The sequence below is a fragment of the Dasypus novemcinctus genome, chromosome 3, assembly GCF_030445035.2.
Source record: "Dasypus novemcinctus isolate mDasNov1 chromosome 3, mDasNov1.1.hap2, whole genome shotgun sequence".
NCBI lineage: Eukaryota > Metazoa > Chordata > Mammalia > Cingulata > Dasypodidae > Dasypus > Dasypus novemcinctus.
In genome coordinates this window covers 42,883,839-44,037,271 of record NC_080675.1, presented here as the reverse complement: position 1 = coordinate 44,037,271, position 1,153,433 = coordinate 42,883,839, and the positions used below count along the sequence as shown (strand labels likewise).

General features: G+C 37.9%; 3 protein-coding genes, 1 non-coding gene and 6 pseudogenes across 35 annotated transcripts; 5 read left to right on the top strand and 5 right to left on the bottom strand.

The window, feature by feature from the left end:
• The first annotated feature begins 238,047 nt into the window (after positions 1–238,047).
• On the top strand, positions 238,048–251,957 carry CCDC196 (coiled-coil domain containing 196). Of its 2 annotated transcripts, XM_058294928.2 has the most exons (9): positions 238,048–238,279; positions 238,383–238,535; positions 239,794–239,890; positions 240,593–240,643; positions 242,934–243,011; positions 243,850–243,909; positions 245,461–245,602; positions 251,528–251,586; positions 251,760–251,957. In XM_058294928.2, the coding sequence occupies exons 1-9, from the start codon at positions 238,230–238,232 to the stop codon at positions 251,916–251,918; spliced, it is 849 nt and encodes a 282-aa protein (XP_058150911.1). In that variant the 5' UTR covers positions 238,048–238,229; the 3' UTR covers positions 251,919–251,957. The 2 variants fall into 2 exon arrangements, with proteins under 2 accessions (XP_058150911.1, XP_058150912.1); XM_058294929.2 differs by lacking the exon at positions 240,593–240,643 and having other exon boundaries at positions 238,049–238,279.
• Positions 251,958–266,108: 14,151 nt separating this feature from the next.
• On the top strand, positions 266,109–1,067,356 carry GPHN (gephyrin). 22 transcript variants are annotated; one of them, XM_058293254.2, is made up of 26 exons: positions 267,108–267,362; positions 452,692–452,770; positions 501,491–501,611; positions 561,313–561,370; positions 596,408–596,500; positions 688,366–688,460; positions 739,277–739,343; positions 745,100–745,372; positions 746,722–746,829; positions 787,916–788,050; positions 803,434–803,490; positions 854,972–855,034; positions 857,332–857,374; positions 913,396–913,533; positions 935,657–935,749; positions 944,499–944,554; positions 955,896–956,015; positions 957,583–957,641; positions 958,688–958,841; positions 997,527–997,648; positions 1,036,628–1,036,715; positions 1,048,511–1,048,584; positions 1,054,267–1,054,331; positions 1,058,501–1,058,604; positions 1,065,169–1,065,265; positions 1,066,357–1,067,356. In XM_058293254.2, exons 3-26 carry the CDS (start codon positions 501,601–501,603, stop codon positions 1,066,488–1,066,490), a joined length of 2,307 nt encoding a protein of 768 aa, XP_058149237.1. In that variant the 5' UTR covers positions 267,108–267,362; positions 452,692–452,770; positions 501,491–501,600; the 3' UTR covers positions 1,066,491–1,067,356. The 22 variants fall into 22 exon arrangements, with proteins under 22 accessions (XP_058149242.1, XP_058149230.1, XP_058149244.1 ...); XM_071213861.1 differs by lacking the exon at positions 501,491–501,611 and adding an exon at positions 270,485–270,565 and having other exon boundaries at positions 267,275–267,362; XM_058293247.2 differs by lacking the exons at positions 501,491–501,611; positions 746,722–746,829 and adding an exon at positions 812,637–812,678 and having other exon boundaries at positions 266,472–267,362.
• Positions 291,821–295,743, bottom strand: LOC139438115 (heterogeneous nuclear ribonucleoprotein A1-like; annotated as a pseudogene).
• LOC139437877 (zinc finger protein 42 homolog) lies at positions 307,415–308,601 on the top strand (annotated as a pseudogene).
• Positions 328,137–329,103, bottom strand: LOC139438108 (large ribosomal subunit protein uL18 pseudogene; annotated as a pseudogene).
• LOC139438099 (derlin-2 pseudogene) lies at positions 716,083–728,488 on the top strand (annotated as a pseudogene).
• Positions 771,852–771,958, bottom strand: LOC111760212 (U6 spliceosomal RNA). The gene has a single exon (XR_002793969.1). It is a non-coding gene; the product is annotated as a U6 spliceosomal RNA (small nuclear RNA).
• LOC139438095 (mitochondrial assembly of ribosomal large subunit protein 1 pseudogene) lies at positions 880,078–885,118 on the bottom strand (annotated as a pseudogene).
• On the bottom strand, positions 901,276–901,950 carry LOC139438093 (isopentenyl-diphosphate Delta-isomerase 1-like; annotated as a pseudogene).
• A 15,021-nt stretch (positions 1,067,357–1,082,377) lies between the features above and the next one.
• Positions 1,082,378–1,125,772, top strand: GARIN2 (golgi associated RAB2 interactor family member 2). Of its 10 annotated transcripts, XR_009184965.2 has the most exons (10): positions 1,082,378–1,082,508; positions 1,095,606–1,095,693; positions 1,097,668–1,097,728; positions 1,101,446–1,101,608; positions 1,104,939–1,105,135; positions 1,105,971–1,106,499; positions 1,110,112–1,110,362; positions 1,119,692–1,119,720; positions 1,122,188–1,123,320; positions 1,125,643–1,125,664. XR_009184965.2 is itself a non-coding variant. In XM_058293243.2 (9 exons), the coding sequence occupies exons 3-8, from the start codon at positions 1,101,450–1,101,452 to the stop codon at positions 1,123,272–1,123,274; spliced, it is 1,194 nt and encodes a 397-aa protein (XP_058149226.1). In that variant the 5' UTR covers positions 1,082,378–1,082,508; positions 1,095,606–1,095,693; positions 1,101,446–1,101,449; the 3' UTR covers positions 1,123,275–1,123,320; positions 1,125,643–1,125,772. The 10 variants fall into 10 exon arrangements, 3 of the variants coding, with proteins under 3 accessions (XP_058149226.1, XP_058149225.1, XP_004477405.2); XR_009184964.2 differs by lacking the exon at positions 1,097,668–1,097,728; XM_058293243.2 differs by lacking the exon at positions 1,097,668–1,097,728 and having other exon boundaries at positions 1,123,246–1,123,320; positions 1,125,643–1,125,772.
• Positions 1,125,773–1,153,433: the final 27,661 nt, after the last annotated feature.

Here is a 1,153,433-nt window from a genome sequence, read left to right as displayed (position 1 = left end):
AAAATAAGTGTGGGTGAGGATGTGTAAAAATAGGACCACTTGTACATTATTGATAGGATAGGAATGTAGCCACAGTGGAAAGCAGTTTGGAGTTTTCTCAGAAAGTTAAATACAGCCTTACGCTATGACCCAGCCATCTCACTTCTAGGTATATTCCAAAAGAATTGAAAAAGGGACTCAAGCAGATATTTGCACACCAATGTTCATAGCAGCACTATCCACAATAGCCAAAAGATGGAAACAACTCAAGAGTTCAACAGATGAATAGATAAACAAAATGTGAGATATATTTTCAATGGAATATTATTCAACCTTTAAAAGGAGCAAAGTACAATAAATGCTTCCACGTGGATGAATCTTGAAGATATCATGTTGAGTGAAATAAACCAGGCTCAAAAGGATAAATATTGTATGATTCCACTTACATAAAATACCTAGGGTACCCAAGTCCATAGAGACAGAAAGTGGATTAGAGATTACCAGAAACTGAAGGAGCAGTAGGATGGGGATTTATTGCTCAAGGGGTAAAGGATTCTGTTTGTGGTGATGAAAAAGTTTTGGTAATGGATGGTGGTGATGGTACCATAATATTGCAAATGTAATTCATATCACTGAATTTTACACATAAAAGTGGTTAAATCAGAAATTTTATGTTGTATACATGTTAGCACAATAAAATTTTTAAAATAAAAATATTTAATTTAAAAAGAAAAGGACCCTTAGGGTGAGAAAAAGTGTTTATCTTCAGGCATAGAATCTGATGCTATTTGTGGAACTCCTTGCCTCTTATGAGAATCTTTTGCTCACAGGAAAACTGCTCAGTATCTTGTACATCAAAGCTATTGTTAAATCTCCTCCAGACTCAGCCCCCCTAAAACTATCCAGTAAACACCACACTCACATAAATCCTAAGAGTCAGAGTTCAGAAATCTAACTACACCCCAGTCACGAAAGGACTCTATAAAATGTTCTACATAACCTGAAGGGCAATGAAGAAAGTTGCTGGGTAGGGAATTGTCTACCCCAAAAGTATTTATGCAAAGGAAATTAAAGGGATGAGAATTATAGGCCAAAGCATGTATGAAATATCTACTCGCTTCAGCACTTGCCCCTTAAGCTTGGTACTTAGTATAATCTGTCACAAGTTTGGGCATGCTGTCTTTTAAGACTCTCCAACCCATGTCACCTAGCTTTAGACTGCCAACTATCCCTGGGGTCAGTTACCATCAAAAACCAGTTTGTTGTGACTGATGGTATGTGAGCAACTCGTGGTGCGAGAGTCTGTGTGCGTGAGGTGCTCTCAAGTCCATTTCAGTCAGGCAGCTGCTTATCAAGACTTTTCCCCAGAAACTGATTTAGTCTAATTATTGTGAGCAGCAAAGACTTCTGCTTAATTAGTACAGTAATCAGCGCAAAGTTCCCCTAAATGGTAGAGACCCATTTGTCAGGTACCAAGTGATGCTTAATAGGTGCTAAAAAGGTGTGAAAAGCCTCAGCTCTGGTCTTTCCCAGCTAGTTGCCAAATACATAAAGATGAAATGGGGGCGGTGGACTTGGCCCAGTGGTTAGGGCGTCCATCTACCACATGGGAGGTCCGCGGTTCAAACCCCGGGCCTCCTTGACCTGTGTGGAGCTGGCCCATGCGCAGTGCTGATGTGTGCAAGGAGTGCCCTGCCACGCAGGGGTGTCCCCGCGTAGGGGAGCCCCACGCGCAAAGAAGCATACCCCATAAGGAGAGCCGCCCAGTGCAGAAGAAAGTGCAGCCTGCCTAAGAATGGCACCTCACACATGGAGAGCTGACACAAGATGACGCAGCGAAAAGAAACACAGATTCCCGAGCCGCTGACAACAACAGAAGCGGACAAAGAAGATGCAGCAAATAGACACAGAGAACAGACCACCAGGGTGGGGGGGAGGGGGAGAAGGGGAGAGAAATAAATAAATAAATAAATAAATCTTAAAAAAAAAAAGATGAAATGGGGTCCTAAGTATGTCTAGATGGATGAGTTGCTTAAAACTTTCCTCTAATTGATGGCTAAAGCCACTCCCCTGAAGGAGGAGATAGGAAGGCAGAGACAGCACCAGGAGCAGAGCTGGGTGGAAAGCGCAAAACTAAAGTCAATAACCCTCTCCTGATTCCTAATTCCCCTCTTCCTCAGACCGCACTCAGCATTGCTTCATTGGCCATATGTCCTCATTTCTGCCTTTGTACTTAAAACCGGAGCTGCTTCCGTGCACTAAACAAGCCCAGGGCCACCTTCCCAGCTTGTGCGCTGTCTATAATCTGCATGTGAGATTGTGTCCTGGACCAAAAAAGGACTAGAGATAAACATTAAAGAGGGATATATGGTCAGGTACTTATGTGTCATTAACCCAGGCAAAAATAACTAACACTTATCGAGTGCTACCTATGGTCCAGCTAGTGCCCATGAATTATATTATTTAATCCTTCCCTATACCCCACTCTACCATTTTAAGCCAGTCCATATGTGGCATTTTGCTGCTGGCCATTGGTCCAGGGCAGGGGTGGGTCCTAACTTGGCCCAAACAGATGTTAGGGAAGGGCATATATTCAACTGTTGGGGAAGAGGTTTTTTCTCACTTCTACCCTAGACGTGAAGGAGAAAGCACATAGCCTTAGTTGATGTTGGCAACTCTCTTGCAAACAAAACAGGAAGAGGGGAACCTGAGAACAAAGCTGAAAATCAGAAGAAAACAGAGCCAAGAGAACTAACATTTGAGCAGGAATTATATTCTGCCTGGAGCCCTCTTTAACTTTAGACTTCTCCCTATGTAAGTAAATACATTTCCATATTGCTTAAGTCAATAGGCATTGATTTTTCTGTTATTTGCTGCTGAAAATAACCTAATTAAAACTATAACACGATGAATAGATAGAATGGTAAACGTGGCATAATGTTTACAGGTTGGTGCATCCTGGTATCTGGGTGGGAAGTATACTGGAGTTCTCTGTATGGGTTTTGTATTATTTTTGCAACTGTCCTATACATTTGAAATGATTTGAAATAAAAAGTCAAAAAAAACCCAGGACTATAACCTTCTGGAAGAATCAATTATAATATCTGCTTTATAGTTGAAGGGACCTAGGTGCAGTGGGGTGAAACAGGAGTGCCACGAGCCCAAACACACCCTCAAGAGTACAGAGTCTCATCCTTAACAGTTATTTTTTTTTTGTCTTTATTTACTTTTTTAATGTTACATTCAAAAATTTTGAGGTCCCCATAAACCCCCCATCCCCCTCACCCCACTCCTCCCCCCATAACGACAACCTCCTCCATTATCATGAGACATTCATTGCATTTGGTGAATACATCTCTGAGCACCGCTGCACCTCAAGGTCAATGGTCCACATTATAGCCAAGTAAGTGACGTGGAGCAATGTTGGAAAAGCAATGCGTGACCAGGTTGGGAAATTCTATCTTTGGCTATAGTCAGGAGACCTTCCCCATGTGCCCGAAGGCAGTCCTAAAGGAGAGCAATCCACACTTTTTAGTCAAGGCAGCATTGTTAGACCAATGTCCATTCTCCCAAGGTAACCACTTTGAAAACTCTGTTCTTTGGATATACTCTTGTATGTTTATTTAAGGAGGTGTGGAGTGTTCACGCCATGTGTCACTCATACTGAGGTCCCAGTCTCCCTCTCTCTTTACCTCCGCTCAAACGCGAAGTCCTGAGCCTTCTTTCATTATGTATTTGGCCTTCATCTTTTCCTTTCCATTTATTGCAACTTTCACCACAACCCATTCCTCATTCTTCGCCTCACCCCATGGTCACCACTGCACTACTTGGCCCCTTGCAGTAATTTCTTTACCTCCTGACTCTCTGCTTGGACAAACCCACCTCCCCAGAAAACTTCCAAAATGCCTGTAAAACGACTCAGAAAACTGCAGCAAACCATTGTTGGAAAAAATATAGCTTTTTCAGAGAGTCATGGGGCCAAATCTTGGCTCTGCCATTAGTTAGCTGTGTGACTTTAGATAAGGTACTTAGTCCCATTGAGCCTCAGTTTTCTTATCTTTAAAATGGATGTAACAGCAAGAACTTTTTTGAATTGTTGTGAGAATATGAGTGGGCAATGAATGTTTACTGAATTAATAAGAACACACGTTAAATACCTACTGCAAGACCAGGTAAGTATTATACATTTAATCCTGGCACCAATTATTGTAATAGTTATATTTACCATATGCAATATATGGCACTTGTCATTAGTGATCTAAATTCCTGGTTTAACATTCAAGTTTTCCCTAGATTTCTGGGTTTATGTTTCTCCCCTGTTTTGCATAAATGCTTCACTCCAGTCATGCCTTTTTGTTCAGTGTCTTCTACATTTGAACTGTGAAGTCCCGGTTTTAAATACTAGCTCCCTTTGCTTTCCCTGCCTGGAGCACTCTTCCCATACCCTTCCATTCATCTGAATAGTAGCCCTCATTTAAGGCTTTTAAATCATCCCACCCCCTAATTAAGTCATCTGTGGCTGTACCAGATCACAGCAATCTCTTCCTCCACTAAACTTTTTCTCCATACCAAGCCTAGCTACCATGTAGCATAAATGTACTTTCCAACTTGAATATAAGCAGTTTGAGGGTATGAACCTCACCCCATACCTCTTTGAATCCCCCGTGCTTAGCAAAGTTCCCAGCACACGGTAAGAGCCTAATAAATGTTAGTCATCATCATTGTTGTCATGCCCATTGTTATTATTATAATTTGCTGAGGCCACAACAAATTCTAAAAATCATTATCTTATACCATCAGACCTTGAGAGAACTGACATCCATAGAAGCTACTTTGGCAATTATCAGTTCCAACTTCATATGCCTGAAGATATATATTTTTTAATGTAATTTGAGATTTGGGCCATCAGTCATCAGAACAGACCTGGAACCTTTGGTTGAATCAGTAGGAGCAGAGGCTGCTTCTCTGTTTGATGGTGAGACAGAATGGTGTGCAAAATTGCTGCATTCCCACCTCAGGAAACAGACCATGGGAAGTAGGAATTAATACAGGTGAAAACACTTTGTAAACTGTAAAACTGAAGCCTACGGATAAGTTTCCCAATTGTCATCATTGTTGTTATTATCCCTGATCATAATTAGATCAAAGGCTCCCAGGAACTCCCTTAAGGACAAGAGCTGGGTCTTATGCTTCTTGGAATCCCTCCTACCACCTAAACAGAGTTTATTCAGAGACAATTCCGACCCCAGCACCTCTCTTTTTATAGTGGTCAACCGGGGGGAAAAACTTTGAAAAGTTTTGCTTATTAATCATGCTCTTACAGAAAAAGAGCAGAGAGTTTAGGTATGAATGAATAAATGTCTGTATGTATGATAAATGGCCCAGATTTCTCTGGAAATGCCTGGAAGGGAACCCCATCTTCTGACAGTGTCATTAGCAAGCTGTGTGCATTCGCTGTCTCTATCCTCGGAGCTCCCCGCCGTGAGCCAGAATCTGTGATCTGGGACCAGCTGCTCTGCTGAGCACAGATTTTAATGAGGGGCTCTGCAATGGGAAGCCATAGCTGCCACCGCTTTTACATTACTAGGGGCTGCTGATTGGCACCAAGGATGCTTGCCAAGGTCTTGTGGCTTGTAGAAGTGTACAGGGAGTGGCAGATAGACTTTTTACATGTTGACAGCCAGTGAGAGCAAGCTACACAAACACAGCCCCAGGGCACATGAATCTTGCAAAATTAAACTTATCTGGATAGGAAATACAAAATTAAACTTAATTTCCCTCAGCTACATGCCACTGAATTCCAAGGGAACAAGGGTTTTTCTTTCGTGCAAGCCTGTCTTCCTCCAAATCAAAATTTCTTATCAATAAATTACCCAGATCCAGGATTCCAATCAGAAGTTCTGGGTTTAAATCCCAGTTCTGCACCTTACTTACTAGTTGTGTGGTCCTTAGAAAATCACTTGAATTCTAGAGATCTCAGTTTCTTCATCTGTAAATGAGAATAATAAAAGTAATTTTTTTCCCCCATTTTAATTCTCACAGCATGTGTGTGAGAATTCAATGGGATAACATGGTCTTGGTTCAGGTTCTCCAGAAGCAGACCCTGAGATGAGGATTCCTGGTCAAGTGACTCATTAAGTAGTACTCCCAGGAGAAAGAGGTAAGGAAATGGAGAAAGCAAGACAGGTGCAATTTCAGGTGAAGCCCCAGGGAAGGTTGCTTCTCCTGATTTCACAGGGAGACTCTGGAATGTAAGTTATGCCTCAGAGTTTGTCCCAAACCAAGGCAAGGGAGAGGGCCTTTCACACTCTACACCTGTCAGTCATTGGCTAAATGCTGTAGCAGCCACCAGAGACTCCCAGGCACAGACAGCTGTGGGGGGCTGGGGGTAAGGGAGGGAGCGTCTAATAGCTGGGGGCAGTCCTCTGAAGAGAGGCAGGGCCAGCTGTTGGAAGCAAAAGCAGGAAGGAGTCCAAGAGCAGATAGTGCCTGGCACATAGTAGGTGCTGGATCTGAATCTGCCAGTGGGTGAAAGGTACATCATTTATTTCGGGCCACAAGTTGGGAGATTCTGTGCAAGTAAATATCTAGAAGCCTGAAGGGTTTTCTGAACTCTTGGCAAGGCCCCAAAGCCAAATGTGCAATGCCCTGGAGAGTCTCAGAGCAGCTTCTTAGGAAATGATCAATATTTTCTTCCTTGTTACTAGTCAGGTCATGAGTGAGAAACCAAGATGAGGTTGACGTTAAAATAGTGAAAAGGAAGCAATTGGAGGAAAATGAACTCAATTCTTTTCGAACCTTTGGAGATTCTTGGCAGAAGATGGAAAGGGGTCAGGAATGAGTTCCAGCCTTGTTAATAGACAAATTCCCAGGAGCTGACTCCTGGGACAAGCGTCATCAATCCTCAGGAAAGATGTCTCTTAGCCACACCCCTCCAGCCAGACCAGCTTCAACCAACACCTACAAAGTGATCACCAGGCAGCTGCTGGCAGCCTGTTCCTCCTCCTCAAAGAGCCTGCAGCCCCCAGGAAACATTGCTACGACTGATGGGGTCTTTGTGTAAGGGCTTTAAGGGACTGTAGGGGCTAAAACTCCAAAACCAAGAGAGGCTTAGATGTACCTTTTGATTTCGTCAATCTCGATATTAGGACATCCTGATACCCCAACATTCCAGGACCTTTGCACTTTATCTCCCAAGAGGTACTTCTAGGGGACTTTATGGGGTAGATGAAAATTTGATTCCTAGAATGTGAATGAATGAATCTCAAAGCACTCTAGTTGTTTCTTCCTCCAGCTATAATGCCAAAAATACTGTCTGCATGGGAGAGAATAAAGAAAGGAGAAAGAGCTGCAAACAGAACCCTGAAGCTCCACTTCCAGCCCACTGCTTTAATTTGATTTAACACGTATTTATTGAACCGTCATTGCAGGCTGGGGTCTCTGCTACATGCACGTGGGGGCTGGGTATCTGGAGGGTGGAGGGAGGCAAACAAGAATGAGTGAGGCAGCCCTGCATCCACATTCTAGAGTGGTGCACTAAACAGCTACCTGCCGAGAATATACCGACACTGGAGGCAAGATGGGGAGTGTTAAGGAGGAGGAATGGCTGTGTCCCAGAGCTGTTGGAGGAGAGTGAGAACGAAGAGGTCAGATGAATTTGGACATTGGGAAATCACAGGAGACCCAGGAATATTGAGTAGGGGTAGAAGTCAAGAGGCAAAAGTGATTGCTGGTGAAGAAGTAAATCAACAGCGAAGACTGCTTATATGGACTCCCAAAAGAAATGCCCGTTTTCTGAAGAGTACCTGGGAAAGAGCTGCTACCCATCATCCGTTCCCTCACTGACTCATCCCCAAAGCAGGAGAAAGGACTTTCCTAAGGGGCAAAACCACACCCCAAACCTGTAAAGACTAGCACAAAGAGGACTCACAATAGATGGGGATGAAGGATTTGGTCTCTAAGCAGACAAAATAGAGACTGAAAAAGCAATTGAAACAAGAGCTGTTTGAAGAATTAAAAAAGAAATGGTGGTAAACAAATGCCCAGGTTTTTTCCCCAGGACAGTCGGGTTTTGCCTGTTGTCCTGGCTTCATTATTAATAGTGCCCTCCTTTATAATACTTTTGAAAGTGTCCCAGTTTGGACAATAAATTGGTCCCCCTAAAGGGAATGGGATCAAGCACACAGAAGGAAGAGTAGTTAGTCTTGAGTGGAGAACCTGTGCTACTCAGATCCAGGAATAAGGGAAAGATGGAGGGGGAAGACACACAGATTTATGACTGAGAAGTCAAGTGATCAAATTGTAGATTGTGATACTAACCCAAGGAGCTGGCCTCTATCTTTAAGGTTTCTTCCAGCTCTAAAATATTATGATTCTATGATTCTTCCCAATGATAAAAAGAGGAGGGACATGTTGGGACCTTAAATGGGTTGGTTGCTTGACAAAGTGCTACCAAGAGATTCTGGGATTTTCTCACCTGCAGGCCTCTATCTCACTTTCCCCCAGAAAATGCTAACTGGAAGAGATTTGATTGTCTAAAAATGACTTGAAACCTAATAAAAGGTACAGTAACCTGTGTGCAGATAGAATGAGAGGAAGTGATCTTGAGGAGTCTGCAAAATGGAGGTCAAAAAGCAAGCATTTGCCGTTATGTTTTCAGCACTGTCCAGAGGATGATATGTTCTTTTTATGAGTATGTACTTAACAGTTCTTTAAATATAACTTGTAGATTTGGCTGAAAAAAGAGGAGGCACCAACTAGCCAATTAATATTTATACACACATACTCACATCCACTCCTACCTTACCCCAATATTATATTTTCTCATTATAAACGAGTAACTAGCATTTCTGTTTATATTTCAGTCTCACATGAGTTTGGTTAGTGTGAGTCAGTTCACTGAACTTGAATACCTCAGAATAAACAGACAAACTCATGTTTCTGGAACCACATAAAGCCAATCCCCAGATGCACAGACACATCTAAAGCACCATGTCCCATGAGGCTATCTTCTGCCAGCCTACTTCTTTTTTTGGTAAGTGTGTCTTATTTCTTCAGCATTCATACCCAGGTACTCTGAACAGCTCTGGAACCTCTGGAGTCACTCTCCTGTGGTTAGGGACTGAGCAACTCAAGGAGGACCTGAAGTGGGACTGGATCCTGGATCCCTCCTCCCTCCATCTCCAGAGCACCACTAGACTCACCATCTTGGGGCTGCCAACCTGAGTAGTCCTAAGTCCCAACCTGATTCCCTTCTCCCTGAGATGACTTTCCAGAGGGCACAGACTGGCAATTATTGCCCTCCGGAATGCTCTCTGTCTTTGAGGAGCCTCTGCATGCAATTTGAAGTTTTCATCAAAACAGTGTGAATTTCTTTCTTAATTTCTGGCTTTAGCCAGCCCCACATGACTTAGTAAGTTTTATCTACTACTATTCTCCAACCCAAGCCAGGCAGATATGGCCAACCCCCTGTTCCAACCATTGCCTGTGTCCCTTTTTCCTTCCAGGCCCCGCCTGAGCATCCTCAGCTCCATGATGTCTTCTCCATGGCCTAGTTCCATTTCCTAACATCTAAGAGTCTCACTAATTCTGAAGCAAACATCTAGCACTTACTCACATCTCAGATTGGGGAACAGCAAGGGAAGTAGGATAAGGGGAGGTGGACATAGTCAGGGGAGCCTGGAGCCCAGACTATAATCTAGTAGGAGCTGTGTCGCTGGCTCAAGGTCACCAGCCAGCCAATGGCCATTTTAGACATTTAGCCATGATGAAAGTAATATCCTATGAAGGAAAAAGAACAGTTTCAATATTATACTGGCACAGGATGCTCTTAGAGCAGAAAACAGGCAGGAAATGCCTTCTCATTAGTATGCTGCCGTGTGGCTGCATCTTTCAAGCTTGATTAATATTTAATGTGATTGTCTTTAAAATCTGTCACCATTTGGCAGTGATCAGACGAGTGTCAGTGACAGATGCACAAATATTTGTATTAGGGCTATGTTGTCTGCTAGGGTTATATGATTAATAAGTTTTGCCTGGTCACCCACAGAGATTTTGTTTCTTAATTTATCCAGCAGCAGTTATGTTAACCAAAAATACTGGAACCAGTGTGGATGAAAGGGGAGGAAGGGCAGGTTGTTAGTAGCTTTGGGGGTTTTTTCCTTTATTTATTGAAAGGGTAGCCCATTGCTGAAAGAGACTGAATGACGAATTTAAAAGTCCTCAAAATTCTGTTGGAACCAGAGCAGACGTTCTTGAAACCTGAATTCCAACAAGGCGAACACACCATTCTGAAGAGAGGAGAATGTGCCAAAGAAATGCTTTAAAGAAGAAAAAAAAAAGGAGAAGGCCGAGAGAGATGGAGAAATTGCTGCAGGAAGCACAATAATAATAGACTTTTTTTCTTTTTAGTTTCAGAGAAAACGCACACAAAATACCAGATGCTGTAACTTCTACAATTCAAATAGAGCCACACTAAATATTTCCGAGCAAAAAAGAGAATTCTGAAAGGAGACTGAAGAGAGGAGCAGCCAGGCTCTGGTTTGCTGTGAATAGCTGTGAAGAGATTTCTGACGGCTCTGCCCTCCTAACAAATCTAGGGGGTCACATTCTGCCTTTACCTCCTCGGAGGTCACCCAGCAGTCCCGGGGGGCCCCATGTTCTAGTATAATAGTTCTGATGCCAGGTCAGAAGAAAGGCCTACTGCTATCTCTCCAGGGCTTCCTGGGTGAACCAACTAAATATGGAGAACTTGCTGTTTGGGGGTTGGAATTGTGTCACAGAGAGTGGGAGTTTTGAATCCAACACTCCGTCATTATTAAATATGGGGTCTTGGGCAAGTTACCTCACCTCTCTGGGCTTCTGTCTTCTGATCTGTAAAAGGAAGACAACCCTTACCTTGGGGTAAGGGAATTAAAGGGCCTGTAAAGTGGAAAATGGCAGCCATTGTTCCTGGACACCCACAGCTGCCAATGCTATCAAGTTCCCCCCTCCCCTTCATCTCTCACCCTCTTTCTCCCTCCCACTCACCTTCTCAGGGAGCATGAATTTCCAGCCACCCTCCTGTTAATAGCCCAGGTGCACCTGCTGACTCACCTGGCTGTGCCTCTCTGCACACACAGAACCACCTTTCAAGAATTAGGGCCAAGACATTGGTCTAGACCCAGGAAGACAGCAGTCCCTGCAGGGTACGATGCCAGCGAACGTGTCTAGTTCAATTATCACTACATTATTACCATCATCATCAATGATTAGGTGCCTGCTGTGTACTAGTTTGATAGAAGTTGACTCGTCACCTGTGTCCTATAAGATAAGAGCAATAAATTGCCAGCAAGGCCAAATTACTCCAGGCCAAAAACCAAACACCATACAGGAGGGCGAAGCCGTAGAAAGAAGAAACTGACAGAGAAGAGGGGATTGCGTCAGTGTTGACGACCTACTCTGAAAGCTGACAATTGCGTGAAAGGAGGTCAACCAGGGGATAAGGTGACACGCCCAAGACAGGCGCACGGAGGAATCGCACCCACAACCTCGGCCCCGCTCATCCCACCCTCTAACCTGCTGTTCCCCAAACATTTAATATCACCCAGCCCTAAAAATGAAAATTTTGAACAGGAATCCCCAACCTAAGTAAACACAAGTGCAATATCGGTGTGTATATAATTGTATTAATCATTTTATCTATTATAAAATAGACTCAAAAATAGAAATTTAAGTGAAGGGATAAACAAATAGTTGTATTAATAAATAGAAATTCTAAAATTTCTTTTCCTTCCCCAATGGATCATGCTGGACAACTTCGGAGACGTGTGCACCCCGCTTTGGAGGTGGCTGCTCTAACCTGCTGAGCCCCCAGCCCCTTCAATGAGTGTCTGTTTGCAATCAGTTCTGCTCAGTGGAGCACACCGTGGGGCTGGACACTTTCTCTGAGCCCTGGTTTGTACTCAAAATGGGATTTTCAAATATGAATAAATCAGACCCAGTCCCTGCCCTCAAGGAATTCATGGGCTAGTGAGAGAACCATGGGAAACAGACCTTGTCAGTAGACTGCTGGAAGTTTGCCCGTGGGCACTTATCCCAGCCAAGGGAGGAAGAGTAAGAGGTGGCTTCTGGGGAGCACCCCTGAACTGGGTCATGAAGCATCAGTGGGAGTTAGGAGTTGAAGGTCAGGGATGAGTTGACTGAAAATGTGTGTTTCCATGTAGCCCTTCCAAAAAGCATACCACTGAAAAGGAGAGCCCTGACTGACTGAACCAGGGAATAAATTAAGCATTAAAGCCCAGAACAGAATATAAAAAGGCACATGTCACATATCTTGGCCTCTGAATAATTAATTTGGTACTACACTAAGTCTAAAAGCCAAAAAAATGGCATCCCCCTTCCTAGCTTGTCAGCCAAGGCCCTGAGGAAAAGAAAGTAAAGCATTTAAAACTTCTTGAATCCTGATGACCCCCATCTGTAAAAAGGATGTCAACAGATCACTCACTAACTAGAAAAATATTTAACCACTAAATACGCAGAAATCCCTTAAATTGTGAAAACATACTACTTTGGAGATTCTAAATCTAATCTAGGCCCTTGTCTATCCACAGAACTTCAATAACTTAATAAGACCAATATTCAAGGGGAGAAATTGAGTCACAAGAATGGTATTAACCTGTCCGCAATGGCACTACTAGAGCCCAGGCTTATCCTCAGATCTTCCCAGGCCATATACCTCATGTACCAGCAGGTTCTTCCCTGAGCCCCTTTCTCTACTCCACACTCTTCCTGGTGACCTTACCATTCCCATAAAGGTAATGATAGTTCCCACGGCTCTGCCTAAAACCCTAACCTCCTCCAGCTCCCTGCCCATTCATCCAACTGCCTCCTGGACAGTTCTCCCTTGGATTCCCAACTGAAATATCCAAAGCTAAAATCATTATCTTCCCTCTCCATACCTGATTGTCTTACTTGGGTCTCTTAGTTCAGAGAATGTCAACACCATCTGTGGTAGTTTGAGTCTTTTGTGGACCCCAAAAAATTGTGTTCTTAATTTGGTCCATTCCTGTGGGTGTCAACCTATTGTGAAACTCTGATTAGGTTAGATTCTGTTAAGGGCTGTTGGATTAGATTATTTCAGTAAACCATGACCCAGGGTGAGTCTTAAGCATCTTCCTGTAGTCCTTTAAAACAGATGTGTAGAGAGGGAGGGCTGCAGTGACAGAGAGAAACCCCCAGGAGCTGAGAGAGAACACCCTGGAGGCCAGACGCTGAAATCAATGGAACACAGAAGCAGAGAGAAAGCCGTGAAGCAGGAAGCTGTGGGCAACGGAGCCTGGGGGAGGAGGGAGGACCACAGCAGACCGCCTCCGTGGGCCTTGCCATGTGAGAAAGGATTCCAGAATCACCAACAGCCAGTCTTCAGGGAGAAAAAGAATGGCCTGGTAAAGCCTTGATATGGACATTTTTCTCAGCCTCAAAACTGTAAGCTTTAAAATCTTAAAACTAATAAATCCCCATTGTAAAAGCCAATCAGTTTCTAGTATATTGCCTGGGCAGCCTTTAGCAAACTAAAACACCATCCAACCAATTCCCCGCCCCCTCCCCGTCAGAACCAGGGAGTTTTTAATAGCCCATCCAATTTCCCATTGTCAATCATCCAGGCCAATAAACATCATCTCCTAACTAGCTCTCAAATCTCCCACATCTCTCCATCCCCATGCCCACCACCATGATCTAAGCTGCCATCTCTCCTCTCCTGAAATTCTCCTAGTTTATCTAGTCTTCCTTTCTAATCCATTCGGTAGCCAAAATAATCATTTCAAAATATAAATATTATCATGTAACTCTCTTGTTTAAAACCATTCATGTCTTTCCATTGCCCTTAGGATAAAGTCCAAATGCCTTAACATGGTTTAGTCTACATCTTCACCATCATCTCTCACCTCTTCTTTCCTCAAACTGTGTCCCAGCAGTACTGAATTCTTTCAGTTCCTTTAATGCACTGTGCTCTCTCTCACCACTAAGCCTTCATATATATAGTTGCTCTGCTTCTCCTGGCTAATGCTTGCTTATTTCTCAGACCACCTCCCTCCAAAAGCAATTCCCCAATCCACTGAACTAAGCTGGTTAGTGCTGCAATGTGTTCCCAACTCCCCTTATATTAAGTCAAAAAGGTATGGGCTAGGGAGCAGGGTAGTGGTTTGAGTGCCTACTTCCCATGCACAAAGTCTCGGGTTCAATCCCTGAACCAACTCAAAAAAACAAAACAAAAAAAACCTAAATACGGATAAACTAAAAAGCTATTAAAAGAATACTTTTTAAAAAGGTATAGGCTATGCTGTAGCAACAAACAAACCCCGAAACTTAGTGGCTTAACACAATAATATTTTAATTTTCAACATATTTGGAAATAATTTCAAACTTACAAAAAGTCACAAAACTAAAGGTAGCACAAGGAACACCTGTATAAACATTAACCAGATTTGGCTGTTGTGAACATTTTCCTCCATTTGTTTTATCATTTGCTCTCTCTCACCTCTCTGTTTATACATGCACACATATACCTACATACAAATATGCATACACTTGCACATATTTTGAGGATAAATTATGGCCCTTTACCCCTAAATATTTCACTGTGTATTTCCTAAGCATACACAGTACAATTATCACCTTTATAAGTTTATATTGATATAATGCTTTTGATCTAATATAAACCTCCACATTCCAATTTTCTCAGTTGATCTAATTATGTCAGAGCATTTTACTCCTTCCAGTAGAGGATCCAATCTAGGAACAAATACTGCATTTACCTGTCATGGCCCTTTAGCATCTACAGCTGTGCTTTGTCTCTTAAGACACTGACATTAAAAGCTTATTTCTCCTGTCACAGTCTGATATTGGCAGGGCTGCCCTCCTCCATCTTGTAGCTATCATCTCTGGAATGTGTGGCCTCCAGAGTCATCGAGGCAGGGTAAGAGTGAGCACACAGGGTAAGAGTGAGTGTGGAAAAGTAACCATGGATGAAGGTGACGCATCACTTCCACTCACATGCCATTGGTGAAAATGAAACACATGACCCCACCACATGCACAATCATGAAACTTATGATGTCCTTTAGTAAAGGCATATATAACTAGTTATCACACTTGTAGACTTCAGCTCGGTAGTGGCTGGAGCTTGCTTTCATCACTGCCATCTCCCCAGCATCTAGCATAGTGCCCGGAACACAGTCAGAGCTCATTAAGAGTGTGTTAAATGAATGAATTAGCAAGTTTCCTCAGCATACATATCACCTCAAATTTGACTCACCCTCAAGAATCCTGACACCATAATGCTAGTTCTAAAATGTTCATAATAATCTACACATTGAAGTTTGGTCAAAGAGTTTTCCCTACACACTCAAATTTACAGTTCTGGAAATGCAATCCAAGCCTTACTAATGACCACAAATAAAGCCAGGATGTAAATTACCACCTAATTGTAGTTTGAAAATTGTTTTCAGAATACCTATAACTAGAAGATGCCTACCCATTATCGGGTAGGCTATGTGAATTAAGGGAAAACAAAAAAATTCCACTAAGTCACATAAATATCGGCGCCATCTCCTACCAGTCCTTCCAGAGTTTTTAACCATCCTTGTTAAAGATTCTCAGTTCCTTCTTTAAAGCCCCTGGAGGGAACTTAGTGTATATGTGAAAGTTATTAAAACTAATACGTAAGACCTTAAAAACGTATAACCCACAACTGTAGAGACTCACCCAACATCACAAAACTGGCAAATGGCAAAGCTAATGTTAGAACTGAGACTTCTGATTCCTTTGCTCGTCCTCTCCTTCCCTTAGACATGGTAACGTGGTCAAGTCCCACTTCTGCTGAGCCATCCCCACCTCTGGTTAGCTGTTCCTATATCACCATCCACATCCATCTCTCAGTTAATGCTGTGCTCCCATAGTGCTTATTTCCAGGCTTAGGCTTAGAAATCTCTAGTTGTATTTATAATGGACTATTTCTATGTCTGTTTCTCACACATTGCTCTGGAAAATAGGTCTCTGTTTTCACCTTCCTATTCCCCAAATTGGCATGTTAATTGCCCAAAGTCGCTAGAGATCAGTGGCCTAAGCACCATGGCTCTTCCATGGCTCTGTGGCTTCCTCATCAGAAATCTCAGTTTCGAATTACCCCTGATATTGGAAGTGGGACATCTGAGTGGATGTGATATGGCACGCAAAGGGGCAGGAAATAGAAGCCTCCTCCTGGTCCCAGTAGTGCGGCTTTCATCATATTTCTTCCTTTAACACAGCTCAGTTAGCTCTTTTGTAAAGGCTGTACCTTGACATCTCTTACTAATTAAGCCCTTTCCTTCCTGGCAGTCTCTTTGTACTGCAAATGGGATTCAGCAGGGGCTGCTGTGTGATTTGTAGCCACATGAGTTACAAAGGTGCAGGGTGCCCAGAGAGCACTCTGCAAGGGGTGGGAGAAGAAGAGAGGAGGAAAGAGGAGTGATAAATGGTTTATTTGCTCTAAGTAAAAATTACATATTCCCTCCTGGACTTTCTTACTAAGCACACGACTGTTTTATTACCAAGCTCTGAAAAAAGCCAGGAAATGAATATTAGACATATCGAAAAGCTAAAGGATTAGCTCATTTGGCAAATAATGTGGTGTAGTTCCTTTTTTTGACCTTGCATTTTCTTAATGGCCAGCCTGTATGGAGTGATTATTTTACGCCAGGCACTATTTTAAGTTCTTTATGCATACTAACACTTTAAATTTTTTATCAGTCTTATGAAGTACATACCATTATTATGGCTCCTTTACAAATAGGAAAACCGAGGTACAGGGAGACTGAGTAAATCTGGGTCAAATAAGACCAAGTGGCAGAACTAGCATTTTTGTTTTAAAGATTTATTTTTTATTTATTTCTCACCCCCCACGCCCATTGTTGTCTGCTCTCTGTGTCCATTTGCTGTGTGTTCTTCTGTGTCCATTTGCATTCTTGTCAGTGGCACCAGGAATCTGTGTCTCTTTTTGTTGCGTCATCTTGATGCGTCAGCTCTCCGTGTGTGCAGCACCACTCCTGGGCAGACTGCGCTTTTTTTCACACGGGGCAGCTTTCCATGCAGGGTGCACTCCTTGCGCATGGGGCTCCCCTACACGGGGGACACCCCTGCGTGGCATGGCACTCCTTGCGCACATCAGCACTACACGTGGGCCAGCTCACTACACAGGTCAGGAGGCCCTGGGTTTGAACCCTGGCCCTCCCATATGGTAGGCGGATGCTCTATCAGTTGAGCCACATCTGCTTCCCAGAACTAGCATTTGAACTTAGCAGTTTGGCTTCAGAGTCCATGGCTTAATCACTATACCAAATCCTCACAGAAAAAAAAGAGAAAAATGTCACTAAATTTCCTCAATAAGTGTTTCACTTTGAGCAAATTACTTAATCTCAAGAAAGTTTCTTCACCTGGACAATTCAGCTAACAGCATCTGCCTTGGAGGATGGACAGAATGATCAGTGACAATGTCTATAAAGTGCCTACTAAAGGAACATGTAACACGTACTCCATAAATGGTAGTTATTATCTTTGTTATTCTTTCCATATCAAGAGGGGACCCACAGTAGCTTCCTATATCAGCAGAGTCACCGTGCAAGAGGTACTCATTTAAACAACCCATGCTCAGAGGCACAAAATAAATATTAATATGCATAGTTTTCAGGATTGAAAAATCTAACCTCATATAGACCAATGTCATGGGTCAAAGTACCTAGGAGAAATTTCCTGAAATTGTCTCTTGGTTCTGATCAGTTCCCAGGGTCAGCCTCACCCTGAAGGGCCCATTCTATGACCATGTCTCTGAGTACTCTTCATTCCAGAGTTCAGCCCCCAAACCCCACAGCCTCCCAGGAGCTCCAGATTTGGTGTCATCTGGGTCAACACCAGATTGAATCAGCTACCCTGGGGAGGAGGAGAACCAGATTGAATCAGCTACCCTGGGGAGGAGGAGAAGGAGAAGGATAGAAAACTTGGACTCCCCAGGCCCTTGGAGTTCCCCCAGGTCCAGATTAAGCTTTACACCAGGTAGGAGAACAGTCGAGCTCAAAAATGTCTTTTAGCTCTGGTGCAAATTTCTTTCATGAAAGCAAAAGTCACAAATCACCCAGCTTCCTGCCAGGGCCTTGTGACCACAACGGGCTTCTAAGCTCAGCCACACAGAATCCATCACTGAAGAGCCGCAGAGGAAGTTCAGACGAGGGCATCTGTCTTGCCTAGTGGTGGCACTGAGGCAAAGGAAGAGCCTCAGAAGTTTATGAGGAGCTTGTTCTTTCAACATGGGGGGTCAATGAGCAGCACCAGGCTGGCGCTTTGAGAGAAGTTGAAAGGAATAATCCTGATATGTGGTTTCATCAGATTAGGACGAAAACTGTCCCTAGAAAGAGAAAATTGCTATGAAAGGGCATCAGCCTTCCTCATCTACCCAGAAGGGTGAGAGAAAACGTGTCTGCTCAGCTGTTGAATTTTACTTGTAAAAGCAAAGGAAAATCTATGAGCCAGAAGAACTAACAGTACCTCTGCTCAGGGCAAGAGTCTGTGGTCAAACTAAAACTTCGATTTGAAGAAACTGTTGTTAAAATCCTAACATGAAATTAATATAATTAGGTAATAGCCTCTGAACTTAAATTTCTCAGCAAGCCGAGAGAAGAAAAAGGCAGCTAGACAGGACCTCATTAAAACTACATGAATAAATGCCAGCATTCTGGAAGAAAGCCAATAAGAAAAAGACAAAATAAAATAGGTGGGGAGTGGATGTAGCTCAAATGGTTGAACAAACATGTCTGCTTCCCATGCATGATGGGGTTCCAGGTTGGACCCCCAATACCTCCTAAAAACAAGGAAATAAACAAGTGGAAAAACTAGCTCTCATTGGGGAACAGACATAGTTAAGTGGTTGAGCATGTGTTTCCCATGTATGAGGTCTTGGGTTCAAACAAACAAACAAACAAACAAAACAGGTAGTATAAGCTCTAGGAGGGGCAGAGGCAAAGTGGTGAAACAGAAAGAGCTCCAAACTAGGTGTCAGGAAACCTGGGTTTGAGTCCTGCCCTCAGCTACATGACCTTGGACAAACAACTCAGCCAGTGGTTCTCAAACTATAGCATGAATCGGAACCCTCTGGATGGCTTTGTGCCCCATTCCCAGAGTTTCCGATTCAGCAGATGTAGTGTGGACCTGAGGAAAGTACATTCTCTAACAAGTTCCAGGTGAGGCTGATGCCGCTGGTCTCAGGATGCCTATCAAGACCTCAGTTTTTCAAATCAATAAAATGAAAAAGAAAACCAAGTGATATCTAAGCTCACATTGTGTTCTAAAGTTCTATGAAGTCAGCTACCAGCGGAAAGCAGAACTGTAGCAAAAGAATCTTTCTGCCACCGCACAGCTTGCAGGCTGCCTGTACTTTTAAGAGGTTTGAGGGTGCAAACCCTGCCAGGGAGGAATGGACATCAGTGGCTCAACTGACCAAATGAGACCAGAAATCAGGAGAGGACTGGTAACCACCGTCCCAGGAGTAGGCGGAAAAAAGTGCAGGAAAAATCACAACTAGCATCACTCAAAAATGATAGCAGTTTAGTAAAACAGTCCCAGTCAATTTGTGAGGAAGGGGCAGGCACAGTGATTGAAGAAAGAGACTATTTTACAATTCCTGGAAGAAGAGAATCATTTGAGAAGATATACATTATCCTGTTTAAACTTTAAATGCAAGGGCAATTGTTAGCTTTTGTCATCCTTGACCACTTTCATGTGTTAGTAAATGAAAACAGTGGCCGTGCTTGGCTTCTTGATAGGAAAAATAAAACTTAGCACAACCACTAAAAAACAAACAAACATATAAACCCCAGAGCCTATTCATGGATCTGTGCTTATTTTATACTTTTTGGTTTATGTAAGTACATAAAATAATAAACTTTGAATCTCTGATATTTCTTGACTGTTCTGTTACTTCTGCATTAATGAATAAATATAAATCTCTTACTATAACATGTCGTGTGAGTGGGCAAAACTGATACAGCTAAGTGCCTGTGAGCAAATCTGATATACTATGATTTTTTTAAATAATTACTTGGGTTTATATATACATGCATATAAAATTAAGCCTATATAAGTTTCTTAGAAAAACTTATATAATTCTATATTTACTATTCATATACATTTCCCATAATGTCTGCCCTGATACCTCCTAATGATTTTATGTAGTAAAAAAAAAAAATCGTACTTTTAAATGAATACCTTATTGTCTTTTATATGTATTCGATTACTCTTGAGGTTAAAATTGTGACTTCGGATGAAGCAGACTTAAGTTCAAATTTTAGTGCCACAATTTGTTAGATAAGAGACTTTGGTCAAGTTACTTAATCCTCCTGAATCTGTTTCCTTTCAGGGAAAATGGGGATAAAAATACCTACCTCATTGGGTTACGTCGTAAGAATTACATGAGTTAATGTAAACTATTAATGTATAATAAAGCACATTATATAAAGCACATTTATAAAATGGTAGCTATTCTTATAAAACAATATGACATTTTTCCATTAAAATGTTTAATAAATTATGTATGGGGCTTTAATAAATATTAAATTAACATAGTTAGTTTCTAACTTAAATAATTAGGTCCCTATTTCCAAGGTTAACTTAAAAAATAATGTGGAACCTGTCAGATCCCAGGAGGGGAAATGTTGATAAATGTGGTAACCCAACAAGCAGTGGCCATGACCTAAGAGAAACAGAATAATTATATGAATTTGCTAGTGGGTATAATTCACAGTTCGTTCGTTAGCCATGAATTATATCTAATTATTCATATTTGAAATTGTCTTTTGCCCATATCTTTGACTTTAATTCCTAGCTCCATGGATTCTCTCACCACCCTTTCCTGTGACGTCCCACTGTCTGTCTGCTATTTCTGCACATATGCCATATTCCATGTCACCATCCGGGGATAGGTGCCAGCACCTTCCAGTTACACTTACAGATAGCTTAAAGTATTGGATTCCCCACTGTGTGCAAAGTATGCAAACAGACACAGGCTTTGCCTTAAACTGCAATTTTTTTTTTAAGATTCTTAGATTACATAAATGATACATAAAAAATATAGGGGATTCCCATATGCCCCACTCCCTACCCCCCCCACACTTTCCCACATTAACAGCATCCTTCGTTAGTGTGGTACATTTGTTTCAACTGATAAACACATATTGGAACATTGCCACCAAGGGTGGATTATAGTTTACATTATAGTTTAAACTCTCTCCCACACAACTTTGTAAGTTATGACAAGATATATAATGGCTTGTACCTGTCATTGCAATGTCACTCAGGACAATTCCAATGTCTCAAAAATGTCCCCATGTTACACCTCTTTTTCCCCTTTTCCTTCCCTCAGAACCTCCAGTGGCCACTGCCTCCAAATCAATGATAAAAGTTTTTCCATTGCTAGATTCATAATAAGTCTATAGTAGAATAGCAGTAAATCTACTCTAGTCCATCATTCATTCCCCGAACCCAAGGATTATGGGAGGGTGATGCCCACTCCGCCTCTAACTGGCAGGGGTCTTAGATCCTGTAGCAGTTTGGCACTGGTTATGAATTCCAAAAATAGTTATTGGATTATGTTTGTAAACTGGTCTGTCAGAGGTATCACTTTTAATTGATTAAATTATGATTAGGACTTTGGACCACATCAATAGGGCATTCCGTCCCTGTTCCTTGGTGGGCAGGGACTCACAGAGCAAAGACATGGCAAAGGACAGATTTGGAGTTTTGAGCTGCAGCCCTGGAAGTGAACACACAGAAGAACACAGAAGAATAGAGACAGCTCCTTAGACATGGCAGAAGCCCTGGGGAGAGACACAGAGCCATTCACCTGATAGTCTACAGCTGACCTTGTGGAGAGAGCACAGCAGATGAGCCCAGAGAAAAATAGAGCCCCAGGACCAGAAGAACTCAGGAAGCTTGAACTCTTGGCAGATGTCAGCAGCCATCGTGCCCCAATGCATGACAAATGGACTTTGGTTAGGGAAGTAACTTACGCTTTATGTCCTGGTAACTGTAACCTTCTACCCCAAATAAATACCCTTTATAAAAGCCAACAGATTTCTGGTATTTTGCATCAGCACCCCTTTGGGTAACTAAACAGATCCCACGAAGCAGATGGATGGGACTATCTTGTTTGCAGTTGTAGACTCTCTCCCTTCCTTGGGATGGTCATTGCCCATGATCATTTCCTTATTTGTTGTCCTGGGTGAGTCCAAAGAAATGGGGAGTAAGTGTTGCAACTCTGTTGAGATTCAGGGCCTGACTGGCACATGGAAAGCCCAAAGATTTAAGTCTCTTACACATAAATCTATCAACTGTAGTAGTAATTATAGGCTCAAATATAAGGGGCAGAAGAGCCATGTGTAGGGAAACCACAACTGAGGCCAACTCTGTAACCCTACGGAGCATAAATTTCAAAGTAGGACCCACTGACATGATGCCAAACTCCTGAGCGGTCAGCCCTGCTTTTAGTGTCAGATATCTCCAGAGCTCTCAGGAGTCCTGCTATTTTAGGCAATATTTACTGTGGCAGTCAGTGAGATCATGCTGAAATGTGCATTAAGGGTAACCTCTGGAATGACCTCCCAACTCACTCTGAAGCCTCTTAGCCATATAAACTCATTGTCTTTGCTTTTTTCCCCTTTTAGTTAAGGTCTTTTTCTAGTTGTATTGCTAGTTGGTACTTGGTAGAAATTCCTCAATGCCAGGGAGGCTCATCCCTGGGAGTCATGTCCCATGCCAGGGGGAAGGTAAACCATTTATATGTTGAGTTTCGCTTAGAGAGAGGCCACATTTGAGCCTCTCAGGAGAAAGCTCTCAGGAGCTAACTCTTAGGCAACCTATAAGCTACAATTCTTGTCTAAGGTCTTCAAATTGACATTTGGTAAATAATGGATTACATTTATTAATTTAGCAAACATTTACAGAACCACTCCATACAAGGATCTGCACTAAGCACTCTGGGAAGTTACATGGTGGAGAAAGCATGATCCTGTAATCTGACAAGAGATTATAGAGGCACATAATTATCATCGGTAGAAAGTAGAAAGCAGTGAATGATAAAGAAGAGCTCTAAATAAAAATGAGCTGTCCAGAAGACAAAGAGGTTTCTTCCATCAAGGAGGGGTTAAGGAAGGCAGGTTGGAAGAAATGACACTCAGCAGCTTTGAAACTGGGATGTATTTCTCTAAGACAGCATAAATTGAGAGAGGAAATTCTGGGATGAGGGAATGATATATACAAAGACATTGAGATATAAAGGTGGGGTTTCCTTTGGCCACAAGTAGCATAGGGAATATAAAGGGATGGACAATAATAGCTAATTTAACTAACATTTGCTGAACACCTGCCATAGCTAAGTGCTTTGTTTATATTTCTCCATTATTTTATTTAATCTTCATAAATAACCTTATAAGGTAAGTACTTGAGAACTGAAACCAACATACTTTCCTATCACTAGAAACAATACTAGGATCATACAAAAATAGTTTAGCTACTTGCTCCTGGAAATGCTGACTTCTGGAAGATAAGACTATGAAACAACTAACTTAGCTCACTTCAAGATCCCTGCCTCACAGTGCCAACCAATCCAAAGCTGTTGCCATTTACTCTCTGTAGCAGTTTGATATAGTTATGAATTCCAAAAATAGATATTGGATTATGTTTATAAAATTGGTGTGTCTGAAGTTTCACATTTACTTAATTAAATTATGATTAGAGTTTTGATTTGGCCACGTCAGTAGGGTGTTGAGTCCCCACCGCTTGGTGGGTGGGGACTCACAGTTAAAAGACATAGCAAAAGAAGAGAGTTGGAATTTTGATGTTGGAGTTTTGATATGGAGACTGGGGAAATAAAGACACAGAGAAGGAGGACACAAGGGATTTTTTGAGCTGGATCCAGGAAGTGAACACACAGGAGAAGAACACAGAGGAATAGAGATGACTCCTTAGACTTGGCAGAAGCCCCAGGGATAGAGACAGAGTCTGTCACCTGATAGTCTATAGCTGGCTTTGTGAAGAGAGGCAACGCCTAGAGAGCCTCATAGTCTACAGCTGACCTTGTGGAGAAAACAGAGGGGCTGAGCCCAGAGAGAAATGAACCCCAGGAAGAGAGGAACCCAGGAAACCTGAACCCTGGCAGACATCGGCAGACATCTTGCTCCAACACATAGCAAAAGACTTTGGTGTGGGAAGTAACTTAACTTTGGCCTGGTAACAGTAAGCTTCTACCCCAAACAAATACCCTTTATAAAAAGAAACCGATTTCTGGTATTTTGCAACAGCACCTTTGGCTGACTAATACACTATCCAATCCTAATCTCTCCTATCCAGCAAGACTCACCTTAAAGTCATGCAGCCTAGGCCCTAAAACTCGATAAATACCCTCCCTTGACTCCCCCTTTCTGAGACACTATAAAGCCTTTGTCAATGTGGTGTTCTTCTTTACTGCAGTAAGTCTAATAAATTTAGCTTTGCTTAATCAACAGGGCTTTTAGTAGTCTTTTGGAGAGTCGACAGCTGACATACTATTATTATATCCACACTTTACAGATGAGGAAAATGAGGCACAGAAAGGTGAACTATTTTGTTCAATGTTTTAAAATTAAGTGGTAGAGCTGGAATTAAAACTCAGATATTTCTTACAGTGAAGCCTGAGCTCTGAACCATAGAAAGGAGGTTTTAAGTGGCAAGTCTGAAATTTCAATATTTTTGGTACCCAAAGGGAAGTTCAAACATTCCTCCTCCTCAAAGATTTTCAGCCCTATGCCCTGCATAGGAACTCCCTCTACGACATCGCTGGCAAGGGGCCATATAGCTTCTGTTTTAATGTTTCCAGATATGGGTCCTTGTTCACTCCGAGGGCAGCCCATTACAGGATCAACTGAATTAAGCTCTCTTCGGCATTGGGCACTTGTAAAAGAAAAGAAGTCCACTTATTAGGAGCATGAAACCAGCCAATATTCCCCTGTCCCTGGATCGAGAGTAGAAGATGCTCACAGTCCAAGCTTCTTCTCCTTGGGGTGGAATTGGCGTATGGTGGCATGATTTTAATTCCTCCACCTGAACCATGGTTCAGCTTAGAAGGTCTCCTTTTTTCATTCTGATTCCCACAGGAGTAGGGTTGGGCCTCCAGGCATCATCCTGATGCTGCCAACATGACCACAGCAGTCAGTGCCCAGGGCTGAGACATTCATGCTGAATTTCCAAACTCAGTTCATCAGAGCAGAGCCAGTTTCTCACTTTTTCCCTAATGCCATCAATAACAAGGAGAGAACTGTGTAGGGTTTGGAAGAGGGATGGAGGAAGGTTTAACTAATTGAATTATTTCCTCCTGAAATCTAGGCAGAGGATTCAGGATATAACTTCTATTTGATCACTTCTTTTTCTTTTTAATTTAATAAACAAGAAAACCTTCTTCCTGAATTTTACCGATTGATACCAAGTTAACTTTCAGTACCTGAACAATTTTGAGCCAAAATATAATTAGAAATTCCTTGGCTTTTATCTTTTCCAAAGGAGATAAATATATACAGAGGGAAAAGCTCATAATAGGACAATATCTCATTTATCTCCTTTCATTCCAACCTCAGGTTTAGAAAATTACCCAGAGAGTTTTAAGAAAAAGTCACTACCTTAAAGATATTAGCTTGGATCCCAAATTCACATCACCCTTACACTTTAGTATCAAGTCTTACACCAAAATCATTAATTATAAAAAAAGACCAATGACAAGTTCTAAAATACCCTGTATGTTCCTCCCTCCATGTTTACATTAATTCATTTGACAACTTAAATCTACTAAATCATACATCCAGGCCACATTGCTCCAAGTTTTCCCTAAGACTGTCAGTCAAACATGAAAAAAATTCTAGCTGAAATTCAGATATACTAAATCTATATCTTCTTTTGATCTTTAAGCCTAATTACCTTATTTTAAAAAGAGAAAACAAGACCAATCTGAAATGACTTGTTCATAATGAGCCCAGTCTTGGCACCCATCTATCTTTTAGTAAGTTGTACAATTTTTCCAGACATAGGTATCCAACTTATTGGATTATAAGCTAAAGAATCTTTTATCTCTTTTTTTTAAAATTCAGACTTCTACTTTTCTCTAATCTCTCAGCACTTTTCTAAATCACCACCATACCCTAAAGATTACCCAGTCACACAATTTCAACCATACATTCTCTCAGCTCTCTGAGATGGAATTCACCCAGGACTGGATATGAGAGCTCACTTTTAGAAATTAAGTACACTCTCATCACCTCCTCCCAAGTCTTGTGCTTCTATTTCTTCTTAACTAGGATTGTTCTCTCATTCTGAGTATTTAATATCTCCCTTCAATATATATACATAGCAATTTGTGTTACTTCTATCCTATCACTTACTTGAGCCTGGCTCATAACTCATTGGAAGCATGTTAGACTCCCCTACTAAATGTAAGCAGGGACAAATTAGTAAATTATGGGACAAAATAGTGTTCATTTATATGTTCCTTCAGTGCCCAACACTGTGTCATACATAGATAGGAGCCCAATCACCATTTGTTGAGTTTTGCTGAATGGAGCCAATGAAAACCGATATTTTGTAAGAGTTCAGGATTACTAATCTGGCTGTGGCATGTGGCAGAGATGGGAAAGTGTAGAGAAGGGAATAGGACCTGAACTAGGGTGGTACCAATGGGAATGGAAGGAGAGAACCAATGTAAGTGAACAAGTGGAGAGAGAATAGGCACAGCTTGGTAGGTGATTAAAAGTGGGGTAAATGAGTGTGGCAGAGATAACTAGCTGATGATCAAAAATTCATGCTCCCCTAGAGCGTTGTCAAGTAGTGACTTCCCAGCCAGAGGCTACATTTCCCGGACCCCCTCACACCTAGGTGGGGTCACACAACTAGTTTTCACCATTGAAATGTGAAAGGAAATTATGTGTGTCTCCTACAGAACAAAGAAATTAAAAAGTGAATAAAAGGTCTCCAGGACTTCTTTACCCACCTAGGAGAGATCCCCAAGGTCTGGGAGGAAGATACAGACATTTTAGAAGAAATCTGCTTCCTTGAATGACCACAGGGAAGGATACCCACTAGCAGAGAACACTGATATTGTACTTTGCACAAGTGAAAAATAATTTACTATTATGTTAAACCACTGAGATTCGTGGCCTATCTGTTACAGCAAGTAGTATTATATTATTTAATACAGAGGGGGAAGACATGTCATAGATGCTTTTGAGTTCATGGTGGCATCAGTACTTGGGAAGATGGTGGCACTATTTTAATATAGGATGTTAAGAGGAAGATCATTTAAGAGGGAAACATCAATACCCAGCTGAGCAGTATCATTGTGTAATAGAAAGTGCCAGGAACTGGGAATCAGAAGATTCAGCTCTAACTCAGCCTCTCTCCTTAAAAAGTATGTCCTCAAACAATTCACTTAACTTTTCAGGCTCAGTTTCCTCATCTGGAAGATAATATAGAGAGACATATCTTATAAATAATAAACAGCTATTCCAAAGTAAAATATTATTATAATATTATGGGCAACTTCTAAACCTATAGGGGATCTTACAGAAAAGCACTAAGTATCATATAGCTGGGCACTGTATTAACTCACATAATTTCCATGACATAGATACTATTACTATCACCACCAATTTATAGGCAAAAAAAGTGCAACACAGATGGGTTAATTTTCTCAAGGTCACACCATTAGTAAGTGAAAAATAGGGATTCAAACCCAGGCAGCCTGGCTCTCAAATCCATTCTCTTAACCATCACAAAAGATGTCCTTTATAAGTACAGCTTCTTTGCTTTAGATGTAGAGACTCAGGTCATGTCATACAGGTGGTTTTTCACTAAATATAGAATACAATGACAGAGAAGGCAATTTTCTCCCTGGGAAAATTCTAGTTTCTCATGAAAGGCTGGTTCTGCAGAAAACCACTGAGCTGAAAATGCATAAATTACTAAAGAAAGTGAACCAGATATCTGAAGAGAATTTGTTGTTAAGAGAAAACACAAAATGAGCCTTGCCTTATCTTTCAAATATGAAACAGGAGGGATAAGCAGATGGATTTATTTTAATGTTTCCCAGTCAAACTTTTCCTGTGATTGTAAGTCATATGAAGGTCCTTAGAGAAGAGGCCTCTAGTTCCTTGAATCCTTTCTCAGCAAAGCAGAAAAATGGACCCAGGGTGACCAAGAGGCTAGGTCAATCTCAACTCTCCTTCTGTAAGCACTCAGCCAGGTCTGAGGAGCCAAGTCTAAGGTAAAAGATGTGAGGTACGGAATCCAGGTATAAGGAGTGAGGTATGAGGGTTTTTTTGTGTTTTGTTTTGTTTTGGGTTCGTTTTTGTTTGGTTTGGTTTGGTTTGGAATTTATTCTCCTTTATCAGTTTTGCATTGTGAGGAGTTATTGCCTAGGTATCAGGTTTGAGGTCTGAGGAGCCCGCTATGAGCAGCCACCAGGAGAGCCCAAAGCAGACCCCTCATCATTGCGCCTACTGAGATACTTTTTCCTGAGGAACTTGTCGGTCCAAGCAGACCACCTGACAGGTATTTGATGCCAGCACATGAAAGTATGGCTTCTCCTTACATGAGACCTTCCATTTAGATCAGAGGAAATCTCATGTGCCTGGAAAACTCATGGTTTTCCCCTAGGACCAACTGATGACAAAAGCCACATCTTGTGTATTAGTCAGGGTTCTTTTGGGAAACAGAGTCAATAGGAGATATCTGTAAATAGCATGAGATTTATAAGATTCTCTCATGTGACCATGGGGACATGCAAGTACAGGTTCCACAGGGAGGCTGCAAACCAGGAGCTGCAAGCCAGGGAAAGTCCAATGAAGGTCCTTGATGAGTTTCTGGGAGATGCTGGCTGTCCAAAGATGAGCTAGGAAATTCTCCCTGAATGCGGAAATCACTTCCCCTTTTAAGGCATTCAACTAATTGGATAAAACATCACTCTTTGCTGATAGCAGTATTTCTGGTTGATGTAATCAGTCATCTATGCAGTAAACTCAGAGATGACTAAAGCCCATAATTGTTCTTGTATTACAATTAGCCCAGTGCTTGCTTGACCAAACAATTGGGCACAATTACCTGGCTGAGTTGACATATTAGTCTAACCATCACATCTTATCTTATGCATTCTTACTTACTCTGTTGTGAAATGTCATGATGCTTTTAAGACACAGATGGAACATCTTAGATGAATTTCCAAATAGCTAGTTTGCCCCTTTTGATTTCACATACTGAAGAAGACTTCAACTACGGGTTGCTACAGACCTGCATGACAATTTTGAATATGTTTGTCATTGCCATACAGACTGTTTATTACCAACCATGCATTGACCTTGAATAATTAAAAAGACCTAAAAATCAAGACACATTGACAAAGACTTTTTGTTACAAAATGGAAGGAACTAACAAGAAAAAAGGTGAGAATTAAAAATCTAGAAGAAAGAACAAAATCTGGAAAACAAACCAAAAAGGAGATGATAAAGTAAGGAGATTGGGAGTCTCGGGATAATAAAGAGAAGGGGGCTGAATTGAGGGAAGATGACAGAATAGGAAGCTTATGGCTGGGAGCCAGGTTTTATTGTTTTTTGTGAAAGTTACTGGGAGCAATATATCAGAAATGGACTTGCTTTGATAATGGAAATTTACTAAGTTAAAAACTTATAGTTTTAAGGCTGTGGAAGTGTCCAGATCAAAGCATCATCAAGAGCTCCTGTATCACCAAGTTGCAGCTGTGGGCAATTAGGCACATGGTGGCATCATCTAAAGTTGCTTTCTCTCTGAACTTAGCTGTGGGTGATCAGGCACATGGCAGGGCATAATGGTGACTCTGCTGTTCTCTGCATTCTCCAGGCTTACTTTTTCCCTAAACTTAGCTGTGGGCACTCAGGCATATGTCTCATCTCTCCCTCCTCCCATGGGCCTCATCTCTTTCAGTCTCCTGGGTGCCTCTTTTGGTTACTCTCTTCTCTGCTGATTCTAGCTTCCAGGTTCTAGGACCTCTCTCTTAGCCTCTGAGGGTTTCTCTGTCTCTGCAGATTTTTTCTGTGTGAGCATCTTTTTAGTCCTCTGTTTATAAAAGACTCCAGGAAGAGGATTAAGACCCACCCTCAGTCCTGCAATCCAACCAAAAGGTCCCTTAATTGAATCTAATCAAAAGGTTCCACCTGCAATGGATTTAAAGGTACAGGAATGGGTTTGCTTTAAGAACAAGATTTTCTGGGGTCCATGAAAGACTCAAAATAATGCAAGGAAGCTCCAGGAATTAGTCCTTCCACCAGAACAACTAATAAGTAGGAAAGAATTATCTGAATCAACTATTTCAATACTCCAGAACCCAGTAGAATACTCTATAGCATCCATGGAAAAGCAGGAGTAAGGGGTTGGTAAGTTACAGTAAATACCAGTGAATTGCTTTCTTCCTGAGTTGGTTACCGTTGCCCATCCCCCACTCTCACGGAGGGCAGCAGTGGGATCCAACCCCTAGCACAACTTGCTGGTGCCAGAGAGGGACATAAAAATTTAGTTCCCCAAGATACAGGGTTGGGGGTGCAGTCCAATTGCTGATCAGTACTTTTGATTAGCTACTGCATGCTGCTGGGGGCCTAGGTCTAAGGCCTGCTATTGTTGCAACCCACCCTGGACAAAGGCAGCAGAAGAGGCTTAAAGAGGTACTCTTTCTCGGAGCTATGAGGATAGCTGAAGGGCTGCATTTGCTGGGAAGGTAAACAAACCTCAGCCTTGGGAAGCCAGGGAAGAAGCCCCTGGTGCCCTTCCTGGCCCTCCCTCATGCCTTCCTCAGGGCAGTTTGGAGCCATCTGGTACTCCCTTTGTGGGTTCCTGTCCTTGTCCAGGCTTTGGAAGACTTATTTGGGAAACTTTTCTGCAGCATGCTCCACCCCATCCCCCAATTTGTCCTCCAGACAAAAGCAGCTTGAGACAATGAAAGCAGTGTAAGAAATAAATGAAAGCAGATGTCCTGAGGCAAAGGTTTATATGCTTTAAATCCTGCAGTAGTACACCAGGAGAGGGAGAAGGTCTGTCTCCTGGGAAGTAGAAGGGGCACTCAAATTCATGTCGACAAGAACTCCTAAAGCTACTAAAAAGCACAAGCCCAGGACAAGACACAGACCAGAAAAGACAGGGAGGACCCTGCATTTTGCATTTACCTTGGGCTGCTCTTCTTAATAGGAGGGCTGAACTCTAAAGGAGAGTACCAGACAATACAAAGCCAACTTGTAAAGACAGTGAAAGATGTTTTTGCTTAGGTTCACTCGGTTTTTGTTAGCTGACACTCAAGGAAATCTCTGTCATATCACTAGCCAGATAGAAACTCAAGAAACAGACATCTCAGGGAATAAACACCAGAGTTAACATTTTAAAATATTAGAGTTTACAAATATTACAAGACAAAGAAATAGGAAATGGTGTCCTTTCATAAAGAAAAGGTTAAAAATCCAGAAAATATAAATGAAGAAGACCAGATTATGGACACACTAGAAAAATGTGTGTTTTTTTTAAAATGATCTTCAATATGCTCAAGGATATGAAGGAAAATACACAGATAGAACTAAAGGATATCAGGAAAGCAATGAATGAGCAATATGATAATCTCAATAAAGAGAAATTTTTAAAAGGAACCAAACAGAACTACTGGAATTGAAGAACCACAATAACTGAAATGAAAAATTCCCCAAAGGGTTTCAACAGCAGATTGGAGCTGGCAAAAGAAAGAATCAGTGAACTTGAAGACAAGACTGTTGAAAATACTATATAATAGTACTAGTATTTGTAATTACCCAAGTGGGTACTTTTATCAAACATTAAGTAGGTTGATATAAAGGGGGAGAAAGGACTCCCAGTGTGGGACCTGACTCCCAGGGATGAGCCTCCCTGGTGCCGAGGGATTACTACCAAGTACCAGCTGATGCTGTAACTAGAAAATGACCTTGAATAAAAGGGTCAACTTGGACCAGCAGAATATCTCAGCCTACATATAATACCAGGAGTTAAAAATGCTTTTTGACCTAAATAAAAGGGGGAAACGGAAAGGACAAATGAGTTTATATGGCTATGAGTCTCCAAAAAGAGCTGGGAGGTTATCAGAGGGGTTGCCCTTATGCACACCTGAGCAGAGTTCCAGAGACAGATAAAGTAGATACAACCCAGGTATTAGTTCTGCTGAGGGCTACAGAGACCCACAGGTTCTTTGGTCATGGCAGATGGAATTCAGTGCCATCTCAGTTGGCCCTACTTTGGAGTTTGTGTTTCTGTGTGATAGAGCTGGACTTAGATGTGATCTTTGTCCACAAGTCTCTCCTTTTACTTTTGCTGGATCTGTAGTTGGTGCTGGGGTTTAATGTATACCCAGGGGACCTGAATCTCTGGACTGACCATGTGATAGCCAGGCCCTGAGCTTCAACAGACTTGCAACTCCTACACACTGGTTTATTGGACTTACCCTGTTGTAGAATTTGAGAGAAGTTCAATTATTTGAGTATAGAGAGGCCAGGACTCAGGAATGATTTTGAGAAGGAAAAATGGTTTATTGACGGCTGGCCGGACTCAGGAGATTTCTGTTTGAATCCCGAGCCCCGAACAAGATTTTCAAACGTCTTTTATACAGAGAGGAAAGGCCAAATGGTCCCTTTGTTTCAGTTCTCAATAGGCTTTAATTAGCATATATATCTTCCACATCTTAGGTAAGCTTTTAGCATGGACTCTTTAGATATTCTAGATAAGCTTTTAGCATATTTACTTTTTGCATTTCCCCTAAATACTTAAAGTTTATAGCCCTTGCATTGTTAAACTGTTTCCTGGGACTGGAGCCTGTTGCCATTGTCCCTAAGGGCAGGACTGCAGCCTCTTACCGTTCCACACCCACAGCCTTCAGCTTAGGTTATCTCTGAAGAGACAAAGAGCCTTCCACCCATAGCCCACATCAACCCCACTCAGCTAACATGGAGGTGAAGAAGGTCAACCACCACACCAGGGAGCCAAGAGTGCCCACAACTGAAAGCAAGAGAATTGCATCCAGCATCCATGTGGAATCTAAGTCCCCTCTTGATATAGATATGGAGTGGACACAACCATTCTAAGGTCCACAGGATGGAAGAATAGAGTATGGATTAGAGTGGACTTACTGATATTCTATTCATGAACTATTGTAATTAGTAATCCAAAAAAATATGGCATTGTTGTGGAGAAAGTGGCCATGGTGGCTGCTGGGGGTAGGGAGTGGGAGGAAGAGATGAGATGTGGGGCATTTTCAGGACTCGGAGTTGTCCTGGGTGGTGCTGCAGGGACAGTTACTGGACATTGTATGTCCTCCCATGGCCCACTGGGTGGAATGTGGAAGAGTGTGGGCTATGATGTGGACCATTGACCATGAGGTACAGCAGTGCTCAGAGATGTACTCACGAAATGCAATGAATGTCTCATGATGATGGAGGAGATTGTTGTTATGGGGGGAGGAATGGGGTGGGGGGTATATGGGGACCTCATATTTTTTTAATGTAATATTTTAAAAATTAAGACAAAAAAGGGGGGGGAGGAATACAACATGCAAGCAGTAACTAAATGAAAACTGGAGTAGCTATACTAGTATCATCTAAAATAATATTTTAAAAATTTTTATGAGGGACAAAGATGGTCATTATATACTGATAAAGGGGTCCATTCAACAAGAAAATATAACAATTATAAGTATATATGCACCTTATGGAAGAGCTCCAAAATACATGAAACAAATACTGACAGATTTGAAGGGAGAAATAGATGGTTCTACATTAATAATAGGAGACTAATATACCAATTTCAAAAATGGATAAAACACCTAGATAGAAGGTCAATAAATAAATAGAATACTTGAAAGATTCTCTAAACTAACTAGACCTAATGGACATTAATAGAACATTTCACCTAACAGCAACAGAATACATATTCTTCTCAAGGGCACATGGATCATTCTCGAGGATAGACAATGTCTTAGGTCACAAAACAGACTCAATAAATTTTAAAATATTGAAATACAACAATGTATTTTCTCTGACCACAGTGGAATGAAGCTATAAATGAATAACAGGGGAAAATGGAAAATTCACAAATGTGGAAGTTAGACCACATACTCTTGGACAACCAATGGGTTGCAGAGGAAATTATGAGGAAAATCAGGAATTATCTTAAGGCAAATGAAAATACAGCATACCAAAACTTAGGAGAGGTAGGAAAGGCAGTGCTGAAATGGTAATTTATAGTTCTAAATGCTTACATTAAAAAGGAAGAAACTTAACCTCAAAACTGGAAGAACTAGAAAAAGAAGAGCTAATTAAATCAAATCAAGCAAAAGGAAGGAAATAACAAAGATTAGAGTGGAGATAAATGAAATAGATAATAAAAACAATAAACAGAATCACCAAAACTAAAAGTTGGTTCTTTGAAAAGATCAATAAAATAACAAACCTTTAGTTAGAATGATGAAGAAAAAAAGAGAAGACACAAATGACTAAAACCATAAAACTTTCATAAATACAGATGCAAAAATCCTCAACAAAATACTAGAAAACTGAATCCAACAGCATATTTAAAGAATTATACACAAGAACAATTGGAATTTATTACAGGTATGCAAGGGTGGTTCAACATAAGAAAATCAATTTAAGTAATACAGCACATTAATAGAATGAAGGGGAAAAAAACATGATCTCATAGAGAAAAGGCATTTGGAAGTATACAGCACCCCATCATGATAAAAAATTTAAAAACACTTAGAAAACTAGGTGTTGGGGACGATTGGTGAGGGCGTGCACTGAGATCAGCGATGCCAATAGCATGGCCGCCAGAGCGGAGCCCATTTCCTGGTTCTTCTCCCTCCCTGCTCCTTTGTTCTCTGTTCCCGCCACTGTCCAGGCTAACACAGTAACGCGCAGGCGCAAGGCGCGAAATTGAAGTCTGCCCTCCACCCCAGCAACGGCAATAGCCAATCCCTAAACCCTGCCACTTCCCCTAGTAACAGCAATAGCCAATCCCTAACCGCCATTCCTCCCACTACCCCTCCCCTTCCCAAGAGTATAAATGCTTTGTTCTCACAATAAAACTTTGCAGCTTGATCCTCACCCTGTCTCGCTGTCATTCTTCGTGTCTCCTTTCTCACCATTCTCCTCCGCGCGACCACGAGCCCCCGTTCCCTGCCCCGCTGGCCAGGGCATTAACAACTAGGAATAGAAGGAAACTTCCTCTACACAATAAAGGGCATATGTGAAAAACCCACAGTTAATGTCATACTCAATGAGGAAAGACTGAAGGCTTTCCCTCTAAAATCAGGAAAAAGACAAGGCTGCCCACTGTCACTACTGTTATTCAACATTGTACAATTAGACAAGAAAAAAAAAGACAAGGCATCCAAACTGGGAAGGGAGAAGTAAAACTTTCCCAATTTGCAGATAACATAATACTATATACAAAAAATCCTGACAAATCCACAACAAAGCTACTATGGCAGGGCACAAGATCATAGTATATAGAGCTCTCTTCTTCCCCCGCCCCCCAAAAAAGAGAGAAAGTTTACTGAACATTTTTCTTCCTGTTTTTGTCTTGCCATATGCTAGTTATTTTATTTCTTTTTTTTTAATTTTTTAAAAAATTTTTAAAGAAGCGTTAGATTACATAAATGTTGCATAAAAATTTTAAGGGATTCCCACATGCCACACTCCCTCCCCTTCCCATACTTTCCCACATTAACAACTCCCTTCAATAGTGTGATACATTTGTTACAATTGATAAACTCATATTGAAGCATTGCTATTAATCATGGACTACAGTTTACATTTTTGTGTACACTTTGTCCCACACAGGGCTTCTACATAAAATTTTAAGCCTGTCTTCAAACTACAACCCCAGGCTCTCTGCACCATACTACATTCCCTCTTGCATTCCCATGTTAATTTGGCAAAGAACACTTGTCCTGCCCTCAACTAGCTATACAACTGAGGATGAATTACCACTTTTTAGGGGTCGAAGTCTTAACTTTCAAAATGAGGGGGTTACACTGGAAATGGATGATGTACAGTTCTGATGATTTATGAATCCATAAGTCTGTACATCCATGAATTGTAATAAACCATGGCTTTTTAGATTGCTAGTTATTGCTGATTATTGAATCATGAAATTAATTTAGTAGGTAGCTACTTGTTCCTTTTTATGTGTAAATTATAGACTCACTTGGCACATTATAAGGGAGTTTTATTGTAGTCCCCAAATCTGTCAATTGATCAATCAATCTAGATCTAGATCTAGATATGTGCTATTTTTTTGTAATTCATTTAGGCTCTAGTTTGACTTCTTCTCTCCCTTTAGCTTCTTTCCTCCTAGACCAAGAGTTTCTATCTCTCACTTGCTCAGCATCCCTTCTCCTTGGGGAGGCCTCTGCTGCTGCCAGAGAGGGATTTCTGAAAGAGGAGAAGGCATCAGGTATTGGATGGAATTGCAGGTTCTACTAATTCATGATATCTGGTTTTCTGAAAATGGACGCACACAGGTTGTTTTGTTTTTGTTTTTGAAGTCCAGTTGGAATGGTACCAAAGGCCCCAAAGATTCGGAATGATACTTCCACTCTCTGGAAGAGTCCAGGCTAGACAGGAGGTCCATGGGGCTGGATAAGAGCTCATGAATCTGGAGCCTCTACAGAAGGTTTCCAAGAATTACTCATTCCTTGACCCTCTTGGGTACAAAAAAAACCACAATTTTCTGTGTAATTCTAAGTTTAAGGACTAGTTCAGTGGCTAGAAAATGAAGCGCCTTGTGCTATCAGATTCCCAGTCAGTCTATGTCTGAGGTGAAGATCAGTAAAAACATTTGACTGAGACCTTTCATTCTAAATCATCTGAGTGGAAATTCAAGATATGGCAACCCAATTCTTCCTATCAGCCTGGTCTTAAGGCAGCTTGGTATGGAATAAAGTCCAGGAAATTATTAATAATGAGAAAATATTGTTTCTCACAGCCATGGTTTATTAAAGGGATGTGAAGTGTGAGTGCAACTCATGGGTTTTGAATAAATATTCTCTTTTGTTCTTTCAATGAATCAGGACCCTTCAATGGGTTTCAGGTAGAGGTGAAATGAGGGTTTTAAATGGCTCCCTGCACTGAAGTCTGCGCAAAGGATCACAGTGACCCTTTCAAATCTGCCTGTCAGTGATGCCTTGCCAAGTCTTACTGGGTTAAACATCTCCGAGTGGATTTATAAAATGTTTGACCTGCTATTGACCTGTTCTGTGTCACTTTTGCTCAGGAGCAGTCTCTCTGGCTAAATGCTCATGGGCCACATGGTAGATTATAATAAAGATTATAGAGACACAGTCAAGACCTAATGGCTCCTAACTGTCCCACAGTACATGGAGCAGTTCCTGTTAGAGGAGCATCGGTGAGACCCTTGGGGATGGCTGCAGGTCAGGTCACCAGCAATGACTCCAGAGCTGCTCAGTGAAAACCCCCTCTCCCATCCCTATTTCCCCCCAAATGACACCCAAGTGGTCCATCAGGGTCAACCCCACAGAGTTTTTGCAGAAACAAAACAAACATTTCTTTAAGTAATTCCCAGATCCAGAGGAGGCTGCAACAAATTAATGCAATTAGTCTTATCTTTATTTCTGAAAATTATTTACCAGGAATTAGCCTTCTATTCTTGTGACTGGGCAAAGGATGTTGGGCATCATTCCTGTCCTGGCCACAGTCAGATAAGTTAAGCACTTGCAGATGAGAGAACTAAAGCATTAGAGAGGTATGTAGATTAAGTAAAAGTCAGTATTGACATCAGGTTTGAGACATGGGGAGTTCACTGAAGATAACAGGAGGGGGCTACTGGCAATGTACATTTGGACCAAGGTAGGAAAGGCTGCTAATATTTTTGCATACCTACTATGTGTCACACACTGTGTTAAGTAATATACATATGCTGTCATTTAACCTTTATAATAGTCTTAGAAGGAAAGCATTATCTCCTTTTTACTATTAAGGGAGCTGATACTATGTCAGTTTTAAGTAACTTGCTTTAAAATCTATCTCCTTGGGGACTTGTGAAGATTAAATGAGAAGATGCAAGTAAAAAGTTTAGCTTGGTGCTTTGAAATACATAAGCACTTGGTATAATGCCTAATATATGGTGTTTGGTGATTGTTTAAGTTTTCTGCACCATGAAAGTCTGTGACTATTATTTGTGGCTCCGTGAACATTTTGCCATTGGAAGAGATCTAGTGGGGCAACCAAGACAGCAAACAGTCCAGGAACTCCATAGCCTACTGCTCTTTCTAGCACAGTTTTGTCAATTGGTTTGTTTGGGGGTTACTTTGTTTTGTTTTATGTCCTTCTTCATTCTTTAAAATATTATAAGGTGGATCACAAGGAACAAATGTACATTTAAAATCAGAATCAAGGAAAATAAGAATATATCAAGACCAGGCCAAAAACACAGATATGGAGTCCAAAAGAGGCTGGGCAGCTGTTCAAATTAAACTTTGAGGAGAAACCAGCAAGATGGTGGCGGAATAAGGAGCTCCTAGAGTCAGCTCCTGCTACAGGGCAGTTAGTGAGCACCCAGAACTCTCTGGAGTTAGCTGAAGTACTTGTTTGGGGGCTGCAGGAGTCCAGAAGAACATCCTGCAAAGTCCTTTGGGGAGTGGAAGGAGGAGACTGCCTGCTTGCAGAGAAGACTCGTTAAGTAGAGCACTCCACGCCTCGGAGGCCGGTGCCCATCATCCATGGGAGGCACAAGCCACCTCCAGCGCTGTTCCATGGCTGGAAATGAAAGCTCCACTTCCCCAAAACGGGGGTGGAAGAGACAGTTGGGCACCCATTTCAGCTATGATGAGGAAATTCAGGAGGCTACAGTATAATCCTGAGAAAAGCTAAGGTTTAAGCCTGTCCAGATCAGAAAGAGGCCAGGACATGCCATCTTAACTCCAGCCTGGCACAAGGGGAAGCAGGGCAGACTGAAAATCCCAGTGCTGGTGGGGACCAGCTTCTTCCCATCCAGATCATATTGCAGTCTAGCCTAGGCCCCAGTGCCACCTCCAGCAGGGAGGAAGCTGCCGGGACCTGCGCCAGCCTCTCCGGAAAATTACCAGTCAAGCCAGGGAGGCCAGTGATCATCCCACTCTGGTGGCGCAAGCCACCCCAGGAGCTGTTCTGTGATGGGAAATGGAAGCTCCATTTCCCAGGAACAGGGGAGGAGGAGACAGTTGGCTGCTGATTTCGGCTACTGAATGGGAGACTTGGCTGGCTAAGAGATAACCCTGGGGACAGCTGGAGTGGGAACCAGCCCAAGTCAGAAAGAGGCCAGTAGCCACATTCTGACTCCACCCCTAGCCTGAGGGGAAGCCGGGCTGACAGTTTCTTTCCCGCAGATCGGCCTGCAGCCCGCCTAGTCTTCAACCACACCTCTGGCAGGGAGGAGACTGAGGAGCCCTGGACCAGCCTGTACAGGTACCTGCAAGGAACTTTGGCTGGCATAGACCGAAAATCAGAAGTCTACCAGGGCAAGTGCGGTCATCTTAGGACCCGCTCTGCATAGATTGTTGCAACCACCTGCAGCTCCATCACTGCCCCAGGTAGGGGAGAAAGGGATATGAAGCTCCATCACTCTCTCTGGGCAGCTACAGTCTAGGCCTGCACATGGATTATTCCATATAGCTGTGACTCTATCCCTACCCCTAGCAAAGGAGAAAGTTGGAAGAAGCTTCATTGGTCCCTGGTGCAATGAGGGCAGCTTGAGCCTCCACAGCTTACAACACCAAGTACATGCTTGGCTCCTACTGCATAACCAGCAAGGAAGAAACAATAGGAAGCCCTAAACTAGAGAGAAAAACCACACCCAGAAAAAATACTCTAGTAAGCCAGATGTGAAGACACCAACAAAAAATTACAGTCCACACCAAGAAACAGGAAGCTATGGCCCAGTTAAAGGAATAAGATAAACCTCCAGGTGACATCAAGGAGTTGAGACAACTAATTACAGATGTTCAAACAAATCTCCTTAATAAATTCAATGAGATGGCTAAAGAGATTAAAGATAGTAAGAAGACATTGGATGAGCACAAAGAAGAATTTGAAAGCATACATAGAAAAATAGCAGATCTTATGGGAATGAAAAGTGCAATCAATGAAATTTAAAAAAACATTGGAATCATATAATAGTAGATTTGAGGAGGCAGAAGAAAGGTTTGGTGAGCTTGAAGAAATGGCCTCTGTAAGTGAACATACCAAAGAAGAGATGAAGAAAAGAATGGAAAAAATTGAACAAGTTCTCAGGGAATTAAATGACAGCAAAAGGTATGCAAACATATGTGTCATGAGTGTCCCAGAAGGAGAAGAGAAGGGAAAAGGGGCAGAAGGAGTATTTGAAGAAATAATGGTAGAAAATTTCCCAGCACTATTGAAAGACATAGATATACCTGTCCAAGAAGCACAACATACTCCCATCCAAAAAAATACAAATAGACTAACTCCAAGACACATACTGATCAGAATGTCAAAAGACAAAGACAAAGAGAGAATTCTGAGAACAGCAAGAGAAAAGCAATGCATAACATATAAGGGATATCCAATAAGATTAAGTGGTGATTTCTTACCAGAAACCATGGAGGCAAGAAGACAGTGGTCTGATACATTTAAGATACTACAAGAGAAAAATTTCCAGCCAAGAGTTTTATATCCAGCAAGACTGTCTTTCAAAAATGAGGGCAAAATTAGAATATTCACAGATAAACAGAAACCGAGAGAATTTCTAAGCAAGAGACCAGATTTTCAGGAAATACTAAAGGGTATGCTGTAGCCTGAAAAGAAAAGACAGGAGAGAGAGGCCTGGAAGAGAGTCTAGAAATGAAGATTATATCAATAAAAGTAACTAAAAGTGTCAAAAGAGTGGTGAAAATAAAATATGACAGATAAAACTCAAATAGGAATAAACCTAATTAATGATGTAAAGCACTTGTATTCAGAAAACTGCAACTCAATGTTAAAACAAATTTAAAAAGCCCTAAATAACTGGAAGAACATTCCATACTCATGGATTGACAGACTAAATATCATTAAGATGTCAATTCTACTCAAATTGATATACAGATTTAATGCAATCCTGATAAAAATTCCAACAGCATTAAAGAAAAACTTGAAAACACGATCATTATATTTATTTGGAAGGGTAAGGAGTCCTGAATAGCCAGAAACATCATAAAAAGGAAAAGTGAACCCTCATCTCCAGTCTTTAAATCACAATACCTACCTATAGTGGTAAAAACAACATGGTAGAGGCCTAAAGACAGACACAACAGACCAATGGAACCAAATTTATGGTTCAGAAACAGACTCTCACAGGTATGGTCAAGTGATTTTTGACTAGCCTGTCAAGTTCACACAGCTCGGGCAGAACAATCCATTCAACAAATGGTGCTGAAAGAATTGGACATCCATAGCTGAAAGAAAGAAAGAGGACCCCTATCTCACACCTTATCCAAAAATTAACTCAAAACGGATCAAAAGACTAAAAATAAAAGCCAGAACCATATAACTTCTAGAAGAAATTATTGGAAAATATCCTCAAGACCTGGTGGTAGGTGGTGGATTCTTAAAGGAGATAAGAGAAGGACTGAGTAGACTACTGATGTTTAATGTATATAGAAGTTTTAATTAGCTTTACTGTAAAATTGTGAAAATGTATAGAGTGGATGGTAACACACAGTGAGTAACAGCTAGTTTTTAAATGGGAATGTGACTGAAAATGGTAGTCCAGTTATATAAATGCCAATTGACAGAGTGTTTGAGAATAATCTAGGAACTAGATAGCACAGTAAACCAAGAGGTGGGTGAGAATTGTGGTTGATGGTACAGGTGCAAGAGTGTCCTTTGTTAGCTAGAACAAATGTATATCACTACTGCAGTGTGTTGGGAATGTGGAGAAGAATGGGAAAAATACAGCTGGAGTGACCTATGGACTGTGGTTAGTAGTAATAACATAATTGTCTTGCATCTATGCAAAAGATGTACTGTGTGGATACTGAGGCAGTATGGAAAATGTGAGCCAAATGTACACTATGGACATGATAAAAATCAGATGATATTATTTTACCTGTAGCAAATGACACACCACATTGTGGTATATTGAGGGAGGGGTGTTGTTTGGGAATTTTGCACATGGGCATGATTGTTTTATAAGTTTACAACTTCTGTCATTAAAAAATACATTTAAAAAATAATTATAGGGTGGGTTGGTGGAAAAATACACAAAGTGTAAGAAAAAAACTATAATTAGTAGTAAGATTTTGACAATGTTCTTTCATAGTTTGTAACAAACGTCTCATGACAATACAAGGTGATGGTGGAAGGTTGATGTATGGGACCCTTGTATGATGTTATGCATATTTGCCTTGTAAGTTCACAACTTTTACTATACACTTAATTGTTTTTGTATGTTCATATATAAACGATATAAAGATAATAATAATCAGATTGGTTAGGGGAAAAATACTTTTTGTGTAGTAGTAATATTTTGACAATGCTCTTTAATCATTAGTTTAAAAGGTGGTAGGGTGAGATGTTATATATGATTGTTTGATGTTATATATGTTTATATTATAATTTCACAACTATTATACATTAATTGTTTATGTATGTTTATGTATTAGTGATATATTTCAATAAATGAAAAAAATTAAACTTTGCTTAATTTCCTGGAAACCAACACAGAGTGTAGCTGATTGAATTATGTACCCCAGAAAAAACAATATTCTCACTCTTAATCCCATTCCTTTGGTTGTGAGGACCTTTTGAAGATGTTATTTTTAGTTAAAATGTAGTCAAGTCCATCAGGATGTGTCATAATCCTATTACTGGAGACTTTGTAGGAGAAAAAGGCATGGGAAGGAGCCAGAAACTGGAAGTCAATGGAACCCAGAAGAGAAAGCAGAGGGTATGGTCATGTGATGCAGAAAGCTAAGGAACCCAAGGATTGTTGGCCAACCAGAATGCTACTGACCTTGGGAGGAAGCAAGCCTTCTAGCCTCTAAATAGTGAGACAATAAATTCCTGCTGTTAAGTCAACCTGTTGTGTAGCATTTGTCTAAGTAGTCAGGAAACTAAGACAGTAAATTACCCAGTTTTCTTTGATTAAGAGGAGGGAAGTATGCCAATTTCCTTGGGAGAGGTAAAGTATGTCCTTAAATTTATCTTTAAAATAAATTTCTCATGCAGAGTTTCTTATCAGAAGCTGAGGACATTATCCATTCCACAGAAAACGCTGTCACAGTTTCAACAGAACTTTTTCTTTTCATTTCTCTCTGTGAAAGCCAACAGGATAACAAGACGCAGCTCAGTGAAAGCAGTCTGCTGGAGGCCAAGCAGGACAGCCTAAATGCACCTTTCCTATGAACTGGTTTGATCAAAGAATGAAGACAGAATACCTGATTAAGCGAATGGACCTTTTGACAGTCCTTCATAAACAATGCTTTCTTAAGGGACAATACTCAAGCTGTCAATCATTACCTGCCCCACCCTCCAATTCTCTGCCTTCCAAGGAAATCTACTCCACGAAACCACTATATTGTCCAGCACCTGGGCACAGTTGTTTAGAACAAGAGTGGGCAATTACCAAGGGCAACCTTTTCATCAGATGGTCAGAAACCTGTAAAGCCTGGTTTGAAAAATGAGAAGAGCCAATCATGGAATTTAAAGAAGTAAGCACCACATGGCTGTGATGGCTATGTGCTGAAGTTAAAGAGAGCAGGAGGTAGATGCCATAAATAATCAGGAGAAGCTAGCTGGTAAAGAGTGAGAACAGAGCACATACACACAGAGAGAGAAACAGGGTGAGCAAAAGACCATGCAGCTCCTGAGAGCTCCCCAAAAGTTGCCTTGGAACAAAACAACATCCTATTTCCAAAGCTGGCTAAGCTGAGAACTTTCTTTTATAATTCCCAGGAAAGCCCTGCATCCTTATAATAAACTCCTATTTTCTTAGGTATGTTAAGTGGATAATTATTCCTTGCAAATAAATAAGCCAGACTAAAATAAAGGCTTTTAATAAGATTTGAACAACAGATAATAAAAGGTTCTAATCTCTGGATTGAAAGCATTGTATTGTTGAATGAAGGCAGACCTAAAACACAAGAGATCAAAAACAGATGGTTAAAATACAATTTGTATGACTCTCAAAGGTGTTATGTTGAGTAAAAGAAGCCAGTCCCAAAAAGTTACATACTTTAAGATTGCATTTATATCATTTATATGTCTGTCTTTTTTTTTTTTTTTTGGTCCCAAGGAGTGGGAAAGTTTTAATGAACATCACAAAGGAACTGAGTGAGGGGATACAATCTCCAAATCCACCTTCTATTGTGAATCTTTTAGTGGCTAAGCAGGAGGGAGGAGGCCCAGCCCTGCATTACTCATTCCCAGATGAGGAGGCAGCTGGAGAGGGGATCCCTGGACGTGCTTCTCTACCCAGCAGAAGTGCTAGGAGGAGGGCAGGAGGTCTCTTGTCACTTGGAGCAACAAGCCCTCCAGCAGCGAGCTGCCCTCTGGAGGTCAGGACAGTCCAGAAGCAGACAGGAATCAGGCAGGATCAGCAGACGCTGGAAAGGTAGATGGACTGAAAAGAGAGGAAACTCTTGGGGTCTCTCAACAGCACTGAGATCTCACAGAGCCTCCTCCGCCAGCCCCAAGGCCTGTTAGCTCCAAGGACAGAAACCCTCAGGGAGGTGCCCCCAGTATGAAACATTCACAGAGGGACCCTGACATCACCCCCTCTTCTGCAAGGCTCAGGAGAAAGTCTGGAGCCAGGAGAGGCTAGGACAATCTGAAAGGAGAAGCTGGGAGAGGTTGAAGAAGCTAAGGAAGGGGGAAACGGACTTTGGCCCAGTGGTTAGGGCGTCCGTCTACCATATGGGAGGTCCGCGGTTCAAACCCCGAGCCTCCTTGACCCGTGTGGAGCTGGCCCATGCGCAGTGCTGATGCGCGCAAGGAGTGCCCTGCCACGCAAGGGTGTCCCCCGCGTGGGGGAGCCCCACGCGCAAGGAGTGCGCCCGTGAGGAGAGCCGCCCAGTGTGAAAGAAAGTGCAGCCTGCCCAGGAATGGCGCCGCCCACACTTCCCGTGCCGCTGACGACAACAGAAGCGGACAAAGAAACAAGACGCAGCAAATAGACACCAAGAACAGACAACCAGGGGAGGGGTGAAATTAAATAAATAAATAAATCTTTTAAAAAAAAAAGAAGCTAAGGAAGGAAACTGGGGAAGGGCTTTGGGGCCAGGCATGGGGGTCAGTGCCTTGAAGGGGTGGCGGGAGGGCTCCTCTAGCTGCTGCTCTGCTGCTGGCAGATGAGGTTGGCCATGGGGCTGGTGATGCCACCTATCAAGGTCCAATACTCATCAAAGCTGATGCACCCATCATGGTTGGCGTCCAGGTTCTGGATGAGCTTGTTGGCAACCTTGAGGTTCCCTGTGTGGGTCAGCATGTGGTTGAACTTATTCTGGAGCATATTGCAGAAACTGCTCTTGCTGATTTTATTCTTGACCAATCTGTGCTTAGACATGTATTGGTAGAAGTTGTCCACCAGGACTACGACCGCCTACCCCAATTCTGTGTCACTGTCTGCCATCTCACCCGCCTCACCTCACAGGGCCTGCTCCTCAGTCCACCTCCTCTCCAGCAGGGCTCTGGGGCTTGGGCTCTGGTGCTCAACGAAGCTGCGACTACCTCCCCACTACACTCCCGGAATCTATATCTTTCTTGAAAAGACAAAATGATAGCAATGGAGAACAGATCAGTGATTCCTGGGGGCCAGGATGGTGGGGAGGTGATTATAAAGGGATATCACAAATGAGTTTTTTGGAGTGAGGAAACTGTTCTACCATTCCCAGAACTGTCCTGACGGTTACTGGTTATGCAAATCTATACCTGGGTTAAAAAATCATAGGACTTTAAAGAAGATAGGGAGGGAGAGTGAGAGAGAGGGAGGGAAGACTGGAGGGAGGGAAGAGGTAAGGAAAGAAAGAACATAAACTAGGGAAGCAGACGTGACTCAACTGATAAAGCATCTGTCTACTATGGAGGGTCCAGGGTTCAATCCCCAGGACCTCCTGACCCGTGTGGTAAGCTGGCCCATGCACAGTGCTGCCATGCACAAAGAATGCCATGCCACATAGGGGTTCCCCATGTGCAAGGAGTGCGCCCCACAAAGAGAGCTGCCCCATGTGAAAAAAGTGCAGCCCGCTGAGGAGTGGCTCCATACACATGGAGAGCTGACGCAGCAAGATGACATTACAACAGAAAAAAGAGACATAGTTTCCCAGTGCCACTGGATAATGCAAGTGGACACAGAAGAACACATACTGAGTGGACACAGAGAGCAGACAATGCGGGGGAAGGGGAGAGAAATAAATAAAATAAATCTTTAAAAAAAAAAAAAGAAAGGACAAACTAGTGGCATTGTAGAAAAGAGTTAAAATCAGAGGTGTTGAGTGGATTGGAAGTTAATAAAATCAAGTCGTTGACTAACCCAGCAGCCATTCCAACCCCATTCTCCCTTGCCACCTCCTAACGTAGAGTCTAGAAAGCTAGATACTCAGTTTCCTAGTATTCCTTGCAGTTAGAGCAGTCACGTGAATTACTTCTGGCCAGTAACTTGTGTGGGGAAGTCTGCCTGGGATTTCTGAAAGTGTTCCTGCTCTCCTGATAAAATGGGTAGGCAGGAAAGGAAAGCTCACCAATCTCCTTCTCTCCTTGAACATGTCCTTGATGACTGCAGTATGGTTGTAGCTTGAGATCATGGGGCTGCAAGCCAGAGGATGAAACATTAACATGCTGTGGTTGATGGAGAAGAACTAGAGAAGGAACCCATGTGGAGCTGGCACACGCACAGTACTGATGCGCGCAAGGAGTGCCCTGCCACTCAGTGGTGTCCCCTGCGTAGGAGAGCCCCACACACAAGGAGTGCACCCCGTAAGGAGAGCCACCCAGTGCAAAAGAAAGTACAGCCTGCCCAAGATGGCGCCGCACACACGGAGAGCTGACACAACAAGATGACGCAACAAAAAGAAACACAGATTCCCGGTGCCCCTGATAAGGATAGAAGTGGTCACAGAAGAACACACAGCAAATGGACACAGAGAGCAGACAACTGGCAGGGAGGGTGGAGAGAAATAAAAAACTTAGGACCTCCTAGTGAGGCAAGAAGGGTCCAGCATGGCTTCCTTGCCCCAGCCTCACCTCTTATTGGTGTACTATTGTAGAAGTTTAAAAACATGGCCCCCAAACTATTTGACACTCCTCTCATCAAAAAGTGGAGTCTATGACCTTTCCCATTGGATTCTGCAGCTGCTTGACTGATAGAACACAGCGGAAGGGAGCCTGCATCCGTGTGCAGGCCCAGGTCTCAAGAAACTGCTGTCTTCTACTTCCTGTCTCTTCAGTTGCTTGACCTTAGAACCTAGTCACCATCCTGTGAGGCCACCCAGCCACCCTACTGAGAGTCCCACGTGGAGAGAAACCACAAGCTAGCACCCACTTGTCAGCCATGTGACTTAGTCATATGGGAAGTGGATCATCCAGTTACAGCGGAAATGCCCCAGATGATGCTGCATAGATCAGAGATGAGCTGACCCAACAAGCCCTGCCCAAATTACAGATTTGTGAACAAAAGAAATGTTCGTCGTTGTTTTAAGCCACTAAGTTTGATGTGTTACCTTTTTTTGCAGCAACAGACAACTGGAACACTGGGATCTAAATCCTTTAACACTTTTTGAATTCCATATCCTTAGCTTTACAATGAGGGTAATAATAATACTTGACTTACAGGGTTTATCATTTGGATTAAATAAGATATTGGACTTGAAGTACCCAGCCTGTATCTGGCATACAGAGCATCTTAAATCCAGTTCCTCAGAGGCAGGCCCTGAGACGAGGATTCTCATGCACATGCCCATGACTTATTAAGGAAGTGCTCCCACAGAAAATCATTTAGGGTATGGGTTCATAGAAAATGGATTCAGCCTGATCCTGCAGAGGATCTGTGGGGTGTATATCAGAATTGCCACAGTGTTCCCAGCCTGAGTCAAGGGAACTGGACTCTCATACTCCTGAACCCATTGGTCACTGGTTAAGGTCCACCCCTGGGTCGTATAAATGCCCAGACATTTCTGCCTCTCCTAGTGACAAAGAGGGCTCCATTAGCCTGTGAGATGTTGCCTGAGGGCAGTCCCCCAAAAAAGAGCTGCAGGTGCTGGCTGGCAGAAGTGAGAACATACCAAATCTCAGGTTGCTGTAGCCCCAACCCTACCCCTGCCTTACTCGCACATGTGTGCGCACACACACACACAAGACAGAGACAGAGAAAGACCACTACAAAGGTAATCAGAGGAATCTGGGAGGCATACCAGTGTTGTCCACTACACAGAGCACACAAAAAAGGCTCGTTCTCATGAAGATGGACCTTATAATGAGGCATCCCATCTCCTTATGAGGAAAGAACCAAACTGAATGAATTAAGAAACATCCTCCATGAGAAGATTTACACCAGTAAGACAGGGAGCAGTAAATAAAAGCAACTGATTAGTGCACTATCACTAAATCCCATCATTTAGGTTCCCGCCTGGCAGATTTGATAAATGAGATATATCTGTTGCTGGCGGATGCACTAGCATAAGTACCATCCAAATCAGGCCTGCAGAAAATCAAGTAACCTGATAGATATCTGTCTTTTAGCTCACTAGCACTTATGCACTCAGGATTTGGAGGGATTTTTACCAGGAATTAGAGAATGTAAGGTTTGTCTTGAATTAACTAATTTTTATAATCAATGTACTGTGAGTGATATGCTCCTGCCAAAGTAGATTTGTGACCTTCCCGAAGTACCAATTATGTTCCAATTTATACAGTAAATCTATTTTGTAATATGAGGTGTTGCAGCAATTTCAACACATCAGTAAAGATGGAAATCAATTTGTTTTCCTTAGCATTTGGAAACAAGTTTTGTTAATAAAACAAAAAGATGGGGATTCTGGGGTCAGGCCAGCCTTCTGCTTCAACTTTTTCTACCCCATGGCTGCCAGCTGAGGACGCGTTTGTTCTCCTAGAGATTCCACTCTATGGCAAGCTCAATTGCCTCCACCTGGGCTGCTAGCCCTTCTGAGTTGCTCGGAAGAGTGGGGTCTCCTTCAGGAACAGCCTCGTGCTGGGTCAATGGGTTGGAGCTGAGCTTTATGAGTGTGTCAGGCATTGCTACAAATATTGTCTCACCCCATGAGGTAGACTGAGCAGATACTGGCATTCCTCTTTGGTAGGTAAGGTAACAGGCCCAGATACAACAGGGACTTGCCACGCATAGAACTGAGACTCAAATTCTAGATTTTCTGACCATAAATCCTCGTTTTTGTCTATTAAACCACAAAGTAATTTAATGGTTTAATCTCTCTAAAATCGGTATCTGTATTCTGAGAATTGAGACAAATAGGTTACCAAACAGAGGAAAGGGTAGGGGAATCTCAGGCAGAGGGAACAACATTTGCAAAACTAGGGAAGCTTAAAAAGTGCATGACGCGACTACAAAGCTACAGTTGTCAAAACTGCATGGTATTGGCACAAGGATATACATACTAACTAATGGAACCGAATTGAGTGCTCTGATATAGATTCTCTCATAAATGATCAACTGATATTCGACAAGACCACCAAGCCCACTCAACTGGGACAGAAGGACATCTTCAACAAATGATGCTCGGAGAATTGGTTATCCATATCCAAAAGAATGAGACAGGATCACCATCTCATGACCTATACAAAAATAAGCTTGAGATGGATCAAAGACCTAAATATAAGAGCCAAGACCATGAAGCTCCTAGCAGGTAATGTAGGGAAGCATCTATGAGGTCTTGTGGTAGGAAATGGTTTCATAAACTTTACACCCAAAGCACAAGCAACAAAAGAAAAAAATAGATAAATGCAACTGCCTCAAAATTTAAAAACTTTTGCACTTCAAAGAAGTTTGTCAAGAAAGTGAAAAAGAAGTCTATTCAATGGCAGAAAGTATTTGATAAACATTTATCCTATAAGGACTATCCAACATATATAAAGAAATCCTACATCTTGAAAATAAGAAGACAAGCCATTTTTAAAATGGGCAAGATATTTGAATAAACATTATCTAAAGAGGAAATATAAATGGCTAAAAAGCACATGAAAAAATGCTTAATATCATTATCTATTAGGGAAATGCAAATCACAAACCACAATGAGATATCATCTTATACTTATTAGACTGATGGCTGTTAGAAAAAAAGCAGTGAACTGGGGAGCAGATATAGCTTAAGTGATTGAGTGACTGCTTCCTAGATACAAGGTCCTGGGTTCAATCTCCAGTACCTCCTAAAAACAAAAGCAAACAAATGAAAAGCCAACTTTCATTGGGGAACTGATGTAGCTCAGTGGTTGAGTGCCTGCTTCCCACGTACAAGGACTTGAGTTCAATAACCAGTACCTCCTAAAAAAAAATCCAACAACAAAAAAAAAACACAGAAAACTAAAAACGCTGCTGGAGGTAGGGAGTGGGAGGAAGAGATGTGATGTGGGGTCGTTTTTGGGACTTGGAATTGTCCTGGGTGGTGCTGCAGGGACAGTTACTGGACATTGTATGTCCTCCCATGGCCCACTGGGCTATGATGTGGACCATTGACCATGAGGTGCAGTGGTGCTCAGAGATGTATTCACCAAATGCAATGAATGTCTCATGATGATTGAGGAGGTTGTTGTTATCGGGGGAGGAGTGGGGTAAGAGGGATGGGGGATATATGTGGATCTCATATTTTTTTAATGTAACATTTAAAAAATAAATTTAAAAAAAGACAAAATGTAAAAAATAAAAAAAAAAGTTAGAGAGGATGTGGAAGAAAGGGAACCGTTATCCACTACTGATGGGAATGTAGAATGGTGTGACCATTATAGAGGACAGTTTGGTGTTTCTCAGGAAGCTAACTATAGAACTATAGTACGACCCAGCAATCCCACTGCTGGGTATATGCCTGAAAGAATTGAAAGGAAGCACACAAACAGATATAGGCACACCAATGTTCATAGAAGCATTATTCACTATTGACAAAAGTTGGAAACAACCCAAGTGTCCATCCACAGAAGAATGGATGAACAAAATTGTGCTATATACATACAGTGGAATATTACAAAGCTGTAAGAAGGAATGAAGTATTGACACACATGACAACATGGATGAATCTTGAAGATTTTACATTGAGTGAAGTAAACCAGTCACTGAAGGAAAAATATTACATGACCTCACTGATACGACCTAAGCAAATTGAGCAGACTCACAGAGCTAGACTCTAGAAGATGGGTTATAAGGAGACAAAGGGAATATGTGGTAAGACAATGCTCAATATGGGCAGATTCTATGATAAGGTAGAAGGAGGTGGTTTGGCAGTGAATGGGGGTGATAGTGGTGCAGGGATGTGAGTGGGGTTGATGGTGCTGGAATATGAGTGTGAGCAGGGTGAGGGGATTGGGTTGACTATCCATGAAACTGGGGAAAGGGCTGGAGGAAGAAATAGGTGAAATTTGGGGATTTGTAGGTCTGTGGTCAAAACTACAATGGTAGAAATGTTCTTTTGGCAAATATGGCAGGGGAGGGGCACTGGTGCAGGGCATCGGGGGTGGGGTATATGTGGTGTAGCAGTTTGGTATTTATCAAAAATAGTTATTGAATTATATTTATAAACTGGTCTTTCAGAAGGATCACTTTTAATAGATTAGATTATGATTAGAACTTTGATTGGGCCATGTCAGTAGGGTGTTGAGTCCCCGCCTCTTGGTAGGTGGGGACTTGCAGAGAAAAGATGACAAAGGACAGAGTTGGGAGTTCTGAGCTGGAGCCCTGAAAGTGAACACATAGGAGAAGAACCCAGAGGAATAGAGACAGCTCCTTAGACACAGCAAAAGCCCCAGGGAGAGAGACAGAGCCATTCACCTGATAGTCTACAGCTGGCCTTGTAGAGAGAGCAGAGCAGCTGAGCCCAGAGACAAACAGAGCCCCAGAAAGAGAGGAACCCAAGAAGCCCGAACCCTGGCAAACGTTGGCAGCCATCTTGGCCCAACAAATGGCAATAGACTTTGGTTAGAGAAGAAACTTATGCTTTATGGCCTGGTAACTGTAAGCTTCTACCCCAAAACAAATACTCTTTATAAAAGCCAAACAATTTCTGATTATTTTTCATCAGTACTCCTTTGGCTAACTGAAACATGTGATCGAGGGCACACCTGGGGCATACTTCTATGTAATATGAGTGTTCATCTTGTCATAGGGTGGTATTTCAGTGGGTGGAGACCCATGCAATATACAATAAAATATTGAATTACCATCCTGGGGAGTCCTGCTATGTTCTCAAGAATATAGGCAGTGCCTAATAAAAGAAAACAGACCAAAATATTAAGCCCTCAATATTAATGCACATGTAACTATGAACCTTATTCTTCAAAAATTGAAATGTAGTGGTTACCATAGGTTCCAAGGGGAAAGGAAGGGAAGATTAGATAGAACATAGGACATTTTTAGGGCACTGGAATTGTTCTGAATTACATTGTAATGATGGATACAGGCCATTATACATTTTGTCAAAACCTATAAAAGTGTACAGTGAAAAATGTAAACCATAATGTAAACCATAATGTAAACCACTGACCATGGTTAGTAGCAATGCTTCAATACTTGTTCATCAATTGTTACAAATGTACCATACTCATGTAAGATGTTATTAATAGGGAAAAATGTAAAAGGGGAAGGGGGTAATGTACATGGGAATACCCTATATTCTCTATGTGACTTCTCTATAACCTAAAGTTTCTTTGAAAACAGTGGAAAAAATAAGACACTGGGGGAACATACAGTAGAAATTCTCACTGTAAACAGAACATAACAGCTTTTACAGTGATGAAAGACTATGCAAAAAAAATTTTGTATTTTATTTTTATTCTTTTTTTTTCCTTTGTTTTTGGAGAGGTTTTGGATTACAGAAGGGTCACAGCTGTGGCAGAGGAGGATCACTGGTGTGGGGTGTCAGTGGTGGGGGGATGTGTGGGAAGGGGCGGCATGCCTCTATGAATTATGAATGTGTTCAAGTGGTCATGGGGTGTTGTCTTGCTGGATACGACCCACACAATAACCAAAAGAATATTGAATTCCCATCCTGGGGAGTCCTGCAAGATTCTCAAACGGAGTGGCAAGAATCCCAAGAATACAAGGGCAGTGCCCAGAGAAGGAGGACAGACCAATACGCCAGGCCCTTAATATTGATGCTTGTACTTATGAACCTCATTCTTGTGAAATTGAAACTTAACCTAGTGTTATATATTGCCTAAGTGACAACTCCTGAAAACCTCCTTATTATACAAATGTGGCCTCTCTCTAAGCCAAACTCAGTATATAAACTCACTACCTTCCCCCCAGCATGGAACATGATTACCAGGGATGAACTTCCCTGGCACCAAGGGATTATTACCAAGCACCAATTAGTGATGCTTTTGGAAAAAGACCTTGACCAAAAGAGGGAAATATTAAGTACAAATGAGTTTCTATAGCTAAGAGAGTTCAAAGTGAGTTGGGAGGACATTCCAGAGTTTACACTTAGGCTCATCTTAGGAGGATCTCACCAATTGCCATAGTAAACAGTGCCTCAAGCAGGGATATCTAGACACATCTAGACACTATAGGCAGGGAAGACAATACTAGGAGTTCAGTACCCTGTCAGTGAGTCTTACCTTGGCATATTTGCTAGCCTATCTCTGCCCCCACCCCCCCTTCATGATTTGGAGTTAGACTCACTTATAATTTTCTTACTCAAGCTCTTATGTCCCTTTTAGTTGAACCTATAAATAGTAATATACACATTAAATATATGTCCCAGAGATTTAAATCTTCTGGCTGTTCATATGCCAGTTGAGACCCAAATCTCAGCAGAGTTACAGCCAACACCTACTCTCCAGTTCATCAGACTTGCCCAGGACAACTAACCAAAGGATAATTATGGGCAACTCCCATCCCAAAAAAAAAGTATCTACAGCTGCAGGAAAGTCAGTTCTACCCATCTGCCCTGTAGGATCAAAGCTCTCTTTCAATCAGAAGCAGAGTGGGTTTCACCATTGTAAAATCCTCAAGATTGAGGAATGAACAAACATAAGGGGGGAATGCAACTATGGACTAAAGTAGGATTACTATTATTCCACTAATGGAAGAATTTGTAACACTGATATAAAGGTAGTGGTCACCAGAGGTTCTGAGGGAAGGGAGAGGGAAGAATAGGCATTTTGGGAATATTGGAATTGTTCTGCATGACATTGCCATGATGATACAGGCCATTATACAGTTTGCCAAAACCTATTTGTGTGGTGCAAAGTATAAACCATAATATAAACTATAGACCATGGTTAGTAGCAATGCTTCAATATGTGTTCATCAATTGTAACAAATGTACCACACTAATGAAAGATGTTGTTAATGGGGAAAGTGTGGAAGGGGGAGGGAGGGGATATGTGGGAATCCCTATATTTTTAGTGTAATATTTATGTAATCTAAAACTTATTTAAGGGCGACGGACTTGGCCCAGTGGTTAGGGTGTCCGTCTACCACATGGGAGGTCCGTGGTTCAAACCCCGGGCCTCCTTGACCCGTGTGGAGCTGGCCCATGCACAGTGCTGATGCGTGCAAGGAGTGCCCTGCCACACAGGGGTGTCCCCCACATAGGGGAGCCCCACGTGCAAGGAGTGCTCCATCACATTTAAATTTGCATTAATCTGATACATTTCTGCTTGTTTGCAGAACATCATACTTGCACAATTTTCTTAAATCTTAACTAACTTGCTTTAGATGTTTTATTGCTCATTTCAGCTCACCTCTTGCCTTCCTCCCTTTCTCGCTCTGACTGGCATACTCTGTAATCCTCTCTACCTTACCCTTTGATCCATTTCAGAGACGAGGTGCCAGGAAGAACCTTGTTCAGTGTTGCTGGTTACAAGCAGCAAGGGCAGGTACTTTAGCTGTGCAGTTAAGTGAAAGTCAGGCAAAACCGTGGGTTCAGATTTTTTCTCTTCTCTTCCTGGCATCATCACACCAGGGACCAGCCTCTGAATACTCCACTGGTGCCTTCATACTGCACAGGAAGCCCCCTTTTCTGTTTGTTTCCTCTTTGTCCCATTTTCATCCTCTAGCTTGAGTGGCTTACTCTGGATAGTCTGACCAAATTAACTCCACGTAAGTCTCACAGAGTGTTCCAGAACCTTGAACTGGCACTTTATTATTATTTCTAATGGAAGTGGGGAGAAGGACCCTGGGGAAAGTCCCTGGACTGCAATGGGCTGGAATGAAGTGGAGCAGGATTTAGTTCTCTGTTTCTCCCTCAGCACACAGGCCTGTTTAATTCTGGACAGCACGTAGAAATTGCTGGTCTCCTAGGAAGTCTCTGTACTGGATGACCACTGGGGTTTAATCACAAATTTAAGTCACGTAAAAGGTCCATAACAAATAATTTGACAGTTCAGTGGAGAAAAGAGTCTTCAACAAATGGTGCTGGAACAATTGGATATATATATGGGGAAAAGTGAACCCCAACCCCTACCTCACACGAAAGTTCACTCAAAATGGATCATAGTTAATATAAACACTTAAATGTAAAGCCCAAAACTTTAAAAATTGTAGAATTTCTACTATGATTTTCACCAGGGTGTGTAATTCCTTTTGACCTTGGCTTAAGTAAAGAGTTATTTGATAGCTGGGCAGCTCTCCTTACGGGGCACACTCTGGGTGCCTCTGACAAGAACAGAAGAAGACACCGAAGAACACACAGTGAATGGACTCAGAGAGCAGACACCTGGGGGGCGGGGGGGAGCAGGGAAGGAGAGAGAAATAAATAATTTAAAAAACAAATCTAAAAAAAGAGTTATTAGATATATCAACAATAACGTGACCCATAAAAGGAAAAATTTGGCAAGTTGGACTTGATCAAAATTTTTAAAATGTTTTTCTGTAAAAGACACTGTTAAGAGATTGAAAAGACTAGCCACAAAACCAGAGAAAATATATATAAATCACATATCTGTTGAAGTTTCTATAGCAAGAATATATAAAGAAATTCAACATTCAACCATAAGAAAATGAACAAAACAAAACAATAAAAAATGGACAGAAATTTTAGTAGCCACATCACCAAAAGGAGTATATGGATGGCAAATAAGAACAGGCTTGAAATAGTTCAAAATAGGAATGGCTTCATAAACCATTCAAAGGAGGTCTGGACTTTATGCCATAGACAGTGGGAGCCATGGACTGCTTTTAAGAAGAAGAGTGATATAACTTATTTGAAATTTAGAAAGATAACTCCAGACAATGTTCCAGAGTTGAAATTCAATGGAGACAAGAATATCAGTTGAGTAGATATTGCTGGACCCAGGTGTAGCAGTTTGACATAGTTGTGAATTCCAAAAATAGATATTGGATTATGTTGATAAATTAGTCTGAACCTGGGCATGATTAAATTATGATTAGGGCTTTGATTGAACCACATCATTAGGACATTGAGTCCCCACCCCTTGTTGGGTAAAAGGCATGGCAGAGGACAGAGTTGAGGGTTTTTGATGTTGAAGTTTGACGCTGAAGCCTTAAGCTGGAACCCCAGGAAGTAAGCTCACAGAGGAAAGCCAGGAAGAGAGGAACCCTAAGCCCAGGAAGTTGCAAGCCCTGAGAAGGAAAGATCCTTGAACTCAGAGAGAAGCAAGACTCTGGAAGGGAGAAGCCCAGGAATCCTGAACCCTCGCAGCCATAGGAAGTCGTCTTGCTCCAACACATGAAAATAAACTTTGGTGAGGGAAGTAACTTATGCTTTTGGCCTGGTAACTATAAGCTTCTACCCCAAATAAATACCCTTTATAAAAACCAACCAGTTTCCGGTATTTTGCATCAGCACCCCTTTGGCTGCTAATAAACCAGGCAAGTGGTGATCTTGATCCTCCCCCCTCTATCCTCTGTTTTATTTTTCTCTATACCCCTCACCACCATCCAGCACACTACATAGTTTACTTTTTTTACTTTATTTACTTTCTGTCTTCTCCCACCAGAATGTAAGCTTGATGAGGACAGGAATTTTCATCAGTTTGTTTTCTGCTGTATTTTACCTTGTTGCCTGATTTAAAGCAGATGTCCTTTGTTGAATGATTGAATAAAATGAGTTTTTGCAGTGATTCAGATGGCCCTACTTCCTTCCACAGAAGTTTCAAAGTTTTCAGCTCCACAGCAGAGTGAAACTTAATCCTTTATTTTTTTCTTCAATTCCTTTTGAGATGGAAACTGTCCTGTGAGTATAAAACTTTGTGAAAGACAGTATTTACCTAGAAACCTCAGGGTGCCCAGCTGGAAAGGGAGACTTATGGGTTTCTATGCATGTGCTGGTCTCAAAGTGTTGCACCCACAGGTGAGGATGAGTCAAAAACTTTATGATTTACTGAAGGTAACATTCTGGAGAAAAACTATTTTCAGTTGTCACATTTCTTCTCATCCAGCAGGAAATACCAATGCTTCACCTTGAATTGAGTTGTTTATTGTTTGGGATTGAATCATGTCTCCCAAAAAAAGGCCATGTTCAGTCCCAGCCCCTGGTCCTGTGGGTGTGAACCATTTGTAAATAGGACTTTGAGGATGTTATTAGTTAAGGTGTGCCCAAACTAAGTGAGGGTGAGCCCAAATCTAGTGTGGCTGAAGTCCTTCTAAGCAAAGGGAATCAGACATGGAAGGGACATCATGGGGAGCAGCCAGAAACTGGAGGTCAACAGAACCTGGAAGAGAAAGGAGAAGATACTGCCTTGTGCACTGTCACTTGACGGAAAAGCCAAGAAACCCCAAAGACTGCCAGCCAGAAGATGTTAACCTCAAGAGGAAGCAAGCCTTCCAGCCTCTGAAATACAAGCCAAATAAATCCCTGTTGCTAAATCAACCCACTGAATGATATTTGTTTTATCAGCCAAGAAACTAAAACATATATACAGAGAAAGACATCAAGAGATAGACATGTCTGGGGGTCCAAATGCAGGGCTTCCTGTTAATGAGGCGTAACCATCTCTTTTCCTTTCCTTTCCTCGATCAGATCAAATAGCTGCAAGCAATACAGTGTGAAGTTTCAACCCTCAGGTGGAAGACAGAGAGTGCTGGGTTCAATCCTTGTTCTACCACCTCGCTGTCTGTGCTGTAATGGACATATTATTTAACCTCTCTAAACTTCATTTGCTCATCTGTCAATGGGGATAGCAATTGTATTGATTTCAAATGTGTTTTGTGAGAATTAATAAGGATGATGTATGGAAGTACTTAGCATGGGATATATAGACCATAGTAAGCACTCAATAAATGTGGTTTCTGCCATTATCGTCTATTATTATTATTCTTAGGGAAGAAGCCCCCCACAAGGCTAAAACACTTGTGCAGCTTAGAGATTATTCATTTACATTTGGAACCTGGCAAGAGGCACAAAATCTATAAGTAGGAAGAAATTAAATCTGCTGTGGTTTTTCCCATCACCACACTGGGAACGTCAGGGAATAACAGGGAAGCCAAATATAAGAGCACCTTTCTCACAGGAAGACCCTGGCCCATCCCACATCCCCTACAATGTGTTCCCTACCTGCTCCTTGGTGTTTGGAATCCCTTTAATTGGGACCAAATGTTGTAATTCCACAATAGAAATATGGTGTAAAATGCGTATAGTGCTGGGATGGGCGGTACATTGTATTGTATTCATATTAAGGTAGAAAAGTGTATTTTATATAAGATGGAGGAAGGCCTTGGCTACATGGAGAGTGGGAAATTACAAGGTCCTGACAGAAAGGGGAAATGGCACATCCAGAAGACCCCCTGGACCCAAAAGGAAGGGCAAAAGTGTAAACCTAGGAGTCTAGGGGACACACTGACCAGCAGTCTCCAAACAAGAGGCCTCCAACAATTTGTAAGAATCACTAAAGAATGTGTTAAAATGCAGACTTCTAGGCTTCACCCTAGATCTACTGAATCAGAACCTGTTGGGTGAGACCATGTGATTTTAACAAGTGGAAGGAACCAGATGGGAGAATCATGCATGGATACCAACTTTTCCTTTACAAAGGAGGAAACTGAGTTCAGGATAATGAAACAACTTTTCCCAGAGTCATTTTAGGACTGTCTTCAACAAGCTTGGCTCAGCTGCATTAGTGGGAGCAAGAGAGGGAATCTAGTCACTGACCCACCTGACCATCATGGTCTACCCAGACATCTAATACATGTAAACGATGACTCTTTTCTGTGATACCAGTCACCTGTACAGGCCACCTCTATGCTAACTCCTGGCTACACCTCTCTCCATTTCAGCAGAACTAAGCCCAAACTTCTTTTAAGCTCAACTTCTTGATTGCACTCTCAGCTTTTCTCCAAACAGTAAAACTGTCAATGGTAGAAGTGTCACATTTGGTCAATAGCTGGCATTTATGACTGGAGCAGCACACACTAACAAGGGAAGTTGCAAAGAGGCCAAAAATGGAATCCAAATGGAACAGAGTGACCTCTAACCAACCAGAAAACAGTTGAGTCAACTAGGAAAATCAATGGGGTGAAAATGCTCTGCCCAGGAAAATCAATAGAGTGAAAATCAGCTGCACTCAGCCCTGTGTCCTTGTACCTCCATACTGACCCCAAAGTTGAACTGCATCATTCCTGCTTCCCAAGGACATCTCCTCACTCCCACTTCAGCTTCCCCCCCAACCCCCATCAGCTGCCTATGTTAAATAAATATATATTCAGACACTGAAATGCCGTAAATTTTTTCATCACATGAAAATGTTCTATCTCCTTCCTCCCAATCTTGCCCAGGACCTCATCAGTTCACCTGTGAATTATTTTCAGAATCTGCCACATCCAACCCTGTCCTACCTTTACCTGGCATGCAAGAAGGCTCCATACAACCTGCCTCCGTGTCTTCCCTTACTCACTGTGACAGTTTGAAGCTTTTATGAATCCCAGAAAAGATCATGTTCATGGAACTAATTAATCTATTCCTTTGGGTGTAGGATGCTTTGATTACATTAGATTCAGATAAGGAATCTTTTGATAGGATCAGTTTGATTACATTGCTTTAGGGCCTTTGATTGGACTCTGTCAGGGACCCATGTTGGGTCTTGGCCCTCACATAAGTGGAGAACTGAAAGCAGAAACACAGAGAAAGCTGCCATTTTTACTCCACCATGTGTGAGAGAGGACTGCAGGATTGCCTATAGTTGCAGAAAGAGAGAAACCCCGAGAGGCTGAGAGAGAAACCAGAGGCTGAGATCATCAGAGCAGTCCAAAGCTGAAGAGAAGAGGCCCTACAAAAGAGAGCCATATGCTCGATCACCCACAGCTGACCTGATAGTGAGCCTGGAGGAGAAGGCAGAGGCTGGCTGCCATCTTGTCTGGCCACATGGCAGGAGTCCAGGATCTGCCGGCAGCCAACTTTAGGTGACCAGCTAATCATCATCGCTGATGATGCCTTGATTTGGACATTTTTGCAGCCTTGGAACTTTAAGATTTTACTCTAATAAGTTCCTGTTATAAAAGCCAACCCCTTTCTGCTATTTTAGCATTGGCACCTTTAGTAAATGACCACACTCCTCTGTAGAATCCTCCGCCAGTCATGCAGGGCTCTTCTCTATCTCTCTGACACTTTGATTCAGGTTGGTCTTTAGAATGCCTATTCTCTTCTTCCCTTACATATTTATACCTTTCCACTCCCTTGGGGATGAGCTAAAGTGCCTCCTTCTCTACCAGACCTTCCTGGAGCACCAGAAGCCTCCAAAGATCTTCCCCTTTTCTCAGCAACTATGGAACTTTTCACCCATGCTCCTCAATTTTACATTAAGCACATGTTCCCTGTCACTGTTACAATGCCAGGGAGTAGGGGTCGGGAGTTGGTACCCCTAAAATATTCTATACTCCTGAAGGAAGGCAGCACACAGGGGAAAGTGCACTGGGCAGAGGGTCAGGAGTTCCTGGTTCCTATCCAGCCTCTGCTTCTAATTACTGTGGGTCCTTGGGCAAGGGATGAAATTTCTCTGGGCTTTATTCTACAAAACAAGAATGTTGTAAGACAGACCTCTAAGGCTCCTTCTAATGCTAACATTCTAGACTTCAAAGACAAGGATTGTCATTTTTTAGTATATCTCCTAGAACCCTTATTAGCTCTTTTCCCTTAATTTTCCTTAGCCTCTTAAGATTTTGTCTCCTCATTTATTAAATGGGATTGATAATAATGCCTTGGAATTTTCAAGAGGATCAAATCATATACTCCTTACAAGATACTTAGTTCAGTGTCTGGCACAAAGTAAGGTCTTGATAAATCTTTGTTGTTCTTGGTAAAGAAATAAAAGGAGCATATTATTGCATATCTGTTGAGAGAATTAATTTTAAAAAACCTTTTATAAACAACTATTGATTAAGGCCAAAAAATCAAGTAACATTTTGTTGCTATGCAATTAATAAGACATGTTGTCTTTCCTTTTTAAACGCAAAAAAAAAGTATTACCTCTCCCTGAGTTAGAAATTCTAATTTATAACAGCTCAACTGCATCTGTATTAAAAGCAGAAGCTCACAGTTATTTCTGCAAACCACTTGAGCAGTGGGTCCCGGGAAGCCAGGGAAAGATGTCCTTGTTCACCCAAGATAGCACTCCTTGAAAGTCAAAACCACTGCTCCTCCTCAATAAAAAGGCCAAATGTCCCATTAACAGAAGATAGTTGCTTTAACCTGAGGCACAAAGATGGTGTTCCTGGACAATAAAACAAGGTGAACGCCACGTTCAGAGACTCCTGGTCCTGGCTGACAAAGTGTCAAGAAGCCAGTGAGCTCACTGAGTTAATCCTTTTCTTTCTCAAAGTAGACCCACTTGATGATGCTTCTCTTAGAGTCAGAAGACAGAGAAATCTCACCCACTTGGGGCTCATTTACTCAGACAGCCAAGTCCAAAGCTGAGAAAGTGTACTGAAGGCAGGTCCCCGATGAGACCTCACCCTGAGCCAACCAGCAGGGGAGGAAGAGAAGGACCAGCTCAGCCAGGTTGGAGAGTTTCAGGAGGAATCATGACAAGATCAGTTGCCACCAGGAGCGGATGAGAAAGCCAGAATACACAGCATTACAGAATTCACAGGACTTAGGGAGCATGAGAATGTACTCCTCAGAAATATGTTTACTTATTAAATCCACAGAAGAAAGAGCTTCAGACAACAGATTTTTTTTTTGACTACTGCTTATGATTTCAAACTGTTTAAATATTGTTTCAAGCTCCACCAAAAAAATTACCAACACGCTTCCTCTCCTTTGATCAAACTCCACAGGGTCTGAGAAGAAGGTATGAATGAAGGATACACAGAGTGATTAAAAAGAAATGAACACTTTCAAACACTTATTAATCAGTTACTAAGTTATAGATGACCAGGTAGTCAAAACCAATTTGTAAAGGAACTGTCACAGTATTTCTAAAATCTTACAAATCCTTAGAATGCACCCCTTATGTTGTAGGGCACATATTCCTGAAGTGTAATCCATTCCAGACCCTTTTTAGTTCGGTGGTTAAAATGGCAGCCACGATGCTGGCCTTTATTTACTCAGGGATGTGCGGAAGGTACAAACACAGGATTCTTACAGTCTCCCTGCCGGAAGTCAGATGATGTGATATCAGGGAATAAGGGTAACCCATTGTTCAGCAGTTTTCGATTTGTCTTGGGTATGTGTATGATATCAAACACACATGGAAATTGACAGAAATTTAGTGATAAGAAGGAGAAGGATGCAAGAGTGTACAGTATACCACAGTGAATTATAGGAAAGCAAGCGTAAAGGAGAAGAAAGTTCTATAAGGGAAGTCACATAGCAGTAAAACATTCAAATTTAGGACCAGAAGAATGGAAGTGTGTCATTACTATGCCTCTTACAAATTGTAAGACCATGGATAAGTGCTTCAAATTCTCTAAGCCTCAGTTTCATTGCCTATAAAATTGAGAAAATAATACCTGCCCTTTGTGAAATCAAAATATTGTTATCTTTGCCATTCAGGATCTCAGGGAACATTTAAGATAAATCAGTGGTGGACCCAGAATCCTGATATTTAACAGATTTCTTAATCATAAATTGATATATGCACGAGCCTGTACTTTCCCCCAAGTAGCAGTGTGCCCTGCAGGACACATAATTCATAGTCAGACCAAGAGGATGAGTACCCAAGTTTGGGTTAGCCCTGCTCCCAGTCCAGTGAAGCAGAAGTATTTGGTATTATACTTTAGAGTATATGCCCCCAGAGTATATCCATTTTCCTAAGTGTATTACACAAAATAGAGGAACATCTGCACATTTGTTAGAAAGTTTTGAAGATCTGTTGTTTAGGGTTTTTTTTAACCTTTTTTTCTCTTTATTTATTTTTTTAATGTTACATTAAAAAAATATGAGGCCCCCATATATCCCCCACCCCCCTCACCCCACTCCTCCACCCATAACAACAACCTCCTCCATCATTATGAGACATTCATTGCATTTGGTGAATACATATCTGAGCACTGCTGCACCTCATGGTCAGTAGTCCACACCATAGCCCACACTCTCTCACAGTCCACCCAGTGGGCCATGGGAGGACATACAATGTCTGGTAACTGTCCCTGCAGCACCACCCAGGACAACTCCAACCCCCAAAAATGCCCCCACATCACTTCTCTTCCTCCCACTCCCTACCCTCAGTATCCGCCATGGCCACTTTCTCCACACCAATGCCACATTTTCTTCGATTACTAATCACAACAGTTCATGAATAGAATATCAGTAAGTCCACTCTAATCCATTCTCTATTCCTCCATCCTGTGGACCCTAGAATGGCCATGTCCACTCCACATCTATATCAAGAGGGGCCTTAGATTCCACATGGATGCCGGATGCAATTCTCTTGCTTTCAGACACTGTTGGCTCCCTGGTGCGGTGGTTGACCTTCTTCACCTCCATGTTAGCTGAGTGGGGTAAGTCCAATAAGCCAGAGTGTAGTAGCTGCAAGTCTGTTGAAGCCCAGGGCCTGGCTATCACATGGTCAGTCCAGAGATTCAGGTCCCCTGGGTATACATTAAACCCCAGCACCAACTACAGTTCCAGTAAAAGTAACAGGAGAAACTTGTGGACAAAGATCACATCTGAGTCCAGCTCCATCACACAGAAACACAAACTCCAAAGTAGGGCCAATGGACATGGCACTGAACTCCATCTGCCATGACCATAGAACCTGTGGGTCTCTGCAGCCTTCAGAAGAACCAATACCTGGGGTTGCATCTACTTTTATCTGTCTCTGGGACTCTGCTCAGGTGTGCATAACCCTCTGATAACCTCCCAGCTCTTTTTGGAGACTCATAGCCATCTAAACTCATTTGTCCTTTCCATTTCCCCCTTTTATTCAGGTCAAAAAGCATTTTTAACTCCTGGTATTATATGTAGGCTGAGATATTCTGCTGGTCCGAGTTGACCCTTTTATTCAAGGTCACTTTCTAGTTACATCATCAGCTGGTACTTGGTAGTAATCCCTCAGCACCAGGGAGGCTCATCCCCAGGAGTCTTGTCCCATGCTGGGGGGAAGGCCATGAATTTACATGCTGAATTTGGCTTCGAGACTGGCCACATTTGAGCAACACGGAGGCTCTCAGGAGGTAACTCTTAGGCACCCTGCAGTTCTAGGCCTTGTTCTTATTTCAGGTGCACAGTCTTACAAGCATAGTCATTAGTATCAAGGGCTCATTGTTGGACCTTCCTTCTTTTTTGGTCTTTGCCTTTGCATTTGGGGGATTGTTGCTATTCCTTTAAGGACTATGATAGAGCTCCCCTGGATAGGAACTCAGCACTCCCTCAGTTGTTGTTTTTAATTGTAACCACTATGAAAATATCCAAACATTTTTATGTACCCTAGATATATACCCTGGAGAACTCCCTGCCAACCATGTGTCCCCTGTCAATAACATCCCAACACCAGTATACCTCCCCTGACATTGTTGTGTTAGTATTTTCTAAGTATGTAGGGCAACCTCTATAGTACTGGCATCAAATAGACAATCAACTCCTGAATCCCTGAGTCAAAAAGACCCCACAATGCAAGGAGAATCTAACACAGAACTTCTGCCATGAAAGCTGGGAATGAACAAATAGGTGCTCAGCCCTTTTCACCAGCTCTGGTTATCAAGGTACAAGGTCAAGAATTCCTTGTATTTTTATACAGGAAGCCTCTAGGGTGGTCTGGTCTCCTGGATACTGATCCCATCCCAAAAGGAAGAAATTAATTAACTAGTATAGTCTTGTTCTAAGACAGAAATGCCCACAGTCTGTGCTTGTGTGTGTGTGTTTACAAGAAGCAAGCCAACCACAGTAGAAATGCCCTAGTTCTAGAAGGCTACTGACTCTCTTAGGGAGAGACAGCCAAAGTAACAGACCCTATCCAGGTCCCTAGCTTGTGTCAATGGGAATTCCCTTCCTGACCTAACACTATGGTCTCTGAGCCAGCCTTGAAAGTAGCTCTAGCAAGCCTGGCACCCTGCGCTTCCCTTGGTGTCCAGTTCCTATGTTGTGCTGAAGCTGCCAGCCAAGCCACCAATTAGTGTCAACTGTGATGTCAACACTTGCCTGGTGAGCCTTGCATCCAGCTACGTCTTCCTAATGAAGCTCTGAACTATTTAAGTAGGAACTGCTCTGACAATTCTGTCCTTGTCACATCAGCAATAGATTAGAACACACAGGAGAAAAATTCCATTGAACCTATGCCATGGCATTTGCTCTGTAAATGGAGACAAGTGGAATGCATTCGCCTTGCTAATGCATGGAAATAAGAGATAATGTGGTTTAGCACTGAATCAAGTGGAAAGGTATAAACACAGCCATGCAAAAAAAACAAAAAACTTTTGCTCCTCTCCATCCAAGCAGCTCTTTTGCCTACCATCTCTTCTTTTTGAGAGATGTCTTTAAGGACATCACCTTTAGAGTCAGAGGGACCTGAGTTTGAATTCTGGATCTGACATTTATTAACTGTCTGGACTTAGGCTAGATTCTTAACTTCCTGGGCCTCAGTTTTCTTGCTTGTTAAATGAGGATAATAATGTCTACCTCTGGGGTTGTTATGATAATTAAAATAAACAAACAAAAAGTGAATGTAGGAGAATTATCATTAATAATACAAATACAAGAATGTTCCTCTATTACAAGGTGTTAATAATATGGTGATACGTGGGGGAAATACAACTAATGTAACTTATAGACTACAGACTATAGTTAACAGTAATATTGTAACATTTTTGTAGTAAAGGCAGAGAAGGTACTCTAGCATCACTAAAGGTAAAAAAAAAAAAAGAATATGGGATTTAGTTTAATATGAATATGATCAAGTATTTTTCCCTCATTTTCTTCATTACCAAGGAGACCTTGGTCATGTCATTAACCAATCTGTGCTCATTTATTTATCTTTCTCAACCCTGGAGAAACTATTGAGTTTGCTTTTAGGATTAAATAAAATAAATGTGCCTGGACAGAAATTTTTCTAAAAGCAATGCTTCCAGAATTTGTTAAGCTGCCTTTTGTCTGTTATTTTATTTTTTGACATTGACATAAAGTTTACTAATTTTTTAAAAAGTGAATGTAAAGCACTAAGCATAAGAACTAAACATTCAGTAAAGGATTCTTCTTCTTACTGTTACATCTCAATGTCTTATATTCTGAGTAAAAGATGAGTTCCATAGTGTAATGAGTATAACAGTGTCATTTATTTACCTCTCTCATGTCCTGCTTCTCTTGTCCAACCTAGTTACTACACCACTTCTTATATAATCTGACCAATTCACCACCCCAATTGTCCTCTTCTACAAATTCCAGTTGATCAGTATTTTTCTAAATGGGTGACTCCTACATGTGAACACCAAGTTTCAGATATGACCTCACTAAGAAAAAATGCAATGTGATCTTTATTTCGCTTGGACTGAATAACTTTCTCGCTAATTCAATCTCAGATCCCATTAACTTTTCAGCAGCCATCCCACACTGGGATGGAAAAGGGCCCTTCTAGCCCAAGGGCCAAGAAAAGGTGATTTTATTAGGAGGAAATAGCCTAACTCAACTCATTTGGGTTTTTATTAAACGGGGAGGAAATGAGATCTGGAATAAGATAATTCGTTTGTGATTATTACATTCTTTGAAAAGGTTAAGGTGTGTGCTACAAAATATAAAAAGTAATCTACGGCTTTACTGCTGAAATTCCAGGAATGCAACTTGGTTTGTAAGCTAACCATTCCTCTAGAATTTTGGGGGACAAACAGAGGATTGGAAAGGAGTCTGACAATCAAGGAAAATGAAAGAAAGTAGAATTATCTGTAATTTCACAGGTTTCTCCCTTCCAGGTCAAAAGAAAGAAAAAAAACGAAAAGAAAAGAAAATGCAGGTCTTTTCAAAAGCTGAAATTGCCTTAAAAAATTATGATGGGAGTAGGATTTCTTTCTTTCTCTAAAGATCTTTATAAGTACTGTTCTTTTACCCTTTAAGTCACAACTCCTCCTTGAGGATGTCCTTGATGATTGCCTTTCAGCAGAGAAGGGAGGTTTGAGCAAAGACTCATGCAAATACTATATGATCAGAGCACAAGAGAAAATTACTGAGAGCAAAATCCATTTAGTTTTCTATTCCTCATTCAATTTGCACCACAGGTCAATAACAATTTTTTTTTTTTAACTGGCAGGGATTTCCATGCTCCATACCATCCCTATGTGTGTACAAAACAGCATATCTGCAAGGCCATTATTTCCCTACAGAGTTGAGCAGAGAAAGAGAGGAAGTACAACTTTACTAGACTGAGTTTTGCAACAGCAGGAAGAACATATGGCAAAAACAGGTCAGGTTCCAACAGTGACAAGGATGGGAAGTCAAAACTCTTAGGCACAAGCAAGGAAGCATTTTCACTGATAACTCGGAGGCAAGTAAGAGTTCCTCAACTCTCCCAGAATCAAGAGAGCAGGTAAAATCATCTACCCCTTCAACCTGAACCTGGAACCAGAAATACAGATGTCCAAGTGCTCCAAACCAGGAATGCCCTTTGGGAGATGCAGCATGCAGGCAGAGAATGAATGATACAGAGAGACAGAGCCCTTTGGGAGCCCAAAGATCAAAATGAGACTGAAAGGATATGTTACAGGGGAGAGGAAGGAGGACAGAGATGGGGAGACAGAGATGGAAGAGGCCCAAAGCAAAGGAGAAGAAAAACAGCAGAGAAAATCAACAGCAGAATGGAAATTGGAGAAAAGGCACTTGCCTTTTGTTTGTTTGTTTGCAAACCAAAGGAAACAAACTATAAAGGAAAAATAATAGAGATCAAAATGAAAGGGGAAAGAGGGAATGGATTAAAGAATGCTGGGTGTTCTATGGAGACACAGAACCTGAAGTGGCACCATGGCCTTGTTTGTCATGCATGTCTTTAGGGAACATGGCGATTTCAAAGCACTATCTAAAGTAACTAACGTTTGCTTTCCAAGAGTGTGGACTTTCTGTCAGGCAGATCCTGGCCCAGATCCTTGGACAGGACCCTTAACCTCTCTGGGTTTTAGTTTATGCATCTGCAAAACTAATATCTGTTTCCTTGGATTGTTTTCATGAGTAAATATGATAAAATGTATTTAAAAGCTTCACAATTTTTGATATATAAAAGATGCTCAATAAATGTTAATTCCCTACCTTTCCTCAAATTAGGCATTCTATACTGGACTTTTTCATCTTTTTAATCATTCATAATTCTCTCTTTCACGTCTAAACCCCATCCCTGATTTCAATTATAAGCTCTTTAAGAAGGAGAAATGAGTTTATATGGCTACGAGTTTCTAAAAAAGAGTCTGGAGGCTGGCAGAAGGATTGCCCTCATGCACAACTGAGCAGAGTCAGAGAGACAGATAAAGCAGATACAACCCCCAGATAATGGTTCCTTTGAAGGCTAAAGAGACCCATGAGAGTTATGGTCATGGCCGATGGGGTTAACTATCAGGGCAGATGGCCCCTCTTTGGAAATGGTGTGTATGTGTGATGAATCTGGACTCAGATGGGATCTCCCTTCATAAGTCTTTCATGCTAATGTACCGGAGGTGCAGTTAACGTTGGGGTTTAAGATATATTTAGGGGATTTGAATCTCTGGACCGACAATGTGATAGCCAGGTCCTGAGCCTCAACAGACTCCAGCACCTACAATCTGATTTATTGGACTTACCACACTCAGCTAAGATGGAGTTGAAGAAGGACAATCACCACACCGTGGAGCCTAGAGTGATTACAACTGAAAATGGGAGGACTGCATCCAGCATCCATGTGGAATCTGAGCCTCCTCTTGACATAGAGGTGCAATGGACACAACCAATCCAATGTCCACATAGAAGAGGTGGCATGGAATTGGGAAAAGTGGACATGGTGGACGATGGGTATGGGGAAGGGCAGGAGGAGATGAGAGATGGAGGCGTCTTTGGGACATGGAGCTGCCCTGGATGGTGCCTCAGAGGTAATCACCGGACATTGTAAATCCTCATAGGGCCCACTGGATGGAATGGAGGAGAGTGGGGGCCATGATGTGAACCATTGTCTATAAGGTGCAGAGGTGCCCAAAGATGTACTTACCAAATCCAATGGATGTGTCATGATGATGGAAACGAGTGTTGTTGGGGGGGGAGAGGGGGGGTGGGGGGGGTGGGGATGAATGGGACCTCACATATATATTTTTAATGTAACATTATTACAAAGTCAATAAAAAAAATTAATTTAAAAAAAAAATAAAATAAAATAAAATAAAATGAAAAAAAAAAAAAAAAAAAAAAAAAAGCTCTTTAAGAGCAGAACCAGTGCCTGGTTCAACAGAGACTCATCTGTGCCCTGCAAGGTGCCTGGAAAAAGGCCAATATGCAACAACTAAATGGACAAAGACACATTTATTGAATGAATTAATGTATGTATGAATGAATGAACAGCCATCTTCTCCTTCGGGGAGTTTACTCAAGGTTGAGTAGAGAAAGCATTCATAACTCCAGGTATTTCAAGCAGAAAATAACTTTATATTGGGTATTAGGGGCTTACAAAGACCTTGGGAGGACTGGACAAGCATCAGAGATAGATTTCAGGGACACCCCACCATGACAAGCCACAAAAGCAGGAAGTTTGTGCTGCTGCCATGGCCATACCTGCCATTCATGCCCACAAAGCTGGTACTGCGCAGGGATCTGGTCTCACCACCCCAACTTGAACAAATGCTGTGTCCCAGCTTGCAGCAGCACAGCTATTAAAAAAAACTGGCATCAGCCTCCTTTCTTCCAAATCTCACCCCAAGCACATGTAACAGGCAGAGCAAAATTCACCTCCATGAGTCTGAGACATGTAGCTTTTCGTTTTTTAACCTATCCAAAAAAGAAAGAGATTGAAGGTGTCTTCCACAGTTGGGACCAGTTCTTTCAATCTAAGAAAAGAACAAGTTTCAGACATGGAGAGGAGGAAGCAAGAGAAGAACTCGGAAGGACTAAGACCTAAACATGACTACCCCATGGCCTTTATTTTTCCAGTATTGTTCTAATTTCAAGTATTCTAGCCTATCACTGGATCCTGTGTATCTTTTTGGGTTTATAAAAATGCTTACATCGGGCGCAGAAGAATAAAGTTCATCTCATTACCCAAATATCATTTCTTCCATGAATTCATCTGTATAGAAGACAGTCAGCATTGTGGAAAGAAATTATGGTGCTTGGTACTGGGGTCTGTCCTACCAAATATTTCCATGGAGTTTTGAAACATTCCCATCTGCTGCATAGAGGAGTGTGTTTTCCAAACCAACTCCTGAATGAGTAAGTTGTGAGGACCATGAAAATGTGCCTCGCAGGCCTCCAATTGCCGAGAGCATAACTGATCAAGGTCCCAGCTGCTGCACTCTGAAATCCATCAAAATGCATCACTGCTTTTGCTCCCAGACCACTCTTCCCACAGGCTATTCCCAGGCAATGACTGAGCATGGCAAGGATCTGTAGTAGCATCACTCCTGGGAGGCCTGAGACTCCTCTGACAGGTGCCCTTGCTCAAAGCCTCCCCAAGAGCCTCACCAAAATTGCCTTAGAACTCTTCTCAGTTCCCTTGGAAGTCCAGGACGCTTCCACCCACCTTTCTTTCCTCTTTCCTTCACTGGGAGTCAGAATTGCATCATGGTCTGATGGTTCTCCCTGCAGCTCTCAGTTCCTTCTCCATGATCTCTCCAGGTCTTTCCCTTAATAAAACCTTTGCATGTTTAATCCTGTCTTGGCATCGGCTTCCTGGAGGACCTGGACTAACAATACAAGTCATGCTGAGGGAAGTTTGTTCTTCTTGTGAGCTTGTGTTAAAACCCATGCTCAAGGGGTTCTGAGATTGCTTCTGCACCACTGGCTCTGCTCTGGAAGATAAACCTGGAAGCAGAACCTCCTTCCTCCCAACTAACTCTCAGATTCATTGAGCCCACAAACCCAGAGCTCCTTTGGCCAATAGGGTTCACCTCTAAATGAAAACAAGAAACTTGGAATCCAGACAAAACAGTCCAATAATCTAATCATTGGTATCTTTCTAGAATAATTAATTATATAAGCAAGAATTGTCACTTTTTATCTGCATAATTTTTAATGACCTAGAGTTTGATCAGAGACAAGTCTTTTTGGGTAAGATAAGATTATTGGTGTACTCAATTTGTGCCTTTTTTAATGATCTTTTTTCTTTACCCCTTCTATCATTCTTTCTACCACCCTTTATCCTTCCCCTACCCAACCAGGCCCAATTATCAAAGCAGGAAAATCCTAGCTCTCATAAATTCATTTAAAAATATTTCTTGAGCACATACTGTATTCCAGCCCTGAGGTAAAAGCCTGGGGAGACCATGGTGAAAAAAACAGACATACTTTCTTGCCATCATTTGAATTTTAAATTTGGAAGAGAGATGGTCAGTAATAAAATAATTGCAAAAATCAATATCCAAATATAAACTAAGAAATGTGCTATAAAGAGCAGGGTGTTGTGAGGCATCCCAGAGGCAGGAGTGGATTGAGCTGAAATCTGAGGCACAAGTAACAGTTACCAAGGTGGGACGGAGAGGGAGAGTGGTAAGTAAAAATGGGAGAGGGGTGATTTCCAGCATGTGGGAAAGAGGAAAAGAACGTGGAACATTCGAAGACCTGAAAGATGGCTGAGCCCAGGCATAAGGGGAAGTAGGGTGAGATCAGACCACAGAAGACGGCCAATCTGCCTTGGCTCTGCACTCTCGTCTCACACATTCCAAAATCCTCTCTCGTGCCTCCCTCTCCGCTATTAACACACCAGCCTCTCACCAGCCACCGGCCCTTGACAGCACTATCCTGTAGCCCTGCCCCTTCCTGCTCTCAGCTGTGCCTCCTTGCAGGTGTTGCCTTTTTCAGTGTGAAGTGTCTTGCTACATTTTTCTCCTTGTCCAGATTTATTCTCAAAACCTCCCTTTGTTGAGATATAAATGCCTGGTTAGAGTCTACTACGTAATCCCTCCCAAGGATACTGGATTAAAAAGGGAAAAGCAAGGCCTTTCTGCATTAACCCACAATGAGGAATCCCCAGTTGAGGTCTTCAGGTAGTGCCCCCTTCAGGCAGGGGAGATATCTGTGGGCAGACATTCCTGTGCTCCTTAAACCTGCCAGGGAAACATCTGTTATTTTCCCCAAGCCATACTTTCTACTCCTAGTAGAAAGATAGAAGAGAGAAAGTCATTCACAAGTGCATCCAATAAGCCAGTGGTTCTCAAATGGGAACAATTTTGTCCTTCAGGGGACTTAGGGCAATGGTCATTTTTGGTTGTCACAACTGGAGGGGCAGTGGTGTTATGGACAGCTAGTACATAGAGGCCAGGGATGCTCTAAACATTGTATAATACATAGGAGAACCCCCACAACAAAGAATTGTCCGGTCTACAATGTCAACAGTGCTAAGATTGAAAAACCCTGCAATAAACCCCTCTAAACTCAAGGTGACAGTTCAACTTGTACACCCCTGATAAATATTCAGTTGCTAACCAACTCCACAATGCACTCACATAATTACCACGTATATTTGTATGTGTCTTTGCTGATTACAGGCTCATCTTTCTTGTCTCTCTGACTTAGATGGGTAAGATCTTCAAGGAGATGAAACATATTTAATATACTTTGCAACCCAGTAAGAACTGGTTGAGCAATTGACATCAACTACGCATGGACAGATTATTTGGATTACTGAGAAGTACCAGGGCTCCCTCTTGCTTTGTACATTCTCGTTCTTTGGAGATGGAACTGCTACAATGGACCCAGTACTGTGCTCTGTAGCAGGCAGACAAGGGTGTTGAAGAGTCAAGATAGAATTGAGCATGTTGTAGAAACAACAATCCCAAAATTTCAATGACTTCAAAACTACCAGATCTTCTTTCTAATGCACAATGCATATCCATTGTAGGCCAGCTGGGAGCTCTTCTCCTCCTAGTAATTCAGGACCCAGGCTGATGGAAGTGCTGCCATCTCAAAATGGGGCTTTGGGGCTCACTTCATGATGGAACAAGATACTAGAGAACCATGTCCCCAAACACAGTTGATACATCTCTTCTGCTCCTGGCATCTAGGCCAGAAATAGCCATATGGCCCCATACAAGCTAGGAATACCTGCAAGGAGGACTGAAAAATGGAGGGAAGCAAATAGAATATTACCTGGGTTTGAATTTCAGCTTCACCACTTACAGTCTGGGGTAGGTTACTTAACTTCTGTAAACCTCAGTTTCTTTATCCATATGATGCCAATAATAATAGTTACTTCATAGAGTGGTTGTGGGGATTAAGTGATATGTTCTGTGTGTAACTCTTAGCACACCTCTGGCATGTAGAATGGGACCAATAAGTGAAACTTCTGTTGTCATTACGATGATCATTATGATACTGTTGTTGCTGCCACTGCCATTGTCATTCTTTGTGATACCCACGTGGTAGGTCTAAGAGATCACGAGAGGGAAGTGGACGTGGCTCAACTGATAGAGCATCCACCTACCATATGGGAGGTCCAGGGTTCAGTACCCAGGGCCTCCTGGCTCGTGTGGTGAGCTGGCCCACATGCAGTGCTGCTGTGTGCAAGGAGTGCTGTGCCACACAGGGGTGTTCCCCATGTAGGGGTGCCCCACATGCAAGGAGTGTGCTTTGCAAGGAGAGCCAACCCACACAAATGAAGCGCAGCCCGCCCAGGAGTGGCGTCACACACACGGAGAGCTGATGCAGCAAGATGACACAATGAAAAGAGACACAAATTCCCAGTGCCACTGACAAGAATGGAAGCAGACACAGAAGAACACACAGCGAATGGACACAGAGAGCAGACAACAGGGAAAGAGAGAAGGGGCAAGAAATAAATAAAAAATAAATCTTAAAAAAAAAAAAATCACAAGACAAAAAGACCTAAGTGGATGATACTCTCTGACTAGCTTTCCTCGCTGTGATAACATGGTAGTTTGTCAAATTTTCTTTTGTAGCCCTGAGAATAAATAGTGTTTATTCTTTGTTCATCTAAAATCATTTTTTTTTTTAAGATTTATTTATTTATTTAATTTCCCCCCCTCCCCTGGTTGTCTGTTCTTGGTGTCTATTTGCTGCGTCTTGTTTCTTTGTCCGCTTCTGTTGTCGTGAGCAGCACGGGAAGTGTGGGCGGCGCCATTCTTGGGCAGGCTGCTCTTTCTTTTCACGCTGGGCGGCTCTCCTCACCGGCGCACTCCTTGCGCGTGGGACTTCCCTGCGCGGGGGACACCCTTGCGTGGCACGGCACTCCTTGCGCGCATCAGCACTGCACAAGGGGCCAGCTCCACACGGGTCAAGGAGGCCCGGGGTTTGAACCGCGGACCTCCCATATGGTAGACGGACGCCCTAACCACTGGGCCAAAGTCCGTTTCCCTAAAATCATTTTTGATTACCTACTATATGCCAAGCATTATGCAGAGTGCTAAAAATAGAAAAGTGAACAAGACCCCCATCCTGTCCTTCAAGAGTTCTGGAGAAGGAGACTGAGAAGGCTTCTGGGAGCTTTGGGATGCCACCTGGCAGATTGGGGAGGAAGAGTCAGGTTACAAAAGATTTAATGGAGGAAATGGTAAGAACCCACAAAAGTCATGTCCAAGTCCTAACCCCTAGTCCTGTGTGTGTCAACCCATTTGTAAATAGGATCTTTGACTGCATTATTAGTTAAGGTATAGCAAAACCAAATGAAGATGGCCTTAAGCCTATGGGGTTGGAGTCCTGATAAGTATCAGAAATAGAAAAATGGAAGTGGAAGCCACAGAAGGAGAGAGAGATTGCCATGTGATGGGGGTAAGGATTCAGCCACCACTAGAATACTACAGACTCTGGGAAGGAATATGGCCTGCAAATACCTTGATGTTGGACCTCCAGCCTCCAAACTGTGAGCCAGTAAATTTCTGTTGTTTAGACTGACCAGTGTGTGGTATTAATTATAGCAGCTCTGGCAAACTGAGATACCATCCAAGGAAAGAGCATCTGTAAAGGTCCAGAGGGAGCTTGGTACATCCCATCATTCAGCAAGACCAGAGCATCATGTGGGACCAGGACACAGAACTGGTAAGGACTTTCACATGGGCTGAGTGGTAGTTTGAGATTATTTTATGAATCAAAAAAAAAAAAAAAAAGATTTGGTAAACGAATCTACTCCTCTGGTGTGATACATTTGAGTGTATTAAATTCAGCTGAGGAGTCCTTGATTAGATTACTCGTTAAACATGCTGCAGGGCTTTTTATTCGACTATGTCAGTAAGGGGTAACTCAGGCTGAGTCCCCACCCCCTTGCTGGTTCTGATATAAATGGACTCACAGTCAGACAGACAGAGGAAAAAAGGGAAATGCCACGTGAGAGAAAAGACTCCAAATTTGCCCATAACTGAGCTGCAAGGACAGAAGTCCTAACAAACCAGTCCTATGCCAGGAGAAAGGGAACTACAGGATTGTTTAAGCATGTGCCCCAAGAGGCTGGGCCCATGGAGCAGCTCAACAGAAGACTCTGCGCCCAGAGGGGAAGGCTGACACCTGAGCAGAGATGGGCGGCCATCTTGCTTTACCACATGGCAACACACAGGGAACAACAGTAGCTGACTTTGGTTAGAAAGCATCTCTAATGGTGCCTCTGTCTGGACTTTTCATGGCCTTGGAACTGTAAGATTTTACCCCAAATACATCCCCTTTATAAAAGTCAACCGATTTCTGGTACTTTGCATCAGCAGCCCTTTGGCAGACTAAAACAGGCTGTAAACCTGGGGACTCCAAGAAGCCATTGGAGAAGTTTAAGCAGGACGGTGATGTGATTAAATTTGTTTTTGAAAGAATCTAATGAATTGGACAAGCTTGGTGGCAGGCAAGCCAGAGAGGAGAAAGTTGCAGCAATCCAAGCAAAATATTATGAGGCTTGAACTGAGTTATTGAGAGTATGGATGAATAAAAAGGGAAGTAGCTGAAAAATAAAAATTTGATAGAATTGATGAGACATGATAACTGGTTGAATGGTTGAATGACTCTAACACTAGTGTAAGGAATAAGACTACTCTGCACTGAGGTGCAGGGAAAGCAGTATGTAGGGGAAAGGTAGAGAGCTTACTTCCTAACTGTTGATTTTAAGGTTCCTAAGAGACATACAAGCAGAGAAATTAAGCATGTAATTGGTATATGGTCTGACTCAGGAAAGAAATCTGAGCTGGAAATACAGACTTGGGAATTGTCAGCCTATATAGAGGCTAACTGAGGACATAAGATTGAATGAAATCACCCAAGGAAAGTAAATAGAGTGAAAAAAGAGGTGACCAAACTCCAAACTTCAGAAAACACAATTTAAAGGATGGGTAGGATAAGAGTTGCTTGTGAAAATATCTGAGAAAAATAGATAGGAAGATGTTTTAGTTTGCTAAAAGCTGCTGGGATCAATATACCAGAAATGGGTTAGCTTTTAAAGTAGGAATTTATTAGGTTAAAGGCTTACAGTTCTGAGGCATGAAAATGTCCAAATTAAAGCACCATCCAAGATGCTATCTCACTGAAGGTGAGCAGGCATGTGGCAGGGTCATCTAAAGATGGTTTCTCTCTGAGCTCAGCTGTGGGCAGTCAAGTACATGGCTCATCTCTCTCCTCTCCTCCAGGCCAAGTCTCTTTCAGCCTCTCAGAGATCTCTTTCTGTGCATCTGTGCTCTGCTAATTCCAGCCTCCTGTCTCTGGGACCTCTCCCCCAGCCTCTTGGGGTTTCTCTATCACTGCCACTTTTTCTCTGTGTATCTCCATGCCTTCAGCCCTTGGTCCAGCAAGAGAAACAAGACCCACCCTGAGTCATGCCTCATTGAAGCAATCCAATCAAAGTCACCCCAAATGAATTTAGTTCAGTCAAAGAACCCCAAACCCACAGGAATGGATGAGCTTTATGAACATGATTTTCTGGTGTCCATAAAAGACTCAAACCAGCAAAGAAGTTACTGAAAACTCAAGAACATTTGAGGTCACTAAAACCAGGAGAAGAGACAGGTTCTGGAAGGGCATAGTCACCAGGGTGGAAGACAGCCAGAACATTAACAGCAGTGGTCAAGCTGCACCAATGTCACAAGTGACTCCATGGAGACTGTTCTAGCATAGCAGAAGTCACACTATGCAGGTTCAAAAAGGAGAGGAGGTGTGAGAAAGGGAAAACATTGTGTGAACTAATCTTTCAATTTGCTTGACTGTCAAGGGAATAATAAGGAAAGAATGGAAACTAAAGGGGAACATAAGCAAATCAAAGAGTGTTGGTTTTGTTCAGGTAAAAGACATGAGCACATTTATATGCTGAAAGAAAGCACCAATAAACAGGTAGATTGAAAATACAGCACAGAGTAGAGGAAACTGTTGGCCTAAGGATCCCAAGGAAGCAGGGACATGGAATCCAGGGTCCTGGTGGAAGAAATTGCGTCATAAAAATCTTTTGCATGAACAGATTACATCCCTGAAGTAAAAATCCTTTAAAAGTTTAAATGCTTAGGCTTCTACCTCTTCCCTCCCCTGCCCACACAAGTTCGGACTAAATTCTTCATGTTTCCACTTCTGATTTACTGGAGGCCTTTGCCCTGCTCAGACATCTGCCTCTTTTTCAGGTCAAACATACAAGCCAGACATCTGGAACTTAGCACAATACCTAGTGCCCAGTAGGCTCAAAATATTTGCTGAATAAATACACCTAGGGTCAGAGCCTTATCTAGTTCAGAGCAATCCTTGCGCCTTCCCATGACCACTGGAGAATGGACCATAGGTTTACGGGTAAAACCCTTGCATGAAGGTCTGTAGGAAAGATTTCTTTATTCATTCAACAAACATTTGCTGAGTGTATGGCCTGCCTTCAGCCATGGAGCAGATTGCCCACAGTAACTAATACACAAGAACTCCTCCAAACTGGAGGAATCCTTGCTTGCTCCCTGCAAATGACAAATCAGTGGCTTCTGCATATACCCATCTGCCATGATCTGGAGCCCAAATATTCTCTGTGAATCCCCAGCCTGGGAAAGTAGATCACAAGCAATTTTTCTTTCTGTCAACAGGAGCTGAGGAATAATTATGCCCAATTGACATAAGCAGCTCCAATTGCCTTCAGAATTTGGCCTGAAGCCCAATTATATTTCTCTAGTTTGTGCCACAGTCCATGAACAGTACAATTTGTGTTCATTTCTTTCTCTTACTTTTGAAGATGCAAAAGCAAAACTGGCTCAATGAATCCAACCAAGGCTTGTTCTTTAAAAATAATTTTGGGCATTATCCATAAGGCAAGATAATGTGATATACATTCTGAGAGGATTTCAGTTGAAAACGTCTAGATAAATTGTTGAAAATTATATGCACATGAGTAAAGTAAATTGCATGCAAATAGTTTAACAATCCTTGTTTCTGGGTTGAATATAAATCTGAGTTGTAAATACATTCATATACAAAACACACTTGATTCCAAATTTGCCAACGAGCTGTTTTGTAAAAGTTATTTTCTAAGCTGATTGTTTGAAATTCAGATATTATATTTCCAGGAATAATGGCATAAATGGTGGGCAGCTTCCCAGGGTCATCTCCAAAACCCAACTTCGCCTATAATTCAGATGAACTGGTAGGACTAGTGTGGTTCACACAGGGTAAAGAATATGTTCAGAAAGGGGGAAAAGGGGAGGATAAGGAGCAGAGGACAAAAAAAGTCGGTTCCATATAAAAATTGCCAGTGGGCAGTAGCCTTTGGCATCCTTCCCTTTCCAAGACCCCCATGCTGCTCTAAGCCTCACATTCTAGCATCCCACCCCAAGCCCAGATCTCCATTTGGCACCAAAGGCTCCATGACCTAAATCTAAAATCTCTCAGAAGCACAAATCCCACCTTGTGGACAGACAAGCACTGCGTGTGGGTTTGCCCTCAGAAGTAGGACCCAATCTGGAACCAACTGGTGAGACCCTGTCCAAAGTAGCATTTGTTTGGCCCATGCAGGGTGGGCTTGCTTTGATTTATATTTTCTTTTTCAAACTGGTTTCGTTGATAATATTTTAGAATCAGGAGTAGGGAATTGATATCAAAAGGGCTTACCAGCATCCATCTATCCTCCCTTTTCTGGGCAGATTTCCAAGCTCCTTTAATAGTTTCATGGGTCCATATGACTGGTTCTGACCAACAGATGTGAGCAGAAATGGTACATGTCTGTGAGGCTGAGGCAGGGGAAAGTTCCTACATGTGGTTCTCCAGTCTTTCTGTTTCTCAGCCACTATGTACATGGAGACCTGGTGCTGCAGCAGTAGATTCTTGATTGCTGAGTTGATGCATCCTGGAGAATTGCCTGGATTTCCAAAGGACTTTGCATGAGGAAGAAATAAACTTCTATTAAGCCCCTGAGATTTGGGACTTGTTTGTTATTGCAGCATAGCCTAACCTATCCCCCTAATGATACAAGAGTGTTTCATGTCAAAATCCAGATTTTGGGGAAGCAGACATGGCTCAACTGATAGAGTGTCTGACTATCATATGGAAGGGTCCAAGGTTCAATACTCAGGGCCTCCTGACCCATGTGGTGGTGAGCTAGCCCTTGCGCAGTCCTGCTGTGTGCAAGGTCACCCCCACGCGGGGGTGCCCCACGTGCAAGAAGTGCACCCTGCAAGGAGAGCCACCCTGCAGGAAAAAAGCGCAACCTGCCCAGGAGTGGTGCCACACACACGGAAAGCTGCCACAGCAAGAACACGCAACAAAAAAGAGATGCAGTTTCCCAGTGACACCGAGGGTGCAAGCAGACACGCAGACACAGAAGAACACACAGTGAGTTGACAGAGAGAGTAGACAATGGGGGAGGAGGGGGGAGAGAAATAAACAAAATAAATCTTTAAAAAAAAATCCAGATTTCGTCTTGGAAGATCTAGCCTGCTGGGCTTGTGTCTGTGTGGCAACCGTCAGCAGTCAACTGAAGAACCGCAGTTTCCCTTAGACAGAACCAAATAAGGCTCCCCAGTTCACTACAGTTCTCGCCGCTCCCTATCATTACCTTCCAACCATTATGTCAATGACTGTTTTCCATTATGTTTCTGCTCCTATTTTTCTTACTATTAACCTGCTTTATTTGTTTCTATTATCTGCCTGCCTCTTTAAATTGTGCTCTAAATTGGTCCTATTATTCATAGCTGCCTCTTATGTCCCTTTAAATTACAAAGTTTTTATCCTCAACAACAACCTCGATAGCTACAGGTTATAATGGAGAAAGAGAGTCCTTTCCAGATCAGAATTCTAATTATCTGTTTTTCTGCTCACTTTTAATATAGAGCCATAGACACATTTCATGGCAATTTCAAATATGTGATGAAAAAGCGTATCATATATGGACTTTATACCTCTTTTCAAGGTATTTTTATATTTATGACAATTCTAACAGATAAGTAGCTGAAGTATTATTATCATATCTTTATCAATGAAGAAACTAAGGAGTAATAAAATTAGGTGATTCACCTGTGGTCCCAGAACTGGTGAATGGTGGAGATGGGAGGAGTTTGCAACCCTCAGGATTCTAAGAGCAGAGTTCTTTTCAACCTTGGTGTCTCTGTTTCCTCACAGGAAAATGAAGTTATTGGACAAGTAGGAGTTTTCAAATTTATGTTTAGTGGTGGAAGTTTTGTTCTAGCCAAAGTTCAAATAGAATAGGTAAAAGCAGATGAGCTGAAGTAGAGGTGAGTTATAGAGTCAGAAACGTGACATTTTGATATTGGTAGCAATTTTGACCAAGGAACATTTTGACATAGCCATAAGTACAATCTATTAAACTTCCAACTTTTAAAAAATGCCATTTTTTAAAACTGAACAAGTATAGTGGATTGAATGATAGCCCAGAAAGATATATCTAGGTCCTAATCCCCAGAACCTGTGAATATTTCTTTATAGGGTAAAAGATTGAATGTTACCTTATTTGAAAAAAAAAAAAAAAAAAACCTTTGTAGGTATAATTAAGTTAAGGGTCTTGGATTAGGTGATCATCCTGGATTATCTAGATGACCCTAAATCCAATGACAAGTGTCCTTAAAGGAACCAGAAGAGAAGATAAAGACACAGAGGTGGGAAGCAGATTCGGCTCAATTAAAAGAGCATCCCCCTACCACATAGGAGGTCCAGGGTTCACACCCAGGGCCTCCTGACCCATGTGGTGAGTTGGCCCACAAGTAGTGTTGATGCACACAAAGAGTGCCATGCCACGCAAGGGTGTCCCCCGCATAGGAGAGCCCCACATGCAAGGAGTGCGCTCCTCAAGGACAGCCGCCCCACGTGAAAAAAAGTGCAGCCTGCCCAGGAGTGGCGCTGCACACACGGAGAGCTGACGCAGCAAGATGACACAACAAAAAGAGGCACAGATTCCCAGTGCAGCTGACAAAGAATCCAAGCAGACACAGAAGAACACATAGCAAATGAACACAGAGAGCAGACAATGGGGTGGGGGGGGGGAGAAGGGGAGAGAAATAAATAAATAAATAAATAAATAAATAAATAAATTTTTGAGAGAAAAAAAGACACAGAGGGAAGGCCATGTGAAGACAGAGGCAGAGACTGGAGTAAGGCAGCCACCAGCCAAGGCACGCTTGGAGACAACAGAAGCTAGAAAAGGCAAGAAAGAACCCCCAGAAAGAAAGCATGACTGAGTAGGAACCTTGATTTTGGACCTCTGGCCTCCAGAACAAATTTCTGTTTGTTTTTTAAGCCACCATGTTTGTGGTGATTTGTTCTGGTAACCCCAAGGAAACGACTACATCAAGTCATGTGGAAAACCACCAAGCTCGCCCTATCTTTGGACTTTGCCCCACTGCCGTTGTCATTCCAGGATGGAGAATTGGGGATGAGGTAAAGTTGAGGGATGTGGTAAAGATGGGATCAAGTTCAGGGATGAGATGAGGCTCAGAAATTCCCTAAAAATTTATTTGTACCTTCACTGGTCCAAGTCTTAAGTTCTCTCAGTCATCCATCGGTTAAAGACATTGTAGGTTTGAATATGTGACTCCTTTGTTCTCAGTTTCAGACTGCAGAGGAAATTGTCAATTAAATTTCTAACAGTTCTCTGAGAACTGTGGGCAATAGACTTCTTCATACCACAATATTCTTGTGCAGTGCTGGTTTAAGGAGATAAGTCTCATACTCCTAAGAACCCATCCCAGTTCAGATTTCTAAGAAATACCTTTCATAATTTTTCTGAGTAAAAGTAGTAAATATGCATAAATTTTTAAAAGAACTGAATAAAATGGAAAATTAGAACCACCATAAATGGGGCAGGGAGTTGGGACAGAGTAAGAACCAGGGTAGCTATTGCACATGTTACTGATGATAAGTACCAGTAATTTTATGATTTTACAGGATCATTATGTGTGGCCATCACATGACATGATATCCGCATCAAAGCAACTAAGCTAAAATAACTCTTGCATCAAATCTATAGGTAGTTTTTTGAGGAGCTGCCAAACTGTCCTCCACAATGGCTGGATCCTTCTACATTCCCACCAGCAGTAGACAAGGGTTCCCATTCCTCCACATCCTCTCCAATACTTGTAGTCCTCTGATTTTTTAAGAGCCACCAGTCTAATGGGTGTAAGACGGTATCTCACTGTAGTTTTGATTTGCTTTTCCCTAATAGCTAGTGATGCTGAGCATCTTTCCATGTGCTTTTTAACCATTTGTATTTCTTCTTTGGAGAAGCATCTGTTCAAAGCTCTTGCCCATTATTTAAATGGGTTGTTTGTCATTTTAATTTTGACACACAGAGTTTCTTTATTTATGCTGGATATTAGGCTCCTGTCAAATATATGGATACCAAATATTTTTTCCCATTGGGTAGGCTGTCTTTTCACTTTCTTGATAAACTCCTTTGAGGTGCAGAAGGTTTTAATTTTGAGGAGGTCCCATTTATCTATTTTTTCTTTCACTGCTCATGCTTTGGGTATGAAGTTCATGAAGCCATTTCCTATTACAAAGTCCTGTAGCTAGCATCATATACAATGGTGAAATCCTAAAATCTTTCCCCCTAAGATCAGGAACAAGACAAGGATGCCCACCTTTACCCCTCCTATTTAACACTGTGTTAGGAGTACTTGCTTGAGCACTGAGGCAAGAAATAGACATAAAAGGTGCCCAAATTGGAAAGGAAGAAGTCAAAATTTCACTATTTGCAGATGACATGATCCTATATTTATAGAAAGTCCTGAGAAATCTACAACAAAGTTTCTAGAGCTTATAAATAAGTTCAGTAAAGTTGCAGGTTATAAGATCAATGCACAAAAATCAGTAGCATTTCTGTACACCAATAATGAGCAATCTGAGAAGGAAAAAATACCATTTACAATAGTAAATAAAAAAAATCAAATACTTAGGGATACATTTAACTAAAGATGTAAATGACTCATACATAGGAAACTACACAACACTGTTCAAAGAAACCAAAGAAGACTTAAATAAATGGAAGAATATTCCCTGTTCATGGATAGGAGGACTAAATAGCATTAAGACATCTATCCTACTCAAACTGATCTACAGATTTAATGCAATCCCAATAAAAATCAACACAGCGTTTTTTAATGAGCTGTAAAAACTAACTATGAAATTTAATTGGAAAGGAAAGAGGCCCCGAAGAGCCAAAGACATATTGAAAAAGACAAATGAAATCAGAGGACTCACACTACCTGACTTTAAAACATACTACAAAGCCATAGTGGTCAAAACAGCATGGTATTGGCACAAGGATAGGCATACTGACCAATGGAACCGAATTGAGAGTTCTGATATAGATCCTTGCCTATACAGTCATCTGATATTCAACAAGGCCACCAAGCCCACTCAACTGGGAGAGAATGGCCTCTTCAACAAATGGTGCTTGGAGAACTGGATATCCATATGCAAAAGAATGAGAGAGAATTACCATCTCACACCTTATACAAAAATCAACTCAGGATGGATCAAAGACTTAAATATAAGATCCAAGACCATGAAGATCTTGGCTAACCCTTGCATCAAGACAGCCATGCCACAGTACCCTGCTTTGCCCACAGACCTATCCATTATCCCTGATCCTCCAACACCCAGAAAGTCCCTAAAGAGGCTTCCAGTAACCCATAGAGATTTTTGGATTACAGTCTGCAAAATATTGGGTGAAATGTTCTTAAAGTGCCTCTCAGCTATAACAGTCAATGAACATGTGTGGGTGTATATATGTTTAATAGACAGCCATAAAATAACACAATGCAGCAAAGCTATTAGAATGAATACCTATAAACCAGATAATGCCTGTCAGCAATCAGAAAACTAGTAGTTTATGCCTCTGTTGATACTTGTGGTTGCAACTTAATGATGTTTTTACTTAACTGATGGCAGCTGTCTCCATGAGATGCTATTAGCAATTAGGTCTTTATTGAGACTGGCAGAGTAATAAATAATGTTTGTGACTTCTCTTTTGTTCACAGGGTTAATTGTTGTTTAAAAATATTCTTGTGATATGTTTAGAGCTCCTGAAGAACTATATATGCAGACTATTAGACTAAAAACAGATGTGTCAACATCTTACTAATGTACAGGTTGTTGCTAGACCCTAAACATACCTGCTGGTACAGTACTGAGTGTTATGACAATTACCCAGGATTTTGCCATCATGTTATCCTCCCATGTTTTCATTTAAATCAACAGATACTTATTTAGCAAAATATTAGTCTAGGAACCACACTCCATTGTGGTGGTGCAACTGTATACATGAAAGTGGATTCTTGAATAAGCTCTATTCCAGTGGTACAAAAAGAAAACACCTCCAGCTTGGTAGTAATGTATACTCTTATTTTACACATTGCTGGATTTGGTTTGCTAAAATTTTGCATGAATTTTTTTAAAAACTTGGGAAACGGACTTTGGCCCAGTGGTTAGGGCGTCCGTCTACCATATGGGAGGTCCGCGGTTCAAACCCCGGGCCTCCTTGACCCGTGTGGAGCTGGCCATGCGCAGCGCTGATGCGCGCAAGGAGTGCCGTGCCACGCAAGGGTGTCCCCCGCGTGGGGGAGCCCCACGCGCAAGGAGTGCGCCCGTGAGGAAAGCCGCCCAGCGTGAAAAGAAAGAGCAGCCTGCCCAGGAATGGCGCCGCCCACACTTCCCGTGCCGCTGACGACAACAGAAGCGGACAAAGAAACAAGATGCAGCAAATAGACACCAAGAACAGACAACCAGGGGAGGCAGGGAATTAAATAAATAAATAAAATCTTTTAAAAAAAAAACAAAAAACAAAAAACAAAAAAACTTATGTCATTTGTGAAACCACTGTTAATGGTTACTTTGCTACTTGATTTCAAACACACCTGCATAGCCGTGGTCATTTAGATGGCACCCTCCTCAGAGCAGGAAGGGGCCTGGAGATCACTGGTATTGCTCTGTCTATCCTACCTAAGAGATTAAAGCCCAGAGAGATGAAGGGACTGGTCAAATCATGTGGCAGCAAAGTCCAGACCAGGTCACCCAATTTCTCATTTCTTTGAGGCCTTAGAAGATATTTTCAGTTGTACTACTAACACCCTTTAGTTTGCCTACTCTAGATACAATACTTCAAATCCCAACACACAATTTAGACACACACATAGACAGAAAGGAGCAAATAATAATGATGATGAAGGTAACTCTAGTGATAGCTGACTATGGATCAGGTGCTTTACAAGCACATCTATTATAATCTTTATAGCAACTCTCTAAAGTAGGTAAGAATATTATACTCATTTTACAGATGAGGAAACAGTGACATTAATTGCCTCGGTTCACATAGTAAGTAACTGCTAGTAAATGTGAAACCCCAAATGGGTCTGCCTTCAGAGCCTGGATCCTAAACTCTAGCACTATATGAGACTCTAGGTTTCTGGCAATCCCTGCCCAGCCTGAGCGTCTGTGAGGAAGTTGGACAGGGACACAGGCAGTCCCTGGTGGTGGCAGCCGAGAAAGCCCCAAGAGAGCTTCAGATTGCAACAGCAGCCCCAAATGGCATTTCCAATGTTCTCTGTCTGTGGTGCATTCAGTTTCCAAGACAATAATCTCAAATAGGAATTCCACTGAAGCTCAGAGCAAATTAATTAGCCATGCCGCAGACACATTAAAGCTCTGCGAGCAGTTACATAGTAGGTAACCTTGCATGTTTTACAAAGTGTGGCATTTTCATTTCAGCTCATGTTGAATAATGAATAGTTTTCCCTGCCCCCTGCTAAACAGTGAATGATGAGAAGCCCTTTGGTAATTCAGTGATGTTGAATTAATCGCTTGGTAAAATAGCCACATTTCCCCCAAGCCACCCTTCCTTTACCCTAGTTCTCTCCCCCTTCCCACCCCTCCCTGCGCTACAAGTTCCATCACACATTGAAAGGAAACGGCACTCCATTCCTGGCTCAGAGGCAGCATCTGCCAGCAAAGCCCAGCTGGAGGCAGGCCTGTATGGGAATAAGGATGGGGTGGAACAGAGGACCATCCGAGCCTGCTGGGCAACCCAGATATGGTAGGACTTACCTGCAGCCTCAGCATCTGCCCTGAGTCCACCTTGCATTGAAGCATCACACAGCATTGCATTCCAAGGACAAATCCCAACAGCCTCTACCACACTCTAGGCCTCTGTTCCATTTGTCTGCAGAGAAGGTATATATTTGTTTGCTTTTAATTTCATTTCCCTCCGCTAAATGTAAACACTATAACAGCGGGGACTTTGTTTTTTGTTTTGTTTTATTTTGTTTTGCTGCTCTCTCTCCAGCACCTAGTACAGTGCCTGGCACAGAGAAGGTATGCAATAGAATTTGCTGAATGCATGAATAAACTCCAAACGCATTTTCCAATAATGTCACTTTTATTGAGGATTTCCTGGGGAGGTGGAAGAACAAATGAAATCACACCCCACACAGCAAGACTTCACCAAGTCCCCACTGGATAGCTGTTCTCTGATATAACTACTCTTTTTTTCCCACTGACTCTCCACAATTGCTCCTAAATTGCCCCAACATGAGGTACATGCCCTGCAGCTCAAAACAAAGCCCAGAGTTGCTGCAATTTCTTCTCACCTCCTGCTTAAAAATCACCTCAGCCAAAGATAAAGCAAACAAACATCAATAGAAAATTGCTTAAGAAATTACGGTACATTCTTAAAATGGAATATTATGATGCCATTAAAAAGAATTAGGCTGTTGATAGAGCTGAGAGAGAGAGAAAGAATAGTGTCCAAGACACACACACACATTTCTATTTATATTTTTACAGAGAGGGGGGAAGTGGAGAGAGGGATATATATATACATATAATATACGTATATTAATATTTGCTTAGTACATCTCCAGAAAGATGCGTAAGAAACTGCTAACCATGACTGTCTATAGGAAAGAGAACTAGTAAACTGTGCCAAGAGTGGGAGGAGACTTTACATTTTAAGGATTTTTTATACAGTTTTAATTTTATTTTTTGGGAGGTTTAAGGGAGTACTGTTTGAATTTATGTGCTTCAAATAAAAATAGTTATAAAATAAAGAATGTGTGAGGTGGGCAGGCAGATTGTCAAGCAAGCCATTCATCAATTTCAGTATACTGCTGAAAGAATTCACTCAACCGAATGGGAATTTCATGCCCTGGAGGTATCTGCTGAGAGCATAAGACCTTTGCCATCTCTTTTCAAAGGAATTGAATTTTCACCCTTCCATTCTCTGTGAGAATGATGCCTCAAAGCACACAATGGCACCCGCTGGATCAGAAGGCCAAAAAAACTCAGTGAGCTGATAGGAAAATCAACTTCAAAACATATTTGCTCCAGAGATGGAATTTGGATGTAACTTTGGAATTGGTCTCCCCAAAACTTTTGCCCTCCCAAGCCTTTTTTTCCCCCTTGGAAAAATATTTTTTAATCAGAATAAATTAACTATAGTGAAAACAATATAGAATGAGTGTTCGTAAATACGTTATTTATCAAAGAAGTCTCAATCACATCAACCTGGTTTTCTGGAACATATTTCTCACTGAATTCTTTTTTTTTTTTTTAAAGATTTATTTATTTATTTTATTTAATTCCCCCCCCCCCCCTGGTTGTCTGTTCTCTGTGTCTATTTGCTGCGTCTTGTTTCTTTGTCCGCTTCTGTTGTCGTCAGCGGCACGGGAAGTGTGGGTGGCGCCATTCCTGGGCAGGCTGCACTTTCTTTAACGCTGGGCGGCTCTCCTTACGTAGGTGCACTCCTTGCGCGTGGGGCTCCCCTACGCGGGGGACACCCCTGCGTGGCACAGCACTCCTTGTACACATCAGCACTGCACATGGGCCAGCTCCACACGGATCCAGGAGGCCCGGGGTTTGAACCGCGGACCTCCCATATCTGGTAGACGGACGCCCTAACCACTGGGCCAAGTCCGTTTCCCTCATTGAATTCTTTATTATCGGCCTGTCCTGTTGCCTGTACTCACCATCTGCTAATACATCTTATAAAGTCATTGGGTCAGTTGCTGATAGAAGAGAGAGAGCAAGCTCAGGGATTTTCCATTTTTGTGTCAGAACCTGGAAGGAATCCTGCAGACGCCTCTGGAGGGTACCCTCAGGGAGTCGGCTCTCTGAGGAGAGGCTCCATGGCAGCTGTCAGGCCAGCTCCTTCCAAGACTGAGTGGCTGAGCCTTGCTCCAGAACCCCTGAGGGACAGCTGGAAGATAAGTCAGGATCCATCTAGGCCAGTCTCACCTCCCACAGATTCTGACAGGTTTCTCACCTATACCCATACCCATACCCACACCCACAGCCATACCCACACCTAACCTATAACAAAATACCCTTTCTCACTGACTGAGTTAGTCAAAAGGCTGACAGAGACAAAGCATAGACAAGGGAAATGGAAAGCTGGTGAATTTAATTCTTAAAAGAAGTAGGGGGAGGCCGGTTCTTAGGGTGATTCCGCACCATTTGGAGTCATCAGGGAGACCAAGGTGGAAAAAACAATGCCTTCCTGATTGCCAGGGAACAAACAGGATTTGATTTTTATCTTCCAAGCCAGATGATAAGAGAGGGAGATGTGATAAGAACTGAACAGTGAGTGCTTTAATATCAGATTCCAGATAAGACGGAGCGAAAGTGCCATTACAAATGTAGGTGAGTGAAACATTGCAAACAAGGTTAGGTTGACAGCTTCATAACTTTCTTTTTCACATCTTCCTGGAATTAAAGGAAAATTGCTAATATAATCAGTAAATTCCTGGACCACTGGCTGGCATTTTAATTTAGGGGCTGACAAGCTAATAAAAGAAGGTGCCATTTAGAATTGGAATCTATATCCTTAGAATCGATATCCTTAGAGTTTCGTGCCTCTAATTTAAGACTGACACAGGTTGAAATGCAAATCTCTCCAGAGGGGGCCCACTTTAAACCCTTACCAGTCATTTACACCTAAATATGAATTAACTTAACTGTAGATCTTCCTTGAGAATAGCTTGCAGGAAGAGAAAGTAGAACCTGGCCCTGAGCATTTGAAGGAGCTGGAAGGAGGTGTTCCAGTAGAGAGGGTAATTGGAAAGAAGAGATGAGAAGCACAGAATTGGCGCTAAAGACAAATTGCACTACTTCTAGCACCTTTACGCACCTCACAGGCCTCTGAGCGCGCTCCAGCAGCAGAGAACATGGCGGTTTCTTGGCCTCGCTAGTTCCTTTGAAGAGGATAGGAGAGAGCAACTCCTGGTTCATATAATCACAAGATATTGAGGGGGACCTCACCCAAGTATATCTGCCAGCTGCCCCACCCATGGATGTTCTTGACCCATTCTTCTAACTAGCAGCAGAATGACAGGACCTCACTCTAAAGTTTTACAGGAGTCATTCTCTGCTGCAGGGCATGACTTTTGCCTGACCACTCCTCTTCTTAACCACAGTAAAATACGTGCCTTGAATATCCTCATTATGCAATAAAATGCATAATGACTTATTAATGGTCTGTCTTGTCTACTATTTGCACCTTCTTGCAGAATCATCCCTAATGCTAAGCATGACTTCATTAATTCCAGCTAGCACCCCCAGCTGGAGATGTGGCACTTGGGGAAAACAGACCTTCACTTTCAAAGGTGGCTCAAGATCCATTGGTTTAAACCCTAATATCTGAAAATGTTCCTTTCTCTACTTTGCCTAACCATTTTAGAAATCGGTCTTCAGTACAATAGTTCCTAACTGAAAATGAGTCTCGAGTTTCTAACTAGAGAAAGAGAAACTTGGGTTTTAGTCCTGGCTGACTACCTGTGTAAACTTGAGAAAGTTCACATTCCTATACCAGTTTCCTATTTATAATATAAGGGGGTTGGAAAATGTCCTGGTTGGCAAATAGATTTCACCTTCCATTCTAAGTGATTCATAGTGCATCTATGTATACCAGCTCCCTGTATCTCTGTGCCTAACCCTCTGGCTCTGGTCAAATCATCAAGTGAGACCCAGATAATTTCACGGGATACATTGATCTCTTTTATACATGGCTCCATTAGGCTCTAGGTGATACTCCTCACATTCCCCCAAGAGGACAGACTTCAGCTTTAGGGTTACTCTTTCCCTTGCTGGTCAAATGTCCGACTCAATAGAAAGAGTACAATAGAAAGAGACTTATCAGCAATGTCTACCATGGACACAAGATGGGAACTTGCCCCGCATGGCCTGTATGTTTGCCCTCCCTGGACTGAATGATATTTGAGCCCATGAAAATTCAAAAACTTTAAAATACCTTTCTCATTGGCCTGGCAGAGTGACTCATTATCACTTTTAATCCTTACTGCTATATACATTTTGCTATTTTTTTCCCAAACCATTTATTTTCCATTCTCTTTTTTTTTCTCTCTTGTCTCTTCTCCAACATTTTCCTTCTCTTCCCTATGCTTCATGGTCTTGGCGCTGGCATGGTTGTCTATCATAGCCATCATAGCAATGAAAAGGTGCTTTTCCTTCTAGGCTGGTAAAATGACTCATCATAGGCATTGTCTCTGACTTTTATAGCTTAAGTTCTTGGCTATTCTCCTCAGTACATCTATGTCTTTTATGTTTCCTAAGGGTTTATAGTGGTCATAGGTAGTTATGAATGCTGAATGCTGACAAACTTGTCCCACATTGTGATACCATGGAGGGCCTTCTCGATGTTCAATGACTGACAGGAGGTAAAGCTATTGTCACTGTTTTAGTTTGCCAGGCTGCTGAAGCCAGATACTATGAAATGGGTTGGCTTAACTATGGGAATTTATTAGCTTATAGTTTTGAGGCTGAGAAAAATGTCCAAATCAAGGCACCTTTTTTTTTTTAAGATTTATTTATTTACGTATTTCTCTCCCCTTCCCTCCCACCCCCAGTTGTCTGTTCTCTGTGTCTATTTGCTGTGTCTTCTTTGTCTGCTTCTGTAGTTGTCAGCAGCACGGGAATCTGTGTTTCTTTTTGTGGCATCATCTTGCTGTGTCAGCTCTCCGTGTGTGCAGCACCATTCCTGGGCAGGCTGCACTTTCTTTCGCGCTGGGCAATTCTCCTTACGGGGTGCACTCCTTGCACGTGGGGCTCCCTTACGCGGGGACACCCCTGCATGGCAGGGTACTCGAATCAAGGCATCTTTAGGGCAATACTTTCTTTCCAAAGACCACCAGTGATCCTTGATGCCTCTGTCACATGGTAAGGCACATGGCGGTACCTGCTGGTCTCTCCCTTCTCTTCCAGGTTTTGTAGATTTCAGCTTGTTGCTCCCATGGCTTTTTCTCTCTTTGTTTGAATTTCATTCTCTTATAAAGGACTTCAGTAAAAGGATTAAGACCCACCCTGAGCCATGATTTCACTGAAGTAACCTCATCAAAAGGTCTTACTAACAATAGGTTTACACCCCCAGGAATGGATTCGTTTTAAGAACATGATTTTTGGGGGTGCACACGGTTCTAAACCACCACAGTCACCATTTTTCAGGGGAAAAAAAGATGACTGTGATCCATTATACAGAGCTCTATATTTATCTAGAGCTTTCCATATATTCTCCTGTTTGATCTTCCCAATAAACTTGTGATATAGGCAGGACAAATACTATTATTTCCACCTTACATTTAAGAATCAAAATCAGAGTGACTATATGACTCAACTCAAAATTAAATATTTCATGGTTATATCATCTGTGATGGTTAGGCAAATAAGTCAACTTGGCCAGGTATTGGTGCCCAATTTTTTGGCCAAGCAAGGACTAGGCTAATTGTAATGCAAGGACATTTCATGGATTTTAATCATCAGTGAATTGATTGCATCTGTGGCTGATTACATCTACAATCAAGTGAGGATATTGCCTTCAGCAAGGAGTGATGCATCATACAATTACTTGAAGACCTTAAAAGGATAAGTGATTTCAGCATTCGGAGAGAGAATTTCCATCTCCACATCAGACAGGCAGCTTCTCCCGGGAAACTCATTAAGGACCTTCATTGGAGTTCCTGGCTTGCTGCCTGCCCTACGGAATTTTGTACCTGCACAATTGTGAGAGACAATTTTACAAAATCTCATACTATTTGCAGATATCTCCTGTGGTTCCTGTTTCCCTAGAGAACACTGACTAATACGTCATCTCACCAATCACTCAACAAATTATTTCATTTCACTTATATGGATATTATAATGATGGAGCCTCTTTAAGAACCATCAAGATCCACCAAATGAGTAAGGTCAGACAGCTTGGCTGGGATTGCATTGATTAGTGGTGCCTTAACTGTATCCAAACACCTTTTCCCCAAAGCAACAGAATATCTCCTCTCTGAAACATTCTCTCTTTGTGTGAAGCAGTTCCTCTATAATGTTGTGCCTGATTCCAGACTCTGCTTTCCTCATTAGGTGTGAATCAGATAAATTAAATAAATTAATTAATTCATTTTACAGTTTCAAGTCAATAGGCTCAGAGTGAGGGTCTGTGTTTTATTCCACACTTGTATCCCACAAGGTCAATTAGCTTTGAGAATCATTTGTTTCCTGGCTGTGACGATGCCCTTTTCACTAAAGTTACAGGTCTAGATACCTACTGTTAATGTGTCTTTTAGTCAAACTCACTGTAAATATACAAATGCAGTGCCCAGCATTTCCACATGGAAGCAACCATTCTTTAATTTTTCTAGGAATAGTACAGTATATGGTCTATATCTGCCATTTATGTGAATCCATGTCACTCAACTTTTCTGAAATATTGGCAAATAGAAGTAATAGGTTCTCTTTTAGCCTAAATTTTCCTCTGGACCAAAGACTAAAGATAGCTACAGTGAGAACTTAGAATAGTAAAAGCTTGCTGTGAAAAGCACACATCTACAGAGTGAGAAAACAGCAGTTCCTCTGCCTCTTGATTCCAGAGAGGCATCAAGTGTTTAGAGGGAGTTCTGTGGGGGCAAGCAATGAAAGCTCCCCTCAGGAGGTGCAGCTGTGTCCAGGTTTAGACGAGGGAAGAACTACAGGGTTGCTCTCTGAAGAGTTAATGAGTATTAGAAAGAAGTAGAAACACCACTATCCTTCATTGCTCTTGACAGGTATTACCCAAGCCATCTGCCAAAGGACAGAGCACAGGTTTCAAATAAGTCTTTCAGGTTCAAATAGCACAGAGCTCATTATCAGATTAGAGATTGAAAGCTACCGGGGTGACTGCTGCTGGGCAGCCCTCCCACACTCTGAAATGCTCTTCCTCTTGCTGTCCACCCACACCACTTCACAAGCTAGGTCACCTATCAAGGGTCTCTAGTTTATTTTGGGGCCAAAATCCTCAGATACTTTTTAGGACTTAAGTTTGTCAGACTTTTCATTCGATAAAATACATTTGACCATTCTCTACTTCTTTAAACCCTCTTTTTTTCCTCTGCTTCTATGACACCACATTCTCATGGATTTTCTCCTATCCCCCAAACACCCCTTTTCCTAGGCTTCACCAGTTCCTTCTCTAACTAACTTCTAAATGTTGGAATTCCTAAAAGCACATTCCTGATCCTATTCTTTCTGTCTAGACTTTCTCCTTAGGTGAGTTTATTTATTTTCCTCATTTTAACTGTCATTTGTGTGCTGCTGGTACCAAATTTTTTCCATAGAAATCCCTTTTCCAAGTTCTAGATTTTTTTCTCCAAACCACTTTTCTGTTACCTTACCTTGAAGGCACCGAAACCCTTTTCATTTCACAAGAACAAAACTGAAGCCTTGATTCCGCCCCCCCCACCCCCACCCTACCCCCCAAAAAAATAGATTCCCTGCACAGATTTTGTTTTAAAAGAACAGAGAGGCACCCATTTCAGGAGGACCACTTCTGGATAATGGTGAACTAAGAAAATCAGTCCAACCTTCCCACTGAGAACAAATTAAAAAGCTGGAAAAATATTTCTAAATATGTTTTAAGGCATCATAGATCTAATATGGCAGTGAATAATTATGAGACCAAGACCCATTAAAAGAAGGAAACCCAGATAGTTGAGTCCAGCATTTGGTACCACTTTTTCTCTAGGGAGATCTCTCAATTTATGTAGAGATGGCAGAGAGACAGAGAAATTGAGCAGAGCTTTCAACAGACCTATAAGGCAAGGCAAGGGTGACATAATTTGAAGTTTGGGCCTGCCAAGGAAGGAAAACTAAGTACACTCCTCCAGACTTTGGTTTGAGATCCCAAGACGCTCTATCTTAAAAGCAAAGGCCCCTTGCAGGGAATAAAGCCAAAATCCTCTTAATCCCCAATTAGAGTAAAGTGACCGTGATCTAGAATTACTAATGCCCCTTGTGTGCCTTCCAGAAGCAAACATGTCCCTTTTTTGAAGAGAAATAGCAGCACCTTAGGCCTCCAATGATATTTACAGTTTTTAATACATAATGCCTAGAACACATTAAAAATCAACTGGGCAGGGAAGTGGCTGTGGCTCAATCAGTTGGGCTCCCATTTACCATATGGGAGGCCCTGGGCTTACGTCCAAGGCCTCCTTGTGAAGGCAGGCTCGCCCACAGGCCACGGAGAACCGCCCGGCTGGCAAGTGCCGCGGAGTACCGCCCAGCCCACAAGCTCCACGGAGAACTGACTCAACACGGTGACACAACAAAAAGGGAGACAAGTAAAAAAAAACACAGCAAATGGACACCGAAAGCAGACAACAAGCAAACTGCAAGGGGGAGGGGGAGGGATAAATTTTTTTAAAAAGAGTGCTCAAAGAAAAAACAACAACAACAAAAAATCAACTAGGCATATAAAGAAGCAGAACAATAGGAACAAACCAACAGAAATAACAAACAGTAGAAACAGAGCATTAGAGAATCCTGATAATGGAGTTATCATATTAAATATGTTAAATATAATTGTGGAAATAAATGATAAATTTAAGAGTTTTGGCAGAAACTGAAAACTAAAAATAAACAAACACAATTCTAGAGTTGAAAATACAATATCTAAATTTAAGAACTCAGTGAATAGGTTTAGCAACAGACTCAACATAGCAAAAGTGAAATTAGTGAATTGGAAGATAGGTCAATAGAATATATCCATTCTGAAACAGAGAGAAAAAAGAAGGAAAATACACAAGGAAGCATCAGAGACATACAAGACACTGTGAAAAAGATCTAATATGAGTAAATCAGAGTCCAAAATTAGGACTCTGAATCAGAAGCAATATTTGAAGAAATACTGATGAAGAATTTTACCAAACTGATACAGGCATAAACCCACAGATTTACAAAATCCTCCAAACCCAAAGTGTATTAAAACAACAACAACAAAAGGCATATTACAGTCATAACATAGTAAAAGTGTTGAAAAGCAAAGACCAAGAGAAAATATTAAAAGCTGCTAACATCATTGATGGGAAGAGAGATGTATTACTACACACAGGAGCAGTTATAAGTTTGACAGCTGTATTCTCAACTGAAACCATGAAAAAAAAAGACATAGTGGATTGCTATCTTAAAAGTGATAAGAGAAAATATTTGCCAGTTGGAACATTACTTGCTCAGGGAAATTATCCTTCTAAAATGAAAGAAAAGTAAATATATTTTCAGCTCAAGAAAAATAAAGACAATTTGTCCCAGAAAACCTATGCTAAAGAAACGTACTAAAGAGCGTTCTTTAAGCAGAAAAAAAAATAATTCCAAATGAAATCTTAGAGATGCAGAAAAGAATGAATAGTAATGAAAAGGTTATATATAGATAAATGTAAATGTATATTGACTGTATAAAACCACAATAAAAATGTCTTGTGGGATTTAAACATACATAGAATCACAACACATGTCAAATATAGCATATATATTTGTGGGGATTAGTTTAAATGGAGCTATAGTGTTCCAAGGCAGTGCTACTAAAAGCACATTCCACAAGATAAGAAACTTGCTCTAAATTATAAATCCATACACTACTTCATTTAGGAAGCATTATTACAAAAAATGTCAGCTGAAGTAAGCAGTATACTTAGTGATATAGTTGCTGCTTAGTGATATAGTTAATAGTCATTATATTAGTACAAGCTTCTTAGCTCATTAAATTGGCTTTTCAATGGTACATAATGTAATTTCTAAGATAACCAATTAAAGAATAGTATAATAAAAGCTTAACTTGGGATAGTAGAAAATAATCCAAAGATAAAGAAAGAAAAGGTTAAAAAAAAAAGAACATAGAATGTGTAGGACAAATATATAGAGCAAATAGAAAGATGGTAGATTTAAGCCCATATATATCAGTAATTACCTTCAATATAAATGAACTAAATACTTCTATTAAAAGATAAAGATCACCAGACTGGATAAAAAATAAACTATACAGTACTCAAAGAGATGCATTTATACTTAATACAGAAAGATCAAAAGTCAAGATAGAAAAAAGATATATACCATGAAAACACTAACCAAAAGATAGTAGTAGTAATAATATTGCTGTCAGATAAATTACTTTAAAGCAAGAAGCCTTGTTAGATTTAAAGAACATTGCATAATAATAAAAAGGCCAATACAGCAAGATGATATTAAAAAATCCTAAATTTGCCTGCACCTCATATCACAGCTTCAAAATTTATAAAGCAAAAAATACACTGAGAGAAATGTTCAAATCCGCCATTATAATGGAAGATTTTAACACACCCCTCTTATAACTAGAACATTCACTCAAAAAAAATTGGTAAGGACCCTGAAGATCTAAATAATACAATTAATAAACTTGTCTTTATAAAACCCTGCAATCAATAACTGAAGAATACATGTTCTTTTCAAGAACACACAGGACACATTTCTAAAATTGCCATATTCAGAGCTATAAAGCAAGTCTCAGCACATTTTTAAAAATCAAAATAAATCAGATTATTATATTCTTTGGTTTTAGCAGAATTAAGCTGAATTATTAGAAAAATCCTTGTGTTGGGAAATTAGGAAGTAAACTTGTAAATAACTATGGGCTAAAGAAGAAATCACCAAGGAAATTACATAACCCAATAGTTACAAACTAATAATTTAAAAATATATCAGGGAAGCGAACTTGGCCCAAAGGATAGGGCATCTTCCTACCACATGGGAGGTCCATGGTTCAAACCCGGGACCTCACTGACCTGTGTGGAGCTGGCCCACGAGCAGTGCTGATGCGCACAAGGAGTGCCCTGCCATGCAAGGGTGTCCCCCACATAGGGGAGCCCCACGCACAAGGAGTGCACCCCATAAGGAGAGCCACCCAGCGTGAAAGAAAGTGCAGCCTGCCCAGGAATGGTGCCACATACATGGACAGCTGACACAACAAGATGACACAACAAAAACAAACACAGATTCCCGGTGCCGCTGATAAGGATAGAAGCGGTCACAAAAGAACATGCAGCGAATCGGGGGGAAGGGGAGAGAAATAAATAAAATAATAAATCTTCAAAAAATAAAAATATATCCAAACCATGCCTATATGTATATACTAGAAAAGATGGAATGCTGAAAATCAGTGAGCTAAGTATCCATCTCAAGAAGTTAAAAAAGAACATAAAATTGAGCCCAAACAAAGAAGAAGGAAACAATGAAGACAAGAGCATAAAACAGAAAACAATTATACCATTGAAGAAATCAGTAGTGTAGCAGTTTGATACAGTTATGAATTCCAAAAATAGATATTGGAATATATGTAAACTGGTCTATCTAAAGTTTCACATTTACTTAATTAAATTATGATTAAGGCTTTGATTGGGCCAGATCAGTAGGGCATTGGGTGGAGACTCACAGATAAAAGACATGGCAAAAGAAGAGAGTTGGCGTTTTTGCTACTGGAGTATTGATACTGGAGTCTTGAACTGGAGTCCCAGGAAGTAAGCACACAGAGGAGCTTGACTGTGAGGAAAGAGATGCAAGCCATGGGAAGAGATGAACCCTGAACCTGGAGAGAAGCAGGCCCCAGGAAACCTGAACCCTGGCAGACATTGGCAGTCATCTTGCTCCAACACATGGCAAAAGACTTTGGTGAGGGAAGTAACTTATGCTTTATGGCCTGGTAACTATAAGCTTCTACCCCAAATAAATACCCTTTATAAACACCAACACATTTCTGGTTTTTTGCATCAGCACCCCTTTGACTAATACAAGGGATATAAGGGGTATGGGATTTTTCCTTTTGGAGTAATGAAAAGGTTCTAAAATTGACTGAGGTGATGACAGCACAAAAACTCTGTGATGAAAATGAGAGCCATTGAGTATACACTTTGAATGGATTGTGAGTTCATAACTTTTACTACACTTATTATTTATGACGTTCATGTATGAAAAATATAGTACAATAAAATTTTTTTAAAACCTTCCTACAAGGAAAGCTACTCACCCAGATGGCTTCTGCAAATAGTGAATGTTACAAAACATTTATAGAGGGAAGCAGACTTGGCCCAGTGGTTAGGGCGTCCATCTACCACATAGGAGGTCTGCAGTTCAAATCCTGGGCCTCCTTGACCCATGTGGAGCTGGCCCACGCGCAGTGCTGATGTGCACAAGGAGTGCTGTGCCAAGCAGGGGTGCCCCCGTGTAGGGGAGCCCCACACACAAGGAGTGTGCCCCATAAGGAGAGCTTCCCAGCAGGAAAGAAGGTGCAGCCTGCCTAAGAATGGCACCGCCCACACAGAGAGCTGACACAACAAAAAGAAACACAGATTCCCATGCTGCTGACAACAGAAGTGGACAAAGAAGAAGACGTAGCAAATAGACACAGAGAGCAGACAACTGGGGGGGAGGGGAGAGAAATAAATAAATAAATCTTTAAAAAAGAACATTTATAGAAGAATGTTTTAGTTTCATAGGCTGCTTATAGCAATACCATGAAATGGTTCAGCTTAAGCAATGGGAAATTTATTTGCTTACACTTAGAGGCCAGGAAAATGTACAAATCAAGGTTATACTTTCTTCCCAAAGACCAGCTGCCAGCAATCCTTGGCTCCTCTGCCACATGGCAAGACATATGGTGGTATTCGCTGGTCTCTCCCTTCTCATCTGGGTTTCATTGATCTCACCTTCTTGCTTCCATGGATTTTTCTCTCTCTGTTTGAATTTCATTTTCTTATCAAGGACTCCAATAAGAGGATTAAGATCCACCCTGAGTCTTGCCTTAACTGAAGTAACCTCATCAAAAAGTCCTACTTACAATAGGTTTATACCCACAGGAATGGATTAGGGGGCACATATAACTTCAATCACCACACTCAACCCTCTAGACTCCAAAAAGACTGTTCTTTCCACATACAAAATACATTCATTGCATCACAACAACCCGAAAGCCTGGAATCATATCAGTAACAATGCTAAGTATAAAGTTTCATCAAAATCAGTTATAGGTGTGCGCTGTCCTGGGACACAATTTCTCTCCTCCTGTGGACCTGTGAAACCTAGAGAATAAGTTATCTGCTTCCAATGTATGGTGGAGGGACAGGCAGAGGATAAATATTTCCATTCCCACAGGGAGAAATTGGAAGGACAACAGGAGTCTTGGGCCCCAAAACAGTTCCAAAACCCTGCAGGGCATACTCCATTAGATTTCAAGATCTGAGAATCATCTAGAAAATGATGTTTTTTTCCTCCAGGCCTGATGGAGCAGTAGCCCCACCCCTTCCAAGTGCTTGTGTCGTGGCCTTGCTCTTCCTGAACACTGGGGTGAAGTCTCCACCTTCTGAGAACAGTGAGGTGGTGGCCAGACTCTCCACAACCTCTAGGGAATATGCTTCACCCTCTCTGAAGACTGGGGCAGGGCAGCTACACTCTTCCTGAACAATGGGGCACAAGGCCCACCTTCTCCAAGTGCCTTTCCACACCTCAGGTGGATTCACTCTCTTGGCCAGATAGGATGTCTGGTCCAGACCTCAGTTTTCATGTTTCTGCCCTTGAAGTGAGTTTTCCTTTAATCTGTCCCTTTTCTGTCCCTTTTAGTCCAGCTGGCAGTGGTTTCATTCACTCAGATCTCACACAAAAAAATTGATGGTTTTGCATGTAGTACACAGGGGTCCTGTCCATCAGACAAAAGAACTTTCCACAGATCTTTCTTGGATAACTGCACCTTCGATCCTGACTTGCAATGGAATGACTGACTGGATCCATGTTCGGTTAAACCCTTACATGGAACACTATCTTCTAGGGGCTCACTTTCTGGAAGATCAGAATTTTTCAAAACCATCAATTTCTGGCTCTTTGTGCCCAGTTCAGTTCTCAGCTTATCATTTTCCTCCCACATTCTACTACAAGCTGTAAGGAAAGACCAGGCTGCACTTTCCACATTTAGCTTTAAAATCTCAGCTAAATATCCAGCTTCATCACCTTCAAATTCTGCCTTCCATCCAACACCAGAACTTAATTTTTCCAAGTTTTCTGCCACTTTAAAACAAGGATTGTCTTTCTTCCAATTTCCAATAACTCATTCATCATTTCTATCAAAGGCCTTGCCTCAATAGAAATGCTAAAATAACTTTAGCATCCATATCTCTACCAACAATCTCTTCAAAGCAATCCAAGCCTTTTCTATTAAACAGTTCACAATTCTTCTAGTCTCTACCCAGTTCCAAAGTCATTTCCACATTTTTTGGTATTTGCAATAGAGCACCCCATTCCCAGTACCAAAATCTGTTTTAGTGTCCTAGGCTGCTTAAAACAATACCAATAAATGGTTTGGCTTGAATAATGGGAATTTGTTTACTATTAGATCCTACTTACAATAGGTGTACACCGACAAGAATGGATTAGATTTAAGAACACATTTTTATGGGGTATATGCAGCTTCAAAGCACCACAAATAAATAGTGCCAATTTTTCCAGAGAAAAGAAAAGGAAAGATCACCCCTGACTCATTTTTTTTTAGGACAGCATAATCTTGATACCAAAACCAGACAACGACATTACAAGAAAGGAACATTATAGGCCAATCTTTCTTATCATATAGATTTTTTAAAGTTCTAAATAAATTTTAGCAAACCAAGTCCAGCAATGTGTAAAAAAAGATTATATATCACCACCAAGCTGGACTCATTCCCAAAATGCAAACTTAGTTTAACTTTCAAAAATTCATTCCATGCACTCTCCTCCATTAATAAAATAAAGAAGAAAAATTATGTAATCATCTCAATAGAGACAGAAAAGGCAGTTGTTAAAATTAAGCATACATTCAAGATTTTTTTAAAAACTGTAGTTAACTATAAATAGAAGATAATATTCTTAATATGGAAAAGGGTATATGTGAATTTTTAAAAAACTAAAATAAAATTGAAGTCTTAATCTTCTGCCCTAAATCCATTCTCCTTCCAGTATTCTTCATCTTATTAAAATTATATTGCCGGGAAGCAGACTTGGCCCAGTGGTTAGGGCGTCCGTCTACCACATGGAAGGTCTGCGGTTCAAACCCTAAACCTCCTTGACCGCTGTGGAGATAGCCCATGCACAGTGCTGATGTGCTCAAGGAGTGCTGTGCCATGCAGGGGTGCCCCCCGCGTAGGGGAGCCCCACACGCAAGGAGTGCATCCCGTAAGGAGAGCCGCCCAGCGCGAAAGAAAGTGCAGCCTGCCCAGGAATGGTGCAGCACACACGGAGAGCTGACACAAAAAGATGACGCAACAAAAAGAAACATAGATTTCCGTACTGCAGACAACAACAGAAGCAGACAAAGAAGATGACGCAGCAAATAGACACAGAGAACAGACAATCGGGGTGGGGGGGAATGGGGGAGAAATAAAATAAATAAATAAATTTTTAAAAAAAATTATATTGCCAACCACCCAGTTGCTAAACCTGGATAACTGGAAGGTATTATATGGAACTCAGTCTTTCTGTTTCCTACTGGTCTCAAACCCAGTCCATTGCAAATCTATAAGTCCTTTGCTTCTTCTACTTTCAGATATTTCCAGAGGCCATCCCGTTTCCATCTCTTCTCCCCGTTAGCACTCTGGGTTAGTGCTGTCTCTTACCTGGACTACCACCACAGACATAGACTTACAACTGTTCTTCCTGCTTCTATTCTTGCCACCTCCAAACTATTATTCAAATCCACATAGCAGATGGGGTGATATTCTTTAGGCATTAATTAGGTGATACCACTCTCTGTTGAACAGCTCCCCAGTGGCCTTGGGGGGAAAATTCCAAATTTGTTGCCTCCATGACTTATCCTAGCATCACTCTCCCCCTCACCCACCATGTCCCAGCCATGCTGGCTTTCTTTCAGTTCTTTAAATTTGCCAAGCAAGTCCTCAGGACTGTTCTCTCTAATTGAGATGCTCTTCTCCTCACTTCCCAACGGCCAATGCTCATTCCAACTTAAGGATACAGCTTAAAGGATACCTCTGCACAGAGCTCTTGCTGGCCACCCTACTAGAGTTTTTCTGGGAACACTAGGGTTTACTTTTCCATCAGAACTCTTGTCATAATTTGCAAGTCCATATTATTTTGAGTTTTTACTTCTTAAATCTCTGTCTTCCTCAATACACTGCAAGAGCTACAAAGGTAAGAATCTTATCTATTGTGTTCACTTCTCTTTTATCTCCATCTATCTCAGTGACTGTACATAGTAGGCATTCAATAAATCATTGTTGAATTAATGAGTGAACTAATAAATTAATACTTCATATATTCCAAGTATACTAAAAGTGTATACAGATTTTACAAAAGATTTCTTCTGGCCTCCACATTTTTTCTTAATTTTTTAGTTTTGAAATACTTTCAAAATTACAGGATAGTTGCAAAAATAATACAAACCCGTACAGAAAACTCCAGAATACTACCATCACCACTCCCAAGATAACCAGATTCACCAATTTTAACATTCCCAGCATGCACATTTTGAGGCACCATTACTAGTAATTCTAACTAAGCAGTTTCAGGCATCTAACCTTGAGCTTCCTAACAAACCTTGACACCCTAGCAAATGAGCACTATGGCTCACCCAGACCCTTGTAATTAATTCAAACTCCTTAAAAAAAACCTTATTTACTGAACCTAGGGTTTGCTAACGAGTATCTTATGTAAAGCTATCGCAAACAGGCATAAAAGCAACCAAAGGCAATAGTTCATTCAGTTACAAATACAGTTTTCCAGCTGATCAGACTTCAAAGTCAAGTTAAAACCTCCATTTTTGTGTTAAGCAAATATGTTCCTAAAATAAAATGTGCAGCCAGTGATATTTATTTGTGAACGCCCTATGACCACCTTCCAAGAAATGCAAAATTATGGCAGAACTTCAAAAGGCACCAGCACAAACCACATAATCTTTCTGTTAAAAATATTCTCATCTTCATGTGATGACTCCAGCAAAACAATCTTTATTAGTCTTGCAGCTAATCTGTTTGTATCTTAGTATTTCACCATGATACAAAATTATTTGGACCAGGTTATATCCTTACACCTCGTATTTTCCATCTGTAAAAGTGGCTGCTAATGCCATATGAAAACAGAATCTATAGAGTCCTCTTATTCCCAATGTGCTTTACTAATAGGGTCAATTCTTTCATTATCCCAGAAAGAGCAGAAATAAGAATTTACTTTTTCTTCATAAGTTGAAAGACATGGCCAGACTTTGTAACATAGTTGGGGCTAGTTCAAAGCTAAAGCTCTTTCTAGGATAAAACCAAAATCAAAACTACTAGCTGGTAATCTGTTACCAAAAAAGTTAATTAACTCATTCTTGTAGGCAGCTGCTGTCCATGTCCTTACTTGTAGAAAACGAGAAGAATCCAAATAAGTTACCAGGCAGCAGACCTAAGAACTGGTAGGGGCAAGATGGGCTTTGTAGTCTCACATATCCAAAGTGAAAAACAGCTCTGTCACATGTGACCTCTGTGACCCTAGGCAAGGTACTTAACCTCATTCAACTTCAATTTCTTCATGTATAGTAAGGGGATAATAACACTACCTCAAAAGTTTCTTAGGAGAAATTAGAGATTGTCTATAGAAAGTGCCTGGCACAAAAAGGAGAGTGATTAATGGTGGTTATTCTGGGGAATTAGATATTGGCCTTTACTTCTATTCCCCCTTTGTTATAATATATTAAGAAAAGGCTAATGAGAACTGGCAAAAGGTATCCTTAAATACCAGGTTTCCTCCTGGAGATATTTAATACTGCCAGGTGACCTAATATCCATCAAAAAAAGGAATGTGAGCTACAGACATAGCTGGTACCCAGGACTTTATCTCACATTCCCAAATTAACATTGTCTAATAAACCAAGTGACATCAAATCTGTTTTACACTGAGAGTAATTTTTGGAACCCATGGGAAAGAGGTAGAAAGGAAAGCAGCTAGCACAGTGCCTGGAATTTCATAGGCATTTCATAAATATTTGTTGAGTGTGCAAATGAAAGAGTGTGTGAATGCTGAGTGTGTCTTTGGAGTCATAAATATTTACCTTGCCACTAAGAACTTGAGAGCACAAAGGGCTGGTTTTATAGATTGAGTACATGCAACTGGAATTCTGGATATGAATGCCCTGCATTTGCTCCTGGTGGCTAAGTCTCTTAACCAGCTCTCTGGCCCTGCAAAATGGTCTTTTCATATAATTGATTTGAGGGTACTTTGGGGCGGCCTCAATTTCAGTTCTCATTCTGCTGGTGTTCTTAGCTGCCTTATAATACAGTTTCTAGTGGTAGATATTAAAATGCAGAACGAACTGTTTAAGAGGCTCTGAGTTAGTTGTGCACACAAAAAAATCAAAGATAGAGCTGAGCAGTTAGAAATCAGTCAATATAGTATCTGTTCTCCTTATTGAGGGCTGCTTAATCTCATTATTCAGTTTTGGGAGAGAACAGGAGGCATGTACTGAAATTCAATACAAACAATATGAATAGCTTTGAGTTAGCAATAGATAGGGTAATGTTGCAATTACCAATTTCAACATAAGTTCACCTGTCAATAATTATGACTATTTAATCAAAACATTATAAGAATATCTATTTTTTGGAATACTGCATATTAACAGTTTTTAATCTATTAAAAACACATCAAATACCCCATCAAATACTGAAAAGCTACAGAAATTTCACCTGCATGAGCCTTAGGATGTTGATATTAACCACTAGATGAATGTTTTGGGACTTTTTCAGAACAATTCATGTAAATCAATGCTATCAGAACAGAACCGAGAAGATTAAATTCCATTACAGTATGAAAACGTGCTTTGCAAACAGTCGTGTCTATGTACAATGACATTGTTTCTTAGACAGGGTGCATGTAACTTGCAACCAAATCACCTTCCTATCCTTACCTGCATTTCAATTAGAGGCAAAAATTTTCTTCCCTTTCCTTTTTAAACTAATGAGATTGTGAAAAGCAATCTCATCCCATCAGAAGCCACCATATTTCAGAAATGAAGTGTTTTATGGATGGTAATTACATTACAAAGTTTGTACATCATTTGGGTATCATTCAGGAGAAAAGGCATAGTATGTTACTGCCGTTATTAAGCTCTAAAGACCCATTGATCGAGACTATAAAGATCAACCACTTGTTTTGTTAAGTAATTAACTTACTCTTTCCCATAGCTCCCACTCAAACTTAGAATGATTCCGTTTCTCATTGGCCATGAGATTCCCCAACAATGTATTGAAAAGGGCTACTGAAAGGTGGTGCGAATTAATTGCCAAAAGTAATTGTCATTTTGTAATCACATTAATATCTAATTTGCTGCCACTAGATCCTTAAAGTGCCAATTACACATCCCTGCTTTAATGCATTAATAAAAAAAGCAATCATGCATTTATTGCCTTTATAATTCCTGAGATAATTATACAATAGGCTGAAGGTATGTTTCTTCTGTGATTCAGCAGACTTAGCAAACCACATTGACGGCTCCAATGGCTAGGAAATTAACATTCCAGAACTGACTCATTAGAGCTAAAATCAAATACTCTCAGCCACTTCATCTGAAGTGCCGTAGGGTCTTTCCATGGCGCAGTGTTATGAGGAACTGAGAGTTCTTCCATTCTTCCCCCACATAGAAGCCAAATAGAAAGAAAACTTTGTTCGGGAGCAAGAAGGTGGTTTCAGGTTGGTTTATAGGCCATACATTCTTGAATGGGCCAGGAGAAGCTGCATTTCTGGGCTACCCTTGAACCACCTTCATCTTCAGAAAGCCCCACCCCTGTCTGATGTGAGGCTGAAACACTCCGCTGTGTGGAGGAGCAAGCAGCGCTGAAGCGGTGGTCTGGAGAGGATGTTTTCAGGGTAGAGTGTCATTACTGTGCTTGAAGTCTCCTCTCCAACAGAGAGATACAAATCCATTCTGCAGATAAATAGGAATAATTTTAAAGCATCTCTATTTTGGATTATCTTTCCTTTCTACTTTTAATGTGAATAATTGTGTTTCAACTCTGTGTTCTTTCTTACCATAAAGGTTATGGCATCGCATGTCTTTTTGCCACATTTAAGACCTAAGCAGTCATAGTAAGTGCTCTCTGGAGCCACACGCACGGCAGGATAAAGATTGCCCCATATATCTGCAGTAGCCACTCTCTTCTTTCATAAAGGATTCTGCAGAAGTTGCTTTTCTAGCTGCCACAGCCCACTGATATTCCCTTATTCATTCCTCATGCTGTCCTGCTACAGTGGTCAGCAAACTACAGTTTGTAGGCCAATTCAGTCCACCACCTGTTTCTTTTAATAAAGTTTAATTGGAACACAGACACTTTTTAAAAATTATTATCTATGACTGCTTTCTCCCTACAACAGAGTTGAGTATTGCAACAGAGATCGCGTGGCCCACAGAGCCTAAAATATTATATTTACTATCTGGCTCGCTACAGAAAATGTTTGCCAATCCCTGTTCTAGAGGGGTTTTTCATCTAACATTCTAGACTCCTCTTTCCCCAAAATAATGATCTTTATCAGGTCTTAATTTTTGCCTTTTTTAATGCTTTCCTTTTCTTCTCTCTGAATTATTCTTTCTAAATTACAGCATCTTCTTTAACTACTAAAACTTAATTCACTGCAACATTTCATTCACATACACCCAATGACTTTGAGAAAAGTTCCCCCAAGGAAACTCACAAAATACTTGATAACATTTTCTTTTGCTCAGTAGCCTGATAAGGAATCACTCTCTGTGTGGATCTAAAAAGTTCATTCATTCTTTCCTGTAGTAAAGATTTGCTGAGGGTCTTTGTTATTTGTGAGACACAGTTCCAGGTGCTGCAAGGCAGAGATCCATAAATAAGGTACAGTCGCCCCACAGTCTGGCAAGGAAATCCTCATTTATTTCAGGGTATTACTGTTGTTGAGTGGTTATTTGTTTTAACACATACTTTTATAGTTATGTATCAAGACTTGTCTTAAGAGTTATACAGGGAAGCGGACTTGGCTCAATGGATAGAGCATCCACCTACCACATGGGAGGGCCACAGTTCAAACCCAGGACCTCCTTGACCCATGTGTAGCCAGCCCACGCGCAGTGCTCATGCGCTCAAGGAGTGCCTTGCCACACAGGGGTGTCCCCCACGTAGGGGAGCCCCATGCACAAGGAGTGCAGCCCACAAGGAGAGCTGCCCAGCGCGAAAGAAAGTTCAGCTTGCCCAGGAGAGACACTGCACACACGCACACACGGAGAGCTGACACAGCAAGATGACACAACAAAAAAAGACACAGATTCCTGGTGCCACTAACAAGAATACAAGCAGACACAGAAGAACACACAGCGAATGGACACAGAAAGCAGACAACTGGGGGGCAGAGAGGAGGAGAGAAATTTTAAAAATTTTAAAAATCTTTAAAAAAAGAGAGAGAGGGTCAGAGGACACAGGCATGAGTCGGGGGTTTGGGGTGGCAGAGTAGGCACAGCCCTGGGCAGGGGTGGGATCAGGGAAGAAGGATTACCTGGGCGAGGCTGCTCCTCTCCACCCCACCCCAGCTCCCTTCAAGAACCTGGAGTGGCATTTGCATAGGTTCGAGGATGCTGCAGTGTGTCCAAGTAACCTCATGAGACTGGCAGAGCCCACTTCAGTGATGTTGTCAGCAACCAGAGCAAATGGGGAGAAAGTAAGTGTTCCTCCCAGTTCTATCCCTCAATGTCCCAGTTTGTGGTTCTCTTTTCACTGGAATTTCTTTTCCAGAACACTTAAGTTAAGGATGTTTAAAAGTTAAGGAATGTCAGGTTTAGCAATGTGGATTTTCCCTGTGTAGCAGTTTGGTATTATTTATGGATTATGTTTGTGAACTGGTCTGTTCCTCTGGACATTTTATTTATTTATTTTTTTTAAGATTTATTTATTTATTTATTTCTCTCCCCTTCCCCCCCCCCCCCCGGTTGTCTGTTCTCTGTGTCTATTTGCTGTGTCTTCTTTGTCCGCTTCTGTTGTTATCAGTAGCATGGGAATCTGTGTTTCTTTTTTGTTGTTGTGTCATCTTGTTGTGACAGCTCTCCGTGTGTGCAGTGCCATTCCTGGGCAGGCTGCACTTTCTTTCGCGCTGGGCAGCTCTCCTTACGGGGTACACTCCTTGCACATGGGGCTCCCCTACGCAGGGGACACCCCTGCATGGCACGGCACTCCTTGCGCGCATCAGCACTGTGCATGAGCCAGCTGCACACAGGTCAAGGAGGCCCGGGGTTTGAACCGCAAACCTCCCATGTGGTAGACGGACACCCTAACCACTGGGCCAAGTGCGCCGCCCCTGGACATTTTAGATAGGACTGGATTCGGAGGATTCATTTTTACTTGATTAAATAATGATTAAGGCTTTGATTGGGCCACATCAGTAGAAAATGACATGGTAGAAGAGAAAGTTGGAGTTTCAATGCAGAGGCTAGGGAAGTGAAAACACAGAGGAGGAGGATGTAAAGGAGTTTTAATGCTGGAGTCCCAGGAAGTGAATATGTAAACAGATAGATAAAGGCTCCAATAGACACAGCAGAGGCCCCAGGAAGAGAGATGAGCCATTTGCCTGATAGTTTATAGCTGGCCTTGTAGAGGGAAAACAGCAGCTGAGCCCAGAGAGAAATGAGCCCTGGAAGAGAGAAGTGAGCCCTGGAAGAGAGACAAGACTTATCCCAGCCTAAAGCTGATATTGGAAGAAGCTGGGATCATGGAGCCTTGAGAGGAAGAGGAAGCCTAAACCCTCGCAGACATCAGCAGCCATTTGCTCCAACACGTGGCAACAGACTTTGGTGAGGAAAATAACATACCATTTACGGCCTGGTAACTGTAAATTTCTACCCCAAATAAATACCCTTAATAAAAGCCAACAGTTTTCTGATATTTTGCATCAGCACCCCTTTAGGTGACTAATACACCCTGGTTTCTGTATCAAGGCTAAGTTCAAACAACTTCCCTTCCCAACTTCAACCAAGATGCTCCTTCCCAACACAGCAGCTGCCTAAACAATGGCTGCCTGGCAGGGAAAAGAATGAAGCCCCCTGGCAAGAAGCTAGATTTGTCTGGGAGCTGGGCTGCCTCTGTCCCAGAATATTTCCTACATACTTCTCACCAGGCAGAAATTTACTTTCACAGCAAGCTCTTCTCCATTGAGAGAGCGTTACAGCTATTGGCCATCCTTGCCTCTGTGTCATTTGTTTTCTTCTCATCACCAACCTGCAGGAAAGTGAAGACACCTGAGGAAGGAGCAGTTAAAGGGAGGGGGTAGCAGAAACTGTCATCAATGAAGAAGAGCTAGAAGATGTGGAACAACCTGGGAAGAATCCCTGTGGGAAACCCCACCCACTACCATGCTAGGCCCAGACAGAAGGCCCAACTCTTGTACAGGAAAGAGGAGGCGCTAGCTACATCAAGGGTATACCACCAGAACTCCCCCAAGTCTCTCAAACTCCAACAACACAAAAGGGATACAACCTACACCTGCATCGACAGGGAACATCGAACACCAGCAGCATGGAACACTCATCTGTAGCTCAGCTAGAGAAAAGGGGAGGCCCATGCCTCCCACCTCCTCCTCCCCAGAGGGACCCCTCCCCACCATGAGGCAGGAAGAGAAGGGGCCTAACCCTCTCTACAACCTAGATTATCATCCTCTATATTTGGGCACCTCCCAAACCACCTCCTGTTAATGTTGCAGGCATTTAGTTCCAGTTTTGAAATTGGGTAATAGCAAGTTCAAGTCTCAGCTCTTCTCCTAACAAGCTAAATGACCTTTGGCAGATTACCTTCTCTCCCTCACAGAAACATCTAAGGGGAGTCTTCAGGTAAACATGTAGATGTCTAAGCTTGAAACTGAGAGAACTAGGACAAAATATAAGCTTCTGAGTTATCTGTTATTGGAGGTCCTTGAAGCCATGGGTTAGAAGAAATTGCCTAGAAAAGGTAAGAATGGTAAGAGAGCTCAGGACTGTCAGGAAAAACTGTCCAAAACTTGGAGAGGGCAATAGAGATTACAGGGAGAACCTTCAGGGGAATACTAGGTGTCATCTAGAACCTCAGGGGTTATCTGATTCTACAGGACTGTGCACCTTTGATTGTCTTCCTAATGGCTTGACTATTTTACAGCTCTGTGAAGATATAAGTTAGTTTGTAGAAAACTGGTAGTAATGCAAATAATTGTTGTCCCTAGCACTGTGAGTGATTTTGTCCTATAGAGAGGCTATATTTTTTAACCCAGTGGAAAAATGACCCTAAACATTGCATTTCATTGTTCTATAGAATATTAGTCATTTTTGTATCTATTAGCATTTCAGCATGCTAGGATACATACAGGTCTGTTCTTCAAATTTTCCTTTGGCCTTATTTTAATATATTACTGGTTCCTCCATTAACTGAGTTAAATAAAATCTTTGACATGTTCATTTTATATTTGTGTGAAAGTCTTGATTTAACCTTTGTGAAATTAAACTTTAGCAGGACCAAAACTTGAGGAAGACTGTGTTAATAGCCAAGTAGAGCAGTGTGGTCCCGCGGAGGAGGTGAGGAGGGAAAGGAAGCAGGGCTGCCTGGCACAAAAGTCAAGGTAAGACCGTGTTTGAACAAAGGGAGTGATTAACTAAATTCAAGGGGCATTTAATTAATTTTCATCTTACTTGACCACACAACTGCAATCCACACACAGCCCTTCCTGCCACTCCGTACCACCAATTCCTCCCACAAGGTGGGAGGCAGCCATTCTAAATCACTCAAAGCACAGGATGACTTGTTAAGACTCCTGGGACCAGAAGACCTACTGCTCTGACATTTACATAACAAAGAGAGTCTTCGCCAGCGTTCTTTAAAGAACAAGGAACTTGTACTTCAAGGTGATTTTCTGTTCCTAACTTGATCATGAATCAGATGGCACTGAAAGAAGAAAACCCACAAAATCAAAACTCTTAGTTCGCCACTTTTAATAAGGAGTGTATATCCTGCTACTCTACCATCCTTACAGGCTGTCCCACTACATTAATATCCTTGAAAGACAATTGGTTGGCAAATGTGATTATTCTTTTCATTTCCAGCTTGCAAATGGGAAAACCAAAAAGAATTATGCAGCTGTGTCTGAAAATGTGTCTGTTACTCAATCCCCTGGATTGAGCTTGGTATCTCAATAAACCCAATTTCCCTCTCCTTTTCCTCCAGAAAATCTGAATATATCATAGCAACAACCTTCCCCTGTTAATAATTCCCAACTCCTAGAACCTGTGAAAAGCAGAAGCAGGGTGTGGAAAAATCACTGAAATCCAACCAATCGTTTTGAAGAACAAATCCTCCAGATGTTCCCTAACCTTAAAAATGCATAAGCCACAGGAAGTAGCTTGGAAGATGTTCTCATTTTTCTTCATCCCCATTTATCCAGGTTGAAGGAACATCCCCGACCGCCAGCAGGCATCGTTCCCTTTTCATTTGGTGAGCACCCAAGGGATGGCTCTGCCTCTTGAATTGGGTGCTCTACTGCACCACCTGCTAGGATCTTTGCAGGTGTGCCTGCAAATGACTCTTCAGCTAACAAGCCTGAAGTTTTTCTGCTCATCAGAAGGGCTTTTTAAGAATTACCATTTTTCTAGAACTGGAGGTAGTTGCAGTCACTGCATCCCAGATGGTCCTACTTTTCAGCATTAAGGATTCTAGGAATCTGACAGCTCAGTAGAGTCCTCTTCCCAGCATTTACCTTCTCACTTGCTTCCTAAAGGCAAGACTTCAAAGATGCCTTCATGGTCATTTTCAGGTTTTTAGAGCTCTTGGTATCTACTAGAGAATAAGCACAGCCCTAAATTCAGATGTCATTTGTGAGTGCTTGCCAGTAAAACCTCGGTAAATTCTAAGGCAACTTGCAGGCGCCATTCTTACATTTATGAAATATTGGTGTTAATTCCAAGACATAGCCACACGATGGCAGGCTTCAACCTCCTAAAGGAACCCTGAAGCTTCCTGTCTGCTGCCTGCGGCGTTGGGGGACACTGAAATGACAAGCTGCGGGCCCAGGCTCCTCTTTCATTTATTAATATTCCCAGGCACAGCTTGAGAAGCTCTCATGTCACTTTAGGGAGCCGATTTGTTTTGGCATTCATTTGGTTTAAGAAGAATAATTCCTGAATCATTTGTCAGGTGAGGTGTTTTTACATTTTAGTTCCTGCTTTCACAGAGAAAATGTCTGCCTGAAAGATTCACAACAGGGGGTGTGCATATGTGCAGGATATTTACCCGTGTGTTAAAACAGGGCAGGGGTGTTTTTTTCAGGGATTCTGGCCAATAAAGAATTTATCCAATGACAAATTTAACATAGATGTACATTATTAAAACAGACAAATTAGGAAGAAAAAAAATAATACACCAAATGAGCAACAGCTTACTGTTTCAAGTTTCAGCCATCAGCCTGCTTGGTTTTTCTCTGACTTCTAATGACTCAATCACCTACTCATAGACTCAAGAAAATATAGGTACAGGAAGTCTTTTAAGGTATCCAATCACATCGCCTTCAAAATACAGAAAATCTGATCCAACTTGTTTGGAAAGAGCATTATATATTTGTACCCATGGAGAATCCACCAGCAGGAGAGGGGGCCCTTGAGCAAGGGAGGCAGGGAATAAATGAGGTCAGAGACCCAGACTGGGGCCAATGATTTTACAAACCAAAACAATCTAGGTTCTCTTGGACAAAAGGAGCAGATAATTAAATTGCCGCTGGATCAAGAAGGTCTCAGAGCACTAGAAATCAGGTAAAGGCAACACAGAGAATTAATAGGGGACATTTAGAGTCTCAATAAAAATATAATTGCCTTACGGCCTCCAAAATAACAATAGCTTCCAGAAGGTAGTTAGCTTGCAGACTTGGAGATTACTTAAGCTCTCCCAGTTCATAAAGAGGCACACGCAGATCCACCCACAGAGCCTGCGATTAGATTCCCCACCGCTTCCTGCCCTAATAGGTTTTATGCCCCAATCAATAGCCCTCCATCCCTGAGGGGGGGAGGGGCAGGGGGACCTACCGAGAACACTGTCTGCATGGGCCAGAGCTCAAGATGACAGAAGTGATTACCCCCTTCCCACACTTACGCCTGCCCCTGGAGGGGCCAGTGCCCTTGGCACATTAAGGAGCATTTACAAACAGTAGGTTAGAAGAGCTCAGGGGAAGAAGAACCACTGAGCGAGTGATGGTTATTAATGACCATTATTATCCTAGTACTGACCCAAGAACTATTCCTCCAAGAATGTTTACTTAGCATGCAGCTTGGTCAAACATCAGGGTCACTGTAACTGCCATTAGTCCACACCGTTTACAGAGAGAGGAAAGGGTTCCAGGAAGTGAAGTTCTCCTCTTATAAAAATTAATATATATTTTTTAAAAATTAGTATATATAAATGAAAACTTCTGTTTCTGCGGAAGAGAAAGAGATCTATTCTCTATGCACTAAGTCACATGAAAGAGGACATTAGGGCAGATTTAACATGAATAACATACTGATTTCCCTTATTACTTAAGTCAACCTGATTCATTTTGGATCACCAAAGGCCTCTGGGACCATGGGCTGTGGTCTGCAGTGCAACTGGGAGCCGTATTTTCTAGTCCTTTATTTACTCAAAGTTTTACATTAACAACATCTCAGGGGGAAAAAGAGAATTCTGTTAAAGCCAATAAGTATGCCTGATCCTTTCATATTTGACAGAGAGTGGTCAGGTTATTTTGGAGGCACCTAAAGAAGGGATGGACAAGCCATGCTTGATTTCTTTCTTCATTCATCAAAGATTTCATAATCCATTCCTATTAATATTTTATATATATACAAAAGGGCATCGGGTAGGAAGCAAAAGTCCCCTTATAATCAATTGCACCTCTTTTGGGGAACACTTTAACACTTAGAGACGTGTCCATCTAGAAATTTCTGTGCATTTGCATCCACATACACATACATAGTTTTGTTTTCACAAAAATTAGATCATACCTTATGTGTTGTTCTAGATCTTAACATAACTTGGAGATCTTTCCATGTCAGGATAAAGGGGGCTATCTCATACTCTTTAATAGCTACATAGTATTCCTTGAAATGGCCACTCCATCATATATTCACTTTCTTCCATTCACGAGTTTTCAGGCTGTTTCTGGTTTCTAATTGCTACAGGTGTAACAGTGTTCAACGTACCTTGGCCTCACAGAGGGTTCTCTGACTCGTGGAGCAGCCAGAGGAGAGACTAAATGGTGGTGGGATAAGTCTGGGATGGCATGGGCATGTCCTAGGACCACCACCACCACCCTGCCCGGATTACCCTTGGTCCCCAGAGATAGACTCTGGACAACATCTGAATGGTTCCCTCAACCCTGCCTGTTCCACCACACCCCTGCATTGCTCAAGCCAGGTGTAGATACAGCTGAGAATGAGCAGTAGACCTGGCTAAGCCTCACGGTTAAGATGAGGGTGCTGAAGCTGAGTAAATTGGTTGGACCCAGAGAACTGATGCTGGAAAGTGGGGCATGGGGAGAGGAGGGCAGGCAGGGGAGGTGGTCACTTCAGCAATAGATACAGTGCATTTAGAGCCAACGCAAGAAAGAGAAACAGAGACCTGTCAGCAGAAGCCAGCGAGTGAGAACAGATCCTTCTCCCCAGGGGCACAGCCTGGAGAGAAGGACAGGAGGGGTAAGAAAGAGAGAAAAGTCCAAATTGCCCGAGTATTCATTCAAAAGAGTCTGAGTTAAACTGATGACTCCCAAACTTGCTTTGAATTGGCATGGTCCCGTTTATCACTACTTAACATCTGAGTGTTAAGTTTACAGTGAAATTAAATTCCACTTTTCACACCTAGTTAGGGAAACTGAATTTCATACCCCCCAAAGAACTTCACTTGCATCAAGAAAGACAACTAATAGAGATGTCTGTGCTCAAGGATGCTTGAACTGTAGCCTAGAAAATGTGTTTTCACCCATGGTTGTCTCTAAGTTTGGTAGAATTTGCTTGTCTGAGAGGTATCAGGGGAGATGGCTAAGGCTGGCCCAGGAGGACTCCCCAGGTGCCTGTGCAGAGCGCAGATCCCTAAGGGCAAGGAGCAGGACAGAGGCCAGGAAGCTCAGGGGGAGGCTCTGTACGGGAGGCAGCCTTCCCAGGACCACCACTCTCTTCCCTGTTCATCCCAGGAAGAGCAGCGAGTGGCCTCAGGGAGTGGTCTCTTGGTGCAGCCTTGAGCGGCGGTCTGGGGGCTCATGCCAACATTTCAAATGGTCAAGTAAAAAGCAGGCAGGGTTCCTCCCATACTCAAACAGCAAGAAATTTGTCAAAAGCCAAATCAGTCTCAATAGTCAATATCTGAAACGAGGTCAGCAGCTCAGCAGCAGCAGCATTTTGGGGCACTTCCCAAGTTGTGCTACCTGCCTTTTTCTCAACGGTTTCTGTAAGACCCCGTCCAGTTTCCAGGCTGGGATGGAGTTTTTTTCAAGGTTGTCATTTCCCTTGGCTATGTCGGTGATTGGCAGTTCCTCGGAGGGCGGGTTTGTCAGCGTTTGAGACTGCTGCAGGACATTCTATCTTAGAGCAGAGTTTAGAAAACCTCTTGTGGCACAAGCCACCAAAAAACACAGACAAGACACAGGGAGTTGGTGTCTCACTCCTAACTGCTACATTGTGTTTACTCCAAGGAGCACAAATTACAGACCATGTGCACCCCCGGCTGGATGAGCTGGAGAAGGAGCCTCCAAGGATGACTGACAGAAAGTGGGAAATAAACACTCCATTCTCTCATGCAGCATCGTAGCTCTAGGGTTCCCCAGGGGGATAAGCTCCATTTGCCCAAGTGGTAATTCAACAATACTTTTATTGGCTGCCTGCCCTTCCCCATCTCACTTCCCCACTGCCCAGGAGTGGAACTCCTATGCCTGTTTCTCAACTGGTTCATGAGCCAGAGGGCAGCATTTCCTGGCATTCCTTCCCAAATCAGCTACTGGCATCCAAAACCTTGGCTCAAGGAAGACCCAACCTTAAACAACCACTTGCCAAACGGATTGTCCTTATTTCACCAAGTTGCAAATGAAAGCCTGAAAATGGATTTGCTAAGAAACCTACTCTGTGTTCGGCATTGTGTGGGCTGGAGGAAAACGCAAAATAAACAGAAGAAAACCTCTGGGATGGCAGCTGGTGAGGAATATGACTGAGCTTGGAAGTACAGAGACAGGTAGGTCCTACTGAGAAAGAGGGAATAGGTATAGAGGTATAGGTATAGAGTAGCTATTTTCTCCCTCTTGTTTCTGAGTGAGCCCATTAAAGAGGAATGTATGCCCTCTTGATACACCAGGGAGAAAGTCCTCTGCCTTCTCTTCCCACCTCCATTCCCTTTATTTCCCATCTGCTGATCCAGGGAAATGTCCTGAGCTGATGAAACTAGCTCTACTGGCTTCCTTTTGGATCCAGCTGCCCACAGGTCTTCTCCGTGCCATAAGTGCCCCTGTGGGACCCACTGTCCAGCCTGTGATGGGGTCACAGGTTCAATTCAGAGAGGGAAGACTAAAGGCCATGTTGCACTTGAGTCTGAGCCACAGTCTCTGGGATTAGAATAAATCAGAGACACTAAGCCCTTCTGGACTCCTATACCAACTTCTCAACTGGCTCAGGAACCAGGGGCAGATGGTGTGATTATTTGGCACTTTAAAATACCAACAGTCACCAGACATGCTGTTTCCATGATGGAACAGTAGAGAGGGACCTCTTTCCTTACTTTGTTGGCAGAAGAAGTATTTCACCACTTCATTTTGTGGGCAAAAGGTCAGATGGTTGACTCTGAAACAAATTGCCAACAGCAGGGACAGGAACGACACAGCCCAACTCTAGCTCCAAACATCTGGCTTCACTCCAACTCATTTGATGATTAATTCCCTTCACTTCCCCAAACCAGCTGCTCTGGAAAGAAGATCCACCTGATTTGTGGCATGGGAAAGAAAATTACCAATGTGTCTTGGCCAAGTCACTCCACTTCTCAGAGCTGTAGAGAGTCCCATCTCTTCACTCCCGTGTTTTTCTTCCCCAATCTACATTGCTAGATCTCTTTTTCTCTGCTGAATCTTTGCCTCCACAACAATGGTCATAGGCTGCAGCCAGACCTCAAAGTGCTTCATACCCAAACACACCTCCCTGGACATAGATCATCCTAAAGCCCTTCCAGCTTTAGGACTCTCTACTTCTGTGTGTCGAGAATCCTCTGCACATAGAACTTCTCAACATTTCCATTTTCCCAGCCTGGTAGCTCATGGTCCCACCCTTCATGGAAGCTGTGTAACTGTAAATAATGCTCTGAATTTCTGCCGCCGCACTTCTGCAGAGATTAGAAGGTGAAGGCTCCAGGGAAGACCCCACTTACCACCAAGTCCATCTGAGAAGAGGCCCTAGGAGGCAGCAGGGTGAGTTACCTGCACAGCAAAGGATGGAGAGCCCAGGAGCTGGGTTACCAGGGACAGGCCAGAGAGGCAGATATTGACAGGTGGAGCCCCACACAAGCTCCCCAGGTAGGCCTGCACTCTCTTCTGGGCTCATCAGAAACTCATTTCTATGAGAAAAATAGGGAGTGAGGCAAAATATTCCACTACAGAGAGGTCACATGAAAAAACGATTTCTAAGCCCCAGACACTGGCCTACATAAGCCAAATAAGGTTAACTTGTCCTAACACCAAGGAAGTTTAGACAGGTATGGGGAGTTGGTTATAATGGTATTTGACCAGAAAAGTATTCTCACTCTCATAGGAATTCTCATTTCTCATAACCTGATGCTCCAAGAAGGGCACAGCCACCAGGCTTTCCATCAGACAGATCATGAGGGATGGCCCTAAACCAGGGTGGGCAGATCAGAACAGGAGCAATTCTGAGCTAACAGAAAGGAATTCAGCCAGTCATCCCTTCTCTGTGGAATGGCTACAATTCAAGTTCAACTCAGTTGATGCTTTACCTCCAAGGTAAATATCTGAGGGGCATTTATGCTCTCTGGCCCAAATGCCCTTAGATAGTGTGGGAGACAATTGATGTTCCCCGGACTGGGGTCTTTGGCTGCTTCTGCCACTCCTGCCACCAGATGGCAAGCTCCAGGTGGGCATGGAGACCTGTGCTAGTCTTGGAATACTGTCCTCTGCATCAGGTGCAGTTATTTGCGTTCTACCTACCTCCTGTCTAGTGGCAAGGACCCTGGACTGGGAGTTAGGAAGCCTGGGTTTGAGTTTATCTCTGCACTGAAGAGCTGGTATTAAAGAGAAAGCTTTCGCCTATTTTAAATCCCACTTCCCTAATTCAGAAAATAAATGATAACCCAGAACATCTTTAAGGCCCCTCCCATCTCTTAAAATAGCTCTACTTTTATTCATTTTAATGACACACAATGGTTTAATTGCTTGCATCGGCCATACTCAGGAAGGGGAGTAAGAGAAGTAGATGGTGAAGAATAACTCCTTTACAAGACACCATTAAAAAGTAATTTATATTTCAAGACTTCCATTCTGTCTTCTTGGAAAGCCTAAAAGAAATTCCTTCTTTTATCTGGTTGCCAGACAACCTTTCTATTGAGGCTTTCATCTCTCCTTTTTTAAAAGAAATATCAATTTGGCTTTGGATACCTGGTTAGGAGTGAAAACCAGTTTCAAGAGTCCCTCAGCAAATACACGAATTATGGTTGCCTATCAGTAGTTTGACAGAAATTGAAAGAATTTACGATGAAAACTTTAAGGCAGCTGATGAAACTAAAAACGACTGGTAGATAATGGAAAATAGAGAAAGCTATAGAAAGGATCAGTAATTAAATAAACATTGTATTCACTGATTCCCTATTTTTCGAAAATAGCTTCCTGAATACTGTTTCATCCTTATATTAGCCTTTTGAGTGAGAAAGACAGATATTTCCTTTTTTAGCCCATGAGCAAACTACACCCAAAAGGATAAGTGAATCACCTTAAGTTTCAGACCTAAATAATGGCAGAGCAGTCTGGCTTCTCGAGGGGAACAGATTCAGTGACCTCTAAGGACCGCCGCCCTCCGAAAATCCGGGGCCCAGGTTCGCCACCTCTCCAGCTCCGTTCTTGGCCTCTGGGCAGCGTCTAGAGGAGACAAAGAAAGATTGTTTTCATCCATCGGCTTCCCTCAGATCAGGAGCTCAAGAGGAACAGGAAGAGGAAGATGGGAAGGACACAGGCAGGTGTGGCAGTGTAACTCTCGGCAGGAAAATCCGGGGCTACGTTTGTAAGAGGTGAGATGAAGGCATTTCTCTTGGCTCCAGCCCCTGGGAGAACACTCCCTCCTGGGAACCAGGAGTCCGACACTTGTCAGGACTCAGGGCAGTAATGCTTTAGAAAGAAACAGTAAGCAGCTCAACTGTTGGGACCCTAAAATTAGGGTCCAGTCATACCCAGCAGAGCAAATTGCTTTATTTCTGGTCCTAGCACCGCCCTGCCAGTCAGCAGGAATGAAGACCACCTGTCAGTATACTTTATTGTTTATATGTCTATCTTCCTATTAGACTGCAAATCCAAGACTAATGAATCCTGCGGGGACTTAGTTGGGGGTGGGGAGAGACACACACCCACTTATTTGTAAAATTAAGGGCCTGATATATCTGGCCAAGAATTTTGGAAGCAGCAGGGCCATCGTCCAGAGCAGAGGCAGATGAAGCCATTCTCAGCGCAGAAGCTCTGGGCCATGTGATGCTGCCCAAGCCTAACCTTTCCTACCTGGGCCTTGCCTTGCTAATCGAGAATATATGCAAATGATCCATGCCTTTAATAGGAATAGTAAATATTTCCAGATATCCAGCATCCCGTTGGTTCTTGAATCCAAGCCAGCAGCAGCAAGACCACGGCAGGGTGAGATGGGAAGGCAGGTACCCAGCTATTTCCAGACAATATCCTTGCCTCCACGTGCCCAGCAGCCTGGAGAGCCCATTTCCCTGCCCCTTCTTAGCCTGCTTGCTCCCCAGTGTCTACATTAGGCCGGGTGCATGATTTGCACCTCCGACATAATCTCAAATGGAGAATATGGACAACCGCCGTTGCCTCTTACCTGGGTTCCTGTCTCAACTCCATTTTTACACCCATCCAAATTACACAGATCTGAGCCCAGACACCCATGAAGTGACTTGAAAACTGACCTAGCGAGTTCGCGGCGTAACCCAAGTCTGCTAGCATTAATTCCACCTTTGTTCTATTATCCCACACAGTCCCCCTCCTTCCCTGTGGCTAGCACATCAAATCTAGATCTTTCTGTTCAGTCATCCCCACCCAAATGTTTTTGTTCTCGCCCTCTTTTTCTACTTTGACCAAAGACTTTCTGCTCTCCAAACATACCTGCTGGTGATCTTCTCATTCTTGCCTTCTCACAAGACCTTGGCCAGGTGTAAAAATGGTCCCTTGCCTCTTGCTACAAATTCATATCTCGCTTCCTTCTTCGGAAACCTGGATTAGACCTTGCCTCCTCCAGGAAGCTCACCCAAACTAGCACCACTTTATTCCATTCCACTCTGACCTCTCTCCACCTCAGCAACCAATTCTCTTTGTCCAATGCTAGTTTCACACTGTCTGACACACGGTGTGGGCACTGAATAAAAAGGTATTGAGTGAATGAATAAATGGATTCTGTTGATTCAACTCCTGAACCATCTCTCCCTATCCCCATTTAGAGTGCCCCAGGTAAGTCTCTCATCGTTTCTCCCATAGGCCATCAGAACAGGCTTCTGTGAGCTTATTCTCCCCTCCTCCCTCTTTTCAGACTCCAGGTGTCACCTGAGTGAACTGGCTGAAAGAAAACTGATCGTGTCCCATATTTTTAATGGTTCCCCAATGCATTTGGGATAGTCAAAAGTTCTTAGCGTGATTTTCAAGGATCTTCACAATAAAGTCCCAAACAATTCTTCCTCTCTCCAATTACTTTTCACTATTGTTGTCTCCTTGACTGAGTTAATCCTTCAAGCGCAGGGTGTATGCTTGTACCTCTGAGTCTTGTTAATGTTGCTCCTTTGCCTCCACTTTTCTCTATCTAATAAACTTTTTTTTAAAATATGCAAGAGGGTCTTCACAGCACAATTTAGATGCTCAATAGTCTTACTATATATTCCTCTACTCTTCCTGCCTGCAACAGCCTGTTTGGGCCTTAGTTTATCGGCCGTGTTAGCATAATTCAAGTGATATTGTTTTTGCATCTTATTAAAGTGAATGTTAAGGGGTAAAAGGTGTGGTGGTCCAGGGTTAAGGTAGAAAACATCAGGACCACGCTGAGCAATGCATATTAACTTTAATCAGATATTCCTTAGATTCAAACTATTGCCTGTTTATTATTCATGGAATATCATTAATAATCAAGAAAAAGAAAAGATGAAATTATAGAAGATTCCTGAAGACCATAAGACCATATGTTAAAGGTAAGTCATAATGAAGATTTTATGGATATGCCTCTTTAGAAAAAATGCTACTGTACACAAATTTTAGTATACATTTTAAGACTAGACTATTTATATTTTTGAAAAACTGTTTCTGTTATCCCATATTACCTAATGCAAAAGGCTACATTTTCTGGGAGTGGATGAGGCTCAAGCAGTTGAGTACCCGCCTCTCACACGAGAGGTCCCATGTTAGGTTCCCATTGCCTCCTAAAGAAAACAAACAAACAATGAGCAGAAACAATGAGCAATGAGCAAACAAAGAAATTAATATGCAAGGAGTAGAAGTGGCTCAAGCAGTTGAGAGCCTGCCTCCCACATGGGAGGTCACTGATTAGGTTCCCAGTGCCTCTTAAAGGGAAAAAAAAGCCTATACTTTCTAAGACTTAGCAGTTTTCATCTGCTTATGCTTAGCATCTTCTTCAGATGTTCCTTTAAAACTGAAAGAAAAATAATAAGCTCTTGTATTATATTCCCAAAAGTTGTCTGCAAATAACTTAATTTTTGATGATCACCCCTTTTACGACCAAGGCAAAGGGAAAATAAATTTGGCAGAGACATCATCTGGTTATTATAGTGATCTCAGTTTGTGTCAGGTCCATGTAAATAAAAAACATCAGGTGGATACCATCCATGGAGGGGAAAATGGCACCAAGATTCTGCTTTTTTTTTCCAATCCTCTATAACACTCTGATACAAAGGGAAATGCTCCTTTCCAGAAAAAAAAAAAATTCAATGAGTTCATTTTTCATCCACTCCTTACACTGGACAAGGTGATGTGCCCTTCTGGGTTGTCACTCCTTCCTATCTGCTGCCACACTCAGCCCCGAGTTTGCATTCTTCTAACAAAAGAGCGCAAGTGCCTTAAAAGGTTCCAATAAATACAAAACAAAGATTTTTCAATCATTTGCCAAAGAAGGGGAAATGGCCACTTTAGAGAGATTTAGTAGCTTTTAACAGTACATCCGTGTACTAATGCACGCACAGCCTGTAAGTGAGGAGGTTATCTTTTGCTGCTGCTAATACACTCCCTTTCCGCTCTTTTGTCCTGCTTATAGTTAAAACAGGCTTCAGTAGTCACATTGCTGTCATTTTGTGCTATCTCAAAGTTAAATCATAATGAGCTTTGAGATTGTTAGTTGTTTCCCTTTGTTTCTGCAGAAATGCTGGCTCCCTTTTCATATCCGAGGATCTGAGCCCCCAGGTTTCTATGATTGCCTTTCACGCCTTCACTCTTCTTTTATTCTCTCCTTCTCTTGGGCTCAAAAAGCAAACTCATTACCAAGCCAAATGCATGAGCCTCCCACACACAGGATCTGGGGGAGAAAGACATCCCATTTAATTCAGAGGAGCCATTTTAGAGGCTAGCCGAGGTTCACAGCTTCACTGGTCTGCAGGATATGTCAATTGTAAGCCAACTAAAGGCACGACAAGTCTTCAGAGGCTGCCCTTTGCTGTGTGCCTAGAAGCAAAGCTACTGACATGGAGAAACAGCTATTTTGCGGGGAGTTGTGGAATAGCCCACTCCCAAACCATTTGCAATTTTAAAACTAAAGTGACATAATAGTAACAACAACAACAACGAACCAGTAGCTCTTTACATAGCCAGTAAACACTTTACATGTATTAAATCTTTTAATCCTCACGACAATGCTATGAGGGAGGAGCTATCATCCTTATTTTACAGACGAGGAAGGTGAGGCTCCGAAATATTAGTAACTTGTCCAAGATAACACAGCTAGTAAGTGGCAGATGCAGACTAAATTCCGTAAGCTCTGAATCCAGAGTGCATGTTCTAGTCCACTATGCTTTGGACATATGTATCAATTAGTAATAATCCTCTTACCCAAAGTGTCATGGAATCCAATTTGAAATGCAGAATTCTATAACAGAGGTGTCAAATAAAAGACACATTTTAAGAATTTAGAAGAGAGAGACCCCTTACGATCAGAAAGAGAGAATTTGCTCATTAGGGAATATTCAATGTTGAGACAAAAAGCACTCTGTTTTCCCCTAAGAAAAAGGAAGCTTGTATAATAAATACAATCAAGTTACACAAAGAAAAATGTAATTGGTTAAGAAAAATAATAAGAAGAAGAAAATAAGAAAAGTAACCTTTAAGGGAGTGGAATGCTAACTTACAAAATATGCATTGCCAACAAAATCCTGGTTTGGGGAAAATCAAGACCGAGGTTCAAAGAACAGTAGAATGTCCTAGCATCTGTGCAAGGTCAGACAGTCTCAGAGGAGTTGTCTTACAGAAAACTTGTCTTAGGTATGTGTGGGTGATTTCAACATGCTTTAGACATCCATGGACAGATTGCCTCAGGCCCTTGTCAATTCATTTGAGAGGTAATAAAAATAGTAAATGCTAACATTTATTGAGGACTTACTATATGCCAGATACATATTAGAGGCCAACCTTATACGTAGGTAATTTTATTGCTCATCACATTCCAAATGAGTAAGCTTCAGGTAAGTAGCGTGCCCAAGAGTGCACGCTGGGAATTGTCATTGAACTCATGCAGTCTTACTCCTCAGTCACCTTGGTGTATTTCCTTTCCATCTTATTTCATTAAACATGATGAAAATGAGGGACGGACAAGCATAGTATGTTATGAAATACAATGATCTGATCTGATTATTTTAAAAGATAGTTTTCAAAAGCTCAGACCAACTTCCAAGTCTTCTGAGTCTGGGTCGTGTGCTTTCTCCCCTATAGCCGCTTCACCACCACGGTTCTTATCAGTGCATGACACCACCCCAACCCCAAAAACCACCTAGGAGCCCAAGTCAGACACGTGAAGTTAGCCCTGCCTCTCCTGTCCTGCTCACCACCCTAGAACCAACCCATCATTGTGCCCCAGTGAGTCTATCATCAAAACACTTCTCAAATGCACTCCTTTTGCCTATGGGGTAAAGTCCAAACGCCTCAATGTGGCTACTTAAGGCCCTTCACAGTCTTATTCCAACCTTCTTTGCCAGTCTCCCGTCATTACCACAACTGACTCCCCCACATGTATAAACACACACGCAAGTTTATTATGCTATAGTCGTGTTAAACTGCATGAAAGCCATGTTCCTGTACACCCACAGCTCTCACAAACACTGTTCTCTTCACAGGCAATATCCTTTCCCAACCTCTTCATTTTGTAAACTCCTATTCAGCCTTTAAAGCCTTCCATGGCTTACCCAGGCAGTGTTATTTGCTATTTCCTTGGTTCTTCCACATCACTTCTATAATATTTATCACACTGTGTTGTCATTTCTTATCAGACTATAAATTCTGGGAGGGCAAGAATTTTTCCTCAAATTTCTTTGCATCTCTAGCACAATGCCTGCTTCACACTAAAACTTCAATAATTGAAGGTTGAATTAAATTGAATTTCTCTCACGCAACAGCTGACCCTATTTGTCTAGCTTCTTGAAACTCAAAGGGCAATCCAATAGTAAAGCTCTAAGTGGCTAGTGCTTGGACTTGCTTTAAATGACTCTCCTTTGGGTTTACTGATCATTGCAATAAGCAGGACCTTCTAGTCCCTTCTCAGCTAAACAATACAATTGAGATTAACCCCACCAGTCTTCTAAAATTTGGGAGAATTCACAAATATGCAAAAAATTTTGCAATCCATTATTATTTCTTTATGTTTGCCCCCAATATGTTAAGGAAACTTTTCCCTTCTCAGTATAAGGTAAAACAATTCGTAATTAATTTTTTATGAAAAAACTAGAATTAATTTGAGGAAGATAAGGCAAAAATTAAAAACTCTTCGTCAACAATTACAAAAGAAATATAAATACTCTAATTTAAAGATTAAAATTGGCCCTGGAATTCCAACTAAATTAATACATTCAGAGAAAATATACAGAGTATATTTCCTTATCAGTCTTCAGATGCAGAAGATGAATAGCAGCAGGAGTTGATAGTGTTTCACATTTAGAGCTGCTAAGGACCTCAAAAATATTTTTAATTTAATTTTCTTCCCAATTCTGAGTGGAAGGACCACATAGCTCTCCATTCCTTTTAAAGATTAATAGAATAAAGCACAGAGGGTTCAACTATTTGCTGAACTACCACCTTCTGGTAGTGAAAATAGTAGTAATCGTTTATTAGGGTAATTGTGTGTCATACAAATGCTAAGCTCTTTATATAAGTTATCTCCGTTAGTCCTCACACTGCTCCTATGAGAAGGGTAGTCATAGCCTCTTTCCTCAGTTGTAATATGCTCATTTTTTCACATTTTAACCTTTCTAAAATTAGTGGATTTTATCATCAATCACAGTTTAACTAGCAGTAATTTTTCTTCCTTAGTTGTATGTAAAGTAATCGTGACCTCTTAGATCTTGTGAAATACAGCATCAGTCCCATTTTGCAGATGAGGACCCTGAATTTTAGAGAAAAGTTACCTATCCAAGGTCATACAGCTAGCAAGTGGAAGAATCAGGATTTCAACTCAGGCAGTTCACCTTTACACTGTGAAAACCCTTCTAAGACCACAGTAAAAAGCTTCCATTATTGGCAGTGTTGTAGAAAATAAACTTGGCAAGACTTAACCTTGGCAATAACAAAATGGATATTCAATTTTTCATTACTGGGAGTTAGAAGGCAGTTGTATGCCGAAGTTGGAATGTGTCAGCTGCAGAGAGAGAAGCAGTTGATTCGTGCAGCAATGTGACTAATTAGGTTTTCTTTTGTGAAGGAATTGGTTTGTATTGACTCATTTATGTCTGATGCAACTCAGCAGTCTTCCCCTTGCCCAGGAAGCCCGCCTAGACTGGTAAGTGATAAGAACGTGGCAGAACAGCTCAGCTGGCTCACTGGGACTGTATGTTCCCCTTCAGCCGAATCCTGTCTGGAGGGCCAGGTTGACCAGATCCACCTTGCTGCTTAGCCATAGTCTAGGCCGATAAATTATTCCTGCTGGCTAGATATAGAAGCTCTTACACCAGGGTTGCCTTGAAAAATCACTGGGGAGAGCTCAGATTTGTAGAAGAGCTTAGGTTAACTACCAGCAGGGAGTATAGTCTAAAGAAGATGAGTTGCTTTGCTCTTTGCCCCTCAGTAGCCTGCAATCCAAGTATCCTTAAGTATATATCTTCTAGAGTAAGTCTCAAACATGAGGGGTCTTAGACTCTGAGCTACAGAGAGCCTGTGATTCAATACATTAAACCAAGCAGGGGTCTCTTCTGCTCTTATGCCAAGAAAATCTCACTTCCCCTTTGGATGAAGCCCTTTACCATCACCCCCATTTTAGGTCAAAGAATCACTGCAGTGGGAAGCGGATGTGGCTCAACTGATAGAGCTTCCGCTTACTATATAGGAGGTCCAGGGTTCGATACCCAGGGCCTTCTGGCCCATGTGGTGAGCTGGCCCAAGCACAATGCTGCCAGCACAAGGAGTGCCATGTCTCATAGGGATGCCCCCTGTGTAGGGGTGCCCCACGTGCAAGGAGTGTGCCCTGCAAGGAGAGCCGCCCTGCATGAAAAATGCAGCCCACCCAGGAGTGGCGCCGCACACATGGAAAGCCAATGCAGCAAGATGATGCAACAAAAAGAGACAGATTCCTGGTGCCACCTAATAAGAATGAAAGCGGACACAGAAGAGCACACAGTGAATGGACACAGAAAGCATACAATGGGGTTGTAGGAAGGGGAGAGAACTAAATAAAACAAATAAATCTTTAAAAAAAGTAGAGATAACTGAGTTCACATTCTTAAAAAAAAAAAAAAAGAATCACTACAGTGACAGAAACAGGCACCAGAGTCAAGGCATCAGAACACCATGCAGACCTTGAGCTTCTTGGGGCTCTTCTCGTTGAACTCAGCTATGGGCAACCAGGCACTGTGCTTGTCTCTTTCTGGGCCTCCTCTTTCAGTCTTGGCCAAGTCCTTTCTCACATGGCAGGATCAAAAATGGTGGTTTCTACTGTGGAGGACTGTTTGGCAGTTCCTAAAGAAGTTGAATATAGAATTGCCATGTGACCCAACAATACCATTACTAGGCATATACCCAGATCTGAGAGCAGTGACACAGACGACTGCACACCAATGTTCATAGCAGCATTATTCAAGATTGCCAAAAGTTAGAAACAACCCAGGTATTCATTAACTGATGAATGGATAAACTAATTGTAGTGTATACACACGATGGAATATTAAGCAGTAGTAAGAAGAAATGAAGTCGTGAAGCATATGGCAACATGGATGAACCTGCATGACATTATATTGAGTGAAGCAAGCCAGGCACAGAAGGTCATATACTGTATGATTGAGCTATTATGAACTAAATATATTATGAACTAAATATATGAACTAAATATATAACTCATGGAGTTAATAATTAGAATACAGGTCACCAGAAAATAGAAGGAGGGTAAAGATTGGAAAGCTGAGGGTTAATCTGTGCAGAATTGGTAAAAAGGCTATTTGTAAATCTTTGCAAATGAATAGAAATGGTTAAAGCATATCATGGTGTTTGTAACTAGCAGTGCTGTTGTATGGGTAGGACAGTTGTTGAAAGAGAAAGTCTAAGGTCCTGTATATTACTAAAAGGCAAGCTAAAAATTGTAACCTGGGACTGTATAAGATAATAAAACCTCGGGAAACGGACTTGGCCCAGTGGTTAGGGCGTCTGTCTACCACATGGGAGGTCCGCGGTTCAAACCCCGGGCCTCCTTGACCCGTGTGGAGCTGGCCCATGCGCAGTGCTGATGCGTGCAAGGAGTGCCCTGCCACGCAGGGGTGCCCCCGCGTAGGGGAGCCCCACGCGCAAGGAGTGTGCCCTGTAAGGAGAGCCGCCCAGCGTGAAAGAAAGTGCAGCCTGCCCAGGAATGGCGCCGCCCACACTTCCCATGCCGCTGACAACAACAAAAGTGGACAAAGAAACAAGACGCAGCAAATAGACACAGAGAACAGACAACGGGGGCGGGGGCGGGGGGGGGGGAATCAAATAAATAAATAAATCTTTAAAAAAAAAAAAAGAAACATCACCTCTAAAAAAAATAAAATAAAAATAAAACCTCATGTAAAACACAAAAATAGGTGATGTTGCATATATAAGATTGTTTTTACAAAATACAAATATACTAGAGAAAATGAAACAGCATAGAGCTATGTATGGCAGGGGAAGCACAGAGAGATTGAGAGGTGATAAGTTTTGTTTGTTTTTCATTTACTATTATTATTATTATTGGAAAATGAAAGTGCTCTAAGAATGATTAAAGTGATAAATGCACAAATATGTGCAACACCGAATACCACTGAGTATATACTTTGGATGGATGTATGCTTTAATATTTTTCAGTAAAATTGATTTGGTTAAAAAAAAAATACCACCATGCAGATATGGCATCCTGGGGAACTTTTACCTTAGGAACTAGGTGGCCTATAACTAATTCTGTAACTAATCAGCTATATGTCCTTCGTCAAGCAGCTGAACTTCTCTTTGCCTGGTTCACTTATTCTTTATATTTTCTATATAGAATAGACAACAGTAAATTTACCATTTCTAGAGCCTATACAAGGTCATCTTTCCCAAGAGTAATTATTTTTCATGGCATTATCCATATTCTTTTGCCCAGAAACCATTGTCTTTAACACACACTAATACCAATACAGGGACAGCTGTCTGAAGTTATACAACCATAAATAGTATTTATTTTTATACAAAACAGGCTCAGCAAGATTGAGTAATTGGCCCAAAGTCACCCAGCCTACAGTAGTAACTGTGGAGTCACTGCTCTACAGCCTGGGGGCTGTGGACCTGGGAGGGAGCTGCTCCTGAGAGAAACCCCAGGAGAGGAGAATGGAAACCCTGCTTGGAGATGCTACAGAATTGATGGAAGAACTAGAAGACTTTTAGAGAAACTACCAAAGAAAGAATACAAAAGTTTTAGTACCAAAGCAGGTGGTAGAACAGAGGCAGTTTAAGGAAGTTGGTCTGGGAATGGAATGATCAAAGAAGGCCAATCCTAGGTCCAAGTAACTGGGAGAGCAGAACATCGGCAAGGGAGAACTTCGGAAAGTCTGCCAGTCCAAGTTCAAGTAAGCATGAAGAGAATAGTTTCACACCAGTATTCAGTGGGCAGTCTTTGGACTCAGACCAAAAGGGCTTTGTTATCTCAGCAACTGCCACCCGCCCTTGGGCAGTTGTGGTTTCAAATGAAGAAAGATCTGCATGGATTAAAGTTCTTTAGTTATAAACAGCAGAAACTGACTCTAACTAACTTAGACAACAGTAAAGAAGAAATTTTGGGACAGGCACTGCACAGTTGACAAAAATTTAGGAAAAGCTGATCATTAGACCTAGAGCAGTCGGAAACAAGGGTAGCTTGGGGAATCTCAAGAGCAGGAATAATGGACAATCTCTCAAATCACTGCTCAAACCACATTCCATTCTAGGTCAATCAGCTTCAGATTTAAATTCCTGAAGAGAGAGCCTGATTGGCCTGGTTTTTCATGTGCTGTGTGTGCATATGTGCATGCAAGTACCGGCACCCTGTGGGAGACCATGGAACAGTCAACTGGGAGTCTCACCAAAAGTTGTATGCAGTGTGGAGCAGGTAGTGGTTACCAACAGGAGGGAAAGATTCGGGGCAGGCAAAAACAGTGATGTCCACTAACACATCCCTGTCCATGAGTCCCACAGTAAGGCTAAGAGGGTAGACCTTCGGTCTTTCCAGGAGCTACTGGGAAGCTTCTGGGAGACAGAATCTATTCAAAGCTGGAAGGGAATCCATGTGAACAAATAAGTTCTCAGGAAGGAGACGCGGGAACTAGATATTCAGAGTAAAACCAGTAGACAGTGTCATAAAGCTCTTCAGCCAGAATCATCTGAAATACTTTCTGCTGTGGTGACGGCCCATCCACAACCTAACTTACCCATTCTAACCTTCAGAAAGGGAGAATCGAATGTGAGCTGTCTAGGAGCCGGGTAGGTGGAAAATAACAGCAAGGCTTGCCAATGATAGAGAAAGAGGCAGCTATAATAACTGTACCTGGAGAGTAGGCAGGCCCATGGTCTAACAGGGAAGGAAATATTCACACACACACACACACATATCACCCTGGGGTAAATCCAGAGAATAGCACTATCGTTTTTGGTTTCTCTTTACCTCACTTCAAGAACTTAGTTTAGCGTCCTTGGCTTTCATATTCCCCTCCCCCATGATTTGTTCATACATTAATAAATTCATCCACAACAGTGTTATGCCTTTGCATTTTAAGATCTATTCTCTTTTATTCCAACTAGCTAACATGCGGTGAAGAAAGTATTGTATCTGGTGTCAGGAATCACCTGGTTTCATGAACCTAGGTTCAACACTCTTCTCTAGGCTGGTCTCCCCTTCACTCTCCGTTACTGCAGGTGACACTAATGGCAAAAAAACAGTGTTCACTTATCTTCCCCCTCCTTTGCCAAGCCACCTCCCCCCCAGGTCCGATACTCTTCCTAAGTTGCTCTACCTTATTGCTAAACTGCATCCATTTTTCAGGGCCTACCCCAAGTGAAGCCAATGTGGCAGAGGAAGGAATCTAACAGCCTCAGTTCAAACCCCCACTATAGCCCTGACTAGCTGGAAAGCCTGGGACAAATCAGTTTACCTCTCTAACTCTCTATTTCATGATCTGTAAAATGGAGATAACCATGCCCCCCTTTCAAGAAATCAGTGAAATAGTTTATTTAGAGAAATGCCCACAGAAGGCACCCAGAAGCTGTTCTCATCACCTCTTCCACAGAGCCTTCCCTGACCAACCCTTTCCACAGTGATCTCTCTTTCCTCTCCATTCCTTTGGTGTAAATTGTCTGTATCAGTTAGACAGCCATCCAGTTCCCTGAGCCTTTATAATGTTAACTTTCTTCTAACACCTATATCAGTAACTTTCCTCAATGTGCTGTTTTAAAAAAAAAAAAAGTTGACAATGTGTGACCTGGCATGCTCCTTTTTCCAGGAAATGTTTTGCTAACTAAACTCCCCCACCCATCACCATTAAGTTCTGTGACTTAGCAGCATTCGTAAGAGGCTCAAAAAAGGGCCATCTTGAGTAAGAGGTTTATAACTATATCCTCAACACTCCAAGTCTTTGCTCTTTTTCCTTTTCACTTTAACTCATGCAGATATGCTCTTAATTTCTGAACCATGGAATAAACATTCATTTCCTTAATATACAGCACTAGTCACTGCTCTTTTCCTACTATGAGCCCGACTACACCATCCACAGCCCGACAGTCCTATATCCCAGTTGTGCACATCATTCTCCATGTTTGAAGTACGCTCGGCAATGGAATTTGTTAACTTAGGAAAAGCACAGCTGTAGGTGGAAATAAGAGTTTCAAGGATACCCAGACTGGGCATTGTAAGTAACCCTGCCCGGCCCTCACCTTCTTACCTTCCTAGGCATCATAACCCTCCAAGGAGTTATTGAATTTGGCTCTCATTTCATTTAAAGTCATCAAAATTCCAGCAATGGGAAACGGACATGGCTCAACTGATAGAGCATCCACCTACCATATGAAGGGTCCATTGTTCGATCCGCAGGGTCTCCTAACCCATGTGGCCCGCACACAGTGCTGTCGCGCACAAGGATGCCGTGCCACGCAGGGGTACCCCCGCATAGGGATGCCCCACGCACAAGGAGTGCGCCCCACAAGGAGAGCCTCCCCACATGGAAAAAGTGCAGCCTGCCCAGGAGTGGTACTGCACACACGGAGAGTTGATGCAGCAAGATGATGCAACAAAAGAGAGACACGTTCCCAGTGCCACCAGATAATGCAAGCAGATGCAGAAAAATACACAGCGAATGGACACAGAGGGTAAGCAATGGGGGGGGAGAGGGGAGAGAATTTAAAAAAAAAAAATTCCAGCAACATCTACTTAGTTTGAGTTAAAAAAATAAAAATCAAAGTGAGGAAGTTTAAAGCCCTAATATCACTTCATCAAGTTCAGGCCAGAGATACAATCTGACTTTAGTAGAAGAGTCAAAAGGATATGGTTGATGGCTTGCCTGGATGGGAGGGAAATGAAGTCTGAAGGCTGTTTCTGCTGAGTGTGCTTATTGTCAGGTATCTGGAAACAGATCCCTAAAAATTGAGCAAGATCAAAGGACTCATCAAAGAACCATTCATCAAAGCTGGGACTCCAGCAATTTCTTCTAGAAATCATGTCCTTTAACCACATGCAGGAGAATCTGCACAGGTGGAAACAAACATCATCCCTGCTTATTGGTATAAGTCAAATAATACTGTAGAAGAGCGTTGGGGGAATAAATGTCAGGGAAATCAAGGCCTCTGAGAGCTTCATGGCCTATTGAGACTTTTAAGAAAATCTCTACCTCCTTCTTCTTTTCCTAGGAAGACTTTGGCTAACAACAAAAGTAGGTTTGCAGTTCTTAACTATTTGCAAAAGGTAACACACTGAATGCCATCAGTGATATTACACCATGTACAGTTAGGTCTGATCTCTGTTTTATGAACTCAAATTCAGAAAAGATAAACTACTGAGATATAAATGTGAGAAAAGACACGAAGATGCTCAGGAGTACATATACATCAGTTTAACTTGTTTTTCATCTAATTCTCTCTCCAGCTGAGCTACAAGACAATGGAGTGCTCTGTGCCCAAGAGAACACCTTGAGCATAGGAGATTCTCCAAGGAAGAAGTTTGATTTTATTTTTGCTACTTTTGAATGCTAGATGTAAACAAAGGGAGTTTGCCATGATCACAGATAAAATGGTAGGTTGAATGGATATTCCAAAGGCCACATGTCTCTATGATGAAGAATAAAATCCACAACTGGCAGACAAACTTCCCACTGCATTTTCCTGAGAAGCAGGATGTGTGCTATGAAGGTTCAGGTTGAATATACATGCATCACAGACTCAGGATTGCAATTAAGGTTCATAACCTTTACCACATGGTTTCCAAGGCCAAGTGCCAAATGGAAAGGAATAGTGTATGAAATGTTTCTCCCACAAAGATCTTGAGACTATAGATGATGACAACGTTATGAGCCCAGATGTATTTTCCAATAAGAAAAGGAAAACAGAAGGCAGTTTTAGATACTGCCAAACATTATGAAGCCTTTGCCAGACAAATCTTGTCTTAATTTAAAAAGCTTTTGAGAAATGGTGTGCTTTACCACAGTAGAATTTCCCAGTACTCTTCATAGATCAAAACTAAATGTTGCAGAATTTAAAAGACCCAAAACTCATACAGTCCAATTAAGATTTCAAGTGATAATTGAGTTCTCTCAAATGAGGTATTTTCATTAGGAAACTGGATCTGTATTTCCTATAATATTTGGGGCCTGATGATAATTAGCCTCGTTCTTCCTTAAGGTTTCTGACCCTCTTCCAGGAAATAACAACCAAATGCAAAATTAGGATGAGATCTTTCAAGGAGGGCAGTCAAATCAGGAAGACTGTTCCAAGGAGTAAACCCGGGGGGAGATAAATCCACACACTTCAGTGACAACAGTGGGAACTGTTCTCAACAGATTGCTACAAGCCACCACTGGGGTGGGGTGGGGAGATGTCACTGCTTGTCAGACACAGGGCTTTTACTTTGGTTTCTTAGGAAAATAGTGCAAGCTCTTTCTGCTTCCCACTGAGAGTGAATTACTCTTGCCTGCATTCAAGCAGGGAGAGGCAGACTGGGCTGGGAGCACTCAGCCACAGCCTATTAAACTGCAGTTGTCTTTAAAGTTGGCTAATGACAAGAAAAACTCTGTGTTTCCATCTATCTATATATCCAAACTCACATTCAGGAGAAAAAGCTTGTGCAAAGAAATACCTTCATTTTACATATTTCAATACGTTATCGATTCAATATCTATTAACTCATGAAGACATTGAGATAAAAATAAAAACCGGACTTGAAGAAGTGTGAAATCAATATTTTTTGGTAATTCAAATGAGTGCACACATGCTTTCACAGCCCCAAACAAAACGACTTCCCTGGAGGTCAAACTGAATGCAGCTTTGTGAAGCAAAGGAGGCAGCATACCTTACTTTCCCCTCCACACCATTATCATTGGTGTTCAGCCTTTATACAGCACTGCACTTTTAGCAGGCATTCCTATCAGCTGGCCTTCAACTGTAATCTTCGTTGTTTTTTTAAAAAGATTTATTTATTTATTTAATTTCCCCCTACCTCCCCTGGTTGTCTGTTCTCTGTGTCTATTTGCTGCGTCTTGTTTCTTTGTCCGCTTCTGTTGTCGTCAGCGGCTCGGGAAGTGTGGGCGGCGCCATTCCTGGGCAGGCTGCTCTTTCTTTTCACGCTGGGCGGCTTTCCTCACGGGCGCATCCTTGCGCGTGGGGCTCCCCCACGGGGGGGACACCCTTGCGTGGCACGGCACTCCTTGCGCGCAGCACTCCACACGGGTCAAGGAGGCCCGGGGTTTGAACCGCGGACCTCCCATATGGCAGACCGGACGCCCTAACCACTGGGCCAAAGTCTGTTTCCCTGTAACCTTCTTTTAAAGGCAGGCCAGAGAATGCCAGCTGGCAAACGAGACAGAGAGGTCCAAGTTTTTCACCCAGTGTCTCGAATCAAGAGATAGTATATAAATATGTGTCTTTTGAGCAAAAACTAAAATGTTATATAGCTAATCACATTCTCAATTCTAGTTGCTCTTGATCAGTTAAGTCATTTCTACTAGAAAGTTTTCCAGGCTAAAACCTCTAGATTAATCCCTAGTACCTTTCTCTTTATTCATTATTGCAAATGGTTCTTGGTGCTTCAAAGATGATTTTTTCAATATGAGAAAACATTAACAAAAACCACATACTTGGAATTATCTTTTTATCAGTTTGCCTTACAAGCTTTGTTTTGTGGTTAATTTGTATGTTTTAATATTCATAAGCCACTTCTGTATCTTAATTACCCAAGTCAACTGGTCTAAGTATTGCTGTTACATTTTTACCTGTTTAATTATGCTAGATAAATAAGAGTTAGCAATTGTATATGCCTCTGTCACACAATTTAAAAATATACAACTAAAGGAATAATGTCAACTTTCAATAATTTAGTATTAGCCTTTAATGGAAAGCAGATACAGTAAAGAAAAAGCAAAACAAATTCAAAATCATGTGCATGATTTGCCAGCTGTAAAGCACCATAAAAATATTTGTTGTTGGTGACAATGAAGGGAATGATAATGACAATGATGCTGATGATGATAGTGATGATGATGCAGTTGCCATATCCACAGAGAAAGACTAAACTTCATTTCTGGTCCTTAGCTTCAACCACATAGACAATCAGCCTTGAGTAATCCCAAGCTGGTTATGAAAAGATTAGAAATACAACACGGCTGTCTACCTGGTCTGGAAGTCTAAGCTTCTAACTGGAGATAAGATGATCATGTGACGCCTATTTTACTGCCGCGATGGAAGCTCAGTCACTTATTTTTCTTTGATCTTGAAACTTATCTAATGGCAGAAAGACTCAGAATGTCATAAAATCTAACTGGAAATAACTTGGAAATAACTTGTTCTCTTCTCAAGCAAAGGGCACTGAAAACATCTGGTTCCTTTTCAGAATCAGAACATCCAACAACCAGCAGTGGGTTAGGTATAAAATGTGAACATTTGAACATTTGCAACCCACTGAAGATTTCCTATCTGAAACTCTGCAGTAACTATTTTAAAAAGTACTAACTCATGCACCTTGTGTCTAGAGGAAATCGGATGATAGGCTGCCAATAGCTAGCTTTGGTTTCCTTTGTGTTATTCCCATTAATATCTATAGAGATAGCCTAAGATGGCCCAAAGGGGGAGACTTCCCCCCATTCAGCTCCTCTCCGATCTGGTACAATATCCATCCCACCATCATCTCCAAGTATTTATTTCCTTGGCTTGAGCTCTCATGTTGCTGCCTCCTCCCTACATACATCTCCATCTTTTCTATCTAGCTCAAGTCAGTGACTCTGGATAACTAATCAACCAGCTTCTCTTGAGATATGGGTAAGACTGTATAGTATGATTAAGAGCACAGACTCTGGAGACCGTCTAGGTTCAAATCTCTGCTCTGCCAGTTTCTAGCTACTTGACTTTAGGCGAGTTATTTAACCTTTCTGTATCTCAGCTTCCTAACATGTAAAAAGGCATGATGAAATTGTCTTCTCCACGGGACTGTTGTGAGGACTGAATGAATGAATATATGTCAAGAGTTTGGAAATTTGGAATAGTACCTAGGATATCGTAAGCATTATTCAAGTCTAATCTATCATTCATTATTATAGGCAAATGTTGAACAACCCCACTGATGTCCTTTTCCTAGAAAACAACAATAACAAAAAAAGAAAAACACTTCTCTCTGGACAGGCAGGCAGCCCTCTGGATACTCTCTGGTCCTCTCTACACTTTACAGATGAGACCCCAGCCATCAGGTCCTCTCTGGACTCTATCCTTCTAGCTCACTCACATACCTCCCGACCAACCCCTCTGGCTGGCATGACTCTCAAGTGTACCTAGAGTAGACTGATTCAGTGAAATGTCATTGAATAGTGAAGGGAGAAGATTGATAATGCTAGGAAAAGAACTAAAGCAAGGCCTCTTGCCCATCTCCTCTCTGAATACGCCAAAGAATAAATACCCTAGAAACCCAACTGGTCTTTTCACAGAAGCAATTTCCCTTCAGCATCATCCATTATATGACTTTACATAGACATTCTGCTCCAATCCTCCTCCTTTGGCTTCTCTACCCAAACCCTGCTGCTTGTTTAGAGGATGGTTCCCAACTATTCCCACAAGGCTTTTTTCCTCTCCAAAAACACTCTAAACAGGCCCACCTCTCTCCCAATATTTCCTGCAGGTGGGAATTTAAAGCCATATACAAAGGGGAAGAAGCAAAGATCACTGGAGAAATTATCTTGGGCAAGCTAGATTCTCACTTCACCATAAAGGCATCTGTCTCGCCTTATGTTTCTGATCAGCTCTGTTTCAGAGGATGCTCATATCACATTTTCTGCTCATGTTCTTTGTGTAGAAGCAGCCAGAAGAAAGACAGTGGCCAGGAATAGTAAATATGGCAGGTTCAGTTTGAAAGCTGACTTTAAAGTGACATTTTAAAAACAAATAGCAAAAATCAGGGAGCAGACAACAGCATGCAAAGTATTAGCCATTTTCCACTTATAAAAAGTTCAATAACAAGGACAACCAGCAAGATGGTGGCAGAGTAAAGATCTTCTAGCATCAGCTTGTGCTACAGGGCAGCTAGTAATCACTCAAACCCTGCTGCTTATTTAGAGAATAGCACCAGTTTGAAAGCTCCAGGAGACCAGAAGAACATACTGCAACATCCTTGAAAGAATGGAAGGAGGAGACTGCCCATCTGCAGAGATGATTCCTGAGTAGAGCACTCTATGCCACAGAGCCTGGTACCCATCCTCCACTGACAGCACAAGTCCTTCAGGAGCTATTCTGTGGCTGGAATTGCAAGCTCCGCTTCCCAAAAACAGGGCATGAAGAGACAGTTGGGCACAAACTTTAGCTACTGATTAGTAAATTAGGTGGTAAAGTATAATCCAAAAACAGATAAAGTTTGAGCATGTCCAAGTCAGAAAGAGGCCAGTAGCTGCCATTTTAACTCTGCTCCCAGTATGAGGGAAAGTGGGTCACACTGAAAATCACAGTGCTGATAGAGACTGGCACTCTTTCCACCCTGATCAGATAGCAGCTCTAGCCTAAGTTCCAGCCCCACCTAAAGCAGGGAGGAAGCTGGAGGAACCTGTGCCAGCCTTTCCAGGAAAATACATGCCACACTGCAGAGGCTGGTGATCATCCTACTTTGGCAGCACAGGCTGCCTCCAGAACTATTCTGTGGCTGAAATTGGAAGCACCATTTCCCAAAAACAGGGGAGGAAAAGATGGTTGGCCACTGACTTCACCTACTGATTAGTAAATTCAGCTGGCTAAAGTATAGACCTAAAAACAGCTGAAGTTTGAACTGTTCAAGTTGGAAAGAGGCTGGTAGCCACCACTTTGACTCTGCCCCCACCTGAAGGGAAGCCAGGCTGATTGTAAATCATAGTGACAGTAGGGACTGTCTTCTTCCCACCCAGATCAGACTGCACCCCTAGCCTAGGCTTCAGCCCCACCTCTGACCGGAATGAAACTGGTGGGACCTGCACCAGCCTCTCTGGGTAACTGCAGGTACATTCAGCTGGCACAGACTGAATAGTTGGAAGCCTACCAGAGCAACTGAAGTCATTTTGGACCCACACAGCATAGATTGCTGCCCATATTTGCAGCTCCATCCCTGCCCCAGGCAGGGGATGAAGTGGAATAAAGCTTCCTCAGTCTCTCTGGGCAACTACAATCTAGACCTGCACAGTTTGGATGATATCACACATGACTGTGGCTCTGTCCCTATACTTGACAAAGGAGAAGGTGGAAGAAGCTTCATCAGTCCCTGGGGCAATGCAGGCAGCTTGAGACTCCATAGCTTACAACACTAACTATATCCTTGGCTCCTGCTACACAACTAGCAAGGGAGAAAGGGCAAGAAAGCCCTAAACTAAAAAGAGAAACTGCATCCAGATTAAATACATCTAGTAAGCCAGACACCAAGACACCAATAAAAAAAATTACAATCCATACCAAGAAACAGGAAGATAGGGCCCAATTAAAGGAACAAGATAAGCCTCCAGATGACATAAAGGAGTTGAGAAAACTATTGAAGGACATAGATATCCATGTCCAAGAAGCATAAAGTATTTTCATCCAAAAAAATCCAAATAGACCAACTCTGAGACACATACTAATCAGAATGTCACATGCCAAAGACAAAGAGATTTCTGAGAGCAGCAAGAGAAAAGCAATGCATAGCATATAAGGATAACCAATAAGATTAAGTGCCGATTTCTCATCAGAAACTATGGAGGCAAGAAGACAGTGGTATGATATATTTAAAGAAACTGCAAGAGGAAAACTTCCAGCCAAGAATCTTATATGGGGCAAGAGTATCATTCAAAAATGAGAGCAAGTTTAGAATATTCACAGATAAACAGAAACTGAAAGGTTTATAACAGACTAGTCTTGCAGGAAATACTAAAGGGTGTGCACAGTCTGAAAAGAAAGAGAGGAGAGAGGCTTAGAAAAGAGTCTAGAAATTAAGATGATATCAGTAAAAGTAATGAAAAGTCTCAAACAAGTGGTGAAAATAAAATATGACAGATAAAACCCAAAGGTCAAAATGAGTGGAATAAGAACTGCCTTTACAATAATAATATTGAATGTTAATGGATTAAACTCCCCAATCAAAAGAGACAGACCGCAGAATGAATGAGAAAATATAAGCCATCTATATGCTGTCAGCATGAGACTCGCCTTAGACCCAAGGATGCCAATCAGTTGAAAGTGAAAACTAGGAAAAGATATCTATGCATGCAGTAACCAAAAAAAAAAAAAGCTGGAGTAGCTATACTTGTATCAGATGAAATAGACTTTAAAAGACACTAGTAATGTGCAATCTGACAAGGAAATCAGAGACAAAATTCCATTTACAATAGTGTCTAAAAGAATAAAATATATAGGAATAAACTTAACCAAGGATGTAAAGCACTTGTATTCAAAAAACTACAATGCATTGCTAAAAGAAATAAAAAAATACCTAATAATTGGAAGAACATTTCATGCTCACAGACTGGAAGACTAAATATCATTAAGATGTCAATTCTACCCAAATTGAGATTCAATGCAATCCTGTTAAAAACTCCACCAGCATTTTTTAAATAACTGGAAAACAAAACTATCAAATTTATTTGGAAAGGTAAGGGGTCCTGAATAGCCAGAAATATCTGAAAAAGAAAAGTGAAGTTGGAGGACTCACACTTCCAGACTTTAAATCATATTACCTAGCTACAGTGGTGAAAACAGCATGGTACTGGCATAAAGACAGACACATAGACCAATGGAACTGAATTGATGATTTGGATACAGACCCTCACATCTATGGTCAAGTGATTTTTGACAAGACTGTCAAACCCACCCAGCTCAGGCAGAGTAGTCCATTCAACAAATGGTGCTGAGAGAACTGGATATCCATAACCAAAAGAAACAAAGAGGACCCCTATTTCATACCTTACACAAAAATTAACTCGAAATGGATCAAAAACCTAAATATAAAAGGAAGAACCATAAAGCTTCTAGAAGAAAATGAAGGTGATAGGTGGTGGATTCTTAAAGGAGATAAAAGGAAGACTGAGATGGGCTCCTGATGCTTAATGTATATAGAAGTTTCGATTAACTTTACTGTAAAAGTGTGGAAATGTATAGAGTTGATGGTAACACATTATAGTGACAGCTGGTTTATAAAGGGGAATGTGGCTGGAAAGGGTAGTCTAGTGATGTAAATGTCAATTGAAGAAAGCTAGAGAATAATCTAAGGACTGAATAACACGGTAAACCCAGAGGTGAGTAAGAATTGTGGTTGATGGTACAGATGCAAGAGTGTCCTTTGTGAGCTAAAGCAGATGTACATCACAATTGCAGGGTGATGGGAATGTGGAGAAGCATGGAAAAAATACAACTGGAGTGACTTATGGACTGTGGTCAAAAGTAATACCATAATATTCATGCATCTATGCCAAAGATGTACTGTGTTGATAATGGGAAAGTGTGGACAAAGTGTGCCAAATATATACTATAGACCATGGTTGGTAGAAATAGTCTGATGATATTATCTCATGATCTGTAATAAATGTTCCACCATAGTGCGGTGTGTTGATAGAGGGGTGTTGTAAGGGAATTCATTATAGTAGAAGACTTAGGGAACAGACAATGATGGAGGGTGGGGGAGGGCTGCTTCATTAGACAGAAAGGTTCTTAGGCCTTTCTCATTAGGCGACATTTCAGCTGACGATTAAACAGAGAGAGAAGCAGGCCATTCCAATATATGGGAGGTATCTGGTGTCTCCGAGTGGCTGAGCACCGAGGGTACTCTCTATCCTGGAAGGTAGAAGAGCACTACTTCCTGTGACTTCTAGGAAGCAATGGTTTGTCACCTTTCCAACAATCAGAGATCTTTTTTTTTTTTAAAGAAGCTTTAGATTACATAGATGATACAAAAAAAGTATATGGGATTCCCATATGCCCCACTCCCTCCCCCTCCCACAATATCCTTCATTAGTGTGCTACAATTTGTTCAATTGGTGAACACATATTGAAGCATTGTTACTAACCATGGACTACAGTTTACATTATAGTTTATACTCTGTCCTGCACAATTTTGTAAGTTATGACAAAATATACAGTGACCTGTCTCCATCACTGCAATGTCATGCAGGACAATTCCAGTGTCCCCAAAATGCCCCCATATTACACCTATTCTTCCCTCTCCCATCCCTTAGAACCTCTGGTGGCCACTGCCTTTTTACATCAATGATAGAGGTCTTCCATTGCTAGAATAATAATAAGTTTATAGTAGAATAATAATAAGTCTACTTTAGTCCATTGTTCATACCTCAATCTTGAGGATTTTGTTTCTCTGAATGGAAATTTATTGCAACTGCTCAGATGCTTGGGACCTCTAAGAGGCAACACTGGTTCTCAGGCATGTCCCTGCAGTATTCAGTGTCAAGAAAGGATGTGACTCAGATGAAGGGTGTGGCTGTGGAAGACTCAAAGTTCATCCAAAGGCAGTCAACAGCAAGGCAGGCAGCCCTTTACAGGGCAGCCAGTTGCCCCCTGTGAGTTCAAGTCCTGTGACCTGGACTTACAGAGCCAATTTGTTTCAAGGCAATTGCCCCCTCTGTCCTCACAAGTGCTGGGAAATATAATTCAAGTATTTGGAGAAACATAAGTGTTCCATTTCCTTAGCTGATTAATGTTTTAAACAGCTTCCCTTTTAAGAATTTCTATATTATCTTTCTAGTACTTTCTTGGGAGTGGGAGAGTCTAAACTACACTATTGCTAACTAGTTTTAGCATTATCCTTATCAAAGCAATATGATTTCCTAAGTTTACTAGAAGATTGTGTTCCATCAATGTCCAATTCATTAATTCTTACATAAAAATCTGATATTAGCTCCTGATTCTTTTGTATTGGAGTCTATTCAGCTTTAAATTATGACAATTCTAGGTTTGCTTTAGCCTGTTTTATAGAATGCCTGCTTTCTGGGTCACTAATGTTGGGCTATGAGCAGTTTTGTAGTTTTCACATAATATTTTACTTTATTAGAATGACTTTATAGCAATTTGTTTATAAAACTTATGATTAAAACCTATATTGAAACTTTTAAAGAGATAGGATATTGTGGCATGTTTGTATACTAATGGTAATGGTCAGGTAATGAGGGGAAAACTGATAATGCAGGAGAGAGATTGTAAAATTGCAGACATGCTGTCCTTGAGAAGCAAGGCTGGGGGATGTGCAGAATCCAGCAAACAAGTGAGAGGACTGCTTTAGAGAAGTGCAGGCACATTCCACCTACCGCAACAACAGCCAAAGCTGTTAAGTGTGTTAAGGTGCACATAAGTTATGAAATTTGGTAGTGACAACATGTGGAATCTCTTTCCTGATTGCTTGTATCAGCAATCAGGTCATCAGCTGAGAGTGAAGAGTAGGGAGGGGTACTGGAATTTGCAAGGGGCTGGAAAAGTTATGAGATGATGGTCGATGAGGAGGGAATGAATTAATTAGGGAAATATAAGGTTAGCTGGACACATGATCCCCTTGAGGGGTGTGATCATTAATTCAGAGTAGGGTGATAGAAAGAAAGGGGCAAGGGAATTGAGGATGTGTGTAAAGGAATGATTTTGGTAGAGCTCCATGGAATCCAAGCCTGTTAAGGAGGGTAGTAGGATATGAGGGGAGGTGATGATCAGTGTGAAGGTGAAAAGAGCAAGGGATTGGAGATGAGGTGGAAGAGCTGGTGGAATAAAAGTACTAAAGGGAATTAGCTAGAAGAATAGGACATAGTAGTAGGAGATCAAGATGTTTGAAGTTTAAATTATGAAGGGGATGCATTTCCACAAGCATTCTCACTGCATCCTATTATTTCTAAGGTTCAATAAAAATCAGCTTGATATTGCCTAAGAAAGTTGCACAGGGAATCGGACATGGCTCAACTGATAGAGCATTCATCTACCATATGGAGGCTCCAGGGTTCAATCCCCAGGGCCTCCTGACCCTGTGGTGAGCTGGCCCACATGCAGTGCTGCTGCCGTGCACAAGGAGTGCCGTGCCACACAGGGCATCCCTGCATAGGGTCCCCCATGCACAAGGAGTGCACCCCTCAAGAGAAGCCACCCTGCGTGAAAAAAGCGCAGCCCGCCCAAGAGTGGTACCACACACACGGAGAGCTGACGCAGCAAGACGATGCAACAAAAAAAGAGATGCAGTTTCCCAGTGCCATAGGATAATGCAAGTGGACACAGAAGAACACACAGCAAATGGACATAGCAGACACCGGGGTGGGGGGGAGGGGAGAGGAATAAATAAAATCAATCTTTAAAAAAAAAAAAAGAAAGTTGCACAAATGCCAGTGTGGTTCAGAACGTTTCTCTCCCTCTCCCACTCCCCTCTCATAATTCAGAAATAAAATAGAACTGCTCAAACTTGAATTTAACCAAAACAGGCTAAAACCAATGCCTGATGAAAGAGCATATGTAGATGTAGAGAAAGCACAAAAAGAGCATGTTGCTGATAGAGGCTGAGAGGCAGAACACAAGAAAGAGTTGTCCCTGGCATTTAAGCAAGTCTGATGCTGAGTGTTTTTAGATTTATGTGACTGATAAATAATACAAGATTCCCTATAGAGGACAAATCCAAGTGAAAAACAGCCAATTGAGAAGACAGGTATGTGGCTAGTGCTCTCATCAGGAAAGGCTAAGCTATTCTAAAATCCAAGACATCAAATGACTATTTTTCATTTATAAAATCATACTCTTGGCAATTAAATAGCATTCCAACTGCCTTGTATCTCTCCCTGTAAAACCGTAATGGATTTAAATCTCTATCTAGGTAAACTAAGGTCCCACCAAATAAGGGAAGATTTCGAGTCATGATTTACATTAGTAGGGGTTAACTCTGGAATGTTCTTTTATTTTAAAAATTCCATTTCTGTTTTCAAAAACCTTTCTTTTTCCCTTCTCATTCAAACATTTCAGCAAAATTCCTCTCCATGTCTGGCACTTCCAAGCAGTAGAGTGTTTCTAGGGGGGGAGGGGGGATTGCTGTACTTTACTCTAGGAGTGACCTAATTTCAAAAGTGAAAATATATACTAAAAACTAGACATTTTGACATCCATATTTAACTGAAGAAATATAAATGGCTAACAACTATATGTTCAAAATGACTAAAATGTATTTATTTAACTCAGTGCTTATTATATGTCAGGCACCCTTCTAAGCACCAGCCACATGTCTCAGTCTATAAACAGTAACTCAGCTAATCCTAACAATAACCCTGCCTGGCAGATGCTATTATCTTTCCCATTTTCAGATGATGAAACTGAGTCACAGAGAGGTTAAGTAAATTACTTGAGGTCACACAAACTAGGACACTGCCCAACCAAGCTCTAGGTCCCTGCTTTTAAACATTGTATCACTGCAGTCTTGCCAGGGAAATGCAAATTCAATATGATACCATTTTCATATCCATCAGATTAACAAAAGTTAAAAATACGTTGATATAATCAAGTGCTAGTAAGGGAATTAACACGCAGATATTGTTATAACCCATTTTAGAAGATAATCTGGCAGTATTCACTACAATTTACAGGGTACAAAAGCCACTAGTCCACTTTGGGGACTCTGGCCTGCCAGAATAAAAACAACAGTACCTAAGACTATGCAGGACATTGCAGCATTGTTTGTGGTGCTGACAAAACAGAAATAGCATAAATGTCCATCACAGGAGCTGTGGTTGAATAAATTCTGTTACATTCATACTATGTAATATCATGCAACTATTGTACAGATGTTAAATCTCTCTATCTATGGATCCAGAGAAAGTTGCAAAAAAAAATGTGTACAGTATACTCCCATGGTATTTTATTTTTTATAAATGTTTTTATGAATGTACTAAAAACGTGCAAGAAGATATAGCAAGCTTTTAACATTAGTTACCTCAGAAAGAAGGATGGGGTAGAGATAAACTTTTTCTCTATGAATCTATAAATTGTTTGATTTCTTATACATGCTTGTATTGCTTTTGCAATTTAAAAATCTAAATTAAAAAACTTATAAATGTAAAGGTAATAATCAGCCTAGAAAATATGTTTTATATCTTTTGTTCCACATAGAAAATTATATGAATATTATAGCTTTTCAAATCAGATGTGAAATAGATTTCTATTTATGGACACTTCTTACATACAGGCATTGTGATTTATAGTTTTTAGCAACTACAGAATAAACATCAATTTTCTTTAGTGGTCATTTCTGGCAATAGAAAGCAGGAGTTATAATTTGCTCATTCTTTGCCTACTAGTTTGTCTAGCCAGTAGCGAGTACTCTAATTTTAAAAATCAGCCTATGATCTGCAGTCTGTTTCTGTTCCTTCAGTTTCACATTCAAGTAGAGAGAGACTTCACATTTAGGAGGGAAATGGAGAGTCTGGTGGTATTGAAAGGTTTAAAAATTCCCTCCTTCTTTGCTATAAAAAGGATTAGACATTTCTTAAGCTTTAAGTCCTTCTCTCTCTGCTCTATGCTGTGCAAGGCTCAAAGAGGTACTAATGACATTGAAATCTGAAATAGTAGCCAAAATGTTGGTGGGATTGCGGGGCTACAAGCAGGAGACTGCCAGCATCATTTGATTTCTGGTTGTGTTAACCACAGACCCTTCCTGGGCTGGTGAAATTTAAAGTGCTGCTGCCATCTTCAGGAGTTCCCCATTTTCATATTGGAGTAAAGTTCCACGTCATTTGGATGCAGCCTCGTAACCGTCTTCAGGAATTCATAATTGAAGCTTGAAAACAGGCGCCCTGATGACTGCTAGAATGAAAGTAGTTTCTCATGAAATCTTAAGACCCTTGTTTAGCAGTAGAGCAGGTTATGTATGTGGAGGTGGGGGGGGCGGTGAGAGAGAGAGATAAAATGTTTGTTCTTTTGAGAAACAATAAGAACCGAGGTAAGATTTAGGGTCCAAAAAAAAGGTGTGACTGAGAAGTGAGCTAAGGCTTTAGAAACTTGGAGCTGGGGCAAGTTATAACATCTTGAAAACTTGGTAGCTCTGAAGCGCACTTGGCCTACCTCCGTGAAGACCACACGCTCGATCTCCACAGCTGACATTAGGTTTAGAGACCATATTTGTTCAAAGGGAACCTATTGGTTTCCATTAATTTTTGCTTCATCTATTATAAGTTTTGTTTATTAATTCTGAAGCTGCCTCCCTTCTCTGATTGCGTATTTTGTGGATAATTGGATAGGAAAGGCCAAAACGTGTAACTGCACTCTCAGCACGAGCTCCACTTCTTTTTTCCCCAGAAATAATTCTACTTACCACTACTTTGTGTAGAAAAAATAACTAAGCCCTAAAACAAAAGTAGGTCCATTACACTCTCTGTCTTCTTCATGGTTGAAGGTGGCGATACCTAAAAGTGGTCTGGAAAGTCAATGGGAACTTGTATCTCCCTGGGGGTTCTCAGGGAGGTAGTGGTCCAATCTTGAGGCCACAATACCACAATTTTGCCTGCAAATGCTCTTTTGAAACTCTTAAATTTTCATATAGCCCACTTCACACTGATCTTTTATTGGTCATTGATCATTCTAAGCAATCCAAAGTTCTCAGGCAAATTGGGATGAACTTTACCAAGCCCATTTTTAACCTTGATTTACATTCTTAAAAGCAGAGAGTAAATCCCTTTAAATTCACCCTTAGAAAAACTTCACGGGAAACGGACGTGGCCCAGTAGATAGGGCGTTCATCTACCACATGGGGGGTCCATGGTTCAAACCCCGGGCCTCCTTGACCCGTGTGGAGCTGGCCCATGCACAGTGCTGATGTGTGCAAGGAGTGCCATGCCACGCAGGGCTGTCCCCCGCATAGGGGAGTCCCACGTGCAAGGAGTGCGCCCGTAAGGAGAGCCGCCCAGCGCGAAAGAAAGTGCAGCCTGCCCAGGAATGGCGCTGCACACATGGAGAGCTGACATAACAAGATGACACAACAAAAGAAACACAGATTCCCGTGCCGCTGACAACAACAGAAGCAGACGAAGAAGACGCAGCAAACAGACACAGAACAGACAACCGGGGTGGGGGGGTAGGCGGGAAGGGGAGAAAAACAAACAAATAAATAAATAAATCTTTAAAAAAAAACAAACAAAAAAACTTCACATCATTTATGGAGATATCCAAGTTCCCCACCACCACCATCACAGATCTGGCAATTAAAACTTGTACACCGAAAAGAGGATTATAGTATGTAGCTAAGGCCATGATGGATGTTATCCCATGTGTGTGACACTTCACAAACTTTGCTGTATTTGGAAGGTTGACCATGTCTTCTGAAATTTTCCCTTGGAGGAAAATTTTAGGTCATATATATGTTACTAGAATAAAAATACAAAAAGAAAGCATAGGACTATACAACATAGTAAACCCTATTGTGAACAATGGACTATAGTCAATAGTACAATCATAAAATGTTCTTTCATTAATTATAACAAATATACCACACTAATACAAGGTGTTAATAATCAGGTGGTATACGGTGGGGGGGAGTGCACCCTAATGTAAATATAGACTCGTTAACAGTACAATTATAATATTCTTGCTTCAATTGGAACAAAGGTGCCAAACTATTATACTTACATAATAATATGGGGGCTGGTAATGTGAAAATGTATTTCTTATATGACTTCTCTGTAAACCTATAACTTCTCTAATTAAAAAATGACTTAAAAAGATTTCCCTTGGAGTTATTCATTTTTTTCAGCAAATAATTTCTAAGGGTCTATTAATATGCTGGGTATTCTTCTGGGTAACTTTTATATATTATCTCTTCATTCTAAACAACAATTCTGTGAAGATGATATGCTCCCATTTAACAGATAAAGAAACTGAGGTGCAGATAGTTTAAGTAACTTGCCTATGATCACATAGGAGGACTAGAAGCTGTGTACCTTATTTTTATGCCCCTGTGCTTACACAATAGTATCACAAAAGCCAGGGGATGGTTTGCCTTCTACCTACTACAATTATAGAACATTCAATGAACATTTGACTCTTTGCTATATCCAAGGCATTGCGAATTTTATTAATAGAGCATGTAGAGAGGAAAAAATAAGTCAGGCCTAAAATTAGACTATAAGCAAGCAAAAGTTATAAAAATGGAAAGAATGACTCAAAGCATATTGAGCTATTTGTACTCACTGTCACTGGGTAACGAAGAGAGTTTTGTGCACAATGCCACATAGAAAAAAAATTTAGGCAAAACCTAAGACCTACAGGAATGCATCTAACCACTATTTGGCAGTCAGGCCAAGCAATAGATTAGAATGTTTATTTCTACTTTATTTCCTATTTCTATTACATCTGACCACTCAAGCCTTGAAATGGGAGAACAAATGATCCCTTGCAAAATTTACCCCATCTTGTTTTATGTGTAATGTGTTACTATTTCTGGATCTCAGAGCCTATAGCCTTAATTCAATGCTACGGCAAATCTGGCCATGTTCAATTTCACTGCACTCACTGCTCTGTTCTTCCTATAGTGCTTTCAATGGCCCCAGACTCAGAAGTTAACAGTGGAGCCACCATCTCAGCCCAGTGCCCTCAGAAGCCTCTAGTGCCACTATACAGCTGCTTACAGCTTAATGAACCACTGTTTAATGCGCTTGCTAAATGAGGTTGCAAAGAGCAAACACTCTCTAATGGCATCAGCCTTCCACTTGAGCAAAAGTTCTCCTCACTTGCCAGACTTTACCTGAAGGACAAAAGCACCCCCAGACCTTTGCATTTGGGAAACTGGCAACTCTTTAGGGAGCTGATCTATGGCTTTGCATGCTGATCTGATTTTCTCTCCAGCAGTCATCATTAATATTAATGCCAAAGTGGAAGGAGAGACATTGGTCCTCAGGCAGAAAGTCAGAACAAAAGGCTGAATATGAATTAGCCAGGATAGATATGGGCCAGTCTTAGTGTTAATAATGATGAAAACTTTACAAATTGCTGAAGTTCTTTTGGAGGAGCTCAGACAAGTGCTCCCAGAAATCAGCCTAAAAGCAAATTAATCACTAACCCTATCATGATATTACATATACTAAAAATGAAAGTTGAGAAAATCATTTGAATTTCTGACTAGAGATATCCTCTCTACTCTAGGAGACCCTCTACCCTAAATCTGTTAAGGGGATTTGTCTGAGCCTCTGGATAGACACTGCCCTCAGGCATTATGAGTGTTTGGTTTTTTCCTGGCACCTCAACCTCAATATGTCAAGAATAAAGCTTGCCTTCTGCGTCCCTAGCTTCCTCCTTTACTCACTCATGATCTCTCAATGTCTCCAATTTCAAAGAGCAGACCCCCCCCCCCCCCCGTTGGCCCCCATTGTCAATGTTACTAGGTTCTGTCTGTCTTCCTCAGTGAAGTCCATCTCATCTTCTCCCATCTGCCTTCCCCCTTGTCCAGGCTCTCATTGTTCCACTCCTGAACCTTCACTGACCTGACTCCTAACCAGTCTCCAGGCCTTCCACCCTTCACCCTTCCAGCAGAGATTCATTTTCCTCATGTGCCACATTCCCCATTCAAACCCCATCTGTGGATCCCAAGTGTCTTCAGAGTTAATTCTGACTTCTCAGCCTGGTATTCAAAGCCTTCCACAACCTAATCAAGGGCTCGAAGGGCTTCCCCACTGCGTGGACTCCCTGCACCAATCAGACCAGCCTCTCCCCTGCCCCTTGAACATGCGTTGCCATCTTTGTGCTATGATTCAGGCCATCCTGCCTGCCTATCCTCTTAAATAAATCCTTCTTTTCAAACACTCAGCTTCCATGAACTACCACCCCCACTCCAGTAAGCCTCCCCAGTTCATACTTCTGTGTTCTTTTTTTCTAAGCACTAATTATTTATATCACTATTCTCCAGAAGGATTTATAGCAAACTCCCGCAGACATTGATGAATACACCAATTACCATTTATCATAATAATAGTAGCTAACCCATATAGTGCTTACTCTATGCCAGGTGCTATATAGTGCTTTCCATATATTAAGCTATTTAAAGCTCACAACAGCCCTACGAAGCGGTACTATTATTATTCTCCTTTTACAAATGCAGCACTGAGAGCTTACAGTAACTTGCCCAAGGTTACCAGCTAACGAGCTACAAAACCAGGGTTTTTAAACAGGCACTCGCACTCCAGGTACTATGGTCTTTCCTATACTGCATTTCTGATAGATTACTTGTATTATTCATTAACTTTTTATACCTCCTTCTATTTTTCCAACCAAATTCTTTGAGGGTAGTAACTGTATCTCGTGCTTTATTTTATTCCTTTCAGTAACTAGTATAGAGATTTTCTTTACAGTTTACTAACCATATTTGCCTTAAAGTAGTCTTTCATTTTTTTCTGGAGAAAAAGGTGGGATATAAACAAACAAGAAACTATGAAATCTTCTTACCTACCAGTCTCCCTGAAAATCTATGATTAAACCTAATAAAGACTGCTGTCATCGTCCTTGACTCATGTATGATGATCACATATTCTGGAAAACCCAACTTTATAGAATATAAGAATTCTCGTAACAAGGACTGTAAAGTGAATCCATGCCTACACACCCCCCAACATATCTGGTATTAAAAGCTATTTTCACAGAGAAAACAATTCCCAGAAAAAATAATTCCCAAGCACATTCAAATCAAATTATTGTTGAAAGTTTGGAGAGGTGAGCCAGACTCTTGAAATGCTAGTTATTGCAATATCATCCTAAAGGAATTTTTTGCAGCATTTGGCTTTAGAATGTATCCATCTGAATGGAAAATCTTGTGAGATCAAGAATCTTGTCTAATAACTGCATGCAAATTGTTCAAAGCACCTAGCATAGTGGCAGACAATTATCAACTCTTTTAAAAGTTCTCTGAATTGATTTCTCCAATTTGGGGAGTTTTCCTGCCATCCCCAATTGCTTTTTCTGTCTTTCCCCAGAATTTATTAATTTCTTCCAGGCCTGTGGGTTTCCCTCCTGAACCCGTCCAGCTCCTGCAGTTTTGTACTCTTTGTTCATCTTTTTCTGGGCCATTACATTGTCTACCAGAGTTAGCCCGTAATATCACATTTGCCAGCAGGTGCTGCCATTTGCCACGGGATTTGCAAATTTTCAAAATTCTCTAAATTTGAGACTCCAGATTGTATAAAATAATACAGTGCCTAACTTATCAACTTGGCAGGTTTGAAATGCTATAAAATCAGTTACTTAAAATGAGCAATACTTGTAACGTGCTGCATGGTTTTAATGAGCAGAGCTCTGCTGCTCCATTAAGGCAACAGGAGACTGCATCGGGAAAACAAGCAGCTAGAATGAGAGATGAAGAGAACAGCAGGAAAACCTGCTTACCAGCAAGATCCCAGTGGGGTCAATATGTTCAATAAACAATTGACTTTCTTATTGGCAAGTAAGAGCAATTCAGCTTAGAGTCTGTCTTATCTGACTATCTTCTCCCCTTGCACGTAAGGTCAGCCCTTTATTACCTCACATAAAAATTACTACAACAGCCTCAAGTCTTTTCTTCCTGCCTGCAGGCTCTTCCCCTCCAACTCATCCATGCATTGCTGGAATAATCTTCCTAAAATGACAGTTGCTTAAAAACCTGCAGTGATACCCAAAGGTCCACTCTCAAGACAGGACCTCCGCCCCAGTGGGGCATACCAGGCCCTATAATGTAGTCTAAAATTACCTGTCTGACCTTACTTTCTATTATTCTCACATTCTCCATTCCAACAAGGAAGGGCTTTTTGTTCTTTCCCACAGATTCAGTTCTTTTCCATCTTAGTACCTTTGGGCTAATTCACCAAATGCCCTCCTTCCTCTCCTAACTCCTTAATCAAGGCTGTTACTATATTAATTTCCCAGGAGTAATTAAATGCATGGGATATTGCTGTTTAACACAGTTCCTCTTCCAAGTATCCCAGGGAACATCTGAAATATAGGACAAGCACTCTGCCACAAAACAATATTAGTGAAATGCAACACAGCAGAACACCTATATGGAGTATTAAGTTAGTAGACAACATACAGATAATTCCTGGGTGACCTCTGTCTGCACACGCCCTTCTGTTTGTCCACAATCATTTTTGCATCCTCAGCTGATATGTGATTTTGAAGCAGCTTCCTTACTTTCTCAGGACTTGTCTTGATGGCATGTAGAGAATCTCCAGGTAACAGGAAAACTCTCCACTCCATTTTAGGCACCACCTCCCCTCTCTGCCAACCCAACCCACATTGTCTTAACTTCCTGCCTTCCTGAAAGCCATGGGCCACATTATGTTGTCTGCCCCTCTCCTCTGGAAGGCACACCAATCAAGACATCACCAGAGCGAGGGGATTCATTCCTTACACAACTGGTCACCATCATGTTCCCCTTCTCTCTATATTCACATGCTAGCCAGAGAGTCACTTCCCAATTCCAGTTAGTCCTTCAAGGACCTCTCTGCCCACTGGTCAGTCAACCTCTGTCTCCTCTATGATTCACCCCTGAGTTACCCTTTGCAGATGAAATATGGTCTATTTAGAATAAGAAATCAGAAGGCCTAGATTCAAGTTCCTGCTTGGATGCTTTTGAGCTGACATATTAGAACCTCTGCTTCCTCAGGGGTAAAACTGAAATGATAATTTCTACAAACTCAAGAAGTGAACTCAAAGGGGATAATATATGTGAAGCATAGAGAAATCTATAAAGTACTACATAGAATTAAAATAGCATGTATTTATGCAGTTACTGAGTAGCAGTCACATACAATAATTCACCCCATGAGGCAGAGAGAATATGAACAAAGCTAAAACTCTGGCAAGAAGGAACTGTCCAGTTCATTTTGCTTAACATCATTAAGCTATAGATATAAGAATCTGTGCATCAGCTCTATCTGAATGCCATCTAGTGGACACAAAGTTTTTGTGAAAGGTACTGTAAATATAAGTGATAGGTCACAAGGCATTAGACTTTTTTTTTTTTTTTTTTTTTGAGAGACACAGAAAAATAACATTTGGTAATGGAGTTGGATATTGGAGAAATGCGTCTGCAAATAAGGGAATGCCCAGAATTGTCAACTCCCTCCAGAAGTAAGGAGAGGGGCATGGAGATTCTTCCTTACAACCTTCAGAATATACGGCCTTGCCCCATGGATTTCAGATTTCTACCTTCTAGAACTGTGAGAGAATAAATTTCTGGGTTTTTAAAAATAAAATTTCATTGAAGTATATCACTCATACATGAACATACATAAACAGTAAGTGTATTGTTATCATCATGCAAGGCTCCCATACATCTCCCCACCACCAATATCTTGCATTGTTGTGAAACAATTATTACAAACTATGGAAGAGCATTGTCAAAATATTACTACTAAGTATAGCTCATATCTTACATTTGGTGTATTTTTCCCCAACCCACAAGATTATTAACACCCTAAGTTAGAATTATATATTTGCTATCATTCAGGAGAAAACGTTCTCATATTCTTCCTGTTAACCACAGTCCATCTTCCACCACTGGATTCCCTGTGTTAGACAGTCCCATGCTTTCTACAATCCATTCAAAGTGTGCACTCAATGGCTCTCATTTTCATCACAGAGTTTTTGTGCTGTCATCACCTCGGTCAATTTTAGAACCTTTTCATTACTCTAAAAGGAAAAATGTGAAACCCCTTAAACCCCCTGTATTAGTTAAAGGGGTGCAGATGCAAAATACCAGAAATCTGTTGGTGTTTATAAAGGGTATTTATTTGAGGTAGAAGCTTATAATTACCAGGCCATAAAGCATAAGTTACTTCCCTCACCAAAGTCTATTGCCACCTGTTGGAGCAAGATGGCTGCCGATGTCTGCGAGAGTTCAGGCTTCCTGGGTTCCTCTCTTCCCAGGGTTCATTTCTCTCCAGGTTCAGCTCCTCTGCCCTCTCTGCAAGATCAGCTGTAGACTATCAGGTAAATGGTTCATCTCTTTTCCTGAGGCCTCTACTTTGTCCAATCGAGCCATCTCTCATTCCTCACATATCTGGTTCTCTATGTACTTACTTCCCAAGCTCCAGGATCAGAACTCCAAACTCCCTTCTCTGTGGTACAGTTTCTCTGTGAGTCCCCACCCACCCACGGGGCTAGGACTCAATGTCCTACTGACGTGGCCCAATCAAAGCCTCAATCATTATTTAATCAAATAAAAGTGAAACCTCTGAATCCAATATAATCTAATATGCCCAGAGGAACAAACCAGTTTACAAACATAATCCAATATCTATTTTTTGGAATTCATAACCAATATCAAACTGCTGTACTCCCCTATTGTTGTCCCTTAGAACTGAAATAATATCTTCTTGCCATTGCTGTAAAATATTACAATATTACTGTTAACTATCATCCATAAGTTACATTAGTTGTAATTTTCCTATGCATCACCATATTCTTCGCACTTTGTAAAAGAAGAACATTCTTATATTTATACTATTAATCACAATCTTCATCCACCACTGAAATCAACATGTTATACATTCCCTAGGTTATTCTCTAGTTTCTTTTCAATTGACATTTATGTCCACAGACTACCCCTTTCAGCCACAATCACATTTATAAATCAGCAGTGTTAGTTATACTTATTATAATGTGTTACTCTCAGCTCTATTCATTTCCATACATTTACAATTAACCTTATTACTAATGCTACATACATTAAGCATCATCTCAATTCTCAACCCACTTTCTATTTCCTACTAACCTATACACTAGAATTTACCTTCATTAATTTACTCATCATTTTTATTTAATATCAGTGAGAACATACAATATTTGTCCTTTTGTGTCTGGCTTATTTCACTCACCATAATATCCTCTAGGTTCATCCATGTTGTCACATGCATCTCAATTTCATTTTTTCTTCTAGGCATTAGCCTTTTTTGATATTATGAATAAACCAGGTAAGCTTTAAAAGGCAAATTAGCGGCCACCTATGAGGCTCAACATAAGGAATTCTGGGTGAGGTCCTGGTCCTGGAACTTCCCCCTAGTCCTCATATGCCCAAATTTCATCATTAGAGCTTCATTTTTTTCAAGCAGTGAGGGGGTTTTAATCTTCAAAAGTCCTATATTAAGATTAAAAGATACATGGACAAACAACCCCTTAAATCTCTCTCATCTCATACCTTAATAGAATTTAGCTGAAGGTAAATGAAGAGCAAGGTCTTACAGGAATAGAACCTAAGAGAGAAATCAAAGGAAGAAGGGAGAGCCTTGGAGAGTCATGAAAGGGTGAAAGAAGAGACCGGAGGGGGATCAAAGACACACTCCATGCTCATCCCAGTTTTACTTTATTCAGGCCCTGTTACTAAAATAGGATCTGGCTGACTTTAATTCTTTTTGCATCCTGCAGGTTACAATTAGCCCTTGAAAGTTGATGAAGTCCATATTCAAGGAAGAGTGGGAAGGATTTGCATTTTCTAAGTTTTAAATATATCTCGGAAGTATTTTTGGCATACAGAGAGGCAAGGGGGCCTGTCTCGTGGGTTGAATCCAAAGCCAGTGGAGCTTCCCACCAGCAGCCCTAACTTGGCAGTGTGGCACTGGAGGCATGCCTCTTTGGAAATATGTCAGAGCCCTGCTTAGCTGTGTCTGCAGCATCTCAACGTGCTTCCTTTTCTAACTACCGTATTTAGAAAGATGAAAGACAACGCTGTGAGGAACACAAAGGCTTCTGCAAACCATCTCTGGCTTCATATTCAAAGCTGTCACTATCGGGGTTGGATTTAGCAATTTGGCCTTCGTTTGGTAGGACCACCCCTACTGGCAGCCATCTGGAGTCTTTTGGAGAATTTCACACGAGGAAATGCCTAGAGTGTGCTTTTTAGTGGAGAAAACACTCGTGTTCCAATTCAGGCTGTCTGGGTTTGAGCCTACCTCCTTTAGCTAAGTAACCTTGAACGATATCCACTGCACGTCCTTGGACCTCAGTTTTCCTTCATCAGTAAAATGACTTCTAAATTCCCTCAAGTTCTAGTAGCCTAAGGCAGAGGTTCCAGCATGTGGTCTAGCAGCCGCAGCATCCCCTGGGACTTGATAGAAATACAAATTATCGATCCCCACCAAGGCCTCCTGATTCCAAAACTGTGGGGCTAGGCCTAGCACTCTGTGTTTAAGAGACCCTCCAGGTAATTCCGATAAATAGCCAGTTTTGAGAACCGCACTGTAGGGTTTATTATTCTCCTTCTGTCTCCTTCCTCAGTGTTCCTGGGCAACACTGAGTTGTGCTGGAGGCCAAGGCAGGTACCTACCTGTGAAAGTCTGCTGACCAGGCAGAAAGGCCGAAATCAGAGTGTTGGGGGGGTCTCCTGGGGAAGGAACTGCCATCATTTCCCCAGACCCTTTCCACCACCAGAGCTCCAGAAAGCCCGAGGCTGTCTGCAGAAAAGACAGCTTGGCTGTGTTCTCTCAGCACATTTTTACAACATCAAATCATCAAGAGCAAATGTATTTTTGTTAATGATGCCAACCTCTCTTTTGACTATTTTTGTCTCTAATCCCCATAGATACATGCCATTTAGTGCTGGGCAAGGAAAATTACTTTCTTCACTTTTGCTTTTTGTTTTTCCCTTTAGCTTTTCTGACAGTCTTTCTTTTCCTCTAAGTTATCGGGGAAACCTGCAAGTGGTGTGCTGGTTCCACAAGGGAACTGCGGTTTCCTAGCAACAGCCAGAGCCTGCTGGGTCATTCTCTGAGTCACCAGCTCCAGGCAGCTCCCGATAAGCAGAACTGTTTGCAGGGGAACCCTCTGTGGACCCCCACCGGAGCCTCGTCTGCACGTCTGCACGTGCCTCCTTCACAGAGCATCGCGATCTGTAGAGAAAAGATCGTAGATAAGACCTAAAGAAAGACACAAACAGGGCATCCCTTATTCTAAGCTGAAAGGATCTTGCTTATTGATCGCATTTTGGAGGTATGGAAGAAGGAAAGGGAAGAGAGGGGAAAGTAAGGGAAGAGAGAGAGAAGAAGAGAAGGAGGAAAGAAGAAATTTTTTCAACAAACATCTCCTGAGCATCAACAGCGTATCCTTTGGCTAGATAGACGCTGGAGATGCAAAATCAAGTAAGACATGGTCCTTGCCCTCAGGAAGCTTACCGTCTACAATGGGAGACACTCCAGTAAATTCAATTTTCATTCCATTGTCACACAGAACTACTGGCTCTATGACAGTGTAACTGGGGACCTAACATCATCTGTGCAGCCAAGGAAGCATACGCCGAGGAAGTGATGTTAAATGACAAACTGGCATCCCCCAAATGACGATGAATTGGCCAGACCAAATTATGTACACATGAAGGAGGAAATGCATTGCCAGCAGAGAGAGCATCATGACTAAAGGCCCTGAGCAGGGAAAGGACCACAGAAGTGAAAACTCACCCCTGTGCCTGAAGCACAGAGTGTGTGGGGGGGTTGGGGGAGGAGGGCGGCCCCGGACCAGGCAGCCGTCTGCACGCCAGGGGCGTGTGAGCCATAATAAGGTCTCTTTCACTTCTGTAATGTTTTTAATTGCCCATAAAATCATCCTTGTCATTGAGATTTTCAAATTTATTAGAATTCAGTCATACAAAGACTCTTACAATAGGGTTAATTTCTGTATCTGTGATTATATTACCTTTCTTAACTTTGTATATTGGGTCTTCTCTCATTTTGGGGGTCTGATAAGATTTTTCCAAAGCTTTGTTTCCTTTATTGATGTTTTGAAATAGGCTTTTGATAAATTTATCAATTCCACTCTTCTTTTAAATGCATTGGGGGAAGCAGACTTGACCCAGTGGTTAGGGCGTCCATCCGTCTACCACATGGGAGGTCCAAGGTTCAAACCCCGGGCCTCCTTGACCCGTGTGCAGCTGGCCCATGCGCAGTGCTGATGCACGCAAGGAGTGCCCTGCCATGCAGGGGTGTCCCCCGCATAGGGGAGCCCCACGCACAAGGAGTGCACCCCATAAGGAGAGCCGCCCAGCGCGAAAGAAAGTGCAGCCTGCCCAAGAATGGCGCCGCACACACGGAGAGCTGACACAACAAGATGACGCAACAAAATGAGACACGGATTCCCGTGCCACTGACAACAACAGAAGCAGATGAAGAAGACACAGCAAATAGACAGAGAGAACAGACAACCAGGGGGTGGAGGAGAAGGGGAGAGATAAATAAATAAATAAACCTTTAAAAAAATAAAATAAAATAAATGCATTGGTTTGGTTTTATTTTCATTGATTCCTTTCTCTTACTTTCCTGAAGTTATTCTGCTTATGCCTTCTTGAGTTGAAATCTTAATGTATTTATTTTTATTTTTCTTGTGTATTAATAAAATATACTTAAAGCTGTGGCTATCTCTGATTTCAGGCATGGCTGCTGCCATGTGTTCCACCATCAAGTATTTTTTAATGTCCTTATTACTTTTGTCTGCTTGATCTATCAAGGGAACCAAAGTACCCCTCTATGACTGTGTTTGTGTGTGTTTGTGATTTTCCCTTGCATACCTAAAAGTTTCAATGTATAAATTTGATTCCATGCTATTTAGCACTTAAATTTTCAATAATCTTTTGTTATAGATTTCACCTGTTAGCAATAATTTTTTAAATAAATTTCAAAGACAACCTTCCTATTCTCATTTAATGGCCTGAACCTTGAATTCTACATCATCTGATATTAATTTTTCCACTCCTGATTTATTTTTATTGGCTGTACCTTTCTTTACTTTAGCATAGAGGAGTGTTTCCTATTTTGACCCAGTTTGTTTTGTCCTGCACCTGTTTGAGAGGATTTATTCTTCTGGTTTATCCCTCATTCTTCTCTTGCTCTGCTCTGCTTCACAGCAGGGCCCTTGAGGACTGCGTTTCCTGACTCCTGGGTCAGCTGACTTCCCCCTGGGTTTGGCCAGTGGAAGAAACAGGAGGAGAAACGGGGAAGCCAGGGTAGTTCTCTCCCCCTGCCTCTCAGGTGGTGTTTCTGCAGTAGCTGCTGCTCTTCTCTGGCTCCAGCTTCTGCTGGACAGGGCTGTCTTGGTTCTAGCTTCTGCCAAGTGACCCCAGTAATTAATTCTACCTCATTCCTTTGTCTTTCTACCATCTAGTAGGTGGTGGTTTCTGAGGTTGCTAATCTCACTGTCCCCCGTTTTGCTTCTCTGCTCTTACAGCTCCTGCATAACCTATTTCCTACATTAAATTCTCTTTGTTTTAAATATTCAGAGTGGTTTCTCTTGTCCTGAGTAATACCTGATAGACTCGTTCTTTTTATTTTAGTATGAAATTTTAACCTATTCACTCTTGGAGCATATACTGTAAGTTGGCTTACTTAATACACCTTCTAAACCCCTTTTTCCTTGCCTTCTTCTAGCATTAAAGCTTCAAAGCCAAAAACTAAACTCTTGTAGCAATTAGAAGCTACAAGAATGTAGCACAATGAATCATAAGGGTAAGCTTATTGAGGATTTCTGGGGAAAACTTTGTTTCCAAATACAGTATTGCCTCTTCCTTCTCCAGCCCTTCCTGTCTGGAAACAGTATTTGAATGGCTGGAGCTTCAGCAGCCATTTTGACACTATGAGGGGAAGGTTAAGAGATTCACACTGACCTGGGCCTGACATCCTTGAGCCACTGAACCAATGTCAGCAGCCTCCAGACTTTCTGATACACAAAGAAAAGAAAGGGTTTATGTATTTTTTTAATTAATTTTATGTACTTCTTTTTTTAGATTTATTTTTTATTTATTTCTCTCCCTCCCCCACTCCAGTTGTCTGCTATCTGTGTCCATTCACTGTGTGTTCTTCTGTGACTGCTTCTATCCTTATCAGTGGCACCAGGAATCTGTTTCTTTTTTTGTTGCATCATCTTATTGTGTCAGCTCTCCATATGTGTGGTGCCATTCTTGGGCAGGCTGCACTTTCTTTCGCACTGGGTGGCTCTCCTTACGGGCACACTCCTTGCACGTGGGGCTCCCCTACGGGGGGACACCCCTGCGTGGCACAGCACTCCTTGCACGCATCAGCACTGCGCATGGGCCAGCTCCACACGGGTCAAGGAGGCCCAGGGTTTGAACCGCAGACCTCCCATGTGGTAGGCAGATGCCCTAACCACTGGGCCAAGTCCGCCTCCCATGTATTTAAACCACTAATAGTTGGATTTTCTGTTATCCAACTATCTGTTATCCAACAACTATCTGTTATCCAACAACTATCTGTTATCCTCAGTAGAATGCAATTACTAATTCAATATATCTTGAAGGGGTTTAATTGGCATTTGGAACTGGTCAATTCTTTATTGTATGGGACAGACCTGAAAATTATAGGATATTAAGCATCCTGATCCCAAGCACTAAAGGCCAGTAGCACCATTTAGATATTAGGCAAAGCAGATCTACTCCCTCCATCCCCTATGCTCCACCATCTCCCCGCCCTACCCTACCACATTTCCAAATGCCCTTGGAAGGAGCAGAGTTGTGCTCTCTCCAAAAAACAATGCACTTGGACATCATATATACAAGTTGTGTGTTGTGTTCTTTAATGTCATTTCAGAAGTTACATGGATTCACCCTTTGTCCTTAGAAATCCACCAGTCAATCTTCTGATTGAATCATTGTTTAAGGATATAAGGTTAGATCTTTTGACAGTTACTTAATCACACTTTTGGTGGAGTGTAGAAGATCTTTAAAATAAAATCCAAGAGGGAAGCAGAAGTAGCTCAAGCAATTGGGCTCCCATCTACCATATAGGAGTTCCAGGGTTCAATTCTCAGGGCCTCCTGGTGAAAGTAAGCTGTTCGGTACAGTGTGCAGGCCCATGCAGGAGTGCTGGCCCATGCAGTTGTGCTGTCCCACATGGAGTGCTGGCCTGTGTGGAAAGCTGCACAGCAAGATGATGCAACAAAAAGAGGCACGGAGGAGAGAAATAAGAAACGCAGCAGAACAGGGAGCTGAGGTGGTACAAGACACTGACGCCTCTCTCCCACTCTGGAAGGTCCCAGGATCAGTTCCTGGTGCCACATAAAGAGAAGACAAGCAGACACAGAAGAACGCATAGCAAATGGACACAGAGATCAGACAACGAGGGGGAAGGGGAGAAATAAATAAATAAAAATCTTTAAAAATAAATAAATAAAATCCCCCAAAAAATCAGCATTCAGGTTTAACAAATGTTAACATTCTTTCCGTTTGCTTCAAATATTTTGAATAAAGGAAGTAAAATATTATAGATGAAGTTGAAGTCCTTTGTTCTAATCCAATCTTGTAATCCCCCTGTCCTCTCTCCCTAGAAACAACCACTATCCTGAATTTGGCATGTTTCCTTTCCTTTCTATTCTTATTTCTTACTGTTATAAGCTATCTACACATACACAATTTGTAGTATTCTATATATGGCTTTGAAGGCTTGTTAAATGTACATGAATGCTAGCATGGTATACATATTCTGCAATTTGCTCTTCTAATACTCAACATTATGTTTTTCATGTTTAGTTGAAACACAAAGATCTAGATCATTGATTTTAACTGCTGTATCTTACTCCATTGTCTGAATAAACCTGTTCATCCATCTATCCTTTTGATGGACATTTAGGTTGTTCCCTCTTTTTCACTATTTTTACTATTACAAACAACATCTAATGAACATCCTTGGAGGACTTCATGTGAAGCAAATTTGTGAGTCTCTTTAGGGTAAATACCTAGAAATGGAATTGTTAAATTATAGGGTATGCACATCTTTAACTTTGCTTGATATTGTCAAAATTCCCAAAGTATTAGTATTGTTAAAATCCCACCAATAGACTAAGAGAGTACTTGTTTCCCCATTTGTTCACCAACACTTGATTTTGCAGATATTTTAATCTTTGATAATTAAATTGATAGGCAGAAATTGGTATATCTTTGTTATATTAATTTGCAATTTCCCGATTACTAGTCAGGTTTACCTTACTTCCTTTCTTCCTTCCTTCCTCCCTTTCTCCCTCCCTCCCTCTCTCCTTCCCTTACTTCTTTCTTTCTTGCCTTTGGCTTTTATTTGCTTCAAATTGCCTGTAAATTGTTTCCATTTTGTGTTTCTATTAAATTGTAGTTTTTTTACTGCTTCCTAGGAGTTTTCCGTGCTAATTGATCATGGAAATTTAGCCCACTTTTCATTCATTTCATTAAACACCTACTATGTGCCAGGCAATGTGCTAAGCCTGAGGATAAAGCAGTAAGCAAATCAGAAAAAAACCATGAACTCACAAGCCTCTATCATTTCCTCCCTCTTTCTCCACATTCATAAATTTTTAGTCAAATAAGCCATGTTTTAAAATTCAGATTATTATCATTCTTACATTTTTGCTAAATTTCATAAGCATGTTAAAAACAATTATTTATACATTAATTCTAAGTTTTATTTGTTTCATTTCTCGCAAAAAGTTCTGTGATGCCCTGGCTTCCCCCAATTTGAGTACTTTATTTTGTTTTCTTTCTTAAATTGCTATAGGACTCCAAGGAATTTTTTTTTTTCAGGAAAAATATGGTACACTTTATGAATTTTTGAACGTTTGAGAATTGATTTTCGATTTTCCTCACACATAAACCAAATAAGAAATTCTTGGGTAAGAATCTCTTCTCTAAAAATTCTGTAAATGTTATTCCCTATCTTCCAGTAACCAGTATGGTGGAAAAGTTGTATGCTAACACTTATTTTTTTCCCTTTCTAGCTATTCTGTTTTGTTTTGTTTTGCTTGTTTTTGTTTTTGTCTGAGTACAAGAAGGAACCTGCAGCAGGATATATTTGTACATTAGACTCCTAGTAGGCCTTTTCAGTCTAAAGTCTCAAATATTTCTTTAATTTTGGGATTGTTTTTTCTATTTTCTTTTTTTCATTATTACTTTATTTATTCCACCCCCCTCCCCCTTTGCCACCTGTGCTCACTGTCTGCTCTCTGTGTCCATTCACTGTGCATTCTTCTGTGTCTGCTTTTCTTCTTGTCTTCTCTTTGGGAGGCACTGGGAACCAATCCTGGGACCTCTGACATGGGAGAGAAGCACTCAATCATTTAAACCACCTCAGCTCCCCAGTCTGCTGCATCTCTCATCATCATTCCTCTGCATTTCCCTTTGCTGTGTCATCTTGCTGTGCCAGCTCCCTGGAATGCAGGCCAGTTTGCCTTCATCACGAGGCCCCAGGAATCGAACCTAGGGCCTCCCATATGGTAGACAGGAGCCAATCACTTGAGTCACATCCACTTCCCTCTATTATTTCTTAATAGTTGCCTGTTTTTCTAGGTACTCTCTCCTTTTGGTCTTTTTATTATACCTACATTGGATCTGTTGGCCTTATCCTCCCTACATCTTTTCTTCATATGCATTATGGTTATGTTTATATTACTTTTCTCTAAGTTACAAGAGAACTTCTAGACCTAATCATTGAACTCACCAATTCAATTTACTACAGGATCCAATTTTCTCTATGCTACCTTTGTTTAAAATTTTAATTTACAGACTATATTTCTGATCTGATGGTAATATTTCCTAACCTCAGATTGCTCAAGTTTCATAAATACAGTGTTCTCTCTAATCTTATATTGAAAAATTGGGGGGAAATGGTAAATCACCTAAGGGTTTGTTTTGTGTTGTTGGTTTTTTTCTGATTTCTTGTAATAAGTCCATTTCAGAGGAGTCATTTCCTTTGCTTTGACTGGCCTTTCTTATTTGGGACTATGTATTAAATGACTGCCCAGACTCAGTGATTTTTCCATATTTATTCATCCTTGCAGCGACTTGATTGTCCCATGTTCTCTTTCTCTCTTGCCTTTAAATCTTTACCTCTGAATGGATTGCTCATCCAGCCCAACAATTTCACCTAGCTAACCCCTACATATCTTTTGGATTTCAGTTTAGAATTCCCTCTCTAATCCCCATTTCCAACTCGGGGACTTCAGCCATGTACTCCCATAGCACCCCATACTTCTTCCATCCTACACTTATCACTGTGTATTGTAATTTTCTCTTTATTTAGGACCCCTCCACCACTAGACTTTAAACTCCATGAAGGTAGGGCCCAGGTACATCTTGTTCATATCTCCAGTGTCTAGCATAATGCCTGGCAATAATAGGTGATCAATAAAAATTTGAGTTGAACAAATGAATGTCTACCTTTTGCTTGTTTTATGATCTGAAAAGTAGTTGATCAGAAAACTGTATGGAACTCTATTCAAACTGTTTACCTTCAGACCAAGGAGAAAGGGAACATGTCATATTTTGGTAGTTTTAGTTTAAAAAGATTAGCAGGATAGCTTACATCAAGAAGTGAGGAGGGAGCACGTTCAAGAGTGTTCACTGACATGCCTAGTGGACGCTTTTGTGAGTGGCACAACATTCCTCAACAGGAACCTGCCGAAAAGATGCCTCCATCTTATGTGATATGGCAGGGCATGGCAAGGGTGAAGTCGGCTAGCCAGCAGCTCTGTGTGGAGTCAAGATCCAACTTCTCAAGGCCCTCTGTAGGGTTCAGAATTGGTCCACATTTACTTTCAGCTCCTTTTGCGCTGAGCTTGGAGACTGTCTGGGACTCTGCTGAGGGAATCCTGCCACTTATTTTTGAGGAGAGCCTTTCCATCACCTGGGTTGAATTGCTGGTAGGTCAGTAATTCCGTAAATCCATATTTTATTAAAGTTTTTCATCAAGCTTTTAATGAAAGTTTCATAAAGTAACAATTTCTCATTATTGTAAATTAAGACCCTAAGACCAGTTTTATATAACATGTATGTTATCAGGATTTCTTCAAGTTTTTGTTCCATTGGTGGCATCTGTCTCTGTTTTCTAGCTCTGCTACAGATATTTTACAATATTTCTTTGGCCATTTCAAACAAAATTTGGATGGAAGGAAGAAGAGTTAAATAAATTTCAAACAATTTAAGTCACCATCTTAATGTAGAATAATGCTACTTGGCAGACTTTTATCAACGTTTCACTTATTGATAAATAGTAAATGGGATTAATAATGGTAATGGGAGAGAATAATGGAACCGCAGCTTTCAGCTATTAAGGAAATACAAATAAAAGACCATGACATAGAAAAAAATCTCTGCCCTGAGTCTTCTGTCACTGAGGAATAGCTCAAGGACTTTCCTTCCCGCCACTGAAGTATAGCCTTCCCCAGAGAACTTGCTTAGATGCCTAGCTTAGAAAACGTCTAAAGTATTTCTCAAAAGTTTTTAATGTCTGTAAAAATGGAAAAATGAAGTGCAGTGACAGTTTCTGATTCTTCTTGCTGAAGGAAGGGAAGCCTCTAGGCACAGATTGAACTTGGGGGCCACCGTAGCATCTGCAGGTGAATGTGGCACTTAGGATGTGGGGAGGGATGAGACCTTCTCTATACCTGGCCAAGACTAACTCATTTAATCCTCCTCCAAACCCACAAGGCAAGTGACTGTTTCATAGAGGAGAAAGCAGGCCCAAAGGGGTTAATTTGCCCAAGGTCATGTAACAGTTAAGTAGCAGAGGCAAGAGGGAAGAGGTGGGTTGCTAAAGTCATAGTAAATCTTAGGCTGAACAAGGAGGCTGGAATTCCGGACCTTAGACTCAATTTCAGAGTCAGACTAATTTTTTCCAGTCTTGTCTATGCCAATTACCAACTGAGCAATTCTGAGCAAGTCATTTTTCTCTCAGTTTTTATTAACCCAACTGCAAAATGGTAATAGTATCTCCCTTGATGGGGTTAAATGAGACAAAATATGTGATATCTGCCTTAGAAGAATGAGGTTTTCTTTTCCCAGTTTCTCACCCTAGAAAAGGAAAGGCCCCCAAGGGAATTCTGACATGCCTAGTTTTGGTGTATTCACAGTCCTTCCCTCCCCTCCCTTCCCCTCCCCTCCCCTCCCCTCCCCTCCCCTTTTTCAGAGTATTTTCACATGTATTATCTTAGTCAATCCTGTTTAGGAAACTGTAACACCCACTTCACCTCCCTGACAGAGGAAGAAACAATCTCAGATGGGGAAATCCTCTCCAGGTCACAGAGCTCCAGATCACCTGACTTCTGATTACAGTTGCACGCAATGGAGCAGTCCATACTGCCACGTGTGCTGAATTACCAAGTGCTGTAGCTGTACAGCAAAGCCAAAAGCTATCACAAGTTGCTGTGACAACAATTTCAGGTTGAGTTTCTATTGACCTGTTGACCACTCCTGACTGAGGCACCACCTATCTCACCCATTCTTTGTACAACATGGGGCTTCAGTAAAGAGCTAGGTGGGGACCATCCATCAGTGTCACCAGCTGTGTCTGGAGCCCTTCTTGGAGGTCGGAGTAAGAGAGAAGCAACACTACCCACAACCCATGGGCAGACTCACCTAACACTTGAATTGATGCCGCAAAGGAACTCGGCCACCTAATTTCACCTCTCAGCATCCTATCTAGAATACAAAAATGATGATCCCATCCCCTTAACCACACAAATAAAACAAAAAATGAATATTAATTGTTACAAAGCACCAGAAATGGGTAGTAAAACTAAATTGTCTGTAAGGATTACCGTCCATCATTTTACAACCTTCCACCTTGCTTTAGTTTCCCAGCTGCTAAGACAAATACAATATAATGGGTTGCCTTAACAATAGGAATTTATTGTTTCAGAGACTAGAAGGTTTGCTTCCTCCTGGGGCCAGTAGCATCAGGCTGATTGGCAATCTTTGGAATTTCTTGGCTTTTCTGTTACATGACAATGCACATGGTGGTATCTTCTTTCTCTCCCAGGTTCCATTGACTTCCAGATTCTGGCTGTTGTCCTGGCTTTTTCTCTCTGTGGCCTTGCCTAAAAGGTCTCCAGTGATAGGATTAAGACGTAATCTGATTCAGTTGACTATTCCTAAACTAAAAATAACCTCATCAAAAGGTCCTATCTGCAATGGATCAGGCGTTGGGACCTGAACATGTCTTTTGTGAGGGACATGATTCAATCCCCAATACACCCTCAGATCTCTACATCTACTGCTTAATCAATCTCTCTCTCTCTCTCTCTTTCTCTTTCTCTCTCTCTCTCTCCCTTCTTTCTCTTTCTCACACACATACACAGTCTTCCTCAGGTACAGGTTTCCCAGGGTACACTCATCTTGACTTTTATGGAAAACAAGACAAATGTTAAATCTTTCTCCCCATTTGTATACAAATCAATACATTTTGAGAGTCTTAATACTAGGAGACAGGCTCAAGAGTAATGCTTGGTTAAAATGCTGCACAACCAGCTTCATTTCCATTGCAATATCTTAAGCTCCTGATTGTTAAACCTTCTGTGGTGGGAATCCTTTGCTTATTATTCCCCTCATGTGCAGGCTGCATGATTAGCTTCGCAGACATGAGCCACACTTTATGCCAAGGTGATCCCAGGCTGCTGCACACATAATGCAGACTTTGCATATAGGGTGAATAAATCTCAATGACCCTAAAATCTTTCCCTCATATTCAGTTTTCTTTCTTATAACCACATCTCTTTGAGGACTGTCTGGGGCTTTACTGCAACAAAAAAGTTAATGTAGAAGAGGAAACAGATGGGCTTGACTGAATCCTGGGATTTTTATAAACCAGTTCATTTTAGACACTGTGAGTCGGGTTTTGTCTACATATTCCCCAAAGACATGAATAAAGAATGGGAATTTGTGTCCTAAAATAGCAAGGCAGGACAATAATCAAGGTTCCAACCAACCAACCAACAAATTGCCCAAGAAGCCAATGAATAGCACTGAGGCTCCAAATGCTAATTCCAGAATCGTCCCTAACTCATTTTATGGCCTTAGATACATCGATTAATAGCTCCACCTTGGAATGGAGTTTTCATTTGCCTAGCACATTTGATGTAAGAAATATCTATTCAAAGTGAACATGTTATTTTTTATTAGCCACTAGAGAGCACTCTGCCTCATCCTAAAGGTAAGTTCAAGACTCAGCTCAATTAAAAAATAACAAATTGACACCAAATGACCACTTCCATGACCTAGGACTCTTCTAAAGGTGGCACGTGGAGGTGGGATGAAGGTTAGACAAGAAGAGAAATTTCAAAAATACCCAGCATTCCCCTTCTTTCCTGAGAACTGTTCCACAGTGAGCCTCTGCGTAGGTGACTGCGCCATACAACCATCTTACGCCCACCACCTGCCCACTCCCTACTCCCATCCCGAGCTATACTGAACAGAGTAGACATCGCACCCAGAGACTGGGATGGGGCCATCAGACTGTCTCCTAGGAATCTGGAATTAGAAAGCAATGGGATTAGGTAAAATAGCTATGGGCTCTGGACTGGGAACATCCTGAAACTCAGAGAGTGATGTATCAGAGGGCATCCATAATGAGCTACATGCAAGGTACATAGAGGAAGTCAATCTGAGGAGGAAATGGAGAAGGAGCAGATACTCAAAGAAGCAGAGACAGGTAACTAGCAGCGCCAAGGAGTTTGAACCGCTCCAAGTCCTAGTGTGGATGCTTGTGAGATCCAGTGGAACATCCTGCCCTGGGGTAGGTAGTCCCTGTACCTAGTTAATAAATCCCCCATTTTTGCTTAAGCTCTTTTCAGAGGATTGTTGTTACTTGGAACCATAAAACCCCAGCCTAAGGCAAATACCAGGAAAATGGTAACAGTGTCAAAGCACTTATTCCTCTCCCCACCCCACCCCCAAGAAATTAAAAAAATACTTTCTAGATCTCTCAGAACATTCATATGAAAATGAAAAGACCCCTCAAGTGTCAAATACCTGATGCTACAGAAAAAAAGGGAAGCTCACTTGCACTTGGTCAGCACATGTTCACTTGAAAAGCTGAGAGACCCAAAGGTGTCGGGAGTTTAGAGTAATATACATCTAACCCAAGGGGTAGGGGGAATAGAGAGGGAGCAAGTGTGGGTCTCACCTGACACGATTCTCCTTTTATTTGAAGCTCCTCCTTCAGAGCAACTGCAAATTCCCCTGAGAGCGCCTCTCAGGTTTCTTCCTCCACCTTGTCTACTGGGAAGGTGTCCTTACTTCCCACTAACCACCTTGCTGGTAAATGTTGGGGAGGACACTTGGTCAGATAGAGTAGAGAGGGTTGGGCCATGCCAGTGTCTATTTTTTTTTAATCATGTACATAAGATCTTAGCTTTTCTCCCAAAGTAAAATATAATATGATCTATGATAGGAGACAGGCTTGATGGACACCCTCCTTAATAGCATCCATGAAAATTAATTTTCACTGATTTGCTATTAAAATTGTACTTCCATAACTACTTTGTGTGATGATTTACTTTGTACGGTTGATTTTGACTCATGAGCTGTCAGGTGCATAGGTACATTTTTAGCAGAGAACACAATCCTTTTAAAGATGCTGGGAGATGCCTAAACTCAGCTCCATTATCCACCTCAAGGTTCTTGAAGATAGGAATCTCTGTATGTTCCAGAGACTCAGCTTAGAGAAGCTAATGCTTTCGAAATCAGGATACTGCCTGTGAGGTCACTGGACCTTGGCCTAAATCTAATTTGAATAATTACATTTCGTTCCATCCTGAGTCGAGGCTCCAGATTAATAATCAGCACTTGCTACATGCCAGTGAAGTGTTTTCTGCTATAAATAGACAGAGTTAACAATCTAATTAACTGTAGGAACTGGCAAGATGATCACTCCGTTGAAGGAGAAAGATAGGTAACAATAGCTTTAAGGTCTGTGGCACTGAGCTGTCCCTGACCCTAATCCATTAGCAGTTATTGTCAAAGTTCACTCTGTTAACCCTCATTTTTAAAAACCTTTCAATGGAAGAACTTGCATCATTGATATAAAGGTAGTGGTCACCAGAGGTTCTGAGGGGAGAGAGAGGCAAGAATAGGCACAACATAGGGCATTTTGGGGACACTGGAATTGTTCTTCATGACATTGCAATGACAGATACAGGCCATTATACCTTTTGTCAAAACCTATAATATGGTGTGATGCAAAGTGTAAACCATAATGTAAACTATAGACCATGGTTAGCAGCAATGCTTCAACATGTGTTCATCAGTTGTAACAAATGTGCCACACTAATGGGAGATGTTAATGGGGAAAAGGGGGGGGGGGGCGGGGAAGGTATGTGGGAATCCCTTATATTTTCAATGTAACATTTACGTAATCTAAAGCTTCTTTAAAAATTATAATAATAAAAACTTTCCAAAAGCTGCTAGCTTTTCTTCCTAATGACAGGCATTTCATCAATAAATATAAATAATGATACTATAGAACCTTGTGATCCCTAGGGATAAGAAGTTTTTTGAGCAGTATATATCACCATCATTCTGTTATAATACTTCCACCCGCTGCTAGTCCACAGCCCTTGAACTTGCTGTCTCAGTGCCCAAGCTCCCTACCTCCAAGTAGGAAAAGTTCTCCATTACCTTTTTCACAGGAGTGCTTGAATCTCATGGAATTTCTCTGAAGCTTCATTTACAAAACTATAATGAAGTAAGCTCCAGTATAGGGTCAGGCCTCCCTGGACAAGGAGTGCATTCCATTAACCAATGTATAATCTGAAGTTCACAATCCGATTTCCATTTGGCAGTACCTGAATTTGGTCTGCAACTGAATTAAAATGAACATTTTTACAGCAGTAGGAGTTCTGTTATTTTTCCTCTCTCATGTTTCATTTGCACTAATTTATCTCCTGCCTAGTCTTACTCTCCACCAGAGGACACTGGAGCCCTAGTGTACCAAGTCAGTTAAGCTGTGACTCTTCTATTTGGCAAATCTCTGGTCTTTACAGAGGGCTTTAAAGATAAGATCTTGGATGTTCACGTATTTTCTAAAGGTAAACAGCATCCCAGTGACTGTGAACACGGGCCTGAGGTCCATCTCCACATTTGGCCCTAGACTGCATGTTTCTCTCCTTTCTTACTGCCAAATTTCTTTACTGAGTGGTCCATGTCTATTGCCTCGGGCATCTGCCTTCACTGTTGTATCAAAGCCTATCATTTGTATCCTATTGGCCAAACCTCATTTCCAGATTTCCAGGGCAAGTCTTCCTTCCCTTGGTTCAAAATAACATACTTTTGGTTACCCTTAACCTTGGAGATAGGGTTACTGGGTTAGCAATCCCTTACCTTTTACATAATGCTGCCTGGAAATCCTACAACAGCTTTCCATTAGTCCATTCACTCTCCCACTTTCCTGCACGTCACACATCTTCATAACTCTGACTCTTCCCTTCAGCATTCTTAGCCAATGATCTTGCTGAGAAACTAGAAAAATCAGAAAAGCCTCCATGTGTTTCCACCTGTATATCAAACAGCTTACCTGTATCTGTAACCATATATTCAGTCTTCCCTCCTGTGATAATGAATTTATTCTTCGTGCTCCTGTCTAAGGCTAGCCCCTCCCGCTGTTCACTGGATCTCATCTCTCACTGACTCAAGGACATCCTCACAACAGTTCTTTCTCTTTCCTAGACTACCACTTTTTCCTTTTCTATAGATAGTTCTCACTAACATACTCTAGTATTTACCCTCTTACTTAACAAACAAGCGTTCCTGTCCTTTGACATCAGGTTTCCCTCCAGCTATCCTCCACACTATTTTTCTGCCGCCCTTTAGAGCTAAACTCTAAGAGGTCTATACTTGCTTTCTCCACTTTCTCTCCTACCATTTTGTTTTGAATCCACTCCAATCAGGATTTTGACCCCACCTACGCTTCAAATGCCAAATGGGAATGATTTACTCCTCACCTGACCCAACCAGTCATCACAGCGTGAGTTAATCACTCTAGTAATTGTTCCCTCTCTCTTCTGAGGAATTCGTTTTGAAACACTCTGGGAACAGCTTCTTCCCCCAGCTTCTACCTCACTGGCTGTTGTTCCTCTACAACTGGCTGTTGTTCCTTCTGCCAATTCCTTCTCATTTTCCTGACCTCTCTAAGAAGGAATGCCCTAGGACTCAACCTCTGCCCCTCTTTGCTAACTATGCTTACTTCTGAGCTAATCTCATCCAATCTCATTGGCAAATATCTTCCATATGCTAACAATTCCCAAGTTTTTATCTCTACTCTGGACCTTATCCCTGAACTCCAGACTCATATAAATTGTCCGCACAACCTCTCTACCTGGAAGTCTATGATGAATCTCAAATTAACATGCCCAAAACTAAACTGGTTTCACCCTCTCACCCAAACCTGCTCCTTCCTCAGAATTTCTATATCAGTAACTCCATTCTTCCAGTTGCTAATATAAAAATTCTTGTATTCATTCCCCAAAAACTTAAACACAGAATTACCACATGACCCCGCATTTCCACTCCTAGGTATGTACCCCAAAGATTTGATACCAGAGATTCAAGCAAATACATGAACACCCATGTTCATAGCAGCAGTATTCACAATAGCCAAAAGGCGGAAATAACCCAAATGTCCATCAACAGAGGAAGGGATACACAAAATGTGTGTGTGTGTATAAATATATATATATCTATATTACTCAGCCATAGAAAGGAATAAAGTATTGATACATGTGAATGAACCTCAAAACCATTATGCTAAGTTTAAAAAAAACAAAAAAAGCCAGACACAAAAGCTCATATATTGTATGATTCCATTTATACAAAATATCCAGAATAGGGAAATCCACAGAAACAGAAACAGATTGGTAGTTGTTGAGTTGGGGTGAGGAAGGGAAGGAATGGAGAGGAACTGCTTGACAGATACAGGTTTTTCGTTTGGCGCAATGAAAATGCTTTGGAACTAGATAGATATCATAATTGGGAATGTGATAAATGCTACTGAATTGTTCACTTAAAATAGTTAATCTTATGTTAGACAAATTTCACCTCAAAATAAAATTAAAAACAAAAAACCTTGAAATCATCCATGACACTTCATTTTCTTACACACTCCTATGTCCAATCCATCATCAAATCCTGTTGGTTCTACTCTTAAAATATATTCAGAATCTGACCATTTCTCACTACCACCATCCCTTCCCTAGATTATTGCGAGGCCTCAGTTTACCTACTTTAACCTTTGCCTTCCTACCATCTATTCTCCATGCAGAAAACATAATGATCCTTTCAAAAAATATAGTTGTATCTGGTCTCATCTCTATGCAAAACCCTCTAATGCAGGGGTTCTTAACCTTTTTTGCTCCACAGACCCCTTTGCCAGTCAAGTGAAAACCACGGACTCCTTCTCAGAATGTAGCAGCAGATAGTTTATGACACTAAACATCGGCATGTCTTTAAATTAAATTTTAGGGTTATTCCGAATTATGTTTTACAACTTACCCATAATTTCAATACCTGGTAACCTAACACAGTTCAACATCTGTTCAAATGGCCATTTTCAGCAAACATTTAGAAATTCTAGTTTTCCCGTGGCATCATAAAACCATCTCCGCCATCCTTAACAACATTTTCACAGGCAGTTATCCACTGCACTCAGAACACACTACATTAAAATGAAAATCATACTAATTCAACACTATACTGTGTATTATTAACAAATATATCATACCCACATTTCCCCATAAGAACAATGTTTTTAAATGCATAATATAAAATTAATAAGGAAATCAGTTACATATTTTGAAATACAGTTACTAAAATTAAAAACATGATATAATACTATACATATGTGCTTCTTCCTTAACACATTAAATAATAATCCAATACATCAAAAATATAGGAAAGTTAAAGTTAAATTTTATTTTTTAAAGACATGTCAATGTGCAGACTGTTGTTGTTTATCTTGAATAAGAACATTAAATGGTGGTATAATATTTGACAAGGCAGCATATATATCATGCTGGACATCTAATCGAGTTGATTTTGCTCAATTCAAGGTCACGAACCCCATGAAACCTTTCCATGGACCGCTGGGGGGTCCATTTACCCCTGATTAAGAACCCCTGCTCTAATGGTTCCCCATCTGAGAGTAAAAGCCCAAAAATTCCAACATTAGCCTACAAGACCCACATGATGAGCCCCCCCAGACCTACCCTCTCCAATCCCACCCATCTCCCACACTGACTCCGTTTACTGATGACCCCAAGCACACTCCCACACTCTTTTTTAAAAGATTCATTTATTTATTTATTTTCCGCCCTTCCCCTCCTCCTGCCCTGCTGTTTTTGCTGTCTGTGTTGTCTTCTCTTCTCATTTTCACACCTTTTTGATTCACTGGGATTCGATCCTGGAGACCTCTGATGAGGAGAGAGGTTCCCTGTCAGCTGGGCCGCCTTAGATCCTGGTTTCTGCAGCACTTCACCTTGACCCTCCCCTTGTCTCTCTTTTGATGCATCATCATCTTGCTTCATGATTCGCTTGCGCAGGCACAGGCTCACCATGTGGACACGCTTTCTCTTCTTCTTTTTCACCAGGAGGCTCCAGAGATTGAACCCGGGTCCTCCCATGTGGTAGGTAGAGGCCTTATCACTTGAGCCACATCCACTTCCCACTCCCACACGTTTTATTTGCTATTTCCTCTGCATGGAATGATCTTTCCTTGGCTATCCTTCACTTCCTTCTTGTCTCCACTCAAAGGTCATCTTATCAGAGAGGCCTTTCTTGACTATCCGTCCTCCCACCCCACAGTCCCTATCCCCACTACCCTGCTTCAGTTTCTCCTCAGCAATTTCTTGTCAAGATAGAAGTTTGGTTTTTTACTGTCTGTGTCCCCACTAGAATGTACGCTCCACCTGATCAGGGACTGTTTTGTCAAAGCTGTATGCCTAGTACCTAGACCCATGCCTGGTACCTGGTAAACGTTCAAAAACTATGTTTGTGTATGTAAAGAATAAATGGAGCTGTAAACTCTACTAAATATATTAACTCTGTCTTAGCTGAAGTGTTCTAAAAGATTCAAATGTTTATGTGCCATAAAACAAAGGTTCATTCATTCTTTAATTGATTCAATAAACACTTATTGAGAACTTACTATGAACTTGTCGTATTCCTTAGTAACATAGAGTGAAGTGAATAGAGTGGAGAACAACAACAAAGTCTCATCTCTAGTGTTTACCACCTGCGCTGCCTTTGACAAGGAAAGAGCTTCTCTAAATTTTGCACTGATTAGCAACTTTAGATTAAGAAAACTATCCACTTGCAGGATGCTTAGGAGGAACAAATAAGACAATTATTGTACCTAAACGTTCAAGTGATATATAAATGTAAAGTTTTACTGATCCACATAACAACCTCATGAAGTAAGCAAGGTACTCCTTCTATGAGAGACCTATTTTTAAATAAAGGAAAAAAGCTTCTGAAAGGGTAGGTGATTTATCCCACATCAGAGAGCTAATAAGTAGCAGAGTCAGAGTTACATCTTACGTCTTCCGTCCCATATCTTGTTTCCATTCTACTCTTCCCTCCACCATAGTTTAATTACTGTGTGGATTAACGCAATCCTGTTTATGGTGTCCTTTAGATGCCTTTGGCAAAATATCCAAAGAAGTATCTAAAATGTCTAGAAACATCTTCCAAAGAACAGGCCATGGGAAGAAGTTAAAATTGCTGGAAGATATGCAGGCCAAAAGACAGTCCAGCTATGCACGAATCAGACACACGCCGGAGTTTCTTTTGCAAGCGAAAAACGAATACAAAGAGAGCTAACTTAAAGACATGGAATTGTCATCCTGATAGAAAGGGTTTGGCAAAATGCCCTGGTTTCTGTGAGAGGCAGATTGATTCATAAAGTAATCTACCTTCGTCAGCGTTATATAATCCCGCAAAAGGACGTGCACTGAAAGCAGTGATGCGAGCAGGCCGGAGCTCAGGGAGAAATCTTACCCTACATTGTCACACAGTGCTATTGCGCAGCTGGCACACCTTTCCATTTTCTCTGCCTCTAGCGCCTTGCGCAGCAACTAACCCAGTTTAGTCAGCCCTTCCCATATTAAGGGAGGTTATATTTAGACAGTGTTCCCTGCCTGAGGATGACGGTGCTGGCTGCAGTGTCACACCTTAACTTAGCTCCGTTCCTGCCCTTGGTGTTTGCTGGGGGAACCAGCAGCCTCCTCTGACATGTGAACTTAGGTATTTTGGGAACTAGAGAGACCCCAGAAGCTCATCTGACCTAACGCCTTTATATATAGCATCCAAGTGCAGACTTTGGAGCTGGCGCCAGGGTTTGATTCATAGCCCCGACACTTCCTAGCTGTGTACCTTTGGACCTGCTCCTTAACCTCTCTGTGCCTCATTTTTCTCATCTCTAAAATGTAGACAGGGAAGCGGACGTGGCTCAACTGATAGAGCGTCCACCTACCATATGGAGAGTCCAGAGTTTGATACCCAGGGTCTCCTGACCCATGTGGTGAGCTGGCCCACGTGCAGTGCTGCCGCGCACAAGGAGTGCCGTGCTGTGCCACACAGGGGCGCCCCCGCATAGAGGTGCCCCACGCACAAGGAGTGTACTCCGCAATGAGAGCCGCCCTGTGTGAAAAAAGCGCAGCCTGCCCAGGAGTGGCGCCGGGCACACGGAGAGCTGACGCAGCGGGATGATGCAGCAAAAACGAGGTGCAGTTTCCCAGTGCCCCCTGATAATGCAAGCAGATGCAGAGGAACACACAGTGAATGGACACAAGAGAGCAGACAACGGGGAGAAAGAGGAGAGAAATAGATAAAAATTTTAAATAAATAAATAGAATGCAGACAATCATAGCATTTACCTCAAAGAGTTATTGAACGGATCAGTGACTTGATCCATGCAAAACACTTAAATCAGTGCCTAACATAGAGTAACCACAAAAGAAATATTAACCATCACTATTATCATTGTTTCCAAGGAGGACACTCAGGCTCAGAGACAAGATGTGAGCTGCCCAGGTTAACCAGCAATTTAGTGCACTGCCAGACCTGGAATTGGTCTGCGGGGGCACTACCCTCTTATTTGGCCCACAGTTAGCATACTTGGAGTTGCTCCTTTGAGATGGATAAGAAAGGTAGGAGCCATGCTTCACCAGCTCTACCACTCCGGCTTTAATTTGTTTCCCAGATCACCTAATTGTCACTGTGTAAGTGGGAAGATGGTCCTAAGGGGATGAGGTAATAACAACAAGGCAAGTTAGATTGGAGGACTGTGAGATTAAAGGCAGGGAAATCATTTAGTAACCATTACAGTAGTCCAACTGGTAAATAATTAGAGGGGAAGTGGAGAAAGAATGAATGGGGAAATGAAGTTTATTAAAGAAACCATAATGAACTGCCAGCAAAAAATGGCAAGGCAAGCAAGTGAAAAATGCAAGCTTCTTCCAGGATAAGGGCTTTTGACTTGTGAGACTAGTTGCTAAAAGCATGTGGTCTCTTCAGCCCAATAAAAGTTAGGAGTAAAGTAAGCCTGCTGAGGCACCCACAGGGAATTGTACCAGGGTCCTGTAGCTACTGAAATCATAGAAGAAATAAGGGGAAAACTAGAGGAGGGCTTACTCCCTCACCATGTGTCTATTCTAGAGGACAGTAACCGTCGAGAGTGTACAAGCACAAGAAGGCATCCTCATCTCCAGGGAACAGGAGAGTCTTGTGTGGTGCTGAAATGCAGGGGTGTCTTGGCGCAGAGCTCCAGATGCATTTTCCTCAGATAAAGGAAGAAAACTAATATTTTTAAGTATCTCAGAGCTCCAGGAATGCCAATTTTTTTGTCTATCAATTTCAACCTCCAAACCATTAGGTCTCCTTCCCAATATGGGATGCACCATATCCATCCATTTCTCTCCATTTCCACACCAAACCTCAAATGCTAAAGAGATTTAAAGGCAGCTGCCCCATTCTACAGAGAGAAGGCAGAATTAAAAGAAACTGGCAAGTGATTGAATGTGGAGATGAAGGGGGAAATGAGGCCCCAAGGATGACGCTCAGGTTTCTGACTTGAGCGGTTTGGAGACTGGAGGCACTTTCCTGAGTTTGGAGTTAGCAAAGCACTTTCACAGCCATCATCACACTCCTCCTAAGGACTTTTAGACATGTAATCACAATAGCAAATCCCTGTTTTTTTTACTGTTTTTCTTATTTAAGCCTCAAAACGGTCCTACTAGGTAGACTTATTTTTGTCTTGTCTTTACAGATAAATCAGGATTATAGAGCAGTCACCCTACTCTGGTTTTCTGATACCACATAACAAGCACTTTCAAGTCTGTCAGGGTCATGGCCAGGAGTCCTACGGGAAGGAAGTCAAATATGGCGGTCACAGGAGGCCACATCCGGGGGAGCCCTGACCTTAGAGTCCAAAATGGAAACTAGCTTTGAAAATACCATATCCAATTGGCAGGACAAGAACATTCTAGCGTCTCTCTGTTCACCGTTTGTGTAAGTTTGGCACCCCCAGAATGTGGTCCTTTGTTAAATCCTAGAGCAAGTGTATTCATTAATACATTCGTAAGTATTTTCGAGTACCTACTATTGAACAGGCCCTGTTCCACATGCTGAGGACACAGCCAAGGAAAACATAGACAAGGTCCCTGTACTTTGCTCCTTAAAGGTGGCGATAGACGAGAAACAAGTAAACAAACAGATATTTTCAGACAGTGATTGAGTGCTACAAAGAAAATAAATCCGAGGCAATCAGTGCAGGACTGTGAGAGAGTATTCAGCATCATTAGGTAGGGAAGGGGAGTCGAATCAGAGAACATGCCCTCATCTATATAGCACATGAGAGTCTTATGCAAGGGAGGAGACAGACTTGCTAAAAGCTGAACAAAGCATTTTCCAAGCAAAGAGAAGGGCAGATTCGAGACCCCGAGGCTGAGCCAAGTTAGAGTAGGAGATGAAGCTGGAAAGGCAGGCAGGGACCAGCCTGTGTAAGTCTTGGCATGCTAAGTATTGCTTTAATCTAAGTTCAAATGAAAATCAGTGGAGGGTTTTAGGAGAAAGAGTGCCATTATTTTATTTGTGTTTTTAAAAGATTCCTCCAACTGCCCCATGGACAATGGATTATAGGACAGCATTATTAACAGTCAGAGACGAGTTCAATTATTCTATAGTCTAAAATGGGTGGTTTGGATTAGGAAAAAAGCAGTAGGAATGAAGAGAAGTAGATGGATACAGCATATCCCATATTGGGAAGGAGACCTAATGGTCTGGATTTTGAAAATGGTAGGTGAATAAAGACTCAAGGATAATTCATAGAGCTAAGTCCTTGTTGTCTGTTCTGGTGTAAGAGAACACCTTAGTGCCTAGGCAATGGATGAAGTAAATTAAGGCAACCAAGGCAGTACAGGACTCAAGCTTTGCTGGTAAACCTAAATTTAATTCCTGGTTCCACCACGAATAGCCGAATAGCTTTAGTCAAATTCCCCTATATCTCTGACTATACATTTCCTTATCTATAAAATGATAATAGTGCTTATGTCCTAGGATTATTATAATTCATGTAAAAACCTTGACTCAGTAGTGGCATATAGTAAGTGCTCAATAATTCCCATTATTGTTTTTTGTTTGTTTGTTTGTTAAGAATTATTTACTAGGAAACAAGTTTATCACTTCTTTGTTCTCCTCTGTGCTTGGCTTCTGGGTATCTTGCTTCTTATCACATGCCCAATCACACTATTCTCATAGATTTGTATCACCTCTTTGAGTTATGTCCACAAAGAAAGGCAACAGATCACCTGTCCTCTGTTCACCTCATGCTAACAGTCACAAGGCCTTTTCAGGGATGTCTGGCAGGTAAGACATCTTCACATGCCACCCCTGGCCAACTAGCTCAGGCCCTCTGAAGTTTCCTTAAGCCAACATATTCAGAATCATAACTCAGATGTTAACACTACATGATAAATCTTGGTTATTCATGAATAGAGCCATGTAGAGATACAGGCGCATTAGTAATCTGCTAGGCCAGCATTTAAAAAAAATTTTTTTTTACCATAACCCACAGTAAGAGATACAATTTTACATCATGACCCAGTACACAGTATGTAAGGGAAATAAAACACCTTGAAGCAATATTTATCCTTATCACTGCTACACATGGTAGGTGCTCTCTACTTCCTCTTCTGCTCCCCAACACCTCCACCATCACCTTTTGTTTCAAATTCTGGTCACAGCACATTAAATTGATTTCATGACCTATTAATGGGTCATGACTCACAGTTTGAAAAGCTATGCTGGAGGGCTACAGCAAACTGTTTTGTAGCTCTGAGTGTATATTTGTTTCTCTAAACATTCTTGCTTAGGAAGTTTCTTAGCCTCACCCTGTGTGATTTACTATGATTTGCATGTGTTTGAACCTCTACATCTGTATAAGGCACTCATTGCTTGTAATTTTTCAAAGAATGCTCTAACTCAAGTGTTAGCCCATCTGTTGAGACCTATTTATTCCTTTTTACAAAGAAAAAAAATGTAAAAGAAAATTAGGAATTCCAGGCTCATACTAACCAAGATTTTTTTTTCCCCTTTGTAAAAGCCTTCCATCTGTCTGCCCTCTTTTGGACACAACTCAAACAGTAGCACGCATCTCATCAAATCAAATGTGGGTGCTGTCAAAGAGCTGCCAATATATTGTGCCAGTTGCTTTATGTTTTCTTTAAGGAGAATTAAAATCAGATTTAACATAATGAGTTGTTTGTTTTGTAGCTTTTCCTTCCATTTGTTATGGAAAGGTAGACCTCAATTTAGTGCTTATAGGTTTAGGTAGTAGCCTTCCAGGGGCAGCCCCGAGGTACACTAAGATAAATCAGGCAGCACAGTTCTGCTGGGAAAAAGCCTACAGTGGAGAAAGAAACCGATGAGAAAAGAGACCAAGAGCTCTAGCTCTGAATCCTATTAGACTAGAAACCTCTAGGTGAGGGCAATCACCCCATCTGACTTGTTTTTCTCTCAGAGGAAGCTGCTCCATACCTGGAATTCCATTCCCCTGGAAAGTAATTTAACCTTTGGCTAGTCCTCTTTCTTGACCTAAATAATCACTATCTACTCCTCTAAAGATCTTCTGAGAATAATAAGGGATAAAAGAGCCATTTATAAATAAATGCATTTGCTCCTATAGGAAGAACCAACTACTGCCCAGTTATCAGGTAACAGAGAATTAAGTCTTTTGGAGAACACTCTTTTCCTCCATGAGATGGGCAGTCTCAAGAATATGATCCTACCAGCACCAAGGATGTCACACCCTCAAACACCTGAAAAGAAAGCAGATGCTATGCAACAGTTAAGAGCAAAGACTCAGAAGTCAAGCAGACCTAGATGTTCAAATTCTAGCACCATCACTTAGGCAAGGCTGTGTGACCTTGAGCAAACCATATACTCTCTCTAAGCTTCAGTTCCTCATTAGGTTGTTTGGAGAATAAATAAGAATAAATCAGGAGCAGATGTGGCTTGAGCAGTTAAACTCCTGCCTCCCACATGTGAGGTCCTGGTTTCGGTTCCCAGTGCCTCCTGCAAAAACAAACAGCAAGAGAAACAAACAAAAATCCAGCTCAGGAAAGCCAATGTGGCTCAATGATTGAGCCCAGGCTTTTCACATATGAGGTCCCAGGTTCAATTTCTGGCCCCTGGTAACTCAAAAACAAAGAATAAATCATGTAGAGCACTTAGCATTCCCCCGAGCAAAAATGGCAGGTGTTATAATATATTATTATTATTATTAGGAAAGAAAAAAACACAAACATCTCGTAGGTCTGGAACAATCAAAATGGAGAAGTCTGTAAAAATAGGTAAAGAACAGGAGCTTCAAATGAATATTGTGATAAAATCAAATGCTTAGATTTGAAAAGAAATGACTATAGAAAATAAGAGACATGAACCTGAAGAAGTAAAGCTGGAAAATTGTTTAAATGGAGTTTTCAGGAAGAACTGCTATCCTGAATCAATCTAACATCTTGGTTGTTGGGCCCTGTTTAATTGTGCACATATCTTGTTATCTAATCATAGGATTTTATTAAAGCAGAAGTTTATTTCTTAATTTCCCTTCACATTATTTTCATCTCCTCTTGTCACTGTTCATTTCTGAAGAATCCTCAAGAAAGCTAATTTTTGTTTACTCAAAATATGCTTGTTATGGACTCTATTACCTCTTCTCCACTAATCCCTTATTGCGCTGCGATGTTAAATCACTTTTTGTAGTCCTAATCAATGTTCCTCTTAAGTAGTGTTTGGTTATTCTATTTGTAATATCTGAAATAGAGATCATTAAAAAGGGGGTAGGGAATCTTCAAGTTTGAACATAGTGATAAAATAAAAGTATTGGTGTCAAAGTTTTTGGTTGGGTTTTAACAGCATCTCTTTACTTACAGCATTTAGCATAAGTTATTTGGCTGATTTGCCCATTTCAGAAATAAGAATCTTCCCTGCAGTTTTCAGTTCAGTTCAGTAATTCTCTTAATGACATCTGACAGGGTTCTTTTTAACGCAGGACTTTAAAAATGTGTCTCCTAACTACATAGGCAAGAATGTTCTTGTAGTCCAAATCAATTCACTATCTACTTCTAGCATGCATGCATTTATGAATTTTATGGAAAATGGAAAATACTTAATTGTACTTTCCAAGTGATTTATTTTTATTATGTCAGAAATTCTTTATCCTCATTTCTGATTGATAGGCATTTGGTGGTAGTTCCCCAGACTCTCCAAATAATTGATGACTGATAAATGGTATGGCAAGAAAACTGCAACTTAAAGAAATCCTGATATTTAAGAAACTTTGTTTTTTGTAAGAACTATTTTTTAATGTGAATAACACATTCCAAATTTATAAAGGCACGTGTTTAGCTTTCTGCAGAGCACTGTAAAGGAAAATAAGCCCATCTTAAAATCCCAGTTATGTCTCTTCTGTACAGTGGGGCATGGCAGCTAACTTATTAAAACTTCAGTTTCCTTATTTGTTAATGATGGTGATAATATCTACCTTGAAGAGTTGTGAGGATTGAAAATTTACATGGGTGGCGGACTTGGCCCAATGGTTAGGGCATCCGTCTACCACATGGGAGGTCTGCGGTTCAAACCCTGGGCTTCCTTGACCCGTGTGGAGCTGGCCCATGCGCAGTTCTGATGCGCTCAACGAGTGCTGTGCCACGCAGGGGTGTCCCCCGCGTAGGGGAGCCCCACACGTGCGCCCTGTAAGGAGAGCCGCCCAGCACGAAAGAAAGTGCAGTCTGCCCAGGAAATGTGCCACACACATGGAAAGCTGACACAAGATGACACAACAAAAAAAGAAACACAGATTCCCATGCCACTGACAACTACAGAAGCAGACAAAGAAGACGCAGCAAATAGACACAGAGAACAGACAACCGGGGCGGGGGGGGAGTAGAGAAAAAGAAATAAATAAATCTTTAAAAAAAAAGAAAAGTGATATGTTCTGACATGGAGTAGGCACTTAATAAAAACAAGCTATTATGATCAGGCTTCCAACAGAAAAGAAATTGATGAAGCTGAAGAAGAAATATTGCTAGAAAATTGTTTTTAAATGGTGAATCAATCTAATGTCTTGATGGTGCTAAGTCACTCAAACTTAGAAGCCAACCCATCACTGCATATCCACTGATGCAGACTTTGGTGTAAAACCCAAAAACTTAGCCTTCTGTTTCATTGGAGAACTTTGCCACCATGCTGATTTCTGTCTGTGTCCTTTAGTAAGTATCCTTCCTTGATTTATCCAACTATTATCTGGGTCTGATCCTTTATTGGAACCTAGTATTGACATTTATTAATGTGATGGTCAAGCAGGATTAAATGAGATAATGCAGGTCCTGGCATCTTCAGAGAGCATTTAATATGGTTATTATTTCCTACCTGAGAAAAATAAAAACCTCTGTTTTAAATGTTCTATGATTTTAACCCAAGAGACACTAGCATGATACACTCAACACTATGCAGTCAGCTATTTACAATTACAAAAACCACAGTGCTCTTAAAACAAAGTTTTTTTTATAACTCATTTGTTGACAATCATGAACTGAATGGCTGGGAAGCTCTTTATAGTCCTTACATATTCCACTGCAGAAATATCCATGCGTTTGATTACAGAGTGCTTGCAATGGACCCTGCTGGCAATGTTATGCAATATATACAAAGTATTAATTCCCTTGCAGTGGCCTGTGCATACTGTAATCCACCATAATATCTAGCAATCCTGAGATTCACCTGTCACCCATCCTTTCCCTGCAGAAAACTCAGTACAGTACCTTGCCTCAGGCAACCTTCCTTATCCAACTGATTGGGTTCCTGTGAAGTATGTTTCTTCTTTTCAATTCTTCCTGAAACCCAGATTTTCATCATTTGACTTTCCAAAGGCAAAGATGGAAAAGACAAAGGAACCAAAATTAAGTGTATTAATCATCAGCTGCTAGGAAAAAATATTTGACTAAAAAATGTTTTGGGAAACGGATCTGGCTCTAGGGGTTGAGTGCCTGCTTCCCACATGAGAGATTCCAGGTTCAGTTCCCAGTGCCTTCTGAAAAAACAAAACAAAAACTACAAGCAAAACAAACATAAAACCAACTCAGGGGAGCTGATGTGGCTCAGTGGTTGAGCATGGGCTTCCCACATACAAAGTCACAGGTTCAATCTCCAGGCCTCCATACCTAAAAAGAAAAAACAGTTTTGAAGTTGGTGAAGAATTATGTAAAGATTTGACACACCCCACCTCTCTAAGATGTTAACACCTCTGTCACTAGACGTTATGCTTAATGTCTTTACCTTTCCAAAGAATTTCCACACATTTCCCCAAAGTAGCTGCGTAGCATTTAGTGTAAATATTATACCCGGTTTTCAAATGGGAAAACCAAGGCCCCAGCACACTTTTCTAATCAGCAGGGTTAATAACAACAACAATAAATTGGCCTTATGGAAAAGACTGTAGGTCATTGGCAAACTCTGAAGTAGTGTGCCATACTGACCCGGGTTGCCTGGGAATAAGGGGTGTCCTGGAATGTGGGGTTTTCAGTGCTAAAACAGGAAATTTCTCAAAATAATGTTTTGTAGTTTTCTATGTACAGATTTAGTTCAGTTTTATTATTATTTCACTTTTTATATTGTTGTGATATTATTTATTTAAATTTCTAATTATTCATTGCAAGAATATAGAAATACAATTGATTTCTCAGACTGTTTACACAATTAACAGTAAGCTTGTATCCGGTGACCTTGTTAAACTCATTTACAAATTATAGTCGCTTTTTGGAGATTCCTTAGGACTTTCCTCATAGAGGATCATGTAGTCTGCAAATAAGGATAGTTTCACCTCTTTTTAAAAAATCTGAATGCCTTTAATTACTTTTTCTCGCCTATTGTCTTGGCTAGACATCCAGTACAATACCAAATAAGAGAGAGGAGAGCAGATGTGGCTCAAGTGATTGAGCTCCTGCCTACTACACAGGAAGCCCTGGGTTTGGTTCCCATGTGCCTCCTAAAGAGAAGACAAGCAGACAGTGAGCACAAACACTGGGGGCAGGGGAGAGGGGGAATAAATTAATAAAATAAATCTTTTTAAAAAGTGGTGAGAGAGGTATCTTTGCATTGTTCCTTATCTTTGGAAGAAAGCATTTAGTCATTCATCAATATGTTCAATGTTAGCTGTATGGTTTTCATAAATTCTCTTTACCTTGTTGAGGACATTCCCTTCTCTTCCTAGTTGTTTGACAGTTTGTTTATTTGTCTTGCTGTGAATGGCTGTTGAATTTTGCAAAATGTTTCTTCTGCACTTTTTGGGAGGATCATATGGCTTTCTTTTTCAGTCTATTAATATGGTGAATTGCATTAATTGAGTTTTGAATGTTAAATGAACTTTGCATTTCTGAGATGAGCCTCATTTGGTCACATTGTATTATTCTTTTTATAGATTGCTAGACTCTATTTGGTAACATTTTGTTGAGGATTTTCTCATCTATGATCATGTGGAATATTGGTCTGTAGGTTTATTTTCTTGTAATATCTTTGTCTGGTTTTGTATCAGGGTAATATTGGCCTCATGAGTTAAGTTGGGGAAATCTTCCCTTCCCTTCTAGAAGAGTTTTTTCCTAGAAGATTTTGTGTAAATTTGGTATTATTCCTTCCTCAAATCTTTGATGGCATTCACCAGGGAATTCATATGGGTCTAGAGTCTTATCTGTGGGATGGCTTTAAGTTATCAATCTAATTTGCTTTACAGAAATAGGGCTATTTCAATTATCTGTTTGGTCTTGAGTGAGTTTTGGTACTCTGCCTCTTTCAAGGAATTTATCCACGTCATCTAAGTTGTCAATTTTATTGTTATAAAGTTGTTCATAGAATTCCCTTATTATAATTTTATTAAATCTTTCACTTTTTATATTTGTAATTTTTGTGTCTTCTCTCCTTTCCTCCTGCTCACTCTGGATAAAGTTTTATCATAGTCATTGATGTTCTCAAATAACCAGTTTTAGTTTTGTTGATTTTTCTCTACTGTTTCTCTGTTTTCTATTTCATTTATTTCTATTTTTATCTTTAAAATATCCCATATTCTGCTTACTTTGGGTTTAATTTGATCTTCTTGCTCTAGCATCTTAAGACAGAGGCTTCAATTATTGATCAGAGATCATTCTTCTTTTTTCAATAAAAGCATTTAAAGCTATAAATTTCTCTCTGAGGCACTGCCTTAGCTGCATCTTACAAATTTTGATACATCATGTTTTCATTTTTATTTAATTTAAAACATTTTATAATTTCCCTTGTGATTTCCTCTTTCATTCACAAGTTATTTAGATATGTGTTGTTTAATTCCAAACATTTGGGGATTTTCAAAATACCTTTCTCTTATGATCAGAAAACATACTTTGTATGATTTAAATGCACACTTTTAAATGATTTTGCACACTTTTGTATGATTTAAATTGACACTTTTCATTGCCTAGGATATTGTATATCTTCATGCATGTACCATGCACATTAAAAAATAATATATATTCTCCTCTTTTTCCGTAAAGTTTTTTATAAATATCAATTAGGTCAAGTTCATTGAGAGTGTTGTTCAAGTATTCTATACCCCCAATGATTTTATGCCTACTTATACTAGAAATTATGAATATAGGACTATTGAAATCTCCAACTAAAATTGTGGATTTCCATTTTTCCTTTCAATTCTATCCGTTTTTGTTTCTTGCATTTTGTTTATCTGTTATTATATGCTTACTTGCTTAGAATTATGTCTTCTTGATGAATTGATCCATTTATCATCCTTGGTAATATTTGTCATTCTAAAGTTACCTGATAGTCATAAAATACTACAGATTTCTTTTAACTAGTGTTTGCATGGTGTATCTTTATCCTTTTGTTTTTAATTTATCTGTGTCTTTAGAGTTATGCAGGGTCTTATAGATGGGATATAAGTTGTGTATTAGTATGCCAAAGGCATACTGATGCAAAGTACCAGAATCTGTTGGCTTTTATAAAAGGTATTTATTTAGAGTAATACCTTACAGTTACAAGGCATCCAACTCAAGTTTGCTCTCTCACCAAAGTCAGTTGCCACATGTTAAAGCAAGAAGATTGCTAATCTCTGTCTGGTCTCTCCTTTCCCTCATTTTTCTGGGCCTTCTCAGCTGCTCAGCTGCTCTGTTCTCTTTAGCTGCAAACTATCAGGCAAATGGCCCATCTCTCTTTCTGGGGCTTTAGCTATTTGAGCCTTCTCCTATCTGTCAGAAAGTTCTCTCCTCTGGCATCTATGGAGCTCTTTCTCTTCCCATGTGTCTTCTTGAGTGAGAATCAATTTTGTATCAGACCTGCTAAGGAGGTGGAGACTCAACCTGAGTCATACCTTACTGACCTGGTTGAATCAAAAGCCCTAAATTGACTTTATCAAGTAAACTTAAGTCCTTTGAATTTAATACAGTCAAAGGCTATCACACCCAGAGGAACAGATTAGTTTAAGAGCATAATCTTTCTCTTTCAGGGATTCATAAAAAATCTCAAACTGTCACAAGTTGGGTCTTGCTTTTTTAATCCATTTTAGCAATCCCTGCCTTTTAATTGTATTGTTTAAATCATTTACATTTAATGTTATTTATGTGATTGGTTTTATATCTACCATCTTGTTATTTGTTTACTACTTTGTCCTACCTGTTCTTTGATCCCTTTATTCTTTTTCTGCCTTCATTTGGAGGAACTGACTACTTTTTATGATTCCATTTTATCTTCATTATGCTTATTAGCTACATTTCTTTGTTTTGTTTTGTTTTATTGGTTGTTTTAGGATTTGTCAAGGGATGATTGAAGACTACCACTTAATACCCAAGATTTAAAAAGACAATGGAAAGGAAGAACTGTGCTGGCCAGGCACTGTTTCTCACTGCAGACCAGATGACTGATTTTTTACTTGGTTTTGGAAAGTGAAATGTGATGTTCTTTGAGAAACATAAGTGTATTGACAGCATCTTTGGAAGTGTGGTTATGCAGGTGAAACTATTTCTGATTGTTTGGCATGCAGAGGCATGTTTACAGGAGTGAGTCCATTCTGGATTAGCTGACTTCAATAGAAAGAGGCTGATATAGATTGGCTTGCAAAATCATGTTCACTGTGGTGAATTTTTAATGATTCAACAAGTTTAAAATCAGTTCTGGTGGTTACTTTTTACCCTGGCTAAAACCTTTTCCTAAATTTATAGGGACATTTAAATTCTCTGGTTTAAAACATCTATCTGTAACTTATCATAGTCTACCTTCAGATAATATTATTAATACATCACTTCATATATATTGTAAGAATCTTCCCACAGTATACTTTCATTCCTCCCTTTCTATGCATTTTACTATTGTTGTCCTAAATTTATTTCTACATATATTAATTATATATGTTAATCCCAAACACATATTATTTTTTACATCATAGAGTTTTTAAATGAGAAAAAAAATCTCTTTGATATTTGCCCACATATTTGCCAATTTCCAATTTTTTTCATTCCTTTGTGTAGATACAAATTTCCATTTAGTATAATTTTCCTTCTGCTTGAAGAACTTCCTTTAACATTTCTTGCAGAGCAGTCTGCTGGTGATGAATTGCTCAACTTTTGTTTTTCTGAAAAAGTCTTTTTGTGTCTTTATTATTTGAAAGATTTTTTTTCTGTGTTTAAGAAACTGTGTTGACAGATATTTTTCCTTCTGTACTATAAAGATACTCCATTGTCTTCTGTTTTACATATTCTTAAATAAGAAGTCAGTTTTAATTCTTATCTTTGATCTCAAAATGTAATATAATTTCTCTCTAGCTGTTTTATTATTATTTTATTAAAGAAGTTGTAGGTTTACAGAAAAATCATGCAGAAAAAAACAGATTTCCCATATATTCCCCACACATACACACACACAGGGCTTTCCCTATGATTAACAATTTACATTAGTGTGGTACCTTTGTTACAATTGATGAAAGACTACTATAATAATTGTACTACTAACTATATATAGTCCATAGTTTACATTAGAGTTCATGATGTTATACAGTTCTATTTTTTAAAAATTCTTATTCTAGTAACATGTATCCAATCTAAAATTTCATCTTTTAACCACATTCAAACGTATAATTGAGTGGTGTTAATTATACTCACAATGTTGTGCTACTATCACCACTATCCATTACCAAAATCTTTGGCTGCTTTTAAGATTTTGTTTTCATTGCTGGATTTCTATAATTTGAATATGATGCATTTTATGTGGTTTCCTTCCATTTCTTCTACTTGGAGTACATGAAACTTCTTGGATCTGTGCAGTTTTGTTTTTGTCAAATTTGGAAATTATTCAACTATTATTTCTTCAAATATGTTTTTGTCCCCTCCTTCATGGGATTCAATTACATGTGCATTAAACTACTTGACAGCATCACACAAGTCACTGATTTTCTTGTTACTTACTTTTTCTTTACATATTTCACTTTGGATAGAATATATTGTGACATCTTCAAATTCACTGATCTTTTCTTCTGCAGAGTTTTAATTTCTTGTTAAATCCCAGTCAATGTATTTTTCATTTCTGAGATGGTATTTTCATTTCTATATATTCAACTGAGGTTTTTTAATATCTTTTCTTTCTCTCCTCTTCATGCTCATGCTTTTCTCTCCTTTCTCAAACATACGGAGTACTGTAATAATAGGTATTTTAATGTCCTTGCCAGATAATTCTGTCATCTCAGACATTCATGGATATTCTTCTATTGATTTTTCTCCTAGTTATGGAACATATTTTCCTGCTTCATTGGATCCCTGGTAACTTGTTAGATGTGGGACATTTTTAATTCTATATTGTTGAGTCTAGATTTTGTTGTATTTTTTTAACTATTGTTGGGATTTTTTCTGGAATGCAGTTAAGTTACTTGGAATCAGTTTGATCCCCTCAAGAATTGTTCATAAGCTCTGTTAGTTTGGATTCAGGGCATCTTTAATTTAGGGTTAATTTGGTCCCATTTCTAAGTCTATAGTAAGTTAATACTTCAAGTCTTGTGTAGTGGGAGTTCTTACCACTCTGGCTAGTCAGAACACTATAAATTTTCAGCCCTATGCAGTTTACTTACTCCTTTCCAAGGTTCTTTCCATGACTTCAGGTAATTTTCTCACATGCCTGCCTAGGGAATCCCTATGGAGATACCCGAAGATATTTCCAGGGCAGTTCTCTCCTCTCCCATATTTTGCTCTGAAAATTATAACCACTTTGGTTTTTCTAAGTCCAAACTCTTAACTCCTCAAGTTAGCAAGACTGTTAGGCTCTGTTGGGGTTCCCCTTCACTGTGCTGCAGCTCTCTCCAGGTAATAAGCAGGGATAACCGTAGGGCTTACTTCCTTTGTTTCCTTTGTTTCAGGGATCACTGCCTTGTACTACCTATTTTCCAATATCTGAATCCCATTGTTTCATATATTTTGTCTAGTTTTATAGTTTTTTTAAGGAGTATGAGTGAATATGTTTTCTGTTACCCCATCATGGTTAGAAATGGAAGTTTCCTGAAGGGTTCTTTTTAATACAAGATTTTTTCTAGACAAACAAAAAGTTAATTGAAAATAACTGAACCAGTTTTTGAAGACAGATTTTTTTGTCTGATAAACAATTAGCTAAGATATAAATTAATGTTTGATCATCCATAGCAGTTAAGTGCATGGACTCTGAAATCAGGCTGTCTCAATTTCAGCACTCTCCTTTACAAGCTGTGTAAGTCTGGACCATGTTCTCATTCCCTCTTTCCCTCTGCTTTCTCATCTGTAAAATGAGAGTGATAATAATACCCATTTTATAACGTTATGAACTTTAAATGAGCCATATGTGTGTAAAGCACTGCATCCAATATCCATTGCTGTGTAAAAATTTGCATAACTAACTACTCCAAAACTTAGTGGCTTAAAACAAGACCCATTTATTTAGCACACAATTTAGGCTGGGCCCCTTTGGATCATTCTTCTACTGGTCACAGTGCAGCTTACTCATGTGTCTACAGTCAGTTGCCCATCAGCTAGTTGGCCCTGCTTCTGGAGTTTGGCTCTGGCAATGGGGTAACTAGACCACATGCCCCCCATCTTCCAGCAGGGTAGATCAGGCTTGTTCACATGACTATTCAATGTTCTCAGAGCAACAACTGTTACCAAAGCATTTTTCAATTCTCGGCCTGTGTCACATTTGCTATTTTTCTACTTGTTAATACAAGTCATATGGCCTAGCCCAGGGTCAGTGCAGGAAGGTACCATCAACGGAGTAAATAGAGGGAAGGGACAAATTTATGACCATTTTGCAATCTACAATAAGTACTCAGCAAATTTCTAACTGTTTAATACATGTTAGTTATTTTGTTCTTTATTTTAATATCATAAATATCATTAAATATCATAAATACAACAAGGATGTAATGGTTATTTTAGACACTTATAAGAACAATGTAGCTAAGGCGTTGTTAACTCTATCTCATCAGGGTACTGTCACAACTAAAATAAATGTCTTTATCTTGGCCCAACTGATCTTTACTCTGCTTCTGTACAATTGTTAGAACTTCAGGGGACTACACTTGCCTACAGTTTTACAATCATGTTCTGCTGCAAAATTCCTTCTCTCTGCACTCTTCAGTGGGAACAGTTCTATAAATCACCCAGAATGTTGGCAAGAAAAGAGCTACTTCTGGGCTGAGTGCTTTTTGAAAAAAAATCTCCCTGCTACCCAAAAGTCATTTACATAGGTTAATTCCTGGGGGTTAAAATCCACAACACCCCTTTTGCTGCAGCCTCTGTCAGAGAAACACTTTTTTGCAGCATCACAGAGGGGTTGCTGTTTAAGCATTTTATGCACATGAAGATCTGGGCACTCCTGGCAACAGAAATACTATTTATTCTTCCCTCTCATTTAGGACTGAATAGCTCTCCCTCCCTAGATGTGTTACTCTCCCAACACCAACTGTCACATTTATTGTTCCAGTGAAATATTGCCTGAATCTTCCTGGATCAAGCAGTCATCTACAAATCATTGCTCAATCATTCTCTAGTCCTACCATCCCAATTTGATTCAACCACAGATAGTGTATGCATAGCCCACATGACTTTACTGAACCTCAATAACCTACAAGTCGCCTACTTCTCTGTGGCAGAATGATTCATTGAGATATTAATTTTACCCTGTTCTTGCTGCAGTAGGAGAACAAGAAGAATGAAAGGGAAATTTTCTTCATCCTACCTTCCTTTCAAGAAGAATAGTCATGCTCCTGAGTTCAGTCCCCTTGCTTTATAGCAATTACTTTAGTAGCTCTGTGTTTCAAGAGACCCTGAAGGTAATACCCCTCCCATTCCCCTAACTTCACCCTTAGATCTTTGTTTAAGAAGAAGTTGGTACTTGGAAAACAAGGAATTTGTGGCCTGAACTCTGGAGAAAGCGAGAAGGATTCCTATAAAGTGAATCTTGGTTGTTGGTTTTTTGGTTTTGGTTGTTTTGTTTTGTTTTGTTTTGTTTTTTGGGGGGACAGTAGTTCTGAGGGTTTCAGGTGTAGATAGAGGACTTGAATCCCACTCCCACACAGTAGCACAGGAGTGGTAAGACCTCTGATGTGACTTTTGAACCATGATCAAGTTTGGCACAAGAGAGTGCTCATATTCAAATGGACCAGGAAGGGTTGTACAATGACTTATCATATCAGCAACCATAACAGAATAAAGACCAGAGGCCCTTCTTCCAAGTTTCCTACATTGTGTAAGCCCTGGTAAGGGAACAGCACTTGTTCTTTCCTTTCCCACCACATATGCCTATAGTTAGATTTCCTTCTAGTCCCAGCATGACCAAGCCAGAAAACAATGCAATGTATTACCCTAGTCAAATGGCAAACGAAAAATAAGATCTTCGCCAAGTTCTTAGGTGTGGGTCTTCTAAGTTATTTCCCACCCTTTTGGTTTCAGGCTGGGCATCAGAAATCCCAGAGATAATAAGGTCCATGGTAGTAGCCAGGAGTTGATGGAAGTCTGACAAATCAGCGCTAAAATCTCTCCTAGATCTGGTACACAGTAACTAGCTGACTGGCACCACTAGGCCTGTGAGCAGGTGTGAGGCAAAGGGGATTCAAATCCTACTATGGCTGAAAAAGCAATTATACAGAAATGTTGCTGCAGGACTTAACATAAAAAACTCTCCATCAGTTCTAGTTGGCTCTACCCTCTAGTCCAAAGGCAATATCCTCCCAAACTTTCAGCATTATAGATCCCCTCTTTCCCCTTGAACTGAAATTCCAGCTGTGTTCTCTCGCCTCTGACATCAGTGTTACTGGCTTTGATACAGCCAACCATCTGGTTGATGAGGCATGAGGCAGAATGGAATCCAGCTCACTGTTCCCTGCTGTTTCCACATGAATATTACAAACTCACTGGCGTCAACATGGATGGTGAGCTGTGACTCAGACTCTCAAGGAATTAACATGTTAAATGACCCCAGGCCATTTTTGAAGATGTTAATTTCTGAGGACTCTAACTGGCATTTTCAGGTGGAGACTGAGGTGGCTCTTCCTGTGATATCGTGGAAATCTGGGGGATACTTTCAGTCAGGAGGTCTTTAGTTCACCAGATGATGGGAAGTGTTTAGTATAGGCAACAGAGTAGAGACCTGGAATAATTAGAAATGAAATTACGTTTTTAGCTATTTGGTTATTTCACGTATGAAATGTAGCAGTTATTTTCTGTTTCAATTCGTACTACTTCTAATGCTGCTGTTTATTTTTTCCTACTCCTTTTCAACACCATATCTGTAAGTAGAAAAGTTCTACCCATTAGTGTTAACCATTTTCATCACCTCCCACCCCCAATACCTCACTCCCCCAGCTTTCCTGTCAGTTCTGACTTTGGTAATTATAAAGAAAAAAGAGACAAAAACAACGAAAAAAAAAAAAGGAGTAAGAGTAAGAAGTAACAGCCTGATGGTGGAGACAGGTGCAGTGATCAAAGAATCTGAATTTCTTCTTGGATTTGCTACTTACAAACAAGCTTTGTGTGATCTCAGTTCAACCCTCTAGGTTTCAGCACCTTCAACTGTAAAATAGGGGGTATAATCGTAAATGAGTAAAGGTGTGGTTTGTATAAACTAGAAATCCCTATAAAGAAATGGTTGATTATTAAAGAGAAACTGAGAAAAGGATTTTGAACTTGAAATCATTCTGAAAATAGAGGCAATAAAATGAAAGTTGTTAAAAAACAACAACAACAACAACAAAAAAAAAAACCTGGAATTTTTCCTTCTCATTTTCTGCATGAGCACTGAAGTAGGGACTTCACTGGTTTGGTTTAGTGTGTTCATTATGGAGATGAACTTTCTGAGTAGGATTTCCCTGGCAGGATGGGATCCCTCTCCTCTGCCACCCACCTGCCCGCCCCACATCCAGTGCTGGGAATGGAGATGTAGGAATTTGGAAGCAATACTCAGTTACATCCTGTGGCCTTCTAATGTCCAGTTTCCCTTCTTCAGCTCTCCTTTAAATCTGAACTTTGAACAGGAAAGGGCCATCAAAAACCTCTTCAAAGTAACTGTGCAAGCCAATTTCATTCTTACTTTGTATTCAAGACACATGCACTCCTCCTCCTGTAGTATTTGCTGATATACTTTGCACTCCAGCTGCTGCAATATTTAAATCAGTGATTCAGTACACAGACCACACGATGTGCCACTACACTCCAACAAGCAAGGTCTGTCTCTCCATGGGGACAGGGGATCTAAGCATCTGTCATTCTCCTCCTGTCACTTACAATGAACCACACACCCCTTTACACACATAAATATTTATGTGCAAAAATAAAACTCCCTGTTGCTTTAAGTTAATCTCTCTTCTCAGTGAGCTTTGAAATTTGCCAAAATGAATTTTTTACTTAATTCAAGACTCTATAAGAAACTCTTTGGTGTGACAAACTTATAACACATAATTATATTCCCAGAAAATAATTTTAAAACCGCAGAGCTAGAAGTTTGATACACACATACTTCTAGAATGTACACTTCACAAGGAACAAATATAATATATCCCAAAGAATAGTCCCTGGTATATAATATGAACTCAGTGAATAATTTTTGAATGTTGAATAAATGAACAAAACAACTACAAGACAAGATTCTGTGTTTTGGATGAAGAATTAAATATCATAACTTCTAGGTAAAAAATCGTAGAACCTGAAAATACTTTGGATATTAAGTGAAAATAAGCCAGGTTGAGAAATAACCATGAGCTGTAAAAACTCATCCATTTGTTTATGCGTTCATTCAACAAACAACTATTGCCAAGCATCATCACATTAGGTCCTGAAGCAGATATAAAAACATAACTAAGATAAAGGTCCTTGCTTTCAAGTAACTCTTGACATGTGTGAGTTTCCAAGATGGTCCATGAATCTCCTATCAGATTCCCAGGTCCCACCCCAAACTTACTGAATCAGAATCACTGAGGAGAATCCTGGACATCTGTATTTTTAACTTGCTAGCCAGGTAACACTTATGAATTCTAAAGTTTGAGAAGCTGGTATTGTGGAACTCATATCATTTGACTATTTTTTAGGAATTATACAGTATCTCCACCATTTAGGTAACATTTACATTGTCACACCCAAATATATCTTAGATAACAAAAAGACTGTAATAAAATTAAAATGACATAATCATTTTACATTAGTTGTTCAGCATCCTATTGATTGGATAAAATGGTCCTCCTTTAAACTAATGCTTACTGGGATTTGGTATTTGAGATGAAGAATTAAAAAATCAACCATGTAGTCATACTTCTAGACTTGCAGAAACAGGTCTAAACCAAGTTCCCTGTGTGTTCACTAAGTTCCTAAACTTCTGCAAAAAGTGTTTGAAACTTGCCTCAGGCCTCATCAAATTCAAATATTCCAGTGTCTCCATTAACCTGTCCTGCTCAGCATTAACACCAGGATTGACTGACACTGGCACACCTTCTTGCGAAGACTAATTAGGTCCTCAGTGCCCAAGGTGTAGTCAGAATCAACTACCATATGGCTCGTGTTGATGCTACCTAACATTCTGAATGTTTAGCTTTAATTACGTGTTTGTGTAATTTAATGCAATTTTCTCTGGATTACTGAGAGAGCACATCTTTAAACAACTTTGCTGACCCCCTGCGGATTGTGAGATCCATTTCCCAGTTGTTCTTCCCATTTGAATATCTCCTTGGACCTGACTTCAGCAGAAGGAGCCTTCTGCATCTTCCATTTCTCTAATGTCTTGTTCACTTCTACTTTTTTATATTTACACATGGTTCAACTATTCTTGCCAACTGCCCCCCTCATCAATTCCTCACCAAATCTTTTTGAAATGATTTGCAATTCTATGGCTCAGTCTATATCTTTTGCCATTTTACTATGTAAAGAGCTAGGAAAAATTGAGAGTTTGATCACATAGTAGTGTTGGTTATTATTTATTATATTATGCTCTTATTCTCAGTGGAAAAGTTATATTAAATTCAATGCCGGCCAGAAAAATGAAAATACTTTGGAAACTGCAAACATTGGTCTCCGAGCTAGCTGCAAACACTCCCTTACCATTTGGGAGGAAAACAGATTAATAATCATTTGATATAACACCATTTAATGTCTTAATGTTAAACTCGGCATACTTGCTGTTAATCAAAACAATTTTTTTTCCAACTCAAAGTGATGGCACTTAATGTTCTGTTAATTATACAAGGAGCTAATCAATTTGTCCCTTGGATGGATGTTCACCTGATTAAGAGAAACTAATCATCAGTTATGAAATCCATATAGCCCAGATGAGTCAGGGCTAAGACACTTTTTTGCTAACTTGGGGCCAAAAACTCTGTCTCCTTAAATTACCTCTGATTTCATTGGGAGAAGTTATTTTCTGTCTTTAAATATATGTGTTATACCCTTTCCTATGGATTGGTAATCAAACCAAGAACAATGATAAAGTAGGTTCAATTTCTTATTTAGTCTCTGAAGAACAATAACCAGGCAAAGAAATTCTAATTCAAAATTGAGAATAGGATGTTATGAAAAAATAGCATAGTTTATAAATTTAACTCCCCTTAACACTGTGGGGATGTTAATGGTTCAGTACTCTAAGAGATAATATTATCTGATAATATTCATTCATTCAACATACATTAAGCATGTGCCAGAAACTGTGCTAGACACCAAAATATAAAGGCCAGTAAGGCACAGTTCCTAACTTTAAATGGTCCCATAAGAAACAAAAAGCAACCACCATAATAGATGATTAGATGCATTTTTACCTGTAAGAGTCACTCAAAAATAAGCCAAACAAAACAAAAGAATAAAGAAAGAGAAGCAGACTCATACAGCAGGTGCTATTGCTTATCCATGAAAAATTAGCAGGTCAACCAAAGCTACCCATGTCAGAAAAAAAATGTAGTTCCATGACTCCAGATTCAATGGACTGGCAGTCAGGATGCCTAGCCTTTAATTCTAACTTGTAGCTATCACTAATCCCCTGCTTGGTTCTGGGTTATTTAAATGCTCTCTCTGTATTTCAAATTTCCCATCTGCAAAAGAGCAGTGAATTTTCCACCATGAAGTAGAGGTCAATTTCAGATCATTGGGAGAAAAACTAGGGCATCCTCAAGGGCTTCTGTACTTGGAGTCCAAATGCAAGGTGCATTAGTCAATCATTCAGTCAGTAAGTAGCTATTGATTATCTACTGAGTACTTTCCAGGGTGCAAAGCCCTGTGGGTGACATATAGAATAGGAACCAAAATAATCATTTCCCTGTTAGCTGCCAGCCTTGTTGGGTAGAAAACAATTAATAACAATAACAATGAATAGATGAATACATGAATGAATGACAATTTATTGGGTATCTACTATATGCCTGAAAATTCTTATGCTCTTTAAGCTTTAAGACTCTCCTCCATGGAAAGCTACATAAGAGTAAGCAAGTGTATGTAATTAAAAACTAGATTATATAGTTTTTGGTTTTTTTTTTTCTTTTTTTTTTAGGAAGCACTGGGGATTGAACCTAGGACCTCATACATGGGAAGCAGGTAATCGACCACTGAACTATATCCACTCCCCTACTAGTCTTTTTTTTTTTAAAGATTTTTTATTTATTTTCCCCCTTTCCCCTCCTCCTGCCTTGCTGTTTTTGCTGTCTGTGTTGTCTTCTCATTTTCTCTCCTCTAGGATCCACCAGGTTCGGCCCTGGAGACCTCTGATTGGGAGAGAGGTTCCCTGTCAATTGTGCCACCTCAGTTCCTGGTTTCTGTGGTGCTTCACCTTGACTCTCCTCTTGTCTCTCTTTTGATGCATCACATCTTGTTACATGACTCACTGGCCACCTCAGTTCCTGGTTCACCACGTGGGCACTTGCTTGGGCACTGGCTTGCCATGCGGGCATGCTTTCTCTTCTTCTTTTTCACCAGGAGGCCCCAGGGATCGAACCCAGGTTCTCCCATATGGTGGGCAGAAGCTCGCTCAGTTGAGTCACATCTGCTTCCCCCCTGCGCAGTCTTTTAAGAGGTGTGGAATGTTGGAGGAGAGATGTGTTAACAAATATCCCTGTATTCAGGGATGGCTGCACTGAAGTTGGAGGGGTTGGACTGAGCCAAGATGTTGAGCTGTTTTGGAGCAGCCGAAGTTGGATAGAAGGAAGCACATTCCAGAGGAAAGGGATTAACTCCAAAGGAGGCAAGGAGCCAGACAAGCTGGTCATAATGTATTTATAAGCATATGTTTTTATTGAAACAGAGGTCTTTTTAAGGAATGATGGGAAACTAGAGGTGGACTTTGAAAGCCCAATTTAAAATGTGCAGTAATGTCAGTGTAGAAGAAAGTGTGTAGGAAGACAGAAAATATTCAAAATAGGGCGAGATTGAAATTTCTAGAGCAGGAAAGTAATGTTATGAAAGAAGTTTAAGGGAGTTTGGTCCAGTACTGGCATGTTGACTAAATTTTAGGGTGCAGCAACTAAAGCATCAAGAGACTGGTTCCTGCTGAACCCACATTTCCAATTTCTGCCAAAGCCAAATCACAGATATTGTACTTATCATTTGTAGAATGATGTTAGATCTGCAATTTGATTTACTGAACTTGCAGTGACAGATGGCTGATGCAATATAAAGTACTAATCCTACTTGTCCAATTTGAGATTTGTCATGCAAAGATTTTCTCAAAAAGAGAACACTTGTTTATTTGCCCAGTTTTTATTTCTTCACTGCCTTCCTAGCTACCTCTTGGTTCAAGGTTGAGTTAAAATGATGTCAGCAATATAATGCCATTTCTCTTTTTCCTCCTTTCAATATCCAGGCTCAGTGAGCATCACCTGGCAGAGATGAAATAGGGCCATGGGTGTGGTGGGGTCCTCAGAGATTTCCCTGGGGTCGAAAACAGAAGGAATCAAGACAGATTGCCACAGCAATTTCTCTTTCTGCACACCTGGCCCTTCCCTGTCTCCAGGACTGATTGATAGAAAAGTTCCTGGAAAAAAGAGTTGGGAAAGAAGAAGTAGGGAGGAGCAGTTAATAGGGAGAAGAAAAAATGGTGGTAACATGAGCTCGAGGAAGCTGTGGACTCTGCTCAGAACTCAACCTATTTTTCTATTCAAGAGAAGAGCCACAGAGCCAATTCAAGGCCCATGCCCAGTTCTGTAACTGTCTCAAGCATGTGAGACTCCAGGCAGCACCCCAGCAGAAGCATTCACCTTCTCTCCTTTCTCCTGTTTCCCCTCCTTATGTATTTACCTACTCTCCACAATCCTCCCCAGCCCCTTCCAGAAACCAATTCTTTGTTTATCCAGATCCACTTTCACTGTTCAAAAGAGAAAGGAGGGGAGATCTTTTGGTTGCACACAGGAGGGACCGACATTTGACTGTTTACGGGGAACACATCTTTCTAAGTGATGTTCCTGTGTCTCCATCTGTATCATCTATCTATCTATCTTTCTATCTACCTATCTATTTATCTATCTAAACATATATTCACAAGATACCCTTTCATAAGCAGTGCCATGGTGGAGCTTGATTTCCAGGCCTTTTGGAATCCTCACTAATGTTCCTTACTGCCATATTTTGCCTCATCCCTTCTTTCCCCCATCCCTTCCTCCTTGCCTCTACTCTCTCCCACTGTCTTCTACTTTTATCTCATTCATGGCAGAAAAACACACAAAATCAGAAACTATTGGGACTTCTCTGAAGAAATAATGGCTCAAATAGAGGAGACTCACTTCCTCGAAAAGGTGGACTATGCAGGGGAACTCCCAAACAGGATACTCTTGTTTCCACATTGTTTTTGTCTCTGGCCAAAGGACTCACTCTTTCTGACATTGGTGGATCCAAAAGTGATTCCTCAAAATTCCAAGAGACATGCTGTGGCCCTCACTCTCCTCTCTTGCTTCTCAACAGAAACCCAGTAAGGATGAGGTAACCTCACCTCTGCTGGAGCAGTTTTATCATCTACGTATAGGCTTCTTGTGGCCACTGAACACATCACAGAAATGCTGAGATGTCCCTCTGCATTGGAGGTTTAGAGCAGAAGACTAGAAAACTAGGCTCTATCCTAGAGTTTGGACAGAACTTTCTGAACCCTTTGTAGTTTCTATTTTCTCGAATTCCAAAATCAGAATACTACTATCATTTCTAATTATTGACTATCCTTTCTCTTTCCATCTCCTACTTCACCTCTTTATTCTATTTCACAGCAAAGAAGTACTATTCTAGTTCCCTTTCTTTTCCTCCATTTCAGCTGGTAAAAACTTCAGAAACCAGGAGACATTGCAACCAGCAGATGCCACAACCAGCAGACGCTGCAGTTAGCAGGGAGCAGAAGTGGCTCAAGTGGTTGGGCACTCACCTCCCACATGGGAGGTCCCAGGTTCAGTTCCCGAGGGAGCCATGGTGGGGCAGGGATAGTGAATAAAAATTAAACAAAAAAATAAAAATGTTTTTAAAACCATCAGCAATGATTCTAAAAACATAAAGTTTATGATTTAGAAATATTATCTTCTAATTATGTAATAGTAAATGGAGCATCGTATGCTATTTCAGACCAAGTTATGATTACTACATTTCCACAGTGCCTTAACCCCATTTTCTGGTCAATTTTTTAATAGGAAATGGTTAGCTGTGTCATATTTACTCAAGTTCACTCATTCTAACTGGTCTTTGGATTATGTCAGCCCCTAGTCTTTCAACCAAAGGTACTCTTGAAGTAACAGTTCTCCCTTAGTGAATTCATGAGATTACTTATAAGAGATTTGAAATATATCTGACTCTTAAAATAGAGGAATGGAATGGAGGGAAAGAACACAACACTGACTTTTAGATATGCTACTCACAGTATCAGACACTCACAAATTTTAATCTTAACCTCATTGTGATTATTTGAAAAAAGAACAGGACATAATCACAGATTTCATGGTTTAAAAATACACTGTCTCTATTTGTCCTTCAAGTCTGACAAAGATGTATTTCTCTGCTTTTCCTTCTAATGCAGTAATATAGTATTTTTATATTACATTATTACCTATTATATTATTTTAGGTATTCTCATTCCCTTTTAGCCTGTTTAAAATTCATTTTTAAATTAAAATACTTTTGATCTCTTATCTCAGAATGTTTCAGACACATGCTGCTACATCAGACACATTTTACACCCACATTAATCAAAGCACAGAGAAATGATTACTAAAAATGTGAGATCGATAATGCTGTCTTTTTAGACATCTAGAGTAAACACTGTATTGCACAGAAGGTAATATTCAACCCACACCCCCTTCCCGCCTTCTTCCCACTTCTCTTTAATGGATCTTCATTAAAAAGTTTTATTTATAAACCAAAGAGGCCACCACTTAGGACGAGAGAATTTGTTGAAATCACCCTTTCAACTGGATGTATTTTTGAGTGTTTATTGAGTAAACAAACAAAACAAACATAAAGAATAACCAGTGGATAATGTGCTTATAGGAACTTTGCCCAGGAGGAAAGGCAATGAGTGCAAAAGCCATCTTTCCCCTGAAAGCCGTATGGCTGTCCAACAGCAGTAATGCTGCCATTCACTTTTTTTTTTTAACATGGTTTTTTTTGACCATTTATTTTTTATAAAACTCATTGACATCAATGTTCAGCAATGTTTTTCTGGAAAGCTCATGTATTCTTCATTCATGAAATATTTATTTGGCATCTAGTACATACCACACAAATTCAAAGCTCTGGGGATACAACAGTGAATAAAGAGACACAAGATTCCTCTTTTCCTGGAGCTGATATTCGAAAGCAGTACTGTCCAATAGAAACTTTTTCAGGACTGGAAACGTTCTATATCTGTTCTGTCCAATATAGTATCCGCTAGTCACATGTGGCTATTGAGAACTTGAAAGGTGGCTAATGTGACCAGCCATTTTGAAGGAAGAGACAGCGTTATGAGAGTCCACGTTTTCTACAGAATATGTTGCCTTGGACATTATTTTGATGTACTATGTGAAATGCAAAACCTGTCTTTTCCTTCCTGGAAAAGACAATTACCATAATCTTTCCTGACTGGCTTTCAGGCTAATGGGATATAAAGAATTTATCGAGCTAGAATTCAGCAATGTCCTGATCAAGTAAAATCTGCACACACATAATTGCTTACTTACAACAACTATCAGAATTTAGTAATTAACCTGTAGCAACATTTGGTGTAGCAACTTAGAATTAACACAGATCATTTTAAAAAATGATATTCAGGATTAGTGACAAATGGTAAAATAATGAAGGTTATAGCCAAGGTATCTATTAATAAGAGAGATTGTGCCAAAATTCAAAAAAAGAGAAAAGTAGGGGATTTTTTAAAAATATGATTAATGTGCACTGTTTATGATTTTATTCTGGGACTTTCTTTTTTTTTTTTTTACCTCCACCCTCACCCCTGCCCTGAGATGTCTACCTTATCTGTCTGCTCATTGTCTGCTCTTCTTCTTTAGGATGCACCGGGAACTGAACCCAGGACCTCCCATTTGGGAGGCAGGTGCCCAACTGCTTGAGCTACATCCAATCCCCATTCTGGGGCTTTCTTAGCTTTTATACCTAAACAGTCCAGTGTTTTGAATGAGAGGCAAGAAAAGAGCACAGGAAGCTGTGTGCTTTGCCATATTCTTGCTGTGGGACCTTGAGGAAGTTATTTAACTTTCTTGCCTTATCTATTTCTCAGAATTATGGTAGGAATAAAATGAGATAATACATGGAAAGTGCTTAAAACAGGCCCTGGCACCAAAAACATTACTGGATAAATGCTAAACATTTTTAAGTTTCCTCTTCCTATCTGCCTTTCTGGCCTTAGTCTGAAAGAATTGTCTAAGTATGAGGTAGCAAATACGTGCTTTCTGTTTCTAAACTGCCCAGGCTAGCCCCTCCTCAGAAGCTCCCCTGGTATGAAAGGGTCCATCCTACTGCCTCTTATCTCTTCCTTATCTTTGCTCTTGGGTTTTCCAGAGGAAATCATTCAAAATCCCTATTCTCAACCAGATAATTCCATCTCTAGGATTTTATCCTAAAGAAAGAATTAAGGATTTAGGCTCAGATATAGCTGCAGTGTCATTTATAATAGTGAAGAAATGAATTAAGAAGAATGGCTAGCGCAGCCATTGCTCATGGTCCCAAGAAGCATATGAAGCATGTAGCAGCTCCAAAACATTGGATGCTGAGCAAATTGACTGGTGTGTTTGCTCCTTGTCCATCCACTGGTCCCCACAAGCTGAGAGAATGTCTGCCCCCTCATCATGTTCCTAAGGAACAGACTTAAGAATGCCCTGACAGGAGATGCAGTCAAAAAAAATCTGGGGGCAACGGACTTTGGCCCAGTGGTTAGGGCGTCCGTCTACCATATCGGAGGTCCGCGGTTCAAACCCCGGGCCTCCTTGACCCGTGTGGAGCTGGCCATGCGCAGTGCTGATGCGCGCAAGGAGTGCCGCGCCACGCAAGGGTGTCCCCCGCGTGGGGGAGCCCCACGCGCAAGGAGTGCGCCCGTGAGGAAAGCCGCCCAGCGTGAAAAGAAAGAGCAGCCTGCCCAGGAATGGCGCCGCCCACACTTCCCGTGCCGCTGACGACAACAGAAGCGGACAGAGAAACAAGACGCAGCAAATAGACACCAAGAACAGACAACCAGGGGAGGGGGGGAAATTAAATAAATAAATAAATCTTAAAAAAAAAAAAAAAAATCTGTATGTAGCAGTTCATAAAGGTTGATGGCAAGGTCCAAAATGATACATATCCTGCTTGTTTTATGGATGTCATCAGCATTGACAAGACCGGAGAGAATTCCCATCTGACCTATGATGCCAAGGGTCACTTTGCCATTCATCATCTTACACCTGAGGAGGTCAAGAACAAGTTATGCAAAGTGAGAAACAAAAGGAATCCCTCATCTGGTGACCCGTGATGCTCGCACCATCTGCTGCCCTGATCCCCTCATTCCAATTGATCTGGAGACAGGCAAGATTACTGATTTCATAAAGTTTGATACTGGTAACATGTGCATAGTGACTGGAGGTGCTAACCTGGGAACAATCTGTGAAATCACCAACAGAGACGTCCTGGCTCTTTAGGCAACAAACCATGAATTTCTCGTTCCTGAGGAAAATGTATCTGCCTCACATTGCCGAAGAGAGAAACAAGAGACTGACTGGCAACCAAACCGAGGCTGTGGGTGAAATGATGTTTAGGTGACCTGAATGGAAAGCTCTCTGTGGCTACTTAAAGATAATAAAGCATGGGGGAAGAAAAGACCAGCTTAATGACCAAAAATAGAGGGCTGGTTGGATACACTGAGGAGCACCACATGTACAATAGAATTTTAAGCATCTCTAAAAAGAATAATGAGAGAGAAGGAAGATGAATTATGTATATAATTTTTCAACAGCAGTCTGAAATACAACATTGCTATATGATTCTATTTTTTAAATGTATATGTAAATGTCTGGAGGGTTAAATGGTGACCAAAATGTACTATATCTCCCACTCATTCTTTCTGCTAACACTGGATTTGTCTACTAGCAAGTCTAGATAACTGGCCATTCTTGTGGACTCTCAGCCTAACCTCTCCCAGGCGAAACAACTGTGAGAAGAAAGGGGACGCGGTGGTTACAAGAGAGGTGTGGAAGTCTGCTCCTCCCTAATTCTCTTCCTCATACCTCTGAAGCCTTTTTCCCCTGGAGTCTCTCTTGTGGCAATGTCCACATTGCTAAAAGTGTCATGGCTGACAACAGAGGGAAAAGGATATATTTCCTGTGTAGAACGATGTCTATGGTCACTGCTATGGCTCGGGAGCTATTGCCCTAGCCTGACCCATTTCATTCAAATGATTATGATCATTTAGGGATTTCAAACTGTTCAAATAGTGATGATCAAAATTAATTCTCCTGCCTCATCACTACTGACAGTATATTTTAAAACATATAAAAGACCCATGTTATTATTTTAATTATGAAATACATGACTTCACCATCCTCTGAAACCTTAATAACTGGGAGTGCTTACTTTAACTTCAGAAATGGAAGAGACTGCTTTTTGTTAAGGCAATCGATATTTAAGACCATTAAATCTTCTTACTATGCATTTAGATGGACATTCTACGGTCTCTGGAAGGAGATTTGCAATTACTCTTAAAAGTTAGTAGTAAATGTGCCAGCTTCACATATTTTAATGAAGATGTTATAACATTCGTTCTGATTTCTGAGATTGCTTTTCAGTCCCTGCCATTTGTAAGCAAAGAAGAGCCCTTTAATGAACATTAAAGTACATTTTCTCCAAATGTTTCCATCATTTGAAACTGGAAGCATAAATTAGTAATTTATACACTAAGATCAAGCCATATGAAATTGCCAATTTTTTACCCACAATGTGTTTTTTAAAATAAAGTTTCCTAAGATTATTTTTAAAAATTATTTTATCCAGATATATTTATTACACAAGCAGTTTTTTTTCTGAGATTTACCAAGAGTGTTATAACCCCTCTGGTTGAGACTGGCTGTGTTCTAAGGGAAACAGGACTATGAAAACCTTAAGTATAAGCTATGTAACTTGCTCTAGGAAGTGAACAGGGTAAATGGACAGCTCGGAGAGAGCCCCAGAGTTGAAATAATCATGTTATCCGTTCAAGAAATACTTGCTGAGCACACACTATTTCCCAGGGACTATACCAAGTGCTGAGAACACAGCAATGAACAATTTCTTCATGGAAATTATGATCCAGCTTTTTCTTAATTCTATGTAAACAGTCTCATAGCTATATTTTTTATTTAGCTTCCAGGAGATATTTAGCTCCTTGTTATATGTCTTTTTCACACTAAAAATATTATTATTTTATATACAAGTATGATATTAAAAATAATATTTTTTGCAATGTATAAATTTATGTTCTTACTTATCTACAACTATCTTTCCTACTACATTTTTTTTAAATTTTGGTTAAAATACACATAACATAAATTGTACTGTGCTAACCAATCTGATTATATGCTTTTCGTCATCCAGTATATAAGGAAAGTATTTAATCTATGTGCATTTAACACTATACATCTATGTGCATTGGCCACTGTAGATCTGTCCAATGATGCACCAAAAGTTTGAAAAGTAGAAAACCAAATCAAGAAGACCAGCATATCCTTTGGGAAACTGGCAATCACAACATGGTATCAACTAAATCCGTATTTTCCAAACATGTTTGATCTCAAAACCCATTATAAGATGGTAATGAAAAATCAACATGCACTCATGAAATACAATGGGCACCTGGATTAAAGAATACAATTTAAGAAAAAAGTCTCAGAGAAAAACTAACTGCTGGAAAGCGGCAGTGGCTCAATCAGTTGGGCTCCCATTTACCATATGGGAAGGCAAGCGTGCCGGCAAGCATCGTGGCGTGCCCCCCAGCCACAAGCGCTGCAGAGAGCCGACTCAGCAAGATGACACAACAAAAGGGGAGACAAGTGAAAACACAGAAGAGCGCGCAGGGAATGGACCTAGAGAGCAGACAACGAGCAAGCCACAAGGGGATGGGAAATAATTTTTTTTGAAAAACAAAAAACAACTGCCGTAAGACATAATCAAAATTTGACCTGTATCACAAATAGGCTGAAGATCATGTAAGAGTCAGCATATTTCAAAGTGTAGATTAAATTGGTAAAGGCTAAATCTGCATTGATTAATGAATCGAACACCAGTCATTTTTTCTTTAGATGACACGTGCTGCTTCCTTTTCTCTTGGAATTGCTCAATTCAAGACAGACTTTTGCATAATAAAAGCAACAGATATAGCTTAGTTTATTTCTTACATATATTTTCAAAATGCACTTTGGAAGAAAAATATTATTAACCCCAAGGTTTTGATTTGGGTTTTGTTGAACCTATTAATATCTTCGGACAGTTTGGGAACATTGTTCTACATGCCATGTAAAGCAATAAAGGATTAATCAAAAGGGTTTCTTACATATGTGGCACTTCACCTAATTTTTAAAAAGATTTTATCAACACTAAGAATATCTTCCAGTTTATGTGGCCATGAGTGATTTCACCTACCTTTATATCAGTTTTCATTATCAGATTGAGTCTTAAAGTAGAAAGGTGACAATTAATTAAGAAGGAGTTCCTTCTTTAGACCACAAACTCAGAGAACAAAACGACTATCAGCTCCTTGATTAAATACCTAATCAGCTCCTTATTTACATCCCTAAAATACCTAGCCCAGTACCTTGCATTTAGTAGATATTTAATAAATGTCTGTGAGAAAAGGGACAGGTGGCCTAGTCAGACATACCCGGATTCAAATTCTAGCTCTACCTCTTATCAGCTAAGCAGCCATGGACAAATTTGATAATCTCAGGATTTGTTAATTGTGCATTGTGGCGGCGGACTTGGCCCAATGGTTAGGGCGTCCGTCTACCACATGGGAGGTCCGCGGTTCAAACCCCGGGCCTCCTTGAGCCATGTGGAGCTGGCCCATGTGCAGTGCTGTTGCGCGCAAGGAGTGCCCTGCCACACATGGGAGTGCCCTGGCACGCAGGGGTGTCCCCTGTGTAGGGGAGCCCGACGCACAAGGAGTGCGCCCCGTAAAGAGAGCCACCCAGCACGAAAAAAAGTGCAGCCCACCCAGGAATGGTGCCGCACACACACACACAGAGCTGACACAAGATGACGCAACCAAAAAAGAAACAGATTCCTGTGCCGCTGACAACAACAGAGCGGACAAAGAAGACACAGCAAATAGACACAGAAAACAGACAACCGGGGTGGGGGTGGTGGGGCAGAGAAGGGAGAAATAAATAAATAAATAAATCTTTAAAAAAATAAAACTAAAAGGTATTTTAAAAAATCATGCATTGTAACATGGTGACAACTTACGACACCATTGCTATGAAAATTAAATGAGATAATAAATACAGTGCATCCAGTACAAAATGTAGGCACATAATAAGGATTCCTTCCCTTTATATTTATAAAGTAGACAAAGAACCCTTCCACTTTCCCTTTAGTACCCTTCTGCCCAGAGAGTCACTGTCCTTACCACCTTGCACAGTGACTTAGTTTGCCAGGGCTTCTGTGACAGATACCACATATTGGTTGTCTTAACAGGAATGTATTGTCTCACAATTTAAGATGCTCTGAGATCAAAATCAGGGTTAAACCTTCTTCAAAGTCTGTAACGTTCTGGTGGTAGCTTGCTGGAAATCAATCTCTGCTTCTGTCAAATGGTGATCTGTCTCTTTCTGTCTCCTCCTGTGGCTTCTGTTTCAGTTTCCAAAGTTTCTTTGCTTAGAAAACTGCGGTCATATTAGATTAAGGCCCACCCTGATTCAGCTGAGCCTCATCAAAATGGGATCTTTGAGGACAGGGGTTAGGACTTGAAGATCCCATTTATATACGACCCACAAGGGTTATATATAACATCCACAAGGCAAGTGTTAGGGCTTAAACGTGTCTTTGTAGGGGATTTGTGGGAGACATGATTCAATATTCCACAAACTATTACTCCTCTCCACCACACATAGCTGAGATAATGCAGGGTAGGCAGAAGACCTGAATTCTTATCCTAGGGACTTGGACAATTTTATCTGGAGATTGGTACATGGGGTATGGTCATTTAAAATATTTTTATGTTAAAACAAAGATACCTATATTGCACCAAATATAAAATTCATGTGATGTTTTAAGATAAACCAAGAGATTTCAAAGATATTTGCCCTTGTGCTGGGTTACTTAGGGCTAAGGCCCTAGATCCCTAAGGATCTGGGTTCCCTCTCTTGTCATTAGAGATACTTTGTGGAAAAAGTTGGTGACCTCTGAGGTTTCTTGCAGCTCAGTAATTCTTTCAGCTCATCATTTCCCCTTCTCCTCCCCACCAAATTTCATCTGAACCTGATAAACTAGGCATCAGGGAAAACCGACTGCATATTGCCCAAGGCTTCCAGAGACAATTTTCTGGGCACAAGCAATTAGCTGCCCTAGGCAAAATTGCGCAGTCGGCAAAGCCTGTCTCCTTCCCTGCAGTACCCACCCCACTACTGCCGCTTCCTCTGCCTTCAGCCTGCCAGAGCTCTCACACCCACCTAAACTTTTGATTCTACCCAAGCTTCAAGATCTAAAATTACCCCCTTTCTCCCCCCTATTTAAATTTCCCTTCCCTCTTTGAGGTTAATCTTAGCTTGGTTATAAAAGATAATCTGATTTAAATTTTTCTGATAGACATCTGCATTTTAAAGATGAATGTATTAGCATAAATAGTGAGATATTTATGGGAAGTATTTCTGACCATTAAGATGCACTTTGCTCACACTGGGCTACCAGATCTTGCTCTACCAGGTCATTTATTTTTCTCCTGCTTCTGAAAGATTGATTGCCAGTCTCTGTGATAAATCAATCAATGTGGTAGAGTTCTCTTAGGTAACAGGTAAGTCTCAGTGACTTTTTCATAATACTCCTTCAGTCTGTAATGCACACTATGCTTCCTTTATCTGTTTAAATCAGAGGTCTCAAACTGGTTGCCTAGGGCTCCTAGAGGGCCCCAGATATGTTTAATTTTGCTATTTCACTGGACCTATACTGGACCTTACCCAGCCACAAAAGCAGCTTAGCATCTATTTTGTTACATCTAGTCTACTTACACATACTTACGTTAATTGCATAGGGCACTTAAGTTTGTAACCCATACTCATCCTTCAACACCCTTTTCTAGTCATCTTTTCTGTGAAGTTTTGATTTCCCCATAGAGAATCAATCCCCTGCATACTTACAGCAATAGCTAACTGCATTAAACGTAAACACCTAGTCCTACTCAGGGGCTCTGAATAGCATATTCAACTGCAAATGCAAACCAATAGAGTGGCTCTCATTGAAATTTCTGGCTGCAGCATTCAGGAAGCAAGAGCTATTTTGAGGCAGGCTGGGCTTGTCTGTACCCTTAAATTGCCAGTGTAGGCTGTTTCCTCCTTTATGTCTAGGAATGTCTAGTGCTGCCTTATACCTCCAAGTGGCTCCAGAGGCAGCACATACCCTCCTCTCCCACATTTAGTGTATTCATACAAATTTCACTTGCATTATGCAGCAGCTCCTCATCTGTTTTTCCCGCTTTCCGTGTAAACTGAGCTACTTGTACCATTTGGACCACAGCCAGGACCCACACCTCCATTGCCGTTTCCCTTGTCTAAGCAAAGTGAGCAACGGCAGTCACATATTCTGCCCTCAATTCACTCCATTGCCATGACTCTCCCAAAAAGATGAACATAATAATAATGACAATTATCATCATAAAAAATGATGGTATAAATCTAGCCTCTTGGAGCTTCATTGTGGGCCTATAACATAAACGCCATCCTCCTGGTAGTTTGGTAACAGAACCTCCTTGGATTGGAAACTAAAAGGAGCTAATCTTACTCAAAATCTTATTCTTTTAATAACAATGTAATGACAAAATTTCACCATAATAATACTGGACATGTACGTTATGTCACTTTTCACATGCATTCTGAGTTCTTTGCAAAATTTCGTATGCATTTTCTCAATATTAGATAAGAAAAGGGAAGAAATGTTGCTTCTCCATGGACAAAGAGGAGTAGGAGAAGCCTGATTAAAAAAAATATATATATATATATACACATACACACATTTCTAAAGTGTAAGGCAGAAAGCTTAATAATGGACTTCTAACTTTGAATCTAATGGTCTTTCCACTATCCTTCTAAAATTAAAGGTTTGTTTTCTGTCCTTGAGTCTTCTATTTAAAGTATCAAGTAAATACTGAAAAGTAAAAGAACATCAAAATGGCCCTTAGAATTGGACACAGAGGAAAGATACATTTAGAAAGCAGGGTTTACTAGACATGGGTTCTGAATAAACTCATTTTTTAAAATTGAGAAACCAATAGCAAGTCAAAAGTAGAAGAAAATATGAAATATCTACAAAATAAGCTGCAGCCTTTGGTACCCTAATATTGGAGGATATAGGAAATTGTTGGTAAAAAAAGACCAGGGCTATCCTCAAATAACCTAAAGGTTACCAGTAATAAATTGTAATTCACCTGATCATTTTCTCAAAACAAAAATACATCCAGCCTGGCCTCACAAGAGATTTTTCAGAGTACCAGATTTGGGGAGGGGGTAGGAAGGGAGAATGTCCTTGAAGTAGAAAAGCAGGAGAAAAAAATTTAAGAAGTAATATATAGAGTGATTAAAGTCTGAGTCTGGTTTAAAAAAAAAAATAGGCAGTAAAAAGAAGCAGTGAGGTAATTATAGCCCCAGGGATTTAAAAGAGTTTCCTCAAATATATCTTGGGGATAAGAAACATTGGAGAGAAAATAGGCCCATTAATAAATGACGAATGAGATGAAATGAGATTTTGAAATAGTTGGGCTACTGAACTGCTTTTTTTTTCCGTAACAGATCTTTCAAAAAGAAAAACAAAAAAAAGAAGCTAAGGACAGAGAAGGAACAAGACTTGTCAGCAGAATGCTGATAAATAGCAAGCAAGGGAATTCAGTCTTTGGGAAAAAAAAAAAAAGGATTTTCCGAATCAGCAAACTTAGGGGATATGCTTTCCTACTGGGGATAAGAAGGAACTGAGTAATTTATATTCTGAACCACATTTTCTCTGGCATCTTTATCCAGTCAGGATGATGGACCATGTTATAAACCCCAGAAACTGCTTTAACTTTATGCAAATCATCTCCATTGCATTCTCACTCCTAATATCCTCAGATAATCTCACATGCTTTTAACGAACTTTAATTGTCTATTAGGTGCCAAGTACTGGGCTAGATAGTGGGAACACAAAGAATTAAATATTAGCACTTACCCTAAATCATTCTGCTCATCTTGCTGGGATCCCTCAGTTTTGGCTCAGGACCCCCAGCTGTCTTTGAAGCCCACCCCCTCTTTCCTGCCCCCACACATGCCTGCAAGCATACAAGTTAAAACATTTTGCTTTAATGTTACATTTATCTACCCTCAGTTCTAAATTGAAAACGAGGAACTAAATTCCCATGATCCTGAACAAGCCAGTTATAGTCTTATAGTTCCTAGAAGACCAATCAGCATTCTTTAACAACATTATTAACAGGAATTTTAATTGAAAAAGTAATTCACGTATATGGTTAATGTTTCAGACTTTTTATACAATGAAAAGTAAGTATTCCTACCATCCTAAATCACCAGAGATGATCACTATTGTTAGAGGTTTCTCCTTTACAAGGTTTATAATGATTAACTGATCACAAGGTTTACAGTGGTTAACAACCCGTGACTTGCATTCCTGTGACATAGAACAGCCCTCCATCCAGAGCCTTGGTGTTCAGATACAGCTCATTTCCTCACAAGAATAGACAAAGGAGCCACGTGGCACCACTAACCCCTCCCCCATCCCTAGAATTCACTACTCCTAAGGCACCAGCCCCTAGCCATACAAGGGGAAAAATTCACCCTACAGTTCCCTATTGGCCCTTGGGTCTTACCCAAGCCCCAACTCCTCCCACTGACTAAGTATTTTCTCACCTATAGACATACTGTATAAATTTACAACCGCTTCTGCCAAAGGTGGGCTGAAGTCTCTCTTCAGACCCCTGTCATACTGGCAGAGGAGGGGGGTGTTAAGTCTATTCTTCAGACCCCCTCCATTTGGAGAACTTCCCAATAAACGTTCTGCCTGTAATACTCAGTCTCTGTGTCCCAGTGAGCCCTGTTTTTCTCTAACAACTATTACGTTATTTCTGTGGCCTTTCATATATACTTATACTTTTATATATATACATACTTTTCATATATAAACTTATGTATATGTCAGTCTTATGTTTAACATAAACAAGAGCTGACTTTAAACCACATTCTGAATTTTGACTGCTTTTTTTAAGTTAACAATGTTTTGAACAACTTTCCATATCAGTGCATGGAGATCCATATAATAGCTGCATAGTATATTTTATTGTATGGATAACCATAATTTGCTTGACAAGTATCCTACATTGAACATATTGATTGCTTCCCGTGTTTTACTATTATTATGAACTGTGTTATTTATGATTTCATAAAAAAGAGATAATTTACTTTTGGGCAAGCTTGTTGCAGAATTAATGAGATACTTTATGTGAAATGTTAGTCATTTCACAAAATATTAGGCATTGTAGCAGCTTGATATGGTTATGAATTCCAAAAATAGATATTGGATTATGTTTGTAATCTGGTCTGTACCTGGGCATGGTTCAGTTATGATTAGGGCTTTGATTGGGCCACATCATTAGGGCGTTGAGTCCCCACCCACCAAAGGGTGGGGATAAAAGGCATGTCAAAGGACAGTGTTGGAGGTTCTTAATGTTGGAGTTTTGATGTTGGAGTTTGATGCTGAAGTCTTAAGCTGGAGCCCCAGGGAAAGAGACAGAGCCATTTGCCTGATAGTCTACAGCTGACCTTGTGGAGGAAACAGAGGAGCTGAGCCCAGAAGAACCCAGAAAGCCTGAACTCTTACAGACATCAGGAGCCATCTTGCTCCAACATGTGAAAATACTTTGATGAGGGAAGTAACTTATTCTTTATGGCCTCGTATCTGTAAGGTCCTACCCCAAATAAATACCCTTTATAAAAACCAACCAATTTCTGGTATTTTGCATCAGTACCCATTTGGCTAATCTTTTAGTGTATTAGCTAAATGAATTAATCAATGAATGCATGAGAGGACCAACAGTGCTTCCATATTTATTTCCTGTCTAATGTCTGTTGCCATCCATTAGAATGAGAACCTCATGAAATTAGAGATCAGCCTTGGCAGTCTTCATTCACTACTGAATCCCAGGAACCTAGAGCAGAGCCTGCATAGAGCGAAATTTTAGATAAGCAATTGTTTAACAAATGATATATATCACGAGACATCATTCTTACTGTTCTCTAACCATAGTTTTAATTACAAGGTAAAAGGGCCTAATTAAGATGAGAGGTAGCTCAGCCTTTTGTCAAGTGTGATTATTTGTAATTTGATACTGAGAAAAGTTAAAGAGCAAAGCCACTCCTAGGTGGGTGTGGGGCCCTGGGAATTGAACCTGTCAAACATGCCCAAGATAATCACACTTGAAAGAAGGCTACAATATCAGCAACTTTTTTAAGCCTCTTGGGATAGAATTAAAGATAGAATTTTTTTCAGTGATTTTAATTGTGTTCAGGAAAGAGGAATAAAGAGCATGCCTCCACCTACAGGGCTCGTGACTGCTACCCTTGTTGCCCCAACCATGGAATAAGCGTGTTAAAGACAGCCGAAGTTTGTGAATTACTATTATCAGTTAAGATCAAAGTGCAGGCAGGGGTTTCTTTATAACAACATTGTACTCACTAGCATTACTTTCATAATTTAGAGAGAAAGAATTGGAGTTCAGATATGGAAGAAATTATCACTGTACATAAAAGGTAACAGATCTTATGATGATGAAAGACACAATAAAATTTTTTAAATTTAATTTTATTATTTATTTTTGTATTTATTTGTGGGGTTTTTTTTCGGTTTTTTGTTTTTTGGTTTTTTTTTTTTTTGGTTTTGTCTTTGGGGAGGTTTTGGATTGCAGAAGAGCCATAACTGTGACAGGGGAGGATCACTGGTGCAGGTGTCAATGATGGAGGGATGTATGCGGGTGGGTGCACCTGGGGCATGCCTCTAAAGCGTAGTGGTAAAGTGGTCATGGTGAAGTCAGGGAAGAATGGGGATGATGGATTCCTCTAGGTTCTTGACTATGTTACATAAAAGAATTTAAGAACATGTCAGTTTAGTAAGGCCAGTAGTTTATCGAGAAATGGGAAGAGATAATAGGATTACATGTCTGAACCTGGAGATGCAGGCTCCTCTAGGCAGAGAGAGTGTTTTGGGCTTCTGGTCTACCTTTATTAAGCTATTATTTACTCCTCCCTTTCCTAATGTTAGGGGGAGGGGCCCCAGCTATTTCTGTTCTGATTGGTTACCTGTTACTTCCCCAAGGGGCCAATGGTGAGGTTCTATGACAGCATCGGGGGCTTTCCCTTGAGCCTGAATGAGATATCATTCCAAACTCATTCCAAATGCGGTTCTCACAGGGTCCTTCCAGCAGCCTTCTTGGTGGCAGTCTTTCCCTCAGCAGGGTTCCAGGCAGGGTTCCATGGCCACATGTTTCGTGGCCATGTTTTTTTGTCACGTCTTAGACTTGTCTTCCCTTTGCCTAAGCTAACCTGCCTCAATGGGGCATTGTCTTGGTGGATAGAGTCCCATACAATAGCTGAAAGAATATTGAATTCCACCCTGGGAAGTCCTGCTACATCCTCTAACACAGTGGCAAGTATCCCCCAAATATATGGTCAGTGCCTAGCAAAGGAGAACAGACCATTACACCAGGTCTTTTATATTGATGGTTGTACTTATGAACATTTTCTTGTGAAATTGAAACTTGGCCTAGTATTATATATTGCCTAAGAGTTACCTCCCTGCTGCTCAAATGTGATCTCTTTCTAAGCCAAACTCAGCTTATCAATGCATTACCATCCCCCCCAGGGATGAGCCTCCCTGGTGACAAGGGATTATTACCAAGTGCCAATTAGCAATGCAACTGGAAAAATACCTTGACCAAAAGGGGAAATACTAAAAACAAATGAGTTTTTATGGATGAAAGATTTCAAAGTGAGTTGGAATGTCATTCGAGAGTTTACACTTGTACACATCTCAGCAGGATTTCATTGACTGCCACAGTAAACAATGCCTCAAACATCAGGAGTCTTGAGGGCTCTAGAGACTTCTAGACACTGTAGACAGTACATCTCAGGAATTCAATACCCTGTCCGCAGGCCTTATTTGGAATATGTGCTCTCCAATGTAACAGAGTTAGACTCATTTATAATTACCCTACACATGGTTCTTCTGCCACTTTTTATTTGAACCTACAATTAACACAATATTTGTTAAATATATGTTCCAGAGACTTAAATTTTCAGTCTGTTCATATATTGTTTGAGCCCTGAATCTCAGCAGAGTTACAGCCAACACTTACAGTCCAGTTCATTGGACTTGCCCATAACAACCAATAAAAAGATGATAGACAATGCCCATCCCCAAAACAGAGACTATCTACAACAGTAAGCAAGACAAATCCATCCAATTGCCCTATGGGATCTAAGCCCTTCTCAATCAGAAACAGAGTGGGCATCACAATGCCAAAATCCTCAGGACTGAGGAATGAACAGACATAATGGGGGAATGCGACCATGGACTAAACCATTAGTCTAGCAATGGAAGAATTTGCAACATTGTTATAAAGACAATGGCCACCAGAGGTTCTGTGGGGAGGGAAAGGGAAGAATAGATGCAACATGTGGGCATTTGGGGGACATTGGAATTGTCCTGCATGACATCACAATGATGGCTATACGCCATTATACATTTTGTCAAAACCTATAAAATTGTGCTAGGCAAAGTATAAACCATAATGTAAACTACAGACCATGGTTAGTAGCAATGCTTTACTATATACCCATCAATTGTAACAAATAATGAAAGTAGTTGTTAATGTGGGCAAGTTTGGGAGGGGGAGGGGGGTGGGGTATATGGGAATTCCCCTATATTTTTGATGTAACATTTACGTAATGCAAAGCTTCTTTAAAAATAAAAAATTTTTAAATTTTAAAAATTTTAAAAAAAGAGATGACCATGGCCATATACCACACCACAAGGTTTGTGATGTGCAAGAAGCTGGGTGCCTGCAATAAAAAAAAGAATTGGAATTTGCGAAATGTGTCCTAGTCCCAGGTACACCATGGGAATATGTTCCATATGGGTCATCATCTGTCCCATGTGTTGCCAAAGAAAGTAAGGGACAGCCATGGATCTAAACAGGACTTTTCAGGTTGTATAAGAAAGTCAGCTTTCTAGAGCCTATATATCTGGGGCAACAAAGATCTTAAATTTGGAGAATCATAGTATAATTCAAACAAATTGTATTAGGCCTTACATGGCTCACTCTCACCTTTTTGCCAGATTCAAAAAAACACAATCGGGGAGACACAAAGTAATTATTCACTGTTTATTGATTAAACGCCAAAGAGTAGTGCATTCTAAATGTGGAACAAATATCTTTTAGGTCCTTTTCCCATTGCTGCCCCTCTCAGTAGCATCACACATAGGGCAGCTGCTCCCAAAGACCTTCTCTTAACTCCCAGCTCCTCCAAAACTCTATTCTATACCCAGCCCACTGAGCTACTACCTCTCTTCTTCCCCACCTCTCTGATGTCATTATCAGTTGATCCATTTTGACCCTTAGAGTCTGTACCCTTTGGGCACATGATTTTCCCATCTAGACTTCAATTCTGATTGAGACAGGTACCCTTTATTGTCACAATACCTCCAAGGCACTTGAAGAATTTTTGTCTGTTCCATTATTTTATTTTATTTTATTTTAAAGATCTATTTATTTATTTATTTATTTATTTATTTCTCTCTCCTTCCCCCCCACCCCGGTTTTCTGGTCTCTGTGTCTATTTGCTGCATCTTCTTTGTCCACTTCTGTTGTTGTCAGCGACTCTTGAATCTGTCTTTCTTTTTGTTGCGTCATCTTGTTGTATCAGCTCTCCGTGTGTGCGGCGCCATTCTTGGGCAGGCTGCACTTTCTTTCGCGATGGGCGGCTCTCCTTATGTGGCGCACTCCTTGCGTGTGGGGCTCCCCGATGCGCGGGACTCCCCTGCGTGGCACGGCACTCCTTGCGCGCATCAGCACTGTGCATGGGCCAGCTCCACATGGGTCAAGGAGACCTGGGGTTTGAACCGCGGTCCTCCCATGTGGTAGACGGATGCCCTAACTACTGGGCCAAATCTCCCGCCCATTTTTTATTTTATAATATTTTTAGATATTTTATAAATATAAATATTTCAATATTTTCTTCCTTTTTTCTATTTTTAAATTTGACATATATTGATTTTGTAATAAAAATAAATTTTAGGCTTAAACATCTATAATGCGGGAAGCAGATGTGGCATAACCAGCTGGGTGCCCACCTACCACATGGGAGGTCCCAGGTTTGGGTCCCAATGTCTCCTAAAGAAAAGGAGCAGACACTGCACCCACCACAGTGTAATAGATGCCGCAATGAGCTAGACACCGCTGCAATGAGCAGATGCCTAAACAAGTAGATGCCACAAGCCAAAAGACACCACAGCCCATGGGGAGTGGATGTGGTTCAGGTTGTTGGGCGCTCACCTCCTATGTGGAAGGTCCCAGGTTTGGTTCCTGGTGCCTCCTAAAGAAGGCAAGCAAACAATGAGCAGACAGACAAGAGAACCATTGGGGAGAGGGTGGGGGGAGGGGGGAAGGGGGAGAGGGTGGGGGGAGGGGGGAAGGGGGAGGGGGGGAAAAGGGAGGGTAAAAGGGAGGGAGAGGGGGGTAGGGGAAGGATAAAAAAAGTCCATAAGGCTCAATATAGAAAATTTGAAAAATTCAGAAAATAGAGAAAAATATAATCACCAAGAACACTTTTATTTTAGTGTATTTTCTTCCAGTCTTTTAAATATACACCTACACACACACACCATCTATATTGTTCTGTATTCTTTTTTTATTTGATATTATAGTTTGAGTATTTTCTACTTTTATTAAATATTCTTCAAAATATTATTTTAATGGCTTCTTTGCATTCCATTGTATGGATATATCACAATTTATGCACTCATTTCCCTATTGTTAGAAATTTAGATTGTTTCCAATTTTTGTGACTCCATAATGAATGTTCATTAATCTGTGTATCTATGATATTTCCTTAAAATGGGTGACAAAATTAGAATTCCTGAGCCAAATACTATAAAAATTTTTCATCAAATTTTATGAAAATTTTCAACTGTATCTATAAATAGAGAGGCTTAGTATAATGATCTCCCTCTTTCACATCACCCTGGACTCAATATTTTATCAAGGCTCTACAACATTGTTCTTTTTAAGGTTCTTGGTATGCAAAATATTGTCTATTTGCTTTCAAGAAATGTACCGATTTCATTTTCATCAGCATTGTGTAGCCCCCAAAAGGATTCTACCCAGTCCTGAGTATTTGCAATATCTGATCTTTGCTGGCTAATTTGGTCAGTGATTTCAAACCTAAATCGGCAGAATCTGGCATTGCCTTGTCACAAGAGTCCAGCTCAGATCCTTTGAGAATTCATTGTTTCATCCCCATGAAGAATTTCCATCTTTCAAGATTGCTTGCCTGCCTTCAATTTGAGCCAAAAAACTCAGACTTCAACTGACAGTCCTTCAACTAGTGGCTAGTGAATGTGGGCAGCAGCTCCTCTCCTAAGAGAGGATCCTTGGTGTACTCGGCCAGCCAAAGCCCAACTGTGATCATCAAGAGATGATCTCACTGGGACTTACTGTAAGTAATAATGATTGAAGGTCATTGGCAGCTTTTACTCTCATGCTAGCAATTTCTATATGTCAGTCTTCTTTGAGGACTGCATCTTTGCTGAATAAACCAAAATTTAGAATATACAATTAAACATGGCTTATTATATCCATTATTAAAACTAGGTTGGTCTTTTTATAGAGAAATTGAATATCTCACTAGCTTAATATTTTGATGTGAGGCTAGGTGGTAAGCAAGGAATTTTTATTATTATTATTTTATAACTAATATAAAGGCCTTATGGGTATTGGAAAAATCACTAAAATGGGGGTAAAAAGTCAGAAATTTTAGATTTGACTCTGCTGTTAATTAATTACTTAATATTAGGTAAGTTTTCAAATCACTGGAGATTTAATTTTGCTCTTCTTAAAATTACTCAAGTTCCTTCTAGTTCTAAAAAATGTCAGTATAATTCGTGACACATTTGTTATTTAAAATGCCCTTTAAAAGCTGAAATATAGGGAAGTGGCTGTGGTTCAATCAGTTGGGCTCCTGTCTACAATATGGGAGGCCCTGGGCTTGTGTCCTGGGGCCTCCTTGTGAAGGCAAGCTCGCCTGCACGCTGCGGAGAGCCACTAACCCACAAACGCCGCAGAGAGTCAACTCAGCAAGGTAACGCAACATACAAAACAAAAAAGGAGATTCAAGTGAAAAAAAAAAAAACGCAGAAGAACGCACAGCAAATGGTCACAGAGAGCAGACAACAAGCAAGCCATGGGGGGTGGGAGGTAATAAATAAAAAAATTAATATAGACACAGAAGACCGTACAGCGTAATGGACACAGAGCAGACAACAAGCAAGGCACAAGGGGGGAATTTTTTAAAAAGCTGATACATAGCATGGAAGTTGTTATTACAGTATTTGTAATAATAAGGTGAATTACCCAGTAGTGTGCTGATAAGCATTTAACAACTGACTATGGGGGTGAGGGAAACCCTGATGTGTATTACTTTCCAAATTCCACATTGTAAATGCTCCCACCAGAGACAGTTTAAAGCTACCAACTTCAAGTCACTACAGGCAGAATTGGAAAGAGATTTGCATAATCGTCTCTCCTAAACCACCAAGAGCTGGCTCTAGCACACTACTGGCCTTTCATTTATCTGGTATTCCCAGAAGAATGAATTCAGTTGCAAGTAACAGAAAATCCAGCTATCAATAGCTTAAGCACTAAGAGCATTTGAATTTTTTATGCAACAAGAAGTTTAGGGGTAGTTCCAAAGTTACTGCTCTGCTTCCACCATATCAGGCTACTGCGTTCAGTGTTTTTATGATTCTCTTGGCTTTCCACTTCATTGCTTCAAAATGACTACAGTAGTTCCAACCTTTATGTCCTTTTAGGACATGTTCAAAGTAGGAAAGAAAAGGTCAAAAGTAGGAAAGAAAAGGTCAAGAGTAAAGACGTTTTTGCCATGTTTTTTTTTTTTAAACCCCAGAAAACTCAGCAGTCTGTCCCTGTTTCATTAACTGGGACTAAATCACAGGTCCATTCTTAAACCTGTCACTGGCAAAGAGGATCTGAATTGTCATAATTGTCTCAGACCAATTGTGATCCTAACCCTAAGGCTGAACACAAGGGGAAAAAAAAGAAGTAGAATTGAAGTAGGCAAAAGAAAGTGTCTGTTACATGTGGAAAGGTTTCAAGCTGAAAAATGCTAACGTTTTCAGCTATCAGTTCCAATTCAATTCAGTAACTATTGAGGCTGTCCAATGGATAAGATACATATTTTCTTATTATGATCCCATGCTCAAGAATTGCAACACCTACTCTCCAGTTCATTGAACTTACCCAGGACAACAAACAAAAGGATGATGATGGCCAACGCCCATCCAAAAATCAGAGAACCTACAACTGCAAGCATGACAGTTCCATCCATCTGCCCCGCAAGATCTAAGCCCCCTCTCAATAAGAAACATCACCATACCAAAATCCCCGAGATTGAAGAATGAACAAACATAAGGGAGGAATGCAACTACGGACCAAAGTAGACATTATTATTCTAGTATTGGAAGAACTTTTATCATTGCTATAAAGGTAGTGGCCACCAGAGGTTCTAAGAGGAGGAAGAGGGAAGAATAGGTGTATCATGGGGGCATTTTTGGGACATTGAATTGTCCTGTATGACATTGCAATGACAGTTACAGGAATTAGATATTTTGTCATAACATCTAAAATTGTGCAGTACAAAGTGTAAACTATAATGTGAACTATGGTTAGTAGCAATGCTTCAGTATTTGTTCATCAATTGTAACAAATGTACCACACTAATAAAAGATGTTGTTAATGGGGAAAGTGTGGGAGGGGGAGAAGGTGGGGTATATGGGGATTTCCTATATTTTTTATGTAACATTTAAGTAATCTAAAACTTCTTTAAAAATAAATAAATAATAAAAAATAAAAAAGAGTGGCTTTTTTAAAAAGATTTATTTATTTATTTATTTATTTCTCTCCCCTTTCCCCCCACCCCAGTTGTCTGTTCTCTGTGTCTATTTGCTGCGTCGTCTTCTTTGTCCACTTCTGTTGTTGTCAGCGACAAGGGAATCTGTGTTTCTTTTTGTTGCTTCATCTTGTTGTGTCAACTCTCCGTGTGTGCAGCACCATATTTAGGCAGCCTGCACTTTCTTTCACGCTGGGCGGCTCTCCTTATGGGGTGCACTCCTTGTGAGTGGGGCTCCCCTACGTAGGGGGCACCCCTGTGTGGCACAGCACTCCTTGTGCGCATCAGCACTGCACATGGGCCAGCACTGCACATGGGTCAAGGAGGCCCAGGATTTGAACTGCGGACCCCCCATGTGGTAGACAGATGCCCTAACCACTGGGCCAAGTCCACTTCCAAGAGTGGCTTTTTAAAATAAAACCCAGCATAGAAGCTCACTGCCTTTCCCCTGGCATGGGACATGACTCCCAGGGATGGGATGCCTCGGCACCAAGGAGGTGCCAAGCACCTTATTACCAAGCACCAACTAGCAATGCATTTTGGAAAAGACCTTGACCAAAAGGGGAAAATATTAAATACAAATGAGTTTTTATAGCTAAGAGATTTTGTGGACAGTTGGGACATCATCCCATAGGTTTCCTTTATGCATGTCTCAGGAGGATCACACTGACTGCCACAGTACAATGACTCAAGCAGGGATGCTCCTGAGAACTCTAGAGGCACCTGGTCACTATAAGCAGGGTAGATAACCCGAGGAATTGGCACCTATCAGTGGGCCTTACCTTGGAATATATATAAACCCACCTCACCAATGTAACAGAATTAGACTCATTTATAATTTCTCTACATATGAGCTTTCTGCCTATATTTGAACCTATAATTAGGACTATACCCATTAAATATATGTCTTAGAGACTTAAATCTTCAGTCTGTTCATATGCCTGTTGAGCCCTGAATCTCACCAGAGTTACAGTCATCTGCTCTCCAGTTCATTGGACTTGACAAGGACAAGTAACAAAGTGATGATAATGGCCAACACCCACCCAAAAAACAGACTATCCACAACTACAGCAAGACAGTTTCATCCATCTGCCCCATGAGATCTAAACCCCCTCTCAATCGGAAGCAGAGTGGACATCACCATCCCAAAATCCTCAAGACTGAGGAAAGAACAAACAAGGGTGGAATGTAATGATGGACCAAAGTAGACTTATTTTTATTCTAGTAATGAAAGCGTTTGTAACATTGATATAAAGACAGTGGTCACCAAAAAGAAGAATAGGTGTAACATGGGGCATTTTTGGGACATAGGAATTGTTCTGCATGATATTGCAATGATGCATACAGGCCATTATATATTTTGTCAAAACCCATAAAACTGTGCAGTACAAAGTATAAACTATAATGTAAACTATAGACTATGGTTAGTACCAATGCTTCAAATTTTGTTCATCAATTGTAACAAATGTACCACACTAATGAAAGATGTTATTAATAAGGGAAAATGTGAGAGGGAGAGGAGAGGTTATATGGGAATACCCTACATATATATGTTTTTTTTTTTTTAAGATTTATTTATTTATTTATTTCTCTCCCCTTTCCACCCCCCCAGTTGTCTGCTCTCTGTGTCCATTCACTGTGTGTTCTTCTGTGTCCATTTGTATTCTTGTCAGTGGCACTGGGAATCTGTGTCTCTTTTTATTGTGTCATCTTGCTGCGTCAGCTCTCCATGTGTGTGATGCCACTCCTGGGCAGGCTGCACTTTTTTCGCGTGGAGTGGCTTTTCTTATGGGGCGTGCTCCTTGTGCGCGGGGCTCCCCTGTACAGGGGACACCCCTGTGTGGCAGGGCACTCCTTAGCGCGCATCAGCAGTGGGGGTGGGCCAGCTCACCACATGGGTCAGGAGGCCCTGGGTTTGAACCCTGGACCTCCCATGTGGTAAACGGATGTTGAGCCAAATCCGCTCCCCCCTCTATATTTTTTATGTAACTTCTATGTAATCCAAAACTTCTTTAAAAATAAAGAAAAAAGAGGAAGAAAAAAAAAGAGTGGCTTTATAGATGACTTCCCAGCAAAGCCATTAGAATACTTAATTTTTTTTAACTTCTTACGTTCCTTGGGCAATATTTTCAAAGGTCAATCCTTTCCATAACATCCAACTAAATTTTACTTAATTAATGTAAACCCTGTAAATCAGGCTTTGTGACCATTTGAACACAGGAGGACTAATTCCTTAAGGAATTAAAAAATTTAGGGTTGGTGTCCTAATTCAGGACTTTTATTGTCATGATATGTTACTTACTATGTAATATGCCTCGTTTTATTTATTAGTAAATGCTGTTTGATTTACAGATTAGTTTATAATATATATAATACAGATACCCAAGTAATAACACTTTAAAACCATTCTGTAGTTCATAAATAGTTTTATTTGATGCCTCATTTTGTAACACTCAGTAAGTTTGCTACAGTACCCCCAAAGTGAATTTAGAAAGGGAGTCTCTAATTTTTTTGCATGAAAAAGAGCAGCTTACTAAGCCAGTAGATTCTCAATTATATCACCTAGGACCACATATCCTTTAAAATTATAATTCCTGATAAGACTCTGCTTCTCTATATTTTCCTAGTTATCATTTATAGTCCTCTATTTCCTACTGCAAATGCAAATCAGAAAACCAGAAAAATGCTGCTATACAGAAGAAAGGCTTAATAGTATGACAAATGTCATGTCTAACTTATGGTAATTGATCATTGAAGGAGCAGAGGGAACAGAGGTACATAATTTGGCATTTATTTTTAGTGCCTAAAATTATAAGTGGTTATTATTAAATTAAGAAAATTACATTAGTGGAATATGTTAAGTTTTTCAATCTTTTCATTTGAGATGGTATATGAGCCTATATGGATAGCTAAAGCAGAACTAGAGAATTCTCTGCTCAGTTTAGACCATTGAGCCTACTTTTGATTTCGACTTTGTAATATCACTAGATGATCCAAACTGAAAAGCAGTATATACCTCCTAACACTTTACAAATGTTACATTTTATCTGTTTAATACTTTTCTATGTCCCCCATAATGCCTAACAATATCTCAAGAAATATCTGTTGTTTTGGGTTTTGGTTTACATTTTATTTAGAAAAGTGTTATCCTGTCATTTAGTCTCTGACACACTAAATCTAAATCTATCAAATTAAGAAATAAAATCAAATGAACACATACAAAAAAATTTCAGCAAAATGCTGTTTGAATATCTGGGTTTAAATACCTCCTTTAAAAATGATAATTTTCATGCAAAAACAAAAGAAAAACTCAGAAAGCAGAGTAAAAACTGGATTGCCATCTTGACTTTAGATTCTAAAATGGCAGCCTGCAAGCCAAATGCAGCTCACAAATATATTGTTTGATCCGTACAGCACTTGAAAGTCAAGAGGTCACATAAAATTCAATTTCTAGCTTCTCTTAAAAAATCGTAAAGAACTAAGAGGATGGGTCTGCATGGTCAGCTGGAGATGAGTGATGGCTCCCCACCCTCTTACCTACTGTAGACAAGGTTTCTGCTACTCTGTAACTCTGCGCAGTACCTACCACGCATGAGATCCGAGTCTGCACTTAGCACTCCTAGTTCGCCGGTTTCTCTCATTTAAGGGACTCCCATGCATATGGTTGTGCAGATGGGTACCTGAGTAGGGCACTCACCAAGGAGGCAGTAAGGGCTGAAATTCCAGCTCTCATCCACTACCCTTACCAGGCTTTATACCCCAAGACCCTTATTGTCTAGGGTACATCTTTCTCTAATTTCTGAAAAGAGGCCCATGGCTAGCAGCCCTTTTAGGACTCTGGTTTAAAGCTATGAAGTCCTAAGAGGAAGGATTTTGTCTTGTTTAATTTGACTTTGTCACTCTGGAACTGATCAGGTCTAGGGCATAAAATAGGATTCAAAATATAGACGGCAAATAAATGATTTTTGAATACATATTTCCAGTTTATACTCTCAACCAACAGTTATTTTCAAGGACTCTCAAGAGATTTAAGTTACATTTGAAGTCTGTGGGATCTGGATCTCCTTCAAGCTGAATTCCATGGACCTGCATTCCCTTATTGACTGGTTGGACTACTTGATATAGGAGATACTACTTCCTTTTCTTATTTGATATATACTGACAGAATTGACACCAGGGCACCCAGGTAGTCCACCAAGTCATCTAGCCCCTCTTCCTCCCCTTCACCCAGCTGGTACACCTGAAATCCCAACGAACTTTACAGATGAATGCACCCAAGGCATAAATGTAAATTCCATCAATTCATTCTCTACTACAAAGTGAACTTCCTTTATATACATATATACATATACATACATATATACACCTACACACAGACACAGATACATACATATATTAGAAATAAATTAGAAAATGCTCTTGGTTCCAATCTACTATAACCATATACTTATAAAAATACAAAATATATGAGAGAATAATTTTTGTTTGTTTGCTTATTTATATTTCTCCACAAAGAATCTCAGGTAGTTTGTGGAACTAATAGAAAAATATAGGGAAGCAGATATGACTCAAGGAATTGGGCTCCCATCTACCATATAGGAGATCCAAGTTTCAATGCCCAGGGCCTCCTGGTGAAGGCAAGCTGCCCCATGCAGGAGTGCTGCCCCGTGCAGGAGTACTGGCCCATGTGGAGGGTTGGCACAGCAAGATGATCCAACAAAAAGAGACACAGAAGAGAAATAATAAGAGATGCAGCAGACCAGGGAGCTGAAGTGGTGCAAGAGAATAATCACCTCTCTCCCACTCTGGAAGTTCCCAGGATTGGTTCCCAGAGCTGCCTAATGAGAATATAAGCAGACACAGAAGAACACACAGAGAATGGACACAGAAAGCAGATGATGGGGAAGTGGACTTGGCCCAATGGATAGGGCGTCCACCTATCTCATGGGAGTTCCGCTTCAAACCTTGACCCATGTGGAGCTGGCCCATGCACAGTGCTGATGCGCGCAAGGAGTGCCATGCCACACAGGGGTGTCCCCCACATAGGGGAGCCCCACTCACAAGTAGTGCACCCCGTAAGGAGAGCCGCCCAGCACAAAAGAAAGTGCAGCCTGCCCAGGAATGATGCCACACACAGAGAGCTGACACAAGACGACGCAACAAAAAAAAAGAAACACAGATTCCCGGTGCCGCTGATAAGGATAGAAGCGGTCACAGAAGAACACACAGTGAATGGATACAGAAAGCAGACAACTGGGGGGGGGGAAGGGGGGAGGGGAAGGGGAGAGAAATAAAGAATAAAAGAAAGCAGAGGATGGAGGGAGGGGGGAGAAATAAATAAATCTTAAAAAAAAAAAAGAAAAATATAATAAAATTATTTTAAAAATCAGGACCAAGAAAATTATTGGAGAAGAAGGTCATAAGCAGGATGTTAGGACCCAAATATCCAAAGTGGAAAAAAATTGCGTCTGAGATTTCCAGTAACCCAGCAGAAAGACAATACAAAACTAGTTAACTACTTTGTCCCTAAGGAAAAATACATACCAATACTTACTGTGAAAAGCAACACTTTCTTTAGTACTTAATTCTGAAAGAAATTTATAATATGTTCCTGTGGGCAGTGGTAGCAGAAGAGTTGATCATAAAATGATGTCTTGGATAATTTTACTCAGAAAATGCAGGAATGGGTTTTGTAAAACTTTCTCACAGCATGCTAAAGTGAAAGGTGAAGGTGTGGGACAAAATGTGACTCAGAGAAGGTCGTTCTACAGATGGCTCAGGAAAAAAAACGATTCAGAAAGCTTTCTACTGAACGACTTGTTCCCTCTCCTATCGCTTCTGGTTCACCAAGTACTGCTGGATCTGAGAAGAAACCTTGGAGCGGTATTTCTCATAAGTTACTCCACAGATAACACATCAGAATCACTAGAGAGTTCTCCTTAAAACATCAGATTCTCCAGATTTACAGAGTAAGAATGTTTCGGGCATAAGCCTGGCAACCTGCAGTTTTTACAAGTTCCTTAGGTGACTCTTAAACACATTAGAGTCAAAGAACCATTGCCCTTAAGCAGTGTTCTTAAACTTTTTGGCCTGTGTGTCCTAAAAGAATTTTGAAAAATGAAGTACATTTTCACATATTTTTAAGTTGAACCCCAAAACTTTTTGTAATATTTTGTATGTACATATACTGTACACGCAAAAAAATGTAATTCCTGGTGTTGTATAATATTGACAAATTCAAACAAATCTATTATATCACTTTTATTTTTTATTTATATTTTTACTTTCAAAGAAGCTTTAGATTACATAAATGTTACATCAAAAATACAGGGGGGGAAACGGACTTTGGCCCAGTGGTTAGGGCGTCCGTCTACCACATGGGAGTCCGCGGTTCAAACCCCGGGCCTCCTTGACCCGTGTGGAGCTGGCCCATGCGCAGTGCTGATGTGCGCAAGGAGTGCCCTGCCACGCAGGGGTGCCCCCGCGTAGGGGAGCCCCACGCGCAAGGAGTGCACCCCGTAAGGAGAGCCGCCCAGCGCGAAAGAAAGTTCAGCCTGCCCAGGAATGGCGCCGCCCACACTTCCCGTGCCTCTGACGACAACAGAAGCGGACAAAGAAACAAGACACAGCAAACAGACACAGGGAACAGACAACCAGGGGAGGGGAGGGGAATTAAATAAATAAAAATAAATCTTAAAAAAAAAAAAATACAGGGGATTCCCATATGCCCCACCCTCTCCCCCTCCCAAATTTCCTCACATTAACAACATCTTTCATTTGTGTGGTACATTTGTTACAATTAATGAACACATATCAAAGCATTGCTACTAAACGTACTATCATTTACACTCTGTCCTGCACAATTTTATAGGTTATGACAAATGTATAATGCCTGTCTCCGTCATTGCAATGTCATGAAGGACAAGTCTAGTGCCCTGAAAATGCCCCCATGTTATACCTATTCTTCCCTATCCCTCTTCTCAGAACCTCTGGTGGCCACTGCCTATATAGCAATGATAAAAGTTCTTCCATTGTTAGAATGATAATACCAGAAAAAGGAAAAAAAAGTTTATTATAGAATAATAATGTCTACTTTAGCCCATTGTTCATTCCCCAGTCTTGAGGATTTGGGGATGGTGATGCCCACTCTGTTTCTAATTGAGAAGTGGCTTAGATCCTATGGGGCAGATGGCTAGAACTATCTTCCTTGCAGTTGCAGACACTCTCTCTCTATTCCTTGGGATGGGCATCATCCATCATCATCTTGTTAGTTGTCCTGGGTGAGTCCAATGAACTGGAAAGTAGGTGTTGCCACTCTGCTGAGATTCAGAGCTCAACTGGCACATGAATGGACCAAAGATTTAAGTCTCTGGGACATGTATTTAACGAGTATAGTGGTAATTATAGGTTCAAATAAAAGGGACAGGATTATATCACTTTTAAATGTATCCAATGAAATCTAAATACGTAAACAAGCTCTACTTTAACAGTCAAAATGTTTATACTTTATCTTTTTCTCCTTGAACTTATGGTTCTATCCCCCTTCCTCCACAACAGTTTACTCTAATGCAATGTATTTTAAGGTTGAAAGTCTTTCGTATTATCCTAGCATACCTCTTTGCCAAATAAATATGTACCTTGACAATTTTTTAAAATTTCCTGACCTTAAGGTCCTGTTAAAATTTCTTTATAATTGAGTTAGCATTATAATTACTAGTAGTGCATAGCTGACAAAAATATAAATATATTATACATTTTGATAAATAATTTTTGAGCATAACAAGTCAACTTATTTTGTAAATGCTTCTATTAATTTGAAGGATAGGCTACTTTTTCCCAGTTGTTTCATGCTTTCATAGATGAATATTACTTAATGCTAGAATAAGACTTCCTCGTTAATTTTATTCGTTTTTGCTTTATATAAAACATTCACTGAGAAAACTTGTTTTTTTTAAAAGATTTATTTATTCCCCCCCCGTTGTCAGCTCTCTGGGTCCATTTGCTGTATGTCCTTCTGCGTCTGCTTGCATTATCCAATGGTACTGGGAAACTGTGTCTCTTTTTGTTGCGCCATCTTGCTGCATCAGCTCTTGGTATGTACGGTGACACCCCTGGGCAGGCTGCACTTTTTTTGTGTGGGGCGGTTCTCCTTGCGGCGTGCACTCCTTGCACGTGGGGCACCCCTACACAGGGACACCCCTGTGTGGCACAGCACTCCTTGCATGAGGCAGCACTGCATGTGAGCCTGCTTACCACACAGGTCAGGAGGCCCTGGAGATCGAATCCTGGACCCCCCATGTGGTAGACGGACGCTCTCTCAGTTGAGCTATGTCTGCTTCCTGAGAAAACTTGTTTACACAAATAACTAGATAGAAACAGCAAGTGTTTTGTTATAGCAGTGTCACTTGAATCTTTGAATCCTAATGATGTATCAAAACTTATATTTGATAAATTTACACTGATAAGTCGATTAGGTCTTCATTCAATCTTGTTGAAAGCAAAGAATTGGAAACCCCCTAACCCCTGAAAGAATTTATAATCTAGTCATTATCAGTCATTCACACTCTTTAACCCCAACACCAACATTTTAAATTGTGTTTAGTTTAGTGCTCTAGAGTCTACACAACCCTAAGGTAAATCATTCAAGTAAGACTTGATGTTTGAAAGATATTCCATTTCTTTAAAAAGTGGGAGAACAGGGATTGGGAAAGGAGAGGTGGGGAAAGAGGCCAATGGACTTTCTTAGACAGATCCATTTTAGTTAAGGTATTTATGAAAACTGAGGCTCCAGGAAAAGATTCTCTGAAAACTACGCTTGCTTTCACATTTCTTGAAAAGTCTTCGTAAGAGTCCGTGCATTCCAGTTTGAAGACCATTGTTCTAAATATGTAGATACATCGAGAGAATGTGTGACTTTCAAAAAGACCTCAACAATATCACAAGAGAATGCAAAAGTAGCAAAATTTATCTCAATCTTCTCAACTCCTCAGAGTCAGTCCAGATATAGATAAAGCCTAGGGTTAAGATGAAGGCGAGGACAAAATGGTGGTAGTAGCACAGTTGAGATGTGGGTGTTCTTTAAGAGCCTACAAGTTTTTTTATTATGATTTTGCCAGTCCTTCTCATCTTATTTTAGTTCAGAAATTCTTAAAATCCCCCTAAAGGTTGAAATGGCTCTGGGTCAGAGAGGAACAGAAGATCCTTTCTTGTGGAGGATTTCTGTAATTTTGTTGCTACAACCAACACTGAGGGAAACAAGGACAGGAAAGCTTCTCGGTTTGTGCTTAAATATGAAATAATCACTTCTACTCTTGGAGACCTGGCTCAATTAGACTAATCAGATTTTCCACTGGAAAATTAACACTAAAATGGTATTGCTTTGAGTTCTCTAATTATAGAGCAATCACACTCTTTCTTAACAGATACTAAAACCAAATGCTATAATGTTAGATGAGGTCATTGTGAATAGCATGTTATAAGGCCTATTTTGAGTGAATAGTTCAGTGAATTTATGCAGTGTTAGAAAGCAAGAGTTTAAAAGTTTACTGCAGAAAAAAAATTATGAATTGGTACTCTAATTTTTCTAAACAGTGATAAAAAGTTTCACGTTATTTCATAGGAAGTATGTTCACTGACCATAACTTCCTGTTACCTTCTACCCCACACACCTCATTTGACACCTTCCTGGTTTCCCCTGTCTTAGTCAGCCTCTATCTTCATTTTCTTCCTTGTACAGCCTGAACTCTAAAGTTAACTTTTTGATGGATTCTCTCACCGTACCTCAGCCCTCTTATTCCCTTGAACTTCTGCTTATTCATTCTGCCAAATCCCAACCTAGAGTCAAAACACTTGTTCTCCCTACTATTGCTTCTAATTCAGCAAGTACTGATGGAGAAAACTGTGTAAGTGCAGGTTCATTCCTTGACAAATCTGCAATTTCCAGTCTAACCTTGACCCTTAGTACTAGTTGGCAATCTTTTCACTCTTCCCCAGTTGGCTTCCTTTTTCGCTGTTCACAGTGCTATTCCAAACCTCAAGTTATCACTCTTCCAAGCCCACCACATCCCCCTCAATCAGCAGATAACCTAAACATTCTACTTCAGGAAAAATTAGTGCTCAATTTCCTTCCCTTCCACTTCTAACAAGATCTACAGCTTTACTTTCTTTTCTTCTGTCCTAGAAAATGATTTAGTGAGTCAATTATCCCCTCTCTATACCATATTTTAGTTTTTAAGCCCTTCACTGTAAAGTCTGTGTACATTATTACAAGGTAAATAGTCTCCTTGGAAGTCATATTACAAGTTTAAAAAATGGGCATTGGAATGTTAGGAAATAAAAGGTGCTGATTGGCTATAGAGAAGAGTACATCAGAATAGCAAGTGTTCTTCCACTTTCAATTATTCGCAAACAAGGACAGAAAGGAAGGTGAGTTGGGATGCTGCCTGCCCATTAAATGTTTTAAAATTCTAACATTGTTCTACCTACCAAATGTCACAACATGAAATTTAAAGAGGCTATGCTTTAGCGATCAATGCCATTTTTGTCCTCTACTATTTGCTACCACCTACTACATCTGCAGTATGACAATACTACTACTAAGAGTGTCTACCTAAGTACCTTCTTTTCTTTTTTCTTAAGATTTATTCACTCCCCTTCCCCGCCACACACACACACACACACACACACACACACACACACACACACCCATTGCCTGCTTTCTGTGTCCATTCACTGTGTGTTCTTCTGTGTCTGCTTGTATTCTCATTAGGCGACTCTGGGAACCAATCCTGCAACCTTCCGGAGTGGGAGAGAGGCGATCACTCTCTTGCATCACCTCAGCTCCCTGTTCTACTATGTCTTCTTATTTTCTCTCCTCTGTGTCTCTTGTTGCATCATTTTGCTGCACCATCTCTCCATGTTGATTGGAACTTGTGCGCCCCAGGCGGCATTCCTACACAGGGCAGCACTCCCGCGCAGGGCAGCACTCTGCATGGGCCAGCACCATGTGGGCCAGCTTGCCCTCACCTGGAGGTCCTGGGCATCGAACTCTGGATCTCCTATATGGTAAATGGAACCCCAATTGGTGAGCCACAACTGTTTCCCCACCTTCTTTTCACTGTGAGTGGTTTGCTCACTCTCATTTAACCCAAACTTTTCATGGGAACTCATAGAGCAACCAATGATGGTTCACCTGATATAGCTGCTCTACTTTAATGTCATATTACACTAGATATTACACAAAAGTTATAAGTGACAATGTAAGCTTTAGAAAAAAGTATTTTTAGAGACTAAAAGAAAAATGTTGATGTAGAAGACACCTAAGGAGAGATTCATACCCTATTCTATCCAGACACAGCCCACAGGTTTTGTGGGCTCCTGAAGCTTATATAATTTGTGGGACCCTCTTTCCAAAAAGGAGTACAAATTTAAGCACACAAAAATGAGGTACAGAACCTTTAAAAGATGTCTGTGAAAATGAAGGGCTCTGAAGCTTAAATTTTATTAGCTTCCCATAAACCAGCTTTTTTTTTTTTTACTATCCCTGACTGTTCCCTTAGGGTGTTAAATAATCCCTAAACCAAAACAACCAAACAAAAACCCACTAAAATGAGAACACCTAACCTGTGCCAGGTACTTTGCATAATACTACCTTTCATGCATCAGTATTACTATTTCCATTTTACAAAAGAGGAAACTGAGGCTCAGAATTTAGTAACATGCTCACAGGCTGCTGATAAATAGTAAAGCTGAAATTCAAACCAAGGTCTGACATACTAAATCTTATGTTATTTCCACTTCAGGACTCTGCCTTTAAGGTTTCCTAAAAGGTAAAGGTTTTAAGTTATCTTTTGCAAATACCCCCAGAAATGCCTGGGAGTGCTTAGCCAACACTTGAAATTGACATGGCAATTCACATTTGAGACCATCACTAAAAATACTTTCCTAAAACTGCATTTAAAAGGCATGAAGAAGCCCGCAGGTGTGGAGAGCATGGGAACAGGGACTGAGAGTGGGGACGCAGAGCTCAGATGACATGGAGAGGCTGGAATCCCTGAAGTGCCCAATCAATGGGGAACAGGGAGGGACCTGCGTGCTAGGTGAAGGGTATAAATGTTCAGCATTTCTTGCTTTGGTGCACCGGCCATTTTATCCAGGTCGTGCGCCCGGTCTTGCAAGACAGTTAATAAAATTCTTTTCTCCTCCAAAAAATAAATAAATAAATAAAGGGCATGAAGAATAAATGCATTAACTTCTGCTCACTAAGTGGCAGAGATGAAGATGGGAGATGTTAAGGTACAGGAAAAATGTGGTTAGAATAACGAGAGGAAAATGGAAGCAGAATCACAATCTGGAGGAGAGCCTAGAATAATAGTCTCCTGGGAAAGAGCTTAGCTGTGGAAAGACATACTGACACTATGGATTTTTCATAAATGATACCCTCTTGCTACATGTCCAATATTCTTCTACCTTTCCATTGTGGTATATCAAGCTTTAAAGACAGGAAAATAGGGATGGGGACTTGTCCCAGTGGTTAGGGCGTCTGTCTACCACATGGGAGGTTCTGCAGTTCAAACCCCGGGCCTCCTTGACCCGTGTGGAGCTGGCCTATGCGCAGTGCTGATGCGCGCAAGGAGTGCCCTGCCACGCAGGGGTGTCCCCCGCCTAGGGGAGCCCCACGTGCAAGGAGTGCGCCCTGTAAGGACAGCCACCCAGCGCAAAAGAAAGTGCAGCCTGCCCAGGAATGGTGCCGCACACACAGAGAGCTGACACAAGATGACGCGACAAAAAAAGAAACACAGAATCCCGTGCCGCTGACAACAACAGAAGTGGACAAAGACGAACACGCACACAGCAAATAGACACAGAACAGACAACTGGGGCGGGAGTGGAAGGGGAAAGAAATAAATTAAATAAATAAAATAAATTTTAAAAATAAAAATAAAAAAAATAAAGACAGGAAAATAATGGCAATTGGCTCATATATTAGTCAATATTATGCCTATATTATAACCATGCCAGTTTAGATTCTTTTTTTTTTTAATGTCTCTTAAGGCATCCCCTCCTCCTTCTAAGATCCCCAGAGTATAGGTGCTATGTATTCATCCCTTCCTCACTCACAGAACCCAGAACCTTGCCCTCCATTTAGCCCTCCATGGAGGTTTCTTGCCATGCAAGATAGTGTTAATGAGTTGTTTTTGACAGGCCACCATTATTCTAACACAACAGGAATTCTGTAATGTGATGTGTTGTGATTCTTTCCTACACAATTAGACTTAAGAACAGAAGATGTTAGTATTTGGTTAGAGCTAAGATAAGAACAGATCAGGTTTTTCAGTCAACAAGCTGCCAGTGATGTTGGAGCTACTTAAAGACCTGTTGATTTTGAGGTCTTGGGGCTATTGTGACCTCAAACAGTAGCTAAAATGAGTTCAGTGCTTCAAGGGGTTCAAGAGTAGCAGCACAAAAAAAAATGACTCAAATGGCTGGGAAAAGAAGGCACATATTTTAAAGTAGGCCTCTCTAGTCTTAAATTAGAAGTTTCCCTTCAAGATGATGAGTGGTACAAATTCTTCGGGATCCCACTTGCCTTCAAAAACAAGGTGAGTTTTGATGAGTGGTACCAAGTGGTAACTATTCAGAAGGACCAGAGGGTCTCTATTAACCTAGGCTAGAGGAAGGCGTTAATGGTGTCTCTTCCCACAGAAGTTGTAAAGTAGATGACAACTATTTAAAGGAATTGAATGAAGACTTAAAGCTACGGAAGCAAGAACTGCTAGAAATGCTAAAACCCATTGAAAATAAGAACAACCTCTTATTCCAGAAGTTAATGTCTAACTTGGAGGAAAAACAAAGAAGGTAAGACTACCTACTCCATGATTTCTAAGAGGTAGAAAAGCTTTAGTCTCCACAGGATTAGCAATGATTATTTACATTTTTTTAAAGGTTTGGAAATTCAGCTGTAGTAGGTAATGAATTCATAATCACAAAAGCAGGTTGACAAGTAATCCTTTAGTTTCTTTTAGCAAAATTAAATATGACTAAAAGCCTCAATCTTTCGGGGCTAAGTTATAACTCTTCTTAGAGTATCCCAGGGAACGGGGAAAGTATCTTGTCTTTAATGTTCAGTCCATCATAGTCACGATGATGGCTTCCTTGTTCATGTCTGTGGAATTCCTTAAGGGTGGATGGCTCTGCTCTTTCCATGCCAAGCAATGGCATGACAACCTTTTCTGGTCTAAGAGCCTCCCTAAATATGCAAGATAGCTGAGGTCTTCACTCTTCATTAGGGCACTCACTGTTCTCAGGACCCACCATCCTGTTTCCTTTCTAGCGCAAGGGATGTTCCCTCAATGGGTCCACCTTCACTTTCTACCCTTGTCATAATCATCTCAAGAAATGCAGACTTTTGGAAAACAAAAGCAGGGCAGGGGTTGTGGACAAGCACCAGTGGCTTACAAGTCAGCAACACAGACTTCTCTCAAGGCCTGAGAACATAAAGACCTGTTCTCTGCTTAGAATTGGGAAGAAGGTACAAGGGAAACAAACATAAATCAATGTCTTAAAAAAGTATCCTAGTTCATAATCAAAAACTTGGGTATTGATTTAGATTTTCTTAGAAACTTTTTAATGGCTTAGGTTCTTTGGGGGCTACTGTATGGATATAAGTGACTTCCCCAGCAAGCTCAACTGTTTTCATATGTAGAAACAAGGGGACAGCAGGCAATGAAGATAGAAATGAGGTAGGGAATAACTCTAGGATTTAGCCTTAAGACAACAGGTTCTTCTACCTGCTTCTTAAGGAGCAGAGCTTCCCCTTAAACATTTTCTCCTCTGAAGGGATGGAGAGGAGGCTCACTGGCTGTTGGAGACCTAAGTTTTTGAGCATTATAGAATACAGAACTCATTATAGAATACAAATCTAAGGCAAGTGACAATTAGGAATAGAATCATTCTCTTCATAAAGACCTTCTATAATTAGAGGAACTTCCACAGTTCCTGGGATTTCAGCCCCCATCTAACTCCCATGGTAGAGTACTTTCTTATAAGTTACAGAACATTAATATTACCCTTAAGAGGAAGTATGTCTGTTTTATGATATCTCTCTTCTTTACAGTCTGCAGATCATGAGGCAAATCATGGCAGGGAAGGGGGGTGATGAATCCTCAGTCATAGAGCTCATCAAGGAAGCAGAGGAGATGAAGCAGAACCTGGTAAGAGGGTTGGTGGGCACTTTAGGGAATGGCATCATGAAGAGAGCTTAATTCCATTGCTGATGTCAGATGTGGAAGGAATGACAGTGCCAGCTCTAGCACCTGATGTTCCAACACCCATATCTCTTTGATCTACAAAGTCTAGGACAATCCAGAGAAAGTCAGATGAAATGTTGGGAAATACAGGTTTAGCTAGCAAAATCTTTCATCTGGGGGTTAATGAGTACAAGTATATTAAAACATTCACATTTCAGAAAGAGTAGAAAATAACTATCAAAGGAAAAAAAGAGAAATAATTTGTTTTGAGAGATTCTAATATTTAAGATTTTAAAAATCAACAATATAAAGGATCTTAAAATTAGAAATTAGTGGTCTAAGCCCCAGAGAAATTGCAATATGCGATCAGAACATCTCAAGTGTTTTAAGTTTGAGAAACTCATGTCTGTCAATGCCATCCAACAATTACCATAATTAAAGTTAATATTCAGAATAGTTATTTTTCATTATCATCATCATCATCATCAAACTCATCTCTCATATTCCTGGATTTTGAAGTAGGCCCATTCATTGATTTCCTCCGTGGTTTACTATGCCCCTGCATCCTCACCCTCTCCCACCATTACTTAGTAATTTCTTCCCATCTTACTTTAATAGCTGGACAAACACCTCTTTGTGTGTTTGTGTTTTTTTTTACTCCAACAGGAAAGGAAAAACAAGATGCTTCGGAAAGAAATGGAGATGCTATGGAACAAGGTGTGCCTCTTAAGGATCTCTTGAAAGTATCGTCCTACAGACTGCAATGCAAAGAACCCCCCTTTCCTCTGGTCCCATCCTCATTTTTTCATATCCCTGCTTCTATCATGCCTCATTTCAATCCATTCTTTGCACATTAGCAAATGCAATCTTTTAAACAATCAAATCATGTCATTCTTCTCATGAGAACCCTTCTAGCTGCTCTTTATTATGGCATAATCTGGCTCTTGCACACTTCTCCAGCCTCCTGTCATAGCAATCCTCCCCTTCCTTTCTATGCTCCCACCACATTGGCCTCCTTTTGGTTTCTTAAACATGCCAAAGCAAGCCCTTGCCTATCTAAGGCCTTTGCTCTTGCTCTACTGCCTACTTGTAAGGCTATTACCATGACTGACTCAATCTTGTCATTCAGATCTCAGCTTAAATGTCACCCCCTCCAAGAGGCCCTCCTTGTTTACTCTAAAGTGGGGCATTACCCTCCTCCTTTCTATTATACAACTCTGCTCTTATCCTCATAGCACTTTTCAAAAATATAAGCTTTTTTTTAAATTTTATCATTATTATTTTTTACTTTTCTTTTCTCCCTGCCCCTTTCTGGAATACAAGCTTCTCCAGTGATCTTGATTGCTTCGTTCATCCCTGAATCCCTGGCATGTAGCTCAACGTTTGGTATATAGTAGACAATCAATATAGTTGATTGAAGGAATGAATGAAAAACTAGGTCTACTTCCTCTCTAATTTCGCAACAATGGTTTGAGATAATAGCAGGGCCTTTTGCTGGAAATACCAGGTGGGAAATGCCTCTGTGGGCTAAGTCCTTGGGACAGGAGTGCTTTACATGGACTACACGTATAGAGAGCAGATTTGTGCCTTGTGTGTGTGGTGTCATCACTGACTGCTTTTTGCATTTCACCTTTCCACAACTGATCAAGATACAATCGAGCCCTGCATCTTATATGGAGATCTGCTTCCTTAGTTCTCAGTGGCAACTACAAATCAGCTTCATGAATAGTCAGATGTTTTAGTTCTTGAGTTCTTGAGTCCTTGTGATAGGAAATGTTCCAGCACAATTCTTCTATCAAAATCCAGCCTCTCCAGAGCTCCTTAAAGACTTGTGTAAGGGATATTCATACACTTTAGCTTGTGATTGACTTTCCCTACTCATATTTTTAGAGAGGGAGAAATGAAGAGAAAAGAGCAGCATACCTTGTGGTTAAGAATATAGACAGAGTCAGGAAGATCTGGTTCACTTCCAACTTTGTACTTTCCTAGTTGTGTGACCCTAAATAAATGACAGCCTCTCTACATCTTAATTTTCTCATCCTTAAAATGGAAAAATGGAAATAATGGGAGCGGATGTGGCTTTAGTGGTTGTGCGCCTGCTTCTCACATGGTAGATTCCAGGTTCAGTCCCCAGTTTCTCCTAAAAACAAAAAAATAGGGAAACGGACGTGGCCCAGTGGTTAGGGCGTCCGTCTACCACATGGGAGGTCCGCGGTTCAAACCCCGGGCCTCCTTGACCCATGTGGTGCTGGCCCATGTGCAGTGCTGATGCGCGCAAGGAGTGCCCTGCCACGCAGGGGTGTCCCCCGCGTAGGGGAGCCCCACTCCCAAGGAGTGCGCCCGTAAGGAGAGCCGCCCAGCGTGAAAGAAAGTGCAGCTTGCCCAGGAATGGCGCCGCCCACACTTCCCCTGCTGCTCACGACAACAGAAGGGGACAAAGAAACAAGATGCAGCAAATAGACACAGAGAACAGACAACCAGGGGAGGGGGGGAATTAAATAAATAAATAAATCTTTAAATAAATAAATAAAGCAACAAACAAACAAACAAAAAAACAAGTCAGGGGGCTGATATGGCTCAGTGGTTGAGCACCAGCTTCCAAGATAAAAAGAAAGAAAGAAAGAAAGAAAGAAAGAAAGAAAGAAAGAAAGAAAGAAAGAAAGAAAGAAAGAAAGAAAGAAAGATAGTTTCTCAAAGAGCTGAGTGGATTAGACATGAGAATGTATGTACTGTGCTTATGGTAGTGCCTGACATATAATAAGGGTTTGTTAAATAGTTTTTATTAGATAATTATTAGATAATTAATACTTTTTATTTTTATTATAAGATACGCTCAAGGGACTAAATGGAAGATCTCATTTCATTCTGAACCCCCTCTGGTAGTACACTTCTCATTTTGGGCCCTGAAAGTTGCTTGCTGGCAGAACCCAAAAGATTGAACATATATTGCAGTTTTTACTTGACTCAAATCACTAATTTAAAGCTTTGTCAAAATGTTTTTCCACAGACTTTTGAAACAGAAGACCCCAGTAGTCAACAAAAGACACCACAAATAAAAAACAAGGCAGACTTGAAGGATGGAAAGGCAAGTGGACTGCATGATGCTTAGAATTTCAAAGTTGTCCATGTCATATTGCTGGAAACAGATTGTTGATAATCAGGACTGATGTGAGAAGGCAGATAGGTAGGATCAGGAAAATTAAGGTATGTCAGATTTACTATCTGCTGAGATCACTGACATCACACTTCTTTCCTGGGACCTCCTTTTTTTTTAGCTCTCTTCATTCACCCCAGTCTCCCAAACCCCTCTCAAGACCTAGGAAGACCAGGAGTAAACCAGAGACATCATGTACAGAGAGAGTGAAGGAGATAAGGAAAGTAGTATGGCCCTTCTGAACAATAGTGGCTTTTAGAGCTGATAGATTAGAAATTTTTAATGTAACAGTAATCTGCCTAAGCTATGTGGTATACTCTTGAACCAATGCAAATTTTTGTAGGAGATCTGGTTCCATTGGAATATTATATTTGAGTCAGAGTGACACTGAAAGTTTCTGGGAAGTCATGTTAGTTAGGATAAAGTGAGAGAAGCCGTACCAAAAATGACAACTCCACAATACTTGTCAGAATACTTGTTAATTTTTGAAATTTTACTTGGAAGTAATGTGATTGCATGTAATCTTCCCAAACCAATTCATTCACAGAAAATGACCCTATTCTCTTAGCTTTTAGCTTTTAAAGAGTGGAGCATACAGATGAGTCCAATTAAGAGTATAGTGCAATTGAAACCAACGTATTAGTCAATAATTTCCATAAGGCACAGGATCAATGGCACTAGAATGTTTATAAGGATTTTACAATATAGTGGGAAAACTGATTTCTGATCTCAGTTTACTTTGTCACCCAGAGGCTCTTTCTTCCACCAGGACAAGCAACGGAAGAAAATGGAATGGTTCAGGTATCAAGAACAACCCAACCTCCTTCAGGTACTAAGGTCATCCAAGACTGGACATGGGATGCCATTTCATTCATACAATAGAAAGTCAAAAGGCTCGTTTTGTGGGGAGTTTTGATTTTTGTTTTTGTTTTTTATAAAATAATGATTTATTTGATATTCAGTACCTTGTTAAAAGCTTTATAAGAGGTAAAGAAATGATCAGAAATGTTCCCTTCTCTCAAGGTCTTTATTCTTTAGAAGGAGGAATAGCAATACAGTGCTTACATAACCATAACATAAGACAGATTATGAGAAATACCAAAAGAAAAAGAAAGAAATCAGGGAAAGAAGTAATATTCCATTGGAAGATGAAAAACAGTGTCAAGAACATGGCTAGCTTTTTTTTTAACAAACCAATTTTATTGATACATTTAATAAAACATAAATCCATCCAAAGTGTACCGTCAATCATATTTGGTATAATCACATAGTTGTGCATTTTTAGAGCATTTTCATTATTCCAGTAATAATACAAAAAGCAAAACCAAACCAAACAAACAAAACTCATCACCTCTCAATTCTCTATGCTTCCCCTACCTTATATAGCTACTATTATGCTTCCTTCTCTATTTATTTGTATTTATATTCTGTATTTATATTTTGTAAAAAGTCTTATATAAGCAATATCACCCATATTCGTAAATGAGGTTTCACTGTTAAGCAGTCCTATGCTGCATTTTTTAGCTTTCCTTCTAGTAATATAAATGTCCTTAAACTTTCCCTTTCACCCACTGTCATACCCATATAATAGCTCTGCTAGTCACAAACACTGCTCTTTTTAAATTACTATTTGCATGAAACTTTTTTCCATCCTTTCATTTTCACCTTCACCATTTTCATCAAGGGTTCTAAGATGGGTCTCTTGTAAACAGCATATAGTTGGGTCATGTTTCTTTACCCATTCTGCCCATTTGTCTTTTGATTGGAGAATTTAATCCAATTACATTTAGGGATATTACTGATAAGCCCAAATATACTTCTGCCATTGTGATAATTGTTTTGTGTAAGTCTTTTGGTTCTTCCTTTCTTCCATTACTGCTTTTCTTTTTGTTTACATGTTCTTTCGAAACAAGCATGGCTACTTTTTAACTCATACAATGCTTAACTTTAAAAATTTGGAGGATAGCCAGGGTGAACTGGTCAATTTCACGTTTCCCTGAAACATGAAAGGCCTCTAGCCCTAGGCAGTGGCTGTAGATTTTCTGGCTTTTAGCTCCATATTGTTAAACTGAATATCCTCATCATAGTTATCAACTGTCCTGCCACAAGAAATACATCATGGGAGGTGGCTGGAAGGAACTATTTCTGGCAACACCATGGCTTCCTTGAGTAACTTGAAACAAATAACTTTTCTTCCTATGGTCTTGATTTTGTTCTATTTGAAAAGGGAAAAAATCACAGATACATTCTACCCCATTTTTAAAGATTGAACATGATGAGATCACGTTTGTAACTTCTGGGTAAAGAGGATTCAGGGAACAGTGGAATTAGAGAAGTCAATACTATATGAGTATGTATTTTTTTTATTGTTCTCTTGTAGAATGCCTCTCACAGCAAAGTGATCGAGCTGAGAATTGAAGCCTTGAAGAAATACCAGAAGGCCAATGACCTAAAACTCTCATTGTACTTACAGCAGAATTTTGAACCAAAACAAGCATTCTTAAATCTTCCTGGGTCTCGAGGTAGATAGAATAGCTTAAGTACACAGTTTGAGGTTTCATTTTGTTCTGATTTACATTGGGAAACTTATTTCTTGTAAAGTGATCAATACAATACCCGGAACACAGTAAGTTAAATGTCAGTGTTATTGCAATAAACTTTATCCTTACTATCATTATTATTATTACTCAGAAGGTCTGGTAAGAATTCTCTCTGGGGGAAATTAAATTTTCCTTTGTAAAGACTGAGTAATAGTTTATGTACTTAGCACATGTAGTTGGTACATAGTTAGTACTCAATAAAATGTTAGTTTTCTCCCCTATTTATCCCCTTTCCTAGGAATCGGAGTTGTTTGATCTCACAAATTTTGCTGGAATAGACTGTGCCACTTCAGAGCAGAAGGTCAGGAAATAGATAACTGACAATGGTTATGAGTTTCACCAATCCAGATGATGCTCTGAAAGTTTCAGTAGTTCATCTAAAGAATTTATGGTATCATAAGAGGAAATAATATAGTTACTATGAAAATAGAGTAAAGGAATGGCTCTGATGGGCAGGAGCAAAGGGCTCTTAAATATGCAGGTATCTATGAATCTGAATTTTGCATTTATAAAAGACGCACGCAATGAGAAATCATGGCCAAGGGATGACAACATTCTATCAGTATCAGCACGTATATCCCCAGTTTCTTCTCAATCTTTTTTTACAAGGACTTGAATAGTTTATTAAAAATATATATATAATATATATGATTAAATAAATATATGAGTAAATCAAGGCAAAAGAAAAATAAGTTAAAGCCAGGTAAACACATCAAACTGTATATTGGATGTACTATATTTATAGTTGATGGTAGAGATAGACTATAAACCTGGTTCTGAATTCCTCATCAATTAAAAAAAACATGGATTTACAGCGTCCGTGAGACAAAAACAAACCAATTACTCAAGAGAAACATAGCTTTTGCTTGTACTGATTCCTGAGAGAAATTTCTCCTCCAGGTCCTTGTATAGGGGAGAGGATGCTATATGTGTGATCTAATAGCTGTATTATACAGGGTCCTCAGAAAAACCGAATCAACAGGATATATGTATTTAAAGAAACTTATTAAAAGGAATTGGCTCGTGTGACTGCAGGGGTTGGCAAGTCCAAAGTTCATAGGACAGGGCATAGCCTGGAAACTCAGATGAAGTTGATTTTGAAGTCTTTAGTCCAAATTCCATGGAGAAACTGGCTGGTTAGAAATTCTGGCAAGAGACAATGTTGAAGTTGAAGCAGGACTTCTAGCCTCTGAAATCCTCTATTCTGGCTTTTAAGACCTCCAAGTAATTGAATGAAAGATTACCCATGTTACTGAGGGCAATCTCCTTTGTTGATTGTACTCGCTATTGACTGACTGTAAATGTAAAACCATGTATGAAGTACCTTCACAGTAACAAGTAGGCCAGTGTTTGCATTGAACACCATAACATAGCCAAGGTCACACATGAAATTTGCCATCAAAATAGGCAACGTCCTCAACAATATTTCTGAAATGAATTCAGAATCTAAATTTCCTAGGCTGTTTCTTATTCTGTTCCTTGGCACAATCTGAAAACAAAGTAATAATCTGAAAATTCAAAAAAGTGATGAACCAACTCAAGATAATTTGGTCCAGGTACATAGCATGCTGCTCGTCTCACTTGATTTATGGGTAAATTTAGAAAATCTACAAGACTAGATGGACTACTTATCTTTTAGGTAATGTTCTATGCATATTTTTATTTCAACGGATATATTTGATAACAATTTTACAGCATAAAATTTGAGATTATCTTCAGTAAGAACCTGAAATACAACCAGAAGCAAAGTCTTTTAAGATAGAGGAGATAGGGGGGAGGTGGTATGAGGTGGTCTGAAATTAGCTGGAGTTCAGCTCAACTGATCCATAAGGTAAGGAGTCAAAAGCCATTTAGCTCCAGATTCAAATCAAGCCATGATTACTAAATGCTAAAGTGAAGGGTTTGGTTCAACTGGATTACCTCAGGAGATTTTTTTTTTCCTCCCTTTCTTGCAGAACACTGAAGCAACTTTGAACTGAGATAACTACAGTTCAACACCGTGTTCTCTCTCCTCTCCTCATATATCTCTGGAGCATTAAGTAATAGGTCATTAAGCTGTTCAGTTACCACAAATGTAGCCATAGGCACACGTGATCTATTGCTCTAGTGCTTTATTGATTGTACATTTATTAAGCACATATCATAGGTCAGTTTCATTCTCTAAGATACATATACACAAAATCTTTGAGTTTGTTTGAGCCCAAGTGGAACTGATATCTAATAGAATCCTAAATTTTGCTTATGTTGACCTATTTATAACCTACTGCATGATTAAAGAAAAAAAGTGAGAAACATTAGTTGTCTTCAAATAGGTATTGTAAAGGTTAAGAGATTATTACCAACAGTGGTACAGTAGGGAGTTGATTTGGTGGCAATCAGTGTTTCCCATTGATACATATATTTATGTATCATTTTTTATTCAATATTTATATTTATGTATCACTTTTTATTCAATATTTTTTTGCTTTGATTGCCTTTAACTTTTTAGATGAATTATTTGAAAATAAAATTTATATTACTATTTTAAATGAAAAACCTATATATTTTCAATAGTAGATGGTAAATAATAATAAATATACAGAAAACAAAATTTTAGTGTTTTAGCAAGATCCTGAAACCCGAGACCTTTTTTTATAATTATTAGGAACAGAGATTAGCAAGATTTAGAGAGCTTTAAAGAAAACCAACACCAAATACAAACTTTCTCCTTGATGTTTTCAAGTTTGGAAGAACTGACGAGCAATTTTTTCACCGTGATTTATAGTATTTATTGCCATGTTCTAGCACCTACTCCGTTTAACTCAGTTGCCACCTAAAATCATCTCACCATCACATTTTTGGAAATAGTTGTTTAATGAAAAAAGCACTGGGGTTAGAGTCAGATACATGAGTTGGCAATCCTTATTCTGAGGTTCACCAGTTGGGCAAGTCATTTAGTTACAATTTTTTTCTTTATCTAAAACAAACATAATATGTTATATGGCATGTTGAAAACATATCACTTGTGTAACATTCACAATGGCTCTACTGGGAAGATATTATAGAATAAGATAAGCTCAGACAAGCCAAGCTTCCCACTCCATATCCAAAGCTCATTTCCTGTACAATTCTATAAAATGACAGTGTCAGAATATGCAATTTCTCATGCCTCTTTCAGGTGTAAAAGGCTATGATTTGAACCCAAACTTAAAACCTATTTAATGTATATTCCTCCCAGTGAAGAAACGTACATCCTAATATTCATTTGTTTAGTAATAAAGAAAAAAAGTCTCCAAAACAAGTTCACAGTCAGAATCAGTAATACTGCCTTTGGTCCAGTAGGTGGCTCTAACCACATCTAGGCTTCAAATCCACCTATTGTGGTAATTCTGGAATTGCTGTCAGAGAGAGAGGCCTTTCATTACCCTTTGGACAAAATGTGCAGTATTTAAATACCAAAGGAAAAAAAAAAAACTATTGATGTCTTTGCCATGCTGTCTGTGGCACCAAGGTGTATTACTGGCAGCCTTGATTAGATTGTATTAAACTCAGTGTCCTGCTGCAAAAGCCTTAACTATTTTTCTACTCCCTGAACTGTAGTTTCTTCCCTTCCAAAAACAAGCACTGCCCACTTACTCCACAATCCCTGTTTATTACTGTTTCTTTCTGCCACAGATAAATCAGGGGGTTGGGACACTGAATTAGGAAATAGTTTGGGCAATTGCACAAGGTGCTGATTTTTTAAATTTTAAGTACTTAATAGTGTTCCTGGAAAATGTTCCTGTTTCTATAGTTAAAAAATAATTGAATTTTTAAAACTTGTCTTAAAGAAAGGGATAGAATGCAATTTTGGACACACCTCCCTGCCAGCAAGGTACTGGCCCTTCTAGGTATTTCCAGGGTTGTTTTGTTTTGTATTTTTTTTGGGGGGAGGGCAGAATTTATCTCACTGCTCTTGGCCAAGAATCCCTCTTTCCACTTCAAGTGTCCTGTGTCCTGGTTGGCTGCTTTGCAGTGTGTGATGTATTTGGGCTTGGTTGACAAAATACAATCCTATGTTAATGATACTGACTTGGCTGCACTTCAAGCAATCCTTACTTGCAAATTCCCTTAACACCCGGATGGCATTACCATTTTCAGTCTTGTATGTATTACCTAGTGTTATATAAGAGAAACCCCCCCCCCCTTTTTTTTTTTTCCTGTTGTTTACACATAGAGGGAAGTCTTTGGGTCTTTCCAGAAACAGGTCCCATTTGAAGGGATTTACTTCCCCACCAGTATAAAATCACAATTTCACACAGGGTATAATGGCAGCCCCTCGCTGGCTTAAATACAGTCAAGAGAACAGTTCCTGGCCTTTGGCAGTCACCCATCTTAGAGAACACTAAACAATCTTTAAATTCAGCTGAATTTCCCATCATATCTGCTGGTGTTTAATGAAGACGCTTATCTGCAGTAATATTATAACTGGTAATAAGACATTTGATGCTGACAGTTTTGTTTTCTATTTCCCCCTCCCCCAACTCCTAGAATTTCTTTGAGCTCTTTTGAGCTGAGCCTGAAGATTGACTGTGAATATTATGCTTTACTTACAAATTCAAATGAAAGCCCACTGAGGTGGGAACTGAATACTCCTGAGACCTTATTTATTTTATAACTACCTCTGTTCCAATGGCAAGTCATTCCTCTTGGCTTTAACCTTTGCCACCTGCTTTCCTTTAGTGTTACTTTTCCTGATGGCTGAAATGCATTTCAGTAGGTGCTACCGAGAGAAAAAGAGTAGTGTTAAGTTAAAGTGCTGAAAGGCAAGGGTGGAAACCCACAGCTAGTTCAAATCTGGATCTTTGATGAGTAGTATTGCTCTCAAGTACAGGATTTTTTAAGATTTGAGACAACCTGAATCCTTTAAATGTCAAAGTTAGGTTCATGATATCAGTAGGTTATGTAGCTAATTCCTAAATTAAGTCATTTTTTTTCAGGTCCTACAAAACTCCAGAGAAATCCAGGAGAAAAAATAATTTTTTCTTAGATATAAAATCATGAAGATTGAAAAGAAAGTAAACTGTAAATAATATTATTTCAATGGATGAGAATACATTCCACAACTTGATGGCACTGTGAAGGTTGCCATATTTAGCAAGTAAAAATAGAGAATTCTCAGTTAAATTTGAATTTCAGATAAACAGTAAATTTTTAATATGTATGTTCCACATATTGCATGGAACATACTTATATTGAAAATTATTTGTTTATCTGAAATTCAGATGTAACTGTATTATAATCTGGCAACAATTATTTAGGAGACACTCTGTGGAGCCTATTTAACACCATAAGTTCTCCTTTTTCCCCCTTTTTATTGCTTCTTATCTCCCTCTCTCTCTCAGCCTTTGCCTGTCATTTTCTCAGAATCCTCCTCCCCAAACTCCCCCACTCTGCTTTATCTTTTCTTTGTTCTCCCCTACCAACAATTGACCATTTTTGTGGAATATATATCTGATGGTTTGTATATCTTTCTATCTATATCAATCTATCTATATGATTTGTCATACCAGTTCTTCATTTAAAAATTGTAGTAGAATTACATTTTATAGATTCTCAAAGTTATTTTTACTTGCATGTAATCCTCAAATTCCACCCCCACCCCCCTTGGGACAGGAGCTCTGAATAGAAAAAAGGTTCACCCTTCACCTTGACAAATATTGTTTGATGAAGTTATAAAACAAAAATTAGAAAATTCACATCAGTGCCAACATGGCAGTCAGTCCATACATTTATATATTGGGATGAACGTTAATAGCCTTGCAATTCACAACGAACCTAGTTTTTTTCCTCAAAGGAAGCTCTTATTTTCCTAATGTTTCCCATCAGGTACTACAGGCAGTCCATTTGTGGGCACAGCTGCTACAGGCAGAAACGCACCTAATGCGGTGAGAGCTACTTTCATTTTCAAAGTCATTTTAAAGGCTTGCTTACATAGTAGGTGTGGATTTTCAGAATGTATTTAACATACATTTCAATTTAATATTTTTAAGGAATTTGCAAAGGGAGTGCCAGGGCACTGAATATTTTAGCTGTCTCTTTTCTATTTTTTTCCTCTTAGAGAATTCTGGGGTCAAAGACCTGCACAGAACAAGGAGGTAAAAGAAGTCAGTTTGATGATGTAAGAGAGAGGCTCTTTCTTCTGAGGTCACTGCCAGCTGAAGCTCTGAAGGATGAGGAGGCTTTCACACCATTTGCTCTGGAAAGATTTAAAGACTAGGCAAGGCCATTTGTGTTAATTAAAATCTCTCAAACCTTTGTTTTAGTGCTGTTCTCCCTCCAGTCTGGGTGGAAATGCTAGTTAGATGCTTGGCCTTAAGCATGTTAGGAATTTAGTCCTTTAGGGATTGTAAACAGCCACTGATTATTTTGATCACTTTTCAGTTTGAATGACCAGATTCAAGCCACATTTTAAATTGTTAACAAGTCCATAAAAAGGAGGTCCTCTCCACCTTTGGAGTATTTTGTTGTGCAGATCCACCACTGGCATATGAGTAAAAGTACATGCAAAATAAGGAAAATTATATTCTGTAGACTCCTCTTACTCTAACATTGAACACATCTGATTGCCCTATTAATTCCATCTTCCTATCCCTTTAATATCTTTTACCTTCCCAGTACCACTGTTTTAGTTCAGGTCCTCTTTCCTGCCTGGAATGCCACAGCCTCTTAATAGGCCTCCCTGCTTCCAGTCCATCGGATCCATCTTCCACAGTGCCACTAAAGCTATCTTTCCTAAAAGGAAGTGAGATCATGTCACTCCCCTCCTGATTGCCCATTGCCTTTTGTATATAAAGTCCAAACTCCTTCACGGACCATATAGTGATCTACCTTCAACCTCCCTGGTTTTATCTTTCCCTCTACTCCCAATTTCCAAATATTTTATATTGAGCTATACAGAACTATTTGTGGTTCCCTGCCTTTGCCCAAAGCTATTCCACCACCTGAAAGATTAGTCTCTCCTTGTCTGCCTATTTGTCCTAAGGACTGACTTTTGTGCCCTTCTTCTATCCCAGGGGCTCTCAATCCTAGCTATGCATTAGAATCCTCTCGGGAACTTTTAAAAATACCGATTCTCTGGGCCTCTACCGAGGGCATTTAAACTACGATCTCTGCAGGATAGGACAATAGCATCTGTGTTTTTTTAAAAGCTCCCCAGGAAATTCTAATGTTTAGAATCTTTGCTTTAGGCTTTCTTACCTGTACCACAGCATTTAGTGAACTATATTGTGATTATTGGTTATCCAGACATCTCCCTCATCAACTGCTGAGTTCTGGATTTAATAGAGGCACACTTGATCCTGCATAAAGCCACAGAATTTTAATTGCTAAATCCTAGGTCTTTTGACAATTTGTCTTGTGCAAATTACCACTAAAGCATATTATAATTTCTGAGATCTTTAGATCTGTTCTTTTACTCTGATTAAGTTGTCATTTCCTATTTCGTGTAAATATGGGAAAGTTGATTTGTCACAAAACACTTCGTGAGAAGCGGACTTGGCCCAGTGGTTAGGGCGTCTGTCTACCACATGGGAGGTCCGCGGTTCAAACCCCAGGCCTCCTTGACCCGTGTGGAGCTGGCCCATGCACAATGCTGATGTGCGCAAGGAGTGCCGTGCCACGCAGGGATGTCCCCGGTGTGGGGGAGCCCCACGCACAAGGAGTGCACCCCATAAGGAAAGCGGCCCAGCGGGACAGAAAGTGCAGCCTGCCTAAGAATGGTGCCGCCCACACGGAGAGCTGACACAACAAGATGAGGCAACAAAAAGAAACACAGATTCCTGTACAGCTGACAACAAGAGAAGCAGACAAAGATGCAGAGGCAGCGAATGGATACAGAGTAGACAACCAGGGCAGGGGTGTGGGAGGGAAGGGGAGAGAAATAAATAAATATTAAAAAAAACAAAACCACTTTGTAATGAGCAAAGTATCTAGTCATGAGCAAAGTATCTAACCAATTCAAAATCTTCTTTCTCCCACAGTCAGTTTAAATCTTGAAAGGTGCATTTTAAAGTTATATTTTTAAGATTACACTTTCAGATTGGAAAAGGTTTATGTGAAGTCACAGAATTTTGGCATTAGAAGGGACTTTAAATGCATAAATTCTTTTACTTTTCACATGAGGAAACAAGTTCATATATGCTAAAGGGTGTTCAAAGTCCAAAAGCCAATTGGTACCAGAGCTGGTTACCAGAGCTTAACTCTGCCAGTTCCTGTTCCATTCTAGCTCAAATCATTCCCCTCCTGATCATAAAATTTTGCAGCCCTGAGATGATTAGTTTCCTGCTCTATCACAGGAGTTACCTGAGTATGTAATCTAAATTGTTTCAAGAATGCTACATTTGTATTTATTTAGTACCTGTATTGGTTGGCAACCCCAAGATATTTTCCAAGACAGTGGATTAGACAGAACAAAGAGAAAAAGACAGGAATATAAACTCTGTACTACTGACTACCTTGAACAAGTCATTTAACTTGAGGGTCTTAGATTCCCAATTTAAATTTTGGATTAAAAGAGCAACATTCGAGTGTTTTAAAATAAATGTTTTAAAAATAATGTGTTTAGTTGAGTACCTGACCGTTTAAAAGTTTTTTCCTACTTTCTCTTAACTAAGGTGTGAAATTAACAGTTTACTTGCTAGCAGAGATTTATAGCTTCTTAAAGAACGAATCATTTTCCAGTCTCAAAGTAATGATATTCTTTTTTTTTAAAGATGTATTTATCCCCTCCCCCCCCCCCCCCCCCCCCCCGGTCTGCTCTCTGTGTCTGCCTATATTCTTGTCAGCGGCACGGGACTCTGTGTCTCTTTTTATTGCATCATCTTGCTGCTTCAGCTCCTCTCCGTGTGTGCGAACCCACTTCTGGGCAGGCTGCACTTTTATTGCAAGGGACGGCTCTCCTTACGGGGCGCACTCCTTGCGTGTGGGGCTCCCCTATGTGGGGGACACCTCTGCGTGGCACAGCACTCCTTGCGCGCATCAGCACTGCGTGTGGGCCAGTTCACCACAGGTCAGGAGGCCCTGCGTTTGAACCCTGGACTCCCATGTGGTAGGTGGACACTCTATCCGTTAAGCCAAATCTGCTTCTCTAATCACAGTCTAAGTTCATTATCAGTCAGGCTTATCACCTTTCAGTCCAAACTTCAATTTCTTCAAAGTGCAAACTGAAATTCTGCAGTCTTTAATCCAACTTTTTCTTTAAGATTTCTCATTTGACTCTGACTTTCACTTACTGTTGAGTGTACAAAGTTGTTAGGTTGTGTGTGTGTGTGTGTTTGTATCCCCCCTCCCCTTTGTGGCTTTTTGCATGCTGACTGCTCTCTGTGTCCATTCAGTGTGTGTTCTTCTGTGTCTGTATTATTTATTTTATTTCCCATCCCCCTTGCGGCTTGCTTGCTGTCTGCTTTCTGGGTCCATTTGCTGCGTGCTCTTCTGTGTTTTATTGCTTGTCTCCCTTTTTTGTTGTTGTTGTGTCACCTTGCTGAGCCGGCTCTCAATGGCGCCTGTGGGCCAGGCACCTCTCTGCAGGGTGCGGGCAAGCCTGCCTTCACAAAGAGGCCCCGGGACACAAACTCAGGGCTTCCCATATGGTAGGCGGGAGCCCAACTGATTGAGCCACAGCCGCTTCCCTAGGTTGTGTTTTAGTCTGCTAGGCTGCTGAAATACAATATACCAGAAATGGGTTGGCTTTTACAATGGGGATTTTTTTAAAATTATTTTTTTCTTAATAATGTGAATTTATTAGATTACAAACTTATAGTTCTGAAGCCATGAAAATGTCCAAATCAAGGCTTAATAAGGGGATGCTTTCTCCCTGAAGACCTGCTGCTGGTGATCCTGGATTCCTCTGTCACATGAAAAGACACATGACAGTGTCTGCTGGTCTCTCCTTTCTCTTCTGGGTTTTACTGTTTTTAGCTTCTGAGTTCTGTGTCTTTCTCTTACAACTTCGTAGCTGTTTTCCTGTCTCTCTGTCAGTATTCCTCCTATTTGTAAAGAACTTCAGTAAGAGGATTAAGAGCCTCCATGGGCCATATCTTTACTGAAGTAACCTAATGAGAAGGTCCCATCTATAGCAGGTCCACACCCACAGGAATGGATTAACTCTAAGAACATACTTTTTTGGAGTCCATAAAGCCTCATACCATCAACCTCTACCCTCTGGACCCCAAAAAGACATTTTCTTTCCATAAGGAAAATGTAATCATTTATCACAATATCTTAAAAACTTAATATTTCAGTAACAATATTAAATACAAAATCTCATCAAAATTGGTTGTAGGTGTAGTCTGTTCTGGGACAAAAATTCCCATCAATCAGTGAACCTGTGAAACTTAGAATAAGTTATCTGCTTCCAATATACAAAGGAGGGATAGTCATACGATAAATGTCCCCATTTTCATAGGGAGAAATTGGGAGGAAAACAGGTCATGGGTTTCAAACAGCTTGGCATCTACATTTTGGTGAATCCAGGATATGGATCTTAACTTTGTGGTATAAACAAACTTATTTGCAACTTCTTGTGGATGATTAGGTCAGACACTCATGCAATCTACTCAAACTCCCAAAAAACTCACTGATAAAGAAAATATTTAAATTAGCTTTCTATGTGGCTGGAATTTGTTTATATCTAGGACATTGCCGTGTGGTTAAGTTATTAGGGAAACTGAATTAGTAATCAGAAAGTATTGGTGGAATGGAAAGATTATTATTACAGTTTTATTTATATTCATTCCAGTTATGCTTTTCTGAGAAAATCCTTATATTACTGTATTTGGGAGCCACTTTTCAATTTCAAGCTCCACCAAGGAGAAAATCTTGTCCTATGAGCAATACATTTAAAAGCCATAACTTTGGGCAGTGCTACTTTTGTGGCTATCTCATTTACTTTACCTATGCTTTCTACTCTTTAGAGGATATTCTAACATTTCACCCCCCAGAGTTTCTTGTTTGCAATGACCACATATTGATTAGGAATATTTGTTATACTCTTTCCTAAATGCAATAAGGCCAGCAACAGCCTGATAAAGATGAAAATTCATCTTTAGATTAGAGGTGCAATCATCAAAGAAGGCAAGTGACAGTGTGCAACCTTTTGTTTTATACTCTTAGATCCAGGTAGAAAATAGATTTAGTGTTGTATGTGTGACTTATGGCCAACTTAGTCTCCTTTTATAGGCAGAGGCTACTGCAATCTGTTACAGGTGAAGGCAAATTTCTAACCATTTCTCTGGCATTTCTATCTTCTCTGCTACTTTTACAAATTCATTTAATGCTTCCCAACACTTAAAACTTTTAGTTAAGTTTCATTTTAAGCATAAAACACTATATTTGTCAACCTGGGGGGAAATGCAATTACTTAGGTAATTGCATTCAATCCAGGGATTGAACCCAGGACCTCATACATGGGAAGCAGGTGCAAAACCCCTGCACTACATCCATTCCCAATGAGAGTTGTTTTTTCATTTCTTTGTTTTTAGGAGGTACCAGGATCAAACTGGGGACCTCGTATATGGTAAGCAGGTGCTCAGCCACTTGAACTACATCTGCTCCCCTATGTTTTTCTAGAGACAAAAATATGGGCTTTAAACTAAGTTTTGGTTATACAGAAGCCACTCCTAACTTTAGAAAAGCATGATGCTTTTGATTTTTCTAAAAGTTCATTGAAAAAACAGTTCATTGAAACTCAATCCATGTCAGTTTTTAAATTTGGGATTATATGTATTTTTTTCAGTTATATATACTGAGTCCTAAAAATTGAAGACCTTGTTGACAGACCCCTTTAGGAAATCAAATAGCTTCTGGCACTTAATATTTATTTTCCATTTAACAAACCTCAGTTCTCTTTTCCTTACTGAATAATCCTTTCCTCTTCTAGGACATGCCATCTTCCTCCCCTACTATAGTCTATCCTTTCTTTGAATTAAGGAGGGAGACAACTCAGTGCTTTCTTTTATTTTTTTTATTTTATTTCTTTCTCTCTCCTTCCCTCCCACACCGGTTGTCTGTTCTCTGTGTCTATTTACTGCATCATCTTTGTCCGCTTCTGTTGTTGTCAGCAGCATGGGAATCTGTGTTTCTTTTTGTTGCGTCATCTTGTTGTGTCAGCTCTCTGTGTGGGCGGCACCATTCTTAGGCAGACTGCACTTTCTTTCACACTGGGTGGCTCTCCTTATGGGGTGCACTCCTCGTGCATGGGGCTCCCCTATGTGGGGGACACCCCTGCGTGGCACAGCACTCATTGCGCGTATCAGCACTGCACATGGGCCAGCTTCACATGGGTCAAGGAGGCCCGGGGTTTGAACCGCGGACCTCCCATGTGGATGGGGGCCCTAACCACTGGGCCAAGTCTGCTTCCCCAGTGCTTTCTTTTAAATCAAATGTTTTTGTTCTTATTTTCCTTTTACCAAATAAGTAGCCATATAAATAAATGTTCCTTGTATATTTGTAATTTGGGAGGACACACCTGGGAAGAGCTTTTCTACCTTATGATTAATATTAATATGAAATTGTACAGATGATATTAAAGATATAAACTTGAGGCCACAGAAAAGAATAAAATCTTGGCAATAATGGAGAGAGATGTAAGTTCTTTGAGAAGAACTGAACTAAGTCCTAAACTCTTAAGGCACTAGTTTTATATACAGTCTTCAGATCCCAGTTCCATTCTCTCTCAATCTCAGCCAATTGGGTAGGACGGTGGCTTATCTGTATCCTCAGTGCAAGATTGTGACTGAGGCCTAACCAATTAGAAAATTCAACTTCCCTTTCCTTAGAGTGATTCAGAAATGGGCACATGACCTAAATCTATGGTTATTAAAATTTTGGTCTCTTTATACTCTTAGAAATTATTTAAGGACTCCAAATTACTTTAGTGTGTATGTTATATCTACTGATGTTTACTATATTTAAAATAGTTTAACAATATAATAATCAATCACACATTCTTTTAGTTATCAGAGTGAGGAATCATTCATTATACATCATGTTGCTTCTGGAGAAGTCCAGTGTTTCTTATGAGACTATGAGAGTTAAAAGAGATAAATAACTCCTCAGTTTAGGAAAATAGTTTTGACTTTGAAGACCCTCTGAAAGACTCAAGAACCACTGATCTGAATTATAGCCTAGAGAAACCAATACCATCGTTGTGACCAGGTGGGAACTGATGCAAGAATGAAGTCAACAAAGCATAGCTGAAAGATGGCATCTCGATGGCATGTTTCAGATCCAGAATCTGGCCAGCCCTGAAGCTATATAAATGTCTGGACTCTCTAGCTGCATGAGCCCGTGACTCCTTTTTAGCACTAGGACTTGGGTGGGTGTATCTGGCCTTGGCAGGTCATTTTCCACTGCAGTTAGGTATTATCTGATGGTAATTTTCTGTTAGTCCTCCTCCATTGCCGAGTTATCTCCCTTCTCCTACATCTCTCCCCTGCTCATAGAATTCCATCCCTTATTCTTAAAGGGTGACAAAGGAGGATGATCTGTAATCTGTAACTACTTCATACTGTCATTTGGGATGTTGTCCCTGTCTATCATGGGAGTGGAATTCTCTTGTTTCTAAATCTAAAGATCCCAAGGGAGAATTGGCTGGGAGATTTGCTGGTGGGAATGGAGAAAATCCTTGCATGACCATCATCTTAACATGAAGCTGTTGAAATCTGGGAAGAAACTAATTTAAATAGATTGAATAAGCAGGGTTCAAGGATTAAGAAGAGAATACTCAGAATAAATGGTCTAATGAGGGAAAGAAACCAAGTGAGGAAGGGAAGAATGGATCTTACAACCTCCCAGATGGATTTGGTAGAAGGACAAACTTTCCCGAAGGAGTGGAGCCATTTTGCCTGATCAAAGATCTTTTTTATCTTCTTCAATTTGTCCTTTTTGTTGACTCAAGTGCAGGAGGTCCTGGTTAACAATGGCACAGATACCACCTTGTTTAGCCAGGAGATAGTCTAGAGCCAGGTGGTTACCTAAGATGACATTGGGTGAGAGTGTGAACTATAGGGTAAACTATCATCCATTTGGTGCAGCAGTGCTCCAAAATATGTTTACTGAGTGTGATGAGTGTGCCACAATGATGGGGGAGGTTGTTGGTGTGGGAGGAGTGGGATGGGGAGGTGGGGGGCATGTGGGAACCTCTTAAGTTTTTTAATGTAACATTTTTTGAGATGTATATATTTAAAAAAAAATACAATTTACAAAAATGATGGGGTGGGGGGTGGGGAGTGGGTTATATGGAACCTCTTATGTTTTTTAATGTAACGTTCTTTGTGATCTATTCACTTTAATTAAAAAAAGTGTTAAAAAAAAAAGATGACATTCGCCAGGGAAATGAAGGAAGTAGATAATTTGCTTAAGGTGTCTCCTCTGGTCTAGGCTAGGTCCCCTAATTCTTGGGAGAGGTTTCTGATAGTAACCTGTGGTATGTGACTGCTCCCCCGACCCCAGGGAGCTAGGGCTCCCACTGCTGCCCCAATTACAGCTAGCACTAGGCCTATAGCCCTTTTCTGGAGATGGCTTGTTTTCGGCATGGTATTAGAGGTGTTAGATATGGCAAGACTGAAGTTACTTGGGGTTAGGGTTCCCACAGTACAATGTCCTATGAAGTGAAGTTGTCTGTGCAGGGAAAGGAGACAAGTCCCTGAGAGGAGTTACAGAGAAAGATATAGCCAGGAGGGAGGCAGATACTGGAGAGTTAAGAGCAGATAAGTTGAAAGAAGATTGCAAGGAGTTACATGTTGTCCAGTTGGAAATGAGACTTTGGGGCTACTTTTTCAAAGTTGAGGGGGTTGTTTCAATGAGGCCATCGACAAAGGATTGGTTTGTGGTGGATGAGGAATCAAGTTCTAGTTTATGGTAATTTGGCTGGGTGTTTTGGTATCGTCAGTAGCAATGATAGCAAACAAGGTTTCAGCAGTTACCTCTTTAAAGCAAGTTTTGAGAGAGGGAGATGTACCCAGAAAGAAACAGGGTACACCAGAGGCTGAATTGTTTTAAACTATTAGAAATGTGTGAAAAGATGCATGCATGGTAGCCATTTCTTCCACCCACATGGATGTGTTTATTAAGATGTTACCAATAGGGACGTTATCAGTGAAAGTTGGTTGACATATCCAACATCCCGATTGATCATGGGTTGTTGCCACAGTGGCAACCCAGTCAAGGAAGATATCAGAAAAAGCCGTGTGAATCTGGAAAGAAGCCTAAGGACAAAAACACAAATGTTAAGTAGATGCATGGAGGGAAGATCTTCTCTAGGTGAGTAAAATAACAGTGCAACTTTCTCCAATAGGCCTTAAGACATCTGCTTAGAGTAAGTGAGATCCAGGTTTCCAACACCACGTGTCAGCCTTCCATAGGAGCCGGCCATAATGTCAATTGTGTTTCTTTAGGTTCTACTTATATCTTTCGTGATGTTGACATACTGTAGTACCATCAGCCCTTGTGAGAATAAGAAAGTTAGCTCCAGCATTCTACTGGCCTATTGCATAGCATCCTCTGGTACTATGAAATGGAGCTAGTCCAGAGGCAGTGCCCACTGTATGGCTAAGAAGAATAAGTCATCACTAGCTGGCAAAGCTACAGGAGTCTTTGGCAGCAATGTGCTTCCATCCATTTTGGGGGCATGGCCAGGTGATATAGCGGGTATCTTTATTGTTTTAGAGGCCATACCAACTGACCATGCCAATAACTCAGAGAGAAACCATGTGTGGGAGCTGCGGTCTGGTCTAAATGCACACATCTATTTACCAGTCCCTTAAGGGTATGTTGGTTTTGTGCACATGCCCACTGCTGTAAGGCACCAGATACGGTTGGAGCTATGTAACAGGTCTCACAGTCTTGTATATAATGAACTAGGTCAGAATATTTAATAGAGTTGCCTAGTGCCTTAGCCAGGTACCACCCTGTGGCATCTCCTCTATGGCTACTCTTTTTGTGTAGCCATAGAGCTACTTCTTTATTACTTTCAGAGCTGGTTAACTTTAGCTCTGATTTCCAGGTATCACGCAGGTACTTAAAAAATTCTAGGGTGCTATCAGTTTACACACAAAGAGTAAAGCATCTCAGATTTAGAAATAATTAGAGATCAGAGCCCAAGAATAAATGTGACTGCTGTAAGAGTTTACAATCTAGGCCCTAATTTCCCTAAAGTTGTTTCTAGGGATCATTAACTACAACTTACAGAAGTTTTGTTCTAGACTAGTTACTTCATTTTAAGACAAATTGAACCTTTAACAGATGAAATTTATTTTTACAAGCCTTCTACAATTTTTTATATTCATTCAGATCTTGTCCTACTTATCTCTGCCCTCATGAAAACCAGTCATTTTATTTTAGGACAAAACATACTCCTTAAACAAGCTTATCAAATTTTAGTCAGCTAAAAAAAAAAGTTTTTTAGTCAGCACTGTCTATGAATTTACTTCTCTAAACCTTTTACTTCTTTCCATATCCACTTAAGTCTTGTCTTACATCCCTCATTTTGTTCTGTGAAACTAGTAATTTGACTTTAGGACAGATCTATATTCTTGAACTTAATTTCATTAAACACAAACTTATAATTTTTATTATGTAAAAGATTTAGTATTATAATGTTAATTTATTAGTATCTGTATAAACTTACGGAGATTACACCAATCAAATAAAATGGAACAATTATAGTTTATGCAATAATTTTTTCTTCCATAGGAGACTGAAACTTCTTTTTCATAATATTTTAAAAATTGTAAACAATTTCAAAAGCATGCTTAGCTACTAGGCTCTGGAATATAATTGTTTGTTTCAATCATAATTTAGAAAAATCATTCCATAGCTTTCAAGGACTTTTTTTTTAATTTAAAATTTTGCAATTGGATTATTAATTACTCTCATCCCAAGGCTGTTATAAAGGTTTAAATAGGGGGATTACAGGACAAACTATGAACACCAAGGTTTATTCTCTAACAGTCTGTCACAGACTAGTCATACAGTAGCAAAAGAATTTAATGTAAAGCGAAAGTACACACTCAAGATGGGAGTGTGGGCATTGCACGAGTTGCATGAGTCACCAGAAAAAAACATGTTTTTAATTTTAATACATTCCTGTGGTGTGAACCCACTCTACAAAGGACCTTTTTACAGTATGCCAAAATGAATGAAGGTGGGCCTTAATCCAATATGGCAAAGTCCTGATAAGCAAAGGAAATTGGACACAAAGAAAGGCCATGGGGAGCAACCAGAAGCTGGAAGTCAACGGAACCGAGAAGAGAGAACGCCACCATGTGCATTGCCATGTAATGGAAAAGCCAAGAACCCCAAAGATTGCCAGACAGTCAAAAGATACCAACCCTGGGAAGAAGCAAGCCTTCTAGTCTCTGAAACTGTGAGCCAATAAATTGCTGTGGTTAAGTCAATCCATTGTGTGGTGTTTATTTTAGCAGATAGGAAACTAAAACAGAGCAGTTTTAGGTTTACAGAAGAACTGTGTAGAAAGTACAGAGTTCACATATATAATACCCCATCCTCCCAAACAGTTTGTCCCATTAACATCTTGCATTAGTGTCGTTCATTTGCTACAACTGATGAACCAATATTGACAGTATTTATTAAATCCCATAGTTTACATTTGGGTTTCTTTTTTTGTGTTCTATATAGTTCTGTGGATTTGATGAATGCCTAATGTCAGGTATCCACCATTATAGTATCATATAGAATAGTATTATTGCCCTAAAATGCCCTTATCCCCAACCCCCAAACCCTTGGCAACCATTGATCTTTTTCTGTCTCTACACTTTTGTCTTTTCCAAAAGATATAGTTGAAATAATATATTGTGCATATTTTTTTCAGACTAGCTTTATGGTTCCTCCTTCCTTTTGTAGTTTGATAGCTCATTTCTGTTTATCACTGAATAATACTCTATTGTATGAATGTGCCACAATTTGTTCACCCATTCACTTATTGAAGGGCATCTTGGTTGCATTCAGTTTCTGGCAATTATATATTGTGCAGGTGTTTGTGCGGATGTAAGTTTTCAACTCATTTGGGTTAGTAACGGAACATGATTGCTGGACTATTTTGTAAACATGCTTTTTTTTTTCAAGGAAAGAAAGTGTTTTTAAAAAATGATGGTAAAATACACATAACAATAAATTTGTCATTTTAACTATTTTAAAGTTTATGATTTGGTGGCATTAAGTACATTCTCAATGTTGCTTGCACTTTTTTTTTTAGAGCTTAATTTTATTCTAGGATGTGCCTATTTTCTCTCATTCTTGTCTGCATTTTCAGCACTGCCTTTACCTAGAACCTTTTTTTTCTTTTTCTTTTTTTAAAAGATACATAGATCTCACAAAATGTTACATTAAAAATACACCCATTTTTAATTGACTAGTTTTACTCGTGGGCATTAGCTCATCATGAAAGAGGATCTGACCACTGAAGAAACAAAAGTAGAATAAACCTTAGGGCAGGGGTTCTTAACCAGGGGCCCATGGATCCCCAAGGGGTCTGTGGAAAGATTTCAGAGGGTCTGTGAGCTTGAATAGAAAAAAAAAGTCAACTTACTATCTTTTTCTCTTACCTCCGATGTTGAGTGTCATAAAACTATCTGCCACTACATTCTGAGAAGGGGTCGGTGGTTTTCACCTGACTGGCAAAAGGGTTCATGGAACAAAAAAGGTTAAGAACCCCTGCCTTAGAGGAAGAAGCATACATTTCCAAACTCATTCTTGTGTGCATCTAGTGTACCGAGGAGAATCTAATTCCAGAAAAGGTCAGTAAGCTTTTGCCGTATTTATATTGAAACTGTGATTAACCACAAAGAAAATTAAAAGTACTAAGGAGGGACCAAATGCAAATACACAATTACTGGAAAAAACTCAAACTTCATTTCTACTGATAAATATAAAAGCTAGATGTTTTCCTATATTTTTTTGTTAGTCTTGGATGGTTAATGTAAAACTCCTGTAATCTTCACTATTAAAACTTTAAAGAATGTAAAGAATAAATTCCAGGACACTTCTAATTGTTTTCATACAACTCTCAACTGTTTCACTTCCAGTCTCTCCTTACCTCCCACGTTTCCTGAAATATTTGTCAATAGTTGGAAATGCTACTCTTCTCCTACCTTCTAAAAAATTTTCTTTGGTATAACACTTAATTCAGAATGAATTTTGGAGAACTACCTCACTGTAACAAGAGTAAAAGGGTACCTACATACTGCACTACTCATTCAGTAATCAGTAAAGAAAAGGTCACACTGGACAATAAGTCCACTGAGTTTTACTCTGTGTAAAACTTCTTTGTCGAAGCTTGCTGAATTTGGGAGAGATGAATACATGACAAAAATTGTTGGAAGACAAGCATCATAGAATTATGGAGTTTAATTCCAGCAATATTTTTTTCAGCAATTTTAGTACAAATATTCTGCAAAATACAACAAATGTTAATCCTCCATATTCTTTAAATGGCTTAATTTATATTCACTCTTTCTAATTAAATTTTAATCAATTTCACCATGACCACTTTTAAAGATGCAGAAATTTAGTCCCTGTCCTCTGCTATTGATTTGTGAAATAAAGGTGCCAATTTGTTTCCACGATGAAGTATAGAATATTCTAAGTTGGAGTGTTTATATAATCTACCACCTTATTTGAAGAGTGAAGAAAAAGGTCCAAACTTATTTTAGGTCACAGAACTTAGTCAGGTTTAGCACTTATCTAAAAATTCCAGACATTTTCTAATAACTAAGTACATGCTTTTCATCTTTAGTTTGAGATAAAGGAAATCATTCTTTTGAGCACAATTTCATATTTGTATCCCTAATTTGAAACTAATTCATCTGTTGGCCAGCACACTCTGTGGGATGGATTATTATTAGAAGTGAGTTCATGATCCAGCTTCAATTTTTAAACCACATCAAAAATTTTAGCAATACATAAACTAAAAAAAAAACCACATTTCATGAATTTTATCCCATCTCAATTCCATCCATTATCTCCTTTGTACTCCCCATTGTTTAAAATGAAATACATGACGTGTGACTCTTCAGAGGATAAATAAGTCCATGTCCCAACCGGAACAACAAAAAAACCCGTCAACCATCACGCTGCTCAGATTTTATGTACAAATAGTGTTGGTAATTTTTTTGACACTTTGCTTTCTACTTTTATGCTTGCCAGTTTGACCATGGCTGAAAACATAAGGAAAAAACCATTATATATATACATATATAATTTCATACACACAAATTCAGAAGTTGGAAGAGCCAGAAAGAAGGCAGTAACAAATTGACACAAAATAGCCACGGGTAATGAATTTTAAGGAAAGCATATGAAAATAAATGGTACCAAAAACCATTTTTATAGTAAACATATCCTACAAAGAGTGAAATGAAACTCAAATTGCCACGACCTGGATCCTATTTCCAGTTTTGAGATTGTGGTTCAGGAGGAAGCAACATGTCCTCATTCTCTAAGCGGATTCGTGTTTTCCATTTAAAAGAGACCGTGGCAGAGAAACCTGAGACAAAACCATGGACAACGCGAGGAAGAAAAGCCAGATATATCAAGATGCTCTGTCGCAAACCACTGAGCTTCGCTAGTGGGGATCGTCCTGTAGGTACAAGACTTTGGAGATGGATTCCTAAAGCACAGTGGGAGCGGATATCCTCCGGCAGGGCGAGTTGACTTAGGAAGCAGGCGGCTAAGATTAGGCGGGACAGGATACCTCCTTCTTCGCCCACGGCGGGCTGTCACAGTAGCTGCTGTTCTGTCACCCACGCAGCTTTCTAAGCCACCTCCAGGTTCTCCGGCGCCCTCCGGGGGTGGACGGTCGCTCCCCGAAGGCTTAGAGGAGGGGCCCTGCGTGCTGACCCCGCCCACCCCCTCTGGAGCGTGGTTTGACAGCCCGGGAGAACCGGCTCCCGGCGGCCAACAACCTCCGCGGCGACCAGCTCGACAGGGGATTGCTTCTGTCTAGGGTTCGGCTGAGGCTTTGATGCGTTCGCGCGCTCACGCTCCGCGTTCTCTCAGCCAATCCCGCGTTACTCGCGCGTCCGGGACTGCTACCCGGTCTACCTCAAGCTGGGCCGGCTCCTTCCCGCTCCCAGCACTTCGCAACCAAGCTCTCACTCGTCCCTCCACTCTCCACGCGTTCCAAGCGTCGGGAGGGGGGTAGCTCCGCCCCTGTCCCTGAGTCCGCCCCCGCAACCTCCGGAGCGTGTTTTCCCTTTCCCCTTAGACTCCTGCCGTCTGGGCTGCCCTGGGACTTGCGCTCCGGAGGGCGGCCCTGGTCACTTTGGCCTCGCTCGGACGCCTCCCAGCTTTCCCTGGGTGCGGCCACCTGGTCCTCCACCCCTAGCTCGCAGCCTCGGACCCGGACTCGGGGTCGCGCGCCTTGACTCCGCCCCATTAAGCGGACTCGCGCGACTCCTCGCCTGGCCTTTACCCGGCGCTGGCCGGCCAGGGCTCTGCTGCCTCCCCCTCCTTCCTCTCTAGCCTCACGCTTCCCGGGCGCCCTCGCTCCTGTGCTCTCCGAGGCAAGCGCGCTCCCGGGCCGCGCGCTCCTGGCTCTGGCTTCTCCCGGCTCCTGTCAGTGCGGTGACTGCGCTGGGAAACATGGCGACCGAGGGAATGATTCTCACTAACCACGACCATCAAATCCGTGTCGGAGTCCTCACAGGTAACCAGAGGAGAAGGTCCGGGACCGCCGCGGCCGCTGTTCCGGACCTGCCTCAGGCTGCTCGCTTGTGCGCGGAGCTCTGCGGCCCCCGGGAGGGGGAAGGCTGAAGAGGGGGCGCGGGAGGGGGGGGCGGTTTACAACCGCTGAGAGCTGTCAGAGGTTGGGGTGTTCCCGCGGGTCCCCCGGGAGCTGGGGCCGGCTCTACGGGACGTCAGGACCCAGTGGTTTCTCAGGCGAAGTCCCTGGTCCCCGGGGATCGAGGCGCCGGCGCGGTGGGCGCTGCGGGGCTCGGTGATGCGGGTACGGGCGGCGGGATCCCAGCTCCGCAGTCTGAAGCAAGCCGCTCTTGGCTTGCCCGGGAGCATCCTCAGCTAAGGCTCTTCCAAGAGAGCGGGGAATCCCACCTCCACCCCTCTCCCATCCCTTCCTCCTCTCCCCACCTGGCAGCCCCGGGCCGCTCTGGTCTCGCTTGCCCTGGGCACCAACCGGACGCGACCACGGGTGTTCATCAAGCGAAACTCTGCCCCGCCTTGAGGCTGCATCTTGCGGACCGGGCATCCCCTCAGCCACTCGTGGGACACCCCTCGCCTTCCCGGAGAGATGGAGGGGATCAGCCTGCGCCGGGACCTCGAAAGTGTCGCTTTATGCCTTCCTGAGCAAAGGGCCCTCTGTCCGCCTCTCGGTTTCCTAGCGCTGACCGCTGCAGCCTGCGGCCCGGGATCTAGCCCGTTTTACTGGCGAGGAAAGGATTCCCTTACTCGGGCTCCTCGGTCCCCCTCCCTTCTGGAATACCCCTCTCTCCCCTCCCCCACCACTGGAGGGTAGTCCGGAGGCTTGTGAGGAGCGCACTTTTCCCTGGTTGCGTTTCCCTCCCTCGCGCAAGCCGTGTGTGCTCTGCATGTTTGATTCCGTTGCGTTATATTTGGGTAATATCCCTCAGTTCGGCCATAGGCAGTTGCTGCAGGGCATGACTTCCAAGATGAAGAGCAGAACGATTTGTAGGGATTTCTGCTGTAGATCTGTAGCTGGCAGGGTTTGTGTGTAATTAAATGGCAAAGCGGGGGTTAAAGAACTATATTTGGAATCTGAGGGCTTAGTTTGGAGTGAAGGAAATCCAAGACTCAGCGGTGTGATTTCGGAAAAAGAGAAGCGATGGAGTCTGGAATCCTATAGCCCTTTTCCACTTCTTTTTTACTTTTTTTTTTTTTCCTTGTCAAATTCTGAGAGATTGAAGCCGTTCTCGTGAAGGGACTAAACTGAATGAGACTTGATTTATAGAAAAATCTCTGGGACTGCCGGTGGATACTGAGTGCAAAGCTTAATTTAGCTGCTGAGTTTTATGAAAAGGGCATATCCACAGCCCCCTTTCTCTCTTTTAAGTGAAGTAATCACCTTTCCCTGATATTCTTTCCAGATGTTAGCCGTAGTGTATTGAGTTTTCTTCATTGAAAGCCCCTGAGATAGAGAAACTAGCCTAAAAACAGTTGCAAAGAAGGGAACCCCCAAATCAGAAGGTGCGTTGTTCTCTTCTTTTCGTTCTGAAACTGTTGCCTTGCTTTGGAGATTCAAGTTATCTCAGAATCCTTAGAGTTGACTTTACTACTTTTTAAAGAATCTGATCACCGGATGTAAGTGTACCCTGTATCAACTCTCAACTTACTCTTTAAATTCTAGCCATGCTTTGAAAATTAGTAGAGTAGTAAGTGAAGTTTAATAGAAACCAAAATATGTGAGACAGCCATGAAAATGAAAAACCATAGATAGTTAAAAGATAAGCCATAGATATTTTTAAGAAATCATTTTCTTTACTAAAGCCTTATTTCGTAGTTTAATTTAGTACGGATTGCTTCTAAAGATGCAGCCTCTGTTATCTCTACTGTCCAGTAGAGTAACGTTGATATGCAAACAACTAAAGAAAGAATGTAGGTAATTATTGTACTAAATTTGTTTAAGTAAGTTACCTATGCATTTGGCCATCAAATGCAAAAAGAATTCCATATTTAGATGGATATTAGCAAGTATGATTACTTGAAGGGAGTATTTGGTACATTTGTCAGAGACAAGAAGAATGTACCTTTTCCCCCCATATGTAGTATATATATTTTTAATTAGAGAAATTGTGAGATTGCAAAACACTCTTCATAATAAGCAGAATTCCCATACATCACCCCTCCACCAACACCTTAAATTGTTGAGGAATATGTGTTACAGATTATGAAAGAACATGATGAGGCAGAGTCTGGCATTTTAAGGGGAGTTGGAGTCAGCGGAAATCTTAAAAATAAGTATGTAGGTGAGGATGAGGCTCTTGAACAGAATGAAGATTCAGTGCAAAGGCCTTGGAAATCCTAAGTGGATAGGAGGTGACATAGACAAAATGTCAAGGAGAGAAGATAACTTTGGCAGTGGATTTAAAAGACAACCTGGAGAAGCTGTCTCTTGAGAATGAGGTACAGTACTCTAGGGGAAAAAGTCCAGGAATAAGGATGTAGTTGAAGGAATAAAAGAGAAGCTGCAGATTTGGGAGAAGTGGTAATAAGAGGACAAGAGCATTTGATACTGAAGTCAGATAACTCTGAGGGTTTTTCTTGAAAAGTTACTGATACAAATATTATCTATTGTCATAGAGCATGGGAACATGGAGAATCAGAGGAAAAAGCACCTATTTTCAGTCTGTGAATAGTGAATTTTCCTTAGAAAAAGCTTAGTTTCTATGGTTTTGACATTACATGTGATTTTGGGGAGGGGGAGACTACAAAAATTAAACTATGTTGTACAATTTACTGTCTTCTAGAACTAAAGTGTGCAGTTTTACTATGTGAAATTATTCTTTACTGAACTTAAGTAATATGATTTCATACTTCAGAAAAGTGAGTTAAAAGGCCACCCTTACGACTGTGATTTCATGAGTTATAAATTCGTGACTCTATTATGGAGGGCTTGTTTTGTAAAATAGCCTCTATTTCTTCCACAAATGTGACTTTAAGTATTTTATCTAAATCTATTTTAGAAAGATAGTGAAAATTGTGGTCTACTGACCCACACAATTTAGAATGCATTTGATAGTATTTTGGTGAAATTGTATTGCCATTTCTAAAGTCTTTTTTTTTCTTTTTTTTGAGGTACCGGGGCTGGGGATTATACCCGGGACCTAGTATGTGGGAAGCCGGCACTCAACCACTGAGCCACATCGACTCCCTTGAGTTAGTTTTTTCATTTCTTTGCTTATTTGTTGTTTTGTTTTTAGGAAGCACTGGGGACCGAACCTGGGACCTCCTATGTGGGAAGCAGGTGCTTACAGCTTGAGCCACATCCATTCCCCTCTAAAGTCTTTAATTGACTTCCTTTTGACATTTTTGATTACCCATTGAAAGATAATATTTATATTTTGAAGCTTTACATCCTCCAGATGTTTTTTGCAATCTTTTTCTCAGCTATGAATTTGGAAAATATAGTATGCAGTTTGTTGAAACTTCTCATAAAATGAGTGAACTGCATTGGGATTTTGAAATAATAATGGTAGAAATAAATATTTAGCATAGAAATTTCTATTTTGGTTGGCCATCTTGAATCATTTAGGACTTGGAATTCAAAATATGATAATTAGTGTAACAGATATTTTAGTTTTACTAATTATTTTATCAAGGAAAATGAAGTAGTATGTATGTAAAGTAGATTGTACATGGAAGCAATTTATGTTGAAGATCGTTTTTCCATCTCTTAGAACATTATCATTATTTTTTTTAATCCTTCCTCCCATTGTCTGTTCTCTGTGTTTATTCACTTTGTGTTCTTCTGTATCCTTTTGTATTATAAGGTGACACTGGGAAACTGCATCTGTATTTTGTTGTGTCATCTTGCTGTGTTAGCTCTCCGTGTGTGCGGCGCCACTTCTGGGAGTTGTGCTTTTTTTTTTTCACGTGGGGCCGCTCTCCTTGCGGGCCTCACTCCTTGTGCGTGGGGCTCCCCTACGCTGGGGCGCCCCTGAGTGGCATGGCACTCCTTTGCGCGGCAGCCCTGCGTGTGGGCCAGCTGACCCCACAGGTCAGGAGGCCCTGGGTATTGAACCCTGGACCCTCCATATGGGAGACAGATGCCGTATCAGTTGAGCCACACTGCTTCCCGGAACATTATCCTTATTAGTAACTCTCTTATGTTGATTTGTCAGAAATGAAGGTTATATAGTCTTTGATGACCTAAGGTCTAGTTTTTAATATACCTGTTTCTAATATTCTCCACTTCTGTTGCTATTTTTAACAGAGACTGAACATAATGTAATAATGAATTACATGAGGTAAATAAAAAAATACTTGCTGCTTTGAAACTAGAAACAAGGTGTATGGCAACCAGCTGGTTTATTTGTTTATTTATTTGACAGTTACAGTAAATTATAGTCAGTCTTAACAATTACATACCAGGCTCACTATATTTCAAATGCCATTTTTCACCTACTTTTTTCTGTTCTCAAAGAAACTTTTTATTAAGATAGTATACTACTTCTACCGTTATAAAAACTCCACAGAAACATCATCAAGGAAATACTACGTGTATTTATATAATATAGAATCAAAAAGATTCTGTTTCATTGGCTATTTAATATCTTATTAGTCACTGCTAACATTTGGTACCAAGGTACTTAATTAAAGATGGTAACCTAAAGCCTAATTTTTCACTAACAGTAGCATGGATCTGGCACTAATGGGTGCCAATTTTTAGGAGAGGGCATTATTTAAAATCATATTTTTGCTCTGGTAATTACCCTTTTGTTACACTAATCTGTAGTTTGAAATCTAGAGATACTGGAACAAATATAAGACTAGGTTGTAAAGATTAGGTAAAAGGCTAATTGTAAACTAGAACACCAAAAATATTACATTTAGGTAGTATTTTAGTCACTTGTAAATAAAAGTCATTCAGTTTGTTGAAAAATCAAGTTCAACTAAGGAGATGATAATCTAATACTCTAGAATTCTTTGATCATTTATTTTTATTTCATTCCTCAAACTTATCCTTGTACATATAAATGCCAATATTATTTTTTGAAAAGCCCATTTATTGATAAGGTTTTATAAATATATCTTTGTTTTGAGAATAGATGTTGTAAGTAGGCAAATCACTATTACAAACAGAACTTGAATCCTACCACATGTAATTGTGTGTTCTGGCAAACATACCTGTTTTTGTTTTTGTTTTTCAATTTTTTATCTGTGTTCTTAATATCGATCTAATGTAATTATTGTTAAGAAGCCTTTTAAACTAGATTGTTCTTTCATGAATTTTTGGTTGAAAGCAATGTGTTAGAGAATTAAATGTTTAATCAAAGTAGGGAAATGTTAATTCCTTATGAATATAGTAAATACATCACCACTGGCCATATGTGTAAACTATTCACACATATGGTGCTATATAATAAGAGTTTTAACTTTATTAAAACGCAAGATGATTTAACTTCAAACTGAGGTATGCAGTGGAGAATCAACAATATGCTAATGGTGAAGAGGTGATAAATGTGAGTCTGTTTTTACTCTTACTGGTGATAGATTCCTGGTTAAGTTGAACAGGATGCTTTTCTTCAAACATTTGACTAAAATACATAAAATCTTTACTTTGCTCCTGTAAATAGTATTGAAGAATGACAGTATATTTGGAATTCGAGATGCTAGAAAAAGAGATACTTATAAAGAAAAAGTAATGAAATCATAAGAGATTTCTTTTTTCATGTCTGGGCAGAGAAAATCAATATCAAGGAAGAGAAAAGATTATTTAACCTGATTAAAAGTAATTGGGACTATAACTAATATGAGTAGTATGCAGTCTGATTTATATTAAAAAAAGAAAACTTTTTTAAGAAATCTCTTGAAAAAGTAAATGTCTAACAAAATATTGCCATGTAATTTTGTGTTGCTTAAAGAGTTGATAAGCTAATTTGTATTTAATCAATTAATTTGTACTAAGTAAGAACTAGTTAAAAATTCTCATTAAAATCCCCTCACCCCCCCAAAAAAAATCCCTAAAAACTTTTACAGTAGCCTTGCCATGAATTATACATTTTGAAAGACTGGGATTAAATTTACTGTGCTTTTCAAAATTTTTTCTGATGTGAAAATTAAAGGAGCATGGGAATGAGATGGTGAAAGCAGCACAATTAGTGCCTCGTTTCTCAAACTAGGGAACATGGCAATGTGTCATGGCTTAGGTTCTAAGATATGAGAAAAAGTATCATAATTTTTGAAGAAACCATTTTACTTTAGAGGAAGTAATTGAAAGCAATATTAATATTAAGATAATGCTAAAGTAAATAAGGCACAGAGTGTGGAATTTACATGAGTTTTTTTTTTTTTAAAGATTTATTTATTTTTTATTTCTCTCTACTTCCCCTCCCCCCACCCCAGTTATCTGCTCTCTGTATCCACTCACTGTGTGTTCTTCTGTGACTGCTTCTATCCTTATCAGCAGCACTGGGAATCTGTGTTTCTTTTTGTTGTGTCATCTTGTTGTATCAGCTCTCTGTGTGTGCGGCACCTTTCTTGGGCAGGCTGCACTTTAGGGTGTCCATCTACCACATGGAAGGTCCACGGTTCAAACCCTGGGCCTCCTTGACCCATGTGGAGCTGGCCCATGTGCAGTGCTGATGCATGCAAGGAGGGCCCTGACACACAGGGGTGTCCCCCGCGTAGGGGAGCCCCACGTGCAAGGAGTGCGCCCCGTAAGTAGGGCCACCCAGTGCGAAAGAAAGTACATGAGTTTTTAAGACAAAATCAGATGTAAAAGAAAATTCAAGTTGATCCACTATATAACTCTAGACCCATCATTCTCTGTTATTGGTACTTCAGCATAAAAATTTAAGGAGCTCTGATTATCGAAAGCAGGGGTTCTTTTTTTCTTTTTAAAGATTTCTCTTTCCTTCCTCCTTTCTCAAACCCCAGTTGTCTGCTCTCTGTGTCCATTTGCTGTGTGTTCTTCTGTGTCTGTTTGCATTCTTGTCAGTAGCACTGGGAATCTGTGTCTCTTTGTTGCGTTATCTTGCTGCATCAGCTCTCTCTGTGTGTGGTGCCACTCCTGGGCAGGCTGCACTTTTTTTCTGTGTGGGTGGCTCTCCTTGTGCTTGGGGCTTTCCTTTGTGGCGGGGCACTCCTTGTGCGCGTCAGCACTGCATGTGGGCCAGCTCACCACACGGGTCAGGATGCCCTGGGTTTGAACCCTGGGCCTCCTATATGGTAGGCGGACGCTCTATCAGTTGCGCCACATCTGCTTCCCGAAAGCACGGGTTCTTAACCTTTTTTGTTCCATGGACCCCTTTGCCAGTCAGGTGAAATGTGTACTACTGTAATTTATTTATTGCGTAAATTCATAAGTGAAAGAAATGGTAGATTTCAGTTAGAGGTCAGAGAAAATAAAGATAATAAATTGATTTCTTTAAATTTAAGCTCATGGACCCCCTGAAATCTTTCCCTTGGGGGGCCCACTGATCTCTGGTTAAGAACCCCTGATCAAAAGAATGATCTGACCAGTAATTCTTTGTGACTTTGAGCATATTACTTAACACTCTCTCTGTTTTTCTCACCACTAAAATGAAGAATTGTTCTGTAGGATCTCTTAGGCTTTCCTTGCAATATATATTCCTGTTCTTTAGTATACTGACCAGCTGTAAAGAGAAATATGTGCCATCAGATTTAGTTGTTTTTTTTTAATAATAGGAATTATAGTCTTATTTTGAGATTATAATTTCAAAATGAAAGAAAATAAGAAATGAAAGAAAAGACCAAATTTTCAGAGACTAGATTCTATTAGTATAAATCAAAGGCAAAAAATTTAGAAATTTTCGTGCCAAAAGTCTTAATTTCAGACTTAGTTTAAGCCTCACTTCTCAACAAATTATTTCCTAGGAATTATTCTCTACAGTGATGCCTTTTATAAATGAATGCTTTTTATAAACTGTTTATAAATGTTGTCTATATCCTGTAATCATGTACTGTTAGAAGCTAAATGGTGTATTTTTTCTTTAAAGGGCTTTAGAGTTGAACAGACTTGGATTTCTGACCCTGATCTGCCCATTACTTTGAGAAATCATTTAATATCTCTGAATTTGTTTCCTTCTCCAAAATTGAAAATGGCAATATCTACTTAGTGTTATGAGAATTATCTGAGATAATGTATGTGAAAATGCCTTGCACATGTATAGATCTTGTTTTGGAGTACATACTCAATAACTTTAGTTTCTTTCCTCTTCATGTATCACTTTGGTGAACTTTGCTAGTAGCTTTATGTATACTCATCTTCTTCAAACTAGATTTTAAAGATCTTTTAGAAGATGACTGTGTTTCTTTATTTCTTTTGCGTCCTTTTATCATAGCACCTATTAATGAAGTAATTACATAGAAGGCATTTAATATTTAAAAAAAAATGGATGATGTGCATCTATATTATAGTTTAAGAAGCAGTTCCCCAGAAACATTTAGGTAACTAAAATTTTGTCTATTACTAAAATTACCATTCAGGATAGAGGGAGTGTGGTTGAATATTTTTGAAAAGCTATATATTTATTCCTGGTAAAAGGATGATATTAATAATTCTGTGTATTTGAAATATATCAAACTTAATATATTGCTTCTTAGTTGGTGGGCACACTCTACATAAGGATTATTTTTAGAGAGATCAAACTTAATGTCATCTTAAAAAATGGAAACTTGAAAATTTAAGTAAAAGAAATTATGAAAACACTTATTTTCAAGATTAATTGTGATCATCAAAATAGCACTGATAGGAGTCAAAAGTTCTACCACACCTACCACTTTTAAGATACTCAACCATATTTTATTTTATTTTATTTCCTTAGCTTTAAATGGGGGTAATTACCTTGTAGGGTTAATATGAGAAACATGAAATAACATATTCAGTGTTCAGCATGCCAGCTGTGTGCTAAAGTAGGGCTTTATTCAATAGGGAGTAAGACACAGTTCTAGTGCTCTTGGAGTTTATATTCTAGCACTAACATAAAAGCATTATTCAGTCAAGTTGTATATTGACAAATTAATCTTCATTTATGTTGCATTTCATGGAATAAAGAAAGTGCTTCTATATATTATTTTTGGTCTAGATAACTATGTAAGTTGCAGAAACTTCTGAAACTTCTGACATCATCTGTAAATACTGCAGAAATTCAATCCAATTCATTTCTGAGTCTACCCGGAGTTAGTTTAGACTTCTCACGTCAAGGGCAACTCTACAAAATTGCCTTTTTAACACCAGTCCCAATTTTGGGTGCTCATGCCTCCACCACATCTGATCAACGGCTATTCATAAAATTATAGTTTTATTATAGTGTAAGGAATACTAATAAGAAACCAAAAGGGACATATGAGTATGATGTGTTTTATCAATCCTAGAAGCTCCCCTGAACGTCAAGTGTCCCAAGTTTTTGTGGGGTTTCCTCTTGTAGCCATGATTGGTGGAATCAGTACCTGCATGATTGAACTCAGTCTACATTCTCTCCCTTCCCAGATGTCTAGAAGGCTGGGTTGACAAGATTTAGCTCTAAGTCCCAACCCCCAAATCAGAGTTGTTCTTCCAAGTATGGCTAGCCTCCCACCCTAAGACTACTGGTGTGACTAGCCCCACCCTGTCATCTCATTAGTGCCTGTGGTTCTGGGCCCATCATGAATAACAAAAACACCCCTGTCAGGGAAATTCTGAGGATGTAAAGGCTGTCACTCCCCTCTGGAGCCAGGACTTTCACCAAACTTTTTTTTTTTTTCTGTAGACCAAATTCCTTTCTAATTTAACTAAATTCAGCTTAATTGAACCAACAACAAAACTGTTTTCATGTCAAGCCATTTTACTTGGATACTGAGCAAAAGCAGATTCCTTCCTCCCAATATGTCTTTAAAGCTAATTCCTGAGACACCTGGGGTTCAAAGAGTTTTACTTGTTGTGTAAGCAATGGAATACAGTGGCCTCCTGGCCCCAACTACCTCTCTGATCTGCAGAAATTTTAATATTTCATAATATCAGGGTGCTAATGAATAATTGGGGTGGAGCTGGACACAGGTTCCTTCATTAATAAACATTAAGGGGTTGAACAAGTGTGATTGGCTTCAAACCAGGGAGGTGTTACAAAGGTACAATCATTTTCAAGTTTCTGAGAGTTTCATATCAAGTTTCTGAGATAGGAAAGCAAAGAGTAGAGGTCAGTCACAAGGTTTTCCATATGGATATTAAACAGAAGAAGGTGGAGTGGTTACCATCCAAATAGTAGGCATACCCAAGGGTGAGCTCAACCTAGAATTACTGTCACAATAGCAAGCATACACAAAGGTGAGGTTAAGTCTAGAGTAAGCTGGCTAGAGGGTTGGTTCCACTCTAGCCAGCTTGTGAGTAATTTCAGGTATTAACCTTTTGCTATTTTATAATATAAAGCATCTATATAATAATTTGGCAATCATAATTACTTGTTAATTTTTAACCCTTGGTTACAACTTTTTTTTTATATCAATGTTAAAAGTTACTCTGTTAACAGAAGATGAGTACTACAATAACAGTCTGCTTTGGTCTGTCGTTACACTCCACCCTTATTTTTATTCATTCCTCAGTCTAGAGGGATTTGGGACAGTGTCCACTCTGTCTGCTTCAGTCTGAGAAGGGACATAGATATTATGGGGCAGAGGAAAGGAATTGTTTTGTTTGCAACTGAAGATACTCCTTGTTAGAGAAAAGGTGCTCACTGGGACACAGAGACTGACATGATTGTGGGCAGGAAGTTTATTGGGAAGCTCTCACAATGGAGGGGATCTAAAGATTAGACTTCAGCCCCCTTGCTGTCATGGCCAGGGTCTGAAGAGAGACTTCAGCCTGCCTCTGGCAGTGGCAGTCATGAATTTATACGGTACATCTATAGGTGGGAAAATGCTTAGTCAGTGGGAGGGAGTTGGGGCTTGGGTAAGACCCGAGGGCCAATAGGGATGGCTAGGGTGTGGTGGGCTAGGGATAGTGAATTTTAGGGATGCGGAAGGGGTTGGTGGTGCCATGTGGCTCCTTTATTCTTGTGAGGAAATGAACTGTGTCTGAACACATAGGCTCTGGATGGGGGGCCATTGTGTGTCACAGGAATGCACGCCATTGTTGGTTAACCATTGTAAACCTTGGGGTCAGTTAATCATTATAAATCTTTTTTTTTTTTTTTAAAGGTTTTCTCCTGCTCCTTTTTTTTTTTTTTAAGATTTATTTATTTATTTAATCCCACCCCCCCCGGTTGTTTGTTCTCTGTGTCTGTTTGCTGCGTCTTGTTTCTTTGTCTGCTTCTGTTGTCGTCAGCAGCACGGGAAGTGTGGGCAGCGCCATTCCTGGGCAGGCTGCACTTTCTTTCGCTGGGCGGCTCTCCTTACAGGCGCACTCCTTGTGCGTGGGGCTCCCCTACGCGGGGGACACCCTTGCCCTTGCACGCATCAGCACTGCGCGTGGGCCAGCTCCACATGGGTCAAGGAGGCCCGGGATTTGAACCGCGGACCTCCCATGTGGTAGACGGATGCCCAAACCACTGGGCCAAGTCCGTTTCCCTATAAATCTTGTAAGAGAGAAACCTCTAACACTCCTTGTTTTTGGGGATGGGACTGGTTTATCTTATCGTTCTATTAGTTGTCCAGGACAAGCGTGAAGAACTGGAGAGTAGGAGTTGGTCACAACTCTGAGAAACATAATTTACAGGTACATTGCAAATTTTAGGTTCAAAACTTAAAATGTCAAATAAAAAGTTCAAATAAAAGGAGTAGAAGAATCCTTTTAAGTCTCTGAGAAATATACTTAAGAGGTACATTGAAGATTTTAGGTTCAAATAAAAGGAGTAGAAGAATCATGATTAGGGAATTATAAAAGCATATGACTATGTTATATTGGGGAAATAGATTTTCATTTATATTTCCAGGTTGGATCTGCTGAGGGGGTGTTTATTTCATGAGGCTGTGTGGCTTCTGTGGTATCCAAATGTCCCTAGAGCTCTCAGGAGCACTTTTGTTTGATACTTAGTTTAATGTGGCAGTTTGTGAAATCTGCCTATGTCAAGCCATTTTTGACACATTTTTAAAACTTTACACATTTCCTTCTTTCTAAGATAGAGGATATTGGATGTAGTTTATTTATTTTTGTTTAATTAGGTTCAAATAATTATAATTAACATTATTGGTCACTTATATGCTCTATGCACTTTGTACACTTTATTTAATTCTCACAACCTTTTATGTTATTCCTTGTACAGACTGAGAAGTTAGACAGGTTAAGTACATTGCTCAAGGTTCGGTGGTTATGACTGTTCTCTTAGCAATTTGTTGAAGAAAAAATTGCACTGGACAATGTGAAATAGTCAAGGAAGACTTTATTCATAGCTATCATGGTAGCTCAATTCTATTGAAACAAAGGACAACAAGCATTTTAAGGGCCCACTGTGGGTTAGTGGAAAAGCACTGGAAGAGAGTAAAGGGGTTACAGATGAGTGATTTACTGCAGTTGCCTTTAGGACCATTTGGTTCTGAAAATTTCCTTTGCAATAATTAAAGAAACCTGGAGTCTATAAAGGCATGGCAGGAAGAGGAAGTTAAAGTACTGTCTAGTTAGAAGCCTCTCAGGCACCCGAATAGTGTAAGGACCTGAGGGACTTGCCGTCCAGGAGAAGTAAGTTTAAGTTTCATCAAATTAAATCTTGGTCAAATTCTGTTTCTATTTCTATACTCTGTTACGAGTATCTGTTTTTGTGGGGTGTGATAGAATAGTTCTATATAATATTTGCTTTTAGCTGTAATTTTATATACTTAGCCTTTCCCTTCTAGTTTCTAATCTACTATATCTTGGGAATCACATAAACAGCCTTGTTAAGAATTATGTATGATATTACTTTCATTTAGGCTTGAAATGAAGGTCTAAGGAACACGTATTTTCACTTTTGGTTTGGGGCATTGAAGATGACTGGGTGTTACTATAATGAATAGTTTTGCTTTTTTTTTAAGATTTATTTTATTTATTTATCCCCCTACCTCATTGTTTGCACTTGCTGTCTGTGTCCATTTGTTGTGTTCTCTCTGTGTCTGCTTCTCTTCTCTGAACCCGGGATCCCCCTATGTGGGAGAGAGGCACTCAATTGCTTGAACCACCTCTGCTCCCTGCTTTGTTGTCTGTCTCGTGTTTCCTCTTCGTGTCTCCTTGTTATGCCATCTTGCTGTGTCAGCCCATCGTGCCAGCCTATTACGTCAGCTTGCTGTCTTGCTTTTCTTCTCCAGGAGGCTCCAGGAAATGAACAGACCTCCCTTGTGGTAGGCAGGAGCCCAGTCACCTGAGTCATATCCACTTCCCATGAATAGTTTTACTTATTTATTTCTTTGTACTTTGAGACTTCAGCATCATGGCTAATTGCATTGGCCTAATGCTGCAAATGTTAATACAAATGCAGAAACTTGTGAAAGAAAGAGAAAGCAAGTACAATTTGAGTGCTAATTAAAACTTTTTTTTTAAGATTTATTTCTAATCTTCCCCCCCCCCCATGCCTGTTGTTTGTTTTCTGTGTTCATTAGCTGTGTCTGCTTGTCTTCTCTTTAGGCAGCACCAGGAACTGATCCTGGGACATTCTGGAGTGGGAGAGAGGCCTTCAATGTCCTGTACCACCCCAGCTCCCTGGTCTGCTGCATCTCTTATTTTCTCTCCTCTGTGTCTCCTTTTTTTGTATCATCTTGCCTAATTGGTTGAGCCACATCCGTTTCCCAACACCTGATTTTTTTTTTTTTTAAAGATTTATTTATTTATTTAATTCCACCCCCCCTCCCCTGGTTGTCTGTTCTTGGTGTCTATTTGCTGCGTCTTGTTTCTTTGTCCGCTTCTGTTGTTGTCAGCGGCACGGGAAGTGTGGGCGGTGCCATTCCTGGGCAGGCTGCTCTTTCTTTTCACGCTGGGCGGCTTTCCTCACGGGCACACTCCTTGCGCATGGGGCTCCCCCACGCGGGGGACACCCTTGCGTGGCACGGCACTCTTTGCGCGCATCAGCACTGCGCATGGGCCAGCTCCACACGGGTCAAGGAGGCCCGGGGTTTGAACCGCGGGCCTCCTATGTGGTAGACGGACGCCCTAACCACTGGGCCAAAGTCCGTTTCCCCCAAGACCTGATTTTAATACTGTTGTTTTCCTGTCCATCAATGATATATTAACCTGGCCATATCCTACCTTTTTAACATACAGTACAGCCCAGTTCAATAGGTAGCACATGATGTGCTGTGTAGTGTTAGGTTACTAAATATTTATAATGTCATTCTTTAAGCCTAAGAGTTTGGTTTTAAAGTATTACGCTTTAAGTTGTTTATATATTAAAACACTTGCCAAGTTCTGTTAAGTACTTGTTTAGTATTGTAAGTTTGGTTTGCCAAACTTTTTTTGTAAAGGAACAGATAGTAAATATTTTAGGTTTTGTGGACAGTAAGATTTCTGTCACAGTTATTCAGCTTTGTGTAATGAAGCAGCCATAGATAATATGTAAATGAACACAACTGTGCTTCAGTAAAATTTTATTTACAAAAATTTTATTTACAAAAACAAGACCAGAGTTGACTTGTGGGCCATATCTTGCTGGCCCTTACTTTAAGACACAGTCAATTTGAGAAAAATCTAATTCAGAATTACTTGCATATAAATTGAACTTCTGTATTAGTTAGAATTTGTGTTACAAACCACCACAAAACTTAGTAACTTAAACTACAATTTAATATCTCTTATATTTCTGTGAATTAATAGGGTGGTTCTGCTTTGGGTGTTATGAGTGGAATTATGTTTTGGCTACAGTTATTTGGAAGCTTGACTGGGATCTCATTTGGAACTGTTGGCCAGAGCTTTGGTTCTCCTGTATGTGGGTTTCTGCATGTGGCTGATTCATTTGCTTCATGTCATGATGGCTGGGTTAAGGAATATTCCAAGACCAAGAGTTGTGAGAGAGAGCAAACAGAAGATGCCAGGTCAATTAAGGGCTAGGTCCCAAACTGGCACAGCTTCATTTCTGTCATTATTCTCCCTGTCAAAACAGTCACAGGTTCAGCCCCAAGTTACCGAAGGAGGAATCACCAAAAGTTACAGTCTATCACAGAATTGTTTGCTTGCAACAGTTTAAATTGAATTAGCTTTAATACAAGGGAATATTTATTATAACAATATTGGGATAATTGTCTTACCGAAATACAGGATGAGGCCTTAGGAATATTGAACTCAATGTTGGGGCCCTTAGGACTGTTTCTCATCTTTGTTTCACATTTTAAATCCCCTTCATTTTCTCTTCTTCAGATCTTCCTTTTCCATGTTGGAAAAAACATTCCCATCGACAGCTTCCTAGTTGTTTACAAATTACCATTTTAGCCATTCAGAGAGAGACAGACTTTATTTTTGTGTTTGAAAAATTTTCAAAGAAAAATTTGATTGTCTTGGACTAATAATCTTTGATCAGGGGATAGAAGTTATGTTGTATGTATGTGGACAAGAGCAGCGTCAGTGAACGGAAAAGGGGTGCTGGATATATAGTGTCCAAGTACTACACTTGCCTCTGCCCCAACCATTTATGAATATAAAAATTTATTATTTTAATAATTTGTTTCTTCATAACAGGCCTAATTTACTCCTTTTTTAGCCATATGCTTTTGGATATTTCATTATATTACTAGAGAAAAGGGTAAAGTAAGGACTTGAATTAGTTCAGTATTGTGAATATTCATTGTAATCTTGCCTGCTTTGAGTAGGGTGCAGGGGTGGTTTAGTATCTTTATTTCACTTTGCCACCATTAACATAGACTCATATGCAAAGGTGATGTTTCTGTGCTGTCTGTTACCCTTTGGTTTTTAGGGTTGATTTGGTTGATCTAGCTGGCTGAGTGGAAATATCCTTTCTCTGGAAAGGGACCACTTGCATACCTGGAAGCAAGTAATTATAATTTGATTAAAATAAGATTGAAAGAAGAGCTATATTAGAAGTACAAGCAACATGCTGTGGGTGCATGGAGAAAGCAACAATTAATTTTGACTGAATGGCAGTAGGAGGGATGACATTTTAAAGAAGATAGTGTTTGAGTAGGACCTAGAAAATGAATAAACCATTCTTAGAAAAGAAAAGAAAGGTAATCTGGCTGTCAGTCTTCTTGGCTGCTGAAGGGGTGGTGTCAGAATGTCTAGGCTAAGTGGATGAACTTAAATACAGGTATAGGGAAGCGGACTTGGCCCAGTGGATAAGGCGTCCGCCTACCACATGGAAGGTCCACGGTTCAAACCCCGGGCCTCCTTGACCCATGTGGAGCTGGCCCTGCACAGTGCTGATGCGCACAAGGAGTGCCCTGCCACGCAGGGGTGTCCCCTGCGTAGGGGAGCCCCGTGCACAAGGATTGTGCCCCATAGGGAGAGCCGCCCAGTGTGAAAGAAAGTGCAGCCTGCCCAAGAATGGCGCCAACGGAGAGCTGACACAAGATGACACAACAAAAAGAAACACAGCTTCCCGGTGCCGCTGGTAAAGATGGAAGCAGTCACAGAAGAACACACAGAGAGCAGACAACTCGGGGGAAAGGGAGAAGGGAGAGAATTAAATACATCTTTAAAAATAAATAAATAAATACAGGTATAGTTGTTACTGAGCAAGAACTTGCTGCCTGATACAGACAGAGGCCAATACTATGACATTGGAACTTTGAAAAAAGAGAGTTTTAATGTAAGGGTGTTTGGCATGGAGACAGGAGCCATGGTTCAAATCTGTCTCCCTGATCTGAGATTAGGGGAGATTTTAAGAAAATGGGAGGTGAGAAGTGGGAACAGAAATGGGGAGGTTTGATTTGGCATAGTCTAATTGATTAATTATAGAGCTGTCCATATGTTTAGGCTAAATCTTCCTCATTGAAGGCCCTCTTGCATGTATTTGATTTGCTTCTGATGTCTCCCTGACCTTGTAGTCTTGGTTCTGAGGGAGGTAACTTTTGTTTCTTGTGTCACAAAGGTCATCTGAGGGACAAGAGTGAGTGTTTTCTGTGTTTGCTCAGATTATATGATATGCAGTTAAACAAACTCAGAAGAAAAGGTTACAGGAACAGAGAATAACCCCCCACAAATTGATTTTGGCCTGCCTACAGTTTCATAGTGATTTGGAATAAAAGGCAGCATATAGTATCTGATTTTAACCTTCATGAGTTAGAATTACAAGAGCTAACTCAGTTTTGTTAAATTCAGATCCTAGGTGACTATGTGGCAGTTAAAATTCAACAATTTGATTTTTTAATTAAGTAGTTTATTTCAAAGACTCAGAAAGAACATTAAGGTTTATCTGTACTAATCTACTTTAGTACATAAACTAAAAACTTTTTTAAGGGTACATATCTAAATTATAGTGATAGGCTAAAAATTACACCATGTTTCTCCTAGTCTTGTTTTTTTTTAAAGTTTTTAAAAATTACACAGTATATCCTCTGTAGTAGTCAGATTTGTCTCATGTGTGTACACAATTGAACACCCATTTGAAATACCCCAGTGTTTAAAATTGAGGTATAGCATGCATTCAGTAACATGCACAAATATTAGTTATACAGCATGATGATTTTTCATTATGTATAGACCCTTATAAATTCACATGAAGATGTAGAACATTCCAGTATTCCAGAAGCCTCCTTAATGCCTTTTGCTTGACAGTACCAACTTCTCCCCAAGTAATCACTATTCTGATTTTTATCATCAGATTATGTTATTAGATTCGATTATCATTAGTTTTGCCTATTTTTGAACTTCATATAAATGGAATGACTTTTTTTCACTCACCATTGTGCTTGTGATATTCATCCATGTTCTTGCATATAGCAGTACTTAATTTTTATTGTTGTGTGGTATTCCATTGAATGAATGAATCACTGTTTTTATGTTAGTGGATATTTGAATTATTTCTAGTGACTATTTTGAATAAAGCTGCTGTGCGTATTCTTATATGTCTTTTAATGACTATATGATCTTACTTCTTTTGGGTATACCTAGGAGTAGAATTGCTAGGTTGTTGTTTTTCAAAGTGGCTGTACCAATTTACATCTATCAGCAGTGTGTGATAGTTCCAGTTCTTCTGTATTCTTGTCAAAATTAGATATTGTCAGAAATTTTAAATTTTCACTATTATGGTCAGTGTGTAGTGGCATGACATTTATATTTCCCAGGTGAGTAATGATGATGAGTAACTTTTAACTTATTAGATTGCTTTTCCTTAAACTTTTAATTTTGAAATAATTTCAAATGTCAGGACAGATGCAAAAATAACAGAAAGCCAACACACCCCATTAATCCAGTTACCCACATCCACCAATTTTAACATTTTGCCACATTTGCCAATTCATTTTATCCATTCATCCATCCATCCATCCATCCATCCATACATACATTTCTCTGTCTACTTCTAAGTCTTTTTTCTGAACATTTGAGACTAGGTTGTATGCATCATGCTCATTGGATACTTAATATTTCCATATCCATCTCCTGAGAAAAAGGATCTTCATTTATGTAACTACATTAGTTACGAAGTTCAAGAAATTTAATATGATAAAAAGCTCATAGTCTTTATTCCAATTTTTTCATGTCCTTATAATATTCTTTTGAGCCTTTTCTCTTCCATTAGATCCCATCCAGGATCATCTCTTGTAGTATTTACTTGTCTTTGTATTTCTGTCTTTTTAAAATTTTGTTCGATATTCTTTGTGACAATTTGAGATTATTTTATGAATCCCCCAAAGAGAAAGATTATGTTTGTAAATTAATCTGTTCCTCTGGGTGTGATACCCTTTGTTTGCATTAGATTCATCTGCATGCCTTGATTAAATTACCTGTTAAGATTAGGGCTTTGATTCGACCACATAAGTAAAGCGTGACACAGGTCGAGTCCCTGCCTCCTTGGTGGGCCTATATAAATGAACACTCACTCAAGAAGACAGATGGGAAGAGAGAGAGAGCTCTGTCAATTTTGATCCAGGGTTCCTGGGGAGAGATGAGCCATTCGCCTGATAGGCTACAGCCTGAAGAGAACAGAACAACTGAGAAGGACGTTTTGTTTATCCATTTCTTTGACACTTGGGTTGCTTCCATCTTTTGGCAATTGTGATTAATACTGCTATCAGCATCAGTGTGCAAATATCTGTTCCAGTCCATGCTTTCAATTATTTTGGGTATATACTTAGAAGTAGGATTGTTCAGTTGTATGGTAATTTTTTTTTTTTTAAAGATTTATTTATTTATTTAATCCCCCCCCCCCCCCCGTTGTCTGTTCTTGGTGTCTATTTGTTGCGTCTTATTTCTTTGTCCGCTTCTGTTGTCAGCGGCACAGGAAGTGTGGGCGGCGCCATTCCTGGGCAGGCTGCACTTTCTTTTCACGCTGGGCGGCTTTCCTCAGGGGCGCACTCCTTGCGCGTGGGGGCTCCCCCACGCGGGGGACACCCTTGTGTGGCACGGCACTCCTTGCGCGCATCAGCACTGCGCATGGCCAGCTGCACACGGGTCGAGGAGGCCTGGGGTTTGAACCGCGGACCTCCCATATGGTAGATGGACGCCCTAACCACTGGGCCAAAGTCCGTTTCCCTGTGTGGTAATTTTATACTTAACTGTTTTCCACAGCACCTGTACCATTTTACATTCCCATCAACAACGAATGGGTGTTCCTATTTCTCCACATCCTCGCCTACACTTGTTTTTTTTTCTATTTTTTCTTTAAATAGTAACCATCCTACTGGGTGTGAAATAATATCTGATGGTGCTTTTAATTTGCATTGATGATGAACATTTTTTCATATGCTTATTGGTCATTTATATATGTTCTTTGGAGAAATGTCTATCGAAGTCTTTTGCCCACTTTTAATTGGGTTGTTTGTACTTTTATTGTTCAGTTGTAGGATTTCTTAATATATTCTGGATATTAAACAACTTAAGGGTAAGGCAGTTACCAAATATTTTTTCCCATTCTGTAGGTTATTGTTTTAGATTACTAAAAGCTTCTGGGAGCAATCTACCAGAAATGGGTTAGCTTTTAAAATAGGATTTATTAGGTTAAAAGCTTACAGTTCTAAGGCTGTTAAAGTGTCCAAATCAGAACCGCTTTCTCACCAAGTTACATCTGTGGGTGATCAGGCACATGGCAGGGCAAAATGCTGGTCTGCTCATCTCTCCCCTTTCCTGTGGGCCTCTTGCCTTCAGCTTCAGGCTGTTCCTTCCGTGGCTATTCTTTCTTCCAGGTTCGTTAATTTCTGAAGGCTTTTCTCTGTCTCTGCAGCTTTTTTTCTGGATCTATGGTTTTTATTCCTCAGGTGATAAAGGGCTCCAGTAAGAGATTTAAGATCCAACCTGGTTCATGCCCTACTGAAGTGATCTAATCAAACTGAAGGTCCCTTAATTGAATTTAATCTAAAGGTCCCATCTGCAATAGGTTTACACACACAGAAGTAGATTAGCTTTAGGAACATGATCTTCTGGGATCCACCCAGCTTTAAACTGTCACAGTTGTCATTTTACTTCCATGATGAAAACCTTTGATGCACAGTTTTTAATTTTAATGAAGTTCCATTTATCTATTTTTTCCCCTTGTTTCTCATGCTTTTGGTATAGAGTGTAAAAAAAACTTTGGCAAGCACAAGGTTCTGAAGATGCTCCCCTACATTTTCTTCTAGGAGTTTTATAGTCTGATTCTAATATTTAGGTCTTTGATTCATTTTGTGTTGATTTTTGTAAAGGGTGTAAATTAGGGGCCCACTTTTATTCTTTTGCATATGACTAGCCAGTTTTCTCAGCACCATTTGTGCAAAGACTATTCTTTCCCCTCTGGGTAGACTTGGCACCCTTGTCAAATATAAACTAGCCATATATATGAGGAATTATTTCTAGACTCTCAGTCCAATCCCATTGGTCTTTATGTCCGTCCTTTTGCTTGTACTATAGTATTTTGATCACTATAGCTTTGTAATGAGTTTTAAAGTCAGAAAGTATGAGTCCTTCAAATTTAGTCATCTTTTTCAAGGTGGATTTGGTTATTTGGAGCCCCTTACCCTTCCAGATAAATTTGATGATTGGCTTTTCCATTTCTGCAAGTAAGGCTATTGGAATTTTGATTGGGATTGTGTTGACTCTGTAAATTGCTTTGGGTAGAATTGGCATCCTAATAATATTTACTCTTTCAATACATGAATATGGAATGTCTTTCCATTTATTTAGGCCTTCTTTGATTTGTCTTTGCAAAGTTTTATAGTTTTCCATATTCAAGTCCTTTACATCCTTGGTTAAGTTTATTCCTAGATGTTTAATTTTTAAAATTGCAGTTGTAAATGAAATTTTCCTTGATTTCTTAGATTTATTTTTCGTTATTAGTATATAGAAACACTACTGACTTTTGCATGTTGATTTTGTACCCTGCTACTTTGCTGGATTTGTTTATTAGCTCTAGTCCTTTGTTTTGGAGTTTTGGGATTTATAGGATCATTTAATCTGCAGATAGTTATCCTTTCCACTTTAGATGACTTTTATTTTTTTTTCTTACCTAATTGCTCTGGCTATAACTTCCAGTACACTGTTGAGTAACAGTGGTGACAGTGGGCCTACTTGTCTTATTCCTGTTTTTAGAGGTACAGCTTTCATTCTTTCACCATTAAGTATGATGTTAGCTGTGGGTTTTTCATATATGCGTGTTATCATGTTGAGGAGGTTTCCTTCTGTTCCTATTTTTCTAAATGTTTTTATCAAGAAGGTGTGCTGGATTTTGTCAAATACCATTTCTGTGTCACTCGAGATAATCATATATATTTTTTCCTTCATTCCATTAATGTGATTTACTACATTGATTTTCTTATTTTGAACCATTTTGGCATACCTGAGATAAATTCCACTTGCTCATGTTGTATAATTCTTTTAATGTACTGTTGGATTTGATTTGCTAGTATTTTGTTAAGGGTTTTTTACATGTATATTTATAAGGGATATTTGTCTGTAATTTTCTTTTCTTGTGATATGTTTATCTGGCTTTGGTATTGGTGATGGTGGCCTCATACAATGAGTTAAGAAGGATTCTCCCCCTTCATTTTTTTGGGAAAAATTTGAGTAGGATTAGTCTTAATTTTTCTTAGAATATTTGGTAAAATTCACCAGTCAAGCCATCTGGTCCTGGGATTTTTTTTTGTTGGGAGGTTTTTGATTACTGATTTAATTTCTTTTATAATTTTATTATTTTTTATTTATTTCTCTCCCCTTCCTCTCCCCCCCCCCCCCCAGTTGTCTGCTGTGTCCATTCACTGTGTTCTTCTGTGTCTGCTTGTATTCTTGTCAGCGGCACCAGGAATCCGTGTCTCTTTTTGTTGTGTCACCTTGCTGCATCAGCACTCTGTGTGCGGTGCCACACCTGGGCAGGCTGCACTTTTTTCATGCTGGGTGACTCTCCTTACGGGGTGCACTCCTTGCGCATAGGGCTCCCCTACCTGGGGGACACCCCTGCGTGGCACTCCTTGTGTGCCTCAGTACTACGTATGGGCCAGCTCATCACCCGGGTCAGGAGGCCCTGTGTTTGAACCCTGGACCTCCCATGTGGTAGGCGGACGCTCTATCTGTTGAGCCAAATCTGCTTCCCTGATTTAATTTCATTTGTTTTTGGTTTGTTGGCATCTTCTGTATTTCTTCTTGAGTCAGTGTATGTAGTTTGTATGCTTCTAGGATTTGTTTTATCTAGATTATCTAACTTGTTAGCATACAATAGTTCATAGTATTCTCTAAAAATGCTTTTTAATATTTAATTGGTAATCATGTCCCCCCTTTCATTTCTGAAATTGTTATTTACATCCTATCTCTTTTTTTTCTCTTTGACATTTTAGCTAAGATTTTTTACTGTATTTATCCTTTACAACAACCAACTTCTTGTTTCATTGGTCTCTTTTGTTTTTTTAATTCTCTATTTCATTTTTCTCTACTCTAATCTTTATTTTCTTCCTTCTGCTCATTTTAGTTTTAGTTTACTCTTCTTTTTCTATATTCTCCAGTTTTGAGGCTAGGTCTCTGGTTTGAGATCTTCTTTTTAAGGTAAGTGTACTGAGCTATAAATTTCCTTTCAGCACTGCCTTTGCTATATCCCATAAGTATTCATACATTGTGTTTTCATTTTCATTCACCCCAAGATATTTCCTAATTTGTCTTGTGATTTCTTCTTTCACCCATTGGTTGTTTAAGAGTATACTGTTTAATTTCCACATATTTGTGAGTTTTCCATTGCTCCCTCTTACTGCTTTTTAGATTCATTCCATTGTGGCCAGAGAAAATAGATAATATAGTTTTAATATTTTTGAATCTGTGTCTTTTTCTTGTGTCATCTTGCTGCGTCAGCTCTGTGTGTGTGTGACACCACTCCTGGACGGGCTGTGCTGTTTTTGCGTGGGGTGGTGCTCCTTGCAGGGCACACTCCTTGTGTGTGGCATGGCACTCCTTGTGCATGGCAGCACTGTGCATGGCCAGCTCACCACATGGGCCAGGAGGCCCTAGGTTTGAACCCTGGACCTCCTATATGGTAGGCGGACACTCTATTAGTTAAACCACGTCTGCTTCTCTCCTTTTTCTTTTATCAAGTCTCTTTCTTTATGCTGCTTTGATTCATTGTTCAGTGTCCTTTCCTTTCAGTCTGAAGAATTCCTTTTACATTGCTCATATACCAGGGCTAGTGGTGACAAAGTTCTTCAGATTTTGTCTGGGAATGTCTTAATAGCCCATCATTTTTTATTTTTTAAAGACACATTTGGGAAGCATTCTTGGCCCAATGGATAGGGCGTCCGCCTACCACATGGGAGGTCCGCAGTTCAAACCCTGGGCCTCCTTGATCTGTGTGGAGCTGGCCCATGCGGAGTGCTGATGCGCGCAAGGAGTGCCATACTACGCAGGGGTGTCCCCTGCGAAGGGGAGCCCCACACACAAGGAGTGCGCCCTGTAGGGAGAGCTGCCCAGCGTGAAAGAAAGTGCAGTCTGCCCAAGTATGGCACCGCACACACAGAAAGCTGACTCAACAATATGACGCAACAAAAAGAAACACAGATTCCCAGTGCCGCTGATAAGGATGGGAGCAGTCACAGAAGAACACACAGCGAATGGACACAGAGAGCAGACAACTGGGGGCAGGGGGTGGGCAGGAAGGGGAGAGAAATAAATAAAAAATAAATCTTAAAAAAAACTTTATTCAGCCTCATGATCAGACTATTACATTTGGATAATCAACAGCATAGGTGCAAAAAAAAAAGTCTACACAAAACCCTTTGTTGGAATGCTTTACACTTTCCACAGAACAGAAGCCAAAATAACTTGTTATACAATTTCAGTCACAAATACAGTCCTCGTGTTTTTTTGCCCATACACATGAGTATTGTCTAAAACATGTCTTTTTTTATAGCAGCTAGGCCCTGTCACCACTGTGCTTGACCGAGTTCAAGATCTGTTGTAACCTGTAGATTTCCTGTCATGTCTCTGGCTCTCCTCTCCTGCTAAGCTTTGTTTCCTTGCAGTAATTAAAACCTTTTGCCACTGCCATAGCTACTGCTGCTGCTGGAACTACCATAGCCACCTTGGTTTCGTGGTTTGGCAAGGTATTGACCTCCACTCCCATAAGGGGCAGAGCTAATGCCTCCAAAGTTTCCTCCCTTCATGGGTCGAAAATGTGAAGACTGATTGTTGTAATTGCCAAATTCATTGTAGCTTCCACTACCTCCAAAATTGCTTCCATCATTACCAAAGCCATTATAGCCATCTGCATTGCCACCATATCTACCACCACCTTGTTTGCCACCAAAGTTACCCAGACCACCGAAGTTTCCTCCGTGACCACAGTTGTCATTCCCACCAAAGCCACCTCCATGACCTCCACCAAAGTTCCCTGAACCTTTTTGGCCTCTTTGACTGGATGAAGCACTGTCCATCTCTTGCTTAGACAGGGCCTTCCTTACTTCACAGTTGTGATTATTCACAGTATGGGATTTCTGAATGACAGTCTTAGCCACAGAGTCATGGTCATCAAAGGTTACAAAAGCAAGGCCTCTGTTCTTGCCACTGCCTCAGTCAGTCATGATTTCAATTACTTCAGTTTTCCCATACTGCTCAAAATAATCTCTTAGGTGATGTTCTTCAGTGTCTTCTGTAATACCACCAACAAAGATCTTTTTCACAGTTAAGTGGGCACCTGGTCTTTGGAATCTTCTCTTGAGACAGCCCTCTTTGGTTTCACAACTCTTCCATCCACCTTATGTGGCCTTGCATTCATGGCTGCATCCACCTCCTCCACAGTGGCATACGTGACAAACCCAAAGCCTCTGGAGTGCTTGGTGTTGGGATCTCTCATTGCCACACAGTTCTTGAGTGTTCTGCATTGCTCAGAATGACTCCTCAGATGCTCATCAGTTGTTTCAAAGCTTAAACCTTTGCTGAAGAGCTTCCACAGCTGTTCAGGCTCTTTAACAGACTCTGACTTGGATATGACTGCAGTGGGAGGAAAGACTTTAATGAAGTTTCCTCAGCATCGTCCACGAGAGAAAGGAGTAAGCTAATGATCTTATCTCCCCTATCATTTTTTAAAGGGAATCTTGAGATATAAAAATCTTGGTTGGCAAGTGTTTCCTTTTAGCACTTTGAGAATTTTGTCCTCTGCATTTTTTTTTTTTTTTTAGGAGGATCCAGGTTTTGAACTGGTTGTCTGCCTCCTTTTTGCTTCCATAGTATCTCATGAGAAACCTGCAGTTAATCTTAATGAAACTCCCTAGTACTTAACATGTTGCTTTTCTCTTATAGCTGTCAGAACTCTCTCATTGTCCTTGGTATTTGACAGTTTGGCTGCTAAATGTCCAGGCATTGTTCTCTTCTAATTTATCCTGATTGTGGCTTCTTGGGATTCTTGAATGTATATAATCATGTTTTTTGTTATATTTGGGAAGATTTCTGTCATTATTTATTTGAATACTCATTCTGCCCCTTCTCTTCTGGGACTCCCATAATGTGTGTATTGGTACACTCGATGTACCATTGATATCTTAGGCTCTCTTTGCTTTGTAAAATTCTTTTTCCTTTTGTTTTCCATCCTGAAGCATTTCTGTTTCTTGTCTTTGAGTTTATTGATTTTACCCCTTCTAGCTCCAATTTGCTCTTGAATCCCTCTTAGGAATTATTTCGTTTCAGTTATTGTGGTCTTCAACTCCAGTATTTCTGTTAGGTTCCTTTTAAAAATTTCTGTCACTATTGAGATTCTCATATTATTCATCCATCACTTTACTGATGTCCTTTAGTTCTTTTTTAAGATTATTCATTCCCATCCTCCCCCCCCCCCCATTGTTTTCTGCTTGCTGTCTGCTCGCTGTGTCCATTCGCTGTGTGTTCTTCTTTGTCTGCTTGTCTTCTCCTTAGGTGGCACCGGGAACTGATCCTGGGACCTTCCAGAGTGGGAGAGAGGCACTCAGTTTCTTGCATCACCTCAGCAACCTGGTCTGCTGCATCTCTTATTATCTTTCCTCTGTATCTCTTTTTGTTGTGTCATCTTGCTATGCCAGCTCTCCATGTGGGCCAGCACTCCTGTGTGGGCCAGCACTCCTGCATAGGCCAGCACTCCTCATGGGCCAGCTTGCCTCCCAGGAGGCCCTGGAAATTGAACCCTGGACCTCCTATATGGTAGACGGGAGCCCAGGTGCTTGAGCTACATCCACTTCCTTTGAGCCATGTCTGCTTCCCCCTTTAGTTCTTTCTCTGTGTTTTCCTTTATGTCCTTAAGCATATTGAGGATTATTTTTAAAAATTCTTTGTCCTGTGTGTCCAAAACCTAGTCTTCATTGATGGTTTCTTGATTTTTACCTTGTTCCTTTTTATGGGCCATCATCAAAGTGTTATCTCTGGGATTTAGTCCTTGAACTTCCTGTACTTTTAGTTTATATCGAGCTAGTGATCTAGTGTTATGACAGAGATTTCCTCTAGTGCCAGGAGCTAACAACAACAACAACAAAAAACATGGTAAAAATGCCTTTGCAGTCTTTGAAAATAGACTCTGCCTTGGCTGGTGCTCTCCTTCCAAGTTTAGCTTCCTATCTAGAAGTTTAGCCTGAGGTGAATTGTGTAGTATAGGGTATGCTTCATTTTTTCTGAGCCTCCATCTTCTCCTGGGCTTGTCCTTGTTTGTGCCTTAGGAACTCCCTGTTTGTAGGAATTTGAAAGCCCTCTCTACTCCCTATGAAATAGATTTTCTCCCTCTCCCATGTACTCTGTTGTCTGATCTCAAGGAGGCAATTATTTGTCCCAGGCCGCTGTGACTTAATTGCTTGTACTTTTTTGATTGTCAGCAAGCTGCTTCTGACTGTAAGGCAAGTTCTGGGAGAGTGAGCCAGAGATGAGTTTCCTGATTCACTATTTCATGCTGCCACCTGACAGATTGGCTCAGATATACAGGCACTGCTGTTTATTCATAGCAGTTACTCTGCTCCCTCTAGAATGAGGTCAGGGACCTACAATGATTTCACAGGCTGGCTCTACCCCACATGGGGGAGAGAATGGGAGAAAGGCCAGCATGGGTGCCACAAGTTTCTCCCACATTAAAAATTTAAAAAAAAAAAAAAAAAATTTATTATTTTTGAAGAAGATACCAGGGATTGAATCCAGGACCTTGCACAAGGGAAGCAGGCACTCAACAACTGAGCTGTATCAGCTCACCAGTGTGAGTTGGTTTCGTTTTTTTTTTAAAGATTTATTTATTTTTATTTCTCTTCCCTTCTCCCCCACCCCAGTTGTCTGTTCTCTGTGTCCACTCACTGTGTGTTCTTCTGTGTCTGCTTCTATTGTTGCCAGCGGCACCGGGTATCTGTGTCTCTTTTTGTTGTGTCATCTTGTTGTGTCAGCTCTCCATGTGTGCGGTGCCAATCCTGGGCAGGCTGTACTTTCTTTCGCGCTGGGCGGCTCTCCTTATGGGGCGCACTCCTTGCGTGGAGCTCCCCTACGCGGGGGACACCCCTGCGTGGCATGGCACTCCTTGCATGCATCAGCACTGCGCTTGGGCCAGCTCCACATGGGTTAAGGAGGCCCGGGGTTTGAACCCGGACCTCTCATATGGTAGGTGGATGCCCTATTCATTGGGCCAAGTCTGCTTCCCTTGTTTTTTTTTTAGGAGGTACGTAGGACCTCATACATGGGAAGCAGGTGCTCAACCACTTGAGCTACATCTGCTCCCCAATGCAGTCCTACATTTTTTTAAGGTGCATTTACTTGATTTAGCACTATCCAGTTCCTGGAACCTTTTAACTGTTGTCCAGAGTTTTGTGGAAGATGGTTCTGCCAATTTTTGATAGTTGTTCAAAGATTCTGTTGGGGAATGCACCTTAGAGTCTTTCACCACCATCTTGATTGACTGGAAGCTGTAATCCACTACCATTTTTTAAGATGCATTTAAAAAATTTATGGGAAACGGACTTTGGCCCAGTGGTTAGGGTGTCCATCTACCACATGGGAGGTCCGCGGTTCAAGCCCCGGGCCTCCTTGACCCGTGTGGAGCTGGCCCATGCGCAGTGCTGATGCGGGCAAGGAGTGCTGTGCTACACAGGGGTGTCCCCTGCTTAGGGGAGCCCCACGCGCAAGGAGTGCACCCATAAGGAGAGCTGCCCAGCAGGAAGGAGGGAGCAGCCTGCCGAGGAATGGCGCCGCCCACACTTCCCGTGCCGCTGACGACAACAGAAGCGGACAAAGAAACAAGACGCAGCAAAAAGACACAGAAAACAGACAACCGGGGGAGGGGAGGGGAATTACAAAAAAAAAAATCTTTAAAAAAAAAAATAAAATAAAAAATTTAAATTCCTTATTTCCCCAGTTAGTGCAACTACCTAACTTCTCTCTGAAGTTTTGAAGAACATGGTCTTGCTGGTTTTTGCTAGTTGTTCAAAGGTTCTGTAGGCAGCAAGTCAGGTTGCCATTTGGCTGACCGGAAGTCTTGTAATTCTTTTTTTTTTTTTTTTTAAGATTTATTTATTTATTTCTCTCTCCTCCCCCTCCCCCCCCCCCCCCCCCCACCGCACCCTGGTTGTCTGTTCTCTATGTCTATTTGCTGCTTCGTCTTTGTCCGCCTCCGTTGTCAGCAGCACTGGACTCTGTGTTTCTTTTTGTTGCATCATCTTGTTGTGTCAGCTCTCCGTGTGTGCGGTTCCATTCCTGGGCAGGCTGCACTTTCTTTTGTGCTGGGCGACTCTCCTTATGGGCGCACTCCTTGCGCGTGGGGCTTCCCTACGTGGGGACACCCCTGTGTGGCAGGGCACTCCTTGTGCGCATCAGTACTGCGCATGGACCAGCTCCACATGGGTCAAGGAGGCCTGGGGTTTGAACACGGACCTCCCATGTGGTAGATGGACGCCCTAACCACTGGGCCAAGTCCGCTGCCCTGTAATTCTTTCTTTCTTTCTTCCTGCCTTTCTTTTTTCCTTCTTTCCTTTCCTTCCTTTCTTTTCTTCCTAAAGAAGTTGTGGGTTTACAGAAAAATCACACATGAAATATCGGTTTCCTATTAACACCTTGCATTGGTGTGGTATTTTTATTACTATTGATGAAAACACATTTTTATAATTGTACATATATAATTATAGTCCATGGTTTAACAGATGGTTCACTGTTTATATTTAGTCATTTAAAAAAATTATTCTAGTAACTTATGTACCCCCTAAAATTTCACTTGTTAACCATATTCAAGTATAATTAGTGCTGTTAATTCCTTTTACAGTGTTGTGCTAACATCATCATCCATTAATCAAACTTTTCCATCATTCCAAATAGAAACTCTGTGTAATTTAAGCATTAATTACCTAGTCCCAACCCTCATCCTGTCCCCTGGTAACTTACAGTTTGTGACTCTGTAAGCTTGCTTATTCTAATTATTTCATATCAATAAGATTATACAATGTTTGTACTTTTGTGCCTGGCTTACTTGATTCAACATGATGTTTTCAAGGCTCATCCATATTGTTGTATCTATCAGAACTAACTTTTTATGGCTGCATAGTATTCTATTATATTATGTACCACTTTTGTTTATCCTCTCATCAGTTAATGGACACTTGGGTTCCTTTCATCTTTTGGCAGTTTTGAATAATACCACTATAGCAGCTTGATGTGGTTAAGAATTCCAAAAATAGATATTGGATTATGTTTGTAATCTGGTGTGTACCTGGGCATGATTAAATAACAATTAGTGCTTTGTTTGGGCATGGCAAAGGATAGAGTTGGAGGGGTTTTTGATGTTGGAGTTTGATGGTGAAGCCTTAAGCTGGAGCCCAGAAAGTAAGCACACAGAGGAAAGAGAAGCAAGCTCCAGGAAGGAAGGGACCCAGGAAGCCTGAACCCTTTCCAACATGTGAAAGTAGACTTTGGTGAGGGAAGCAACTTACGCTTTATGGCCTGGTATCTGTAAGTTCCTACCCCAAATAAATGCCTTTTATAAAAACCAACCAATTTCTGATATTTTGCATCAGCACCCCTTTGGCTGACTAATACAACCACTATGAACATTGATCGGTGTGCAAAATATCTGTTCGACTCCCTGCCTTCACTTCTTTTGGGAATATACCTAGAATGGGATTTCAAGCCATAATAACTGCAGATTTAATTTTATGCTTTGTTTTCTGAGGAGCTTTCAAACATTCTTTGACAGTAGCTGCATTTCATACTAAGTCTAACAAAGAATGAGTGTTCCCATTTCTCCACATCCTCTCCAATACTTGTAATTTATACTTAAAAAAAAAATAGCAACCATTTTGTTGGGGGTGAAAAGATATCTCATCGTGGTGTTGATTTGCATTTCTCTGATGGCTAATTGTTGAGCATGTTTTCATGTGCTTTTTGGCCATTTGTGGGCTATCATTTCCCTTTCTTTTTTTTTTTAAAGATTTATTTTTAACCCCCCTCCCCCCCGGTTGTCTGTTCTCTGTGTCTATTTGTGCGTCTTATTTCTTTGTCCGCTTCTGTTGTCGTCAGCGGCATGGGAAGTGTGGGCGGCGCCATTCCTGGGCAGACTGCACTTTCTTTCGCACTGGGTGGCTCTCCTTACGGGCGCACTCCTTGTGCGTGGGGCTCCCCTACACAGGGGACACCCCTGCGTGGCAGGGCACTCCTTGCGCGCATCCACACTGCGCATGGGCCAGCTCCACATGGGTCAAGGAGGCCCGGGGTTTGAACCTCGGACCTCCCATGTGGTAGACGGACGCCCTAACCACTGGGCCAAGTCTGTTTTCCTCATTTCCCTTTCATGATAAACTTCTTTTAGGCTCAAAAGTTTTTAATTTTGATGATGTCCCATTTATCTTTTTCTTTTTTTGTTGCTTGTGCTTTGGGTGTAAAGTCTAAGAAACCATTGCCTGAAACAAGATACCCACATTTTCTTCTAGGAGTTTTATAGTCTTGGTTCTTATATTTAGGTCTTTGTAATTTAAATCATTTAGAGCTACACATTTCCCTGTCAGCATTGCCTTTGCTGCATACTATAATTTTTGATATGTTGTGTTTTCATTTTCATTTGTCTCAAAATATTTCCTAATTTTTCCCTGTAGTTTCCTGTTTAATTCATTGGTTGTTTATGCTGGCACTGTTTAATTTCCAAATATTTGTAAATTTTCCATTTCTTCCTTTGTTATTTATTTTTAGCTTCATTCCATTGTGGTTAGAGAAGATACATTATATGATTTCAGTATTTTTCAACTTATTGTTACTTGTTTTGTGACCTAAGATATGGTCTATCCTCAAGAATGATCCATGTACATGCCAGATGAATATGTATTCTGTTGCTCTTGGGTGTGGTGCTCTATGTCTCTTAGGTCTCTTAGTTTTAGGGTATCATTTAAGTCTTGCACTTCCTTATTGATCTTCTGTCTAGATGTTAAAAAAAACTTCTGTTATTAGTATGCCATCATCTATATACTTCCTTTCAAATATGTCAGTATTTGCTCCATATATTTTGGAGTTCTGTTATTAGGTACATATGTATTTATAATTACTGTTTACAGGAGTTTACCATCTTTTTCTCCAGCTCTTCCCTGGATGCTTCACAGTGTTTTTCTGAACTCTGGAGTCCTGAAATAGTTGATTCAGACAGTTCTTGTCTTTTTAATAGTAGTTCCAATTGAGGGACTGATTCTTGGCATTTCCTATTCTGCCATCTTCCCACAGTCCTAGCCACTCCTGTGTTTCTTTTGCTAAATTATGCTGCATAACAAATTATATCAGTATTTCAGTGATCTGTCATAACAAATATTTACTCTTTGCTCATTCTGCATATTGGCTAAAAACTGTCAGTGGTTCTCTTCTTGTTCCATGTATCTTCTAATGCTGGTATCCAGACTAGAGAACAACAACTCTTTGTGATATACTTTTCTTATAATATATTAAAAAAAGAAAGAAATCTGGGAGGAATACACAGTGGCTTTTAAGTATTCTGCCTGGCTGTTTGCTTATATGCCATTGGCCAAGGGAAATCACTTTTGTCCAAGGCCAATGTCAGTGGGAGTAGGGCTATTTACCCCTATAGGAATATTAGAAGTTATATAAGAACAGGTGGGGATGATTATCTTTTTCATGGAAGGCAGGGTAAATAATTGTAAAAAGTAATAACCTCTACTATAGTTGCTAACTGCAATTGAATACAGAGATACATTGCAATTACAGTAGACTTCTACTTCTCTAAGGTACTCAGTGATCGTAGTTTGATATACACAGTTGAATCCTTATTGTGATTATTTGATGGTTTCTTTAAAAATAATATCCTTGAAATTAATTATAAATAAGACTTTTGTCTTTTTAACCATTTACTCGTAATAACACTAGAGCCCTCACACTGACTACATTTAGTTCTTGATTTGCCAGCCTTACTAAGGTATCCTTAACACAAGTTTGGTTTTGATATTTAACATGGCAGTGCTATCCCTTTCTCATTTTCTGAGCAAAGATAACAATCAGTATCTTGGGATTTGTAAAGGATTTTTTTTAAAGGGAAAGTGTGCTAGAATTAATAAAAATTGAGAATAAAAAGTTCCTGTTTAGCTCATTTATTTATACTTAATGTATTTCACATTGGAGATTAAAATGAGTTAATCAGATTACCTTTTACAATGAAAATACTTATGAGGAAGATATTTTATATTTTATATGTATTTATCTGTATAGGTACATGTTCTATTTAGGGCAATACTTAGTGGTTCATAGTTTTATCAGTGGGGTCTATATGTAGAAAAAAGTTAAAGCAATCTTATAGAAATTGGTGGAGGACCAGACTCAGTAGCGTTTGGAAGTTTAGTTACTGAAGGACTGAGCATTTGGGACAGGTAAAAAGAGGTGGAAGAGGCCTTGGAAAAATTAAGTAGCAATTTGTTTTAGATCTACTTGGTGGGGGTTAGTATGCCAATGAAAATCAAATGTGCTAGGCAGCTTAGTGTTATTGGTACCATGAGACAGATATTGATTCAGATGGTATTTTAATTTTGTTGGGCAACAGCTGTGTGATTTGAGCAACTTTTTAGAATATTATTTATGAAATATAGATAAGATTTTATTTAATTCTTCCATTGTTTTAATTGTCTCTCTGTCCCTCACTATCCTTTCATCCTCTTTTATCTAACTTAAATTTCAGGATCCTCTGTTATCTGTGGCATGCATCCACATCTCCCTTTTGTATACCCTCAACTTTTTTTCTTACTTAGCCATACTCCCTTGAAAAAACTATAGCCCTGGTTAAATCAGACCTCCTTTCTATTTCAGGTCTGTAACTATGCAGCTGTATATATCCTGAGGAAAATGCAAAATCATGCTGATTAGTTTTACATTAAATTCATGGTCACAAACATCAAGTAAGCCCTTAATACTACCCAACATTCATAATATATTTTTTTCCTGGCTAGAACTTTATTTCAGAAATAAGCATCCCATATATTTTGAGATTGTTGAAATAGTTATTTTTGGATTACCATAATAAATATTTGTTAAAAATAGCAATAATCAATAATGATGCAGACTTATTCATTAAAGATTTCCCAAAATAACTGTTCTGTATCAAAAAAATATATGAATGTCACAAGAAAGTTAAATAATGGGTCTATGTGGGAGAAGGAAAATTTTACTAGAAGCACTCTAAGACAGCAGTTTTCCCATTCCAGTTTTTTTTTTTTTTTTTAGGTATCCAGGACTGGGGATTGAACCTGGGACCTCATATGGGGGAAGCTGGCGCTCAACGACTGAGCCACATCGGCTTTCCTGAGTTGTTGTTTTTTGTTTTGCTTGTTGTTTGTTTTGTTTTTTTTTCAGGAGGCATCAGGAACTGAACCTAGGACCTCCCATATGGGAGATGGGAGCTCAGCTGCTTGAGCCATATCTGTTCTCCCCAGTCCATGTTTTATTGATACAGTTCATAAAGACAGAACTATTTTTGCCTTGCTTTTTTTTTTTAATATATTTTTTTATATATATTTTGAAGAAACTCACATTACACAAGATGTTACACAAAAAATATAAGGAATTCCCATATGCCTCCCACCCTTCGCCATATTAACAACTTTCATTAGTGTGGTACATCCATTGCAATTGATTAACACATTTGGTGCATTGTCCCTAAGCATGGATTGTAGTTTAGCTTACACTCAATTCTGTAGGTTATGGCAGGATATATAATGACCTGTATCTGTCATTGCGATGACATTCAGGACAATTCCAAGTCCCGAAAATGCCCCCCATATTATACCTCTTTTTCCCTTTCCCTGCCTTCAGCATCTCCAGTGACCACTGTCTCAACATCAATGATATAATTTCTTTAATTGCTAGAATCATAATAAGTCTATAGTAGAACCAGTAAGTCCACTCTAGTCCATATTTTATTCCCCAGTCCTGAGGATTCTGGAGAGGTGGTGCCCACTTCACCTTTAATTGATAGGGAGCCTCCATCCCATATGACTGATGGATGGGACTCTTGCTTGCTGTGTAAACTCTCTCAGTTCCTTGGTATGGTGATTGTCCGTCCTCACCTCCTTGTTAGAAGACCAGACAGTTTTAATCTCTTTCAGGCTTGAGTAAACACTAATTTTGCTGCAGTCTCTCCAGATCGAAGTCCAGACCCCTCTTACTTTGTAGGTTCCTGAAACCGCCCGCTCCGGCAGAATTCCCTCACCACTCAGCTGGTCCTTTGCAGGAGAGATGATAATGGTGAACCTGCTTGGATGCCGTCTTTGCCTTGCTTTTTAATGCTTAATTTGAGAGAAAGCATAAGAAATCAATAGTCTTAGGAGAGAATCCCCCAAGTACATGGGCAATGCCTAGCAAAGGAGGACAGACCATTATACCAAGCCCTTGGTACTGATGGTTGTATTTATGAATCTTTTTCTTGTGAAATTGAAACTTGGTGTAGTATTATATATTGCCTAAGAGTTACCTCCTGAAATTCTCCTTGTTACACAAATGTGACCTCTGTCTCCCCACTCCCTTTTTGTTTGTACTTGTTCTATCTTCCTTGTTTCTTTAGGGGGCACTGGGAGCTGAACCTGGGAACTCCGATTGTGGGAGGGAGGCATCAGATCACTTGAGCCACCTCCATTGCCTGCTTTGTTGTGTCTCTTGTTATGTTTTTTTTCTTGTGTCTTTTGTTGTGTCATCCTGTTGCATCAGCTTGCCATGCCTGCCCCTCATGTCGGCTCGTTGTCTTGTTCCTCTTCTTTAGGAGGCACTGGGAACTTCTGTTCCCTGCTTTGTTGTATCTCTCATTATGTTGTTCTTCTTGTGTCACTTGTTGCATCATCTTGTTGTGTCAGTTTGTTATGCCTGCCTGTTGTGGCAGCTCACTGTCTTCTTTAGGAGGCACGAGGAACCAAGCCACGGACCTCCCCTGTGGTAAGTGGGAACTCAGTGACTTGAGCCACATCTGTTTTCCCATTGATTCTTTGTGATGGAGATCTTCAGACTAGGGGAGGACTTTGTGAAAGCTGGGTGGAAAATGGTGAAAGGCAGTGTCGAGAGACACACAAACCTTGCTGCCAGCATGATGGTGTACCAGATTTGTCAAGCAAATCTGAAATCTTATTTCCCTGTCACCTCCACCACTCAGGTCTCCTTCTGGGCTGCCAAAACGCACATGTGCCCATCTTCTTTGGTGGTCCTCCTACCACTTATTCCATACTGTATTTTTCTAGAGGATTCATTCTTTTCCTAGATAACTTATTTCATGTTTACTCTCATTGGAGTTCTAAACAATATCCCCAATCTTACTCTTGGCTGATGATTTTGCTTCCTACTTGACTGAGAAAATTTAAGCAATTAGAAGAGAACTTGAATAGCTTCCCTTTACCACATCTACTGGCCTACTAGCATCTCTGTCTGTATACTCTGACTTCCTACCAATTACTTTCCACCTTTCTAGAGCCAGTTCATCTGTTTGTGCATTAAGTTCTATTCCCTTTCTAGAGCCAATTCATCTGTTTGTGCATTAAATTCTCTTCCCTTGTATCTACTTAAGGATATTGCTCCAGCAATTCTATATATTTTCCTATATCATAAGTTTTCTCAGTATTGGATTACTGCCAAAAGAAAACAAACCTCCTGCTGTTTTTATCTTTAAGAAGTCTTGACCCTTTTTCCCCTACCAGGTAGCACTCTGTTTTTTTGCTTCTAATTTGCAGCAGACTCCTTGAAGAGTTGTTTATGCTGTCTCCAATTTCATTTTACTTATTTTCTCTTAAATCCTGTATAATTAGGCCCTTGACTTTATCACTTCATTGAAAGTACTCTTTTCAAGGTCACCACTGGTATTCATATTGCTAAATCTCCAGTTAATTTCTCAGTATTCATTTCTTTTGACTTGACCAGCAGTGTTTAATACAGGTGATTATTCCTTCCTCCATAATATACTTTCTTCACTTGGCTTCAGGATATTACCCTTAAAATTTATTTTTCCTGTATTTCATGTCCTCTTCCTCTCCCTAGTCTCTTTAAAAGTTAGTCTGTCCTTGATTCTATTTCTGTACTTACTCCCTTGATGATCATGATTGTAATTACCATGTATATGCTGATAATACCTAAATTTATATCCCCACTTGAGATCTGTCTCCTGAATTCTGACTCATATATATAACTGCCTACTTGCCATCACATTTTGTTGTCTAATAGACATCTTATACTTAATATGTCCCAAATAGATTCCCTGCCCAAAACCTTCCCACAGTATTTGTCAGCTTAGTAAATGGCTACTACATTTTTCCATTAGGAGTCATCTTTGATTTTTCTCTTTCTCTTAGGTCCTTTTGTTAGTTAATTTCATGCTTATTTGACCAAGAAAGGAAATAATGAGGAATGACCTGAAAAACAATGTTTTTGAGGCATTTATCTTGGGTTCCTGTCCTGGCTATGTATGTAGTAAGACAAATCATATTCTTTTTTTTTTTTTTTTAAAGATTTTAAAAATTTATTTCTCTCCCCTTCCCCCCCCCGCCCCTGTTGTCTGTTCTGTCTATTCGCTGCTTGTTCTTCTTTGTCCGCTTCCCCCCCCCCCAGTTGTCTGTTCTCTGTCTATTCGCTGCTTGTTCTTCTTTGTCCGCTTCTGTTGTTGTCAGCGGCAGAGGAATCTATGTTTCTTTTTGTTGTGTCATCTTGCTGTGTCAGCTCTTCGTGTGTGTGGCGCCGTTCTTGGGCAGGCTGCAGTTGCTTTCGCGCTGGGTGGCTCTCCTTATGGGGCGCACTCCTTGGACGTGGGGTTCCCCTACGCGGGGACACCCCTGTGTGGCAGGGCACTCCTTGCGCGCATCAGCCCTGCACGTGGGCCAGCTGCACACAGGTCAAGGAGGCCTGGGGTTTGAACTGCAGACCTCCCATGTGGTAGACAGATGCCCTAACCACTGGGCCAAGTCTGCCTCCCACATTCTTTTTTGAACCCAGTAGCACTTCATAGGGTAGTAGTTATGAGATAATGAATGTAAAAATGTTATAAAAATGTTGTGTTGTTTGTGTTATTATTCCATTATATGACTGCGGACTAGACTGAGGGTGACTGGACTTATTGGAAATAAAGTGACTGAGTAGAGGCAGGTGAGAGTACAATTGTATCAAGCTCCTAGGAAAATGTTACCAGAAGCAAATAAAAAGAGGGGTGAGGGTGAATCTGAAGAAAGTTAGTCTATTGAAAATTAATGAAAATAAGTGAGTAATTAAGGGAGAAGGGAATAATTTCTGCATGAGCAGCAAAGAGATTATATGAACCCCTAATTTAATGGAAAGGGAGATGTATGTGTGAATTTTCTTCTTAACATATATCATAATCAGTCATCTTCAAACTGAAACAGAGACTTTAAAGTTCATCATTTTATAGGTAAAGAAACAGTCTTAGAGTGGTCAAATAAATTGCTCAAAGGTCTAAAAAGTGGCAGAATTAGAATTTAAGCCCCAACCTAGGCTTTTTCTATGTAGGTTAATAACTCTAATCATCATCATCATTATTACCATAGTTAATGCTTATATAATGTTTACTGTGTATCAGGCTCTGCATTGAGCATTTTATTTGTATTAACACAGTTAAAATTAATAAACTGATGACATAATATGACCCATTACCCTAGTTTTATATATGAGGAAACTAAGGTACAGAGAAGTAAAGTGATGTATCTTAGTCACATAGTTTACTGGCAGAGCTGGAATTTAAATTTAGGTAGTCTGGGTTGTCTATGTTCTTAACCACTGCATTATTTTACAATACAACTTTATTTCATTGAGATAAAAGGACTTAAAGATAACATAATTAACTCTCTGAAACTATAAAATGAATTTTTAAAGTTTATTTTATTTATTTCTCCCCACCCCCTTGTTGTTTGTTTGCATTTGCTGTGTGCTCATCTCCTTTTTCGGAGGCCCCGGGAACCGAACCTGGGACCTCTGCTGTGGGAGGGAGGTGCCCAATTGCTTGAGCCACCTCTGCTCCCTGCTTTGTTGTGTCTCTCATTATGTTTTCCTCCTTGTGTGTCTTGTTACATCATCTTGTGTCAGCTTGCCATGCTTGCCTATTGCATCAGTTCACTGTCTTGCTTGTCTTCTTTAGGAGGCACCAGAATTGAACCTGGGACCTTCCATCTGGTAGGTGGGAGCTCAATTGCTTGAGCCACATCCAGCCTCTGAAATTATTGTTTTTGAATGAGGAAATTTAAAAATATATCTATTTTTACAAAATCTCATATTTAGGGATATCTACTTAACAGAATAACAAATTGAACCCTTGATTTTACTTTTCAAAAGTATGATGAATTATTCAGATATCTAGTTTTAAATTTATTATATGCAAATATTAAGCTATTACTTTGTGATATTTGCTTTATTTATAGCTAAGTGATATCAATTTTCAATGTTTTTGGATAGCTGAAATTGAAAGGGAAGATGAAATTGAAACAGCTTCATTTCCGGTGAACCTACTGAAACTACTTACCTGTCTTTTCTAAGTCCAGTGTTAATTTGAATTAATGCAAAAGTAGTATTGAAAAATTTGCTCATACAAAATAATGCTATTTCCAAGCAGCCTGATATTAGTAAGTTGTCTGATCAACTTTGGTAGGATTCTGTGCAGTTCTTGCATTATATTAACTTAGTTAAAAGAAGCTAGGCAGGGCTTGGAGTGAAGTGCAAAATGGCTCTCGTGGTCCAGGGGTTCATCTTCCTCATCTGACCTCAGATCATGGTCTCCATTGCTCCATTTCTGTAATAAATGGGGTTCCTATCTCCTCCAACATGCTGTACCCATGGTTCTTTGACCATCTGGAACGAGCCCTCTTCTCCCACATTTCTTCCTTATATTTCCCATCTAGTGGCCCTCTGTGGTGGCATTCCAGGACATTCTTTCTGAAGATGGCTCCCCAGGGCTGCTTTCCCACCCATACTCAGATTGGCTTTTCATAACACGTTTCCCCAGTTTGGGGTCATTTTGTTTACTCCTTCCTCTCTATTGTCTGCCTGCCTCACAAAGATCTAGCCTCCATGAAGACCAGGACTTTGCATATTTTATATTGCAAGACAAATGTGCTGAGTGCTGGGAAATGTGGTAAACAAGACAGAAGAGGCCCTTGTCCTCCTAATTTACATCTCATAGTAGGTGTTTGCTGAAGACGACTTACCCAGATCAACTACCTGGAAGTGATTGATATCCTGGTGCTAACCTTCAGGGGGTTACAGGCAAGATGACATGAACCAGCAAGTGAAGAAAAGGACAAAGGCAAGTTGCTATCAAGGTCTGCATAGAAAGTGCCTCAGTGAGGCCAGGCCAAGTGAAGCTCAGCAGGTAAAAAAGGAACTTCCAACATGATGGGGACTGTAAATAATGAAGATGTGTACTATAAGACTAGGTATCTGGTTGTGGGAGAGGATTACTTCCTTGACTGTTACTTAGAGTGCATAATAAGTGATGAATTTAACCAACCCACGATAGAAGAGAACTCATTTCTTCTTGAGTCCTTGGAATGCCAGAGAGTATCAGAACAAGGGTTTTCTGAACAGGTTCACAAAGACAACTCACTTCTTAATGTTCCTTAGAATGAGAAAAGGGGCAAAACAAGAGCTTCCTCGACAAATTATTGGAGAGAATTCTCTTGAGTATTCTGAGTACATGACGCAAAAAAGCTTCTTCCTGGAGGAATATCTGGTGTTGACTTGTCAGGTCCTTAACAGCTGGCAGAATTTACTAGAAAGAAGCCAAGACAAAGTAAGATGATAGTCTAGAAATAATCATTGGTCTTCACAGTGAACACACAAAAAAGTTGAAGGATAAAGCTGTCCTGTGAAAGCATTTCCTCATTCGTGGTCCCAGAGACCACTATGTGCAGAATGTGGGAAAGCATTCTGTGAGAGCTCAAAGTTAAAAAAGACATTTTCTGGTTCATACTGAAGAGAAGCCCTTTGAGTATATTTTTGAAGGGTGTGGAAAATGCTTTTCTCTGGATTTCAATCTGTTTACACATGTATGGTTCCACATTGGGGAGAAACTGTTCGTGTGCCCATTTTCAAGAACATAATAAGAGGTTCGTTCAATCAAATAAATAAAAAAAGAATAAATGAAGAAGAAGATGGAATATAATCCTCAAATAGAATACGCATCTTATCAGAAAAGTATTTGGGGGTAAATATACCTATTTGATTTTCATTTCTGGGAAAGGATTTTAAAATCAATATTGTAACCCCATTTTTTTTTAAAATGTTACCAAGATGCTCTTATACTTTGTGATACCATTTAAGAACTGTTATAATCTAAAGTGTGCTTCCAACAGGAAGTCAGTGATAAACTTACTTCAAAGGATAATACCTAATGTAAGTTATTAGAAATTGGATTTATTTTCACATACTAAAAATAGGAAAGTGACTTCTGATTTTTTAATTTTGTAGTTTCTAATTGTTTGGCTTGTGGCTTTTAGGGATATACTTAATGTTACATGTGATAATACTAGAAATTGAAATTAGATTGCCAATAAATGAGTAAAATCTCATTACTTCAGCTCCACTGCTAAGTAATTCACTTTCCTAATTTCAATAAAATTAAATAAACTCATTTTTATTTACAAGAAGATAAACTTATGGATTGAACTTCTCTTGAATCAGGTAAAATTCTTACGTACAAATGGCTATAGTTGGAAAGAATGGTATCAAGAAAAACACAATGCCTGGGCATACCCCTTTTAAATAAATCATCCCATCAATCTCAACTTATTCCAAGTTTCTTTAATTGTTATCTAGTACCTTATTTATAGTTTTCTTCCATATTCTGTCAGCTTCACTTTGTGTCCCAATGACTTTGGCTTCACTGTTAATAAGCTGCCCTTTTTCTTTTATGCATCTTCTTTTATTAAACATGTTAAATTACAAAAACGGCCACAATTTTTTGCATCTCTTCCCATTGTGCAGTGGGGTCTGTTATCTCACTCCTTGAATGTGGGCTTGTTCAATAATAGAATGTGATGAAGGTCTATTTTGCAAATCCTGAACCTAAATCTCCTGAGGCCTTGTATTTTTCTCTCTTGCTGCTTTTTTGAAGCTTCTCTGTGCCTGCTATGTAAAGAAGCATGGAAGCTTGGATTAGTCTCCTAAATGGTGAGATATCTTTGGGTCCAGTCATCCTGTTGGTAGTTACTGATAGACATGTGCATGAAGCCATCATCCAGACACCTGCTGACATACCAGCTAATGCATTAACAAGCCAGCAGAAATTAGTTGATCTGCTAACTTTTCCTACAGTATTTTCTTCCCTGCAATTTTTAACATAAACTTCCAGCTGATTCACAGCAATATGAACTAAATAAATAGTTGCGTTTTTAAGCCACTAAGTTTGAGTGTTTTTTTTGTTCTGCAAAAGATTAACACATCTAAATGCTTAAATCTTTCTGGTCAAAATTCTTTCTTGACTCCACGTTCTACGTCTTGTTTTAAGGTTGTCTCTTTTTCTGTGCTTAGGTGAGCCACCAGCTTTCACGTCCTATCTGAAGGCAAGTGAGCAGTGTTTTTCTTGTCCTTTTTCATGAATGGAATAGCTTATTTCTGGCTTTTGGCTTTATGCAAGAAGGCTAGTTCCGGCTATCCTTGACTGCCATTCCTAGGCATTGAAACATGCCTAAGGTATGTATCTGGGATTTGTATCTGCAAGGGCTGTTGAATGTGAGTCCTATTCACTACTATGGGTTTGAGTTTCATTTTTCTTCTGGCAACAAGATGTTCCCTTTTCTTTTTTTTGATAATCATTTGCTTATCTTGATTTAAAGTCTCCCACAGCATTTGATTGGCTAATCCATTCTTCCTTAAAACGAATTTTCCCTCTTTTTCAGAGACACCACTTTTTCCTTGTTTATCACCTATCCTGCTGGCTACTTCTCATTCTTTAAAGGGTTTTTCTTCCTCTATCTTGTCTTGAATATATGTCCTCTGGTCCTTGGTGCATCTTACTCTTGATATCATTTTTGGGTATCTTTTCCTATACTTGTAACCTCAATCACCACTTTTATGTTCTTGCCTTCCATGTCTAAGTCTTGGGCTAGAAAGTTTGTTGTCCTCCAATTCTTGCACTCCATTCCCTATTCTCTTCTCTACTTAGTTATCTTATAGGTTCCTCTATATCCCCCTAATAAAACTCATAACCTAAATTCTTGAGGTTGTCTTAGACAACTCCCCTATCAATTTTCTCATTAATGCCTGACTCCCTAATATCTTTGGAAATCCAGTTACTTGCATTTTTTTCTTTCCATGTAAGTATTGTCATAAGCGAGATAAGAATATTTCCTTCTTATCAGAAAGTTACTTCACATTTCATACCTGATACTTCCAGTTTTACTATTCCTCCTCAATTTCCACCTGGCCAATCCTGCTTCCAACTTCCAATGTAAGATCTTATAATAATAATAATTCCATTTATTCACTCCCACTTCATGTGTTTTCAGCCTATCTTTTACTTCTATATATATTATAAACTCTACCTTTTAGTGTTATATTTTGCCTTAAACAGTGACTTTTAAGTGAATTAGGGGGAGGAAGAAAATGTAGTCTTCCATATTTACCCACGTATTTATCATTTCTAGTACTCTTCATTCTTTCCTTTAGATCTTAGTTTCCAGTTGGTATCATTTCCCTTTGGCCTAAAAGACAGACATCCTGTAGGATTTTTTATAGTGCAGATCTGCTCCTGGCAAGCATTATATCTACTTAGGTTTAGTTGAAAATAATTTTTTTTCAATTACATTTTTGAAGAGTATTTTTTCTGAATATAGAATTCAAGGTTGATACTTTTTGCCTGGTACTTTAAAGTTGTCATTCTATTGTTTTCTGGCTTCTGATGAAAAGTTAGTAGTCACTCTTATCCTTATTTTTCTTTTATATGATGTGCCATTTTCTCCTTTTTTTTTTCTTTCTTTAATTTTCTGACTGTTTTTAAGATTTTCTTTCTTTTTGGTTTTCAGCAGTTTTACTATGATGTGTGTAGCTCTGATTCTTTTTTATATTTCTCCTGCATAGGGTGAACTTTTTGAACTTTTTGGATATGTAAATTGGTGTTTTTCATCAAATTTGGGAAGTTTTTGGCCCTTGTTTTTCAAATATTTCTTCTGCTCCAGTTTCACTCTTCTTTTTCTCTGGGACCGCAGATATACATATTTTAAATCATCTGATATTGTCCTATAGCTCCCTGAAGCTTTGTTCATTTTTTTCTATCTTTTTTCTCACTGTCAGAATAGATAACTTTGATCAGTTTTCAACTTCACTTTTTTCTGCCTTCTACAAAATGTTGTTAAGCCCCTCCAGTTAAGTTTAAATTTCAGTTATTGTACTTTTATGTTCTAGAGTTTCCATTTTTTTTAATGGTTTCCATTTTGTTAATTTCTGAATTAATCTAAATTATTGATTTTAATATGTAATAGTTCTTTGGCTCCTTTATCTTTCTTTTGTTTAATGTCATCGAAAGATATTTTGATAGATATTATTTAGTACAAATTAAATATATTTGGCTATTTATGTGAAAGTATACATTTTGAGATTTTTGGATTTTCTAAACTTTCTGGCCTTTTATGTTTGAACACCATGTAGACTTATATGCCAGACCTATTTGATCAAGGGCAGCAACAGGGACAGAAATGAGACTAAGATTAAGTTCTGTAGAATGGTCAGTGCAGCAAATAGGACCGTGACCTTAATGAATTCTTAAATTGGATAAAGATCACAGTAAATTATTGTTTTTCACCTGTGATTTGCTCTTAGAATGTCAGTTATATAATCAGGGAACCATAGACTTAGTGATTGAATGAACTTTAGAAATGATTCAAACAACCTCGTTTTCATTCTGCTGAAATGTGTTCCTATGCACACTGAGTTGAAAGGATAGGTGATAGACACTTCTAATGCAGATGGTTATGGCAAAATTGGTACAATGTCAGGGTTTCAGTAGTTCTCAACCAATGTGTGACAGATAATATTAATGTATTGCTTTAGAATATTTGAACAAAAGTAGATTCAGAATTTGAAAAATGAATAAGTCACTAGTTTAAAAACAGAAAAATTAGAAAAAGGAAGATGGTAGCATAAATACCTAATGTTTCTTTATTGTGTCCCAGAATAAAATCTCTGTGGCAGATTTTGAGCATATGGTAGATTACATAGAATGGTATTTTACACGTATGGTATGTTATATCAAATATACATAACCTTCACATTTATGCACACACATTTGGCTACATTATATTAAGTTCTATATTAGTGAGTAATAATTTTTCTTCTTCCCTATATTGCTACAGGATCCATAAGTACTTACCAGTAGAGGAATGAAGTATATTTTGTAGATGTCTATGTTATTATTCTTATCTCCTTGGCATCATCACAGTGTCTGGCATATGACTTAATATTTGTCAATGAATGTATCATCTTCTAGTTACTCCCTTTGTAAGGAATCATTCTTTTGAAAGAGTGCATAGAGAGATGGGTTTCATTTTTGTACAAAACTGTACTACCAAATAATACATTGATGTTGTAAAGTTGAGGGATAAGCCCAAACAAAATCCTCTGAAATAGAACTGATTATCTCCAAAATTTTGTGTTTGTCTTAGTATCTGGGATTTTTCCTTAGTTTCCTTAAATGAACATTAACTTGTCTGGTAATAAACAAGTAACAACTGAAACATTTTTGTGTGATGAGTAACTAAAATTATCATGAGACCTTTTTTTTTTTACCCCCAAGTCTATTTAATCACCTTCTACCGTATATTATATACTATTTAAGGGGGTTCATGTTTATAAATATTATTCAACTAGATTGCATACTCCTTATTTTATACAATTGTTTCCCATATAGCATAGTATTATTCATGTTGTTGATGGTCAGTGCACGTTGAATAATTTAGGTTGAAGAGCATAGGTTGAGACGTTGTTAATATTTAAGACTAACCTGAATATTCTGATAATCTGAAAGTCTGCTGTTTTAGAGATGTTGTTCATTGGCTTTTCACCTGCATATCTTTCTAAGGGAAACAGTTTCTCTAGTCTTGGCGCCTGTCAAAGAGATATGCCCAGGCATTGTGTTTTTCTTGATACCTTTCCTTCCAGCTGTAGCCATTGTACGTAAGAATTATACCTGATTCAAGAGAAGTTCAGTCCATAAACTGGCCAACAGTTTATCTTCTTGTAAATAAAAATGAGTTTATTTAATTTTATTGGAATTAAGAAAGTGAATTATTTAGCAGTGGAGCTGAAGTAATGAGATTTTATGAGGTTGAGTTAGCTTTCATTAAGTTGTATCTTGTGCCAGCTGGATTCATAAGAAAGCAGGAATGAGGATCGAAGGTAAAGAAGCTGGTTGGTACTGAGATCAGAGCAATGACCATATGGATACATAGGTGCTATGAGACTTAACTGGTTTTATCCAAATTAATTGTTTTAAATCATACAAAATGGTATTTGAAGTTTTGTACTTCAAAAAAAACAGTAATGATATTTTTATTTTATTTAATTAATTTATTTATTTCTCTCCCCCTGCCCACCCCGGTTGTCTGTTCTCTGTGTCTATTTGCTGCGTCGTCTTCTTTGTCTGCTTCTGTTGTTGTCAGTGGCATGGGAATCTGTGTTTCTTTTTGTTGCGTCATCTTGTTGTGTCAGCTCTCCGTGTGTGTGGCGCCATTCCTGGGCAGGCTGCACTTTCTTTCACGCTGGGCGGCTCTCCTTACGGGGCGCACTCCTTGTGTGTGGGTCTCCCCTATGTGGGGGACATCCCTGCTTGGCACGGCACTCCTTGTGCGCATTAACCCTGTGCGTGGGCCAGCTCCACGCGGGTCAAGGAGGCCCGGGGTTTGAACCATGGACCTCCCATGTGGTAGACAGACGCCCTAACCGCTGGGCCAAGTCCGCTTCCCAGTAATGATATTTTGATGTCAACTACTTATATGCCTGTTTTGTGAATCATCTGGATCCTATTGAGAATTAGTTTTAGGCTTTGTTAGGTTTGACTTATTTCGCTTTGCTCTTATTTGGGGCCCATTGCGCAAGGCCTGTGCCCTTCCTCTTAAATTCAGGTCCTTTTGAGCTCTCAAGTTAAAAGTCCAGGGTGTTTGATCAAGGTCCTTCCAACTTGACAGGGCTTAAATTGAAATCTCTGTCCCCCAAATACTGTATGGCTGCTGAAATCTATGCTTAGGTCTTTAGTTTTCACCTGTTTTTCTTTTTTTTTTGTTGGCATTCTGTGAATGTGTGGTTTAGGAGTGAGTAACTTAAGAGAATTATTTGCAGGTTTTTGGGCTCTTTTTTTGCAGTTCCTTTTAAGCTATAACCCTAATGGTGGTTTGATAATTTAATTTTGCCCTTCACTTACAACCTTCTTTCCAGAGGCCAGGAATTGTGGTAGTGTGGTAATGATTTGGAGAGTTAACCAAAGTTAGAGAACTTTTGGTTCCTTTTTACCTACAGTTGTTGACTGTTTATCTGCCACTCTTCTGTAAAAAGTAGTTCAACTGGTTTGTTGCTTCAACTCTGTTCATCACTTTTCATTTCTATTTTACTTTTGGACCACAGGGTTGTATGTGTGTGTATTTTTTTATTTTGTAAAATTAACATTGAGTAAAATAGACTTTTTTTGGGTATAGTTCTATGACTTTTAACATGTATATCATTTATTTTATTTAGATTCATGTAACCATGACTATAGTAAGGATGCAGAACAATCCCATCAGCCCCCCAAACCACCCTTCTGCTATCCCTTTTTTTTTAAAGATTTATTTTATTTATTCCCCTCCCCCCTTGTTTGCACGCTCTGTCTGCTCTCTGTGTCTGTTCATTGTGTACGCTCTGTGTTTACTTGTTTTCTTTTTTTAGGAGGCCCCAGGAACCTAACCAGGACCTCTCATGTGGGAGGGAGGTGCCCAATCACTTGAGCCACCCAAGCTCCGTTTGTAGTGTCTCTCATTGTGTTTTCTCATTGTGTCGTCTTGTTCTGTCAGCTCTCTGTCTTGCTTGTCTTCTTTAGGAGGCACTGGGAACTGAACCTGGGACCTCCCATGTGGTAGGTGGGTGCCCAACTGCTTGAGCCACATCCACTTCCCTATACCTTTGTTTTCACAGCCTTCCCGGCCTCTACTGTCTCTAACCCCTAACAACTATTAATCTGTTCTTTGCCATATATATTTTTTAATCTCTTTGAGAATGTCATAAATATGAAAGCATATAATACGTAACCTTTTTTTTTTCTGAGTAGGTACTAGGGATTGAACCCGGGACCTTGTATGTGGGGAAGCAGGCCCTCAACCACTAAGCTAACCTACTCCCCAATACATAATCTTTTGAGATGGTTTTTTTCATGCAGCATAATGTCTTTAAGATTCATCCAAGTGTAGCTTGTATCAGAAGGTTATTTCTCTTACTGCCATTCCATTGTATTGGTCCATTTACCAGTTGGAGGACACTTGGGTACTTTAATTTTTTTTTCTTTGTGCGGTTTTGAGTAGAGCTACTGTTAACATTTATGTGCACTTTTTTTTCTGCTTTTTTATTTTTTCTTTTATTCTTTATTCATTTTTTCCTCTCTTTTTAAAAAAATGTTGTCATTTTTATGTACATGTTTTTGTGTGAACATATGTTTTCATTTCTCTAGGATAAATACCTAGGAGTTGGGTTGCTGGGTCCTATAGTAAGTATGTTTAACTTTTTAAGAAACTGCCAAATTGATTCCTGAGGGACTGTACCATTTTGCATTCCTACCAACAGTGTCCGAGAGTTCTAATTGATCAGTCCTTGCTAGCACTTTTTATTGTAATTTTTATTTTGTTATTCTGATAGGTATGTACTTACTGTGATTTGTATTTCTTTATTGGAAAATGGTGTTGAACATCTTTACATTAACTTATTTGCCATCCATGTATCCTGTGTGGTGACGTGTCTATTCAAGTTTTTTGCCCGTTTTTAAAATTGTGTTCTTCTACTGTTTCTTTTTTTAAACAAATAAATTTTATTTGATACTTATTGATACATTTGATATGTGTTAATAAAGCACGCAGTTCATCCAAAGTGTATAATCATTGGTATTTGGTATAATCACATAATTGTGCATTTATCACTTCAGTCATTATTAGAGCATTTTCATTATTTCAATAATAATAATAATAAACAAAAACAGGCAAACAAACAAGAAAATTCTTCACCTCTGAATCTCTCTCTTTTCCCGGCTGATATTTCTAGTTATTCTTGCACAATTATTCATTTATTCATTAAGCAGTTGAATTGAGACACATCCAGATACCATACAATCTATCTAAAGTGTATATTCAGTGGCTTTTAGTATAATCACAGTGTTATGCATTCATCACCATGAAAAATTTTAGAACAATTTCATTACTACAGAAAGAAAAACTCCACACCTCTTAGCATCCCTTCTCCAGCCCTAGGTAACTACTCATCTAATTTCATCTTTATGAATTGATTTATATTTACATTTTATATAAATGGAATCATACAATATGTAATAATTTGTGTCTGATTTCTTACTCAGCACAATGTTTTTTTGTTAATACTACATTTTATGATATTAACATATATTTGTTCAGCGTCAAAGAAAAATGCTCTTTTATATGCAATTTTAGCCATATTCATATTTCACATGTGGTTTTACTATGCTATACAGTTCCATGTTACATATTTTAGGTTTCCTTTTAGTAATATACATCAACTTAGACTTTCCCTTTAACCCACTTTCATACCTACATAATAGTACTACTAGTTACAAACATTGTTGGGCTTTCACCTTTTCTGTTGGTTGCAAAAATTAACACACATCCTTTTTACCAATTCTGCACAAGTTAATACTTGGCTTTTGATTCTCTAAACTCATTCTGTTTTCTGGTGACCTATATTCTAGTTATGAACTCCATGAGCTTACGCAATATATTTAGTTCACAATTGAGCAGTCATACGGTATTTGTCCTTTTGTGTCTGGCTTGTTTCACTTAATGTCCTCCAGGTTCGTCCATGTTTTCATATGCTTCATGACTTCATTCCTTCTTACCGCTGCATAATATTTCATTGTGTGAATACACCATAGTTTGTTTATCCATTCATTGGTTGATGGACACCTGAATTGTTTCTAACTTTTGGTCATTGTGAATAGTGCTGCTATGAACATCAATGTGCAGATGTCTGTTCAGTTCACTGCTCTCAGTTCTTCTGGGTATATACCCAGTAGTGGTATTGCAGGGTCACGTGGCAAATCTATATTCAACTTCTTTAGGAACTGCCAAACAGTCTTCCACAGTGGCTGTACCATTCTACTTTCCCACCAACATTTGTAGTTCTCTGTCTTTTTAATAGTGGCCATTCTGAAAGGTGTGAAGTGATATCTCATTGTAGCTTTGGTTTGCATTTCCCTAATCATTAGTAATGTTGAACATTTTTCCATGTATGTTTTTTTGACCATTAGTAATTCTTCTTTGGACAAATGTCTATTCATGTCTTCTGGCCATTTTTTAATCGGGACGTTTGTCTTTTTTTTCTGACATGTTTTTAAACAATTTTATTGATACATATTGATAAAGCATATAATCCATCCAAAGTTTACAATCATGATATTTGTTATAATCAATAGTTGTATATTCATTACTTCAATCATTAGAGCATTTTCATTATTAAAATAATAGCAGTAAACCAAAAAAAAACAGACAAAAATTCTACCCCATATTCACCTCTCAATCTCTGTGCTTCCCTGCTATATATAGCTGCTATTTTGTTTCCATCTGTCCAATTTATTTGTATTTATATTTTGTATAGATAGAGTTAAACAATATGTAGTACCTTTTGTCTGGTTTCTTTCACTTAGTATATTTTCTTTTTTTTTTTTCCCCCTTAATATAAGATTATTGGTAATTACTATACACTACTATCCATAGTTTTCTTTGGTTGTATTTTTGCCTGATGTTAACATCTTATAACATTAATATACATTTGTTCAGTTTCAAAGAAGAAGACTTATATTTGCAGTCTTACCCATATTCATATTTCACATGAGGTTTTGCTATGCTATACAGTCCTGTGTTACATTTTTTAACTTTCCTTCTAGTAATATACCTGACCTTAGACTTCCCTTTCAACCACTGTTATAGGCATATAATAGCACTGCTGTTTACAAGCACCATGATGTGTTTTCACCATTTCTATTCATTTCCAAAGGTGTATGAACAACCTTTTTATCAGTTCTGCACAGATTAACCCTCAGCTCTCCATTCTCTAATCTCATTCTCTTTCCTGGTGATCTATATTCTAGTTATGAACTCCATGAGTTTACACAATATATTTAGTTCACAATAGTACAATCATATGGTATTTGTCCTTTTGTGTCTGGCTTGGTTTGCTCAATACCCTCCAGGTTCATCCATGTTGTCATGTATTTCACAATTTTATTTCTTCTTACAGCTGCATAATATTTCTTCATATATATATACCACAATTTGTTTATCTGTTCATTGGTTGTCATTTGCCTTTTTATTGTTGAGTTATAGCATCTCTTTGTATATCATGGATATTAAACCCTTAACAGACATGTGATTTCCAAATGTTTCCTCCCATTGAGTTGGCTTCCTTTTCACCCTTTTGACAAAGTCCTGTGAGGTGCAAAAGCGTTTAATTTTGAGGACATTCCATTGATGTGTTTTTTCTTTTGTTGGATGTGCTTTGGGTGTAAAGTTGAAGAGATCACCACCTACCACAAAGTCTTTAAGATGTTTTACTACATTTTCTTCTAGTAATTTTGTGGTCTTGGCTTTTATATTTAGGTCTTTGATCCATTTTGAGCTGATTCTTGTATAGGGACTGAGATAGGGATCCTCTTTCCTTCTTTTGGTTAAGGATGTACAGTTCTCCCAGTACCATTTGTTAAAGAGACTGTTTTTTCTCATCAACTTGGACTTGACAGGTTTGTAAAAAACCAGTTGGCTGCAGAGGTGAGGGTTCATTTCTGGACTCTCAATTCTATTCCACTGATCGATGTGTTTATCTTTATGCCAGAAACATGCTGTTTTGACCACTGTAGCTTTGTAATAGTTTCCAAGTTTAGGCAGTGAAATTCTTCCATGTCACTATTTTTCAGAATGCTTTTGGCTATTTGGGTGCACTTTCCCTTCCAAATGAATTTGATAATTGCCTTTTCTATTTCTGTAAAGTAGGCTGTTGGAATTTTGATTGGTATTGCATTGAATCTATAAAGCAGTTTGGGGAGGATTGACATCTTCATGATAGTCAGTCTTCCAATCCATGAACCCAGAATGTTTTCCCATTTATTTAGGTTTTTAAAAATTTCTTTTAACATTGTTTTGTAGTTTTCTGCATATAGGTCCATACATTTTTTGGTTAAATTGATTACTAGGTATTTGAATCTTTTTGTTGCTATTGTAAATGAAATTTTCCTCCTGATTTCCTCCTCAGATTATTCAGTACTAGTGTAAGGAAATATTACTGATTTTTCACGTTTATCTTGTAACTTGTCACTTTGCTGATCTAGTTTATTAGCTCAAGTAGTTTGCTGTTGACATTTCAGAATTTTCTAAATATGGGATCATGTCATCCACAGGTATTGTTTACTTCTTATTTGAATGCCTATTATTCTTTCCTTGTCTAATTGCTTTAGCTAGAACTTTTAGCACAATGTTGAATAACATAACAGTGATGACAGTGGACATCCTTGTCTTGCTCCCTGTCTTAGAGCGAAAGCTTTCAATCTTTCCCCATTGAGTACAATGTTATTGTAAGTAGATTTACTGTAAGTGGATTTACTTCCACCATTTTATTCTTTGTTTTTAATATATCATATCTTGTTTTCATCTGTCTCATTACTCTTTTGGTTTCCTTTTCTGTTATTCTTTCTTCAATACTCTAAGCCTCTCTCTACTGTCTTTTTTTTTTTTTTCTCCTTAAGGCTGTAATGTTTCCTTTAATATTTCCTGCAAAGGTGAATTATTTTTTTATGAACTATTTTAGTTTCCATTTGTTTGTGAATGTTTTAAACTTACTTTCATATTTGAAGGACAGTTTTGCTGGATAAAGAATTCTTGGCTGCCAGTTTTTCTTTTTCAGTGTCTTAATTGTATCATCCACTGTCCTCTCACTTCCGTGGTTTCTGATGAGAAATGTGCACTAAGTCTTACTGGGCATCTGTTGTATATGATGGCTTGCTTCTTCTTGCTGCTCAGAATTTTCTCTTTATCTTTGAGGTTTGACTTCTGAATAGTATGTGACCTGCAGTAGGTCTATTTGGATTTATTCTGATTGGAGTATACTGTGCTTCTTGGACATGTAAGTTCATTTCTTTCATGAGAATTGGGAAATTTTCAGCTATTATTTCCTCAGATACTCTTTCTACCTCTTTCCCCTACTTTTCCTTTTGGAGCTCCCATGACATGTAAGTTGTTGAGTTTTGTGTTAAACTTCAACTTTCTGAGCCCCTGTTCAATTTTTTCCCATTCTTTTCTCTCTCTGTACTTTCCTCTCTTCACTTTCAGCTGTTGTATCTTCTATATCATTCTTTTTTCTATCATTTTGAGTCTGTTTTATGCCTCTAATATTTCTTTGATCTCACCTATCATGTCTTTCCCATGAACTCTGTTACTTTTCTCTTCAGGCTTTCAAATTGTTCTTTGTCCTTGCTCAGTGTCTATTTGATGTCATTTATCTCTTTAGCCCTATTGTCTTTCAATTAATTAATTTGATTTTAGAAATTTGTGTGCGTCTTATTGATTAGTTGTCTCAAATCCTGCGTCTCTTCTGCGACTTTTATTTATTCCTTTTCTTGGGCCATTTTTCCATTTTCTTAGTATGACTTACAATTTTTTTGCTGATGTCTAGGCAACTAATTAGGGTGGTGAGTTTATTCAGAAGCTCAATTTCTCTTTCTTTCATAGGGTTTTAGTGGCTTTAGTGGCAGGAAGCTGTATGTTACTGCTGTTATTTGATTCTTGGTTCAGCCTGTTCTGGGTCTTTAGGATTGTCCCTGGTAATTGCTCAAATCTGAACCATGGACCCAGTAATGGTTTGCAGACCCGATTCCGAGGATTTTGGGGAGGGAGGATGTAAAGACTAGAAAAAGCCTCACTTATGTATTTGCTTTGGTCTTATGGTGCTCTTTGGCAGCCCTTCCAGTTCAGTTCCTGTTCGGTGTGTGTTTGCTACACCACAGATGAGATCAGTTTGACAGAAGTTCCTTCCTGGAGGCTAAGAGCTTTGTAATTCAAACTTTCTTAGAGGCAGTTCTCCAACCTTTGCTGGTAGTCCCCTCCCTTTTTCCTGGTAGGAGGTTGTTCCACTCCCCTCTGCATCCTCAACAGCCAGTCCAGGTCAGTAGAGAGGGAAATTGAGAGTGCTGGATCTCTTTAGTCCCTTGCAGGCTCCCAAGGCCAACAGTGGCATGGTCCCACCAGGCCTGGAAGTGTTCCTGAGACACAGCAGACCAAATTTGTGCATCAAAAGCTGAGTCAGCCTTAGCCTATGTCCCTCTCTTTCTCTTTTCCAGGAGAGGTTGATCCCTAGGGCCCCCTTTGTTTATATTTACCAGAACTGAGCCTGAGAATTCAAAAGTGTCTATAGTTTGGAGGAGGGTGCCGGTATTTGTAGCTGTAACTTTTCACCCACAGTTTTACCATTATAGTTCCTTCCCTTTGTCCCTCTCTCCTCTAGGCAGTGTCTAGCCTTCCCCTGTGTCCTAAACCCTGGAAGATTTTTTCCCAGGTAGTTTTTGCCTGTTCTCTAGTTATTTTTCTGGAGGAGATGAGTGTCCTGTGTCTTCCTAGTTCTATATATTCCTGAAAGTTTGTATTTCTTTTTAACCTGAGCTAAATATATATGTATATTTTTCATTTTTTCCTTTTCTCTTTTTTCTGTTTGGAGTAGACAGGGTGAGTCTAGGTATAAAGTCACTGTGCCATCTTATTTGGAAGTATCTTTGCCTTGAAATAAGCATGTCTTATGTGAAGGATTTGTAAAAGAATTTTATAATGGAAATTGAGATAAATATTGGGAAAAATAAATAATTCCTTTAGATATTCCTTTTTAGGTACACATTCTAATCTAAAAATGAAAGGATGCTCCTTTATATTTAAATTTTCAACTGATTTTAAGCTGTGGAGCCAAAACTTTTGGTCCCATAATTATATGTGTGCATTTGAAAACTAGTTTTAAAAGTTTTGTTTCTATAGTTTTATATTAAATATATTGAACACTTAACATTTAATTCACTGAGGATTTATAGAATTGACCTACATTTTATTTTGTTTGACCTACATTTTAAGTTAGTATTCTTTCATGGCAACTGTCATAAAATTTTGTGTGCTAAAATATACAAAGATTTCTACTTCCAAGCATTTGTTGTATGTCCCAATTACAAAACCCCAACAAACTAATAATGTTTAGGGAGTACTAATATTGAAATGTTTCCCTAAACTTTGTTGAGAATATAATGATAAAATGATGGTTTAATGCAAAGATACTTGTAATTATCATTTTCAAATACAAGATAAGTTCATTACTGATTTAAGTGAATAGTAAGTGATACACTTGGCAATTATAAGTAGAATGGCTGCTTATATAAATTATCTCGTATTTTTAGGTATTAGCCTTCAGTTATATTGGCAGCTTCATGATGATTTAAAGGGAAATATTTAAAGAATACATATTTTCCTACATTAAATCTTAAGATGGAACATATTACATAGTTATTAAAGGCAGTATATAGTTTTATTCCCAATGCCTCCATGTTTTCTCCTGAAAAAACCAAAAGTATTGAAGTATAAGAAAGGTAGTTGAAATCTATCAGATTATCTATATGTTCCTTTCTGAATCTGCTGGATTCTGTGATTTAAGTGTGGTTGAACACGACTGTCATAAAAAATCACCTTGAATTTTTAAAATGTGTCCTACTTCAGAATTATGCCAGAAGTAAATTCTTTAAAACTGAGATATTTTTCAGTTATGTGATTTATTAAAAAGTATCTAGCAGTTGTGGAATGCCAGATTGTGCTAATCTTCTTGCTCTTGATCATCATTTTAGTTTGAGAATAGTTCCTTGACTTATCTGGAGTTTATAATATTGCTGTAATGATTGTCCAGTTGATATCTTAAAGTAGATAATAATTACTTTAGGACTGTATTTCATACTCATTTGAAAAAGTACTGAAAACCTTGACAATAAAAATATTTTCTCTTTGAAAATTTGGAAAATGAAGACTCCCATTGAAGAGCTTTGGTGACCTTATTAAGCATTAAGCTGTTAAGCATCACTGTATAAAACACTGCTGATTTATAGCTTCCTGAGAAACTTACAGCATCATGACAGTCTGTATTTTCACTTGGAATTTATTTTCAGAAATGACATAAATACCTTGTTATAGTTGATCTTTTGAACAAAAAGTGCTGAAATGCAGTGAGGAAAATACATGGAGGCCAACAGTCAATTGTTGAAGATCAAAAACAGTATTTTACGTGTGAAATTCTCTCATCTGAACAATGAAAGTCAAGGTGTCAGAAAGAGAAGAAAAATAATCTGATTTACTCTCTGTTCCTTAAATAATGATTCTCATCAGATATGAATATTTTTATATTATAGCCTTCCTTTCAAGAAATCTTTAATGTTTATGTTTATGTTTAATGTTTTTAATGTTTTCTCAGCCTTGAAGTGTAATTCTTCTATTAAAGGCTTTGTTATACTTTTTTTATTCTATTCTGTTTATTTTTGTTGTTGTTATTGCACATTTTAAGTAACTCATTTTAATTTTAATTGCTCATATCATTTAGTATAGAATTCATTCTACAAATGGAAATATGTAATGCTGTTCTCATGAACATAATCTTGAATTAATAACTGTCTATATTCTGTATTTTATATATTTTATATGCTGTAAACCTTTACTCCTGATGATTCTTGAGTCTTTATATATTTCATTTTACATAAGGCAATTTGTGTATAAATAGTGAAGGAACATTTTATCCAAGGTCACAGAGATTTAACTATCAACAGTGACTTGAATCCAAATCATTTTTATTCCAGTGTTTTTGTCTATATTTATATCATGTGTGTATTGTTTCTAGAATTAGACTGAATAGATCTAAATTCTTTCTAAAACTAAAGTTACTTAGAATTGATCCAGTATTAGTTTTGCTGCTGTAACAAATTACATTAGCACAAACCTGGAGCTTAAACAATACAAATTCCTATTATAGTTCTTTGGGTCTAAAGTCTGACATAGGTTTCACTGGGCTAAAATGAAGGGGTTGGTAAGGCTGTATTCTTTTCTGGAGGCTCTAGTGAAGAATCCATTTTTTTTGTCATTTCCAGATTTGAGGCGCCACCTGTATTCCTTGGCTCATGTCCCCTTTCTTCCGTCTTCAAAGCCAGCAAGCAGGTTGAGTCTTTCTCACACTGCCATCTGTCTGATTCTCTCTCTCTCTCTCTTTTTCATATTAATAAAGCATACAATCCATCTAAAATGTATGATCAGTAGTATTTGTTTTAATCACATAGTTGTGCATTCTTCACTTCAATCATTATTAGAGCATTTTTGTTATTCCATAATATTTTTTAAAAAAACACCAAAAGAGACAGACAAAAACTCTATCCCTTAATAATCACCTATCAATGTCTTAATGCCTCAGCCCTCTTGTACTTAGCCGTATTTTGTTACCATCTCTGTAATTTATTTATATTTATATTTTGTATAGATGGCGTTAAACAATACTTTTTGTCTAGATTGTTTCGCTCTTTCTCTTAGTATATTTCCTTTATTTTACCTTAATGGAAGATTATTAATATATTACTATACATTATCCATTTTGCCTGATAGTAACATCTTGTAACACTAACATACAATGTAACCCTATCGTTCAAAGAAAAAGTTTTATATATGCATTGTTATTCATACTCATTTTTCACATGAGGTTTTGCTATGCTATACAGTCCCATGTTACATTAAAAAATGTAATATGGTTTTCTTTTCTTTTTTTTGAAAACAGCTGGGAAAGATTCTCTTCTTTTAAGGACTCATAATTAGATTACACCCACCCAGACAATTCAGGATAATCTTCCCATTTTAAGGTCCTTAACCTTAATCACATCTGCAGAATACCATTTGCCATTTAAGGTAACATATTTACTGATTCTAGGGATTAGGATATTGATATCTAGGAAGGGAGGAGAATTATTCTGTCTAAAACCTATACAGTCATACCTTGGTACTCCATTGCTTTGAAACTCATTGAATTTGGTACTGGACGTATTTTGATGACAAAATTTTGTCCTGGTTCTTGTTTGTTTGGTATTCTGCACACAAGCTAGAACTTGTCGGTGTTGGTTGCCCTGTGAGTTGCTACTCCTTCCAGCTGAAACAAAGGGTCTCACATTAGTCATGCGGTAGCTCTTGCCCTATACACATCCCATTGAAGTCTTAGCTTCTGTGATTATTTTTTGTTTTTTTTTTTTGCATTTTTTTCCTCATCATGAGTCCTAACAAAATGAGCAGTGATAGTGCTAAGCAGAGAAGAAAATTACTTCCCGCCACCATTGAGCAAAAAAAAAAAGAAATAATAGGTAAATAGGAGAGTGGTATTCACATTGATCTGGCTAGTGAATATGGTATGCCTAGAACAATGGTCTCCACCCTCATTAAGAATAAAGAAGCTATAAAAAGGCTGAAGTTGGGAAAGGAGTTAAAGCAGTAACAAAGCAGTGTTCCTAAATGCTTGAGGAAGTTGAAAAGCTGTTTTTTTGTTTTATTTTATTTTTTAATTATCTTTTTTAAAAGTTAATAGATCACACAAATGTTATCTTTTTTTAAAGTTAATAGATCATATAAAATGTTACATTAAAAGACAAAAGCTGTTATTAATTTGGGTAAATGAGAAGCAGTCAGCAAAGCAAACTGTGTGTGAGGTGGAGGGCAAACAGCAAAGCTTGGGATATGAGGCAATTTTTCACCAAGTGGATAAATGAAGTGTTTGGTCCCTCAGTGGAAAAATATTTGCTGGAGAAAGATTTACCTCTCAAAGCTCTCCTATTTTTGCACAGTGAGCCTGCCCACCCTCCAGGTTTGAAGGATGATTTACTGGAGGAAGTTAGCTTCATCTCTCTACGGTTCCTGCCCCTCAACTCTACTCCTTTCAACGAGTCCATGGATTAGTAGGTCATTTCAAACTTCAAAAACTTATACACCAAGACACTTCTCCAGAAGTACTTTGAGATCACCTCTGACACCCAGTTGATCAGAATTTTGGAAGAAGCATTTCAATATCCTGTACTGTCTTAACCTTATTGATAAGGTCTGGAATGAAGTCTTTTATAGGACAATGGATTTGGCGTGAGTGAATTTGTGGCTAGAAGTTGTGTCTGAGAGAAACTTCGAAGGGTTTGAGGTTGACCCAAGCCTGCAGGTACAGAGGACACAGTTGTGCAGGATATTGTATCTTTGGGCCAATCCCTTGTTCTGGAGGTTGATGCTACTAATGTTGAGTTGTTAGTGGAGGAACATCATAAAGAGCTCAGCAGTGAGGAGCTGCAGGAACTTCAGAACGAGCAGCAACAAGAGGTGGCTGAAGAGATGTCTTCAGGTGAGGAGGAGATAAGGGAGGATCCTCAGTTCCTCAGTGAAAGAAATGTATGCAAAATGGGTAGAAGTTCAAAACTCTGTGGAGAAATACCATCTGGACAAAGCTCTGACAAGCAGAAATGTGAATTTATTGAATGACCAAACAATTTCACACTTCTGATGAATTCTGAAAGGAAGACAGAAGCAGTTCTCATTGGATAAGTTTTTAGTGAAGGTTACCAAGAGTGTGTCAAAGCCTGTGGTGCAAGTTGAAAAAATGCACAAAAGAGAAGGAACACCTGAAGTGCAAGTGCAATGTTCTATTGGAAGGGGACTCTCCTTCCATGCAACACTCCATGTAACCTCTCCTCCTCACCACTCTTCTCCCCCCATTCCATTTGGCCATGAATTCTTCTCAGTACATGTAAAGTTTTTTTTTTTTTTTGGTTCTAAAGGTTTTGAAAAAAATTTTTTTTTCATTTAAAAAATTTATTGAAGTATATCATTCATACAGGAACATAGGTAATAAGTATATAGTAAAAATTGTGAATTTACGAAACAAACATGCATAATAACATAATTAATGGTCTAACAGATTTAATTATTGTATTCATCAGCTAAGAACTTAGTAAATTTGGGTTTCATCCTAGCCTCTGCTGTTATTTAGTTGTATGACCTTGGAAAAATCCCTTATTGGCTTTAGTTTCCTCAGTTTTTAAACACTGAGTATCTAGATTATCTCTTAAATCCTATCCACCTCTAAAATTCAGTGACAAACATTTTATGCTTCTTTTTGTTTTTCTCTCTTCAGACCAAAATTGTTTTGAATTAAATTTAAATTTATTTTTTTCTCTCTCTCTATAAATGTGGTTTGGGACTCAAATTGAGAGAGCACACATTCTAAATCAGACAAAATATTAATATCTTTTCTGACCATAGTGATGGTCAAATGAAGGAGTTAAGCAGTGGTTTTAGCATGAGGTGGAAATAGTAAGATCCTGTGTATGTGTGTGTATCTTTGGTTTTATGTGTATGTGTGTCCACTAACAAAGAATATCATCATTAAGCATCAATCCTAAACTGACATTGTGAACTTGGTTTTGGGACTGTGGTCATCACAAGTATTCATGTCCCTCTTCCAGTTGTAATGCTGGGACTGTCAGGTATCCTTGCTGCTTCTTCCCCAGGAATAGAGCTGCTGCTGCTTCTACCTTCTCATTTCCCTCTGGGCTATGATTTTTTTTTTAGCAAGTTGATAAGTTTATTCTGTTTATCTGAAAAATCTTCATAGAAAATTGCATATTGATTTAGCTCTCAGTAGCCTGCTCCTGAGCTCTAAGGAAACTTGCCTTCTTTTAAGCTACCTTATCTTTCTTTTGGGCAAGAGACATTTTGGGACAGTTACACCTCTTCTTTTTAACTTCTTTCTTAGGCTTTTTCTCATAGACTGGATTCTCTCTATAGCATCATGGGCTTGTACATTTCCTCTGTCATGTTTGGCATTATGTTGTTCTTTATATATTGAGGGAACTGTTTCTTTAAGCATCTTCATCTTCCTCCTTTAGGTAACTCATATAATCCTCAATGTTCTAACCCATGATGTGCTTCCAATGTACTTCTGCTTGGAATTCCTTGCTTTCTGAATCATAATCAGGGAATTGTTTGGTATTGTGAGGGATAGATAAGCCTCCATCCACATCTCCTTCCAAAGCCCCCAAAATTAATTTCCAGTGGTAGTTCTGGCAAGTCCTATATCCAAATAGCAGGAACCACGTTGACCATCAATACTTTCCACATTGTATTCATCTCCAGTTACTTCGACTTGGCCTTCATCAATTTTGTCCATTCCAAACCTGTTGAGAAGCCTGTGGGCCAGTAGCAGGCCAGTACAGTATAATGCAGCTTAATTTGTCTGGCCAACCTTCACACCATACTTTGTGAGTTCATGAACATAAGCTGCGCAGACCATCATTTCCCTTTCTATATGGGCATAAGCAATCTGACAAATGATATCTCTGTTGGTTACAAGAAATATCATCCTGTATTTGGGTGTGTTGTACTTATTTTTATCCTGGATTATCCAGTGCTTCTAAGCATGGTAATCAATTTTACCCTCTCATTCTTCTAAATTTCACTTGGTGTCTTTTGAAATAGGCCTTATTCTTGACAATTTAACAAATACCAGGCCCAGAAGCACTAGTGGGGTTAAGGGTGGAGGGAAGCTGGACTTTGATTTTGATGCCCTTCTCTCTACAGCCTTAGGAAAGATGGGTGAGTTGGATCTGGGCAAAGTTTATAATTTAGCTTGAATGGGATTGCACTTGTGCTTTTAAGTACAAGTTTGCAGATTAAGGCATTTGTTTTGAAGGGGAGATAGAGTAAATGGTGCTGGGTAGAGTTTTAGCGGTGGCTACTGTTCTCCCTAACCAACAATGGGGAGCTTACTCAGGAGTCTCCTGTCTTCTTTGTGTGTTCCTAATGGGGTTCCTGTAAGAATGTGTGCACTATCAGTCTAGCTGTTCATTTGAAATTTCTAGTTTAATCTTCTTGGCAGCTTATATGGTGTTCAGTGGCGTCTTTCCCAGGTCAGGAAATATTCAGGTTCTTTTTCTCCCTATAGGCTCCTGTCTTTCTCAATATTTTAGGTTAGTTATTTGATCTGACCTCAATATCCTGGCAGGTTTAGGAAAAAGTCAGTAATTTGCAATTTTTCTTGTGTTACTCTTTCTAACTCTTTACATCTTTGAACTTAAACTGGAAATCCTTTTGCTTTTGAAAAACTATTTGCATTTCTTTGCTGCTGTTTTCCATCAATTGCTCATTGTCTTTAAGTTTTAAACATTTTAATAATTTTTTTAAAGTTCTTGTCTGCTCCCTTCTGTAATTATTGTTAATTTCTTTTTCATTCTTGGAAATCATATTTTCCTGCTTTTAATTTTATTGTAATTTTTAAAAAATTGTATGATGGGCATCACGGATGCTAGTTTGTCAGCTTAATCCTTTTTGAGGCTTTGTAAGGGCAGACCTAGAGTAATTTGTACTCTTAAGGAATGACATTTCTGGGATCTTATTTGGTATCGGTTACTCTGCCATGGCCAGAATGGAAGTTCTGCTATTTTTTCTCTTTTGATTGAGTAAATTCTAGTGGTCACTGTGTTACACTCTTTACATCTGTTATCTTAATTCTTGTTTAATTTTTTTAAAAATAAAAATCACATTTTCTTATAAAAGTGACAATTAACAAAGAAGTTAATGCCTGTAAACAAATACAACCCTGTCATAAAGGACTTATTGAGAGAAAATAGTGACTTAGAATGTGTCCAAATAGGAAACTTGAAGAAAAGAAAGGAAGCTAAGAAAATAAAAGTGAAAGGAATAGTCAGATTTGATAGAAGAAAATAAGAAAGGGATGGAACTGGAGTCAGTTTATTGAGAAAGAGAGTGTAATTATTATGTTGAGCAAAAAGCAAGCAAAAAACAACAAAAAAGCAAATAGTATAAAAAGTATACTTGGCATATAAATTCTAGTAGTATGTTTTTTTGTTTTTTTAAATTTTTATTTATTTCTCTCCCCTCCCCCCAGTTGTCTGCTCTCTGTGTCCATTTGCTGTGTATTCTTCTGTGACCGATTCCATCCTTATCAGCGGCACCGGGAATCTGTGTTTCTTTTTGTTGAGTCATCTTGTTGTGTCAGCTCTCCGTGTGTGTGGCGCCATTCTTGGGCAGGCCGCACTTTCTTTCGCACTGGGTGGCTTTCCTTACGGGGCGCACTCCTTGCACGTGGGGCTCCCCTATGCGGGGGCACACCTGTGTGGCAGGGCACTCCTTGTGCGCATCAGCACTGCGCATGGGCCAGCTGCACACGGGTCAAGGAGGCCTGGGGTTTGAACTGTGGACCTCCCATGTGGTAGGTGGATGCTCCATCCACTGGGTCAAGTCCGATTCCTGACTAGTAGTATGTTTCGAGATAATTAGAAACTCAGTTCTAAGAAACCTGTGTAGTCATTCATAACTAGTCTACATTAAAAATGATTCATAAAAAAAGTGAAGACAGTCAGAATAGCTGATAAGGTCCAGAATGTTTGAAAGAGGTGCAAAGAGAAATGAAATTGATTTTAATTTCATAGATGACTTTGGAGAATGGATAAATAATTTGATGTGTCAATAAAAGAAATAGAAAAAACTGAGAAGTTAAAGGATGAATTAGAGAATAGGGCCAGAAGGTTGCACTTTTAGTTTCTTTCTTTACTCTAATTTATTAAATTTAAAATGAAAATTTCAATCTTCTTTATTCATAATCCATTAGAATTCCAACTAGCAAAACTTTCAAAGTAGTTGTTTTCAACTCTGTGTTTAAATAATTTGTTAATTAGCCATTTCATTCCAAGTTTTTCTTTGATTACCAAATTACTTTTTCGACCTCTTAACTCCTTTATTCTGTGGATTAATATGTAAACATTTGTTTTAGGTCCTGCCAATTTCGGAAATGTTGAAACTGCCCTTCTCTGGAGTAGATATACTTTGATTCTTTTGGCCACACAATGAGATAAAAATTTAAGTATACTAGGAAACAAATCCATCACAATGGTTACTCAGACCCTTTATTTTCTATCCACTGAATGCAAACAGTACTTGTAGTGTTTCCATACTTTCACTTGAAGGTGGGAATCCTCAATTTTCTAGCTCCTCCCTGCACTCAGAACTACCTTTGTTAGCTCAATAACTGTAGTTTAGGCAACAGGGAGTTTTGCCTCCAATCTATGTCCAAGAATTTATAGATAGTACCAAATGACTGCTCCAGCAAAAGGAAGAGGTGTATTGGCCCTTCATAGTACTGTCTCTATGGCAGAAATTGTGGGGTTTCAGTGATAATTTCTTTTTGCCTTGTTTGTGAAACTATGGGACAAGTTTCTCCTTTATTTATGGGAACAAATATATCAAAAAGGCCAATTTGAGATCTTTAAGCAGGAGATTTGCAGAAGTTATTCTTTTTCCCTTAGGAAAATATGTAATCTATCTTGTTGGAAAGGGTACAGTGACTTGTTTTACCTTGCTTAAAAATAAGGGTTATAATTCAGTTTGTCCCGTTTGTTTCCATGAATACAAACTGTAAATTATTATACAGTGGTATGAAGAGTCTGAGGCTCCTTTGGGGTTATTTCTTGTAGTAATGTCAAGTATTTATCTGATTGCAGATTGTCGTGGTATAGTGGGAAAAGCATTAGATGAGTATTCAGGGACCTGGATTAAACTTTAAGATTCACATGCCTTCAGACAAATTATGTTTTGTCAGCCTCAACAAAATAATGACACTTCCAGAAAGATTAGTTTGAGGATTATATGGAAAAAAAGTATGAACTATATGGTGCTATGTAAATGTAAATTTACATTCTTTCAAAAATTATAGTTAAATTACTGAAACCCCAATGCCAATAAAAACTTTATTTTGATGATAATTCATAGATCATAGATCATGAATAGATACCATCTGAGCAAGAATAAGTAGAGTAGAAGTGTCATTTCTTGAATAATATAAACCTAGAGGGGCTAAAAGATTATAAAAAAATTTTTTTTTTCTTGAGATATGAATAAGAGGACCTAACAATTTGTTTTCTTCAGGTGACTTGGTAAAAGAGAAATAATTAGAAATGAGGACATGTTTCTCTCAAATTTTTACAGTTGAAAATATATGTATACTTCTGTTAAGACTTTGTCCCTGATTATTGTTGTCTGAGAGAGACAGAACACTGAGATAAGTTGTTAAATAATCCTAAGATTAATAGATATGTGCCACAATGATGGAAGAGTTTGTTGATATGGCATGGGTGAGGTGGGGGGTATATGGGGACCTCATATTTTTTGAATGTAACATTTAAAAGAAAATAAAGAAGAAAAAAAGATTAATAGATTAACAGTTTTACAGTTAAGAGTATAGTTTATGTTTTAAAACGTAAGGTAAAGCTTGCTGTTGCAACACTGCCATGTTCTTACCTATTTACTGGTGCCTAATTGTAGAGAATTAAGGTTTGTTCCTTTGCTGTACATGACCACTGAAAGTAAGAGCCAAAGTGTGTTATTTTTAATAAGACTTGTGAGGCAATTGTTTTGTATTACTTTATGATTTGTGACATCATTTGCTAGAAAGTTCACTCTTTTGGTCCAGATACAAACTTAAGTTGAATGTTACAGAGTGAATATTTTCAATACAAGTTGGATAGATGACTGGCCATTTTGAGCCTTGGTTTACTCATAATTATAGTATGATTAATTACAGACTTATTGAACTGTATAGGTTTGTTAAGATTAAACTAATTAATGTAGAAGGATGATATTGTAGAATGTTACTGATTATTACTATTCTAGTGAAAGATATTACTATCCTAATTTTAAAAATCAAGAAAAGCAATAGCAAAAGTTACATGTTTGAAAACCAGATATGAACTTAATTTTTTGCATTTAAAATTTTTTCTTTGTCATTTCACCACACTGTTATAAATAATCTGAGATTTATAGTTGGTAAGGATATATTGAACACTTGAAAATAAAAGTGTCAGATGTGAAAAATACTTTCTCTGAAAACTTTCAGGAAAAAATAAGCAATATAAGATAAAAAAACAAAACAGAAAGAAAATTCATCTCTATTTATTTTAGGATCTTTTCTTTTTTATAGCCTCAGTTTATGAATCCCAAAGATTCCTCAGGTGCTTCTTGTCTTTCTTAAAAGTGGTAATAATTTTAGTACCTACTGATCTCTTACCATCTCATGTCATTTTCCAAAAAGTCTCCCTACATTGTCCTACCTTTACTTTTTACATTACTGAGAATTTAGTTAATTCATCTCCTTGCCTCAAAGAACCTTAAACATAAAGCATCTTTAACACTTGAGTACCTGTAGTCTATTTTAAAAAAATCGGGGAGAAAAAGATTCCACCATTTCACTGTAATCTATTCAAGTGTTAATAATTCTCAATGAAGAGATATTCCTATTTAAGCAAAATAGGAATACAAGAGATATAAATACTTACCTCTGGGATATTTTCTTGGTTCTACAACTGACTTGAGAAGATAGACTATTTTAATGAGGAAGTAAAGATTCTAAGAAATTGTGTTGACTATGTCTCTGACATATATAGGCAGTCAGTAAATATTTTTTTATTGTCCATTTTTTTCCTAGTCTGGGTTGTGTGTGTTCCCATATCATCCTTACTGCTAATTTGCTGTGAGTTCCTAGAGGGTAGGAATTATCCTCATCACTGTCTTTAATCATGCCTAGCACTAGGAGGTAGACAGTTAATTTTTGTTTGGTAGTTTGTTTTCTGAACTGGAGATATATATTTTCTTTAACTTTTTATTTTGAAATAACTTCAGATTTACAGGATAGTTGGAAAGACTATTCAAATCCCATGCAGAGAACTCTTAACATATTCTTAACCCCACCCCACCCAGATCCAACAATCTAACATTTTCTAACTTTGCCTTATCATTTATCTATCATTTATTTATCTATCTGCCTCTCTCTCTTTTTCTCTCTTCCAAACATTTGAGAGCAGGTTGCACTTGTTATACTCCTTGAACACATAATACTTCCATGTACATTTCCTGTGAACAAGGATATTCACTTATGTATTCACCTTAAGTATGTTATCAAGTTCAGGAAATTTAATATTGGTCTGAAGCTTTCATTCTACATTCTAATTTTTCCTTATGTTCTAATATATGTTTGAGACTTCTTGCCTCCATTCTAAGCTCCCACCCAGTATCATATATTGTATTTAATTGTTGTTAAATCTAAGGTTTTTCTTTTTCTTTTTTTATTGTGGAAGCATATATACAACATAAATCTTCCCATCCTAACCCATCCCAGGCATACCATTCAGTGGAATTAATTACATTCACAATATTGCAATACCTTCATCTCTTCCATTACTAGAACTTTCCCTTCACCCATAATAGATACCCTATACCATTTGCATTAATTTTCTATTCCTCTTGCTCCCTGCTCCAGGCAATGTGGACTCTAATTTCTGTCTCTGTGAATCTGCATATTCTGACATTTTCTTTGTGGTTACTATGGGGCTTAAATTTAACATCCTAAATCTATAACAGTCTCATTTGTTTTCATACCAACTCAACAATTTCAATAGCATACATCAGCTATGTTCCTATACCACTTCATGTCCCTGCCTTTATGTAGTTCTTGTTAAAAATTACATATTTATACATTTTGAGTCCAAAACCATTGCTTTATCATTACATTTGATGCATTTGCCTTTTAGATCCTGAAAGAGGTAAAAATTAGAATTATAAATAGAAAATATAATAGTACTGCTATTTATATTTACCCATGCCATTATCTTTACTGGAGATTCCACCATTTTAACTGTTTAACTGGGAAGGTCTTATTTAATTCTTCCTTCATTTTTGAAAGACAGTTTTGCCAGATACAGAATTCTTGGTTGGCAATTTTATTTTATTTTTTTACTTTCAGTGCTTTAAATGTGTCTTCCCACTGCCTTCTTGCCTCTGGTTTCTGAAGAGAAATCAGCACATAATCTTATTGAGATTCTCTTGTATGTGACATGTTGCTTCTCTCTTGCGGCTTTCAGAATTCTCTCTTTATCTTTGGCATTTCCCAGTTTGATTATATAACATAGTTCAGTGTAGCTTTATTTGGATTTATCCTGTTTGGAGTTTGTTGATCATCTTTTGATGTGTATGTTTGTGCCTTTTGTTAAATTTGGGGAGTTTTCAGCCATAATTTCTTTGAATTATTCTCTCTGCCCCTTTTTTTCTTAAGGGGCTCCTACAGTGTTTATGTTAGTATGTTTGATAGAGTCCCATAGGTTTGTCAGGCTCTGTCCACTTTTCTTCATTCTTACCTCTTTCTGTTCCACAGACTGGATGATTTCAATTGTTTTGTCTTTAGGTGCTTTGATTCTTTCTCCTGCCCTTGCCAATCTGCTGTTGAACCCTTCTAGAAAATTTTTAATTTCTTTACTTGGTCTTCAGCTCTGTTTGGTTCCTTTTTATAATTTCCATCTCTCTATTGATATTACCTTTGTGTTCATTCGTTGTGTCTGTGATTTCCCTTAGTTCTTTGTCCTTATTTTCCTTTAGGTCTTTGAGCATATTTAGAACCAATTTTTAAAAGTCTGCCTGGAATGTCCCAGATCTCATCCTCTTCATTGATGATTTCTGATATGTCAATTTTCTCCTTGCCTAGACCATCACTTACTGTTTATGTTTTGTAATCTTTTTATTGAAACCTGCATGTTTTGATATTTTAGTATATTATTGCTGGAATTTAGACTCTGAGGTGTCTGTTCTTTACTAATGTATCCAGCTAGTGCTTTGACAGAGCTCTCCTTGAATGACAGGTGCTAACAAAACAAAACAAAAACCAAACAAACAAAAAGAACACCTTTTTCAATCTTTGCAGATTGACCTATATGATTGCTCTCTTTCAGACCTTGTTCATCTAATCAGTTCAGAGATTAACTCCAGGCCAAAGTGTAGGGGCTTCCCTGATACCTTGTGCACATATCTCTTGTCTTTGATTTGTGCTTGTGGTTGTAGGAATTCCACCTTTTATACAGATACGAGTGCCCCATCTTTCCTAGGAAACAGCTTCCTCATAGTTGCAGGTACTACACTGTATATCCTACAGCCACCAGTCTTTGTCCCAGGCAGAATGACTTGACTGCTTTCCCACTGTGTTCTTTCAGTGAGCTACCTTCTACACGTAGGGCAAGCTCTGTAACAACAAATCCCTCAGGCCACCACCAGACAGAGAGAGCCAGACATATATGCTCCCAGTATTTCTGTGAAAGTTACTCTGATCTCTCCAGGATTGGGCCAGGGATCTGCACTGAGATCATGGGCTGGCTCTTTGGTCAGTTAGTGAGGGGATATTGGAGGGGCCATTCAGGGTGCCACAAGATCCTACTGCCTTTAAGTGGTCTTCTTCTTGATTCAGTGCTCAACCTGTTATTGTACTACTTTAACAGTTTTCTAGAGCTTTGAGAAAGATATTTTATCACAGTTTTGGAGAAATTACAAGGTTTTTCTTGGCAACCCAGAGCTGTTGACAGTTACTAAGAAGCCTCAGCCCTAACAGAGACTTAGCTGCTTTAGAGCTTTGGAATATAGATTTGGCTATAGATGTTGAGTTTTAGAAATTAAACTGAATGGATAACAGAGTAACCAAAGAGTATTATGGCAGGCTAAGTTAGTTGTCTTTGAAATGGTGTTCTTGATATTGAACTTTTAAATGGAACACCAATTGGGTATACAGGGCATATAGGAAATTCCATGTCACTAATAAACATGAAGTGATGTAGTTAATACCTTGCAGCAGCTTTCTGCCATGAGCAGAAATCTGGGACTTGGCTTCAGATCCCCAGATAAAGGACGGCTAAGAACACAGGAGAGCAGGTACCAAGCCAAATCCACTTTGGAATCTTGAGCATATATAGTTAGGAAAAACTGAGACTCCAGAGCAACATTAGAACTTAAAGAAGGGTATCTGATTTCAGGTCTGTTTTCACCGCCTAGTGGACTTGGGATGATGGTGTAGCTCTAGCAGTAATGGCTCTCTATCAGTACTTGGTGTGAAATGGTGACTTAATGCTAAACCCTAACAGCTGAGTGGTTAGGGCTATTTTCCCCCCCCCCCCAATATATATATTTTTTTCCCTTAAAGAATATACTTTAGACCACATGAATGTTACATAAAAATATAGGGGATTCCCATATGCCCCACTCCCTACCCCTCCCACACTTTCCCACATTAACAACATCCTTCATTAGTGTGGTACATTTGTTACGATTGAACATATATTGGAGCATTGTCACTAAGTTTGGATTATAGTTTACATTATAGTTTACATGCTGTCCTGCACAATTTTGTAAGTTATGACAAAATATATAATGGCCTCTGTCCGTAATTGCATTGTCATTCAGGACAATTCCAATGTCCCGAAAATGCCCCCATATTACACCTGTTTTTCATCTCCCTCCCCTCAGAACCTCCAGTGGCCACTGCCTCCACATCAATGATAAAATTTCTTCCATTGCTAGAATAACAATAAGTCTATAGTAGAATAATCATAAGTCCATTCTAGCCCATTGTTCATTCCCCGATTCTGAGGATCCTGGGATGGTGATGCCTAGTTTGCCTCTAATTGAGAGGGGCCTTAGATCCCTGGGGCTGATGGATGGGACTGCCTTGCTTGCAGTTGCAGACACTCACTCTCTTCCTTGGAATGGGCGTTGTCCATCATCATCTCCTTGATAGCTGTGGTTAAGGCTGTTTAAATACAGAATTACTACTTTCTGAATCTTCTAGGGGCCGATCATTTGGTTCATATGTAGAGCAAGAAAATGAGGGAGAGGGTTGAGTTGCAGGGTTGATAGATCTAGAAGGATTGCCTTGATTGCCTGTAAAATCGTAGGGATTTGTTTGGATTGGGGCCTGTGAAGTTTCCTAGTTTCTCAGTAAATACTTGATGAATGAATAAATAAATGAAGATGGTTACTCAGATCTCTTAGGGCCAATATTACAACTGGTTTAAGTTATGGGAATTACTTCCTTTTAGTGAATATGGAAATAATAAACCTATTGCTTCAGAAAAAACTTGAATATAAATTCATCTGCAGGTTAAATTACCAGTCTGGGTAATAGCTTTTGTTGGTATTAGTTTTGTTGGTTTTGCTCACCTATGTGTACCCAGCTCAGTAAATAATTATTTAATACATTTGTCACTGAATATTATGTTTAGTGATTGTTTATTTTGCGCCTTTGTTAAGTTGGAATTTTTTGAGGACCTTTATGGGTACAATCATATTAAGTACTGTGGGATCTATAAAAAAGTATAAAATGTACTCCCTGCCATTTGAGGAGCTTAAGTTAGAGTGACTAAGTCATAGAAAGTTAGGTAATTGTACCAGGCAATAAATGAAGAGTGCAATGAGTGATGTTTAAGAGTAAAATATTTGTAACTGCATATTCAATGATGGCAGCCTCATTCGTATTTTGAAAACATTATCTAATCTTCTCCTATAGTCACAATGCACTGTTAAAAGAAATAGGAAGTAGTTTTATCACATTTTGATTAGAGGGAAAAAGAACCAACTTATTTTTCATCAGAGATGTTATCAGACCATTCATTAGTATTTCCAAAAGAAAAATTATAGAATTCTAGTGAAGTTATAGTAAGAGAAATATGAGAAATGCTCTGTAAATAATCTTTCATATATTTAAGATTTGATTGATTCAGTGCATTAATTAATTAACACAAGTGTTCAGGATATTGTTTTATATTTTTAGTAAAAGCACATTAATGTTCCTGGTTAAGCCTTCTTTCCTGTTAATGACATTTCAAGCCAGATCATTGGATACATTTTGATTTAATGGGAACAGTGCCATCTACTGAGTCACTAACATGATATAACATCTATTATTATTTCCAGGGGGAAATTATATGTTTATTCAGTTATTTTTACTTCCTATTTTATTTTTTAAAGTTTGTTTCTTTGTTCAGTCTCAAAAGAAATTGTAATGAAAGAATATGAGTAAGCAGGTGCTTTGCTTCTGAAAAAATTCCTTAGTTGGAAACAGTAATTGATTTGATATTTAAATAGGTTCTCTTTCTAGTACATTAAACAGATTGACTTCTATCAAAAGCTTACCTGAACTATTTATAGTGTATGTATCTCTTCATCATTATCTCATGCCCTCTCCTTTCTTATTCTTCATTCTGCAAGCATATTTTTTCTGCTTCCTAGATCAAAACATCTTTAATAATTGATTAAATTTTTATCTTTTCAATTTGGTGAGCTAATTCACTGAATTGTTAAAATCACCCTGGTATTCCATCATTACATAAGTTAATAGCGTTAGCATGCTTACAAATGTATTGTTACATTTTTGCCCTGAAAAGATATTACAGGAAATGGATATTTATAAAAATAAAAAAGCATGTTGAAGAAAATATATTGTGCTATATACTGTAGCTAAACTCAAATCATATTAAGCGGATGAAACACAGTATTTTTTTGTGTGTTTGTGCTTAATCTATTAATACTGAATGATGGCTTGTGTTTTAAATACTGAGTTATAGCCTGTTTTTATATACCTCTGGTAGTTGCATGCCCTGACTGATGAAATAGCGGTTTTCCCTCAAGAATTAACCACATCTATTTCACTCCACATAGTAAATATGTTGGTACCACATGACTGAAAGGGAGGTCTGTCATTATCATTGTGAAATTGGTTTAAAATATAGTAGAGGGAGGGGATGTAGCACAAGCAGTAAAGTGCTTGTGTAGGAGGTCCTGGGTTCTGTTCCCAGTGCCTCCTAAAGAAAACAAATAAACAATGAGCAGAGAATGAGCAAAAAGAAAAAACGAGCAAACAGATGAGGGAGCCAATGCAAGGGGGCCAGTGTGGCTCAGTGGTTGATTGTCGGCCTCCTGCATATGAGGTACCTGTTTCAATCCCTGGTTCAAGTACCTCAAAAAAAAAAAAAAAAGAGTAGATATTATTTTTCTCTGTCCAGCATACTTTCCTCGTTTCTGTTTAACAGATCCCCTACTTCCCCTAGGCATATACCATTGTTCCTTTGATGGGGATGCCAAACATAATGCTCACTCTTTGTTATAGGGATGGAGACTTAACCCAGGTGTAATCAACCAAATAACCCATCTCACTGGCTGTAGTAACAGATCCAGGGATATACATGAGTTCCAAGTTGGGCCAATCAGAATTCTTTTTTGGATTTTTATTTATGAAATTAGAAGTTCTGTCTTGCTATCCGGGTAGTTAAACTGGCACAAAGTGAATTCTGGAGCTGCCAAAGGTCATGGCCTGTCTTTAATAGGAGAGAATGAGGTCCACTCACAGAGCAATAAAGACCAGACAGCTTTGGGCAGAGGGAGTCCTAATGGCCTAATTGATTCCAAAAAGTTCTAGTTAACCATATCCCTGAAGTGGTTTGAATTCTGGCCAGTTATTTTGATGCTCCCTGAGAGACCTAGATATTCTTACAGTAGCATCCTTCCCCTCTTTTTTTCCTTAAATTTAGTTATATTACTTGGAAGCAAAATAACTCTTTTCTTTTCATATATAGAAATATTGACAGTCCATCTTTAAGTTCATTTGTTGAGGAAGCTGATTCTACTTTACTCTCAAATTTAACATCTTTTTCTTGGGCTGTAAAAGGCTTTATTATGCAATTATGTGGAATTAGGGACCAAAAAAATACAGCTCAAGGGTTACTTATGTTTTATGTTTTTATTTATCACAGTCTTGATTTTCTTATGTTGAAACACCCCTTCATTCCTGGGCTAAATCCTACTTGATCCCACTTAATGTCCTGTTGGATTTGGTTGCTAGTATTTTTTTGGGTATGTATGAGCTTTTTGCCTATATATTCGTAAGAGATATTGGTCTTTAATTTTCTTTTCTAGTGATGTCTTTATTAAGATACACATTCTTAATTAACACAGGTTCTCAATCTTAATCCCTGCCCTTGTAGGTGTGAACCCATTGTAAGATACTGTTTTTCGTTAAGGTATAGTGAACCTTAACTAGAGTTTGTCTTAACCTGGGCTATTTGAGACCTTATAAAGAGAAGCCAAAGTAGCCCACATGAGGAAGGGGAGAACATTGCCATTGGATTAGAGGCAAAATTGCAAGCCAAGATACCATGAGGATTGTTGGCAGTGAACACCAGAATGTACAGACTCTGGGAGAAAGCAAGTCTTGCTGATATATTGATTTTGGACTTCTAGTCTTCAAACTATGAATCAATGAATTCCTCTTGTTCAAACCAAACTAGTTTGGGGTATTTGCAATAGCAGTTCTGGCATACTAAGGGAGTTTTCCCTACTTAAATTTTGGGAAGAGTTTGAGCAGGATTGGTGTTAATTCTTCTTAGAATGTTTTTTAGTTTCCTAGGCTGCTTAAAGTGGGCACTGTGAAATAGGTTGGCTTTAAACAGTGGACATTTTTTTAGCTTACAGCTGGGGGCTATGAGAATATTCAAATCAAGGCATCATTAAGATGATGCTTTCTTCTTCCAGACCAGCAGCTGAGGATCCTTGACTCCTTTGCCACATGGCAAGGCATGTAGTGACATCTCCTGATCTCTCCCTTCTTTTCTGGGTTTCATTAATTTCAGCTTCTTGCTTCTGTGGCTTTCTTTTTGTCTGAATTTCATTCTCTTATAAAGGCCTCCATCCTGAATGAGGTGAGTCACACCTTAACTGAAGCAACCTCATCAAAAATTTCTACTTGCAATAGAATTACACCCACAGGAATGGATTAGATTTAAGAACATGTTTTTTCCGAGGTTCATACAGCTTCAAATCACCAGACTCCACCCTCTGAACACCAAAAAGACATGTTCTTTCTGTATGCAAAATATATTCATTCTATCACAATATTCCTAAAGCCTTAAGTCATTTCAGTAATAATACCAAGTATAAAGTCTCAACAAAATTGGTTATGGGTGTGGACTGTCCTGGGGCAGTTTCCTCTCTGTCTACTGCAAAACCTAGAGAACAAGTTGTCTGCTTTTAGTATAGGGATAGGCATAGAAGAAATAGTCCCAGTCCCATAGGGAGAAATTAGAAGGAAAACAGGAGTGACATCCCACCAACATCAGATGTGGTGATGCTGGTGCTAAATATGTCGTGGAGTTCAATGGTGCCTTCATGAACCTTGGAGAAGGCTGAGGCCCACTTGAAGTGTGGCACCAAGTGAGTCGTCATCTTTGCCCCTTTGGTCAGTACCCCCATGTTTGTGATGGGCATGAACCATGAGAAGTATGACAACTCCCTGAAAATCATCAGCAGTACTTGCACCACCACTAACTGCCTGGTTCCCCTGGCCAAAGTTATCCATGACAACTTTGGCATCATGGAGGGACTCATGACCACTGTCCACACCATCACTAGAAGACTGTGGATGGCTTCTCTAGAAAATGTTGCATGATGGCTATGGGGCTGCCAAGAACATTATCCCCTCATCTAACTGTGCTGCCAAGGCATAAGGCCAAGAAGGTGGTGAAGCAGGCTTCATGTGGCTCCCTGAAGGGCATCCTGGGCTACACTGAGGACCAGGTTGTCTCCTGTGACTTTAACAGTGACACCCACTGTTACACTTTTGATACTGGAGTTGGCATTCCTCTCAACGACCATTTTGTCAAGCTCATTTCCTGGTACCACCATAAATCTGTCTACTGCAACAGGGTGGTGGGCCTATGGTTCACATGTCTTCCAAGGAGTAAGAGCCCCCTGGACCACCAGCCCCAGCAACAGCATGAGAGGACGAGAGAGGCAGTCAGCTGCTGGGGAATCCTAGCCCCAACTTGATCCCCCAACAATAAGCATTGCTATCCTCCACAGCTTCCATCCCAGGCCCCCTTTAAAAGGGGAGGGGCTTTGAGGGCCCTATGTTGTCAGATACCATCAATAAAGTACACTGTACCCAGTCAAACAAACAAAAACAAAACAAAACAAAAAACAATTCCAAAGCCCTACTCCATTACATCTTAAGGTCTGGGAGTCATCTATGGAATGTTGTTTTGTCGTCTAGGCTCAATAGTGTGGCAGCCCCTCCCCTTCCAATGCTTGTGCAGCAGTCACCTTCTTCCTGAACACTGGGGTGAATGTTCCACCCTCTTCAAGCATTGGTTAAAGGTCAGACTCTCCCCAGTCTTTGAGCACAGGCTCAAACTGCTCAGAACAATGGGGTGGCAGCCAGACTCTTCACAACCTTGGGGGAGTATGCACCACCCTTTCTGAAGACTCTTCCTAAATGGTGGGGTGGAAAATCCACCCTCTCCAAGTTCTGGGACATACTCACCCTTTTCACATGGATGGGTAGGTCTGCCCTCTTGGCCCAAGAAGGTATCTTCAGTCCAGACCTCAGCTTCCATGGTCCTGCCTTTGAAGTATTTTTTCCTTCAATTTATCCCTTTTCTCTCCCTTTTAGTCTAGCCTGGCAGTGGTTTTGTTTTTACAGATTTCACATAAAGCTTATCATTTCTGCATGTGGTACACAGGGGTACAATCAAGCAGAAGAATTTTCTACACATCCTTCCTGGATAACTGCATTTCTAATCCCTGATTCGCACTGAAATGGCTGTTTCCATGTTCCGTTAAATTCTCTCATGGAGCCCTGTTCTCTGGGGACTTGTTTTCCAGAAACTCAGAATTTCCCAAAATTTCAATTTCTTTTTTGTGCCCAGGAGTTCAGTTCTCAGCTTATGCCTTTCCTCTCACATTTTACTATAAACTGCAAGGAGAAACTAGGCAGCGCTTTTCACCCTTTGCTTGGAAATCACCTCAGCTAAATATCCAAGCTCATTGCTTTTAAATTCTGCCTTTCATACGACATCAGAACTCAATTTTAACAAACTCTGCCAGTTTAAAACACGTATCACCTTTCTTCCAGTTTCCAGTGACACATTTCATTTCTGTCTAAGGCCTCATTGGAAGTACGTTTAGCATCCAGATTTCTACCAACAGTCTCTTCAAAGCTATCTAGCCTTTTCTATCAAGCGCTTCACAGTTCTTCCAGCCTCTACTTATTATCCAATTCAAAAGCCACACTTTTGGTATTTGCCATAGCAACTCTCTACTCTCCTGTTACCAAAATCTGTTTTAGTTTCCTAGGCTTCTTAAAGCAGATACTTTGAAATGGGTTGGCTTAACACTGATAGCTCTTTTGCTTACAGTTTGAGGCTGTGAGAATGTTCAAATCAAGGTATCATCAATGTGATGCTTTCTTCCTGAAGACTGGCTGCCAGGGATCCTTGGCTCCACTACACTGGCAAGGCACATGGTGTCATTTCCCTGCCTCTCCCTTCTCTTTTGGATTTCACAATTTCAGCTTCTTGCTTCGGTGTCTTTCTGTCTGAATTTCATTCTCTTGTAAAGGGCCTCCAGTAAGAGGATTAAGACCCATCCTCTTGAGTTTGGTCACACCTTAACTAAAGCAACCTCACCAAAAAGTTCTACTTGCAATAAGTATACATTCACACAAATGGATTAGATTTAAAACATGTTTTTCCTGGGATACATACAGTTTCAAACCACTAGAGAATGTTTGATTAAATTCAACATAGGGTCATCTGGTCTGGGACTTTTGTCTTATGGGATGGTTTTGATTACCGATTCAATCTCTTTTTTAGTTATTGGTTATAGAGATCTGTTTCTTCTTGAGTCTGTTTCAGTTATTTTTGTGTTTGTAGGAATTTGTCCATTTTATCTAGGTTATCTAATTTGTTGCTGTACAATTGTTTTTTTTTTTTTTTTTTTTTAAAGATTTATTTATTTATTTAATTTCCCCCCCTCCCCTGGTTGTCTGTTCTTGGTGTCTATTTGCTGCGTCTTGTTTCTTTGTCCGCTTCTGTTGTCATCAGCAGCACGGGAAGTGTGGGCGGTGCCATTCCTGGGCAGGCTGCTCTTTCTTTTCACGCTGGGCGGCTTTCCTCACGGGCGCACTCCTTGCGCGTGGGGCTCCCCCACGCGGGGGACACCCTGCGTGGCACGGCACTCCTTGCGCGCATCAGCACTGCGCATGGCCAGCTCCACACGGGTCAAGGAGGCCGGGGTTTGAACCGCGGACCTCCCATATGGTAGACGGACGCCCTAACCACTGGGCCAAAGTCCGTTTCCCTGTACAATTGTTTATAGTATTCTTTTGTAGTCCTTTTTAAAGTCAGTATTAGTGTCTCCCCTCTCCCCTTTCATTATGATTTTTGTTTTGAATCCTCTCTTTTTCTTTTCTTTGCCAGTCTAGTTAAAGTTTTGTTGATTTTAATGTTCTTTAAAAAAAAATAACTTTGGTATTATTGATCCTGCTTTAATCTTGTTTTCTTCCTGCTACTCACTTTCTATTTGATTTTTTTTTTTCTAGTTCCTCCAGGTGTAAGGTAAAAAAGAAGATTTAAGATCTTCTTTTTAATGCAAGCATTTAGAACTATAAAATTTTCTATCAGCATTGCCTTTGCAGCATCCCGTAAGTTTTGGAATATTGTGTTTTGTTTTAGTTGACTCAAGATATATCCTAATATCCTTTGTAATTTCTTCTTTGACCCATTGGTTGTTTAAGAATGTATTGTTTTATTTTCACATGTTTGTTAGTTTTCCACTTCTCCTCCTGTTATTGATTTCTAACATCATTCCATTTTGTCAGAGAAGATAAATTGTATAATTTCAATATTTTTGAATTCTTTGAGACTTGTTTTGTGACCTAAGATATGGTTTATCCTAGAATATGATCGTGTGCATTTGAGAAGAATATGTATTCTGCTGTTGTTGGATTAAGTCTTCTGTATATCTCTATTGGTTTATACTGGTGCTCAAGTTTTCTATTTTCTTGATGATATTCTGTTTAATGTTGTATGGATTATTGAAAGTGGTATATTTAATTCTCCTATTAATGTAGAAGCTCTGTTTCTCCCTTCAAATCTGTCAAACTTTGCATTAAGTATTTTGGGACATTATTGTTAGGTACATATATGTTTATAATTTCGACTTCTTGATGAATTGACTCTTTCATCAATATATAGTGCCTTTTTTTCTCATTTAAAAATTTTTGAGGTATATCATTCATATATGAACATACACAAATAATAAATGTATAGTAGAAGTTGTGAACTTTTACAAAATTAACATGCATATCATCATCCAAGGTTCTCATACAGCACCCCACCACAGTCACCTTGCCTTGTTGTGAAACATTTGTTACAAACTATGAAAGAGCATTATCAAAATATTGCTACTAACTATAGCCCATATCTTACATTTCGTATAGTTTTCTCCCAACCCACCTTATTATCAATACTTTGTATTAGTATTATGTATTTGTTATAGTTCATGAGAGAATGTTTTGTTAACCACAGTCCATCTTTCAACACAGGATTCGTTATGTTATACAGTCCCATGCTTTGTATAGTCCATTGAACGTGTATACTCAGTGGCTCTCATTTTCATCACAGAGTTGTGCTGCCACTACCATACCAGGGAACCGAGAGAGTCTGCAACTGCAAGCAGGAGAATCACATCCATCAGCCATGGGGGAATCTAAGTCCCCTCTCGATTCAGAGGTAGAGTGGATATTGCCATCCCAGGGTCCTCAGGATGGAGGAATGAATTATGGATTAGAATGGATTTACTGGTATTCTGCTATAGAATTATTGTGACTCTAGCAGTGGAAGAAATTGCATCATTGATGTGGAGGCAGTGGCCACAGGAGTTGGCTGAGGGCAGGGAGAGGGAAGAAGAGGTGTGATATGCGGGGCATTTTCGGAACTTGGAGTTGTCCTGAATGATATTGCAGGGACAGATGCAGGGCATTATATATCCTGCCATAACTCACTGAATGGACTGGGGGAGAGTATAAACTACAGTGTAAACTATAATCCATGCTGTGTAGCAGTGCTCCAAAATGTATTCATCAAATGCAATGAATGTGCCACACTGATGAAAGAGGTTGTTGATGTGGGAGGAGTGGGGGTGGGGAGTGGGGTGTATGGGAACCCCATACATTTTTAATGTAACATTTTGTGTGATCTATGTATCTTAATAAAAATAGAACATTAAAAAAATGTATGAACTGTTACTTAAAGTATGTAGAATTTTTAATAAGGTTTATTGTAAAAGTGTGGAAATGAATAGAGTTGAGGGTAACACATTATAGAAATTATAATTGATTTATAAATGTGTTTGTGGTTGAAAGGGGTAGTCTAGGGATATAAATGTTAATTGAAAGGCTAGAGATAACCTAGGACTGTACAGCACAGTGATTTCAGTGGTGGAAGATTGAAGTTAATAATGTAAACATAAAAATGCTCTTTTACAAAGTGCTAAGGATATGGCGATTCACAGGAAAATTATTATTTTTTAAATATATTTTTTTATGACAGAAGTTGTAAACTTATAAAACAATCATGCACATGTGCAGAATTCCCAAAAACACCCCTCCATCAACATACCACAATGTGGTTTGTCATTTGGTACAGATAAAATGATATCATCTGATTGTTACCATGTCCATAGTGTACATTTGGCTCACATTTTCCATACTGCCTCAGTATCAACACAGTACATCTTTTGCATAGATGCAAGAATATTATGTGTTACTAACCACAGTCCATAGGTCACTCCAGCTGTATTTTTCCCAGCTTCTCCACATTCCCAACACCCTACATTAGTGATACACATTTGCTCTAGCTCACAAAGGACACTCTTGCATCTGTACAATCAACCACACTTCTCATCCACCTCTTGGTTCACTGTGCTATCCAGTTCTTAGATTATTCTCTAGCATTCTGTCAGTTGGCATTTACATAACTAGACTACCATTTTCAGTCACATCCCCATTTATAAAGTAGCTGTTACTTACTGTATGTTATCATCCATTCTATACATTTCCACACTTACAGTAAAGCTAATTAAAACTTCTGCATAATTAAACATCAGTGGTCCACTCAGTCCTCCTCTTATCTCCTTTAAGAATTCACCACCTACCACCAGGTCTTGTAGATATTTTCTAATAATTTCTTCCAGAAGTTATATGGTTCTTGCTTTTATTTTTAGTTTTTTGATCCATTTTGAGTTAATTTTTGGATAAGGTGTGAGATAGGGATCTTCTTTCCTTCTTTCAGCTATGGATCATCCAATTCTTTCAGCACCATTTGTTGAATGGATTGTTCTGCTCGAGCTATGTGAGTTTGACAGGGTAGTCAAAAATCACTTGACCATACCTGTGAGGGTCTGTTTCTGAATCATAAATTTGGTTCCATTGGTCTATTGTGTCTGTGTTTAGGCCAGTATCATGTTGTTTTTACCACTATAGGTAGGTATTATGATTTCAAGTCTGGAGATGAGGATTCACTTTGCCTTTTTAAGATGTTTCTGGCTATTTAGGACTCCTTACCCTTCCAAATAAATTTAATGATCATGTTTTCAATTTTTTCTTTAATGCTGGTGGACTTTTTATCGAGATTGCATTAAATCTGTGTATCAATTTGAGTAGAATTGACATCTTAATGATATTTAGTCTTCCAGTCTATAAGCATAGAATGTTCTTCCAGTTATTTAGGGCTTTTTTGATTTGTTTTAACATTGAGTTGCAGTTTTCTGAATACAAGTGCGTTTCATCATTGGTTAAGCTTATTCCTGTCTATTTGAGTTTCATCTGTCATATTTTATTATCCCACTCTTTTGACACTTTTAGTTACTTTTATTGATATAATCTTCATTTCTACACTCTCTTCCAGGCCCCTCTCTCCTGTCTTTTCTTTTCAGGCTCTAGCACACCCTTTAGTATTTTCTGAAATTCTGTTCTCTTGCTTAGAAATTCTCTCAGTTTCTGTTTATCTGTGAATATTTTAATTTCACCCTCATTTTTGAAAGACAGTCTTGCTGCATATAAGATTCTTGGCTGGAAATTTTTCTCTTGTAGTATCTTAAATATATCAGACCACTTTCCTCTTGCCTCCATGGTTTCTGGTGAGAAATCAGCACTTAATCTTATTGGATATCCCTTATATGTTATGCATTGCTTTTCTCTTGCTGTTCTCAGAATTCTCTCTTTTCTTTGGCCTTTGACATTCTGATGAGTATGTGTCTCGGAGTTGGTCTGTTCAGATTTTTTCGGATGGGTGTATGTTGTGCTTCTTGGACATGGCTGTCTATGTCCTTTAATAGGGTTGGGAAATTTTTTACCATTATTTCTTCAAATATTCCTTCTGCCCCTTTTCCCTTCTTTTTTTTCTCCTTCTGGGACACCCATGACATGTATGTTTGCACGCCTTTGCTGTCATTTAGTTCCCTGAGACCTTGTTCAATTTTTTCCATTCTTCGTCTGTTCTTTTGTATGTTCACTTTCAGAGGCCATTTCTTCAAGCTCACCAATCCTTTCTTCTGCCTCCTCAAATCTGCTGTTATATGATTCCAATGTTTATTTAATTTCATTGATTGCACCTTTCATTCCCGTAAGATCTGCTATTTTTCTATGTATGCTTGCAAATTCTTCTTTGTGCTCATCCAATGTCTTATTAATACCTTTAATATCCTTAGCCATCTCATTGAATTTATTAAGGGGATTTGTTTGAACATCTATAATTAGTTGTCTCAATTCCTTGATGTCATCTGGATGCTTATCTTGTTCCTTTAACTGGGCCATAGCTTCCTGTTTCTTGGTGTGGATTGTAATTTTTTGTTGGTGTCTTCGCATCTGGCTTACTGGAGTATTTTTTTCTGGGTGCAGTTTTTCTCTTTAGTTAAGGATTTCCTATCCTTTCTCCCTTGCTTGTTGCGCAGTAGGAGCCATGCATGTAGTTGGTACCATAAGCTGTGGAGGCTCAAGCTGCCCTCATTGTGCCATGGACCAATGAAGCTTCTTCCAACTTTCTTCTTTGCCAGGGTAGGGACAGAGTCACAGCTATGTGGAATAATCCAAGTGCAGGCCTAGACTGTAGTTGCCCAAAGAGACTGATGAAGCCTCACATTCCTTTCTCCCCTGCCTGGGGTGGGGATGGAGCTGTAGGTGTGGGCAACAATCTATGCTGTGTGGGTCCAAGATAACCGCAGTTGCCTGGTATGTAGGGTGGCACCGTGTGGGAGCGCGGCAACAGCAAGGGTCGGCTCGTCTCCAGGCGCCGGTGCGAGTCGGACCCGGGTGGCGGGAACGGGCGTTAAGGCCCTCTGCTTGGGGTTCGGGCGTACTGCCCGCCCCTCTGCCCAGCTGCACCCGCTTCCCCCTCGGTGGCCTAACCCCGCCTCTCCCCCGAGGGCCACCGCCGCGCCATGACAGCCCTGCCTCGCTGCCGCCGAGAACCCTGGCTACCCCGTCTTCTGCCCGCAACCAGTGATGCACCCCTGCACGAACCTATCAGCCGTCTGCCGCCCCCCGGCCACGCCCCCTGCCCCTCCTCCATCTTTGCCCTATATTAACCGCTGTACTTCCTGAATAAATCAGACTTGCGCACAGATCCTGGTCTCCTCGGTAGTCTTCTTCCTACCGCGCGTCCTCCGCACCTTGCCGGCCCCAGAGCGCCTTCTCGGAAGGCCCCTCCGTGTGTTGCAGCCCTCCGCCCGAGCCCACACCGCCCCTGCAGCGGCCCTCCAGGCGAGCCCACACTGCGACACTGGTAGACTTAAGATTTTCAGTCTATGCCAGCCAAAGTTCCCTGCAGTTACCTGTATAGGCTGGTGCATGGCTCCTCAGCCTCCTCCCTGCCAGAGGTGGGGCTGAAGCCTAGGGTAGGGCTGTAGGCTGATCTGTGAGAAAGAAACTGGTTCCTGTAGAGAGTTTCAGTCAGCCCGCCTCCCCTCAGGCTGGGGGCGGAGTCAAAATGGTGGCTACTGTCCTCCTTCTGACTTGGGCTGGTTCGCACCCCAGCTGTTCCCAGGGTTATATCTTAACCAGCCAAGTATGCCAACCAGTAGCTGAAATCGGCAGCCAACCGTCCCTCCTCCCCGTTTCTGGGAAATGGAGCTTCCAATTCCAGCCACAGGATAGCTCCTGGGGCGACTTGTGCCACCAGAGTAGGATAATCACCGGCCTCCACGACTTGGCTGGTTATTTCCCGGGGAGGCTGGCACAGGTCCCCACAGCTTCCTCCCTGCTGGAGGTGGCACTGGGGCCTAGGCTAGAGCTGCAGTCTGATCTGGATGGAAAGAAGCAAGTCCCCACCAGCACTATGGTTTTCAGTCTGCATCACTTCCCCTCGTGCCAGGCGTGGAGTTAAGATGGAGGCTCCTGGCCTCTTTCTGACTTGGACAGGCTCAAACTTGAGCTATTCTCAGGATTATACTGTAGCCTGCTGAATTTATTCATCAGTAGCTGAAGTTGGTGCCTAGCCGTCTCTTTTTCCCCCATTTTGGGGAAGTGGAGCTTTCAGTTGCAGCCGCACAACAGCTCCAGAGTCGGCTTGTGCCTCCTGTGGAGGATGGGCACCCGCCTCTGGGGTGTGGAGCGGTCTACTTACAAGTCTTCTCTGCAGATGGGTAGTCTCCTCCTTCTACTCCTTCAGGGATGTTGCAGGATGCTCTTCTGGTCTCCTGGAGCCCCCAAACAGGTGCTTCAGCTAGCTGAAGAGAGCGCTGGGTGTTCACTAACTGCCCTGTAGCAGGAGCTGATTCTAGGAACTCCTTTCTCTGCCGCCATCTTGCTGGTTCTTCAAGCATTTTTTATTATATCCATGAATGCAAAGCCCCTAGCACCTCTTGACTGCTTATTTGCCCTTTTTAACAAAAAGGTCTTAGGTTCAGAACATTCTATGGGTATGCTCTAGTAGAATTTAGTGACTATTTATTTATTTATTTTAGTAAGTACTGGGATTGAACCCAGAACCTCATACATGGGAAGCAGACACTCAACTACTGAGCTACAGCCACTCTGCAGTGAGAGTTGTGTTTTTTTGGTTGTTGTTGTTTGTTTCTAGGAGGTGCTGGCATTGAACCTAGGACCTCATACATGGGAAGCAGGCACTCAGTCATTTGAGCTATATCTGTTCCCCAAATGACATTTAATTTTACTATTATCTCTTATCAATGGCAAGTCACAGTTTTTTCTCACTGTGGTAATGATATAAAGCTATAAGTTTTTGGTTACAAAGTGGGTTGATTAAAAATGGCTTACAGTGAAAGATATATACTGTTATTAAGATCTGTCAAAATTGTCTCCATTCTTTTTTTCAGACTGTTTTAATTTAAAAAAAAAAAGAAAAGAAATCATACCAGGAGCTGAAATCAGTTTAAGCAAAGCCTTTAATAAGACACAGAGAGCTTAGCAGGCGGGCTGAATCAGAACAGAGTGCAGCAGCCAAGGAGGAGAGGGGGATATTTATAACTCATTTTTGAGCTAAATAACAATAGGGCTAGTTTGTGATGGTTTATGCTAGCTTTGCAGTTTTTAGGTCCGGGCAAGATAACTTATATTGGCTTTGTAGTTCCATCTGCATCCCTCAGACATGGGTTGCTCCTTTCAGAACAGAATGTTTTAGGAGGGTGCAGGAACAGGAGATTTGGTTTCATATAAATTAATTTAGAAATACAGCGCTGCAGGGAGGGGGAGGGAGGGGGATGAAGAGGGGGCAGAACAGGACCTCTGGGCCTAACACCCCACCACCATTGATTTTTTTAAACTTCATTTCAACTTCAAAAAATAAAATAGATGAAAACCAGGTTAAAAATTTTTTTAAAAAAAATCACAACAAAATAGAAATTTTAGGAGAGATGGGTCAAGAGACCTTCCTTCCTTTATTTCTTATCAAATGCAATGTCTTAGCAATGTTTATATGCTCTGCTGAAAAGCCTTCTGTCTGAAGGTGGGATACTTCATTTGTCCAAAGGGTATTGGTTCAAGATATGGTATTGTTCCTTCAGTGATTAGGGACAGAGGAGTACGTAGGGATCATACATAATATTTACTGGAACAGATGTTGTGGGTCCTGTGTTGAAATTTAGTAATAAATATGCCCATTAAAAAAAAAAAAGCAAAAATAAACAAAAAAATTGCCCATAGTGAAATCCCATTATATTTCTACTCAGGCAAAATCCTTTTAGTTCTTCTTCTTTTGTTTTGTTTTTGTTTTATTTGGTAATCGTTGCACAAGTATCTCCTTAAAATATCTTGGGAAGAGACTTGTGAAAACAACAGGAAACATCATTTCTGAAATTCAGGCAGAGGATTTTTACATGTTGGTCATTTTCCCTTAGTGCAGTTATGTAGATATCTTAGAGCATTGAGTGGAAAATACACAGAATCTGCAGTTAGAATAAATTCCATCCCTATGGCTCTAGTACTAGCTATAGTGATGCTTAAATTCTCTGAGTTTTAGTGTCTTTTTCTTTAAAAGCAGGAAAATATAAATGTTTTTAGATAGATTATAAGTTTTGTGAAGTTCCTTCCAGCTCTAAAATTTGTGAAAACCTGTTAAGTAATGCCCCATAGACTTACTTTAATTGTGATCTGCTGACTAGTAACAGTATCATCTGAGAGTTTTTTAGGAATGCAGAATCTCAGGTCACAATCCTAGACCTGCTGAATCAGAATCTGAATTTTAACAAGATTCTTATGCAATTTACATGAAAATTAAAGTTTGAGAAGCATTGCTGTAGACTACTTTATTTCAACTGTGACTTGAATGCCTGATTTTCCATCAAAAGAGAAGTGAAAATGTGTTAGAAGACATATGAATTGGTTTGAGAAAAGGGAAATATGGTAATTTGTGTTCCTTAAAAAGATAGTGTAACTGAAGAACAATGAAATAATGCTACTTTAAATTATGAATTATTTAAATATTACAATTTATATTAAAGACAGAAAGGTTTTTAAAAAAGCAGTTCACAGCTTTAAGTAATTTAAAACAGAAGAGAAAGATGATAGCCAGCATTAGTTAAGCATGTACTAGTCTCAATTACATGAACATATATTATTCTGTTGGCAGCATTAGAAATTGACATATTAGTATTTTAGCTTTTCCTATTATTTCCACCTTAAATTCCTACCCTCATCTAATACTCAAATAAACTTCGATTATATATAGAAAAATATGTTTGCCATAAAAATTGAGTCAGATTGCTATCCTGAAAATCCTCTTCTAGATTTCACTTGCATCATTATATCCATTTTCAAGATAAGAAAACAGGTGTAGAGAGGTTTAGTAAAAAAAATTTTTTTTAAAGATTTATTTTATTTATTTCTCTCCCCTCCTCCCCCCCAGTTGTCTGATTTTTGTGTCCATTTGCCGTGTGCCCTTCTAAATTTTGTCTACTTCTGTTGTTGTCAACGGCACAGTAATCTGTGTTTATTTTTGTTGCATCATCTTGCCGCGTCAACTCTCCGTGTGTGCGGCACCATTCTTGGGCAAGCTGCACTGTCTTTCTCGCTGGGCGGCTCTCCTTACGGGGCGCACTCCTTGCGCGTGGGGCTCCCCTATGTGGGGGACACCCCTGCATGGCAGGGCATTCCTTGCATGCATCAGCACTGCGCATGGGCCAGCTGCACATGGGTCAAGGAGGCCCAGGGTTTGAACTGCAGACCTCCCATGTGGTAGATGGACGCCCTAACCACTGGGCAAAGTCCGCTTCGCAGTAAAAAAAACTTGTTAAGGTCTCACAACTAATAAGCGGCAGTGCCATTATACATACTTTAGGTTTTCTGACTGTCAGCCCGTTCTTCCAATATACTTTTTTCTCTCTTCAAAAAAGGAAAATTGAGATTTATTACAAAATAGTTTACTAGCTGAATATTTACTTTACAAAATAGGCTTCCTTTAAAAAAACCACAGTAATTTCATAATCTCATGAAATAAAAACTATTTGTAAAATTTTAATTTTATGTTTTAGAAACACAGGTAATGATAATTGAAGAACGCCTATGTTATTAGAGTTCACTCAGAGAAGCAGAACCACTATGTCTATTAGGGAATAAGGATTTATTATAGGAATAAAACTGTATACACATGTAGGAGAAACTGGGAAGTATTAATTCAAAAGAGGGAGTTGGAAGTGTAAAGAGAAGTCACTATTCAGCTTCCCTGATGCTTTAGTGTGGGTGGACAAGTCGTACCTTAAAAGGGAATAGGAGGGAAGTGGATTTGGCTCAACTGATAGAGCGTCCGCCTACCACATGGGAAGTCCAGGGTTCAAACCCAGGGCCTCCTGACCCGTGTGATGAGCTGCTGGCCCATGTGCAGTACTGATGCACGCAAGGAGTGCCCTGCCACACAGGGGTGTCCCCTGCGTAGGGGAGCCCCATGCGCAAGGAGTGCGCCCCATAAGGAGAGCCGCCCGGCGTGAAAAGTGCGCAGACTGCTCAGGAGTGCTAACGCACACGTGGAGAGCTGATGCAGCAAGACGATGCAACAAAAAGAGACACAGATTCCCAAGCCGCTGACAAGCATGCAAGCGGACACAGAAGAACACACAGTGAATGGACACAGAGAGCAGACAATGGGCAGGGGGAAAGGGAGAGAAAAAAAAAAAGGAATAGGAGAAGCCAGGCATTTCAGACTACTGGAATAGCTGATGGGTAAGTCTATGGAAGGCTCTTTTGTCTTCTTCTGTCTGTCACCACATCTGTGATGGCCTTTAGAAACTAATAGCTGTTACTTCCCTTATGTTTTCCGAGTCACATGTGCATTTCTCTTTTGGCCAACTCTAACTCTCAAGTAATCAGGGAGAGAATTCTGGGAAATGTAGTTCCGGCTTATCTGAGTAGACATTATAAGACCACCAAATCTTATCAGCTATGACAAAAGAATATGCTAAGCAATTGGTTGATATCACTCTACTAGGAAGGAATATATTGACAGAACTACTTTCATGAAAAATTCAGTATGAGATTATTGGATAAAATGGCAGTATTTTGGAACTGTTGGTCTTTGGCTAAGGTGCTTATTTGTAGTCTTTTTTTTTTTTTTTTTGGCTGTAGAAAAAGAAAAAGCCAGATTTATTTGGCAAATATTAGGAAAACAAAAAAAGTGAAATTCCATTTTATTACAAAAGTGTTATAATGTACAGCAAAGGTGAAAGAATTTTGCATTGAACATCCATATAGCCATCACCTGGGTTCCACCATTGGCATTTTACTATTCTTGCTTTATTGTAATATCTAAATATTTATTCATTCCACTTTCCATCAATTAACCATTTTATTTTTGGTGCATAGTAAATTGCATACATAAGTATATTTCCCCCTAAACATTTCAGCCTGTATATTATTAACTGGAATTTAGTATTGGTTCAATTTTTTTTCTTCTGTGAAATTTATATACAGTGAATTAAGGAAATTTTGAGTTTACTCGCCCTGAATTTTGACAAATGTGTAACCCAAACCAATATCAAGATATAGTGTTACCGTTATGCCAAAAAGTTCACTTGTGTACCTTCCCAGGCAGTCCCAAACCTTGAAAGGCAACTACTATTCTGATTTTTTCCTACTGTACATTACTTTTCCCTCTTCTAGAATTTCCTTAATATGCAAGCATTTAGAATAGTCTTCTTTTGTGACACTTGTTTCACAAAGATGTGTGAAAGGCAGTGATATTGCAAAGGCAGTGTGGAAAGTGAAATTTATAGCCCTAAATGCTTGTATTAAAAAAGAAGAAAGAACTAAAATCAAAGACCTTACTGTACACCTGGAGGAACTAAAAAAAAGAACAGAAAAGAATTCAGATATAGGCCCATGCATATATGGCCAACTGATATTCGACAAGGCTACCAAGCCCACTCACCTGGGACAGAATAGTCTGTTCAACAAATGGTGCTGAGAGAACTGGATATACATATTCAAAAGAATGAAAGAGGATCACTGGCTCTCACCCTATACAAAAGTTAACTCAAGATGGACCAAAGACCTAAATATAAGAGCCAAGACCATAACATTCCTAGAAGATAATGTAGGGAAGCATCTATAAGATCTGGTAGTTGGAAATGGTTTCATGAATCATTACACCCAAAGCAGAAGCAATGAAGGAATGAATGTGACCTCCTCAAAATTAAAAAAACTTTTGTGCTTTGAAGGAGTTTGTCAAGAAAGTGAAAAGGCAGCCTACTCAATGGGAGAAAATATTTGGGAACCATGTATCTGATAAGGGTCTAATATCCACCACATAGAAAGAAATCTTACATGTCAAAAATAAAAAGACAACCAATTTTAAAATTAGGTAAGAAATCTGAGTAGGTACTTTTTCTAAGAAGAAGTACATATGACCAAAAAACACATGAAATATACTCAATACCAACTGTTAGGGAAATGTACATCAAAACTACATTGCGATATCATGTTATACCTATTAGATTGCTATTAAAAAAACAGGAAACTACAAGTGTTGGAGAGGATGTGGAGAAATAGGGGTGCTTATCCACTGCTAGTGGGAATGTAGAATGGTGCAGTCACTGTGGAAGACGATTTGGCAGTTTCTCAGGAAGCCAAGTCTAGAATTGCCATATGAACTGGCCATCCTGATATGAGGAATATACCCAGAAGAATTGAAAGCAGGGATGCAAACAGATACATGCACACCAATGTTCACTGAGGCATTAATCACAATTGACATAAGTTGGAAGCAATTCATGTGTCCCTTAACAGATGATATTTGGATAAACAAAATGTGGTGTATACATATGGTGGAATATTACTCAGCTGTAAGAAGGAATGAAGTATTGGCACATGCAAGAACATAGATGAATCTTGGAGACCTTATGTTGGGTGAAGCAAGCTAGTTTCTAAAGGACAAATATTGTATGCTCTTGCTGATAAGAAATAAGGATATTGAGCAGACTCACAGAGTCAGTGTCTGGAAGATAAATTACAAGGAGATAGAAAAGGAGTAGAGAGTGGGTAGTTGATGCTCAATCTGGGCAGAATCTATGATAAGGTGGATGGGGGCCTGGTTAGGCAGTGGAGGGGGGTGATGGTGGTGTAGCGATATGAGTGGGGTCAACAGTGCTGGAATGTGAGTATGAGTGGACTTGGGGACATGGGTTGGACTACCCATGGAGATGAGGGGAGGGCTGGTGGAAGGAACAGGTAAATTCTGGGGAGGTTGAAGACTTGTTGAGAATATAATTGTGGGAGTGTTCTTTTGGCTACTATTTGGCAGGGAAGGGTCACTGGTGCAGGGTGTTAGTAGTGGTGGGTTGTGTGGGGAAGGGTGCACCTGGGGCAAGCCTCTATGGAATATGAATGTGTTCATATGGTCATATGGTGTTATCTCAGTGAGTGGAGACCCAAATAGTAACCAACAAAATTTTAAATTCCCATCCTCGGGCTTCCTGCTACATGCTCAGATCGAGTGGCAAGAAATAGAGTTAACAGGCAGTGCTTAATCAAAGAAAACAGACCAATAAATATGCCAAGCCGTTGGTATTAATGGTTGTACCTACAAACCTTATTCTTGTAAAATTGAAACTTAGCCTAATAATACGTATTGCCTAAGAGTTGCCTCCTGAAAAATATTCTTGTTATTCAAATGTGGCCATTCTCTAAGCCAAACTCAGCAAATAAACTCACTACCTTCCCCCCTGGTGTGGAACATGACTCCAAGGTATAAGCTTCCCTGGCACCAAGGGATTACTACCAAGTGCCAACCAGCAATGCATTTGGAAAAAGACCTTGCCCAAAAGTGGGAAACATTAAATACAAAAGAGTTTTTATGGCTAAGAGATTTCAAAGTCAAGAGGTCATTCCATAGGTTATGCTTATGCGTGTCTCAGGCGGATCTCGCTAACTGCCACAGGAAACAAAGCCTGAAACAAGGCTGAGGTCTCTAGAGACATCCAGACACTACAGGCAAGACACACAGCCTCCATGAAATCAGCACCCCTTCAGTGGGCCTTCCTTGGAATATATGATAACCCATTTTCCCCGATGTTACAGAGTTATACTCATTTATATTTCCCTACATGTGATTCTTCTAACCCATTATTTGAACCTACATTAGCACTATACCCATTAAATATATGTCCCAGAGATTTAAATCTTCAGTGCTGGTTGAGCTCTGAATCTCAGCAGAGTTGTGGCCAACACTACTCTCCAGTTCATTGTACTTGCCCAGGACAACTAACAAAAAGATGATGATGGGCACCTGCTATCCCAAAAAAACAATATCTACAACTGCAAGCAAAACAGTTCCTTCCATCTGTCCCATGAAACAGAGCAGACATCACCATCCAAATAGCCTCAAGACTGAGAAATGAACAAACATAAGGGGGGAATGCAAACATGGACTGAAGTAGACTTATTATTATTGTAGTAACAGAAGAACTTGTAACATTGCTATACAGACAGTGGTCACCAGAAGTTCTGACAGGGAGGGGAGGGAAAAAGAGGTGGAACATAGGACATTTTTACGGCATTGCAATTGTTATGCATGATATTGCAATGGCAGATATATGCCATTATGTATTTTGTCAAAACCTATAAAACGTGTGATGCAAAGTGTAAACCATAATGTAAACTATAGACTATGATTAGTAGCAGTGCTTTAATATTTGTTCATCAATTGTAACAAATGTACCACACTAATGAAAGATGTTATTAATAGGGGAATATGTGAGAGGGGGAGAAAGTGGGGTATATAGGAATACCCTATACTTTTGATGTAACTTTTCTGTAATCTAAAGCTTCTTTAAAAATAAAATTTAGTATATAGAAAATGGCAGAAAATGACAAGGAAAGGATGGGAATTAAGAATCTGGATGGAAAAAAAAATCTGAAAAACAACCAAAAAAAGGAGATTGTAATGTAGGGAGATTGGAAGTAATTGGATAGTAAAGAGAAAAGGTTGAATTGTGGGAAGATGGCAGAGTAGAAAATTCAGGCATCATTCCCTCTACCAGAACAAATATTAAACAGGCATGAACAGTCTGTTCAACTATTTCAAAACCCTAGATTCTAGTAGAACACTGTTTAGCACCCAAGGAAGAGGAGGAGGAAAAGGCTGGAAAATTGTGGTAAATACCAATGACTTGCTCTCTCTGTGAGGTGATTACTCTTCCCCATCCTCCACTGTCATGGTAGGAAGCAGTGGCATCCTGCCCCTAGCACAGCTTGCTGGTATCAGAGAAAGACATAAAAACCTAATTACCCAAGATCCAGGAATGAGGTTTGGTCCAGTTGCTGATCAGTGCCTTTGATTAGTTACTTCACATCACTGGGAGCCTGGTTCTGAGGGCTTCCATTGTTCCAGTCCATCCCAGAAAAAGGCAGCAAAGGAGACTCAAAGATACCGTGCTTTCTTAGAGCTATGAAGGATAGTTGAAGGGCTGCATTTGTGGGGCATGTGCTTAGTCAAGAAAATGCACCTTTGGGGATCTATGAAAGAAGCTCCTGGTGCCCTTTCTAAATCCTCCTTCACCCCTTTCCAGGTAAGTTTGGAACTGGCTGGCATGCCTTTTGTGGGTCCCTGGCCTTGTTCAGGCTGACAAAGACTGACTTGAGAAGCTCCACTCTAGTATGCCTTTCCTCCCAGAATTTGTCCTTCAAACAAAAGCAGGGTAAGAGAATTAAAGCAGTGTAAAAAACAATTGAAGGCAAAAGCTTACATGCTTTAGGTCTTTCGGTGGAATATCCTGGAGAAGAAGAAAGCCTGTTTCCTGGGAAGCAGAGGAGGCCTTCAAACTCATGTAAACAGGAGGACTCCTAAGGCCACTAACATGTGCAAACCCAGGGTGAGACAGACCCAGAAAAGACAGGGAGGACCTTGCACTTTGCATTCACCTTGGTCTTCCTCATAAGGAAGCTGAACTCTGAAGTAAAGCACCAGCCAATGCAAAGCCAACTTGAAAAGGCAGTGAAATATGTTTTTTGCTTAGGTTTGCTTGGTTTTACAAGCAATAAAATGTCTGTCATTTCATTATTTGGATAGAAACAGAAGAAACAGGGAAGCAGGTGTGGCTCAAGTGATTGGGCTCCTGTCTACCATATAGGAGGTTCAGGGTTGAATTCCCAGGGCCTCCTGGTGAAGATAAGCTGGTCTGCATAGTGAACTTGCCCAAGTGGAGAGCTGACCCACATGGAGTCCTGGCTCATGTGTTGAGCTGGCCTGAGCAGAGTGCTGGTCCACACAGGAGTGCTGGCCCATGCAGGAGTGTGGAAAGCTGGCCTGAGTGGAGAACTGGCACAGCAAGATGATGCAGCAAAAAGAGGAGAGAGGAGAGACAATAAGAGATGCAGCAGATCAGGGGGCTGAGGTGGTACAAGAGATTGAGCACCTCTCTCTCCCTCTGGAAGTTCCCAGGATTGGTTCCCAGTGCTGCCTAAAGAGAAGACAAGCAGACACAGAAGAATGCACAGCAATGGACACAGGGAGGAGACAAGGGTGGGAAGAGGGTGGGAATAAATAAATAAATAAATAAATCTTAAAAACAAACAAACACAAGAAACAGACATCTCAGGGAATAAATCCCAGTGTTAAAATATTAAATTTTAAAATATTAAAAGGTAGAATGTGCAAAAAAGAATAAAAAAAAAATAAAAACAAAAACAGAAAATGGTGCCCCATAAAAAGAAGATAAAAATCCAGAAAACATCAATGAAGATGACCAGACTGTGTGCATACTAGACAAAAACTTTTACGGAGATGAAGGAAAATACATAGAAGAAAAAGATATCAGGAAAACAATGAATCAACATTATGAGAATTTCAATAAATATAGAAATTTTGAAAAGGAACCAAACAGAACTACCGGAATAGATGACCACAATAACTGAAATCAAAAATTCCCAGCAGGGTTTCAGCAGCAGATTGGAGCTGACAGAAGAATCAGTGAACTTGAAAACAAGACAATTGGAATAAGTCAGGCTGAGGAACAGAAAAAATTATAAAAAATAAAAATGGTCTCAGAGACCATTAAAATATACGTTATGGGATTCCCAGAAGGAAAAGAAAGGGGCAGAAGGATTATTCAAAGAAATAATGACATAAACCTTCCCAAACTTATTACCTGCATCCAGGAAACCTAGAGAACACCAAACAGGATAAACCTGAAGAAAAATTTTCCCCAACAAACAATGATCAATCTTTCCAATTCAAATGAAAAGAATAGAGTTCTGGAAGCCGGAAGAGAGAAGCAGTGTATGTACAAGGAAGTACTAATTAGATTAAGTGCTGATTTCTTACCAGAAGTGATGAAAGCAGGAAGGCAGTGGGTTGAAATACTTAAAAGTGTTGAGAGAAAACAATTTCCAACCAAGAATTTTATATCCAGAGAGACTTTCTTTTGAAAGTGTGGAAGAGATCATGACATTCCGACATAAAAGTTGAGAGAATTCATCACCACTACAGCTGCCCTACAAGCTGGTAAAGGGAGTTCTTCAGACAGAAAGGAAAGGCAACAGACAGTAGTTCAAAGTGACATAAAGAAATAAAGACCTCCCGTAAAGGTTAAAAATAAATGCCAGTACTAGTGTGGTGCATTTTTTGGTATGTAACTCTACTTCCTATATCCTACAGGTGCTGCAATGGAAATGCATAAAAAGAAATGACAAATCTATGGCTTTGTACATAAAATGCAGAAAGATATAATTTGTAACAAGAACATAGAAAGACGGGATGGAGGGTATAGCAATAGTGTATGTGTATGCTATTCAAGTCAAGTTGGTACCAAATCAAATATATTTTTTATATGTTTAGGATGTTAAATTTTAATCCTATGGTAACCATAAGGAAAATATATGAAAAATATATCTAGAAAGAAAGGAGAAGGGACTTTATAGGATACAACACAAAAACTGAAATGATTATTAATGTAGACATTAACTGAAGAATTGAGGAATAAAGAAGGTAGGACTTACAAAGTCTAAATAGGTAAATAGGTAAATTATAGAAGAAAGTGCATTATCAGTAGTTACTTTTTAAACACTCCATTCAAAAGGCAGAGATTCACAGAATGTATAAAAAAGCATGACCAAACTATATGATGTTTATAAGAGACTCACTTTAAAGTGAAATTAGGTTGGAAGTGAAAGGATGAAAAAAATACATACCATGCAAGTAATAACCAAAGGGAGCTGGTGTTGCTATGCTAATATCGGATAAAATAGACAAAGTCAAAATATTTTATGAGGGACAAAGATGGTCATTATGTAGCAATAAAGGGTCAGTTCAACAAGAGGACATAGCATCATAAATATATATCCGCTTCGCAGCACAGCCCCAGAATATATGAAGTAAAATACTGAACAGATTTGAAGGGAGAAGTAAATGTATCTACATTAATAGTGGGAAATATTAACACACCTTTTCCATTAATGAATAGAACAGCTAGAAAGAAAATGAATAAGGAAATACAAGACTTGAATAATACTCTTAACTAACTAGACCTAACAGACATGGGTAGAATACTCTTTCTAATAGCAACAGAATACAGCTTCTTCGCAAGTACACATGGACCATTCTCTAGAATAGACAATATCTTAGGTCACAAAACAAGTCTGTATAAATTAAAAAATAAAATCATACAATGTATTGTTTACAACCACAATAGAATGAAGCTAGCAATTAGTAACAGGGGAAGAAATGAAAACTTCAACAATATTTGGAAAATATAAAATGTACTCCTAAACAGCCAAGGGATTAAAGAGGAACTCTTATTGGAAATTATGAAATATGTTGAGGTGAATGAAAATACAAATACAGGATGCAAAAACTTATGGGGTGCAGCAAAAGCAGTGCTGAAAGTGAAAGGCATAACTCTAAATGCTTATATTCAAAAGGAAGGACAATTTCAAATCAGTACCTAACTTTAAAACTGGAAGAACTCAAAAAAGTAGAGCAAACTAAACCCAAAGTGAGTAGAAGAAAGGAAAAACAAGATTAGAGTGGAGATAAATAAAATAGGGGGAAAAAATTAATAGAAACAACAAAACCAAAAGTTCTTTGAAAAGATCAAGAAAATTGACGAGTCTTTAACTAGAATACTAGAATGACAAAAAAAAAAATAAAGGGCACGAATAACAAATATCAGAAATGAAAAGGTGACATTTCTAACAATTGCACTGATATAAAAATAACTATAAGAGGATTCCATTGACAAAGGTATGCTAACAATTTAGATATCTTGGGTACAGTGGACAGATTCCTAGAAACACAAATTACCTACACTGACTCAAGATGAAAATTGCAGATTTTAACAAATCAATAAATGTTGAAGAGATTGAATCAATAATGTAAAACCTCCCAACAACAACAACAAAAAAGGGTGTCACGGGGTCGGTTCCAGGCGATTGGGAGTGAAAAGAGGAGTAACTTGAGAGCGGGGTAGAGGGGGAGAGAGCGGGAGAGCCCCAGCTGGAGCCCGCCGCCGCCCCTCCTCTGTCTGTCGCTTGCCGCTGCCGCTGCCGCTGGCGATCTCAGCAGCAGCCGCAGCAGCAGGAGCCGCCGCGGTCGTTGATGTGGTTTGTGCCGGGGCTGTGGAGGCTGAGAAGATGCCGCAGTCCAAGTCCGGGAAGATCGCCGTCCTGGGCTACTGGTCCTGGGTGGTGCTTCATGGACAACTATGGGACATTGTAGATCCCCCCAGGGCCGGCTGGATGGAACGTGGGAGAGTGTGGGCTATGATATGGACCATTGACTATGGGGTGCAGCGATGCTCAGAGATGTACTTACCAGGTGCAATGGATGTGTCATGATGATGGGAGAGAGTGTTGCTGTGGGGGGAGTGGGGGGTGGGGGCGGCGGTGTTGAATGGGACCTCATATTTTTTGAATGTAATATTTAAAAAAAGAAATTCAGTTTGTTGAAGACCAATTCGTTGACTCCTACGATCCAACCATAGAAAACACTTTTAGGGAAACGGACTTTGGCCCAGTGGTTAGGGCCTCCGTCTACCACATGGGAGGTCCGGTTCAAGCCCCCGGCCTCCTCCACCCATGTGGAGCTGGCCCATGCGCAGTGCTGATGCGCGCAAGGAGTGCCCTGCCACACAGGGGTGTCCCCCGCGTAGGGGAGCCCCACGCGCAAGGGGTGCACCCATAAGGAGAGCCGCCCAGCGCGAAAGAGGGAGCAGCCTGCCGAGGAATGGCGCTGCCCACACTTCCCGTGCCGCTGACGACAACAGAAGCAGACAAAGAAACAAGACGAAGCAAAAAGACACAGAAAACAGACAACTGGGGGAGGGGAGGGGAGTTAAATAAAAAAAATAAATAAATCTTAAAAAAAAAAAAAGAAAACACTTTTACAAAACTGATCACAGTAAATGGACAAGAGTATCATCTTCAACTTGTGGACACAGCTGGACAAGATGAATATTCCATCTTTCCTCAGACATACTCCATAGATATTAATGGTTATATTCTTGTGTACTCTGTTACATCAATCAAAAGCTTTGAAGTGATTAAAGTTATCCATGGCAAATTGTTGGATATGGTGGGGGAAGTTCAAATACCTATTATGTTGGTTGGGAGTAAGAAAGACTTACATATGGAAAGGGTGATCAGTTATGAAGAAGGGCAAGCATTAGCAGAATCTTGGAATGCAGCTTTTTTGGAATCTTCTGCTAAAGAAAATCAGACTGCTGTTGACATTTTTAGAAGGATAATTTTGGAGGCTGAAAAAATTGATGGGGCAGCTTCACAAGGAAAGTCTTCATGCTCAGTGATGTAATGTAAATATATTGTGAAACCTGAGGACACTGGGAATATATTCTACCTGAAGAATCAAACTGCCTGTTATCCTTTAAGATAAACTTGCTTCTTTTTTCTTCTGTTAACCTGAGAGATATCATTTGGGTCAGAGCCCCCCACCTCCCCACCTCCTTTCAGATTATGTTAAAACTCTGACTCTGTCCAAATGGGTTTACTTCCATTTTCAAATTTTAAGCAATCATATTTTCAATTTATATATTGTATATCTTAATAATAATATTATGACCAAGAATTTTACCGGCATTAATTTTTCAGTGTAGTTTGTTGTTTAAAATAATGTAATCATCCAAATGATACATATTGTTACACTACTCAACTAGGCTTGATACATCTGTTTATTTCATTGTGTTAAATGTATACTTGTAAATAAAATAGCTGCAAACCTTAAAAAAAAAAAAAAAAAGCCCCAAGCCAGAAGGCTTAACAGGGAATTTCAAGAAGTACAAGAAGAATTAGCATCAGTCCTGCTCAAACTCTTCCAAAAATTGAAGAGGAGGGAACACATCACCCTCATACCAAAGTCAAATAAAGATACTGTAGCAGTTCGATATTATTGATGACTTCCAAAAAGAAATATTAGATTATGCTTGTTATCTTATCTGTACCTGGGCATGATTGAGTTATGATTAGGGCGTTGAGTCCCCACACACTCACAGATAAAAGGCAAGGCAAAGAACAGAGTTGAGGGTTTTCTGATGTTGGAGTTTTGATGTTGGAGTTTGATGCTGAAGACTTAAGGTGGAGCCCCGGGAAGTCAGCACGCAGAGCAAAGAGAAGCCGGCACCAGTAAGGAAGGAACCTTGAACCCAGAGAAAAGCAAGCCCCAGGAATGTAGGAACCCAGGAAGCCTGAATCCTTGCAGATGTTGGCAGCCATCTTGCTCCAAATAGACTTTGGTGAGGGCAGTAACTTATGCTTTATGGCCTGGTATCTGTAAGCTCCTACCCCAAATAGATACCTTTTATAAAAACCAGCCAGTTTCTGGTATTTTGCATCAGCACCCCTTTGTCTGACTAATACAGATACCATAAAAAAATAAAATTACAGATTTTATTAAAAATTCATATCTCTTATGAGTATAAATGCAAACATCCCCAGGAAATACTGATAAACCAAATTCAGTTGCATATTAAAAGAATTATACACCATGGTCAAGTGGGATTTATACTAGATGTGCAAGGGTGTTTTGATGTAAGAAAATCAATTACTGGATTATATAACATTAACAGAATGAAGGAGAAAACAAACAAACACATGGTCATTTCAGTTGATACCGAAAAGACATTTGACATGATTGAGTCCCTTTTCTTGATAAAAACAGTTTTTAAGTTTAAGAATGGAAGGAAACTTCCTTGACATTATAAAGTGCATCTATGAAAAACCCACAGCTAACATCATATTTAATGGTGAAAGACTGAAAGCTTTCCCTCTAAGATCAAGAATAAGACAAGAATGCCCATTGTCACCAGTATTATTCAACATTGTACTAGAAGTTCTAGCCAGAGCAATTAGGCAAAAAAAAAAAAAAAAAAAAAAAACAGAAATAAAAGGTATAAAAATTGGAAAGGAAGAAATTAAACTTTCCTGATTTGTAGATGATATGATCCTATATAAGGAAGGTCTTGAAAAATCTACAGCAAAGCACCTAGAGCTAATAAATTATTTCAGCAAAGTGGTAGGGTACAAGAAAAACACCCTAAAATCAGTAGTATTTCTATACACAATGAACAATCTAAAGATGAAGTCAAGAAAAAAATTACATTTTCAATGGCCATTAAAATAATTAAATTTCTAGGAACAAATATAACCAAGAATATAAAGGATTTTTACATAGAAAACAATAAATATTGCCATAAGAAGTCAAAGATGACCTAAATACTTGGATCGACTTTCTGTGTTCATGAATTAGAAGAGTAAATATAGTTGAGATGTTAGTTCTACCTAAAGCAATTTGCAGATTCATCTGAATTCTAATCAAGAGTCCAACAACCTTTTTTGTAGAAATGGAAAATCCAATCATCAAAGATATAAGGAGAAGTAAGGGGCTCGGAATAGCCAAAATCATCTTGAATAGTAACAAAGTTGGAGGATTCACATTTCCCAATCTTAACACTCATTACAAAAGCCACACTAATGAATACAACTTGGTCCTTGTATAAGGACCAATGGAATTGAATTGAGCGTACAGAAATCTACCCTCACGTTTATGGCGAACTGATTTTGGATAAGGGGGCAAATTCCATTCAATTGGGGAAGAATAGTCTCTTCAATAAATGGTGTTGGGAAAATGATCTCCATATGCAAAAAAGTGAAGGGGTACTCCCACCTCACATTTTATACAAAAATCGACAAAAAATTGGCTCAAAGACCTAAATATATAACCCAGAAATACAAAACTCTTAGAAGAAAACATAAGGAAGCATCTTCAGGACCTTGTCTTAGGCCGTGGTTTCTAAGACTCTGTACCCAAAGCAAAAGCAATGAAAGAAAAAATAGATACATGGAACCTCAACAAAATAAAAAACTTTTCCATATCAAAGCACTTTATCATGAATGGAAAATGGCCGACACAATGGGAGAAAATATTTGTAATTACATATCCAGTAAATATTTTATATCAAAAGTACATAAAGAAATATTGCAACTAAACAACAAATAACAATCAACCCAGCTTAAAAATGGGCAATAGACTTAAATAGAAGTTTCTCCAAAGAAGGTAGACAAATGATGATAAAGCATATGAAAAAACTTTCAACAAATTTGGCCTTTAGGGAAATGCAAATGAGAGCCTTCATGTGATACCATTTCACTCCCACTTGAATGGGTACTACTAAACAAATGGAAAATTACAAGTGTTGGCAAGGTTGTGGAAGAATAGATAACATTTGTTAATCCTTTATAGAAATGTAAAATGGTGCACCTGCTGTAGAAGACAATTTAGCAGTTCCTCTGAAATTTAAGTGTAGAATTACTATATGACCTGGCAATTCCACTTCTAGATGTATACCCCAAAGAATTGAAAGCAGGATTCTAACAGATAATCTTTATACTGTGTTCATAATGGCATTATTCACCGTTGCCAAAAGGTAGAAGCAATTAACTTGTCCATCAACTGATGAATAAATAAAATGTGGTATATACACACAGTAGAATATTCAGCCAAAACAAGGAATGACATTCTTATACATATGACACATGAATGAGCCTTTAAGACATTATGTTGCGTGGAATAAGGCAGACACAAAAAGGTAAATATTGTATGATCTCACTGTTATGAAATACATAGTATAAGCTAAGTCATAGCTTAAAAATCTAGAATATAGGTTGCAGAGGATAGGGTATAGGTAGGATATAGATAACTAATGCTTAAAATGTACAGTTTCTGTTTGGGATGCTGGATAATATTTTGGCAGTGGATGGTGGTGATGGTAGCACAGCATTGCAAATGTTATTTTATACTATACCGTAGTTTATTAAGTGTGCAATAACATTCTTTCTAAAAATACAATATTATGCATGCTTTAATTATAAAATACTTTATTGCTGAAAAAGTGATAGCTATCATCTGAACCTTCAGTGCCCATAATTTTTTTGCTGATGGATGATGGTCTTGCCTCATTGTTGATAACTGCTGACTTATCCACGATGGTGCTGGCAATTTCTCAAAATATTTTTAACAATGAAGTTTGCAGCATTGATTGACTCTTCCTTTCACAAAAGATTTTTTTTTTGTAGTGTGTGATGCAGTTTGAGAGCACTTTACCCACAATAGAACTTCTTTCACATTTGGAGTCATTGTTCACAAAGTCTGCGGCTGCCTTATCAACTAAGTTTTATGTAATTTTCTAAATCCTTTGTTGTCATTTCAACAATGGTCACTGCAGTTTTTTTTCTTGTCACTTTTAAAAAATATATTTTTTATTTTTATTTTTTAAAATAGTTTAAAAAATAGTTAGGTTACACAAATGTCACATAAAAAATATAGGCGATTCCTATATGCCCCACACCCCACACCTCCCACATTTTCCCACATTAAGGGGAACTGAGGTACATTCATTGCAATTGATGAACATATTTTGGAGCATTGCCACTAAGCGTGGATTAAAATTTACATTGTAGTTTACACTTTCTCCCACCCAATTCTGTAGGTTATGGCAAGATATATAATGGCCTGTATCTGTTGTTGCAGTGTCATTCAGGACAATTCTCAAGTCTTGAAAATGCCCCATATTACACCTGTTTTTCCCTCTCCCTGCCCTCAGAACCTTTAGTGGCCATGGCCTCCACATCAATGACAATTTTTTCTTCCATTGCTAGAATCACAGTAAGTCTATAATAGAATACCAGTAAGTCCACAGTTCATTCCCCAATTTTGAGGATTCTGTGATGGTGATGTCCATTCCACCTCTAATTGAGAGGGGGCTGTGATCCCATGGGGCTGATGGATGGGACTCTCTTGTAGACTGTCTTGGTTATTTGGTATGGTAGTTGTCCATCATCACCTCCTTGTTAGTTGTCCTGGATGATACCAACAGATGGGAGAGTATGTGTTGCAACTCCATTGAGATTCTGGGCCCAGTTGGCACATGGACAGCCCCAAGATTTAAATCTCTTGGACATACACATACCAACTCTAGTACTTTGGCTTAAGAGAATGTTGTGGCTTCTTTGATCTACCCAGACCACTAAAACTTTCTCCATATCAGCAGTAAGGCTGTTTTACTTTTTATCATTCATGGGTTCACTGGAATACACTTTTCATTTCCTTCAAGAACTTTTGCTTTACATTCACAACTTGGCTAACTATTTGATGTAAGAGGCCCAACTTTCCTCCTTTTAAGCTTTCAAAATGCCTTCCTTACTAAGCTTAATTATTTCTAGCCACTCTTACTTTCACTTGGACATTTAGAGGTCATTATAGGGTTATTAATTGACCTCATTTCTACATTGCTGTGTCTCAGGGAGTAAGGAGGCCTGAGGAGTGGGAGAGAGGAGAACGGCTGGTCCGTTGAGCAGTCAGAACACACACATTTATCGATTATATTTTCTGTCTCATAGGGGCATGGTTTTGTGGTGCCCCAAAACAGTTACAGTAGTAACATCAGAGTTCACACATTACAAATCACCATACAGATATAATAATAATGAAAAGTTTTAAATATTGTCAGAATGGCCAAAATGTGACACAGAGACATGAAATGAACAGATGGTGTTGGAAAAATAGCACTGACAGACTTCCTTGATGTAGAGTTGTCACAAACCTTCAATTTGTAAAAATGAAAAAACAATATCTGTGAAGCACAATTAATGAATTGCAATAAAATGAAAACGCTAATATCTCATGGTGTGATTCCTCTCACTTTGTTCTTTTTCAAAACTGGTTTAGCTATTCTAAGTCTTTGCCTTTCTGTATAATTTTGAATAAGCTTGTCTACATCAACAATCAGTTTCTTTGGGATTTTGAAAGGAATTATTTAAAATTTATAGTTCCGTCTCAGGCAAATTGACATCAAATAATTTTGTATCTTATAATTCATGAATACCAGTGTCTTTGTCTTCTAAATTTATGTCTTCTAAAAGTTTCTTTCATCATTGTTTTGTAATTATCTTCATTATACATGTTTTGTAATTCTCTCTTTATATTTTGTTAGATTTATACCAAATGTTTCATTTTTTGGAGCTATTATAATGATACTATATTTTTAAATTTCTGTTTCCACGTATTCATTGTTATTACATAGAAATACAATGGATTTTTGGGTCTTAATGTTATATTCTTTACCTTGTTAAATTCAATTATTAGTTCAGTTATTAGTTGTAAGACGTTTTTGTAGAAGCATGTGATATTCACATATGGATAATTTTATTATTTCCTTTCCAATCTGGCAATCTTTATGCCTTTTTTTCTTCTTGATGTTATTTCAGTACTTGAACTTCTAGTACTATGTTGAATAACAGCAGTGAGAGCAAACATCCTTGCCTTGTTTTCTCTTTCATTTGGAAACAATTTCACTATTAAGTATTCTAGTAATAGATTTTTAAAATAAGATGCCCTTTACCAAATTGAGGATATTTCCTGCTATACCTAGTTTGCTGACTTTGTTTTCTTCTATTGTGAGTATGTGTTCGATTTTGTCAAATGCTTTTTCTGTGTCAATTGTTATGTTCTTATTATTTTTTTTCTGTTTTTATTATGGATTACACGGATTGATTTTGAATATCAAATCAGCTTTGCATATCTAGAATAAATCCTACTTGGTCCTGGTGCATAATTTTTTTAAAAAAATTTATTTATTTTCCTCCCTTTCCCTCCCCTCACCCTGCTCTTTTTGTTGTATGTGTCCATTCATTGTGATCTTCTGTATCCACCTTTTTTTTTTTTGTCTTCTCTTTTTCACTTTTTCTCCTCTAGGATTCACCAGGATTTGATCCTGGGGACCTCTGATGTGGAGAGAGATTCCCTGTCAGCTGCGCCATCTCAGTTCCTGGTTTCTACTGTGCTTCACCTTGATCCTCCCCTTTGTCTCTCTTGTTGTGTCATCATCTTTCTGCATGACTCACTTGTGCAGGCGCTGACTCACTGTGCAGGCACTCAGCTCTCGGCTCGCCATGGGCGCACTGGCTCACCATGCAAGCACACTTTCTCTTCTTTTTCACCAGGAAGCTCCAGGGATCAAACCTGGGTCTTCCGTGTGGTAGGCAGAAGCCCTGTCACTTGAGCCACATCTGCTTCCCCATAATTGTTTTAATACATTAATATTTGAGTTAATATTTTATTGGCAATTTGTACATCTGAGTTAATGAGAGGTTTTATTCTGTTGTTATTTTGTTTGTACTATTTTGTCTGTCTTTTGTTTCAGGGAATACTGACCTCATTAAAAGAGCTGAGAAGAGTTCCCTCCTTTTTCAGTTTCTGGAAACTGTAGAAAATCTGTATTTATTCTTCTTTTAATATTTGGTAAGATTCTTTACTGAAACCACGTGCATTTGGAGATATCTTTTTTTGTGAGGAGTTTTAAAATATTGCATTTCATTTCTTTAATAGTATAGGGTTATTTAGGTAGTCTTTTCATCTTGGTTGAGTGTTGGGAGTAGTTTTTGAGGAATTGGTTCATTTCTTCTAATTCATTAAATTTATGGATATAAAGTCATTATTTTTCAAAGATTTACTTTCTTTCTTTCTTTCTTTCTCCCCATCTCCTAGTTGCTTGCATTCACTGTGTCTGTTTGTTGTGTGCTGGTCTTATCTTTTTAGGAGGCACCAGGAAGCAAACCCAGAACCTCCCATGCGGGAGGGAGACACCCAGTTGCCTGGGCCATCTCCACTCCCCACTTTGTTGTGTCTCTCACTGTGTCCCTTGGTTGTGTCATCTCACTGTGTCATCTTGCTGCGTCAGCACGCCACACCAGCCTATTGCATTAGCTCGTCTTCCCTAGGAGGCACTGGAAACTGAACCTGTACCTCTCATGTGGTAGGCAGGAGCCTAGTTGCCTGAGCCAAATTCATGTACCTAAAGTTATTTTTAGTATTCCTTTTTTGTCATTTTAATGACTGTGTGATCTGTACTGTTTCCTATTTCATTCCTGATTTTGATGATTTTTATCTTCTTTTTTCCTTTGTAAGTCTTTTTAGAGGTTTGTCCATTTTAGTGAGCTTTTCAAAGAACTAGCTCTTTGTGTCATAGAATTTTTTTTTCTATTTCCTAATTTTAATTTAATTTAGCATAGGTCTTTATAATTTTCTTCCTTCCACTTTCTTTGCATTTATTTTCCTCTTTCTCTAGTTTCTTGAGGTAGAAACTTAAATTATGGATTTGAGACCTATCCTCTCTTCTGATAGAAACACTTAGTATTATTTTTCTTTTAGCTTTCTTTACCTGCGTCCCATACATTTTGATGTGTTGTAGTTCCATTTTTATTCTGTTCTAATTTTTGTTTGTTTTTTTTTTTTTAGCTCTTTGAGACTTCTTTGACCCATGGATTAGTTAGAATCATCTTGTTTAATTCCAAGAGTTTGGAAGTTTTCTTGTTACTTATTATTGATTTCTAATTTAAGTCATTAATCATCAGAGAACATTCTCTGTATGATTTCACTTTTAAAAATTTTGTTGATGTTTCTTCATGGTCTAGAATGTGGTCTATCTTGTTTATTGTTCCTTGGGCATTATTTTTTAAAAAGTTTATTCTGTTAATTGATGACGTGGTGTATAAATATCAACTAGATCCCGTTTTTAGGTATGGTTGAGTTATTTTGTATCTTTGCTGTTCTCTGTGTAGTAATTTTATCTTATGCTGAAATTGTATTGTTAAAAGTCCTCAGATATGATTATGTCTGTATCTGTTTCTCTTTGTCAGTTTTGTTTCATGCATTTTGAAGCTCTTGTTTGGTGCATGCACATTTAGTATTGCTTTGTGTTCTTCATGGACTGGTTCTTTTTTCTTTATGTACTATACTTCTCTGTCTTTAGTAATATTCTTTGCTCTGAAGTGTAGTTTATATGATATTAATGTAGCTATTTCTGATTTTTTATTATTAATATTTGTTATATATTTTTATATAACTTTCTTTTAATCTACTTAAGTCCTTTTGTTTAAAATGAGTTTCTTGTAAAAAGTAGATATCGGAATGTGTTTTTAATCCATTTTCCCAACATCTGTCATAGTCTTGGTATATTTAGACCATTTACTTTTAAAATAATTATTGATATGTTAGAGGTCAAGTCTTTCATTTTATTATTTGTTTTCTGTTTGTTTCTTTATTTCTCATCCTTCTGTTCCTATTTTTTTTGCTTTCCCTGTGGGCTTCTTGAAAAATTTTTATAATTTCTTTTTACTTTTAGTGTTTTTGAATATATACATTTGTATGGTTTTCTTTGTGGTGGTTGTTGGTATTCCAATATTATACATAACTTATTACAATATACATAACTTATCACGGTCTCCTTGTATCACTGCTTTACCGGTTCTAGTGAAGTGTAGAAACTTAATTTTCATTTTGGTCACTGTTCTGAGCATAGGGAAGAGCTACATAGAATGAGAGCTTCCCGCCAAACTGAGAGGGACACATCACACCGAAAAACAACCCAGATAAGTCCAGCTTGGTGAGTAAATGAGTGTTTATTAGGGGGCGTAGGTGGGGGTCCCCATCCTCAGCGGTGGGAGGAGAGACCACAGTTTGGAGCTCCATCGTTAGCAATTGTTGTAAAATGAGAGGAGTCTTTTATAGTACATGTCTACCTGCAGATGGGGAAGGCATGTGATGGGTTGTATGACTTATGCAGAACACAATGAGACAAGATTTACTGATCAGTCATGAGTTTACAGTCAATTCCTACGGCTTTGCATTTTAACTATTTACGAATGGAATGTTGCTGCTACTGGAAGGGGAAAAAACTGGAAGGCTTAGGGAAGAAAATGCAGTCATATATGCCACAGTCACTTTGCCCTCCTTGTTTTTACAATATATTCATAATTACTTCCTTAACTTGTATTATCAGAAGGTGTTGTGTTGCTTCTCCCACCAACATAATGTCAGAAACTCGTGAGGAAAAAGATAGTCTGTTGTATCTATCCCTATTATTACTTGTTTTGTTGGTCTTCTTTCCTTTCTAATGTTTCAAGCCTCCTTTTTATTATTTTCTGTTAAACAACTTTAGCCATTCTTTAAGGTATATTTACTAGCAACAAATAAGTTTTTCTTTATCTGAGAAAGTCTTTATTTACCATTCCTTTCTTTTTGTTAAATTAAAAAATAATTGTGATAAAATAGACAAAATATAAAAATTATTTTAACCATTTTAAGTGGACAGTTCTTTGCCATTAAGTACATTGACAGTACTGTGTAACTTCTCACCACTATTTCCAAACTATTATCCCAAATGAAAACTCATGCCCATTTTGCAATAACTCTTCATTCTCCCCTCTGCCCCCTACCCCTGGTAACCACTGTTCTACTGCTTCTATGAATTTGCCTATTCTAAATATTTCGTATAAAAGACAACATGCAAAATTTGTCCTTTTGTGTCTGGCTTATTTCTGTCAACATGATGTCAAGATTCATCCATGTTGTAGCATGTATCAGAACTTCTTTTTATAGCTGAATATATTGCATTGTATGGATATACCACATTTTGTTTATCATCTGTTGATGGATCTTTGGTTTCTTCCACTTTTTGATCGTGTGAATAATGCTTTGATGAGCATACAAATATCTGTCCTAGTCCCTGCTTTCATTTCTTTTGGATACATGCCTAGCAGTGAAATTGGTGGTTCATATGGTAATTCTATGTTTAACTTTCTGAGGAACAGTTAAACCGTTTCCACAGGCTGCACCATTTTACACTCCCACCAACAATATATGAACTTTCTTATTTCTTTACATCCTCACTAATACTTGTTATTTTCAGTTTTTAACATAATAGCCGCACTAGTGGTGTGAAGTGAGGTCTCATTGTAATTTGACTTTAATTTGGATTCCACTAATGGCTAAATGATGGTGAGGATATTCTCACATACCTATTGGCCTTTTGAATATCTTCTCTGGAGAAATGTCTATTCAGATTCTTAGCCCTTTTAAAAAAAATTGTGTTGTTAGTCATTCTGTTGTTGAGTTGTAGGAGTTCTTTAGATAGTCTGGATACAAAACCTTTATCAGAGATAAATGTTTTCTAAATATTTTCTCCCATTCTGTAGGTTGCCTTTTGACTTTCTGGCTAATAGCTTTGATGTATAAACGTTTTTCCATTTTATCTACTTTTTTCTTTTGTCGCTGCTTCTGGTTTAAAATATAAAAATCCATTGCAATTATTCCATTACTGCTTTTTAAAAATTTGTATTTATTTTCTTTTTTGTAATGTACCGTTTCTATTCCCTTTTTTCCTTTTCTCTATATTTTATGTTATTTTCTTAGTGGTTACATTCGTAATTACAAATTACATCTTAAATAATAGCAACCTAGTTTGACCAGTACCAACCAAGTTTCTGTATTATACAAACCCTCTACTCCTATAAATCTCCTCTCTTCCCCCTTTGTATTGTCATTATCTTAGATTATATCTTAATACTTTGTGTCCCCTTTAACATAGTTTTTAAATGTAATTTTACACATTTGCCTTTTAAGTCATATGGGGTGTGGAAGCAATTAGTAACCCAAAGTATAATAATACAGGATTTTATGTTTACATATTGTATTAGTAAGGGTCTCTAGGGACACAGAACCAAACAGAGATATCTGTAAACAATATGGGATTTTTAATAGGAATTGTCTTATGCAACTGTGGGAATGGGCAAGTCCAAATTCTGTAGGGTAGACTGTAAGCTGGGAACTTCACTGAAGGTTTTTGATGAATTCCTGAGGAGAAGCAGGCTGACTGAAGTAGAGATGGCAGTTGCTCTGCTCTTTTTTTTTTTTTTTAAGATTTATTTATTTCTCCCCACCCCCTCATTGTTTGCATTTGCTGTTTCTATTTTCCTTGTTTCTTTTGGAGGCACTGGAAATTGAACCCGGGACTTCTGATGTGGGAGGGAAGCTCCTAACTGCTTGAGCCACCTCCATTCCCTGCTGTGTTGGATCTGTCATTATGTTTACTCTTCTTGTGTCTTTTGTTACGTCATCTTGTTACATTAGCTTGCGACGCCTGCCTGTCATATCAGCTTGCCTTCTTGCTTGTACAAGAAACTCTACTCCCTGCTTTTGTTGTGTCTCTCATTATGTTTTTCTTCTTGTGTCTCTTGTTGCATCATCCTCTTGTGTCAGCTTGCTGCGCCTGTCCATCACGCCACCTCGCTGTCTTCTGTAGGAGGCACCAGGAACCAAACCATGGACCTCCCATGTGGTAGGCAGGAGCTCAGTTGCCTGAGCCACACCCACCTCCCTGCAGTTCTTTCTTTTGACTGTTGAAATCATCATTTCTCCTTTTAAAGCCTTCAGCTGATTGGATGAGACTGCTCTCATTGTTAAAAACAATCTCTTCAGTTGACTGTAGATGTAATCAGTCATAGATGGAATCAACTTACCTTTGATTTAAGTCTATGAAATGTCCTCAGAGTAACAGTCAGGCCAATGCTTTCTTGACCAAACAACTGGACCCCATCATCTGGCCAAACTGACACATTAACTTAACCATCAAAGTCCACCCTTTGTCAGCTTGGCAGCCATATACATCTCCTTAAACCATACTTAATCTCTAAGTAAAACCAATGACAGTCATATTTTTGCCTAAAAATACTCAACTCTCCTGTATCGGAGACAAATTAACTCTCCCCAGAAGAGGGCTCAAGTCCTTGGGTAATATTCACTCTTAAGTTTGTTATTCTGTAAGTTAAATACTGTGACATAAAGCTAATACAACTTATGACATAAAATAAGGGAATATGATAGGGAAGAAAACAAAGATACTTGGTTTATGTACAAATACAAATATAACAAAGCAAGAAAGAAATATTAATGACCATTGCAGTCCTTGTTTCTGTGACTGGTCACGTGATCATAGCGTGTATTTATAACTACCTCTTTCTACTTCCCGTTCCATATTCTTTTTACACTTAGCAAGCTCCTCAGCTGGCCATGTTTCTTTGCCTGGTGGGGTGACCCAAACCTTCATTCCTGAAGTTTCTGGGCCATTCTTATTCCTGCCTGAATTCAGTTGTTACAGTTTTCCATTGACTTTAATTGTAGGGCTTGGTAGTACTAAGAGGTAATAATACCCTGGGGATCATCTATATTCCAGGCAAACTCTTCTTAACTTCCATTTTGTAGTTACAGTCCTTTTCTCCCTTGATAGGCAAGATCAGTCACCCCATCTGGTTCAGTAAACCCCTTCTTTGATTCAGAGACTTGAGAAGCTCAGTATGGCCAGGTGGTAGTCTTAACTTCCAGTTTAGTAGAATAGTTGTTTTGTCTTCTGGTGGAAACATTCCTCTTTTTGGAACTAAGACCTGTAGACCAGAAGAGCTTAAAGTTGCAGGGCAGGAAACAAACATCTTTCTAGTTTATTACTAGGGGTGGTAATGAGTGGTGCCCCTCCTGTTTCTACCCATTGATATTTTGACCTGTGAAACCTGGCTATGGGGAAATAGTACCTTAGAGTGGATGTTGATTTAGAGCATACACAACCTCCTGGAGCACATTGCCCCAGACCTGCAAGATATTGCCACCTAGTTGGCACTATAATTGAGTCTTCAATAAGCAGTTATACCATGCTATCAATCCATTTGGGGAAGCGGACTTGGCCCAGTGGTTAGGGCGTCCGTCTACCACATGGGAGGTCAAACCCTGGGCCTCCTTGACCCGTGTGGAGCTGGCCCATGTGCAGTGCTGATGCACGCAAGGAGTGCCCTGCCATGCAGGGGTGTCCCCCGTGTAGGGGAGCCCCATGTGCAAGGAGTGCGCCCCGTAAGGAGAGCCGTCCAGCACTAAAGAAAGTACAGCTTGCCTAAGAATGGCGCCGCCCACACAGAGAGCTGACACACAAGATGACTCAACAAAAAGAAACACAGATTCCCATGCCGCTGACAACAACAGAAGCAGACAAAGAAGACGACGCAGCAAATAGACATAGAGAACAGACAGCGGGGTGGGGGTGGGGAGGGGGAGAGAAATAAATAAATCTTTTTAAAAAATCCATTTGTTTAGCAGTTTGATATAGTTGTGAATTCTAAAAATAGATATTGGATTATTTTTATAAACTGGTCTGTATGTGGGCATGATTAAATTATGATTAGGGCTTTGATTGGGCCTTGTCAGTAGGGTGTTGAGTCCCGTCCCTTGGAGTTTTGATGTTGGAGTTCTGATGCTGGAGCCCCAGGAAGTAAGCATACAGAGGAGCTTGGTTGTGAGGAAAGAGAAGCAAAGCCCAGGAAGAGAGAAACCCTGAGCCCGGAGAGAAGCAAGCCCAGGGAAGAGAGGAATCCAGGAAGCATGAACCCTGGCAGATGTAGACAGCCATTTTATTCTAATACATGGCAAAAGACTTTGGTGAGGGGAGTGACTTATGATTTATGGCCTGGTAACTGTAAGCTCCTACCACAAATAAATACCCTTTATAAAAGCCAACAGATTTCTGGTATTTTGCATCAGCATCCCTTTGGCTGACTAATAGAGTCTGCTTGAGGATGTTGTAGAGCATGGTATGACCAGTGAATTCCATGAGCATGTGCTGATTTCTGGCCCTTCATTTGCTGTGAAGTGTGTTCCTTGATCAGAAGCAATGCTGTGAATTACAGTGCCGGTGGATAAGGCATTCTGTAAGTCCATGGATGGTAGTTTTGGCAGAAGCATTGCTTGCAGGGAAGGCAACTCCACATCCGGAGTTTGTGTCTGTTCCAGTTAGAACAAAATACTGCCCCTCTCATGATGCACATGGCCCACTGTAATCAACCTACCATTAGGTAGCAGGTTTGTCACCTTGGGGAAGTGGTGCCATATTGGGGACTGAGTATGGTTTTTCTCTGTTGCTGACAGATTGGGCACTCAGCAGTGGCTCTAGCCAAGTTGGCCTTGATAAGTAGAAGCCCCACATTGCTGAGCTCATGCATAGCTTCTATCCCTGCCACCATGGCCACTTGGTTCATGAGCAGTGGCAGAAGTGGCTGGGAACAGAAGCTAACTGGTGTCCACAGAATGGGTCATCTTATCCACTTAATTATTAAAATCTTCCTCTGTTGAAGTCACCCTCTAGTAAGCATTCATTCACGTGAGACACAGATATCTTCGTATTTTTTGTCTACTCAGAAAGGTCTTTCCACACACCTCTTCCCCAGACCTCTTTGTAACCAATTTTCCAATCTTGTTCCTTCCAAGTCCCTGACCTTCCAGCCAAACCATTGGCAACAGCCCATGAATCAGTATACAAATGCGCCTCAGGCAGTTTTTCCTTCTACGTAAAATGACCAACCAGGTGCAATGCCCAAAGTTCTGTCCAGCTGGGAGGATGTCCCAGAAAAGGGCTGTAGTGTTATAGCTGTCTACTTTTGGGAGGTATCTGTATATTAAGCAGAACCATCTGTGAACCAGGTACAAGCTTTCTCTTCCTCAGTCAACTGATTATAAAGGAATTCTCTAAGAGGCCATAGCTGTGGGCTAGGAAAGAGAAGGTAATAGGGCAGGAGTGAGGGCCATGGGCATTTGAACCACTTCTTCATATAACTTAACTATTCCTTCAGGATGTCCTTGGGCTCTATCTTGTATATACTACTTCTAATTTATGATGGAGTGCTGATATGTACACCCAACTTTATGGCTTGGCAGGTCAGACAACACTCATTTCATGATAAACCACTTAGGTCTCATGGTTAACTTGGTGACCCATGATTAAGTGTTCAGTCTTTACTAAAGCCCAGTAGCAGGCCAAAAGCTGTTTCTCAAAAGGGGAGTGGTTATCTTCAGAGGATGGAAAGGCTTTGCCCCAAAATCCTAAGGGTCTGCATTATAATTCTCTTATAGGGACCTGCCAAAGGCTCCAGACAGTATCGCCATTTGCCACTGACACTTCCAGCACCATTGGATCTGCTGAATCATATGGTCAAAGTGGCAGGGCAGCTTGCCCAGAAGCCTGGACCTGTTGCAGGGTTTCCTTGTGTTCCATTCCCCATTCAAATCTAGCAGCTGTTAAAGTCATTTGGTAAATGGACTGGAGTAGCACACCCAAATGAGGAATATGTTGTCTCCAAAATCCAAAGAGGTCAGTTGGGTGTTGTGCCTTTTTGGTCATAAGAGCAGCCAAATGCAACTGCTTATCCTTCACCTTAGAAGGGCGATCTCGACATGCTCCACACCACTAGACACCTAGAAATTTCACTGAGGTGTGAAGGCCCCTGTATTTTCATTGGATTTATATCCTATGCCCTGACACACAAATGTCTTAACGATAAGTCAAGAATAGTTGCTACTTGTTGCTCACTGGGTCCAGTGAACATGATACCATCAAAATAATGAACCAGTGTGATATCTTGTGGGAGGGAGATCAGTCAAGGTGACTTCATATTAGATTTTGACAGGACTGGAGAGTTGATATACCTCTGAGGCAAGACGGTGAAGATAATATAATTGTATTAGTTAGCCAAAGAGGTGCCGATGCAAAGTACCTGAAGTCTGTTGGCTTTTATAAAGGGTATTTATTTGGGGTAGAAGCTTACAGTCACAAGGCTGTAAAGAGTCCAACTCAAGGTATTCTAAGAGGTACTTTCTTACCCAAAGTCTTTTGCTAAAATGTTGACACAAGATGGCAGGTGACGTCTGCGAGGAGTCAGCCTTTCTCTTCCTCTTAAGGCTCCATAGGCCCAGCTTCTTCCAATCTCAGCTGTAGGATAGCATAAGGCTTGTCTCTGTCCCTGGGGTTTGTTACTTTATGGGCTTTCTCAGTTATTCAGGGCTCTGGTCTTTTCTATTTTTGGAATTCATAAATAGTACCAAACTGCCACAGTAATGTAGGCCACCTTTTGGTACATGTTTTAGCCATCTACCTGAACAAACTGTTAGAACCTTTCTAAGCCCTTGACCTTTAACATTGACTCCAGAGTTTCTGCTACTTGTGCCCATGTCAATAAATTCAGCTTGACCCAACTTTATATTCCTTCCACAGTTGTCCCCCACCCTTAATATTCATTTCCACAAATATTCTCCTGATTTCTGTGTATATATATATATATAGGAAAACTCATGCTGTTCTTTTGGAGTATAGCGTACCTTGTCATGAGTCATACTTTATACCTCACCTTTTGGGGCCTGTTAGACTTCAGTCTTGTTATAGGCCTGGAAAATATGAGGGTTTGTGGGTCAAGAGAAAAATCAAGAAGTGTCTTACAGGCCAACTACCTCAGGACATTCCGTTGCTGTTTCATCTGATGAAAGAGTATTCATCTCTTCAGACAGAGAAGTGAGGGCTGTTTGCTCAAGGGAGGTGGCTGCAGGTTTATCAGGCATAGCAGGGTTACTCCTTTCAGGTAGAGGTTGGATAGCAGTCTCAGGGCAGTCTAGAGTTAGATTAAATTCTATTTGACAATCTGGAAAAACGAGGCAGGAGGAAGTGATGTGTCTATAATGAGTATTTTTTTTTTTTTTAAACACAAGTGATCCTTAACTAGGAAGAGCTTTATATCTGTCATTTTCAGTGCAGTTTCAGTTTTAAGCACTTACGTACTTGCTATATATATGGCAGAACACTAGCATACAAACTTTTTTGTCCATTTTTTTTTTTTGATACCCTTCCTCTGGGCTTCTGGACTTCATGTTACCTGTTAACAAAACATTTTAGGAATTTAATTCTAAACCAGCACCAACTTCAAAACCCCATTCTCCCTAGGCTATTGGCTCAATGTAACTGATTCTTATGAGAAGGAGAATTGGAGTGAAAGGGATAGAAAGGGATAGAAATGGAAAGTAGAAAGGAGTAAAAGATGCTAAGAACATTTTGTGATTTTTCTGTAAAAAGATTATTATTTTTGTTGTGCTAAATTGTTAAAATGATCCCAAAGGCATTTCCAAGAGAGAATCCTCAGAAATGATCTAATGACTGGGAAATGAGGTTATATTAAAAGCCGACACAACACGTTTGGATGTTTTCTCTTATATTTTTCATCAGAAAATTATCTCATTACTTTATTACTTTGTTTTCATGCCCTAAAAATGATTAACACGATTTGAGAATAGTTCTTTAAAGTACCCACATTTAAGGTATAGTGTACAGTAGTTATTAGTAAAGAAGTTTTTGCAATTAGATCTGATTTTTTAAACTGTGGTAAAATACATATAACATAGAATTTACCATTTTAATCATCTTAAAGTGTATAATTCATTGGCATTATGTATTAAGTATATTTACAATGTTGTGCAACCATCACCACAATCTAATCTTGGGACTTTTTTTATCACCCCAGAAGGAAACCTATACCCATTAAACAGTACACTCCATCTCTCCCCCTTGCCGACCCTTGCTAACCACTAATCTTTTTGTATACATGAATTGATCTATTCTAGATATTTCTTATAAATGCAATTATGCAATATTTGGCCTTTTGTGTCTTGCTCCTTTCATTTAGCATAATGTTTTTGAGTTCACCCATGCTATATAGCATATATCCGTACTTCATTCCTTTTTTGACAGAATAATATTCCAGTTTTTTTTTCTCTCCCCTTCCCCCCCTCCCCGGTGTCTGTTCTTTGTGTCTGTTTGCTGCGTGTTCTTCTTTGTCCACGTCTGTTGTTGTCAGCAGCACGGGAATCTGTGTTTCTTATTTTGTTGTGTTATCTTGTTGTGTCATCTTTCTGTGTGTGTGGCGTCATTCCTGGGCAGGCTGCACTTTCTTTCACTCTGGGTGGTTTTCCTTATGGGGTGTACTCCTTGCACGTGGGGCTCCCCTACGCGGGGGAGACCCCTGCGTGGCACGGCACTCCTTGCGTGCATCAGCACTGTGCGTGGGCCAGCTCCATACGGGTCAAGGAGGCCCGGGGTTTGAACCACGGACCTCCCATGTGATAGATGGACACCCTAACCACTGGGCCAAGTCTGCTTCCCTAATATTCCATTTTATGTCTATACCTCAGTTTGATAATCCATTCAACAATTTCTGGTCATTTGGGGCCTTTCCACTCTTATGCTGTGATGTATAGTTCTGCTGTGAACATAAGACTTTTTTCATTCTTTTAGGTTTATACCTACGAGTGGGATTGCTAGGTCATATGATAATTCTCTTTAACTTTTTGAGGTGCTGCCAAACTGTTTCATACAGCACTACATCATTTTACATTTCTACCAGCAATGTATGAGAGTTTCTCCAAATCCTTACCAGCACTTGTTATTTTGTGTTTTGTTGATTATAACTCTCCTACTATGTTTGAAGTGGTATGTCATTCTGGTTTTAATTTGCATTTCCTTGGTAATTAATGACTGTGTATCTTTGTGTGTATTTAATGACTATTTGTATATCTTTCTTGGAGATATCTATTTGAGTCCTTTTTTGCCCATTTGTTAATTGGAATGTTAGCCTTTTTGTTGTTGCATTGAAGGAGTTCTTTATTAGGTACATGATTTGCAAACATTTTCTTCATTTTTTGGGTTGTTTTTTAACTTTCTTGATAAAGTCCTTTGCAGACAAGTTTTAAATTTTATTGGAGTCCTGTTTATCTATCTATATTTATTTATTCATGCTTTTGTTGTAATTTCTAAGAAACCATTAGCAAATTCAAGGTCATGAAAATTTACACCTATATTTTCTTCTAACAGTTTTATAGTTTTAGCTCTTATATTTGAGCTTTGACCCATTTTTTTTGTGGTTTACCTCATTTTAATTAATTAACTTATTTTTATTGAAGTATATCATTCATATATGAACACACATAAACAGTAAGTGTATAGTAAAGATGGCAAACTTACAAAATAGACATACATAACATCATACAGGGATCTCATACATCACCCCTCCACCAACTCTTTGCATTGGTGTGAAACATTTGTTACAAACTATGCAAGAGCATCATCAAAATATTACTACCAACGGTAGTCCTTATCTTACATTTGGTGTATTTCCCCCCCAACCCATACTATTTTTTTTTTTATGTTTTTTTTTTTTTAAATTTATCTCCCCTTCTCCCTGCTCCCTGCCAGTGGTCTGCTCTCTTATCCATTTGCTGTGTATTCTTCTGTGTCCACTTGTATTCTTGTCAGCAGCACTGGGAAACTGCATCTCTTCTTTTTGTTGTTGTTGCAGCATCTTTCTGCATCAGCTCTCCGTGTGTGTGGTGCCACTCCTGGACAGGCTACATTTTTTTCACGTGGGGCGGCTCCTTACGGGGCATGCTCCTTGTGCGTGGGGCTCCCCTATGTGGGAGATACCCTTGCGTGGCATGGCACTCCTTGCATATCAGCACTGTGTGTGGGCCAGCTCCACGTGGATCAGGAGGCCCTGGGTTTGAACCCTGGATCCCCCACGTGGTAGGTGGATGCTCTATAGGTGAGCCAAATCCGCTTCCCTTAAAAGTATTTTTGTTACAAATATTGTGAACTTGCAAAACAATCATACAGATGTGTAGATTTCCCATACAACTCCACACCCTGGTGGAACATTTGTTACAGATAATGAGATAATATGATCAGAAAATTACCACCAGTCATGGTCATAGCATACATTTGGCACACTTTGATCCATTTTTATTTATTTTTTTGTATATGGTGTGAGGTAGGGACCTAGCTTTTTTGCATGTGGCTCTCCATTTTTCCCAGTACCATGTGTTGAAGAGACTGTCTTTCCATTGAATGGTTTGATACCCTTACCAGAAATCATTTGACCACAGATACATAGTTTATTTTTGAACTTCGTTGGGGATTGAATCACATACCCCATAAAGACATGTTCTTAATTTTAATCCACATTACTGTGGGTGTGAACCCATTTATAAATACAATCTTCTGAAGATGTTATTATTAGCTAGAGTGTGGCCAAGTTGAATCACGGTCTGTCTTAACCTTTATTACTGGTAGTCTTATAGAGGAAATTCGAATATTATTAGAGAAAGCAGAAAAGAGAAGCCAAACATCAGAAAAATCTACAGGAGGCATTCAGAGACTTTGTGATGTGATGGAGGTCTGACATTACCAGAACACTGCTGACTCCAGGAGAAAGCATAACCTGCTGTTATCTTGAATTTGGACTTTTAGCCTACAAAGCTATGACACAGTAAATTCCTTTTGATATGCCAATTCATTGTATGGTATTGTCATAGCAGTTCTGGCAAATTAAGTCATACTTCTATTTATGTATCTTTATGCTGATACCATACTATTATGATTACTGTAGCTTTGTCGTAAGTTTTGAAATCAGGAAGTGGTAGTTCTTCAACTTTGTTCTTTATTGTTTTAGCTATTCAGTTTCCCTTGCAATTCCATGTGAATTTTCGGATCAATCTTTCCATTTATACAAAAAAGGCCATTAGGGATTGCTTTGAATTTGTAGCTCACTTTGTAGGTTATGGCTATCTTAAAAATTTTAAATTTTCCAGTCTGGGAATATGAGATGTCTTTCCATTTATGTAGGTCTTTAATTTCTTCCAGCAAGTCCAATGTATTTGTACCTCTTTGGTTAAATTTATTTCTAGATATTTTATTCTTTTTTTTTTCCTTCAGGATTTATTTATTTCTCCCCATCCCCTCATTGCTTGTTCTTGCTGAGTCTGTTCATCTTTCTTTTAGGGACTGGGAACCAAATCTAGGACCTCCAGTATGGGAGAGAGGTGCCTAATCACTTGAGCCACCCCTGTTCCCTGCTTTGTTGTGTCTCTCATTGTGATTTTCTTTTTTGTGTCTCTTGTTACATCATCTTGTTGTGTCAGCTCACTGTCTTGCTTATCCTCTTTAGGAGGCACCAGGAACCTCTGCTCCCTGCTTTCTTGTGTCTCTCATTATGTTTTTCTTATTGTATCTCTTGTTATGTCAGCTTGCCTCGCCTGCCCATCATGCCAGCTCACTGTCTTCTTTAGGAGGCACTGGAAACTGAACCATGGAGCTCCCATGTGGTAGATGGGAGCGCAGTTGCCTGAGTCATATCTGTTTCCCTTATTCTTTTCTATGCTATTGCAAATGGAATTACTTAAATTCCTTTTAGGAGTGTTGATTGCTAGTATATAGAAATACAATTGATTTTTGTTTGTTGATCATGCAACTTGCAACTTTGACCAATTTGTTTATTAGCTCTGATGGAGATTTTATTGATTCTTCAGGATTTTCTATGTATAAGATCATGTCATCTTCAAATAGAGGTAGTTTTACTTCTTCCTTTCTTTTTCTTGTCTTATGACCCGGCTAGAAATTTCAGGCAATGTTGAATAGCAGTGGTGTAAGCAGGAATCCTTGTCTTGCTGCTATTGTTAGAGGGAAAGCTTTCAGCCTTTCACCATTGAATATGATGTGGGTTTTTCATGGATGACCTTTATCAAGTTGAGCAAGTTTTCTTTTTTACCTAGTTTCTGAGAGTTTTTATAATTAAAGTGTGTCGAATTTTGTCAAATGCTCTTAAAGTTTTTTTTTCCTTATTAGAGAAGTTGTAGGATTACAGAAAAAGCATGCATTAAATATGAGATTCCCATATACCACCATAACTCGAAAACTTTGCATTGGCATGGAATATTTGTTTTAGTTTGCTAGTCTACTGAAATGCAGGTTCCATAAAATGGGTCAGCTTTTAACAGTGGGAATTTATTTGCTCACAGGGTTACATTTTTGAGGCTGAGAAAGATGTTCAAATCAAGGTATCACCAAGCAAAGCTTTCTACCTGAAGATATGCTGCTGGCTCCCTGTACTCCTCTGTCATATGGCAAGGCACATGGCAGTGTCTATTGGTCTTTCTCTTCTCTTCCAGGTTTCGATGCTTTCAGCATCTTGCTTCCATGGCTTTTTCTTTGTCTGAATGTTCATTTTTTTATATAAAGGGCTCCAGTTAAGAGAATTAAGATAGACCCTCAGCCAACCCCTAATTTAAGTAATCTAATAAAAGATCTTACTTACAGTAGTTTACACCCACAGGAATGGATTAGCTTCCGTCTTTTGGCAATTGTAAATAATGCTGCTATGAACAGTGATGTTTAAATATGTGTTTGAGTCCCTGCTTTCACTTCTTTGGGGTGTATACCTAGTAGTGGGATTGCCAAGTTTTATGGTAGTTCTATATTTAACTTTCTTGGGAACTGCCAAACTTTCTGCCACAGTGGCTGTCCCATTTTACATTACCAATAGCAAAAAAGGAGTGTTCCTATTTCTCTTCACTTCTCCAACATTTACTTTTTTTCCATTTTACAATAGCAACCATTTTAATGGGTGTGATAGCAAAAAAGGAGTGTTCCTATTTCTCTTTATCTTCTCCAACATTTACTTTTTTTCCATTTTACAAAGCAACCATTTTAATGGGTGTGAAATGGTTCTAATTTGCATTTCCTTGATTGCGGATAATGTTGAGTATCTTATCATGTGCTTTCTATGAATTTGTATATCTTCTTTCAAGAGATGTCTGTTCAAGTCTTTTGCCCATTTTAAAATTTGTTTGTCTTTTTCTTGTTAAGTTAAAGGATTTCTTTATATTTTCTGAATGTTAATCCTTTATTGGATAATTGGTTTCCACGTATTTTCTCCCATTGTGTAGTTGTCATTTTACTTTCATGATGAAGTTTTAAATTTTGATGTGATCCCATTTATCTATTTTTTTCTTCATTGCTTGTGCTTTGTTATGTAAATTCTAAGAAACTATTGCTTAACCCAAGGTCCTGGATATGCTTCCCTACATTTTCTTCTAGGAATTTGATAGTTCTAGCTCTGATAGTTCTAGCTCTTATATTTAGACCTCCGATTCCATTTTGGGTTGAATTTTGTATGTGGTGTTAACTATGGGTACTTCTTTTTATTGCAAATGGAGATCCACTTTTCCCAGTACCATTTTTTGAAGTCTATTCCTTACCAATTTAATGGTCTTTACTCCCTTGCCAAAAATCAGTTGGCCATAAATGTGAGGGTTGGTTTCTGAACTCTCAACACTTTGGTCTATGTGTCTGTCTTTGTGCTAGGACCATGCTGTTTTAATTATTGTGGTTCTCTAGTAAGTTTTTTAAAAAGATTTTTAAAAATTTATTTCTCTCCCCTTCCCCACACCCCATTGTCTACTCTCTGTGTCCATTCGCTGTGTGTTCTTCTGTGTCTGCTTGTATTCTTATGAAGCGGCACTGGGGATCTGTGTCTCTTATTTTGTTGCATCATCATGTGTTTGACACTACTCCTTGGTGGGCTGTGGTTTCGCCTGGGGTGGTTCTCCTTGCACAGGGGCCACTCCATACCCAGGAGGCACCCTTATGCAGGGGAGCACCCCTGCATGGGCTGGCACCCCTTGCGCACAGCAACACTGTGTGGGCCAGCTCGCCACACAAGCCAGGAGGCCCAAGTGCAGTCAGACACTTGGGCCTCCTGTATGGTAGGCAGACGCTCTATTTGTTGAGCCACATCCGCTTCCCTGTGATAAGTTTTAGGATCTGAAAACTCTGTAATAAGTTTTACATTGAGTCTTCCAGCTTCATTCTTTGATTAGTTTTAGCAGTGTTTTGTAGTTTCTGTGTACAAGTCCTTTGCATCCTTGGTTAGATTTAATTTTAGATATTTGAATCTTTTAGTAAATACTTTCAGTGAAATTTTTTTGTTTTCTTCTGGTTGTTCATTGCTTATTTATAGAGGCACTACTGATTTTAGAGTGGTATTCTTGTACTCCACCACTTTGTTGAAATTTTTTATTAGCTCTAGGAGATTTGTTCTGGATTTTTCAGGATTTCCTGTATATAGGAGCATATCATCTGCAAATTGGGAAGGTTTTACTTCTTCCTATCCAACTTGGATGCCTTTTATTTCTTTTTCTTGGCTAATTGCTCTGGCTAGAACTTCTCGTATAATGTAATAACAGTGGTGAGAGTAAACATCCTTGTCTTGTCCCTGATCTTAAAGGGAAAGCTTTCAGTCTTTCACCATTAAGTAGGATGTTAGCTGTGAACTTTTTTTGGGGGGGGGTGGGCAGGGAGGTACTGGGGATTGAATCCAGGACCCTGAAGCAGGCACTTAACTACTGAGCTATACCCACTCCCAAAGTTGTGAGCTTTTCATATATGCCCTTAATCATGTCAAAGAAGTTTCCTTCTATTCCTGTTGTGTTTTTATCAGGAAGGGGTGCTGATTTTATCAAATGCCTCTTTTGTTTCAGTTGAGGTGATCATGTGTTTTGTTTTTTTTCCTCCTTCATTCTGTTAATGTGGTATATTACATTAATTGATTTTCTTATGTTGAACCAGCCTTGCCTATCTGGTATAAGTTCCACTTGGTCATGTTGTAAAATTCTTCCCACCCCCTGCCCCCAAGATGTCTCCCTTGTCTGTTTGCTCATTGTTCGTGTTCATTGTCTGTGCTCATTGTGTGCTTGTTATTTTTTCTCGCTGTCTATTCATTGTTTTTTTGCTTGTTGCCTGTTTTTTTTCATTAGGAGGCACCAGAAATTGAACCCAGGACCTCCTGTGTGGGAGGCAGTTGTGCAACTACTTGAGCTATGTCCGTTCCCTAAAATTCTTTTAATATGCTGTTGGATTCAGTTTGCCAGTATTTAGTTGAAGATTTTTGCATCTGTATCCATAGCTCTCTTTTGGTTGCTACTGGCATGGTATATATTTTTTCTATCCTTACACTCTCAACCCACTTGAACCTTTGACTTTAAGCTGAATCTCTTGCAGAGAGGATATTGTTGGGCCATGCTTTTTCAATCTATCCTGCCAGTCTTTGCCTTTTGGCTGGAGAATTTTAATTCATTTACATTCAGAGTCAGTACTGGAAATAGGCAGCTTTCTTGTCATTTATCTGTTTGGCCTTTTAAGTCTTATACCTTTTTTATTCTACACTTCTGTTAATGCCTACTTTTATATTTATTTGCTTTTCTGTCTTGTACCATATTGAGTGCCTTCTCTTTTCTGCCTAGATATATTTTTCTTATGTATTCCTCATGATTACCATGGGCTAAAATACAACATCCTAAGTATATAACAATTATATTTGGTTTGATACCAACTTAACTTCAATTGCATGCCTAGGTACTTTTCGTATACTCCTATGTCCACCAACCTTTTTTTTTTTTGTACTTGATGCTACTTATAACATCGATTTTCATTACTTTTTATTCATTTGCACTTTAGCATCTTTGGGAACTAAGAAGTGGAGTTACATACCAAACAATACAATACTATAAAAGTGGCATTTGTAACTATCCAAATGGTTACCTTTACTGCAGTTCTTTATTTCATTGTGCTCTGAACCACTGTCTAGTGTCCTTTCATTTCAGGTTGAAGAACTTCATTAGCTTTATGTGTAGGGCAGGTCTAATTTCAATGAACTCCCCTGGCTCTTTTTTATCCAAGAGTGTCTTAATCTCTCTCCCTTTTGAAAGAAAGACATACCAGAAAGAAATGCTTGCTGGCAGTGTTTTCAGCATTTTTAGTATTTTAGTCACTGCCTTTTGCATCCCTGGTTTCTGATGAGAAATTAGCACTCAATATAATTAGTATAATTAAGACTCTTGTCCATAACATGTTGCTTTTCTCTTGCAGCTTTCAGAACTCTGTTCTCGGCCTTTGCGTTCAGTAGTGTGATCAGTATATGATGTGGTGTTTTTTCCTTCATTCTCATCCTGTTTGGTGTTCTCTAGACTTCTTGGATATGCATATTTATGTATTTTGCTAAGTTTGAGAATTTCTCTGTCATTGTTATTATTTTTAATGCTTGAAGATGTCATCCATTTATTATTCAGCAAATATTTGACATAAACTGTACACTAATCATATTGGAAGAAGATTCCCCCACAGAGTAGAACCACAGCCAGTATTTGCATCCATATTATTTCTTTGTATATTCTTTCTGCCTCTTTCTCTATTCTCCAATGGGATTCCAATAATACATATATTGTGTGCTTTATGGTGTCCCAGATGTGTGTTAGGCTATTTTTGCCTTTAATAATTCCTTTTTCCTTTTGTTCCTCAGCATCATTTCAAGTGTCTTGTCTGTCTTCTCCCAACTCCAATCTGATTTTGAATCCCTCCTGGGAATTTTTTATTTCATTTTTTTGTTGTCTTCAACTCTAGTTGTTCTTTTTAAAAATGTCTTTCTCTTTACTAAGGCTCTCATATAGCTCATTCATTGTTTCCTTATATTCTTCAGTTCTTTTTTTTGTATTTTCCTTCATCTCCTGAGCATTTTAAGATACATTTTTAAATGTCTTTGGTATGTCCACATACTTATCTTCTTTGATGGTGTTCTCTGGATTTTTTCCCTCCTCCTTTGCCAGGGCCCTCATTTTTTTTTTTTTTTTTTTTTGTCTTGTACTCTTGTTGCACACTGTACATTGTTATATTGTAAAATGTTAACTTCGGGATTTATTCCCTCTGATTTTGTAAGCAGCTGGTGATAAGACAGAGACTTTCTTATTCTTGAGCCCTCTTATCAGGAAGTTCTGCCCAATGTGAATTGAGTGTGCAGGGTTTTCCCTGTCTTTGTAGGCCTGTTTCTTGTCCTGGGCTTTTGTTTGTTAGTTAATTTGGGATTCCCCTATTTATAGGAGTTTTTCCCCTTTGTTCACCAGGAAAAAGACCACCCCTATCCTGGGTGTTTGGAGCTGGCAGATCTTTACCCTAGGCTGTTGTTTCTGTGCTTTTTCCCACACCTTTTGCTGTCCCAAATAATTTGCCTGGAAGACAAATTATAGGAGGGGGAGCACCCAAGTTTGGGTTTCCCCCAAGTCATTCTTTCCCAGGCAAATCAGGGTTGGGGACCTATAAAGGAGATGCATCCCTGCTCCACAGTGACCCTAAGAGGGTATCAGGAAGGGTGCCAAGAGCTTCTCTAACAGCTCCCCAAAGCTGAACTTTCCTGGTCTGTCCAGCAAATTCAGCCCGTCAGTTAACTGTTCCCCATAGCCCTGAAGAAACAGTATTTAAGTCTCATTTCTCTACTGCCTTAGCTCTTGTCTGGGATGGGTTGAAACTATAGCTGCCACTGCCTTTATCTGTGAAGGGTTCAAACAATAGCTACCCTTAGAGCCAGGCTTCCAGTGATCTGAAGTTGATTATCAAAAGTCATGATCAGTGATCAGCTGTGCCTAACCCATTCTTGGGGAATAGAATTTTTATATCCCTTTTGTCACCAGTGAGGTAGTCGGGAGCTGGATCCCTGTTCATTACCTTAACTTATTGGCTTCTACCTCCTGCTTTTCTCTTGATGCTGTTCTTCTGCCTTCCAGCATTTCAAAATAGTTCTTTGAACTATTTTATTTAGTAATTTGGTGGAAGGACTGAGTCCTGAAGCTCCCTACTCTACCATTTTCCCACAATCCTCTTTCTATCAAATGCCTTTTCTACATCAATTGAAATGATTATGTGGTTTTTACTCTTCATTCTATGAATGTGTTGTACATTAGTTTACATTAGAGCTGATACTGGTTACATTTAAAAAAAATCTCTTTTCAGCTTCAGCTTTCTTAAATATTTCATTCTTTCATTCCCTTTTTTTTTTGAATACTAAGGAACAGGCACTATTTTAGGATTCTACTAATTTCCTGTTGCCTGATTTTTAAAGTCCATTTATATTTTCTCTACATTTGACATTATTATTGTTTTATTCTCTGTTTAACTTTGCCTACTTATTAACCCATTTTTTGCTCACCATTTCCTCTTACAACTTACAGCTTCCTTATGGAATCATATTCCTTCTGTTTGGTGACTTTACTGAGGAATTCTTTTTGAAAGAATGAAAAACTCATTTATTGTTTATCAGGAAATGTTTTTGTTTTGCCCTTGCTCTGTGAGTACTTCCTTATCATTCTGGGTTGTTAGTTTCTTTTAACATTTCAAAGTTGTTATTCTGCTGTCTTCTAGCTTCATTTAAACTATTGGGATATCCTTTTGAATCTAATTGGAAGTTAAGATCTTTTTGTCTGAGTATAGTAGTTTCAGTATAACATATCTATGGATTTCTTTTTACTTACCATCATGATTATATGCCCTTCCTGTATTTGTAGATTCCCTGGGCCTCTGCCGAGTCTATTTCTGTGTATCTCCTTCCATGTTCTTGATTTAACAACAGTTTGTATAACCTACCAAGGGGGCGGGAACTCAACCCTACATGCCCCAATGCTGTGGTTGAATTAAAGCCCTAATCTTGATTTAATAAAGTAAAAGTGAAACCTCTGAATTTAATGCAGTCAAAGGGTATTATGCCCAATATCTCTTTTTGGAATTCATAAATAATATCAAACTGCCATACATGCGTTGTCCCATTTAGTTCTTAAAACTGCCCACTTTTACATATAAGAAAACTGAGGGTTTGAGAGAGACATTAATCAATTTGTCTGTGGTTACATATCTAGTGAGTAAATATTTGAACCCAACAGTCATACTTTCGTTGAATGTTCTTAACTAAAGTATACAGTGTCCTCCTCTCCTAGCTGTACCCCTAAAGGCCCAAAAGCAAAATAAAGAAATTGAAATATTGAGCTGTTTAGTCTTACTGTATTTAGTTTCCTATGCTAACCCATAAACTGGGTCAGGTTAAACAATGGGAATTTGTTCGCTCATGGTTTTGAGCCATGAGCCATTCAAGGCATCATCAAGGCAATGCTTTCTTCCCAGAGACCAGCTGCTGGAGATTCTTGGCCTCTCTGTCACATGACAAGGTACATGATGCCACCTGCTGGTCTTTCCCTTTTCTTCCAGGTTTCACTGATTTCAGCTTGTTGCCTCCCTGTCTTTCTCTCTGTGTCTGAATTTCATTCTATTTGTAAGGACTCCAGTAATAGTATTAAGACCCTTCCTGATTGAGGTGGGTCACACCTTAATTGAAGTACCTGAATCAAAAGGTCCTACTTACAATGGGTTTATATTCATAGAGCTGGATTGCATTTACAAACTTATTTTTCTGGGGCATAGAAAATAGCTTCAAACTCCACACTTACCTTTGTTGTTGTTTTTTTTTTTTAAAGATTTATTTATTTATTTTAATCCCCCCCCCCCCCCCCCCGGTTGTCTGTTCTCTGTGTCTATTTGCTGCGTCTTGTTTCTTTGTCCGCTTCTGTTGTCGTCAGCGGCACGGGAAGTGTGTGTGGCGCCATTCCTGGGCAGGCTACTCTTTCTTTCGCTCTGGGCGGCTCTCCTTACGGGGCGCACTCCTTGCACGTGGGGCTCCCCTATGCGGGGGACACCCCTGCGTGGCAGGGCACTCCTTGCGCGCATCAGCACTGCGCGTGGGCCAGCTCCACACGGGTCAAGGAGGCCCGGGGTTTGAACCGCGGACCTCCCATGTGGTAGACGGATGCCCTAACCACTGGGCCAAGTCCGTTTCCCCCTTTGTTGTTGTTGATCTTAGGTTTTACAACTCTCTTGTCCCCTTTACTCTGATTTCACATATTTCTCTATGTTTATACCTTGGTATTTTAGTTATATTTTCATTAAGCTAGAGTTATATCTTTCTTAGTTACTAATTATTTTGTGGTTTGTTGTTAATTATTTGATTCTTTTGGGTTTTCCAGATATATTAACATTGTATTTCCACATATAAAGAATGCTTTACTTGATTTTTTTCTTTTTTAAATTGTTCTTTTTTTCCCTTTACAAATTTCTCTTTTCTGTGTTGCCAAATATTGATAACCTATTAATGTTAAAAAAAATAGTGGTGATAATGGACGTCTTTGTCATATTCCGTATTTTAGTATGAATTTCCTATTTAGATGCTGGCTATTTGGACTGAGTTACACTTATGTGCACACACACACACACACACACACACACACACCCCTATATACACAATCAGGTTAAGGAAGTATCCCTTACTTTCTATTTTAAGATTTTTTGTTTTTTTCTTAACAGGAATGGTGAATTTTGTCACTTGCATTTTCAGTAGTTATGAATATGAAAATATAATGTTTCCTCTTGGCACTGTTAATATGATGGATTTTATTAATGAACTTTATTAATGATTTACTAATGGATGATCTGGGATATACTCCACTCATGGTTTTTTGTGTGTTTTTTTGTATATGGGCATGTTTTGGATTCTTTTGGCTAGTATCTTATTTTGCATCTCTATTCCTAAGTGTGATCTGTTGTTTTCTTTTTTTTAAACTTTATTTTTAGAGAAGTTTTAGATTTATGTTTACGGGAAGTGTGCAGTCTTTGTCATGTTTTGGGATCAAACCTGCTTTATAGAAATAATTCGGAAATATTTTTTCTTTTTCTAACTGGACCTTATTTTCATTTTATTCAGGTAGTAATTCAAGTTTGAGTACCTATTATGTGTTAAATAACTATACAATGGTAATGTAATGAGTAGTTACTGAGCTCTTACTGTGTATCTGGCAGTGTTCTAAGTACTTCCAACTATTCATAATGTATTGATTCTTTATTCATCATGACAATCCTATGAGGATGGTATTATTATAATATATAAAGCATACTGTGCCACAGAGTGGCCAGTAAGTACCTTGTTCAGTGTTACCCAATAGTGAGTGTTGGAATTAGGATACTGGTAAAAGAATGTGACTAATACCAAGTTCTTGCCTTCAGGGGCCCTTTCTTTCTAAAAGGGCTAATAAGGTGTATTGCCCATAATACTAAATTTAAGGTAATTTGCGATAAGCTGCCTATAGGGGGCAGGGATAATACCACCAAAGTATAATAGATATTCAGAATAAAGGTGATTTCAGGGACCATGGAAGGGCTTTATGTAGGGGATGGTAACTAAGATGAACCTCAAAGAATCAGTAAGATTTCTTTAAGTAGATTTCTAAGGATGGAAGATCAATTAATCAAGAACATTTTCAGTTTTGGTGTAATTGCTGTCCTATTTTTATTGGAAATAGGAGTGGTGGTAGAGGGGTAGGTGGGCAACCTTCTTGAGTTTTCAGGATTCAACATTACCACTCTGATCAATTTTTAGTTGCCAAGTCTTTTATTTTCTTCTGCTTCTGTAGTATTATTAGAGAATAAGGCAGTAGCACCGTTAATGAGAAGTCTTCAAGAGGGACATGACAATGTTTTAATGTAAATGCATGAATTTCACATTATTGTACAAGGAGGAATACCAGCTGAAATCAACTGTCTGTTCTGCAGTAGGAGAGCAAAAAATGGATATATGTGGCAGAGAAAATTTCAAGTAATTTTGAAGAACTGTTAAAATACAGTTTAAAAAAAAAAAACCTGTTTTCCCCTATAGTACTGTAGCAGTTTGATATAATTGATGAATTCCAAAAAGAAATATTGGGTTATGCTTGTAATCTGATCTGTACCTGGGCATGATTGAGTTATGATTAGCTCGTTCAGTCCCCACCCACCACCAAGGGGTAGGGACTCACAGATAAAAGGCATGGCAAAGAACAGAGTTGGGGCATTTCTGATATTGAAGATTTGATGTTGGAGTTTGATGCTGAAGACTTAAGCTGGAGCTCTGGGAAGTAAGCTCGCAGAGGAAAGAGAAGCCAGCCCCAGGAAGGAAGGAACCTTGAACCCAGAGAAAAGCAAGCCCCAGGAACGTAGGAACCCAGGAAGCCTGAACCTCGCAGATGTCGGCAGTCATCTTGCTCCAAGCAGACTTTGGTGAGGGAAGTAACTTACGCTTTTTGGCCTGGTATCTATAAACTCCTACCTCAAATAAATACCCTTTAAAACGCCCAGCAGATTTCAGGTATTTTGCATCAGCACCCCTTTGGCTGACTAATACAAGTACTTTTGTAATATATTCATATTTTTCAGCTACCTCTCATTAACTATATTCTTTTAATATATCTGCATCATAAATACCATAAAGTTAACAGGAGAATTTTTTAGGCTCTACTTTAAAGCAAATATTCTAGTTTTAATAGACAAGATTATGTTTATATTCTTAGAGTTGATTTTCTTATAATTAGGTTGATATATAATCGGTGGCATATGTATAATATAAGTTTACTGGAGTATAAGGTATTTGAGGGCACAAATTGTGACTTTTCATCTTTTGCATCACTAATGCCCAATGCTGTAATACTGGGAGAGTGATTAAAATGTATTGCGAAAAATACGTCCCCATATTTAGCTTTATAATCAGAAATTGCCATACTAATTCACAGATCTTTTTTTCCTTTTCTTTGCCATTTGCATCTTTCTTTTCATGGTCGGTTTTTTTGTGTATAGATGCATGTAATCATTTTCCGGCATAACTTTCTCAAGAATGTTTCCTCATTACTGCAATGAATACCTCAGTGATATGATTTTAGAAAATAAACTATTCTGTATCAGCACTATTGCTTTGACACGTAAAATTAGGAAGGTGAATCCTAGTCTTCCTTCTGCGTATTAAGGGGTTCAATTTTATATCAGTTCCTTAGTCATTATATCTCGAATTTGGAAGGAGCTTTTAATGCCTATGGCAATAAACGTTTATTTCTGATTAAACTATTTGATGTAGACAATAGGGAAAAGTCAAAGTGAAAAACTCAATTTCTATCAAAGTAAAGAGAACAGAACATTTCAATATGACTCCCAAGCTTTTTTGATTTACATATTATGGGGAGAGAGGAGTGGGAGGCAAAATTTAAGGATCATGTAGATATCAACTAAAGGCAATAGAGTCATATCTGTGCCATGAATTATTGAACATTGTGATATAAGAGTTATAGATTAGTTATACTTAACTTTTTGGTCTAGTGTTTTCCCCCCAAGAAATGGTTTTTAAAATTTTAAAGTTTTTAAACAGAGTTCACTTTTATTTCTCTCCATTATACACAGTACACTTTGAGGCTGAGAAGGGGGTCATTGAACATGTATTTCATCAAAGAAAACTGAAAAATTGTTTTTAAAAGATTTATTTCTCTCCCATTCCCTCTCCCTCCCCTTTCCCCATTGTCCACTCTCTCTGTCAATTCACAGAAGCCACATCTGCTTCTGTGTTCTTCTGTGTCTGCTTGCATTCTTGTCAGGTGGCACTGGGAATCTGTGTCTTTTTGTTGTGTCATCTTGCTGCATCAACTCTCCGTGTGTGCTGTACTACCCCTGGGTGGGCTATGTTTTTTGCATGGGGCGGCTCTCCTTGCGTGGTGTATTCCTTGTGCGTGGGGCACCCCTTCGTTGGGGGCACCCCTCTGTAGCATGGCACTCCTTGCACGCGGCAGCACTGCACATGGGCTAGCTCACCACATGGGCCAGGAGGCCCTGGGGATCAAACCCTGGACCTCCCATATGGTTGGTAGGTACTCTTTATCAGTTGAGCCACATCCACTTCCTGAAAAATGGTTTGTTTTTTTTTTTTTAAAGATTTATTTTTATTTATTTAATTCCCCTCCCCTGGTTGTCTGTTTTCTGTGTCTTTTTGCTGCATCTTGTTTCTTTGTCCGCTTCTGTTGTCGTCAGCGGCAGGGGAAGTGTGGGCGGCGCCATTCCTTGGCAGGCTGCTCCCTCCTTCGCACTGGGCGGCTCTCCTTATGGGTGCACTCTTTGCGCGTGGGGCTCCCCTACATGGGGGACACCCCTGTGTAGCACAGCACTCCTTGCGCGCATCAGCACTACCGCATGGGCCAGCTCCACACGGGTCAAGGAGGCCCGGGGCTGGAACCGCGGACCTCCCATGTGGTAGACGGACGCCCTAACCACTGGGCCAAAGTCCGTTTCCCGAAAAATGGTTTTCTTAAGCACAAGATCACATTGCAAATCTCATGGTCTATGAAGTCCTAATGGAATTAAATTTTTTAAAAACAATTAACTTTTCTTACCCTTTCCCACCCTGCTGTGTTTGCTGTCTGTGTGATCTTCTGTATCTCTTTCTCTTTTTTCTTTTCTTTCTCTTCTAGGATTCACTGGGATTTGATCCTGGGGACCTTTGATGTGGAGAGAGATTCCCTGTCAATTGTACCACCTCAGTTCCTGGTCTCTGCTGTGTTTCACCTTGGCTCTCCCCTTTGTCTATCTTTTGTTGTGTTGTCATCTTTCTCCATTACTGTGGGCACTGACTCAACACATGGGTACTCATAAGGACACTTGGCTTACCATGCAGGGACTTGGTTCACATTTGGGCACTTACACGGGCCCTTGGCATACCATGCACGCACTCCCGTAGGCACTCAACTTGCCACATAGGCACATGTGTGGAGTCGGCTTACTATACAGGCACTCAGCTCACCATGCGGGCCCTTGGCTTGCCATTTGGACACTTAGTGGGCACTCGGCTCACCCAGGTGCACTCGGCTTGCCATGTGGGCACTGGCTTGCTGTGTAGGCACACTTTATCTTCTTTTTCACCAGGAGACCCCCGGGATCGAACCTGGGTCCTCCCGTAGGAGGAGGTCTTATCATTTGAGCCACATCTGCTTCCTTGGAAATAAATTTTTATGGGGATAAAAACTAAAACAGGATTTTTAAATGTTCTAAAATTTTTTTTTTTTTTTGGTGGAGCCCCAAATAATTTCTTAAAAAAATTTTATTGAGATATATTCACATACCATACAATCCATCTAAAGTATACTTTCAGTGGCTTTTGGTATAATCACTGAGTTGTGCATTCATCCTTGCAAGCAATTTTATGACTGTAAATTTATTTAAATTTACTTTTTTAAAAAAGATTTATTATTTTTTTTATTTCTCTCCCCTTCCACCCTCCCCCCAGTTGTCTACTCTCTGTGTCCATTCTCTGTGTGTTCTTCTGTGACCGCTTCTGTCCTTATCAGCAGCACCCAGAATCTGTGCCTTTTTTTGTTGCATCATCTTGCTGCGTCAGCTCTCCATGTGTGCGGCACCACTCTTGGGCAGGCTGCACTTTCTTTCGTGCTGGGCGGCTCTCCTTATGGGGCTCACTCCTTGCGCGTGGGGTTCCCCTACACGGGGGACACCACTGTATGGCATGGCACTCCTTGTACGCATCAGCACTGCGCATGGGCCATCTCCACACGGGTCAAGGAGGCCTGGGGTTTGAACCGTGGACCTCCCATGTGGTAGATGGATGCCCTATCCATTGGGCCAAGTCCACTTCCCTAAATTTACTTTTCATCTAGTACTTTGTGTCTGGTTTCTTTCACTTAGCATATTTTACAATTGATGGGAAAATATTAATTTATTACTATTCACTGTGGTCCATCGTTTGCTTTAGGTATATTTTTTCCCCTTATTTTTTGTCTTTTTATTTTATTTTTTAAATAAAATTTTGCTGAAGTATATCATTCATACATGAACATGCGTAAACAATAAGAGTATATAGTAAACGTTGTGAATTTACAAAACAAACATGCATAGTATCACATTATTCTCCCATATATCACCCCACCACCACCACCTTGCATTGTTGTGATACTTTTTTTACAATCTATATAATATCATCAACAAAATATTACTACTAACTATATCTCATATCTTATTTACTTTTGGTGTATTTTCCCCCCAATCCACCCAATTATTAACACCTTGTATTAGTACTATGCCTTCATGAAAGAATGTTCTCATATTTGTCCTGTTAACCACAGTCCATCTTCTACCACTGGATTCCCAGTATTATATAGCCCATTCAAAGTGTACACTCAGTGGCTGTCATTTTTATCACAGAGTTGTACCACCTACTCTTTATATCGTGTAATAGTAATGTACATTTGTTCTAATTTATGGAATAATATTCTTCTATTTGTACTATTGAGCACACTCATCTACACAGGTTCACAATCCCATCTTTATCCTCTAGCTTTCCTTCTAGTAACATACACTCCCCCTTTCACCCACAATCACACCCACATATCACTGCTGTTAATTACACTAATTATAATGTGCTACCCTCACCTCTATCCATTTCAAAACATTTACAGTCAACCTTATTACAAATTCTGTCTAAGCTAAGCACCTCTTCCCTCATTCTATCTTCTGGTGACTTTTAGTCTAGCTATTAATTCTATGAGTTTGCACATTGTATTTAGTTCATAGTAGTGAAGTCATAGAATATTTGTTTTTTATGTCTGGCTTACTTCACTCAACATAATTCCCTCAATATTCATTCATGTTGCCATATGCTTCACAACTCCATTTTTTTCCTACAACTAATATTCCATTGTATGTGTAACCATAATTTGTTTATCCATTCAGTGGTTGATGGACACTGGGTTGTTTCCATCTTTTGGTAGTTGTGAATAATTACACTATGAACATCAGTGTGCAGATGTCTGTTTCCCTGCTCTCAGTTCTTCTGAGTATATACCCAGTAGTGATATTGCGAAGTCACATCACAGATCTATATTTAACTTTTTTAGGAATCACCAAACAGACTTCCACAACAGCCGTATCACTCTACATTCCCACCAACAGTGGATAAACATTCCTATTTCTCCACATCCTCTGCAACACTTCTAGTTTTCTGTTGGGTTTTTTTTTTTTTTTTTTTAGCAGTGGTCATTCTTATAGGTATGAAATGATCTTTCACTGTAGTGCTGATTTGCATTTCCCTAATAACTAGTGCTGTTGAGCACCTTTTCATATTTTTTTTCACTATTTGTATTTCCTCTTTGATGTCTATTCAGTTCTTTTTTTAAATTAAAAAAAATTTTTTTGAAGATTTATTATTTTTTAAAAAAATTTATTTCTCCCCCTTCCCCCAAACCCCTAGTTGTCTGCTCTCTGTGTCCATTTGCTGTGTGTTCTTCTGTGACAGCTTCTATCCTTATCAGCAGCACCGGGAATCTGTGTTTCTTTTTGTTGCATCATCTTGCTGTGTCAGCTCTCCATGTGTGCGGCACCATTCTTGGGCAGGCTGCACTTTCTTTTGTACTGGGCGGCTTTCCTTATGGGGTGCACTCCTTGCGTGTGGGGCTCCCCTGCACGGGGGACACCCCTGCGTGGCATGGCACTCTTTGCGCGAATCTGCACTGCACATGGGCCAGCTCCATATGGGTCAAGGAGGCTCGGGGTTTGAACTGCGGACCTGCTATGTGGTAGGTGGATGCCCTTTCCATTGGGCCAAGTCCACTTCCTTCTATTCAGTTCTTTTGCCCATTTTTAAATAAGGTTGTTTGTCTTTTTCTTATTAAGTTGTAGGATTTCTTTATATGTCATGGATATTAGAACCTCATTGAATATGTGATTTCCAAATATTTTCTCCCATTGTGTAGGTTGTCTTTTTACCCTCTTGACAAAGTCTTTTGAACTGGAAAAGTGTTTAATTTTGAGGAAGTCCCATATATCTTATTTTTTCTTACTTGTGCATACTTTATGTGTGAGGTTTAAGAACCCATCTCCTACCACCAAATCTTGAAGATGCTTTCCTATATTATTTTCTAGGAGTTTTATTGTCACAGCTTTATGTTTGGGTCTTTCATTGATTTGGAGTTGAGTTTTATATAGGAGATGAGATAGGTGTTCTCCGTCATTGTTTTGCATAAGTATGTCCAGTTTCCCCAGCACTATTTATTGAAGAGACTGTTCTGTCCCAATAAAATGAACTTGGTAGGCTTGTCAAAAAACAGTTGACTGTAGGGGTAGAGTCTATTTCCGAACTTTTAGTTCGATTCCTTTGATCAATGTGCTTATCTTTATGTAAATACCATGCTGTTTTGACCACTCTAGCTTTGTAATATGCTTTAAGGTCAGGAAACTTGAGTGATCAGATTTCACATTTATTTTTAAGGATGTTTTTAGCTGTTTGGGGGCACCTTTCCCTTCCAAATAAATTTGGTAATTGACTTTTCTATTTCTGTAGGTTTTTGGAATTAGTAGGTTTTTAGAATTTTTATTGGGATTACATGGACTCTGTGGATCAGTTTGGGTAGAACTGACATCTTAACAATATTCAGTCTTCCAATCCATGAACACAGAATGTCCTTCCATTTGTTTAGGTCTTCTTTGAGTTCTTTTGGCACTGTTTTGTAGTGTTTTTTTTTTTTTTACAGATTTATTTTTATTTATTTAATTCCCCTCCCCTCCCCCGGTTATCTGTTTTTTTCTGTGTCTTTTTGCTGCGTCTTGTTTCTTTGTCCGCTTCTGTTGTCCTCAGCGGCACAGGAAGTGTGGGCGGTGCCATTCCTGGGCAGGCTGCACTTTCTTTCACGCTGGGCGGCTCTCTTTACGGGTGCACTCCCTCCTTGTGCCTGGGGCTCCCCTATGCGGGGGACACCCCTGTGTGGCAGGGCACTCCTTGCACGCATCAGCAATGCGCATGGGCCAGCTCCACACGGATCAAGGAGGCCCAGGGCTTGAACCGCAGACCTCCCATGTGGTAGACCGACACCCTAACCACTGGGCCAAAGTCGGTTTCCCCCTGTTTTGTAGTTTTTTGAGTGGAGGTCTTTTACATCCCTGGTTAAATTAATTTCTAGATATTAGATTCTTTTTGCTGTTATAGTAAAAGGAATTTTTTTCTTGATTTCCTTCCCAGATTGTTCATTACTAGTGTATAAAAACACTACTGATTTTTGTTTATTGATCTTGTATGCTGCCACTTTGTTGACCTTGTTTATTAGGTCTAGAAACTTTGGTTGTTTGACTATTGTTTCATTTCTACATATTTGTTAGTTTCCAGTTTTCCCTCTGTTATTAATTTCTAGCTGCATTTTACTGTTGTCAGAAAAGATATTTTTATTGTCAGAGAAGATTTCATTATTTAAAAATTTATTAAGATTAATTCTGTTATCTATCCTGTAGCTGACCCATGTATAGTAGAGAAGAATTTGTAGTCTGTTGTTGGGTGAAGTGTTCTATATATGCCTATTAGTTCTAGTTGGTTTATATCATTTAAATCTTTTATTTCCTTACTGGTCTTCTGTCTAACTATTCATTATTGAAAGTAGTACATTGAAGCTATTAATGTAGAACCTTCTTTTCTCCCTTTTAATCTGTCAATATTTTCTTCATATATTTTGTGCCTCTACTGTTAGGTGCATACATATTAATAATTGCTGTGCCTTCTTGTTAAGTTGACCGATTTACCCATGTAATAGTTTTTGACTTACAGTGTATTTTCTCTGAAATCTATCCCAGCTCTCTTTCGATTCCTATTTGCATGGAACATTTTCCCCATCCTTTTACTCTCAACCACTTATGTCTTTTAATTTTTAGTGAAACTATTGTAAACTCCATATAGTTGGACCATGCTTTCTTTTTTTTTCCCTTTTTTAAAATCCGATATGTCAATCTCTATCCCTCTGCCATTTAACTGGAGATTTTTATTTAATTACATTTAAAGTAACTGCTGATAGCGTAGGACTTTCTTCCCACATTTTGTTATTTGTTTTTTGTGAGGCTTATACCTTTTTGTCCCTTATTTATTCCATTGCCGCCTACTTGAACCTTTTTGAGTACCCTTTTATTTTCTTTTGCATGTATATTTAAAATATTCTAATTTGGGGCTTAAATTTATCATTATAAATCTGTTAAAATCATGTTTGATTTTATATCAACTTAATTCAATAATAAACACAAACTATGTTTCTCTGCCTCTCTTCCTACCATTTTGTTTACTGTATTGCCTGTCAAACCCATAGATTTATCATGCTTTTTATGCATTTGCATTTTAGAACTGGTAATAAGTCAAAAGTGGAGTTACACACTGAAAATACAAGCAATAGTACTGACATTTGCATTTACTTGTGTGGTGACCTTTACCTGAATTTTTATTTCTTTATGCTGCTTCGATCTACTGTCTTGTGTCTTTTCCTCTCAATCTGAAGAACTACCTTTAGCATTACGTATAGGGCAGGTGATGGGGTGATATCCTCCCCCAGCTTTTGTTTATGTGGGAATGTGTTAACCTCTCCCTTATTTTTGAGAGACAGTCTCTTCTGATTTAAAATTCTTTATTGGCAGCTATTTTATTTCAGCTCTATAAATATATCATCCCACTACCTTCTTGACTCCATGGTTTCTAATGAGAAATCAGCACTTAATATTATTGGAACTCCCTTGTACATGACACATTGCTTTTCTAACATCCTTCAGAATTATTTCCGTCTTTGGCATTTGATGGTTTGGTTATAATGTTTCTTGGTGTGGTTCTCGTTGAGTTTATTCTGCATTGTATTTGGGCTTCTTGAATGTTCATGTCATCATTAAATTTGAGAAGTTTTCTGCCATTATTTCTTGGAATATTCTTTTTGCCCCCTTTCTCTCCTTTTTCTTCTGGGACTCACATAATGCATGAGCAAGTTATCTGGGGACAATTAATTAATATAGCTGGCCTCAGTATCTTATTTTGATCAATTTTAGTACTGAACTTAAAATCTCTTCAGGAGAGTTCTGTAGTTCCTTAGTTTTCTTTTTCTTTGTTTTCCTTTAGCTCTTTGAGTATATAGATTATCATTTTTTAAACATCTGTATCTGGTATATCCAAAGTCCAGTATTCTTTGTTGATAGGTTCTGAAGTTTTATCTTATTCCTGTGATATGATCATCATTCCCAGTTTCTTTGTCTTGTCATCGTTTGTTGCACACTGTATATTTTAATTTTTTTATGTGCTATGTCTTGAGTTTAGTTCCTGAGCTGTCTATTCCTTAAATTTGTATCTAGTAAGCGATATAATAGAATACACCCTGAGTACAGTAGCTAGCAAAACCAAACAAACCAACTAAAAAATGCCTTTCACAGTCTAACGAATTGGCTCTATGTTGGTTGTCATTATTTCTTTAGAGTTTAGACCTCTTTCTAAGCAGATCAGCCCGAGGTGAAAGTGTGGGGTCCTTTGTGTCTTTTCTGAGTATGCATCTTGTCCTGGGCATGCAATAAGGTCTTAGGACTTACTCAGTTTATAGCGATATGAATATTCTCTCTCTTATCCTTTGCCCCAGGCTGTTTTGTTCTGATTATTTCTTATACCGTTTTAAATGCCTGCAAGGTGCTTCTGAGTGCAGGAAAAGTTCTGGGACAAATGAAGCTAGAGATGAGTGTCCTGGTTCAGTCTTTCAGACTTCTACCCAGCAGATTGGCATTGACATACAGGCACTGTAATATGTGCATGGGAGCTACTCTGCTCCTCTGGAAGTAGGTCCGGTTCCCACAATGAATGTGCAGGCCTGTTCCGTAGAGTGCTATGGAGAAGTTGAGGGTAAGGCCAGCAAGTGAAGCAGAAACTTCTACTCTATCATTTTCAAGTTGTGCTCTCTCTATTCTGCACTTTACCAGTTACTACAGCCCATTAACTGTTTTCCAGAGCTCTGAGGAAGGAAGATGGCTCTGCCAGTTTTTGCTAGACATTCAAAGAGGTTGTGGGGGAATGGAAACCTACAGCATCTTATGCCTATAGATTTAGTGTATACAACTTTAAGGTATGGTTCTATGAATTTTGATATATGTATATGCCTATATAACCATGTCTCAATGAAAATAAAGAATATATCCATCATCCCAGAAACTTGCCTCTGCCCCTTTGTTGTTAATGCCGTTCAGAGATAAACTACTGCTCTGATTTCTAATATTATAAATTCGTTTTGCCTGTTCTAGAGCTTCATATATATGGAATCATGTAGTATGTACTCTTTTGTGCTTTCTTTTACTTAGTGTAATGTTTTTGAGATTCATTCTTGCTGTAGCATGCATGAGTAGTAGAATGCATCTGTGCCTTTTATTGCTGAGTGGTATTACATTGTGGGAGTACATAATAATGTGTTTACCAATTTACTTGTTGATGAATATTTAGGTTGGTTCTAATCTTTGACTATTATGAATAAAGCTTCTGGGAACATCTGTAGGCAAGTGTTTGGGTATACATGTATTTTCATTTCTTTTGGGTAAATTCTTAGAAGTAGAATTGTTGGTATATTTATATTCAACATGAAAAAAATCAGTCAAACCAATTATAAAATGGGCAAAAGATGTGAACAGAACAGATATTTCATCAAGGAGGAGAATTAGATGGCAAATAAGCACATAAAAAGATTTTTAGCGTTATTAACGTTAGGGAAAAGCAAAGTAAGACCACAGTAAGATATTGCTTACAAACCTATTAGAAGATATCTGTGTATCTTTCTTAACAGTGGAGTTAGTTGGAATTAGATGAGATGAAAGTGGCTGCCCAGAACTTTTTAGGAGTAATGTTTCCATAACTTGTTGAGTTGCCTTTTGCTGTTATTTTATTTTTTGAATTTGAAATAAAGTTATTAAAAAAAAAAAAAGAACAATTGAAATGAAAAATAGTGATTATGCCAAATGCTGGCAGGGATGTGGAAGAATTTGATCCCCCTACCTTGCTGATGATAATGTACCATGATAAATATGTGATGGTTTCTTATAAAATTGTATGTACATCCTGTTTGACCCAACAATCACTCTTGGGCAAAAGGAAATAGAAACTTATGTTTTCTTTCCCTGCCTGGGGGACAGGGTGGGAGCATCTTGGGTGGCGAGTGTGAATAATAAAGAGGTCGTAAGTGAGTTGTTTTGTCTAACTGTTCTGCATCTTGATTGTGATGGTTAAACAAATCTATACATGGCATAAAGTTGCTTAGAGCTAACTATGCAAACACATAAATTAATGCATTTTAAAAAATTAGCGAAAATGGAATAGTTTGTAGTTTAGTTACATAACAATGTCAATTTTCCTGGCTTTGATATTGTACTAAAAATATTTATTGTATCACCACTGTGAGAGGCTGGGTGGAGAGTATATAGATTCTTTGTAGTATTTTTGCAACTTCCTGTGAGTTTATAATTATTTCAAAATAAGGTAAATTATGATGAAGTTCAATTTATCTATATGTTCTTTCTTGGATTTTGGTTTTGGTTCAATTCTAAAAAATTACCTAAAAATCAGAGATTTTCTTCTATTTTTTTGAAGAAGTTTTACACCTTTGGGTTTTAAATTTACATCTATAATCCTCCCCTTTTTTGAGGTACCAGGAGCTAGGAAATCAACCTGGGATCTCATATGTGGGAAGCTAGTGCTCAGTAAGCTGCATTGGCTTCCGTGAGTTGGGTTTTTTGTTTGTTTTGCTTGTTGTTGTTTTTTTAAAAAATTTTTTCAGGAGGCATGGGGAACTGAACCCAGGACCTTCCATGTGGGAGGCAGATGCTCAGCTGCTTGAGCCACATCCGCTCCCCTGTAATCCATTGTGAGTTAATTTTTGCATGTGGTGTGAAGTTTGGATTGAAATTTATTTTTTTCCATATGTCTGTCCAGTTGTTCAAGCACCATTTGATGAAAAGACTAACATTTCCCTACTGAATTGCTTCTGTACTTTTGTCAAAAATAAATTTTCCACATACACACGGATTTCTGGTTTCTTTTTTCTCTTTCCTTGATCTATTTATTTTTATACCAATACCACACTGTTTTGATTACTGTTCTTTTATAATAAATATTGAAATCATGTACTATTAATACTCCAATTTTGTTCTTTCCCAAGGTTTTGTTTTTGTTTTGCTATTTTAGAGCCTCTGTATTTCCATATGAATTTTAGAATCACTTTATCAAATTTAACAATAAAGTCTGCTTACATTTTTTACTGGAATTGACAGGTTAACAATATTGAGTCTTTTGACCTAGGAACAAAATATAGTCTCTATTTTAATTTTCTCAGAAATGTTGTTTAGTTTCACTGTACAGGTCTTTCACATCTGTTGTAATATTTGGCTGTAATCTTTTACTTTTTTTTTGCGGTACTGGGGCCAGGGATTGACCCCAGATCTTTTATGTGGGAAGCTAGTGCTCAACCACTGACCTATATAGGCTCCCCTGAGTTGGTTTTTGTATTTGCTTGCTTGTTGTTTTTGTTTGTTTTTAGGAGGCACTGGGTACTGAACCTGGGACCTCCCATATGGGAAGCAGGTGCTCAACCACATGAGCCACATCCACTCCCTTTTCCATATTTTTTGATACTATTTTAATTGATACTTAAAAATTTTTCATTTCGTTTTGTAATTGTTCATTGCTATTGTATAGAAAGAAAATTAATTGTTTTCATATTGACCTTGGATTCTGCAACCTTGCTAAACTGACTTATTAGTTCTTATACCTTTTTTGCTTTAGGTTGGTGCAAAAGTAACTGTGGTTTTGCATTGTTGAAATTTGCTGTTTGATACTGGCGTACATTCTTAAGTAAATATGGTGATGTCATACATCATCTTAACATGCATTTCTCACTTTATGTATTTTCACTAATGACTTATTACTTGCTGTTTATTTTATATTTATTTTAGACAATGGAAATGATGTTAGACAAAAAGCAAATCCGAAGGATTTTCTTATTAGAGTTCAAAATGGGTTGTAAAACAGCAGAGACAACTCGTAACATCAATAACGCATTTGGTCCAGGAACTGCTAACGAACGTACAACGCAGTGATGGGTCAAGAAGTTTTGAAAAGGAGACAAGACCCTTAAAGTTGAGAAGCATAGTGACTGGCCATTGGAAGTTGACAGTGACCAACTGAGAGCAATCATTGAAGCTGATCCTCTTACAACTACACGAGAAGTTGCAGAAGAACTCAATGTCAACCATTCTACAGTTGTTTGGTATTTGAAGCAAATTGGAAAGCTGAAAAAGCTCCATAAGTGCGTGCCTCATGACCTGATCGAAAATATAATAAATCGTGTTCAAGTGTTGTCTTTTGTTCTACGCAACAATAATGAACCATTTTTCGATCAGATTGTGACATGTGATGAAAAGTAGATTTTATATGACAACTGGTGACAACCAGCTCAATAGTTGGACTGAAAAGAAGCTCCAAAGCACTTTCCCAAAGCCAAACTCGGCACCAGAAAAAGGTCATGGTCACTATTTGGTGGTCTGCTGCCAGTCTGATCCACTATAAAACCAGGATTCAGAGCAGGACCTGGCGATGAGATGTGCCGAAAACTGCAATGCATGCAGCTGGCTTTGGTGAACAGAAAGCATTTTATATGACAGTCCTCCACAACAGCACCCTACTGCACATCACACAACCAACGCTTCAAAAGTTGAATGAATTGGGCTATGAAGTTTTGCCTCATCTGCTGTAGTCATCTGACCTCTTGCCAACTGACTACCACTTCTTCCAGCATCTCGACAAATTTTTGCAGGGAAACGCTTCCACAACTAGCAAATGCAGAAAATGCTTTCCAAGAGTTCGTTGAATCCCAAAGTACAGATTTTTACACTACAGGAATAAACAAACTTATTTCTCATTGGCAAAAATGTATTGATTGTTATGGTTCCTGTTTTGATTAGTAAAGATATGTTTGAGCCTAGTTATAATGATTTAAAATTCACAGTCTGAAACCACAGTTCCTTTTGCATCAACATAATAGCTTTGTTGAGAGGATGGGGTGCTGATAGAGACATGACTTCATGGAAGGAGGATAAGAGCCCCTATGGGCCAGGTTAAGAAATAAGAGAATTCCTGGGATCTGATAGCCCAAGCACTTAGCCCAAGTACTGGGCATGAAGAGAAAAGGGAGAGGGAATTTCCCCATTTACGCGTATTAGTGAATGTTTAGAGGTTAGGTGAATCTGAGAATTGAAAACAGCTGGTGTTTTGGTTGTTTTTCATTCTCTCTTGTATGGCAGAAAGATGGGATGTTATCCTGTCAATGTGGTGGTAAACGCTGTTGCTCTCATCAAGGGTCAATATTGTTGTGACTGATGAGTCAGAGATCCCCTCTCCCACCGCCCCCCCCCCCAAGTAGAAATAAATGAATCAACAGTGAGGACTTACACCTTTGGGTGAATCAACATTATAAATTGGTTTGGTTGAATTTTGTGAGGGGCTACTCAGAACTCAAAGTAAATGCAAAGGCTTGCTTACTGGCATATACTACTTTCTCAATCTATTGTCTCTTAACCGTCCTTCCCCATCTTCCCTGGCCTTAGTTGCTTCAAGAAAAAACTAAGTGTCCTGGAAAACACTGAAAGAGGTTATAGGTTATAGATATAGGTGTTCAAGTCATCTGTATCTTCCTGGTCCCATGTTGGGAAGGAAAACTAGGTGCAGGGGTTGTACTGAAGATTGAGGGGAAGAGCTGTAATTTTAGCTACAGTGGTAGAAAGAAAGGCCCAGTGAGCTGGGGCCCTTTCCAGATGCCAGAATCAAAATGAGGGAGAAGCAACTCAGGTGCTTGGGCACCAACCCTCCAAAAGAAAGAAAAAATATCTCCACTGCTCTTAGTGTCACACTGTCCCTTTTCTCTGTGCTCCTCTACAGTTTTCACATTCCTGGCCTGGAAATATTTCTGGCTATCATTGTAACACCTGACATGTGCCTGTACACTACTTGGTTCTTGTTCTGGTTGGGAGAAAAATACTTGAATTCACCTGACAGGTTTGAACAAAGTTCACAGTCGGGAGATGACATTAAAGTGCTCTTGTGGATAAAGTCTTTGGACTGATTCCATTTAGAGGTCAACCTAAATCCTGGCCTGGCTCACTGATGGTTCAGCTAGGCAAAATGCTTATTATGTCCACTAGGTGGCAGCCATTCTCAAGCTCTAAAACTCTTGAAGCTCAATTGGTAAGGGTGGATTAGCATAACAGGCTGAATTGAAGTTCTTTCCTTTAGACCAGTGGTTGGCCTGTGTGCTATATCTGGTCTACAGTCTACTTTTGTATTGCTCTTGAGCTAGAAATGGTTTTCATCTTTATATGTGTGTATGTATATGTACGTGTGTACTATCATTGCATTTGATGAATACATTTTGGAGCAGTGCTACACAGCATGGATTATAATTTACACTGTAGTTTACACTCTCTCCAGTCCATTCAGTGGGTTATGGCAGGATATATAATATCCTGTATCTGTCCCTGCAATATCATTCAGGACAACTCCCAAGTTTCGAAAATGCCCCCATATCACACATCATTTTCCCTCTCTCTGCCTTCCACAACTCCCGTGGCCACTGTGTCCACGTCAATGATATAATCGCTATAAAATTATTGCTAGAGCCACAATAATTCTATAGTAGAATACCAGTAAGTCCACTCTAATCCGTATTTTATTCCTTCATCCTGAGGACCCTGGGATGGCAATGTCCACTCCACCTCTGAATCAAGAGGGGGCTTAGATACCAGTTGGCTAATGGATGGCATTCTCCTGCTTGCAGTTGTAGACTCTCAGTTCCTTGGTGTGGTGGTTGACCATCCTCACCTCTTTGTTAGCTGACCTGGGTAAGTCCAATGAACTTGAGAGTAAGTGTTGCAATTTTGCTGAGGTTCAGGGCCCAGCTGGCACATGGACAGTCCAGAGATTCAAGTCTCCTGAGCATACACCAACCTCAGTGCAAACCACAGGTTGAGTAAAAGTGACAGAAGAGGCATGTATAGAGAAGTCACATCTGAGTCCAACTCCATCACCCTCAGGAGCACAAATTCCAAAGTAGGGCCCACTGGCAAGGCACTGAACTCTGAGAAGGATGAGGAGGAGAAGGAGGAGAAGGAGGCGAAAGAGGAGGAGATGATGATAAGAACAGCAGTAGCAGCAGCAGCACCACCACCACCACCAGAGTCTGTATATGGCTCATAAACTTGAAACATTTAAGTGCCTTTTTCAGAAAAATGTTTTCCAACCCCTGCCTTAGATAGTAGTAGGCCTGAGGATCAAGTATGTTTTGTATTTCTTGACTCTAGGGCTATTGCCAATGGCCTAGCCTGCTAGTATTTCACTTAAGTAAGATCACAGGCTAGCAGATTAAAGATAAACTCATTTTTGAGATCACAAATTGTAGAAACAAATGATAGCTGCCAGGTGGAAAGTCTGTGTCACTCATGTTGATGTCTCAAGGAAGGGCTTGTATTGTGATGAGCTGACTAGAATCAAGTTGCTGATCAAGCTCACTGCCCAGATTGCCACCATTGCGATCTGATGTGGCAACATATGCACCATCATAGATTGGGCTAAAAACAAAGCTCTGTTTCTGATGGAGAAGCCATCACTGCCTTCCAAACTTGTTACTTCTAATAAAAGTTGATCAGTTTTACTCACGGTGTCTCACTGTTGTTGACACTCTTTCAGATTGTAGTAGTGGTATCTGGTCAGGTCACTTGTCTCTGGTCATACCATGTGACCCTTGGAACTATTGTTTTCATATTTTCAGCCTTCTGAACTGTTTATAATCTGAAAGTCGTGAGCCTTTTGTCCCAAAGGGCCAATAGTCAAAAGTATATCCAATTCTTTTTTTTTTTTTTTCTTTTCATACTGTCTGCAAGCATCTAGTATTGCTAACAACTAGATTGGCCTTCTCAACCATCGATTTGAAAAAGACTTCTCACTCTAACACTCCACCTTCCTCCTCATACATATGCCTTAGTAAGGCAGTTCATCACTAAACATGACCATCCTCAGAAAGGGATCATTTCTTTTTGACTTCTAAAGGGTAAGAGACTAAATACACCTGTTTTGAAAATTCAGCATACTCCCTGGCCATTCCTGGGCATGATGCTTCAATCTTTTAATAGCAGCCAACTGGTTTGTACATCTTGTGGGTGGAAGTTAACTGGCGATTACAGACTTTCTTTGTAGCTGGAGTGTTAGGGATTCTAGCTAATGTGACAGCCCATACTTTACCTTTAAATCTTCATTGATTATTTCCTTTGTTTTTTTCTTATCCTAATTCTGCTGCCGCTGTTCAGCCAAAAATGAAAACAGCTACTCTCTTCTTTCATTTTCTTTAGTTCACATTTTTTTACCTCCTCATTCTGTGATTTTTTTTTTTTTTAATATGGGTCCTCCCATATGGTAGACAGAAGCCCTATAACTTGAGCCATAGTCATTTCCCCAGATGGGCTTTTATTTTTTTTACATCTGGACACTCATTTGTTCCAGTATACTTCTGAAAAGACTAACCTTTTTCCATTGAACTGTCTTTGTTCCTTTGTCAAAGATGAATTGATTCTTTTTGGGGGGATCTTTTACTGGGCTTTCTCTTCTGTTCTGTTGATCTGTATTCTTTTGCTAATATCCGCTGTGGTATGAGTTGCTACCTATGAATTGTGGGAATACAGGCTGAGGCACAACAGAAACTTTGAGCAAATGAACGCTTTAGTATTTTTATAGCGCAAATATTTCAAAGGGACAGGGGATGAGGTCCCACTGTGGCAGTTACCTGGGGAGGCCAACTGCTTGGTTCAGGGTCAGTGGATGGTGGCGCCACACAACTTGCTGTATTGGAGCCTAAGGACCCTGTGCTGCCCATGGTCTGGGTCTTTGTATTCCCCAGGGGAAGAGGACCCTGCCCCTGAGTGAAAAGCATGTATCAAGCAATCTTTGTGCAGAATTACCATTCTGGCAAAGCAGCTGGGGCTGCATGTTACTGGTTTGAGTTCAGGGTAACAGATCGTTAGGCCATTCCTTTCTTGGGTAGTTTGTTTTTTTCAGGTTGACACCTAATGTCTCCCCTGGATTGCAAAATGGGAACATATAGAAACATTTTCATGCAAATAAATAAGAGGGAGAAAGGAGGGGGATAGGTGAGGGCTGAGAGGTGACCACTGAACATGTCAGTGATTTCCCCAGCACCCACACAATAACTTATTAGGGTTTTTTTTAAAAGGTGTTGGGGCCTGGGATTGAATGTGGGACCTCATACATGGGAAGCCAGCACTCAACCTCTTGAGGCATATCCACTCCTCAATTTATTAGGATTTTGATCTGGATTGGGATTGTACTGAATCTGCAGATCAAATTGTAGAGAACTAACACTTCAATAATATTGTGTCTTCCTATCTGTGAATATCTAAATTGCTCCATTTATTTAGATCATCTTTCTTTCCTCATAGTTTTGAAGATTTCCTCTAATAGCTCTAATACAAAATTTGTTGGATTTATACTTTTTTTCCCAATGCTAATGGTATGTTTTAAAATTTCAAATTCCAAGTTCTTATTGCTAATATATAGGAAAGCAATCGCCTTTGTATGTTATCCTTGTACCTTGCAACCTTACTTCATTTGCTTATTAGTTCTAGGATATTTTTGTTGATTCTCTGGAATTTTCTATATTGACAATTATGTCATATGCAAACAAAGACAGTTTTATTTCTTTCCAATCTGTATACCTTCTACTTCTTTTTCTTGTCTTATTGCATTAGGTAGGACTTCCAATATGCTGTTGAATAGGAGAGGGAACATCTTGCATTTGTCCTTATCTTATGCATCTAGTTGTGCACCATTAAGTGTGATGCTATCTCTCAGTTTTTCTAAATGTCCTTTATAATGTTGAGGAAGTTCTTTCTATACGTAGTATGCTAAGAGTTTTTTGTCACGAATGGATGTTGGATTTTGTCAAACGCTTTTTCTGCATCTGTTGACATGATCATATAATTTTCCTTCTTTAGCCTGTTGATCTGATGGATTACATTAATTGATTTTTTAATATTGAGCCAGCCTTGTATATCTGGCATGAAGTCCACTTAGTTGTGGTATATAAATCTTTTCATAAGGTGTTGAATTTTATTTGCCAATATTTCTTTTAGGATTTTTGCACCTATTTTTGTGACTGATATTGGGCTATAGTTTTCCTTTCTTTAATGTCTTTTTCTAGTTTTGATATTGGAGTAATGCTTGCTTCATAGAATAAGTTAGAAAGTGTTCCTTTGCTTCTATTTAAATTCTTGAGATTTCAGAGAATTGGCATCATTTTTTCCTTAAATGTTTGGTAGAATTCACGAGTGAAATTATCCGGTCCTTGTGCTTCTATTTCGGGAGGTTTTTAATTATTGGTCCAATTTCTTGAATAGGTACAGGCCTATTCATTTTATCTATTTTTCCTTAAGTTAGTTTTAGAAAAGTGTGTCTTTCAAGCAATTGACATCTTTCATCTAAGCCATCGTATTTGTGGGTATGGTGTTTATTATCCTTTTAATGTGTGTGGGAACAGTAGTGATAGCCCCTTTTTCTTTTATGATATTAGTAATTTATGTCTTCTCTCTTTTTTAAATATACTTTTTAAATTTTTAAAAAGATACTTAGATTACATAAATGCTACATAAAAAAATAGGGGTTCCCAAATGTGCCACTCCCTACCCCTTGTCTTCTCTGTTTTTTTCCTTCTTAGCATGTTTAATTTAATTTAATTTTATTTATTTATTTTTAAAGATTTATTTATTTATTTAATTTCCCCCCCTCCCCTGGTTGTCTGTTCTTGGTGTCTATTTGCTGCGTCTTATTTCTTTGTCCGCTTCTGTTGTCGTCAGCGGCACGGGAAGTGTGGGCGGCGCCATTCCTGGGCAGGCTGCACTTTCTTTTCACGCTGGGTGGCTTTCCTTACGGGCGCACTCCTTGCGCGTGGGGCTCCCCCATGCGGGGGACACCCTTGCGTGGCAAGGCACTCCTTGCGCGCATCAGCACTGCGCATGGCCAGCTCCACACGGGTCAAGGAGGCCCGGGGTTTGAACCGCGGACCTCCCATATGGTAGACGGACGCCCTAACCACTGGGCCAAGTCCGTTTCCCTAATTTTATTGATTACTTTCGAAGAACCATCTTTTGGTTTTGTTGATTTTCCCTATTTTCCTGTTTTCAATTTCTTTCATTTCTCGTCTAATTTGTATTATTTCTTCCCTTCTCTGCTTGCTTCACATTTATTTTTCTTTCCTTTCTCTAATTCCCTAAGGTGAAAGCTTACATTGTTGATTTTTTAGATCTTTTTTCTCTAATATGCATGTTCAATGCAATAAATTTCTCTATAAGCTTTGCCTTTTGCTATATTCCACAAATTTTGGTAAGTTATATTTTCATGTTCATTCAGTTCAAAATATTATTAAATTTTTCTTCAGGCTTTCTTTGACACATTTGTTATTTAGAAGTGAGTTGCTTAATCTCTAAATATTTGAGGTTTTCCAGCTATCTTTTCTATTATCAATTTTTAGTTTAATCTCATTGTGGTCTGACAGTATACATTGTGTGATTTCTGTACTTTTAAATTTGTTCAGATGTGTTTTGTGGACTATAATATGGTGTATGTACATGTGCACTTGAGAAAGTATTCAATAAATGGCAGTAAATTCATTAATTGATTGTGATGTTCAGTTCAAATATTTTCTTACTGCTCATCTGCCTGCTACCTCTGTCAGTTACTGGTAGAGTTGTATTGAAGTCTCCAGTTATAATTGTGAATTTGTCTGTTTTGCCTTTCAGTTCTTTAAGTTTTTGCCTCCTGTATTTTGATGCTATATTGCTAGACATGTACTCAATTAGGATTGCAATGTCTTTCTGGAGAATTGACACTGTTATCATTATATAATGACTCTTTAAAAAAAATTTTTTTTTTGAGATGAAGTTGGTATAACATAAAATTAACCAGTTTAAAGCAAACAATTCAGTGACATTTAGTGCATTCACAATCTTGTCTAACCTCTGTCTAGTTACAAACCATTTTTATTTTCTCAAAACTCCTTACCAATTAAGCAGTTGTTCTCTATATTCTAATATCCCCAGCCCTTGGCATCCACCAATCTGCATTCTGTCTCTACGGATTCTTCTCTTCTGGATATTTCATATAAAGAAAATCATACAATATATGACATTCTGTGACGCTTCTTTGACTTAGCATAATGTTTTTAAGGCTCATCCACATTATAGCATGCTTCCATATTTCATTCATTTTTATGGCTGAATAATATTACATTGTATGGATGTACCACAGTTTGTTTCTCCGTCTGTCAGTGGACATTTGGATTGTTTCCACGTTTTGGCTATTGAGAGTAGCACTGCTACAAACATTCCTGTAAAAGTTTCTATTTGCATTCCTATTTGCAATTCTTTTGGATATATACATAGGAATGGAATTATTGAATCAAGTGTTGATTACATATTTAATTTTTTGAGGAACCACCAAACTGTTTCCCATAGCAGCTGAAATATTTTATATTCTCATCAGCAATGTACAGGGTTTCAATTTCTATATATCCTCATCAATACCTGTTATTTTGTTTTTCTTTTTTAATAGCTATCTTAGTGGATGTATGAAGTGTTATATCATTGTGGTTTTGATTTGCATTTCTCTAATGATTATTGATGTTGAACATCTTTTGATGTGCTTGTTAGCCATTTGAATATCTTCTTTGAAGAAATGTCTGTTCTTTAAAAAATTTTTTCTGCCTTTGAATATGATATGCCTTGCTGTAGATGTTTTGGATTTCATCCTGTTTTGTGTTTACTGTGCTTCTTGGATCAGTGGTTTTTGTCTGTCATTAATTTCGGAAAATTTTCAGCCATTGTAACTTCAGATATTTCTTCTGCTCCTTTCTCTCTCTTATCTTCTCTGGTATTCTCATACAATATGTTATACATTTTTCATGTTGGAAAAATTATATGTCTTCTACTGTAAATCTTTTGCATACATTATCCCTGTTTGAGAGGATAGAGGATAAATAGCAATATGTGAATTTTGAAAGAGCTCTTAATCTTTTAACATAGTTAAAATGGCAAATTTTTTGCTATATGTATTTTGCCACAATAATTTTTTTTTGAAAAGTGCCATAAATCTAATGAATACCCAGGTTATCACTGTTGAACTTAAGAAATAACACATTACTTACAAAAATAAAGTCTCCTGTGAGTCTCTTACCTATATTATTCTGGTTCATTTTTCCTTCCCTAGAGGGAACCATTATCTATTATTAGGATGTTGGTGGTTTTTATTCCCATGAGTATTAGTCAGGGTTCTCTAGGGAAAGAGAACTGACAGGATATATCTGTAAATAGTATGAGATTTTTATAAAATTGTCTTGTGACTGTGGGAATGCATGAGTCTAAATTCCGTAGGGCAGACTGCAAACCAGAAGCTACAGTGCAGACCAGGAGCTCCTAGATAAATTTCCATGGAGACGCTGGCTGTCTAATGTGGAGATGGGAATTCTCTCTATGATTTTACACTTCTCATTTTAAGGCCTTCAACTGGTTGGATGAAATGATATTCAGCAAGGATGAAATGATATTCATTGCTGAAGGCAGTCTCCTTAGTTGACTGTAGATGTAATCAGCCATAGATGCAATCATCTCACTGATAATTAAACTCCATGAAAAGCCTTTGTATTACATTTAGTCCAGTGCTTGATTGACCAGACAACTGGGCACCATTACTTGGCCAAGCTGATGCAGCTTAACCATCACAACCATGCTTATTTTTACATGTTTATACTTCTCATATCTGGGATATACATATATTCTGCTGAAAAATACTTTATTGAGAAAATATATTCTGTTCATTCTTCTGTTGGTGATTGTTTCAGAATTTTCACTATTGCCAACAGTGAAATGCTCTTACACATGCATATATACATATATGTATATATATGCAAGAATTTCCTTGGGGTATATACCTAGGTGTATCACACATAAATTTTTTCCTTTTTACTGAAGTTTCTCAAATTGTTCTCTAAAGTGTCCATGTCAACTTATACTTTCACTGAAACTGGTATGCTGGCTTTAAATTTATGCCAGTCTGATGATGTAAATTGAGTTATTTTGTATTTTCTGGATCATCTATTATTAAGAATGATTTTTTTTTAATGAAGAGCAAATCCTTTGCTGATTTTCTTTTTCTGTTTTTGCTTATTATAGTGATGTACTTCTAATTACCTAGGTCATTTTCTTACTGGTTTGTATTTTTATTTTTCTAGAGCCTCTCTACTCACCTCCAGATAAATTACATATTACATAAAGTTCTTTTGGTTATATTTTTGATGAGCAACTAAATGAAAAACTGAAAGTTTGTGTCTGTCTTTGCTCTAAATGAGTTATCTTTAGGAAGAGGGAAAGATTTGAACCTGTTGACTAGGTGTAAGAGAATGAAATAATGAGGGAGTGAAAATGAGGGTTCCAAATTGTAGAAAATTCAATTACTAACAGCAGTGAAACATGAATAGAGTGATGGAAACATTGTCTTATCACAAAGTACAGTACTAGTGTATATTATCTTTATACTACAATTCTACTCTGTTCTTTCCCTTCTAGGTCTTGGAATTTTAAGGTAATTCGGAATTATATACTCTGCCTTTTTCTCTGATTTAATTGATTCTTAAGAGGATTGATTATTTTTTTCCTATGCTTATACCTTCATGGAATTAACTGTGACATTAGCAGGTTAATTTAATCAAGTTGGTTTATTAAATTTAACAAGAGATGGTTAAATATTGATTGATAAAGGGAACAGTCTAGGATACTTCAGCAGAGGGATGTTTCTAGTGGAACCTCTTGGATAGCTAGATAACATAGGGGGAGAGTGGAAAAGAACAAGAGTAGAGATGGAAATGGGGATGTATTAGGGTTCTCTAGGGAAACAGAGTCAACATGAGATATCTGTCAATAGTAAGAGATTTTGTAAGTCTCTCATGTGACTGTGGGATACACAAGTCCAGATTTCACAGGCAGGCTGCAAAGTGGGGGCTCCAGTGAAAGTCCAGTGAAGGTCCTTGATGAGTTTCTGGGAGACTTTGCCTGTGGAAACAGGAGCTGGGAAATTGTTCCTGAATGCTGGAATCACTTCTCCTTTTAAGGCGTTCAACTGATTGGATGAAGCATCACTCATTGCTGATGGCAATCTCCCCGACTGATGTAAATGTAATCAGCTAACTATGCAATAAAGTCACTGGTGACTAAAGTCTATAAATGTCCTTATATTAGTCCAGTGCTTGCATGACCAAACAACTGGGCACAATTACCTGGCCAAGTTGACACTTTAGCCTAACCATCACAGGGGAAGAAAGGAAGGGGTTAAGACAAGAGATGCTGAAAGAGGCTGTGGTAGGTGTTTTGTTGACAAACTTAAGGAAATTAATTTTTTTTAATCCTTTAGGTACTTTTCACTGGTTTCTAATTTTGTGAGGTGTTTAGTCACACTCTAGACCTATCATGAATTAAAGTCTGCCTATATTTTGTTAGTGACTTGATTAAAACTCCAAGGGAGATAGAAATAAGTGCCAAGAAGGAGAAATTGTAAGAGATAAAGAACGGCAGGTTCATTGATGTTTTTATTGATGATTTGGAATCCTATCCTAATTTATATTCACTTGTTCCTCATTACTTGTGATATCCATACTTGAAAATTAACCTACTTGATAAAATTCATTTGTAACTCCAAGGTCAGTATTCATGGTACTTTCTGAAATGTGTGGACATGTGCAGAGTGGTGAAAATTTTGATTGCCCAATGTGCACTTTCACAGTTAAAAGGGAGAAAAGGCTTTACTCTGTCTTGTTTCAGCTTCCATACTGTAAGCAAGTATCCTTTTCAAGATACATTTAGTGCCATGTTTTTCACATTTCTGTGAGTTTTGTTGGTGATTTTGCTGTTTAAAATAGGTTCCATGTATAGTGCTCAAAGTACTGTCTAGTGTATTTAACCACAAGTAGGCTGTGATGTGCCTTATGAAGAAAATATGTGTGTTAAGCTTATGTGTGTTATAGTGCTGTTGACTGTGAATTCAATGTTGACGAATCAACAATATACATTAAATAAGGTGTCTTTAAATGAAACATAATGTAATACATTGATTGGTTGATGAAAATGCTCAGACCATAGGCTTTTCCCCTATGAGCAGTGATTGATTATCACTAATTCTGTGTTTGCAATGACCTTATAGGACATAATTACTATGAATAACAAGAATCAACAGTAAATAGCCATGAAAACTCATTTATATTTACCATTTCTCCTTTTTGGCCAAGATATTTTTCCACATGAAGTGCTAGTTGATGCTTGGTCATAATCCCTCAGTGCCAGTGGGGCTTATTCCTTGGGGTCATGTCCCACACTGGAGGGGAAGGCAGTGTATTTATATGCTTAAGTTTGACTTAGAGAGAGACAACATTTAAGCAACAAGGAACTTTCAGAAAGTAGCTCTTAGGCAGTATATAAGAGGGTTTATAAGTACAATCATTAATATCAAGGGCCTGGCATAATGGTCTATCTTCTTTTCCTAGGTACTTCCAATGAATTTTTTTTTTAAAGATTTATTTTATTTATTTATTCCTCCCACCCCCTTTGTTGTTTGCACTTACTGTTTGCTCTCTGTTTCTGTTTGGTTGTCTTCTTTTATTTTAGGAGGCATTGGGAACCAAACTGGGGCCTCCCATGTGGGAAGGAGGTGTCCAATGCCTTGAGACCCCTCTGTTTCCTGTAAATTTTTATAGCTAAGTGATTTCAGAGTGTGTCAGGAGATCATTCCAGAAGTTATGCCTATGCAAGTCACAGCAGGATCTCCTTGACTGCCTCAGTAAATAGTGCCTCAAATAGTGGAGCTCCTGGGGGCTCTAGAGACATCCAGAAACTACAAGCAGGGCAGACAGCTAAGTAATTTGGCACCCTGTCAGTGGGCCTTACTTTGGAAATTATGATCCCCAGTGTAACAGAGTTATACTCATTTATAGGTCTCTACCATGGCTCTTCTGCCTCTTTTATTTGAACCTATATTAGGACTATATTTGGTAAATATGCCTCAGACTTAAATCTTTGGTCTGTCCTTGTGCCCGCTGAGCAAAGTTGCAAAACCTATTCTCTAGTTTATTGGACTCACCCAGGACAACTAACAAGGAGATGATAATGGACAACGGCAATACCAAGGAACAGAGAGTGTCTACAACTGCAAGCAATATAGTTCCATTCATTTGCTCCATGGGATCTAAACTCCCTCTCAATTAGAAGCAGAGTGGACATCTCCATTCCAGAATCCTCAAGATTGGGGGATGAACAATGGACTAAAGTAGACTTATTTTTCTACTATAGACATTATTATTGTTTTTCTAGCAATGGAGGAACCCTTATCATTGATATAGAAGCAGTGGCCATCAGAAGTTCTGAGGGATGGGAGAGGGAAGAATAGGTTTAATATGGGGGCATTTTTGGGACATGGGAGTTGTCCTGCATGACAATGCAGTGATGGATACTGGCCACTGTATATTTTATCATAACTTATAAAATTGTGTGGGAGTATAAACGATAATGCTTAGTAGCAGTACTTCATGCTTAGTAGCAGTACTTCAATATGTGTTCATCATTTGTAACAAATGTACTACACTAATCAAGTATGCTGTTAGTGTAGGAAAGTGTGGGAGGGGGAGGGAGTGGAGCATATGGGAATCCCTTATATTTTTATGTAACATTTATGTAATCTAAAGATTCTTTAAAAATTAAAAATTAATTTAAAAGAGAGTCAACAATAAATAGGTTTTCTTGTCATTCCAAAGAATTACACATATTCTCTCTGGGCTTTATTATATTGACTCTGTCAGCCTGTCATTAGCAAATAATTTTATTTTTACAATGGGTTAATTAAAAATAAATCTAGTCAGAGTGTTTACATTATCCCCTCTTGTTCAATTTTAGTAGACTGTCAAGATAATAGAATTTTTTTCTTTAGAAAAATTTTAAGTGCCTTTGTTCAAAATAAATTTAGTTATTATCCTTGCTACCCTTATATGCAAATTTAAATTGTGATGGTTGAAAACATTGTTAACATAATTAGCAGTGCTGAAATACATATCTTGAAGCCTCTGCGGGGCTTCGTGGGGTCGCAGGAGGCGAGGACGACGCGGCCCGGCTGGAGGAGACAGACCACGGAGACTGGCTGATGGCGCAGATCCGATTTATTGAGGAAGTGTTTGACAATATAAGCCCGAGGGAACGGGGGTGGGGCTAGTGCGGGGTGAGAGCTGATTGGTGAGCACGGGGTTTTTGCCTATCTATGGTATGGGAGCTGAGGCGCTGCAGGCCGGCTGGGGGAGGGCTGTTGCTGGCCCCGGCTCCCTATTGGTCCGGGCGGGCTGAATGCCCTTATAAGGTCAGGCAGTCGGCTCGGCAAGCCGGGAGGGGGGGGCATGAGATGGTACCAGGCCGAGGGCGGAGCGCCCATACCAGCCATCCTTACCCTAGCGGAAGCAGTACCTACTTCGCGCCAGAGCTGGCCAGAGAGGCAAGCCAGACTGTTGCCTGACGCTGTGCCTCAATATCTGAACATGATTAAATGGGGAAATGTTACATTGTGTATGTAAGAGAAAAAAATTAACAAATCCATGGAACTAGACTGCACAAACAGTGAACCGTAAGTTAAACTATGGACTATGATTAATAGTACAATTATTAAAATGTACTGTCATCAATTCTAACAAATATTCCACACCAATGCAAGCTGTTCTCCTTCATCTTAAGGCTCCATGGACCCAGCTTCTTCTGATCACACTTATAGCCTGGCATAGGAATTCTCACTCTTCCCTGGTCTTTAGCTGTTTCAGCCTTTTCCTTTCTGTCACGTGGCAGAATTGAAATGACTTAAGTTCTCTCCTCTTCCGTATCTTTTTCTTCTGTATCTTCTTCTGTGTGTCTTCTTGAGTGAGTGTCCATTTATATTGCCTATTGAGGGACCTGAGTCATGCCCTACTGACATGGTCAAATCAAAGCCCTAATCGTAAATAATTTAATCAAAGACATCTCAACTGAATCTAAAACAATCAATGGCTATCATACCCAGAGGAACAGACCCCGTATGTTTACAAACATAATCTCTCTTTTTTGGAAGTCACAAATAATCTCAAACTGCTAAAACTTCTCTAATAAAGCAAAAAATGTGAAAAAAATTAAATTTTCATTAGTTTATTGTTGCTGGATAATTTCATGGAAATTAAATTTTTTCCTCAGTAGGTCTTTCTTTGCAAGTGTTACTTATTTAGATAAGTACCTATGAGTCCTACAAAGCCTTTTGTTTTTTATAATTAAAATAGGATAGCATCTTCTTGTGAGTATGTACATAATACTGTCTCATAGATGGAAAGCTAACTTGTTTTTACAGAAGACAGTATTGACATAGTGAAGTAATTTTTAAAGTACAGTTTGGCAACTGCTAGACTAGGTATGTCGGAGAATTCCTTTTCATATTAAGTCTCATTGTGCAAAATATTTTTTATTTTTTAATGAATTAATTACATTAGAAGTTAATATGGCTTATAGTTCTACCCTATATTCACTATATTCAAGAAATTCTCCATTTTCAAGAATCATCTTTAACATTTATGTGATTTCCAAATTTCTTTCTAGCTCTGACCAGTTTCATATCTCTCATTCCCTGCTAAACATTCTTCTTTTTTAATGCTTGTCATTACGTCAAATTATCTGAACTCTATTTATTATCCTTCTCTTTTGCTACCTAGCTCCCAACTCAGATAATCCCATTTAAATTTTCTATTTGTATCACTAATATCATCATTCTCCTTGTCAGGAAAATAGTTTTTTTTTTTTTAAAGAGTAGTGACAGATTTGGTTTTTTTTTGTTTTTTTTTTTTTAAGATTTTATTTATTTATTTATTTAATCCCCCCCCTCCCCCGGTTGTCTGTTCTCTGTGTCTATTTGCTGCGTCTTGTTTCTTTGTCCGCTTCTGTTGTCGTCAGCGGCATGGGAAGTGTGGGCGGCGCCATTCCTGGACAGGCTGCACTTTCTTTTGCGCTGGGCACCTCTCCTTAAGGGGCGCACTCCTTGTGCGTGGGGCTCCCCTATATGGGGGACACCCCTGTGTGGCAGGGCTCTCCTTGCATGCATCAGCACTGCACATGGGCCAGCTCCACACGGGTCAAGGAGGCCCGGGGTTTGAACCGCGGACCTCCCATGTGGTAGATGGACGCCCTAACCACTGGGCCAAGTCTGTTTCTTGTTATTTTTAATTATACAGGCCTGACTTTGAATTCTGGCTAGCTTTGAGATTTTTGGAAATTAGTTAACCTCTCCAAGCTCCATTCTCTTATCTGTAAAGAGGGGAGAAAATTGTTTCATAAAATTGGTGGTAGAGTTAGATGAAATTAGATAATACATTTAAAGCACTTGCATGGTGCCTATTTCTTAACAAATGATAGTTTCCCCATAAGTACCCAGGTTCAACCCTCATAATTATCTATGATGCTTTTCCTCTCCTACTCTTTTTTTCATGTAATTTCGATAATCCCTGCATTGTAATGTTTACATATTTTCCATTTTATTCTATTGCCTTAGCCAAACTCTTGATCCAGGCCCTAACTGGATATAAAGGCTGTATTCCTTACAGATTTTTTTTGTCTCCAGACTTTCCTTCTCTATAATCTTTTCTATCTCATTCAGATGATTTTTTCTAATATTCCACATTCTTCATTACATGCTTCTGCAAAAGGAAAAATAAAAGAAATTCGACTGTACCCTATTTCCTTGTCCTTCACTTAGTAGAAACTTCCGTTCCAGCCACTCTTCTGGGCTCTTGCTCAGGTCATTCCCTTTCCACAGCTTCATCTGAAATGCACAATATCTCCAGTCCTTATTTGCAACTTAATTGAATACTGCCATATCATATTACATTATTAATTCCATTGGTACTAACTTTAATCATACATTGCTGTATTATAGCTCTTATGTTATTGTTATCTGTTGTTTTTTTATATTTCCTGATTAGGCTATTTCCTCTTCTAGATTATAAATTCCTTTCTACTTTTTATTCTTTGAAAGCATTTTATTCTTCTTTGTGAGTATCTTCAACTTCCTAGGAGAGATTAGCACAGTTTGAGTTTGAAATTTATTTTCAAAATTAGAATGAATGAAAATAGTACTTTATTAAGGGATCAACAAAGACTCATTCAGTGGTGGGCAAGCTTTTTTTTAACTATCACAATAAATTAGTTTTGCCAGTTCTTTAAATTCCATGTAAATGGAATCTTGCAATATAATGTTTGGCCTTCTTTTGTTTTTGAGATTTATCAGTATTGTGGTGTATGTCAGTACCTTTTTTTTTTTTTTTTTTTTTTAATTGCTGCCTGGTATTTCATTATATGAATATTTTACTTAAAAATTTTTTAATCCAGTCTCCTAAGGAGGAACGTTTGGATTAGTATAGTTTTTGCCATTATGAATAAAGCTGCAGTGATTCTTGTATAAGTATTTTTGGGTAACTGTTTTCATTTCTTTTGTGTAAGTACCTGGGGGTGGACTTGCTGGATCATAAAGTAAGAGCAGCTTGGTCCAGAATATCACAGAAGTGATGCTATTTCTTCTCATTGTATCCTATAAGGTACCTCATAATTTTGATTTGTCTCGTCACTAATTATGCTTAATTTGATCACTTGATTAGGGTGGTGTTTGTGCTAGATTTCTCCATTGTAATTTTATTCTTTTTTTCTTTCATAATTAATAAGTGTTTGTGGGGATAGTTTATTGAACTTTCAATTTATTTATATTAGTATGGACATATGAATTCTTATTTTATTCAGTGAATTATAATTCATTATCACTTATTTTAGTGCTCAAATTGTCCCAGATTTAGCCCACAGAAGTTATATCAGGATAGCCTCTTTACTTTTGACATGTCTCATAATTTTTTTTTTTTTAGCACTTTGTTACTTTCTGGTACAAGATCAAGTCTCTTCTTGTACTTTCCTTTCCCCAGAAATGGAATCAACCATTTCTCAAGGAACCCTGTTGTTTAGAAACCAAGATCTGGGTGGTAGGTATGCTTGTTGCTGTTGAGGTATTACTGCTTTCAGGTCCTTTAGGGTGACAACACTAGACAACTTATGCATGGATATGAATTTTATACTCACATTCAAATTCATTTACATACATATACACATATATATTTATTTCTGTATATATCTGTTTATATGTCTATCTAAATCATGAATTCCTGTAGATACCTCCAATTCCAATCAAACACCCACAAGGTTCATTTTAATTCCCTCCCTTTCCATATTTGTAACCCCCTTTTTATATAACCTGGCTCATGTTGTTACCATTTTAACTTATTTGATTAGTTCTCCTGCAGGAAGAATGAATACCTCCCATCCTGGGTAGATGCCCTTCTCACCCCATTCGAGCTCCCCTTTTTGTGTAGATGCCCACCTTACTTTTGTTTGACTTTAACATTTCATGCCAGGCTATGGTGCAAAACTTCTTTGTCCCACTCAGGCTCTGATACCCTATGCCAGGTAGTCTGCCACTGCAATATCCTTCTTACCTCCATTAACCTCTTGCCTTCCCAAGGCAGGTTATGCCCCCGTGAGGATGCCCTTCTCATTCCGCTTTGGCTCTGATACCCTGCACTGGGATTTCACCCTGCTTGGGATTTGACACCGTATACTGGGGCTTGCTCCCACAGTAGATGGCCTTCTCACCCTGCTTTGGCTCTGGGTTCTTATACTCTGTATGCGGTCACCCTCCTGCAGGGTGATTCTCTTTAGCCCATTGAACTCTCCCACCTTGCAATGATCCTTTGGCCCACATAGATCCTTTTCTCACCTTCCTTGGGCTCCTGATCCCCAAGCTGGGCTCCATCTCTGGTTGAATGCCGTCCTCATCCCATTGAACTTTAATATACTATACCAAGCACCACTTTTCATCCCTGCGTAGATATTCCCCTCACCCACCTGAGCTTTGATACCCTGTGCAAAGCCAATCCCCTTGTTGGATATCTTCCTCATATAACACAAGCTCCAAAACAGGGTGCCCCACTTCCTCCGTGAGAATTTCTTTCTCACCCTGCTTTAGCTCTTATACTTCATATCACATTCCTCTCACCTCCTAAATTTCAGCAGAGAGAAATGAAGCTTAGTACTTTCCTGAACAGAGCTGCTTTTTCCATTTAAATGTTAAGAGACTCTTAAGCTATGTGACCTTTTTTCATGGCTGCTGATTGACCATCATTATTACAGATCTTGATGAGTTGGCTATGCTGTTTGTTTCTGGTATCTATTGCTGTGTAATAATAGTGGTTTAAATAACAGTAATTTATTGTTTCTCATAGTTATATAGGTTGACTGGGTGGTTCTTATCCATCTTTCATATGTGCTTCTGCTAGGATAGCTGCAAGGTCAAAAATCGTCTTACTTACATGTTTAGTAGTTGGTGTTGGCTTCTAGCTGGAAGCTAGAACAGCTAGAGCAGCTAGAGCTGTTGGCCATGTATACTTGTTCTCTTGCCCATGGACCGGTTCATATAGCTGTTTGGGCTTCCTCACTGAATGGCAGCTGGATCTGAAACAGAAGTGTTCAAAATGGTCCTTAAGCAGTTGCATTTCTCTTAAGACACATCCTCAGATTTTATACTGCCACAGTCTGTTAGTCAATGCATGTCAGAGAGGCAACCTAGACTTAAGAGGTAGGGAAATAGACATTATCTCTAAGTTTGGGTATAGCAAGGTCATACTGAAGAAGAGCATGTGGGATGGTAAGTAATATTGAGGCCATCTTTAGAAATACAATTTACCTAATTTGAAACTTCCCTTAAAATTTTGAAACTAACTTTGAAACTTTGGAAGACTACTAATAGTCTTCAAATGTTTTAACTCCACTGCTATCGCTCACAGAGTTCAGAACAAGGGGAGATCCCAGATTTAAAGTGATGAGTTTCTATTCCATTCTTGAGCTGCCTTTTTGAGTGAAACTGTGTGACTAAAAACCCACACTGCTGTCTTTCTATGCAGAAGAAAGATTCAGAAGGAAAGCATTTAAATGGGTGTAATTCTAATATTCACCATTAGGAAAAGAAAAAACCCACAAAAAAGCCAAACTCCTTTTTCTCTATCCTATCAGTGAAAGAAGTATTGGAATAAGTTATCCCCAATCCAATGATATTCAGAATGTCAGTTTTCAAGGCTTTTGTGTTTTAGCCTATGTTCAAAGCATGTAACATTTATGTGGATTTTCAGACTATTTTATTCTTAAAAGAAACATGATATTTAAGTCTTTTCAAAGACTTGTTAAATATGTATCTGTTCATATTTTACTTTTTTACTGGTTAGTTTATCCCTATAGTATACACTGCTACCTCTATGTAGGTTCATTTTGCATAGCTAAATAGCCCTTTAGAGTTGTATTTAATAAATATTAGGTACCGTATTGGGGCCCATTATTGGCTCAGATGGGTCATATGGACAGGTAATCATTTACGTGCTTCCTTTATTTTAGCTGCCAGGAAGAAACTTGTCTCTGAATTTCCCATTTTATCTGCCAGCTCTGGTACCTATAATTGTTAGCCATAAAAAATACTTAAAATATTGGGCAGAATTTTCTCAAACTGCCCATGTAATTATACCATATGACCTGAAAGTTAATACAAATTACAAAAAACAGCTAATTTATATCAATGAGTAGATTTTTCTGTTTGGCTGTGTCTCAAAGAGGAAAAATAAAAACAGAAAACTAAAATTATTATATTTTACTGACTGAAATTTAACTTCAGCCAAGATTTTAAAAAAATTTCTGAATTCATGTCAGAACATCTTTATTTGATGGTGACTATTTGTAGGGCCCCATGATAAGTGCTCATATGCATTTCAGAGAATTCAGATCACAAAAAGTTGTATTAAAAAGTCACATTTGTAAGACTCCTGCAGAAATCATGATACTTTCAATATTGATTTCAGCAAAGTGTCTGGAAAAGTAAACAACAAGCAGGCTGGTACATAGGTTGCATAATAAGGATCTTAAAAACAGCAACAACAACAACATGATAATTGAGTCTTAAAATGGCAAACTGAAATGGTCCAAAGAATAAATAATCTGACTTTCCTATTATGTTGGCTTAAACTATTTTCAGTCAGATATCTCTTTATAGTTATATTTATGGAAAAGTTTACAAAATAGTACTCTTAGAATAGTAAATAGGATGGTTATGAATGAAAATCGTGATTTCTTTTTATCAGATCTAACTGTATTTGTAATCATTTGCCTTAATGACTTTTTTGCAGCAGCCCCTGGCATACATGGTTTTCAAAAAATTGGAGAGTGAAGTTGGATTATACTGTTATTTTATCTTATCTTGCTGGGTTCTTCAGTTCATTAGATATTTACATTAAGATTTCGGCCTTTAGAAGGTAGGCCTTATAACTGATAGGTTATACTTGGCTGTGCTTGAAACTCTGTAATGATATTTGATTGCATTTAGGATAAAGTACAAAATCCTTGCCATATTTTTAAATCCCAATTTATCTTTCCAATTTGTCATATCTTTCCACCTTAATATGACAAACATAAAACATTAATAGATTCAGGGAATCAGTCTTTTTTTTAAGGTGATATGATTAAAATTTGATCCCATCAGGAAGTATAGTTTAGAGTAATAGCAACCAGTAAGATAAATATTAGACAATGACCTAGATTATAGCTAAATTTTACTTTCTATTTGTAAAATAACAAGTACTAGAGGTTACCTCATCCGTGTTTGAGTTTAAGGAAATTGAACTGGTTCCTTTATTTCATAAGATAGTATTGCAGTTTATAAGCAAGTTTTACTTCAGCCAACACTTTTTGGTGAAGGTACTGTCCCAAATTCTAGAAATACCTTATAGCAGAAGAATCAAACATAAATGTGTATATTGGAATGTAATGGGTGGGTTACTAAAGGTGTGTATAAAATACCATGGAAACATTGATAAGTGTGGGATTAATTTTGTTATTGGCTATTTAGGAAAATCATAGGAAGTTAGTGGCATTTGACTCTGTATACCATCAGGGTTCATTGGACCATGTTTTAGTTTTAAGTTTCTTTTTTGAGTAGTTCTAACAATTTGTAAAGATTGGCATTTTATGATTTTTTTTTCTTAGAGGTCTTACAAGAGGAAATTAAGAAATTTGCTTTTTTTAAAATATAGAATTATTCTAATCTTCTGATTACTGTATTGCTTTATTGGGTAAGCTTTAAGGCTCCAAAGCCCCAAGGAAACTTTGAGTAGCCAACAAGAACTGGCAGTAACAACTTTATTAAAGCACTAGGAAACAGTTAAAGGACTGTAGTAACAAGACAAGTGCTGAATCCAGAAAAAGGCTGTTTAAAAGCTGTAGTGGGAAGCGGACTTGGCCCATTGTGATAGGGCGTCTGCCTGTCACATGGGAGGTCCGCGGTTCGAATCCCGGGCGTCCTTGACTCGTGTGGAGCTGACCCACGTGCAGTGCTGATGCGCGCAAGGAGTGCCCTGCCATGCAGGGGTGTCCCCCGTGTAGGGGAGCCCCACACGCAAGGAGTGCAGCCCCGTAAGGAGAGCCGCCCAGCGCGAAAGAAAGTGCAGCCTGCCCAAGAATGGTGCTGCACATACAGAAAGCTGACACAACAAGATGACGCAACAAAAAGAAACACAGGTTCCCAGTGCTGCTGATAAGGATAGAAGCGGTCCCAGGAGAACACACAGCAAATGGACACAGAGAGAAGACAACTGGGGCGGGGGTGAGGGAAAAAAGTAAATAAAAAATCTTTAAAAAAAAAAAGCAGTAGGATCTCATGGTGCCCTGGCTTGACCAACCCTTCCACCCCCCCACTGGCTCAGTGCAGCCCCAAGTCACACTTCCAGTGTCAATCCTTGGACCCAGTTCCAGAGAGAATAGAGTAACCTTCATGTACATGATGGAATATGTATGTTTGGCCCATTCTGTCTGATGGTAGCCTGAGAGACTCACCACCTCAGAACTTGCCTTCCTTGTTGAAGTCAGATCATAGAGCTATGTAGAGAGAGTGGCTTTCCCAGTAGATGCCTGGAGCAGGGGTTTGCTGGTTGTAGGATATAAAGTACAGTGCCAGGGACTATGAGGAAACTTTTCTAGGGAAGAGGGAACATTTGTATCCCTGGGACCACATACACATACTCAAGACAATAGACAAACAAGAAAGCCTCAGTAAGGCCCCTATGCTTTGGCCTGGAGCTATTCTTCAAACTCATTGTATGGATTAGGCCTGAAAGAGAACACTTGAACAGGTCAGTCTATAAGGACTGGGAAATGTGTTTCCTTCTTTCCCTTTGTTAGCTCCTGTCATTTAAGGAAATCTCTGTCATAGCACTAGCTGGATGTAAGCTTAAGGAACAGATGCTTCAGAGTCGAAATTCCTGTGGTAACACATTAAAATATCAAAATGTCCAGGTTTAAACAAATGATTACAAAACATACCAAGATTCAGGAGATGATTGTCCAGATAAAAGAAAATATTAAAGTATTAGACACTGTTAAAGAAGAGGACCAGACCTATGATATTCCTGACAAAGTCTTTTAAGAAAATAGTCCTGAATATGTAAAAAGAGCTGTAGGAAAACCTGGACAAAGAACTAAAGGAAATCTGGAAAACGATAGGTTAATGCAGAGAGAGTGTCATTAGAAAAATAGAAATTATGAATGGAACCATACAGAACTTGAAGACCACAGGAATAGAAATAAAAAAAAGTCTTTTGAGGGGATCAAAAGCAGATTGGAGCTGAAAAAAGAATCAGTGAACTTGAAGGTAAGACCATTTGAGATAAGACTTGAAGTAAGACAAGTCTGAGGAGCAGAAGGAAGAGAGAACAAAAGAAAGTGAACAGAGCCTGAGGAACCTGTGAGAGACCATCAAACATACCAATACATGATTGTAGGAATCCCAGAAGGAGAAGAGAGAGTGAAAAGAGCAGAGAGAATATTTGAAAAAATAATGGCTGAAAAATCCCCAAATTTAATGAAACGTATAAATATACATATCCAAGATACTCAACAAATGCCAAACAGGATAAACCCAAATAGACCTACTCTGTCTACATCATATTATGATGAAACTCTTGAATGCCAAAGATAAGGATAGAATTCTGAAAGCTAAAAAGAGGGAAGCAACTTGTCATAAAGAGGGATCCTCAAGATTAAATACTGGTTTCTCATCAGAAACTAGAATGGCAGAAACGCAGTGGGAAGACATATTTAAAGTGCTGAAAGCAAAAAATTTGTCAACCAAGAATTCTGTATCCAGCAAAACTGTCTTTCTTAATGAGGGAGAGATTAAGGCATTCCCAGATAAACAAAAGCTGAGGGACTTTGTCATTGCTAGGCTGGCCCTACAAGAAATGCTAAAGGGAGTTCTGCAGGTTAAAAGGAAAGGATACTAGAAAATAGATTGAAGCCAAATGAAGAAATAAAAATCTCTAGTAAGGAAAAAGATATGAGAAAATATTTTTATTTTATTTCTATATTTATTTATATAAATACTATTTTGTTTTTGTTTTGTAACTCCACTTTTTACTTCCTACAGGATCTAAAAGGCAAATGCATAAAATCTAACGAGAAAAAGTGGGTTTGGTCTCAATGGGTAAACATGTAATTATAAAAACTACATAAATGTGGGGGTCAGAGGAGTATACATATAATTTGTGTATACCATGGAACTAAGTTGATATCTAAGCAAACAAGTGTTTTATAGATTTAGGATGTTAAATTTAAGCCCCATGGTAACAAAAAGAAAATACTGAATATGCAAGCTCATGGAGATCGAAATTAGAGCACAGGTGGTCAGGGTTTGGAAATATGGGAAATAGTTATTGCATAATGGGTATAGAATTTCTGTTTTGGGGGAGATGGGAAAATTTTAGTAATTTTGGTAGGTGGCAAGATTACCATAATAGTATAAATGAGTAATCTCACTGAATGGCATGCTTGGGAGTGGTTCAGATGGGAAAGTTTCTGTTGTACATTGATTCTTGCAATTAAAAAAAAAAAGGAACAAACAACTAAAGAGACAGTGACAATTGAGTGTAATACAAGATCCTGGATAGGATCTAATAAGGGAGGAAAAAAGGACATTTGAGGACATAGGAAAAAATTGAAATATAGACCGAAAGCTTTATATCAATGTTAAATTTTTTTAGCTTGATTACTGCAATTAAGGTTTATACATAAATGAGTATCCTTGTTCTTTGGAAATGTACATGACGTTAATATGTTTTGGCAGTTTGGTATTACTTATGAATTCCAAAAAGAGATATAGATTAATAGATTATGTTTGTAAACTGGTTTCTTCCTCTGGTTGTGATACCCTTTGTTGTATTAGATTCAACTGAGATGCCTTTGATTAAATTGTGTTAAGATTAGGGCTTTGATTTAACCACATCATTAGGGTGACTCAGTTTGAGTCCCTGCCCCCTTGATGGGCTATATAAATGGACACTCAGTCCAGAACTCGGAAGCGGATACATAGAGAAGAAAACAGAGGAAGAGAGATAGCTCCATAGACACAGCAGAGGAAGAAAGACGAGCCTGATAGTTTGCAGCTGAAGAGAACAGAGTAGCTGAGTAGCAGTGAGAGATGAGCGTTATGCCAGCCTACAGCTGAGATTGGAAGAAGCTGGTACACAGAGCATTATTGATGAAGAAGGAAGTCTGAACCCTTGCAGACATTGCCCACCATCTTGCTTCAACATTTGGCATATATCTTTGGGTGAGAAGGTACTTCTTATTATACCTTGAGTTGGATTCTTTCTGGCTTTGTGACTATAAGCTTCTACCCCAAATAATACCCTTTATAAAAGCCAACAGATTTCTGGTATTTTGCATCAGGACCCCTTTCGGCTGACTAATACAGAATTGTTCAAGGAAACTAGTATATACACCCTAAACTCAAGTGTTCAGAAAAAGGATTGATAAATAGAAAGATGGATAGATAGATGGACTGATAGATTTATGGATAGATTAGAATGATACAACAAATGTGGGAAAATGTTAAAATTGGTGTACCTGGGTATCTGGAGAAGTAGGGATATGTTGGAGTTCTCTCTCTCTCTCTTTTTTTAATTATGTAACTGTCCTGTGTGTTTGAAAGTATTTCAAAATAAGTTTAAGGGAGAAAACAGGATATGGACAATATGAACAAGAAAAGTTACTTAGCATCAATAATTATTAGAGAAATGCAAACTGAAAGCACAATGAAATATACATAATAAAACCACAATGAAAAATACATCCACCAAAATGACTGAACTAAAAGATGATGCTTTCAAGTGTTAGTGAGGAAGTTGTGCTGTCAGATATCTCAGAAACAAATTAGTTCTGTCATTTTGGAAACCTCTCAGCGTTTACTAAAGCTGAATATGCATATTTCTTATGACTCATGAATTTCAGGCATCAGTATTGTTGGAGAGTGAATCATGTGCCCCACATAAGTCATGTTCAGGTCCCAATCCATGTTCCTGTGGGGGTGAACCCATTTGTAAAAAGGACCTTTGAAGATACTATTAGTTAAGGTGTGCACAATCTGAATGAGGGTGGGCCTTAATCTAGTATGACTGAAGTCCTTATAAGCAAAGGAAATTGGAAATGGAAAAAAAACAACAACAACACAGGAAGCAGTAAAAAACTGGAAGTCAGTGGAACCTGGAAGAGAAAGGAAAAAACACTGCCATGTGTGCTGTCATGTGTTGGGGATTGGACCCTGTCCTCCATGGAAGAGCATGTTTAGATTCTAACCCCTTGTCCTGTAGATACGGACACATTGTAAATAGCATCTCTTGAAGATGTTACTTCAGGTAAGGTGTGACCTGACTGAATCAGGTTGCATTTTAATATGGACTGAGTTTCATTATAAGCAAAAGAAATTGGACAGGGGAAGAGAAACTATGTGTTACAGCCAGGGCTGAAAGTCAGGTACCTGAGAGAGACAGGAAAAGATGCTGTCATGTGCATTACCATGTAACAGAAAAGTCAAGGAGCCCCAAAGATTGCTGGCCATGCAGAAGATACTGACACTGGCAAGAAGGAAGCCTTGTAGTCTGTAACCACCAGTAAATTCTGTTAAGCCAACCCACTGTATATAGTATTTGATTGAGCAGACATGAAACTACAACAGGTATATATCCAACAGAAATGTTTGCCTATGTGCACCAAAAGATGTGTGTGAATGCTTATAGCAGTACTATTTGTAATAAAATAAATTGGAAACAATTCAAATGTCCACCGAAGTAGAATGGATAAATAATTCGTGATATATTCATACTGTGAAATACTACATTTCACAATGAGAATGAACAAAATTTAATTTTTAATATAGATGAATCTCTTAATGTTTGTTAAAAGGCACCAGATACAAAAAAGAAAGCCTGTAGTGAAATTTCATTTATATAAAGTTAAAAAATAGACAAAACTAATACATAGTGTTAGAAGTTAGATAGTGATTCTTGTTGTGGATATAGTGTAGAAGTGTAGTGACTGAAAGAAAGCATGAGAGGAGTTTGTGTTTTTTTTCAAGTAAAGATTTAGCTACTGCTTCTGAAGCTCTATCTGTTTTTGTATTTGAAGAATTGGCTTTTTAACTTTTTTTTTCCGTTTCTCTTGCATACAATAAATATAGTTAATTTCCTATTTTATTTTATTTTTCAGTATTAGAGTACTGATTATATGTATAAATTTGCTTGAGCCTTGTACCTGTACCAAGCAGATAAAAAGGTACATGCATTGTCAAGGATAGCCAACTGAGATGTTTTTTAAGTGTTTTTTGGGGTGAGTGGGGTGGGGGTTTTAAATTACTTTTTCAATTAATCTTTTGCCTTCTCATATATTCATTGGAGTTATCTAAAAGTTTCCCTTTCTTGGTTGACATTTGGATTTCCTTATTTAATCATTTAGATTTATAATTATTTCCTAAAAAAGTTCCCAGTAAGCCTTGGGTTGCATTTGTGAGTTTGGAAGGAAATAATTTAAAGTGTATTGTATTGTTCTAAAAAATATCTTCTGTGTTTTGCAGATATCATCTATATTAGTCAGCCAAAGGAGAGCTGTTGCAAAGTATCAGAAGTCTGTTGGCCTTTATAAAGGGTAATTATTTGAGGTAGAAGCTTACAGTCACAAGGCCCTAAAGAGTCAACTCAAGTACCATAAGAGGTACTTTCTAACCCAAAGTCATTGGCCACATGTTGCAGCAAGATGGTGGGCAATGTCTGCAAGGGTTCAGCTTTCCTTCTTCCTCTGAAGGCTCTGTGGGCCCAGCTTCTTCTAATCTCAGCTGTAGGCTGGTATAAGGCTCATCTCTTACTGGGGGTGGTCTCTTTTCGGTTTAGTTACTCTGCTCATTTCACAAGGCCAGTTGTAAATTATCAGGTGAATGGCTCGGTTCTCCCCCCAGGGCTCCAGCCTCAAAACTAAACTCTCTGTGTTCTCCTTCTCTGTGTGTTTACTTCTGTGTCAGGGTCTGTTTTATCCCTTTGAGGGGGTGGGAACTCAATCATTCGTGCCCTAATGACATGGTCAAATAAAAGCCCAAATCTTAATTTAATAAAGTAAAAGTGAAACCTCTGAATGTAATACAGTCTAATACGACCAGAGGAATAGACCAGTTTAAAAACACAGTCCAATATCTATTTTTGGAATTCATAAATAATATCAAACTGCTATATCATCCTTCAGAATTTCTCTAGGTCTATCTAAATTACAGTGTATACTAGTGGTTAGTGGTTTGGTATACTTCTTTAGATACTAATGATGCTTCCTAAGACTAATTTCATTTTCTGCCTACAACAGTATCTTTTCTGATTGCCTTGAAGAAATTTGATAAACCTCTGTGCCAAAAATGTTTTTCTTTTTTTTAAAGCATTTCATGGGAATGTATGACAAAACCAAAGCAGAAACAATAATAATTATAGTAATGGAAATAATAGCAAAAATTTTCATGTCAGACGGTGTTTTAAGCAGTTTATGTATATTGACTTATTTAATCCTTGCAACGACTCTGAGAGAGATGTTTTTGTTAACCTCATTTTAAACATGAAAAAAGTCAAAGAATAGAGAACTAACTTGCTGAAGGTCATACACATCTATTAAATGGATGTACCAGGATCAAATCCAGATCATCTAATTCCAGAGTCTGTGTTCTTAACCATTATGTGAATAAAATACAGATACAGAAATTTAAAAAATTTGAATTCAGACACTGAGTGAATAAACCAGAAGTTTTCACAATTTTTTCTTTGTTTTGAAGAGGCTAATGATTGTATTTAAATAGTAGTAACTAATTTTTAAGTAAACATTTTTATAGTTGCATATTTAAAATATTTTAAATTTTGAAGCAAGGCATGCAAATGTTGTTTACCGTATTTATGTCATGTTTGGCCATCTTGCTATGTTCACCTTTTCTTCCTGAAAGATGGGGAAAAGTAATTGATGGGCTGCCTTGTGCCTTAGTTTGCCTGAGCTGCTATAAAAAAAATCACACAATGGGAGTTTGCAGGGTAAAAGACTTGCTTTTTCCCTGAAGACTTTACCGTTCTGGTGCTGACTTCTGGCAGTCTTTGAGTTATCTTGGCTTTCCTGTCATAGGATGATGTCCTCTCCTTTCTTTTCCTGGTTCCACTGTCTTTGTCTTTCTCCCCGTGGCCTTCTTCTTCTAAGGCCTCCAATAACTCACCCCTTTTCAATTTGTCACAGCTTAACCTAAAATAACACCTTCAAAAGGCCCTATTTACAATGGATTCAAACCCACATGGAATTGAATTAAGATGAAGAACATCTCTAAATCCAGATCACCAAGCCAGGCCATTGATACTAATGCTTGTACTTATGAACCTTGTTCTTGTAAAATTGAAACTTAGCCTATTAATATATATTGCCTAAGAGTTACCTCCTGAAAGCCTCTTTGTGGCTCAAATTTGGCCTCTCTCTCAGCCAAACTGAGCATATTAACTCACTATCTTCTCCCGGACTTGGGACATGACTCCTGGGGATGATCCTTTCTGGCACTGAGGTATTATTACCATGTGCCAACTAGTGATGCACTTAGAAAAAGACCTTGACCAAAAGAGATAAATAGTAAATACAAATGAGTTTTTATGGCTAAGAGATTGCAAAGTGAGTCTGGAGGACATTCCAGATGTTACCCTTATGCTTATCTTGGAAGGATCTCAATGACTGCTGCTGTAAATAGTGCCTCAAGCAGGGGGACTCCTAAGGGCCCTGGTGACATCTGGATATTACAGGCAGGGCAGACTACCCCAGGAATTTGGCACCCTGTCAGTGGGCTTTACTTTGATAATCTGTCCTCCCAATGTATTGGAATTAAACGCATTTATAATTTTCCTACACATGGCTCTTATGCCCCTTTTATTTTAACCTATAATTAGCACTATACCTGTTAAATATTTGTCCCAGAGACTTTAATCTCGCAGCTGTTCATGTGTCAGTTGAGTCCTGAATCTTGGCAGAATTGCAATTAACACCTACTCTCCAGTATATCGGACTCAACCAGGATAAAACAAAAGGGTGATAATGGACTATACCTATCCCCCCAAAACAGGGAGTATCTACAAGTGCAAGCAAGGCAGTTCCATCCATCTGCCTCATGTGATCTAAGCCCCCTCTCAATCGGAAGCAGAGTGGATATCATCATCCCAAAATACTTGATTGTGGAATGAACAAACATAAGGGGGAATTGCAACTGTGGACTAAAGTAGACATTATTATTCTAGTAATGGAAGAACTTGTAACATTGCTATAAAGTCATTGGTTACCAGAAGTTCTGAGGGGAGGGAGAGGGAAGAGTGGATATAACATGGGGCATTTTGGGGACCTTGGAATTGTTCTGCATATTACAGTGACAGATACAGGCCATTATATATTTTGTCAAAACCTATAAAATTGTATGGTGCCAAGTGTAAACCATAATGTAAATTATAGACCATGGTTAGTAGCAATACTTGAGTTTGTGTTCATCAATTGTAATAACTGTACCACACTAATGAAAGATGTTGGTGGGGAAAGGTGTGGGAGGGGGAGGGGGTGAAGTATATGGGAATCCCCTATATTTTTGATGTAACATTTATGTAACCTAAAGCTTTTTAAAAAATAAAGTATTTTAAAAGAGATGTGTAAATTGAGGTACTTAATTCAACCTACCACACCTTAGGAAGAATGGTTGGTTTTTTAATTGCTCTATCTATAGAGCATCTATATCTATATCTATCTATATCTTTGTGATTAAGTATATATGGAATTTTTTTCTTTTTTATTTAAAGAAGAATGAGGTCCCCATCTACCCCCACCTCCCTCACCCCCCTCCTCCCGCATCAACAACCTCTTCCATCATCGTGGCACATTCACTGCACCTGGTGAATATATATATATATTTTTAAAGATTTATTTATTTATTTAATTTTCCCCCCCTCCCCTGGTTGTCTGTTCTTGGTGTCTATTTGCTGCGTCTTGTTTCTTTGTCCGCTTCTGTTGTCGTCAGCGGCACGGGAAGTGTGGGCGGCACCATTCCTGGGCAGGCTGCTCTTTCTTTCGCGCTAGGTGGCTCTCCTCACCGGCGCACTCCTTGCGCGTGGGGCTCCCCCACGCGAGGGACACCCTTGCGTGGCACGGCACTCCTTGCGCGCATCAGCACTGCACATGGCCAGCTCCACACGGGTCAAGGAGGCCCGGGGTTTGAACCGCGGACCTCCCATGTCGTAGACGGACGCCCTAACCACTGGGCCAAAGTCCGTTTCCCTGGTGAATATATTTTGGAGCACGGCTGCACCACATGGACAGTGGTCCACATTGTAGTCCACACTTTCCCCCAGTCCACCCAGTGGGCCATGGCAGGACACACAACGTCCAGTATCTGTCCCTGCAGCACCACCCAGGACAACTCCAAGTCCTGAAAATGCCCCCACATCATACCTCTTCTTCCCTCGCGCTACCATCAGCAGCTACTATGGCCACTTTCTCCACATTGGTGGAGTAGTAGTTCCACAGCAGAACACCACTAAGTCCACTCTACTCCATACTCTATTCCTCCATCCTGTGGACCCTGGGATGGTTATGTCCAGTCCCCCTCTACTATATGGAATTCTTAAATTGATAGAAACCCATGGATTTTTAGGAACTTCCTAAAAGTGATACAGAAACAAACATTAGATGGAAGAGATGCTATTGAAAACACTAAGCAAATGAAAAACAAAAGAAATTTGGTATTAAATTATGTACTGTGTTTGTTTGACAAAGGCTGCCAATGCAGAAATACCAGAAATGGGTTTCCTTTTATAAAGGGAATTTATCTGGAGTAAAAGTTTACAGTTCCAAGACTGCAAAAATGTCCAAATTAAGGCATCATCGGATATGTTTTCTCATCAAAGTTCAGCTGCTAGCAGATCCTGTTTTTAATAAAAACATAATATTTGCTCATAAATACTTTCATTGATGAATATCACCATAAACCCATTGTTTGTCAATCCTTACTGATCTCTTTACATTAATAATATAATCATTCTTTTTATTCATATAACATTTGATAGGTTTCAACATACTTTAACATTATTTTGTAAACTCATTTTCTCTTTTCACCTACCCTGATAATTATGTAGTACAGACATTCTTATTTCTGTTATATAAATAGATGAAGTATCTGAAGTTCAGTGATATTAAGATATTTGCTCATGCTCATTTAGCAAGTAATTAATAGAACCTGACTAGAATTCAGGCAAGTAATTGATAGAACCTGACTAGGATTCAGGCTTTAATATTACTGTTCTTTCTATCATACCAGTGATTTTCAAATCTGACTATTCTCAAAAATCTTAGCTCACAATTTCTGAATCATATTCTGTGGATAAAGTTCCCTAGCTCTAGTACTAAAAAAGAAAGAAAGGAAGGAAAGAAAGAATCCCTGTGTTTCTGATACCCATCATAGTTTGGGAAACATATTTTACTTTGGTTAATTAAATTGATTATTGCAAATACAACTCTTGTAATTTTAAAAATACAATATACACCTTATTAGCTATCTTTCTTGGAGATCTTCTTGTTTTATTCTACAGTGAATTATCTATGAGATTTGTTTTCTAGAAGAGAGGGAGTAAGAATTCTTCCTGAGGCTCCAAAGCCTTTTAGAGAAAACTCCTGATTGCTTGAAAGGTCTTAAAGTAAGAATTTTTTTTGTCTTCAAAATAAGTCTCACGACTCACTTCTATGTGAACTGACAGTGGACAGGACTTTGTTTCTTTATTAGAAATTATGAGCCAATCACTTCCACAAGATAGAATGTATGAGGGTTCTCTTTGCTCCACAACCTCTTGCAAAATTTGGTCTTATCATTCTTTTTAATTTTAACCTTCTTTTTTTAGATACTGGGTCTGGGGATTGAGCTCAGGATCTTGTATGTGGGAAGCTGGACCTCAACCACTGAGCCACATCCACTTCCCTGAGTTGGTTTTTATTTGTTTTCTTGTTGTTTGTTTTTGTTTTTAGGAGGCACCAGGGGACAGACCTGGGACCTACCATGTAAGATGTAGGCCCTCAACTGTTTGAGCCACATCTCCTCCCTGTTAGCCATTCTTATAGGTTTGTGGTAGTATCAAACTATAGCAGGCACTCAACCAGGTGAGCCACATATGCTCCCCACAAACTGTAGTTTTAATTTGCATTTCCCTGATGACTAATGATATTGGTCTGTGTATTAATCTGCCAAAGGGGTGCTGAAGCAAAGTACCAGAGATCTGTTGTTGGCTTTTATAACGGGCATTTATTTGGGGTAAAAGCTTACAGTCTCAGAGCCTTGAAAATTCCAAGTCAAGGTACCATAAGAGGTGCTTTCTCACTAAAGTCACTTGTGACATGTTGAAGCAAGATGGCAAGTGATCTCTTCCTGGTCTCTCCTCCCTTAGTCCCAGCTGCTCCGCTTTCTTCCCAATCTCAGCTGTAAACTGGCATAGGGCTTGTCTCTTAGGTCTTCTTATATCAGCTTTTCTCTTCTCAAATTCAGCTCTAAGCTATCAGGCAAATGGCTCATCTCTCCCAGGGCCCTCAGCTGTTTGAGGCTTCTGCTTTCTGTCACATGGCAGGATAAAATAATGACAGCGTTCTCTCTTCCCATGTGTCTGTCTGTCTCTGTGAGTCTGCTTATAGCAGACCCAGCAACGGGTGGGGACTCAACCTGAGTCACACCTTACTGAGGTTGTGGAATCAAAAGCCCTAAATCAATTTTAACAAATAATCTAATCAAATGCCTGTTAACTGCATATAAGCAATCAAAGAGTGTAGATTAATAGATTAGTGTATAAACATAATATTTCTCTTTTTGGGATTCATAAAATAATCTCAAAGTGCCACAGCTTGTTTTTGCCCCCATGGGCTTATTGGTTATTTTAGTTATTTGTCTTTTTGTTATGTATTTGTAGGCATTCTTTCTATATTCTGGATACCAATCTTGTGTCTGATACATGGTTTGCAAATATTTTCTATTTGTTTTTCCTAGTATCTATTCATCTAGTAGAGAGTATTATATAACCCCCTCCCTCTCTTTCTGCTTCCCTCCCCCTCTCTTTCTTTCTTTTCTTCCTCCCTCCCTCGCTCCTACTCTCCCTCCTCTCCCCTTCCTATCATAATCATTTCCTTTTATGACGAAGACTTTATTTTCATTCCTTAGGTGATAATTTGCAATTTAACAGTGTCATTGTAAGGAAAGGAAAAGCTACCTAGTCAAAAAGACTGGACCAAAATGACTTCAAAGAATCCTTTCAGCAATAAAATCCTCTTTTACAATTTTTCTTTTTAGTTTGATCATTGGTTTTCAGGTTCCTGCGTTCTTGTGGCATCAAATACCTTCAGACCAAATAAGGATATTATGGTAACATATATAGTAATGTGATGAATTCTGGACTTGCATTACCCCTATCTCACCACCCCCCATATTGCCTGCTATTTACCTGCTAGAAGCATCTTTTGTGTCCTTTTTTTCTTTTACCACCTTAGGACTTCAAAGGAAAAGAATTTTCTCTAGTCTTCCCATTCAACTCTCATTGCTTTTCTAGTGGTATGCCTGTGGTTCCACTTTGTCACTTTGGCATCCAGAGACAGTTCTGATGCATATTTCACCTCTGCTGTACTGTGTGTAAATGTGTGTATGTGTGTGTATGTGTTGGCATTATCATTTTTATTGATATGATTTGTATTTCTAGTCAACTCAGCTGTGTTTATAAGTTCTCAGCTGTCTTTTCCAGGTGCCTCTCCTTCCTCTTGCTTTAAGTCTGTCTTTGAAGTCTGTAACTATGGCATGGTTTTTCCACTTAAAGCCTAGGGCATTTGTTCCACTATCAGGGATCATGGAGCCTTCCTCTTTCTCTTTCTACCATTCTCTTATCTTCTTTTGTGTGTTTGTATGTGTATGTGTGTGTAGTTTAGCTTCTTTTATTCTCCTCTCTTTCTCTTGCCCTTTGTTATTACTGAATTGATTCCTTAATGTAATGTCACTGTGAAGGATGTATGTCCTAGGCGGCTTACTCATGTCACTGGCAAATTGCTGTTAACTGTTGGCCAGGGGCCTTGGTTCTACTCTGATGGATTATCCTCAGTGTGTGATGATTGGCGTCCTCTATAGCAAACAGTTCAAGAGAGCCAAGGCAAAACTGTAATGCCTAACCTTGGCAGTCACAAACTGTATTCTGTTTGTCACACAGGGCCAATTCTGTTTCAGAGCTATACATGGGCATGAATATTAGTAAATGTAAGTGGTTGGTGTCCATCTTGGCAGAATTTATCTTTGTTCATTTATAGGTAAAAATAACTTTCTAAAGATATTATTTTCACATATAAGTGAACTAATGTAGATGAAATTAAAGTACAAATATGGATTGATGGATGGATAGATACTAATACGGAGACATAAAAATGAATTTATTTAAATTTGGTTGTGCAAATTCTTTGAGTGTGTTGTAGCTTTTTTAAGACTTTCAAAAATCAGAATCAGGAATTATAGGAAAACATAATTTTGCATGTTTAAATATAAGGCATGATTCAGCAGTCCAAGAATAACAAGCAGAATACATTCATTAATATTTTGTTATAGTGCTGTTTTGTTAATCATAAATTATATGTTGAATTAATGATTTAGTAAGAAAGTAGGCTATAGTTTTTAAATCATAAATTATATGTTGAATTAATGATTTAGTAAGAAAGTAGGCTATAGTTTTTAAATCATAAATTATATGTTGAATTAATGATTTAGTAAGAAAGAAAGTAGGCTATAGTTTTTAAAAAAATAAGCCTATCTCTTGTGAAACTATTACAACCACTTGTATGATGAATAGATTAGATATTTTTTTCTTAAGGCTCAATAATCACACACTACATATGAAGTAAAACTTATTTTATGTCTAAGGAATCCAAAGATAAAACGAATGGTTCATTTTACAAATCATCTTTGAAGTGTACAAATCTAATTTGTTAATTGAAGTTTAAAATATTAACTATTTAGCTATCTAATTTTTCTTTTAAAAAGCATCATTGCTGGGCTTACAGTAAAAATTTGCCCTAATGAAAGATAATGGTTGAGCCTATTGAATTATACATATTTTTGCTGACAAGATTATAGAAACAAGTGAAACCTTTTACAGTATAGTTTGGGAAGTTATTTAGCCATGAGTAATGTTCAGATTTACCTTTTTCCTTTTATATTACTATGATATAAAAAGCCTGTTCATTGAAATTTTTTTCTGATTTTTTTTTTCTCTTTTGGGATGCAAGATATGCAGACCACTAATTAGAAATTCAACTTGCAGCTAATTGCAGAAAGGATTAAATATTTTTATCTGTTTCATTTTTAAAAACATTCAGATCCAAATTCTTTTTGGTGATCAAGTCACCCCTCCTACCCTTTTAAGTAACTTTATTGAGTTGATTGTAAATGTACCATATGTACCAATTTTAAATGTTTAATTTGATGGGTTTGACAAATTTATACATCCATGAAACTATGAACAAAATCCAAATACAGAATATTTCTATCATCTAAAATATTCCCATATTCCCTTGACCTCTTTTGCATTCAGTGCATACCCCCAACTGCTGACCTCAGGCAGCCATTGCTTTCTGTCATTATAGAATAGTTTTGTGTATTTGAGAATTTAATGTAAATGGAATCAAGCAGTATTTACTCTTTTGTGTCTGATTTTATCACTCATCTAATGGTTTGAAATTGATCCATTTTGTTGCATGTATTAGTAGCTTATTCCTTTTTTACTACTGAGTAATATTCTCTTGTAAGGGGAATTTGGTCATCAATTCTCTGGTTGATTGGCAGTTTGTAGATTTTGGCTGTTATAAACAAAGCTGTTATGAACTTTCACATACATGTATGTGTGCAACATATGTTTTCATTTCTCTTGGATGGATACCTAGGAATGGAGTTCCTAGATTATATTCTAGGTATGTTTAACTTCTTAAGAAACTGCCCCACTGTTTTCCAAAGTGATTGTACCATTTTACATTATCCAGAATTAAATGATATTTCTAGTCCTCCATGTCATCATTAGCACAGGCTATGGTTGATCTCTTCTACTTTAGATATTTGTCTCTTCAGTCTTGAGCTGCTCTGTGGGCACAGACTCTTGGGGACTTCATCCCTCAACTTTGACTACTAGCTATCCTTGAGTCCTTTCTTTCACATGGCCAGGTTAAAATGGCAGAACTCCTTTTTCTGTATATCTTCTCTCTCTGTGTTTCAAGATTATTTAAGGCTTCAGTAAGAGGAAGGAGACCCAACCTGAGTCATGCCTCACTGATGTAGTCCAATCAAAAGTGATCTAATTAAGCTTCCTTAATCAAATCTTATGCAGTCAGATAGTCTTATGCTCAAAGGAATGGATTAGTTCAAAAACATCTTTTTTTTTTTTAATTCACCAAATTCAAATTGTCAAAATGGGCAAATATCTTTTCAAGTCCCTGCTTTCAGTTTTTTGGGGTGTATACTTAGAGGTGAGATTACTGGGTCATATAGTTGTTTTATATGGTATTCTGAGGAACCTGCCAAACTGTCTTCCACAGTAGCATCACCATTTTATATTGCCACCAGCAGTGAATGAGAGTTCCTGTTTCTCCACATCCTCTCCAACTCTCATTTTCTGTTTCTTTATTAGCATTCCATCTTTGGGTACGGAATAGTATCTCATTGTGGTTTTCATTTGCATTTCCCTGATGGCTAACGATGTGGAGCATCTTCTTATGTGTTTTCTGGCCATTTGTATATCTTTGGAGAAATGTCTATTTAAGTCTTTTGCCCATTTTTAAATTGTGTTGTCTTTTTTGTTGAAGAAATTCTTTATATATTCTGTATGTTAATCCCTTATTGGATATGTGGTATCCAAATATTTTCTCTCATTGTGTAGTTGTCATTTTACTCTCATGATGAGATTCTTCGAGGAACAAAAGTTTTAATTTTGAAGAGGTCCCATTTATCTATTTTTTTTTTCTTCTGTTGCTTGTGCTTTGAATGTAAATTCTAAAAACCAATGCCTAACCCAAGGTACTAGATATGCTTTCCTATATTTTATTCTAGGAGTTTGATAGTTCTAACTCTTATATGAAGGTCTTTGATACATAATGAATAGATTTTGTGTATGATGTGAGGTAGGGGTCCTCATGTTTTTTTTTGCAAGTGGAGATCCAGTTTTCCTAGCACCATTTGTTGAAGAGATTATTCTTTTTCAGTTGAGCAGTTAGTATGTTTGTACAAGTTCATCCATTTCATCTAGGTTATTTAATTTATTGGCATAGAGTTGTTCATTGTATTCTCTTGTAGTCACTGTTCTTTCAGTGGGATTGGTAGTAATGTCCTCTTTTTAATTTCTGATTTTAGTTTTGTATCTTTATTTTTTTTCCTTAGTCTAGCTAAAGGTTTGCTGATTTTATGGATCTTATGTTATGTTTATTCTCTCTGTTCTTTTAATTTCTATTTCACTTCTGCTCTTATCATTATTTTCTTCCTTCTGCTAGGTTTGGTTTAAGTTTGCTTTTCTTTTTCTAGGTCTTCCAGTTTTGAGATTAGGTCTCTAATTTGAAGTCTTTCTTCTTTTTAAAAAAAGATTTATTTATTTATGCCCTCCTGCCCCCATTATTTTTGTACTCACTGTCTGCTTTTTGTGTCCATTTGCTGTTTGTTCATCTGTGTCTAATTGTCTTCTCTGTAGGTGGCACTGGGAACTGATCCTGGGATTTTCCAGAGTAGGCGAGAGGTGCTCAGTCTCTTGCACCACCTCAGCTCCCTGGTCTGCTTCATCTCTTATTGTCTTTCCTCTGTGTCTCTTTTTGTTGTATCATCTTGCTGTGCCAGCATTCCTACGTGGGCCAGCTCTCCTCACCAGTCAGCTTGCCCTCACCAGGATGCCCAGGAAATCGAACCCTGAACCTCCTATGTGGTAGATGGTAGTCTAGTCCCTTGAGCTACATCTCCTTCCCTATTTTCTTCCTTTTTAATATAAGCATTTAGAGCTATAAATTTCCCTGTCAGCACTGCCTTCACTGCTTTGGTATGTTGTCTTTTCATTTTCATTCGCCTCAAGAAATTTCCTGATTTATTTGTGATTTCCCTTTAACCCATTGGTTATTTAAGAATATTATTTAATTTTCCACATATATGCAAAATTTCCATTTTTCCTTCTGTTTTTGATTTCTAGTGCCATTCTGTTGGGGTCAGAGAACATACATTGTATGACTTCAATGTTTTTTAATTAATTGATACTTGTTTTGTCACCTTACCTGTAGTCTATCTTGGAGAATGATCCATGTGCACGTAAGAGGAATGTGTATTCTGTTTTTGTTGGATATAGTGTTATATATTCATATTTGTTAGCTCTAGTTGGTATAGCATGGTTTTAATCTTTTTTGTTCCACAGACCCCTTTGCCAGTCAGGTGCAAACCACAGACCCCTTGCTAAGTCTATAATACTGTGTATTATTTAATAAATACATCACACCAGCACTGATATGTTCCCATAAGAATCATGTTTTTTTGAGTTTCAGTTCAAGCTCATGGACCCTTGTTAAGAACCCCTGATTTATTTGAAATGTCTTAAGAGCAAGACCTTTTGTGTTGCAGGTCCTTCTCTCTAGTATGACTTTGTAGTTATGTGCTGTGAAATTGAGGGAGATTTTATTGTTTCTGGTTTTCCCCCTTTATTCATGCTCATTGGTCAAAAGGCAAATAGGGGAATGAGTGGGAGGGGTTTGGTTGAAAGCATGTCTTGAGGGGGAGACCTGTTGAAATAGTGCACAGAATATTGTATTCTCTACCTTCTGTAATGTGATTTTGACTTCCAGTTACTGTAAGACTACAGAAAATACTTGCCTTTTTTATTCATTTATTTTTTCTTTCTTTTTTATTTTTACACACACCACCCCTTCTCTTTATCCCTTGTTCCTTTATTTGATTTCTGACCCAGCCCAACCCCCCATTTACAAATTCTCTTGCGCCATCCTAGCACTCACAGATCTTCCTGGAAGAAAACTGCCTGTGTATTTGGGGTGCCACTATATTTCAGTTTGTCATGCCAGCCCATGAACCATCAAGAGTTCTGCTGGCTTTTCTTTTTGCTAGCAGTACACCTCTTTCTGGTCCTTAGCTTGTGTCTAAATGCAAATTTTCTCAGAAATGTAAACAATCAGCATGCTAAGCTTAACTAAGAGGAGATTTTACTTGTCTGTAAGTTTAATTTACTCCTTTTCATTTCCATTACTGTCCAATATCTTTAAAATTATGAATTATTTTTTGGTAATTTATCTTTTTTTTTCTATTCATTGTGAGAGCAATAAATTGCCACTATGTACTGGTTAGTTAGTTTTGTAAAAGTAAGAACAAAGTTTAGTTCCTATGAAGGATCCACGTATTTACTATTTATTATATTTATATAAAGTTTGTGGGCTTAAATTATTGACTTGTTTAAATTATTGGAATATTGCCTTGCTATTGAATATTGATATTTGTTGCTAAATCTAGCAGGACTAGAAATTGATCAATATTGTTTGGAAAAACCCTGTCCAGAGAGCCAATTTTAATTTCATTCTTCATTTTGGTTAGTAGAAGTTTAAGCAAAATGCAAATCACAAAATACTATATGCAAAACATATAATTTTTAAGGGTATTTTAACATTTATTATGGCCATTTTGCAAATATTTTCTTCAAGAAAAGTTTTGAAATTATCTCGTTCAAACCCAGCATTTAATTTTTTAAAATAAAATTTTATTGAAGTGTATCATTCATATAAGAACATACATAAACAATAAGTGTATAGTAAAATTTGTGAATTTACAAAAGAAATGTGTATATCATCATACAAGGCTTCATACATCTCCCCACCACCAATACCTTACACTTTTGTGAAACATTTATTATGAACTATGAAAGAGCATTGTAAAAATTTTACTAACTATAGCCTGTATCTTACATATGGTATATTTAATTTCATCCAATTTTATTTCATAGTTTTTATATTGAGAAATCTGAGGTCTGGAGAGATTTAGTGACTTTCTGAAGATCATTGGATAGTATCTTACTGGGAGTTAGAAGTTTATAGTATGTAAAATAGCTTGTTTTAAAATTAGGCACTTCTCTCCTATATGTATTCACAACATCATACCCCTCAAAGTTTTTTTTTTTTTTTTTTAAACTAATTAATCTTCTTTTTCCTTTCTTGTTTAGTGAGCGATAGTTGTTTCAGAAATCTTGCAGAAGATCGCAGTGGGATAAATCTCAAAGACCTGGTACAAGATCCTTCTTTGTGAGTATTTGGTTTTCAGTATTATTTAAATTTTTAATTTTAATTATATTTATATTAAATTATAACTAAGTATAATTCAAAATTTAATGGTTATGTAGCTATTTTAAGGTAGAACAATTTCTGCTTTTCTAACATTTTGTGTTCCACTATATGGAACACAATTTCGAGTATTTTTAAGGAATATAAGAGATTTTAGAAAAAGGATTGGTATTATGATTAATGATTGACTTTGAAGGAGTAGTACTAATGGCTGATGATATCTTGCCCTAATGGCAATAGATAATAGCCAGGGAAAATGATTAATTTTTATGCTTTGAAATTTGAGATTAAATGTGTTCACATATGTTTTAAGCTATTTTGAATATATTTTACATTAGTAAGCTGCATTTGGAGTGTTTTTTTTTTAGGTTTCATTTATTAATATATTTGCTCATGGGTTAATCCCCATACTTCATCAGCATATATACTATAATATCACTTCTGTTTCCTAAATTAATTAATTATTTTCTATAGTTTTATATTTACTAGAAAATATGTATACTATCTTCTGTATGAATACACATGCCTTCCCAGTAAGTTTGCCTTTGTATATATAAATATTCGAGCCTAGTTAAGCATGGGCAGCAGAGAAAAAATTGAATGCTGCCAGGTGGTTTCTTTAATTATGTATACTACATGCAGTAAAATATATTATATCTAGGAATCAGTCTTTTCCAGATCCTATGTAATCTATCCTCTTCCAAATTTCACTAGTACACCATTGAAAATCTGTGATGAATAAAACACAAGGATGTCTTGAACTTGAAGGCTGTTGACCTCATAATGATTCCTTTTAAAAAATATAGTCACAAGAGAACAGATATCTGATAACATATTGAATGTTGAAGTTTATTATGTAAAGAATTCAGAATGAGTTTCCAAACCCAAATCTCTTATTTTTTTCTTTATCCAGTATTACTCTTTTCCACATTAAAAAGGATTGCAGTATTTTTTTCTCCATATTACTATCAAAACTTAGTTATCTTCTCTGTCCTGTAAATATTTAATTAAGAATACATTATAATTATTCTTTGTGGATGTATATACATCTGGTAACTGAATATTAAATGACACTTATTTGCAAAGAATTCTATTTTTCTTATGGATATGAGAAGAAATGTTACAATTCCTTTGAAAAACTTCAACCATTTGAATAAATAAAATAAATTATTTGTAAGATATGTTTTTGTTAAATAGGATTATAGATTTGTTTAATTCAATCTTTGTGAGGAAAATGTACTCGTATGGTTTTAAGTTGTAGAGAATTACAGTTGAATAATAGAATCTAATAATGAGTCGTGTTTTGAGAGAATTTGTGACTTCTCAAATGGAGAATATTTTTATACCATCAACACTAGATCCTAAATTTAATCTTCGTATTCTGAGGAAAATTCATCTCAGACTACTGTTTTGAAAGGACAAAATATTTCTGAGTCTCCCTTTTAAAACATACAGATCCCTTAATTTGATATCATTCTCTTAACTTGGTATTAGTCTCTTGGCATTAATGTATCTAGTATGTAAGAATATAAGAATTCAAGGGGAAAAATTTGTTCTTGATTCTGCCCACTTGGATTTGGAAATAACTTTTTCTTTATTATGTCCAGATATACTATTTTTTTAAAAAAGATTTATTTATTTATTTATTTGTCTCCCCTCCCTCCCACCCGGGTTGTCTGTTCTCTGTGTCTATTTGCTGTATCTTCTTTGTCCGCTTCTGTTGATGTCAGCGGCACAGGAATCTATGTTTCTTTTTGTTGCGTCATCTTGTTTGTCAGCTCTCCGTGTGTGCGGCATCACTCCTGGGCACGCTGCACTTTCTTTTGCACTGGGCAGCACTCCTTATGGGGCACACTCCTTGCGCGTGGGGCTCCTATGCGGGGGACACCCCTGCGTGGCAGGGCACTCCTTGCGTGCATCAGCACTGCCATGGGCCAGCTCCACACGGGTCAAGGTGGCCCGGGGTTTGAACCGTGGACCTCCCATGTGGTAGGCGGACGCCCTAACCACTGGGCCAAGTCTGCTTCCTCAGATATACTATTAACGATTCTGATTCATATTATAGAGATATATTTCTTACTTGACAAAATTATTTAGGGAAAGAAATGCCCAGTGAGGAAAAAAAATGTGTTTTTTTCCTGTTGTATTTTATTCTGATTTCCCTTCCTTTAACAATTATATTCATTTAGTGTATAGTTTATGAATGACGATTTTTTAAAAAGATGGCTGCCCCTTTACTGTCCAAGACTCTTGGCATCGATATTTATTATTGGTTAATTGATTCATGTATACTAGATTGTCCTATATGGAATCGAAACCTTGAGAAGGAAATATGTCAGAAATATCTGTTACAAAAATGCCATCCTTAAAAATCATTGGCATTTTATGAGTACTCCAGACTAGTGTAATGACTGTTAAAATGTGACTGTGTGTGATTTCAATAGAAGTTCCAAATAAACTATATTATTATAGCAAGATATTTTAATTGAATAGATATTTTATTTGTTAATATACATGGTGGACTCATATTATGATTCATCTACCTGAGCTGCTGATGGATGCTGAAAGGAGTTAGTGATAAAAGCAGTTATTTCAAGCACTAATGCTATTAGAAAGGAAGAAAGTAAAATGGAGGAAAAAATATGTGGGCCGAGGTGAACCCAGGATAATCTGGTTAATAGTGACACTCAGAGCAGTGGACTGTGCACCTGAATCAGATAAATGAACAGATACAGAATTTTTGTGGACAAAGTACATAAATAAATCTGTATCAAGAGTCTGTATATAAAATGATGTTTAAACCTAATGTAGTCAGAAGTAGATGAGGGATGATTCAGTAAAGGAGACTCAGTGTTCTTCCTATTTTTATTTGAACTTAACTTCTTCACATACTTATTAATGTCTTTGATGCAGTTAATCTACAGTGTTCTTCCTATTTTTATTTAAACTTCACTTCTTCTCATATTTATTAATGGCCTTGATGCAGCTGATCTAAATACTAAAGGGAAAAAATTGTTTCCTGTGTTTGATTATTGTGAAGTAGAAGTAAACTGTATAAAACTGTGTTAGTTATCCAGTTAAATAGATACTTTCACTGTCATTACAAAGGACATTATAAAGCACTATTAAGTCCATAGTATTTTTTGTAACCATAGCATTTTATTCAACCCATCTTCCCTGTTTCCATTGTAGTTTTGCATTACTACTACTTTTTATATGTAATCTCTAAAAGGCTGCATTTTTGGGAAAATAATTATAATACAATAAAATAAAATTTAAAAATAAAGTAAAACCCAACATGCTATTTTAATTTTATTTTGATGTTATATTAATAGATCATTAATCATTATAACCACATTTTATGTTTAAAAACAAAGATAAAATTTAGCAACATAATTGTGTCAAATTGTATATTTCTTAATTATGAATTTCTTATTTATCTTTATGTACTTCTTTGGGAATTTTACCACATTTGTTAGAAACTCTTATCATTTTGGTGGTTCTGAAACATAGCTTCATCTTCCAGAGTATATCCATCTTTACAGTATGGTGCCTGACTGAATGATATTTTGGTCCCTTGGATCATGGCTTTAAATATGAAGGAAAGCAGTACTGCCATCTGGAAAGCAATCATATCTAAGTATAGCCTGTACTTATTTTCTGGTGTTAAGACAGGTTGCTATGGTGAAATGAATTTCTTAAAAATGCCAGTCAGCAGAGGATGAACAGTGTTTTCTCAAATGGTTGTTTTTCATTGAGTAGTATGTTCTTATACTGCATTTTTAGGTAGATGAATTCAATTAATATTTTTTAGACTATTTATAAAATTTAAAGTTTAGAGTATCTTTGGGGCCTATATTATTAAACAAAATAGAAGAGTTTTTAAGTTTTCCCTTTTTTGCCTAGAGATAAATTTTGTGTGGAAATACATTTCTAATTGAAACATTTTTGAACATTATATTGATCTTTCCTTTCACTCTATTGCCAATATTCCTGCTAAATCTGAGACAGTAAAACTATCTTCCTTCTTGCTCATCATCTATCTTTACTTCTAGTTGCTCTAAAAAGTAAAATCCTGTGGAAGAATTCTGATTATTCTTATCAGGTGCCCACATCTCAACCAAACACTGTGGCCAGGGAGGTTGGCTATTTTGAATTACCAGCTATGGCAAAAATGCCTGTGGCAAGGATGGTAGAATACTGTAATTGAAGTGGGCAAAAAAGTAGACTCTAAAGAATAGAGTTTTAAAACAAAGAAATGTTCATATATTCACATTAGTGCAACTGATTATAATAGGTGTCTATTGTAATATGGTGAGAGATATGAAAGGTATATCTAACTTTCTGCATCAGTTTGTTCAAATATAACATATGAATAACAATGTCTGCCCCAAGAATCTTTCATGAGAACTTATTAGAACTTTAGTGTGCTCTATTGGTGTAAAACTTACATACAATAAAATGTACCCATTTTAGGTGTACAATTCACTGAATTTTGACACATTTACACACCTGTATAAACACCACCACCATCAAGACTTAGAACATTTTTTTTTTAGAACATTTTTATTACCTTAAAATATTTCCTCCCACTTCTTTGCCATTAGTATCATTCCATAACTCTGTCCCACACTGGCACCACATGAATGGCAGCATTGACTTGCTTTCTGACAGTATAGCTTAGTTTTGCCTCTTCTAGTATTTAAATAAATGGAATTGTACATTATGCACTCTTTTGTGTTGGACTTCCTTTTTCTAGCCTAATGGTTTTGACATTCAGTTGGGTTATTGTATGCATCACTAGTTATTCTTTTTATTTTTCTGAAAATAATTCCATTGAATGGATACACCACAATTGTTTATCTAATCACCTGTTGGTAGACATATGCCTTTTTCCCAGTTTTCAGTGATTATAAATAAATTTATTCTGTATAATTCCTTCAGTGGACATATGCTATCATTTCTTTTGTTTGAATGAACACTCAGGATTGGAATCCCAGGTGATGAATAGGCTTATTATATTTAGGTATATTAGAAATTGCTTGAGCATTATTTATTTATTTTTAAAGTAACATCCTTTCCTTTTTATTTTTTATTTTTTATTTCTCTCCCCTTTCCCACCCTCCACCCCCAGTTGTCTGTTCTCTGTGTCCATTTGCTGTGTGTTCTTCTGTGTCAGCTTGCATTCTTGTCAGCCGCACCGGGAATCTATGTCTCTTTTGGTTGGGTCATCTTGCTGTGTCAACTCTCCGTGTGTGCGGCGCCACTCCTGGGCAGGCTGCTCTTTTTTTGCACTGGGTGGCTCTCCTTGTGGAGCGTAGTCCTTGTGCGTGGGGCTCCCCTATGCAGGGGACACCCCTTCATGGCAGGGCACTCCTTGCACACATTGGCACTTCATGTGGGCCAGCTCATCACATGGGTTTGGAGGCCTGGGTTTGAACCCTGGACCTCTCATGTGGTAGGCAGACACTCTATCCATTGAGCCAAATCCACTTCCCTCCTTGAGCATTATTGCTGTGAATTCTCAGAATGTTTGGTAAAATTCCCATGTTATGCCATCTGGTTCAGGGATTTTCTTTGATTACTGATTCATTCTCTTTACTAGTTCCTGGGTTGATGAGATTTATTTCTTCTTTAGTCAGTATATAAGTCAGCCAGAGGAATGCTGATTCAAAGTACCAGAAATCTGTTGGCTTTTATAAAGGGTGTTTATTTGGGGTAATGCTTATAGTTACAAGAGCCTAAAGAGTCCAAATCAAGGTTATTTCCTCAACAGTCTGTTGCCACATGTTGAAACAAGATGGCAAGTAACCTCTGCCTGGTCTCAGCCTTTTTCTTCCTCTTAAGGCTCCATGGGCCTAGCTTCATCTGATCTTAGCTGTTGGCTGGAGGACTTGTTTCTTTCTGGGCCTTCTCAACTGCTCAGGACTCTCGTCTCTTCAGCTGCAACCTATCAGGCTAATGGCTCAACTCTCCCTGGGACTTTAGTTGTTTGAGCCTTTTTCTTTCTTTCACACCGCAAGACCAAAATGAACAAGTTCTCTACTCTTCCCTGTCATGACAAAGTTCTCTCTTCCTGTGTATCTTGTTCTGTATGTCCTCTTGAGTGAGTGTGTGTTTCTATAACCCACCAAAGGGGTGGGGACTCAACCCTGAGTCATGCCTTACTGATGTGGTAGAATCAAAACCCGAATCTTAACATAATTTAATCAAGACATCTCCGCTGAAAATAATACAGTCAAAGGGTATCACGCCCAGAGGAACAGACAAGTTTACAAACATAGTCCTTCTTTTTGAACTTCATAAATAATATCAAACTGCCATAGCCAGTATAGGTAGTTTGTATGTTTCTAAAAATATGTCCATTTCATCTATGTTATTTAATATATCGGCATAGAGTTTTTCATTGTATCCTCTTATAGTCCTTTTTATTTTGGTTGGGTCAGAAGCAATGTCCCCCATTTCATTTCTGATTTTATTTATTTGTATCCTCTCTTTTCCTTTGACAGTCCAGCTAATGATTTTTCAATTTTATTGATCTTTTCAAAAAACTAACTTTGGTGTTATTGAGTCTGTTGTTTTTTTAAACAACATTTTATTGAAGTGTATCATTCATACATGAATATACATAAACAATTTGTAGTAAAATTTTTGAGTTTGCAAAACAAAAATGCATATTGTCATATAAGGCTCCCTTATATCTCCCCACTACCAACAGCTTACATTGCTGTGAAACATTTGTTACAAACTATGAAAGAGCATTGTCTAAATTTTGCTATTAACTATAGCCCATATCTTACATTTGGTATATTTTTCTCCCAAACCACCAGGTTATTAGCACCTTATATTAGTATTATATATTTGCTATATTTAGGAGAAAACAGGCTCACATTTGTTCTGTTAACCACAGTCCATCTACCACTGGGTTCCCTGTGTTTTACAGCCCCATGCTTTGTACAATCCATTCAAAGTATATACCCAATGGATTTCATTTTCATCAAAGAGTTAGGCTGTCATCACCTCAATAAATTTTAGAATGTTTCATTACTCAAAAAAAAAAAAATCCCATACCCTTTATATACCCTTCATTGTCCTGTAGTATTGAAAAAATATCTTCTTACCATTGCTACAAAATAATTCAATATTACTGTTAACTGTCATCCATTAGGTACATTAGATGTAATTTTCCCAGGTATCACCGTATTCTTAGCACTTTGTAAAAGAAGACATTCTTTTTTTTTTTTTTTTTTTTTAAAGATTTATTTATTTATTTAATTTCCCCCCCTCCCCTGGTTGTCTGTTCTTGGTGTCTATTTGTTGCGTCTTGTTTCTTTGTCTGCTTTTGTTTCTTTGTCCGCTTCTGTTGTCGTCAGCGGCACGGGAAGTGTGGGCGGCGCCATTCCTGGGCAGGCTGCTCTTTCTTTTCACGCTGGGCGGCTTTCCTCATGGGCGCACTCCTTGCGCGTGGGGCTCCCCCACGCGGGGGACACCCTTGCGTGGCACGGCACTCCTTGCGCGCATCAGCGCTGCGCATGGCCAGCTCCACACGGGTCAAGGAGGCCCGGGGTTTGAACCGCGGACCTCCCATGTGGTAGACGGACGCCCTAACCACTGGGCCAAAGTCCGTTTCCCGAAGACATTCTTATATTTCTACTGTTAACCACAATCTTCTTCCACCACCGAAATCACAGTTATGCATGCCTTAGATTATTCTCTACACTCCTTTCAATTGACAGCTATGTTTACAGTTTACCCCTTCAGCCACAATCATATTTATAAATCAGCAGTGTTAGTTATACTCATTATAAAGTGTTACTCTCAACTCTATTCATTTCTACACTTATACAATTAACCTTATTAACGATGCTGTATACATTAAGCGTCATCTCTCATTCTCAACCCACCTTATATATCCTAGTTAATCTGTACTCTAGAGCATGGGTTTTTAACCATTTTTGTTCCACAGACCCCTTAGCCAGTCAGGTGAAAACCATGGACCCCTCAGTAAGTCCACACTATACCATATATAATAAATATATCACACCCACACCAACATGTCCGCACAAGAATAATGTTGTTTTTTTTTTTTCGATTTCATTTCAAGCTCATGGACCCCTTGTTAAGAACCCATGCTCTAGCATTTACATCTGTGATTTTACTCATTGTATTTGGTTCATATTAGATCATACAATATTTGTCTTTTTGTGTCTGGCTTGTTTCCCTCAAAATAGTATCTTCTAGGTTGAATCCATGTTGTCATATGCATTCCAATTTCATTTCCTCATAGTATTAGTATTCCATGGTGTATATTTACCACATTTTGTTATTCTTTCTTCAGTTTCTGGACACTTGGGCTGTTTCCATATTTTAGCAATATTGAATAATGCGGCTATGGACATAGGTGTGCAAATGTCAGTTCATGTCCTTGCTTGCATTTTTTCTGAATATATTTCTAGTAATGGGATTTTTGGATCATATGCATATTCAGCTTTTTTAGGTACTGCCAAACTGTCTTCCATAGAAGCTATACCACTGTACATTCTTACCAACAGTTAAGAAGTGTTACTGATTTTCTACATCGTTTCCTGCACTTTCGGTTTTCGGTTTTTTTAAATAATGACAATTCTATACGGTGTGAAGTGGTATCTCATTGTAGTTTTGCTCTACATTTCTGTAATAGCAACTGATGTTGAGCATTTTTTCATGTGCTTTTTGGCCATTTTTATTTCTTATTTGGAGAAATGTCTGTTCAAGTCTTTTGCCCATTTTTAAATTGGGGTGCTTGTCTTCTTACCATTGAGCTGTACAATCTCTTTATATAACATGGATATCAAACCCTTATTGGATATGTGGTTTCCAAATAGAAACAATGAATGAGATGAAAAATCCTCTATCTCTGATATTTGTTATTCTGAATACTTGGTGCCTCAGGGTAGGTCTATTTGGATTTATGCTGTTTGGAGTGCATTGTCCTTCTTGGGTATTGATATTTCTTTCTTTCTTAAGGTTTGGGAAGTTTTCAGTCATTATTTCCTCAAATATTCTTTCTGTCCCTTTTCCATTCTCTTCTGCTTCTGGGACACCAATAATGCCTACATTTGTGCGTTTCACATTGCTGTTCAGTTTCCTGAGATGCTATTCCATTTTTTCCATTCTTTTTTCTGTCTGTTCTCCTCTTTTCCAGTTCAAATATATTGTCTTTGAAATCACTAATTCTGTCTTTGAGCAATTCAAGTCTGCTCTTATGTGCCTCTAATGTATTTTTAATCTCATTTATCATGTCTTTAATTTGCATAAGGTCTGTTACTTTTCTTTGCAGGTTTTCAAATTGTTCTTTTTAGTCACCCAGTATCTTGTTAATATCCTTAATCTCTTTAGTCATATTGTCTTTCAATTCTTTGAATTGGTTTAGGAGATTTGTGTGATTATCTGTGATTAGTTGTCTTAAATTCTGTATCTCTTCAGGACATTTGTTTTGTTCCTTTGGCTGGTCCATCTCTTCCTTTTTCTTTTTATGGCTTGTAATTTTTTGCTGCTATCTTGGCATCTGATTATGTTGGTAAATTACGCTGATGGTCAATTTCTCTCTCTTGCCTAGTGTTTGTTTTTGTTTTTCTTTTTCATGGATCTTCTTTGATTTTTGGTTCAGCTTAATGTGAGTCTTTAAAATTGCCCAGCTTAAGTTATCAAAATTGGGCCAGGAATTCTCTAAAGAGGTGCAGATTTTCTCCCAAGAGTTTGGGTTAAGAAAGACCTAAAAGTAGTTTTTCTTCTTGCAGTTTCCTGGCCAGTGAGCAGATGGCATTCTTTGGCAATCCTTTCCACAGAGCTGTTTCTTTCAACCTCCACTTTATTGGATCTGACCAGAACCAAGGTTCAAAGTGGGCTCATAGTCAAATTCACTGAAGAAAAACTACTCTCCTTTCTCTACCACACCTGCTCTTTACCTTGGGAGGAAATGTCTGTTCTCCTCTCAGTCAGCTGCAGTAGGCCAGGGGCTTTATTCAGGCTGTATGCCTTGAAGGTGGGGGATGGTGCCCTCCCTGGCCATCCTGGGTCTTTAGTAAGTCACAGTTGTCATTTCTGTTTCTTTGTCTCTCTGTCCATTGCCTTCCTGAGGGTTGTGCAGCACTGTCCTGGGCTTCTAACCTGCAAGGAAGGTTCCTCAGACGGCTTTTGATCATTTCTCAATTGTTTTGTGAGAGAACTGAGTCCTGCCTGCCTACTCTGACACCATCTTCTTGGAACTCCCTCTCTACTGCTTTGTTTTCTATTTCATTTATCTCTATTCTCATCTTTGTTATTTCCTTCCTTCTGTTCACTTTTGTTTTAATTTTCTCTTCTTTTTATAGGTTTTCCAGTTTTGAGGTTTGGTTTCTGAGGAAGTCTTCTTTTGTAATATAAGCATTTAGGGCTATCTGTAAGTTTCCCTCTTATAATTGCCTTTTCTGCATCCTATTAATTTAGTATGTTGTGTTTTCATTTTCATCTGTCTCAAGCTATTTCCTAATTTCACATCTGATTTCCTCTTTAACTGATTGGTTGTTCAAGAGTATATTGTTTTATTTCCATATATTTCTGAATTTTACTTTACTTCTTCTGTTATTTTGTCCTTTTGCGTCTGCCTTATTTCCTTCAACATACTATCCTCTAGGTTAATTCCATGTTGTCATATGCATCCCAATTTCATTGTGATTATAGACTGTGCTTTGTATGATTTCAGTATTTTTGAATTTATTGAGACTTGTTTTGTTGCCCAATATTTGGTCTATCCTGGAGAAGAATGTGTATTCTGTTTTTATTGGGTGAATTGTTTCTGTATGTGTGTGTTAGGTCTAATTGGTTTAGATTATCATTCAATCTTGTACTTCCTTATTAGTCTTCTCACTAGATGCTCTATCCATTATTGAGAGTTGTATATTATAGTCTCCTAATATTAATGTAGAACTCAATTTCTCCCTTTAAAGCTGTCGGTATTTGCTTCATATATTATATTTCTCTGCTGTTAGGTACATATATATTTTTAGTTGTTACATCTTCCTGTTGAATTGTCTCCTTTATCAGTATATAATGACCATCTTTGTCAGTCGTAACTGTTTTTGCTTTAAAATCTATGTTATCTAATATTAGTTTTGCCATTCCAGGTCTCTCTTGGTTACTATTTTCATGGTATACTATTTTCCATTCATTTACCCTCAACTTATCTGTATCTTTTACTTAATGATTAGTCTCTTGTAGCAGCATATAGTTGGTTTATGCTTTTTAATCCTTTCTGCTGATTTCTGCTTTTTGATTGGAGAGTTTAATCCATTTACATTTAAAGTCACTCCTGATAATACAAGACTTTCTTTTGTCATTTTGCTGTTTAGCTTTTGTAAGACTTATACCTTTTTCGTCCTTTGTTTCTGTTAATGCTTACCTTCATATTGTTAGTTGTTTCCATTTACAGGAGTCTGGCTGTCCCATCTCTTTCCAAGGGGACAGTACTCCCTTCCTCAGGTGTTTAAATACAGCTTGTTTTTGCCCAAACTTACTGCCTTTATGATTTTTTTTACATTCCTTTTTTTTATCTCAAGGTACTTTTGCCTGGAGAGCAAATTCTGAGAAATGGGCACAAGGGAAAGGAATTTCCATGTCAGTTTTTCCCAGCCAAAACAAGGCCTGGTACTCAGGAAGGTAGCGTAGAGTGGTTATAGTGTGCCCTGAATGGGGATCAGGAGGGGCTCCAGGAGCTTCTCAGATAACTATTCAAAGCTGAGCTTTCCTGGCCTTCCCATCAAATGTGCACTTTAACTAATTTTCTTCCTTTTCTCTCCCTTCTCAGTCTCCCTTCTCTTCATCTTCCTCCCTCTGCCCATCTGTCTTTACCTCTCCCTAATTCCCCTCCTTCTCTTTGTCTGTCTCCTCCTCTCTCTCACCACCTTCTTTCTCCCCTCCATCTCTCTCTCTCTAACTCCCTTCTCTCCACCTCTCTCTCTCTTTTTCTACCTTTCCCCTCTCCCTTCCCCCTTCTTCTCCCTTTCCCTCTCTCTCCTTTCTCCCCCACACTCCCCCCTTCTCTCTCTACTTCTTTACCCTCTTTCCTACCTTTCTCTCCCTCCTCCTTTTGTCTGTCCCTGTCTTTCTCTCTCCCTTCACACCATCTCTGTTGTTTGTCTTCCCACCCCTATCTCCCCCCCCCCCAATCCTGTGTGAGCTAGGAAAAAAAATCCTTGAGGAAGTACAGTGTCTTTAAGTTTCCACCTTCACCACCCTAATGTATCAGTTTTAAACAGTGATTGCCTCCCTTGTCCAGGATAGGTTGAAACAATGGCTACCTTCTGAGTTAGGCCCCCAGCATTCAGAATTCACTGATCAAAAGCCATGATCAATGATCAGAGATACGTACCTCTGTTCTTGCGGAAAAGGATTTTTATGTCCCTTTCTATTATTAGAAGCTAGCCGGGAGCTGGATTCCATGCTGGTCTGCTGTGAGAAAGGGAGGATGGTCACTTGTAGCTACCATGTGCGGAAAGTAATTTATTGGTTTTTTTACTGTAATGCGTCAGCCTTTTCCTCTCTTCATGTGATTTTGTACAGTGTTCTTATGGTCTCTGAAGTTTTAAAATTGCTGTTTCAGACTCTTCCTGTCTGTGTAATAGTTGATTTGGTGGAAGGACTGAGTCCTGAAACTCCCTACTCCACCATCTTCCCACAATCTCCTGAGATGTTTACATTTTCTTAAAGTATGACAAAGAACAAGTTATCTGTCAGTTAAAAAGGTCAATTTCTGTCATGCTTGATATTGATTATTCATTTGTGAATGATTGTGTTGTAACATGATCTTATAACCTATAGTACCATGCAGTTTTCAGCCCTCTTTATCTTATATTATCTCATTTTCATCTCACTTGTTAATTTAAGGGAGAACTTATATATTGTCATAATTACTATTAATTTAAAATAGATGATTTTGCCTGTCTGCAACATAGGAATTCTATTAGATAATTTTCTGTAGTAATATATGTAATAAAATAAAGATCCTTATAATTCAATTAATTGATTATAGTTCATATTTGCTGACTATTGACTAAATGATATACATAAACATAAATATCTTCACTTTGATGAATTTATTACTTTAATTATAACTGTCATAATAGTAGATGGTATGACAATAGGTTCTTTCTGTTTCTCTCTACTTTTCTTTCTTTAGAACAGCAATTTCAGCACTGTAAACCAAAAATGAAAAGGAATAAGATATTCTCATTCACATTGCATCATAGTGCCTTAACTGAAGAATATTATAGTGACATACAAAAGATTAATTGGAGCTCTGATAAAGTTTTCCAAGAGGTGGTGATGCTTGAAATGAAACTTCTCTTTTAAAGGAACAGAGGGATAGAGAGAGAGAGAGAAAGGAAGGAAGAAAGGAAGGAAGAAAGAATAGGTTAAGGGAAGTGGATTTGGCTCAATGGATAGGGCATCCGCCTACCACATGGGAGGTCCAGGGTTCAAACCCAGGGCCTTCTGACCTGTGTGGTGAAGCTGACCCATGCTCAGTGCTGATGTGTGCAAAGAGTGCCATGCCATACAGGGGTGTCCCCTATGTAGGGGAGCCCCACGCACAAGGAGTGTGCCTTGTAAGGAGAGCCGCCCTGCGCGAAAAAAGCACAATGGGGCCGCACACACAGAGAGCTGATGCAGCAAGTTCATGCAACAAAAAGAGACACAAATTCCTGGTGCTGCTGACAAGAATACAAGCAGACACAGAAGAAAACACGGCAGATGGACACAGAAAGACAACTGGGGGGTGGGGAAGGGAGAGAAAAAAAAGAATAGGTTAAAATAAAGAATGTAAACTCTGTATTTTATGGTATTTATGGTAATAATGAGAGCATGGGAAGTTGAAACTAATGATTAAAACAGTTTTTTTTTTTTGAAAGATTTATTTTTATTTCTCTCCCCTTCCCTCCCCTCCCCCCCCAGTTGTCTGTTCTCTGTGTCCATTTTGCTGCGTGTTCATCTTTGTCCGCTTCTGTTGTCAGCGGCATGGGAATCTGTGTCTCTTTTTGTTGCATCATCTTGCTGCGTCAATTCTCCTTGTGTGCGGCACCATCCCTAGGCAGGCTGCACTTTCTTTTGCACTGGGCGGCTCTCCTTATAGGGTGCACTCCTTGCGTGTGGGGCTGCCCTACGCGGGACACCCCTGCGTGGCAGGGCACTCCTTGTGTGCATCAGCACTGCGCATGGGCCAGCTCCACATGGGTCAAGGATGCCCAGGGTTTGAACTGCGGACCTCCCATGTGGTAGACGTGGGTCAAGGACGCCCAGGGTTTGAACCGCGGACCTCCCATGTGGTAGACGGACTCCCTAACCACTGGGCCAAGTCCGCTTCCCGATTAAAACAGTTTTGAGGGAAAAGGCACATGATCATCTCAATTGATGCAGAAAAGGCATTTGACAAAATCCAGCATCCTTTCTTGATAAAAATACTTCCAAAGATAGATATAGAAGGAAAGTTCCTCAACATAATAAAGGGCACATATGAAAATCCACAGCCAACATTGTACTCAATGGGGAGGGCTTGAAAGCTTTCCCTTTAAGATCAGGAATAAGACAAGGATGCCCACTGTCACCTTTGTTATTCCGCATTGTGTTAGAAGTTCTAGCTACAGCAGTTAGGCAAGAAAAAGAAATTGAAAGGCATCCAAATTGGAAAAGAGGAATTAAAACTCTCACTATTCCCAGATGACATGATTGTATATTGATAAAATCCTGAAATAACTACAACAAAACTGCTTGAGATAATAAACAGTTTGAGCAGAGTGGCATTGTATTAGTCAGCCAAAGGGGTGCTGATGCAAAACACCAGAAATCAGTTGGTTTTTATAAACGGTATTTATTTGGAGGTAGAAACTTACTGTTACCCAAGCTGTAAAGCATAAGTTACTTTCCTCACCAAAGTCTTTTGCCACATGTTGAAGCAAGATGGCTGATGACATCTGCCAGGGTTCAGACTACTTGGGTTCCTCTCTTCCTGGGGCTTGCCTCTTTCTGGGCTCAGTTGCTCTCTTATCTCCATAAGGCCAGCTGTTGCCTTTCAGACAAACAACTCTGTCTTTCTCTCCAGGGCTTCTGCAGTATCCAAGGAGCTAGCTCTATTCCTGTGTTCTGTTTGTTCAGTTTCTGGGCTCCAGCTGAAAACTACAGCATCAAAACTCCAAGATCAAAAACTCCAACTCTGTCCTTTGCCATGTCTTTTATCTTGTGAGTCCCTAACCATCAAAGCGTGGGAAATCAGCACCTTACTAACATGGCCCAATCAAAGCACTAATCATAATTTAATCACACCCAGGTACAGACCAATTTACAAACATAACCCAGTATCTATTTTTGGAATTCATTACTATAACAAACTGCTGCAGGCAGCATACAAGATCAACACCCAAAAATCAGTGTTTCTATACTCTAGTAATGAAAAAGCTGAGGAGGAAATAATGAAATAAATTCCATTTACAATAGCAATAAAAAGAGTCAAATATCTCAGAATTAATTTAACCAGGATTGTAAAGGATTTGTATTCAGAAAACTACAAAGCACTGGTAAAACAAATCAGAGAAATCTAAACAAATTGAAGGACATTATGTGCTCACTGGTTGGAAGACTAAACATCTTGAACATCTTAAATTTATAGATTCGATGCAATACCAATAAAAATTCCAACAGCTTATTTTACAGATATAGAAAAATCAGTTACCAAAATTATTTGGAAGGGAAAGGGGTCCCGAATAGCCAAAAATATCCTAAAATATGAAGAGCAAAGTCAGAGTTCTCACATTCTTGACCTTGAAGTGTATTATAAAGCTACAGTGGTCAAAATGGCATGTTATTGCCATAATGATAGACATATTTACCAATGGAAAAGTATTGAAAATTCAAAAATAGACCCTTACCTCTATGGTCTATGGTTTTCATTAAATTTACCACCCCACTTTTCTGGGAATGAGCAGTCTCTTCCATAAAAGAGATGCAACTAGATATCCATAAGCAAAAGAATGGAAGAGAACCCCTATCTCATTTCCAATACAAGAATCAAGCGAAAATGGATCAAAGACCTAAACATAAAAGCCAGGGGCATAAAACTCCCAGAAGATAATATAGGGAAGCATCTACAAGATCTTGTAGTAGGTGGGGGTCTCTTAAATCTTAAAACCAAAGCACAAGCAACAAAAGAAAAAAATAGATAAATGAGACCTCCTCAAAATTAAACACATCTGTACCTGAAAGGACTTTGTGATGAGAGTATAAAGACTGCATACTCAATGGGAGAAAATATTTGGAAATCACCCATTTGACAAGGTTCTAATACCCTTGATATATAAAGAGATCTTACAACTCAATAATAAAAAGACAACTGACTTGATTATAAAATAGACAAAAGACCTGAATAGACGTTTTTCTAAAGAAGGAATACAAATGGTGAAAAAAGAACTGAAAAAATGCTTAGCATCACTGGCTATTAGGGAAATGCAAATCAATGCTACAAGGAGATAACATTTCACACCTATTAGAATGGCCACTATTAACAAAAGAGAAAACTACACATATTGGAGAGGATGTGGAGACATAGAACACTTTATTCATTGCTGGTGGGAATACAGAATGGCACAATCACTGTGGAAGTCTGTTTGGTGGTTCCTACAAAATTTAGATAAAGATCTACCATTTGACCTGGCAATACGACTACTAGGTATATATCAGAAAAACTGAGAGTAGTGGCATGAACAGACATCTACACACCAATGTTTATTGTGACATTAATCACAATTTCCAAAAGATGGAAACAACCCAGGTGTCTATCAACTTACAAATGGATAAACAAACTGTGGTATATACACATGATGGAATTTTATTCAGCTGTAAGAACAAAAGAATTCTGAAGCACATGACAGCGTGGGTGAAATGAGGACATTAGGTTGAGTGAAGCAATCATATTGTATAATTTTGCTATTATGAGCTAAATATAATGACCAAACTCAATTAGTTAGCTAGAATTTAAGTCACCAGAGAAAAGAATGTGGTTAGAGAATGGAAAGCTGAGGTTTAATCTGTGAAGATTTGGTAAAAAGTTGTTTGTAAATGTTTGGAAAGGAATAGAAATGGTGAAAGCACATCATAGGATTTGTAGTTAGTTCCACTAACAGGGATTTTCAGCCAAAGAGGTGCTGATGCAAGATACCAGAAATCTGTTGTCTTTATAAAGGGTATTTATTTGGGATAGAAGCCCACAGTTACCAAGACATAAAGCATAAGTTACTTCCTCACCAAAGTCTGTTGCCACATGTCGGAGCAAGATGGCTGCCCAGCATCTTCAAGAGTTCAGGCTTTCTGGGTTCCTCTCTTCCTGGGGCTTGTTTCTGTCCAGGCTCAGTGTCTCTGCTCTCTCCATAAGGCCAGTTGTAAAGTATTAGGAAAATGGCTCATCTCTCTTTCCAGGGCCTCTGCTGTGTTCACTTGAGCCTTTTCTCCTTCATGTATCTGCCTCTCTATGTGTTTACTACCCAGGCACCAGGATCAAAATGCCAAACTCTCTTCTCTGTGGTATCTACGCCTACCAAGTCCCCACCCACCAAGGGTCGGGGACTCAGTGTCCTACTCATGTGGCCCAATCAAAGCCTTAATCATTATTTAATCTAGTAAAAATGAAACCTCTGAATCCTATCCAATCTAATGTGCTGGGAGGGTCAGATCAGTTCACAAATGCAATCCAATATCTCTTTGAAATTCATGAATATCAAATGGCCACAGGTATGATAGTGGTAGGTTTTTGTTTTTTTTTTTAGCTATGAAAATGCTCTAATATTGATTGAGATGATGATTGCACAACTTGGTGATCATACCAAATGCCAATGGTTGTATGCATTAGATAAATTGTATGGTTTATAAACAAAAAAATATAGGGTGGGTTGGGGGAAAAATACACTAAATGTAAGATACAGACTGTAATTAGTAGTAATACTTTGATGATGCTCTTTCATAATTTGTTACAAGTACTTCACAACAGTGCAAGGTGTTTGTGGTGAGGTGATGTATGGGAGCTCTGTATGATGTTATCCATGTTTGTTTTGTAAGTTCACAACTTATATACTTTTTGTTTATGAATATTCATTTATGAAAGATATACTTCAATAACTTGTTTTTAAAATGGAAAAAATATGAATACATATAAGCATTGGCCATCTAAGCACTGTTATTAAAATATTTGAAAATGTTGCTTCTGTATAGTTTATATATATATGATTATTGACCATTTAATCTTCATCTTATAAACTTTTAAAAAATATTTCAATTTTTGTTAGGAGTAGAATATTTTGTTTCCTTTTATTTCAGTTTATACTGGTATCTGAGGAGTGAGACTAAACATACTAAAAGTATGAAAGTACTACTAGTAAATATACTAAAAGACTGAAAGTAAGATTAAACAGCTATAAAGGGAAAGCCTCAATGGTTGTTTCATCCTGTATATGAAGTTCTCTATGGATTTTTCAGTGGAAGATTGTTGGCTGTTGGTTGGGAAGACAATAACCAGCCATGCAAATATGTTTTCTAATCAAAAGTGTGCATATGTATGCTTCCTTACTGAGTTTCCTAAGAAACAACTGCTTGGGAGTCATTGTAAATTAGCAAGGAAATAACAAAAGAAAAACTAGGAGATAATATTTTTTTCTCTATACTGTTGTTTGGGAGATGATAATTAAATCACCTCCACCAACTGGGAAATTTTTTTTTAATTTTTAATTTTTTATTGAAATATTCATACATGAACATGCATAAATAAGTGTATAGTAAAGATTGTGAACTTACAAAATAAACATACATAACATCACACAGGTGTCTCATACATCACCCCTCTACTAACTCTTTGTATTGTTGTGAAACATTTGTTACAAACTATGCAAGAGCATCATCGAAATATTACTACCACCTATAGTCCTTATCTTACATTTGGTGTATATTTCCTCCAACCCATACTATTTTTTTCTAAATTTATTTTTGTTACAGATATTGTGAACTTGCAAAACAGTCAGTCAGATGTGTAGATTTCCCATACAACTCCACACCCTGGTGGAACATTTGTTACAGATTATGAGACAATATCATTGGTCTGTTACCACCGATCATGGTACATAGCATACATTTGGCACACTTTTTCCATACACCCCCGTTATCAACACAGTACAGCTTTGGCATTGATGCAAGAATATTATAGTATTGCTGTCAACCATAGGCTGTAGGTCACACTAATTGTAGTTTTCCCAAGTTTCTCCATATTCCCATCATCCTGCAATAGTGATGTATATCTGCTCTAGCTCACAAAAGGACTCTCTTGCATTTGCACTCTTAACCACAGTTCTCAACCACCTCTGGGTTCACTGTGTTATTCAGTCCCTAGATTATTCTTTAGATTTTTTTCTATTGACATTTACTTCCCCAGACTACCTTTTTCAGTTGCAGTCCCATTTATAGTGAGTTGCTACTCACTATGTTACTATCAACTCTGTCCATCTCCACACTTTTACAGTCAAGTTATTTAAAAATTCTACATACATTAAACATCCATAGTTCTTCTCAACCCTCCTCTCATCTCCTAATAACCTATACTCTAAGTTTTAATTCCATGTGTTTATTATTTGTATTTAGTTCATATTAATGTGACTATGCAATATTGTCCTTTTGTGTCTGGCTTCCTTCACTTAGTATAACGTCTTCAAAACTCATCCATGTTATCACATATCCCAATTTCATTTTTTCTTACTGCAGCATAATATTCCATCATATGTATATACCACATTTTGTTTATCCATTCATTGATGGATGGACACTGGGTTGTTTCCATCTTTTCACAATGCCACTATGAAAACTGGTGCGCAGATATCTCTTCATTTCATAGTTTTCAGTTCTATATCTAGCTTCCTGATGAACCATCAAACTGTCTTCCACAGAGGCTGCACCATTTTACACTCCCACCAACAGTGAAGGAGTGTTCCTACTTCTCCACGTCCTCTCCAGCACTTATTGTTGTTTGTTTTTTTTAATAATGGCCATTCCATGTAGTATTAGATGATATCCTGTTGTTTCAATTTGCATTTCCCTAATAGCTAGTGATATGGAACATTTTTTCATGTGCTTTTTGGCCATTTGTATTTCCTTATTGGAGAAAAGTCTATTTAAGTCTTTTGCTCAGTTTTTAATTGGATTGCTTGCTCTTTTATTATTGAGTTGTATGATCTCTTTATATAGAATGGAAATCAAGCCCTTATTAGATCAGTGGTTTCCAAGTATTTTCTCCCATTGACTGGGCTGCCTTTTCACCTTCTTGATGAAGTCCTTTGAATCATAGAAATGTTTACATTTGGGGAGGTCCCATTTATCCATGTTTTCTTTTGTTGCATGCTTTTGGTTGAAGGTTTAAGAATCCACCATCTACCACCAGGTCTTGAAGATGTTTCCCTACATTTTCTTCTAGGAGCTTTATTGTACTTCCTTTTAAATGTAGGTCTTTGATCCATGTTGAGTTAATTTCTGTATAAGGTGTGAGGTAGGGGGTCTTCTTTCTTTCTTCTGGCTGTGGATATCCAGTTCTGCCAGCACATTTGTTGAATAAACTGTTCTGCCCCAACTGGGAGGGCTTGACAGGCTTGTCAAAAATCACTTAGCTATAGATGTGAGGGTCTGTTTCTGAACCTTCAGTTTGGTTCCAGTGGTCTATGTGTCTATCTTTATGCCAATACCATGTTTTTACCACTGTAGCTAGGTAATATGATGTAAAATCTGGAAGTGAGAGTTCTTCAAATTCACTTTTCCTTTTTAAGATGTTTCTGGCTATTCAGGGCCTCTTACCCTTCCAGATAAATATGATAATTGTGTTTTCCATTTGCTTAAAAAATGCTGGTGGAATTTTTATTGGGATTGCATTGAATCTGTTTATCAATTTGGGTAGAACCGATATCTTAATGACATTTAGTCTTCTAATTCATGAGCAAGGAACCTTCTTCCAATTATTTAGGTCTTTTTTTATTTCTTTTAGCAATGCATTGTAGTTTTCTGAATACAAGTGCTTTGCATCTTTGGTTAAGTTTATTCCTAAATATTTGTTTCTTTTAGTTGCTATCTTAAATGGAATTTTTCCCTGACTTCTTCCTCACATTGTGCATTATTAGTATATAGAAACAACACTGATTTTTGCATATTGATCTTGTATCCTGACACTCTACTGAAACCATTTATTAGCTCTAGCAGCTTTGTTGTAGATTTTTTTGGGACTTTCTAGATATACAATCATATCATCTGCGAATAGTGAAAGTTTAATTCTTCCTTTCCAATTTGGATGCCTTTTATTTCTTTTTCTTGCCTGATTGCTCTAGTTAGAACTTGTAGCACTATATTGAACAACAATTGGGACAGTTGTCATCCTTGTCTTGTCCCTGATCTCAATGGGAAAGCTTTTAGTTTTTCACCATTGAGTACAATGTTAACTGTGGGTTTTTCATATATGGCCTTTTGTATTCATTAGAGAAATGTGTCTGTAATTTTCTTTTTTGTAATATCTTTATCTGGCTTTGGTATTAGGGTGTTATGGCTTCATAGAATGAGTTTGGTAGTGTTCCTTATTGTTCATTTTTTGGAAGAGCTTGAGTAAGACTGGTATTAAATCTTTGAATGCTTGGTAGAACTCACCTGTGAAACCATCTAGTCTGGACTTCTCATTTTGGGGAGCTGTTCGATGACTGTTTCAATCTCTTTATTTGTGATTGGTTTGTTGAGGTCTTCTATTTCTTCTAGCATCAGTATAAGTTGTTTGTACTTTCCTAGGAATTTTTCATTTCATCATTGTTTATGTGAAACTACATTGTCTAGGTTTTTAGCATAAAATTGTTCATAGTATCCTCTTATGATTCTTCTTATTTCTGTGGGGTTCCCCTTTTCATTTTTTATTTCATTTATTTGCATCTTCTCTCTTTTTTTCTTAGTCAGTCTAGCTAAGGATTTGTTGATTTTGTTAATCTTCTCGAAGAACCAACTTTTGGTTTTGTTCATTTTCTCTATTGCTATTTTGTTCTCAGTGTCACTCATCTCTGCTCTGATCTTTGTTATTTCATTCCTTCTACTTGCTTTGGGATTAGCTTGCTATATTTTTTTTCCTAGCTCCTCCAGCTGTGTATTTAGGTAATTGATTTTAGCTCTTTTTAATGTAAGCATTGAGGGCTATAAATTTTCCTCTCAACACTGCCTTTGCAGCATCCCATAGGTTCTGATATGTTGTATTCTCATTGTCATTCGTCTCAAGATATTTATTGATTTCTCTTGAAATTTCTTCTTTGAACCACTGATTATTTAAGAGTGTATTGTTTAATTTCCATATATATGTGAATTTTCCCTTTATTTCCCACTTGTTGATTTCCTGCTTTATTCCATTATCAGAGAAAGTGCTTTGCATAATTTCGATTTTGTTGGATTTATTGAGATCTGCTTTGTGTCCCAACATATGGTCTATCCTGGAGAAAGATCCATGAACACTTGAAAAGACTGTATATCCTGCTGTTTTGGGGTGCAGTGTTCTATATATGTCTGTTAGGTTTAGTCCATTTATCGTATTACTCAAGCTCTCTGTTTCTGTATTGATCTTCTTCTCAGATGTTCTATCCAATGCTGAGAGTGGTGTATTGAAGTCTTCTCAGATGTTCTATCCAATGCTGAGAGTGGTGTATTGAAGTCTACCTTCAGTTTTGCCAGTGTTTGCCTCATGTATCTTAGGGCATCCTCTTTAGTTGGGTATATATTTGTGATTGTTATTTCTTCCTGGTGAATCATCCCTTTTATTAATATATAATTTCCTTCCTTGTCTCTAATAATAATTTTGCTTTCAAAGTCTATATCATATGATATAAGTATATCTACCCCAGCTTTTTTTTGGGTACTGCATGTGTGGAGTATCTTTCCAACCTTTCACTTTCAGTTTATTGGTATCCTTGGTCTAAGGTGAGTGAGTCTCTTGCAGACAATATGTAGATGACTTATATTTTCTTATCCATTGTGCCAGTCTGTGTCTTTGGATTGGGGAGTTTAATTCATTAACATTCAATGTTATTACTGTAAAGGCAGTTCTTATTTCATCCATTTAGATCTTTGCATTTTATCTGTCATTTTATATTTGACACTTTTAGTTACTGTTAACTGATATAGTTGTGATTTCTAGACTCTCTTCCAGGCCTCTCTCTTCTGTCTTTTCTTGTTAGGCTGTAACACGTCCTTTAGTATTTCATGCAAAGTGGGTCTTTTTGTTATAAATGCTCTCAGTTTCTGTTTATCTGTGAATATTCTAATCTCACCCTCATTTTTAAAAGATAATCTTGTGGGGTATAAAATCCTTGGTTGGCAGTTTTTCTCCTGAAGTATCTTAAATATATCATATCACTGCCTTCTTGCCTCCATGGTTTATGATGAGAAATTGGCACTTAATCTTATTGGGTATCCCTTATATGTTATGCATTGCTTTTTTCTTGGTGCTCTCAGAATTCTCTCTTTGTCTCTGGCATTTGACATTCTAATTAGTATGTGTCTCAGAGTTGGTCTGTTTGTGTATATTGGATAGGAATACGTTGTGCTTCTTGGACATGGATATCTATGTCCTTCAATAGGGTTGGGAAATTTTCCACCATTATTTCTTCAGATGTTCTTTCTGCCTCCTTTCCCTTCTCTTCTCCTTCTGGGACACCCATGACACATATGTTTGCACGTCTCTTGCTCTCATTTAGTTCCCTAAGACCTTTTTCCATTCTTTTCTTCATCTGTTCTTTTATTTGTTCACTTTTGGAGGCCATGTCTTCAAGCTCACCAATCCTTTCTTCTGTTTCCTTAAATCTGCTTTATATGCCTATGGTGTATTTTTTATTTCATTTATTGCATCTTTCATTCCCATAAGATCTGCTATTTTTCTATGTATGCTTTCAAATTCTTCTTTGTGCTCATCCAATGTCTTCTTAATATCCGTAATCTCTTTAGCCATCTCATCGAATTTATTAGGGAGATTTGTTTGAACTTCTAAGATTAGTTGTCTCAACTCCTTTATGTCATCTGTAGGCTTATCTTGTTCCTTTAATTGGGCCATCTTGTCCTGTTTTTTTTGTATGGATTGTGATTTTTTGTTGGTATTTCCACATCTGGCTTGCTAGATGTATTTATTCTGGGTGCAGTTCTCCCTTTAGTTTAGGGATTTCTTATCTTTTCTCCCTTGCTGGTTGTGCAGTAGGAGCCAAGGATGTAGTTGGTGCCATAAGCTATGGAGGCTGAAGCTGCCCACATTGGCCTAGGAAGTGATGAAGCTTCTTCCACCTTTCTCTTCTATCAGGGGTAGGGGCAGAGCTGCAGCCATGTGTAATAACCTATGTTGGGTGCAAGACTGTCTGTAGTTGCCCGAGACACTGATGAAGTTTCACACCCCTTCCTCCCCTACCTTAGGCAGGGATGGAGCTATGGTTTTGGTGAGCATTCTATGCTGAGTGGGTCCAAAATGACCACAGTTGCTCACGTAAACTGATGTATCACCAGACCCTCTCTCTGCTGGGAGTGGGAATGGACCCTTTGGAGTGCCCAACAGTCTAATCTCTGTGGGCCAAATATGCCTCCTGTTGTCCGGAGAGACTGAGGGAGTACTGTCCCTTCTGCCCTTTAGGGGGTGGATACAGAACCACAAATGCTCAACAGTTCAGTCTTGTAGGCTGGATGTACCCACTGTTGCCCAGAGAGGCTGAGGAAGCACCCGCCCCCTCCTAACCTATTGGGTAGTGGGGGTAGTTCTTTGGGCACTCAACAGTCGTCCCTTTAGGCCAAGAATACCTGCTATTGCCTGGAGAGGCTGAGGAAACACCAGCCCCCTTCTATCCTTTTAAGGCATGGGGTTGAATCCACAGGCACCTGACAGGTCAGTCCCTGTTGGCTGAAAGTACCCTCCATTGTCTAGAGAGGATGTGGAAATACCAGACCCCTCCTATCCTATTGGGGATGGGGGTGGATTCATAGGCATCCAATAGTTCAGTTCATGTGGACCTAAGGTCTTCTGTTGTCCAAAAAGACTGTGGAAAGCCTGGCCCCCTTCTTTCCTATTGTGGGGTGAAAGTGGGTCCACAAGTACCCGCCAGACCAGGCTGTGTGGGCTAAAAGCATCTGCAGTTATCCAAAAAGGGGCTAGGCAAACACAGTCCATCTCTTGTCCTATTGGGGACGGAGGTGGAGCCACAGGTGCCCAACAGTCAGGCTTCTGCAGCCCAAAACTGTTGCCCTGAGAGGTTGAGGCAAGACCCGCCCCCTGCTATCCTGTTGGGGGACAGAGGTGGAGATGGGTTCAAAGGCACTTAACAAACCTGTTTGTGTGGGCTGAAAACTTTACCATTGCCCGGAGAGGCCGAGGATACCAAGTTCCTTTCCTATTCTCTTGGGGTGTGGGAATACAGCCCCAGGTGTCCGATTATTCAGCCTGTGCCAACAGAGAGCACTTGTAGTTGCCTGGAGAGCCTGTTGCAGGTCCTGCCAGCTACCTCGATGTTGGAGGTGGGGCTGGAGCCTAGGCTAGGGCTGCCGTCCGATCTTGGTGGAAAGAAGCCCGTCCCTAATTTCACTGAATTTCAGTCAGCCACGCTTCCTCTCATTCTGGGGTTCGGAGTCAGAATGCCAGCTACTGGACTCTTTCCAGCTTGGACACATTCAGACCCTAGCTGACTCTAAGATTATACTTCAGCCATCCGAGTCCACTAATCAGGAGCTGAGGTCAGTGGACATCTGTCTCTTCCTCCACCGTTTATGGGAAATGAAATTTATAACACCAGCCACGGAATAGCTTCTGAGGCGGTTTCCTCCCCTAGAGTAGGATGGGCACTAGCCTCTGTGGCTTGGCTTGCAGCTTCCCAGAAAGATTCCTTTGGATTTTCTATATGCAGGATCATGTCATCTGCAAAGTTTTCTTTTCTCATGGATGTACATGCAAAGATGCAAAACCTCAGTACCATTCTACTTCCTACTTGTTAAGACAGCTACAATCAAAATGATAGAAAGTATTATTAACAAGTTTTTACAAGGATGTTGAAAAACTGGAATCTTTATACACTGCTGGTGAGAATGTTCGATTGTTCAGCCCCTTTGGAAAAAGCTTGGCACTTCCACAAAATATTAAACACAGAGTTACCATATAACTCCTGGACATACATCCATGAGAAAAGAAAACTTTCAGACAGTAGCAAGTAGAATGGTACTTTGGTTTTGCGTCTTTGCATGTGCTTTCTGGCCATTTGTATATATTCTTTGGAGAAATGTCTGTTGAAATTTTTTTGCTCATTATTTGTCCTTTTCAATAAAAGGATTGTGACATATCTTTATATAGTCTGGATGCAAGTCCCTTATCAGCTATATGATTTGCAAATTTTTTCTCCCATTCTATGCATTATCTCTCCACAGTTTTGATGATGTTGTTTGAAGCACAAGGTTTTTAATTTCAATGATGTCCAACTTCTGTGTTTTTTTTTTTTGTTTTTTGGTTTTTTTTTGGTGCTTTTAGTTGTTGTGGCATATCTTAGAAACCATTGCTTAGCTCAAGGTCAGGAAGATCCCTCTTCATGTTTTATTTTAAGAGTTTTAAGCTTTTATACCTTATATTTGTTCTATGATCCCTTCTTGATTTTTGCATGTGGTGTAATAATGTCCCATTTCATTCCTTTGCATGTGGATATCCAAATGTCTTAGCACCATTTTTTGGGAAGACAGTTCTTTCCTCACTGAATTGTCATGGCAGCTGTCTTGAAAAATCAGTTGAATCCAACTGTTAGGATTTATTTCTGGACTCTTAATTCTGTTCTATTGATCTATATGTCTATCCTTATGACAGCACCGCACTAATGCAGTGCATTTTTAAATAGTTTTCAAATTGGTAGGTTTGAGTCCTTCAACTTTGTTCTTTTTCAAGATTATTTTAGCTTTTCTGGGTCCCTTGAATTTCTATATAAATTTTAGATTCAGCCTGTCCATTTCTACAAAAAAGCAGCTTGGATTTTGATATGAATTGTACCAAATGTATAGATTAATTTGATGAATAATGTTTTGTAGTTTTCACAGTACAAGCTTTGCAATTCTTTGTTAAGTTTATATCTAATTTACTGATATTATAAATGGTAGTCTTAATTTATTTTTGGATCAATTCAAATTTTATGCACATTGCTAGTAAACAAAAATACAATTTACTTTTGTACATTGATCTTGTATCTTCTAACCTTATTTAATCCTCTTCTAATGGTTTTTTAATGGATTCCTTTGGGTTTTCTATATGCAAGATCATATCGTCTGCAAATACAGATAGTTTTATATCTTCCATTTTAACCAGGATGCCTTTTCTTTTCTTGTCTTCTTACCTTGGCTACAAGCCCCGGTAATTACTGAATGAAAATAACAAGCAAAAATCATTGCATTTGTCTTGATTTTAGAGGGTCAGCTTTCAGTCTATCATTAAGTATATTACATGTGGAGTTTTTATAAATGACCTTTATATGTTTGAGACATTACCTATCTGTTCCTAGCTTGTTGAGTGTTTTTAAAAAATCATAGTTACTGAATATCATCAGATTTTTTTTCTGCTTCTATTGAGATGATCACGTGGCTTTTGTCTTTTATTTCATTGATATATAGTATATTATGTTAATTGGTTTTTGGATGCTAAACTGATATTACTTTCCTAGGATGAATTCCACTTGGTCATATTAATAGGTATAAAAGGGGTTATAGTCCTTTTTTATGTTGCTTTATTCAGTTTCTTGTTATTTGTTGAAGATATTTACATCTGTATTTATGAAGGATGTTGGTCTGTAGTTTTCTTGTGACATCTTTGGTTTTGGTGTTGGGGCAATATTGACCTCAGGATGAGCTGGAATGAGTTGCTTCCTCTTTTTTTTTTTCTTTTTTCTTTTTCTTTCCTTTTTTCTTTTTTCATTTTTTGGAAGAGTTTGAGAAAAATTAGTATTAATTCTTCTTAAAACCTTTAGTATAATTTACTAGTTAAGCCACTGGGCCTGGGCTTTCCTTTCTCAGCAGTTTGTAAATTACTAATTCAGTCTCTTAATTTGTGGGTCTATTCAGATTTACTATTTCTTCTTGGGTCAGTGTTGGTAGTTTTTGTCTTTCTAGGAATTTGCTGTTTCATTAAAGTTAGCCTGAGGTTGTTTATCATATTCCCTTATGGTCCTTTTCATTTCTGTAGGTTGTTAGTTATGTCCTTTTTTTCATCCTTGATTTTAGAAATTTGAGTCTTTATTTTCTGTGGTCAGTCTAGCTCTACCTATGGGTTTGTCAAACTTTATCTTTTCAAGGAAGCAACTTGGTTTTGTTGATTTTTTTCTTCTTTATTTCATTAATTTCTGCTCTAAGTTTTAGTACTTCTTCTACTTGCTTTTGGTTTTGTTTGCTTTGCTTTTCAGTGCCTTAAAATTGAAGATGAAGTTATTAATGATCTTTTTTATATAACATTTACAGCTATACACTTCTCTCTTAGCAGTACTTTAGCTATATCCCATAATTTTTGGTATGCTTTGTTTCTATTTTTATTCATATCAAAGTGAATCTGGCTTGTAAGATAAGGAATCAATAGATGGATCCAGAGCCTGGTAGAGAGTCCACATGGACATCAATAACCCCCAAGATGGCTGCTGGAAGACCCTCCCCAAGATTCTGCCATTCAGTACAGGACTTCCTCTGGAAGCCAAGAAAAGCCTCAGATATTCCCCAAGGACTTTATCATTGGGCCCTCATGGGGAATTAATGGGGAGGTAATCAATCAAAACAGTAAATAGCTGAAATTCCTTCTCTGCCGTTAGCAAAGGGGTGGAATAATTAATAGTTCAAAAAGCAGGCGCAAGGCCTGAACTCTTTCTCATCTTTGGACCCCAATTCAGGCCACCTTCTCCCCCTGCTTGGATCACTACACAAGTAAACCTGGGGATTTATAATCTATAATAGGAAATTATAGTCTGTAAATCAGGCTCTTTATCATTTTTCAGCTCCTTCCTCTTCACCTGGGACCCATGGTCTGTTATTTTCTCCCATTTCTTGTCCCTCCCTGCCTGAATAAATTACTGGCCTGCTCACCTGATGTGCTCTTGAAATTCATTTCAGTAACATAGTCAAGAACCTAGACAAAATCTGGTAACAAAAGTGTTTTCTAATTTTCCTTGCAATTTTACTTTGAACCTTTGGCTGTTTAGGAGTGTGTTCTTTAATTTTTACATATTAATCTTTCGAGTTTCTTTATGTTATTTATTCCTAGTGTTTTTCTATTGAAGTTGGAGAACATACTTTATATGATTTTAATACTTTAAAATTTATTGAGGCTTATTTTATGGTGTGGCATATGCTATATCCTGGAGAATGTTACATGTGCTTAAGAATGTATATTCTGCCTTTGTTGAGTTGAGTGTTCTGAAAGATTTTTATTGATTATAGGTGCTTTATAGTCTTAAGTGTTTACACCCTTGTTGAATATCTGCTTGGTTATTCCATCCATTACTGAAAGTGGAATAGTTAAGTCTTTACTTATTATTGAACTAATTAGTTCTTCTATTCTGTCAAGTTTTGCTCAGTGTAGTTTGGCAATATTTTGTTGGGTGCCTTATGTTTATAATCATTATATCTTCTTGATGGATTGACCCTTTATCATTATAAAATTACCTTCTTCATCTCTAGTAATACTTTTTGTTTGGGTCTATATTGTCTGATATTCACATAACCACTCTGGATTTCTTATGGTTGCCGTTTGTATGGTATCTTTTTCCATCCTTTTGCTTTGATCTTATTTGTATCTTTGAATCTAAAGTTTGTCTCCTATAGACAGTGTGTACTTAAATCTTGTTTCACTATCCAGTTTGAAAGTTTGTGCATTTTGATTTAGTCCATTCACTTTAATGTCCTTATTGATATAAGTGAATTTACGTAGGCCATTTTACTTTTATTCCTATAAAGCTCCTAATTGTTTTGTTTTCCTGTCTTTCCTTTATTGCTATTTATGGCATTTAGTAAATATTTTCTAGTGTAAGGTTTTATTTCCTTTAACAATTTTTCACTCTCTTGTTTGAGTATTTTCTCTGTATTTACTAAAGGGCTTATAATGTGCATCTTTTAAAAATATATATATTTTCTATTTTTTTAAAAGATACATAAATGTTCCATAAAAATATAAAAGGGATTCCCATATGCCCTGCTCCCTACACCTCCCACATTTTCTCACATCAACAACATCCCTCATTAGTGTGGTACATTCACTATAATTGGTGAACATATTCTGGTGCATTGCCAGTACACATGGATTATAGTTTACATTGTAGTTTACACTCTCTCCTGCCCAATCTTGCAGGCTATATAACATGCATTTTAAGTTATCAGAATCTACTTGAGATTTATATTAACTCAATTCTTGTGGGATATAGAAGCGTTACTCCTATATTACTCTGTTTCCTCTTCTCCCTTTTTGGGCCATATTGTTATACATATTACATCTATATATGTTACAAACCCAACAGTGCATTGTTACAATTATTGTTTTATCTAACTTTGTGCCTGTTAAAGAAAATGAGAAAATGAAGGAGAACAAATATATATTTATATAGTTTTTGGTAGTAATCTTTTTATTTCTGGTTCTCTTGTTTAGTTCCTGTGGATTCAGGATAGCATCTAATGTTATGTATTACCAATAACCTTCATTGTATTGTTATTGTCATATATATTACATTTCAATGTGTTATAGGCCCAAGAAAACAATTATTTATGTATTGTTTTGTACACTTGCTTTTTAAGTCAGTTAAGAAATATGCATGTATATTGTCTTTTATAATCACCTTTACTGAATGTCTTTTTTTGGGAGGAGTGTGACTTTGAATTACTGTCTGTGATCACATGCTTTCAGTCTGATGACCTTCCTTTAGTGTTTGTTGTAAGGTGGGCCTTTTAGTAACAAATACTTTCGGTTTTCTTTCTGTTCTAATGTTTAATTCCCTGCCATTGTGGTTGGAGACTATACTTTATATGATTTTTAAATCCTTTAAATTTTATTGAGCCTTGTTTTATTGGCCTAGAATATGTTTGATCTTGGAGAATGTTCTATGTATACATAAAAAGAATGTGCATTATGCTTTTGTTGAGTGGAATATTCTGTAGTTATATTGCAGGTCTAGTTGGTTTATACTGTTGTTCAAGTCTTCTGTTTTCCTGTTGATCTTCTGACTAGTTGTTTTGTTCATTCCTGAAATTTGTTTTTTAAAATTTCCAACTATTATCATTGATTTCTCTATTTCTCCTTTCAATTATGTTAGCTTTTGCCTAATACAATTTTGAACTTTGTTAATAGGCACCTATATCTTTGCAATTTTTATGGATTTCTGATAGATTATCCTTTTATCATTATAAAATATTCCTTTTTATTTCTAGTTTTTTCCTGAAGTCTATATAGTCTGAGATTAATATGGTCACTCCAGCTCTGCTGTGGTTACTGTTTATATGATGTATATTTTCTATCCTCTTAATTTCAACCTATGTATCTCTGAATATAAAATGTGTCTCCTGTATACTTCATATATTAATAATTGGGTTTTGTGTTTTCTTATCCTGTCTTAACAATCTGTGCTTTTGGTTGAATTTACATTTAATGTTATTTCACTTTTATTTTTTAATGTTATTTTACTTTTTAACTTTTTATTGTGGTAACATATATAGAACTCAAAATTACCCATTTTAACCATTTTTAAGTAAAGCTAATTACTATTTATTACATTCACAACATTGTTCTACCACCACCAATTTCTATTACCCCTACTTTTTCATCTTTTCATCACCTCAAACAAATTTTTTTAAAAATTTCTCTCCCCTTCCCCGTCCCCCCCCCCCGGTTGTCTGCCCTCTGTGGCCATTCACTCTGTGTTCTTCTGTGACTGCTTCTATCCTTATCAGTGGCACCAGGAATCTGTTTCTTTTTTTTTTTTTTTTTTTTTTGCATCATCTTGTGTGTCAGCTCTCCATGTGTGCGGTGCCATTTTTGGGCAGGCTGTACTTTCTTTCACGCTGGGCGGCTCTCCTTACGGGGCTGCACTCCTGGTGCTTAGGGCTCCCCTATGTGGGGGACACCCCTGTGTGGCAGGGCACCCCTTGCACACATCAACACTGCACATGGGCCAGCTCCACACGGGTCAAGGAGGCCCGGGGTTTGAACCACGGATCTCCCAATGATAGGCGGACGCCCTATCCATTGGGCCAAGTCCACTTCCCTCAAACAGAATTTTTACACACTTTAAATAATAACTCCCTCACCCTGACTGGAGGTCAGCCTCCAAAACCTATAATGTACTATCTATCCATCTCTAAGAAATATGCTTGTTCTAGAGATTTAATTTAAGCAAGACCATACAATATTTTTCTGTATATGTGTGTGTGTGTGCATGCACACACCTGGCTTATTTCACACAACGTCATGTTTTCAAGGTTCATCCATGTAGCATCAGAACATCATTGTTTTTTATGACTGAATAGTATTCCATTGTGTAAATATATTCTACATCTTGCTTATCCATTCATCTGTTTTGGACACTTGGGTTTCTTCTACCTTTTGTCTATTGTGAATAATGCTGCTAAAATCATTGGTGTACGCCATCTCACTTTCTGTTTTTTATGTGTCTTGTGTCTTTCATTTTTCCTCTATTCCTTTACTGCTTTCTTTCACATTAAGTGAATATCTTTTAGGTTTAACATTAATTCCTTTGATGCTTTTTTTAAACTAATTTTTTAGTTACTTTCTTCATGGGTTTTTCTATAGTTTGCTGTATTTATCTCAACTTACGAGAATTATTTCAGATTTATATAACTGAATTCCAGGGAGATAGAGATACTTGACACCTATAAAGCTCTATTCTTTCTCCTCCATTTTGTTACTTTTGTTACTATACATACTACACTTATGTACTTACAAACTAAAAAATACATTGTTATGATGATTATGTTATAAAATTTAGTCTTTTCACATCATGCTAAGAGAAAAAAAAACATATGTATGAATTTATAGATATCATTATATTAAATTTATCAGGTTTGATTTTCTCCATTTATTCCTGTGGAATGGACTTACCATCTTATGTCATTTCCTTATGAAATACAGCCTTCTACTATACACATCCATTGTGCTGTTATCGTAAAATATATTTTATTTCTATATGTTATAGTCTTAACATTATGCTTACATATATTGCTTATGCAGTTGCTTCTTAAATCAGTTAAGGGAAGAAAGGGAAAAAAAATACGCAATTTTACTGTCTTTCAAATTGCCTACATAATTACATTTGCCAGAGTTCTTTGTTTGTTATGTGTATGTGTTTATATTTGATTTATTGTCTTGTATAACTTGCTTTCTGCACTGAAAACTTTTAGTATTTCCTGTAATGTTGGTTTACTAGCAACAAATTCTGACAACTTTTATTATCTGTGGATGTCTTTATTTTGCCTTCATTTTTAAAATACATTTTTCATGATATAAGATTCTTTGTTGACAGTATTTTTTTCCTTTGAGCAACCTGAATATGTTTTCCTTCTGCCTTCTGAACTCCCTTATTTCAGCTGAGAAGTGAGATGTGAATTTTAATGTAGTTCCATTATGATGAGTCATTTCTCTCTTCCAATTTTCAAGATATTTATTTTAACATTTTAATTTTGATGTCTCTGTATGGATCTCTTTATATCCTAATTAGAGTTAGTTGAGTCTCTTGGATTTGTAGATCAGTGTTTTCCATCAAATTTGGGAAGTTTTCAGTCAATAGGTCTTGTATGATCTGTTCCATTTTCTTCTTTTTTCTCTCTGTTCTTTCGACTGCATAATTTCTGTTGGTCATTGAATTCACTGATTCTTTATTCTGTCAATTTAAATCTATTGTTGAGCTCCTCTAGTGAATTTTCTTTTTGTTTATTGTATTTTTTAATTACAAAATTTCATTTGAATTAAAAAAACAATACCTCTTTATTGTTATTCTCTCTCTTTTTTTTTAGAAATTGTACTTTACCTTCATTTACTTCTTTAAGTGTGATTTCCTTTAATTCTCTGAACATATAATAACTTCCTAGAATTTTTGGCTATGTCTGACTTTTGGGCTCATTTCTAGGGAGTTAAGGATCATACTTTTATGTTTCCTTACAGGCCTAAAAATTTTTTTTTTGAAAATAGTACTGTTTAGACATTATAGCATCCTGGATACTGATGTCTCCCCCCACCTAGGCTTCTTCTCGTTTTTTGTATATTTTAGTGACTTGACTGAACTATTTCAATTATCTATTTTCTTGCTAGTGTGTTCCCTCTGATTTTGTTCCTTCAGGGGTTCATGATTAAGTATATACACAGCACCCTGGAATAACAGTGTGTTAAGCAGAGCTTTTTTTGAGTCTTTCCCTGTTTTGTTAAGGTTCTACTTGACATTTCTCTATTATTATCATACCCAGCTGTTAGCCTCCCCTCAGTTTTGGCTTATTGCTCTATTGTTTTTAACAATTTCCTGGAGTGTAAATTGCTCCACAGTCTAATCCAATTAAAATCAGCCTCTTTTGGAGGGTTTGTTTTTGAGTCTAATATTTGAGGCTTGTTCTGACCCCAGGAGGTCTCTTCTAAGGCATCTCTTCCCCTGATTATTTTTGTTAATATTACAGCTCATTGAAGGTTTCGCTTGTTAATACCCTGGAGCTACCAGCGTCTTCTTAATTGCTTGGTCCCCAGACTCTCCATTGTTTTTGATAGCATCCTTGAGCTTGAACTTAACATCCTCAGTTCCAAATCTTTAGCAAGAATTTCTGAACTTTTAAAAATCTTTCCTTTCTCTCTGGGAAAAACCATGGCAGAACTACTTTGGAGTGAGGAATGGGGACATTGTCACTTTTCTTAAAATTTTACTCTTGCTTTATGAGCAGATTGCTGGGAGGATGTGAACCCCTGGTGTTCTTGGCTTGTCTTTCCTGTTGCGGAATCTGTGTCCTTTAAGTGAGCAAGGGTAAGGGCAATAGGGACCCTGTATTCTTGGCTTATTCCTGCCAAAAGTAGAACTGTTTCCCCATGAGAGTGTGATAAGTACCATTTCCCTATAAGCATGTAATGTGTGAAGGAAGGTAACCCTAGCCCTCTTAGCAGATCTCCCCTAGAATAGAGAACTTTTGTAGCATAGAGATGGAGGGGCATGAGAAATGCTGGTGACTTGTCCTTCCAAGGAATATACTGTTGGCACTAGACAAGAATCTGGGAGGTGGAAAGAGCCCTGTAATATTGCCTGGACCTGCCAAGAATAGACCTTCCTTTAGGATGGGGATAAGTTTGAGCGAGTGGGTCTTGGCTAAAATGTGACATACTCTAATTGTACTTACCAAGCTCTAGTAGTTTTTCCTTGCTTAATGTTTCTCCATTTGCTTTTTCACTTTTTGCCCTTAAGATAATTTTCAGAGACTTTGGATGGTTGTTTTGCTTTATTTTGTTTAAATTTTCACCATTTATGGTTGTAATTAGTGTCTGAGGAGTTCCCCATGCTGCCATTCCTGAAGTGTCTCTCTTCTGCTTGGAATTTTTACTTCACCCTAAAATCTCATTTCTTTCAGATGCTGATGGTTTAAGATGAGTCTTCTCCATTTTTATCTTTTCCATTGGTTTTAGACCAGGTGGGCAAATCTTACTTGTTCTTTTCAAAATTTCATTATGTTAGAGTTAGCCCCATCATGCTGACTTCTAAAGATCTTTTGGGAATCAGATTTTGTACATGTACTGAGTCAGGTAAATTTACTAGTTTAGTCAGTAAGTCATCAATTATTTCATCCAAGTAATTAATGAAAATGTTGATCAGAACAAGGACAAGGAGAATGTTGTCTTTCTATGTCCTTGAGACTGTCCTTTCAACAATTCTTAACAAGCCACACATTTTAAATGGATATTTGAGATAATTGCCTCTCTACCTTTTTTTCATGCCTCCTTCTCCAGGTAGACCCGATTTCTTCCATTAGTTCCCAATTGCCATTTTCCTTCTATCTCCACAGTTTTCAGTCTTTTCATTTTAATCCTATCTGTTGTTTCTCCCTACCCAAAGATCTCTTTCCCTCATTTACTCCTTCTCTTCCCTTTCTTTGGACCCTGTGTTTTATAAGAGTCTTGTTTTCTTCTTCATATTAACTTATCTGTACATTTGTTTTCATCTCTTGAACAGTAAAATCTTTGAGGACAACGACAAAGTTTTTCTTTTCTATTCCCTACTGGGCAGGATTGAATTGAAGTACTCTTTTGGGAAATACTCTTTGGAATTTTAGTAGGGAATCTGGAGAATAAGGAGAAATAGCAAATCATTCTTTCATTCTTTCTGTCAAGAAATTTTTAATATCTACAATTTATGAAGCATTATGTTATGCATTGGGAAAAAAGATAAAATACAAGGGATCCTTGTTATCTGAGTTTTCCTTATGCAAATATCTGAATTCACAAGGTTATATAGAAAAGCAAATAATCATAATGAATAAAAATTTTATTAATAATATGACAAATTATAAAATGTTTCCCAGTGTTTCTCCCTACTTAAGTTACTACCTATAACATTTATTTCGTCAACTATTTTTACTGATTTGCAAGTGTTTACAACCCCCAATAACATGGTGCAAATCAGTTCCAAAATAAAATGATAATTCTTAGAAAAGGAGCAACATTTCCAGAAATATGTGAATCTTCCTTGATAAATGTGGTGCATTTATTAGGTACATTCTATTATTTTACAATCCATAAAGAAAATCCTGACAATTATTGAACTTTCAAAAGAGAATTATTTGAATGTGAATATGCTAGCTACATTTTTTTGAAAAACACCAAAGATCTTGAATATATTTTGCAAAGAACACTGACTATTTTAAAAAAAAGTCATGCTATTTTTAAATTTTCTCAGAAAATCTATACAAACGTCATTTCAAGTTGATTTATTCTCAGTTTATAATTACAGTTAGTTCATATTTGTAATTACACATTAAAGGGATAAAGATGTATTAGATTACTTGGATTTCATGGTTCATATTATTACATACCAGTCAAATCTTGGCAATATTTGGAATTAAAACATTGTATGTAGCACTCTTTTGAAGCAGCTATGTGGCACTTTATTGAATTCTATTGTTATTTTAAGTGCTAGTTATATATATATATATATATATATTTTTTTTTTTTTTTTTTAATTTATCTATTTATTTAATTTCCCCGCCTCCCCTGGTTGTCTGTTCTCGGTGTCTATTTGCTGCGTCTTGTTTCTTTGTCCGATTCTGTTGTCGTCAGCGGCACGGGAAGTGTGGGTGGCGCCATTCCTGGGCAGGCTGCACTTTCTTTTCAGGCTGGGCGGCTCTCCTTACGGGTGCACTCCCTGCGCGTGGGGCTCCCCTACGCGGGGGACACCCTTGCGTGGCATGGCACTCCTTGCGCGCATCAGCACTGCGCATGGGCCAGCTCCACACGGGTCAAGGAGGCCTGGGGTTTGAACCGCGGACCTCCCATGTGTAGACGGACGCCCTAACCACTGGGCCAAGTCTGTTTCCCAGTGCTAGTTATATATTACTAGTTCTCCAACTTTTCGGTCTCATGACTTCATTACTCTTAATTATTGAAGCCTCCAGAACTTTTTGTTTATGTGGGTTATGTCTATTGGATTTGCTATATTAAAAATTATAAGTATTTATTAATTCCCTTACAGTGTCAATAAATTCATTCCATGTTAAGTAATATAATTTTATGAAAAAGAGCTATGTATTTCAAAACAAAAAAATAGTGAAAATTTTGGCATTGTTTTGCAAATCTCTAATGTCAGGTTTACAAGAGAGGATATTTGAAAAACCTTTTCAAGTGAGTATGGATATTATCTTTTGCTATTATGCCAAAGCTAGACCGTAGGTAATTTCTTTGAGGTAAGTAACTGCTGAATTGGAAGCCATATTAAAGATCTTGACATACAGTGTTACTTTAAAAGCCATTGGTCAAGAGAATTCCATTTCTCAGAAAATGGAGTATACATACTTTTCTTTATAACTCTTTATAACCTTTAAACTCTTCCTAAATACAACTACAAATACAAATACGACTAAAAACCCTGAATATTATATGTAAAACATAAGAAAACTGAAAGATGGAGAGAAGAACATAGACCATCTAGGAACCTTGGGTCAGTCTGCCAAATGTCTATACAGCAAACAACAGAGCTGCAAAATAGGTGAAATAGAAACTAACAGAATTGAAAGGAGAGATAAAAAACAAATCACAATTGGAGTTGGACACTTCAATACCCTGTTCTGAAAAATTGATAGAAGAACTAGACAGAAACTCAGGACGATAAAAAAGAACTCAACAACACAATGGAAAGTATCAAATTGGCAACAACAGAATAAACCCAACCCAAGCAGAGTGTGCATTCCTTTCCAGTGCCCATGAACAGACACCTAGATAGACAGTAGTCTGAACCATAATCCAATCCTGAGCAAAATAAAAATACTGAAATCATGCAGTGTATGTTCTCCAAACAAAATGAAATCAATATAAAAATGAGTAATGAAAAGATAACAGGGAATTCTCCGAATACGGGGAAACTAATCATTACACTTCTAAATCATCTCTTCCAAAAATTAGAAGAGAGCAAACACTTTCCAACTGATTTTATGAAGCTGATATTACCCTTATACCATCTCAGACAGATAAAAACAAAAAGAGAATAATAACAGCCCAATAGTCCTCATGAATAGAGGCTTCAAAATCCTTTACAAGATATTAACAAGTAGAATTCGACTGTATATACACAATTAAACACATCACTAAGTGGGTTATATTCCAGGATTTCAAAGCTGTTTCAATATTTAAAAATCAGTCAGTGTGATTCATCTTATTAACAGATTAAAGAAAAACAACCACATGATCATACCAATTGCTGCAGAAAAGGCATTTGGCAAAATGAACACATATTCACTTAAAAAAAAACATTAACACTAGTAATAGAGTGGAATTTCCTCCATTTGATTAAAAACATGTAAAAAATTTTTAAAAATTACAGCTAGCACCATACCTAATGGTGAAAGACAATATGATTTCCTTCTAAGATCAGGACCAGGGCAAGGATGTCTGCTGTAATCATGTGTATTCAACATCATGTTGGAAGTTCTAGCCATTGCAACAAGACAAGAAAAGGAATTAAAAGGCATACAGATCAGAAATGAAGATGACATAATTTTCTACATAGAAACTCCCAAGAAATCTACAAAAACTGTCTAGAACTAAGAACTGAGTTCAGCAAGATCACAGGATATAAGATTAACATATAAAAATGATTTGTATTTCTATAAGCTAATACTGAATTTGTGAACACTGTAATTAAAAATACCATACCATTTACATTTGCCCAAAAGTAAAAAGAAAAAAATACTTAGGTATAAGTCTGAAAAAAAAAACAAAGCATGTACAGGAATTTTATGTTGAAAAATTCTACAAAATAATAAATCAGAAGACTCCACACAGTAAAGATAACAGTTTTTCCCAAATTGATAACACAAGTTTTAACATATTTCCTACCAAAATTCCAGAAAGAGATTTTTGTATATATAGAAAAGATTGTTCTAACATTTTTATGAAAAGTGTAAGGGCATAGAATAGGCCAAATTTTTTTTAAAGAGAGTTTTTTTTTTTTTTTTTTTGCAGTACTGGGGCCTGGTATGAACCCAGGATCTAATATATGGAAAGCCAGCACTCAACAAATGAGCTACACCAGTTACCCCAAGTTGGTTTTTTCATTTGTTTGTTTGTTGTTTGTCTTGTTTTTAGGAGGTACCAAGAATCAAACCGAGGACCTCGTATGTAGGAAGTAGGCGCTCAATCACTTGAGCTACATCTGCTTCCCTTGAAGATTTTACTTTGAGTAATCACTCTTCTCAGTTTCAGGGTTTATTATATAGATACAGTAATCAGTATTGTATGGCATTGGCAGGGTGACAAACACATAGATCAATGGAAAACAATAGAGGACCCAGAAATAGAACCACCCAAATATGCCCAGGTGATTTTTGACAAAGGCACAAAAACAATTCATTGAAGGAAAGGTAGTCTTTTAGACAAATAGAACAAGTGGACATCCATAGGCAAAAAATAATGAATGTCTGCCTCAGTCTTATACCTTAAGCAAAAATTCACTAAAAATGAATCACAGACCTAAATGTAAAGCTATAAAGCTTTTAGAAAAAAAAATAGGAGAAAAGCTTTGAGATAGAGGACTTGGTGAAGAATTCATAGATTTGACACAAAAACAGGCATAAAATGAAAAATGACAAATTATCAAAATTCAAGTTTTACTGTGTGAAGGACCCTGTTGGAGGGCAACAAAACAAGCTACAGAATGGGAAAAATTATTTTCATATTACATATCCAACACTGGACTAGTATATAGAATATAGAAAGAACTCTGAAAAGACATATGACTTAGCAATTGTATTCTAGGGCATTTATGCCCTCCACCGCAAAAGAAAACCTGTACATATTATTGTTAAAACCCAACTCCTAAAGGGCGTGAGTTGGTGAGGTCATGAAACCAAACAACATACCTGACATTTAGTCAATCATAAGCTTTATTGGGACTTACAGACAGGAGAGATCTTTTGATTGCAGCTGGTCAAAGAATAAATGAAATTAGCACACCATAAAAAGTTGAGAAAATGAGGTTGATATATAATGGGTTTCAGAACAAGAACATTCCATAGGGTGTGAGAACAGAGTTCCTGCTGGCATCATGTGAAGTATACATATGGGGTGTGGTGATGTTTTTACTATGCTCATAGGAAGGACATTTACCAAGGATGTTTACTGCATTGGGAAAATTATAGTTTACCACATTATCTATGCATTCTCTTCCCTCTGGGCAGGGTTGTTAACCTTTAACTTGTATCTAGGTCATACAGGTGGCTAAGTGCCTAGGTCCCCAAAATTATGTTTATGGCAGTTTTCTTCATAATTGCCAAAGACTAGAAGCAACCCAGTATCATTCATAAGTGAATGTTAAACTGTGGTACATCCATATCATGGAATATAACTCAGCAATAAAAAGAGACAAACTATTGATAAACTCAGTCATCTAAATGGATCTCCAATTATGCTGAATGATAAAAGCAAATCCAAAAAGATTACACACTATATGATTCCTTTTATATGACATTTTTAAAATGATAAAATTATTGAAATGAAGTACAGATTTAATACTTGTTAGGGTTTAATGAGGATGTGGGGGCAGGATGGAGGTGAGTCTGACTATAAATGGGCAGTATTCAGGATCTTTGAGGTAATAGAAATGCTCTGTGTCTTAACTGTATTAGTGATAATATTACGGTTGTGATATTGTATTATCATTTTCCAAAATGTTACCATTATGGGAAGCTGCGTTAAGGATCCACAGGATCTCTGTTTTATTTCTTTGAGCCCCATGTTTATCTATAATTATCTAAATAAAAAGTCTCATATTTTTATTGCCCTTTTTCTTTGAGTGATCTTCCTGCATTTTTTTGGTCATTTGGAAAATACTGCTTCACTTAATTTATGCAGATCTTCATATTTGAGCATATTTACAATATATAATATATAATACCAAAAATTCACATTTACTAATTTTTTCTTGTAACATCAATGATCTCTTTAGAAAAATCTTTAGGTATTGGGAAGGTATCAAATGTATAGTGACAGATACAAGTTTATTAAATATTTGCTTTTATTTTAGGACTTTTTAAGTGAAACTGCCCTTTTTTTAAAAGGTGGGGTGTATGGCAGTGAAGAATACTATCAGTATTTGTAAGGTTTGAGGGCTCTATCTTGTTTCATGCTAGGCACAGCAATTTTACCCACCATTGCATATCTTATTAGAGTGAAAAAAGCAATAATATCTTCTTGATATTATGAAAGTTATGAAAGTTGTTTTGACCTTTGGACCCTCTAATAGGGTTTTAGGGAACCCCAGGGAGTCCTTGAAAACATTTTTTGAGGAAGTAATTTAAATTTTGCTATTGAAATGGGTTAAATTTCTGTTTTTCTCTCATGATGCTATGAAATTCCTTTGGTTTTTCTTAAAAGAATGTGTGAATTTGTTATCACACAAACTAAATTAACCATGAATAAGTATATTTCTCATTGGAATGATGTTTAACTTTTTTTTATTATTTGAGAGTAACTTCATGTAATGATTTGATATGTTGATTAATAAATAGAAAATTTATCCTAATATTTTATATCTGGATATGTATACTTTACTCTTATTTTTTGTTTCTTATGGGAATCCACATCTCTACCTTACCCTTTGTGTACTACTATATCTTGCTGAATACTGAAACATTTTTTAGTCTTCCTAAATGGAAGTTGAAGAGAATTGTTACTAGTTATCTGACACAATATTATTAATTACAAATTTTGTCAAGTGATATTTGCATGACAACTATATAACTTAGTGTTTATGATTTTCCTTAATTATATAGCATGGCCTATAATTATGACTTTACAGTATCATTACATTTTTTGAAATTCTTTAAGAATCCTTTCTAAGCATGCCGATTGAAAATGGATAATTTGTTATCACTTGAAATTGTGGGTATTTCTGATGTATAAGGATGTTCATTACTAAAAGTACACAATATAATGTGTACCCAAGTGTACAGTCATGGCATCAGGAGCAAATAGGGAAAATTGGAGATACTGGTATAGTTGCTGTTTTAGTTTGATAAGAGTTGCCAAGGCAATATACCTGAAATGGGTAAGCCTTTATAATGGGGATTTGTTAGTTTAAAAGCGTACAGTTTCGAGGCCAAGAAAAATGTCCAAACCAAGGCATCATCAGGTGATGCTTTCTCCCCAAGCTGCAACTGTGGGCAGTCAGGCACATGGCAATCTGCTTGTCTTTGTCTTCTCGATGTTCTGTTGTTTTCAGATTCTGGCCGCTCCTCCTTTGACTTTCTCTCTCCTCAGTTCAGTTGATTTCAGCCTCTTGTTCTGCGACTTTCTCTCTCAGCTTTTGGGTCTTTTTTCTCTGTCTCTGAGCCTCCCTCTCTCAGTATTTATCCCATTTATAAAGGACTCCAGTAAGAAGATTAAGACCCATCTTAGGGAAGCGGATGTGGCTCAAGTGATCAGGCTTCTGCTTAGCATATGGGAGGACCCGGTTTTGATCCCTGTGGCCTCCTGCTGAAAAAGAAGAAGAGAACGTGTGCCTGTACGGCAGGCAAGCCAGTGCCCACATGGTGAGCCGAGTGCTCACGTGAGTGCCAGGCGGGAAACCAGTGCCCGTACAAGTGAGTCACGCAGCAAGATGATGATGCAATAAAAGACAGATGAAAGGGAGAGTCAAGGTGAAGCACAGCAGAAACCAGGATCTGAGGTGGTGCAGCTGACAGGGAACCTCTTTCCACATCAGAGGTCCCTAGGATCGAATCCTGGTGAATCCTAGAGGAGAAAAAATGAGAAGAGAAATAGATACAGAAGATCACACAGCAAGTGGACACAGAAAGCAAAAACAGCAGGGCAGAGGGAGGGAAAGAGAAAGGGGAAAATAGGTAAATAAATCTTAAAAAAAAAATAAAAGACCCACCCTGGGTCCTACCCTATTCAAATAATCAAATGAAAGGCCCTTAACCGAAGTGATTTAATCACGAGGTCACACCTACAATTGGTTCACACCCATAGGAATGGCTTAGTTTATGATCTTCTGGAGTCTACCCAGTTTCAAACCATCACAGTTGCGTTATCTGGATTCTTTCTATGTCATTTGACCTTTCATTCTTAGACATTGGAGAGACACTGACTGTATTAGACTTACGGTCTAGAATAAGGGTTGGCAAACTTTGAGCATATATGCACTAATATCTGTTTTTATAAACAAAGTTTTATTGGAACATAACCTTGCTCATTTTTTCATGAATTGTCTATGGCTGCTTTCACTCTTTTACAGCAGAGTTGTGTAGTTGTGAGAGAGACCATATGTCCCTCAAAGATTTATAGTCTGGAACTTTACAGAATAAGTTTGCTAACCATGGCTTAGACAAGAAACCATTGTGGACTGGACTAAGAATATAAGAATCATTAGATAGCTATTGTAATCTATAGTATTTCATCACTTCAGGGTGATGAAAAGAGTAAGGTTTGACCCAGGGCCCTTCTCTTCCCCTACTCCTTGGGTTCCTCTCCTCCTCCTTTTGTGCTCTTCTCTTCTTCCTCTCTTCAGGCTCTTCTCCTCCTTCCTCTCCCTGGGTTCGTCTTGGTCTCCTCCTTCCACCTTGCTCTGCTCCTTTTGGTCTCCCCTTCTTTGGGCTTCTGTCTTCCACTCCTGGATGGCATCCTTGCTCCCAGGCCCTCCTCACTACCTGTTTGTGAATGAGATGCTAGTTTTTCAATGGAGCCATGGGAGGGCTCCATGGGTCTCAGAGTGGCTGCATCATTCATTGACAGTGTGCTGGAAGGGGATACTTTCTCCTTGCTCCCTCCCTGTGTTGCTGCTACCTTTGAGGAGGAAAAAACTTAATATTGTTAAGCAGTACTATATTTTGGTAGTCAAACTAAGTTAGGTTTATTTAACTTGCTGCAGCAACAGAAGATGTATACCAGAGGAACTCACTGTGGGAATATCTTGGTAAAAGGGAGTCACTAGGAATTGACAGGATTTACATTTGTACTTAAATGCGGTCTCCCTGTACTCAATATCCTGTACTCAAGTAGTCTGCTGGGCTCCCTCTGGGTTCCTCCTCTTGCGACAGCCACCTGGAAACTCTCAAGCCTTTAAAGTAGGGGTATAGCTCACCCATTTGCTTCCTATCTCCTAGGGATTGATGACCTTTACTTCTTGAGTTCCAATGTTTAAAAATGTTAGTTTTATATATTTTGTCTGACTTCTTATTTTAGGTAATTGAGTAAATCCAATCTCTGTTCTTTTGTCTTGGTCAGATGTGGAAGTTCTAGTGTTTTGTTTTGTTTTAAATATTGCAGGCTGTGTGATGTATAGGTATACAAAAAGTTAACATGATAGGACTTATTTGGAACACATGAAAGGCTACAAAGCTTAAATGACAGGAAAAAAAGTAATATTAAAATATAGCCATAAATAATTTAAAAAAAACGAATTTCAGGAAACTCTTGATTTGTTGAAAGAAATGCATTTTAGCTCTTTTACAAAATGTCACTGATTATCAGTTAACTATAAGCTCCTTGAGAGGTTTATCTACTAATTTAAGGAACACCCTGTATATTTCCTTGTAAGTATTGTATGCTCAATAAATAATGCTAAAGAAATGTTTCTAGGATCAGAGACCTGGCATTTCTCAGTAGAATTTCTAACGTGTATCCCTTCCATGAACGTAGAGCCATTTTCAGGTGAGATCAGAACTAATGCTTATTTAAATAAACCTAATAAATTATATAATTTTAGATTACAAGTGCTAATTTTCACTTACTCTTTAAGTCTATTCCTTATTTTAGTCTCTCGTGTTATTGTAAGTCTACTGATTATCTATTTTGTCTCTCTTTAAATCAGGGGTTCTTAACCTTTTTTGTTTCACAGACCCCTTTGCCAGTTGGGTGAAAACCATGAACCCCTTACTAAGTTCACACTGTACTTTACATTATTTAATAAATATACCCACATCTACACATCCCCACAAGAATAATGTTTTTTGAAAATTTCAATTCAGGCCCCTGGTTAAGAACTCCTACTCTAAATATTCATTCATTTACTCATTGAGTAAAAAACTGAGCACTTTAGAGATCAAATACTAACATGATCTCTTGGAACATATAGACTAATCGAGAAGGCATATATTAGTCAAATAATCACTCTGATTTCTCTGTAAGTGCAGACCAAGGCAACTATACCAGAACTTGGGATAAATTTTTTTAAGACTGAAAAAGTGTATAAATTCTCATGCAGAAAACATACAAAGTTTAGAATGTATTTTGTATGGAAATTATCAAACGTAACATAGCACCATCATTTTAACAACAAATAATATGTTTTTAAGAAAGATGAAGCAATATTAAATAATACTTAAGTAGCCAGATGCATGTTTTGAGTTGTTTTGATAGTATGTTATTAAATATTAGTTACTTAATCAGTCTTACCTGGTTATTATACAAATCTCATTCTCTCCATCATTCTACCAAATTTTAGTAAAGGTAACAACCATCTAACTGGTCCGTCGTCCCCCCCTCTCTTTTTTTTTAAACCCTTAAGGGTAGATTGTATATTTTTGATAGTATATATATTTTGACAGTTTTATGGATACCTAATCAAATATTAGTACCTCAGGAAATAGAGCAGATATTTTTGTATATTATGTGTTTTGATCAAATGCAGACTGCATACAAACCCTAAAATATACTATATAATTTAATTAACAGTATGAAAGCAGTCTTTCCTCATAGGCAACCAAATGTTTGACCACATAAAATTATGTATGTAGTTAAGTTATATCACGTATATAAATTAATTATGCAATGAGAAATTGAAAGCTATTATTTTTATTATAATTATTCCAAACCTAATATCCTCTTTCTAACTGGTTTTCAGTCCCCAAACCTAGGAAATATTCTTGTTTTTTTGGTCCCTTTCATACCCTGCAGTCCCATGTCTAGTCTGTTAACCAGATCCTGTCATCTCTACCACCAAAATATTATCAAATGTCTATTTCATTTCTTCTGCCACCACTCTGGTTCAAGTCAAAATCATCTTTAACTTACACATTGCAGTATTTCTAAATATCTCTATTTCTACTCCTGCCATCTTCTATTTTCTGTACATCAGCCAGAGAAATTTTTTATAAAAGGAAATCAGATCACAACATTTCTTTTCTTAAAAGCTTTTAGTGGCTTTCTGTAACAATCAGAATAAAATCCAATCTATTAGGGATGGACTACTAGATCCTGTGTAATTAGTTCTTGACTATCTTTTCCATTCTCATTTACCAGTTTTCCTCTCACTTCATACAGGCTCATCTGGCTTCTATTTCTGTTGTAAGAACAGACCAAGCCCTTTTCTCTATTGTTCCCTTTCACTGATTGCAGTCCTCTGCCTAAATGCTTTTCTTTAACTCTTTACATGGCTTGCTGATGGATGTTAACTCAAGTCACCTCCTCATAGAGGCCTTCTTAAATAGCCTTGCCTAAAGTAAACTCTTCCTATAATTTTATATCATTAGCCTAAAGTTATCCTATTAATTTATTTGTTTCCTTATTTAATTTTTATCTCCCTGGGCTCTATGAGGGCTGTGACATCATTTTGTTTACCTTTGTTTTCCCAGAGCTAGAAAAAAATCTGATAATTAGGTACTCAGTAAATATATTTATCAATTGGATAGTTGGCTGATTTTCCTAGTAAAATCTGAACTAGAATGCAAGATCATAAACACAGCAAACAGTAACATAGTGTCCAGATAAATTAATAAAATTGATAATTGATGCTTTATGAAAATTATAATCCATATTGACTATGTAAATCAGTGAACATTTTGGATTAGTTGTAAATACAGAACTTTAATTTTCCAAGAGATAAAGTAAAAGGTAAGATTGATAAACATTCACAAGACCTAAAGTTACAATTCAACTCAACAAATTTTTAAATTCAGTATTGAAATTCAGTATTTACTATGTTCAGCATTGTGTTAGGCAAGCTGTCTAGACTAGTTAAATCTTTTCTATATGCTCTCTAAATGCTGCAGGTGATTAGGGAGGAAGACTGATTCAGAAATTGGGCAAAATTTTTTTATCAGTCTTTTCCAAAATCCATGAAAATCAACTTGTTTTAATATTCTTTTTCTTTTCATTCTTTTTTTTTCCTCCCCTCTTATGACCCCTGATTTTCTTTCCTCCCCCAGGCACTCTTCCTCCCCTTCTCTTAGAAAAGAGAGGAACCTGAGGTGAATCATCCACACCCCCCAGATTGATGGGTTCCAGAAATTCTATATATGAAGTGCTTATGGACAGAATCTGTTTGGAAGTAGTGCAAGTGGGTTCTGGATGGAGAAAATGGGATGATTCCAGAAAGTGGCAGAAGTTTAGAAATGGGGATGGGAAAGCATTGAGAACAAATTGATTAGAATGTACAAAGTTCTGTGGACTGTGTGACTTCAGAGATACTGCCACTGCACTGTAAGCTGATTCCCAACATTGAGGGATGGGTGTTTGAGGCATCTATGACCCAGCATTCTGAAAAAGCTTTGCTGCACACAGACTCTTGGTAGAGTGGACATAGGTTCTCATTTCACCCAATGCACTTATTCTCCTCTTCCCAGCAGGAATAATGATATGGGTCTTCACTTCAGGCTAGCCTTATTGGTAAGATAGAGCAGTTTGAAAAGGAAAAATCCCTTATCAAATATATAGTCCCTTCTATTATACCCTTAAGTGATAATAATTAGAGATCCATTTAGATCAAATTTAGCTGCAGCCTGTTTTTGTACATAAAGTTTTATTGGACATAGCCATGGCTATTCACTTTACATATGGCTGCTTTTGGCTACAATGGCTGAGTTGAATAGTTGCAACAGAGACTGTATGGTCCACAAAGCCTAAAACATGTACTATCTGGCCCTTTACAGAAAAAGCTTGTTGACTCCTGATTTAGCATGACAAACACTCTTGGGAAGATAAGGTGAAGGAGAAGATATCAACCCTCCCATTTAGTGAAATTTAATAGGAAAACAATCTTATGAAAGAAAGGTAAGTTTTGATGGAGATGTAAAAGCAGGGTGGGAATGATGGGATGTGTGGGAGTATGCAGGAAACTTTGTGGAATGAAACCTGACAGTAAAATGAATTAGGAAGTGTTCCCTCCTCTTGAGTTCTTTGGAAGAGATTAAGAAGAGTTGGTATTGATTCTTCTTTACATGTTTGGTAGAATTCACCAGGGAAGCCATCTGATCCTAGATTTGCTTTTGATGGGAGGTTTTTGATAATTGATTCAATCACTGTATTTGTTATAGTTTTGTTGAGGTTTTCTATTTCTTCTTGAGTGAAATTTGTGCATTTGTAAGAATTTTTCCATTTTGTCTAGATTATCTAACTTGTTAGTGTTTGTCGTATTCTATTTTAATCCTTTTACTTTTGTAAGGTCAGTAGTGGTATCACCATTTTTATATCTGATTTTAGTTATTTGTGGCTTTTTTATTTTTGTCAGTCTCACAAAAATTCTGCCAGTTGTATTGATTATTTCAGTTGTTCTTCTATTTATCTCCACTCTAATCTTATTTCCTTCCTTCTGCTAAGTTTGGGTTTATTTTGCTCTACCTTTTCTAGATCCTCAAGATATGAACTTAGGTTATTGATTTGAAATCGTTCTTCATTTTTAATATACACATTCATAGCTATAAATTTCCCTCTAAGCACTGACTTCACTGTGTCCCATAAGTTTTGGTTGGTTGTATCTTTGTTTTCATTATTTCTAAATATTTTCTAATTCCCCTTTTAGTTTCTTCTTTAACCCATTGGTTGCTTAAAAGTGTGATTTTTAGTTTCCACATATTTGAAAATTTTCTTTTTTTGCTTCTGTTAACTGATTTCTGGCCTTGCTCCATTGTTGTTAGAGAAATTACTTTGTGTGATTTCAGTATTTTAAAATTAATTGGGACTTCTTTTGTGCCTAACATTTGTTTTATCCTGAGAATGAGTCATATGCACTTGAAAAGAATGTGTGTTCTGTTGTTATTGGAAGTTTTCTTTGTGTCTATTAGATCTAGTTAATATATAGTGGTGTTTGTGTAATCTATTTCCTTTTGCCTAGATATTCTGTCCAGTATTGCAAATGGTATTTTGAAATGTTCAACTATTACTGTAGAACTGTTTCTCCCTTCAATTTTGTCAATGTTTGCTTCATGTATTTTGGGACCATGTTGTTAGGTATAAATATAATTGTTAACTCTTCTTGTTGAATTGGCCCTTTTATCAATATATAATGTCCTTTTCTGTCTCTTGCGATAGTTTAGACCTAAAGTATATTTTGTCTGATATTAGTGTAGCCACCTTAGTTCTCTGTTTGTTATTATTTGCATGAATTTTTCCCCATCTTTTAACTTTTAACCATTTGTATTTTTGGACCTCAGATGGGTTGCTTCTAAACCATATAGAGTTGAGTCTTGTTTATTTATCCATTTTGCCGGGCTCTTACTTTTGATTGGTGAGTTTATTTACATTTAAGGTAATTACTTGTAAGGCAAGACTTACTCCTGTCATTTTTATGAATTGATTTCTGTAAGTTTTACACTTTTTTTTTGTTCTTTCCTTCTATTACTACCTTCCTTTTATAATGAGCCATTTTGAATCACTTTTCATCTCCTTTTGTGTAGATTTTTAAAAGATGTTTTCTCTATGATTACCATGGGGATTATATTTAACATCCTAAATCTATTACAATTTAATTTTTTTGATACCAGCTTGACTTTAAAAGTCTACACATACTCTGTTTCTATGGTCCCATGTCCCTTTCTTTTATGTTTTTCTTACCACAAATTACATCTTTGCATTGTGTGCTCAGTAAGAAAGCTTTATGTTTGTTTTTATAAGCAATTGATATTTAAGTGATATATAAAATAAAAGACAGCATTACTAATGAAAAATGTAAGAATACTGGCATTTATATTTACCCATATAGTTACCTACACTGGAGGTCTTTTTTTCTTTTTATAAGCTTCAAGTTCTATCTAGTTTCCTTTCCTTTCAATATGAAGGACTCCTTTCAGCATTTACTGGAAGGCAGATTTCACTGTAATGAACTCCCTCAGCTTTTGTTTGTCCAGAAATGTCTTAATTTCTCCTTCACTTTTAAAGTACAGCTTTGACAGATAAGTTATTCTTAGATAACAATTTTTTTTTCCTTCCAGCATTTTAATATGTCCCCCCCAACATCTTGAAAAGGAAGAAGGAAGTTGGAGGACTCATATTTCCTGACTGTAAAACATATTACAAAGCTACACTGGTCAAAACAGCATGGTACTGGCATAAAGATAGACATACTGATCAATGGAATCAAATAGAAAGTTCAGAAATAGACCCTTGCATCTATATTTGATTGGTTTTTGACATGGCTGCCAAGTTCTCTCAACTGGGACAGAACTGTCTCTTCAACAAATGGTGCTGGAAAAACTGGATATCCATATACAAAAGAATAAAAGAGGACCTCTGTCTTAGACCCTGTATGAAAATTAACTCAAAATGGATCAAAGACCTAAAAAGAAGAACCAGGCCCTTAATACTCCTAGAAGAAAATGTAGGGAAGCATCTTCAAGATCTTATTGTAGGTGGTGGGTTCTTAGAACTTACACCAAAAGCATGAACAACGAAAGAAAAAAAATAGATCAAGGGGACTTCCTCAAAATGAATACTTGTGTGCTTTAAAGGACTTTGTCAAGAAGTGAAAAGGCAGCCTACTCAGTGGAAGAAAATACTTGGAAACCGTATATCTGATAATGGTTTACTATACAGAATATATAAAGAAATCCTACAACTCTGCAATAAGAAGACAAAAACCTAATTAAGAAATGGGCAAAAGATGACATTTTTCCAAAGAGTAAATACAATGGCTAAAAAACACATGAAAAGATGCTCAGTGCCACTAACTATTAGGGTAATGCAAATCAAAACTACAATGAGATATCATTTCACACCTACTAGACTGGCCACTATTAATAAAAGAGTAAACTATAATTGTTGGAGAGGATGTGGAGAAAAAAGAATACTTATTCACTGCTGATGGAAGTGTAGAATGGTACAGCTGCTCTGGAAGACAGTTTAATCCTCAGGAAGCTAAGTATAGAACTACCATATGAGCTGGCAATCCCTCTACTAAGTATAAACTCAGAACTGAAAGCAGGGATGTGGACAGACATTTGCACATGGTTTTTCATAGAGGCCTTATCCACAATTGCCGAAAGATGTGTTCATCCCATGTGTCCATCAACCTATAAATGGATAAACAAAATGTGGTATATACATATGATGGAAGATTATTCATCTGTAAGAAGAAATGAAGTCATGTTGCATGTGACAATGTGGATGAACCTTGAGGAAATTATGTTGAGTGAAATAAGCCAGATGAAAAAGGACAAATATTGTATGATCTCATTAATATGAACTAACTATAATGAGCAAATCCTGGAGTCAATATCTAGAATATAGTTTATCAGGAGATAGAATGACAGAGTAGAGAATAGGGAGCTGATGCTGAATTTGTGGAGAATGTTTAATAAAGGTTGATTGTAATTGTTTGGAAATGGATGGAGGTGATCATCGCACGTTATTTTGATGTAATTGTCAGTACTGAGTTATGTGAGTGATTGTGGTTGTAAAGGGAAGTTGAGGGTCAGTTATGTCACTATAGAACAAATGCTACAGGATGAAAATGGAAGTGTATAATATTGTGAACCCTGTGGTAGAATCCTTCCATGAACTAGAACAAATGTACGTCACTATTACCAAATGTTAATAATGAGGTGGTATCTGGGAAAAAAATACACCTAATGCAAACTATGGGCTATATTTAACAGTAATATTTTAATATTCTTTCATCATGTTAAACAATTGTAGCACACCAATTCTTAGTGTTAGTAATAGGGGTATAGGGTATAGTGTTTCTAAAATTCATTTTGGAGATGAATGCACAACTCTGCAATTCTGAGAGCCATTGATTGTATACTCTGTGGAAAAAAGACCTCCTGCTGACTCCTGAACTCCATGGTTTCTACTAAGAAATGAGATGTTAATATTAGGTATTCTATATATGTGACACATCACATCTCTGTTGGGGTTTTTAAGATTCTATCTTTATCATTGCCATTTGACAGTTTAATTATAATGCTTCTCAGTACAGATCTGTTTGGGTTCATCCAGTTTGGTGTTTGTTGAGCATCTTGGATTTGTATGTTTGTACCTTTTATTAGATTTGGGAAGTTTCAGTCATTATTTCTTCAAGTATTTTTTTCATTTTTTATGGCCTTTTATCTCAATTCTCTTTCCAGGGCTCCTATATTGCATGTATTGATACAGTTGAAAGTGTCTATGAGTTCCTTGAACTCTTCTTTTTTTTTTCGATTCATTTTTTTCCTGCACTTTAGACTAGACAATATCAGTTCTCCTATCTTCAAGTTTAATTGTCTTTCTTCTGACTTCTCCAATCTGCTGGTGAACCTTTCTGTTCAATTTCTTGTTTCAGTTACTGCCCTTTCAGCTCCAAGTTTTTCATTTGGTTTTTCTCTATAATTTCTATCTCATTATTGAAATTCTCATTTTGTTCATAGTTTGTTTTCCTTTGGTTCTTTGTTCATGTTTTCCTTTAGTTTGTTTATCCTATTGAAGAGAGTTAATGTAAAATATTTGATTAGTAATTCCAGAGACTGTATTTCCTCTGGATTATTTCCATAAAAGTAATTTTTTTTCCCTGAGACTCTGCTAAAGTTTACTGTCTTATGGTATATTTTGTAAGTTTTTGTTGCAAATTGGACAAGAGTATCCACCTACCATATGGAGAGTCCAAGGGTTTGATACCCAAGGGCCTCCTGACCTGGTGAGCTGTCCCACATGCAGTGCTGCCATGCACAAGTAGTGCCATGCCATGCAGGGGTGTCCCCTGCATAGGGGTGCCCCATGCACAAGGAGCGTGCCCTGCAAGGAGAACTGCTCCACGCAAAAGAAGTGCAGCCTGCCCCAGGAGTGGCCCTGCAAATACGGAGAGATGACGCAGCAAGGTGACGCAACAAAAAAGTGACACTGTTTCTGGTGCCGCATGACAAGAATGCAAGCAGACACAGAAGAATATACAGCAAATGGACACAGAGAGCAGACAATGGGGGGAGGGGAGAGAAGTAAAATAAATATTTTTAAAAGAAGAAATCTTTTTTAAAAAAAGCTCATCAAAAAAAGTTAACAGGGAAACATGTGGAAGAAATTGTCACTATAAACGATAACAGGTCTTACAGTAATGAAAGATACAATGAAAAAATTTTATTATTAATTTTAATTTTATTTTATTTGTTATTTTTAATTACTTTCTTACCATTTTTATTTATTTTTTGGCTTTGTTTTTAGGGAGGTTTTAGATTGCAAAAGAGTCATAACTTTGGCAGGGGAGGATCACTGCTGCACAGGTTGTTGGTGTTGGTGATGGGGGAATGTATGGGGAGGGGTGTGCCTGGGGCATGCCTCTATGGCATGTGAATATTGTTCAGGTGGTTATGGAGCATTGCCTTGGTGGGTGAAAATCCACACAATAACTGAAAGAATATTGAACTCCCATCCTAGGAAGTCCTGCTACATTCTCTTATAAAGCAGCAAGGCTCTCCTGAGTACATGGGTACTGCCTATCAAAGGAGGACAGACCATTACATCATACCCTTGCTATTGATGGTTGTACTTAGGAATCTTTTCTAGTGAAATTGAAACTTAGCCTAGTATTATATATTGCCTAAGAGTTACCTCCTGAAAGCCTCCTCCTTGCTCAAACGTGGCCTCTCTCTAAGCCATATTCAGAATATAAACACACTATTTTCCCCCTGGCATGGGATATGACTCCTGGGGATGAGCCTCCCTGCCACCAAGGGATTATTACCAAGCACCAGTTAGTGATAAATCTGGAAAAAGACCTTGACCAAAAGGGGAAAGTATTAAATACAAACAAGTTTTTATGGCTAAGAGATTTCAAAGAGAGTCAGATTTAATTCCAGAAGTTACGCTTACACATATCTCAGCAGGATCTCATTGACTGCCACAGTAAGCAGTGCCTCAAACAGCGTCGATCCTGAGGTCTCTAAAGATATGTAGACACTATAGGCAAGGCAGACAATCTCAGGAATTTGGCACTCTTTCAGTGGGCCTGACTTTGGAATATATGCTCCACAGTGTAACATTATGATTTCTCTACACATGGCTCTTCTGCCCCTTTTGTTTGAACCTATAATTAGCACTTTGCTTGTTACATATATGTCCCAGTGACTTAAATCTTTGGTCTGTTCATATGCCAGTTGAGCCCTGAATCTCAGTAGAGTTGCAATACCTACTTACTGGTTCATTGGACTCACCCAGGACAACTAATAAAAGGGTGATGATGGACAGCCCCCATCCCAGGAAGTGGACAGTGTCTACAACTTCTAGCAATACAGTTCCATCCATCTGCCCCATGGGATCTAAGCCCTCTCTCAATCCGACACAGGGTGAGCATCACCATCCCAAAATCTAAAGATTGAGAAATGAACAAACATAAGGGGGAAAACAACTATGCACTAAAATAGACTTATGATTATTCTAGCAATGGAAGAACTTGTACCATTGATATAAAGGCACTGGTCACCAGAGGTTCTGAGGGAAGGGAGAGGGAAGATAGGTACAACATGGGGGCATTTTGGGGACATTGGAATTGTCCTACATGACGTTGCAATGGCAGATACAGGGCACTATACATTTTGTCAAAACCTATAAAACCGTGCAGGGCAAAGTTTATAATGTAAGCTATAGTCCTTGGTTATTATAGTGCTTCAATATGTGTTCATCAATTGTAACAAATTTACCTCACTAATGAAAGATGTTATTAATGTGGAAAAGTGTGGGAGGGGGTGAGATGATGTATATGGGAATTCCCTATATTTTTTATGTAAATTTAGCTAATTTAAAGCTTCTTTAAAAAAAATTTAAAAAAAAAAAAGAAAATCTCATAAGAAGTTTTAACCATAAAATGACATTAGAATGAAATTTTCAATTCAAATTCACATCACCTGAACTGTAGAAAAAACCTTCATTTCATTCAGTTTAGGGTAGTCAGTTTTTGATAGTGTTCCTGGAACCCGGCAGAAAAAAATATGCATATTCTCTGGTAACTATACCTTTGTCCAAATACCACGGAATATTTCCCAGTGAATGTGAAAGGCACAAGGAAACAAGATATTTTGAATAAGAATTAAGAGAAACACTAGACCACTGAAACAATACTGTGTAGCCATTAGATACTAGAATTAATGGATATGCAGTATAAAAAAACTATGCTTATTTACTAAGTTAAAATAAAACTAGAAGACAAAAGATAGCTGGAAAATATTTGTAGGGGATAAGGAATTTTAAAAGTGACTTATAAAACTTGAGGAAAACCAGTCCTATTGAAGAAAATAATATTAATCTAAATTAAAAACCAAGTGGACTTATATAATGATCAGCAGGTGCAATTGAAGACAGAATTAGTAAAATGCAAAATAGGTTGAAGGAAATTACCCAATGCATCACAGAGAGATAGTTATTGAAAATGTGAAAGAGAGGTTAAGAAATTTTATTATTTTATCAGGTCGTTTTATGTATTTATGATGTATCTCACAAAACACTTAAAAATAAATGATTTAATGTGCTCATTCTTCTATAGAGTTTTTTATACAAAGATCACAATGGAAAAAATATTTTCAACAAGTGGAAGATGATCAGAGAAGTTATAGTTCATCCATTAAGAGGAAAATAAAGCAGCCATTACAAATAATGTTTTTGATAAATATTTAGTTTCAGGAGGGAAATATTTACTCTAAAAGTGTTGTGTATATAGTTTGAGCTCAAGTGCAATGAATTTTAATATATTTTATTTCTATAAGGATACTTATGAAAACCCCAAATGTAAGATACTTTGATATAGTAGTAATATTTTAAGGGTGCTCTTTAATTATTAGTTAAAAATGTTTCACAACAATGCAAGGTATTGGTGGTAGGGTGAAGCATATGAACCTTGTATGATGTTAGGCATGTTTGTTTTGTAAATTCACAACTATTACCATACACTTATTGTTTATGTTTATGTATGTAGCATATATTTCATCAAATTTTAAAAGAGATACACTATATAGAAATACAGTTTACTACTGTGTAGTAGTGTTGCAGGTGATTTAAAATTTCCTCTCTAGGCACTTCTATATCTCCAGTTATTTAAAAATGAGCGTTTATCATAAATGGAAATTGTCAAAAATTTATTATGAGTAATGCCTTGAATATTTTTAATGTGTTGAATTGATTATTAGAGATTTAAGCTGTGATTCCTCACTGAGTTGCAACTTAGCAATAAGCAATTATGGAGGGCTTCATTTGCTCACTCAATAATGATGCAAGTTCCTGCAATTTTTCTGAATCTTCAAAGATTGTTTTGAAATATTAAGCCTATTTTATTGAACTTTTAGGTTTTTTCAAAAATTATTTTCATTTGATAAGCTACATTTCTTTGTCTAAATTATTTCTTGCACATTGCATATTAGAGGGCTTACTATATATATTAAAATTCATATGCACAATTCTATTTTAGAGCTGTTTATTTTTCAGAGACATTTCAAATGTAATATATAATTTAAAATGTTTTCATGTACAAATATTTTATTTCTGTTACGTGCTGCACATTGTACTAGATGTTGGAGATAAATGCGAAATCAAATCTAGTCTTTGCTAGTAGGGAATTTAGAGTATAGTAGGGGAAATATATTAATGAAAAAAGTCTTTGAATTTATTATTCATAAAATTCTGTTAAATATTTTACTTTATATTTTTAATTTCCCAAAAACATTTGTTTTCCGAGAATTCCTTTATCATTGTCACTTGTTTTGATTTTTGAATTTTTAAATACCCAGGATTTTAAATGCCTTACAAATTCTCTTCTTGCCACATTTTCTCTAATCTTACATTTTGAAAAATTAACCTACACAAAAGTTAAGAGGACCATCATTACCCATATACCCTTAACTCGTTTCACCAATTAGTTAATATTTACCACACTTGGTTTTTCTCTTTTCCTCAACCAATCCTCTCTCCTCCAATTTGCCCTGAGATACACACAAACACATTTTCAGTGTGATTTATTCAGTGTGAGTAAATGTTAGGAAGTCAATTAATAGAAAAGATTAGGGACTATAAGGAGAGAATATCAGAAACAGCTGAAAGAGTTATAAGTTATCTTTGGGAAGAGTCGCTATGGAGTTGTGGGTCAGGGCTGTTGTATGATGTTATAAATACTTTTATTGCTCTTTCAGTTTTCAATTTTGTGCATGTATTAGTAAAAATGAAAATTTTCTAGCTGGCCTCACAATATTTCTCCTCTCATACCCTGTAGCTCCTATTGCCAGAAGCACATTCTACAGTCTCTTTTTGATGCAGTCTCCTTATCCTGGCCCTCTCCCCTCTAAGGATGAGTCCCTTTGAATTAGCTTTGTCCCAGTAACTTTTGTTAGCGGCCATTCGATCCCTGGGAAACTCATGAATACTTCCCATACTAAATGACTAAAATGCAGCCTTGCTGTCCTTTTTCCTTGCCCTACCGTTTTCACTAGTTCTAGTCAGTCTTTTTGAGTCTTTTCAAGCAAAGATTATACTCAAGTTTCCCCATAATTCCATGGAATAATACCACACTTTCCTAATGGATTCCCAAAAGCCCCTCCTTTACCCCCTGTCCCAGTTAGGAGCAGTAGAAAGTATCAAAACACCCTCCAACAAATTTTCATCCAAAAGAAAATCTTTTTCCATCCTTTCCAATTTCAACACTGTTATGTCCTCCATGGTGGTGTGATGCTAAGTGTCTGTAGCAGTTTGATATGGCTATGAATTCCAAAAATAGATACTGGATTATATTTGTAACCTGGTCTGTAACTTAGTGTGATTGTTATGATTAGGGCTTTAATTGGGCCACATCATTAGGGTGTTGAGTCTCCGCCCCTTGGTGGGTGGAGACTCAAAGATAAAAGGCATGATGAAGGACAGAGTTGGGGGTTTTCGGATGTTGGAGTTTGATGCTCAATTCTTAAGCTGGAGCCCCAGGAAGTCAGCATGCAGAGGAAAGAGAAGCAAGCCCCGAGCAGAGAGGACCTGAGCTAGGAGGAGAACACAGAGGAACAGAGATGGTTCCTTAGACACGCAGAAATCCCAGGGAGAGAGACAACTATTCACCTGATAGTCTACAGCTGACCTTGTAGAGAGAGGCAAAGTCTAGAGAGCCTCATAGTCTACAGCTGACCTTATGGAGAAAACAGAGGAACTAAACCCAGAGGAACCCAGGAAGCCTGATCCCGCATAGACGTCAGCAGCCATCTTGCTCCAACATGTGAAAACAGATTTTGGTGAGGCAAGTGAATTATGCTTTGTGGCCTGATATCTGTAAGCTCCTATCCCAAATACATACCCTTTAGAAAAACCAGCCAATTTCTGGTACTTTGCTCCTTTGGCTGACTGATACAGTGTTGAAACAGTTTTTGAGCCATATTCTTTAGTTACTACATAGATAATCTAGTACCTCACTTAGCCTTAACGTTCTGATGTATACTAATTATATACATGTGTTGCTGAATTTGTCTAGTTAATCATTATGAAGCATATACAATAAAAGTAGAAACTATAAAGAATTTCATAATTAGTACAAAATTATAATATTTTATTCCCTAAAGAATAATTATGCACTTACCCTAGTATGTGTGCTATTTGATTTGCTAGTGCTTTGGAGATGCCATCCAGTTTGGACAAGATTTTGAATATACTCCTTAGTTTACATAACCCTTATTGAAGGGAAACTTTTTTTTTTTTTTTAGCTCTTTAGTATCTCACCCCCATATTAAAATTCACTTGTGGAAACAATGGTGACAATTCCAGCCAGCATGTTAGTGACCTAAGGTTGATAGAGTCCAGGTCATTTTGTTCAACTCAAATACTATTTTTTGTCGTGCTCCCTTTGGAGTCGATTTTGTATCTGTTTATCTTCTAAGCCTCATTTTCTGGCTTTCAGTTGGTTTTCTAAGCTTCTGTATTTTACTAGTTTATACCCTGTTTTGTTTAAGAAAGCTGAGTTAGATTCTTTTGTTTATAACCAAGTGCTCTGACTTATACACCACAGCCTTCACATCAGAAGGACCTTGCATTTTCCTTCAGTTGTTCACCAAATGTGAAACATATACTAGGAGCACTTGTTTCTCTTGATTTCCCATCCCTAAACAAGTTTCCCCTGGTACATATATCATGTAAATGAGCTTTCTTTTCTTTTTAATTACTCCAGACTGTACTTTTGGTTGATTTTTAATGTTTTCTTTCAAAGTCCCAGTGAGCCCCCACTATCAAGTTAAATACCAATCGTTCCAAACTCTTAGACAAATTCATTGCTTTTCAAGACATCTCCCTTTTTCTTTTTTCTTAAATCATCCCAGTTTATTTAGAAATCTCTTTATCTTGAGCCCAAATTGGTCTCACTTCAGGTTCCAATTCCCTCTACTAGATCACCCTAAAAAGTTTACCCATCCATCCATATTCAGGCATACCTCCTTTTACTGTGCTTCACTTCATTGCATTTCACAAATATTGTGTTTTTTACAAATTGAAAATTTGTGACAGCCCTGTGTCAAGCAAGTCTATTGGCACCATTTTTCGAACATATGCTCTCTTTATGACTCTGTGTCAGATTTTGGTAATTCTCACTATTTCCAACTTTTTCATTATTGTTATATCTATTATGGTGCTCTGTGATGTGTGGTATTTGACATTACTGTTGTTTTGGGACATCATGACCTCCACCCATATAAGACAGCAAGCTTAATTGATAAATGTTTTGTGTTCTGACTACTCCACCAACCAACCAACCATTTCCTGTCTTCCCCCATCTCCTTGGACCTCCCTATTCTCTGAAACAAAACAAGATAGAAATTAGACCAATTAATAACTTCACAATGGCCTCTTAAATGTTCAAGTGAAAGGAAGAGCTGCACATATCTCACTTTAAATCAAGAGCTAGAAATGATTGAGCTTAGTGAGGAAGGCATGTCAGAAACTGACATGTACCAAATAGCCATGCTGTGAATGCGAAGAAAAAATTCTGGAAGGAAATTAAAGTTCTACTCCAGTGAGCATGTGAATGATGAGAAAGTGAAAAAGACTTCTTGCTGATAGTGCTCTGGATAGAAGAATAAACCAGCCCCACCTCTCTTTAGTTCTATGAAGTCTGAGAAAGGTGAGGAAGCTGCAGAAGAAAACTTTGAAGCTTGCAGAGGTCGATTCATCAGGTTTAAGGAATGAAGCCATCTCTGTAACATGAAAGTACATGGTGAAACAGCAAGTGCTAATGTAGAAGTTGCAGCAAGTTATCCAGAAGATCTAGCTAAGAGAATTGTGAAGGTGGCTACGTGAAACAAAACAACCTTCTATTGGAAGAAGATACCATCTAGAATTTTCATAGCAAGATAGATGTTAATGTGTGACTTCCAAGCTTCAAAGGACAGGCTGATTCTCTTGTTAGGGGCTAAAGCAGCTTGTGACTTTAAATTTAAATCACTTCCCATTTACCATTCCAAAAATTCTAGGGTCCTTAAGAATTAAGCTGACTCTACTAAAATCTATTCTACCTGTGCTGTATAAATGGAGCAACAAAGCCTGGTTGTCAGCACATCTCTTTACGACATGGCCTACTGAATAGTAAGCCACGTCGTGAATACTTTCCACTGTTGAGGAAAAAAGATTCCTTTCAAAATATTATTGTTCATTGACCATGCTCCTGGTCACCCAAGGGCTCTGGTGCAGATGTACATCAAATTGAATGTTATTTTCATGCCTTCTAACACAGTATCCATTCTTTAGCCAGCAGATCAAGGAGTTACTCTGACTTTTGTAAGGCTGTAGCTGTCACAGATAGTGGTTCTTCTGATGGATCTCAGCAGAGTAAATTGAAAACCGTCTGGAAAGGATTCAGCATTCTAGATGCCTTTAAGAATACTCATGGGAAGAGGTAAGAATATCAACATTAACAGGATTTTGGAAGAAGTTGATTCCAACCCTTCTGGCTGACTTCAAGGGGCTTAAGACTTCAGTTGAAGAAGTAACTGCAGATGTGGTGGAAGTAGCAAGAGATAATAGAATTAGAAGTGGAGCCTGAAGATATGACTGAATTGCAGCAATCTCATGATAAAACTTTAATGGATGAGGAATGGCTTCTTATGAATGACCAGAGAAAGTAGTTTCTTGAGATGGAATCTACTCCTGGTGAATTGACAGCAAAGAATTTAGAACATTACATAAAGTTAGTTGATTAAGCAGCAGCAGGATTTGAGAGGATTGACCAATTCTGAAGGAAGTTCTGTGTGTTAAATGCTATCAAATTGCTTCACATGCTACAGAGAAATCTTTCATGAGAGGAAAAGTCAGTTGATGTGGCAAATTTCATTGTTGTCTTATTTTTTAAAATTACCACAGCCACCTTAGCTTTCAGCAACCACCACCCTGATGAGTCAACAGCCCTTCAAAATAGAGGCACTCTTTATTAGCAAAATATTATGACTGGCTGAAGGCTTAGATGATGGTTACTATTTTTTAATAAGAAAGTATTTTTAAAGTCTATTCATTGTTTTTTAAAGACAAAATGCTATTGCACACTTAATATACTACAGTGTAAATGTATTAATAACTTGTAAATATGTACTGGGAAACCAAAATCTCATGTGTCTTCCTTTATTATGATATTTGCATTATTGCCGTGTGTATTAGTCAGATGATGCAAAGTGCCAGAAATCTGTTGGTTTTTATAAAGGGTATTTGGGGTAAAAGCTTATAGTTACAAGGCCCTAAAGAGTCCAACTCAAGGCTGCTTTCTCACCAAAGTCAGTTGCCATGTATTGAAGCAAGAGGACAGGAGATCTCTGTCCAGTCTCTCCTTCCTTCTTCCTCTTAAGGCTCCCTGGGCCTAGCTTCTTCCAATCTCAGCTGTATAGCTCATTTCTCAGTGTTTCCTGTATCAGTCTGGCATAGGGCTCATTTCTTTCCAGGCTTTATCATCTGTTCAGCTGCTCTGTTCTCTTCTAGCTGCAAACTATCAGGTGAATGGCTCCTCTCTTCCCTGGACTCCAGGACGAAGACTGGACCAAGTTCTCTCTCTTCCTATGTTACTGGAACTCTCTTCCTGTGTGTCTACCTGAGTGAGTGTCCATTTACATAGCCCACTAAGGGGGCAGGCACTCAACTCTTAGTCTCACCTTACCTGGTCTAATCAAAGCCCTAATCTTAACGTAAGTGAATCAAAGCCATCTCAGCTGAATCTAATATAATCAAAGTCTGTCACACCCAGTGGAATAGATAAGTTTGCAAACATAATCTCTCTTTTGGGGATATATAAATAATCTCAAAGTGCTGCACCATGGTCTTTATCTGAACCTGCATTATCTCTGTGGTATGCCTCTGTAAGGTCTTTAATTACTTAAAAAGAGCTGATAAAGTCTTGACTCCTTTATCTTTTTGTATTTTTCTGGTATTGCCTTGTCTTTTCAAAAGTGAAAAAATTTTTATGATTTAATATTTGCAAAGCCACTGTAGGGATAAATCATTGTTAATACTATAGCCATACTATGTTACTTTAAATGAGCCAGTTTAGTTTAATTCTTACTCTCAGAATTCTGCCTGTTTACACTACTAATTCCTATCTTTCCTTCTAATAGGTTCCACGCTTTCTCCTTATTAATGTTTTAGCCATCCCATTAAAATACAACTTGAAATTTTACTTAGAACAGTTATACAAAACAGGTTGATGATACCAAATCTAATTGTATATGTTTTGTAGCTTTCTGTCTTGGTTACATTACCCCTAATTATAACATTTAAGTAAACTGAGGAATGAATCAAAACCTACTCTGAGTTACTATAATATACAAAGTTTATTTCCCCTTTCTTCTGTGTTCCCTCCCATATACTTTGTCCCCCATCATCATCTAACCCTGCCTCATTGCCTTCTTGATCCCTCCCTGCTCCATTTATTAAAACTTTTCTTAGGAAAAGAAAATCTGATCAGGATTTATTTATTTATTTTTGGCATTTGAATAAGGAATGAGGTCACACTGTTTTTCGGGGGACAGGGTGTATGTGTTTGCGTGACTTAGATCTTAATGGCAGCCGTTAAATTACACTATGTATGCACTGCCTATTTATGTAAGTCTGATACTTAGAATAAACAATAAATTATTTGATCTATTTTGTATTTTTTTTTACACCTTTAACAGTGTTCATAAATTTTCTTATGGTTTAATGCCAGCCATAGAATGAATACTCAGATCTCATATGTTGATTAATTGATTAAATTTACTGACAGAAAGGGTAGGAATGTTTTATTAGGATGTTGTTATAGACCAATTCACAAAACCTCTGGCTCTCTAAATTAGACTCTGTGTAGATTAATTCCTTCTAGAAAGACAGAAACATATTTGAGCAGTGGTTATTTTAGTTGCAATTTCTAGTTGAAGATTCAATATAAAAAAAATTTTTGAAAACATTTCTTATGAGGGATTATGATATGAAGACTTTTGGATGGGAAGCCGACTTGGCTCAATGGATAGAGTGTCCACATACCACATGGGAGGTCCACAGTTCAAACCCAGGGCCTCCTTGACCCATGTGGAGTTGGCCCACGCACAGTGCTGATGTGTGCAAGGAGTGCCATGCAGGGGTCCCCTGCCTAGGGGACCCCCATGTTCAATGAGTGTGCCCCATAGGAGAGCTGCCCGATGTGAAAGAAAGTCCAGCTTGCCCAAGGGTGGCATCTCACACACGGAGGGCTGATGCAGCAAGATGATGCAACAACAACAACAACAACAAAAGAGACACAGATTCCCGGTGCTGCTGACAAGAACACAAGTGAACACAGAAGAACACACTGCAAATGGACACAGAGCAGACAATGGGGGGAAGGGGGGAGAAATAAATAAAAAATAAATCTTAAAAAAAAAAAAAGACTTTTGAATGAAATCTTATGGGGTAGAGGACTTTCATACCTATGGCCAATGCTGATAAAGCTTTAGATCAAATTGATTCTATCTACAGATTCTGTAGAAGGTCAATTAGAACAAAAGAGTGAAAAGACCAAGTTTTCCAATGGAAAACATTCTACATCTCAAATGATACAAAAATCATTAAATATAATTTAAATACATTAAGTTCCTTTTTTTTTGAGTTTATTAATTACACATTGTTATTGTTAATTTTGGTAATTGTTATGCCTCCTGTCTTTTTTCCCCCCAATTGTTTATTTTGAAATCTTTCAAATTTGCAGAAAAGTTGAGTGAACGCCTTTATTCCCTACATCCAGATTCATGATGGTTACTATTTTGTAACATTATCTGTACATAGGTATATCACTTTGGTTTTTTGTTTGTTTTTTGCTGTACTATTTGAAAATAGATGCAGACATCATGGCATTTCACCTCTAAATACTTTAACCTGTGTTCCTAAGAAAAAGGGCATTATTTCTAATAGCATCATCATATGCTGGAAATTTACCATTGGTAGAATATTATCACCTATTACACAGTCTATATTTATATCTCTACAGTGTTCCCAAAATATTATTTATAGATTTGGTGGGGGCATTCAGTATTCCATCAAGGGTCATAAGTGGTAGTTGGTAGTGATGAGTTTTCACCATTTTTAAAATAAACTGTCAGGAATTTGACACAGAAGAATTCCAATTTTGTTCTTTTTCAAGATGACTTTGTCTCTTTGGAGTCACTTATCCATCCATATAAATTTGATGATTGGCTTGGGTCTTTTTTTTTTAAGATTTATTTATTTTTATTTATTCCACCAACTCCCCCCCCCCGCTTTGAGACTTGTTCCATTCTTTGCTGTCTCTTCTGTGTCCATTTGCTATACTTTTTTTTCTGTATCTGCATGTCTCCCTTTGCTGCGTCATCTTGCTGTGTCATCTTGCTGCGTCAGCTCTCCGTGGTGCACAGGCCAACTTGCCTTCACGAGGAGGCCCTGGGATGTGAATCCAGAGCTTCCCATATGGTAGATGGGAGGCCAACTAATTGAGCCACAGCTGCTTCCTTTGGCTTAGGTTTTTATCTTTGAATTTATGCTTCCCGGAGTACTCTGACTCTTTCCCAGAGGCCATTTATGTGCTAGGCCTACTACACAGCTGTCATTGTGGACTTAATTGTCATTTTACTCCTAAACCTGCTGCTATTGATTTTTGAATTCATTTTTAGTTTTGCTGGACTATCTCCTTAAGGTAATCCTTAATACAAGTATGTAAGAGGTAGAGTTTCTGAATTCCTGTGTCCTTGAAAAAGGTTTTATTTTATTCTCCAACTCTTTTTTTTTTTAAAGATTTATTTTATTTCTCTCCTTTTCACTCCTCCCCGCCCCAGTTGTCTGTTCTCTGTGTCCATTCACTGCATGTTCTTTTCTTTTTCCGCTTCTGTTGTTGTCAATGGCACGGAAATCTGTGCTTCTTTTTGTTGCATCATCTTGCTGCTCCAACTCTCTGTGTGTGCGCGGTGCCATTCCTGCAGGCTGCACATTTTCCACGCTGGGCAGCTCTCCCTACGGGGTGCACTCCTTGCGCGTGGGGCTCCCCTACACGGGGACACCCCTGTGTGGCACGGCACTCCTTGCGCGTATCAGCACTGCACGTGGGCCAGCTCCACACGGGTCAAGGAGGCCCGGGGTTTGAACCATGGACCTCTCATGTGGTAGACGGACACTCTATCCACTGGGCCAAGTCCGCTCCCTGTATTCTCCAACTCTTATTGATAGTTTGACTGAATATAGAATTCTAGATTGAAAATAAATTTCTCTCAAAACTTTAAAGCGTACCTTCATTGTTCTCTATAATCTAGTGTTGCTACATTACTAACTTCCTTTATGAGTGAATAATTCATTGTCTAACCTGAAGTATTATTTCGTTTCTTTTCTGATCTGAAATTTCACAGCATTGTGTCTAATAATATATTTAGATATGGTCCTTTTTTAAAAAATTTCTTACCACCCTCTCTATCAATGCCCTTTGCCACATGACTTTGCAAGACCTTCCTTTTGTGGATGGGGCAACTTTGTTGCCTCATGACTTTGGATTTGACTGCCTAACTTGCTTTTGCCAATAGAATGGGGCCCCATATACCTACTTACTCTCTTAATGCCTCTACTATGCAATAAGAACATAATGTGACATTTTATTTGGGAAGAGTAAGAGACACCTGGAAGAGAGCCACTCTCAGACAAACTTGGATCAGATAATTTCCCAGTTGGCCATCTACTCATGAGTGAACCCAGATAAGACCATCCTGGAGTAGACATTCTTCAGCCAATCTACACATATAGGAGAAATAATAGGCAACCACCAATCTACTTTCTGTCTCTAAAGATTTGCTTATTCTGGACTTTTTGTATGAATGGAATTATACAACATGTGTTTTTTTTAATGCCTGGTTTCTTTCTCTTTGCATATTGCTCAGGTTCACCTATTTTGTGGCTTGCATCAATACTTAAGTTCCTTTTTATTGCTGAATAATATCTCATTGTATGGATATACCACATTTTGTTTATCATTTCATCAGTTAATGGACATTTGGGTTTCTACTTTTTAGCAATTATAAAAAATGCTTCTATGAACATACATGACGTATTTTCATTTCCCTTTGTTATATAGCTAGGAGTGTTGTTGCTGGGTCATATGGTACTTCCATGCTCAATAGTTTTAAAAACTGTTAAACTATTTTCCAAAGTGACTGCGCCATTTTCAATTCCCACCAGCAATTTATGAGGAAAAACTAACAGTAATTTAACTATATTAAATATTTAATTTGTGCTCTTAGGGATATTAATGTCATAACACAGTGATAATAACTATATATCAAATATATAATCAGAAATAAACTGTTTTTCGTTTTAAAACATATGGCCAGAAAAACAGCATTCTTATTTGTAACTAGAGTTTGTTTTTCCTTCTATTTGTAAATTATATATTCATGAAGCTTGGCTTCTTAGATTTTTTTTTTTTTAATCATGATTTAGACTCACTTAGTCTATTTTATATATGTCTATTTTGTGGTTAGTATGGCATGTTCAGGAGTAAATGACTTGAAGAAAATACAGTATATTTTTATGGAATGTATAAATTACAATTTATAGATTGTTTAAGTAAGATGAACCTCATTTCTTCCCATTAGAAAATTGGAGAGGATTTGTTTGGTAGTTAGTAGCTGAGAACTAGGAACCTGGCGTTGGGTTTGAAATGAAACAGTTTTTCAGCTCACTCCTTGCCCTGTCCTCAGGGTTTTTTGTCAGGCAGTTCTCCATACAGCTATTCCCTCAGGGTTTTATTCTTTGCTGCTTCCCCTTGTATCTTTAGACCTAGGTATACTGTCTCACTATTGTTGCTAGCTAACTCTATGCTACTATTCCTTGGTAGTTTCTCCAAGCTCAGCCTATACCTTTATTTAAGTCTGTTCCCTTACTCAGTTCAAATGTTGCCATCTGTTTTGTACTGGTACTCTAATAAAAGCATAATTTAAACTTTCAAGGTTGTGTGTTCCTTCTGTAATATTTCAGAAATTCCGTAATCTGACTTATCTGACTAATTATTTGTTATTGAATACAGAATAAGAAGATCATGGGTACTCTAATGTATTTAGGATAATATATGCTTAATGTTAAAGGTGATTTTCTATTCACTGTGGAATTTCTCGAATTGATCCAAAGGCACAAAACGCAGTATCAGTAAGACCTTAATTTGAAATTGATACGTCAAAACTTTGTTACGTGTACTTCCTTTGCATGGACTAGTATGTAAAACTTAAGCAACAGTTGCAGAATGAGTTGAGATAGGTTTTTAAAAAATACTATTTTCAAACCTCTCAGGATTTTCTAAAATAGTAAAAATAAGAGAGTATAATATAAATAAGATATACATATTTTTCTACTAATATATAAAACTATTAATGAATTCTATTTTCTTCAGTAATTATTTGTACCCAAGTTCCTTAATACCCACACAAAAATTAAACTGTACTAATTAATTTCTCCATTAAAAAGTGAAATAGCCTTTTGAAATTTGCATATTCCCTGCTTTTTAAATAAAAACCTTTTATTTTGAAATAATTTCAAACTTACAGGACAATTACAAAAATAATACAAACCCCATACAGAGAACTCTGACATACACATACCCACATATCCAGATCCATCAACTTTGAACATTTTGCCATATCACTGTCTATCTGTCCATCTCTCTCTTGTTGCAGCCATCTTCATGTCCATCTGTATGTATGCCTATTTGTCCATCTGACTTTCTATTCATTTGTTGTCTAAATATTTGAGAATAGGTCCTATTTATCATGCTCTTGTATGAATAATGCTTCCATAAACTTTAACTGAGAACATGGGTATTCACTTATCTACCCACCTTAAGTACAGTTACCAAGTTCAAGAAACCTAACATTGATATAAAGCTTTCAGCCTATATTTCAGTTTTTTCATATGTCATTTTGGGTCTTTTTTCCTCCATCATTAGATCCAGTCTAGGATCATGTACTGCACTTAAATATTCTTGTCTCTTTAGTTATGCTATCTCCCTCGCTTTTTAATTGTGGAAGGATATGTACAATATAAACTTTACCACCTCATCCACTCCCAAACTTACCATTTATTGGGATTAATCACATTTAAATTGCTGTACCACCCTCACCACTATCCATTAGCAGAACTTCCCTATCACTCTAAATAGAACATCTATATACCTTATAACCTGTAGTCTACTTACTGTGAATATCCATATTCATACTACTTCAGATAAGTAGAATTGTACAATATCTGTCCCTTTCTTTTTGACTCATTTTACTCAGAATGATGTCTTCAAGGTTGATCCCTATAGTAGCAGGTAATAGAACTTCATTTCTTTTTAGAACTGAATAATATTCCATTGTGACAATATGTCTATATCTGTCTCTGTCTCTGTTTCTTTCTCTCTATTTACCTCATTTATTTGTCTATTCATCCACTAATAGACAATTGGATTGCTTCTACTTTTTGGCTAATGTGAATAATGCTGCTGTGAACATTTTGGTGTACAAATACCTCTCCAAGTCCTGTTTTCAATTATTTGGGGTGTATACCTAGAAATGAGATTTCAGTTGGTATGGTATGTCTATGTTTAAGTTTTGGAGAACCACTATCTATTATCTAGAGCAACTGCACCATTTTGCATTACCTCCAACAATGTTCTAAGGCTCCTAGTTCTGTGTATCCTCATTAGTTATTTTCCATTTTTAATCTAATCTAATTTGTTGGCTTGCAGTTTTTCATAGTATCTGTCATCTTTTAATATTTTTATTTCTGTGGTGTCAGTTGCAATGTACAATCTTTCATTTCTGATTTTATTGTTTCCTCTTTTATTCTTTGTACCTCTAGCTAAAGATTTGTCAATTTTATTGATCTTTTCAAAGAACCAATTTTTTGTTTTTTTAACTTTTTTTTACTATTCCCTATTTTGTTCATCACTCTAATATTTATTTCCTTCTGCCATCTTTGGGTTGCATTTGAACTTTTACTAGTTTCTCCAGTTGTGAGGTTAAATCACTGATATGAGATCATTCTTTTTTTAATGTAAATATTTAGATCTTTAAATTTCCCTGTCAGATCTGCCTTTGCAGGTTTCCCTAAGTTTTCACATTTTGTATTTTAATTTTCATTTCATTTCATTTTGTATTTTGTTTTCATTTTAATTCAGGAAATACAAATTTTCCTGAATTCCCTTGTGGTTTCTTCTTTGACCCATTGGTTTTATAAGCATATATTATTTAATTCCCACATATTTGTGAATTTTCTAGTTCTCCTCTGTTATTGATTTCTAGCTTATTCCATGATAGTTGGAGAACATACATTTTATTATTTCAGTAATTTTAACTTTAATGAGACATGTTTAGTGGCCTAACATTTCTTCTCTCTTCAAATCTGTCAATATTTATTACATATATTGTGGAGCTCTACTATTACATGCATAAATATTTATAATTGTTATATCTTCTTAATGAGCACTTTAGTCGTATATGGTGCCCTTCTTTTTCCCTTGTGAAAGTTTTAGACTTATAGACTTTAATATTAGTATAGGTACCTCAACCCTCTTTTGGTTACTATTTGCATGAAATATTTTTTCCATTCTTTCCCTTTCAATTGTGAAAGTGAAAATTTTCACTTTCAGTTCAATTTATGTCTTTAAATTTAAGTTTCTTTTAAACGGCATATAGTTTGGTTATACTTTATTCAGTCTGCCAATCTCTGTATGCCATTTACATTTAAAGTAATTACTGATAATGCAGGACTTTCTTCTGCCATATTGCTATTTTTTTAAGGTGATACCAGGTATTGAACCTGAACCTGGGATCTTATACCTGCAAAGCAGGCACTCAATCACTGAGCAACACCTGCTCCCCTCCTTTTTTTCCCCATATTGGTATTTATTTTTGTGTCTTATGCCTTTTTTGTCCCTCAAGTCTTCCATTACTGTTTACTTTTATATTTAATTAATCTTTTGTATGGAGCCATTTGTAATGCCTTCTCATTTCCATCTGTTTGTTTTTTATATATTTTCTTTGTGGTTTCCATGGGGCTTAAATTTAACACCCTAAATCTGTAAGAATTTCATTTGTTTGGGTACTAATTTAGCTTCAGTAGAATACATAAACTGTGTTCCTACACCCCTTATTCCCGCACCTTTTTGTTGAACTTTTCAAAAAATCTTTATATATTCTGCATCCAAATCATAGATTTAGCATTACTGCTTTTATGTTTGCATTTTAGACCCTTTAAGAAGTAGGTACATACCAAAAATTTAATACAGTCAAAATGATGTTACCCATGTAGTTACCATTACTAGAGAATTTTATTTCTTTGTGTCACTTTGACCTACTATCTAGTATCCTTTCCTTCTAATCTGAAGACCTGCCGTTAACGTTCCTTATGGGTTAAGTGGTAATGAGTTTCTTTAGTTTTTGCTTATCCAGGAATGTCTTAAAGACTTCTTTGGTTGTGAAAGACATTTTCAATGGATATAGAATTCTTGGTTGTCAGTTATTATCTTCCTGAACTTAAAATATTTCATCCCACTTCTTTCTTGCCTCCATGGTTTCTGATGAGAAGTTATCACTAATCTTGGGTTCTCTCATGCATACACATTTTTCTCTCTTGCAACTTTCAGAATTCTCTCTTTGTTTTTAGCATTTGAAAGTTTGATTATAATGTGTCTAGACATGCATCTGAGTTGGTCTGTTTGGTGTTTGTTGGACTTCATGGGTATGTATAGTCATATCTTTCATTAACTTTGTGAAGTTTTTAGCCATTATTTCTTTGAATTGCTCTTCTCCTTCTGGGTCTCCCATTGTGCATATATGTCTTTAAGTTTGGGTTAACTGGCTCTTCCTTCTGCCAGCTCCAATCTGCTTTTCAAACCTTCTAAGTAATTTTTTATTTCAGTTATTTTGGTGTTCAATATAAGTATATCTGTTTTGTTCCTTTTTATAATTTTTATCTCTTTATTTAGATTGTCATTTTGCTAAATTTTCATTTTCCTGTTCCTTCTCTGTGTTTTCCTTTTACTCTTTGAGTATATTTAAGATCATTTTTTAAAAGTCTTTGAGATTTCCATGGAATAATCTTTATTGAAGGTTTTTAAAGTTTTGTCTTGTTCCTTCAGATTGGCCATCATTTCCCATTTCTTTTTTTGTAACTTTTTGTTTTATACTTTACATTTTAATATTTTAGTGTTTTAACTCTGTAATTTACTCCCTGAGCTGTTCATTCCTTAAAATCCAGCTAATGATGTGACAGTGATTTTCTTGAGTGCCAGGAATTAGGAAGAACAAACAGCCCAATGTAGGAACACACTTCATTGTTTTTGTGAATTGGCTCTATATTGATCTGTGCTTTGCTTTACAGTTAGCTCTCCTACCAAGAAGATCGGTCAAAAATGAAAACGTCTTTTTATACTCATCTTTTTTGAGTTAGCTTTGTTTTCTGGGCATGACACTGTTCTTTGGCATTCCCTCATTTACTGTGTTAGGAACGTTTTCCTCTACCTCTCTTTCAAATAGCTTTTCCCCCTGTCCTTAGTGCTGTATTATATATTTTGAAACTGGTAATCTTTGCCCCAGTCTACTTCAATTTGATTATTTTTTACACTACTTTAGCTGTGTGCAAGTTGCTTCTGCCCACAGGGCATGTTCTGGGAAGGCAAGCCTGAGAAGAATGTTAGTGTTCAGTTATTTGAGTTGCCGCTGGGTGGATGGGCACTGACATACAGATACAACATTATGTAAATAGGCATTTCTATGCTTCCTCCAGAACAAGTCCAGGTACCCATAATAAGAACACAGGCATGCTCCATACTACACCAGTTCGAGGTGGGAGAGTTGCCATCCCCCAACTCTATTTTAGAAGTCTTAGAAGCTTCTCCTACCTTTTTAAAGCTGTGTTTTGATTTGGTGCTCATCTTGTTACTGGAACTCTCTAGTTGTTTTCTTGAGCTCTTAGGAAGATGTTTCTGCCAGTTTTTGCTAGTAATTCAAGGATTCTGTGGAGGAACATAATCCTGGAGTGTTTTATGCCAACATCTTGGTCAACTGGAAGTTACATACACCTGAACCATTTCTTTTAATTGTCCCTTGTATAGGTTACCTTGACTTTGTTTCATATACCCAGTTCCTTATTCAAGGTATGGCAGCAAAATTAAGGTACTCATGTAATTATCACTAAGATATACGAATAAATAAATGAATACTTTTGATTATTTCACATGTGCTGAGAATAATAGTGGCTTTTTGATAATGGGCATCAAATTGCATAAATCTAGGTTCTGTTAAGTCTACATCACATAAAAGACAATAGAGAAATACTCAAGTTCATCTCATTAAATTTTTTATCACTTCTATAAAACCAGTGCTGTTAGCAATAATACAGAGAGTGAAAGGAGATGGGAAACAAGTAGAACAATAGATTTTAGTTGAGAGTGGACAAATGTGAAATGTGGGATAGGAAATCCAGGAAACACCTTGGGGATATGAAAAAATAAAACTCAACAGTATATTTTATTTGATCCAAAACTGACAGAATATCTAAGAACCAGATGTACTTATTATATGAAATGATTTATTTTGAAAGCATAAGTAAACCTAATCTAAATGACTGACATAAAATATAAAGAATAGTTTGTATACTTGTTTTTAAAAAAGTAAGAGGTGGATTTATAATCAGTTGTTTTCATATGCATACAGGAATACTTGAGACACTCATAGGGCAGGAAAGAGAGGACAGCTTCTCACTGTACTTTCTGACTTTGAGATTTGCTTTACCTTGTGCATGTATTATGTATTCCAAAAATAAAATTAAAATTAAGAATAATAATGATCCTAAAAATGAGTATCTTTCCTACATGTTGGGAGAAAACTGAAATTGATTTGAATTTATTTGTTATGATCTTAAATTGAATTTGCCCTGACAATTTTATTTTTTAAAGTTCATTATTAGAGTACTTTGATGTTCATAGTGACATTATTCACAATTGCCCAAAGATGTAAGCAATGCAAGTATCCATCAACTGATGAGTGGAAAAATAAAATGTAGTATATACATACAATGGAGTATTATTCAGCCAAAAAAAAGAATGAAGTTCTGATACATGTGACAACCTGGATGAAGACATCATGTTGAGTAAAATAAGCCAGACACAAAAGAACAAATATTGCTTAATCCACTGATTTGAAACATTAAGAATAAACAAAATCGTAGAATCAGAATCTCAAACGTAGGTTACCAGGGGACAGGCTGGGGATAGGTAATGGGAAGTTATAACTTTAAATGTACAGTGGTCCTATTTGAAATGATGGAAATGTTTTGTATAGATGGTGGTGATAGTAATACAACGTTGTAAATGTAATCAACAGCACTGAAACATATATCTGACTGAAAAAGGGAGAAATGTTAGATAGTATAATGGTAACAATAAAAATTTTAAAATTCCATGGAACTACCGTTATAAAGTGAACCCTAAGTTAAACCATGGGTTGTAGTTAATACTACAGTAACAGAGATGTGCTCTCATCAGTTTTAACAAATGGTCCACACCAGTACAAGGTATTGGTGGTAGGGTCATATATGGGAATCTTGTATTTTCTGCATAATTGTTCTGGAAACCTACAACTTCTCTAATTAAGAAAAACAAAACCAAAAAATTGTTTACTAGCAATTTAATATTACCTATGATGCTTTTCCATATCTGTTCTGGTCCACTTGATATAATAAAAAATAACATTTAAGGTATATCCATTTTTTTTAACTTGTTTTAAATATAGCTATTATTTTATTCATTTCTATCTCTGACCTAAATTCTTTTTTCATCTTTGTTTGAAGTATATATCTGTTTTAGCTTGCTGAAAGCCGCTGAAAGCCATATGACAGAAATGGGTTGGTTTTTATAATGGAACTTATTAGTTGCAAACTTACAGTTCTGGGGCCATGTAAGTGTCCAAATAAGGCAACATTAGGAATGCTTTCTTCCTGAAGACCAGCACATGGAGGCATCTCCTGGTGTCTCTTCTTTTCAGGTTTCATTGCTTCATTTTCTGGTTTCCTGTCTCCTGGTTCCATTGATTTGAATTCCTTGCCCTTAGTGCATTCTCTCTCTGTTCTTGTGGCTTTTCCCAGTCAGCTTCTGAGAGTTTTTCTATTCCTCCTGTTTATAGAGGATTCCAGTAAAAAGATTAAGACTCACCCTGGGTCAAGCCCTACTGAAGTAATCTAATCAAATGGTCCCACCTACAATAGGCTCAAACCCATAGGAATGTTTTAACTCTAAGGACATGATCTTTCTGGGATCCATAAAAGCCTGAAACTATCACAATATTTAATCCCTTTAACTGTATAAGTATATAGGTAATCAGTACAACAGCATGTGCACAGCAATGCCTTTAGAACCAAACCTTCAGAAATGAATTTTATGTGCGTACCTTAAAGTAGAATTTCTTTACAAATCCTTTACTTTAGTTGATACTTAGTTTTTAGAGCAGGAAACGGCATAACTGTATAAATCCAACTTAAGAGTAGATAAAGTTTGAATTTTTTATATATCAATGTAATAAAAAGGCTTTTTTTAAAAGCTAACAATTTAGAAGAATGTTTATATCACAGGAATGTTGTCATTTGACAGCACCCACCTTTTCCTTTAAATTATGAACAGCTGGTCATGGTGGAGTGCTGCAGGTTTATTTTTGCTGTTGCATGATTGTGGTTGGTGGTTACCATTATTCTCCCTTAAAACAGTAAAAGAGGAGAATAGATGTGGGACAGTAATGTTATTGCATGATTTCATCACAGGTTTTTGTTTTATGAAGAAAGCTTGTGAAAATATGAGGTCTTTTTTTGTTTCTTTTTTACTAAGACTTATTTGGAAAATAATCCTTATTATAAATCTTTATCTGATGTCTTACATAATTTAAATGTTTGGAGACAGGTCCTTAAGCACTATGCTTTAATAAATTTTGTTTTTGTAAAAATCTTAGTTTTTAGAATTCTTTTATGATTTTAACTATAGAAATTTATTCTTCATTTTCCACATTAAATTTCCTCTATTTTGATAATGTTTTGTATAATTTTCCCTTTTACTGCTTTTTTCTTTATCTTTACCACTTTGGTTAAATTTAGCTTGGTTTCAGTTTTTCTAGCTTTTTCAAGAAGGAAGGGATTTAATGCAGGATATTAGTAATTTGCAAGACTTGTTGAAAGGCTAGAGGAATAAATGTAAGGTAAGACCTTTGCTACCTTTGTTTTGTTGCTACCTTTTTTTTTCTAAGATTAATTTTTATATATTTCACTCCCCTTCCCCTCCACCCCACCCCTCTGTTGTTTTATCTCTGTGTTCATTTGCTGTATGTTCTACTGTGTCTGCTTGCATTCTTGTCAGGTGGCACCTGGAATCTGTGTCTCTTCTTGTTGTGTCATCTTGCTGCATCAGCTCTCCGTGTGTGCGGTGCCACTCCTGGGTGGGTTGCGCTTTTTTTGCATGGGGTGGCTCTCCTTGTGGGGTGCACTCCTTGCACGTGGAGTTCCCCTAAGTGGAGGTCACCCCTGCATGGCACGGCACTCCTTGCACACGGCAGCACTGCGTCAGCCAGCTCACCACATGGGTCAGGAGACCCTGGGTACCAAACCCTGGACCTCCAATATGATAGGCAGATGCTCAATCAGTTGAGCCACATCCATTTCCCTGTTGCTACCTTTTAGCAAGTTACGAAGTTTAGGGAACTTCTGGAATCCTATGGGGATGATTATGTTTGCTTGCAATTCAAGAAGGGTAATTTGCAGGAAAATAGCAAGAGGGAAAATGATGCTGAGTTACTAGCAATATGGCAGCTTATTTAAAAAATAGGAGTATATAGTAAATTATAGTGAATAAACTATTGAAATTTTGTTAATGGTATAAGTAGACTTTAAAAAAACATATCAAGCTCTTCAGATATTTCTCACCTTCCTTTCCCTACTGATCCTATAAGTACTGATTCTGAACTCAACAATTTTTGTTACCTCATGTTATTGAATTCCAATCATAAAGTGAGTATATATTTTTAAAGTATGAAGCACTGAAGGCAAAACAAATATGCCACATTTAGAATAATGGAATTAGTGAATGCACATAAAAAGACAAACTTTTTTCAGGTAACCTATTCAAGTATTGTTCAAAATGAAAATATGGGAGAATATCCTGCATTTTATTCTGCATTCAAAAATGACTATCTGATTGGTCAGTATAAACTTTCCAACTGACACTGGACCATGGAAAGAAAAAGGCAGGTAGTTTCTTAGTTTAGAAAGATGCAGGTACTCATAATTTCAGAAAATCACTAATTTGTAATCTTGTCTCAGTTTCATTGTGAGTTAGTGGAGAATAAACCTTTTCATGGAAGTCCTAGAATTCTTCATAGTTATTTACTATCTTTGTTATTTAACTTCAGGTAAGATTCTCTGTAGGAGAAAAGATTTATCTCACTCCATTACTGCATCTCTGATGTTTCTAAATACTTAAGTGGTATAATGCTAAATGCCTAAACAATACATATTTATATGCATCAATAGTGACCTGTAATTTAATTAATCTTGGTAATAAGTGAAGGGAGAACAAGAAGAAAGGGTCGAAATGTAAACATAAGCAAGAATTAAGAAAATCATTAGAACCTTACATTAGTCAGGATTCTCTAGAGAAACCGAACCAACAGGAGATACCTGTAAACATTATAAAATTTTATAAAATTGTCCCATGTAACTATGGGGATGAATGAGTCCAAATTCCATGGGGTGGCAGCAAGGTAGGAAGACCCATGAAGGTTTTCAATGATTGCTGCAGGAGAAGTTGGCTGACGAAGTAGAGATGGAAATTCTCTCTTCTGACTGATGAAATCAATACTTCTGTTTTTTAAGGCCTTCAACTGATGGGATGAGAAATTGTCTCATTGCTGAAAACAGTCTACTCAGTTGACTATAGAAGGAAACAGCCATAGAGACAATCAACTTATTAATGATTTAAGCCCACAAAATGTCCTTACAATAACAATTAGGCCAGTCTTGCTTGACCAAACAACTGGGCACCGTTACTTCACAAAGTTGACATATAGACCTAACTATCACAAGCCTCAAGGTGAATTTGACTGTGAAAGACAAGAGAATAACAATATTTGGGAATTTAAAATCCTAATAAATTTGTGCTATAAATTATTTAGAGATCAACTCATTTGGTCTTTTGGAAGTCAGCACGTATTTATTTCCCCTCCCAAATTAAAAAAGAAAACAAAAAGGGAAAAATCTTAGTAAAACAAAGCATTTCTTTGTCAAAACTGAAAATGCTTCTTAATCCTAAAGAAGCCAATATTGATTTAAATTTAGTAAAATCTAGAACTGCAAACCCAAATGCCTTCAGTTTAGCTAATCAGATATTATAGACATGTTCTGGCATAAGGCAATAAGGAGACTTAGGAACTGTGTTAACCTAGAGAGTTCATGTCCTGTCTACAGGCATTCACACAAAGAAAAGGAGAAAGAGAAGGAAAAGAAAAAGAAAAAAGTTATGTCCAAAGAACTTACCTTAACAGATTGAATTCAGCATGGGCCATAAATTTGCAACCCATTCCCTAACATTGGAGATCAATTTTTAGATGTCCAAAAAGACTCTGAAACTTGAAAGGAATGCCTTCACAAATATGTGCAAGTACATACAAATACAGGTTTCTTTGGTGAAAAAGCAGAGTTTTCAATTTTCTTGTCAGGTTTACTCTGAGGTAAAGATACATTGAGTGTATGTATGTATGTGTGTTTCCTATGGTGAAAGTTACCCTTTTGTCTCCCCTTAAATTTTTAAATTGTCATTGTTGGTAGTTTGATTTTTGTTTGTTAATCTCATCTTCACCCATCCTATTGAATTTATATTTGATCTGTAATACCCTTCAGTAGAAATTCAATAAAAACTAGAGTTACTGTGCTTTCATGACTTATTCCTCTTTTAGGTGTGAATTCTGCTTTAGATTTCCTGGTATATCCCCTTAATCAGGTTGAGGAAATTTCTTTCTATTTCTAGTTTACCTGAAGCTTTAATTTTTGTTTATTTGAATCAGGAGTGAATATAGAATTTTATCAAGGATTTTTTCAGTATCTTTTATGCAGGGTTATGTTTTTTAATAATTTACCTTGAATCCTTTTACTGCAGAGATAAATCTTACTTGGACATGCAGTGTTATTTATTGACTACAAATTAGATTCAATTTGTTATTCCTTTAGGATTTTTGCACCTACATTTAAATGAGAATTTAACCTGGTTTTGATACTAGGTTGATGCTAGTTTTGTAGAATATGTTGCAGAGTTTCCATCTTTTTCTGTGCTCTAGAATTGTTTATATAAGAGGCATTATCTGTTGATTGACTGTTCTATAATACTCATCTGTAAAAACCATCTGGCTTCTTATTTTTAGAAGTGGATTTTTGTATGTGTTTTAATCTCTTTATTATTTACCTTATTTTACTTTCTTTTACTTCATTCTGTATCAAATTTTATAATACATATTTTCCTAGGAAATCTTTCATTTCCTTTAGCTTTTCAAATTTGTCAGCATAATAGTACATAAAGAATTATTGAATAATTTAATATTTTGTCTTTTTTATTAATATTATCTTATTTCCTCATAGTGATTGGACTTTAAAAACATTTTAGTCTTTAAAAATATTTCTTAGACACAATAATTTATACAAAACTAATTGGTTTTTTTTGGACATTTATTTCCAATTGATTAGGAGACATTCCAAATTCGTATAACTAGCTAGAAATAAAACCCAGCAGATGTGACTTCTAATTCAGTGCTCTTCCCACTATAGTACAGTATTTTCACATCACCTGTTTTGCTTGTCTATAATAAGAATAAACTAGAATAAAAGGAAATACATGTAATTGAAAATCATTTTAATTTGGAAAATCATATAACCATTGAAATATCTTAATAGAGAAAATAAACTGAAAATTAAATTTATACAAAAACAAATTAGAATTTTAGTTCCTGGTAAGTCTTATTCATAAGATTATCATCATATCTTAGTAAGATGTAGTCATTACACAAAATATTCAAGTACTGTTTCAACTTTTTCTTAATTTGAATAATAGTAATCAATTTCTGTGGTGTTTAGACCATTTAAGATATATTCATATGTATTATTTGCTCCTGGGAACAAAGATAGGAGGTAGGCAGGTTGTTCACTATTTGGCCCATTTTAGTTCTAAACATTTTATTTGTACACAGCTTAGTACTTTGCATCTTATAGGTACTCATTATATTTGTTTGAATTACATAAATGAAACATTTATATTGTTACTGTTAAATTAGTGTGTTGGTAAAACAGAGTAGGGAAGAACTAAGGAGGGCATTAAATGCTAGCCTAAGTAATACTTTTTTTTTTCCTTCTTTATTAATTTTTTTTAATGTTACATTTAAAAAATATGAGGTCCCCATATACCCTCCACCACCCTTACCCCACTCCTCCCCCATTAACAACCTCTTTCATCATCATGGCTCATTCATTGCTTTTGGTGAATACATTTTGGAGCACTGCTGCACCACATGGATAGTGGTTTACATTGTAGTTTACACTCTCACCCAGTCCACCCAGTGGGCCATGGCAGGACATAGAGCGTCCAGCATCTGTCCCTGCAGTACTACCCAGGACAACTCCAAGTCCTGAAAATGCCCCAATATCATATCTTTTCTACCCTCTCCCTACCCTCAGCAGCTACTGTGGCCACTTTCTCCACATCAGTGCTACAATTTCTCCCATTACTAATCACAATAGTTCTATAGTAGAATATCAGTAAGTCCACTATAATCCATACTCTATTCCTCCAGCCTGTGGACCCTGGGATGGTTATGTCCCCTCCCCCTCTGTATCAAGAAGGAGTTTAGATTCTACATAGATAATGGATGCAGTTCTCCTGCTTGCAGTTGTAGGCACTCTTAGCTCCCTGGTGTGGTGGTTGACCTTCTTCACCTCCCTGTTAGCTGGCCAAGGTAAGTCCAATAAACCAGACGGTAGAAGTTACAAGTCTGCTGAGGCTCAGAGCCTGGTTGTCACATGGACAGTCCAGAGATTCAGGTCTCCTGAGAATACACCAACCCCAGCACCAACCACAGGTCTGGTAAAAGTAACAGAAGAGGCATGTGCTGAAAGGTCACATCTGAGTCCAGCTCCATCACACTCAGGAACACAAACTCCAAAGTAGGGCCAACTGACATGGCACTGAACTCCAGAGCCTTCTGCCATGACTGTAGAACCTGTGGGTCTCTGTAACCCTCAGGAGAACCAGTACCTGGGCTTCTATCTACTTTGGCTGTCTCTGGGACCCTGCTGAGGCATGTGTAAGCATTACCCTTGTGATGATCTCCTGACTCTTTTGGAGACTCATAGCCATATACATTGATTTGTCCTTTCCATTTCCCCTTTTATTCAAGGTCAAAAAGCAGTTTTTATCACCTGATATTACATGTAGGCTGAGATATTCTGCTGGTCTGAGTTGACCCTTTTATTCAAGGTCTTTTTCTAGTTACATCATCAGCTGGTGCTGGGTAGTAATCCCTCCGCACCAGGGAGGCTTATCCCTGGGAGTCATGTCCCATGCTGGGGGGGAGGTAACGCATTTACATGCTGAGTTTGGCTTAGAGAGTGGCCACATTTGAGCAACATGGAGGTAACTCTTAGTGGGGGTGGACCCACATCCTGGGGAGGACTAATGCCATCAAATAGAGGGAACTGTATCCCTCGAGAGAAAGGGTGGCTCCCAGGGCATTGGGGCAGTTGAGCAAGTTAGGCCCTGAACACTATTCCATCTATATCTGGAAGTGGCTCCTCGGGAAACGGAAGTTGGCTGTCACTGTGGGCACCAAGGTGGAAGGGAAAATGGACGTTAAATGTGTGGAACCAAGGTAAATGGGGGGTAAGAGAGGAGTTTCTTGAGAGTACACAAGGATGGATATAAAACATGTAATATTACACCATAACATATAGGAGATAACAGACTGATAATGTAAACCATAATGTAAAACATAGGATAACTAAGAATGTAAAAAACTGTGTATCCTAAAGTATGCACCATAATGTAAGATGTCACCTTGTTAGAAAGCTAGTGTCTCAGACTCTATACATCTCGTTAAGTAAATATGATGTGAATAGGGTGTAAGAGTAGCACTGTGGAAGGGAAAAGGTTTTGTGGTGGATGTATGGGAGTGCTGTACATTATATATATGCATTGCTGTGGTCTAGGGCTCCTGTGAAGAGAAGCTGAATAATTAGGGGTGAAAAAATAAAAATAAAAAAAAAAAAAAGAAAGAGGTAACTCTTAGGCACTCTGCACCTTTAATCTGGGTCAGAATCCAAGATAAATATATTGTGGATATTTCTAAAAAATGTTTTCTCACTTTTGGTATTATTTGTTTCTACATTCTTTTACTAAACCTCAGCGGTATTAACATCTTGAGACAGATAATTCTGTGGTGTGGGGAGTTCTCATTTGCAAGCATACCTAACTTCTGCACTAGATATCAGTAGCATCCCCACAGGCTGTGACTAACAAAAATTTATCCAGATATTGTCAAATATCCCCTGGGGAACAAAAGCACTGTCAGTTCATAACCATTGCTGTGATTATTTTGGCAGATTTTTGTTTCAAACAGAAACTTAAGTATGTAGATAAGGCAACTAAGATTATCTTACTGAGCAAACCTTTGTTTTTTCTCTTTTAGTATTTTATTGAATTTTCATGCCCCTACCAATACATGTGATTGAACTACAAAGACTGCTATAGGAATATACTCCTTCAGTAGTTTATTTTGTCTAAGGTGAATTGTCAGAATATTGAATTAGCTTTGGCAAGTACCCTGGATGAACCATTTAGTTGAGAACAGTGAAAACACAGAAGAGAGAAAAATTAAAGAATAGAATGAACAAGGCACATACATAGTTCGTCTTTCTCAAAGCAAAATGTTTCCGTATTATTTATCCAACAATCTTACATAAAATGCCATATATATATACACACACAAGAATGTTAAACACTGAGTGGAATATCTTTTAAAAAATAAACTGTTCATGCTTTCCAAGTAATTTATAATCCACTGTGAAAATAAGATGCACACACAACAGAACAGTAACAAAACAAGGCAGTGTGTGTGATAACAGGACAAATTAATTAGAATAATCAATGCATAGGAAAAGCCTGGGAAAAGGAGATTTTATCCTGGAATGGCCATTTTCCAAGCAGTTTTTACTTGAGGCATCTTGCCTTTACTCTGCCCTTTCTCTAAAAATTAGAGTATCTTTGTATTCAAACCCTCCCCACAGATGGCTCCCTCATCTGTCTGCTTGTTTTCTGCTCATTGTCTGCTCATTGTGTCTGTTCTTTGTGTCTGTCTGTTGTGTCTGCTTGTCTTCTTTAGGAGGCACTGGGAACTGAACCCAGAATCTCGTGTATGGGGGGCCGGCTCCCAACTGCTTGAGTCACATCCACTCCCCTTTATTTATGTTTTCAACAGTGTTAAAAACTCAACTCATGGTTCTGAGATTGGGAGGTTCCCCATTCATCATTCATATACCCCTTTTTCTACAAGTTCCTGTTCAGCAAGATAGGGAAAGTACAATGCTATTTCTCTAACCTCTCTGCAATTAACTTGAAAAGAAACTATTTTGCTGAAAGTTGTGTTGAGTCCTACTGGCTATTTTACAATGTTAGATTTGAGAACAAAGGATAGGCATGTTTGAGGTGAGGAGAACAGAGAAGTGTTGAAAGATAACTGCAGGGTAATGGTTTAAAAAAAAAGGATGAAAGGATCAGCTACAGCTCTGCTTAGCTGAATCATTCACTCTTACTACTGGGAAACATTAGAGGAGCAGACAATCAAATTTTTTCACCATATAAACTATCTCCTTAGTTTATATTATTTTTTCATTTTCAACTTAATTTTTTTGAAGCAATGCATTCATTCACATGGTTTAAAAACAAAGGAATGTAGGAACAACCAGCAAGATGGTGCAGAGTAAGGAGCTCCTGGGGTCAGCTCATGCTACAGGGCAGTTAGTAATCACCCAGAGCTATCTATTATTTTTTTTTAGTTATTGTTTTAATGTTCTGTCTAGTTGCTTGTAGGGGTAGACTATCTTTTTTGTTTGTTTTTTAAAGATTTATTTATTTTTTATTTATACCCCCACATCCCATGGTTTCCTCATCTACCTGTCTTCTCCAGAAGGCACCAGGAATCAAACCTGGGCACTCCCACATGGGAGGTGAGTGCCAATGGCCTGAGCCACATATGCTACCCACAGGCTGCGGCATCTGCTGACTTGTGGCATCTAGCTCATTTGGGCAGGTGCAGCGTCTAGCTTATTGTGGAGGGTTGCGGCAGGTGCTGTGTCTGCTTGTCTTCTTTAGGAGGTACCTGGACCTGAACTTGGTACCTCCCATGTGGTATGTGGGTGCCCAACCAGTTGAGCCACATCCGCTTCCCACCCAAAGCTATCTAAAGCACCTGTTTGGGGCTCCAGGAGACCAGAAGAGCATCCTGCAATATCCTTGAAAGAATGGATGGAGGAGAGTATGCATCTGCAGAGAAGATTCATGAGTAAAGCACTCCACAGCATGAAGGCTGTTGCCCATATGCCACTGACAGCACAAGCCACTTCAGGAAATATTCTGTGGCTGGAATTGGAAGCTCCATTTCCCAAAAACGGGTGAGGAAGAGATGGTTGGGCACCAGCTTCAGCTACTGATTAATAAATTTGACTGGTTAAAGTATAATTCTAACAACAGCTAAAGTTCGAAACTCTCCAAGTCAGAAAGAGGCTGGTAGCCACCATTTTAATGCCACCCCTGGCATGAGGAGAAGTGGGCCTGACTGAAAATCACTGTACTGGTATAGACCAGCTTCCTTCCATCAAGATTGGATTGCAGCTCTAGCCTAAACCCCAGCTCCACAGGGAGGAAGCTGGGGGACATGTGCCAGCCTCTCTGGGAAACTACAGGCCATGCTGCAGAGGTTGGTGCCCATACTCCACTGGCAGCACAAGTTCCCACAGGAGATACTCTGTGGCTGGATTGGAAGCTCCATTTTCCAAAAACAGAGGTGGAAGAGATGTTTGGCCACTGACTCATCTATTGATTAGTAAATTTGGCTGGCTAAGGTATAATCCTAATAGCTAAAGTTTGAACCTGTCCAAGTTGGAAAGAGGCCAGTAGCCACAATTTTTACTCGGCTGCCAGTACGAGGGGATACAGGACTGATTGAAAATCACGGTGATGGTAGAAACTGGTTTCTTTCTACCCAGGTTGGACTGCAGCCCTCACCTAAGCTCTGGCCCCACCTCTGGCAGGAGAAGAAGCTTGTGGGACATACATCGCCTCTCCAGGTAACTGCAGGTACATTTGACTGGCACAAACAATAGTTGGACACCTGGGGCTCCATCCACACACCCCAGTGACATAGGAGAGGAGCTGTGTTTTCTCAACCTCTCAGGGCAATTGCAGACACTTTCAGTCCACACATACTGGTTTGTTGAGTGCCTTCAATTCCATCTCCACCCCTCTAAGCCCATAGGAGAGGAAAGGGCTGGGGTTTCTTCAGCCTCTCTGGGAAACTGCAGGTGTTTTCAGCCCACACAGAGTAGATACTCAGGCTCCTGTAGTTCCATCCTAGTCCCCCCATTAGGATAAGAGGAGAGCTGTGTTTCCTCAGCCTTTCTGGGTAACTGCAGGTGCTTTCAACCTATATAGACTGAATAGTAGGACATATGGTTCTAGCCCTACCCCCAAGTAAGGTACAAGGGGAACTGTGTTTCCTCAGCTTTTCCAGGTAATGGCAAGAACTTTTGACTTGCATGGCCTGGACTGGTGCGTACCTGTGGATCCACTCCTGCCATCCAATAGGATAGGAGAGGGCTGGTCTTGGTGTTTCCTTAGCCTCTCTGGGCAACAGCAGGCACTTTTAGCCTACACAGACTGAACTGTTGGGTATAGGTGGGTTCCATTCCCACTCCCTAAAGGAGAGAAGGGACTACTCCTTCAGCCTCTCAGGGCAACTGCAGGTACATCTGACCCACATAAATTAGATTGTTGGGCTGTCCAGAGGATCCATCTCCACCCCTGGCAGGGGATTAGGGGTGGTGCTGTGGTAGTTTACGTGGGCAACTGTGGTCATTTTGGACTCACATGGCAGGGATTGCTGCCCACATCTGCAGCTGCATCCCTACCCGAGGCAGGGGAGGAAGGGGTGTGAAGCTTCATCAGTCTCTCCAGGCAACTATAGATGGTCTTGGCCTGCACAACTTGGATTATTATGCATAGCTATAACTTTGTTCCTACCTCTGGTAAAGGAGAAAGGTGGGAAAACTTCATGGGTCCCTGGGGCAACACAGGCAACTTCAGCCTCCGCAGCTTACAGCACCAACTTTGCTCCTACTACAAAACCAGCAAAGGAGAATGGGCAAGAAAGCCCTAAACTAAAGAGAGAAACTTCACCCAGTATAAATACATCTAGTAAGCCAGATGCCAAGACATCAACAAAAAATTAAAATCCATACAAAGAAACAGGAAGATATGGCCCAGTTAAAGGAACAGGACAAGCCTCCAGATGATATAAAGGAGTTGAGACAACTAATCATTTGAACAAATCTCTTTAATAAATTCAATGAGATGGCTAAAGTGATTAAGGATATTAAGAAGACATTGGGTGAGCACAAAGAAGAATTTGAAAGCGTACATAGAAAAATAGCAGTTCTTATCAGAATGAAAGGCACAATAAATGAAATAAATTCACTGCAGATTTGAGGAGGCAGAAGAAAGGATCAGTAAATTTGCAAACATGAAAAAAATTTTCAAATTCTGAAAGCAAACATGCAAAAGAACAGATGAGGAAAAGAATCAGTAAAATTGTACAAGATCTCAGGAAACTAAACAACAGCAAGAGTCAGGCAAACATACATGTCATGGGTGTCCCAGAAGAAGAAAAGAAGGAAAAGGGGCAGAAGGAATATTTGAAGAAATAATGGTAGAAAATTTCCAAACCCTATTGAAGGACATAGATATCTGTGCCCAGGAAATACAGTGTGTGCCCATCCGAAAAAAATTCTGATAGACCAACTCCAAGACATATGCTAATCAGAATGTCAAATGCCAAAGACAAAGAGAGAAATCTAAGAGCAGTAAGAGAAAAGAATGGATAACATATAAGGAATTTATTCAGTTTGGAGTGTGGATTTTTATGTCCTACAGTAGGATTGGGAAATTTTCTACCACTATTTCTTCATATATTCCTTTGCACCTTTTTACTTATCTTCTCCTTCTGTGACACCCATGACATGTTTGTTTGCATGTCTCTTGCCTTCCTTTAGCTACCTGAGACCCTGTTCAATTTTTCCCATTCTTTTCTTTATCTGTTCTTTTGTATGTTTGCTTTCAGAGACCATGTCTTCAAGCTCACTGATCCTTTCTTCTGCTTCCTCAAATCTGCTATTATATGCCTCCAGTGTATTTTTTATTTCATTTATTGTGTCTTTCATTGCCATGAACTCTGGTATTTTTCTGTATATGCTTTCAAATTCTTTGTGCTTATCCAGTGTCTTAATATCCTTAATCTCTTTAGCCATCTCAATGAATTTATTAAGGAGATCTGTTTAAACATCTATAATTAGTTATTGCATCTCTTTTATGTCATCTGGAGACTTTTCTTGTTCCTCTGACTGGGCCATATCTTCCAGATTGTATGGATTATAATTTTTGTTGGTGTCTTGAAATCTGGATTACTAGATGCATTTATTCTGGGTGCAGTTTCTCTCTTTAGTTTAGGGCTTTCTTGTCTTTTCTCCCTTGCTCATTGTATAGTTGGAGCTGAGGGTGTGTTGGTTCTGTAAGCTCTGGAAGTTCATGTTGCCTGCTTTGCCCCAGTAAAGGCTGGAGCTTCTCCCAACTTTCTTCTCTGCCAGGGGTGGGGATGGATTCATAGCTGTGTGTTTTAATCAAGTTATGCAGGACAAGACTGTGTGCAGTTGTCCAGAGACAACTAATGACAACTAATGAAATCACATGCCCCTTCCTCCCTTGCCTAGGGTGAGGATGGAACTGCAGGTATGGGCAGCAAACTAAACTGTCCAGGTTAAAACTGACCACAGTTGTCCAGGTACTTAAATAGCACCAGGCCCACTTCTCCCCTGCCAGGGATAAGGTTGTGCCCTCCGGAGTGCCCAACAATCTAATGTGTGTGGGCCAAAAGCACCTGCAGTTGCCCTGAGAGGCAGAGGGAATGCTGTCCTTTCTGTCCCTTAAGGGATGGGGATGAAATAACAGGCATCCAGAAGAATATTCTGTGTGGGGCAAAAGTACCTGCTTTTGCCCAGAGAGGCTGAGGATACACTGCTACCCTCATATCCTATTGGTGGTAGGGATAGATCTGCAGGCACCCAAAGTCCAGTCAGTGCAGGCCATATGTTCCTACTGTTGCCCAGAGAGGCTGAGGAAACACAACACCTCTCCTATCCTATTGAGGGGTGGGGATGGAGCTACAGGTGAATGACTATTCACTGTGAGTATCTCCAGTTGCCCAGAAAGGCTGAGGAGACACCGCCTCCCTCTTGTTCTATTGGGGGTGGATATGGACCATAGGTACCCAATAGTCCCGTTTATACAGGCCAAAAGTACCTGCAGTTGCTCCAGGAGATTGAAGAAACACAGCTCTCCTCCTATCCTATTGAGGGGTGGGCAGGGATGGAGCCCCAGGTGTCTTGACTATCTGGTTTTGCTGCCTGAAAGTACCTGCAGTTGCCCAGAGTTGGGGCTGGAGCTTGAGCAAGAGCTGCAGTCCTATCTGGGTGGAAAGAAGCCTTGTCCCTACCTTCACTGTGATTTTTAATCAGTCCTCCTTTCCCTCATGGTGGGAATGGGGTTAAAATGGTGGCTACCAGCCTCTTTCTGAGGCTGGTGCAGGTTTGGACAGGTTCAAACTTTAGCTGTTCTTAGGAATATACCATCTCTTCCTCCCCTATTTTTGGGACATGGCGCTCACAATTCCAGCAACAGAAAAGTTACCGAGACAGCTTGTGCCACCAGTAGAGTATGGGCCCTGGCCTCTTCGGCGTGAAGTCCTCTAGACATGAATCTTCACTGTGGAACATTGTTTCAAGGATCTTGCAGGATGCTTTTCTGATCTCCTGAGCCCCCAAACAGGTGCTTGAGATAGCTCTGGGTGATTATTAACTGCCCTTAGGAAAAGCTGATGCTTGGATACACCATCTTGCCACTCCAATGGTGATGAATTCCAAAGATGATGAGCCAAAGTGATTGAGAGAAAAAAACCCCATTGAAAAGAAGAAATCTGTGAAAAATGGCAGGGAAGTGAGCTGAACATGCAGCAAATGCTTTAAAAGATATAACGAAAATGGAATAAGAATATGGAGGGGTTTTTTTTCTTCCCAACAAGCATACCACATTTTGCTAGATTTTTTCTCTGCTTTTCTGTTTTATCAGGTATTCATTATAAGAATGAAGCACCATGAGTCTTAAATTGTCAAGTGACATTTTTTATCTTTAAATTTATAGTTTGCCCTTGTTCCTTTTTCATTCATAATTAAATATTGAAGAAATTTTGGAGAAAAAATAATAAGATATTTTATATATAGGGATGTTGGTTTAAAAATCATAACTGTTAAAAATCATAACTCTTAGGGTGAATTCTTCCTCAATATCTTGATGGTTACTTCTAGGTGTAGAAAACACCACTAATTTGACATTTTGTTATCCATCAACCAGCAAAACAGAAGGAATTACTTGATTGATGTGTTTGGGAGAACTACACTAAACATTTTATTATGAGTAAGCCTGCCTGCAAGCATCCTGCTCTTCCTTGCTTTAAGTTTAGGCAAATTTCCTTCTGCCCCCCACACAGCTATTCCCTCCACAGCCTCCAGTGAGGGGAAGCCTGCCCCAATTTAAGATTCTGTGACTATCTGGATATATCTGCTTAATTTTGGAAATATTTTTCCCACTTAGTTGTGGTATAAACCATGTACAAAAGTGATATTTTGACCCATATCTGCTTATACTTTCATCTTATTTTTTCAGTTTGTTCACAATTCAAGAAAGGAAAAGAGGTGTGTTATCACGTGAATGTCAAAGACCTTAGTATCTAATAATGTAAAAGTTGTGTATCATTAGTCTTCAACTATCTTTTCTGTTATTCCCTTAAACAAAAATATCACCATTAAAATAGTTCTTTTTGAATCTTTACTTATTATTAGAGAATAATTATTAGTAAACCTAATGTAACTCTGGAAGATGTTGCCCAATTCTTTTTGAAGTTATTTCCCTTCTTGGCTTGTTGGGCATACAAAAATTCATGTTAAGATGTGCAGAAATTTATATTTAGAAACAATATACATGCCACTATAACCAAAATTTATAAAGTAGATATAATTTTTATTCTGATTTTCACTAATACTTCATTGTGGATATTGAGAAATAATGAAAATTCTTGTAAAATGAAAGGATTATGCTTTCTTTTTGTTGCTGTGAATTTGGAAAGTATAATTTGTGAGATTAAGCTAGACTATATATTTTTATGCGTTAAATTGACTTAGGTTTTTAAGTTTTCTGTAATACTCTTTCTCACTTGTAAAGTACTGTTTCATATGCTAGAACATATTAATAATTATTTTTTTAAAAACTAATAATGCAAATTGGTTAATAAGTATTTTATCTAGGACATTTACAACCTTTGTATTTATACTAAACAAGAATAATGTTTCTTATGTCTTACAAAGTGGGAAAAAATAAATGATTAATGCATTACAAGAGGGATACCTTCAGTAGTGCTTTTTTGGTTCTTTTGATTCATTTAACATACACAAATCATAAAAATAAAATAATATTAAATAGGTATATTTTAACCCCTAGTCCTTAAGTGGAAAATACACATAATAGTCTCTTTCGGTTCCTTTATCTCTGTATAGAAGGATGTGTTTGTTGAACCAGTGTTTCAGAGGAAATGTTCTTTTCCTACTTCTTTTGTTAATTTCAGACTTTTGTGTAAACATCCTCTACATATAGTATTTTTAACACTAGTAACCTAAAATATTACAGGAAAGTCAGGAAAATAAATTTTCTACCAATAACTATTGGTAGATAATTATTGAGGTCTTAGTTTCCATGTGTAAAGAAATATGTTATAAATATTTATGATTTGGGCTGATCTTTCATATTTTTAATCCTTTTTGTGAATGCACACTTCCATGATAACAGGTAAAGTCAAATATTATCAAGAGGTAATTTTTAAAGGACCTCTTTAGCTTAATTAGGCATCTCTTTACTTGCAAAGTATCAATTATATTATTAATTAGATATGTACATCTCAATATTCTTTCAGGGTCACCACATAAGCTGGGATAATATGAATAAGCAGTAACTCCCACTAGTCAATAAATGTGTTATCTTAGCAGGATAGTGTGTTGGTTATTTTTAGATCTTAATGATAACTGGAATTAGATTTTAAATTTCACAGATACTTCTGCTTTTTATGCTGCCGAGAATGTGTATATACAAAATATGCTTAATTTACAAGCATATGATCCCTGGGAAGTCCTGCTAACATTCTCTAATAGAGCAGCAAGAATTCCCTGAGCACATGCGCAGTGCCAAGTGAAGGACGACAGACCATTAACCCAGGCCCTTGATATTGATGGTTGTACTCATGAACCTTGTTCTTGTGAAATTGAAACTTGGCCTAGTATTATATATTGTCTTTGTGTTGCCTCCTGAAAGCCTCATTGTTGCTCAAATGTGGACTCTCTCTCAGGCAAACAAAGCATATAAACACACTACCTTCCCCCCAGGGATGAGCCTCACTGGTATCTGGGGATTATTACCAAGTGCCAACTCATGAAGCATTTGGAAAAAGACCTTGACCAAAAGGAGGAAATATCAAATACAAATGAGTTTTTATGGCTAAGACATTTCAAAGCAAGTTGGGAGGTGTTTCCAGAGGTTATACCTAGGCATAGCAGGATCCTGTCTCAGCAGGATCTCATTGACTGCCACAGTAAACAAGGATGCAACAGTCGAGCTCCTGAGGGATCTAGAAACATTTAGACACCGTATGAAGGGCAGACAATCTCAGCAATTTGGGACCCTGTCAGTGGGCCTTACTTTGGAATATATGCTCCCCAATGTAACAAAGTTAAACTCATTTATAATTTCCCTACACATGGCTCTTCTGCTCCTTTTATTTGAACCTATAATTAGCACAATGCTCAATAAATCTATGAACCAGAGACTTAAATCTTTGGTGTTCATATGCTAGTTGAACCCGAATCTCAAAAGAGTTGCAACAACTACTGACCATTTCATTGAACTTACCCAGAGCTACTATCAAAAGAATGATGATGGACAACACCCATCCCAAAAAACAAGAGAATATCTACAATTGCAAGCAAGACAGTTTCATCGATCTGCACCATGGCATCTAAGCCCCCTCTCAATCAGAAACAGAGTAGGCATCATCACCCCAAAATCCTCAAGACTGAGGAGTGAACAAACATAAGGGGGGGGAGGGGGATGCAACTGTGGATAAAGTAGACTTATTAATATTATATTCTGGCAATGCAAGAATGTGTGCCATTGATATAAAGGCAGTGGTCACCAGAGGTTCTGAGGTGAGGGAGAGGGAAGAATAAGTATAACATGAGCATTTTTGGGACACTGGAAATGTCCTGCATGACACTGCAATGACAGATACAGGATAGTAAACTTTTGTCAAAACCTATAAAATTGTGCAGTGCAAAGTATAAACTATAATTTATACTATAGACCATGGTTAGTAGAAATGCTTCAGTATGTTTTCACCAATTGTAACAAATGTACCACACTAACGAAAGATGCTATTGGGGGAAAGTATGGAGGGAGAGGGAGTGGGGTATATTGGAATCCATTGTATTTTTTCATGTAACATTTATCTAATCTAAAGCTTCTTTAAAAATAAAAAATGATGAAAAACACATGATCCAACAATCCTACTTTTAGTAATAGATCCAAAAGAATTGGAAGCAGGGACTTGGTTATTTGCACATTGATGTTCATAGCAGCGTAATTCACAATACTCAAAAGATGGAAGCAACCCATGTGTCCGTCTACAGATGACTGGATAAACAATATGTGATATCTACACCAATGGAATACTATTCAGTTTTGAAAATAAATGAAGTTCTGATACAGTGACAACATGGATTGAACCTTGAGTCCATCATGTCAAGTCAAATGAGACACAGAAAGACAAATATTGAATGATATCAATAATGTGAAATAATTATAAGCATTTCATAGAGTGAGAAACTAGAATACAGGTTACTAGGTGCAGGTGAGATAGAGAATGGGGAGTTAATGCTTAACTCTATTTCCATTTGGGGTAATAGAAATTTCCATTTAGGATAATAGAAAAGTTTTGGTAATGTAATTAACACCATGGAATTATATATTTGAATATACTTAAAAGGGGAAATTTTAGGTTTTATATTACTAGAATAAATCTCTCTTATTTCTGTGGGGTCAGTAGTAATGTCCCCCCTCTCATTTCTGATTGTATTTGCCTCTTCTTTTTTTCTTTGTCAGCCTACCTAAAGCTTTATCAATTTTTATTGTCTTTCTAATAATATCTTTTGGTTTTGATGATGCTCTTTATTGTTTTTCTAATTTCTGTATTTAATTTATTTCTGCTCTAATCTTTGTTCTCTGTTTCCTGATTGATCTTCTGTTCAGGTGTTCTATTTATTGATGACAGTGGTGTATTGAAGTCTCCAACAATTATTGTAGATGTATATACTTCTCCCTTCAGTTTTGCCAGTGTTTGCCTCATGTGTTTTAGTGCACTGTGGTTAGGTGTATAAATATTTATGATTGTTATATCTTCGTGGTGTGTTGGCCCTTTTATTAATATATAGTGTCCTTTTTTGTCTCTCATAACAGCTTTTGACTTAAAGTCTCTTTTTTCTGATATTAATATAGCTATTTGAGCTTTTGGTTATTATTTGCATTAATTATCTTTTCCATCCTTTCACTTTCAACCAATAGTTCGTCTTTGGGTCAAGGTTGAATTTCTTGTAAATATTACATATTTGGATTGTGCTTGTTTTATCCATTCTGCTAATCTGTGTCTTTTGCTTGGAAAATTAAATTAGCATTCAGTGTGATTACTGTAAAGGCAGTACTTCAGCCATTTTGTCCTTTGGTTTTTATATGTTGTGTATTTTTTGTTGTTGTTGCTTCTCTTTTCCATTTGAAACCTCCTTTTCTGTATAATTGATCTTTTGTGCTGTATCTGACTGATCCCTTTCTCATTTTTGTTTCAGTATATTTTCTAAATTCTTTCTTTGTAGTTACTGTGGTGTTTGTATTATATGACATATCTATAATCTACTAATTTGAAAATATACCAACTTTCTTTTCTTACCAGTTTTTTATTATCTTTTTTTTTAAAGATACATAGAGCACACAAAATGTTAAATTACAAAATGTGAGCTTCCCATATTTCCCACTTCCAGCACACCCCACTCCTTCCACATCAACAACTTCTTTTGTTAGTGTGGTACATTCATTGCATTTGATGAATACATTTTGAAGCACTGCTGCACAGCATGGATTATAGTTTACGTTGTAACTTACACTCTCTCCCAGTCCATTCAGTGGGTTATGGCAAGATATATAATGTCCTGCATCTGTCCTTGCAATATCATTCAGGATAATTCCAAGTCCTAAAAATGCCCCCATATCACCCCTCTTTTTCCCTCTCCCTGCCTTCAGCAACTCCCGTGGCTACTGTGTCCACATCAATGATACAATTTCTTCCACTTCTAGGGTCACAATAATTCTATAGTAGACTACCAGTAAGTCCACTCTAATTCATATTTTATTCCTCCATCCTGAGGACCCTAGGGTGGCGATGCCCACTCCACCTCCCAATTGAGAGGGGCCTTAGATCCTACATGGCTGATAGCTGAGATTCTCCTGCTTGCAATTGTAGACTCTCTCAGTTCCTTGGTGTGGTGGTTGACCACCCTCACCTCCTTGTTAGCTGACCTGGGTAAGTCCAATGAACTGGAGAGTAGGTGTCGCAACTCTCCTGAGGCTCAGGGCCCAGCTGACACATGGACTGTCGAGAGATTAAAGTCTTCTGAGCATGCACCAATCACAGGTTCAGTAAAAGTGACAGAAGAGGCATGTGTAGAGAAGTCACATCTGAGTCCAACTGCATCACACTTGGGAGCACAAATTCCAAAGTAGGGCCCACTGTCAAGGCACTAACTCCAGAGCCATCTGCCATGACTGTAGGACCTGGGTGTCTCCGTAGCCCTCAGGAGCACCACTACCTGGAGTTGTATCTACTTTGGCTGTCCCTGAGATCCTGCTGAAACGTGCGTAAGCATGACCCGTGTGATGACCTCCCAACTCATTTTGCAGCCTCTTAGCCATGTAAATTCATTTGTCTTTACCATTTGCCCCTTTTATTCAAGGTCTTTTTCTATTTGCATCACCAGCTGATACGTACTTAGTTTTGATAGCATATATGTTCTCTCCTCCCATATCCCTACATTTCCCCTCTTTATGTTGTTTTTGTCCCATTTCTTTATATTTTCTATGTTTATTTTCAGGAAATATGACTTTTTCCTATTCAATCGTATTCTGACTTTTTTTTGGAATTAAAGAGTAGAATTATATATCGAGAATACAGCACTATTGGATTTTGTAGTTACCCTTTAAGTTGCCTTTACTGAAGATCTTCACTTCTTTGCACTGCTCCAAGGTGCTTTCTTATGTCTTTTTCTTTCAATCTGTAGAACTTCTTTTAGTGGTTCTTTTAGAACAGGTTTTTTGTTGACATACTCTTTCAGTTTCTGTTTATCTGTAGTATTTTAAACCCTCCCTCATTTTTGAAAGACAGTTTTGCCTGATAAAGAATTTTTGCATTGCTGTTTTTCTATTTCAGTACCTTAAATATATTTTACCACTGCCTTCTCATCTCTGGTTTCTAATGAGAAACTGATACTTAGTCTTATTGAGGATTCCTTATATGTGACAAATAACTTCTTTCTTGTGGATTTCAGAATTCTCTTTATCTTTGGCATTTGACATTCTGGTTAGTATGTGTCTTGGAGTAGGTCTATTAGGGTTTATTCTGTTTAGCGTGTGTTTACTTCTTGGGCATGTATATTTATGTTTTTCATAATAGTTGGGAAATTGGGGGCCATTATTTCCTTAAATATTCTTTCTACTCCTTTTATCATCTCCTTCTGTGACATCCATGATGCATATGTCTGTACATATGATGTCATTCATATCCCTGAGACACTGCTTAGTTTTTTCTTTTCTAGTTCTTCTTCTGACTATATGATTTTTATTATCCTTTCTTCTATTTTCCTGATTCTTAATCCTGCCTGTTCAAATATGCTATTGTTTGCTTGTACTGTATATTTAATATCTTCTATTATGCCTTTCATCCCCATAATTTCTGTTATGCTTCCTTTTAAACTTTCATAATCTTTGTTATGCTCACTTACTGTCTTTTTAATATCATTTAGCTCTATATCCACCATTAGTTTATTTCTATCACTATTTTCCTTCATCTCCTAGAACTGATTTAGGAGATTAGTTTGAACTTCTTTGACTAGTTCCAAATTCTTTCTTCTCTGAAATTTTTATTTGTTCCCTTGAGTCATTGCTTCCTGTTTCAGAGTATAGTTTGTAACTTTTTGCTGATGTATGGCATCTGGTTATTTTGATGTGTTTACTCTGAAGGTCAGTTTTTTTCTCTTCCCTAGGGCTTTATTGTTGATTGGCTTTGGGTTAAGGGTCTTCTTTGACCCTTGGTTTAACGTATTCTAGACCTTTAGACCTTTAGAGTAGCCCAAGACTAATTGTTGAGATTTTCTCAGATCTTCTTCACATAATTCTTGCCCTTTGTATTTTGCACAGTTTTTAATATTTGCTTTTTGCATGCAGTTATTTTACCTCCAGGAGAAAACTTCTTCCTCGCTCCCTTCTCCAGAAACCTTTGTTTTGTTTGCATACAGTATTTTCTTCCCACATCCTATGATTTCTTTAGATTCTCTCCCTTCCTCATTGTCTCCTTTTTATCACACTTTTCAGTTTTTGTACCTATTCTGTCTTACAGCAGTTAAGTCCCTCCATCCCTCTCCCCCCCTTTTTTTCCCATGAGGCCTTTCTGCCCCTGGTTTCTTTCATGTTAGGGTATCCTGCCCTGGGGAGCCAGGTGGGGTCCATCCATAAAGGTCCATTTTGCATTTAGTTGGTCCAGCAAACTGATACTGGGTTAAATGTGTGCACCTCTTGTCAACAGTTCTGCTATCTTATTTCTCTGAGGAGACACTCTTGTTTGTATGGCATTCCTCACCTGCTTGTGTTCCATCCTGGCTCTGCAAATTTTGGTCCTCTTGCCGTGAGGTTCTTACTTACTCCTGTGAGTGGCTCTGTGGTCTACTCTGCAGCAGGAGGGACCCAGGCTGTGTTGCCTCTGTGCAACTCCCATGCTGCACTAGATCAAGTAAGTAGGAGGGTTGTAGACTGGCAGGTCCACAAAGTAAATCTTCTACCCGATTTTGGTGTTTCTTTTTCTTTTTCTTCAATCCACTGTTTGTGGAATCCTTCTCCAGTTTCTGTCATACTCCAGAGTTCCAAGCAAGTAGGATTTGTCTTTTTGTTAACTGACTTTGAAGAAAGAATTTACCAAGGGTGTCTTATGTCACCATATTGATGACATCACCCCTATCCCTACATTTTCTTGTAAGAGTTTTATATTCTTAACAATTACATTTAGGTCTTGGATCTATTTTGTGTAAGTTTTGTATAGAGTGTGAGGTAGAGGTCCAACTTCATTCTCTTGTATGTGTATATACAATTGTCCCAGCCCCAGTTGTTATATTCTTTCTTCCATTTTATTGTCTTGGCATTCTTGTCAAAAATTAATGGACCGTAAATATGTGGGTTTATGTCTGGACTCATAAATGTATTTTATTGTTCTGTGTGTCTATCTTTATGCCAATACCACAGTGTCTTGATTCCTCTACCTTTGTAGCAAGTTGTTAAATCAGGAAGTGGGTGTCCTCCAACTTTGTTCTTTTCAAGATTTCGTTGGTATTCTGGGTCCCTTTTATTTACATATGAATTTTAGGATCTCTTGTCAATTTTTAGAACTAAGTTCTTGAACCTTCTCTGCTGCCCCTAGTTGTAGTACATTTGAAAAATTACCTGTTTTTCACATAACTATTACAGGTTATGAGAAATAAATGACAAAATGCTTGGTACACAATAAATGTTCAATATACTGCTGTAGTAATATTACTACTATTAGTATCACTAACACTACCATTGTAATATCATCTTTGTATTTGTCTAGAGAAACTGTCTTCTAAGTCTGTTCTTACTTCAGTAGCAAGACGGGTAATGCTATCTAATGGAAAGATCATGTAATTTGGAATCAGTCTTTTTGGGTACAGTAGCTGTGGAATACTTACAGCATGTCAAATAGGGGTCTTTGAAATTTATCTGTGCTTAATGATGCCATAAAAATTGAAATATCATTTTCATAAATCTGTTCAAAGTACAAAACTCATGGTTGATGAATTACATTATTTTAGTTGTGGACAGGAAGTAGAAAAAGGATGGATATTACATGGGTTGAGTTCAGTTTGTTCTTCAATAGTTTTTTTTTTTTTTAACCTAGCATATGATTCAATTGTTGACTTATTTCTGTACTTTTTCTATTTCTTGGAATTTTTACTGGTGTGTCAGTTTTACTTTCCTTTCCCCTTTATATATTAAGTATAATGAGGAGGCCTTCTGAGTTTTTTCTGATTTTAACCACTTGGTCATATAATCATTCTTTTACATAAAGAATGTATGTATACATAAAGTATACAGTATACATAAAGTGCGTCTGTCATATATTCCAAGTGGGAATATGTTAAATTATATACTTTTATATAAATTTATATAAATTATATACTTTATATAAACTTTCTGGATACCTATCTTACTCCTACCCTCCCAGGATTGGATTCCAGAAAAGGCAGTATTTGGGTTATTGTTATTCAGCTATTAACAAAGAAAATCAATGAGTTATTTGTTGAAGTAGAAGCAAAGCTTATTTTAACAATTTAAATCTCTTGCCCAATTTTGAAATGGGTTGTTTGTCTTTATGTTTTAGAGATATAAGATTTCTTTATATATACTGGCTATTAGGCTCCTATCAGATATATGGTTGCGAAATATTTTCTCCCATTATGTAGGCTGTCATTTCACTTTCCTGACAAACTCCTTTGAGGTGCAAAAGGTTTTAATTTTGAGGAGGTCCCATTTATCTATTTTTTCTTTCACTGCTCATGCTTTGGGTGTGAAGTTCATGAAGTCATTTCCTATTACAAGGTCCTGTAGATGCTTCCTTACATTGTCTTCCAAGGTCTTTATGGCTCTTATATTTAGATCTTTGATCCATCTTAAGTTGATTTTTGTGTAAGATGTGAGATGGTGTTCTCTCTCATTCTTTTGCATATGGATATCCAATTCTCCAAGCACCATTTGTTGAAGACGCCATTCTCTCCCAGTTGAGTGGGCTTGGAGGCCTTGTTAAATATTAGATGACTGTATATGTGAGGATCTATATCAGAACTCTCCATTCAGTTCCATTGGTCATTATGTGTGTCCTTGTGCCATTACCATGCTGTTTGAACCACTGTAGCTTGGTAGTATGTTTTAAAGTTGGGTAGTATGATTCTTTCAATTTCATTTTTCTTTTTCCATATGTCTTTGGCTATTTGGGGTTGCTTTCTCTTCCAAATAAATTTCATAATTAGATTTTCCAGTTCAGTAAAAAATGCTGTGTTGATTTTTATTGGGATTGCATTAAATCTGTAGGTTGGTTTGGGTAGGATAGACATCCTAATGATATTTAATATTCCTATCCATGGACAGGGAATATTCTTTCATTTATTTAAATCTTCCTTGATTTTTTTAAATAGTTGTGCATAGTTTTCTGGTGTGTAAGTCATTTACATCTTTAGTTAAATTTATTCCTAGGAATTTGATTTTCTTATTTACTATTATAAATTGTATTTTTTTCTTGATTTCCTCCTCAGATTGCTCATTATCGGTGTATAGAAATGCTACAGATTTTTGCGCCTTGATCTTATAACCTGCAACTTTACTGAACTCATATATATGTTCTAGAAGCTTTGTTGTGGATTTCTCAGGGCTTTCTATCTATAGCATCATATCATCTGCAAATAGTGAAAGTTTGACTTCTTCCTTTCCAATTTGGATGCCTTTTATATCTTTTTCTTGCCTCAGTCTGAGCAAGTAAATCTAGCACTGTGTTATATAGGAGGGCTGATAGAGGTCATCCTTGTCTTGTTCCCGATCTTAGAGGGGAAGAGTTTAGGATTTCACCATTGCGTATGAAGTTAGTGGTGGGACTTTTATGTATACTCTTTATCTAATTCAGAAAGTTTCCTTCTATTCTTATGTTTTGCAGTGTTTTTATCAGGAAAGGGTACTGTATTTTGTAAAATGCTTTTCCTGCTTGTATAGATTTGATCATGTGATTTTTTTCCCCCGATCTTTTTTTTAAAGATTTTAAAATTTTTTATTATTTGTCTTCCCTCCCTCCCCGCCCCAGTTGTCTGCTCTCTGTGTCCATTCACTGTGTGTTCTTCTGTGACCGCTTCTATCCTTACCAGTGGCGCTGGGAATCTGTGTTTCTTTGTTTCATCATCTTGGCTGTGTCAGCTCTCTCTATGTGTGGCACCATTCTTGGGCAGGCTGCTCTTTCTTTTGTGCTGGGTGGCTCTCCTTCTGGGGTGCACTCCTTGTGCGTGGGGCTCCCCTATGTGGGGGACATCCCTGCATGGCACAGCACTCTTGCGTGCATCAGCACTGCACATGGGCCAGCTCCACATGGGTCTAGGAGGCCCAGAGTTTGAACTGTGGACATCTCATGTGGTAGGTAGACACCCTATCCATTGGCCCAAGTCCACTTCCCTTCCCGATCTTTTATGTGGTATATTACATTGATTGATTTTCTTATGTTGAACCATCCTTGCATACCTAGGATGAAAACCACTTGGTCATGGTATATACTTCATTTGATGTGTTGTTGAATATGATTAGCCATTATTTTGTTGAAGATTTTACCATCTAGGTTCATTAGAGAGATTGGTCTGTAATTTTCCTTTCTTGTGGTGTCTTTGTTTGGCTTTGGTATTAGGGTAACGTTGGAATCATGGAATGAGTTAGGCAATGTTTCTTCTATTTCAATTTTTTAGAAGAGTTTAAGCAAGTTTGGTGTTAGTTCTTTCTGGAATGTTTGGCACAATTCACCTGTGAAGTCATCTGACCCAGGGCTCTTCTTAGTTGGGAGGTTTTTATTGACTAATTCTCTTTACTTGTGATTGGTTTGTTGAGAGCATCAATTTCTTCTTTCATCAGTGTAGGCTGCTTATGTGTTTCTAGGAATTTGTCCATTTCCTCTAAATTGTCCTTCTTTTTGGCATATAGTTTTTCAAATTATCCTCTTATGATACTCCATTTCTGTGGGCTCCATGGTGATATCCTCTTTCTCATTTCTTATTTTGTATCTTTGCATCTTCTCTCTTTTTGTCCTTGTTAGTCTAGCTAAGGGTTTGTCAATTTTATTGGTCTTCTCAAAGAATCAGTTCTTTTTTTTATTTTTTCTAGTAGTTTCTTGTTTTCTATTTCATTTAGTTCTGCTCTGATCTTTGTTATTTATTTCTTCCTTTGGTGTTAGTTTCTTGTTTTTTTTAACTAATTCCTCCAAGTGTGCAGTTAGGTCTTCAATTTTAGCTCTTCTTTTATGACATATGAATTTATGGCTATGAGTTTCCATCTCAATACAGCTTTTCCTGCATCCCATAAGTTTTGATATGGTGTGTTGTCATTGTCATTAGTTTCAAGGTAGTTTCTGACTTGTTTTCAGATTTCCTCCTTGAACCACTGTTTGTCTAAGAGTGTTGCTTAACTTCCACATCTCAGTGACTAATCTGGGTCTTTGTCCCTTGCAGATTTCCAGTTTCATTCCATTGTGGTCAGAGAAATTATTTTGTATGATTTTAATATTTCTGAATTCATTAATACTTTCTCTGTGGCCTAGCATGTAGTCTCTCTTGGAGAATGATCCATGTGCTCTTGAGAAGAATGTATATTCTGCAGTATTTGGGTATAATGTTCTGTATATGTCTATTAGGTCCAGATCCGCTAATACATTATTCAAAGTCTTTGTTTTTTTATTTATTCTCTGTCGAGAGTCTGCCTAATGGTGATAATGGTGTGTTAAATCCCCTCATTATACTTGCAGAGGCATCTATTCCTCCACTTATTTTTTCCAGTGTTTGCCTCATGTATTTTGAGGCACCCTGGTTAGGTACATAAATGTTTATGATTGTTCTTTATTCTTGAAAGATTACCCCTTTTACCCCTTTTACTAATATATAGTGTCCATCTTTGTCTCTCACAATAGTTTTGCATTTAAAATCTATTTTGTCCAACATTAGTATAGCTACTACCGCCCCTTTTGGTTGTTTGCTTATAAGATTTTCAGCCATTCATTTTTAACCTCCTTGAATCCCTGGGTCTAAGATGGGTTTCTTGTAGCCAGCATATAGATGGGTCATATTTCCTTAACCATTCTGCCAATGTGTCTCTTGACTGGTGAGTTTAATCCATTACATTTCAGTGTTATTACTCTCAAGGAATTACTTACATTAGCCATATTTTCTTTGAATTTGTGAATGTCATATGTTGTTTTCATTTCTCTTTTTGTCTTTGTAGTTGTTCTTATACTTCCCTCCAGCTCTGTCTCTCCTGTTTTTTTCTTTTCCCCTGCGGAATTCCTTTTAGTATTTCTTTTCTTTTTTTTTTTTTAAACATTTATTTTTTATTTATTTCTCTCCCCTTCCCAGCCCTCCCCCCCCCACAGTTGTCTGCTCTCTGTGTCCATTTGCTGTGTGTTCTTTTGTATCTGCTTATATTCTTGTCAGCAGCACTATGAATTTCTGTCTCTTTTTGTTGCATCATCTTGCTGTGTCAGCTCTTTGTGTGTGCAGCACCACTCTTGGGGAGGCTGTGCTTTTTTTCACATGGGGTGTCTCTCCTTGCAGGGTGCACTCCTTGTGCATTGGGCTCCCCTATGGGGGGAACACCCCTGCATCGCAGGGCACTTTCTCGAGCACATCAGCACTGCACATGGGCCAGCTCACCACATGGGTCAGGAGAACCTGCGTTAGAACCCTGGACCTCCTATTTGGTAGATGGATGCTCTATCCATTGAGCCAAATCCACTTCCCCTTTTAGTATTTCTTGAAGGCCAGATTTCTTATTGACATACTCTTCGTTTCTGTTTATCTGTGAATATTTTGAACTCTCCATCATTTTTGAATGTCAGCTTTGCTAGATAGAGAATTCTTGGCTGGAAATTTTTTTCTTTTAGTACCTTGACTATGTCATACCACTGCCTTCTTGCCTCCATGATTTCAGATATGAAATCAGCACTTAATCTTATCGAGCTTCCCTTGTATGTGATGGTTCTTTTTTCTCTTGCAGCCTTCAGTGTTTTCTCATAGTCATGACCATTGGATAATTTGACAAGCATATGTCTTGGGGCAGGCCTATTGGAATTTATACTGTTTGGGGTGTGCTGCACTTCCTGGACATGTGCATCCATCTCCCTCAATGTTTTCAGACATTATTTCCTCCAACACCCCTTCTGTCCCCTTTCCCTTCTCCTTCTGTGGTGCCTATAATGCTTGTGTTTGTGTGTTCTGCGTTGTCATTCAAATCCCTAAGTCCCTGATGGATTTTTTCTTTTTATCTACCAGTTCTACAGTCTGTTTGATTTCAGATGTACTGTCTTCCACATCACTAATTCTTTCTGCCTGTTCAAATCTGCTGTTATTTGCTGAGAGTGTGATTTTGATTTCTTGGATTGTACCATTCATCACCATCATATGTGTTATCTTTTTGGCTATGTTTACAATTTCTCCAGTATGCTCTCCAACTGTGTTCTTAATATCCTTAATCTCTTCCTTCACTTCATTAACTTGGGCCATGATATTTGTTTGGATAGCTTTGATTAGTTGTTTGATGTTCTGCTCCTCTTCCTGGTTTTTAGTTTGTTCTTTGGACAGAGCCATGTCTTCCTGATTATTGATATGGCTTGTAATTTTTTTGTTGCTCTCTGGTCATCATTTTGTCTTGATGGGTTTGTTCAGTTGATTAGCTTCTCCCTCTAGTCTTGGGTTTTATTTAGTTGCTGTTTTTGTTTAAGTGTTTAGTTTTCTCTTTGACACTTTCTTCTTCTTATTCTCTTTCCTTGTTGTTGTCTAAGTTCCCTTGGAGGAAAAAGATTAGGGCCAGGAAAAGCAAAAGAAGTAAGAAAAGAAAAAGTTTAATAGTAATATAGTAAAAGTTAGCAGAAGAACCATATAAGACCTAGGAGAATCAACATTAAACTCATGTAAGCAGTGTAGAGTTATAGGAATAAGAAAGTGGAGTACCTACAATGAAATGGGAAACTGAATATGGAGAAGAATATAGTATGAATTAAAAGGCCAGTGTGATGAGGAAACGGAAAGAAAAATGGAAGAACAAAAACAGAAAGTTAATAAAAGATAGAAAACATAATAGAAGAGTTAGAAATAAAGAGCCAGAAAAATTGGGGGCTAACCAAAGAGAGGTGGAATATAAGAGCAACAATAGAAAATGGAAGATAGAAACATGTAGGAAGGAAAAGAGAGAGTGTTGGCACCTAAAATTGGTACACACAAGAAAGAGGAAACACAGAAAACCGGAAACAAGCATGCAGCACCTAATTAAAAAACAAAAGAAAGCAAAAAAGAAAAAGAAAAAAAAGGAGGGGTATAAAGAGGAAAGAAAGACAAGGAAAAAAAAAAAATCAGACAACCGCACAAGCAAGGAGTCAACCAAATACTAAGGGAAAACAGCCTTCCCTCTTAAACCCCTGTGAACCTTCTCAGGCTGCCAGTGTTTATCAATCAATTACCCTGCAGCTTTCTCACTGAAGATTTTGAAGTGGATTTTAGCAAGTAAACTAAGTCAAATTATAAAACAAAAGTAACCTTTTTTTTTTTTTTAAGGAAAAATAAGAGACCCAAGGGAAGCTAATTCAAGAATAATGTCTATGTTTTTCCTGTTCTAAAGCATCGGTTAGATGTTAAATATTCCAGTGAGTCACTATTCTAAGTGGAGCCAGAATCAGACTAGAGATCTTGCATATTCAAGGTGGAAACTCCACTAAGCTAAACTTTCTTGTTGGGTTGATTGGCTCTTTAGGAAGCTATGGTCCCTTTTCGCTAGGGCAGGATTGACTCTTTGTAATTGGATAAACTGCTGATTAGGAATCTGTCCTTTTCCCTTTTTATTCAAACTGCTTTCTCTCCCTGGGCAGCATGATACAATAGCCTGAATGAGAATTCCCTTTGAAATTCAAATGGGACCCTGGTGACTTGACTTACCTTAGAAAAAAATGAGTCTCAGCCTCTTCAAGAGCACCCACTTCTAGCAGGGAACCCCAAATATGCTCTTGGAAGCTCATTAAGCACTTCCTACTGTCCCCCTCCCTTAGGGGCGTTTCATAGGAGTTAATTGGCTGACTCCACCTTCTCCCAGGCCAGTTTTCCCTATCCCAGATGGTTAGGTAAATCAGGCTGCCTGAGCAGATTCACCTCTCCCCTCTTCCTGGTTTCTCCTCAAGCCAGCTGGTATGCTCCTCAAAGCTCAAAAAAGGGGGTTCAGACAATCAAACCCATATAGGGTAGACCCCGTTCCACCCTTCACCAGAGCCCTGCCACTCTCTGAATATGCCTCCTCCAGCTGGGTGACTGGCTAGAATTGGGGATCACTGCAGCTTCCTGCCCTGAGGGTGAGGTTTAGCCATCCCACAGCTCTAGCCTGAAGCACCAGAAACTCATGGTTTTACTTTGAACAATCAATCTTTTTATGGCGCTCTCTCCAGATCATTGCCCTGAAGCTTCCTGCTTTGTGGGTTCCCGAAACAGCTCACTCAGGCAGGATTTTGCCCCTATTTAGCTGTTTTTTGTAAGAGAGATGATGTGGGTACACTTAATCCAAAGCCATCTTGCCCTTCCCCCTCTATTCCTTATGTTTTAACTGGACTAAAGTAGTTGTATTCTTCAAAGTGCTCCCCACATTTCTGTGTATCCACGCATTTACAAATAATTTCCTCTTAATGAAATGTCCTCCTCTCTCTACTCCAGTTTTTGCAAGGCAAGTTTTTACTCATATGATCCTGTCTCCTGATAAATTTTTCCCTTATCTTCCCAAGTAGTCAATGGCCTTCTTTCCCCACTATAATAATTTATGAAACTTAGTACATTGTAATACAAATATTTGTTTATTCTCTACTTTCTTACAAGACCATGATTTTCTTTGTATCTTTATGCCCTGTAGTGCATCTGTTACATAGTGCATACTCAATGAAATAAAATTATGAACTTAATATTTTCAGGGCAATGAATTTCAGTCCTAGAGCTTTCAGTAGTCATTTTGCTCTCTTTTCATTGATATCCCAACAATCTCAGCTTCTAAATGAATAATGTTAACAGTTGATGATGAAGACTTTTATGCCTATTTTAAACTTACTCCAAAAAATTATATAATATTTCATTTTAGTAACCTCTCTGATGCTCTTTCATTAGTTATCTCAATATGATCTTATTTACCATACCACTGTTTTGCCTAACATAATATGAATTAAGTAAAATTATATTAGTGTTTTCAGCTTTCAAGCATGACACTTTAAGTTTATGGAAACAATTCTTAAATCATAATCTAAACATTAATTTCATTAACAATTATAAATGGAAACAAATATTAAAAGAGTTTAGATACAGAGTTGTTCAAAGTCTGTTGGTTGGATTAATTTATTTTTAATAGAAACCAAAATATCATTTATTAAATTACATTGGGGAAGAGAGATATCCTAAAATATCCAGAATATTAAGTTCCCTATTTATGATACTTGCTTTTCTGATAATGAGGTACTTATAAAATCAGATAAGTAATTAGAAGAGTCCTGTTCAAGCACTGAATTAGAGCAAAGCACCTATCTAATAGAAATATGATGGATAACCAGAAATACAAATTATTATGTAACTTAAAATTTACTAGTAGTCTCATTTTAAAAGGAAAAAGAAGAAATGAGGTTTAATAATATATTTTATTTAACCCAATATATCACATGTAATTAATATAAAAACTTTTTCATATTAAGTATTCAATATCTGGTATGTATTTTATACTTTATGTATATCTCAGTTAGTTCCTTCACTTACTAGCTTCTTTGCTTACATGGAAAAAATTAATAATCTCTATGTTTCAATTTATATAATGGAGGAAGTTGTGAGAATTGTTATGTATTATATGTGACATGCCTAGAACATGGTGAATGTTATATAAATCTTAATTCCTTTTTAAAAAATATTTCAAACATGTAAGTATGACATGTAATGACATCACTGTCTTGAGGCAAAGACCGTATCTTAGGGATCAAATTATCTATAACCACCAAATTCTCTTTCCCTTAGACAGTGCTGAATGCACACATTACTGATTCCCTGTTTATTTTTAAAAAGAATGTTTAAATTATTTTTAAAAAGAAGCAAATATCATGGCTACTCTTGGTATCTGATCCAAGTTAGTTGTAACTGAATCTAGCATAATTTCAGTATCAGTGTCATTAAAACCACTGATAAGAGAAGTTTAATTATGGTTTAAAAATCTGACTTTCAGTAGTCATTCATTATCCACCACTTTTTACCAGAAGTATGGAATACTTAAGCACAAAATGGGTGTTTTTCCTCCCTTTTTACTGGGGTGGACTTTGGGTAATTATTGATGTCATTCTGATACAAATGGCATAAATCTTCCATATTTTAAAAATACATTATTACCAGTTTTAAGAATATTTTCTTCTCCTAATTTCAGGTTGGGTGGGACTATATCAGCATACAAGATAGTACCAGACGAAATAGAAGAAATCAAGGTATAGTATGGCATTTTTCACCTTTACAAAGATGTACTTTCTTGGTGGGAGTTGAAGGAAGAACTGATTTTTTTCATATCATTGACTATTTAGCTAAGTGTATTAAGACATCATTTAAATAACAGTTCTCCTATGGGCATTTTTAAATTTTGTCAAATAACCACCATCAGATTTCATCTACCATTAGCAGTGCATTTCTGAGAATAATATTAGGAGAATCAAAAAGTAACTCTTTCCTGTGAAATTAATTGAAAACGAATTGAGAAAGCACTGTGTGAAAGTATGAACATGCAGAATGGATCATCTTTTTAACTTCTTGTAATTCCTTTTAAGCCTTTGCCAATTGTAAATTATATCACCCCTTTAATAATTATTTCCTTGTTCCTTTGAAAATACAATATGCTGCCTTCAATTAAAATATTTCATTACAATGAATGAAAATTATCTTAAGCTTTGAAAATTAGGATACTGCTCCATTCTCATGTCTCTAATATTTTATTAAATCCTAGAGAATATTTATATTCTTGCATAATATGTTGCCCTTGTCCAAAGTAGAATGAGCTCTATTCCATAAATAAAATTTAACAATTAAGTAGGAATAGACATGGATAAATAAATACTGAGTTAACAATGACATGTAAAGATCTCACCAAATCATTAAATTTGATTGATTTAAACCTTTCAATATCAAGTTCAATAAATTCAAGTATCAGTAAATAGTTCTTTAATCTGTTTGTATTAGTTTTCAATCAATTAAACCTGTTGATCCTTATTATGTGACATAGTATTAGTTTCAGTATGTTAAGTGTTTTTATGTGTAATCAACATCAGGGATTAATGTAATTATATTCTAGCATCAAAAAAGACTCATTCCAACTTGATATAAATTAATAAAATGCTTTGACTAGAAGAAACGTTAATTCTAATTCACATCCTTTGTTTTTCAAATGAAATAGATATGAATACAGGTGAAGTTGTTGAAATTAATTATTTTAGTTTCAGAAATTATGTCCCTAAAATACAATCAAATGTTGTTAAAGGAATAACATGGGTATATTACTTCTTAAAATAATTTTTATAATGACTTTGAAAAAAAATTGTACTCTAGGAACTTTAAGATATATATGTTATATAATACAATGATACAAAGTCTTAAGTGATCAAGGTAAACAAAGTGTTTCCTGAAAAGACGTAGGAAAGTCAACTGACCATTTATAAAAGGTAAACAGTGAAATCTTTCTATGTGGTAAACTCAATATGGTACCAGATACATAGAATGTAAGATAAAGATTGGTCGGGTATAGGGCTGGAGATATGCCTTTATGCTGTATTAAGAAGGTTGTATTTTCATTCTGAAAGCTATGGGTACCATTAAGTGATTTTTAGACAGAAGTACATAATCAATTTGGAAAAAATTTTAACTCTTTCTATGGTAAGTGAGAAAAATGATTTCAGTGAGAAGAGGAGGTTATGACTAGAAGGAAAAAGAACAGATTGTAGGCATGTAGGCACAAAATGAGTAAGATTTAAGCTAAAAGCAATGGCAGTGAGGCTGGAGAAAAAAAGAGAATTTGGGAAATATTTTTTAAGAAGGGAGAATCAACAATTATTCATGATTGATGGGATGTTTAGGGAAAGTTAGAAATTTGAACTTGGGTTTCTGGCTTGGATGATGATAAGTAGATGATGTTGCTGTTTATTTAAAGAGGATATATAGGAAAAGGAATATGTTTGAGAAGAAAGAGGATAAGTTTTGGACTTAATGAATTTTAGGCTCCTCTCAGATAACCAAATATCTTATAAATCATTACATAAATAAGCCTGGAACTCAGAAGAGCATATCTAGTAATCGATATTGGGATTTGTCATTACAGAAGAGTTTGTTCAGGCCATGCTAGTGAATAGAATCACCTAGGAAAGTTATAAGAGATAAAAACAGGGTACTGAAGATATAACCCTGGGGAGGATCCACCAAAAAGCCAGAGGAATAATATATCCTTTAATTAGTTGTTTCATTAACAGAAATGTGGCTGTTTTTTAATACTTTTCTCTAAAGAACTAGTTTTTTCATTGCATTTTTGAAATTCTGGAATAATAAGTTATCCCTCTTGGGATTCCTTGAAAAAACATGATTCATGGATGACATGTAATATGTATTTTTACTACCACTTACTGGTATATCCAAAAGAGCTTCAGAGGTTTGAGGCCCGAGGTATAAAAAATACGGTATTGATTCTTAATTTCAAAAGTGTTGGGAGAAAAACTGCTATAAAACATTTCATCAGCATTTGATAGTTTCAATAGAATTTTCAGCTTACGTCAGATTTAATCTTGGATTTTGGTCAGAGGAAATGTGAACATCTAGATATAATACTCATTTTTGTTGGGTAATCTCTGGATGCATAATTGAACATAATTCAATTTTTTGCCAAATGTGGTACTCTTTCATAATGTTTTTAGCTCGACAAATCATTGTTTAGTGTATATATAGCGAAAATTAAGCAGTATTGTATTGATTACAGTATTTCTACCTTCAAAATGGTGAACAGATACTTGGCCAAAGGATAAGGGAAGAAGAGCAAAAACATTCCTGGCCCATCATCCCCTCAGATGTAACCAGTATCCTGAGTTTTTATCATTATCAGTTCTTTGCTTTTTTTAGTTTTATTGCCTATGTATACATCCCTAAATATGATAATTTATGTATACTTCTTTTTGAACTTCATATTAATTGAGCCATACTGTATGCCATTTTTTTTGTATCCTGTTTCTTTCATTCAACACTGTAAGATTCAGCTGTATTGTGCCTATAGCTAGGTTGTTTTATTTTACTTTGTTTTTGTTCTTAATTGCTATAAAATACTCCATTGTGTCACATTTCATTGAGACATCATAATGTTAGTGGACACTTGTTTCCATTTGGGCTAAAATGAAAAATGATGCTATAAATATTCTTATAAAACATACACATGTGTAAGAGTTCTCTCTGAGGTTTATCCTAAAAAATGAAATTCCTGAATTTTAAAAAGTGTGTATTTTCAACATTTCTCGATGAATTTAACTAGTTTTCAAAGAAGTTATTGTCAATTTTCAATACCACCCTGGGTGTATTTTTAAATGTATACATATATTAAAATTTTATTCTTTTTTTAAAAGATTTATTTATTTCTCCCCCCCCACACACACTATCTGCTCTCTGTGTCCATTTGCTGTGCATTCTTTTGTGTCTTGCATGTATTCTCTTTAGGCAGCTCCAGGAACCGATCCTGGAACCTTCCAGAGTGGGAGAGAGGCAATTATTCTCTTGCACCACCTCAGCTCCCTGATCTGCTGCATCTCTTATTATCTCTTCTCTGTGTGTCTTTTTGTTATGTCATCTTGCTGCACCAACTATCCACTTGGGCCGGTACTCCTGCATGGGGCAGCACTCTGTGCAGGCTAGCGCTCCATGTGGGCCAGCTTCCCACATGAACCAGCTTGCCTTCACCAGGAGGCCCTGGGCATCGAACCCTGGACCTCCTATGTGGTAGATAGGAGCCCACTTGCTTGAGCCACATCCACTTCCCTAAAATTTTATTCTTTAATCTACCTGAAACTTACATTGGTATAAATTTATTTTTATTTAAATATGCGTTGACTAAACTGACATGGTTTTCCAAATATATCTTTATTTTCCCAACCCAATTTATTGAAAACTCCATATTTTCCTCAAAGGCTTGAATTGCCTCATTTACCATATATTAAATTTTTATATGCCTAGATAAACACATCCATATATAAATCTGGCTTTTCTTTAAATTTTGTTCCATTGATGTATTTATCTTTTCCCTTGCCAGCATTGTAATATTTTGGTCATGCTATTTTTTGGCATGGTAGGGTAGGTCCAGTGTCATTTTTCTTCTTTTATTCTATTGGCTCATGTATTAATTGTTCTTGATAATGCTTACTTACAGTTTTTCAAGTTTCAGAAGTATTCCTACTGAGGAGACTTCTGGTTCCAGCTAAGTTCAAGTAACCTCTTTCCTCCCACATCCTTCTACTTATAACTAAAATATCCTTGACATTATAAAAGGAAAGTAGAAAGTATACAACCTAAGAACTTGAGAAATAATATGCCTCCCATATATTTCAGGCTGGGTACTGAAGAAGTCTAACTTAAAACTGCCAACAGACATGGACAAAAAGAAGCTCCTAGAAAAGCCTGTTCAACCATTGCCAAAGGACTGGGAAAAGGTATCCTAACAGATACCTGCCAAAACCCATGAAAACACCAGTGAAAAAACTAAATACACAAAATTCAGTGGGGCGAATCAGAGAGATGGTCATCTACCTCACCCCATTACACCCTCCCACATTCCTCCCAACAGAAGCAGTTGGAAAATCTCCAAATACTTTGCCTGGTGGTATTGGCATGGCTGAACAAGGAGCTAATCTTCTATCTCCCACCTTGCAGAGCAGACAGTACTCTGGTTCACCTACTGGGATATTATAGATAGGACCAAATAGGGAGCTGATCTTCTATCACCCACTTGGTGGAAACAGGCTGTGCTCCAATTCCTTGAACTGGGCAGCATCAGTGGGGTTCAGTGATAAGATGGACATTTACTCCCACTTAGCACCAATAATATTAAGACAGTGAGAAGTTGGGCTAGTCATCACTGTGTTTCAAACTTCCCTCTCCCATGTCATTTGGCCCAGTGGGGAGCTGAGTCTCTACCTGCATCTGGCATAAATGACACTGAATGAGGAGGTCTAGTCAGTATTCCATTCTTTGTATAAGTCAAACCATCTACTTCTCCCTTCCTTGGTGACAGCAAATGCAGTTTGCTGAACTTCCACTCCCACCAGAATCAACAATTTGGAGCAAGGTGGTGCTCTGCTTTCATGGGAAGGTCTCAACAGTACCAGAGAGGAGCATTGAACTTCTATCTTACCTGTCTGCAATGGAGCACTGTGATTCAATGTCTCACTTTTGCCAGCGTGGCAATGATGGGACCCAGCAGGAAGCTGAACATACATATCCACACTGATCTCATGTTGCACCTCAACAGGTGACTAACAAAGAAGATTAAATAAACTTCAGAATTTCATGATACAATATCCAAAACGTCCTGGGTACAATTAAAGAATCATACATCATACCAACAATAAGGAATATCACAACTTGAATAAGAAGAGACAATTAACAGGTGCCAACAACAAGATGAGTCTAATTTTCAAATTTTCAAATTTGCATTTTAAAGCAGCCATCATAAAAATATTTCAACAAGCAATTATGAATTATTTTGAAACAAACTAAAAAAATAGATCATCTCAGCAAAGAAATAGAAGTTATAAAATGAAAGCAAATGGAAATTATGAAACTGAAAAATATAATATGAAAAATAATGTAATGTCCATATATATCAATCATGGACTAGGCACAAGAGTAGAGTAGGATAGAATAAGTGAACTTGAGGACATATCAATAGAATTCCTGGAATTAGCCATTTAAATATTTTAGTTTACAAAATTCTTTTATAAATTTCCCATAACTATCCATAACCACATAGACAGTAGTTACTTCATCTCAAGACAAGTTTCACCTTTGCAAAACACATTCCCTTACTTAATGCTACCTTCTACAATACCTTCTACAACTTCCTATATTCATTCAAGCCTTGTCTTAGGTATGTCCACCCTGATTTTATGAAAACCAGCCATTTTATCTTAGGACAAAACACATTACCTTAAACAAACATCAAAGTTTAGTCAGCATTGACTATGAATTCACTTCCACAAACCTTTTACTTCTTTCTATATCCATTTAAGTCTCATATTTCTTATTATGTTCTGTGAAGAAAAAATATATTCATATCAATTTAGGCAAAAACTATTTTTTTCACTATGTGCAAGTTTATTTCTAAGTTGCAGTGAAGATTATTTCCCCCTTGCCTATGTTTTTAGAATTTCCTGTATTCCCCCATTTGACCTTGGCTACCACAACCAGATAGAAAACATGAGGGCTTTTTTTTTTCTTGCATCTGTAGTGGAAACCTTAGCAGATACTAATTGCTCCAGACCTATCAGAGATGCATTCAAAACCAATTTTTTAAAGAGGTTTGTAATAATTTCATTAACCAAAAACTTAAAATTTTGATCATCATAAGATTTAATACATATAAAGCTAATTTATTTTATTAGGTAGCCTATAAACCTAGGGAGATTACACCCAAGCTAAATAAAACTGGACCCTTTATAGTTTATGCAAGAAATGTTCTTTTTCTTCCTTCCTTCACAGGAAGCTAAAACCTCTTTTTTCTTTAATAAAATTCTAAAATTTTGAATATCCTTAAAAGCATACTGACTGTCAGGTTCTGGAATATAATTAATTTGTTTTAATCATAGTTTAGAAAAGATCTTTTCATATCTTTCAAGGACATTTTCTTTGCTTACTGAAATTTGGCCATTGGATTGTTACTGTCATCTCAAAAGCTATTAAAATTTAATTTGGTAATTACAGGACAGACTATATAAAGCAAGGTTTATTCCATAATATCCCCTTTGTTTTATTTAATTTCCAGGTCTAGTAGACAGAATTCTAGGCTAAACTCATATCTCTCCTATCTTTCCACACCTAGCCCATTCCCTTTTTCTTAAACCATTTTTACTGGAATTCAGTGAAGATTAGGAGGAAATCATGGGAACAGTATAGGCTATAGAAAGATTATGGAAAAATTCAGGATAAATTTTTTAGTTTTTTTTCCTTTAAATAGTTCCTTTATTCAGATTTTATGTGATTTTTTTTATCCTGTTTGGCTTCTCCAATTTGGTCTTCAAGAGTACTTATTTACCAATATATGCACTTATTTAATTTTTGGCCATTTAAATAGAATTTTTTAAGAATTTCATTTGTTAATTTAATATTACCATCCAGAGATATGAAAATATACACTAAACATATAGACAAATACAAATAGAGTTAGACACACCAAGAGAAACATAAAACTCACTAATTTGACTCATAATTCTTACTCCTTTGGTTTGGCTGTCTCCAAACTCTCCATCACTTCACATCTCCGATTTTTACTGTTTTTAAGATCCCTGGAATTAGTATTGCCTGTAATATGCAAACTCATTCTTGGAAACACTATTAGTTATTAACCAGCAACCAATTAGGAATATTTGAGCCGTATGAATGGAGTTAAGCACTAATTTAGCAGTTTAGACAGGCAGTCATTTAACATATATATTCTGGATTACTACTCTTCAGGAGTACACTTAGACTCTAAATTAAGGAGTAGGTTATTGATTCAAAACTGAAAGCTCATTTTAACACCTTGATAAAGATTCTGATCAAAATAAATGTGACTAAAACTTAAAACATTGCCAAAATAACATCCCATTTAAACTCTTTCACAGTTTACACAAGTATTATGCCCTTTCAATTTTGTAACATATTTTTAATTACAGGCTTACGAAAGCTGCTGGCATTTTTTTCTTTTCTTTTTTAAGAGTTGTCCAGTTCAAAATTACTGAACCAATTTTGTTAATGTTGCTATCCAGATCTAATTAGAGTCAAGATGGAAACAGAAGAGAGAATATTAATGTTGCCAAGTTTTTCTGCTTCCCCAGTAGTTAAACTTATTCTCTTAGCTCCACTAGCCCAGAGGTGCACCAACTAGGTGGCATGTGGTTCACAGAGTTTGCTGGTGGAATATTTTCCCTATCTTAGTTAGCTGGTACTCCCATCAGTGTTTTGGGGGCATCCCTGTACTCACACAGAGTTCCACAATGGTCAAGCAAGTGGTGACCCCATTTTCTCTCTGCAGTCCCCACTTGTCCAGGAGCGCAGTGACCACGTGGATATTGCAAGCCAACCCAGGATTTCCCCTGTGAATTCTCCTTTCCCTGATCTCATGCCCACTGCTGCTGGTGGTCAGTTGGTCTGGCTCATGGCTTGCTAACTGTTACAACCCAACTCCTGAAGGGCACGAGTTGGTGTAGCCACAAGACTAAAGAAAACCCCTGACATTTAATCAGGCATAAACTTTATTGAGAATTATGAATAGGAGAGAATCTTTGACGGCAGCCAGTCAAAAGATAAAGGTAGTACTCCACAGAGAGAAAGAAAAAATGAGGGGTGAGTTAAAGGGTCTCAGAACAAGAACATTCCATAGGGTGTGAGAACAGAGTTCCTGCTAGTGTCCTATAATGGCACACATGGGGTTTGGTGATGTTTTCACCCATACCCACAGGAAGGATGTTTATAAAGGACACTTACTCCTTTGGGAAGATTATAGTTTATGATACCATCTATGCATTCTCTCCTCTTCAGGGAGGGTTGTTATCCTTTAACTTATGTCTATGTCATGCAGGTGGCTATGTGCTGAGTACTTAGGGTGGCCTGGGTCCCCACAGTTCCATTGGTCAATCTGTCTGTTTTTATGCCAGTACTATGTTGTTTTTACCACTGTTCTTTTTAAAGTCATTTTCATCTGTTTTGGGCCCCTTGCCCTTCCAAATAAATTTGGTAATTGGTTTTTCCATTTCTGAAAAAAAGGCTGCTTTGGAATTTTTATTCAGATTGTGTTGAAGCTGTAAATCAGTTTGGTTAGAATTGACATCTTAATGATATTTAACCTTCCAGTGCATGAACAGGGAATGTCCTTCCATTTATTTAAGTCTTCTTTAGTTTCTTTTACCAATATTTTAGTATTCTGAATACAGGTCCTTTATGTCCTTGGTTAAATTTATTCCTAAATACTTGATTCTTTTGCTTGCTTTTATATATGGAATTTTTTTCTGATTTCCTCCTCGTTTGCTCATCAGAGTGTATAGAAACGCTACTGATTTTATATTATATTGTATATTAAACTTGTATCCTGTCACTTTGTTGAACTCATCTATTAGTTATAGTAGCTCTCTTGTGGACTTTTTAAGGATTTTAAGGGTCATATATCATCAGCAATAGTGAAAGTTTTATTTCTTCCTTTAATATTTGGGTGCTTTTATTTCTTTTCTAACCTAGTTGCTCTAGCTAGAACTTCTAGCACAATTTTGAATAACAGTGGTGACAGTGGGCATCATTGTCTTGTTCCTGCTCTTAGCAGGAAAGCTTTCAGTCTTTCACAGTTGAGTACAATGGTTTTGTAGGTTTTCATATATGCACTTTATCATGTTGAGAAAGCGTCCTTCTATTTCTGTCTTTTGGGGGAGTTTTTATCAAGAAAGGATGCTATATTTTGTCAAATGCCTTTATATTACAATCGAGAGGATCATGTGATTTTTCTTCTTCAATTAATATGGTTTATTGAACTAATTGGTTTTCTTGTGTTGAACCACTTTTGTATATCTGGGATAAAACCTACTCGATTGTAGTGTATAATTCTTTTGATGTGCTTTTGAATTCAGTTTGCAAGTATTTTGTAGAGAATTTTTGCATCTATATTCATTACAGATATTGGTGTGTAATATTCTTTTTTTGTAGTATCTTTATCTGGTTTTAGTATTGGGGTGATGTTGGATTTATAGAATGAGTTTGGTAGCATTCTTTCCTGTTCAATTTTTTGGAAGTGCTTGAGCAAGATTGGTATTAGATTGTCTTTGAATGATTGATAGAATTCACTTGTGAAGCCATCTGGTCTTGGGCTTTTCATCTTTGGGAAGGTTTTGATGACTGTTTCAAACTCTTCACTTGGGACTGGTTTATTGATGTCTTCTGTATCTTTTATGGTCAGTGTAGGTGGTTTGTGTGTTTCTAGGAATTAGTCCATCTTGTCTACATTGTCTATTTATTTATTCATTTTTGGTGTACAGTTATTCATTATAGCCTTTTATGATCTCTTATTTCTGCAAGGTCAGTGGTGATGTCCTCCCTTCATTTCTGATTTTATTTATTTGCATCTTCTATTTTTCTGTCAGTCTATCTAAGGGTTTGTCGATTTTGTTGATCTTCTCAAAGAATCAACTTTTGGTTTTGTAGATTTAATTTTTTTTGTGCTTAGTTTCATTTATTTCTGCTATGATCTTTACTGTTTCTTTCCATTAACTTGATTTGGTATATGCTCTTCTTTTCCTAGTTCCTCCAGGTGTGCACAGTTAGATCTTCAAGTTTAGTTCTTTTTTATTTTAAGCATTGAGGACCATCAATTTCCCTCTCTGCACTGTCTTTGTAGGGCCCATAGGTTTTTATATTGTGTTCTTTTTTCATCATCTCAAGATATTTACTGAATTCTCTTGCAAGTTCTTCTTTGATCCACTGATTATTTAAGAATGTGTTGCTTAATCTCTGTATATTTATGTATTTTCCCTTTTTTCTGTCTGTTACTGATTTTGAGCTTCATTCTGTTATGATCAGAGTGTTTTGTACACTTTCAGTCTTTTTTTAAATTATTGAGGCCTGTCTTGTGACCAAACATATTGTCCATCCTGGAGAAGGATCCATGAGTGCTTGAAAAGAATGTATCTCCTTCTGTTTTAGGGCACAGTGCTCTATAGATGTCTGTTAGGTCTGGTTCATTTATCATATCATTCAGGTTCTCAGTTTCTTTATTTATCTTCTGTCCAGATGTTCTGTCTAGTACTGAGCTGGATATATTAAAAGTCTCCATCAGTTATTGTTTAGGCAATCTATTTCTCCCTTCAGTTTTGCCAGTGTGTGTCTCATGTAACTTGGGCCACCCAGGATAGGTGCATAACTGTTTATTATAGTTATTTTTCTTGGTGAATTGCCCCTTTCATTAATATATAATGACCTTCATAACAGTCTTGCATTTAAGATCTATTTTGTCCAATATTAATATTGCTATCAAGCCCTTTTTTGGTTACTGTTTGTGTGGAATGTCTTTCTTCCACATTTCACTTTCAACTTGGTTGTGCCCTTAAGTCTGAGGTGAGTCTCTTGTAAAAAGCATATAGATGGCTCACTTTTTAAAATCCATTTTGTTAGTGTATCTCTTTTGATTGGGGGTTAAGCCATTAACATTCAATGTCATTACTGTAAAGGCATTACTTACTTAATCCATTTTGTCCTTTGGCTTTCCATTGTCATATCTTACTCTTGTCTCTTTTTATCCTTTAATTTAACCTTCCTAATAATTTTGATATGTATACTCTTCTTGAAGTCTCACTTTTTTTTCTTCCTTTCAGTCTGCAGCACTCTCTTTAGTATCTCTTGTAATCCTGGTTTTTTGGTAACATACCTTCTCAGTTCTTGTTTGTTCGTGAGTCTTCACAAACTCACTGTCATATTTGAAGGACGGTTTGGCTGGATATAGAATTCTTGCTCAGCAGTTTTTCTCTTTCAGTACCTTAATACATCATATCACTTCTCACCTAGAAGGTTTCTCATGAGAGGTTGACATGAGTCTTATTGAGGATCCCTTATAGTTGATTTGCTTTTTTCTTGCTGCTTTCAGAATCCTTTATTTACCTCTTATACTTGCCATTTTGAATAGTAGCTGTCTTGGCATAGGTCTATTTAGATTTATTGTTTAGGTGTGTTGTCCTTCTTAGATATGATATTTATGTCTTTCTTAAGGAGTGGCAAGTTTTTGGTCATTATTTCCTCAAATATTCTTTCTGCCCCTTTTCCATTCTCTTCACCTTCTGGGACACTGATAACACATATGCTTCTGCATTTTGCATTGTCATTCAATTCCCTGAGACCCTGTTCCATTTTTCCCATTCTTATTTCTTTCTGTTCTCCAGTCTTTTCCAGTTCAGATGTTCTGTCCTTAACATCACTAATTCTGTCCTCACACAATACAGATCTGCTGTTATGTGCCTCTAATGTAGTTTTAAAATTTTTGAAGTATATCACTCATACATAAACATACATAAACAATAAGTGTATTATAAAAGTTGTGAACTTACAAAACAAACATATATAACATCATACAGAACTCTCATAACACACCCTACCACCAATACCTTGCATTGTTTTTAAACATTTTTAACTATGATTAAAGAGCATTGTCAAAATATTACTACTAACCAAAGTATTTTCCCCCAACCCACCCTATTTTTTTATTACTTTTATATTATTATATATGAACATTCATAAACAATAAGTATATAAAGTTGTGAACTTAGAAAGCAAATATGCATAACATCATACAGGAATCACATACATCAACCTCCACCAATGCTTTCCATTGTCGTGAAATGTTTGTTATAAATGATGGAAGAATATTGTCAAAATCTTACTACTAATTATAGTCCTTATCTTACATTTGGTTTATTTTTTCCCCCAACCCACCCTATTATTTTTTAAATATATTTTTATGACAGAAGTTGTAAACTTATAAAGCAATCATGCACATATGTAGAATTTCCAAACAAACCCCTCTATCAACAACCCACACTATGGTGGAACATTGTTACAGATAAGATAATATCATCTGCTTGTTACCATGTCCACTTTGTACATTTGGCACACATTTTCCATACTACCCATTATCAACACAGTACATCTTTGGCATAGATGCAAGAATACTATGTAATTACTGATAACCACAGTCCATAGGTCACTCTAGTTGTATTTTTCCCATACTTCTCCACATTGCCACCACCATGCAATAGCGATATACATTTGCTCTAGGTCACAAAGGACACTCTTGCATCTGTACCATCAACCACTAGTCTCATCCACCTCTTGATTTACCCATGCTATTAAGTTCCTTGATTACTCTTTAGCATTCTCTCATTCGGCATTTATACACCTAGACTACCATTTTCAGCCGCATACCCATTTATAAACAGCTGCTACTCACTATGTGTTACCATCCACTCTATACATTTCCATACTTTTACAGTAAAGCTAATTAAAACTTGTACATACATTAAACATCAGTAGTCCATCTCAGCCCTCCTCTTATCTCCTTGAAGAATCCACCTCCTACCACCAGATTTGAAGATACTTTCCTACAATTTCTTCTAGAAGCTTTATGGCTTTTGCTTTTATTTTCAGTTTTTTGATCCATTTTGAGTTAATTTTTGGATAAGGTGTGAAATACGGGTCTTCTTTCCTTCTTTTGACTGTGGATATCCAGTTCTTCCAGCACCATTTCTTGAATGGACTATTCTGCCTGAGATGTGTAGGTTTGTCAGGCTAGTACAAAATCACTTGATCATTCATGTGCCGGTCTGTTTCTGAACCCTCAATTTGGTTCCATTGGTCTATGTGTATGTCTTTATGCTAGTACCATGCTGGTTTTACCACTATAGCTAGCTAATATGATTTAAAGTCTGAAGACGAGGATTTGCTTTTCCTTTTTAAGATGTTTCTGGCTGTTCAGGACCCCTTACTCTTCCAAATAAATGTGATAATCATGTTTATAATTTAAAAAAATGCTGGTGGAATTTTTATCAGGATTGCATTGAATCTGCATATCAATTTGAGTAGAATTGACATCCTAATGATATTTAGTCTTCCAGTCCTTGAGCATGGAATGTTCTTCCAGTTATGTGGGCCATTTTTTAATTCTTTTAACACTGAGTTGCAGTTTTTGGAATTCAAGTGCTTTATATCGTTGGTTAAGTTTATTCCTTACTAATTGAGTTTTATTTCTCATACTTTATTTTCACCACTTTTGACATTTTTAGTTACTTTTATTGATATAATCTTCTTTTCTAGACTCTCTTCCAGGCCTCTCTCTCCTCTCTTTTCTTTTCAGGCTTTAGAATACCTGTTAATGTTTCCTGAAAATCCCGTCTTTTGGTTAGAAATTCTCTCAGTTTCTGTTTATCTGTGAATATTCTAATTTTGCCCTCATTTTTGAAAGACATTCTTGCCAGATTATACAATGCTTGGCTGGAAGTTTTTCTCTGGTAGTATCTTAAATAGATCATACCACTGTCTTCTTGCCTCCATGGTTTCTGGTGAGAAATCAACACTTAATCTTATTTGGTATCCCTTATATGTTATGCATTGCTTTTCTCTTGCTGCCTTCATAATTCTCTTTGTCTGTGGCATTTGACATTCTGATTTTTATGTGTCTTGGAGTTGGTCTATTTGCATTTATTCGGATGGGAGTACATTGTGCTTCTTGGACATGGCTGTCTATGTCCTTCAGTAGGGTTGGGAAATTTTCTACCACTATTTCTTCAAATATTCCTTCTGCCCCTTTCCCCTTCTCTTCTCCTTCTGGAACACCCATGACACATATGTTTGCATTCCTTTTGCTGTCATTTAGTTCCATGAGACCTTGATCAATTTCTTCCATTCTTTTCTTCATCTGTTCTTTTTATGTTCACTTTCAGAGGCCATTTCTTCAAGCTCTTCAATCCTTTCTTCTGCCTCCTCAAATCTACTATTATATGATTCCACTATTTTTAAAATTTCATTTATTTCTCTTTTTATTACCATAAGATCTGCTACTCTTCTATGTATGCTTTCAAATTCTTCTTTGTGCTCATTCATTGTCTTCTTAATATCCTTTATCTCTTTAGCCATCTCATTGAATTTATTAAGGAGATTTGTTTGAACATCTATGATTAATTGTCTCAACTCCTTTATGTCATCTGGAGGCTTATCTTCTTCCTTTAACTGGGCATATCTTCCTGTTTCTTGTGTGGATTGTAATTTTTTGTTGGTGTCTTGGCATCTGGCTTACTAGGGTATTTATTCTGGGTGCAGTTTTTCTCTTTAGGGCTTCCTGCCCTTTCTCCCTTTCTGATTGTGCAGTAGGAACCAAGGATGTAGCTGGTGCTATAAGCTGTGGAGGCTCAAACTGCCCTCATTGCCCCAGGGACCGATGAAGTTTCTCCCAACTTTCTCCTTTGCCAGGGATAGGAACAGAGTCACAGCTGTGTGGAATAATCCAAGTCCTGCAGGCCTAGACTGTAGTTGCCAAAGAGACTGATGAAGCTTCATGTCCCTTTCCCCCCACCTGGGGTGGGGATGGAGCTGCAGGTGTAGGCAGCAATCTATACAGTGCGTGTCCAAGATGACCGCACTTGCCCCAGTACACTTCCAATTATTCAGTCTGTGCCAGCCAAAGGTACCTGCAGTTACTTGGATAGGCTAGTGCAGGGCCCACCAGCCTCATCTCTGCCAGAGGTGGGGTTGAAGCCTAGCCTAGGGCTGCTGGCTGATCTGGGTGAAAGAAACCGGTTCCTACCATCACTGTGATTTTCGGTTAGCCCAGCTTCCCCTCATGCTGGGAACAGAGTAAAAATCGCAGCCACTGACCTCTTTCTGACTTGGACACATTCCCACCCTAGCTGTTCCTAGGGTTATACCTTAGCCAGCTGAGTCTACTAATCATTAGACAAAATCAGTGGCCAACCATCTCCTCCTCCCCTGTTTCTGGGAAATGGAGCTTCCAATTCCAGCCACAGAATAGCTCCTGGGGCAGCTTGTGCTGCCAAAGTAGGATAATCACCAGTCTCCTAGGCTTGGCTGGTAATTTCTTGGAGAGTCTGGCGCAGGTCCCCCCAGCTTCCTCCCTGCCAGGGGTGGGGTTGGTACTTAGGCTAGAGCTGTGATTTCATTTGGATGGCAAGAAGCTGATCCCTTCCAGCAATGGGTTTTTTAGTCCACCCCACTTCCCCTTGTGCCTGGCTTAGAGTTAAGATGGAGGCTACCAGCCTCTTTCTGACTTGGTCAGGTTCAATTTTTAGCCATTCCTAGGATTATACTTTAGCCCGCTGTATTTACTCATCAGTAGCTATAGCTCGTGCCCAACCATCTCTTCCTCCTTCATTTTTGGGAAGTGGAGATTTCAATTCAAGCTATAGAACAGCTCCCGAGGCAGCTTGTACCTCCAGTGGAGGATGGGCACTGGCTTCCGTGGAATGGAGTGCTCTATTTACGATTATTCTCTGCAGATGGGCAGTCTGCTCCTTCCATTCCTTCATGGATTTTGCAGGATGCTCTTCTGGTCTCCTTGAGCCCCCAAACAGGTGCTTCAGCTAGCTCCAGAAAGCTTTGGGTGTTTACTAACTTCCCTGTAGCAGGAGCTGACTCCAGGAGCTCCTTACTCTGCTCCCATCTTGCCAGTTGTTCTCTAATTTTTTTAAAAATTTATTTCTCTCCCCATCACCACTCCCCCCCCCCCCCGCCCTGTTGTCTGCTCTCTCTCTCCATTTTCTGTGTGTACTTCTTTGTCTGCTTGCATTCTTGTCAGCAGCACCAGGAATCTATGTCTCTTTTTTTGTTGTTGGGGCATCTTGATGTGTCAGCTCTCTGTGTGTGAGATGCCACTTCTGGGCAGACTGTGCTTTTTTTGCATGGGGCAGCTATCCTTCAGGGGTGCACTTTTTGCATGGGGCAGCTATCCTTCAGGGGCTCCCTTACACAGGGGACACCCCTGCATGGCACTCCTTGTGTGCATCAGCACTGTGCGTGGGCCAGCTCACCAAATGGGTCAGGAGGCCCTGGGTTTGAACCCTGGATCTCCTATGTGGTAGGTGGATGCTCTTGCAGTTGAACCAAATCCACTTCCCACTTTCTAATGTATTATTAATCACATACATTGTGTTTTCATTCCCATAAGTTCTGTGACTTTTCTTTGTGGCTCTCAATTTGTTCATAATGCTCACCTAGTATCTTAATATCCTTAATCTCTTTAGTCATGTTTTTCTTCAATTCTTTCAATTGATTTAGGAGATTTGTGTAATTATCATTGATTAGTTGTCTTAAATACTGTACCTCTTCAGGATATTTGGTCTTCTCCTTTGGCTGGGTAATCTCTTCCTCTTTCCTAAAATTGCTTATAATTTTGCTGATGTCTAGGCATCTGACTATGTTGGTGTATTTAATGTTATGGTCAATTTCTTTCTCTTGCCTAGTGTTTTTTTTTTTTTTTTTTTTTGGTAACAGCTCTTCTTTGATTTTTGGTTCAACTTTTTCTAAGTCTTTAAAATTTCCCAACTTAAGTTATCACAATTGGGCCAAGGACTCACTAATAGGTACAGATTTTCTCCCAGGAATTTGGGCTTAAGAGAGACCTAAAAGAAGTTTTTTCCCTGAAATTTCCTGGCTGACCAGTGTATGTGCTCATGGCTGAGCCTTTACAGGGAGGTATTTCTTTCAACCTCACTTCCCTGTATTTCTGTCTGGCCATAGCCAAGATTCAAAGCTGGCTCAGCTGGCCGAATTCACTGAAGAGAAGGCCTCTTACTCACCCTCCCTCTTTCCTTTTAACAGCTGCCAGGGAGGAAGATATCTTCCCCTCTCAGTCAGCTGCAGTGAGCCAGTGGTTTTATCTAGGTTTTATGTCTTAAAGGTGGGGGATGGGAGTCCTTTCCAGCTGCCATGGGAGTTTATTAACTTAATGTTTGTTGTTCCACTTTCTTCATTTCTCTGTCCCTCGCCCTTCTGGAAATTGCACAGAACTGTCCTGGTCTGCTGACCCTGAAAGCAGGTCCCTAGTATAACTTTTGGCTCTTTCTCTGTTGTTTCTGTGAGAGAGTTGAACCCTGCCTGCCTACTCCGCCACCATCTTCCCAGAATTCCTCAAACCCTTTTCTTGTAATTGGAATGTTTTCCTTTAATCTGTTATTCACCTATTGATTTGTTTAATATTAATTTATTGAGATTTTATTATTTCCGTATGTTCAAATTTCCTTAGTGATTTCAGTCAGTCTCAGGTTTTATTTGGGTTCTGTTTCCTAAAATAAACTTTTTATAGAAGTAAAACATTCTGTACATGTTGTACATATTTAAAAACTACACAAACCATGAGTGTAATGCTTGATAAAATATAACAAAGTCAATACATCTGTGTAACCATCACTCATATTAAAAAAATAGAATATTACCAGCGTCCCAGAAATCTCCCTTGACCCCTTCCAATCACAGTACCCCCCTTCTCCATAAAGGTAATCAATATCTTGATTTCTAAAACCATGGGTTTTATTTACCTGTTTTAAACTTTCTGTTAATGGAACCATTGCTCTGTCTTTTGTTTTATTGAATATACAATAATTTTTTCTTTTTTGTTGATGGACATTTTTCTTGTTTCTTTTGGGGTTATAATAATGCTGCAATAAACAGTCTTGAATTTGTCTTTTATTTCACATATGTACATCTTTCCATAAGATATCCACCTAATGGGCAGGATAACTGTGACCTAGAAATGGTTGGTGATACCCCATTATAGTTTCAATTTATATTTCCCTGATGTCTAAGGATAATGAGTATTTTTTAGTTTATTAGCCATTTAGATATCCATTTTTGTGAAGTGCCTATTCATGTCTTTCCCCTTCTTTTAAAATTAGGTTATCTGTGTCTTTCTTATTTATTAGTAGAATATCCTTCTATATTCTTGATACAAGTACTTTGTATTTTACCTATATTACACATTTCTTCTCCTAGTCTGTTGCTTGTTTTTTTTAATCTTCTTAAAGGTGCCTTTAATAAACAGAAGTTTCTAATGTTAATGTAAGTCAATTTGTCAGTGTTTTCATTCACATTTAGTGATTATTGGTTGACTAAATGAATGACCCCAAGGGAGCTCAATGTCCACTTCAAAAGATGATTATATTTCATTATAAGGTATAAGTTCTATACTAAATATATATATGAAATATTTTTGGAGCACACAGGAAACAGTGACTAACTCTGGCTAGAGGGTCATGGAATTCTTCTTTGAGAATATGATAGGAAGTACAATTAAAGTAAAGGAAATATAAACAAACACACTAAGCATGAATATATATGATTTTGAGCCATGCAAGTTTGGCTAAAGTCAGGGGATTGTTAATATTAACGGGAGTTGAGGCTGGAAAGTTAGGTTAGGGTCATGTTGTAAAGGAATTGTATGTTTTAGCCAGGGGAGACACTTCTAAAGATTTTGAAGCAGATGAAAGACATTTCCAGATTTTTTTCAGAGGATTTGCTATTCTTATCAAAATGAATTAGAAGGATCCCTAGAGGCACTTAGGATGCTTTTTACCAATCTATACGAACAGTGATAAAGACAAGGCTTATATCAGTGCAACAGGAATGGAAAGTATGGGAAGTATGTCACAGTGGTTAAAACACATGTTCTCCCTCAGTAGGATTGTGATCTTATGTGTATCCTAACTGTTCCAGGTTTCCCAAATATATGGATAATAAGACCTACTTAATTTTGTTGCTGTGAGGAGTAAATATTTGTAAATTTCTTTTAACCCAGTACCTACTACATGATAAACATATACTAACTGACAAATAAGTGATAAGGTCCAAGTAGACTTGAAAAATGAGGAATAGAAAAAATAAAAGTTAGTTTTGAGGTTTTTAGCTTACGCAACTAAATGAGGGCTGGTGTCAGACTCTGATCAAGGGAATTCAAAAGAAGCATATATGGAGAGATGAGGTTTTTTTTGGGGGGGGGCATCTTTAGGACATACATGTAGAATATACAACTGGAAATCTATTCACTTCCCCAACAAAATAGCTTAGTGCTTTTTTTTTCCTTTAAGATTTATTTATTTATTTCTCTCCCCTTCCCCCGCCCCGGTTGTCTCTTCTGTGTCTATTTGCTGCGTCTTTTTTTTTCTTTGTCTGCTTCTTTTGTTGTCAGCGGCACGGGAATCTGTGTTTCTTTTTGTTGCGTCATCTTGTTGTGTCAGCTCTCCGTGTGGGCGGCGCCATTCTTAGGCAGGCTGCACTTTCTTTCACGCTGGGCGGCTCTCCCTATAGGGTGCACTCCATGCTCGTGGGGCTCCCCCATGCCGGGGACACCCCTGCATGGCACGGCACTCCTTGAGTGCATCAGCACTGTGCATGGGCCAGCTCCACACGGGTCAAGGAGGCCTGGGGTTTGAACCGTGGACTTCCCATGTGGTAGACGGACACCATACCCACTGGGCCAAGTCCGCTTCCCATTTAGTGCTTTTTTTTTCTGGTTTGTTGTTTGTTAATGATTTTCATATCTTTTTTTTTCTCTTCTGGGACTGTTCACTTAATTGAGAGTCTCTTTTCCTTTGTTAACTTCTATTCAGAATAAGAACATCCCAGAAGAATGATGGAAGAAATAAGAAATATACTCAAAAGGTTTTCCTATGGGTTTTCCCCCTATTGTATTTTTGACCTCTAGTCATTTCTTTAAATCAGAATTTATTGTTAGCATTATGTAATGAGGAGTAGGTAATTTTCCTTTCAACATTGGAACATTTTGGTCTAGTAAAGGGAACAATTCTTGACTCTCTTTGAAAAGATTTAGCCTATGTCTCTGCTATTGTGTTCCTGCCTATGGATAATTGAGTGTTCTATTGTTTCTTTTACTAATTATTGCATAAGATCTTTACACAGATGTCTTGGCTAGAATTCCATCAGATTACCATACTTTCTTTAACCTTACTAAAATGAATTTCCTCTGTATCCCTTACTAGTAGACATATAAAGTATATTACAATATCTTAAAAGTATTTTTTTGAACCATTGGTATTCTAATGGAAAACTAAGCCACGGATGTAGTGATTACTATTAAAAGCTACTTGAAATCAAACCTTTTTTATTCCACAAGTATGTGAAATAAAAGTGTTTACCTATGATTTATGTTAAGGGGTTTTCTAAGTAGAGTTAAATTAATTACATAATGTATGTTATCCATACCCAATTATTTGATTTTTCCTATATTCAGCCTAGAACACAATATTCAAAGGAAAAACCACATCATGTATGAAACTTTGTCTAAAGAATATCATTGATGTTTGGGAAAAAGTAGTACAGCTACAAAAGAATTTGTTTTTCCTACTGACTGTATCATTTCAACATGAAGATGTAGTTGCACACTAGATTTTGGTATATATGAAAGTCAGTAATAAATAATATGGTTTGATCAAATATTATCTTTACTTCCTTTATGTTTTATAGTGTGGGCTTATATGTATATATAGAGCAGGCACTTATTTTTTGATTGCCTATTATGTACCCAACATTATAGTAGATGCTTTCATATGTTCCCATTTCGTTCAATCATCCTGGTTCAAGTTTCAACGAGTTTTAGTAACTTGCCTATGACACAAGCTAGAAAGTTAACTAGAAAACTAGAGCAGGCAAGCAGTCTGTCTTACCACCAAACTTATCCCTTTCCGTTACCTCTTCTTCTACCCCACTGCCTAATAGTTAGAAAACTTGTAAAGCAAACAGTGTTGTTTATGTGAAAAACTAAATGCCTAAATATCTGAGATTTAAGAAAATAAAATGCACAGAAATTTATGTATAGTGAACTGTATTTATTGATATAGAATGATTTTTTTTTTCTGGTATCATTTTCCTTTGGTTTTTTAATCTTTTTTTAAATAAAGCTTTTTAAGTTAAAGTTAATAGATCACATAGAACGCTTCATTAAAAAAACATAAGAGGTTCCCAGATAACCCACACCCCACTCCCCCACCCCCATCATTTTTGTAAATTGTATTTTTTGAAGGTACATACATCACAAAAAAGATTACATTATAAAAATCATAAGAGGTTCCCGTATACCCCCCATCCCTGCACCCCACTCCTCCCACACCAACAACCTCCCCCATCATTTTGGCACACTTATCGCACTCGATGAACACCTTTTGGAGCACTGCTGCACCACGTATGATTCTTAATGATATTTTATGAAATTTAAAAAGAAAGATAAAAGTTCCTTTGTGTGTGTTTATGTGTATGTATTTATGCATGTATAGAAATTTATCTGGAAGAATATGCACCAAAAGTTTGAAATGGGTTATCAGTTTTGGTGGTTTTAAATCTCTTCTAACTTTTTTTATGTTGCTTAAATTATTCTTTTGTCTTTTTAATAAGCATGTATTTTTAGAATCATAAAAATCACTAAAACCATTTTCATTTTGGACAAAAAATAACAGGTTAAAATATAGACAATTCATTTTTCAATAGCTATCATTTCTAAATCTAATTTATAGTTTTAGAACACATAATATATTTAATCAGGGAAACGGACTTTGGCCCAGTGGTTAGGGCGTCCGTCTACCATATGGGAGGTCCGCGGTTCAAACCCCGGGCCTCCTTGACCCGTGTGGAGCTGGCCATGCGCAGTGCTGATGCGCGCAAAGGAGTGCCTTGCCACGCAAGGGTGTCCCCCGCGTGCGGGAGCCCCACGCGCAAGGAGTGCGCCCGTGAGGAAAGCCGCCCAGCGTGAAAAGAAAGAGCAGCCTGCCCAGGAATGGCGCCGCCCACACTTCCCATGCCGCTGACGACAACAGAAGCGGACAAAGAAACAAGACGCAGCAAATAGACACCGAGAACAGACAACCAGGGGAGGGGGGGAAATTAAATAAATAAATAAATCTTTAAAAAAAAAAAAAATAATATATTTAATCAAACCTGTTCCACATAGCCACTCATTCTTTTATATTATCTATTCTACAGCAGTGAGTGAAATAGCTGTGAAATGCCAGGTTCATAGTGGTGGTACTAAGTTGTTTTGTTTGTTTTTATAAGAAACTTAAAAATATAATTGAGCTTTTGTAAGTTTTAAAGCATTTATATATGCATATATTTTAATATTCAGTAGGGTGTAGTATGTCAGTTACTTTTTTTTTTTTTTTAAAGATAAATAGGTCACACAAAATGTTACATCCTGCCATAACTCACTAGATGGACTGGGGGAGAGTGTGAACTACAATGTAAGCTATGGTCCATGAGATGTGGCAGTGCTCTAGGATGTACTCACCAAATGCAATGAATGTGCCTTACTGATGAAAGGGGATGTTGATGTGGGAGGAGTGGGGTGGGGGGAGGGAGTAGGGTATATGGGAACCTGTTATGTTTTTTAAGGTACTAAGTTTTATTGATAAATAAATAACGGGCATTTAAAATGCTTTGAATGGATGTTACATTCAATTATAGGACAGTCATTCCTATCAGGCCAACCCTTTCACAGATATTAACTATAGACTCTGGACTAAACAAACAAAAGTAACTATTTAAAAGCACTGGTGAATAAACAAATGCAGGCAGATTCTAGAAGGAAGTCAACATTGGGAAAAATGGAATGGTGCTGATGGAGAATCCAATTTTTGAGGCCTTTATCCTGGGATTAGGCAGCTAAAACGCACAGACTTCCTGGCTGGAAGAATAGCATTTGGGAAATCCATAACTGCTTTAAAGTGAAGGGGAGAAATCCTGGAAATGAGGGAGCAACAATTTCTATAAATAAACTCCCCAGATCTCTGACTGACCCGTGATACTTGCTTGTGCTTCTAGAAACAAAAAGCCAAGCTAGGACTAAAGAAATTGAACTAATTTGAATTGAATTTGAATTGCGACCCTGTTAAGGACAGAGTTTAAAGTTCAGTGTACCCAAGTTAACTGCTTACTGAAAAAAAACAGGTTAACATTCTTCAGAAGAATATAATAGAACAAAGTGCATCTCTAGAATGTTACTCAGAATGTCCAGGATATAGCCCACGTTTATTTAACATAAAAAAGAAACCAGCAGTGTGACCCATTCTTCAGAAAAAAAGATAATTAACTGAGACTAACCTGAAGATAATTACTGATAGATTATACCTAATGGAATTAACAGACCATAATTTTAAAGCAGCTATTATAACCATATTCAAAAGAGTAAAGGAAAAAATGGTTGTAATGAATAAAAGATAGGAATTATTAAAATGAGCTAAATGGAAATTCTAGAACGGGAAGATATAATAGTTGAGGGTATCTTTTTATCTTTCATTTCATGGTCACTCATGAGCCTATTTAAGATTGCTTATAATGACATCATGCCATGAATGTCTACAGTTATTAAACAAAACTTTAACCCATGCTGGATTGACTTTCAAACCAATAAAATTTATACCTAGTTACTTCTTCTTGGAAAGAGTTGATATTGTTTATTAATGGAACTATAATGTGGAAATTATATATAGAATAAAAGGAATATCAAAGTATTCAGAATTCTTACTCAGGAAAATAATTTTTAAATTTAAAGAGTGCTACTCAAACAGATTTACAGATTTAATGCAATCCCAATAAAAATTACAATAGTATTTTTTTGTTGAACTGGAAAAACCAATTATGAAATTTATATATGAAAGGGCAAGGGGCCCTAAATAGCTAAAAACTTCTTGAAAAAGAAAAAAGAAATTGGGGGAATCATGCTACCTGACTTTAAAGCATACTGCAAAGCTACAGTGGTCAAAACTGCCTGGTATGGCTATAAGGATATACATACTTATCAATGGAATAGAACTGAGACTTTTGATATAGATCTGTGCATATACAGCTGACGGATATTCAGCAGGACCACCAAGCCCACTCAACTGGTACAGAATAAAAATGGTGCTGGGAGAACTAGATAATCCATATCCAAAAGAATGAGAGAGGGTTACCATCTCATACTCTATATAAAAATTAACTCAAGATGGATCAAAGGCCTAAATATAAGAGCCAAGACCATAAAGCTCCTAGAAGATAATGTAGGGAAGCATCTATTAGATCTTGTAGTAGGATATGGTTTCATACATTTTACACCCAAAGCAAGATCAATGAAAGAAGAAACAGATAAATCAGGTCTCCCCAAAATTAAAAAAATTTGTGCTGTGAGAGAGTTGTCAATAAACTGAAAAGGGAGCCTACTCATAGGGAGAAAATATTTGGGAACCACTTACCCTATAAGGATCTAATATCCAGCATATATAAAGAAATCCTATATCTTGAAAATAAAAAGACAACCCTTTTAAAAAATGGGGAAGAGATTTGAATAGACACTTTTCTGAAAGAGCAAATACAGATTGCTAAAAAGCACATGAAAAAAATGCTCAGCATCACTAGTAAAGTACACTGAGATACCTTATTTGCACCTATTAGAATGGCTGATATTTAAAAAAAAAACTACAGGTGTTGGAGAGGATGCTGAGGAATGGAACGTTTTCCACTGCTGGTGGGAATGTAGAATGGTGCAGCCATTGTGGAGGAAGATTTGGCAGTTCCTCAGGAAACTAAATATAGAATTGCCATATAATCCAGCAATCCCACTACTAGTATATAGCCAAAAGAATTGAAAGCAGGGATACGTACAAATATATCCACATAAGTATTCATAGAGGCATTATTCACTATTACCAAAAGTTGGAAGCAGCTCAAGTGCCCATCAACAGATGAATAGACAAGCAAAATGCAGTATATACATACAATGGAATATTACTGAGCTGCAAAAAGGAATGAAGTATTGACACAAATGACAACATGGATGAATCTTGAAGACCTTGCATGACTTCACTGATATTACCTAAGGATATTGGGCAGACTCACAGAGATAAAGTCTGGACGATAGGCTATTAGGAGATAGAAAGGGAGTAGAGTGGTGAGCCAATGCTCAATCTGGGCACAACCTAAGATAAGATGAACTGTTTTGGAGTGTGAAGATGGAGTGTGGATGGGGGTAATGGTGGTGAAGGTTTGTGAGTGGGGTTGATGGTGCTGGAGTGTGAGGGTAAGCAGGGTTTGGGTTATCCATGGAACTAGGGGGAGGACTAGAAGAAGAAACAGGTTTACTCTGGTGAGATGGAGGTCCGTAGTTGAAAATATAATTGTGGGAATGTTATTTTGGCAAATATGCCAGGAAAGGGTCACTGGTGCAGTGTCGGTGGTGGGAAGATGTGTGGGAAAGGGTCACCTGGGGATGTTTCTATGGAATATGAATGTGTTCATCTTTTCATAGGTGTTATCTCAGTGGTGGAGACCCGCACAATAAACAACAAAATATTAAACTCCAGGGGAAGTAGATGTGGCTCCAACACTTGGGCACCTACCTACCACATGGGAGGTTCCAGGTTCAGGTTCTGATACCTTTTTAAAAGAAGACAAGCAGATGCCCCACCGCAATGAGCTAGACACTGCCCCTGCTGCAATGAGCTAGATGCCGCCCACACGCAATGAGCAGAAGCCACAAGCCAGCAGGTGCCACAGCCCACCGGGTATGAATGTGGCTCAGGATGTTGGGCACTCACCTCTCATGTGGAAGGTCTCAGGTTGGGTTACTGGTGTCTCCTGCAGAAGGCAAGCACACAATGAGCAGACAGACAAGAGAACCATCTGGGGGAGGGGGCATAAATAAAGAAAATTAAAGTAAATCTTAAAAAAAAATTAAACTCCCTAGGGAATCCCACTACATTCTCAAATGGAGGGGAAAGATTCTCTCAAATACATAGGCAGTGCCTAATAAAAGAAAACAGACCAATATGCCAAGCCCTCAATATTAATGCATAGGACTATGGACCTTATTCTTGTAAAATTGAAATTTAGTCTAATAATAACTATTGTCTGAGTTACTTCCTGAAAATCTTCTTATTCAAACGTGGCCTCTCTCTAAGCCAAACGCAGCAAATAAACGCACAACTTTTCCCCCCAGCATGGGACGTAACTCCCAGTAATAAGCCTTGCTGGTACTGAGGGGTTAATACCAAGGATCAGCCAGCTATTTGGAAAAAGGCCTTGATCAAAAGAGGGAAACATCAAATACAAAAAATGTTTTACAGTGAAGAGATTTCAAAATGAGTTGGCTGGTCATTCCAGAGGTCATTCCAGAGATTCAGACAGATCTCATTAATTCCCTCTGTAAACAAATCCTTCAACAGGGGTGCTCCTGACGGCTCTAGAGCCATCTGGACACTATAGGCAAGACACAACAACCCTTTGATATCAGCACCCTGTCGGTGGGCCTTACTTTCGAATATATGACAACCTATTTCCCCAATGTAAGAGTTAGAATCATTTATAATTTCTTCTATACCTTTTATTTGAGCCTATAATTAGTACTATGCCTATTAAATATATGTCATGGACACCTAAATCTTCTGTGTGTTCATATGCCTTTTGAGCCCGGAATCTCAGAAGAGTTGCAGCGTGCAAACATGGGCAAACATGGTAGATGGGAGCCCATTCGATTGAGCTACAGCCACTTCGCTATCTGGCTTTTTAAAAAAACCTAATTAGGCAATAGTTTATTACAAAATGTCAAGCCAAAATTTTGTAAAATGATGAAGCATATTCAACCATGTTATTCTAATAAAAAAGTTAGTAAAGAAAAGTTTTTTGCACTTAGTTGTGTACTATCTTAAATATTGTTCATCTTTAGCTCATCTTTTTAATATTTATTAAGCATGCTATGCAACTGTTTTAATTCAGTGGTTTATGACATTCAAAAATTGTTTTACCGATAGAAAGAGATGCATGATCAAAATTTTGGAGACCACTCTGGAGAGGCAGAGACATATAAATAAGAACATTTCAGTAAAATAGGAAAAATGCTGTTCCCTAGGGTATGACTATGTGGGAGGAGAAACCTTAGAAATGAATTGCTTGGAAGGGTCAAAGGAGGGTGTACTGAGGTGATAATCTAAAACTCTGCCTTTAAGGATAGTTAGAAATTTGTAAAGTAGTTATATTAGGATTCTTTCATAGAGTCCCTCCACTTCACAAAAAGTGTCCTTTCTGAAACAATGTTGTATTTATGGGACCTACTTAATTCAATGATTCATGTTTCTGTCTATAAATTTAGAGAAAAGAGTAAATCTATTCTAGTAAATGAGTATGATACTTCAAGAAGCTATAGAGAATGATGGCTTATCTCAACCAATTCCCCCTAAGTTTTCTTGCTGCCTCATTTTTCTCTTTGTTGGATTCTTTACTCTTGGACAAGATTGAAATGTTGTCAAAAATATCTGTAGTGGTATTTTTCACTCTGGTACTGGTAAAGAGAATGTTATATATTCATAAATTCTTGCAATATCTCTAAATCAGTTTTCTTAAGATGGACGGACTTCTTTTATAGCATTAACTATATATTGATGCACCATGCTATATTAATTTGTTTGTCCCTCTGAGCTCTTATCAGGGATATATGTCATACCATTTTTTAATCCCTTTCTCTGCCTGTCATATTCTAGGCATTTGAATGTTCCTTAAACTGAATGATTAAATGAAATAATCACAGTCTTGAGATTTTGTGCCAATTTATTTAAATATAATTTTCATCAAGTTTACTTTCAGGACTATTTTGAAGTTCATTATACAGGATATATATTATAAACTTATATGACTAATAAAATATAAGTTACAAACATCCAGAAAAAGAAGAAGATGCAAAAATGCATCTATGCTAGGCAGCATTGATGGCATAGTGATGAGCATAGCAGCCTTCCAAAAATGCTATATATGAAGGTAACTATATCTATATTCTATTATTGCATTAGAAATCATCACATGGAGTGGATGTGGCTCAGGTAGTTGCATGCCCTCCTCCCACATGGGAGGTTCCAGGTTTGATTCACAATGCCTCCTGAAAAAACAAACAAATAACAAGCAAAACAAATGAAAAAAAACTAACCCAGGGAAGCCAGTGTGGCTCAATGGTTGAGCAACAACTTCCCATGTATGTTCAATCCCTGGCCCCTGGTACCTCAAAAAAAAAAAAAAAAAAAAAAAAAAAATCACAAAATGTAGTGGCTTAGAACAGTGCTTTATTATTTCTCACAAGTCTGTGTTGTGTTTGCTGGGTTCAGCTGGGTGTAACTTATACTCCTTTCATCTGGGGTAATTCATGTGGATGAAATAATTTGTCAGCTCAGCTGTGGCTGGAGACCATAACATGGCCTCATTCGCATATCTGGGCCTTCTGTCCTGACTGTTCTCCCTCCACATGGTCTTTCACTCCATTACTTAGCCGAGGCTTCTGTCCATGGTAATTAGAGTTTGCCAAAAGAGTGAAGGCAAAGCTATGAGACCTTTTGAGACCTAGCTTTGGAACTCAGGCACCTTCACTTCTGCCCTTTCTTTTGGCGGAAACACATCACAAATCCAGCCCAGATTCAAGGGGTGTGGAAATAGACTCCATCTCGAAAGCAAGAGTTACAGAGAATTTGTAACCTTGATCTACCATGTTACATATGTATAGTTATTGAGGACAAAATTTCTTTCTGAGCTTGCTGAAAATAAGGGGAAAAGGATACATTACAGTACTAGCTCTCAGAATGAAGGATGTATACCAGAAAATTCAAATTTTAAAATCCATTTATTGTTTAGTAATACATGCAAATTACAAATAAATTCAAACAATGCAAAAAGGTAAAAAGGAAGTCAAAACTAAAATGTACTTCAAATCTACCTACCCAGCATTCCAATGTCTTTCTGTGCCTTTTTATATGGATAGGAGAATGGGTGGATGCCTAATTGATTAAAAGACATAACTGTAGAAAATTAGGATAATTCTCTAATGCTATTACAGATTAGCATTTTATTTGCATTCAAACAGAAGATTATGAATGAAAGAGCATATTGACTTTCAAATAAATGGTTTTTATTTCAAGAGATATAATGTGCCATTGAAAGAACCTTCTAAAGCTAAAGAAATTAAGAAAATCATTAATAGGTTTCAGTCATATTAACTATCTTTTTAAACTTTAGTATTGATTGAATCTTTGCTACCAAAGATAAGTGTATTAGCGCTGCTGTATTTCCTTCTGTCTTCTCACCTTTATATTTTGTTCTTTATATGATATCGTGAAAAAACTGAAAGACCAATACCCATCCCTCAAATTAGAGCTCATTTTATAAACCATTACAGAGATGTAGAAAGAAAGAAAGTCAGTCCCAACTACATCAGAAGATCTGGACAGAGTTGCACACAGTAAAAATTGGGGAAGAAAGAAACAGAGACAATATGCAATCTTTGTTGGACAACACTGTGATTTTATTAAATGTCCCATACTAGGGTCAGTTGCCTAGATAAAGATTTAGTTCATGATCTTGTGGACTTGTGATCAAGTTTCAGATTAGTTCCCTAATTCAGTGTGCATGTGTTCCTGGAACCTTGATCTTGATTAGAGAGAAAGGGAGTCAGCCCCATGTTTCATCTGTTTCTCAAAGGAACTGCTTCCAAAACAAAAGATACCTACCTTCCTTCAGTTTGCATCTCTGTAAATTGAGAGGTATTAGGAAGAATTTCTAGGATTTTGGTAATTTACCATTATGATTTCTTTAGGGTCTAGAGTAATAGTAGGATCCTTACCATGCTGCATTATGCCTTTCCAGAATATTTTTATTTATTTTTTAATCTTTTTTAAAAAAGATACATAGATCACACAAAATGTTACATTAAAAAATATAAGAGGTTCCCATATACCCCCACTCCCCACCCCCAACCCCACTCCTCCCACATCAACAACTCTTTCATCAGTATGGCACGTTCATTGCATCTGATGAATACATTCTGGAGCACTGCCACACAGTATGGATTATAGTTTACATTGTAGTTCACACTCTCTCCCAATCCATTCAGTGGGTTATGGCAGGATATATAATGTCCTGCATTGGTACCTCAGTATTATTCAGGACAACTTCAAGTCCCCAAAATCTCCAGAATCTTTTGTTTCTGCTGTTGACCATCCAATTTTTGACATCTGTGACATGAAACTGTATCTTTTATCTTATTTGGATGTTTTGTAGTAGTGTGTTTTCCCTTGGAGGTTATTCTTTTTTGGTCACTTTTAAAGATGTTTAGAGTGGGAATATTCTATGATACAATTTAATTCTACTGTTCAAACCTGGAAACTTAGGGCAGTAAATTTTTACAGAAATATTTTCAATGTAAGGGAGAATTAATCATTAAAATAGACAATGCCCTTGGCCTCATTTTTACAACAGGTAACAATGGAATTTTTTCATGTAAAAATCTTCAAGGGCATTGTAGCTGAGAGAAACAGCCAAATATTATGGCATATTTTGGATGAAAGTTATCTTACAGGTACAGAAGCAAGTAAGGTAAGGTACACTGCTTTTGGGTGATCTAATATGACAGGAAATGAAGACTTGGAATATGGTGAATGGTTAGAAAATGTGTTTAGTCATTGTAATGTGTATATATATCATTTTGGGGAACTTCCTGGAAATTCAGATTCTGATTCAGTAAGTCTTGGAACCTGAGAGTCTCTAGTTCTAACAATTTTCCCAGGTGATAACAAAGATGCTGGTCTTCAGACAGAAATGCTAGGCAAGTATAGATTCATAACTCTCCTCTACTTGACTGAATCTTTTTTAGTTTTTATTGTGGTATCATATATATAACACAATTTCTCATTTTAATTACTTAAACTTGCACAATTCAGTGTTATCAATTACATTCACGGTATTGTTCCAACAGCTCCACTACTGAAACTTCATTACCCCAAAAAGAAACTCTGGACCCATTAGCAGTAATTTCCCATTCTCTCCCTTCCCTCTGCCCCAGCTAACCTGTAATGTACTTTATGTCTTTGTGAATTTGCTTATTTTATTTATTTCATATAAGTGAAATCATATAATGTTTGTCCTCTGTTGTCTGGTTATTTTACTCAACATGATGTCTTCAAGGTTCTTTCATGGTGTAACCTGTATCAGAACACCATTCCTTTTAATGACTGAATAATATCCCATTGTAGGTATATGTCACATTTCATTTATCCATTCATCTGTTGATGGACATTTGGATTGCTTCTACCTTGACTGAGTTCTTGAGACAAGGGACTTATTCATATTTGTATTCCTGTTATATAACTGCAGTGCCTGAATAAAAGTGGCCCTGAAATATTTTGTGTTAAAAAATAAATGAATTAGTGAATCAATAAATGAATGACTCCTAGGGACCTGGAATACTGGTATTCTGTATTGGTGGTTGAGGAATTATCCTTATATTTCAGAAACCAATGAAAGGATTGCTGTTTTGTTATAAAAATCTAGAAGCCTTACTAAAATTTGTGCTTAGAGTGAAAAATTGTTCCACATCACACAGTGTAATGGTAACAACTGATTTTAAGCTGTTTGACATCTTAGTAGGCTCATAAAGTTCAGTTAACTGTGAAATTCATCCTCAGGTAATTGAACAAATTGTTTCTTTAGACTAGTAGTTCTCAAGTGATTGGCTGCATTTTAGAAATCACCTGGGAAACTTTAAAAAACCCCAGAGCTCAGCTGCGTCCTGGGATAGGACCCGAGCATTAGTGGTTTTTAAACCTCACATATGATTTAGTTTGTAACCAAGGTTACTTGACTGTAAACTCTGAAATCAGTCAGTCCTTCATTTATTTTTTAATTCAACACCAAATGCATGATGAGCACACAATATGTTTACTTAATTGGTGGATGAATGTATTCTAAGAAAGTATTTCCTATTGCCAAACAGTATCCTTGATCAGTATAAAAGGACTATTTTGAGTATCTTTATCAGCATCTTGAAATTTGAAATGTTTTAAACATAGTATTTGCAGTTCTGACATTTCGTATTTGATATATTCCTCAGTGTTTGAGATATTTTATCATTATGGCTTTGAATCTCAAACAGTTTTAATCACAACCTGATGTAAATGGAGTATGGTCAGTGATAAGAAAGCTATGACGCAGGCACCCAGTACCATGATGGTAGTCTTAGAAATGTTACAAAGAGATCTAAAGTGTTCTGGGATCTGTTCATGAGAAGACAAGTCAGTTAATCTGCCCATTACTGAGTTGTGTTGTCAACTATATTTTTTATATACCCGAGATAATAATGAACTACTTGCAATGAGGAGAATTTTGGCATTTTAACTTTTAAGTAGATAGAAGGACCAGACAAAGTTTTAAGTCTGGCTTGTGAAATTCCCTCATAATCACCCTTATTATATTACTCATTATTTTTAGTGAACTTTCCTCAGAGTAAAGTTATAAATAAATCAAGGATGGAAGTCTTCAGGTAGGTTCTCAGTAATCTATCATTTACAAATATTTTTTATAAAATAGTTTGTTGTAATTAATTAATCATAGCAGGGAAAAATCCCCCCTTTTAGGAGCTTTGAGTGCTGTTCCCATAATGCCAGCTATAACAGTTTGCTATTTATGATTTAAAAAAAAAAAAAGGAAGCATAGATTGTGTTTGTAAACTGGTCTGCTCTGGGCATATTAGATTGTATGAAATTCATAGGTTTTACTTTTACTTGATTAAATTATAATTAAGGCTTTGATTGGGCCATGTCAGTGAATCCTCACCCCCTTGGTGGGCAGGGACTCACAGAGAAAACAATATGACAGAGAGAGTTTTAGTTTTGATGCTGGAGCAACCAGGAAGTAAGCACAGAGGAGAACACAGAAACAGATACACAGGAAGAGAGAGTGCTTCATAGACACGGCCCTGGGAAGACAGATGAGCCTGAGAGTCTACAGCTGAACTTGCAGAGAGAACAGGACAGCTAAGCCCACAGAGAAATGAGCCCCAGGGACAGTGATGAGCCGTATGCCAGGCTATAGCTGAGATGGGAAGTCTTAAGATGGAGTCTTAAGAGGAAGGAGGAAAGCTGAACTCTCACAGGCATTGCCTGCCGTCTTGTGTCAACACATGGCAAGAGACTCTGTGTGAGAAAGTACCACTTATGGTACCTTGAGTTGGACTCCTCAGGGCCTTGTGACTGTAAACTTCTACCCCAAATAAATACTCTTGATAAAAGCCAACAGATTTCTGGTATTTTGCATCAGCATGCCTTTGGCTGACTAGTACACCAGGATAAAACAAAAATATAGGAGAATAAAGGAAAAAATTCTTCTAATATTTATCCTGCATTTTGTATCACTGGTTAATTTGAGAGCTGAGGGCATTGTATTATACATCTGTGTTTCAGCCTGCTATTTGTATTTCACATCTAATTATCAATAACCATATGAGATGATTTAATTATTAAATTTTGGTCCTGAATTGAAAGAGGATAATAAAACAACATAATACCAAAGCAAGTATATGATGAATTTAAATGACCCCTTAAGATCCCTTTTTTAATAAATAGCTAAAATATAGGTAAGATGAATAGAATTAGCAGTAGATAGAAGAATCAGCAGATGGAGGTCCCAGTTCCACTTCTTTCATAAATTACCTGTTTGATTTTGGGTGAATCATTTAATCACTTTATACTTCAATTTTCTTATCTAGAAAATGAAGAGGTAAATCTCCTAAGATTCCTACTTGCTCTAGATTTTTATGGTATATAACTCTAATTTCTTAAACTGTCATAGCATTGGTGTTGAAAAAGGTACTTTGTGCAATCTTTTATTCAAACACCTTGCTTTTAAGACAACCATGTACAGTAAATCACTGAAAAATGTAAAACTTTCCTAAGCAAACTTAGGAAATAACAGAGCAGAAAATATTGACTCAGTGTAGGGGAAAGAACATAATTTGAATTTGAAGTGGACCTATTTTGAATCCCAGTTCTTACTTTTTCTTGTGAGTCCATAAGCAGATTTCTTTTTTATTTATTTCTCTCCCCTTCCCCCCCACCGAGTTGTCTGCTCTCTGTGTCCATTTGCTGTGTGTTCTTCTGTTACCTCTTCTATCCTTATCAGTGGCACTGGGGAATCTGTGTTTCTTTTTGTTGCGTCATCTTGTTGTGTCAGCTCTCCGTGTGTGCGGCACCATTCTTGGGCCGGCTGCACTTTCTTTTGCGCTGGGGGGCTTTCCTCACAGAGTGCACTCCTTGCGCATGGGGCTCCCCTACGTGGGGGACACCCCTGCATGGCAGGGCACTCCTTGCGCACATCAGCACTGTGCATGGGCCTGCTCCACACGGATCAAGGAGGCCCAGGGTTTGAACTGCGGACCATTGGGCCAAGTCCACTTTCTAAGCAGGTTTCTTAATCTCTCTAACTTATTTATGAAAAAATGAATGAGACTGTTTTTTCTGATATATAAAATTGAGGTACAAATGTTTACCTGACATGATTAGTAGTCAGTAAATAATGAGATCATGTAATTAATACATAGGTAGTAATTATTTTTTAATAATTGTTTTTTAGCTTGCATGAATGAATGGCTATAAAGACCTTCAGCTATAGGTATATAATTAACATGAATTTTAAACAATTTATGGAATTTTTCCTTGTTTCATTTACTTTCAAGAATTTGTTGGTTGCATCCTCCTTTTCTGTAATGAATAAAAAAACTGAATCATGAATGTTTTTTGGTTGAGTGTAATTTTACAGTGATTTGTGCTTTACAGTTTTCTTATTGGTTGTTGAAAATAATATGTTTCCTCACTATATGTGAATTGTTTGAGGACATGGATGCTTTTGTGCAGGCATATGACAATACTATTGTCTTCTTTCAGGAAACCCTAATAGATTGGTGTGATGAAAAGGAACTTAACTTGATATTAACAACTGGAGGAACAGGGTTTGCACCACGAGATGTCACTCCAGAGGTGAGATAATACATGCCTTTTCTATTTTCAATGAGTAATGTTATTTTTAATCCTTTTTACTCTTTTTTACATTGTGTTTGTAATTTTGCTAGTCAGAACAAGTTACTTGTGGTTCTAAGAATGTGAAAAGTTATTATATAAAGTTATTTCTTCACTTTTTTCCTTTGGATTTAAACTAGAAATGATATAATATGAGGAAGATTGAAGTGTTCCAGAATGTAATCCTTCATTTGCTCCATGGTCTATGGTATCAGCTAAGCTTCAGGAACTTTCCCAAAGGGAAGAGATAGCAGAACTCTTACTCAGTATGCCTGTGGTCCATTCTGCTTTGTTGACACAGTTCAGAGTTGAACCTTATTTCCCTTTTCTTGAGATACTCTTCTCATTGGTCTTACAACACACTAGAATATTTACACCAATTTTACATTAGTTTGGAAGATAAAAGTTTTTATTTTTATAATCTTAAGTGTGAACTGCATTAAAATACAGAACTTAACAAGCCAAAAAGGCAAAATGAATATCTAGATTTTCAAGCCAAACAGGCAGAAATAATATCTAGGCTTCATACTGCAAGAATCACCTTCAACCCTTGCTCAGGGAGAAAAATTAGGAAAAGAATGAAGAGTAAGCAATGCTCACTGACACAGGGAAAAAGTCTTTTATTTTCTTGTTGTTAAAGAAACCATGAACTTCGGGTATCACTTCAGTTATACACAAACTTAAGCTACTACTTGTGACGTTATTTCTTTTACTACACCCAAAAACTGTTTCTTTGCTAAATTTCAACTTAATGTTAATGATTTCTTTCTATGTTCAAATCAATACCATATTGTGCGTACTGCCTTATTAATAGCAGGGTTCTTTTGCTCTATGCCTGTTAAATAATCACTGCCCTTCTTACTTTAATGTAGTGCTTTTTAAACTTTAGCCTGTATCAGAATAAATCAAAGGGCTAATTAAAACACAAATTGCTTGTCCCTAACTCCAGGGGTTCTGGTTCAGTAAATTTGCAGCGGGGCCAAAGAATTTGTATTTCTAACAAGATTCCAGGTAATGCAGATGTTGTGACAGCCATACTTGCACACTTTGAGAACCACTGCTCTAGTATATAAAAATGCCATTTTTGAACAAGTTATAAAATTTTTCTATTCTATATAAAAGTCATGACACAGAATTTTAAAACATTATTTTAATTAAGGTTATAATAAAATAGTTTTGCTTTTAAGAGCAATCAAAATTGAATTGTACTGGGAAATTCTTAATTCCAACTGCTTCTAAAAGGAGATCTTCATACAGTTTATTTCATTTCTGGGTGCTGAGAAGAAATGATTATTTGACCAATTTTGAAATTTCTTTTAAAACTGTGAGACTAACTGAAAAAGTACAGTTGGGAGGGAAGCTATCTCCTTCAGAGATTTGTTCATGTTTTAAGAAAATTGCCTATGTACATGAGGACATTGACTTTTGGAGTTTGAGTACTGTCTTTAGTAAATGACTTTGGATTTATATATCCATCACACAAATTTTTGTGTGATGTTTGATATTTTCATAATAGTACTTCTTCTTTTATCAGAAAAGCTGGATGACCATAGACTAGCCGCTTAACCACTCTGTGCATCAGTTTCCTATGAAATGGGGGAAATAATAGTATCTATCCACCAAGGTGGCTGTGAAGATTCAATGAGAACTATTCCTGGCATTTTATTAAATCCAATATAAAGGTTACTTATAAGGGTTATAATTTATAAGGATTAATTTAATATAATTTAATATAAGGGTATATTTTATATATAACTACCAAATGGAAAAATAGACTCTTATATTAAATTTAAAGTGTGTCCATGTAATCTTCATAATCTTGTTAAATTATTTCTTAATTTTGATAGAGTATTTCATATTTTATGTTTTCCATCAACATAAACAGAGCTCTTGAATTTCTGCCATTCTCGAATCTGATTATTTTTATTTCCTTTGCTTAAAAAGTTTTTGTTGACAAGGGTCTATCCCCTTCCATGGCTCTATATGTTTAATTATATCAGAAATTGAACAACTCTTTATTCTTAAAGGTTTTCAGTTACCTGAAAACTGTCAGTGAACTCTTTTATTCATATACAGCTATAGCAACCTGAGTAAAGTTGCATTAGATTTTTATGAGTTTAAAATATATATAAATCAGTTTTCTCTAAAAATCTATTTTAAAAACAATTTACCTGCTTGTGAATAATTTGATATATTAATATGTTCACTATACTTCATAATTTATATATACAAACAGATAGGATATAAATATCTAAAAAAGTCCTTAGAACTTATAAACCTTTGAAAGATAAACAAAAACATTATAGGGTCACCTAAAAATAACTCTGCTAAATTTGCATTTATTCTATACCCTTAAATAGGTGCAGTTCTCATAAAATCTAAAACATAGTACTAGGATATGAGTTAAGAATTAGAAATATAATTATAGACCTGTAATTATATAGTTATTTGCCATTAACTTGTCTTAGGTAATTGTGCCTAAAAGAGGAAACTCTTTCTAGACCACATTTACCTATATATAGTTAGGGTTACAAATATTTTTAAATAAAATAAAAAGTTATTGATAGAAAATACAAGTATATATTTAATAAAGATAAAATAATGTAAAACATCTCCCTTGTAGTACTAATATTTTTAATTCAATAAAATAATTTGTTTGATATACAAACATAAAGGACAGTTGTTTGTGGGATACATATGTCATAAAAAACATGAACGAGGAAAATGATAAAAAGAATGCATGAAATAAAGCAAAAAAAATATCTGTTATCAATGGGTATGGAACCTAGAGAAAATGAAAAGTTTAATAGATTTCTTCCAAAGTCTTTTTTTCCTTAAATATTTTTAATTTTGCAATAATTTCAAACTACAGGACAATTGCAAAAATAATACAAAACCCATATAGAGAATTGCAACATATAGCATTGCAGATACCCAGATCCACCAATTTTAACATTTTGTCCCATTTGCTGTGTCATTCTATCTATCAATCCAACTCTATTTGTATACTGAATATCTATCAATTTTCTAAACATTGGAGAGTATATTATATACATCACGCTCCTTGAACATATAATGCCTCCATGTATATTTTCTAAGAACAGGGATATTCACTTATGTAACCACCTTAAATACACTTATCAAGTTCAAGCACTTTAATATTGATAAAGTTTTCAGTCTATATTCCAGTATTTTTATATGTTCCAATAAATTCCTTTTGGATCTTTTCTTCTCCATTATTATATCCAGTCCAGGATCATGTATTTCATTTAATTGTCATTGTCTCTTTAGTTGCTCTTATTTTTCAATTGTGAAAACATATATATAATATAAAATTTCCTATCTCAATCACTCCCAAGCATGCTGTTCAGTGGGATTAGTCATATTCATTATGTTGTGCTACCCACACCACCATCCATTATCAGAATTCTCCTGTCACCCCAAACAGAAACCGTATACCCATTATGCAATAACTCTGCATACCACCTACCCTATTCCTCCTGGTAACCTGTACACAATTTTCTGTCCCTATGCATTTGCATATTGTAGTTATTTCATATAAGTTGACTCTTCCCAGGTTTTTTAAATAAAGAATGGAATAGCAAATTTAGTAAAATTTACCCTGCTTACATATTCTATAAGAATAAAGCTATCAGAATTTATTTTCCTAAATTATGAAATTGCATCTATTTATAGGCCCTGTGTCTTAGAATGTAGTTCATCTGATCGTCCCATGCCTGCTGCAAGTCTTCTCTTTACCTCCAAATATGAAATACTATTAAAGCTTATGTATAGCAGGATAATAATTCACATTCCTCAACTTTTTGGACTTTTATTTTGATATGATGATCTGTATTTTTCAAGAAAAATAGCATTTTCTCTGATCTGATGAAGACTGGATGATTATTTAGCAATGGTGAAATATTAGTAAATATAAAATTCTGTGAAGCATAAGGAGGACTCATTGCTATAGAAAGTATTATCTCCTCATGTCCCAATATCACTTAAAAGCAATTTATGTCCAAAGAAGGTATTATTCTGTAAGTATATATAAAATATACTTAAATTTTTAAAAATATGTGACTATATTTTTAAATAGCAAAAATTTAGGTAAGGACATACAGGCAAGATGAAATGAAAGCCCTCTGAGACATAAATGCATGAATTCTAGAAGACTAAAAGATTAAGAGGCATTTTAAAAATATAATTACAAAGAAATTTGTGATAATATGTTATAGTATATTAGAAAATTTTAAGCTGTTTAATATTTATAAGGAAAAAATAACTCAGCACTTTTAGAGTGCTAGCCTATACCCAGAAATCAGGGTTGTGCACTGTTATATTATCCAGATCATGAATTAAAACGTTAAATAAAAATCCAGCTTATACCTTATGTTTCATCCACTCGTTTATTCATCAAGTTTTTTGTTTTTAATCCTCAGTGTGTATCATATGCTATGCTGGTTGCTAGAGTGTAAAAATGCATAAAATACCATCCCTATCCTAAAGACACTCATAATCTATTATAGGAGTCGTTAAACTATGGCCTGTAGGCCATAGTTAATACCAAAGAAGGTATTATTCTTCTGGCCAAACCCAGCCCGTCACCTTTATTGTATTGCCCACAAACTAAGTTTGGATTTTATTTTTTTTAAACAACTGGAGAAAAATGGGAAGAAGAATATTTCGTTACATGTGAAAATGATATGAAATTTAAATTTGGGTGTCCATAAATGAAGTTTTCTTGGAACACAACCATATTCATTTATGTACTATCTATAGCTACAAAGGCAGAGTCGAGCAGTTGCAACAAAGACTGTATTGCCTATAATGCCTAAAATATTTACCATCCGACCCCTTTGCAGAAAAAGTTTGCTAACCCTTGGTCTATTGGATGGTAGTAAATAATCTTTACTCACAATTTTTAAATTACTTTACTAATTTTTACCTTTTGTTCTTTAGTAATCTGAAATGATGTGCATTTCATTTCTTAAATTTTTAGTTTTAGAAGGAGTGAAGAAATAAAACACTTTCTACCATATTGAACTGTGTTGCCCCATTGGCTCAATAGAAAATACAGCATAACAAAAATAAAATATTCCTCATTCTAAATGAATAATATAAAATTTTAAACCTTCAAATAGCAAAATTAAGAAATGAATTTGTTATACATTAAGTGAAATATCACTGAAAAATTGTTACACATGATATTACCAATGCCTCCTAACAAAAGTATGCTTCTATAATTGATCATTATGAATAATCAAACAACAGAAGTAGCAAAAATTTCAGGACCCTATAAATTTGATATTAAGGGATACTTATTCAAAAGGATTCTTAATTTTCAGTATGAAAGTGAAAATGTATCTGACAAAATGACCAATACTCAAAGGAAGAGAATTCTGAAAACCTGATACAAAGGAAACCTCAGTTTCTAGGAAAAGTCTATGAATTCCAGGAGACATATTTTGTTTGTTGCTCGTAAATTTCTATTTCTTTGCAACAGATTACTATCTAAACTTTTCTATAAATATTTTGCACATAGGTTATTAGGAATCTTTTTCTGTGACTATGATGCCCAATGTTGTAATACAAATGAAAGAAAAAATATATTATAAAATATTTTCAAAATTTGTTGAAATTCATATAGTTCACAATTTTGGGTATGTGTGTACTATAACTTAGGTATTATTTTAGGCATCATAACCATTTTTTTCTTTCTTTTACATTATAATACTTTAAAAACAAGAATAGCATGTTAAGTAATAGGAAGGTGAGAAAATTGACCTGAGCTACTCACTAAATGATAATGATTTCATTTTATCTTGTCTGTGGAAGTCAGTAAAATTTGACATTTAGTGGTTTCACCTAAAAGTCAACACTGGACCTTATAATAATCAGAAAAATGCTCTTAAATTATTATAACATTAGCATAGCAAAAGCATCATGTTTAATAATTTTTGAAAGAAAATGTGATCAGTAACATAGGTCATTTAAATTATATAATTGTTTCAACTATTTTTCAATTTTCTTAAGGAAACATTTCACTGGCAAAATAGCATACACTGATACTATAAAACTTTTTATGAATATTTGTTTAGTAGTTCTGGGATCATTTTGATTAAAATAAAATACCATATTATACTTGTGAAGCTAAAAATAACCACACTGAACTAGGATTTGGGTATCTTAAAATTGTTTTGAATAAATGGAAAAATTCAGTAATATGAAATTACTTACAAAGCAGAATGCTAGTAACCCTTATACTTGAAATATTTTAAACCAAATTATATAGACTGTACCTCTGGTCAGATTGGGTTATATTTAATGCTATTTTAAACATATTTTCATATAATTTCTATGAGCTAATCCTGGACATGGGAAATATGTTCCTATGTCTTATCTTTGTCTAAATGTGTTGGTATGCCATATGGTGTAGTGATAAAAGCTTGCACTATAGACTCAAAGACCGGAATTTCCATCTAAGCTCTGCCACTTACTATGAAATTTAGATGAAGTTAACATCCTCAAAACTCAGTTTTATAATCTAAATTTGCTAATTCCTACCTCTCAAGGTTGATGTTTCTAATAATTGAGATTTTAATAGTAGCCATTAATATTAACTCTTACAAATAACTGCAGTATCAGGAGGTGTTTAAAGTATTTTCTTACTCACTTAACCTTCAAAACAACCATATGAGGCAGGTACATTTTAAAGTTAAATTTTAAAGTTAAATTTTAAAGTTAAAATTAGAGAATATGTGACAAAGATAGGTTAATTAACTTGCCCAAGATTTTCCAAGCTATTAAGTAGCAATAATGCATTTAAAAAAGGATTTAGCATAATACCTGGCACCTTTGAAGATGGTTCAGTGTTCATTTTTTAATTTTTTCATCCTCATTTAATATTTCATCCTTGTTTAACTTGTATCTCTAATTACATTTGGTAGGCCCAGTTATTTCTGCTATTTAACCATCATTCTGGTAGCTGTTAGCCACTAACATACTTTGTGAATATGCCTAAAAAATAAGGACATAAGCCAGCATTTCCCCACAACTACTTTAAGGCATGGGAACAGGAATAAGATTTTCTGTAGCTTACATGATAGGAGGAATAAGGGCTTGTGAGAATTTGATGCTTCTATAGTCTCCTGTTGATGTAGTTGGATTATGTACTTCTTGATACCCTGCTTCTAGAAGATATACTGGATGAAAAGTTTATTAGGAATATGGTCACCATACTGAACCTATTTATTTTATTTAGGTCTTCAATTCCTTTGTAATTTTTAATTCTTGGAATTTAGCTTCAGATGGCTCAGACATGTGATAATCAGGATAGATTTTTAGTAATAGCTCACTTTATGTCTCGTTTTTATAATTATTTTGCATTTTCCACTGAAAAGCAATGTATGTTTCAGAACATAGGCACATTTATGTGTATCAGTTTGCTAAAATTAGCATTTATCATCTTTATTCAATTCAAAAGTATTTATTGAAAGTCTTAAGCTTTATTGAGTTCAAAGCTAAAACAAATGTACCCCTAAAATAATTACATGAAAACTCAATATAAACCTAGTACTAGAAAGTTCAGCCATTTCAGGTCAAAAGATTTTTTTAAAGGGAAAGATTAAGAGAGAGCTGAGTATTCAATGAAAATTTTATAAGTAAAGTAGAATTTAAGCTGAAATCAAAGGAAAGACAGGTTTCAGATTAGCAGAGAGTAGGACATTTCTGGTGGGGGTAAGGAAGAAAGGGAAAAAGTATGAACAAGGTTCAAAAAAGGGCAAACTTATGAAAGAAGACAAACTTAAGAAAATCTTCCTGGTTAGAGCAAAGGATTCACTTTACCAAAACGGATGAAAAAACTAGACCTGTGTTATTTTACATCTTTCTTAGAACAGCTAGAGAAAAAAAAATCTATAGAAATAAGAAACAGCAACTCTTATTATTCAGGGATCCCTTCAAAGTCATGATTTATAAGTCTATAATCAACTAATACATAAAGAAAAGTCCTAACATCAAGGCTTTCTAAAAGCAGACTCTTGAGAATGGGCAGTATTAAAATGCACATCAATACAATCCCCAATAGGGCTAGCGTCATTCTTCTCAGAGATTGTTTTTATTATCTGGTTTTAAAAGAAAAAAAAAAAAGGAGTCCTGATTTAATTTGCAAAATAGTGACTATCTATACCATTATTTGTACATTAGTGTACATTTGACGACTATTCAATGCCCCCTAATGTTCAAACCCTAGCATGCCCCTTTCAGCATTCCCTACCTTTGCCTACACATCTCATTCATACTTTTCCATCTGCAATTTCATTTCATAGACAATTCTAATTGTTTGAAAATCCAAACATATAAAACTGAAACTTGTCTCCTTTTACTTTCTACCCACTGGTCTTAATCTGCCCTTGGCAATGCATACAAAAAAGTTAATTCCTCTTTTACATGACAGTTTCTTCTGGTATTTGAAGATAATCATTTTTTTCCCTTTTAAGTCCACTTACTTTTGTATTAGTTTTGTATTCATGGAAAATACAAATTCTTTTTAAAAACAATAACTTACCTGAAATTTTTGTACCTTGAATTTGTATTTTCTGTCATCCACAAAAACCTAATGTTTTCAAGGTGCTGCATACATTTATGGCACTTTAAAGATCTATGATTCACCCATAATTTCCCCTATTTAACCTTTTTCCCTATAGGCTTCCCTTATTTCCTGTTGGAAAGTGTAAGCATTTTTTTCTGAAAGTGGAAACACCATTGCAGACTTTCCCAAGACATATTCTCTCTTATTTTGTTTATCCATTAAAAACAATCCATTAGTGTGATTGTACCAGTAGAAAAGTTACAAGTAAACAATTTAACTATTAAATAAAGCAATTAGGACAATATATGACTTGGCGTATTAAAACTATTAAGTTGAAAGTTTCCAATTCCACATAGCAATACTAAAGAAGGAAAACTCAACATCAGAATTTGAATGCTGAGAATTAGGCAAAAACAAAAACTCTGCATATGAAGAAGCCATAAATAAAATTTTATCTTTAGTTTCCCTTTGAATATATGTATTGATTGCATGCCTACTCTGCACCAGAATATGTACTCAGCTTTTAAGGGGCCCTTATGGGGAAAATAGACGATATCAGTAAACATACAAGTAAGCATAGGTAAGTTCTATGTCTAATTATAGGTCTTATTGGAAGAGTAGTGTTGGCCCTAAAGTAATTTGTGAGATAGCACACCATAATGTTTAAGAGCACAGACTTCCTGGATTTAAATCCCTGATCTACCTCTCACAAGTTTATAACCTTACATGAGTTACTTAACTTCCTATGCCTCAGTTTTCTTATGTTTAAAATGTATCTTACCTGATAGGACACCTATATTATGTGAGTTTATAGAAGTAAAGTACAAAAAAGAGTGAACTGCTATGTATATATTTGCTGTTATTATTATCTACAATATAAATTGAAAGAGCGTTAGCTTAAGAAAATAAACAGATAATGGCTAGATAAATGTTGAAAGAACTCTGCTGGGGGAAACTCAAGCAGTACAGGACCTAAAGTACAAAATAGTGTAGCTGTGGAAAAAAAAGAAGGAACATCAGAGAGGGCATGCCACATACTGATTTTATCAGCATGGTAAAATCTTGAAATCTCCTCTCCAGCTCACCCATATCGTTATCTCTCTTATAAAATAAACAGATACTGGCATACTAGAACAATTTACTTTTGCCAAATACATGCTAAGACATTGACAACAGTATATTATTGAATAGTTTGGAAATATAAGGTGCTAAAAGAATGTATCTCTAGAGACATAGTTTCAGGAATAAAGAATTCAGACACTTAATTTCTTTATTATTGTCTGAAATCAAGAAGTTGTACTCATCTGTCTCTGTATTAGTTCTCTATCTATAAAATGGTCTTAATTTGGTTTCCCTACAAACTCTAATGAGATGACAACTAATGGATTTATATCTGTCAAGTACTTAGAACTTCTCAGAACAATATCATTGTATTAAAAGAGCAGGGTATTTAGAACTTATTTATTGCCTGCCATAAACAGAAACTAATTAGGAGTCTGAAAGGAGATTAAGTTGTCAAAAGAAACAATTTGGAATGCTTCTAATAATTTTACCAGTATTATGTTCTCATACTGGAACCTGGAAAGAACATGGCTGCCATTAAAGAATGGACAACAGAACTTCCAGGGAAGCACTTCGGCACTCAGGCCTTCTACCAAAATAATTATTAAATAAACAGGAATTGTCTGAAACAACTTGAAACTCCAGAGGCCAGAAAGGCACTGTATAGCATCCAGGGAGGAAGAGGCTGATAAATTACAGTAAAGAACTGTCAGTTGCTCTCTCTGGTGGCTACCAGTGCCCACCCCCTACTCTTGCAGCAGGCAGCTGTGGGTTCCAGTCTCTGACTAACAGCTAGTGACAGTAATTTTGTAAAATTATAAAAATCGTCTTTTCCAAGAACAGGGGTGTGCACAACTGATCACTAATCATGGCTTTGATTAGCAAATTCTGATTTTAGATTCCTGGCTCTTAAGGGTAGCTACTTTTTCAACCCACCCCAGACAAAGTCAGCAACATTCATTGTTTCAATCTTCCCTGGATAGAGGCAGAGGCAGTGGAGATTTAAAGATGCAGGGCCTCCTCAGAGCTGTGGGAAAAGTTAGCTAAATGGCTGCATTTGCTGGTTAAGCCAAGAAAGCTCAGCTTTGGGGAGTTTCCTGAGAAGATTTTTTATGACCTTCCCAACCCCTCCATAGTGCACTTTGGAGCCAGTCTCTGTCCCCTTCATGTTTCCTTGGCCCTATTTTGACTTGAAAGACCAAATTGGGAAAGTACTCCCAAGGGAACCCTCCTCCCAGAATTTGTCCTGTAGGCAAAAGCAGCATGAGACAGCAAAAGGAGTGTAAAAAACTATAGAGGCAGACAGTCTGGGACAAAGACCTTCCAACTTCAGATACCTGAAAGAGGGAGGTTTGTCCCTTAAAGAAGAAATCCCAGAGTTAGCATTTTAAAATATTAAAATGTACAATGTAGGGAAGCAGATGTGGCTCAACTCATAGAGCATCTGCCTACCATATAGGAAGTCCAGGGTTCAATACCCAGGGCCTCCTGGCCCATGTGGTGAGCTGGCCCACGTGCAGTGCTGCCGCACACAAGGAGTGCCATGCCTTGCAGTGGTGCCCCCTGTGTAGGGGTGCCCCACATGCAAGGAGTGCACCTCTTGTGAAAAGCGCAGCCCACCCAGGAGTGGCATCACACACGGAGAGCTGATGCAGCAAGATGATGCGACAAAAAGAAACACAGATTCCCGGTGCCACCTGACAAGAATGTAAGTGGACACAGAAGAACACACAGAGAATTGACACAGAGAGCAGACAACGGGGGGGAGGTGGGGGTGTAGAGAGGGAGGGGAGAGAAATAAAATCTTTAAAAAAAACAAAATAAAAAAATGTACTATGTGCAACAAAAGAATGCAAGAAAAGAAAAAGAGACAGGAAATGATGTCCCACCCAAAGGAAAAGGATAAAATACAGAAAACACAAATGAAGAAGATGAGAATGTGGACATAACAAACTAAGCCTTGAAAAAAATGATCTTAAAAGTGCTTAAGGAGATGAAGGAAAGTACAGAGAAAGAACTAAGATATCAGGAGATCAATGAATGAATAATATGAGAGCCTAAGTAAAGAGCTGGAAAATTTTAAAGGAACCAAACTAAACTACTAGAGCTGATGACAACAATAACTAAAATGAAAAATACCCAGGGGAGTTTCAAGAGCAGATTGAAGCTGAAAGAAGAAAGAATCAGTGAATTTGAAGACAAGACCATTGAAATGAGTCAGGCTGAGGAACTGAAAGAAGAAAGAATTATTAAAAGTGAAAATAACCTAAGACAGTTGTGGCACAATCAATCAAACCAATATATGCATTATGGGAGTCCCAGAAGGATAAGAAATACAGAAAGGGGCACAAGGAATAGTCAAAAGAATTATGATGGAAAATGTCCCAAACTTAGCCAAATACATGAATATGCACATTCACAAAGCTCAGAGAACACCAAACAAGACAAATATGAAGAAAAAATATATATATACTCCACCATAAACAGATTACACTATCAAATTCAAAAGACAAAGAGAGAGTTCCGAAAGCTGTGAGAGAAAAACGTGTTACGTAGAGGGAGTCACAACAAGTTGCGTGCCAGTTTCTCATCCGAAACCATGGAGGCAGGAAGGCAGTGGGTTGAAATACTTAAAGTGCTGAAGGAAGACAACTACCATCCAAGAATTTTAAATCTGACAACTCTCTTTCAAAAATTAAGAAGATATTAAGACATTCCCAGATAAACAAAAGCTGAGGAAGTTCATCTCTACTAGACCTGCCCTACAAGCAATGCTCAGGGAAAGAACACTAGATAGACAGTGGTTCAAAGCAACACAAAGAAAGTCTTATGGTAAAGGTAACCTTTTGGGTAATTACAAATGCTAGAATTATTATATTGTATTGTTTCAAGATAGGTTGATATGAAACTAAATATAATTGTTACATACTGAGGATGTTAAATTTTAACATTATGGTAAGCACAAGGAAAATAGATGAAAAATATATCCAGATAGAAATGAGAAGGCACTCTATAGTTCAACACCAAAAAGCAAATAAATATAAATGTAGACATTAACAGAAGTCAAAGCTTAAATAGCAGAATGGTAGAAGAAAGTTCTGTATTATCAGTAGTAACTTTAAATGTAAATGGATTAAACTATCCAGCCAAAGATGGAGATTGGTAGAATGAATTAAAAAAAGCATTACCCAACTATATGCTCTCTGTAAGGGACTAACCTTAAATTCAAATATCCAAGTAGGCTGAGGGTGAAAGGATGCAGAAAAATATACCATGTAAGTAGTAACCGAAAGAGAGGTGGTTGTGTGTCCTAATATTAGATAAAGTAGACTTGTCTAAAAACAGATATGAGAGACAAGTTGGTCATTACATACTGATAAAATGGATAGTTCAACAGGAAGATGTAACAATTTTAAAAATATATCACCTAACAGCAGATTCTCAAAATATAAAATGCTGACATATTTGAAGAGAGAAATTGTCAGTTCTGTGTTAAGAGTGGGAGACTTTAACACATCACTCTTAATAATGGATAGATGCATCTAGTCAGAAGATCAATAAGGAAATATAAGATTTGAATGATACACCAAATCAACTAGACCTAACAGACATATATAGAACATTTCACCTAACAAAAACAGAATACACATTCTTCTCAAGTGCACATGGATCAATCTCCCAGGTAGACTATATGCTATGTCACAAAACAAGTCTCAATAAATTAAAAAATAATGGAAATCATACAATGTATAGTCTGTAGCTACAGTGGATTGAAACTGCACTCAATAACAGAGGAAGAAAGGTAAAATTAAAACATATGGAAATTAAACAACATACTCTTAAAAAACAAATAGGTTAGAAAGGAAATCAGAAGTGAAATTAGGAAGTATCTTGAGGTGAAAGAACCTCTATCTTGAGGTTAGAGCAGAGATTAATGTAGTTGAAAAAATTTTTTTTAAATAGAATCAACAAAACCAAAAGCTGGTTCTTAGAAAAGATCAATAAAAGATCAATAAAACATTAGCTAGACTGACAAAGAAATAGAGAGGACACATTAACAAAGAGGGGGACATTATTACTGACCCCATTGAAATTAAAAGGACTGTAAATTGATACTATCAACAACTAAATGCCAATAAATTAGATAATCTAGATGAAATGGATAAATTCTTAGAAACACACAAACTGCCTGCATTGACTCAAGAAGAAATAAATCTCTACAAACTAATTACTAATAAAGACATTGAATCAGTAACCAAAACCTTCCAAAAGAGGGGAAAAAAAACAGAAACAGATGGCTTCACAGGGGAACTCTGAAGCCTCTGCGGGGCTTCGTGGGGTCGCAGGAGGCGAGGACGACGCAGCCCGGCTAGAGGAGACAGACCACGGAGACTGGCTGATGGCGCAGATCCGATTTATTGAGGAAGTGTTTGACAATATAAGCCCGAGGGAACGGGGGTGGGGCTAGTGTGGGGTGAGAGCTGATTGGTGAGCACGGGGTTTTTGCCTATCTATGGTATGGGAGCTGAGGCGCTGCAGGCCGGCACGGGGAGGGCTGTTGCTGGCCCCGGCTCCCTATTGGTCTGGACGGGCTGAATGCCCTTATAAGGTCAGGCGGTCGGCTCGGCAAGCAGGGGGGGGCATGAGATGACGTGCGGTGGGAGGGCCGAAGGGCGGGCCGAGGGCGGTGACGCCTGTACCAGGCCGAGGGCGGAGCGCCTGTACCAGCCACCCTTACCCTAGCGGAAGCGGTACCTACTTGGCGCCAGAGCCGGCCAGAGAGGCAAGCCAGACTGTTGCCTGACGCTGTGCCTCAGAACTCTACCAAAATTTCAAGAAGAATTAACTCCAATTCTACATAAACTCATAAAAAATGAAGAGGCAGGAACACTACTAACTCATTCTGTTAGGCAATATCACCGTCATACCAATGCTGGATAAAGATGCCACAGGGGAAAAAACCACAGACCAATATCTCTTATGACTAAAAATACAAAAATTCTCAACAAAATTCTAGCAAGCTGAATCCATAATCACATTGACCATGATCAAGTGAGTTTATCCCTGATATGCAAGGTTGGTTCAACGTAAGTATATCCATCAATATACCACATTAACAAAAAGAAGGGGAAAAGTTCGTGATCATCTCAATCAATGCAAACAATGCATTTGACAAAATGCAATACCCTTTCTTGATAAAACAGAACAGTAGGAATAGAAGGAAGTATCCTCAGTGATAAAGGGCAGATATGAAAAGCCCATAACTAATATTCTGTTTTAGTGGCGAAAGACTGAAAACTTTCTCTTGAAGATCAAGAACAAGACAAAGATGCCCACTCTTATGACTGTTATTCAACATTTTGCTTGATTTTCTAACTATAGAGCAACTAGGCAAGAAAAAGAAAAGGCATTCAGTTTGGAAAGGAGTAAGTAAAACTTTCCCTATTTGCTGATGACCTGATCCTTTATACAGAAAAGCCTGAAAAATCCACAGCAAAGCTCCTAGAGCTAATAAATGAATTCAGCAAAGTGACTGAATCATTAATGTTTCTATAGACTGGTAAGGAACCAGTGGACCAAGAAACCAAGAAAAATATTGCATTTATAATAGCAGCTAAAATAATCAAATATCTAGGAATAAATCTAACCAAAGATGTAAAGGACTTGTGTACAGGTAACTACAAAACATTGCTAATAGAAAGTAAAGAAGATCTAAATAAATGGAAGGGTATTAGTTGTTTACAGATTGCAAGACTAAACACTATTAAGATGTCAGTCTTTCCTATGTCAGTTTATGGATTCAGTGCAACCCCCATCAAAATTCCAACAACTTTACAGATAAGGAAAAGCTATTTGCTGAAATTTTTGTGGCAGGATAAGCAGCCCCAAATAACTAAGCCATCTTGAAAAAAAAAGAATGAAGTTGGAAGACTCCCATGTCCCAATTTTAAAACTCATTACAAAGCCACAGTAATAAAAACAGCATGGTATTGGCACAAGGACAGACATTTGTATGAATGGAATTGAATTGAGAACTTAGAACTCAACCCTTAACATTTATAGCCAGCTGATTTTTGAGAAGGTTGCCAAGATCACTGAATTGGGATACAGTAATCTATTCAACAAATGGTTCTGGGAAAACTGGATCTCCATTTGTAACAAAAAAAGGGGAGAGGGGTCCCCTAACTCACACCATATTAAAAAAAATAGACTAAATTGGACCAACCACTTAAATGTAAGACCCAGAACTAGCAGATTCCTAGAAGAAGTCATAGGGAAGCATTTTCAAGACTTTGTTAGGCAAGGGTTTTTTTTACTTTATCCCTAAAGCACAAACAACAAAAGAAAAACATGGATAAATTGGACCTCATCAAAATAAAAAACTTTGAGTCTGCAAAGGACCTTTCATGAAAGTAAAAAGGCAGACTACACAATGGAAGAAAATATTTGGAAATCACTTATCTGATAAAGGAATAATATCCAGTATATATAAAGAAATCCTTCAACTTAACAAAAAGACAACCCAATGAAAAAATGGGCAAAGAAGATAACATATGGCCAGGAAGCACATGAAAAGACACTTAACATCATTAGCCATAAGGGAAATGCAAATCAAAACCACAATGAAATACTTTTGCACACCCATTAGAATGGCTGCTATTTTAAAAAAATACTGTAAAATAAGTGTCATAAAGGATTTGGAGAAATAGGAACACTTATCCTCACTGATGGCAACAATATAAAATGATACAGTCACTGTGGAAGACATTTTGGCTGTTGCTCAATAAGCTAAGTATAGAACTATCCTATAACTCAGTCATCCCTCTACTACATATCTACTCGAAAGAATTGAAAGCAGGGTCTCAAACAGGTATTCATAGTGACATTCAGTATTCATAGTGGCATTCAGTATTCATACTGCCATTATTCACATTTTCCAGAAGATGGAAGCAACCCAAGTATTCATGAACTGATGAATGGATAAATGAAATATGGTATATACATACTATGGGGTATTAGTCATGCATAAAAAGGAGTGAGATCTTGATACATGCAGCTGTATGAATGAACCTTGAAGACATCATGTTGAGTGAAATAAGTCAGATGCAAAAGGACAAATACTGTATGATCTACTGATTTATAACAATTAGAATAAACAAACTTATAGAATTAGAATTTAGAATGTAGCTTACCAGAGGACTGGGTGGGGATCAGGAATGGGACATTAAGGTTTAAAATGTACAGGGTTCCTTTTTGGAATGATGGAGATATTTTGGAAATGGATGGTGGTTATGTCGTATGACGTTGTGAACACAATAGCACTGAAATCATATCTGAATATGATTAAAGGGGGAAATATTAGATTGTACATATGGTAACAGAATACTAATTTTTAAAAAAATCCATGGAACTAACTATGTAAATAGTGAACCCTAAGTTAAACCATGGACTTTTACAATTATGAAAATGTGCTGTCATCCAACTGTAACAGTTTCCCTACCAATGCAAGGTGTTGGTGGTGGGGTAGTTTATGGGAGTCCTGTATTTTATTCATGGCTGTTCTGTAAACCCATAACTTTTCTAACAAAGAAAAAAACTGATAAGGAAATGGATGGAGGACAGATATCCAGTTAAGGAGATAACTATGTTAGGTAATCATTAATGACACAGATGAGATTTTACAAAAATGATTCAAGTCCTTTAAAAGTTGCTGGAAAGAATAAAGCAATAAACTTGTTAAAAGTATGGAATTTGAAGATGAACTGTTTTTAGTTTCATTCAGAGACCAAAGATTGAAGGCAACAATGCGGAAGAAGTAGTTGATTGTGCTGGAAGAACTGATTGGTATAAGTGAAGTATTATACTTCTCTATGAAGATTGAAGATAACATTATAGTTGGATGGAATATCATTGGGATAATTTAGGTGTCATCCTCTCAACTTCACCCATTTCCATAAATTTAATTTCAGCATATAATATTCTTGCATGTATCATTCCTTAGGATGAAACTTTATGGGAAGGAGAATATAGGTCAGTTTTGATTAGGAGGTGATTTTGAATAGGGTTTTATAGATTTTAAAAATACTTTCCTACAAAATTTAAGCATTTGAACCAATGAGGAAATAACTGTTGGTTTTGAATATTGGATAAAGATAATGGAGTCTTATTAAAATGTGTCTCTTGCTTGTTATGATTTAGGACTACATTTCCTGGAAGATCCCCATTATAATGAGGTCATTTTAGTACAAACCCATTGAATGAGGTTCAAAGGAGATTCCATCATGCCAGTTTCCCACCATTGTAACATGGGGTATTTAGAAGTTTGGTTAATTATGTGATAGTTTAGTATGTATTCTATTTGTTAGCCTTATATTCCTCTCTCTTTCCCTCCCTTTTTGCTATTTTCAAGATTTACCTATTTGTACCCTGTCTCTTAACATAGGGCTGCCCTGAGAAGCAGATAGGTAAATGAACATCACTATCAGTACTAAATAATATTTAGAAAAATGAGGGGTCTGTTTTTATATAATACTGAAAGCAAATCCTAGTATAAAATCCACCTTCCCTCATAGCTGCATCAACAGGCAACAATATTTATAATAAGACTCTGGTCTATTGTTGCTCAAACTCTAGCTATTACTCTTCTAAATACAGAATGCCTTAGGACAAGCATCACCAAGCTCATTGTATAAAGGGCCAGAAAGTAGATATTTTAGGCTTTGTAGACCATACTATCTCCTATCAGAACTACTTGATGCTTCTAGCCTTGTAGCATGAAAGCAGTCATAGATGATACAAATAAATGAACCTGGGTTTACTCCAATGAAACTTTATTTATGGACACTAAAATTTGAATTTCATATAATTTTCAAATGTAATGATATATTCTTTTGGTCTTTTTACAATTATTTAAAAATATAAAGACCATTCTTAGATTCAGGCTATACGAAAATAGGCAGCAGACAGGATTTCGCCCATGGGTTATATTTTACCAATTGTGTTTTAGGATATTCCTAAACTATAGTGCACTAGCATCTGCTCTGTTAATCCAAAAGCTCATGGTATGTGATCTTTCAGAAGAATGCACTGAGATTTTGAGAAAGAGAAGAGAGAATCTCCACAAGAAATTTTTACCTCATGGACTCAAGTATTTACAGAGTGCCTACTATATATATATATAAAATAAGTATAGGACAGGACAGGATTATGTAAGACTTAGGTCACGTTTAATGCAATGGAGAGTTTTGAGCAGAGGCATGGCATGATCTATCTTAAGTTTCAGCAAGGCAACCAGGAGGCTACTGAAATAATCCAGGTGAAAAAAAAGATAGCAGCTTAGACAAATGGTTGAGGTGTAGGTAGTGAGAAGTAATAAGATTATTAATATATGTTGAAGGGAGAGGTAACAGATGGGATAAAAAAAAGAGAAACGTCAAATATAAGTCCCAGGATTTTGACTTGGACATTTGGAAGGATGGAGTTACCATTTACTGAAATTAGGAGACTGCAGGTTTGAGGTTTTAAGAGTAGGTTCAAGGGGGAAGATCAGGAGTTTTACTATGGTCATAGAAACTTAAAACTACCTTTAGACTCCAAGTGGAGATTTTGAGCTGGCATTTAGATATATGCAGCTGGAATTCAGAGGAGATGTCTGGGCTAGATATATTTTTTAGGGTGTCAACACATAAATGAAATTTAAATTCATTACAATGGATGAGATCACCAAAGTATTTATTGGTGTTACTATTTATTGGTATTACTTCTCCTGCTACCTTTCTCATTCATTTCAAAGAGTTAGATGGTTTCTAGCAATCTATTCCCTATGCTCACTCGCAAAGGGTAGAAGGGATCCCATTAAATCAGAAATCTGACCTTCACAGGAAGTACCATTAGCTCTTCATCCTCAAATCTTGGCATGGTATAAACATGGGAGTGAATTTTTCCAAGTACCTCCTTTGTGGAAACTATTTGCACTGGAGGTAAGTGTGAAAGGGGAGGTTGTGGGAAATGATGGGGCGAGGGCTTTCTAAACCTTTCCCAGACCTCAGAAATGGCTTGATTCTGAGGAAAGGAGAAGGTTCAGGCTGGTTCTTATTTCCCTGAACCAGTTTATACAGCCCTAAATTTGACCTACTTTCCTCAAACTGGGAGTCAGAAATCCCTTTTCTCTTCTGTTTTTCTGCTGCAGAAATTCCCAACATTCCCATTTTGTGGGCTCCAGAAAGGGGTAAGCGAAGACTTCAATCGCAGCCAATCATCTCCAGATTAATAATTTTTAGTGTTTTGGTTTCTTTTATCATCATAAAAAATGCTTGGACCCATTTTTCCCATCTGTTTAATTTCCTTGTGAATTGTTAATATATCTCTGTTCTAGGGTCATTCTGTATCCCTGGGCAATAGTTCAGATCCATCTGCTATTTCCATTTGTGTGCTGTTCTTTTGTGGATTCTCATACGCACTTTATTGATTACTCTTCCCTAAATGAAAAACACTCAATTACAGACTGCTTCAGTATCAATCTCATCTCTTCCTGAATACTGTTTTATTCACCTGCTGACAGCTTGTCACTACCCTACCCAACTGCTTCTGATGATCTGTCATTGCTTCTCTGCTTTCTGCTTGACTGCCTTTGGTTTTTGTCTCTATTTTTTGCCCCACTTTACTCATCTGCTGAATGATTTGCATTCTTCACTCACTGCTTTGTCCATCAGCAAATGGCCTCCTGCTGCCATCTCCATCTGCTATTTCAGCATTTTATATTGTCCAGCATTGTCTATCTGCTCTCCTACCATTCCCCAAGACCATGATCTACCAAATGGTAGTCATCTGGCTCTCTGCTCTTGCCCTAACCAACCCATGCCTGTAATATTATAAGTAGATGAAGATTATTTAGCACTTCTACTCTACGTGCCTTGTGCCACAGACTGCTGACTGAATTTGCTTGACCACTGTCTCTTATACCTACTTTTTGCACATGGCTGCCCTGTTAATGCACTTGAGGACATTGCATTCATCTCCTATGTTCTCAACCTTGCACCTTGCTGTGATTGGCCCATATTGCCTCCTTGTAGTTCTCTGCATCTGATAAATCACTGGTGTTGTTCCTCTGTGTCTTGGTACCCTGCGCAGGTTTTATTTTTAAGAAAACTTTTACCTACTTATTGTCCACACAAATCTTAGAGATAGACACATCTTCTACTATTTAACAGCCCAGTATAGTTTACTATTAAGCCAAATTTTTAAACTCACTACCACTCCTCTTTCTACTTTTTTATACACCTCCACATTCATCCCTTATTTAGGAATAGGTTTTTTCCTAAATCATTCATCTTTGCTTCACTTTCTTTTCACATCAAATATTGAATATAAGTGTTTCTTGTATATAAGATCTTTCTATAATTATTCATATACTAAATTTATTTCTTGGTTTATTTTTCCTAAGTTTTCCAAGGCTTCATGAAAATAAATTAGTCCTATTAGTTTTATCCTTTCTAGTAAGACCAAAAGAATTTTTGAAACTAACACGTAACATCTCTAAATATAATAATTTTATTTATCTTAAAGTTCTTCCTAATAAAGATTAAAGTAGCTTTCTGCTCTGCACCATTTTTTCCTTTAAGAGTATAATCTTTCAATCTCCTGATAATTTATTAATACCAAGTCTTTCAAGATCCATATTATGTATCTATCTTTCCCTCCTTTTAAAATATTTTTTCCTGTGTATGGATAAACTCCTAAAATTATTTTCCCATTATTTGCGAACTACTTAGCAATATGAAAAGAACTTGCAATCCAAAATTATCTGCAGCTTGTATTCTTATTCACTTATATATAAATGCAAGGCAAGATAAAACATAAGAAGCAGAGAATTTTGGTGAAATCTGCAAACAATTTTAAGAACCTAAGGAGGGAATATAAAGTAGGGTATGTATGTGTGTATACATGTATGTATGTGTTGATTTGAAGTATTCTGTGTGTGTGTATATGCACATCATTGTGTTTGAAGTGTGAAAAATGCTGAGTATCCAAATTAAATTTTATTTTTTCTGCTAAAAAAGAGAGGGAAATGGGAAAGAAAAAACCTAAAAAACTAACTTTAGAGAATAGAGAAAATGGATATGGACAGATAGTTTTTCCGCCTTTATTAATAAAGATAAAATTAGTAAGTGTGAAGAAAAAGGCAATTCTAGGAAAGTCAAGAAAGTAATTTTATTAGCTTTTCTTCTGTCTAACCAAGAGGAAATTAAATTAATAGCAAAAAGATCAGAAAAAATGCATAATGAACATGAAAGATAGACAAGTCCAGGATATTGTATTAGGGCAAAGAATTCATAAACTTTTAGAAAAGCTACAGAAGCCCAAGTGATAAGATTTAGAAGAGCAAATATTATAAGAATAAAAGGGAGAATGAAGTTGAAATGACATAGACGTTGGATGCTTGAGGGGCAGCACAAGTGGTTCTGAAAAAAAACTGAATTTTAAAAATATATTAACTTTATGACAGGATGATGACATGTGTTCCAGATGAGGCAAGCAGGTCATGTTTAGAAGAATAAGCAATAGGCATAGGAATTTAATTCAGTGGTCCTCAAACTGGAAACCCAGCTTTGTGTCTATAGAGATTTTTTAAAAAGATTTCTCAGCTGATAGATTCTGAATCAGTAAATTGGGACATGGCCTAGTAGTGTGTATGCACATGTGTATTTTAATCCACTGGTAATACACAATGTGGGTTGAACTGAACTCCATACCATAGTGCTAGTCCTTATGGGAGTTACAAAAGTCAAAAGGAATTGGCCCTTGTCTTCAAGTGTTTTAAAACTGGGGTTACTAAATTTAAATACGCAATAATAATGAATTTAGGAATGAAGACTTTTAATACATTGGGTGATTACATTTCAATTCATTTTTCAACAATTTTTTCATGATTTTACATATGCTATCCAGCCTTTCTTGACTGAGATTCCTCATCTAAAACTACCTCCAACAGAAAATGATTTGAGTGACTATTTTCTTGGTTGTCACAAAGATGGTATATAACCCAGTTATTCTGTATGCATTGGAGAAAAATTAATTCATTACATGAATAATTCTCTCAGAACCTATTGAGAAAGGCTGCTGTGTATCAATTAGTCTGCTAGGAGTATGCAACACAAAAATAAGGCCTAGCTCTTTGGGACCTTGCATTCCAGGAAAGGGAGAAAGACATATAAACCAAAATTGGATTTCTAAAACCATACACAAAATTTTGTTCTTTTCTTCTAATTCTTTGAAGAAAATGTTCAAAGACAGACTACTTGTCTATAAAGAAATCCTTTCACCTCTTCAGTGTGTCACTGATTCAGACCTAAGAATGTCTTCTGTATTTAAGCCTACTAACAGTTGAATAATGCTGTCAATCATTTAAATGCCAATAAGAATCTCTTCAGTTTTAAACCCTAAAACATTCAGTTATAGATTAATGATTTCATTGGTAGATATTAATAAACTAGCATTACCTGAAGCAAGCTTATTAGTTTTGTAGAAAAAAAGAATTGTTGTGTATTTAGAGGTAATAGATAATTAGTGCCAGGAGGTTATACTTGACTGTAATTGCAAGCAAAATAAGGAATTTCTTTCCCTTAGGGAACAACTCTATACTAATATTGAAAATGTTTGGGAATTTAATTTAGCCTATCAGCTGAAACTCACTTGAATTCCTGGTGTTATACTGTTCAGTCATACTAATTAGTTTTTATTATGCATCTCATTTATTAGTCATCTGTATTAGGAATTTATTTGTCCTCCCTGTGTTTATATGTCCCTGGAAGCTTGATAGCAGTTACCTTCCATTCCTATTGCATACTACTTCACACTGATTCCTTTAAAGCTGCACTGAGCATAAGTTTTAGTAACCTATTTCTCCTCCCTTTTCCTTATGTCCTATTGAAGTTAATTCTTTTTAACAGCTCAGTTATTAAAAGATCAATGTTCTTGCCATAGGAGAAAAACACTAAAATAGAAATTACATCCAAATTCAACTTGTTTTCTTAACAATAATGAATAATTTAACAAAAGTTTTTATTTTACTAGTATTCACCTGAAAAATATTTTAAAGCAAAAAAAGATTGCATAGATATTTTAAAGTATAATATCTGAGATAAAAGAAAACTGTAAGAACAAAATCATTTTATTAAACTTGTTTTCTTAAAAATACACTTTTTCCTTTCTTGTGATCTCTAAAATCCTATGTTTATTTTGAGAAAAACACAACTGAAAATAGAGTTGTATAATATGTTTCCTTTCTGTGAAAGTTAACCTGAAAAGACAATATCTTAACTAACCCTTATTAGGCTTCATATCCGTTCTAGATTTCCTTGCAATGAGGAGATTCTTTGTAGGCAAGTAATCTCTAACAAACAAATCGTCATCTAGTTTTTCTTTTCTTGCTCTTTTCTCTAATGAAGAACAGTAACATATTTTCAGGGCTTTGCAGAGGAGTTGTTAAAGGTTTAGCTTCCTTACATGAACCAGTCTATGGAAGTAGTATTCACTCCTCCACTAATAACCACTCCCTAAATCCCCAAAGTCTTTTTGTCTGTTTTCCTCTCCTAACTTCAGATATTTCAGACTTGCCGACTAGAACTAATTCGTTATATCTGTGTTGTAAGAGGTCAGATGGAGTGAGAATGAAATCATGAGGTAAAGTAAATTGCATCAGATACTGGAAACTATTTGATATAATCCTTCTTTCCTTATATTTGATAGTCTCTAATTTCATGAACAACAAAATCAGTACCTTGAAAAGTAATCACTAGATGTTCAGATATTTATAAAATACAAACTATCACCAAACTTTTTTTATTCATCTTAGAATTCTTTTTTGATTTCTTGTCATATTTAGTAGTTATGAAGAAATTGAAAGTACTTTATATTCATATAGTAGCATAAAACATGTCAGATGTCCAAGAAGCAAATTTTCTTTGGTTTATTTATAATCATAAAGTAGTAGATGTGTATATGCTTTGCAATATCACAAATCCCCTTATAGAGACCTTAAGCAAAGATCTTGAAAGAAATCCTTATAACAATCCTTATAAATGATTTCTGATCAAAATTAAGATAGATTTTGTGAGAAGGCTAAAAGGGAAACCCTGTTTTGATATCCTGCTTCTAGTGAAGGTTAGTAATTAAAAAGTAAGACTTAAGACCACCTGCCGAATGCTTCTCTTTTATCAACTAGAAAATATGTCTTCAAATTTCTATACTTCCTGCTTAGTATTAGAATATTAGCGGCCTAACATTTAGCATATTATAGGTATTCAATAAGAATATAAAATGGTGACCTTTTTTTGTGACAGAGGTATTAAAGATATAATTTTTTAACTCAAAATTATATGGTTGTTTAGTAGAAGGAAAAGATGAAGATACTTTACTATTTATCTTGCCTTTTATTAATAGCTTTTTAAAAACTATTTTTTTTCTGATTATTGAAGTTATATATGGCTTTTACCAAAAAAATTTTGGAAAATATAGAATAGCAAAATGAAGTAAACAAAAACTACCAGTTATCTCAGTACACAATTATTAGCCAACATTAATTGGTTAATTTTCACAAGTTGGAACACATCATATATTCAGGTTTGTTTCTGGAATTTCTTAACTTACATCATCCCAATTGTTATCAAAGCTACTAAGATTTATTTTATACATACCAGGCATTGTAATACACACTTTATGTCATATCTTATTTAATCCTCACAGCAAATCTATAAACAGGTACTATTGTCTTCATTTTACAAATAAGAAAATTAGGTTTAGAAAGATTAAATGATTTATAAATTGATCAACATCATAGAGCTATTAAAGTGATAGAACTAGAATTTGAACTAGATAGTCTTGACTCTAGAGCCCTTGTTCTTAACCACTCTCCTTCCTATATAATGAAAGTTTTTCTCCATTTAATAACTATTCTCCAGAAAATGGGATTTTTCAATAGCTTCAGAGTATAAACAAGCTATGAGTAATTTAACCTTTCCTGTCATTGAACATTTGTTTTCTATTTTCTATTACATATATTTTTCTTATGTGACTTGTTATATATATATATCTGATTATCACTTTAGAAATATTTCTTTAAAGTAACTCAAAATTGTGAAATTTCTTATATATATTGCCAAATTGCTCTCAGAATATATATTTGTTATTTTTGTATTATCAGTATATAAGCATGTTTGCCCATTTTTTTAAATTTTACCAATTGGATAAATGAAAAACTGGCATTTGTAGATTAATAATTTGAGTAAACATTTTTCTTACATTTGTTCAATTTTGTTTCTTCATTTATAATCTACCTGTGACCTTTATTCAGTTTTCTTTTGACTCAATACTCTGTTTTGAAGACTCGTTCTAATCACAAAGAGGAGTTTAAGCAATTGTTTGTCAATAAATAATTCTGGCAGGAACAGGTTGAGGTATTAGCTATATCATTATGAAACATAAATATAAACCAATTCATTTTCTCTTTCCTCAAACTCCAATAACATAACATTGCTCAATTATTTCATCACTCTCACTCTTACCATAGAGGTCAAGCTCATAAACACACTGAATCAAAGGCATAATAAATAAAACACCCACAGCAGCTTTTTCCAACATGCTAAAGTTACCCTTTGTAATTATTTTCATTGCTGATGCATGATAGTGTATTTTCTAACTATCCTTTACTTATGGAGTGTTCAGTGTTAAATTTTTACAGGTGGAAAGTTATTGCACCTCAGTAATTTAGAATTAAAATAGTTTAGAATTACTTTCCAAGATTTAAATTCATGGATTCAAGCCTTGGAAAATAATTGTAATTAGAACATTGAATACACATAGCTAGTTTTAGCAGTCATTTTTTTTTTTAATGCCAAGTATATATCACTATTCCAATCCTATTTCCACAGTTACTTTGCTTAGCAAACTCTCTCCCACACGTTCTTAGGAATTTCAAAAGAAACATTATTCTAGCATAAAACTAATGAGAATTATATTTGATTATATAGATATTTAAGGTAAATTTTTTTCTGACGTGTAGCTCAACTTTCCTTTCATTGTTTAAGAGAACCTATTTTTTTAGTTGCCCCTAGTATACAAACCATTTAAAAGCCCGAAGTCTTTTGGTAGTGAATAGTTTAGCACAAGGCTTGTATTTTTTCAGGGAAACTTTCATTTACATGAGTGGTTCTCACCTAGGGGCAATTTCAGTCCCAAAAGGACATTTGACAAGTTCCAGAGACATTTTTGGTTGCCACAATTGGAGAGGTGCTACTGATATCCAGTGGGTAGAGAGGCCAGGGATGCTGTTAAACATTCTCCAATGCACAGGACAGCCCCTTACAACAAATAATTATCTGTTCCAAACCTTAATGGTGTAGAGATTGAGAAATCCTCATTTACATAATTTTTATTGCATGCCCATTAACTGCCAGGTACAATGCTGAGGGCTGTGGTAAATGAATAGAATATTATGATTTTAGCACTAATGGATATTACATTATGATTGGGAAACAGAAAGAATTAGGTAAGTAAGTTATAACGTGATAATTGATGCAGTACTGGTATGTTGGTATGTATAGTGGGAACAAACATGAAGTCTACATGAGGGAATTTGGGAAACGTTTAAAGAAGAAGTGACACTGCAGCTATTTTTGTTGTTGTTTACCTTAATTTAAACTTATAAAACCTAACAAATAGTATAGTTGCAGTTTGGTGAATTTTCAGAAGCTGAACATACCTATATGTAACCAGCATCCAGATCAAGAAATCAGAACATTATCAACATCCCAGAAGATCTCCTGTGCCCCCTTCTAGTCAAACCCAACCCTCAAAAATAAGTACTGTCCTCACTTGTAACATCATAGATTACTTGTATTTTTATTACACTTTCTATAAATGGAATCATACAGTATGTATGCACTCTTTTGTGTCTGGATTCTTTTGCTTAACTTTATGTTTATAAAAGTAATTCATATTGTTGGGTATAGTTGTTTGTTAACTCTCATTTCCATAAAGTAAGTCCATAGTGTGACTATACCAATATTTTATTCATCTAGTCTACTGTAAAGGCACAATGGCTAAAACTGTAAGTGTGCAAGTAGGTGAGTATAAATAGAGAATGGGTTTTGAGGGATAAGTGACAACAGAAGAAGCTGGAGGTCATATTATTGAAGATCTCTGTGTCATATAAAAGGCATTTCTAGTAGGAAATGAAAAGTTTTTGAAAACTGTTAAACAGGGGATGACTATAATGAGATATGCATTTTAGAAAAAACACTTTGGCGGCAGACTGGAGAATGGATTGGATGAGAGTAAACCTAGTTATAACACCAATTAAGAGGTTATTGGAATAGTTAAAAAAAAAACAACAAAAAACCCGAGGCCCCAAATTAGGGCAGTGTAGGTGAGCTTAGAAAGAGGCAGATGACTCTTTCCAGACAGCATCAACAAGACTTTTTGACTACCTGGGCATGAAGGTTGCAGAGGTTAGTTTCCTGAGGCAACCCCCAAAAGCCTCCATGTTACTGAAATAAAAAATGTGTACAGTGATAAAAATTCATAAAATTCAATATTCGTAATTAAAATAACTTTCAAATATATCTTTAATGTTCAAATTCTGGGAAAGCAGTTATCAGTTGAGAATAAATAAGTCGATGGAATTCTATGGAGAATCTAAAGGGAACCTGGTAACCGTAAACTTGAAGGTTGGTAGCACTCTCCCTTTGTTTTCATTTTCATTTAAATCTTATGGCTTCCTCTTCTTGTTGTATGAGCATTTTTCTGTTGTTATTTTTAGCCATAATTAAGGTGGTTTTCAGCTCATATGAGAGAGAGATACGTGCCTGAGTGTTGTGAGCTAAAAGCAAGAGTTGAGAGGAAAAGAGAAAAGGACTTAAAATGTTGTACCTGTGTGAATGAAGTGCTAGGTGGATAGATTACTGCCTGTTTTAATTTTGATTTTGTATGCATCCTTAAAGAAAATAAAGGCAGCTATTCAGAAAGTTTCCGATATTTACCAGGCAATAGCATCGCTTCAAAGATATTTTTATTACTATCTGGAACAGTGGTCAAGCTAATTGTGTCTTTCTGACCTGGAGTTTGAGGGCAATTAGCTTTTGGTAAATACAGAACTGCCTATCAATGTTTTTAAAAACAAAGAAACTCTTTTTTTTCCCCCTCCATCAAAAATCCTTTTTAATGATTTATTAGCTGACAATTCAATTAAGGCTTCCTTTAATTTTGATGAAAGATAAAGGAATTAAAATCACCTGACTTGCAAAAGGATGTTATCCAGTCTTTCACTTTCTCTATATCATCAATTTTCAAATCATCCCTTTGCATGGCATCTTGGAGGTGTGTGTGTGTGTGTGTGTATATTTTTTTTTTTTTGGAGAAGTTGTAGGTTTACAAAATAATCATGCATAAAATACTGACTTCCCATATATCCCTATTAATAACACTTGCATTAGTGTGGCACATTTATTCATGAAAGAACATTTTTATAATTGTACTATTAACTAGAGTTCATCATTTACAATAGGGTACTGTATTGTACAATCCTATGTTTGTTTATTTTAATTTTTGTTCTGGTAACATATTATACAACTTGAAATTTCCCCTTTTAGGCACAGTTAAATATTTAATTCTGTATTGCTAATTATGTTCACAGTGTTGTGCTACCATCACCACCATCTATTACCAAAACTTTACAAACAACCCAAATAGAAATACTGCACAATTTTAGCATTAACTCCTCAATCCCTACCCCCACTCCATTCTCTAGTAATTGGTATAGATTCTGACTCTGTGAGTTTGCTTATTCTAAGTATTTCATATCAATGAGATCATACAATATTTGTTCTCTTGCATCGGGCTTATTTCACTCAACATAATGTCTTCAAGGTTCATCCATGTTGTTTTATGCATCAGAACTTAACTCCTTTTTATAGATGAGTAATATTCCATTGTATGTATATACCATTATCTTATTTATCCATTCATCATTTAATGGATTGGGTTGCTTCCATCTTTTTGCATTTGTGATTGATGACACTATGAAGATAGGTATGCAAAAATCTGTTCAAGTCCCTGCTTTCAATCCCTTTGGGTATATATGTAGTAGTGAGTTTGCTGGCTCATATGGTAATTTTATATTTAACTTTCTCAGAAACTGCTAAACTGTCTTCCACAGCAGCAGTATCATTTTATGTTCCCACCAACAGTGAATAAGTGTTGCTATTTCTCCACATCCTCTCCAACATTTATTTTCCTTTTTTTACAAATAGTAGTCATTCTAGTGGATGTGAAATGATATCTCATTGTGGTTTTGACTTGCATTCTCTTAAATGGCTAATGATAATGAGCCTTTTTTCATGTGTTTTTTGACCATTTATATATCTTCTTTGAAGAAATGTCTATTCAAGTCTCTTTTCCATTATATATATATATTTTTAATGCTTATCTTTTTATTGTTGAGTTGCAGGATTTCTTTATATATTCTGGATATTAAGAATTTATCAGGTATGTGTTTTCCAAATATTTTCTCACATTTTGTAGGTAGTCTTTTTTCTTTCATGTTAAAGACCTTTGACACACACAGGTTTTTAATCTTGATGAGGTCTGTTTATTTAATTTTCTTTTATTGCTTGTGCTTTGGGTGTAAAGTCTAAGAAATCATTGCCTAACACAAGGTTTAAGAAATGTAACCCTTCCTTATATTTTCTTCCAGTAGTTTTATAGTCCTGGTTCTTAAATTTATTTATTTTTCCCATTTTGAGTTAATTTTTGCATATGACATGAGATAGGGGTCCCCTTTCATTCTGCATATGGATAAAAGAACTCGTTTTAACATAGAAATACTTAGTGGTTAGTAATAGTAATCTAATTTTATTCTAGTAGTAATCAAACTTTATTTGTTGATAGTAAAAAAATACATAATGATGTTTTTACAGTCAATTCTATAAGACTTTTAGGTGAATTTGTACTTTATTTTTTAAATTTTTTATAACTCTTTTGCACTTTATATTTTTCATATGACAGTGTATCCTGAAAATCACCCTACATCAGTTCATGAGCGCTTCTTCCTCCTTTTTTACAGTTGCATATATTTCATCATGTGGCTATATCACAGTTTATCTACTCATTCTCCCATCTATGGGCATTTATGTTGTTACCAATATTTTATAGTTACAAGCAATGTCACATGAATAACCATGTTTTTTTGTATTGTTAAGGGTGCATTTTCTGGCTTAATTCTAGAGTGGTAATGCTGAATCAAAATGTAAAAGCATAAATATTTTCAGTAGTTATTTCCAAATTCTACTTCATAAGGATCAGTACCAAACAATATTCTAACCAGCAGTATATAGTGGTTTCTGTTTCCATAGTTTCCCTAATAGAGTGTGTCCTTATACTTTTTTTTTTAACATTTGCTGATCTGATAGGTGAGAAATAATATCTCAGTGTAGTTTTCATCTGTACAATCATGAGAAAAGTTCATCAACTTTCTATGTTTAAGGACCTTTCATATATCTTTTTTTGTGACTTGTCCGTTCATAATTTTTCCTATTTTAAATTTTATTTTCTGATCTTCTTCCCTCAATTTTAAAGATGGAATATTTGATGAACTTTATTAAATACAACTATATTTATTTTAAACCATACTAAACATGAATGAGTTACTAACTATAACCAGTTCTTCTTGCATTCCTTGGAGGATACCTTCTAATTACTCTGAGACACCCAAGAGTCTTCCCGCTACAAATTAAAAACCACAGACATAGTCTTAAACGTTGTTTGTTTTTAACAGCTGTACTTGGTTCAATTTTTTTATTCTAAAATTTTCCTTTTAATTTTAAAAATCAAGCGAAGGAGTTATCTTTTTACTAATTAAAAAAAAAAAGCTTCAAAAGAACAAAGGTACTATAACACCAGCAAAATAAAGCACTTCTCTACTATTTAATTATTAGGATGTAGTACTGATTGCATTTCTTACCTCGCCTTTTTAGATGTAATTAAGTAAACCTTGGTCTTCAACATAGATTCAAAGGTGAGAATTCTGTGCTGGCAAAAACAAAAAACAAAAAATGAGACACTAAAATAAATTTTGGGAAGGGGACTTTCAGGAAGATGGTGTCATAGTAGGCAGGCAGGGCCCAACTCTCTCACAAAAACAATGAAGAAAGAGCAAAAAGCTGTCTTAGGGACCTGCTTTAGGGGTCAGAAGACGAGGCCAGTACTGCACAACCCCAGGAAGACGACGGACAGAGAGGTGAAGAACCTGAAATGACAACCATAAGTTACTATACTCCTGTGGCAATTGGAAAGGGCACACATCCTCCACCTTCAAGGCACACAGCATGGATAATACCTGTACCCACTGGAGCTGACTGAGAGGAAAAGAGAGTTATTCCTCCCTGTGAAAAGGGAGGGTGTGGCAGAGGACAAAAAGTAATTTCTCTTTAGTGAACTTGGTTGGCCAGCAGAGCCCACTTTGATTCTTGGCTCTGGACAAACCAGAAGCAAGGGCATGTGAGGTTGAAGGAAACACCTCCATGGAAAGGTTTGCCAACAAGTGCCATCTTCTTATAGATCAGGAAACTGCAAGGAGAAAAACTGCTTTTAGGTCTCTCTTAACCCAAACTCCTGGGAGAAAATATGCAATCTGTTAGTGAATACTTGGCCCAATTTTGATAACTTAAACTGGGCAATTTTAAAGTCTTAGAATAAGTTGAACCAAAATCAAAGAACTGTGAGAAAAAAAACAACAACACTAGATAAGAGAGAGAAATTGAACATCAGAGTAAGTTTACCAACATATTCAGATGTCTAGACATCAGCAAAAAATTACAAGCCGTACTAAGAAACAGGAAGAGATGGCCCAGCCAAAGGAACAAACCAAATACCCTGATGATATACAGGATTTAAGAAAACTAATCAATGATAATCACCCAGATCTCCTAAATCAATTCAAAGAGTGAAGGAAAATATAACTAAAGAGATAATACATGCTAAGAAGACACTGGTTGAGCATAAAGAACAATTTGAAAACCTACAAAGAAAAGCAACAGAAATTATGGGAATGAAAGACATGGGATGAGATTTAAAATATTTAAGAGGCTCATAATATCAGATTTGAATTGATAGAATAAAGAATTAATGATATTGAGGACACAACAAACATCTGAACTTGAAAAGACAGGAGAACAGAAATAGAAAAGAATGGAAAAAGTGGAACAATTCTCGGGGAATTGGATGAAAAAGCAAACCACAAAACATAAATGTTATTGGTATCATGGAAGGAAAAGAGAATGGAAAAGGTGGAAGAAAGAGTATTTGAGGAAATGACTGAAACCTTCCCAACCATTATGAAAGATATAATTATTAATATCCAAGAAGTACAACACACCCCAAACAGAATAAATCCAATAGACCTATTCTGACACCTATTCAGAATAGCAAATATAAGAAATTAGAGGATTCTGAAAGCAGCAAGAGAAAAGCAAAGCACCATATACAAGGACACTTTGATTAGATTAAGTGCTTATCTCATAAAAAACCATGGAAGTGAGAAGAAAGTGGTATGATGTATATAAGGTACTGAAAGAGAAATGCTGCCAGCCAGAAATTCTGTATCTGCAAAACTGTCCTTCAAAAATGAGGACAAGTTTAAAGTCTTCATGGAAAAACAAAAACTGAATATGTTACCAGAAGACCAGGACTCTAAGAGATAATCCAGGGAATGCTGTAGCCTGAAAGGAAAAAATAAACAAGGGTAAGAGACTTGGAAAGGAGTGTAGAAATGAAGATTATTAGGAAGGGAAATTAGGGTGTAAAGACAATGGTATGATATGACATAGGAAAACCAAAGGGCAAAATGGATGAAGTAATCAGCATTACAACTAGTAATGCTGAATGTTAATTGCTTGAACTGCCCAATCAAAAGACACAGACTGATAGAATGGATTTTTTAAAATATGAGCCATCTGTATGCTGTCTACAAGAGACTCACCTTAAACATAAGGACACAACTAAGTTGAAAGTGAAAGATTGGAAAAGGATATTTCATGTAAATAGTAATGAAAAAACACCTGGAGTTGAGATACTAAAATCAGAGAAAATAGATTTTAAATGCAAAACTGTTACAAGAGATGAAGAAGACCATTCTATATTTACAAAAAGGGGTGATTCAGCAAGAAGAAATATATATAATAAATATTTATGCACCTAATCTGGGTGCCCCAAGATACACAAGGAACACACTGGAAAAACTGAAGAGAGAAACAGACATCTCTACAATAACAGTTGGAGACTTCAATACACCGCTCTCAGCAGTGGATAGAATATGTGTACAGAGGATAAATAAAGAAACAGAGTTTGAATAATATGATAAATGAACTGAACCTAACAGACATTTATAGAGCATTGAACACAAAACAGCAAGAGATACATTCTTTTCAAGCACTCATGGGTCCTTCTCCAAGATAGACCATATCTTGGTTCACAAAACAGGTCTAAATAAATTGTAAAAGACTGAAATTATAACAAACACGTTCTCTGAACATAATACAGTGAAGCTGGAAATCAATAACAGATGGGAAGAGGACAAATTCCTGAATATATGGAGATTAAATAATGCACAAATCAGTGGGTCAAGGAAATTATAAGAGAATTCAATAAATATCTTGAGATGAATGAAACAGAGACAAGAACAGAACATATCAAAGCCTTGGGACTCTGCAAAGGCAGCAATGAGAGGGAAATTTATAGCCCCCAATGCTTACATTAGAAAAGAAAGAGCTAAAATCCAAAACCTAACAGTATACCTGGAAGATCTAGAAAACAAACAGTAATCTAATCCCAAACCAAGCTGAAGGAAAGAAATAATAAAGATCAGAGCAGAAATAAATGAAATTGAGAACAATAACAAAAAAAAGAGTAGAGAAAATAAACAAACAAAAGTTGGTTCTTTGAGAAGATCAACAAAATTGACAAATCCTTAGCTAGACTGTCAAAGAAAAAGAGAAAATATGCAAATAAATAAAATCAGAAATGAGAGGGATGATATTACCACTGTCTCCACAAAAACAAGAGCAACCTTAAAAGATACTGTGAACAATTGTACACCAAAACACTAAACAACATAGATAGAATGGGCAAATTCCTAGAAACATATGAACAATCTACACTGACCCTAGAAGAAATAGATGGCCTCAACATACGAATCACAAGTAAGGAGATTGAAAGAGTCATCAAAACCCTCCCAAGATGAAAAACCCAGGACCAGATAGTGTCACAAAAGAATTCTACCAATCATTCAAAGTTACCTAATACCAATCTTGCTCAAACTCTTCCAACAAATTGAACAGGAAAGATGCTACCAAACTCATTCTATGGAGCCATTATAATCTTATTACTAAAACCAGATAAAACACTGCAACATAAAGAAAATTAGACCAATATCTATAATGAATATAGATGCAGAAATCCTCAGCAAAATACTTGCAAACTAATCTAAAAGCACATAAAAAGAATTATACACCAAATAAAGTGGGTTTTGTCCCACATAGGCAAGGATGGTTCAACACAAGAAAATCAATTAGTATAACAAACCACATTAATAAATTGAAGAAGACAAATCACATGAACCTCTCAATTGATGCAGAAAAGACATTTTACAAAATACAACATCTTTTTTTGATAAAAACACCCCAAAAGAAAGGAATAGAAGGAAGCTTTCTCAACATAGTAAAGTGCATATATGAAAAACCTACAGCTACCACTGTACTCAACTGTGAAAGACTGAAAGATTTCCTCCTGAGATGAGGAACAAGACAAGGATTCCCACTGTCACAACTGTTATTCAGTATTGTGCTAGAAGTTCTAGCTAGAGCAATTAGGGTAGATAAAGAAATAAAATCATCCTAATAGGAAAGGAAGAAGTAAAACTTTATTTGTTGATGATATAATCCTGTATCTAGAAAATTCTGAAAAATCCACAACAAAGTAACTAGAACTAATAAATGAGTTCAACAGACAGGAAATAAGATTAATATGCAAAATCAATAACATTTCTATAACATTTCTATATAACATTTCTACTGATGAGCAGTCTGAGGTGGGAATCAGAAAAAAAAATTCCTTTGAAAAAGCAACTGAAATAATTACATATTTAGTGGTAAACTTAACCAACGTGATACAGGACTTGCATTCAGAAAACTATAAAACATTGTGAAAAGAAACTGAAGAAGACTTAATAAATGGAATAATATTCTTTGTTTATGGAGTGAAAGACTAAATATTGTTAGGATGTCACTCCTACCCAAACTGGTTTACAGATTCACTGCAATCCTAATAAAATACCAATAGCCTTTTTTTGCAGAAATGGAAAAGCCAATTATCAAATTTATTTGGAAGGGTAAGGAACCCTGAGTAGCCAAAAATGGGGAAAAAAATGAAACTTTAATATTTGGATGGAGACCCAAAAATGAAAGAAAAATGAAATTTAAAAAAAGAATAAAATTTGAGGACTCCCACTTCCTTACTTTAAAGCATATTGCTTAGCTACAGTTGTAAAAACAGCATGGTACTGGTATAAAGATAGACATTGACCAATAGAACTGAACTAAGAACTCAGAAATAGATCCTCATATCTATGACCATGTGATTTTTGACAAGGCTGTCAATCCCATACCAGAATAGTCTATTCAACAAATGGTGCTGAGAGAACTGGATATCTATATCCAAAAGAAAGTAAGAGGAGCCCTTTCTCATACCTTATACAAAAATTAACTCAAAAAGGATCAAGGACCTAAATATAAAGCTACAACCATAAAAGTCCTAGAAGAAAATGTAGGAAAACATCTTCAAACTCTTTTGGTAGGTGGTAGTTTCTTAAACCTTACACCCAAAACATGAGCAATGAAAGAAAAACTAGGTAAATGGAGCTTCCTCAATATTAAACCCTTTTGTTCTTCAAAAGATTTTCTCAAAGTAAAAGGGCAGCCTACTCAATGTGAGAAAGTATTTGGAAACCATATATCAATAAGTGTTTATGTCCGTATTATGTAAAGAAATCATACAACTCAATGATAAAAACACAAGCAACCCTATTAAAACATGGGCAAAAGACTTGAATAAACATTTCTCCAAAGAAGAAATACAAATGGCCTAAAAGTATTTTAAAAAATGCTCATCATTACTAGCTATTAGGGAAATGCAGATCAAAACTACAATGAGATACCATTCACACCTTATAGAATGGCCATTATTAAAAAAAGAGAAAACTACAAGTGCTTGACAGGATATGGAAAAGGAGGAACACTCCTTCACTGTTGGTGAGAATATAGAAAGGTTCATCCTCTGTGGAAGACAGTTTGGCAGTACCTCAAGAGGCTGAATATACAACTGCCATATAATTCAGCTATTTCATTACTAGGAATATATTTAGAAGAACTGAAAGCAAGGACACAAACTGACATTTGCACACCAATGTTCACAGCAACCTTATTCACATTTGCTAAAATATGGAACCAGACCAAGTGTCCACAAGAGATGAATGGATAAACAAAATGTGGTATATACACACAATGGAATACTACCCAGCTGTAAGAAGAAATGAAATACGGATGCATACGACAACATGGATGAACCTAGATGATATTATGTTAAGTGAAATAAGCCAGATACAAAAGAACAAATATTGTATTATCTCACTAATATGAACTAAATATGATGAGTAAATTCCTGAAGGTATACTTGGAAATAGAATGTGGGTTGAGAATGGGCACTGATGTTTAATGTATGTAGCATTTGTAATAAGGTTTAACTGTAAGAGTGTGGAAATGAATAGAATTGAGAGTAATGCATTATAATGAGTATAACTAACTGCTGATTGATGAATACGATTGTAAATGAAAGGGGCAATCTGTAAACATAACTGTCAATTGAAAGGAAACTAGGAAAGAATCTAGGGAATATATAACAGTGATTTCAGTGGTTGGTTAAGATTATGGTTATTAGTATAAATATAAGAATGCTCTTCTTTTACAAAGTTCTAAGAATGTGGTAATACATGGGAAATTGCACCTAATGTAATTTATGGATGACAGTTAACAGTAATATTTTAATATTTTGCAGCAATGGCAAGAAGATATTCTTTCAGTAATGAGTGACAACAGCTCTGTGGTATATTAGTCAGGCAAAGGAGTGCTTATGCAAAATACCAGAAATCAGTTGGTTTTTACAAAGGGTATTTTTTGGGAGGTAGAAGCTTACAGTTACCAGACCATAAAGCATAATTTACTTCCCTCACCAAAGTCTGTTGCCATGTGTTGGAGCAAATGGCTGCTGATATCTCCACGGGTCCAGGCTTCCTGGGTTCCTCTCTTCCTGGATGGTTTTCTCTCAGGGCCCTGCTGCTCTGCTCTCTCCACAAGGCCAGCTGTATACTACCAGGCGAATGGCTCTGTCTCTCTCCCTGGGCTTCTGCCATGTCTAATCAAGCCTTCTTTCTTTCCTCATATATCTGCTTCTCTGTGTGTTTACTTCCTGGACTCTGGGATCAAAACTCCAATCTCACTTTCCTATGGTATGGTTTCTCTGTGAGTCCCCTCCCTTGAAGGAGGTGGATCTCAACATCCTACTAGCATGGCCCAGTCAAAGCCATAATCATTACTTAATCAAGTAAAGTGAAACCTCTGAATCCAATATAATCAAATATGCCGAGAGGAACAGGCCAGTTTACAAACATAACCGAATATCTATTTTTGGAATTCATAAACAATATCATACTGTTACAGGTGGTATAAAGAGATATGGGATTTTCCTTTTGGAGTAATGAAATTGCTCCTTTGAAGTTCTAAAACTGACCAAGGTGATGACACCACAACTCTGTGATGAAAATGAGAGCCATTGGATGTACTATTTGAATGAGCTGTACAAACCATGGAACTGTATAATACAGTCAATACTATGGTGAATTATGGACTGTGATTAACAGGACAAATATGAGATGTGTTCTGATGATAGTAAATATATAGTACTAATTTAGGATATTAATAATAGGTGGGTTGGGGTGAAATGTACCAATTATATGATATGGGCTTGGGGCATGTCTCTGTATCATATGAATATGTTCAAGTGGTTATGGTGCACTGTCTTGGTGGGTGGAGACCCATACAATAATTGAAAGAATATTGAATTACTGTTGGAAGTCCTGTTACATTCTGTAATAGAGCATCAAGAATCCCCTGAGTACATATGCAATGCCTAGTGAGGGAGGACAGACCATTACGCCAGGGGCTTGAGGCTGATGGTTTTACTTTTTTTAATTTTTTTAAAATTATTTTATTTTATTTTATTTTATTTTTTTAATTCATTTTTTAAAAAAATATTACATTCAAAAAATATGAGTTCCCATTCAACCCCACCGCCCCCACCCCCACTCCCCCCACAGCAACACTCTCCCCCATCATCATGACACATCCATTGCACCTGGTAAGTACATCTCTGGGCATCGCTGCACCCCATAGTCAATGGTCCACATCATAGCCCACACTCTCCCACATTCCATCCAGTGGGCCCTGGGGGGATTTACAATGTCCCGTAGTTATCCGTGAAGCACCACCCAGGACAACTCCACGTCCCGAAAACGCCTCCCCATCTCATCTCTTCCTCCCATTCCCTGCACCCAGTAGCCACAACGGCCACCCTTCCCACACCAATGCCACATTTTCTCTGTGGACATTGGATTGGTTGTGTCCATTGCACATCTCTGTCAAGTGGGGGCTTAGAATCCACATGGATACTGGATGCAATCCTCCTGCTTTCAGTTGTAGGCACTCTAGGCTCCATGGTGTGGTGGTTGACCTTCTTCAACTCCATGTTAGCTGAGTGGGGTAAGTCCAATAAATCAGAGTGTAGGAGCTGAAGTCTGTTGAGGCTCAGGGCCTGGCTATCATATTGTCAGTCCAGAGATTCAAATCCCCTAGATATATCTTAAACCCCAGCACCAACTACAATTCCAGTAAAGTAGCATTAAAGACTTGTGAAAAGAGATCCCATCTGAGTCCAGTTCCATCACGCAGAAACACCAGCTCCAAAGAAGGGCCATCTGACATGGCAGTGAACCCCATCTGCCATGACCATAGAACCCGTGGGTCTCTTTATCCCTCAAAAGAACCAATACCTGGGGTTGTATCTACTTGATCTGTCTCTGAGACTCTGCTCAGGTTTTACTTAATGAGCCTTTTCTTGTGAAATTGAAATTTAGCCTAGTATTATATATTGCCTACGAATAACCTTCTGAAAGCCTTCTTGTTGTTCAAATGTAGCCTCTATCTAAGCAAAATTCCATATAATTGTACTACCTTCCCCCCATGTGGGACATGACCCCCAGGGATGAGTCACACTGGCACCTAGGGATCACTACCAAGCACTGACTAGCGATGAATCTGGAAAAAGACCTTGACCCAAAGGGGTAAATATTAAGTACAAATGAATTTTTATGGTTAAGAGATTTCAAAGTGAGTTGGGAGGTTATTCCAAATGTTATGCTTATACACGTCTCAGCAGGATCTCATTGACTGCCACAGTAACCAGTACCTCAAACAGTAGGGCTTCTGAGGACTCTAGAAACATCTAGACACTATTGGCAGGGCAGATAATCTCAGGAATTTGACATCCTGTCAGTGGGCCTTACATGGAATATATGCTTCCCAATGTAATAGTTAAACTTATTTATAATTTCCCTACACTGGCTCTCCTGCCCCTTTTGTTTGAACCACTGATTAGTGCTTTACTTGTTAAGTATATGTCCCAGAGACTTAAATCTTTGGTCTTTTCATATGCCAGTTGAGCCCTGAATCTCAGCAGAATTGTAACATCTTCTCACCAGTTCATTACATTCACCCAGGACAACTAACAAAAGGATGATGATAGACAATGCCTATCCCATGAAACAGAGAGTGTCTGTAAGTGCAAGCAATACAGTTTCATCCATCTGCCCCACGAGATCTAAGCCACTTCTCAATTGGAGTTGGGGTGGGCATCACCATCCCCAAATCCTCAATATTGAGGAATGAATAAACATAAGAGGGGAAAGCAACTATAGACTAAAGTAGACTTATTATTCAAGCAGTAGAAGAACTTGTATCATTGATGTAAAGGCAGTGGCCACCAGAGGTTCTGAGAGGAGGGAAAGGGAAGAATAGATGCAATATAGGGGCATTCTGGGGACATTGGAATTGTCCTACATGAAATTACAATTATGGATACAAGCAATTATACATTTTGTCAAAACCTATAAAATTGTGCAGAGAAAAGTATAAACTTTAATGTAAACTATAGTCTTTGGTTAGTACAATGCTTCAATATGTGCTCATCAATTGTAACAAAGGTACTACACTAATGAAAGATACAGTTAATGTAGGAAAGTATGGGAGGGATGAGGGTAAGATATATAGGAATCCCCCTCATTTTTTATGTAACATTTATATAATCTAAAGTTTTTGTAAAAATGATAATAATATTAAGAAAAAAGATATGGGCTATAGTTAGTAATATTTTGATGATGCTCTTGCCTAGTTTACAATAAAACTTTCACAACAATGTAAGGTGGTGGTGGTAAGGTGTATGGGAGCCTTGTATGATGATATGCATGATGATATGCATGTTTTGTAAATTCACAAATTGTACTATACATTTATTGTTTATATATGGTCATTTATGAATGATATACATCAACAAATTTTATTTTAAAAATTTAAATTAAAAAATATATATATTTTGTAATTTCACTGCTCTGTTTTTAATATATACCAAAGATTTTATAAGACTGTTAAAAGCTTGGCAATTAGGTAAAAATAGCAATTATATTTTGTGGTAGTTTAAGGCTTTTATGGACCCCAGAAAAATCATGTCCTTAGAGGTAATTGATTCCTGTAGGTGTGAACCTATTGTGGGTGTGACCTCTTGAATAGTTACTTCAGTTAAGCTGCTGTTGATTATATTATTTCAGTAAGGAATGGCCCAGAATGGGTCTCAATCCTCTTACTAGAATCCTTTATAAATGGGATATATGTGGAGAGAGAGACAACAAGAAACCAACTAAAGCAGAGAGAGAAAATCATGGGAGCAGAGAGAAAGCCAGAGGAAGCCAGAACTGGAAGCTATGAAACCAAGAAGAGAAGGAAGACTAGCAAGTGCCACAATGTACCTTGCTATATGTCAGAGGAGTCCAGGATTGCTGGAAACTGATCTTTGGGGAAAAAGCATCATCTGATGAAGACTTGATTTAGATACTTGTATAGCCTCAGGACTATAATAGTAGCTTGTAAGTTAATAAATGCCCATGGTAAAAACCAATCCATTTTTTGGTATCTGCTTTAGCAGCTTTTAGCAAACTAAAAAAGATTTTGGTACCAGGAATGAAGTGCTGCTATCACAAAAACCCAAAATGCTAAAAAGGCTTCTTACTTAGCTAATGAGTAAAAGTGGGAGAAATTGTGAGGTGCTTGATATAAAAGGCCTAGATTGCTTTCAAGAGACTGTTGGTGGAAGTATGGATGCTATGGGTACTTCTGATAAGCCCTTACACAGAACTGATGAATGTGTCATTACAAATTGGAAGAAAGGCAAACCTTGTCTTAAAGTAGCAGAGAATTTGGCAAAATTGATCCCTGGTGTCACATGGAGGGCATAATTTGAAAGAGACGAGCTTGGATATTTAGCTGAGGTGATTTCCAAACTAAATGTAGAAAAAGTGCAGCCTGGCTTCTTGCCACTTACAGTAAAATGCAACAAGAAAGATAAAAGCTGATAACTGAACTCACAGGCACAAGATAACCAGAAAGTGATGGTTTGGAAAATTCTAAGCTTACAAAAACATATCCCCAGAGAATAGTATCTCATGTGACAATTAAATTGAACATGAAACCAGCCAGTCATTTCAGTGTAAGTCAGGATTGGAAATGCAGTTATCCAGGAATGATCTATGGAAGGTCTTACTGTCAGATGATTGGGACCCCTGTGTGCTGCATCCATACTGGCAAGGTTTTTGAGAGCTTAGTATGTACAGAAACACTGCCAGACTGGACTAAAAGGGATATAAAAGGGACTGATGGAAGGAAAATTGACTTCAAGAGCAGAACCATGGAGGCTGAGGTCTGGACTGAAGACATCTTCTCTAGCCAAGAGAGTAAGCCCACCTGTTTGTGTGTAAAGTGTGAGTATGCCCCTGCTCTTACAGATGGTAGGCCTTCCACACCAGTGTTCTGGAAGATTTCTGATACTCCAGGCTTCAGAGAGGGTGTAGCGTATTCCCTGGGGATAGAGGAGAGTCTGTCTGCCACCCCAAGTTCTAGTTCAGCTGCCACTCAGGTATTTGGTGATGGTGGAGCCATGAGCATAGGAGCTGGAGAAGCCCTTGCAAAGGGTGGGGCTGCCATTCCTTCAGGCCCCAAGGACAAGATATTTTTCTATAGAACACATATCTTGAAATCTAATTTAGTATGTCTTGCAGGGTTTCAGATTTGTTTGAGATCTGTGACTCCAGTCTTCTTTTCCAGTTTCACCCCATGACAATGGGCATGGTTATCCAGCGACTGCCCCTTCTTTTTATATTGGAAACAGACAACTTTATTTTCTAAGTTTCACAGGTCCACAGCCTGTGGGAACTTTTGCCCCAGGACAGACCACACCTTTAACTTTTTGGATGAGATTTTGTACTTAGTATTGTTATTAAAAGGATTTAAGGCTTTGGGACGTTGTAATAGAATGAATAAATTTGCGTATGGGAGGAACATGTCTTTTGGGGGTCCAGAGGGTGGAGTATTATAGTGAGGCTTTTATGGACCTAGAAAAATCATGTCCTTAGAGTTAATTCATTCCTGTGGGTGTGAACCTATTGAAGGTGGTACCTTTTGATCAGGTTTCTTCAGTTAAGGGTCTCTTGATTAGGTCATTTCAGTAAGTCCTGGCCCAGGGTGTGTCTTAATCCTCTTACTGGAGTCTTTTATAAATGGGATGAATACGGAGAAATATACAGAGAGAAACCAACAGAAGCAGAGAAAGAAAGCCACAGATGCATAGAGAAATCCAGAGGAAGCTAGAAGCTGTAGCAATGAAACCCAGAAGAGAAGAGAGACCAGCAGACACTGCCATGTCCCTTGCTTTATGCAGACAAGTCCAGGATTACTGGCAGCTAGATTTTGGGGAGAAGAGTGTTATCTGATGAAGGCCTGATTTGGACATTTTCTCAGCCTCAGAAATGTAAGCTTGTATGTTAATAAATCCTCATTGTAAAAACCAATCTATTGCCTGGTGTGCTCTCCTGCCCCGCCAGCGGGTGTATGGAGACCACGAGGACAACAGGGTACCCCAGAGAGGGAGTGGGCAGATGGCGGGGAAGAACCACTCAGAGCCGCACCATGGTGTGTCGTCTTCTTCCGTTTATTCTTTTTGTACAGAGCAAGCTTATATAGCGTCTTAAGCATTCGTGTTGCAAGGGGATTGGTCAGGGCTGGAACAAGACCTTATATGGCTTGGAAAGGGCTCCGGGGGAAAAAGGGGCGGGGAGAGGGCAGGAAGCAGGGGGAAACAGTGCTGAATCATGCCACCTGCCATTTTTTTTGCTGGTGTGGGGCGGTCCGCAAAATGGCGGGCGCGCCCCCAACAGCCTGGTATCTGCTTGAGCACCTTTTAGATAACTAAAACATATTTCTATTTTGCCTATTAGTTTTTGTCATATCTCTTATTATTCTAATTTCATATTCTCCCCAAATGAAATTGTAAAATCAGTAACTTAGATGTTTTTAAAAGGTTTTGGCATCATCTTGTAATAAGTGAGGTTTTTCTAGTCTTAAATAAATGAGAAATAATCAAAATTAAAAATAGCTGTGGAAGAGTTAGTCTCTTTTTATAGATATTAATTCAAAAGACCCTATAACCTATCAATCCATACTTGCTTATCATTGGTGTCCAAACGTTTCCTCATACAGGAATAGCAAAAGATCATTATTGGTACCTCTCAATATTCTTCAGTCATTAGTCCAAGACTTCAAACCTCTTTCTAAGTTTACATTCCATTTATCCTGACCACGGAAAAATTGGTGGACAAGAATGTTCCATTTCCTTTTTCTCTAAGCTATTACTGTATGTGTCTGAATGAAACATGATACCAAATATAGTGTGGTACCTCTATTTCCCCAAAAGGAAGATCCCAAAAGGGGAGAATTGGCTATCTTAAATATATCCACTTTTAGAGATATACATAAAATAGTGAAGTACTTAATTTACGATTTAAGACACTGATTTAATATGAATTGAAAACCATATAAATGAGAATATTTCAGACAATTGCACTTTTTCCATGGAAATTTTATGAAATATTTTATTCAAACACTTAACCTCTATTAATAAATCAATTGCTTTAACATTGCTCGAGTTCATGTCTTTTTCCTCTTTATAGATTTTGTGGTTTTACAGATCATGAATGAAATTCAGGCTTCCCATGTATCACCTATTATTAACACTTTGCATTGGTGTGGAACATTGTTACAGTTGATGACAGCACATTTTTATAATTACAATATTAACTGTATTTGTGGTTTAACTTGGGATTCACTGATTGTACAGTGTAGGTTCATGGGTTTTGTTTTTTTTTAAATTAGTTATTTTGTTACAGTATTCATCAGCAAAAGAGGTGCTGATGCAGAGGACCAGAAATCTGTTGGTATTTATAAAGGATATTTATTTGGGGTAGAAGCTTACAGGCACAAGGCCATAAAGTATAAGCTACCTCACTCATCAAAGTCTGTTGCCACGTGTTGGAGCAGGTCTCTCTGAGGGTTCAGCTTTCCTCTTCCTCCTAAGGCTCTGTGTTCCTAGCTCCTTCCATTCTCAGCTGTGGGCTAACATAAGGCTTGTCTCTCTCTCCCTCTGACTCATTTCTTTCTAGGCTTTCTCAGCCGTTTAAGGCTCTGGTCTTTACAGCTACAAGCTGTCAGGTGACTAGCTTGGCTCTCTCCCCAGGGTTCCAGCATCAAAATTCAAAATCTCTTCTCTGCTGTGTTTTTTCTCTGTCCTACTGACATGGCCAAATCAAAGCCCTAATCCTAATTTAATCAAGTAAAAGTGAAACCTCTGAATTTAATGCCATCTAATACACCCGGAGGAACAGACCAGTTTATAAACACAATCCAATATCTATTTTTGGAACTCATAAGCAACATCGAACTGCTACTGTTACCATATATACAATATTACATTGCCCCTTTTAATCACATTCAGATATATATATTTATATTTTTTAATTTCTTTGTCTCTATTTTTTTTAATGTTACATTAAAAAAATATGAGGTTCCCATACACCTCCCCCACCCCCCTCACCCCACTCCTCCCATAACAACAGCCTCCTCCATCATCATGGGACATTCATTGCACTTGGTGAATACATCTATGAGCACTGCTGTACCATATGGTCAATGGTTCACATTCTAGTTTACACTCTCCCCCAGTCCACCCAGCGGGCCATGGGAGGACATACAATGTCCAGTAACTGTCCCTGCAGTACCACCAGGACAACTCCAAGTCCTGAAAATGCCCCCACATTACATCTCTTCTTCCTACTCCCCACCCTCAGCAGCTACCATGGCCAGTGTCTCCAACTCAATGCTTCATTTACTTCCATTACTAATCACAATAGTTCCAGAATAGAATATCAGTAAGTCTACTCTAATCCATACTCTATTCCTCCATTCTGTGGACCCTGGAATTGTTATGTCCACTCCACTTCTATATCGAGAGGGTGCCTAGATTCCACTTGGATGATGGATGCAATTCTCCTGTTTGCATTTGTAGGCACTTTTGGCTCCCTGGTGTGGTGGGTGACCTCCTTCACCTCCCTCTTAGCTGGCTGGGGTAAGTCCAATAAACCAGAGGGTAGGAGTTGCAAGTCTGTTGAGCCTCAGGGCTTGGCTATCACGTGGACAGTCCAGAGATTCAGGTCCCTGAGTATACACTAAACCCCAGCACCAAACACAGGTCTGGTAAAAGTAACAGAAGACGCTTGTGAACAAAGATCACATCTGAGTCCCACTCCATCACACTCAGGAACACAAACTCCAAAATAGGGCCAAGTGACATGGCACTGAACTCTATCTGCCATGACCATAGAACTTGTGGGTCTCTGTAGCCCTCAGAAGAACCAATACCTGGGGTTGTATCTACTTTATCTGTCTCTGGGACTCTACTCAAGTGTGCATAAGGGCAACCCCTCTGATAACCTCCTGGCTCTTTTTGGAGACTCATAGCCATATAAACTCATTTGTCCTTTCCATTTCTCCCTTTTATTCAGGTCAAAAAGCATTTTTAACTCCTGGTATTATATGTAGACTGAGATATTCTGCTGGTCCGAGTTGACCCTTTTATTCAAGGTCATTTTCTAGTTACATCATCAACTGGTACTTGGTAGTAATCCCTCAGTGCTAGGGAGGCTCATCCCTGGGAGTCATGTCCCATGCTGGGGGGAAGGCAATGCATTTATATGCTGAGTTTGGCTTCAAGATTGGCCACATTTGAGCAACATGATGGCTCCAAGGAGGTAACTCTTAGACTCCCTGAAGCTCTAGGCCTAGTTCTTATTTCAGGCACATAGGCTCACAAGCATAGTCATTAGCATCAAGGGCTCATTGTTGGACCATCCTTCCTTATTGGTCTTAGCCATTGCACTCGGGGGAGTGTTGCTGTTCCATTAGGGAATGCAACAGAGCTCCCCTGGCCAGGAATTCAGCCACTTCCCCACCCGTCGTTCCCAACTGTAAACACTATGAAAATACCCAAGCATTTTTATGCACTGTGCACATATGCCCTGGAGAATTCCCTTCCGACCATGCACCCCCACCAATAACACCCCACACCAGTATTCCTCCCCCACCACCATCGAACCCCTCTGCAGTCCAAAACCTCCCTAAAAATGAAACCCAGTATATTGCCATTTTCCATTAATAGTAAAATGGAATATAGTGATGGGTTTAAAGGTTAGATATAGCATACATACTAATTAAGAAAAATTAAAGTAAAAATAAATTGGGGTATCAAAATTTTTAAAAATTAAAAAGCTTTGTTTTTGATGTTTTGCTTTCCATCACTGCAATAAGTGTTGCCCTGTATTCACATTGGCAAGGCAACTTCTTGCATCTCTTTCTCAGTGTCTACATCCTTTCTATTTCTTTTTTTTTCTAATTATTAAGCTTATCTTCACAAAAGTTTTAGACCACAGTAATTCATATATACAATATTCAGCATCAGACACTTTGTCCCTTCCCCAGCAATAATCTTTCTACATGTTCATACTCTATTTACTGCAACTGATGTACAGATACTGAGACAATAGTTTCAAGCAAGGTTACACTTGGGTTTACAATGTTTATATTTTAGACTATACAATTTTCTAAATTTTAAATTATCTTATGTTTTACATTATGATTTATATTTTAGCCTATAGGCCCCTATACATTTTTGGTGTAATTTAACATGTCCTATATCCATACTTGCATGATCTTGTGGAACACTTCCATTTCCCCAAAGTTACACTAATTCCACCTATTCTATACCTCTTTCCCTCCCCTCTCAGGGCCCACAGTGACAATCACTCTTCATTGCTTGAAGGACCATGTTCAGAGATACTTGCAACAATGCTGAGGGCTTGACATGCTCGACTGCCCTAATGCATTGGGAGCCACCATTTCTCTCGAGAAATACAATCCCCTCTATTTGAGAACATCAGTCCTCCCCAGAATGTGGGTGTGCCTTCACTCTCATTGTGTGGGTCTCCATCCAATGATATAATCCACTATGACAAAATGAGCACTTGCACGCTCCCTAGAAGCCTGTCCTGTGTCATACTCTTCCCTTTTAGCATCTTAAACAGGTAACCTTCTTTATTATATTCTTGAAAAAGTTTTCTCAACATTATACTCTCAACCATATACCTGACAATCTTCCATGTTCTTATGTTCCCCCATCCTCCCCCCAATTTCTTGGGCCATATTACCCATCCTCCCATCCCTAGCCCCCTCAAGTCCATAAAGCCCCACCCAAAGGTATCCCTATGTCCCCATTTTATCCCTTCCCTGTGCAAATACTTACCTCCAGCTTATCATAGATTTCACACAGGGAGGTGTCAGCTCGCAACCTTCCTCTACCCCCCAAATTCCTTTAAGCCTGTCATCCGATCTCTAGCTCTCTGAGCCTGCTTTGTTTACTTATATCATCGAGGTCATGTAGTATTTGTCCTTCAATGCCTGGGTTGGTTCACTCAACCTAAGGTTCTCAAGATTCGTCCATGTTATCATATGTGTTTGTAATGTATTCATTCTTAAAACTGAGTAGTATTCCATTATGTATATACCACATTTTATTTATCCATTCATCTCTTGGTGGGCATTTGGGTTGATTCCAACTTTTGGCAATAGTGAACAATGCTGCTATGAACATTGGTGTGCATATATCAGTTTGTGTCCTTGTTTTCACTTCTACTGGGTATATAGCTAGCAGTGGAATTGCTGGGTCATATGGCAAATCTATGGCTAGTTTTTTGAGAAACCACCAAACTGTCCTCCAGAATGGCTGGATCTTTCTGCATTGTTGGTCCTTCCTTTTTTTTGGTCTTTGCTGTTGCACTTGGGGGATTGTTGCTATTCCTTTAGGGGCTATGATAGAGCTCCCCTGGATAGGAACTCAGCACTCCTTCAGTTGTTGTTTTTAATTGTTTCCACTATAAAAATATCCAAATATTTTTATGTACCCTGGATATATGCCATGTAGAACTCCCTGCCAACCATGTGTCCCCTGTCAATAACATCCCACACCAGTATTCCTCCGCTGCCATTGTTGAACCTCTCTGTGATCCAAAACTTCCTGAAAGTGAAGCCCAATATTTTGCCAGGTTCCCTTATTAGTAAAATGGAATATAGCGCTGAGTTTAAAGGTTAGATATAGAATACATACTAATTGGGAAAAATTCTACATCCTATCTTTTTCTTTTCTTTTTTCTAATTATTAAGCTTATCTTCACAAGAGTTTTAGATCACAGTAATTTATATATACAATATACAGTACTCCCACATATCCAACATAAAACCTTTTCCCTTCCACAGCAATAATCTTTTAACATATTCATACCATATTTACTGAAACTGATATACAGATATTGAGACAGTAGCTTTCAAACAAAGTAACATTTGTGTTTTTTTCCCATTTTTAAAATGGGTTGTTTGTCTTTTTATTTTCAAGATATAGGAGTTCTTTATATATGCAGGATATAAGTCTCCTATCAGATATATGGTTACCAAAAATTTTCTCCCATTGCATAGGTTCTGTTTTCACTTCCGTGACAGACTCCTTTGAGGTGCAGAGGGCTTTAATTTTGAGGAAGTCCCATTTATCTATTTTTTCTTTTGCTGCTTGTGCTTTGGGTGTGAATTTCATGAAGCCATTTCCTATTACAAGGTCCTATAGATCGTTCCCTACATTGCTTTCCAAAGTCTGTATGGTTTTAGTTCTTATATTTAGGTCTTTGATCCATCTTGAGTTGTTTTTTGTATAAGGTGTGAGTTGGTAATCCTCTTTCATTCTTTTATATATGGATATCCAGTTCACCAGGCACCATTTGTTGAAGAGGCCATTCTCTCCTAGTTGAGAGGGTTTGGTGGCCTTATCAAATATTATGTGACTGTATATATGAGGATCTATATCGGAACTCTCAGTTCGGTTCCATTGGTCAGTGTGTCTATCCTTGTGCCAGTACCATGCTGTTTTCACTACTGTAGCTTTGTAGTATGTTTTGAAGTCAGGGAATGTGATTCCTCCAATTTCATTTTTCTTTTTCAATATGTCTTTGGCTATTTGGCACTCTTCCTTTTCCAAATAAATTTCATAGCTAGTTTTTCTAGTTCCTTAAAGAATGCTGTGTTGATTTTTATTGGGATTGCATTGAATGTGTAGATCAGTTTTGGTAGGATAGACATCTTAATAATATTTAGTCTTCCTATCCATGAACAGGGAATATTCTTCCATTTATTTAGATCTTCTTTGATTTCCTTGAACAGTGTTGTGTAGTTTTCTGTGTATAAGTCTTCTACATCTTTAGTTAAATTTATTCCTAGGTATTTGATTTTTTAAATTACTATTGTAAATGGTATTTGTTTCTTGATTTTCTCCTGAGATTGGTTATTATTGGTGTACAGAAATACTACTGATTTTTGCACACTGATTTTATTACCTGCGACTGTACTGAACTCATTTATGAGTTCTAGAAGCTTTCTTGTAGACTTCTTAGGGTTTTCTATTTATGGGATCATGTCATCTGCAAATAATGAAATTTTCACTTCTTCCTTTCCAATTTGGATGCCTTTTGTATCTGGTTCTTGCCTCAGTGCTTGAGCAAGTACTTCTAAGATAATGTTAAATAGAAGGGGTGATAGTGAGCATCCTTGTTTTGTTCCTGACCTTAGAGGGAAAGATTTTAGGACTTCACCATTGTAAATGATGTTGGCTGTGGTTTTTTCATATATACTGTTTATTATGTTCAGAAAATTTCCTTGTATTCCAATCCTTTGCAGTGTTTTTATCAAGAAAGGGTGCTGTATTTTGTCAAATGCTTTTTCCGTATCTATAGATATGATCATGTGATTTTTTTCCCTCAATCTGTTTATATGATATATTACATTGATCGATTTTTTTATGTTGAACCATCCTTGCATTCCTGAAATCAATCCCACTTGGTCATGGTGTATAATTCATTTATGTGTTGTTGAATACAATTAGCAAATATTTTGTTGAGGATTTTTGCATCTAGGTTCATAAGAGAAATTGGTCTGTAATTTTCCTTTCTTGTGGTGTCTTTGTTTGGCTTTGGTACTAGGGTATGTTGGCAGCATAGAATGAGTTAAGTAATGTTCCTTTTGTTTTGATTTTTTGCAAGAGTTTCAGTAAGATTGGCATGAGTTCTTTCCAGAATGTTTTGTAAAATTCACCTGTGAAGCTGTCTGGCCCAGGGCTCTTCTTTGTTGGGAGGTTTGTATTGATTGATTCTATATCTTTACTTGTTATTGGTTTGTTGAGATTTTCAATTTCTTCTTTTATCAATGTAGGCTGTTTATGTGTTTCTAGGAATTTGTCCATTTCCTCTAAATTGTCTTTGTTGGAATATAGTTTTGCAAAGTATCCTCTTATGATAATCTTTATTTCTGTGGGGTCAGTGGGGATATCTCCTTTCTCATTTCTTATCTTGTGTATCTGCATCTTTTCTCTTTTTTTGTTAGTCTAGCTAAGGGTTTGTCAATTTTATTGATCATCTCAAAGAACCAGCTCTTGGTTTTGTTTATCTTTTCAAGTGCTTTCTTATTTTCTATTTCATTTAGTTCTGCTCTTATCTTTGTTATTTCTTTCTTCTTCCTGTGGGGTTACATTGTTGTTTTTTAATGAATTCTTCCAAGTGTGCAGTTAGTTCTTCAATTTTAGCTCTTCTTTTTTGATGTATGAATTTATGGCTATAAATTTCCCTCTCAGTACTGCTTTTGCAGCATCCTATAAGTTTTGGTATGTTGTGTTATTATTTTCCTCAGTTTGAAGGTAGTTATTAATTTCTTTTGAGATTTCCTCCTTGACCCACTGTTTTTCTAATAATGTGCTGTTCAATTTCCATATCTTGTTGTGATATCTGGGCCTCTGGCCCTTGCAGATTTCCAGCTTCACTCTACTATGGTCAGAGAAATTATTTTGTATGATTTCAATCTTTCTGAATTCATTGAGACTTTCTTTGTGGCCTAGCATATGGTCTGTCTTGGAGAATGATCCATGTGCACTTGAGAAAAACATACATCCTGCTGTATTCGGGTGTAATGTTCTGTTTATGTCTATTAGGTCCAGCTCCTCTTATATACTGTTCAAAGGTTTTGTTTCTTTGTTGATTCTCTTTTGAGATGTTCTGTCCAAAGTTGATAGTGGTGTATTAAAGTCCCCCCTATAATTGTAGAGGCATCTATTCTTTCACTTAGTTTTTCCAGTGTTTGCCTCACATATTTGTAGGTGCCCTTGTTAGGAGCATAAATGTTTATGATTGTTTGTTCTCCTTGAAAGATTATCCCTTTCACTAATATGTAGTGTCCATCTTTGTCTCTCACAATTGTTTTGCATTTAAAGTCTGTTTTGTCTGATATTAATATAGCTACTCCTGCCCTTTTTTGGTTATTGTTTGCTTGTAAGATTGTTTTTCAGCCATTCCCTTTCAACCTCCTTGAATCCCTGCATCTAAGATGAATTTCTTGTAGACAACATATAGATGGGTCATATTTCCTTATCCAGTCTTCCAATCTGTGTCTCTTAACAGGTAAGTTTAATCCATTGACATTTAGTGTTATTATATTAGAGGAATTACTTATATTAGCCATATTTCTTTGAATTTGTATTTGTCTTATGTTCTTTGATTTTTTTTTTCTCTTCTTGTAGTTTTAATTGTTCTTACACTCTCCTCCAACTCTGTCTCTCCTGCTTGTTTCTTTCCTCCTGCAGAACTCCCTTTAGTATTTTTTGAAGGGTCGGTTTCTTGTTGGCATACTTAGTTTCTGTTTATCTGTAAATATTTTGAACTCTTCATTTTTGAATGCTAGCTTTGCTGGATAGAGTCTTCTTGGTTGGAAATTATTTTCTTTTAGTACCTTGACTATGTCATACCACTGCCTTCTTGCCTCCATGGTTTCAGATGAGAGATCAGCACTTAATCTTATGGAGCCTCCCTTGTATGTGTTGGTTCTCTTGCTGCTTTTAGTATTTCTCTTTTTCTTGTGCATTGGATAATTTGACAAGTATATGTCTTGGGGTAGGCCTGTTGGGGGTAGGACTTATGCTGTTTGGGGTGCACTGTGCTTCCTGGACATGTACATCCATCTCCCTCAATAGGTTGGGGAAGTTTGCAGCCATTATTTCCTCCAACACCCCTTCTCTCTCTTTTCCCTTCTCTTCTCTTTCTGTGATGCCTATACTGCATATGTTTGTGCGTTTTGCATTGTCATTCAGGTCCCTTAGTCTCTGCTGGATTTTTTTCTATCTTTTTATCGATTAATTCTACTATCTGTTTGATTTCAGATGTAATGTCTTCCACATCACTAATTCTTTCCTCTGCCTCTTCAAATATGCTGTTATTTGCTGAGAGTGTATTTTTGATTTCTTGGATTGTGCTATTGATCCCCATCATTTCTGTGATCTTGTTGTGCATAGTCACAATTTCTTCTCGAAGTCTTTTCTTAATATGCTTAATCTCTTCCTTCACTTCATTTAATTGGTCTATGATACATGTTTTGAGAACTCTACTTGTTCAGTGTTCTACTTCTCTTCCTGGTTTTTAGTTTGTTCATTGTACTGGGCCATGTTTTCCTGATTATTTGTAGGTCTGTAATTTTTTTTGCTGTCTGGTTATCATTTTATCTTGTTGGGTTTATTCTGTTGAATATCTTCTTATTCTAGCCTTGGGTTTAATTAGTTGTTGTTTTTGTGTGCGTGTTAAGTCGTCTCTTGGTCACTTTTTTATTTTTATTCTATTTCCTTGTTATTGGCTAACTTCCCTTGAAGGAAAATATTAGGTACAGAGAAAGTGTAAGGGGTAAGAAAAGAAAAATGTAATAGTAGTATTGATAGTGCGTGTTAGCAGAAGAACCATATGAAATCTAGAAGAATGGATATAGAACTCATGGAAGCTGTGTATTGTTATAGCCATAAAAAAGTGGAGTACCTATAATGAGATATTAAACTGAATATGGGGAGGAATATACTATGAATTAAAAGGTCAGTGTGGTCAGGATAGAGGGAAAAAGAAAAGAGAGGACAATAACATAAAGAGTGAATAAATGATAGAAAACATTTTAGAGGTATTAGAGATAAAAAGTCAGAAATATTGGGGGCTAAATAGAGAGAGGTGGAATGTAAGAGAAACAATAAATGATGGAGGAGAGAATGATGTAAAGGAAAGGGGATGGTGTTGGTAGCCAAAATCAGTACACACAGAAAACAGAAAATTAAGGATGGGGAAGCACAGCAAATAAGAAATTTTGCCTGCAGCACTAATACAAAAAAAGGGGGCGGGGGTGGAGAGGAAGGAGAAAGAGAGAGAAGGAAAAAAAAGCAGAGAGAGGGGAGAAAAAAGAAAAAAAAAAAAAGGTCTGTGGGGGGGATAAAGAGGAATTAAAAACAAGAAAACAGACCAACAAAAAAGACCAGACAAGGCCTCAGGCAAAGAATCCTCTTTGCAATTGAATAAACTGCTTAGGAGTCTGACCTTCCCCCTTTCTCCCTTCCTCACTTCCTTCTCTCCAAAGGCAGCAGGAAGGCTGTGTAAGGGCTCCTGTAGGAAATTCAAATCGGTCCCTGGTGAACCAACTCACCTGAGAAAATAACTACTCTTAATTTCTTGAGAGAGCACTCACCCCTTGCCAGGAACCATAAATATGCTCTTGGAAGAGTGTAAAGCACGTCCTACTATCCCTCTCCTCTAGGTTTGCTACAAGGGGACTGATTAATTTTCCGACTCCACCTTCTCCCAGACCGAGTTTCCTATCCCAGGTATTTTGGTAAATTGGGCTCTCTCACCAGATTTGCCTCTTCTCTATTCCTGGGCTCTCCCCAAGTCAGCTAATATCTCCTCCAAACTCAATAAAAGGGGGGGGGGACCAGAAAATTGAACCCGCATCCCTTGGCCCCTCTGCACCTCCCACCTAAACTCTCCTACTTCCAGACTTAGTCTTTGTCAGGAGCGGTGGGGCAATGCCGCATTCCCAGTAGTGCTGGGCTCGGGAAACAGCCCCGGGAGAATGTGGACTTGGGGTATTTAGCGTGGACCACGGGGTTCAGGGGACACAGGCTTGGAGTTCACGTGTTTGGGGGACACGGGGCTTGTATACTCTGCCCCACAGCCGGCAGTTCTCAGTGAACACCACAACTCTTAGCCCTAGGGGGGAGGGATTTATCTTCCCACAACTTCTGCATTCAGTGTTAGAAACCCACAGTTCTACCTTGAGCAAACACCAATTTTGCTGCAGTCTCCCCAGATCAATGTCCAGACACCTCCCACCCTGTAGGTTGCTGCAAGAGCCAGCTCCAGTAGGACTCCATCACCACACAGCCGGTCTTTTGTAAAGAGCTGACAACAATGTACTTACTCAGATGCCATCTTGCCCCGCCTCTTTAGATATATGTTTAATTGCTATTAATTACATTCCAAATTTTGTGCTTTCATCACCACCATCTATTACAAAATATTTCCACCCTTCCAAATATGAACCCTGGCCATTTTAATCTTAACTTCCTATTCCCTATTCCCACTCTGTCTTCCTGATAACCCATCTACTAGATTCGTACTCTCTGAGTTTGATTTTCCTAATTCTTTGAAATCATTCAGATCATACAATATTTTTCCTCTTGAAACGAGATTATTTCACTCAACGTGATATCTTCAGGTACCATCAATGTTGTCACATGTATCAGGACAGGAGTCCTTTTTACAGCTAATACTTGATTGTTTCTATATACCACACTTTATATATCCATTCATCAGTTGATGTAAACTTGGATTGCTTCCATCTTTTGGCAATTGTGAATAATGCCACTATGAACATTGGTATGCAAATATCTGTTCAAGTCCCTGCTTTCTGTTCTTATTCATTAAATACCTATACTGGTATTGTCAGGTCCTATGATAGTTCTGTACTTAGCATTCTGAAGAACTGCCAAAATGTCTTCCATAGTACCTACACCATTTTACATTGCCACCAGTGATAAATGAGTGTTTCTGTCTCTCTCTATCCTCTTAACAACACCTGGTATATTCTGTTTGTCTAATACCAGTGATTCTAATGGGTATGCAATGCTATCTCATTGTGGATTTCATTTGCATTTCCGTGGTGGCTAATTATATTGAGCATCTTTCCATGTCCTTTCTGGACATTTGTATATCTTCTTTGGAGAGATTTATATGTAAGTTTTTGCCCATTTTTTATTTGGGTTATTTATCGTTTTGCTGTTAAGGTAAAGGATTGTTTTTTGTTTTTTGTTTTTAAAGATTTATTTATTTATTTAATTCCCCCCCTCCCCTGGTTGTCTGTTCTCTGTGTCTGTTTGCTGCGTCTTGTTTCTTTGTCCGCTTCTGTTGTCGTCAGCAGCATGGGAAGTGTGGGCGGCGCCATTCCTGGACAGGCTGCACTTTCTTTCACGCTGGGCGGCTCTCCTTACGGGGCGCACTCCTTGCACATGGGGCTCCCCTACGCGGGGGACACCCCTGCGTGGCACGGCACACCTTTGCGCACATCAGCACTGCGCATGGGCCAGCTCCACATGGGTTAAGGAGGCCCGGGGTTTGAACCGCGGACCTCCCATGTGGTAGACGGACACCCTAACCACTGGGCCAAGTCCGTTTCCCAGGATTCTTAATATATTCTAGAAATTAAACTTTTATCAAATATATGTTTTCGAACTAATTTCTACCATTATGTAAATTGTCTTTTTATTTTCATGCTGAAGTCCTTCAAGGCACAAAATCTTTTAAATTTTGATGCAGTCCTATCATTACTTTTTCCTTTTGTAGCTTGTGTTTTTAGTATAAAGTCTAACATTGTGTACCCCAACACAATGTCCCAAAGAGACTTTTCTTTGTTTTCCTGTATGAATTTGATAGTTCTCTGATATATAGGTCTTTAATCAGCTTTCAGTTTATTTTTGTGCAGGTTGTGAGGTAGTTGTCCTCCCTTTTTTTCCAAATGCAGATTCAATTTTCCCAAGATCATTTGTTGAAGAGACTATTCATTCCCAATTGAGTGATCTTTGCCGCCTTGTCAAAAATCAGTTGACTAGAAATATGAGGGCTGATTACTGAACTTGCAATTCAGTTGCACTGGTCTATATGGCTATCCTTGTGCCAGTAACAGGCTGTTTTATTACTGTGAATTTGTGATAAGTTTTGTTTTGTTTTTTATTGCAGGAAGGTGTGATAAGTTTTAATATCAAGAAGTTTGAATCCAGTAACTTCATTCTCCTTTTTCAAGATGACTTTAGCTAGTCAGGGCTCCTTACTTTTCCATAAAAATTTTTTTTGATGATTTGTTTATCCATTTCTAGAAAGAAGGTTGTTGGAATTTTGATTGGGATTGCATTGAATATATAAATTGCTTTGGGTAGATATGACATTGCAATGATATTTAGTGTTCCAATTCATAAACATGGAATGTCCTTCCATTTATTTAGGTATTACTTGCTTTCTTTTTGGAATGTTTCATATTTTTCTGTGTTTAAGTTCTTTACATCCTTGGTTAGAGTTATTCCTACATTCTTTTATTTGCTATTGTGATTGGAATCTCTTTCTTGATTTCTTCTTCCCCTTGCCATTACTTGTGTATATAAACCCCACTGATATTGAGTGTTGATCTTCTACCCTGCCATGTTGCTGAATTCATTTATTAGCATTTTCTGTGTGTAAGATCAGGACATCTGCAAATAGGGAAGGCTTTACTTCTTCCTTTCCAGTTTGGAGACTTTTACTTCTTTTTCTTGCCTACTTGCTCTGGCAAGAATTTCCAGCAAAATGTTGAGTAACAGTGGTGAGAGTAGACATCCTTTTCTTGTTCCTGATCTTAGAGGGAAAGCGTTCAGTCTTTCACCAATAAATAGGATGTTAGCTGTAGGTTTATCGTGTCTTCCCTTTATCATGTTGATGAAATAGAAGGAAATGTCTTTTCTGCATCAATTGAGATGATCATGAGGTATTTTTTTTTCCTTCATTCCATTTATGTGGTATATTACATTAGTTGATTTTTCTATTTTGAACCAACATTGCATACCAGGGATAAATCCCACTGTATCATGGTGTATAATTCTTTAATAGGTTAAATTCAGTTTGCTAGTATTTTGTTGAGGATTTTTGCATCTATATTCATGAGAAATACTGATTGGTCCGTAGTTTTCTTTTTTTATATATATATTTTCTCCCAGTCTCTAGCTCTTGCCTTTTTTACATTTTTTAAAATTTATTTTTATGTATTTCTCTCCCCTTTCCTCTCTCCCCTGCCCCAGTTGTCTGTTCTCTGTGTCCATTTGCTGCATGTTCTTCTTTTTGTCTGCTTCTGTTGTTATCAGTGGCACAGGAATCTGTGTCTCTTTGTTGTTGCATCATCTTGCTGCATCAGCTCTCCATGTGTGTGGTGCCATTCCTGGGCAGGCTGAACTTCTTTCATGCTGGCCAGCATTCCATATGGGACACACTCCTTGTGCATGGGGCTCCCCTACATGGGGGACACCCCTGCATGGCACGGCACTCTTTGCACATATCAGCACTGTTCATGTGCCAACTCCACGTGGGTCAAGGAGGCCTGGGGTTTGAACCGCAGACTTCCCATGTGGTAGATGGATGCCCTATCCACTGGGCCAAGTCTGCTTCCCTGTAGTTTTCTTTTCTCGTGGTATTTTTATCCAGCTTTTGTATGGGGGTGATGTTGACCTCAAGATAGAATGAGTTAGGGAATATTCCCTCCTCTTCAGTTTTCTGGAAGAGTTGGAGCAGAATTGGAGCTTAGTGTTCTTGGAATGTTTGGCAGAATTTCTCTATGAAGCCTTCTGCTCCTGGGCTTTTCTCTTTTAGGAGGTTTTGGTTACTGAGTCAGTCACTTTACTTATATTTGGTTTGTTGAGATCTTCTCAAGTCAATTTAGTAGTTTTTGTTTTTAAGAATTGCCCATTTCATTTAGGTTATCTAATATATAGGCATACAGTTGTTCATAGTATACTCTTATAATCCTTTTTATACAGCATGGTTGGAAATAAAGTCCTCCTTATTCATTTCTGAGTTTTTGTTATTTGTATCCTTTCCCTCTTCTTTCTGTCTGTCTAGCTAACATTTCATCAATTTTATTGATTATTTCAAAGAAACAACTTTTAATTTTGTTGGTTATTACCTCTTGGGGTTTATTTTTATTTTTATTTTTCTATTTCAGTTATTTCTTCTCTAATCTTTGTTATTTTCTTCCTTCTGCTTGCTTTGGATTGGTTTGCTTTTCCTGTTCCAGCTCTTCCAGTTCTGAGGTCAATTCTTTGATTTGAAGTCTTTCTTATTTTTTAATATTAGCATTTAGAGTTATAACTTTCCCTCTGAGCAATGCCAGACTGCATCTTGCAGACAGTATGCAGTTCAGTCATTCTTTTTTAATTCATTCTGCCAACCTCTGCTTTTTGGAGAGTTTAATATATTTACATTTTTTAATTAAAATATTTTTTAATTTTTAAGGAATCTTTAAATTACATAAATGTTACATAAAAAATATAAGGAATTCCCATATGCCCCACTCCTGCCCCTCCCACACTTTTCCACATTAACAACATCCTTCATTAGTGTGATACATTTGTTATAATTGATGAACCAGTATTGAAGCAGTGCTACTAACCATGGACTACAGTTTACATTATAGTTTACACTCTGTCATACTCAGTTTTGTAGTTTATGACAAAATCCAATGGCCTGTATCCATCACTGCAATGTCATGCAGGACAAATCCAGTGTCCCAAAAATGTCCCCACATTACATCTGTTTTTCCCTCTCCTATGCCTCAGAACCACTTGTGGCCACTGCCACCAATGATAAGAGTTCTCCCATTGCTAGAAAAGTAATAAGTCAATAATAGAATAATGAGAAGTCTACTTCAGTTCATTGTTCATTCCTCAGACTTGAGGATTTGGGGATGGTGATACCCACTCTGCTTCTAATTGAGATAGGACCTAGACCCCGTGGGACAGATGGATGGAGCTATCTTGCTTGCAGTTGCAGACACTCTAGTCCTTGGGATGGACCTTGTCGTCATCATCATCTCCTTGTTAGTTTTCCTGGCTGAGTCCAATGAACTGGAGAGTAGGTGTTGCAACTGTGCTGAAATCCAGAGTTCAACTGGCACATGGATGGACCAAAGATTTATGTCTCTGGGATATATATTTATCAAGTATAGTGCTAATTATAGGTTCAGATAAAAAGGGCAGAAAAGCCATGTGTAAAGAACCTATAAATGAGTCTAACTCTTTTACACTTGGGGAGCATAGTTTCCAAAGCAAGGCCCACTGACGGTGCCCTGCTTGTAGTTTCTGGATATCTCTAGAGCCCTCAGGATCCCTGCTATTTAAAGCACTGTTTACTGTGGCAATCAATGAGATGCTGCTAAGACTTCCATAAGCATAACCTCTGGAATGACCTCCTGACTGACTTTGAAATCTCTTTATAAAAACTCATTTGTATTTACTATTCCTCCCTTTTGCATCACTGTACATATAAGACAACAGATCTTATGATGATGAAAGATACAATCCTAAATTTTTTTATTATTTCATATTCTTTTAAATTTTTTATAATTTATTGGTTTTTTAAAAAATCATTTCATTTTCTTATTAATTTTATTTGATTACAGCAGTGGTGGGGAGGATCAGTGGTGCAGGGTATCAGTGATGTGGGGTGCATGAGAAGGGGTTCATCTTGGGTATGCCTCGAAGACATGAATATGTTCAAGTGATCATTGGTGGTAGAAATCCACACAATAACCAAAAGAATATTGAATTCTCATCCTGGGAAGTTCTGCTATATTCTCTAATTGGACAGGAAGAATTCCCCCAAGTGCAAGGATAATGTCTAGTGAAGGAAGACAGACCATTATGCCAGGCCCTTGATATTGATGATTGTACTTTATGAACCTTTTCTTATGATATTGAAACTTAGCCTAGTATTATATACTGCCTAATAATTACCTCCTGAAAGCCTCCTTCTTGCCCAAATGTGGCTTCTCTCTAAGGCAAACTCAACATATAAATGTACTATCTTCCCCTTGGCATGGGACATGACTCCTGGGCTTGAGCCTCCCTGGTACCCAGGAATAATTACCAAGCACTATCTATTTACTTTAAAGTCACTACTTAATGCAGGACTTTCTTCTGCCATTTTGCTATTTAGGCTTTCTTTGTCTTATACCCTTTTTGTCCCTCAAGGCTTCCATTATTATCTACCTTTATAGTTATTTAATTTTTTGTAGTGTATCATTTTGAGTTCATTCTGCATATATTTTTCATCTATTCCTTTTGGTTACTAGGGCATAAATATATAACAGTCACACTTCACTTGATACCACCTTAACATCAGTGGCATACAGATATACTTATCCTATACCCTTCTGTCTCCCCACCTTTTTTTGTAGTCATTGCCACTTATACCTTTATACATTATATGTCCAAAAACATGGATTTTTCATTACTTTTATGCATTTGTTTTTTAGCACCTTTAGGAAATAAGAAGTTGAGTCAGATACCAGACAATACACTACAATAATACTGGTATGTATAATTACCCAAGTGGTTACCTTTACTGCAGGTCTTATTTCTTTATGCTGTTTTGAACAACTATCTAGTGCAGGGGTTCTGAACTTTTTTGTTCCACAGAACCCTTTGCCAGCCAGGTGAAATGAATACTACTGTAATTTATTAATTACATACATTCATAAGTGAGTGACAGATTTCAGTTAGAGGTCACAGAAAGTAAAGATAATAAGTTGAATTTTTTCAATTTGAGCTCACAGACCCCCTGAAACAACATTAGTATAGTTGTTTTTTTTTCTCTTTCATCCTGTATCATCCTAATACTACAACATAACTCCATACAAAACTGATTTTTATTAGTTATTTCTGACAGCTCTACTCTATAATCATCTACAACTAGTGTTGTGGGAGAGGTCTTTTAGGCTATTGATTTCCTTTAAGCAGTACTTTTTTGTTAGAAAATAAAGAGAATGCAGTGTAACATGAGAGTCCATGTAAGAGATCTAATATAAGGCAACTTCTTTGCTTAAGAATAATTTTGGTGTTTTTAGTTTTGTTTTTGTTTTTTTTAAAAAAACAACGCCTGCCTTATGAAAGTTTAAAGTGTGGGGACATAATTTTGATTGGACTTCATCTTATCTTTTTGTCCGATTCAAATAATTCATAATTCTAAATCAAAATAAACTTTAGGAATTTTGTAGAATTATTTAGAATTTGTAGCCTAAAAATACAGACTAGGCTTATTTGTCTTCAAATTAAAGTGAAAACAAATTTCAATAGATAATGCCTTGACTCCAGGTGTCAGTTGATAAACAAGATATTTCCATAATTTTAGGAAAAGAAAGAAATATAGGATGAGTGGAAAAGGAGAAAGAAGGCAGCATGGGTGTTATGAGTGACTTCCTTCAAAAATTTACTGATTAGGTTATTCTTATTCCTCTTTATTTAAGCTATATCTTAACATCAGTAGGATGAAGGATACATCCCAACTCCTTCTAAAAGGTAGCAAAACCTTGATACCAAAATGGAATAAAGATAACAACAAAGAAACTATAGACTTTATCACATACAAAGATAGATGTAGAAGTATTACATTATTAGACAAATCTGATATTGCAAAAAAAAGTTTTTAAATATATACCTTTCAGGAAAAGGGTTTATTTTAATAATTCAAGAACACTAAATTTTAGATATCTATTAATTACATTCAATTCATTATTGGGTTAATAAGGAAAAAATGATATAATCATCTTGATACATGCCATAAAGGTATATAAAATTCAATATCTTTTTCCTGATAAAAACACATAGTTAACTAGAATTAAAGAAATATCTTAAGCATGATAAAAACCATTTGTCACCAAAACCAACAAATAAAATAAACCTGAAATACTGAATGAATTCTTACTAAAAGTGGAAAAAATAGAAAAATGGTCACTGTCACCAGTGACTATTAATGTAAGTTGAAATTTTAAAGTGTAATAGATAAGAGATTAGGGGATTAGAGAGGGAATTAACATACTTAAATATGTATTTGAAGAAATTACCTCATATCTGAATAATTACATATAGAGATATGAATTGACAGAAAATATGAGAGAGACAAAATATGGAGGATGAAATGAGAAGGTCCAAAGTACATTACAGCAGAGCCTCAAAAGGAAACAGAGTATGGAGGAAAGGTAATATTTGAAGAGATAATGGCTGTAAAATTTATACAACTGATGAAACACATGAATCCATAGATCCTGGAGGTATAATGTATCTCAAGAAGTACAAATAAAAGAACTCCATACCTGAACACATAGAAATAAGCTTCAGAACCAAAAAAAAAGATAGCCAGAAAGAAAGAACAAATCACTTATTAATACATAAGAATGACTGCAGTCTTTTTTTTTAAAGATTTATTTTATTTATTTATCCCCCACCCCTTGTCACTTGCTTGCTGTCTGCTCTCTGTGTCCATTCTCTGCGCGTTCTTCTGTGTCTGCTTGTCTCCCTTTGCTGCATCATCTTGCTGTGCCAGCTGTCCGCCGGCACGGGCCATAGGCTCTCCACGGGCACAGGCCAGCTTGCCTTCACAAAGACCTCCCATATGGTAGACAGAGACCCAGTCGGTTGAGCCACATCCACTTCCCATCTGCAGTCTCTTTAATAGCATTGGAATAAAAAGATGGTAGAAAAATACCTTCAAAGCACTCAGAGAAAACAACTAGAATTGTTTACCAAGCAAAATATCTCCTAAGAATAGGGATGAAATAAATCATTTACAGATAAACTATACCAGAGCCTAATTCCACCAAGAGACTTCCACTATAGGAACTTTTAGATATTGTACTTCAAGAAGGAAAATTATTCCATAAGAATGGTCTGAGATGCTTTGAGGAATGATGAATTTTAAAAAGTGGTAAAAATTATATATATATATATATATATATATATATATATATATATATATATATATATAAACACTTATTAGCTGTATAAAATAATAATGTATAATTTAGGGAAATTTAAAACAATGGACAAAACCAAAATGCTAGGTAAGGGTGGCATTTTATTTGGTGAGGGATGATCAGGAAAGAGGTTAATATATGCTTTAACTTTAGATTTTCTTAAGATAAGTTTACATGACAAAGTGTTAAGGAAAAAGACTAGTAAGAAAATGTAGAAATTCCAGTCAGTAAAAATAAAAAATAAAAAAAGAACAAAACTCTTGCAAGAAAGGAGGAAAATAAATCATAAAGAAAGTAAAACAGACTGGAATAAGAAAGAAAAAATGGGTAAATAATTGCAAGTACATTAAAAAACACTTTAAATGTAAATGGCTAAAATCACCTTAAAAGGCAGAAATGAACAGATTACTTAAAAAAAATATTTAGCCAGGGGTTCAGCAAACTACAGCCTACAAGCCAAATCTAACCCATCACTGGGTTTTATAGATAAAGTTTTATTGGAACACAGCCACACTAATTTGATTGCATTTTGACTCTGTCAGCTTTCATGTTACAAAGGCAGTTTGAGTGGTTGTGATAGAAACCATATCACCTGCAAAACCGTTTGCTGACCCATTACCTAAATCTTAAGAATACAAAATTGTCAGAGGTAAAAGAATAGAAAAAAAGAATACCAGGCAAATACTATAATCAGAAGAAAAACATACTGACTTTAAGACAAAACTTATACTAGTAAGAAAAAGGCTCACTACATAATTTTAAAAGTTTCAATTCTCAAGGTGTAAATATAACAGTTTTGAACCTTTTGTAGGACTAGTAGAAAAGTTCATACATCCTCTGCGTAGAGTATAAAGTGGGTGGCATACAGCTACATACTCTGAGTACCATATGGTTAAATTAAAATTACATAACAAAAAATAAATTTAAAAATCTTCATACACTTGGAAAATTTAAAACAGTTCATAAATAACTTATGGTTGAAAGCAGAAATCATAATATAATCAATACTTAAAAATGAGCAAGAGTGAAAAAACTGTATCAAACTTATGACATGCAACAAAAAATAGTATTTAAGAGGAAATTTATAGCCTTTGGAGATAGGACATAAAAATTATTAAAGATCTTGAAGTCCAGCTTAATAAGTTAGAAAAAGAACAGCAGAGCAAACCCCAAAGAACATATAAGGAAAGATAAACTAGAAATAAACTAGAAATTAATAAAATAAAAAAAACATACAAATGGGAGCTTCAAAAATGCCAAAACACCTAGTAAAATAGAAACCTCTAGCAAAATTAATCAAAAAAGTAGAAAAAAATAAAAGGGCTCATAACAGATACTGCAGAGATTTTTAAAATAAATGCCTTGAACAAGTTTATGTCAACATTTATAAATTGTTCCACAAAGAAAACAAACACCTGGCCCACATAGTTTTGCATATGGAATATACCCAGTTTTCAAGGGTATAATTCCAATTTTATACAAGGTCTTTCAGAAAAAAGGAATGAGAAGGACTCTATGAGGCTAATAAAACCTTTATGCCAAAACCAGACAAAGACAGTAGGAAGTAAGGAAAATTTTAGACCAGTCTCAGGAACAGAGATGCAAGCATCCTAAAGAAAATATCAAATTAAATTCAGCAATGTTTAAAGATTAATTACCAAACTGGGTTTATCTCACCCATACACAATATTTAAAATCCACTATCATTTACCATATTAACATTTTTGTATAGAAAATATCATAAAATCATCTCCATAAATACAGAAGAGGTATTTATATAATTCAACAGCTATTTTCTCTCTGTCTGTTTCTTTTACACACACAAACACAAATTTTTGGTCGTTCAGGAATAGAAGGAATCTATTAAACTTTAAAGTATTTACACACACACACACATTCTAAACAAAGCATTGGAAGAGTTTCCTTAACCGTATGATTAAAATCAGCAGACCCACTATTCACAGCTTCTATTAATTTTCCTGGTTCTATCCCAGATAATAAGAAAAGTTAAATAAAAGGCTTTTAAGATTTAAAAGGAAGAATCAAAACTTTTTATTTACAGACTGTCTCTGAAGACAGATAACCAAAAGAATTTAATTTTAGAATTAGTGACAATTTAGCAAGGTTGCTGGTATAAAAATGGTACATAAAAATCAGTTTTATTTCCTTACCATGAGCAACAAACCTGTTTTACAACAGTGACAAAAATCATACGGCACCTGGGAGTAAACCTTTAATAAGTGAGAACTTTTGCAGAAAATTATAAAACTTATTTAGGACATTAAAACCTGAATTTAAAACATTAAATTCTAAATAAATGGAGAGAAAGCCCATGTTTATAGATAAGATGATTCAGTATTTTTAAAATGTCAGTTCTTTGCAAACGGATCTATAGATTCAGTATAATCCCATCCCAGACTAACACTGTTTTACATGGAAATTAACAACTCACTATAGGGAAACTCAAAGGATTTTTCCTGAAGGTGGGAGAGATTTCCTTAGCAGAAATCAACACTGAAATATAAAGTTATAGATTAAAACAATTGTGTAAAGGCAGAGATTGAGAGACAGATTTGACCAATGGAACAGATTAGGAGACACATCCACCCGCACATAGAATTTTACATTTGACGTAAGTGGCATGGCAGTTCAATGGAGAAAAATAGTCTATTCAATAAATGTACTAAGGCATTTGATTATCTATATTAAAAAAGAAGGAAATTAAATCTCTACCTTTTACCATAGATAAAAATCAATGACAGATGGAAAAATGCTTCAATGCGGTAAGCAAAATTTAAAAAGAAAATACAGGAGAATATTGTGACCTTAAGGTAGGGAGGGATTTTTTTAAGCTAAATATGCTTACCATGAAATCACAGATTGATAAACTTGATTATCATAAAATTAAGAACTTCCATTCCATCAAAAGATACATAGAATAGAAAACGTGAAAAGACAAGCCACAAAGTGGGAGATGGTATTGTGACCCATGTAACTGATAGTGGAATCATGTCCAGACCACAGAACAAGATAAACAGTCCAAATGTGTTGAAAACATCACTAAGGAGGAAACAAGTGTAACCAGTACACATATGAAAACATGCTCAACCTCATTAGTAATCAAGCAACTACAAAGTAAGATCACAATGAGAAACCCATTTTATATCCACTAGAAAGCAAATTTTGCCTATGATATGTTAATAATAATAAATTCTGATCTACTCACACAACAGAAGTTTTATTCAACAAAGAAGATGAAAGAAAATGGATAAATTTTAGAAAACTGTTGAGTGATAAAGCAAATCTTAGAAGATAACATCCAGTATGATAATGCTTTTATAAAACTCAGAAGCAAACAAAACTAAACATCATACTGTTTTGGCATAAATACATATTTGATAAAATAATTTTTTATAAAAAAGAGGAAATGGTGGGTAAGTAGAGGATAGTTATTACATGGAAGGACAGTGGAATCAGATGAGGAAAGGAGTACATAAGGGCTCATTTATGATTTTCCTTTAAAGTTTACATATATGTTAAATGTATTCCTGTTTATGTATCAAATATATTTTTAAAAGATAAAAGAACAACACTAAAGAAAACAGTGTAATAAGTAAAATCCTATTTATGTTAAACTGTGTGTGCCTTTAAATATGTGTTAAAAACTTCTGAAAGAATAATACTTATCTCTGGATGGTCAAGGGTAAACTTTGCTCTACTTATTTTTCCCATTTTTCACAATGCTTATGTATTATTAGGGGAAAAAAGTACCCCAGGCGCCCCCGGGCCTGGCGAGAAGCCCTGTCGTTTTTTAGACCTCCCCCCCACCCCCACCAGCCCCAGGAAGTAGCTGGCGCCCCTCGTCCCGGCCAAGGGCTACTCCCCAGTCCCTGGCGGACAGCACAGCCCTTCCACCTGCGCCGCCTCCAGGGCAGAACTGAAGTCCCCGGAGAGCAGGGGTCGGGTCGGCAATAAAAAGAAATATCCCGCCACCCCAAAAAAAAGTAATGTTAAAAAACTTTACAATTACTCAAAAACAGTTTCCTCAGCTCTACTTTCATCACTGATATCTCAAGAAGAGCTGCATAGACAAAAAAAAAAAAAAAAACCCTGTAATTTTGATGAAATATAGAAGTTATATTGAAATTATTTTTTACAGGTTTTCATTTTGCAATATATGTATGTGAAGTGCCTGTTTTGAGTTTCACGATATAATAAAGAAATTTGTTCTAAAATTCAGGATATAGAGTACTTAGACAATATTCAGAGATCAAAACAAAATAATACCAAATCCTTGGTGACTGGGATTCCATTACATTTGTGATTTATGTGCAAGGTTATAGAAAACGTTTCCTGTTAAGTGAAGATAGTATTTGATTCAACTGCAGAGAAGAATTGATAGTTCATAAGTATCTTGGCTACTTCAAACTAATCGTTTGACTTTATTTCCTAATATTTAAATAAAATAATTACAATATTTCAAACTGAATTAAGTATACCTTAAATATTCTATTCTTTTCTCTTCCTGATGTGTTTAATACTTTCATTTTTTTCTACTGCTTCCTGTCTTCTCATCTGATGTTTTGTGGAACAATTTTTAAATAATCTTCCTTCACATAATAAAAATAGTACATTTTTTAAAAATAGTATTTTAAAAGTTTTGCTTCTCAAATGTGGTAGTTTGTCTTTTACTTATAATTTTGCGGTTCCATTTAACTGAAAAATTGAAAAATCTTGAACAATTCATAAAATGACCTTAGTAAGCCAGAATAGACAACTTGCTCATTTTTTAGCTTACTGTCGTACTTTTCCGTAATTTAACCAAAAACAGGGCCCTTTTATCTTTATAGGTTTATGCCAAGGATATTAGAATATTAGACTCAAAACATTGTATTTCTTCTTATTGCTGTAAGCAATATCATAGTACTTTTCAATTATGATAATGAGCCATATCATCTTTTGTCTCTTGATTTAAATAATCTGCTTCTTTTAACAGTCTGATATTTTGGATTTCTATTAATTACTATTTATTTAGCTTTCTAACATATCTCTCAAATAAAGATATAAGAATAGCTCAGATTTTATTTACATTTTTATAAATAACTTTAACAAACAGACCTACATCTGCCTTAATTTATGTAGACCAGACTTGTTTTGAAATGCTGGAAATGAATATGATGTCATAATTTCTACTTTTTTTCTGATTCTGTGTTTAAACAATTTCTGTATCTCTTGGGTGTTTTTTTATTTGTTTTTTTTTTTTGTCATTGCTGCTGATGTCAAAGATAGGTCGGAAATATTAACAAAATCGTTCCTTACATAGACCATCATTTTGTAGTATCAGAAGCCTCAAAAATATATAGAATTTGCAGAAGCTATGGGATGTGAAAATTATTCTGAGAAAATTACAAAAGGTATGATACCTTATGGGCAACTTGTGTTAATAAAAAAGAAAAAGCTCCTCTGGGAGTCCAGGACATGAAAGAATCTAGTATTACAATCCTCCACATCCCTACTTATTTTCCTTGTTTTCTATCCTTTCCCAAGAGGCAAAGCTGGTTAGGCATAGAAGAAGCCTACTCTTCCTATTACAGTGATTAGGCAAAATGTCAGTTTCCATCTTTGCCACTTACTGTTCCTGCTGTGGGTGCCCTCTTCTCTGGAACTTAATTTTTATTATGTGAAAAGATTAAAGTTAGGACCAGAGTTAACATCTGTTCATAATTATCTTTCAGGTTGGTTTTATAAACATGAATTTTTAAAAATTTTCTTTGTTGGTTAATTCTTGAATTTTGTCTCTTGCATATCCTGAGCCACTCTTAGGGCTATAATTTCTAGATCGTATCATTGGGTTAAAATGAACATCAAGGCAGCACTGAAGGAAGAAATGTTATAGGTTAGCAGTCTCTGGAATGCAAGCCTGTGAACGTGTGTTAGTGGAGATGGTCATTTCCATCTGTTCTGACGAGATTATGGGATTTGTTTAGTACCAGTAGATATAACCATCTTCTTTTTCCCACTTCTATCAGTTGCCCTAATAAAGCCACCATTTAGTTACCTATAGCCATAACTGGAATATGGATACATATTATCCTACTTTTTTGAAGTATAATTTTTTTCCTTCAGGAATGAACTTTGTTTTGGCAACTTCTAAGTATAAACTAGAATGTTAGATAGACCTTATTTGGATAGTGAGCTACCTGATTCTCATCATCATGGTCTGGATGTTCTGATAAGGTCTGAGATCTTTAGAACTTAAACTATAGATTCTGATTCTGATATATCAGACGCAGGTGCCATATAAAAAAGAAATATACACATACATATAAATTATTCCTTGGAAGAATCTCATGAGTGTAGAAAAAAATTTTTCTTTAAACTTTGAAATTGGAGTATGGGTACTGTAAAAAAAAGAGTTATTAGCAAATGAAAGAACTCTTATTTAACTTTTCAAAATAATATTTTTTTAATTTTATGTTCTTTTCTGCATTCTTGTGGTTTTATCTTCTCAGTGGCAGAGGAGAGCTGAACCTCTTTTTAAAACAGTTTTTTAAAATGAAGCCTCTAATTTCTAATCTCTAAGAGATTTTTTTCCCAATGTAATAAAGGTAAAAGGTTTTCCTTCATCCATCTAGTTTATGCCTGTTTCATATAATATATAATATTATCTCCTTCCTTTTATATTTCTTCCTGATTGTAACCCTCCGATTTTTTATCTATTCTTGTATATGAAGAGACTCTTACAAAGTTTGTTTTCCTACTATAAAGTATAATCATAGTTAATTTTAAATTATTATTATAAGATCCCTTCCCCCCAATCCATTTTTAACATGAACATCAGAGTACTGACTTGAGCTAAGTGAACATTGTAACTTTTCTTTTCTCCTGTTTAACATGTTTTGATACATGGATGTGTTATGATTAGTTGAAATGTGTTTTTCAACTAATATACTTTATGTATATAAAGTAACAAAATCTGGAAATGAATGTTTTTAATTAATTTCAGTAAGTTACAGCTGCCATTATAATAACTGAAATCAGGAAGCAGACTTGACCCAAAGGATAGGGTATCCACCTACAGAGCTGGCCAATGAGCAGTGCTGATGCTGGCAAGGAGTGCCCTGCCATACAGCGGTGTCCCCCGCATAGGGGAGCCCCACATGCAAGGAGTGCACCCCGTAAGGAGAGCCACCCAGCACGAAAGAAAGTGTAGCCTGCCCAAGAATGGCACCGCACACACGGAGAGCTGACACAACAGGATGACGCAACAAAAAGAAACACAGATTCCCGGTGCCGCTGATAAGGATAGAAGCGGTCACAGAAGAACACACAGCGAATGGACACAGAGAGCAGACAACTGGGGCGGGGAGGGAAGGGGAGAGAAATAAAAAAAATAAATCTTTAAAAAAATAACTGAATTCATACATTCTGCTCTGTTTCTGAAAGGAGAGAAGAAAGAAGTAGATTTATAGATGGTACTCTTGGTACATCCATAGGAATTTGTCATATATGTAAACGTTGTTCATTATGTATAGCCCCAAGGAAAAAAATATGTTCAGAATAGCTTCCCTATACCATAGGATACTTATACAGAATCCTCTGAATTGTTAGTATAATATAATCTTTTTTAAAAATGTAAAATAAATTAAACATGTTTGCCCTTTAAAGGGTAGAGTCAGGAAAATTTAATTGACGGACATTAAACTGCTTATTTTTGCCTAACTTATCTCCTCACTAGATCTGTATTTTACTCTGAGGATCCTTACATTTATTTAAATCCACTTTGCAAAGTCGAAGAATAAACAGATCTTGGAAATTAGACTAAGTGGTACAAATTATCAATAATATGCCTCATTCTTTCCATCTGCAGTGTGGTCCTGAGACCAGCATAACCTGGAAACTTGTTAGAAATTAATATTTTGAGTCCCCACCAAAACCTTCTAAATTAGAGTTTCTGGAAGACCCAGCAATCTATTTTAAGAAGGCCTCTAGGAGATTCTGATGCACACTAAAGTTTGAGACCCACTGGTCTAACCATATCCCACTTTGATACCTTAACAAAGTCAACATTACCCATAAGATGGTGTGTCAGAGTCTTTCTTATTAAGATTATTTTATCTGTAGAGAGCACTACAGTAATTATTAGGAGAAAATTTTATTAAATCTACCTACTCAAGTAACAATGTAAATAGTAGTGCACAAATTATTCTGCTCTGTTAATAAAAGCATGTCTATAAAAAAGTAAAAGCTCTTTGCTAAGTGATTTTTTTTTAATTTACCATACATAAGAGGAATTTTTGAACTTGTATATTTAGTTTTCATATGTCCTATACATATTTAAACACCTTTACCTTTTAGCAGTAACATTTTTTAAGGTCATTTTTTTCTATGAAACTAAAGAATGGGACCTTAATTTCATTGACAGTTTCCCTGGGCTGCAGATTCATTGTTTTTGTTTTTGTTTTTATTTCTTTCCACTACCCCCCGCCCCAGTTGTCTGCTGTCTGTGTCCATTCACTGTGTGTTCTTCTGTGACTGCTTCTATCCTTATCAGTGGCACTGGGAATCTGTGCTTCTTTTTGTTGTGTCATCTTGCTGTGTCAGCTCTCCATGTGTGCGGCACCATTCTTGGGCAGGCTGCACTTTCTTTTGCACTGGGCGGCTCTCCTTACGGGGTGCACTCCTTGTGCGTGGGGCTCCCCTACGTGGGGGACACCCCTGCGTGGCTCGGCACTCCTTGCGTGCATCAGCACTGCACATGGGCCAGTTCCACACGGGTCAAGGAGGCCTGGGGTTTGAACCACGGACCTCCCATGTGGTAGGCGGACGCCCTATCCATTGGATCAAGTCTGCTTCCCCAGATTCATTGTTTATGGCATTCTTTTTTCAACTTGAGCAGTGTTTGAAGAGTCTTTCTGACTTTAATTTTATCTTCAGAGTGTCAAGGATAAAAGAAAAAGTTTACAATATGCAATTTTCCATAGGAAGTTACAAATTACAAATTTAAGAAAGTATTTCGAAGCTAAAGATAAATTATTTTATCAAAGAGAGTAGCGAAATTCAATTAAACCTAGTTATTTTGGACCCTATTCGTTCAGAAAAAGTGATATCTGAAGTAGGGATATAAATTTTTACTACCTCTCAAGAAAAAAGAGGATTTGATAATCAAACTAATAATGTATAAGAAATGTTAAAAAGAACTTTATGCTAGTTTAGAAAAAATGGTTTCAAGCTTCTAATGGCATCCTTTTGGCCCATGATAACAGTCTGTTGATAGTGAATGCTTATTATCTACTCATTTAGACACAGAAAACCTTTGTTATCTTTGCACTAGTATATGTGATTGAAAGTGATCAAGCAACATTTCTTAAATTCATTCTTCTGTTTGGATTTTCCTAAAACTTAGATATTATTCCCTTGTTTTATCCTAAATTAAGTTTTATTTTCTTATTCTTTGCCATCTGATGGTAACTCTCCATTTACAGCTTTTATATCTTTATACTGAGCTCTTGCCTTCATGTTCATTTTCTAAGCCCCACTCATTTGGCTGCTTGTTCCCTAATTTAATCCCACTATTCCAGTATTCCGCTTCCTGCTCCCCACTTCTGAATGTTCTTCAATTGGTTCTTGCTCTTCATTCACTTTCTGTTTTTTCTTTGGTCCACAACCACTATTTCTAGGTATGGTTTCTTGATATTTGTATTATTCCTATATATTTGTGTGGTCAAAAACTGGAAGGATGTAAGGAGAATCAGAAAGTAGAGTCACAGAGAAAACTGACATATATTGAATACTATGACAGATAATATACTTGTATCATTTAGTTCTTCACAGTCCTCTTATTAGATGTCATAAACCTTATTAGGATCATAGAGAAAACTGACGTGTGTTGAATTATATGACAGATAATATATTTACATCATTAAGTTCTCAGAGGCCTCTTATTAGATGTGGGTATGTCTTATTATTATCTCCATTTTATTCATAAGTAAACTAAAGCTCAGGAGGTGAAAAATGTTGTTCTAATTCACAAATCTGCTAAGTGATAAAGCTTAGATTGGTTCATTTATCTATTCATTCTTTTACTCAAAAAAATATTTCTGGGAACAGTACTGTGTTCTGTGTTCTGGCAGCTGTGCTACATGTTGCAACAGACCTGACCTCTGCTTTCATGAACCGTGACTGTGAAGGGGCATTGTCTGACTTCAAATGTGGTCATCTTACTGCAACACCAAACAAGCTTAAGAGGTGTTGCTTACTGCAACACCAAAAAAGCTTAAGAGGAAGAGAAAATAACTTGAAACAGAAGAATTCTAACATTTTGTGGAAATGATATGTTTTACATAGATGGGAGAATGACTGTATTTGTGGTTATTCAGGAATATCCTATTGAAAAGATTGCTTTGTGGCTAGAGAGTTTAACTCTCCCCACAACTCACCACAATAAACAAGGAGTATTTATTTTAATAGCATCATCTCAATATGTATTTTCCTTTTGTATTCTAAATTATGCATGATTTGTGTGTATAGGCCCAAATTCTCTAGAAAATCTTCAAATAGAATTAATTGTCTCCCTGAATTATGTTTGGAAAAAAATGAGGAATTCTATATAAAGAATACATACATTGATTTATCCATCAATTTAGTTATACCATAAAAAACATTTTAAATGGCTTACCCAGATACATAAAACACACAATTGTTAAAAAGATAAATTTGAAAAATAGAATAAGGAAAAGTAAAATGAAAGTAGGTTGTGTTCAGTAAGCCTACTAAAAGATACTCACAGATTTGTCTCTATTCTCAAGGATAACGTGATCACAAGCATAATAATTTTTAAAACCAACTGGTTGCAGAGAAAAGTATCCATGCTTCTCATAGATCTGAGAGAAAATTTCTCCTGTAGGAAATTCTAAGAGGACTGCAGTGCAATGTAATGAACAGTGGTCCCAAATACTTTAATGTAAATATGAGTTCAACAGAGTTGTTTAATGGATCCAATTGCATACCACAAAAGCAAATTCCAAGAAAAGTGAAAATGAGACATTCTAGGTGGACTACTCTTCAGTGGTCTAGCTCAGTCCGGTGGTATATTTTAGGGAATCTAAAAATGTAATGAACTGCATCTCTTTTAGGCAGTTCTCATATTGAATTTGCCGGTGGAGTTTTTCATGTACTGAGTGGTAGTGAGTTTATACACTTTTAGAAATTTATTCACTACTTTACACTCAATGCCTAGAATAGTACCTAATATATCATAGATGCTTAATAAATATTTGTTGTATAAATGAATACATTTTGTGCTTTAAAGTAATCTTTTTTCTCAGCCATATTTTAATGTTTCCCTCCTTTGTCCTTAAATAAATTTATACTATTGTACATATTTTGCAGTATGTCATCTTACATGGACCCCAAACTCATTAAATATTAACCATTGCTTATGTTACTTTTTTTTTTTTAAGATTTCTGTCTTCCCCCGTCCCCCCCTGTTGTCTGTTCTCTGTCCATTTCCTGTGTATTCTTCTGTGTCTGCTTGTATTCTCGTCAGGCAGCACGGGGATCTGTGTCTCTTTTTGTTGCATCATCTTGCAGCATTATCTCTGTGTTGTGTGGCACCACTCCTGGGCAGGCTGCAGTTTTGCACAGGGTGGCTCTCCTTGCGCAGAGGCCACTCCTTGCATGGGGGACACTTTTATGCGGGGACATCCCTGTATAGGCCAGCACTCCTTGCGCTCAGCAGCACTGCACGTGGGCCAGCTCACCACACGGGCGAGAAAGCCCTGGGTATCGAGTCCTTAGACCTCCTATATAGTGGGCAGGCGCTATATCTTTTGGCCACATCTGCTTCCTACTTATGTTACTTTTCCAAACAAGTGATGAAATAAATATTATCCCCGGACAAATAACTCCTCTACGATTGTTCTCAGTAACATCCCCTTGCTTGATCGTTAGAGCTCTAAGCTTTTAAACTCTCTTTGAACAACTTGTTCAACAAATCTTAGTAAGTAACTAATAACATGAAAAATACTTTTTATTCTCAGAAAACTTCAAAATCATATCAGAGAGAATGAATCTGGAAAATGGGGAGGTTCTGAATCATGCTAGTTTAGCATTTTTAAGCTATGTACTAAAATGAAAGTAACTCACTCTCTAATTTAGGAATAAAAATTGAGCAATATTTATTAGATCGCAGTTTTATTGAATCAAGTCATTAAACTGGGGAGCCTCCAGTGGTCACAAGGTAGAGAGGAATTCTGCTGAAAGAGAGATATAAGCTTTTGTAGATAAAACAAGTGAATACATTCAGAAGAAAATTTCACAGATTACACTACACTTTCTAATATGATTACTGCAGAAAGTGTTCATCAATGAGAAGGTTAATTGATTTAAGAATAGGGAATTGGCAATAACTGATTGGCTATTTTAAATTTTCTTTCCTGGACAAATTTAACATTTGCAGGAAATAGAAACTTACTTATTGGATTTTGGTTTTGCTGACATGAGGCTTACTGCCAACTAACACCTCTAGTTGGGACAACAGGTATACCTTCTTTTATTGTACTTCACTTTATTGCACTTCACAGATATTGAGTTTATTTCAAATTAAAGGTGTGTGACAACCCTGCATCAAGCAAGTTGGGTAAGCACCATTTTTGCAACAGCATATGCCCACTTCCTGTCTCTGTGTTGTATTTTGTTACCTCTCACAGTATTTCAAAGTTTTTCATTGTTAGTATATCCATTATGGTGATCATTGATCTGTGAGGTTTCTATTGGGATTGTTTTGGATAATTCCGCATATAAGACGGTGAACTTAATCGATAAATGTTGTGCATGTTCTGGCTGCTCCACTGACAGGCTATATCCCCATCTCTCTCCCTGTCCTCTGACCTCCCTCCTTCCTGAGACACAACAATGCTGAAATTAGGCCTATTAGTAACCTTACAATAGCCTCTAAGAATTCAAGTGAAAGGAAGCCTTGCATGTCTCTCACTTTAAATCAGAAGCTAGAAATGACTATGTTAGGTGAAGAACGCATATCAAAAGCTGACATAGGCCAAAAGCGAGGCCTCTTGCACCAAACAGTAGCCAAGTTGTAAACAGAAAAAGAAAAAAAAAAGTCCTGGAAGGAAATTAAAGTGCTACTCCAATGAACACATGAATGATAAGAAAGCAAGCAAAAGAGTACATACTATTGGTAAGGAGAAAGTTTTAGTGGTCTGGATAGAAGCTCAAACCAGCTACAACATTCTCTTAAGCCAAAGCCTACTCCAGAGCAAGGCCCTAACTCTCTTCAGTTCTATGAAAGAGAAGAGAAGTTTGAAGTTAGCTGAGTTTGGTTCATGAGGTTTAAGGATAGAAGCTGTCTCCAAAACATGAAAGTGCAAGGTGAAGCAGCAAGTGTTGCTGTAAAAGCTGCAGCAAGTTATCTAGAAGATCTAGCTAAGGCCGTTGATGAAGGTGGCTACACCAAACAACAGATTTTCAATGTAGATGAAATAGCCTTCTATTGGAAAAAGATGCCATCCAGGACTTTCATAGCTAGAGAGGAGAAGTCAATGTGTGGCTTCCAAGCTTCAAAGGATAGGCTGACTCTTATTAGGGGCTAATGCAGCTGATGACACTTAAGTTGAAGCCAATGCTCATTTAGCATTCTAGAAATCCTGGAGAATTATGCTACATCTTCTAAAATCTACTCCTCCTGTACCCTATAAATGGAAGAACAAGGCCTGGGTGACAGCATATCTATTTTCAGTATGGTTTACTGAACATTTTAAGCCCACTGTTGAGACCTACTGCTCATAAAAAAAGATTCCTTTCAAAATATTACTGCTTATTGACAATGCATCTGGTCACCCAAGACCTTGATGGAGGTATTCACCAAGATGAATGCTGTTTTCATGCCCGCTAACACAGCACCCATTCTGCAGCTCACCGATCAAGGAGTCATTTTGACTTTGAAGTCTTATACTGAATAAATACATTTTGTTAAGCTATAGCTGCCATAGGCAAGGATTCCTCTGATGGATCTGGGCAAAGTAGATTGAAAACCTTCTGGAAAGGATTCACCATTCTTGATGCCATTAAGAACATCCATGATGCATGGGAGGAGGTCAAAACATCAACATTAACAGGCATTTGGAAGAAGTTGATTCCAACCCTCATGGATGACTTTGTGAGGTTCAAGACTTCAGTGAAGGAAGTGACTGCGTGTATGGTAGGAAAGCAAGAAAATTAGAATTAGAAGTGGAACCTGAGGCTGTGCCTGAATTCCTTCAATCTCATGGTAAAATTTTAACAGATGAGCAGAGAAAATAATTTCTGGAGATGGAATCTACCCCTGGTGAAGATACTGTGAACATTGTTGAAATGACAACAAAGGATTTAGAATATTACTTCAGCTTTGTTGATAAAAAATGAGATCATTGACTCCAGTTTTGAAAGACATTCTACTGTTGGTAAAATGCTATCAAACAGCATCACATTCTACAGAGAAATCTTTCATGAAAAGGAAGAGTCAATCACTGTCATAAACCTCATTTCTGTCTTATTTTAAGAAATTGCCACAACCACACCAATGGCCAACAACCACCACCCTGATCAGTGAGCAGCCATCAACATCAAGGCAAGACCATCCACCAGCAATAAGATTTCAGCTCTCTGAGGGCTCAGATGATGGTTAGCATTTTTAGCAACAAAGTATATTTTAATTAAGGTATGTATATTGTTTCATTAGGAAAATGTTACAGCACACTGAGAGTACAATAAAGGGTAAAGAACTTTTATATGCAGTGGGAAACCAAATAATTTGCTTAAATCACTTTATCGTGATTTTTGTTTTATTGCAATATTTTCTTTATTGCTATATTTTCTTCATTTCTGTTGTTTGGAATTGATCCCACAATATCTCTTAGGTATGAATCTACTAGATTTGATTTATCATTGCCCTCCTTTTGAGATAAAATTTTAAGGTGTTGGTGCCCTCTCAGTTACTGTTGCTGGCTATGGATGGCTGTCATAGGTGATTAAGTTACAGATGTCCAGAGGTTCAGTTTTGTTCTCTTCATTTTTCTGTAATTCTAGTAAGACAGATACCATTTTAAAAGATGACTGGGTTCAACCATCTCAAACTTTTGAGAGGATACAGCACATCATGGGGACAGTTTTGTGTATGTATGTGTTTGTGTGTTGTATGTATGTGTTTGTGTGTATTATAATTCTATGATTTTTAAAAAATTTTTATTTTATTATTCTATATACAGTCTAACATTTCCCCCCCTTTTTTTTATGTCCAGTTGTATATCTCTGTAGTGTTCACTGTATTCCCAATGTTGTGCTCTCATTACTACCATCCATACCAAAACTTTTCCATCATTCCAGATAGGAACTCTGTACATTGTAAGCCTTAATTTCTCATTCCCTATCCCCATACCATTCCCTAGTACTTATATTCTAGATTCTGACTCTATAAATTTACTTATTCTAATTGTTCCAAATCAGTAAGATCGTACAATCTTTGTCCTTTTCTGTCTATCTTATTTCACTCAATGTGATGTCAAGGATTACCTATGTTTTCATGTTGCAGGATTTCATATCTTTTTATGGCTGAATAATATTCCATGGTATATATATACCACATTTTATTTATCCATTCATCAGTCAATAGACACTTTGTTTGCTTCCATCTTTTGGCAGTTGTGAATAATACTGCTGTGAACATTGTGTGCAAAATTTTTTTAAGTCTGTGCTTTCAGTACTTTGGGATATATATCCAGAACTGGGATTTCCGGGTCATGTGGTAGCTCTATACTTAGCATTCTTAAGAAGCACCAAACTTTCTTACATAACAGCCACACCATTTTACACTGCCACCAGCATGAATGAGTGTTCCTGTTTCTCCACATCTTCTCCAACACTTTTTATTTTCTATTTTTTAATAGCAGCCATTCTATTGTGTATGATACGGTAAATCATTGTGGTTTTGATTTGTATTTCCCTTGTGGATAATGCTTTTGGGCATTTTTCATGTCCTTTCTGGCTATTTATATATCTCCTTTTGAAGAAGTCTGTCCAAGTCTATTACCATTTTTAATGGGGTTTATCTTTCTGTTGTTAAGTTGAATGATTTCTTTATGTATGCTGGATTTTTAAAAAAAATTTTTTTTTAAACAACTTCATTTATTCCGCTATTTATTTATTTATTTATTTTTGAGATTTATTTATTTATTTAATTCCCACCCTACCCCCTTTGTCTGTTCTCTGTGTCTATTTGCTGCGTCTTGTTTCTTTGTCCGCTTCTGTTGTCGTCAGCAGCACGGGAAGTGTGGGCGGCACCATTCCTGGGCAACTGCACTCTCCCTCACGCTGGGTGGCTCTCCTTACGGGGCACACTCCTCGTGCGTGGGGCTCCCGTACGCGGGGGACACCCCTGCGTGGCAGGGCACTCCTTGCGCGCATCAGCACTGTGCATGGGCCAGCTCCACACGGGTCAAGGAGGCCAGGGGTTTGAACCGTGGACCTCCCATGTGGTAGACGGATGCCCTAACCACTGGGCCAAGTCCGTTTCCCTGTATGCTGGATATTAATCCTTTGTAAGACATGTGGATTGCAAATCTTTTCTCCCATTCTGTAGGTTGTCTTTTACTTTCATGATAAAAAGTCCTTTGTGGAACAGAAGATTTTCTTTTTCGATGAGGTCCTATTTATTTATTTTTTCTTTTGTTGCTTTTACTTTGGATATAAAGTCTAAGAAACCATTGGCTAATTCATGGTCCTGAAGATATTTCCCTACATATTCTTCTATGATTTTGATAGCTCCAGCTGTTATATAGGTACATTGATCAAGTTTGAGTTTATTTTGGTATATGGTGTGAGGTAGAGGTCCTCCTCATTTTTTGCAAATGGAAATCTAGTTTTCCCAGGACCATTTGTTAAAGAGAATGGTCTTTGCTACCCTTTCAAAAATCAGTTGGCCATAAAAATGCAGGTTGGTTTCTGAGCTTTCATTTCAGTTCTCTTGTTCTGTGTGCCTGTCCCTGTGCCAGTAACCTGCTGATTACTGTGGCTTTATAATAAGTTTTAAAATCAGGAAATGTGAGGCATCCAACTTCATTCTTCTGTTTCAAGATGGCTTTAGCTGTTCAGGACCCCTTATCCTTCCAAAAACTTTAGTGATTGATTTATCAATTTCTGGAAAGAAAGTTGTTGGACTTTTGATTGGGGTTGCATTAAATCTATAAATTGTGTTGAGTAGTGTATTAGTCAGCCAAAGGCGTGCCGATGCAAAATAACATAAATTGGTTGGTTTTTATAAAGGGTAGTTATTTGGGGTAGGAGCTTACAGATACCAGGTCATAAAGCTAAGTTACTTCCCTCACCAAAGTCTATTTGGAGCAAGATGGCTGCCTATATCTGCTAGGGTTCAGGCTTCCTGGGTTCCTATGTTCCTGGGATTTGCTTTTCTCTGGGTTCAAGGTTCCTTCCTTCCTGGGGCTGGCTTCTTTTTCCTCTGCATGCTGACTTCTCAGGTCTTCAGCATCAAACTCAAACATCAGAAATCCCCAACTCTGTTCTTTGCCATACCTTTTATCTGTGAGTCCCTACCCACCAAGGAGTGGGGACGCAAGGCCCTAATCATAACTCAATCATGCCCAGGTACAGATAGGATTACAAGCATAATCCAATATTTCTTTTTGGAATTCATCAATTATATCAAACTGCTAAGATGGACAACTTAATGATATTTAGTCTTCCAATCCATGAACAAGAATGTCCTTCATTTATTTAGATATTCGTTTAATAATGTCTTATAACTTTCTGTATACAAGTCCTTTACATTCTTGAATGGATATATTCCTAGATATTAACTATGGGCTTTTCATATTTGCCCTTTGTCATATTGAGGAAATTTACTTCTATTCCTAGTATTGTAAGTGTTTTGTCAAGAAGAGGAGCTTGATTATGTCAAATGTCTTTTCTGCATCAATTGGGATGATAATGTGGTTTTTTCTCCTTCAGTCTGTTAATGTGATGTATTACATTAATTGGTTTTCCTATGTTGAATCACCCTTGCATACTTGATCATGGCATTTAATTCTTTAATACGCTGTATAGTTCTTTAATTTGCTGTTGAATTTCGTTTTGCATGTATTTTGTTGAGGATTTTTGCACCTATATTCAAAAGAGGTATTTTCTTGTGATATCTTTATCTGGCTTTGTTATTAGCGTGATGCTGGCCTCTTAGTATGAATTAGGGTACATTCCCTTCTCTTCAGTTTTTTGGAAAATTTTGAGCAGAATTCGAGTTAAAATCTTCTTGGAATGTTTGGCAGAATTCCCCTATGAAGCCATCTGTTCCTGGTTACTGATTCAGTCACTTTACTCATAATTGCTTTGATGAGATATTTTGTTTCTTCTCGAGTTAATGTAAGTGTTTTTTTTATTTTTAAGAATTGTCCATTTCATCTACGTTATCTAATGTATCGACATATTGTTGTTCATAGTATCTTCCTATAATCCTTTTTGTTTCATCATGGTCAGCAGTAATGTCTGCCTCTTCATTTCTGATTTTTCTTGTTTGTAGCCGCTCTCTTTTTTCTTTGTCTAGCTAACATTTTGTCAATTTCATTGACTGTTTCAAAGAATGAACTTTTGGTTTTGTTGATTCTATTATATTTTGTTTGTTTTCTATTTAATTTATTTCTGCTCTGTTATTTGTTATTTCCTTCCTTCTGCTTGCTTTGCATTTAGTTTGCTCTTCCTTTTCTAGTTCTTCCAGTTTCTGAGGTTAGATCTCTGATTTGATGCCTTTCTTCTTTTTTAATATTATGTGCTTCAACCTGTAAATTTCCCTTTCAGCACTGCCTTCACTGCATTCCTAAGTGTTGTTCTGTTCTGTTTTCATTTTCAGTCTCTTCAAGACATTTCCTAATTTCACTTCTGATTCCTTTAGCCCATTGGTTGTTTAAGAGTATGTTGTTTTGTTTCCACATATTTGTGAATTTTCCATTTCTCCCTCTGTTATTGATTTCTAGCTTCATTCTGTTCAGAGAATATACATTGTGTGATTTCAGTATTTTTGAAGTTATTGATAATTGTTTTGTTACCTAACGTGGTCTATCTTTGAGGATGATCCATGTGCACTTGAGAAGAATGTCTATTCTGTTTTTGTTGAAGTGTTCTATATATATGTTAGGTCTAGTTGGTTTAAAATATCATACAAGTTTCATATTTCCTCATTAATCTTCTGACTAGATGTTCTATCCATTATTGAGAGTTGTGCATTAAGGTCTCCCACTATTAATGTAGAACCATCAATTTCTCCCTTCAGTTCTGTCAGTTTTAGCTTCATATATTTGGGGGCTCTGCTGTTAGATACATATATATTTATAATATCTTCCTGTTTAATTGCTCCCTTTATTGATATATAATGACGATCTTCCCTCATAAGTGTTTTTTACTTAAAGTCTATTTTATTTGATATTATTATAACTTCCCAACCCTCCTTTGGTTACTACTTGCATGTTATATTTTCTTCTATCTAAAATTGTATCTTTGAATTTAAGATGAGTTTCTTGCAGGCAGCATATACTTCAGTCATGCTTTTTTATTCTGCCAACATTTGCTTTTTGACTGGAGTGTTTAAACCATTCACATTTAAAGTCACTTCTGACAATACAGGATTTCTTTTGCCATTTTGCTGTTTAGCTGTTGTATGTCAAATACCTTTTTTGTCCTTGATGTCCATTAATAACTACTTTTATATTTATTTGATACTTTATGTTGTACCATATTGAGTGTCTTCTCATTTCTCTCTAGATATATTTTTCATTTATTTTACTTTATTCTCCTTGGGGGTTATAGTTTAACATCCTAAATACATAACAATCATTTTTGGCTTCATACCAACTTGATTTCAATAGCATGTCCATATATACTTTTCCTATACCCTTCTGTCCCTTTTTTGCTTTAATTGTTACCACTCATATCTTTGTACGTTATATGTCTAAAAGCATAGATTTATCATTATTTTTTGTGCACTTGCATTTTAGCACTTGTAGAAAGTAAGACTTGGAGTTACATACCAAACAATATAGTACAATAATGCTGGCATTTATAATTATTTGAATGTTTATCTTTGCCACAGGTCTTTATTTCTTTATGCATTTTGAACCACTGTCTAGTGTCCTGCCCTTCAGGCTGAAGAATTCCCGTCAGTATTTCTTGTAGGGCAGGACTAGTGGTAATTAACTCCCTCAGCTTTTGTTTATCTGAGAATGTCTTAATCTCGCCCTCATTTTTGAAAGAAAACTTTGTCAGATATAGAATTCTGGACTGGCAGGTTTTTCTTTTGGCACTTGAAGTGTTTCAGCCCACTGTTTTCTCCTGCCTCCATGGATTCTGATGAGACATCAACACTCAGTCTAAAATGAAACTCCCTTGTATTTAATACATTGCTTTTCTTTTGCAGTTTTCAGGGCACTCTCCTTGTCCTTTGCATTGGTTACTATGATCAATATATGATGGGGTGTATTTTTCTTCTTGTTTACCCTGTTTGGTGTCTCTGAGCTTCTGGGTGTGCATATTCACATAGTTGCGAACTTTAGGAAGTTCTCTCTCATTATTTTGAATATTCCTTTTGTTCTTTTCTCTCTTCTCCGGGATTCCCATTAAATGTATACTGGTGCACTTGATGGTTTCCCAGAGGTGTCTTAAACTGTTTTTGCTTTTAATAATCTTTTTTTCTTTCTGCTACTCACCATTTTATTTCAAGTATCTTGTCTTCATGTTTACTGATTCTTTCTTCTGCCATGTCCAATTGGGCACTTTTTCATTTCAGTTATTGTTGTCTTCAATTCCAGTTGTTCTGTTTAGTTCCTTTTTAAAATTTCTGTCTCTTTAATAAGATTCTCATATTGTTCATTCATTATTTTCCTGATATCTGTTAGTTTTTTCTCTGTATTTTCTTGCATATCCTTGAGCATTTTTAGGATCATTTCTTTTTCAAGGCTTTGTTTCATATGTCCATTTTCTCATCTTCTTCACTGGTGGTTTCTGGATCTTTGTCCTCTTCCTTTGGATGGGCCAGCCATCATTTTCTGTTTCTTTGTTTGTCCTATTCTCTTTTGTATCACACTGTACACTTTAATATTTTAAAGTGTTAACTCTGGGATTTATTCTCTGAAATATTGTTTGTTGATTTGTAACTAGCTGGTGATAAGACAGATTTTCTTGAGCTTCAGCTCTCCTATCAGGAAGGTCTTCCCAAGGGGAATGCAGAGTACAGAGTTTCCCCTGTCTTTCTAGACCTCTTTGTTGTCCTGGGCTTTTGTTTGTTTGTTGTTTTGCGTTCCCCTGTTTACAGGAGTTTCATTATCTCCTCTATTTCTCAGGAGATAGACATCCCTCTCCCAGGTGTTTGAAGCCAACAGGCCTTTGCCCCTGACTATCCTCCTCTATAATTTCTTATACTCCTTTCATTGTTTCAAGTTGCTATTGCCTGGTGGGTAAATTCTGGGAATCAGAGGACACCAATGATAGCTTTTCCAAGTCAGTTTTTCCCAGCCACAACAGGGCCAGGGACCCATGAAAAGCATGCAGACTGGGAGTGGATCAGATGTGGTGCCAAGAACTTTTCTGACAACTCTCCTAAGCTGAGCTTTCCTGGCCTGCCCTGCAGATGTTGCCCTTCAACTAACTGCCTCCTCCCCCCCAAGGAAACGCAGCATCTTTATGTCTTCACTGCAACTTCCCCTGTCCATTGAGAGTTGTAACAATGGCTCCACTCTCTTTATCTGGGTTGGTAGAAACAATTGCCACTGAAGCCTTTGTCTGGTAGGGTTGAAACAATGGCTGCCTTTAGGCTTGGGTCCCCAGCAGGGCAAATCCATCATTAACCTTTATGTCCATCCCTGTTTTGGGGGAAGAGGATTTTTAAGTCCCTTTCTGTCACCAGCAAGCTATCCAGGGGCTGGACCTTTCAGTGGCCTGCTGCAAGAATGGAGGGTGGGTACTGGTATCCACTGCGCAGAGAAAGCAATTTACTGTTCTGTACCATATTTTATCAATCTCATCCTCCTTCTCTTTCCTGGATACTGTACAGTGTTCTTCTGGCTTCTGGAGTTTCATTCCTGCCTGTTTAATGGTTATTTTGGTGGAAGGACTGAGTCCTGAAACTCCCTACCCCACCATCTTTTCGCAATCCTCCACCAGGGAGACTGTCATGATTACTATAAACAGTAAAATTCCCAGTGTTTGGAGTCTTCTTTTGAGCCAAGGATCCCAGAACCCAAACCAGCTGAAATCCAAGAGATCAAAAAATGATCCTTTTATTATTTACTTGTTTAGGGGTTACCAGGGATTGAACCTGGGCCCTCCTACCTGAGAAGCAGGTGCTTAACCCCTAAGCTACACCGACTCTCCTACAAAAACGATCCTTAGGAAGGACTTAATTGTTTGAGCCATATGACTTGTTTGACTATTTCATGCAACTGTGTTTCGACTTCCTCAGAAGTGTTTATCCAAGTACAGTAGGTGGAACTGATGACAACGCAAACTCCTTGTTGCTCAGACAACAAGTCATCAAGCACAATTCTAATAACCAGAACAATTCTAGCTAAAGAACCTAAAGATGTTAGTTGCATAGCAATGGCCTTTGCAGTGGAATCAGCTGTTTCTCCCACTGTTACAGATAAATTTCTAATTATATTTTTATTGGCGCTAGGCTAACTCCTAACAAAAGAACCCCATTTGGCATCAGTGATACCCCCCTCCCCCCCCAGGCAATTCTTGTTTGGCTCAGGAATGTAAACTAAGTTGGGTAGTCCCCTGTAAAGCTTCAGATTTGTTATGAATTTCTAAAGGAAAAAGGCCTCCAAGGGTGCATTGTCCAGTCATTATCCAACATCCTATGCAGGGAGTGGCCCAACTGTACAGGTTTCATTTCTTCCACAAAGAAAAGTAAACCCTGGAGAGATGCAGCCCACCCCTAGAGAGGTCAAGGTCATCTCAGGGATGCCTTTGGAGATATGAGTGAGCCATTTGCCATTGTCATTATATTAGGAGTTGTTGCATCTTGCCAGTTTGCCCAGGGGTGTAGGAAGAAGGTGGACAACTAATGGTATGATTGAAATGGTATAAATGGAAGTTTTCCTGTTATTTGAACAAACATGAGGCAGGAGAAATCAGTTCCTGTGGTACGATCTCTACTTTATACAGAGAAAAGAGATCAAGGACAAGTGATACTTTTTAAATTGGCATTTGGGACCTGAGATTGATTAGTCATGAGTAAAACAATTGGGTCTATGGCATCATATAAAGATCCCTTTGTGATGACAGATCCAACAATCATGTCTCCCACCCCACCCCCCATTCCTGCCTTTTGTAGTGACCTGGGAAAAACAAATGATAGCATTGCCTTCCCAAGCTATGACAAGAAGCAAGAGACAAACAAGAAAAATTTAAATATTTTTGGTGGTAGAATTTTCTAAGGAGTAGGAAAAAGATGTGCAAAAGGAGTAGATAGAAATGCAACAATAATTATCAAGAATAATATTATAAGGTATATGACAGGAACATAGGGGTTCATGTGGTCTTGTTCCATGATCTTGGATGAAAACTGATCACCTAGTGACGCTATCTACTTCTTTTTTTTCCCCAAGATTTATTTATTTATTTACTTATTTATTTATTTATTTATTTCTCTCCCTCCTGCCCCCCACCAGTTATCTGCTCTCTGTGTCCATTCACTGTGTGTTCTTCTGTGACCGCTTCTAGCCTTATCAGTGGCACTTGGAATCTGTGTTTCTTTTTGTTGCGTCATCTTGTGTCAGCTCTCTGTGTATGTGGCACCATTCTTGGGCAGGCTGCACTTTCTTTCACGCTGGGCAGCTCTCCTTACGGGGTGCACTTCTTGCGAGTGGGGCTCCCCTACGCAGGAGACACCCCTGCATGGCAGGGCACCCCTTGCTTGCATCAGCACTGTGCATGGGCCAGATCCACACGGGTCAAGGTGGCCCAGGGTTTGAACCGTGGACCTCCCATGTGGTAGGCAGATGCCCTATCCATTGGGCCAAGTCTGCTTCCATCTACTTCTTATCCTAGTAAATTTTAGTTGGAGGTCTTTGGTTTGGTCTCAGGCCCAATTGTTGGAATGTGAAGTCTTTTAAGTTGTAAGATGTGAACCCAAAGTTCAGTCCCATCTAATTTGACTGGACAGATAAAGGAGTTCCTGGACAGGTACCTGACAACTGGTTCTAGGGCTGTTGGCATTGATATCGCTTCCAGTATACCCAATCACTGGAAGTTAGGGTTTGAGGAAGCTGAAGGAGATTTCGATCTGAAAATGCATCTCTCACCTGTTAGAGATAACCTTTTACATAAGTCCTTAGAAGTTTACAATATTGCTTTATCTCCTGCTAAAAAAAGGAGGGGGTTAATGTTAAGATGGAGGCAAATTGACATTGGTCTTCCAGTGGTAATTTCATAGGGAGAAAGTTTGTTTCCCAAAAGGTGTTCTTCAAATAGCTGTACGAGCCAATGGAATTACTTTAGGCCAAGGTAACCTGGTTTCCTCAGTTAATTTAGACAGTTTAACTTCTAATATGCTCATTGTTCTCTCCACCTTTCCAGAGGATTGAGGGTAATAGGGGCAATGATAATGCCAACTTGTTTATAGAATCTTAATTAGAGCTTTAATGATCTACCCAATAAAATGAATGCCTCAGTCACTAGAAATGATTAAAGGCACTCCCCAGTCAGGGAATACATTTTCTGAAAGATTTTTTAGCAACTGTCATAGCATCTACCTTACAGTAAGGAAAAGCCTCTGTCTTTCTTAAGAATAAAAAGATAATGTCTAGGACATAGTTATAGCTCATGCTGGGTGGCAATTGAATCAAGTCTAGTTAAAAATACTTAACAGGGCCCGAAGTGGTGGTGTATAAGCTCTAACAACTTGGATGGTTTTTCCCAGACTATACTGTTGACAAATTATGCATTTATTACCAATGCAGGTAGCAGCCTTATGAAAATTTCCCTACTAATATTGGTTTTGTATTTGGGCCATTTTGTTGGTACTATGGTAAGAGAAGGAGTGTAAGTTTTAAGAACTAGTTCCTTTAAAGATTCAGAAAGTACCAAACAACCATCCTTACTTTCCCATAAAAGTTTGCTGAAATTAAAAATGCATCCTTCATCTAGCCAAATTTGTGTTTAAGCCAAAAATGTCTTTTTTTATTTTATCCTTAGGTGCTCTAAGCATATTTGATTAAAGTTAGGGATTGACCTCTAAGAAAAAAAATTGAGTGAGTACATCTGAAGGTAGTTCCAGTGCAGCTATCTTTTTATGGAAATCTGTGAGCATTGGTATTCTGGTTTTGTTTGTTTGTTATGAACCTCACTTTTAATAATAGTGATAGATTGAGAAACTAAGATGACATTAAGTCACTGACTAGTTGTCCATTCTTTATAGGGGATCCATTTGAGGTAAGGAAACCCCTCTATTTCCAAAATCATGGACAACTCCAAAAGCATATCAGCTGTGAATATAAATGTTAACTGTTTTTCTAGATGACAGTATACAAGCTCTATCTAGTAATAGTATTTCGTTCTGCTTGTTGGGCAGAGGTAAATTGAGATAAGTTACCTCATTCAGTTAGTTTGAATTGGGTTGTGACTGCATATCGAGCTTGAAATTTTCTATTAATTTCTCAGATAAAGGATCCAGCAACAAAGAAAATATTGTCAGGTTTATGCAGTGGTATTTCTGGGAATCAGTCATTAACTGAGAGGTTATCAGCTCACGGTGATGAGGATCTCCATCATCTGGGAAAGGCAATAGGGTGGCAGGGTTTAAGGGTATTGTATCCTTTTAGAGTAAAATTAGAAGGTAAGAGTAAAGGGATAACATGGATGTCAATTTTCTGGAGAGTAGATGCTAAGTAAATTCAGACTTTAAGAGGCTTTGGACAGTATGAAGATTTTGTAAATATACATTGTTGCCCAGTGTTATTCCTGCAGGTGCTTCTGCTATTTTTTACAGCTGTATCTACTGCTTTTAAACAGGTGGGGCATGCTCAAGCCACTGCATCTCATTCTAAGCTATAACAGGCAGCAGGACTTGGTTTCCCACCATGTTCTTGTGTTAGTAATCCTACTGGAGTCTCTCGACTATATTCAGTACTGATGGAGAGAGAATCCGAAGTTCCAAACCTATAAAAATGCAGATAGACACATCCAAACCTGCCAAGAATAACTGACCTGTTAACCCCTACAAGGGAGATCAGTGAGATCAGAGAGTTCAAACACAAAAAAAGTGTAGCTCGGAGAGAGAGGAATTTACCTGACAACTCTGACAGGATAGCAAGAATAGTGAACACAATAGGTTCCAGCAGACACCACACCTGTCATTCAGGTTATTTGCAGTTTCCTTCAGGTCTTTTCATGGTTGCCAAAATAACTGTTAAAATTAAAACTTGCACAAAATTTGGTTAGATCTCAGAGAGTTTTATTGAATCAATTCATGAATTGGGGAGATACCAATAGACACAAAACAAGATGAAGAGGAATTCCACTTAACAAAGAGAACAGTGGAGTACATTATAGACAGAACAAGGGAGTACATTAGGAGAAAGTTTTTATTGGTTAATGCAGACTACTTTTCCCAATATACTTAGTGCAGGCAGTTGCTTAGCAATGAGGAAATTAGCTGGCAGAGTTGGAGATAGCCGATTGGCTGGACAAGCCAGGCATTTACAAGGAATAGAAACTTACTTTTTGATATTGTTTACATAGGGTTTAGCACAATTGCTGATTTATATTGAAGATATAGAAGATGGTAAAATCTAGATTTTATGATTTATTGAGTTCATTTTAGTAATATCATAAAATTGTAAAGCTAGGAGCATATAAGATGATATCAGATGTTTAGGAATTAATGATTGCAGGAGTAATTTTTTTTAAAAAAGGAAAATACCCAGATTTCTTACACTGAAAAGCTATTGAGCTTTTTTAGATCTGAGGCTTCATTTTTTAAGTTTAGGTTATTAAGCGAGATGGGGTTTCTATCAAATACTTCTAAGCTATAGAGAATAAAAAAGGACTGTTAATATAAAAGTTATCTGGATTTTCCTTGTCTTCAGCATTTACTTTGTGGTCCCTAAGAACTGAGTCCTGATGCTTAAAAAAGTTGGGGAACTGAAAATTATGGTTTGTTGAAAGCACAGTTTATAGGTTTTTTTTTTAAGTGAATTTTGTTACTCTTCCTTCTGGTTTTCCTAATTTCACTCAGTCTGCTATTTAATCTTTAATTACAGGCCACAAAAGAAGTAATAGAGCGGGAAGCACCAGGTATGGCCCTGGCAATGCTGATGGGATCACTTAATGTTACACCTCTGGGCATGCTCTCTAGGTAAGAAAGTCACAAACACATTGTAAAGACTATCAATTCCATACCAGTAATCACTACAATAGACTGAAGAACCTAAGAATACTTATATTTGCCCCCTTTCATTTTCCAGAGTTAGGAGTCTTAGTACCTTTTGTGCTAATTTTTGGCCATAGTTTCCTTCAAGAGCTTTTTTGTTTACTCTTGCATATTATGACCTAAACTTTTGGAGTATTTATATTAATGAATATTATGCTGCCAAAATTATATACTGCTAAAAAAAGTTGTCACTTTTAACCCAGAAAAGAGTCCATCATTTGATATTCATTAATTGTTGCTAAATACTTATTTAACAATACTAAAAAGCAGAGTTAATTAAAATAATACGTACTTACAAGTTAGGAGTTTTTAATTCCAATTTGTAAATATACATATGGAATGTGTGGTCATGAGAAAAAGTTGAATTAATATGTATAATATTTTAGTTATTGACACCAGTAAATTTAAATTATATTAATTACTGTTTTTAAAACTATGCCTTTGTTGACACATCTATCCTCAATCTGATTTTTTAGTTATTTATTTGTTACTGTTTTAGGAACTCTTAGATTAAAAGGCCCTAGCTGAGGACAACATACATCATTTAAGTTAAAAATAGAAGTGTCAACTTAGAATCTGTTGATTGAGTGACCATTGATTGAAAAGCACATGATCACAGAGCAACCTAAAAATGCATGGTTGCGTTATAATTGCAGTGTGTTTATGTATTTTGTGTGCAATATGAATATAAAAGTAAATAACTCCACTTAATTATATGGAATATGAGTCATAATGTACTTTCTGTTACACTAAGTTTACATCCCATTAGTGGCAGTCACTTGAAGGATAACCACAGGAGAATGTGAACAGTTCGTTAGTTCTGTATTATCTTTGCTGTCATATTTATTATAAGATTTAATTTTAGTAATAGCAAAAAAAGAGTAGCATGATATGGACTTTCAATTTAAAAATGCATGCTGGTTTTCAAAGAACTCAAGTTAATCCTTTTGTGCTGTTCTTTTTTTCAAGTCTTATTTATGTTATCTACACATATGAGGTTAAGGTTCACATTTAATCCCATTTTTCCTATACAATTTAGTGGTGGTTTTTGAACATAAAAGAACTTTTTCTAATATATAAGGAATATAGTCAAGAAAGAATTAAACTTCACCTCTTGTTAATTCTTTCATAATGATTATAAGTTCAGCAAACATAATACTGTACTTATTTACTAGGCCCTATGCTAAGCATTAGAGATATCAAAGAGAGAGAGAAAAATAAGATCTGTCCCACCTTAAAGATTCCATAGTTAACTAGAGAAATTTTCATTTGCAACTATTAAGGTAACTCTTTAAATTAAGTATAGCTCTCTTGATCCAGGATAGAAATGTCATATCTTGTCTTAATGACAGGTTTTTCTTAATTCCTTTTCTGCTTTCTGTTTTGCCACAATTAGAAGGCAATGTACTGCTAAGTGAGTGGAAAATTAATCAGCAGAAGCTGATTCTTAATATTTTGGAATAGATCCATCTTCTTTTTTCTAAAGGTTTTGAAAATTAAAACCCATACATAGCATGTAATTAGCTTCTGTTGACTTTTCTTTTTGCTCATTGCTTGCTTGACCAGAGAGCTTATTTACAAATAGGGAACAGAGTAGTCTAGTTATAGTAGTTATAGAAAATGGAACTGTAGAACATATGCATGTTCATTTTATATACTTCTCAAAGCCTTCTTTTAAAAATTATTTTTATAACAACTGCCATGATTAGATTATTGCTTCTTTTCTACAGCCCTTGTATTATATCTTGTACTTTCTTTGGACCTCATACATCCTTCTTTTATAGCATGTCTTCTATATTACAATTGGTTATTTACTCATCTGTCTTACCTAATTTGTATACAAATCCTAAGAGCAGGAACTTTCTCTTACTCATTTTTATATCATCAGCCCCCAAAACAACTCCTGGCACATAGTAAGTACTCAAAAATATTTGCTGTAATAGCTGTTTTTAATAAATCAATGTTTTACTGTAGTTTTAATAACATTTTTCAAGGTAAAGATTGCATTAAACTGATTCCTATTTAAACTGCCTTCCAATTTTTTTCTCTAAAGCACAGCATTTAAACAAAATTAATTTTTTAAAACCACTAAATCTTACATTTCAAATGTTTTTCGTCTACTTGATTAACTTAGTATACTCTAGTTGTTCTTGTACAAGTTAAGTTGAGCAGTAATATGTTGTACAAGAATACCTGAGATATTGCTGGTTCAATTCCAGAACACAGCAATAAAGCAAATATATCAGCAAAGTAATTCAAGAAAATTTTTTGGTTATCCCACTGCATATAAAAGTTCTTTGCCCTTTATTTTACTCTCAGTGTACTGTAACATTTTTTTAATGAAACAATATACGTACCTTAATTAAAATATACTTTGTTGCTAAAAAATACTAACTATTATCTGAGCCCTCAGAGAGTTGGAATCTTTTTGCTGGTGGAGGGTCTTTCCTTGATGTTGATGGCTGGCTGCTGACTGATCAGGGTGGCGGTTGTTGAACATTGGTGTGGCTGTGGGAATTTCTTAAAATAAGGCAAAAATGAAGTCTATGACAGTGATTGACTCTTCCTTTTCCTGAAAGATTTCTCTGTAGAATGTGATGCTGTTTGATAACATTTTACCAATAGTAGAACTTCTTTCAAAATTGGAGTCAGTGTCCTCATGTTTTATCAACAAAGTGGAAGTAATATTCTAAATCCTTTGTTGTCATTTCAGCAATGTTCACAGCACCTTCACTAGGGGGAGATTTCATCTCTAGAAACTACTTTCTCTGCTCATCTGATGTAGCAGTTTGATATGGTTATGAATTCCAAAAATAGATATTGGATTATGTTTGTAATCTGGTCTGTACCTGGGGTGATTAAGTTATGATTAGGGCATTGATTGGGCCACATTATTAAGAGTGGGGACTCACAGATAAAAGACATGGCTAAGGACAGAGTTGAGGGTTTTTGATGTTGGACTTTGATGCTGAAGCCTTAAGTTGGAGCCCTGGGAACTAAGCTCATAGAGGAAAGAGAAGCCAGCCCCAGGAAGAGAGGAACCCTGAACCCAGGAAGAAGCAAGCTCTAGGAAGAAAGGAACCTTGAATGTGAAGAGAAGCAAGACCCTGGAAGGGAGGAACCCAGGAAGCCTGAACCCTAGCAGCTGTCGGCAGCCATCTCGCTCCAACATGGGAAAACAGACTTTGGTGAAGGAAGTACTTATGCTTTATGGCCTGGAATCTGTAAGCTCCTACCCCAAATAAAGGCCCTTTATAAAAATCAACCAATTTATAAAATCTAGCCTCAGGTTCCACTTCTAATTCTAATTTTCTTGCTGTTCCTACCATACACGCAGTCACTTCCTCCACTGAAGTCTTGAACCTCACAAAGATATCCATGAGGGTTGGAATCAACTTCTTCCAAATGCCTGTTAATGTTGATGTTTTGACCTCCTCCCATGCATCATGGATGCTCTTAATGGCATCTAGAATGGTGAATCCTTTCCAGAAGGTTTTCAATCTACTTTGCCCAGATCCATCAGAGGAATCCTTGCCTATGGCAGCTATAGCTTAACAAAATGTATTTATTCAGTATAAGACTTCAAAGTCAAAATGACTCCTTGATCGGTGAGCTGCAGAATGGATGCTGTGTTAGCGGGCATGAAAACAGCATTCATCTTGGTGAATACCTCCATCAAGGTCTTGGATGACCAGATGCATTGTCAATAAGCAGTAATATTTTGAAAGGAATCTTTTTTTATGAGCAGTAGGTCTCAACAGTGGGCTTAAAATGTTCAGTAAACCATGCTGAAAATAGATATGCTGTCATCCAGGCCTTGTTCTTCCATTTATAGGATACAGGAGGAGTAGATTTTAGAAGATGTAGCATAATTCTCCAGGATTTCTGGAATGCTAAATGAGCATTGGCTTCAACTTAGAGTCATCAGCTGCATTAGCCCCTAACAAGATGTTGTCCTTTGAAGCTTGGAAGCCACACATTGACTTCTCCTCTCTAGCTATGAAAGTCCTGGATGGTATCTTTTTCCAATAGAAGGGTATTTCATCTACATTGAAAATCTGTTGTTTGGTGTAGCCACCTTCATCAATGGCCTTAGCTAGATCTTCTAGATAACTTGCTGCAGCTTTTACAGCAACACTTGCTGCTTCACCTTGCACTTTCATGTTTTGGAGACAGCTTCTATCCTTAAACCTCATGAACCAAACTCAGCTAACTTCAAACTTCTCTTCTCTTTCATAGAACTGAAGAGAGTTAGGGCCTTGCTCTGGAGTAGGCTTTGGCTTAAGAGAATGTTGTAGCTGGTTTGAGCTTCTATCCAGACCACTAAAACTTTCTCCTTACCAACAGTATGTACTCTTTTGCTTGCTTTCTTATCATTCATGTGAACACATGTAAATTCATGTGAATTGGAGTAGCACTTTAATTTCCTTCCAGGACTTTTTTTTTTTTTTTCTGTTTACAACTTGGCTACTGTTTGGTGCAAGAGGCCTCACTTTTGGCCTATGTCTGCTTTTGATATGTGTTCTTCACCTAGCTTAGTCATTTCTAGCTTCTGATTTAAAGTGAGAGACATGCAAGGCTTCCTTTCACTTGAATTCTTAAAGGCTATTGTAAGGTTACTAATAGGCCTAATTTCAGCATTGTTGTGTCTCAGGAAGGAGGGAGGTCAGAGGACAGGGAGAGAGATGGGGATATAGCCTGTCAGTGGAGCAGCCAGAACATGCACAACATTTATCGATTAAGTTCACCGTCTTATATGCAGAATTATCCAAAACAATCCCAATAGAAACCTCACAGATCAATGATCACCATAATGGATATACTAACAACGAAAAACTTTGAAATACTGTGAGAGGTAACAAAATACAACACAGAGACAGGAAATGAGCACATGCTGTTGCAAAAATGGTGCTTACCCAACTTGCTTGATGCAGAGTTGTCACAAACCTTCATTTTTTCACAAACACATCTATGAAGTGCAATAAAATGAAGTCCAGTGAAATTAGGTATGCCTGCAATGGTTAAGAACATGGTCAGACTGCTTGGGTTCTATTCTGATTCTATCATTTACTGATTTCGTTTTTGTTTTGTTTTTCTCATATAGCTAATCAGGCTATTTTTATTGTACCACTGTCTTTTGATTAAGTGAATTGGTCCATGTCAAGGTTTTAAACACCTGATTTATAGGGTTGTATTAGTATATCACTGTTATGTTGTCAATAGTTAAAGCTCTAGTTTTTAAAACAGTTGCTGGACTGCAGTTGGTGCTGGGGTTTAATGTATACCCAGGGGACCTGAATCTCTGGACTGACCATGTGATAGTCAGGCCCTGAGCCTCAGCAGACTTGCAACTCCTACACTCTGGTTTATTGAACTTACCCCACTCATCTAACATGGAGGTGAAGAAGGTCAACCATCACACCAGGGAGCCAAGACTGCCTGCAACTGAAAGCAGGAGAACTGCATCCATGTGAAATCTAAGTCCCCTCTTGATATAGATGTGGAGTGGACACAATCATTCTAAGGTCCACAGGATGGAGGAAGAGAGTATGGATTACAGTGGACTTACTGATATTCTATTCATGAACTATTGTGATTAGTAATCGAAGAAAATGTGACATTGATGTAGAGAAAGTGGCCATGGTGGCTGCTGGGGGTAGGGAGTGGGAGGAAGAGATGAGATGTGGGGGCGTTTTCAGGACTTAGAGTTGTCCTGGGTGGTGCTGCAGGGACAGTTACCGGACATTGTATGTCCTCCCATGGCCCACTGGGTGGAATGTGGGAGAGTGTGGGCTATGATGTGGACCAATGACCATGAGGTGCAGTGGTGCTCAGAGATGTATTCACCAAGTGCAATGAATATCTCATGATGATGGAGGAGGTTGTTATGGGCGGAGGAGTGGGGTGAGGGGGGGTATATGGGGACCTCATATTTTTTTAATGTAATATTAAAAAAATAAATAAAGACCAAAAAAAGAAAGATTTTCATGGAAAGCATGAAATGGAAAAAAATAATAAAACCCATTTAATTATCAAAAAATAAAAAAATAAATAAAAATAAATACAATTGACTTATGCATGTTAATCTTTCATCCTGAAACTTTACTGCATTTATGTATTAGCTCTAATAGGTAGGATGTGTGTGTGCATAAGTGTAAATAGACATGTGTTTGTGTGATTGCTATAGGATTTTTCTACTTCTAAGATCATGTCATCTCAGAAAAGAGATAGTTTTACTTCTTGTTCTAAAATATATTTTTATTAGAGAGTTGTGAAATTTCAAAACAATCATGAACATGTGTGGAATTCCCATACAACAACCATCCACCAACACACTACTATATTGTTGGGGAACATTTGTTACAAATTATGAGATAATATAACAAGAATATTATCACTAAAAATAAAAAATAAAATAAAATAAAATAAAACAAAATAAAACAGTTGCTGGGGAAAAAAAAATCTTTACCTTACCTTCATTCCTGCAGGATATTTTCACTAGAATTACATGTTAATAGTTATTGTCATTCAGCACTTTATTTTTTTTTTTTTTTTTTTTTTTTAAAGATTTATTTTTATTTATTTAATTCCCCTCCCCTCCCCCGGTTGTCTATTTTCTGTGTCTTTTTGCTGCGTCTTGTTTCTTGTTTCTTTGTCCGCTTCTGTTGTCGTCAGCAGCACGGGAAGTGTGGGCGGCGCCATTCCTGGGCAGGCTGCTCCCTCCTTCGCGCTGGGCGGCTCTCCTTATGGGTGCACTCCTTGCGCGTGGGGCTCCCCTACGCGGGGGACACCCTGCGTGGCACGGCACTCCTTGCGCGCCATCAGCACTGCGCATGGCTAGCTCCACACGGGTCAAGGAGGCCCGGGGCTTGAACTGCCGGCCTCCCATGTGGTAGACGGACGCCCTAACCACTGGGCCAAAGTCCGTTTCCCGTCATTCAGCACTTTAAAAAAAGGTTATTCCACTGTATTCTGTCTCCATGGTTCCTAAAGAGAATTACATAGTCCTTCAAATGCTATTCCCTTATGTGTAATGTTATCATTTTTCTCTGTTTTGAAGATCTTTTTCTTAAACTTGGACTTCAGCAAACCAGATTATGATGTGCCCAGGAGTGGTTTTTCTTTGCATTTATCCTTTTGGTGTTCACTGAGCTTTCTAAGTTTCCTAAATTTATGTTTTTTACCAATTTGGGGAAAGGTTCAGCCATTATTTTTCCAAATATTTTCTATGCAGCAATCTCTTTCTCCTCTCCTTCTGGAATGCCTATGATATATGAATGATAGATCTTTTGTTACTGTCCCACAGGTCAATTGTTATTATGTAATAAGTAGTTACATAATTATGTAAAATTATTTTTTGACAGTTCCTATATCTGGGACACCTCAGGTCAATATCTATTGTCTTTTCCATGAGAATAACTCAAACTTTCCTGGTTCTTTGTATGTCATGTAATTTTGGATTGTATCCTGAACACTTTGAATATTATATTGTGAGACTCTGGGTTATGTGAAAATCTTTTGTGGGATTTTTAGTTTGTTTATGTTAGTGTTCGATCAGTCTGGTTAAATTAAGCAAAATTTTTTCTCACCTTCAGTGGTTGGTGGCTCTGCTTATGCTATACTGTTTGGATCTGCCCAGCGTATACACCATTCACAAGTTAGTCTGAGACTTGGTACATATTGTGATTAAGTTTTTTGAAGTGCAGTTTGCAAATGAGACTAGCCCCAGTAAGGACAGTTTTTCAAGTTTTGACTTCAGTCCCCAGTCTGCCTGCTATTGGTTACTTTTCAGCATCCTCAGGTAGTCACTCTTTTTAATTCTGTCCAGAATCAGTAGGAGAGAAATGCTATAGTTCGTACATCCATCTTGATTGGCACCATTGATTACAAGCTCTAACTTTGAAATCAGGCACCTTAGTTCATATCCTTGCATTTGTTTGCATTTACTAGCTATGTGAACTTTGGCAAGTTACCTAACTAGGTTTGGCACTTTCTGTCCTAGTACCTAATTGAACTGCCCTCACAAATTAGTAGTATATAATATCCCTGAGTCTATATTTTATGCCCCATTGACTTGTTAAAAAAATCAGATTCTTTTGTTTTCTTGAACATGACCAATCCATCAATTTTTTTTAATTGAAAAAAAGAAAGGGTTAATTTCATTAGCAATAATAGAGCAACCACTATGGTCTATTATTACTTGGGTTTTTGTTACAGATTGAATTGGGTCCCCCAAAAAGGTATGTTGGGATTTCTAATCCTCCAGTACCTCCAGTATCTCAGAATCTGACCTTTTTTTAATATTAGTGTTACACAGAAAATTAGGCTATTAAAATAAGGTCAAAACTGGAGTAGGGTGAGCCCTTAATCCAATATGATCAGTGTCTTTATAAAAAGAGGAAATTTGGACACAGACATATAGACAAAGGGTGAATGCAATGTGATGATTGAGACAAAGAATGCCATGGATTGCTGGCAATCTACCACCAGAGCCAGGAAAGAGGCAAGGATTAGAAGTTCCTACTGATTTCAGAGGAAGCATGGCTCTGCTGACACCTTGATTTCAGATTTTTAGTCTCCAGAGCTGTGAGATAATAACTTTCCGGCTACTGTTTGGTGCTAAACCACCCAGTTTGCATTACATTGTTATGACTGCCCTGGAAATCTGAGTCAGTTCTATTCTAGATTTTGCAATTAGCTCGTATGGTGATTTCTACTTAGTTATTTAGTGTTATTATCTAACTCATAGAAATGCTATGAGGTTCTTTATTATATAGATTTACTCACTAAGAACAAATGAATATCTGAGTTCATGCCTCTTCTGTCACTCTTACTGAACCTGTGGTTGGCGCTGGAGTTGGTGTGTGCCCTGGAGACTTGAATCTCTGGACTGTCCATGTGTCAGCTGGGCCCTGAGCCTCAGCAGAGTTGCAACACCTACTCTCCAGTTTGTTGGACTTACCCAGGCCAGCTAACAAGAAGGTGAGGATGGTCAACCACCACACCAAGGAACTGAGAGAGTCTACGGCTACAAGTAGGAGAGTCCCATCCATCAGCCATATGGGATCTAAGCCCTTTCTCAACTTAGAGGTGGAGTGGGCATCATCATCCCAGGGTCCTCAGGATGGAGAAATAAAATATGGATTAGAATGGGGGAAAAAATGAATAAGTTAATAAAAAAAATTGATGAGCAGTTTTTCATTTTATAAAGAGATTTGTCATTGTAATCCTCAATAACTTCTTTCAATTGCATTTTAAATATTCATTTAATTTTTTAGATTATATAGAATTATCCATAATAGTAGGGCATAAAGTGCTTTAGTCAGGCTTTATGGACAAAATAAATAGGGCTAATCTATTTTTGCCACATTTTATCAGTGAATCATATTACCCCGAAGAATTATTTAGATCATGTGAAAACAACATGTGTCATTTAAAATAATAATTTAATATCAACAATATTGCCATCTTGCAGATTTCTGCTTTTTAAACACAAGAACTTTACTTAGCATATAAAAGGCTACAGGACAGTAAATACAGCATACATAGCAAGTACATTGTCTTGGGGCATGTCCACAATGTTTCAGGCACAGCCTCTAGGTCTCAACATCACAGAAGATGCACTTGGTTTCAAAAGACAAGTGAGACTGACATTGGTAAGGAACCACAGGAAAGTTGCTACCTTTGCCCTTGCTTCCCCATCTCCCTACCTGTATTAGTCAGCCAAAGGATTGCTAATGAAATTGGTTGGTTTTTATAAACGGTATTTATTTAGGGTAGAAGCTTACATTACCAGGCCATAAAGTGTAAGCTACCTCCCTCACCCAAGTCTGTTGCCACATGTTGGAGCAAGATGGCTGCCAATGTTTGCAAGGGTTTAGGATTCCTGGGTTCTTCTCTTCCCAGGACTCATTTCTCTCTGGACTTATCTTCTCTGCTTGCTCCATAAGGCCATCTGTAGACTATCAGGTGAATAGCTGTCTCTCTTCCCAGGGCCTCTGCCATGTCTAATTGAACCTTCTCTCCTTACTCACTTATCTGCTTCTCTGTGTCTTTACTTCTGAGGCTCCAGGATCAAAACTCTCACCTCCCTTTTCTGCAGTGTGGTTTTCTTGTGAGTCCACACCCACCCAGGGGATGGAGACTCAATGTCCTACTGACGTGGCCCAACCAAAGCCGTAATCATTGTTTAATCAAGTAAAAGTGAAACTTCAGAATCCAATATAATCTAATATGCCCAGAAGAACAGACCAGTTTACAAACATGATCCAATATCTGTTTTTGGAATTCATAAACAATATCAAACTGCCACATTAGCTTTTCTATTTTGCTAAATACCACTGCCCCAAAAGAGATTTGCAATAGCTGGGTCCTATAACTCATTTAATGAACAATCTGAATCATATGGTTAATATTCCTCACAGTAACTTCAATCTTTGCACTAAACATAGGCAAATCTAGCACAGCTTTAGTTCATTGTATAGATCATAGTATCTAGAATATAGCATCAGTTCACTGTATTTTTGAGTAAACAGTTTTAACCCAGATCTAACTCTCCAGGTGTTGCTGTTTCTGGAGAGGAGTTTGAGTCCAGTTGTCATCTCTTCATATCAAAGCACAAGATGGCTCAGATTTGGACTATATGTGCACTCTAAAAAACATCAAGCCCAGAAAAATTTAATTTAAAGTGAACCTAGGTTGGAAATGTCTCCACACAAATGGACAGAAGTGAATTCTCTCTGGAAGAATTCTACTTCAAACCAGCCTCAAAGGTCATGTTTTTAATCCACTTTGCCAACTCTGTCTTAATGTCTGCATTTAGACCATTTACATCTATGTGATTACTGATATGTTAGGACTTATGCCCACCCTTGTACTTTTGTTTCTTAACTATTTTTTTTGTTTATTTTTTTCTGCCTTCCTATTGATTACTTAAAATATTTTACTTCCATTTTTATTTAACTATAGTATATTTGAGTGTACGTGTATGAAGTGTACAAACTCAGTATCCTGTACCTAAATACTATAACCTAAAATTAATGCAACTTATGTTATTTGGTAATGTGATAAGAAAGGGAAGACAAAAAAGAGATGTGCTTTATAGATATTTTGTATATATATATTTAGAATAAAACAAGAGCAACTACGCATAAAAACCATCTTACTTCTCATTTCTGCAACTAGTCACATGATTGTAGCTCATATTTGTAACTACCATCTTCCACTACCCATTCTGTATTCCTTTTTTTTTTTTTTAATGTTCCCCTTCCTACTGCATGGCCCTTTCTTCTAGAGCTGCTCTTTTTTCCCCCAAAGATTTATTTATTTATTTATTTCTCTCCTCTTCCCCTCCCCACCCCAGTTGTCTGTTCTCTGTCTGTTTGCTGCGTCTTCTTTGTCCGCTTCTGTTGTTGTCAGCACCGCGGGAATCTGTGTTTCTTTTTGCTGCATCATCTTGTTGTGTCAGCTCTCGGTGTGGGCGGCGCAATTCTTAGGCAGGCTGCACTTTCTTTGGCGCTGGGCGGCTCTCCTTATGGGGCACACTCCTTGCGTGCATCAGCACTGCACGTGTGCCAGCTCCACACGAGTCAAGGAAGCCCAGGGTTTGAACCATGGACCTCCCATGTGGTAGACGGACACCCTAACCACTGGGCTAAGTCTGCTTCCCTCTGTATTCCTTTTACTCTCAGCAAGCACCTCAACTGTTGTTATTTTTTGTATCACAGGTGACCCAAACCTTCAATAGTACCATTAGTAATCTCACCCAGATTGAGTTGTTATAGTTTACATTAATCACAGGCATGGTAGTACTAAAAGATGTCCTAAGGGATCACCTGTATTCCAGGCATACTTTTCTTTACCTCCATTGTGTGGTAGCAGGCCTATTTCCCCTTGATAATCAGGATCAGTCATCCTAGCCAGTATATTAACTCCCTTCTTTGCCTACTGATTTAGAAGTATGAGAAGCCCAAAGTGACCAGGTGGTAGACTTAACTTCTAGGTCAATAGAAACATTGTTGCAGTGAGGACCCAATGATAAAGTACTTAGGGAACATCCCCGGCTTTTCTTTGCTTCCAGAAATTTTTGTTCTGAATAGCAGAATCCTGGGGGTGGGGTTTTTCCAGCAGCCATCCTGAGGGTTACAGATGTCCACGTGGACACTGCCAGGTTCCAGATCTATATATTAATTCCCTGTCTTACTAGCCTGCTTCAAAGCTACAGCTTTGACTCCAGAATTTCTGCTTAGTGGGCTTATATCAAGAAATTCATCCTGATCCAACTTTAAATTCCTTCCACTATTATCTCATACCCTTAGTATCCATTCCCACACGCATTTCCTGGATTTCCATCTATATATGTTGGAAAACTCTTGCAGTTCTTAAAGAGAATAACGTACTTCCTCATGGTTCACACTTGTACTTCACCTTTGGGACTTTGTTGTGATTTTAGTCTAGTAATAGTTCTCGAAGAGAAGAGGTGTGTGGGGGTGGTAAAAAGGATTAGAAATGCTCCCAAGCTACTGACCTCAGGGCATTCCTTTGTATTTTCGTGTGGGGAGAATAATCTCTTCAGGCAGGGGTTAGGAAGGCAAATTCCTCAGGGCAGGGTAGAGGTTGGGCAGTGTATGCTAGAGTTTGACTGGTACTTGCCTCGGGGCTTGGAGGGGGTCCAGACTCCCTGGGGCAGATGATACAAGCTTCACATTTTGTAGTCTCCACAAGGCAGGCCATCACAGGTTTATCTGGCAAAGTCTCAGCAGAATATAGGGTTCTAATGTCCCCGCTCATACAAAAAAAAAAGAAATGTTGTGTCTACTGGTAGGACTCTTCCTTTTAGAACAAGACATCCAACCAGGCATAGCATAAGATTGCAGCAGGAAGCAAAATACTTTCAAGTGGATCACTGGGGGTAATAGTGAATGGTTCCACTCCGATTTCCATCCCTTGATTCCTGGACCCGTGAATCCTGGCTATAGGAGATACTGCATTTTGGACACTGATTTAGAACATATACAGCCTCCTGGAAAACACTTCCCAGCCCTGCAAGGAATTGTCATATACTTGGTACATAATTGAGCCTTGAAAATTATGTTCTGTCAATCCAGCTGTTCTGTCAATCCAGCTGCTTCACAGTAATGAGGAACATGATAAGACTAGGAAATTCCATGAGCATGAGCCCATTGCCTCATTTCATTTGTTATGAAGTGAGTTACTTGATCAGGAGCAGTGCTATGTGGAATAACATGACAGTGGATAAGACATTCTGTAAGTTCCACAGATGGTAGTGTTGTGGAATTTAAGAGAAGTTTAATTATTTGAGTATAGAGAGGCTAGGACTCAGCAATGATTTTGAGAAGGAAAAATGGTTTATTGACGGCCGGCCGGACTTGGGAGCTTTTAGTTTGAATCTCGAGCTCTGAACAAGATTTTCAAATGTCTTTTATACAGAGAGGAAAGGCTAAATGGTCCCTTTGTTTCAGTTTTCAATAGGCTTTAATTAGCATATATCTTTTACATCTTAGGTAAGCTTTTAGCATGGACTCTAGACATTTTAGATAAGCCTTTAGAGTATTTGGTTTTTGCATTTCTCTTAAATACTTAAAGTTTATAGCCCTCGCATTGTTAAACATTTCTTGGGACTGGAGCCGCTGCTGGTTTTTAAGAGCAGGACTGCAGCCTTTTACCGTTCTACACTCACAAGTCAAACAACTTAGTTATCTCTGAAGAGACAAAGAGCTTTTTACTTATAGCCCACATCAGTAGTTTTTGTAGAAAGCTTCATGTATAAGGAAGGCAAATCTATATCCAGGACAAGTTTTTTTCCCAATAAGTACAAAATGCTGTCACTTCCATGACGGAAGTGGTTAATGTAATCAACTTGCCACTAGGTAGCAGGATGATCACCTTGGGAAACAGTGCCATATTGGCAAGTGTGTTGGTCTCTGTTGCTGACATATTGGGCACTCAACAATACCTGTAGCCAGGTTCACTTTGGTGAATAGAGGTCCATGTCACTGAGCTTGTGTGACCTCCATCCCTACCATGATGGCTACTTTGTTCATAAGCCCATAGGACACTGACAGGAATGGCTGGGGAAAGAAGCAAACTGGTATTCACTTAATATATCATCCTATCCACTTGATTATTTAAATTCACCTCTGTTGAAGTTACACTTTTGTGAAAATTCACATGGGAAACAAATATCTTCATTTTTTTGCCCATTTAGAAAATTCTGTCCACATACCTCTCTAACAGACCTCTTAGTCACCAGTTTTCTAATCATGTTCCTTCCAAGTCCCCAACCATCCAGCTAAATGATTGGCCATACCCCCATGAATCAGTATACAAATGCACTTCTAGCCATTTCTCCTTCTAAGCTAAATGAACAACCAGGTGCACTGCTCAAAGTTCGGCCCTCTGGAACGATTTCCCTTCATCACTGTCCTTGAAGGATGCCCCCAAAAAGGGCAGCTGTAGTACTGCTGTTTTTTACTTTCAGATCGTACCTGTACATTAGTCAGCCAAAGGGGTGCTAATGCAGAGTACCAGAACTCTGTTGCCTTTTATGAAGAATACTTATTTGGGGTAGAAGCTTACAGTTACCAAGCCCTAAAAAGTCTGACTCTTGGTACCATAAAAGCTGCTTTCTCACCCAAAGTCTGTTGACACAAGATGGTGGGTGATGTCTGTAAGGGTTCAGCCTTCCTTCTTCCTAATTAAGGCTCCGTGGTCCCAGCGTCTTCCATTCTCAGCTGTCGGCTGGCATAAGGCTCCTCAGCCTCCCTGGGGCTCATTTCTTTCTGCGCTCAGCTGCTCTGGTCTCTCCACAAGGTGAACTGTAGACTATCAGGCTCATCTCTTTTCCCAGGGCTGTGTCTGTGGAGCACTCTCTCTTCCTGCTTGTCTCATTCTGTGTTCCCCTTCTCCTTGTATTTACTTCCATGTGAGAATCTGTTTTATCCCCACCAATGGGGTAGGGATTCAACCCTGCATGCCCTAATGACATGGTCAAATAAAAGCCCTAATCTTGATTTAATAAAGTAAAAGTGAAGCCTCTGAATCTAATACAATCTAATATACCCATACGAACAGACCAGTTTAAAAACACAGTCCAATATCTATTTTTGGAATTCATAAAAAATATCAAACTGATACACATGCAAAACAGTCTATAAACTAGGCCTGAGTTTCTGCTTCCTTGGTCAATTGATTGTAGGGACCTCCCTAAGAAATCATAGCTGGGAGGTCTGGAAAGAAGATAATGGAGCATGAGTGGTCATAATAGGTATTTGAGCCACTTCCTTGTATAAGTTACTTGGACCTTCAGGTCATGCTCAAGCCTAATCTCATATGTACCACTTCCACTTGATGATGGAGTGCTGCTATATATACCCAACTTTATGGCTTCGTGGGTTAGGCAATACCCAGTTCATGATGGGCAACTCCGATTTCATGGTGATTAATGGTCCATGGTTAAGCATTTGGTTTTTGCTAAAGCCCAGGACTAAGACAAAAGGTATTTCACAAAATGAGAGTAGTTATCTGCTGAGGATGGCAGGGCTTTGCTCCAAAATTGCAAGGGTCTCTACCATGGTTCTCCTATAGCATCCTGCCAGAGGCTTCAGACAGCATTTCTATTTGTCACTGACATTTCCAGCATCATTGAAACTGCTGGATCATATGACCCAAGTAGCAGAGAAGCTTGCATGGCAGCCTGGAATTGTTGCAGAGCCTCATCTTGTTCTGCTACCCACCCACAACCACCATCTTTTCAGGTCACTTGTTAAATGGGCTGAAAAAGCAAACCCAAATGAGGACTATGTTACCTTGAAAATCCAAAGAATAGTGCATCAAGGTAGTAGCATAAAACACCCTGGGCAACATTCCCCACAGAATCTTTGAACAACTAGAAAACACTGACAGAGCCATCTTCTGGAAAATCTCAGAAAACAGTTAAAGGGTTGAAGTAATTGGGCAAGGTTCAAGTAAAAAAAACACAGCTTTGAAAATGGTAAGAAACTCATAGCACCCTTGCTAGTTCCTCTCCCAGCCTATCCACAGCCAAATGTGGAGCCAGTCTTTGCTCCCATAGTGGGTTCCTGGTCCTATACCAGAAGGAGCACAACAACTACTTGTGCACACTGGGTGTCTGCATGTCCATTCCAATCTATCAATCAGCCTTTAAGACTGAATCAGGAAACTCATCTTGGGCTTGCCCTTCCACAACTTTCCTTGCAGGCAGAATCAGCTTGCAGACAGCTAAAGCAGAGTAATAAACAATTAAGTCAAACCAGCATGGGGTAAAGGATTACTGTTTTAAGTCATGCAATGAGCACCTGGAACAGTGAGAAAGTCTGTGCCACAGGAAATACAGGGGGCATTAAAATTCCTTTAAACAAGAGAATTTCTGAGACCAGGAGCAAGTATAAGTTCAGGACAAGACACAGGCTCAGAAAAAGGGGACCCTGCACTGTAGATTTGCCTCAGGCTGATCTTTTTGATAGGAGGGTGAAACTCAAGGAAAAGCCGGTGAATACAGATACAATTTGCAAAGACTGTGAAAGGAGTTTTTGTCTTGGTTTGTTTCTTTATGTTAGTTCCTGGCACTCAAGAATATCTCTTTCATATCACTACTTAGATATAGATTTAAGGAAAACAAAGCTCAGAGGCTGAAACAAAAAAGGAAATCAGAAATGATGGCTCATCCACAGGAAAAAGATAAAATTTCAGAAACCATCTGCAAAGACCAGACTTTGAATGTTCTGTACAAAGACTTTGAGAAAAATGATCCTCTATGCTCAAGGAGGTGAAAGAAAACACAGAAAAAGAATGAAAGAGTATCAGGAAAACAATTATTGAACAGTTTGAGAATTTTAGTGAAAAGATAGAAATTTTAAAAAGGAATCAAACAGAAATACTGGAATTGAAGGCCTCAATAAGTGAAAAATTCCCTAGTGGAGTTCAACAGCAGAGTGAATGTAAAGACAAGATAATTGAAATAATTCAGGCCGAGGAGCAAAAAGAAAAAAGAATTTTCAAAAAGTAAACAGCACCTAAGAGCCCTGTGGAACACTATCAAGTATACCAATATATGCACTATGAAATTCACGGGAAGAGAAGAAAGATAGAAAGGGCAGAAGGAACAGCCAAAGAATTAATGACAGAAAACTTCTAAACTTTAATGAAAGGCATGAATGTGTACATTCAAGAAGCCCAGGGAAGCAGGGCTTCCTACCACATGGGAGGAACCCAGGACCTCCTGGTGAAAAAGAAGAAAATAGGCATGCCTGCACGGCAAGCCAGTGGCTGCATGGTGAGCCAAGTGCCCGTGCAGCGAGCTGAGTGCCCACATGAGTGCCTGCATGGCAAGCTGAGTACCCATGCAATGAACCAAGTGCCCATGCAGTTGAGTCACATAGCAAGATGATGATGCAACAAAAGAGAGACAAAGGGAAGAAGCACAGCAGAAGCCAGGAACTGAGGTGGCACAGCTTACAGGGAACCTCTCTCCACATCAGAGGTCCCCAGGATCAAATCCCAGTGAATCCTAGATGAGAAAAAAATGAGAAGACAAAAAAGAGAAATAGATACAAAAGATTGCACAGTGAATGGACACAGACAGCAAAAGTAGCAGGGTGGAGGGAGAGGGAGAAGGGTGAAAAATAAATAAATGAATAAATAAATAAATAATTAAACAAACCTTTAAAAAAAGAAGCCCAGTGAGCAATAAACAGGATAAACTTGAAGAAAATCGTGCCTAGACACATAGTAGTGAAACTGTTACCTGCCAAGTACAGGGAGAGAGTTCTGAAAGCTGCAAGAGAAAAGTAACATGTTATGTACATGTTATGGAGTCCCAATAAGACTGTCGATTTCTCACCAGAAACCATGCAGGCAAGAAGGCAGTCGGACAAAAAATTTAAAGTGCTGAAAGAAAACAGTTGCAAACCAAGAATTCTGTATCTGGAAGACTGTTTTAAAAAATTGAGGGAGAGATTAAGACTTTACAAAATAAACAAAAGCTGAGGACATTCATCACACTAGACCTGCCAGACAAATGGTGGATCAAAGTTACATAAAGAAATAAAGACCACTTGTAAAGATAAACATATGAGTAGTTGTTTTAGTTTGCTAAAGGCTACCAATGCAAAAATACAGAAAAGAGCTTGCCTAGCAGCCATCTTCTTATCTCTACCCTCATCAAGCATTTGGATGGTAACTGAGCTCTATACCTCACCCTCCAAGAACATGGGAGTGATGGCCACACTCTCTCCAATCTCTAGGGCACAGGCTCAACTCACTTAGCATATTGGGGTGGTAGCACACTCTCCTTAATCTCTGGAGAATATGCATCACCCTCTCTGGAGCATAGAGTGGCAGAACACTTACTGACTAATGGGGCAGAAGGCCCAACCTCCCTCTTCAGATGCTGAGGCAAACTCACACCCTTTCTGCACACATGGGTGGGGTTCCTCTCTTGGCCCAAGAAGATGTCTTAAGTCCAGACCTCAGCTTCCATGGTTTTGCCTTTCAAGTAATTTTTCCTTCAGTCTCCCTTTTTTGTCTGTTTTAGTCCACACTGACAATGGTTTCATCCGTGTATTTCACAAAAAAACTTGTTGGTTTTGCATGCAGTTCACAGGGGTACCAATCATCAGACAGCAGGACTTTCCACAAATCCTTTCTATATAACTGCATTTCCAATCTAACTTGCAAGGAAATGGCTGGGAGCTTCCATGTGTAGTTAAGCCCTCATATGGGGCACTATGCTCTGGGGAGTAGCTTTCTGGAAGCTTTTTATTTATGAAACCATCAACTTCTTTGTGCCCAGGAGTTCAGGTCTCAGCTTATCCCTTTCCTCTTGCATTTTGCTGTAAGATGCAAGGAGAAACCAGGCTGAATTTTCTACATTTAGTTTGGCAGTTTCCTCAGCTAAATATCCAAGTTTACTTTATCACTTTCAAATTCTGCCTTCCATCTAACATCACGAGTTACTTTTACCAAGTTCTCTGCCACTTTAAAGCAAGTTTCCAATGATACACTCATCATTTCCTTCTAAGGTCTCATCAGAAGTACCTTAATATCTATATTTCTACAGTCTCTTCAAAGCAATCTAGGCCTTTTCTAACAAGCATTTCACGATGCCTCCAGAATCTTCTTTACCAATTTTTAAAGCCATTCCAACATTTTTGGTTCACATTTGCAGTACCCCGTTCTTGGTACCAATTTCTGTTTTCATTTGCTAAAGTCTGCCAATGCAAAAGTATCAGAAATGGGTTGGCTTTTTATGGGAGTTTATTAGGGTAAAGTCTTATAGTTCTGAGGCTATGGAAGTGACCAGATCAAGGCATCATTAGAGATGCTGTCTCACCAAAAGTCATCTGCTGGCAGATCTTTGACTCCTGCCACACGGCACAGCAAAGTGGTAGGCAGTCTCTGCCTTCTCCCCCTTTCTCACTTTCTCCTCAATCTCCGCCATGGGCCATCAGGCATATGGCTCAATTCTCCCTGAGTCTTGTCTCTTCAGCTACAAGCTGCTCTGTTGATCCCAGCCTCTGGCCTCTCTCTCACTGTCTCAGGAGTTCTCTCATTTCATGGCTGTAGGCAGTCCTGGAGTCCTCTCTCTCATTGCAGGGTAAATGGCAGCTCTCTTTCTGTTTGTCTTTTCATGTTTCTCCCAATTATATGGGACTCCAGTTAGGGGGCTGAGACTCACCCTGGGTTATGCCTCACTGAAATACTCCAGTCAAAGGCCCAATTGAATTCAATCCAATCAAAAGGTCCCATAGGAATGGATTCATTCCAAGAACATGATATTTTCTGGGAAAATAATTATAAATGTAAGTACTGTTGTGTTTTTAAAAAAATATATGTAATGCTACCTTTTACTTCTGACAAGTTCCAAAAGCAAATGCATAAAAAGTTAAAAAGTAGGATAAATCTGTGGTTTGAGACATATAATATATAAAAACATAATTTGTAACAAGTACAACAAAAAATGAGGAGAATAAAGGGGAATAAAGCAGTGTATGTATATGCTTTTGAGGTTAGGTTGGTATGAAATCAAACATGAATGTTCTAGACTTAGGATATTAAATTTTAGCCCAGTGGTACCACAAAAAAAATATACAAAACATATGTGCAGAAGGAAATGAGAATGGACTTGAAATTATGTAATACAAAAAAACTAAATAAGTATGAATATAGGCATTAACAGAAGAATTGAGGGGTAAAAAGGTATATGACTTACAAAGACCAAATAAAAATGGCTGAAAAAAGTTCTGCCTTTCAGTAGTTACTTTAAATGTAAATGAATTAAACTCTTCAGTCAAAAGGCTGTGATTGCCAAAATGGATTTTAAAAAGCATGACTCAACTATGTGTTGTATTCAAGAGACTCAACTTGAAGCTAGAGACACAAGTAGATTGAAAGTGAAAGGATAAAAAAAAATGATACCATGCAAATAGTAACCAAAAGTGAGCTGGGGGTAGCTATACTAATTTCAGATAAAATAAACTGTCAGAAACTGCTCTGAAGGACATAAAGGGATCAATTCAATAAGAATACATATCAATTCTAAATATATATGCATCTAATGGTAGAATACCAAAACATATAAAGCGAATAATTCAGAGATTACAACAGAGAAATGATGTTTCTATGTTAAGAGGAGACTTCAGTACATCAGTTTCACTAATGGATAGAACATCTTCAATAGGGCATAGAAGATATGAATGATACTGTAAATCAACTAGACCTAACAGATATATAGAGAACATTTCACCAAACAGCTGAAGAATATCCATTCTTCTCTAGTACATTCTCCATTATAGACCATCTATTAGGACACAAAACAACTCTCAATAAATTCAAAAACAATGAAATCATACACTGTAACTTCTGTGACCACAATGGAATGAACCTAGAAATCAATAGAAGAACTAGAAAATTCATAAATATGTGGAAATTAAACAACTCACTCCTAAACAATGATGGATCAAAGAAGAAATCACAAAGGAAATTAGGAAATATCTTGAGGCAAATGAAAACACACCATTCTAAAAAATATGTGGGAGGGGGGGAAAATGGGATGAAGCAAAGGCAGTGCTGAGAGGGAAATATATGCCTCTAACTGATTACATTAAAAAAAAGAATAATGTTCTCTAATCAGACAACTAACTTCACAACTTGAGGATCTAAAAAAACAATAATAAACTAAACATAAAGCAAGCAGAACAAAGGAAACAATGATGATTGGAATGGAGATAAATGAACAGGGAATAAGAAAACAATAAAGAGAATCAACAAAACCAAATCTTGTTTCTCTGAAAAGATCAATAAAATTGGCAAAACTTTAAATAGGCTGATGAAAAAAAGAGAGAGAAGAAATCAATAACTAAAACCAGAACTGGAAGGAAAGTCATTACTTCTGACCCTGCAGTATCCTATGACAGGATACTATGAGCAATTGTACCTCAACACATTAGACAAAATAGATGAAATGGATAAATTCCTATAAATGTACAAACCACCTACTCTGATTCAAGAACAAATAGACGATCTCAACAGACAAATACCAAATAAAGAGAGTGAATCATTAATCAAAACCCTGCAAACAAAAAAAAGCCCAGGATTAAATGGATTCAATGGTGAATTTTACTTGGCATTCTAAGAAGAATTAACACCACTCCTGTTCAAACTCTTCCAGAAAATTGAAGAAGAGGTAATACTCCCTAACTCATTCTATGAGACCATCTCCCTACTACCAAAGCCAGATAAATATACCTCAAGTAAAGTAAATTGCGAACCAATATTCCTACTACCAAAGACAAAAAAAAAAAAAAAAATACATCAAGAAAAGTACCCACCAATATCCATTGTGAATACAGATGCAAAAATCTCAGCAAAATTCTAGCAAGCAAGATCCATCAGTATATTAAATGAATTGTTCCATAATAAGCAACTTTGATTTTTTCCAAGATTTGCAAGGATAGTTCAACATAAGAAAAGCAGTTAACTTTATATATCCCATTAATAGAATGACAGAAAAGAATCACATGATCATATCAGTGCAGAAAAGTAATTTGACAAAATCTAGCACCCCTTCTCAATAAAAAGAAAAGAAAAGCACTTAGATAACTAAGAATAAGAGGAAACATTCTCAAAATGATAAAGGGCATTTTTGAAAAACCCACAGCTAACATCATACTCACTGGTGAGTTAATGAAAGTTTTCCCCCAAGATCAGTGAAAAGACAAAGATGCCCACTTTCACCTCTGTTACTCAACATTGTACTGGAAGTTTAGCCAGAGAAATTAAGCAAGAAAAAGAAATACAAGGCAAAAAAACTGGAAAAGAAGAAGTAAAACCACCTTTTTTCTAATGACATGATCCTTTATCTAGAAAATTCTGAAAATTCCACCAAAAAAAGTTACTAGAGCTAATAAACAATTTCAGCAAAATGGTGGCAAATAAGCTCAACAACCAAAAATCAGTAGTGTTTCTAAACACTAGTAATGAAGAATCTGAAAAGGAAATCAAGAAAAAATTCCATTTATAATAGCAACTAGAACAATCAAATATCTAAGAATAAATCAAACCAAGGATTTAAAGAACTTGTACACAGAAACTTATAAAGCATTATTGAACTATAGTTAATAATACGATTACAGTCTTTCATTAGTTTTAACAAAGGTAACACACTAATGCAAACTGATAAAAATAGGGCTTTATATGTGAAATATGTATTTTCCATGTAGTTTTTTCTGTAAACCTACAACTTTTCTATTAAAAAGCAGATTATAAAAAAGGAAATAGGGAAATGTATGTGGCTCAAGCAATCGGGCTCCCATCTACCATATGGGAGGCCCTGGGTTCAACTCCCAGGACCTCCTGGTGAAAGCCTGCTAGCCTGCACTACAGAAAGCTGACAGCCCATGCTGTGGAGATCCAACAGTCCACACCGTGGAGAGCTGGTGCAGCAAGATGATGCAACAAAGGGAGATGCAGAGGAGACACAGTGAGAGATGCAGCAGACCAGGGAGATGAGGTGGCTCAAGCAATTGAGTGCCTCTTTCCCACACCAGAGGTCCTGAGACTGGTTCCCGGTGCCTCCTAAAGAGAAAGACAAGAAGAAAGACAAACAGACGCTGAAGAACACACAGTGAATGGACACAGACGGAAGACAGCAAGTGTAAACAACAAGGGGGAGGGGAATAAAAAATGTTTTAAAAAAGAGTAAGGAACTAAAAGAAAAACTCCAAGAGGGCAATAAGGCATCAGGTCTGTTTTTTTGATTATAGGTGAGACAGGTGCAAATGCATCTAGACAACTAGATGTCTAGAAATTTTACTAAAGTAGAAGCTCCTGAACTTCTGTTCAATTTATCTCCCATATTCTGCCATGCACATACCTTATTAACACGTCTATAGTAGTTACTGCTTCTTTGCTTACTAGGTCCAGTCAGCATAATGCCATTGCTATAATGGCAGTGTGATGTATTATGAAATGAAAAGGTGACTGACCAAGTTCTCTGTGGATTAGATTATGATCTAGGGCTAGAGAGTTGATACATACATGAAGTAGGACAGTGAAGGGATATTGTTGACCTTGCCAGCTTGAAAAAAAACTTTCTGGTGGTCTTTACTAAGAGGTATTGAGAAAAAATCATTTGCTTAATCAAATAGCTACATACCAGGTACCAAAGTATGTGTTGATTTGCTCAAGCAATGATACCACCTCTGAAGCAGCATCTGCAATTGGAGTCATCTTCTCGTTAAGTTTACAATAATCTGCTGCCTTCCTCCAGGATCCATCTATTTTCTTTACCAGCCAAATAGGAGAGCTGAATTGGAATACAGTTGGAATCAGAATCCTTGCCACCTTCAAGACCTTGGTGGTGGCACTAATCTCTGCAATGCCTTCAGTAACATGATATTGCTTTTGGTTTTCTATTTTTTAGGTAGTTAATCCTAGTGGCTTCCACCTGGACTTTCCTATAGCCCTCACTCCACAGGTCAGCGAACCAATGTGGGGATTCTGCCATTAGAAATATGTTGTGGAGTGAGTTGCTGTGTGATGCATCATAAGAACACAGGCTCAGGCACAATAGAAACTTTCAGCAAATGACCACTTGATTACGTACATAGCACAAAGGGTCCAAAACAGCAGGGGAAGAGACCTCACCATGGCTGATCTCCCAGGGAGGCCAACTGCTTGGGTCAGAGTCAGTTAATGGCAACACCACATGCCCTATTTCATAAATATTTGCTGTTTGAGTTTTGAGTATTTATCCACTCCAGGGGAAGGAGACCCTGTCATGGAGAGTTCCTGCCCTGATAAGCATCTGGAACTGCTTATTTCTGATTTCTGAATTTAAGGTATTGTCAGGCCTTTTCATTAGATCTAATATCTCCCCTGGGCTACAGAGTGGAAACAGATTGAAATGTCCAAACACAATAGAAAAGAAGATGGGAGTAGATGAGGGATGAAAGATGGCTGCTAAGCATGTGTCAGTGACTTTCCCAGTAGTCCATCACTCAGAATTCTCAACTAGGCCTAGATTACTCCTCCACATTAGCTTCCACAACATAAGCCCACCTCCTCACCTTGGACATTAAGGTAAAGATGGATCAGGCCCACTGGCTCATGGCTTCCAGTAATGCTAACAGGAATGATTTGGAAACAGCAGCTGCTACAGCACATTAAGAGGGCTTTGCTTATGGGTATCATTACAAGCAAGTTGATCAGGCCTGTCTGGAATAACGGTTGCATCCATGTTCTTCTATGTCTGGAGACAGCTGTAGAGGTCCCACATAGAATCTGTTTGTACACTTTTCAGCCAGTAGGCTTGCTGTTGGATTTCAGTCACCTCCTGTTCCACTCTCCTTCCCCCCCAACCCCCCCACCAAGTTATTAACCCATATATAGCATGAGGTATTAGCAACAGCACATATGCCTCCTTGTTGGCTAGAAGTAAGTCTAGAGATTCATGTGTTCATTGGTGCTTCCAGCCAGAACAGGAATGATCTACCAAAATAGGTGAATCTAGAATCATGGATCCCCAACCTCAGGCAAATCATGTTTGCTCAAGATAATAAATTGTAAAGATGACTGAACCATTTGCCAGTTTCATTACATCAGGAGTTGTTGCATCCCAACATATTATCAAGAGTTGTGGAGATGTGTGCACTATGCCATTATCTTTGTTACATGGCATAAATGAAAACCTTCTTGATGTCAGTTCAAAAGTGAGGCAGGGAAAAATTAGCTCCTTGAGTGTCAATTTGTTCTCAGCAAAGAGGGAAGAAGGAGTGAGGGATCAGATGGTAGATCCAGAAGTCAGTCAGATTCTTTGCTGCCATGACAGCCCGCATCAGCTGGACAAAGGTCTTTTCCTTCCAAGTTGCCACCAGGTCAAATCTATAGAGGGAAGTAATAACTATACTGCCTGTATTCATGTAACCTCTTCTAATGGGAGACAGTTTTCTCAGCATATTTGCAATAATTTATGTTTTCTCTCTAAGGCCACCCAATCTGTCTACCCCTTGCCCTGAGCTATATAACCTTATCCCTTTTCCACTGATCTGAGTGCCTTACCCATATCTTCCAACCCACTTCCACCTCTTCCTAATAGATATGAGTTGTCTAGATTCCTTGAAGGTGTTCAATAACCATTCCCAAGAGGACTGGTCACCCAACCAGGGGTTAGGTATTGTCCACTGTAGCAGTTTGATATAGTTATGAATTCCAAAAATAGATACTGGATTATGTTTGTAATCTGATCTGTATCTGGGTGTGATGAAGTTATGATTAGGTCTTTGATTGGGGCACATCAGTAGGGCACTAAGGGTGGGGACTCACAGATAAAAGGCATGACAAAAGACAGAGTTGAGAGTTTTTGATGTTGGAGTTTGATGCTGAAGCCTTAAGCTGGAGCCCTGGGAATTAAGCTCACAGAGGAAAGAGAAGCAAGCCCCAGGAAGAGAGGAACGCTGAGCCCAGGAAGAAGCAAGCCCTGGGAAGAGAGGAACCCTGAACCCAGAGAGACGCAAGACCCTGGAAGGGAGGAACCCAGGAAGCCTGAATCCTCACAGACATTGGCAGCCATCGTGTTCCAACATGTGAAAATAGACTTTGGTGAGGGAAGTAACGTATACTTTATGGCCTGGTACCTGTAAGTTCCTACCCCAAATAAATACCCTTTATAAAAACCAACCAATTTCTGGTATTTTGCATCAGCACCCTTTGGCTGAGTAATGAACCATTAACCTCCAGTACGATTGTGTCAGGCCTCATGGGTACAGCCCATTCAGTTGCACCCCATGCATGTTAAGCACTGCTAAACTTTGTCATCCCACCCTTCTACCTTGTGGGCCTAAATTCCCACCATCTGTGAACTGTGTGGAAGGTATAAAGGGGTGAAAAGCAGAATGATTCCCATGACAGTGGCTGAAAAGAGATTCTCAAATTGTGTGTCCTTTGTCACCTTTTCCAGATCAGTCCTTGTCTTGATGGGTTTAAGGGCAGATGTGCAGCAGCAAAGTGTAGGTTCCTCCCACATCCTCTTTCCCTCCCTGCACTAGGAAGCAGGATAAGGCTATGTTTCCCTTCTGGAAAACTGCTGAGGTCAACTTCCAGAGGGCCTAAGTAAGGCACATAGTCCATCCAGTAAGACAGTTTTCAGGTTGTAAACGTCAAGACTCCTTTTTCAGGCAGCCATCAAAGTTTTCTACAGATCTGGCTGCCTATGAGTAGGTGGTGACATGGGAAGTCCGTCTAATTCTGTGAGTCTTAGCCCATTGTTGAGTGGATTATTGCAGGAGAGTGGGATCATTGGTCAGAGGAGATGTCATCTGGGTACCCAAAGTGGTGGCAGCACCACTTTTCCAAGGTATCCCATGTATGTATTTCATCTGCATGACAAATTGAAAAAGCAGTGCCACAGCCTGAATAGGTGTCTACTATGACCAAAATGTAGGTCATACCTTGGGATGGCAGGAGAGGGCTGATATAGTCTACTTCTCTGTGTGGCCTCTCTGGGAATAATTCCTAAGTGCCCCTTTCAGTCTCTGGCTTGTTGACATCTCTCACATTGGCGAATGGAAGACTAGGCCTCTTAATGAGAGAGGTACTTCGTGTTTCTGGGCCCATATTTCATGATGTCAGAATTCCCATGTACAGTTTAGGCTTAGATCCACCCAGCAGCAGAGGCAGCCATGGGAAATCCAGCTCTTTCACAGATGTCACCAGGGCCAAGTTTGCTGTCTTCATCCTCCGGACAGAGCTCATCTTCTGCCTTTTTCCCTGGAAGATCATCAGCCTCATCAGGTGCAAAAAGCATCTGGTGTATCCCTTTATCAGCTATGCCATTCCAGTGATGTTTATCATGATATGGGCCCCTGTCATGCATGTCAACATGAATAACATAGATGGTGCCTTTCCATGTCACCAATTATTTCCAAAGATCCCTTCCATATGCCGAGGAAACTTTGATTCTTCAATCACATTCCATTCATGAACCTGATCAGACTCTAAGCCATTGGCAATGGCCTATGAGTTATTAAACAGGTGCATTGGGGTGCTTGGGTTCAGGTATTCCAGGGCTAAGAGGATTCCTTGCAGTTCAGCCCATTGGGTACTTTTACCAGTGCCAGAGATGATATATAGTCTGCCTGCAGTACAGGAAACAGTAGCTGCTGCCCAGTGGACACCAGGTGGCTTTAGCCTGGCTGTTCCATCAGTAAACCAGTGCTAGCTGCCATCTCAAGAGCTGGGCCCCCAGCGTCACCACCACACACCCCCTGAGATGCCATATGGTCCAAGAAGACTTCAAGTAGCACCACGCCTTTGAATAGACTAAGAGATGTCCTACTTACCCAAGAGCAGCATCCTACCAAAATCCCAGTAATAATAGAAAGATACAAGGGTGAGAAGCAACTTCCTGTACTGTATAAAACCAAGTTCCTTGTTCCATGTCAACATGAGTGAACTAATCAAAATAATTATAAGGCTCTTGCAACTGAATGCTAATCAAGCCTTATTCCTATTGGTGAATAGACACAGCATGGTGAGTAGTTCTACACCAATTTCTGAAGTGTATGAAAGCAAGAAGGCTGAAAATGGATTTCTGTATATGATATACACCTTTCAGGAAACATTTGGAATGAAATTGCTGTTGTAAGGCTGTCAGCTGCATCTACTCTAGAATTTTTAAAGCCCTGATGCCATGGCAAAAAAAAGGGGGGTGGGGTAGGGTGAAGGTAGGATGTTACAATTTGAGATTGGTCATCTAATCACAGGTCGTCAAAACAGTAGTGTTCCCAGCTAGTAGTTTTAGGCAGTTGGCTTTTGTATTTCAAGCAGGAAAAAAACTGAGCTCCAAGTGAACACATTCAGCTCTGGAACTCTAGATTATTTAATTTAGGGCATCTTGTTTTCAAATTTTAGAAATTTTAAAGTAAATTACTTTGGATTTTAAGTTGCCAGTAAAAGAGACCTTCAAGTTATTTTAATGCACTTTTTCCCCAATTAGGAACTTGTTATTTGAACAGTAACTTAAAGGCATTCAGAGAGACATTGTCTTGTCTTTAGGTACACAGAACTTGCCAACTTTTTAGAGAAATGTTTCCATTCAGCTAGAGAAATCTCCATAAAAACACCTTTAAGCTGTGTTGTAAAGGATAACCCCCCAGAAAATCTTTTGCCATAATAGTTGGCATAAAGCAGGGTACATGGGGTTGTATAAAAGCAATTCTGACTCTGAAATATTGTTCAGTCTTCTCTATTCCTAATAGGACATATACCAAGTCAGGACCTGCAGTATTAGGAAATTTGATAAAACACCAAGTTGCTACTTTGGTTTATTTGCTAGTCAGTTACATGTAGAAAAACACCACAGCTTTGTATTAATCTTGGATAACTTAGAATTTTGGTCTATCTTCTAAAAAGGACTGAGAGAAAAAAGAGTGGCATTTCCTATTTTGAATATTTTCTGAGAACTTCAACTAGTACTGATTTGGTAAATAAACAAGCAGTTGTATTACTTTCCTTAGGATAGTGGTAGAAACTGAAACTCAAGCATTAAAAGTCAGATGTACTCCCTTCTACCTTTTGGCTTAAAGCTATAGATGATTCATGTTGTCTATTAAGTGACAACTAAATAGATATCTATTAAGTGATAACTAAATAATTCTCACATTTTTAAGAGTACTATCACTGTTAGGTGAAACAACCATTAAAATTCCACTACTCTTAAATGTGTGTCAACTGTTGAGAAAATGTAGAAAAGAAGACATATTATGAGACTGACAGGTTTTTTTCCTGTGCTAAAAAGACAATATAAATATTAATGTCGAGAATTAAACATCTTCCAGATTCCACCTAGAATAAGTGACTTAAATGCTTCCTGCTACATGCATGGAGTTTACTGTTTTTTGTGGGAATATCGTAGAACAATCAGAGTTGTGTCAATTTAGATTGTATATATTGAAGGTCAATTTCTTCTGTGTATTTAGGTGTATGTGGATTGCCTGTATCTCTTAGTGGGAGTGGCATTCTTACTCCTGTGGCACTCTTAAACAGCCTTGAAGGGATCCACAGCCTTTTCACCTCCTCCCACCAGATGCTTCTGTCCACATTTCTAAATTTGAATATGTATATTTTTACCATATTATGTAAATTCTCAATCAGCCTGTCTTGTTTAGATTGTATATGTCATTATATCCGATATTCTTGTAAACTACTATGTTATCAATAAGATTTCTATAAGAAATACTGCTTTTAAAAACCACCATGCTGAGAGGGGCGACCTCTATCCCATATTAGTGGGTTGTTGTGCTATTTTTAATGGACTAAGGTGAATAAAGGCACAGTGTAGATGCTGAGGGCAGGGAGAGGGATGTGGGGGCATTTTTAGGACTTTAAATTGTCCTAAATGATATTGCAGGGTCAAATTATGGACTTTATATATCCTGCCTTAACCTACTGAATATACTGGGGGAGAGTGTAAACTACAGGGTAAACTCTTATCTATGTGGTGCAGCAGTGCTCCAGAATGTGTTCACCGAGTGCAATGAGTGCCACAATGATGGAGGAGGTTGTTGGTGTAGGAGGAGTGGGGTTGGCGGTGTGGGAGGTATACAGGAACTTCTTATATTTTTTAATGTAACTATTTTTTGTGATGTATATATGTTCAAAAAAATACAGTTTACAAAAATGATGGGGTGGGGGGTGGAGAGCAGGGTATATGGGAACCTCTTATGTTTTTTATGATTTTTTAAATGTTTTTTAATGTGACATTCTTTGTAATCTTGTAATCTATTAACTTTAATTTTAAAAGTATAAAAACTAATTAATTAATAAGGCACAATGGGAAAACAAAACAAAACCAGTACTGAGCATCTGGTGGGGCATCCTTGAATCAGGGTCCCCAGGACTGCAAAGCAGGGAGGGATAGGCCTTCATCTGATGTTGCAATAGGATCATTTTGAGGGGGCCCTCTGCCACACATTCATGCAAGTGTGTTATTCCCTGGATGCCTAGGAGAGCATGATCCTGAATGTACTACTTCTATGTGAAACAGTCTTGTCATACAGTTCTTGGGCACTGCTTGGGTAAATAACCCAAGAGCTAAGACATGATGCGGATTTCTGGCCTCAGGAGGACCTGGGAGCTTTTGGTAATCCTTTCCATTTCTACCAAGCCCCAAAAGCATGCCAGAAGTTACCTCTTGAAGAGGAGTAATTCTGGGCTTCATCTGAGAACTTCTTGGTCCAAACACCCAGAAGTCAGTAGATTCCTGTTTCTTCTTCCTCCTGTCGGAGCGACCAGTCAGCATGGGTCCAGGTAGAAGAAATCTTTAGCTTGAATTGAGATCCAGGCTCTAAATGTCCTAGAGGGAACAAACAAACAAACAAACAAACAAATATCCTAGAGGCAGGGCAAATGAAACAGCTGTTTTACCTCTTGCAGGGCCTGCTTTTCCTCTGTTCCCTAATGGGAAATACTTGTTTTCCATGTCACCCAATACAGGGGTGCCAGGAGGATACCCAGATGAGGAATATACGAATAGCACAAAGTCTGGAACTGCACCCACCAAAGGAGGCACTTCTGCATTCAATCCCTAATTGTCTATAGTCAGCTGCCAGCTTCCATTGCCTTTTTTACTGACCACAGTAGGCTCTTATAGATGGAGATATTAGAGTGGAAGACCCACAGATAGAAGGTCCTTTATGAGTTCAGTAATGTCCTTTTCCCCACCAGGGAGAGAGTGTTGCTAGCGCTGGACAATGCAACAAGGGGGTGGGAACGCTGGGGGTACACAGTCTGTCACTGTCCCAAAGGTGATAACCAGAATTTGTTGGGATATGGGAGCATATTCTTGCAGCTGCCACTGCGATGTGCAGCAGTGCTGGATATCAATTCCTGTAATGCATTCCCTGTTGGAAAACATGACCATAGGGGCAGCCAAAGGGCCATAGGGATCGACCCATAGGGTAGCAGTAACCTCCTATCTCCATACCCTGTGTAGGTGCCCCAAAACTCTCAGTACTATTCCCCACCCTCTCCCCTCTGCGTCTCCCAGAATGACAGTGACATAGATGCTTGTATCTAAAAGTGTCATAAAGTTTTGTTCATTGCCCCCAAATTGTTCATGCACTGGGGCATATGTTCTTTGGTCCCTGGGGTATGAATTGGGCCTTTGGCCACACCCATAGGCTATTTTCAATTTAGTCAAATCTAGGTAAAGTGGTTCCTCCCAGAGGCCAGACTCCTCTGCTGGGGCCAAAGGGAAAAGTAGGGGATCTGTGGGATCTTTCTTCTCTATTTCTGTACCTGGGGATTAGAAGGACGGTGTTGGGCAGGGATAGATTGTCCCTGTGGAGCCTGTAGCCCTACTACTAGTTTATATTTTCCTTAGAGTTCTCCATCAAAGATCTGTCTAGTGTCCTTTGAGACCCCTTGCTCTAGTTGCCCCACTTAGGAGGGTCCTCTCTAATAAAATCATCAGTGTCCCATTACAAAATGGGAATCTGGTAAGGGGCTAAATCCCTGGCTGTCTGTGTGCCAGCACCCAGTTGTCACAGCATCACCACAGCTTCCTCCTTGTTACTGCAAGGTTTAGTTAAAATTTGGGGGAGATCACCCGAAGTATGATGTGCTTTGACTCCCTGAAGGATCCAAACAGAGGCTGCAACCACTGCTTATCTGTAACTGTACCGTCAGCTGTTTCCTTGCCACCCCCCACATCCACCTTCCTTAAATCCAACTAAGAGTTTGTTGGAGAATGGGGTTGCACTCAAGGTGACCAAGACTCCTCAATTCAGACTGGTTGATCAGGGTGATAGTAGCACCCTTATCATAAAGCTGGGAAAACCATGAGAGGAAATCCTCTCTAGACTTCTATCTATACCAATCTTTCACATGCTGTATCTCCTTCTCCATAAAAACTCATTTTCATTTTCAACTCTGGGTTCCCATCTTCTGTTTTAATAGTCCCCTGAATAATATTGGCCTCATACTAACCACAAGATCATTCTGGATGGCCTGATTCAGGTATACCTGTCTCCAGAATAAGAACACATATAAGAATCCATGAGCCTGGGGAGTGTGTGCTGGGAGGTGGAAGCCCCAACCTCACTGATTTTAGGGTAGAACCAGCTAACCAACTCCCTGGTATTCATGAGGCGATTCCCAAAGGAAACATTTTGGAGATTATTAGACACTGGCTGTGAACTGACATTAACTCCAGGAGACCCCAAAGCCACTGTTATCCATCCAGAGTAGGGACTTATGGAGGAGTGGTAATAAAAATGGAGTACTAGCTCAATCCCAGCTCACAGTGGGTCCAGTGGGTCACCAAACACATTCTGTAGTTATTCCCCCATTTTGGGAATGAGTAACTGGAATAGAAATGTACTGGGGAAGTGACAGGAACATGCTTAGCAGCCATCACCCATCCTTGCCTACTCCTGGCTTCCTTTTCTTTGTGTGTGGATGTTTCCATCTGTTTCCATTCCAAAGCCTCGGAGAGATGTTAAGTCTAAATCCAGAGAAATAAGTAGTTACAGATGCTTATCAGGGCAGGACCCCTTTCCCCTGGGGTGGATAAATGCTCAACACTCAAACAGCAAAGATTTGTCTCTTGTCTCCAATGTGAAGTTGGGTATGTGGAGCTGCCATCCACTGACCCTGACACAAGCCATTGGCCTCCCCAGGAGATCAGTGTCTAATAATCTCCAAAATGTTTATAATTTCCTTTTTCTCAATGCAGTCACTGGTAAAAGGTCATAAGTCCATTTGGGTAAGGCTTGGAAGAAGATTAAAATTATAAATTTTTGGCAATGTAGCAGGGTCCTTCACCAAGCAGACCAGTCCTTCCTTTCATTCAAGGGGTTCCAGGTCTAAAAACTGTTTCAAGTCTGGGACTTTTTTGAGGCGCTATAACTCTCTCTGTTTGTGATTCAAGTTAGATTTTTTTTTCACATGACTTAGAACTCTTCTGCTTATACAGATAATATAAGAATTTAGTAGACTGCCTATCTACTTCACTTCTAGGTACCCCAAGATCAATTAGCCAATGCCACAGATCTCTGCAAGTCAGACTATTCTGATTACTGCTTTGACTCTGCTGTCCATTATGGTAGTCACACTCAACCTTGTCTTTGGCAGTTAAGTGTCAAAATTTGGCTCCTGCCAACTTGAAATCCAATCATCCCCATTGTGTTTAGGGATCTACATTTATATCTGACGTACAGAGAGGGTTCACCTCAAATCTCTTCAGGGGCCATGGAGCTGTTCTCACAAATTTATTCCTTGCAGTTGTGGTGAAACTGTGTCTGTCAAACATTTCTGGGGTGGGTAAGCAGGATACATGATAAATCTACTCATTATAATCTCTCTAAGCTTTTGGCTCTCCCAACCTCAAGGCAGTTTTGGCATTTCCACTTCATTTCATGTAGGCCACCTTTTGCTCCATGCTTCAGCCAGCCAACCCAGCGGACTGTTGAAACTCTTTCTGATCCCTTGACTTATAACAGTAAATCCAGAATCTCAGCTTAGTGGGCTCACATCAATAAATTCAACCAGACACAACTTTATGTCCCTTCCACCATTATCCCATACCCTTAATATCCATTCCTACATATTCCCCTTATTCTGTCTGTATAAGTTGGAAAAATAGTGCATCTCTTTTGGAGTATAGATTACCTCCTCATGTGTCATTCTTTGTACCTCCCCTTTTGGGACCTGTTGGGACTTCAGTATAGTTATAGGATCAGAAGAAAAGAGTGGCAGTGGGAATAAGTCATAAAAGAAATTAGCAGGGTCTTGCAAACCAGCTGCCTCAGGACATTCCATTACAATTTCATCTGGTGAAACGGAGTTCATCTTTGGAGGGAAATGTGAGAGAGCTGTTAACTCAGGGGAGACAGTTCCAGGTATCAGGCACAACAGGGTTAATCTCTTCAGGTGGAGGTTAGATGGCTGATTCCTCAGGAGAGACCATTACAGATTTATCTGGCAAAGAAGACTCAGCAGAATCAGGGGTTCAGTCTTCCTACTGTCATTATTAACCCATATGTCCCCATTCCAATTTTCAGGATCCCATTCCCTTCCAATCAGTGCCCTCACTTAAACAGCAGACACCCTACAGGGTTGGGAATTCAATTTACATTGTAATTCAGCCACTAACATCATAAGACTCTAGGTCTGGTTTTCAGAAATCTCAAATGAGTGACTACAGGAATTACAAGTTTCTTTTTAAGGCAGACACAGAAAGTTTCATGTTCTGCCTGCTGTGCTTAAGTTGGGAATTCAAAGCCCTGGGCACATCCTTTTCTTTAACAACTTTATCCAGTATATTTTGGAACAACCACTCAATATCATTACTCCATTTTATCATTTTCACTACAAAAAATCCAGTAAAGGTCTCAAATACACTGTCACCCAGAACCTTGCCTTGTAAGTATTTGATTAGCAGTATCCACTGGTGATAGTTTGCTTATATCTATTGTCAATCCATGCATGCCATGGACTATCAGTGATGAGTGATCCTCCTGATCACTAGAAAAGAGTCATTATGCCCTTTAATCAAATTAAAGAACCAATTCCACAAATCCCAGATACAACTCAGAAATCTCATCCTTAAGATTCTTTTTCTCAAGAAACAGTCCTGGTTCCAAACTCTATATTGGGGTTCTCTGAAAAAATGAACTAAGAGTATATTTATATATAATATATGTAAATAGTAAGAAATTTATTGCAAGAATTAACTTATGCAACCCTGGGGATTGTCAAGGCCAAATTCCATAGGGCACGTCACACAATTTGGAAACTTGAGGAAGACAACATTGTATTCCCTGGGAGAAGCTGGCTGTCTGAAGTAAGAGAAGTTCTTTCTGACTGCTGAAATCATCAGTTCTCCCTTTAAGGCCTTCAACTGTTTAAATAAGGAGATTTCTCTCATAGCTGAAGGCAATTTCTTTTGTTGATTTTAGATGTAATCAGCCATAAATGCAGTCAACTGACTAATGATGTAAATCCACAGAATATCCTCACAATAACAATTAGGACAGTGCTTGCTTCAACAAGACTGATTGATGTGGGCTATGGGTGGGAGACTCTTTGTCTCTTCAGAGATAAACTAAGCTGTCTATCCTGACTTGAGAGTGTGGAACCTTAGAAGGCTGCAATCCTGCCCTTGGTGACCATGGCAATGACTCCAGTCCCGGGAGGCCATTTAGCAATGCAAACTTTATATACATACCAGTCAGTCTAGGGAAAACTCTCTGATGGTGGTGATGCTGAAACTTAAGGGAACTTGGACTTGGCCTCGAATGGGAGATATAATATAGCCTGTGCATAAATTCAAAATCATCTAATTCTGTATCCAAGTGTGCCTAGTCTCTAGAAATCCAGTTAAGTGATATGGGCTTTGAGTATTCAGAAAGGATGTAAGACTAAATGTGTATTCAAGGTTGCATCCAGACAGAATGTGGGCAAGATGCTAATTCAAGCTCACCTGAAATGTGGGTGATAATGTTAATTCAAAATCTATCTGGTACTCAGGCAAAGACTTAACTAACAAAGAAAGTAGTTTTCTTTGATAAAAGCACCATCTGACTCCCTACCCTGTATAAAAGGAACTTGAAAATCTTGTTAGAGGCTCGGGTTTGAAACAGAAAGCTCCTGAGTCCAGCCGGCCATCAATAAATCATTTTTCCTTCTCAAAACCTTGCCTGAGTCCTGGCCTTTCTATACGCAAATAATTGACCTCTCTCCAACTTCTACAACATTTTAACAATGCTCTTTCATAGTTTGAAACATTTATTTCACAACAATGCAAGGTGTTGATGGGGTAATGTATGGGAGCCTTTTTTTTTTTTTTTAAGATTTATTTTTATTTATTTAATTTCCCTCCCCTCCCCCGGTTGTCTGTTTTCTGTGTCTTTTTGCTGTGTCTTGTTTCTTTGGCCGCTTCTGTTGTCATCAGCGGCACGGGAAGTGTGGGCGGCACCATTCCTCGGCAGGATGCTCCCTCCTTCGCGCTAGGCGGCTCTCCTTATGGGTGCATTCCTTGCGCGTGGGGCTCCCCTACAAGGGGGACACCCCTGTGTAGCACGGCACTCCTTGCGCGCATCAGCACTGCGCATGGGCCAGCTCCACACGGGTCGAGGAGGCCCGGGGCTTGAACCGCGGACCTCCCATGTGGTAGACGGACGCCCTAACCACTGGGCCAAAGTCCGTTTCCCTGGGAGCCTTTTTTGATGATATGTGTGTTTGTTTTGTAAGTTCACAGCTTATACTATATACTTATTGTTTATGGATGTTCACATATGAATGATTAACTTCAATAAAAAAAGTTTAAAAAAATAGTAGTTTAACCTTTGTCAGATGTTACCATAGAAATAAAGAAAATATAGATAACCCCCCCCAAAATAAAATAAAATAAAATTTGGTTCTTCTTTATATCTTCTATTTCTGTATTAAGGCTTCATATTTTTCCAGTTGTTTCAAGAGTGTAATTACATTTGAAGCATTTGTATGATAGGTTGTTTTAAAATCTTTGTCAGATAATTCTAACATCTCTATCATCCTGTTTTTGGCATTTATTGATTATCTTTTCTCATTCAAATTGCAATTTTCTTGGTTCTTTTTATGATGGGTGATTTTCATTTGAATCTTGAACTATTTGAGTATTATGCTATAAGACTCAGGATCTTATCTAAATGTTCTGTTTTAGCTACTTCTTCTGACCCCATTCAGTCAGTGACAGTTGAGTGGAGGAGTTCTATCTCATTTCAGTCAGTTGGGAGTAGAAGTCCAAGTTTTCCTCTCAGCCTCAATTGAAAACTGAGGGGAAGAGGGACTCGTTATTGCTAGGAAGGATGGAAGCCCCAGCTTCCTACCAGGACTTGATGATACCAACCTGCCTGGAAGACCTTATTATTATTCCCAAAAGTGGCCTTCACTGACACTGTAGGAAGGGACTGGCCTCATTACTACTGCACAGTGGTGAAAGCCCTAACTATACGAGACCTGTTCTGATATCAACCAGTGGTATGGGGAAGGGGCATCTCATTACTGCCAGGGGGTGATGGAATATCAGACACACTCTGTGGTCTTCACTGACACAAAGTTGGAGGAGGGGACTCATTATAGTCGACTGTGGATAAAGGTTTCATCTCTCACATTTTCTGCCACTGACCTTTCAGGGGAAGTTGGGGTTCTTTATTACAGCCCAACAAGGGTGGAGGTCTAGGCTCCCCACTTGGCTGTTGCTGTTGTGGATATGTATGAGGCTTCAGTTTTTTCCTGTACTTTCCATCATGAATATAGCAGCCAAAAGGTTTTTTCTCTTACTAGGTTGTCCCTTTTCTAGGCCTTTGGCTAGAAAAAGCAGGCTTTTGGTCTGTACACTTTGGCATTTCCAGGTTGCCAGTTTCTCCATCCCTAAGTCTGGAATATATGAGGCAGTGAGAAAACAAGGTCATTCATAGAATTCCAAGGTCCCTAGCCAGTTTGCCTTTTTGGTTAGTGATTTTGTACAGATGATGTGATTTTCAAATGCTTTGAAGCATGGCATACTTGTATATCTTTATAATAATATATCATTACTTGAATACAAATGTAAATTGATTACTTTCTCCAAATTAAAGATTATCTGACTGAATAAATACACAAAAATCCCAGCTTTATATTGTTGACAAAAGATAGGTCTAAAACATTAACGTACAGAAATGCTGAGTATCAAAGGATGGGAAAAAATATAGCCAAAACTGGATCCATTTTATGTGTTAATAACAGATAAAATAGGCTTTAAGTGAAAAAAAAAGCAGCAGTAGAGATAATGAGCGCTTTTGTGTAATGATAAGTTTTTGAATTCCTCATGAAAATAATAATTCTGCACTATATATTTTGAGTAATATGGTTTAAATATATAAAAAGCAGCAGTTGACAATTCCCATATTAAAGTGGGAGATTTTTAACACACCTGTCCCAGGAATTGAAATATAAAGCACAAAAATTATTAGCAAAGATATAAGAGATTTTGTTTTTTTCCTTTTTAAAGTTTTTTTTTTTAAGATTTATTTTTTTACTTAATTCTCTCCCCTTTCCCTACTCCCACCCCTGGTTGTCTGCTTTCTGTGTCCATTCACTTTGTGTTCTTCTGTGTTGCTTGTATTCTTGTCAGGTGGCACCAGGAATCTGTGTCTCTTTTTTCTTGCGTCATCTTGCTGCATCAGCTGTCCATGTGTGCAGCACCATTCTTGGGCAGGCTGGGTTTTTTTGTGTTTTTTTTTTGGCATGGGGCAGCTCTCCTTGCAGGGCACACTCCTTGCAAGTCAGGCGCCCCTATAAGGGGGACACCCCTGCATGGCATGGCACTCATTGCACATGGCAGCACTATACTTGGGCCAGCTCACCACATGGGCCAGGAGGCCCTGGGTATTGAACCCTGGACCTCCTATATGGTAGGCAGATGCTCTATCAGTTGAGCCACATCTGCTTCCCAGATATAAGAGATTTTGAACCACATTAGTAATAAACCTGAAAAAGTTTATAGAACACTGTGTAGTAGTAAAATAGCAATAATAAACAGCAGCAAAATAGATGAAATTATTGCAAGATTGAATTTTAAAGGCCAATAAATTTTAAAACTAAGCAAAAGGGATAATTTCCAAAAAAATATAATTTAGCAGTAATGATTCAAGAAGCAACAACTTGGAGAGCAGCATGTGGTGGTGGGAAAGGTGGCATACCAGAGTCTCCAGCTGGAGTACCTGCAGATTGCACCAGTCAGCCATGCCTATACCACCACCTACATCCTCACTACCACCACTGTGCAGTTAGAATTGATCACACCTTTTCAGTTACACTTCAATCCTGAATCAATCTTTAAACACTTTCAAATATGGAGATTAATCACTAATTTCTTATTCTTTAGGCCAGTTGGATTCAATTTTTAATTCTAATATGATTTTTCTATATTATTACTGTCAAATGCCAGAAGAAGGCTCTTTCCAAGGTCAAACAGCAGACTTTGTGTTTTTGTTCCTTTTTGGTGGATTCCTAATGACCCTTTATGATTTGTTTGTGAGTTTAGTTTTCTTGGGTCAGACCTTTACAATAATGCTTGCACATGTGGATCTAAAGGCACCCATAAATCCACATGAACTTCTTCGGCCTTCTCAACTCACAAGCCCTCTTCTGCCCTGGGTACTCATGAGCTTTTCCTTATTATTGGGGAACTCAATGTGGACCTCTTGGGTATTGAAGTTGGGTACAAATATTTTTTGTTGGAAGATGTATTTCCCAAGTCAATCTGGTAGAATAAGAATTCTGAAAACACATCTATTTCGAAGGCTATTTTTGATACATCAGATGAGAATTCAAATTACCATCTACTACCTGAAAAGCAGCCAGGTGGTTTAAAGCAGCTGTGCCAATAAAGAGACTGGGAAGACTCAAGCCAAATACCCATTGGGATTCTTTTATCCTTTGTATTGCAAAAGTGTGGACACTTTTGACAGCTTTACAGATTTTAATTTCAGAAGCATTTTATGAAATGGTACACTGATTAATCCAGAAGACATTTCCAGCAGTTTGCCAGTGGTTCCTCACTATACCTGTACTGAAAGTGTAAACTTTTAGAGCCAAAAAAACTGGAGAAACAAATATTCTGCCACTTATAACTTACAAGTACATGAATACTTGAGTTCCATTGTATAAGGTAGGGCTTTTTCTTCCTCTTCTTCTTTGATAGGCAAGACCATGTGTAAATGAAAGTTTCAAAGAGGACAAAATAAAACTGAGTTCCATCTCTCTCTCACTGTTTAAAAAAGGAAGAAGAAGCAACAACTTTAGTACCATAACCATTAATAAAGTTTAATCAGTAGGTAATAATCTACCAGGAAACACACTCACATACACAATCAATTAAAAAAAAACAACTTTAAATTACAGACCTTACATCTTTCATAAAAATTAACTCAAAATGGATATAAATCTAAACATAAAACATAATACTGTAGTGCTTCTAGAACAAAATATATGAGAATATCTATTGTATTAGTCAGCCAAAGGGGTGCTCATGCAAAATACTAGAAATCTGTTGGCTTTTTACAAAGGGCGTTAGAGATAGAAGCTTACAGTTACCAGGCCATAAAGTATACGTTACTTCACTCACCAAAATCTGTTCACGTGTTGGAGCAAGATGCCAATGTTTACCTTCCTCATCCTCTGATGACTCTGTGGTCCCAGTTTCTTCCAATATTAGTTGTAAGCTGGGATAGGGCTTATTTCCCTTCAGGCTCAGCTGCTCTGCTCTCTCGCATGTGTTTACTTCCCGGGCTCCAGCTCAAAACTCCAACCTCCCTTCTCTGCAGTATGGTTTCTCATCCTACTGACTTAACCATTACTTAATCAAGTAAAAGCAAAATCTCTGAATTCAATATAATCTAATATTCCCAGAGGAGCAGACCAGTTTACAAACATAATCCAATATCTATTTTTGGAATTCATATACAATATAAAACTGCTACATCTATGTTATCTGGGTTTGTTGATGAGATTTAGATACAATACCAAAAGCATGTTCCACAAAAGAAAAAATTTGGTAGATTCTCTACTATGCAATAGACAGTTAAAAAAATAAATAAAAATCAAAAGACAAGCCACCCACTGAGAGAAAAGGCATACCACATATCTGAAAAAGGACATGGACTCAAAATATACAAAGAACCATTTAAATCAAAAATAAAAGGGAAGCAGATATGACTCAATGCATAGAGCTTCCACCTACCATATAGGAGGCCCAGGGTTCGATACCCAGGGCCTCCTGGCCCATGTGGCAAGCTGGCCCACGCAGAGTGCTGCTGTGCGCAAGGAGTGTTACCCCGCATAGGGGTGCCCCCCATGCAAGGAATGGCCCCCGTGCAAGGAGTGCAGCTCAGCGTGGGAGGGCAGACTGCCCAGGAGTAGAGCTGCCCACAATGGAGAATTGATGCAGCAAGATGACATAACAAAAAAGAGACACATAGAAGAGACAATATGAGATGAAACAACTTGGGAGCTGATGTGGAGCAAAAGAATGATCACCTCTCTCACATTCTGGATAGTCCCAGGATGAGTTTCTGGAACCACCTAATGAGAATATAACAGACACAGAAGAACACACAGCAAATGGACACAAAGAACAGACAACAGAGTGGGGGGGGGCGGGGGAAATAAGGGAGAAAAAAATCAAAAATAAAAAAACAAACAATCCAGTTAAGAAATGAGCAAAAGATTTTAACAGGCACTTCACCAAAAAAAAAATAAACAGTTTGCAAACCAGCTTATGGAAAGATGTTCAGTATCTTTTGTCATCAGGAAATTGCAAATTACAACAACAAGATACCACTATAGACCTATTAAATGGCTAAAATCCAAACCAACAATACCAAATGCCAGAGAGGATGTAGAGCAAAGGGAACTCACACTTGTTGCTGGTAGGAATGCAAACATCATAGCCACTTTGAAAGACAGTTTGGCAGTTTCTTAGAAAGCTAAATGTAGCCTTACCATGTGATCCAGCAATCATGCTTCTAAATATATATCAAATTGATTTGAAATTTTATGTCCATACAAAAATCTGCACCTCAATGTTTATAATAGCTTTATGCATAATTTCCAAAAACTGTTTAAGCGACCAAGATGTCTTTCAAGAGGTGAATGGATAAACAAACTGGGTACATTCATTCAATGGAGTATTATTCAATGATATAAAAGAAGTGAGCTTTCAAGCCACAAAAAGGCATGAAGATCTTTAAATGCATATTGCTAAGTGAAAGAAGGCAGTTTGAAGGATATGTACTACCTGAGTCCAATTTTATAGCATTCTGGAAAAGGTAAAAATATAGAGAATGTAAAATTAGTGATGCCAGGGATTTGGAAGGAGAGGAAGATGGGTGAATAGGTGGTGCATAGGGGGTTTTAGGACAGTAATACTATGCTGCGTAACACTGTAATGGTGGAAACAGGATCTATGCATTTATCAAAACCCATTGTACTTAAAGCACAAAGAATGTTTAATATATGCAATTGTTTAAAAAATCGTTTAGTTGGTGGGAGATACCAGGAAGGAATGCAGAATGTCATAAGAGAATCTGATGTATACATGAAACAACCTCACTGAGGTGGCGTGGAGGGAAAAGGTGCTAAACTAAGTAACTTTGAAAATGAGTAGAGTTTGTAAAACTAGAAACAAAGAATATCACACAAAAACATTTTACTCCAGTCAATTGTTTCTCACAGGGTTACAGGTTAACAATTCAGATACTGCTATGCATTATACTGGAGTTGAACAATTAAGTAAATGGATGGTGAATCATAGGAGCTAGGTTTCTCACTGTTGACATGGAAATTTATAGACAAGAGGAGGAGACTGGAAATGACCCACGTGATTGTGTAATAATGGATTAGCATTGGAGACATCAGTATGGACTTAGTTTAGCCTAATATAGATACAGATGGTTAAATATAGAAATATTTATAAATGTGTATATACTCAAATTAATATACACACATATATATTTTCTTTGTCAGCAGACACGGACTAAAAGAAATAATACCCTAGAAGTAACAATCACACCTAGTGCCCAGATCTTGGTTTCTAATACGATTTATCAATAAGAGGAATTATAGGGCTTCTTGGAGAAATATTAATAGCTGATTCTAAGACTGGGGCAGCACATATATAAGATGAACCTGCCACATCTTGTGGTGCTTGAAAGTAAGGAAGTGCTAAAAAAAAAACCAAACTTCATTGATGGGGATATGTCAAAGGAACACAGGAACCAACTGACAAAACTCCCAACAGCTAAAGCAGCACAATTTGAGCAACAAAATGAATATAGTTGTATTTGCTTATAACCCAAAGTATATAAATTTCTGTAAGTCCATACTGATAGAAATAAATGGTTGACTAAATTAGTAAATGGGGTGGGAAGAGATGACTCTCCCATGTAGATTTCCAAATAATTGATGTAGATAATTGGCCATCAAGGAATGAATAACTCCCCACTCCTTAGGTGAGGGCTGCCCAAAGAAAATTCCTTCCCAATGGTAATATGGGAAGAGGTAGGGGGAGTAACTTTATTGTGGAGAAACCTGACAAATACTACTTCAGCTGGGTGATCATGATCAATATCATTTAATTAAAGAAGTTGTAGGTTTACAGAAATTCATGCAGAAAATAGAGTTCCCATATACAATGCCTCTCATTATTAACATCTTGCATTACTGTGGTACATCTATTACAATTGATGAAAGATTATTATGATTATTATAATTATTATAACATTACAATAATACATGGTTTACATTAGGGTTCCCTGTTTGTGTTGTATAATCTTGTGAAGTTTTTTTAAAAAAATGTTTTAATCTATTAACATGAATACAACCTAAAATTTCCCCCCTTTAACCACATTCAAATATATAACTCAATATATTTGCAATGATATTTTGACATTTTGATAGTTGGACCCTTGATATAATGTGAAAATGGCACTTTACCTCAGAAATTGTATTTTGTATTAATTTGTGTCATCACCTACTATCTTGTAGTTATTTGTTTATATGCTTTAGCATTCTGTATTGCATATTTAAATTCCTTAAGAATTGGGTTGAATCTCTCCCATAATACTTAGTATAGATTTTTAGTTGTTTAATAAATATTGGAATATGCTATGGTGCCTGTATCTTTTAAATAATTAAATGAAATACTGTTTGTGAAAATACTTTATTAACCATAAAGGCTTATAGAAAGGTAAAGTACTTTTTCATGCAATAACTATGAATAAAGTTCTGTAGAGAAAAAGTACATCTCAAAATTAATTTGTAAAGACTTCAGAAAGCAGGGAAACTACAAAGAATGAAAAATGTCTGATCTAATTTTTTGGCAAAATAAAAGACCGAAAAGAGTGAGGGGAAGTAACAGATGTAATCTCTCCTGGCTATATAATAAAATTTTAATTGCATCACACACACAGATATAGTGGTCTAAATAGTGTAACTATTATGTAAGTGCAAAAACCAACTAAAGTTTATACTCATAGCTATTATGTTGTCTACTTAGAGGAAGTAAAGTATTGATGGAGACGTGACTGGACCTGATGACTATAAAGCTGGAATAAAAAGAATTACCTAAATTTTCAAGTGAGGAATTACAGCTTAGAAATAGAGTCCAAGTTCCATAATACTTGATAAATTAAATATATGTTTTGAAGCAACGTCATTGTCAGTAAGGATAAGCACATGGCCATTATACTGGGAGAAGAAAACTACACAGATGGGATGAACTTGGTATGTAAAAATACAAAGATCCCAGAGTCATGTAGGAATTAAATTCTGTATACCTAGAAGTATTTTTCCATATTATGTGGATAATTGTATTCTCCTTTCCATTACAGAAATATTGAGAGCATAACATGCAATAATTATTATATGAATGTCTAATACTTATGGCAAACGGTGCTACAAATTTCCTGAGATAGTGCACACTATCCTCTATGACAGAGATTCTTAACCTTTTTTGTTCCATGGACCCTTTACTAAGTCTATACTATTCTGTGTATTATTTAATAAATATACCACACCTGCATCAACATATCCCCACAAGAATAATTTTTTAAATTTAAATTTAAGCTCATGGATGCCTTGTTAAGAACCCCTGCTCTATGAGATAATATTATGCTTTTAGTTAAAATTCTAAGCTTATATAATAAATTTCTGTATTGGTCACATGGAACCAGGGTACCTTAAATTTGATGACTTTCCATCAATTACTGGTGATATTACAATCAATTAGCTATCAAATTGACAAAAAGCTATAATGTAGCACTTTAGTTGGGGAAGAAAGACGAAATTTCAAAGTAAATAGGAGCACATTAAGAACTACATAATTACACTGCACCGTTATGGCCTTGATTAAAGTACTTTATCCAGTGCTAACTGCAGAACTAAATAAAATCTTGAGGAAATATCATTTAAGTTAAAGGTTAGAAAATAGCACTAAAATTTTTAGTGAAACTATCAATAGTTATTTCAGTAAGAAGAATATGGTAATAAGATTATGGAAAGTTTAAATGAGATGGGTATCACCTCTTTCAAATTGTAAACAGAACAAGCAGGGAAAAATAAAATGTAAGTGTTTCAGGTTATTTCAGAGAGTGAAAGTGGTTAAATAATAAACTTAATCATAAGAAGAGGTTTTGAAAAAACTTTCTTACATGACCTTAAAAATTTTAGTTGTAGTATTTTTAAAATTGATTAATCTGATAGAACCAGCAAGATAGCAGTGGAGTAAGGAGCTCCTAGAGTCAGCTCCTTCTACACGGTAGTTAGCAAACACCCAGAGCTCTCAAGAGCTAGCTGAAGCACCTTTTTGGGGGGCTCCAGGAGGCCAGAAGAGCATCCTGCAATGTCCTTGGGGGAGTGGAAGGAGGAGATTGCCCATCTGAAGAGAAGAGTTGTAAGTAGAGGCGCCATGTCACGGAGGCCGGTGCCCATCCTCCACTGGAGGCACAAGCTGCCTCAGGAACTGTTCTGCGGCTGAAATCCAAAGCTTCACCTCCCCAAAACAGGGGAGGAAGAAATAGTTGGGCACCAATTTCAGTTATGATGAGGAAATTCAGTGGACTACAGTATGATCCTGAGAACAGCTAAGGTTTGAGCCTGTCCAGGTCAGAAAGAGACCAGGAGCAGCCATCTTAACTCCTCACCTGGCATGAGGGGAAGTGAGGCAGACTGAGAATACCGGTGCTGGTTGGGACCGGCTTTTTCCCATCCAGATCATATTGCAGGTCTAGCCTAGGCCCCAGTGCCACCTCCAGCAGGGAGGAAGCTGCGGGGACCTGTGTCAGCCTCTCCGGGAAATTACCAGCCAAGCCACGGAGGCCAGTGATTATACTATTCTGGCAGCACAAGCCATCCTAGGAGCTGTTCTGTGATGGGAATTGGAAGCTCCATTTCCCAGAAACTGAAGGAGGAGACAGTTGGCTGTCAATTTCAGGTACTGATTGGGAGACTTGACTGACTAAGATATAACCCTGGGAACAGCTGGGGTGAGAACCAGCCCAAGTCAGAAAGAGGCCAGTAGCCACCATTCTGACTCCACCCCCAGCCTGAGGGGAAGCCTGGCTGACAGTTTCATTCACGAGGATCAGCCTGCAGCCCGCCTAGGCTTCAGCCAGGCCTCTGACAGGGAGGAGGCTGAGGAGCCCTGCACCAACCTATACAGATAATTGCAGGGAACTTTGGCTGGCATAGACTGAAAATAAGAAGTCTGCATAGATTGCTGCCCACACCTGTAGCTCCATCCCTTCCCCAGGTAGGGGAGAAAGGGAAGTGAAGCTTCATCAGTCTCTCTGGACAACTACAGTCTAAGCCTACACATGGATTATTCCACATAGCTGTGACTCTGTCTCTACTCCTGGTAAAGGAGAAAGTTGAAAGAAGCTTAATTGGTCCCTGGTGCAATGAGGCTAGCTTGAGCCTCCACAGCTTACAGCACCAAGTACATGCTTGGCTCCTACTGCCTCACCAGCAAGGGAGAAATGATAGGAAGCCATAAACTAGAGAGAAAAACTGCACCCAGAAAAAATACTCTAGTAAACCAGATGCAAAGACACCAACAAAAAATTATAATCTATACCAAGAAACAGGAAGCTATGGCCCAGTTAAAGGAACAAGATAAGCCTCCAGATGATGTAAAGGAATTGAGACAACTAATTATTGAGTTCAAACAAATCTCCTTAATAAATTCAATATGATGGCTAAAGAGATTAAGGATATTAAGAAGACATCGGATGAGCACAAAGAAGAATTTGAAAGCATACCTAGAAAAATGGCAGATCTTATGGGAGTGAAAGGTGCAATCGATGAAACTAAAAAAACATTGGAATCATATAAAAGCAGATTGAGGAGGCAGAGGAAAGGATTGGTGAGCTTGAAGAAATGGCCTCTGAAAGTGAACATACAAAAGAAGAAATGAAGAAAAGAATGGAAAAAATTGAAAAATGTCTTAGGGAACTAAATGACACCAAAAGGCATGCAAACATACATGTCATGGGTGTCCCTGAAGGAGAAGAGAAGGGAAAAGGGCAGGAGGAATATTTGAAGAAATAATGGTAGAAAATTTCCCAACCCTATTGAAGGACATAGATATCCCTGTCCAAGAAGCACAACGTATTCCCCTCAGAAAAAATCCAAATAGAGCAACTCCAAGACACATACTCATCAGAATGTCAAAGGCCAAAGACAGAGAGAAAATTCTGAGAGCAGCAAGAGAAAAGCAATGCATAACATATAAGGGATATCCAATAAGATTAAGTGCTGATTTCTCACAGAGGCAAGAGGGCAGTGGTCTGATATATTTAAGATACTACAAGAGAAAAACTTCCAGCCAAGAATCTTATATCCAGCAAGACTGTCTTTCAAAAATGAGGGCAAAATTAGAATATTCACAGATAAACAGAAACAGAGAATTTCTAAGCAAGAAACCAGATTTTCAGGAAATACTAAAGGGTATGCTAGAGGCTGAAAAGAAAAGACAGGAGAGATGGGCCTGGAAGAGAGTCTAGAATGAAAATTATATCAATAAAAGTAACTAAAAGTGTCAAAAGAGTGGCGAAAATAAAATATGACAGATAAAACTCAAATAGTCAGGAATAAACTTAACCACTGATATAAAGCTCTTGAATTCAGAAAACTGCAACTCAATGTTAAATCAAAAAAGCCCTAAATAACTGGAAGGACATTCCATGCTTGTGGATTAGAAGACTAAATATCATTAAGTTGTCAATTCTACTCAAATTGGTATAAAGATTTAATGCAATCCCAATAAAAATTCCACCAGCATTAAAGAAAAAATTGAAAACATGATCATTAAATTTATTTGGAAGGGTAAGAAGTCCTGAATAGCCAGAAACATCATAAAAAGGAAAAGTGAACCCTCATCTCCAGACTTTAAATCATAATACCTATCTATAGTGGTAAAAACAACATGGTAGAGGCCTAAAGACAGACACAGTGGACCAATGGAACCAAATTTATGGTTCAGAAACAGACCCTCACAGGTGTGGTCAAGTGATTTTTGACTAGCCTGTCAGACTCACACAGCTCAGGCAGACCAAGCCATTCAACAAATGGTGCTGAAAGAATTGAACATCTATAGCTGAAGGAAGGAAAGAGAACCCCTATCTTACACCTTATCCAAAACCTAATTCAAAATGGATCAAAAAACTAAAAATAAAAGCAAGAACCATAAAACTTCTAGAAGAAATTATTGGAAAATATCTTCAAGACCTGGTGGTAGGTGGTGGATTCTTAAAGGAGATAAGAGAAGGACTGAGTGGACCACTGATGTTTAATGTATGTAGAAGTTTTGAATAGCTTTACTGTAAAATTTTGGAAGTGTATAGAGTGGATGGTAACACACAGTGAGTAACAGCTAGTTTATAAATGGGGATGTGACTGAAAATGGTAATCTAGTTATGTAAATGCCAATTGACAGAATGCTAGAGAATAATCTAGGAACTGGATAGCACCATAAACCAAGAGGTGGGTGAGAATTATGGTTGATGGTAGATGGAAGAGTGTCCTTTGTTAGCTAGAACAAATGTATATCCCTACTGCAGGATGTTGGGAATGTGAAGAAGCATGGGAAAAATACAGCTGGAGTGACTTTGAACTGTGGTTAGTAGTAATAGTATAATATTCTTGCATCTGTGCAAAAGATGTACTGTGTTGATACTGAGGCAGTATAGAAAATGTGAGCCAAATGTCCACTATGGACATGGCAATAGTTAGATGATATTATTTTATCTGTAGCAAATGATATACTGCATTGTGGTATGTTGATGAAGGGTGTTGTTTGGGAATTCTGCACATGGGCATGATTGTTTTATAAGTTTACAACTTCTGTCATAAAAAAATATATTTAAAAAATAATAGGGTGGGTTGGGGGAAAACACACCAAATGTAAGATAAGGACTATGATTAGTAGTAAGATCTTGACAGTGTTCTTTCATAGTTTGTAACAAACATCTCATGGCAATGCAAGGTGTTGGTGGAGGGTTGATGTATGGGACCCCTATACGATGTTATGCATGTTTGCTTTTTAAGTTCACAACTTTTACTATACACTTAATTGTTTATGTATGTTCATATATAAATGATATAACAATGATCAGATTGGTTAGGAGGAAAATACTTTGTTTAGTAGTAATATTTTGACAGTGCTCTTTAATCTTTAAAAAGTTTTAAAAACAATGCAAGTTATCAGTGGTAGGGTGAGATGTTATATATGTTTGATGTTATGTATGTTTATTTTGTAAGTTCACAACTATTATGCATTTATTGTTTATGTATGAGTGATATATTTCAATAAATTTTAAAAAAATGGATTAATCTAGTCTAATCCCTTTGTCTTTCAAATGATGAAAATGAGATGTAGTAACTAGATCACAGTAACACTTCCAATTAATAATATAGCATGATTCTAATTCTCATATGAAAATCCAGGCTTTGACTCTTGACTCCTGTCTTCCAGTGCTTTTCCATTTTTATATGCTCTCTAGGCAAGTTTCTTATCAACAGATGGGTTTAAATGTGGCCTGAAAATTGACAGTGATCTCTGAAAGACCCTTATAGTTTAAATTGCCTGTGATTATCAATGCATCTGTTAGTAAGTTAGGTCTCCATTCTCTCCCCACTGTCATTCGTTTGTGAAAAACCTTGTTTCACTTTTCAAATTTCTAAACTTCTGAGACACAAAAACTCAATTCCCAGTCTCACTTACCTCTTGAGTGTCTTATCTGTTAGACTTCTGAACATAAATATTAATACTCCTGGCATTTTTTATGCACTGTATCATTGAAATCTTACAGTTCTATGAGGTATGAAAAAGCTGAAGATAGAGCAGGTTATTTGCTTATGGTCAAATAGCTTGAAAGTGGCTAATTTATTCTGATTCCACATTCAGTGCCTTTTCCAATCTGCCAAACTCACCATTATTGTAAAACCCTCAGCCAGAGTACTAATTTGTATAGCATTTGGTGAATCTCTTATAACAATTTTATTCCTAAAATAGTTTGTTTTTCACATGTAAGGTACAATCATTGCTCTTTATTGTTAAATGTTTTTAAACAAATCAGTCCTTGAAACTTAGTATTCATCCAGTCTCTCTTTCCTTTCAGGCCTGTGTGTGGAATCAGAGGGAAAACTCTCATAATTAACTTGCCAGGTAGCAAGAAAGGATCTCAGGTAAGCAACCTTGAGATTTATGTGATTTAGTGTGAAGAGTTTTGGCCATCTGTGAGAATTAACCAACACCATAGTCAGAGTACTCCACAAAACTGCCCTTACTTCTGGCACCAACTGAAGTTCAGGCATATCCAGAAGCACTCTTAGGTTCAGTAATTTGCTAGAAGTACTCATAGACATCACCGAAATCTCTTATCCTCATGGTTACAGTATATTACAGGAAAAGAGTACAGGTTAAAATCAGTTAAGAGAAAAAGTACATAGGCCAGAGTCCAGGAGAGGTACCGAACACAAAGCTTCTGTGATCCTTTCCCTGTGGAGTTATAGTTACATTACTCTCCTGATATTTACATGTGACGATATGCACAGAATATTGCCAACTAAGTTAGCATCCAGGGAAGCAGACTTAGCCCAGTGGATAGGCCGTCCGTCTACCACATGGGAGGTCCGCGGTTCAAACCCCGGGCCTCCTTGACCCGTGTGGAGCTGGCCCATGCACAGTGCTGATGCATGCAAGGAGTGTCGTGCCACACAGGGGTGTCCCCATGAAGGGGAGCCCCACACGCAAGGAGTGCACCCCATAGGGAGAGCCGCCCAGCACGAAGGAGAGTTCAGCCTGCCCAGGAATGGCGCCACACACATGGAGAGCTGACACACAAGATGACGCAACAAAAAGAAACACAGATTCCCATGCCACTGACAACAACAGAAGCGGACAAAAAAGAACACACAGCAAATGGACACAGAGAGCTGACAACGGGGGCGAGGGGTGCCTTGGGTGGGGAAGGAGAGAGAAATAAATAAATAAATCTTAAAAAAAAAAAAGTTAGCATCCAGAATTTTTATTGAGGACTAAAGTTTAATTAGTGATTTAGCTCTCCAAACTCCAGACCCTTCAGATTAGGGCTTGATACCTTTACTCTGTAGTCATTTCTAGATGCAAAACTGATACTGCATTGTCTAAAACTCCCATCATAAATCACATTGTTAGACCATCTGGTGGCCAGAGTCCCTAGGCAAATAAAGACAACTCCTGTGAGGCATGACATTCCAAGAGTCATCTCCCAGTAACCTATGGTAAAGGCCAGACCTCTCCTCTGGTAAGGTTAATTCTTCATCACACATTTAGGCTTTCACAACCTTATCTTGGACTCTTTCTTTTTAATTCACTGTCTTAGTTTTCCAGGCTGCTATGATAAATACCACACAGTGGGTTGGTTTAAATTCCAAGTGTTTAATGTCTCACAATTTTGAAGGTTAGAAGTTCAATATCAAGGTCTCAACAGGCCATGTTTTCTCCCCAAAGTTTCTAGCTTTTTGGGTGATGGTAGGCCTCCATCACATAGCAATCTCTCTCTCCTTGTATTTGCTCCTCTGACTTGTGGCCCCTGTGCTGGTATCCAAATTTCCTCTCTTAATAAGGTCCCCAGTCATATACATTAAGACCTGCCCTCATTCAGTTTGTCTATGCCTCACACCTAAATAGGACCTTAGAAGATCCTATTCACAAATGAGTCCACATCTTAACAGATAATACATCTTTAAAGGGTCCTGTTTACAAATGGGTTCATACCCACTGGAATGCAGGTTAAGATTACTTTTGTTGGGGTACATAATTCAATCTACCACATTGATTGTTCTTGGTTTACTTGATAAAAAAACCTAACTTACTCATATTAGAAAAGGAATTTAATACAAAGTTCCTAAACAGGTGTTCTTAACCAAGGGTCCATGGAAATATTTCAGGGGGCCTGTGAGCTTGAATTGAAAAAAATCAGATTATCTTTCTTTTTTCTGACCTTTAACTGAAATCTAGCATTTCCTTCACTTATGAATGTATGTAATAAATGAATTACAGTAGTATTCCCTTACCTGAATGGCAAAGGGGTCCATGGAAAAAAAAGGTTAAGAACCCCTGTTCTAAAAGGAACACATAAGGTAATATTTTAAAATCTTTATGCCTGACATTTACTGTAGAATATAACAAAGTAATTTTAAAGGTGAAATTAAATGTTCACCATTTATGCTGGTTATTTGCTTTTTGGATGTACTTGAGGGAAAATGCCAGTGATTAGGAAGACTTGCTTACTGCTAGATATAATGCTTCTGTTAAAAAGCATGCCTTGGAAAGTTCACACTTTTCCAAATGTTATTGGCATTTTAAATATCTAAAATGTTAGGATAAATGTAATTTAAAGAAATGTTTGTTACATTTTAATTTTCAGCTTCTATTTTTTGAACAGATAAATATAACCTACTATTTCAAAATACAGTTTATTCTTTGAAGGGTATTTTTAAAAGAAAATTCCAAATGAGATAAAATTACTAATTAATCTAAAATAAAAACCAGCATTTTCAGTTTCTTAGGTAAAAAAAAAACATGTTGATTAGAAAATCCTGAAATATATATGTGTTAAGGTCAATTTAAAAAATGATTTTAAAAAGTGTTTAAAACAATTTCCAGGAATGATATTAATAATCTAAGCTCTATGGAGACCTGGATATTAATTTTGTGTTTTAGTAGGTTGTTCATTTTATTTTAGGAGAATGGGGGGAGGAGAGGAAATGGTAAGTGAATTTTCTTTTAAGAGACAGAAATCATAACGGAGCTACAAAGGCTAGAAATGGTTTTGTCAAATTCATGCTGTCATGAGTAATCTATGATTATATCTCTGGACCCCAGAGAATTGGAATTATATAGAAGATATAATCGAAAAAGAGGATTCAATCAAAATAATTCAACTTCCTGATCACTATAATGAATCTGGAAGAGGATCTCACCTTATTCCATGTATAGAACTCACTTCATACTTGACCAACTCAGTGGGAATGAAAAGACACTGATCTAATGAATTCACTTATATAAGTGACAGTTTAAATTTTCACATGGAAAAGACTGTGTATGTGTGGGGAACCTTTTTTTTTTTTATCCCCCCCCTCCCTCTCCTTTGTGGCTTTTTGCTTGCTGTCTGCTTTCTGTGTCCATTTGCTGTGTGTTCTTCTGTGTCTGTATTTATTTATTTTTATTTATTCCCCTTCCCCACCTTTGCGGCTTGCTTGCCATCTGCTCGCTGTGTCCATTCGCTGTGCATTCTTCTGTGTTTTGGCTTTTTTTGCTTGTCTCCCTTTTTTTTTTTTTCTTTTGTTGCATCGCATTGCTGAGTTGGCTCTCTGTGGTGCTTCGTGGGCCAGCAGCTCTCTGCAGCATGAGGGCGAGCCTGCCTTCACAAGGATGCCCTGGGACACCAACTCAAGGCCTCCCATATGGTAGATGGGAGCTCAACTGATTGAGCCACAGCTGCTTCCCAGCCTTTCTTTTTTTAAAAAAATCATTTAATTGAGGAAATCAAAAATTTTATTTTTGTTTTCATTCCCTGTCAAGAACTGGACAACTAAAAATTTAATCATAATTTTATAATCATAGATCCTGATTCTCCCTCTGCATATTTGTTTGCAATTCCCACTGGAAATCTCTCCTTAATTCAAGGCACAGATGCAACTGACAACATCATCTTTTGACCTTGGAACACATAACCAGACAAGTCAAGTAGAAGGAGCTATGAAGGAGCTGCTGACCCATATACAAATCTCTACCTACTTAAGTCTCAGTCCTTCCCTCATAGTGGGGCTCCATGATCTTAAACAGCATAGGACTACTTTTAGAACATATCTAAAATGTACTTAGCTTTCTTAACTATCTTTTGTTCTATTTTCTTTGTTCCCATATGGTCATATTAAAAGTGACTATCGAGCTCATTAAAGAGAAAAATAAAGTTCAAATAATTGTTAACAGGACTAGGTAAGATACCAAAAATCTTAGAAGCTAAAGAGACTTATAACTCTTTAGACTGTCTGTGATGATATATCTGTAACACCTCCATAGTTAATGATTCCCCCCTTTTAAATATGCACATCTTACTTAAGTAGTTAAAAATAAAAGATTACATTAAAATAGTATCAAAATAACAGAATAAAAAGTTTTAAAAGTTGTTTTCTTGGTCGTTTTTACATTGGACATTATTTGTCCATAGAATTGGACATATGTTGTTGTTTTAACATTTTTAAAATTTTTCTTATGAAGAATTTTATCCATAAAGCTCGCAGATTAATATAGTGAAGCTCCTTGTTCTCCTTACTTAGACCCAATAAACACCCACTGAGGACCAAACCTTTTTTTTTTTTAGGAGGTGCCAGGGATTGAACCCGGAACTCATATATTGGAAGCAGGTGCTCAAACCACTGAGCTACAACCACTTCCCCAATACATACATTTTGAAGCAAATTTCAGAATCATATTATTTCATCTAAATATTTCCATGCATATTCCTAAAGGTAAAGTAAAGATAAGATAAAATTAAAAAGATTAAAAATAAGGACTTTACCATAACTACTACATTATCACATATAAAATTAACAATAATTCCTTAATATCATTAACTATTTCTAATGTCCAAATTTCCAACTGTCTCAAAAAATCTTAAAATTTGGGGTTTTGTTTGTTTATTGTTTGTATGAATCAGAATACAAATAAAAAATCCACGCATTGCTTTTTAAGTCTCTGTTTTACAATATCCCTCTCCCTGTCTCGTTTTTCCTAGCAATTTATTTGTTGAGGAAACTGGGTTGTTTGTCCTCTAGAGTTTCCCATTGTTTTGTTCTTACTGAATCATCTCCTATGATATAGGTTAACATTTTCCTTAGTCTCTGTAATTCCTGTAAATTCACATTTGAATCTGGAATTTTGGTCAGACCTACTTTTGACTCTTTTCTTTTATTTAGCAAAGCTACTTACTAGGTAGTAATGTATTTTTACATGAAGAGGCAAATAATGTCTGATTGGCTCTCATTTTGTGATGTTATCAGGCATTGATGCCCAAAATTTGAGGGCCATTTCTTCACTCAGGGTTGCAATTTTATCCTTCCTTCTTCATTTGTTCGTGGGATATTTCCCAAAATATAAACTTCCTATCAGGTATGACATTCCAGGGGCTCAAAGATTACGTCCCAGAGTCAAAGGGGAAGGCCAGAGCTCTGTTTGAGCAATTTATTTCTTCTTTATACAACGTTTAAACAATAAAGTGACAGAGCCCTACAGAGAGAGGTCAGGAGATACAGGCCCAAATATCCCAATAACCCTCCAAAACTTATAGTTCCTTTGCATCTTGTATTTTAAGGTAAGTTGCATTGAATGTAAGAGAAAGAAGTCTGTCCATTCCCCAAACATATCTGATTCTATGTTTTGATTTTAGAGTCCTCACCTATTCTTTTTTGATGACATTTAAGTGACAGTCACTTGAGCAACAAGTTGTATGGACTTATATGCAGTGCTGTGTACAAGCTTCTGTTTTTACAAGTTATATAATATTGTCTAGCTATATTTTATTATCTCCCTGGATAAAACAATTTGTTCCTCATTTAGATTTTAGTTCTGGTGCCCTGCTCTAACTACAAATGTGAAATTTCTTCACACCTTTCCCATAATCTATCTTAAAACTCCAAAGGGGAAATTTTACTTTAAAAAAAATGTAGTATATGCTTAGATTGTACTTTAGTTCTGCAGCTTATGGAAAATACTGTACTATTTGCCATCCTTACTTTATATTTCACATTGCAAAGACAATGCCTTAAATGGTTCTTCATTCTTGAAGCCAGTTAGGGGGAAACACAGATCCAGATTCACAAATAAATCTCATTGCCACCATTTTACATTCCTTGAAAAGTGGTTCATCTTCATTTTCTCTTCCTCTTGCATACAGGAATGCTTTCAGTTCATACTGCCAGCTCTACCTCACGCCATTGACCTTTTACGTGATGCCATTGTAAAAGTAAAGGAGGTGCATGATGAACTTGAAGATTTACCTTCCCCACCACCTCCTCTTTCCCCTCCTCCCACAACCAGCCCCCATAAACAGACAGAAGACAAAGGGGTTCAGTGTGAGGAAGAGGAAGAAGAAAAGAAAGACAGTGGTGTTGCTTCAACAGAGGACAGTTCCTCATCACATATAACTGCAGCAGCCATTGCTGCCAAGGTAAGCCTGCTGAGAAAGATCCAAAGATCTGAAGGACCCACAGGTAAATAAATGTACTCATTTCATCCCTTTTTCTATCCTTTCTCTCTGTATGTTTAATACCTCTTCAGGGTATCCTAAAAAAAAACAAAAACTGAGATATCCATGACTTCCACCATATTCCCTGCACTGTATAGAGTCCTTGAAAGCATTGAGATTTCTTCTAAATTCTGAGGCAGTAAAAGTACTGCTATTACATATTAAAATAAAACTTCAATGATAACATGGCGTTAAAGAACTCTTTGGAGAATTCATTTTGTCAGTATATTAAATTGGCAATGTTCATATGTTAAGAATTCACAAATTCTTGAAGGAGCAGCAAACAGGCAAACTTGAAGCTAAAAGAGTTAGATGATTCAAGAAATGAGTTGGGAAAGATTAATAAATTTTTTTTAAATGACAAACCTCTTCAATAATTGTTGAAATGTCCTTAAGGAAGCATTTAAATATTACATGAAATAAATTACCCTACTGGGATAGAGAGGAAATAGATATACTATATTTGCATCTTTTAATTTCTAAATTAATAAATGTTAGTGAGACAGTATCAGTATTACACTGTCTGTCTTTGGGCAATTCTGGATGTAACTAGAGTATATTGAGAATTTCAATAAATCCGGTCATCTTAAAGTCACAGAACATGATTTACATAATTATATAAATAATATTACCAGCATATAAACCACTCACTATAGACCTTATTCTCTTCAAAAAATAGCATATTACTTCTGGGAATGATGATTGGTCATTGACTGAGAGCATGAAGGTTGAAAATGTAATTGCCTTGTGAAGTAATTACTAGAGTTTTATAAATCATCCAGATATTTAGGCTATAGGCATTGTGTCAGAGGCTTTTTTTGTTTTGTTTTTGATAATATGCAGATTAGTAAGATCATGGAGAAATCCTTTTGAACTATCCATTCAGGCAAACAGTAGGTCATTCTTAACTAAAGACCAGATTATTCTGTCTCCAAATACATTCAGTGCTCCTTTAAGCCCTTCTTAAGGTTAGTTAAATTGCAAGTTGTGTGTTTTCAGGGTTTTTTTTAAATGCAACTGATTTTTAAAGCATTATGTGTCCTTTCTCTTTTACTCTTTATGAAAAGAGTAAAAATTATAATCCATTTCAATCTTGAGAAAAAAGCTTCTAGCATTTGAGAGCCACACTGATTGTGTCATCCTACAGTTGGGGAAAAAAATGGCATTTCATTGTTCCATTTTTTTCACCCTTTTTCTTTCCAGTCATTTTACTTGTATAGTTTCATGTTTTCATGTCACTGTATTCATAGTTGTTATGTGTTGTGCATTAGAAGCATCCATTCTACACCAGTCCTGCTGTTGTCATGGCACACGGTGAGCAGCCCATCCCTGGTCTCATCTGTTATTTCCATCTTGCAACAGGCAGTGCAAATGAACGGGTAAGACAAGACTTTTGAATTATTAATTTTGCAAGCATGCAGCCTACCTCCTTTCCTTGGAGGTAAGCTGTAGCATATCTTGGAAGATTGTTTTATTCTGTTGGATCATTTGCAGTGTTTTTTTGTGAAAATGTAATTGTCACAGAATTTTCCTTGAAGAAATTTAATTTAATAGAGTTTCTCCTATGCCTAAAGTACTCTGCTTTAAAAATTCTGTAGTTTGTGGCAATGAGCTTTCATTACATGACTTCCAAGAAATTCACTGCTCAGAAGTTTTGGATTTTTTATTTCCTTAGCAATTTTATCACATATCTTTAAATAAATTACCTGGCTTAAATAAGATGATCCCTTAAGATGATCACTTTGAGTCTTAAAATCTAGACAAATTGGTCAAGCTAAAATTAATTTGTATTAACCTTGCTTTTATTTCTCATTAATTTTACATCTCATTTTTTTTTCCTTCACTATGTTCTCATTACAGTCAGTCAGAGTTGAGTCTTTATGTAAATTCTGTGATTTGCAATCTTTGGGTAGAAACTTTTAAGGATACATATTAGTTCTTTCAATCACTGGCTGAATAATAGTTCTTAAGAATCCCCAGGTTAGAAAAGATTAAACTGATAAACATAAATTAGTAAACTGGGATAATTTAGCCATGGCTAAAAAAAGAAAAAAAATTAATCTGACTCCCTAATATGAATAAAAAATAAAAGGAAAAAAAAAGAAGAAGAAAAAGAAGTAATTCATTGAAATTTGGCTTCAAATACTTAGGAAGAAGAAACATTAGAATTTAAAAAACAAAAACAACTCAGCCTCAGTAGTGTCTTGGGAGATAAAATACCAAAAAAAGATTTTAATCTTTATATTCAATAGCCATACATGGTTGGAAAGAAACTTGTTTTAATCAGAGGCCAATTAGAGAATTTAAAACTGATTAGTAACATTATTAGTAAATTTAAATTGACAGCTAATATGTGAATTCTCCAGATATACCTTTGCTATAAATTATAAACATTCCAAAATGAGCTGAACTTTTTTTTCTCCTCTATGACAACTATAATGTCATTTGGCTTTCAAACTAAAAATTTTTTCTCTGTGACAGCTATAATGTCATTTTGGCTTTCAAACTAATCGGACATTTTAGAAAGGGAGGGCCAGGTTACCTATTGAAGATTTTTAAATATCACAATTTCCCTCAGCTGGTCACTTTTTGAGGCATGTAAAGCAATGTGGAAAAATGTAAAAAGTATGCAGCTTAAAATAAGAAGACCTGGATAAAAATCCTAACTCTACCACTTAATATTTGGGGCAAGTTACTTAAGATAAATGTAAATAATATAATTACCTTATATATCAAAAGTTATTATTTGTAGCAATTGAGAGAATATATATGGAGGAATTTGTAAACTTTGTAAATTTAGAGTTAAATATTTACAGAATTCTTTCAAGTTGCTAATGCTGTGCTTGGTTTTCAGAAGACAAAAATAAATAGATGGTTCCAGCCCATATAGAATTTACAAGCTAGCTAGGAAGTTGTTCTTCTTTACTTCTCAAAGTAATTACTTCTTCTAAGAAATATTTCTGTGTTTTTCTAACTCAGTTTCCCACTTCTTGTGATAAAAAAATGTACTGACTTTTCAAGTTAGTTGCTAGAAATTTGATTACTAGTTATTACCGACCTAATCAATTTGTTATTTCAGGAGACAGAGGCTTGAAAAATGCCTCTGGTAATGGACATTTGTTAGTTACCTCTCCAGCACTCATTCTCCTTCCGTGTTCCTAATATTATACCATATTTCCCAGTCTTGTAGTTTGAGTAGGATTGACTAAACCTCCATAGTGGGATATGATTGGTGTGATGGTTAGACTATTGTGTCAACTCTGCCAGGTAATTGTGCCCAATTGTTTCATCAAGCAAGCACTGGGCTAACTGTAATACAAGGGCATTTATAGACTTTAGTCATAAACGTACTTTACTGCAGTGGTAAATCGTAGATACCTGATTACAGTTATACCAGTCATCAGCCATCAGCAATGAGTGATGCTTAACCCAATCATTTGAATCCCTTAAAAGGGGAAGTGATTCCAGCATTGAGAGAGAATTTCCCAGCTCATCTTTAGACAGCCAACATTTCCCAGAACTCATCAAGAACCTTCACTGGTGTAGAAAGGTCATATCTGAGTCCAACTCCATCACACTTAAGAACACAAATTCCAAAGTTTCCAAAATGTATTAACCAAATGCAATAAATGTGCCACAATGATAAAAGAGGTTGTTGATTTGGGAGGAGTGTGAGTGTGTGTGTGTGTGTGTTGGGGGGGGGATATAAGAACCTTTCATTTTTTTAATATAACATTTGAAAAAACAACCTTCATTGGGCTTTCATTGGAGACCCTGGTTGTGGCCTATGTGCGGAACCTGGACTTGTGCATCCCCATGGCTGCATGAGAGGCTCTTTTAAAATCGCATACTATTGACAGATATCTCTTGTTGTTTCTGTTTCCCTAGAGAACCCTGACTAATACAATGGGCTTAATATTCAGCATATCCTTTTCACCTAGTCATATTATTAGTTAAAGAGTTAGTGGATCTTATCTTCTAAATTTTAGTCAAACTACTGGATACATGACTCTGTTTCCTGCCAGATATGAATGAGAAAATATACATCCCTAAAATGGCCACCTTGGGACCATGAAAGGAATGCCTGCCAATTATGGAACTAACAATAAAGAAGCTAACCTGGGAAATGGAAGAAAAGGAGAAATACTGGGTCCTGGTCATACTGTTCAAACCACTCACTCAAGCCCCTGTTAAACTACACCTACTTTGTTACTTTACAGTATTGTGAGCTAATAAATCACTTTTATATTTTCAAGCTGTTTAGAGATGGGTATTCTCTTATCTGCAACCAAAGAGTATCTAAACCAATACAAATCAATATATACTTGTCTCATCAAAGATTTGTAAACTGTTCCTTATAATGACCAAAATATATCAAATAGGAAGCCAAGAGGTTTCATATTTAGATGAGAAATAAATCCTGATTCAAGAGGATAGAGAGTGGGGGAATGTGACATAAAAGGAAATAAATCCTGCCTGTGGTTACAAAATAAGTTTAAAGGTCTTTTCAAGGAGACTGATCTAAATTCAAAGAAATGACACCTTGTGCTTTGTAGCTTCAAAGCAACTGATAATTTGAAAAATCAAAGTCAAAATAATAGGCAGAGGAAGAATTTAAGACAGAAGATACTCGTGGAGATACATACTAGGAAATCTCTTCTGACAGAGAAATTAAATCTTCTGGAGAAGTCCAGAATATTGACAGTGATTCCCAAGTTCCAATGTATACAAGAAAATCTGCTCCTACCATACCCTAGTAAGAAGAGTTGGTGATTCCCTCTTGGTAAAGAATATAGAGAAAACAATATGTTGAATCTACATGGCCATTCAGAAAGACTGTCTTTCTGGACATTTACTTGGAACTTGAAAGAGAAAATGCTAATTATTAGCTACCTGTCACCTCAAAATAAATGACAAAAGAGAAGGGAAATATGATGAAGTTTTGGTCAGAAAATTGTAGAACATATGTATGGTTTTATATCCATGAGGGCTTTGGTATATGAAAATAGTAACAATTATTGATGCTTGTCAATTATGGAGGCTAGGGGTTTCTTCGCGGCAGCACGTTTTTGGGAACCCGGGGTGAGGGCCGCAGCTTCAGGTGCACTCGGTTTGGGCAAAGAGCCGTGGGCCTGCGCCCTGGGCCCCGAACAGCTGGCGCCCCAGTTAAGTGACCATGATTCTCCTGACCCAGTGCCCTGGCCAGCAAGGTGCCCCAGCCGCCGCCCTGGCTGTGGGCCCCACATGGTCTGTCAGCCCAGAGCCCTTGCAGACGCGTGCTTAGCAATATTCACAGTTGACCAAATATCTTAGTCTTTCTCCATTTATATGCAAAAGATAGTTTTAAGTACCTTTTTATAGCGCCATGCTAAGTGGTTTAAGTATAACCTGGGCCTTCACAGTGTCCCTCCTATACTGTACTCGTTAGTCTCCTCCTGTGACTACGCGACGTCCTAGAGCCAGAAGTTCTCGAGAGCAGCCTGGGGCTCGGCAGGCCGGCATTGGGGTGCAGGTCCCCACGCCGTCTGCCTAGAACACGGTGCACTTAGATCTTTTTCAGGGTTTTCCTAACTGCAAATTGTGGACCAAAGTTCTGTTTCTGCTTTTGCGTTTGCTGTTTGTCCGCCGCCAACGCTAAGACCCAGGGCGGCCCGGAGTCGTGACTGCGCCTCGCCCGGCCATGGGCGTGGAATTGGGGCAAACCCCGCAGGCTGTGCTCCTCTTGGCACGTGGTCTCAGGGTCCCCGCGTTGGCATAGAGTGACAAGGGTGTAAATATTTATGACTTTTTGTACCTGTTGTAAGAGGAGGGGCATGGCGCGTTTTTTATGGGGACACAGATGTATATTTTGATACCAGCGACCACAGGTCCAGTATTTCACATTTAACATATATGAGCACTTCATATACATCATCATCATTTTATATCATCCTTTTACTTATGAGACAATTGAAGTTCTGTAAGAGTAAAGGACATTAACTAGCTAGTGGCTGAACTGGTATTCGAGTCCAGGCTGTCTGGCTTCTGAATCAGCACTCCTTGCCGTTTGCTACAGACTTCTTAGTACAAGAGAAAAATTGAAAGGTTAAAGATTTAGGCTGTGACCAGCTACGCTTATTCTCAGAGATAAGAATTGTGATTTTTGGACCTTGGTTTGAAATACCTGAATGATAAGCTGCAATGAACAACCTAAGAATTATAAAAAATACAGTGTTTACTGTGGAAGTTTTCTGATCTGAGCAAAAGAGCACTAAACTGTAAGCAACATTGGAATGAGAAAAATATTTTGATAACCCCATGAAACAAAGTATTTTTTTTTTAAGATTTATTTTTATTTATTTAATTCCCCTCCGCTCCCTCGGTTGTCTCTTTTCTGTGTCTTTTTGCTGCGTCTTGTTTCTTTGTCTGTTTCTTTGCCCACTTCTGTTGTCGTCAGCGGCACGGGAAGTGTGGGCGGCGCCATTCCTCGGCAGGCTGCTCCCTCTTTCGCGCTGGGCGGCTCTCCTTATGGGTGCACTCCTTGCGCGTGGGGTTCCCCTACGCGGGGGACACCCCTGTGTAGCACGGCACTCCTTGCGTGCATCAGCACTGCGCACGGGCCAGCTCCACACGGGTCAAGGAGGCCCGGGGCTTGAACCGCGGACCTCCCATGTGGTAGACGGACGCCCTAACCACTGGGCCAAAGTCCGTTTCCCTGAAACAAAGTATTTTGGAGAACATAGTATTATATGTGTTAAAGGATAATTTTTTAAAGGTAGACTCATGAATCTTATAGACTAAATCTGTGTTAAAGATTTAATTTAAACTCTTTATACACTTTTATATCCAGCTCAAAGGAGGCTTCAAAGGACATGCACATATATCAACAGTCATGAATACTGGGGTGAATTTGTATATAAATAAACACTTGGGCAATGTACACAGGGCAATCATCAATTGCTGCTTCTGAGGACAATTTGTTTGCATCTCTATGGACACATTACAATCTGTTTTCTAAAACTTGCTGAGTTGAAAAATAATGAAAGACAATGGAAAGTGCAGGTAATTCAAAAGGATATACAAATCAGAACATTCTGATAATCTTTTTTGTATATTTTCCAGACAGTGCACCTACCCCTACTCCTATGATCATAATAATCTCAAAGATTTTTCTTGGTCACAACAAAATGGCTCATCTCATTAGGTTTGGCTTGATTTTTTTTACATAGGAGCAGCAAGAGTATTAATTAACCATATAGGCCTGTTTGCATTTGCTTTGCAAATAGTAAGGCCACAAAATTAACCTCTGTCTGAAAATTTTCATAGAGAATCTCAGATTCTACTTTTAAAAGTCTCTTTTATTGCCATCCCAAGATTAGGAAGCCAAGCCCAAGAAATTCTCTCCACTGTATTTTACCTGCAATACCTGTGGTGTACTGAAGTATGTACCTCAATTTAGTTTTGTTCTGAGTCTCATTCCTGAGAGTGTGAAACCATTGTAAATAGAATCTTTTGAAGATATTTTAGTTAAGGTGTGGCCCAACTGAATGAGGCTGGCCTTTAATCTGGATTACTGGAGTCCTTTATAAGCAGAAAAAAATTGGAAAGAAAGCCACAAAGAGGAGTCAGAAGCTGTAAGTTAGCAGGAATCTGTAGAGAGGGCAAAGCCACGTTTTGGGAAGGTGAGAGGACCCATAGTTGCCAGCAAACCAAAATACCACCTACCCCAGGAGGAAACAAGCCTTCTAGCCAATGCCTTGATTTGAATTTCTGGCATCTGAAATCATGAACCAATAAATTTAAGCCAATCTGTTGTATGGAATTTGTCATAGCAGCCTGGCAAACTAAAACAGTACCTGTCATGGTGTTACCAGATTTTGTTGAGGTTCTTTGACTATGCTGGAGAAATGAATTTCAAGAGCACATTGGGTGAATTAGGCCAGTAATTTATTCAGGTAGAGAGGGAAGAGAAATGGGAGAAAATAACAAAGCAGGGGTCCCAGGTAGAGAGAAAGGGGGTGAAAAGTGATAAAGAGAGGCTGATTTACAGGCTGCAGTTTCCCATTATAGGTTATAAATGCCCAGGTTTTACTTACATGGTGATTCAAGCGGGGAGAACATAGCTGGAGTCCGGGTCCAGAGGCAAGAGAGCGGGGAGCATAAGAGAGAGTTCATTCAGGCCTTGCGCCTGGCTTTTGAACTGTTAATTATCCCACCCCTTTGCTAATGGCAGGGAAGGACTTCCAGCTGTTTACTGTTTTGATCGCTTATTTCCCCCATCAATCTCCCAGGCGGGCCCAATGATAAAGTCCTTGGGGGAATATCTGGGACTACCCCTAGTTCCAGAGGAAGGCTTCTGAAGTGGCAGAATCTTGGGTTTTTCCAGCAGCCTTTTTGAGGTTATTGATGTCCACGTAGACTTCTTGACAGGTTCCAGATTCATCTACTGATTCCCTATCTTACTAGTCTGCTTCAATGGATGAGTTCCTCTCTTCTCCAGGTCACCAAAATTCCATTCATATATAAGTGACCTTTGCCATGCATAAGGCTGAGAACTTCTACTCCAGGTTCCAGGTTTGATTTCCTGGGAAAGCATTATAGGCATTAGTTTCAAAAGTGCAGTCAATCCTTATTCTTTAAAAGTGGCAGTCATATCTCATTAAATAAGCCCCATTCTCAAATACAGCACTCCGGATAAGGCCTGGTTGCATAATCAGTTTGTCCACTTAAAAACTAATAAAAAGGAAAAGATAGTCCCATTAAATACATGCAAAATAGTTAATTGTCAAGAAAAGTTAGATGAGTCAGTAAGAATTTATGAATTCTGTGGGTCTCAGTGAAAATCATCTATTTTTTAATGTTTTATTTTAACTTAAAATAAGATTCTACTAAATAATGTGGGTTACACATACCTTAAGAACAAAGAAAAAGGTCTTCCTCAAATCCAGAAATAGAACATTTTAAATATCAATAATATTCCAAACAACCAGAAAAATTTTACTTTCTTCACTTTATTTAACTGTATGTAATTAATCCTCTCTCATTCCACTGCAGCTTAGGTTAACCATCTGCTTTGAAGAAGCTATCTGCTTCTGGACTAAAAGGAGTTTTGGAAATCCTCACACATTCCACCATTATAGTCTAAAAGTTGTCTAAGAAATATTATCTCAGAAATTAGTACCCTTCTCTCTTTAAATTGCCAGTAGTTTGACAACTACTGTATCTGCTATAGTTGTTTCCATGAGGCTCTTGAGAGTGTCCTTTGTGCTTCTTAGTGGAATACACAAACTCTGGCCTATAGTATATTGCATAACCTTCAGGCAAGCATCAAAACCTGTCTGTAGTTGACAGAGAGTTAAGGCTGTGGCTGTTACTGTAACCAATGATAGCAGAATGAAAAATTCTCTATTGGAACATAGGGCATAACTATTTCATAAGAGTTTTGATCAGCATTTCCCCTGAAAGTAAATACTTTATGGAGAGAGAGGGCAAGATAATTCTCTATGAAGTTCCCATAAAGCATACAATTTCTGAAATATTTATAGTAATAACATTTTACTTATATAAATTTAACTTAGGGAAGACTAGACTTCAGTTCTGATATGACAATTCTTCCTATGCAATTTACAGTTGTAACACATCAGATCAAATTATATTTTTCATCTCTCTTTTTCTGTAGTGAAAGAATAAATCTTTGTGATTTCTAGGGGCCTCCTGGGGAATTTCAAATATAGTTTAAAGTGAACGCTATTCTTAAAAAATTTTTTTCTATATATAGAATCCAATTTTGAGTTATCAAAGGATATTTGGACAGTTGATTAAGAAAGGATCATGGATACTTGAGAAATGATTTTTATTTGCCTATTTAATGAAAATGACAGTAGAACAGTTTTTAAAAACATAGACAGACACTAACCCAATTGTTAATGACCTTAGCTCTTTGATCAGTGAGGAACTGTTGTTCTTTGTTTTATTCCCTTAAATACTCAAGCATATAATAAAGTTAACATACAACATATAAAATTATTCTGGTAAGGCACAGCATCTCTACTATCTAGGCAGATTACACCTTACATATATGCTAACTTATTTAATTCTTACGCATTAAATGATAGGGGAAGGCATTAATCACTGAACTAAGGAAGAAAGTCTATCAAAATTGTGAATTTTCTTGAAATTTTTAACACATTTCATAGCTTATTTTCAGACTCGAGTATTATAAATACAGACAAATATAATTCACTTTACAAGATTTATTCTTCATTATATTCTTTCATGTATTCTGGAAAAAACGGACACATTACTTTCCGACTATGGATTTTTCTCAAGTGATCCACAAATGAATTATCTTCATAATAATAGTATGACATAATGTATGTTAACATTCAGTGTACATTGCTGTGTACAAATGAATCAATAAATACTTTATTTTTTTAAAATTTATTTTATTTCTCTCCCCTCCACTCCCCCCACCACCCTACCCCACCCTCCACCCCCATTGTCTGCTCTCTTGTGTCTATTCGCTGTGTGTTCTTCTGTGTCCCCTTGCATTCTCAGTGGCACCGAGAATCCATGTCCCTTTTTTTGTTGCATCATCTTGCTGTGTTACCTCTCCGTGTGTGTGGTGTCATTCCTGGGCGGACTGCGCTTTTTTAAAATTTTTCCATGCCGGGCGGCTCTCTTTGTCGGGCGCACTCCTTGCACATGGGGCTCCCCTATGTGGGGGACACCCCTGCGTGGCATGGCACTCCTTGCATGCAGCAGCATTGTGCATGGGCCAGCTCACCACACAAGCCAGGAGGCCCTGGGTTTGTACCCTGGACTTCCTATATGGTAGGCAGAGGGAGGCTCCATCAGTTGAGCCACATCCGCTTCCCAAATCAATAAATACTTTAAATCTTTGTCAGTTTTAGTTTCTAATTCAGTAAATATTGGTAGTTGTAACCCATATGTACAGAAGCTCTTTGGAGTCCTAAATAAGTTTAAGTGTATAAAGTGATCTGGAGATGAAAAGGTTCAAGAACCACTTATTTAGAACAAAACTTCCCTTTTTCCTTAAAAATACAACCATGCATACTCAGTTGTATTTCTCTGCCACTATGGCTTCTAGTGTAGTCTCAACCATCCATGTTAATTATTACTTTTAACAAAAGTACTTTCTATTTTGCCAATAAAACTTGGGACTGAACAGTTGAAAACTGTCTGATATGCATGCATTTTAGCAGACAAGGAAAGCTCATTTACATATATGATACGACATTCTACAACCACATACAATCCTTTTACTACTTATTAAAGTAACCAAAAGGAACATGTTCAGAAACATGACCCAAAACTATAGAATCTATATAGTAAACACAAATAAGGAAGAAAAATATACAAGCTTCAAATGATGATCAATGTTTCCTAATTTTATCATATTTTTAAAATATCTTGCTATCTTATGATTACCCATTTATTAACTCTGATATCAGTCCAAAGTTAAGTTACTAAAGATTTTGGAAATTATCACCAAGATAATATATTAAAAAAACACAATTACTGTAGAAATAAAGATTGTCAGAATAATGATTCAATTTAATCAGGCATAAATATGTTTTATAATTTTAAGCATTTTATGAAGGAGTAGTGTTAGCTTAACCTATCAGTAAGCTTTTATAAATTTAAGGGAAACAACCTAAGAAGAGCAAAATATATACTCATATTTAACACTGATCAATTACAAAAAGACAGTTTTTTAACAGAAATTATTAAACAAGGCTTGTTTGCCAAAGATTTACCTTAATTATGTGAACTTGCATTCTTAATACACTTATGAATTAATTTCTGTTAGATTTTTTTTTAAGTCTAGCATTTTAAAGTATTAGAAATTCATTTTCCTTGTTTTGGGGAATTTGGGTTGGAGGATAATTTATTTATTTAAGTATTTATTTATCTCTTTAAGCCAATTAGAACAGAGATCCTTTAATTTAATAGAAAATATGGTTTGATTTATTAATACCTTCCAGAGATAGAGAAACATTTCACACTCACACAGGAAAGTAAATCATTACTGAGTTACAGACACAGAGAGTCCATAGTTTTGATTCTACAACTTCAGCCACAGGTCCTGAGTAAACACAGAAACACAAAACTCACAAATAATAATATATATGTATATATCAAAAAGTTCTTTTTCCTCCCAGAGAACACCAAATTCTTAGTTGATTTGACCTGAAAATGAATAGACAAATAAAATAGTCACAGTTAAATTGAGAGTTTGTCGGCAAGAGAGCTACCCTACAAGAAATACTAAAGGAGTTCTGCAGACCAAAAGGAAAAGACAAGAGAGAGAGTTGTAAGAGAGTGTAGAAATGAAGATTATCAGTAATGATAATTGAAAGAGTAAAAAGAGAGACAAAATAAGATATGACATATAAAAAAAAGGATAAAATGGTTGAAGTAAGTACTGCTTTTACAGTAATAACATTGAGTATTAATGGATTAAACTCCCCAATCAAAAGACACATTGGCAAAATGGGTTAAAAAATACAGAAAGGATGATCCATCTAAATGCTGTTTCAAGAGATTCACCTTATACTCAAGAACATAAATAGGATGAAAGTGAAAGGTTGGAAAAAGACATCCACACAACCACTAACCAAAACAGGTATAGCTTAGTTGTACTAATATCAGGCAAAATAGTCTTTAAATGCTTTTATAAGAGACAAAGAAGGACACTATATATTATTAAAAGGGGCAATCTACCAAGAAGAAAGAACAATCATAAATATTTATGTCCTAACCATGATGTCCCAAAATATGTGAGGCAAACACTGGCAAAACTGAAGGGAGAAATAGATGTCTGTACAATAATAGTTGGAGATTTCAGTATACTACTATCATCAACTGATAGAACATGTAGACCAAGGATTAATAAGGAAGCAACTTAAATCATATGATAAATGAACTAGACCTAACAGACACATACAGAACATTGTACCCCAAAACAGCAGAATATACATTCTTCTCAATTGCTCATGGGTTATCATCCAGGATAGACCACATATTGGTTCACCAAACAAGTCTCAATACATTAAAAAATATTGAAATTCTACAGAGCAGTTTCTCTGACCATAATGAAATGAAGATGGAAATCAGTAATAAGTAGAGAACTGGAAAATTCAAAATAGGAAAGTTAAACAACATACTCTTAAACAATCAGTGGGTCAAAGAAGAAAATGCAAGAGAAATTAAATAATTCAAGATGAATGGAAATAAGAACACAACATATCAAAATGTATAGGATGCAACAAAACCTGTGCTTAGAGAGAAATGTATAGCTTTAAATGCCTACATTAATAAAGAAGAAAGAGCTAAAATCAAAGTCCTAACTGCACACCTGGAGAAATTAGAAAAAGAACAGCAAACTAAACCCAAAGCAAGCAGAAGGAAATAAATTATATTGAATATAAGAAAAACAATAGAATTAACAAAACCGAAAGTTGGTTCTTTAAGAAAATCAATAAAATTGTCAAGCCCTTAGCTAGACTGACAGAGAAAAAAGAGAGAAGATACAAAAAAATAAAAAAGGGTCATTACTACTGACCCCACAGAAATAAAATGGATCATAGCAAAATACTGATAACAACTGCATGCCAACAAATTAGACAACTTAGATGAAATAGACAAATTCCTAGAAACACAGAAACAACCTACAACGACTCTAGAAGAAATAGAAGACTTTAACAGACCAGTTGCAAGTAAAGTGACTGAGTCAGTCATCAGAAACCTCCCAACAAAGAAAAGCCCAGGATCAGGTGGTTCCACAGATGAATTCTACCAATCATTCCAAGAAGAATTTATGACAATCCTGCTCAAACTCTTCCAAAAGAAGAACACTATGTAACTTATTCTGTGAAGTCAACATCACCCTTACACCAAAGCCAGATAAAGATACTTCAATAAAAGAAAATTAGACTAGTTTCTCTAATAACTATAGGTGCAGAAATCTTCAAAAAAATACAAATTGAATCCAACAGCATATTGATACACTCAACACAAGAAAATAAGTTGATGTAATATACCACATTAACAAATCGAAGGAGATACCCGAAAGAATGACAGAGGACCCCTATCTGGTACCTTTTACAAAAAGTAACTCAAAATGCATCAAAGACTTAAATATAAGAGCTAGGACACAAAATGTAGGGAAGCCTCTTCAAGATCTTATGATAGACAATGGTTTTTTTGTTGCACAAGTAACAACAGAAAAAATAGATAAATGGGACCTCCTCAAATTTAAAAAATTGTGCTTTAAAGGACTTTGTCATGAAAATGAAAAGGTAGCCTACTCACTGGGAGAAAATATTTGGATACCACATATCCAATAAGTGTTTAATATCCAGAATAGTTAAAGAAATCCTACAACTCAACAATAAAAGACAAATGGCAAAATTTTAAAATGGGCAAAATACTTGAGTAGACAAATTTCCAAAGAGGAAATACAAATGGTATAAAGCACATGAAAAAATGCTCAACATTACTATTAGGAAAATGCAAATGAAAACCACAATGAGTTATCATTTCACAAGTACTAGAATGGTCACTGTTAAATAGAAAACTACAAGTGTTGGAGGGGAAATGGAGAAATAGGAACACTCATTCATTGCTAGTGGGAATGTAAATGGTACAGTTGCTGTGGAAGCATATGGGATTGCCATATGAGGATTGTTGGAAGATGGTGTCAGATTAGGCAGACAAGGCTTGGCTCTCTCACAAAAACAACAGAGAAAGAGCCAAAAGCATCCCATGGGACCTGCTTTGGGGGTCAGCAGACCAGGACAGTGCTTCACAACTCCTAGGCGGGTAAGGGACAGAGAGACAAAGAACCCAAAACTACAAACTGTGAGTAACTAAATCTCCCAGCTGCCAGGAAGGGCTCCCCTCTACCACCTGCAAGATACTAAGCTGGGGTGAAACCCCCTGCTCAGAGATTCTTAACTAGGGGTCTGTGAGCTTGAATTGAAATTCAATAAAACATTATTCTTGTGAGAATATGTTGGTGTGGGTGTGATATATTTATTAAATAACACATAGTATAGTATTGTTAGTGGTTCATGGTTTTCAACTGACTGGCAAAGGGGTCCATGGAACAAAGTGTTTAAGAACCCGTGCAGCTCACTGCAACTGACTGTGATGGGAACATACATCATCTTCCCTGTCAGCTGTTACAAGGGAAAAGGGAGAGGGAGTCAGGGGGCTTTACTTCAATGAATTCAGCCAGCAGAGCCCAATTTGAATCTCAGCTCCAGCCAGACCAAAACAAAGGAAAACTGAGGTACACCTCAGTGGAAAGGTGCACCACAAGCACCATCTGCTGGCCAGTTTGAAAATTGCATGGACAAAAACTGTACTTGGGTCTCTCTGTTCTCCAATTTCTAGGAGAAAATCTGTGCCCCATTAGTGAGTCCCTGGCATGATTCTGATAACTTAAGCCAAGCAATTTTAAAGACTTAGGAAAAGTTGAACCAAATATCAAAGAAGAACTGTGGAAAAAAACATAACAGTAAGCAAGAGAGAGAAATTGAACATCAGAGTAAATTCACAAACATATTCAGATGCCTAGACATCAGCAAAAAATTACAGGCCATACCACAAAAAAAGAAGAGATGGCACAGCCAAAAGAGCAAACCAAATATCCTGAAGAGATAGAGGATTTAAGACAATGATAATCATAAAGCTCTCCTAAATCAATTTAAAGAATTGAAAGAAAATATGACTAAAGAGATAAATGATATTAAGAAGACATTGGGTGAGTATAAAGAACAATTTTCATGTCTGCAAGGAAAAGTAATAGAATTGCCATATGATCCCACAGTCCCACCACTGTATATACCCAGAAGAACTGATAGCAGGGACGTTGACAGATATTTGCACACCAGTGTTCATAGTGGCATTATTCACAATTGCCAAAAGAAGGAAACAACCCAAGGGTCCATCAACCAATGAATGTATACCACAAAATGTGTAATATACATACAATCATTCAACTTTAAGAAGGAATGAAGTCCTGATGCATGTTACAACATGGTTGAACCTTGAGGACATTATATTGAGTGAAACAGGCCAGGTACAAAGGACAAATATTATATGTCACTGATATGAACTTAGTATAGTAAGCAAACTCATAGAGTTAGAATCTAGAATATAGGCTACCAAGAGATAGAATGGGGATAGAGAATGAGGAAGTGATGCTTGATTTGCACAAAATTTCTATTTAGATTGATGCTAAATGTTTGGAAATCAATACAGGTGATGGTAGCACATTATTGTGAGTATAATTAACCACACTGAATTATGTGTGTAAATGTGGTTGAGGGGAAGATTTTGGTTGTGTACATACTAGAAGGAAAGCTAGTGGATAAAACATAGGAACTGTATAACACAGTGAACCCTGTGATAGATGATGACTATGGTTAAGAATACAAATATAAGAATGTTCTTTCAAGAACTATAACAAATATGTGTCACTATTACAAGATATTAATCAAAGGGTGGTATTATATATGGGAAAAATACACCTAATGCAAATGATTGACCATAGTTAACAGTAATATTTTAGTATTCTTTCATCATTTAAAAGAAAGGTAACACACCAATGTATTAGTCAACCAAAGGGGTGCTGATGCACAATGCCAGAAATCTGTTTGCTTTTATAAAGGGTATTTATTGGGGTATAAGCTTACAGTTACCAGGCCATAAAACATAAGTTACTTCCCTAACCAAAGCCTGTTGCCACATGTTGGAACAAAATGGCTACCGAGGTCTGCCAAGCATTCAGGGTTCCTGGGTTCCTCTTTTCCTGGGGCTCCCTTTCTCTTCAGGCTCAGCTGCTGTGCTTTCTCTACAAAGCCAGCTGTAGACCTTCGAGTGAATGTCTGTCTCTCTCCCTCGGGCTTCTGTTGTGTCTAAGAAGCCATCTCTGCTCCTCTGTGTTTACTTCCTGGTCTCCAGTTCAAAACTCCCAAATCTGTCCTTTGCCAGGTCTTTTATCTGTGACTCCCCACCAAGGGGCGGGAACTCAATGCCCTATTGATGTGGCCCAATCAAAGCCTTAATCATTATTTAATCAAGTAAAAGTAAAACCTCTGAATTCAATACAATCTATTACACCCAGAGGAAGAGATCAGTTTACAAACATAATCCAATATTTCTTTTTTGAATTCATCAATAATATCAAACTGCTACACCAGTATAAAGTGTCAACAGCAGGAGTGTGTGTGGGAATGTTGTATTTTTTACATGACTTTTATGTGAAATTACTACTTCTCCAAGTTAAAAAATGACAGTAATTTTAAAATTTTTATGCTAAATGAAAGAAACCATAACACAAAGGACTATATATAGTATGATTCCATTTGTAAAAAATGTATTTATAAATAAATCTATGGAGATAGAATTACATTGGTGATTGTATAAAGCTGGGGAAGAATAGACGAATTGAGAAATAATGCTAGGCTGTATAGGGTTTTTCTTTTTGGAGTCATGAAAATGTTCTGGGTTTGACTGTGGTGGTGAATCCACAACTCTGTGATTATACCAAAAACCATTGATTATACACTTTCGATGTATTGTTTGGTATGTGAATATATCTAAATAAAACTGCTAAAAATTTTTGAATTAGAGGTGCCAGAAGTTTTATATCACTACTATAGTTGTTAAAGAATGAGTTAAATTGTTAGAATGCCTTTTTTTTTCTAGCATTGACCTTTGGAAATATTGTGGACTGATTATGTATGCATGATGAACTAGTCATAATTATGATGTAGGCTAATAAACATATGCTTTCATATATTTTTCACAAAACCTACTATTACTATCAATAAAGTAAATAAGAAACTAGATTAAAATAAACTACACAGACATCTTTCAAATCTGGAAAGTTATGTTTTGCACTTTAATAAACATGAGCTTTAGCATCACAGAGTTTCAGTTCTGTCAGTTATTGTCTCCAGGATACTGGGTGAAAACTTCCTATTTTTAAGCCCCAGACTTCTTCATAACAGAAATAAAGGTAATTTTAACCGCATTATTATTTCATGAGTAAGTTATGACTATCAAATAATATATGGATGTAAAAGTACTTTGCACAGTACTTGGATCAAAGTAAGCATTCAATATTTGATGGTTGATACCAGTGAAGTAATACAGTCTACATTCAAGCTTAATTTAACCTTCAGGTATTACTTATACATTTCTCCCTTCACTTCACCACTTTTCTTTGCCCAAAATGAATAATCTTTTTTTTTTTCCTTCTGCTTATTCAATTTTGAGCCATCCTTTAAAGCCTAGCTCAGTAGTTCTTCATTTTTACAGGCGGTAACCTTCTTTGGGAATGTGATAAAAGTTGTGGACCTTCACTAATGCCTCACACATACAAACTTTGAAAACAGTTGTTATGAAGATCCCTTAGATAAGAATTCCTAGGCCAACTAAAGTCTAGCCTCCTCCTTAAAGCCTTTCATGAATATATTCTATACTTCCCTTAACTTTCCTTTTGCATTGCTTTTATTCATTCACCAAATATTTATTTAAGTTCCAATAGGTATATATCACTGTACTAGATGCTGTGAATTTTAAAACAATTGAGTATGACCTGCACCCTGCCATCAAGGAACTCACAATGTAATATAAGAAAAAATATATTATTAAATGAACCATTTTTATAAGCTTATGTAACTGTAAATATACTCATAAGATAAAAAACTATTCTCCAAATCCCATTTTAGGAAACCCATGGTTTATCAGTGGGTCTTTCGGATTCATTTGGCATGATAAATTCCCAGGGAGCAACCTGATCTAATCTACCATTATCTTTCACCTTGATTATTTCTATAGTTGATTTGATCAGTTCCACCCTTCCTACCTTTAAGTTACCTAACAGCCAGAACGAGCTTTTTAAAACATAAATCATATCACTTTCCTACTTAAAACCTTCAATGAATTCTCATTACATTTAGAATAAATTGAAACTTCTTGACATATTGTGTTAGACTCCACATGATCTGGGTCTTCCCTACTTTTCTAGGCCTTTTTTCTTGCCTTTCTTTTCTCTTACTTTTCCTCGTGCTCTCTCCATTATGCACCAAGCTTTCATCAAGCTTTTTTCTGGCCTGTATAACTCCTTTGTGTTCTTAACATCCCAATTTAAGGCATAGAAGACTTCTCTAATCACCCTTCAACCTAAATTATGCCTGCAGTTATGAATCTCATAGCATCTTGTTCTTTATAGCTCTTAGCACAATTTACCTTTAAAGACTTATTCATATATTTATTTCATTTCTGTATATTTTTTTAAAAGATTTATTTATTTATTTATTTATTTCTCTCCCCTCCCCCCTGCCACCCCAGTTGTCTGTTCTCTGTGTCTTTTTGCTCCTTGTTCTTCTTTGTCCGCTTCTGTTGTTGTTAGCGGCATGGGAATCTGTGTTTCTTTTTGTTGCGTCATATTGTTGTGTCAGCTCTCTGTGTGTGCGGCACCATTCCTGGGCAGGCTGCACTTTCTTTCGCGCTGGGCGGTTCTCCTTACGGGGCACACTCCTTGCGCGTGGGACTCCCTTACACGGGAGACGCCCCTGCATGGCACGGTACTTCTTGCACGCATCAGCACTGCGTATGGGCCAGCTCCACACAGGTCAAGGAGGCCCGGGGTTTGAACCGCGGACCTCCCATGTGGTAGACGGACGCCCTAACCACTGGGCCAAGTCCGCCGCCTGTCTGTATATATTGATTGTAAGGTCCATGAGACAAGGATCACATCTCTTTTGTTTATATGATCTATATAGCACCTAACACAGGTTGGCATACAGTATATGCTCTATAAATATTTGTTGAATATAATCCATGCAACAATATGTGTATCTTCCATCTCTAAGCAATAGATATCATTAATTATGTTCACAAGACTGATATTTAAAACCAAGACATTTAGTAAATGTTTTCATTTCCTTGGCTCTTCCCTACTTTTCTAGGCAAAGACCATGCAATGCATTGGCTTAAACAATGGTAATTATTAGCTCAAAGCTTTGAAGCTAATAGAAGTCCAAATCAAGTCATCATGAAGGTAATGCTTTCTTCCCGAAAACTATGGCATTCTGGAGCTGGCTGTCAGCAGTCCTTAACTTTTCTGTCATATGGCCGTGTACATGGCTGCCTTTCCTAGTCTCTCTTCTCTTTGAGGTTCTGTTGACTTTTGGCTTCTGGCTGCTCCCTCTGTGGCTTTCTATTTGTCTGAATTTTACTCCACTTAAAAAGGACTCTAGTAATAGGATTAAGACCCATCCTGATTGAGTTAGGTCACACCTTAACTGAAGTAACTTCATCAAAAGGTCCTTCTTACAATGGATTCACACCAAAAGGAGTGGATTAAATTTAAGAACATGTTTTTCTGGGGTACATAGCTCCAAATCACCATAGTAAGTTATGTTTAAGAACTCTTCTAGTAAATAGACAAGTAATCATCACTTTCTCTCCCTATAGTAAGCCAATATATTAAACGACCGTAATAAAAATGATGGCTATCATTTCTTGAGTGCTAGAAATAAGCCATACACTATTTTAAATGTTTTATATGTACTATCAGAAATTAATACTAAAATAAAAATATAAACAAGAATATACCTTTTTATTTTCCTGGAAGGCAATTTTTATTTGGGAAATCAAATCATAATGAGGATTATAGTTACTACTACCAAAAACAGCAGAAATGCAAAATATATATATATATATATAAGTACTGAAAGAATAGTAAGTATAAATATTCCTTGTAAAAAATCAAACTCGTGATTATTTAAGTTTTTAGGTGCATGAGAAAAGATTTGTTATAGTCATACCTCATATGTTCACTATCAAGAAAAATCATGAAGTATGGTTTTTCTTTATAAATGTAAACCATAAATCTTCTGGGGGTTTTTTTCTCATAACATCATATTGATTTTAATCTAAACTCAGGTCTTCACATTTATTCTTGTTAAAGTTCATTTGTACAATTCAACTCATTATTCTAGCCTAAGGAGATCTTTTTTTTTTTTCATCTGTATCTGCCATCCAAAATATTGACTGTCTTTTCTAGCTTCTCACAGAAGCATATCTTCATTCAAGTCACTGATAAAGCTTCGTTTTTAGAAGACCATTCCACATATTACCAAGAAACCCTATTGCTTACCCAGCTAAAATATATTTCTATTCCGGTCAATCAAGGCCTATTTTCTCTATCTTGTCCAAAAGGATTTTATGAGTGACTTCTAATATCTTACTGAACTCAATATACAGTGGCTTGGGAAGCAGACTTGGCCCAGTGGTTAGGGCGTCCGTCTACTACATGGGAGATCCGCAGTTCAAACCCCGGGCCTCCTTGACTGTGTGGAGCTGGCTCACGCGCAGTGCTGATGCACACAAGGAGTGCCATGCCACGCAGGGGTGTCCCCGCGTAGGGAGCCCCATGCACAAGGAGTGCGCCCTGTAAGGAGAGCCGCCCAGCGTGAAAGAAAGTTCAGCCTCCCCAGGAATGGCGCTGCACACACCGAGAGCTGACACAACAAGATGACTCAACAAAAAGAAACACAGATTCCCATGCCACTGACAACAGAAGCGGACAAAGAAGAACACGCAGAAAATAGACACAGAGAACAGACAACTGGGTTGGGGGGGAAGGGGAGAGAAATAAATAAAATAAATAAATCTTTAAAAAATATATAGTGGCTTGATGGTTTTCCTCTTTAGTAGAATTTTCATAGCATTTAATTTCAGCCTCTAAAGGATCAGTATCAGAACTTCAGGCAAGATATATGATGTTTTTTTTTCTGAAAGAATCCTGTTAGACATAATATATAATCAATTTACACTATCAGTTCAGGTCCTGTACTTCATACTTGATTGTCTAGGGTGCTTTTTAGAAAATTCAACCTGATTTATAAACAAGTTTCTAGGAAAAGAGTATACATATTGGAACTAGCCACCAAGCTGGGCCAGAATTCCAACAGCCATCCCCATTTAAGCTAACAAATTGTGTCTACTAAAGCTGTACTCCTAAATGCATGAGTACTTGAGACTCACTGCAGTTATTTTATAAATTTGCTCACTAGTTACTCAAAATTAATTCCAAATAACAGAGAAATCTTCCATTATGATAGTCTTACATCTTTTCCGTAAATTTTAAAATAAATAAAAAGAAACATTACTAGTAAAATAATGATTGGAAGGGTAAATATGTGTTTACTTACTAATTTCCTTGGCATCAAAACACAAATTTGTATATGTGTTTACTTTATTGGTATTCATGCTGGCATTTCAAAAGACTCCAGAGTTCAAAAAGGATAATCTCATGGCTATGCATTCTGATTTTGATAATATAGCTGCATTTCTTATAGAAGGTTTGCCCAACCAGTCAAATTAGCTTTAAGACAGAAAAGCAATGTAGACAGAAATAGTGTTAGCACAGTTCCTAGTAAAGTATGTATTCTCATTACAATTTCCCTTAATGAACAAAATACTGTTGGTTTAATAATTCACAGTTGAAATTACAGTGCATATCTACAGATTGTTTGTGATCACTTGGTACAAAGTGTTTTCTCCATGCCATCAGTTGTACAAGATAGTAGGAATACAGATTAGTTCTCTAAAACTATATTTCCTTTGAAAGTGAAAATACTTTAGGCATTTTTCCTTCTTTGTGCTGACTGAGCCCACTGGAAGTTCTGCTTACTTTATTTCTTTTTTTTAAGGTGAAGACAAATTTTTATTTTTTCTCCCCCTTCCCCCACCCTGCTGTTTTTGTTGTCTGTGTCCATTCGCTGTGTGATCTTCTGTCTATTTCTCTTTTTGTCTCCTCAACTTTCTCCTCTAGGATTCACCGGGATTCGATCCTGGGGACCTCTGATGTGGAGACAGTTTCCCTGTCAATTACACCACCTCAGTTCCTGATCTCTACTCTGCTTCACCCTGACTGTCCCCTTTGTCTCTTTTTGTTATGTCATCATCTTGCTACGTGACTCACTTGCACAGGCACTGGCTCACCATGCAGGCACTCAGCTTACCACATGGGCACTGGCTCACCACATGGGCACTGGATCGCCACAAGGCACTCACGCAGGCACTCGGCTCACCACGCGGGCACTCGCATGGGCACTCAGCCCAGCACACGGGCACTCAGCTCGCCAACGAAGGCAACCATGCAGGCTCTCAGCTCACTGTGCAGGCACTCATGTGGGCGCTCAGCTCACCGCACAGGCACTTGGCTCGCCACATGGGCACTGGCTTGCCACACAGGCATGCTTTCTCTTCTTCTTTTCTACCAGGACGCCCCAAGGATCGAACACGGGTCCTCCCATATGGTAGGCAGAGGCCCTATCACTTGAGCCACATCCTCTTCCTCTGCTTACTTTTAAATAAACCCTCACTACTCCTTGTCAAGCCTTTGGTTTATCTCTTATTGTTTCCCTTGTATACATTGCCCAGTTGTAATTGTCAGACCTTTACTCTTGTCTCCTTCTCATGCTTCTTGTTTTATTAAATTAAATGGCATCAAGGATAACATCTGTCCTTTCTGCTTAAAAATATTTCCCTGAGTTAGTACTTTCCTCCATTACTTCTATTTCAAAGGAACCTTATAATTCTCAAAATTAGCGGCTTGTTCTCTTTTCTTATTATTAAGTATTTATAATGTTTCAGATATTATGCTCATTTTTTTCTTTTTCCTACTTGTTTAGTGCTGACCATTTCCTATTTTTTTAAATAACTTCCCATAGTTATCATTACTGAAATGTTTTAATTGTGCAAGCAATATAGAAACACATTGTCCTTATTTAAAAATAAAAATGAAATGTGAATAAGATTAATATCCTTTTCAAATCACCTTGTCATTCCATGCCCATACCCTTCCCCTTCCCCAGAGGTAAATGCTTTTGTCAGCTTGAGGGGTAGCATTCTAAACTTTTCGATACTTCTCTGTACAAGCACAGTAAATAAAATAACACTTTATAAATGGGGTGTGTGTGTGTGTGTAAGAGAGAGAAACTTGACAAGCTGCTTCCAAAATTTATATGGAAATGCTAAGGACCAAAAATAATCAAGACACTCTTGAAAAAGAAAAAGAGCAAAGTGGGGAAGACCTACTTTACCAAACAGTGAGACTTATTGTCAAGATATAATTAAAGTAATGCATTGTTGGTGCAAGAATTAACACTTAGACAAATGAAACAGAATATAAAGCCCAAGCCATACCATATTAACACTAGTTATTTGACACAGTTTTTACTATAGACTAGTGTAAATTTTCTTTTTTTCAATACATGATGCTAGGATAACATTCTGTCTATATTTTAAAAATTAAATTGGTCTCCCTATTTTAAACATAAATAAAAATCAATTCTAGGTGAATTAGAGACTAAATAAGAAAGGTAAAACTATAATTTTTTTTTTAAAGAATTTATTTTTTATTTATTTCTCTCCTCTTCCCCCTCCCACACCCCCTAGTTGTCTGCTCTCCGTTTTCATTCACTGTGTGTTTTTCTGTATCCACTTGTATTCTTGTCAGCAGCACTGGGAAACTGTATCTCTTTTTCGTTGTGTCCTCTTGCTGTGTCTGCTCTCCATATGTGCGGCGCCACTCCTGGGCAGGCTGCACTTTTATTTTTTGTGCAGGGCATCTCTCCTTACTGGGTGCACTCCTTGCGTGTGGGACTCCTCTATGCAGAGGACACCCCTGCATGGCATGGCACTCCTTGCACTCATCAGCACTGCCCATCAGCCAGCTCACCACACGGGTCAGGAGGCCCTGGGTTTGAACCCTGGACCTCCCATGTGGTAGGCAGATGCTCTATCAGTTGATCCAAATCCTCTTCCCTAAAGTTTTTTATATTATAGATTTTATAGGACAATACCCTTGTTATTTAGGACTAATTGAAGGATTCCTTTTTTGTTTAATTGAGGTAAAATTCACGTAACACAAAATTGACCACTTTAACCATCTTAAGTGTACAGTTTTATAAGTGTACAATTGTAAAGTGTAAAGTTAAGTGGCTTTTATTATATTCACAATGTAATGCAACCATCGCCACTGTCTAATCCCAGAACATTTTTGTTTCCAAAGAGAAACTCCATGTCTTTTAAAAGTTACTCCCTATTCTTTCCTGCTACTTACCCTTGACAGACATTTGCCTTTTCTAGATTTTTCATATAAATGTGATCATATAATATATGCCTTTTTGTGTCTTTTGTTGGGCATGATGTTTTCATTTTATAGCTCATAATATTGCATCATCATTTTGTTTACCCATTAATCTTTTGGGTTCTTTCCACTTCTTGGCTATTATGAATAATCCTCTCTGAACATGTGTGTGAGTTTTATTTGAACACCTATTTCAATTATTTTGCATATCCCAGCCTAAGATTGAAATTGTGGGGTCATAAGACAATTCTATCTTTAACTTTGGAGAAACTGCCAAACAGCTTTCCATAGTGGCTACACCATACTACATTCCCACCAATAATATTCCAGGGTTCTAACACTTGTTTTTATTTTTATTTTTTGTAGCATTTCTGGTGGATGTGAAGGTAGAATTTCATTATGATTTTGAAATGCATTTCCCTAATGACTAATCATGTTAAACATCTTTACAGGACATTTATGTATCTTCTTTGGAAAAGTGTCTGTTCAAGTGTTTTGCCCATATTTAAATTGTGTTGTTCATTTTTTTGTTGTAAAGTTGTTAAGTCTTATATTTTCTGGATGCCAGACTCTGATTAGATAAATTATTTGCAAATATTTTCTTCCATCTTGTAAGTCATCTTTTCGCTTTCTTGTTAGTGTTCTTTGATACGCAAAAGTGTTTAATTTCGATAAAGTCCAATTTATCCATATTTGCTTTTGCTCCTGGTGTTTTTAGTGTCTTATCTAAGATCTATTGCCAAATCCAGGATTATAAAGATTTCTCCTATGTTTTTTCTGAAACATAGTTCCAGCTTTTATATTTGGTCTTGGATCCATTTTAAGTCCTTTTTTCTATATGGTATGAGGTAAGAGCCCAAGCTAATTCTTTTTTTGTTTCTTTTATTTTTTGTTTTGTTTTTTTTTTAATTACTTTTTATGTTTAAAGAAGCTTTAGATTACATAAATGTTATATAAAAAGATAAGGGATTCCCATATGCCCTACTCCCTTCCTTCCCCTCCCACACTTTCCCACATTAACAACATCCTTCATTAGTGTGGTACATTTGTTACAATTGATGAACCCATACTGAAGCATTGCATTGCTACTGACCATGGACTACGGTTTACATTATAGTTTACACTTTGTCCTGCATGATTTTGTAAGTTATGACAAAATACACAGTGGTCTGTATCCATCACTACAATGTCATGCAGGACAAATCCAATGTCCTGAAAGATATGGAACACATCACAAATTTCCATGTCATCCTTGCCCTGGGGCCCTGCTAATTTTCTCTGTATCGTTCCAATTTTAGTATATGTGCTGCCGAAGCAAGCACCAGTTGTCCCAGCACCATTTGTTGAAAAGACTATTATATCTCCATTGAATGGTGCTAGCATCCTCATCAGAAATAATTGAAAATAGATGTGTGTGTTTGTTACTGGACTCTCAGTTCTATTCCATTTATCTATATGTCTATTCCCATGCAAGTACCATATAGTTTTTATTACTGTATCTTTATTGTATGTTTTGAAATTGGAAAATGTGAGTACTTGAACTTTATTCTTTTTCAAGATTTTTTTTCACTATTAAGAGTCCTTTATAATTCCAAATGAATTTTAAGATCAGCTTGTCCATTTCTACAGAAAGGGTAGTTGAAATTTTAATAGAGATTGCACTGAATCTTTGGATTGCTTTGAGTAATATTGCCATTTTAACAATATTGTCTTTCAACCCATGGTCATGGGATAACTTCCTGTTTATTTATATCTTATTATTTTAGGAATATTTTGTAGTTTTCAGTGACAAGTCTCACACCTCCCTGGATAAAATTATTCCTAAATACTTTCTTAATTTTCATGTTATGGCAAAGATTCTTAATTTCCTTTTCAAATCGTTGATTGATAATGTAAAGAAGTACAACTGATTTGTGCATATTGTTCTTGCATCTGCAGTTTTGCTGAATTTGTTTACTAGCTCTAACTTTAATATTCAAATAGCTTTTTGTGGCTTCTTTAGCTACATATATATATTCATATCATCTGAAAATAGAGATAGTTTTACTTCTTCCTATCCAGTTTGGAGGCCTTTTATTTCTTCTTCTTGACTAATTTCCCTGGGTAGAAATTCCAGTACAATGTTGCATAGAAGTTGTGAGAGTGGGTGTCCTTGACTTGTTCCTGATCTTAGAGGGGTAATTTTCAGTCTTCCATATAAAGTACTCTGCTAGCTGTGGATTTTTCAGAGGCCTTTTATCATGTTAAGGTATTTGCCTTTTATTCCTATTTTGTTGAGTAATTTTACATGCCAAGGTGTTGGATTTTTTTCAAATGCTTTTTCTGCTTCAATTGAGATGAACCTGTAGATTCTTATATGATATATTACATTGATTAATTTTCATATGTTGAACCACCCTTCATTCCTGGGATAAATCCCACGTGATCATGCTTTATAATCATTTTAGTATAATACTATATTTTGTTTCCTAGTATTCTTCTTGAGGATTTTTGATCTACATTCATGAGAGATACTGGTCTGTAATTTTTTTTTCTTGTGATACCTTTGTCTGGCTTTAGTATCAGAGTAATGATGGCCTCATAGCATGACTAAATAGAGTGTTTCCACCTCCTCTGATTTGTTGGAAGAATTTGAGGATTGGTGTTACTTTTTAAAATATTTGATAGAATTCACCATGAAGCTGTCTGATCTTGGATTTTCTTTGTTGGAATTTTTTTGTTGCTGTTTCAGTCTCTTTATTCGTTATAGGTCTACTCATATTTTCTGTTTCTTCAAGAATTATTTTAGTAGTTAGTGTGTTTCTAAGAAATTGTCCATTTCATCTAGGTTATGTAATTTGTTGACATTACATATACTGTTCATAGTATTCTCTAATAATGCTTTTATTCCTGTAAGCTTGATAGTATCTCCACTTTCATTCCTGCTTTTATTAAATTTTTCTTGTTCATTTTGGTTAAGTTTTTCAATTTTGTTGATCTTCACAAAGAACCAAATTTTGGTTTATTGATTCCTTATATTAATTTTCTATTGCCTATTTTATTTATCTCCATTCTAATCTTTATTATTTTTTGCCTTTTCTCCTTGGGTTTAGTTTGCTCTTCTTCTAGTTGCTTAGATGGAAAGTTATTGATTTGAGATCTTTTTTCTTTTCTAATACTGGTTATATTAGTCAGCTAAAGGGGTGCTGATGCAAAGTACCAGAAATCCATTGGCATTTATAAATGGTATTTATTTGGGGTAGAAGCTTACAATCACAAGGCCATAAAGCCTGAGTTATTTCCCTCACCAAAGTCTGTTGCCATGTTTTGGAGCAAGATGGCTGCTGGACTCTGCAAGGGTTTAGCCTTCCTCTTCCTCTTAAAACTGTGTGGTCCCAGCTTCTTCCAGTATCAGCTGTAGGCTAGGATAAGTCTCAACTTTCTCCCCGGGCTTGTTTCTCTCCAGGCTCAGCTGCAACTGTAGGCTGTCAGGCTCATTCTCCTTCCGGGGCCTCTGCTGTGTCTGTGGAGCTGTCTCTATTCCTGTGTTCTTCCCCTGTATATTTACTTCCCAGGGCTCCAGCAACAAAACTCAAACTCTCCCCTCTTGTGTTGTTTCTCTGTGAGGCCCTGCCTTGGTGAGCAAAGACTGAATGTCCTACTGACATGGCCTAATCAAACCCTAATCATAATTTAATCATAAAAGTGAAACTTCTGAGTTTAATACAATCTAATATGCCCAGAGGGACAGACCCGTTTACAAACATAATCCAATACCTGTTTTTGGAATTCATAAATAATACCAAACTGCTACAAAGGTATTTATAGCTATAAATTCTTCTCTACTCACTGTTTTTGCTTATCCCGTGCATATTAGAATGTTGTGTTCTCATTTTCATTTACATCAAGATATTTCCTAATTTACCTTGTGATTTCATCTTTGACCCATTGATTTAAGAGTGTGTTGTTTTTAATGCCCACATATTTGTTAATTTCCCAGATTTCTGTTACTAATTTCTAATTTCATTACATTTTGGGAAAAGATACCTTTTATGACTTTAGACTTCTTGAATTTATTGGGACTTGTTTTGTGGCTTAACAATTGGTTGAGCCTTAGAATTTTCCTTGTGCACTTCCTTGAGAAGAATATGTATTCTGCTGTTGTTGGATGGAGTGTTCTATACGTGTCTTTTATGTTGGTTGGTTTAAACTATTGTTAAGATCTTCTATTTAATTGTTTATCTTTTGTCTAATTGTTCTATCCAGTACAGAGAGTGGAATGTCAGAGAGTCCCTTATGGTTGACCTGTCTATTTCTCAACTTAATTTTGGTCAGTTTTTGCATCATACATTTTGGGGCTCTGTTTTTAGGTTCATATGTTTGTAGTTGTCATGTGTTATTGATGGATTGACCTTTTTATTATTAAATAATATATGTGTTTATATCATAACAATTTTTGTCTTAAAGTCTATTTTTGTCTTACTTTACTATAGCCATTCCAGCTCTCTTTTTGTTACTGTTTACATGGACTGTCTCTTTCTATCCTTTCAGTTTCAACCTATTTGTTTCTTTGAACCTAATGTGTTTCTCCTATAGACAACATATAGTTAGATCATGTTTTGTTTTTTTAAAATTCATTGTCAGTCTTTGCCTTTCAGATGGAGGGTTTAATCCATTTCCATTTAATATAATTACTTCCCATTTTGTTATTTGTTTTCTACATGCTGTACATCTCTTCTGTTCCTTAATTCCTCCAATACCACCTTATTTTTTGTTAGATAGATAATTTCTAATGCATCATTTTGATTCCTCCTTTGTTACTTTTACTATGTATTTTTTAGTCATTTTCCTAGTGGTTGCTCAGATGATTATGATTAACATCTTAATTTATAACAATTTAGTTCAAAAGCCAACTTAACTTTTAATAATATACAAAAACTTAGCTCTTATGTAGTACTGTGTTCTCTGTTTCTGTATAAAAACATTTCATCCTTACACATAGTGCACCAATTAAAGTAAACTTATCATTTTATGTAGTTTTCTTTTAAGTCATATTGGAAGAAGGAGGAGCTGTAATGAAAAAATATATTAATACTGACTTCTATATACATATGTACAGAGTATAGGTGTTCTTTATTTTTTTAATGTGGATAACAGTTACTATTTAGAGTCTCTTTATTTCAGCCTGAAGTACCCTTTAAGCACTTCTTGTAAGGCAGATCTACTAATGACAAATTCTCTCAGATTTTGTTTATCTGGGAATATCTTAATTTCTCAATCACTTTTAAAATTTTATTTATTTTAAAGAAACTTTAGATTATATAAAAGCTACATTAAAAATATAGGGGATTCCCATATGCCCCCCTCCTTCTCCCTTCCACAATTTCCCACATTAACAGCATCCTTCATTTCATGTGGTACATTTTTTACAATTGATGAACACATATTGAAACATTGCCACTAGCCATGGACTATAGTTTACATTATAGTTTACATTCTGTCCTGCACAATTTTTTTTTAAAGATTTATTTATTTTATTTCTCTCCCCTTTCCTCCCTACCCCCTGCCCCAGTTGTCTGTTCTCTGTGTCCATCTGCTGTGTGTTCTTCTTTGTCCGCTTCTGTTGTTGTCAGTGGCACGGGAATCTGTGTTTCATCTTGCTGTGTCATCTTGTTGTGTCAGCTCTCCATGTGTGTATCACCATTTCTGGGCAGGCTGCACTTTCTTTCACGCTGGGCAGCTCTCCTTACGGGGCACTCCTTGCGCGTGGGGCTCCCCTATGCGGGGGGCACCCCTGCGTGGCACGGCACTCCTTGCGTGCATCAGCACTGCACATGGGCCAGCTGCACACGGGTCAAGGAAGCCCGGGGTTTGAACCGCAGACCTACCATGTGGTAGACGGACACCCTAACCACTGGACCAAGTCTGCTTCCCGACAATTTTTTAAAGTTATGCCAAAATATATAATGGCCTATATCCACCATTGCAGTATCATACAGGACAATTGCAATGTCCTCAAAATGTCTCCATATTATACCTATTTTATCCTCCCCCTCCCCTCAGAACCACCGGTGGCCACTGCCTCCGCATCTTTTTTTTTTAAAGATTTATTTATTTTTATATATTTCTCTCCCCTTCTCCCCCCACCCAGCTGTCTGCTCTTCTGTGTGCATTCACTGTGTGTTCTTCTGTGACCACTTCTATCCTTATCAGCGGCACCAGGAATCTGTGTTTCTTTTTTTTTGGTTGCATCATCTTGTTGTGTCAGCTCTCCATGTGTGTGGTGCCATACTTGGGCAGGCTGCACTTTCTTTCGCACTGGGCAGCTCTCCTTACAGGGCACACTCCTTGCGCATGGAGCTCCCCTACGTGGAGACACCCCTGCATGGCACAGCACTCCTTGCACGCATCAGCACTGAGCATGGGCAGCTCCACACGGGTCAAGGAGGCCTGGGGTTTGAACCACGGACCTCCCATTTGATAGGCAGATGCCCTATCCATTGAGCCAAGTCCGCTTCCCTGCCTCCACATCTTTGATAAAGGTTCTTCTATTGATAGAATAAAAATAAGTCTATAGTAGAATAATAGTCTACTTTAGTCCATTGTTCATTCCCCAATCTTGAGGATTTGGGAAGAGTGATGACCACTCTGCCTCTATTTGAGAGGGGGCTTAGGTCCTATGGGGCAGCTGGATGGAATTCTCTTGTTTGAGGTTGCAGACTCTCTTTGTTCCTTGAATGGGCACTGCCCATCATTATCACCTTGTTAGTTGTCCTGAGTAAGTCCAGTGGACTGGAAAGTAGGTGTTGGAACTCTGCTAAGATTAGTGCCCAAGTGGCACATGGACAGACCAAAGATTTAAGTCTCTTAGACATACACTTATCAAATATAGTACTAACTATAGATTCACATAGAAGAGGCAGATGAGCAATGTGTAGGGATACCACAAATGAGTCTAATTCTGCCACACTGGGGAGCATAAGTTCCAAGGTTAGGCCCACTGGCAGGGCACCAAACTTCTGAGCTGTCTGCCCTGCCTATAGTGTCTGGACGTCTCTAGAGCCCTCAGGAGCCCTGCTATTTGAGGCAGTATTTACTGTGGCAGTCAATGAGATCCTGCTGAGATGTGCATAAGCATAACTTCTGGAATGACCTCCTGACTCACTTTGAAATCTCTTAGCCATGAAAGCTCATTTGTATTTACCATTTCCCCCTTATGATCAGGGTCTTTTTCTAGGTACATTGCTAGTTGGTACTTGGTAGTAGTCCCTCTGTGCCAGGGCAGTTCATCCCCATGAGTCATGTCCCATGCCAAGAGGGGCGGGGGCAGGGGGAAGGTTGTGCATTTATATGGTAAGTTTGACTTAGAGAGAGACCACATTTGAGCAACAAGGAAGCACTCAGGAGGTAACCCTTAGACAACATATAATACTAGGCTAAGTTTCAATTTCAAAAGAAAAGGTTCATAAGTACAGTCATCACTGCTCGGTTCAGTGGTCCATCCTCCTTCACTAAGCACTGCCCCTGTACTCGGGATTCTTTTTGTCCCATTAGAGAATGTAGCAGAACTCCCCAGAATGGTAGTTTGAAATTTTTTCAGTTATATTGTGGATTTCCACCCACCATGGCAATGCCCCGTGGACACTTGAACACATTCATATGCCTTAGAGGCTTGCCCCAGATGAACCCCCTCCCATACATCCCCCCATCACCAATACCGTGCACCAGTGTTCCTTCCCTGCCAAAGTTGTGACCCTTCTATGATGTAAAACCTCTCCAAAGATGAAGCCAAGAAAGTAACCAAATAAAAATAGTAAGAGAATGGAATAATAATGATAGTTATAAAAAATAATATATAAAGTACAAAGAAAATTTTAATTAAAAATTTTAAATAACAGAAAAACTTTTTTAGGCAATGTGCCTTTCATCATTGTAAGAACTGTTGTCTTGTATGTAAAGTGAGATTCTCTTCTGTATAGTCCCACAGTTTCTTTTTTTTTTTTCATTTTATCTTCAAAGAAGCTTTAGATTACAGAAAAGTCACATAGAAAATATAGAGGGTTCCCATATACCCAACACCCTCCCTTATTTCCCCTCTCACCTATCTTATTAGTCAGCCAAGGGGATGCTGATGCAAAATACCAGAAATCGGTTGGTTTTTATAAAGGGTATTTATTTGGGGTAGGAGCTTACAGATACCAGGCCATAAAGCATAAATTACTTCCCTCACCAAAATCTATTTGGAGCGAGATGGCTGCCAACATCTGTGAGGGTTCAGATTTTCTGGGTTCCTCTGGACTCAGCTCCTCTGTTTCCTACTCAAGGTCACCTATAGACTATGAGGCTGTCTAGGCTTTGCCTCTCTCCTCAAGGTCAGCTGTAGACTATCAGGCAAACGGCTCTGTCTCTTTCCCTAGGGCTCCAGCTTAAGACTTCAGCATCAAACTCCAACATCAAAACTGCAACATCAGAAAATTGCAACTCCGTCCTTTGCCATGGCTTTTATCTGTGAATCCTCACCCATCAAGGGGCGGGGACTCAATGCCCTAATGATGTGGCCCAATTAAAGCCTAAACATAACTCAATCAGGCCCAGGTACAGATCAGATTACAAACATAATCCAATATCTATTTTTGGAATTCCTCACCATATCAAACTGCTAAGCCTATTAATGACATTTTACATACAGAGAATACATTTGTTATAATTGATGTACAAGTATTGTAGCATTGCTACTGACCATGGTCAATGGTGTATATTATGATTTATATTTTGGGCCATACACTTTTATAAATTTTGATGAAATTTAAAATAGCCTGTGTCCATTATTACGAGATAATGCAGAACAATTCTAATGCCCTATATTCCATCTATTCTATTTTTCCCTCCCCCTCCCTTCAAGACCTATGGTAACCACTAAGTTTCACTTTGTGAAGAATTAGATTCATAGTTATTTGCAATAATATTGAGGGCTTGATATTTTGGTATGTTTTCTTTTATTCGGCATTGCCGATGTTCTTGGGATCCTTTTGCCCCTCTATTTGAGAACACAGAACGACTCCCCAGAACGGGAGTTTAGTATTTTCTCATTTGTTGTATGTCTCCACCCACTGATAAAACTCACTAAGAATGGATGAACACTTAGTAGTCCAAAGAAGCCTGCCCCAGGTGCACCCTGTTCTGTATGCACCCACACATATGCATCTGACACTCTATACCATTAATCCTCCCCTGCCATATTTCCCAAAAAAAACATTCCCAATGTTGTAGTTTTAACCACAAACCTGCAAATTCCCAGAGTTTACCTGCTCCTTCCCCCAACCCTCCCCCCTTTTCCATGGATAATACAACCCACCTTCCCCACCCTACCCCTCCTTACCAACCAGCACTGCCCAACCCACTAGTATCACTGCATCACTGTCCTGCCCATCCACTTCCCAGCTACACACTTCCACCTTATCATAGATTTTGCCCATATGGGCACTCGCTCACAGCGCTCTACTCCCTTTCTGTCTTCTGTAACGTATCTTCCAGACTCTAGTGCTGTACATTTGCTCAATTTGCTTAATTCATATTAGTGAGATCATGTAGTATTTGTCTTTCAGTGCCTGACTTACTTTACTAAACACAAGATCTTCAAGATGTGTAATACTGCATTCCTTTTTACAGCTGAGTAATAGTCCATTGTATGTATATACCACAATTTGCTTATCCATTCATCTGTTGACGGACATTTGGGTTGATTCCAACTTTGGGCAGTGGTGAATAATGCCACTATGAACATTGGTGTGCATATATCTGTTTGTGTCCCTGCTTTCAATTCTTTTGGATATGTGCCCAGCAGTGGGATTGCTGGATCACGTGCAGATTTATAGTTAGCTTACTGAGGAACCACCAAACTGTCCTCCACAAAGGCTGCACCATTCTATATTCCCACCAGCAGTGAATAAGTGTTCCCTTTCCTCCACATTCTCTCCAACACTTGTTGTCCTCTGTTTTTTTAATAGCCACCAGTCTAATGAGTATAAGATGATATCTCATTGTAGCTTTGATTTGCATTCCCTAATAGCTAGTGATGTTGAGCATCTTTTCATGTGCTTTTTAACCCTTTGTATTTCTTCTTTGGAGAAGTGTCTATTCAAATCATTTGCCCTTTTTAAAAAAAAAAAAAAGAAGATTTATTTATTTCTCTTCCCTTCCCCATCTCCTCCCCCCTAGTTGTCTGCTCTCTGTGTCCATTCGCTGTGTGTTCTTCTGTGTCCGCTTGTATTCTTGTCAGCAGCACCCAGAATCTGTGTCTCATTTTTGTTGCATCATCTTGCTGCGTAAGCTCTCCATGTGTGGTGCCATTCCTGGGCAGGCTGCACTTTTTTGCACTGTGTGACTCTCCGTACGGGGTGCACTCTTTGCATGTGGGGCTCCCCTGTGTGGGGTACACCCCTGCGTGGCACGGCAATCCTTGCACACACCAGCACTGCGTGTGGGCCAGTTCATCACATGAGTCAGGAGGCCCTGGGTTTGAACCTTGGACCTCCCATGTGGTAAGCGGATGCCCTATCCTTTGGGCCAACTCCACTCCCAGTTTGCCCTTTTTTAAATGGATTGTCTGTTTTTTTTATTTTTGAGTCCCATCCATTTTTTGAAGGGTAGTTTTGCCAGATATAGAATTCTTGGTTGGCAGACATTTCCTTTCAGTACTTGGAAAATGTCATCCACTGCCTTCTAACCACCACTGTTGCTGATGAGAAATCAGCTGTTAATCTTATTGAGGATCCTTTGTAGAAGTCTCTTGCCATGTCCAGAATTCTCTCTTTGTCTGTCTTTCTTCTTGAGTTTGTTCTACTCAGGGTTGTTGAGCTTCATAGAAACATAGATTCATGTCTTTCATCAAATTTGGGAAAATTTTGGCCATTATTTCTTCATCTATTCTTTCTGCTCCTTTTTCTCCTCTGCTTCTTAGTCTCCCAATAATGTTTGTTGGTATGCTTGATGGTTTCCCACAGGTTTTTTAAGCCCTGTTCATTTTTTCTTCATTCTTTTTCCTTTTTGCTTCTCAGACTGCATAATCTCAATTGACCTATATTCAAGTTTGCTGATTTTTCTTTTGCCTTTCAAATCTGCTGATGAGCCCCTCTAGTGAATTTTTCATTTCAGTTATTGTAATTTTAATGCCAGAATTTCTGTTTGGCTCCTATTTATAATGTCTCTTGTTTATTGATATTCTGCATTTGGTAAGACTTCATCTTTATGCTTCTGTAATTCTTTGTCTATGATTTCCTTTAGAACTTAGTGCATTTTTAAAATATATCAATTTAAAGTTTTTGTCTAGTAAGGTCAATATCTGGGCTTCCTCAGGGACACTTTTTTTTTTTAAGGTTTATTTTATTTCTTTCTTCTGTGTCCACTTGTATTCTTGTCAGGCAGCACTGGAAATCTGTGTCTCTTTTTGTTGCATCATCTTGCTGCATCAGTTGTCCATGTGTGAGGACACTCCTGGGCGGACTTCGCTTTTTGTGTGGGGTATCTCTCCTTGCAGGGCACACTCCTTGCACATGGGGCACCCCTACACGGGGGCACCCCTGTGTGGCACAGCACTCCTTTATGCGTGCAGCCCTGTGCATGGGCCAGTTCACCACATGGGCCCAGAGCCCCTGGGTATCAAACCCTGGACCTCCTATATGGTAGATGAGCGCCCTATCAGTTGAGCCATATCCACTTCCCAGGGACACTTTTTATTAATATACTTTTTCTTTTCTGTATGTGCCATACTTTCTTGTTTGTTTGCATGCCTCATAATTTTTGTTGAAAAATGGATATTATAAATATTTTAAATTGGCAACTCTGGAAATCAGATTTTTTTTCTCTCCCCGTGATTTCCTCTTGCTGTTTGTTGTAGTTATTGTTTGCTGACTTTTTTGAACTAATTTCATCAAGTCTGTATTATTTATCATGTGTGGACCCTGATGTCTCTGTTCTGTAAACTTAATTGTCAGCTAGTGATTCAATGAAGATATTCTAAAACAGCTGGAACCAAAAAAAGAGAAGAAAAAAAAAAAGAAACCTTCCAAATCCTTACAGATGGCTCTGTTTGAGTGTTGGGATATACACCTTCAGCACTTAAACAGGCTGTTTAAATATGTTTTAGCCTTCACTTCCCGCAGAGCCTGAAGGTCATCCAGAAGTAAGAACTTATGACTTTAGCCTTGAGCATGCTCATGGCCTTCTAGATTACCAGAAATATGTGGGAGCTTTTCAAAGTTCTTATGCTCCAAAGTATCTCATCCCTTTACTCCCAGGTTTTGGGGGTTGTCTGCTGTTTGCCCCAACTGTTATCCTTTGTCTCAGATGGCAGCTGCTAATAGAGTTGCCTTTAAATATTTCAACAAATACCCCCTGATTAGCCACCTCAGTCCTGGAGGAATTCCAAGTTCAGTGATATAAAGGCAAGCCCTTTTTTTTTTTTAATGTTTTTTTTTAAAGATTTATTTATTTATTTATTTATTTCCCCTTCCCCCCCCCCCCCCCCACCACCACCCTGAGGGTCTCTTCTCTGTGTCTATTTGCTGTGTCTTCTTTGTCCGCTTCTGTTGTTGTCAGCGGCACAGGAATCTGTGTTTCTTTTCGTTGGGTCATCTTGTTGTGTCAGCTCTCCGTGTGGGCAGCACCATTCCTGGGCAGGCTGCACTTTGTTTTGCTCTGGGCGGCTCTCCTTACGGGGCGCACTCCTTGCACGTGGGGCTCCCCTACGCGGGGGACACTCCTGTGTGGCATGGCACTCCTTGCACGCATCAGCACTGCGTGTGGGCCAGCTCCACATGGGTCAAGGAGGCCCGGGGTTTGAACCGCAGACCTCCCATGTGGTAGGCGGACGCCCTAACCACTGGGCCAAGTCCACCTCCCTAAAGGCAAGCCCTTTGACTGTGTCCTTCAGGGAACCCCAGATATGTCAAAGCATCCAACCACAGTTCCTTGAAAATAAAGTTCATTCTACTTCCGCCAGTTCTAGGATCCTATGCCAGTAATGTGGGCTGCTCTCTTCAAGGCTGCCACTGAACTAGATGGGGTGGGGTGAGAGGTATGGAGTTAGGGTAAATTAAAATGCCACAAATCTGTCTTACCAAGGTTCTTGATTAAACATTTACCTGGTACTGTAAACCTTTGTTCATTTCCAGAGTTCTGATAAAGGTGATTCTGTCCATTTTTGCCAGGTTATTCACTGCTTTAGTAGAGAGATAAACTTTTGGTATTCCCTATTCTACTGTTTTTGTTGATATCTCTGAGTAAGGATTCCTTTTAAAACACAAAAGCCACTAACTATGAAGGAAAATATTGATAGATTTTACTGCATTAAAATTAAAAGCATCTGCTCATCAAAAGGCATGATCAAGTAAGTGAAAAGATAAGGTACAGAGTAGGAATAGGTATTTACACCATATACATCTGATAAAGGACTAGTTATCTAGAATATGCAGAAATCTAAAAACTCAGTAAGAAAAAAACCCAGTAGGGAAAAAATGGACAACAAACAAGGACTTCACTAAAAAGAAAGCCTAGATGACGGATAATAATATGAATAGGTGCTCACCCTTATTAGCAGTCAGGGAATGGCAACTTAAAACCATGATAATATATTGTTACACATCTGCCAGATTTGAAAAAAATTAAAAATACTGACAGTACCAAGTATTGGCAATTTTTGAGTAAGAGGAAGTCACCATTCTCTGTTTATAGGCATATAAAGTGGTCCTCCAGTTTGGAAATTAACAAAGGAAGGTATTTATACCCCATAACAAGTCATTGTATTTCTGAGTGTGTGTATTCTAGGAATGTAATCATGTGTATATCATGATTCGTGAACAAGAATGTTCGTAGTGGCATTGATCATAATGTATAAGAAAATATAAATATCCATTAGCAGAGTAATGCATATTCACTACTTCCATTTCCTTACTTCCAAATACTGTTTTAACTCCTTGTAATCAGGTGTCTATCTTCATCAAATAATGAAATATCTTTCTCTTGGGTAATTAATGCCTACCACTATTTTGTTCTGCAGTGTCCATTTCTTCCCCTTTCTCCTATGGTCCATCTTGGCAGTCTTTGTCTTAAGAATCTCATCTACTTCTCTAGCTTTAACAACCATGCCTCTGCAAATAATTTCTAAATCACTATCTCTAACATAGGTTCCTTTTTTGAGATGGGGAGAAATTATTTCCAGGATATGTAATGCAATTACAAATTTATGTTTCCAATATTACCTGGATATTCAATGATGACTGATAATTCCTTTGCCGTATCCTTAGCTATCCTCCCTGCTTTTTCATCAGTCCATTAATTCCCTAATTTTACTATTCTTCTCAAGTTCTCTTTCCCACTTTTATTTCTCCTTATTCTTCTCAGTAGACCTTCCACACATCTGTCATATAGCTGCTTTATTATATACCACTTGATTGCACAACCTGTTTCTACTCTTTTAACTGTACTGATAACCTCTTCAATTACCAGATCTAATAGCTTCTTTTCTGCTTTCATCCTACCCCAATTTTCTCCAATATCCAAAATTTTCAAGTATCTCTTTGAAAAGTTTTTGTCTTTTTCCTTCCTTGATACTCATTCACTCTTTCTTGGTTTTCCTTTTTCTTTTTTTAAGATTTATTTATTTATTTATTTCTCTCCCCTTCCCCCATGCCCCAATGTCTGCTCTCTTGTGTCCATTCGCTGTGTGTTCTGTGTCTGATTGCATTCTCATAGCACCAGGAAGCTGTGTCTCTTTTTGTTGCATCGTCTTGCTGTGTCAGCTCTCCGTGTGTGTGGCGCCACTCCTGGGAAGGCTGTGCTTTTTTCCTTGGGGTGGCTCTCCTTGCAGGACACCCTCCTTGTGCATGGGGCTCCCCTACATGGGGTACACCCCTGCATGGGATGGCACTCCTTGCACGCGGTAGCACTGAGTATGGGCCAGCTCACCACATGGGCCAGGAGGCCCTGGGTTTGAACCCTGGACCTCCTATATGGTAGGCAGATGCTCTATCAGTTGAGCCACATCCGCTTCCCTGGTTTTCCCTTTTATCTCTGATAATTTCTTATAGTGTATCCAAATAATTTTTTTTCCAAACCAGAATAGTTCTGAAAATGAAAAAGAAGTGTTATTTAATAATTGAGCCAGAGTAATACATTATGACCCAGATTGTTCAAAGCAAAATGTAATGTATGGCCATCCCATTTATAGATCTGTTTCCCCCAGATCCTTTTCTTCTGTTAACCCCTTATTTTAGATGACGTCACCTACAATTTTCAACCATCATTTTGGTCTTTCACATATTCTTCTTGGGTGATCTGAAATATTTGCATGACTAAAATTACCATCTTCAATGACAATTCCCAAATTGTATGTCCAGTGCCTAACTTTTTCCTGAGTTCCAGATTCATATTTTAATAGCCATTGGATATCACCAGACTAGTAGCCAAAAAATACATATCCCAAAATTTAAAGTTATTTTCCCCTCAAGAATCCTACTCTTCTATTTACATACACACACACACTCACATTGTCACACAGAGATGTAGTGTACATGCACAGACACTATTTTAGGCAGATGCTCTGTTAGATACTGGACATACAATAGTAGCAAAAACACAGTTCCATCATCATGACAGTGCATTCTAGTATGCAATAGACATTGATCAAAGAATTATACGTATAAACATGTGTTGCTATGAATAAATGGGGCATGGTGGCACATGAAATATGATAGGAGCACTTGACTTCCTTCCTCTTCCCAAAATGACTATTTTTATTAGATATAAGTGGCAGCAAATAACTCTTCTAAATTAGACTATCTTCCTTCATTTCTTGAATTTCTTATCACAGTTCAGTTCTCAAATGAACTAGCAGATGCAGCCATATTTATCAGAATTCCCATTGTTTTTCATTCTAGTTATGGGGATATTGTTCATATATCACAAGCTGTTAAGCTCTGAAATGGTGGCAGTGCTATAGATATTGAGAATATTGGTGTGAAAGTAAATAAAAGAGCTTCAATGGAAATAGCATTATGTCATTTAGGAGAAAGAGATTACTTTTTCATCCCAAAATCTAACTGCTGCTTCCTTCTTTTCACATAGTAGGTAATATTTGTTGACTAAATGTTAATTGATTGTTATTTTATCATATGTATTTCAATTCTACACAAAATTTATAAGTTGTAAAGTTCTCTTTCTAGGATTAGAAGACCTATTCCCATCAGTACTAACTGAAACATTAAATAAATTATGCTTAGCCTAAAATGATTAATTTTATAAGAAATATATATTTCAATACTTTAATAATAAATAATATAAAGTATTATTTTTCTTTGTGTATTTTTAGAATACTGCTACTAACTTACATCAGTTTGTACCAGGTGTAACATAATAATAACTATAATAACAGTAATCAACATTTAAGTTCTTACTACTTTGAGGTACTAAATAATTTACATGCATTATTTTACTTAACCTTTACAGTAATCCCATGAGGCAGATGCTATCATTATCTTCATTTTTCAGATAAAGGAAACAGATGTTCAAAAGATAAATTCAGCAGAAGTTAAGATGCACACTTAAACTGGAAAATTGGAGAAAGGTTAATAAGGGACTATAGTATTTACAAAAGTTTGGGCAGAGTTTAGGAAAACAATGAGATATGCAGTGCCCTAAAACTAGTAAGAGTGAGAAAGGATAGGAAGCTGCTCCTTGAACCCAGAGAAAGAACTGTAAGCAAGGGCCACCTGATAGGAGCTATGATCTTGGTTTGAAGAACACAGCTAACCTGTGATGACCTAGTAGGGAGGAGCCGGGGGGATAAATACCAGACCTTACTCTTCTCTCCCCCAGTCATTCTCCTGCCAGTAGCTCCCATTGGCTTAACCCAACTGAAGTCCGGAGAGTACAAGAGAGCTTGTTGAAGCTGTCAGCTTGGAGCAGAGAGGATAAAGAAGGGTAGAGAATGAATCAAGATTTCAGAATATTAAATTTCTCAAATGAGCCAGGATATGAATACCAAGCACTTTAGGTTCATCCCAACCACAATGCTATACTGCCTCTTGTATAAAAAAAGTTTTTTGAAATATTATTTGGCCAGGGAAAATATTTTTAATTGAAAGATTTCTATCCTGTCCTAAATATTGCATACATTTCTATCTAACAGTAAGTGACAACAAATAATGCAGCAAAGAATGCCCAAAAAATTAGGTGTAAGTATTGATTTTACTTGTTGGTAGTATTTTTAGAATATTAAATTACAGTTGTTCCCCATTGTTCAGATTCCAGACTCCATCATTTCTCGTGGTGTTCAGGTGCTCCCACGAGACACAGCATCCCTCAGCACTACTCCTTCCGAATCGCCACGGGCTCAGGCTACTTCTCGCCTCTCTACAGCTTCTTGTCCAACACCAAAAGTAAGTAGAGTTCCTTGGCATATTACACCTGCTCTACTATGTAATTCCGGGAATACTAACCAATATTTCCCCTTGACTGTCAAGTTTGGATTGCATGCAAGATGATAGTATGAAAAATGAATGGAATGTAAGATAGTTACCACCCATTTTTCTTTTTACAAATTGTGATATTAAGCCAACGGTAGGACAGTAGAGATTTCATGCAAAGTTTCTACTCTGACATCACAGCTAAAACTGTCTGTAGCTCCTGTTTATTATAGACCTGTTATTTTTTATCACACTCATCAGTGCCGATGTAAAATTTTTTGTTTATGTGAAGGATGAATGTATTTCAGGCTAATAAACAAGATTAACATTATAAAATACTGTCACCAAAGGGATTTTTAAATTGCCTATGCTGGGGTAGCTCCCTGCTCTAGTATCATTCCAGATTTTTTTCAAATATATTTAACTTAGAATGTTGCTGCCTAATATTTAGAAACAACTCTAAATTAATTAGAAAGAAAGTTTTAATGCCAACCTTTGGGGGCGGGGATTCTTAGTCTTTATTTATTTTTATTATCTGTCCCAAATTCTGAATCATTTATGGGGGAAAAAAGATTAGGCACTTATCAGCTGCCTCACATCTTCTGGTATATGATAGATTAAGTAGAAAACTTAATTATGGCCATTACTGTTTTTTCTTAGAATGTCTCCTCCCTGGCTAAGTTAATCAGTTGTGCTTTCAAATTCTCTGTGATGGATCCAATATGTGTATCAAATGGAACATTCCTTCTTAGTAAATAAGATACGGTATTAGATATTAGCCCACACATTAAATTTATTAATTTTTCAAATTGTGGCTTTTTATCTGTCATCAAATTTAAGAACATACATACACAGCTGTCTTCCTCAATTCCAACTTTTTGTCAGTTTTATGTTTTTATAACTGAATTTGTTTAGAAGCAATCTCAAATGTTCTTGTTGTGGGTAGCAATTTCTTTTAACATTCCATTGTACAACTCTTTAAGCAAAGTCTTCAGAGTGTGCCTGTTGCATATCTTTATTTTTGGACATGTGACAAAATATACTGATATTAATTTTATAGTTTTAAAAATTGGGGTCCTAATTCATCAATGAAAAAAAATGGTAATAACAATCTAGACAAAAAATCCATGTTAATGCCATTTGGATGCCAGTCAGCTACATTTTCAATTGAATGAAAATGTGAATTGGGTAGAAAAATCTCATCCATTTCTTTAAAATTTTTTAAAGAAAATAATTTATGATTTGACTGCATTAAATCCCAACTTTACCAGATACATTCATTTATAAAATCTCAGAAATATTTAAAACTAAAAGTTAGGTCCACTATAAGATGTTTACTCATTCAGCAAATACTAAGAACCTAAATGTTGGGAATATAGACCTATCCAAGGCACATTATTTTTTTCCCTAAAAACTATGAACGTAAATATATTTTGAAAATATTTTAACCCACATAGTAATTCTTGGTCTTTTAAAAACTTTGTAGTTATATTTTAGTTACTATATGAGTATCAAATACAATTTTAAAAATCACTCAATCTTCCAAATTCACCAAAATAAAACCCTAACACTAAAATGTTAATATTTATTAAATTAATTTTCCTACTGCAAAACTTTAGGAAATCAAGTACCTTGGTCTTCTCTAGTTAACACTTAAATGTTCAAATGGACAGTGAATTCAAATAAAACACTATATTTTAATCTAGGAATAAAATTTTATTCCTTTTAGATAATTTCTGTCTGCCAAAATTTTTACCTCAAAGATAAAATTATTGCTTTGTTGAATTTTAAAAATAAACCTTTAATGCTAAATTAGAATACTAATATAATAAAAGAAACTAGTTTGAAAAATATTGATAGTTTTTTAAAAGGAGTAGAGAAACTCAAATTTATAATAATATTTCTTTCTTTCTAATAAAATAATTTCTTATAAATTATGCCTGTTTAAGTGAGTCTAAACAAGATGCCCTTGTGAATACTTTTATATCAGTGACAGATATCATCTCTTCCTTCATAGAATTGATAGTTTAGTTGGAAGATAATAGAAAATACATAGTAGATAATCTTAATAAATTCTAATATTATAACTTATTAATAGTTTAATAATTATTAATTATAATAAATGCTAAGAAGAAATAAAAAGTTGTGGTGATAGAGAATAATAGGAGGGGAATTTAATTTTGATAGTATGGTCAGAGAAGGCTTCAATAAATAATAACATTTCCCTGGGACATGAAGGATGAACAGAAGCCAAACATTAGCTTTTATGCTGGGTGGATGTATGAGAGTTACATTCAGCAATAATGACCATTTTAAAGGCAGTTGTCACTAATCAATATCACTCTGGGTAAAACTATTCATTATTACATGAATAGTCTCAGTGATTTCAAAATACAATTTCAAATAGTTTTGTTTTAAATTATGAATAGTTATGTTTAATTTTTTTGGTTTTTGTTGTTTTGCCTTTACCTATTGACTCAAATTTTAGGGCCAAATATTATTGCACTTAGCTCTGTTCTAGGAGTTATTTCTTTAAACTTTTGTAGCATAAAAATTTGGAGCAGTTAAGCTGAAACTCAGGTTTGAGTTATTGGTACATAGTGATGTTATTAATTAAGGAATAAAAGAGAAGAAGCTAGTTTTGGAGTAAAAGAAAGGAGAGGTTTTGAATGTATTCAATCTGATATATGTGTGAAACATCGAAGGAGTGATTTCCAGCACAAAACTGGAAATACAATTTGAGTTTGACATTGTTATTGTTACTACAACTTGTTTTTGATATTTATAACTTAGTACATATTACTATTAGTCAAACTCCATAGTAACCTATTTCCCTCCTGCCTTCTCAGAGCTTTCTTAAACTTAAAACTTATACTGTCAAGTTTTAAGTGGAATATGGTATAGAAAAAATAGGGTCCAGTATGCCACCATTCAGAGACAAGAGCACACCAACAGAGGTTTGCAAGAACAGCTTCCCCTTCCATATCACTACCACCAAAAGATTAAGCTTTCAAATAGTTTGAAATAAAAAGCCTCACAAACATCTTACCAAGATTTAATAATGTACATTTATTCCTAACACATGGAACATATAGTATAAAGATTTCATACTGAATAAATGATACTAAGCCATAAAAGAGGAAAAAGGAAGAATTTACATGAAGTTTAGCTACATTGTTTGAAATACAAATATGCAGACTTTATCACTGAAAAATTTCAAGTGTGTTTCTTCATCAGGAATTTCAACTGAACTTAGAACTTTTTCACACCTCAAATCCCCTTATTTGCTTTCAGATCAGACATGTGCAGTCTGTCATGTGAAAAATAGATGTGTAAATGTATTTTCTTTCATCAGAGATACAATTCAGTCTTGAATGATCAGCACTAGAAAGAGTACTAGACTTGATAATAGATAATCTGGGTACAAATGCTGGCTTCTGTACTTAGTAACCAAACTGCATTAAGTAAATTGCTCAGCTTTCCTGAACTTCATGTCTATGATAGAACTGGTAATCCCTGTCTCCCCAACAGAGTTTATTGATTCATTAATAAGTCTTTCCCTGGTGCTGAGAAAGTGATAGTGAGCAGGTAGACATTATCCAAGCTTTTATAAACAGGCAACTACAAATTATAATAAAGAATAATAAGTGCTATGATTCATCAGCAGGAGTACAGAATGCTATGGGGATCATCAACAGAAACACTGACCCTAGTCTTTATGAAAACCCAAAAGGGTTAATTAACCAAACTATGCTTCGAAACTAACAATTTCAACCTTTTCTTTTGTAACCTTGTATTACTGGGCAGTGTTTAAGGTGAAAAACTTCCTGTCCATTTGCACATGTGCACTGTTTCTCTTATTTCAACAGTTATATTAAACATTATTTTGCATTCATATTTTATATGTATACTGCAAGAAAATATCCTAGAATATGCTTTTATCCTTTAAGATTCTCCAGCTATAGTGAGAACAAAATATATAAAATGTACCTTGATTTGATTTCCTTTTTTTGGGAGGGGGCTGGGGGGCAGGTTGAGGAGGATGCTCATCACAGTCCAATGAAGATGACCATCTTTCCTAAACGATTCTCCATAAAATGGCATTGTCTCCAACCAATATTTATTTTCTGAAATGATAGAACATTTTATTGTGTGTGGAGAAAAGTCGTTTCTCTTTTATATCAGATATTTTCTTTTGATGAAATCGGACTAAAACTGATGACTGATATTCCCTCCCTTTAATTATCTTTTAAGAACAAGCTTAGGAACTTAAAATTTCATTTCCCTAAATAAATAGTGTTTAAACCAAAGAAGCCAAATAGTATGTAGATTCTTTATGAAGAAAAGTAGACAATATCTAGAAAACTCAAGTTCTAAAATGGTAATAGTCCCCAAAAAGTAAGAAAGAATAATTCTATAACAGATATCACATATTCCCTAATACCTCAAAAGTTAGAATAAAATTTTGTGCCTAAACTAAACAGCAATTTAATTTTTCCCTCAACACTATACTATAATATCTAATTGAACTAAATTTATATATCAATTAAAAAGTATATTTATTGAAATATTTTTATATGAAGGATATATTCATTTAATACATGAATGTCTATTCTTATGTTCAGACAGAATATAGACTTATGACTATTTGTAAAGTTTGTTATTGTCCTTTGAGCCAAAAAATTTAAAATACTTTGGATATAGAATAAACTATTTTAACTCATAGTGGGTTTTTGTTTGCTTGTTTTTTTTAAAGAAACTTTAGATTGCATAAATGCTACATAAAAAATATAGAGGATTTCCATATGCCCCACAACTCATAGTGTTTATTATGCATGTCTAAAGGAAGTATGATTTCCTAAATATATAAAAACGACATCATTGATGCAATATAAGGAAAATATTCTCTGTGAGATTTTCTGCTAGCAATGTTAGTTTTCAGAAACTATTTCAGATTGACTCCATTTTCCTTTGGGTACCCCAAGGTGATTTTGTTATCTAGCTAGTTTGTTGATTCTATACCCAAAGCTCCCAAGGCTCTAGAGAATCCCATGAAGTAGCTGTAATTCTAGCCTAAATCAAGGCACGAATCTGGGGCCTCTTAATTATTTTCCACTTTTTTCAGAAGCCTAAACAAAATCAGTAAGTCTACACTAAACATCTAGGAGATGTAAGCAATAGTATTTGAGCCAAAGCCAGCAGTCCTCAAACTTACTGAGCTCAGGACCCCTTTATATTGTTAAATTTTCAGGACTTGGTGTTGTCCTTAATGATATTTCAGGGACAGATGCTGGACATTATATATTCTGCCATAACTCACTGAATGTACTGAGGGAGAGTATAAACTACAATGTAAACTATAATCCATGCAGTGCAGCAATGCTCCAAAATATATTCTACAAATGCAATGAATGTGCACAATGATGTAAGAGGTTGTTGATGTGGGAGGAGTCAGGGGGGCAACGGGGTGGGGTATGTGGGAACCTCTTATATTTTTTAATATATTTTTAATGTATTTTTAATGTAACATTTTTTGTGATTTATGTATCTTAAAAAAAGACAATGTAATACAAAAATTAAAATGAAAAAATTAAAAAAAATTTTTTTAATTTGTTGTTAAATGTGAAGAATCAAATCCAGACTCTCAGAGATATATAGTTGGAAAAGGGAGGAATATTTTAATAGCATTTTCAGATTATTGTTGATACTCTTTGATACTACGCCAAAAGTTTAAAATTGATAGTCTCTTAAAGGTTAGTTTCAGTGTTGCAATGTGCAATCTAAAACCCTGTCAAGTACCATTCCATACTTTGTTATATTAAAATCCATCAGCCTGGCCTTCATTTTAAATGTATCTTTTACCCAGGCTTGATTTTGGAGCACATGTTTTAGTCATCTGGAAAATTTGAGTTCTTCCAAATGTTGACATGTTTCATTATATTATATCAAAAAATCATCTTCATTAATTTAACTACTGACCTCATTTAAAAAAAGTCTTTAATATTGGAAACCATCAGGCTTACAGTGACTGTTTTATTGGGGACAATGTTAAATGAAGCTGATTTTTAAAAATTTATTTTTAACTGTGAGTTCATGACAGTTAAGAAAACAATTGCCTTGATTTGTACTAAAGCACCAACAGTTTCAGCCACCATTGCTTTTTTGCCATCAGTATAGATATCAACATAGCAAAAGAGGCAAATAATGTCTTAATGCTATTTATAATGATAATAACCTTGTGGACCCCTGAAAGGGTCTTAGGAACCCTCATGAGTCCGTGGACCACACTTAAAGAACCGTTAGTGTAATCAAATGAGCAAATTGACCTATGTTTCTCAAAAATTTCTGTACATCGAATCATGGTTTTCCTTAGCAACAATGTCACAGTGGCATTCTCAGTCCAGACACCTGATGCATTTTATATGACTGACCACCATCATGCTTAAGCATTTAAGTGGTTCACCCTGACTCTGTGATCCATATTAATTATATGGCAGGGAACTGAGACTCCTCCCTGATTCAGAATGAGAGAAGACTTCATGAAGTCTTTTGAAAATACATGACCAGAAATTGTAATTTCCAACTAATTCTACTAACTTTGAATGTGTTATTACTTCTATATTTGGATAATATCTAATGTTTCCCCATAATGGCCTATCTACTGATAGGTATACATAGAACCCTCTTTTAAGTAATAACCTAGTGGCTGTCAGATAATATTTATTGGAGATATGATCTGGAACATTTAAAAGTTGAGAGATTTAAAATAAAATACAAAATTTCAGCCCTAAAAAATCAGATCAGAATAGCTAACCAGAACTAACTGATATCAGTACTCGGGTGCCATTCTTTGGAATCCTCAGGCTATTTTCATCATTTATATTAAATGCCTTGCTCCTATAGGCATTTGAGTAAGTAAGTGATTTCTGCTCTAGTTCATTGTGGTCTGGTTTCTCCTCCTTCATAACATTTTTTTTGTTGTTCTAGTTTGATTGTCAAACAGAATTTTGAGATTTCAAATAAAAGATTTTTCTCTTTCTTTTCTAATGAGAATGGCACCACCCAATATGGTGAATTATTTCATACTTAAATAAAATTGAAACGATAATATTTCACCTATTTTGAGTTTAAACTTATTTTAAATGTTTTTTTTTCTATGACATTCTGCTAGGTATACAGGATTTTACATTAATTTTTATTTCATCTGGTTAATTGTCCTCTCTGCCTTTACAGACAATGAGAGTTGAAAGTGGAATTTCCCTATCCCTTTCCAGTTATTTAACATTCAGTTCATAAAACTACTCTCATCATTGAAGAAAAGTAATTTGAAGTGTATAATTACCACTCTGTAATCTGAACTTGCAAATGAAATTGATTAGTGAGCCTGCGATGATAGAGCAAAACAGACAAATGATTAGTTATAAAGTTAAGTTTCATAGCTAAGACAGTGTATAAGTAGCATGGTGTCTTTTTTTATTACTTTATTATTTTGGAAAATTTAGAAAACTTATATAAGTAAAAAAATAGTTCTTATATAACAACCACTCATGAATAGCTACTGTCAACATTTTGTTGTATATCATTGTTATTTTTTCCATGCATTCAAATAATTTTTTATAAAATTTTAAAATAAATTGTTCATAATGGGAAGGTAGTGGTTAAGAGCTCAGGTTGCAGAGTCTGACAGTGCTGAACATGAATCTCAGCTTTATCGAGTTGTGTAGCTTCCTGAAATTTGCTTTACTTCTATCACCTTATTTATTTCATGTATACAGTGGAAAATAATAGTACTATTTGCCTCATAAGGTTGTTTTAAGGATTAAATTAACTAAATGTTAGCTACTGTCTATATTTTGACCTATCTTGTTCACTTTATGAACATCTTCCTACATCATAAATATCTTTACATGTTTTTAAATTATCTTCTACAACATGTTATTGACTATTGTTAGAACTCTGATTTATAGATGTTGCATAGTTGTTTTTTTTAACCATCCCGCCAGTTTGTATATTTTAGTTGTTTCCTGATTTTCAGTTTTAAAAACAATGCTGTAGGTAATCTTCTGAAAGTTAAATATTTTAGTCTTCTAATCAAATTTTGTACCTTATGTTAATCTTACCTTTGTTGAAAGTATATGCAGATTTTTAGGCCCCTGATTCCGCATAATTTAATGGACTCCAGGACTAGATCATTTTTACATCTTTTTGAATTCAATTTAATGATATTTCGGAAGAAGGAATTTTTAGCATTTATATTTGACTGATTTACTGGCAGATATTTAAAAATTATGGACCCAAAGTTCTTTTAAAGGATACCTACAATTAGTATGTAAAATTCTTACTGTACTATGAAGCACTAAATATGGAGTCCTAGACTGTTACTTTATAACATTGTAAGGACAAGTAGATTTCAGTTTCCATATTTATAAAAATCAAGGTATTCAATTCAATAACCTTTCACATCCTTTGTAAGCCAAAATTCTATCCCTTTGTTTTAAGTTTCTATACTAACTGAAAAATATCATTGTTTTTAGCCCTTCTCTCTGGTATTAATATATATATTAATAGCCAATACATATTGAATGATTTATAGTTATTTCAGCTTTCGTATTCCATGCTAGTATATAAAATTAGAGATTATCAACTGAAAATGCTCTAACTTCATTGAAAGCCTTTTTCATTCAGGTCAGGCTTGTCTCTGCAAATAGAATATTGATTTCTCTTGGTATTCACTAGAGTTTTCTTTAAGCTATGGGAAGATACAAATACAAATAATAGTGAATTTAAGAATACTAGCTTTCAATAATAGCTTTGATTCTTATAAACTTTATAATGGCTTATGACATTTTTGTGCAAAAGCAGCCCAACAAAAATAACCTGTGCCATCATTACTTAAGCAACAAAATTGATTAGATTTTGGCATGATTCAAATCTATATAGTTAGCTAGCCATGTCCCATTCATGACTTTATTTAAAGATATGTTTACTGAGTTTAATATATCTCAAATTAAAGTATTCTCTTTCTACTCATATTGTAAAATGATACAAATCTAAAATCAGTCATATATTTTAGTACCCAAAACTTAAGGATCTGCACTTGCTACTAATTTTACTTTCACTAAAAAGAAAACATATTAATTCAGAAACTCATTTAATGAATATTTCTTATTGCTTATTATGTGCCAAATGCTATGCTAGATGTTGGGGATAGACTTAATAATCCTGCCCTCAAGGTGCTTATAGCAGAACTGATGTGAAAAAATATGTATTTGCAAATCTATCAGATAAAGTGTTGGCACCATCAAAGAGCTCTTATAAATTTTGTGGGGAAAAAAATAGAGGGGATAAAATACAGAAAAGGGCATTTTATAAAAGAAATACATTTAGTAAAGAAATATATGGAAAACTGTACATTTTGCATTCAAGTTGATAATTATTTTTAAATAATAAGCATCAGTGCAATAATAAAGAATAACATGAGCATTCCTCTTCTTGCTATAAGAATATAAATTTGTATAATCTGTCAAGAAAACAACTTTACATTGTATATATGAAACTTCAAATTTTTTTCTTCCATTTTAACCCATCATATTGTTTCCAGAAACTTATCAAAAAGAAATTATTGGAGAAACCACCAAATACTTACGTACAAGATGGTATACCATAACATTATTCATATTAGTGAAAAATTAAAAACAACCTTAATGTCTATATTTAAATAGCTTGTGTACAATATGAGTGATTACCTGCCCTTAAAACTCAATATATTTAATGACATAGGAAAACCCTCAAAATAAGAGTTAAAAATGTAATAATCAAGACTACATAGCAGTAGAAATATAGATTATTTTACAACCAACATTATTTTTTAAAACGAGAAAAATATTTTTATTTGTTTTTTTGTATTCTGTTTTTTAGATAGGACCTGGTGATGACAGGGGTGTCTTTTGTTTACTTTTCAGATTTGTATCAGCAAATCTGCATAAAGTCATTGTACTTATTTTTATAGCTTTATTTAAACCAGAGCAGTTTTATACCCAGGCTACGCCAATCTTTTATGGCTTACCTTGGTAGAAGATTAGATCATATTTCAATGAGGGATGAAAGATAAACATTTTTTTTCTGTTTCATACACAAGTAAACAATAAATAATTATTAACATATGTACTATTTAAAAGTTATCTAATTTGAAGTGTCTAATAATTCTTTTATACCATACCTTCTATGGACTTCATAATTTCTTATGTAAGTGTGGAAACAGGAACGTGGATTGAATTATTCTCTAGTTATTGGGAAAGAAATAACTTGTTTGGAAGTTTAATTTTGTATAGATAGTGTTATCTTGAAATGAAAACTGCTATAGAAATATAAGAATCAGAAGTATAAAATAATTAGTTGCAAATTTAATAAACATGAGAACTCAGTGTCTTTAGAATAAAGGATTTCCTAAATTAAAATGTTTGAAGGGACAGAGGATCTGTGACTTACTCCCAAGATATGTTTTTTTTTGGTTTGTTTATTTCTTCATTACTCTCTGGAACTATTTCCTGGATTTTCTCTATCCTTTTATTGGTTTAGTTTTTATAATCATATTGCTTGCCCTCCAGAAAAACATTAGAGTGTTTATTTTTCCATGAAACACTTATGTAGTAATTATTTCTTTCATTTCTTTCTTCCCTCTTTTTCCTTTGCCTTAATAAATCACAAAATAAAATAGTTTTATAATGAGGCACCAGTTTTATTTCAAAGGGCTGATATATAGTGAAGTGAAATATAAAGGAAAACCCCTAAAAATACTCCTTTTTATACGGAGGTTATTTAAATTTTGACCTCTCAAGTAAAACTTTTCTTAAAAAATCCTACTCCTCCAGATCATAACTACCAGAAACAACCTATATGGTACCGGAGTGATATCAGTTGGAAGATAAACAATTTATTAGAAAACTTTTTATTTTTCTTCATTAACACCTGTATTAAAAAATAGTAGCAGCAACAGTGACATGGTGAAATGAACACAATAGGGTTAAAAATATTTGTCTCTCAGATAGTTCTGAAAATAAATTATATCAAGAAATAAAGGAAAAAAACAAAAACAGAACACCAATTCAGTCTTCAGTCCTTAGGACAAACAGAATGTTTTTAACCTATATCATCTTAATCTAAATCAATATAAAATATATTGTTAGTAGGATAAGGGGGAAATCTATATTAGTCATTCCATAGGCAAGAGAATGAGTTTAACTTAAAAACCTGAGAGCCAGAGAATTTAATGCCAGCTATGTTGGGGTTTTTCTCTTTTTTTATTTGATAAGTCTCCAGAAAGTCACTGAAACTTTCTAAGCCTCGGTTACCTCATGAATAAAAAAAATTTTTAAACACACAAAAATAAATTCTCAAAAATTTTCACCGAACATTTCTTATAACTAAAGAGAAGTGTGAATGCATACCCCCAGTAATATGTAAACTTACCCTAATGTGACTTACAAAAGCCCAAAATTTCTTTAAAGGTGTCATATTTTATTTTAAAAATTAATATAAAGTTGACTCTCTTCTCCAAAATATTTTTAAATAATAATATAACATTTTCAATGACTTATTATTGGCCAAAGTGTGAGGATAGGGCTGGGTAGCTTCCTATCTTAACAGTGGAAATATTTTACAATGTAAAATGGTTTTTTTGTTGTGGTTTTTTGGTGTTTTGGGGGGGGGGGGGGTTGTTTGTTTATTTGTAAAATTGGGCTGAATTAAAGGCAGCAAACACCACCTACTGGATTAGTATCCAGACAATTTCTTTATTTCATGATATTTCAAGAACCTGAACTCTTAGTAAAAAGGTGACAGCTATCAAAGAAAAAAAATTGCACTACACCATGTTAAACAGCAAAGGATGACTTTATTCAAAGCCATATGCATGCAGTATGGAAGAGAGAGAGGTCAGAAGGCTATTACAACAAGGGAGAAAGCCCAAAACCAAATCTGAATTCAGCTTCACTGAAGGAAAGGACAGGAGGCTTTTTCAGAATTGAAGTGAGCTAGTGGAAAAGTACTAGAGAATGTTAGGGTTAGATCAAACACTAGGTTGCATTATCTCCTGAGTTTACTGGTAAGGCCAGATGGAACATATTCTGTCTGAATTCTGTAAGGGCTAGAGTGAGGAAGGTCAGGGGCCTAGAGTCTTGGAGAAGCCTGTCTTAAATTCAGTCAAGCTAAGGGGCAGTTAAAACTGTCTTGGTCAGTAACACAAAGCGTGGGAGATTTATTAACCTGCACTGCTTTCCAGGATCTCAATGTTTAGGTAAAAGTCAACATTATCACTACAAATAGCACAGTAATTTCACTGATTTGGCAATTAATCCCTGAGAATAGATTTCGCAGTAATTAATTCCCAGAGATTCTTGAAATGTCATAAATGACATCATATGGTGTAATTTTTTCAGGCTATTTTTAATGGATATCTTGTTAAATATATTCTAACTGAAAGAATGAATAGATAGAAATGTTTTTTTATCCTCTCATTAGTATTTCTTACAACCTCATTGAAATACTTAAGGAAGAAATTTGTCAAAAATGATTAATGATGACATTATTTATTTTGCCCCTAACATTTCAGTTTTCATCATGTGTAAATAAACTCATAATATCAAATGACTCATAGTCCCCACAATTCTCTGCATCCAACTCTCAAACTTCATTTATATTGCAGTGATCCTATATGTAATTTAAAACATTTACATTTTAATCTATTACTGATATAGAATATTAATATCAAAGGAAGTATCTATAAAATTAGCCAACAATGTGAGATGCCTTATAATTATCAGGAGAAGTAAATTAAGTCACCTTGTCCAGCTGCTAATCATTTATGATTTCTTTTATGTTCTTATCAAAGAAAAATAATTAGGCATTTAGATTAGCTGTGAATTTCTTTTATTTGTTTTACTCCATCATAATTAATAACAGATTAACTAGACTAAATAGAAATTTAAAATATTGATTCCAGTTTTCCCTACTTGTCAAATTTTTAGTTTAGTCGACAAATTTTTTTTCAAATTCCTTCTGGAAATTTTCAGTGTTATTATCAGTTTGAGGAGCCAAACAAAAAAAGAAGTACATGAAATTTGATTACAACAACTTCTGGCTTTGTAAACAACATTGATTTTCTAAAGCTTTCCTCTTACTATAGCTTCACATTTTCAAAGACAGATTTGTGTACAGAAAATTGATTATCAGCCATCAAAAGAGGAGTTGTCTTCTCCCAAACTGTCTCTGTGTTATGGCCTACTTTTCACCTTCAAAGTTCGGTGGTGAATTTTTTTCCTTTTAATTCATTCTTTATATTTCTTTATTTGAGTTGCATTTTGAATTGAAATTGCAAAGGAAAAATTTCTTATGTATGTAAATATAGTAATCGATAAAAAATTTTCCCTAGAGATAGACAGACAAAAACATTTTACATATACATGTACATCCTCTTATAAACATCAATTTTGTTCTAGCCCATTTATTTCCACATCTATTAAAAGAATACAACTTTAAACTAGAAATCAGAAACTGTGGATTTTGTATTATTAGTAGATGTGTCATTAACTTCCTATGCAACCTTGTTTCTGGACTTAATGTAATCTTTGCCTAAGAAGTATGATATTATCATATGTAAAATCCTTACCTGAAATGCCTACTAGAAATAATAGGCAATTTAGAAAATGGTTTCACTTGTTACTATGTAACAGTTCTGAAAGTCTTCACAGTTTATGCAGGTCTTCAGAAAGCAACAAGAAGCATTAGATTCCTTATTTTGTATAGGAAACTACCAAGTCTGTTTATAATCAAGATACTCTGAGGCTCCATTTAAGATAGGAAGCAGTTTGGATACGAAGATGTGCTCTCAGATCAAAGAAAATAGCACACGAGAATGACTTCATACTGTGAACTCACTCTTCATCTGGAGGCATCTCTGAAGGACTGTTGACGTTCTGTTCAGTAATCATTGTTTCTAAGGTTGAGAATCCTATTTGATTAAGAAAAGTAAGAATCGGTGATTATCTTTTGGGCGTAATATTTGATTAATTCTGAAGAATTAGTAAAAACTATTCATATCAAATAAAACCAAAAGTTGATTCTTATGTACCAAGATGGCTTTTTTCTTAATAAAAACTTAGTTTTCTCAGTATTATTCCTCAGCAGTCTCCGTATACTATGAGAGATGTTGGAAAAGGGGCCTAAAAGGGGTAAGACAATCTGTAACATGATTGGGTTTCTTATATTTCCTGAGGACTTTAACACTGGGAACTTGGTACAGCACTGATACTGACTGCTTCTACTGTCTCCTAATACAAAGCAAGATAAGCACAGCTAATCTTGATTTGTGCTGGTCTGAATTGAAACCATCATCTTTCAAGTTCAGGAATCCATAGTATAAAATCAATTCCTCTGAAGCTTCCTTCCTTGTTTTTTGTTTGTTTGTTTGGGGTTTTTTTGTTTGTTTTTTGTTTGGTTGTTGTTCATTGGTTTGTTTTGGTTTGCTTTGGTTTATCTCTCTCTTTAACCAAAAATATTAATTCTTATTAGAGTTCTATTAAAAAAGTAAAAGAATTTCTAGTTTATATATCTAATAATACATCTTGTGTTAAGAATCATCCTTCCCTCATGTATATAGTGATGTGAAACCTTTTAAAAATAGCCGTTTTACTTTTCATTTCCCCTATATTGCTAGAGAGGAAAATTCAACTGAAATAAGAGAAAGCTTTGAGGAATGAATATTTATAACTCTGGTCTGGCATTAAAATTTTCTGGTTGGGCAGCACGATTATTTAATTGGGAATATCAGTGACAGCTGAACAACCTCAGTGCTTGGGTCAGCAAGCAGAGGTACTTCACTCTGTCACCTATGAAGAATGATGCTTGTCAGGACTGACCTTTCCCAAGGAGAACATTCATATTTCCAGGCATATCATTGATGTTTTCTGATATTACAATGGAATAGACACTAAAACAGTGAAAGAGACAAAGTTCTCTGTCTCGGTATGTTTGTAACTTTCTGTTTTTTTGTAAGCCAAGTGCAAATGTAATACTACTCCAGATACTGCTTCATCAGAAATCCCTAAGATAACTGAAAGTAAGTGCCCATTTCCTCATCTCAGGAATAGTGCTATAACAAATAAAGACTGAATTCTAGTGACCAGTCTATTTGCAGAGCATATCATACATCCTCTGTGTTCGTTAAATCCTAGGCCTCCTAAGAGTTACCTCAAAGAATCAATTATGTTTTTGCATGTATTACTTACTAATGTGTAGAAAATTTTTTAAGTTCACTTTTTCTTTATTCTGTCTTTTTTACCCATCTTCCCTCATTGTAGCAAATTAGACGGCCGGATGAAAGCAAAGGAGTTGCTAGTAGAGTTGGATCCCTCAAAGTAAATATGTTTCTAACATTTTTTGGCAAGATTCGTCTATAGCCTTACACTTCTTCCCTTTTGGAGGGTGGTGGGAGGGAGGGGGCTTTTTCCATTTTTCACCATCCCATTTTTTTTAATTTCAGTATTTTTATTGGCTGTTGGGTCATATTGGTTTTTTCCTTTGTTTCAGCTACACATAGAGCAACCAGCTGAAGGCAAGCTGCCAAATAACTAGCTTTAAAAGGCACCACAAACAAGAAAAAAGGCAACTGCCTCATTAAAGGTGCCTATAATTTGGGGTCCTAGAGTAAACCGTTCCTCTGATTGATGTCACTGTGTGTTAAGTTCCTCTTACACAGAGAACTAACATTTATTTTTATAATATTATCTCCCCCCTATACTTTTTTTGTAAAAGAGTAGTTAAATGTTATTTTAGTACCATTTCCATTTGTACTTCATTCCATAGAAATAATAGTTATGAGTTAATAGTATGTATTTTATATATGTAATCCTAAGATTTAGAAAGAGTAGGAATTTTATATAATGGTAATAAAATGAGCCCACACGTAACTAACAGTAATTAATTCCCTTTTATTTTTTTAGGTTAAAGCAATTGATTTAACAGTCAACAGAAACATATATATAGTCCATTTGTGTATATAATCTCCTAATATGCAATTTAGAGATTTTGGATTTGATGGCCCAATTACCTAGTTACTAAATATACATTTGGTTAACATATCTTGGGCACTCAGTATTCTTAACATTTAATCACAATGGAAATTAGCACCCTTAAGAAATGCTTTTTAAGATCACTTTTAATGCTGCTACCATAAATATACAGAAATTTTACAGAATTCAAAATATATGCAAAAAAATCCCCCCAAAAATCTCAATCCTGTTTTCCTTATAGAAATAGTTAAATTAATCTAAATACCAGATAATTCACTACACTAAAGATATCCCAAAATTCATTAACTGCTTTGAGGCCTAATACCATAATTTCAAAATTTTACATACCTCAGATTTATTTCGTTTTAGCAATTTATGAAGCACTAATTTCTGATTCTTTCTTCTCCTTGCCTCTTCTTTCTTCCTTGTTTTACTATTTTATTGTTATTTATTTGTGTGTATGCACATGTATGTGTGCATATGGAAAAAGGTTTGTTTGTATGTTTGTGTCCTTTATTCCAGATAAGCCATCCTCTCTGTTCTCTAACACTGCTCTATAGTGAGTAGCTATTTTATTAAAATGTTATTTCACTAAGGATAATCAGAAGGGATGGGAAATGCTGACTCTATGCCTATTTAAAAAAAAAATAGGCACTTTGAGATTACTCTAAGACAATATGATTTTGTGTATCCTGATGATATATCAGCAGCATTTCTCGCTGTCTACCTGTGAGGTATTATATTTTACCTTTGTCTTAAAGGGAAGATGAAATCCATTATCATTTGGACCATGGATTATAACTCAGACTTAAGTGAGACAATGTAATGCTAGATACCTTTTTGAAAATTACCGGTAGTGAAATAAAGAGAAAAATGGCATCTATAACTGCAGCACCATCTGCTATAAACTGGACTGTGTGTGGGGGCATGTGTGTGCAATTATCTTACTTTCAGTTTTGGATATATAGAATTTCAATTTATAACTGTGTATTAATTGTTTTTAAGTATATATATATATAGTGTGTGTGATTATGAATATATACCTATAGATATGTTTAAGAACAAAAGATACATCAGACTGTTTTAAATTCAGAAATTTAATTCAGAAATTAAGAAAGAAAAGGCAAATTTTATCATCTTTAAATACCTTTACTCCATTTTACTCCATTTTCTACCAAACAGAAAATTTTAATTGAATCTCTAGGTGATAATAAGGATGGTTATAGTATTTATTTTCCCTAATGCTTGCGGGGGTGCGACGCTTTAATTAAACAAAATTAAATGTTGGCTTCCAAGTCACAGGCTTATTGAACATGTGTTCTTGTGTTTTTCAAAGATCTTTAATGTTTTGAAATGTTTGCCAAAGGCAGTGAGAAATGTATAATGCTATGATCTTATTTTTAAAAGGAAAAAGAGGAAAACTGAAAAGAAAACAAGTTGCTTTTTCAATTCATTTTCTGATGTTTACATGTAGCTCCATCGAAAGCTGGAGGAGCTCAGAGATCACCTAGAAGGCAATGTGAAAGGATACTCTCTCAGAGTAAATGTACGATTTCACTCGGTGATTTTTTCCCCCTAAACTTCTGCTGACTGGTAATTCCAAATCTGATTGGTTTGTCCTCTCATTTCCATCTTATTTCCTTTCTGTCTCTTTTCCCCCTATCTTTTTCTTTCTTTCCTAGCTGCGGCTTCATGCTCACATTTATGAAATATAGATTACATTGGCAGAGCAGAGGACCTTTATGCCACACTAACATTGTAGTTGGTTTGATAACATTTTGGCCCCAATGCAAAATAAAAACTTCTTTTTCAAAATCAGTGTTTCTTATACAGTTTTATAATTTTCTGAGACTCTTTTTATAAGAATTCATTTGGAGCTTTTCTACTGACTGTGTCTTGTGCACCTTATTGGATGTTCAGCAGGATTATAAATTGTGGACTGGATCCAAGGGGTGGGTCCTTGATGATTCAATTGCAATTGTAAAGGAAAATGATCAATGTTGAAGTGCCATTGTAGGTAATCTAACAAGTAGATACATTTGTTCTAAATTAATAGATTTCTCTTAATGTAGATTCTTTTGGAATAATTATAAGGTATCATTTTTTGTTTAAAAATAAGAAAATCAGGCAATAATGATCTTTACCAGGGCGCCATCATAAAGCATCTTACAAACACTTGAGATAAAAACTAATGTGATCAAGGTAACTCTTTAAAAGAGAACAACATATTATAGCCACTCATTCCCATGCATATATTATATAGGAAATACTAACAATAATATTTTGATGACAATTCAGACTTTGGGGATGTTTGATCCCTCTGCCAAACATATCTTTTCAAGAAAACTATAAGGAAAATTCTCTAATATAATATATGGTGTAAATATGGCAGAAGTAAAGGTAGATTATTGCAGTAAAGTTCTGTTTAATCCTGACTTCCAATTCCTGGGGCTTCTAAATAAATTCCTTTGAAATTAAGCTCCTAATTTACTTATCCTTAAATTATTGCCATACATTTAATTCATATTGCTGCAATAGGTTTGTTATAAAAAATAGGATAAATATTAGTGATATAATTCTCTGATTTCTCAACTTATTTTTAATGTATATTTCCTATATTAATTTTCTGATTAATAAAATCCAGGTAGTTTTTATCTGTATCAATCATTGAATTCTGATAGATAAACAGAGAGGGAACTTAATACTGTGTCTCATTTCTCTACTTTTTCTTTTGAGCTATTCAATGACTATGTCTTCTAAATCCTTATAGAATATGAGAGATCATCCATAGTCACCCCAGAAACCATTCCAGTGTTTTAAAATAAACAAGTTTACTATGAAATTTATATTTAAATTAGTCTAAAAAACACCTGAAACATTATACTAGAAACCCATAAAATGATTCGAATGACAATAATATGTATATATTTTAGTGTCATTTTCTCCCCTAGAAATCATGAAAAGTCGTTTTATTTTTTTTTCATTCAAATTAAAACTAGAAAACAGAGGTTTAGTAAGGTCTACATGTTGAGGACGTAGTGTTAAATTAGGGTCAAATTGAAAGTTCTGTGCTTTGAAAATTGGGATATATAATGTCACTTGTCAATTCCCTTTTTCAGTTCTATTTTATAGTAATTGTACTGATATATAGTGACTGATCTTAATATCTTCATTTTTTGTGTCATTTCAGTAGGGCACAATTTGTTCTGATTGCCCTTTTTAAAGAAAGACTGAATATGAGGTATACCATTCTAATGATCCCATTAACTAGCAAAGTATAGAAAAAGAACTATCAAGAAACAAACAGTAACTTCTTAGGAGAGATAAGCTAAAAAAAAAAATGTAAATCAAGTGCTTAACTAAATATTCAGTTTCTCTCCTCCACTTTAATTCATATTACTCACTCCACTATGCCTTAAACTATATACTTTCTATATTAAAATTTATTGCAGAAAGCAAAATAAGTTATTCTCAGTACCAGAGACTAAATAACCAGTTTTGTTTCCAAAATTAATATTAATATTAATATACGGTAATGTGTTCCGTTTTGTGAAAACTCATTGTAGGTGTCCATACACAAGAGCAAATTTATGGGACACTTTCAATTCATTTAAAAAGTGCTGAATATTTCAATAAAATAAGATACTCAGGACCATGCTGCCACATAAATATTTTATTTAATAGTTAGAGAAAGTGAGGAATCACTCAGCTTTGAGAAAAGTATTTAATCAAATCATTAATGCTTCAACTGGTATATATTATTTTTTAGAGAGAAAAGCATGCTTCCCCCTCCTTATTCATTAAGGGTAATTAGTGATATAAAGAAGAATATTTTGTTAAAATGTAATATTTTTAATAATTTTAAATTGTATTTATTTCTCCTATGAAAATATACTTTAAATTACATTAAATTTATATTTCAAAAGCAGAATATATTAGATTCCTGAATTCTAACTCAAGAATGCACGATCTTTTTCTGTACATTATAGAAAGCAGAAGTATTCTGAACTCTAAATGGATTATCATTAGTGTTAGTAATAATAAAACTATCCTCTTGTACTTAAATAGAGTAAAGTTAATTTACTGACTGAAAAAAGTACTACAAATCCTTAAACTAATAATGTGTTGAGAAGAATGAAGAATAGAATCATATGGAGGAAATTTTTAATTTCCATTTAATCAAGGGGATCTTAACAAGGGGTCCATGAGCTTGAATTGAAATTCAAAAAAACATTATTCTTGTGGGGATATGTTCATGCAGGTATGATATATTTATTAAATAATACACATTAAAGTGTGGACTTTGTAAGGGGTCTGTGGTTTTCACCTGACTGGCAAAGGGGTCCATGGAACAAAAAGGATTAAGAACCCCTGAAATCAAATGCGAAAATCTTGTTAGAAGAATATTAATAGTAATGCACAAGGAGAGTGGATGTAGCTCAGTAGTTGAACACCTGCTTGCCATGTACGAGATCCCAGGTTCAATCCCTGATAACTAGATACCTACTAAGAAAAAAAAAAAAAGATAATTCACAACATTGAAGACCAGTACAGACAATGTTAAGAACTGGAAAAAAATAGGATATGATAATACCTAGTAATACTTTTTATAGATAATTTAAATCAAGGCCAATTTACAAAATAGACATTAAAGAGCAATGGAGCCAAAGAGAACCTGAATATGAAATTAATCAGAAAAAATGTAGATAAATGCTTATAAAATGAAAATAGGGAGAAAGAAAAGGCTAGAAGTACCTCTTAGCCACAGTTTCATATTTTCATCTAAGTACTCAGTCTATGTAATAAGATAGTAAATGTCTCTCCAGCCTCAAATATATAGATAAGTTTTCACCATCAAATATATTAATGATTTTTAAGACTTTGACAGACAACAATAGGAAAGATAACTTGTTCTGGAACATTATTGGAATACAAGTGAAATTAAGAAAGTAGATGAAGTAGAAGGAATAATTATCTTTAAGTACGTGCTTTGTTACTATAAAGGTCTTATAGGGCTTTTAAATCAGTGTTTTTATTCTAACCTTAGTTCTAAACTAACTCTTCTTATATTTTTGATTAATAGGTACCTATAATCTTTTGGGGTTTTTTGTACTTTCATATTCATTAAGATATGCTATACCTCATGGATAGGCAAACTACAACCTATGGGCCAAATTCTGGTATGTTTTTTTTGTAGGCCCATAAGCCTACAAAAAATGGTTTTTCGACTTTTAAATGGTTTGGGAAAAATCAAAAGAACATTTTGTGATGTGAAAATTATATGAAATTCAAATTTCAGTGTCCAAAAATAAAGTTTTATCCTCTTACAGCCATGCCCATTCATTAGCATATAATCTATAGTTGCTTTCACACTACAACAGAATTGAATAATTACAGTAGAGACCTTACGCCCTGCAAAGATTAAAATATTTACTATCTGACCTTTTACAGAAAAGTTTGCCAATCATTGCAATGATTAGTGTGTCAAAATGATATTTACATAGAAATGCTTATGATAGAGTTTGTGAAATTATCTTCATTTTAGATCTTGAGAAAAGGAGAGCTGCTCATTTTTCTGGTAATAAGTTCAGATCAATCTGCAGGGAAGCATGTGTTTACATAGTTGATCCCGTGGGATCCTCCATCTTTATATTTTTATTTATCCTTTTTACACTGTTTTCTCTCCCTACTTTTTCTTCACCACCACCCCTTCCCGCACACAGAGTAAATCCACCATGAAAGCAATTACCACTAAGCCCTTCAAATGTGCAACTATCATCATATAGATTATAAATTGCTCTTCTCTTTTTAGAGATCCTTACAGGGATTTAGAGTATAAAGCTAAATTCCATTCTTGCTTTCTTAAATTCTTTAAAAAATGTGTTTATTGAGTATTTTTTTTTTTGCTTTATGCATTGCATTTTTCTGTTTATTACTTCATTACATCATAATAAAGATATTTTCCTTGAAGACCGATCACCATTTGTTTCCTGCTAAATTTCCTATTTGATCTCACTTAAAATCATTATACCTTCTATTGGAAATTTTGTTTAATGGGGAAAGACACCTTGGCATGATCAAGTAAATGCAGTCCTTAAAAATCTAAGAGGCATCTGCATTGAATAAGCCAACTTTGATTGAGTAAAAAACAACTGGAGCATTACCCTTTAAATGAGTAAACATCAGTGTTCATTCTAATAGAAATGACTCTACTTTAATAGCTTGTCTCAGTTTGTCTGTAATTCTACTTTCTTTAGGCAAAATTCAGTGCCTTTTATTTCTTGTATATAGAACATTGTTTGAGTCTCCTAGTCGTCCTTGTTTGACATTGTATTTATTCATGTTAACAATATGCGTTTATTTACTCTTTCCTTTTAAATTATATAGCATCCTCAGTATCTTAAGAGATGATATTTTATAAATTTAACCAGGCTACAATAATGATGAAGATTACAGTAATTAATTTTACGATTGTCTCTTTGGAAAACAGGCTAATTTTATTACTTTTCATTTTATTAGAATTCCCTTAATATGACAGCTTAATTAATACAATTCTGAGGTTTTTGTTACTACTGGAAAATAACAAAAATCTATTTTATCTTCTGCTTAGAACCAAAATATTCTCATCTAAGTCTTATAAAATCACCTACAGTAGCCTAAAACATCATTTAGAGTAGAAATGGCACATATTGTTTAATGCTCACCACAGAATTACCCTTCTCAGAAGTGACTTTAATACCAAAATAAGGTATTAATAAAAGAACTCTTTGACAAGTAGATTTCCTTAGTAGTAGAAAGTGGAGAACTGAGGAAAAAGACTAAACTGTTTTGAAAGATAAAGATTTTCGGTTTTATGACTGCAGTTATAGATACAGAGCAAATATGCAGAGGAAGATTTTCTTAAAACTAGCATCTTGCTAAAGAAAATTAAATGGTTTAATTTCTTAATATGTAAAGAAGTGGCCATATTTTAGAAACTACCTCAAAGCAACCCAGTAAGTGGCAGTAATACTTTTTATCACAAATCTTTGTTTGGGATTGCTTTTATTTTGCTTAATATAGATTCTAATCAAAGTACCAACTAAAGAAACTTAAAACTTTCTGAATGGGGAATGGATATAGGTGAAGTGATTCAACTCCTGCTTCCCATATACAAGATCCCAGGTTCAATCCCTGGTACCTCCTAAAAACAAACAAACGAAAAAAACAACTCTCAATGGGATTTGTAGCTCAGTGGTTGAGCACCTCCTTCCCATGTATGAGGTCCTGGGTTCAATCCCCAGTACCTCCTAAAAAAATAAAAATACAAATAAAAAAACTTCTGAATATAATTTCACACAGTTCAGTTTTTTCAGGATAGAAGAAAAAGAATTTGTATATTCACTCAGTAAACACTTTTTGAGCACATACTACATTGTACTATGCTAGGTGCCAGAAATAAAATTAAATAGTAAATCAGATAATAAGAGCGTTTCTGATTCCTCTACTTTCTCATTTTCTACTATACCTTCATTTCTGCACCCTAACTTTGCATTTTGGAACTTCAAGCAGAATGCGTAACTAGATAATTCATACTTAAAATTTCAGTTCACATGGCAAAAATTTCAGTTCACATGGTAATGAAACAACCTAATGAAAGAATAGACCACAAAATTGAATGTAGCACTGTAACAACCTAGAACGTAAGAACAGGCCAGAAAATTATGAATTTGGAGTCATAAAGGTTAAACATGATTTTTAAGTATAAAGTAAACATTTTAAAACTCAGTGATAAAGTAGCCATTTAAAGCAAAGCAATGAAATTTCCAGATAAAAGATAGGTCTGGTAAGAAAAATTTTGTATTTGAGTTGTTTTTATCCTGTATAGGAGAACAATTTTATGGTGTTGCTATTGAAAAAAAAAAAAAAATATATATATATATATATATATATACACACACACATGCATATATGTGTGTGGACATTCAGTAATACTGAAAATGAAAATAGTAGGAACAGGAGATCAGAATGAGACTATTGAGCTGACTTTGGTGCCCTCTTTAGAGAATAGGAAGATATACAAGAGTCATCCTATAAATAACCTCATATGGGATTTCCTAATGTTAAACCAATGAAGATCAGTGTGGTACCATAGGAAAAAGTATCCAGCTTGCTGCTTTTTCTCCAAATGAGCATCTTTTCAGCAAGATCATATCAGATTCTGCCAGAGTGCCCAGAGGAGAGTTATCTCTGTCGTGGACTCTTTTTTTTTTTTTTTTAGCCAGGTTTTTTGTTTGGTTGGTTGTTTATTTGTTTTTTTAAATTTTTTTTCACAGTGCTCTCCTTCAAATAGCTTGAGCCTTGAGATGTTTTCAAACTCTAAGTGTCTGCTTATAAGACTGTTTTATTATCTGGCAAATGTGTTGGTAATGGAGCCATTTAAACTTCTGAGACCCTTACTATGCTATCATTTCCTCTTTAACAGTGTTTTCTTTTCCCTACTGCAAAACCAGGCTCGGCTTCCCTCGTGTTCATCTACCTATAGTGTATCTGAGGTATATTTTGCACGTATTTTCTTACATGATCAACATGCTCGCCCTCACCGTTTTTATTTTATTTTCCTTTTGCCTTAATTTATTTTGCCTTGCACTTTGCACTTGGCTGAAAGGGATGAGAGTACCAAAGGGGGAAAATCACCTGTTTTTAGAGGGAAATTTCTTCATTTTTATACTGCACTTTTGACAGGGTAACTTTTTTTTGACAATCACTCTATCATAATAAAATGGCAAGGACCCAGAAAGTCCAAATAGTCAACTTGATCGATACCACCACTTTAATTCCATAAATATTCCTTTCAACCAGATTATTAAGCTCATATTGATCAAAGGCAGAGATTCCAGTTTTTACTAATGGATATATCTTTTTCTGGTAGCTAAAAACTTGCGTTAAAATGGTGTTGGTCCTGTCTTATTAGCCACATGTACATGAAATCATCTAAAATTGATATTAGATGAAAAGTTAATGCAATTCCCCTATTATAGAAGATTTACTCCCATTTAAAAAAAATAACTGATTAAGCTACTCAGTAAAATAATTTTCTTGATACTTATATTTTCATAATATTCTTATAATCTAGAAGAATTTACCACTCATGAGATTCATATTCTTTTAACAAAATATTTTCCATGAAATTTGAACTATGTCTTTTGTCTTTTTAGGATTTTAATTTTTTAATTATATTGTGTTAAACCATGACCTAAATGGGCTTTGCTGTCTCTATAAAACAGATTCATTGAAATATTAACAAACTTTGAATATCCTTTAAGTCTACTTTCCAAAGCAGGGACACTGTTGAATAACTGAGAAGAAAAAGTATACATACCTCAAAATACAATCAGTAAATAAAATGACTTTAATAGCCTATCATGTCAAGATTTTAGTTTTTTAGTTTGCAGACATAACATATTTTTATATATATTTATTTTATGCTTGCCACTATAGCTACTATGTACAGGTCAGTATTGGCAGCTCAGTTCTGATTGCAAAAATATTATCTCAGAATGTCATGTGAGAAACAGAAAGTAGTCACTGCCTAAAATACCAGGAAGTATATGCAGAACAAAAGATAGAATATCATCTTTTGGCTTTAAATTTTAAGGAAAAGCTTCTAAAGAAATAGCATGACTAAACTCATAGCTTCACAAATTTGAGTCAGAAGTATAACCATCTTCTTCAATTTTTTTTTTCTTTGCAAGTTGTAGCTGTCATAGATTTTTTTTCTCTTAAAACTCATTTTGTGGAAAATTAATTTCTTCTTGAAATATATTTGTAGGGAAAAACAAATTAATGAAAAGCAAATGAATTATATTTTTATCACCAAAGACTCTTAAAAGGTTGATATCCCATCACATTTTCCATGTCTTTTCCTAATTCTCCATGATAATCATTTCCAGTTTTCCAGTGTAAAAAATATATAACCCATTTCTTTCTGCCGCTTCATCCAGGCAATTCTCCATTCCCCATGAGAGTATATAAGAAGTCTACCATTGGCATCATCTCCAATCACGCCTACAGCATCCATCAGGGTATTACTTTCTCTGTGACAGCATGTATTCAGGAGGGCTCTCAGGTTGGAATGTGAAATTGGCTTCTGGGGGGATGGAGGGGTGGATTGTGTATGCTGTGGCATTTGCTCCGTGGCACTCAGCTCTTAAATGAACACTGGCTTCATCTGGGTTTGTTTCTTTCGTTGTGATACATGGGTTTTCTTGATTTGTCATGAAATTTCTTTCTCTTTTTGTCATTTGTGGTTAGGGTTTCTCTATTCCACCCAATTCCACATCTCTGTGGACTCCATAGATGATATTTATATTTAATCTGTAATGCTGCAAAGACCAATGAAATGAAGAATTCCTTAAGGAATTTAATATTCATGATAATCCTTGTCTGTTTCACAAAACTTGAGTCTATAAGCCTTAAAAATTAGATTTTCAAGGAATGTTCTCATATTTCATATGGAAGGCACTTAATGGGACTGTTAGTAAAGTACACTGTTTATTTTACAGCATCACTATGAAGGTCACCAAACTCTCCATGGCTCGATCTCTTCTTTCCCTCACAATTACATCATATTCAGTTCATATTCAGTTACCTCCTTACTACTTTACTACCAAAGAAGTAAATTCTTCAGACCCTAATGTGGCATATTGGCTTTACCAATTGCATGTCACTATTTTCTGTGGCATTCATGAGAAAAAATAATAATAATAAGCCATGCCTAAAAATAATCTATCCAAGATTTATATAAGAGCAAGATAATTTATAACCTCACCTGACTGATACTTCTTAGCAAAAATTACTCTATGTAGTTGATGGCCCTTTATATAAAGCACAATTCTCTTACAACATTACAGGCTCTTTGTTCGATATTTTTGATATCTTATCTCAGTTTTCAAAACAGTGCTATTTGGAGAAGATATTATTATCCTCATTTTATAGAAGAGGAAACAAAGTCTCAAAGTGGTTAGCTGTCTTGCCTAACTCATAAAGCTGGGAAGTGAGTGGCAAAAAATTGCTCCTTCTAAAATACCATGCTTTGTGCTTTTCCGTAGTTTTTAAGAGTCATCAGTTTTTTGACTTGGCAAGCAGCACTCTTGTATTTTCACAATTCCTCTATATAATTACTTAAGAACTTTAAGCTGCCAAAAGAAAAGAGGACATTTTAAAATTAAACATGCAAAGCAATTGCCCTTTCAACTCTTAACATAAAATTAGATTATCTTATGATCTAAACAAAATTATGATCTAAACAAACCTTGACTGACAGTTTGGAGCAATCACAAATAGAAGTTTCAGTTAAATTACATATCATTGATCCAATCACCTGTATATTCAAGGATTAAAAGAAGGAAAGGAAGAAGGAAGGAAATCATACCTTAAACAATGTAACATTTCATATGTATAAAGAAAAAATTGGGCCATTTTTTAAGATTCCACATGGTGAGATAATCACTTCAGATTTTCTACTTTACAACATTTTACTTAGAAAATCTTTAATAATTGATTTATTATTTATTTGTTTGTTTGTTTCAGTATCATTGTTTATGATGATCCACTCTTTTCTTTTGCTCCTGTGTGTATTTTTTTCATTCTTTTTGTCTGCAATAGTTGAGAAACTATTAGCATGAAGAAATCTGTTAGAAACAGTATATTTTAAAAAATATTACAACTGCTGTTATGAAAGTTTCTTGACTCCTACCTCACTTTTAAATTTTTAGAAGGGAATTCGAGAATACAAATTATTTTGACCAAAATAAGAAATTTAAGTACATACTTCTCTGACCTTCAAACAAGTGATCAGCCATAAGTTTGCTATAGAATAATGGGAAAATGCATGAAGGAATATTTGATAAATCCATCTGATCAAAACATTTTTGAGAAGAACAGAAAATAATTGATATTTTTGAAACAAGGTAATGGATACTTCTGTCTACTTGAGCATACATTTTTAAATTTCCATAATCAAGCTTTTTAAAAATATTTTTGAAAGCACACTATTGTAGCTGACACTAGTGAATTTCTGTTTATCTTCCTACATTGCCTTATTTACTGTAATCATTTGAAATACAGAAGAGGTTAGCAATGAAAATAAGGCATAAATGAAATTTAAAACTTAAAATGAGAAAATATGAATGCATATATAACAAGTCCAGGAAGTTTTTGAGCTGTCTTAAAACTAAGATACAAGCTATATATATATTTTAGACACAGAGAGAGAGAAAAAGAGAGAGAGAGAACATGCACATATGTATATCTGCATCCTTCTCCTTACCAGTAATAGGAACGAAGGGACTCTGTACAGTACTTATGTGGATTTTAAGTTTTATACAAGTATAGATTACCATACTGCCATAATGTTATAATTTTTTCTATGCTATAGAGAATTTACAAATGAAGTAGATTAATTGGAGATATGGAAAGTTAGACCCCAAATGAAATATTGGTATATTTTAATATATAATAAAAGCACGTGACTCACCTGCATTCATATCTGTATTTCCAACTGTTTATTTGAATATCTTTTTGTGATTTCAAACTCAGTATATCCAAACTTGAACTTATATAGCACACACATACCAATTCTGCTGTCCAGATATCTTCTATCAGATGACATGTTCTTATTAAAGTTTCCCAGAATAGAAATCTAGTAGTCATTTTTACTATTCCTTATATTTTATCTTTGACATCCAATGTGTCGTTAAATTTTGTCATTTTTGTTGTTTCTTCCTTTGAATTGTCTCCTTTTAATTCTTACCTCTATCACATGCTGTGAGCTTTGTAGTGAGATCTACTTTCAAATCCTGACTCTGGTAAGACAGGTAATGAACTTGGCATATCATATAGGAGGCATTCAAAAAAAATATTTGGGAAATGATGAGTGAGTAAACAAATAAGTCAGCATTTCTAAATTTTCAGTATCTGAATTTTAGGGAAAATTGATCATTCATATACTATCTGGCTTAGTACCTGACATACAGTATGCATTAAATAAGTATCTTTCTTATCTCATATTTGGTTTACTACAGTAACTAAGTAATTGGTTCCTTTTATAGTTCTTACCTTCAAACTAATCTTCCTTCCAACTAATCTACTTTATTTTTTATTTTTTTAAGACTTATTTATTTATTTCTCCCCCCTCCCCCCCACCCTGATTGTCTGTTCTCTGTGTCTATTTGCTGCGTCGTCTTCTTTGTCCGCTTCTGTTGTCAGCAGCACAGGAATCTGTGTTTCTTTTGTTGTGTCATCTTGTGTCAGCTCTCCATGTGTGCGGCACCATTCCTGGGCAGGCTGCACTTTCTTTTGCGCTGGGCGGCTCTCCTTACGAGGCGCACTCCTTGCATGTGGGACTCCCCTATTGGGGGGACACCCCTGCATGGTAGGGCACTCCTTGCACCCATCAGCACTGCACGTGGGCCAGCTGCACACGGGTCAAGGAGGCCCGGGTTTTGAACCGCGGACCTCCCATGTGGTAGATGGACACCCTAACCACTGGGCCAAGTCCACTTCCCCCTAATCTACTTTAATTCACCTCAGTTATCTAATCAAAACAGCTGCAGTAGCCTAATTCTGCCTCTCTTCTTCTCTTTGAAAGTCTTCATACATTGGCCAGCTACTGTTAATCTAATGTTATATTCTAGTGACAAAGTCCTCCCAGTTTCTCAAGTACTTTTCTGGTATTAGTACTGAAATTCTCAGGATCCAGGACTATCCTGGTTTTAAAATAGAAAAGTCCTACATCCAGGAACCCCCTCAGTCCCTGGCAAACCAGGATAGATTGGTCACCTACTCCTGTCATGTACCAACAACTCCAGTAGGTGAACCTTCTTATTGTTATATTATGTTCCTTCTTTCTGCTCAGTCTTTATTGGTGCTGTTCTATTTACCTGAAACATTTCCACTTAATAGCTCAAGTCCATCATCCTCTAGAAAATCTCCTCTAACAACTTCTCTTTACATTAATCATCTTCTCAAGAGAATTTCAATTATACTTGTAGACAGTATTATGCTATAGTGCTTTTCCTCCTACCTATCTGGCCATTTCTCTACTGTTCTTTACATGCTGGTGACCACCTTGGTTCACTCCCAGGCTTTCTTCATTTCATTTCTCACTATATATCTGTACTGTTCCATATAATAGTCATATATGGCTTTTAAACTTAAATTCATTAAGATGAAATGAAATTTAAATTTAAATTTCTCCATTGGCAAAAGCCACATTTCAGGTGCTCAGTAACCATTGTGGCTAGTGGCTCCCATATTAGAAAGTGTAGATATGGAACATTTTTATCATTATGAAAAGTTCTATTGGACAGTAATGCTCTGTATACTTCTGGAATGATCTCATAATCAATTGTTTTTATTACTATGGTGATGTTGATCACCACCATCATCATTATTATTACTTCTACTTATATAGCACCTACTTTGTTAGGGACTGTTCTCAGAGCACATATATTATCATCACATCATATAGTGGGTACCTCGGCATCAACTCCTATCTCTAGCCCACATCTCTCTCTTGTTTTCATTTCCTAGCTGCCAAAGCAAATACTGTGCTCCTGTGGTTTTCTCTTTCTCTGTGGCCTTCCCTTTAAGCCTTCTATAGTAGGATTAATTCCCATCCTGAGTCATTTGGGCCACACTCACACTGAAGTAACCTCATCAAAAGGTTCTAATTACAATGGGTTCATACCCACAAGAATGGACTAAATTTAAGAATATGTTTTTTAGGAGGTACATAATTTTGGAATTATGTTCACACACCTCAAGCATAACTCAGCCCCAAATTTGTTCCTGCATCCACTATTTCAATATATGACACTACCCAGTTACTGTGACTGGAAAGCTGTTAGTTATCCTGCATACAACATGATCAGTCAATACCTTCCTCTTTTATATCTCTGAAATATACCTTTATGTCTCTGGAATGTATCTTTCTCTCCGGATTTACATTGAATGATTGAGCGGGGTTTCTCACCTGAGTTACTAGACTAACCTCCAAACAGGTTCCGCTACCCTCATCATTTATTCCACATTGCTCACCAGAGTGGACTTGTTAAAATGTTAATGCAATCACTCCATTCCCCTACTTAAAATCATGGCTCCCATGATTCTTAGGAAGTGGTTCCTAACTATTCACTGACTTCTCTTCCGTTTTGTGTGTGTTAGCACACATATAACATAAAATTTGCCATTTTAACCATTTTGAAGGATAAAATTCAGTGGCACTTATTACTTTTAAGATATTGTGGTACCATCATCACCTTCAATTACTGAAATTTTTTCATCACCCACAAAGAAACTCTTGATCCTTTATCAACCTTTCCTTTTACCAATCCCTACCATGACTAAAATCTTCAACCATACTTCTTGCAACTTCTCAATTGCCACAGTCACATCTGTGAATTATACTTGTCTTTTTTCTGACTTTCCCTCCCTTTCTTCATCTAAACTAAATTATAATTTTCCCCTTAAACTCTGCTCATATATCCTTCTCCCCACCAGCTCTGAGTTACAAGCATCTCTTACATGTCCCTGTAGAGATTTGTACTAACTTTTATCTTAGCACTTAATATGCTGTATTATAATTGTATATTTACTAGCTAACTTTCCCTTTTGTGTTGTGAGCTCCTGGAGAGCAGGGGCTGCTTTTTAAAAATATATACTTATTTATTTTTAATTGTGATGAAAGTCTGCTTTTTAAAAAAAAGAAATCTATAATTCACCAATTACATCAGTTTGGGGTAGAGAATAGGTATTCGATAAGTAGGGAAAGAATAAATGATTAAGTGGATGGCATTTCATTATATCATAATTGCCTTATTTATAAGAGTATTCACTCTGTTATTAGATTATAAACCTGGGCTAGGTAGAGACATTGTTTTGGCTTCTTTTGGGTTTTATTCCCTTCCCCTACCACAGAGTAAGCATTTAATAAACCTGTGTTCATTGGATCATAAGCTAGAATCTAGTCTCAAATATCCCATTCTAATAGTACAATCAAATGTCCTTGAAATTTGTGTGCATTTTTCTAATTCCCCAAAGCATATATTCATCTTTGTCAATGTTTCTAAAACATTAATTCTACACTGCCTGTCTGTTCCTATAATATACTCTGATATTCCATTAATAAATAACAAGAGCAGGTATAACTGGCCCAATTTTTCTTCATTGTGAGTTAAAATGATATCAAACAATTATTCTAATTCCTTATTGATCCTGATTTAATGAGAGGGAAGAATCTCAAACTGTAGAATTGACCATCTCCTCACCTTATAGTTGAAATCTGAAGTTTACCTCAGAGTAGTGCAGCATTGTTCTCTGTGATCCCATTCAGTCTCCCTGATAGTCTTTTAAAAAACTTTGGGAACTAAAAATCTGTGAGTAAAGTATGTGACTATAACTACTTTTAGTTTTCTTAGAGTCTATGAAAAATCATGCTGTTATAAATTCAGGTGGAAATTAATTTGGGAATAAGAATTGGTACACAAGCCAAAAAAAAAGAAAAGAAAAGAAATAGTAAGCTGAGGCTTATTTTTCAAACCAGTAGGAAAATATTCCTTGGTTAATCTTTAACAACATTGAAGTCTTGATTGATAAATAAGTTGTATTTAGGTCTTTGACTAAAGCATCCTTCTCTATTACCAGTACACAAAAGGAGTTTTGTGAGCATTTTTAGTGAAAAGAAAAATCAATGTATAAACTTCCAATGGTTTTTCACAGCTCTTTCCAAAATTGAGGGAAAACTACTCTCAACATTAAAGAAATTTTTTCTCCTTACTGGGAGGATACCAATCATTTTTTCCTTCATGAGTTCTAATGCACCACAGGTCAGCATTTTGTCTCCATTTCTCTCCTTCCTTCATAATTAACCCAACTTTCTCTTCTATTTGGAAGGTAAAGCCAAGGCACAGCTTGCCTTGGCTTTCTGTAAATTCTAGAGGTTTAATAAATACTAATCAGCTCATGGCTGTACCTTTTACTGGACTCTTGTGTGGTTCATACCTACAGATTTTTAAACAAATTTGGTTTACCACAAGTCGTGGTATAACTTTTAAAGATTCTTCCTGATGTTAAAACTTCCTAACTGTCTGCAATATAAATTTTCTTCTTCTTGTTTATAAAAACATATTTTGGGGTACAATTAAATGCATGGTCTAAATTTCAGCAAATAGTCTTCTCTGGTCACCCTTTTTTCCCCTTTCAAAAGAATTTCCTTTCTCAACCAAGGTTCCTCACCTAAACCACAGAACACAGAAAATTATTTAGGTAGCTATTTTCTCAAGCCTCCAGTAAGGATAGTGCCATTCTCGATCCATAAAAGAGAAGTTAACTCATAACTTACAATGATATTGTAGAATATTAAGGCTTAATTCTCTCCCAGAGTTGAGAATGATTATAGTCATCCCTTCTTTGCTTTCAAGTAACTCAATCCTTCTTAAAGCCATCTATTTAAATCTGTTGTTAACATTTCTTCTTTGGAAATTCTCCATATTGCCTTATTCTTTGGGCTATAAAGTTTCTAAATAGCCTTATGCTTACCATGTGAAGTTAGGATTTGAAGATGTGAGGCACTGCTTTTTGGTCATTTTTCAAAAATTTATTAAAGTATATCATCGTACATGAACATATGTAAACAGTAAGTATATAGTAAAGGTTATGAGCTTACAAAATAAACATGCATAGCATCATACAGGGGAGAGGTATGTTTTATTTGAGTTAGCTCTTCATTTTTCTGGCAGAACCAAGAAGCTTAGCCAGCTTCTTACCATATTCTGAAGATGTTCCTGCTTTGGCAGTAATATTTTATTGGTTTTCTCACAGTGAAATAAACTTACTGGATTTGAAACACAACCCTGCCTTTACTAATTTAGTAATTTTAGGTAAGTTGACCTCTCTGAACTTCATATTTTGGTAAAATGGCAATAATACCTTTAGGGTACTATAAGGATTGAATAACTTAATACTCCTGATGCAATGGTGCCTGATATGCCTAAGTACTCAGTAAATATTAACTGTTATTATTGTCAATATCGATTGCTATGCCAAAGGGCCAAATGTAGTTAGTTACTTTAGTTTTAACTGACTCAGACAGCTTATCTGCTATTTAAGTCACACAGTAAAGTATGTTCGCATATGAAAATTATCAACACTCCAACTGAAAAATCAAGTTATTAGCTTCTCTATCAACTTGAAGTGAACTAAGTTGCCATCAGCATTTTTTTTATATTCTTATTTTTTTAATTTGTATTTTATTTGGTTTTTTGACTTTTATAAAGGGTATTTATTTGGGTTGAATCTTTTTTTTTTAATTAAAATTATTTATTTTTACAAATTACATTCAAAAAATACGAGGTCCCAATCAACCCCACCGCCCCCACCCCCCACTCCCCCCACCGCAACACTCCCCCCCACCATCACGACACATCCATTGCACCCAGTAAGTACATCTCTGAACATCACTGCACCCCGTAGTCAGTGGTCCACATCATAGCCCACACTCTCCCACGTTCCATCCAGTGGGCCCTGGGGGGATCTCCAATGTCCTGTAATTGTACGTGAAGCCCCACCCAGGACAACTCCATGTCCCGAAAATGCCTCCACATCTCATCTCTTCCTCCCATTCCCCAAACCCAGCAGCCACCATGGCTACCCTTCCCACACCCATTCCACATTTTCTCTGTGGACATTGGATTGGTTGTGTCCATTGCATATCTATGTCAAGTGGGGGCTTAGATTCCACATGGATACTGGATGCACTCCTCCTGCTTTCAGTTGTAGACACTCTAGGCTCCATGGTGTGGTGGTTGACTTTCTTCAACTCCATGTTAGCTGAGTGGGGTCAGTCCAATAGATCAAAGTGTAGGAGCTGAAGTCTGTTGAGGCTCTGGGCCTGGGTGTCATATTATCAGTCCAGAGATTCAAATCCCCTAAATATATCTTAAACCCCAGCACCAACTACAATTCCAATAAAGTAGCATGCAAGTCTTGTGGGAAGAGATCCCCTCCAAGTCCAATTCCATCATGTAGAAACACCAGCTCCAAAGAAGGGCCATCTGCCATGGCAGTGAACCCCATCTGCCATGACCACAGAACCCGTGGGTCTCTTTATCCCTCAAAAGAACCAATACCTGGGGTTGTATCTACTTTATCTGTCTCTTACTCTGCTCAGTTGTGCATAAGGGCATTCCTTCTGACAACCTCCAGACTCTTTTTTAGAGACTCATAGCCTTATATTCTCATTTCTCCTTTCCATTTCTCCCTTATATTAGGTCAAACAGCATTTTGAAGTCATGTTATTATAGGTAGACAGGGATATTCTGCTGATCCGTATTGAACCTTTAATTCAAGGTCATTTTCTAGTTGCATCTTCAGCTGGTATGTGGTAGTGATCCCTCGGTGCCAGGGAGGCTCATCCCCGGGTGTCATGTCCCACGTTGGGGGGAATGCATAGCATCTACATGCTGAGTTTGGCTGTGAGAGTGGCCACATTTGAGTAACATGAAGGCTGTCAGGAGGAAACTCCCAGGCAGAGTGCTACTCTAGGCCTTGTTCTTATTGCAGATGTATAGGCTCAAAAGCAAAGCCATTAGTATCAGGAACCCACTGTTGGGCCCTCCTTCCTTCCTCGTTCTTGCCGTTGCCCCTGGGGGACTGCCGCTGCTCCCCAGGGTCCGTGACCGTGACCCCCCGGCCAGGCGCCCAGTACCCACCCCAGCTGTTGTTTTTAATTGTTTCCACTATGAGTATATCTAGACATTACTATATAGCCTGGGCATATGCCCTGTATAACTCCCTGTCAGCCATATATATCCTGTCAATAACATCCTATATCAGTATTCCTCCGCTGCCATTGTTGAACCACTCTGTGATCCAAAACTTCCTGTAAAGTGAATCCCAACATAATGTCAGCTTCACAAGAGTCTTAGATCACCGAAATTCATATATACAATATACAGTACTTCCCCAGATCCACCATAAAACCTTTTCCCTTCCACAGCGATAATCTTTTACCTTATTCATATCATATTTCCTGATACTGATGTACAGATTCCGGGATAATAGCTTTCAAACAAGGTGACATCTGTGCTTACTATGTGGTCCATACTTTAGATTGTACAGTTTTCTAAATTTTTTAGTTATCCCATGTTTTGCCTTATGGTTTACATTATTAGTCTGTCGTCCCCTATATGTTTCTGGTGTAATATTACATGTTTTATATTCATCCTCGTGTACTCTCACAGAACTCCTCTCTTGCCCCCATATTTACCTTGGTTCCATCCATTCCACATCCATTTTCCCCCTCCCCTTGAGGCCCACAACGCCAGCCAATCTCCATTTCCCAAGAAGCCATGTCCAGAGATACTTGCAGCAGTATTCAGGACCTGACTTTCTCAACTGCCCTAATGCCCTGGGAGCCATCCTTTCTCATGAGAGATACAGTTCTCTCTATTTGACGGCATTAGTCCTCCCCAGGATGTGGGTCCACCCCAACTCTCACTTCTTGGGTCTCTTCCCAATGGTACAACCCACCTTGGCAAAATGAGCCTTCAGCTATTCCCCCGGAGTCCGTCCCGCATCAGACCATACCCCCTGAGCATCCTAACCAGGTGTCCCTCCTACTTATACTTTGATACGATTTTCTCAACATTTTGTTCTCAACGGACACCTGACACTCGCCCATGTTTGTATGTTGCCCCTCCCCCCCCCGAATTTTTGGACAATATTACCCCTCTTCCCATCCCCAGCCCCCCTCAAACCCACAAAGCCCCACCCGAAGGCAACCCCTTGCCCCCATTTTGTCCCTTCTTTGTGCTCATACTTACCGCCAGCTCATCACAGATTCCACCCCTGCAGACGTTAACTCACATCCTTCCTCCACCCCCCGTTTCCTGTAAGCCTCTTTTCCAGACTCTAGCTCTCTGAGGCAGTTTGCTTATTTCATATCATTGAGGTCATGTAGTATTTGTCCTTCAATGCCTGGGTTGCTTCACTCAACATAAGATTCTCAAGATTCCCATGTTATCACGTGTGATTGTAGTGTATTTGTTCTTACAGCCGAGTAGTATTCCATTGTGTGTATATACCACATTTTATTGATCCACTCGTCTGTTGATGGGCATTTGGATTGATTCCAACTTTTGGCGATAGTGAACAATACTGCTATGAACATTGGTGTACATATATCGGTTTGTGTCCTTGTTTTCAGTTCTGATGGGTATATACCCAGCAGTGGTATTGCTGGGTCATATGGCAAATCTATGGTTAGGTTTTTGAGAAACCGCCAAACTGTCCTCCAGAATGGTTGGATCCTTCTGCATTCCCACCAGCAGTGGATGAGTGTTCCCCTTTCTTCACATCCTCTCCAGCATTTGTATTCTTCTGTTTTTTTCATAGCTGCCAATCTTATGGGAGTAAGATGGTATCTCATTGTCGTTTTGATTTGCATTTCCCTGATAGCTAGAGATTTGGAGCATTTTTTCATGTGCTTTTTAGCCATTTGTATTTCTTCTTTGGAGAAGTGTCTGTTTAAATCTTTTTCCCATTTTTTAAATGGGTTGTTTATCTTTTTGTTTTCAAGATATATGAGTTCTTTATATATGCAAGTTATAAGTCTCTTATCAGATATATGGTTGCCAAATATTTTCTCCCATTGTGTGGGTTCCCTTTTTACTTTCTTGACAAACTCCTTTGAGGTGCAGAAGGCTTTAATTTTGAGGAAGTCCCATTTATCTATTTGTTCTTTTGCTGCTCGTGCTTTTGGCGTGATATTCATGAAGCCATTTCCTATTACAAGGTCCTGTAGATGTTTCCCTACACTGCTTTCCAAGATCTTTATGGTCTTGGCTCTTACATTTAGGTCTTTGATCCATCTTGTGTTGATCTTTGTATAAGGTGTGAGATGGTAATCCTCTTTCATTCTTCTACATATGGCTATCCAGTTCTCCAGACACCATTTGTTGAATAGGCCATTCTCTCCCAGTTGAGAGGGTTTGCCATCAGCATTTTTATACGTCACCTGCCTTGCTGATTTTTCTTAATCATTGTAAAGTATATTGAGTATGAAATATCTGAACATCTAAGATCGGTCTTTCTGTTCGTTCTGCTAGTTGACTATCTTCTTCAGTTTCTTTCCTATTTTTTCTAAACTCCTTTTTATGTTTAATGGCTAGATTATTAGTGTACCTGCCTCATCTCAGAAGACTATAACTAATAAGTATAGTGCTTTTTAAAAAATTGTAATTGTTATCCTTGAATTTTATTATTTGTCATAGTCTACAGGCAATCACTAACCTATAAGCAGGACAAAGCAGTTTCCCATGAAAATAACTTTATAAATGATGACCACATTTCTAGGCTGGTGCACAAAAGTTTATGTAACCCTTAATAAACTGAAATAGCATATAATTTCACCTAATTATTTGTTGAGTGAATTTCTTAGTTTGGTCTTTATATCTAAAGTTTATGTCTACATAGTTAAATTTCAGTAAACTTTCTGTAGTGTAATGTTATTATATGGAATACTTCTTGCTACCTCTTCCTAGTGAATGCTAATTTTTCTGATTCTTTATTTCATTTATTAAACAGCTATTTATCAAGTATCTTTTGTATGCTTAGTAGCTTATAAATAAGATATATATCTTTAAACCAATGAAACAAAATAAAACAAATAAGTATCTATAAATTATGAGAAATTTTGTCAGTTCTGTTCAAATATTACTAAGAAATGATGAGTTGTGATTGTATTACAGTTTGCCCCAATTTACCCATGTCTAAAATTGTAATGCATTAGACCTTTTTTCCCTCACAAGTTTTGCTCTATTGAGATTTCAGAAAAAAATGAAGGGATTTTCATGAGAAAGCTAATTGATCACAAATATAGCACACAGGATTTTAATCCAGTCAAAATATCAGTGTTACAATTTGAAAAGAATTGGATCCTGATTATCCAGTATGTGTCTTACTTTTTTACCTGAAAATTCAATCAGGGCTCCAAATACGGATAGGAAATATACTCTGAGCTTGAAAAGCCTATTATGGATTTGATACCCTTAATGAATGTAAAAATTGAAATTGATATGATTGTTGTATTTTTACTTGGTTATTTATGCAACTCATTTTGCTAACATTATCAGTAGGTCATGACTAATGAACAGGTATTTACTGGGCATCTACAGAGTAGATACTATCATATTAAATGAATAATGTAATAAATTTTTTTGCAGTTTTACAATTTGGAAAATTATATCTTTTTAAAAATCATAGTCTAGATAGTCTGTGGTGTTCTGAAATATTACTAGAGGAAATGTCTTTGGCTCTGGAAATTAAAGCTATATAGTGTTAGAGTCAAAGTCTGTAGGGAAGTCATCATTCTAGGGTCCTGTGTTCATAAAATGAACATGGGGAAGTTATTTAAAATTCACCAACGTACAGTTCTTAAATCCCAAGAAAGAATTTGCTTGGAAAGAATATATAAAGGCAAAGCATGATCTTACTCTTTATAAATATTACTAATTGGAGAAGAATGCTAATTGTCACACACTGAATCTTCTCCCCTGCTATGCTGAATTGCATAATACATTTTGGTATAGGAGACCCTGAAAGAGAGAGGGGTCCAGTTAGCATAATATATCAGAAAGAATGGCTTATGCACAGGAGATATAATTTATAAAAAGGAATTTAGTCTTTTTTTAAGTTTACTCAATTGAATTTAGTGCATCTTTTGAGTTCTAAGAAATCTACCATTTTCATCATACTAGTCTTTCCCATGTATCTTTTTTTACGGCTTTATTTCTTTATTTTTTAAATGTTACGTTCAAAAAATATGAGGTCCCCTATACACCCCATCCCCCTCACCCCACTCCTCCCACATCAACAACCTCTTCCATCATCGTGGCACATTCACTGCACCTGGTGAATACATTTTGGAGCACTGCTGCACCACATGGTGGTTTACATTGTAGTTTACACTCTTCCCCAGTCCACATAGTGGGCCATGGCAGGACATACAGCGTCCAGCGTCTGTCCCTGCGTTACCACCCAGGACAACTCCAAGTCCAGAAAATGCCCCCACATCATATCTCTTCTTCCCTCTCCCTACACTCAGCAGCTAGTCTTGTGTTATCTAAAAATGCTTCCTACCCTGTTTGACAGTTGCAGCTACTATTGTCCAAAGTACATTAATATATAATATTTATAGTCTTAACCCTGTGTGTTTTTACTACACCTATTATTCAAGAGTTTTTTCCTTTTGGCAACATCTCTCTGAGACTGGATTTTCACTTTTATTTTTAAGAAGAATTACAAAATTAAGAACTGTAGAAAGGTTGACGGTTTTTCTCCAAGTTACTCCATCATGAGCAATAGGCTAAGCTAGAAATAAAAATGAAGAATATATGATAATGTCTCTTTCTTTAAATTTGAAAAGTCCAGCTTGTATAATTACATGTCTATAATGCCAGAGTTTTTGATAGGTATACTCATTTTTTATTAGAGAGTTGTAGTTTTAGGAACAGTCAGGCATAAAATACAGGATTTCCATATGCCATCTGTTTTAGTTTCTTAGGCTGCTCAAGCATGTTTCATGAAATGGGTTTGGTTAAACAATGGGAATTTATTTGCTCACAATTTGAAAGTAAGGAAAAAGTCCAAATCAAGGAATCATCAAGACAATTCTTCCTAAAGACTGTGGCATTGTGGGACTGGCTGTTGGTCATCTTTCGTGCTTAGCTTGTCACATGGCAAGGCACGTGACAGGCCTCCTGATCTCTTCCTTTTCTTTTGGGTTCTGTTGGTGTTCATCTTCTTGCTTCCTGTGGCTTTCTCTCTGTCTGTCTGAATTTCACTCCACTTACATAAGACTCCAATAATAGGATTAAGACCCATCCTGATTGAGGTCAGCCACACCTTAACTGAAATAACCTCATCAAAAGGTTCTACTTACAGTGGCTTCATACCCATAGGAATGGATTAAATTTAAGAACATGTTCTAGGGTACATACAGCTTTAAACCACCATATAACACTATTGTTAACAACTTGCATTGGTGTGGTACATTTGTTACAATTGATGAAAGCACATTTTTATAATTGTACTATTAACTATAGTCCATAATTTAACTTAAGGTTCACCGTTTGTGTTGTGTAACTCCATGGATTTTTTTAAAAATTTTAATTCTAAAACCATATATACAACATAAAATTTCCCCTTTTAATCACATTCAAATATATAATCCAGTGTTTTAATTATGTTCCTAGTCTTGTGCTATTATCACCACCATTCATTACCAAAACTTTTTATTTTTTTAATGCTGAGGTGATTCACTTTAAATATTTTGGGGACTCAGACTTATATTTAGTTCTCCAATGGTGTATTTTGTATCTGTGATTAAGTATCAATACAACAGATGATAAATTGAGATCACATACATCCTTTGAAATATATGTGGTGCTTGCATTATTTATGAATATGCTTTTTAAAATGCTTTGGACTTGTTAAATTTCCATGTGATCTTTGTTACTTGAGAAAGCAAAGAAAAAATCTCAAAGCACAGCAAGGGCTTGGGGTAAAAATAATATGATTACTTTATAATAAAACAGACCTCAGATGGGGATTATACCTAATATACTCCTTGGAATTGAGGGGGGGAAAGTAGGTAAGTCAGTACTCAGATATTTTGTACTTTAAGGAAAATTAAGAATGAGAGAGGAAAGGGAGGGAAAAGGAAACATGGAAGAAAATAAAGAAGCTCTGCTTTTCCATTCCCTTTTCTGCTTCATTATTTAAGGAATAGGCCACTTTTTCTGACTTTCCAACATGAAATAGTTGCAGGACGTAAGCAGCAACTTATAGAACAGGGTGAATTTAGAAAGACTTTAAAGATATTTTTGGATTCATGTTCTATAAAACTCTGAGTGGAAATTCAGAGTCATATGGACTTTTTATAGCCATATTTTGAAGTTATATTAACAATTTTCCTTGTCCTATTTCTAAGTCTGCCTTAGGATAAGAAAAGAAGAATCTATTTTTGAAATTTTGACCATGCCATGCTGCGCTCAGTATTGCCTGGAATCATAAGTATCATCTTGCTGCTATTTTTTCTCTTTGCAACTTGCTGCTATCCCAGCATACAGCAGTTACATCTAATTCTGTTTTGGTTGCCATGCTTAAAGGTTCTTGTTGAGAAGCATGGCATAAGCTAATGCATGGTTCTTTGAGAAGGCTGGTATGTATATCTGGACTGAAAGAAAAACCCCTTCAGTTGTGTAGCCCTTTGAATTTAATATCGAGGCTGCAGTAATTTATGATAAGCTTCTATACAGTGCTTGATAAAGAAGGGCATTCCCAGGAAAAAGGGGGGACTAAGGTAAAAATGAGGAAACCAGAATGGTCTTCTGCAGTCAGATGCTGCTAAATTAGTCGCCATTAATGGTAGGCACCCCTTCAATGAATCTACATGGGTGGGAGGGAGAGAGAGAAAGAGAGAGAGAGAAACAATACCAGTGAGACCTAAAAGAGATTGTATGAGGAAATGCTAAGTCAATCTTCATTTGTACACTGTCTCAGATAATTGGCCTAGAGTCTAAAATGTAAGTAATTTGGATCAAACTAAGACTGATTTTAATGTCCATCAGACTTTACAGCCTAATTATCCAACTTAAAACATGACTTAGCTCCTTCATACCCATGACAATTATGAATTGTTTTTTGTTTTTGTTTTTGTTTTTATTTTTATTTTGTCTTATTTATTTTTTTAATATTACATTAAAAAAATATGAGGTTCCCATATACCCCACACCCATCACCCCACTCCTCCCCCCATAACAACAATCTCCTCCATCATCATGAGACATTCATTGCATTTGGTGAATACATCTCTGAGCACCGCTGCAGCTCATGGTCAATGGTCCACATCATAGCCCACACTCTCCCACGTTCCACCCAGTGGACCATGGGAGGATGTACCATGTCCAGTAACTGTCCCTGCAGCACCACCCAGGACAACTCCAAGTCCCAAAAACACCCCCTTATCTCATCTCTTCCTCCCATTCCCTACCCCCAGCAGCCACCATGGCCACTTTCTCCACACCAATGCCACAGTTTCTTCGATTACTAATCACAATGGTTCATGAATAGAATATCAGTAAGTCCACTCTAATCCACACTCTATTCCTCCATCCTGTGTACCTTGGAATGGTTGTGTCTACTCCACATCTATATCAAGAGGGGACTTAGATTCCACATGGATGCTGGATGCAATCCTCCTTTTTTCAGTTGTAGGCACTCTTGGCTCCCTGGTGTGGTGGTTGGCCTTCTTCACCTCCATGTTAGCTGAGTAGGGTAAGTCCAATAAACCAGAGTATAGGAGTTGCAAGTCTGTTGAGGCTCAGGGCTGGGCTATCACATGGTCAGTCCAGAGATTCAGGTCCCCTGGGTATACACTAAACCCCAGCACCAACTACAGATCAGGTAAAAGTAACAGGAGAGGCTTGTGGACAAAGATCACATCTGAGTCCAGCTCCATCACACAGAAACACAAACTCCAAAGTAGGGCCAACTGACATGGCACTGAACTACATCTGCCATGACCATAGAACCTGTGGGTCTCTGTAGCCCTCAAAAGAACCAATACCCAGGGTTATATATACTTTATCTGTCTCTGGGACTCTGCTGAGGTGTGCATAAGGGCAACCCCTCTGATAACCTCCCAGCTCTTTTTGGAGACTCATAGTCATATAAACTCATTTGTTCTTTCCATTTCCCCCTGTGATTCAGGTCAAAAAGCATTTTTAACTCCTGGTATTATATGTAGATTGAGATATTCTGCTGGTCCGAGTTGACCCTTTTATTCAAGGTCATTTTCTAGTTACATCATCAGCTTGTACTTGGTAGTAATTCCTTGGCACCAGGGAGGCTCATCCCCGGGAGTCATGTCCCATGCTCAGGGAAGGCAATGCATTTACATGCTGAGTTTGGCTTCGAGACTGGCCACATTTGAGCAACACAGAGGCTCTCAGGAGGTAACTCTTAGGCACCCTGCAGCTCTAGGCCTTGTTCTTATTTTAGGTGTACAGGCTCACAAGCATAGTCATTAGTATCAAGGGCTCATTGTTGGACCTTCATTCTTTTTTGGTCTTTGCCGTTGCACTTGGGAGATTGTTGCTGTTCCTTTAGGGGCTGTGATAGAGCTCCCCTGGCTAGGAACTCAACACTCCCTCAGTTGTTGTTTCTAATTGTATCCACTATGAAAATATCCAAACATTTTTATGTACCCTAGATATATGCCCTGTAGAACTCCCTGCCAACCATGTGTCCCCTCTCAATAACATCCCACATCAGTACTCCTCCCCTGCCATTGTTGAACCTGTCTATGATCCAAAACTTCTTGAAAAGTGAAGCCCTATATATTGCCAGGTTCCGATAATAGTAAAATGGAGTATAGTGATGAGTATAAATGTTAGATATAGAATACATATTAATTTAGAAAAATTAAGGTAAAAATAAATTGGGATATCATAAAATTTAAAAATGCAAAAGCTTTGTTTTTGATGTTTTGCCTTCCATCGCTGCAAGAAGTGTTGCCTGTATGCAAATTGGCAAGGCAACTACTTCTGTCTTTTCCCCAGTGTCTATGTCCTATGTTTTTCTTTTCTTTTTTTCTAATTATTAAGCTTATCTTCACAAAAGTTTTAGATCACAGTAATTCATATATACAATATACAGTACTCCCACATATCCAACATAAAACCTTTTCCCTTCCGCAACAGCAATAGTCTTTTTACATATTCATACTATATTTACTGAAACTGATGTACAGATATTGAGACAATAGCTTTCAAACAAGGTAACATTTGGGTTTGCATTGTGGTTTATATTTTAGACTATACAATTTTCTAAATTTTTAGTTATCTTATGTTTTACATTATGATTTACATTTTAGCCTATCAGCCCCTATATATTTTTGGTGTAATTTTACATGTCTTATATCCATCCTTGCGTAATCTTGTGGAACACTTCTATTGCCCACACAGTTACATTGGTTCCATCTATTCAGTACCTCTTTCCCTCTCCCCTTAGGGCCCACAGTTACAGTCCATCTTCATTGCTTGAAGGGCCATGTTCAGAGATACTTGCAGCAGTGTTGAGGGCTTGACATGCTCAACTGCCCTAATGCACTGGGAGCCACCATTTCTCTTCAGAGATACAATTCCCTCTATTTGAGGGCATCAGTCCTCCCCAGGATATGGGTATACCTTCACTCTCATTATATGGGTCTCTATCCAATGATATAACCCACTATGGCAAAATGAGCATTGACATACTCTCTAGCAGCCTGTCCTGCATCGGATTATCCCCTTTAAGCATCTTAAACAGGTAACCTTCCTTATTATATTTTTGAATAAGTTTTCTCAGCATTATACTCACAACCAAATACCTGACAATCTCCTATGTTTCCATGTTGCCCCACCCTCCCCCCAATGTCTTGGGCAATATTACTCATCCTCCCATCCCTAGCCCCCTCAAACCCGCAAAGCCCCACCCAGAGGTAACTCTATGCCCGCATTTTATCCCTTCTTTGTACAAATACTTACCTCCAGCTTATCATACATTTCACCCTTGTAGGTGTCAGCTTACATCCTTCCTCTACCCCCCAATTTCCTTTAAGCCTATCATCCAGTCTCTAGCTCTCTAAGGCAGCTTGGTTTACTTATTTCATATCATTGAGGCCATGTAGTATTTGTCCTTCAATGCCTGGGTTGCTTCACTCAACATAAGGTTCTCAAGATTCATCCATGTTATCACATGTGTTTGCAGTGTATTCGTTCTTAAACCTGAGAAGTATTCCATTGTATGTATATACCACATTTTATTTATCCATTCATCTGTTGGTGGGCATTTGGGTTGATTCCATTTGGCAATAGTGAACAATGCTGCTATGAACATTGGTGTGCATATATCAGTTTGTGTCCCTGTTTTCAGTTCTGCTGGGTATATACCCAGCAGTGGAATTGCTGGGTCATATGGCAAATCTATGGCTAGTTTTTTGAGAAACCACCAAACTGTCCTTCAGAATGGCTGGATCCTTCTGCATTCCCACCAGCAGTGGATGAGTGCTCCCATTCCTCCACATCGTCTCCAGTGTTTTCTGTTTTTTTCATAGCTGCCAATCTTATGGGAGTAAGATGGTATCTCATTGTCGTTTTGATTTGCATTTCCCTGATAGCTAGAGATTTGAAGCATTTTTTCATATGCTTTTTAGCCATTTGTATTTCTTCTTTGGAGAAGTGTCTGTTTAAATCTTTTTCCCATATTTTAAATGGGTTGTCTTTTTATTTTCAAGATATAGGAGTTCTGTATATATGCAGGTTATAAGTCTCCTGTCAGATATATGGTTACCAAATATTTTCTCCCATTATGTAGCTTCTCTTTTCACTTTCTTACAAACTCCTTTGAGGTGCACAAGGCTTTAATTTTGAGGAAGTCCCATTTATCTATTTCTTCTTTTGCTGCTCGTGCTTTTGGTGTGAAGTTCATGAAGCCATTTCCTATTACGAGGTCTTGTATATGCTTCCCTACACTGCTTTCCAAAGTCTTTATGGTCTTGACTCTTATGTTTAGGTCTTTGATCCATCTTCAGTTGATTTTTGTATAAGGTGTGAGATGGTAATCCTCTTTCATTCTTTTACGTATGGATATCAAGTTCTCCAGGCACCATTTGTTCAATAGGCCATTCTCTCCCAGTTGAGAGGTCTGGTGGCTTTATCGAATATTATATGACTATATATATGAGGATCTATATCAGAACTCTCAATTCGGTTCCATTGTTCTGTGTGTCTCTCCTTGTGCCAATACCATGCTGTTTTCACTACTGTAGCTTTGTAGTATGTTTTGAAGTCAGGTAGTGTGATTCCTCTGATTTCGTTTTTCTATTTCAATGTGTCTTTGGCTATTCGGGGCCTCTTTCCTTTCCAAATAATTTCATAGCTAGTTTTTCTAGTTCCTTAAGGAATGCTGTGTTGATTTTTATTGGGAATCCATTGAATGAGTAGATCAGTTTTGGTAGGATAGACATCTTAATAATATTTAGTCTTCCTATCCATGAACAGGGAATATTCTTCCATTTATTTAGGTCCTCTTTGATTTCCTTGAACAGTGTTGTGTTGTTCTCTGTGTATAAGTTTTTTACATCTTTAGTTAAATTTATTCCTAGGTATTTTTTCTTGACTATTGTAAATGGTATTTGTTTCTTGATTTCCTCCTGAGCATGCTCATTATTGGTGTACAGAAATGCTACTGATTTTTGCACATTGATTTTATAACCTGCAACTTTACTAAACTCATTTATGAGTTCTAGAACCTTTGCTGTAGACCTTTCAGGGTTTTCTATGTATCGGATCATGTCATCTGCAAATAATGAAATTTTGACTTCTTCCTTTCCAATTTGAATGCCTTTTATATCTGGTTCTTGCCTCAGTGCTCAAGCAAGTACTTCTAAGACAATGTTAAATAGAAGAGGTGATAGTGGACATCCTTGTCTTGTTCCTGCTCTTAGAGGGAAGGATTTTAGGATTTAACCGTTGTAAATGATGTTGGCTCTGGGTTTTTCATATATACTCTTTATCATGTTCACAAAATTTCCTTGTATTCCGATCTTTGCAGTGTTTTTATCAAGAAAGGGTGCTGTATTTTGTCAAATGCTTTTTCTGCACCTGTAGATATAATCATGTGATTTTTTTTTTCCTTCAATCTGTTTATATGATGTATTACATTAATTGACTTTCTTATGTTGAACCATCCTTGCATACCCGGAATGATCCCACTTGGTCATGGTGTATAATTCACTTAATGTGTTCTTGAATATGGTTAGCAAGTATTTTGTTGAGGATTTTTGCATCTAGGTTCATTAGAGAAATTGGTCTGTAATTTTCCTTTCTTGTGGTGTCTTTGTTTGGCTTTGGTACTAGGGTAATGTTGACATCATAGAATGAGTTAGGTAATGTTCCTTCTGTTTTGATTTTTTGGAATTTTCAGCAGGATTGGTGTTAGTTCTTTCCAGAATGTTTTGTAGAATTCACCTGTGAAGCCGTCTGGCACTGGGCTCTTCTTAGTTGGGAGGTTTTTAATGACTGATCCTATCTCTTTACTTGGGATTGGTTTGTCGAGATCATCAATTTCTTCTTTCATCAATATAGGCTGCTTATGTGTTTCTAGGAATTTGTTCATTTCCTCTGAATTGTCATTTTTGTTGGAATATAGTTTTTCAAAGTATCCTTTTATGATAGTCTTTCTTTCTGTAGGGTCAGTGGTGATATCTCCTTTCTCATTTCTTATTTTGTGTATTTGCATCTTCTCTTTTTTTTTCTTTGTTAGTCTAGCTAAGGGTTTGTCAATTTTATTGATCTTCTCAAAGAACCAGCTCTTGGTTTTGTTTATCTTTTCAAGTGCTTTCTTGTTTTCTATTTCATTTAGTTCTGCTCTTATCTTTGTTCTTTCTTTCTTTCTTCTTCCTGTGGGGTTACTTTGTTATTGTTTTTTACTAATTCTTCCAAATATGCAGTTAGTTCTTCAATTTTTGCTCTTCTTTTTTGATGTATGAATTTATGGCTATAAATTTCCCTCTCGGTACTGCTTTTGCTGCATCCCATAAGTTTTGGTATGTTGTGTTATCATTTTTGTTCGTTTCAAGGTAGTTATTAATTTCTTTTGAGATTTCCTCTTTGACCCACTGTTTTTCTAAGAGTGTGCTGTTTAATTTCCATATCTTAGTGTGAAATCTGGGCCTCTGGCCCTTGCAGATTTCCAGCTTCACTCTACTATGGTCAGATAAATTATTTTGTATGATTTCAATCTTTCTGAATTCATTGAGACTTTCTTTGTGGCCTAGCATATGGTCTGTCTTGGAGGATGATCCATGTGCACTTGAGAAAAACGTGTATCCTGCTGTATTTGGGTATAATGTTCTGTATATGTCTATTAGGTCCAGCTCCTCTAATATACTGTTCAAAGTTTTTGTTTCTTTGTTGATTCTCTTTTGAGATGATCTGTCCAAAGTTGATTGTGGTATATTAAAGTCTCCCACTATAATTGTAGAGACATCTATTCTTTCACTTAGTTTTTCCAGTGTTTGCCTCACATATTTGGAGGTGCCCTTGTTAGGAGCATAAATATTTATGATTGTTTGTTCTTCTTGAAAGATTATCCCTCTCACTAATATATAGTATCCTCCTTTGTCTCTCCAAATTGTTTCGCATTTAAAGTCTATTTTATCTGATATTAATATAGCTAATCCTGCCCTTTTTTGGTTATTGTTTGCTTGTAAGATTGTTTTCCAGCCATTCACTTTCAACCTCCATGAATCCCTGGGTCTAAGATGTGTTTCTTGTAGATAGCATATAGATGGGTCATATTTCTTTATCCAATCTCCCAGTCTGAATCTTTTGACAGGTGAGTTTAGTCCATTGACATTCAGTGTTATTACTTTAAAGGAATTATTTATGTTAGCCATATTTTGTTTGCACTTGTGTTTGTCATATTTTGTTTGTTTCCTTCCCTTTTTGTCTTTTTTGTTGCTCTTACACTCTGTTTCATCTCTGACTCTCCTGTTTTTTTCTTTCTTCCTGCACAACTCCCTTTAGTATTTCTTGAAGGGCAGGGTTCTTGTTGGCATACTGTTTTAGTTTCTGTTTATCTGTGAATATTTTGAACTCTCCATCATTTTTGAATGCTAGTTTAGCTGGGTAGAGTATTCTTGGTTGGAAACTTTTTTCTTTTAGTATCTTGTCTATATCATACCACTGCCTTCTTGCCTCGCTGGTTTCAGATGAAAAATCAGCACTTAATCTTATGGAGCCTCCCTTGTATGTGATGGTTTTCTTTTCTCTTGCTGCTTTTAGAATTTTCTCTTTGTGTTGAGCATTGGATAATTTGACAAGTATATGTCTTGGGGTGGGCCTGTTGGGATTTATGGTGTTTGGGGTGCATTATGCTTCATGGACATGGACATCCGTCTCTCTCAGTAGATTTGGGAAGTTTTCAGCCATTATTTCCTCCAACACCCCTTCTGTCCCCTTTCCCTTCTCTTCTCCTTCTGGGATGCCTGTAATACGTATGTTTGTGCATCTTGCATTGTCATTCAGGTCCCTAAGTCCTAGCTGGATTTTTTCTATATTTTTATCGATCAGTTCTACTATCTGTTTGATTTTAGAATTGCTGTCTTCCACGTTGCTAATTCTCTCTTCTGCCTCTTCTAATCTGCTGCTGTTTGCTGAGAGTGTATTTTTGATTTCTTGAACTGTGGTGTTCATCACCATCATATCTGTTATCTTTTTGCATATGTCTGCAATTTCCTCTCCATATTGTTTTCTTCATATTGTTAATCTCTTCCTTTACTTCATTAAGTTGGTCTCTAATATATGTTTTGAGATCTTTAATTACTTGTCTGATGTTCTGCTCCCCTTCCTGGTTTTTAGTTTGTTCATTGGATTCAGCCATGTTTTCCTGATTATTGGTTTGGTTTGTAGTTTTTTGTTGCTGTCTGGTCATCATTTTATCTTGATGGGTTTAATCAGTTCCTTAGCTTCTTTGTCTAGTATTGGGGATTAATTAGTTGTTGTCCATGCATAAGTGTTATGTCTTCTCTTTGTCACTTTGTTCTTCTTACTCTATTTTCTTGTTGCTGGCTAAGTTCACTTTGAAGGAAAATATTAGGGCCAGGAAAAGCAAAATGAGTAAGAAAAGATAATATATAAAGTAGTATTGGTAATAAATGTTAACAGAGCAACAATGTGAGATCTGGGAGAATGGATTTTAGGCTCATGTAAGTTGTGTAGAGTTATAGCATAAGTAGAGTACCTATAATGAGACAGTCAACTGAATATGGGGAGGAATATAGTATGAATTAAAAAGCCAGTGTTTTCGTGAGAGAGGGAAAGGTGAAAGAAAGACAATAATATCAAGAGTGGACAAAAGACAGAAAACAGAACAAAGGTATTAGAAATTAAAAGTCAGACAATTTGAGGGCCAAAGAAAGGGAGGTGGAATGTAAGAGAAATAGTAGATGATGGAGGATGGAAAGATGTGGGGGGTAAGGGGATAGTATAGGTGGCCAAAATCAATACACACAGAAAAGAGGAAATGGAGGATGAGGAAACACAGCAAGGGTGAAGCGCTCCCTGCAGCACCTATTATATAAAGAAAATAAAATAAAATAAGAAGAAAAAGAGAAAAAAGAAAAGAAAAAAAAAAAGAAGAGAAAAAGGGGGTGGGCAAAGAAAGGGGGGGGGAACAAGCAAGAAAAAGAAAAAGAGAAAAAAAACTAAATAAATGAAAAAGGACCTTGGAGGATAAAACGGGAGAAAAGACCAGGAGACAATGCAATATTAGCAACCAAGACAAAAAAAAAAAACACAAATGCCAAGGGCTAGGGTAATCAAGGACCTCAGATGGATCTCAGGGTGCGGTGGATTCAGGGATGGGAAGTCTGTGATATTGCAGACTCAAGGTGTATGAGTCTCTGGCGCGTGGGCCACCAGGGTTTAGCGGACACAGACCTGGGAACCGCGCATCCAGTTAACAGGGGGCCTAGGAGCACCGCAGCACAACACAGCCTTCAGGGATCCCCGCAGCTGGGCCCCAGCCCTAGGGGGAGGGGTCCTGCCTGCAACCTCTGACCTCCATGTCAGAAACCCAAAATTCCACCTCTCACAAGAATTTCTTCTGTCACTGTCTCACCAAATCGACATCCAGATACCTCCTGCCCTGCAGTCCCCCAAAACAGCCCGCTCAGTGTTTGGAAACACCCCACACAACAAAGATCCCAGGGATCACTGCAGGGTGGGCCACCAGCCCTAGGTGGAGGGGCTCCACCCAGAACCTCTGACCTCTGTGTCAGAACCCAAAATTCCACCACTCGCAAGAATCTCCTCCGTCACTGTCTCACCAAATCAACTTCCAGACACTTCCCACCCTGCAAGCCCCCAAAACAGCCTGCGTAGGGCTTGGAAACTACCCAGCACAGCAAAGCCTTCAGGAATCCCCGCTGCTCGGCCACCAGCCCCAGGGGGAAGGGTCCCGCCCACAACCCTGACCTCCGTGAAAGAGACCCAAAATTCTACCTCTTGCAAGAATCTCCTCTGTCACTGTCCTACTAAATTGACATCCAGACACCTCCTGCCCTGCAAGCACCCAAAACAGCCTGGTCCAGCAGGACTCCAACCCTACTTAGCCACTTCTTTGCAGGAGAGATTATGAGGTGCATTCACTCAGATGACATCTTGCCCCGCCTCCACTTTCAATGTTTTAAATGTTTATTAGGAGCATTGGTTTAATGGTCAAATGGTCAGCATCCTACATTACTCCCATTAAGCATTAATCTTATTTCATATATGCTTTTTTAAATTTTTTCTTTTCTTTTTATTTTTTGGTTACTAGAAATAAATTAAACCAGATGTTATTTTGCCAAATGGAAAAAAGTATCTTCCTTTTTTTCCATGCATGTTTCCATTTCATCTCAAAAAGAGACGGAGCAAATGAATGGTACTAAAATTAGGCACTTAATCTTTATATTCCTAAATCATTTTTCTGGACCACGATTATTAAGATTAAGTATTGCTTACCTAATACCTCAGTATTTTCCCCCAAGAAAATTAGTGCAAGTATTGTAATTGAACCACACAACAGTTACTCTAATCTTTGATATGTAGACTGATTAAGTTTAACAAACAAGAAAAATATTTTATGACAGAAACTCAGAATCATCTAATTGGCTTCCTTTATTTCATTTCTCTTTACACATAGTAAATTTATTTGTAACCTCCCCAATTCATTTGTTTTTGAGCCATGTATACAGTTTGAGGATTCAAAGAACAAATCAAAATAACTTGGGGTTATTTATTCAGCCTCAACTGTCACCATGTAAGAAGGGTCCCTGTAACTATTCTCACTTTTACAGGGTAATGATTGTAGCATTTCTTAAGTGTTTCGGGGCACATTAGTACTGCTATTTCTGCCCATCTGTATCACTATCCTTTCACTTGCCGTTATCTGACTTTTGTAGATAACTGAGCTCCATTTCAAGGCTTTTCTATGAAATGATCCCCATCTAGCCTTTACTTTACAGAGTCATTTATCCTGGTAGATGTAAATCATACTGTCACAGCTTTAACTCTCTCTAAAATCACTTTGCCTCCCTTTTGAACATCCCATTCACAAAGCGAAATGTTGCTACTGCTTTTAAGATTAGTCCTGATGTAAGTGAAATTTTTTTACACATGCACACACATGCGTGCCCACACACACCTTTTAAAAGTTTATAACCTATGCCTTTTGGCTATTGCCTAATGACTTTAAAGACTATTTCAAATCGGGCATGTTATTGTTTTGAAGGTTGAAGTATAAAGTGTAAATAAGAGATTAATGTTTGTAAGAATTTCCCTTTCTGTTATTTATTATCTGATTTGACTTCACCAGCTTTCTCACTGCAGGTTCCTCTATCATTTTTTTCTGTGTGCCCTTTCTCTTTCCTTATGTTTTACTGGAAATCACTCATCTCTAGCTGCTTCTTCTCTTCCTTTCCCTTTTTGGTGAATAAAAACCCATTTTAGGAACTGAGAAAGAGCATGGCCCTTAATAATTGTTAAAAATGAGTAAGTTTGTCCCATTTGCTATAAAGGAACACGAGTGAGATGAACATTGCTGCTTTAGAGTTCCAATATGGTGACCAGCCACTGTGCCTACATCCTAGGCCAACTAGCTCACAGGCATTCAGGAAGATAATATAGACAATATTAGCATAAATAATTAGGTATAATATTTTTAACTGTAAAAATTGCAAGTCATACAGTGACTCTGTCTAAAGGCTATTCATAAATAAAATATCTGTCTTTTTCAACTTAGATGAGTTAAAACATTATGCTAATGAGTCCAGGATTACAAATTTGTGAAGTCAATTAGCTTCATAGCTGTTCCGTGACTATAAAACCTAAACCTGATCCTACATGTCTTATTACAGATATGTATGCTAGGGAAGGACTGAGAAAGAATGTGTTGATGGTTCAAAATAAGTTTGTCAACACTTGAGGAAGACCGATTTGAACAAAGAGCTTAGTAGTATTTACTAAAATGTTTTAATTTTATAATTTAAAAAAAATCAAATGTTTCTCATTTTCAATAGCAGATTCTATTTCTTTTACTTTCAATAGCTTTTTCTTGTACATCACATATTCAGTGAAGAATATACACAAAGAAGCAAAAAAAATCACCCTTGAACTTGTCCCATTCCTCCCATGTTAACTGCTATTAAATTTAACAGAAAGAAATAATAAGAAAAGGTGAACTGGAGAAAAAAGAGGAAAAGGTAGGGCATTCTATAGAGAATGTAGAGTAAACAGAAAGTAAAGAAGTAGGGAAGTGGATTTGGCCCAATGGATAGGGCCTCCGCCTACCACATAGGAGGTCCACAGTTCAAACCCTAGGCCTCCTTGACCCATGTAGAGCTGGCCCATGTGCACTGCTGGTGTGCGCAAGGAGTACCGTGCCACGCAGGGGTGTCCCCATGTAGGGGAGCCCCACACGCAAGGAGTGCGCCCGTAAGGAGAGCCGCCCAGTACGAAAAAGTGCAGCCTGCCCAAGAATGGTGCCGCACACACGGAGAGCTGACACAAGAAGATGACGCAACCAAAAGAAACACAGATTCCCGGTGCCGCTGATAAGGATAGAAGCGGTCACAGAAGAACACACAGCGAATGGACACAGAGAGCAGACAACTGGGGTGGGAGTGGGGGGAGAAATTTAAAAAAAAAAAAAAAAACTCTTACGTATCAGTTGTTCTTAAAATTTTTCCACAGAGAATTCTTCAATAATTCTTTTCTACTTCTGCTTCTTTAGTTTCTTTTTCATTTTTTATTTATTTCTCTCCCCACCCCCTCCCCAGTTGTCTGCTCTCTGTGTCCATTTGCTTTGTGTTCCTCTGTGACCACTTCTATCCTTATCAGCGGCACCGGGAATCTGTGTTTCTTTTTGTTGCGTCGTCTTCTTGTGTCAGCTCTCCGTGTGTGTGGCACCATTCTTGGGCAGGCTGCACTTTCTTTCGCACTGGGCGGCTCTCCATACAGGGCACACTCCTTGCGCCTGGGGCTCCCCTACGTGGGGGACACCCCTGCATGGCAGGGCACTCCTTGCATGCATCAGCACTGCATGTGGGCCAGCTCCACACGGGTCAAGGAGGCCTGGGGTTTGAACCCTGGACCCTCCATATGGTAGGTGGGCACTCTTATCAGTTGAGCCACAACCACTTCCCATGATACTAAGCTCTGGAAACAAAGGATTTTAAAAATTTGCAATTGTGATTGTCCTTAGAATAAAGAATATCCAGATGATGCCAGTTTCTAAACTGGAGAAATCTAAGCTAAAGGGTTTATGAGAATTGGCAACTTCATGTCTTTTAGTCAATATGTTCTCATTTTTTAAATGAAATATTTCAAATAGAGATAACAAAAAAAAATTAAACCAAAACACATATGCTGAACATCTAAATTTAACAAATGTTGATTTATTATAATTTCTTCATATCTTTTAATGGATTTTTTAAGAAATTAAATAATGATGACAAAGCTCAATATCCCTTTGCATAGACTTGTTATTATATATTAAGAACAGTATATTATATGATAGAAAATTAGAATTATATTCTTTCTACATATATGGCATATGTCAATCCTACGTATGCTCCCTTTTCCTCCTATGTCTCTCTGATATCTTTCTACTTTATATTTATTTTTAAGGTAGTCTACTTGCTTGGTAGTATAACTTTTGCATTTTTGGCATGTGCTAGTACAGACAGTATGTATGTGTGTATGGATATATATATGCGTATGAATAGATATATGAATAGATATATATATAGTGGTGATTTAATATATTTGTGTATGTGTATTACACACGTGTATATATATTGGATCATTTTCCTATCTGTTGTGCTGAGATAGCAATAAACTGAACTGGCCAGAAGCAACCAAGATGTCTCAAAAATTGCTCTGGTTGATACCACCTAAACCACCGTGTCATATACCTGTCTATACTAGGAATATATAGAATATTCAAAAGGAACAAAACAGGAAGACAAATGAAACAAAAAGTCCTGATCCTAAACCAAAGCACCCCCCTGGCGTGATTAATAACATTATTCCCTATAAAGCTTAATGTATCTTGGACATAGGAGTTAATGTTTGCTGGAGATAGAAATTCTTTATAATTCAACTTTCACTAGTTTGATCATTATTATATCCCAAAATTATGCAAAAAAATTTTTCATAAAGTTTAGAAATTCCTCAACACTTCTAAGCACAGATCCAACTGGAAAATACTAAAGTGTTGTAGCTATTATGAATAACAATATGGAACCACAGGAACTTTTTAAGCAGAAATTTATTTGTGGGAAAACTTCAATAAACATTTAAAAAACTGTTTTCTCTTTCATCAGAGATACCTTTACTACTTTTTATGAAATATCAAATTCTTTCCAAAAAACATTTTTATGTCTCATTTTATTGGAATGCTAAGTCTGAATACCTACTGTGTCTCTTTTTATTATAATTCTTTGGCCCTTCTGACCAATTTACAACCCTTTTCTCTGGTGTGGAGGGTGAGATGGGTAGTTCCATTACTTGGCTTTTAGTAGTTGGTATGGTTATCATAGCCATCATCATTTTCATCCCCATTATTATCATCAGTGGTAAGACATATTTATCCCTTACTACATGTCAGATCTAGTACCAAACACTTTACTAGTATTGGTTTATTTAATTCTCATAACAATCCTATGAGGTAGGAATTCAAGAAATCATTTTAGCATTTTCTCTACTAGCTATTCCCTTAGCCCAGAAAGCTGCTCTTGATCTTCATCTGGTTTTCTCAGGTTTTAATCAAAGGATACCTATTCAGAGAAGTCTTCCTTATCCCAGCTCTCTAAAAGAGCTATACCCTATTATTTTTTTATCGCATTCCTGTGCTTCATTTTCTATATAGCATTTATTGCTACCTGAAACTTCTAACTTTCTTTTTAGAAGTAGAATAATCCACTTCTATTGGAACATAAGCTCCAAGGGAGCAGGGATGTGCAAATCTTCATGTTTTACTCCCTGCACCTACATCAGAACCTGTCATTGACTATGTGCTCAAGAAGTATTTGTTCAACAAATGAACAGTATCTTACTCTTATTTTTGTAGATATGCAAATTAGTGCTTAAAAAGTTAAAATTTAGTGAAGGTCCTGAAGCTGGTATAACTTTCATCTTTTTATCTGCTTAGAGACGTAGTCATTAAATTCACACAAGTCTCTAGTTTAAGCAGATCAAATTAGCTCAAGTGCCTGCATCTACATTATAGGGCCTGTATTGAAAATAAACTTAATATACATCTAAAATACTCTTACCTGTCCTATTCCTGGGAATGAGTTATATGAATGTGAACTTACACTAGTAGAAGCAATAATTTGGATAAAATATAAATTTTGCAATGTAGTTAAAGTAACCTGAATAAACTCATTTTACCTATAAACCTAAATTTAGCAATGTTTTAAGAAATAATGTCTCTTTTTCTTCAAACTTTTTCCTACCCATGACTATTTAGAATTTTCTTTAAAAAAAGACAAATATGAAGCTTCATCCAGAAAAAGTATTGCCTAAATTATATAGTAATCCAAGAACCATATATTTCACGGGTATAATATAAAATATTGACTCACATTGCAATTCCTTGATTTTAATAGGTTTATCTCTTTTCCGTAGGGCTTTTTCATGATTAAATCTTGCCAAAATAAGATCAGTATTCAAACTAGGTTTTCATTTGGAATTGAGGAAGGGAAAACCAAACATTTATTGTGTTTTTAGCCTTGGAAGTTTTAATTTAAGTCAAGTTTTAAAGGAAAACAATGGAGAAGCAGCTGTGGCTCAAGCAATTGAGCTCCTGTTTACCATCTTGAGGACCCACGTTTGATCCAGGGGACCTCCTAGTAAAAAAGAAGAAAAAGAAAAAAGGCATCCCAGACCTGCACAGTGAGGCACAAGACCCCTGTGTGTGAAAAATACAATGATGCGACCAGATGGGGGGAAAAAAAGAAACAATGTGTGTTTCATATAAATTTAATCCATTTTTTAAATATGATAAATTATTGCTTTACTATTACAGTAGAAAACACTGCAGTCCATACAAAGTGACTATAGTAGGTGTTAGAATCCTAAAATAGAAGGTATACACTACGGGACAAACTCAAAATTAAACTGGAACTCAATTAACATACATAAATTCTATAAATTGGGTGCTTTCCAGGCCATGAGGTTGTCAAGTAAAATTGTGAAACACTGAAATGGACATAAAAGATTTCTACCTATCCTGTATAAGACACACTACTGGGTTATCTCTTCCTTTCATTGTCTGAACTATTTTATAGCACTGTATAATGTAGTATACCAATACTAATGCAAGTTATCCTAGTTCGTAGAAATGCAGATTGTGTCTATATGGAGATTACAATTGATTTTTTCACCATTATTGACCAATTTTTATCTACCTAACAATTCATTTCAACATTCCTAGTGGTCAATATATCTGTGGATTTTTCAATTCTCTTTTGAACCAATTGAAGTGTCATACTGACTCATTAATTAACTTTAGATAAAATATTTGATACATGTTCATTTTATAGCATAGGAACATCCTTTTTTTAAAAAATTCACTCGTAACAATCATTCCTTCTCTGTACATTTAGTTTTAATGGGAGTGGGTTTTCTGCTTTTCCACTTGATTTAGCCAAATACCCACAACTTGAGCATTCAGAGACCGTGGAAAGGGCAGATATGTGGTAAACAGGAGTCTAACAGTAATATCTGTTATCTCTTTACTTAGATCATGGGAGACTTGATTAGCAGTATAATATAAACCACATGTGGTTTTGATATAAGACTTCAGAAGTTTACCTCTTATTGCTAGGCCTCAAAGGAACTTCCTAGGCATTTTCTAAATTATTACTAGTATACTAATACAATAGAGACATCTTTGCCTTTGTGACTATTTCATGTGCCCATGAATGCTAGTTAAGCATTTAGAGAAATGAAAGTCACAACTTTATCAACTAATACTGAAATATAACACTCTTGAACTAGAAAGGAAAACAATGCAGCTACATACTTACATATTAATAATATATTCAGTAGAAGCAGTAGTTTTTTAAGGATATGAATAAGTAATAGGATGTGAATTTAAAAGAGAAAGCCAAGGAACATTAGAAATCTAATTAGAAAAGCAATAATTTAAAACTCATACTTAAAGAGGTGTCAGAAAATATATAATAATTACAAATGTTCAAGAATCCAGATTTTTGTATTACTGACAGTATTTATCCCTTATGAGAGCTGTTAAAATCACAAAAGAAAAGTCAACATTCTTTATTACAAGTTCAGAATACCATCAAATAAACAATAATAATAGTTACAACAAAAATAGTAATAGCAGGAAGCAGACTTGGCCCAGGGGTTAGGGCATCCATCTACCATATGGGAGGTCCACAGTTCAAACCCCGGGCCTCCTTGACCCATGTGGAGCTGGCCCACGCACAGTGCTGATGCGCGCAAGGAGTGCCGTGCCACGCAGGGGTGTCCCCCGCGTAGGGGAGCCCCACGCTCAAGGAGTGCGCTCGTAAGGAGAGCCACCCAGCACAAAAGAATGTTCAGCCTGCCCACACATGGAGAGCTGACACAACAGGATGATGCAACAAAAAGAAATACAGATTCCTGTGCCACTGACAACAACAGAAGTGGACAAAGAAAAACACTCAGCAAACAGACACAGAGAACAGACAACTGGGGCGGGGCGGGGGAAGGGGAGAGAAATAAATAAATTAATAAATCTTTTAAAAAATAGTAATAGCAAGCACTCATATATTGTTTACTCTCCGTCAGGTACTCTTCTAAGCAAGCGCTTTACATATATTATCCCATTTTCTTTAGAAGGAACCCTATGAGACAGTTACTATCTTCATTTTATACATAAGGAAATGAAGACATAGAGACATTATGACTTTGGCTGTGTTAACACAGCTAATAATGATAGAGCTGAGATTCAAATCCATGCAGTATGACTCCGAACTACCATCCCCCCAAATGCCATTCATTATGCTAGTTTTCCTTTGCTCTTACATCCATATTCCTCTTCTTGGTGGTTCTCATAGCTAAGACAAATAGCCAAGAACAAAGGGGCAATTAAAATTCAAGATGTGATTATTAATGTAATGATTGCCATTGGTGGGTTAGAAAGATAGGATCATCTACTAGTGTCTAGAGTACTGGATTTAGAAATCAAGAAGGACTAAATTCCACTACTACTTTACTGTGTAACCTAAGCCAGTAATAATACCACCTCCAACCACTAGAATAAAGATAAATTATAATATCATCAATTACTCATCTGAAGCTTGGGGAATGGTGCTGTGAATAATCCAAAATAACTATTAATAGTATCAAAAAAAAAGATTTTATTTAATTTCATAATATGTTATATAATTGGGTAGAATATTTTCCTTCATGCATCACGATCAACATTAAAATTCTCCTAACAAACACCAAATCAAAAATGTGCTGTGTGGGGAGTGAATGTGGCTCAAGTGGTTGAGTGCCTGCTTCCCACATGGGAGGCTCCAGATTTGGTCCCCAGTGCCTCCTAAAAACAAACAACAACCAAAAAAACAAAACAAAACCCAACAACAAGCAAATAAATGAAAAACCCAACTCAGGAGGCACTGATATGGCTCAGTGGTTGAGTGCCAGCTTACCACATACAAGGTCCAGGATTCAATCCCCATCCCCAGTACCTCAAAAAAATAAAAAAAATGTTCTGTGTACCAATGGGAGACAAGCCTGCGATTTTCAAATTTTCCAGCAATCATTCAAAGTGGCTTATTTTAGAATTAAAGCTTTACATAGGAAATACATTAAGAAGATTCACCATTGATGTCTAATTTCATAATTTCTTGAATCATGATGATAATTCTATTCTTAGATGTGTTCTACAGTTTATAGTGTTCTCTTTGAAAGTGCATAAGGAACTCACCAAGCTCCCTATGAAAGAGTATTAATAAGCTTTTAATTTTAATGGTAAGTACAATTTACTTTACCAGTGAGATAATTTACCAAAGTTCCAACTTCTTTTAGGAGAGGTCAATCCTGAAAAAGAAGAATTTTTAAGATTTTAAAAGCTCAGTGATATTAAAGACAATAATTCATATAACAGTGGGAAAACATTTAAGAATTGTCCCTTGGAAGAAAAAAGTTTAATTGCATTGTTTATATATATTTTCCATGTGCAAGGGCTTATGTTATTCATTTATAATAGAGAGCATAGCATCTCTGCTTTTAGTCCATGAGCAAAGAGTTCAAAGAATAATTAGTTTCATTTACACACGCATACATATATACATGTATATGTATCTGAAATTAATTATTCTTTGAGGGTGTTTTCAAAGGTTCTTAACTGGGGTCCATGGGCCCTATGGAGAATTATGGATAAAAGTCAGGACTCCACTGATACTGATGGAGGAAATAAATACTAACTTTATATTCACTAACTAAAGTTTATCATTTTCTTTCATTTTGAGCTTAGGCAAAACACCACAGTAATATTAGCTGTTACTGTAAGTTATGTATATCTTAAAAGATTGTTACCAGTATCTCAAATCTACTGCTAAATTTTGTTAATGTATTTCAAAGAGGCACATTTTATTATATTATAATTGGTTTTGTAAAATATTTAGATAATGATTTCAGTTGAATTGGTGTTCTTTGTAATTCTATGTATTTTATTTTAAAAATAAAAATACTTTTCTGAAAATAAGTCTGTAGACCTTGCCAGAATACCAAAAGGGTTCCCAATGCAAAAAGCATTTAAAAAAAACATTCGGCTTTAGCTAATTTTCAAGCTTCCATTTATCTCTAGGATTTTGTGGTTCTAAGAAACCTTCCCATCCTCCATCTGCTGCCCTTTATCAAATCATATAATACAGGAGTCATCTCCCCTTTTTTTGGAAAAAAATATATAAAACTAGATACTGAATTAGCTAACTGCCCTTTTAATAGACCATATAAGAAACAAACAAACAAAAAGGAACAGGATTACTTAAGTTATAAAAACCTCAGAATTTTAAAAAATTCTGTTCTTATTCCCTTGGTGTAGATGATTAGTTAAATGGAATAATTGTTTAACAGATCACCACATTTATAACATTCCAAACAAAGGTGAGCTTCCATACACACATCCACATACATAAATTCCTTATTCTCATTGTACCTTAGATTCTATCTAAAATACAGGTCACTTGAAATCTGATAGGGATAACAATAATGACTTAAATGTGTATTTTTCTTTTTCATTTACAATGGCTTTCACTTTCACGTGCATCATCCTGCCTACCTAATTTCCCCCATATTATGAAGGAAATTAAAGCTCCACAATATTAAATCTTATATCCAAGACCACACAGCTAGGAAAAGGAAGAACCAGTATCGAAACTATACCATTGGACTCCAAAGAAAATTCCCTTTATCATGTCATAAATCAACCAAATCTCTTTTAGTTCTTTAATTGTGTTCACTCTGATTTCTGGCATCACAATGCTTATATTTTATTGAAGTACTGTGATGTCAGACCTAACAGAATACAAGTGAGTTGTCATTAGGTTTAAATGAGCCAAATAATTGAATCCAAATTCATTCAGATAATGTGATATATGAATGGAATTAGGGAAGAGGTCTTTTCTAGATCAGTTCTCCATTTTTGCCATAAGAAGTGAGAGGAGATAGAATTTAAGAGTCTGTGATTGTAATGTTGTTAGCTTAATACTTTTTAAATCAACCTTTACTTTCCTTCTTTTCTTGAATATACATAAAGAGGCCAATAATCTGAGTAAATGTCAATAGGGTCCTTTTTCTTTATCCTCTTACATTTTATTTTTATGAGTAAATGATAGGCAGAGATGTTTGTTCTTTCAAAGGCAAATTACTCTTCAATAAGATTAATAAAGTAGAAAAATTAAACTCAAAAAGGACTATCATATCTCAGAAATCTCTATCATCTCTGACGTTCTCATGGTCTAATCATATGAGATATAGAACATCCTGCTCTCTTAGAAAATAATGGATCTTCTTAACTTGACCTGAAACTCTTGATACAGAAAAACCTTTTTTGGACTCCAAATGTCATCATTTGCTTACTCTTAAGTAATATCAATAGTAATGTATTTTCTAAATATTTGAGATCATTCTGTAGGGTACCCAGATATCTCTTAACTATAAATCACATACTTTTCATATTATGTCTTTTATATATACTACCCAAATAAGTAAAAATCATTTTAAACCTGATAAAATAGCCTTGCATAGTAAAAGAATGCCTATGATCCTAGTTAAAATATCAAAACTCAAGTTTGGTCTGCTGAGATTGAACAGAAAAGTAATTATTAAGAAATAAACATTTAGATTTAACAAACATTCATACAGTACAAAGCACTATATTTGACAGAGTAGGAAATATAAAGATAATAAAAGACACAGCCCTTTCCCTTCAAAAATCTACAGTCTCTTAGGGACCTATATCAATAATCAGAATATGATTAACTATGATAAATCTTATATAAAGGTTCAGATAAGGAGCTTTAAGAACTTTTGAAAACTTATAACTCATTTGTGTTGATAGTTGCAGAGCCCTATATATTTATAAAACTCATCAAACTATACACTTAAAATGAATTAATTTTGTGGTAGGTAAATCATATCTCAATAATGCTGTTAAATAGTTTAGGGAAAGAAAAAATTATTTCTGATAGAGGAACTTGGGAAATATTCTTTGCAACTGGTACAATTTAGGCTGTATCTTAAAGGATGAATAATATATTTGGATCAGAAAATCAGCAACAAGATATTCCAGAGAGAATGCCTTAGAGCACATGGCTCATATTCCTACAGTACATTATGACTATATGGACATAACATTTCTAAAAGATTCTGGTCAATCCGTATTGAAAACATTACTGTACATGGCATTTTTAAATTTTCATTTTTAGCCTCTTTGGATCAAAAGCTTTAAAGCATTCCTCCTTATCAGCTTAATAGCTGATAAGGAAGTTACAATGAGGAGGATTTATAATCAGAGTTATGTCACAGAGGTGTCAGTGGCTCTACTGATCATAAAAACTATTGACATTTGTTCCGACCTTTATAACTTACAAAGCACTGATAGATGCATTATCTCCTTTGAGCCTCACAAGAATCTTTATTTTTCCAGTGAGTAAATTGAGATTATGAGAGCCCAAAGCCCAAAATACTAAAGCTGTGCTAAAGGGAAGGTCAGTATATTCTGCCTGCTAAGATGAATAAGGGGAAATGGTAATATATTAGAAGTACATGACCCTAGCCCTTTGAGCAATTATGGATCTGCTATCTAAATTGGGATGACACACATGAATCAAAATTCACATCATGCAAAAAGAATAAAATAGATGAGGTTAACTACTCTTATCTATAATAGGAAAGCAAAATTGACATTTTTTCTAATGAGCCAAGTATGACCCTATTATTGACAGGAACAGCTTGTATTAAAATAAGTTTTGTTTCAAGTAAAGAAAAGTGTATAGAAGATTTAGTAACAGTTTCTAATTATCTTTTTGTTATTTGCTTTTTAAAAATGTAAAAGATATAAAACTTAAATTGGGTCTTTCTACACCATTGCCATAGAACTTCTCAGACTACATAAGTAAGCAGACATACGGAATCTTAATTTCAAGTTTAAAATGTGACTGCTGGCCAGTAAAACCATACTAAAACTGGGTAGACAGATCTTTCTTAACCTCCATCAAAGAAGATTACCTCTTCCATTCTTGACTGTGACCCCTTCTGACCAAGTGTTCAGAATTTTTCAATATTAGCCATGGATTTATTCTATGCATTTAGCCTGGTGAGCAGCAAAAAAGAGGCAGTTTTTTTTTAAGAAACCTGAGTCGTGTTAACCTGCAATCAAATGTAATCATTTTAATATTTATATATCTGTATATTATTATGAATCTATTCTTAAAATGAGATTTTTTTCCTCTTCCCTCACTTCTGTGAAACACAGAAGGGAAAGGATGTTTGTTATTCACACATCTGTATCCCCACTAACTGGTGTTACACATCTGGCTTCCACTGGAGAGCCCCTGACATCCCAGGGAACGGTGACCAAAATTCTACACACTAGCTTCAAGCTGGGGGCTCGTAGCTACTGCAGCATTGAAAAGGGATCTTTTCCTGGCTTCTTTATAAAAAGCATGGTGATGGGATGGTTTAAGGGAAGAACACCTCTCAAATCACATGACCACTGCTGTGCTTCCGTGTGTCCTGCTTTTTTCATTACAGCTTGGCACTACATTCTTTCCCCGTATCTTAGTGGACTTGTGTGTTTTCGAATGTGGGGGAATCAGTAGATGGTAACGTTATGCATGCATCTTCCAGTGTTAGAGTGATGTGTCTTCCCTTATGTTCCACAAATTATGGTCACAGATTAAATCTGTGTTCCTGAAAAACTGAACTTTCTCTCACTTATTGGTGTGAGAGTCATGTATTTTGATGTTAACAGTTTCAACTGTTCTTCATGTTGCATTAAACGAGTTGAAATGTTCTCCTATGAGAGTTAGCTTTTCATGTTGGGCTGAGAAAGTCTTCATTTCTGTGTACCAGTTCATGTTATTATAACCTACGGCTTTCACTTGTACCTCCCATAATGAAGAGCTGACTTTAAACACTGTGCTATTCTTGTTATGACATAAGCATAAGGTAAGTCACTTCTCTAACTGTATCTAAAGATCGTGACTGTTAAAATGCCTTTTTAAAGGCATTGTCACTTGTTTTTCTTATCATTTAGTATGTGCCCTCCCTCCTTTCATTTTTGTTTCATGTCTTAAGATTTCTTAATGAACAATGTGATCTTCAACAGAATTATATCATATGTGTAAACACCTGTTGAAATAAATTATTTGATGTCTCAAAGCAATCTTGATTAGTAAATGAATATGTGTGTGAGAACAAGAGGAATAGTTTTTTCTCAACTTTATTCTTTCCAGTAAATCCTATTTCATTGTGAATGATGATATAGTAAAATCTTTATCTTGGGATTTTATAAAGTAAATGTAAAGATGACTAATTTCTTGGTGCAAGAAAGAGAGTCATTTGCTATATGGATAAATATTAAAGATTTTAGAAAATTATTTTCCTCAGTGTTTTTTTTTAATGCGTAAGGTAAAGTAAAGAAATTCTTATACTCCTTAATTTCAAAAGCAGTTTCTTCCAAATCTGATTCAAATAGCCAATGTAAAATAAATGGGAGAACATTGATTACACTGTTGTTGGCAATTTGTGAACCTTGACAAATGCTCAGATCTGGGAATCAAATTGTTTTCGTCATCCAGATTTCTCTTCCAAAGCTATTTATATATTTCTAAACTGATGTGCCACAAAGCAACACTTGAGTTTCTTTATTCAATTTATGCTATAAATGAATTTTTTGTTAATTTTTTATTCCACCTAAGGAAGGGGGAGAGTGTGTTTTGTTTTTGGTTTTGTTTCATTTCATTTTTTTGATAAAGCCTGTTAATTCTTCACCACCATTTTCATTTAGACAATGTATAAATCTGTTGGAACATTTAATGAGACAATTTGAACTACTCATCTGAACTGTTCTGTTCATTGTAAATCTCTTGTTTCTATCCATACGCTAGCTCCACTCTAGATTGGAGGGGCTTAAAGATGAACCCTGGAGGAATAGAGGCTACGACTTAAGAGTAACTATTACTGATCAAAGGAGTTGCTTTCCATTCGCAAACATTGCTTTGCGCTATGGGTTTGGGCTCCTTCTGTTTATACATCTTGTTGAAGATTTTCTTTTTTTTTTTTTAAAGATTTATTTATTATTTATTTAATTTCCCCCCCCCTCCCCTGGTTGTCTGTTCTTGGTGTCTATTTGCTGCGTCTTGTTTCTTTGTCCGCTTCTGTTGTCGTCAGCGGCACAGGAAGTGTGGGCGGCGCCATTCCTGGGCAGGCTGCTCTTTCTTTTCACGCTGGGCGGCTCTCCTCACGGGCGCACTCCTTGCGCGTGGGGGCTCCCCCACGCGGGGGACACCCTTGCGTGGCACGGCACTCCTTGCGCGCATCAGCACTGCGCATGGCCAGCTCCACACGGGTCAAGGAGGCCCGGGGTTTGAACCGCGGACCTCCCATATGGTAGACGGACGCCCTAACCACTGGGCCAAAGTCCGTTTCCCAAGATTTTCTTGACTTCATTTGACTTCTTTGAACTCTGTTTTTGTCGTTCAACGTTTTCCCCCTTTCTTTTCCTTTTCTCTCTCTCCCAGATTTCTCTCTTACTTTCTAGCTTTCTCTTGTGTTCTTTGAATTACTTTCTTAAAACATAGTTTCTCTCTTTAAGCTTGTCTATTAGTGTTTGCTTCTTTTCTACTTTAAGGCTGTAGTGGTATAGTTACACTCATTTTCATTTCATGGTATGCCAACTTGCTTGTTTATTTTGCAGCAAGTTCATTAGTCTTTCTGACTCTCGGTGTGAATTTTCAATAAGAAATAGCAGGACATTCTGCATTTACATACTGTCCTCTTCTATAGGCCCATATTTCTTTTCTGTCATCTAGGTTCACTCCCTCAAACCTCTCTTTGCCTTTCCTTTTCCTCCTACTCATGTCTTCTTCACTGTAGTTTTATTTAAGTAATCATTAATTTCTCTCTCATTTGGTCCAGAATTGTTCTTCAATAAGACTTCTGAGTAAAAGAATATAAGAATATTATTTTCCAGTTTAGCTTCTCCATTCTAGTGTATTTAAAACTAATTAAACAATCTGGGCCAAAAGAGATTAACATTTAGGATTATTTTTCCCTTCCCTTTCCCCCTTTTATTTTTGGTGTGTGTGTGTATGTTTTTTTCCTTGTGTGTATGTTTGTGATTTTTTTTATTGTTTTTGTTCTTACTTTAAATGTTAACAATTGTTTTTTGCAGGGAAGGACAACCATAACCCACTCTAAGTTGCAACATTCCTTCCATAAGTTGCTTCATTACAATAAGTAGATTGTGTTAAGCAATAAAAATTAGTTTGTTGTGTATATATCCATTTGGGGCAAGCTGCTGCAGAGTGAGAAGAAGAGGTGTAGAACCTAAGTATAATTTCATCTGAAATTAGAAATCAGCAACAGTGTTAATGCCATCCAATACGGTCCTTTAATTCAATAGTTATGCAACATTAAAAAGAATATTCTAGGGGTGGGGCATATAGGAATCCCTTATATTTTCTATGTGGTTTTTCTATAACCTAAACCTTCTAGGAAATAAAGAAAAAAATATAAGACATTGGGGAAACATATGAAAGAAATTACAAAAAAAAAAAAATATTCTACTTTGACCTCAACTATTTAAATCAAAGCACAAGAATTTCTGCTAATAGTCAAGAACTAGTAAATAAAAGAATTTATTTAGTGATTCAACAGGAATGTTTTTCACAACCAATAATATAAATATAACAAATTATAATAAATACCTATTATAAATTCTATAATCTATAAACAACAATGATTATTGACATCTGTGGTAAATATTTATATAAGAGGATTACTCTGTTTTCCTCTCATTAACATACATACTTAAAATTACTAAACTGAAATATTTAGTTATAAATTTATTGTTTGAATTGTATTATTGTTCCAGTCAAGAGATATGATAAGTGCCTTAAGATGAAGTATATATGTTCACAACTGAATATGTGGTAACTTAAAATATTTTCCAAATGTGGATTTCAAATACACATCAATAAAATTGCCTTCGTTTTTACCTGTGTCTATTTTACAGTATCGTCCCACCATTTTTTTTTCTGGAAGTCAGTTAGCTCGCTCTTTAGAGTAGAGAGTGGATAAATTAAAAATATATGGGACAAATATAAAATGTCTTGATTAACAGGTTTTAATATCTGAGATATATAAATCCTCTGCTTCTAGACCTCAGGAGCTTGCCCACTAAATATACATATCTGACTATCCATGTCATAAGCTCTAAATTACTGAGTTTATGCTCTCTCTGCAGGTCCAGTCAAGGTGCAGCAGCAAGGAAAATATTCTCAGAGCCAGTAAGTATTGCATCATTTCAGGTGGTCTACTGAATTAGACCCTGTGGTATAACAGGAAGGAGAATGAAGAGGAGCAATGGGGAAAGTGAATATCAAGAATATAAATATTAGGACTTTCGCCTTCTAAAAATATTAGTATAATTATATTAATGAATAATTCCCTTATTTTGAACATTTTATAGGCTAAAAACAGAACTTTTACAGAACTTTCCGAAGGATATTAATGAGCTCCTCTATGATTCTAAAATGAGATTCCCTTTTTAATTGCCCCACTGTCAAAAAGTTATTTGGAAAAGAATAACTGAAAATAACAATAATGTAAATTCATTAAAGGAGTCTAAGAGCAAAAACCAAAAAAGAATATGTGATTCTTAAGAGGGTACAGCATAATCATTTTGTGAATATGAATTCCTTCCTTTATAGACAGCATGTTTTAGAACATACTGCCCTGTAACAAAAGATGAAGAATGCTTTTTTTCCCCCCGGTGTGATCACTAAATGCATTAAGTTGGAAGTCAATTAACTTTTCATATTATTCATTTTCCCATCTTATGAAAAAGGAACTATAAATCGCTTTTTCTCTCACCTGTATTCTTGAAATGACATAACAGTGAACATTGTGCCTTAATGCCTTATAGAGATTTGGGATCCTAAAAGAAACGTGCTGTATAAAGGCTAATTATTTTATTATTGTTCTATGTCACTTAATCCATATTTCTATCTTCTTCCTAACCTTTATCAAGAGAAGAAGCATAGGTGGAATACAGTGAAATTGGTCTACTGGATACCCACACCACTGAGAGTTTTAGTAAATAGGATGATTTATATTTCCATTAGAACATCTGTATTATTTAACAATCAAAATAGTAATTGGAGAACTTTAAAGAGGTCAAAATACATGTTTTATTTTATGTAAATTTTTCCAATTAATATATTGTGAATCCGTTACTTTTGCTGGAAACTCTTGAGCTGATGGGCAACCAAATAATTTAAAAATAAATGCAAACAGGCATGTTTAACTTGTATACTTTCACAAGTTTCCACAGCATTTGAGAGACTTATGAATCTGAAGGAGACTCTTCAATATAAGAGATGTAAAGTCCTGTAATCCCTCACTTTATTTGTTTCCTAGCTGTCAAAACAAATATCATACAATCAGATGGCTTAATAGCAGAAATTTATTGGCTCACAATTTCAGAGGCTAGAAGGCTTGCTTCCTACGAGAGTTGGTATCTTCTGGCAATCTTTGAGGTTCCTTTGCTTTTCCATTACGTGGCAATGCACATGACCATGTCTTCTCCTTTCTCTTCTGGGTTCCATTGCCTTCAGCTTCTTGTTTCTCCATGGCTTCTCCCTTTGTGTCCAATTTCCTTTGTTTATATGGCCTTAGGCTATATTGGATTAAGGCTTACCCTCATTCAGTTGGGACACACCTTAACTAATAACTTTTTGAAAGGTCCCATTTACAAATGGAATAACTCCCACCGGACCAGGGATTGTGACTTGAATATGCCTCATCCCAACACTTACTAAGACCAATGTTGAGAAACTCAAAGGTCAGGGGAGTGATGATTGAATGTTCACTAAAAGAAAGCAATAGAGACAATGAACTTAAAAAATCAGTGACATTTTATGATCCTTACTATGTTAATAATTTGTTTATATTGATCCTGAAATAACTATGGATAACTGATAGTGATTATGGTGATTAGGAACAAAAATAGTTTGTTATTGGGAACATATTCCTTTGCACCTTCTTTAACATCTATCATCGATCTTTGTGTTGTAAAGACTATTTCATTTACTGGCTTTTTGGTTATTAATCACTTTGAATGGCATCATAATGGTCCAGGTTTTACTGATCTTATTTTCTTTTTTTTTTTTTCCTACTACTAAAGTGTTTATTTATCCATAATTGTTTTTATCCATGCCATAAGCATATATTATAAAACTAAGATAATAGTTGAGTCATAATTTTGTCTCCATATGTTTAACATTCAGAGTTATTTTCTCATTGATTCAAATCTTTGTGCTTAGAACTATGTAAAAACAAAATTAAAATGTAACCAATATATTAGATTTTCAGCTCCAAGATCTGTTGCTTACTTATATGCAAATACTGATCTCTTGAATTATTCTCACTTCATATTAGTTCTTACAAAAATCATCTCTCAGTATACCTGCATCACTTCATAATTCTATATTGGTATCCCACATAATTTCAGTAGTAAGACTTGTTCAAAGTTCTTGACTCTTCACGGAATTGTGTGCTAAAGGGTCCATATAAAGTACTTTACTTTCCATTGAATTTTCTGATGTGAAATCCAGCCAAAGATTTTCCTAAGTTAACTTTAGGATTCTTGTATCCGCAGCATAAGAATATTAATGCTAAGGAATGAGTGATCACTGAAGACAAGCCTTCATTCATAACACCAATAAGAGTTGGGTACAGTGTGAATTCTCACTTGCCCTACAATTTTTGCTGTATGGGTAAATGATCTTATGTGATTTTTCATGAATAACATCTCCAGCATGAATTATCTGGCACTCCCTCAAGGGGCTTTATACTCACGTGAAGACTTCTCTATCAGTTGGAGCAGTGGATGAAGACTCTTCCACTTTCATTATATTTATATTATGAGTTCTCCAATGTTGTATATCAGCATACCATCTACTATAGGCTTTGCTACATAGTTGATATTTATATCAATTCTCTCCAGTATGAACTGGCTTAAATTGATGAAGTAGTCAGAATGTCTAAATTTTCTGCCAGATTGATTACAAACAGTGTTTCTTCAGTGTTCAAGTTCTTGGGGATGTTTAAAGGTTAAGTCAAGGACTGAACTCTCTTCCATATTCAAAACATATATAGTATGTGTTCTATCATGTAATGTAAGGTCAGAACATTAACCAAAGTGTTTCACATATATGCCATTCATAGGGTTTCTCTCCAGTTCCAGTTCTGTCATGTTATCTTAGGTTACAAAAATAAATTAAGATTTCCCCAAACAGATACTTATCTTACAATATCTCTCCAGTGTGAGTTTTCTTATGTTGTATCAGGACAGAACACCAGATGAAGGCTTTCCTACATAAATGACATTTGTAGGGTTTCTCTCCATTGTGAGTCCTCCTATGGCATGTAAGTTTAGTACAATGAGTGAAGGCTTTCCCACATAGATAGCATTCATAAGGTTTCTCTCCAGTGTGAATCCTCTGATTTTGTCTCGGGACAAAACACCAAGTGAAGGCTTTCCCACACAGTTGACATTCATAGGATTTCTCTCCTCTGTGAGTTCCATTATAATGTGTAAGGCCAGAGCTTTGAATAACCAATTTGCCAATTAGATGGCACTCATATGATTTACTTCTATGGTGAATTTGCTTTTATTGATTAAAAGATGACTGGTCACTGAGAACTTTTCCAAATAGATTGCTGAAGTGGGGTTTCTTTCCCTTGTGAGTTGACATGAGTCACTCTGAATATGTAAGTAAAATCTTCTGGCAAGTTGCTACTTATAATACCATTCTTTTAAGTATGAGATTTCTGCTTCATTGACAAGAAGATATTACGTCTTTCCTGCAGGTGTGTTGCATGGTCAGCAATTGTTCTTTAAGACCACTTTCCCTGCCTGAATTCTGGCTTTGGAAAAATCAATTCCTTCTCTCCAGAGTTCCTGTCTTTGCTTCAACTGGGAAAGTACATCTGATTTGCAGACCTGATATCCTGGCCCTTCCACATAAATGGATGGGCCCACTCTCTTGGCCTGATAACATGTCTTCAGTCCAGACCTCTGAAGCTCTGACCTTGAAGTGATTTTTCCTTCAATCTGCCCCTTTTCTTGTCCATTTTAATCTTGGCTTGTTGATTTTCTACTAAGACCAGATGACTGATATTCTCCAGCATATCTCTGAGCAGCTTTCTCTGGGTTGTGTACAGCAAGGCCCATTCTTGCTGAGTGAAGTCTATAACTACATCTTTCAGGTTTACTAATCCATGCATTGTCTCTCTTGTATCTTTACCTCCTCTCTATGTTCAAGAGTAGAAGAAGGCTCTTGATCCATTCTGGTCTCTCCAGTTCTTCAACAATTTCCACAGGGCCATAGATTTTACTCTACATACTATACTTTTCCAGAATCCAAACAGACCAAACATACAAGGAAAGCAGATACTAATGGTGCTTTCACCACATTCCAGTGCCCAGAGTTTCTTTCTCACTCTAGACATAGGATCATTTTCATGAAGGACTCTATTTTATGAAGGTGATAGTGTCACTAGTCCTGTAACCTGGTTATCAAATTCACATCACCATGGATGGGGCGAGTGGACCTCTAGTCCCCTCTGATGAATTGCACTGACGAAAGTACAGATTAGGCTATAGTGCGCCTGCCAGGAATGCAGGACCTGAGTCTGCTCAATAGGAAAGAGGTTGGAATCATCTGTGCCTCTTAAATCTGGATCTTCCGTTTGCCTGCATCTCTTCTGGGGATGACCTCAAACCAGACTCTGGAAGATTTCTTGATGAGAAGTTTTCCTTTCATGCATCCCTGTCCAAGTGCTGCCCAATAAAAGTTGTTGTGGTGGAGAGGATTTGATTCAAGCTGTTGAGCACCTGTTTCCCACATGGGAGTTCTCAGGTTCAGTTCCCGGTGCCTCCTTACAAAATGGGCATTCTGCATGGGCGGTTCTTTCTTCTTCCTTGCTATTATTTATTTAGTGCCTTTTATCCAAATAAAGTGTGTAACTTTGAGGAGATTTTTAAAAATGATCTGGGGAGCAGGTGTAACTCAAGTGGTTGAGTGCCTGCTTCCCATGTATGAGGTCCTGAGTTCAATCCTTGGTACCTCCATTGACATGAAGGTGCATGTGTCCTTCTTGCAGATAATTTGCATGGATGTCATTTCTTGTTCAAGGCCTCTTTCCCTGCCAGGCTCCTCCTCATACTGAAGTACAGGTTCCTTAAGCTCAGCTCACCTAGACTCTAGACTTGAAGAAATCCTCTTCCTTCCCTACAAAAATCATCTCCTTGCTACAATGGTGAAATCACATCCAATTTCCTGACAAATACCCTGTACCTAGATTGTGCATTCAGTGCTGAGTCTTAGTGCTGGACAGACTGGGCCCAAGTAGTTCTAGCGCTGTGGGCAGCTCCTCCATTGTCCCACGGGAATGATCATATTTTCTTAGGATGAAATAGTTGTGTAGATGATCCGTATAGTCATTTAGATCCATGTAGATAACCCATTCAACACTGTAACCTCATAATTCTGTAAATTTATGATCTTTCCTTTTAACACCACTTTAGTAACTCATAGTAATGCCTATGGCCACACCCAGTACCCTTTCCTTACCTGAGCTGTTCTACCTCTGAGCTTCTTTTTTTTTTTTTTTTTTAAAGATTTATTTATTTATTTAATTTCCCCCCCTCCCCTGGTTGTCTGTTCTTGGTGTCTATTTGCTGCGTCTTGTTTCTTTGTCCGCTTCTGTTGCCGTCAGCGGCACGGAAGTGTGGGCGGCGCCATTCCTGGGCAGGCTGCACTTTCTTTTCACGCTGGGCGGCTTTCCTCACAGGCGCACTCCTTACGCGTGGGGCTCCCCAACGCGGGGGACACCCTTGCGTGGCACGGCACTCCTTGCGCGCATCAGCACTGCGCATGGCCAGCTCCACACGGGTCAAGGAGGCCCGGGGTTTGAACCGCGGACCTCCCATATGGTATACGGACGCCCTAACCGCTGGGCCAAAGTCCATTTCCCCCTCTGAGCTTCTTAATATCAATATCCTGTTGTTTATCTAGACTACTTTTAACTCCCTTTTAGCTTCCCTTGCCATGTGCAAGGGGATATACAAGTACCATATTGCAGTGATTTAGAACCTATTGGCAGTTCTCTGTTTTCTTAATGGCTTACTCCTTTAAACCTTCCTCTTCTCCATGCATAAAATAACAGTCTTCTTGTTCTTTCTGGAAAATTTACCCTTCACAACTCAGTTCAAGTATGAGTCTCCTCTGTGAATGAATTCCCCCTAGACAATGTGACTAACCTTTCTTGGTTACCCCTACTGTTCCTTCTACTTTAATTATTTTTCATTTGCTTACAAAATTAACTGTCCTCAAGAAAACATTAACTAACTTTATATAACGAACATAAAAAAACCTTTTAACATATCATAAAAAAATAAAAGCAAAAGGTTAATGGATCCTAGAAAAAGGAGAAAAGTAAAACTTAATAGAACTTATCTAAGACTGTCCAAGGAATTTGTAACCTTTGTTGAATGCTGACTCCTCAAAAATATCACCAAACAACCTGTTGATAACAAAGATGGGTTTATTCTCACTATATTGTATTAGTCAGAGTTCTCCTAGGGAAACAGAATCAATAAGGGATATCTGTCAATAGTAAGAGAATTACCAGAGTCTCTCACGCAGCCATGGGGATGCACAAGTCCAGGTTCTGCAGGCAGGCTGCAACCAGGAGCTCCAATGAAAGTCCAGTGAAGATTCTTGAGTTCTGGGAGATGTTGGCTGTCCACAGATGAACTGGGAAATTCTCTGTCAATGCTGGAATCATTTCCCCTTTTAAGGGATTCAACTGATTGGGTTAAGCGTCACTCATTGCTGATGGCAATCTTCATGACTGATGTAATTATAACCAGCTATCCATGATTTACCACTGCAGTAAAGTCAATGGTGACTAAAGTCCATAAATGCCCTTGTATTACAGTTAGCCCAGTGCTTGTTTGACCAAGCACCTGGGCACAATTACTGGCCGAGTTGACGCAATAGCCTAACCATCACATGTGGTAACAGAGAATGTTACCTTGATAAAGTCTTAGTCTCAGAGTCAGAATCTTAGAAGGAATATTTTTGAGTTTTAAGGCAGTTTAAAGCAGATCCTTTAATGTGAGGACTTGATTAAAATTGGGTAAGGATTGTGATATAATTATTCAGTATTGATGGACATAGCAAGGCAAGAATTTTGAGGCAAGAGGTTCCAAGAATCTTGGTATGTAAACTGTCTTTTGATATTTTCTATTAAGAGCTAATGGCTCTTTGCAGAAATTGCTAGAATGAACAGTAAAGTTATTTGAACTTTTACTTTCCAGAGAAAAGTTTTCTGAAATAGTGAAGTTGTGTTAATAAAGACAATGGGGCGGCAGACTTGGCCCAGTGGTTACAGCGTCTGTCTACCACATGGGAGGTCCACGGTTCAAACCCCAGGCCTCCTTGACCCATGTGGAGCTGGCCCATGCGCAGTGCTGATGCGCTCAAGGAGTGCCCTGCCATGCAGGGGTGTCCCCAGCATAGGGGAGCCCCACGTGCAAGGAGTGCGCCCCATAGGGAGAGCCGCCCAGCACGAAAGAAAGTGCATCCTGCCCAGGAATGTTGCCGCACACATGGAGAGCTGACACAACAAGATGACGCAACAGAAAGAAACACAGATTCCCGTGCCGCTGACAACAACAGAAGTGGACAAAGAAGACGCAGCAAATAGACACAGAGAACAGACAACCGGGGTGGGGGGAAAGGGAGAGAAATAAATAAATAAATCTTTAAAAAAAAAAAAAAACAATGGAATAATAACATTGTCCTAATGAAGGCAGGAAGCTATGTAGTTATAGTTTTTTTTAGTTTTCACTGTTCTCTTTATCATTCTTCAATCTAACCTGAAAAGATACACCATTAATATCTGGTGATGTGACCAATCCAGACCTTCATCCCTATTTAAGGTATTACAGTTTTCTATCAAGTGTCTTGGGGATACTTAATATATGATTCAACCTCCATAAGTGTCAAATTTTCCTGTTCTTCTTTTTTTGAATGAGCATTTATTGAATCATTTGATTGGCTAGCAGCTGCACAGAAACATTTAGGACTGTGAAGATCACACATCTGAACCCTGGTACATAAATGTGAGGAGATAGGAATGAAAAGATGGTTCATCATACAAAAATCAATTAATGTAATACACTGCATGAAGAGAATGAAGAAAAAAAAAGTATGATTATCTTTCACAGAAAAGGCCTCGGACAAAATCTGTCACCTTTTCTTGGTAATAACACTCCAAAAAGTAGAAATGGAAAGGAACTTTCTCAGCATGGTAAAGGCCATTTATGAAAAACCCACAGCTAACATTATACTCAATGGTAAAAGACTAAAGCTTTCCCCTTGAGAAATGAGACAAGGATGTCTGCTTTCACCACTGCTACACAATACTTATTAAAATTTCTAACCAGAGCAATTAAGCAAGAAAAATAAATAAAAGATATCCAAATTGGAAAGGAAGAAGTGAATCTACCTCTTTTTGCAGATGACATATATAGAAAACCCAAAGAAATCCACCAGAAAGCTATTTGAGCTAATCAATGAATTCAGCAATGTGGTAAGGTACAAAATCAACATGCAAAAAACAGTTGTGTTCCTACACACCAGCAATGAACAATCAAAAAAAAGCAATTCCATTTGCTATAGCATCCAAAACAATAAAATATCTAAAAATAACTTTAAGGATACAAAAGACTTGTATATTAAAAACTACAAAACTGCTGAAAGAAAGAAGACCTATATAAATGGAAAGACATCTATGTTCATGGATTGGAAAAGTTAACATTGTCAATATGTCATTTCTACCCAAGTGTGGTGGTCTGAAACTGTAGGTACCCCCAGAAAATCACGTTCTTAAAGCCAATCCATTCCTATGTGTAAGGACCAATTTTAAATAGGATCTTTGGATAAGGCTGTTTCAGTTAAGGTGTGACCCACCTCATTCAGGGTGGATCTTAATCCTCTTACTGGAGTCCTTTATAAGAGAATGAAATTCAGACAGAGAAAGCCACAGAAGCAAGAAGCTGAAAGCAACAAAACCCAGAAGAGAGGAGAGAGACCAATAGATGCTGCCATGTGCCTTGACATGTGACAGAGGAGGCTGGGATCACTGGCAGCTGGTCTTTAGGAAGAAAGCATTGTCCTGATGATGACTTAATTCTCATGGCCTCAAAACTAAGCTTGTAAGCTAATAAATTCCTATTGTTAAAGCCAACCCATTTTATGGTATCTCTTTCAGCAGCTTAGCAAACTAAAACACCAAGCAATCTACAGGTTCAACACAGTTCCTATCAAAATTCTAGTAGCCCTTTTTGCAGAAATGGAAAAGCCAATCTAGAGTATTCCTAAAAATTCTCCACCTGAGATTTCCGGTTAAGATGATCTTTCATTAATTCAAGAATGTCTCTTTAATTGAGAGGCATGAATCCAAGGGTCAAACCTTTGGGTTTCACTGCTGGGCTATTTGTTAATAGTACCTGATAAGGTCCTTTCCAATAGGTTTTTTTTTGCAATTTTTTTTATTGTCTTTTTTTTTAAAGGTAGATAGATCACGCAAAATGATACATTAAAAAATATGAGGTTCCCATATACCCCATTCCCCACTCCATCCACATCAACAACCTTTCATCAGCGTGGCACCACCTATTCTCCAATAGGATTTTATATGTCTGAGTTTTAGGTCATGCAAAGGATGTTTAAGAAGATGTTGAGGAAAGGCTGCTCATATCTGTTGATGATAAGACATGAATGCCTTGCAATATTGGCTGTGTTTGCTTGCAACAGTCTGGAATTTAAAGTCAGAGGTGATATTGCTGACCTGTTACTAACTCATTTGGGATAGAGGATGCGCCCCAGAAGAGGATCTCATCGGCATTAAAGCCAGTGGAAGTTGGCATTAAGCCAATAACATTAAAGCCAGTGGCATTAGGCCATGGAAGTTCAAGAGTCTTTGAGAGATTTTCTTATTTGAGTTTCAGAGTATGTTTGACCTTTATACCCTTATTGAAGATTGGGCGCAATATGGACAGTGGAGTTTCTGATTAAGTGGCAAGGTTTGCAAAACTCTTTAGTAACAGGACAAGTAAAATGAATGCCTATATCATTAGAGAGAGGTCACAGTGCCCAGGTTGGGAACACAGAAGTAATTTTTGCTATCGGTAGAGCTGTAGCTCTCTGTCAAGAATTTTGTGTGCGTGTGTGTACTAAATGAGAAAATTATATTTAAATTGTGCTTTAAAAAATGGAATTAGAAAAAAGATATATGCATTTCAAAGCAAACAATGAGCAAGACATACTCAAAACAACTGAAGAGGATAGTCAGATAAAATCCATTTGGAAGTGTTCAAAGGAGCTTTTTGATTTAGTTTTTTAATTTCATGTGCCAATTTGTGTCTGTAATCATGTGAAAGTCCTGCTGAAATGAAAAATTCTATCTGCCCCCTAGTTAAAGAATTTACAGTGTGAATGTCAAACTTTTACATGTGAGTGGTTTTTTGCAAGAATATATAAAAATCAATAAAATGCTCTGAATTGTCACACACACAAAAAAAAGTTTAGGCTCTTATCCATGTCCCACCTTTACTGTTTTACCAGGATTATGTTGGTGACAGATGAGACATAGTAACATTTTCCCAACAATGATTATTATGTACACTGGCCATACTGTTGTAGAATTTGAGAGAAGTTTAATTATTTGAGTATAGAGAGGCTAGGACTCAGGAATGATTTTGAGAAGGAAAAATGGTTTATTGACGGCCGGCCAGACCCGGGACCTTCTGTTTGAATCCCGAGCTCGGAACAAGATTTTCAAACGTCTTTTATACAGAGAGGAAAGGCCAAATGGTCTCTTTGTTTTAGTTCTCAATAGGCTTCAATTAGCATATATATCTTCCACATCTTAGGTAAGCTTTTAGCATGGACTCCAGATATTCTAGATAAGCTTTTAGCATATTTACTTTTTGCATTTCCCCTAAATACTTAAAGTTTATAGCCCTTGCATTGTTAAACTGTTTCCTGGGACTGGAGCCTGTTGCTATTGTTTCTAAGGGCAGGACTGCAGCCTCTTACCGTTCCACACATACAGCTTTTAGCTTAGGTTATCTTTGAAGAGACAAAGAGCCTTCCAGTCATAGCCCACATTATTCCCCCCCTTTTGCTAAAGTTTAACTTGCTAAGCTTTGGCATAATTATTGTTGGAGCTATGAGGTGGATGGCTGTTTGTTGTTTTGATTGATTATTTATTAGTCTTTAGTACAGCATCCAGGACTGTTTTTAGAAGTTTAGAACTTTTCATTCTGGACAGCAGAATCTTGGGCAGGGGCCTCCTGCAGTTATTCTGCTGCCACTGGCACTCATGTGGATTTCTAGTTAGGTTCCAGATCCATCTATTACTTTTATTTTACTTTTAAAGAGTTTACACCTTTAATTTAAAAGGGGTGCTGAAGGGAGACGATCTCTTTTCTGTAACTGCTTCCTGCTGGCCATGGGCTGTAGTCATTGCCTAATAAGGTGTAAAACTCTTTAATTTATTCTAACTGGAGGAAGATGGATCTGGCATTCTGTACGAAGTTGGATGAAGTTTTCATATGGTTAATAAGATGTTCACTCTGAAAGAAACAAACTTAATTAAAAATTTGGAATACCTGTTTTTAAAAGAGGACATATTGGATTACAGAGGTAGACAAGGTTAGATGCTTATAAAGATGGCACTCCTTAAAAGCTGGTGGGAACAGCATATATATATATTTTTAAGTTATCCATCTTTAGAGATAAATTGCAACAGACACTTAGCTTTGTCTGAAGACACATTCTAAGCTGTTCAATGATTGACACTCATTCGCTCTGTCAGATGTTCCTGGTGAACTGGCACTCCTTGGGCAACTGGCTTCACTCAGGATTAGAACACTAATTTGGAAATACTTTTAGTTTTCACCTGTGGGAGTGATCAGAACTACAGAATAAAGATTTTTACACTTTGGTTTTTATTGTACAATTTCTAGTAATTTTGACTTGTTCAATAGGTGACTCACTATCAGCAAGCAAGCTTCACTTTTGCTACACAGCAGAGTACAGCAGAATATAGAAGTTGACTGAGACTGGCTGAGACTGCCACTTTATTCTATAGACATGTTATTAATTGTTTAGAAAATGATTTTACTAGGAATTTAACATGTTTAATATACTTCTGCACTTGATTTAAAATAGAAAAGATAACATTACAATTATTAGGCATATATTTAGTACAGGATAAAAGTACAGTACTTAATATTAACTAATGTATTACTTAATGCATAAGGATTCAGAGTTGCAATTATTAGTTTTGAGTTTTAGGTTTGTAATACTTTACATGTTATCTCTCTATGAGAGCAGGCTATAATGTTAATTGTGTTTAAGTTTCACTTACAGTATCCTGGTATCATGGCTCTACTTAGCATGCTCTTCAACGCAGTGAGCAAGTTGCAGCATCTTTCATCTTAGAGAGATTTTCCAGTATTTCACTAGCCTGGTGCATAGTGCTCTCTGGCACTATGGAACAGTGCCAGTCTGGAGGCGATATCCATTGTACACTTGGCTGTACCGAGTCATTATTGGCTGCTGCAGGAGCTTGAAACTGCAATATAGTTTCCATCAACTTCAGGAGCAGAACTAGAGACTGATATAGCACATATTTTAATTGAGGGGTCAGTGACCAGCTTAGCTAATAACTCACATGGAGAGGCCACCTGTAATGTATTCAAGGCCTGGTTTGAATGCACACGAGTTTGACAATGTTAAAGTTTATTTCTTGTTTTTATATATATTTTAAACAACTTAATGCAAAACATATATTAAATGACTGTTTACTTACACAATTTTACTATGAAGATAACAGTAGGTACTTTACTTTAGTAATAGAGGAAAAATATTATTTTTCATTGTTAGAATGAAAACAGAATATTTCCAATAGAATCAAGACAACTTTTTATTACCATTTACTTAAATGTGTACTTTGCAGTGGCCTTCAGACAGGTTTATTATCATGAAGTTATTTCTGCTACCAATACTAATCTAAGTTTTTTTAGTTAACAATGACTTCTACAACTAGAACTATTTAAATATTTTCAGTTTGGAAGATGTTTTACAAACTCTTTATAATTGACTATAACTATATTGACTAGCCACTTCATGTTTAAATAAACTTACTAAATTACAATTACTAATGAAAGAAATTTACTCTTTATTTAAGAGAGCATATCTACAATCTTTTTTTTTTTAGCTTAATTTCACTAATGTGAACTTACAATTTTCATTACTTTAAAGATTTCGTACATAATGTTAATTTAGTTTATAAATTAACTATGGGAGATTACACTCAAGTTAAATAAAATTGAAACTATAATAGTTTATGCAAGGAATGTTCTCTTTTTCCCTTACAGGAAGCTAAAAACTTCTTTTCTTTAAGTTATGAAAATTATTAATTTAAAAGCATACTGACTACCAGGTTTTAAAACACATGCATACTGACTACTAGGTTTTAAAACACATTACACAATTACTTAATTTTTTTAAATCATAACTCAGGAAAGATTTCTCTATAGTTTTTATGACTTTACTTACTGAAATTTGTTAATAGAGCTACTAATTACTTTTATTTTGTTGGAAAGAAATCTTCTGGAAGAAAATAAGGCTCACCAGATTGTGGAGAAGAAAATAATTTATTCTCAATCTTGCAAGAAAGGGTGCAGAGCCAGATATGGCTGGTGCCACGAACAAAGAAAAATGACACAATTTATACTTCTAAGCCTAGCATGCAAGCTTTTTCTCTGTTTTTCTATAGATTGGATACTTCAGAAGTTACAGCTTATCTGAGATTTAACTTTCTCACTCAAAAGTTTGATTTAACTGCTTCTTCTATCACATTCTAACCATTTTAGTTTTTACTTGCTTCCCTTTGTCAAATAAGGAATAGAATTTAGTGCTGAAATGCACTAACTTAGTTAGCTCCTTCTTGGGCATCCTTCCACTGCACATAGGACTGGCCTAAACTGGTCTCCTCTACTGCTGTCCAACCCGGGAGTGGGAGACTGAGGCAGCAGGCCACCAGGTTACATCAACATTTTTTTAATGTGAAAATTAACTTAATCTTTGTGTTTTTTTTTTTTTTGCATTTTATGGCTAACAAAGGTTTAAACTGGGAAATTACCAGGCAAACTGATTCTTAATTCTCTAGCCTAGTAGATAGGTTTAATCTGCCACACCTAGTCTTGCCTTAAAAGCTCTTGCAAAGAGGAGGCCCTTTCTCAATTGTTTCTATAATTAGATTTCTATGACCTTTTCATCCTGCTTAGTTTAATTTGGGCTTTAAGAATATTTATAAATATAACTGCATATTTAATTTTTAACAATTTGAATAGACCTCTTTTAAGAATTTTTATTTGTTAATTTGATATTATCTTGATGTATGAAGACATATATTGAGCATTTTTTTAAAATGGGCAGACACAAAGAGTTAGACACAAACACAACTCATTGATATTACTTATAATTTGCATTATTTTATATACTGTTTAGCTTAATTAATTAGGGGTCTAGAAATACATATTACTTATATAACTGCATATTTAACCTCAACAATTTGAGCAAATAGGTAGATATAAATAGTTTGAGACAAAAACATAACTTTAATTACTTTAAACTTCTAATCTTTACAAAACAAGTGTGACTGTAAACATTTTAAAGACTCTTGAAACTCTTCTTAATTTGCACTATGACCATGCAGTTTACCATAAGAATTTTTTTTCTTAATGGACTGTAATAACTAAAATGTTCTCAATGCCTTAGCACCATTTTGTTTTAGAACTTTATATTTTACTTTGAAATTAGCAGAATCTTGGATAAGCAACAAGATTAATTTTATATATATTTACTGAGGCTATTTGAAGCCTCAGGGAGACAGACTGCTTTCTCTCATGAATTGCCACTCTTAGGAACACTGACCGTCAAGGCAGGAGACTTCTTCCCCTCCACCCCCCTTTTTGATTTTGGAGATAATAAAACTCTAGTGGTCATTTAACCTTATTCCATCAGGCAGCCATTTATTTAGGTTACACTTGAATTCATGAGAGAAAGGGTTACTAATACCAGGAGAGGAGACAGTGATGTCCCAGCTCTTCTCAATTATGAAATAACCATAGGCAAAGGCAAAGGGTGAGGTTAGGCTTGAAGTAACCATAAACAAAGGAAAGGTTAGTTTAGAATTTACACTTAAATAATAGTTTCAGGCTAAATTCACTCAGCTATAATTTCAGTTACTGTCTTTCTACTGTTTTATAATATAAATGCATTTATAAATGATTTTAACTCTTAGTTAGTTTTTATTAATTTTTTTAAAAAACCTATTAATTTTATAACACCTTTAAATACTTTTTATTCGACTTATAACATATTAAATGAACTTAACTACTTTAATTTTTCTTTTAAAGTAAAAGAATAAATCTCTTGCAGTTAGTTTGAAATAAAAAGCTACTTTTCAGGATTTGATTTCTAGAACATAAATGTTCTTTTAAAAGAGGTAAGACTCTTCTTTAAACACTGAGGAAATGATGAGGTTAAAGCACAAGAAGCTATTGATAAAAGATTTTCTTTGTATATTGATCTTACTCAATTTTAATCATAAAAATTTTCCTTCTACAAACCTTTTACACTTTCAGTATTCATTCAGGTTCTGTCTCACACTCTACTCTTTCTAATAATCAATCATTTTATCTTAGGACAAAATCATCTTCTGTTTCTTTAACAATAAAAACACACTCCATATATTCCACATACTAAGTTACCAGGCAAACTTCTTACAACATATAATTGCCATTAATACTAAACAAGCTTGTTAAAATAATGAACTTTTCTTCACTTTAAATACTTAGTAGCATGTAATACTAGAAACAGTTTTTTTGGAAGCAAGTTGGCAGGGGAGATTGGCTGCTGAATAAGTTTGTTATAAAATTGCCTTTTATTATTATTATTATCAATTCAGTTTTGTTAAATAATGACTTTCTTCAATTAGCTATTTAAATACCTTAATTTAAACAATGCTTTGTAAAACTTTTATAATTATTTATACCCTTAAGACAAATTTTACCTTCACAGAACACATTCTCTTACTTAAAGTTACTACAATACCTTCTAAGAACCTGGGCAGAAAGCAAAGCTATTTTGGCTTTGACACCCTAAGGAGGGAACTTTACTGCATTTATTCTGATTCTGCTTTTCACCCCCTTCACTTCTCCTGCTTCCAGGCAGTCGGGTGCACAACAAACAGGAATGCGGCTTATGAATAGAAGGGTGGACTCACTGGAAAGGGGCAAGCCACTTTCCAGCTTGCAGCCAAAATGGGCAGACAGAACCTACTCAAATTTGGCAACTCTCCCAGGAACCTAGCCACCCTGACTGGGACATTCTCAACAAACTTGGGTGCTTGGCGCGGACACAGATGGCCTCCAAGCCCCGGCAAAGGGCCAGACCAGAGACAAGACAGCAGAGTATGCACAAACATCTAGACTCCGCAAACATCCAGACTCCTCAGCTTTTGCCCCAGAATCATTTCACCCCCTTGCCAATGGCAAGGGAGGGCTCCAGCTCAGCTGTAATTCTACTTTACATAAGGACACAACTCCAACACTAGCATTGAGCTGACACAGACAGAAGCACAAAGGTCACTAATCTGACCCACAAGTTTATATATTTATTTTCACCATGGCTGCCCCCACAGCCATCACAAACCTCAGAACACTTAACATTTGGTATAAAGCGAATTCATTCACAAATTAGCACCATAACAAAAGATTTCAGCTAGACTTTTCCACTGTTTAAACTTTACACCCAGACCAAGCTCCACCAGAAAAGCCGATCCATTTTCCTGTAACCAAGTTTTGTTTTCCTTAATCTAGACCAATTTCCAGGACATTAGGACTTGAACCTATAAATAGCCCTTCTTATTAAAATCGAGACTCCACTCCTTTAGTGGATATAAGACCAGTACCAGATTCTAACATGCAGTTAGACAAACCCAAAACACCAGGGCTTTTCCCCGGTTTTTCTCCTTTTCCCAAGCCTAGAGAGAACGGCTTCCCCCCAGCCTTCTGGGGCTACTAGGGTTCTCTCGGGAGGTGATCAGCCTCCCCTTCCTAGCAATTAAAGCTAGGGCCTTCCAGACTGTGCTCACCCGGGGAGTCTTACCTTCTTCCATGTTCGGAGTTCTTTTTCGTTCCCAGAATCTTTCTCTTCAGACCTTCCATTGCCCTCGATTTTTGTCAGGAAGATTCTGGTGGAGCCCACATCTTTTCTGGATTAAATTTAATCCAGGGGCGCCCAGATTTGGGGTTCACCTGAGTCCTCCCAGCTTCCTCGGGGATTTGGAAGGGGCAGCAAAATGCTACCGTCTCTGGCCTTCCTTTGTTGTCCCATCTGGGTCGCCAAAAATATTGTAGAATTTGAGAGAAGTTCAATTATTTGAGTATAGAGAGGCTAGGACTCAGGAATGATTTTGAGAAGGAAAAATGGTTTATTGACGGCCGGCCGGACTCGGGAACTTCTGTTTGAATCCCGAGCTCGGAACAAGATTTTCAAACGTCTTTTATACAGAGAGGAAAGGCCAAATGGTCTCTTTGTTTTAGTTCTCAATAGGCTTCAATTAGCATATATATCTTCCACATCTTAGGTAAGCTTTTAGCATGAACTCCAGATATTCTAGATAAGCTTTTAGCATATTTACTTTTTGCAATACCATACTTGCTATGGTAGGTAATTTCAAGTAGAATTTTTGCAAGATTCCATTTGAGGTCATTCAGTTTTACTAAACAGCCACTCTTAGGTTATCCTTGTACAATTTACCTCCAGATTTCTTCCAGTACCTCTCTTCTGACTCTGGAGCTGTTCACTGGCATTCTTATAATAACTACTTAGAATCACTTCTAAACTAAAAATTTAGTCTCTTGGGATATTGTGAGGGCTATAATCTTAATGCAGTCTGCCTGCCTGGCATGATGACCAGTCAATGCATTTCCTTTAGCCTCCATATTATATCCTTTTATATGAGTTCCTGCTTTCTAATAGCCACCTCTTTGAGCATTAGAGCACTCAGAAGTTCTTTAAGTTGGTAACCATTCTTAACTGGGGTTCCTGCTAAAAATCAAGAACCTCTTTTTGTTTCTATAGCATCACAAAATCGTGGACTAGCCCAAAAGTACATCTATCATCAGTGTACATGTTAGCCTTCTTACCCCTAGTTAACTAACACAATCTGGTGAGGTCAATGAGTTCTCCCATCAAGGCTAATTTTGCCTCTGGCAAGGAATCATACTCATTGGTTGAAGTTTTATGATAATTACATAGGCCCAGAGTATGAAGTTATTGAAGAATTCATTTTAACTCAAAAAAGGCCTGTTCATATTTGGTTCCCAGGGACCACTTATGTGGGAAGCCAGTACTCAACCACTGAGCCACATGGGCTTCCCTAAGTTGGCTCCCTCATTTGTTTGCTTCTTGTTTTTTGTTTTTATTATGTCCCAGGAACTAAACCTGCAACTTCCCATGTGGGAAGCTGATGCTCAGTCATGTAGCAACTTCCACTCCCCTTAATTACCTCTTAGTTACTGGCCTGGGGAAGTTTAAAAAACCTGTAGTCTGTTAGGAGTAAGAAATTTACTTCCTTAAGATAAGTTGTTTTCTAGGTAATAAACTCTACTTTAAAATTGTTTTACCTTCCCTTTGGAAACCTTATGTTCTTTGTGTGTTAAAACAGTAAATAGATGGAATTAGTCTTAGCATTCACCCCATCTTTAGAACAAACAAAAGGTTATCCACATATTGAATAATGTGTGAAATTTAAAGTCCTTCAGACCCTGATTGAGGACTTGTGAAAAGTAGGAGTATCTTAGTAAATACCTTGAGCATTATAGTCCCAAGTGCATTTTTTTATTTTCTCAGGAGAAGACAAACAAATATCAACTATTTTGACCTAAAGGGTCATTAAAGTAAGCATAACATAAATCCACAACTGTTAGATATACAGCCTCTGGAAACTCTGAAGATAAACTAGGTTTGGAGATTAGTACTACATGGAAATGGGAAATGACTATTCTGTTTGAATAATGAGCAAATCTATATCTTTACCCATTGGACTTTTTGATTGAGAGGATAAGAATGTTGCAAAGACTGTACAAAGTATGTTGAATCTTTTCAATTTACTTTCTCCTAGTAGTGTTAGTGCTTCTTTAGCTTCTGGTATTTTGTGCTTGGGGTAGTGGTTTAGATGGTTGATTTGAACTTTAATGGATTAAGCTCCAGTAACCCTACCTGAATTAGTAGAAATTTTTGCCCACAGAATGAAAGAGGTCTGGTCTTTAATTTGAGCTTGATTTCAAAACAATAGTACTTGTAAGTCAATATCCAAATTTGTTATGCTTTCATTACAAATAGGCCATCAGGAAAATATTTAATGTGGTGTTACCGTTTGTATAGTACACCCCCACCACCACCACCATAAACTTACCAGGTATGGTATCACAGGAGGAAAGAATGTTCCTGGGTTAAAGGTACAAGGATGACAGGAATGAAATGGAATATGTCTCACAGGGATTATTAGAAGTGCCCACCAGTGAGTAGATTTTTCCTACAAGGAAGAGATTATGTAACAGTGATTAGGATTTAAAGTTAATATTGTATGCCTATAGGATTTTTTTTTAATGCAAGTTTGTTCTTTCATATTTAGGGAAATCTTTCCTTGTAGTTTAAGAATAAAGCTAAAATTGGGTATTTGATTCCCCCTTAGAGCACCTTCATTAATAACTCACTAATTTTTCACCTTTAATTTCTTAGCTAATGCAAAACAGTTCTTTTTCTATTGTCCTTTATATAGTATCTGCAAGTATATTTTTCAAAAGATTCCGTCTTTTAAGATTTACTCATTGGTAGGAGAAACTACTGTTGTAGAATTTGAGAGAAGTTCAATTATTTGAGTATAGAGAGGCCAGGGCTCAGGAATGATTTTGAGAAGGAAAAATGGTTTATTGACAGCCGGCAGGACTTGGGAACTTTCTGTTTCAATGCCGAGCCCTGAACAAGATTTTTTAGTCCCTTTTATATAGAGAGGAAAGACCAAATGGTCCTTTTGTTTCAGTTCTCAATAGGCTTGAATTAGCATATATTTCCACATCTTAGGTAAGCTTTTAGCATGGACCTCAGGCATTTTGATAAGCTTTTAGCATATTTGATTTGCATTTCCCCTGAATACTTAAAGTTTATAGACCTTGCATTGTTAAACTGTTTCCTGCTCACCAAGGGCAGGACTGCAGCCTTTTATCATCCCACACCCACAAGTCACAGATAGTTTAGGTTATCTCTGAAGAGACAAAGAGTCTCTCACCCATAGCCCACATCACTACTTGTTTTATCTGTAAGGCCATCAGTTTATTCTGTCTTATTTTGTTTTTGTTCTAAAACTCAAAATGTTCAGTGAAGTGCTAAAGGGCTGGCAAAGGGGTTATTTTCCATACCGGTTTTGTTTGCATACCATATCCCCTATTTTTGGCTTTAGAACATTTACATCAAGCTAGGAGATAGTTGGGGGTCACATCTGCTTTAAGATCTATTCCTGAGTACCGTCTAAAGATTTTGGTGCCTATCCCTGAAGTTTCAAATATTCTTATCCTTTCTTTGCTTATAGGAATGGATCAGAGCCCAATCTACTTTCACAGGAAAGACTTTGGGGCTAGCTTCCAAAAGAGTCTGACCAATAGCTGTAGCTTTTCTAAACCCCTCTGTTTTCCTATGCAATTTGGGGGCTTTTAAATCATCCTCAGGGTCTTCCCATTCTGCCTTTTTCATCAAATGTTTGCGTCTGAAGGTTCCACTAACATGAAATAATTGGTATAGATCTAGAAACCCTGGATTATATGTTCTTAAAACTATTCTAAAGTTCTCTGCAAATTTCACTCTGTCCTTTCTATACTTTGAAAAATCATTGACAATTGTTCTCAGCTCAGAGTAGGAACAAGGCTTAAAATCAGCCATAAGGGTCTTTTCCTTAAAGGGAAAAGGTAACTGAGTTTTGAAAGTGTCTGGTTGGCCAGAAGGAGGGGAGTGAAGCAGAGGGATAGAAGGGGCAGAGGGAAATGGAGGTAGATGGAATAAGGAAGAGAAATAGTAGATTAAAGACATTAGTTTCAAAATGTGATTTTGGAGGATCTGAAACAGAAATTTTCAAGTTTTTAAGATTTTCGTGTTTTTCTTTTGACTTGGCCAAGGAAATTTTTAAGGAAAGAATTTTGGGATCTGAATTTTTTTGGTTATTTCTTCATACCAATTTTAAAAAAACAGCTTATGAGATGTTCAAAAGTTTGTTCCCTTCTTGTTATAAAGTACCACTCAAATAAAATTTTGTCCATATCAAAAGTTCCCCAAACTGGCAACTGTAATTCTAAATTATCCATGGCAAACTTATGCCATTCATAAAGATAATTATACAAAATTGGGTTATAGCATAAATACATGTAAGAGGCAGGAGTCTTGTAAGGGAATATATTTAGGTGTAGACTGAAACAAACTTGAGTGTCTGGGACCAGTCAGTCCAAAGTTTCATATGCACCTCATGCATTAGGCTTTCCAACATAATGGTTGTGCCATCCAACTGCAAAGTGAAATATTTGTATTTCCAGAGAATGGAAAATTTTAAAGGAGAGCTTTCTCCCATTGTCAGACTCCTACTGACAAAATAAAAACAAGGAGTGTTCTAATAGATTGATGAGTGACCCAGGGAAAAGTTTATTCAAACTTAGACAGATACATCTGAGAAGAAACCTGAATTTCTCAGTTTCTAAAGCCAGCTATTGGGTCCTATGTGCATCTTTTTCCTTATGAACTTTCCTCTTAAAGAAGTACCAAAAAAAAAAAAAAATTGTCAAGGATACAAGGATAGACAGAAGCAAATGGTAGTGTTGTTAATAATAAGACAGATTTCCACCAAGGATAAAAGATTTTTCTAATTTGACCAGATAAACAAAGGAGTCTTAAAAAGGGTTCATTACTCCTAGGGGACAAAATTAATTTAGTGTTTGGAGAGCTCCAAAAAAAGAAATTAGAGTTCAATCCAATATGAGACTTATCTCACCTTAACAGCTGTAGACACCACCACCCTACACCTAGCCCCTTACTTCCCCTCACTCACCCCCATCCCCAGCCAAGCAGGGGCATTCAGAAGAACTTACTCTTTTCTAGTCAAAAGTCTTGAGCTGTCATGGAGAGGTGGTCTCCGTTTTGACAAACTTTGCAAGACTGTTGAATGCTGGCACCCCACAAAAAATAGGTCACCACAGTTTGGGAGAACGCCTTGGCAGAGTTTTAGTAGCGTTTCTGTGTGGAAAGAGTAAAGTTGGGATTTATGAGATTTTTGAAGTTGGGTTTAAATTGGGTCTTTAAGTGTAGTAGCTTGATAAAATGAGTAAAGATAATGATATAATAGTTGAGAATTGGTGGACATAGCAAGGCAAGGATTTTGTGTTTGTGTGGTGATATGATGTTTATTTTTTAAAATTTTGTCTATTCTACTCTACAGTCCACTCTACAAAATAAGATTAAGAACAAGCAAAATTACCTAAAACTTGAGCAGAGCTCAGGTTAGGCAAAGGAACCAGTGCTAATTCCTGGAAATTCTGCTAAGATCCTCAGGAATAAAGACAACATAGTGAAGTTTGGGTTTGGCATATTGATATTTGGTATAAGTGTTAGCTCATTTAATTATAATCTTCACATGTCAGTCAACATGACTGCCCATGAAGGAGACAAGGTTTTATTTTCAGAGAAACAACTCAATCCAATTTGAAACGATTAAAACAATTTCTATCATTTTATTCACACTTGAACTCCACTGGACTCAGGGTTTAGGTCTCATCTATTCCAAGAATGAAGTCTTCAGGTAATATGGTGTCTGAGCTAATTGATCAGAGAAGAATGCAGGGTCCATAATATCTCTAATTTGTAGGTTTCTTCAGTTTCTGGAAGCATAAAATGAATCACTGTGGTGCCATACTCCACACAAAGCCAATCATTAGCATCTTTTCCTTCCATCTTTTTTTTGATCGAAGTGAAATTCATGTAACATAAAATTCACCATTTTGAAGTGGACAATTCGGTGACATTTAGTATATCCACAATGTTGTGCAGTCACCATCACTATCCAATTCCAGACATTTTCATCGCCCCAAAAAAGAATCCTAATACCCATAAGCAGTCACTCACTATTCTCCCCTCACACCAGACCCTGGCAACCACTAATCTATTTTCTTTCTCTGTGGATTTGGCCATTATGGACATTTCATATAAATGGAATCATATAAGTGGCTTTTTGTGACTGGCTTCTTTCACTTAGCATACTGTTTTTGAGGTTCACTAATGTTGTAGCATATATCTGTGCTCTATTTTTTGTGACTAAATAATACTACAATGTATGTACATATCACAATTTGTTTATCCATTCATTCATTTTTTTTTTTAATTTTTTTATTTTTTATTGACTTTGTAATAATATTACATTAAAAATATATATGTGAGGTCCCATTCAACCCCACCCCCCCACCCCCCCTCTCCCCCCCCCCAACAACACTCGTTCCCATCATCATGACACATCCATTGGATTTGGTAAGTACATCTTTGGGCACCTCTGCACCTCATATACATTGGTTCACATCATGGCCCATACTCTCCTCTATTCCATCATGTAGGCCCTGTGAGGATTTACAATGTCCGGTGATTACCTCTGAAGCACCATCCAGGGCAGCTCCATGTCCCGAAGACACCTCCACCTCTCATCTCTTCCTGCCTTTCCCCATACCCTTTGTCCATTATGTCCACTTTTCCCAATCCAATGCCACCTCTTCTATGTGGACACTGGATTGGTTGTGTCCATTGCACCTTTATGTCAAGAGGAGGCTCAGATTCCACCTGGATGCTGGATGCAATCCTCCCATTTTCAGTTGTAATCACTCTAGGCTCCATGGTGTGGTGGTTGTCCTTCTTCACCTCCATCTTAGCTGAGTGTGGTAAGTCCAATAAATCAGATTGTAGGTGCTGGAGTCTGTTGAGGCTCAGGATCTGGCTATCACATTGTCAGTCCAGAGATTCAAATCCCCTAAATATATCTTAAACCCCAACATTAACTGCATCTCCAGCACATTAGCATGAAAGTCTTATGAAGGGAGATCCCATCTGAGTCCAGATTCATCACACATACACACCATTTCCAAAGAGGGGCCATCTGCCCTGGTAGTTAACCCCATCGGCCATGACCATAACTCCCATGGGTCTCTTTAGCCCTCAAAGGAACCAATATCTGGGGGTTGTATCTGCTTTATCTGTCTCTCTGACTCTGCTCAGTTGTGCATGAGGGCAAACCTTCTGCCAGCCTCCAGACTCTTTTTTAGAAACTCGTAGCCATATAAACTCATTTCTCCTTTCCATTTCCCCCTTACTTTAGGTCAAACAGCATTTTAAAGTCATGGTATTTTATGTAGACATGGATATTCTGCTGATCCGCATTGAACCTTCCGTATAAGGTCATTTTCCAGTCGCATCATCAGTTGGTAGTTGATAGTGGTCCCTCGTTGCCAGGGAGGCTCATCCCCGGGTGTCATGTCCCACGCTGGGGGGAAGGCATTGCATTTACATGCTGAGTTTGGCTTCGAGACTGGCCACATTTGAGTAACATGAAGGCTTATCCATTCATTCATTGATGGACATTTGGGTTTCTACCTTTTAGTCATCGTAAGCTTGTTTGTACACGTATTTGTTTAAGTACCTTTTTTTCAATTCTGTTGGGTATGTATCTGGGAGAGGAATTGCTGGGTCATGTATTTCTGTGTTTAGCTTTTCTAAGGAATGATGTTTTTCACAATGGCTGCACTGTTTTTCATTCCTACCAACAATGTACAGTACAAGGGTTCCAATTTCTCCACATCCTCTCCAACACTTACTTTCCATTTTTTCTTTGGTTGTTTGTTTTATTATTATTATAATCATCTACTGGGAGCAAAGTGATATCTCATCTTGGTTTTGATTTGCATTTCCCTGATGAATAATGATGCTGAGCATCTTTTCATGTACTTATTGGACATTTGTATATCTTCTTTAGAGAAATGCCAAACCTTTGCCCATTTTTAAATTGGATTGCTTTTTTTTCTGTTGAGTTGTAAAAGTTATCGGATATGTGATTTGTAAGTATTTTCTCACATTCTAAAGGTTTTTCACTTTCTTTTCCTTTTTTTTAAAGATTTATTTTATTTATTTCTCTCCCCTTCCCCCAACCCCCGCCCCAGTTGTCTGTTCTCTGTGTCCATTTGCTGTGTGTTCTTTTGTCTGCTTCTGTTGTTGTCAGCAGCATGAGAATCTGTGATTCTTTTTGTTGCGTCATCTTGTTGTGTCATCTCTCCATGTGTGCGGCACCATTCTTGGGCAGGCTGAACTTTCTTTTGCACTGGGCGGCTCTCCTTATGGGGTGCACTCCTTGCACGTGGAGCTCCCCTACACAGGGACACCCCTGCACGGCACGACATTCCTTGAGCACATCAGCACTGCACATGGGCCAGCTCCACACGGGTCAAGGAGGCCCGGGGTTTGAACCATGGACCTCCCATGTGGTAGACAGATGCACTATCCAACTGGGCCAAGTCTGCTTCTCTCACTTTCTTAATGGTATCCTTTGATGCACAATTTTTTTTAATTTTGATGAAGTTCAGTATACCTTTTGTTTCTTTTGTTACTGTGCTTTTGGGATTTAAGAATTCATTGCCAAATCTGTGTTTATGAGGAATTACGCCAATGTTTTCATCTAAGAGTTTTATGATTTTAGCTCTTATATTTAGGTCTTTGATCCATTTTGACATAATTTTTGTATATGGTGTAAGGTAAAGGTCCAACTACAGTCTTGCATGTGGATAACCAGTTGCTCTAGCAACATTTTCCGAAAAGACTATTCTTCCCCTATTGAATGGTCTTGATACCTTTGTTGAAAATGATTTGGCAATTGGTATAGATATGTGGATAGATTTATTTCTGGATCTATGCATCTATCCCTATGCCAGTACCACGCTGTTTTAATTACTATATTTTGTAGTAAGTTTTGAAATTAGGAAGTGTTAGTCCTTCACCTTTGTTCTTCTTTTTCAATAATGTTTTGGCTATTCAGGGCACCTTGCAGTTCCAAATGAATTTGAGGATTGGCTTTTCCATTTCTGCTAAAAGACCAAGGGAATTGTGACAGAAATTGCATTGAATTTATACATTGCTTTAGGTAATATTGCTTTCTTAACAATGTTAAATCTTCCAATTCATTTTCCCTTCTATCAAAACGTGAAACTCACTTTTACATTTCATATCTTTGTATATTTACACAATGTAGTAGACCATGGCATGTAAGTGTCAGGTAGAGGTTCCACTCCCAATCATAAAATAATCTGTATATTTCATCTCTAAAGGAACCTTGATCACACAAATGTCTCTTGTATTTCCTTGCCTCAGAAGTGAAATCAGTATACTGATGTCAAACTTGGGACTAGTACAATCTGCTACACAGCACTCCAGGAACCCCTTGCTAACTGCGACCTCTGCCCATTGCTCCAACAAGGGCCTAGGACCAGGCAGACCAAGCCTTGAGTGGGTCCCATGGGATGCCACCCCATGGGAAACCACCTCATGGGCAAGAGCCAAGGCTGGGACCCCACACTGATATGGGCCTTATGCCCATATCAGGCATATGGGCCTGCTCTTGAGCCCTGAAGCAGCAACGGTAAGGATTTTGAGGCAAGAGTTTAAAAAGGTCTTGGTGCGTAAACTGTCTTTGATGCTCTTTATTTACAAACTAAGGGGTCTTTCAACAAATCCCTGAAATGAATAACATTATTTGCAACTTTTATCTGAATTAGTAACTTTACGTTGATAAAGACAGTGAAATAATAAAGTCCTGTTTCAATTCTCACTCTAATAATCATCCTTAGTTATCTAGGCAGAAATATCCCTATATTGCAAAATCATTAATCTTCACGCTAACTTTATGAAAAGTCATCCTTCTTCATTCAACTTTGTGTAAAATTGTGTGCTAATTACTGGATATTCTTATTTCTGATTCTTATTTGAGAAAAAAAAAAGTAGAAGTTTGAGGTTTTTCGTTATATAAAAATAAAACAGACTTTCCCCTTTGAACAAGTTAAAAGATTTTACTTCTTCAGTTGCAAGAAAGTAGAATAATGATTCAGCTGAGTGGGTGGATACAAAAGGAAGGGATTTCCCATGGCTCTATTTCTAAGATCACTCAACATTACCATATTTTCAAGCCGTTCTTCTCTGCCAGAATGTTTTGCCAATTCTCAAAGACTAGAACGTTGATCCCTACCTTCTAATGGACTTTTTCATTTAAAAATGATTTTATCTTAAAGGCATGTTTACGTGAAGACACTGCTGTTTTATTGAAAACATTCCTTATTTACTGGAACAGGGTTCAATGGGATGCAGATGAGATAAATACCATAAATGAAAAATTCTTGCCAGAACTACTAAAAGAAAAATTTTATGTGTGGTAGTTCAACTGCAGTTCCTGACTTTCTCTGAGGCTTTGCTTTTCCTACTTCTTGTTGTAAAAGGTAGTTCTTAGTCTTATATTCTGATCATTGAACTTTCTGATTTTTAGCCCCCTCCCAATGATCTTAACATTCCAGGCAAAGGTTTTAAAAATGAAATTTAATTTAAAATCATAATATAATGAAAATTTTTGTATTTATAATCCCACTTATCTGTGTATCATCTTCCTATTCACATACTTTTTATAAATGCCAGGTATTCAGTTTTTGCCAGCGTCACCTTAATGTTATTGATTTTAAATATCTTTAAAAATCTGTCCATCACCCTTCTATCATCAGGTTTGATGAATATTACTTGTAATCATAGATTCAGTCCATTAAAATTCCTTGGTAATTAAAATATTACCGGTCCTGATTTTGAATTCTTATTTAAGGAAGCAACAAAACCATTTTCAATAAAATAAAGTTTGTGGATATAACAAATTTATATCTTCTAAATTTTTTGTACTGCCCAAATTAAGATTTATACAAAAGCAGAATTAGTTGCCTTTTAATATATTCTAAGGGATAATGAAAAAACTACCGTCTTCAAACACCTGCCTTCACTGGCTTATTCTTATGAAAGGGCACATGATCTGGAGTCAAACTACCCACCTTCAAATCTTCGTTTTTCTACTTACTAGCTAGTTGTGTGAACTTGGACAGGTACTTAGTTTCTCTGAACCTGTTTATTCATTGTTCAAATCAGGATAATAAGAGTACCTCCTGGGTTGTTAGAAGGACTAAATAGTAGTGCTTGGTACATAATAAGCACTCAGTAAATGTTAGCTGCTATTATTGTTTTTAAGAGTAGTATTATACTGTTATTTTTAACTTTCATTCCTTAGAGTAAAGGCATTGATTAAAAAAAAAAAACACTGCTTCATTGAAAATCTGTTAACTGATTGAGGTAACTGATTAAACATTTAGAATACATCTCAAATAAGTTATCAGATAATCTAGTACCACATATGAGAGTTGAATTTTAAGAAAATGGAGGCATACAGGACTATTATTAATCAGAGGGAGGGAAAGCCCAAAGAAAGGAGAGTGGCCTAAGGAATGCAGGTCAAGGTTGGGTACCACCGTCAATCACTCCCTTTTCCTTGAAACATTTATCTTCCTTGGCATTGCCTTCTCCTGTTTGCTTTTTTCTAGATTCTTTTAAAGCTCATTCTCCCTTGGTCCCATCATTAAATATCAGTGTTGTTGAGAGTTCCCTCCTAGCCCTTGCATTCACACTCTGTACTCTGCATGCACAAGGCCCTCTGCTCACAAGAGCCAAATCTATAACTCCAGCCCATTTTTCTTTCCTAACTTTCAGACTTATATTTCAAAGTGCCTATTATATATTTCTTCATGGTTGTCCACAAGTATCTCATACTCATTGTGACCAAAACTAAATGTATAATCTCAACCTGTTCTTCTTACAATATCTTAGAGTGACATCACTATCCACCTAGCTGTCTAAATGAAAAATCCACATCTATTTTTCATCCCTTTTCTTCACAGTGTATATTCAGTCATTGAAATCCTATGGATTCCATGCCTTAAATATCTCTCCAATCCATTTTGACTTCTCTGTCCTCATTGCCATTATCCTTCTTCATCTCTTTTTCCCATAACTTTATAAATTATTAAATTCATCATACATACAAAAGAATGCACAAATGCATGTATAGAATTTCAAGAATAACAACAAAGAGAACACCTTTGTCTAGAAATCCAAAATTATCTAACTGAAGCCCTTTGGATAAGCTACCATCATCTTGTTCCTGGAATTCTGCAATTACTTTCTAATTAATTTCCTTGCCTCTAATCTTGCTTTTTTCTGTTTTTAATCTTTCTGAAATGCAAGTCTGAACCTGTCACATTTCTTTAATAGCTTTTAAACCCTTCAGTAGTTCTCTATTGTACTCTATTCAGTACTCCACCCATATAGTTTCAGTTTGCACATACAGTTCCCTCTTTCCCAATACACTGTTCCCCTATTTTTTCTGGATAACTCCCACTCAACCTACATTTCCTACAGGAGATTTTCTGTCACCTCTCAAATCTGAGCAAAGTGCCTCTTGTATGTTCTCTATTGTCCTGTACTTCTTCTACTTTATTGCAAATCTGTTTAAAGTATAGTACTTTTGTATCTTCTCCATTGTCTCCTCCAGTCCATTCTAAGCTCCTTGCAGTACCTCATTTATCTTGTTCACTGTGCTATTTCCAGGATCTAGCACAGTGACTCTCTCTCAATAAATGGGTTGGCAGAGTAAATGAGCAATTAAATTAGAGGAAGAACCTAGGCAGGAAGAGTAGGCATAGGATGGCAGAATACCCAGAATAAGAAACCACAGTTGGAGTAGAAAAGGAAAACAATAAATATTAGCCAAAACCCTAATCTCCTTGTTGTCAATACTATTATTCTTAGTTGTTCTTTCTCTTCAAATTATTTAAGGTTTTCACCTCAGTCCTTATCCTTTTCTCTTTAGTCATTCTCACTACTGCCACCCAGGTTCAGGACCTATTACTACTCTTGCCTGCAGTAATTATTACTAGACTTTTTTGGTTCTATTTTTATACCCTTTTTATACTAGATAGATAGGTTTCCAGTTAATTTTCTTGCTCATTACTATTAAGAAACACGAAGTTTTTTCTCCATGATCCCAGAAAAAGGGAATTTTGAAATAGTCCCTAAAGAAGTATGCTAATTTCTTATAGCTCTTATTTTTAGAAAAAAAATTCCTAATTCTCTCCTGCTATAATATAAATCCTTTGCCCTTTTGATTGGGACTTACTAGATCAAGCAACAGCTGCTTATCACCACTTGGGCAATCTTTCTTTACGTAGCTAAAGACAATTAGCCATTCACTCTCATAAATATTTTTTCCCTATTAGCCTCTTCTGTCTCTTCAAGTCAGAGACTTGGTAAAAATTTCAAGTAACATAATTTGAAGGAAGTCTGCAGACTACAGCAGCTGTGGACTACACTGCTGTGGACTAAAAGGGTTGTGGGGGTCCTCTACCCCAAAAAAGGGAGAGAGAGGGACATAGCCTACAGCAAATCCAGATCATTGGAGGGGTCACACACTTCCAGGCCAGGTGGGGCTGCGACATTTTTCTTACTGAGAGCCAGCAAGGAACTAAAGATAATTTGCCTTCTCAAACACAATCCCTACTGCCCCCAGCTAGTTGCTGAGGAGGCAGAGGGAGGGAGGGTATGGTGGAGAACAGCTTCTGAGAAAGTTTGTGAGGCTTGGTCTGCCCTGAGGGCATTGCTTCTGCCCTTCCAGCCAGTCCTAGGAGTCATCTGAATGCATCTCCCCCTCCCCCCCAGCACCTGGGGTCTTAGCTGAGAAGTCTTCCCAAGAATGCCATCTGCTGGCCAGACCAGAAAGTGCACGAAAAGGGAGAAATAGTAAATAAAAGAAGCAAGCAGATGCCTTTACTGGCCCTCTCTCCAAGACATGTGTAAACTGGCCTGCAACCCATTAAAGGGTCTTTAACACTCTGATTTGAGCCATTAAATAGGGACAATCCTAAATATCTACAACAAGTTGAGCCAGGAGTCAAAGAACAGTGGTAGTAAATTCCTAGGCAAGAGAGAGAAACTGAGAATCAGAGTAAACCCAGCACAGAATCAGATGCCTCGAAATCAGCAAAAAGTTACAAGCCATACTAAGAAAAAGGAAGATATGACTTAGGCAAAGGAACAAATCAAAGCTCCAGATGAGACACAGAACTTGAAACAGTTAATCATTGAGGTTCATTCAAGTCTCCTAAATCAAATCATGGAATTGAAGGACAACTTAACTAAAGAAATAAAAGGCAGTAAGCAGACACAGGATGAGCACAAAGAAAAAATTGAAAGCCTGGATAAAAAAGTAACAGACCTTATGGGAATTAAAGACACAATAAGTGAGATTAAAAATACAATAGAGGGAAACGGACTTTGGCCCAGTGGTTAGGGCATCCGTCTACCACATGGGAGGTCCGCGGTTCAAGCCCCGGGCCTCCTTGACCCGTGTGGAGCTGGTCCATGCGCAGTGCTGATGCGCACAAGGAGTGCCGTGCCACGCAGGGGTGTCCCCCGCGTAGGGGAGCCCCACGCGCAAGGAGTGCACCCATAAGGAGAGCTGCCCAGCACGAAGGAGGGAGCAGCCTGCCAAGGAATGGCGCCGCCCACACTTCCCGTGCCGCTGACGACAACAGAAGCGCACAAAGAAACAAGATGCAGCAAAAAGACACAGAAAACAGACAACCGGGGGGGGGGGATTAAATAAAAATAAATAAATAAATAAAAACAACCTTTAAAAAAAATAAAAATACAATAGAGGTAAACAACAGAAGATCTGAAATAATGGAAGAAAGAATCAGTGGCATAGAGAAAAGAAAAACTGAAATTGAAAGGAGAGAACAACTGTGATGGTTAGGCTACTGTGTCAACTCAGCCAATTAATTTTCCCAGTTGTTTGGTCAAGCAAGCACATTTATGGGCTTTAGTCATCCGTGAGTTTACTGCATATGTGGCTGATTACATCTACCAGGGAAACCAATTTATCCAATCAGTTGAATGCCTTGAAAGGGGAGGTAATTTCAGGATTCAGGAAGAATTTCCCAGTTCATCTTTGGACAGCCAATGTCTCCCAGAAACTCATTAAGGATCTTCATTGGACTTTTCGTCAGAGTCCCTGATTTGCAGTCTGCCTGTGAAACCTGGACTTGTGCATCCCCAGGTAATGTGAGAGTCTCTTGTAAAGCCTCATACTATTTACAGATATCTCCTGTTGATTCTGTTTCCCTAGAGAACCCTGACTAACACAAACAGAGAGAAAAGAATGGGGAAAAAATGAGCCAGGGCTCAGAGAGTTGAATGATAACATAAAGTGCACCAACATACTTGTAGGGAGTTCCAGAAGGGAGTGAGAAAGGAAAAAAGGCAGAAAGAATATTTGAGGAAATAGTGGTCAAAAATATCCCAACTCTCATGAAGTACATGAATATACATGTCCAGGAAGCATAACATACTACAATTAGAATAAAGCCAAAGAGACATACCTCCAAGACACATAATGCCAAATACCAAAGATAAAGAGAAATTCTGAAAGCAGCAAGGGAAAAGTGAAAGATCACATACAAGGAATGTTCAATAAGACTTAATACAGATTTCTCTTCAGAAACCATGGAGGTGAGAAGGCAGTAGTATGATGTAATTAGGGTATGGAAAGAGCAAAAATGCCAACCAAGAATTATCTAGCAAAACTGTCCTTCAAATATGACAGTGAGTTTTAAATATTCACAGATAAACAGAATCTAAGAGAGTTCATAAATAAGAATCCAGCTCTGCAGGAAACACTAACGGGAGTTATACAGCCAGAAAAGAAAGACACAAGAGAGAGAGGCTTAGAAAACTATCAGAAAAGCTAGCCAAAAAATGTAAAAAGAGGGGAGCAAATGTAGCTCAGTGGTTGACCACGTGTTTCACATGTACTAGGTCCTGGGATCAATTCCTGGTACCTCCTAAAATAATTTTTTTTTTTAACTTTAAAAAGGTGGGGAAAAATGGACAAAAATAAAATATGACATATGAAAGCCAAAGAATAAAATGGCTGAAGTGCATAACACCTTTTAAATAATAACAGTGAATGTTAATGGATTAAATTCCCTCATCAAAAGGCATAAGCTGATAGAATGGATAAGAAATCCATATACTGTCTGCATAAGACTCACCTTAGACTAAAGGATGCAAATAGACTGAAAGTGAAAGGTTGGAAAAAGATATTTTATGCAAATAGTAACCAAAAGAAAACATGGGTAGCAATACTGGTGTCAGACAATACAGGCTTTAAATGCAAAATGGACTTTAATGCAAAAATTTGATATGAGATGCAGAAGGCCATTATATATTAATAATAAGGGACAATACACCAGGAAATAGTAATAGTCATAAAAATCTATCCCTTAAGCCAGGGTCCCCCAAAATACACAAGAGAAACTCTAGCAAAACTGGAAGGAGAAATAGGTGTCTCTACAATAAGAAATGAAGAATAAGAAGAATGTATAACTGTTCATTAGGGGTGCATTCTCCTCTATATGTCTGTAAGGTCCAGCTTATTTATCATATTATTCAAGTTCTCTGTTTCCTTGTTGATCTTCCATCTAGTTGTTCCATCTATTGGTGTGAGTGGCATATTGGGCCACAATATACCTCTCAATAAATTTAAGAAGTTTGAAGTTATACAAAGCACCTCCTCTGATCATGATGGAATGAAACTGGCAGTCAATAATAGGCAGGAATGGCGAGATTTTGCAAATATATGGAGGCTAAACAACACAGTCCTAAACAATCACTGGGTCAAAGAAGAAATTGCAAGAGAAACTAGTAGATTTCTCAAGATGAATGAAAACAAGGACAGAACTTATCAAAACCTGTGAGATACAGCTAAGGCAATATTGAGAGGGAAATTTATAGTCCTAAATGCCTCTACTAGAAAAGAATAAAGAGCTAAAATCAAAGATCTAACTGAACAGCTGGAGGAACTAGAAGAAGAATAGCAAACCAATCCCAAAGGAAGCAAAAAGAAAGAAATAGCAAAGATTGGAGCAGAAATAAATGAAACTGAAAAAAAAAATAGTGAAAATCAACACAAGGAAACCTAGTTCTTTGAGAAAATCAATAAAATCTACAAACCCTTAAAGACTGACAAAGAAAAAGAATGAAGAATCAAGAATGAAGGGGGAGGACATTACAACTGACCCCACAGAAATAAAAATTATCATAAAAGGATATTATGAGAAACTACATGCCAACAAATTAGACAACCTAGGTGAAATTGACAAATTCCTACAAATGGAAAACCTGCATTGACTCTACAAGAAATACAGGAACTCAACAAACCAATCACAAGCAAAAAGATTGAGTCAGTCATAATAAATCTTCCAACAAATAAAAGTCCAGGACCATATGACTTCACAGGTGAATCCTACCAAACATTTCTAGAAGAATTAATACCAGTTCTATTTAAACTCTTCCAAAAAATTGAAAAGGAGAGAAAATTACACAACACATTTTATGAAGCCAACATCACCCTAATATCAAAGCTAGATAAAGATACTACAAGAAAAGAAAATTACAGACCAATCTCTCTAATGAACATAGATGCAAAAATTCTTGAGAAAATAGTTGCAAATTGAGTCTAGCAGCATATGAAAAGAATAATGCATCATAATCAAGTGTATTTTATTTCCTGGTATGTAAGAGTAGTTCAACATAAAAAGAAACCAATTAATGTAATATACCACATTAATAAATGGAAAGGGGAAAACCACATGATCATCTCGATGCAGAAAAGACATTTGACAAAATCCAGCATCCTTTCTTGATAAACACACTTCAAAAGATAGGTACAGAAGGAAAGTTCCTCAACATAATAAAGGGTATATATGAAAATTCCACAGCCAACATTTTACTCAGTGGGAAGAGGTTGAAAGTTTTGCCTCTAAGAACAGGACCAGACAAGTATGTCCACATTGTGCTAGAAGAGAAATTAGGAAAGAAAATGAAATAAAAGTTATCCAAATTGGAAAAGAAGAAGTAAAACTCTCACTATACACAGATGACACAGTAGTAGTATATTTAGAAAATCCCAAAATATCTACAACAAAGCTATTAGAAATAATAAATGAGTTCAGCAAAGTTGCAGGATACAAGATCAACATGGAAATAGAGTAGTGTTTCTATACACTAGTAATGAGCATGCCAAGGAGGAAATCAAGAAATAAATTTCATATTCAATAGTAACAAAAAGATTAAAATATCTAGAAATCAATTTAACCGGGAATGTAAAGGATCTGTATTCAGAAAACTAAGAAACACTGCTAAAAGAAATCGAAGAATACCTAAACAAATTAAAGGACATTCATGTTCATGGATTGGAAGACTAAAGATTGTGAAGATGCCAATTCTACCCTAACTGATTTATAAATTCAATGCAATACCAATCAAAATTCCAACAACCTACTTTACATTAGTAGAAAAGTCAATTATCAAATTTATTTGGAAGGGAAAAGAGTCCCAAATAGCCAAAAACATCCTAAAAAAGAAGAGCAAAATCAGGACTCATGCTTCCTGACCTTGAAGTCTATTAGCTACAGTTGTCAAAACAGCATGGTATTGGCATAAAGATAGACACACTGTTCAATGGAATCAAATTGAGAGTTCAGACATAGACTCTCACCTCTATAGGACCATATGATAAGCTTTTTGATAAGCTTACCAAGTTCACATTTGTGGGACAGAACAGTCTTTTCAACAAGTGGTGCTGGGAGAACTGAATATCCATAACCAAAAGAATGAAAGAGGATACCAATCTCACTCCTTGTACAACAATCAACCAAAATGGATCAAAGACCTAAATATAAAAGCCAGAACCATAAAACTCCTAGAAGATAATGTAGGGAAATATCTACAAGATATAGGTTTGGGTCTCTTAAACCTTACATCCAAAGCACGAGCAACAAAAGAAAAAACAGATAAATGGGACCATCTCAAAATTAAACAGTTCTGCACCTCAAAGGACTTTGTGAAGAGAGTAAAAGGGCAGCCTACTCAATGGGAGAAAATATTTGGAGCTCACACATCCAACAAGGGTCTAATATCCATAATAAATAAAGAGATCCTATAACTCAACAATAAAAAGACAAATGATTTTTTTTAACAGGCAAAAGACATTTTTCTAAAGAAGAAATACAAATGGCAAAAAAAAAAAAACACATGGAAAACCACTCAACAACACGGGCTATTAGGGAAATGCAAATCAAAGCTACAGTGAGGGAAGCGGATGTGGCTCAACTGATAGAGCGTCCGCCTACCATTTAGGAGGTCCAGAATTCGAACCCAGGACCTCCTGGCCTATGTGATGAGCTGGCCCACGCACAGTGCTGCTGCGCACAAGGAGTGCCATGCCATGCAGGAGTGTCTCCTGCATGGGGGAGCCCCACACGCAAGGAGTGTGCCCCGCAAGGAGAGCTGCCCTGTGCAAAAAGAGCGCAGCCTTCCCAAGAGTGGCGCCGCACACACAGAGAGCTGATGCAACAAGACGATGCAATAAAAAAGACAGATTCCCAGTGTTGCCGAGAATGCAAGCAGACACAGAAGAACACACAGTGAATGGACACAAGAGAACAGACAACGGGGGGGGGGGGGGGGGGGGGAGGGAGGGGGTGGAAGAAGGGGAGAGAAATAAACAAAATAAATCTTTAAAAAAAACCCAAAAAACAAAGCTATAGTGATATATCATTTCACATCTACTAGAATGGCCACTATTAAAATAGAAAACTACAAGTGTTGGAGAGGATATGGAAAGATAGAAATGCTTTCTCACTGTTGGTGAGAATGTAGAATAGTACAGCCACTGGGGAAAGTCTGTTTGGTGGTTCCTAAGGAAGTTAGATAGAGCATGTGACCCAGCAATACTGCTCCGAGTTATATCCCAGAAGAGCTGAGAACAGTGACATGAACAGACATCTGCACACCGATGTTCATAGTGACATTATTCACATTTGCCAACAAATGGAAACAACCCGTGTATCCATCTACTGACAAATGGATAAACAAATTGTCTTATACACACAATGGAATATTATTCACCTGTAAGAACAAATGAAGTCCTGGAGCATATGCGAGCATATGAACCTGGAGGACATTGTGTTGAGTGAAGCAAGCCAGGCATGAAAGGACAAATATTTTATGATTTCGCTGTTGTGAACTAATTATAATGAGCAAACTAATGGAGTTAATAGCTAGACTATAAGTCACCAGAGGATAGAATGTGGTTAGAGAACGGAAAGCTGAGGTTTAATCTGTGCAGAAATGGTAAAAAGTTGTTTGGAAATGTTTGGAAATGGACAGAAATGGTGAAAGCATATCGTAGGATTTGTAATTAATAGCACTAACATATGGGTATGATAGTAGTTTGGGGCTTTTTTGTTGTTTTTTTTTAGTAATGAATATGCTCTAATATTGATTGAAATGTTGAATGTACAACTTGGTGATTATACCAAATGCCACTGATCATAAACTTCAGATAAATTATATGGTTTATGAACAAAAAAAAATAGGGTTGGTTCAAGAGAAAATACACCAAATGTAAGGTATTGACTATAGTTAGTAGGAATACTTTGATGATGTTCTTATTTGTTACAAATGTTTCACAACAATCAATGCAAGGTATTTGTGGTGGGATAATGTATGGGAGCCCTGTATGATATGATGTTATGCATGTTTGTTTTGTAAATTCTCAACCTTTACTATACACTTATTGTTTATGTACGTTCATGTGTGAATTTTTTTAATTAAAAAAATATATTCCTCACTCCCCCCAAAAAAATACAGCATTCCCATATCCCCTATTGTTGACACTTTGCATTAGTGTTGCACATTTGTTAAAACTGTTGAGAGAATATTAAAGTTTCGTTAATAACTATAGTCTACAGTTTATGTTGGTCTATTTTTCCCATAAACACTATTATCAACACCTTGTATTAGAGTGATACATTTGTTATTACTCATGAAAGTCTGTTTTTATATTTGAACTATTAACTATAGTCCATCATTTATAATAAGTTTCACTGTGTCATGCAGTCCTATATTTTCTTAATTTTTATTCTAGTAACATGTGTGACCCAAAATTTCCCCCTTTAACCACATTCATGTATATAATTCAGTGCTGTTAATTACACTCACAGTAATGTGCTAGCATCACAACCATCCATTTCCAAACTTTACAAGCAACCTAAATAGACTTCTATACCAGTTAAGCATTCTCTACTCACAGCCCAAACCATGGATTCTAGCTCTATGTATTTGCTTATTCTAATTATTTCATATCAGTGAAATCATACAGTATTTGTCCTTTTGGATCTGACTTATTTCACTCAACATAATGTCTTCAGGGTTCATCCATGTTGTCGCATGTATCAGGACTTCATTCCTTTTTACAACTAAATAATATTCCATATATGCATATACCACGTTTTGTTTATTTTTTTTTAAAGATTTATTTTTTATTTATTTCCTTCCCCTTCCCAGTTGTCTGCTGTGTCCATTCACTGTGTGTTCTTCTGTAACACACAGGACAAGAATACAGCTTATATTCTTGCAAGCAGCACCGGAAATCTGTCTCTTTTTGTTGCGTCATCTTGCTGAGTCAGCTCTCCGTGTGTGCGGCGCCATTCTGGGCAGGCTGCACTTTTTCATGTGTGGTGGCTTTCCTTACAGGGCAAACTCCTTGCACGTGGGGCTCCCCTACGCGGGGGACACCCCTGCGTGGCACAGCACTCCTTGCCCGCATCAGCACTGCATGTGGGCTAGCTCACCACACGGGTCAGGAGGCCCTGGGTTTGAATCCTGGACCCCCCATGTGGTAGGCAGACACTCTGTCTGTTGAGCCAAATCTGCTTCCCCACATTTTGTTTATGTATATATCTGTTGATGGACATTTGAGTTGCTTCCATCTTTTGGCAATTGTGAATAATGCTACTGTGAAATCAGTGTGCAAATATCTGTTTGAGTACCTGCTTTCTGTTCTTCTGGGTATACTCCTAGTAGAGAGATTTCTAAATAATAAGGTAATTCTGTACTTAGCTTTCTGAGGAACTGCCAAACTGTCTTCTACAGCAACTGCACCATTTCACATTCCCACCAGCAATGAATGAGTGTTCCGATTTTTCTGCATCCTCTCCAACTCTTGTGAGTTTCTGTTTGTTTGTTTGTTTGTTTGTTTTAATGTAGCTATTCTAGTGCCTGTGAAATGGTATCTCATGGTTTTGCTTTGCATCTCCCTAATAGTGATATTGAGCATCTTTTCATGTGCATTTTAGCCATTTGTATTTCCTCTTTGGGGAAAAGTCTATTCATATCTTTTGCCCATTTTTAATTGGGTTGTTTGTCTTTTTATTAACAAGTTGTAGTGTTTCCTTATATACTCTAGATATTAAACCTTTACCATATGTGTGGTTCCCAGATATTTTCTTACATTTAGTAAGTTTTCTCTTCACTTTCATAACAAAGTACTTGGATATGCAAATCTATTTAATTTTGAAGAGTTCCCATTTATCTGTTTTTTTGTTGTTGCTTGTGTTTTGGGTGTAAAGTCTAAGAAATCATTGCCTAACAAAAGATCCTGAAGGTGGTTCCCTATTTTTTCTTCTAGGAGTTGAGTAATCCAGTTTCTTATATTTTGAGTTAATTTTTATATATGGTGTGAGATGGAGTCCTCCTTCATTCTTTTTCATGTGGATATCCAGTTCACCCAGCACCATTTGTTGAAGAAACTATTCTTTTCCGATTGCATGGACTTGGCCATCTTGTCAAAAATCAATTGACCATAGATGTGATGATCTGTTTCCAAACTCAATTAGATTCCATTGGTTGATATATATATTATTGTGCCAGTATCGTGCAGTTTGACCACTAGCTATGTAATAAGCTAAAGTGCCACTAAAGTGCCAGAAACTGTGAGACTTTCATCTTTGTTCTTTTTCAAAATGTTTTGGCTATGTGGGGCCCCTTATCCTTCCATATAAATTTGATAATTTAGCTTTTCCATTTCTGCAAAGTAAGCTGTTGGAATTTTCCTTGGGACTGCATTGAATCTGGAAATCATTTTGGGTATTCTTGACATCTTAACAATACTTATTCTTCCAGTTCACAAATGCAGAATATCCTTCCCTTTATTTGAAACCTCTTTGATGTCTTTTTCTTTTTTTAAAGATTTTTTTATTTATTTCTATCCCCTCCCCCCGCCACACAGTTGTCTGCTCTCTGTGTCCATTCGCTGTGTGTTCTTCTGTGTCTGCTTCTATTCTTGTCAGCAGCCCGGGAATCTGTGTCTCTTTTTGTTGAGTCATCTTGCTGAATCAGCTCTCCGTGTGTGCAGTGCCACTCCTGGGCAGGCTGCACTTTCTTTCTCACTGGGCGGCTCTCCTTACGGGCACACTCCTTGCATATGGGGCTCCCCTACACAGGGGATACCCCTGCATGGCACAGCACTCCTTGTGCGCATCCACACTGTGCGTGGGCCAGCTCCACACGGGTCAAGGAGGTCCTGGGTTTGAACCGCAGACCTCCCATGTGGTATAGGCAGACGCTCTATCCATTGAGCCAAGATCACTTCCCTCTTTGATTTCTTTTAGCAATTTTTTATAGTTTTCTCTATATAGGTCCTTTATATCCTTGGCTAGATTTATTCATAGATATCTGATTCTTTTAATTGCTATTATAAATGGAACTTTTTTTCTTGATTTCCTCCTCAGATTGCTCATTACTACTGCATAGAAATACTACTGATCTTCACATATTGATCTTGTACCCTGCTACATTGTTGACTTAGTTTATTAGCCCTACTAACTTTCTTGTAGTTTTTCAGGGCATTCTGTATATTAGGATCCTGTCTTCTGCAAATAGTGAAAGTTTTACTTCTTTTGAATGCCTTTTATATCTTTTTCTTACCTAACTGCTCTGCCTAGAACTTCCAGTACAATGCTGAATAATAGTGGTAACATTGGGCATCCTTGTCTTAAGCCAGGTCTTAGAGGGAAAGCTTTCAATCTTTCACCACCGAGTATTATATTAGCTGTGGGTTGTTCATATATGCCTTTTATCATGTTGAGGAATTCCTATTTTTTAAAATTACTCTTTTTGTTCAATTGTTTCACCTCCAGGAAAAAGCTTCCTTTCCTCTTTTCTTTCTCCAGGAATCCTGATCTGTTCTATTTGTGTGTGTGTGTGCGCGTGTGCAGAATTTTCTCCCCAGCTCCTATGATCTGTTTAAATTCTCTCCCTCACTCAGTGCCCCCTTTTCCTTACACTTTTTAGTTCTGGGACTTATCCAGTCTTATAGCAGTTCAGTTAAACACCCCTCTCCCCCATGATTTGCCCCTTTGTTATCTTCTGAGTTTTATGGTTTATAGTTGCTATGTTTAGGTCCTTGATTTGTTCTAAGTTCATTTTTGTATATGGCATGAGGTAGAGGTCCAACTTCATTCTTTTGCGTGTGGGTATACAGTTTTCTCACACCATTTGTTGAAGAGACTATTCTTGCATGTACTTGGCACCCTTGTCAAATATCAGTTGGCCATAGATGTGTGGGTCTATTTCTGAACTTTCAATTATTTTCCATTGGTGTATTTGTCTGCCTGTATGCCAGGACCACATTGTTTCAGTAACTGTAGATTTGTAGTACGTTTTGAAATTGTGAAGTGTGAGTTCTCCGAATTTGTTCTTTTTCTAAGTTGTTTTAGCTGTTTGGGGCTCCTTGAATTTAAGTATTGACTTTTGCATTTTCACAAAATTTTGATAGGGTCTGTGTTGAATCTGTAGTTGGTGACAATGTATTGACATATTGGATAGTAGTGACATAGTAACAATATTAAGTTTTCCAAATCATGAGCATGGGTATCTTACTATTTATTTATGTCTCCTTTAATTTCTTTCAGCAGTGTTATATAGTTTTCAGTGTTTATCCTTAGTTAAATTTATCCCTAGATATTTAATTCTTTTAGATATTATTGTAAATGGAATTGTTTTCTTAATTTCCTCTTAATATTGTTCATTATTACTATATGGAAACAGTTGATTTTTTTAATGTGATAAGTTTTTATTACTTTTATTTATCAATAAAATAAATACTTGCTACGTAAAGCAGTCCTACCTGAAAATGTAAATACACTGTACATGGTTTAAGAATGAATTTTTCTATTGAATATATGTACCATTTAGCTTTGTAAGATATAAATTTTTTTATTATCATGTAACATTTATAAAGCTGGCTTAAGGGAGCGGCTCAAACAGTTGAGTTCCTTCCTCCCACATGGGAGGTCCCAGGTTCGGTTCCTGAAAAAACAAAGGAAAACAAACAAACAGTAAACAGAATGGTCGAAAAGACCAATTCTGGGAAGCCAATGTGACTCAGGTTAGTGCCAGCTTCCCACATGTGAGGTCCTGGGTTCAATCTCTCGCCCCTGGTACCTCAAAAAAAAAAACTTTAAAAAAAAGATAGCTCAAGATAAGAAATCTGTAGGTAAGAATATAAAATACTGCATTAGTTGGTACACTTTTAAATATTAATATACATGTATTCTATAACCTGAATCTATTTAACAGGAACATTAGCCTTTTCTCTGTTGTTTTTGTTTTTTCCCTAATTATATGGCCTGACTTTGTAGAGTATAAGTTCTCAACTGGGGTGGCTTTGACCCTCAGGGGACATCTGGCAATATCTGACATCGTTTTGTTTGTTGCAACCGAGGAAGAAGGGTGATACTAGCTTATAATAGGAGAGGCCAGGGATGCTGCTAAATATTTTACAATGCACTGGACAGTCCCCAAAACAAGAATTATCTGGCCCTAAATGTCAATAATGCTGGGTTAAGAACCCTGTTATAGAGTATAACACAATCCCATTTTATGAATAGCTCCTGTGTCCACTGTAAGCCTGAAATCATTAACTTTACTAATTGCCAAGACGATTAAAAGATTTAACTTAGTCAATATACATGTCTGCTCATTACCAAAATCAGTGATTAATTTTAAATATCAAATGATATTCCAGAATGGTTAAACCACAAAATCAATTTAGAATGACAGAGATTAGAATATATACCATTCAGTTTCCCTTGAGTCTTCTCTATTAATTTACTTGTTGATGCTTAAAAGTTAAATGGCACTGTTTTGAGGTAGCTAAGCAAATAGCTTTTTTGCACATTTTATTGACCATGATTTTTTTTTAAATTTATTCCCCCCCCTCCTCCTTGCAGCTTTCTTGTTTTCTGCTCTCTTTGTCCATTTGCTGTGCTTTTTTTAGTGGCTTCTTGTCTCCCTTTGTTGTGTCACCCTGCTGCACCAGCTCTCCACGGGAACAGGTCGTCAGCTCTCTGCGGGCGTGGGCCAACTTGCCTTCACAAGGAGGCCTTGGGACGTGAACCCAGGGCCTCCCACGTGGTAGACTGGAGCCCAATTGATTGAGCCACAGCCACTTCCCTTGACCATGAATTTTTAATAAAACAACAACGATGTGCAAAGTATCTGGCAAAGCACAAAGTGCTCTGTCCATGTTCTGAAAATGTTTATCACAGTATTAAAAATGAAAAGCTTCCCTTATTTGTTCAGATTTGTCATGAGTCTGTTTTTCAACCAATTAAATTTATTTGTATTCTCTCTATTTTACAATATCTCATAAATGTCTTCCTTTACAAAGAACAGTACACATATATGGGGTATATGATATAAAATTAAGAAGTTGGTAGTCTTTTCTACCCAAATTCTAGATGTAAATATATCAGTGTACCAAATGAGTTTTCCTATTAGAGAAACAAATTTTTTTTAAAATCATCCTTCTAAGTTTACTATGTAGAAATTCTCAGTATTTTACTAATCATTCATCCACAATTTCACATTCTGTACATTTTCTCATGTTCAGTAAACTGATTCAAATAATTTAAATTATCCCACCTTTAAAGAGAAAAGTCTCCAATAATTTGAAAACATGGCGATATCTTAATTTCACCATTGGCTACTTTTTTCAGAAGTTCTTCTAGTTTTTCCTTTGACACACAACAGTTGCTTTTAATCTCATTAGGATCTGGGTCCAAATTATACTCTTCCACACAAACAAAATATAATCAATTTCATGTTCACACCAAGTACCATCATATTGAGCCTTATAGTGAATTTTTGTTATATAACTGATTCCTTCTGGAGGAACCTCTTCCATGGGAATTACTAATTCATCTTTTAAACACTTCTATGCTGCTCATCTTACTCCAATTGCATAATTTTCTTCCAGTTTTCCTGGGTTACTTAATAGATGACAGCAATAAGTCTTGGTAAAACAACCTGGAAAGATAATTTTAGCATCTTATCTCTGCTGTAGAAGGAGCTTATTTTCGGTATTAAACAAGAAGACACTAAAAGTTAGGAGTAATAATTCTTTGTCAATGTTTTCATTCAAGTGACAATTCTTTTTTATCTCAGCTCCAATCTTATTGTAGTTTTCATCAATAATAATACACATCTCTGCCAGAAGGTGAATTTGTTGTTCATCAGATTGCTGGGTTTATTTCAGGCAGTTATAGTATGTCTGATCTGTCCTTAAGTACTCGTGCTCCTACAACAGCAGGCCCCTGGGTCGCTGAGCTGGGTGATGAGAATGCCAGCTCAACACAGTTGATTTTTGCATGTTTATCTTATACCCTGCCACTTTGCTGAATTTATTAATTCTGGTAGTGTCCTTATGGAGTCCTTTGAATTATATATCTATAAGATCATGTTGTCTGCAAATAGAGATAGTTTTACTTCTTCCTTTTCAATTTGAATACCTTTTATATGTCTTTTTCTTTTCTAATTACTGACTAGAACTTTTAGTACCATCATTGAATAACAGTGGCTCAGAAATATTTATTGAGGAACAAAGTTTGAAAACACTGTGCCTCTCTGCTTTTTATCTTCTAAATAAATAAATTGTTTCTTTAATATATCCCCATGTGGTTTATTTACCTAATTCTGGAATGTTTTTCTTAACTTTTTATTTGCGAAAGCTAATAATAATTCCTTAAGCAGTATTTCCCTTTGATTTAAATTTTATCCTATTTGTTTTGTTTTCTTAAATCTTCACGTTTTTATTTTATGTTAAAAATTGTGACTCATTTATTACTTGTAAACAATCTTTTTAGCTTCTGCATTATAGTTCGTTTAGCCAAAAACATTAAGTTAATGATGTGTCGTGAACTATTTCGTGAAACAGACATGTATTTCCTTTGAGTCTCTTCCTTATGATGTGTCCTTTTACTTTCTTGGGTATAACACTTGAAATTATTTGTTCTCATGGTTAGATTTACCATGTATGTAATAATGACTCTCAATTTTAGACCAACTTCTCTCCCAAAGTCCAGATTCCACTTGCTGTTAACATACTGGATGACCCCCAATGTCCTGTTGTCATTTCACATTTCCCCCAGCAGAAACAAAATTTAGTATCCTTCCCCCAAAATTGTTTCACTTCCTATATTCTCTCTAAGTTAATGATACTTCCACTTACCCTAATACCCAAATTTGAAACCTCACCTTTGTATTTACCTTCTCCCTTCCAAAGCACAATCAGTCACAGAACCTTCTAAATATCCTTTTTCCAATTCCTGCTGCATTCGTTCAGGCCTTCTTCATCATTTACATTTAGCCTTGCAATAGCATACTAACTGCTCCTCCTGGCTCTAGTCTCTCTCCCTTCCAGTCCGCCATCAGTCAAGTCCATTTTGATCAGAATTGTGTTGAAAATGTAAATCACATTGAATAATATTAACATCTTAAGTCTTCTAACCCATGAGCCTAAATGTCTATACCTTTTTTTAGATCTTTCATTTCTTTCAGCAATATTTTGTAGTTTTCAGTGTGCAAGTCTGTTACCTCCTTAATTAAATTTATTCCTAGATATTTTATTCTTTTAGAGCCTATTGTAAATGGAAGTACCTTCTTTTTCCTTTTCAGATTGCTCATTGCTGGTATATAGAAACACAACTAATTTTTGCATGTTGATCTTGTACACTGCTGATCAACTTTGTGAAATCCATTTATTAGCTCCAGTAGCTTTGTTGTGGATTTTTTTCCAGCATTTCCTATATAATAGGATCATATCATCTGTGAAGAGAAATAGTTTTACTTCTTCCTTACCAATCTGTGTGCCTTTTTTATAATGTTGAATAGCAGTGGTGAATGAGAGTATACTTGTCTTGTACCTGATCTTAGGAGGAAAGCTTTCAGTCTTTCACTGTTGCCTATCATGCTATCTGTGGGTTTTTCGTATATGCCCTTTATCATGTTGAGGAATTTTCCTTCTATTCCTACTTTTCTGAGTGTTTTTATCAAGAAAGGTTTCTCAATTTTTTTTTCAGTTACTTTGCTCAATCAATTGAGGTGATCATGTGGTTTTTTTCCTTCTTTCTATTAATATGGTAAATTGCATTGATTTTCTTCTGTTGAAACCACCTTTACATTCTTGGGATAAATCCCACTTCGTCATAGTGTGTAATACTTTTAATGTACTGTTGCATTCAGATTGCTAGTATTTTTTTGAATATTTTGTATTTTTAGGAGGTACCAGGAATTGAACCGAGGTCCTCATACATACAAAGCAGGCACTCAACCACTGGGCTACATGCACTCCCCAATGAAAGCTGGGTTGTTTGTTTGTTTTAGGAGGTAGGGGGCATTGAACCCAGGACCTCATACATGGGAAGCAGGCGCTCAACCACTTGAACTACATCTGCTCCCTTGTTGAATATTTTTGCATCTATATTTTTAAGGGACATTGTTCTGTGATTTTCTTTTTTTTAATTATGTCTTTAGCTGGCTTTGGTGTTAGAATGATGCTGCCTTCATAGAATGAATTAGAAGTGTTGAAATATTACCTGTTTCACTTCTCTGCTAAAAAATCGTGAGTGGTTCTTCATTTCCTGCAGTATTAAGTCCCTTCAAAATCTTTCCTTAACTGAATTGACCAGTCTTATGCCATGTATTTAATCTTTTCTACCTACAACCTCTAAACTCATTGGACAATTCCTCACTCTCTAATAGTACTTTCAAATCTCTGTGATTTGGTTTATTCTATTTTTCCAGTTTCAAGTGTTCCTCCCCTTTTTCTCATTATTTTAAAGTCCAACTCAGTTGTCCCCTCCTCTCTGAAACCTTACACAATTTGTCCCATCAGAATTAGTTATTCCTTTTTCTGTGTTATCATACGTAGTATTTTGTTTTTATGTCAAACTATAAGCATAAAATAGTCTTTTAATTTTCCTTTAAAACAGCCTGATTCGTGTGTTTCATAAGACTGTGGAACATAAGAATCTCATTTATGTCGGCATTACTCCCTTTTTTGTGTCTGCCTTATTTCACTCAATGTGATGTGTTCAAGGTTCATCCATGTTATATCATGAATCAGAAATGACTGATATTTTTGAAGGTTATAAATTAGTTATTTTGTACAATATCCTCAAAGTTTGATATTTCTGATGTTTCCTGATAATTGGATTCATATTATGCATTTTTGTAGGAATACCTCAAATATGATATTATATCCTTCTTCTTATGGCATTCTACTATAAGAAAGAGTTTTATTTATTCATTTATTTGTATTACATACTCGTGGATTCTTATTTTATTCAATGGATTATAATCTGCCATTCTTCTCATTTACTTTGATACTCAAGTGGTCCGAGGTTTCACCAAAAAAGGAACTCTTTAAGCTGGCTCCAAGGTTCTTTTGACTTGTCCACATCATTGAGTACTGTATGTCTTTACTGAAGGTAATTATGAAGGAAGAGTATTAATTTGCCAGAAAAACAAAGAGATGAGATAAAAATTATTCCTGGTAGAGAGAATATTGTATGCTAAGGCAGGAAAATACGAAATAGTACAGTATATTCTGATACCCACAGTATGTCAGCTTTCTAAGTGATGGAGTAATGAGTGATGCAGCTGAAAGAGTAAACAAGTAAAAGTAAAAGTCTTATATACTAATCTAAGGAATTTGAATTTCATTCTTTGGGTGGTAGTGAACCACTGATAAAATAGAACAAACATTTTATGACAGCAATGCCATTTTATAATCTTGAAGCACAGAAATTGATTCTAGGAGAGCTTTCCTTTAATTTTTCTTATTCAGCCTGAGAAAATAATCATTCTTTCAGCCATGTTTTCCAGGTTTTGTCAGAAATACTATAAGGTTTATTATCTTGAATAAACAAGTAGAAACACATAAAATTATTAATTGAAGATAATACAAGAGATTATTTTCAGATATATAAAGTGCCCTATATTCCTGAGCTTATGAATCCTACCATTGCCAGTGTTTCCCTAGAGCTTTAAACGCAATTTCTCTTAATTGGAGTGATTTCTATGAAGGACTAAATGTTTTATGTACATCTGTACTACAACATTCTTTGAATTACCAAAGGCCCTAACTATTTAACCTGAATACATTCCTATCATATATGTTCTTTCAGTTTCCTAGAAAAGTTTTTCATTATCTTAAGTGGGCTGCTTTTCAGAAAGGTCCAGAAAATATAAATATAATAAATTCAAATTGTAAATTCATGGGATATTGAGTCAGTAATGTTAATAAGGTAGAACAAATCTCTTGAGATTTTCAGTGTATCTAAAGAATGAACAATGATTTATGCTTTATATAGTTTGGGGAACTCTTCTACTGATTGCTTTAGAAAATAAAGTTTCTTCCTGGGGCTTTTCAGTTTAATCAAGAATCTGCGCGAGCATCTTGTTTTATACTGTATTCTGGTCTATGATCTGAAAGTATTTTTTCTTCATTTACTTTTTTTAAAAAAATACATTACATAAGTGATACAGAAAAAATGTAGGGGCTTCCTATATGCCCCACTTCCTTCCTCTCCCACGTTTTCCCACATTAACAATATCCTTCATTAATATGGTACATTTGTTACCATTGAACACATTTTGGAGCATTGCCACTAAGTGTGGATTATAGTTTACATTATAATTTAAACTCTCTCTCACACAATTTTGTAAGCTATGACAAGATATATTATGGCCTATATCTGTCCTTCAAACATCATTCAGGACAATTTCAATGTCCCAAAAATGCCCCCATCTTACACCTATTTTTCCCCTCTTCCTGCCCTCAGAACCCATGGTGGCCACTGCCTCCATATCAATGATAAAAGCTTTTCCATTGCTATTAATAGAATAACTATAAGTCTATAGTAGAATAACAGTAAATCTACTCTAGTCCATTGTTCATTCTGGGGCAGACTTCCAGGGAATATGTGAGTATTCATCCTGCCGTAGTGTGTTTATCAGTGAGTAGAGACCCAAACAATGAGTGGGAAGGTGTTAGCGGCCCATCCTGGGGAGTCCTGCTATGTTCTTAGATTGAGGGGTGGGAGTCTTGAGAACATAGGCAGAACCTAGTAGCGGAGGACAGGCCAGTATGTCAAGCCCTCAATGTTGTTGCAAGTAACCATGAACTTTGTTCTTCAAGGAGTAAAGCTTAGGTGGTTGCCATGGGTCCTGAGGAGAGGAAGAGGGAGGAATAAAATAGATGCAACATGGGGCATTTGGGGGTTTGGAATTGTTTTACATGATCTTGCAATGATGGATACATCTTCATTTACTTTTTTTTAAGATTTATTTTTTTATTTATTTCTTCTCCCCCTGCCCCCACCCCCGTTGTCTGCTCTCTATGTCCATTTGCTGTGTGTTTTTCTGTGTCTGCTTGTATTCTTGTCAGCAGCACCAGGAATCTGTGTCTCTTTTTTGTTGTTGTTGCGTCATCTTGCTGCATCAGTTCTCTGTGTGTGTGGCGCCATTCCTGGGCAGGCTGCACTTTTTTTGCTCTGGGTGGCTCTCCTTACAGGGCATAATCCTTGCATGTGGGGCTCCCCTATGTGGGGGACACCCCTATGTGGCAGGGCACTCCTTGCGCACATCAGCACTGCATGTGAGCGAGCTCACCACATGGGTCAGGAGGCCCTGGGTTTGAACCCTGGACCTCCCATGTGGTAGGCAGACCCTCTATCAGCTGAGCCAGATCTGCTTCCCTTCATTTACTTTTCATTTTAAAAATGGATTTTTCAAACCAAAATGAAACATTGTATATTAAAAATTGACAGGTAAGAAAGGATGCATTGAAGTAGCAAAAATAATTTCATTGGTATAAAACAGCTCCATTTCCAAAGATAGCCATGCTTCAAGAGAAAGGTTACTGCTGCATAACAAGGATCCTTATTTGTTACCCTTTGCTCAGTAGGAAGGAAGCCATATGTACTCACTGTGCCTCTTGAAAGATTTCTAAATCATACATTTTGTTATTAATATTTAAACAGGTTATTGGTGGTGGCAATACCGATTGAGCAACAATACCCTTTTTGCACTGGGGTCTTATATAGTTCTTTAGTGACTATAACTTGCTGCATGGAAGAAAGGAAATCTCAGTTACATTTGAGTATTTTTCCTGCAAAGATTCTGAAATAAAACTTTATCAAACCCATGTCTGGACTTATAAACCAGAAAATATAAAAGAGGGAAGCGGACTTGGCCCACTGGATAGGGTGTCCATCTACCACATGGGAGGTCCGCGGTTCAAACCCCGGGCCTCCTTGACCTGTGTGGAGCTGGCCCATGCGCAGTGCTGATGTGCCCAAGGAGTGCCGTGCCACGCAGGGGTGTCCCCCGCGTAGGGGAGCCCCATGCGCAAGGAGTGCACCCTGTAAGGAGAGTCGCCCAGCACCAAAGAAAGTGCAGCCTGCCCAAGAATGGTGCCGCACACACAGAGCACTGACACAACAAGATGATGCAACAAAAAGAAACACAGATTCCTGTGCTGTTGACAACGGAAGGGGAAAAAAAGAACATGCAGCAAATGGACACAGAGAACAGACAACTGGGGTGGTGGGGGCAGGGAGGGTGGAAAGGGGAGAGAAATAAATGAAATAAATCTTTGGAAAAAAAAAGAAAATATAAAAAGATATAAAATAAGTTTTACTTATGGAAACAGATTTATTAGAGAAACCCCTAGATCATCCATCTGTGGTAACTTTAGAATTGCTTTAATCCTAGAAATCTGCTTCAGAAAATTAAACCCATTTCAGAGAAATCTGTCAATTTAGGTGTTATAATAATCCAACTTGTTATTTGCTCAGTTCAGACAACTGCTAGTGGGGAAGATGTCTAGAGCCTACCCTCAGCCCCTTATAAACGTCTTGTATCCTAAAGCACTTTGTAGTTTATTTTTGCCAAACTAGTTAGCCTATATTACAAATTATCAGTAAAAATCATACCTCACCAGCTAATTTAACTATCATAAATTAGAAGAACTGTCCATTGAACACTATGATCTTCTCAATACAATGTGTGTTTTCAGGTTTTTGTTTTGTTTTGTTGTGTGAATGAGTTGAATGGTCTTTATGACTATTGGTATCCATTTCTAAGGTAGCTATCAGAATGTTTTGTGACCATAAAATAGTTTTTGCTTTTAGGAAACTGTTTTCTCTCTCTCTAAACTAAGCTTCCTTTAATTATAACCTTCTTAACTTTTTAAAAATTATTCTCTCCTTCCTTTCCTTCTATCTAAATGGATTTTATGGACTATACAATAAAAACTGTCAGCTGGCCTTGAAGAGACAAAAGTGGATGCTTTTTCTCCTTGCTAATTTCTCTTATATTAGACTTCTATGCTGGCCTCAGAATCAAAAGAGGAATGGTGTATAGAGAGAACAATGTGTGGTTCTTCCTCTTACCTGTTTGAGTTCTCTAATGGCCCAAGGCAGCCAAAGTACTTTGGGGCTGTAATGTACAGAATAAGAGAAGTCAAAGATAACTATTCTTAAGTTTTCTGAAGTTTTCTTTGTGAAGCTCCTTGCAAATCATTGGTGTCAATATCAGAAAATAGTTGAAAATGTATTCCTTTAAAAAATGGAAATATAACTATTTTCTTATCAGACGTATTTGGAAATGCTTGCCTTCTAAAAATGGGCAGTCCTTGGGAGGCCTTTCTAAGGGGCCTTGAGCTGTATATGTGAATGCTGTGCATCCTCAGCCTGGGCCTCCAGTTTCTAGTACTTCTCTGTGTATGTCCCTGGTACTATCCCTGGAGTATTGTTTATCTCATTTGGTTTGAAAATGCAAGTATAAGATCACCTAGATCAATGGTTTTCTAACTTATTTTAGCTGAATCTTTTTTTTTTTTCTCGTATATATAGAATCAAGTTTGCCCTTCTTAATTTGTGAAATAGCTAAATGTTACTACTGTGTAATTTCAAGTGGATCATGAAAAGCCTTTGGGCCTATAAAAGGTGCTCAGTAAATATTCATTGAAAACACACAGATACACACACATACCTGCTAATGTGCCAGAGTATTTAAAATACTCCTCCTTTGAGACATTTCTTTCAGTTACCTTATTACTTATTTAGAAGACCCATGTTTTAAAAGGCAAATAATTTAGTCAGGGAGCAACATTAATCCATTAGATCAAAGTTTGTTTCACTTTATCACTTGAGGTCTGTAAATATTGAAGGGCTTAGAAAAACAAAAACAGAAGCGGAAGCTCTAATTTCCTTTTCTGTTCCCAGCTTTGGACTATTTTTTTGCTTATTCATCTATACTCCAAGCATTTATTAATAGTAAGCACCTATTCTAAGTATAAGGAAGGCATTATTCTAAAAGAGGTGAAAGATACAAAAATTAATAAGTTATAGTCCCTGCCCTTGAGGGTCAGGTGAAATATTTAAATCTCTATAAAATAAAATAGAGAGTGGTAAGTGCCCTAAAAGAAGTATAAACAGCATACAAAATTGTTTCAGAGATGAGGAAGATTTTTCAAGCTGGTATATATCCACACTACAATTTCCAAACAACTCAAAGAAAACTACCAGTCTCTATTGTTAGAGAACCATCAGGTGGTTTACTACCCTCTCACTCTTATTACTTATTTATTTTCATGTATTTTCTTTCTCCAGGGCTGTAATGTTCTTCATGGTAGAGTATATCTTACTTTGTGTGTCCCCAGTCCCTTTCTACATCTGTTTCATAAATGTACTCAACAAATATTTACTGAATGTATGTGCATATCACCAGTAATCAAGCAGCTACCTAATAAGAAAACTTTTCTCTCTACTACAAAACATATTCAGTGGAATAGTTTTATCCTCAAAAATTAAATAGATTTGAAAGGGAAGTCTTTTGTAATAATTATATACAGTTTGCACCATAAAGAAAGTAAAACATCACAGAAAAAGGTCATATCTAAGATCTATAAACCTGAATAAAAAGCAGAAGTGGATATCCCAATCATTCTTTCCATTTACACTGGTTCTAAAAATAGGTGTTTTAACATTTGAATGAGTAGGACAGGACCTCTGAGAAAGTGAGTTATAAATACATTCACATTTCAATTATAAGCGAATGATAAATCACATGTAATCCTTTTTTAAGGGTCACCTACAATTTTGAATAGAAAATATTATTCAAATTTAGTGCTGTATAATCTCAAAGGTCCTTCAAGCTTAGAAAATTTTGTAATTTTCTGATTGCCCACAGAAAGAAATGTCATATTAAGAGTATGAATGTCTATATATGCACTTTTCTATGAGTAATTATGGCAATGTCATTTATCTTTCAATAAAATATCTTTGAGGCAGTGTCTTTCAGTCAATTCAGTGAACATGTCTGGACAGTTGCTCGGGTAGGTGAAATGTACTCAATTTAATAATATGCAATCACCAGAAACTCACAGACTACTGGGGGATATATACAACTATTATTAAGTGGTTTGTTTAAAGAGATGGGAGCTTATTTGTCTCACATATCGAAAGTCTGGAGAACAAGGATATGTACTTACATATACCCACCTTGAGTATAGTAACCAAATTCAAAAAATTTAACATTATGTATATTCCATTTCTATTCCAATTTTTTTTTTATGTCCCGTTAATGTCCTTTAGAGCTTTCTCCTCCCTTGCAAGATCCCACTCAGGATCATGAATTTCATTTAATTTTCATCGTCTCTTTAGTTGCTCTTTCTTTTTTTTTTTTTAATTACGGGACCATATATATGTCATTTCTCCTATCTTTATCACTCCCAAGCATACCATTCAGTGGCGTTAATCACATTCACAGTGTTGCAATACTCTCTCCACCTTCTATTACTAAAGCTTCCTCCTTCCCCCAAAGAGAAACCCCACACTCATTTTGCATTAACTCATCATTCTCTCTACCTCTTGTGCTTGACAACCTGTCCTCCAGTATCTCTCTCTGAGCTTGCATATTCTCCAATATTTTCTTTTTAGGTACCATGAGGCTTAAATTTAACATCCTAAATCTGTAATAATCTCATTTTCTTGAACACCAACTTGACTTCAATAGTATACACAAATTATGTTCCTGTACCCTTCTTTATATAGTTCTTATCACTATATAATTACATGTTTATATATTACGAGTCCAAACCCACTGATTTATCATATTTTATGCATTTGCTGCTTAGACACCATAGGAGGTAAAAAGTAAAGTTACAAACCAATTAGTACTGGCATTTATATTAATTGCTCCCTCATGTTTGAAAGATAGTTTTGCCAGATATAGAATTCTATATATAGATATCAACTTTTTGCTTTCAGCACTATAAATATGTCATCTTATTGCCTTCTTGCCACAATGGTTTACAATTAGAAATCACCACTTAATCTTATTGAGGCTCTCTTGTACATAACATGTTGCTTCTCTCTTGTGGCTTTCAGAATTCTCTCTTTGGCATTTGATAATTTAATTATAATATGCTACAGCATTGGTCTATTTGGGGTTATCCCTTTAGAGTTTGTTGAGCATCTTAGATGTGCATATTTATGTCTTTTGTTAAATTTGAGAAGTTTTCACCTATTATTTCTTTAAAATTTTCTCATGTAATCCTAAGTAAATTCAAGTTTGATGTATTTCATTTTACTAGCTAGCTCATTAACTGTTCAAAATTTAGTAAAATAGGTACATAAGGATATAGTTCTAGAAGCCAGACAATCAATGTACATTCAAATCCTGGCTCTTTTGTTAATAAGAGCTGGGTGATTTAGGTCAAAATATATAGTCTTTCTAAGCCTCTATTACCATATCTATAAATAAGGATAATTACTGTCCTATCTATAAGGTTGTTGTAAAGATTAATGAGTTAATTTAGAAGAGTATCTGACACATAGTGCTAAAAAGGATAAGCCAAAATCATTATTAAATTTTGCCAAATTTTGACACATGATGTAACACTGCTAACTTGATTTAACTTTATATTATTATTATTTTTATTGCAGTTCTTGGTTTATAGAAAAATCATATAATAGTGCAGAGTTCCAAATTATCAACACACACAAACACGTAATTTTACCTATTGTTAACATTTTGCATTAGTATGCTATCTTTATTTTAATTGATGAAAGAATACTATTTTAATTATACTATTAATTGTAGTCCATAGTTTACATTAGGATTGTATATTCTGTGAGTTTTTAACATTTTTATTCTGGTAGCATGTATACAAGCTAAATTTCCCATTTTACCCACTTTCAAGTATACAATCTACTGGTGTTATTACATTCACAATGCGTCACCATCAACATCATCCATCCATTACCAAAACATTTCCATCACTCCAAACAGAAACTCCATACCAACAAAGTATTACTCCCCACTCTCCACACCCACCCAGGCCCTGTTAACCTGTATTGTAGTTTCTGATTTCATGAATTTGCATATTCTAATTATTTCATATAAGTGAGACATACAATATTTTCCCCTTTGTATCTCTTATATCACTCAACACACTAACTTGATTTAATGATCTGTCAGAGCAACTACATTTTGGAAACAGAAGATATATTTTCTCACCTTGTAACCTTCATTTGGGGCATTTGAATATTGAGAGTTGATATTCATAAGTAATTCCTACTTTTAAATCAGTGTTTTAGCATGTATTCTCAGTTAATTCTCTTCATGTTTAGGTCACAGTGCTGTCGATATCACCAAGGTGGCTAGAAGGCACCGCATGTCTCCATTTCCTCTGACATCTATGGACAAAGCCTTCATCACAGTCCTGGAAATGACTCCGGTGCTTGGGACAGAAATCAACAACTACAGAGGTACTGTTCTATTAGCCTGATGTCCTTTCTTTTCTTCATTTCTTTCCAAGTATGTTTCATATTGACAATAAGTTTCCTGAAATAGAAAGGTTATTAACCATCATCACAATTACTATCATCATTCTTTTTGGTTTTTATTTCTATTCCAATCTCAGGTGAGTTTTAAATGTATACAGAGTAAAACACACATAGAACCTCCTTTTCTTAAAAATGGAAAAAGATCATTTATATTGCTGCTGTCCATCAAAATATCAACATCGTAAACTACAGAAAGGTCTGTAAGCACTGATTGAAAAACATAGTTAACTCTGAGTCTGTCTGATGTCTTTTCTGTCAGAAATGGGAGATAACTTATGTGTCTTATTATGATATTTTCCTGTTGTGGAAAACATGTATGTAAAATATAAAATATAATAAATACATCAATTTGCCCATGGAATTTATGCTAAGCAGCCAGGCTGATCTCGCTTTTTCTACATCATCTCTCTTCGCATTTTCTGGTGTTAGTGTAATGGCATGTTGTGGGCAGCTTTTGGAAAGACAGAAATGTAGTTTTTCCCAGTGTTTTCAGTTTTAGTCAACAATTTCCATTTCTAAAAATTCAGCATAGAAGTTGTATTTAGTGCATTCTGAATAAAATATAACTTCTTAATTGTTTTGTTATGTGGATAGAAAAATTCAGAAGGATTGATTTTATAAATAAAAGATTTTACTCATAGAATCATAAAATATTCAAATTGGAATATTACATAGCATCTATATAAACACCCTGATTTTCCAGTAAACAAACTCAGACTCAGAGCAGAGTAGGAATAGGATTAAGGACTCAAGATTTCTGTTCTTCTTCTTCCAGTATTTAAATATAAAAAGTAATGGTATATAACATATCAAATGATATTATCTAAAATTAAAAGACCTACACTAGTAAAATATTAGATGCCAGATTCTAGCTTTTTGATCCCTGACCCTATTTAGACATTGTCTTTATGTGGTTTGAACTGATCCTGTATCTTTGACTTGAATTCCTTTAGATGTGTATGTCATTAGGCTTAAAATTTTTCTTACATAGATTAGAAAACTCACATAGCAGTAGGGAATTAATCAGAAATTCACTATGTGAATCCAGAAATCAATTTTAATAAAATAAACTTCTATTATTAAACACAAAATATTCCAGATATTTATTGATATCAATCAACACCAAGACATTTTCAGAAAATATGAATGTAAACTTAACTTAGAAAAAAAATTAATACTACTTTCCCTATTACAGAAATCATTTAAGCATCCCTGCCGTCTTGTAAAAATCTCAGTGTGTATTCCAAGTCACATATAGACGGAAACTTCAGTTCTTTTAAGGAAAAAAAGTTGAAAACTACCATTTCTATTTTTCCTCTAGAAAAAAGTTGCTGTCAGATGAATTCTCATTTTCCCTTGATGTGCTTATTTTGTCTTCATTTATCCATCATTTATTACTCATAAGTTAGCAAACTCTTAATGGGTCGTTAACTTTTTTTGTCAATGTTTCCACAAATGATGACAAATAATAATGAGTTTCTATTCGGTGTTTGAATTGGAGCAAATTCAATTTTAATAAAAAATTGTTATAATTAGACCTGCTTGACACTTTATTTAGGTGTTTAGAAAATATTTTAGAAATTCAGTTTGTTCTACAAATATTTATTAACTTTCTTTGATATATCATGTACTATGTTAAGTCCTAGATATATATTGATGAATAAAACAAAACTAACCCCATGGATCTCACTGTCTAGTGCAGGAGAGAGGTAGGTCAGCAATGTGATACTTGTCTCCTTTCATGGCTCCTGTGACGGATTGCCTTTCTTTGTCAATTTCTTGAATGTAGACTTTCGAGTTTAGTTTTTGGCCTAAGAGCAAGTAGAAGAAACAAGTAGTATAGAAATAAAGAAAATAAGTTTGATATTGGTTGTGCTAAATTTACCAGCAAAAGAGATATAATATTAAACAATGATATATGAGTTTAGAGCTCAGGGAAGGTCTTGGCAGCGCTAGAGATTTAGAAATAACGTTATAGGTAGTACCTGAAACCACTGGCATGCATGAGGTCATCCAAAGTGTTTTTTCTACATCCTCTTGAATCCACCCTTTGTTCTCCATTCCCATGCTATTGTTTTAGTTTATATCTTTAGTATTAATTTCCTGGATTATTACAACAGTGTCCCTACCCCCAATTAGCATCCTCCCAATTGATTCTACAATTTAATGCCAAGATATCTGTTCAAATGGCACTTTAGTTAACATTTCTTGCCTCAAGCTCTTCATTTGTCCTTCCCATAACCTCAAGATGAAAATCCAAACTCCATGACACATCACATAAGACCCTCTGTAGGGAAGCATATGTGGCTTAAGCAAAAAGACCTCCACCTACCATATAGGAGAACCTGGGTTTCTATCCCTGGGGCCTCCTGGTGAAAAAGAAGAGAAAGCTTGCCTGCACAGTGAGCCAGTGCCACATGGCGAGCTGAGTGCCCGAATGGTGAGCCAAGTGCCCACGCAGTGAATCGCATGCCTGCACAAGTGTCTGCATGGTGAGCCAGGTGCCCGCATGAGTGCCCACGTGGCAATCCAGTGCCCGCACAGCAAGCCGAGTGCCCACATGGTGAGCCGAGTGCCCACGCAAGTACCCACGTGGTGAGCCAAGTGCCCACGCAGTGAGCGGAGTGCCCATGCAAGTGCCCACATGGTGATCCAGTGCCCACGTGATGAGCCAGTGCCCATACGGTGAACCAGTGTCCATGTGGTGAGCTGAGTGCCTGTGCAGTAAGCTGAGTACCCACGCGGTGAGCCAGTGGCCATGCAAGTGCATCACACAGCAAGATGATGACTCAACAAAAGAGAGATGAAGGAGAAAGTCAAGGTGAAGTGCAGCAGAGACCAGGAACTGAGGTGGCGCAATTGACAAAGCCTCTCTCCACATCAGAGGTCCCCAAGATCAAATCCTGGTGATTCCTAGAGGAGGAAAAACGGGAAGACAATCTCGGGAAATAAATACAGAAAATAATACAACAAATGGACACAGACAGCAAAAACAGCAGGGTGGGAGAGAGGAAAGGGGGAGGGGAAGAAAAAAAGAACATGTCATTAGTAAACCTCCCCCCCCCCCAAAAAAAAAGACCCTATGTAATCAAGTTCCTTCTTATATTTTTCAGTTTCTTCCTTTACCTCCTCAGCAGCACTTGCTTTTCTCTAAACCTGCATGCTGTCTCTTGTTTTCTCTTACCTCCAAGTCTTTGCCTATACTATATTTTGCTTGGAACAACTTTATCCTACTTCTCTACTTGGCTAAGTCCAATATATTCTTTCAGATCAGACTTAAGAAGCCTTTCCACCATGAAGATATTCCCGATGTCCACCTTCTCCTTTCCCTAGCTGGGTTAAGTACCCTTCTTCCATGTTCCCATTGCACTTAGTTCATATGTTTCATGATACAGAATGGACTGACATATGTGTTTGCTCTTGATAGATGAATGCCCTAATAAATAACATGGATATAAAAAAGCAGAGTGCTCAAAGTGTGAATCTATATAATTGTTTGTCATAAGAAAAAAATAGCCCATAGTTCTTTTACTGAGAGGAAGGAATTCTCCCCAGAGAAAGGATTAGAAATTCATTCTCATTGCACTTTAAAATGTTATTTTTATCAAGGATATTTGCATCTTAATAAACAAAGTGTCTTAGTTCAGTTGATTTCAACTAGAGGCACCTCTTTTTAATTTCATACATTAATTATTGAGTTAGAAAGGTGTTTGGGAGATAAGGATTGTGCTAAAAGGCCTTCACAGGCTCTGAAATCCCAAATATTTTGCCTCTGCAAATACTCTGACATCTACAACTATAGAATCCCCTAGAGAAAAGTCCACGTTTTGTATGAGAGGTCCACTGAACCAGTTTGGAACTATAGCATCTCTAAAATGATTTTTTGTATGTCTTAGAAGGTTCAACAATGGTCCCTGAAAACTAAGGATAAATCCTGTACGGATGTGCTGATTTTTTGCTGCAAATGTCATAGACATAGGGTAATCCTGTGTAGAAATTTTACAGTACAGTACATGAAATTCATAGAATGTTATAGTAAGAGGATAACTTGGAAATCAAGTATACTCTCTTATTTTAAAGACAAGGGAACTGAGGACCAAAGAAGTATAATAATTTTCTTAAAGTTAAACAAATATTTATGATTAAAAAAAACTAGAATCCAGACACCTATTAAGAGATATTCTTTCCACATTGCATCTCAAATCAATATGAAAATTATTTTTCTAAAGTAAGTGCCTAGATGTCCATGCTTGTGGAAAGTGGTTTTTGCTTGTGTGTTTGCTTAATCTGTTTTGGCTACAAATGAATTTTCTGTTGTCTCTGGTCTGTCCTTATATTCCCACAATTTTCAGCTCCTATCTGCAGGCAAGGCCTTTAAGAAGAAAGAAGTGCTTTACTGGCTGTAAACAACTTTCCTATAGTTTCTTGGGAGAGGCATACATGGGCATAACAATGAATGATAATATTTGTGAGATGACCATTTAAGATTTATCCTGTAAAATGCCATGGTGATAGTAAATTACATCACACTTAGTATGATGCTAGCTACTATAAGGCAGGTTAAAATATTCTGGTACCATTCCCTAAAATTCCCAATCTTTTCTGGCTAACAATGGAAAAACTATGTGCTTTTTTTTTTTTTAAGATTTATTTTATTTATTTCTCTCCCTTTCTCCCATTACCCCACTTGTCTGTTCTCTGTGTCCATTTGCTGTGTGTTCTCCTTTGTCCGCTTCTGTTGTCAGCAGAACTGAGAATCTGTGTCTCTTTTTGTTGCATCATCTTGCTGCATCAGCTCTCTGTGTGTGCAGTGCCATTCCTGGGCAGGCTGCACTTTCTTTCGCACTGGGTAGCTCTCCTTATGGGGCGCACTCGTTGTGCGTGGGGCTCCCCTACCCGGGGACACTGCTGTGTGGCACGGCACTCCTTGCGCGCATCAGCACTGAGCATGGGCAGCTTCACACAGGTCAAGGAGGCCCAGGGTTTGAACCTCGGACCTCCCATGTCATAGGCGGACGCCCTAACCACTGGGCCAAGTCCACTCCCACTATGTGCTTTTCATAGAAGGATTCTGCTTTCATGGGATCTTTGTTTTAGATTATGAGCTCTAAGCTTTATTTAGGTTTAACCTGACCAAAACTTTATACCTCTGGCTTGGATTCTTTAGTTTTATGTAAAAAGTTTCAGCAATTCTAGTCAAGGAACCTTTAAGCTTTACTGTTAGAATTCAGTTTGAAGCAGTGAAGTGCCCTGTTCTGTCTGACTTTTAGGTTAATTAACTGCTTGAAGATAGGCAGAGATTCCCAGCCCTCCAGAAGAAATCAGAAGCTCTTGATTCCAAACAGCAAGAAATCCCCACCAAGGTGGTTCACAAGTCATTCTGAGAGTTCTTTAACTCTTCATGATGATTCAGGGGCTGTAAGAAAATACAGAAAAAGGAGCTAAGGTATACTGGAAGAAGCTCTGTCATCAGACACACTCTCTAACTTACTCTACCTCTTACTAGCTGAGAGACCTTGGGCAACATTTCTGGGTCTTATTTCCTTTATAATGGAAATAATATCTACCAAACAGGATTTTTATTAGATATTGTTATGGGAGATAATATATGTAAATCATCTAGGTTTCACTAAACTGCTGTATCTTAAGATCATAGCCCTAGGATAAACCCTTGTAAATTACAAAGAGTATGGCTCAGCTCCATTTGTTGGACCGTATTAACAATCTCTGGATTTCTCTGGATTACATATATATTTTGGGTAATCAAATTGACATCATTCAGGCATGCACTCCCTGTCTTGCTAGAAAACTTAATTCCACAGAAGTTTTCACTGTTTTCTCTTTATTTTTCTGTTTGGTCCTTTTTTTTAAAAGGTTTTTTTTTTTTTTAATTTCTCTCCCCTTGCCCCCACCCCAGTTGTCTGCTCTCTGTGTCCATTTGCTGTGTGTTCTTCTGTGACCACTTCTATCCTTATCAGCAGAACCGGGAATCTGTATTTCTTTTTGTTGTGTCACCTTGTTGTGTCAGCTCTCCATGAGTGCGGTGCCATTCTTGGGCAGGCTGCACTTTCCTTCACGCTGGGCGGCTCTCCTTATGGGGCGCACTCCTTGCGCTTGGGGCTCCCCTACGTGGGGGACACCCCTGCGTGGCACGACACTCCTTACGCGCATCAGCACTGCGCATGGGCCAGCTCCACACGGGTCAAGGAGGCCCGGGGTTTGAACCGCGGACCTCCCATGTGGTAGATGGATGCCCTAACGACTGGGCCAAGTCCGTTTCCCTATTTTGTTTTTTTTTTTTTCATTTTGTTTTCATTTTAAAATTTTTTATTGAGGTATATCATTCATACATGAACATACATAGACAATAATACATGGTAAAAGTTGTGAACTTAAAAAACAAACACGTATAATATACAAGGCTCCCATACATCACCCCACCACCAACACCTTGCATTGTTTTGGAGCATTTGTTACAAATGATGAAAGTTAATCATCAAAATATTACTACTAACTATAATACACGTCTTAAATTTTGTGAATTTTCCCCCAACCCACTCTATTATTAGCACCCTGTATTAGTATTATATATATATTTTTATATATAGTTCATGGGAGAATGTTCTCGTATTTATTCTGTTAGCTACAGTCCATCATCCACCACGGGATTCACTGTGTTATACATTCCCATGCTTTGTACAATCCATTTGAAGTGTATACTCTTTGGCTCTCACTTTATTACAGAGTTGTTTACCACCTCAGTCAATTTTAGAACATTTTCATTACTCCAAAAGGAAAAATCCCATACCTTCTTTTACCCCCTTATTGTTGACCCTTAGAATTGATATATATCTTCTTTGCCATTGCTGCAAAAATACAATATTACTGTTAACTACCTGTCCATAAGTTCAATAGTTGTAGTTTTCCCATATATCACCATATACTTAGCACTTTATAATAGAAGAACATTCTTATATTTATACTATTAACCACAATCTTCATCCACCACTAAAATAACTATTATACAGTTCCTACATTATCCTCTAGCTTCCTTTCGATTGACATTTATGTCCCTAGGCTACCCCTTTCAGCCACAATCACATTTTTACATCATCAGTGTTAGTTATACTGATTTTTAAATGTTGCTTATCAGTGCTGTCACAATGGACCTAAATAAGTTTTTAAGAAATGTATAATCAGTAGCACACTGACATATTGCAGTTTATATTAGGAAGTCTTGAATAGAATCTTTTCCTTTCAACTTTCTATTACCTACCACACTCTTCTTACATCCCTAATGCATACAAATGATAGTATTTTGGATAGCCAAAGTGGAAGAACACAAGGAATCTTTGTCCTGGACCACTAAACTGACAGCATTCCCTTGACTTCCTCCAAAACCTTCTTGAACTAACTATACAGGGAACTTTACAATGGTGAAGTCATTTTGATAAGTGACTTTAAAAAATTATAAGGAGAGCAGATGTACCTGCCTCCTATATATGAGGTCTGCGGTTCAATCCCTGGTACCTCCTAAAAAATAAAACTTCAAAATTTGGAGAGGGGATATACCTCAGTAGTAGTTGAAAGCCTGCTTCCCATGTATGAGGTCCTGGGTTACCGATACCACCAAAAAATTAAAGAAAATAAATAAAATAAAGAAATTATAAGATGCTTTTCCCTCTGAAAGCCACTCAGTTCTCCTAACATCTGTCTTAACATAGACAGCAAGAAGCAAGTATCATCTGGGCAAGAATAAATGCTTGACCAAACAAATTAAATATTTCCCTGTTACCCTTTAGATAATACATTTGAGTTCAATGCTCACAAATCATACTTAACTTGAAAAATAGTTCTCTGTCTTGATTTTCCTCAGATGTTTAGCCATTGTGGCCATTTGAAGATATAAAGATTCTTATTGAAAATATTTTTCAGACCAGTCATACCAGTGTAAAAAAGTAACATTCCAGCTATTAGGGAATTTGTTAATGACTGTTATCATGTGAGAAGATGAATCTTACATGAGTGTCCCTCTGACAACATAAAAAGGCTATTCTTTTTTTACCATTGGTCTTCTCATAGCACAAGTAAGCGTACCACCAAAACATTGTAAATCATCAGTCAGCCTTTTCCAATCCTTTCTTCTCATCAGGCTTTTAAGATCACTTAATTGTACATATGGTCCAGGATCCCCAAAGATACATATCCTGCCTGTAAGATTTCTGATACTCCACAGTATAAAGAAATATGAATATTTATTGTATGTTCTTCATCTTTTTCAAATTGAAGACATTCTTTATTTCACAGAGATTTTGTAATTCATGTATGGGAAAATAGAACAGAATGGATATTATTTTCTCACACTCTGAAAGCAGGATCCTAGTTTCTTGGCACATAGCCTTTCAGCAAAATGGAATGTTTTTGCAGTCTGGAGAGCTGCAAACACCCACCACCAACTGTTCCTAAGCAAGCATATTAATCATATTAATTACGTATTGGGGAAACCATTTTTGCTTATTGTAAATTGGTCTCTTATTGGAATGGGACAACTAGAAAAAAGGAATTTTGTTCATGTTTTCCTGAAATTACATTTTTTAGTAAGTCTTTTAGTTCCCACAGCTTCAGCTTTTCACTGTTTTTTCTCTACCAAATGCTAATATCCATTTGAGAAGTTAGCTGCTTGATTCTTATTTAAGTTTTGAGATGAGACTCCTTTTTTAAAAGTACATGTCCCAAGTTTATTGGACACTATTACTTAGGTTTCACCTATGGGCAAAGGAAAGGTATGATTTAGTATCTATGTAAGTATCTATATGTATGCAAGAGAGATACTGTCTCATATGGTGAAGTAATTTGCAACTACTACATCCCCTATAAGTTCCCAAAGGGCATTTGGCCAAACAATGGATGAGATCTAAAACTGTTTGGAAGAGCAACCCATTGTGGGGTATGTGGGAACCTCTTATATTTTTTAAATGTAACATTTTTTGTTATCTATGTATCTTTTTAAAAAAAAAATTTAATTTTTAAAATTTTTAGAAATTTTAGAAAAACCTACTCGCTTGTGTAATAGGGAGGTATATCTGACATTTATTCCTTCAGTTATTTTGTATCTGCTGCCAACTGGGGACCTTTAACATTTTTCAGTCATTGTATATTTCTCCCCAACATATCTTTTCCCTCACCTTAGGCTTTTAGAACAAAACTTAGGGTAAAGCATGTTTTTCTCCTTTAAGGGACTTAAACTTTGCTGTAAGTTAGCTTACCAACTTGAAAAGCAGAACTGATCCCATCTGGATCTAATTTGCCTTAAAGCTAGAGGCTCCTATATTCTTGGCAGCATGAGTTCAAAATAAGAGCTATCCAGTTATTTATGTTAACTTTATATTAATAATCTTAACTAAGTATGAAGCAGTTTATTTTTTCCAAGTGAAGTATTGTCCATTCCATCATATTTGAATATCTATAAAGTTAAGATGGTGTATCTGTGCCACAAATATGACTTTTCTTGACTTCTCTAAATTGTTGCATATTAAGATAAGAGAAATTCCTTCTTTAATTAAAAGATCTCATCCTTTTTAAAATGACAGCTTGAGTTAAATGATTCACACATCATAAAATTCACCCATTTAAAATATACACTTGAAGGATTTTTAATATATCCAGATAGGTGGAACCATTACCACAGTCAAAAAAAATTTTTTTTTTTGGTAATTTTTTTATTTTTAAAGAAGCTTTAGATTACATAAATGTTACTTCAAAAATAGAGGGGTAGGCAAGGCAAAATGGAGTCCGAGTTAGTACACCATCATCATCTGTCCTGCAAGGGACTGGATGAATGGTGATAGAATCCTGCTGGAGCAGGCTGTTTCAGGAACCTACAAAGCAGGAGGTGTCTGGACTTGATTTGGAGAGACTGCAACAAAATTAGTGCTTGCTCAAGGAACTTAGCCAACAACAAGGAAATAGAGTAAGAACAAAGTAACAAAGAGAAGACTTAACATGAATACAAAAACAATTAATTAAACCCAAGAGGAAGAACCTAATCAACTGAATAAACCCAACAAGATAAAATGATAACCAGACAGCAACAAAAAACTACAAACCATACCAATAATCAGGAAAACATTACCCAATCCAATGACCAAACTAAAAACCAGGAAGAGGAGTGGAACCTCGAACAACTAATTAAAGCTCTCAAAACATGTATCATGGACCAATTTAATGAAGTGAAGGAAGAGATTAAGCATATTAAGAAAACACTTGGAGAGCATACAGAAGAAATTGCAATCATACCCAGAAAGAAAACAGATATGATGGGGATCAACAGCACAATTTAAGAAATCAAAAATACACTCTCAGCAAATAACAGCAGATTTGAGGAGGCAGAGGAAAGAACTAATGATGTGGAAGACAACACATCTGAAATCAAAAAGATAGTAGAATTGATCGATAAAAAGATAGAAAAAAGCCAGCAGGGACTTAGGGACCTGAATGACAACACAAAATGCACAACATATGCATTAAAGGCATCACGGAAGGAGAAGAGAAGGGAAAGGGGACAGAAGGGGTGTTGGAGGAAATAATGGCTGAAAACTTCCCAAACCTATTGAGGGAGATGGATGTACATGTCCAGGAAGCAAAGTGCACCCCAAACAGCATAAATCTCAACAGGCCTACCCCAAGAGATATACTTGTCAAATTATCCAATGGGCAAGACAATGAGAAAATACTAAAAGCAACAAGAGAAAAGAGAACCATCACATACAAAGGAGGCTCCATAAGATTAAGTGCTGCTCTCTCATCTTAAACCATGGAGGTAAGAAGGCAGTGGTATGACATAGTCAAGGTACTAAAAGAAAATAATTTCCAACCAAGAATACTCTATTCAGCAAAGCTAGCATTCAAAAATGATGGAGAGTTCAAAATATTCACAGATAAAAAGAAACTAAGAGAGTGTACCAACAAGAAATCTGCCCTTTAAGAAATACTAAAGGAAGTTCTGCAGGAGGAAAGACAAAAACAAGAGAGACAGAATTGGAGGAGAGTGTAAGAACAACTAAAATGACAAAAAGAGGGGAAAAAATCAAATAGCATATGACAAACACAAATCCAAAGAAAATATGGCTAATATAAGTAATTCCTTGAAAGTAATAACACTGAATGTCAATGGATAAAACTCACCTGTTAAGAGACGCAGATTGGAAGATTGGATAAAGAAATATGACCCATCTATATGCTGTCTACAAGAAACACATCTTTAGACCCAGGGATTCAAAGAGATTGAAAGTGACTGGCTGGAAAACAATCTTACAGGCAAATAATAACCAAAAATGGGCAGAAATACTTATAGTAATATAAGACAAAATAGACTTTAAATGCAAAACTATTGTGAGAGACAAAGATGTACACTACATATTAGTGAAAAGGATAATCTTTCAAGAAGAAAGAACAGTCATAAACATTTATGCCCCTAACAAGGGCACCTCCAAATACATGAGGCAAACACTGGAGAAACTAAGGGAAGGAATAGATGCCTCTACAATTATAGTGGGGGACTTTAACACACCACTATCACCATTGGGCAGAACATCTTGAAAGAGAGTCAATAAAGAAACAAAGATTTAAACAATATATTAGAGGATCTGGACCTAATAGACATATTCAGAACATTACGCCCAAATACAGCAGGATATACATTCTTCTCAAGTGTGCATGGACCATTCACCAAGACAGACCACATGCAAGGCCACAAAGAAAGTCTCAAAGAATTCAGAAAGATTGAAATCATACAAAATAATTTCTCTGACCACAGTGGAATGAAGCTGGAAATCTGCAAGGATCAGAGACCCAGATTTGGCACAAAGATATGGAAGTTAAACAACACACTCTTAGAAAAACAGTGGGTCAAGGAGGAAATCTCAACAGATCAATAACTACCTTGAAACTAAGGAAAATAATAACAATATATCAAAACTTTTGGGATGCAGCAAAAGCTGTACTGAGAGGGAAATTCACAGCCATAAATTCATGCATCAAAAAAGAAGAATTAAAATTGAAGAACTAACTGCACAATTGGAGGAATTAGTAAAAAAACAGCAAACTAACCCCAAAGAAAGAAGAAAGAAAGAAATAACAAAGATCAGAGCAGAACTAAATGAAATAGAAAATAGGAGAGCACTCGAAAAAATAAAGAGCTGGTTCTTTGAGAAGATCAATAAAATTGACAAACCCTTAGCTAGACTAACAAAGAGGAAAGAGAGAAGATGCAGATACACAAAATAAGAAATGAGAAGGGTGACCACCACTGACCCCACTGAAATAAAAACTATCATAAGAGGATACTTTGAAAAACTGTATTCCAACGAGAAAGACAATTTAGAGGAAATGGACAAATTCCTACAAACACATAAACAGCCTGCATTGACAAAAGAAGAAACTGATGATCTCAAGAAACGAATCCCAAGTAAAGAGATAGAATCAGTCATTAAAAACCTCCCAACTAAGAAGGGCCCAGGGCCAGACGGCTTCACAGGTGAATTCTACCAAACATTGTGGAAAGCACTAACATGAATCTTGCTTAAACTTTTCAAAAAATCAAAATAGAAGGAACATTGCCTAACTCATTTTATGATGCCAACATTACCCTAATATGAAAGCCAAAAAATGACACCACAAGAAAGGAAATTTACAGATCAATCTTTCTAATGAACCTAGATGCAAAAGTCCTCAACAAAATACTTGCTAATCATATTCAACAACACATTAAACGAATAATACACCATGACCAAGTGGGTTTCGTTCCTGGTATGCAAGGATGGTTCAACATAAGAAAATCAATTAATGTAATACATCACATAAACAGATTGAAGGGAAAAAAATCACATGATCATATCTATACATGCAGAAAAAGCATTTAACAAAATACAACACCCTTTCTTGATAAAAATACTGCAAAAGATCGGAATACAAGGAAATTTTCTGAACATGATAAAGGGTATATATGAAAAACCCACAGCTAACATCATTTACAATGGTGAAATCCTAAAATCCTTCCCTCTAAGATCAGGAACAAGACAGGGATGCCCCCTATCTTCCCTTCTATTTAACATTGTGTTAGAAGTACTTGCTTGAGCACTGAGGCAAGAACCAGATATAAAAGGGATCCAAATAGGAAAGGAAGAAGTCAAAATTTCACTATTTGCAGATGACATGATCCTATACATAGAAAGCCCTGAGAAGTCTACAACAAAGCTTCTAGATCTCATAAATGAGTTCAGTAAAGTCGCAGGTTATATGGTCAATGCACAAAAATCAGTAGCATTTTGTACATTGATGATGAGCAATCTGAGGAGGAAATCGAGAAGCAAATACCATTTACAATAGTAAATTTAAAAAATCAAATACCTAGGAATAAATTTAACTAAAGATGTAAAAGACTTATACATAGAAAACTACACAACACTGTTCAAGAAAATCAGAGACCTAAATAAATGGAAGAATATTTCCTGTTCATGGATAGGAAGACTAAATATTATTAAGATGTTTATCCTACCAAAACTGATCTACAGATTCAATGCAATACCAATAAAAGTCAACACAGCATTTTTAATGAACTAGAAAAACCAACTATGAAATTTATTTGGAAAGGAAAGCAGCCCAGAATAGCCAAAGACATACTGAAAAAGAAAAATGAAATTGGAGGAATCACACTATCTGACTTCAAAACATACTACAAAGCTACAGTGGTGAAAGTGGCATGGTATTGGCACAAGGATAGACACCTTGACCAATGAACCTGAATTGAGAGTTCTGATATAGATCCTCATACATACACTCATCTGATATTCAACAAGGCCACCAAGCCCACTCAACTAGGAGAGAATGGCCTCTTCAACAGATGGTGCCTAGAGAATTGGATATCCATATGCAAAAGAAGGAAAGAGGATTACCATCTCACACCTTATACAAAAATCAACTCAAGATGGATCAAATATCTAAATATAAGAGCCAAGACCATCAAGACCTTGGAAGACAATGTAAGGAAGCATCTACAGGACCTTGTAATATGAAATGGCTTCATGAACTTCACACCCAAAGCACGAACAGCAAAAGAACAAATAGATAAATGGGACTTCCTCAAAATTAAAGCCTTTTGCACCTCAAAGGAGTTTGTAAAGAAAGTGAAAAGAGAGCCTACCCAATGGGAGAAAATATTTGGTAACCATGTATCTGATAGGAGACTTATATCCTGCATATATAAAGAACTCCTATATCTCGAAAATAAAAAGACAACCCATTTCAAAAATGTGAAAAAGATTTGAACAGATGCTTCTCCAAAGAAGCAATACAAACAGCTAAAAAGCACATGAAAAAATGCTCAAAATCACTAGCTGTTAGGGAAATGCAAATCAAAACTGCCATGAGAGACCATCTTACTCCCATAAGACTGGCAGCTATCAAAAAAACAGAAGACTACAAGTACTGGAGAGGATGTGGAGGAATGGGAACACTCATCCACTGCTGGTGGGAATGCAGAAGGATCCAGCCATTCTGGAGGACAGTTTGGTGGTTTCTCAAAAGTTAGCTATAGATTTACCATATAACCCAGCAATTCCACTGCTGGGTATAGACCCAGAAGAACTGAAAATAAGGACACAAACTGATATATGCACTCCAGTGTTCATAGCAGCATTATTCACTATTGCCAAAAGTTGGAATCAACCCAAAGCCCATCAACAGATGAATGGATAAACAAAATGTGGTATATACATACAAAGGAATACTACTCAGCTATAAGAAGGAATACAGTACAAACACATGTAATAACATGGATGAATCTTGAGGCCCTTATGTTGAGTGAAGCAAGCCAGGCATTGAAGGACAAATACTACATGACCTCTCTGATATGAAACAAGCAAACCAAGCTGTCTCAGAGAGCTAGAGACTGAAAGATAGCCTTAAAGGAATTTGAGGGGGAGAGGAAGGTTGCAAGCTGACACCTACATGGATGAAGTCTATGATAAACTGGAGTTTCAGGTATTTGCTCTTGGATTCATCATACTAGAGTTAAAAGGGCACACTCCAATGAGAAACAAAACAACTGAACAACTCACCTCGTACCTGACTGTCACTTGAAAATCCGAGTTGCCTAGACCCAGTGAGAATCACCATCACCTGACTAGATGGGCTCCTGTTCCTTTTATTTCCTACTCCTCTTTGGACAGCATGACTTGCTGTTTGGAACTGGACTGGCAGTTACAGCTCCCAGAAACTGGAGTATAGCTGACAGTACACTAATCTTAATAATGTACTTGTGTCTTGTGAGGTGCTTTACTACCTTAAGTTGTTTTTCCACTTACCTTGAGTAATGCCCTATAAAAAGGCTAAGGTCGTTAAAGGGGGGAATTGTTAAGAAATAAAAAGCATAACCTTGCAAAAATATCTAACAAGTCACTCCTGCCTCTGCTTCTGTGGATTGGCCTACAGGAGAATATCAAGTAAATAACTCCTGCCCCCTGTATCTGCAAATCAGCCTGTGAAAACATGACCTAGCAGAAAGATATCAAATGAGTGACCCCCTCCCCCGCTTCTGTAAATCAGCCCGCAACCTTGCAACTGCATTCTGCTCCTGTAGCCCCACTTGCAGAATTTCGCCTAGCAAAGTGTTAGCCAATGAGCAAAAGTTACGCTGATCCCACCTGAAATCCTGTATAAACCTATGAAAACTGAAAAACGGGGCTCAAAATTTGGAGATTGACTCTCCTCTGGGCCCACATGTAATAAATCTGTTCCTCCACTTGAGTGCCGGTTTTGGGTCTTTCTGCAGTTCAGAACTCCTGGCTTTGCTGCAACAGTGTAACATATCGTATGATTCAAAAAAAATTTATATGTATCCAATAAATTTAATTGAGAAATGGAAAAAATAAATATATGGGGGATTCCCATATACCCTAACCCCTCCCTCTCCCACACTTTCCCACATTGACAACATCTTTCCTTAGTGTGGTACTAAGGAAATTACAATTGATGAACACATGTTGAAGCATTGCCACTAACCGTGGTCTAGAGTTTACATTATGGTTTATACTTTGCACTGCACAATTTTATAGATTTTGACAAAATGTATAATGGTTTGTATCCATCATTGCAATATCATGCAGAACAACTCCATTGTACCAGAAATGCCCCATGTTACACCTACTCTTCCCTCTCCCTCCCCTCCGAATCTCAAGTGATCACTGTCTTTATAACAAAGTTAAAAGTTCTTCCATTACTAAAGTAATAATAAATCTACTTTGTTTACCATAGTCAGTGAAGGGAGGGAGAGGGAAAAATAGGTGTAGGTGTAATATGGGGGCATTTTCAGGACGTTGGAATTGTCCTGCATGATGTTGCAATGACAGATACAGGCCATTATATATTTTGTCATAACTTATAACATTGCGCAGAACAGAGTGTAAACTCTAATGTAAACTATAATCCACAGTTAATTTCAGTGCTTCAATATGTGTTCATCAGTTGTAACAAATGTACCACATTAATGAAGGATGTTGTTAATGTGGTAAAGTGTGGGAGGGAGAGAGAGTGGGGCATATGGGAATCCCCTATATTTTTTTATGTAATCTAAAGTTTCTTTGAAAAAAAGAAAAAATACTAGAAATTGCCCTAAAAAAATAAACTAAGCAAACTTAAAAGAAAAAAAAATATGCTAAAAATTTATCAAATATTTTGTTTGGGTGATAAGACTATATGTGACCTATTTGCTTTCTTTCTTTTCTATACTATCCAAGTTTACTCAGTATGTATTGCTATAGTATTTTTAAAAATCAAAAAGCTTTTATCAATGCAAATACTTGTAAGTAAAAGTGAATTTCCATTTATGAAGAATTATTTATAGTTATTTACCCTAATTTATAGCTGAAATGTTAGTTTTTTACTTTATTTAAAATTTCTGTTGGATGCCTAACATAGATTGGGACAAAGTTTACTCTTACTAATAGCTCATTCAACATTTTGACTACAAGTTTTTCTCACCAGCGTACTGAATATAAATTGTATCTTTAAAAAATTTTTTCATCACTTCAAAAAGAAACCACCCTGTACCTTAGCTATCATAGTCCTATCCACCTCCACTGACCTACTTTCTGTCTCTGTAGATTTGACTACTCCAGACATTTCATTTAATATAGTGTGACTGGCTTCTTTCACTTAGCATAATGTTTTCAAGATTCATCCATGTTGTAGCATGTTTCAGAACTTCATTCCTTTTTATGGCCAAATAATATTCCATTGAATGGATATACCACATTTTATTTATCCATTCGTAAGTTGATAGTCATTTCGATAGTTTCTAGTTTTGGTCTATTATGAATAATGCTGCTATAAACATTCATGTACAAGTTTTTGGTGGACTTATGTCCTTGCCTTTTTTCTTTCTTTTTTTTAGGAGGCACTGGGGATTGAACCCAGGACCTCATACATGCAAAGCAGTCACTCAACCACTGAGCTACATCCTCTTTCCTGTCCTTGCCTTTTAATAGCTGAATTTAAGTAACAGTAAGGATTCCTCTGGAAGAGCAGGCTAATAAAAGGCCAAACATGACCTATACTTGTATTTGGAATTAGATACAAGGGAAATAAAAATACAGTTCTCTTTCTTCAGAGGCTTGAGGCACAAAACACATTTTCTCACACATGTACACACATACACGAGAACTGTTGCACATCAATTTTGCAAAAAGATGCTGGGTGCCTTTTTAGGTATCAGGCACTTCTTGATACTGGGATACAAAGATGAGTGAGATCAGCCTGATGCAGAACTTAAGACATTTTCAGAAATAACCATAATACAATGTGAAAATGTAGAATAGCAGGTAGATACAAATATAATGACAATATAGTAGAAGAGTTAGGTACAGTTCCTCCAAACCATTCTCTATCTTATCAACAGTAAGTTCCAAAAAGGCAGATCTGAAGAAGTGATTACTCTACTTACAAATCTTCATTGGATTCTCACTGTTCACAAGATTAAGTTGAGGAAAGCAGACTTGGCCCAGTGGTTAGGGCTTCCGTCTACCACACGGGAGGTCTGCAGTTCAAACGCTGGGCCTCCTTGACCTGTGTGGAGCTGGCCCATGTGCAGTGCTGATGCGTGCAAAGAGTGCCGTTCCATGCAGGGATGTCCCCCGCGTAGGGGAGCCCCACGTGCAAGGAGTGCCCCATAAGGAGAGCTGCCCAGCACAAAAGGAAGTGCAGCCTGCCCAAGAATGGCACCACACACATGGAGAGCTGACACAAGATGATGCAACAGAAAAAAACACAAGAGTCCCATGCCGCTGACAACAACAGAAGTGGACAAAGAAGAACGTGCGGCGAATAGACACAGAGAACAGACAACCGGGGCGGTGGGGAGGAGGTGCGTGGAAGGGGAGAGAAATAAATAAATAATAAATCTTTAAAAAAAAAGAAAAAAAGATTAAGTTGAAATTCCCTTAATATACTTTCTTAGTAACACCTCTCTCCTGTCCCTTTCCTAGTAATATTCACCTTGATCCTACTCTATCTGTCTAAAATGTGCCCCTTCTCCTACCTAGTTCTTTCTTATCCTTTTAGACTTAGCTCAGGTGTCATTTCATCTAGGAAAATTTTCTTGCTATTATACAAATTCATGGTTAGATGATTTATTATATGCCTTCTGTATCACCCTGTGCATAATCTCTGTCATTGTCACATCACACTATTTCTCCATCTTCCCTACTTCACTGGTCATTGGAATTCCCTGAGGACATAAATAGATAATACTAGATCTTACTATTAATATTGTCCCCAGTGTTTGGCATATAGTAGGTTCCCAGTGTTTGATGAATGAATAAGTACATCAGTAAATGAACTAATCTGACTCAGTAAGAGATAGAAAACAGGAGAGGTGACATCTGAGCTGAACCTTGAAAGATGTACAAGGTTTACGTGGAGAAAGAAAAAAAAAAAGGCATTCCTTTCCAAAGCAACATTATCTGCAAAGGACAGAGTGTAGAAAAAGTCTGGCATGTTTAAGATGTGACAAATCATACTTTGTATCAGAAACTGTACACTTTTTAGAAATGAAGTTCAAACTAGTATAAACATTTTCCACATTGTGCTAGGAGAGTCTTAAACTAGCATTGCAGAATTTTTGTAATAGTATATGTTTATTATTTTCTAGCTGAAAACAATTTGGATGGGTTGTAACATTTAAATAATTTGGTTATTTCTTGGCATACATACATACATTTTCATGCCAAAGTTATTACTTGAGCCTCCTCCGAAATTTGAGAACTACTTTTTAGTGTTTATGCCTATCTTGGGATGAATGGGTTTAATTATTATTACTCACTGCCAGAACAAAGTTTTTACTTTACTTTAGCTTCCAGAATCAAATTTTATCAAATTTTGATTGAGCAGATTCTATACCATAGGAAAACCATCCAGAATGAAAATGCACAATAAGATATATGAGTAACTCAGGCATTAAAGTGAGAAATTAAGTCCGCTGATAATTCTCTAAATTGGCTGTCAGTGAGACCTTGGTCACTTAGATATACTTCTTGCTTCCAAATCTTGCAAAAGCAGAAGATAATCAATATTCTTGTACTCTCAGACCATTATGTTAACTCAGTCGTTTACATTTTAAGCCACTATAAACTCTATAATTGTCAGTATCCACAGTCTTTCAAATTTAACTGACTTGCACAGAATAACCCTTCCTTTCTTCATCTGTAAAATGAAGGTAATGATGATTTACTATACTGTGCAGATTGAATGAGATTATGTATATATATGATATTACTTAGTAATTCATAAAATGCTATATAAGGATTAACTGGGCCAGCTGCCAGCAAATCTCAACCCTGGTGCTATCTTTATTAACCATTATTACTGGGGTGTTCAAAATCGCAGCAAAGTCATTCTCTTAGAAAGGTATGATGTGAGCTGTTGTAGAGCTTTCATCTTCACCTACCACTACAGGCCAGATTAGTTCCAGATAAGGAGCCACTCCAGGAGGTTTATTGTGATCCCGGGCAAATGTCATGGGACCCACTACCAGGATCTACCGTATAGCCTTAAGTCTATTTGGGAGTTAATGTTGTATGTGTGAATACAAACCAGACCCTCTGGTCCGACCACCTCCCTTCCCTTACAAAACATAATCCAGACCTCCAGGATAGCTTTCCACCTCCTGGGAGTATCTGAAGCTAGGATCTATTAAGAAGTTCTCCCTTCCAATTCAGACGGCACTTCCCTAAATAGAGTAAAAATGAGTACTTCTATGGATTGAAGTATATAAATAATAATCTCAAATTTATTTCTAGGCCCAGAGATCTGGAAACCAGAGGTTGTATGTCACTTGAAAGGGCAAAGCCAAAAGAACAGCTCTAGAAACAATGGAATATTCTAAATAATACAAACACTTCATTTAAATCAAGTCCTATATTACTTATTGTCTTTAGAGAGAAGCTTGATTTCTTTTCCTCCTCTTTTTCTTCCTTCTCTGCCTCCTATTTTCTTTTCTTTTATTTCCTTTAAAATAATAATAAAGACAGGTTCTTACCGGGAGATTTAAGGAATTGGTCATGACTCTTGAAACTGTTACTCTCACTAGCATTGGTTCAAATTTCCAGAGCTCTAGCCAAAAATTATCACCCAGAATGGTTTGAATAGACAATAGGCTAGGTTACTTGGTCCTCCTCTTATAGTCACTAATTCACTTAAATAAAGCCAAAATCAACAGCTAAAATTCAAATAGAATGATTGAAAAGCTCCTTCTTTTTCTTCACTTTTTTCTTTTTAAGGAAAAAAAAGTTTTCTGATTATTAAAATACTATGTGATCATTGTAGAAATATTGGAATATAGCCAAGGGAATAAAATCACAAATAATCCTTACTCACTGAAATAATAAATGCTTTATATGTTCATGTATGTCCTTCCTGTCTTTTTATAGATATATATGCATATTTAGTAATACAGTTAAGCTTATATACTATTTTGAAATTTTGTGGCTTTTAAGCATGTGTCATAAGAATTTTCCTCTATAAATTACTATTCTTCATAAACTTTAATCTGCATAATATTTTATCATAAAGATAGATCATAGTTTATTTAAATTCTTTTTGACCTTTTGGTTTCTTTCCAATTTTCACTCATGTAAGCAACTCTAAAATAAACATGTGCACAAATATTTATCCATTTTCTTAGAATATCTTTCTAGAAGTGAATTTACCTGGGTCAAGAGATATGAAAATATTTAAGAATTAGCTTTCCTTTTTTTTTTAATATTTATTTATTTATTTCTCTCCCTCCCCCCCCCCCCTCGCAACCCCAGTTGTCTGTTCTCTATGTCTATTTGCTGTGTCTTCTTTGTCCACTCTGTTGTTGTCAGCGGCATGGGAATCTTTTTGTTGCGTCATCTTGTTATGTCAGCTTTCCGTGTGTGTGGCACCATTCCTGGGCAGGCTGCACTTTATTTTGTGCTGGGTGGCCTTCCTTACAGGGTGCACTCCTTGCCACCCGTGGGGCTCCCCTACTCGGGGGATATCCCTGCATGGCACGGCACTCCTTGTGCTCATCAGCACTGCACATGGGCCAGCTCCACACGGGTCAAGGAGGCCCAGGGTTTGAAACACGGACCCCCCATGTGGTAGAGGGACGCCCTAACCACTGGGCCAAGTCCACCACCTAGCTTTCCTTTTAAAGGAAGTCATATTTGGGTTGTTAAAGTAGTAATGACACAATAACTTGAACAAATCTTTCATGACCAGGTAGCTAGGCATATTCAGATAAGCTCTAAAAACAGTTCTCTGAACTTATTGGATCTAGTCTTTTATTTCAAGCACCGGGCTGCATCTTTTCTGTGCTATATTCCTTAGAACAGTAATCAGATGTCTGACGAAACCCATTTAAAGCTGTGTTAGGCAAGTACACATGCCCATCTTGTTTATGGCTGCCTGCTTATACCATTTTCTCAAAGTCAACATTTTTCTTTTTTCTTTCTCTCTCTTCTTTCAGATGGAATGGGGCGAGTTCTTGCTCAAGATGTGTATGCAAAAGACAACCTACCCCCCTTCCCAGCATCAGTGAAAGATGGCTATGCTGTCCGAGGTAAATATTTTGGTTTTCCTGAGTATCATCGAACTCACATTTTTTCAGACTTTGACTCATCCCACACATTCAACAACTGTAGCATCAGTTCCCCCATGGGTATCAAAAGAACTTATTCAGAGATAACCACATTAATCTGCACCTATGTATTTTCTGACACAATCTTGATTTAAAAAAAAAAAACATTTGTCAATGAAAGTACTCCGGTAACAAGAAAATTCTTGCTTACAAATATATATGTAGGAATTGAATAAAAACACTATACCATAAATTATTCCTTGTAGCCCCTAAACATGCCAGGAAGCAGGCCATCTTGGCCTGGAAGTTTTCCAAATGTTTTCTAGTCGAAGCATCTATATAGTCAGAAAGATTATCAGAGATTCTCAACTAGGATAAAGTGGGCTGGCCTGTTTTCCTTCTTTATATTCATATATCAAAACAGGGCTTCATGAACAGAAAGCATGCAGGAAACCTTTAATTCCCTAGAAGATACCATCCTTTAAAATTCTGGAGCCCCAGCTAGTACTGGCAATTGAAGATATCAGAGGAGCTCAAGATTGTATAAAGCTTAAAAACAAATACTAAATAGCATTTGCCTGCCTAAAGTCCAATCCAAGAACCCTAAGACAAAAATGCAACTGACTTGCTTAGAAATTGGTAGTTATCTATTCAGGGCAGATACAGTTGAAGAAATATCCCAAAATTTTCCCGTTTATCAGAGCTATTAAAGAAGGTCAGTTCCATTTTAATAATTAGTTATGGTATCTTTAACTGTTTTATTTTTTTAATTATTCTAGCAATTAAAATAATTCCCTTCTTGCAATTATGTACATTCATTAATCTCCTCCTTCAGTCATCACCACTTAGCAGTATCTTTTTATGCTGGATGCCATATAATAAATGGTTATAGTTATGAGCTTTGAATAAAGTCAGAATGATCTGAGTTCTAGTGTAATTTTGAATAAATCACTTGAACTTTTTAAGCCTCAGTTTCCTCATCTGTAAAATATTGGTAATTATAACAGTACTTACCACAACAGATTGTTATAAGGTGTAAATGATGCCATGGAAAGTCTTAGTAAAGTACCTGAAACAAAAAAAGGAGCACTCCATAACTGTGTTTTTTAATGTTACATAGTAGTAACAATTATCACTATTATTATTAATATAAATGCATTTACTTTGACCTCTGAATTGTTGCTCTCTGTGTAAATAAAATGGTAGGGAAATTGACCTTATATTTTAATTCCCACTAGTATATTCTTTCTCAAGAAGACTATCTTGAATGAGCCTCACTTGTTAAATAACTTGACCTCACTAGATTAGAATACTTCTGAAATTGGCAAAGCCAAAGCAAAATAACAATTTCCCAGTGGCTCCCTTATTTTGTTCTTCCAAATTTATTCATCCTACAGTGTTTACTATAATGAATATTGTCCAGAAAGAAAATTATTTTCTTTTCTTGATAACCTCATTGGCTCTTCTTGTTTCTTACTCCCATTTTAAAAGTAATTTCTCCTTTGATCTTTAAATCTGTATCCATATGGAATTATCATAAAATGACAGAGAATTCTTACTTCCAGACTAGAACAAATAACTGATTTCTGGAGGTGAAATAGATTAGAAAGTCCATTTTTTTTTACATTCTCAGTAATATAAAATAGGAGTAAAAAATAAGTTATTTGAGGCAGAACTATTCTCAAATAGAATGTTGTTCTATGATTTTGCATGAAAAGGAACTATTGCTCTGAGCTTTTCTCGTTGCCAAAAAGAACAATTAGGCCACATGAGCAATAAAAGGGGCTTTCTGCTACTGTAGAATCTATCAAAGAAACTTTTATGTAAAATTACTGTACAGTGTCTTATTTATTCTTTAGTTTTAGAGTGGTGTTGCTTCTAGTTATTTCACACAAAAATATCTAAAATGACATCTTACAGTATAAAAAGTTCAAGAGATTATCTACCATGCCCTGATCTACATTATTTCTTTCTTGTGAAGTGTTACTAGTTCCCTAAGCTATAGAACAAAGAGATACAACATACATCAGATAACCTTTATAGATATGGTCAAATCTCAAAGCAGGAATGGCTGATAAGTCTGTATGTATATATATAGAAAGAGAGAGAGAGACATCATAGTTGAGGCAGCAGAAGGATCAGTGGACAATGAGGCTTTTACGAAAAGTAACATTTAGTCTTATAACCTTGCTGAATTTTAACCTGGCTCTTCAACATTAATCTCTTTTGTGTTGTAATACCACCCAGGTAGTATGTGTGCTGTTAGTGATATTGTTTGTTATTAGATAAATTGTGGGTTTACAGAACAATTATGCATTAAGTACAGAATTCCCATCTACTACACTGTTATTAATATCCTGCATTGGTGTAGTATGTTTGTTACAATTGATGAAAGCCCATATTTGTAACTGTACTATTAACTGTAGTCCATGATTTAACTTAGGGTTCACTGTGTAGTGCAATTTCATATATTTTTTTATTCTATTACCATATATACAACCTAACATTTCCCGTTTTAACCACATTCAGTTATATATTTCAGTGTTCTTAATTACATTTGCAATGTTGTACTACCACTCCCAGGCACTGTTTTGGTAAAGAATATCCTTGAGGCAATTGTGGCTCTCTACCACTCTCTACTTTGTGTACTTCCTTCTCTCCATCCCTTTCTTCCTTTACTCCTGTTCCTTTCTCCAGCTCCCTTTATTCTCCCTTTTTTTCTTCTCCTCTGCCTTTGCCTTAGGCCTTCCAGTAATAACCAGTGGCACCTGTGAGCATTGCTAACACTGTAGGTGTAAAGAGGTTGCTAACTTGCTCTGGATCACTAAGCATTAGCCAGTATCCTTCAGAAACATGTGGGATAAAACTCCAAACCAGTTGGAGGATCACTTGCTTTAAGGTATGTGGGTTGAAAAATCAAGACAGTAATAAAGTGACTAAGGAAATAAGAAATATGTAGGAACAGCTTTTAAAAAGAGAGAGAATAAGAAAGAATAAGAATGTAAAAAAAGCAGAAATCAAGTGGTGATGCTATACTAATAAGATGGCATATAACCTAATAAACATAAAAATGCATTCAGGAGGGAGTAAATTTGAGAGAAATAAAAGCAGAGAAAAGATTAAAGTGGAATTTCACCAATTAGAATCAGTACAATTTGTTTATTCTTCATGTTTTGAAGATATGTTTCTCCCTTCACACTGAAAAGCTCATCTCCTCATACCCTTCTATGGAAATGTGGGAGCCCTTTGTTTCACAAAGTCTCTTCTTAGGTGTTAATAAAGGCAAAATTATCTCACAAACTCAAGTTCAACTTTCATGGAAAGATTCAATCTGAAAGATTTATCCCTTCAAAACTTACTTTGGGATCATTTAGAAAAAGGGAGTATTTCAAGCATGCCAGGAATTATTTTGATAACCATGTATAACATACAATTCTGTAAGGATATAGTAAGAAATCCTTGACATTTGGTTAAAGTGAATGTTTAAAGTTTTGGTTTTTTTTTTTCTTTTTTACATCTGAATTAAAATACATGCTTTTAGACTACATAGAACATTTTCAAATTACCCATTATCTCACTGCTTGGCCACAGTTAACATTTTGTTGTACTTCCTTCTAGTGGGTTAAAGTGAATACCAAATTTCAGTAGATGCCATCTACAGCCTTTTAAATTTAGAGTTCTTATTCTTTCACAGAAGTCATGTTCCAGGGTTTCTATTTCGTCCATTTAGTCCTCTTTGGCCACAGCTGGATCTCCAACTCATTTGACAGCCTTCTCCCAAAGGATACTTTGGATGAAGTACAGGGCCTTATGATAAGGGAATATTATTCCTGTGAGCAGGTAGATAATATGAATAATTAATTTAGTTAATTCCAAAAAGCTTAAAATACTGTATTTAAGGAAAAGTAATATCTCCTTTTCCAATACTAACAATAAATGGGCATTTCCTCTGGAAGATGATGGTAAAGAATATAAAATGCCTTCTCACTCATCTATCCTATACCCAGTTCCCTGCTTTCCATAAAAAAAGGCAGCAAATTTAAAATCACAAGTGACTCACTTTATTTAATCCCTCAGTATAATTGCAGCTATCAGTCTTCTTATTCCAGCCTTGTCACCTTCCCTTGCCCTCCCCCACCCCAACCCCTCCTATAATATTTATTTTGGTATATGCAGAAATCCATTGCCGTGTGCCTGTCATCTGATTTAGGCAATGTAGTTCTATAATCAGAATAGACAAATTCATAATTCCTCTGCCTTTTTCTTTGTCAAGAATATTTCCTAGGATCTTTGGAAAGTCACACTCTCTCTACAGGCCACAGTTTATTCAGCCCTAACATGGAAATTATGAGACTCTTTATTACTGAAAATAAATAAATAGCTATAAATTTTTAGGAGCTTAAGAGTGGTCACATATGGCCAGAAAAGGAAAATGTAGAACAGTTCTGTGGCAGATGGTTTGGAACAATCATTCTCTTGTAAAAGTTCATTCCTGTAAGTGAGAAAACAAAGCAATAATGAATAGTTATCTAATAGTATCAATTTTATATCAAATGATATAACCAGGAATCTTCAAATGACAGGTGAGCAAGATTAAAAGTGTTTTTCTGGACATTAAACAAAAGAGGGATGGGAAGCAGGTGTAGCTCAGTGGTTGAATGCCTGCTTCCCATGTATAAGGTCCCAAGTTCAATCTCCTGTACCACCTTAAAAAAAAAAAAGTAAAAAGAGGGAAAAAATAGGAACAGCTTCAGAGTCTAGCAGTAAGCATTATGAATTCTGTTAAGGTTTGGTTTATATTGCTTTTACACTTCCTTCAAATTAAACTACAGTTAGAAAACAGAAAAGAAACTCATTAACAGATAAATCAAAATTGGGGGGGAGGGGAGGGGAGATTCTAAACCTTTACAGAAATCTTGAGTCTACCCATCTTTTCTAATGTTACACTATGGCTTACTTAGTTTATTTCTTCCCAAGCTTTAGTTTCATCTGCCACCATACCTCCAACTTCACCTTTTCCTACCCAAGCTTATAGAATTCATCTTGAATATGGCACCTTTTTTAAAGCTGTCTCTAATACATATTTTAAAGTCAGTATCAATAAGTTAGATACAAAGTGATAATTATTTCTCTGTCTTTAAAATATATATAAACATACCTTGCTATTAAAGGGGTAAAATCAAGAACTGTGGTAGCTCACTAAGTTTTTATTCTGTAAGTTTTCTTTTGTCTGAATTTTTCCATATTAATTTTGATCTGAGTGCTTTGCTCCTCAGAAAGAGTAGTTCAGAGACCAGCTGCACAGAAGCATGTTAGAAATGTAGAATTTCAAGCCCTATCCCAGACCTACTAAGTGAGAATCTGTATTTTAACAAGATACCCATTTGATTTGTGTGTGCATTAAAGTTTGAGAAGCAGTGTTGTAAGGGAAGTAATAAAAATGACTCCTCTGTTGGTACCAGTAATCTTCTATTAATATATTGTTTATTGACTGAACCTTCCTTTAGCCAGCAAAGTAGAGGCATAGTTAACTGGTAGAAAGATTCACAGTAAGGTGAATGTAGTTCATGTGAGCACATATCCTCTCCCTAGTCAGTGCACCTTCCCAGATAACAAAGGATCTTGCTTCTTAGAAGCACTTAAGTGCTCATTCAGATATTGGCCTCCCTGAGACTTTATACCAGACTTGTCACTATACTACCCCACATAATCTCCAGTCACTCATTATTCAGTGATATTTGTGCAAAACATTGATTTAAACATTTTCAGTGTGTATGCGTGTGCATGTATGGGAGAATAGGAGAAAGGATAAAAGTGAGGAGAAGAGGATTTCAAAAAAGATATAAAGGAAGTGGTCTCTCCTTCTAAGGAGCTCAAAATCTAGCTGAAGAGATAAAATATACACATTTATGAAATGATTTAATAAATTTAAAAGTACAATACTAATTATTACATACCTCATTTTGCAAACTTTTCCTAAGTATTGCAAGAATGCCTAATTAATTTATTCTTTTTTTTTTGGAGGTACCAGAGATTGAACCCAGGACCTCATACATGGGAAGCAAGTGTTCAGCCACTTGAGCTACATCCGCTCCCCAATGAAAACTGTTTTTTTCATTTGTTTGTTTGTTTTTAGGAGGTACCAGGGATCGAACCCAAGACCTCATACATGGAAAGCAGGTGTTCAACTACTTGAGATACATCTGCTCCCCCTTTTTTCTTTTAAAAAACATTTATTGGCTATCTACTAGGAACTGTGTACTGTGCTAGACAGAATAACAGTGTAGTCTAACTTATGTAGAATTGATCACAGCATCTTTCTAAACATTCTAAAGGTGGTGAAGGTTGATTCAAGTTTTCAAGAAAAAGATATACATTAACCAGCAGAAAATGAATGACATTCGAAATATAATGTTTTGTGTTGGAAAATAAGAGGAACAAATTATTATTTATTCATTCATACCTGCATCTTTCTAAAAAGATTCTTAGGAGCCATACTCATTCATTTGTTGAACATATTAACATTGAAAATTTATTGAGTACCTGTTATACAGCAAGTGCTAGGGATTCCCATGAGACAAACAAATAACTGCAAATACATTAGTAAGCTATACTTAGAATCATATCAGGGTACACTGGGGAAACAAAAGAGAAAATAGGTGACTTTTGAGGGGAGAGGAGTCAGATATGACATCATAAAGAAGGTTCCATGAGCTGAGTCTTAAAAGCTGAGAAGTCTTTAATCAGAGGGCAGAAGGCAGAGATAAGGAAGTACACTCCAAGCAGTGGAAGTAACATGTCATGGAATCATCTTCTTTGTGTTCTCAGGGAACTACAGTACTAGAAGTTGAAAATAACTGAAGTATAAGATATAAGGACATAGACCACAGGCCTTTACCTGCCCTTGCCCCCTCTCCCTCTTTCTCAATCTCTCTCTCGCTCTCTCGCTCTCTCGCTCTCTCTGCCCCCCCCTCCCCTTAGCTACTTACCTCATATTCATCCTTCAGATAAGGAATTCTTTTATCAGAGAAATTTTCTCTAACTCTACAGTGTAGCTCAGGTGCTGTAATTGTATGCTCTCATAAAAATATATTCCTTTCCTTTACAACAGTTTTCTTAATGTAACTATACATTCATTAATGTGATTATTTGTTTAAAATCTGGTCTCTTCCACTACATTAGTGGCTTTAAGAGTTTTGTTTTAACTATGGTAAGAAACATACTAAAACATTATACATTCAAGCCAATTATATAAATATACATACATATAGACACATATACAAACAAAGCAAGTTTCATGAAATATCTTGTTATAAATATATTTTCTACTCTTTTTCATTTAATAAATTATTTATACATTAATTTTACAACCCACCTTCATTTTGTGATAGTATTTGAAAAGTATTGCAACAAAGTGACAGTGCATTAAAATAGAAACCATCATGTTTTTACTCTGTCCTCTTTCCCCAGCACTTAGTATGATAGGTGGGGCATAACAATCATAGTTGTTTTAAAAGTTATTTTAGGGGGAGCTGATGTGGTTCAAGAAGTTGAGTGCCTGCCTCCCACGTGGGGGTCCCAGGTTCAGTTTCCAGTGCCTCCTTCAAAAAAAGATGAGCAAACAATGAGCGAAACAGACCAGGTTGCCAATGTGGTTCAGTGGTTGAGTGCCAGCCTCCCACATACAAAGTCCCAGGTTCAATTCCCAGTCCCAGTACCTAAAAAAAGATATTACTTTGAAGGTATGGTTATCCCAGTTTTCATCAATGAGAAAAGAACGTACTACCTTTTTTGTTATGTGGCCCAAACCTTGCTGTATTCTCATGACATGGAGATAATGGTCATGATTATGAAACTCGTCATATAGAGATTGCCTTGCCTAGTATTGGTCTGAAAGACACATCATACCTCAAGAAAACCCTTTTGAATACATTTATCTCCTGGAATATTTTGTCATCCAGCCATTAGTATATTGTATGTAGAAGAAAAAAGATTGGATTAAAAGTTTTCCGCCCCAATTCTGAAAGTGTTTCTTCCAATTTAAAAATAAATAACTAGCTGGTAGAAAATGTGTTGCGGTGCTGCCTATATCTTCTGATTCAGAAAATGCATTGCAATCCATTATAAAAAATATATATACTATTCTGGAAATTAAGAAATTGGGTTTTACTCCTGGCTCTACTCCTTTTCTGCCTGAGTTCCTTCATTCTGTAACTCATTTCCTTAAACTGTCAAATGAAGAAAGGAATATCTGTTCTTCCTATCTCATTGGGTTATTCTAAAGATCAGACTGTGATAAATAAGAAAGTAGTAAAAAACTGTTAAAAATTTTTATAAAATATGTATATTTTTTAGAAATATGGAAAAATATCACATATCACACACATATACACACGAATAAGGTGGTATTTATTTAAAAGCCTAGACTAAAAGAACTTCCTATTAGAAAAGGACAAATTGGAAATTATGAGGTGACAGGAAGCCTGTCTCCAGTGACAATAAGAAAGGGCACAATTAACACCACCTCTACTGGTTTTTATGAGTTTTGGATAAAAATATCAAGCTATTAGTAAGAAAACCATTATGTAATTTAGGACACCAGAAATGTATTCCACTTTTCTGAAGCCTTATCAGATAATTTGAGCCAAATTTTAGAATTCCAATACTGGGTTCTTGCTCTTTTCTATGGCTTCATATTGAGGTTTGTTCTTGATTCTATTCCATCTCACAGCTGCTGATGGCCCAGGAGACCGTTTCATCATTGGGGAATCCCAAGCTGGTGAACAGGTAAGACTGATAGGTGTTAGGTCCAGCATAATGATTCAGCTTCATGGACTTTCAGCATCTAATTCTTTTTTTTTTTTTAATTGACTTTGTAATAATATTACATTAAAAATATATATATATGAGGTCCCATTCAACCCCACCACCCCCACCCCACCTCTCCCCCCCCAGCAACACTCATTCCCATCATCATGACACATCCATTGCATTTGGTAAGTACATCTTTGGGCACCTCTGCACCTCATGGTCAATGGTCCACATCATGGCCCATACTCTCCCCCATTCCATCCAGTGGGCCCTGTGAGGATTTACAATGTCCGGTGATTGCCCCTGAAACACCATCCAGGGCAGCTCCATGTCCCAAAGACGCCTCCACCTCTCATCTCTTCCTGCCTTTCCCCATACCCATCAGCCACCATGTCCACTTTTCCCAATCCAATGCCACCTTTTCTATGTGGACATTGGATTGGTTGTGTCCATTGCACCTCTATGTCAAGAGGAGGCTCAGATTCCACATGGATGCTGGATGCAATCCTCCCACTTTCAGTTGTAATCACTCTAGGCTCCATGGTGTGGTGGTTGTCCTTCTTCAACTCCATCTTAGCTGAGTGTGGTGAGTCCAATAAATCAGATTGTAGGTGCTGGAGTCTGTTGAGGCTCAGGACCTGGCTATCACATTGTCAGTCCAGAGATTCAAATCACCTAAATATATCTTAAACCCCAACACTAACTGCAACTCCAGCACATTAGCATGAAAGTCTTATGAAGAGAGATCCCATCTGAGTCCAGATTCATCACACATAAACACCAATTCCAAAGAGGGGCCATCTGACGTGGTAGTTAACCCCATCTGCCATGACCATAACTCCCATGGGTCTCTTTAGCCCTCAAAGGAACCAATACCTGGGGGTTGTATCTGCTTTATCTGTCTCCCAGACTCTGCTCAGTTGTGCATAAGGGCAATCCTTCTGACAGCATCCAGACTCTTTTTTAGAGACTCGTAGCCATATAAACTCATTTCTCCTTTCCATTTCCCCCTTACATTAGGTCAAACAGCATTTTAAAGTCATGTTATTTTATGTAGACAGGGATATTCTGCTGATCCACATTGAACCTTCCATATAAGGTCATTTTCCAGTCGCATCATCAGTTGGTAGTTGATAGTGGTCCCTCGGTGCCAGGGAGGCTCATCCCCGGGTGTCATGTCCCACGCTGGGGGGAAGGCATTGCATTTACATGCTGAGTTTGGCTTCGAGACTGGCCACATTTGAGTAACATGAAGGCTGACAGGAGGAAATTCCCAGGCACAATGCTGCTCTAGGCCTTGTTCTTATTTTAGGCTTATCAGCTCACAAGCATAGTCATTAGTGTCAGGGGCTCACTGTTGAACCCTCACTCCCTCCCGGTCCCCGCCACTGCACCTGGGAGACTGTCGCTGCTCCCCTAGGGACCACGACAGAGCACCACTGGCTAGGAGCCCAGTACCCCCCCTGCTGTGGTTTTTAATTGTTGCCACTATGAGTATATCCAAACATTACCATGCACCCTGGACATATGTTCTGTACTGCTCCCTGTCAGCCATATATCACCTGCCAATGGTATCCTATACCAGTATTCCTCCATTGCCATTGTTGAACCACTCTGTGATCCAGAACTCCCTGAAGTTTGAAGCCCAATATAATGTCAGGGTCCCTTACTAGGAAATGGCATATAGCGATGGGTTTAAAGGTTAGATAAAGAATACGTGTTGACTTGGAAAAAATTCTACATCCTATCTTTTTCTTTTTCTTTTTTTTTCCCCTAATTATTGAACTTCTCTTCACAGGAGCCCTAGACCACAGCAATGCATATATATAATATACAGCACTCCCATACATCCACCACAAAACCTTTTCCCTTCCACAGCGATACTCTTACACCCTATTCACATCATATTCACTTAACGTGATGTACAGAGTCTGAGACAATAGCTTTCAAACAAGATGACATCTGTGCTTACATTATGGTGCATACTTTAGGATACACAGTTTTTTAAATTCTTAGTTATCCTATGTTTTACATTATGGTTTACATTATCAGACTGTCATCTCCTATATGTTATGGTGTAATGTTACATGTTTTATATCCATCCTAGTGTACTCTCACAAAACTCCTCTCTTACCCCCCATTTACCTTGGTTCCACACATTTAACGTCCATTTTCCCTTCCACCTTGGTGCCCACAGTGACAGCCAACCTCCGTTTCCCGAGGAGCCACTTCCAGAGATAGATGGAATAGTGTTCAGGGCCTAACTTGCTCAACTGCCCCAATGCCCTGGGAGCCACCCTGTCTCTCAAGGGATACAGTTCCCTCTATTTGATGGCATTAGTCCTCCCCAGGATGTGGGTCCACCCCCACTCTCACTACTTGGGTTTCTACCCCATGGTGTTACCCACTCTGGCAGAATGAGCATTTAGACATTCCCCAGGAGCCCGTCCTGCATCAGACCCTCCCCTCCGAGCATTCTAAACAGGTAACCCTCTTTATTATATTTTGATATGATTTTCTTGGCATTTTACTCTCCACCAACACCTGACACTCTCCTGTGTTCGTATGCTACCCCTCCCTCCCCCCACTTTTGGGCAATGTTACCCATCCGCCCATCCCCAGCCACCCTCAAAGCCCCAACCAAAGGCAACCCCTTGCCCCCATTTTATCTCTTCTTTGTGTTCATACTTACCACCATCTCGTCTTAAATTCCACCCCTGCAGACATTGGCTCACATCCTTCCTCCACCCTCCGATTTCCTATAAGCCTATCGTTCAGTCTCTTGCTATCTAGGGCAGCTTGGTTATTTCATATCATTGAGGTCATGTAGTATTTGTCCTTCAATGTCTGGGTTGCTTCACTCAACATAAGGTTCTCAAGATTCATCCATGTTATCACATGTGTTTGTAGTGTGTTTGTTCTTACAGCCGAGTAGTATTCCATTGTATGTATATACCACATTTTATTGATCCACTCATCTGTTGATGGGCATTTGGGTTGATTCCAACTTTTGGCGATAGTGAACAATTCAGCATCTAATTCTAATCATCTTCTATTAGTGTAGAAGAAATCTTAGAAAGGGATAGGTTATCAAAGATATTAAAGGATGTTTTCCATGGAAAGAACTAAAGAAATAGTCATTTCTTAATTTAAAGAAACAGTACCTACTATGAATTATGTCACAATGTTGTTGGTCTACCTGAAAGACATGAACCATATGCATTTTCTAGCTTCATGGTTGGGTGATTCTTTTTTAAATGTATAATCATTGATATTCTAAATAGAACTACAGTTTCTACGTGGTCTTCTCAGACTTTCCCCCAACTATAGTCCAACTATGGTAATTTTGAAAAAGTAGATTGCTTAACCTCTCTAGCTAATCATGTAGATTTATTTTTCTTATTACGGACCTAGCCAGGGAATAGGTATACATATATTTCTTTTAAGAAATGAAGCATTAAAGGGCTGTAATAGAAATATAGTAGAAGCCCTCTTATTTGATGCTTTTGAGATGATTAATTGGTTATTTAATTGAAAATCAGTTAAAATGGCAAAATGTTTTATATTTTTAAAGTTTACTTTAAATATACATTTAACTAAATAATGTACAATTATTTGTTAATTTGATAAAGGGCCAAGCTTTTCTTATAGTATCTTCTGTTTGAACTTCTGTTTGTGTTTCTTATATAAATCACACTCATAAGGCATTGTCTGTGATTTCCAATTTGATTTATTTTAAGTGATTAAAAACATAAGGAGGCAAGCGGACTTGGCCCAATGGATAGGGCATCCGCCTACCACATGGGAGGTCCGTGGTTCAAACCCTGGTCCTCCTTGACCCGTGTGGAGCTGGCCCATGCGCAGCACTGATGTGCGCAAGGAGTGCCACACAGGGGTGTCCCCTGCTCAGGGGAGCCCCACACACAAGGAGTGCACCCTATAAGGAGAGCCACCCAGCATGAAAGAAAGTGCAGCCTGCCCAAGAAAGGCACCGCACACATGGAGAGCTGACACAGCAAGATGATGCAACAAAAAGAAACACAGATTCCCGGTGCTGCTGATAAGGATAGAAGCAGTCACAGAAGAACACACAGCAAATAGACACAGAGAGCAGACAACTGGGGTGGGGGGGGATGGTGGGAAGGGGAGAGAAATAAATAAATAAATAAATAGATAAATAGATAAATAAATAAATAAATAAATAAATAAATAAAATGTTTTTAAAAATAAAAACATAAGGACACTACAAAGCACCTAAGTGCAGAATCCACCTCGATTTTTATTATGTTTTTACAATCTTTTACAGTTGGCTTACCCACACCTTATTTGACAGCAATTATTTTAGCAGCATCCCTTTCATCAAGTTTTTCCAAAGGTTTAACTAAATATTTTACAGGAAAAAAGTAACTCTTTTCATATTTATATATTATTAGTTTGTGTAATATTTATTTTAATTACAAAATTCAGTAACTATTATTGTCATAAATTGGCACAAATATATTTGGGGACAAACTCAGTTGATTCTTGGAACTCTACAACTATACAAGAGAAGAATCTACTACCCTAAAACTTAAAGTGTGCTGTGGGCATCTGTATTATGTTTAAGGGGAAATAGAAAGCATCTGATAGTCCAATAAGTTGTGCGGATTTTCCCTGTGACCTATTAATTTATTTGGCTTCTTGGTACCTATTTGCATCAGCAGTGGACATCTAAGGCCTCCATTCTTATAATAAAGCCATAAGATAGCAATTATTCAAGGTTTATTTGTCTGACCTTCAGTTGGGTCTAATTTACACTTACTGAGCACAGTTACTGTGTGTAGCAAGCACTGTGCTAAGTTCTGGAGATATAAAGAAGATTAAAGACATGATTACTATCTTAAGGAGTTTTCAGCTAGTGAAAGAGTATAAACAACTAAATATAATACAGTTTATTAGGTATTAGTTCTCAAGGGCTGCTATAACAGATACCACAAACTGGTTGGCTTAAATAAGAAGAATTTATTATCTCACAGGTTTAGAGGCTAGAAGTCCAAAATCAAGAAATTAGCAAGTCATGATTTCTCCGAAATTTGTAGTGCCTTAGTGGTAGCCTGCCAGCAATCAGTCTTTGCCTCTGTCACATGGCAATCTGTTTCCTTAGGTCTCCTCCTGTGGCTTCAACTTCCATGTCCAAATTTTCTTTGCTTATAAGGACTCTAGCCAAATAGGATTAAGGCCTACTCTAATTCAATCTGGCCACATCTTAATAGGGTCTTTGAAAATCCTATTTACAAATAAGTTCACACTCACAGGACGAGAAAAGTTAGGACTTAATTATATCTTTATACAGGACATGATTCTGTCCCTAACAGACATATTAAACTAATGGTATCAGTCAAGTGCTGTGGAGAGATTGAACATTTCAGGCTGGGAAAGTTAGGCAGATGACATTGGAGCTCGGCCTCAGAGAGTTTTGCAAAAGCAGAAATGGGAAAGGAACATTCAAGGCAGAGAAAACAGTATTTAAATCAAGACTCAGAGATTTTTAAAACAATCACATGTAATGCTTAGGAAACTACAAACAGTTTGTGGTAGTCACAGCCTGCTACACATAGGAATAAGTAGCAGATCTCCAGGGTCTTACAGACGTCTTAAGCCTTGTTTACTATTAGTTAAGACCTCTCCAACTGTACTAGAAAATAAGAAGCAGGAGAAGAATTATGAAACAAATCAAAAGTTACTAACTTCTTATAAATTCCTATAAAAATTTAATGGGAAAATATGATCAAAATATGTAAGAAATGGAGTTTCTTCAAATTTTCTGTGATATACTGTATTTATAACTGATCTATCACAAAGACTTTACAGCATTCTTAGAAATATTGCAAGAGCCAAAATGATCACTTATTGAAAGTATAGGGAAGCAGATGTAGATGAAGCCCTTGGGCACCTGCCTACCACATGGGAGGTCTCGCATTTGGTTCCCAGTGCCTCAGTAAGAAAACAAGGGAAGCTGATATGGTTCAAGCAATTGGTCTCCTATCTACCACATAGATGGTCCAGGGTTCAATTCCCAGGGGCGTCCTGGTGAAGGCAAGCTGGCACATGTGGAGTGCTGGCCTGCACAGACTGCTGGCCCATGCGGAGAGCACAGCAAGATGATGGAACAAAAAGAGACATAGAGGAGAGACAATAAGAGATGCAGCAGACCAGGGAGCTGAGGTGGCACAAGAGATTGAGTGCCTCTCTCCCATTCCAGAAGGTCCCAGGATCGGTTTCTGGTGCTGCCTAAAGAGAAGACAAGCAGACACAGAAGATCACACAGTGAATGGACACAGAGAGCAGACAGCAAGCACAAAAATAATGGGGTGAGGGGGATAGAAATAAATAAATCTTTAAAAAAAAAGACAACAGGCAAGACGGCGATCATGATAATGCAACAAGGTAATGACGCAATAAGGAAACAATGAGAGATGCAACAAGTGGGAAACAGAGTTGGCTCAAGTGATTGGGCACCTCCTTCTCACATAGGAGGTCCTGGTACCTCCTAAAAAGAAAAAAAAAATGAAGATGAGCAGACAGCAAGAATAAAATAACGGGGGCGTGGGGAGAGGGAAGATAAATAAAATAAAATCTTTTTTTAAAGTATATGCACATGAACATTGGAGTGCCATTGCACACACTGAGATAGTGATTTATAAAATGGTTTCTTGAGGTATCAAAATACTTGAACTTAAATCATTTATAGTTTAGACCCATTGATAAGCTCTGGACAAGTTCAAAGAAAATTTTATGTCATTGTAAAGTACTATCATTGGGCAAAGTTCAAAAAAAATCCAATTTAATACCTCTGTTAAGGAAATGTCAAGATTTGAACTGTTTATATGAAACATATAAGGAACAGTAATACAAATAAGAAAGGAAGAGTAACTGCTCATCTTAATCTACAGGAAGTTCTTCACCTACTACTAGAGTGTACCATTTTACAGTTTGTTCATTTCAATTGCAGTTTATGTGTCTGTGGAACAAGTCACTACATCATGGGAATACAAGCTCAAGCACAACAGAAATTTTCATTAAATGACTACTTTATTACTTATACAGCACAAAGTGTCCAAAGAGCAGGATAAGAGTTCCCATCATGGTGGGTCACCCGAGGAGACCAACTGCTTAGATCTGGGTCAGTAGATGGTAGCTCCGTACACTCCACTGCACATCAGAGAGGAGAGACAAATCTGAGCTTCCCAACCCCGGGGGAGGCGGCCCTACTACTGAGAGTTCTCCCCTGATAAGCAACTGTGGCTGCTTGTTCCCGGTTTCGGATTTGAGGTATGGGCGGGCCATTCCAATCCACCAAACATCTCCCAGGGCTGCAGAATGGAAACATTGAAACACCTGCACGCGATAGAAAAGGGGCAGTAGGTGAGGACTAGTAGATGGCTGCTAGGTATGTCCATGACTTCCCCAGCAGTGTCTACTCTTAAGTCGATATATAAATATCTTTATACATCCAAAAATATATTTAACATTGAGTTTAATATATGTGAACTGGTGTGAATCATCCACACACTCCACTTAGAATTGCTGGTTTTGGAGAGAGGCAAGTTTGTTATTCAATAACCACTCAGAAACCTATCTTAAGAATTGTTTTAAGCCAAGAAGTAGAGAAAATTACAAAGTCAAACCTGGGCTGGTATACCCAACTGATATTTTATAAGTCAGTAAAACTTAAAATAAATTTAGCAAGTGTAGTACATTGAACTCAGCTAAATTAAAGAAGGGCTCTATGCTGACACATCTCAGTTTAAGAAGCCACTGCCCTGAAATTCACTTTAATGTTCACTTTCAAATTAGCCAAAAAGATGCTTTCAGCAAAGGAAGAACCTCTTTAGGCCTATATTAAATGTTATTGATTTTCATGCATAGAAGATAGTTTTGATATTAATGCCTTCTCTAAAACATAAATATATCATATAGGTTTTCAACAAAAATTACTGCACTGAAAAATGGTCATATATATTAGATTAAGAGATGTCCCAGACAGTAAGAAGTATCTGGAGTTGAAAATTAAAAATAAATTTTTTAATGTGTTGAGATTTTCATTTTAAATTCTATTATTATCTTGAAGAGAAATTACATTAAAATGTAACCATTACATTAAAATATAAGCCTGGAATGTCTTTTGTTCAAAGAACAGAACAAGCAGTATATAAGGCTCGGTGCTGAATCTGATTCTAAGGATATCCTTCTCCAATATCTGTGGGGGAAAAAACACTGACAGCATTGGAATTGTAAGCCAAAAAAGAATGACATAGGGGAGCAATGTAGCTCAAGTGGTTGAGCACCTGCTTCTCATGTATCAGGTCCTGGGTTTAAACCCCAGTACCTCCTAAAAAAGTTTAAAAAGGATGGCATATGATGAGCCTGTTGACCCCAGTATCACTCTTCTGTAAAAAAAATGGCACTATAACATTATTTACATAAAGTTGATTTATTAAGGAGAGTATGATATAGTAGTTAAGAGTCTTTGTCTCTGAAATTAGATAAGCCTAAATTTAAGTCCCAGTGCTACCACTAATGGTGGGTACACATGGGCAAATTAATCTCTTTAAGATTCGGGTTCCAAATCTATGAAATGGTGATAATTATAGAACCACCTACTTCATGTAGTTATTGTGATAATTAAATGAGATGATGCACATTCATTCATTCTGTAAGAATTATTTATTGAGTACCTACTTTTTGCTAGATACTTTCCAAGGCCTTGGGATGGTAGAGCAATATGTCTGGGAAAGGGGTGATTAAAGAGAGAATAATGCATGGACTATTTCTAAGATATAGACAGGTATAAGGGACCAACACAGGAAAGTGAAAGACCCAGGTGCTAGCATCAGTGAGACTCCATTACCACCTTTTGAGGTCTGAAAGGGCATGAAGAGAGAATAGTTCCTAAGGGAGATTCATAGCCATGGAAGATGGCTACCCAGATGTAGCTGTGCCCTGAGTGGTAGAGATTATGCCGCCATTGTCAAACTGCATCCTGGTGGTAAAAGAGCCAGGAGAGTAATAAACCCTACTTTTCTCTCTCTCCCTCCAGTCTTACTGTTGGTCCCTCCCATTGTCTAAACCTAATCAAAAGCCAGAGAGATGGCAACCTGGATGAGACAGTCCACAAGGTCCAGCTTTCTGAGCCACAAAACAGAGTAGAGAATGGTGATATAAATTGGAGAGGCAAACAGGAGATAAACAAATGCTATCTTTTTAAGACTTACATTCTAAGATATATATATGCACTTAACACTGTGCCTAGTATAGATTGATGATTTAATAAATATTAGCTCTTGGTGGTCTTCTTTGCAGCAATAATATTATAGACATAAACATTTTTTTTAATTTCTCTTCCCCTTGTTCAAAGAACAGAACAAGCAGTATATAAGGCTCAGTGCCGAATCTGATTCTAGGGATATCCTTCTCCAATACCTGTGGGAAAAAAACACTGACAGCATTGGAATTGTAAGCCAAAAAAGAATGACACAGGGGAGCAATGTAGCTCCCCCAGTTGTCCGCTCTCTGTGTTCATTTGCTGCATGTTCTTTTGTCTGCGTCTGTTGTTGTCAGTGGCATGGGAATCTGTGTCGCTTTTGTTGCGTCATCTTGCTGCGTCAGTTCTCCGTGTGTGCGGCGCCATTCCTAGGCAGGCTGAACTTTCTTTTGCGCTGGGCGGCTCTCCTTACGGGGCGCACTCCTTGCGCATGGGGCTCCCCTACGCGGGGGACACCCCTGCGTGGCAGGGCTCTCCTTGCGCGCATCAGCACTGCACATGGGCCAGCTCCACACGGGTCAAGGAGGCCCGAGGTTTGAACCGTGGACCTCCCATGTGGTAGGCGGACGCCCTAACCACTGGGCCAAGTCCGCTTCCCTAGACATAAACTTTTAAAAGCTTTTGTAATAATACATTTCCAGTTTAACTTTGTACTTCCAGTGGTGGGATATCTCCCTTAACCATTCTCTAAGATTTTAAATATTTATAAGGTGAACATCTTTGGAATGATAGCTTTTTTACTAAGAAATTAATGTTGTCTCAGGATTTTCTTTAAGAGGAGATTTAAGGCATTCCTTTTCTGAACTCTGACCTACATTGTGACTCATGACAAATGACTCTTCTGAGGCCAGATCAAACCTCTATCAGATAAATCTTGCGAAAATATTCCACATGCAGGGAAAGTACTGTCATCAGAGCATATTTAACCCAGTTTCCTGTACCATCATATGAGAATTTAAACAATGAAAATCTTGAGCATGATGTTTAATCCAAATCATTACAAACACTAGAATAATTGTTAAATGATTTAATTACACTTGCTAGACTTTTATTATTAGTTCAAAGTTAAGATAATATGATTTAAAAGATTTCAAGAGCAGTAACTAGGGAAACGGACTTAGCCCAGTGGTTAGGGCGTCTGTCTACCACATGGGAGGTCTGCAGTTCAAACCCCAGGCCTCCTTGACCCGTGTGCAGCTGGCCCATGCGCAGTGCTGATGCACACAAGGAGTGCCGTGCCACGCAGGGGTGACCGCCGCGTAGGGGAGCCCCACGCGCAAGGAGTGCACCCCGTAAGGAGAGCTGCCCAGCGCGAAAGAAAGTGCAGCCTGCCCAGGAATGGCGCCGCCCACACTTCCCGTGCCGCTGACGACAACAGAAGTGGACAAAGAAACAAGACGCAGCAAATAAACACAGAGAACAGACAACCAGGGGAGAGGGGGGAATTAAATAAATAAATAAAATTTTTTTAAAAAAGAAAAAGGAGCAGTAACTAAAATAAAATGAAAAATGATTTTTCTGGTTTGCCTTTATTTAATCAAAAACTTTAGTTAAGAAAGCACTTAGTTAGTAAAGCATTTCTCAAACATCAGAACTTAAGTAAATGACCAAGATGTTGGTTTATCATAATTGTCTTTCATAACATCATATTGCCTAGCATTTGTTTTCTTACAGACTCTCAAATCACTTTACATATGTAAAGAAAATTCACATTATTTGAGTGAGAGACAATAGTGGAAAATATAAGTGGCAGTTATTCAAAAGGAATATATGGCACCAAGAAAGGATCTAATTGCTATTACCTTAAAGAACATATAAAGTCAACTTAAATCACATTAAAGCCTCTTTGGTATAAATGCATCTGTTTGTGGGTAGCTTTTATTACAATGGCATAAAATGAATGACTCGAAGATTTTCCTTTTATGGTTTGTTTCTAAAAGTGTTAAGTTCCCTGCAGACTTTTCCTTTGCAGCAGTAAAGTAAATCAACTCTTTTACATGTTTGTATTTCCAGCCAACTCAGACAGTAATGCCAGGACAAGTCATGCGGGTTACAACAGGTGCTCCAATTCCCTGCGGTGCTGATGCAGTTGTACAAGTGGAAGATACTGAACTTATCAGGGAATCAGATGATGTACGTCATCAACAGGTTTTACCATGCTGTTGTTCCTGTGGAGTATTATTAAGTCAGGTCCATTTTCTACAATGCTTATTGAGATTAACCCAGTTTTTTGTTTTGTTTTGTTTTTTGGTGATGTTGGGATCTTACATCATAGTGAACAGGTCTCCAATAAATAAGCAATTGCCTTAGGCTTGAAATTCTTTTGATATGGAAGGGGTTTTATGATAATTGTTTGTATTATTGCAGAATTTAAACCATGTATGACCCAAGAAATTTCACATGCAAACAAGGAAAGAAACTGCCTCAAAATAGAACAGAGATAGTAACTGTTGACATGCCTTCTAGCTGGGAGATTTGTCCATTGAGGCTAGCTTCTGAAAAAAAGATGAATTCAGAATTAAGTGGAAAAGAATTTAACCAAGAACACTAGGCTAGTTCTTAAATATTATGCTAAGCCAAGCATTTGAACTATGGCCCTTTCAGCTCTCATGTTCTACAATTCAAGAAAAATCTGTGCAACCAAATTGCAGCCTGGAGATAGTAAATGTATTTACTCTATTGCCTCAAATAAAGGAACTGAGATCTTTTTGGGTCTAAGCAGGTCTTCATCTTACTGAAACCAAGGCATCAGTCACTACGCAAAGTAGAGTCATCTCTATTGAGGTTTTAATGACTGGCTATCTTTGTGAAGAGGTTAAAGAAATATTTTTTAAGTTGATGTTAAAAATAAATGTATATAAGGGAGCAGATGTAGCTTAGTGGTATAGTGCCTGCTTCCCATGTTCAAGGGCCTGGGTTCAATCCCTGGTACCTCCTTTAAAAAAAAAAGAAAAAAGTATATCCTCCTGGGCTGGGTATATAGTGAAATTTGGCCATGCTTTCTTGTTCTGAGATTTTCTTGTTAATTACCTTTCTACATGTAGGGCTTGTACAATTCAATTCTTAGGATACAGGTTACATTGCCTTCTGTTAAAACTGTCCAAGCCAACTTATTGGCATTAGGAAAACCAGCAGAGTATTGAAATCCAGAACACAAGCTTCCACAAACTCTTCCAGATGATAACAGGTCCAATGTCAGAGTATTATTCTCAGTCCATAAATGTAAAGTTGGTGATCACTATTAATTTACAGAAATCTACTACCAAGCAAACTATAATCCTTTCACTGAAATTTCTACATATATTTGGGAACCTTGACATACTATTGAACCCATGATTCATGGAAACGGAAGAGAGAGGTTATCTCCTTGCACACTCATTTTATCCATCAAAGAAGCCATACTGTCTTGAGAATGCTACTTGCAAAGCATGTTTCAATCTTTGAATTGGTACATTTTTTTAAAAGGATGAAAATTAGATAAAATATTTAAGTTATTTCTTGGCATGAAACCTGATTTTTTAGCAATCTGTGACCGAAATTCATAGTGTTTTAAAAGGGTTAACAAATGGTTTTCTATTTTCTCAATATTTTTTTATATTCTGAGCCTATCTAATGATAAAAGCATCTAGGTAGATAAATTGTAATCAGAAATTCTGTTATATTGTTCTCTTTCAAATTATATGACCTGCTCGTATTACAGGGCACTGAAGAACTTGAAGTGCGAATTTTGGTGCAAGCTCGGCCAGGCCAAGATATCAGGTAAATTCATAACATATACAATGTATAGCCAACTTCTGTTAAAACATGTTCATGAACTCAGGAATGCATGGCTGTTATAAATCTACATAAATCTTAATATCAATGAGCCATTCATTTTCAGAGCTATTAATATGTAGCAAAATGGATTTTCTGAATTCTTCATCCTATGTCTGCCCTGCCTACCTTTTAATGAAGATACTAATGGCAAATGAAATTGTCAAAAGCAACATGAGAAGAAGGTACAATCATAAGCCTGCATAATCCATCCCTGTATAACCTTACCCCTACATAATCCAGAATTACCCAACCTCACCCCTAAATAATCCAGAATTTGATATTGAAACAGATAATTCCAGAATTGAATATTTACACAATTAGCTAATAGCCCATCCTCTATTGAATACCAATGTAATAAAATAATCTGTTGCACTTAATATACAAAGATGAAGCTACATTTTACCATTAGTAGTGTATGTATTTTAAATTATTTTTTTAACAATAGAATGTATTTGCCCTTATTCCATTAATATTAATTTGCTCAATATCTCTTATAACAAAACTATACCTCTCCCATCCTTATGGTAGAGGGCCAAGGTGAATGTATATCCCTGTGGCCACATAACAGGTCCTGTTTAAGTGGTTCAAGTGAAAATTACCTATATGACTATAACCTCATTACCATCATTCTGCTCACACAGAGCTATACTAGCTATATAGTCTTATTACTGCCACTAAATATTTTCATATAAATTGTTGCCTTTTATCAAAGAAAATTTGCAATTGGTGCTTTTAATGTAATGAAGTACAATAATTTTCAAATGTGAAATAACATATTCCTATTTAGCAGGAATAGATACAAATCCTATTTCTGTCTTCAGTTGTATGATTTCACTTTTAGAATTGCTTCCTTTTATTATCCTGCTCCTGCCTCATCTCAACATTTTTCTCTCCTTGAGTGTCTTCCTTCCATGATACTAAAGTTATCCTCTGAAATGAAAATATGTTATTCCTAGTCACACTGCTTATGGTTTTACTTTGACTTTCAGACCCATTGGCCATGACATTAAAAGAGGCGAATGCGTTTTGGCCAAAGGAACCCACATGGGTCCCTCCGAGATTGGTCTTCTGGCAACTGTAGGCGTCACAGAGGTTGAAGTTAATAAGTTTCCAGTGGTTGCAGTCATGTCAACAGGGAATGAGGTAAAAAAAAAAGGGGGGTGGGGGTGGGGGTGGGGAGGAGAGCGCTTTGGGGCTTTCAAATAATAGTGTTTCTGACATCTGTTCTGTGTTGTAAATAGAATGTTAAGGATTGTAGTTCTTACCAATGGGTTTATATTCCTGTAACAGATAAGTAATAGGTGACTTGAGGATAGCTAAAGTAGGTGAGAAGAGGGAAGAACTAGAAAATGCATATTAAGAAATGTTCTCTTCTTTTATTAGAATGAAATATTACAAACCAATGACCTCACTGTACTCTCAGAACATATAAACAAAGAATGTTAGCTAAGCTATAGATATTTAACTGTACAAATCCAATACTTACTCTATTAGGACAATAAATTGTACCCACCTGCTGCAGAGATGATGAGAGGGTGGGGGTTACTATGGCTATCCCTTCTTGCTAAAAGTTCCATGTGATCTGGAATCACCAGGAGGGGTTTGAAAATCCATTGTTTTGTTTTTGTTTTTCCTAAAAAGATAGCATCTCTAGTGGCATGCTATTCAGAATATTTCAAGTTGTTATTTCAGTCCTAATGGAAGAAGGGGAATTAAGTCAATGGTTTTCTAAGGACTCAAAAAATCTTCCTATTCCCTGTTTTGATTAGGTTGTACAAAACTTCAGTCAGAGACACTAAACTCAACTGGAAATATTAAAAAATTAATCTACTGGAAATTCAAAGTTTTATAGCAGAATCAGAAACTATTAAGATTTTTTTTTAAATAATTCCTTTAGACCTATTAAGGAAAAGATAAAGAGGATTTCTCTTTTTGTTTAATCTCTTACTTTGTTCTGAAAATAAGTCCTTTATTACTGTTATTTTTAATTTCTTAAAGTCTTGGGAATGAAAACATTTAAAGGACCCTTATAGTTCTTTTGATTTGGACAAAAATATGTATATAAAAGAACGTAATGTTTTCTATTGTTTTGCTAATGGAGAGAAAAATCAACATTCCCTATGTCCTTACTTTCCAGTATAGGTGCACCAGTCATTCCCTGTCTTGCTATGCCAGAGCTGCTTTAACAGTTTTCTGACACTAGTTTGTTTAAAGAACAAAAATTTGTTATTTCACAGTTTTGAGGCTAGAATTCTGACAAATTTCCTCATAAAGAGCAGAATCTATTCCATACTTCTCCCCTGACTTCTGGTAGGTTACTAGCAGCCCATGATTTTCCTTCGTTTATGGCATACCTCAATCTCTGTCTCTGTCACTTGGCCATCTCTCTTTGCCTGTCTCTTACTAACTATATCCAGATTTCCTCTGCTTATAAAGATACCAGTTATATTGGCCTCATTTTAACTAACATCTTCAAAGATTCTATATACAAATATGGCTCATTCACAGAAACGGGTTAGATGCTTTGTGCATCTAAGTGAATCCATGGTTGATTTGGGAAAACTAAGCAAAATGAGCAAAATCTTTTTCTGTTATTTATTTAGAAACTTTGTTTAAACTATGTTGCTTATATTTTCTCTAATGCTTTTGTTGAGCTGGACTAATATACTCAGTTATCCCCCCCCCAAAGTACTTTGGTTCTATTTTTTAAGGTACCCTTTACATGCTATTACAACTATTCACTAGTTGCAGGGAAAGGTACCTGGCATCATTGGTATATGGCAGCATGCAAGGCAGACAAACTCCCAGCTCTTATAAAATTTATGTTCTAATGGAGAAATAGTCAATAAATAACCAAGTGCTGATAGAGGAGGTATATGCCATATATTGTCTGTTGAAATTTAACCCACATCTGCTCTTGTATCCTCTTCCCTATACCAGTAAGACTGGAAGCCTGAAAACTGAATTTCCCAGACTCTTGCCAGCTATGGTCCAGTTAGGTTTTGCCACTGAGGTGCTTTCATATGATATTAGAAGGTAGCAAGAAGGTAGATGTACTAGCAGAAGTGCAGGCCCCTCAACTCTTTGTAACCTCACTTTCCTCTGTTGGCCCCCTGCAGTTATTGATCTTCGCTACCACACTTTTCTCATTTTGTTCCTCCAATCCTTCCAACACATTTGTAACCGTGTACCTGTATCAAATCCTCTCCTTTCCTGCCCTCCTCTGTTTGAAATACCTAGAGGAGTTTCCGTTGTGGTGGTTTTGTTGTTGTTTTGACAGAGTATTCTGTTATAGGGTAATCAGACCTCACTTATGAGGTGACATTTGTGTGGAAATCTGAAGGTAGTGAGGGTATATGCCGTGAGGGAAGAAGCATGTTCCAGACCAAAGGATCAACAAATGGAAAAGCCCTGAGGTAGGGTGCATGTTTGTCACATTTAAGAAATGGCAATGAGGTAAATGTGGCTAAAATATAGAGGGCAAAGAGTAAAGTAAAAGGAGATGAGGGTGGAGAAGTAACCACAGCTAGAACATCTTACTCTAAAAGACCAGTTATGAAGAAGGTATAACATAAAATGTCTTAAAATTTCAAATGTTCACTCTGGAATGAAGTACAGGAGGCACAAGGGAGAAAGCCGGAAGAGTAATTATAAAACTATCACTATATTTTATCAAGAGATTTGGACCTGAGTGGTAATAGTGGAGATAGTGACATGTACAGTCAACAGGATTTGCTAAGGAATTGAAAACAGAGTATAAGAGAAAGTTAGGAATCAAGATGAATGCTAAGGTGTTGATCAATAAATGAATGGATAATCAAAAGGTGATATATGCATATAATGGACTATTATCCAGCCCTAAAAAGGAATGAAGCTTCCTTTCCAACCTAGTCCTGGCAGAATGACTCCCAAAAGAAGGATAGTGGGAAGAAGGGCCATTCTGCCTTCAACAAGGTGGTGACCAGGAAGTGCACTATTGATTTAGTCAGCCAAATGGGTGCTGATGTAAATCCCAGAAATCTTTTGGCTTTTATAAAGGTATTTATTTGGGATAGAAGCTTACAGTTACCAGGCGATAAAGCATAAGTTACTTCCTTCACCAAAGTCTGTTGCCACATGTTGGAGCAAGATGGCTGCCAATGTTCAGCTTCCCTCTTTCTCTTAAGGTTCCATGGTCCCAGCTTCTTCCATTTTCAGCTGTAGTCTGGGGTAAATCTTGTCTTTTTCCCAGGGCTCGTTTCTCTCTAGGCTCAGCTGCTCAGCTCTCTCCCATGTGTTTACTTCCCGGGCACGAGCTCAAAACTCCAACCTCCCTTCTCTATAGTGTGGTTTCTCAACATCCTATTGACATGGTCCAATCAAAGCCTTAATCATTATTTAATCAAGTAAAAGTGAAACCTCTGAATCCATTATAATCTAATATGCCCAGAGGAGCAGACCAGTTTACAGACATAATCTAATATCTATTTTTGGAATTCGTAAACAATATCAAACTATTATAACTACCAGCATTCAGAAGTGCATCCATGGAGTGGGCTCCAAGAAGCATTCCTCTTGGGCATTTGAAGAGATCTGAAAATTTGCCATAAGGAAATGGTAACACCAGATGTGCACATTGACACCAGGCTTAACAAAGCTGTCTGGGCCAAAGGAATAAGGAATATCCCATATTGTATGAATTTGATTGTCCAGAAAATGTAATAAGAATGAAGACACATCAAAATCCATACATACATTACCTATGTACTTATCACCACTTTCAAAAACCTATAGACAGTCAATATGGATGCAATTAAAGTTGATTATCAAATAAAATTGTAAAATAATTACCTTCAGAAGAAAGGAATGGAGTTCTGGTACATCCTATAGCATGGATAAATCTTGAAAACATTATGACTAGGTGATATAAGCCAGTCACAAAAGGGCAAATATGATATGATTCTACTTACATGAACTATCTAGAATAGGAAATGGAAAAATAAATGCAAATTAACTACCTGTAAAGTTCAAGCTTATTAGCATAGTTTAATAACAGGTGACACTTCAAGTGCAATACTAGCAACATAGGAATAAAGAGGAAGATCAAAATATAAAATATGCACTCTGCTGAACACTGAAAATTATTTATATATGTTTTTAAGTAATCATCTGAGAGCTTGTTTAGAGAATATACTTGAGAAATATGCTTTTGTTAAGCTTTCTATGCTTTGTTCCTTCAAATGAAATGCTTTAAATATATTTGAGATGATTAATAAATTTTGCACCAGTTTGATTTGTTGGTATAAAAAAGGAGGATAAAATGACAAATTTTACGGTATATATGTTAACCCAGTAATATTTAAAAATTTTTTTAAAGATGAAGAACAAGGGGAGTGATGTGGCTCAGTGGTTGAGCGCCAGCTTCCCACATATAAAGTCCTAGGTTCAATCCCTGGCCCCAGTACCTCAAAAACAAACAAACGAACATAAAAGAGGGGTGTGGGATAAATAAATAAAATAAATCTTAAAAAAAAAAAGATGAAGAACACCCAGGTTTTGGTCTAAGGGGTAGATAAGACTAAGGAGTAAAAGTCAGGGATTCTATTTTGAACATGTTAAATTTGAAATACCTTTAGAAATCCTAGTAAAAATATTAAGTACGCAATAGAACGTATTATTCTGGAGTTTAAGGGAAAAGAAAAGGCTAAGACATTTGGAAGTTACCAGCATATGCAGATGTATTAATCAACCAAAGGGGCACTGATGCAAAGTACTAGAAATCTGTTGGCTCTTATAGAGAGTATTTATTTGGGTAGAAGCTTACAGTTACAACGCCCTAAAGAGTTCAGTTCAAGGCTGCTTTTTCACCCAAAGTCTGTTGCCACATGTTGAAGCAAAGATGGCAGGTGATTTCTGCCTGGTCTCTTGGGCCTTCTCAGCTGCTCAGCTTCTCTGTTTTCTTCGGCTGTATACTGTCAAGCAAATGGCTTATCTCTCCTCCTGGGACTTTAGCTGTTTGAGCCTTCTCCTTTCTGTCACATGACAGGACCAAAATGACCAAGTTCTGTCCTCTTCCATGTGTATTCTTGAGTGAGTGTCCATTTGTATCAGCCCACCAAGGGGGCAGGGACTAAACCTGAGTCAGAACTTACTGATGTGATTAATTCAAAAGTCCTAAATTGATTTAATCAAATAAATTTAAAACCTTTGAACTTAATACAGTCAAAGGGTATCACACCCAGAGGAACAGATCAGTTTACAAATATAATCCTTCTCTTTTTTGGGACTCACAAAAATAATCTTAAACTGCCACAGTAGGGTATTTTAATTTATTTTTTTTTTTTTGCTATTTTTTGTCTTTATTTATTTTTTTAATGTTACATTCAGAAAATATGAGGTACCCATATACCCCCATGCCCCTCACCCCACTCCTCCCCCCATAACAACAACCTCCTCAATCATCATGAGACATTCATTGCATTTCGTGAATACATCTCTGAGCACTGCTGCACCTCATGGTCAATGGTCCACATCATAGCTCACACTCTCCCACAGTCCATCCAGTGGGCCATGGGAGGACATACAATGTCCAGTAACAGTTCCTGCAGTACCACCCAGGACAACTCCAAGTCCCGAAAACACCCCCACATCACATTTCTTCCTCCCACTCCCTACCCCCAGCAGCCACCATGGCCACTTTCTCCACACCAATGCCACATTTTCTTCAATTACTAATCACAATAGTTCATGAATAGAATATCAATAAGTCCACTCTAATCCATACTCTATTCTTCCATCCTGTGGACCTTAGAATGGTTGTGTCCACTCCACATCTATATCAAGAGGGGGCTTAGATTCCACATGGATGCTGGATGCAATTCTCCTGCTTTCAGTTATAGGCACTCTTGGCTCCCTGGTGTGGTGGTTGACACTTCACCTCCATGTTAGCTGTGTGGGGTAAGTCCAAGAAACCAGAGTGTAGGGGTTGCAAGTCTGTTGAGGCTCAGGGCCAGGCTGTCACATAGTCAGTCCAGAGATTCAGGTCCCCTGGGTATACATTAAACCCCAGCACCAACTACAGTTCCGGTAACACTGGGTCTATCACCTCAGGAATGAATATCAGCAAAAGGCAGGAGATCTAAGTTTTACACTTAGTGACAGGGGTATCTTCCTTTTTTTTCCTCTGGCCTTTATTCCCAGTTTTATTTTCTAATTTTGACTCTTGATGACATTATCTCTCTATTCATACAATACATGCTATATTAGTCAGCCAATGGGTTGCTGATGCAAAATACCAAAAGTTGGTTGGTTTTTATAAAGCGTATTTATTTGGGGTAGGAGCTTATAGATACCAAGCCATAAAGTATAAATTACTTCCCTCACCAAAGTCTATTTCAGAGCAAGAGGCTACCAACATCTGTGAGTGTTCAGGTTTCCTGGGTTCCTTCCTTCCAGGGTCTTGCTTCTTTCAGGGTTGAGTGTTCCTCTCTTCCCAAGGCTTGCTTCTTCCCAGGCTCAGGGTTCCTCTCGTTCTGTGGCTTGTTTCTCTTTGCTCTGTGAGCTTACTTCCCGGGGCTCCAATTTAAGGCCTCAGCATCAAACTCCAACATCAAAACTCTAATATCAAAAACCCTCAGCTCTGTCCTTTGCCATGTCTTTTATCTCTGAGTCCTCACCCACAAAGTGGTGGGGGACTCAAGACCCTAATGATGTGGCCCAATCAAAGCCCTAACCATAACTTAATCACACCCAGGTACAGACCAGATTACAAACATAATCCAATATCTATTTTTGGAATTCATCACCATATCAAACTGCTACACATGCTGATCCCCTTGAAGCTTTAGATAATGACCTATCAGGTCTTTAGACTGGACATCAGACAGCCAGTGGTCATTATCTTCAGGAAATAAAGCATGTGTGCTTGTTATCTATTAATAATTACCCAAAGTAAGAGTGTTGTAGTTTGCTAAAAGCTGCTAGAGCACTATGTCAGAAATGGGTTGACTTTTACAATGGGAATTTATTAGGTTAAAAGCTTACAATTCTGAGAAAACCCCATTTGGATGGTTCTTCCTATTTAAGGCCATCCATTAACACTGTAACCAAGTATGTTCTCTCCCTGTTTTGAATACCTGTCATAACCATTATTTGGATCAATCACATGGAATTTATTATATACTGCTTGTACTGTCATCATATGTATACCTTTTAAGATTACTTTTTAATTATCTATGATATTTTTGAAATAGAGAAAAGGGGGAAAGTCGTATATAATCCCACCATGATTTAATTGAAATTTATTAACAATTGTTTTTTTTCCATTTTTCCTCCATGGGTGTAAGTTTATATTGTTTTGTTTTTACATAGTTTCCTTCCTTTTATATATATATATGTGTGTGTGTGATATATTTGTGATATATATCTTTATATGCTATAAAACTTTAATATATCTTTCTTAGTATCTTGTCTCCTTAAACATTATTTTATTAATATTTGCTACATAGTATTCTATTATGTACACAGGTATACTTCTCCTTCCTTTTTTATATCCTTCTTCATTTCTTACACATGGAGAACACATTGTGGGTCAAACACACATACATAGACACACACACATGCCAAAAGAGTCGGGTTGTCCTATTGCTGTGCTTAAAGAGAAAAAAATGGGGGGAATGGGGAATAGCCTTTCTGGGCATACATCTTAGGTCTCTTTCCACCCAACTATCCATCCCTTTCTTAGCCCCAACCCTTCCTCTCACTTTACTTCCTCAAAAGTTCTACTTTTTCCCACCCACTGTCCTCATAAATGTCCCTCCATTTTCCAATTTATCTCTTATTTTTCCTTCCCAATGCTCAAAGTACTGAGGTAAACTAATTTAGTGCTCTTTTACCACTTTGTTTTTATTTATTTTTTTTTTAAAAAGATTTATTATTTATTTATTTATTTAATTCCCTCCCCTCCCCCCGGTTGTCTGTTTTCTGTGTCTTTTTGCTGCGTCTTGTTTCTTTGTCCGCTTCCTGTCGTCAGCGGCACGGGAAGTGTGGGCGGCGCCATTCCTCATCAGGCTGCTCCCTCCTTCGCGCTGGGCGGCTCTCCTTATGGGTGCACTCCTTGCGCGCGTGGGGCTCCCCTACGCGGGGGACACCCCTGTGTGGCACGGCACTCCTTGCGCGCATCAGCACTGCGCATGGGCCAGCTCCGCACGGGTCAAGGAGGCCCAGGGCTTGAACCGCGGGCCTTCCATGTGGTAGACGGACGCCCTAACCACTGGGCCAAAGTCCGTTTCCCTCTTTTACCACTTTGAGTCCACCACAATTCATAGTATGTTTTCTGGTGATTAAGCAACTAGTGGCACACCCACTTATGCCACCTGTTTCATTTATCTGTATGTTTCCAAAACTGAAAAGATAGCCTTTTTTAATCCTTAAACTAATTGTGTAAATTTCTGATTATGACAGTAATCTTATATATGGAGCATAAAATTTATATTGAATTGATATTATGTATTAAATTTCATTTAATTTATCCTATAATAAGAGAGAATAGCTTCAATTAATCTACACTTAGAGTTCTTATTTCTTTTATGATAAGAGTGCTTGAAGATGATACCAAAAGGATGTTTTAGTCATTTGCACAAAACAACAACAGCATTTATTTTTTAGCATGTATTTATATAGGAATTGAACAGTGCTTGGATTAATATCCCATTAATTTTTGCTATAGCCCTCTAAGGTATGTAGGTGACAAGTGTTATTACGCTTCTTCCTAGTATAACAATAATAAATTTGGTATTTACTCCCCAGAAGTATATATGAGTGCTGACTACTGGGTTTGTAGCCCAAGGAGTCAAAGCATAGTAGGGATCAAGAAGCTAACATGAGGTGGCAAGCCATCAGTGGCAGTATCTCAAAAAACCCTGCCTCTTAAAACTTCTGGTCTATTCTCCACCATTTTCTCTCAAAGGTGAGTGAAAAAAGGTTCTCCTGCTTTGTTCTTACACTTAGAAACTGTACCTTGGGCTTAATATTTTATGTATAGATTTATAGATTAGCTGTCATCTGCATACTATGAGCAATGTAGGAAATTTTAGAAGGACAGAAAAAATTATACTGGAAAGCTTATAATCTAGTTGATGAATTATGTACATATAATGTAATATCTAGATCAACCACTTTAAAAATCCATAAAAGATATCCATAAAAATCCATAAAATATATATATGTATAAATCAAAATGGAACTCTTCAGATGTTCCGGTAATCCTCAGGAAGGCAAGAAAAAAGAAACACCAAATAAAAATACAGAGGAAACAACCAGAAAATGAAAAATGAAAAATAAAATGGCAGAGCCCCATCCCAATCAAGATGGCTCCATCTCCTGACAGAAGCTTTCAACAACAGCAAGAACTGGCAGAAACATCTTTTCTTTCAGAAAATGGATGGATGAATAGATCAACAGATGGATGGATGGATAGAAAAGTAGATTGATAGATATAATGATATGGCCAAAGTGGCAAAATGTTAAATTGGTGGATCTGGGTATCTGTGGGGGTAGGGGTATGTTGGAGTTCTCTATATAAGTTTTTATTATTTTTTTAACTTCCCTGTAAGTTCAAAATTGTTTCTTAATAAAAAGTTAGAAGAATAAAATAATGTGGTAGCCGTAAGTCCTAACGTATCAATAACTACATTAAATATGTATGGCCTACTTTATTTCTAGTAGGCAAAAACTGGAAACGGCAATGAAAGAAATGACCCATTGCTGTATGCAGCGATTTACATGAATATCAAGGAAATTAGGCTGAGTGAAAAAAAGCCTATCTCAAAAGGTTACATACTATATGATTCCATTTATATAACATTTTGAAAGGACAAAAACATAAATATTTGAAAATATTAGTGGTTACCAGGGGTTGGAGTGGGGAGAGTAGGACTATAAAGGGTTGGCATGGGGGATATTTTTGTGGTGATGTAATAGTTCTGTATCTTGGTTGAATTAGTGGTTACATGAGCTTACACATGTGATGAAATGGCATGGAACTATGCATACACATTGTATCAATGTCAGTTTCTTGGTTTTGTGTTGTACTATAGTTGTGTAAAATGTCATCATTGGAGGAAACTGAGTGAAGAGAACACAGAACCTCTCTGTACTGTTTTTGCAACTTCCTGTAAACCTATAATTATATTAAAATAAAAAGTGCTTAAAAATGATAAGAATATATAAAAGCTAGAGGAAAAGCTACTAATAATAATTTAATAGAATAATAGTATTAAATGTATACAAAGTTTGAGAAGACAGCCTCAAGGGATAAAATTTTTAATGGCAGACTTCTTAAAGGAGGTGAATTTTGAGGCTTTGATGTAATACTTAAGTAAAATTAAAAATAGCCATAGATTGGCAAAATGGGAGACAGCACTGAATAAATGAAAAAAGAAGGTGATATGTGGCTATTGATGTTTGAGAAAGATATCTTAGTAGATGTTGGCTACCAAACTACAGAAGTATCAAAACATATACAGAGCACTAGGGAAACCTAATTGTCATAAAAAAGCAAACTGTATATTAAATTTGCAGAGCAAAGTAGAGTACCACCTTAACACTGTCCCAAAAGGAGGAAGTTACAAAAGGTTACATGTAGGGTATTGGGTGTGCTAGTGTTAGTCATAGGTGATTTTAGGGCAGTAAGAAAGGGAGATATGTTTAGGACTTGATCAGAATATGTAATCTAGGAAAGTAGCTGGAATAGTCCCATTGGTCTTATCTTTGGAACACATGAGTCTATGTGGAGTTACTATTAAATAAATTTTTTCATAGTCTTATCTTAGAACATATAGTTTTGACTAGGCTGGTTTTAAAACAATGTAATCTAAGATGTTTTATGTTATGTCATTGTTTGGCACAATTTATCAGTTTTGCAAGTCTTTACAGTTTTACAAGTTATGATTTCAGTTACATTTCTCAATTCCTCCATTTCTGGTCACTCTACAGTCTAAATTAGAAAATTACCTTCCAATATTGTACTGATTTGTAATGTGTCATCATTGCATTACAGATTTTCTGTGGTAGTCATTTTAATCTCTACAAGCATCATGTCTTAATGTTTTTTTTTTATTGGATGATGATTTGTTGAACCACATAGCATAACAGCAGATGAGCAGCAGCATTTAAGGCTCTGGAGATTATACATTTGGCCACTGCTATACAGACAAACACTAAAACAAATTTATCATCAAAGTTTGTAAAGTACTTCAAAGCCATGGTTCTAGACTTCCAAATCTGGACATGAAAATGTGCTCTATAATAAATACAGGTCTATCTGAATAACTATAAGTAGATTTTCCCCTTAATTTGTATATAAATTGTTCAACTTTCCTACAGTCTGCAGAACTAGTCCCTTGTTTGATGATTATCTGCTTCTGGCAATTCTCTACAGCCACAGTTTCACTGTATCACACATTTAACTATTTAAACTTAAGTTAATTAGAATTAAATACAATTAGAAATGACAGGAGGTAAAATGGCAGAGTAGGGAGCTCCAAGTCTCAGGTTGCACTCCAGGGCAGCTAGTAAAAAGTCAGGAACTGTCTGAAACAACTGTTTGGGGACTCCAGAGGCCAGAAGACCACTGTACACTATCCACAGAAGAGTAGAAGAAGGAAGAGACTGATAAACTGTGATGATGAACTATGAGTAGAACTCTCCACACTGCTGAGGCTGGTGCCCATCCCCCATCTCGCAGCAGGCTGTCTTGGGATCCAGTCCCTGGCTGGAAATAAAAGTTCTCTTCCCCATGAAAAGGGAGGGGCACAGCCAAACGCTGATCACAGCTTTTATTTAGCAAACTCAGATTGCTGGGTCAGGACTCTGAGGCAGCAATAATTTCAACCTGCCCAGGACTAAAAAAAACTGGCAACCTCTGTTTCAACCCCATCCCCAACAGGTGTGTGAAAGGGAGTAATTAAGAGTCACAGTGCCTTCTTGGGGTTGTGGGAAACAGTTTGCTGAAAGGCAGCTCCTCCCCAAAGAATGGATAGGGGCACAGCTCAGCACCAGTTATGGCTTTTTAGTGAATTTGGATCACTGGGTTCCAGCTCTGAGGACAGAGACAGTTTCAACCAGCCCAGGACAAAAAGCAGCCAACAACCTCTGTTTCAACCCCACCCCTGACAGGTAAAACACAGTGCTTTATTGGGGCTTCAGGGAACAGTTTGTAGAAAGGTGGCTCTTTCCCAAGAATGGAGGGGAAGGGGGAAAAGCCAAACACCAGTTGCCCACTTTTGATTAGCAAATTTAGATCACTGAGTCCCAGCTCTAAGCTATGATTTCAACACACCCCAAACAAAAGTAGTGGGCAGCCTCTTTTTCACCAACCACATCCCCAATAGGGGCAGAGTTATTGAGACTTATGGCACAGTACCACCTTAGGACTGCAGGGAACAGTTTGCTAAAGATCACTATCTGCCGAGCAGTCCTGGAAAGCACAGGCTCAGAGAGCCATTAGAGAGAAGTTTGGCGTCCTCCCTGGTCTCCTCCCCAGGGCACCTTGGAACCTATATACACCTCCTTCATGGTCCCTTACCCTTGTTTTGAGTGGGAAATACTGACTTGGGAACATCTTCTCAGGGGTGACCCTCTTCCCAGAATTTGCCCTCCAAGCAAAAGCAGCTAGAAACAATGAAAAGTGCGTTTTAAAAACTATGCAGGCAAATAAAAAACAGAACAGATCATCATTCCCAAAGAAAGAAGAGGGGGAAAGGAGACTTTCTCCTTGGGGTGAAATCTCAAAAATTGTACCATGTGTTCAAGGCAAGAATCAAATGAAGAAGAGATGAGAAGATCTGGTCAAACACAGGCTATTCTAAAGGTCTAGAATAAGTTGAACCAAGTGTCAGAGAAGAGCATTAGCACAAAGCTAATCAACAAAAAAATCCCTAGGCAAGAGAGAGAAACTGACCTCCAGAGTAAATCCATCAAGATAATCAGATGCCCAGACACCAGCAAAAATTAAAAGCCATACTAAGAAACTGCAAGATATGGCCCAGGCAGAAGACCAAATTGAACTCCAGAGGAGACACAGAATTTGGAACACCTGATCTGAAATGTTCAAACACATCTCCTAAATCAATCAAGAAAATGAAGGAAAATATGGCTAAACAGATAAAGGATATCAAGAAAACATTATATGAGCACAAAGAAAAATTTAAAAATATAAAAAGAAATATAACAAATGATGGGAATGAAAGACACAATAGAGTAAATTAAAGTACAAAAGAGGGGGAAGCAAACTTGGCCCAATGGATAGGGCATCCACCTACCACATGGGAGTTCCGCAGTTCAAATCCCGGGCCTCTTTGACCCATGTGGAGCTGGCCCATGGGCAGTGCTGATGCACACAAAGAGTGCCATGCCATGCAGGGGTGTCTCCCGCATAGGGGAGCCCCATGCGCACGGAGTGCACCCCATAAGGAGAGCCACCCAGCGCGAAATAAAGTGCAGCCTGCCCAAGAAAGACACGGCACACATGGAGCACTGATAACAGCAAAATGACACAACAAAAAGAAACACAGATTCCCAGTGCCACTGAGAAGGATGGAAGCAGTCACAGAAGAACACATGGCAAATGGACACAGAGAGCAGACAACTGGAGGGGGTGGGGAAGGGAGAGAAATAAATAAAAAATAAATCTTTAAAAAAAATAATAAAGTACAATAGAGGCATGCAATAGCAGATTTGAGAGACAGAAGGAAAAATCAATGAGCTACAAAATATGATAGTTGAAATTTTATGTACAGTAGAACAGATAGAGCAAAACATACATATAGGGGTATGCCAGAAAGAAAAGAGAAGGGAAAAGGGGCAGAAAGAATATTTGAGAAAATAAAGGCCAAACACTTTTCAACTCTTATGAAGGAGATAAATATACATGTCCAAGAAGTACAATAGTCTCCAAACAAAATAAATCCTAATAAATTTATCCTAAAACACAAACTACTCAGAATGTTAAATGTCAATGATAAATTTAAAATCCTGAATGCACCAAGAGAAAAGTTATTCATCACATAATGGAAAACATGTTAAGGCTAAGTGACAATTTCTCATCAGAAACCATGGAGGCAAGAAGGCAGAGGTGTGATATATTTAAGATACTGAGGGAAATGGATGTGACTGAAGTGATAGAGCTTCTGCCTACCATATGAGAGGACCTGGGTTCAATCCCTGGGGCCTCCTGGTGAAAAAGAAGAGGAGAAAGCATGCCTGCGCAGCAAGCCTGTGTCTGTGCAAGTGCCGGTCTAATGAGCGCAAGTGCCTGTGTGAGTGCCTGCGTGGTGAGCCAGTGCCTGTGCTAGTGAGTCACACAGCAAAATAATGACACATCAAAAGAGAGACAAGGGGAGAGTCAAGGGGAAGTGTAGCAGAAATGAGGAACTGAGGTGGCACAATTGGGATGCAGTTGTTCATAGTATCCTCTTATTAAGGATACTATGGGAACCTCTCCACATCAGGGGTCTCCAGGATCAAATCCTGTTGAATCCTAGAGGAGAGAAAATGAGAAGAGAAGACAACACAAACAGCAAAAACAGCAGAGCAGGAGGAGGGGAAGGGGGGGAAATAAATATAAATAAATAAATCTTTAAAAAAGAAAGGTAATTTTTTTTAAAAAGATACTGAAAGAGAAAACCAGCAAGCCAAAAATTCTTTACCTGGCAAAACTGTCCTTAAAAATGAGGGAGAGTTTAAAATATTCACAGGTAAACAGAAACGGAGAAAGTTCATCAACAAGATCCCTCCTACAAGAAATACTAAAGGGAGTTCTGCAGGCTGAAAGGAAAACACAAGAGAAAGAGGCTGAGGAGAGTGTCAAAATGAAGATTATCAGTAAGGGCAACTATAAGGTTATAAAGAGAGACAAAAATAAAATATGACATTTTAAAAATAAAGGATAAAGTGGTTGAAGTAAGTACTGCCTAAACAGTAATATCATTGAATGTTAATGGATTAAACTCCCCAATCAAAAGACACGAATTGGTAGAATGGATTTTTTTTTAAGTATGACCCATCTGTATTGTCTTCAAGAGACTCACCTTAGACCCAATGACACAAATAGGTTGAAAGTGAAAGATAGGAAGAAAGATATTCCATGCAAGCAGTAACCAAAAAATGGCCAAAGGTATCTATATTAATAATGGACAAAATAGACTTTAAATGCAAAACTGTTATAAAAGATAAGAGACAAAAATATATTTTATTAATATATTTTATATTTTTATTAAAGGGTTATTCCACCAAGAAGAAATGGCAATCATGAATATTTATGAATCTAACCAGGATGCCCCAAAATACATGAGACAAACACTGGCAAAAGTGAAGGGAGAAATAGATGTCTCTACAGTAATAGTTGGAGACTTCAATACACCATTCTTATCAATAGATAAAATATCTAGACAAAGGATCAGTAAGGAAACAGAAAACTTGAATAATATGATAAATGAACTAGACAGAAGAGAACATAGACAGAACACTGCACCCCAAAACATTCTTCTCAACTGCACATGGATCCATCTCTGGGATAGACCACATGTTGGGTCACAAAACAAGTCTAAATAAGTATAAATAGATTGAAGCTATGCAAAGCACTTCCCTTAACCATAATGGAATGAAGCTGGAAATCAATAACAGGTGAAGAACTGAAAAATTCACAGATATATTAAGGTTGAACAACATACTCTGGGTCAAAGAAGAAGTAGCAAGACAAGTCACTAAATATCTTGAGATTAAGGAAAAGGAGAACACAACAAATCAGAACTTATGGGATGCAGCAAAGGCCGTGCTGAGAGGGAAATTTATAATCCTAAACACCTACATTAAAAAAGAAGAAAGCTAAAATCAAAGACATAACTGCACACCTGGAGGAACTAGAAAAAGAACAGCAAAATTATCCTAAAGCTAGCAGAAGGAAAGAAATAACAAAGATTAGAGCAGTAATAAATTAAATTGAGAATAAAAAACAATAGAGAAAATCATCAAAACCAAAAATAGATTCTTTGAGATCAATAAAATTGAAAAACCCCTAGTTAGAATGGCAAAGAAACAAAGAAGATGCAAATATGTAAAATCAGAAATGAGAGTGCAGGCATTACTTCCAACACCACAGAAATAAAAAAATTAATAAGAGGATACTATGAACAACTGTATCCCAAAAAATCAGTCAACTGAGATGAAAAGGACAAATTCTTAAAGTGCAAACTACACTGACTCTAAAGGAAAGAGAAGATCTCAGCAGACCAATTTACAAGTAAAGAGATTAATTTCTCAGCAAAATCCTCCCAACAGACAGCTCCCAGGACCAGATGGCTTTGAAAGTGGGTAAGTGTTGGATTCCTCTAGGTTCTTGGCTATGTCACATAAAAATTTAAGAACACGCTGGTTTAGTTAGGCCAGTAAAAAGAATTTATTGAGGAAAGAACAGAGCTTGCTGAGAATTGGGAGAGAAGGACAGAAATACGCACCGAGATTTGATGTGGGCTCCTCTAGGCTGAGAGAGCAGGTTTTGTCTATCGTGGTCACCTTTTAAGCTATTAATTATTCATCCCCTCGCTAATGCTAAGGGGAGGAACCCCAGCTGTTAACCCACCAATGGTGGGGACCAGTGGTGAGGCCTGTTTGGAATATCTGGAGTCTCCCCTTTGCCTTGGAAAGATTCCCAACTGGGACCTCAACGTGAAGGACAAGCTCTCAGCTGGGTCTCACGACCATGTTGTCTGTCAGCCAAGTTGTGGCTCGTCTTTTCCTCATTTCCCTGTACTAACCTGCCTCAGCTTCACAGGTGAATTCTACCAGTCATTCAAAGATGAATTAATACCTATCCTGCTCAAATACGTCCATAAAATTGAAGGGGAGGGAACACTACCTAACTCATTCTATGAAGCCAAAATCAACCTAAAATTAATACCAAAGCTAGATAAAGATACTATAAGAAAAGAACATTACAGACCAATTTCTTTAATGAATATAGATGCAAAAATCCTCAACAAAATACTTGCAAATCAAATCCAACAGTTCCTTAAAAGAATTATACACCATGATCAAGTGGTTTTATTCCTGATATACAAGAGTAGTTCAACACAAGAAAATAATGTGATACATCACATTAACAAACTGTAGGGAAAAAAACACATGATATCTTGAATGACACAGAAAAAGCATTTGGCAAAATCCAGCATCCTTTCTTGATAAAAGCACTTTGAAAGTTAGGGATAGAAGGAAACTTTCTCAACATGAAACAAGGCATATATGAAAAACCCATAGCTAACATTGTACACAATCGTCAAAAACTAAAAAATTTCCCTCTCAGAAAAGGAACAAGACAAACATGCCCACTGTCACCACTGTTATTCAACATTGTGCTAGAAATTCTAGCTAGAGCAGTAAGGCAAGAAAAAGAAAAAGCATCCAAATTGGAGAGGAAGAAGGAAAAATTTCACTATTTATAGATGACATGATCATATTAATAAATATATATAGAAAGTCCAGAAAAGTCTACAACTAAGCTACTAAAACTAATAAATAAATTCAGCAAAGTGGCAGGATACCAGATCAATGTGCATAAATCAGTAGTGTTTCTAGTAATGAGCAATCTGAGGAGGAATTGAAGGGGAAAAAATGCCATTTACAATATCATCTAAAAATATCTAATAGCTAGGAATAAATTTAATCAAGGACATTAAGAACCTGTAAAAAGAAAACTAGATAATAATGCTAAAGAAATCAAAGTAGACCTTAATACATAGAAGGACATTTTGTTTTCATGGATTGGAAGACTAAATATCATTAGGGTGTCATTTCTACCCAAATTGATTTACAGATTCAGCACAATCCCAATCAAAATTCCAACAGCTGTTGATTGAAGTGATGGACGCATTACTCAGTGATTTTACCAAAACTACACAATTTTGGGGAAGAAAATACACCATATTTAAGATACAGACTATAGTTAGTAGTAATACTTTGACAATGCTCTTCGATAACTTGTTACAGTGTTTCACAACAATGCAAGGTATTTGTGGTGGGGTGATATATGGGAGCTCTGTCTGATATTATGCATGTTTGTTTTGTAAGTTCACAACTTTTACTATACACTTATTGTTTATATATATTCATGTATGAATGATATACTTCAATAAATTGTTTTTAAAATGAAAAAAAAATCCCAACAGCCTATTTTGCAAAAATGGAAAAGCCAATTATCAAATTTATATGGAAGGGTAAGAGGCCCCAAATATCCAAAAACATCTTAAAAAGAAGAATGAAGTTGGAAGAATCATACATCCTAATGTTAAAGCATATTACAAAGCTACAGTGTTCAAAACAGCATGGTACTCACATAAAAGTAGCTATATTGACCAATGGAATCAAATGGAGAGTTTAGGAATAGACCTGCCCCACCCCCATGGCTTTTTTTTTTTTTTTTTTTTTTGCGTGCTGTCTGCTCTCTGTGTCCACTTGCTGTGCATTCTTCTGTGTCTGTATTTATTTATTTTATTTCCCCTTCCTCCTTGTGGCTTGCTACCTGTCTGCTCTCTGTGTCCATTCGCTGTGTGCTCTTCTGTGTTTTTGCTTGTCTCCCTTTTCTGTTGCATCACCTTGCTGAGTTGGCTCTCCATGGCGCTTGCAGGCCGGGCAGCGCTCCATGGCACCTGCAGGCCGGGCATCTCTCCGCAGTGTGCAGGCAAGCCTGCTTTCACAAGGAGGCTCCGGGACATGAACCCAGGCCATCCCATATCGTAGATGGGAGCCCAACTGATTGAGCCACAGTGGCTTCCCTCAATTGATTTTTGACAAGGCTGCCAAGTCAACTCAACTGGGACAGAACAGTCTCTTCAACAAATCATGCTGGGAGAACTGGATATTCACATCCAAAAGAATGAAAGAAGACCCCTATCTCACTCCTTATACAAAAACTAACTCAAAATGTATCAAAGACCTAAATATAAGAGCAGGGCCATTCATCCAAACCAATGAATGGATAGTAGGGAAGCACTATCAAGATCTTGTGTTAGGCAATGGTTTCTTAGACCTTATACCCAAAGCACAAGCAACAAAAGAAAAAATGAATAAATGGGACCTCCTCAAAATTAAATAATTTTGCGCATTAAAGTCTTTCTCACAAAAGTGAGGAGACAGGGAAGCAGCTGTGGTTCAATCAGTTGGGTAGCACATTATTGTGTGTGTGATTAACAGTACTGAATTATGGGTGTGATTGTGGGTGAAAGGGGAAATTTAGATTTGTATATGTCAATAGAAAGAAAGCTAGAGGATAAAACATGGGACTGTGTAACATAGTGAACCCTACTGTGGATGATGACTGTGGTTAATGGTACAAATATAAGTACATTTTTCCATGAACTAGACCACTTGACATCCCTATTTCAAGGTGTTAATAATAGGAGTGGTATATGGGAAAAAATACACCTAATGCAAACTATAGACTCTAGTTAACAGTAATATTTTAATATTCTTTGATACTTGTACCAAAGGTACCACACCAAGGTCAAGTGTCAATATAAGGGGATTGGGGAGAAGGAGATGTGACTCAAGCGATTGGACTCCCATCTACCATATAGGAGGTCTAGGGTTCTCAGGGCCTCCTGGTGAAAGCAAGCTAACCCATGTGGTGAGCTGACCTGCTTGGAGTGCTGGCCTGTACAGGAGTTTTGGCCCACATGGAGTGTTGGTCCACCTGGAAAACTGGCGCAGTAAGATGACACAACAGAAAGAGACACAGGAGAGGCAATTAGAGATAGAGCAGACCAGGGAGCTGAGGTGGCACAAGAGATTGAATGCCTCTCTCCCATTCCAGAAGGTCCCAGGATCAGTTCCCAGTGCTGCCTAAAGAGAAGACAAGCAGACACGGAAGAACACACACCGCATAGACACAGAGAGCAGACAGCAAGCACAAAAAACAGTGAGGTGTGGGAAGCAGATTTGGCTCAACTGATAGAGTGTCTGCCTACCACATAGGAGGTCCAGGGTTCAAACCCAGGGCCTCCTGACCCATGTGATGAGCTGTCCCATGTGCAGTGCTGATGCGTGCAAGGAGTGCTGTGCCACACAGGGGTGTCCCCCACGTAGGGGAGCCCCACGCTCAAGGAGTGCACCACTCAAGGAGAGCCACCCCACATGAAAAAAGCACAGCCTGCCCAGGAGTGGCGCCGCACACACGGAGAGCTGATGCAGCCCAATGACACAACAAAAAGAGACACAGATTCCCGGCGCCACTGACAAGAATGCAAGCAAACGAAGAACAAACAGCGAATGGACACAGAGCAGATGATGGGGGTGGGGAGAGGGAAAGGGGAAAGAAATAAAAAAAGAAAAAGAAAAACAAACAATAAGGTGGAAGGAGAAAGAAATAAATCTTTTTTAAAAAGGAGGGTTTGGGGAGTGGGTGTAGCTCAGTGGATGAGTGCCTGCTTCACATGTACAAGGTCCCAGGTTCAATCCCTGGAATTTCCTGTTTTATAAGAGAGGATAAAATGGGGGGTTGGGTATAGAGGGTATGGGTTTTTTCTTTTTGGAGCAATGAAAATGTTCTAAAATTGCTTGTGGTGATAAATGCATAATTCTGTGAGTATACTAAGAACCATTGACTGTACACTTTGGGTGGATTGTATGGTATGTTAATATATCTTAATAAACTGTTTTAGTTAAAAAAATAAAAATAAAAGCATAAAGCTAGTAAGAAATGTCATGAAATAACAAGTAAAAGAATGTATAACGATAAATAAAAGTTATCAACCTAATATACAAGAAAAATTAAATACAAATAAAAACTCAGTTACCCAGAACACTAGCCACATTCCAAGTACTCAATAGCCATATATGGCTCTTGGCTACTATATATAACAGAGCAGATATAGAACATTTCCATCAGTGCAGAAAGTTCTGTTATACAATGCTGTCCTAGAGAATCACACCTTAAGATTTCCACTAGGTGTAATTTTTTTTAACTTTGGTCCTTAGAGAGAAGACAATATCTGCTACTTGTTAATAGTATCAAAGAAGGTTCTTTCAACAAGGTTTAAATATAGTCTTTCTGCAATGATGTTTCTAAAATATCTAATCTCCTGATCTAAAGTTATGGAGAAGATTATCAGGTAGTTGGTCCATACCAGTTGGTGAGAAACCTGAACAGCTCTGGTCAATTTTTACATTAACCAACGTTTTCAGAATGGAGAACAGTGGAATCCTCTATTGAGTTATAACACACAATTAGTGTGTAAAGATTCTGTCAGTGGTTATGCTGAGACTAAGAATATATTATGGATAATATTATGGACAATGGGGCCATTAACAAATCTGTGGGATCTATAATTTATCTGATAAAGTGTATTTTAAATTTCACCAATTAACAAGTGCATTGAAACTTTAAAAAAATTGTGTAGACAACTTATCCTACCAGACTTTATATATGAGCATGAGTAAATTTATTGTAATCTGAGAAGTATACAGTCATGCAATTATACTTAACCCTGCATTAACTAAGTAAATTAACTCAGTAGTTTAAAGTTAATCAAAATTTAAAGAATGTCAAATATTTTAGTATTCCTCCTTTTGTAAGGAGAAAGGAGTAAAACTTTGTATTACCTAGTAGCCATCCAGGAAACTTAAAGGCAGCTTAGGTATAAAAGACATCTTAACAATTTTATTATCCTAAATTTAGGAAAGGCAAAATGAAGACGAGTTGCAGAGGTGACAAGATATTAACTTAAGTAAAGGCAAGAAATATTTACTGGCAGAACTTTTTTTAAAACAGCATTAAGCATTATTAGAAACTTTTGTTTAAAGTGACTTAAGAATATGCCATAAATAGGGTATACAGAATTTTGGGGTATAAAGAGATACCTTTGTATCTGGGTACAAATTAACTTGCCCATTTTTTTTTTTAAGATTTTTTTTAATTTATTTATTTCTCTCCCCAGTCTACAAACATAATCTAATATCTATTTTTGGAATTCATAAATAATACCAAAATGCTACAAATGGTTATTTTATTATGTATTTTACAAGAGCACTGGTATATTAAATATTATATTGTCCATATAACCAGGATTATTAATTGATTGCTCAAATTAATATTAGTTCAAAGTCTTATAGTTAAGTAAGGATTTGGAAATTATTATTTAATTTTTATAAAATTTAATGATGGGAAGCAGATGTCACTCAAGCAATTGAAATCCCACCTACCACATGGGAGGTCCATGGTTTGGTTCCTGGTGCCTCCTAAAGAAGAAAGTGAGCTGACACAACGGTCAAGCTAAGGAAGTTGACACAACAAGATGATGCAACAAAAGACACAAGAAGAAAAATATAATGAGAGACCCAACAAAGCAGGGAGCAGAGTTTCCTGGTGCCCCCTAAAGAGGACAAGCAGGATGGCGAGCTGGCACAACAAGGTGAGGGGAAACAACAAGAGAGACACAACAAAGCAGGGAATGGAGGTGGCTCAAGCGATTAGGCACCTCCCTCCCACATTGGAGGTCCTGGGTTCAGTTCTCAGTGCTCCTAAAGAAACAAAAGAAGATGAACCAACACAGCAAGTACAAACAATGAGGGTGCAGGGAGAGATAAAATAAATCTTTAAAAAAATAAAGAATAAAATCTAATGATGTAATTGAAGCTGTGTAAGAATCCATCTTTTTCACAGAGAACTTCCCTATTATCATTCAATTTAGATGAACACAAATTTTGCTAATGTGCAACAAAACCAGTAAAGGAAATTTATGAGATTCAAATTAGGATTTTTTATGAGAAAATAAATCCAAGACCTGCATAACTAGAATATTATTCTAATATAATTTTTTCATGTGGTGATAAAGCCAAGAAGAAAACAGGACAATGTTTAAACCATAATTATTAAATCAGCCTATTTGTCCAAAGAGTCATCTTAATTTCTTAATAATTAAGAAATATTATGTGAACTTTTTTCTAATACAGTTTAAAAGTGTTTGTATTTATAAACCAAATTCTTAAAGGCTCTATTTTTTTTATTCCCCTCCCCCCATTGTTTTGTGCTCACTGTCCGCTCTCTGTGTGCTTTCTGTGTCTACTCATCTTTTCTTTAGGACGCACCAGGAACTGAACATGAGACCTCCCATATGGGAGAGAGTTGCTCAGTCTCTTAAGCCACATCCACTCCCTGCTTTGTTTTGTCTTTCATTGTCTTTCCTCTTTGTATCATCTTTTTGCATCATCTTGTTGCATCAGCTCACCATGCCAACCCGTCACACCAGCTTGCTATCTTTCTCATCTTCTCTAGGAGACACTAGAAACCAAACCAGAGACCTCCCATGTGGTAGGTGGGAGCTCAATTGCTTGTGCCACATCTGCTTAAAGACTTTAAATTATCTTTAAAAGCTCAGAATTTTCCTCTTTTCTTCTTATCTTGTAACCTAGTAACCAAGACAGTTAGCTTAACCAGGTAAAAATTTTTCCTGGATTTATTGCTTAATGGTTACAGAGTTTGGTTTGAGATGATGAAAAATTTGGGGTAGTAGATGTTGGTAATGGTAGCACAATATTTTGAATGTAATTATCACTGAACTGTATACTTATAAGTGGATAAAATGGGAAATTGTTAGCTGTGTGTGTGACAGTTTGAGATTATTTTTGTGAATCCCAAAAAGAGAAAGATTATGTCTATAAATAAATCTGTTCTTTAGTGTGTAATACCCTTTGACTGCATAAAATTCAGTAAGGGGCCTCTGATTAAGTTTACTTGATAAAATCAATTTAGGGCTTTTGATTCAACCACATCAGTAAGGTGTGACTAAGGTTGAGTCCCCACCCCGTTCATGGATCAATATAAATGGACGCTTACTCAAGAAGACACATGGGAAGAGGAGAGAACTTTGTCATTTTTGATCCTGCCATGTGATAGAAAGGAGGAGGCTCAAACAGCTGGAGCCCCAGGAAGAGATGTACCATTGGCCTGATAGCTTATATCTGACCTTGGGAAGAGAGCCAAGATTGATGTAGGAAGCCCTGAGAGATGAGCCCTAACCAGGAGAGAGAGGACTGGAGGACTAGAAGCCCGGAAGGAAAGGAGAGACCAGGCAGAGATCAGCAGCCATCTTGCTTCAACACATGGCAACTAACTTTGGTCAGAAAGCAGCCTTGAGTTGGACTCTTTATGGTCTTGTAACGGTAAGCTTTTGCCCCAAATAAATACCCTTTTTTGAAAGCCAATAGATTTGCATCCTGGTCCCTCCTTGTGAAGGCGGGTTCACCCACAAGTGCCGTGAAGCGCCACCCGGCCTGCAAGTGCCACAGAGAGCCAACTCAGCAAGGTGACACAACAAAAAAGGGAGACAAGCAAAAACACAGAAGAGCACACTGCAGATGGACACAGAGAGCAGACAATAGGCAAGGGGGGAGGGGAAATTAAATAAATACAGACATAGAAGAAAGCACAGCGAATGGACACAGAGTGCAGACAGCAAGCAAGCTGCAAGGGGAGGGGGAAATAAAACAAATAAATATAGACACAGAAGAATGCACAGCTAATGGACACAGCAGACAGCACATAAAAAGCCACAGGTGGGGGGAGATATAAATTTTTTTTTAAAAGCCAATAGATTTCTGCTCCTTTGTATCAGCACCTTTTGGCAGACTAATACAATATGTTAATAAAATAAAACTTTTTTTTAAAAAAGTTACACTATGGAGTTATTCAGCTCATTAAACATAATACCAAAAAAATGTCATTTGGAACATGAACATGCTCCATTAGATCTTACACAATTATATCCCACCCTCTTTTTGTATTTGATCTATTTATCTGAACTATCTGGGTATTTCTAGGGTATGTACCTAATGCCCAGAATTGGTTTTTTGTTCAGTTATTAAGTTAAATTTTCAGACGACGGAGAAAGAAGAGTGGGGAAGTATAAAGAAGCTGATGGCAATGGATATAGAAAGAGTTACTGACCACTGTAAAAGTATCATCATCTTCCCTTTACAAAGTAGGGCAAGTCTTAGATGCAGGAAAACCCATTTCAGTATGCAAAAAGAGAGAAAGTGAGTCACAACAACCAGTTCAAACAGTGTCTTAGGTACATGACAATTCTGTCACGACGCTGTGATTAAATCTCTGGCAAGAAGAAATGAATGAGGAGGTCTCTTAAAATAAATTAGGTCATTTCTCTTTTAGACAAATAAGGAAGAGAATCCCCTTATGAGGGTTTAACAAAAGAATAAAAAGAAATTAGTGTTTTTACATTTATTCAAATTTCATTTGAAACTGAATAACAAAAAATGCTAACCATTGAATATTCAGAATTGAATTTCCTTTTTATTCTAAAATTGCCTTTCAAATGAATGATTCTTGTCCTGTCTAAAGTACTCCAAAATGGCCACTGCAATTGCAAGTAAGGAATGTATGCTTTTTAGAAAAATAAATGAAAAATAAAAAGAGAAAACAGAAGCCAGAGTTATGCCAAGAAGTAGCACAAGTTTATTAGTAAATGAATCCATGAATTCATTAGCTAAAGGTTAGTGAAAAGGGAAATTATTGCTTATATACTGTGTCTAAAATTCTCAACATCTAAATTGAATGTCTGATTGCTGACCCTAAAATTTAATAAGCTAGAATGGGTAGAAAGGAGAACTTTTCCAAAGCAAATTTCTCAAACAATTGTTACTGAGCAAATGCAGGTTCCTTTTCCTGATGCACCTTGAAGATCAATTTCTGAGACACCAGGGTTTCAAAGAGAGAAAGAGTTTATTTGTTATGTAAGCTAAAGTCATTGGTCTTGTGGCCCCCAAAACTGCCTCGTGAATCTGTAGAAATTCTAATATTTTATAACATCAGGATGCTAATGAATAATTGGGGTACAGCTGGGCATAGGTTCCTTCATTAATAAACATTAAGGGGCTGAACAGGATGGGAGTAGGTACCAAACCAAGGTGAGTCACAAAGTTATAATCATTATCAAGATCAAGGCATCTGATGGAGGGGGATATTGAAAACAAATATCAGTTACAAGGTAAAAGGATATTAAAGAGAGGAGGGTAGAATGATTACCCTTTCAATAGAAATGTTTGTATACCAAGGTAAGATCCATCTGGTATAATCATCATAATAGCAGGTAGAAGTGACCATTTTCCAGGGTAAGATCTGTCTGGAATAATCATCGCAAAGGCATGTCTTAGTTGGAAATGGCTGTATCCAAATAGTGAGGTCACTCTACCCAGTTTCAATAATTTCAAATACTAACTTTTGGCTATTTTATAATTTACTGGAAGTAAAAGGACATCTGTATAATTCAGTAATCATAATTATTTCTTAATTCTTAATCCTTCATTACATACAGACTAAACTAAGAAAAGTTCTTATAGACACACAACAGTATAGCCAATTGACAAGACAGGTAGGATGGTTAGTATAAAATCAATGCTTTAGCAGATCTTCACCAAGGAAAACAAAAATTAGTACAAATCTAATCAAATAACCTAAAAGTCCTGGGAACCTTATTTCTAGGACAAACAAAATGAAAATGGGAACAAAAAAAAAAATGAAAGCCCAAATAAGTGCTGGACTTATCTCATCATCATAGACAAGGAATCCCTCCCCAGCAAAATGGCTCAAAACCTCAAGGAACTACAGGGTAACCAAGATAAGAATACTGGTGGCACGGGCTCTTGCCTAAGTCTTGGTGAGACCTCCATGACTATCAAAGTCCTAATACAAAGACCATTAGGGAAACTGACCTTTTAATATATTAATTATATTAATATATTTTTATATAAATATAAATTTATCATATAAAAGTATAATTTTATAATTGTTAGAGAAAAGGCGCTCACTGGGACATGGAGACTGATGATAGCAGGCAGGAAGTTTATTGCGAAACTTTCCCAACAGAGGGGATCTGAAGGATAGACTTCAGCCTGCCCCTGGAAAGGACGGATTTGCATTTATGCAGTACATTCCTAGGCAGGGAAACGATAGTCGGTGGGAGGGGGTCGAGGGTCCAAGTGAGGTGCAGGGGCCAATAGGAAACCCTAGAGGCAAAAATTTTCTCTTTTATGGCTAGAGGGTAGTGGGATAGGGAGTTAATGTTTTCTTGGAATGCTGAAGAAGCATTATATTTTCTAGGAATGCTGAGGTTCTCTATTTCACTTTACTCCCTTTTCCACATGGTTTCTTTGTTTAACCATTAGGGGAAGTGGCATGATTTTAGGCACGTAGGCTTATGGGGGTCGGGGGGGACTTGTCTTTCTACAATGCATGTCAGGGGGAATTCAGTCACAGCTTGGTAATGATTGCAAACCTAGTGAGGGGGAACCTCTAACATTCCTAACTGTGTGTGTGTGTGTATATATATATATCTAAATAAATATATATATACACATATATATGTATGTATGTATGTGTGTGTGTTATAACAGTAATAGTGTTATAATGTGTAAAAGGATTAATTTTGGGGTGAAGAAAAATAAGAGAGGAATGAGGATAGCCATGATTGATTCCCATAGTTATTACCTCAGGCTATTTGAACAGTTTCTCTGTTTTCTTTCAAGGCTTTAAGATTCTCTTCTACCTGTCCAGTTCTGTTAATATAAAAACAACAAGTTTCATTTATGATTGCTTAGGTGCCTCCTACGACTGCTGTGAGAACATCCACTGATCTTCTATTTTTGCAGGAGAATTGATGCTAGACTATTTATTTCTAACTGTTGATTGTCTATGGCCTGCATGGTTTGCATTCCAGGATAGTCGTAGTTGGAGTGAAATGTTTAAAATTGATCATCTAATAGTGGTATTCCTGCACACCAGACAGGCTGCGGAAGATTGTGTCCCCTATACCAGGTTTTTCTAAGATTGCATTGTCATGGTCATGATATTCAAATTCTGGGCCTTCTAAGAAATGTCTTGTCTTGCCTTCATTTCATTTTTGAGGTTGGAGTGAGGTTTCAAGAAAGGAACCTAGATTAGGTATCTGTCCAGAAGAGGCCATTTCTTAGGATTTTAGGATAGTGGTGTTTGGGATGATATATACTATAGTACAAGTTCCTGTCCACATGCAGGAAAGTACTAGGTATTCCATGTTACTGCATAAAAAATAAAAACCAGTGTCTGCAAGTGTTAGTGCTGTTGAGGGCCCAGAGGGAAGAAAATATTAATGCAAATGGCTAGAAAGATTAAATGTCTGGGTCTTCCATACACCGCATTTGTGCAAGGATGGGGATTAATGAGGGCTGGAAGGGTCATAGGTTAAATGGCTCTGGCAAAGAAGATTTCAAAAGAGAAAAAGTAAAGAGATTCTTTGCCTTTTTTTCTAAGTTTTAGTTTGGTTGTGTACTTGTCCTGATTGAGTTCCTAGGCCAGATAACTCAGTTTGTCTATAGGAACTGTTAAAGCACAGAATATTTTCACTATAATTTTTGCTACGTATGTGTGTAGAAAGCATTTGGTTAATGTCTGAATCATTCCAAATGAGGGTTGAATTGAGCTGTTTATTTGGTACTTCTAAGTTTGTGTGCCATCGCAGTGTAGTGTCAAAGAGCAAAGTATGGTTGTAGGATGTAGTGGGTATATGCCCTAAAATGGCTGTGTTATCTCATGAGGACAGGTGTTTAAAACGCAGAAAGGGTTTGTCCATGAAGACTGTGACTATGCCAGTGGAGTTTGAATTCTCAATTCTCTACCAGCTGAGAGTCTTCTAATTCACTTAAGGTTTGATGGAGAATAAGTACATCTTCATACTTGGGCAAGATTGTGGGGGGGAGGGGCAACAGTTCTACAACACACCAACCACCGAAACCAGTGTATTGTGGATGGAGACACAGGAGGGTTTCTGCACTTACTGGAAAGGCAAGTAGGGATAGAGTTTCAGAGTGGGTAGATTCCAGGCATATCCAGCAATTGGCATGATTGACTGCAGTTGCTATGGTCTGAATGGTCTCAGTGAGGGGATGGTAGGGAGTACTTGGGGCAATTAGTATGAGGAAGAGCGAAAGCGTAAAATATAGGCTGGTCATTGCAACTCTAATCAGCGAATAAAAGGAAGAGAGTAGCAAAGGAAAAGAAAAGGATTTCTTCAGGGTAAAAAATCAGAGAAGTCTCCCTGCAACCACAGGTTCCAAATGATGTCTAGATATTGAAAGGGTAGAGGGGATGACAAAGTCAGTCAAGTGCACAGAGAGAATACTACAAAAGTATTGGCTCTGTGTATCATGTGGGTTGGTGTGAGACGTCTGATTTGGGGTTTTGTCACCTCTGTCTTTTGTGAGTTTCAGTTGCAGATCTCCAAGAGCTTCACAGGTGTACTTATCTGAAGTCTCAGGGTTGTACTTCTCTGCAGTTTCAGGATCTGGTGTTCTACTGTTCATAAGAGGTCATAGGGCAGGTTTCAAACTTGAAAAGTGTATCCACGTTGGAAGTTTAAAAGTTTTGCTGTAGTGGGAGTGGTTAGGAGAACAAGAAAACGACCCATCCATTTTGGGCAAAGGGTTTAGGTTGTAAGGTTTTCAGGTATACCCAGTCATCTGGGTGAATAGGAAGTGAGGGAGCAGAGGGTTCCAGTGCAGGAAGCATAGAGTCAGTTAGCTGATGGAGGAGGGTCCACGTTTGAGTTAAGCCAAGTAGGTTCCTCTCAAAATCTGATAACTGAGAAGAAATGTCAATGAAGGTGAAGGGGTATCCATACATGATTTCAAAGGGGCCAAGGAAATATGGTTTTCAAGGAAGAGTTTGGATTCTCATGAGAGCTAAGGGTAGGAGTTTGGATGGAGGTGCTTGTATCTGCATTGCTAATTTGGTTAAATATTGTTTTAAGATTCTACTCATATGCTCAACCTTTATGGAAGATTGGGACCTGTAGAGAATAGATATGTAACCTCCAAGTTATTCCTAGGGGACTACAGATACCTTGGGTGATTTATGAAGTAAAAGCCATTCCATTGTCTGACTACAGGGAAGAGAGAAGGCCAAATCTGGAAATTATTTCTGTAATAGGATTTTAACAACAACTTCTGCCCATTCTGAGGTTGCCAAGAATGCTTTAACTCACCCAGAAAAGGTGTCTGTGAGGACTAAGAGATACTTAATCTTTTTCACTGGTCACATGTGGATGAAGTCTAACTGCCAATCTTGTCCTGGTTTGGAGCCTCTATACTGGTGTGTTTTAAAGAAAGAGAAGTAGGATTCCCGTGGACATTAGTTTGTTGGCAAATAGAACAGTCTCTTGTGATCGTCTTTAAATGTTTTGAGAGATTGGGACAATGTATAGAGTTAGATAGGAGTAGTGAGAGTGGTTTGTGTCCTATGTGGTAGTGATTGTGTAAAGAAGTGTGAATGTTATATTTTTGCAATTCGAGTAAAAGGATTTTTCCATCCTTCATGAATCATCCCTTGACTCACTTTGCTCCCACAAGGGGAAGTTTTTGTTTCCTCAGGTATTAAGGGGGCAGAATATGGAAGTGCTAGGAGAATGGGTGTGACAGTGGAATGTGAACCTGGGTATGGTTGATACCTGCCTGCACATTGGCTTCAGCATCAGTTCAGTTATTGCCAACAGATATGGGGAAATTCGAATTTTGGTGCCCTTTGCAGTAAATTATAGCAGCTTGGGTGGGAAGTGATGCCACTTGGAGTAGTTGTGGGATGAGATCTTTGTTAATAACGGAGGATCCACTAGAAGTCAGGAACCCTCTCTCATGTCAGATGGGGGCATGTGAGTGTAAGATGTGATATGTGTATTTGGAGTCAGTGTAGATGTTTATGGCTTGCCCCTTGCCTCTGACTAGTGCTCTGGTGAGGGCTATGAGCTCACCTTGTGAGGTTGTACCGGGTGGGAGAGGACCCAGTTCAACAGTGTCAGTTAAGGTAACAGCATATCCAGCCTGAGTGGAATTGTTACATTTAATGGAGCTGCCATCCATAAACCATGTGTGAGTAGAATTAGGAAAAGGAGTATCTAAAATATTGGGAAGAGGTTTAGCAAGATCATGTATATCACCACAATCATGAGTGTAATCTGTGTCAGGTGTTTCCAGGGATGGATTGGGATCAGCGGGGAGGAGGGTGGCAGGATTGCAAGGAGGACAGCAGTATAAGAAGATACCAGGATTTTGTAGAAGAGTTGCATGAAGGGTTTGAAGATGGGTAGAGGAGATAGACACAATAGCTTTGTGAGTTAAAAGAGGAGATAGGGAATGTGAGGAAAAAACATTGAGATGACTTATTGGAAACAGTTTAAAAACTTTCTTGGACTAGGAGGGAAGCAGCAGCGAGGACTTTGAGGCAGGTAGGCCAACCGAGAATCATGGGATCTAACTGTTTGGAGAAGTAGGCAATAATTCAGTTATCAGGGCCAATGTGGCTGCAGTAAGATTCCTAGGGCATTTTCGTGTTGGGCATCTATATAGAGAGAGAAAGGTTTAGATGGATTGGGGAAAGCTAAAACAGATGCAATTAACAGGACTTCTTTAAGCTGATTGAAGGGAAGTTTGAGCTACAGGGGGTGATCAAGTGGCTCGTGTAAGTTGCCAGAAGCAGCTTCGTAGAGAGGTTTAGATATATGTCTGATTTTTGAAATCCAGATACAGAAAAAAGTTGATAAACCCTAGGAAAGAAAGGAGGTCTGTTTTAGTCTGTGGGAGGGGATAGCTGTTGATGAGCTGGATTTGGTCTACAGTTAGATGCTTATGTGAGGGGGAAAGGTGGAGCCCCAGATAGGTTACTTCAGATTTTTTAAAATGTCCTTTGCTTGGGGAAACACAATATCCCTTATCACTGAGAAAGTGATAGAGTGGGTTATGGAGGTTTGTAAGGAGGGGTTGTAAAGGAGGAGGTCATGGACATATTGGAGAAGAGTACTGGAGAGGAGTTGAAGGTCAGAGAGGTCTCGGTGTAGGGCCTGTCCAAAAATGTGGGGACTATCTCTAAAGCCCTGAGGAAGAACTGTCCATGTTACTTGTTGGGGATTTAGGGGGCCTTCAGGGTCTGTCCACATAAAGGCAAAAATGTCTTGGAAAGTCTTGTCTAGGGGAATAGTGAAAAAGGTGTCCTTGAGGTCAGTATGGTATAATGTGTAGTTTGAGAGGGTATGTGGGACAGAAGACTGTATGAGTTAGGAACTAGAGGAACAATAGGCTGTATGGCTTCATTAGTAGTTCTAAGGTCCTGCACAAGATTATAGCTTCTGTTGGGCTTCTTCACTGCTAGAATTGGAGTATCAAAGGCTGAGTTAGTTGAACACAGAAGGCCAGCAGTACAGAGTTTGTCAGTGGTGGGTTTCAAGCCTCATTGGGCAGAAATGAACAGGGGATACTGAGGAATATTTGTGAAAGAGGAGGGTTTCCTTAAGACTATTCTGACAGGGGAATGGTGTAATTCAGCTGAAGGAGAACTGATATCCCAGACCTGGGGACAAACTCCTGTCTGCAATACGGGGGGAATGTCAGTAGGGATCAGGGAGGGGGTGGATGTGGTAGATAGGAGGAAAAGGAAGTTAGCGTGGGAGGAAGGGAGTGTAAAGGAAATAGAGGAGTGAAGTTTAGACAGTATATTGACCTAGGAGCAGGGAGGGTCATGTAGGGATTATGAGGAATTGGTGGGAGAAATGTGTGATTTTCTTTTGAGCACATGAGTGGCTTGGTAATTAAAGGAGAAAAAGGGATGTTATCAACTCCCACAATAGAGATCGAGGAAGTAAATAAAGATCCTGAATGTTCTAGGAAGACTGAATATGTGGTCCTGTATTAATTAAAAAGGAAGTCAGCTTACCTCCAACCTTGATCATAACCCTTGGTTCAGACTTACTGAAGAAGATGTGGGGCCGTTCCAAACCCAGTGTCAGTCATCTTTCATCAGTCCAACAAGGCTGGAAAGGAAGATTTCAGCTCCAGATCTGTAGGGTGTGCTGGAGGAACTTTCCTGGAGATAGGATTTTCAGAACAGTCTGACTTCCAATGACCTTTGCACCTACACACGGGCAAGGCCCTGATGGGGACCTTGGATCAAGGTGGGGACATGCCTAGTGCCCTTCCTTTCTACATTTAAAGCAGGGTCTGGGTTGTAGCCAAAGGGATGAAGAGGGATGGGGTTTTTGAGAATCAGCCCTGAGTGTAGCAGAAGGAGGGAGGCTTTAACCTGATCTCACTTATGCTTTTACAAGTTGGCTTCCTCTTCTGCATTGTTAAAGATCTTGAAGGCTGCTTTCATTGGGCCTTTCTGAGGGGTTAGAGGGCCATCCTCTAACTTCTGTAGTTTCATTCTAATATCAGGATGAAATTGAGTGATGAAGTGGGTATGTAAGTACAGTTGACCAGAATCTGAGTCAGGATGTAAATTAGTACATTTAAGGAGAGACTTGTTTAATCTACTCATGAAGACAGCTGGATTTTCACCAGATTTCTGTTAGTTTTATCATAATTAACTACCTTAAGGAGTTTTATCATAATTAACTACCTTAAAGAGAGCCTTTTTCATGCCTTCTCTTATGCAGGTTAAGAAATGGTCCATATGAGCAAGGTCAGTGGAGCCTGGTTGGTAATCCCAGAGTGGGTTAGTGGTTTGAACTGCAGTGGGCCTGCTGGATGCCTATTGGAATTTTGGATATGGAAGGAATCTGCAAAAGTGGTAGCTGCAGCCCAAATATGTTGTTTTCCCTCTGGAGTTGTGGAGGAGGTAATGATAGCATTAGTGTCCTCATAGGTGGGGTCATATGAATGAGTGAGGTTTTGAAATTCTTTAATGTATGTAATGGGATTTTCAGAGAAAGAACCTAACCCATCTCCTATCTGGCTTAAATCTGAGAATGAGAAAGGAATATGAACTCTGACTATTCCTTCAGCTCCTGCTACTTCCTGAAGGGGTAAGAGAGAAGCTGGCATCTGTGTGGGGTTAGGAGTGTGCACGCTGGCGGAGGTGGAGGACTGCAGCGTAGGAGGAGGGGGAGTGTGCAGAAGAGAGAAGGGGGGAGGTAGAAGGCAGTGGTGACAAAGGGGGGGGAGGAGGAAGGGGAGGAGGGTGAGTTCGGAGATAACACCAGAGGATTATATAGAGGAGGTATATGGGGGGAGGGGTGGCATGATCTAAGGGATCAAAGTCAGAGTGTTCAGAAGTCTTAGGAGGTGGAAATGATGAGGAAGAAGATCTCTGAGGAGATTTCTGGTGTAAAAGAAGAATTCGGTAGCAAGAACAGGATTGGCAGAGGGAGGGGTGATTGTGAAGATAGAAAAAGGCCTGAATGTAAGGGATCTCTGGCCATCTGCTGTTGCACTGGATAAAGTTCTCTAAGTCTTGGAGAACCTGGAAATCAAAAGTGCTGTTCTCCAGCCATTGACTTTCATTGTCCAATTTGTATTGCAGCCACACAGAGGTTGAATAGAAAATGAGCTTTTTAGGTCTGATGTCTCCTTCTAGGAATAGAGTTTTAAGATTATGAAAGAGACAGCCCAAAGGTGTGGTTTTTGTGGGGGCCAATACTGAATTCCCCATTTTAGGTAGGCTTGGGAGAGACTAAGGATCTCTAGGACAGGGGAGATTCTGAGTGAGAGAGGCATCCCCAGATCAGTCAGAAATCTCCATGGAAAAAAGAAACCACACTTGGAACCAGACAACTCCGAGTCAAGGGGTTTCCTTCCATGAGGATGCAGGCCTTCCACCCGCCATGGCCCTTGGGGACAGTGAGGATCACTGGCCTAGCGCTAGGAGTTTTTCAACAGGTTGTCCTAGACAACAGATAAAGGAGAGAGAGAGGATCCTCTGGTGGAGAAATCCTTAACTCACCCAGCTGAGATTTAATGTCCATTGTTGGATGGGCAGGGTGAGATTCCTCACCAGTCAGCCAGTCTCAACATGACCCCAGTCCCAGGTTTTTGGCACCAAATTTTAGAGAAAGGGTGCTCACTGGGACATGGAGACTGATGATTGCAGGCAGGAAGTTTATTGAGAAGCTCTCCCAATGGAGTGGGTCTGAAGAATAGACTCAGCCCACCCCTGGAAAGGGGGGATTTGAATTTATACAGTACATTCCTAGGCAGGGAAATGATAATCATTGGGAGGGGGCCAAGGGTCCGAGTGAGGTGCAAGGGCCAATAGGAAAACCTAGAGGCAAAAATTTTCTCTTTTATGGCTAGAGAATAGTGGACTGGGGAGTTATGTTTTCTTGGAATACTGAGGAGCAGATGTGCTTTATTCTGGAAGGGGTAATAGTCTCTACCTCACTTTTCTCCCTTTTCCACATGGTTTCTTTGTTTAGCCTTTAGGGGAAGTGCCGTGCTTTTAGGCACGTAGGCTTATGGGGGTGGGGGGCTTGTCTTTCCTCAGTGCGTGTCAGGAGGAATTGAGTCACAGCTTGTTAATGATTGCAATCCTAGTGAGGGGGAATCTCTAACAATATATTAAAGTTTTTGGGCAAGGAAAAATAATATATCAACAGAATCTCATTAGTGTCTCAAAAGAGAGGCATTACAGAAAGGTGTTTATAGGGTTTTGAAGAGAAGTTCGTAAGCAAGGTCTGGCCAGAGATTGGTCAGAAAATGTAAAACATATGAGTTGCTGGAACAGTCATATCTTTGGAACACATGAGTTCATGTGTAGTTACTGTTCAATCAAACTGTCCATGGTCATATCTTGGAGGATATAGATCTGAATAGCTTGTGTTAAAATAATTTGACTTCAGATACTTTGTGCAGCATGTAATAATGTGGTACAATTTACTATTATGCAAGTAATAATACAGTTTTGCAAGTTGTTGTCTCTATTTTACTTCTCAGAAAGAAAGAGTTTTGAGGCAAGACAACCAATTATAAGGCTTTTGCAGAAATTCACGCATAAGATAAATGGCTTTAATTGGGGGAGGGGGTTGTCCCCCCTCCATGTAAATAGCATAGGGTCAAAGAAGAGAGGATTAGGAAGTTCTTTATTCAGATCTTTGGAAAGAGAATGGACTACAAAGAAATAAAACATCAAAAGTTAAATGTTTGAAAACTGGAAGGATGATGATGCTATTGACAAAAAAACAGAAAATTGAAATTTAGTATGTGCTAGATAAGAAAGTAAAAAGGTATGGAGATAATGGGTTACATTTTGTTTTGGTTTTGTATTTTTTTCTTTTATATTTTAACTCTAGTAAATTTCAGGATCCAATTAAAATGTTCCAGAGATGACTGGAGGTATAAGATACTAGAAGATAAGATTCAGATCTAAAGAGGAAAATTGTGAGTCTATTCTAGCATAGTTAGCCTTATTCTATATGTTTTCCTTGAAAATACTTAAATGCACAATAAATCCCACACTTTCATTTAAGTGGCTATTATTTCATTATGTCACTTTTACAGAGAAATAATGGTTCTCCAATGATCTCTAATTGTTCTGTTACTTCTGAAACTGTGCGCTGCAAAATAATAGAGAGTAGTATGAATGACAAAACACCCTAATACCCAGGGGACTCTTACGTAGTTGGTGGTCAGCAACCTGCTGTGAAAAACAGTGATATAACCACGCAGTTTTCTTTCTGAAGCAATTTGTATGAGTAATGGAATTAAAGAATTGTAAGCCTTAACCTTTATAAAATTATAATGACTTTAATGGTCATGTGTTAAAATCAAAAATTAATTCCATATTAGCACTACAATAGCAGTACAGAGAAGGTAGAAACTGGAGTCCAAAGGTGAGAGAGTGCTCACAACTTGCACCTGCTTTTTGAACTGTTAATTATTCTACCCATTTGCTAATGGCAGGGCAGGAGTTCCAGCTGTTTGATGTTTTGATTGATTACCCCACCCATCAATCCCCTAGGAGGGCCCAATTATAAAGTCCTTGAGAAATATCAAGGGCTTCTCCTGGCTTCTGGAGGGACTCTTGTTCGAAATGAATCTTGGGGAGGGTCTTCCAGCAGCAATCTTGGGGTTATTGATGTCCACAGGGACTTCCTCCCAGGTTCCAGATCCATCTATTGATTCCCTATCTTACTAGCCAGCTTCAGTATCCCTGAAGTGTCAGAAGGAAGATTGAAAGGATTTGAGATTATGATACTGAAAAAAATGGATTCTTTTCTCCCGATAAGTCAATAAGCCAATTCCTGAGACATTGGGGTTTCAAAGAGAGAAAGGGTTTATTTGGTTGTACAAGCAAAGGAACACAGTAGGCCTCATAACCCAAAACTGCCTCCCTGGTCTGCAGAAATTCTAATATTTTATAACATCTGAGTGCTAATGAATAATTAGAGCAGGGCTGGACACAGGTTCCTTCATTAATAAACATTAAGGGGCTGAATAGGAAAGACTGGATACAGTTGCAAACCAGGGTCAGTCACAAGGATTTGGGATGGAGTACAAAGAACAAAGGTCAGTTACAAGGTCTTTCATATGGATATTAAAGCATACTCAAGGATAGGCCTAATCCATAAACAAGAGTAAATTCAATCCAGAATTACCATCACAATAGTAAACAAGGGTAAAGTCAATCTCAAATTACCATCACAAAGGTAAGAATACACAAGAGGGAGATTAAGTCTAGAGTAACCATCAACAGGGGTAAAACCACTCTAGCTAGCTTCAGTAATTTCAAGTATTAACCTTTTGCTATTTTATAATATAATTATTTGTTAATTTTTAAACCTTGGTTACAGTTATTGGTTGGGAAACTGAGAGATTAAGCCCTGGCTATTGTCTATATATATTAATATCTAAGCATCTGAAATGCCTTCAACCTCCTACAATAATATTCCAGATTTTTCCAATTTTAAAATGTACTTTTTTTCACTTTATAATATTTCTGAAACCAAAGTACAACTTAAGACAATATATAAATGTATAAAAGTTGTATGTTGTTTGTGCCTGTGTGTGTTAAGGACCCCTACTCTTAAGTATTTTATAATCTAATAATCTAATGGTCACATTATATAAACTAATTCCATTTGCACTAGCATCTAGGAATAACAGTATAAAAACTATTGGGGGAAAAGTAGGTATTCTTTCAATATTATATATCATAAAGAAAGACAAGAGAATCACATTTATTATATATTTATTTATCTGTGTTAACTGAGTGCCTATTAACTCAGTTAATCCTAAGAACTATCCTGCAAGGTAGTTACTATTACTTTATTAAATAACAAAACTAAGGCATAAAGAGTGTGACTGAATTAAATATGAACAATGCCTGAATCCCAAGTTCTTTCTACTCTACCACACTGCCTCAGAATGTTTCTTATAATTTTCTTCATAGGTATAATAGTAGGTATTAATTTCTAAAAGATGATTCAGTTCAGGGTCATTGTGGCTATGTGTAGCTAAGTATTCATTTAAGTTTGCTAGTCACAGACAAAGCATCTATCTCCTTCTCCTTTAGATAAGTGTAACCTAGTTGGTATTGTTGCTCCCACTTCAGACAAGAGAGGTCAAAAATCTTGAAAGAAAAGATGAACAATCATTCTCTTCAGACTTGAGAATATGTCACACAGTGTCTACCTCAAATGTTCTCAGTGAAAGACAAACTGGAAAAGAATAATGGGAGGGAACAAGAGAATCATTTTATTTAGTTTGTCCCCATAACCAATTACTGGCAAGGCCAGTATCTCCAGATCATTATTTTCAAATTGTAGCCAAAGCTAGTATGATACTTGGCCACTGTTCAATCACCATTTAAATTTCTACGTATTTTCTCTTCCTTTTATATTTTCGATAGTATTCAAAGAACTTTTGAGTATGTGCCAGATACTGTTGTAGGCATTAGATATGCTAAACTGTTTACTAGATCCTTTTTTTTTTTTCAGTAGTGATAGGCAACATTATCCTGAGAATAATTTTGGTATTTTTTTGGTTTTGTAGCTGCTAAATCCCGAAGATGACCTCTTACCAGGAAAGATTCGAGACAGCAATCGTTCAACCCTTCTGGCAACAATTCAGGAACATGGTTACCCCACAATCAACTTGGGCATTGTGGGAGACAAGTAAGTATTGGATTTTATTTTGAAAAGTTATTTTGTACTAAAGAGGCAGAAATATGATACTGTAAGTTTCAGTTATCTCCATTGTTCAAAAGCAAAAAAATTATGTGACATTTATAGCCTTTAGAGATGAACATTTTCCTAAAATGCCTGTTAGAACAGGAGAAATATTTTGCTTTCCTTTGTGTTTGTATCAGGTTCACAGAGATCTTTTTTTGATAGAGTTGGCTTTATCCTAGTGGAACTAATGGTGATGGTGTTATTCCTATTCACACCATTATTGTTTTAAGAAAGATAGGAAAAACATGGTGAGAAGAGTAAGAGAATGTCAAATTAGCAGTACCTGATTCTTTGAAGTTTAAGTAAAGTCATTTTCTAGGACTTTTATATTATTTTTGTATCCTCATGTAACCCAAGTTTCTTCAGGCTTCACCCACTTGTAAGTACATAAAAGAGACACACATGGGAAGCAGATTTGGCCCAAAGAATAGGGCATCTGCCTACCACATGGGAAGTCCAAGGTTCAAACGCAGGACCTCCTGACCTGTGTGATGAGCTGGCCCATGTGCAGTGCTGATGTGTGCAAGGAGTGCCGTGCCATGCAGGGGTGTCCCCCACGTGGGGGAGCCCCACGCGCAAGGAGCGTGCCCCATAAGGAGAGCTGCCCAGCGCGAAAGAAAGTGCAGCCTGCCCAAGAATAGCGCGGCACAGAAGGAGAGCTGACGCAGCAAGATTACGCAACAAAAAGAGAGAGAGAGATTCTGGGTGCCGCTGACAAGAATACAAGCGGACACAGAAAAACACACAGTGAATGGACACAGAGAGCAGATAACTGGTGGGGGGGGGGAGAAATAAATAAAAAACAAATCTTTAAAAAAAAGAGAGAGAGACACGTGGACTATAATTACCCATCTTTAAGAGCATCATGCCCCCATCTGCTAAATTAAATAATCTCTCTTCTAAATACTCCATATATTCTGTGACTCTCCAGAGGTGTCTCACATGTGATCAAAAGCAAGTCTGCTCTTCCTGAGCATCTGATTGTCACACAGCACAGCTGCTCTGCCATCTTTCATCAGGCACTATTTGTAATTCACTAGAGATGTGCCTGCTCTTAGTAAAACGCGAACATTAGCCTGGTGGAGACAAATCTAAGTGTGTATACCATGGTATATCTGTCACCCAGAATGACAACTTTCTTTCTGATGGCCACCTTGTCACTGAGTAAAAGCTCATTTTGCTTGGATATTTCTTCCCTTAAAATGAGTGCTGGGGAGTGGATGTGGCTTAAGAATTTGAGTGCCCACCTCCCACATGGGAGATCCTGGGTTCGCTTCCTGGTGCCTTCTAAAAGAAAAACAGACAACAAGCAAAAACAACAGGCAGGCAATGAGCAAAAACAATGAGCAGGGGGCCAGAACTAAGTGCTTTCCCAGGTCCCAAATATGCTTTTGAAGGTCTCTGACCTACCATTTCACAAGATATGCTCTGACACATAAGAACGTCAGTCTAGATTCAAACTGAGATCCTCAGACACAGCATCTTGCTGGTAACCTGAAAGGGAGGGGTTTTTATGTCATCTACCTTATACAGCTCTTTTTTCCTCTTCTGATTTTATTTTCTTTCTCTGAGAACTTTTGGAATAGACACTGAGCAGTATTTGTACTTACCTGGATGTTTAGTCCTAGAGAAGTCCATAGTTAAGTAACAAGCCATTTTAGAGCCTGTGCTGATGAAACCAGTGTCGCAGGTTACCTAGTGTAACCCTGCCCTGGCTCCCTAGCCCTAGGAAGTCAGGAAAGAATCCACTGGGGAGAAAGAAAAAAAACTGGTTATTTGAATTTAGACTTGGCCAATATGCTAGCCTTTCATATAAACATCAAGCACCTAAAAACTATTCTATGCAGATCAGGCTTTAAAGAAGACAGAAGTCACCTGAGAAAAGAAAGGATGACTCCAAGGGTTTTTAAAGTACAGAAATGTGATCCCTAAAGGAAGCAGGTCTAAAACTTCAGGGAACAAATATACGAGATTTGTTAGGGTTTGTTTCCCACCCAGCTTTGGCTGTGTGCCTGCCTCCAAGTACATTAATGAACTCTAAGAAATATTACAAGGTAAAGGAGCTTTTTAATCCTTTTAACCCTACATTTTTCTAGACTATATTTATGTCCATTCTCCCTCCTCCTGTACTTTTGTAATAAAAAAAAAAGTTTACCTGATGCACTTATATATTACCATGACCTTACTTATAAAGGCTGATACACCATTGAAAGGTGCATATGATAGTATGTTCTCAGCCTTGGAGTACTGTATTGAAGAGGACCTAAGTGAACTGTTTAAAATGCAGAAATGAAAGGTGGAAGTAGGGAATTTATAACTGTTGTAATGAAAATCTGTGCTGGGAGTTTAGCAAAGGAAACAAGCTACATTTAATCTATGGCCTGTTGATATTCTGTGAGGTTGCCTCCTTCTACCTTTTTCTCCTTCCTATGCAGCCGCTCACTATTGAAAACAAATGTTGTTATACAGAACCCTCTATGAGAAGCTCTGTAGGGAAACAAACAGGGTCATGGGGGTAACTCTACCGTACGTTTAAACCAGGGAAAGTACTAGCTCAAGAATTCAGTGAGCACAGAAACCTAAGTAAGCTAGGACAGAGAGGGGTGGAAAGTAAGAGCTCTATCCTTGTCATTAAAAAAAGGTTTGAGTCTGGTTTTTAAATTCTGTATGATTCTACTCCTCAGCTCTTATTCTTACCACCTACCATAATTTTGACATTTAATGTAAACTAAAAGAGTAGACTTTGTAACTATTTGAATTAAGCTGAGCTAAAGCTCAACAAAAAGTAAGCTGCCTTTGCTTACTCTACCTTTTATTTTAAAAGAGGATAAATACAGTGAAGTTTACAAGTGGGATATTTCAGATACCTGAAAATTAACAACTATATTTGAAAAGCATCTATTTATAAATATTATGTTTATATTAAAATACATTCCATAAGACATATTTTCTCACACTGTGTGAGACACACTACTACTGGAGTTCCTAGTCTATTTCTTTAAAAAGATAGGTTTTGAAACCTAGAGATCTTAAGTGACTTGCCTAACACTAAACAACTATACAGAGGTGGGAATGGAATCTAGGGCTCTTGAGATTAACAATCCACAATTCTCCTCTCTCACTATGAAGACACAATAACAAATATAAATATGTCAGAAGAGAGAGCATCAGTATGGGCTGGAATGGACAGAGAAGGTTTGTACTTCCAAGTGGGGAGCATGGAATGAACAAAACTAGAGGTGTAGAAATGAACAGCTCCTCACACCAGGCCTGATTGATTAGAATAGGAGAGTCACATAGAAAGGTAATGCAGGTAAGTTTGGTTGAAACTTGAGGACAGATTTTCAGAAGCTTTGCAATCCAGGCAAAATTACCCAATTCAACTAAATTTAAGCCTTTTTTAAGAAAAAGAATTGACATTATAAACCATTGTTTTAGAATGAATTCATGGAGATGTATCACTTGGGATGAAGTTGGAGAATCTTTTTTTTTTTTAAGATTTATTTATTTATTTCTCTCCCCTTCCCCCCTCCCCCCCCAGTTGTCTGTTCTCTGTGTCTGTTTGCTGCATGTTCTTTGTCCGCTTCTTTTGTTGTCAGCGGCACGGGAATCTGTGTTTCTTTTTGTTGCGTCATCTTGTTGTGTCAGCTCTCCGTGTGTGCGGCACCATTCCTGGGCAGGCTGCACTTTCTTTCGCACTGGGCGGCTCTCCTTACAGGGTGCACTCCTTGCGCGTGGGGTTCCCCTACGTGGGGGACACCCCTGCGTGGCACAGCACTCCTTGCATGCATCAGCACTGCGCATGGGCCAGCTCCACAAGGGTCATGGAGGCCCGGGGTTTGAACCGCGGACCTCCCATGTTGTAGACTGATGCCCTAACCACTGGGCCAAGTCTGCTTCCCTATTTCTTTGTCAGTTCCATAAGTCAGAATGTATTGATTGTGTACTTAACATGAATCACCTGGAGATCTTGTTAAAAATGCAAATTCTGATTCAGTAAATCTGGGATGGGTAAAAATTTTGCATTTCTAACAAGTTCCCAGATGAATCAGTACTCCTGCTCCATGGATCACTCAAGTAGCAAGGAAGTAGTAAATTTAATCATGCATCTGCTATGAATTTTAAGCCAATGGCTGTTAAAGATACAAAGCTGAAATATAGAGTCCACTCTGGAGGAAGTTATAGCCTACTAGTAAAAATATTTTAGAAAGTTCTGGAGCTTCAGCTCAGATTTGGATGGAGATTTAAAAGAAAAAGATATCAAGATAAATTTTGAAGGGTATAACTTAGAACAGAAAAGTGTCAGTGTTCCTTTATCTTCATCCTCTTTTAAATAATATGTTTATGTAGCTAAACACAAGTAAAATGCTTGCAGAATACAGCTATTAGTCCTCTCTATCACAATTTTACATCCCCCTCTAGCAACACACCATTTCTACATCTTTATCCTCCATTGGCAATCTGTCCTTTCTTGGCTTTTGTAGCTCTTCCAATTTTTGTTCCCTCTCTCTTATTAGACTCTCCTTTCTCCTACACTGTTCTTCTTATGCTCAGTCTCTAAAAGGAGGTTTTCCCTATGGCTCTCCTTTTCACTTTTGTCCTTCTAATACTTTATGTTAATTATTCAAAAATCTATATCCCCACCCTAGATCTCTGTCTCGGGAAAAACACCTGTAGATGCACCTGACTACTCAATAGATCTTCTTTAAGTCCAAAGGACAATAAAAGTTCCACATGTCCAAAACTAAATTCATCCTCCTCCCATCTTGTCCACTGCCTTTCCCTACCACCATCTGTTCCATTTCTTTTAGTATCATCTAACTCAGTTACTGCCACCACCATCCAGCAAGTCAGCCAAACCAGAAGCAACTTGAATGGAAGTCATCCTAGCTATCTCTCTTTTACTCACTCCTATATTAAAGTCCTGGAGATTTTACCTCCTCAATATTTCTTCTCAACATTCCCATCTCTTCTTCCCTACTATCCTGGGAAGCTTAGTTCAATGCTTCATTTATTTTTTGTCTAAATATATGGCAATATCCTATTAATTGTCTCCCTGCCTCAGGTCTTGTTCCCCTCTAACTCAGCTTCTCATCTGCTACCAATATGGTCTTTCTAAAATTCATATTATATATCTTTGACAGAATTTGGGATTGTTATATATGAATTTACATACTCTAATAATTCAACAAAGTTTTATGAAGGGTAATGCTGTGCTAACTTTTGGTATTATAGAGGTGAATAAGACTGTTATTAGTAAGAACTAGGAAGAAGTTTTCAATTCTGTTCCACTCCTCTCTTTCCTCCCCACTCTATTCCCATCCATTTCCTCTAGTCTCTTCAACCCAAATATATCAGTCTTGAACTGGGAAGGGGCACTCATCTTTATTGAGTACCTACTATACTTATGGTATTATACTTTGTCCTCTCACTTATATATCTTCTTTAAACCTCATTAAACAAGAGTCAGATAAGTATCTTTTATCTCCATTTTATACATACTAATACTGAAGCTCAAAAAAACAAATAACCTGAGTTCTGGGAAGATGACATCAGAGTAGACAGGCAGGGCTCAACTTTCTCACAGAAACAACAGAGAAAGGGCCAAAAGCTCAATGAGGAACCTTCTTTAGGGGTCATCAGACCAGGACAGTGCTACACAACTCCTAAGAGGTTGAGGGACAAAGAGATGAAGAACCTGAAACAACAAATGTGATACCAAACACCCGTGGTGGCTGGGAAGAGTTCCGATCTCCCACCCCAAGACCTTAAGCCATGATAAAACCCCTGGCTAACTGCAACTGGCTGAGAGGAGAAGAGACATCTTCCTCTCTGTCAGCTGTTACAAGGGGGAAAGGGGGCAGGAAACAAAGGGTTTCTCTTCAGTGATATCAGCCAGCATAGCCCACTTTAAATTTTGGCTCTCACCAGACCAGAAACACAGGAAAGTGGAGACTGAAATAAACACCTTTGAGGAAAAGTTTTCTGATGAGTGCCAGTTGCTGGGCTGTCTGGAAACTACACAGAGAAAAGCTGCTTTTGGGTCTCTCTTTACCCCACTCCTGAGAGAAAATCTACACCCTATTAGTGAGTCTCTGGCCCATTTTTAATAACTTAAGCTAGGCAATTTTAAAGATGCAAAATAAGTTGAACCAAATATCAAAGAAGAGCTGAGGCGGGGGCAGGGGGGCCAAGGCAAGAGAGAGAAATTGGCCATCAGAGTAAATTCACCAATATATTCAGCTGCCTAGACAGCAGAAAAATTAATTACAAGCCATACTAGGACAAGAGCAGATTTGAATTGCTTGAAGACAGAATAGTGATTTTGAAGATAGAGCATCTAAACTGGAAAAGACAAGAGAACAGAAAGAGAAGAGAATGGAAAAAATGGAACAGGGTCTTAGAGAATTGAATGGCACTGAAAAACACACAGATGTGTGCATTTTCTGTGTCCCAGAAGGAGAAGAGAATGGAAAAGGGGCAGAAAGAATCTTTGAGAAAATAATGTCTGAAAACATAAATATCAATATCTAAGAAGGACGATGTACCCAAAACAGATTAAATCTGAATAGACTTACTCCGAGACACCTACTATTCAGAATGAAAAATACCAGAGATAAAGATTGGATTCTGAAAGCAGCAAGAGAAAAGCAAAACAGCATGTGCAAAGCAACCTCAATAACATTAAGTGCAGATCTCTCACCAGAAACGAAGGAGGCAAGAAGGAAGTGGTATGATGTATTTAAGGTACTGAAAGAGGAAAACTGCCAGTCAAGATTGCTGTATCCAGCAAAACTGCCCTTCAAAAATGTGAAAGTCTTCACAAACAAAAACTGATAGAGTATGTTACCAAAAGACCAGAATTACAAGAGATACTAAAGGGAGTGCTGCAGCCTAAAATGAATAAACAAGGGCAAGAGACTTGGAGAAGAGTATAGAAATGAAGATTATTAGGAAGGGTAAATTAAAGGGTAAAAAGGCAGACAATAGTAAGATCTGACAAAAGCCAAAGGACAAAATGGATGAAGTATGTAAAGCCTTTAGAATAATAACATTGAATGTTTATGGCTTGAACTCCCCAATCAAAAGACTTAGACTTATAGAATGTATAAAAATATATGAACCACCTATATACTATCTACAAGAGACTCACCTTAGACTATAGGACACAACCGAGTTGAAAGTGAAAGGCTGGAAAAAGATATTCCACACAAATAGTAACCAAAAAAGAGCTGAAATAGCAATGCTAATATGGGGCAAAATAGATTTTAAATGCAAAACTGTTATAAGGGATGAAGAAGGTCATTATATTTAAATAAAAGGGGAAGTTCGCCAAGAAGAAATAACTATAATAAATATTTATGCACCTAACATGAGTATGCCAAGATATATGAGACACACAATGGCAAAACTGAGGGGAGAAATAGTCGTCTCTATAATAATATTTGGAGACTTCAATACACTACTCTCAGTATTGGAGAGAACTGCTGGGTAGAGGATGAATAAAGAAACAGAGAGCTTGAATAATATAAATGAACTAGACCTAACAGACATTTATAGAGCATTACACCCCAAAGCAGCAGGAAATACATTCTTTTCAAGCATGCATATATCCTTTTCCAGGAGAGACCATACATTGGGTCACAAGACAAGACTCAATAAATTTAAAAAGTTTGAAATTATACAAAATTATTTCCCTGATCATAATGGAATGAAGCTAGAAATCAATAATGGACAGAAAAAGGGAAAATTCACAAATCTATGGAGATTAAACAACACATTCTTAAATAATCAGTGAGTCAAAGAAGAAATTGCAAGATAATTCAGTAAATGTATTGGGATGAATGAAAATGAGAAAACAACAAGAAGAAAGAGATAAAATTGAAGATCTGACTGCATACCTGAAGCAACTAAAAATAGAAGAGCAAACTAATCCCAAACCAAGCCAGAAGAAGGAAATAATAAAGGTCAGAGCAAAAATAAATGAAACTGAGAACAACAACAAAAACAAAACAATAGAGAGAATCAACAAAACAAAAATTTGGTTCTTTGAGAAGATCAACAAAATCAACAAATCCTTAACTAGACAGAGAAAGAAAAAAGAGAGAAGACACAAATAAGAGAGATCAGAAATGATAAGGGAATATTACCACTGGCCTCGCAAAATAAGAGATCATAACAGAATACTATGAACAACTGTACATCAAAAAAATAGACAATGTAGACAAGATGGACAAATTTCTAGAAGCACACAAACCACCTTACTGACCCTAGAAGAAATAGAAGGCCTTGACAAACCAATTGCAAGTGAAGAGACTGGAACAGTCATCAAAAACTTCCGAAAGATGGAAAGCCCAGGACCAGATGGCATCACCGGTGAATTCTACCAGTCATTCAAAGACACCCTAATACCAATCTTACTTAAGCTCTTCCAAAAAATTGAACAGGAAAGAACACTACCACAGTCATTCTATGAAGCCAACATCACCCTAATACACAAACCAGGTAAAGATACTACGAAAAAAGAAAATTATAGAACAATATCCCTAATATAGATGCAAAAACCCTCAACAAAATACTTACAAACTGAATCCAAAAGAACATTTAAAAATATGTACCACCATCAAGTGGGTTTTATCCCAGGTATGCAAGGGTGGTTCAACACAAGAAAATTAATTAGTGTGATAAACCACATTGATAAATTGAAGAAGAAAAATCACATGATCCTCTTTATTGTTGCAGAAAAGACATTGGACAAAATAAATAAAGCATCCTTGATAAAAACTCCAAAATGTAGGAATAGAAGGAAGCCTTCAATATGGTAAAGTGCATATATGAAAAACCTACAGCTAGCATTGTACTCAATGGTGAAAGACTGATAGCTTTCCTGTTGAGATCAGGAACAATTCAAGAATGCCCACTGTCACCACTGTTATTTAATATTGTGCAAATTTTTCGCTAGAAATTCTAGCTAGATAAAAAAATAAAAGGCACCCAAATAGGAAAGGAGGAAGTAAAATTTTCATAATCTACTGATGATATGATCCTTTATCTAGAAAATCCTGAAAAATCCACAACAAACCTACTAGAACCAATAGATGAGTTCAGCAAAGTGGTGGGTTACAAGATTAATACGCAAAAATCAATAGCATTTCTATACACTGCTAATGTGCAATCTGAGGAGGAAATCAGAAAAAAAATTCCATTTACAATAGCAACTAAAAGAATCAAATATTTAGAGATTAAATTTAACCAAGGACATAAAGAACCTATATTCAGAAAACTACAAAACATTGCTAAAAGAAACCAAAGAAGACATAAATAAATGAAAGAACATTCCGTGTTCATGGATTGGAAGACTAAATATCATTAAGATGTCAATTCTACCCAAACCAATTTACAGATTCAATGCAATCCCATTAAAAAATCTCAATGACCTTTTTTGCAGAAATGCAATAGCCAGTTATCAAATTTATTTGGAAGGGTGAGGAGCCCCAAAAAGCCAAAAACATCTTTAAAAAGAAGAACAAAGTTGAAGGACTCTCACTTCCTGAATAAAGCAGATTATTTAGCTACAGTGGTTAAAAGCAGCATGGTAATGGTATAAAGATAAATTGATCAATGGAACTGAATAGAGAACTCAAGAATTAGACCCTCACATCTATAGTCAAGTGATTTTTGACAAGGCTGTCAAGCCCTCTAAGCTGGGCCAGTACAGTCTATTCAACAGATGGTGCTGGGAGAACTGGATATCCATATCCAAAAGAAAGTAAGAGGACCCCTATTGTGACCCCTTTTACAAAAATTAGCTCAAAATGCATCAAGGACCTAAATATAAAAGCAAGAACTATCAAACTCTTAGAAGAAAATGTAGGGAATGTCTTCAAGATCTTGTGATAGAAAGTAGTGTCTTAAACCTTATATCCAAAGCACAAGCACCAAAAGAATAGATAAAAGTGACCTCCTCAAAATGAAGCACTTTTACACCACAAAGGACTTTGTGAAAAGGGTGAAAAGGCAGTCAACTCAGTGGGAGATATCACATGTCTGACAAGGGTCTAACATCCATGATATATAAAGAGATGTTAGAACTCAACAATAAAAAACAAACGACCCAATTTAAAAAGGGCAGAAGAATTGAAAACACAATTGTCCAAAAAAGAAATACAAATGGCAAAAAAAAAAAACCATGAGAAGATGTTCAATATCACTAGAGATTAGGGAACTGCAGGATCAAAACTACAATGAGATATCATTTCACACCTATTAGAATGGCCACTGTTAAAAAGTTGGAAAACTACAAATGTTGGAGAGGATATGGAGAAATAGGAATGCTTATTCATTGTTGGTGGGAATGTAAAATGGTACAGCCACTGTGAAGGACTGTTTGCCACTTCCTAAGGAAGTTGAATATAGACCTGCTATGTGACCCAGCAATTCCATTACTAGATATATACCCAGAAGAACTGAGAACAGCGACATGAACACATGCTGCACGCTAATGTTCATAGCAGTGTTATTCACAATTCCTAAAAGATAGAAACAACCCAGGTTTCCATCAACCAATGAATGGATGAACAAATTGTGGTATATACACACAGTGGAATATTATGCAGCTGTAAAAAGAAATGAGGTTATGAAGCATATGACAACATGGATGAACCTGGAGGACATTATGTTGAGTGAAGCAAGCCAGACACAAAAGGACAAATACTGTGTGATTGAGCTCTTATGAACTAAGTATATTGTCTAAACTTATGGAGTTAATAATTAGAATATAAGTCACCAGAAAATTGAATCAGGGTGGAGAATGGAAAGCAGAGGATTAATCTGTGCAGAACTGGTAAAAACATTGTTTGTAAATCTTTGGAAATGAAGAGAAATGGTGAAATCACTTCATAATGTTTGTAACTAGCAAAGCTATTATATGGCTATGACTGTGGTTGAAAGAGTAAGTCTAAGGTCATGTATATTACCAGAAGGAAAGCTAAAAAGTGTAACATGAGACTGTATAACATAGTGAAACCTCATGTAAAATACAAATATGGGTGATATTGTATATATATGTTTTTACAAAATATAAATAAGAATAAACTAGAGAATAGCAGCTATGTAGAACAGAGGAAGCATAGAGAGATGGAGCGGTGATGACATTTTTTTTTTTGTTAATTATTATTATTGGGATAATGAACAGCTTTAAAAATGACTGAAGTGATGAATGCACAACTATTTGTTAATACCAATACCATTGATTATATACTTTGTTTTTGGGGGGTTTTGTTTGTTTTAAAAAATTATTTTATTTATTTCTCTCCCCTTCCCCCCACCCCATTGTCTGCTCTCTTGTGTCCATTCACTGTGCGTTCTTCTGTGTCCACTTGCATTCTAAGCAGCACCAGGAATCTGTGTCTCTTTTTCGTTGTGTGATCTTGCTGCGTCAGCTCTCCATGTGTGCAGCACCACTCCTGACCCAGCTGCCCTTTTTTTCTTTTTTTCTTGCATGGGGTGGCTCAATGCGGGGCCCACTCCTTGCTCAGGGGGATCCCCTATGCGCGAGACATCCCTGGGTGGCATGGCACTCCTTGCGCACATCAGCACTGCACGTGGGCCAGCTCACCACACAAGCCAGGAGGGCCCTGGGTTTGAACCCTGGACCTCCCATATGGTAGGCGGATGCTCTATCAGTTGAGCCACACCCACTTCCCTGATTATGTACTTTGGATGGATTTATACTTTATTAATATGTATCAATAAAAATAATTTGTTAAAAAATAAAATGAATTGTAGATACCAACAGAGACTAAAGGATAATCCTGAGTTCTATTAGAGTAATGAAATTGTGAATGACTTCCTTCTTTTTTTCTCTTATAGTTATGGTAGTATTATTTTATATTGCAATGGAATAAATGTAGAAATAATAATAACAAAAAAATCAAATTACCTGTCCAGGATGATGCAACTAATAGAAGGCAAATTAAGGAATCCAACCCAGATTTGTCTAATTCCCTTTCTCTTTTTGCTGTACTATGTTGCCCTTTTAACAGGAATCAGCACCTCCAATTCATTAACATTAAGGTTAGTCAACCTAATAGGCTATACCCATTAATATTCATAGTAATTGTCTAGAATAAAACTACTAAGGAAGTTTTAGCTGTGAATATTTCGAAAGCCAGAGAAGGAAATTTAAATTTAATTTTTAATTAAATATTGACAATGTATAGAGATTAATAATAAGGGTCTGCATTGCAGAATCCTAGATCTTAAGATTATATAGAAGTAGAAAAAAGTGGCAGATAGATTTATTACTATAGGAAGTTTACTTCCTGGGCCCCTAAATTAAGTTTCTTCTTATTCATTATAAAGTAGACACCTCTCCCTTCTAAGGAGAGAAAAGCGCCTTTATAAGCTCTTTCTTTACTCTCCCTCCCACAACTCCTAGGGCTACTTTTGCAGCATTTTGGGTAATTTGTTATACCAAGTTCATAATACCTTCTCCAAGCAAGATGAGAAAAAGGGAGAAAGAGAGCATGCAGTGTGAATATGTGGTTAATTTGGTAGTCAGACCTCCTTTTAACTTACAAATAACCCAGATGCCCAAATTCACTTTTGCCTTTTTCCTCCTAAGCATCTAAGTTCCTCTGTTATTACTTTAAGAGAATAGAGACGAGAGAAAGCTTTTTGAGAAGTAGAAGTGGGGGGAAAACCATGGACACCAAGAACAACTTAGAGGAACAGTTAATCTCCTTGACTCCTGCCCCTCAAGGTCCATACTACTTAGGAGAGGTGTTTTAATGAACATGAATATTCTCTCCACTGGCTAAATATTTTCATTTTGCTGTATTTCCTGATATCTAATATTTAGAGATCCATTTATGTTTACAAGAATTCTCTTTTTAAAAGCACAACTACCTAAGAGAGAGTTGTTCAACTATTAATATGAATTAGTTCAAACCAGACTTCTGACATCTGGGTGAATCCGCTGTCCTAGGTGAACAGGGGTAAATCATTTAGAGAACCTGGTATTCTTTGAAGCACAGAGCAAACCCTAAGCAGGTCCACATCAGAATCTTAGCATAGCAAGAAACTGGGGGCCTGGAAAGAAGGGCATTTGACAGCAAGAAAGGACTACAGAAAGGTAGGTGGGAGGATACCATAAATAATGTTTTTCATTTCAACATTCTTGCTTCACTCCTCCATCTTACTTCCACAATTCAGTTTAGTACTAAAGAGTAACTCAGCAATATACTAGCAACATTATGAGTAAGGGCTTTTTTTTTTTTAACTACCCTGGAATCTTGCCCACCATTTAATCTATTGTTTTTATAGGAAATGTCATCCAGATTCTAAACAATTCTATATACAGACAACTTAAAATATAACCTGATTTTTAAAAACACTCTTTTGTTGTCAGACATTAGGTTGCTTCTAATCCTTCTCAATTGTAAGTAAACGATGAACATCTATATAACTAAATCTTGACACATATCCACAATTATTTGAAAATGTTTAAAAATTTATATTTTTTATGGCCATTTGTTGAATACTTTCCATATGCAAAGCTATGTTGATGGTGAGGACAAAATGATAATTAAAATATAGTCCCTGCCCTCAAGTGCTGATAGACATGTAAACAAGTCGTTCATGGTTTTATCTTCAGCAATTAAAATAGTACCCAGCACATGGTAGCTACTCAATAAATGCTGGAAGAAACAGAAAGGGAAAGAGGGAAACATTTAGTCTGCCCAAAAATGAAACTAGTCAAGCCTCGAGGTTTCAAAGTGGCACAGACATGTGTAATCGGGATAACCACTTTTAAACTCCATCACATTTCTACCTTGAATTGGGAACAATTAGATGTCCTAGTTTTCTTCTCCCCATGGCTGATTTAATAACCTTTAGTCTTCCTAGACAGCATGAGGTACTGTTTCCCTTTTGTGGGGCAGGAGTCAAAGACAATGAGAAAGTTTGGATAGGTAAGTGCTTAAGTGCCAGCCAAGACATTTGTGGCAGGATATTGGTTGTTTGGGCACATTTGCACTTATTTTTGTTTTTTTCTTTTCTATAGCTCTTAGAAATTTTTCTTGGAGAAATTGCTGCCTTGTATGGACTAAACAGGGTGATAAAAGGATTTGTTCATATTGGGCAAGGGTTTTTTTCTTTCCCACCTGACTGTAAATTTTATGAAGGCCAGGACAGGTTGTGTCTTAGTCACCACTGTGGCCACGCACTTAGTAGAGCTACGTTTCTAAATTAGACAGCCCTGCCAGCATTTCTTACGTTATCCCCTCTTTTCATGAAACCTAGAAACTTAAACTGTGCAAATTCCCAGAGGAATCTTATAACGCCCTTTCTAAACACCTTGACCGTAGCAGCAAGCCAGAAAGTACGGCACAACAGCAGAATTGCATTAGCAACCAACACACATTCCCCTCCCCCCCAAAAAAAATGCACAGTGTAGAGCTCTGTGGCTAGGATGATTCACTTTTTATTTATGAAGGAAAACATGGTGAAAGAAAAATTACAAATGAATTTAGAAAGTTTTTATTTTTAAAAGTCAGGGAGCTGTTCCTTCATATTTAAATATATAATCATGTATATTTACCTCTTGACTATAACAAGCAGTATTCTAGATGCAAATACAGAAAATCCACTTGGAAAAAAATTTTTTAATAAAGTTCAGCATTAATTGAGTTTATGTCATTCCTAAAACCTATTTTAACTCTTGAACTAAATGTTTATATTTCTGCCAGCTTTGAGCTCAGTAATATAGCTTCCAAACTGTTGGCTTGGACCTTCTAGACTTTCAAAGCCTGATGGGCTGGGAAATTCCCATAATTAAGAAAAGGGTCCCCTCTTCTGGAAAATTGCCATCACAGGAGCCTACCATACTCAGTCATGGTAGGTTTGCTTGGCTCTGTTATAGATTGGTGCTTTGGATTTGAATTGCCTGCTCCTGCTGCTGCCAATTTGTGAAGCTGCCTAAGACATTAAAGCATGAAGCAGAAGAGGAACAAGTACTGAAATAGCAAATTGGGTTCTTATAAAACTGGCACATTTAGCGGGAATTATTAAGATAGGTTTAACAGTACAGTGATTATTTGGACAGCACCTGGTTTCTTCTGTCTTCCAGTTTGGAAACCAAACACTACCTAGCTTCCTAAAGTAAGAATCTCTGGTTATCAGGGAGAGTTTAGATCTGAATTTATTGTTTCTTGTTGTCTTTATAAACTGCCTATTTCCCTTATGGAATTTTCTGCTCAAAATGCAAAGTTTTCATTTTTGAGTCAACATCATAGATTTATCTTCTGATCATATATCAACAGAATTTCTCATTTTCTAATGGTTAACCAAGATTATTCTTTCTAAGAATAATCACAGCACCATTATTTCTTAATCTCCTATTACTAGAACTTTTCTCACTATCCTGTCATCTTCACTCATCTTAAAATGATGCAACTTGCAGTTGGTGTAACAGATGAAACAGAGAACTAATTAGCAGCTGTTGTCCGTCTGTGTGTTTATATTAAATATTTTAAAATAAAACTGTGTTTGCATTCTGAATACTCTGCCTGAAATCTATAAAATCAAAACTTGGGTAAAGACTGTCTTGGTTTTGAATTTTATAGCAGACTCCATGGTAAAACAAAAAGAACTTTATGCCAAAATGAGTGTTACAATAACTTAAGGCAGACACAGATTTTTAAAAAGCGAGAGTCTGAACTGAAAGTGGGCACCCACAGCAATCAGATTGAAATCTAAAAAGATATAACATTCAGGAGATATCATACCCTCTAGAAACACACTTCCTTCAAAGAACCTGACTAGTGCATATAGTTTTCAGAAAGCCATATTCATTCTCTAATGAGTTTATTTTCATATTTCTTTCTCTCTTCTTTTTTCTACCTCTCTATTAAGTTTAAGCTTCTTTGACATCTGAATAAGTTAAAACTCTGGGGAAAGTAGTATTATTGGCAAGCCATCTCCCAAGTTGAAAATTTCATGGCTTTTATGAGAAAGAGGTGCTTTTATTTTTTTTCACTTTTTATTTAAAAAGTAAGAGAGAGAAAAGTATGATCTGTAAGATGATTACTGGCTGCAGTCAGTTTCTTTCTCTGTGCTTCAGTCTGTATGTGAACAGAAAATCTCATTGTGTTTATGTGTAGTATTCAGTGTTTCCACAGTAATAATATCTTAAAATTGAAAGGAACTTCTTTTGGAGTTAGCTATTCCTCTATTTCACCTAATGGAAGTGTTAAGGAGAATCTCTAACAACTAGGCATAAGATTTTTGTTTGAATGCTTTTAGTGAGAAAGAGTTTTGCCTCTATTGTTGGATGACTTTATCATAAAGATAGTTTTCCATTACACTGAGCCAGTCTGCCACCCTCCTTCTTCCATGCATTAGTCCTAGTCTGCCCTCTGGAGGGCAGAACAATGAATAAGTTGACTCCTACATAGTCTTTCAGATATTTGATTTTTCAATCCTGTTCATCTTAATCCCTTCTCAAGAAAGCACTATTTATATTTATATAAATGTTAAGTAGCATTTTCTTTTCCAACCCCACATAATATTATTTTCCCATATCATTATATTCTAATATTTAAGCACTGTTCATACCCAAAGCCACTGTGGAGATATTAAATTGAAACCAGGGTACATTCCATTCATTTTTTTTTTATCTGAAATGTGCAGCAATTTAGGAGGGCAATCACGAGGCCTAGATGTAATGAGATTCTGTCTTGGGAGACAGTCATATATTATTATATAATATTTATGAATTTTCCTTTTATCATAATTTGTGATCTCTTTTTATCCTTTTAACTTATTTTAGCTTTAAATTCCACTTTAACTTTAATATGCCACTCCTGCTTATTTGCTTGCTTATATTTGTCTGGGTTGTTTTTTTTTTTTTAATCGTGCTGACATATATACAGCCCATAATTTCCTATTTTAATTACTTTAAAGTATACAATTCAGTGTTGTTAATTACATTCACAATGCTGTGCTACCATCAACACTATCCATTACAAAATCTTTTCCATCATCCCAAACAAAAACTTTTATTAATTAAGCATTAACTTCCCATTTCCCACCTCCAGCCCTGCCCCTGGTAAACTGTATTCTAATTTCTGACTATGAATTTGCATATTCTAATTATGTCATATAAGTGGGATCATACAATATTTGTCCTTTTGTGACTGACTTATTTTACTCAACATGATGTGTGTATGTTTATGTATATACCATATTTGGTTTATGCATTCATCTGTTGGACACTTGGTTTGCTACTACCTTTTGGCTGTTGTGAATAATGCTGCTATAAACATCAGTGTATAAGTATCTGTTAATTCAATTCTTTGGGTATAGACCTAAAAGTAAGATTGCCAATCATATGGTATTTCTACACTTAACTTTCTGAAGAACTGCCAAACTGTTTTCCACAATAACTGCATCATTATTTATTTCCACCAAGAGTGTCCAAGGCTTCCTGTTTCTCCACATCCTTGTAAATGTTTGTTTATTTTCTGGGGTCTTTTTTATTTTTTTATTTTTAAGATTTATTTTTATTTATTTCTCTTCCCTTCACCGCCCCCCCCCACCACCACCAGTTGTCTGCTCTCTGTGTCCATTCGCTGTGTGTTCTTCTGTGTCCGCTTGTATTCTTGTTAGTGGCCCTGGGAAATTGCTTCTCTTTTTTGTTCCATCATCTTGCTGCATTAGCTCTCCGTGTGTGCGGTGCCACTCCTGGGCAGGCTGCACTTTTTTCGCGTTGGGCGGCTCTCCTTACAGGGTGCACTCCTTGCATGTGGGGCTCCCCTATGTGGGGGACACCCCTGCATGGCACAGCATTCCTTGTGTGCATCAGCACTGTGTCTGGGCCAGCTCCACACAGATCAGGAGGCCCTGGGTTTGAACCCTGGACCTCCCATGTGGTAGGCGGACACTCAATCAGGGGTGCCAAATCAGCTTCCGTGGGATTTTTCTTGTTTTGTTTTTTGTTTGTTTTTTTTTTTAATTAAAGTTAATAGATTACAAGGAATGTTACATTAAAAAACATAAAAAAACAAGAAACATAAGAGGTTCCAATATAACCCACTCCCCACCCCCACCACATCATTTTTGTAAATTGTATTTTTTTGAAGATTTATACATAACACAAAAAAGTTATACTAAAAAATATAAGAGGTTCCTGTATACCCCTCACTCCCCATCCCACTCCTCCTGCACCAACAACCTCCCTCATCATTGTGGCACACTCATCATACTCAGTGAACACATTTTGGGGCACTGCTGCACTACACAGATAATAGTTTACCCTGTAGTTTGCACTTGCCCCCAGTACATTCAGTGGATTATGGCTGGATATATAAAGTCCAGCATCTGACCCTGCAATATCATTAAGGACAACTCAAAATCCCAAAAGTGCTCCCACATCACATCTCTTCTACCTTTTCCCTGCCCTCGGCAACTACTGTGGCCACTTTCTCCACCTCAATGCTAAAATTTCTTCTATTACTCGTCACAGTAGTTTTATGGTAGAATATCAGTAATAAGGCCACTCTAGTCTATATTTTATTCCTCCACTCTATGGACCCTGGGATGGTGATATCCCCTCCACCTCTACATCAAGAGGGGGCTTAGATTCCACATGGTTGATGAATGCAGTTCCTCTGCTTACAGTTGTAGGCACTCTTGATTCCCTGGTTTGGTGGTTGACCATCTTCACCTCCCTATTAGCTGACCTGGGTAAGACCAACAAACCAGAGAGTAGGAGTTGCCACTCTGCTCAGGGCCCAGCTGGCACATGGGCAGTCCAGAGATTCAAGTCTCCTGAGTACGGACCATCCCTAGCACCAACCACAGGTTCAGTAAAAGTGACAGAAGAGGCATGTGTAGAAAAGTCACATCTGAGTCCAGCTCCATCATACTCAGGAGCACAAATTCCAAAGCAGGGCCCTCTGACATGGCACAGAACTCCAAATCCATCTGCCATGACTATATACCCTATGGATCTCCATAGCCTTCAGGAGAACCAGTACCTAGGGTTGTATCTACTTTGCCTTTTTCTGGGGTCCTGCTGAGGTGTGCATAAGCATGACCCCTCTGATGAACCCCCGACTCTTTTTGGAAGACTCTTAGCCATATCAACTCATTTGTCTTTGCCATTTCCCCCCTTTATTCAAGGTCAAAGAGCAGTTTTTAACACTTGATCCAACATGTAGGCTGAGATATTCTGCTGATCTGAGTTGACCCTTTTATTTGAGGTCTCTTTCTAATTACTTCTTCAGTTAGTGATTGGTAGTAATCCCTCGGCCCTGGGGAGGCTCATCCCCAGGAGTCATGTCCCACATTGGGGGGAAGGTAATGCATTTACATACTGAGTTTGGCTTAGAGAGTGGCCACATTTGAGCAACATGGAGGCTCTCAGGAGGTAACTCTCAGGCACCCTACAGCACTAGACCTAGTTCATATTTCAGGAACACAGGCTCCTAAGCATAGTCATCAGTATCAAGGGCTCCTTATTGGACCATCCTTCCTTGTTGATCTTTGCCATTGCACTTGGGTTTTGTTTTTTTTTAATAGTAGCTATTCTAGTAAGTGTGAAGTGGTACCTTGTGGTTTTGATTTGCCTTTCCCTAATGGCTAATGATGTGGAGCATCTTTTCCTGCGCATATTGGCCATTTGTAGATCTTCTTTGGAGAAAGTCTATTCAAGTCCTTTGCCCATTTTTATGTTAGGTTGTTTGTCTTTTTGTTGTTGAGTTGTAAGAGTTCTTTATATATTCTGGATATTAAATGTTTATCAGATATATGGTTCCCAAATATTTTCTCTCATTCTGTAGGTTGTCTTTTCACTTCCTTGATAATATCCTGACACACAGACATTTTTTATTTTGATGGCATCCTATTTATCTATTTTATCTTTTGCTGCTCATGCTTATGGTGTTAAGTCTAAAAATCCATTTTTTAACACAAGGTCTTAAAGATGTTTCCCTATGTTTCCTTCTAGAAGTTTCATAGATTTAGTTCTTATATTTAGGTCATTGATCTATTTTTAGTTAATTTTTGTATAGGATATGAAGTTTAGGGGTCCACTTTCATTCTTTTGCATGTGGATATCCAGTTTTCCAGCACCATTTGTTGAAGAGACTATTTATTCCCCCATTGAGTGAACTTGGAACCTTTGTGAAAAAATTAATTGACCATAAAAGTGAGGATTTATTTCTGAACTCTCAATTCTATTCCATTGGTCTGAATGTCTGTCCTTGAGCCAATATAACACTGTTTTGATAGTAACTTTGTAATGAGTTTTGAAAATCAGAAAATGTGAGTCCTTCAACTTGGCTCATATTTTTCAGAAGGGTTGTCTATTCAGGGCTCCTTACCCTTTCATATGAATTTGATGATTAACTTTTCCACTTCTGCAAAGAAAGCTGTTGTAATCTTGATTGAGATTGTGTTGAATCTGTAAATTGCTTTGGGTAGAATTGACATCAACAATATTTAGTCTTCTTTGAGTAGAATTGACATCAACAATATTTAGTCTTCTAACCCATGAACACAGAATGTCCTTCCATATATTTAGGTTTTCTTTAATTTCTTTCAGCAATGTTTTGTAGTTTTCCATATATAAGCCCTTTACATCCTTGCTTAAATTTATTCCTAGATTTTTTACTCTTTTAGTTGCTATTGTAAATGGAATTTTTTTCTCTTTCACATTTTTCATTACTTGTGTATGGAAACACCACTGTGTGTGTGTGTTGATCTTATACCCTGCCACTTTGCTGAAATTCATTTATTAGCTCTAGTAACTTTGTTGTAGATTTTTCAGAATTTTCTGTATATAGGATCATCTCATCTGAAAATAGTGAAAGTTTTACTTCTTCCATTCCAATATAGATGTCTTTTTTTTTCTTTTTCTTGCCTAATTGCTTTGGCTAGAACTTCCAGTACAATGTTGAATAACAGGAATGAGATCCATGTCTTGTTCTTGATCTTAAGAGAAAAGCTCTCAGTCTTTCCCTATTGAGTGTGATGTTAGCTGTAGGTTTCTTGTTTTTGCCCTTTATCATGTTGAAGAAGTTTTCTTCTATTCCTAGTTTTCTGCGCTTTTTTTTTAATCACGAAAACTTTCTGGAGTTTGTCAGATACCTTTTCTGCATCAACTAGATAATCATATTTTTTTCTTCATTCTATTAATGTGGTATATTACATTCATTGGGTTTCTTATTTTGAACCACACTTTCATTCCTGGGATAATTCCCATTTGATCATGGCGTATAATCTTTTTTCTTCTGGTGAAACTTCAGATAATCTTTATTGATTTGCTCATCCACAGCTTAAAGGGGGAAATCTTCATAAGTCGTTTTCCTAATATACAGAGTTATGTAACTTTAACTCTAGTCCAGTCAACCAGGGGTGCTTTTAAAAATATATATGTGTGTGTGTATATGTTTTTTTATTAGAGAAGTTGTGAACTTACAAAATGATCATGCACAATGTACAGAATTCCCATACCACACCCTTCCACCAACACCTAACATTGTTATGGAATGTTTGTTAGAGATTATAAAAGAATGTCATCAGATTATTGCCACTAACTATGGTCTACAATGTACATCTGGTGTATTTTTTCATACCCCCATTATAAACACAGTACCTTCTTTGACAATGATGCAAGAATATTATAATATTGTTGTTAACTATAGTCCGTAAGTTACATTAATTGTATTTTTCCCATTCATCTCCATATTCTTACCATCTTGTAATGGTATGTACATTTGTTCTAGTTAATAGAAGAACATTCTTTATCTGTACTATTAACTACAATCCTAATCCACCTCTGGGTTCACTATGTTACTCATTATTCCTAGATTATTCTCTAGCTTTCTTTCAATTGATGTTTATATCCCTAGACTACCCCTTTCAGCCACAATCCATGCTGTGTATCATTTTAATGTGCTGTTGTATTAGCTTTCCTAATATTTTGTGGAGGATTTTGCATTGATATTCATAAGGGATATAGGTCTGTAATTTTCTTTTCTTATGATATCTTTATCTGGTTTTGTTATTAGGATGATGCTCACCTCATTGGGTAAGTTAGGAAATGTTTCCACCTCATCAATTTTTTGGAAGAGTTTGAGCAAGATTGTTGTTAATTCTTCTTTGAATGTTTGCTAAAATTCTCCACTGAAGCCATCTAATCCTGACCTTTTATTCATTGAGAGATTTTTGATTACTGATTCAATCTCTTTACCTGTTTTTGAGTTGAGATCTTCTGATTCACCATTCAGTTTAGGCAATTTGTGTATTTCTAAGAATTTGTCCATTTCATCTAGGTTATCTAATTTGTTGGTATACAGTTGTTCATAATATCCTCTTAATCTTTGTTATTTATGTGGTGGGGTCAGTAGTAATGTCCCCATCTTTGTTTCTGATTTTAGTTATTTCCTTCCTCTCTTTAATTTGTCAGTTTAACTAAAGGTTGTCAATTTTATTAATCTTTTAAAAGAGCTAACTTTTGGCTTTGTTGATTTTCTCATTTTTCTAGTATCTGTTTCATTTATATCCACTCTAATCTTTCTGACTTCCTTTCCTTCTCCTGTCTTTGGGTTTAGTTTGTTTTCTTTTTCTAATTCTTCTATGTATGAGTTTAGGTTACTGATTTGAGATCTTTCTTTTTATGTAATGTAACCACTGAGAGGTATAAACTTCTCTCTCAGCACTGCCTTTGCTGCATCCCATAAGTTTTAATATGTTATATTTTTATTTTCATTCACCTCAAGATATTTCCTGATTTCCTTTGTGATTTCTTCTTTGGTCCATTGGTTGTTTTGTTTTTGTTTTTGTTTTTAAGATTTATTTATTTATTTATTTCTCTCCCCTTTCCTCCCCCCTCCCCCCGGTTATCTGTTCTCTGTATCTATTTTTTGTGTGTTCTTCTTTGTCCACTTCTGTTGTTGTCAGCAGCATGGGAATCTGTGTTTCTTTTTGTTGCTTCATCTTGTTGTGTCAGCTCTCCATGTGTGCGGCACCATTCCTGGGCAGACTACACTTTCTTTCGCTCTGGGTGGCTCTCCTTACGGGGCACACTCCTTGCACGTGGGACTCCCCTACACGGGGGACACCCCTGCATGGCACGGCACTCCTTGCACGCATCAGCACTGCACGTGGGCCAGCTCCTCACGGGTCAAGGAGGCCTGGAGTTTGAACCACGGACCTCCCATGTGGTAGACGGACGCCCTAACCACTGGGCCAAGTCCGCCACCCCGGTCCATTGGTTGTCTAAGTGTGTATTATTTAATTTTCATGTGTTTGTGAGTTCTCCCTCCATTATTGATTTCTAGCTTCATTACATTGTGGTCAGAGAGGATGTATTATATAATTTCAAGCTTTTAAAATTTATTGATACTTGTTTTGTGACCTAACATATCCTCTATCCTAGAGAATGATCTATGTGCACTAGGAAAGAAAGTGTATTCTACTGTTGTTAGGTGAATTAATTATTTGGTTTAGTTGGTTTATAGTATTGTTCAAATCTTCTTTTTTTTATTGATCTTCTAGATCACCTATCGATTACTGAAAATGGTATATTGAAATTCCCAACTATTAATATCAACCATCTGTTTCTCCCTTCAAATCTGTGACTATTTCCTTTATATATCTGGGGTTCAGCATACATATTTATATTTATTATATCTTCTTGATGAATTGAATATTTTGTCAATATATAGTGCCCATTGTCTCATACCAGTTTTTTATTTAAATTCTGTTTTATCTGATATTAGTATAGTTCTCTTTTGGTTACTATTTGCTTGGAATATTTTTTCCCATTCTTTCACATCCAACCTTGTGTGTTTGGATTTAGTGTAGTCTCTTGTAACTAGCATATAGTTGGAATTCTGCCAATTCCTGCCTTTTGAATGGAGAGTTTAATCCATTTACATTCAAAGTAACTACTGATAATTCAGGATTTCTGCTACCATTTTATTGTTTTGGTTTTTGTAAACATTATACCTTTTTATCCCTCTCTTTTTCCTCACTGCCTGCTTTTGTAATTAATTGCTCTTTTGTAGTGAATCATTTTGAGACCCTTCTCACTTTCTTCTGTGCATATTTTGTATATTTTCTTTGTGGTTATCATGGGGCTTAAATTTAATAGCCTAATCCTGTCACAACCCTGTTTGATTTGATACCAACTTATCTTCAGTGGCATACACAAACTATGTTTCTAAACTCCTCCATTGCCCCACTTTTGTGTTGTCTTTGTCACCAGTTACATCCTTATGCATTGTGTATTCAAAACCATATCTACTTTTTTTTAAGATTAATTTTTATTCATTTTTTTCTCCCCACCCCCTCATTGTTTGCATTTGTTGCGTCTGTTCATCTTCCTTGTTTCTTTAGGAGGCACCAGAAACCAAACCCGGGACTTCTGATATGGGAGTCAGGTGCCCAATCACTTGAGCCACCTCCATTCCCTGCTCCACTGTGTCTCACATAATGTATTTTTTTTGTGCCTCTTGTTGTGTCAGCTTGTTGCATCAGCTCACTACACCTGCCCATCACATCAGCTTACTGTCTTACTCATCTTCTTTAGGAGGCACCAGGAACCTCCATTCCCTGCTTTGTTGTGTCTCTTATTGTTTTTCTTCTTGTGTCTTTTGTTGCATCAGCTTGCTGCACCTGCCTATCAAGCCAGCTTGCTGTCTTCTTTAGGAGGCACCAGAAACCAAAACAGGGACCTCCCATGTAGTAGATGGGAGCCCAATCACTTGAGCCACATCCATTTCCCTAGCATTACTTTTTATGCATTTGCGTTTTAGATACTGTAAGAAATAAAAAGTGGAATTACAAACCCAAAATTCAATAGTACTGCCATTTATAATTACCCATATAGATACCTTCACCAGAGACCTCTATTCCCTTTTGCTGGTTTTCTCTACTGTCTAGTGTCCTTCCTTTCAGTCTGAAGAATACCCTTTGCATTGTTGTAGGACAAAGCTAATGGTAATGAATTCCCTCAGTTTTTGTTTATCTGGGAATGTCTTAATCTCTCCTTATTTTTGAAAACAGTTTCACCCGTTATAGACTTCTTGGTTGGCAGTTCTTTTTTGTCAGGACTTTAAGTGTTTCATCCCACTGCCTCTTGCTTCCATTATTTCAGAGGAGAAATCAGCAGTTTATCTTATTGAGGCTCCCTTGTATATGACACATTGCTTCTCTCTTGCAGTTTTCAGGATTCTCTCTTTTATTTGGCATTTGATAATTTGATTGTCATGTGCCTAGACACAATCCCTTCAAGTTTATCCTGTTTGGGATTTGTTGGGCCTCTTGGATATGTATATTCATGTCTTTTGTTAAATTTAGTATATTTTCAGCCATTATTTCTTTCAGTAGTTCTTCTGCTCCTTTCTCTCTTTCTTCTCCTTCTAGGATTCCCATAATGCCTATGTTGGTATGGTTAACGGGGCATCATATATATGTATCTTGTCCTGGACATGCACATATTGCCTTAGGAATTCTCCTTTTATAGGAATCCAAATACCCTCACTTCTCCGTGTGAAATGGTCTTTCCTTCCAGTCTTGTGTACTGTATTGTATGTCTTAAAGTCTATAATCCTTTGCCCCAGACCTCTATGATATGATTTTTTCTTAAAGTGATTTAGCTGTCTGCAAGCTGCTTCTCTATATAGGGTAAGTTCTGGCATGGCAAGTCAGAGACAAGTGTCCTAGTTTAGTCCTTCAGGATGCTACCAATTAGACTGGCACAGACATGTGCATAAGGGTTACTGTGTGCAAGGGTTACTCTGCTCCCTCCAGATCAGGGACCAGGAACCCACAATGAGAGTGCAAGCTGGCTCCACACCAAACGAAAAGAGGTAGGGGTAGGCCAGCAAGGGCACCACAAATCCTAGTGTTTTCAAATAGCGTTTTTCTTCATTCAATGCTTGCCTAGTTCCTGTAACACTTTACTTATTTTCCATAGCTCTGGGAATGATGGTTCTGCCAGGTTTTGCTAGTTGTTCAAAGATTCTATTGGAGAACAGTACCCTGGAGTGTTTCACTGTCATTCCAGTCAACCAAATGCCTAGGGTATTTTGCCTACTCTATTTCCAATCTTTCATCCAAGTTTGTCCTTTGGTAAATAACATTCTAATGAGATTTGTTTTTTAGCTGAATCTTGTATGTGACTATAAATAGGGAAATGCAGCTACTCACATTTAGCATAACTAAATGTTTCCCTTGATTTTTTCCTTCATCTTAATTTATATTTCTATTTATGCAACTTTGTTATTTCTTCCTCCTCCTTTTCCTTGTAATTGGTACTTGAAAAGTACTATTTGTTCTGTTTACCCCCTTATTATTTTGTAAGTTATGCTATACTACACCATTCCCATCATACTTTCCTTCCAATTTCTTATTCTCATAATCAAATATACATTTCTCTACTGTTATGCCAATAAGGCATCCCTATTTGCCCAGTTATCCCCTACAATAATAAGATGAAATCTTTAGAATGCTTTTACTTCCCCTTCTCCTCCCTTAAACTTTTAGGTATTGGTAATATTGTGCTTTTGATCCTAGACTTTTTTTAACAGTATGTTTCTACTACTTCAAGAATACATATTTAGTTCTATATTATAATTAACCAGTTTATTCAATTATTATCCATTGAGATTTAACTGTCAATTTCTATAAATAAATATTTACATATTTATATTTATCTGAATCTTGCATTTTCACAAATATTCTTTTTTTATACTTCTTTTATTTTTTTAAAGACCCTTAGGTTGCATAAATGTTGCATAAAAAATATACAGGATTCCCATATGCCCTACTCCCTACCCCTCCCATATTTTCCCACATTAACAACATCCTTCATTAGTGTGATAAATCACAAATATTCTTCCATCCTGAGAAGTAAGTTATGTCTGACTGGGTATAGGATTTGGGGGTTGCAGGCCCTTTCTCTCAATAATTTGGTGATGTTAATCTACTGTCTTCAGTTTCTGGTATTGTAGGTAAGTAGTCCAAAGCCAATATTCTTTTTCTTTGACTTTCTCTTTGTCCTTGAAATTGAAATTTTACTAGGGCATGCTTAGGTGTATGTTATATAACCAGTCTTCCCAGAAACTCAGTAAGCCTTTTTGATCTCCAAGCTCAAATCTTTTCAAATAAATGAAAAATTCCTCTATATACTAACTTTAATCTGGTCCCTTTTTTGCCAATGGAATCCCTATTGGTAATATGTCAGTCTCTTGCTCTGTCTTCTAAGTTTCTTATTATTTCCTACATGCCTTCTATAGCTGTATATTTTTGTATAATTTTTTTACAACCTTTTTTTTTAAAGATTTATTTATTTATTTCTCTCCACTCCCCCCCCCCAATTGTCTGTTCTCTGTGTCTGTTTGCTACATCTTCTTTGTCTGCTTCTGTTGTTGTCAGTGGCACGAGAATCTGTGTTTATTTTTTGTGTTGTTGCATCATCTTGTGTCAGCTCTCCGTGTGTGCGGCACCATTCCTGGGCAGGCTGCACTTTCTTTCGCGCTGGGCAGCTCTTCTTATGGGGTGCACTCCTTGCGCGTGGGGCTCCCCTATGCAGGGGACACCCCTGCGTGACAGGGCCCTCCTTGTGCGCATCAGCACCGCGCGTGGGCCAGCTCCACACTGGTCAAGGAGGCCCCGGGTTTGAACCGCGGACCTCTGATGTGGTAGACGGACACCCTAACCACTGGGCCAAGGCCACCGCCTGTACACTGTTTTAAGATATTTCTACCACTTGAACTTGCAGGACACTAAGTGAGTTTTCATCATTACTATTCTCACCTTTGTCACTGAATTTTAAAATTTGAAAATAATGTTTTTGTTCCTGAACACTCTCTTGATGTTGTAATTGGTTCTCCATTAGTGCTTTAATTGTTTGTTGTTGTTGTTGTTGTTAAAATTAAATATTTCTTCTAGCAGGTCTGTTTCACTGGTAGCTGACCAGAATATTGTACTTATTTTCCACTCTCTAGTTGCTGGCTCCTTAAGTTACTAGGGTTTTTCCTTTACCTACTGAGATTTTGATTCACCCTGAGGGATCAGGAAGCTACTAGGATTCCTGCAACCTAATGGCAATGCAATTGGAGTGAGAAAAATTATCCCAAGTGACTAAAGTCTCAACTTCTGAACTGGCAAAGCACCAATGGCAAACTGCCAGTTCTCTATTGAAGTACTGCAGAATAAAAAATAAAAGCCTCTGTGCTTCTTGGATCATTTAGCTGTAAAGGTTTGGCCTTCCCAGCTTTTAAAAATAGGGCAGTCAGTATTTTTAAAATAATCCCTGAGTCAACTTAAAAATGATACCTTTGTGCTTGAACTAGATCCCAACCAGCCTCAAGTGCTCAGAATCAGTTAATGTTAGAGAAGGAAAGGTCCTAGTCCAAATGCTCTCATTTTAAAAATAAGGAAAATAAAATAAAATAAAATAAATGAGTTCTCTTTTCAGGGTCATCTGGGTAGTTAGCAGTATAGACAAAACTTAATTCTGGACCTTGTGACACTCAGGCTTTCAATTTATGACTCTATCTTCTGTCACCTAGTAATTACCTTCTTGGCATTTTATACTAAATCAACTGTCTTATAGAATGCTTTCAGATAATAATGGTCCTCTAAGAGAACAATGGGTAGGTACTTAATTATTCAAGTGAAAAATGAATAGAAAGTATTAGTAAATCAAGACTGATGCTAATATAAATGGTTAGTTATAGTCCAAATGCAGTTAATTAAAACTGCAGTTTTTAATGAAGGAAGAATTAAATAACATCACATTATCCCTTTAAGATCTGTGGCTCTAAAAATCCACATGGGCGAAATCTATGATAAAGTGGAGGTAAGTAGTTGCGCAGTGAAGGGATAAGACAGGAACATAGGAATACTATTTGGTTGGGCTTTGCAGGCTTGAGCAGGGCTAGGATTGGGAAGATGGGTCAGATGGTCCAAGGAATTAGGGGGAGCAGGTGAACATGGGAGATTTTCAAGTATGTGGTTGAAGCTAAAATGTTGAGAAAACTCTTTAGAAAATATAATAAGGAAGGGTTACTTGTCTAAAGTGTTTGACAGGGGACATCTGACATAGGGTGCACCTGGGGCAGGCTTCTAGGGAGTGTGTGAGTGCTCATCTTGTCATATTGTGTTATATCAGTGGGTGGAGACACATACAATGAGTGGGAAGGTTTATACCCCCATCCTGGGGAGGCCCAATGTTCTCAAACAGAGGGGAGGGTGTCTATCAAGAGCATGGGTGGCTCCTAATGGGGGAGGATGGACTAGTGTGTCAAGCCCTCAGCATTGTTGCAAGTATCTATGAATCTTGTCCTTCAAGCAGTGAAGCTTGGTTGTCACTGTGGGCCCCAAAGGGTGGGGGAAAGAGGAATAGAATAGATGGAAGAGGGGGTAAGTGGGGGGGGGCAATGAAAGTGTTCTGCATGATCCTGCAATGATGGATACAGGCCATATGAAATTTCACCAAAAATTTATAAAAGCGTATCATCTAGGGAAGCAGATGTGGCTCAAGCAATTGGGCTCCCATCTAATGTATCAGATGGATACAGGCCATATTAAATTTCACCAAAAATTTATAAAAGTGTATCGTTTAGGGAAGCGGATGTGGCTCAAGCAATTGGGTTCCCATCTAATGTATCGGAGGTCCAGGGTTCGATGCCCATGGCCTCCTGGTGTAGGCAAGCTGGCCTGTGTGGTGAGCTGGCCCACTTAGAGTGCTGGCCTGCGCAGAGTACTGCCCCACATAGGAATGCTGTCCCATGCAGGAGTGCTGCCCTGTGCAGGAGTGCTGGCCCACGTGGAGAGCTGGCACAGCAAGATGACACAGCCAAAAGAGACACAGAGGAGAGACAATAAGAGACACAGCAGATCAGGGAGCTGAGGTGGGGCAAGAGAATGATTGCCTCTCTCCCACTCCGGAAGGTCCCAGGATCAGTTCGCAGAGCTGCCTAATGAGAATATAAGCAGACACAGAACACACAGCAAATGAACAGAGAAAGCAGACAACAAGGTGGGGGGAGGGGCGGAGAAATAACAAAATAGATCTTTAAAAAAAAGAAGTGTATAGTCTGAAATATAAACCATAATGTAACCAAAATTTTATGAAAGTGTACAGTCTAAAATGTAAAGCATAATGTAAACCATAATGGACACATGGTTAGTAGCTGTGTTTCAGTATCTGTACATCAGTTGTAGCAAATGTACATCCACGTGTAAAAAGATCTTTGCTGGGAAAGGGGGAAAAGTGTTTGATGTTGGATATATGGGAGTCCACTATATTCTATATGTGACTTTACTATGACCTAAAACTTTTTTTAAGAAATAATTAAAAAAAAAAAAAAGGTTGTAGACACTGAGGAAAAATTGGAAAAGATTGCCTTGCCACTGTACATACAAAGCAACACCTATTACAGAGATTAAAGGCAAAATGTCAAAAAAAATTTTTATGATATTTTTCATTTTTTATACCCCAATTTATTTTTTACTTTATTTTAGTTTTTCTAAATTATTATGTATTCTATTTCTAATCTTTAATCCTATCATTACTATTTCATTTTCCTACTAATTGAATTTGGCAACATATTAGACTTCATTTTTGTTTTGGATCACAGAAGGGTTCAACTGTGGCAAGGGAGGAGCACTGATGTGGGCTGTCATTTGTGGGGGATGCACGGGTGGGAGGGAGTTCTCCAGGGCATTCATATAAGGTATATAGATATGTTCAGATGTTCGCTGGGTATTGACATAGTGGGTAGAGTTTCACATGACAACTGAGGGAGTGCTGAGTTCCCATTCTGGGGATTCTTTTGCATTCCCCAGTCGAGCAGCAACAATCCCCAAGTGCAAGGGCAAAGACCAGTGAAAAAGGGTGGTCCAACGATGGACCCTTGATACTGATGACTATGCTTATGAGCCTGTGTGCTTGAAATTTCAACTAGGCCTAGAACTGCAGGGTGCCTAAGAGTTACCTCCTGAGAGCCTCCATGTTGCTCAAATGTGGCCACTCTCTAAGCCAAACTCAGCATGTAAATGCAGTACCTTCCCCTCAACATGGGACATGACTCCCGGGGATGAACCTCCCTGGCACTGGGGGATTACTACCAAGTACCAGCTGATGATGCAACTAGAAAAAGACCTTGAATAAAAGGGGGAAATGGTAAAGGCAAATAAGTTTACATGGCTAAGAGACTTCAAAATTAGTTGGGACATCATCGGCATGGTCACACGCTCATCTTAGCAGGATCTCAGAGAAAGTCAAAGTAGATACAACCCCAGGTAGTGGTGCTCCTGAGGGCTACAGAAACACCCAGGTCCTTCAGTCATGACAGATGGCTCTGGAGTTCATTGCCTTGTCAGTGGGCCCTACTTTGGAATTTGTGCTTCTGAGTGTAATGGAGTTGGACTCAGATGTGACCTCTCTACACATGCCTCTTCTGTCACTTTTACTGAATCTGTGGTTGGTACTGGGGTTGGTGTATGCTCAGGAGACTTGACTCTCTGGACTGTCCATGTACCAGCTGGGCCCTAAGCCTCAGCAGAGTTGTAACACCTACTCTCTGGTTCATTGGACCTACCCAGGTCAGCTAACAGGGAGGTGAGGATGGTCAACCACCACACCAGGGAACCAAGAGAGTCTACAACTACAAGCAGGAGAATCCCATCCATCAGCCATGTGGGCTCTAAGCCCCCTCTCGATTTAGAGGTGGATTGGACATCGCCATCCAGGGTCCTCAGGATGGAGGAATAAAATATGGATTAGAGTGGACTTACTGGTATTCTACTATAGAATTATTGTGACTCTAGCAATGGGAAAAACTGTATCATTGATGTGGAGACAGTGGCCATGGGAGTTGCTGAGGCAGGGAGAGAGAAGAAGAGATGTGATATGGGGGCATTTTCGGGACTTATAGTTGTCCTGAATGATATTGCAGGAATAGATGCAGGACGTTATATATCCTGCCATATATATCCTGCCATAACCCACTGAATGGACTGGGAGAGAGTGTAAACTACAATGTAAACTATAGTCCATGCTGTGTCACAGTGCTCCAAAATGTATTCATCAAATGCTATGAATGTGCCACACTGATGAAAGAGGTTGTTGATGTGGGAGTGCAGGAGCAGTGGGGAGCGGGTGGGGGTATATGGGAACATCTTATATTTTTTAATGTGATCTATGTATCTTTAAAAAAACTATATTTTGTCTACAGGTGACATAATTTAAAGGTAAAGATGCAAAGCCTGAAAGGATATGGGTTGATAAAAATTTATGTTGCATCCTGAACAAGAGATATTGGTGTGGCAATATGAAAATTAAATATTTTTTTAATTGCCTTCATTTTTATTTCCTGTGTTTTGAGCCTGTAGTTTAGCAAAATGAGAAAACTTAGGGTGTTCTCATGTCTTTTCTGAACATGTGTCCTGCCTGGCACATGCATGTGTCTTCGTAGTTTCTCTGTTATATATCTGATGTTTTACAAAGACATTCCTCAAAGCAACTTTCTCCCTAGGTTTTCCTCCCAGTCTTTCAATAGATCTATTTTTGGCCTCAAAAAAAAAAAAAAATCTGTGGCTCTTTAAGAAAAGGGAAGCTGCTGTTATATATCCAGAAAGCTTAATCTGCTTAATCCATCATCCCCGTTAGTGTCAATGGTGAGATAAATAAAAATAAGTACAGGGTTTTCTATCATCATCAGTATTTGGCATACACAAACAAGATTTGTGTATTCAGATAAATAAATGATAAATAACTTTTTCTGAAGTTCCATTATTTATAGCAAAGTATCTTTCACAATGAGAATATAACTGTAGTTTAGAAGAATAGTTGAAACAGCACAGAATGACCTTGAACTTCTCACTGCCTCCTTGAACATGTTTCCTCTCTTGCCTTGCCTTCCTCACAGAGTTGTGAAATTCACATATGGATGTGAAAGAATATTGTTCTTTTAAAACATGGGTATGATTGTCATTAATTATATCTCTTAAATATCAACTGATCTTATGTATAGAAAGTAAAATCTTAAATGTAAGGTAATATTGTTTTGCAGTTTTACTCTCCTATCCTTGAGAAAATTAATATACTCTGCTCTTAACATTTAACAAAACTGAGAAATCATGACTTGTTTTCTTTCTACTACATTATCTGTGTTTATAATCCTTGATACCTACTTCCCCTTCTCATTTTTCAGAGGAATCTCTTAGACTTAAAAAACAAACTCAGGTTCTGGTTCTTAAAAAAAATGGTGGGGGGTGCGGGTACCTGAAGTAAATACGGAAGAATATTGGCGTTTGTCAAATCTGAGGTGAATGTATAGGTATATGTTGCACTATTATTTTATGTTGGAAATATTTTATAATTTAAGGTATTACATGAACCATAAAAAGACACAACTTTATGACTTGTGAACAAACCCTAAACTTAGGTTTAATCAAAATTTTAATTCATTTCTATCCAAATATATGATTCAGAATCATGTTCGTTTCATTCCCTAGAACTCTACTAACATATTCACATGTACTCTTATGCCGGTCATCCCAGACAGACCCCCATCTACTGCCTTAGCCTCCTCTATTTTTTATGTTTTAGCACAAGGATTTTCCTTGTATAACATGTTATATATATATATATGCCTGAAATAAACTAGACAGTCTCTTCTGATTAGAAAATGTGGTCGAAACACTTAATGAGAAGCCAGAGGTTCTGTACCTGGTTCTGCTGCTTACTGCACTATCTAGCCTTTAATATGTTAATTTACTTCTCTGAATATCACTTTCCTTTTCTGTAAAACGGGCATAATAACACCTATTCAATCAACCTCACCAATTTATTATGAAGTAGAAATGAAGGTAATTAATTGAGTTATATAGCATGCAACATAAAGTAAGTTGTATATCCTCTGACTATTGTCATGCATTGGTACCTCTCCCTCTAATAAGACAATCTCTGACCAAATCCTAGACACCAGAAGTATAAAACAGAAAAAAAGATCAGAGAGAGGGGAAAGGGGACATGGAGAAGGGCAGGATCCAAATAATGGGCTGAACTGTGATATTGGACAAGATGCCCTCCAACAACCTTTCCAAATTTGAGATGCAAGGATTTTGTGAATCCATTAGCCACAGAGTAGAAAGCAGCATTGAGAGTGTTCTTTGAAACATAATAAGTTACAGTAAGGATTTGGGAAAAATCTCTTTTAATTTATTTCTGAAAATTGGAAAATGTATACTTTTGCAAAATTGGAAGAAAATCCTTTCCCAGGTAATAATGGAAACAATGAATAAGAAAAAAAAATCACTGAAAATTGTGTTTATTTGCAGTCATCACCCAGCCTGTCGCAGGATCTTTATCCACTTAAAAAGACTAATACCATGATGATATGCATGTCATTGCTGCTTTTTGCTTCCAATGGCTTTAGGATAATCCTGTATATTATTATATGTTATAAATTGCTTGTTGTAAGGTTGGTGAAACTAGTTAATATCGCCATGTACTAACAGGGAATTGTATTTTGATTATGATATTCATTATCGATTCACCTCAACCACATTCCACATGGTGTTGTGTTTGTGATGTTTTTCCTACTTAGTCCAGAGGTCAGCCATTTGGCTCAGCTTAATGATAATATGATTCAGCAAGACAAAAGGGCCAGAGCTCTGGGCATCCACTGATCAGGAACCCATCATATCCATCTATAACTTGTAGTTTTTCAATACAGCAGAATAATTTGCTGTCTTTTTCCCTAAAGCAAAATGAAAAGATTGATGAGAAATCTGTTCAAAATACTTACTTCTAAAATACTTTATACCCATTATGGAATATAATCCTTCTAAAATGTTTGCCCATCCAGTTTAGCCTCAAAATCCATGTCAAGGATTTTTTTTTTTTTTTTTAATGTTGCACACTTAGCTCCTGCCTTCGTGAATACCTGGGTACTTTTTTGGTTGCATAAATAATGAATTGGATGACTTTAAAGAACCCCCTGAGTTGGTAGTGTGAACCTTCTATGAGCCATTTTTCAATCTTGTTCTTTTGTCCCTCCTTGGAAGTCCCTCCCTCTCCTGCCTACCCCCCCACCCAACACACACACACACACTCGTGAAGAACCCAGTACTTGAGGAGCAGAATTCTACCAAGATCCAGCAAGAGATGAAAGTATTCAAACTGTAACCAGGCCTACCTTGCTATCAAACCATTTGAGCTTTTCACATATAGCTCTGTGTATATATTTGAGTCCTGATCCGTGATTTTCTTTTGTGTTAGCCATACATATTCTCCTGAAGAAAAAAAAACTGCCAAGCATACTAAAGTTGAACTTTGCTAGATTGTTAGGTATGTTTGTATGATAAATATGTTGTCAATACAGCAGTAATAAAATAATAATAACAACAACGATCAATCTTTCTTGAAAACTTAGTTTGTCCCAGGTACTGTTCCAAGTTTTAAATATCTTATGTCATTTAATCCATTAATTAACCATAATAACCTATGATCTCTACTTTACAAGTGGAAAACTTTACAAGGAAAAGTTAAGGAATTGGCCCAGGGTTATCATCTAGCTAGTAGTAGAGCCAGAATTTAAACTCAGGTAGTCTGACCCCAGAGCTCACATTCAATCTCTGTGTCTCCTACCCTCCCAACTAGCAAGGTAGCACCTATAGTAGATCTCGAGTTCCTCTCCATACCTCTGTGACCTGGAGTCTCTGACTTTCTTCCTCTCTCATCAAGTAGTACATTAAGGTAAAGTGACATGAATAAACTTCACTACCATGAAAGATCTGGAAGAATATATTTGGTTTTATGAATAGACAATTTGGTTTCAAGTTAACGAAAACCAGCTGAGGATAGCTTATGTAAAGAAGTGATTTTGGGGAAGAATACAGGGTTATCTCATGCAACCTAAGAGCAGATGGGCTTCAAGAAAGACTAAAAGCAGGACCTAGGACATCAGAAACCAGGATTGTACCCTTTTACATGTCCATGTTAGATGTGCTGGGGAAGAAAGGGAAAGGAAGAATCAGATAGCATAAAAAGAACACCCATACAGAGTAGTAAGTTCTCAGAAAACAAGGGTGATACTGTAACAGTTGAAGGAAGACACAAATACAGTGTACATTGCCCAGTAGGTTTGCATGGACTTAAAGTACTAATTAAACAGTCCCTTTCAGCTACTCCCTGCCATCTTGTTCCTCCATAAGCACTGACCCCTGGCATTTTGTTTATTCCTACTTGATTAATCTCATTAAGCCTTTGGAACCCTTCTAACATCCATAAGATAAGACCCTTGCTTTTGCTCTGATTCTTCTTCCCAGGCCTTTGATATGTGAATTTGCCCTTTCCGTTGACTGTCAGAAATCTGCCTCATTTCAATCCTGTCGCTTTGCCCTTTCAGAATATTTTCAAGGAGTCTCTGCCTTCCTTGTCCTTTCTTTTCCTACCCTTTCTTTTCCAAAATAGCACCCACTGGCTCTTCATATTTCTAGGGACTTCCCCCTCTATTTCCTATTAGATGAAGTCCAAATTCTTTTTTTTATAATAATAATAACTTTGTTTTTAAAGAAGTTTCAGATTACAAAAAAATTACATCAAAATTATAGGGGATTCCCATATAACCACCTCCCCACCCATACACACATTTTCTCCCATTATTAACATCTTATATTAGTGTGGTACATTTGTTACAATTTATGGACTAACATTGAAGCATTGCTACTAAACAAGGTCTGTAGTTTATATTGTGGTTTACATTTTGCACTGTTTAGTTTTATAGGCTTTGACAAACATAGAATGTCATGTATCCATCATTGCAGTCAATTCCAATATTCTAAAAGTGCCATGTGTTCAACCAGTTCATCCTTCCCCCTACCCTCTGAACCTCTGGTAACCACTATATATCAACATTACAAGTTCTTCTGTTACCACATAATAACAACTACAATATCAAATCTACTTTGACCCATGGTTACACTCCCCCTTTATATTCCTCAGTCTTGAGGAATTTGGGATAATGTCTGTGCCAACTACTTCAGATTGAGAGGGGACTTAGATATTATGGGGCAGATGGAAGGAAGTGTTTGCTTGCAGTTATAGATACTCCTTGTTTGGGGGGATGAGACAAGTCCAAAAAACTGGAGAGAAGGTGTTGACGACAACTCTGCTGGGATTCAGGGCTCAACTGGCATATGAACAGTTTGAAGATTAAGTCTCTGAGACATATATTTAACAGGTATAGTGATAATTATAGGCTCAAATAAAAAGGTAGAAGAATCATGAATAGGAAAATTTAAATGCTTCTAACTCTGTTATATTGGGGAAATAGATTACCATATATTCCCAAATAGGGCCTGCCAAGGGATTATTGATTTCATGAGGCCGTGTGCCTTGCCTATTGTGTCAGGACAACCCTCTAGAGCACTCAGGAGTAATTTGTTTGAGGCTTTGTTTACTGCCTCATAAGCATAACCTTTAGAATGACCTCCCAACTCACTTTGAAATCTCAGCCATAAAAACTCTTTTTTATTTAATGTTTTCCCCTTTTGGTCAAGTTCTTTTCCCAAATGCATTGCTGGTTGGTGCTTGGTAATAATCTCTTGGTGCCAGGGAGGCTTATCCATGGAAGTCATATCCCACAACCGGGGAAGGTAGTAAGTTTATTTACTGAATTTGGCTTAGAGAGAGACCACATTTAAGTAACAAGGAGGTTTTCAGGAGGTAACTCTTAGGCATTAAATAGAATTAGGCTAAGTTTCATTTTTATAGGAATAAGGTTCATAAATGCAAGCATTAAGATCAAGGGCTAGTTTATTGTCCTGTTTTCTTTTATTAGACACTGTTTATATATTCCAGAGATTTTTTCTATTTTATTTGAGAAAGTAGCAGGAATCCCCAGGATGGGAGTTTAATATTTTGTTGACTATTGTGTGGGCCTCTGTCTATCAAGAAAACATACCTATGGCAACACAAATACATTTATATCCCATAGAAGTATGCTTTAGGTGCATTTCCCCCCATTCATTCCCCCTACTATTGCCTGTCTTAGAAATGTGCCTTTGTTATAGATCCTGAAAGAACATTCTTAAAAGTGTATTCTTAACCACAAGCCTTGGCTACCCCAGAATTCACAGAGTTGTACAGTCATCCATTTTACCCTCCAGCTTTCCTTCTAGCATCATAGATTGTCCAACCTTCCCCTTTCAACCCCATTTACACTCACTTCAATGACATTTTAATTATACTCATATAGATGAGGTCCAAATTCTTGAGCTTGAGGACCCTTCAAAACCATGTTAAGACCTATTTCTAGTCTTTCAGAGTCAAGTCCTTCACTCTAGAAAGGTTATTTTCCATATGGCTCTAGAAACTCTACAGGTTTAATCACTGTTCCAGGCCTTTGCTAGTGCAGATCCCCTTGCTTGCAAGGCCCTTTCTCGTTCCTTTCCACCTGTCGAAATTCAGCCCATTTCTCTGGATCTAAGTTAGGTCCTCTCCCTTCTAAAGAGTCCTTTGTGATCTCCCCAATATTTTAGGTGACCAGCACTCCTGGTTTACACAAAATTTCCCTGGACATGTGAATTTCAGTCTTGTAATCAGGACATTGCTAGCCAAACCAGGATGATTGGATTGCCTACGACCACCTCACTACCACCCTGTGAAAACACCAGTAATCATTATTTTAGTACTTACAGGGTTCTTTCTCCACAATAAGAGTTATGCTCCTGTTGAATAGGGATCCTTTTGATTCCTACTTCATACAGAATATAGCACTATACTCATGTTAATGCTTACTTGGTGAATAAGGTGGCTTAGTTTTAAACTGGCACTATATCGAAAAGCTGTTCCTATGTGTTAATTTATTTGTCTTTATTTTTTTCCAGCCCAGATGACTTACTCAATGCCTTGAATGAGGGTATCAGTCGTGCTGATGTCATCATCACATCAGGGGGTGTATCGATGGGGGAAAAGGTATGAAAAAAATAGGGCCCATGAAAATTTAGTCCACTATAATGTCTTTGCATATGGTTGATTAGCCATGGTCTGGTAGATGTTTGGTGTCTATAACTAGGCCCCTACAAAGCTGAAAATCCATGGTGCTTTAGAAATTACTGGACACTCTGAAAGGGATGCAGCATAAGAAGTCAGGGGGCTTACCTCAGGGTAACATGGAGAATCCTTCAACTTTCAGAACAGTTTTGATGTTCTTCTGGAGACTCTGGCTGCTCCTTACACATTAGGACTTCTCTTATCCATGATATTTTTGCCAAGGGAAAGCTCCTTGCTTATCTTTAAATTTAAACATGACCTCCCAGAGCAGACCAACTGTCCTACCACATAATCCAAATCCTACCAAGAACCCTTAGCTCCCCTTACACACAGGGAAGAAACAGAAGGTTAGGCATTCCCTTTGCCCCTCTTGACCAAAAAAATTACTGAAAATAAAATAAACACACATATATAAGATCTTATAAAATTAAGTATATTTGCATATGATATATGCTTAGTCCTATAAAAATTTCATTTTGAATATCTCAGTATCCTTAAGTTTATATATCTTAATAAATTGTGTTGGTTCATGATAAGTATTGGGTCCATTGATTAATAAGTTATAAAAGCAAAATATACTTTTCTACTATAACTAACCTTATATTTTGGCTCAGTTATTTCATATCGCAAAATGTTTCACCAGTCTTTAATCCCTTTCCATGTTTACTTTCATCTCATATTAATGAGTAAACTGAAAAAATTTAACAATATTGTCAAAATAGCAGTTTTTACTAAAATTCATGTTTTCCAAGAGTTGATTTATTTTATGCCAGATCTTATAGGTATGGTTTTTCTTGGTCCCTGTCCTCTCTGGCTATAAAACTGCCCAAATGTATAACCTCTTTGGAGAGTGAATTCTATTTTGCTGTGAAAGTAAATATTAGAATTCAGTAGCCTGAACAAAGAATGCCTGCCTTCCATTCACAAACTTAAGTTTTAGAATGTTTTAAAGTAGCACTTCAGCTACCAAAAATTGTAGAAGAAAAGGAGGAAATCTCAGACCAGGTCAACTATCGGAAAGTATTCTAAGAGTAAAACTGTCAAAGTATGAGTAGGTGTTATCCATGTAACAGACAGATTGCTGGGTTATTCTTCCCTCAAAGCCTCTAAGAAGTCATTTGGCCCCAGGTAGAGCAGGTTGCTGCAGAATTCTCCTGGGATCACAAAGGCAACAGGCTGAGCTGTGTACTGTAGTGTAGTTGAACACAAAGAAAGAATTTCTAACATGTCTGCTTTTGTTACCATCAATCTAGCTGTAATGCTCTTAATATCACAAGAGCAAACATTGAATTTAGGGATATTAAATATTAAATTTGTAATTTCTAGGGAGTGTTTCATGTATAATTTATCTTGATTCCTAATGAGCTTAACTGTGGAACAATACCTATTTGGCAGACTTAAAGATGATCTTTTCCAGTAGTCTAGAGCAAGGGTTCTTAACAAGGGGTCAATGAGCTTGAATTGAAATTCAAAAAAACATTATTCTTCTGGGAACGTGTTAGTGTGGGTGTGATATATTTATTAAATAATACACAGTATAGTGTGGACTTAGTAGGGGTTCATGGTTTTCACTTGACTGGCAAAGGGATCCGTGGAACAAAAAAATTTAGGAACCCCTGGTCTAGAGAGACAACAAGCTTAAAGCATACACAGATTTGGCAGTAGTGGCTCAGCTTTGGTAAGAACAGAATACTTCTCAAACTTAACCTTCTTTATTAGTGCTAAAAATGGTATCAGTTATCTTAGAGATTTGCTCACAAATAAAGCCAATAGAAAAGAATATTGTTTGGGTTTTTTTTTTTCTCTAAGTGTGGTAAGGTACTTAGACTAACCCTTTAATCCACTAGGAAAGGGATTTTAGGAACTAAGCATCCTAATGTATCCCCTCGGAGCTAATGGTTGTCATGATTGTCCTTCATACCTCCTTGAGTGGGAATGAGACGAAAAATTGACCAGGAAGAAAGAAATAAAGCATAAATGCAGCAGACTCCTACAAACATGCACGTTCTTGTCCAGAAAGAATTTCAGTGTACCTCAGAGAAAAAAAGAAAGGCATAAAGGATAGAATCTCTACTTCAGCCCAAGGACTAAACCAGAAAGCCAGTCAGTGAAAAGACAGGGAGGTCAAGGAAAAATCCAGAAGCATTATATAAAAGGCATGAATCTTAAGTGCAGAAACTCAGGTAAGCAAGAAATTTTATTTATTTGATTCAACTCTGAGCACCTATGCTACTCTGAACACCTATGCTACTAGCCTGGGAAGAAATTTTATTTAAGCCATTACTGGGGCTGATTCCCTCCAAGATTATGCCAAGGAACTGGGGGTGGGGTAGGGGTGGGGAGACCTTAAGTTGTACCAAAAATTCAAGGAAACCAATCTGGTCAGCAGTCCCCACTTGATACTTCTGGAATATCCTTGTAGTACCTTTAGATCTCATATTGGCTAGTCACACTGGTATCATGGGGAGGCTGGGAGCCTCAGGGTCTATCAGCCAGTCTCCTTGGGCATATTTCACAGCCATCCTCTCTGAAGTCTGGCCACCTCCCCAACATTTTGCCTAATAAGCAGAGTGAAGGAAGAGACCCTGCTGCTTGTGGGAACCGCAGACCTCTCTATCCTCCTTCCCAGTCTAAGGAGAAACACCTCTTTCACAGTTGCTCCCCTCAAAATCTCTCCCCACCTCCACCTCACCCTGCTCCACATACTCTTTTCAGAGTTTTCATTTTTACAAAACACTGAAAGTTGAAGTTAAATAGTATCTGCTTTTTCCAAAACAAAAACAAAACAAAAAAAAAACACTAAAGAACCATATGTGTTACTTTAAGTTTTCTACAACCTAGAGAATTGTAAAATAGCTCAAAGACCATGAAAGGTAAAGATAACAAAAGAAGGATGCACTAGATTGGACTCCCAGTAATCTTTTTCCCCCATTTCAAAGTCTTTCAATTCTTCCTGACGGTGTTTCCCCAGGGACAGCTGGTCTCACTAGGTTTAATCTGATTATTTAGCTGCTAATTAACCATATAAGTGCCTATGAGTTTGTTTTGCAAATCTAGAGCACTCGAAGCAATAGAACATTAAAACTTATCAACAATATTCCAAACAAATAACCACAATAAAATTTCCCTTATCAATTCATTCAGTTGGATATAATTCTTTTTCTGCTAGATCTTGGGTTAGCAATCTGCTTTCATGAAGCCATCAACTTCCAGACTAAAAAGAGTACTAGAAATCCTGACTCAATCCACTAGAGTGATATTACAGCAGTCTAAACTACCTCACTTTAGAATCCTGCACCCAAGAGGCTATTTTTCAAAGTGCTAACAATTTAATGTACTGCCTATGGTCCTTTTCCATAGTGCTCTGAATCTTGTCTTTGTTGTACACATAAACACTTGACTGTAACGTATAGTAGAACCTTCAGACAAGCATCAGAGTAAAACAAAAACTTTCTGTAGATGACAGATATTTAATGGCTGTGCTTAATTTATTATTGTAACTGTAATAATATCAGAATAGAAGATAAGTAAAATTCTCTCTTAGGTTACAGTATATAAACATTTCATAAAAATTTTGACCAGTTGAGGGTAAAAATGTTTATGGATAGCAAGAGCATATTCAAATCTTAAGTTACTTCCCATAAAGTTTATAATTTATGAAATATTTATAATAATGACATTATACCTCTACGAATCTAACCCAAGGCAGACTGGGCATCTCTTCTGATATCACAACCCCTCCTATGAAACTCTTAAAATAGTAACACATCATACCTAGTTATTTCTCATATCTCTTTTTATAAGATAAAAGAATAAGTCTTTGTGATTTCAAAGATAGGATTTTTTTCTTTTCTTTTCTTGTGTTTTGTTTTGCTTTGTTTTTAGGTACTGGGGGGGGGATATTGAACCCAGGACCTCTTATGTGGGAAGCCAGCGTTCAGCCGCTGAGCTACATTGGCTCCCCTGAGTTGATTTTTCCATTTGCTTTTGCTTGTTGTTTGTTTGTTTAGGAGGCCCCAGGAACCAAACCTAGGACCTCCCATGTGGGAAGCAGGTGTCAACTGCTTGATCCACATCTGCTCCCTCAAAGATAGTTTTTTGATATAAAAGTTATACTGGGGGAAACATTTTTTTTCTAAATTTAGGGTCTGATCTTTAGAAGGCAAAGTCAAAAGAGTTATTAAAAAAAGAATTGAGCACTTGGAAATGGATAATGGGTACCTGAAAAATAGTACTTGTTTACTTAATATTTCAAAGCGACAATAAAACATTTGAAAGTTAACATAGAATATAATATTGCAAATACCCTTGACTCATTAATAAATGAGAAACCTTTGTTCTTTGCTTTTTAATTTCCTTAACTAATCCAAGACAAAATAAAGTCAACATAAAGCACAAAAAGGCAAATTACACAAAAAGTAAAGAAGAACCTTTCATATTATAGTGAAGATATTAATCAGTAACCCATGGAAATAAGCTCATCAAAACTGAGGGGACTTATTAAAATTTTAATATATTTCACAGCTTCATTTCAGACACAGGTTTATAAACCAACAAAAAACTCACTTTCAAAGCTTTATCCTTTATTATGCTATTTTACATTCTGGAACAAACAGACATTTTATTTAACTTTAGGATAAAAGAGTGGTCTTGTGACCTATAGAGGTCAAAGACCCTTTAAGTGGACCTGCAAGGGCAAAACTATTTTCATAATAATTTTAATATTAAGATGCTTTTTGCCTTTTTATTCTCCTCTCATGAGAGTGTCATGGAGTTTTCCAACAGTTATTTGTGTGATATCTCAAGAGATTAAATGCAGAAGCAGATCTGAGAATCCAGCAGATGTCTATTCAGCCAGACATTAAAGAGATTTTCAAAATTATAAAACAAGGCATGAAAAACAAGTTATTTATGTTATGTTAACATGAAAATTTCATCATTTCTATTTTCAAATGAGCCAATAAATTTTTTTTTAACTTCTTAGTTTTAATTTCTATTATAATAAATATTAACAGCTATAACTCACCCAAACAAAAACTGCTTGGTATCCTCAATAAATTTTCATTTAAGATCATGTAAAGGGCTCCTGAGACCAATAATTTTGAAAACTGAAATTTAAGGGAAAAAATTCTCTCCTTTTACCCAAAGGAGAATAGATTTTTATCAACCATTTACAGATATCACCAAATGGTTGGACCATAAAACTAAATGCCTAATTATTGCTACCACCAAAAGAGAATTACTTATCGGCTATGCACAGAAACAAAAACAGAACCAAAATCAATAGAGAGGGAGAAAAATAGATAAGCAGAAAATTTTATTGCTACTTGAGACTCACTCTAAGAACCAAAGAAAGATATGCCCATGATTAAGCCACTCATAAGATGGTCTTCTCTGGCAATGAAATTTATCTGGCTCCGTCAGGTAAATCAATTGGCATCTCAATGGAGCCTTCAGAACTGTTAAGTATAAAGGGTTTTTTTTTTAAGGCAGTTGTATTGAGATATAGTCACATACCTTACAATCCATCCAAAGTGCACAATCAGTGACCTTTAGTATAAGCAATTTTAGAACATTTCATTTACTCCAAAAAGAAAAATCCCCTACCCCTTGTCACCTCTCAGTTCCTCTATCCTTTCCCAATCATACATAACCACTAATAAATTTCCATCTCTATAAAATTTATATTTTATGTAAATGGAATTAAACAATATGTAGTACTTTGTGTCTGGTTTCTTTCACTTAACATAATGTGCTTTTTTTAAAAAAAAGTTTTATTTTTATTTATTTCTCCCCATTTCCAGCCCCCCTCCACCATTGTCTGCTTTCTGTGTCCATTCACAGTGTATTCTTCTGTGTCTGCTTGTACTCTCATTAGGTGGCTCTGGGAACCGATCCTGGGATCTTCCAGAGTGGGAGAGAGGCGATCATTCTCTTGTACCACCTCAGCTCCCTGATCTGCTGTGTCTCTTATTGTTTTTCCTCTTTGTCTCTTTTTGTTGCATCATCTTGCTGCACCAACTTTCCACATGGGCCAGCACTCCCTGCACAGGGCAGCACTCCTGCATGGGGCAGTACTCCACGCAGGCCAGCACTCCACATGGGCCAACTCACCACACAGGCCAACTTGCCTTCACCAGGAGGCCCTGGGCATCAAACTCTGGACCTCCTATATGGTAGACTGGAGCCCAATTGCTTGAGCCACATCCATTTCCCTAATGTGCTTTTAAATGATTGTAACTTTTTTAATCAGAGAAGTTATCAGTTTACAGAGAAGTCCTATAAAATATACAACATTCCCGTATATGACACTTTTCATTAATGTGGGACCTTTGTTACAGTTGATGAAGAATATTAAAATATTACTATTAACTATAGTCCATAGTTTACATTTTCCCATATACCCCTCTATTAGTTTTTTTAATGTTTTTATTGTCTTTTTTTTAAAAAGATACATAGGTTACACAAAATGTTACATTAAAAAATATGAGGTTCCCATATACACCACTTCCCACCCACCCCCACTCCTCCCACATCAACAACTTCTTTCATCATACCCCTCTATTAGTTTTTAAAATATTTTTATTGTCTTTTTTTTTTTAAAGACATAGATCACAAAAAATGTTACATTAAAAAATATAAGTGGTTCCCATATACCCCACTCCCCACCTACCCCCACTCCTCCCACATCAACAACCTCTTTCATCAGTGTGGCACATTCATTGCATTTGATGAATACATTTTGGAGCACTATAACACAGCATGGATTATAGTTTACATTGTAGTTTCCACTCTTCCCCAGTCCATTCAGTGGGTTATGGCAGGATATATAATGTCCTGCATCTGTCCCTGCAATATCATTCAACTGTAAGTCCCAAAAATGTCCCCATATCACACCTCTTCTCTCTCCCTGCCTCAGCAACTCCCATGGCCACTGTCTCCACATCAATGACACAGTTTTTTCCCATTGCTAGAATCAAAAAAATTCTATAGTAGAATACCAGTAAGTGCACTTCAATCCATATTTTATTCCTCCATCCTGAGGACCCTGGATGGTGATATCCACTCCACCTCTAAATTGAGGGGGCTTGGATCCCACATGGCTGATGGATGGCCACCTCGAAATTGAGGGGGCTTAGATCCCACATGGCTGATGGATGGGATTCTTCTGCATGCAGCTGCAGACTCTCTCGGTTCCATGGTGTGGTGGTTGACCATCCTCACCTCTGATAGCTGACCTGGGTAAGTACAATGAACCAGAGAGTAGGTGTTGCAACTCTGCTGAGGCTTAGGGCCCAGCTGGCACATGGACAGTCCAGAGATTCAAGTCTCCTGAGCATACACCAACCCTAGGTTCAGTAAAAGTGACAGAAGAGACATGTGTAGAGGGCACATCTGAGTCCAACTCCATTACACTCAGGAGCACAAATTCCAAAGTAGGGCCCACTGGCAAGGCACTGAACTCTGGAGCCATCTGCCTTGACCATAGGACCTGGGTGTCTCTCTAGCCCTCCCCTCTATTATTAATACCTTGTAATAGTGCTATACACTTGTTATATATTCATGAAAGAGCATTCTCCTTTTTTTCTTTTTGGTAACAAGGACATTTATTATTATTATTCATATGTGCAAAAAAGTAAGAAGATAAATACCCAAAAGGAATTATAGTACATCAAAACATTAAAATACTCCACAAGCATTAAAACTAATATTGAAGAAAACCAAATGTTAGGGGAAGGGGGGGAATTGCCCAAAAAGTTTGTACATGAAACTCCATTTTTGTCTCACCACTCCAAAGAATAAAAAGAATAAAAGGACATTATATACACACATTTGCATGCATAGACCAAAGACTGGCTGGATATATTACAGTGTGTTAAAGTAATCAAATTACGGAGACGGCAAATGTTTTTCTTTATGTATATGATATTCCCCTAAATGTTCTACAGAGAACATGTACTACTTTTGTAATCAGAAAGGGAGAAAAAAGGTCAGTTGTTTACTTAAAAAATGAGGTTCAGAGAGGCCAAGTGGTGAGTCAAGTCCAGACCCGGGAATAGTTTGATCTCCAGAAAAACAGAAAAAAGGGTCAGACTTAGGACCTGCAGAGATCAAGGGAAATGCAAGTTTCTCCTTTCAGACTCTAGGGAAGAGCTAGTATAAATAAAACAGACTATTACGTGTGGTAAAGAGCAAATATTTTTTTGCTGTACATTTCAAAACACAGCATTGGGGGAGAATTAATCAATATGGAATTATCAAAGAACTGCGCGTGCCTAGTGAACCAAGAACGCAAACTGAAGCACGGAGACAAGTTTGATAGTTTCACGGAAACAACTAACGGAAAACCCCAGACCAGGCCGCCAAACTGAGCAGGAAAGGGATTTAAACCCACATCTCGGGATGCCTGAATGTCTTCCTTTTAAAGAGCCTGCACTTCTCGCTGGTTTTAGGAAGTTGCCCTCCCACAGGCCGGTATACCTGGTACCCGGGGACACCAGCCAGGCCTCGCTCCCCACCCTGAATCATTCACTGCTGGGTCATCAGTCCCACGCACAGCTGTCCTCTCCCATCACTGAGGCAAAAAGGATCCAGCAGATAAAGTAAGTTCAGGCGACAACCTGAGGCACCTGCAGGATTGTCATGGCGCATCGCTTCTGGGCCTGGGAAAGGCGAATGCCAATGAGTTTGCCCACCTGGGCGGAAGTTCTCCCGGGGCCCCCTGACCTGTCAGTCCCCACTGCCTTAAGTCCTGCTCTTCCACCCATGACCAAGTCACCTCGGTTCTACACTTAGTCTGAAGATCCAGTAAGAAACCAGGGGCCTGGCCCTCTCGGGTCACAGCTCCTGAACACTCCACTGGGTCTCGAGAGGCTCAAGAACATTCTTATGTTTGTACTATTAACCACAACCCATCATCCACATCAGGGTTCACTGTGTTCTACAATCCCATATCATATGTTTCCTTCTAGTAACATACATGACCCAAAACTTATCCTAAAGTATAATAGTTTTAGGATAAAGTTATGAATCTCATAATTATTAAAATGAACACATCAGAGATTTTATTTAACTCATTAATTAATGAGGGACCAGGTAAGATATTACAACCAGTTCAAAGGAGGATTCAAAAGAACACACATACAGGAAATCTGGAATGCTGAAATAAATTTGCTAATAGATGCAAAACTGTTCTATAACCACATAGAAATCAATTGCATCTCATAAAACAAGATTCATTTGCATATCTGTGGAGAAAAGTCATGTGCATTACTATCAGTTTTCTACAAATTATATTGTTGTAGAAAAGCACAAACTCTATAAAAGGCACAAATACCCAAATACACTGGACAATCAGTAGTCTTTTTTGCCCATTTCCATGTCTTTCACAATTTTTCAGACACTGGTATTTGTCCTATCCTGAAGTGAAGGAAAGACTTTGCTCCTTCATCCATTTGTTGTTCTTCCTATCTTGTCTTAGATTTCAGAACATCAAAGATCCTTGCTGCTTCTCTAAGTAGACAAAAACTTTAGAACAATGATGATTCTCAGTCTTTATAGCTATGTCTAGTACAAGCATTCCTCTGTCACAAGGATATCCCATTAGCTAGGAAGTTGTCCTTCATGTTTATAAAGAATTAAAAAGGACATGTTTAACAAGAAAAGTAAAGTACTTTCATTCATTTAACAAATATATCATAAACATCTACTTTCCAAACTCTTTATTATAACCTTCAAGACCTGGCAAATTTTGGCCTCTGCCAATCTCCCCAATCTCAGCTTGTGCCCCTCTCCCTCTCATTCATTACCTTCCATTGCCTTTTCAGTTTTATACACACTTTTCACTCCTTCAGAAGCTTTTGTATATACTTCTCTCTCCTTGTAATTCTCTTCCTCCACACTTCATATGACTGAATCCTTCTCATCCTTCAGGGCTTAGCTAATATATCACCACCTCTTTTTAAATGGCTTTTCCTTATTCTCCCACCATTATTCTCTATTCCAGTACCTGTTTATCTCCTTCATAACATGTACCATAATTTGTAATGATTCTACTTGTTTGTTTATTTTAGACTGTCCCTCCAGTAGAATATAACAGGGCATCTTTGTGTCAGGGACCATGTCTGTCTTGTTTACCCTTGAATCCCCAGCACATACAGAATTCCTAATACATTGTAAGCACTCAAAAATATTGTTGAACTAACAAATGAATGAAAGGCATGTGCTGTTGACTTGGAATTCAATGTTAATTAAAAATAAAGAAAAAGACACGATTCCTGTTCTCATAAAGTTTATGGTCAATTAAAGGATACACATCAATTATTAGGCAATTTCAGTATAACCTACATGTGTGATGTTGGAAGCACATAATGCTATAAAAGAACATAAGAAAATTCTGGAGATACCTGCTTCTGCTATGAAGAAGGTAGAAAGAAAGTACACTCCAAGCGAAAACAAGAACATTTTCAAAGGCCTGGGAACAAGTTAGTTTTGCTGGAAAGCAGAAAGAGGGAGAGACTGAGAGAAAGAAGTGGGGCTGGTAGGGAAGAGGGTTGATTGATGAGAATAATGATTTGTAAAAGGGAACTAGAAAATATAAGGACCTTAGATACAATATTAAAAAGAGACTTTCCTGAAAACCAGAAAGTTTTTAAAGTATTATATAGTGACTTGATCAGATTTGTTTTCAGAAGATCTCTCTTACACTGTGCGGAGAATGAATTAGAGGAGGGCAGGACTACTGGCAGGGAGACCGATATCAGCAATCCAGGTAAGAGATGATGTTAGCTAACAATATGGAGACAGAAGAGAAGCCATTCAGAAAATAAAGTGCCTCGCAGCTTATGAAGTTTTCAAATTTTTGGTAGTTTACTAGGTTCACTCTTAGATTAGCGAATAAAGAATTTAGTAATAGACCTAGAGGCCATGTTACTTTGGAGAAATTTTGCCTGCATTTTTTTAATGTCTGCAAAACCAACTTCGAGGCAGTGTTACCTTTATTTCCAAAGATCAGCGTTTGTCGAATCACTCTGAGTTGGTCATAACCATAGATTTGTCTTGTTATTGCTGGCAGAATATAAAATTGTAGCAATTAAACTCCCTTGACTGTTTTAGGGCTCTCACCCTGAATAAAAACATTTTTCATTTTAGTTGACTGTTTTAGATTTGGTAGCTTGTGGGCAAATGTCCCAGTCTCTATTCAAGGAATGTATATAATCTTACATCCATTAAGCAGAACAGTATACATGTAGCTTCTTTGCCCAAACTCACCTTCTTAACACATTTGTTAACCTCCCTTCCCAGACCTAAAATTTCATCTCAAAACAGAAACAAAGCCCATCAGGTAATACTTATATATGTTAAAGTAGTTATTTGATTTATTATCTAACTCCCCCTACTAGAATGTACTATCTGTGAGATAAGAGACACCATCTCTTTTGTTCAAGATTATATTCCCAAGCACCCAGAATGGTATTCAGCATATAGCAGGTGCTCAGTAAATATTGGAATGAATGAATGAATGCCTAAATGAAGGAAGGAATTTTAGTCTTAAGCAAACCAACTTCATTGAAATAAGAAAGGTGTTTCTTTTCATTTCAATCTTACACATTCATTTTATTTTCATTTAAAAATGAAATTCTAATATTTATTTCATTTCATTTTAAAAATGATATTAAAATGTTTGAAAGTAAAGTGATTGTTTTTCATATTTACAGGATTATCTCAAGCAGGTGCTGGACATTGATCTTCATGCTCAGATCCATTTTGGCAGGGTTTTTATGAAACCAGGGTATGAAAATAATCTTATCTCATATTTGGGGGTGGTTTAGTTTGCTTTTACCAACAAAGTTTTAAATGCTTTCTTTTTGTATTTTCTATTATGTATTATATATTCTAATAAAAAGAGAAATTGTAGTATTAGAATTCTTTTTAAAAATACAGCTCCTACCTGAAATGATGGAATTCATCTTCCTCATGAATCACAGGGTCTGGTATAAACAAAGCTATTTCCAAACCCTTCCTCCCTCTTAATTCCCATGTCTAGTTCCATGTCTAGTAATTCATTTTTATTTATTTATTTTTTAAGATAGTGGGCTTATGGTGATTTATTTATTTTAATTTTTAAATGTTTTTAACATTTATTTCTCTCCCCTTCCTCGCCCCCCCCCCCCCCCCCCCCGTCTGCTCTCTGTGTCCATTCACTGTGTGTTCTTCTGAGTCCACTTGCATTCTTGTCAGTGGCACCAGGAATCTGTGTCTCTTTTTGTTGCATCATTTTGCTTTGTCAACTCTCTGTGTGTGTGGCACCACTCCTGGGCAGGCTGTACTTTTTTTGCGCAGGGCGGCTCTCCTTCAGGGGTGCACTCTTCTGCACATTGGGCTCCCCTACACAGGGAGCTCACACACACAGGTCAGGAGGCCCTGAGTTTGAACCCTGGACCTCCCATATGGTAGGCGGGCACTCTTATCAGTTGAGCCAAATCTGCTTCCCCTCTCTCTCTTTTAAATTAACATTTTTGTATGAAAATTCTCAAACACACACAAAAGTAGGAAGTATAATGACTCCCCATGTACCTATCATCCAGCTTCAATAAATACCAACATTTTTCCATACGTGTTTTATCAACCCTCCTGCCCCCAGGCTGGATTGTTTTTAAATCAAATTCTGGACATCCTGTCATTTTGATATACATCTGAAATAATAATAATAATAATGGCATTCTCTTAAATAATCACAATGATATCTCATTTAACAAGATGAATCATATCTTAATATCATCTAATATCCTTACCAAATTCAAATTTCCCCAAATGTCAAGAAAAAGAATGTCATTTATAATTCAAGTAAGATCCACTCATTCATTATATTTGGTTAAGTCTCTATAATATAAGAACATTTACTCCCCCTCCCTTTTTTTTTTTAAGTCATTGACTTAGGGGTCACTTGTCCTGAAGAATGGATTTGGCTGATTGCTTCCTAATGGTAGTATTTAACTTGTTCCTCTATCTCCAGTATGTCCTATAAACTGGAAGTAAGATCTATAGGCTTGATTCAATTCAGATTCAATTTTGTTTTCCTTTGTAAGAATACTTCATAAGTCATGTTTCACACTGCTTCTTACTACCTCCCAAGAGGAAAGAAAATAACCACATAACCAAGATCTTGCATATCTCCTAAAAACTAATAACCCCCTAAGGAAGGGCTGACAGAAGTTCTACAATCAGTTGTAAATCCTGAAAGAATGCCAAACATTGGAGTTGGTGAAATGTGTGTAGCCATGTCTTTAAGCAACAGTCTGCCTGTGCAGACCCCTGCTATTTTATGAAGCTTTGCCCTGTTCAAAGGCCTCGGTTTACGGTGAGCATTCCGGCATACCTCCATGCTCTCAGGGACAATAGTAATGATGCTTTAGTTCAAAATTTTACACTGTTGGGTGCTACCAGGAGAGAAGAGTGGAAGCTTCACGGTTGTTATAAGAACTACCGGAACCGTTAACAAATTCCAGAAGCTTTGTACATGTGAAGAGAGTCCTCCTAATATCCCTGGTTTATTGAATAACTGCTGTCAGTTTAAGGACAGAGATCAGGATTTACCTCCATGATTTGGCCATTTAAGTATAAAGTTTACGTTATCCCTAAAGTATTCTCCACATTTGATAGAATTCTTGGCATTATGTTTCTGTAGTTGCCTGTTCATTTTGCCCCAATATGGCTGCTACTGCTAAGGTCCTTTTATTATTGAATCTGTTGGATTTTGATCACTCATATTAAGAATAATATTCTTTTTCTTAAGCAAATATTATTATACTATAGGTGCAGAAGCTTTCTGTTTTCTCCTTATGGACAATGCTAATTGGATTATAATACAGAGGACATTCCAAAAGCATGTCAGTGAGCTGCTCACTAACCTTGAAAATTAAATTCATTGTTCCCTTTGCAACGGGAAGGAAACGACATTTTTTTTGCCCTCATCACTAGAGAAGAATAATGTCAGTAATATCTATGATTTAAAGTAATCCCAGCATTTATGATATATAATTTCAATACTCTTTATCAGTCTTATTTACGACTTGCTTCAACTTCAGGAGTTCATCAGCTCCTAATGTTTATTCTCCTCCCTTAAAGTCATAACACTCTGTGACTTCAGTCACTGCATAAATGCTGTTACATTCTGCTCTGAAGAAGAGAATGAACAATAGGTGTTGAGTTCCAAGGAAAAGACATTCCAGAGATTAAATAAAAGCTTCATAGTCTAGCAATAGAACATTCATGACGGCAGTGCATAATAATAAAATGTTTTGTCGTATTGAAATCTTGTTTAAATGAATACCTTTAAAGAAATCACATTACCTGCCTGGAAGATGCAAAGGATGCCCAGCCTTATGATTTAAATTGGCTCTACAATACTCCTCTTATCTCTGTGTTAGTTTGCTATAATAAAATGTTTTAGAAGTTTAAAAGCATTTCGTTTAATTGGCCAGAATTTTATACTTTTCCAAATGTAAGAACTTAAAGGTAATTGGTACTTAATGGTAGAACAAAAAGAAATATAAAAAGCTCAAGTATAATTTAGCTTTCCTCTTCCCACATATAGTGTATTCAAAATGCAATTAACTTCTTTCATTTTAGATACAGATATACTAGAAAAAGCATTTAGAGTAATATCAACCAGATCTACCAATCACTATTTTTTTCTGGGTCATTTTTAATGAACATAGCTATTATCAAAAATGTGTCTTTGAAATTATTTTCATCATACAATAACAATCATTGCTAGATAACCTATCAGTAAACCTACATGATAATCTCATTTTTCTAAAACACAGCAAAGAATCAGGATGTAAGCAAAAAGGTCTCAAATGAGCCAAAATAATGTTAAAAAGTTCATATATTAATATTTACATCACACACTCTGAAAGCCTTAACCAAATATAAAACACAAAGTTAGAAAAACCTTGGTTCAAATCTTTGTTTCCCCCTCTTAGAAGGCTGCGTGATTTTGACCAAATAGCTTCATATCAGTTTCTTGATCTATAAAAATAGGATAATAATTGTCTCCTAGTGGGTTTGTTGTGAGAATTAAGTGAAATAATGGATGTAATGCATAATTGTTACTTTTAAAATAATAGTTTCTATTATTACTTTTATTATAATTTTCATTAAAATAGTACTATTTCTACTCCTATCTGGTTCCCAAATCTAAAGCCAGCTTTACAGGGAGAGGGGGGAATTATGGCAGTCTAGCATTAAAGGGAATGGCAGAAAAAAAAGTTTTTTTAAGGAAAAAAAGCAGAAACAAGAACTGTAGAAACAGCAGCGTAAGGTTATATGGTTTTTGGTAAAAACAACCCATAATACCCTAGTGACCTCACATTACTGTACTATAGCTGAGTAGAATTTAAGTTCATAATGATGGCTGTGAATCATCAAAAAATGTTAGTCACCACCATATTATTGCAAAAAGTAATGACTAAATAAGCCATCTTTTAAAAATCAACCTGTAAAAGTAATAAAAATAAAAACAATTTGGGCACTTAAAAAGATAATTTTTCAGCTAAATGGGAATTTCAGAATTCCCTAAAGATTCTGCATGGCTCAAGCTTCATTAAAATAATGAAGTTTTTACTGGATGTTCTGTATGAAGGGTAGTCAATAGGAAAAAAAATGATCTGTTCTCAAATGCCTGCCCCCTCTATGCCGCTCATCCTTTCCCATACTCCCAATAAAGGTCCTTGTGAGAATTTTGAGGAAGTATAATTTGAGAATATTTTTTTAATTACTATTGCTTTAATTTTGTTCTAGTCACAACATGTCATTTTTTGACATTTCAAAAAAAACCCTTCTAGGAGGGAAGGAGAATTTTATGTTTATTGCAGAGAATAGTTTTTTAAATAATGTATTTATTTTTAATTTGGTAAAATAACATAAAAATCATTTTAACCATTTTAAGTAGACAATTCTTTGGCATTAAGTACATTGACAGTAGTGTGTAACTTTTACCACTATCTATTTCCAGCCTATTTTCATCATTCCAAGCCAAAATTCATTTCTCATTTAGCAATAACGCCCCAATCTTCCTCTCCCCATTCCTGGTAACCACTATTCTGCTTTCTATCTCTATGAATTTGTTTATTCTAGGTATTTCATATAAGAGAAGCCTTACAATGTTTGTCCTTTTGTGCCTGGCTTATTTTACTCAGCATGATGTCTTCAAAGTTCACCCATGTTGTAGCACTTTACTTCTTTTTACAGCTAAATAATATTCCATTGTATGGATATTCCACATTTTCTTTATCCATTCAGCTGTCCATGGACACTTGGGTTGATCCCACCTTTTGGCTATTGTGAACAGCGCTGTAATGAACCTCTGTTTACAAATATCTCTCCAAGTCCCTGCTTTCTGTTCTTTTGGGTATATACCTACAGGTGCAATTGTTGGTTCATATGGTAATTCTATATCTAACTTTCTGAGGAACTACAAAACTGTTTTCCTCAGTGGCTACACCATTTTACATTACCATCAACATGTATGAAGCTTCCTATTTCTCCACATCTTGCCAACACCTGTTATTTTCAGGGTTTATTTTAAATGATGGCCAATCCTAGTGGGTGTGAAGTGATATCTCATTGTAGTTTTAATTTGCATTTCTCTAATGGCTAATGAGGTTTAACATCTTTTAATGTGCTTATTGGGCATTTGTGTATCTTCTTTGGAGAAATATCTATTCAAATCCTTTGCTGATTTTTAAATTGAGTTTTGTTTGTTTTTTTGTTATTAAGTTGTAGGAATTCTTTTTATATACTGCATATTAAAGCCTTACCAGATATATGGTTTCCAAATGTTTTCTCCCATTCTGTAGGTTATCTTCTCACTTTCTTTATAATGTACTGAGGCACAGAAGGTTTTTAATTTTGATAAAGTCCATTTTATGAGTTTTTCTTTCGTTCCTTGTACTTTTGGTATAAAATCTAAAGTTTCATTGCCTACTACAAGGACCTGAAGATATTTCTATATATTTTCCTGTAAGAGTTTTATGGTATTAGCTCTTGAGAATAATTTATAAATGTTGAAAAATACCCATCTTGAACAATAGGCAGTTATCTGATAGATATGTATTATCAAGCAGCCTTCTGATAATAAGGACGATTGTTAAGAATCTCCAGCAAAAATAGTGTAGACATTGTTAACTAGAGGAGTGGGGAAATGCTACAGTTTGGAGTATATTTCTAGTGCACTGGCAGGAAGAATAAAAAGCTACAGAAACTAGGAAGTTTGGTTATTTGAAAACAAGTTAAATGCTCTTGAAACAATTCAGGGTAACAAGGTTTAAAGGAGATTCAACAGAAAAGTGTATTATATGATTTTATATGATAAATAATCTTTATGGATAATCACCTAATAAGAAAACTGGAATAGTTAATTTACTTGTCATATTACTTAGCACTTACACTAACCTCTTTTTTTCTTTAGCCTGCCAACGACGTTTGCAACTTTGGATATTGATGGTGTGAGAAAAATAATCTTTGCACTACCAGGTAAGAATAATTGAAATAATTTATTTTGTTTTTCTGTAAAAATGATCAAATCATTTTGGACTTTCCAAATGACCAGTCCCCTATCAGCGAACTTGATTTGGAACCTGAAAGACGTTAAGTCTCAATGTTTCCCCCTGTTAACTGAATGAACTTGGACAAATCACTTAGCCTTTCTGAACTTATTTTTTTATGTATTAAATGGAAATCATTAATATTCCCATCATAAGGTTGGTGTGAAATTTAAATTAGATGGTATCTTTCAAAGTTCTTTCCAAACCCTAAGATGATATTCAATGTTAGCTATCACGAGGACTTTCAGGAGCATCTGCCTTTTAATTACAGGAAATTGGTCTAAGTTAACAGCCAATCACCTCTCACAATGAGAAATATTATGCTCAAGATTTCAAAGGGCCTTGAGTCATCGCCAAGTATTAAAGCAAAAAATACAAAGCTGCCCTTCATCCTTGCCAGATTTGGGCTGGAGTATGCAGGGTGGGAGATAATACTAATACTGATGCTGTCAGCCAAATCCCATTCAGCATCAGTCTAACATCACCATCACCCCATCTTTTTTCTTTTTTTAAAGATTTATTTATTTATTTCTCTCCCTCCCCGCCCCATCCCCAGTTGTCTGTTCTCTGTGTCTATGTGCTGTGTCTTCTTTGTCCGCTTCTGTTGTTGTCAGTGGCATGGGAATCTGTGTTTCTTTTTGTTGCATCATCTTGCTGTGTCAGTTTTCTGTGTGTGCGGCACCGTTCCTGGGCAGGCTGCACTTTCTTTCACACTGGGCGGCTCTCCTTACAGGGTGCACTCCTTACGCATGGGGCTCCCCTACACGGGAGACACCCCTGCATGGCACTGCACTCCTTGCACGCATCAGCACTGTGCATGGGCCAGCTCCACATGGGTCAAGGAGGCCCAGGGTTTGAACCGTGGACCTCCCATGTGGTAGACGGACACCCTAACCACTGGACCAAGTCTGCTGCCCCATCATCCCATCTTATTCCCACTACCTTCACAACTCACCCCCTTCCCATGTGAGGAGCAACTCATATGTTCAGATTGTAGAAGAAAACAAAGAGGTTCAGTTTATAAGAATTTTCAATTTCACAATTTTATTTCTTCTTTCCTGAGCGCCATACATTACTGGGAAGCAGATGTGGCTCAACTGATAGAGTGTCCACTTACCATATAGGAGGTCCAGGGTTCAAACCCAGGGCCTCCTGACCCATGTGGTGAGCTGGCCCATGCGCAGTGCTGCCAAGCGCCAAGAGTGCCATGCCATGCCGGGGTGTCCCCCATGTAGGGGAGCCCCATGTGCAAGGAGCGCGCCCCTCAAGGAGAGCTACCCCACATGAAAAGCACAGCCCACCCAGGAGTGGCGCTGGGTGCTGCAAGATGATGCAACAAAAACAGACACAGATTCCCGTGCTGCCTGATGAGAATGCAAGCAGATACAGAAGAACACACAGCACATGGACATAAGAGAGCAGACAATGGGGGGGGGGGGGGGAGGGTGAGAAAAATAAATAAAAATAAATCTTTAAAAAAAAAAAGAAAGCAATTACTAATCTTGATAAATGTTTCATGGATTTACTTGGCTCTTGATAAATGTTTCATGGATTTACTTGGCTATTTTTGTTTGTTTGTTTTTTAAATTACCCTGTGATCTGTAGCAATTTCCCATTCCCTGTTATTTGGCACAGATTCCTTCAGAAAATATCCTACTTACATCTCTTAGATTCACAAGTCAAGTGATTTTGTGATATTTATTTGCTTTTATATTAATAACAAATCTCAAAATAGAGATATAAAGAAAGAAAGGCGGAAGATTAGAACTTTAAAGCATTTTTAAAAGCCCTATCTATAAGCATAAAAGAAACTGGATTTCTATCATCGAGAAAATAATAAGAGATAGGACATGTACGGTAAAGTAGTCTTCAAAATATATCTGTTGTATGGAGCTCCCTGTGGCCTTTAATATTTTTTTGGTTATTCTGAGAACTATTACATAAAAAAATTTGCTCCTCTTCCTAGCTTTGTTTTGCCTAGAAGAGACTGTTTATTTTGTCTGCAAAAGATATAACTCAATCCTACAGGCCATCAGTTAATATTATAACAAAGAATTTTATACTGGAAACCTATTTGCCACTACTAATGAAGTGTTGCTGATCTGCCAAAGAAATTACAATTAAATAACCTATTTTCAAATTGTTACTCTAATTTAAAATTTTCTCTGCTCAGCCCAAATAACCAAAAGAGGGCAGCAATAACTCATTGTTCAGATTGTAGAAAAAGCAACATGGTTCAATTTACAAGGATTTTCAAATTCAAACTTTTATTTCTGCTTCCTTGGCAGCCATTTCTAATCTTCATAATTTTTACAGCAATTTGTGTATATATTTGCTATTTTTTTTTAACTTTTTAAAAATAGAGGGAACCAGTGTAACTCAGTGGTTGAGTGTCTGCTTCTCATATGTGAGGTCCCAGATTCAATCCCGGGTACAAACAAGTAAACAAACAAACGATAGCCAATACATGCTCAGCACAAAAAGATTATGAAATACAGATAAGCTTTAAAAAAAGATATCCTGCATCCCCTCCTACTTAAAAATAACCACTATTTGCAACTTTTTGGTATCTATCATTCTCTCCTTTTTCTTAAACAGAGTAATTCTTTTTTAATTTTTCTTTTTCTTTTCTTTTTTTTTGAGGTACCAGGGCTGGGGATTGAAGCAGGACCTCATATGTGGGAAGCCAGCACTCAAGCACTGAGCAACATCAGCTTCCCTGGGTTGTTTTTTGTTTGTTTGTTTGCTTGTTGTTTGATTTTAGGAGGCACTGGAAACCAAACCCAGAACCTCCCGTGTGGGAAACAGGTGCTCAACTGCCTGAGCCACATCTGCTCCCAAATTCATTTTTTATAGAATAATTTTATAAAGCTGTAGTATTACAGGAATTCTGTAATCACTGTTGAACAATGGATCAGTAACCTTTTTTTTTTTTTAGCTGTTCCAGAAAATTTTCCATTTGCTTATATTTCGAGGGAAAAGGGAGAATAATTGATTCCCACTAAGAGTCTACTGTTCTGTTGGACAATTCATTTTTTCATTGAAACAATTAGTTATCACTAATAACTTTTTGCAACTAAAAAGAAAAAGAAACTTGTCTATTTTTGTGGGTAGGAAAGGATTAAAGGTCTGGTTTCACTAACAATAGGCCAAACTGACCATTGCCTTTTACTTTGATGGTACTATTAGCATTACTAGCCAGGTCAAGAGAACCCAAATACCTGATAGCCCATTACCCAATTCCAGTATATACATACATACTTCCTTACAACTGTATAAAATTATTAATAAAATTAAAGTTTTAGATCTAGAAGGGATCTTGAGAATCATGTAGTCCAAACCTTTTATTTCGGGGATGAGTTAAAATTAGACTCAGAAAGGTTTGAAACTTACAACGATGTCATGCCCCTTGGTTAGTTAATGATGTCACTGAAGTAACCAAATCTGTTATTCCCAGCCCAGTCTTTTTTTCACAGCCCATTCTTCCTGTCTTTGAAATACATGACACACCCAGATTTCTTCTTGGAGACATACATGCAGATTCCTCAGATTCCTTTTATAACTTTAGAAGAACTTGGTGTTAATCTTCAAGTCCTTCACCTCTTAAATCATTTGGTTTTATTTTGAAATTTTAAAGAAATTCCTTGGTACAAGGGATTATGGATAAATTTCTTTGTGCTTATCTGTATTTTGTAATTTTTGGTACTGAGCAAGTATTATTATGATAATTTAAAAACATTTAAAAATAACAAGTAGATGCACAAAATGGAACAGCTTCAAAACCTAGCAAGATTAGTAATCGCTTTCATCATGTGGCTCTCAGGAATGCAGAAATATATTTTTATTTCTGTTGTAATGGTGTTAAACACTGTTGGGGCATCAGAATTCACCAGTATACCCGAATATTTATACACTGTGGCATTTGATTGACTATAGCTATGTTCAGTCATTCTTTTGAATTCAGGGTACTTCAGAAGAGGAAGACTAGTGGTTAGTCACTTCTGTCACTCTCTGAAACCTGAAGGGAGGATAGATAGACATATTATTTGGCACATTTTTAATGTTTGTACTATAAATAACTGCTTGATTGGCTTTCAGGGAATCCAGTGTCAGCCGTGGTCACCTGCAATCTCTTTGTTGTGCCTGCACTGAGAAAGATGCAAGGTATCTTGGATCCTCGACCAACCATCATCAAAGCCAGGGTAATGTTTTCTAATGATAAGAAACCAAAATTGAATATTGATAACTATTAAGGATATGATTTCCTAACTGCCCAAAGCAAACATCTAGAATTTTATATTAGTTTTTAGAAAAAATGCAGTTATATATTCCCCTTCATAAAAGAAAACAGGGGGAAATTCCGTCTTATCCCCCTGCTACTTCTAGAACAAATCATTTTATCTAGCCAGAAGTCCATGTGGGAATCCAGAGAGAAAGCTTAAAAATTTGAGTGCATACGTAAGGGCAAAATAGTCAATAGAATGTGGCCAACATCACCCTACACACTATACCTGTATAAAATTCCCCTTTGTAAACTCACAAAGGGCAACAATTAACCTGCTCACTTATTCTGTGACTTCATTGATAAATTTTAAACAATGCAGGAAAAGTCAATCAAAAGGCTGGAAAAGAAACCCTGGTGATTCATGAGGAAAGGGTGACCATATCATATCAAGGAATCCTAAGGCTGGGGAGTTATACCTACCATAAGACTCATTTGAAAATTACAGTCTCCTCCACCAGCATGAACTTCATTTGATTTACTACTATTCAACTAATTATATTACACACTCTGCTTTACTAGAACAACTTTCTGGGCAATATAAACTATAATCCCAAAGCATTACTTTTTAAGAGCTCTTAAATTCAGATATGACAGATAATGACAGAATGTTGATTAATCGACAGGAAGAACATAAAACACAGAAAAGAAAAAAAATAGTAATAAAATATTTCTCTAGGAACCCATAGGATAAAAATTTTTTTTTAAAAACCTAGGCTATAGATATTCTTAATGTTGACCTTCTAAATACTAAGACTTTGTGCACTAGTATGTGAAAATATCTTCTCCTTTTCTTAAAGTTTTAATAAAAATTCAAGTAGAAACTTCTGAAAATATTTTTTCCGGTAGTCACAGTGGTGGTCTTATTTGAAATTAGGTGGAAGAAGAAAAATTAAGAATAAAAGAATAAAAAATATTCTGATCAAGTTGGAAGATCAGAGCTATATGGTTTATATTTTGGGTATTCAAACCAGTAATACTGAATTTACTGTTTTCATGTTTGCTAAATTTAGGAAATAAGAAAAATCTACTTTTATAAGAGAGAGGAGGTCTTAGCTCTTCTCTGACTTTGCAGAGCTCAATTGGATTCTTTCATTTATTTCTCATTTTAACATCTCTTTTTTCAAACTGGCATCATGGCAGCCATCATTCTGACAACAATGAAAAGATGGTAGTCAGTAATCAAACTGATGTTCAGTATATTGTTCATGATACTACCCATTTCCTACCAGCTCACAGAATTGAGAACTGGTCCAAAAACCAGGCAAACTCTTTTCTTCCATATAGCAATGTTACCCAGGCTGACAAACTGTGGCTCATAAATATGCTTGGCTGCTTTCCTCTTTTCTTTTTTTTTTCTTTTTTTTTTGTAGCTCCCCAAATTATCCCCATACCTTCAGTGACACACAACTGCAACTTTAGAGCATAACTCTATTCACTTTCTTGAAACATGATAAAGCTTATTGTCTCTATTTTCTGACCATACCAAATGCAGCTTACCAGCTTGTTACCATTCTCCATTAGCAGGTCAGCCAATATGTTTGCCCTAGTCAATGCCTCTACCAGTTCTTGCTACTCCGAATGCTGGTTTTGGTAACTCACACTGCTGGAATCTAGTGTCGCCATCCTGTAGAGTGGGGTGATACTGCAATATTTTAAAAGGTCAGCACAGAAAATGTCATCCTTTTATATCAAAGCATTCTAAAGAACATCAATTCAGAATAAACATTTGCCTTCTTTCCTTGGTCAATTATTGTTGAAGTAGAAATATTTTTGATTTTTGGTAGACAATCAGAAACACAACTCTCGCAATTCATCAAAAATAATTTTTGGCCTAGTGTTTCCATAAAAGAATATCTTGTCATGTATTTCCTTAACAATTCATCGAAGTCCCCTATATTGCCCTTGTCCTCAAACTTTTTCTCTCTAAATGCATCTAAGATAACTCCCAATATTATTAACAGACTAACTCAAGCAGTGATTGGGAGAGAGGAAAGGGAAAAACACCTCTATCTCCCATGGGACCAGATCAGCATGTCGTGGGAGAGTGTGAGCATGCTGGAACTCGACCAGACTATTTTAATTTGTCTGCCTTCCCTCTTCTCTTGAGCATTACTGTCCTAGATATTGTAAGCACTTAATGAATGCTTTCTAACTGATATATTAAAGCAGTAAAATACAAAGCATTTCAACAACATGTTTATATTGTTTGAGAATTACTAAAGTATTTGCAAATGTAAAGAGTAATAGACTGGTTTATTGTGCTAAGATGAGTCTTTGATCTTCAAAACTTATTGGATGCCTATTATGTGAGAATATTAGTGGCCTGTGGATTAGAAAATAGATATTTTAAATGATAGAACTCTCAATGACTTATTATACATTATTTTAAACGTCTCATTAGGAAATGAAAAATATAGCTAGATTATAGAAACTTTGGAAACTTGAATTTGAAACTGACCCATACCAGCATGTGCACAGATTTTAAAGTTACATTATACATTTTATATAATTTACAGGGTGAATATGCTTAAGGACCTTTCTTGTATACTAATGAAAACAGTACCTCATAACTTTTATCGCATTTATTAAAGAAGTTACTTTAATGAAGCTCCTTTAACCACTCTTTGGAAGTTTTGACCAGGCTTCAACAGAATGTAGGCTTCCAGTACCACCTAGTGTCATCGTCCCTTATTTCTTCACTTTTATTCCTGGGCTGCTAAGCACAACTAGACAAGTGTATACAGCTATTTGAATTATCAGTTTCAATTTACAAATCCCCAATCTTAGCAGGGACCAAAATTCCCCTTGGCAGGTCTTTTATATATGGTCAGCTTCTTCCATTTCTCACTGCAGTATTCCAAAATATCAGTCTCCTCAGGATTGTTCTGTATTTGATCTTCTTATTTGTAGCCAAATAAACCTGGGTTTGAATGATGGCTCCAACATTTACTAGTTTTTTAACCTTTGGCATATTTAATGATTTCTCTTCATCCAATCTTGCTTCCTCTTTAATCCCTTTTCTAACTCCAGTCATGTCAGTGTTTCCAATTAAAATCCTTCAGTATTTCCCATTACTGTAGGGACACTTTCAAGCACCTCAAGAGGGTATAGACATCCCTGCATCCCAAGGCCTCAATTTTCCTCCCCAGCTCCATTTGTTTCCTATCCTGCTCTTTGACAATACCAGCTATTTGCTGCTTCCAGAATGTAAATGAGATCCCTGCCTGTGCCTGATTCTTCCACTCCTGAAAGGCCCACCCCTCGCCACCACCATCTCCTTTCACTGCCTGGAAAATTCCTTATTCATCCCATAAGACTTAGATATTACATCCCCTGTAAAGCCTTTCTCAGGTTCCCTAAGAAGGGTTGGTTGCTCCCATTCTTTGTGCTTTCATACCATATAAATAGATCTGTGGTAACACTATTATACTATATTTGCAACTAATTGTTTGCCCTATTGCACTCAATTCCTTGAGGTCATTTCTCTGCAAGATGGTCAGGACAAAGAGGAGGGATAGAATGTTCTCCTTTTCTCCCCTAATTCTCTCCCTTAAATATTTACATGTAGACCATTTTCTATATTACTATACAAAATAATACAATTTTATCTCTTGAATGACTGTTATGTTCCAGGCAGTATTCAAAGAAACAGGACCTAGTGCCTAGTGCCTAGTGACTGCCCAGTTTTGAATGAGTAGGAAAAGTCATCAGAAGTGAAATATCAACCATCTGCAACACTTTTTCACACACACACACACAAATGTATGTTTTTTCAATATTGAAGGTCATAGTAATTATGTACTTACTTAAACTAAGCAATGTAATATAATAGAACTGTAATGTCAGTACAAATGGATATATTGGTTAGTAAAGTATTCTTTTGCAGTTCAGTGAAATTCCATAAAAATCTAAAAATTTCAACTCTAGCCACAAAAGGAAGAGCTATTTGTGACATAGCTATGAAAAATAATCATTAACTTCAATATGATGCCTCTGATTCCTTTATTTTTTATTGGGGTAACACATATACAACATATACAATTAATTCTTGTTTCTTAAGTTCACAAAATATCTTCTTTTAAAACAAAATAATTTTTTGTTAGCTTAAAAATAATTTGAAAATGTTTAGAATCATAAAGCTTGAAGACGCTATACCCCTTTTTGTAGATGAGCAAACAAGTATAGGAAAGCAAAATAACATGTTAATACAATACAACCAATTAGCAATAAAAACTGAGTGTAAAAACTAGGTATCTGATATTGCTCATGGAAAAATGTTGCTTAACCACTCACAAACGTAGTCATGTGAATAACTTTTGTAGTTTAGTACTGGAGAACACAGATCCAGAGAGAGAGAGAAAGAGAAAGGGAGAAAGATTTTTGTCCTAAGAGAAATGCAACATAATTTAGGAATAATGGAATTTACCCCATCAGTAGATATAAAACAGGATTTAAACATAAACAATATAAGGTATAAGAGCTGAGTGTGATTTAATCAAGGAAAAACAGGAGGGAGAAGAAAGAATAAATTCAACATAGGGGCATTTTTGAGACATTGGAATTGTCCTGCATGATATTGTAATGACAGATACAGGCCATTAAACATTTTGTCAAAACCTATAAAATTTTGTGGGGCATAGTGTAAACTATAATGTAAACTGTAGTCCTTGGCTAGTACAATGATTCAATATGTGTTCAGCTACTATAACAAATGTACCACACTAATGAAAGATATTGTTAATGTGGGAAAGTGTGGGAGAGGGGAAGGGTGGGGTAAATGGGAATCCTCTATATTTTTGATGTAACATTTATGTAATTAAAGCTTCTTTAAAAATAAAAAAAAAATTATTTAAATAAAATAAAATAATAAAAAGCATTCTAGAATTGAGTTTTATGCTAGGTTCCAGAGGAAAAGCACAGATTGTCAGAATGAAATTTGGAATTTTTATAAATGTGGTAAGGAAGCAAATGTGGTTCAAGTGATAGGGCTTCCACCTACCATATGAGAGGACCCAGGGTTGGTTTGATCCCTGGAGCCTCCTGGTGAAAAAGAAGAAGAGAAAACATGCCTGCATGGTGAGCCAGTGCCCGCGCAAGTGAGTCACGCAGCAAGATGATGACACAACAAAAGAGAGATGAAGGGGAGAGTCAACGTCAAACACAGCAGAAACCAGGAACTGAGGTGGCGCAGCTAACAGAGAACCTCTCTCCACATCAGAGGTCCCAGGACCAAATCCTGTTGAATCCTAGAGGAGAAAAAATGAGAAGACAAAAAGAGAAATATTTCAATACAGAAGACCACACAGAGAATGGACACAGACAGCAAAAACAACAGGGTGGGGCGAGGGGTAAGGGGAGGAAGAGGGGGAAAGTAAATAAATCTTTATTTAAAAAACATGGTAGCTGGAATAGATTGGAAATAGATGTACTTGAGTAAAAATTTCCAGTATATTTGAGTTTTAAATATATCATTATTTAAGCAATATATTTTAAAATAAGAGATTATCTAGACCATTTTAAGGTAGAATAACTTTAATGATTATTTTGCTAATGGAAAATGTTAATTCTCATATACTGGAACAAGTCTTATTTTCACTAACATTGAACTAATCTTTGATTTTGATAGGTTATAATCCATAACTATATACTGCCTAAACTTGTTCAAATAATGTAATGACATACATGAAAAATAGCCTAAGGTTGATTGGTCATTCTATATGTGTGTGAACTAAAGTTGCTATGTTAGAAAAAGGATTTTAACCTTTGCCATTCCATAGCAAAGAGTCATCCAGGGGACCTCTTTTAATTAACACCAGTGATATGGCTAGATCACAATGGTATATCCATTAGTAGGAACTACTTATACTTGCCTTCATGAGATTATATATCAGATTGGTTTATTAGGGGAATATTCTAGAGAAAAAGAATGTATCTATTCCTTTTATGTTGATGAGAGATGATGAATGGATAGCTAAATAAGTGCCTAGCATAACTTAAGTCCTCAGGAAATATTTACTGGATGGATGGATGAATGCATGGATGGATGGATGGATGGGCACAGGGACAGAAGGACAAACAGATGGTTATTGAGTCTGTTTGCTTGTTTAGGTCTATTTCCTTTATTTTCCTTTATTGAATACCTACTTTGATTTCTCAGTTCATATAGAGAGGTATCTGTCCTTTTAACCCATAAAAATAATTTTCAAAAACAGACCTTAACTTTTTCATCAACCCTTTTCTCATTATGAACACCAGCTTCTCAGCCGTCTTTTCTCTTCCCACAGAGCAACCCAACCCTCGGACCTCCCATATTAAGAACATTAGGTAACAGTGGTGGAAACATAGAATGCAGCAGACATTTAATATAGAATGGCAAGAATGTTTTCCATGTCCACTATATTCTTCTCACAACCACCATCATCCTGTAGTTTTGAAAGATGATAAGATGATTAAGTTTGTTTTCTTTTTCTCTATTCTGTAGTTATCATGCGATGTAAAACTGGATCCTCGCCCAGAATACCACCGGTGTATACTGACTTGGCATCACCAAGAACCACTGCCTTGGGCACAGAGTACAGGTTAGTCTTCACACCTGCAGGTATCCCATCACTGTGCACCCATCCTGTTAAAACACAAATTTATATATAATCTCCCGCCTTAGATATACCTAATTTTGTAGTTATTGTTCATATTTCTTTGAAAGGTTAGATGAGTTAAGTTATTCCTAAACATTACAGCATAGAATGACAAAGGCAAAAAAAAATTAAATAAAACTTTAGTTGTTTTGTTGAGCCATATTTTCTAGATAGACATTTAAATTACAAGTCTAGAATTATAGAAGACCATTTTAATCTGCTAGTTCAACCAGTGAGTTCTGAACATAACTTTGGTTGTAGGAAAAGGAGAAGACTGTGGCTAGCCTGAAATGTGAACTTAAAGACCAATTTTGAATATAGTGTCATTTTCTGTAACCTCTGCTATACCCTAGATATTGGTAAATTTTAAGAGCATATTGAAAATTCATAGTTCCAGAGGTACCTACTCTGGTCTTTAAACTTTTATTCCCAACTTCTCTAGTCATATACTGCCTACCTTGACATGTAACTCCAAAAAAAAAATTGTATTACCCTTCAAGCAAGGTGCTATCAAGTACAAACATAAGCTAACATACTAAGTGCATGAGCTTTGCCATCACAGAGACCTACACTGAAGTAGCCACCAACTAGTTAGTAGGACTCTAGGCAAGTTACCTAGCCTCTTTTGAATCTTGTGAGAATCAAATAAGATAATTAATAAAAGTGCCTTGCACCACATCTGGCCCTTAATAAATACTGATAAATGATAGCTACTATTATCATTATTTTAATGTTTTTAAAAGGACTCTCTTTATAGACACACATTAAGAAAATTCTGTAGTATTTTGCATCGTGCAATAAAATTCTCATATTACACTTTTAAGCAATAGTTTCTAATGTTTATTTTTAAAGTTTTAGTGAGCAGGTGGGTAGGATACAGTAGCATGGCCACTTGTGAAAGGTACTGGGAAGTCTGATCATCTCTCTTCCTCTAGAAGACCTACCTACATTTATATTAGTTTTCATTTTGAAAAAGACTCCAAAAGTATGCTCTGTGATGCCCAGGCTGCTGTAATGACAGTATTTCTTTATAGGTAATCAGATGAGCAGCCGTTTGATGAGCATGCGCAGTGCCAATGGATTGTTGATGCTACCTCCAAAGACAGAGCAGTACGTGGAGCTCCACAAGGGCGAGGTGGTGGATGTCATGGTCATTGGGCGGCTATGATGGTTAGCAGCGGGAGAAAGCTTTGATGCATGTCCACATATCATTGACTGTATCCTGTAATATGCAACGGCACAGCTAGTTTTTCTGATTTGGATAAAAGTTGATCTGTATAGTCAACATCTTGAACTATATTTCAAAAGAATTTAAATACCTTTTAAAGAAAAATCACCTAAAAATTAATCTTAACAGACAGCTCTACTCTGATTATATCAAAGCAAATTTTTCCTTTCTTGCAAATTGCTTTGTGTGTTCAATGCTAGGTCTGATAGCGATAGCTTTTAATAGACAACAGTAGGTGCCTGCAGAACTTGTGTTTTTCTCATCTTTAAAATACAACTACTTATGCTCTTAAATCAAGGCTGTCTGCTTATTTATACTAGCATAGGCAACACTTGGATTTCCCTTCTTAGTATGCTTCATAACCGCTTTACAGAGAGCTTTCGCTTGTTCTTTATCATGTATCTCGTGTTTATGTGTACAGTGCCAAAAGAAGAGTGACTGGGTGGAGGCCCTGCCTCACCTCAAGGAGAACCACCCTGCAGAGCACCTAGGGAGGTTTCTCACCCTAGCAGCCTCACGGCACAGTAGTCTTGGGCAGTAACTGGATACCTTTTATTTGAACATTGGGGTGGGGGGAAATGCTTCCTTAAGTGCTGACAGCCTTTTTAACCAATACATTTAAAATTGTACAGAACAAAAAATAAAATCAAAGACTGATCTTGTACAGATATTAGTGTTACCAGCATTCATGTGGAAATTAAGAGCAAAGGAAAAAATAATGTTAAACAACTCTGTACCATAACATTTTCTGTAATGATACTGAAACTTAATGAATAAAAAAAAAAACCTTGGTCATTATTTAAAAATTTTTTGTGTTGGCCTTGTTATTAAAAAAGGAAAGATTGTCATGCCATTCTGATAGAGTTCTGCTTGGAAAAAAGAAATAGTTAAGATACTAACAAAGTTAAATGGTATAAAGGATATTTAAAATGTTGTGTAATATAACTGTATATTTTACTATCATGTTCTGAGAAAATAACATTGTGATCCAGAAAATACGGATTAGAAAGTAAGAGGGAACACTTAATCTGGTCTTTCTTGGTCATAGCTGAAAAATACATAGCAAATTTAGAGGCAAGATACTTGATGATTTTTAAAAAACAAATTCTCCTTTTAGATGCCATAAAAGCAAATTTTGAAAATCTACAGCTCTTTGGAATGGAGAAAAAATAAATGAGCCAGAAATATTATAGATGAGTACCAGGATTTTTTTTTCACATTAGAAAGGAAGTGAGAAGTGGGACAAGTTTGTGCCAACCATAGTAATTACAACAAATGAAATTTTACTCTATCCACAGTGCCTCCTTTAATAAAAACTTAGAGGCATTTTTCAAATGGTGCCAACAGGGGGCCATCAAATATGCCACAGAGCAGGGGTTCTTAATCTTTTTTGTCCCACAGACCCCTTTGCCAGTCAGGTGAAAACCAAGGACTCCTTTCTAAGTCCACACTATACAGTGTATTATTTAATAAATCTATCACACCCGCCAACATGTCCACACAAATAACTTTTTTTTTAATTTAAATTCAAGCTCTCAAACCCCTTGTTAAGAACCCCTGCCAAGGGAAGCGAACTTGGCTCAACAGATAAAGCACCCACCTGTGGGAGGTCCAAGGTTCAAACCCAGGGCCTCCTGACCCATGTGATGAGCTGGCCCATGCGCAGTGCTGATGCGTGCAAGGAGTGCCGTACCACGTAGGGGTGTCTCCCGTGTAGGGGAACCCCATGCACAAGGAGTGCACCCCGTAAGGAGAGCCGCCCAGCATTAATAAAAGTGCAGGCTACCCAGGAATGGCGCCGCACACATGGAGAGCTGACACAGCAAGATGACACAACAAAAAGACACAGATTCCCGGGCCGCTGACAAGAATAGAAACGAACACTGAAGAACACGCAGCAAATGGACACAGAGAGCAGTCAACTGGGGTGGGAAGGGAAGAGAAGAGAAATAAATAAATAAAAATAAATAAAAATAAAAAGAACCCCTGCCATGGAGTATATATTTAGTAAAGCAAACTACTAAAATTGTCCGACTGATAACTGAGTTACCAAATTATGGTAGTAAATGAAGCCAGTGGTAAACAACAAATATTTGCTATTGATATTTGATATTTCCAGAGTTAACAATAAAATGTTCTGCTTTAACTTTTCTTTTATATTTACAATTATGGTAATAAATGAAGCCAGTGGTAAACAACAAACATTTGATATTGATATTTGATATTTCCAGAGTTGACAATAAAATGTTCTATTTTAAATTTTCTTTTGTATTTACAATTGAAGAAGATAAGTTTAGTTAACTGAGGTCAAATGAACAAGCATGCAGAGTTCTGCTCCTACATCCATTCAAAAAGTATTAAGCATCTATTATGTGCTTGGCACATGCTACTATTTACAAAAATTAATAGGGGGAAGTGGGTGTGGTCTGATGGTTGAGAACCTGCCTCACATGTACAAGGTCCTGGGTTCAATCCCCAGTACCTCCTAAAAAGGGAGGAAATGAATAGAGCATAGTAGCTAGCATTCCATTCCATTAAGAGGGATAACCACATGTGCAAGTAACCATAATGTTTGATATATTTAATATTTAATAATGCATGATAGAGTGTGTAGAATGTGATAAATCCATAATACAGATATAAAGGACTGGGGGAGTTCAAATGAGAACTTCCTAAAAGGTAAGATTTCAAGGGGTAATATGACATTCTAATGGGTCTTGAAGAAAGGGTAGAATTTTGAAGATGATGGTGCAAAAATAAGGGCATTCCAGAAACAGAATTTGTAACAACCTATAATAATTATTTTTACTTTAGAATGTAAACTCTACAAAATTATGAATTTTTATTTGCTTTGTTCACTGATACTATCCCCAAGTCCTTAGAAGAGTACCTGTACATGGCAGACATCAGTAAGTTTTTGTTCACTAAAACACATTGTCTAGAGCTTACTAAGCCCAGATACTGTTCTAAACACATTTTTAATGTTTAATTTTCACAACAATCCTATAAGGATGATTATTCCTATATTAAATATGAGGAAGCTGAGGCACTAAGACTTGTCCATAGTCAAGATAGTAAAAGGAAGATTCAGGATTCAAACCTAGCAATGCAGATCCAGAGTCCATACTATAGCTATGCTATAGAAACAAAAATTGATACATTTATAAGGCTGAAAAAGCACATGTTTGAGGCCCAAACTATGAAGTTGTTGAATGCGAGGTTAAGGAGTTTGGATTTATCCTAGAGAAAAAAAACCGTTTGAGATTCTTGATTAGAAGTAAGTCATGATTCACAGCTATTCTTTTAGGGAAAATGCTCTGGCAGTGTTGAGTAGAATAGACTGGACTGGGGAGAAACTGGAGAGAGAAACTGCAGTCAAGAAGTTGTAATGGTGGTTCAGATGGGTTATGGCAGCCTTAACCAGGGTGCTGGAGGCAATGGTGTGGGGAATGTAGGGATAGATGAATGGAAAGAATTTTATGGCTGATTTCAAGCTTTAGAAAGTAAGTTAGGGGGTTAAAGATAATTCAAAGTCTGCTATCTTGGCTGACTGAAAAAATGTTAAATAATAAATGAAAAAAAGAATGTCAGAAAAAAATGGATTTTGTGTAGGAGCTGATGAGTTTAGACACGTGTTTGAGGTATCAGAGGAGTATTAAAATAGACAGTTCCTGTTGCCATTTGAAAGTATAGGTTAAGAGTTCACCAAAAAATATATATATTGACTGAACATAACTGTAGCAGTCATTCACATAAAGGTAGTATTTAAAATGTAAGGGTGGACAGAAAAAATTGTCTAGGAAGGACTTGCCAAGAGAAGAGGATAGGACCTTGGATAATACCTTATTCAGAGGTGTTGGAGGTAACAGACATGAATGCAATGAGGGGAAGAGCCATTTATAGAAAAGAATGAGCAGGGTAGTGCAACATCCCAAAAACCAAAGAGAAAAGAATTTCTAGAAGAAAGGATAATCAACTGTCAAATGGAAAAGAAATGTCAAGAAGCATGAAGGTAGAAAAAGATTTGTTGATTAGGCAATTATTTGTGAGCTACAAGAGCAAATTTCAATAGTGAGTTGAAGACTCGCAACTCCTACCCTCTGGTTTATTGGACTTAACCCCACTCAGCTAACATGGAGGTGAAGAAGGTCAACCACCACACCAGGGAGCCAAGAGTGCCTACAACTGAAAGCAGGAGGATTGCATCCAGCATACATGTGGAATCTAAGCCCCCTCCTGATAAAGATGTGGAGTGGACACAACCATTCTAAGGTCCACAGGATGGAGGAATAGAGTATGGATTAGAGTGGACTTACTGATATTCTATTTATGAATTATTGTGATTAGTAATCAAAGAAAATGTGGCATTGGTATGGAGAAAGTGGCCATGGTGGCTGCTGGGGGTAGGGAGTGGGAGGAAGAGATGTGATGTGGGGTGTTTTGGGGACTTGGAGTTGTCCTGGGTGGTGCTGCAGGGACAGTTACCGGACATTGTATGTTCTTCCATGGCCCACTGGGTGGACTGTGGGAGAGTGTGGGCTATGATGTGGACCACTGACCCTGAGGTACAGTGGTGCTCAGAGATGTAGTCACCAAATGCAATGAATGTCTCATGATGATGGAGGAGGTTGTTGTTATGGGGGGAGGAATGGGGGGAAGGGGGTGGGGAGTATATGGGGACCTCATATATTTTTAGTGTAACATTAAAAAAATGAAGACAAAAACAAAAAACAAAAAAATTAAAAAAATAAAAACAGTGAGTTGAAAGCAAAAGCCAGATTGAAAAATAGAGACTTTGAATATGAGTTCTTCAGAACTTATGCATGAAAAAAGTGAGAAAAGAAAGATACAGAATGCTAGCTTGAACCTGATAATAAGATAAAGGGGAGATTTTTGTTTATGTGTTTTGTGACAGGAGAAACAACAGTGGTGGGATATTAAAGATGCAAGAGTTAGGTCCCAGATAAGAAAGAAGAGGAAGGAGAGCTAGACTTAAGGACCCTGGTGGTCCAATTATCCTGAGAAGAAAAGGATCATCTTTCCTTCTGTATTAGAAAAGAAAGTAAAGAAAGTAGATATGAACACATTTGAGAAGGACAGGGGAAATTTTTAAAGTTAAGTTTAAAATAAATGGTTCTCCTTCGACACTGTGCAAGTCAATGCCATTTGATCTATTTGCATGTATTTGACCAGAATCATTTAAGAATTAAGCAAATATGAGTTATTACAATGCCTCTTTGCCTTACTAGTTGGTACTTAAATAAAAGACTAAAGGGGAGTGGATGTGTCTCAAGCAGTTGGGCACCAGCCTCCCACATGGAAGGTCCCAAGTTCACTTCCTGGTGCCTCCTAAAGAATACGATCTGACACAACAAGTAGACAACAGTCCGCACAGTTTTTCTTTAGGAGGCACCAGGAACCAAACCCTGATATTTGTCCTTTTGTGCCTGGCTTGCTTCACTCAACATAATGTCCTCCAGGTTCATCCATGTTGTCATATGCTTCACAACTTCATTTCTTCTTACAGCTGCATAATATTCCATCGTGTATATATACCACAAATTTGTTTATCCATTCATTGGTTGATGGACACCTGGGTTATTTCTATCTTTTAGCAATCGTGGATAACACTGCTATGAGTATCAGTGTGCAGATGTCTTTTCATGTCACTGCTCTCAATTCTTCTGGGTACATATCTAGTAATGGAATTGCTGGGTCACATGGCAAGTCTATATTCAACTTGTTTAGGAACTGCCAAAAAGTTCTCCACAGTGGCTGTACCATTCTACGTTCCCACCAACAGTGAATAAGCATTCCTATATCTCCACATCCCTCCAACTCTTGTAGTTTTCTAACTTTTTAATAGTGTCCGTTCTAATAGGTGTGAAATGACATCTCATTGTAGTTTTGATTTTAATTTCCCTGATCGCTAATCATGTTGAACATCTTTTCATGTGTTTTTTTCCCATTTGTATTTCTTCTTTAGACAATTGTCTTTTCAAATCTTTTGCCCATTTTTTAATCAGATAGTTTTTCTTTTTATTGAGAGAGTATCTCTTTATGTATCATGGATATTAAGCCCTTACCAGATTTGTATTTCCCAATATTTTCTCCCATTGAGTCAACTAACTTTTCAACCTTTTGACAAAGTCCTTGAGGTGCAAAGTGTTTGTTGTGAGAAAAACCGTTTTTTACGTATTTTAATAGTGTTTAATTTTGAGGAGGTCCCATTTATCTCTTTTTTCTTTTGTTGCTCATGCTTTAGGTGTAAGGTTTAAGAAACTATTGCCTACCACAAGATCTTGAAGATGTTTTCCTGCATTTTCTTATAAGAGTTTGATGGTTGTCATTTTTATATTCAGGTCCTTGATCCATTTTGAGTTAATTTTTGTATAAGGTGTGAGAGGAGGTTCCTCTTTCTTTTGGATATGGATATCCAGGTTCTCCCAACACCATTTGTTGAATAGACTGTACTGGCCCAGCTGAAGGCTTGACATCCTTGTCAAAAATCACTTAATTGAAGATATGAGGGTCTAATTCTGAGTCCTCAGGTCAGTGCCATTGGTCAATCTGTCTATCTTTAAGCTAGTACCATGCTGTTTTCACCACCATAACTAAGTAATATGCTTTCAAGTCAAGAAGTGAGAGTCCTCCAATTTCTTTCTTCTTTTTAAAGACATTTTTGGCTGTTCAGGGCCCCTTACCCTTCCAAAAAAATTGATAATTGGCTTTTGCATTTCTGCAAAAAAGGTTGTTGGGATTTTTTTTAATGGGATTGCATTGAATCTGTAAATTGGTTTGGGTAGAATTGACATCTTAATGATATTTAGTCTTCCAATCCATGAAAATGGAATGTCCTTTCATTTATTTATGTCTTCTTTGGTTTCTTTTAGCAATGTTTTGTAGTTTTCTGAATACAGATAGTTTGTTTCCTTAGTTAAGTTATTCCTAAACATCTACTTCTTTAAGTTGCTACTGTAAAGTTTTTTTTCTGATTTCTTCCTCAGATTGCACAGCAGTAGTGTATAGAAATGCTATTGATTTTTGTATATTAATCTTGTATCCCACCACTTTGCTGAATTTGTCTAGTAGCTTTGTTATAGATTTTTCAGGATTTTCTAGGCATAGGATCACATCATCAGCAAATAGTGAAAGTTTTACTCCCCCCTTTCCTATTAAGATGCCCTTTATTTCTTTATGTAGCCTAATTGCTCTAGCTAGAACTTCTTCCACAACATTGAATGACAGTGGTGACAGTGGGCATCCTTGTCTCGTTCCTGATCTCAGCAGGAAAGCTTTCAGTCTTTCACCATTGAGTACAATGCTAGCTGTAGGTTTTTCATATATGCACTTTACTGTATCAAGAAAGCTTCCTTCCAGTCCTACATTTTGGACTATTTTTATCAAGAAAGGATGCTGTATTTTGTCAATTGCCTTTTCTGTACCAATCAAGAGGATCATGTGAATTTTCTTCTTCAATTTATCAATATGGTATATTGCACTAATTGATTTTCTTTTGTTGAACCACCCTTGCCTAACTGGGATAAAACCCACTTAATCATGGTATATAATTCTTTTAATGTGCTTTTGGATTCAGTTTCCAAGTATTTTATTGAGGATTTTTTCATCATATTCATTAGAGATATTGGTCTGTAATTTTCTTTTTTCATAGTATCTTTATCTGGTTTTGGTATTAAGATGATGTTGGCTTCATAGAATGAGTTTGATTGCATTCTTTCCTGTTCAGTTTTTTGGAAAAGCAAGATTGGTTTTAGAGTGTCTTTGAATGGATTGATGGAATTTGCCTGTGAAACCATCTGATCCTGGGCATTTCATCTTTGAGAGGTTTCAGATGATTGCTTCAATTTCTTCACTTGTTATTGGATTGTTGAGGTCTTCTATTTCTTCTAGGCTCTGGGTAGGTTGTTTGTGTGTTTCTAAGAAATTTGTCCATTTTGTTATATTGTGTAGTTTTTTAGCATGTGTTTGTACTATCCTCTTTTGATCTTTCTTATTTCTGCAGGATCAGTAGTAATAACCCCCTTTCATTTCTGATTTTATTTGCATCTTCTCTCTTTTTTTCTCTGTCAGTCTAGCTAAGGGTTTGTCAATTTTGTTGATATTCTCAAAGAACCAACTTTTGGTTTGTTGATTCTGTCTATTGTCTTTTGTTGTTGTTCTCTTGATTTTTGCTCTGAACTTTACTATTTCTTTCATTTTGCTTGATTTGGGATTAGTATATTGTTCTTTTTGTATTTCTTCCAGGTGTGCAGTTAGATCTTCAATTTTAACTTTTTAAAAAAATATAAGCATTGAGGGTTATACATTTCCTGCTCTGCACTTCCTTTGTGGTGCCCCATATGTTTTGATATGTTGCTTTCTTGTTTTCATTTGTCTCAAGACAGTTACTGAATTCCTTGCAATTTCTTCTTTGGCACACTTATTATTTAAGAGTGTGCTGTTTTATCTCCATAGTTTTATGAATTTTCTGTTTCCATCCATTTTTGATTTCCAGCTTCATTCCACTATGATCAGAGAAATTGTTTTGTATAATTTCAATCTTTTAAAATTTATTGATTCTTGTTTATGTCCCAACATATGGTCGATTTTGAAGAAGGATCCATGAGTGCTCGAAAAGAATATATATCCTACTGTTTGGGGTGTAATGCTCTATAAATGTCTGTTAAGGTCTAGTGTATTTATCATATTATTCAAGATCTGTTTTTCATTCTCTGTCCAGATGTTCAATCCAATACTAAGAGTAGTGTATTGAAGTTTCGAACTATTATTGTAGATCCCATCTATTTTCCCCCTCAGTTTTGCCAGGGTGTGTCCCATATATCTTGGGGCACGGAAGTTAGATGGATAAATATTTATTATAGTTATTTCTTCTTGGTGAATTGCCCCTTTTATTAATATAAATGAACTTTTTCATCCCCTATAATATATTGCACTTAAAATCTCTTCTGCCCAATATTAGTATCACTACTCTGCCTGATTTTTGTTTACTATTTGCATGGAATATCTTATTTCAGCCTTTTACTTTCAACCCGGTTGTGTCCTTACATCTGAGGTGAGTCTGTTGTAGACAACATATAGATGGTTCATATATTTGTATCCATTCTATCAGTCTATGTCCTTTGATTGTGGATTTCAAGCCATTAACATTCTATTTTATTACTGTAAACGCTTTCCTTATTTCGTCCATTTTATCTTTTAGATTTCTGTTGTCATATCTTACACTTTTCTGTCTTTTTACCCTTCCTAATAATCTTCGTTTCTGCACTCTCCTCAAAGTCTCTCACCCTTGTTTTTTTCTTTCAGGTGCAGCACTGCCTTTATTATCTCTTGTAATTCTGGTCTTTTGGTAACATACTCTGTCCATTTTGTTTGTCTTTGAAGACTTTAAACTCACCCTCATCTTTGAAGGGCTGTTTTGCTGAACACAGAAATCTTAGTTGGCAATTTTTCTATTTTAGGACCTTGAATACATCATACCAATTTCTTCTCTCCTCTGATGTGAGGTCAGCACTTAATGATATTCTGGTTACCTTTTCTTTTGCTGCATTCAAAATCAACTCTTTTATCTCTGATATTTGTTATTATTAATACTAGATGTCTTGGAGTAGTTTTATTCAGATTTATTTTGTTTGGGGTGCATTGTCCTTCTTAGATATTGATATTTATGTCTTTCATAAATATTGAGAAGTTTTCAGTCATTATTTCCTCAAATAATCTTTCAGCCCCTTTTCCACACTCTTCTTCTTCTGGGACACCAATAACATGTATTTTTGTTTGTTTCATGTTGTCAATCAATTCCCTGGGAGCCTGTTCCATTTCTTCCATTCTTTTCTCTTTTTCTCCTATCTTTTCCAGTTTGGATGGTCTGTCTTTGAAATCACCAATTCTGTCTTTGAGCAATTCATATCTGCTGTTATGTGCTTCTGTGGCAGTTTGGCATCGTTTATGAATTCCAAAAATAGATATTGGATTATGTTTGTAAACTGGGCTGTTCCTCTGGGCATATTAGATTTCATTAGATTCAGAGCTTTCACTTTTACTTGATTAAATAAAGATTGGGGCTTTCATTCAGCCATGTCAGTTGGATATTGAGTCCCGGTTCCACTTGGTGGGCAGGGACTCACAGAGAAAATGACACACAGAAAAGAGAGTTTGACTTTTGATGCTGGAGTTCCAGGAAGTAAATACACAGGAGAAGGACACAGAGGAGAGAACTTAGTTTTGGACACTGGAACCCCGGGGAGAGAGCCAAGCTGTTCGCCTGATAGTTTACAGCTGACCTAGTGAAGAGAGCAGAGCAGCTGAGCCCAGAGAGAAATGAGCCCCAGCACAGAGACAAGACTCATCCCAGCCTTACAGCTGATATCGGAAGAAGCTGGGACCACAGAGCCTTAAGAGGAAGAGGAAGGCTGAATCCTTGCAGGCATTGCCTGCCATCTTGCTCAACACATGGCAAATGACTTTGGGTGAGAAAGTTGGACTCTTTAGAGGCTGGTAGCTGTAAGCTTCTACCCTCAATAAATACCCTTTATAAAACCCAACAGATTTCTGATACTTTGCATCAGCACCCCTTTGGCTGACTAATACAGAATTTGGTACTGGAGAGTAGAGTCATGCTTTTGCAATTACCAAAATGCTGGAATGGTTTTATAGATGGGTAAGGGGTATTTTTTGGAGGAATTGGGAGATGCTTGATGGGAAATACCTAGATTGCTCTGAAGAGACTGTTGATGGGAATATGGATGCTAAAGAGACTTTTTATGTGGCCTTAACAGTAAATGATGAATGTAACATTTTATGTAAACGAAGTGTGTGTGTGTGTGTGTGTATATATATATATATATATATAAGAAGTAAATGATGAAATATTATTGGAAATTGGAGGAAAGGCAATCCATGTTTTAAAGTCACAGAGAACTTAGCAAGATTAACTCCTGGTGTTTTATGGAAGGCAGAATTTGAAAATGACAAGGCTGGGCATGTAACTGAAGAACTTTCCAAAGTAAACTTGGTGAATGTGGTTTGGCTTCTCCCTGCAGCTTATAGCAAAATGCTAGATGAAAGAGATAAGCCGAGAACTGAATTGTTGGGCACAAAGAAAACAGAAACTGATTCTGGAAATTCCAAGCCTCTGGAAATCAAGCCCCCAGCTGATATTCCCCCATTTGAGGAATTAACTAAACTTGGAACTTGTAAATGAGGATTGAAAATGCAGTTATCTAGGAAAGACTTGTGAAAGTCTTACTGTCTTATGACTTGGACCCCTGCTTCCTGCATGCTAAACCAACAAGCTTTTTGAGAGAGCTGTATGAACAAACCCACTGTCATCCTAGACTAAAAGGGACATTGAGGGAAGAGATGGAGAAACAGCTTCAAGAGGAAAACCATAGTAGGTGAGGACAGGAATTTAGACATCTTCTGTACCAAGAGAAAAACCCAACTCATGTATGGAGAGGCTGTATTTGCACTGGCATTTGAAGAGGGTGGATATTCCAGCCAGATGTTCAGGGAGAGTTTGCCACCCCAGGGTACAAGGAGGGTGGAGCATATTCCCCAAGGGTTAGGGAGGGTAAGGCCAACACCCCAAAGGTCTGAGGGGGGGGCTTGCCCCCATGGATTAGGGAAGGCCAGGTCGCCAGTTTCTTTCTCTGAGAGGGTTGGGCCTGTATGACAGAGTTTAAGGAGGATGTTGCCTTCACCTCACTGTACTGGGGGTTAAGACTTTACCACAGAAATTAAGAAAGGTGTGATCATCACCCCAATGTACTTGGAAGGTGAGGTCTGGAGCTCGGTTGCCACCCAGATGCTTGATGAGGAGGGAATCAAGAAAATGGTCATTACACAAGCCTGTGGAAAGGGTTGATCCCCATGAGGCTCCAGGGAGAAGAAATCATCATCTTGAAAATTACTTTCAGACATTGAAATCTAATGAAGAATGCCCTGCAGGTTTTCAAAACTGTTCTAGACCTGTGACTCACGTTTCCCTCCCAATTTCTCCTTATGATAATGCAAATGTTTATCCTTTGTCCATTTGTATATTGGAAACAAATAAATGGTTTTGTAAGTTTCAAGGGTCTATAGCCAGACTGGACTTTGCCCCAAGACAGATTGTATTTCTTTAAACTGATTGTGATATGATTTTATATTTAGCATTGTTAATGATTTAAGATTGTTGTTTTTTAAAAATATTGTAATGTCTTTTTGGAATTCAGAGGGTGGAGTGTGGCAGTTTGACATTATTTATGAATTCCAAAAATAGATATTGGATTATGTTTGTAAACTGTTCTGTTCCTCTGGGCATCTTAGATTGTGTTAGATTCAGAGGTTTCACTTTTACTTGATTAAATTAAGATTGGGGCTTTGATTTGGCCATGTCAGTAGAATGTTGAGTCTCCACCCCCTTGGTGGGCAGGGACAACAGAAGAAATGACATGCAGAGAAGAGACTTTGAGTTTTGATGCTGGAGTCCCAGGAAGTAAATACACAGAGAAGGAAAACACAGAAAAATACAGAGGAGAGAACTTAGTTTTAGACACTGGAGCCATGGGGAGAGAGCCAAGCTGTTTGTCTGCTAGTTTACAACTGACCTAATGAAAAGAACAGAGCAGCTGAGCCCAGAAAGAAATAAGCCCCAGGAGAGAGACAAGAATTATCCCAGCCTACAGTTGATATCAGAAAAAGCTGGTACCATGGGGCTTTAAGAGGAAAAGGAAGTCTGAACCCTCACACACATCGCCTGCCATCTTGCTCAACATGTGGAAAATAACTTCGGGTGAGAAAGTACCTCTTATGGTACCTTGAGTTGGACTCTTTGGGGCCTGGTAGCTGTAAGCTTCTACCCCCAATAAATACCCTTTATAAAACCCAACAGATTTCTGGTACTTTGCTTCAGCACCTCTCTGACTGACTAATACAGCTTCTAATGTATTTTTAATCTTATCCATTATGTCTTTCATCTCCATAAGCTCTGTTACATTTTTTTTTTTTTGCAGGCTTTCAAGTTGTTCTTTATGCTCACCCAATGTCTTCTCTTTTTTTAAAATTTTTTTTATTTATTTCTCTCCCCTTCCCTGCCCTAGCTGTCTGCTCACTGTGCCCATTTGCTATGTGTTCTTCTGTGTCCACTTGTATTCTGTGTCTCATTTTGTTGCATCATCTTGCTGTGTCAGCTCTCCGTGTGTGCGGTGCCACTCCTGGGCAGGCTGCACTTTTTTTGCACTGGGTAGCCCTCCTTATGGGGGCACACTTCTTGTGTGTGGGGCTTCCCTACACAGGGGACACCCCTGTGTGGCACTCCTTGTGCACATCAGCACTTCTTGTGCATGGGCCAGCTCACCACATGGGTCAGGAGGCCCTGGGTTTGAACCTTGGACCTCCCATGTGGTAGGCAGATGCCCTATCCATTGGGCCAAATCTGCTTCCCCCAATGTCTTCTTAATATCCTTTATCTCCCTAGTCATATTTTCCTTCAATTCTTTGAATTGATTTAGGATATTTGTGTGATTATCATTGATCAGTTGTCTTAAATTTGTTCCTCTGCCTGGGCCATCTCTTCCTGTTTCCTAGTATGGCTTATAATTTTATGCTGATGTCTAGGCATCTGAATATGTTGATTAAGTTACTCTGATGGTCAGCTTCTGTCTCCTGCCTAGTGTTTGGTTGTTGTTTTTTTTCACAGCTCTTTCATTATTTTTTGGTTCAACTTATTCTGAGTCTTTAAATCTGCCCACCCTAAGTTACCAAAATTGGGCTAGGGACTTACTGATGGGGTACAGATTTTCTCTCAGGAATTGAAGCTAAAGAGAAACATAAATGCTGCTTTTCTCCTTGCAATTTCCTGGCAGGTCAGCAGATGGCACTCATTGGTGAGCCATTCCAGGTTCACTACTCTCTGCCCGCCAATGGCCCCTCCCTCTTCCCTTATAATTGACAGGGAGGAAGATGTCTGTTCCCCTCTCCATTGGCTGCAGTGAGACAGGGGTTTTATCCAGGCTTAATGTCTTAAGGTTGGGGGATGGGTCCCTTCCCAGCCACTGTGGGGACTCAGTAACTCGTGTTTGTTGTTTTGGGTTTTTCGTCTCTCTGGCCCTCACCCCCCTGGGGGTTGTGCCTCAGTGTCTTTGTCTGATGACCCCCAAAGCAGGTCCCTTGGATAGCTTTTGTCTCTTTCTTTGCTGTTTTTGTGAGAAAGGTGAGACCTGCCTGTCTACTCTGGTACCATCTTCTCAGAACTGCCCTATTACCAACTCTTGATCTTCATGAAATCCTACCAAGGCAAGTCATTATCATTCCCAATTTTGGAAAGTGGAGATTTGTATAAGTACAGAATTCAAAGCAAATAACCTATCTTATTATTCCAATGATGATAGATATAGGTTAAATGATGCATTGCATTCTAACCAACTTATAAAAAGTGTCACCCTTGTTTCTCTGTAATAGAAAGTTACATGGTTACAGAGTTCATCAGTACTAGGAACACAGAATAACTTGGACTAGAATTAGAAGATTGAAGAATTGCTTGATTCTGGCCATTTTGTTTGTTCAGTTGCCAATATTTCATCTGTAATCTTTTGTAATAATTCAATGGTTTAACAAGCATTTATTAAATTCCAACTATCTGCCAGGCTCTGTGCTACATGCTGGGCACTGAGACTACTTGGTCTTTCATAGCCAAGTGAAGGACTGATTAGTCATGGACCTCACTTTGACAAAGAGTCTCGAGTTCAGACTTAGAACATTATCCCCAAATATGCCTATTTCCTATTCTGAGCATGTTAAAAAGCACTAATGTTTTAATGGTGACTACTTTAAGTATATTCATGATTTTTATAATCCTCTTTTGGTATTTCTTCACTTTTTAATACACCAGCAGCTTCAAAAAAATGGAAGTGGAATGATACCAAAGAGTCTTAGCAAGGTACCTCAGAATTAATAACATCAACACTGAAGAGATGAGTTCAGAAATATGGAAAAATGATTCTGGGCCTGAGGTAGGAAGAACAGGAGCTTGGTAAATGGTGATCATGCACTAAATATGTTAAATGAGGAAATGCATGACTAGGAACCCAGTCAACAGAACTCATATGACTAGAGGAAGTTTGTCCACCCAACAAGGGGCACTTGGCATTGAACACGGCAACAGGAGCACTTGGGGCAAAGGTAATAGTGGAAACCTCTAAGCCTGCCAGGGGAAAGTCTATTCAGTAATATGCAGAAAATCTCCTAACCACACAGAAAGGCAAAGAGAAAATTAACCTAGTTGCATATCCTCAAAAGAGAAGATACTATGAGGGAGAGGCCACCATATATTTATATCTGTTCGTTCCTTCAACAAATAATTGAGTGTCTCCTACAGCATGTGTCTAAAATACACTAGATGCTGGAGATATGAAGATAAAGAAGAAGCAGTCTCTGGCCTCTAAGAATGCTTCCTTCTTTTTTTAAGCTTTTCTCAGAGTCTTAAAGTGACTTGAATATGTTTTAAGTGGGAATTATAGTACAGGGAGATTAAATTATGTATTTTCAGATTTCTCAGTAGCATATTTCTTCCAAGATTATACCATTGCTACTTTGACTAAATTGACTTTTCTTTCCAAGAAAGCCTCCAAAAACTTCACACCATAACCAGAACTACCTCTCCTGAGCTGCCTGGGTTCTACAGCAATGCTGCAACACTGAATCTCGATTGGTTGTCCTTTAGGTGGTCCGTCCTCTCTTACTTCAGAGATGATGTCAGCACATTGTGACGCAGGAGCAATAGAACAATGCCTAAAGCAGCCTGACCTGTGCTTCTTTTACTACATGGTTAGCTGCCTGCCTGGTAGACAGAAACACCTTCTGCTAAAGAAATGTGAAAAGAATAGAAACGTGCTGTTTAGAGATCAGTCTAGTGAAATCCAGGAGATCTCCAGAGATCTATTTCAGCCTCGCCTCTAATGTAAGTGGCTGTCTAGTTACTGCAACTTTGATGGGAACATGAGGGGGAAGAAAATGGATAGTTCTTCAATTAATTTTAAAAATTTAAGAGCAGAGTGTGTCTATTCTTTCCTTATCTTTCCTCTAATTTCATTTCTTGAACCTCAACCAGAATAAGCAGGAAAGTTCAGAGAATTAACACTTGGTTACTGAATTTCTTTTTCTTAATAATTTCACTAAGTATTTGAGTTTGAAAGGAAAAGTTTCTTGGATTATTTAAACATTGCTATTTTTCCAATTGTCACCCAATTTTCTTCCATAAGTGTTTGAGAATTGAATTTGTAGAAAGATCATTATTAGTGATTCAAATGGGAGAGAAGATCCAGGACACATGACTTTCTATTCAGAGCTGAAAGATTAACTGGGGTACCAATGTCAAGAGAGTGCCACAGCAGAGAGAGAGAGAGAGCCAAAATTGGTAGATGGGCCCATCCTAAAAATATATTTATTAGTGTGTTAAGACTTAGAAAAAGTCACCTAGGTAAATTCTAGGCTTCAACATGCTGTAAAGAATTAACCTCAATGCATCAGGTATCACAGAGAACAGCTTTAATGAGATAAACATCATTTAAGAGTCATCTTATAATTATAAATAAGAAAAAGCACAATAAAAAGAAAGAAACCACATAAAATTATAGGTGGTGTAGATATTGGGGTTCACTATAAAATTCTGTCAACTTTGCCTTAGGCTTGAAAAAATTTATACTAAAATTTGTGGGAAAAAGACCATATGGAAATGATAAATCGCAAATGCTTATAAACAACATTTTAGGGGTATTTATAGACATCTCTCTGAGTTAGGCAGTCTGAAAAGCCAACCAAAACACTCTGATGCTGGCTTCTTACATTTAAGCTATTATGTTTCCTAAAAATTCCAGATGACTGCAATGAAGACTCATCTATTGAATTTATTGAATTCATTTATTCCTGAGAAATTAACAACACTACCATTACTACTGCAAGGTGAAACTGTTCTCAGCCTTAATGGAGCCTTGTGTAATGAAACATTACACAGATCAAAAATCCTGGTAACATCAAGGGAAGTTTAGAGCAAAGCAAGTAGCTCCATCACAGAAATAGATACGGTTCATTGCTTCGCTGTGTTTGGTTTCCCCATTAAATGATTGGTGTTGGCTTCTGGCCTGTAATCAAATTTAATATGGAATCTGTCAACCTTTTCCTTTACTAAAAGTAGGTAAAACACTTTCTCAAATGAGAATAATACCATAATTCTGCAGAAAAAAATGCAACCTACTCAATTAATCTCCACTCAATTGGAAAACAAAGCAAGACAAAGATTAAGAGGAAAAGAACAATAATTCAAAATAAATAACAAAGGCTCTGCTAGTGATAGGATGATCTGAAGTCCATCTCAAATGTTTGATTCCTTTATTCTGTCTTTGCTCTGCAACACAGTTAAAACCCTTATCTATATCAGGGCCCTCTATCTTGCTTGCTTAACTATATGTATAGGACATTTAATAGGCCTAGCAAAAGGCATAAATTATTGAAAAAAATATAAACTCTGATTATGAATATGAATACACAATCCTGGTAGAACAAAGTATAACAAAAGATCTTGTATATCTATGGAAGGAAAATTCATTGTGTTCCTACAATGTCCTGTTGCAACCCTGCTTTGCTTCTCTGCTTTGGTTTACAAATTCATTCAGCATATATTTATTGTAATTCTATAATATATGCATTCTTTGGCCCTTTAATATTATTAATCTATTTTTACACTAAAATTTACTCTTTATTTAAGAGTTTTATGTTCTAGACCTCTACTACACATGAAATATCAATAACACATGATAGAATGGGCTTTCATAAAGAATTTGCATTAATAAGCCTTGCTTTATCATTTACAATATTTATCTAGAATATAAAAATATTCAACTGATTAATGTGAATAACGTTACTGTAAATTTCATTTACATCATCTCTATGCTTGACATCTCAATATAAAGGCTATAAGTCATATCATTCTCTACGACATATAGTGGTTCATGATGAGGCAAGATAGAGATAGATGCACTATTCATGCTTGACATTTATCCTTATAAAAAACTTATGCAGGCCCAGAAATAAACTCATACATCTACGGCCAAGTGCTTTTCAATAAGGGTGCCAAGTCCATCGAGTGGGGAAAGAATAGTTCCTTCAACAAATGGTGCTGAGACAACCGAATTTCCACATGTAACAGTATCAAGCCGGACCCCTACCTCACATCATATACAAAAGTAACTCAAAATGGATCAATAAATGAATAGATAGATAGATAGATAGATAGATAGATAGATAGATAGATAGAAGGAAGGAAAGGAGGGAGGGAGGGAGGGAAGACAAATGAGTCAAAATGTTAAAATTTGGTGTATCTGGGTATCTGGATGGGGAGTATGTTAGAGTTCTCTGTGGGTTTTTAATTACTTTTGCAACTATCCTGTAGGTTTCAAATTATTTTGAAATAGTTTTTTTTTTTAATGGATGAATAAGCTAGATATATGAACTAAAATCATAAAACTCTTAGAAGAAAACACAAGGGTAAATCCCATGATCTTGGATTTGACAATAACTTCTTAGATATGACACTGAAAGCATGAGCAAAAAGAAAAAAAAATAGATACATTGGACTTGATCAAAATTTTAAAATCTTTTGTGAATCAAGGACATTATCAAGAAAGTAAAAAGACCATACAGAATGTGAAATATATTTGGAAATCATATGTCTAATAAAGGTTTAATTTCCAGAATATAAAGAATTCCTACAACTCAACAGCAAAAAAGACAACTCAATTTTTAAAAATATGCAAAGGACTTGAACAGACATTTCTCCAAAGAAGATATACAAATGGCCAATAAGAAAATGCAAAGATGCTCGACATCATTAGTCATCAGGGAAATGAAAATCAAACCACAATGGATACCACTTCACACCCAATAGAATGCTATAACTTAAAAAAAAAAAAGAAAAACTGTGGGTAAGGATGTGGAGAAAATGTGTTGGTGAGAATGTAAAATGAGGCAATCACTATGGAAAACAGTTGGTGGTTCCTGAAAAAGTTAAAAATATAATTATCATATGACCTGGAAATTCCAAAAAGAAATACAGATTATCTTTGTAAACTGGTCTGTTCCTCTGGGTGTGATAACCCTTTGGTTGTATTGGATTCACCTGAGATGGCTTTGATTAAATATATTATGATTAGGGCTTTGATTCCACCACATCATTAGGGTGTGCAGGGTTGAGTCCCTGCCCCCTTTGGTAGGCTGATAAAACAGACTCTTACATGGAAGTAGGTACACAGAGGAGAATAACAGAGGAAGAGAGACGGCTTGATAGACACACACAGGCCCTGGGAAGAAAGATGAGCCTGATAGCTTACAACTGACCTAGTGAAGAGAAGAGAGCCGCTGAGCCCAGAAAGAAATGAGCCCCAGGGAAAGAGCTGAACCTTATGCCAGCCTACAGCTGAGGTAGGAAGAAGCTGGGACCATGGGGCCTTAAAAGAAAGAAGGAAGGCTGAACTCTCACAGACATCGCCTGGCATCTTGCTCCAACACATGGCAAATGACTTTGGGTGAGAAAGTACCTCTTATGGGACCTTGAGTTGGACTCTTTAGGGCCTTGTAACTGTAAGCTTCTACTCCAAATAAATACCCTTTATAAAAGCCAAAAGAGTTCTGGTACTTTGTATCAGCATCCCTTTGGCTTACTAATACAATACCCAAGAGAACTGAAAGCAGGGAATTGAATAAATACGTGTGTATCAATGCTCACAATAGCCAAAAGGTAAAAACAAAACTCAAGTGTTGATCCATAGAAGAACAGAAGAACAAAATGTGGCATTATGTAATGGAATATTATTCAGCCACACAAATGAAGTTCTGATTCATGCTCCAACATGAATGAGCCTTGAAAACATTCTTTTAAGTGAAATAAGCCAATTACAAAAGAAAAATATTGTATGATTCCATTTATATGAAATATCTATAATAAGAAAATTCATAGAGACATTAAATTAGAGGTTAATAGGGCCTGCAAGGCAGAGGGAATGGGGACTTACTACTTAATGAATACAGAGCTTCCATCTAGAATAATGAAACCTTTTTTTTAATAGTAGTGATGGTTATGCAAATTCACCACAATAAAATTTCTTTTAAATTTATCCATGGATAATGATGAAAATGTTCTAAAATTAGATTATGGTAATGGTTACACAACTCTGTAAATATATTAAAAATCATTGAATTGTACTCTTTACATTAGGGAAATTTATGGTATGTAAATTATATCTCAATAAAGATATTAAGAAAACTTATCCATGGATAAAATTAATAGGAAAACAGAACAGTCTATAAAATTCCAGCATACACACAAATTAAAATTATTTTGAATCACCAAAATTAATATTCAGCCAGGGTTACTCACAGGATAAGGGGGATTAGGGGTTGTGCCCTGACTGTCAGACTGTCCTTTTTTCTGTGCCTCACCCCTGCAGTCAAAGTATACAGCAGAGAGCAAGACTTATCAGAGTGAGACCCTTGAATTCATCTATGATTTGTTAATCAAAAGGATAATCATTTCTCAAACATGTTTGCCTGTTGAACACAATTAATTTTGGTACATCTCACATGAGATTTTAATGTTCCAAATGGCTCCTCACCATGATTGGCAATTGCTGTTATAAAAAATATTTAATGTTACAGGAAAATATTAATATATATACATATTATACATACATATATTTAAGTAAAAAAGCAATTTGTAAAGATGGAAGGATATATGCCAAAACTCTAATACTGTCTCCTTATATTAAAAGCTAATCCTGGAAGCGGACTTGGCCCAGTGGTTAGGGCGTCCGTCTACCAAATGGGAGGTCCGCGGTTCAAACCCCAGGCCTCCTTGACCCGTGTGGAACTGGCCCACGAGCAGTGCTGATGCGCGCAAGGAGTGCCGTGCCACGCAGGGGTGCCCCCCTCGTAGGGGAGCCCCCTCACATAGGGGAGCCTCAAGTGCAAGGAGTGCACCCAGTAAGGAGAGCTGCCCAGTGCGAAAGAACGTACAGCCTGCCCAGGAATGGTGCCACACACACAGAGAGCTGACACAACAACAAGATGTCGCAACAAAAAGAAACACAGATTCCCGTGCTGCTGACAACAACAGAAGCAGACAAAAAGAAGAACATGCAGCAAAAGTACACAGAGAACAAAAAACTGGGGTGCGGGGCAGGGGGAAAGGGGAGAGGAAAAAAAAAAAAAAAGCTAACCCTGGGAGCAGATGTGGCCCAAGCCTTTGAGCTCCCAGGTTTATTTCCAGGTGCCTCCTGAAAAAAAAAAAAAAAAACACCAAATGAAAAAATCAACTCAAGGAAGCTGATGTGGCTCAGTGGTCAAGCACCATCATGCCACATTTGAGGTCCCGGGTTCAATCCATGCCCCTGTTATCTCAAAAAACAATAAAATGAAACAAAAAGCTAACCCTTCCACCCGGATCAAGATGGTATAGGGAGAAGCTTCAGGCCTCTGTCCCCCACAGAAATTTTGAACTACCAGCAAGAACAGGCAGAAACATCTCAAAGCTCCAAAAAACAGTTTAAGGATTGCAGTATCCAGGCAAGCCCAAAATCAAGAAAAAGGCCACTTAAATGCTGCAAAATCTCCTTGTGCCCATAGTGACCCCTCCACTGCCCCTTCTGGTCTTAGCACCAACCACCCACACTCCCAGTGTGGATCCTGGTGGACCCGGTTCCACAGGGAGCAGGGTTACCCCCGTGCACGTAACAGAGAGCAAGTGCACTTGGACCCCTCCGTCTGGTGGTGACTTGAGGAATTCATTGAGAACACTGTGGGAGAGCAGTCAAGTGGCTGCCTGGGGTTAGGGATTACAGTACAGTGCCTTATTGACACTGTATTGGGTATTAGTTCCTAAAGAAGAGGGGACATTCATATCCTTGTAAATGGGGGGGCTGGGGGGGGCAGGATTTCTAGCACTGCATGCAATACAAGAGGCATGCGCAGAAAGGACCAGGGAGGCCCTATACTTTGGCCTGGAGCTATTCTCCAAGGTCATTGTATGGCTAAGCCCTGAAGGAGAGACTCACACAGGTCAGAATTCAAAGACTGGGAAAGGTCCTTTTTTTTTTTTAGCTCTGCACTCAAGGAAAGCTCTCTCATAACACTAGCCTCACAGTCTAAATTCTAGTGATAACACACTAAAATATCAAATGGTCTAGGTTTCAACAAAAGATTACAAAACAAAGTGATGGCCTAAGCAAAGGAGAAGATTAAAGTGTTAGAAACCGTGAATGAGGAGGATCAGGACCTGGGACAGTCCAGATAAAGACTTTCTTAAATGGTCCTAATATACTCAAAGAGCTAAAGGAAAACACAAACAAAGAACTATAAGAAATTAGAAAAAGGATAGGTGAACACAAAGAGAATATCAATAGAGAGGCAGAAATTAAGAAAAAGAAACAGAGCTGAAGATCACAGTAACAAATTAAAAGTTCCATAGAGGGGTTCAACGGCAGATTAGCGGCTAGCAGAAGAAAATGAATTTAAAGATAAAATGGGGAAACAGACTTTGGCCCAGTGGTTAGGGCGTCCGTCTACCATATGGGAGGTCCGCGGTTCAAACCCCGGGCCTCCTTGACCCGTGTGGAGCTGGCCATGCGCAGTGCTGATGCGCGCAAGGAGTGCCGTGCCACGCAAGGGTGTCCCCCGCGTGCGGGAGCCCCCACGCGCAAGGAGTGCGCCCGTGAGGAAAGCCGCCCAGCGTGAAAAGAAAGTGCAGCCTGCCCAGGAATGGCGCCGCCCACACTTCCTGTGCCGCTGACGACAACAGAAGCGGACAAAGAAACAAAAGCAGACAAAGAAACAAGACGCAGCAAATAGACACCAAGAACAGACAACCAGGGGAGGGGGGGAAATTAAATAAATAAATAAATCTTTAAAAAAATAAATAAATAAATAAAGATAAAATGATTGAAATCATCTACACTAAGGAGGAGAAAGAGGAAAGAATGAAGAAAAGTGAGCAGAGCCTGAGAAACCTGTGGAACACAATCAGGGCATACCAATAAATGCACTGTGGGAGTCCCAAAAGGAGAAGAGAGAAAGGGGCAGAGATATCCAAAGAAATAATGGCTGAAAACTTCACAAATTTAATGAAAGACATGAATATATGCATTCAAGATGTGCAATGAACTCCAAACAGGATAATCCAAAATAGACCCACACCATGCCATGTTCTAATCTGTCAAATGCCAAAGACAGAGATAATTCTGAAAACCATGAGCAAGAAACCTGTCACATACAAGGGAGCATCAATCAGATTAAATGCTGAGGGAAGCAGATGTAGCTCAAGCAGTCAGGTTACCATCTACATACAGGAGGTCCAGAGTTCGATTTCTAGGCCCTCCTGGTGAAGGCAAGCTGGCCTGTGCTGTGAGCTGTCCCAGGTGGAGAGCTGGCCCATGCACAGAGTGCTGTCTGGAGCAGAGCGCTGGCCCGTGTGGAGAGATGGCACAGCAAGATGACACAACAAAAGAAGACACAGAGGAGAGACCATAAGAGACACAGCAGACCTGGGAGCTGAAGGGGTACAAGAGATTGAGAGCCTCTCTCCCACTCTGGAAGGTCCCAGGATTGATTCCTGGTTCCACCTGATGAGAAGACAAGCAGACACAGAAAACACACAGAGAATGGACACAGAGAGCAGACAGTGAGTGCGAAACAATGGGGTGGGAGGAGGAATAAATAAATAAATCTTTAAAAAAGAAAGATTAAAAGTTGATTTCAAATCGAAAACCATGGATGCAAGAAAGCAGTGAGAAGACATATTTAAAGTGTAGAGAGCAAAAATTGCCATCCAAGAATTCTGTATCTGGCCAAATTATCTTTCAAAAATTGGTACAGAATTTCTGTGGGGGGTAATGAAAAAGATGTGGTAATGGATGATGGTGATAATTGCACAAAATTAACACCAATGAAGTATATATCTGAATATGGTTAAAGGGGGAAAGTTTAGGTTCTAGATATGTCACTAAAATAAAAATTTTAAAAAAGGAAAAGAAAAGAAAAAATGAGGAAGGAATTAAGAATTTCCCAGATAAACAAAAGGTGAAGAACTTTGCAACCACTAGACTAGCCCTATAAGAAACGCTAAAGGGCATTCTGCAGGTTGAATGGAAAGGACAAAAGACAATTGTGGTGCTTTGAAGTTGTATGTACCCCCAGAAAAATATGTTCTTAAATCTAGTCCACTCCTGTAGGTGTGAACACTTCTGATGGTGTTACTTCAGTTAATGTGTGTTTGGTCCAACCCAATGGATGGGTCTTCATCCTATTACTGGAGTTCTTTTCAAGCAGATTGAATTTAGACATGAGAGAAAGCCACAGGAAGCAAGAAGCTGAAACAGGAACTAGAAGAGAAGTAGGAGACACCGCCATATGCCATGCCGTGCGACAGAGGAATCAAGGATCGCCAGCAGCCAGCCCCAGCATGCCAGTCTTTGAGGAGAAAGCATCATTTGACGATACCTTGATTTGGACATTTTCCCAGCCTCAAAACCAGGAGAAAATAAATTCCTGTTGTTTAAGCTGACCATTACATTAGTGTTTTCTTGAGCAGTCCAGGAAACTAAACTAATTAACTGAAGCCACTTGAAGAAATAAAGATCTTTGACAAAGATAATGACAAGGGTGGATATAAATACCAGTACTATTGTATTTTTCATTTGTAACTCCACTTTTTACTTCCTAAAGGATCTAAAAGGCAAATGCACAAAATGTAATGATAAAATCATGCTTTTGTACCCCTAGTGTGTGTGTGTGTATATATATATATGTAATTTTTGACAAGAACTACTTAAAGTGGGAGGACAGAGAAGTATAGGATTTACTACTGTTTGGGTTTACTACTGAAGTTAAATTGGTATCAAAGCAAATGAGATTGTTATAGATTCAGCATGTTAAAGGCAAGCCCCACAGTAACAATAAAGAAAACATCAGGGAATATGCCAACTCATCGAGTCCTAATAATGGATGGTAATGTGGCTGCTACAACATTGTGAATGCGATCAATCCCACTGAATGGTATGCTTGAGACGGGAATGCAAAATGCCGATGAGAATGCAAAACAGCACATTATCTTTGGAAGACAGTTGGCAGTTTCCTACAAAGCTAAACACAGCCTTACCATTTGACCCAGCAATAATGCTCCCATGTATTAATCCAAATGAGTTGAAAACTTACGTCCATACAAAAACCGGCACACAAATGTTTATAGCAGCTTTATTCGTAATTGCCAAAAAATGCCAAAAGCAACCAAGATAATCGTAATAAGTGAATAAACTATAATACTTCCATACAATGGAATATTATTCAGCAATAAAAAGAAAGGAGATATCAAGACACAAAAAGACATGGAAGTACCTTAAATGCATTCTTTTTTTTTTAAAGATTTATTTATTTATTTACTTTCCCCCCCTCCCCTGGTTGTCTGTTCTTGGTGTCTATTTGCTGCGTCTTGTTTCTTTGTCTGCTTTTGTTTCTTTGTCCGCTTCTGTTGTCATCAGCGGCTCGGGAAGTGTGGGCGGCGCCATTCCTGGGCAGGCTGCACTTTCTTTTCGCGCTGGGCGGCTTTCCTCACGGGCGCACTCCTTGCCCGTGGGGCTTCCCCACGCCGGGGACACCCTTGCGTGGCACCGCACTCCTTGCGCGCATCAGCACTGCGCATGGCCAGCTCCACACGGGTCAGAATCCTGTTTGAAAAGGCTACATACTGTATGATTTCAACTATATGACATTCTGCAAAAGGATAAACTATAGACACAATAAAAAGATCGGTGGTTGCCGGGGGTTAGGGAGCGAGGGAAGGGATGAATAGGTGGAGCACTGGGCATTTTAGGACAGTGAAACTATTCTCTATTACACTGTAGTGGTGGATACAGGACATTATGCATCTGTCAAACCCATAGACATGTACAATACAGAGAGTTAACCCTAATGTAAACTATAGACTTTGGTTAATAATAATGTATTAATGTTAGCTCCTGAAGTTTAACAAATATACCACACTAATGCAAGGTTTTAACAATAGTGGAAACTGTGCAAAGGTGTTGGAAGTATATGGGAACTCTCTATGTTTTCTGTGCAATTTTTCTGTAAATGTAAAACAGCTATGAAAAATAATTTTTTTAAAAAAGCACATTTATACAGACAAAATGCTAATACTGCTTTGGACCACTGACAAAGTTTGTGATGTGTGTATGTGTGTAGCCAAATAAAGCTTCACAGAACAATTCAGATGTCTTAAGAAGAGTGCAGTCTCGACCCTTTAACTGGGGTAATTGGAGAGGTTAAGGCTGGGGAAGAACAGATAATATCAAATCATGGTGTATTAGTCAGCCAAAGGGATGCTGATGCAAAGCACCAGAACTCAGTTGGGTTTTATAAAAGGTATTTATTTGGGGTAGAAGCTTACAGATACCAGGCCCTAAAGAGCCCAACTCAAGGTACCATAAGAGGTATTTTCTCACCCAAAGTCATTTGCCATGTGTTGAGCAAGATGGTGGGCGATGTCTGTGAGGGTTCATCTTTCTTATTCCTCTGAAGTCTCCATGATTCCAGTTTCTTCCAATCGCAGCCGCAGGCTGGCATAAGGCTCATCTCTCTCCTGGAGCTTGTTTCGCTCCAGGCTCAGCTGCAGCTGTAGACTATCAGGTTCATTCTCTTCCCAGGGCCTCTACCATGTCTAATGGAGCCTTCTCTCCTTCCTCACATATCTGCTTCTCTATGTGTTTACTTCCTGGGGCTCCAGCATCAAAATTCCAACTCTCTCCTCTGCCCTGTTGTTTTCTCTGTGAGTCTCTGCCCACAAAGGAGGTGGGGACTCAACATCCTACTGATGTCACAGAATCAAAGCCTTTACCATAATTTAATCAAATAAAATTGAAACCTCTGAATCTAATACAATCTAATATGCCTAGAGGAGCAGACCAGTTTACAAACATAATCCAATATCTATTTTTGGAATTCATAAATAATGCCAAATTGCTACACATGGTTACAACAAAACCGGTCAAAATTCAGCACACATTTACCACCTATATACATAATCCAAAATTGACAAAATAATTCCAGAACAAATGTTTAAAGACAGAAAATATCACATCAATTTCTTGATAAGAGTCTGTTCCATTTTCTGTTCCTTAACTGACCTCATCTTTGTTTCAAGAATTCAAAAGAGACCTAGAGGGGTAAAGACCTAGTCATGGCTGCAAGCCCCACTGTATCCCTTCCCTTCCTCTCGTTCCTCCTCCCTCGCTACTGGCTCTGAGGCCATGAATGCAAAGCTATACCGGCTACCCTTGGAGACCATCCACTGATTGTCCTCTGAAGGTGTTGTTCTCAGAGCAAGGGAATTCAGGAGGCCACAAAGCGACTGCACTGACAGGGGGCATTCCCTAGTTCCAGTGTCCATGTGGCATCTATTGATTAGCATGTATCTGTAAACAGTAGACGCACTCTCCAATATGTGCATGTTTTTGCTTTCTTAGAGTGATTTTGTTTTCAAAACTGTGCACACTATCACCCATCTTTGGATGAGCAAACTTTGACTGCTACATTTCATCAAATCTAAGATCTATCTGTGGTAAAATATACTATCTGATGTGTCACTAAAAAAGAAAATAAATGCTGCTAATTATGTAACTCAATTCTTTATTACTTAGAATTTGCCCATGCAATTTCTATTGCCCTCTCTGGCATCATTCTCTGTGTGTTTCTTAAAAGAGTGCTCTATTTTCATCTCTGGGACTTCCTTCAAAGTCTCTGGCATGCATTCTACAAGTTTTGTACTGGAACTTTTTTAATCCTACCAGCAGTTGTCAACAAAAGGTTTTCAGGTAATAAATAAGAACACATTTTAAATGATAATTAAATGCAACACATGTAGTTCATCAGTGTACATAAGTTCATTCATGTGCAACCACAAAACAATTGCCCCCTGGCTGAGCATGATTGCAAGCACATCCATTTCAGAGTTAAGCTTAGAATGAATGAAATTTGGGAAATATGAAACTAGCAGTGATCAAGAATTAACCCAGCTCAGCATTTACTGGGTAGATTATACGTTCCAATACAAGGTAAGGTGTGGCATAACTATACAAGCAGTGGCCCTATTTAGATACCATGCTGGTACCCACTACATGATAGCACCATGTGCTGTGTCTTTTATTCATCAGTGCATTTAATCACCCCAACACTGTCTTGAGGTGGGTAATGTTATCTCGTTTTATAGATGAGGAGAGTGAACTCAGAGATGTTAAGTAACTTGCTCATGGCCACAAAAATAGCAGGTAACAGAGCCCAAATATAAATCTGGGTATGTCTAACTCCAAAGACCCATTATGTTCCCACTATACCAGCTCCCTTTATGAGTTCTATTAGCAAATATCAGTTGTGACTCACCTGGTTCAGATATTCCTGAAGGTATTACTTAACTCAAATCCTTATAGAGGGCAAAAAAAGATTGTTTAAAGTGATTGCAACTATATTAGACTGTGATAACTATAAACAAGAGACAAAATAGTAAGTATAAGCATATGTAAGTATGTACATGTAGACCAACAATGACCAGCTGAGAAGATAGAAAGTTGTATAGACTACTCTGGCTTTTAATGGGAAGGAAATAACTCTCAGGCTTCTTATGCCCCTCAATGCACACAGGTTGAGTCTATATTACTTCCTTGGTCACATTATCAAATATCCATGTTGGCTATAGGAAACTGCCTGGCAGTTTCAGGCCCACAATGAGCAATGACTTCATGATGACTTGTCTGGTTTTACCCAGCAAAAGACCACGATTAGGATCATCACCAACAGCTCCGCCCAAATATACAAGACAGCCCTGTGACTACCCTTCTCCTACCTCCTTTAGTTAGAAAAACTCTAAGGCAGAGACCTCATTTGAAATAAGAGTAAAGGCTAATATTGAAATTAGGTTCCTTTCTATAAACTTCATTTTCTCTGTTTATTCTTCTTTCACAAAAGGCTTCATCATGAAAAGGAGGAAGCCCAAATTGAAGTGAATCTGAAACTTTCTCTGCAAGAAAGAATTGTGGCTTGGCCCTGAGTTGAGGTAAGAATTGATAGTACATGTAGCTACATCATCATAACCCATCCTTCCCTTTTTCTCCCTTTCTCCCTTTCTTGCTCTCTTCCCCTTCTTCTCACATAATTTCCAAGTTTTCCTTTCCTCTTTCTCTCTCCTGGGAACTTAGTGTAGCAAGGATACTACCTACAGTGATCAACTTTTCTAGATGTCAATAGGAGACATGTGAACTGATGGAAGGGAGTCTGAACTGAAAGTGGCAAACATGTAAGAAATCATGACCATTCTGGAAAGTTGAATAAACAGTGGCAATGATATTGCTTGGCCCTGCCCAGTACGCCTGAGCCAAATCTTGCTGATCTTTGCTTTCCTTCCTACATCATACCTTGCTCTCATCTAAAAAATGCCTTTTTTGAATTATTCTCATATTACATAAAGTCTTCATATATTTAGACCCCAAGGAATCCAACCGACATTTTGAGCACTTGCTATGTCCACTGGTTCTATAAGGCAGCTTCTATAAGATGGCTGCCTCTCAACTACCAAGTGATAATGGAATACCTTTTCCTACTGGTTATGTCACAGTATTAGTCAGCCAAAGGGGTGCTGATGCAAAATACCAGAAATTTGTTGGCTTTTATAAAGGGTATTTATTTGGGGTAGAAGCTTACAGTTACCAGGCCATAAAGCATAAATTACTTCCCTCACCAAAGTCTGCCACCACATGTTGGAGCAAGATGGCGGCCAACAACTGCAAGGGTTCAGCCTTCCTCTTCCTCTTAAGTCTTCAAGGTCCCAGTTTCTTCCAGTATCAGTTGTAGGCTGGAATAAGTCTCTTCTCTCTCCCAGGGCTTGTTTCTCTCTAGGCTCAGCTACTCAGCTCTCTACACAAGGTCAGCTGTAAGCTATCAGGCAAATGGCCTATCTCTCATCCCTGGGCCTCTGCCGTGTCTAATGAAGGCTTCTCTCTTTCTGTATGTATATGTTTCTCTGTGTATTTACTTCCCAGGCTCCAGCATTAAAACTCTAACTCTCAAAACAAAACAAAACAAAAAAACAACTGTAACTCTCTCCTCTGCCCTGCTGCTTTCTCTGTGAGTCTCCACCCACCAAGGGGGCAGAGACTCAACATCCTACTGACGTGGCCCAATCAAAGCCTTAATCATAATTTAATCAAGTAAAAGAAAACCCCTAAAGATAATACAATCAAATACACCCAGAGGAACAGCCCAGTTTAAAAACATAACCCAATATCTATTATTGGAATTCATAAATAATACCAAACTGCTACTATATTTATGAATTTTTGGAATTCATAAATATACCAAACTGCTTTCTTTCACAAAGTAAAGAAAACATAGATGACAATGGCATTACTCTGTGCTCTTTTTTTTCCCTAACTTTGCAATCGCTGTGGAGGATTCTTATGCTTTTGTTGCAAAGCATGCTTCTTGGAAACCTGAAGTAGATAAATATAGCCTTTTCACTCTGTCTAAACTTCAGAACTCATCTATTGCCCTTTCCTTACTAGTCTTCTCTAAACCTTCTTTTACCTTCTTTTTCCTTGTTATTCCTACCAATTTTTTAAACAATCACAAACTTCAGGAAAATTACAAGTTCAGTACAAAGAACTTTTTTTCCTGATTCATTGAGTGTAATTTGCCAATTTGATGTCCTGTCTTCTCTAAATAGTCTGTGTTTTACAATCAAGGACATTCTCTTACATAACCAAAATACAACCATCAAAATTAGGTATTAGGGGAGTGGAGGTAGCTCAAGTGGTTGAGTGCCTGCTTCCCATATATGAGGTCCCAGGTTCCATTCCTGGTACCTCCCACAAAAAAAAAAAAAAAATTAGGTAATGAAAAATGCTTATTACCACCATGCTATCCTGAGACCCCATTCAAATTTTGCAAAATGGCCCAGTAAGGGCCTATGTAACAAAAGGATCTGTTCAGAATCATGTTTTATATTTAATTATATGTCTTTGGTTTTCCCCAGTCTGGAACAGTTCCTCAGTTTTTCTTGGACTTTCATCATGTTGACACATTTAAGATTACAGGTCAGTTATTTTGTACAATGACTTAATTTGGATTCATCTGATGTTTCCTAATGACTGAATTCAGGACACATATCCTTCTTTGGAATATCAAAGAAGCAATACACTGTGCTTTTCATTGCATTTTATTAATAAGAATGATTGATGTGATGGTGCATGATTTTGATTAGTCCCATTACTTATAGCATTCACTTCCATAACTTCATTAGGATGATATATGCCCTGCTTCTTCACTGTAAAGTTACTTTTTTCCCCTTTGAAATTAATAAGTATGCTGGTGGGAGATATGTTAAACTATATACAATTCTGCTCCTCATAAAGCTTTCAGTTTATTCATTTATACATGTCAGATTCTCATGGTTTCTTATGTTGTTTGGTCAGTTCCTCAGTATGTAACCAATCCCCATCTCTTCCACCATCCTGGGTCCTGTGTACCCCACTTGGACTCTGATTCCCTACTCTGGCATGCATACAATGTGAGTTTTCAAAAGTAAAGCACATGTTATTCAGTCATATCACTAAATGCAAAGAGTGAGTTCATCCCTCTCCTCCACAATCGGTGCCCTTTACCTCCCTTGACTTCTGAGCTGTGGCTTCCCACGTCTCCCTAGCACAGATGCCTCCCTCTCTGTGTCCCATCTAATGAATGTAGGAAGACAGATTGTTCAGGAAGGGAAGGGAATAGAAAGATGGAGAGTGGCACCTTCTGGATTCTTTTCCTCCCCCTCCTCTCTTCCCTTTTCCCCGCCCATCCTGACCTATCCTGACCCACTTAGCCTTACCAACTCTCACACGCATCTTTCCAAGCATACAAGGCAGAACAATGGGAAATGGCATATGCTCCTGTAGCCAGATTATGAGGGTCTGACTCCTGGTTTGAAAATTTACAAGCTGTGTGACCTTAGCTAAATTGCTTCCCCTCACTAAGCCCCAGTTGCATGGACTATAAAATGAGCATTGTTCCTCACAGCGGGACCCACTGAGCAGGAGAGGCTCTAGCAGGGCACAGGGACCACCGCCCAGCCCCACTCTGTGCCAGCTGCAGGTGAGACTGAACTTTCCACAGATGATGGTCCTTGGTGACATTTTAACTTTTCTTTTTGATGAAAACCATCACTTTAACATGTAATCTATTGCAGAATCCTGTGCAGTGATTCTAGAATTTTGAAATTGTATAATGTGTTATATAAGAATTTATTTGCTATTGACATTTCCATGTAAAGGAGAGACATATCATGCTGCTGGAACGGTTCTGTGTCAAGATGATCCAATAAATATGCAAAACAGATGGTTTTTTAAAGTGAGTGTCGTAATAGTGCCTACTTCAATAATTCACAATTGCTAAAATATGGAAACAGCCCAAGTGGCCATCAACTGATGACTGGATTTTTAAAAATGTGGTATATACATACAATGGAATACTATTCAGCTGTAAGAAAAAATGAAATCAGGATGCAAAGGACAACACGGATGAACCCTGAGGACTAAGAAAAGGACAAATATTGATTGGTCTCACTAATATGAGCTAAATATGACAAGTAAACTCACAGTGGTAAACTGTAGCATATATATTATTAGGTGTAGAATGTAGGTTGAGAATGGGAGCTGATGCTTAATGTATATAGAATTTTTAATAAGATTTATTTTTAAAGTGTGGAAATGAATAGAGTTGATGGTAGCACAGTGAGTATAACCAACACTACTAATTTGTAAATGTGATTGTAGCTGAAAGAGGTAATCTGTGGATGTAAATGTCAGTAGAAAGGAAGCTAAAGAATAATGTAGGGACTGTGTAACAGTGATTTCAGTGGTGGATGAAGATTGTGGTTATTAGTATAAATATAAGAATGTTTCTCTTTTACAAAGTGTTAAGAATATGCTGATACATGGGAAATTACAACTAATGTAACTTATGGGTGATAATTAACAGTAACATTGTAATATTTTTGCAGCAATGGCAAAGAAGATGTTAATTATCAATTCTGCGGGACTAAATTAGGGGACTTAAGGGGATATGGGTTTTTTCCTTTTGGAGTAATGAAAATATTAACTGAGGTGATGCCAGCGCAACTCTGTGATGAAAATGAGAGCCACTGAGTGCACACACTGCATGGATTGTACAAAGCATGGAACTGTATAACACAGGGAATTCTGTGTAGAAGATGGACTGTGGATAACAGAACAAATAAGAGAACATTCTCTCATGAACTGTAACAAATAGATTATACTAATAAACAGTATTAAAATAGGAGGAGTTGGAGTAAAATACACCAAATGTAAGATATGGACTATAGTTAGTAATAATATTTTGTTGATGCTCTTTCATCATCTTTAACAAATATTTCACAACAATGCAAGGTGTTGGTGGTAGGATGATGTATGGGAGCTCTGTATGATGTTATTATGCATGTTTGTTTTGTAATTTCACAACTTTTACTATACACTTATTGTTTATGTATGTTCATATATGAGTGATATACTTCAAGAAATTTTTTAAATGAAAAAATAGTGCCTACCTCATAGTATTTTGAGAATTAAATGAGATAGTGTATGTAAAACCTTTAATACCTATCACATACTGTGGCATTTTGAAGTTCTCCTTATGAATCCCAAAAAGAAAAAGATTGTTTTTTAACTAATCCATTGCTGTGGGTGTGAAATCCTTTTGATTGGACTACATCCATGGGGCATGACTCAGGTTGCGTCTCCACCCTCTTACTTGAGCTGATATAAACAGAGAAACAGAGAAAGACAGACGCAGAGAAAAAGGAAGCTGTCGTATTGATCCTGCCGTGTGAGAAAGGACTGCAGGAGAAGCCCCTAGAGCTGAGAGGGGTCCTGGAGTCTGGAACACAGAGCACAGAGGCATGGAAAGAGGACCCCAGGGGGCTGGGCCCTCAGAGCAGCTCACGGCTGAGGAAATGAGCCATGTACCTGACAGCTCACAGCTGAACTCAGGAAGAAAGTGGAGCAGCCTCGACTAAGAGAAGAGACCTGATAAGAGACAAGCCCTATGCCTGGTGGACCACAGCTGAGTTCCGGGCGATGGTAGATTCTGGAGGGGAAGGCAGAGACCTCAGCAGAAATCAGCAGCCATCTTGCTTCCCCAGGCGCAGGACCTCCAAGAAGTCATCTCTGCTGATGCCTTATTGAGACATTTCACAGCTTTGGAACTGTAAGCTTTTACCCTAAATCAAATTCTCATTATAAAAGCCAAACCATTTCTGGTACTTTGCATCAGCAGCCCCATGGCAAACTAAGATACAGATTAAGCACTAAATAAATGTTGTTGATTGTTATTTCCCATCCTCTGTTTTAGGTTGCAATTTTTCTTTATTTGTTTGTTATAGCTCATCCTTTTTTTCTGAATGTTTTTCTTTTAGCTCATTCTCTCGTATATTTAGTGTTGCCAGTTCCATGCCCCCGTCACCTTTTATTCCTTTTTTATCTGTTTTAGTCTTTATAGCCCTTATCATCCAACATCACTTTTTTTGCTTACTTACCGTCTCCCTCCCATAGAGTGTGAGCTGCATGAGGGCATGGATCTTAGTCCTACTTAGATGTATCTCCGGTGTCTGGTACTGTGCCTGGCATATGGTAGCTGTTGATAAAATTTACTGAGTGAATGAGTAAATGGTACAACTCAATTATTTATATTACATTCTCTATATATCCATTAATTATATTTCTGGTCCTCAATTTTCCGATGTTTTCTTTCAGCACAATGAAGAAGAACCCCAGGAGATCCACCACGAAGATCAATGAACATGGTGCCCTTCGCAACTCATGCTCCGGTGGCCCAGGTGAACTTCAAAATATGCTGAATGGAGGAGAGTATGCCCTTTCCTTGTTTCCTCCCATGTTAGAGAGCAACTTTATCCAGGTAAGCAATACCTGAGCCCTGAGGTCAGTTCTAGTAACTTCAGGAATTAAGTGTCTCAAAGACAACTGAAAAGACTAGGAGAACTGTTTTGAATGTGGCAAGAGAATGCACAATACGACTAAAGGAAATAGTTTGGAACTTTAAACAAGCTAAAAGAATTATAATGCTAAAGTAGAAATTTCATATCAAATTTTCTCAGCTAACTGGAATTTGCCAAGGAATTCTGTCCCAACACTACCATAATAATCTATCATTCTATCATAATCTTCCTAACATTATATAGTTGTGATTTTTAGGATTTGCTGCCACAAGAAAGCATTCAGTTAACTACTTTCTCCAGCTTTTATTTTTTTTTTTTAAGATTTTTTTTTCTCTCCACTTCCCCCCCCCCCCCCCCTGGTTGTCTGTTCTCTGTGTCTATTTGCTGTGTCTTTTTTGTCCACTTCTGTTGTTGTCAGCGGCACGGGACTCTGTGTTTCTTTTTATTGCATCATCTTGTGTCAGCTCTCCGTGCGTGCAGCACCATTCCTGGGCAGGCTGTACTTTCTTTCGTGCTGGGCGGCTCTCCTTACAGGGCGCACTCCTTGTGCGTGGGGCTCCCCTACGCAGGGGACACCCCTGTGTGGCAGGGCACTCCTTGTGCGCATCAGCACTGCGCATGGGCCAGGTCCACACGGGTCAAGGAGGCCCAGGGTTTGAACCATGAACCTCCCATGTGGTAGACGGACGCCCTAACCACTGGGCCAAGTCTGCCGCCCTTTCTCCAACTTTTAAAGAATAATACTGTGATACAACTAGGGATTAAATGAATATGAGCTCTTAGTTTAAAGGTATAATATTATATTGTGTAATATTATAATAAAATAAAAAGTATGATGGTATTAGGGAGAAAAAATATCCTTCTCTTAAGAATTTACCTTTCAAGCAGTAGGGAGCAGTTCTAACTTTTCTCTAAACATTAAACATAAATCTGTTCAAGAAAAGGGGAAATGAGTTCAATGTCATGGACCATGCCACTAAACTTCATGGAAATGCCACAACAAAATTTAGCACTGAACACTGAGCTATTACTTCAAACTCATTAAAGCAGCTACTCAGCTGATTCTCCAGTGGGGTGACAGGGAGTACAAGAGACACTTCTTCAAAAGGCTAGGAAACTTACCTTCCATAGGCATGCTCCCTGCATTGGTCCCTGGGTACAGGTGAGAACTTTCATCTCCAGGATGTCAAAGGCAAGAGGTGAAGCTCAAGAAACATTCAATGTTGAAGTGATGTCCCCAGAACATGTCACAAGTCATAATTTGATGTACTTCACCTCCTACATACTTCCGTGCTACTAATAATCTTTTGTTACATTTCTTCCTGTGCCCTTTTCCAGCTACCTTTGCATGCTCTACTGAAATTACACAAATGGGAGGAGGCAGTTAGCAGCCTGCAGACAAGACCTGGCCCCATACCGTACATAATTTGATGTTGTTCCCTTGGAGTGTATAACTTCTCTCAGGACGTCTTTGTCAGCAAATTGGCAAGATTATTGATGCAATAGGTTTAAAGAAAAGGAAAAACAATACTCTGCAAAGAGTGACAAAAACCACAAGGCATGAGCTCACTTCCAGGAGGCATTGAGAACACAGGGTCTCAGCTTTTGCTGTCACCCTCAAGCTAGCTCTCTACATGGCATGTCATCCAGGAAGAACCACAACAGCTGCCAGTCGCAGAGAGATGCCTCGTCCTCGTGACTCTTTGTGAGGGCTGGGAACCCTTTCCCAGAAGCCACCAGGAGGCTTCCCCTGTGGCTCATTGGTCAGATGTGGTCACATGACCTTGCTGAAAGCAATCACTGTGGGGGTGGGATGGGAGCAGCATGACTGGTTAGGGTTAATCAGGATTAGCCCTGAGCTGGAGCACCATTCCTGCAGGGTGGATACCAGACAAAATCAGGATTCTGTTACTTTTTGTGCAACAGAGAAACCAAGGGCAGCCATTTTTCCTGGCTTCTTTCACATCATTTACCCACTTTCCAGCCTCTTCTGCTTACCTGGCAGAGATTTTACTGGCCAGGATTCTTTGATTTTAGGGTTTTGCACATACTATTTCTCTGACTGGAAACCTCTCTTCTCCACCCAGTTGATTTCCTTCATTGTCAGGTCTCAGCTAGATGTCCCTTCCTCAAGGGAGACTTCGAGGACCTGATGGCCAGAAATCTATAGGATATGGTCAGTGGTTAAGTATTCAAAAAGTTTGCCAGTCAGCTGTAAAACACAACCATGATTTAAAATTAAAATATGTAAATGAATAATTAAATAAATTATATTCAAAACAATGGCAATAATTACTAAAAACATCATTCCCATTATTTGCTATTATTGATACTCTTGAAGTTATAGATACAATAAGGGTTTTGGAATATGAGGTCTTCTATGAGAATCAATTGGCTATATGGAATTTAAAATAGAGAGTAGTGTATGTAATTATTTGTAAATGGTGTGCTACTCGCCTTTTTTTTTTTTAATTTATTTTTTATTTATTTCTCTCCCCTTCCCCCCTCCGCCCCCAGTTGTCTGCTCTCTGTGTCCGTTCTCTGTGTGTTCTTCTGTGACCACTTCTATCCTTATCAGCGGCACCGGGAATCTGTGTTTCCTTTTGTTGTGTCATCTTTTGTGTCAGCTCTCCGTGTGTGCAGTGCCATTCTTGGGCAGGCTGCACTTTCTTTCACGCTGGGCGGCTCTCCTTGCAGGGCTCATTCCCTGTGCGTGGGGCTCCCCTACATGGGGGACACCCCTGCGTGGCAGGGCACTCCTTGCGTGCATCAGCACTGCGTATGGGCCAGCTCCACACAGGTCGAGGAGGCCCGCGGTTTGAACCGTGAACCTCCCATGTGGTAGGGGGATGCCCTATCCATTGGGCCAAGTCCGCTTCCCGCTACTCATCTTTTAGGTCAATAAAATGCATATTAAAATTGTGTGTGTGCCTTCCTAGAGCCAGTTAGTTGTTAAACATTTATCAGCCTATAGTTTCCCTCTAATTCAAATCCCTGGTTATATGCTCCCAAAGCACCCTGAACTTGTACTTGGTAACATGTCTTACCACAGTAATTATATCAATTCCCCTTATTATTTATTGTTTGTCTTCCCAGGTAGATCCCTAGTCAGGAACAACATCTGCCTGTTCACTATAATGTTTCTAAGAATAGCATGAACAAGTGAATGAACAAATGCATTATGGTTAATTTCTCCTTTATTTCCTTTCCTACCCTTACACTGCTCAGGTAGGCAAGGTTGCCACAGACATGCACTTTATCAGAAAACTCTTCCTGTTCTCTGCACTCAGGTCAACAGGAAAGGTGAATCCATTTACATTCATAACCGAGCCAACTGGGTGACTGTTGGTGTCTGTTCTTCCAGTCCCAACAACAAGATCCCCAACGTCATGCTGCTGGCACATCTGACACCCACCACCCAGAGAGATAAAAAATCCCTGTTTAAAAGTCTTCTTTCATCTCCCAGACAGAAACTGGTGCTCACCAGGTGAGTTACAAAAGCAAGAGGTAAGGCTCTCACCAAAAGTATGCTTTACCCCCGAGGAACCGATGGCTGCAAATGATGGAAGAGTTACATCCTTAGAGTTGGGGGAAATAGTTTATGACTACCTGGCAGTTAACCCAGGTTTTTTGTTTTGTTTATTTTGTTTTTGGTTAAACCTAAATAACAGGAACCAAAGGCTCATAATAAACTGCCTTTCTAGAACATTTCCCTCTCCTTACCATAGCCCCGACTTCCATCAGAACTAGTTCCGTCTTGTCTCAGCCATTCACTAACTTGCTGTTTGAGCTTGAGCAAACCACTTAACTCCTCTAAATCTCTACTGCATGGGATTAACTAAATGGGACAATTTCTGACTTTTTAATACATTAGGATTTTAAGAATATGATTAAGGTGAGATGTCCCCTAAGCCTGATTACTTCTCTGTATACTAAAGACCAAAGTTCTGAGCCTCAAAAGCTAACGTATGCTGGGAAGAGGGGGAGTGAGGAGTTATTGCTTAAGGGGAAAGAGTTCCTTTTTTTAGGTAAGGAAAAAGTTTTAGTAAAGAAAGCTGGTGATAGTAGGACAACAGCATAAAAGTAATTGATGTCATTGCATTATACACTTAAAAATGGCTAAAATGGCAAACTTCATGTTTTAAATATGTTGCCACACACACACAAAAGCTGAGAGCCAGGCGTGGGAGCATGGTGGCCACAAGCATGGCCCCACCCTGTGCCCATTGTCCTGCATCTCATTCATTTTGCCTTAAAATTGAAAATGAAAGGCATTGTTAACAGTTAGGTCACCAGGCGATGTTACATGTGTGTGTTTGTAGATTTCTTCCTCTGCAGTTTGTGAATCTGTCTGTACATGATGCTGAGAACATGCGCCTCAAGGTAAAGCTGGTGAGCGGTCGAGCCTACTACCTACAGCTCTGCGCCCCCGCACAGAAGCAGGAGACTTTATTCTGTCAATGGGTAGAACTCATAGCCCTCTTGAATCAGGAGAAAATCAAAACTACCAAAGTGTCCGAAGTCTCAAGTCTCTCAGAAATCACAAATAGCACAGATATCACAGGCTCTGGGGACATCATGGATAGCACAGTGTTTGCAGCTCTCCAGTCTCAGCAGATGCATGAATGTATAGAGCCCACACATGTCATGGGCAGCACGGATTTCTCAGAATACACAGATGTCACCGACATCACTGATGTCACAGATGTTCCAGAAAATGAGGTCTTGGAAGTCCCAGAGGTGAGAATTGTCACAGAAGTCACGGAAGTCACAGACATCCCCGATGTCCCAAAATACGACAGTGTCAAAATGGTGTTTGAAAATGATGACATAAAAAGGGCCAAGCAACAGGTAAGTGACATGAAACATGCTCATTCTTTAATAATCAGGAAGAAAGAGATAGCCAAAATCACGCTTCTTGCTTAGCTGACACTGATTAACAAAATGGCATGGAAACCACGCCCAGGTAATGAAATTTTAATGAGACTGGATTCTTAGAATCCTGGTATAAAGGAATTGAGACATCCTGACAAAGGCAGTGGCCATCCTTATCATCAGACTTAAACCAGTTGCAATAATAGTGTAATGGAAAGAATTGGGGAGTTGGAGCCAGGAGACCTGGGTTAGAATCCTTCTGTTGCATATTAGTTGTGTGGTGTGAACCAAGTCACAGAACCTGCACAAGCCTTAGTTTCCTCATCTCTAAAATGAGGATATGAATACAAGGCAAGCATTATTTTAGGGTTTAAATATCTGTGAAAGTAACCAGTACATTGAAGGATGGAGTGAAATTTCAATACATCAGGGTATTGTTGAAGTAGGAAAATAAAAAATTAAAATAAGTAAGTGGCTTTAGAAAACAAAAGAGGCAAACGGACTTGGCCCAGTGGTTAGGGCGTCCGTCTACCACATGGGAGGTCCGCGGTTCAAACCCCGGGCCTCCTTGACTCGTGTGGAGCTGGCCATGCGCAGTGCTGATGCACGCAAGGAGTGCCCTACCACGCAGGGGTGTCCCCCGCGTAGGGGAGCCCCACGCGCAAGGAGTGCGCCCCGTAAGGAGAGCCGCCCAGCGTGGAAGAAAGTGCAGCCTGCCCAGGAATGGCGCCGCCCACACTTCCCTGCCGCTGAGAACAAAAGAAGTGGACAAAGAAACAAGACGCAGCAAATAGACACCGAGAATAGACAAAGGAGGGGGGGGGCATAAATAAACAAATAAAATCTTTAAAAAAAAAAAAGAAAACAAAAGAAAGTGAAAAAAAGTTTGATAGAGCATAAAGGAAGTGGCAACTACAGCAATGTAGGATTGGAAATTTGCTTGCCACCCTTGAATGCCAAGTTGAGAAGTTTAGACTTAATCTTTTGTTCAGACCTTAAGTACTAAGTAGCTTCTGTGCAAAGGAATGAGGGAGATTTTTTTTAAAGAAAATTTTTTGAAGTATATCATTCATACATGAACATAAATACACAATAAGTGTATAGTAAAAGTTGGGAATCTCCAAAACAAACATGCATATCAATATATAGGGCTCCCATACATCACCTCACCACCAGCACCTTATATTGTTGTGAAACATTTGTTTTAGACTATGAAAGAGCATCGTCAAAATACTACTGCTAACTATAGCCCATATCTCATATTTGGTGTTTTTTCTCCCAACCTACCCAAATATTACCACCCTGTATTAGTAGTATATATCTGTTAGGTTCATGAGAGAACATTCTCATATTTATTCTATTAATCACAGTCCATCTTCCACTACAGGAGTCCCTGTGTTATACAGTCCCATGCTTTCTACAATCCATTCAGCGTGTACACTCAGTGGCTCTCATTTTCATCACAGAGTTGTGCTGTCATCATTTCAATTTTAGAATGTTTTCATTACTCCAAAAGGAAATCTCATACCCCCTTAAACCCCCCTGTTGTTGTCCATTAGAATTTATATAGTATGTTCTTTGCCATTGCTGCAAAAACATTACAATGTTACTGTTATCACCCGTAAGTTACATTAGTTGTAATTTTCCCATGTATTACCATATTCTTAACACTTTGTAAAAGAGAAACATTCTTATATTTATACTATTAACCACAATCACCCACCACCAGAATCACTGTTATGAAAGTTCCTACGTCATTCTCTGGCTTCCTTTCGATTGACATTTGCGTCCACAGACTACCCCTTTCAGCGACAATCACATTTGCAAATCAGCAGTGTTATGCTCATTATCATGTGTCGCCATCAACTCTACTCATTTCCACCCTTTTACAATAAGCCTTATTAAAAATTCTACATACATTAAGCAACAGGGAGGTCTGTTTTTAAAAGATTAATCTGATGGCAGGATGGATGCTAGGAAGCAAGACCACTGGGAAAACAACTGCTGAAAAACCTCCACCAGGGCCAGAGCGGGCAATGGCAAAGGGCAGGGACAGACATTTCATAGAAGAAACGGCAAATAAATACAGTGAAAAAAGCTTAACTTTGCTAGCAATCAAAGAAATGCAAATTTAGAAAATATTCGATTTATGAAACTGTCCAATTTTTTAAAGCCCATGTTAGTTAAGTTGTAGTGAACAAGGAATTCATTTAGATTTCAAGTACAGAAGAGAATTGAGACACTTTCTTGAAATTGTTTTTAATCAAGAACCTTAAAAATGTTTATACACTTTGACTCAGAGATTCTATTCCTATGACTCTTTCCTAAGGAATAATCAGATACAGGAATGAGGATTTAGCTACAAAGATTTATCATACCACATTTATACCAGGTTCATAAAAATTAAATAATAAACATGGGAGCAACATAAACATCAACACAGGGGAATGGTTAAAAATATAAAAATCCATGAGGGACAGCTGCCAAGTCCATTGTATTCGGAACCTACCATAGTGCCTGATAGGTCCTAGGCATTCAGTAGATATTCATTAAATGCATTCATACTCCATGAATTAAAGCTTTATTAAAACTTTGAAGACTCTTCCTTGACTTGGAAACACCCTCATGATATAAGGTTGAGTGAAAAATGAAGAAGACGATCCCTACAATAAAGATAATTTTTAACTGCAAAATTTTTAAGTAGTTTGACACAGTTTTCAATGGCATGAAGAAAATGCTTATAATAAAACATTTAGTGAAAAGGATAGGATATCGAACTGCATCATAACCTAAAATCACACAGATATAAATAAATGACAAAAAGACCAGAGTGAAATGTACCATAGAGTGCTTGTTTCTGAACCATGGCATTATGCAATCAATAATTTTCTAGCTTTCACTTTACACCTTACAGGAGTTTCCAAAAATTCTAAAATACGTATTGCTGTCATTGTTGGGGGTGGATAGGGAAATTAAGTTTTATTTTTTAAAGAAGGAGATTCTTGCATTGTATTTAGGGGAATTTAATAGAGGTAATGGAGTAGGTAGTGGCAGTGGGAGGAAGAAGGGGCAGATGTGAGGAACATTCCAGAGACGGTGTCCCTAAGACTTGCTGACTGTCTTGCTCCGAGCTCTGAAAAGATTCTGAGGCAGGCAGAAATGAGGAAGAAGGGGGAAGGTTTGGGGTATTAATTTTAGGGTTTTCTGCCACCCATTAAATGCTCTTGAGTAAGAGCAACCTCAGATTGAAGAGTAGGTGGCAAGACTTTTCTAGAAAACCTTCCTTGCACCAGTGACTAAGAGCCTGGAAGCAAGTACTAATTTTCTTGTTTGAGGTGACACTGGTGTACATGACAACATAAGCTTTTGAATACCCGCCCCTGCCTGCCTCCCTCCAGCGCGGGCCTCAGCAGTTCCCAATGATCATGCAACACCAAGCCTCACTGCTTCCATCTTGCACCTACTTGCTCTTGGATACTCAGAAACAAGGAGGAGATGAATGATTACTTTATTGGCTACTGCTCCATAATCTATTTCTATATCCTGGTCTTCTAATACCTGATTTGCTGCTGCTTCTTTTTTTCAAAGGAAAAACTTGAAAACGTACTGAAGACTGGGTGTTTACGAAATTCTAAACGTGATAAGAATGACTTAAAAGAATCCTCAAAACATGTCACCATCTCAAACGTAAAACTGACTTGTGAAGACCAAAGATGTTTTCGAACTACCTTGACTCCCAAAGTAAGTGAGACAAATTTATCCAAGGAGACAGATGATAAAACCTCTGAAGAAAGGAAGACTGACGTAGAAGATACAGCGGTCAAGCCTGAAGAATCCAGGTATGTGTGATGGAATGATCATATAGTCACCTCTTAATTATCCATGCAATTAGCCAAGGTCTTACCGTGGCTCATTTTTATTTTCACACCAACTTCTCACCCGGCTGAGCTGGCAATTGGCATTCTGGGTTACCTGGCTGGTGTCAATCCTGTGTCTTTAAAAAATAGAAGAGAGTCACAGCATTCACATTTTGGAGTAAGGGGTGTTTTATTGGTATTTTTTGTAATTCTTTATATTTCTTTACATTTCTAACTAATGACTCAATAATCTGAAAAAATAATTTCCATAATTTCCATCGCTTGATGCAAGCTGAATGTGAGTGAGCAGTGTAGTGTTCTAAAGACAACAGTCACCTGATCATTGTGGAGTAGCCCCTAAAAAGAAACCAGAGGAAAAGTCAGAGATCTGAATGTGTATATTAGCAAGAACAAAAATAAGGACTGTAATGAATTATGTGTAATATTTTTAAATATAAAAAAGATACACAGGCGATGGTGATGGTTACACAACACGTGAATGTAATTCCCACCACTGAATTGTATATTTGAAAATGGTTGAAATGGGAAATTTTACGTTGTTGTATGTATGTTATCACAATGAAAATCGGAGAAAATCATAAAAAGAAGGAACACAGGAAAATAAAAAGTAAACTTAAAAAGGAAAGTAGAAATTTTTAAAATAATTTGAAATACTGAGAGCTTAGGTAAGTCTTTAAAAAGAACAGCAAAGCTAGCAAACTACTGGGACAGCTGTTTAAAAAAGATAACTTCAGAAATGTAAAAGAACACAGCTACTAATAGAAAAAATGACAAAATATTGAGAAAGATTATATGTAACTTTGCTTTCAGAACTTGAAAAACCTAAATTAAATAAAGGGCTTTAACAAAAATTACAAAGAGGCAAAACTAGCTCAATCAGAAATGGAGGACATGAAGAAACAGGGAAAAAAATTATCTAAGAACCTTCCATAAAAGAAAAGGACCTAGTCCTAACTTTTACTGGACAGGTTTTCAGATATTCAAAGAATTGTCTCTATTTTATGTGAGGTTTTCCAAATAGAGTTATTAAAAAACATTGGTTTTTCTAATTTTGTGAAGCAAATAACTTGTCTGGATTGTAAAGACTGACAAAAACAACATAAAAAAGGAAATTATAGGTTAATCTTATATGTGACAAATGCTAAATTCTTAGAATTTAGGCAAAATAAAGCAAGCTTAGTATACAATTAAGAAAACTGTCCATTTAAATCATTATGTAAATATAGAAGAGTAAAAAAAGCATAATTCTTTGAACACATTTGATAAAGTTTGATACTCCTTCTTGATAAAGACCCACAAAATAAAGATGAGTTTTCCTTTAACATGATAAAGAATGTTTACTCTAAACCAGGCACAGCATCATTTCAGTGAAGGAATTCCAGAAGCATTTTACTTAAAACATAGAACAAAGCTAGGATGATCCCGTTGACTTGTGTTTATTTTAACCTAAGATGCCTAGCAGTTGCAATAGGAGAGAGAAATGCAGACAATAAATATGAGATGTGAAATATTACTCTGCAAATGGCAACCAATATTAGAAAACCTGGGAATCATGAAAAATATTAGTTTGTAAACAAGTTTAGGAAGGTCACAGATTATAAAGTAAACTCACAAAAATAATCTGTTTTCGTTTTGTTTGTTAATAAAACAAAAATGCATCGAAAAAAGAAAATATAATTTTCAATAGCAACAACAGGACAAAATCAAATATTTAGAGAGGGTAATAAGTAATCTATACAAATGGAATTGCAAAACGTTAATGGCAGAAATAAAGGATGATTTCAATAAGAGAAAATAGACTTTCCTGGTTGGGTAGATTTGAGACTAGAAAAATAACTAGACCCTTAAGTCAGTTTATAGATTTTATATAATACCAGTTAGTATCTCCATATATATCTTGAAGTTACTGTAAAGTTATTAAAAGTGTGTGGAAAAAATTGGGTTAAGAATCTTAAGGAAATACTGGGAATGAAAATTGTCGATGGGGATTTGGGTCTATAGAATCTTAAGTCAAAATTAAAAAAAAAAACAAACCATGGAACTGCACAACATAAAAATAGTAAGCCCTAGGTTAAACCATGGTCTATAGTTAATAGTACAATTAGAAAAATGTGCTTGCATGAATTGTAACAAATGTACTATACCAATGCAAGGTGTTAATTATAGAATGGTTTATAGGAATCCTGTGTCTTCTGCATGATTGTTCTATAAACCCACAACTTCTCTAATAATAAAAAAACTTAAGTCATATTATAATTAAATGGCCATCAGAACTACTGATGCAGAGTTTAGAATATAGAAATAGAGATACAAAAATAGATTCAAACTGATATGAATTAAATAGAAGCATGGACAAAGCAAAAGTCCAGAAAATATTGGACATAGTAAATTTAGATTTATGCCTTGCCACAAAAAAAAATGTCAGATGGGAAAGAGTAAAATATTCTAAAACTAGCTAAAAAGAATGAGAAGAGAATGGAATGATATCATTGTCTTAGATGAGAGAGGGGCTCATTTCTTGTCCATTAAAAAGAAGAAATTTTCAATGGCAAAGTTTGATTCATTCATTCAATATTTACTGAGCACCTTCTATGTGCTAGGTATTGGGAATAAAACAGTGAAAATAATCAAGTCCTTATCTCATGGAGTGTTTCATTCTAGTGGGGAGAGATAGATAATATAAACAAATAATATATTTGCCAGCTTAAATGTGCTGTAAAGAGTGATTCCAGGAAGACCTGGACAGTCTCACTGAGGAAAAGACATTTGAGTTGGGACCTGAAGGAAGTGCAAAGCTCTGGGAGAAGAGAGCTCCACAGTGACTGACTATACAACTATTACAAATATCTTCCAAATAATTCATTTTAAATACACACCAACAGAATGGAAAAAGAATAATAGATTATCTAGTTTTACCTGCCACATGTATAAGTAGCTGGTGGAAATTTGTAAAGGATCCAATTAACAAATGGTTTAAGACTATGAATAGAAAATTTATTCCAGAAGACAAATACTGAGGGATCCAACCTCGCTAATAATTAAAGATATATAAATTAAGCAATTGCCAGTTGCTTTTCATTGGATGCCAGTAAAATTGATGGTGCCACTGTAAGTGGTGGGGAGTATTCTACAGAGTGATTTGGCCATTCATACTACAAATGATTATATCCTTTGACTTACAGGAACACATGTCAAAGAAATAATTCAAAGAGGAAATCATTAATATGAATGTAGTGTTTTGTAGTTAACATCTATAAACAATCCAAATGATCCCTGGTGGGAGAACAGCTAATTGGGGAATAGTATGGTAATTTAGTGAAACATCAGATCCACATTAGGAAAAGCAATTAGAAGAATTTCAATGCAAAAGACTATGTGAATGATAAGGAATTACAGGTAAGAAATGTAAAATTGTAAAACATGTATACACAGTGGTATGAAAGGGAAGAAACCACAAAATTGGGCATAATTGGTGATTGAGGGATTATCTTGTTATTTGTTTTAGCTATTGAGAGACATTTTTATTAAACTTTTATTGTACAATTGATTACATGTATATTTTAGAAATCAAACTGATGCTAAGAGCCATTAATTGGGAGAGCATTTAATAGCAGTTACAGAATGAGTTTTGCAGTAAGACAAACCTGTGTTCAAATTCTGGCCCTATTCTTACTAGCTGTGTGATCTTGGGCAAAGTACTTAACTTCTCAAATCTTAGTTTCCTCATGTTACAAGGATTAAATAAGCTTATATTTAAAAGTACACGGGAAGCGGATTTGGCTCAACAGATAGAGCACCCGCCTACCACATGGGAGTTCCAGGGTCAAAACCCAGGGTCTTCTGACCCATGTGATGAGCTGGCCCATGCGCTGTGCTGATGCGTGCAAGGAGTGCTGTGCCACACAGGGATGTCCCCTGTGTAGGGGAGCCCCACGCACAAGGAACGCACCCCATAAGGAGAGCCACCCAGTGCGAAAAAAGTGCAGCCTGCCCAAGAGTGGCAGCACACACACAGAGAGCTGACACAACAAGATGACACAACAAAACGAGACACAGATTCCAGGTGCCGCTGACAAGAATACAAGTGGACACAGAAAAAGACACAGCAAATGGACACAGATAACAGAACAACTAGGTGGGGAAGGGCAGGGAAGGGGAGAGAAAGAAATAAAAAATAAATCTTTAAAAAAAAAGTCCACAATGTCAGGTGTATAGTAATTGCTTAGAAAAATAGAATAGAAAGATAAAACATAGGAAGAAAGGAAGGGAAGGAGGGAGGGTCCGAGGAGAAAGATAAGCTTAGATTCTAGATTAGAATGTGACCAAATCTGAACATAAATCTAATGTAAATTTGACTCACATTGAATATACAGTACAAAACTGAGTCTACAACGTGAAGGACCTCTGAGGTAATTCGTCCAAAATACTACCAAATAAACTGAATCCAGAGAAGAACTGGAGAAAAAAGCACTAAACTTATTTTTTTAATACAGTAAAAAAAAAAAAAAAAATTAAGGCTATTTAATCTGAAGAGGAAAGTGTTAATCTTCCACTGTATGCAGAAGATATTGAACAATTCTTTGTAAGTCCACAGATGGCTAAATTTTAAAAGTGGATTTGAAAAAAAAAGATAAAAGAAAATATTTTAAAAGTAGAAAAAAAATTAAAAACAATTACAAAGTGGATTTGAGGTAAAAATGTTTTAACTGAACACAATGAAAACTTTTATTCTAGAGTAAAATAATATGGCAATCAACTAATCAATAAACAAATTTTAAAATGAATACATATCATTTACTAGATAGAGATTAAAAAACAGGAGTTACAGAGTTTGTAGAGTTTTTGTCCATGAATACTTTTCAAAAGTGAACATTAAGCCATTTGACAAATTTGTTTGCTTGTTGTGTTGTCTTTGTTCTTAAGGAGGGACTAAGGACCCAACCCAGGGCCTCCCATGTGGGAAACAGGCCCTCAACTGCTTGAGCCACATCTGCTCCCTGACTTTCTTTTTAACCTTCTTGCCTAGCTAAGTAGGAGTCAAGCGAAGGGAAGGAATATGGGTGATCCTTAAGAGATTGGCAAACCTAGAAATCAGAGTAATCTCGGCATTAGCTCCTAGGCTGCTGCATTTCTCACAACTCCAGAGCCTCCAGATCCAAGTGCCCAGACTTCAAAATGTTGATGGATCTTGACTATGATACTTTCGATTGTCTGCTCATGCAAAACATTAAGTTTAATATCTAGGGTTTCCTAATACCAGAGGTTCTCAAAGTGTGTCTGATGGAGCAGCAGCAGCAGCAGCAGCAGGATCACCTGGAACTTGTTAGAAGGGCGAATTCCTGGGCCTTACTGCATCCTACTGAATCTTAAAGTGAGGGGTGAGTCCCAGCGTTCTGCCCTAGGTGATGCTGATGAATGCTCAAGGCTGAGAAGCATTGCTTTATGAGAAGCCAGACCAAAGAATGGAGGAGAGCTTAGCAAGGACTCCTCTCCCACGAGGATTCCTCCCGAATTCCGTAGGGAGAACTATTGGCTCCAACTCAAGGAAGACTTCTTCCAGGAATGTTTGCTGTATGACTAGGAGATCTGATATTTGGGTTTATTTAAGTTGGGGGGTTCAAAATGGGAATTGCTGTTATCTCCCACAGAAAATTGTCTGTCTCAGATTGAGGGCAGAGAAGTAGCTGAAATAGAGAAATTTTCCTGGTAACACTGCCAATCTATTTCTTTTTTTCTTTTTTTTTTTTTAATTTCTCTCCCCTTTCCCTCCACACTCCCCCCCCCCAGTTGTCTGCTCTCTGTGTCCATTTGCAGTGTGTTCCTCTGTGACCGCTTCCATCCTTATCAGCGGCACTGGGAATCTGTGTTTCTTTTTGTTGCGTCATCGTGCTGGGCGGCTCTCCTTACGGGAGCACTCCTTGCGGGGCGCACTCCTTGCGGGGCGCACTCCTTGCGGGGCGCACTCCTTGCACGTGGGGCGGCACTCCTTGCGCGCATCAGCACTGCGCATGGGCCAGCTCCACATGGGTCAAGGAGGCCCGGGGTTTGAACTGTGGACCTCCCATGTGGTAGGCGGACGCCCTATCCATTGGACCATGTCTGTTTCCCCCAATCTATTTCTTGACAGTAACCACTGAGCTTTTCCAGTGGAACTAAACAATAACAAGAGGGCTAGTGGTAAGTCCGATGAGTTAGGAGAGAAAGAAGAACAAAGATAAACAAGCCAAAACTAAAAACCAGGAGAGAGGGAGGAGAAGGAAGGGAGATCAAAATGGAAACCTTCAGTCAGAAATAGGAAGGGAAGGGAGAAGGGGATGTGAGAATATAGAGGTAGGTACCACTCAGCAGAAGTATCTTTAGCTATTATTCAAGAGTATGGCTTTAACAGAAAAACTTAAGGTTTCTAAAAATTGAAAGAGATAAAAATAAATCCATCCAATGTATTAATTTGTCCTAAGCAGTAATTGATCAGGTCTGGTCATTCTGATGTCTTCCTTCTGCTTTATTATGTTCATATATCTCAAATCCATTGCCCCTTCCTTGTCCAACGCTACAATTCAAAATCTTACAAGGGTAGCTGTTTACATTATTTCTACTTCTTTCCTTGCCCCTTTGTATATAATGCATTAGATAAGCTCTTAATGACTTTTGAAATCTTTTTAAAAAATTAATAGCCTTAGTTTTTAAATATAATTTTAGATTTACAGAATAATTGAGTAGATAGAACAGAGTTCCACACCTCTATCCCACCCTGCCTCCAAACCCCTCACCACTACCAGCTCCTGCACAATTTCCCCTATTAGCATCTTGCATTAGTATGTTAGGTTTGCTACAACCAATGAATCAATATTGATAAATTAGTATTAACCTATAGTCCTTACATTATGCTTAACTCTTTGTGTTGTTCAGTTCTATGGTTTTTGGATATGTATGATATGTCTCCACCATTGCAGTTCCATCTCCTGAATAAAATCTCCCGAGCCTTATATTGGCCCTTAATATAATAGCTTTTTAAAATATCAAAATAAGGATAACTTGAATTTTTAGGATAAAAATTGCTCCACAAGTTTAGTTAGTCTCACTATTATGATCACTGGTAGAAATTATGAGAAAATTAATCCCTATATAAATAGGAAAAAATAATAATAATTTTAAAGATAAAAAGTATTGTGAGGGTTAGCAGACCCCAAATTCTTCAAGCTCTTCCTCTCCTGGTCCTCAGCTTCCTGTGCCATGTATCTGCTAACACTGCTGCGGAAAAAGCTAAGTAAGCAGAGGGAGAAAAAAGAAAATGTCGGTTCCCAGTAAGCCTCTTAAGCTCAAGGATATCACTCTTGTCATTGATTATTTGCATCAGGAACACAATTACTAGCTAGAGTCTAATTTGAGAATGTTAATTATAAACGAAAGATACACTATCTAAGAACAGATGCCTTAGTCCTGGGACATTTGTAGGATTTAAGTCAGGATACCTTAGAGTCAATAAATTCTATATTTTATTTTTCTTCTCCAAGACTATTTCAATGACACTTTATAACCACATAGTTTGGGGGGTGGGGCAAATGACCTTATTGAGTATTCTGCACTCAGACTGACTGATCCTTAACATATAAATTGAGCAATTTAAATCTAGAAGAATGAAAAACTATAGAAACACACTTTTCTAGAATGTCACTTTGGTCCTTTAGAAGCAAAGAACTTACTTTACAAAGCATTTACATTCCTTCTCATATCTGCATAATTGAGAGTGACTCTCCTCTTTGTTGTAAAGAGGATAGCAGCAGGCTTTATTTAATTTGCACTGATTTTTTTAAAAGCGCATTTACTTGATATTTCTCAGCCTCTTGAAAACTTTTATTAAGCTCAAATTTCATTTAAATCACCAGACCCATTTCCTGAAGGCTATGTAAACCTTTATTTGCAAATTCCTCATAGAATTGCTAATTTAACATTTACTTCATGAAAGATCCATTGTAGAATTTGAACCTGATTTATTTACTAGACCCCTTATAGTGGATCATAATTACGTCCTTTTGCTTTTATCTGAGAAGATAATATCTAAGAGTATTCTTTCCAAACTTTTTCTTAACCCAAACAGCAATCCTTCCAAAATACTTACTGAAAATGTGTTTAAGAAATATATTCAAGAAGAAGCTAATGGCAGCATTAGTGGGAAGGAATAGATGATGTTTCACATTATCTATTTGAGTGAGACATAAGAAAATATATTTTTGTCAATGCTAAAGAATTTAGTTTACAAGGCTAATGAAGAAAAATACAGTAAAAAAAAAAAAAGAAACAAGGACTTGCTAAAAATTAGGTTACTTAAGTTTATGTTTTAGCATGCTAGGGAGGTTAAGAAAATAATTATGGCTATTATTTTTTAAAATCAAGAGTGCAGAAATGGGGAGTAGATGTAGCTCAAGTGGTTGAGCGCCAACTTCCCACACGGAAGGTCCTGGGTTTGGTTCCCAGGGCCTCCTAAAGTTAAAAACCAAAAAAAACCCAAACAAATGAAAAATCATCTCAGGGGAGCTGGTGTGGCTCCGTGGTTGAGTGCTGGCTGCCCACATACAAGGTCCCTGGCCCTAGTACCTTAAAAAAAAAAAAAAAAAAAAGGCAGAAAATGAATTTCTTCTTGCAAAGACATTTCTGAAAGTGAAATAGTCTGAAAAACTGCTATCCTCCTGCTTTAGTCACTAAAATATACGAATTATAATCACTTGAGCAAATACTTGGGTGTGTTGTTTTCCTGCAATATTCGCAAGGGCAACAATTCCCAGCAAGGCCACAGAGATGGTGGTAAAAAAGCTAGCAGAGGCTGGTGACTTCTTTTAACCCCAGGCATTCATCCATTCCAGAACTTCCTCCAGGGCTTCTGTGAGAGCTGGTATCCCCAAAATAATTTACCTAGATACTTAAGCCTCTGGGCAGAACTAGTTAGCTTCTCCTGAGTCTTAACACCAAGAGTTTCCAAGTCAGGGGAGGCGACAGGGCTGGGGCTGCCCTAGTTGAAGCAGTCTCATTGAGTAAACTATGAAAGAGACAATCAAAATAGATCATGTGTTATTACATGCAATCCACTTTTACGGCTCTTACAGTTTGGAGAGCTTGTGTTTTACAGAAATTTAGGTAATTTTACTCTACCACGTTTTATGATCAATAACATACTAGACTTGCAAAACATCTTTCATTACTACCCACAAAGCTTATCTCATCTCTCGTAAGTCTTTTCTAAATACTTGTAGTTACACTAGCAAAATGTTGAGATGTGCTGTTTGTTTTTACAGGAGCCCAAGAACTGTTTCAGACACTTCAGGTATGGAACAAATTCCACTACATGTTTCAGTGTGAACTCTGGTATCCAGTACCAGCTCTGGTTCCTGGAGAGAGTAGTTAAGAGCAAAGGAATCTAGCCACATTTTTTGACACATTCCCTTCCTCCCTTTGCTGCATTCTGGAAGTGCTGCATTAGAGAAACTCTTTCTCAAAGCCCATCCTCAGGCTCTCTCTTGAGTGGTAGGCGTGACTTCAAGCTTCTTTTCCTGTGCCAGGTAGAGTTGTTTCCTGATTCCTTGAATCAAACTCATCAGGTTTGAACCACCCCAAGGCTAGCTCTGCAAGCAGAATCCAAATTATGACAATAATAGGACCTCCCATCCTTGCTGGTTTGAAAGGACAGTGGTCCACGAATAAATTCCTGCTTAATCTAAAATTAACTAGCCCCTCTCCTGCTTATATCTTTGACCTCTGCCTTGCTGTAAAATGACACCATTCACTGTTTTATGTTTTTTTCTCTACCTATTCCTATGTCTAAGAATCTTTAACTTGTAACAGCAAATATTTGATGTGGAGGTTGTCTCATAGGCCCTGTGGCGTTCTCCTGCTGCTGGCTGCTGACTGCCTCTAAATCACTCCTCTAACCGGGGAGATGGACTCAGCCTCAGCTCCAGCCATGCACAGAAAGAACAGTATGAAAAGAACATAGAGGGATATTTAGCTGGGCTCATTCGGAGAGAAAAAAAACAGTACCACTTCAAAAACCACGGGTACTTGAAGGCATTTTTGAGGCACATTTGCAAGAGTCCTACAAAAAAGCAAATGATATTGGATAGGTTTTCTATCAATAGGATTTGTCTTTGGTCTTCTCACTGGGCTTTAATTCCCAAAAATACCAGATGAGATTCATGGTAATGTGGTTTTGCCTATATGCCAATCTACATTACTGTACCTGAGAACGTTTTAGGGAAAATGCTATCGTTGTTTACAAGAAAAATGCAAAATCTCCTTTTCAGCTTACAAAATTTTTGTCTATCAATTTCTACCCCAGATTTTATTTTAAATCAAATGAAATTTATAGAAGTTCCAAAGATGCCTAGTACCAGCAAATATTTGCCTCTTACTTGCTAAAGGCAAGGTTAAATCTAGTGGCAGCGTTATTACAAATATTGTCTGTAATTAATACATTAGTAAAATTCTATGTATGTTTTGAGGCATTGATTTATTTAGCCATAGACATTTAAAATTCATGTGCAGCACTGAGTATTGTCTTTATCCTATATGGGACTGATCCTTTCACCTGTCTTCCGGGACAAACTCAATTTTGTTCAATTGAAAAGCATTTGAAGCCTATCTGTTATACCTGAAGCACCATGGCAAGCTCTAGGAGAGAGAAAAAATAAATGACATGTCACTTGGCTTTCAGACATGTACACAAATAACAGAAATCATAATGTTCTAGGAGCTTTAAGAGAAAAGCCAAGATCCTATTTTTTGTTCAGGGAAGGGACTCATGAAAAACTCTATGGAGGAAGCAGTCCTTTGAGTTAGGAAAGGGAAAACAAGAGTGTCTTCGATACGGAGAATGAAGTGAGCAAAACCAGAGATGAGGAAGCGGCGGGCTTGTTCAGTTTAGGAGTAGTGAGAATGCACAGGAAAGCTGGGCAGGAGCCAGACTGGTGGTCTTGGGCCATGCTAAGAAATCTGTACATTACTGTGAGGTCGGTGAAGAGCAGCCACTGAAAGAGGAAGGGCAAAGTCAGTGCTATGCTTTAGGAAGTGTCTGGTGAAAGCTAGAGCAGGCGAGAGGTAGGAAGGCCAGTTTGCAAACCACCCTAATAGTCAGATGAGAAGCCAAAGATGTGGACCTGGCAAAAAGGAGTCAGAACAGAAAAAAAGGCTTGAAGACAGAGTCCACAAGATTCACTGACAACCTGCGTAGACAAAAAAAGTGGGGGATGACAGAGTTGGAGAGACCACATGACTGGGAGGTAACAAGTCCATGAAACAAGCTGAGAAAAGGAGTGGCAGGGAATTTGGAAGGAAGAGAGGACAATCTCAGGTCTTAAACACTGAACTTAGAATCAAAAGCCTGAGTTCTGAGTCCTTACTCTGCAGTTTCTCTGTGACATGGATATGTCATTTCATCATTTCCCTCAGCTATAAAATGTGTGTGTCTACGTCTGGGGTGAAGGGATGAGGAGGGCATGATCCGCTATCTCATGGTCCTTCCCACTGTTAGGACTCTACCAGCTGTGTTTGAGGTCCTTGCAGCTCAACTCTGTAAATCGAGCAGGCAGTTTGAAATAGGGCTCTGGGAACGAGCTAAGCAAATGTTCAGCAAAATTCCATTCATTCCAAGCTTGTTGAATCGCCACGATGGTACAAAGTACAAATTGGGCATGTAGTTTTCTACAAAGTATTAACTATTTTCCGTTTGTTTTCTTTCACCTGTTTCCTCGTTCTTTCCACTTTTCTCTCCTATATCTTCTAATTTTTTCCCTTAGGCTTGTATAGTTTTTCAGTTTTCCCTCTGATTAGCATTTCTTTCCCTCTTTTCACTCTCCTTTAAATCACTTCTTTCTCCCCTTCCATGCTCTCTTACAGTTACACAATTAATCCCCCCAAAAAGCAAAGATTAGTAGAATTTTAATTCCGTGTTCCACTGAATTCAGACTGAGTGCAGACTGAAAATGAGCCTGTAATTTCAATTTCTATTCTAGTCAGAAACCAGAATAATAACTGCTCCCCACTGCAGTAATACGAATCCCCGGTACAATGAAGCTGCTCAGGTTCACGGTCACCAGCTCCTGGGCAATGCTAGCTGAGGATCCCTGTCTCTGATTCCTCTCTCAAACCCTTCAGCAGTTTCAGCAAATTACTGAAAATGGGTCACATAGCATTTTAAGTGCACTGTTTTTATGAAAGACTATGAGGCAAGGACCAGGCTAAATCATCTCTCCACATCTGAGTCAATCTTCTTGTCTTTTCATTTTCTTTCCTTTCTAGGCCTTGTTCTCCTTAACTTTTCTGACTTCTTCACAGAGAGCCCAAATGTTAGACTTATCTATGATTCTATGGTATTTTTCTAAGATGGAAAAAAAGAAAGAAGAAAATCACTTACAAAACCCTGGAAGATTCCTTCCACCCCCACCCATCTTCCTTTTCCACTTTCCTCTTAATGAGTACAAATTAAATTCCTCAGAATTCTAAGAGATCAGGTTCATTTTCTGTCTATGAAACAGTCATGGGTGGTAGGACCCTAAAAGGGAAATTGTTAGTGAAATTTAACAGTGGGCTCCATTGGACAGGATAAAGACATTTCTGGTGAGGCAGGTCAAACATCATTTGAGTTTGACTCTAATTAAGTTCTCTCATCTTCAGTGGCTTTTTTCTCTCCTGTTTTTGGCTTTTTTCCTTTTTCTTTCACTTCCCCACTCTGATGATTTTTCTTTGACTTTACCCCAATTTTTTTTTTCTTTTTTCCCTCTGTTTCTCTCTCTTCACATCAAATCCTCTTCTACTTTCCTCAACTTTGTGCCTCATCTGCCTCCCCTTTTCTCAGAGGGAATGAATGTGAGGAAAGGAAAGTAAAACAGTAAAAGAAAACTGATGAAAAAACATATAAGACAACCTAAAGGTAATTTTTTACATTTTAAGTTTCCTTAGCTCTGAAAGAGAGATATGACACTTTCGTTGTCAGTAAATTGAATTTTATGACTTGTAGTAACCGTGGGGCCGCCTTCCTGCAGCAAGTATAGAGGTGGAATGTTGTTAGGGGAGTTACTCGAGGGTTTTGTTGTGGTTTCTGTTCAGATTCCCGTATGGGTCAAAAGGTAACATCAGCATAGGGCGGAGGAGAGGGAGTTCCAGGTGAGGCCCTGGAAGAGAAACCACGCTGCTGCTACTACAAAGCGTCCTCTCCTAATTCCTGCTCTTCCTCTCTGCTTGCTCCTACTCTTTCCCAACCTTCTCTCTTAGATTTAGCCAATGCAACCTAGACCTCTTTGCTTCATACCAAACATGTGCAGATATTTCCAGGGCTGCCATGTGCAGTTGCAGGTTCTGTCCGGCACAGTGCTGGGGCCCCACTCATGTTGTAGCCTAAACATACCATGTATCCCGTGTAACCTTCACAGCTGTAGGTGGCCCTGGCCTACTGTGTTCTGGGTTTCTTTTAATACCAGTTTGCAGTGAGATGCTAAGAAGGAAACTTCTCTCAGCCATGGCCCCAGCACCTAGAGGCACAGAAAGAGTACAAAAGCAGGAGCAGCTTTTGGCCACTGTGTCATGGCATGGCTAAAGGGCTGGCCCTTCTCCTCGGCTTCCTCCTCCGTGACAGTTAATGCTGTGTGTGTGTGAGTGCATGTGTTTTGGCGGTGAGTTCACAGAAACAAGAGTGACCTCAACAGGAGCCACTTGCCCATCTCGTCAGAGCTCTACTGATGGAGTGGAGGTGCCCCAGTCATTCTCGCCACTCTTTTTTTTTTTTTTTAAAGATTTTATTTATTTATTTAAATTCCCCCCCTCCCCTGGTTGTCTGTTCTTGGTGTCTATTTGCTGTGTCTTGTTTCTTTGTCCGCTTCTGTTGTTTTGTCACTCTGCTCTCCTATGAGAGAAAGGTTGCTTAGCCTGGCTTTAATGCCATGTCCAGCTCTTGACTCATAGAGAGCAGAGCAAAGAGTTTCATAGCCGGGCCCCATCAAGATGCACACCAGGGATAAGACATCATGAATGCACTGGAAGGAAAACCATTGGCCAAAAAGTAACAAATGTCCACACACAATCCAATGGCCTACATGCACACTTAGTCTGTACCTGATGTTTTGTTACTTCTTTTCCCCCTTACACATTCTCCTAATGTTCCCTTTTACTTGTTCTAGAGCAGGGGTAGACAACACAAAGGATGACTTGTGCTGGTTCCTATGTCTTCCTCTGGATAGCCCCAAGCCCCTCCATCTCTCAATATATTACACAGAATTTAGAAAGAGAAACTCCTTTAAAGATAACCTAGTATTTTATAACGATTTCATCCTTGTTTGATAGATTGGATAACAATGAAATTTCAAACATTGGGGTCTCGTTAAAAGAGCTGCAAATGCGAAGAATGGCAAAAATGATCTTCTACATACCATATTTATATTTTGACTCTTGACATTGAAAAACTGGCTCCCAAATACTTAAATTGCAAATTGCTGATAAATGGGGGAAGGTAGATGATTCTTTTTTTTAAAGAGAGAAGTTGTGGTTTTACAAAACAATCATGCATAAAATACAGTATTACCACATAGTACCCTCTTATTAACAACTTGCATTGGTGTGGTACATTTGTTACTAGATGATTCTTTTTTAAAAGTGAAAAAAGTTTGTTACTAATAAAGATTTTATATTAATGCAATTATAATAATGCGAACATTATTTGGCCCCTTCTTTACACTGAGCATATTATGGTATACGTAAGTCTCAAGTGCTTATGACTGAATCCTAGGAATTCAGTTTGGCACAAACTAAGAAATTGCAAATAGAGTAGGTGTAGCTCAGTGGCTGACTACCTGCTTTGCATATATGAGGTCCTGGGTTCAATCCCTAGTGCCTCCTAAAAAAATTGCAAATAATTCAAAGAATGACATGTAAATAAATTTTAAAAAATAAAAATAATATCTTCATATTAATATCCTGAATTGTTAGGTGTTTATTTGGGAAGAAATCGCTTTTACAAACCAAAACTTTAAGAAATTAAAGGTTCCTTTAATATCACTTCTAGATTTACAAAATGATATTTTATATGTCCAAAGGGTCTTTATTTTTATTTATTAAGAAGAAAATTGTTATAAATGCAATTTTACTTACTTCAATTGTCTATTTTATTACACTTAACAATAATAACTTAAAATACATTCTATATTTCATCTGCTTGAATAAATTGAACTGACTTTTCCATCTTTCCTTTTCTTTTTGTCAGATAAATGCAAAATACTAAGCCAAAAGACAAGCGCAGCTTAGGAAATGCACCACCAACCCAAGTGAAAAACAAAGCAATGTCTTCCATGTGGCCAGAAATAAAGGCTAATACTAATCATTAAGCATTTAAATCAGTGTCTATCTAATTTCTTATCTGAATTATTTTAATTAATGATAACAATATTAAAGAAAGCTGGAAAACTGCAAAACTGTAATGTTTTCAATTCATAAACTCAATTTTTATCTAAAGGGCTCTTTTCTTTGGGGGCATTGGATAAATTTATTATTCTCTTTGAGACTTTCTCATTCAAAGATTAGCCTAGAGCAGTGTCATTTCTAACATTGGGTACTGTGGGTTCCTCGATGGTGAGGACCGTGTTCTTTCTGTCTTTATATTCTAGCTGAGTACCTGGCACTGACCAGGCAGTGTTTATTGAGTCAATGAATGCCATTTTCAAACAGGTTTAAAAAGAATCATAGGAGATTAGGTGGAGCTCGGTGGTTTGAGTGCCTGCTTCCCATGTATGAGCGTCCTGGGTTCAATCCCCAGTGCCTCCTAAAAGAAAAAAAAGAAAAAAGAATAATACATCTTTTCTTTTTTGGTTAGGTTTCTTTTCTTCTTTCTATTGTAGTAAAGTATATACCCTAAACATTTCCCATTTTAACCACCTTCAAGCATACAATGCTGTGGCATCAACTACATTCACAATGTTGAGCTACCGTCACCACCATCCATTACATAAACTTTTCCATCACCCCAAACAGAAACACTGTAACTGTTAAGCAATAGTTCTCTCATTCCCCCCACCCTGCCCTAATAATCTCAATGTACTTTCTCTTTCCATGAATTTGCATATTCTAGTTATTTCATATAAATGAAATCATAAAATATCTGTCCTTTTGTGTCTGATTTATTTCACTCAACAGGATGTCTTCACATTTCATCCATATTGTTGCTTCTTGTATCAGAATTTCATTTCTTTTAAGAGCTGGATAATACTCCATTGTTGGTATACACCAAGTTTTGTTTATCCATTTATCTATTGACTGTATACTTTTAAAAATAAAAAACAGTCCCAAGCAAAGAATGGTTTAGATTTTTAAAAGCCACCACTGAATTTATTTTTTAAATACTGCCAGTCATTCTATTAAATGCTTCGCATGCATTATCTAATTTAATCTTCACAATAGTATAAAAGGTATGATTACTTCCCCTCTTTTACAAATGGTGAGAGAGAAGCTTAGAGAGGTTAAGTTACTTGTTCAAGGTCACACAGCTAGAAAATAGTGGAGATAGCATTTGAATCCAAGACCAACAGCCAAACTAAGCACAAATTTGCAATTCACCTCAGAATTCCTGCATTTTAAATGGGGGACAAGGATAGTAAGGTTCTACAGTGGTCTATAGAAAACTATTTAGCTCAAATTTCACTCAAATACAACTGATATTTCTCTGTGAATTGAGTTGCTACAGGAAATCTCACCCTCTTCATGTCCCACAGAAGTCTTCTAGAACTGTTGTCCAGTATGGTAGACACTGAGCACACGTGCTTATTGAGCACTTGAAATGTGGCTAGTGAGACTAAGGAAATGACATTTTTAAAAAAGATTTATTAACACCCCCCTTCCCCATCTGCTCTCTGTGTCCATTTGCTGAGCATTCTTCTGTGTCTGCTTGTCTTCTCTTTGGATAGCACTGGGAACCACTCCTGGGACCTTCTGGAGCAGAGAGAAGTGCTCAATGTCTTGTGCCTCCTCAGCTCCCTAGTCTGCTACTTCTTTTATTGTCTCTCCTCTGTGTCTCTTTTTGTTGCATCATCTTGATGCACCAGCTCTTCATTCTGGTCAGCTTGCTACACAGGCCAGCACTCCAGCACAGGCCAACACTCTGTGTGGGCCAGCACTCCACATGGGCCAGCATTCCCGTGCGGGCCAGCTTTCTACTCATGCTAGTTCACTGCATGGGACAGCACTCCACACAGGACAGCATTCTGCACAGGCCAGCTCTCCACTCGGACCAGCTCACCACGGGGGCCAGTTTGCCTTCACCAGGAGGCCCCTTCACACTGAACCTCCCATATAGTAGACAGGAACCCAATCACTTGAGCCACTTCCTCTTCCCAGGAAATGAATTTCTAACCTCCTTAATTTTAAGTAATTAAAATTTACATTTAAACACTAAAGCAGTGTAAAATATTTTCCCATGAAACACAACTTTGTTTTTGTAGGATGGTATTTTTCACTTCAACTGTTAAAAATGTAGCTTCTAAAAGTTAAAATACACACCAACTTCAAAGACTTCATGTGAAAAAAAGAATGTAAAGTATCTCATTAATAATTTTATATTGATCATGTGTTAAAGTAATATTCTAGAGATATTGAGTTGAATAAAAATACTTTAAAATTAAAGTAAGTGGCTCCTAGAAAATTTAAAATTACATATGTGAAGAATACATATGTGACTCACATTATATTTCTATTAGATAGCACAGCTCTAGAGGAAATCCTCTACCCATTCCCCTTGGCCCACAGCCCAGGACATTCCTTCCCCTTTCCTGACTGCTCCAAAGATAGAAGGGATTTCTTTTCCACTTCCACAATTAGGAATGAAAAAATTTTCCATGAAACCAAAAAGAGATTACCATCAGGGCCATTTTTAAGTTAGGCATACACATAAACCAACAGCTTCTAATTTGGAGCTAGCCGTCTCATTAAAGAAAATGTTTCTTTAGGACAAATTATTTGGAACAAATTGATTCTTTAGGCAAGAAAGTCACAACTATGACTGATTATTATTACCTAGTAACAGTCCTTCAAAGGCAATACCAGACAACTCCAAATGTAGGTAAGCAACTGGCTCTTTTGTACATGGCGGTAAGAAAAAAGGTTTTGAAAGTTTCATATAAAGTTAAAACATTCTTACCATATGACCCAACAATGCTGTACAAGACTCATACACAAATGGTCATAAGAACTTTATTCAGGGAAACTGACTTTGGCCCAGTGGTTAGGGCGTCGGTCTACCACATGGGAGGTCCGCGATTCAAGCCCCGGGCCTCCTTGACCCGTGTGGAGCTGGCCCATGTGCAGTGCTGATGCGCGCAAGGAGTGCCCTGCCACGCAGGGGTGTCCCCCGCGTAGGGGAGCCCCACGCGCAAGGAGTGCACCCATAAGGAGAGCCGCCCAGCGCGAAGGAGGGAGCAGCCTGCCGAGGAATGGCGCCGCCCACACTTCCCGTGCCGCTGACGACAACAGAAGCGGACAAAGAAACAAGACGCAGCAAATAGACACCGAGAACAGACAACGGGGGGGGGGGGGGGGGGATTAAATAAATAAATAAATAAATCTTTAAAAAAAAAAAAAAAAAGACACAGAAAACCAGACAACCGGGGGAGGGGAGGGGAATTAAATAAATAAAAATAAATCTTAAAAAAAAAAAAAAAGAACTTTATTCATAAAAACTCCAAACTGGGATCAACCCAAATGCCCATCAATAGGTGAATAGTTAAACAAATTGAGGTAGGTTCATACAGTGATATACATAATTTAGCAAAAAAAGAAACACACTACTAATAGATTCAACAAGGGTGAAACTGGGAAACATTATGCTGAGAGAAGGGAGATACAAAAAGAATGTATGATTCCATTTATTTGAAGCTTTAGAAGGTAAAACTAATTTATAGAGACAAATAAGATCAGTGGTTGCCAGAGTGTGAGGTGGACAGGAGGGTATTGACTGCAAAGTGGTGTGAGGAAACTTTTTGGGGAGATAGAAATGTTCTATATCTTGATTGTGGTGGTGTTTACATTGATGTGTACATTTATCAAACTTAACTTAATATTAAAGGTTAGCAGATGTAGTTCCACCTGCTTCCCACGTAGAGGTCTTGGGTTTGATCCCAAGACCTCATAAATAAGTAAGTAAGTAAAATAAATAAGTAAAATGTGTTGGGTAATTTAAGAAACAATATTAAAAATGGGTACATTTTATTGCATATAAATTATACTTTGATAAATTTATTTTTAAAAAGGCAATAATACAGGAAGCTGACTGGGCCCAGCGGTTAGGGTATCCGCCTACCACATGGGAGGTCAGCGTTTCAAACCCAGGGCCTCCTTGACCCATGTGAAGCTGGCCCATGCACAGTGCTGATGTGCGCAGGGAGTGCCGTGCCACGCAGGGGTGTCCCCGCGTGGGGGAGCCCCACGCGCAAGAAGTGCGCCTCGTAAGGAGCGCTGCCCAGCACCAAAGGAAAGTGCAGCCTGCCCAAGAATGGCGCTGCACACACAGAGCTGACAAATAAGATGACGCAACAATGGATAGGAAGACTGAACATTATTAAGATGTCTATCCTACCAAAATTGATCTACACATTCAATGCAATCCCAATAAAAATCAATGCAGCCTTCTTTAAGGAACTAGAAAAACTAACTATGAAATTTATTTGGAAAGGAAAGAGACCCCGAATAGCCAAAGACATACTGAAAAAGAAAAACGAAATTGGAGGAATCACACTACCTGACTTCAAAACATACTATAAAGCTACGGTGGTGAAAACAGCATGGTATTGGCATAAGGAGAGACATATAGACCAATGGAATCGAATTGAAAGCTCTGATATAGAACCTCACATATACAACCACATAATATTCGATAAAGCCACCAAACCCTCTCAACTGGGAGAGAGTGGCCTATTCAACAAATGGTGTCTGGAGAACTGGATAGCCATATGTAGAAGAATGAAAGAGGATTACCATCTCACACCTTATACAAAGATCAACTCAAGATGGATCAAAGACCTAAATATAAGAGCCAAGACCATAAAAACCTTAGAAAGCAGTGTAGGGAAACATCTACAGGACCTTGTAATAGGTAATGGATTTATGAATATCTCACCAAAAGCACGAGCAGCAAAAGAACTAATAGATAAATGGGACTTCCTCAAAATTAAAGCCTTCTGCACCTCAAAGGAGTTTGTCAAGAAAGTAAAAAGGGAGCCCACACAGTGGGAGAAAATATTTGGCAATCATATATCTGATAAGAAACTTATAACTTGCATATATAAAGAACTCCTACATCTTGAAAATAAAAAGATAAACAATCCATTTAAAAAATGGGAAAAAGACTTAAACAGACACTTCTCCGAAGAAGAAATACAAATGGCAAGAAAGCACATGAAAAAATGTTCCAAATCTCTAGCTATCAGGGAAATGCAAATCAAAACCACAATGAGATACCATCTTACACCCATAAGATTGGCAGCTATGAAAAAAACAGAAGAATACAAGTGCTGGAGAGGATGTGAAGGAAGGGGAACACTCATCCACTGCTGGTGGGAATGCAGAAGGATCCAACCATTCTGGAGAACAGTATGGCGGTTTCTCAAAAAACTAGCCATAGATTTGCCATATGACCCAGCAATACCACTGCTGGGAATATACCCAGCAGAACTGAAAACAAGAACACAAACCAATATATGTACACCAATGTTCATAGCAGCATTGTTCACTATTGCCAAAAGTTGGAATCAACCCAAATGCCCATCAACAGACGAGTGGATCAATAAAATGTGGTATATACACACAATGGAATACTACTCGGCTGTAAGAACAAACACACTACAAACACATGTGATAACATGGATGAATCTTGAGAACCTTATGTTGAGTGAAGCAACCCAGACATTGAAGGACAAATACTACATGACTTCAATGATATGAAATAAACAAGCTGCCCTAGATAGCAAGAGACTGAACGATAGGCTTGCAGGAAATCGGAGGGTGGAGGAAGGATATGAGCCGATGTCTGCAGGGGTGGAATTTAAGACGAGATGGTGGTAAGTATGAACACAAAGAAGAGATAAAAGGGGGGCAAGGGGTTGCCTTTGCTTGGGGCTTTGCGGGTTTGAGGGTGGCTGGGGAGGGACGGGTGGGTAACGTTGCCCAAAAGTGGGGGGAGGGAGGGGTAGCATACGAACCAGGAGAGGGTCAGGTGTTGGTGGAGAGTAAAATGCGGAGAAAATCATATCAAAATATAATAAAGAGGGTTACCTGTTTAGAATGCTCGGAGGGGAGGGTCTGATGCAGGACGGGCTCCTGGGGAATGTCTAAATGCTCATTCTGCCAGAGTGGGTGACACCATGGGGTAGAAACCCAAGTAGTGAGAGTGGGGGTGGACCCACATCCTGGGGAGGACTAATGCCATCCAATAGAGGGAACTGTATCCCTCGAGAGAAAGGGTGGCTCCCAGGGCATTGGGGCAGTTGAGCAAGTTAGGCCCTGAACACTATTCCATCTATCTCTGGAAGTGGCTCCTCAGGAAACGGAGGTTGGCTATCACTGAGGGCACCAAGGTGGAAGGGAAAATGGACGTTAAATGTGTGGAACCAAAGTAAATGGGGGGTAAGAGAGGAGTTTCTTGAGAGTACACAAGGATGGATATAAAACATGTAATATTACACCATAACATATAGGAGATGACAGACTGATAATGTAAACCATAATGTAAAACATAGGATAACTAAAAATGTAAAGAACTGTGTATCCTAAAGTATGCACCATAATGTAAACACAGATGTCACCTTGTTAGAAAGCTAATGTCTCAGACTCTGTACATCACTTTAAGTAAATATGATATGAATAGGGCGTAAGAGTATCACTGTGGAAGGGAAAAGGTTTTCTGGTGGATGTGTGGGAGTGCTGTATATTATATATATACATTGCTGTGGTCTAGGACTCCTGTGAAGAAAAGCTGAATAATTAGGGGGGGGGGGGAAAAAAAAAAAAAAAAAAAAAGAAAAAAATAGGATGTGGAATTTTTTCAAGTCAACATTCTTTATCTAAGTTCTTTATCTAACTTTATCCAAGTTCTTTATCTATCCTTTAAACTCATCGCTATATGCCATTCCCTAGTAAGGGACCATGACATTATATTGGGCTTCAAATTTCGGGGAGTTCTGGATCACAGAGTGTTTCAACAATGGCAATGGAGGGATACTGGTATGGGATACCAATGACAGATGATATATGACTGACAGGGAGCTGTACAGAACATATGTCCAGGGTGCATGGTAATGTTTGGATATACTCATAGTGGCAACAATTAAAAACCACAGTAGGGGGGGTACTGGGTTCCTGGCCAGTGGTGCTCTGTCGTGGTCCCTAGGGGAGCAGCGACAGTCTCCCAGGTACAGTGGTGGGGACCGGGAGGGAGTGAGGGTTCAACAGTGAGCCCCTGATACTAATGACTATGCTTGTGAGCTGATAAACCCAAAATAATAACAAGGCCTAGAGCAACTTTGTGCCTGGGAATTTCCTTCTGTCAGCCTTCATGTTACTCAAATGTGGCCAGTCTCGAAGCCAAACTCAGCATGTAAATGCAATGCCTTCCCCCCAGCGTGGGACATGACACCCGGGGATGAGCCTCCCTGGCAACGAGGGACCACTATCAACTACCAACTGATGATGCAACTGGAAAATGACCTTATACGGAAGGTTCAATGCGGATCAGCAGAATATCCATGTCTACATAAAATACCATGACTTTAAAATGCTGTTTGACCTAAAGTAAGGGGGAAATGGAAAGGAGAAATGAGTTTATATGGCTACGAGTTTCTAAAAAAGAGTCTGGAGGCTGGCAGAAGGTTTGCCCTCATGCACAACTGAGCAGAGTCAGAGAGACAGATAAAGCAGATACAACCCCCAGATATTGGTTCCTTTGAGGGCTAAAGAGACCCATGGGAGTTATGGTCATGGCCGATGGGGTTAACTACCAGGGCAGATGGCCCCTCTTTGGAAATGGTGTTTATGTGTGATGAATCTGGACTCAGATGGGATCTCCCTTCATAAGACTTTCATGCTAATGTGCTGGAGGTGCAGTTAATGTTGGGGTTTAAGATATATTTAGGGGATTTGAATCTCTGGACTGACAATGTGATAGCCAGATCCTGAGCCTCAACAGACTCCAGCACCTACAATCTGATTTATTGGACTTACCACACTCAGCTAAGATGGAGGTGAAGAAGGACAACCACCACACCATGGAGCCTAGAGTGATTACAACTGAAAATGGGAGGATTGCATCCAGCATCCAGGTGGAATCTGAGCCTCCTCTTGACATAAAGGTGCAATGGACACAACCAATCCAGTGTCCACATAGAAGAGGTGGCATTGGATTGGGAAAAGTGGACATAATGGACAAAGGGTATGGGGAAAGGCAGGAAGAGATGAGAGGTGGAGGCGTCTTCGGGACATGGAGCTGCCCTGGATGGTGCTTCAGAGGTAATCACCGGACATTGTAAATCCTCACAGGGCCTACATGATGGAATAGAGGAGAGTATGGGCCATGATGTGAACCAATGTATATGAGGTGCAGAGGTGCCCAAAGATGTACTTACCAAATCCAATGGATGTGTCATGATGATGGGAACGAGTGTTGTTGGGGGGGGGAGAGGGGGGGTGGGGGGGTGGGGTTGAATGGGACCTCACATATATATTTTTAATGTAATATTATTACAAAGTCAATAAAAAATAAAAAAATTAAAAAAAAAAAAAAAAAAGATGACGCAACAAAAAGAAACACAGATTCCCAGTGCCGCTGACAACAACAGAAGCAGACAAAGAAGACGCAGCAAATAGACACAGAGAACAGACAACCGGGGTCGGGGGGGAAGGGGAGAGAAACAAATAAAATAAATAAATCTTTTAAAAAAAAGGCAATAATATATCTTTATAGAAGAAAAAACCTTGAGGCAGTTTATCATGAAGTTCCAAATTTTTACAAACCTGCTTTCTTTTAGTAATATGCTGGAATTTTTCCCTTTAAAATTGACTTAGTACCCAAAGAAAATTCATAAATATTCCATAATAAGATTATGTTTCAACTTTCTGCAGTACTCATTATTCTTTGCAATGTAATAAACAAGCCATGTATATTACATTTTCCATTTAAGTTTGCCTAAGCTTTTAGAATCATGTATTCATATTTTGTTAATGTTTCTTATCTCTCATATTGGCCTATTGTGAAAATAGTTCATGGGATGGTGTATTGATTCCATAGAACAGAACTGGTCAATAGAATTTCTGTGATTATGAAAGTGTTGTATATCTGCATTGCCCATGTTCTTAAAAAAGCACTTAGGAGAGCTGATGTAGCTCAATGGTTGAATGCCAGATTCCTGCATACAAAATTCCAGGTTTAATCCCCAGCACTTGTACCTGAAAAAGAAAAAAAAAAAAAAAAACACTTGCTATAAAGGAAAATATATTCACTAATTATTCTACTTTAAAACAAATCTTTTTTTTTTGTTTTTAATAAACTGCTGTCCTGTGCCCAGTAAGACTTACCGCAGATTTCTCATCAGAAACCATGGAGGCGAGAAGACAGTACACAATTAAAATACTGAAAGGGAAAATCTGTGAGCTGAAAGTTCTTTATCCAGCAAAATATTCTTCAAATATGAAGGTGGGTTTAAAACATTCATAAACAAAGAGAGTTCATAAAAAAGAATCTACCTTTGTGGGAAATATTAACAGAAACTGTATTTGTCAGTCAAAGGGCTGCTCATGCAAAGTGCCAGAAATCTATTGACTTTTATAAAAGGTATTTATTTGGGGTGAAACTTACATCACAAGGCCCTAAAGAGTCCAACTCAGGGTACCATAAGAGGTACTTTCTCATGTGTCTGTTGCTACATGTTAATGCAAGATGACAGGTGTCATCTGGGAAGGTTCAGGATTCTGTCTTCCTCTTAAGGCTCCATGGTCCCAGCTTCCAATCTCAGCTTCAAGCTGGCATAAGGCTTATCTCTCTCCCCAGGGTTTGTTTCTTTCTGGGCTCAGCTTCTCAGTTCTCTTCACAGGTCACCTGAGACTATGAGTCTTATCTCTCTTCCCAGGGCCTCTGCTATGTTTAATGAGCTGTCTCTCTTTCCCTGTGTTCTTCTGTGTGTGTGTGTGTCATTGTGAGAGTCTGTTTTATCAACCCATCAAGGAGGCTGGGACTCAGTACTGAGTTGTACTCTAATGATGAGGATGAATCAAAGACCTAATCTTAACACAATTTAATCGGACACCTCAGTTTAATCTAATACAATCAATGGGTTATCACATACAGAGTAACAGACCAGTTTACAAGTCTTACAGCCTGTAAGATAAAGACAGGAGAAAGAAGCTTGGAGGAGAATATAGAAGGCAAAAATAGCAGAAAGAGTAGCCAAAAGAGTAAAAAGACAGACAAAAATAAGATATGACATATGAAAACCAAAGAATAAAATGGCAGAAGTAAATAAGACATTTGCAGTAATATTATTGAAAGTGAATGGATTATACTCCCCAATTAAAAGATATAGGCTGACAGAATGGATAAAAGAAAAGAAAAAAACATGAGCCATCTATATGCTGCTTACAAGAGATTCACAATAGACCCAGGGATTACAAACCAAATGAAAGTGAAAGGCTGGAAAAAGATATTCCAGGCAAATAGTAACCAAAAAGAGAACAGAGATAACTATATTAATATCGGACAAAACAGACTTTAAATGCAAAAAAGTTATAAGAGATACAGAAGATAATTAGTATTGATTATATATTAATAAAAGGGACAATCCACCAGGAAGAAATAAAACTCATACATATCTATGCATCTAACCAGGGTGCCCCAAAATACATGAGACAAACTTTGGCAAAAACGAAGGGAAAAATAGACATCTCAACAGTAATAGTTGGAGACTTCAACACGCCACTCTCATCATTACATGGAACAACTACACAGAAGAACAATGAAGAAACAGACACCTTGAAGAATATGATAAACAAGCTAGACCTAACATATATAGAACGTTGCACCCAAATTCAGCTGATTATACATTCTTCTCAAGTGCCCATGAATCTTTCTCCAGGAGAGAACACATGTTAGCTCACAATGCAGCTCTCAGTAAATATAAAAAGAATGAAGTTATACAAAGCACCTTCTCAGATCATAATGTAATGAAATTGGAAATCAATAATAGACAGGAAAGATATAAATTTTCAAATGTGTGGAGAGTAACAGCACTCTCCTAAATAATCAGTGGGTCAAAGAAGAATTTGGAAGTGAAATCCATAAATATACTGAGATGAATGAAAATGAAACAAAATGTACCAAAACTTGTGGGATACAATGAAGGCAGTCTTGAAAGAGAAATTTATATCCCTAAAAAGTCTATATTAAAAAAGAAGAAAGAGCTAAAACTAAAGATCTAACTGAACAACTAGAGAAACTAGGAAAAGAACAGCAAACTATTCCAAAAGCAAGCAGAAGGAAAGAAATAATAAAGATTAGAGCAGAAATAAATGAATTTGAGAACATAAAAACCAGAAAATCAACAAAACCAATAGCTGGTTCTTTGAGAAGATCAATAAAATTGACAAACCCCTACCTAGACCAACAAAGAAAAAAAAGAGAAGATGCAAATATATACAATCGGAAATAAAAGAGGGGAAGTTATGACTGATCCCACAAAAATAAAAAGGATCATAAGAGGATATTATGAGAAACAGTAGGACAACAAACTATACAACCTAGATGAAATGGGCAAATTCTTAGAAATGCACAACCGACACTGACACTACAAGAAATACAAAAACTTAACAAACCAATTGCATTTACAGAGATTGCATCCATCATCAAAAATCTCCAAACAAAAGCCAAGGACCAAATGGCTTCACAGGTGAATTCTATCAAGCACTTCAAGAAAAATTAACGCCAATCCTGTTTATACTCTTCCAAAACATTGAAGAGGGAAAAGTTAACCAAAATATTTTATGATGCCAATATCACCCTAATACCAAAGCCAAATAAAGACACTACAAGAAAAGAAAGTTACATACCAATCTTTCTAATGAATATAGATGCAAAATTTCTCAACAAAATACTTGCAATTCAAATCCAACAGCATATCAAAAGACTTAGACATCATATCCAAGTGGGATTTATTCCTGGTATGCAAGGATGGTTCAACATAAGAGAATCAATCAATGTAATAAACCACATCAACAAATTGAAGGAAGAAACATCACATGATCATCTCCATCAATGCAGAAAAGGCATTAACAAAATCCAGCATTCTTTCTTCATAAAAACACTTCAAAAGAAAGGAATAGAAGGCAAGTGTCTCAATATGATTTAAAAAAAGGGGGGGTACATGGGGACCTCATAGTTTTTTAATATAATATTTTAAAAAATGAATTAAAAAAATAATTTAAAAATATATATGATAAAGGGCATGTGTGAAAAACCCATAGCTAACATTTTTGTTCCCTCTAAGATTGGGAACAAGACAAGGATGCCCACTGTCACCATTGTTACTCAGCATTCTACTAGAAATTCTAGCTAGAGCAATTAGACAAGAAAAAAAAAGGCATCCAAATAGGAAAAGAGGAAGTAAAACTTTCATTATTTGAGGAGGACATGAACCAATAACAAAGCTACTTGAGCTGAAATGAGTTCAGCTAAGTGGAAGGACACAAGATCAACTTGCAAAATTCAGTGATGTTGCTATACACTAGTACTGAATAATCTGAGGAAATCTGAGGAAAAAATTCATTTACAATAGCAACAAAAAGACTCAAATACCTAGGAATCAATTTAACCAGAGAAGTACAGGACCTATATGCAGGAAACTACAAAATAGTGCTAAAAGAAATAAACGAAGACCTAAAGAAATGGAAAGACATTCTGTGCTCATGGATTGGAAGACTAAATATCATGAGTACTTCAATTCAACCCAAACTGATTTATAGATTTAACACAAACCAATTCAAATTCCAACAGCCTACTTTACAGATATAGAAAAGAAATTCATTTGGAAGGGAAAGTGCAACCAAATAGCCAAAAGTATTCACTGCCTGACCTTGAAACATATTACAAAGCTACAGTGGTCAAGATAGCATGGTATTGGCATAAAGATAGATACATTGATCAGTGGACTAGAATTGAGACTCCAGAAATAAACCTTCAGCTCTGTGGCCAACTGGTTTTTGTTTTGCTTTGTTTTTTGTTTTTTTATTTTACTTATTTCTCTCCCCTCCCCCCTGTTGTCTGCTCTCTGTGTCCATTCACTGTATGTTCTTCTGTGTCTGCTTGCATTCTTGTCATGCAGCACTGGGAAACTGTCATTTGTGTGTGTGTGTGTGTGATCTTGCTGCGTCAGCTCTCTGTGTGTGGTGCCACTTCCGGGAGGGCTGCACTTTTTTCACGCAGGGTGGCTCTCCTTGAGGGGCACACTCCTGGTGCATGGGGTATCCCTACGCAGGGGACACACCTGCATGGTACAGCACTCCTAGCACTTCCCATCCAACTAGTTTTTGACAAATCTACAAATCCATGTTGATGGGACAAAACAGTCTCTTTAAAAAATGGTGCTGGGAGAACTGGCTATCCATAACCAAAGAATGAAAAACACCCCATTCTTACTCCCTATGTAAGAATCATATAAAAATAGATTAAGAACCTAAATATAAAAATGGCAACCATAAAACCACTAGAAAAAAATTGTAAGGAAACATCTTAAAGAACTTGTGGTAGGTGGAGGTTTCTTGGACCTTACCCCCAAAGCACACACAACAAAAGAAAAAATAGATAAATAGGACCTCCTCAAAACTGAACACTTTTGTACCTCACAGGACTTTGTCAAAAAGTTGAAAAGGTAGCTGACTCAATGGGAGAAAATATTTGGAAATCACATGTCTGATAAGGGTTTATTATACATGATATATAGAGAGATGCTACAAGTCAACAATAAAAAGGGGGGTGGGGGTGGGGATGGTCAACCACCACAACGGGGAGCCGAGAGAGTCTACAGCTGCAAGCAGGGGAGTTCCATCCATCAGCCATGTGGGATCTAAGCCCCCTCTCGAGTTAGAGAGAGAGTGGGCGTCACCATCCTGAGATCCTTGGGATGGAGGAATGGAGTATGGATTAGAGTGGACTTGCTGGTATTCTACCATAGAATTATTGTGACTATGGTGATGGAGAAAATATATCATTGGTGTGGAGACAGTGGCCACAGGGTTGCTGGGGGCAGGGGGAAGGAGGAAGAGGTGTGATATGGGGGCATTTTTGGGACTTGGAGTTGTCCTGAATGATATTGCAGGGACAGATGCAGGGCATCATGTATGCTACCATAACTCACTGAATGGACTGGAGGAGAGTATAAACTACAATGTAAACTATATTCCATGCTGTGTAGCAGTGCTCTAAAATGATTCATCAAATACGATGAATGTGCTACACTGATGAAAGAATTCGGTGATGTGGGAGGAGTGGAGTGGGTGGGGAGTGGAGATACATGGAATCCTCATATTTCTTAATGTAATATTTTGTATGATCTACATATCTTTTAAAAAATTTTAAGAAATCTATTAAACAGGAAAAAATAAAAATAAAAAAACAAATGACCTGATTTTAAAATGGGCAACAGACTTGAATAGACATTTATCCAAAGAAGAAATACAAATGGCAAAAAAAAAAAAAACCATGAAAAAATGTTCAACATCACTAGCAATTATGGAAATGCAAATCAAAACTACAGTGAGAGGGAAGCAGATGTGGCTCAACTGAGAGAGTGTTCGCCTACCATGTAGGAGGTCCAGGGTTCGATCCCAGGGCCTCCTGGCCCATGTGGTGAGCTGGCCCACATGCAGTGCTGCTGCGTGCAAGGAGTACCATGCCACACAGGGGTGCCCCCCGCGTAGAGGAGCCCCACGTGCAAGGAGTGCACCCTGCAAAGAGAGCTGCCCCATGCGAAAAAAGTGCAGTCTGCCCAGGAGTGGCGCCGCACACACAGAGAGCTGATACAGCAAGATGACACAACACAAAAAAAAGAAATACAGATTCCCAGTGTAGTTGAGAATGCAAGCAGACACAGAAGAACATACAGCAAATGGACACAAGAGAGCAGACAAGGGGGGGGATGGGAGAAATAAATGAAAATAAATTAAAAAAAAAAAACTACAATGAGATATCATATCCCTATTAGAATGGCCACTATTTAAAAAGAAAATTACAAGTATTAGAGAGGATGTCAAGAGACAGGAACACTTATTCACAGTTGGTGGGAATAAAGAATTTTACAGCCACTGTGGAGGACTGTTTGGCAGTTCCTAAAGATATTTACCACGTGACTCAGAAATACTACTACTGGTTATTTACACAGAAGAGCCGAGAGCAGTGATACTAACAGACATCTTCACACTGATGTTTATAGCAGCCTTATTGACAATTGCCAAAAGATGGAAACAACCCAGATGTCTATCAACTGACAAATGGATATACAAACCGTTGTATATTCACATGACGGAATATGATGCAGCTCTAAGAAGAAAAGAAGTCATGAAGCATATGACAACATGGATGAACCTGGAGGACATTTTGTTCACTGAAGCAACCCAGACACAAAAAGACAAATATTGTATTACAAATTAAATATAATGAGCAAACTCATGGAAATAGTAGCTAGACTATATGTTGCCTGAAATAGAATGTGGTTAGAGAATGGAAAGCTGAGTTTTAGTCTGTGCAGAATTGGTAAAAAGTTGTTTATAAATGTTTGAAATGAATAGAAATGGTGAAAGGACAGCATAGGATTTGCCTCCAGGAGAACAGAAGAGCATCCTGAAACATCCTTGAAAGAATGGAAGGAGGAGACTGCCCATCTGCAGAGAAGATTCGTAAGTGAGCACTCCATGTCACGGAGGCCGGTGCCCATCCCCCACTGGTGGCACAAGCCCCTCAGGAGCTATTCTGTAGGTGGAATTGAAAGTTCCACTTCCCAAAAAAACAGGGAGTAAGAGACAGTTGGGCACCAACTTCAACTACTGATTAGTAAATTTGGTGGGCTAAAGTATAATCCTAAGAACAGCTAAAGTTTGAACCTATCCAAGTTAGAAAGAGACCTAGCACCATTTTAACTCTACCTCTTGTCATGAGGGAAAGCGGGGCAGACTGAAAATCATAGCACTGGTAGATCCAGATCAGATTGCAGCTCTAGCACAAGCCCCAGTCCCACCTCTAGCAGGGGGAAAGCTGGGGAGACCTGTATCAGCCTCTCCAGGAAAATACAGGGCACACTGCCGAGGCCAGTGATCATCCTACTCTGGTGGCACAAGTCGCCTCAGGAGCTATTCTGTGGCTGGAATTGGAAGCTCCATTTCACAAAAACAGGGGAGGGAGAGACAGTTGGCCAACAACTTCAGCTACTGATTAGTCAATTCAGCTGGCTAAACTATAACCCTAAGAACAGCTACAGTTTGAATCTGTCCAAATAGGAAAGAGGCCAGTAGCTGCCATTTTGACTCCACCCCCGGCATGAGGGGACACCGGGCTGACTGAAAACCACAGTGATGGAAGGGACCAGCTTCTTTCACCCAGATTGGCCTGCAGCCCTAGCCTAGACTTCAGCCCAACCCCTAGCAGGAAAGAAGTTGGTGAGCCCTGCACTAGCCTCTGCAGGTACATTTGGCTGGCACAGACTGAATTGTCAGAAGTCAACCTGGATAACTGCGGTCATTTTGGAACCGCATGACATAGATTGCTGCCCACACCTGCAAACCCATCCCTGCCCCAGGGAGGAGAGAAAGGGACATGAAGCTTATCAGCCTCTTTGGGCAACTATAATCTAGGCCTGCATGACTTGGATTATTACACATGGCTGTGGCTCTGTCCCTACTCCTGGAAAAGAAGAATGTTGGGAGAAGTTTCATTGGTCCCTGGGGCAAGGAGGGCAGTGGGAGCCTCCATGGCTTGCAACACCAAATACATCCTTGGCTCCTACTACACAACCAGCAAGGGAGTAAAGAGCAAGAAAGCCCTAAATTAAAGAGAGAAACTGCACTCAGAATAAACACATCTAGTAAGCCAGATACCAAGACACCAACAAAAAATTAAATCCACACCAAGAAACAGGAAGATATGACCCAGTTAAAGGAACAAGATAAATCTCCAAATGACTTAAAGAAGTTGAGAAAACTAATTATAGATGTTCAAACAAATCTAGGTAATAAATTCAACGATATGGCTAAAGAGATTAAGATATTAAGAAGATATTGGATGAGCACAAAGAAGCACAAAGAAGAATTTGCAAGCATACATAGAAAAATAGCAGATCTTACGGGAATGAAAGGTGCAATAAATGAAATAAAAAATACACTGGAATCATATAATAGCATATTTGAGGAGGCAGAAGAAAGGACTGGTAAGCTTGAAGAAATTGCCTCTGAACTTGAACATACAAAAGAATGGATGAAGAAGAGAATGGAAAAAATGGAACAAGTTCTCAGGGAACTAAATGAAAGCAAGAGATATACAAACATACTTGACATGGGTGTCCCAGAAAGAGAAGGGAAGGGAAAAGGGGCAGAAGGAATATTTGAAGGAATAATGGTAGAAAATTTCCCACCCCTATTGAAGGACATAGAATCCATGTTCAAGAAGCACAATGTACTCCCATCTGAATAAATCTGAAAGACCAACTCTGAGATACATATTAATCAGAATGTCAAATGCCAAAGACAAAGAGAGAATTCTGAGAACAGCAAGAGAAAAGCAATGCATAACATATAAGGGTACCCAGTAAGATAGTGTCGATTTCTCATCAGAAACCATGGAGGCAAGAAGACAGTGGTATGACATATTTAAGATACTGCAAGAGAAAAACTTCCAGCCAAGAATCTTATATTCAGCAAAATTGTCTTTCAAAAATGAGGGCAAGTTTAGAATATTCACAGATGAACAGAAACTGAGAGAGTCTGTAACTAAGAGACCAGCTTTGCAGGAAATACTAAAGGATGTACTGTAGTCTGAAAAGAAAAGACAGAAGAGAGAAGCTTGGAGGAGAGTCTAGAAATGAAGATTATATCAGCAAAAATAACTAAAAATCTTAAAAGGTGGTGGAAAAAAATGACAGATAAAATGCAAATATTTTGGAATAAATTTAATCAACAATGTAATCACTTACATTCAGAAAACTACAGCTCATTGCTAAAAGAAATCTAAAAAGACCTAAATAATTGGAAGAACATTCTGTGCTTATGAATTGGAAGACTAAATATTATTAAGATGTCAATTCTACTCAGATTAATATGCATGTGCAATGTAATCCTGATAAATTCCACCAGCATTTAAAAAATAAATGGAAAACACCATTATCAAGTTTATTTGGAAGGGTAAAGGGTCCTGAATACCCAGAAACATCTTCAAAAGGAAAAGTGAAGTTGGGGGACTCTCACTTCCAGACTTTAAATCATGTTACCTAGCTACAGTAGTAAAAACAGCATGGTACTGGTATAAAGACAGACCAATGCAACCAAATTGATGGTTCAGAAACAGTTCCTCACATCTATGGTGAAGTTGTTTTTGACAAACCTGTCAAACCCACCCAGCTTGGGCAGAGCAGTCCATTCAACAAATGGTGCTGAGAGAACTGGATATCAATGGCCAAAAGAAGGAAAAAGTACCCCTCTCACACCTTACACAAAAATTAACTCAAAGTGGATCAAAAACCTAAATATAAAAGCAAGGACCATAAAGATTCTAGAAGAAAATATAGGAAAATATCTTCAAGACCTGGTGGTAGGTGGTGGATTCTTAAAGGAGATAAGAGGATAACTGAGAGGGACTACTGATGTTTAATGTATGTGAAAGCTTTGATTACCTTTACTGTAAAAGTGTGGAAATGTATAGAGTTGATGGTAACACATTATAGTGAATAACAGCTGGTTTACAAATGGGAATGTGGCTGAGAAGGGTAGTCTAGGGATGTAGATGCCAATTGAAAGAAAGCTAAAGAATAATCTAGGGACTGACTAACACAGTAAACCCAAAGGTGGATGAGAATTGTGGTTGATGGTACAGGTACAAGAGTGTCCTTTGAGAGCTAGAGCAGATGTACATCACTATTGCAGGATGGTGGAAATTGGAGAAGTATAGGAAAAATACAACTGTAGTGACCTATGGACTGTGGTTAACAGTAATAATGTAATGTTGTACTGGGTTGATAGTGGGGGAGTATGGAAAAAGTGTGCCAAGTGTATGCTATGGACCTGGTAATTGTCTGATGATATTATCTCATTATCTGTAACAAATGTTCTACTACGGAGTACTGTGTTGATAGAGGAGTGTTGTATGGGAATTCTGCACATGTGCGTGATTGTTTTGTAAGTTTATGACTTTTGTCATAAAAATATATTTTAAAAATAATGATAAGGTGGGTTGGGGGGAAAACACACCAAATACAAGATACATTGGTTAGTAGCAATATTTTGAGGATGCTCTTAATCATTAATTTAAAATGTTTCACAACAATGCAAGGTATTGGTGGTAGGGTGAGGTATGAGAACCCTGTATGATGGCATGTATGTTTGTTTTGTAAGTTCACAACTGTTACTATACACTTATTGTTTATATATGTTTATGTATGAGTGATAAACTTCAATAAATAAAAAAGAAATATACTAGTCAGGAGAGCCCTTAGCTATAACAGGGTAAGACCTGAGAGGTCCATACTCTTCCTCTGTCGCTGCTGCTGCCACAAAAGCCCCTGCCACAAAGACGGCATTCACCCTCCCTGCTCCTGGAAACATTGCTGCCACCGGTGCATGGGACCAGGAGAAAGCAGAAGTGTCCCAGATTTTGTGGCTGGATAGATAACATGGGTAGGGAAGGAGTCAACTCCCAAAATCTTAATTTTCAACTTGGAACACATTTTCCAATAGATTTGTGGTGAGGTTCTGTAGGAGCTACATTGTAGGTCAATTTAGGGTTGTTGGGTTTTTTTTTTTGTTTTGTTTGTTAATTTGTTTGTTTGGAACTGTCATTAAAGCCTTGCCGTCATTACTACTTATCTGTTATTTTGGGGGATGCCTAAACCTTTGAACATATCAAGCAGATTTAGAGAACAGAGGGTAGGAAGTCTGAGGCTCATTGAGCACACAGGCCAATCTATCTACTAGGGGAAAAGCAACATGGTTTCTGAAAGGCAAACTCATGCCACAGGAATCTATTACAATTCAGTGAGGACTAAATTTGTATGAAGACAAGAACAACTCCATAGAATTTTGGAGTATGAGTTTGATCAAAATTTCAATGCCTTTTGACAAAGTGCCACATCCAAAATGTTTTTGCTATGGGTAGAAAGCTATCCTGAGGAGGAAGCATGACATTTCCCATGCTCCTCACAAGAAAGGAACAAATTTTCTACACAAACTGGATAGGCTTTGGGTGGGGTTGGGAGTAAGGCAGGTATCATTACAGTGAAGGTGATTATGCTTTGAACATGATTTTATTTTATTTAGCTGATTCTAGTGGTCACTGCTCAGAGGAACGTAAAGGCTCCAAAATGAAAGAAAATACTCCTTGGCCCTAAATATGTTACCAAGATAATCTATGGATGTCTATAGTACTTATCAAACATTAGATTGTGTGGTGGTTTAAAAAATATGTCCACAAATTCTCTGATCCTCCTCCCTTCAAGAGATAAGCCTAGTTCTCCTACCGTTCAGTACAGGCTGGAAGGGACAGTGCTTGGCTTTGGAGACTAGGTCATAGTTTCTGTCTCCGTGTCTCTTGGCTCGCTTGCTCTGGGGGACATCACCTGTCACATCCTAAGGAGAGGTCCACATGTCAAGGAACTGAGACATCTAGCTAACAGTCAGGTAAGTGAACTTCTTGGAAGAAGTTCCTCCAGTCCTAGTCACGCCTTCAAATGACTGCCTTCTGGCTGATATCTGGACTGTAACCTCAGGAAAGACCTAGAGCCAGAACCACCCAGCTAAGCTGTTCCCAGTTTCCAGATCTCAGAAACTGAGAAATTATATTTGCATGCACTTTTGTATTCCCAAATCTCATTTATTCATCAATTTATCTATTAGAAGACCCTATCCTTCTGGGTATATTTAATATGAGAACTCCCAAATGTTTTATGAAATATGTTAATAACACTTTGAAACAGCTCCATTTTCTTCTTTAAGTTAATCTGTAGGGGAGTGGGTGTAGCTCAGTGGCTGAGCACCTGCTTCTCATGTGTGAGGTCTCAGGTTCCATCCCCAGTACCTCCTGAAGAAAATAAAATAAAATAAATGAAGTTAATTTGTACATTTTTCCAAGGTCACAGGTGTATTTATCACCTACATTCATTCCAAATGCAAAAGGAAAAAGTCAGTGCAGTTTTATTCATGTTGCCAAGTTCTCGTCTCTCTAGTATCATAAACTGAGATCACAAGAATTGGGGGATCTGGGTTTGTTGTTCTGCCTTCTGCATTTACTTGCAATTTTACCCAGAAACCAAGATACCTGAAAGCTTTTAGTCTCAGTTATTGTCTAGTCACAGGCTGGGACTGGCTACCAGTTGTTTGCCTTCACTTGATTTAAAACAGTTGATATTCTTAGATATGGTTTGAAAAAGTCCTCTAAAAATTACTCTAGAAAAGAATTAAACAAAGACAAAAAAAAAAAACTTTAAAAAAATTATGCTAGAAAAAGGAAAAGATAAAAGCATCTTTTATCTCAATGGCTCTAGAGGGGTCCACTGTTCATCCTTCAGATCTTTCATACCACCAACACATTTTTTAAAACAAATTCATTTTATTGACACATATTAATAAAGCATACAGTTCATCCAATGCCAACATATTTTTTTTTTTTTTAAGATTTATTTATTTATTTAATTTCCCCCCCTCCCCTGGTTGTCTGTTCTTGGTGTCTATTTGCTGCGTCTTGTTTCTTTGTCCGCTTCTGTTGTCGTCAGCGGCACGGGAAGTGTGGGCGGCGCCATTCCTCGGCAGGCTGCTCTTTCTTTTCACGCTGGGCGGCTCTCCTTACGGGCGCACTCCTTGCGCGTGGGGCTCCCCCACGGGGGGACACCCTTGCGTGGCACGGCACTCCTTGCGCGCATCAGCGCTGCGCATGGCCAGCTCCACACGGGTCAAGGAGGCCCGGGTTTGAACTGCGGACCTCCCATATGGTAGACGGACGCCCTAACCACTGGGCCAAAGTCCGTTTCCCTCAACATATTTTTAAAAACCTGGTTGAGGGCAAATACCTATTTCAACTCTGTTGGAGTCTAACCCCTGTTAAGACTATGGCTTTTCCATGAGAAAGAACTTTGTGAAGTCTCAGGAATCTGTTTTCACTGACAGTTTTTGCAAATTCCTAGAAATGCCTCCTGTACCAAATCTATAATCTCCCATCTGAAACTCCCTTCCTCTACTAGGCTGTGTCATGACTGGGGTACATCATGCTCTGAACTGACATCCATTAAAGGGTCATATACCTACTAAATCCTTAAAAACTGTTACTTATTATATGTAAGATGGCTAAGCTTGTCAGATACTTGTGTAAACTCAAGAGTAAAGGTAAAGTTCAATATATTAGTCATAGTGAGGCAGGCTAGTTTAGGGAATGAGAAGACGAATCTGGGACCTGGCAGAAAAACATAGTCGTGAAACACAGGGCCATGGAACCCACATGGGACCCACCTGAGGGAAAGACACCACCCCCCCCCCCCACCCCCATCAAAGGGCTGCTGGAAGAACCTCACAAGAATCCTCCATTTGGAATGAGATTTCATCTGGGATCAAGGAAAAGCCCCAGATGTTCTCAAGGGGCCTTGTCACTGGGTCTCCCTGGGGGAATTGGCAGGTGGGGTAACCAATCAAAACAGCAAACAGCTGGGACGCCTCCCCCAAACACTAACAAGGGGAGGAGTAATTAATGGTTTAAAAACAAGCGCATGGGCAAAATCGTCCATTTTTCTGCCTGCACCAGCCCTCAGGTATACCGGAGAATCTGTAATCTGTTCTTTCCTCCTATTCTCTCATTTCCTTAATAATGACCTAACTACACTGGCATGTTCTTAAATTCTTTTATGTAACATAGCCAAGAACCTAGAGGAATCTGGTTACATATATATTGATGAACCAGCCAGGAGAAGCAGGTAATCTTCCTCAGTCCTTGTGAGCTGTGCAAGGGCTGGTGAGTCTAACTATGAATTACAGCCAGTTTAATGCCTTCTTTTGGGTATCTATTTTAAACAGGTTCTCTCATGAGCCCCCACAAGACATAATCCTGAGCCAAGCATGGGAGCCAGGGCACAGGACCCCTCCTCATCATGCACCCAGACTTTATGGCCCTGACCCCGACCAGGAGGGTGGGAGCACAGGGTGGGGTGCAAATCAGTGCCCTGCCAAGACAGGGGGCCTGGGCCAAGCTCAGGTGCAGCAGAGCTGCCCTTTCCGGCTTGGACGGGGCATCTCCACTCTAAAGCCCCGGTCTTTCTAGCTTCAGGGGCTTGTACCCCTCCTGGGGAGCCCGACCTCCCTGCATCTTGCCAGCCCAACTTCCTATCAACCCCACCTGGCTCCCAGGTCTGGGATGGGGTGAGAAAGCAGAGGCGGGCATGGCTGAGGTGGGTGCCACTGGGGGGCCCATGTTCCCTTTCCCAGGGGGTCACAGACCAGGGGCTATGTCCATAATTCACCTCATTTATTCTTTCTGCATTTAATCTTTCTAACACTGAATTTTTCATTTCGGTTTTGTGAAATGCTTTAGATTGTCTTAGAAACGGAAAATGCATTTGCTAAGAAAGTTTTGGTCCCACTCACGGCAGGGGGAGGTTATTGCTTCAGGCTGAAACAATTGATCTCTAATCTCTTAATGCTTAATAGGCTCTTAACGTCTTATTTAGCTGTGAAACTCCCAGAAAGAGTTATAAAATGAGACTGCTTCCTAAGTCTTCTGTAAGAGTAGGGAAAGAGAAAAGAAGAATCGCATATCTTGGGTGCTTTTTTGGGGTAACTGCTCCCAATGTCTCCCACAAACCCAGCTTGGGTGCTTTGGTCTGAACGCTGGGTTCAGGCATTTCCCAAGACCGAGTTCAGCCCTGGGAATGCCTAGCAGCAAGGGCTCTGTGCTTCCCAGGATGGTGGGAACCAGAGCAGCAACTCCAAAGGTCCCCTGAGACTTAAGTGGCTCTGGCGCTTTGGTTCGAAGTGTGAAAGTTTAGTCAGACTTGGACTCTGGGATGCCAGACTAATAAAATTGTTTGAGTTGTTTGGTTAATAAAAATACCTATTTTCTTCTAGAATAATGAGCACAGTCTCTAGTGTTTCAACAGACTCCCCATAGGGGTGCCTTCTTAGGAACTGGGAAAACTTGCCTACCAAAGTCTATGTGGCCCCAGTATGGCTGAGAGTAGGCTCTGTAAGGGACCCTGAATTCCAGTTAAACCTGTGTACAAGAGAAGGAGAAGACAGGCAGATTTGAGGGCCAGAGACCTCGTGGTCATCTCTCCTTAAAGAGATGAGGAAATGCACCTCAAATTTCCATTAACTCCCTTTTAAAACAGCCTTCTCAGTTTTAAACTCAATTGTGTCTAATAAAGGGAGTGAGTGGGGGTCAAGATCTGGGCTGTTTACTAAACCTCTCTCCTATTAAATAAGGAACCTCCTCATATGCCATCAATTAAGACTAAAAAGTTCCTAGAAGATGATCAGGGTATAAAATTCTCTCTTCTGTTTTAATCTGTGCTTAACTTCGTGATTAACTTTCTTTTTTTAAGATTTATTTATTTATTTATTTCTCTCCCCTTCCCCTCTGCCCTGGTTGTCTGTTCTCTGTGTCTATTTGCTGCATCTTCTTCTTTGTCCGCTTCTGTTGTTGTCAGTGGCATGGGAATCTGTGTTTCTTCTTATTGCGCCATCTTGTTGTGTCAGCTCTCTGTGTGTGTGGCACCATTCCTGGTCAGGCTGCACTTTCTTTTGCACTGGGTGGCTCTCCTTACAGAGCGCACTCCTTGCGCCTGGGGCTCCCCTACGTGGGGGACACCCCTGTGTGGCACGGCACTCCTTGCATGCATCAGCACTGCGCATTGGCCAGCTGCACACAGGTCAAGGAGGCCCGGGGTTTGAACCATGGACCTCCCATATGGTAGACGGACGCCCTAACCACTGGGTCAAGTCCGGTTCCCTGTGGTTAACTTTTAAATCTGTGTTTGACAGTCCACTCATGCCTAGGAAATCAAAATTGGGGTTTACCTGTTACAAATTGGATCATGGTGAAAGGTAACCTAAAAATGAGTCTTTAAATGACATACTGTTTTGCAAGAGCATTTGATGTATAAATCACAAGTGGAATTAGTTCAACTACTGTAAAAACAAAAACTTAGCACAGTTGTTACTAATAAAATTGTTCGTTGCTGAATTAGTAAATGAAAGTGCCCAAGTTGTTTTTAAAGTATAAACTTACTAGAAACTAATTAAAAGTTAAGATCATTATACAGATGACTTTATATTATAAAACAGCAGGATTATATCTGAAATTGCTATAACTGGGTGGATTTAGCCTAGACTTCAGCTATTGTAATGGTAATTATAAACTGAGTTTGCCTTTATTTATGGTTACTTCAGGTCTAGCCTCACCCCTTTGCCTTTGCTTATGGCTATTTCATGACAACTTCTGGCTCAGGGGAAGGCAAACTTGAGACACCCCTGTCTCCTGTGCCAGTAACCTTGCTTTCTCTTGTGGCAGCCAGTGTGGACTAAACTGCTGCCTGGTGGAATTCTCAAAACTTGGGGTTGAATGTCCACTTTTCCAGTCCAGCGACCGCCAGAGTCCTGTTATCTCTGAGTACTGGGAAGTGGGGGAGGCCTCCCACCTCTAGTGCTGAGGTTCCTAAAAGCAGCAATTCATGAGAGAAACCAGTTTCCCTGAGGTTTCAATGACCTCAGTGAGTATACACAGGAATTAATGTTTTTCATCTAAGGTCTGCCAAAGTCAAAATGGGAAATAAGCAAAGCTCTGAAGTAAAGGAAAATGTTGCAAATTCTGTTTTGGAGCATTGAGAAATTTTTGGTTATAAGCCAAAAATCAAAAAGAGCAAAATTCTTGTGCAAATCAGCATGGTTACAGTGCAAATTAGAGAAGTTAGAAATAGCCTTCAAAGAAATCTTTTAAATGTTATTTTATAGTTAAACTTATTGTGTAAAAGAATGCAAATTATAAGTAACATCTGTGAGTCGTGTTTTTGTGTCTAACTCTATTTGTGTCAGTGTATGTCTTTATACATTGGGATGGTAATATCAAACTAACAAATGAGAATTCTTAAGAGAGCTCTACTCAAATTGTTAAAAATTAAATATGTAGTTATATATGTGGATAAATATTCCTGGAGCCCAAATTAGGCTGAGCAGGTTGGAAGGGTTGTGTAGAAATCTGGATATAGACACTATTGGGAAAGGGAATTTTTACCCCTAAGCCCTTTAATCTACCCTACCACAAAGGCCTTCTCTTTGCAAGAGTTGTGAGGGAAGGATGAGGTGTGACAGATTAAAACTCTTATGGCTGGCAAATTGTGTTAGTCAACCAAAGGGGTGCTAATGCAAAATACCAGAAATTGGTTGTTTTTTATAAAGGGTATTTATATGGGGTAGGAGCTTACAATTACCAAGCCATAAAGCATCAGTTACTTCCCCCACCAAAGTCTATTTCCATGTGTTGGAGCAAGATCGCTGCCAACTTCCGTGAGGGTTCAGGCTTCCTGGGTTCCTCTGGGCTCAGTGCCTCTGTTTTCTCCACAAGGTCAGCTATAGACCATGAGGGTCTCTAGGCTTTGCCTTGCTCCACAAGGTCAGCTGTAGACTATCAAGGCAAATGGTTCTGTCTCTCTTTCCCCGGGACTCCAGCTTAAGACTTCAGCATCAAACTCCAACATTAAGTGAAGTGGCTGTGGGTCAATCAGTTGGGCTCCCATCTTCCACATGGGAGGCCCTGAGTTCACATCCCAGGGCTTCCTTGTGAAGGCAGACTTGCCCGCAAGTGTCACAGAGAGCTGCTGGCCCACAAGTGCCATGGAGAGCCAACTCAGCAAGGTGAAGCAACAATAAAGGGAGACAAGTAAAAACACAGAAGAACGCACAGTGAATGGACACAGAGAGCAGACAGCAGCAAAAAAAAAAAAAAAACTCCAACATTAAGAACCCTCCAACTCTGTCCTTTGTCATGCCTTTTATCACCCTAATGACATGGCCCAATCAAAGCCCTAATCATAACTCAATCAGGCCCAGGTACAGACCAGATTACAAACACAATCCAATATCTATTTTTGAAATTCATAACCATATCAAACTGCTACAGGAGTTAAGAATCATAATTTGTCTTGTAATTACCCAATTTAAACCTTTTAACAGTCTTAAAATAAGGATGGTTAATAATCCTATTACCAAATTTCAACACGTAAAGAAAAAGTCCTTGAGAGCTATGGGAAGATCTTTTAAAACAAATTAATCAATTATAATTGTTCCAGAACGTAGCGGTCAGTATGCTTTTAAAACTGTTCACTGTTTCACTTATGTTTACCTTAGGAGCTATATCCCTAGGTTTATAGAATACCAAGTAAATAAATTAACATTATATGTATTAAATCTTTAAGATAATGACAGTTGTAAGTGCATGTCTAATGAAATTAAGTTATAGAAAGAAATGTAGATCTACCCTCTCTTGAAGGGATAAAGTAAATTTTATTGGTTGGTTGCTCACTGTAATTTAATAAGCTTATTTTATGATAAAGTAACCAGTCCATGTGGTTGTGGTTAAGTATAAGGAGTTTGTAAAAGCATCTTCTAAACTGAAGCATGTAAATGGCTAATTCCAGGAAGCCATTATTAATTAGAAACTAAGTTGATATTAATATATTATACCTTACATTGGAAGTATTTAGAAAGTGTATGAAAATTAAAAGAGATAGACTTCAGTATCACCAAACT

Coding starts and splice junctions, on each gene's coding strand:
- GARIN2 (XM_058293242.2), top strand. CDS start 1,101,450: ATGAAGAAGAACCCCAGGAGATCCACCACGAAGATCAATGAACATGGT. Junction 1,101,609..1,104,938: donor TAGAGAGCAACTTTATCCAG/GTAAGCAATACC, acceptor CTCTGCACTCAG/GTCAACAGGAAAGGTGAATC. Junction 1,110,363..1,119,691: donor GTCAAGCCTGAAGAATCCAG/GTATGTGTGATG, acceptor TTGTTTTTACAG/GAGCCCAAGAACTGTTTCAG.
- CCDC196 (XM_058294928.2), top strand. CDS start 238,230: ATGATGAGTGGTACAAATTCTTCGGGATCCCACTTGCCTTCAAAAACA. Junction 239,891..240,592: donor AGGAGATGAAGCAGAACCTG/GTAAGAGGGTTG, acceptor TTACTCCAACAG/GAAAGGAAAAACAAGATGCT. Junction 243,910..245,460: donor AACAACCCAACCTCCTTCAG/GTACTAAGGTCA, acceptor GTTCTCTTGTAG/AATGCCTCTCACAGCAAAGT.
- GPHN (XM_058293244.2), top strand. CDS start 267,299: ATGGCGACCGAGGGAATGATTCTCACTAACCACGACCATCAAATCCGT. Junction 538,638..561,312: donor GACATACATCGCCTCTCCAG/GTAACTGCAGGT, acceptor TCCTAATTTCAG/GTTGGGTGGGACTATATCAG. Junction 788,051..803,433: donor CTTCTTGTCCAACACCAAAA/GTAAGTAGAGTT, acceptor CCCTCATTGTAG/CAAATTAGACGGCCGGATGA.